This window comes from Penicillium soppii (assembly GCF_028829465.1).
Source record: "Penicillium soppii strain IBT 18220 chromosome Unknown utg000007l, whole genome shotgun sequence".
NCBI lineage: Eukaryota > Fungi > Ascomycota > Eurotiomycetes > Eurotiales > Aspergillaceae > Penicillium > Penicillium soppii.
In genome coordinates this window covers 1-1,080,347 of record NW_026643237.1, presented here as the reverse complement: position 1 = coordinate 1,080,347, position 1,080,347 = coordinate 1, and the positions used below count along the sequence as shown (strand labels likewise).

At 47.3% G+C, this 1,080,347-nt stretch overlaps 412 protein-coding genes across 412 annotated transcripts; 204 read left to right on the top strand and 208 right to left on the bottom strand.

Moving 5' to 3' along the window:
* Nucleotides 1–9,579: 9,579 nt before the first annotated feature.
* On the top strand, nt 9,580–9,879 carry N7529_009669 (uncharacterized protein; the record flags this gene model as incomplete). The annotated part of the gene is made up of 2 exons (XM_057245196.1): nt 9,580–9,742; nt 9,773–9,879. The coding sequence occupies 2 exons, from the start codon at nt 9,580–9,582 to the stop codon at nt 9,877–9,879; spliced, it is 270 nt and encodes an 89-aa protein (XP_057093459.1).
* A 1,214-nt stretch (nt 9,880–11,093) lies between these two features.
* Nucleotides 11,094–11,417, bottom strand: N7529_009668 (uncharacterized protein; the record flags this gene model as incomplete). Its single annotated transcript, XM_057245195.1, has 1 exon — nt 11,094–11,417. The coding sequence occupies one exon, from the start codon at nt 11,415–11,417 to the stop codon at nt 11,094–11,096; it is 324 nt and encodes a 107-aa protein (XP_057093458.1).
* Nucleotides 11,418–24,896: 13,479 nt separating this feature from the next.
* On the top strand, nt 24,897–27,227 carry N7529_009667 (transposase; the record flags this gene model as incomplete). Its single annotated transcript, XM_057245194.1, has 1 exon — nt 24,897–27,227. The coding sequence occupies one exon, from the start codon at nt 24,897–24,899 to the stop codon at nt 27,225–27,227; it is 2,331 nt and encodes a 776-aa protein (XP_057093457.1).
* Nucleotides 27,228–34,970: 7,743 nt separating this feature from the next.
* rps1 (40S ribosomal protein eS1) lies at nt 34,971–36,046 on the bottom strand (the record flags this gene model as incomplete). Its single annotated transcript, XM_057245193.1, has 5 exons — nt 36,023–36,046; nt 35,839–35,923; nt 35,753–35,778; nt 35,187–35,688; nt 34,971–35,114 (listed from the first exon to the last, which is right to left on the bottom strand). Exons 1-5 carry the CDS (start codon nt 36,034–36,036, stop codon nt 34,971–34,973), a joined length of 771 nt encoding a protein of 256 aa, XP_057093456.1. The 5' UTR covers nt 36,037–36,046.
* A 678-nt stretch (nt 36,047–36,724) lies between these two features.
* N7529_009665 (transcription elongation factor 1 family protein) lies at nt 36,725–37,237 on the top strand (the record flags this gene model as incomplete). Its single annotated transcript, XM_057245192.1, has 4 exons — nt 36,725–36,727; nt 36,777–36,821; nt 36,874–37,012; nt 37,071–37,237. 4 exons carry the CDS (start codon nt 36,725–36,727, stop codon nt 37,235–37,237), a joined length of 354 nt encoding a protein of 117 aa, XP_057093455.1.
* A 262-nt stretch (nt 37,238–37,499) lies between these two features.
* On the bottom strand, nt 37,500–38,417 carry N7529_009664 (uracil phosphoribosyltransferase; the record flags this gene model as incomplete). Its single annotated transcript, XM_057245191.1, has 4 exons — nt 37,500–37,551; nt 37,606–37,777; nt 37,838–38,196; nt 38,260–38,417. 4 exons carry the CDS (start codon nt 38,415–38,417, stop codon nt 37,500–37,502), a joined length of 741 nt encoding a protein of 246 aa, XP_057093454.1.
* A 636-nt stretch (nt 38,418–39,053) lies between these two features.
* On the top strand, nt 39,054–41,586 carry N7529_009663 (WAPL family protein; the record flags this gene model as incomplete). Its single annotated transcript, XM_057245190.1, has 2 exons — nt 39,054–41,240; nt 41,308–41,586. 2 exons carry the CDS (start codon nt 39,054–39,056, stop codon nt 41,584–41,586), a joined length of 2,466 nt encoding a protein of 821 aa, XP_057093453.1.
* Nucleotides 41,587–42,201: 615 nt separating this feature from the next.
* rhbA (Rheb family small GTPase rhbA) lies at nt 42,202–42,946 on the top strand (the record flags this gene model as incomplete). Its single annotated transcript, XM_057245189.1, has 4 exons — nt 42,202–42,256; nt 42,319–42,458; nt 42,522–42,650; nt 42,707–42,946. The coding sequence occupies 4 exons, from the start codon at nt 42,202–42,204 to the stop codon at nt 42,944–42,946; spliced, it is 564 nt and encodes a 187-aa protein (XP_057093452.1).
* Nucleotides 42,947–43,659: 713 nt separating this feature from the next.
* On the top strand, nt 43,660–45,387 carry N7529_009661 (serine--tRNA ligase SES1; the record flags this gene model as incomplete). The annotated part of the gene is made up of 7 exons (XM_057245188.1): nt 43,660–43,792; nt 43,852–43,922; nt 43,977–44,138; nt 44,194–44,615; nt 44,666–44,756; nt 44,808–45,176; nt 45,229–45,387. 7 exons carry the CDS (start codon nt 43,660–43,662, stop codon nt 45,385–45,387), a joined length of 1,407 nt encoding a protein of 468 aa, XP_057093451.1.
* A 598-nt stretch (nt 45,388–45,985) lies between these two features.
* N7529_009660 (D-3-phosphoglycerate dehydrogenase) lies at nt 45,986–47,636 on the top strand (the record flags this gene model as incomplete). Its single annotated transcript, XM_057245187.1, has 6 exons — nt 45,986–46,266; nt 46,315–46,622; nt 46,682–47,314; nt 47,366–47,424; nt 47,476–47,557; nt 47,608–47,636. 6 exons carry the CDS (start codon nt 45,986–45,988, stop codon nt 47,634–47,636), a joined length of 1,392 nt encoding a protein of 463 aa, XP_057093450.1.
* A 264-nt stretch (nt 47,637–47,900) lies between these two features.
* On the bottom strand, nt 47,901–49,895 carry N7529_009659 (CDC2/CDK family serine/threonine-protein kinase; the record flags this gene model as incomplete). The annotated part of the gene is made up of 9 exons (XM_057245186.1): nt 47,901–48,371; nt 48,427–48,640; nt 48,698–48,892; nt 48,945–49,158; nt 49,210–49,237; nt 49,290–49,444; nt 49,497–49,593; nt 49,651–49,732; nt 49,789–49,895. 9 exons carry the CDS (start codon nt 49,893–49,895, stop codon nt 47,901–47,903), a joined length of 1,563 nt encoding a protein of 520 aa, XP_057093449.1.
* A 695-nt stretch (nt 49,896–50,590) lies between these two features.
* Nucleotides 50,591–50,806, top strand: N7529_009658 (uncharacterized protein; the record flags this gene model as incomplete). Its single annotated transcript, XM_057245185.1, has 2 exons — nt 50,591–50,686; nt 50,741–50,806. 2 exons carry the CDS (start codon nt 50,591–50,593, stop codon nt 50,804–50,806), a joined length of 162 nt encoding a protein of 53 aa, XP_057093448.1.
* Nucleotides 50,807–51,267: 461 nt separating this feature from the next.
* Nucleotides 51,268–56,193, bottom strand: N7529_009657 (uncharacterized protein; the record flags this gene model as incomplete). Its single annotated transcript, XM_057245184.1, has 20 exons — nt 51,268–51,554; nt 51,610–51,758; nt 51,809–51,959; nt 52,010–52,055; nt 52,104–52,227; nt 52,279–52,511; nt 52,550–52,702; nt 52,751–52,833; nt 52,881–53,213; nt 53,265–53,418; nt 53,468–53,873; nt 53,930–54,075; nt 54,131–54,480; nt 54,535–54,666; nt 54,728–54,794; nt 54,848–54,982; nt 55,029–55,370; nt 55,422–55,952; nt 56,004–56,043; nt 56,102–56,193. 20 exons carry the CDS (start codon nt 56,191–56,193, stop codon nt 51,268–51,270), a joined length of 3,954 nt encoding a protein of 1,317 aa, XP_057093447.1.
* Nucleotides 56,194–57,341: 1,148 nt separating this feature from the next.
* Nucleotides 57,342–58,844, top strand: nap1 (histone chaperone NAP1; the record flags this gene model as incomplete). The annotated part of the gene is made up of 5 exons (XM_057245183.1): nt 57,342–57,388; nt 57,480–57,559; nt 57,636–58,343; nt 58,398–58,741; nt 58,794–58,844. The coding sequence occupies 5 exons, from the start codon at nt 57,342–57,344 to the stop codon at nt 58,842–58,844; spliced, it is 1,230 nt and encodes a 409-aa protein (XP_057093446.1).
* Nucleotides 58,845–59,566: 722 nt separating this feature from the next.
* N7529_009655 (type V myosin) lies at nt 59,567–64,659 on the top strand (the record flags this gene model as incomplete). The annotated part of the gene is made up of 7 exons (XM_057245182.1): nt 59,567–59,701; nt 59,806–59,938; nt 59,990–60,179; nt 60,237–64,095; nt 64,149–64,222; nt 64,280–64,494; nt 64,556–64,659. The coding sequence occupies 7 exons, from the start codon at nt 59,567–59,569 to the stop codon at nt 64,657–64,659; spliced, it is 4,710 nt and encodes a 1,569-aa protein (XP_057093445.1).
* Nucleotides 64,660–65,166: 507 nt separating this feature from the next.
* On the top strand, nt 65,167–65,989 carry N7529_009654 (non-canonical purine NTP pyrophosphatase; the record flags this gene model as incomplete). The annotated part of the gene is made up of 6 exons (XM_057245181.1): nt 65,167–65,337; nt 65,396–65,469; nt 65,534–65,678; nt 65,726–65,762; nt 65,813–65,877; nt 65,924–65,989. 6 exons carry the CDS (start codon nt 65,167–65,169, stop codon nt 65,987–65,989), a joined length of 558 nt encoding a protein of 185 aa, XP_057093444.1.
* A 63-nt stretch (nt 65,990–66,052) lies between these two features.
* On the bottom strand, nt 66,053–66,739 carry N7529_009653 (nucleoside triphosphates FAP7; the record flags this gene model as incomplete). The annotated part of the gene is made up of 3 exons (XM_057245180.1): nt 66,053–66,254; nt 66,304–66,452; nt 66,557–66,739. 3 exons carry the CDS (start codon nt 66,737–66,739, stop codon nt 66,053–66,055), a joined length of 534 nt encoding a protein of 177 aa, XP_057093443.1.
* Nucleotides 66,740–66,960: 221 nt separating this feature from the next.
* On the bottom strand, nt 66,961–68,592 carry N7529_009652 (C78 family peptidase; the record flags this gene model as incomplete). The annotated part of the gene is made up of 6 exons (XM_057245179.1): nt 66,961–66,994; nt 67,043–67,247; nt 67,305–67,456; nt 67,514–67,545; nt 67,598–68,065; nt 68,116–68,592. 6 exons carry the CDS (start codon nt 68,590–68,592, stop codon nt 66,961–66,963), a joined length of 1,368 nt encoding a protein of 455 aa, XP_057093442.1.
* A 970-nt stretch (nt 68,593–69,562) lies between these two features.
* N7529_009651 (aspartate kinase) lies at nt 69,563–71,329 on the top strand (the record flags this gene model as incomplete). The annotated part of the gene is made up of 5 exons (XM_057245178.1): nt 69,563–69,690; nt 69,743–69,823; nt 69,894–70,407; nt 70,435–71,146; nt 71,232–71,329. 5 exons carry the CDS (start codon nt 69,563–69,565, stop codon nt 71,327–71,329), a joined length of 1,533 nt encoding a protein of 510 aa, XP_057093441.1.
* Nucleotides 71,330–73,144: 1,815 nt separating this feature from the next.
* On the top strand, nt 73,145–75,241 carry N7529_009650 (forkhead box transcription factor; the record flags this gene model as incomplete). Its single annotated transcript, XM_057245177.1, has 1 exon — nt 73,145–75,241. One exon carries the CDS (start codon nt 73,145–73,147, stop codon nt 75,239–75,241), a length of 2,097 nt encoding a protein of 698 aa, XP_057093440.1.
* Nucleotides 75,242–75,696: 455 nt separating this feature from the next.
* On the bottom strand, nt 75,697–76,262 carry N7529_009649 (BUD31 family protein; the record flags this gene model as incomplete). Its single annotated transcript, XM_057245176.1, has 3 exons — nt 75,697–75,840; nt 75,903–76,033; nt 76,091–76,262. 3 exons carry the CDS (start codon nt 76,260–76,262, stop codon nt 75,697–75,699), a joined length of 447 nt encoding a protein of 148 aa, XP_057093439.1.
* Nucleotides 76,263–76,519: 257 nt separating this feature from the next.
* Nucleotides 76,520–76,931, top strand: N7529_009648 (Tim10/DDP family zinc finger protein; the record flags this gene model as incomplete). Its single annotated transcript, XM_057245175.1, has 2 exons — nt 76,520–76,619; nt 76,765–76,931. The coding sequence occupies 2 exons, from the start codon at nt 76,520–76,522 to the stop codon at nt 76,929–76,931; spliced, it is 267 nt and encodes an 88-aa protein (XP_057093438.1).
* A 659-nt stretch (nt 76,932–77,590) lies between these two features.
* Nucleotides 77,591–78,547, bottom strand: N7529_009647 (60S ribosomal protein uL23; the record flags this gene model as incomplete). The annotated part of the gene is made up of 4 exons (XM_057245174.1): nt 78,473–78,547; nt 78,112–78,161; nt 77,740–78,026; nt 77,591–77,678 (listed from the first exon to the last, which is right to left on the bottom strand). Exons 1-4 carry the CDS (start codon nt 78,495–78,497, stop codon nt 77,591–77,593), a joined length of 450 nt encoding a protein of 149 aa, XP_057093437.1. The 5' UTR covers nt 78,498–78,547.
* Nucleotides 78,548–78,834: 287 nt separating this feature from the next.
* N7529_009646 (25S rRNA (adenine2142-N1)-methyltransferase) lies at nt 78,835–79,689 on the top strand (the record flags this gene model as incomplete). The annotated part of the gene is made up of 1 exon (XM_057245173.1): nt 78,835–79,689. The coding sequence occupies one exon, from the start codon at nt 78,835–78,837 to the stop codon at nt 79,687–79,689; it is 855 nt and encodes a 284-aa protein (XP_057093436.1).
* Nucleotides 79,690–79,741: 52 nt separating this feature from the next.
* Nucleotides 79,742–81,814, bottom strand: N7529_009645 (putative transporter; the record flags this gene model as incomplete). The annotated part of the gene is made up of 5 exons (XM_057245172.1): nt 79,742–80,111; nt 80,158–80,324; nt 80,376–80,473; nt 80,530–81,632; nt 81,678–81,814. The coding sequence occupies 5 exons, from the start codon at nt 81,812–81,814 to the stop codon at nt 79,742–79,744; spliced, it is 1,875 nt and encodes a 624-aa protein (XP_057093435.1).
* Nucleotides 81,815–82,743: 929 nt separating this feature from the next.
* N7529_009644 (translation termination factor eRF1) lies at nt 82,744–84,649 on the top strand (the record flags this gene model as incomplete). Its single annotated transcript, XM_057245171.1, has 6 exons — nt 82,744–82,864; nt 82,926–82,975; nt 83,038–83,409; nt 83,463–84,222; nt 84,301–84,450; nt 84,504–84,649. 6 exons carry the CDS (start codon nt 82,744–82,746, stop codon nt 84,647–84,649), a joined length of 1,599 nt encoding a protein of 532 aa, XP_057093434.1.
* Nucleotides 84,650–84,959: 310 nt separating this feature from the next.
* On the bottom strand, nt 84,960–85,948 carry N7529_009643 (prephenate dehydratase PHA2; the record flags this gene model as incomplete). The annotated part of the gene is made up of 2 exons (XM_057245170.1): nt 84,960–85,847; nt 85,898–85,948. The coding sequence occupies 2 exons, from the start codon at nt 85,946–85,948 to the stop codon at nt 84,960–84,962; spliced, it is 939 nt and encodes a 312-aa protein (XP_057093433.1).
* A 246-nt stretch (nt 85,949–86,194) lies between these two features.
* Nucleotides 86,195–86,905, top strand: N7529_009642 (uncharacterized protein; the record flags this gene model as incomplete). The annotated part of the gene is made up of 1 exon (XM_057245169.1): nt 86,195–86,905. The coding sequence occupies one exon, from the start codon at nt 86,195–86,197 to the stop codon at nt 86,903–86,905; it is 711 nt and encodes a 236-aa protein (XP_057093432.1).
* Nucleotides 86,906–88,487: 1,582 nt separating this feature from the next.
* On the top strand, nt 88,488–88,907 carry N7529_009641 (uncharacterized protein; the record flags this gene model as incomplete). Its single annotated transcript, XM_057245168.1, has 1 exon — nt 88,488–88,907. One exon carries the CDS (start codon nt 88,488–88,490, stop codon nt 88,905–88,907), a length of 420 nt encoding a protein of 139 aa, XP_057093431.1.
* A 457-nt stretch (nt 88,908–89,364) lies between these two features.
* cbf5 (pseudouridine synthase CBF5) lies at nt 89,365–90,969 on the top strand (the record flags this gene model as incomplete). The annotated part of the gene is made up of 4 exons (XM_057245167.1): nt 89,365–89,481; nt 89,532–89,689; nt 89,756–90,387; nt 90,449–90,969. 4 exons carry the CDS (start codon nt 89,365–89,367, stop codon nt 90,967–90,969), a joined length of 1,428 nt encoding a protein of 475 aa, XP_057093430.1.
* A 476-nt stretch (nt 90,970–91,445) lies between these two features.
* Nucleotides 91,446–92,827, top strand: N7529_009639 (FYV10 family protein; the record flags this gene model as incomplete). Its single annotated transcript, XM_057245166.1, has 3 exons — nt 91,446–91,496; nt 91,555–92,340; nt 92,396–92,827. 3 exons carry the CDS (start codon nt 91,446–91,448, stop codon nt 92,825–92,827), a joined length of 1,269 nt encoding a protein of 422 aa, XP_057093429.1.
* A 68-nt stretch (nt 92,828–92,895) lies between these two features.
* On the bottom strand, nt 92,896–94,267 carry N7529_009638 (25S rRNA (uracil2634-N3)-methyltransferase; the record flags this gene model as incomplete). Its single annotated transcript, XM_057245165.1, has 2 exons — nt 92,896–93,788; nt 94,051–94,267. 2 exons carry the CDS (start codon nt 94,265–94,267, stop codon nt 92,896–92,898), a joined length of 1,110 nt encoding a protein of 369 aa, XP_057093428.1.
* A 645-nt stretch (nt 94,268–94,912) lies between these two features.
* gmtA (GDP-mannose transporter) lies at nt 94,913–96,219 on the bottom strand (the record flags this gene model as incomplete). The annotated part of the gene is made up of 4 exons (XM_057245164.1): nt 94,913–95,346; nt 95,397–95,768; nt 95,832–95,919; nt 95,974–96,219. The coding sequence occupies 4 exons, from the start codon at nt 96,217–96,219 to the stop codon at nt 94,913–94,915; spliced, it is 1,140 nt and encodes a 379-aa protein (XP_057093427.1).
* A 1,200-nt stretch (nt 96,220–97,419) lies between these two features.
* N7529_009636 (uncharacterized protein) lies at nt 97,420–98,091 on the top strand (the record flags this gene model as incomplete). The annotated part of the gene is made up of 1 exon (XM_057245163.1): nt 97,420–98,091. One exon carries the CDS (start codon nt 97,420–97,422, stop codon nt 98,089–98,091), a length of 672 nt encoding a protein of 223 aa, XP_057093426.1.
* Nucleotides 98,092–98,432: 341 nt separating this feature from the next.
* N7529_009635 (SMI1/KNR4 family protein) lies at nt 98,433–99,965 on the bottom strand (the record flags this gene model as incomplete). The annotated part of the gene is made up of 1 exon (XM_057245162.1): nt 98,433–99,965. One exon carries the CDS (start codon nt 99,963–99,965, stop codon nt 98,433–98,435), a length of 1,533 nt encoding a protein of 510 aa, XP_057093425.1.
* A 2,226-nt stretch (nt 99,966–102,191) lies between these two features.
* On the bottom strand, nt 102,192–103,553 carry N7529_009634 (uncharacterized protein; the record flags this gene model as incomplete). Its single annotated transcript, XM_057245161.1, has 1 exon — nt 102,192–103,553. One exon carries the CDS (start codon nt 103,551–103,553, stop codon nt 102,192–102,194), a length of 1,362 nt encoding a protein of 453 aa, XP_057093424.1.
* Nucleotides 103,554–104,296: 743 nt separating this feature from the next.
* On the top strand, nt 104,297–104,804 carry N7529_009633 (SCF ubiquitin ligase complex subunit HRT1; the record flags this gene model as incomplete). The annotated part of the gene is made up of 4 exons (XM_057245160.1): nt 104,297–104,392; nt 104,448–104,526; nt 104,576–104,646; nt 104,706–104,804. The coding sequence occupies 4 exons, from the start codon at nt 104,297–104,299 to the stop codon at nt 104,802–104,804; spliced, it is 345 nt and encodes a 114-aa protein (XP_057093423.1).
* A 211-nt stretch (nt 104,805–105,015) lies between these two features.
* N7529_009632 (signal peptidase complex subunit 1) lies at nt 105,016–105,449 on the bottom strand (the record flags this gene model as incomplete). Its single annotated transcript, XM_057245159.1, has 3 exons — nt 105,016–105,207; nt 105,264–105,323; nt 105,402–105,449. The coding sequence occupies 3 exons, from the start codon at nt 105,447–105,449 to the stop codon at nt 105,016–105,018; spliced, it is 300 nt and encodes a 99-aa protein (XP_057093422.1).
* A 519-nt stretch (nt 105,450–105,968) lies between these two features.
* Nucleotides 105,969–107,155, bottom strand: N7529_009631 (homoserine kinase; the record flags this gene model as incomplete). Its single annotated transcript, XM_057245158.1, has 3 exons — nt 105,969–106,313; nt 106,372–106,670; nt 106,738–107,155. 3 exons carry the CDS (start codon nt 107,153–107,155, stop codon nt 105,969–105,971), a joined length of 1,062 nt encoding a protein of 353 aa, XP_057093421.1.
* A 2,839-nt stretch (nt 107,156–109,994) lies between these two features.
* Nucleotides 109,995–111,947, top strand: N7529_009630 (magnesium transporter CorA family protein; the record flags this gene model as incomplete). Its single annotated transcript, XM_057245157.1, has 1 exon — nt 109,995–111,947. One exon carries the CDS (start codon nt 109,995–109,997, stop codon nt 111,945–111,947), a length of 1,953 nt encoding a protein of 650 aa, XP_057093420.1.
* Nucleotides 111,948–112,161: 214 nt separating this feature from the next.
* N7529_009629 (MID1 family protein) lies at nt 112,162–114,456 on the top strand (the record flags this gene model as incomplete). Its single annotated transcript, XM_057245156.1, has 4 exons — nt 112,162–112,172; nt 112,238–113,346; nt 113,406–113,937; nt 114,309–114,456. The coding sequence occupies 4 exons, from the start codon at nt 112,162–112,164 to the stop codon at nt 114,454–114,456; spliced, it is 1,800 nt and encodes a 599-aa protein (XP_057093419.1).
* Nucleotides 114,457–115,261: 805 nt separating this feature from the next.
* N7529_009628 (uncharacterized protein) lies at nt 115,262–115,807 on the bottom strand (the record flags this gene model as incomplete). Its single annotated transcript, XM_057245155.1, has 1 exon — nt 115,262–115,807. The coding sequence occupies one exon, from the start codon at nt 115,805–115,807 to the stop codon at nt 115,262–115,264; it is 546 nt and encodes a 181-aa protein (XP_057093418.1).
* A 361-nt stretch (nt 115,808–116,168) lies between these two features.
* N7529_009627 (splicing factor ESS-2 family protein) lies at nt 116,169–117,497 on the bottom strand (the record flags this gene model as incomplete). Its single annotated transcript, XM_057245154.1, has 1 exon — nt 116,169–117,497. One exon carries the CDS (start codon nt 117,495–117,497, stop codon nt 116,169–116,171), a length of 1,329 nt encoding a protein of 442 aa, XP_057093417.1.
* Nucleotides 117,498–118,069: 572 nt separating this feature from the next.
* On the bottom strand, nt 118,070–120,280 carry N7529_009626 (uncharacterized protein; the record flags this gene model as incomplete). Its single annotated transcript, XM_057245153.1, has 3 exons — nt 118,070–119,349; nt 119,417–119,764; nt 119,824–120,280. 3 exons carry the CDS (start codon nt 120,278–120,280, stop codon nt 118,070–118,072), a joined length of 2,085 nt encoding a protein of 694 aa, XP_057093416.1.
* Nucleotides 120,281–123,909: 3,629 nt separating this feature from the next.
* N7529_009625 (uncharacterized protein) lies at nt 123,910–124,743 on the bottom strand (the record flags this gene model as incomplete). Its single annotated transcript, XM_057245152.1, has 1 exon — nt 123,910–124,743. One exon carries the CDS (start codon nt 124,741–124,743, stop codon nt 123,910–123,912), a length of 834 nt encoding a protein of 277 aa, XP_057093415.1.
* A 1,547-nt stretch (nt 124,744–126,290) lies between these two features.
* Nucleotides 126,291–129,930, bottom strand: N7529_009624 (putative RNA polymerase II transcription elongation factor (Ctr9); the record flags this gene model as incomplete). Its single annotated transcript, XM_057245151.1, has 2 exons — nt 126,291–129,017; nt 129,076–129,930. 2 exons carry the CDS (start codon nt 129,928–129,930, stop codon nt 126,291–126,293), a joined length of 3,582 nt encoding a protein of 1,193 aa, XP_057093414.1.
* A 406-nt stretch (nt 129,931–130,336) lies between these two features.
* Nucleotides 130,337–131,690, bottom strand: N7529_009623 (uncharacterized protein; the record flags this gene model as incomplete). Its single annotated transcript, XM_057245150.1, is given in 4 exon segments — nt 130,337–130,696; nt 130,756–130,928; nt 130,983–131,069; nt 131,084–131,690. 4 exon segments carry the CDS (start codon nt 131,688–131,690, stop codon nt 130,337–130,339), a joined length of 1,227 nt encoding a protein of 408 aa, XP_057093413.1.
* Nucleotides 131,691–132,186: 496 nt separating this feature from the next.
* On the bottom strand, nt 132,187–133,487 carry N7529_009622 (lysophospholipid acyltransferase family protein; the record flags this gene model as incomplete). Its single annotated transcript, XM_057245149.1, has 2 exons — nt 132,187–132,574; nt 132,634–133,487. The coding sequence occupies 2 exons, from the start codon at nt 133,485–133,487 to the stop codon at nt 132,187–132,189; spliced, it is 1,242 nt and encodes a 413-aa protein (XP_057093412.1).
* Nucleotides 133,488–134,063: 576 nt separating this feature from the next.
* Nucleotides 134,064–138,876, top strand: N7529_009621 (serine/threonine protein kinase CLA4; the record flags this gene model as incomplete). Its single annotated transcript, XM_057245148.1, has 6 exons — nt 134,064–134,184; nt 134,233–134,347; nt 134,400–135,441; nt 135,546–135,589; nt 136,150–136,257; nt 136,311–138,876. 6 exons carry the CDS (start codon nt 134,064–134,066, stop codon nt 138,874–138,876), a joined length of 3,996 nt encoding a protein of 1,331 aa, XP_057093411.1.
* A 610-nt stretch (nt 138,877–139,486) lies between these two features.
* N7529_009620 (F-box protein) lies at nt 139,487–140,593 on the bottom strand (the record flags this gene model as incomplete). The annotated part of the gene is made up of 1 exon (XM_057245147.1): nt 139,487–140,593. The coding sequence occupies one exon, from the start codon at nt 140,591–140,593 to the stop codon at nt 139,487–139,489; it is 1,107 nt and encodes a 368-aa protein (XP_057093410.1).
* A 722-nt stretch (nt 140,594–141,315) lies between these two features.
* On the bottom strand, nt 141,316–142,464 carry N7529_009619 (uncharacterized protein; the record flags this gene model as incomplete). Its single annotated transcript, XM_057245146.1, has 1 exon — nt 141,316–142,464. The coding sequence occupies one exon, from the start codon at nt 142,462–142,464 to the stop codon at nt 141,316–141,318; it is 1,149 nt and encodes a 382-aa protein (XP_057093409.1).
* Nucleotides 142,465–142,836: 372 nt separating this feature from the next.
* N7529_009618 (histidine phosphatase family protein) lies at nt 142,837–144,525 on the bottom strand (the record flags this gene model as incomplete). Its single annotated transcript, XM_057245145.1, has 5 exons — nt 142,837–143,272; nt 143,332–143,436; nt 143,499–143,616; nt 143,672–143,902; nt 143,964–144,525. The coding sequence occupies 5 exons, from the start codon at nt 144,523–144,525 to the stop codon at nt 142,837–142,839; spliced, it is 1,452 nt and encodes a 483-aa protein (XP_057093408.1).
* A 1,849-nt stretch (nt 144,526–146,374) lies between these two features.
* Nucleotides 146,375–146,701, bottom strand: N7529_009617 (uncharacterized protein; the record flags this gene model as incomplete). The annotated part of the gene is given in 2 exon segments (XM_057245144.1): nt 146,375–146,575; nt 146,591–146,701. The coding sequence occupies 2 exon segments, from the start codon at nt 146,699–146,701 to the stop codon at nt 146,375–146,377; spliced, it is 312 nt and encodes a 103-aa protein (XP_057093407.1).
* A 281-nt stretch (nt 146,702–146,982) lies between these two features.
* On the top strand, nt 146,983–148,281 carry N7529_009616 (pepsin-like aspartic protease; the record flags this gene model as incomplete). Its single annotated transcript, XM_057245143.1, has 3 exons — nt 146,983–147,305; nt 147,359–147,879; nt 147,944–148,281. The coding sequence occupies 3 exons, from the start codon at nt 146,983–146,985 to the stop codon at nt 148,279–148,281; spliced, it is 1,182 nt and encodes a 393-aa protein (XP_057093406.1).
* A 1,024-nt stretch (nt 148,282–149,305) lies between these two features.
* On the bottom strand, nt 149,306–151,409 carry N7529_009615 (uncharacterized protein; the record flags this gene model as incomplete). The annotated part of the gene is made up of 2 exons (XM_057245142.1): nt 149,306–151,201; nt 151,272–151,409. 2 exons carry the CDS (start codon nt 151,407–151,409, stop codon nt 149,306–149,308), a joined length of 2,034 nt encoding a protein of 677 aa, XP_057093405.1.
* Nucleotides 151,410–151,626: 217 nt separating this feature from the next.
* Nucleotides 151,627–153,648, bottom strand: N7529_009614 (glycine--tRNA ligase; the record flags this gene model as incomplete). Its single annotated transcript, XM_057245141.1, has 2 exons — nt 151,627–152,010; nt 152,062–153,648. 2 exons carry the CDS (start codon nt 153,646–153,648, stop codon nt 151,627–151,629), a joined length of 1,971 nt encoding a protein of 656 aa, XP_057093404.1.
* Nucleotides 153,649–154,026: 378 nt separating this feature from the next.
* N7529_009613 (rRNA-binding ribosome biosynthesis protein RPF1) lies at nt 154,027–155,316 on the top strand (the record flags this gene model as incomplete). Its single annotated transcript, XM_057245140.1, has 1 exon — nt 154,027–155,316. One exon carries the CDS (start codon nt 154,027–154,029, stop codon nt 155,314–155,316), a length of 1,290 nt encoding a protein of 429 aa, XP_057093403.1.
* A 250-nt stretch (nt 155,317–155,566) lies between these two features.
* Nucleotides 155,567–156,649, bottom strand: N7529_009612 (aromatic alcohol reductase; the record flags this gene model as incomplete). The annotated part of the gene is made up of 3 exons (XM_057245139.1): nt 155,567–156,147; nt 156,216–156,552; nt 156,611–156,649. The coding sequence occupies 3 exons, from the start codon at nt 156,647–156,649 to the stop codon at nt 155,567–155,569; spliced, it is 957 nt and encodes a 318-aa protein (XP_057093402.1).
* A 955-nt stretch (nt 156,650–157,604) lies between these two features.
* Nucleotides 157,605–158,636, top strand: N7529_009611 (uncharacterized protein; the record flags this gene model as incomplete). The annotated part of the gene is made up of 3 exons (XM_057245138.1): nt 157,605–158,025; nt 158,092–158,441; nt 158,493–158,636. The coding sequence occupies 3 exons, from the start codon at nt 157,605–157,607 to the stop codon at nt 158,634–158,636; spliced, it is 915 nt and encodes a 304-aa protein (XP_057093401.1).
* Nucleotides 158,637–159,339: 703 nt separating this feature from the next.
* On the top strand, nt 159,340–161,135 carry N7529_009610 (uncharacterized protein; the record flags this gene model as incomplete). Its single annotated transcript, XM_057245137.1, has 3 exons — nt 159,340–159,609; nt 159,669–160,418; nt 160,482–161,135. 3 exons carry the CDS (start codon nt 159,340–159,342, stop codon nt 161,133–161,135), a joined length of 1,674 nt encoding a protein of 557 aa, XP_057093400.1.
* A 591-nt stretch (nt 161,136–161,726) lies between these two features.
* On the top strand, nt 161,727–162,010 carry N7529_009609 (uncharacterized protein; the record flags this gene model as incomplete). The annotated part of the gene is made up of 2 exons (XM_057245136.1): nt 161,727–161,799; nt 161,862–162,010. 2 exons carry the CDS (start codon nt 161,727–161,729, stop codon nt 162,008–162,010), a joined length of 222 nt encoding a protein of 73 aa, XP_057093399.1.
* Nucleotides 162,011–165,842: 3,832 nt separating this feature from the next.
* Nucleotides 165,843–166,145, bottom strand: N7529_009608 (monooxygenase; the record flags this gene model as incomplete). The annotated part of the gene is made up of 1 exon (XM_057245135.1): nt 165,843–166,145. One exon carries the CDS (start codon nt 166,143–166,145, stop codon nt 165,843–165,845), a length of 303 nt encoding a protein of 100 aa, XP_057093398.1.
* Nucleotides 166,146–168,085: 1,940 nt separating this feature from the next.
* Nucleotides 168,086–168,724, bottom strand: N7529_009607 (uncharacterized protein; the record flags this gene model as incomplete). Its single annotated transcript, XM_057245134.1, has 1 exon — nt 168,086–168,724. One exon carries the CDS (start codon nt 168,722–168,724, stop codon nt 168,086–168,088), a length of 639 nt encoding a protein of 212 aa, XP_057093397.1.
* Nucleotides 168,725–170,474: 1,750 nt separating this feature from the next.
* Nucleotides 170,475–171,689, top strand: N7529_009606 (NAD(P)-binding protein; the record flags this gene model as incomplete). Its single annotated transcript, XM_057245133.1, has 4 exons — nt 170,475–170,555; nt 170,600–170,938; nt 170,995–171,288; nt 171,375–171,689. The coding sequence occupies 4 exons, from the start codon at nt 170,475–170,477 to the stop codon at nt 171,687–171,689; spliced, it is 1,029 nt and encodes a 342-aa protein (XP_057093396.1).
* Nucleotides 171,690–173,530: 1,841 nt separating this feature from the next.
* On the top strand, nt 173,531–175,319 carry N7529_009605 (phytoene desaturase family protein; the record flags this gene model as incomplete). The annotated part of the gene is made up of 4 exons (XM_057245132.1): nt 173,531–173,558; nt 173,620–173,741; nt 173,792–174,325; nt 174,372–175,319. The coding sequence occupies 4 exons, from the start codon at nt 173,531–173,533 to the stop codon at nt 175,317–175,319; spliced, it is 1,632 nt and encodes a 543-aa protein (XP_057093395.1).
* A 434-nt stretch (nt 175,320–175,753) lies between these two features.
* N7529_009604 (phytoene synthase) lies at nt 175,754–177,795 on the bottom strand (the record flags this gene model as incomplete). The annotated part of the gene is made up of 7 exons (XM_057245131.1): nt 175,754–176,567; nt 176,623–176,913; nt 176,975–177,148; nt 177,194–177,362; nt 177,396–177,564; nt 177,618–177,717; nt 177,773–177,795. The coding sequence occupies 7 exons, from the start codon at nt 177,793–177,795 to the stop codon at nt 175,754–175,756; spliced, it is 1,740 nt and encodes a 579-aa protein (XP_057093394.1).
* A 475-nt stretch (nt 177,796–178,270) lies between these two features.
* On the top strand, nt 178,271–180,225 carry N7529_009603 (carotenoid oxygenase family protein; the record flags this gene model as incomplete). Its single annotated transcript, XM_057245130.1, has 3 exons — nt 178,271–178,320; nt 178,379–179,021; nt 179,074–180,225. The coding sequence occupies 3 exons, from the start codon at nt 178,271–178,273 to the stop codon at nt 180,223–180,225; spliced, it is 1,845 nt and encodes a 614-aa protein (XP_057093393.1).
* A 2,621-nt stretch (nt 180,226–182,846) lies between these two features.
* On the top strand, nt 182,847–183,950 carry N7529_009602 (uncharacterized protein; the record flags this gene model as incomplete). Its single annotated transcript, XM_057245129.1, has 4 exons — nt 182,847–183,121; nt 183,255–183,284; nt 183,335–183,644; nt 183,696–183,950. The coding sequence occupies 4 exons, from the start codon at nt 182,847–182,849 to the stop codon at nt 183,948–183,950; spliced, it is 870 nt and encodes a 289-aa protein (XP_057093392.1).
* A 1,819-nt stretch (nt 183,951–185,769) lies between these two features.
* Nucleotides 185,770–187,283, bottom strand: N7529_009601 (uncharacterized protein; the record flags this gene model as incomplete). Its single annotated transcript, XM_057245128.1, has 4 exons — nt 185,770–186,019; nt 186,082–186,157; nt 186,203–186,854; nt 186,903–187,283. The coding sequence occupies 4 exons, from the start codon at nt 187,281–187,283 to the stop codon at nt 185,770–185,772; spliced, it is 1,359 nt and encodes a 452-aa protein (XP_057093391.1).
* Nucleotides 187,284–187,881: 598 nt separating this feature from the next.
* Nucleotides 187,882–188,884, bottom strand: N7529_009600 (uncharacterized protein; the record flags this gene model as incomplete). The annotated part of the gene is made up of 2 exons (XM_057245127.1): nt 187,882–188,268; nt 188,318–188,884. The coding sequence occupies 2 exons, from the start codon at nt 188,882–188,884 to the stop codon at nt 187,882–187,884; spliced, it is 954 nt and encodes a 317-aa protein (XP_057093390.1).
* A 378-nt stretch (nt 188,885–189,262) lies between these two features.
* Nucleotides 189,263–190,039, bottom strand: N7529_009599 (uncharacterized protein; the record flags this gene model as incomplete). The annotated part of the gene is made up of 1 exon (XM_057245126.1): nt 189,263–190,039. One exon carries the CDS (start codon nt 190,037–190,039, stop codon nt 189,263–189,265), a length of 777 nt encoding a protein of 258 aa, XP_057093389.1.
* Nucleotides 190,040–190,966: 927 nt separating this feature from the next.
* Nucleotides 190,967–191,317, bottom strand: N7529_009598 (uncharacterized protein; the record flags this gene model as incomplete). The annotated part of the gene is made up of 1 exon (XM_057245125.1): nt 190,967–191,317. One exon carries the CDS (start codon nt 191,315–191,317, stop codon nt 190,967–190,969), a length of 351 nt encoding a protein of 116 aa, XP_057093388.1.
* Nucleotides 191,318–193,192: 1,875 nt separating this feature from the next.
* N7529_009597 (putative MFS hexose transporter) lies at nt 193,193–195,077 on the top strand (the record flags this gene model as incomplete). Its single annotated transcript, XM_057245124.1, has 7 exons — nt 193,193–193,353; nt 193,404–193,529; nt 193,582–193,943; nt 193,999–194,330; nt 194,379–194,481; nt 194,538–194,775; nt 194,825–195,077. 7 exons carry the CDS (start codon nt 193,193–193,195, stop codon nt 195,075–195,077), a joined length of 1,575 nt encoding a protein of 524 aa, XP_057093387.1.
* Nucleotides 195,078–195,772: 695 nt separating this feature from the next.
* On the top strand, nt 195,773–196,886 carry N7529_009596 (putative sexual development protein (LsdA); the record flags this gene model as incomplete). Its single annotated transcript, XM_057245123.1, has 2 exons — nt 195,773–196,123; nt 196,179–196,886. 2 exons carry the CDS (start codon nt 195,773–195,775, stop codon nt 196,884–196,886), a joined length of 1,059 nt encoding a protein of 352 aa, XP_057093386.1.
* A 485-nt stretch (nt 196,887–197,371) lies between these two features.
* On the bottom strand, nt 197,372–198,657 carry N7529_009595 (polysaccharide lyase family 1 protein; the record flags this gene model as incomplete). Its single annotated transcript, XM_057245122.1, has 4 exons — nt 197,372–198,041; nt 198,092–198,217; nt 198,266–198,385; nt 198,443–198,657. The coding sequence occupies 4 exons, from the start codon at nt 198,655–198,657 to the stop codon at nt 197,372–197,374; spliced, it is 1,131 nt and encodes a 376-aa protein (XP_057093385.1).
* Nucleotides 198,658–200,038: 1,381 nt separating this feature from the next.
* Nucleotides 200,039–201,841, bottom strand: N7529_009594 (putative amidase; the record flags this gene model as incomplete). Its single annotated transcript, XM_057245121.1, has 2 exons — nt 200,039–201,497; nt 201,549–201,841. 2 exons carry the CDS (start codon nt 201,839–201,841, stop codon nt 200,039–200,041), a joined length of 1,752 nt encoding a protein of 583 aa, XP_057093384.1.
* Nucleotides 201,842–203,636: 1,795 nt separating this feature from the next.
* On the bottom strand, nt 203,637–204,267 carry N7529_009593 (uncharacterized protein; the record flags this gene model as incomplete). Its single annotated transcript, XM_057245120.1, has 2 exons — nt 203,637–203,779; nt 204,027–204,267. The coding sequence occupies 2 exons, from the start codon at nt 204,265–204,267 to the stop codon at nt 203,637–203,639; spliced, it is 384 nt and encodes a 127-aa protein (XP_057093383.1).
* A 743-nt stretch (nt 204,268–205,010) lies between these two features.
* Nucleotides 205,011–206,037, top strand: N7529_009592 (uncharacterized protein; the record flags this gene model as incomplete). Its single annotated transcript, XM_057245119.1, has 3 exons — nt 205,011–205,323; nt 205,344–205,464; nt 205,518–206,037. 3 exons carry the CDS (start codon nt 205,011–205,013, stop codon nt 206,035–206,037), a joined length of 954 nt encoding a protein of 317 aa, XP_057093382.1.
* A 644-nt stretch (nt 206,038–206,681) lies between these two features.
* Nucleotides 206,682–207,632, top strand: sdh2 (succinate dehydrogenase iron-sulfur protein subunit SDH2; the record flags this gene model as incomplete). Its single annotated transcript, XM_057245118.1, has 3 exons — nt 206,682–207,024; nt 207,092–207,243; nt 207,312–207,632. The coding sequence occupies 3 exons, from the start codon at nt 206,682–206,684 to the stop codon at nt 207,630–207,632; spliced, it is 816 nt and encodes a 271-aa protein (XP_057093381.1).
* Nucleotides 207,633–208,667: 1,035 nt separating this feature from the next.
* Nucleotides 208,668–210,517, top strand: N7529_009590 (cytochrome P450; the record flags this gene model as incomplete). The annotated part of the gene is made up of 5 exons (XM_057245117.1): nt 208,668–208,878; nt 208,973–209,838; nt 209,898–210,008; nt 210,064–210,290; nt 210,343–210,517. The coding sequence occupies 5 exons, from the start codon at nt 208,668–208,670 to the stop codon at nt 210,515–210,517; spliced, it is 1,590 nt and encodes a 529-aa protein (XP_057093380.1).
* A 276-nt stretch (nt 210,518–210,793) lies between these two features.
* On the bottom strand, nt 210,794–212,919 carry N7529_009589 (MDR family MFS transporter; the record flags this gene model as incomplete). Its single annotated transcript, XM_057245116.1, has 9 exons — nt 210,794–211,171; nt 211,229–211,389; nt 211,444–211,944; nt 211,997–212,068; nt 212,121–212,144; nt 212,195–212,369; nt 212,428–212,479; nt 212,533–212,609; nt 212,659–212,919. 9 exons carry the CDS (start codon nt 212,917–212,919, stop codon nt 210,794–210,796), a joined length of 1,701 nt encoding a protein of 566 aa, XP_057093379.1.
* Nucleotides 212,920–213,227: 308 nt separating this feature from the next.
* On the top strand, nt 213,228–215,390 carry N7529_009588 (uncharacterized protein; the record flags this gene model as incomplete). The annotated part of the gene is made up of 5 exons (XM_057245115.1): nt 213,228–213,898; nt 213,953–214,135; nt 214,186–214,410; nt 214,479–214,759; nt 214,834–215,390. 5 exons carry the CDS (start codon nt 213,228–213,230, stop codon nt 215,388–215,390), a joined length of 1,917 nt encoding a protein of 638 aa, XP_057093378.1.
* Nucleotides 215,391–216,693: 1,303 nt separating this feature from the next.
* On the top strand, nt 216,694–217,467 carry N7529_009587 (uncharacterized protein; the record flags this gene model as incomplete). The annotated part of the gene is made up of 1 exon (XM_057245114.1): nt 216,694–217,467. The coding sequence occupies one exon, from the start codon at nt 216,694–216,696 to the stop codon at nt 217,465–217,467; it is 774 nt and encodes a 257-aa protein (XP_057093377.1).
* Nucleotides 217,468–217,711: 244 nt separating this feature from the next.
* On the bottom strand, nt 217,712–218,578 carry N7529_009586 (class II fructose-bisphosphate aldolase; the record flags this gene model as incomplete). The annotated part of the gene is made up of 1 exon (XM_057245113.1): nt 217,712–218,578. One exon carries the CDS (start codon nt 218,576–218,578, stop codon nt 217,712–217,714), a length of 867 nt encoding a protein of 288 aa, XP_057093376.1.
* A 621-nt stretch (nt 218,579–219,199) lies between these two features.
* N7529_009585 (uncharacterized protein) lies at nt 219,200–219,634 on the bottom strand (the record flags this gene model as incomplete). Its single annotated transcript, XM_057245112.1, has 1 exon — nt 219,200–219,634. The coding sequence occupies one exon, from the start codon at nt 219,632–219,634 to the stop codon at nt 219,200–219,202; it is 435 nt and encodes a 144-aa protein (XP_057093375.1).
* A 1,852-nt stretch (nt 219,635–221,486) lies between these two features.
* On the top strand, nt 221,487–222,440 carry N7529_009584 (NmrA-like family protein; the record flags this gene model as incomplete). Its single annotated transcript, XM_057245111.1, has 1 exon — nt 221,487–222,440. One exon carries the CDS (start codon nt 221,487–221,489, stop codon nt 222,438–222,440), a length of 954 nt encoding a protein of 317 aa, XP_057093374.1.
* A 619-nt stretch (nt 222,441–223,059) lies between these two features.
* Nucleotides 223,060–224,527, top strand: N7529_009583 (uncharacterized protein; the record flags this gene model as incomplete). The annotated part of the gene is made up of 3 exons (XM_057245110.1): nt 223,060–223,321; nt 223,406–223,899; nt 223,994–224,527. 3 exons carry the CDS (start codon nt 223,060–223,062, stop codon nt 224,525–224,527), a joined length of 1,290 nt encoding a protein of 429 aa, XP_057093373.1.
* Nucleotides 224,528–224,904: 377 nt separating this feature from the next.
* On the bottom strand, nt 224,905–226,652 carry N7529_009582 (uncharacterized protein; the record flags this gene model as incomplete). Its single annotated transcript, XM_057245109.1, has 2 exons — nt 224,905–226,092; nt 226,164–226,652. The coding sequence occupies 2 exons, from the start codon at nt 226,650–226,652 to the stop codon at nt 224,905–224,907; spliced, it is 1,677 nt and encodes a 558-aa protein (XP_057093372.1).
* A 1,285-nt stretch (nt 226,653–227,937) lies between these two features.
* Nucleotides 227,938–230,064, bottom strand: N7529_009581 (uncharacterized protein; the record flags this gene model as incomplete). Its single annotated transcript, XM_057245108.1, has 1 exon — nt 227,938–230,064. The coding sequence occupies one exon, from the start codon at nt 230,062–230,064 to the stop codon at nt 227,938–227,940; it is 2,127 nt and encodes a 708-aa protein (XP_057093371.1).
* A 398-nt stretch (nt 230,065–230,462) lies between these two features.
* On the bottom strand, nt 230,463–231,143 carry N7529_009580 (uncharacterized protein; the record flags this gene model as incomplete). The annotated part of the gene is made up of 1 exon (XM_057245107.1): nt 230,463–231,143. One exon carries the CDS (start codon nt 231,141–231,143, stop codon nt 230,463–230,465), a length of 681 nt encoding a protein of 226 aa, XP_057093370.1.
* Nucleotides 231,144–231,444: 301 nt separating this feature from the next.
* Nucleotides 231,445–232,154, bottom strand: N7529_009579 (LITAF-like zinc ribbon domain-containing protein; the record flags this gene model as incomplete). Its single annotated transcript, XM_057245106.1, is given in 3 exon segments — nt 231,445–231,617; nt 231,634–232,065; nt 232,118–232,154. 3 exon segments carry the CDS (start codon nt 232,152–232,154, stop codon nt 231,445–231,447), a joined length of 642 nt encoding a protein of 213 aa, XP_057093369.1.
* A 1,016-nt stretch (nt 232,155–233,170) lies between these two features.
* Nucleotides 233,171–233,359, bottom strand: N7529_009578 (protein kinase-like protein; the record flags this gene model as incomplete). The annotated part of the gene is made up of 1 exon (XM_057245105.1): nt 233,171–233,359. One exon carries the CDS (start codon nt 233,357–233,359, stop codon nt 233,171–233,173), a length of 189 nt encoding a protein of 62 aa, XP_057093368.1.
* Nucleotides 233,360–233,583: 224 nt separating this feature from the next.
* Nucleotides 233,584–233,826, top strand: N7529_009577 (uncharacterized protein; the record flags this gene model as incomplete). Its single annotated transcript, XM_057245104.1, has 1 exon — nt 233,584–233,826. The coding sequence occupies one exon, from the start codon at nt 233,584–233,586 to the stop codon at nt 233,824–233,826; it is 243 nt and encodes an 80-aa protein (XP_057093367.1).
* A 390-nt stretch (nt 233,827–234,216) lies between these two features.
* Nucleotides 234,217–234,798, bottom strand: N7529_009576 (uncharacterized protein; the record flags this gene model as incomplete). Its single annotated transcript, XM_057245103.1, has 1 exon — nt 234,217–234,798. The coding sequence occupies one exon, from the start codon at nt 234,796–234,798 to the stop codon at nt 234,217–234,219; it is 582 nt and encodes a 193-aa protein (XP_057093366.1).
* A 1,064-nt stretch (nt 234,799–235,862) lies between these two features.
* On the top strand, nt 235,863–238,300 carry N7529_009575 (1,4-alpha-glucan branching enzyme GLC3; the record flags this gene model as incomplete). Its single annotated transcript, XM_057245102.1, has 8 exons — nt 235,863–235,890; nt 235,949–236,073; nt 236,125–236,224; nt 236,275–236,387; nt 236,441–237,132; nt 237,180–237,515; nt 237,578–238,208; nt 238,274–238,300. 8 exons carry the CDS (start codon nt 235,863–235,865, stop codon nt 238,298–238,300), a joined length of 2,052 nt encoding a protein of 683 aa, XP_057093365.1.
* An 850-nt stretch (nt 238,301–239,150) lies between these two features.
* Nucleotides 239,151–241,198, bottom strand: N7529_009574 (F1F0 ATP synthase subunit beta; the record flags this gene model as incomplete). Its single annotated transcript, XM_057245101.1, has 6 exons — nt 239,151–240,083; nt 240,174–240,490; nt 240,614–240,656; nt 240,719–240,804; nt 240,944–241,113; nt 241,188–241,198. 6 exons carry the CDS (start codon nt 241,196–241,198, stop codon nt 239,151–239,153), a joined length of 1,560 nt encoding a protein of 519 aa, XP_057093364.1.
* A 1,126-nt stretch (nt 241,199–242,324) lies between these two features.
* N7529_009573 (cytochrome c oxidase subunit IV family protein) lies at nt 242,325–243,125 on the bottom strand (the record flags this gene model as incomplete). The annotated part of the gene is made up of 3 exons (XM_057245100.1): nt 242,325–242,414; nt 242,510–242,703; nt 242,879–243,125. 3 exons carry the CDS (start codon nt 243,123–243,125, stop codon nt 242,325–242,327), a joined length of 531 nt encoding a protein of 176 aa, XP_057093363.1.
* Nucleotides 243,126–243,965: 840 nt separating this feature from the next.
* N7529_009572 (actin-binding ADF family protein) lies at nt 243,966–244,646 on the bottom strand (the record flags this gene model as incomplete). The annotated part of the gene is made up of 5 exons (XM_057245099.1): nt 243,966–244,100; nt 244,152–244,200; nt 244,253–244,501; nt 244,568–244,578; nt 244,641–244,646. The coding sequence occupies 5 exons, from the start codon at nt 244,644–244,646 to the stop codon at nt 243,966–243,968; spliced, it is 450 nt and encodes a 149-aa protein (XP_057093362.1).
* An 801-nt stretch (nt 244,647–245,447) lies between these two features.
* On the bottom strand, nt 245,448–245,992 carry N7529_009571 (uncharacterized protein; the record flags this gene model as incomplete). Its single annotated transcript, XM_057245098.1, has 2 exons — nt 245,448–245,590; nt 245,653–245,992. 2 exons carry the CDS (start codon nt 245,990–245,992, stop codon nt 245,448–245,450), a joined length of 483 nt encoding a protein of 160 aa, XP_057093361.1.
* A 620-nt stretch (nt 245,993–246,612) lies between these two features.
* On the bottom strand, nt 246,613–247,416 carry N7529_009570 (glutathione S-transferase family protein; the record flags this gene model as incomplete). Its single annotated transcript, XM_057245097.1, has 2 exons — nt 246,613–247,158; nt 247,264–247,416. The coding sequence occupies 2 exons, from the start codon at nt 247,414–247,416 to the stop codon at nt 246,613–246,615; spliced, it is 699 nt and encodes a 232-aa protein (XP_057093360.1).
* Nucleotides 247,417–248,024: 608 nt separating this feature from the next.
* N7529_009569 (SH3 domain protein) lies at nt 248,025–249,692 on the bottom strand (the record flags this gene model as incomplete). The annotated part of the gene is made up of 3 exons (XM_057245096.1): nt 248,025–249,411; nt 249,465–249,548; nt 249,598–249,692. 3 exons carry the CDS (start codon nt 249,690–249,692, stop codon nt 248,025–248,027), a joined length of 1,566 nt encoding a protein of 521 aa, XP_057093359.1.
* Nucleotides 249,693–251,028: 1,336 nt separating this feature from the next.
* Nucleotides 251,029–251,579, top strand: N7529_009568 (putative stress response RCI peptide; the record flags this gene model as incomplete). Its single annotated transcript, XM_057245095.1, has 2 exons — nt 251,029–251,086; nt 251,188–251,579. The coding sequence occupies 2 exons, from the start codon at nt 251,029–251,031 to the stop codon at nt 251,577–251,579; spliced, it is 450 nt and encodes a 149-aa protein (XP_057093358.1).
* Nucleotides 251,580–252,442: 863 nt separating this feature from the next.
* she9 (putative mitochondrion biogenesis protein (She9)) lies at nt 252,443–253,913 on the top strand (the record flags this gene model as incomplete). Its single annotated transcript, XM_057245094.1, has 2 exons — nt 252,443–253,010; nt 253,084–253,913. The coding sequence occupies 2 exons, from the start codon at nt 252,443–252,445 to the stop codon at nt 253,911–253,913; spliced, it is 1,398 nt and encodes a 465-aa protein (XP_057093357.1).
* Nucleotides 253,914–254,545: 632 nt separating this feature from the next.
* Nucleotides 254,546–255,655, bottom strand: rip1 (ubiquinol--cytochrome-c reductase catalytic subunit RIP1; the record flags this gene model as incomplete). The annotated part of the gene is made up of 4 exons (XM_057245093.1): nt 254,546–254,727; nt 254,777–254,927; nt 254,999–255,087; nt 255,232–255,655. The coding sequence occupies 4 exons, from the start codon at nt 255,653–255,655 to the stop codon at nt 254,546–254,548; spliced, it is 846 nt and encodes a 281-aa protein (XP_057093356.1).
* A 281-nt stretch (nt 255,656–255,936) lies between these two features.
* N7529_009565 (histone-fold domain-containing protein) lies at nt 255,937–256,677 on the bottom strand (the record flags this gene model as incomplete). Its single annotated transcript, XM_057245092.1, has 4 exons — nt 255,937–256,271; nt 256,330–256,420; nt 256,476–256,561; nt 256,620–256,677. 4 exons carry the CDS (start codon nt 256,675–256,677, stop codon nt 255,937–255,939), a joined length of 570 nt encoding a protein of 189 aa, XP_057093355.1.
* Nucleotides 256,678–257,062: 385 nt separating this feature from the next.
* N7529_009564 (chloride channel protein) lies at nt 257,063–259,917 on the top strand (the record flags this gene model as incomplete). The annotated part of the gene is made up of 6 exons (XM_057245091.1): nt 257,063–257,543; nt 257,599–257,666; nt 257,730–258,089; nt 258,140–258,217; nt 258,272–258,952; nt 259,006–259,917. 6 exons carry the CDS (start codon nt 257,063–257,065, stop codon nt 259,915–259,917), a joined length of 2,580 nt encoding a protein of 859 aa, XP_057093354.1.
* Nucleotides 259,918–260,020: 103 nt separating this feature from the next.
* Nucleotides 260,021–264,010, bottom strand: N7529_009563 (CHAT domain-containing protein; the record flags this gene model as incomplete). Its single annotated transcript, XM_057245090.1, has 1 exon — nt 260,021–264,010. The coding sequence occupies one exon, from the start codon at nt 264,008–264,010 to the stop codon at nt 260,021–260,023; it is 3,990 nt and encodes a 1,329-aa protein (XP_057093353.1).
* A 326-nt stretch (nt 264,011–264,336) lies between these two features.
* On the top strand, nt 264,337–265,392 carry N7529_009562 (uncharacterized protein; the record flags this gene model as incomplete). Its single annotated transcript, XM_057245089.1, has 3 exons — nt 264,337–264,473; nt 264,544–264,729; nt 264,777–265,392. The coding sequence occupies 3 exons, from the start codon at nt 264,337–264,339 to the stop codon at nt 265,390–265,392; spliced, it is 939 nt and encodes a 312-aa protein (XP_057093352.1).
* A 547-nt stretch (nt 265,393–265,939) lies between these two features.
* On the top strand, nt 265,940–266,726 carry N7529_009561 (uncharacterized protein; the record flags this gene model as incomplete). Its single annotated transcript, XM_057245088.1, has 2 exons — nt 265,940–265,948; nt 266,013–266,726. 2 exons carry the CDS (start codon nt 265,940–265,942, stop codon nt 266,724–266,726), a joined length of 723 nt encoding a protein of 240 aa, XP_057093351.1.
* A 311-nt stretch (nt 266,727–267,037) lies between these two features.
* N7529_009560 (uncharacterized protein) lies at nt 267,038–268,564 on the bottom strand (the record flags this gene model as incomplete). Its single annotated transcript, XM_057245087.1, has 1 exon — nt 267,038–268,564. The coding sequence occupies one exon, from the start codon at nt 268,562–268,564 to the stop codon at nt 267,038–267,040; it is 1,527 nt and encodes a 508-aa protein (XP_057093350.1).
* A 2,119-nt stretch (nt 268,565–270,683) lies between these two features.
* On the top strand, nt 270,684–271,554 carry N7529_009559 (peroxidase family protein; the record flags this gene model as incomplete). Its single annotated transcript, XM_057245086.1, has 3 exons — nt 270,684–270,786; nt 270,837–271,382; nt 271,448–271,554. 3 exons carry the CDS (start codon nt 270,684–270,686, stop codon nt 271,552–271,554), a joined length of 756 nt encoding a protein of 251 aa, XP_057093349.1.
* A 104-nt stretch (nt 271,555–271,658) lies between these two features.
* Nucleotides 271,659–272,302, bottom strand: N7529_009558 (uncharacterized protein; the record flags this gene model as incomplete). Its single annotated transcript, XM_057245085.1, has 3 exons — nt 271,659–271,895; nt 271,955–272,048; nt 272,205–272,302. The coding sequence occupies 3 exons, from the start codon at nt 272,300–272,302 to the stop codon at nt 271,659–271,661; spliced, it is 429 nt and encodes a 142-aa protein (XP_057093348.1).
* Nucleotides 272,303–272,494: 192 nt separating this feature from the next.
* On the bottom strand, nt 272,495–273,642 carry N7529_009557 (pyridoxamine-phosphate oxidase PDX3; the record flags this gene model as incomplete). The annotated part of the gene is made up of 2 exons (XM_057245084.1): nt 272,495–273,429; nt 273,495–273,642. 2 exons carry the CDS (start codon nt 273,640–273,642, stop codon nt 272,495–272,497), a joined length of 1,083 nt encoding a protein of 360 aa, XP_057093347.1.
* Nucleotides 273,643–274,108: 466 nt separating this feature from the next.
* N7529_009556 (pentatricopeptide repeat protein) lies at nt 274,109–277,849 on the bottom strand (the record flags this gene model as incomplete). Its single annotated transcript, XM_057245083.1, has 1 exon — nt 274,109–277,849. The coding sequence occupies one exon, from the start codon at nt 277,847–277,849 to the stop codon at nt 274,109–274,111; it is 3,741 nt and encodes a 1,246-aa protein (XP_057093346.1).
* Nucleotides 277,850–283,335: 5,486 nt separating this feature from the next.
* N7529_009555 (ankyrin repeat protein) lies at nt 283,336–283,992 on the top strand (the record flags this gene model as incomplete). Its single annotated transcript, XM_057245082.1, has 1 exon — nt 283,336–283,992. The coding sequence occupies one exon, from the start codon at nt 283,336–283,338 to the stop codon at nt 283,990–283,992; it is 657 nt and encodes a 218-aa protein (XP_057093345.1).
* A 312-nt stretch (nt 283,993–284,304) lies between these two features.
* Nucleotides 284,305–287,818, top strand: N7529_009554 (WD40 repeat domain-containing protein; the record flags this gene model as incomplete). Its single annotated transcript, XM_057245081.1, has 2 exons — nt 284,305–285,816; nt 285,869–287,818. The coding sequence occupies 2 exons, from the start codon at nt 284,305–284,307 to the stop codon at nt 287,816–287,818; spliced, it is 3,462 nt and encodes a 1,153-aa protein (XP_057093344.1).
* A 4,239-nt stretch (nt 287,819–292,057) lies between these two features.
* Nucleotides 292,058–293,223, top strand: N7529_009553 (class I SAM-dependent methyltransferase; the record flags this gene model as incomplete). Its single annotated transcript, XM_057245080.1, has 2 exons — nt 292,058–292,434; nt 292,455–293,223. 2 exons carry the CDS (start codon nt 292,058–292,060, stop codon nt 293,221–293,223), a joined length of 1,146 nt encoding a protein of 381 aa, XP_057093343.1.
* A 424-nt stretch (nt 293,224–293,647) lies between these two features.
* erg8 (phosphomevalonate kinase) lies at nt 293,648–295,111 on the top strand (the record flags this gene model as incomplete). Its single annotated transcript, XM_057245079.1, has 2 exons — nt 293,648–293,955; nt 294,007–295,111. The coding sequence occupies 2 exons, from the start codon at nt 293,648–293,650 to the stop codon at nt 295,109–295,111; spliced, it is 1,413 nt and encodes a 470-aa protein (XP_057093342.1).
* An 858-nt stretch (nt 295,112–295,969) lies between these two features.
* N7529_009551 (uncharacterized protein) lies at nt 295,970–296,861 on the top strand (the record flags this gene model as incomplete). The annotated part of the gene is made up of 3 exons (XM_057245078.1): nt 295,970–296,513; nt 296,569–296,652; nt 296,704–296,861. The coding sequence occupies 3 exons, from the start codon at nt 295,970–295,972 to the stop codon at nt 296,859–296,861; spliced, it is 786 nt and encodes a 261-aa protein (XP_057093341.1).
* Nucleotides 296,862–297,637: 776 nt separating this feature from the next.
* N7529_009550 (proteasome maturation protein) lies at nt 297,638–298,366 on the bottom strand (the record flags this gene model as incomplete). The annotated part of the gene is made up of 3 exons (XM_057245077.1): nt 297,638–297,705; nt 297,782–298,151; nt 298,364–298,366. 3 exons carry the CDS (start codon nt 298,364–298,366, stop codon nt 297,638–297,640), a joined length of 441 nt encoding a protein of 146 aa, XP_057093340.1.
* A 137-nt stretch (nt 298,367–298,503) lies between these two features.
* Nucleotides 298,504–299,359, top strand: N7529_009549 (mitochondrial 37S ribosomal protein uS12m; the record flags this gene model as incomplete). The annotated part of the gene is made up of 3 exons (XM_057245076.1): nt 298,504–299,053; nt 299,132–299,232; nt 299,294–299,359. The coding sequence occupies 3 exons, from the start codon at nt 298,504–298,506 to the stop codon at nt 299,357–299,359; spliced, it is 717 nt and encodes a 238-aa protein (XP_057093339.1).
* An 825-nt stretch (nt 299,360–300,184) lies between these two features.
* Nucleotides 300,185–301,456, bottom strand: N7529_009548 (glycosyltransferase family 15 protein; the record flags this gene model as incomplete). The annotated part of the gene is made up of 3 exons (XM_057245075.1): nt 300,185–300,252; nt 300,306–301,362; nt 301,409–301,456. 3 exons carry the CDS (start codon nt 301,454–301,456, stop codon nt 300,185–300,187), a joined length of 1,173 nt encoding a protein of 390 aa, XP_057093338.1.
* Nucleotides 301,457–302,205: 749 nt separating this feature from the next.
* N7529_009547 (deadenylation-dependent mRNA-decapping factor PAT1) lies at nt 302,206–304,753 on the top strand (the record flags this gene model as incomplete). The annotated part of the gene is made up of 3 exons (XM_057245074.1): nt 302,206–302,333; nt 302,388–304,565; nt 304,630–304,753. The coding sequence occupies 3 exons, from the start codon at nt 302,206–302,208 to the stop codon at nt 304,751–304,753; spliced, it is 2,430 nt and encodes an 809-aa protein (XP_057093337.1).
* Nucleotides 304,754–305,632: 879 nt separating this feature from the next.
* Nucleotides 305,633–306,927, top strand: N7529_009546 (NAD-dependent epimerase/dehydratase family protein; the record flags this gene model as incomplete). The annotated part of the gene is made up of 4 exons (XM_057245073.1): nt 305,633–305,661; nt 305,719–305,953; nt 306,011–306,467; nt 306,533–306,927. The coding sequence occupies 4 exons, from the start codon at nt 305,633–305,635 to the stop codon at nt 306,925–306,927; spliced, it is 1,116 nt and encodes a 371-aa protein (XP_057093336.1).
* A 154-nt stretch (nt 306,928–307,081) lies between these two features.
* N7529_009545 (putative oxidoreductase) lies at nt 307,082–308,428 on the bottom strand (the record flags this gene model as incomplete). Its single annotated transcript, XM_057245072.1, has 3 exons — nt 307,082–307,377; nt 307,401–308,178; nt 308,252–308,428. 3 exons carry the CDS (start codon nt 308,426–308,428, stop codon nt 307,082–307,084), a joined length of 1,251 nt encoding a protein of 416 aa, XP_057093335.1.
* A 190-nt stretch (nt 308,429–308,618) lies between these two features.
* On the top strand, nt 308,619–309,347 carry N7529_009544 (putative G-patch domain protein; the record flags this gene model as incomplete). The annotated part of the gene is made up of 1 exon (XM_057245071.1): nt 308,619–309,347. One exon carries the CDS (start codon nt 308,619–308,621, stop codon nt 309,345–309,347), a length of 729 nt encoding a protein of 242 aa, XP_057093334.1.
* Nucleotides 309,348–309,675: 328 nt separating this feature from the next.
* On the bottom strand, nt 309,676–312,172 carry N7529_009543 (Sec1 family protein; the record flags this gene model as incomplete). The annotated part of the gene is made up of 7 exons (XM_057245070.1): nt 309,676–310,816; nt 310,874–311,340; nt 311,396–311,598; nt 311,654–311,800; nt 311,860–311,947; nt 312,010–312,047; nt 312,139–312,172. The coding sequence occupies 7 exons, from the start codon at nt 312,170–312,172 to the stop codon at nt 309,676–309,678; spliced, it is 2,118 nt and encodes a 705-aa protein (XP_057093333.1).
* Nucleotides 312,173–312,544: 372 nt separating this feature from the next.
* Nucleotides 312,545–315,030, top strand: N7529_009542 (ATP-dependent RNA helicase SUV3; the record flags this gene model as incomplete). Its single annotated transcript, XM_057245069.1, has 3 exons — nt 312,545–312,715; nt 312,768–313,876; nt 313,929–315,030. The coding sequence occupies 3 exons, from the start codon at nt 312,545–312,547 to the stop codon at nt 315,028–315,030; spliced, it is 2,382 nt and encodes a 793-aa protein (XP_057093332.1).
* A 265-nt stretch (nt 315,031–315,295) lies between these two features.
* On the top strand, nt 315,296–318,985 carry N7529_009541 (uncharacterized protein; the record flags this gene model as incomplete). Its single annotated transcript, XM_057245068.1, has 1 exon — nt 315,296–318,985. The coding sequence occupies one exon, from the start codon at nt 315,296–315,298 to the stop codon at nt 318,983–318,985; it is 3,690 nt and encodes a 1,229-aa protein (XP_057093331.1).
* A 1,808-nt stretch (nt 318,986–320,793) lies between these two features.
* N7529_009540 (Acyl-CoA N-acyltransferase) lies at nt 320,794–321,551 on the bottom strand (the record flags this gene model as incomplete). Its single annotated transcript, XM_057245067.1, has 2 exons — nt 320,794–321,044; nt 321,101–321,551. The coding sequence occupies 2 exons, from the start codon at nt 321,549–321,551 to the stop codon at nt 320,794–320,796; spliced, it is 702 nt and encodes a 233-aa protein (XP_057093330.1).
* Nucleotides 321,552–321,989: 438 nt separating this feature from the next.
* N7529_009539 (D-serine ammonia-lyase DSD1) lies at nt 321,990–323,341 on the bottom strand (the record flags this gene model as incomplete). The annotated part of the gene is made up of 3 exons (XM_057245066.1): nt 321,990–322,931; nt 322,999–323,115; nt 323,171–323,341. 3 exons carry the CDS (start codon nt 323,339–323,341, stop codon nt 321,990–321,992), a joined length of 1,230 nt encoding a protein of 409 aa, XP_057093329.1.
* A 583-nt stretch (nt 323,342–323,924) lies between these two features.
* N7529_009538 (uncharacterized protein) lies at nt 323,925–326,243 on the top strand (the record flags this gene model as incomplete). Its single annotated transcript, XM_057245065.1, has 2 exons — nt 323,925–324,033; nt 325,867–326,243. The coding sequence occupies 2 exons, from the start codon at nt 323,925–323,927 to the stop codon at nt 326,241–326,243; spliced, it is 486 nt and encodes a 161-aa protein (XP_057093328.1).
* Nucleotides 326,244–332,065: 5,822 nt separating this feature from the next.
* N7529_009537 (uncharacterized protein) lies at nt 332,066–334,306 on the top strand (the record flags this gene model as incomplete). Its single annotated transcript, XM_057245064.1, has 1 exon — nt 332,066–334,306. The coding sequence occupies one exon, from the start codon at nt 332,066–332,068 to the stop codon at nt 334,304–334,306; it is 2,241 nt and encodes a 746-aa protein (XP_057093327.1).
* Nucleotides 334,307–336,167: 1,861 nt separating this feature from the next.
* Nucleotides 336,168–337,887, bottom strand: N7529_009536 (fungal specific transcription factor domain-containing protein; the record flags this gene model as incomplete). Its single annotated transcript, XM_057245063.1, has 2 exons — nt 336,168–337,390; nt 337,485–337,887. The coding sequence occupies 2 exons, from the start codon at nt 337,885–337,887 to the stop codon at nt 336,168–336,170; spliced, it is 1,626 nt and encodes a 541-aa protein (XP_057093326.1).
* A 1,745-nt stretch (nt 337,888–339,632) lies between these two features.
* On the bottom strand, nt 339,633–341,111 carry N7529_009535 (questin oxidase family protein; the record flags this gene model as incomplete). The annotated part of the gene is made up of 4 exons (XM_057245062.1): nt 339,633–339,724; nt 339,778–340,188; nt 340,243–340,902; nt 340,958–341,111. 4 exons carry the CDS (start codon nt 341,109–341,111, stop codon nt 339,633–339,635), a joined length of 1,317 nt encoding a protein of 438 aa, XP_057093325.1.
* Nucleotides 341,112–345,969: 4,858 nt separating this feature from the next.
* On the top strand, nt 345,970–346,883 carry N7529_009534 (uncharacterized protein; the record flags this gene model as incomplete). The annotated part of the gene is made up of 2 exons (XM_057245061.1): nt 345,970–346,120; nt 346,330–346,883. 2 exons carry the CDS (start codon nt 345,970–345,972, stop codon nt 346,881–346,883), a joined length of 705 nt encoding a protein of 234 aa, XP_057093324.1.
* A 558-nt stretch (nt 346,884–347,441) lies between these two features.
* Nucleotides 347,442–349,112, top strand: N7529_009533 (F-box protein; the record flags this gene model as incomplete). The annotated part of the gene is made up of 1 exon (XM_057245060.1): nt 347,442–349,112. The coding sequence occupies one exon, from the start codon at nt 347,442–347,444 to the stop codon at nt 349,110–349,112; it is 1,671 nt and encodes a 556-aa protein (XP_057093323.1).
* Nucleotides 349,113–349,817: 705 nt separating this feature from the next.
* Nucleotides 349,818–350,054, top strand: N7529_009532 (uncharacterized protein; the record flags this gene model as incomplete). The annotated part of the gene is made up of 1 exon (XM_057245059.1): nt 349,818–350,054. The coding sequence occupies one exon, from the start codon at nt 349,818–349,820 to the stop codon at nt 350,052–350,054; it is 237 nt and encodes a 78-aa protein (XP_057093322.1).
* A 1,831-nt stretch (nt 350,055–351,885) lies between these two features.
* On the top strand, nt 351,886–353,352 carry N7529_009531 (uncharacterized protein; the record flags this gene model as incomplete). Its single annotated transcript, XM_057245058.1, has 2 exons — nt 351,886–351,894; nt 351,943–353,352. 2 exons carry the CDS (start codon nt 351,886–351,888, stop codon nt 353,350–353,352), a joined length of 1,419 nt encoding a protein of 472 aa, XP_057093321.1.
* A 75-nt stretch (nt 353,353–353,427) lies between these two features.
* N7529_009530 (uncharacterized protein) lies at nt 353,428–354,312 on the bottom strand (the record flags this gene model as incomplete). The annotated part of the gene is made up of 2 exons (XM_057245057.1): nt 353,428–353,589; nt 353,653–354,312. 2 exons carry the CDS (start codon nt 354,310–354,312, stop codon nt 353,428–353,430), a joined length of 822 nt encoding a protein of 273 aa, XP_057093320.1.
* A 2,807-nt stretch (nt 354,313–357,119) lies between these two features.
* Nucleotides 357,120–359,526, bottom strand: N7529_009529 (glycosyltransferase; the record flags this gene model as incomplete). Its single annotated transcript, XM_057245056.1, has 6 exons — nt 357,120–357,269; nt 357,318–357,681; nt 357,740–358,428; nt 358,560–358,646; nt 359,080–359,399; nt 359,469–359,526. The coding sequence occupies 6 exons, from the start codon at nt 359,524–359,526 to the stop codon at nt 357,120–357,122; spliced, it is 1,668 nt and encodes a 555-aa protein (XP_057093319.1).
* Nucleotides 359,527–361,498: 1,972 nt separating this feature from the next.
* Nucleotides 361,499–362,001, bottom strand: N7529_009528 (MFS general substrate transporter; the record flags this gene model as incomplete). The annotated part of the gene is made up of 2 exons (XM_057245055.1): nt 361,499–361,627; nt 361,681–362,001. The coding sequence occupies 2 exons, from the start codon at nt 361,999–362,001 to the stop codon at nt 361,499–361,501; spliced, it is 450 nt and encodes a 149-aa protein (XP_057093318.1).
* Nucleotides 362,002–362,863: 862 nt separating this feature from the next.
* N7529_009527 (tubulin alpha chain) lies at nt 362,864–364,699 on the bottom strand (the record flags this gene model as incomplete). Its single annotated transcript, XM_057245054.1, has 7 exons — nt 362,864–363,333; nt 363,396–363,899; nt 363,950–364,021; nt 364,142–364,163; nt 364,225–364,378; nt 364,442–364,500; nt 364,688–364,699. 7 exons carry the CDS (start codon nt 364,697–364,699, stop codon nt 362,864–362,866), a joined length of 1,293 nt encoding a protein of 430 aa, XP_057093317.1.
* A 1,410-nt stretch (nt 364,700–366,109) lies between these two features.
* N7529_009526 (cation:proton antiporter) lies at nt 366,110–368,005 on the top strand (the record flags this gene model as incomplete). The annotated part of the gene is made up of 7 exons (XM_057245053.1): nt 366,110–366,146; nt 366,206–366,412; nt 366,477–366,602; nt 366,651–366,701; nt 366,815–366,935; nt 366,991–367,525; nt 367,577–368,005. The coding sequence occupies 7 exons, from the start codon at nt 366,110–366,112 to the stop codon at nt 368,003–368,005; spliced, it is 1,506 nt and encodes a 501-aa protein (XP_057093316.1).
* Nucleotides 368,006–370,236: 2,231 nt separating this feature from the next.
* On the top strand, nt 370,237–370,962 carry N7529_009525 (flavin reductase family protein; the record flags this gene model as incomplete). Its single annotated transcript, XM_057245052.1, has 1 exon — nt 370,237–370,962. The coding sequence occupies one exon, from the start codon at nt 370,237–370,239 to the stop codon at nt 370,960–370,962; it is 726 nt and encodes a 241-aa protein (XP_057093315.1).
* Nucleotides 370,963–372,584: 1,622 nt separating this feature from the next.
* N7529_009524 (isoflavone reductase family protein) lies at nt 372,585–373,559 on the top strand (the record flags this gene model as incomplete). The annotated part of the gene is made up of 2 exons (XM_057245051.1): nt 372,585–373,060; nt 373,136–373,559. The coding sequence occupies 2 exons, from the start codon at nt 372,585–372,587 to the stop codon at nt 373,557–373,559; spliced, it is 900 nt and encodes a 299-aa protein (XP_057093314.1).
* A 69-nt stretch (nt 373,560–373,628) lies between these two features.
* Nucleotides 373,629–375,209, bottom strand: N7529_009523 (MFS transporter; the record flags this gene model as incomplete). Its single annotated transcript, XM_057245050.1, has 2 exons — nt 373,629–374,767; nt 374,819–375,209. 2 exons carry the CDS (start codon nt 375,207–375,209, stop codon nt 373,629–373,631), a joined length of 1,530 nt encoding a protein of 509 aa, XP_057093313.1.
* An 847-nt stretch (nt 375,210–376,056) lies between these two features.
* On the bottom strand, nt 376,057–376,536 carry N7529_009522 (uncharacterized protein; the record flags this gene model as incomplete). The annotated part of the gene is made up of 1 exon (XM_057245049.1): nt 376,057–376,536. The coding sequence occupies one exon, from the start codon at nt 376,534–376,536 to the stop codon at nt 376,057–376,059; it is 480 nt and encodes a 159-aa protein (XP_057093312.1).
* Nucleotides 376,537–377,790: 1,254 nt separating this feature from the next.
* N7529_009521 (oxidase ustYa family protein) lies at nt 377,791–379,045 on the top strand (the record flags this gene model as incomplete). Its single annotated transcript, XM_057245048.1, has 4 exons — nt 377,791–377,820; nt 377,871–378,180; nt 378,243–378,511; nt 378,602–379,045. The coding sequence occupies 4 exons, from the start codon at nt 377,791–377,793 to the stop codon at nt 379,043–379,045; spliced, it is 1,053 nt and encodes a 350-aa protein (XP_057093311.1).
* Nucleotides 379,046–381,409: 2,364 nt separating this feature from the next.
* N7529_009520 (ABC transporter integral membrane type 1) lies at nt 381,410–384,605 on the top strand (the record flags this gene model as incomplete). The annotated part of the gene is made up of 8 exons (XM_057245047.1): nt 381,410–381,488; nt 381,545–382,299; nt 382,369–382,531; nt 382,598–382,868; nt 382,938–382,960; nt 383,020–383,143; nt 383,194–383,381; nt 383,470–384,605. The coding sequence occupies 8 exons, from the start codon at nt 381,410–381,412 to the stop codon at nt 384,603–384,605; spliced, it is 2,739 nt and encodes a 912-aa protein (XP_057093310.1).
* A 1,624-nt stretch (nt 384,606–386,229) lies between these two features.
* N7529_009519 (Zn(II)2Cys6 transcription factor domain-containing protein) lies at nt 386,230–388,066 on the bottom strand (the record flags this gene model as incomplete). Its single annotated transcript, XM_057245046.1, has 2 exons — nt 386,230–387,889; nt 387,963–388,066. 2 exons carry the CDS (start codon nt 388,064–388,066, stop codon nt 386,230–386,232), a joined length of 1,764 nt encoding a protein of 587 aa, XP_057093309.1.
* Nucleotides 388,067–389,001: 935 nt separating this feature from the next.
* On the top strand, nt 389,002–390,989 carry N7529_009518 (uncharacterized protein; the record flags this gene model as incomplete). Its single annotated transcript, XM_057245045.1, has 6 exons — nt 389,002–389,097; nt 389,162–389,336; nt 389,399–390,451; nt 390,563–390,647; nt 390,711–390,771; nt 390,855–390,989. 6 exons carry the CDS (start codon nt 389,002–389,004, stop codon nt 390,987–390,989), a joined length of 1,605 nt encoding a protein of 534 aa, XP_057093308.1.
* A 2,002-nt stretch (nt 390,990–392,991) lies between these two features.
* On the top strand, nt 392,992–393,708 carry N7529_009517 (uncharacterized protein; the record flags this gene model as incomplete). The annotated part of the gene is made up of 1 exon (XM_057245044.1): nt 392,992–393,708. The coding sequence occupies one exon, from the start codon at nt 392,992–392,994 to the stop codon at nt 393,706–393,708; it is 717 nt and encodes a 238-aa protein (XP_057093307.1).
* A 292-nt stretch (nt 393,709–394,000) lies between these two features.
* N7529_009516 (putative nicotinamide N-methyltransferase) lies at nt 394,001–394,984 on the bottom strand (the record flags this gene model as incomplete). The annotated part of the gene is made up of 2 exons (XM_057245043.1): nt 394,001–394,530; nt 394,588–394,984. The coding sequence occupies 2 exons, from the start codon at nt 394,982–394,984 to the stop codon at nt 394,001–394,003; spliced, it is 927 nt and encodes a 308-aa protein (XP_057093306.1).
* A 1,151-nt stretch (nt 394,985–396,135) lies between these two features.
* On the top strand, nt 396,136–396,327 carry N7529_009515 (uncharacterized protein; the record flags this gene model as incomplete). Its single annotated transcript, XM_057245042.1, has 1 exon — nt 396,136–396,327. The coding sequence occupies one exon, from the start codon at nt 396,136–396,138 to the stop codon at nt 396,325–396,327; it is 192 nt and encodes a 63-aa protein (XP_057093305.1).
* Nucleotides 396,328–396,576: 249 nt separating this feature from the next.
* N7529_009514 (uncharacterized protein) lies at nt 396,577–397,150 on the top strand (the record flags this gene model as incomplete). Its single annotated transcript, XM_057245041.1, has 2 exons — nt 396,577–396,668; nt 397,012–397,150. The coding sequence occupies 2 exons, from the start codon at nt 396,577–396,579 to the stop codon at nt 397,148–397,150; spliced, it is 231 nt and encodes a 76-aa protein (XP_057093304.1).
* A 1,228-nt stretch (nt 397,151–398,378) lies between these two features.
* N7529_009513 (geranylgeranyl pyrophosphate synthetase) lies at nt 398,379–399,619 on the top strand (the record flags this gene model as incomplete). Its single annotated transcript, XM_057245040.1, has 2 exons — nt 398,379–399,550; nt 399,604–399,619. The coding sequence occupies 2 exons, from the start codon at nt 398,379–398,381 to the stop codon at nt 399,617–399,619; spliced, it is 1,188 nt and encodes a 395-aa protein (XP_057093303.1).
* Nucleotides 399,620–403,327: 3,708 nt separating this feature from the next.
* On the bottom strand, nt 403,328–404,014 carry N7529_009512 (LURP-one-related/scramblase family protein; the record flags this gene model as incomplete). The annotated part of the gene is made up of 2 exons (XM_057245039.1): nt 403,328–403,605; nt 403,684–404,014. The coding sequence occupies 2 exons, from the start codon at nt 404,012–404,014 to the stop codon at nt 403,328–403,330; spliced, it is 609 nt and encodes a 202-aa protein (XP_057093302.1).
* Nucleotides 404,015–404,453: 439 nt separating this feature from the next.
* N7529_009511 (uncharacterized protein) lies at nt 404,454–408,911 on the bottom strand (the record flags this gene model as incomplete). The annotated part of the gene is made up of 2 exons (XM_057245038.1): nt 404,454–406,669; nt 406,718–408,911. 2 exons carry the CDS (start codon nt 408,909–408,911, stop codon nt 404,454–404,456), a joined length of 4,410 nt encoding a protein of 1,469 aa, XP_057093301.1.
* A 4,133-nt stretch (nt 408,912–413,044) lies between these two features.
* On the top strand, nt 413,045–414,709 carry N7529_009510 (uncharacterized protein; the record flags this gene model as incomplete). The annotated part of the gene is made up of 3 exons (XM_057245037.1): nt 413,045–413,724; nt 413,779–413,866; nt 413,915–414,709. 3 exons carry the CDS (start codon nt 413,045–413,047, stop codon nt 414,707–414,709), a joined length of 1,563 nt encoding a protein of 520 aa, XP_057093300.1.
* A 1,402-nt stretch (nt 414,710–416,111) lies between these two features.
* Nucleotides 416,112–417,182, top strand: N7529_009509 (uncharacterized protein; the record flags this gene model as incomplete). Its single annotated transcript, XM_057245036.1, has 3 exons — nt 416,112–416,147; nt 416,299–416,634; nt 416,733–417,182. 3 exons carry the CDS (start codon nt 416,112–416,114, stop codon nt 417,180–417,182), a joined length of 822 nt encoding a protein of 273 aa, XP_057093299.1.
* Nucleotides 417,183–419,370: 2,188 nt separating this feature from the next.
* On the top strand, nt 419,371–420,676 carry N7529_009508 (FluG domain protein; the record flags this gene model as incomplete). The annotated part of the gene is made up of 3 exons (XM_057245035.1): nt 419,371–419,714; nt 419,766–420,133; nt 420,354–420,676. 3 exons carry the CDS (start codon nt 419,371–419,373, stop codon nt 420,674–420,676), a joined length of 1,035 nt encoding a protein of 344 aa, XP_057093298.1.
* A 1,108-nt stretch (nt 420,677–421,784) lies between these two features.
* N7529_009507 (uncharacterized protein) lies at nt 421,785–422,252 on the bottom strand (the record flags this gene model as incomplete). The annotated part of the gene is made up of 3 exons (XM_057245034.1): nt 421,785–421,810; nt 421,985–422,053; nt 422,108–422,252. 3 exons carry the CDS (start codon nt 422,250–422,252, stop codon nt 421,785–421,787), a joined length of 240 nt encoding a protein of 79 aa, XP_057093297.1.
* Nucleotides 422,253–423,552: 1,300 nt separating this feature from the next.
* N7529_009506 (uncharacterized protein) lies at nt 423,553–424,626 on the bottom strand (the record flags this gene model as incomplete). Its single annotated transcript, XM_057245033.1, has 2 exons — nt 423,553–423,626; nt 423,756–424,626. 2 exons carry the CDS (start codon nt 424,624–424,626, stop codon nt 423,553–423,555), a joined length of 945 nt encoding a protein of 314 aa, XP_057093296.1.
* A 2,472-nt stretch (nt 424,627–427,098) lies between these two features.
* Nucleotides 427,099–427,695, bottom strand: N7529_009505 (uncharacterized protein; the record flags this gene model as incomplete). The annotated part of the gene is made up of 1 exon (XM_057245032.1): nt 427,099–427,695. One exon carries the CDS (start codon nt 427,693–427,695, stop codon nt 427,099–427,101), a length of 597 nt encoding a protein of 198 aa, XP_057093295.1.
* A 3,626-nt stretch (nt 427,696–431,321) lies between these two features.
* Nucleotides 431,322–431,858, bottom strand: N7529_009504 (GFA family protein; the record flags this gene model as incomplete). Its single annotated transcript, XM_057245031.1, has 3 exons — nt 431,322–431,521; nt 431,575–431,737; nt 431,793–431,858. The coding sequence occupies 3 exons, from the start codon at nt 431,856–431,858 to the stop codon at nt 431,322–431,324; spliced, it is 429 nt and encodes a 142-aa protein (XP_057093294.1).
* Nucleotides 431,859–432,891: 1,033 nt separating this feature from the next.
* On the bottom strand, nt 432,892–439,119 carry N7529_009503 (non-ribosomal peptide synthetase; the record flags this gene model as incomplete). Its single annotated transcript, XM_057245030.1, has 1 exon — nt 432,892–439,119. The coding sequence occupies one exon, from the start codon at nt 439,117–439,119 to the stop codon at nt 432,892–432,894; it is 6,228 nt and encodes a 2,075-aa protein (XP_057093293.1).
* A 1,407-nt stretch (nt 439,120–440,526) lies between these two features.
* N7529_009502 (uncharacterized protein) lies at nt 440,527–441,099 on the bottom strand (the record flags this gene model as incomplete). The annotated part of the gene is made up of 1 exon (XM_057245029.1): nt 440,527–441,099. The coding sequence occupies one exon, from the start codon at nt 441,097–441,099 to the stop codon at nt 440,527–440,529; it is 573 nt and encodes a 190-aa protein (XP_057093292.1).
* Nucleotides 441,100–441,689: 590 nt separating this feature from the next.
* N7529_009501 (putative glutamine rich protein) lies at nt 441,690–443,183 on the bottom strand (the record flags this gene model as incomplete). Its single annotated transcript, XM_057245028.1, has 1 exon — nt 441,690–443,183. One exon carries the CDS (start codon nt 443,181–443,183, stop codon nt 441,690–441,692), a length of 1,494 nt encoding a protein of 497 aa, XP_057093291.1.
* A 274-nt stretch (nt 443,184–443,457) lies between these two features.
* On the bottom strand, nt 443,458–443,916 carry N7529_009500 (uncharacterized protein; the record flags this gene model as incomplete). Its single annotated transcript, XM_057245027.1, has 1 exon — nt 443,458–443,916. The coding sequence occupies one exon, from the start codon at nt 443,914–443,916 to the stop codon at nt 443,458–443,460; it is 459 nt and encodes a 152-aa protein (XP_057093290.1).
* A 926-nt stretch (nt 443,917–444,842) lies between these two features.
* Nucleotides 444,843–445,697, bottom strand: N7529_009499 (casein kinase family protein; the record flags this gene model as incomplete). Its single annotated transcript, XM_057245026.1, has 1 exon — nt 444,843–445,697. One exon carries the CDS (start codon nt 445,695–445,697, stop codon nt 444,843–444,845), a length of 855 nt encoding a protein of 284 aa, XP_057093289.1.
* Nucleotides 445,698–446,160: 463 nt separating this feature from the next.
* N7529_009498 (uncharacterized protein) lies at nt 446,161–446,635 on the top strand (the record flags this gene model as incomplete). The annotated part of the gene is made up of 2 exons (XM_057245025.1): nt 446,161–446,442; nt 446,495–446,635. The coding sequence occupies 2 exons, from the start codon at nt 446,161–446,163 to the stop codon at nt 446,633–446,635; spliced, it is 423 nt and encodes a 140-aa protein (XP_057093288.1).
* A 59-nt stretch (nt 446,636–446,694) lies between these two features.
* On the bottom strand, nt 446,695–447,127 carry N7529_009497 (uncharacterized protein; the record flags this gene model as incomplete). The annotated part of the gene is made up of 2 exons (XM_057245024.1): nt 446,695–446,793; nt 446,837–447,127. The coding sequence occupies 2 exons, from the start codon at nt 447,125–447,127 to the stop codon at nt 446,695–446,697; spliced, it is 390 nt and encodes a 129-aa protein (XP_057093287.1).
* Nucleotides 447,128–449,922: 2,795 nt separating this feature from the next.
* N7529_009496 (patatin-like phospholipase family protein) lies at nt 449,923–450,802 on the top strand (the record flags this gene model as incomplete). The annotated part of the gene is made up of 5 exons (XM_057245023.1): nt 449,923–450,211; nt 450,266–450,317; nt 450,368–450,394; nt 450,444–450,729; nt 450,785–450,802. 5 exons carry the CDS (start codon nt 449,923–449,925, stop codon nt 450,800–450,802), a joined length of 672 nt encoding a protein of 223 aa, XP_057093286.1.
* A 1,233-nt stretch (nt 450,803–452,035) lies between these two features.
* Nucleotides 452,036–452,697, top strand: N7529_009495 (uncharacterized protein; the record flags this gene model as incomplete). Its single annotated transcript, XM_057245022.1, has 2 exons — nt 452,036–452,415; nt 452,541–452,697. 2 exons carry the CDS (start codon nt 452,036–452,038, stop codon nt 452,695–452,697), a joined length of 537 nt encoding a protein of 178 aa, XP_057093285.1.
* Nucleotides 452,698–453,265: 568 nt separating this feature from the next.
* On the top strand, nt 453,266–453,520 carry N7529_009494 (uncharacterized protein; the record flags this gene model as incomplete). Its single annotated transcript, XM_057245021.1, has 1 exon — nt 453,266–453,520. One exon carries the CDS (start codon nt 453,266–453,268, stop codon nt 453,518–453,520), a length of 255 nt encoding a protein of 84 aa, XP_057093284.1.
* A 340-nt stretch (nt 453,521–453,860) lies between these two features.
* Nucleotides 453,861–456,065, top strand: N7529_009493 (uncharacterized protein; the record flags this gene model as incomplete). Its single annotated transcript, XM_057245020.1, has 1 exon — nt 453,861–456,065. The coding sequence occupies one exon, from the start codon at nt 453,861–453,863 to the stop codon at nt 456,063–456,065; it is 2,205 nt and encodes a 734-aa protein (XP_057093283.1).
* A 522-nt stretch (nt 456,066–456,587) lies between these two features.
* On the bottom strand, nt 456,588–457,958 carry N7529_009492 (DUF2841 domain-containing protein; the record flags this gene model as incomplete). The annotated part of the gene is made up of 4 exons (XM_057245019.1): nt 456,588–457,039; nt 457,092–457,265; nt 457,323–457,848; nt 457,908–457,958. 4 exons carry the CDS (start codon nt 457,956–457,958, stop codon nt 456,588–456,590), a joined length of 1,203 nt encoding a protein of 400 aa, XP_057093282.1.
* A 437-nt stretch (nt 457,959–458,395) lies between these two features.
* Nucleotides 458,396–458,844, bottom strand: N7529_009491 (uncharacterized protein; the record flags this gene model as incomplete). Its single annotated transcript, XM_057245018.1, has 2 exons — nt 458,396–458,734; nt 458,794–458,844. 2 exons carry the CDS (start codon nt 458,842–458,844, stop codon nt 458,396–458,398), a joined length of 390 nt encoding a protein of 129 aa, XP_057093281.1.
* A 2,035-nt stretch (nt 458,845–460,879) lies between these two features.
* N7529_009490 (uncharacterized protein) lies at nt 460,880–461,238 on the top strand (the record flags this gene model as incomplete). The annotated part of the gene is made up of 2 exons (XM_057245017.1): nt 460,880–460,936; nt 460,987–461,238. 2 exons carry the CDS (start codon nt 460,880–460,882, stop codon nt 461,236–461,238), a joined length of 309 nt encoding a protein of 102 aa, XP_057093280.1.
* A 301-nt stretch (nt 461,239–461,539) lies between these two features.
* Nucleotides 461,540–462,715, bottom strand: N7529_009489 (uncharacterized protein; the record flags this gene model as incomplete). Its single annotated transcript, XM_057245016.1, has 1 exon — nt 461,540–462,715. The coding sequence occupies one exon, from the start codon at nt 462,713–462,715 to the stop codon at nt 461,540–461,542; it is 1,176 nt and encodes a 391-aa protein (XP_057093279.1).
* Nucleotides 462,716–465,395: 2,680 nt separating this feature from the next.
* N7529_009488 (uncharacterized protein) lies at nt 465,396–465,992 on the top strand (the record flags this gene model as incomplete). The annotated part of the gene is made up of 2 exons (XM_057245015.1): nt 465,396–465,485; nt 465,537–465,992. The coding sequence occupies 2 exons, from the start codon at nt 465,396–465,398 to the stop codon at nt 465,990–465,992; spliced, it is 546 nt and encodes a 181-aa protein (XP_057093278.1).
* A 357-nt stretch (nt 465,993–466,349) lies between these two features.
* On the bottom strand, nt 466,350–466,649 carry N7529_009487 (uncharacterized protein; the record flags this gene model as incomplete). Its single annotated transcript, XM_057245014.1, has 1 exon — nt 466,350–466,649. The coding sequence occupies one exon, from the start codon at nt 466,647–466,649 to the stop codon at nt 466,350–466,352; it is 300 nt and encodes a 99-aa protein (XP_057093277.1).
* Nucleotides 466,650–468,145: 1,496 nt separating this feature from the next.
* Nucleotides 468,146–469,661, top strand: N7529_009486 (uncharacterized protein; the record flags this gene model as incomplete). Its single annotated transcript, XM_057245013.1, is given in 4 exon segments — nt 468,146–468,406; nt 468,459–468,645; nt 468,658–468,667; nt 468,812–469,661. 4 exon segments carry the CDS (start codon nt 468,146–468,148, stop codon nt 469,659–469,661), a joined length of 1,308 nt encoding a protein of 435 aa, XP_057093276.1.
* An 816-nt stretch (nt 469,662–470,477) lies between these two features.
* N7529_009485 (uncharacterized protein) lies at nt 470,478–471,008 on the bottom strand (the record flags this gene model as incomplete). The annotated part of the gene is made up of 1 exon (XM_057245012.1): nt 470,478–471,008. One exon carries the CDS (start codon nt 471,006–471,008, stop codon nt 470,478–470,480), a length of 531 nt encoding a protein of 176 aa, XP_057093275.1.
* An 81-nt stretch (nt 471,009–471,089) lies between these two features.
* N7529_009484 (uncharacterized protein) lies at nt 471,090–471,248 on the bottom strand (the record flags this gene model as incomplete). The annotated part of the gene is made up of 1 exon (XM_057245011.1): nt 471,090–471,248. The coding sequence occupies one exon, from the start codon at nt 471,246–471,248 to the stop codon at nt 471,090–471,092; it is 159 nt and encodes a 52-aa protein (XP_057093274.1).
* A 644-nt stretch (nt 471,249–471,892) lies between these two features.
* On the top strand, nt 471,893–472,354 carry N7529_009483 (uncharacterized protein; the record flags this gene model as incomplete). Its single annotated transcript, XM_057245010.1, has 2 exons — nt 471,893–472,139; nt 472,191–472,354. 2 exons carry the CDS (start codon nt 471,893–471,895, stop codon nt 472,352–472,354), a joined length of 411 nt encoding a protein of 136 aa, XP_057093273.1.
* Nucleotides 472,355–473,177: 823 nt separating this feature from the next.
* On the bottom strand, nt 473,178–473,705 carry N7529_009482 (uncharacterized protein; the record flags this gene model as incomplete). Its single annotated transcript, XM_057245009.1, has 1 exon — nt 473,178–473,705. One exon carries the CDS (start codon nt 473,703–473,705, stop codon nt 473,178–473,180), a length of 528 nt encoding a protein of 175 aa, XP_057093272.1.
* Nucleotides 473,706–476,541: 2,836 nt separating this feature from the next.
* Nucleotides 476,542–478,914, bottom strand: N7529_009481 (ankyrin repeat domain-containing protein; the record flags this gene model as incomplete). Its single annotated transcript, XM_057245008.1, has 1 exon — nt 476,542–478,914. The coding sequence occupies one exon, from the start codon at nt 478,912–478,914 to the stop codon at nt 476,542–476,544; it is 2,373 nt and encodes a 790-aa protein (XP_057093271.1).
* Nucleotides 478,915–480,414: 1,500 nt separating this feature from the next.
* N7529_009480 (uncharacterized protein) lies at nt 480,415–485,534 on the top strand (the record flags this gene model as incomplete). Its single annotated transcript, XM_057245007.1, has 2 exons — nt 480,415–485,444; nt 485,507–485,534. 2 exons carry the CDS (start codon nt 480,415–480,417, stop codon nt 485,532–485,534), a joined length of 5,058 nt encoding a protein of 1,685 aa, XP_057093270.1.
* A 2,116-nt stretch (nt 485,535–487,650) lies between these two features.
* On the bottom strand, nt 487,651–488,676 carry N7529_009479 (ankyrin repeat domain-containing protein; the record flags this gene model as incomplete). Its single annotated transcript, XM_057245006.1, has 1 exon — nt 487,651–488,676. One exon carries the CDS (start codon nt 488,674–488,676, stop codon nt 487,651–487,653), a length of 1,026 nt encoding a protein of 341 aa, XP_057093269.1.
* Nucleotides 488,677–491,045: 2,369 nt separating this feature from the next.
* N7529_009478 (uncharacterized protein) lies at nt 491,046–492,050 on the top strand (the record flags this gene model as incomplete). Its single annotated transcript, XM_057245005.1, has 1 exon — nt 491,046–492,050. One exon carries the CDS (start codon nt 491,046–491,048, stop codon nt 492,048–492,050), a length of 1,005 nt encoding a protein of 334 aa, XP_057093268.1.
* Nucleotides 492,051–492,708: 658 nt separating this feature from the next.
* Nucleotides 492,709–494,435, top strand: N7529_009477 (uncharacterized protein; the record flags this gene model as incomplete). Its single annotated transcript, XM_057245004.1, has 5 exons — nt 492,709–492,977; nt 493,230–493,300; nt 493,362–493,573; nt 493,654–493,760; nt 493,814–494,435. The coding sequence occupies 5 exons, from the start codon at nt 492,709–492,711 to the stop codon at nt 494,433–494,435; spliced, it is 1,281 nt and encodes a 426-aa protein (XP_057093267.1).
* Nucleotides 494,436–496,641: 2,206 nt separating this feature from the next.
* On the bottom strand, nt 496,642–498,111 carry N7529_009476 (uncharacterized protein; the record flags this gene model as incomplete). Its single annotated transcript, XM_057245003.1, has 2 exons — nt 496,642–497,740; nt 497,822–498,111. The coding sequence occupies 2 exons, from the start codon at nt 498,109–498,111 to the stop codon at nt 496,642–496,644; spliced, it is 1,389 nt and encodes a 462-aa protein (XP_057093266.1).
* A 772-nt stretch (nt 498,112–498,883) lies between these two features.
* On the top strand, nt 498,884–501,762 carry N7529_009475 (putative sterol glucosyltransferase; the record flags this gene model as incomplete). Its single annotated transcript, XM_057245002.1, has 7 exons — nt 498,884–499,001; nt 499,065–499,752; nt 499,806–499,963; nt 500,016–500,379; nt 500,443–500,793; nt 500,853–501,502; nt 501,611–501,762. 7 exons carry the CDS (start codon nt 498,884–498,886, stop codon nt 501,760–501,762), a joined length of 2,481 nt encoding a protein of 826 aa, XP_057093265.1.
* Nucleotides 501,763–502,061: 299 nt separating this feature from the next.
* Nucleotides 502,062–502,790, bottom strand: N7529_009474 (DUF2985 domain-containing protein; the record flags this gene model as incomplete). The annotated part of the gene is made up of 1 exon (XM_057245001.1): nt 502,062–502,790. The coding sequence occupies one exon, from the start codon at nt 502,788–502,790 to the stop codon at nt 502,062–502,064; it is 729 nt and encodes a 242-aa protein (XP_057093264.1).
* Nucleotides 502,791–503,491: 701 nt separating this feature from the next.
* Nucleotides 503,492–504,438, top strand: N7529_009473 (Cyanovirin-N; the record flags this gene model as incomplete). The annotated part of the gene is made up of 4 exons (XM_057245000.1): nt 503,492–503,560; nt 503,640–503,853; nt 504,000–504,180; nt 504,249–504,438. The coding sequence occupies 4 exons, from the start codon at nt 503,492–503,494 to the stop codon at nt 504,436–504,438; spliced, it is 654 nt and encodes a 217-aa protein (XP_057093263.1).
* A 709-nt stretch (nt 504,439–505,147) lies between these two features.
* Nucleotides 505,148–507,044, bottom strand: N7529_009472 (dicarboxylic amino acid permease agtA; the record flags this gene model as incomplete). Its single annotated transcript, XM_057244999.1, has 5 exons — nt 505,148–506,477; nt 506,525–506,685; nt 506,734–506,740; nt 506,800–506,857; nt 506,903–507,044. The coding sequence occupies 5 exons, from the start codon at nt 507,042–507,044 to the stop codon at nt 505,148–505,150; spliced, it is 1,698 nt and encodes a 565-aa protein (XP_057093262.1).
* Nucleotides 507,045–511,324: 4,280 nt separating this feature from the next.
* N7529_009471 (uncharacterized protein) lies at nt 511,325–512,299 on the top strand (the record flags this gene model as incomplete). Its single annotated transcript, XM_057244998.1, has 1 exon — nt 511,325–512,299. The coding sequence occupies one exon, from the start codon at nt 511,325–511,327 to the stop codon at nt 512,297–512,299; it is 975 nt and encodes a 324-aa protein (XP_057093261.1).
* Nucleotides 512,300–513,216: 917 nt separating this feature from the next.
* N7529_009470 (HoxN/HupN/NixA family nickel/cobalt transporter) lies at nt 513,217–514,910 on the top strand (the record flags this gene model as incomplete). Its single annotated transcript, XM_057244997.1, has 7 exons — nt 513,217–513,420; nt 513,475–513,485; nt 513,537–513,609; nt 513,659–513,744; nt 513,796–514,074; nt 514,122–514,267; nt 514,324–514,910. The coding sequence occupies 7 exons, from the start codon at nt 513,217–513,219 to the stop codon at nt 514,908–514,910; spliced, it is 1,386 nt and encodes a 461-aa protein (XP_057093260.1).
* Nucleotides 514,911–515,428: 518 nt separating this feature from the next.
* Nucleotides 515,429–516,219, top strand: N7529_009469 (uncharacterized protein; the record flags this gene model as incomplete). Its single annotated transcript, XM_057244996.1, has 5 exons — nt 515,429–515,524; nt 515,571–515,642; nt 515,743–515,875; nt 515,908–515,999; nt 516,055–516,219. The coding sequence occupies 5 exons, from the start codon at nt 515,429–515,431 to the stop codon at nt 516,217–516,219; spliced, it is 558 nt and encodes a 185-aa protein (XP_057093259.1).
* Nucleotides 516,220–517,212: 993 nt separating this feature from the next.
* On the top strand, nt 517,213–519,177 carry N7529_009468 (type-X family DNA polymerase; the record flags this gene model as incomplete). Its single annotated transcript, XM_057244995.1, has 1 exon — nt 517,213–519,177. One exon carries the CDS (start codon nt 517,213–517,215, stop codon nt 519,175–519,177), a length of 1,965 nt encoding a protein of 654 aa, XP_057093258.1.
* Nucleotides 519,178–520,236: 1,059 nt separating this feature from the next.
* On the top strand, nt 520,237–520,701 carry N7529_009467 (uncharacterized protein; the record flags this gene model as incomplete). Its single annotated transcript, XM_057244994.1, has 1 exon — nt 520,237–520,701. The coding sequence occupies one exon, from the start codon at nt 520,237–520,239 to the stop codon at nt 520,699–520,701; it is 465 nt and encodes a 154-aa protein (XP_057093257.1).
* Nucleotides 520,702–520,902: 201 nt separating this feature from the next.
* On the top strand, nt 520,903–521,262 carry N7529_009466 (SDR family NAD(P)-dependent oxidoreductase; the record flags this gene model as incomplete). The annotated part of the gene is made up of 1 exon (XM_057244993.1): nt 520,903–521,262. One exon carries the CDS (start codon nt 520,903–520,905, stop codon nt 521,260–521,262), a length of 360 nt encoding a protein of 119 aa, XP_057093256.1.
* Nucleotides 521,263–521,669: 407 nt separating this feature from the next.
* N7529_009465 (uncharacterized protein) lies at nt 521,670–521,948 on the top strand (the record flags this gene model as incomplete). The annotated part of the gene is made up of 1 exon (XM_057244992.1): nt 521,670–521,948. The coding sequence occupies one exon, from the start codon at nt 521,670–521,672 to the stop codon at nt 521,946–521,948; it is 279 nt and encodes a 92-aa protein (XP_057093255.1).
* Nucleotides 521,949–522,011: 63 nt separating this feature from the next.
* On the top strand, nt 522,012–522,510 carry N7529_009464 (uncharacterized protein; the record flags this gene model as incomplete). The annotated part of the gene is made up of 2 exons (XM_057244991.1): nt 522,012–522,345; nt 522,410–522,510. The coding sequence occupies 2 exons, from the start codon at nt 522,012–522,014 to the stop codon at nt 522,508–522,510; spliced, it is 435 nt and encodes a 144-aa protein (XP_057093254.1).
* A 3,903-nt stretch (nt 522,511–526,413) lies between these two features.
* Nucleotides 526,414–527,523, bottom strand: N7529_009463 (uncharacterized protein; the record flags this gene model as incomplete). Its single annotated transcript, XM_057244990.1, has 2 exons — nt 526,414–527,280; nt 527,344–527,523. The coding sequence occupies 2 exons, from the start codon at nt 527,521–527,523 to the stop codon at nt 526,414–526,416; spliced, it is 1,047 nt and encodes a 348-aa protein (XP_057093253.1).
* A 479-nt stretch (nt 527,524–528,002) lies between these two features.
* Nucleotides 528,003–528,796, bottom strand: N7529_009462 (O-methyltransferase; the record flags this gene model as incomplete). Its single annotated transcript, XM_057244989.1, has 2 exons — nt 528,003–528,214; nt 528,277–528,796. The coding sequence occupies 2 exons, from the start codon at nt 528,794–528,796 to the stop codon at nt 528,003–528,005; spliced, it is 732 nt and encodes a 243-aa protein (XP_057093252.1).
* A 947-nt stretch (nt 528,797–529,743) lies between these two features.
* N7529_009461 (uncharacterized protein) lies at nt 529,744–542,078 on the bottom strand (the record flags this gene model as incomplete). Its single annotated transcript, XM_057244988.1, has 2 exons — nt 529,744–536,961; nt 537,018–542,078. The coding sequence occupies 2 exons, from the start codon at nt 542,076–542,078 to the stop codon at nt 529,744–529,746; spliced, it is 12,279 nt and encodes a 4,092-aa protein (XP_057093251.1).
* Nucleotides 542,079–543,643: 1,565 nt separating this feature from the next.
* N7529_009460 (uncharacterized protein) lies at nt 543,644–543,868 on the bottom strand (the record flags this gene model as incomplete). The annotated part of the gene is made up of 1 exon (XM_057244987.1): nt 543,644–543,868. One exon carries the CDS (start codon nt 543,866–543,868, stop codon nt 543,644–543,646), a length of 225 nt encoding a protein of 74 aa, XP_057093250.1.
* A 673-nt stretch (nt 543,869–544,541) lies between these two features.
* On the top strand, nt 544,542–545,629 carry N7529_009459 (uncharacterized protein; the record flags this gene model as incomplete). The annotated part of the gene is made up of 5 exons (XM_057244986.1): nt 544,542–544,880; nt 544,936–545,023; nt 545,078–545,174; nt 545,234–545,472; nt 545,532–545,629. The coding sequence occupies 5 exons, from the start codon at nt 544,542–544,544 to the stop codon at nt 545,627–545,629; spliced, it is 861 nt and encodes a 286-aa protein (XP_057093249.1).
* A 324-nt stretch (nt 545,630–545,953) lies between these two features.
* On the bottom strand, nt 545,954–547,510 carry N7529_009458 (MFS transporter; the record flags this gene model as incomplete). Its single annotated transcript, XM_057244985.1, has 1 exon — nt 545,954–547,510. One exon carries the CDS (start codon nt 547,508–547,510, stop codon nt 545,954–545,956), a length of 1,557 nt encoding a protein of 518 aa, XP_057093248.1.
* Nucleotides 547,511–548,865: 1,355 nt separating this feature from the next.
* Nucleotides 548,866–550,793, top strand: N7529_009457 (MFS transporter; the record flags this gene model as incomplete). The annotated part of the gene is made up of 5 exons (XM_057244984.1): nt 548,866–549,292; nt 549,347–549,380; nt 549,456–549,721; nt 549,777–550,432; nt 550,542–550,793. Coding segments are annotated over 5 exons (1,635 nt in total), but the record flags the coding sequence as incomplete, so codon positions are not given.
* A 701-nt stretch (nt 550,794–551,494) lies between these two features.
* Nucleotides 551,495–555,677, bottom strand: N7529_009456 (aminophospholipid-translocating P4-type ATPase DRS2; the record flags this gene model as incomplete). The annotated part of the gene is made up of 3 exons (XM_057244983.1): nt 551,495–552,343; nt 552,394–552,697; nt 552,751–555,677. 3 exons carry the CDS (start codon nt 555,675–555,677, stop codon nt 551,495–551,497), a joined length of 4,080 nt encoding a protein of 1,359 aa, XP_057093246.1.
* A 737-nt stretch (nt 555,678–556,414) lies between these two features.
* On the bottom strand, nt 556,415–557,519 carry N7529_009455 (exosome non-catalytic core subunit RRP45; the record flags this gene model as incomplete). Its single annotated transcript, XM_057244982.1, has 3 exons — nt 556,415–557,024; nt 557,081–557,200; nt 557,260–557,519. 3 exons carry the CDS (start codon nt 557,517–557,519, stop codon nt 556,415–556,417), a joined length of 990 nt encoding a protein of 329 aa, XP_057093245.1.
* Nucleotides 557,520–557,676: 157 nt separating this feature from the next.
* Nucleotides 557,677–558,750, top strand: N7529_009454 (spliceosome-associated CWC15 family protein; the record flags this gene model as incomplete). The annotated part of the gene is made up of 8 exons (XM_057244981.1): nt 557,677–557,686; nt 557,744–557,766; nt 557,820–557,896; nt 557,949–558,233; nt 558,286–558,367; nt 558,418–558,588; nt 558,644–558,679; nt 558,733–558,750. The coding sequence occupies 8 exons, from the start codon at nt 557,677–557,679 to the stop codon at nt 558,748–558,750; spliced, it is 702 nt and encodes a 233-aa protein (XP_057093244.1).
* A 201-nt stretch (nt 558,751–558,951) lies between these two features.
* On the top strand, nt 558,952–559,602 carry N7529_009453 (RNA polymerase II mediator complex head subunit MED22; the record flags this gene model as incomplete). Its single annotated transcript, XM_057244980.1, has 4 exons — nt 558,952–559,024; nt 559,122–559,186; nt 559,242–559,310; nt 559,420–559,602. The coding sequence occupies 4 exons, from the start codon at nt 558,952–558,954 to the stop codon at nt 559,600–559,602; spliced, it is 390 nt and encodes a 129-aa protein (XP_057093243.1).
* Nucleotides 559,603–560,025: 423 nt separating this feature from the next.
* N7529_009452 (dihydrofolate reductase) lies at nt 560,026–560,745 on the top strand (the record flags this gene model as incomplete). The annotated part of the gene is made up of 1 exon (XM_057244979.1): nt 560,026–560,745. One exon carries the CDS (start codon nt 560,026–560,028, stop codon nt 560,743–560,745), a length of 720 nt encoding a protein of 239 aa, XP_057093242.1.
* Nucleotides 560,746–561,284: 539 nt separating this feature from the next.
* Nucleotides 561,285–564,126, bottom strand: N7529_009451 (putative voltage-gated chloride channel (ClcA); the record flags this gene model as incomplete). The annotated part of the gene is made up of 3 exons (XM_057244978.1): nt 561,285–561,443; nt 561,496–561,882; nt 561,931–564,126. 3 exons carry the CDS (start codon nt 564,124–564,126, stop codon nt 561,285–561,287), a joined length of 2,742 nt encoding a protein of 913 aa, XP_057093241.1.
* A 2,144-nt stretch (nt 564,127–566,270) lies between these two features.
* N7529_009450 (SGNH/GDSL hydrolase family protein) lies at nt 566,271–567,257 on the top strand (the record flags this gene model as incomplete). Its single annotated transcript, XM_057244977.1, has 5 exons — nt 566,271–566,409; nt 566,460–566,499; nt 566,545–566,623; nt 566,682–567,072; nt 567,124–567,257. Coding segments are annotated over 5 exons (783 nt in total), but the record flags the coding sequence as incomplete, so codon positions are not given.
* Nucleotides 567,258–568,050: 793 nt separating this feature from the next.
* N7529_009449 (uncharacterized protein) lies at nt 568,051–569,670 on the top strand (the record flags this gene model as incomplete). The annotated part of the gene is made up of 1 exon (XM_057244976.1): nt 568,051–569,670. The coding sequence occupies one exon, from the start codon at nt 568,051–568,053 to the stop codon at nt 569,668–569,670; it is 1,620 nt and encodes a 539-aa protein (XP_057093239.1).
* A 268-nt stretch (nt 569,671–569,938) lies between these two features.
* N7529_009448 (thiamine phosphate synthase superfamily) lies at nt 569,939–572,808 on the bottom strand (the record flags this gene model as incomplete). The annotated part of the gene is made up of 9 exons (XM_057244975.1): nt 569,939–570,449; nt 570,504–570,554; nt 570,969–571,204; nt 571,252–571,352; nt 571,403–571,779; nt 571,832–572,239; nt 572,285–572,420; nt 572,470–572,646; nt 572,709–572,808. 9 exons carry the CDS (start codon nt 572,806–572,808, stop codon nt 569,939–569,941), a joined length of 2,097 nt encoding a protein of 698 aa, XP_057093238.1.
* Nucleotides 572,809–573,770: 962 nt separating this feature from the next.
* On the top strand, nt 573,771–575,012 carry N7529_009447 (translation initiation factor eIF5; the record flags this gene model as incomplete). The annotated part of the gene is made up of 1 exon (XM_057244974.1): nt 573,771–575,012. The coding sequence occupies one exon, from the start codon at nt 573,771–573,773 to the stop codon at nt 575,010–575,012; it is 1,242 nt and encodes a 413-aa protein (XP_057093237.1).
* Nucleotides 575,013–575,298: 286 nt separating this feature from the next.
* Nucleotides 575,299–578,682, bottom strand: N7529_009446 (uncharacterized protein; the record flags this gene model as incomplete). The annotated part of the gene is made up of 2 exons (XM_057244973.1): nt 575,299–578,592; nt 578,650–578,682. The coding sequence occupies 2 exons, from the start codon at nt 578,680–578,682 to the stop codon at nt 575,299–575,301; spliced, it is 3,327 nt and encodes a 1,108-aa protein (XP_057093236.1).
* Nucleotides 578,683–579,273: 591 nt separating this feature from the next.
* On the top strand, nt 579,274–582,112 carry N7529_009445 (DNA ligase (ATP) CDC9; the record flags this gene model as incomplete). The annotated part of the gene is made up of 4 exons (XM_057244972.1): nt 579,274–579,341; nt 579,442–581,233; nt 581,284–581,514; nt 581,567–582,112. 4 exons carry the CDS (start codon nt 579,274–579,276, stop codon nt 582,110–582,112), a joined length of 2,637 nt encoding a protein of 878 aa, XP_057093235.1.
* A 560-nt stretch (nt 582,113–582,672) lies between these two features.
* On the top strand, nt 582,673–585,215 carry dppV (dipeptidyl peptidase DppV; the record flags this gene model as incomplete). The annotated part of the gene is made up of 9 exons (XM_057244971.1): nt 582,673–582,737; nt 582,789–582,840; nt 582,887–583,125; nt 583,174–583,352; nt 583,415–584,196; nt 584,249–584,471; nt 584,521–584,753; nt 584,805–585,016; nt 585,086–585,215. The coding sequence occupies 9 exons, from the start codon at nt 582,673–582,675 to the stop codon at nt 585,213–585,215; spliced, it is 2,115 nt and encodes a 704-aa protein (XP_057093234.1).
* Nucleotides 585,216–585,541: 326 nt separating this feature from the next.
* On the top strand, nt 585,542–586,027 carry N7529_009443 (uncharacterized protein; the record flags this gene model as incomplete). The annotated part of the gene is made up of 1 exon (XM_057244970.1): nt 585,542–586,027. One exon carries the CDS (start codon nt 585,542–585,544, stop codon nt 586,025–586,027), a length of 486 nt encoding a protein of 161 aa, XP_057093233.1.
* Nucleotides 586,028–586,274: 247 nt separating this feature from the next.
* On the top strand, nt 586,275–586,910 carry N7529_009442 (uncharacterized protein; the record flags this gene model as incomplete). The annotated part of the gene is made up of 1 exon (XM_057244969.1): nt 586,275–586,910. The coding sequence occupies one exon, from the start codon at nt 586,275–586,277 to the stop codon at nt 586,908–586,910; it is 636 nt and encodes a 211-aa protein (XP_057093232.1).
* Nucleotides 586,911–588,217: 1,307 nt separating this feature from the next.
* Nucleotides 588,218–590,238, top strand: N7529_009441 (acyl-CoA oxidase; the record flags this gene model as incomplete). Its single annotated transcript, XM_057244968.1, has 7 exons — nt 588,218–588,341; nt 588,398–588,596; nt 588,658–588,777; nt 588,827–588,976; nt 589,036–589,558; nt 589,604–589,658; nt 589,712–590,238. 7 exons carry the CDS (start codon nt 588,218–588,220, stop codon nt 590,236–590,238), a joined length of 1,698 nt encoding a protein of 565 aa, XP_057093231.1.
* Nucleotides 590,239–593,957: 3,719 nt separating this feature from the next.
* Nucleotides 593,958–594,904, top strand: N7529_009440 (uncharacterized protein; the record flags this gene model as incomplete). The annotated part of the gene is made up of 2 exons (XM_057244967.1): nt 593,958–594,271; nt 594,337–594,904. The coding sequence occupies 2 exons, from the start codon at nt 593,958–593,960 to the stop codon at nt 594,902–594,904; spliced, it is 882 nt and encodes a 293-aa protein (XP_057093230.1).
* Nucleotides 594,905–601,948: 7,044 nt separating this feature from the next.
* Nucleotides 601,949–602,740, bottom strand: N7529_009439 (uncharacterized protein; the record flags this gene model as incomplete). Its single annotated transcript, XM_057244966.1, has 3 exons — nt 601,949–602,446; nt 602,504–602,570; nt 602,643–602,740. 3 exons carry the CDS (start codon nt 602,738–602,740, stop codon nt 601,949–601,951), a joined length of 663 nt encoding a protein of 220 aa, XP_057093229.1.
* Nucleotides 602,741–603,059: 319 nt separating this feature from the next.
* Nucleotides 603,060–603,503, top strand: N7529_009438 (uncharacterized protein; the record flags this gene model as incomplete). Its single annotated transcript, XM_057244965.1, has 1 exon — nt 603,060–603,503. One exon carries the CDS (start codon nt 603,060–603,062, stop codon nt 603,501–603,503), a length of 444 nt encoding a protein of 147 aa, XP_057093228.1.
* Nucleotides 603,504–604,140: 637 nt separating this feature from the next.
* Nucleotides 604,141–605,190, bottom strand: N7529_009437 (uncharacterized protein; the record flags this gene model as incomplete). The annotated part of the gene is made up of 2 exons (XM_057244964.1): nt 604,141–604,502; nt 604,557–605,190. The coding sequence occupies 2 exons, from the start codon at nt 605,188–605,190 to the stop codon at nt 604,141–604,143; spliced, it is 996 nt and encodes a 331-aa protein (XP_057093227.1).
* A 1,220-nt stretch (nt 605,191–606,410) lies between these two features.
* Nucleotides 606,411–607,847, bottom strand: N7529_009436 (uncharacterized protein; the record flags this gene model as incomplete). Its single annotated transcript, XM_057244963.1, has 5 exons — nt 606,411–606,589; nt 606,642–606,804; nt 606,855–607,156; nt 607,216–607,541; nt 607,594–607,847. 5 exons carry the CDS (start codon nt 607,845–607,847, stop codon nt 606,411–606,413), a joined length of 1,224 nt encoding a protein of 407 aa, XP_057093226.1.
* Nucleotides 607,848–608,370: 523 nt separating this feature from the next.
* On the top strand, nt 608,371–611,688 carry mph1 (3'-5' DNA helicase; the record flags this gene model as incomplete). The annotated part of the gene is made up of 1 exon (XM_057244962.1): nt 608,371–611,688. The coding sequence occupies one exon, from the start codon at nt 608,371–608,373 to the stop codon at nt 611,686–611,688; it is 3,318 nt and encodes a 1,105-aa protein (XP_057093225.1).
* Nucleotides 611,689–612,356: 668 nt separating this feature from the next.
* On the bottom strand, nt 612,357–615,797 carry N7529_009434 (uncharacterized protein; the record flags this gene model as incomplete). Its single annotated transcript, XM_057244961.1, has 1 exon — nt 612,357–615,797. One exon carries the CDS (start codon nt 615,795–615,797, stop codon nt 612,357–612,359), a length of 3,441 nt encoding a protein of 1,146 aa, XP_057093224.1.
* A 1,346-nt stretch (nt 615,798–617,143) lies between these two features.
* On the bottom strand, nt 617,144–617,520 carry N7529_009433 (dolichol phosphate-mannose biosynthesis regulatory protein; the record flags this gene model as incomplete). Its single annotated transcript, XM_057244960.1, has 3 exons — nt 617,144–617,329; nt 617,384–617,464; nt 617,518–617,520. 3 exons carry the CDS (start codon nt 617,518–617,520, stop codon nt 617,144–617,146), a joined length of 270 nt encoding a protein of 89 aa, XP_057093223.1.
* Nucleotides 617,521–617,769: 249 nt separating this feature from the next.
* On the top strand, nt 617,770–620,283 carry N7529_009432 (pre-mRNA-splicing factor CWC22; the record flags this gene model as incomplete). The annotated part of the gene is made up of 1 exon (XM_057244959.1): nt 617,770–620,283. One exon carries the CDS (start codon nt 617,770–617,772, stop codon nt 620,281–620,283), a length of 2,514 nt encoding a protein of 837 aa, XP_057093222.1.
* A 252-nt stretch (nt 620,284–620,535) lies between these two features.
* Nucleotides 620,536–622,170, bottom strand: N7529_009431 (putative MYND domain protein; the record flags this gene model as incomplete). The annotated part of the gene is made up of 1 exon (XM_057244958.1): nt 620,536–622,170. The coding sequence occupies one exon, from the start codon at nt 622,168–622,170 to the stop codon at nt 620,536–620,538; it is 1,635 nt and encodes a 544-aa protein (XP_057093221.1).
* An 838-nt stretch (nt 622,171–623,008) lies between these two features.
* Nucleotides 623,009–625,087, bottom strand: N7529_009430 (uncharacterized protein; the record flags this gene model as incomplete). Its single annotated transcript, XM_057244957.1, has 1 exon — nt 623,009–625,087. The coding sequence occupies one exon, from the start codon at nt 625,085–625,087 to the stop codon at nt 623,009–623,011; it is 2,079 nt and encodes a 692-aa protein (XP_057093220.1).
* Nucleotides 625,088–627,976: 2,889 nt separating this feature from the next.
* N7529_009429 (uncharacterized protein) lies at nt 627,977–629,830 on the bottom strand (the record flags this gene model as incomplete). The annotated part of the gene is made up of 1 exon (XM_057244956.1): nt 627,977–629,830. The coding sequence occupies one exon, from the start codon at nt 629,828–629,830 to the stop codon at nt 627,977–627,979; it is 1,854 nt and encodes a 617-aa protein (XP_057093219.1).
* A 3,394-nt stretch (nt 629,831–633,224) lies between these two features.
* On the top strand, nt 633,225–633,971 carry N7529_009428 (aminoglycoside phosphotransferase family protein; the record flags this gene model as incomplete). Its single annotated transcript, XM_057244955.1, has 1 exon — nt 633,225–633,971. One exon carries the CDS (start codon nt 633,225–633,227, stop codon nt 633,969–633,971), a length of 747 nt encoding a protein of 248 aa, XP_057093218.1.
* Nucleotides 633,972–635,197: 1,226 nt separating this feature from the next.
* Nucleotides 635,198–638,805, bottom strand: N7529_009427 (WD repeat-containing protein; the record flags this gene model as incomplete). Its single annotated transcript, XM_057244954.1, has 6 exons — nt 635,198–635,260; nt 635,429–635,551; nt 635,628–635,881; nt 635,932–637,972; nt 638,041–638,575; nt 638,648–638,805. The coding sequence occupies 6 exons, from the start codon at nt 638,803–638,805 to the stop codon at nt 635,198–635,200; spliced, it is 3,174 nt and encodes a 1,057-aa protein (XP_057093217.1).
* Nucleotides 638,806–639,396: 591 nt separating this feature from the next.
* On the bottom strand, nt 639,397–641,085 carry N7529_009426 (uncharacterized protein; the record flags this gene model as incomplete). The annotated part of the gene is made up of 2 exons (XM_057244953.1): nt 639,397–640,908; nt 641,038–641,085. The coding sequence occupies 2 exons, from the start codon at nt 641,083–641,085 to the stop codon at nt 639,397–639,399; spliced, it is 1,560 nt and encodes a 519-aa protein (XP_057093216.1).
* A 763-nt stretch (nt 641,086–641,848) lies between these two features.
* Nucleotides 641,849–642,136, bottom strand: N7529_009425 (Serine/threonine-protein kinase HT1; the record flags this gene model as incomplete). Its single annotated transcript, XM_057244952.1, has 1 exon — nt 641,849–642,136. The coding sequence occupies one exon, from the start codon at nt 642,134–642,136 to the stop codon at nt 641,849–641,851; it is 288 nt and encodes a 95-aa protein (XP_057093215.1).
* Nucleotides 642,137–645,468: 3,332 nt separating this feature from the next.
* On the bottom strand, nt 645,469–646,269 carry N7529_009424 (6-phosphogluconolactonase; the record flags this gene model as incomplete). Its single annotated transcript, XM_057244951.1, has 1 exon — nt 645,469–646,269. One exon carries the CDS (start codon nt 646,267–646,269, stop codon nt 645,469–645,471), a length of 801 nt encoding a protein of 266 aa, XP_057093214.1.
* Nucleotides 646,270–647,130: 861 nt separating this feature from the next.
* Nucleotides 647,131–647,358, top strand: N7529_009423 (uncharacterized protein; the record flags this gene model as incomplete). The annotated part of the gene is made up of 1 exon (XM_057244950.1): nt 647,131–647,358. One exon carries the CDS (start codon nt 647,131–647,133, stop codon nt 647,356–647,358), a length of 228 nt encoding a protein of 75 aa, XP_057093213.1.
* A 2,497-nt stretch (nt 647,359–649,855) lies between these two features.
* On the top strand, nt 649,856–651,103 carry N7529_009422 (RNA-binding protein; the record flags this gene model as incomplete). Its single annotated transcript, XM_057244949.1, has 4 exons — nt 649,856–649,933; nt 649,979–650,135; nt 650,199–650,388; nt 650,470–651,103. The coding sequence occupies 4 exons, from the start codon at nt 649,856–649,858 to the stop codon at nt 651,101–651,103; spliced, it is 1,059 nt and encodes a 352-aa protein (XP_057093212.1).
* A 219-nt stretch (nt 651,104–651,322) lies between these two features.
* On the bottom strand, nt 651,323–652,492 carry N7529_009421 (uncharacterized protein; the record flags this gene model as incomplete). Its single annotated transcript, XM_057244948.1, has 1 exon — nt 651,323–652,492. One exon carries the CDS (start codon nt 652,490–652,492, stop codon nt 651,323–651,325), a length of 1,170 nt encoding a protein of 389 aa, XP_057093211.1.
* Nucleotides 652,493–653,217: 725 nt separating this feature from the next.
* On the bottom strand, nt 653,218–654,807 carry N7529_009420 (glycoside hydrolase family 18 protein; the record flags this gene model as incomplete). The annotated part of the gene is made up of 6 exons (XM_057244947.1): nt 653,218–653,325; nt 653,384–653,919; nt 653,974–654,043; nt 654,097–654,156; nt 654,216–654,590; nt 654,655–654,807. 6 exons carry the CDS (start codon nt 654,805–654,807, stop codon nt 653,218–653,220), a joined length of 1,302 nt encoding a protein of 433 aa, XP_057093210.1.
* A 1,348-nt stretch (nt 654,808–656,155) lies between these two features.
* N7529_009419 (TBC domain-containing protein) lies at nt 656,156–657,576 on the bottom strand (the record flags this gene model as incomplete). Its single annotated transcript, XM_057244946.1, has 3 exons — nt 656,156–656,279; nt 656,326–657,080; nt 657,133–657,576. 3 exons carry the CDS (start codon nt 657,574–657,576, stop codon nt 656,156–656,158), a joined length of 1,323 nt encoding a protein of 440 aa, XP_057093209.1.
* Nucleotides 657,577–657,872: 296 nt separating this feature from the next.
* N7529_009418 (uncharacterized protein) lies at nt 657,873–658,887 on the bottom strand (the record flags this gene model as incomplete). Its single annotated transcript, XM_057244945.1, has 3 exons — nt 657,873–658,297; nt 658,351–658,822; nt 658,885–658,887. 3 exons carry the CDS (start codon nt 658,885–658,887, stop codon nt 657,873–657,875), a joined length of 900 nt encoding a protein of 299 aa, XP_057093208.1.
* A 655-nt stretch (nt 658,888–659,542) lies between these two features.
* On the top strand, nt 659,543–662,001 carry N7529_009417 (AFI1/MesA family protein; the record flags this gene model as incomplete). The annotated part of the gene is made up of 3 exons (XM_057244944.1): nt 659,543–660,147; nt 660,200–660,260; nt 660,307–662,001. The coding sequence occupies 3 exons, from the start codon at nt 659,543–659,545 to the stop codon at nt 661,999–662,001; spliced, it is 2,361 nt and encodes a 786-aa protein (XP_057093207.1).
* Nucleotides 662,002–662,372: 371 nt separating this feature from the next.
* N7529_009416 (uncharacterized protein) lies at nt 662,373–663,302 on the bottom strand (the record flags this gene model as incomplete). The annotated part of the gene is made up of 1 exon (XM_057244943.1): nt 662,373–663,302. The coding sequence occupies one exon, from the start codon at nt 663,300–663,302 to the stop codon at nt 662,373–662,375; it is 930 nt and encodes a 309-aa protein (XP_057093206.1).
* Nucleotides 663,303–664,547: 1,245 nt separating this feature from the next.
* On the top strand, nt 664,548–665,919 carry N7529_009415 (pyridoxal kinase; the record flags this gene model as incomplete). The annotated part of the gene is made up of 6 exons (XM_057244942.1): nt 664,548–664,598; nt 664,648–664,658; nt 664,736–664,815; nt 664,863–665,075; nt 665,137–665,254; nt 665,301–665,919. 6 exons carry the CDS (start codon nt 664,548–664,550, stop codon nt 665,917–665,919), a joined length of 1,092 nt encoding a protein of 363 aa, XP_057093205.1.
* A 1,179-nt stretch (nt 665,920–667,098) lies between these two features.
* Nucleotides 667,099–668,302, top strand: N7529_009414 (phosphotransferase family protein; the record flags this gene model as incomplete). Its single annotated transcript, XM_057244941.1, has 3 exons — nt 667,099–667,188; nt 667,253–667,548; nt 667,606–668,302. 3 exons carry the CDS (start codon nt 667,099–667,101, stop codon nt 668,300–668,302), a joined length of 1,083 nt encoding a protein of 360 aa, XP_057093204.1.
* Nucleotides 668,303–670,910: 2,608 nt separating this feature from the next.
* On the top strand, nt 670,911–672,453 carry N7529_009413 (uncharacterized protein; the record flags this gene model as incomplete). The annotated part of the gene is made up of 3 exons (XM_057244940.1): nt 670,911–672,001; nt 672,033–672,257; nt 672,336–672,453. 3 exons carry the CDS (start codon nt 670,911–670,913, stop codon nt 672,451–672,453), a joined length of 1,434 nt encoding a protein of 477 aa, XP_057093203.1.
* Nucleotides 672,454–674,095: 1,642 nt separating this feature from the next.
* Nucleotides 674,096–675,198, top strand: N7529_009412 (uncharacterized protein; the record flags this gene model as incomplete). The annotated part of the gene is made up of 3 exons (XM_057244939.1): nt 674,096–674,151; nt 674,201–674,269; nt 674,337–675,198. 3 exons carry the CDS (start codon nt 674,096–674,098, stop codon nt 675,196–675,198), a joined length of 987 nt encoding a protein of 328 aa, XP_057093202.1.
* Nucleotides 675,199–676,784: 1,586 nt separating this feature from the next.
* N7529_009411 (putative C2H2 transcription factor) lies at nt 676,785–677,897 on the bottom strand (the record flags this gene model as incomplete). Its single annotated transcript, XM_057244938.1, has 1 exon — nt 676,785–677,897. The coding sequence occupies one exon, from the start codon at nt 677,895–677,897 to the stop codon at nt 676,785–676,787; it is 1,113 nt and encodes a 370-aa protein (XP_057093201.1).
* Nucleotides 677,898–679,686: 1,789 nt separating this feature from the next.
* Nucleotides 679,687–680,779, bottom strand: N7529_009410 (putative L-cystine transporter; the record flags this gene model as incomplete). Its single annotated transcript, XM_057244937.1, has 4 exons — nt 679,687–680,055; nt 680,137–680,575; nt 680,640–680,657; nt 680,739–680,779. The coding sequence occupies 4 exons, from the start codon at nt 680,777–680,779 to the stop codon at nt 679,687–679,689; spliced, it is 867 nt and encodes a 288-aa protein (XP_057093200.1).
* A 635-nt stretch (nt 680,780–681,414) lies between these two features.
* Nucleotides 681,415–683,843, top strand: N7529_009409 (uncharacterized protein; the record flags this gene model as incomplete). The annotated part of the gene is made up of 3 exons (XM_057244936.1): nt 681,415–681,562; nt 681,643–682,010; nt 682,065–683,843. The coding sequence occupies 3 exons, from the start codon at nt 681,415–681,417 to the stop codon at nt 683,841–683,843; spliced, it is 2,295 nt and encodes a 764-aa protein (XP_057093199.1).
* A 792-nt stretch (nt 683,844–684,635) lies between these two features.
* N7529_009408 (uncharacterized protein) lies at nt 684,636–686,153 on the bottom strand (the record flags this gene model as incomplete). Its single annotated transcript, XM_057244935.1, has 1 exon — nt 684,636–686,153. The coding sequence occupies one exon, from the start codon at nt 686,151–686,153 to the stop codon at nt 684,636–684,638; it is 1,518 nt and encodes a 505-aa protein (XP_057093198.1).
* Nucleotides 686,154–686,406: 253 nt separating this feature from the next.
* N7529_009407 (F1F0 ATP synthase subunit delta) lies at nt 686,407–687,252 on the bottom strand (the record flags this gene model as incomplete). Its single annotated transcript, XM_057244934.1, has 6 exons — nt 686,407–686,439; nt 686,499–686,588; nt 686,645–686,733; nt 686,818–686,948; nt 687,028–687,050; nt 687,121–687,252. 6 exons carry the CDS (start codon nt 687,250–687,252, stop codon nt 686,407–686,409), a joined length of 498 nt encoding a protein of 165 aa, XP_057093197.1.
* A 749-nt stretch (nt 687,253–688,001) lies between these two features.
* Nucleotides 688,002–688,632, top strand: N7529_009406 (60S ribosomal protein eL29). The gene is made up of 4 exons (XM_057244933.1): nt 688,002–688,050; nt 688,143–688,194; nt 688,421–688,523; nt 688,575–688,632. The coding sequence occupies exons 1-4, from the start codon at nt 688,044–688,046 to the stop codon at nt 688,608–688,610; spliced, it is 198 nt and encodes a 65-aa protein (XP_057093196.1). The 5' UTR covers nt 688,002–688,043; the 3' UTR covers nt 688,611–688,632.
* A 596-nt stretch (nt 688,633–689,228) lies between these two features.
* N7529_009405 (uncharacterized protein) lies at nt 689,229–690,809 on the bottom strand (the record flags this gene model as incomplete). The annotated part of the gene is made up of 2 exons (XM_057244932.1): nt 689,229–690,445; nt 690,551–690,809. 2 exons carry the CDS (start codon nt 690,807–690,809, stop codon nt 689,229–689,231), a joined length of 1,476 nt encoding a protein of 491 aa, XP_057093195.1.
* A 444-nt stretch (nt 690,810–691,253) lies between these two features.
* Nucleotides 691,254–692,635, bottom strand: N7529_009404 (NCBP3 domain-containing protein; the record flags this gene model as incomplete). Its single annotated transcript, XM_057244931.1, has 2 exons — nt 691,254–692,477; nt 692,534–692,635. The coding sequence occupies 2 exons, from the start codon at nt 692,633–692,635 to the stop codon at nt 691,254–691,256; spliced, it is 1,326 nt and encodes a 441-aa protein (XP_057093194.1).
* Nucleotides 692,636–694,501: 1,866 nt separating this feature from the next.
* N7529_009403 (putative glycosyl hydrolase) lies at nt 694,502–696,535 on the top strand (the record flags this gene model as incomplete). Its single annotated transcript, XM_057244930.1, has 2 exons — nt 694,502–695,381; nt 695,454–696,535. 2 exons carry the CDS (start codon nt 694,502–694,504, stop codon nt 696,533–696,535), a joined length of 1,962 nt encoding a protein of 653 aa, XP_057093193.1.
* Nucleotides 696,536–700,278: 3,743 nt separating this feature from the next.
* Nucleotides 700,279–701,208, bottom strand: flbD (putative MYB family conidiophore development protein FlbD; the record flags this gene model as incomplete). Its single annotated transcript, XM_057244929.1, has 1 exon — nt 700,279–701,208. The coding sequence occupies one exon, from the start codon at nt 701,206–701,208 to the stop codon at nt 700,279–700,281; it is 930 nt and encodes a 309-aa protein (XP_057093192.1).
* An 8,992-nt stretch (nt 701,209–710,200) lies between these two features.
* N7529_009401 (uncharacterized protein) lies at nt 710,201–715,159 on the bottom strand (the record flags this gene model as incomplete). The annotated part of the gene is made up of 3 exons (XM_057244928.1): nt 710,201–710,824; nt 710,875–713,476; nt 713,526–715,159. 3 exons carry the CDS (start codon nt 715,157–715,159, stop codon nt 710,201–710,203), a joined length of 4,860 nt encoding a protein of 1,619 aa, XP_057093191.1.
* A 3,197-nt stretch (nt 715,160–718,356) lies between these two features.
* Nucleotides 718,357–719,045, bottom strand: N7529_009400 (60S ribosomal protein uL11; the record flags this gene model as incomplete). The annotated part of the gene is made up of 4 exons (XM_057244927.1): nt 718,357–718,370; nt 718,423–718,868; nt 718,950–718,983; nt 719,042–719,045. 4 exons carry the CDS (start codon nt 719,043–719,045, stop codon nt 718,357–718,359), a joined length of 498 nt encoding a protein of 165 aa, XP_057093190.1.
* A 440-nt stretch (nt 719,046–719,485) lies between these two features.
* sec23 (GTPase-activating protein SEC23) lies at nt 719,486–722,014 on the bottom strand (the record flags this gene model as incomplete). Its single annotated transcript, XM_057244926.1, has 5 exons — nt 719,486–719,704; nt 719,761–721,326; nt 721,385–721,679; nt 721,736–721,863; nt 721,922–722,014. The coding sequence occupies 5 exons, from the start codon at nt 722,012–722,014 to the stop codon at nt 719,486–719,488; spliced, it is 2,301 nt and encodes a 766-aa protein (XP_057093189.1).
* Nucleotides 722,015–722,695: 681 nt separating this feature from the next.
* Nucleotides 722,696–724,303, bottom strand: N7529_009398 (DNA primase subunit PRI2; the record flags this gene model as incomplete). Its single annotated transcript, XM_057244925.1, has 3 exons — nt 722,696–723,460; nt 723,514–724,064; nt 724,114–724,303. 3 exons carry the CDS (start codon nt 724,301–724,303, stop codon nt 722,696–722,698), a joined length of 1,506 nt encoding a protein of 501 aa, XP_057093188.1.
* Nucleotides 724,304–725,391: 1,088 nt separating this feature from the next.
* N7529_009397 (uncharacterized protein) lies at nt 725,392–725,838 on the top strand (the record flags this gene model as incomplete). The annotated part of the gene is made up of 1 exon (XM_057244924.1): nt 725,392–725,838. One exon carries the CDS (start codon nt 725,392–725,394, stop codon nt 725,836–725,838), a length of 447 nt encoding a protein of 148 aa, XP_057093187.1.
* A 42-nt stretch (nt 725,839–725,880) lies between these two features.
* On the bottom strand, nt 725,881–726,932 carry N7529_009396 (uncharacterized protein; the record flags this gene model as incomplete). Its single annotated transcript, XM_057244923.1, has 2 exons — nt 725,881–726,780; nt 726,843–726,932. The coding sequence occupies 2 exons, from the start codon at nt 726,930–726,932 to the stop codon at nt 725,881–725,883; spliced, it is 990 nt and encodes a 329-aa protein (XP_057093186.1).
* An 859-nt stretch (nt 726,933–727,791) lies between these two features.
* On the top strand, nt 727,792–728,601 carry N7529_009395 (adenylate kinase ADK2; the record flags this gene model as incomplete). Its single annotated transcript, XM_057244922.1, has 2 exons — nt 727,792–727,963; nt 728,015–728,601. 2 exons carry the CDS (start codon nt 727,792–727,794, stop codon nt 728,599–728,601), a joined length of 759 nt encoding a protein of 252 aa, XP_057093185.1.
* A 286-nt stretch (nt 728,602–728,887) lies between these two features.
* On the bottom strand, nt 728,888–729,766 carry N7529_009394 (thermonuclease family protein; the record flags this gene model as incomplete). The annotated part of the gene is made up of 2 exons (XM_057244921.1): nt 728,888–729,328; nt 729,419–729,766. The coding sequence occupies 2 exons, from the start codon at nt 729,764–729,766 to the stop codon at nt 728,888–728,890; spliced, it is 789 nt and encodes a 262-aa protein (XP_057093184.1).
* Nucleotides 729,767–730,243: 477 nt separating this feature from the next.
* On the bottom strand, nt 730,244–731,430 carry N7529_009393 (putative peroxisomal carrier protein; the record flags this gene model as incomplete). Its single annotated transcript, XM_057244920.1, has 4 exons — nt 730,244–730,367; nt 730,426–730,663; nt 730,718–731,262; nt 731,330–731,430. The coding sequence occupies 4 exons, from the start codon at nt 731,428–731,430 to the stop codon at nt 730,244–730,246; spliced, it is 1,008 nt and encodes a 335-aa protein (XP_057093183.1).
* Nucleotides 731,431–732,008: 578 nt separating this feature from the next.
* On the top strand, nt 732,009–734,696 carry N7529_009392 (calpain-like protease PalBory; the record flags this gene model as incomplete). The annotated part of the gene is made up of 4 exons (XM_057244919.1): nt 732,009–732,047; nt 732,110–732,477; nt 732,529–732,754; nt 732,801–734,696. 4 exons carry the CDS (start codon nt 732,009–732,011, stop codon nt 734,694–734,696), a joined length of 2,529 nt encoding a protein of 842 aa, XP_057093182.1.
* A 166-nt stretch (nt 734,697–734,862) lies between these two features.
* On the top strand, nt 734,863–736,229 carry N7529_009391 (uncharacterized protein; the record flags this gene model as incomplete). The annotated part of the gene is made up of 4 exons (XM_057244918.1): nt 734,863–734,965; nt 735,030–735,130; nt 735,223–735,350; nt 735,401–736,229. The coding sequence occupies 4 exons, from the start codon at nt 734,863–734,865 to the stop codon at nt 736,227–736,229; spliced, it is 1,161 nt and encodes a 386-aa protein (XP_057093181.1).
* Nucleotides 736,230–737,131: 902 nt separating this feature from the next.
* On the top strand, nt 737,132–737,585 carry N7529_009390 (uncharacterized protein; the record flags this gene model as incomplete). Its single annotated transcript, XM_057244917.1, has 2 exons — nt 737,132–737,281; nt 737,355–737,585. The coding sequence occupies 2 exons, from the start codon at nt 737,132–737,134 to the stop codon at nt 737,583–737,585; spliced, it is 381 nt and encodes a 126-aa protein (XP_057093180.1).
* An 887-nt stretch (nt 737,586–738,472) lies between these two features.
* N7529_009389 (DNA topoisomerase 1) lies at nt 738,473–741,513 on the top strand (the record flags this gene model as incomplete). Its single annotated transcript, XM_057244916.1, has 7 exons — nt 738,473–738,527; nt 738,700–738,929; nt 738,998–739,484; nt 739,559–740,514; nt 740,565–740,807; nt 740,872–741,321; nt 741,379–741,513. 7 exons carry the CDS (start codon nt 738,473–738,475, stop codon nt 741,511–741,513), a joined length of 2,556 nt encoding a protein of 851 aa, XP_057093179.1.
* Nucleotides 741,514–742,668: 1,155 nt separating this feature from the next.
* N7529_009388 (NAD-dependent epimerase/dehydratase family protein) lies at nt 742,669–743,896 on the bottom strand (the record flags this gene model as incomplete). Its single annotated transcript, XM_057244915.1, has 3 exons — nt 742,669–743,588; nt 743,642–743,803; nt 743,854–743,896. 3 exons carry the CDS (start codon nt 743,894–743,896, stop codon nt 742,669–742,671), a joined length of 1,125 nt encoding a protein of 374 aa, XP_057093178.1.
* A 1,233-nt stretch (nt 743,897–745,129) lies between these two features.
* N7529_009387 (uncharacterized protein) lies at nt 745,130–745,567 on the bottom strand (the record flags this gene model as incomplete). Its single annotated transcript, XM_057244914.1, has 2 exons — nt 745,130–745,503; nt 745,561–745,567. 2 exons carry the CDS (start codon nt 745,565–745,567, stop codon nt 745,130–745,132), a joined length of 381 nt encoding a protein of 126 aa, XP_057093177.1.
* A 1,511-nt stretch (nt 745,568–747,078) lies between these two features.
* N7529_009386 (uncharacterized protein) lies at nt 747,079–747,342 on the top strand (the record flags this gene model as incomplete). The annotated part of the gene is made up of 1 exon (XM_057244913.1): nt 747,079–747,342. The coding sequence occupies one exon, from the start codon at nt 747,079–747,081 to the stop codon at nt 747,340–747,342; it is 264 nt and encodes an 87-aa protein (XP_057093176.1).
* Nucleotides 747,343–747,930: 588 nt separating this feature from the next.
* N7529_009385 (uncharacterized protein) lies at nt 747,931–748,116 on the top strand (the record flags this gene model as incomplete). The annotated part of the gene is made up of 1 exon (XM_057244912.1): nt 747,931–748,116. The coding sequence occupies one exon, from the start codon at nt 747,931–747,933 to the stop codon at nt 748,114–748,116; it is 186 nt and encodes a 61-aa protein (XP_057093175.1).
* A 71-nt stretch (nt 748,117–748,187) lies between these two features.
* Nucleotides 748,188–749,330, top strand: N7529_009384 (F1F0 ATP synthase subunit gamma; the record flags this gene model as incomplete). Its single annotated transcript, XM_057244911.1, has 4 exons — nt 748,188–748,243; nt 748,385–748,959; nt 749,016–749,184; nt 749,237–749,330. 4 exons carry the CDS (start codon nt 748,188–748,190, stop codon nt 749,328–749,330), a joined length of 894 nt encoding a protein of 297 aa, XP_057093174.1.
* A 684-nt stretch (nt 749,331–750,014) lies between these two features.
* On the top strand, nt 750,015–751,746 carry N7529_009383 (uncharacterized protein; the record flags this gene model as incomplete). The annotated part of the gene is made up of 2 exons (XM_057244910.1): nt 750,015–750,167; nt 750,259–751,746. 2 exons carry the CDS (start codon nt 750,015–750,017, stop codon nt 751,744–751,746), a joined length of 1,641 nt encoding a protein of 546 aa, XP_057093173.1.
* A 1,572-nt stretch (nt 751,747–753,318) lies between these two features.
* Nucleotides 753,319–755,102, bottom strand: N7529_009382 (uncharacterized protein; the record flags this gene model as incomplete). Its single annotated transcript, XM_057244909.1, has 5 exons — nt 753,319–753,420; nt 753,466–753,555; nt 753,609–754,304; nt 754,360–754,725; nt 754,863–755,102. The coding sequence occupies 5 exons, from the start codon at nt 755,100–755,102 to the stop codon at nt 753,319–753,321; spliced, it is 1,494 nt and encodes a 497-aa protein (XP_057093172.1).
* Nucleotides 755,103–756,192: 1,090 nt separating this feature from the next.
* Nucleotides 756,193–757,563, top strand: gliI (aminotransferase gliI; the record flags this gene model as incomplete). The annotated part of the gene is made up of 2 exons (XM_057244908.1): nt 756,193–757,008; nt 757,066–757,563. 2 exons carry the CDS (start codon nt 756,193–756,195, stop codon nt 757,561–757,563), a joined length of 1,314 nt encoding a protein of 437 aa, XP_057093171.1.
* Nucleotides 757,564–758,609: 1,046 nt separating this feature from the next.
* N7529_009380 (uncharacterized protein) lies at nt 758,610–760,079 on the bottom strand (the record flags this gene model as incomplete). The annotated part of the gene is made up of 5 exons (XM_057244907.1): nt 758,610–758,692; nt 758,748–758,943; nt 759,002–759,062; nt 759,120–759,586; nt 759,660–760,079. 5 exons carry the CDS (start codon nt 760,077–760,079, stop codon nt 758,610–758,612), a joined length of 1,227 nt encoding a protein of 408 aa, XP_057093170.1.
* Nucleotides 760,080–761,839: 1,760 nt separating this feature from the next.
* N7529_009379 (uncharacterized protein) lies at nt 761,840–763,328 on the top strand (the record flags this gene model as incomplete). Its single annotated transcript, XM_057244906.1, has 5 exons — nt 761,840–762,013; nt 762,123–762,252; nt 762,302–762,425; nt 762,481–762,935; nt 763,000–763,328. 5 exons carry the CDS (start codon nt 761,840–761,842, stop codon nt 763,326–763,328), a joined length of 1,212 nt encoding a protein of 403 aa, XP_057093169.1.
* A 714-nt stretch (nt 763,329–764,042) lies between these two features.
* On the bottom strand, nt 764,043–765,506 carry N7529_009378 (F-box protein; the record flags this gene model as incomplete). The annotated part of the gene is made up of 1 exon (XM_057244905.1): nt 764,043–765,506. The coding sequence occupies one exon, from the start codon at nt 765,504–765,506 to the stop codon at nt 764,043–764,045; it is 1,464 nt and encodes a 487-aa protein (XP_057093168.1).
* Nucleotides 765,507–765,808: 302 nt separating this feature from the next.
* On the bottom strand, nt 765,809–767,589 carry N7529_009377 (cytochrome P450; the record flags this gene model as incomplete). The annotated part of the gene is made up of 3 exons (XM_057244904.1): nt 765,809–766,515; nt 766,569–767,405; nt 767,457–767,589. 3 exons carry the CDS (start codon nt 767,587–767,589, stop codon nt 765,809–765,811), a joined length of 1,677 nt encoding a protein of 558 aa, XP_057093167.1.
* A 2,040-nt stretch (nt 767,590–769,629) lies between these two features.
* Nucleotides 769,630–769,881, top strand: N7529_009376 (uncharacterized protein; the record flags this gene model as incomplete). Its single annotated transcript, XM_057244903.1, has 1 exon — nt 769,630–769,881. One exon carries the CDS (start codon nt 769,630–769,632, stop codon nt 769,879–769,881), a length of 252 nt encoding a protein of 83 aa, XP_057093166.1.
* Nucleotides 769,882–771,851: 1,970 nt separating this feature from the next.
* On the bottom strand, nt 771,852–773,314 carry N7529_009375 (uncharacterized protein; the record flags this gene model as incomplete). Its single annotated transcript, XM_057244902.1, has 2 exons — nt 771,852–773,176; nt 773,230–773,314. The coding sequence occupies 2 exons, from the start codon at nt 773,312–773,314 to the stop codon at nt 771,852–771,854; spliced, it is 1,410 nt and encodes a 469-aa protein (XP_057093165.1).
* Nucleotides 773,315–773,900: 586 nt separating this feature from the next.
* N7529_009374 (uncharacterized protein) lies at nt 773,901–775,829 on the top strand (the record flags this gene model as incomplete). The annotated part of the gene is made up of 3 exons (XM_057244901.1): nt 773,901–773,985; nt 774,041–774,676; nt 774,736–775,829. 3 exons carry the CDS (start codon nt 773,901–773,903, stop codon nt 775,827–775,829), a joined length of 1,815 nt encoding a protein of 604 aa, XP_057093164.1.
* Nucleotides 775,830–776,257: 428 nt separating this feature from the next.
* On the top strand, nt 776,258–778,343 carry N7529_009373 (fungal specific transcription factor domain-containing protein; the record flags this gene model as incomplete). The annotated part of the gene is given in 8 exon segments (XM_057244900.1): nt 776,258–776,287; nt 776,380–776,536; nt 776,589–776,923; nt 776,957–777,037; nt 777,090–777,216; nt 777,235–777,697; nt 777,743–777,925; nt 777,974–778,343. 8 exon segments carry the CDS (start codon nt 776,258–776,260, stop codon nt 778,341–778,343), a joined length of 1,746 nt encoding a protein of 581 aa, XP_057093163.1.
* A 1,161-nt stretch (nt 778,344–779,504) lies between these two features.
* ppe1 (putative ribosomal protein/carboxylic ester hydrolase (Ppe1)) lies at nt 779,505–781,028 on the top strand (the record flags this gene model as incomplete). The annotated part of the gene is made up of 5 exons (XM_057244899.1): nt 779,505–779,686; nt 779,774–780,312; nt 780,363–780,453; nt 780,505–780,758; nt 780,820–781,028. The coding sequence occupies 5 exons, from the start codon at nt 779,505–779,507 to the stop codon at nt 781,026–781,028; spliced, it is 1,275 nt and encodes a 424-aa protein (XP_057093162.1).
* Nucleotides 781,029–781,654: 626 nt separating this feature from the next.
* On the bottom strand, nt 781,655–785,273 carry N7529_009371 (putative transcription initiation factor TFIID subunit; the record flags this gene model as incomplete). Its single annotated transcript, XM_057244898.1, has 5 exons — nt 781,655–782,684; nt 782,740–783,554; nt 783,605–783,648; nt 783,702–783,840; nt 783,948–785,273. 5 exons carry the CDS (start codon nt 785,271–785,273, stop codon nt 781,655–781,657), a joined length of 3,354 nt encoding a protein of 1,117 aa, XP_057093161.1.
* A 1,999-nt stretch (nt 785,274–787,272) lies between these two features.
* On the top strand, nt 787,273–787,843 carry N7529_009370 (mediator of RNA polymerase II transcription subunit 11; the record flags this gene model as incomplete). The annotated part of the gene is made up of 2 exons (XM_057244897.1): nt 787,273–787,353; nt 787,409–787,843. 2 exons carry the CDS (start codon nt 787,273–787,275, stop codon nt 787,841–787,843), a joined length of 516 nt encoding a protein of 171 aa, XP_057093160.1.
* Nucleotides 787,844–788,107: 264 nt separating this feature from the next.
* Nucleotides 788,108–790,711, bottom strand: N7529_009369 (WASH complex F-actin capping protein beta subunit; the record flags this gene model as incomplete). Its single annotated transcript, XM_057244896.1, has 5 exons — nt 788,108–788,181; nt 788,236–788,619; nt 788,687–789,016; nt 789,209–789,344; nt 790,022–790,711. The coding sequence occupies 5 exons, from the start codon at nt 790,709–790,711 to the stop codon at nt 788,108–788,110; spliced, it is 1,614 nt and encodes a 537-aa protein (XP_057093159.1).
* Nucleotides 790,712–791,403: 692 nt separating this feature from the next.
* Nucleotides 791,404–792,073, bottom strand: N7529_009368 (uncharacterized protein; the record flags this gene model as incomplete). Its single annotated transcript, XM_057244895.1, has 3 exons — nt 791,404–791,567; nt 791,622–791,894; nt 791,956–792,073. The coding sequence occupies 3 exons, from the start codon at nt 792,071–792,073 to the stop codon at nt 791,404–791,406; spliced, it is 555 nt and encodes a 184-aa protein (XP_057093158.1).
* A 783-nt stretch (nt 792,074–792,856) lies between these two features.
* Nucleotides 792,857–793,585, top strand: N7529_009367 (serine protease; the record flags this gene model as incomplete). The annotated part of the gene is made up of 1 exon (XM_057244894.1): nt 792,857–793,585. The coding sequence occupies one exon, from the start codon at nt 792,857–792,859 to the stop codon at nt 793,583–793,585; it is 729 nt and encodes a 242-aa protein (XP_057093157.1).
* Nucleotides 793,586–795,899: 2,314 nt separating this feature from the next.
* N7529_009366 (CORVET complex membrane-binding subunit VPS8) lies at nt 795,900–800,709 on the top strand (the record flags this gene model as incomplete). Its single annotated transcript, XM_057244893.1, has 2 exons — nt 795,900–796,686; nt 796,739–800,709. 2 exons carry the CDS (start codon nt 795,900–795,902, stop codon nt 800,707–800,709), a joined length of 4,758 nt encoding a protein of 1,585 aa, XP_057093156.1.
* Nucleotides 800,710–801,187: 478 nt separating this feature from the next.
* On the bottom strand, nt 801,188–803,427 carry N7529_009365 (uncharacterized protein; the record flags this gene model as incomplete). Its single annotated transcript, XM_057244892.1, has 6 exons — nt 801,188–801,381; nt 801,449–801,752; nt 801,815–801,939; nt 802,000–802,625; nt 802,682–802,904; nt 802,962–803,427. 6 exons carry the CDS (start codon nt 803,425–803,427, stop codon nt 801,188–801,190), a joined length of 1,938 nt encoding a protein of 645 aa, XP_057093155.1.
* A 956-nt stretch (nt 803,428–804,383) lies between these two features.
* Nucleotides 804,384–808,697, top strand: N7529_009364 (uncharacterized protein; the record flags this gene model as incomplete). Its single annotated transcript, XM_057244891.1, has 9 exons — nt 804,384–804,641; nt 804,691–804,931; nt 804,985–805,399; nt 805,461–806,739; nt 806,791–807,414; nt 807,471–807,836; nt 807,892–808,170; nt 808,230–808,608; nt 808,672–808,697. The coding sequence occupies 9 exons, from the start codon at nt 804,384–804,386 to the stop codon at nt 808,695–808,697; spliced, it is 3,867 nt and encodes a 1,288-aa protein (XP_057093154.1).
* Nucleotides 808,698–811,088: 2,391 nt separating this feature from the next.
* On the top strand, nt 811,089–812,250 carry N7529_009363 (glycoside hydrolase family 16 protein; the record flags this gene model as incomplete). The annotated part of the gene is made up of 3 exons (XM_057244890.1): nt 811,089–811,211; nt 811,262–811,969; nt 811,999–812,250. 3 exons carry the CDS (start codon nt 811,089–811,091, stop codon nt 812,248–812,250), a joined length of 1,083 nt encoding a protein of 360 aa, XP_057093153.1.
* A 1,159-nt stretch (nt 812,251–813,409) lies between these two features.
* Nucleotides 813,410–815,009, bottom strand: N7529_009362 (uncharacterized protein; the record flags this gene model as incomplete). The annotated part of the gene is made up of 2 exons (XM_057244889.1): nt 813,410–813,562; nt 813,624–815,009. 2 exons carry the CDS (start codon nt 815,007–815,009, stop codon nt 813,410–813,412), a joined length of 1,539 nt encoding a protein of 512 aa, XP_057093152.1.
* A 2,091-nt stretch (nt 815,010–817,100) lies between these two features.
* N7529_009361 (putative capsular associated protein) lies at nt 817,101–820,434 on the bottom strand (the record flags this gene model as incomplete). Its single annotated transcript, XM_057244888.1, is given in 8 exon segments — nt 817,101–818,667; nt 818,718–818,763; nt 818,779–819,148; nt 819,198–819,350; nt 819,405–819,818; nt 819,885–820,207; nt 820,263–820,385; nt 820,398–820,434. 8 exon segments carry the CDS (start codon nt 820,432–820,434, stop codon nt 817,101–817,103), a joined length of 3,033 nt encoding a protein of 1,010 aa, XP_057093151.1.
* A 1,008-nt stretch (nt 820,435–821,442) lies between these two features.
* On the top strand, nt 821,443–824,610 carry N7529_009360 (ribosome biosynthesis protein KRE33; the record flags this gene model as incomplete). The annotated part of the gene is made up of 2 exons (XM_057244887.1): nt 821,443–824,417; nt 824,478–824,610. 2 exons carry the CDS (start codon nt 821,443–821,445, stop codon nt 824,608–824,610), a joined length of 3,108 nt encoding a protein of 1,035 aa, XP_057093150.1.
* Nucleotides 824,611–824,914: 304 nt separating this feature from the next.
* On the bottom strand, nt 824,915–826,495 carry N7529_009359 (putative disulfide isomerase; the record flags this gene model as incomplete). The annotated part of the gene is made up of 3 exons (XM_057244886.1): nt 824,915–826,196; nt 826,276–826,283; nt 826,346–826,495. The coding sequence occupies 3 exons, from the start codon at nt 826,493–826,495 to the stop codon at nt 824,915–824,917; spliced, it is 1,440 nt and encodes a 479-aa protein (XP_057093149.1).
* A 1,698-nt stretch (nt 826,496–828,193) lies between these two features.
* N7529_009358 (uncharacterized protein) lies at nt 828,194–829,600 on the top strand (the record flags this gene model as incomplete). Its single annotated transcript, XM_057244885.1, has 1 exon — nt 828,194–829,600. One exon carries the CDS (start codon nt 828,194–828,196, stop codon nt 829,598–829,600), a length of 1,407 nt encoding a protein of 468 aa, XP_057093148.1.
* A 316-nt stretch (nt 829,601–829,916) lies between these two features.
* On the top strand, nt 829,917–830,952 carry N7529_009357 (uncharacterized protein; the record flags this gene model as incomplete). Its single annotated transcript, XM_057244884.1, has 2 exons — nt 829,917–830,353; nt 830,409–830,952. The coding sequence occupies 2 exons, from the start codon at nt 829,917–829,919 to the stop codon at nt 830,950–830,952; spliced, it is 981 nt and encodes a 326-aa protein (XP_057093147.1).
* Nucleotides 830,953–831,523: 571 nt separating this feature from the next.
* Nucleotides 831,524–831,754, bottom strand: N7529_009356 (uncharacterized protein; the record flags this gene model as incomplete). The annotated part of the gene is made up of 1 exon (XM_057244883.1): nt 831,524–831,754. The coding sequence occupies one exon, from the start codon at nt 831,752–831,754 to the stop codon at nt 831,524–831,526; it is 231 nt and encodes a 76-aa protein (XP_057093146.1).
* A 789-nt stretch (nt 831,755–832,543) lies between these two features.
* N7529_009355 (LysM peptidoglycan-binding domain-containing protein) lies at nt 832,544–833,420 on the bottom strand (the record flags this gene model as incomplete). The annotated part of the gene is made up of 3 exons (XM_057244882.1): nt 832,544–832,720; nt 832,859–833,119; nt 833,154–833,420. The coding sequence occupies 3 exons, from the start codon at nt 833,418–833,420 to the stop codon at nt 832,544–832,546; spliced, it is 705 nt and encodes a 234-aa protein (XP_057093145.1).
* A 2-nt stretch (nt 833,421–833,422) lies between these two features.
* Nucleotides 833,423–833,683, bottom strand: N7529_009354 (uncharacterized protein; the record flags this gene model as incomplete). The annotated part of the gene is made up of 2 exons (XM_057244881.1): nt 833,423–833,433; nt 833,509–833,683. 2 exons carry the CDS (start codon nt 833,681–833,683, stop codon nt 833,423–833,425), a joined length of 186 nt encoding a protein of 61 aa, XP_057093144.1.
* A 641-nt stretch (nt 833,684–834,324) lies between these two features.
* Nucleotides 834,325–835,136, bottom strand: N7529_009353 (non-canonical purine NTP pyrophosphatase; the record flags this gene model as incomplete). Its single annotated transcript, XM_057244880.1, has 5 exons — nt 834,325–834,405; nt 834,466–834,527; nt 834,584–834,765; nt 834,816–834,889; nt 834,957–835,136. The coding sequence occupies 5 exons, from the start codon at nt 835,134–835,136 to the stop codon at nt 834,325–834,327; spliced, it is 579 nt and encodes a 192-aa protein (XP_057093143.1).
* A 1,329-nt stretch (nt 835,137–836,465) lies between these two features.
* Nucleotides 836,466–836,843, bottom strand: N7529_009352 (uncharacterized protein; the record flags this gene model as incomplete). The annotated part of the gene is made up of 2 exons (XM_057244879.1): nt 836,466–836,594; nt 836,679–836,843. 2 exons carry the CDS (start codon nt 836,841–836,843, stop codon nt 836,466–836,468), a joined length of 294 nt encoding a protein of 97 aa, XP_057093142.1.
* Nucleotides 836,844–837,918: 1,075 nt separating this feature from the next.
* N7529_009351 (uncharacterized protein) lies at nt 837,919–838,485 on the top strand (the record flags this gene model as incomplete). Its single annotated transcript, XM_057244878.1, has 1 exon — nt 837,919–838,485. The coding sequence occupies one exon, from the start codon at nt 837,919–837,921 to the stop codon at nt 838,483–838,485; it is 567 nt and encodes a 188-aa protein (XP_057093141.1).
* Nucleotides 838,486–838,974: 489 nt separating this feature from the next.
* N7529_009350 (uncharacterized protein) lies at nt 838,975–839,184 on the bottom strand (the record flags this gene model as incomplete). Its single annotated transcript, XM_057244877.1, has 1 exon — nt 838,975–839,184. One exon carries the CDS (start codon nt 839,182–839,184, stop codon nt 838,975–838,977), a length of 210 nt encoding a protein of 69 aa, XP_057093140.1.
* Nucleotides 839,185–839,362: 178 nt separating this feature from the next.
* On the bottom strand, nt 839,363–841,539 carry N7529_009349 (uncharacterized protein; the record flags this gene model as incomplete). Its single annotated transcript, XM_057244876.1, has 7 exons — nt 839,363–839,754; nt 839,823–839,912; nt 840,058–840,126; nt 840,179–840,589; nt 840,623–840,719; nt 840,754–841,314; nt 841,369–841,539. 7 exons carry the CDS (start codon nt 841,537–841,539, stop codon nt 839,363–839,365), a joined length of 1,791 nt encoding a protein of 596 aa, XP_057093139.1.
* Nucleotides 841,540–842,675: 1,136 nt separating this feature from the next.
* Nucleotides 842,676–843,485, top strand: N7529_009348 (bZIP transcription factor; the record flags this gene model as incomplete). Its single annotated transcript, XM_057244875.1, has 1 exon — nt 842,676–843,485. One exon carries the CDS (start codon nt 842,676–842,678, stop codon nt 843,483–843,485), a length of 810 nt encoding a protein of 269 aa, XP_057093138.1.
* Nucleotides 843,486–843,564: 79 nt separating this feature from the next.
* N7529_009347 (uncharacterized protein) lies at nt 843,565–844,326 on the top strand (the record flags this gene model as incomplete). The annotated part of the gene is made up of 1 exon (XM_057244874.1): nt 843,565–844,326. One exon carries the CDS (start codon nt 843,565–843,567, stop codon nt 844,324–844,326), a length of 762 nt encoding a protein of 253 aa, XP_057093137.1.
* Nucleotides 844,327–844,613: 287 nt separating this feature from the next.
* N7529_009346 (aspartate aminotransferase cytoplasmic) lies at nt 844,614–845,950 on the top strand (the record flags this gene model as incomplete). Its single annotated transcript, XM_057244873.1, has 3 exons — nt 844,614–844,790; nt 844,849–845,736; nt 845,795–845,950. 3 exons carry the CDS (start codon nt 844,614–844,616, stop codon nt 845,948–845,950), a joined length of 1,221 nt encoding a protein of 406 aa, XP_057093136.1.
* Nucleotides 845,951–846,091: 141 nt separating this feature from the next.
* Nucleotides 846,092–846,839, bottom strand: N7529_009345 (uncharacterized protein; the record flags this gene model as incomplete). Its single annotated transcript, XM_057244872.1, has 2 exons — nt 846,092–846,157; nt 846,207–846,839. 2 exons carry the CDS (start codon nt 846,837–846,839, stop codon nt 846,092–846,094), a joined length of 699 nt encoding a protein of 232 aa, XP_057093135.1.
* A 697-nt stretch (nt 846,840–847,536) lies between these two features.
* On the bottom strand, nt 847,537–848,272 carry N7529_009344 (uncharacterized protein; the record flags this gene model as incomplete). Its single annotated transcript, XM_057244871.1, has 2 exons — nt 847,537–847,881; nt 848,090–848,272. The coding sequence occupies 2 exons, from the start codon at nt 848,270–848,272 to the stop codon at nt 847,537–847,539; spliced, it is 528 nt and encodes a 175-aa protein (XP_057093134.1).
* A 929-nt stretch (nt 848,273–849,201) lies between these two features.
* On the top strand, nt 849,202–850,857 carry N7529_009343 (aldehyde dehydrogenase; the record flags this gene model as incomplete). Its single annotated transcript, XM_057244870.1, has 3 exons — nt 849,202–849,257; nt 849,313–849,354; nt 849,405–850,857. 3 exons carry the CDS (start codon nt 849,202–849,204, stop codon nt 850,855–850,857), a joined length of 1,551 nt encoding a protein of 516 aa, XP_057093133.1.
* Nucleotides 850,858–851,469: 612 nt separating this feature from the next.
* On the top strand, nt 851,470–852,671 carry N7529_009342 (HNH endonuclease signature motif containing protein; the record flags this gene model as incomplete). Its single annotated transcript, XM_057244869.1, has 5 exons — nt 851,470–851,548; nt 851,570–851,815; nt 851,863–851,969; nt 852,029–852,322; nt 852,381–852,671. The coding sequence occupies 5 exons, from the start codon at nt 851,470–851,472 to the stop codon at nt 852,669–852,671; spliced, it is 1,017 nt and encodes a 338-aa protein (XP_057093132.1).
* Nucleotides 852,672–853,678: 1,007 nt separating this feature from the next.
* On the top strand, nt 853,679–854,134 carry N7529_009341 (uncharacterized protein; the record flags this gene model as incomplete). The annotated part of the gene is made up of 1 exon (XM_057244868.1): nt 853,679–854,134. One exon carries the CDS (start codon nt 853,679–853,681, stop codon nt 854,132–854,134), a length of 456 nt encoding a protein of 151 aa, XP_057093131.1.
* A 489-nt stretch (nt 854,135–854,623) lies between these two features.
* Nucleotides 854,624–855,068, top strand: N7529_009340 (uncharacterized protein; the record flags this gene model as incomplete). The annotated part of the gene is made up of 2 exons (XM_057244867.1): nt 854,624–854,658; nt 854,882–855,068. 2 exons carry the CDS (start codon nt 854,624–854,626, stop codon nt 855,066–855,068), a joined length of 222 nt encoding a protein of 73 aa, XP_057093130.1.
* Nucleotides 855,069–855,371: 303 nt separating this feature from the next.
* On the top strand, nt 855,372–857,000 carry N7529_009339 (DUF2417 domain-containing protein; the record flags this gene model as incomplete). Its single annotated transcript, XM_057244866.1, has 2 exons — nt 855,372–855,521; nt 855,576–857,000. 2 exons carry the CDS (start codon nt 855,372–855,374, stop codon nt 856,998–857,000), a joined length of 1,575 nt encoding a protein of 524 aa, XP_057093129.1.
* Nucleotides 857,001–857,474: 474 nt separating this feature from the next.
* Nucleotides 857,475–859,651, bottom strand: npl4 (nuclear protein localization protein 4; the record flags this gene model as incomplete). The annotated part of the gene is made up of 4 exons (XM_057244865.1): nt 857,475–857,759; nt 857,823–859,293; nt 859,357–859,487; nt 859,559–859,651. 4 exons carry the CDS (start codon nt 859,649–859,651, stop codon nt 857,475–857,477), a joined length of 1,980 nt encoding a protein of 659 aa, XP_057093128.1.
* A 604-nt stretch (nt 859,652–860,255) lies between these two features.
* Nucleotides 860,256–861,196, bottom strand: pst2 (putative NADH-quinone oxidoreductase Pst2; the record flags this gene model as incomplete). The annotated part of the gene is made up of 5 exons (XM_057244864.1): nt 860,256–860,402; nt 860,430–860,516; nt 860,572–860,958; nt 861,021–861,110; nt 861,170–861,196. 5 exons carry the CDS (start codon nt 861,194–861,196, stop codon nt 860,256–860,258), a joined length of 738 nt encoding a protein of 245 aa, XP_057093127.1.
* A 949-nt stretch (nt 861,197–862,145) lies between these two features.
* Nucleotides 862,146–862,910, bottom strand: yth1 (cleavage polyadenylation factor RNA-binding subunit YTH1; the record flags this gene model as incomplete). Its single annotated transcript, XM_057244863.1, has 1 exon — nt 862,146–862,910. One exon carries the CDS (start codon nt 862,908–862,910, stop codon nt 862,146–862,148), a length of 765 nt encoding a protein of 254 aa, XP_057093126.1.
* Nucleotides 862,911–863,432: 522 nt separating this feature from the next.
* N7529_009335 (NAD-dependent epimerase/dehydratase) lies at nt 863,433–864,491 on the bottom strand (the record flags this gene model as incomplete). Its single annotated transcript, XM_057244862.1, has 1 exon — nt 863,433–864,491. The coding sequence occupies one exon, from the start codon at nt 864,489–864,491 to the stop codon at nt 863,433–863,435; it is 1,059 nt and encodes a 352-aa protein (XP_057093125.1).
* Nucleotides 864,492–867,003: 2,512 nt separating this feature from the next.
* Nucleotides 867,004–867,219, bottom strand: N7529_009334 (uncharacterized protein; the record flags this gene model as incomplete). Its single annotated transcript, XM_057244861.1, has 1 exon — nt 867,004–867,219. The coding sequence occupies one exon, from the start codon at nt 867,217–867,219 to the stop codon at nt 867,004–867,006; it is 216 nt and encodes a 71-aa protein (XP_057093124.1).
* A 2,309-nt stretch (nt 867,220–869,528) lies between these two features.
* N7529_009333 (putative hexose transporter) lies at nt 869,529–871,257 on the bottom strand (the record flags this gene model as incomplete). The annotated part of the gene is made up of 3 exons (XM_057244860.1): nt 869,529–869,892; nt 869,959–870,587; nt 870,655–871,257. 3 exons carry the CDS (start codon nt 871,255–871,257, stop codon nt 869,529–869,531), a joined length of 1,596 nt encoding a protein of 531 aa, XP_057093123.1.
* A 1,485-nt stretch (nt 871,258–872,742) lies between these two features.
* Nucleotides 872,743–874,358, top strand: N7529_009332 (putative xylosidase/arabinosidase; the record flags this gene model as incomplete). Its single annotated transcript, XM_057244859.1, has 2 exons — nt 872,743–872,899; nt 872,968–874,358. 2 exons carry the CDS (start codon nt 872,743–872,745, stop codon nt 874,356–874,358), a joined length of 1,548 nt encoding a protein of 515 aa, XP_057093122.1.
* A 375-nt stretch (nt 874,359–874,733) lies between these two features.
* N7529_009331 (uncharacterized protein) lies at nt 874,734–877,573 on the bottom strand (the record flags this gene model as incomplete). Its single annotated transcript, XM_057244858.1, has 3 exons — nt 874,734–877,065; nt 877,126–877,239; nt 877,299–877,573. The coding sequence occupies 3 exons, from the start codon at nt 877,571–877,573 to the stop codon at nt 874,734–874,736; spliced, it is 2,721 nt and encodes a 906-aa protein (XP_057093121.1).
* Nucleotides 877,574–878,905: 1,332 nt separating this feature from the next.
* Nucleotides 878,906–880,151, top strand: N7529_009330 (uncharacterized protein; the record flags this gene model as incomplete). The annotated part of the gene is made up of 2 exons (XM_057244857.1): nt 878,906–879,471; nt 879,530–880,151. 2 exons carry the CDS (start codon nt 878,906–878,908, stop codon nt 880,149–880,151), a joined length of 1,188 nt encoding a protein of 395 aa, XP_057093120.1.
* Nucleotides 880,152–883,470: 3,319 nt separating this feature from the next.
* Nucleotides 883,471–885,917, top strand: N7529_009329 (uncharacterized protein; the record flags this gene model as incomplete). The annotated part of the gene is made up of 8 exons (XM_057244856.1): nt 883,471–883,477; nt 883,783–884,026; nt 884,212–884,273; nt 884,411–884,606; nt 884,843–885,068; nt 885,139–885,624; nt 885,674–885,814; nt 885,867–885,917. The coding sequence occupies 8 exons, from the start codon at nt 883,471–883,473 to the stop codon at nt 885,915–885,917; spliced, it is 1,413 nt and encodes a 470-aa protein (XP_057093119.1).
* Nucleotides 885,918–889,306: 3,389 nt separating this feature from the next.
* N7529_009328 (glycoside hydrolase family 18 protein) lies at nt 889,307–890,589 on the top strand (the record flags this gene model as incomplete). The annotated part of the gene is made up of 4 exons (XM_057244855.1): nt 889,307–889,494; nt 889,558–889,582; nt 889,635–889,869; nt 889,943–890,589. 4 exons carry the CDS (start codon nt 889,307–889,309, stop codon nt 890,587–890,589), a joined length of 1,095 nt encoding a protein of 364 aa, XP_057093118.1.
* Nucleotides 890,590–890,985: 396 nt separating this feature from the next.
* Nucleotides 890,986–893,053, top strand: N7529_009327 (putative acyl-CoA dehydrogenase; the record flags this gene model as incomplete). The annotated part of the gene is made up of 4 exons (XM_057244854.1): nt 890,986–891,091; nt 891,142–891,358; nt 891,412–891,474; nt 891,541–893,053. The coding sequence occupies 4 exons, from the start codon at nt 890,986–890,988 to the stop codon at nt 893,051–893,053; spliced, it is 1,899 nt and encodes a 632-aa protein (XP_057093117.1).
* Nucleotides 893,054–893,252: 199 nt separating this feature from the next.
* N7529_009326 (transcription factor domain-containing protein) lies at nt 893,253–895,285 on the bottom strand (the record flags this gene model as incomplete). The annotated part of the gene is made up of 3 exons (XM_057244853.1): nt 893,253–894,233; nt 894,285–895,039; nt 895,246–895,285. The coding sequence occupies 3 exons, from the start codon at nt 895,283–895,285 to the stop codon at nt 893,253–893,255; spliced, it is 1,776 nt and encodes a 591-aa protein (XP_057093116.1).
* A 125-nt stretch (nt 895,286–895,410) lies between these two features.
* On the top strand, nt 895,411–896,229 carry N7529_009325 (enoyl-CoA hydratase/isomerase family protein; the record flags this gene model as incomplete). Its single annotated transcript, XM_057244852.1, has 1 exon — nt 895,411–896,229. One exon carries the CDS (start codon nt 895,411–895,413, stop codon nt 896,227–896,229), a length of 819 nt encoding a protein of 272 aa, XP_057093115.1.
* Nucleotides 896,230–896,409: 180 nt separating this feature from the next.
* On the bottom strand, nt 896,410–897,374 carry N7529_009324 (PIG-F family protein; the record flags this gene model as incomplete). The annotated part of the gene is made up of 3 exons (XM_057244851.1): nt 896,410–896,566; nt 896,631–896,917; nt 896,979–897,374. The coding sequence occupies 3 exons, from the start codon at nt 897,372–897,374 to the stop codon at nt 896,410–896,412; spliced, it is 840 nt and encodes a 279-aa protein (XP_057093114.1).
* Nucleotides 897,375–898,297: 923 nt separating this feature from the next.
* On the bottom strand, nt 898,298–901,350 carry N7529_009323 (uncharacterized protein; the record flags this gene model as incomplete). The annotated part of the gene is made up of 3 exons (XM_057244850.1): nt 898,298–900,744; nt 900,807–900,962; nt 901,200–901,350. The coding sequence occupies 3 exons, from the start codon at nt 901,348–901,350 to the stop codon at nt 898,298–898,300; spliced, it is 2,754 nt and encodes a 917-aa protein (XP_057093113.1).
* A 1,422-nt stretch (nt 901,351–902,772) lies between these two features.
* tim9 (protein transporter TIM9) lies at nt 902,773–903,245 on the top strand (the record flags this gene model as incomplete). The annotated part of the gene is made up of 3 exons (XM_057244849.1): nt 902,773–902,780; nt 902,868–902,937; nt 903,051–903,245. 3 exons carry the CDS (start codon nt 902,773–902,775, stop codon nt 903,243–903,245), a joined length of 273 nt encoding a protein of 90 aa, XP_057093112.1.
* Nucleotides 903,246–904,602: 1,357 nt separating this feature from the next.
* On the top strand, nt 904,603–906,044 carry N7529_009321 (bifunctional alcohol dehydrogenase/S-(hydroxymethyl)glutathione dehydrogenase; the record flags this gene model as incomplete). The annotated part of the gene is made up of 5 exons (XM_057244848.1): nt 904,603–904,623; nt 904,778–904,892; nt 904,946–905,081; nt 905,139–905,776; nt 905,830–906,044. The coding sequence occupies 5 exons, from the start codon at nt 904,603–904,605 to the stop codon at nt 906,042–906,044; spliced, it is 1,125 nt and encodes a 374-aa protein (XP_057093111.1).
* Nucleotides 906,045–906,611: 567 nt separating this feature from the next.
* Nucleotides 906,612–907,691, top strand: N7529_009320 (putative 1-aminocyclopropane-1-carboxylate deaminase; the record flags this gene model as incomplete). The annotated part of the gene is made up of 1 exon (XM_057244847.1): nt 906,612–907,691. One exon carries the CDS (start codon nt 906,612–906,614, stop codon nt 907,689–907,691), a length of 1,080 nt encoding a protein of 359 aa, XP_057093110.1.
* A 150-nt stretch (nt 907,692–907,841) lies between these two features.
* On the bottom strand, nt 907,842–909,443 carry N7529_009319 (inositol-3-phosphate synthase INO1; the record flags this gene model as incomplete). The annotated part of the gene is made up of 1 exon (XM_057244846.1): nt 907,842–909,443. The coding sequence occupies one exon, from the start codon at nt 909,441–909,443 to the stop codon at nt 907,842–907,844; it is 1,602 nt and encodes a 533-aa protein (XP_057093109.1).
* A 2,434-nt stretch (nt 909,444–911,877) lies between these two features.
* Nucleotides 911,878–913,712, bottom strand: N7529_009318 (sugar porter family MFS transporter; the record flags this gene model as incomplete). Its single annotated transcript, XM_057244845.1, has 6 exons — nt 911,878–912,029; nt 912,079–912,256; nt 912,307–912,567; nt 912,628–913,131; nt 913,191–913,360; nt 913,421–913,712. 6 exons carry the CDS (start codon nt 913,710–913,712, stop codon nt 911,878–911,880), a joined length of 1,557 nt encoding a protein of 518 aa, XP_057093108.1.
* Nucleotides 913,713–914,185: 473 nt separating this feature from the next.
* On the top strand, nt 914,186–914,422 carry N7529_009317 (uncharacterized protein; the record flags this gene model as incomplete). The annotated part of the gene is made up of 1 exon (XM_057244844.1): nt 914,186–914,422. The coding sequence occupies one exon, from the start codon at nt 914,186–914,188 to the stop codon at nt 914,420–914,422; it is 237 nt and encodes a 78-aa protein (XP_057093107.1).
* A 403-nt stretch (nt 914,423–914,825) lies between these two features.
* Nucleotides 914,826–916,429, bottom strand: N7529_009316 (Major facilitator superfamily domain general substrate transporter; the record flags this gene model as incomplete). Its single annotated transcript, XM_057244843.1, has 2 exons — nt 914,826–915,490; nt 915,541–916,429. 2 exons carry the CDS (start codon nt 916,427–916,429, stop codon nt 914,826–914,828), a joined length of 1,554 nt encoding a protein of 517 aa, XP_057093106.1.
* An 864-nt stretch (nt 916,430–917,293) lies between these two features.
* On the top strand, nt 917,294–919,413 carry N7529_009315 (uncharacterized protein; the record flags this gene model as incomplete). Its single annotated transcript, XM_057244842.1, has 9 exons — nt 917,294–917,381; nt 917,430–917,458; nt 917,511–917,663; nt 917,705–918,040; nt 918,091–918,352; nt 918,411–918,854; nt 918,944–919,050; nt 919,130–919,229; nt 919,283–919,413. 9 exons carry the CDS (start codon nt 917,294–917,296, stop codon nt 919,411–919,413), a joined length of 1,650 nt encoding a protein of 549 aa, XP_057093105.1.
* A 1,170-nt stretch (nt 919,414–920,583) lies between these two features.
* N7529_009314 (LIM domain-containing protein) lies at nt 920,584–922,883 on the top strand (the record flags this gene model as incomplete). The annotated part of the gene is made up of 3 exons (XM_057244841.1): nt 920,584–920,683; nt 920,761–920,895; nt 920,950–922,883. The coding sequence occupies 3 exons, from the start codon at nt 920,584–920,586 to the stop codon at nt 922,881–922,883; spliced, it is 2,169 nt and encodes a 722-aa protein (XP_057093104.1).
* A 673-nt stretch (nt 922,884–923,556) lies between these two features.
* N7529_009313 (glycerophosphodiester phosphodiesterase) lies at nt 923,557–924,699 on the bottom strand (the record flags this gene model as incomplete). Its single annotated transcript, XM_057244840.1, has 4 exons — nt 923,557–924,147; nt 924,203–924,382; nt 924,429–924,613; nt 924,666–924,699. The coding sequence occupies 4 exons, from the start codon at nt 924,697–924,699 to the stop codon at nt 923,557–923,559; spliced, it is 990 nt and encodes a 329-aa protein (XP_057093103.1).
* A 416-nt stretch (nt 924,700–925,115) lies between these two features.
* On the top strand, nt 925,116–926,288 carry N7529_009312 (zinc-dependent alcohol dehydrogenase family protein; the record flags this gene model as incomplete). The annotated part of the gene is made up of 3 exons (XM_057244839.1): nt 925,116–925,254; nt 925,317–925,763; nt 925,819–926,288. 3 exons carry the CDS (start codon nt 925,116–925,118, stop codon nt 926,286–926,288), a joined length of 1,056 nt encoding a protein of 351 aa, XP_057093102.1.
* A 58-nt stretch (nt 926,289–926,346) lies between these two features.
* Nucleotides 926,347–926,907, bottom strand: N7529_009311 (cupin domain-containing protein; the record flags this gene model as incomplete). Its single annotated transcript, XM_057244838.1, has 1 exon — nt 926,347–926,907. One exon carries the CDS (start codon nt 926,905–926,907, stop codon nt 926,347–926,349), a length of 561 nt encoding a protein of 186 aa, XP_057093101.1.
* A 688-nt stretch (nt 926,908–927,595) lies between these two features.
* N7529_009310 (putative MFS transporter) lies at nt 927,596–929,227 on the bottom strand (the record flags this gene model as incomplete). The annotated part of the gene is made up of 3 exons (XM_057244837.1): nt 927,596–928,854; nt 928,917–928,979; nt 929,029–929,227. 3 exons carry the CDS (start codon nt 929,225–929,227, stop codon nt 927,596–927,598), a joined length of 1,521 nt encoding a protein of 506 aa, XP_057093100.1.
* Nucleotides 929,228–930,560: 1,333 nt separating this feature from the next.
* On the bottom strand, nt 930,561–931,536 carry N7529_009309 (SDR family NAD(P)-dependent oxidoreductase; the record flags this gene model as incomplete). Its single annotated transcript, XM_057244836.1, has 2 exons — nt 930,561–931,118; nt 931,174–931,536. The coding sequence occupies 2 exons, from the start codon at nt 931,534–931,536 to the stop codon at nt 930,561–930,563; spliced, it is 921 nt and encodes a 306-aa protein (XP_057093099.1).
* Nucleotides 931,537–931,957: 421 nt separating this feature from the next.
* On the bottom strand, nt 931,958–933,422 carry N7529_009308 (SGNH/GDSL hydrolase family protein; the record flags this gene model as incomplete). The annotated part of the gene is made up of 4 exons (XM_057244835.1): nt 931,958–932,537; nt 932,593–932,703; nt 932,756–933,192; nt 933,252–933,422. The coding sequence occupies 4 exons, from the start codon at nt 933,420–933,422 to the stop codon at nt 931,958–931,960; spliced, it is 1,299 nt and encodes a 432-aa protein (XP_057093098.1).
* A 1,260-nt stretch (nt 933,423–934,682) lies between these two features.
* N7529_009307 (flavin-containing monooxygenase) lies at nt 934,683–937,006 on the bottom strand (the record flags this gene model as incomplete). The annotated part of the gene is made up of 10 exons (XM_057244834.1): nt 934,683–934,843; nt 934,900–935,128; nt 935,212–935,462; nt 935,517–935,555; nt 935,612–935,683; nt 935,734–935,830; nt 935,883–936,050; nt 936,110–936,213; nt 936,276–936,296; nt 936,349–937,006. 10 exons carry the CDS (start codon nt 937,004–937,006, stop codon nt 934,683–934,685), a joined length of 1,800 nt encoding a protein of 599 aa, XP_057093097.1.
* Nucleotides 937,007–938,040: 1,034 nt separating this feature from the next.
* N7529_009306 (cupin domain-containing protein) lies at nt 938,041–938,583 on the bottom strand (the record flags this gene model as incomplete). The annotated part of the gene is made up of 1 exon (XM_057244833.1): nt 938,041–938,583. The coding sequence occupies one exon, from the start codon at nt 938,581–938,583 to the stop codon at nt 938,041–938,043; it is 543 nt and encodes a 180-aa protein (XP_057093096.1).
* Nucleotides 938,584–939,646: 1,063 nt separating this feature from the next.
* N7529_009305 (lipocalin-like domain-containing protein) lies at nt 939,647–940,194 on the bottom strand (the record flags this gene model as incomplete). Its single annotated transcript, XM_057244832.1, has 2 exons — nt 939,647–939,709; nt 939,778–940,194. 2 exons carry the CDS (start codon nt 940,192–940,194, stop codon nt 939,647–939,649), a joined length of 480 nt encoding a protein of 159 aa, XP_057093095.1.
* Nucleotides 940,195–940,886: 692 nt separating this feature from the next.
* On the top strand, nt 940,887–948,887 carry N7529_009304 (type I polyketide synthase; the record flags this gene model as incomplete). The annotated part of the gene is made up of 8 exons (XM_057244831.1): nt 940,887–941,084; nt 941,145–941,231; nt 941,282–941,339; nt 941,393–941,726; nt 941,785–942,310; nt 942,376–942,992; nt 943,054–947,689; nt 947,751–948,887. The coding sequence occupies 8 exons, from the start codon at nt 940,887–940,889 to the stop codon at nt 948,885–948,887; spliced, it is 7,593 nt and encodes a 2,530-aa protein (XP_057093094.1).
* Nucleotides 948,888–949,752: 865 nt separating this feature from the next.
* N7529_009303 (purine-nucleoside phosphorylase) lies at nt 949,753–950,990 on the bottom strand (the record flags this gene model as incomplete). The annotated part of the gene is made up of 2 exons (XM_057244830.1): nt 949,753–950,826; nt 950,877–950,990. The coding sequence occupies 2 exons, from the start codon at nt 950,988–950,990 to the stop codon at nt 949,753–949,755; spliced, it is 1,188 nt and encodes a 395-aa protein (XP_057093093.1).
* A 1,969-nt stretch (nt 950,991–952,959) lies between these two features.
* On the top strand, nt 952,960–953,346 carry N7529_009302 (nuclear transport factor 2 family protein; the record flags this gene model as incomplete). The annotated part of the gene is made up of 1 exon (XM_057244829.1): nt 952,960–953,346. The coding sequence occupies one exon, from the start codon at nt 952,960–952,962 to the stop codon at nt 953,344–953,346; it is 387 nt and encodes a 128-aa protein (XP_057093092.1).
* An 818-nt stretch (nt 953,347–954,164) lies between these two features.
* On the top strand, nt 954,165–955,763 carry N7529_009301 (uncharacterized protein; the record flags this gene model as incomplete). The annotated part of the gene is made up of 5 exons (XM_057244828.1): nt 954,165–954,261; nt 954,317–954,562; nt 954,615–955,430; nt 955,489–955,565; nt 955,719–955,763. 5 exons carry the CDS (start codon nt 954,165–954,167, stop codon nt 955,761–955,763), a joined length of 1,281 nt encoding a protein of 426 aa, XP_057093091.1.
* A 1,003-nt stretch (nt 955,764–956,766) lies between these two features.
* On the top strand, nt 956,767–958,165 carry N7529_009300 (FAD-dependent oxidoreductase; the record flags this gene model as incomplete). The annotated part of the gene is made up of 2 exons (XM_057244827.1): nt 956,767–957,750; nt 957,806–958,165. 2 exons carry the CDS (start codon nt 956,767–956,769, stop codon nt 958,163–958,165), a joined length of 1,344 nt encoding a protein of 447 aa, XP_057093090.1.
* Nucleotides 958,166–958,881: 716 nt separating this feature from the next.
* N7529_009299 (pectate lyase family protein) lies at nt 958,882–960,080 on the bottom strand (the record flags this gene model as incomplete). The annotated part of the gene is made up of 5 exons (XM_057244826.1): nt 958,882–959,346; nt 959,396–959,481; nt 959,534–959,619; nt 959,672–959,898; nt 959,958–960,080. 5 exons carry the CDS (start codon nt 960,078–960,080, stop codon nt 958,882–958,884), a joined length of 987 nt encoding a protein of 328 aa, XP_057093089.1.
* Nucleotides 960,081–961,213: 1,133 nt separating this feature from the next.
* Nucleotides 961,214–964,314, top strand: N7529_009298 (uncharacterized protein; the record flags this gene model as incomplete). The annotated part of the gene is made up of 7 exons (XM_057244825.1): nt 961,214–961,354; nt 961,406–961,558; nt 961,614–961,694; nt 961,746–962,132; nt 962,187–962,366; nt 962,973–964,134; nt 964,187–964,314. The coding sequence occupies 7 exons, from the start codon at nt 961,214–961,216 to the stop codon at nt 964,312–964,314; spliced, it is 2,232 nt and encodes a 743-aa protein (XP_057093088.1).
* A 172-nt stretch (nt 964,315–964,486) lies between these two features.
* On the bottom strand, nt 964,487–966,149 carry N7529_009297 (putative aldehyde dehydrogenase; the record flags this gene model as incomplete). Its single annotated transcript, XM_057244824.1, has 4 exons — nt 964,487–964,771; nt 964,835–965,540; nt 965,601–966,051; nt 966,101–966,149. 4 exons carry the CDS (start codon nt 966,147–966,149, stop codon nt 964,487–964,489), a joined length of 1,491 nt encoding a protein of 496 aa, XP_057093087.1.
* A 676-nt stretch (nt 966,150–966,825) lies between these two features.
* N7529_009296 (YoaK family protein) lies at nt 966,826–967,691 on the bottom strand (the record flags this gene model as incomplete). The annotated part of the gene is made up of 2 exons (XM_057244823.1): nt 966,826–967,412; nt 967,559–967,691. The coding sequence occupies 2 exons, from the start codon at nt 967,689–967,691 to the stop codon at nt 966,826–966,828; spliced, it is 720 nt and encodes a 239-aa protein (XP_057093086.1).
* Nucleotides 967,692–968,362: 671 nt separating this feature from the next.
* Nucleotides 968,363–968,784, bottom strand: N7529_009295 (CTAG/PCC1 family protein; the record flags this gene model as incomplete). Its single annotated transcript, XM_057244822.1, has 2 exons — nt 968,363–968,684; nt 968,741–968,784. 2 exons carry the CDS (start codon nt 968,782–968,784, stop codon nt 968,363–968,365), a joined length of 366 nt encoding a protein of 121 aa, XP_057093085.1.
* A 975-nt stretch (nt 968,785–969,759) lies between these two features.
* On the top strand, nt 969,760–970,853 carry N7529_009294 (isocitrate lyase/PEP mutase family protein; the record flags this gene model as incomplete). Its single annotated transcript, XM_057244821.1, has 3 exons — nt 969,760–969,969; nt 970,027–970,174; nt 970,231–970,853. 3 exons carry the CDS (start codon nt 969,760–969,762, stop codon nt 970,851–970,853), a joined length of 981 nt encoding a protein of 326 aa, XP_057093084.1.
* Nucleotides 970,854–971,402: 549 nt separating this feature from the next.
* N7529_009293 (uncharacterized protein) lies at nt 971,403–972,199 on the bottom strand (the record flags this gene model as incomplete). Its single annotated transcript, XM_057244820.1, has 3 exons — nt 971,403–971,452; nt 971,498–972,052; nt 972,121–972,199. The coding sequence occupies 3 exons, from the start codon at nt 972,197–972,199 to the stop codon at nt 971,403–971,405; spliced, it is 684 nt and encodes a 227-aa protein (XP_057093083.1).
* A 1,792-nt stretch (nt 972,200–973,991) lies between these two features.
* N7529_009292 (beta-N-acetylhexosaminidase) lies at nt 973,992–976,091 on the bottom strand (the record flags this gene model as incomplete). The annotated part of the gene is made up of 1 exon (XM_057244819.1): nt 973,992–976,091. One exon carries the CDS (start codon nt 976,089–976,091, stop codon nt 973,992–973,994), a length of 2,100 nt encoding a protein of 699 aa, XP_057093082.1.
* A 535-nt stretch (nt 976,092–976,626) lies between these two features.
* On the bottom strand, nt 976,627–978,864 carry N7529_009291 (fungal specific transcription factor domain-containing protein; the record flags this gene model as incomplete). Its single annotated transcript, XM_057244818.1, has 5 exons — nt 976,627–976,889; nt 976,949–977,427; nt 977,498–978,172; nt 978,231–978,758; nt 978,854–978,864. 5 exons carry the CDS (start codon nt 978,862–978,864, stop codon nt 976,627–976,629), a joined length of 1,956 nt encoding a protein of 651 aa, XP_057093081.1.
* A 1,368-nt stretch (nt 978,865–980,232) lies between these two features.
* Nucleotides 980,233–982,217, top strand: N7529_009290 (acyl--CoA ligase; the record flags this gene model as incomplete). The annotated part of the gene is made up of 5 exons (XM_057244817.1): nt 980,233–980,325; nt 980,434–980,571; nt 980,635–981,069; nt 981,159–981,583; nt 981,659–982,217. 5 exons carry the CDS (start codon nt 980,233–980,235, stop codon nt 982,215–982,217), a joined length of 1,650 nt encoding a protein of 549 aa, XP_057093080.1.
* Nucleotides 982,218–982,677: 460 nt separating this feature from the next.
* On the top strand, nt 982,678–983,098 carry N7529_009289 (uncharacterized protein; the record flags this gene model as incomplete). Its single annotated transcript, XM_057244816.1, has 2 exons — nt 982,678–982,801; nt 982,986–983,098. The coding sequence occupies 2 exons, from the start codon at nt 982,678–982,680 to the stop codon at nt 983,096–983,098; spliced, it is 237 nt and encodes a 78-aa protein (XP_057093079.1).
* A 377-nt stretch (nt 983,099–983,475) lies between these two features.
* On the top strand, nt 983,476–983,823 carry N7529_009288 (Transcription factor; the record flags this gene model as incomplete). Its single annotated transcript, XM_057244815.1, has 2 exons — nt 983,476–983,539; nt 983,570–983,823. The coding sequence occupies 2 exons, from the start codon at nt 983,476–983,478 to the stop codon at nt 983,821–983,823; spliced, it is 318 nt and encodes a 105-aa protein (XP_057093078.1).
* Nucleotides 983,824–983,874: 51 nt separating this feature from the next.
* On the top strand, nt 983,875–984,280 carry N7529_009287 (uncharacterized protein; the record flags this gene model as incomplete). Its single annotated transcript, XM_057244814.1, has 2 exons — nt 983,875–984,089; nt 984,151–984,280. 2 exons carry the CDS (start codon nt 983,875–983,877, stop codon nt 984,278–984,280), a joined length of 345 nt encoding a protein of 114 aa, XP_057093077.1.
* An 8-nt stretch (nt 984,281–984,288) lies between these two features.
* Nucleotides 984,289–984,909, top strand: N7529_009286 (MFS general substrate transporter; the record flags this gene model as incomplete). The annotated part of the gene is made up of 2 exons (XM_057244813.1): nt 984,289–984,777; nt 984,844–984,909. 2 exons carry the CDS (start codon nt 984,289–984,291, stop codon nt 984,907–984,909), a joined length of 555 nt encoding a protein of 184 aa, XP_057093076.1.
* A 68-nt stretch (nt 984,910–984,977) lies between these two features.
* Nucleotides 984,978–986,290, top strand: N7529_009285 (Major facilitator superfamily domain general substrate transporter; the record flags this gene model as incomplete). The annotated part of the gene is given in 2 exon segments (XM_057244812.1): nt 984,978–985,618; nt 985,630–986,290. 2 exon segments carry the CDS (start codon nt 984,978–984,980, stop codon nt 986,288–986,290), a joined length of 1,302 nt encoding a protein of 433 aa, XP_057093075.1.
* Nucleotides 986,291–987,133: 843 nt separating this feature from the next.
* On the bottom strand, nt 987,134–988,570 carry N7529_009284 (uncharacterized protein; the record flags this gene model as incomplete). The annotated part of the gene is made up of 1 exon (XM_057244811.1): nt 987,134–988,570. One exon carries the CDS (start codon nt 988,568–988,570, stop codon nt 987,134–987,136), a length of 1,437 nt encoding a protein of 478 aa, XP_057093074.1.
* A 3,235-nt stretch (nt 988,571–991,805) lies between these two features.
* N7529_009283 (oleate delta-12 desaturase) lies at nt 991,806–993,110 on the top strand (the record flags this gene model as incomplete). The annotated part of the gene is made up of 3 exons (XM_057244810.1): nt 991,806–991,844; nt 991,911–992,679; nt 992,740–993,110. 3 exons carry the CDS (start codon nt 991,806–991,808, stop codon nt 993,108–993,110), a joined length of 1,179 nt encoding a protein of 392 aa, XP_057093073.1.
* A 772-nt stretch (nt 993,111–993,882) lies between these two features.
* N7529_009282 (YoaK family protein) lies at nt 993,883–994,917 on the bottom strand (the record flags this gene model as incomplete). Its single annotated transcript, XM_057244809.1, has 2 exons — nt 993,883–994,490; nt 994,566–994,917. 2 exons carry the CDS (start codon nt 994,915–994,917, stop codon nt 993,883–993,885), a joined length of 960 nt encoding a protein of 319 aa, XP_057093072.1.
* Nucleotides 994,918–997,504: 2,587 nt separating this feature from the next.
* N7529_009281 (uncharacterized protein) lies at nt 997,505–998,726 on the bottom strand (the record flags this gene model as incomplete). Its single annotated transcript, XM_057244808.1, has 3 exons — nt 997,505–997,907; nt 997,967–998,454; nt 998,508–998,726. The coding sequence occupies 3 exons, from the start codon at nt 998,724–998,726 to the stop codon at nt 997,505–997,507; spliced, it is 1,110 nt and encodes a 369-aa protein (XP_057093071.1).
* A 581-nt stretch (nt 998,727–999,307) lies between these two features.
* On the top strand, nt 999,308–1,000,147 carry N7529_009280 (uncharacterized protein; the record flags this gene model as incomplete). Its single annotated transcript, XM_057244807.1, has 1 exon — nt 999,308–1,000,147. One exon carries the CDS (start codon nt 999,308–999,310, stop codon nt 1,000,145–1,000,147), a length of 840 nt encoding a protein of 279 aa, XP_057093070.1.
* A 2,229-nt stretch (nt 1,000,148–1,002,376) lies between these two features.
* On the top strand, nt 1,002,377–1,003,231 carry N7529_009279 (alpha/beta fold hydrolase; the record flags this gene model as incomplete). The annotated part of the gene is made up of 1 exon (XM_057244806.1): nt 1,002,377–1,003,231. The coding sequence occupies one exon, from the start codon at nt 1,002,377–1,002,379 to the stop codon at nt 1,003,229–1,003,231; it is 855 nt and encodes a 284-aa protein (XP_057093069.1).
* A 2,160-nt stretch (nt 1,003,232–1,005,391) lies between these two features.
* N7529_009278 (uncharacterized protein) lies at nt 1,005,392–1,005,976 on the top strand (the record flags this gene model as incomplete). The annotated part of the gene is made up of 1 exon (XM_057244805.1): nt 1,005,392–1,005,976. One exon carries the CDS (start codon nt 1,005,392–1,005,394, stop codon nt 1,005,974–1,005,976), a length of 585 nt encoding a protein of 194 aa, XP_057093068.1.
* Nucleotides 1,005,977–1,007,819: 1,843 nt separating this feature from the next.
* N7529_009277 (uncharacterized protein) lies at nt 1,007,820–1,008,162 on the bottom strand (the record flags this gene model as incomplete). The annotated part of the gene is made up of 2 exons (XM_057244804.1): nt 1,007,820–1,007,987; nt 1,008,037–1,008,162. 2 exons carry the CDS (start codon nt 1,008,160–1,008,162, stop codon nt 1,007,820–1,007,822), a joined length of 294 nt encoding a protein of 97 aa, XP_057093067.1.
* A 4,527-nt stretch (nt 1,008,163–1,012,689) lies between these two features.
* Nucleotides 1,012,690–1,013,262, top strand: N7529_009276 (uncharacterized protein; the record flags this gene model as incomplete). Its single annotated transcript, XM_057244803.1, has 3 exons — nt 1,012,690–1,012,878; nt 1,012,943–1,013,027; nt 1,013,081–1,013,262. The coding sequence occupies 3 exons, from the start codon at nt 1,012,690–1,012,692 to the stop codon at nt 1,013,260–1,013,262; spliced, it is 456 nt and encodes a 151-aa protein (XP_057093066.1).
* Nucleotides 1,013,263–1,013,916: 654 nt separating this feature from the next.
* N7529_009275 (putative FAD-dependent oxygenase) lies at nt 1,013,917–1,015,507 on the bottom strand (the record flags this gene model as incomplete). Its single annotated transcript, XM_057244802.1, has 2 exons — nt 1,013,917–1,015,161; nt 1,015,256–1,015,507. The coding sequence occupies 2 exons, from the start codon at nt 1,015,505–1,015,507 to the stop codon at nt 1,013,917–1,013,919; spliced, it is 1,497 nt and encodes a 498-aa protein (XP_057093065.1).
* A 1,498-nt stretch (nt 1,015,508–1,017,005) lies between these two features.
* On the top strand, nt 1,017,006–1,018,552 carry N7529_009274 (uncharacterized protein; the record flags this gene model as incomplete). The annotated part of the gene is made up of 6 exons (XM_057244801.1): nt 1,017,006–1,017,185; nt 1,017,242–1,017,369; nt 1,017,434–1,017,533; nt 1,017,589–1,017,730; nt 1,017,813–1,018,021; nt 1,018,091–1,018,552. 6 exons carry the CDS (start codon nt 1,017,006–1,017,008, stop codon nt 1,018,550–1,018,552), a joined length of 1,221 nt encoding a protein of 406 aa, XP_057093064.1.
* A 10,043-nt stretch (nt 1,018,553–1,028,595) lies between these two features.
* On the bottom strand, nt 1,028,596–1,029,081 carry N7529_009273 (uncharacterized protein; the record flags this gene model as incomplete). Its single annotated transcript, XM_057244800.1, has 1 exon — nt 1,028,596–1,029,081. One exon carries the CDS (start codon nt 1,029,079–1,029,081, stop codon nt 1,028,596–1,028,598), a length of 486 nt encoding a protein of 161 aa, XP_057093063.1.
* Nucleotides 1,029,082–1,029,815: 734 nt separating this feature from the next.
* N7529_009272 (uncharacterized protein) lies at nt 1,029,816–1,030,081 on the top strand (the record flags this gene model as incomplete). The annotated part of the gene is made up of 2 exons (XM_057244799.1): nt 1,029,816–1,029,955; nt 1,029,976–1,030,081. 2 exons carry the CDS (start codon nt 1,029,816–1,029,818, stop codon nt 1,030,079–1,030,081), a joined length of 246 nt encoding a protein of 81 aa, XP_057093062.1.
* An 820-nt stretch (nt 1,030,082–1,030,901) lies between these two features.
* Nucleotides 1,030,902–1,031,174, top strand: N7529_009271 (uncharacterized protein; the record flags this gene model as incomplete). Its single annotated transcript, XM_057244798.1, has 1 exon — nt 1,030,902–1,031,174. The coding sequence occupies one exon, from the start codon at nt 1,030,902–1,030,904 to the stop codon at nt 1,031,172–1,031,174; it is 273 nt and encodes a 90-aa protein (XP_057093061.1).
* Nucleotides 1,031,175–1,034,208: 3,034 nt separating this feature from the next.
* On the top strand, nt 1,034,209–1,036,033 carry N7529_009270 (sugar porter family MFS transporter; the record flags this gene model as incomplete). Its single annotated transcript, XM_057244797.1, has 4 exons — nt 1,034,209–1,034,676; nt 1,034,744–1,035,195; nt 1,035,251–1,035,692; nt 1,035,761–1,036,033. The coding sequence occupies 4 exons, from the start codon at nt 1,034,209–1,034,211 to the stop codon at nt 1,036,031–1,036,033; spliced, it is 1,635 nt and encodes a 544-aa protein (XP_057093060.1).
* Nucleotides 1,036,034–1,040,808: 4,775 nt separating this feature from the next.
* On the top strand, nt 1,040,809–1,041,131 carry N7529_009269 (uncharacterized protein; the record flags this gene model as incomplete). Its single annotated transcript, XM_057244796.1, has 2 exons — nt 1,040,809–1,040,862; nt 1,040,913–1,041,131. 2 exons carry the CDS (start codon nt 1,040,809–1,040,811, stop codon nt 1,041,129–1,041,131), a joined length of 273 nt encoding a protein of 90 aa, XP_057093059.1.
* A 65-nt stretch (nt 1,041,132–1,041,196) lies between these two features.
* N7529_009268 (fungal specific transcription factor domain-containing protein) lies at nt 1,041,197–1,042,886 on the top strand (the record flags this gene model as incomplete). The annotated part of the gene is made up of 4 exons (XM_057244795.1): nt 1,041,197–1,041,501; nt 1,041,574–1,041,762; nt 1,041,820–1,042,085; nt 1,042,141–1,042,886. 4 exons carry the CDS (start codon nt 1,041,197–1,041,199, stop codon nt 1,042,884–1,042,886), a joined length of 1,506 nt encoding a protein of 501 aa, XP_057093058.1.
* A 60-nt stretch (nt 1,042,887–1,042,946) lies between these two features.
* On the bottom strand, nt 1,042,947–1,043,663 carry N7529_009267 (uncharacterized protein; the record flags this gene model as incomplete). Its single annotated transcript, XM_057244794.1, has 1 exon — nt 1,042,947–1,043,663. One exon carries the CDS (start codon nt 1,043,661–1,043,663, stop codon nt 1,042,947–1,042,949), a length of 717 nt encoding a protein of 238 aa, XP_057093057.1.
* Nucleotides 1,043,664–1,045,083: 1,420 nt separating this feature from the next.
* Nucleotides 1,045,084–1,045,281, top strand: N7529_009266 (uncharacterized protein; the record flags this gene model as incomplete). Its single annotated transcript, XM_057244793.1, has 1 exon — nt 1,045,084–1,045,281. The coding sequence occupies one exon, from the start codon at nt 1,045,084–1,045,086 to the stop codon at nt 1,045,279–1,045,281; it is 198 nt and encodes a 65-aa protein (XP_057093056.1).
* Nucleotides 1,045,282–1,045,364: 83 nt separating this feature from the next.
* Nucleotides 1,045,365–1,045,776, top strand: N7529_009265 (uncharacterized protein; the record flags this gene model as incomplete). The annotated part of the gene is made up of 2 exons (XM_057244792.1): nt 1,045,365–1,045,602; nt 1,045,625–1,045,776. The coding sequence occupies 2 exons, from the start codon at nt 1,045,365–1,045,367 to the stop codon at nt 1,045,774–1,045,776; spliced, it is 390 nt and encodes a 129-aa protein (XP_057093055.1).
* A 48-nt stretch (nt 1,045,777–1,045,824) lies between these two features.
* On the top strand, nt 1,045,825–1,046,526 carry N7529_009264 (uncharacterized protein; the record flags this gene model as incomplete). Its single annotated transcript, XM_057244791.1, has 2 exons — nt 1,045,825–1,045,933; nt 1,046,057–1,046,526. The coding sequence occupies 2 exons, from the start codon at nt 1,045,825–1,045,827 to the stop codon at nt 1,046,524–1,046,526; spliced, it is 579 nt and encodes a 192-aa protein (XP_057093054.1).
* A 1,223-nt stretch (nt 1,046,527–1,047,749) lies between these two features.
* Nucleotides 1,047,750–1,048,090, bottom strand: N7529_009263 (uncharacterized protein; the record flags this gene model as incomplete). The annotated part of the gene is made up of 2 exons (XM_057244790.1): nt 1,047,750–1,047,967; nt 1,048,036–1,048,090. The coding sequence occupies 2 exons, from the start codon at nt 1,048,088–1,048,090 to the stop codon at nt 1,047,750–1,047,752; spliced, it is 273 nt and encodes a 90-aa protein (XP_057093053.1).
* A 582-nt stretch (nt 1,048,091–1,048,672) lies between these two features.
* Nucleotides 1,048,673–1,048,933, bottom strand: N7529_009262 (uncharacterized protein; the record flags this gene model as incomplete). The annotated part of the gene is made up of 1 exon (XM_057244789.1): nt 1,048,673–1,048,933. The coding sequence occupies one exon, from the start codon at nt 1,048,931–1,048,933 to the stop codon at nt 1,048,673–1,048,675; it is 261 nt and encodes an 86-aa protein (XP_057093052.1).
* A 1,666-nt stretch (nt 1,048,934–1,050,599) lies between these two features.
* nrps12 (nonribosomal peptide synthetase fmqA) lies at nt 1,050,600–1,062,953 on the bottom strand (the record flags this gene model as incomplete). The annotated part of the gene is made up of 2 exons (XM_057244788.1): nt 1,050,600–1,062,275; nt 1,062,345–1,062,953. 2 exons carry the CDS (start codon nt 1,062,951–1,062,953, stop codon nt 1,050,600–1,050,602), a joined length of 12,285 nt encoding a protein of 4,094 aa, XP_057093051.1.
* Nucleotides 1,062,954–1,064,545: 1,592 nt separating this feature from the next.
* On the bottom strand, nt 1,064,546–1,067,395 carry N7529_009260 (Ty1/Copia family ribonuclease HI; the record flags this gene model as incomplete). Its single annotated transcript, XM_057244787.1, has 4 exons — nt 1,064,546–1,064,795; nt 1,064,859–1,066,057; nt 1,066,163–1,066,591; nt 1,066,640–1,067,395. 4 exons carry the CDS (start codon nt 1,067,393–1,067,395, stop codon nt 1,064,546–1,064,548), a joined length of 2,634 nt encoding a protein of 877 aa, XP_057093050.1.
* Nucleotides 1,067,396–1,068,564: 1,169 nt separating this feature from the next.
* Nucleotides 1,068,565–1,069,226, bottom strand: N7529_009259 (uncharacterized protein; the record flags this gene model as incomplete). The annotated part of the gene is made up of 2 exons (XM_057244786.1): nt 1,068,565–1,068,653; nt 1,069,112–1,069,226. 2 exons carry the CDS (start codon nt 1,069,224–1,069,226, stop codon nt 1,068,565–1,068,567), a joined length of 204 nt encoding a protein of 67 aa, XP_057093049.1.
* Nucleotides 1,069,227–1,069,534: 308 nt separating this feature from the next.
* On the top strand, nt 1,069,535–1,074,845 carry N7529_009258 (uncharacterized protein; the record flags this gene model as incomplete). The annotated part of the gene is made up of 3 exons (XM_057244785.1): nt 1,069,535–1,072,080; nt 1,072,261–1,074,315; nt 1,074,377–1,074,845. 3 exons carry the CDS (start codon nt 1,069,535–1,069,537, stop codon nt 1,074,843–1,074,845), a joined length of 5,070 nt encoding a protein of 1,689 aa, XP_057093048.1.
* Between the last annotated feature and the right edge of the window lie 5,502 nt (nt 1,074,846–1,080,347).

Sequence of the window (1,080,347 nt, the reverse complement as noted above, 5' to 3'; positions counted from 1 at the left end):
AACCAAAACGCCATCAATTTTATTCAACTAAGAAATGGTCTATCTGGGCATGTCTCTCTCCTATGCCCTGGCAACCTGCATATTCCACACCCCCTGGGGGCCGCGTCCGCGGTCGAATAGCCGGTTCCCCCGCTATGTGAGGGCCAGGGGGAGGTGGTTCAATTACTCCCTCTGCCTGCATATTTAATGTTGAGGTATCTAAAACTGAGAGGCCCTCGGCCGAGGGTATATACCTTCGAGAACTAGTCCGCTTCTGCTTCTTTTTCTCGTTTTCGGCTCGTAACCCGCGTACTTCTTTCTCCAGAAAAGCACTCGATTGCATCTGAATTTGGCAGGCCTTTAGAACATGGTTTATCGCATTATTAAGTGGGCTCGGAGGACTCCGGGATCTCGTATGAAGCAATGCTTTGATTGATGTAGCCTGCTTTAGTAATTGTGTACAGTTCGAAGGCGTTTTTGGTTCCCACTCGCTCTCTTGACTTGAGAGGGGGGTCGGGGTTCGAAGGCGAATACTGAGCTTTGTAATTACTCGATCAGGTGAAAAAGGTACTAGACCAGCTGCTCCGAAGCTATTGATAATAGTATCGGATTTGAATGTCTCGGAGCGGGCGGAAGGGTAGGCTTCGAGGAAATCAAGTTTGTCGATATGGTTACTCCCATTCCGCATTTTGGTTTCAACAAGCCGACCGTACGAACGTTTTAGCACCGCAAAACAACCAATATCGAGCGGCTGTAAAAGGTGGGATGAGTGCGGAGGCATGCAGATTGGGATAATGTCGTTTTCTTCGCAGATCTTATCGAAGTTCGGGGTTAAATGACTTCCGTGGCCATCGAGTATTAAAAGTCGATATCGACCCTTTACCCTTAAAGAAGTCGATGGAATGAAAAGCTTTTTAAGCCATCGAAGTCCAATTTCATCAGACGTCCATCCATTCGGACTAATCTCAAATCGCCAGTCATCGGGAAGGTTATCGAACCATCCCTCAATATAGATTCTACCTTTAAAAATCACAGTCGGAGGAAGTACCCATCCCGAAGCATTTATACACTCAATCGTAGTTACCCACTCGCGATTTCCAGGCTGTAGAAGCGATCGCCGACCATAGTATTCACTCCTTGTAATAACCCTCGCGGTTGACGTTAATCCCATCGCGAAACCAGTCTCGTCGAAGTTATAAACGTCGTCGGGGTTGATCCCATATTGGATAATAGTTTGTTGGACGAGAGTAAACCACTCCCCGATGATTTTTGGATCTTCGCATTTTGCACGCTCATAATTATAGCGCCTCGAGAATCTACTCGATAATTCGGGATGCCTTTTCACATACTTTGTAACCCAATTCTCACCGACCGAAGGAGCCGGGGTTATTCCGCGTGATTCGAGTAAAAGATTCGCCATTTCTCGAACTGCAGAAGGCCGAGGGGCTGATCCGCGAGCATCCATAGAGAGTATCCAATTTTGAAGGGAATCTTCTTCAATCTCTGTGAGTTTATGTGAATTTGCGCGTACAATTCTTCGCTCGGTGCGGCCGGAGATACGATCGCGTAAAGTGGAACGTGGTACATTGAAAGTGCGAGCAGCGAGAGAAACAGTAGCGATATCTTGTTTCTTAAGAGCTTGTATTGCTAATAAGATCCTACCCTCCTGCTCTACTGAATTCCGAGAGGTTTGGGGGCGAATTGGTGGCATAGTGGATGGTTGAATTAATTAAGTGCTAATTCATGGACATGTTTTAGATTATGTGGCGACTCGGGGGTTATGGCGGCTCGGTGGTTAAATACGTTAGTTTTAACTTCTTTATATATATCTTCTATTTAGGTTTTATTACCGATTTTGTAATAAAATAATCTTCCTTCTTAGTAGAATTAATTATTACTTTATTTATTTCCGGCCTTTTAGCTAATAAATAAAATAAATTTCTTTCTTAATACTAATTATATGTTCTATCTTCGTTAGCTTAATAAGCTTATATTAGCTATTATTTAGTATTATAACATCATTGATCTTCGTAAGTATTAGTATAGTTAATAAAGATTATTAGGATTTAGTTTATTTTATTATTATTATTTAATTTGGTAATTTAATATAATAATCGGGTCGTCGAACGCGGTCACCTGGCGGTGTCCGGGTTCCCGGGCGTAATCTCAACCCGGGCGTAATCTCACTTTTCTCCATTCCACCAAATAATTCATTGAATTTAACTAGCATCACCTTCTAAATCAATACAATAAAGATCATCAATCCATTCCCGAGGCCTCTCTTCATCATGATCTGACTCAATTTGCCCTATATCCTCGATTTCTCCGTCGGCAATTGCTTTTAAAATAGCTGCATCCCGCCAGGCTTTCTTCGAACGATTGAATGATTGTAGCATTTCTTTATCAACCCGGTCATTTATGTGCTTTTTACAATCCTTAACCAAACGAGGGCCTATTTCCGGAAGCCTTCGCTTAGTCTTAGCCGTATCAGACCGCTTCTTGCGCCGTAGAATTCGCACGTTGTCTTCCGCAAACTGAGCCCCGACCTCAGCGAGAACGAGGCCACCCGCTAGTATCTGAGAGAGGCTTTGTCGCACCTTCGGGGAGATTGTCGAGTCATTTTGAATATGCTTTATAACCTTAGTGCTTGCCTTTCTCAATTTTTGTACTGTCTCGGGCGGGGTATTAGGCAATGAGCTTGATAGTGGTGGTGGTGTAGTTCCGGAAGTAATATTATGAATAATAAAACCGGGCATCATAGGTAGATCATTATCCTCGGTCGAAATACCAAGTTTTGTGAGGCCTTTATTAGAATCCACAGGCCAAATACCAGTTTCGCGGAATCCATGTCGAATAGTGCGCGTTGTAAGTGCCGACGTCCGGATATCGTGGATTCCCGCAAAGAAATTTGCCTTTGACCGCGCATCACCACCCCTAAAGGCTTCCTTATTATTATACTTCTTATAATAATGCTTTAGCACTTGAAATGGTGTATCATCGAGCGGTTGGCAGCCATGTGTTGTGTGTGGGATAAAACAATAGGGGATAATTCGTTTTCTCCAACAAAATTCAATAAAATCATAGGTCAAGTGTGAACTATGATTATCCATTAAAAGAAGACGATATTCCCCTTTTTTAACACGGAACGATGTAAATTCGTCGAAGACCTGAATCCAGGCAAAACTAATAATCTCATCGGTCCAGCCGTTCGGGGTTGGCCATATAGTATAGTCGTCGGGTAAGTTAGTGTTGATAAACCAACTCTCCATATGGAATTGACCCTTAACTAAAAACCACGGTGGCATAACCCAACCATCGGCCGAGACGCATTCGATACCAGTAAGGGATTCAGCTTGTCCGCCGGTATTATTTTTGGAATTTCCCCGGGCTGAAACAACGTTCTGGGCCTTGCCTTCGCCAATTCGAAACCCAGTTTCGTCGAAATTATATAGATTCTTCTGTGCAATTCCGTAGGTTTTGAGCGTAATTTGTAGGCGATCGTACCAAGAAACAATATAACCAGGTTCACAGACTTCGTATCGTGCTTTTTTTTATCGGCTTTTGCTTAATAGTCTCAAAGCGTGAAGGTAGACGGGCGATAAAGTCGTACGCCCAGTTTTTTCCGAGCGTGCGGGCGGGTTCATGACGTCGAACAATTTGTAGAGCAGCAGCCTGAATTTGCCCTGCGGTCGGGGGAGAATAGGCCTGGTCTAAGGTATCAATCCATAGAATTAATGCCTTCTCTTGCTCGGGGTCTAATGCTTTGTTGGTTGGGATGCGATCGTTTCTAGACTTATGACCTTTGAGGCGGCCCCTCAGTATGCTAGACGTAATGCCAAATTCCCGGGCGATCGCTGAAACGTTAGGTCTCTGGGTAGCAGAGCATGCTGATAAGGCATTGGAGATACGTTCTTCTAATTCTTGAGACATGATATAGAGAATTGGGGGTGTAGTGAATCAATGAAGAAGGTGGAATGGAGAAAAGTGAGATTACGCCCGGGTTGAGATTACGCCCGGGAACCCGGACACCGCCAGGTGGCCGCGTTCGACGACCCGATTAATAGCTTATTGATATTTAAAGTATTTATATCTGCACTAATCTTATATAATTAACTAGTTAAGTCTTAAAAAAGTAGCAAGAATACTACGATTTATAAAAGGTTTACTTATAATTTTATTTAATAATCTTAATAAGATCTACAGCTTAGCTTTATTAGGCTAATCTAAAGTACTAATATTAGCAAATTTCTTCTTTGGCTATAATAAGAAATTAAAGAAGGTAGTCCTTTTAGCGTAAGTTGGCGCGTGAATTCGCGTGGTATTGAACCCTACGGAGGCGAGAACGTAGTGTGGATTTAGGCATATTAAAACAACGTGCTACTTCACGAATAGCGCTGATTTCTTCGTTCTTTAAACCCTTAATAGCTAATAAGATCCTACCATCTTGCTTAATTGAATTTCGAGAGCTTTAGGGGTGTTTTAGTGGTATAGTAGGTGGTTGAATTACTTAGGTTCTAATTTATAAACGCGGTTTAGGTGAGGTGCGTAGCTCGCTTATATTCGTAGCTCGTTTACCGAATACGTTATCTAGTCTAGTTTTTTGTAAAGTATAGGGGGGTTCTAGTGTGTACAGGATAGGGCCTGTCAACTAGGTAAGACGAAGATGGCTCCGGAACCGATGTATTGTGCGAATAGTACAGAGACTGATTCTTGGGGAACTTTCAGGTTCCTAAGAATGGACTATTTATCATTGATAGGAGCGGGGTAGAGTGGCGGTCAGAGTACGCTCTGTGATCGACAGTGACACGCTGGCGAGAATCCGTCTCTATGACAGGACTTCTGAAGATTCAGGATCCACTCCGTTACATTTTTTTATATTAGATATAATAAGGGGCTAGTTTCATTTTAAAACCTATTTATATATTTATAATCAGATTCTAGGTTCTCTTAGGATTTTTTAAGGCTTAAGTTGATTATCATTATAGATATTAAACTTATTCAAAGGTTTTTCTATACATTTCAGTCAATTTATAGATGAATAGTGATTTTTAATAATAATTTGATTTCTTAGAACTGTTAAGACCAGGCCTATCTCTTCTATCCTAATATTAGCCCTTAATCTATTTGTTAGATCCTTTATATAAATAGTATCCGAACAAATGACTAAACTATTGTTGATATAAAATGTTGAAATATATTATATTTTTTCGTTTATATAAACGCCTTTATTATATAATAGTACCCTAAGCCCGAATTTATATGAGGGCTTTAGATAAGAATTTAGACTATAATCTAGAGCTTTATTTCAGATAGTAGTATTTATTGATATTATTATATACCCTTACAGGTAGTGTGGGGTATATATTTATATCTATATCGGCAGTAATAAAATTATCTATCCTTTATTAATAATAATAATCAATAGTATATAGTATATTTCCGTTCTATATATAGTATAGAAAGTTTCTAGAAAGTTAATCCTTAATCTTTAATTATATCCCTATATTACTTCTTTTTAGCTATTAGCTTCTGGTAGTATATGCTACGAGCCAAGTCTTGATAAAAAAAAGAGTGTATTTAACTAGAATACTAAACATGGGGAAAGAAAGAAAGAAAGAAGAAAAAAGGAACAACATGCTGAAACAATTAAGGTAGTGATGCCTGAGGCATCTAAATAAATAATGTAAAATACGAACTACGAAAGGCGGTTCCGGATCATTGACCCTGAATTCTTCGTGACATATATAGTGAATTATTTTCTTTAGATTGAATTTGAACTTCTATTCTTGATTTAGGAATAGTGGTTTTGTTATTATTACTTATATTGATAATTTAATGAATATTAAAGTCTTTATAATTATAATTATCTTAGATTTTAGATTCACAGAATTTATTTTTACAAATAGATATTTTTTTAGACTATAAACATTGTTTTTATTTAGGTCCTATACTTTATAGTGTCTAGCGTAATTATATCTTATTAGGGTACCTGTATGTTTTCTAGGTTCTAGTTTAGTTTTATAGGTTTTTATATAATAAGACGTAACTAATTTTTATATTTTAATATTATTAAGAAAAGGTTTACTAGAATCATATAACTTATATGATGTCTTTAAATTAAAAATCTAAAATGGGTCCAATAATACAAATATAAAGAAGCTTTTAAAGATTCTCCTTATAGATAAAATAGAGCTTTAGATTTAATAGAAATAGCGTTTAGTTTTATTATTAGGGTAAGTTAATTATTTTTATTAGATTATTTAGTTCTTTAATATAGGTAGGTTGTAATTTATATAAAATACTATATTTTATTAACACTATTTTAAATTTTTATTAAAGTGTTCTTTACTATTGTCTATAAAAAAATTCTTTTATTTAGTTTTTTATTTATTTTATAGGTAATTATAAGCTTGCTTTTCTTATTCAATGACAAACCCTAGATAAATCGAGTCCTATTATCTAAAAAGGCTATATAATATCTTTTATAATTATATATATTTAGCAAAGGACCCCCTAAATCACCATAAGTTTTTTCTTTCTTCTAGAATTCCTATATATTAAGGCTTTTTCTATTAATATATGATTTTGAATTTATTATAAGCAATTATCTTAATTAAATTTGATATTCAAGTATGAAATATTTACTAGACACTTATACTGTAATTCTATGTATATATATTTAAATTTTTATCTTTATCCAGATAAAAGTTCAGTAGTATATAAGTTACCTTTCCTTTATGAGTATTATTGATCATCTATTATTATAATGTATTACTTTTTCTTTAAACCTTTCCTTTAAATTTTATTTAGATTTTATTTAAATCTCCTTAACTTACTTTTATAATAGTTTTTAATATAAATTTAAACATTAGACCTACATATTAGTTCTTTTTGAGAATTAAATCTATTTTGCATTTTTCACTTTTTATTTAATAAATTACTATAATGAGATATCGGAAAGAATTATATCCTTTTCACTTTTGTTATTTTACTGAATAAGATTAATAAATATATTTTCTTTTTTGATTACATTTTAGGCTTAGTTTCTTTATTTTATAACTTACCCTTATTTTTATTAATTTTAATAGTCTTTAATAAGGGTTATAGCTTACTAAATCCTTAGTGAGTAACTTAGAATTAATAAGCTCAAGACCTTTCAACTAAAAGATTAGTTTGATAATACGTAACTAACATATCTTATCCTAGATTGAGGTAATTAAATAAGGGGATTCTTCCTTAAAAAGTTTCGAGTATTTAGTTACTATTATAGACCTAATAGCCTTAGTATATTAATATTTATAAATGCTAAAAATACCGATATCAAGAGGTTATAAGAAGTAACTTGGATATAGTAATTAAAAGAAAAGAATAATATAGTTTTTATTATAAAATTTACTAAATTATTGAATAAAATATAATCTAAACTATTTATATAAGATTAATCGTTTAGCATTATAAGTTTATTAATTCGTTTATTTGTAAAATCTTTAAATCTATTAAAATACTAAAACGTCGATTATATATCTACAATCGTATATAATAAAATATTTATTAGTTTAAATAGCCTAAAATTATCATAGTATTATCTATTTACTACTTAAAATAATAAGTGGTAAGTAGATAAAACCGTCTACTAAGACTACTTTTATTATTATAATAGATTTATATTTTATAATAAAACTATAAAATATTTTATACTTAACTTCTTAAATAGCAATCTATCAATCTTTGTTAATACTAATCTAAAAGCTAGCTTTATTAAAATTATAGATATTATTAGGTTAAATACTATTATTCACTTGAACAATCTAAGCATATTATTTGAATTAATTTTATACTACCCTTTTATTTATTACTTAACTTTATTCTATATCGAGGGCTTATAGCGACGTCGGTAATCTTAAGGATTGCGTTTTAAAACCCGATAAGTCTAATAGTCGCTAGCCTTTAAGGGAAAAATTACGGGATCGGTATACGCTTCTTTAATAATTAAATTCGCGGCAATAATAATAATCAAGAACTAGTTTATTACATAGTACTTTATTAAAGTACTATGTAATAAATTAGTATAAAGTAGACTCTTATATAACCTTCTGATTATTAGATTAGCGTTAAAATAAGGATACTTTTTACCGTTCTATGAATACCGAAACCGGCCCTTAGATACATTAAATTTACGCGTAGTTTTCGTGATAATAGGCTTAGATTGCTAGAATAAAGAATCTATTACTTCAGTAGCCTAAGTCTTAATTTTAGCGTTAACTTTAGGTATAGTAATAGAGAAACGAATGGTTAAATACACCCCCTATCGGAAAGTCTATACCTATCCGCATGTTTACCCTATCATTCTTAAATTTATATATCTATAAAACCATATACTACTATACTACCATACTACTATTTATCCTATTCACTTCTAATAAATTAGGTATAAACCCTAGGCTACCCTCGGTTGAAATTTAAGTTTAGTATTCAATATAATAACCTTTAGCCTTCCGCACCTCCTTATAACGTCTACCTATACTAAAAACGGCCTATTAACTTACTCCTACAGAATGGCTATCTAAGTAACTATTATATACATTTTAAGCACCTTCTAATCCTCCCTAGACCTTTCTATATATAAGCTCGGGAAATAACTTAAAAAGTTTAAGTTTTGACTACCGCTAAACGGGTTTAATCGGGTTTAAATCCGGTAAGTATAGAGGCTACTCCTTAACGCATATATCGTGTGTTTCGAACCACTCTTATCAAAGCTTCGCTATATAGATTCGCGCGTTATCTTATTAAAAGATATAACCCGATTAGTAGTCTCGAGTTAAACCTTCTTCGAGGGTAGTAATATATAAGATTATAGTATAACCGTGCTTTAATAATAGGGGATCGATCTCCTTCTCCCGCTTTATTATAACTAACGGTAACCGACTATTAACTTAGATTATACCTTAAACTATTTACGTAATTTCTTAATAATACTTTAGTATCTATAAGTTCCCTTCGGTAATCCTTTAATATAAAGCGCTAATACTATTACAGTCTAAAATTTAAGGTACGCTTACCGGAACACTTATCCGAGATTATCTAATTTCGAACGCTATTCCCCGACTATATACCCTTCTATTTTTAAATAAAGCGGTATCGACGGCGAGCTAATTAGCGTTTAATTAGGATTTCCAATTTTATACGGTATTTCCGAATACTGTATACCTTTAAAGTAGTTAAGTCTAACCTAGATATCCGGGTACGATAGTACTTAGCTTCTTATAGGTATAAACCGGATTCTAGCGGGCTTATAAATAGGGGATTGTTAATTCAACACCCCCTATGGCTAATGCAACACCCCTTTGGCTAATCTGACACCCCTTTGGCTAATCTGACACCCCTTTGGCTATTCTCACACCCCTCTTACCCGGTTCGGTAATTTTGATGCCTGTTAGCATTACAAATTCAGGCATTAATTATTTCTGCCAGATCTTTTTTGCAGGTTTGAATTCTGGTTTACATAGTTAGAAATGCACTTTTTTGGTCATAATTTCATGCTTAGTTCTGCAAATTAAATGCCTTTTATTCATACATAATCTTCATAACCTTCATTAGTTCATGAAACATCAACACCCTCGGCGCCCTCACCACCCTCGCCGTCGCCACTATCTCCTCGACCCCGACCCCGACCGCGACCGCGACCGCGAGCACGACCTGCACTCCGACCACGACCTACACCACGTACACGACCCCGGCTTACTTCCCACGATGACGGTTTACGGTGGACTGATCTTTCACTCGCAGTAAGTAGGTCCGGAGATGACTGTAGAGTCTGCGTCTGAGATTGCTGGGTGCTTGGTAAGTTTCGGGCACCTCGAGGGCGCCCCCGACGCCGTACACGAAGTGGATCCTGTATAAGAAGTGAGGGATCGATAGGGGGAGCAGCGCCGACACTATATAAGTGCCACTGTTGGTGGAAAAGGTCTGTTTCGAGCTAGCGCTTATTATCATTATATACTTTGATAATATGAATATATGGAAAGCCACTGGTCTGCTTGGAATTGCAATTGCATAATAGAGGGATCTCTAGCTTATTATCTCCCTCCGGGAGGAAGCGATCATATATCTCCTTAGTTGATTGAATTGCACGCACGGAGATACGACTATAAAGAAGCTGGTAAAGGCTTTTAGGTCGTTTCGGGATCTTGATCTTCTGGTTATCAATCTTATACTTGATCTTAGAGAATTGCCTATCTATAGAATAACTGAAACTGCGGAGCACGACGCGTAAATCATTGTTTGAGACTTGTAAGCCCTGATTAACGAACTAATGCGCAGACTCGGTCCGGGAAGTAGCAATCTTATTTAAACAGAGATATTGCGATGTGTGGATATGAAGAAAGCGCTCTAGGCAATCCTCGATCCATTCTTCCCGTATGTAATTGAGTAATGGCGTAAACAAGGGATCAGAGTAACGATCTTGAAACTGCTCCTACCGAGATTGATATTATGCGGCGGTAGTAGCATACACAACACAATTCCACCGTTGTAACATCTTCTTCTATCCTGCTTCAACTTTATCACGGTCCTCGTTCGCTTCGGCGGGTGTACGACGGCGCCTAGGCTGAATAGGATCGAGGCGAGCGAGGGCAACTTGGTCGGTAAGGAGCGGGCGAGCGATCTTAATAATATAAAATTAGTGGCTAGACTAGTGAGCGAGAGGGGGGGGGGGAAACCTTTATAATGTTCATATTAATATACTAAATACATATCATATGATTTGTGTCGGGAAAGATAGTCTTAATAGCATTATATAATGCCCTTTCCTTATCAGTAAGGATAGTTTGAGGATAAGTAAGATCTAATGAATTATAGACCTCGGCTAAACATATAAGCATAACCTCGTAGGTCTCTTCCTGCTCATCAAACATAAAGGCGAAGCTAATATAGAATATCTGGCCTATCGATGCGAAGCCTACGATATTAAGTAATGGCATGCTATACCGATTCGTCTTGTATGTACAGTCCATAGAGATGACCCAATAATGCTGTTTTAGCATTGACACGCCCGTTTTATATACACAAAACAACGCTGTTATATGGTTATAGGTATCGAGCTTATACTTAAAGATCTATAAGCCATCCTTAGGTAGCTCCATCAATAACGCCTGGATAGGCGTACGACCTGCGAGAAACAATTGATTCAATTTGAACCTGGTGTTGTAGATGTCGCGGGAGATAAGCGCAGTTCCTGGATCAGCATCACGGAGTTCAACGAGGATCTGATAGGTTGAGCGGCCGAGGTGGAGGGCACTATCGACCTTATATTTCTTATGTTTTAGTTCGAGAGCACGTTGAATAGGATGAGTTGACGCTGGCGACGGGGTATGGTTAAAGGACGGGTTCTCGATCGTGATACGCCAAAGATTTGCTTGTAGATCTAGACGAAGAGTCATAGCAAACGAGCATCCACAGCCAATAGTATTAGTGTTAGGTCGCTTCTTCGGGGGAGACCGATCCTCCGGTCTAGGCTGCCGGCCACGATCACAAATAAGATATACCGTCTTCTTCACCCCTTTCTTTGTAACTTTTGACCGAGTCGATAGTACCCCTATCCTTACCCTTTAATAACGCTATAATCTTAAAGTAAGAACAACGATATCTCCGTCGTTGTCGATCCGGTAATAAGAAGGTCCTAGATCAAGGCCGAATCGCTTCTCGTATCTATTTAATACCAAATAATTTTCTATAATATCTAATCTTTCCTATATTATCTTTAAATAGATAGCCTATCTTACTAATACGTCGGATTATATATCTGAACTAACGCGTTTCTCTCGTTAGTTAAGTTTCTCTTTACTTTATATTCTAATTAGCTATTAACCTTAATTAATACTAGCTATATATCGTTGATAATTTATAATAGAAACGGGTTTATGTAAGAGGATTACCAGGTCAAGGGTGATCAGCCTGTCAATCCGGTAAGATACGACGATAGATCGGTATTAAGTAAGTGGAGGAGCGTCAACGATGTGGTATTTTTGTACAGAGACTAATTCTTGTCCTTTTGTAAAGGGACCCGGGTTTGGGTTCCCTTTTATGCCTCTTTCGGACGAAGCTCCCAGGACACATTATCTCTGTTGGTATCACCAGTCATGAATCCATCTTCGTGAGTGACACCACGTCCGAATCCTTTTCGTGGACGGAATATCCACGTCACATGACCGGACCCATTGCTCCTCATCCTGCATAGTCTCATCAAAACCAACCAGGCAAAACCCAAATGGGAAAAGGCCAAAGGTTGGAAAGAGTGCTTGGCAGTCTTGGTAATCTGTGTCCCGTTGTATGGTCCAAAAAGACCGTTACAGTGTAATATAACCGGCTATACTACGTAAAATATTAAATATATATTAATTAGTATATCTAATTATATTGTATATAACGTCGGAATATTTATAGCTCGGTATTAAGCGCGAACTTAGTTAAACTTCTTCAAAGGGCTTTAGCTACGAATATTACAAAGACTTAGCTATACCTAATTATTAATATAGTAGATTAAAGCTACTTTTTATAATTAATTCGCTTACTCTTATTACTTCTCTTACGTAGCTGTAATCGCGGTATATACTCAATTAGTAGCTTCTTATAACCGTTTTATAAATAATTCGCTTATGGCTATTAATCGCGAAATCGTATTTTCCGATTTATAAATATTATTCTTAGTAATAGTTAAAGGGTTAATATAATATCTATAAGTAAAAGAAAAAGGTAATAGCCTTATTAACGCGCGGTTATAACTATTAATAACTATTATAGCTATTAACAAAAGACTATTTTAGTTATTTTACGCGTGAGTAATATATTTCTTAAGGATCTTTTTAATTTCTTAATTCGCTCTTTTTATAGCTTTATATGATCATAAATATAAGATAATAAAAACGCGGCGCTAAATTATTAGTTTCTTATAAATAATTCGCTAAAACCTACTTATGAAATATAGCTTAGTAATAAAGTCTATTGATATATCTATTTAAATTTACTAAAGAATTAGTAATAGTTTAAAAGGCTTTTCTTTATATCTCGCTAAATAAAGGATCTTATTAAAAATAGTATAAATAATAATATAAGAATTAGCGTATATCCTTCGTTATACTTAGTTAAAAGAACCTTCGCGATAATATTAAACAACTAGCGTTTTAGCCTAAATATCTAATAACATAAAAGTTATACATTCTTAAAATAATTTTCATCTTTAATAGCTTACTACTAAGGATCTATATCCGCTATGAAAAGTTTGGTAGTCCTCGCTTATTTAAAAAATACTTAGATAAGCTTATTTTCGTCTTTATTCTAATAAAGATTCGTTAATCGCCTTAATCCAGCGCCAAAATATATGTTTAATATATATTATTACTTAATCCTCTTTAGCTTTATTTTTAGTCTTATTTATTATATCTACCTTTCGCTTAAACATTATATTCTATTAAAATAATATATATTTTCTATAGTCTACTATAATAATAAATTAAAGAACTATCTTTAGCTTAGGGCGCTATTCTTTAAGTATATCAATCATTATAAGCAGCTTTTTATCGTAAATCTTGTAATTTCACTTTAATAATAGCTTTTCTAAGATATAAATATATAAAACTAACCTTTTATTACTTATCTTAAGGTATTAGTTTCGATAACTATCTTTTAACTATCTTTATAATATACTAGAATTAAAGTATTAATAAAGCGGTCCTTAAGAACCTTAAAGGTATATTAATAATCTTTATTCTATTAAAATAATATATCTTTTTTAATTCATTATACTACATAATAACGAACTAAGGTATAAACGAATAATATAGAAGTTCGCGAATGTCAAAAACTTATAAATGTTATAACGTATTCGGTATACGAGCTGCGCACCTACCATACATTGTTTATTTTAAATGCATTTATCTCAATCAAAACACCATCAATTTAAGAAATAGGTCTATCTGAATATGTCTCTCTTCTATGCCCTAGTGACCTATATATCCCACACCCCCTGGGAGGGGGGGGGGGGGGGGGGGTTAGTGTTCGAAGGTGAATATTAAGCTTTAAAAGTACGCGATCGGGACAAAAAGGCACTAAGACCAGCTGCTCCGAAACTATTTTTAATAGTATTAATTTTAAAGGCCTCGATTCGGGCGAGCGAATAATAGGCTTTAAGGAAGTCGAATTTGTCGGCTCGGTTAAATCCGAGACATATTTTTGTTTTAACAACCCTAATAAAAACCCTACTAAATATCTAGTTTAACTTTATTAATTAATAAGAACAGGTAATAATCTTTCTTTATAAGTAAATTTAGTTCTCAATAATTTATATAAAAGCGTAGTCTATTATCAGGTTTCTTAATTAATAATATAAATAATACTATATTTCTTTTACTTTTTATAATTTATTAAGTAAAAGTTTATATATAAATAATACCTCAACTATATTTTTACTTCAAGTATAATATTATATTTAATATTTTTTTAAAGAAAATTTTTATTAAGTCTTAGTATTTTATCAATAATATCGCTTGAATCTGATTTATCTTTAAATCTTATACGTAAATATACCTTTTAAAATATATTGAAAGAATAATTATATACGTAATAAGTCTAATTAGCTTATTATTAATTCTGTCTATCAAGTACTGTCTTTTTAACCTCTAGATTTATAAACCTTATTATTAATATAATAGAACTATTCAAGCTATATTAAGAAAATATTTTATTTTAATTTAATATTATATAGTACTAAATTAAAAAAGGAACGTTTATTAATTCTTAGCTTTATATTAAATACTAAACTATTATATAGACTTCTAAGTAACTTTTATAAATTTAAATAGATAAAGTATTCCCTTTTTCCGCTTAAAAGGAAGACTTCGCTTAAGTAAGTACTTTTCTTAAATCTTAATTTTGAAATTCTTTTAGTTTAATATAAGGGAGGGAGTTATAAATAAAAACTTAAGTAATTACTATAACGGTTATTAAGCCTATCTTTTTAAGATAATCGCGGATTATATAACCTTACTTCTTATAGTTAAAGTATTATCTTTTTTTTATTAGTATTTATCTTTTTATAAATAATGATAAACTAAATCTTAGGTTTTTTTTTAAATTTAAGTTATAGTAATAATAAAATAAAGTTATTTCCGGTATTAAAAATTCGTACTTAGTTCTTAGATTAGGGTTCCTATTGGATATTAATGTGAAGGGCTGTAGCTGAATTGATTCAATTAGGGCTAGGTCAACATGCTGTTTACATTCATCTTGAGGAAAGGAACTATCTGACGCGGGGTTCTCCATAATAACCCCAGGTGTGGGTCACGTGGTAGCACGTGATATCCAATGGGCTCTGGCCCGTGACAATTAACACTATAAGATAGGCTAACATAGATCTAGATAAATTTATTAAAAGATATTAATAATTTGTTTAATTCTTTTTAAGTATCACTTATATTTAAAGTAAGTATAGAAGTATAAGATAAAAGTCTTATCTATAGTTTTTAATCATTCTTTAACAAGCTATATAAAGCTAGCTTAAAAATCAGTAAAGTTCTCCTTTATTTTCTATTTTTAATTTATAGAACTAAGTATATACGTTAGCCTTTTTAAAGTTTATGAATTTTATTTTTAAATATACAAAGAGTAGCTAATTTAGGATTTATTTATAATATAATATATAGCTATATCTTTCCTTTACAATCACGTTGGATAAAAATTATTTTATAGATTAGATTAAAATAATAATCTATATTATTAATAAATAGCTTTTATTAGATTGTTATCTATTAAGTTTCGAAGTAAACTAACTTCCTTATTATTACTTACTTAGTATAAGAGTATTAGGTATCTTAGTTATTTTCTAAACACGAGAAATTATAACTATAGCCTTTACAATTAATGTATTATATTAATAGTTTCTTAACTATAATAATTCATATACTATTTTATTTTTAGTATTTATTACGAACTTTCCTTTTTACTTTATAACTATTAAATAAGCGATAGCTTCCTTATATTCTTTAGTAGCTTATTCTTAGAATTTTTCATTAATATTTTAACGCGTTATTATACCTTCTACTAAAGGAGGGTATTATATAACTAATAAGTCTAGATATAAAAGGACTAAACTAATACTAATACTTTAATTTTATCCTTAGATTAGTATTAATCGGTCAGAGGAAGGGAGGTTAAGTAAACTCGGGTTATATATAGTCGTTTCTTCTTTATTATTACTACCAATAAGTCTCGTTTACTAAATATAAGTTATACGGGGAGTCTTTTTCTTCGAATTAGCTATTCGTACTACTAATTAGTCGGTTTCATCGATCTTCCGGTTCGGTTCGGAGGTCTTAGCTCTATATTAATACTAAGGAACGGAAGTAGGGATAAGTAGGACTAAAACTAGTTATAATAATAGCTTATATAGTCGTATCACTTAGTAAGGTATTCTAGTGATATTTAGTATCATATTGTAAGCTAAGTCTTAATAGAAAAGAGTATATTTAACTAAATAACTAAATATAGGGAAAGAAAGAAATAACGCGCTAAAGTAATCAAGGGAGTGATACCTAAGGTATCTGATTAAATGATATAAACTACGTTCCTATAAAGGGCGGTATTATATAGTAGAACCGGTTCCGGACTCATAATCGTAAATTCTTCGTAATAACCCCTTTACGAAATTATATATAGTCTTCAAATATTTATTAATTTATAGAAATAGATATATGATTATTAAAAATAATTAATTACTCGCTTATTTACTAATATACTTTTCTATTATTATAGACGCTTTAGTAGTCTAGGTTTTAAAGGGTAGCGATTATAGAATTCCCTTAGTTTTTAAGTATATAGTCAAAATTCCTAACTGGATATCATTATAAGTCGATATTATAACCGAGCTAATTAACTTAGTATTATAGCTTTCTATAATATAATTTATAATTTATAATCTTATAAACCTCTTATTCGTTAGTTTACGAATATATAGTAATAATAACGGATTTATATATTAACTATATGATAGCTTTATTATTACTACATTATATAGTTTACTAATATAAATATAAGATATATTTTAACAAATAAAGGTAATTCTAATTTAGAATAGTAGCTCATTTTTTTCTATAGTCTTATATAATCTATTAGCTATATAAGAAAGTTTTTTATTAAGTTTATCTTATAATTAATTTTTTATTATTATTATGATTTTATAGCTTTTTTATTTTTTTACTAAATATTATATAAATAAGCATATTTCATACTATTTACTTATTAGTTATTAGTATTATTTAATCTCTTTAATTAAAAGATATAATAGGTTATAACTATCATAGGCCAGAGCCTATTAGAATCACGTGCTGCTACGTAACCTATACCTAGGGTTATTACGGAGAACCCTATATTAGATAGTTCCTTTTCTTAAGGGTGATATAAATAGTATATTAGCCTAGCCTTAATTAAATTAATTTAGCTATAGCCCTTTTCATATACTAATCTTCTAATTCGAATTGTTAAATACTACTGAAAACCCTTAAAAATAACTATCTAAGTAATAATAGAAGAAATAAGTGGTGTTATAGATTCTTATAAAACACTAATAGAACGGAATAAAAGTACTTAAGTATAATTAATAAAGTCTAAGGAATAATAATAAATCCTTTAGTAAGTAACGCTTATAATATGATAGCTAAAATAGAATTAAGAGGTATATAATTATATAATAGAATAATAAACTAAGCGAATTAGATAGCTTAAAGGGCTATTAGTATAGACTATAGCTAATAATAGAAGTAATAAAACCGAGAAAAGTAAAGATCGCTAATAATCTTTTACCAAAACCTTATTAAATTAGAGTAAACGAATGAAGCTTAGTTATAAGTACGGCTCCTTAATCTTATATTATTTATAAGTAGTATTAATAACTAGCTTATTTGGCGAATTATAATAGAAGATAAGCTAATAATTAATAACTTTATTATCGGGTCGAGATCTACTTAGTTTATTTATATATTCTTATAATTAGAAAAACTAATATAAAAGAATACTAGAACGTTCGTAAAATACCGCTAAGGTATTAACGGACCGGAGGATCTTCTTAGATACCTTAAAATTATTTATAGTAATCTAAACGTATGAATAAGAGTAACTTATTAGCTTTATCAGATTTATTTTTGACACAAACGGAAGAGGAAACGCTTCGGAAATAGATACTCTCTCTTAATAACAGCGGAGCAGCTCCTTGGCCTACTATAGTACGAGAAACTACGCATCTTCTTCTCGAAGCCCGCGGAACTACCCCGGTTTAAACGGTCGGGGAAAAATAGGTTTATAACTTTATGAAAAGATATCCTAAACTGTCGAATCGATTCTCGAGACGTTGTAATTATAAGCGTGCGAAATGCGAAGACCTAAGGATTATCGGAGAATTGTTTAATCTCGTTTGAAAAAATATCTTAAAATTTAGGATCGACCCCGACGACATTTATAACTTCGACGAGACTAGTTTCGCGATAGGATTAATAGCGACCGCGAAAGTTATAACGACGGCTAAATACTACGGTCGGCGATCACTTTTATAACCCAGAAATCGCGAGTGGGTGACTACGATCAAGTGTATAAATACTTCGGGATAGGTGCTTCCCCCGACTATGATTTTTAAAGGTAAAGTCTATCCTAAATCTTAGTTTAATAGTCTTCTTAATAAATAGCGATTCGAGGTTAGTCCGAATAGATAGACCTTTAATAAGATTAGCCTTCGTTAACTCAAAAGACTCTTTATTCCGTCGACTTTTTCGCGGTTAAACGGTCGATATCGACTTTAAATACTCGATAGTCACGGATGTTATATAACCCCGAAGTTTAATGAAGTTTGTTAAAAAAATAACATTATACTAATCTATATACCTGCACACTCCTCGCACCTTTTATAACCGCTCGATATCAGTTGTTTTGCGGTATTAAAACGATCGTATAGTCGGCTTATCGAGATGCGGATACGCCTCGGGTTTAACTATATCGAAAAACTTGATTTCCTTAAACCCTACCCTCTCGCCCGAACCGAGGCCTTTAAACCTAAAACTATTAAAAACAATTTCGGAGTAGCTAGTCTAGTACCCTTTTCTCCCGATCGCGTACTTCTAAAACTTAATATTTATCTTCGAACCCCGCCCCCCCCCCCCCCCCCTCCGGAGGGTGTGGGATATGCAGATTGCTAGGGCATAGAAGAGAGACATGTCCAGATAAACCTATTTCTTAGTTAAATAAATTAATGGTGTTTTGATTGAGATGAATGCATTTAAAATAAATAATGTATAGTGAGTGCGCAGCTCGTTTACATACGCAGCTCGTTTACCGAATACGTTATAACTTTCATAGTAATTTATTAATTAAGATATTGATATAATCTAGATATATTTTTAGGTTATCCTTTAATATAAGATCAAATAATATTATTACCTGGGATAGTTAGCTATTAAAAACAGCAGAATTATAAAGTATAAAAGCTAGATATATAGCGCTAAGAGAAGTAACCAAAGAAGCTTTATATCTAGGAATAGGAGGCCTTTATACGTATTTGAATCATAAACGAAAACTAAATTATACCTTCAATATTCCTAAAACATTAGTAGATAATCTATCTGCTCAAAAAGTAAGTTAAAATCCTAAATTCTATGAAAGAATCAGATATATTAAAATAGCTTACTATTGTATAAGAGAAGCTATTATAAATAATAAAATTAATTTGAAAAATACTCCTACTTATTATAAGCTAGCAGACTTTTTAACTAATAGTCTACCTACTATAAAATACACGAAATTTATAGAACTAGCGAGTTTAAAAAATTGACCTAAATAAATGTATAACTAACCTAATAATCAAATATTATATAGATTAAGGGGGGAGGGATATCATATTTATTTATATAGATAAAGATAAATAATAAAATATTACTATTTTATAAACAAGGTATTTATTTATTCGCTACTACTCTAAATAAATACGCATTCATTGTAAATATTTATTTACTATATATTCTAAAATAAAGAAGGGTAAAACGAACCTATAGTAATTCTTTCTAAACATTTTTACTATTCATAAAATAGAATATCTAAGAATTTCTCTTTAAAAGAATTTTAAACTACCTTCTTACTTTATTAAATCTTCCTATTCTCTTCCTATACTTATTATTCCTCTTTGTGACTCTTAAAGATATCAAAATGTGATGAAAAAGTGATGAAAAAACTATCTCTAACTGTTACGATCTGGAGATCGGATGGGGGAGTGGTCATGTGATAGTGTTTGCACCCATATGGTGTATCTTCTCTCTTCCCTTTCTCTCTCCTTCTTCCTTTCCCATGTTTAGAATTCTCGTTCAAATGCACTCTTTTCATCATTAAGAATTGGCTCGTAACACTAACGGTATTTTACCCTTCTTCGATATTAAATATATAGAATTATTATAATATTGTTCATTATTATATCTTTTAAACCTTTAAAATGATAATATAATTTATCACTATCTTAAGATCCCTTATAGAACTTATAGATTAAATTACTGAATTATTAAAATTCTAAAGAACGTTAAATTAATTTAAGTAGAGCTTTAAATCGTAACATGTATATTACTTTTATTATATATGGAGTATAGAATTTAATAAACTCGCGGATTAGCAAGCATTCTCGTAAGTAGGTTCGGTAATTTATTCAGTATAACAAAGCCTTAATTACTAAGTAAGTAGCCTAATTAAAGAGAGATTATAGAGAAAATATGTTTATAGTAATACTAATAACTTAGAAGAGAGGACCGAGGCTATTAAGCCTTATATTTTGTATAACTTTATATAGAGAGATAGTTAGTTGCATATCTAATAATAAAATAAAGTATTAGTTTATTTATAATATATTATTACGCTATTACTTATTTAAACTTTACTAGTAGTTAAACGCGACTCTTATGATTATTAAGATAGGTTTTAAAGGTATACTTCTTGAACTATCGTTTAGTTTAAGAAAATTATTATTTTAGAATATCTTAATATAAACTATCTACTAAGGTTAGCTTATTATCCTAGATTATATTATCTTAAGCTAATAAATAAAGTAAATAGCGAACTTATATCTTTTATTTTAGATTCTTTATTATAAAGGCTTCAAAGATCTAATTATAAACACTTAGCCTTTTTAATAAAAGCTTACTCTTTTAGTATTTAAAATCACGCGATATTAGCTTTAGTTAATTATCTAAATAAAGTGATAAAAGCTTTTTCTCTTTTCTTAGTTATAGCTAAATTATAACGTATTTAACCACCGAGCCGCCATAACCCCCGAGTCGCCACATAATCTAAAACATGTCCATGAATTAGCACTTAATTAATTCAACCATCCACTATGCCACCAATTCGCCCCCAAACCTCTCGGAATTCAGTAGAGCAGGAGGGTAGGATCTTATTAGCAATACAAGCTCTTAAGAAACAAGATATCGCTACTGTTTCTCTCGCTGCTCGCACTTTCAATGTACCACGTTCCACTTTACGCGATCGTATCTCCGGCCGCACCGAGCGAAGAATTGTACGCGCAAATTCACATAAACTCACAGAGATTGAAGAAGATTCCCTTCAAAATTGGATACTCTCTATGGATGCTCGCGGATCAGCCCCTCGGCCTTCTGCAGTTCGAGAAATGGCGAATCTTTTACTCGAATCACGCGGAATAACCCCGGCTCCTTCGGTCGGTGAGAATTGGGTTACAAAGTATGTGAAAAGGCATCCCGAATTATCGAGTAGATTCTCGAGGCGCTATAATTATGAGCGTGCAAAATGCGAAGATCCAAAAATCATCGGGGAGTGGTTTACTCTCGTCCAACAAACTATTATCCAATATGGGATCAACCCCGACGACGTTTATAACTTCGACGAGACTGGTTTCGCGATGGGATTAACGTCAACCGCGAGGGTTATTACAAGGAGTGAATACTATGGTCGGCGATCGCTTCTACAGCCTGGAAATCGCGAGTGGGTAACTACGATTGAGTGTATAAATGCTTCGGGATGGGTACTTCCTCCGACTGTGATTTTTAAAGGTAGAATCTATATTGAGGGATGGTTCGATAACCTTCCCGATGACTGGCGATTTGAGATTAGTCCGAATGGATGGACGTCTGATGAAATTGGACTTCGATGGCTTAAAAAGCTTTTCATTCCATCGACTTCTTTAAGGGTAAAGGGTCGATATCGACTTTTAATACTCGATGGCCACGGAAGTCATTTAACCCCGAACTTCGATAAGATCTGCGAAGAAAACGACATTATCCCAATCTGCATGCCTCCGCACTCATCCCACCTTTTACAGCCGCTCGATATTGGTTGTTTTGCGGTGCTAAAACGTTCGTACGGTCGGCTTGTTGAAACCAAAATGCGGAATGGGAGTAACCATATCGACAAACTTGATTTCCTCGAAGCCTACCCTTCCGCCCGCTCCGAGACATTCAAATCCGATACTATTATCAATAGCTTCGGAGCAGCTGGTCTAGTACCTTTTTCACCTGATCGAGTAATTACAAAGCTCAGTATTCGCCTTCGAACCCCGACCCCCCTCTCAAGTCAAGAGAGCGAGTGGGAACCAAAAACGCCTTCGAACTGTACACAATTACTAAAGCAGGCTACATCAATCAAAGCATTGCTTCATACGAGATCCCGGAGTCCTCCGAGCCCACTTAATAATGCGATAAACCATGTTCTAAAGGCCTGCCAAATTCAGATGCAATCGAGTGCTTTTCTGGAGAAAGAAGTACGCGGGTTACGAGCCGAAAACGAGAAAAAGAAGCAGAAGCGGACTAGTTCTCGAAGGTATATACCCTCGGCCGAGGGCCTCTCAGTTTTAGATACCTCAACATTAAATATGCAGGCAGAGGGAGTAATTGAACCACCTCCCCCTGGCCCTCACATAGCGGGGGAACCGGCTATTCGACCGCGGACGCGGCCCCCCAGGGGGTGTGGAATATGCAGGTTGCCAGGGCATAGGAGAGAGACATGCCCAGATAGACCATTTCTTAGTTGAATAAAATTGATGGCGTTTTGGTTGAGATAAATGCATTTAAATTCAATGGGTTAGGCTGGGGTGGCGACTCGGGGGTTATGGCGGCTCGGTAGTTAAATACGTTAGATAACTTTTAATTATTAGATCTTATTTTTAATAAGTATTTATAATAATTATGAGCTATCTTATTAATATAAATTAGGATTATTATAGGAACATTCTTAGATTTTATATTAGTTTATGACTAATATATAAGCTCTTATTATTAAAATTCTTTGATAATAATCGATTATTAATTAAGTAATTATTATTATTATTATTATTATTATTATTATTAATATATTAAATAATAAGACCTCACTTAATAGTCTATATAATTCTATTAAATAATTAAAGCTTCTTAATTTTATTGAGATTATATAGATTCTATATCTTACTTGCATAATTTAATTAAGTCTAAAAGATCTTCTTAGCCTTATAAAGGCTAATATAAAAAAAGTAAAATAATAATAATACAGTCAGAAGAAAACGCGAGTATTCTTTAATAAGTAGAAAGATAAAACAGAATTATTTATATCTCAATTAAGTAAAGTAATTAATACTTTTGAAAACTTTTATTCAATATTAATTATATACTACTAAATATAAGCCTTTGTAGTTTTTATTAATATTAACTTATAATAATAAAAGGTATTTCTAAATCTTTTAAGTAAGGAACCAATGCTTACCTTAATCTATGAAATATATATTTAATAAAATTTAATATATCATATACTTTAGCGTATTAATCGCATATTAAATAATTATTAAAGATATTATATACATTATTAACGCTTAGAGTACTAGCTTAATTAAAGTAAATAATAATAGATCAAATACTTATTAAAGATTAAGGTAATAATAATCTATAATATATTCTAAGTCTATAACTAAATGTTTACTTATTTTAAGTAAGCTTAAGCCCGACTTTAGAGAAAGTACCTTAAAAGGCTATACTTAAGGCTCTTAAAGCTACAAGAAAAAAACTTTTAATAAACTATAAAGTAACTAAGTAAGTATATAATAGCTTATATATAATTAACATAATTCTTATATCTTAGTATATGCTTAAGTTTTAAAGGAATAAAGTAAATAAGTAAAGTTAGTAATAAAGATTCCTCTAGTATAATATATATAAAAGATCTTTTTATACTTATATAAAGGATTACTTAAAACGTTAGTCTAAAAAGTAAGTACTTATAAAGATAAAGTCTTTCTTATACAATATAGATATAACAATAAGCCGTCTTAAGGAGGATTAACTAAAGTTACTACTATAGCCGAGGATTAAGTAATAAAAAGAACCTAAGAGATATCTTAATATTAATATATTTAAATAATAATAATTATATATAGAATAAAGGGTAGTAAACTTATACTATTTCCAAAAGAAGAATAAATATAGATTTCCGATACTTATAATATTTATATAAAAATCTTTTTAATTCTAGTTATTAGTACGGGTATTGAGCGCTTATTTAGTATTACTCGCGATATCTATTATTATTAATAGGGTAGTGATTCTACCACACCCCCTTGGTTGCTGCCACACCCCCCTGCCTAAGAGATCAGGCAACAGCCGACCGCTTTTCTCACCGCCTTTCTGTCAATCTATATGCAAATGTACCATACCTCAGGGGTACCCCCTTTCACTATGTAAATCCCCAACAAAATTAAGTACCTTCAAGCACTACACATTAGCACATTGTGAAAAGAAAATGAAAATAATATCAGTACCATTCAGGTTTACACTATGAATTCTCACCTTTCTCCATCAATCTTTACACCATCTCTTTCGCATTTTCTTCACATTTATCTCTTCAATATGGCCTCTCTAGGCCTTGGATATTTTTTGGACTCCGAGTCCGAGTCTGACCTCACTGACCCCGAGCGAATTCCGGAGACCCAACTCGATGCTGATTCGCCCACCCAGCCGCTGCCATCATCACCACTACCACAACCAATCGGATCTCCGGAATTGATGGTCGAGTCCACAGACGCCCAGCCGACGATCACGATGCCGCTACCGCCGCTCACAGACACATACAACTCGCCAGAGGAAGGGATCGCCGCTATCAATGCATTCGGGCGGAACCACGGTTATGCAGTCTCAACCCTTCGCTCTAAAACCACAAAGAAAGGGGTAAAGAAGACAATCTACATTTGCTGCGATCGTGGTCGCACATACCGAGACCGGGGTGGTGAGCACAAGCGACAATCAATTACACTTGCGATCAATTGCCCCTTCGCGATATCACTTCGTCTAGACCAACCCACAGGTATTTGGTCTCTTTCTGTGGAAAATTCAAGTCATAATCACCACCCTTCCCCTCCATCTACTCATGCTATACACCGTACCCAAGAGCGCGCTATAAAGGCAGATGATATACAGAAAGGTTTTCAAGTCGGCCTTCCTACCCGTCAGATTCTTACCACCCTTCGAGAAGAGAATCCTGATTCCTGTATCATCGCCCGTGATATTCACAACTACCGAAGGAAGCTTCACATGGAATTCTTAGCTGGTCGGACACCTCTCCAGGCTTTGTTGGTCGAGCTTCCTAAAGACGGTGAATGGATATTCAAGTACGAGATTGATGATGAGAATCATGTTACTGCTTTGTTTTGTATGCACAAATCAAGCATTGCAATGCTGAAGCTAAACCCTTGGGTGATTTCTATGGACTGTACTTACAAGACTAATATGTACGGTCTCCCTTTACTCGACATCGTTGGCTTCGCAGCTACTGGCTCTTCATTTCACCTTGGTCTTGCCTTTATGAAGGATGAGAAAGACGACACTTACGAAGTTGTTCTAAACTGCTTGGCCGAAGCATATGAATTCTATGGCCTCTCCCCCCCCCGGACAATTCTAACTGATAAGGAGAAAGCATTAATGAATGCTATTAAGGATGTCTTCCCGTCGACGAAGAATATAATATGTGTGTGGCATATTATGATGAATATTATGAAGAAGGCACGTCCAATTATCTCTAACCAGCTCAGACAAGCACTCCAGTCCGCACAAACTCAGTCCACAACACAGTTTACATCGAGAGATTCGACTCACCGACGTCGTCTTAATAACCAGGAAGCTAAGGAACTCCGAGAGAAGGTTGATGAAGGATGGAAGAGGATGATGAAGCGGTTTAATCGGGTTATTTATGCTACAACATTTGAAGCATATAACCAGAAGTGGGAATACTTCAAAAACCAGTATCGTGACCCGATCTTCGAACCGTTAATCGACTACATTCAGAGCGAATGGCTGAACGATTGCCCAGAGAAGTTTCTCCATTACCATACCTCGCATTATCTCCATCTCAATGAATTTGCGACATCCCGGACCGAAGGAGCACACTGGTTGCTAAAGCAAGATCTTCATGTATCTACTAATAACCTATTAGTAGCTCTCCAGACCTTTCAACGCGCTGTGAAGCTTCAATTCAAGAAGATCGCTGATGAAATTGAGCATAATAAGGTCAGAACCCCGGTAGGAACTGGGATCCTTGCTTCTTCTGGGCTATTCAGACTAGCTATTGGAAGAGTCTCGTTCAAGCCAATGAGGCACACAACAGATGTGTATACTCGATATCTACCTGAGGGACTCGATAAACCACCAATCCCGCCGTCTTGCAACTGCAGTTCGAAGGAAACAGCTGGGTTTCCATGCATCCACTTAATCAAGCAGTATCTGCATGAGGGCAAGGGGTTAGAACCTGAATTATTCCACCCTCACTGGCATTTACGTGGCATAAACACAGAACCAATTGATCCTCGACTTCTTGTCCAGGATCCACTCCCTGTACGACGACGAGGGCGCCCTCGGGGTGCACACAATTTCAATCAACTAGCAAGCACTCCTCCAGCTAGCACTCCAGTAGTAACCACCCAGCAAAGCACACAACAACGCACACAGGTTATCCTATCTTCCCCAGATCCGTTGACCCAACATGATCGCTCAGTTCACCGAGATCCATCCTCGTTTGAGTATACACTCGCGCAGGAAGGTGGTCGTGGTCGTGGTCGCGGTCGGGGAGCAGGTAAGGGTACAAAGCGAGCTACGCAGGAAGGCGATGAGCAAGCTAGTAAGCGAGGTAGCAAGCGAGGTCGTGGTCGTGGTCGGGGAGCAGGTGGTGAGGGTGCTAATGTTTCATGAATCAATGAAGGCTATGAAGGTTATGTATGAATAGAAAGCATCAAAATTACAGAATTAAGCATGAAATTATGACCATAAAGGTGCATCTTTTTACTATGTAAACCAGAATTCAAACCTGCAAAAATAAGTCCGGCAAAAAAAGAGTATATGTAGTGCAAACATTACAAAATCAGGCAGGGGGGTGTGGCAGCAACCAAGGGGGTGTGGTAGGATCACTACCCTATTAATAAGGCTTATTAAACGAATTAATAATCTAGGATTTAATAATAATTTATTATCTATTTAAATTTAATATTAAGGATAAGGAAACTAAAGAGGATTTCTAATCTAAGGCTATCTTAAGTTAAGACGAAAAGACTAGGGATAATAAAGTAAAGGAGGCGGGACTTCCTAAGTATATAATAAAGGTAATTAGCGAAGATAAGGATCATAATAAATTAAATAAAGTAAGAGAGATTAATATAGACTAAAAGGCCGCTAAGGACTTAGATAACAATTTAGTACTATATCCATTACTTATTATACTAAGTTAGGCACGCCTTTAAAGAGATCGTAAGAGGCGTAGGGATAAAGATTTATATAATTATACTAAAACGTTTGATTATAAGATACTATAATTACACTACTTTTTATTAAGATTAATCTAGAATCATTAAATACTACCTCTAACTATAAGCTAAATACCTATTAATATAACGTATTTATAGTGTTTACAGTCCTATAGGAGTCTTATTAAAGTCCTTTAAGACCGGACTAGCACCTTAGCACTCCTATAGGACTAAATGATAGGAGTTAGCAAGGTCTAGTAGTATCTTTATTTTTAATAAAATATATAAATATTATATTTACTAAGTAAAGGATATACTTAATAAACTATAATAAATAAGGTAATGAGTAAGCCTTAACCGGGCCTTGTAATCTTTAATAAAAAATACCTTTTAAAGGAGGGTCCGCTACCTACTTTATAGTTAATCGGGTCGTCGAACTGCGGCCACCGCCTTCGCGGTGTCCGGGTTCCCGGGCCTAATTACAAATTTTTCATTTCCACATTCTTCAACAATTCACTACACCTCCAATTCTTTATATTATGGATTCAGATTCAGAAGATCGCATTACCAATGCCTTATTAGCATACTATGCTAGTAGCAAAAAAAAACGTTTCAGCCATCGCTAAGCAATTCAACATTTCGCACGGCGTCTTAAGAGGCCGCATTAACGGTCGCCAGCCTCGAAACAAGCGCACCGCGCCCAATAAAGCACTACACACAGAGCAAGAAAAGGCCTTAGCTCTATGGATCGATACCTTAGATCAGGCCTATTCTCCACCATCTACAGCCCAGATTCAGTGTGCTGCACTACAAATTATTAGACGTCACGACCCCGCCCGCACGCTCGGAAAAAACTGGGCTTACGATTTTATTGCTCGTCTACCACCACGCTTTGAGTATCTTACCCAAAACCCAATAGAGAAAGCACGGTTTCAGGCCGCAGATCCTGGCTATGTTGTCACTTGGTACGATCGTCTACAAATTATGCTTAAAAACTACAACATTAGCCCGAGAAACCTATACAATTTCGACGAAACCTGGTTTCGAATTGGCGAAGGGAAGGCTCAAAAGGTTGTTTCAGCCCGGGGCAATTCATATAATAGTACCGGTGGTCAAGCCGAATCGCTTACCGGTATTGAATGTGTCTCAGCTACGGGTTGGGTTTTGCCGCCATGGTTTTTAGTGAAGGGACAATTCCATATGGAAAGTTGGTTTATCGACACCAATTTACCAGACAACTACACAATTTGTCCAACCCCAAATGGCTGGACTGATGAAATCATTAGTTTTGCATGGCTCCAGGTGTTCGATGAATTTACATCATTGCGTATCAAAAAGGGGGAATATCGTCTTCTTTTAATGGATAATCATAGTTCACATTTGACCTATGATCTCATTGAATTTTGTTAGACCAAACGCATTATTCCTTACTGCTTTATTCCACATACAACACATGGTTGCCAACCTCTCGATGATACACCTTTCTCGGTCTTAAAGCATTACTACAAACAATACAACAACGAGACTGCCTTTTGGGGTGGTGATGCGAAACATAAAGCCAATTTCTTCGCGGGTATTCATAATGTGCGCACACGATCATTAACCGAGCGGACAATTCGACACGGGTTCCGAGAAACTGGAATTTGGCCTGTCAATTCAGACAAAGGCCTTAAAAAATTGAAGTTGGTAGACAATGATCTCCCTGAAATGCCCGGGTTTATAGTTCATGATATTGCCGGAACTACACCCCCACCACTATCAAGTTCACTACCAAATTCACCACCTACAACTGTCCAAAAGCTACGAAAAGCGAGCAATAAGGTTGTGAAGCATATACAGAATGATGCTACAATTTCCCCGAAGGTGCGGGATAGTCTTGCTCGCATTTTAGCAGGTGGACTCGCTCTTGCCGAAGTTGGTGCTCAATTAGCGGAGGACAATGTTCGCATTTTACGACGGAAAAAACAGTCTAATACTGCTAAAACAAAGCGCAGACTTCCTGAACTAGGCCCTCGCCTAGTTAAGGACTGTAAAAAACACATATCTGACCGCGCCGACCGAGAAAGGCTGCAGATGTTCAACCGATCTAAGAAATCATGGCGGGATGCAGCTATTTTAAAAGCAATTGGCGACATTGAAAATTCAGGAGAAATTGAGGATGGTACTAGTGCAGAAAAGGCCCAGGATTGGATAGATGATCTTTATTGTGTTGATACAGAAGGCGATGCTATTTAAATTCAATGAATTCATGGTTGGAAATGAAAAATTTGTAATTAGGCCAGGGAACCCGGACACCGTGAAGGCGGTGGCCGCAGTTCGACGACCCGGTTATACCTAAATTTTAGTTTTTTCTAGAAATCAACCTATAATATTTGTCTATTAATTTCTTTATTATATACTTAAAGATCACGCTTAGATTACTAAAGAAATAGATTTTTTTATCTTAGTAATCTAAGCTTAATATCGCGAAAACTGCGCGTAAATTCAACGTACCTTAGGGCTAACTTTAGTATCGATAGAATAGTAGGAAGTCCCTATTTAGCACTAACCTAATAGTTAGAAGCTTAGTTCTATATAAGAATCTACTTTATATCAATTTGTTAATTATTTAATTAAACGGGCGTTATAATAAACTAGTTATAAAGTATTCTAACCGCGAATTTAGTTATTAAAGAAGCGTATACCGATCCCGTTATTCTATACCTTAAGATCGGCGACTATTAGACTTATAGGTTTTAAAATATAATCCTTAATATTACTAATATCGCTAATAAGCCCTCGATATTAAATGAAGCTAAGTAATAGATAAAGGGGTAACAAGAAAGTAGTTTAAACAATATCGTCGAAAGAAATGATATCTTATCTAACGATATCTATGATTTTGATAAGACTAGCTTATAAATTAGTATTAGTAAAGATTACTAGATTATCACTTAATGACTAAAGCATAAAAACCTTAATAACTCTATTATAAATTATAAGTCTATAATAGTAATAAAGGTAATTTTAGTATACGGTTTTATCTATCTATTATTCATTATTTCAAATGGTAAATAAATATTATAATAATAGTTAAGGCTATTTAGATTAATAAATATCTTACTATATTTAATTCTAGATATATAACTAGTACCTTAGTATTTTGATATACTTAAAGATTCTATAAATAGATAATTCGTTGTTATAGTATTAAGTGATTGATTTTATATAACCGGCTTAGATTATATTTTATCTAGTAATTTAGTGAATTTTATAATAAGAATAATTTTATTCTTTTCTTTTTATTTATATATTTAAGCTACTTCTTATAGCCTCTTAATATTAGTATAATAAGGTATTAAGTCTATAATAATAACCGAATATTAGAAATTTACTTAGGAAGAATTCCTATATATAATTACCTCGATCTATAAAAAATTACTTTAGTATATATATTATAATTAGAACTAGATTTAACTTTAGCTATTAGAGCTATTTACTACGCTAGATATAATTTTAGCTAAGTAAATATATACATTATTAGTATTATTAATACTAGTAAATTAAAAAGTATTTAATATAAAGCATATAAATATAAAGCGTATTAAATAGACCAAAGTTAAGGATATTTCTGAACGGAAGCGAAGATAGGCTAAGGTTAATATATAGATTAGAAGGTACAGACATATATAAAAGGGGTAAGGGCGGGTTAAAGCTATTGAATTAATTTATATAATTTAATAGATATTTTATTTATATATATATGGTTAAAATAAGTGTTGGAAATAAATTCTAGAAAAAACTAAAATTTAGGCATAACTAACTAAAAAGTAAGTAGCGGACCCTCCTTCGGAGTGTCTAGTATTATTTTGCTAAAAGATTATAAGGCCTAGTCAGTATATATAAGTTCTATGCTTAAGATATAAGATTCCTTGATTTTATAATGAGTATTCTAAGAATTCTGATAGATCTTTTAAAGACATAAGTTAATAAGAATTAGTAAGTACTTATTATCATAAAAAGGATATAAGTATTTCTTAATTTTTATATTTTTATTATTAATTTATTAAAGATTATAACGCTGTTATTTAATTTAACCTAGAAATTAATATTATGAAATTAGACTATATTTTATAATAAGATATTCGCGATATTAAAATAATTTTTAATAGATATATTGATCTTGATATATTATATATAATCTTTATACTTTTATAAAATCAGAAATAGACGCGTTAAATAATTAGAGCCGTCCTTTTATAATAAGATATAAATAAAGAGTTGTGTTAAACTATATTTTTATTAGAAATTAGAGATATAATACAATCTAAATCTAAATCTATAATAAAAAACTTGTAGTTATTCACGAGTTTTAGGAACAGAAGGTAGAATTTATTAGGCTATAATAATAAAAAATATTTGTAGTATTTATTAGTTATCAAGCTTTATCGTAGTTCTAGATAAAATAGAGACTAAATATACGATAATCTCGATAAAGATAGCTTCTTAAGGATTATTAAATAAAGATTTAATACTAGTTGAAAAAAAGGAATGTTATTACTAATATCCTTTTAACGAAAGACTTTAATACTAAAAATAACTAGAATTATAAATACCAATTCTTAAGTATTACAAAAGGAAACCTATAATAGCCTTTACTTGATATATATATTTGAAATAATATTAGTAGTATTATCAACTATGTTAAATTGAGTAACGCTAGTAACGCTATATAAAATTTAAAAGACTTTTACTAAAAGTATAGTTCGTGATTACCAACAGGGGGCCAGAAACAGCTTCAAAGTCGAAGTATTTCCCTGACTCGTACTGGGGGTGTCCCAGTATAGGATATTGCACGTGATATGCACACTAGATTGATCGACTGGCTCTCGGTGGCCCATCTGTAGGTCGCCGTCCCCACCTGTGATTGGTGACTGGCATGTCCGTAACACTTACCAATAAGCCAGGGTAACAACCGCTAACTAACTAAATCAAAAACCCAAAATTTTAATATAGATCGGAGGTAAAGGCAAATAAAAAATAGACTATATTCTTAATTCGCGGTTAAACTATTAAAAAGCCATAGTATAAAATCTAATAAAAGGGCTCAATATTGTTATAAACCGTAAGGCTATTTAGGAATTATAGCGAAGTCTACTTCTAACTATATATAATCACTAAAGCTTACTTTAGTGATTAAAGTATTACTTCGTACAAGATCCTAGAGCACCTCGAGTCTATTTAATAATACGGTGAACTATAATTTAATCGGCTTCTATTCTTTTCTATTCTTAAGAAAGAAGTAAGCGATTTACGTACCGAAAGCGAGAAAAAGAAGTTTAAAGCGGTACGCTAAAAAAAAGCGTATTTTAGCGAATAGATACAATTTTTAGTGCTTAATAGCATATATTACTAATAAGATCCTACCCTCCTAATCTACTAAATTTCAAGAGGGTTAGGGGCGAATTAGTGGCATAGTGAGTGGTTAAGTTAATTAAGTGCTAGATGCGTTTTAGTAGGGTGTCCCGCTCACTTATCAGTCACGGTATATAGATGCCTTTGGAAGAAGACAAGAATCCTGAAAATTTTGGCAGAGGGGGGTGTACTTATCCAAACCTTAAAAAAGTAACCATATCTTAAAACAAGTGTGAGTGATGATAAGATAGCGAGAAGAGAAGAACATATACTAAGCTCACCTATTTATCTAAAACATTCGGATTAAAATTTGATAGGATTTGAATTTACACAGCAAAACTCCCACAGTTAAAAGTTTGGACTGGGAAATTTATCCTTCAACTCTTACCTTAACATGTCTACATATAGATGGTTGGAAATAGCTATTACATGTAAGATTACCCAGGTAGCCTTATTGTAACCTAAAGATAGACTTATTCTCAAGCTGTTTCTTTCGTATGTGCGCCCTATACAAAAGAGGCATAAAAGAATAAATCTGGGATTGGACCCGGGATGATATTAGTCCTGGGAACACGGACACCACCAGTATCTAGAACCGCTTTCCTAGGCGAATTGCTAAGTCCCACTTATAGCCCTATATCGGCTTTCAATTTTCATCATCCAAATCTGCCTCGGGCTCCATCATCAGATAAGCTTCACTAGAGTAACCATCACAAAAAAAACTTAAAACTTAAGCAGCTTTGATTTGAATTTCTCGTTCCGTAGAACCAGAAAAGAAGTTCCTTATGCCATATGATAGTCTGGTATGGCAGTGTGTCTAGGATGAAAGTACTAGCTGTGAAGTATCCTCGTTAGTAACAACTTATTAAGAGGTCATTATGATTGATTGAAGTTTCCATAGTGGGATGAATGTCATGCTACATGCGATATTCCAGCTGCAGGAGTTAACGAACCTGACGTTCTCTTCTGAGAGTCGCCCCAGAGTGGATATTTAAGGGAAGGTCCGCTTGCAATTCGCCAACGCCAGTTTAGACCGCACGGCAATCAACCTCGTTTACTCGCACGGTCTCAACCATATATGGCCAGCATGCGATCATACATGTGCATTGAGCCGATCAAGCTCATTTAGCATATTACGTAGAGTTAGATGCAACCGGGATATAACTAAACCAAAACTGAAAACAACTCCAAAACTAACAACCAAAGAAGAGTCGTATGAGAAGGATATTTATAATAATATATTGTGTGTAAATAGTGTCTGACATAGGGTTTGACATGTCCAAAGAAATTGATGCATACCCAAGCCATATTGTGATGAAAAGGTGATGGTCTATAGGGGGTTTTATTACAATATTGTAGGATCAGTCGGGAGGCCTGAAGAGAAGGATAATGCTGAGACAACGCAGAAGAAACCCATGACTGAAGAATAGCAACTCTTGTCAACGATTCAGGTGTAATGCCATTGAGGTATTCTATCTAGGTCAAAACGGCATTGCAAGTTCGAGAGTAAGGTAATTAACAGTCTCATGATTCTGCCTACATGTACGCAAGGCATTGAACAATCCGAGCCAGAATATTCAGCCTCACTACATAACTACGAGACATTGACACCAAAGGATTGAACATAAATGGACTACTACCCTTGGATTTTGGGGATCATGTCTAAGACTGGCAACGCGTAGCTAACTCCCCACGTTCAATCTGTCTGCACGTTATGAACTTTTTCTCTTTTCCTATGACCAGAAGACAAGGGTATGCCCAGGCTGACCAATACGTGACATGACTTCAAATGACATAACCTTTAAACATTCTCGAGGATCTGCTCCTTGAACTCCCGCTCAACCTTCTGGCCCTTGTCGTCAGTGGCAGACTCTCCGTGCAGAGACAGAAGAGCACCAAGGTCGAACTTGGGGGACTTCAGAAGCTTGACCTTGCGAATGTGGACCTAGTAAAGAAAAGAAAAGACATGTTAGCAACTGAAATAGATCGAACCCAAAGACCGTAGGGAAGAACGAACATTCTGCAGAGGGTAGATGCCCTGGGTGGACTTCTCAATCTCACGGCCGATGACCTCGGGGATAAGCTTGTGGGTGAGCTGAGAGAGAGTGCAGCTGGCGGCTTCGCGCTGAATAATCTCGGTCATCTTCTTGCGGATGGCACGGATCTGAGACGAGCGGGCGTAGGTGGTCTTCTTGATCTGGTTGGGGCGTCTCTTGGTGAAGGCAATGGCGAACAGACGGAGGAGGTAGTCGTCAGTGGTCTTCACGGTGACATTGGCCTCAATCAGGGACTGCCACTTGCGGACAAGGGAACGGAGCTTGTCGGTGGTGAAGTCCAGACCGTGGAAGTTGGTCAGGCAGTTCTTGCCCTGGATCTCGTCGACACGGAGCTTGACCTTGCGGAAGGCGTGATCCTCATCGTTCTGGAGGTCGGCGAGGGAGACCTCGAAGATACGGCCCTTGAGGGAGTCGTTGGCGTTCTTCAAACCGCTAGTGCGGTTGACCAGAGTCTTGCCGACACTAAAAAAAATCCGTTAGTGAACCAACCCGAAAATTACTTGTTCACAATTGAGGGTGCTCATACTCGCGGGTCTGGAAGGTGGAAGGAGCCTGTGAAGACGATTAGCATTATGGACAGAGCAGCGAGGATAGGAAACTAGAGACACATACCTTCACAGAGTACTCGTCCTTGCGGGTGAAGGGGTCGACGGTACGCTTCTTGATACCCTTCTTACCCTTCGAAAGACGCTTGTTCCTGAGCGAAGAGAATTAGTCGTGCGTTCGGAAATTGAAATTGACAATGCGCAAATATTCGAGTCGATGAGAGCAAGAAAAAGAAGGGTAGAAGGCTTACTTTCCAACAGCCATGATTGCGAGTCGTGATCTGTGTGTTGTTGGAGGACAGACAAAGGTATCGCACCGCGCGCTCAGAGGGTTTCGACGCTCGACTGGGAGGGTTGAAAACCCACAGAAAACTCGGCTAAGCGAGACTGCGCGGGCCCTAGATGATTATGTCATGCACCAGTCATGTGATCGAACATTCCACTCCGGGCACCTGTGGGCATGTTATTATGTCATGTGTCAATGATTGTTATCGAATTAGAATCGCAAGGTCTCTAGATCTTTTCCCACTGCAGACGATAATTATGTGTGTACAATGTACGATTGGTCTAGGTTTGATTTTTGGAAGGTGCTACTATTGTATATGTAGATGGATCATTTCATCTTGAGTGCATATACATTTTGAGGTATTTCTATTACTATTAGAGAATAAAATCAATCAAACAAAAATAAAAAGACAGGTCAGAATGCCAATTGTTATTCAAGATCGAAAATAATTTTTGACACTTGAAGTTGTCTCTACAACTTTTTTTTGGTAAGCACTGACATCAGAAGAGCGGAAGCTGGAGCCTCATTCTTCCGTTTCTCTAATTAGCTAAGTCAGTCTTGGCATGGCCTTCGCTCTCCGCATTGCTTTTACTCTTCAAGTTCAAGTTCACCCCTCTTACACCACTTTATCTTTTTTTCTTTCGGAGCTGCAGGTCTTTCCTGAAGGATGGTATGTGTTACTATACTCCGAATCAATAAAACATTACTGATTTTCACAGGGCAAGCGCAAGAAGTCAAGCAGCAAACCCCAAGGGCCCCGAAAGGTAAACTTCATCATGATCATAATTTGGAAATCCTACTGACTTTGCAATGTAGAGGGAGCCTCTTGCAACCACTTTTTCCTGTCTCTTTTGCAACCATGAGAACTCCGTGGTTGTCAAGTTAGATAAGAAATTGGGCCTGGGGGATCTGTCATGTAAAGTCTGTGGTCAAAAGTTCCAGACTGGCATCAATTGTAAGAGGAACATCCTGTTGAAGCACCAAGCTTTGACTGATACAGATTTTTATTCTAGATCTCTCCGCATCCGTTGATGTGTACTCCGACTGGGTGGATGCATGCGATTCCGTCGCCAAGGACACTGCCGCTCAATACGATGCGCCAAACACTGTCCAGCCCCGAGGTGCTAGCAAGCAGGATATTCCAGAACATGGCGATGCCTATGCCGATGATGAGTATTGATTGTACGATGATGGCGAATGGCGCATAGGGCACGATATCAACAATTAGGGATTTGTATTGTATGTACGCAATTTATTTTTCTTTGGATTTATTTTCTTATCTCTTCTAATACATTCAAGTATGCTCATATAGACAACTAGAACAGTGGCCATCATGATAAGCCACCGGAACGGGTGCTAATAGGGGGTAATTCAACGCGAGATTGCCAAAACCACCCTTTGCCCTTGAAGCCCCAGAGCACTTGATATCGAGAATTACACCCTTACAGCGTGTAATATCTGTCACCGAAATCACCGAGGCCTGGAATAATATACCTACCAATTAATCAGCATGATACTCGCATAATTCGATGGTGTCAGTATTCTTACTTCTTTTCATCAAGTCCTTGGTCGATAAAAGATGTCACAACCCGGAGCTTAGGGAACCTCTCTGCGAATTCAGCAACACCTGATGGGCTAGCAATGAGATTTAGGAAGAGGATCCGGTGCTCAGGCACTCCTCTCTCTTTCAATACCTCTACAGCGAGAGTTGCAGAACCACCTTGACAGAATCAGCTGGGCGACCGGAGGCACGTAGAGAGAAACCAAAAGTCAAACTTACCAGTTGCAAACATAGGATCCAAAAGAAGGACCCATCGTTCCGCAATGTCGGTAGGAAGCTTATCGTAGAACAGCTTAGGCATACATGTCTCCTCGTCCCGTTGGATGAGAATCTTTCCAATGCGAACTGATCGGCAACAATCCCGCAACCCTTGTTCCATGGCCTCTCCTGCTCTCATAATGGATACACCACAAATCTTTCCTTCAAATTTGACGCCAAGATAAGATGTTCCAACAGGGGTTGTGACAGACTGTTCAACAACCGGAAGATGGTTAAGTCCTTCCTCCACCAGCAACCGAATGATGCGGTTAGAATAGAAAATGAAATCGGCGCGGCTTGTTCTTTTGTCTCTGATCATCCTGTTCACATACAATATATGAGTCTAATGTGATCTCAGAGAATATTATAAGGGCCTTCCTCACGTTAACAAGGCAATCAACTGGGGGGTCTGAGGTAGCACGTGGACGTTCTCATAAGAGATTTCCTTTGAGACAGTCGCAGTAGGCTTTTCGCCATCAGGACGGTACAGAGGGCCAACGCCCTGCGCAGGAGATGGAGCTATTTCTGGTTTGCTAGCCATGCTTTGTATTCCAAGGAGCTCTTTCAAAGAGCTATGGAAAATAATGATATTTTTCTCCCCGAAGAGTTAACAGGACAGAGTAAAATTTACAGAATGCCCCAAAGGTATTCTTTTTGTGGAAAGTAACAGAGAGGAGAAGAAGAAGAAGAAGAAGAAGAAGAAAAAGAAAAAGAAAAAGAAAAAGAAGCAGATGTAGGAAGAGGAAAATGTAGCTCAAGTCTCTAAGAGCGGGGAAGCATCGGGATTTTCTCTTATCTCATTTCGGTATCTGCAGGTAGAAGAAAGACTATACCGCATTAGGTGATTCGGCCATTCTGCCCCTTCACTTCCGCTTTTATATCACCCACATCATTCCCTCGATCTCCTTGTTGATCCAATTCATTCATTTTCTTTTCTTTCTTCTCTTTATTTTTTCCCCTTCTTCCTTTGAAGCTTCTTCTTCAAATTTCCACCATCAGTCTCCTTTGAGCTTGCGCTCTATTGAACAAGGACATGGATTCATCTAATGAAACGAGACCCTATGCAGTCTATTAGCTAACCCAATTCTGCTTCGACATGTCTTCTTTCATTCTTCTGAACTTGACTACCTAATCTAAATTTACCAAGAATCTGTTTCCATTTGATCCAGAATTCAATATGGATACCTCACGTACCCGAAGTCAAGGGCTTGTGACCTATGGCACCACGGTCCAAGGTCAACGTTCAAATTCCAACACAGCTGCACATTCATCGTCCACCAAAAATGCCCCCCAAAAGGCGACATCGTCAAGCTCATCGCATTTCTCCCGGCAACCCATCTCTACATTGCAGAATAACAATGAGAATGGTCAACCTCCCGGATCTGTCGGCACAACCGCAGCACGCATTATTGCGCCAAAACCAGCCACTATGGACTCAAATGTGTATGATCTACCTTCATCAGGTGATGAGAGACCCACCGTTCGGCGAAAGCGAAGGCGACCTAGCCATGATACAAACCAGCGTAGTCCCGTGACTAAGCGAGCTGTGAGACCCAGAGATACGCCTAGCTTGAAATCGCATGAGATGGATGACAGGAATGTTGCCATGTCCTCAAACGTAGAGAAGCATGCACCTATTGATGCGGTGCCATTGGGTACAACACAGGGGACTGACTCGCAATCGAGCCTTGCGAGATCACCACCTTTAAGAGCTGGCAGGTCTGTGCCAATCAAGACTGGTAAATTATCCGCTTTTGCCCCTGTGTCGAGGGCCTCAACCGAAGAGAGCATCGGGGTCTCCGAACCGGAGCAAAAAAGCCCACCAAACACCAACCAGCGCTACACGACTGCGGAGAACACCACCCCTGGCCGAAAAAGACTGATTGACTCTCTGGGAACTACCATTGAAACATTACCAAGGAGTCCTGCTGCGAGTCAGCAGCCCCAAAATCCAATCGTTCGTAGCCCGGCCTCGCCAAGTCTACTTATGGACGAGGGCCAAACTGAAAACCCCATTCAAGGCTCTCCTGTCTCGGCCTCATCTCATTTGCGAAGCGCTGGGGTCACTTATGCCCGTCAACGCTCATTTCTCGATGACCTGTCCATGGCAGATGATCTTGCGCAATCAGAAATCTCTGGTCCGAAGCATCGCTCCCAGTCGGTACAGCGTCAACTGAATTATGAAGCTACATCCAATGCCCGATCGATTGTGCCGAATGAGGATACGAACGATGATGGCTCTGTTCGAAGTATTCATGAGCTCCGCCAAGCTGGGGGAAATGCTCGCTACCGTGGCGCCATTGAATCTATTTTTGAAGATATCGAAGATGTGCAAAACTCACCATCAGGTCGATGCAATGCTTTTCTTCAACTCTGTGGCAAATTATTGGATACTAAACTCAAACGCCAATTTGTTGAGTGCAATTTCGACAGAAGACTTGTCGACTGTTTATCCATCGATGTTCAGACGGTTCCTACCATTTTGGCATTTTGTGCCTACGCACTAGCATCATCTGACGGACACATGTCCTATGTTCTTGCAACGTCGGCATGGCCGAAGCTTTTAGAGTTGTCTCCCATGTTGCTGGACACTCCAGATGATATATCAGAGGTGGCAAAATCTCAAGTCCATAGCCTCACTCGGCCTTTGCAAAAGACGATCCAGAACATTGTCCCACGGATATCTGACCTGCTGTTTCCAGAAACGGCGATATCAAAACTTTCACCATGCGCCCTGGCGTTGTATTGCTTGAAAGCGACCATCCCCACAATACAAACCAAAGGGCAGAGCCCCAGCGGTATCTCAACCCCTCTTTTCAAGACTTTAATGCAAATACTGCTGTCTGAGAGCAACTGCTGTGTTTCCCAGAAAGAACTGCCCGCATATAGTTCACAAGTATTGTGCATGGTCTTTTCGATATTGGAGGCATTTACTGCATCGGCTGAGTCTCTCAAAAACGAGCATCGTGATATCATCAAACCGCTTTCTACACTCCACGGCTTGTTTTATTTGAAGAGTGACCGCGCAGACGTTGTCAGCCAACAGATACAACCTTTGTTTATTCGGGTGATTTTGAACGTCACAAACAGCAACCCGGTCATTTGTGACCAATTTGCAAATCGGGAAATGGTCGGAGGGCTAGTTCATATGGTCTGCGCCCACTTCGGTGATTTGACCGAAGATGCGCTTGGTCAGGAGAACAATTCGCTGGATAGCGTGATATTGGCACTTGGCGCTCTCATCAATCTCACCGAACAGAGCGAATCCTCGAGGTCGATATTCCTGCACTCTCCAGGCTCTACCAAGTCTTTCCTTGACGGTCTCTTGCATTTGTTTACGACTTATGTCGACTCCATCTCCACAGTAAGATCTTCGGTCATCTCTCTGTTTTACCTTCTCCTGACCTATCAAACTAATTGGATATCCCCAGGCTCATTCCGTCTTGGAGGTACATCACAATGTTGCTGTGGGATATCTCGCCGTTCTTTTACTAACACTGTCCTTGGATGATGCGATTCGGTCCAAAATCAAGAATTCATTTGTTCCCAACGGGCTGGCAACGGTAATATCGACTGTGGACGAATTCCTGCAATACCACCAGAAGATTGAACAAGAAGTTTATCCATTTGCAGCTCAAGGACAATCAGCTAGTGGATTTATGGCCAGACTGCAAGAGCTCATCGCTCAGATTCGAATTGCAGAGCGATGATAGACGCCTCGTACGCCTTGCACGCCTTGCACGCCTTACGTTGATGGTAGAGGTGTTTCGTTCCCTCTATCAGCACCTGCCCCAATGGCGTTAATTTGTTGAATATTTGAAACTTCTTGATACCCGTCCCCACTATAGCACCTTGCAATTCAAACATTTACAGTACGGTTTCTGCATGCTTGCTCCAAATTTCATTAAGACTGTCGAAAAAGCAACCCAAAAAACCTGCTCAAGTGACCTCAACCCACTCACATTCAGTTGAGAAATAATGATCTATGATTCGAAATGGGATAATTTGTAAAATGAAAGCACGACCAAACCAATTGTATAGTTTACTACACATGTACGGCGATGTTGTCAACTTTGGGATGCATTTGGAGAATCAGACGTTTGCAATGTTTGCAGGGGCAACGGGGAGTTGGAGCTCCGCATGCTTCGAGGGGGATTATTTGCCACCTCCCAACTTCCTCATTTCTAAACAGCTGCCATTTGTCTTTGAAATTCCCTGATCTAGTTTCGTTCCTCTAAGAGACCCCTTATTTGACGCAATCACTTCCATCGACGATTGATTGAAATTAGTGATTACGCCCAGAATCATCACACTGCATTAGCAAGATGCCTGCCGCACCGAAGCAAAGAAAGATCGCGATTGTTGGCAGTCGTTCTGTGGGTACGAACTCATTCAATTTACTCATAGTTGTTGGTAGAAAATCTAACATCTCTGTGGCTCAGGCAAATCATCTCTCACGGTCCGTTTTGTTGAACACCACTTCGTCGACAGCTATTACCCGACAATTGAGAATACTTTCAGCCGAATTATCAAGCACAATGGCCAAGATTATGCAACTGAGATTGTCGACACTGCAGGACAGGTAGAATACCCTAATCCTTCACGATACAAAGATTGAAGAGCTGAATCAAAACTTCTCCCACAGGACGAATATAGTATCTTGAATTCCAAGCATTTCATTGGAATCCATGGATATATCATTGTTTATTCAGTTACATCGCGTCAGTCATTCGAGATGGTACGGACAATTCGTGACAAGATTCTGAACCATCTTGTAAGTCATCACATTGTTTCTATAAATACCCAGAGGATTAACTCGTTATCTTCCAGGGCGCGGATGAAGTACCTCTTGTTATAGTAGGAAACAAGAGTGATCTCAAGCCAGAACATCGTCAAGTCACACTTGATGAGGGCCGGCAATTAGCGGAGGAGGTCAATTGTGCCTTCACTGAAGCAAGTGCTTTCCTTGACTTCAACGTTGCCAAGGCCTTTGATCTCATGATAGGAGAGGTTGAGAAGTCTCAAAATCCCTCACAGCCTACTGGAGGAAACAAATGCGCTTTGATGTGATGCTCGAGACTTCTTGCCTTGGATATATGCTATCTGCTGCCAAGGATGTAAGTCAAGTAAGTCACTGGCAACTTATCAAGGTCCAACTATGAATCTGCAAAGATACACCGTCAATTTTTATGAGGATCTCACCATTTACTCTGCTGTGTCATACGATCGACATATTTGCTATTCTCTTTTTTACTCCACTCAATCTCGATCTCCCGCTGATCTGATGGCCTGAATTAGGAATCATCAATCGATGGCTTCAGGCTTTTCGTTTCATCGGCCCTTTTCTGTTTGTTTTATTTGTTAAGTTATGCCTTGTTTTTCCCAACTGTTGGTGGAATATTGGTGTCTTTCTCTCTCTCTCTTCTTTGCATGAATAATGAGTTTTAGGGTCGAATTAGGGAACATGAATACCATGCATAAAGTAATGAATTTTTCTTTTAAAACTTTCTTTCAACGCAAAAATATCAATACGAAACAAATTGGGGAGTACTGATATTAATATGACACTAGTAACCTAGAGATATAATACATGCCCATGGACATATGAAGTGAGTATATAGTTAGAACATGAAAGAAATTACCTTACCTTGAGGGGGCCCTGGGCTAGATTGTGGATTAAGTAACCCCTCGGTGCGTGGAGATACGCACTTTGATTTTCATCGATTTTACCCCTCCACACTTCCCTTTTGAGTCACTTTACCATTTGCGAACAAACACACAAGATGTTGGACCTGTTTGATTTTGTCACCGAGCGTGGTGGAGATATTAAGAAGATCAAGGAGAGCCAGCAGAAGCGTTTTGCTCCGGAAGAGTCCGTTGATGAAGTGATTGCGCTGTATGAAGATGCCCGACGTGGTATGTATCCTCGCGACTCTCTGCAATTTCCACAATTGGAGTCATTCTGACTAGTATAGCCCGCTACGAGGTATCACAGATTGGATCTCAAATCAATGCAGTCCAAAAGGAGATTGGAATGAAGAAGAAGGTATTTCGCGCCAGTTCGGCCAACACAAACGAATGCTTACTCGCCGATCACTAGAACAAGGAGGATGCTAGCAAACTACTTGACCAAAAGACAGACCTGGAGAAGACGAAGAAAGAGCTAGAGGAAGCTGCCGTCGAGAAGGAACTGCAGCGCGATCGAAAGATTCGCACCATTGGAAACTATGTCCACGAATCGGTGCCCGTGAGCAACGATGAGGTATGTCTCTCTGCGCCAAGAACATGACTGTGACGCTAATCACCATAATCTACAGGCAGACAACCAATTAATCAAGACATGGGCCCCCGAGAATGTCCAGATGGAACGGCCAGGCTGCCTCTCCCACCACGAAGTGCTGACCCGTCTCGATGGATACGATCCAGAACGTGGTGTCAAGATTGTTGGCCACCGCGGTTATTGCTTGACTGGTTACGGTCTTTTCCTGAACCTCGCTCTGGTCAACTACGGTCTGGAATTCCTTTTCAATAAGGGTTACACCCCCAACCAGCCCCCTCAGTTCATGCTCCGTGATCTCATGGCCAAGACGGCCCAGCTCGAGCAATTCGACGAGGAACTGTACAAGGTCACTGAGAGCGAGGACAAGACCACTGACAAGTACCTCATTGCTACCTCCGAACAGCCATTGTCTGCCCTACACGACAGCGAGTGGCTCCAGGACAAGGAGCTTCCCATCAAGTAAGATCTCACCATCGTCAAGGATCATACGAGTTTACTAAGAGAAACAGGTATGCTGGCTACAGTACTTGTTATCGCAAGGAGGCTGGATCCCATGGCAAGGACGCTTGGGGTATCTTCCGTGTCCACCAATTCGAAAAGGTTTGAGTTAAAATCACATACTGCAATTCATATACTTATCCTCTATTCCAGATCGAACAATTTGTTCTCACCAAGCCTGAGGATTCGTGGCAAGCGTTTGAGGATATGATGAGCACCTCCGAGGAGTTCTACAAGTCCCTCGGTCTTCCCTACCAGATTGTTGCCATTGTGTCCGGTGCGTTGAACAACGCTGCAGCCAAAAAATATGACCTGGAGGCCTGGTTCCCATTCCAGCAGGAGTACAAGGAGCTTGTCTCCTGCTCCAACTGCACTGATTATCAGTCCCGGGCTTTGGAGATCCGGTACGGCGCCAAAAAGGCCACCGATCTGAAGAAGACCTATGTCCACGCTCTGAACGCCACTCTGTGTGCAACTGAGCGGACTCTCTGCTGTGTGCTTGAGAACTACCAAAGAGAAGATGTCAGTGCTGTGTGAATCACGATTTATGATATATCTGCTAACTGTGATTTAGGGCATCGAAGTTCCGGAGGTTCTGCGGAAATACATTCCCGGACAACCTGAATTCCTTCCTTACACCAAGGAGCTTCCTAAGGAGACCACATCTAACAAGACGAAGAAGGCTAAGGGTACTGATGCTGCTACTAAAAAGATGGAAGATCTCAAGGTTTAGATTTAGCATTCGAAGACTAGTCTTCTGGAGCATTGCAAATTTTATTCAACACCAGTATCTTGCATAACCCAAGTGTTTACTGTATACATATGTACGGAGTACTCCATTGTACAATGTACAAGATACAGTAGTTAAGGCTCAAAAAGTACAAAGCACGCAATTGGCAATCGATATTGCCTGAAGAGGATAAGCTCATTCAATCATAGTTTCTGATTGGTCGATTGATGATTTTCCTTTTTTTAACCTTTTTCTTTTTATTTTTGTTTAAAAAAAAGAAAAAAAAAAAAAAGATGCCCCGCGAAATGATGCCCCTCCATAGTTGAAAATGCATGTCACTTGTTACACTACATGTATACTATGTATATTATATTTGAATAGTATGATGGAAAATAAAAACATTTATCTATATATTTTTCAGTATGCAATTAGTCATATTTAAGTGAACAAGTGAATAATTGCCGTGGACGTCTGAAAGCAGAGGCCCATATGGTAGGCCGATTCCGGAGGGGCTTACTTAAGTTCAATTAAGAGTCATACGGTGATTCATAAGGATTCTCGACCTCTCTCTCCATCAATCATCTACATATACACACACACAATGTCAGCCGCAAGAGATATTCGTCCTCGTCAGGATGACTTGTCCGCCCTCGCTACCTCGCCATCCGCCTCTTTCCATTCCCCCTCCAGCCACTCTGCTCTGAGCCGCACCGTCCCAGTCGTGAATGCGAAGCATCTGAAGCCATTCGCCACAGAAGACATCAAGGTTCTTCTCTTGGAAAATGTCAATCAGACTGGTCGTGAGATTCTGTCCAAACAGGGTTACCAGGTTGAATTTCTCAAGTCTTCCCTTTCGGAAGATCAGCTCATTGAGAAGATTCGGTGGGTCTCCATGGATTCAAACCAAGTCCCTTTCTAATTGAATGGTAGTGATGTTCACGTTATCGGTATTCGCTCAAAGACCAAGCTCACTGCACGAGTTTTGAAGGAGGCTAAGAACCTCATTGTCATTGGTTGCTTCTGTATCGGTACCAACCAGGTTGACCTCCAATATGCTGCCGATCACGGTATTGCCGTATTCAACTCCCCTTTCAGCAACTCCCGCAGTGTCGCCGAGCTGGTCATCGGTGAAATGGTCATGCTTGCCCGCCAATTGGGTGATCGCTCCAACGAGATGCACAATGGCACCTGGAACAAGGTCAGCAATGGGTGCTGGGAGATCCGAGGAAAAACTCTTGGTATGTGGATATATTGTGATTGTGTTGATTCTGTGCTGATCCTGGGTTTCCGTTACTAGGTATTATTGGCTATGGTCACATTGGTGCCCAGCTGTCAGTGTTGGCCGAGGCAATGGGTATGTCGGTTATCTACTTCGATGTGCTCAACATCATGTCTTTGGGTACTGCTCGCCAAGTCGACAACTTGGATGAGCTCTTGGCCCAGGCCGATTTCATTACCTGCCACGTGCCCGAGATTACCGAGACCAAGGGCATGATCGGACCGAACCAGTTCGAGAAGATGAAGAAGGGAAGTTACTTGATCAACGCTAGCCGTGGAACTGTGGTGGACATTCCCGCTTTGATTGATGCCATGCGCAGCGGTAAGGTCGCTGGAGCTGCTCTCGATGTCTACCCCAACGAGCCCGCCGGAAACGGTGACTACTTCAACAGCGAGTTGAACACCTGGGGAGCTGACTTGCGCTCGCTCAAGAACCTGATCCTGACCCCTCATATCGGTGGAAGTACCGAGGAGGCCCAAAAAGCTATTGGTGTCGAGGTTGCTCAGGCTCTGGTCCGATATGCCAACGAGGGCTCCACTCTTGGTGCTGTTAACTTGCCCGAGGTTGTCCTCCGTTCATTGACTATGGATGAACCCAACCACGCTCGTGTCATCTACATCCACAAGAACATTCCTGGAGTGTTGCGCAAGGGTCAGTACATATATTCCCCAAAAGAAGATATATCCAGCTAACATGGCATAGTCAACGAGATCATCGGGGACCACAACGTTGACAAGCAGATGACCGATAGCAGAGGCGATGTAAGTTAATCAACCCAGATGAAGAAAGAACCTATTACTAACGACGCATAGGTTGCCTATTTGATGGCCGATATCAGCAATGTTGACGTTGCTACCATCAAAGATCTTTACACAAGACTCGAGAGCCTTCCTTGTAAGATCCCCCGCTTCCACTGATCCATAAACAAAACTAACGGTACCCAGCTCGTATCATGACCCGTGTTCTGTACTGAACGGGTTTCAAAACAAGCCAGTCCCTGGGCTGATGCTTTAATCAACTTAAGACGGACGGGCCCGCCCTGATTGAGGGCCCCTTCAAACTCAATGGGGCATTCTCAACGAGGCTCCAGCAAACAAAGTCGCCAACTCGGGTCGAGTTCAAGGTAGGACTGAAACAGCCGTTGAGTGTATATTTTGTGAATACCATGCGCCATCTAGACAAAAGTCACGATATGAATGTTCTCTTTTCAATTTTTTTTTTCGCAAGGAAATTACTATCACAAGCTCTTACTAGCTACGTAGAATTGAATGCTCTCCAATGCATTGGGCTGCTTGGATTCATCCTCGACTCCCATCTCTAAAATTAGGGCTTCGACTTCTCCTCCTTGCCGGTTCACGTCGGTAATCGCGTCGACCCGATGCACGCCAATCGGGATTTGAAGAGCCATGTTCGCCAGAATCTCGAGGGCGATCATTGCGATCATTATAGTTTGGGACATATGAGTCCAGGTTGTTTGGCCTACCTGCTGGGCGGCCTTGGCCGAATTGGTTTCGTCGATCATCTCTCCCATCAGGTCTGTTGGCTTGTGCCGCATCCCACGGCGGGTTTGAGGGCACCGGAGGCCGCGGGGGAAGCCCGGTGTCTCTTGATTGTGATTGCGGGAAAGGACCTCGTCGTGGGAGATGTCCTTGGCTTCCATGATTTCCTGGTACATTCGGTCTACCTCCGCGGGGCCCATGTCGAGAATCTGGACCACGAGAGCCAGAACTTGACCAAGCCCCATTGGATTGTGCGTCCGGGACACCTGGAGGAACAGGAGGCACTGGGGCTCGCTGGCTGCGGAACTTTTTGCGATCAAGTTCGTGAGAGTCTGAGAATTGTGGAATTTCGCCCGGTCGTGCGGGGAGAGGAGGAGTAGTAAAGTATGGATGCTTTAGTGCATCCATGGCGTTGATACGTTTCTTCCAGTCAAGGCGGAGGAGCTCTCCTAGCAGCGAGACAGCTGTTGGGCTCAATCTATAACGTCTAATCAGTATTTACTCAGAAGTAAGAGATGAAATGTACAAGACGTACTCTCTAAAGAATTCATGGAGGTTGCCGCGTTTATATCCGAAGTTCTTCACGCCCTCGCAGCCCGGGAGCTGACTCCACCCAGGCATGTTTTCTTCGGTGGGAGTGCCCACGAGACTGAATATCAGTTGCGCTTGGTTGAGATCGCTATTTCCGGTGAGAATGGGCTTTCCCTTGAACATCTCGCCAAACACACAGCTGTGAGGCATTAGAAAGGTACAAAACTGGCTAATATATACGAGAAACTCACCCAACTCCCCAAAGGTCAATAGCCGTAGTGTATTTTCGAAGTTGCAGCAGCAGCTCTGGCGGGCGGTACCATCTTGTGACGACAAGAGCAGTGTATTCTCTCTTGGATTCTCCTCCTCCCTTTCCAGGTAGTGGAGGTGCATCGTCGTAGGGGCGGGCAAGACCAAAATCAGCTATTTGAAGGAGACCTCCATTGCTGATTAGCAAGTTTGCGGCTATTCAAATACATCAGCTGAAATTCTTGGAAGTGGAAGTCCAAAATTCACCTTTCATATCACGATGCAAAATGCGTTGCTGCAAAATTGTTAGGCAAAGTTCCAGATGTGGTTGTATCAAGGCATCCTACAGCGTGCAGATACTTGAGTCCCTCGAGGAGTTGCATCAAGTAGCATTTGATTTGCGGTTCACTGAACTGGACTGCTGGATTTTCCAGGAGTCCTGACAGGTCATGCTCCATGTATGGGAAGACCATATACATGCTTGGCTTTTTCCGGCCTTCGCCTTTTCTTAACATTAGTATTATCTGGAGGGAAAAGTGGTAGACCATGCTAACCTTTGCCTCGCTCGATTGCCATTTCTTTGAGCTGCAGTATATTTGGGTGTGAAAGTGCTTTCATGAGCTTGATCTCTCGGATGGCGGTAATAGGGAACTGGTCCAAAATGTGAGCTCATGACGTCTAGGGCTATCAAAGCACCGGAAAACCCACGCCTTCCTTCTCGTGATGCATAAGAATCTTCTTCAATGCCACAATTGCGGTGTCTTTCTTAGACCTTGCTTTGTAGACCTCACTATCCACCAGTCAGTAAGGCCCATGTAAATTCCAAGAGTAGCACAAATGGCTCACCCGAATGTTCCTTCTCCGAGCTTGCCAACAAACTCATAGTCACGAATATTAGAGCAGCCTGGAAACCGGGGCTGGCCATCGCCATTCTTCTCCAAGGAGATAGCCATGCTAAGCGGCGTGTGAGGATGGACTGGATTGAAAGGGTCACAGCAAGTCCTGGGTGTATTTGTTTCGATATCGCGCCGCGCCGCTCTCAAGATTCGAAGGGTCAGTTAAAGCGGTTAACCGATTTCTGGATTTGTCGTTTTGATATCGCGTCGAAACGCAGGGAAAAGGGCGTCGAAAGATGGCGCGAAAGGTTAGGGTCCGTCAAGTCAAAACCGAGATAATATTAGACAAGGCCAAGTACAGGAGATGTGTCGCGAGCCGAGTCCATTTCAAAGAAGTCTTAGGAAAGCCAAGTGAAAATCAAAAGCATGTGTCGCATTGCTCTCAAATGTCGAGATCTGCGAAATCCGTATTGAGGCTCAAGATATCAATGGAGACGATATAAACCTTTGAATAGGAGCCAGCCCTATCAAGGAATAAAGACAGTATTAGATCAATTAATATGATCACACAAGAATCAACAGGATCAATAGGATTCAAACGAAAGTTGAATCCATTGCGGAAATTCGACTGCCGTCACCGAGTCACGTGAAACATCTTCGTGGAGTCGCAGAACACTCACTTCCGCCTTTCGAAGTTCAACCTTTTGTGAACTAACAACGGCCATTTTCCAATTGACAGTACGTGTTATCCTGTTCCTTTGGAACTCTGGCGTTTTGAAAAACTAATTGCTGAGTTGCTGAATCCGATAGTCATGGCGGGCACATCCTCCCACCCTATTCACATCCACCCGGTTCGACCGCTCTACCGCTTCACGGCGACTGCATTGGGCGCTAGCATGTGGTTCTTCGTGAGTTTCCCTTGAGATCTTGAGGGAATTGGGACTGACATGGTTCATTTGTAGCTCATGTACCGGGCCAAGAAGGATGGTGCGGCCCTGCTCGGCTGGAAGCATCCTTGGGACCACTGATTGCGATACAATTGTCAACTTTCTTTCTTTCTTTCTTCTCGCTTCGTGGAAACAGTGAATGTGTCTAATTGTGTTCTTTGAGTACTTGGAATGATGAGCGCTTGGCAAGAAGGGAATACAGGAAAAACCGGTTGTTTGCCGAACCTCAAACGCACCAAGTGTGAAGTTCACAATAACCTTTACCAAGTCGAATTGTATCAATACCCTTTCTCAATTTTCAACTTGGTATCTCTGAACCAATCGACCCTCTGCCATCCTGAACCTTGAATGCAGGCGCTAAGAAGTAGTGCTAGTTCTATGTAAACCTAATAGTACACGAATGGAAGGCATCACATAAACATTTCCTCCCAATACTTCCAATTTTGTACATGCGCCTGGTGCGCTATTTCGCAAGGCGTCTATAGTATCTGTAGCACATGTACATCCGATACAAGTACAACATGAATGCGTTGTGGGTCACATCACATACGCATCTCCTCCAACAAGATCTTGTACATGCGACGCTTCTTGCGGTAGCCTGGCTGCAAGCGAGCACGAGCATGTCCAAGTATATGTGCCACACGTGGGAATACATTCTTCTCCGCGATCCAAGCCAAGAAGAAAATCCCGAATGCTAGTGCCATTAGCCAGCTTCTGAATGCATCAGACATGAAAGTCAGTTGCATCACTTCAGACACCCATCCCGATGGTCTGAATAGCATGTAAGCCGCGATAAGAATGTCGATAATGATCGTACACAGGTACGGTACTAGACAGCTTGGTCAGTCTTTGGTTGGCTGATCGATGAGTGGACATGTGCATACCATTCTGGGTCATCGGCTTCCGGAACGGCGGGCCGGCGCTGAGAATGACGCTGGTGAGAATATACTGGAAACAGGAGAACAAGAACAAAGAAGTATTTTCTGAGTTGACAATATTGCTCTTCTCGAGGTCTAGCTGGGGCGGCATGAACCTGTATCCTTCGTTAGAATATTTCTTTCTGCATATATTGGGCCGACTGACCATGGTTGCATCTGTACGGTCTTGAAGACCGCAAATTGCGCTAGTATGACCAGGGATATATGTCCAAGCAAAGGTGTCAAGACCTTGCGTGAGACCAGATCGGCAGTGGGCCGTTTGCGAGAGAGTGTTGGGGCAGGATCAGCCCAACCCACTATAGCAGGATTAGCTCACGTAGTGCTTTTCATACCAAGGTTCACTCACTGAATATTGCGATTGGCATGATGAGCGCGAGGTCGATGAAAAGAAACTTGATTTGTTAGCCAAGTGTATAGAATTTGTAGCAATTAGCACTCACCTGGAAATCACCAAGATTGGAGCCTGAAGTGTATAGAAAGCTGACTGTGGAGAATTGGATGGCGGAATAAAGACTCATGAACTTGAAACAGGAGAAGCTTGTCACCAAGGCAGCTCGACCCTCTCTGTAATGGCTGTTAGAATTTGGGAAACATCAAGCAGTCCTACCCACTCACCGAATCAATGTTGGAACACAGGAGATCTCGAAGACACGGCTAGTAAACGGTGCAGCAACAGACGCCTCAGCATCTGACAATGAAATACCAACATCTGCTGCCTTCAATGCACCACAGTCATTGGCACCATCTCCGCAGAAACCACAGCAGTAATCAATAGACTGGAGTTTTTCGACCAGTTCATGTTTTTCATCCGGTGACATTCTGGCAAACACCTTTCCAAATACAAGCACCTGAATGGTAGTTAGCTAAGCGTATTGCCAGAAATGACAGGACATAATGATATACTTGCCTTATTGAGGACATCTTCGTTGCCGTAATCAATCAACCATCTAAATGCATCACCTGTCACTGCGACAGAGTATTCACGCTCAGTGAGGGTGCTTCCTGGCACAGAGAGGTCCGTCTCCGCAGTATGGATGGGCTGCCATTGAATTAGTGGCCATTATCAACATATATGGAGGAGATTTACCAAAAGTGTTCTCGGGTCCAGCTGGAGGTCAGGATTGTCCACGCATTCCCATATGAGAGAAATTTTAGAGGAAATACCAGGTGCTGTCTATTGTTAGAAACTAACAATGACGTGAACAATAGAAACAAACCTTCGACAAAATGCGGGATGAAACACATTTCGTTGCGTCCAAGTATCTTGCACTCGCGAGCAACGCTGATTGCAGTCAAGATGTTGTCGCCGGTGCACATCACATTCCGAATTCCTGCTTCGTTCAGCTCAGTAATCACACCAGCAGTACTGGGCTTCAATTTGTTCTCGAAGATGATGAATCCCAGGAATTCCAGGTTTGATTCAGCCTCCTCTCGGGTCATTTTCTGAACTTTCATCCAGCTCAATTTTCGTTCGTACTTGGCGGCGCAGGCAATCACGCGATATCCTTTGTGGGTGTAATAGTTGAGAAGATCTTCATAGTCCGATGGAACTGCAAGGAACATATTAGCGGTGCAGACTGACAGGCGAACGTGACACTAACGGGTTCCGGGAAGACAAATATCCTTGATGCTTTCCGGGGCACCCTTGACGAAGAAGTTTGCTCCGTTATCACCGAATTGCCTGACAACGACGCTTGCACGGCGAAGCTCAGAAACAAATTCGAAGCTGCGCAGTACTCCAAGTTCCAAGGGGTTCTGTGTGTGTCAGATGTGTATGCTTTTGATGACTTCAACAAAAACTCACATTTACATCCTGCCGGGCACTAGGTGGTGGCTTCGCAACTGACGGTGCGATTGTATCGTATTTGGGGCTTGTCTGGTCAGAAATATGGTTTCCTCCCTCCTCAAATGTCCAGTTGGTAAATTGGAACATCTTCACGTCCAGAGGATCACCCAACAGCTCATCATCCACTACCCTGAGGGAGTGGCATGTTGCCATGGTGTATATGATCTTATTTTGTTTTTCTATATCGTACGCAGAGTTTGAAGTTGAGGGCGAGAGGAGGAATCCTTCGGAAGTCTCAGAGAGCAAATCAGAGAACCCTTGCCCACGAGTGACTATCCGCGCTCCGAGCACGTCTAGTCCATCTTCTGTGAGAGTTCCCGTTTTATCGAAACAAACAACGTCCAATTTTCCACCCACATTTACCCTAGGCCTATTAGTATCCAAATGAAAGATGCAGATGTACAAACCTCGGCTACTCACTTTTGTGGACTGATACAGAATATATTCTGTTTCTTAAGTCGGGAGAGGGCAAAATTGGTTCCAATAGTGAGCGTGGCCGGAAGAGCTGGCGGCACAACAATCGTGATCAAATCCAGGGCTCGAATGATGATCAAATGCCAGGCGAGCTGTTCCGTGTTGTTAGCAGCTAGAACTGCAAATTTGCTGAAGGCCTCGACTTACACCCAATCGAACAAAGTTGACAAATGAAGCAATGAATCCAAGAAGCGCAACTACTCCCATCACTGCGATATAGCGGAACGAATCTCTGTAGAATTTGAATCCAGATGGCTTGGGGAAAAGCATTGAACGAACTAGGGCACCTTTGGTGGTTAAAAAGCCAGTTCTGACAACAATTGCTAAAGCCACTGCTTCATCGTCGTCAACATTCTGAGGGCGTCTAGCCCGAATGACTTTCGTCCCACTGAAAAGGAAATGTTTGGCAACATTAGGATGGATAGAGGGGGTGCTTAAGTCGAGATATCCAAGGGCGTCATCGGTAAGAGGTATTTTAGACACAGGAACAGATTCGCCTGTTCAAGTTAGCTTTGGCGATACAATGTTGAGGGTTGCGAGGCTGTACGAACCGGTCAGCATGCTTTCATTCACAATGCAGTCTCCTGACAACAGAATGCAATCGCACGGGACCTGGTTGAGGGATGGGTCGGAGAATTCAAACACATCGCCTGGGACCAGCTCTTGGGAGGAAACAGATCGCCCTGCAAGTCTACAGTCAGCTTCAAACATCATATCAAAAACAAATATATCAGGTCGACCCACAGAATCCATTTCTTAGAGCACGAACATCACATTCGAAGAGGGATATCTCCCTCAGCCGGCTCATTGTCTGTTTGGAATTAATATTCATGATAGTGATCCAATCTATGGGCAAGAACATACCGATTTTGTCTCAAGCACAGTTGTTGCTATGCTGAAGAACGAGATGAGAAAGATACAGATAGCGTAATAATAGTATTCATCCATGGACCATAGAAGTAAACTTGCAACTTGGAAGATGTAGAAGGGATGAAAGGCCTGTATATGTCAGATACAGTAATCAACACAACAAAAATAGACTCACCTCGTCAACGAGCAACTGTGGAACAGTCTTCTGGATTATTTCAATGCAGTTGCGTTCAAACAATTGCTCCCTGCTGTCTCGCTCATCGGCATCCAAACCTTCTCGCATGACCTTGGCATTGGTCCATGAAGGATCTTTCCAACCATTGATCAGGGAAAACTTGTCCTCAATCGGGTGGTAAAAGAATCGCATGTACCTATAGTCAATAAATAGTAAATTCGCAATAGTTGGGTCTCCATCTTCATCAAGAGTGTGGAGTAGAGAGTCGGCAAAGACTGTAGAAAGCGGACGCCCGTATGGCTGACTGCCAACTTCATGAATGGTGAATTGGTTCCATTGGTCCTGCTATTGATTAGACGAGTGCGACATAAAGATGAAACGGTTCGGTCTCACCTCGATAGCAACCCATTGGCATTTTCCTATCGGCGTTGCCTTTCCAATTAACTTGACTCGCCATCGTGGCAGCCATCGGAAGAGAAGGTAGGCAAATCCACCTGACAAGATGCACAGAGCGATATAGAGGGCAAATCCACCAGTGCTGGTAGAGAAACCAGCAAATACTGCAGTCAAGTCCTCCGATACTATGTAGACTTTTTGGTTCAGACGACTACCCGTCCTTCGATCTCGGCCATACGAGCTAGCGGACATGTAGCGAGAAAGAAGAGGACGCTCAACCGAGTCACGAGAGGTAGACAATCGCTTAGACGCGAAGGAACCTCTGACTGACTCAATATCCGCCTCCTCAAGTCCACGTAGAGACGCTTCGTCGTCGCTTTCCTCCACCGCATCTTCATTCGACCATTCGGCAAAGTCTTCTTCGTCCTGGAAGTATGTGAAGCTCACGGTGGAGTCTGCTCGGTTGCGGCGGTGGGCGAACGAGACCACACTAGACGGTATACTTTCCGAGATTGGACCATCGAAGACCTAATGGAGGTCAGCTCAGGATCTGCACATGGGTAAAGCAGCGCGACATACCTCATGCTGGGCCATTTCCACGTCCGACACGACACTCATGCTACCATAATGTCAGAGAAATCTCGGACTCCACAGTATGAGGTAAAAGGAATAGCTACCTGCTTCGCATAGAATCACGTCGCAGTCCGTGTCGAGGCATGGATAGGTCCACGGGACCGGTCCCCGAAGGGGACTGCGGACGGCTTCCCATTTTGAAAGAGATTCACTCTTTCCCCTACTTAACCAGCGCAAACCTCTCAAAGTCTGGAGAGGATGGTGTTGGTAGGGTTGTATGTCACCAAAATGTTCCCGAAATGCGAAATCAAGGACGAAGGATGTGTGATCTGGGGGACCTTATCTTGAACGTCCCACAGCGGAGAGGAGAGCCTATCTCCACGTGATTCAGCTTGACTATCAACCCCCAAAAGAGAAAGGTGAGTTTTTGAAAAGATTCAATCCCTTCAGGGCTAGTGTTTTATATTGTTAATATGAAATGATTTGACTCCGGTTGTTTTTGGATAAGTCGTTTTCAATGTTTTCTTCCCATTGCCATGAAATCCTTCTAGAAGACTGGAATAGTCTTGGCATCTGATGTTTGAGCTTCATCAGCGGACATTTCATTGGTCACTAAAAGTCATCTACGGGGTTTGATCTGAGATGATATGGGGAGATCTACATGACCTGACCTTTTCATATTTACCCCTTGTACTTCTCTACACAGGGTACTAATTGGAACGTCGTTGGCGATTATGCAGCCTAGGGGAAAAACAAGCAAAACTAACGGTGTGCAACTCTTTCTAAATATATCTATACAACGTTTCACACTTGGAATCATATATATCTTAATAGGATCATATCAAGAATAAAGTCTTTATATTATCTTGAGTACACCGTATAAAATTCCCAATGATGTCTTATACTCTTTAGACTAATTGGAGAGAGGAGAGAGGGGTAGAAAGAAGGGAGAGTTTTTTTGTCAGGGCGCCACCATATTTAAGGGAACAACAACAGTACCATATTAAACAAGTTAACTACTCCGTACTAACGATATAACTATATGTATCAAAAGTTCTAGGATTTAAAACTCAATAATATCAACATAACCATCATATAAATATATATATATATATATAAATATATCAAGATATAAATATAAAAAAACACAACATAAATATATAAAGAGGGGGTAATTGTTGGGAGAATTTGCAGCCTTTGCATTCGTTCTCAACCAAGAGTCATCCCGCCAAGCCCCTCGGCCACCAGGCGCTAAGGATCCCACCATCTTCCAGACTCGCCTTGCATCAAATTCTTCTCTTCTTTTGACACATTCCCCCTACCCTTTTCTTTCCCCAATACATCATGTCTGAGCCCATCAGAAACAAGAAGGCTGATTTCCCGGTCGCACCGTATGCAACCCCATTTCAATTCCCCCCCCCCAAAATTATCACAGAAAAAGAAAAGAAGGAAAGAAGAAAAAAAAACTAACTTACAGAAAAGGACCCCGCAAAACACGCCGGCCAACAATGCTCCTATCTCATCTCACGCTCAGCAACCTGGTGTTTCCAGCATCAAGGAGGGTAAGTTATTGCTTTTTTTTTCTTTGCTTGTCTTCGACATCTCTTTTTAACCGTATGTTTTTTTTTACCTCTTCAGAAACCCTTGACAATGCCACCGCTGCCTCCCTCTTCGCCCGCAACCCAGCCCTGGTCTCCATGATCCAAGGCAAGCTCGGTCAGCTTGTCGGTCGCTCCTCCGGCTACATCGAATCTCTCCCTCCTTCCGTCCGCCGCCGCGTTGCCGGCCTGAAGGGTATTCAGAAGGAGCACTCTAAGCTTGAGGGTCAGTTTCAGGAGGAAGTTCTGGAACTTGAAAAGAAGTACTTTGCCAAGTTCACTCCGCTGTACAACCGTCGCTCTACCATTATCAACGGTGGTGTCGAGCCGACCGATGATGAGGTTGAGGCTGGAAAGGAAGATGAAGAGGAGGATGACGAGGAGGAATCCAAAGAGTCCAAGAAGGAAGAGGGGGCCCCCATTAACGGTATTCCCGAGTTCTGGCTCTCTGCCATGAAGAACCAGATCTCTCTTGACGAGATGATCACCGAGCGTGATGAGGAGGCACTGAAGCACCTCACCGACATTCGCATGGAGTACCTTGACCGCCCCGGATTCCGCCTCATTTTCGAGTTCTCTGAGAACGAATTCTTCACCAACAAAACCATCTCCAAGTCATACTTCTACAAGGACGAGAATGGATACGCTGGTGACTTCATTTACGACCACGCCGAAGGATCACCAATCGAATGGAAGGAAGACAAAGACCTGACCCTCCGTCTGGAGAGCAAGAAACAGCGTAACAAGAGTAAGTATCCTCAAATATTCAGCGATGACATTCAACCTAATTATTACCTCCCAGATACCAAGCAGACCCGCGTTGTTAAGATCAGTGTGCCTACCGAGTCCTTCTTCAACTTCTTCTCTCCCCCACAGCCCCCCACCGAGGACGACGAGTCCGTTGCCAGCGACATTGAAGAGCGTCTGGAGCTCGATTACCAGCTCGGTGAAGATATCAAGGAGAAGCTTATTCCCCGCGCCATCGACTGGTTCACTGGCGAGGCTATTCAGTTCGAGGAGCTTAACGACGACATGGAGGATATTGGGTCTGAGGAAGATGACGATGAGGACGATGAGGACGAAGACGATGAGAATGACGATGACCATGGGTCGGATCGTGACGTCGAGGAGGACTCAGATGAAGAGGTAAGGAAGATCCGTTTCGCACACGCTCTGGATCATGCTAATCAAATCCCAGGATGGAACCTCCAAGCCCAAGAAGGAGGCCGCCGAGTGCAAGCAAAACTGAATGAAAAAAGTTGCCGGTGGTGAATTCCCACATGAGATCATTAGTATTCTCTGATTTTGCTATGCCTTCTGCCTTTGTGTTGCCCCTGCGTGATCCCTACCTTCTAATACTCAATCAATACTTGACATAATCGGTGTGCACTCTTCAACTTTGACCTCGGTAATATTGTTAGAATGGCTAGATAGGATAACGCCAATAACATAGGTGACATGGGTGGTCTACCTACATATGTACAGTTGGTATGTATGTATAACTATGTGAATTATAGATATCAACATGACTATATATAATATGTTCACGAAGTTAGATGCAACTACTCTAGATATTAAGCCCTGAATATAGGTTACCAACTATAACAACACAATACTAGAGAATCATATACAATAAGTCTCATAAACAACAAAGTAAACAAGACATGCCTTGCATAAAAGCGCAGAGAACCAAGTGAGGATGGCGGTGACAGGCTGTGGGGTGTAGCGCCCCCCCATATATTCCCGTCCTAAGCTCCTTCAGGGGCTTCTCGCTAAATGAGCTGTTAGTCCAACTTTCATTTTTCTTTTCTTATTCTTCCGTATCTTCATTTATTTCCTATTTCCATTTTCTTATGAGATGAGGGGTTGAGAATCCCCCCCTTGTCTTGGACTACACGATACCTTTGAACCTCGAAGCTTCTGCAAATATCCCGCTTTCTTTGCATTCCAAACGATTAACGAACATTACCCATGGCGCACATCTATGAAGTTGGCACACGGGCCTGGCAGCCCGACCCGACAGAAGGATGGTTGGCTTCCGAAGTGAAGGAGAAGCTGGTGGATGGTGAGAAAGTCCAGCTGGTGTTTGAGGTGGAAAATGGCGAGGTAGGTGCTTTGTTTTGGACAACGGAAAATGGACAATTCCACGATGCGCACTCTCATACATTCCTTGAAGAGTTGAATGACCTGACGCTGTTTTGATCGGATAGACAAAAAGCGTTGAGACCACGCAGTCTGAACTGCAGATCGACAACAACCCCAAACTACCACCGCTCATGAACCCGGCTATGCTTGAAGCAAGTGAAGACTTAACGAACTTGTCTCATTTGAACGAACCTGCTGGTTTGTTTCCCAGCTATTCCGAGTACTACCTTGCAGCTGACGGCCTTTAAGTCCTCCAGGCTATAAAGCTTCGATATGCCCAGAAAGAGATATATACCTACAGTGGTATCGTCCTAATCGCGACCAACCCCTTCGCCCGAGTCGACTCGCTCTACGTACCGCAGATGGTGCAGATTTATGCCGGCAAACACCGAGCCTCACAGGCACCTCACCTATTCGCAATTGCGGAGGAAGCTTTCGCGTAAGAGACCTCCAGTCTTGCTCCTTTTGGTGTTTATTTCACTCACGCCTGGTACAGTGACATGCTTCGCGATGGAAAGAACCAAACGATTGTGGTCTCTGGTGAATCCGGAGCTGGTAAAACCGTGAGCGCCAAGTATATCATGCGTTATTTTGCGACTCGCGAGTCATCCGACCAGCCTGGAAAATACACCACAAGTCGAGCAGATGCGATCAGTGAAACAGAAGAGCAGATCCTGGCAACCAACCCGGTGATGGAAGCGTTCGGTAACGCTAAAACGACTCGTAACGACAACTCGTCCCGTTTCGGCAAATACATTGAGATCATGTTTGATGACCGGACGAATATTATCGGGGCGAAGATCCGGACTTATCTTCTGGAACGGTCGAGGTTGGTGTTCCAGCCCTTGAAGGAGCGGAACTACCACATCTTTTATCAGCTCGTGGCCGGTGCCACGGATACAGAGAAACAGGAGCTGGGTCTCTTGCCTGTTGAAGACTTTGAATATCTCAACCAGGGCGGCACACCTGTGATTGATGGTGTCGACGATAAGGCCGAATTTGAAGCAACACGAAAGTCTTTGGCTGTGATTGGTGTGGCCCATGAAGATCAGACTGGCATCTTCCGTGTGCTCGCGGCTTTACTGCACCTTGGCAATGTCCAGATCACAGCCACTCGCACGGAATCTTCAGTTTCGTCGACCGAGCCTGCTCTTATCCGTGCTTGTGAGATGCTCGGAATCGATGCTACCGAATTTGCGAAGTGGATCGTGAAAAAGCAACTGATCACCCGTGGTGAGAAGATTACTTCCAATTTGACACAACAACAGGCCTTGGTCGTGCGAGACTCCGTCGCCAAATTCATCTATTCAAGTCTGTTTGACTGGCTAGTGGACAAAATTAACCGCCGCTTGGCCACCGATGAAATCTTTGAGAAATTCAAGTGCTTTATTGGTGTTCTGGATATCTATGGGTTTGAGCATTTTGCTAAGAACTCCTTTGAACAATTCTGTATCAACTATGCCAACGAGAAATTGCAGCAGGAGTTCAACCAGCATGTGTTCAAGCTTGAGCAGGAGGAATATGTGCGGGAAGAAATTGATTGGACGTTCATTGACTTTTCGGATAATCAGCCTTGTATCGATTTGATTGAAGCCAAGCTCGGTGTTCTGGCCCTTTTGGATGAAGAGTCTCGACTTCCTATGGGTTCTGATGAGCAGTTTGTCACCAAGCTTCACCACCACTTCGCTGCCGACAAACAGAAGTTCTACAAGAAACCTCGCTTCGGCAAGTCTGCATTCACTGTCTGCCACTATGCTGTTGATGTCACCTATGAGTCTGATGGTTTTATTGAGAAGAATCGTGACACTGTACCAGATGAGCATTTGGAAGTGCTGCGCAACTCCTCCAATCCTTTTATCAAGGAAATTCTCGACACTGCCGCTGCTGTTCGGGAGAAGGATTCTGCTTCCATGTCATCTAAACCGGTTGCGGCAGCTCCTGGACGTCGTATTGGTGTTGCGGTGAACCGTAAACCCACACTCGGAGGAATCTTCAAGTCCTCATTGATTGAATTGATGCATACCATCAACAACACGGAGGTTCATTACATCCGTTGTATCAAACCCAACGAAGCAAAGGAAGCATGGAAATTCGAGGGACCCATGGTCCTAAGTCAATTGAGGGCATGCGGTGTGTTGGAAACTGTCCGCATCAGCACCGCTGGCTACCCGACTCGATGGACCTATGAAGAATTTGCCGTTCGGTATTATATGCTGTGTCACTCCTCTCAGTGGACCTCCGAAATTCGGGACATGTGCCACGCTATCCTTAGCAAGGCCCTTGGAGATGCCAGCCAGGACAAGAAGGTCAAATATCAGCTCGGTTTGACCAAGATCTTTTTCCGGGCTGGCATGCTTGCCTTCCTTGAGAATCTCCGAACGTCCAGGTTGAATGAGTGTGCCATCATGATCCAGAAGAACTTGCGTGCTAAGTATTACCGCCGTCGCTACCTCGATGCTCGTGAATCCATTCTCACCACTCAGGCCTTTATTCGCGGTTTCCTGGCACGCCAACAGGCGCAGGAGATTCGTCGGACCAAGGCTGCTACTACCATCCAGCGGGTCTGGCGTGGTCAGAAGGAGAAGAGGCGATACACCCAGATCCGCAAGAACTTCATTCTGTTTGAATCTGTTGCTAAGGGTTTCCTGTGCCGACGCAACATTATGGACTCTATCAATGGAAATGCGGCCAAAGTCATCCAACGTGCCTTCCGCTCATGGCGTCAATTAAGGTCCTGGAGACAGTATCGCCGCCAGGTTATCACCATTCAAAACCTTTGGAGGGGTAGAGAGGCAAGAACCGCTTACAAGAGACTCCGTGAGGATGCACGCGATCTCAAGCAAATTTCTTACAAACTGGAGAACAAGGTCGTTGAGTTGACTCAGTATCTACAATCTCTTAAGCTGGAGAACAAAACCTTGGTTTCACAGTTGGAAAACTACGACGGCCAATTGAAGTCTTGGCGAAACCGACACAAAGACTTGGAAGCCCGCGCTAAGGAACTCCAGGTGCAAGCAAACCAGGCCGGTATTACCGAAGCCCGGTTGGAGGCGATTGTAGAGGAGATGAGCAAACTGAAACTAAACCATGAAGAGGCCCAAGCTACCATCAAGCGCCTTCAAGAAGAGGAGGCCAAGTCCCGGGAGGCTTTGCAGACCGCCAACGAGGAGTTGGCGCGTCTCAGGCTTGTGGATGCTACCCACGAGGAGGCCGAGACTAGTCTCCGGGGGCGGATTTCCGACCTCGAGCAACAGCTCGAGACTGCCAGTAAATCTGCGCCACTTAATGGTGTCACTGATGACCTACCCAATGGTGGCGCTGTTCAAACCCCTACACCGGGCTTGATTAACCTGGTGTCTTCCAAGAAGCCCAAGCCAAAGAGACGCAGCGCCGGTGCTGAGAAGATCGAGACTGATCGCTTTAGCGGCGCATACAACCCTCGTCCTGTGTCCATGGCAATCACTCCTGGTTCCATGGCTGCTCGTCAGAATGCGGCGATCTCTCCTGGCCTAGAGTCAGTGGAGGTCGAACTTGAAAACTTGCTCTCTGAGGAAGAGGATTTGAACGAGGAGGTCGCTATGGGTCTTATTCGCAACTTGAAGATTCCCCTCCCAAGCTCAACCCCTCCGCCAACTGAGAAGGAAGTGTTGTTCCCGGCATATTTGATCAACCTTGTCACGTCAGAGATGTGGAACAATGGCTTTGTCAAGGAGTCAGAGCGTTTCCTGGCCAATGTTATGCAATCTATTCAGCAAGAAGTCATGCAGCATGATGGAGATGATGCGATCAACCCGGGTGCTTTCTGGCTGTCTAACGTGCATGAAATGCTATCCTTTGTCTTCCTGGCCGAGGATTGGTACGAAGCACAGAAAACGGAGAATTACGAGTATGACCGTCTGCTGGAGATTGTGAAGCATGACCTTGAGAGCTTGGAGTTCAACATCTATCATACCTGGATGAAAGTATTGAAGAAGAAGTTGTATAAGATGATTGTGCCAGCCATCATTGAGTCCCAATCCCTCCCAGGATTTGTCACCAGTGAGACGAATCGTTTCCTCGGCAAACTTCTGCCTTCCAACAACAACCCCGCGTACAGCATGGACAACCTTCTCAGCCTTCTGAATGGTGTGTACAAGGCTATGAAGGCCTTCTACCTCGAGGATGCCATTGTCACTCAGACCGTCACGGAGCTTCTGCGCCTCGTCGGTGTCACTGCTTTCAACGACCTCCTCATGCGCCGTAATTTCCTCTCCTGGAAGCGCGGTCTGCAGATCAACTACAACATCACCCGAATTGAGGAGTGGTGCAAGAGTCACGATATGCCGGAAGGGACATTGAAGCTGGAGCATTTGATGGTAAGATCATCATCTAATTTGTTCGTTCGGCCGTAATACTAATATCTATACAGCAAGCAACCAAGCTTCTGCAGTTGAAGAAAGCAACCTTGAATGACATTGAGATCATTCAAGACATTTGTTGGATGTAAGTAGAGCCTAACATTTTGTCTTCGCCCTATACACGTCGCTGACTTGAATCCAGGCTATCTCCCAACCAGATACAAAAGCTCTTGAACCAGTACCTGGTTGCGGATTATGAACAGCCCATCAATGGCGAGATTATGAAGGCCGTTGCCTCTCGTGTAACAGAGAAGAGCGACGTCCTCTTGTTGGCCCCGGTAGACATGGAAGACAGTGGGCCGTATGAGATCGCCGAGCCACGTGTCATCACAGCTCTGGAGACTTACACCCCATCTTGTATGTGACATTGCTTTCTTTATTATCATGTTTTAGTTTTACAGATGCTAATTGTCGCTAGGGCTTCAAACACCACGGTTGAAACGACTAGCCGAGATTGTGTCCGCGCAAGCGATGGCACAACAAGAGAAACTTGAATTGGACAACGGAGCGTTTGATGAATAGATCTGTACTGTTGTATATTAGAATTGGGGGTTTTTCTTTGAGCTACGGATTACGACCTGCCTGGATCATCCATGGCCTTTTGAGATACAGTGATGCGCATGAGTTTCATTTGTTTTGCATATGTCTTGGGCTTATAGACCAGATCAGAACGCGATTTTGCTTTTCAAATTCAGACTCAATTCAAAATCAACATAGATGTAGAAACCTGTTTCTGATGTGTCCGTTGGATGATATATATAATCTACCGGGTCAACAAATGCTTCCAGGCTGCAGCTATATATGTAGTCATGAATCATATGATGAGTATGGAACCTGTCAAGTTTGTATTCATAGTCAGACCTTTGATAATTAATGTATATATCTACTTATTTAAGTACCTAAATTTGTAGGTAGTAGTAGGAAACTATCTATAAAAACTTCATGGCGGTGCGGCAGTCGGTGGGGTTAACTTGTCCCGCATTTAGAAAATCGAACTTCCTCAAACCAACTACTTTGTATAATCACAAAATGGCTCTCCAAAAGCTCAACTTCATCACCGGAAACAAGAACAAACTTCTTGAGGTGCGAGCCATTCTTGGTAATGTCATCGAGGTAGACAGCCAGGCAATTGACGTCCCCGAAATCCAAGGAACAGTCGAGGAAATCGCCAAAGAAAAGGCGAAATGTGCAGCCAAGGCGGTGGGTTCTCTCGAGATACAGTTCGATAGATGTTTAAATCTGTTAACGAATCATATAGATCAATGGCCCGGTCTTGACTGAAGATACTTCGCTTGAATTTCACGCGCTTAAAAATCTTCCTGGGCCATACATGTAAGTATCAAGTATTTCCTATAGTTACATACTAGACCATCTGAGCGATACTAACTACTCCAAGCAAATCATTCATGGAGGCTCTCGGCCTTGAAGGATTGAACAAGATGCTTGACGGGTTTGAGGATAGAACCGCCGAAGCTGTGTGCACATTCGCTTTCTGCGCAGGTCCCGGTGAAGAGCCAATCATTTTCCAAGGGAGAACCGAGGTAAGCCCCAGTTAACTCGAAACTATATAGATCTAATCGATATACAGGGCACTATTGTACGTCCACGAGGCCCACCCAACTTCGGTAAGTGAACCCTAGCTCCGCATCGTGGGTTTGTATCTGATACAAGACAGGCTGGGACCCGATCTTTGAGTATGACGGCAAGCAAACATATGCCGAGATGGACAAAGAAGCCAAGGTAAGAAACCCGTGTATACAACAAGTCATATACTAAAAGCGAGCAGAACAAAATCTCGCACCGATACAAGGCGCTGGTGAAGTTGCAGCAGTGGCTCGCGGACAACCAGTAGATCGAGGGTATATAGGACCGCCAAAGACTGTGCATAGGTTGAAGATCATTCAAAGTTCTAATCTCAATCCGCGTTCTCTGCCTGAGTCTTCTTCCATGAATCAATCCATTGCGAGATCCGCTGGCAGTTGGAGTCCACGTCCGAGTCCTGCTCGCTGTTCAATTCCACCACTATTTCCTCGTCGAAGGCTTCCCGCGCCTCGTCTAGTAGCACACCGAAGATCTCTGCATCGACATTCTCTTCTAGCTTTTTATCGTGATAGCCTCTGTTTAGAGATTAGCTTGGGAGCGTAGATCGTGTTCCGAGTTGCATACCGTGAAGAGAGTCGGTCGTATAGAATGTCTGTGGTGGGGCAGCGGAGAACAACGACAAGATCGATCCAAGATTTCGGGAAGAGGTCACAAGCGTGCCAGTCGATTAGGTATCCGCCATTGGGGATTTCATCTTCGAGGGCATCGAGGAGCTGTGCAAGTCCAAGTTAACAGGGTGGGTTCTCAAATTTGAAGTCTGCGACGGAGCTCATGGTTCGATCCTAGTGAAAGACACCCAGCAGGGACAAAATCGTACCTTATCCTCATCCACTACCCAGGTCTTCAATTCCTCGTCATACTCATCGAAACATCCACGGTCCTTTGCGACTTGGTTGATCGACAAGTGCTTCAAGCCGAGTTCTTGCGCGAGTTGTTCGCAGTGGACGGTTTTTCCCACACCCGGAGTACCGGTGATAATCACGTTCGGAGACGTACGCATTGTGATAGAGAAATGATTAAATTGCAAGCTTGAAAGTCGAATTGGAGTTGTCTTCCCCAGATAAAATAATTCCGCCGGACTAATTTTCGTCCCGGTTATCTTATCGAGGGGTAAATTGCCGCTTTGGGATGTATACAAACTACGTACATGGATTTGAAAACATTTCAGTTCTTTTTCATTAATCTTGATATATTGATACATTTATTGACATGAATGTGGCGCTATGCGGTGGGGGGGTTGGGGGTGATAGAGAGTCTGTGGTCGTTAGCATTGAGGGTGTGGGAATGAAGCTGGACCACTCACTTCAGAAGCTCGAAGATTTTATATTTTTGTAGGTAGGGCGTTCCTCTGCGATATGCTTTGAGAAGACGAGTGGGATCGGAGGGTTTGACAAAAGTCCCAGTCAAGCGTTCCATTGCAGGAGAAGTCTTGAACATAGGATCAAATACTAGCAGATTTGCACTGCCATTATCCCGGATTTCAAATCCGACGATTGTCATAGAGTGACCTAGGCTGTGTGAGTGAATGATACCTGGCAGAGGATTGAAGAGCTAGAGAGTAATACCCTGATGTTGAAAGTATATCGGGGGGAGATCAGTTTTGACGATTTTAGTCTCGTCTTCTGTCAAGGCTGATCGGAAATAGTTGGCGACCTCCATGTAAAGTGCATCACAGGCCCGTAGATCGTTCTTCTCACTCAAGCTGCTGGCAGAACACCTGGAATAGAAGTTAGAAGGGTATATATTGTATATTAAGACAAATCGCTTGACTCACGGGATCCCTAGACTCATGAAGAGTGCTTGAGCCTGGAAAGTATAAGCATTAGCAGGTGCACAATCTGGCGGAGATAAAACTAACCTCAGGCGTTCCAATGAACTTTCGCGTGTCTTTGATGCCTCCCGTTTCAGCTCTGCCAGAACTATTGAATCCCATATCCCAGGCCGCCTCAATTAAATCTTGTAGATCAAGGATCGTTGGCCCTTTATCCGGGAAATGCTCATGACCAAAGCCACGAGACTTTCTTAACCAAGAGATAAGCATTTGAATGTTGCGATAGCCACAAAACCCGCCTTCTCGACGCATCTTGCAGATATGGCGGACCTTAGGGCTACAGAAGAAAGCCCGTTGAACGGATTGGTCCTGCTCACAGAGACGAGCCAAAACAGGAACCAAATGATCTGTCTCATTCTCGGCTACCTCTTTGCGTGACAGTTTGCCGTCAGATGTGATCTGCGTTTGCTTTGAGGTGCTGCTGCCCTTCTCTAGCATCTTCTTGAGCCACGAAGGCATTTTCTTTTCGTGAGCATGCGGCCCCAGTTCAGAGCGCTGTTTGTATATTAGTGAGGCCGTGCATTTGCGTAGCAGGGGAAACATACCCCTAATCTCTTTGTACCGTCGGCATTAGTTGTCCTCGGGGGACTATGAGGCCGTGATGGTTTGACAGTATTGGCTCTGGCAGAATCTCTTTGCATTCCACGCTTACCACCTTTGTAAGAGTCCACCATATCGAGATCATTATCATATTCATCGTCTTGGGAAAATGTAGGAGAGCGTGCGAGAGTGCGTGCTGGAGTGGCCCCAACATCGTCTAGTGCAATGTCCTCCGCAAGATGCAGATCAAGATGAATGGACAGCTCAGCGGCTGTCACCACTTCCCCACATCCATGTGGACATTCAATATAGTTGTCTGTGCTTGCGTCAGATGGAAGTGAGGTTTGAGTCGCGGGTTCTAGATCCGACGAAAAGGGATCTCCGCCTTCTGGGTGACAGAACTCGATGTGTTGGGATACAAAGTCAGCATCCGAGTCCATAAAAGGACAGAATGGGCATGAGATGGTGTTGAGATCGGTCATGATGAGTATCAGACCGATGTTGAGGAGAGATTAATAGGTGGGGTTTTGGTCAAAACCATGAATGGAGATGTATGTACGAAGTGCGGAAGAGAAGGAGAAGCAACAACAAAATACCAAACAAGAACAAAAACAAGACAAGGCAAAGCAAAATAACGTCGAACAAAACAGAGTGGTTAGGTGTATAGAAAAAAACTGCTAAGAATGTAATTTGATGCCTAAACTCAGAACGTTGCGTTCCCGGACCCCACATCCTTAATGCTTTAATCTTTTGTTATAGACAACACATAACCACATTTATAAGTATTGCACATATGGCCTTAAAAGAATAAGAGAGACAAATGACAAATTTCATAAAAGATAGATGAAAATAATCTGTTTGTTAGGAAATAAGGTAGACTGCGTTTTTGCTTCCGTTACAGTTGTCAATGATTTCTCTATGGCCTTTTTACGTATGGATGATCAAACTCAGGGATTACTGGAGGTCTGACATATTGTGCAGTATAGTTAGCTATCAATATACGTGTACATGTGTATATAATGGGATGTCTAAGAGCACCACATACATGTGTATTGTATGGAGTACTCTCTGGAATAACACTTATCCCGAGTCATCGGATACTTCTAGATGTGTGCGCTGTTTGTACTGTTTGCATGGAACAGGTAAGCAAATGGCGTGATTGGGGCCGATATCGTATGGTACCTGGACGAATCCAGAGGCGGTGAATGAAACAAAATCTCTGATTGGACTGACTTTGACAGGAAAAATTAGTTAACCTATACAATCACCAGGATTTTGATTGTACGGAGTGCAGCCCTGGAGCCGGAAGTGGCCCATTATTGTAGGAAGGCTCCGCTTTCGCCGGTCTTCCCCTCCAAGATCCATCTTAACTCGATGACTCTTCTTTCTTGACCTTAATTTTTTTTCCATTTCTGTTTTTCATATTTGTTTTTCTTTGAACGGGTTCGCATAATGGCCACTACTCTCCTTAATTCAGATCTACCTATGGCTTCCGAGGCTCGCAGCAATTGGGTCGTCCAAAAATTTGGCGGCACAAGTGTGGGCAAGTTCGCGCTCAACATCATTGAACAGGTTATCGAGTATGACGCACTTTTCAGTCTTCACCAATCGACAAAAATTAACCTTCTACAGACCCAGCCTCGTGGACAATAGAGTGGCCGTCGTCTGTTCTGCACGAAGCAGTTCTACAAAAGCCCAGGGCACTACCAACCGGTGAGTCACTACGACACGTCATTGACAATCTCTGTGGCCGAGGAATACTAATATAATATCTTTTGAATAGACTATTGCGGGCAGCGCGGGACGCCGAAAACACTCAATCGGGACAATACAAGACTTTGGTAGAGGCCGTCCGCTTGGAGCATGTCCAAGTTGTCCAGGAACAATTGAAGTCTGTCGAATTAAGAGATCAAGTGATCGCAGACCTCACGGCAGAATGCGAACGAGTACTCAAGGTCCTCGAGGCTGCCCAGACCTTGGGAGAGATCAGTGCCCGCTGCGTGGACAAGGTGATGAGTGCCGGCGAGAAACTAAGCTGTCGAGTCATGGCTGCTCTCTTGCAAGATCGCGGGGTGGATTCACAATATGTGGATCTGTCTGAAATTGTCGATTTTCCCATTGGGAACAGTGGTCTGGATCAAGACTTTTATAATAAACTGGCAGCGGCTTTCGGAGCCAAGGTCGAGGCCTGCGGACATCGAGTACCTGTCATGACTGGATACTTTGGTAACATCCCCGGCGGTCTGCTCGACCAGATTGGTCGGGGATACACTGATCTCTGTGCGGCCCTGGTCGCCGTCGGAACCCGGGCGAAAGAGCTCCAGGTATGGAAGGAGGTGGATGGTATCTTCACTGCAGACCCGCGCAAGGTTCCTACAGCTCGCCTGCTCCCCACTATCACCCCCGCCGAAGCCGCCGAGTTGACCTTCTACGGATCTGAGGTTATCCACCCGTTCACCATGGAGCAAGTCATCCGCGCCAAGATCCCCATCCGCATCAAGAACGTCATGAACCCCAAGAACCGGGGCACCATTATCTTCCCTGACTCTGTGGCTGAATTGGAGAGAACCACACCAGGACATGATCCCCGTCTGTTCCGGACGCGGAGTCCCAGTTTCATGCAGCGGCCGAAGCGGCCGACGGCAGTGACCATCAAGCATAATATCCTGGTGATCAACGTGCATTCCAACAAGCGATCGCTCTCTCATGGGTTCTTTGCGGGCATCTTCTCTGTCCTGGACAAGTGGCGTCTATCCATCGATCTGATCTCCACCAGTGAGGTCCATGTGTCCTTGGCACTTCACTCAGAAATGCCCCTCCTGAACGGAAACGGAAGGGATGATGAGTATCATGTCATTAATGAAGATCTGAAGGGGGCCCTGAATGATCTGGGGAGGTACGGAACCGTGGACATCATCCCGGACATGGCCATCCTCAGTCTGGTGGGCAAGCAGATGAAGAATATGATCGGTGTCGCCGGTCGTATGTTCACTACTCTTGGGGAGAACAATGTGAATATTGAGATGATCTCGCAAGGTTAGTGATAATTGATACCCAGCCGCCCCATCCCTTCCTTACGTTCAATTGAAGCTAACCAAGTCTTTTCTTTTCCCCCTCACAGGTGCCAGTGAAATCAATATCTCTTGCGTCATTGAAGAACGAGATGCCGACCGAGCCCTGAATATCATCCATACCAGCATGTTCACCTTTTTGGACTAAACGGTCCCGTTCGAGCAAGTCATTGTTTTAAGATATCCCTTTGGTTTTTTTTTTTGGGTGATAGAAAAAAGTTATGTCGGAGCTCACCAGATAAAGGGGCTCGGACTAGGGAAACCTAGCATACGATGTATGCTTTCTCTTTTCCATTTTTCTTTTTTTGTGATGCATGGGGCTTGGCGTTTTCTCCTTTTCCTACCCCCCTGCAATATAGATAGATGTCATCAAGCGTCTGTTTCAGGACTCTCATACAGAACATTCAATTTCTTACAATTTGTCTCTCATTTACAAGTAAGGGAAGGTAGTGAGGAACTAGGGGATCTCCCTAGATTGGAGTACATGCAACTCAACTACTTCGTACTCCATACAGCTCGGATAGTTCCACCTCAAGATGGATTATTAGGTTGCGGCTGCAGAGCAGAGTTGCGCATATGCGTCTTTGGTTTTCTGTCCTTTTTTTTTTGTAAGTCAATTGGCGAATGAATTAGAGCCGGTGATTGATGGGATTACGGGGCCTGAAGAGAATCAAGGGGTTAAGCCGTTTCAGAGTTACATCGACATACCGGTCAAATTAAGCTAGTAGGCCAATAGCCAACGGCGAATGCTGAAAAGTTAAGAATAGCCCGAGAGTCATGTCATACTTGCTTTCAAAGGCCTCTATAATATTGAAGAGTGTATACTTAGTTGTACAGAGTAGATGGTCTAAGAATAGAACAGAGATGAATACAATCAATATAAGCAATACAAGATCCTAGATGGTCATCAATAGACCAATATAGACCAATATAGGCATATACAGGCACATACAGGCATATACAGGCATATAGACATGAAATATCGGCATAGAACCAAATCAAGGTCGACATAGTCTTCAGTGGAGATCTGATCGACAAGCAATGAGTAAGGGAGGAAAAGAGCCCCTTTGGTAATTTATATTGTATATAACACATCATTACCAATCTTACAGCTTACCTAGGTAGACCAGACTGCGTCATCCCATACTAAAACGCGTGACGCGTGAGTTCTATTACCATACATGACGAGTATCATGCCAGTTATTTGCTCTCAGATCGATCTTCAATCTTTCTCTCCTCCCCCCGCCTTTCTTCTTTCTTTTCTTTTTTTCAAAAAAGCGGAAAAAGAAAAAGAATTGATCTTCTAGATTCTCATATAATATCACTTAGTTGTTCTTCGAGGCTCTATCTTCCCTTAACAAAAGAAACTCAAAAAGAAAGCAGAAAAAGGAACTCCTTTGAACCCCATTCTTATCCAAGGAACCTCGGACTAAAGTAGATCTTTTCATCTGATCTTTTATCCAAACGTTCCAAGGTTGTCTTTTGTACTTCTTGCTTTCTCTTTTTCCTCTCAACCTTCCCTCTTGCTCTCTTTCTCTCTCGACTCATTCCATATTCAACCCCAGTTGTCATTCTTATTCAAAACCAATCTTCGAATTCAAAATCGGTGTCTTATCCACAATCACTCATCTATTCTCCCAATCATCTGTTATCTGTGCGGCCTGATTCGCGCAGAGGGATTGTGACGCCTTAGCGCTTTGTGGCCCAATCTGGTTTCTGCATGACGGCCTGAGGTTCTTGGTCTTTGCTTTTGATCTACCATTGGTCTCTACCCTCGGGTTTATTATTGGTCCAGCGTGAATTCTCTGCAGTCTCGTCACATCTAGACACGGCTCGTGTCGCAAACTCGGCCCCTCCGAGAGGCCTTGTTGTCAACAATAATCGCGCTTTCATCGACGCGTCATATGGTCACTATTGGGGTGATTTTTGACGTTGTGGACTTTGTGGCCCTTTCAATTAGATTATGGGATCGACGCGTTCTACGGGCGCACACTTTACTTCAGTGCTAGCCCCAGCGCAGGAGATCATCAGATCGCAGCCCCGTCTGCAACCCTCACCGCTACCACTTCAACCTATTGAGAACTCGTCTTTTCGTCCCGGCCCGCACAGGCCATCGCCGACGAAAGGACTTCACTCCCAGGGCTCGCATCCGGGTCACGGAAAACTTGGTTTCGTCCCCATCTCTGCTCCCACTCCTCCCATGTTCACCACCGACTCCCCGGCCAAGAAAGCGCCTTTCCCTATATACTCTCAATCCTCCATGCCACACTCTGCTCTTTTCACCACCTTCTCCAGTATCAATCACGAAGCAAAAGAAAACTTCTCAGAAGAACCGTCCAATGACAGTTTCGCCGATTTCCCAGAACCCTCTTATGACTCCAAACTTCCCATGAAACGCACCCTTATGGAAGCTGCGCCGCTCAAGGAGCGCTCCAACAAGAAGCAAAAGCGCGACGACGCGCCGGTCGCCTATCTCCCAGACCCCCACGACATGCCGCCTGTGGACGATGATGGGTCGAAGCCCCCATATAGCTACGCCACCTTGATCGGCATGTCCATTTTGCGCGCCAACAATCGGCGTTTGACATTGGCTCAGATTTACAAGTGGATCTCCGACACGTTCTCATACTATAAGAACAGCGACCCAGGCTGGCAAAACAGCATTCGTCATAATCTGAGTCTCAACAAGGCGTTCATCAAGCAGGAGCGACCCAAAGATGACCCTGGCAAGGGCAACTACTGGGCCATTGAGCCTGGCATGGAGACCCAATTCCTCAAGGACAAGCAAGTGCGCCGCGCTACCATGTCCAGTCTTCCTCTCCCCGCCGCTCCTCAAAGGGATCTTGTTCCATCGCAAAGCGGCAGCACCACCACATGGATGGTACCGCCACCCCTTGCTCATCACGCGCCTTCCCACCATGTGCCTGCCCCTAGGCCGGTTCAAAATGATTTGTCTTCGGATGCTACTCTACCTGCTTCTGACCCTGCCCTCCAAGATGATGCGGATGAAGTGATCCCGGTTCCTGTACCACGCGCGGTGCCTCGATCATCGCCGCCACAGACTATTCGCTCCTCTCCGCCCATTGCTCCTCCTCGCTTCGCCCGTCAGGGAACCCCTCCAACACCCACTCAGTTTGGCCCGACTCCTGCGCCTCGCCCGCGAAAGCGCAAGTCAATCACCCTAAACGATAGTGGATACTTCTCGTCTTTGGAATCATCGGCTTTGCGGCCTAACAAGGCCGGACACATCCTCACATCTGACCTAGATATCGAGCCGCCGCGCATCAAACGCGGTCGTGCAGAAGAAGAGATTGCGCGCATGCGCAGCTCATCTCACGATATCAGCCCTGGCCAGCCTGCAGTGCGCAAGCATCCCAATCCCACAGTTGGTTCGTCTCCTCTCCGCAGCCAATACATCAGCATGCAGCCACCTCCCTTGACTCCAATCATCAAGTTCAAGAAGCCTGCCAAGCCTCCTCCATCGGTGTCTCCCAATACAAACCTGCGCAACCATCGTCGGAAGATTCAGCAAATGGTCAATTCTCCCATTAAGCATTTGGGCCTGTCTGAAGACATTCTTCCCTGGAGCCCAGCCTTCAACCTGCAGGACGAGTCTTATACTCCCCATGACCATTTCTCCACGACCTTCGACGTCTTTGCGGATTCAGGATCAGCCCACGTCTCTTATGGGTCACCGGAGAAACGTTCGGTGAAACGCCCACGTAACGATAGTGGCACCACCGCTCTCTCGGACATCACATCTGTGAACGTCAACAGCAGACTTGGGTTACCTCCACTACAAAGATCCAAGTCTGCCATGTTCCCTGAGTCACCGTCCAAGCTTCCGGAACCCAACCGCTTCGGCGATTCTGGCCAGGAAGATTTCTTCTCGTTCCACCTCTTCGATGAGAGCAATGATAGCCCCAGCGAAGTCGACGGCATCGACCTCCTGCAGGGCTTCCAAAAAATTGGTGGAATGAGCAAAGATGATACCTTGAAGCCCAAAACCCTTCACGCGCGACCCCAAATGGGCCACCGCAGCAATACGACCTTGTTTTAAAACGTTATTATGATTTGATTTTCTCGTTCGGGCACTCTGTGAGACCCAACCCTTGGATTTATGGTTTTCTGCAACTCTACCTACCCCCCTATTACTCTGTTTTGGTCTTGCTTTGGCATTGTCTTTTTTTTCTTTCTGGAGTTGGATGTTTGGTTTGGGCGGCTTTTGTATCTGGGAGTTTTTGGGCTGAGCCGGTTCTGACATTTCCGAGCCCAGGATGGCCTGGTTACGACCTTAATGACGATGCTAAGATGTACATGCAAGCGATTGGTTTTTGATGATTTGGATACAGGGCAATCACGCACATTGAAGGCGCTTTTTGTATTAATGTAGTTAGCAATTGAATAAGTTACCTGGACGAATTACAATGTAGGGTATCTGATTGATTTTAAATGCAAATTACCGAAACGCCGAGTTCATATAAGTCCTTGAAAGCCATTCCAAGTGCAAGCACTTTAGTCACTGCTTCCACATCCCCGGCAGCCACAGCTGACACACTGCACCGTCTGGTCCTCCTTCAGCTGCGCCTTGGGTACACGGCAGATACAAGTGGAGTTGAAATTTGTCTCTTTCGTCTGGACACAGCGCAGGCAGCAGAGCTAGAAACATGTTAGCATTACTTGGAATTTCAGACCTTTTATAAGTAAAAAGAGCAACACACCTTCTCATAGCCCTGTTTCTTCCATTTGGCGATCAAGTTGGCATCTGCATACCCGTTCTTCAGAAGCCAGTCATACAACTGCTTCGAGATAGCTTCTTTTTCGTAGTAAAGGTCGTAAATGTATCGTGAGCCTGCGACAGGTTAGTGTTTGTCGATTTTGTTCTCGGGAAGTCTTCAAGTAAACGTACGCTGGTGACTGATCTGGAATATAGGCCAGAGAACTTCATATTTCTTCTTTCCTTCATGCGACGCATTCTCAGCATCCTTCATCTTATTGCTGAATTCCAACAAAGTATCTTCGAGATCATCAAAGCCCGCCGGTGGCGGTTTGCGATTGCGGGCGGAGCGGATTGGAGGCATGATGTAGGCCGCGAAATGTGAGTAGTAGATAGTTCAATATCCTGACCACTGTTCAGTATGACACAGTTCTCAATCCTGAATAACGGTGAAATACTGGAAACGAAGAAAGCGATGCTGGCTATCGATAGGAAAACTGCGCGTCATTTTTGTGCCTGCTGTGACCGCCTTTTGATTTTGAACTGTCCCTACGTGTTGTATGTTCCTGGCTACTTTTGTTAGATATCCTATTCCTTATATCATCTCAATTCCACAACACAATGGAGCAGAACATCGACCTTACCAAGCTGTCAGACAAGGACAAGCAGGAGCTCAACCAGGTTCTCACCAATGAAGCCCAGAAGAGCAACATTCAACAGAGTGAGTTCTTGACTTTACTACCCCGAGACCGGCGCAACAGCTTAGTATCTATTCACTATGGATTATACTTTGAGCCCATGACCCCTGATTCCATCATCTAAATTGGCATTGCATTGAATTTGAACCTTGACTAACATCCACCCAGCCGTCCACCACCTGAACGAAGTCTGCTGGCAAAAGTGCATCACCTCCAAGATCTCCTCCGGTACCCTCGATAAGTCCGAAGAGGCATGCGCACAGAACTGCGTTGATCGGTGGATGGATACCAGCTTGTCTATCCTGACCAAGCTGGATAATATGCGCGGCCACTAAATGCCTTCTATTCCATTCACAGAATGGATCATTTCTATCACGGGTTTCCGCATATCATAATTTGAAGATGGATTGTTTGGGGCTTGCGGTTTACCCCGGTATGACTGGACGGTTGGGTGGTTTTTGGATTGGATAGACGGATTGCAAAACGATCTCTTGTATACTAGAATCAATTTATGAATCATTGTACACTGCCATCTGGTTTCCATTGTAGAATGCGGGATTGTCCGATCATCTAGAGCATTCAAGATATGTACTCATGGTATATAGGCAATGGTCACTGGGGTTGAGAATACTGTACACAGCAATGAAAGAAAAGAAAAAGATACTGGCAGATAGACGTACAAAAAAAATAACGGAGCATAGCGATCGTTCAAGATACAATGCCAAGTGTGGGAGTGTAGGATATCAAGTCTTTTAGAATTCCTGGATTGTGACATAGAAGCTCCGGGAGGACTGCTCGACAAATAGCAGCACTACCAATCACTACGCTACAATTTACAAATGGACAAGTGAAGTCATTACAGGACCGGCAAGTCCACTATATTCAGGAATCGTGAAAATTGACACGTTATCTTTTTGATCATTCAGCCCGGCTGGTATTTTAGAATCACCGTAGTGATAAACAAAGTTCGCCAGAACCCAAACAAGTTCCCCATTTAGACAATAGCCAGCTTGGTAGCGGCAATGTCAAGAGCATCGACATCGGGAGTGAGGCGGGCGAAGGCCTTCTTGGTACCGTCAGGGCTATAAACGAATCAGTAAAAATTCAACGAATCTTAATATTTTGAGTTTAAGAACCACATACCGGACCAGGGTGTTAACCTTGACAGTGTCAACATCGTACAGCTTCTTAAGAGCCTGCTTGATCTGGCGCTTGTTGGACTTGACGTTGACAATGAAGACGAGGGTGTTGTTCTCCTCGATCTTCTTCATGGCGGACTCGGTGTTCAAGGGGTACAGGATGACCTTGTTGAAGTCCAGAGCGGGGCCGTGGGCAACGGACACGCGGGGGTACTTGGGGGCGCGCGACAGCTGGAGGGTCTTGGGGCGGTGGAAGGTGGCGGAGGTGCGGACCTTGCGGGACTTGTGAAGCTGTTGCCACAACCGCGTTAGCGATAGGCTCCGAAAATTTTGAAACAAATCAAAATTTTGGTCTGCTTCATCTTTCATTACGTACCGAAGCGCCCTTGGCGACCGCCTTGGCGGCGGCGTTGGCCTTGTTCTTGCCTGTTGCTGAAGTTAGCCAGTGGTCTTGGACGAGAAAAAAAATTGGAGATTGCGGCCGTTGTAAAATTTGTGGACGTCGAGTACGATATTTCGGATTGGAGAGAGCCAAAGCACAGATCTGATTTCGGAGAACATGTTCGATAGCAATTCTGATCGCTTCTGTTGCATGTCGACGTGTTCCCGGGTCTTTGCGATGTGATCTCCAAATCTCGAAATTTTCGAGATTCCCAATTATCGTCCTCTAGGTCGACAAATTCACAATCGGTGTTGCAATCGCAGCGATAGAGATGCGCATAGCTGTTTGCACGTACCGGTCTTGTTGTCGGAGGGGGCCATGGCTGTCGTCGGTTGCTGTCGATGATGGAGAGTATCACAGTGTCAAGAGTCGAACATTTGGATTGGTTTTCGCTTAACAAAAAAACCCTAGCCCGTTGTGGGTCAGGTGATATGCTGAGTCAGGCTGTAATTTACATTACCAGATGTTACAATACTGTCACTTTTCGGACCAATCAGGATCTACATTGTATTTATTCTATCTTTTTGCTTTTTGACCAGCTACTTTTTTACATGATCACCTCCACCACTGTTCTATTCAGCCGAAGAACAAATTGAAAGGGATCTTGAGTCTTTAATGAGCGTGCTAAACTGACGTTCTGATACTTCCCATATCACAATGGCTCCCCAAAAACGAACCAACAAAAGGCCCGGCTTGTTGTCTACAGGCCGACCTCCAATCACTAAATCTAAAGATGCCGCGCTTTCAGCCAAAGCCACACGCACTCTGATTCGCACTCACCACCGCCTGCTCAAAACGCGGGCTCAAGCTCTGGCAGCCGGTGATGAAGCCCGAGTGAGCAGCATTGATGCTCAAATTCAAGCCAATGGCGGCCTGGAAAGTTATCAGATCGCCAGTAAACTAGGTCAATCCATGGACCGAGGCGGTGATTCCAGCAAGGTGCTCATTGACTGGATCAAGCCTGAACTCAAGCAATTCAATAAGGAAATGCCAAAGCTTCGAGTCCTTGAAGTTGGAGCTTTAAGCACAAAGAATGCGTGCTCTATGAACGCCGCTTTGGATGTTTCGCGAATCGATTTGAATTCGCAGGAGCCGGGGATCCTCAAGCAAGATTTCATGGAGCGACCTTTGCCGTCTAATGACGATGAACGCTTCAACATGATTAGCTTGTCATTGGTGCTCAATTACGTACCTGAGGCAACGGGACGAGGTGAAATGCTCAAGCGTTGCGTCAAGTTCTTGACAGCGAAATCTGCCATTAAATTTGTGCCTCGGCTCTTCCTGGTACTGCCGATTGCATGTGTGGACAACTCGCGGTACCTCAACGAAGAAAGGCTAGGCGAGATTATGAATTGCTTGGGTTTCTGTCTTACGCAGAGCAAGCGGACTTCGAAGTTGGTTTTCCATCTCTGGGAACATACTGGTGACTACTCGCCGAGAAATTTCAAGAAGGAAGAATTGAGGTCTGGCAAGACGAGAAACAACTTCGCCGTCATTCTCAACAAAAAGTGATTATTTGCACAAAATGCTATTATACTCTCCACATCGATGTCGGTGGAATTATCTAGTTCGCAATGAGCATGTCCTGGGGCAAGAAGGCCCACACAGTACCCACCGCTGCCAAAATACAAGAGATGACAAGCAGGACCCAGTCCAGAATGCGCTCGCCACGACTGATCTCTTTTCCAAAGATCTTGAGGTAGAACGCAAGGGGGAAGATGATACAGATCGTGAAGCATAAGAACGATCCAAGGAAAGCCATGATGCGGTCGAAAGCTGGGAAGATGACTGCCAAGACCACGATCATTACCACAGTGAATACACGAACCATTGCCCGTGAAATCTGCTGGAGGGTCTCAGATCTGCTGTTGGATGGTGCATGCCCAGCTCCAATTCCGCAAAGAACTTCGAATGTGGCGACAAGAGGCCGGGCACTGTTTTTGTTAGCAGCGCCAGGGGCTGAGGAGGGTGTGAACTCACTTCAATGGCACTTTCGTGAGAGGAATGATGGAGACGAATACTATGATACCAACAGATATAGACTGTGGGTAGTTGGTGACCGTGAGAATGTTTGCGGTGATCTCGTCGCGGACAATATCACCGAACATCAACCAACCGATGATTGCCATCGAGCAGTCCAAAGTAAACTACATAAAGTCAGAATTGTGTTTTCATCTTGAATACCTTTGGTCTCTTACTGTAAACATATAGGTCACCCAGAGACTTTTGCCGTATTTCTGGGGGTGTCTCATGTCTCTGTAGATGTTTGGGAAAACCCCATGGCCACCCCATGGTGCTTTTTCGAGAGTTAGTCGTCATGTATCGTCAAAAGAACATTGAATGTTGACTTACACATGATGAGGCCAAAACTCAGAGGAAGGGTGGCCCAATTCTCAGGGAAGAGGAATGTGTTAGCTGGCTGACGCAGTGAGCCTGGAGCATCTGGCTTGATAAGACCATCAATACAGATGAGAACCACAATGGACGTGCATGATATGATACCCAGGATACTGGTAATACTGAGGAATCGTAGCGGCAAGAAGTTGAGCGGAACAAGTACCGCGCCACAGACAATCTTCCATTGCAAGATGCTCAACCCGGGCACGAGCGCATACAGACTATCTGCAAACAGGACCACCAGGGCCACACAAGCCCCCAGAAGTTCCAAACAGAACAAGAAGCTAGTGACAAGACGAGCCTGGTGTCCAAAGCTGATATAAGCCAAATCTGCATATGTGACAAGACTCCGGTCAACATCCAGACATTTCGCCAGGATTTTAGCCGTGTAAGACGTGGTCAAAGCCGAAAAGACCAGAAACAATAAACCCAAAACCCATCCGGAATGTTTGAGCGCCAACGGTAAACTCAGAAGACCAATTCCAATCAACACGTTCACAGAGTTGAAGATTGTTTGCGGGACAGTGGACTGGCCAACAATGATATCCTCCTGCGTCCCATCCTCATGCTGAATATGCTTGACAAGCAACGGTCCCCGATCCGGATCTCCAGATCCATCAATATGAACCTGAGGATGGAGCTCCCGGTGGAATTGAATAGCATTTCTCCTAGTCGACTCACTGATTCGCGAAGAGATGGTCCCATAAGAAGTCGCAAAGCTCCGATCAAACGACGAAGCAAGCAACCCCGTGCTAGGCAGAGCCCTTCTAGAGGGCTCGCGCGAGTCATCATCCTCGCGGTCCGAATCCGAGTCCCCATGAAGCAGAGCCCGATTCATATCCGAGTGTCGGCCCCAGGATTGGCCCCACGAAGGAGATTGCGAACCGTGATCTTGACCGGTTGCAATGGCAATATCATCGTCTTCGTTGGTGGAGACGAACGACGACCGCCGTGGGATAACTTCTGGGAAGGCGGCAGCTCGCTGCCAAGACCGTGCGAAATTGTCCAAACTGTTTGGACCTCCAGCTTGGCGGAATCGATTTGAGAAGGAGGATGATCTGGTTTTGTTAGTAGGGTCTTGCTCTGAGGATTGGACAACTTACCTTTGTCGACCGCCAATCTCCGACTCGGCGAGACTCCTTCGATCTAGGTGACCATAGTCGTAGGAGCTAGGTGTTGCGGCTGGGACTCTCGATGAACCATAAACTGGTTCATCGTCTTCGTCTACTCTTCCGGACATGTTCGTAGTTTCCGACACGAGAGCAGTTGCCTCGGAATATATCGTGTGAGAGATTGTTACTCGCAGCTGGAGTGAGTTTGTAGAAAGGAAGAGAGGACTGGACAGGGAGTAAACAGAAAACTCCCCTCACTTATCACGAGGAGATAGCATTAGGAGATAAGAGAGACTCGACTCGAGTCCACGATATTCAAAATAGTCTAGCGTATTGAGCTTCCGCTGTGGGGTGCGGATCTCATTTGATAAGCGGATGTATTGTTTGACTAAGATTTTGATTTGACTTATGTATTGAGCTTTTGGTTTTCATATTGACTCCATACATTACTATAGCAATATTTGAGTTAGAATTGGTTTTATATTCTTATCAAAATAGATGGGATCAAATGAATTTGCTACTTAGTGTCTGTTAGGGAGATAGGTAATATACAGTGAATATGTGATAAATGTGTATCGTAAATATGTACTTTCTAGAGTATAAGCTTCATACAAACATCTGAAGAGAAGAACATTTTTTCATCTGGCAGAACATCAACCCATGTACAAAAAAAATAGATATGTACCCGGTACCTGAAGACCCGGCATTGAATCATAACCAGAGAAGTACCAGATACGTCACGGGAAGCCCTGGCTTACCTCAGCATCGCCAGCCGACCCCTCGAACAAACTTGAGTACTTCCCACCCCACGAGCAAATTTACTGTTTGAACGTCATATTGTCAAGGTATGTATATTCTATGTCGCGGAGTTTTTGTTTGAATCTAAAAATTACTGGCTACCCTTTTTTGTACTTTTTCCCTCACATATACTGACCGTTCTTAGCATAACAGGCAAGCCCAAATCTTTGTTCCCCGTACCCGTCCCAATTACTGACCGAGTCTTCAGGCGCAGGGCCTCCGATAATCTTCCCCCTGATCCATTGTCGCCTCGCCCAAGATGAGCGCCCCTCAGCCGAACGAAGCTGAGAAGAATATCGAGATCTGGAAGGTCAAGAAGCTGATCAAGCGTCTTGAAGCTGCCCGTGGAAATGGAACTTCCATGATCTCGCTGATCATCCGTACGTCGCTTGACCCTCCCCTCCTCCGTCACTCTTTACCACTGCTGACATGTAAATTTAGCCCCCAAGGATCAGATTAGCAGAGCAGCCAAGATGTTGGCTGAAGAGTATGTACGTTGAGCCCACTTCCCCTCCACCTTTGTGCGCCGACCCCCGTCTAATCGCACAATCAGGGTACTGCCTCCAACATTAAGTCGCGTGTGAACCGTCTCTCCGTGCTGTCGGCTATTACCTCCACCCAGCAGCGTCTCAAGCTCTACAACAAGGTCCCCCCCAATGGACTGGTCGTGTACTGTGGTGAAATTATCACCTCAGAAGGAAAGGAGCGCAAGATTAACATTGATTTCGAGCCTTTCAAGCCAATCAACACTTCACTCTACCTTTGTGACAACAAGTTCCACACCGAAGCATTGAGCGAACTGCTCGAGGCCGACCAAAAGTTTGGTTTCATTGTCATGGACGGTAACGGTACCCTGTTCGGTACTCTCAGTGGTAACACTCGTGAGATCATTCAGCGTCTATCCGTCGATCTGCCTAAGAAACACGTGAGTAACCCTACTGCTTGAGTACAACGTCGATTTATACTGATATTTTCCAGGGACGTGGTGGTCAATCCGCCCTGCGTTTCTCGCGTCTGCGTGAGGAAAAACGTCACAACTACGTCCGCAAGATTGCCGAATTGGCAGTTCAGAACTACATCACCAACGATAAGGTCAACGTCGCTGGTCTTGTTCTGGCTGGTTCCGCCGATTTTAAGAACGACCTCAACCAATCCGACCTATTCGACGGTCGTCTGCAGTCTAAGGTCATCAAGATTGTCGACGTTTCCTACGGCGGTGAGAACGGTTTCAACCAGGCCATTGAATTGGCTGGCGAGACCCTGAGCAACGTCAAGTTCGTCCAGGAGAAGAAGCTTATCGGCCAGTACTTCCAGGAGATTAGCCAAGACACCGGCAGGGTCTGCTATGGTATTGAAGATACCCTCAAGGCACTGGAACTTGGTGCTGCTGAGATCTTGATCGTGCACGAGAATTTGGAGGTCACCCGATGGACTATGAAGGACTCAGAGGGTAACATTGTCATTGCCAACACTACCAAGGCCCAGGAAGCCAACAACCGTGAGATCTTCCAAGACAAGGAGACTGGATTGGAGATGGAGGTTATCGAGTCAGGCTCCTTCCTCGAGTGGCTTGCCGAGGCCTACAAGGACTTCGGTGCCAACCTGGAGTTTGTGTCTGATCGATCCGGTGAAGGAAACCAGTTCGTAAAGGGATTCGGTGGTATCGGTGCTATTCTCCGATACAAGGTCAACTTTGAACAACTTGCCGACTACAGCGATGAAGATGAGTTCTACGACGGTATGTTTCTCTTTGTACTCCCATTCTATCTGTGATTGTATCTAACTATCGCAGATTGACGGTATTGCCCCCTCGCAGAGAGCGAGGATGAACGGCCAGAAGCTCCCGCGTCGAGTCTTTTGACGGCTCGCCCCGTGGACAACGAAGGCGGCTCCCGTGATGGAACCAAGGCATCCGTGAAGGATAATCAAACCAGGCCTGGTCCAAGCTCCGTGAAGCTGCTCAGAGGTAAGCTCTACAATGTCTTCTAGCACTTGAGACATACTAACTATTAACCATAGGGTCATCCAAGCTCCATGAAATGTTCGCTGAGGTTACCTCAGTGTCTGAGATGAAGATGAGGTTTAAATTGCAATTTGAATGGTTGGATGCGGTTCTCTGCAACATTTGGTCATCCACCACTGCTTGCACCGCTTACCACATGTAAGCCGGACGGCGTTGGATTGATATTGCTCAGCCGATCTCTGTCATTTATTCTCTAATGGCATTGTCAAGTACTTCGTTCGTTATTTGCTTATATTTTGAAAAAAAAAGAATACCCAGAAGGGTTGCCTGTTGATATAGATGTTATTAAATTTCTTTGTTTGCTGAGTGCGGAGTGCGCTTTGTACATATAGGTGTAGATGTAGATGTAGTTCTTCTCTTCTAATCGCAAGGTAGACCAAAATATCTTTCAAAATATGTGACATTACGCTTTCGATCCACATAAAATGGAACCCCAACGGGCTCTCTCCATTTCAAGCTTCAACACTCAATTGGTCTTTCCAAGTACCCAAATCTCTACATGACTCTGTCACTTTTCGCAAATCATCGAGAGCCTTGTTAACAGCCTCCTTGTTCTCCTCTGAGAGTGTCCGTCCACACTCGACGAAGAAGATATATTGCCAAGGCTTCTTCAAGCTTGGTCTTGTGTTGATACTGGTCAGGTTCAAGCCATGATTCTTGAAGATGAGCAGTGCATTGGCCAATGCACCGGCAGAGGAATGGTCGATTGTGAAAGAAATCAAAGTCTTGTGCATAGTCTCAAGACCAGAGCCCTCTGTGGGCGGATTCGACTGCTCGAATTCAAGCTGAGCAGTTCGCTCCACGAGAACATTTCTCAAAATTAAGAACCGAGTAGTATTATCCGCCCGGTCCTCAATGTTTTCTACCAAGATATCGGTGCCATGATGCTCCGCGGCAAAGCGACTAGCAATGGCACCGCCGCGCTCAGAACTCTCCTTGGAAACGATTTCCGCACCTTTAGACGTAGACGAAACGTCCTGTCTCTCGACACCCTTGAAGTATTTCCCAAGGAATGTTTCACACTGGCCCCACGCTTGCGGGTGCGTGTAAAGCTTGGTTATCGAGCCATCATAATCCGCCCAGCTGGGATATGTGCCCTTGCGCGCAAGCAAACAGTGGTGCACCGTCAAGTAATATTCACCACAGACTTTCACGTCTTTATATAAATTGTCACGATCTGCCAGAAGATCTAGAGTCTGGACGACGGAGCCATTTGTTGAGTTCTCGCAAGGGATCACGGCGTAGTCTGCCTTTTTTTCTTGGAGTTCAGCAAAAGCATCATTGAAGGAGGCTTTTGGTTGCAGATCGGCTGAGAGTCGACCAAAGGATTCTGCAGCTGCCTTTTCAGGGATTAGAATTGTTTTACATTGCATATTGGGGTTCGAGCTACCTGGTGGGAGAAAGACGCCAATGGGCCTAGGAATGCTACCTTCAAAGCCATGATAAAGGGGGTAAAAAGCTTTGTGCGAAGTGTCCTGTGGAGAGATCGAATTTAATCGATCTTAAATCTCAACTAGTTCAACTAGCTTCTTCTAATGTCCACATCAGCCTCTCTCAGCTCTTCAGTTGCCGAGCGGTGTGGACTCTATTCCGATATTGGAAAAGAGCGACAGACAAACATGTCAAACGCGGGATATAGATTCGAAAGCTCCGACCGAACTTGTTGCTCTTTCACACTCTTTTGCTTATGAAGACTCTACGTTTGCTCTCTTTGAGAGCACGCACATATCGGAGCTACTCTTCGCTTTCAGAGCGTTTGCATGATGAATTGACCACAAGGAACCTCCCGTTGACTTACGACTATCTATACCCTCAGCCATCACATCTCCTAAATTTGACGCTCCGTGATCTCCTACCATACTCTCCGTCCTCCGATGATGCCATTCTCCCCTCAATACAGAACCCATCCCCATTACCGGCCGGTCACCACTTAATCTACTTCCCGCCGCAGGTGACCTTGTCCCAGTTACTTCCAGACTGCACAGATACACTACATACACCAGGCGAGCCATTTAATCGACGTCTCTGGGCAGGTGGGAATCTGAGATTCCCCGCACCTAGTCCTCCATTGGATGGTAGTCGTGCAGTCTGCTTAGAATCCATCCGCAATGTGGTAGTCAAGGGCCGCGAAGGAGATGAAAAAGTGATTGTCACTATCGAGCGTCGCATTGGCAACGTATCTGAGCAGGAAACAGTAGAGCAGATCCGGGGTCGGATATGGGCAGAGAATGAAGAAGATGCAGCGGAGGCATCGGTTATTGAGAACCGGGACCTCATTTTCATGCGCCTGAAATCTAGCGCGCAGATCGAGGCTGACAAGGCGCAATTTGGAAAGCCTGACAGGACTGTCAAGCGTGCGCACATCCTACCCTCTAGGCTTGGTAATATGGAGAGCTGACTTTGGAAGACGTAGCACCCCCCAACGCGACATTCCGCCATGCCCTTGTACCTACTAAAGCGCTGTTATTCCGGTTCTCAGCCCTGACTTTCAATGCCCATTCTATTCATCTTGACAAAGGCTATACACAGAACCAGGAGGGATACCGCAATCTGTTGGTGCATGGGCCATTGACCATTACGCTTCTGTTAAGTGTGTTGCGGCACCACCTGAGTCATTTGAATCTGTCCATCAGTGCTATTGAATATAAGAATCTAGCGCCTCTCTTTGTCGAAGAGGAGTTGGTAATCTGTGGAAAGCCTAAGAACGGCAATGGAGCTTGGGATGTATGGATTGAAGGTTCCGATGGAGGATTAGCTGTTCGAGGTACTGCGCGAACAAGGTCAGAGTAAGATACCCGTTTGCATATAATATACAATATACGATATTGTAGTATGTTTCAAATCACATCGATCATGAGAGCTATAGTTAAGTTATGTATAGTAACAAGTGCCAATAATTGAGAACAGAATCCACAGAATTGAGTCGAAAGTCGAAGTTCATATTTCTGAACCTCGATGCTGTAATCACGGACCTCGGAGAAACTCCACCGAAGACTAGTTTTGCACACGTTTTCTTCCTTTCCATTTCATTTCTCTTTCTCTTTCTTCTTCATCATCACACGGCTATCTTTTTTCCTCTCTCGAGCTGTAATGATCCCTGCCGTGATCAATTAACCAGCATCTATTTATTATCAAGATGGATGTCTTCTGGGCAGCTCCCCCGGTCTCTAGGTATGCATGATCCTTTCGCCGATCTCAAGCTTCTTAACTGACGTGTCATTCAGGACCCTCACAGCCTTGGCACTGATTCAGTCCGCTTTAATGCATGGCGGCTTACTGGACTACTATTATGCACTATGGATACCAAGCTCGCTGGTCGCATGGCCTCCACAGCTCTACCGGCTCGTGACGCCATTCCTACTAACCTCAGGACAACTGCAATTCATTTTTGATCTCTACTTCAGTATGATGCCTTGCTGCATTGGCCTGACTTGATCAGCGTGCTAATGTCCCGGTAGTATACAAATATGGCAGTGCCGTGGAGAACAGTATGGCTGCCGGTGAATTTCTCATCTATCTGTTGTTTGTAGCTTTCAACCTGACGGTAAGTGACTCAGTAGAGTCTGCTTTTCTTTCTTTTCTTTTCTTTTTTTCGCGCTACAATCCCCTCACCATAACTGCCCGCCCAGCTTCGAAATCTAGCTGAATGCGGTTCCTGACGGCGAGGGAGAACACCCCTGCATCCGTGCGGCACCACTACATTCGCAAAATCAGGTGCTGCTCAGGTGTGGGAACGGTGGGATTTCTTTCGAGACACTGGCGTGATTCTATATCCGTCGGTATCGGAGGTGCCCTACATTTCTATATACATCTACTATTCGTTTCAATACCATCCACATTCTACATTATTGTTATCCCGGTAGTCTACTCCAAGCTAACTTTCCTAAGATCACTGCAGGTTGGTATCTGGGAGGAAGTATCTTCACACATCGTAAGCATCCCGTCTTCGGTTCGACTCGACCTCACTAACCGAATCAGCCATGATTATGGCCTTCATCTACAGCTACTCCCAACTCAACCGTGGACAGCGAACCAGGTTCTTCGTCATTGATATTCCTGTCGTTGTCTTGCCTTATGCAATGCTCCTTGTCACGATGGTTCTCGGTGGATGGTACAGCGCTGTGTTGGAAAGCATGGGAATCCTCGCTGCCCATCTTTACAACTTTCTCACACATATCTACCCGGTCTATGGCGGTGGAAGAAATTTCATCACTGTCCCAGGTTTCCTGGAGAGATACTTCACACGTCATAGTGTGAATAGCGGTAACAGAGGGTATGGAATGGCTGTTCCCCCAGTCAGATCATCTGAGCCTTCGGGTTCGACATCTGGATCATCCTGGGGCTGGGCTTCTTCGAATGCCTGGAAGGGTAGAGGCGCTGGTCGAAGACTTGGCGGTTGAAGCAATCTCTGATTATGCTTTCCGCAAATTCGCAGAGTTCTGATTTTAGGGCATGCGCTTCGTCTTGCCTACAATTATTTACCATATATACCTAGGTAGTGATGATTTTCGCTCTTGTTACCTATTTTTACCTCTTCTTGTAAAGTATAAAGATGCCTTTGAGAAATTATTAGTCCAATTGTTCAATGATTACTTGCCCATGACAATTCACAATCTAGCATCCAAAACAATCAGTCCTTTGTTTCATCTCAGTCAACATTTTAAATCAATAGAAATAAGGAACATCAAGGTGATCTCAATAAGAATAAGAGAGAAGAAAGACCAGACATGTATCACGTGATGTCATGCGGACGCTAAACCTGATTAGGCACTAGAGCTGCCGCACTCGCAAAATTTCCATTCGACATTTTTCTTCGGGGTCTTCACCGCGCAATTCTTGTCCAAGTCAACCATAAAAATGGCAGTTGTCAAGACCTCGGAGATGGACTACGCCATCAAGCCTGAAGCGTCCGTTCCATCCGTTGATACTTCGGATTGGCCGCTTCTGCTGAAGAACTATGAGAAGCGTACGCTTGTCCCTAAACTCCATGCTCTTGACTAGCCGACATTGACAATTTTCCATAGTGCTCGTCCGTACCGGTCACTTCACCCCCATCCCTGCTGGCTCTTCCCCCCCTGAGCCGTGACCTCAAGTCCTACATCAGCTCCGGTGTGATCAACCTTGACAAGCCCTCAAACCCATCCAGTCACGAAGTCGTGGCTTGGATGAAGCGTATCCTCAGGTAAATCGCCCTCGATCTCCTCCGATCTATTCGTAATCGTGTGATGCTAACTTAATTTTCCTCCAGATCTGAGAAGACCGGTCACAGTGGTACCCTTGATCCCAAGGTCACCGGATGTTTGATCGTCTGCATTGACCGTGCCACCCGTCTGGTTAAGTCCCAGCAGGGTGCCGGTAAGGAGTATGTCTGTGTCATTCGCCTTCACGACAAGATCCCCGGTGGTGAGGCTCAGTTCGTCCGCGCTCTGGAGACCCTCACTGGTGCTCTCTTCCAGCGCCCCCCTCTGATCTCCGCTGTCAAGCGTCAGCTCCGTATCCGTACCATCCACGAGAGCAAGAACTATGAGTTCGACAACGAGCGCCACCTCGGTGTCTTCTGGGTCAGCTGTGAGGCTGGTACCTACATCCGTACCCTCTGTGTCCACTTGGGTCTGCTCCTCGGTGTCGGCGCCCACATGCAGGAACTTCGCCGTGTCCGCTCCGGTGCCATGGATGAGTCCAAGGGTATGGTCACTCTTCACGACGTTATGGACGCCCAGTGGGTCTACGATAACAACCGTGACGAGTCCTACCTCCGCAAGGTCATCAGCCCCCTGGAGTCCCTGCTCACCAGCTACAAGCGTATTGTCGTTAAGGACAGCGCTGTCAACGCCGTCTGCTACGGTGCCAAGCTGATGATCCCCGGTCTTCTTCGCTACGGTATGTACAAAATCTTTTATTCTTGTTGAAAAATCTCGCCCTAATTTTGATTCCCTTGCAGAGGCCGGCATTGAGTGCCACGAGGAGGTTGTCCTCATGACCACCAAGGGTGAGGCCATCGCCATTGGTATCGCTCAGATGTCCACCGTTGAGCTCACCACCTGCGACCACGGTGTCGTTGCCAAGGTCAAGCGTTGCATCATGGAGCGTGACCTCTACCCTCGCCGCTGGGGACTCGGCCCCACTGCTCTTGAGAAGAAGAAGATGAAGTCCGCCGGTACTCTTGACAAGTACGGCCGCGCCAACGAGTCTACTCCCGCTAAGTGGAAGAGCGAGTACACTGACTTCAACGCCCCTCTCGGCAGCGAGGACACAACTGTTGCCGCTCCCTCAGCCAAGGTTGAGGCCGAGGAGACCAAGGAGTCTTCCGCCGAGCCCGTGAAGGAGGACACCGACAGCAAGAAGCGCAAGCACGATGGCGAGACTGCGGAGGAGAAGGCCGAGCGCAAGCAGAGGAAGAAGGAGAAGAAGGAGAAGAAGGAGCGCCGCAAGTCCAAGCAGGAGGATAGCGACAGCGACTAAATGCACTCCAGGAAGACTTTTCCTGTACCATATTTTGCTATTTCCGGAGTCTTGGGTCAAAAGGGAAATTTGTTAGTCTATTCCAGAGTTTCATATTGAAGGCTTTTCCTGCTTGTGAATCTACATCGTTCATTTTTCAAATTCGCTAGATAATTCGATGTATTCTTTGAAGTTCAATGGTACTTATATTGTAGAATTATACATAGTTGTGTGTACATATACGTACATATGTATGTATGCACTATATGCTACAACTATATGTACCTGTATGTATGGACTTTTCGTGGAATGTTCGCAAATGGAAGTTGGTCCATGCTTGACCTCGTGACCTCATCTCCGCATCGCATTCCCCCGCCGTTCTCAAATTCCTACAATCCCAATCCCTACAGTCCCTACAGTCCCTAGAAGCCCCTAGGTTACTTCAAATATATCCTTCAGATTGTCTTTAATTCTGGGATCAAACACATATTGCTATCATGGCAGAATTAGCATCCAATAAGCTCAACCCAGAGAGCCACATCATCTTGGTAAGTTACTCCGCACAGAATGCATGCAATGACGAATTGATCTGACAACCCTCGTTAGGACCAACCACTTCTTCGACTACCTCACGAACTCGCTCGCAGGAACTTCAAAACAGTCCAAAGAGCCGTCGAGCGAGAAAAAGAATATGTCATCCCAACACTCAAAGAAACCGCCAATGCCTCACTCTCCAACACACAAACACCGGATCAGACACTTGCCGCCCTCGATGCCATGATTTCTAGAATGCAAGGCCTGAAGCGGAAAATGGAAGGCTTGCAGGAGGAAGAGAAGAAAATTCACAATCAATCCCGCAAACGAATCCAACACCTGGAAACCCTCCACAAGATCCCGAGTCTGGCGGACGTCAAGTATGACCAGTGGTCAAGGGTGCGGTTAGATCGATTACTGGTGGACCATATGCTACGGTCAGGCTACTCGGATAGTGCGCAAAAACTGGCAAAGGAGAGAGGTATTGAGGATCTCGTGGATCTCGGTGTATTCACGCAGTGTCAACGAGTGGTGGAGAGCCTACGGAAGAGGGAAACCAAGGAGGCTCTACAGTGGTGTGGTGAGAATAAAGCAGCCTTGAAAAAGAGTCAAGTGAGTTCATCCCAATTCCGTGACATGATATCTCGGACTAACCGGACCAAGCATAATCTCGAATTTGAGCTTCGGCTGCAACAGTACATCGAAATGGTGCGGACACAAGACAGATTCAAGAAGGTTGAAGCGATTATACATGCTAAGAAGTACCTTGTATCAAATCCTCAATCTCAGAATATGGAGATAATGCGAGCTGCTGGATTGCTTGTGTTCACGCAGGACACGAGAGCCGAGCCTTACAAGGTAAGATAAGCAATTGCCCCATGACCGGTAAAGGTCTCTTGTTGATATATTCCAGTCTCTCTTCTCACCGGAACGCTGGACTTATCTCTCGAATCTCTTTGTGCAAACTCATCATGAGCTGCTTTCCTTGCCGTCACAGCCATTATTGCACATTGCACTTTCAGCAGGACTATCGGCACTCAAAACACCCTTGTGTCACTCAGCATACACATCATCCAGTTCCAACTCACAGTCAACTTCGACCTCTGTGTGTCCGATTTGCTCAACTGAGCTGAACGATCTCGCCCGCAAGATGCCATACGCCCATCACTCGAAGAGTTATGTAGAAAGCGATCCAATCGTTTTACCCAATGGCCGAGTCTATGGAAAGCACCGACTGATCGAAAACAGCATGAAGATCGGGACCATCGAAACAGGCAAGGTCAAAGACCCAACAACGGGCGAGATCTTCAGTGAAGGCGAAATGAAGAAAGTCTACATCATGTAAACCGTTATGTAGAGGATCAAAGTCCACACATAGTTATATCAAGCTGTTTGAATTGAAGTTGATACCCCCTACTCACTATCACTAGAATCATCCCGATTTCTCTTCTTCCCACTCTTCTTCTCCTTCGGTTTCACCTCAAATACATACATCCTCGCCTCCCGATCCTCCCCCTTCCAGCCAGCTCTCTCCCCATCCTTCCCCTCAATATGTCCTACCGTCCGTGCATGCGAATACCCTTCGTAAGAACTCCACGGAAATCGGAAACTAGTTACAACAACCAACCCCGCATGCCTCGCCAGATCCTTGATGTTCCAAAGCGTATAAGGTTCTCCCTCGAACAACGTAACAAGTATCTGGCCAGCACCAGTACGCACCCCTTTACCCGTGGTTGCATCATCTTTGGCTTCGCCCTCTTCACCTTCACCATCGTCTTCTTCTTCTTCCTCGTCTTCATCATCATCACTCCCCTCCCCATCTTCATACTCATACTCCCCCTCGTCGGCATCCATCAAAGGCGGCGGCTTCGAAACAAGCGGCACACAAGCCTTGAAGAAAGCAACCAGCAATTCCTGATTCGCCCTTACCTGCCGATTAACATCCGTCGAGAGCCCGCCCACATGCGGGAAATTGAAACAGATCACATCCCACGCCCCGCCAGGCTGGTACGGTTCATCTGGAGTGGAAGGGTTGAACCAGGCCGGTCTTTTGCGCTCGCGGCGCGTGAAACCGCGGAGGAGTTCTTTGCCGCCGCCGGTTTGGGTGCCGAGTTTGCGTGCGTCCACGGAAAAGAGGACTTTGGGCCGGTCCTGCTCTTGTTTGGGATTTGAGGCCAGGATCGTTTTCAGGTTTTCTTCCACTTGCGGGTATTTGTTGTAGAGTGTTTCTTTGGAGTCATAGCTTGTTGCGCAGAGATTGCGGCATTTATATTGCTTTGCTAGTGAGCGGGCGAATGAGAAGTCTCCTGGGGTTTGTTAGTATGGCTCTTTTGAAGGATTCATCTTGTTGAGATATGTTTTGTCTTGGGTAGAGGGTGTTGGGATCCATATATCATGAACAGGCCGGTCTGGGCATGAGTAACGAAACCGAATACATGAAAATATCAAAACATGTAGGATTGTAGGATTCTACTGCTGATACAGCAGTGAAACTATCATGAATATTCCCATTTTGCTCTTTTTTATATATAAAAAGGCAGCGAAAAAAAAAACCAAAGAAAATCTCACCTTCACCGATCAAGAGCACTCGATCCTTCCTCAAAAATGGGACAATGGGTCTTTGATTTGCTTGTACAGGGCCCTTCTTCTGTGCATTGCCATTGTTGCTCTGATTCTGGCCTTGCTGGCCCTTGCCTTGGCCCTTGGATGGGTTGGCAGGCCCAGATGGCTTGCCTGGCTTAGGGCGCGCAGCGGCACCCTTTATTCTCTTGGTGTTGCGTGGCATTTTCGATCAGAATAAGCGTCTGATGATTTGAACTATAGAAAACACATGAGTGTCAGTTGTCGTTGCGCAAGTTTGAAGATGTGAAAATCACGGGTCAAGTTCGGCCAATCAAAGATCCGAATTCTCTATATCAACAACGTCCTGTCTACATATGTATGTCTCCTGCCTGCTATGTGTCCATTTGATATTAAGAGGTCGAGAATATGACATATATGATAAATAGTCTTGCATTCAAATACTGTCAATGTTTAATCTACCAGTGTAGAAATTTCCAAATTTTCATATTAGATGTCAAACGACACGTTCTATTGGCAAACCAGAGCGCGACAAGGGGGATAGCTATATACATCGAAGACAGACAAGATGCTATGGCCGGGGGAAAAGGGGGAAAGGAAGAGAATTACTAAATCATACTACAGACCAAAACCAGGGAACCCACAGAGATTCCCATAGATGTAAGGCACAGGGGAAGAAAAGAAAAAGGAAAAGAAGTAAAACACCAACACCGACAAAAGTGACAGTTCCCCCGGCACCAGACAACCAATTTCGGCTGCAATGAAACGTGAATCATAATGTCACATGCAAACACCGTGGACGGTGGATTTTTTGAAATGCGCTGACCAGTCAGATGCATAAACTCTTGATCTAAGAGCGCAGCGAGTCTCTCATACTCTGGCTGCTGGCGCTGACGGGCGCGGGCAGGACACCGGTTCTGGGCTTGGAGTTTTGCTTGATCTTTGCGACGGCGTAGACAATGCCACTCACGAAACCAACAGCAATGGCGGACACACTGGGGAAGGTGACCGGGGCGTCAAAGAAGACAAGGCCGGAAATGGCAATGGGGAGCTTGTTCAGGGCACCAACCATGGAGTAGGTGGTAGAGGAGGTGGTGCGCACGCACCAGGCGGAGGTGTAGGAGATGAAGACGGAGGATGCGCCAGAGAGGACCATCGCGAAGAAGATGCCGTCGCGGTTGGCTTCGGGGAAGTTGCGGGCCAGGTTGGCGGAGGACCAGTCCTCGACGAGAAGGGTCAGGACAATCAGGACAGGGATCGACAAGAGATTGTTGTAGAACATGGCTGGGAATATGTAAGTATAGATTTGGAACCAGACTGGAAGAGAAACATACTGTCGAAGTCCTTGAAGTTGGTCAACTTGATGCGCTTGCGCATGCCCAGGACGTAAGACGAGGTGCACAGGCAGTTGACAAGCATCCAGACGTAGCCTGCGTTCAGAGTCGAGACCTTGCTGGAGGTGTCACCGGTGCTCTCGACGGCGTGCTTGATATCAGCCCAGGCGGCAATGAGGGAGCTGAAAACCATAAGACCAAAAGAGAACAGGGTTAGGTTGGTAACAGAGCCACCGAACCAGAGGACCTCTCCGTAGGCAATGAGAATGATAGTCAAGTTCTTGAAGATAGTGTAAACGGGAATGGAGAGGAACTGGAGAGCCTTAGAGCCGGTGTAGATCATGCCGATCAGAAGTAGCGTAATTGGGAACCCTAAAAAAAGTCTTGTTAGTTACCACGTCTTCGAATCTGGAGAAACTGAATGTATATACTTACACTTTCTCGCCTCGTCGCTGCTAAAATCACGGTACGTGATCAGGCCCATGGACTTGCACGTTTGGATTGCCACAATGCAGACCAAAGACTGTAGAGATCAGCAATCTGCTCCGACTTGAATTGGAGTCACAGCATAGCATACCTGAACACAGAGTAGGAGGAAGTTCAAGTTGAAGTCCAAGCCCGACAGAACATACTTGTTCATGACTGTCATCATGATAGACGAACCACAGTATGCCAGCACGGGAAGGGCGGGGTTATTGGACAAGCTGGGTCCAGCGCGAGGGGAGGGACTTGGTGGCGGCGCAGCCTCGAACTGTTTCTTCTTTGAGTCCTCGCCCAGTTGGGACATTTCGACTGTATAGTCGGATTTCTTGTCTTCGACCATGGCGAATATTCAGGAGTAAACCAGGAGAGGGCAGATAAGGGGAGGATCGGGAGTTGTCGGTATTGTAAGGGGAAACTGAAAAGACAGATAGTACCCAATGACAAGAATCTGGAGTCAAAAAGCCAGTTGATCAATCTTGTAACTAGTGGACCAAAGAAAAAGGGCCAAGGGAGATTATTTGACAGATTTCGCGGCCGCAAACATTTTGACTAAGCGTTTAAGGGGTGCTGACTAATCAGTTATTTATAGAGCGAATCACTTCACTGCACAGTGTACTCTTTATAGAAGAAGTAAAGAGTTATATGTATGATGATTGGATCAATTGAGTAGATACAATTGATACATTTGATTGTGTCTCCTAGAGGTTGAATATCTAACTCAAACCCTAAGGATATATTGAGGTTTATAAACAACGTTATGATTATCCTAAGAGGCACTACCCAGGTAAACATTTTACGAAGTATAACAGTCTACCTTAACAAAGCTTCAAGGATCATAAGTCACTCGCTTCTATATAGGTCAAAAATATCTTTGCAGGAACTCTAGGATTATCTTGTGATAAATCTAGCGTCCCAGATGTTGGTACTAGTACAGGATGGATCAGTTTTAGATTCGAATGAGATATATGGGGGTGAAACTACAGAATTATTACAATAGTGTACTTAAATCTGCTACTGGGCACTTAATTGACCTTTATCGGGATCCGTCAGATCTATATAACTATGTGTAACATAGTAATTATGTGAGCCCGATACATAGGTGAAGCCGCGCTAAACCCAAACGAGTATAAGCGCTAAACCCTAAGGGGCAAGGGGGGTGGTGGAGACAGGCAGGCGGTCAAGGGCAGCAGATGGTACAATGACCGTTTCTGGAAGTCTGGGAATATTGGAAGTAAACATTCACTTTGTGTGTAGACCTATAATTGCAGTTGTATCCATCGAAAGAAAGAATTGATCTCCTAATCCTGAATCAAAATCAATCTCTCCCTAAGTTGCGTTGTGTATTGACCAAAACCCATACGCGACACCAACTACCGAACCATATCAGTGGAGCTCTCCCGACATCAACTCCTAACCACACACTCACCCTGAAAATCTCAAACCAAGAAAAGGGCCCAAAAAAGCAAATGGAATAAACCAAACACCCTGAAAATCAAAGCAATCCACCGAACAACATCCACCCACCAAAACCCCCACCACAATGGCTGACTCCGACGACGAAGCCATCTTCGCCGCCCTAGAATCCGAATCCGACACAATCTACCGCGACGCGCGAATCAACCAACTAAACGCCGAGCTAGCCGCGACGAAAAATAACCACTCAACCAAAGACAGCGGCACCAGCATCCTCCACAACGACATCTACCCCACGCTCCCAAACGACCAATCCGTGCTGGACTTCACAACCCGCAGCAGCAAATGTCTTGTGCACTTCAGTCACCCGGACTTCGCGCGGTGCGCGGTGATGGACATGCGGCTGGGAGAGCTGGCAAGCGTGCATTTCGAGGTCTCATTTGCGCGGGTGGATGTGCGCAACACACCGTTCATTGCAGAGAAGCTGGGAATTCGGGTGCTGCCTTGTGTGATTGGATTTAAGGATGGGGTGGGGGTGGATCGAGTGCTTGGATTTGAGGGACTTGAGGCGAGGGGGTTTGATGGGGTTGAAAACTTTGATGTTCGGGTTTTGGAGAGGAGGTTGATGATGAAGGGGATTTTGGCGGGTATTAAGATTGGAGGTGGGGATGATGATGATGATCTGAGGGAGGAGAGTGATGAGGAGAGTGGGAGGAGGGGAATCAGGAAGAGGGGGATTCGCAGTGCGAATCCTCGGGTGAGAAACCGAGGTGATGATGATGATGGCGATTGGGATTAATGTATTTAAGATATCCATGGATCTGTTTGAGGATCCTTTTGTTAATATCGATTTCGACTTCGATGGAGATGGTCAGCAGCATAACAATGCCATACATACATCCTAGACTTCTACATGAAGACCTGATGACTAGAGGATCAATGTAAATGGATTGTAGCCAGAAGACACTAAAAAAAAGCACTGTCATCATAGAATTACAGGCAAAATATCAATGGAGAACCATTTCAAAGCAAAACAGAACGCAGGCAGCCTAGAATTACAACAAATGCCGTCAAGCCAGAAAGGGGGAATTCTATACACGGAAGCAGAGGGTCATCCATATCATGGAAAAACGGGATATCTCAAATAGCCACGTTCTTCATTTCACCAAGGACCTCTGAATCCATGACAGAGGATTCCGCGTCGGATTTCTCTGTCTTATCTGCCTTGTCGGTTTCCTTGAGTTCGTTGGGCTTGGGGAACCCTTCATTCTCCTTGTTAGAGATTTGCGGCGTGGCAACCTCCATCAGATCGTCACTCTGAGGCTCCTTTCCGTTTTCTTTGGGGTCTTCAGAGATCGCAGGTCCTGCGGTGACGATGGGACTTGTGGTTTCTTCCGTCACACGAGCAAGAGGGCTAGACATGCCGAATGGCGTCTTGGGGCTCTGGGCGTTTCCGCCCTTGGAGAATCGGTGTGGTGAGCGGCCACGCTCTTCAGCTCGGGTCGGGCTGCCGTAGGGCGATTCCCGACTACTGGACCGGTTTCCGGAAGCATTCACACCCAGACCGTTGGCAGGGCCCTTCCGTCGGGGCGCCCGGCGGCCGTACTTCTGATCCGTCCTCCAGCGCAGAATTTCCAGGTAAGGGGGTTCGACATTCTGGGACTTGAACTCCTTCAGTTTCAGCTCATTCGTCTCCTCGTCGACAATGACCTTGCCACTGCACAGGTCCTCGGCGAAAGTAGCGAGGAAAGCAGCCCAAGACCGGGCCACGACATATTTGCAGTCGTAATCACGACCGAAGATAATCACCTGGCCCCATTTTCCGGCGGGGCCGGGCGCCAGATCAATGGCGAGGTGGTTACCACCCCAGTCGCGGGCGAGGGGGATCCACGCGGGGTGTGCGTAAGCTTTTTGGACGGCCCCAGGCGGCTGAGAGTCTTGACGATCGAGCAGTTCTGAGCGCCACGTGGTGGAAGTTTGCTGGGGAGCGGCCGAGGAGCTTGCTGCAGAGCTGGACACGGGATTTTGCATATAAGTCGAGGAACCGAAATATTCTTCGTTGACGATCTTCCAGTTCCGCCATTCTTGAACGATCTCCTCGCAGTCCAGAAGCATGGCACTGAAGAGAACACCGGTAGGCAGACCGCCACGTTCCTGGCCGTCGTGGTGCATCAAGGATTCTCGCAACTCCAAGGGGAGACTGCAATCTAGCTCATGCTCCAATTCGTTAATGTCGTTCTGGGTACACCCTTCACCGAGCTGGTCAAGGAGTTCCTCATAATTCTGTTCTAACCAGCGCTCGATCTTCCTCCAAGAGTGAGCCACGGGGGGCGGTGGTGGTGCTCCATCGTGGAAACTCTGCATCTGGATCTCTGGTGGGCCTTCACCCTGGTCGTTTGACCGTCTCTTTTGAGATGCGACCGACCTCATTCCGGGCGAGTAAGGGCGACTTGGAGAGTCCACGTCATCGGGTGAACCAGTCCACTCGGTTGCTTGTGAATTAGCGGATCCTTTTGTTGGCTCGTCATCGTAGGGGTTGGAGAGGTCCGGTCGCGATTCGATTGCGCTGGTTGCGATCGATGTGAGTGGCTCGTGGCGGCTTTGACTGAGCGGGACGTGTTTTCCAGTACGGTATGGAGAATCGTGGGAGGCATGACGGTCATAGGATGTCATGGTATGCCAAAACGAGCGCCATGATGAAGAAATCCTGCATCTGTCAGTTTGCGTTCGAGGAGGAGAGAGACTAGGGGGGGGACCAACAAGTTCGCCATGGTTGTCAATAATTCAAAAAATCAGTAGTGAAAAGATCATTGACTAGAACAGTTGATCCGACACAGTCGGATTTTGATCGGAAAGCAGAGATTGGAAGTTCAGAAAAGATGGTAGGGGCGAAGTTCCAGAATTCCGTTCAATTAGGTAAGGAAGGAGAGACGCCTTGGAGACGAAATGGTGGGGATTTTCTTCCTTTTTTCCTATACGTTGTCTGTTCTGGAATCAATTTCTTCTCCTTTTTGTAGTGGATTTGATTTGATAAAACGGAGAAAACAGTGAAAAGAGAGGATATCAAGATTTTAAAAGGGTTCACTTGACTTGTTATGATATGGTGGTTCTTCTATTTCCATCAAAACCCCTGGCCGCATTCAGCGTAACAAGTTATGCAGATCAACAACTATGATGTCGATGCCCCATGAGCTTGAATGCTCACGTATGTATTACTGCTTGCAACAATCGATGACTACGTTGCAGTTTATTGTACAATAGAAGGATCTTGGTATATTCTGTGGAAATACAAAGAAACATACGGATATAGGCATTAGTACCTCGATCCCTTTGTGTACAGGGCTTCAAAAGGAAATTGTTTTAATGTAACCTCTACGCCACGGTGGCTGTTTAATTTAAGCTTCATCAGGTCCGAGACACTCTTTGGTAGATCTCCAATTGCCGAATAGACGTATACGAGTTCTATGGGACAGATATGATTACCTGTAACTAGTTGACGTATGCACGTATGTACGTACGTAGTATACTTAGTTATGGAAATATACTCCGTATATGTGGCAGTTTCGGAGTTCTCCTTTCCCCTATCTCCTCTAACTATCTTCTGGAATTTTTAAATATAATAATTGTGTAAAATTAGCCAGCATGAGAGTGGATCTCAAATTCAAGTAGCAACCAATGTATTAGTAGTTAGTACGGAGTATAGTTAGTTATCAGGGGGAAACGTTTATAGAGCCAAAAATAGAACATCCTATCTGAGTACTACATACTCCGTACTCCGTAACGTTCTTATAAAATACGGTCCTGGAGAGAATTCCTTACTAAACCTTTCAACCTCTAAAACTCAGATATTGAGAGACTAGTGTGAAGGACCCTGGACATTGGGATCAGCGCGACCATAAAATATTGTATCCTTCAAGAGTGGACTCTCCCAACTAGTATGGTCTTTGATTCGCCCCATCGAGTGGCTCGCCGGTCTTGGCATCATTCCATCTTGAACTTATACTTCATATGGGATAGTATGTATGGAGTATGTGTAACTTGGCCTCGGAACTACAGATGATCCATGTCTTAACATAGCGTACTACCAAGGTACAACGTACAGCGTTGTGGTCATTCTTGACCCTTAGACACTACATATTTGAACACGTGCAAGAAGCTTGAGATAGAGATATCGAGATGGGAAAACCCGACTTGTGGGTGTTTAAACGAACGATAGGCGTGAGAGCACACCGGACTGTACAAGCCAGATAAAAAACCCCCAAGGGCAGTGGACGCAAAGATACGAAAAATCAGTCAATCCGAGTTGACCGCTAGTTCGACCGAACAGATAAGAAAAGCGAAAAGAGTGGGATTTAACAAGGAAGAAAAAAAGAAACAAAACAAGAAAAAGAAAGAAATGCAAAAACCAAACAATGCAAAGCGTATGCATATCGTAGCCATCCTCGGCCTGAGTGTCCACCAAACCAGGTGCGACATAACACTGGAAGAATCACGACGCCGAACGATGGAAGATTAGGTAAAATCACCGCCTCATCAATGTACCGCGAGCAGCCAGTGCTGTGTATCATCATCATGGTAAACATTACCGCGAGAGACTCACGGAAAGAAACACCATGCACCAAAAAAAAACCCACCGAGGGACCTTAGACCAGTCAAGGATGCCCATAACAATGCAAATCAACGGAAAGAAATAAAAATAGGAAGAATTCAAGGGAACAGAAAGAGTTTAAAGACGTAAGAGGAAGTAAAGATAAGAACGTCAAGAAAGAGAAGTAGGCAGGTAAGAAAAGAGAAAAAAACATTTGCCAAGAACGAAATCAAAACAAAAAGAAAAATAAGATCAAAAAAAGAGAAGATAGCCAACATCACATTGGAGCTTGTCTGAAAGTCGTGTAGGCACTAAGCAAATGTCGTGGAAGCATCAAGCTTCAGAACACGTCGAATGTCGTTCTCAATCTGCTGGGTGTCCATGGACCGAGAAGGCAAAGGCGAGGGTGAATTTGTGGAATGGAAAGCAGGTCCCGGATACAGAGGATTCGGGCTCTGCCTGTACTGGTGATAAGGACCCGGGGATGATCCGTTCGAGACAGTGCCTCGGCTTGGGAATTGATATGGAGCCGGGTTGACCTCACGCAGTGGCGAGCCGGGCTTCGCAAAAAGGTGCGGGTTCCGAAGGTGAGGGTTCGATTGAGGTGGTGGGTTACCAAAGGGGTTACTATGATGTGCCATAGGAGGACCAGACGAAGCTCGACTTGGCGTCGCGAACGGTGGAAAATTTGGCGAGTGCCTGTCAAAACTTCCGGGCTGACGCGGTTCGAAGTTCCCAAAGCCCCCAGCGTTACCTGGCGAATAAGGAGCCGCAGAGGGTGGCTTTTGAGGACGTGGGTTGAGCAGTAAATCCTTCAGCTGTTCGGTCTTCGCTTTGCGCTCGGCATCGCTGATTTCAGTAGATTGAGGCACGCTGGACGGGCGCAGTGCCGCCATGCGGTCCTGATAGGACGTAGCGAACGAGGGGCCGATAGGTGAGTAGCGCGAATTATCCATATCAACAGTTCCCATGCCGCCGGAATTGTGGCGTGCCACTGGTTCAGTCTGGGGTGACCGGATCCGACTCACATCAGTACTGCTGGTGGAATTACGCTCTTTCGCTTTCTTAGCGGCCTGGAACATAAAGTCAAGGGCGGTGGTGGGCTGGGGCTCTTGGTTCACATTTGAAATGCGACTGCGACGCCTCGAGGGAGTTGTCTCTTGTTCCGACGGTGAAAGATCGGCACTATCGCTGTCTGTTTCAAGGGGTGGAACCAGATCTGCATCCGGGGCAGACTTTGGAAGGAACTTGGGCATCGGTAGAGACGAGGGCGCAGGCGATGCATGGAAGGTTGGTCCTGCATAGGCGGCGCTTTCCTTCATCTGTGGAGAAGTCACACTGGCATGGTTTGGTGCGTTTCTGTATCCGTTCTGGTATCCGTTCGCGTACCCATTGTTTTGGTGTCCATTGCTGTAATATCCATTGTGTGTGGCAGGTGAAGCTCTGTTGTCTCTCGATTTCTTCATTGACCGCGAAGTCTGCTGAGACTGCTTATTCGTGGAGTTATTAGACGGAACAGCCTGGATTGCTGGACTCATGTTGCCAGGCGGAGATGACGGAGGTGTGGAGAGGAGACCAGGTTTCTGAGCTTGCGGGGTCATGGTCTTCTTCTGAGGCCGACGGTTGTTACGAGAGCCCTTAGGGGTCGGAGGATGAGGAGATTGAGTCGACATGTCGACTAGTTGGCTTGAAAAATAGGCAGCCGTAGTTGTAGAGGGAAATCAGAAAGCAACGCTATAGACGAAGCAATAAACGGCAGAGATGTATGAAGTTCAAGAGATCACAGCAAAAAGTCAGTCAGATCACTGCTCAGCAGGTGTCGACAATATTAAGATACGGCAACGAAGCTGGGAAAGTGACGTGTATCAACAGGGTAAAGTGAGGTCGCAAGTTGAGTTATCACTTCGACAAAAAAAGGATAGACGCTTCGCTGAAACGTTCGTGTCTAGGATTAGAAGAGTGAAAACGAAAAGGTCAAGAAGCTGGTGAAATCATCTCTAAAGAGGACAAACGAAGAAAGAAATATTGAATCATGGTTGTTGGAAGAGAAAGACAATTGAATGCAGACAACCGGGAGGGGATATCTCGGAGATGACTAATACGCCACTTGCTCCAGTCACCTCACGATAAACCGAACAGAGCCAAACAGAGTCAAACAGAAGATCAACTGCTGGTCAGTGTCATATGAGTTGAGTACCTTGAGACGGTTTTTTTAAAGGTATGATTTCAATTTGAGAAATACTCTAATCACTATATCGCTGCACTTCATCCTGTTATCACCGCCTCTAAATCGAACGGAGCCTCACTTACTTACGTCAGTCACCAATTTCACCCGCGCAATAACACACCCCACCTTAGCTACCCTTTACCTGCAAAGCGTTCCAGACCCCTCCAACCCCAGTCTACAAACCTCAAAATGGCGGACGTGGAGATGAAAGAAGCCGCCGGCTCGAAGGGAAAGGCTGTCGCGAAAGGCGATAGCAGCGACAAGAAGAAGTTTGAGGTCAAGAAGGTACCCTATAATCCAACATCAACAAATTGAGAAACAGTACTGAACTGAGTCAAAGTGGAACGCCGTTGCCCTTTGGGCCTGGGACATTGTCGTTGACAACTGTGCCATTTGCCGAAATCACATCATGGACCTGTGTATGTGCAATCCCTCCAACACTGTGTCCCAAGCTAACCTCCAGCATAGGCATCGAATGTCAGGCTAACCAAGGCTCATCAACAACTGAAGAGTGTACTGTAGCCTGGGGTATTTGCAACGTGAGGACCCCTCCCCCTCCCCAAATCCATACCATGACGCACGACTAACATCTTCCCAGCACGCATTCCACTTCCACTGCATATCGAGATGGCTGAAAACCCGCCAAGTCTGCCCACTGGACAACCGAGACTGGGAGTTCCAGAAGTACGGCCGGTAAAGAGGTGGATGCCGTTTTTTTATTTTCTTACACTACACGATACAATTTACGATATCTGGCTGAAGCCACTATGAATGTTTTCCCCGCTCCACGAGAATGTTGCACGGATTGGCAGTAGTTGATTCTTACTCAACTTTCGGCTCTAGCTTATTGGGTCTCCGTAGCGCAGAGCAATTGATCCATCCGTTTATTATTCGCCCGTTCCCAAAGCTCATTGCACCTTTACTCCGTCCACGGTTATTCCAGGATTTGCTTTCGCTGACCCTAGCCATTTCTCTGGGTTGCGGTTGTAGACCGGCCACGGTGGGACGACCACCAATGCTGTGAATAATGTGCCCGCCAATCCGGTCCATAGTGTAAGGTGAATGTCTTTGTAGATGTATCCGACGAGGAAACTGGCAGCCTAGGGAGATACAGTGGTTAGCTTCAGTAGTGAAAATGGATGATTTCTTTACTCACTCCTGAGATAATCAATAGAATGGTAGAAAGGAGCTCTGCCAGGCGCTGGCCGTGGAAGTCCTGTTTATCAACATGTTAGCTTGTTCCCGGGATTAAGGGAATGCCAATGGATGTTGACGATGTAAGCAAAGAACATACAATTTGACCCTCAAAGGCATCTTGGATAGGTGCGAGTATTTCATCCATTGTGAAGTTATGGGTATTCAAGGCTAAGTTGAGTCCAGACGGCCCTTGATCAGCTTATCGCAATGGTGTCCTGTCATTCTGCCTGTAATCACCGCCCTCTCCACATTGTAATGAATCGTATGTGAGAAATGTGATTTATTTTAGATGTTTGAGCTTTTTTTATTACGTTGATCGTGATTTCATTCGATGTCATCTGTCATCTATGCCATAAAGGGTCTACCCAAGTCGGATGGAAACCAAGCCTGGAAAACACGGCCCTGCATTCATGCACGCTGTGCAAACACAAGCCCAAAAGTAAGCTAAATCCAACCAAATCCAGTTTGCAGCATTGAGAAACCCACAAGCACCCTGTGATGTCGGATACAAGGAGCAATGTAAAAGCCAGATGCATGACTGGCGGACAAGGATGTTCTCGTCCCATCCCATGGGTTCCGGGGTCAATGCACTTGCCGACGTGCTTGTTCCAGCACGAGGAACCAACTGGACAACTGCACTATGACGGCATTCAATACGCCAAATTTAGTTGTAGGTCACAGTAGCGCCATCCTGGGCGGGCTCCAGCAGCTTCCATTGGCAGGTGATGTTGTTGGAAGCGAACTGTGCGATGATGCGGTCAGCGATCTCATCGAAGCGCTCCGTGGCCAACGCCAAGATGGTTGGTCCAGCGCCGGACAGACAAATTCCCAGCAGACCGGGTTGCGAGGCGGGGGTCATGAATTGGAGAATCTCTGTCAGACCAGGGATCAGGGTCTTGCGGTACGGCTGGTGCACTTTGTCTTGCATGGCAAGGAAGATCATATCAGGATCAGGTGGGGAGCTGCCCAGGGCTGCGGGAAGGAGGGCCGCACGCTGGAGGTTGAAAACCTGCCCAAGCATTAGTTTTACAGTGTCAAACATATCAAATCACCTTTGAAGAACATACCACATCGGCCCTTGAGTAGGTCTGTGGGAGCACATTACGCGCGTTGGCAGTAGGCACCACAAAATTGGGAATAATAGCTATGGCTTTGATCTCCGGGGCCCAGTTGAACTTCCTGTAATGGCCAATGGCCATAGGTGGCTCTGGGGGCCTGATACCGGTGTCAACACCACCAGCGGGAGCAGGCAAGACCTCACTAAGAGGAATCTCTTTCCGTGCCACATCCTCGGGCTTAAGCTCATTCAGATAAGTACCGACAAACCCACCGAAGAGGGAAGCAGCCACATTATCGGGGTGACGTTCTGTTCCACATTAGTATAGTACATGGATAACTCCATAAGGAGACATGAAACCAATTTAAAAACATACCAATCATCAAACAGTAATCCAGCAAACGCTCCTTGCTCAAGGACAGTTTACCAACTTCATTAGCCAGCATAACACCAGCGACCACAGCGGTACCCGAGGAGCCCAGACCACGACCTAGCGGGATAGGATTGATAATGTGGACCTTGGTCTCGACGGGGAATGCCCGCTGGCTGTGGCATCTGAGGACATACAGGGCTACACGGGTAATCAAGTTGACTTCTGGGTCGAGACTGATCTGCTCGACACTCTTGCTTTGGTCCTCATAGGTAATTGCGCAGTTGAATGGGAGTTGGGATGAGGGCTTGTCCTCGACGGTGACGTGAAGTTCCAAGTGGAGGGACAATGCTAGGCCGATTACATCAAACCCTGGGCCAATATTGGCGGAGGAACAAGGGATTTTGATCACGCTGGAATACATGGTGGTTGTGCAATTGTGTTTAAGATATTAAGATACCTTAATCCTGGCGATTCTATGACTCTCAATGTCTTGGCGCGCACCAAAAAAAATTGGCCGACGTCGGAAAGAGTGGAGTCTGTTTTCATCTAGCCCTCGACATCTTATTAACGATTTCCTTTGTCAATTGTTGTTTTGGATCTTACATTATAACTGTTGTTTTTATTGCTGTTGTTACAGTAGTATTCGAAAACAGCTTTACGTTACACTTTCTCAAATTCATCTACGAACCCCTGACCCAACATACGCCAATCTAATCATAGCCCTTCTATTCGTGCAGTGCCGTATTGTAGTCAGTGGTATCATTCTATGTCAGCACCACCAACTATCCGCTCTTAGTATACCCTTATGGATATATGATCTCCTCAATTCAATGGAGGCCTTGGAAAGTTCTATAGCATTACATAGTCAGGTCTTTAGCGAATGTGCCCTATGTCACTTTGCAGAGACAGGATCCCATGCAAGTACTCGACCAGGGCCACTGATCACATCTGTTGAACATACCCTTCATTTTTCCGCAAAAACACATTGTCAAAGTATCAAATGATGATGGCGATTTTAATAGTTGTCATCTTTTTTTTGGTTTTTTGCGTTGCGAAGCTGTTGGCCACCTATCTCTACGACGCGAAGAACTTTCGGAGGTACCCCAATTGCCAAATATCATATACTACCCCATCAAAAGCCCCAATCTATAAATAAACTGAAAGAGGAGGTAGCCAGCGCTCTGCTCAAAAATGATGTTGCACTATATTCTGGAGTGAAGAATCTACCTTACCTGAAAGCTTACCTCGATGAGTCGCTGCGATTGTCGCCCCCCATTTCGAGAGGGCTAGAGCGGAAGACACCACCAGAAGGCATGCAGAGTTTGGAGAGAGAGTATCCCTGGCAACGTTATCGTTTTCGTTCCAACATACCTTGCCTATCGCGATCCAGGTATTTTCCCAGCACCAGAAGTCTTCTGGCCAGAAAGGTGGCTTGAAGATGAGGAGAAGGTTAAACAGATGCGGGCCATTTTCATACCCTTCAGTACCGGTGCCCTAGCATGTATCGGACGGAACATTACCTTTATCGCACAGCAAATCCTTCTCTTGGTGCCCCCAGTGAAGTATTTGCCGTTGTGCATGGGACAAATGAATATATTGAAATAGAAGGGCGAACACCTGCACCGGAATCATTCACTGTTTGGAAGAAACAGAGTGGGAATCCAGATCATTGCTTACTTCCCGCTGGAAAGTTGCGAAGGAACGAAGTATGATTTCGCTCAGATTGGGCGTGGGTTTGTATGGGAAGCGGATAATACGGCTCTTGAGGTTCTCGCGAAGCGGAAAGAGAGTAAGGTTATGCCTTGGGATGAGACTATATGATGGATATTATGGACGACATCAGGGTTCAAGGTGGTACTTACTACCCTAGAGAGTGATCATTGGACAATTTTTTTATGAATAATAGACAACATTCGTAGTTGGAATTTTTCCTTATTCAAGTCTAGAACGGAGTACTCCGTACAAAGAACTACATAACTAGTTCAAGGTTGAACGCGGCCATGTCATCTTATGCACATTCTATTATCTTTTCTAGTCTTTATCAAATTCTTTTCTTATAAAAAAATTAAGAGCAAAGAAACCTTCTCATACAACCTGAGTTATGACCTCATAGAGGCCAATTGTCTCATATCCCTGCTTTTTAGACACCAAGTACGTATTGTATAGAACTCTATGCTTCCCGCGGAGGCTGACCTCACGTCAATCGTAGGTCAAATCGGTAGATGTCGGTCAAAAGGCATAACTTGTTTCGAAAGAAAATAATAATCATAATCATATGACATCTTTGTAGATCTAGAACTAATATGTTAGTATTTCATGAAAATCCTTTGAACATACCTGGATGGACCCTGCGAATGAAAATTAAAGCGCTCAAGGAAAAGAAGCGGACACACATAACGTGCAATTGAATCAAAAGCCGAGATAGTCGGTAATAAATGCCTCAAAAGATATAGAGTCCAAGACTATACAACTACAATACTATATGGAAGTTATTAAGTCAATACATGCCGAAGCTAAGTATAGACTCTTTGAAACGGAGACCCGCTTGAGAGAAAATTTTCCAAGTGCCATACCATTATAGCTCTGGATCAACTTTACCCCCACTTACTATTTTCTCCCTTTCCTTCTTCTCCATCGCAAATCGCCCTTGAGGTGCCCTTTTATTACCGATCAATTCAATAAACCTCTCTCTGAAAGCGGTTTTCTACTTTGTGGATATATTGTGGACAGCCATACTACAAAGCAATCGGCCCCGGCCACACTTGATTATCGCCACTCCTACTTTTGGACGCAAACACACATTTCCACCTCGCGGAGTACTTCTTGTACTTCTTTGAACTTATCTCAGACCTCTGAGGAACTCGCCGATCAACGTCACTCGTTGATTATTCTCTCGCTGCAATCCTGGAGCACCCAAGCTCCTCATCTCACCACCTCTTCAAGTTGGCGGGACTTCGCTACACCGCGGCCTCTCTCCTCCACCCTCTTGCAGGCCCCAAATTCCGGGTCTTCTGCGGGGGCGACACTCGACCTCCCTAACTGGCTTTACATTACCTCCTTTTTGTGGCCGTCAGACGTTTGTCGGTAACGCCAGACCCCCGTGAAGGGTCTGGCTTATGGATGGAGGGCCGTCACCCTTGAACGAACCTCATACCGGCTTACGTCTGCTCCGGCCGTCGCGCTTTCAAAGAGCAATTTACCCAACTAACTAACCAATCTGGCGCCCAAACCGCTTGCACAAAACTCCCCGAGAGCTCATCATGTCTGAGTCCCCCAGATCCCAGCGGTCCGTGTACCTGACCCGGTACAGTACCCCAGTACCAGAACTGGATGACCACCGTCGCCAGATGCAAACACCACCACGAATTGACACCTCCATCGAACGCTCTTATAGCCCTCATGATACCCAAGGGCCCATTGAAATCCCCGAGCGTGCCGACTTGCTCAATCCACAAAGTGCCCTGAGAGACGGTCCAGTCTTCCGAGACTTTGAAAATGTTGTCATCGACGATGATAGATCGATCAATGGGCCGAATGGGCTCCCACGGTTCTCGTTAGATCCCGCTGCCAACTACCACACTCCTCGTCGCATCAGTATTGTGAACCAAGATCTCGCCAACGCCTCCTGCGCATCGTCCGTCTCAGCTCGATCCTCTTCTCCCCCCAATTCCGTCGAGGCTTTTGCTGATCCCCGTCGCCGTGAACGTGCCAACACCCTGGATAGCCTTGCGCCTCCCGAGTTGGAAGCAATCCTGCAACGCACCGTGTCTGGTGGCACACACAATCGCCGTCCGACGTTCAGCAACGCCAGTGCCATTCGGCCCCAATTGGGAGATGTGCCATTTGACACGGAGGAGGCCTGCTTTGACGAGCCAGGTCGTCCACCCGTGATCGGTCGTCTTCCCGTCATCGACTACGAGGAATTGGAGGAGTTCGTGGCTCTGAACCCAAACACTAGGGCTGTCGGCAATCGAAGCCGTAAGCACAGCGTGAGCTCGCAGAGCAAGAAGCCGCGAATCTTCTACGATCTCCGTCCTGGCGCGGAAAGCCTCGAGATCGACCAAATTAAGAAGACTATTTCGCACGAATCGAGTGACGACGAGAAGCATCCCACAATCCCAGACGAAAAGGAGCTGGTCCAAATTCTTCAGAATGAAAACGAGCCCACTCGTTTCGGCTTTTTTTCATCCGAGTCCCAGAGCACCGTGCATGCCTCCGACTTGGGTGATCTAGTCCTCCCAGGTGAGACTTTCCGGGACCTCTTCGAGCTCGGCCCCGAAGGTGGTGTATGGTGGCTCGACGTGGTCAACCCGACAGAAGAAGAACTCGGCGCCATCTCCCGAGCCTTCAATATCCATCCTCTGACAACGGAGGATATTCAAACACAAGAAGCACGCGAGAAAGTCGAGCTCTTCAAGCAGTACTATTTCGTCTGCTTCCGCACTTTTTTCCAAAAAGACAAGACCAGCGAAGACTACCTCGAACCCGTCAACTTCTACATGGTTGTATTCCGTGATGGTGTTTTGACCTTCTCATTCGTCGATAACCCGCATGCCTCGAATGTCCGCAAGCGAATTGGCAAATTACGCGACTACGTCTCACTCAGCAGTGATTGGATCTGTTACGCCATGATCGACGACATCGTCGATAGTTTCGGTCCTGTTATTCGCGACGTGGAAGTCGAATCCGAGGCAATCGAAGACCACGTCTTCATCGCACGAGTCGACGACTTCGAGTCTTTCCTTCCGCGCATCGGAGGCCTGCGCAAGAAAGTCATGAGTCTGATGCGTCTTCTTGGCGGGAAAGCGGATGTCATTCGTGGATTCTCGAAACGGTGTAACGAGCAGTACTCTGTTACACCGCGTGGCGATATCGGTCTTTATCTGGGCGATATCCAGGATCACGTCGTTACTATGATGTCTAATTTGGCCCATTTCGAGAAGATGCTGAGTCGTTCGCATACCAACTACCTTGCTCAGTTGAATGTTACCAACTTGGTGCTTGGCAACCATGTCAATAAGGTGCTGAGCAAGGTTACGCTTATTGCGACAATTTTGGTTCCTATGAACTTGATTTGTGGATTGTTTGGTATGAATGTTCCGATTCCTGGAGTGCATTCTGAAGGACTTGGCTGGTTCTTTGGAATTCTCGGTGTGATGGGAGCTATTGTTGTCGTTAGTATCGGCCTGGCTCGCTGGCAGAGGCTGGTATGATGATTTTTCTCTCTTTTGATTTTATTCACATTTCTTGTTTTGTCTTCTCAAGTACATTATTTGAAATACATATCGATTTTCTTCTTCTTTACAATACCATTGAATTCTATAGGCGGGAAATATGGCTATAAATAACTTCTAAACGTGTGTTGTACATACAACAGCTGTTAGAAGAAAAAATGCGGCTAATTTGTTCACTTCCGATCATCTCCACATGCCACCTCAGTATATTGTGCCTTCCTTTCCATGCGTCAATACAGTACGCTGCGGTGCTATCTAATTGCGATTAGCATCTTCCTTACTTTCTATGTCTCGAGCGCCTTCACCTATGATAATCTAAATATTGCCAGCGACGGAGCCGGTCTCCCAGTCGCGCTGGACTCGTTCAATGGCCTGGAGCTTCGAAACAGTATCAATGAAGCCGGGGAGTCTAACGGGCTCGACCTTGTGCGCAGAATACCCAATGCTGCGAAATCCCTGGGAAATAATCAGTTTGTGGCTGTCGAATCGTTCGAGATAGGCGCTGTGAGGTGGTTCTACCTGAGCAAGGACATAGTGAACGGTCCTCACGCAACCGACGGGAAAGGACTCCCTGCGTACGTGTCCGACGGTGACGGTGACGATGGCGATACAAGCCATGAGCTACGAAAACGAAAACTCGCCGAACGCGCAACCACCACGGTCTACCTGTCGCTGACGACGTGCGCCAAGCCGACCTCCAACAAAACCGACCCGGACGACGGATTCCCGCAACTGGAGGTGTATGTTTCTAAATCAGACAAGCTGGAAAACCCAGGGCCGGGCGAGGACGACGATTTGCAGGACAAATACACGGCGGTTGGTGGATACGTGGGGATCACGAAGGACACAGACAGCGATGTGTTCATCGGTGTCGCGGCGCCTAATTCCACGGATTACACCGGCATCTACAAGTTCCAGATTGCAGCTTCTATCGACGCCTATTTCCACAGTGTTGTCGAAGATGAACCGAATCTGTACTTGATCGACGCGGACGTGTCGGCCGCGCTGCTGGTCACGAATAACCTGACGGAGTCCAACAGGACATCTGAAAACTACCACCAGTGGATGAACATGGTACCCCCATATACAATGTTCGCGCACAACATCAACAACACCGCGTTGGTCGGTTTAGAGCGGTCATTCTGTGCCCTTGACGCGCTGTCGCAGGTCGGCCGAATCAGCAATTCCACCGAGGTCGGCATGACCAGTCGCGGACTGGGTAACAAGCCAAAAGAACAGTTCTACATCACAGGTCTGAATGCCAGTTCCTCCTACAACGGCCTCCTCGCAATGGTAGGCAATTCCACCTCGAACGGGAACGGAATTGTCGGCGGCGGCGGACAAGTCTGGAAACCGATGAACTTCACCACCAAAGCAGGTAAGCCAATCCCATTTTCCCAAAAAGACCGACGACCGATCCCATCTAACAACTCACAGATGACAACTGCGCCGTGCTCTTCAACCTATCCTTCTGCTCAGAAGTAGCCTATGCAGTCCCCTCCAACCCAGACCTGAGCGTCCAGAAACTTCGCACAATCTACGACTCATATGCCTCCGCCTTCTACAAAAACTTTACCTACTCCCTCCAACAAGTTCAATGCCAAACAGACGATGAATCCATGTACTCACTCGCCGTCAATTGTACCGACTGCGCAAAGGCATACAAACAATGGCTCTGCAGCGTGACCATCCCCCGTTGCGCCGACTACTCTGCCACAGCCTCCTACCTCGCTGTCCGCAATGCAGGCCAAGATTTCATCAACGGCACATCCCTGCCGAGTGACAGCCCGTATCGAAAATCTGTTGCGTCAAACAATTCCCGCAATCCCATTATCGACAGCGAGATCAAACCGGGCCCTTATAAGGAGATTCTGCCATGTCAAGATATCTGTCATACCCTTGTTAAGGATTGTCCTTCGTCGCTGGGCTTTTCGTGTCCCGAGGGGAGATGGTTGAATTCTTCATATGGGTATCGAAATTCGGATGGTGATATTACTTGTTCTTACCTTGGAGCTGTTTATCATTTGAGTCTTGGGTCTAGATTAGGGATTGGGGCTTGGTGGGTTTTTGTTTTGGTTGCATTTGTACTTGTTTGAGCGGTTGAATTGCACTTTTTTTTATTCTCATACATATGTATATTTAAAAGAGGTCTTTGTCTATACAAATTCCGATTCTTATTTCAGAGTAAACTTCTCGCTGTATCCGATTGGACCTCTGCCATCGTTGGTAAATGCGACCAGCCAAACATCACTGCCAGACCAGATCAACTTCACATTCTTTTAGAATCAGACAACACAATAACTTACCCTGGACGAAGCAACTCTCTGGGCACGCTAACAGTAGCCTTTTCCGGCTCAGCCGGAACGACATCGATAAAGTCGAATGTTTTGAAATCTCGAGTAAGGAAGAAGCCAACCTCCGGGGTATCAAGTCTCCATGTCAGGTTCCAAGTCCGACGCGATTTGATAGTGGGCGCATCGAGGACTAGCGCAAATGCGACAGGCGCAAGGGCGAGGATAGAGAGCAACGAGAAACGCATTTTGGCTATGAAATGGACCGAGGTAAAGAAGACCTGCTGAATATACTGTCGGAGCGAGAACAGAGGCTGCTTTTATATTCAGGGTCTCGTTCTAAATGCGTGCATCTCTGCAAAGCAAGTCATTGCGCCATATGCAATTCGCTAAATTGTCGAACATTACTGGATTACAGTGTATAAGCAATCAACTAGGTGCCTCGTGTGTAGCTGGTCTCGTATGTCTCAAGTGATTACTCTGTGCATTTACTTCGCTGCAAGCCCAAACATCGCGATTGAGCATGGGTAGATAGAAGATCATTGGCCTATACGTCGGCTCTTTTTGTTCGATACGACATTGTACTATTGCAGACAAGTAAAACAGGCTTCTTCATGCCTTTTTCGACACCATGTGCTTATTTGCCAAGGAACGCCAAGTGATGTATGCATTTTCCGCTGAACTGCTGGACGTTGAGACTTTGTCACTTCTTAGTGTCATGTCCGGAAGACATTGATGTATGTCTACATTAATCAGCCTGGCGGCTGGTGATCACAGGAACCCAAGTTCCCAATCTAGGAGCACGAGGCCCGGCTCTCATCAATGAGTTCTGGGTTACAGGTCCCAATGGGAGGCATAGATGCATCGCCACTCCACCTGCACAGATGAGCCTGTTCGACGCCAAAGAAACCCGAATCGAGAGAGGACTGGGGATAGCCAGCAGAGCTTTGCCGAGGTTGATAAAAGGCAAATGGACAAGACCGAGAACAACAACATATATGATCACCACTCCAATTCTTTCTTCTTCGGCTTCTCTTCCTCATTTCTAACCTCTTTCTTCGCCTCTTTCCCATCCTTCTCATCCTCCTCCGCCCAATCCCCCCACCTTTCCCTCCAGATCCCAATCTCCTCCTTCCAAAGATCCCTCACGCAAGGATCACACGAACTCCCACAGCAATCACCCAATCCCGGTGGCGGGGGCGGGTCATTATATTCTCTTTCCGCGGCCCGAAGGAGCTGTTTCGTGCGGGTCCTTGTTAAGCGGGACTTTTGTAATTTCTTGAAGAGCGGTGTTTCTTCTGGTGCGTAGTATTGTTCTGGTTTTTGGTTTGTTGGGCCGATTAATATATGCGTTTTTGATTTCTCTGATGTCTCTTTTGGCGTCTCTTTTGAAAATGAAAATGGCGAGAGGAGGGATGAGAGGAGATTTGCCGAGTAATTTGAGGTTGGTGTTTCAGTAGCTTTCTCGCTCTCTTTTGTTCCCGGGTTACCTTCTTTGCTAGAAGGCGTTGATACTGATGTATCTTTGGCTGGCGTGTCGATGCTCATTTTAACATATCAAATTTATGATCTTTGGACGGAATCTATTTATTTGTTAGCATTATTCTCCAGTGCTTTTGAGAAACTCACAGAGTTTAGATTGAGTATTACAAGGATATTAGCAACTTATTTACAATGGTTCCAATATTAATATAAGTAAAAGTAGAAGTAGAAGTCTTGAGAGTCAAAGTCCCGAAGTCGGGACCGGGTAAAGACTCGGGAGCCGATTCCTGCTCGTCCCGATATTGACCACTCTCCAAGACTACTTACATGAAGGGATCTCTAAGCAACAAGAAACTCATATTGAGTGCTACACGCATCCAGAAAACAATAACAATAAAGAAGTCCATGGTATCATTATCATAAAAATTCACTTCCTAGGCGTCCAATCCCTCCCCATCTCCCTCTTCGCCCTGGGGGTCCCAACCCTCTGCAACAACATCTGCGCAGCAGGCGTAAGCATCTTCCCAGGCGTAGAATTCCCCCTCCCATACGGCGTCCTCAATGGCGTCTTAACACTAGCTGCCTTTTCCGCACGTTTATTCCTCGCCACCCGATCAACCATCCGATGATGCAGTGCCTCGCGCTTTCCCGTTTCAGCCAGCTGGAAGGGATTGCGTTCTGACGATGACGGGCCCAGAAGACGCCAATCGGCTTCGTCATCTTTAGAGCTGGAGCTGTGTGAGAAGGATTCCGGCTCGTCCTCATCGACGAATGCGTAGCCGTTTACGCGCGGCGTTTCACTGCCTGTGTATGCTTCGGACTCATTGAGACGCGGTCGGCCGGCGATTGCGTCTTGGATGGCGGATATAGAGGGGGACGGAGGCACAGCATCTGCTGCTGCTGCTGCGTGGGGGTCTAGCAGTCTTGTGTTTTGGTAAAGAGTTCGCTTTGGGCCAGCGCGAGATGTTGCTTCTGCTTTTTGGGGTTTGGTTTCATGGGTGTCTTCCACTGAAGAGGGGAGGAACATAAGGGTGTTGTCTGGGCGGAATTTCCAGGTATCTGGTTTTGCGGGACGGGCATCGAGATTTGTTTTGATTTCGTGTTTTACCAGACCAGTTTCTGGATTTCCACCTGCGGCCGTGATGCGCTTTGTCTCTCGTTGACTGTGGGCGATTTGGCGGGCGGAGGGGATTTTGTTGTCGTTCCATAGCCAGGCGTGTTTTTCTCGTCGTTTCTCGTTTTGTTTGTCGACAACTTTATTGAAAGATTCGTTGTCCTCGCTCGTGTACTTTGATTGGAAGGCGAGGAGGCCCATGTTTGATACGTCCGGTGCTTTCTGAACTTCGGTTGCTGCTGTGCTAGTCGATACCATGGACATCGGGGTATCGCCTCCCCAACCGTGAGGGGTGTCTCCGGGTCGTCCGAAATGCTGTGGTGTGCTCGGCATTGACGAGTCCGACTTTCGTCTGGTATTCGATCCAGGCGTGGGCGTGCGCATGACATCCGTCAGCTTCTTCTTGGAGCTTGCGATCCATGCCTTGTCTTTTGACTCCAGGGCGTCCAAATATTCCTGCTTAATTTGCGTTTCCAGTAATCCGGGGAAAAAGTCGCGGGCGATGATGTGGGATAGGGTACTGGTGTAGACATCTTCGTCGAGAACAGTCGCGGGCCGTTTGATCCTCTTTGGGGGCGGCGGTGGAGGCATGAGCTGGCCAGCAGGACGCTTGGCCAGCTCTTGCGATGGAGGAGACGGCATTACGGGGAGTTGAAGAAGTGAAAGAGAGACGAGTGGCGATAAGCAATCAAATGATTGGAGTCTAACCGCTTTAGGCAATTCTTCTATACTTCCGATTTAGGTATATCGTTATATGTACAATATATATCAAAACAAAAGACTACGGATCTACTATTACAATGAAATCCAGTCATGCCAATGGGCTGTATTGGGCGTAGCCAATCTATAGTGATCTATAACAAAAAAAGAGGGCTAGCGAATGACCCAAAAACAAATCCCCTCCTTTTCCTTCCATTCCAATTCCTTTTTTTTTTTTCCCAAATCCATACACCAAAAATAATCGCTGGAGATCGCTGAGAAATGCATCGAGAAAGATTGACAACAGTTGAAACATGCGGACAAAACCGAAACCAAAAACAGACACACACAAAAAAAAGAAACAGCTTATAGGCGGACACGAGTTGAACAGACAAAAGGAAAAGCAATCATGACTCGTAGAGAGAGGTGAAGAGCCCTGAAGAGGGTGTGATGACAAAGCGAGGGTTGAGGTATGCAAGGGGTTAAGAAACTATCTGTATCAGGCTGACAATGACTTAGTGAGCAGTGGGAAAGAGTGAGTAAGAGGGTGAGCGAGTCTTCGTCTTGCGGTTAGGGTTCTTGGGAGGAAGAGGAGGCAGCGGGGCGTCCAAATTGATCGGATCAACGGCCGAAGTCGACTTCGCGCGGTCGTGGACCGGCAGTTCTTCCAGACTGGTGCTGCTACCGCTTTGGCTTTGCAGCAGCAGATGGGCTTCAGCAAGACTCTTTGTCTGGCGGTGCGAAGCAGATGCCGGACGCGTGAGGGCCTCGCCGGCTGTGAGGCGGTCTGTGGCCATCAGCTCGCGGCTGCTGGAGAGGGAGTGAATCAGCTCTGGGACGCTGGTTGTTGAGACTGAGGAGCGGTGTTTGCGGGCGATGGAGGCGGCACGGGAGAGCATCAGGCTCTCTTGGCTGTTGCATTTGCTTATTGGGGAAAAGCTGCTGCGGGGAGAGATGGGCAGGCCGGCGAACGGGAAGTGGCGGTCTGACTCGCCGTCGGTGGTCATGTACTCCTCGTACAGGGGTTCTGAGATCTTGCCCAGGGTGCTGACAGGAAAGTAGTCTGGGCTGCGAAAGACTTGGGTGAACTCGGTGGAGGGGTTTACGGCGGAGTGGGTGGGGATGGATGCTGGGCTTGGATCAAGGTCTGGGGTTTGGAGCTCGGAGGTGCTGAGGGGGCTGGGCTGGAGGTGGCGGGTCTTGGGGGACCATGGAGCTTCGCCGCAGGCGACGCCGATTTGGGGACGAGACTCGTCGAGGGATGTGCGGGTCCAGTCGAAGTTGGAAGTGGACTCTGCTGCGTGCTCGTAGCAGTAGTCGATGTCTGCGTCCCAGGAGTCGTACATCTCGTCGTCGTACGAAAATCGGTGCAGGCTGGCGATTGGCTCAGGTGGTGTCACCTCCACCTGGGCCTGGGGATGTTGAAGGTGTTGGGGAAGAGTCGGGGAGCTGAGAGCCTCAGAGAACTTGCGGGTCAATTCCTCGGCCACATCAATCGACATGGGAGCTTTGTGCTCGCTCTTGCTGGGCGAATCCGCCTTGAGCGCAGGGCTGGCCTGGGAAGTCGAGCGTGAATGAGGACATCCAATGCTGGACTCGGGGCTATCCCAGTAGCGGGTTGCTTCCTCTTCCTCTGGGACATCTTCCAGGTCCCAATGGCTGCTCACAGACGACGTCCTGGCGCTGTCATCCGTGGGCTCGGGGCTAAAGAACCGGGTTGGCGGTGTGGACTGGAGACACTCCGGGTAGGTCATGGCGGTGGACAACCCCAGAATCTCGTCAATGGCACGAGGCTCTGTTTCAACGTTCTCAAGCGGGGGAGTTTCCGGCACTGAAGGCGGGGGGGGTAGTGGGACACGAACGGGGATATCTGGGGACTGGGCGGGAGAAGTTCTCATTTGCGCGAGATTCTCTGCGCACATGGCCGCGGTAGCCATCAGGAGAAGCAGGCGGGCTCACGCTAGGCACATCAACGGTGGTGGCAGTTCCAAATACGGCCAGGTCGTCGGCGGAGAAATTGCGGAAATGAATGTCCTCGGCCCGGATGCCTTTAAGATCGGTCTGAGGCCGTTGCGATGCGCGAATTGCGGAGAACTCGGTGACCAGATCATTCTCGCGCGTCTGATCCAAAGCCTGGAATTGCGATGGGTTGGTGTGAGTCAAGTGGTGAAAGTCGAATGGATCAGATATAATGCTCTTCAGGCGTGCACCTGCAATGTCTCGGGTCAATTGGGGGTTATACTCGCACTCCATGGCAGCGGGGACTTACTGTTCTCGATGTGGCGAGCACGACGACCAAAGAGCTCTCTTTCCCGGGGCTTTTCACGATCAAGCTCGTCTTCCTCGTCCAGCGTGGCGACGATATTGATCTTGCTGCCCTGTCTCCGGAGGATACGGCTTCCCCGCGCTAGCAGGGAGCGGGAGGACTTGTCCTTATCGGAACGAATACCCAGCGAGGACACCGTCCGCTCGTCTGGAATGGAGCTATCCGTCGATGTCATTGACGAGCTTGGGGAACGACGTGACGACGTCGAGGTTGAGGTGGTAGTGTTACTCCTTGAGCGGCCGCTAAAGACGGAGAGACGCTTGGGACTGTGGGTGTGGGCAGTCGACCTGGAGCGTATATGAGCCGCATATTCTGGTTGCTCGTTGGAGGAGTTCGTGGAAGGACGGTCACTGCCGTCGTCGTCCCATTGCTTCGTCATTGGAAATGGTGCGTATGACATAGTTCACAGAAAGGACAGTTACACCATGATAAATGAAATCTGGAGATCTCCGAGAAGGAACGGTTGGAGCAGAGGGCTGATAATAAATTAATAGAATACTCGATGACGGGGCGATACAAGACACGGGGCGTGTAGTGGAGCCTCTCAGGGGTCATTTTGGTGTATTTCATTTTCTTTTTTCCTTTTCCTTTTTATTTGGATATCCTAGTCGATGAGTCTATAGTATTATTACGATGTTTATTAAGATATTTGCATTCTGGCTGTTACACCACATGCATCTAGCCATTGCGACTAGAATTTGCAAATTACCGATGATATCTCAGGGACTATACTAATTAGTTATTATAGCAAACATTGAAACAAGTATTGCTTCACGATGTGAGAATATTGAAATTCTAATACACGGGAGATAACCCACGGTTGCGAGCGACGGAGCCGAAACCTATGTACTGTCTCTTTTCTTTTTTGTGGTACTCCGTATAGGTCCACGGGTATCATTTGTGTGCATATGCATCCAGGGGGTTGGGTCCTGAACGTGCTGGAGGGGGAGAGACAGTGGGACCCGAAGTAAACATTGGCTAACCAAGGTAGACACCGAGACGCTATCCCCAGTACAGAAAGTATCGGCGGTCCGATACGCCCCGTGCCTTTTTTTATTGTTTTCTTTTTCTTTTTGTTTGGAACAGATTACCAGAGATTACCAGAGATTACCAGAGATTACCAAATAATCACATCACTCTAACCTCGATGTTATGCGAGAGCTATCACGTTCTGGTCTTATCCGAGGGTATTATCGTTCTCGACTAGTAATATCTAGTATCAGGTATTATATTCCAACCGACCGGGAACTAATTCCTTACAAGGTTTAACACGGCAGAGAGGTATAGTTAACTAGCTATTGGTATCTTTAAGTACATAGACTATACAATATGGTAGCATAGACTATATCCTCGCGAAGGGTTCAAAACAATGGTTCAATGAACATCCAATGGCAATTCCCAATTGCAATGTCCCCTGTATATGGCAGACTACGTACCTTACATCCCAGGTAGCAACATTACACAGTCCAGACTCAAGTGGAGAGAAGCTAAGCCCTTATCACAATGGGCAACGCACACTGGAACTGATTTCCCGAACATGGTACACTGGAAAGTCTACATCAAAAGTGCGGTACCTCCCGTAGTTACATACACTGTTTCTCATATCCTCCTATACTGTAGTCTCAATTTTGTAATTTCGACATTCTGTGCCTTGCGTGAAGCCTGAGACAGCCACGAACGCCTTTTCCCCGCGTCGAATACCGCATAGCGTAGAGCGGAGCCTCGGTTCAACGGTCAACGGTTTTCCATCTGAAAGGTTCCGGCCCTAATTTTTAGATCATTTGTGTTCTTTTCTAGGGCTTGTCACAGATCCTCTACTTTCGGTATTCGACAGTGGGGTCAACCTAACACACCTAGGTAGTCTGACTGGTATATTTCATATATGGTTTTGTACTTTTCGATAGACATTTCTATATGCATGTACCCTATATCCGACATTTCATAGACCACCGTTGCAACCACTTTGGCCATTGTAGTTGGGTGGCATATAACTACAACCGTAGGTGCTTGTGCCCAGTAGTTCTCCAATGCTGCAAATCTAGGTAAGGATTCACTGTAAGGCGCGGAGGGTGCCGGTCCCCTCTCCCGAGCCAAGATCAACAAAAAAGCATAAGCAAAAGCAAAAGCAAAACACAAGCTTCATCTCATGCCTCGGGGATGCAGGTATAGTTAAAGAATGTGAGTATCCGGGAGTCCCCGGCGCGTCCCTTACATTTCCTGTCGGAGAGTTGCGTTGTCTCAGGCGGGGTGTATATTGTCTGGTATGTGCATATGCATCACGTTGTTTCTTCTGATGAATGTACTCTGTACCGCAGTCGAGATCTGTTCTTGTTGCACAAACTCGTTAGTTTTGACTCTATATGGCATATATGGGACGATAGACTACAGTTATACTCCGTACAAATAGTACTTCTGCTGTTCGTTGTAAGCTGCCCTACATATATACTGCATATGTACGATCTTTTATGCACCAGCTTCCTATCTTGAAAAAGTGGATAAATGAGATTCGAAACACAGAGAAAGTAAAAAATGCAATACAACTCCACTCTGTTTTCTGGGACAGGCACTAGTTTGGACTGTGTATTGGCGACGATCTCGTCTAGAATCTTTTGATCGAATTAGAGTGCGGCACTTGGCCAGGACTTACCTACCTAAGTAATACCTCACTTGGGTACTGCAATGGGTATATCTATGTATACACAACTATACAGTACGTATTAGATATAATATAGTATAGTATACCAACTACGGAGTATATACCGAGTATAAATTTCCAGATCTAAACATGTCTTCTCTTTTGAGGAAAAAAAAAAAAAGCATGTTCCAACCACCGTTCGCGTCCACGATGATCAATCGTCATCTTGTCGTCCAAGCGGTAAGCCTCGGGGTTCATCTTTCCACTTGAAGGTCAGATCTGCGTCAGAAATATGCCCCGAAATTGGAGTCCTGTCTGATGTTGTTTTGGGTTTCTGATCGAATCTTTATCCTATAGGTATAATTCTAGATCTAAAATAGTGATAATTCTAGTGATGGATATAGTTTAGGGTGGAAGATGAGACTGATAGAGTGTCAAAGTAGACTCAAAGTTCAATTGAAACACAGGTACGTTATAGAATGTCGAAGTAACTAGTTAACTATAACTAGCAAGTAACCCTGAACTAGTTAGGTAGCATTCCGTAACACGCTTAGGTTTGGAGCGACATGTTCTAGAACTCATTTCGGTTCGCGTCAAAGCGAACACGTTCTCCGAGTGATCGTCGATCTAATTTGCCTCGGAGCTCCGAGAAAACGTTGTTGCTAGACTATAGTCATATCATCAGTATATGGTATAAAACTATCTCCTATAGCTAACACATAACTATAGAGTTACGTGAAAAGGAGAAGAAGCAATATTACAATTCATCTCTAATACACCAAACTAGTATCACACTAATGCTAGTTAGAGCACAACGGTCGCCTATCTGGGTTAAGTATCCCGTTAGAACTATGGAGAATGGAATCAAATCTAGTATTTATCCAGTATCTATGTTGTATTCCTTACAAGATACGATATTATACAATTGACTGAGGCTGAATCCTTCCCCAACTCAAATACGAATAGTATACTATATACTATCATTATTGGCATATTGCAAAATACTACTATGTGCAACAATTCAGGTACCAGATGTAACCCCGTTGGAGTAGAAATCGGGCATGTGCGCCCGTGGAAGATCCTTTCATATGGCGTTGTGATACATAGAATCCCAAGACAAACTCGGTATAATTGAATCGGGCAAACTATTTGAAGCTAGTTGTAGATCAATGGCAGCCGTCTTTTTGATCCACGTCATATGCAGGCATGTATTCAAAGTGTTTGATCCCATTAACAAGATTATAGGTAGATACCAAGCTCAAATCCCGAACGCTCATTCTTTGTTTGTCCCAATTATTTGTCAAAAAAAGCCACCCAGAATCTAGAATCGATGTTAGCTTTGCTTGATCGTGCTTGAAAGAAATACCCACCGTAGATCATTTGACGTGTATAGTTCAAATGTTAGCAGCATCGAGGACCGGGGTTCCGATATCAAAGCCACCAACTCCTCCAATAGAGGTTTCCTCCTTCCGCTTCAGGAGATCGAGACCCAACAAGCCGTCACTATCGTTTTCGTCGCCGTCGACGAGCAGGGGATTGTCCCGCTTGAGACCAAGAACTCCGAGGCCTAGTATGCCCTTGTTGCTTTCTTCCTCCTGTTCATCGATTCCATCGCCACGGCGGAGAATGGTAGGAATACCGGCATTGAGAGGGACGACATCCTCCACGCTTAAATCTTCGGAGCGAGGGATGTTCTTGATGCTGACATTGGGGGGGACGTCAAGGTTGTTGACAGTGAGGTCGTCGATGGTAAGGTCCTCGGAGCGCTTGAGGCTGATACCGGTGGTCTTATCACCGCCAACGTTGACAGCGGCGCCGAGGTCATTAATCACATCATCTGTGTCACGCTTGGAAGAAATGCCAGTGGTGTCTGCGCCACCAACATTGACAGCAGCACCTAAGTCCTTAATGACATCTTCCTCGGAGCGCTTAGCGATGCCGGTGGTGTCTGCACCGCCAACGTTGACAGCAGCACCTAGGTCCTTGATGACATCGTCGGTGTCACGCTTGGAGGAAACACCAGTAGTGCTTCCGCCGCCAACATTGACAGCAGCACCAAGGGTGCCAATAACATCATCAGTGCCACGCTTAGAAGAGACCCCAGTGGTGTCTGCGCCACCAACATTCACAGCAGCACCGAGTGTGCCGATGACATCGTCCTGGTTGGGGACAGGAGCCGCAAGGGCAGTAATGGCCAGAAGGGCAGGAGCAACAAGTGCGTAACGCATACTGAGAGTCTAGTGGAAGAAGATAGAGGGATGGATAGTCTCTCACTCTCTGTCTGGTCTGGACGAGGACCAGGCTTATAACTCAAGCCTCAGTGCCTGGTTCTGATGTTTGCGGCATAAGTCCTGACGTGCTTTGGACTTTACTTAGGTAGCCAGAGTAGAGGAACCTGGGTGAGTCCACATTTGGGAGACATGGTAGACATCCCGTGTTTCGGTAGTTAGATAGAGTTTATGTAACTGGTCTTGTCTAGGGGTAGGATGTCAGGTAAAGCACAACATACACCATATGCAAATACAAAGAACAAGGAAGAGATGACTCGTTGACTCGGAGCTGTTGACGATCTTTAACTGATTGGGCGGTGAACCGTAGATTTGTTTCCCGTTGATATCATCAGTGACCTTCAATCCTACCCTACTTTAGAACATTATGATACAATATATAGAGCATTATATCTTATACTGACTATAACGTATTTGAATGTATTTCGACTTGAGCACTGCAGCTTCACGAATTTTCCAGATTTTTCTATCTGTCTTACATGCATACATAGCCCTGAAGTATAAAATTGTATACAATTCAGCCAACCGTCATAGAACCACTGGAACCTTCCAATCTTCTCAATATCAAATCTTATATGAAACTTAATCCCCTCGATCCGTGACATACCAAAAGATCGACATCAAATACCGAATAGCTTTGAACAGACTGCCAGACGGCCCACTCAGAACACTGCTTGATGCGAGATATAAAAATATCTGCTTTTGGTTCCTCGGATCTATACGTTGTACAAAAACTTTGAACGATCAACTCCAACACGACAATATTCTCCATGTTGTCATGGTGGCTCTGTATGGCATTTTCACCAGCCTATAGCCAGCCAAAGCCACAGGAACTAGCTAAACGACATTTCCGCGTGCGGATACATAAATATAGCAGTATACTTAATAGCTGAATTGATTTTTTTGACGCTTCAAACCTAGATCCAGAGAGATTCATTATTTGCCGGGTGGAAAATAAAAAAACAAAAAAAGCGCACAGCAATCTAACCTCCACATAAAATGTAAACGAAAACCCTAGACCAGGGCTCCAAGGCTCCAGGGCTCCAGAGCTCGATCCAGTGCTGACACATGACTAGTCTCATCCGCCAGGGCTGCATATCCATACGACCATATGCAGTGCACTGGACCCCGTAAGCCGCCTCTTAATCAATCCTGTGTGATCGGAGATTCATCGGACTCCCCCCGGGATGGGGGCGATGCGTAGATTTCCCGCTTGGGCCGTTAATCTATCCTGTCATGTCTCGTATTCTAGCCGAGTTTCAAGATTACCTACGTACCATATAGATTGCGGTGTGACATTCATGTCTGTATACATATTGTATGATCTGTGCCATACGGTAGTATTCAAGTAGAATGAATGTTTCTTTTTGTTTTTCATACTAAAGGCTAATAATTACACATGGAAGATCCGAATTAATTGCAACCAGACGCCTGGTAAAAAAAAGAAAATAGATGTAGATGTAGGCCAAAGGGCAAAGGAAAAAAAATCAATCCTGCATCTCGGTATCGAGCTTCGATGGTTCACCGAACAACTCATCCTCATCGTCGAGGACAGCATCAACCTTCACCGGTTCTTCCTGCTCCAGCTCCTGTTCAGGCTCAGGCATCGGCTTGTCCTCTTCCTCTTCCTCGTCCTCATCATCATCATCAGCAATGCGACGGGAAGCCTTGCCTCGTCTGCGCGGCTGGGTCTCTTCTTCCGGCTCATCGTCAGAGACAGCCTTCTCGGACACAGGCTCATCATCTGAATCAACAACCATCTCACTACTCTTGTACTTCCCGGGCTTCTCAGCCTTAGCCTTGTCAGCCTTGGTCTTCCCAGAGCGGCGTTCCAGTCTGCGTCTCTTCTTCGGTGCCTCAGCATCGCTCTCGCCACTATCGCCAGCACGCTCCTCCTCATCAGCAATGAAGTCATCGCCCTTCTTCTTGCGCTTGCTGATAGGCTTCTTCTTTCTCTTGACGCGATCGCCAGTCTCAGAATCATTGGTCAACTCCGCTTCCTCACGGGCGCGATCCTCCTCCGCGCGTCGGGCAGCATGTCGTTGAACCTCTTCGACCATCTGGGCACGCTCTTCAGCAATGCGCTTCTTGCGTTCTGTTTCGACTTCCTGGGCCTTGCGGAGCTCTTCTTCCCGGACGCGAGCGGCTTCTTCACGGGCTTCCCGGGCTTGTTGGAGTTTTGCGGCATTCTTTTCTTCGTACTCCTTTTGGCTTTGCATCGCGCGGTCCAGTTGCTTGCTGATTGTACGGCCCATGTTGGCGCGCTGTTCGAGAGCGGCACTGGGGTAGGGCGGGTTCTTTTCTTTGGAGAGGCGCTCAAAGGTTTCGATAGCCTCTTTGAGACCGTCTGCGGCGTCCTGGACATCTTGGAGGGTCTTTTGTGTGGGCTGGAGGCCGTATGCAAGGGAGGCAATTTGGTTCTGTACGAAAGCAACGTTGAATTGGAGGTGGAGTTGGTCGGGGGAGACGGTGCGGGCGCGCTCAGCGTACTCGAGTGCTGTCTTCATGGCTGCTAGATTGGCTTCTTGCTTACCTCTTAGCAACCAGACACGTCCGAGGCAGGCGAGAATTTGTACATCGCGGGCGCGATCCTTGGACAGGGCTGCCTCGTAGTGTTCGATTGAGCGGGAGAACTGGCGGAGCTCGGCGAAGACGTGGCCCAGGTTGAGGTAGACGCTGGGGTCCTTCAGTGTGTCACGGATCTTGGAAAGGATCTGCACAGCAGAGCTGTGATCTTTCTTGTCGTCAATCAGGGCGATCGCGATACCTTGAGCGGCATATGCGTTCTTAGGATCCAGCTGAAGAGCCTTGTCGAAGAATTCAACTGCACGCTGGTACATCTTGCGACGCTTGTCTTTGTCCTGATCAGTGTCGCGGCGCATGTCACGAGCGAAGAGAAGATGCACGTTGCCCATTCCAGTCAACGCATATCGGTCATGCTTGTCGTGGTACTGGAGGGTATGCTTAAAGTGGCGTTGCTCGTTGTCTTCAGCGAGGTTGGCAACCCGCTTCTTAGACTTGCTGATGTACCAGCCGTAAAGTGCCCGAACTTCCAGGTTGGTATTGTCCGATTCGTAGAGCTTGGCGATCTTCTTCGGGCCCTCGTCGGTAGGGCTCTGGCGCAGAGCAATGTATGTCAGACGAGCACTGGCTTCTGTGTAGTCACTGTGACGCTCAAGAAGACCCTCGTAGACCTTCTTGGCTTCGTCCCACATGTCGGCTGCCTCGTAGGTTCGTCCAAGGTTGTAACTAATTGTAGTAACAAGCGCGTCGGGATCAATACCGTCTTCTTTGTCCTTAGATTGGACGCAAGCATTGAGCGCCGACTGGAACAGACCACGGGCCAGGGCAATCTTCTCATTCTGGTAGAGGAAGCATCCCATGTTGTTGAGGAGCTGGGGCGGGAGACTTTCCCTGAGAACAGAGTTCAACTCCTCTGGATCATCGATATCCGGGCGAGCGTCCTCGGGGATTCCAGCAATCTGGATTTGCTCCAGTTGAGTCAGACACTGCATGCTCTTGTCAGGAGCAGTGCTCTCATAGAGACGGGAGAGATAAACAAGAACGGACTCGTCAGGGGACAGATTCTGCTTCTCGTCCTTCCACATGGAGCGTACTGACTCCAAAAGGGCGATAGCTCTCTTGGCCTCGTTCGACTTGTCCTCCTTGCTACCGGACTTCTGCGCAGCGAAGACTTCTTCCGCATGGATAGCCGCAAGTAGAGTCATGGCCTCCGGGTTCTTTGATTGTTGAACAATCTTCTCCAATCGGAACTTAGCTCCATCAAAGTCCTTGTTGTTAATCTGCATCTGGACAGCACCGAACTTGGCAGGCAAGAATCCCTTGTCGCTGCCGCCACGGGCTTGATCCGAGCGATTGTAGAACTCGGCAGCATGGACGGCGTCACCTTCGTAGTGTGACTTCCGACCAAGCAGATACCAGCCATCACTGGCAATGGACATGACATCTGTGTGTTCAATGGCTTTGCGCGCCAGTGTCTCGACGGTCGGATATGTTTTACGGAGCAGGAAGTAGCCTGCGAATAAGGAGCATGTCATCGGGTATTCCTTGTCTAGTTTGAACGCCTTTTGTGTGTATTGAGTCATGGCCACTTTGTACAACGACCCGAACATAGGGTCGGTTGTGGCTCGTCGAGAGCTGTCGTAGAGGTAATAAACTGCGAGCAGGAGGTTGGCAACCTTGGATTCGGGGTTCTGATAACAACCACGGTCAGTTATCTCGTCGTATTTCAAGAACATTCATTCAACATACCAGAGAGAGCGATCTCTCCCAAGCAACCTTGGCTTGGTCCTTGAAGCCCAGTTGCCAATAGCAGCACCCAATACCGATACGAGGATCCGGGTCAGTGAGGTTAGGCATCTTGACCAAAGCCTTCTGGTATCCTTCCAGAGCGTCGACATATCTTCCCATCATGTAGTGCGCGCGAGCACGTCCAAGAATAGCCATAATGTTCCGGCCACCGAAGGCCTTGGACGCCTCGTCGAAACACTTCAAAGCTTGCCGCAGCGACTCATTGCGCTCCGAAGTATCAACAGCACCGGGACGAACAGCACGGGGCGCATACAGCGATGCACGGAGAAGACACAGCACACCACGCGCCAGGAAGAGAGGGGGATACGCCGGGTTGAGGCGCGAGGCCTCGTTCAACGTCGACGTCGCGAGTTGCAAATAATGGTCTTTAGTTTTAGCTTCTGAGTAGAGCTCACCATCGGGCGCGACTCGGGGAGCGTGGCGGCTCTTCAACAACAGCAGCCAGCAGACCCAGCCCAACAGGCCGAGTTTCTCCTTTGTCGCTCCGTGGGCCACAGAGGCCAGGCCCTTGTTCAAGATGTCGATGGCATGGTCAATCTGTTTGCGCTTCGCGTAAGCGAGCGCAATGATCACCCAGAAGTTCTTGGCAGCTTTTTCGTTTTCGAGGAGGGTGCACAGCTCGGTCGGATCTTCGGGGAGCTCGAGCAAGCTGACTTCGACTTCGCTGTCGAAGCTGGAGGCGGGAATGTCGATGGCATCGGGGATATCGGAGAAGCGAATGTTGCCCAGGGGGCTCGTGGATGGTACGGCATCACCGTTTAGGCCATTGGTATGACCGTTCTGAAGAGGCGCCATGGTGTCGGGAGCGATGGAGCCACTTTGCGAGTAGGTATAGGATTGTAGGAGCCTCAACTCATGGTCAAGTGAAGCAGACCATCAAAAAGTTCAGAAATCGGGCCGGTGAGGTTAGCGACCCCTAGTTCGGAGAAATCGCGAATGTGAATCTCGGAGACCAACAGCGCGGCGATGGAGAAGTTGAGAATTAAGAGTGGCTGGTTTGCACCGCCACATCCGCCACATATACAACAATAACCATTGCCCAATCAATCAGACCTATTCAATTATGTACTATATTCAATTATTTATGAGTGAAATATAATCAAACAAGCAGATAAGATATTCAGTATTCGCCGAAAGCTTGCTAATAATAGGTAAAAAAAAGCAACACCTTGCTTTTGAAGATCATTTCTTCCATAAACTTTCAGAGCTCCTTCAAGCTGTCAATCAACGTATCACGTTCATCATGATCTTGGATATCGGCCCCAAGAATGATACCCGCCTTTCGGTTGCGAGGCTCATCGGATGAATCCTCAAAGGTCTTGTTCATAACAAACTCATCAGGGAGCTCACATCCAGAGACGCATCGTGCAAGGGTTTTGAGGGTGGACTTGTTCAAATATTCACCGCTGGACGGCCAGAATCTTCGAGCCTCAACCTTTTCCGCTGTATCCTTGAGATCCAGTCGCTTCGCGTGGAGATAGGAGATCAAGAAACGGAAATAGAGATATCGTCGCCGAGGGCGCTTCTCAGAAAGAAAAGTCAAACTGCGGCCATCGAGGTGCTGCACAAATGTTAGCCTGTACTCTTTAATTTTCAGCCCGGAAATAAACTAGAATTGACCTTGACCTTGATCAATTCTCCCGACTCTCTCTTGTAAACAAGGTTCTCATTCTTCGACTCATCCAACACAACACATCTCCACGTAGTCGGCTCGGTCATCGCGCCAGGAATTGGAACGACAGCAATTACTCCTTGGTCGAGCAGGGATTCAACGGGATTGTATAATGACAGTGCTGTGAAAATTTTTGTCAGCTCATTTTCTTCTCAAGCAAAAAGGGTGTTCTTACCATTGCGTGGGTCAGAGAGCACACCTTCCTGAACTCCGAAGATATGGGACACCTCTGCTTGGCTCAAAGTCTTCGGTACCAGGTGGGCTGCCTTGACCGACGAGGCGGGCAGGTAAAATCCGAGAACGTGACAAAAGATGATCCCGTCACAGACGCAGTTGTCAAGCCATAGTATTTATTGACTTCCTTCTTGAATTTGCTCTGGTCGAAGGGCCGTTTGCGGGTCTTTGCAGCGCCCATAACGCGTGGGAGAATTGTATCCACATATGCTCTTGTGATAAGCCCGTTGTCCAAGGGTCCGATGGTCCTCTTGCGCTTGGAGTCCACTTCTTCTTGCAAATCTTCCTCAATTAATGTCCGTTGGCGCTTGAGGACATCAAGTGTTTGCGACGTAGCTCGGAATTTTGTCAAAATAGGACGGATCTCTTTCTGGAAAGCACTACTGCTGAGTAGCCCTGAAGACGAAATCTCATCAAGGCCATCTCGGAAGCAGCTGATGTATTCTTGCTCATCTTCGAGTGCAGATATCTTAGCGTCAAGGAAATCCGACGTACGTGAGCGCAACAATTCTTGAGAAATCTGAGAAAGCCTTGACGAATTGCTGACTGATCTCTCCTGATAGCTAAGTAAGGCTTGACGCCGGCTTGGTTGCATCAGAGAAGTAAACCTCTCCGGGACTGGGAAAGGGATCCTATCTGTGTCTGGCATGAGGGATGGAACAAATTGTAATTCAATAGGATCATGATCAGTGAAAGCACAGAGAAGAAAGAAGAAGAAGAAAGGTGGAAAAAAAAGAAAGAAGAGTTGGTTTGGGGAGGGAGAGGGTATCTATATTCCTCAGGATTTCCTAATCGGGAAAATATATTGTCCTCTTCCCATTGTTCTATTAATTCGTTCGTCCTATTGATCCATTCCTATTGATCCATTCCTATTGATGAATTCCTATTGTTTTATTCCTATTGTTCTATTCCTATTGTTCCATTTCACTTCACGTTGAAGACTGTCGTTACCTACCGACGCTCTATTCGGAATCGCCCCCGCACCCGCGCCCTGTTTAATTTTCATGTTACACCATGTGATCAACTAATAGACGCGCTTTCTTGCTATTTATAAGTGAATACAACTAAATGAGCAGAGAAGATGAAGATGTTCATTTATGTATTAAGCAATGGAATATCTAAAGCATTCACGGCAAATATACGACTCACTGGAGCCAGCTAGTTACAAATTTGCAGAAAGCAGCAACACTGAATAGAACCACAAAGATTGAACCAAGCTCACTCCAGTGGGACAGACGAGTATATGACTCTACAAATCCAGCTTCTGCAGCAACCTTCTGCCCATCGACTGCATGCTCAGCCTTGATAGAACCGGCCAACTCAGATGGGAAGCGGCCTGTTTCAAAGTACTCGTCCATAAGCTGGTCTTTCTCAGCCCAGCGCTCGATCATCCAAGCCTCGAACTCTTTTTGGTCCTCGAGGGGAATTTTAGAGACCTGGAAGCGTCGCCAATGCATGTTCACGGAAGTCGGTGGACGTCCTTGCAAGTATGTCGAGCGAAGCGTGAAGTATTTATCCGGGTAGCTTCCCTTTCTATTGAGCAAAGCTTATTAGTAAGATTCCGCTAGAGGGGGAACAAGTAAAGCACGTACGGTGGTCCCTCATAGGCTATTGTGCAGTCATACACCCAGTCCACAGTTCCCCGCAACTGCTGAAGACAGAAGAACAGCCCAGTAGAGCGAGGAAGAATCACATGTTTGAAAGAAGGCAGTCCCTGCTTTAGACTCCACGCATCGCTGCGACCCTTGGTATTGATGGACAGGTTCGTTCCCTCGGGAAAAATCAAAAGCCACATGGGATCATACGTCGGACGAGCCGAGTTCGAGCCCGTATAGTTGGTCTTCAGCTTTTCCAGGCGGTGCTGAAGTCTCGGCTTATCGGCCAGCCACTTGCGAGCCATGAAGATAAAGCCGTAGAACATCATGCCCGTGCCAAGAACGGGGATGTACTTTAGCGATTCCTTCAGGATAATGAAGATGCGGCCGTGCATCTCATTCGTATATGCCACCCACCAGAGGTAGATCCAATCGGTGTACACCTGGTGATTGGAGATCATGACGAGACGTTCTGGGAAGCGGGTCTCCAGCAATCCACCTTTTGAAATATGGATTTGACCACGCACGCTAGCATCACCACTGACTCGCTGTAGAGTTGGAGAGCTCCATTGTGTGAAAGCGGTGAGGACGAGTGCGAAACATTGTTTTGTGTAGGCCATATACGAGTAGTAGTAGCGTCTGTTGATCACATACAACGGGCAGCCGATTAGCTGCGTCACACAGATCACCATAACACAGCAGTTCATCCATGTTCCTAGCAAGAAGGAGCGTAAAAGCTGCATGGGAACGCCATGTTTGAGATGGGGTTCTGTGGGGGGTTTGGTCGAGAGTTTTAGGAGCTCGGTCATATTTTCGGCCGGCTTGCGCTGTCGAATCTCAGTCGCTTCCATGATGGCAGAGATATTCTGAAGGTTCTGCTAAAAAAAGGATTGTCACGGTTAGGATATATATCTGAGGGGTAAGGTTTTAAGATAAATGTATAGAGCACATGCTTACGTACATTGTCTTGCAGATGTAGATGATGAACAAGAGAATTGGAATAAACAAAAGCTATAGAGCTAGGAGACAAAGAAGATCATGATCCGAGCTTCCGAAGAAATAATAACAAGTGATCAGAAGGTTATAAGCGTTGGAGTTGGAGGGGGATCGAAGAAATCGGGGAGATCAGGCAGATCGATCTCGTGAGTGACGTTCGCGGCTAAACGTCACTTTAGGCGGTCAACTGTTGACGTGCCTCTCTGTCTGTGGGTTTAGTCTTTGTCGCAGTGAAACATTTGTACTTTTGTACTTTTGGAAGTTTAGGACTATTGCATATCTTTGTCCTTTTTCTAGACAGTCTCACTGGTCACTGGAGTTCCTAAACGCCAGGCTGAAACATGGAGCTTTGATGTGAGAGCTCCCATCCTAACACTCAAGTCCTCCGAGCTAACACATGACATTGATAAGCTTGCAATCCTTTACACAATATGTTGTGTACCAAATTCCGCACTCCCAGCTTTCCTCTGCGCTGTTTCTCCACGTCTACGCCACGGTGCGAGATCAAAGACATCGGCAGCTTGTCTCGGCGCCTGATACCAAAATACCAAGGTGTGGGTCGACTTGCTATCTGTTGAAGTTCAAGCTAACAGAGCTTAGAATCCTGCGATGGAGAACTCCTGTCTCTCCAATGGCCGGCACCGCCACGAAATATCTTTATAGTACGCAAAGATTGCGCCCCAGCAGTTACTGATTCTCTAATTGAATTTGTCAAGTAAGAGTGTCCTGCGGAGTCAGATGAACCAAACATACTGACATTATCCCAGTCATGTGTCTTCTACATACCCATCTACTGCCGTGATCCTCGAGTCCAAAACCGCCGCCGAGGTACATTCTTCTCTCCAATTCCCCGTGTACGCAGCTTCCCTCGACGAGAAACCAACCGCTCTCCACGACACGGTGGACCTCACAGTGACGCTGGGCGGAGATGGCACAATTTTACATGCAGCCTCTTTATTCGCGACCTGCTCAAATGTTCCACCTGTTTTATCGTTCAGCATGGGCACATTAGGCTTCTTGAGTGAATGGAAATTCTCAGAATTCAAGCGAGCGTTCCGAGAAGTCTACATGTCCGGTGCTGGGGCAGGAGATCGCACTCCCGTGCTGGAACAGCCCCCAGCAACCGAGGGACTTGAGGAGCCGGAGATGGGACCGACTGGGTGGTCCTCTGTTCGTGGCAAGTCTATGGGATCTACGCGCGGGGCTCGTATTCTCATGCGCAACCGACTCAAAGTCGGCCTGTTCACAGCAGAAGGAACAGAAACGACGCCCATCCGGACCAAGAGCGACAAGGGCCAGGGGGTATACGTGATGAACGAGCTTCTGATTCACCGTGGCAAGGAACCACACTTGGCGGTGGTGGATGTCTTTGTGGGTGGACGGTTCCTGACCGAGGCTGTGGCGGACGGAATCATCATTTCGACCCCGACGGGGAGTACCGCGTACAGTCTCAGCAGTGGGGGTAGTATTGTACATCCACTTGTGCCTTCCATCCTATTGACGCCGATCTGTGCGCGTAGTCTGAGTTTCCGCCCCCTGGTTCTGCCTTCCAGTACGCCTATCACACTGCGGTTGAGTGAAAAAAACCGGGGGCGGGAATTGGAGGTTAGTCTGGACGGGGTTAATTTAGGTCAAGGGATGGGAGTTGGCATGGAAGTGCGAGTGTGGAATGAAGAAATGAGGCATGGGAAGAATGAGTGGCAGGGTGGTGTTCCGAGTGTGATGCGGAGAAGTATGGGATCTGAGGCACACGAGGGATGGGTAGGTGGATTGAATGGATTGTTAAAGTTCAATCATCCTTTTGGGGAGGTATAAATATGTTTGTTGTATATTGTATATAATTAATTGCAAATTCTAAGGGTTTGAAGGGGTTTTTTTATAAAAAAAACCACGAAATGAAACGTTCCTTACAGAATATTGTAGTATGCCCTACTATACCTAGTATGGCTCTAGACTTGTATGTAAAGAGATCAAAGAATGACTATATCTAATCGATACATAGAGAATGATCTGAAAAACCTCACAATGTATACAGATGTAGTTAAATCTATAAATGGGGATCCAAATATGAAACTACCATGGATATATCATTACAAACCCATCTCTGATTGGCAGAGGCTTGTTTTCTGTAGATGAACTTGTTCCTCTCCAAAGTACTAAGTACGGAGAAGTACCTGATCCGCTTTAGGGGCGAGACCCCTTTCCCTTTCCCCCTCACATTCAACTTTCTCAACTTCTCTGTTTCATGTGTTGTTTATTTTTTCTTCCCTGTTTCTTTCTTTCTTTCTTCTGAATAGTTACATTATTTCAGAGCCTTCCTCGCAGTGCGAGGACCGCTCTTGATTTATTTCGAGGTAAATTAACCCCTCCTTCGAAAAACCTCCCCCTAAACCCTAGGCGTCAATGGATCGCGTCTATTCATATTGCGTCTCCCGAAAAGATCCCGACTTGAAACGTGAAAATCTTTTGGGGATGATCCCTCAAGAAAATGAATACAATAGCTGACTTATTGAATAGTTCCGCTAGTCCGTCTCGAGGGGGCCTCAGGAGGTCTCGGCGCATTCGTTACCTTTCCTTTCCCCCTGCACAATCTGTACTCCCTGGCAAAATGACTTCCTTTGGAAAGTCAGTATCTCTGTTCCCTCCTAAGTTGTACAATTATACTCACGATCACCTAGCAATACGTACGGACCCAATCAGTTTATGAATCCGGGGCCAGCTCCCCGCCCCCCTACCGATCGCCCCCCCAAATTGACCCTACCCACCCACAACACCGCCGCCTCCTTCGCTCAGATGAGTCTGGACTCTCCAAGCACCCCAGGTCCCCATTCCGCAAATCTTTCGCTGTTCCCCAACACCAGCAGCCCGTCGCTGGCTATGAGTCGGAGCAACACCGGTCAGGGTGGAATCTCGATTGTCAAAGAAGGCACCGTTCGCTGTAAGGAAGACAAGTTTTTAGCAACATGGAACTCACGATATTTGATCTTGCGCGAGTATAAACTTGAGTTTTTAAAGAATGAATCTGGCAAAGTGGTGATTTCGTTCCCTTTATCCACGATCACCTCCGTGGCTCGGTCTGAAGACTGCAAGATGGCCTTCGAGGTCACTCGTTTGGCGAATCCGAAGGATGCCACCGCCAAAACCGCCCTTTTGACTCGCGATCTTCCCACCAAGACCATCACTTGTGAGGTGAAGTCGGATGATGAGATCTATGAGTGGATCGATAAGATCTATGAGCGCTGCCCTGGAATGGGTGGTGTCAGCAACCCAACCAACTTCAGTCACCGAGTGCATGTTGGATTTGACCCACAGTCTGGTGCATTCGTCGGATTGCCACCAGAGTGGGAGAAGCTTCTGACGGCCTCAGCTATCACGAAGGAAGACTACAAGAAGAATCCCCAGGCGGTGATCGAGGTTCTTGAGTTTTACTCTGATATCAAAATGCGCGAGCAGAACCCTCAATATTACGCAGGGACAAACTCTCCTGCAAATGGCCAGTCCAAACCATATGGCAGCAGTGTCGGAAACTCCATCGCTCCACCGAGACCGCCCCCGCCAGGACCGATGCAGCGCCTCGATAGCGGGCCGTCAAATCAATCCGATGGCTCGATGCGCTCCGCATCTGGTTCGGTAGGACAGGCAGACCGTGCGGCGGAGCAGCAACAGCAATTGGAACGCATGAAGGAAATGGCTGATCAGGAGCGTCGTCGCGTCGAAGAGGAAGCTCGCCGTAACCAGGCTGCTTACAATGCGTCCATCCCGCAGACCCGTACACCGGGAGCCAAGCAGGAGCTCGGCGGTTATGGTGGGGATGACAGTCGCTACCAACCAAGCCGCCCCGCTCCCCAAGCCCCGGGTGCCGCTGCTCGCGCGCAGGATCCTCGACAGCTCACCGCACAGCGTCCGGCCCCGGCGCCGCCATCGCAAAACCCCCACGGCCAGAGAGCACCCGGTGCTCCTCGCAATGAGGACCGCCAGGGCTCCCCAAGTTCTCGGTATCCTCCTAATGACCCGCGGAACCAAAGCTCATCCAGCCGGCCACAGCAAAACGGTGCCAAGGCGCAGCAGGCCGGACCTCCTCCAAGTCGTCTGCCCGCCCCTGTGCAGGCTGTGAAGCCGCTGAACATTGCCAACAAGCAAAAGGCCAACAACCAAAGCGTCCCCGAGGGCGTTCGTCAGGCCGAAAACGCTCTCACCAAGAAGCCAGAACAATCCAAGAAGGAGGTGCGCATGTCCGGCATGTCAGAGAGCGACGTCATGAACCGACTGCGCGAGGTCGTGTCCAAGGACAACCCCAATGAGTCGTACAGCAAACAGCGCAAGATTGGTCAGGGTGCTTCTGGCTCCGTGTATGTGGCGCGCGTGAAGGAGGGCGCCACCTCGGCCGTCGCTCACGAGCTCTATCGTACTTACGGCCCCCGCTGTCAGGTGGCCATCAAGCAGATGGATCTGCGTAGCCAGCCCCGCAAGGAGTTGATTGTCAATGAAATTATCGTCATGAAGGACAGCCATCACGCGAACATTGTCAACTTCCTTGACTCCTTCCTGCAGGAATCCAACAATGAGCTCTGGGTCGTCATGGAGTTCATGGAAGGAGGTGCATTGACTGATGTTATTGACAACAACCCAACCATCTCCGAGGATCAAATCGCAAGAATCTGTACCGAGGTAACCAAATCCCCCTCTTGTCTTCCCATACTCTTTACCTATATACTAACTCCACCCAAGACATGCAAGGGTCTATATCATCTCCACGAGCAGAACATCATCCACCGAGACATCAAATCCGACAACGTCCTCCTGGACCTCATCGGCAACGTCAAAATCACCGATTTCGGCTTCTGCGCCAAACTCACCGCAGCCAAAGACAAGCGCGCAACAATGGTCGGCACCCCATACTGGATGGCCCCCGAAGTCGTCAAGCAGAAGGAGTATGGCCCCAAAGTCGACTGCTGGTCCCTGGGTATCATGACCATCGAAATGATCGAATCCGAGCCCCCTTACCTAAACGAAGAACCCCTCAAGGCCCTTTTCCTTATCGCGACCAACGGTACCCCCCGCCTAAAGAAACAAGAAAAATCCTCCAAAGAAATCAAAAGCTTCCTGAGCGTCTGTCTCTGCGTCGACGTCAACTCCCGCGCCACATCAAAAGAACTCCTCGCTCATCCCTTCTTGCAAACGGTCTGCAGCTCTGCCTCACTTGCGGAACTGCTGCGATTCAAGAAGACCGGTTCCGGAAAGTAAATCTGGGCTCTGGCTTTTGCATTTAGTTTAGATCTTGTTTTCGAGCATGTTCTACTGAACTATCATACTACTTCTTTGGGTAATAGGCGTTTCCCCCCTTTTTTATGCTTGCACAAACATACCTTTCCTTTCTCCCCTATGACGTTCACGATTTTGCAACCTTGCACTGTGTTATGTGCCCTTGCACAAAAGCGAAAAATAGTTGAATTCTCATTTTCTTTTTTTTAATAGTATGAAGTCTCGAGCTGCGTTGGTGCAAGGCGTAGATGACTTGAAGCTTGCTGTTCTTGTGATGGTAGTGAGGTACTCGACTTGGGCATCTCCATAAATGCTCAACCGTTGGGCAGAACAAGGCTGAAGAATTCCTGCCGTATTAACTCTTGCCAATCCCTATGTTCATCACTGGCTAGCCGTTTTAAAATGATACCTCGTGTCTACAAAATCTGGAAGTAGCTTTTTTGAAGGCAATCTGCTACAAGTATAGAAGAAAGAATTAATTGTTTCATATTGACGCATGTATAGCAATGCTAATAACCAAAGCAACAGTATAAATACAAATATTGCCCATCATGCGCCACCTTCAAACTCCCAAGAAACAGCTTGTTGCGTCTCATACAGTCTGGGCGCTAATATACGCCGGTGTCTTCGCATTCAATGGTAGTCTGCGCCTGCTGATAGACAGCATAGTGCCCGAACGCGCTGGCTCACGAGATCTCGCGAGAATAGCCTTCCTCTTCCTGAAATCCTTCCTCACCCCATCTCTAATAGCAGCCGAGTCTCTCCAAAAAGCCAAATAGTCATCCCAAGCCTCCTCAGTAAACCTCGACTGCTTCAACCAAACCTCACTCTCGGACCTCGTACAACCTCCCAACATCCGAGTAACCTCAAACGTGGCCGGACTGACAGAAGTCCCCTCAAACGAAGTATGACAGTACTTGCACTTTGACGAATCCCTAAACCAGCCCGCAAACATCGTCAGATCAGTATGCGGACACGCAAAGACAGGCTCAGCGCGGCGGTTCACGCGCGGCACAGACTGCGAGGAGAGCGTGTATTTCGTATTGACTCGCAGCTGGCGATCCAGGCCAATGAAGACATTCATTAAAAGTCTCGTTCTCCAGTGATTGGTTGTAGCGTAAGAGCACCGGTGTAGTAGGTAAGAGCCCTGCTCATCATCGTCTATGAGATCGAATCGACCACCCAGAGTTGGGTCCGATATCGTGGAATTTTCTAATAGACGAATGATGTTTCTGCGATCTGCTCCTGTTAAGGAGATGCAGGGGCATAGATCGACGATTCCGGCGTTTTGGCGACATCGTCTTTGGAGAGGTTGATTGTTGGGGGCCTGGGGTGTGTTGAAGGACTTTCGTGGGTGCAATTTGAGACAGGCGCCACAGTAGAGCTGTTCTTTTGTCTCGAGGCGTAGGAGGAGCTGGTTGCGCGATACGTCTTGATTGTTTATGCATTTGCGAGGCTCTTTGATTTTGAGGAGTTGGGGGAAGGCGAATTCCTTGTGTTCTAGTATTGTGCTGAATAGGTTGAAGAGTGTTTTGCAGCTGAGACATAGACAGACTTTGTCGACTGGGGAGAGGAATTTGTAAATCTTTTGGAGCAAAGAATCCGGTAGGAAGAGTATTAAGGACTTCTTCTGACGTTTTTTCCCTGGAATAAGGGACTTTGTTGAGTGGATGAAGTTGCAAAACGTGGTTCGGACCATCTTGGTAGTGTTGACCTGGCAGGTATTTCGAATTGATATATAGATCAGAAATAGGAGTGAGATGTGATGATATTACTGGAATGTTCGGTATAAGTCAGAGGTACTACATCTTGTGACGTACTAGCTCCGACTCCCAAACGGTATATTGGAACAACGATACTTTGTGATGTCGAACATGGTAGAGAAAACTCTCCCTAGGTGTATAGACATAGCAACTGTAAAGTGACTCATTGATTTGGGAAAACGGGTTATACGTCGGATATGTCTTCTTTCCTAGAATGGAATGATAGATATTTATATCCATGCCCATAGTGATCGTCATGTATACATCAAAACATGCATATACACATACGTAGATCCTAGAGAGTCTACCCCGGAAACGAATCAACAAGTAGGCGCAAACAAAATCCTACATTGCAGAGTGATCCTCTAAAGTACATTCGTGATCTTCCGAAGCAAGTTCCGTGACAGACCTTCCGGACTCGGTCTGCTATCGCGACATTGTACACTTCTACCTATGGGCCCTTAGAGCAAATGCGACGTTCTCTATACTATCATAGAGCTTCGTGACTTGAACGTTCGACCGGAAGGTGCTAATAGGTAAGCGTGGTTATGTCTCGAATGCTGCAGACATCTGGACGTGGTAGCATTATACAGTCTGACGCCCGGCAACTAAGGCTAGACAGACGATTAAGCTGGTTCAGATTTTTCTTGCTCAGCAGCTATGGGCAGTGATCCTCACAGTCCGACTCGCAGTCCGTCTCACAGCCTACAGCGTGGCGCCGCAGAGAAAGCAACCCCCGTGCATCTAGATGGTCCAGCCAGCTGGCGTACCAATCCAAGAATTCTGGAATAGAATCAAAGCGTGCCCTCCGGCCATACAGAATGCTAGGACTGTCAACATCGGCCTCAAAAAAAACCACCCGCCAGCCCCAGTTCCGGATGTTGGCAGCATCCTGGATGTCTTCATCCTTGTGCATGCTACCGTCCTTGTCGTCATCCGTCCACCGCCTGCAATACACATACGCACTATACCACGCTGGGCATTCGTACATATAGTGATTTCCAATGCCGGTGATAAAGCCAGCCCTGACTTCCAGGTCCTCGTCGATACATACCGTCAGGCACCCATTCGAAAGTTCATCTTCCAATCTCCGCTGCAAGTCCTCTTGCTCGCGCTTCAGTAGCTCCGGATCCGCCAACTTGTGGCATCTCTGTTCCTCGTTAAGTCCGTCTAATTCCTTGTCCTGAACCCCGATTAATGAAGCCGGTGCGAACGGCGCAATGCCCAAGAGCCGGAAGTCAACGTCCATCACCTCTTGCGCATACTTTAGGAATATGCCTAGCTCGTCACATCGCGGGATAGTCATTGGCCTATGGTCTTGGTGGTGGAGATAGCACGCATCGTCAAGCTCCTCGTCGTCTGAGGCAACGATCGCGTCCGCCTGCCCCTGACACACACGCTGAACTGTGTCGAGGTACATCTGCCGCCACTGCTCTGTGCGCAGCAGGGGTGGGACTACACCATCAACCGATACATAGGAAGGCAGGGCGTTGAGAACAGCAGGAATATCCAGGTCGCGGACTGACGTCTGCTGTGGGATCCGGATCCCGTCGCACTTCCCGCGCGTCTCGGGATCGTCGTCGTTCCATTCGAGTTGGTCCATGTATCGGTACTGGCAGAGCCAGCGACGCTTCTGCTTTTCAGTCGCTAGACCTTTCGCTTCGGTTTCATTGATGCGGTCCTGCAGAAACTTTTGGTTTGCGGCGGCCATTCTGCTACGGAAGCGGGCGATGGCAAGGCGCATGGTCTCGTTTGCGTCAGCGTCAGCGTCAGCGTCTGTGCCTGCGCCTGAGGCTGAACCTGCCATTGGTGGTGTTGAACACAATTATTCTAATCAAAATTAACTATACGCTTTATCAAACGTTTCGATGGCATACTACTGTGGGTTTGTAGTTCGTGTGATTAATGGTGCATGAAGCCATGAGACACTGGGTGTATGGAGAATTTCTCTAAGTACGCCGGCAATCGGTAGTTCCATAGAAGCCGAGGGACTGGCCAGAAATGCCGACGCTTGGAAAAAACATATGATTCTCAACAGAAACCATGGAAATACAATCTCTCAATAAATCGAGTCAGGTAGGAAAAGCTGGCTATGAACATGTCAAGCCATCTTGCACAAACAAACTCATGTACATCATAAATCGCCAATGGTGAAAACCAGACTGACCACCTTCCAAATCTAGACGAAATGATGCCCCTGGTAAGGAATATACTCCGCAGTTTGATGATTATACTCTGAAGTTTTATTATAATCCCACCAGAAAGAAAGATGTTGCGGGAGGGAACTCTTGATCTTGCACTCCGACGTGAAATCAGGTAGCATCTTGTTGAGCATTTCGGTGTAGTCGGACAGCGAGCAGGAGAAGCCCGGGCCATCTTGGCAGGACGTGAAAGGGACGACGGCTTCGTTGAGCACCACGCGGACGTAGGTTCCTTTTTCTGTGGCGACAGTTGCGTTGCAGCTTAGTCTTTCTAGAGTTAGGTGCCCGCCCATCGGCATGATGTTGCCTATTTCATATGTGGATGGGAAGGGGATCTTGTCAAGGGGGAGGTCTTCACTGGGGGATGCGATGCCTAGGGCGGCTAGGATGGGGGTAATATTTGTATCATGAGCGCTGTCGTGGGAGTCAGTACAGTGCCTGCAACGGAACGGAGAATGGGTACGGAGACTGACAAGTTGAAGAAGATCGGACCGGCTTTCTTTGGTCCCTGGTTCAGCAGGGTGAGTGAAGCATTGGCGTATACAGAACCAACAGCTTTGTAGAATGGATCGCCAGGGCTGGTTATTGATCAGCTTTCCAGGACATGCCAAGACAAAGATCGAATTGATGGGAAACTCACCCGGCACAGTAGTAGAACTGCAGATCCTGCGTGTAGCCAAACCATTTCCACTCGTCGAGCGTAAATGCGTCGATCCAATCAGAGTAGCCACGAACGTTGAGCTCAAAGGCCGACATGACTAGAGATCATCAGTATCAGTTCGGTAGCCAATCTTTACGGTTTGGGGTACGTACACATTAGATAGAAGATATCCGTCCCGTTCAAATTCAGCCCTGAGTTCTGCTTGTTGAATCGATCAGCGGCCACGCGGAACGCGGGTAGGTCATGGCTGAGATTGTCGCATGTCTTGGTGCTGTTATCTGCGGTACAAACGGGTGTGAGGCTGTTGGCGCCCATTTTTACCCCCTCGGATATGACGTTGAGCGACACAGAATTGGTGTAGTTCCACCCAAAGAATCCCTCGCCTGGATATGGAAACAAAGATCAGCGTCAAGAAAGATCTTCGTCGGAAGTTTGAGTACTAACCAAACTTCCGAGCCGTCTGCACCACTCGCTCGAACTCGCTCGTCCACATCGGGACAGTTTTATTATGCTTCTGATCCCACAGATGACCGTATCTCACGCGATATTCAGCACCATGCTTATACGTCGTCAATAGGCCGTTGTAAGGGCCGGTCTCGGTCTCGAGCCCGTAGAGACCTTCGCTGTCGACATAGTACTTCCACCAGTTAAGGAATGTAAGATCACCCTTCCATTCCGTCTTGCCGGAGCTGTAAAGCTTATCAAGCGCGGCATTGATCTTCCCGGCATCGCTTCCTTGCGGGTAGCGCTCGCCATGACGCCGGATCATGATGACTTGGTCAACGGCGCAGGAGTCGGGCGGGTCCCGTCCGATGCCGAAGGACATGCGGTTGCTATAGGGTCCCAATCCGCCGATGTGCTTGAGGATTGAGTAGCCCTCCTGAAATGATTGGTCATAGGGGGCAGCGAATGTATCTCGCCCGATGTAACTGGGTCTATTGCTGTAGGAGGCCACGGCGACAGATGCCGCCATGAGAAGTGCCCCGAGACTTGCGAGGGGAGCCATTTTACAGAACCCAACGGTAATCGGAGAGGTAAGGACTGGAGAATTAAAAGCAAACTTGAAGGGCAGATTCGGTAGTACTTGTATCCTCCAGGTTCCCCGCATCCGCATCACACATTGTAACGTCGGAGGGTCCACATCAAGTGCTTAAACGAAACAGAGTAGATTTAGGGCAAGTCTCGGGGAATTTCCAGGCGCATATGCAAGAAACAGAAAGAGTCCGCGTGCTGAGATACCGGAATCGGTTAGGCGCACGACTATGAACGATGTCCCCCGCAATCCCCCACAATCCCCCCGCTGCCATAGACCTGGACAATTCCCGTCCATGGGCATAAGGCATCGCCCATTGCCCGTAACCCTTCCCCATGGGAATCCCGTCAAGCCAGATTGCTTTGTAAAATTCCCGAGAATGGATGGATAATTCGCGGAATTATCAGGTTAGAATACGTTTTTTGCACCTATTTTGGTCTCAATGTCGACTGGATCAGGAAAGGAGCACTGCGTCCATTGTGCAGCGCGTGACAGTGACGGCGAACAACGTTTCGAGTGACGCGTAAAACGGAATCTCAGAAGCCATTACACAAAACTAATATCGAATGGTGTATGCGAACACGACAGTCTGAACAAGACGGAAGTTATTCGTGTCGTCGCCAAATATTTAGTAGCTGACATGAGGTTGACACTTGCAATAAGTGCTAGAATATGGTGTGTCGTTATCGACGCGCAGGCACCCTCAGGTTTAACTCTCGGAAGGGGCCCGGAAGGGGAACCCCTGTAGTATTCCCAAGCTTGATACCACCAATATCATTGGTCAGCTGCGTTTCCACGTGTCTATAGACCTGCACATAGACCGTGTGAATTGTGGAGGATAATGAACGAGAATTAGCTGTGCAAGAAGAGAGCCAACCCTTTTTAGTTACTTGGCAGCAAGACTACAAGGTGTGACCATACCTATTCGACAAGGAACCGAGCATGGGAACGCCAAGGATCGGTATTATTGATTAACACAAGAATACTTTCTCATGAAATCAGAATTGAATTGGCCCTTGGACACTTCTTATATGCACGGCAAAACTCAGAGCATGAGTAACTAGGCTGGCAACGTGAGATACATGGTACTGGGGACCAGTACCCCGGTTGTTCTCGTGTCATTCTCCTAGGGGAAGCCAAGATCTGCCCAAGTAGATGAATGACCTGAGACGAAATGGTTGAGTCTCGCCCACCCCTCAACCCGCACCTCCTTTATTCTCCAACCGTCACCTCTCTTAACGATGATCTCCCCCAACAGTCGGCGACATCAAGAAACATTTGAGAACTGCTTCCCCCTTATCCCGCTATATCACGATAGAAGCAGCCAGTCATGAGCGGGGGGATGCTTGATGGACGAATTGTACAGACTTTTCGGGGTCCGGGTCTGACGCAACGAATGACAAAGCGACCCCCAGTCCCTCGAATTGTCGGCATCATAATCATGTTCCGTGCTGTGAATACTAATCTCCGTTGGGATACCACCGCCTGAGAACCTCGCCGCCTGATAAATGGAGATACTGGCGTCTCCTGAGATACCCTGTATGGAACCTTGTATGTCCTACATTACCACTGAGGCCCACCCATGTCGTATACAAATTCAACAGTGCAATATGCACTAGCTATAGGGCTATATACGATCCAAAGTCGTAAGGATACCGAGAAATTAGCAAAAAACCAAACAAACGTATTGATACTACTGACGAGTCGTGAATATGCCTCGGATGCAGTAGTAAAATACTGACCCTGTTTGATCGACATGATTTCACCCAAAATGTATTCCTAGTAAATTTTAGTAATCCACGAATTAAAGATATAGGAGTATCTAGAGGGTCAAGCTGCTGAAGTTGACTGCTGCCTGATATACGTCCGCGGGATTAATATCTTCAACCCGGCCGGCCTCCGTCGGCCTGACCGGAGTGTGGGGTTCATAAAATTGCGACTTGGCTTTCAGATAGCGTTTCGACAGGCGTTCTAGGCGCCAAGCCGGCGCTGGTGAAGCTTTCTCTAGTGACTGCTTGTCACGCTAGTGCTATCAGACCGCGGGGGCTTCGCGAGACTCTGTTTCATACTCATTAAGGTTCTCCACTCCTTTAACCATCTTAGCGGACTCCGTCGTGCCTCCTGCCTGGCCCATAGGGCCTGCTATCATCTTGAAGTTTAGTTTCCCAAGTCCCTAAATGTTCCGCACGATCGACATGTCTAGCTTCCTGGAAGAGCAATATCTCCTTCTCCTGGACGCTGCGATGTTACAATACATTTCAGATTTGATGCCCTCTAGTCTCAAACCATCTCATGTTCCAGGAAAGGGAATATCTACCAAGAAATGTATAAAAGAAGCCTCGTCGCTGGCTGGTTAGAAGAATCATTCTCTTCTGTGTCGTCTTCTCTCACTCTACCAGGTCCAATCTTTCTTTCACGGAAACCATCATCATGGTTGTCTTCAGCAAGGTCACCGCTATTCTCGCGGGTCTTACAGCCATCGCATCGGCTGTGCCTGTCGAGAACACCCGCAAAGGCTTCACTATCAACCAGGTCGCCAAAAAGGCCACCAAGGCCAAGTCCATCAATTTGCCTGGCATGTACGCCAGTGCCCTGGCCAAGTACGGTGGTACCGTTCCCGCTTCTGTCAAGGCTGCTGCTTCCAGTGGGTCTGCTGTGACCACTCCCCAGGGCAACGACGAGGAGTACCTTACCCCCGTCAGCGTTGGCGGCAGCACCTTGAATCTAGACTTTGATACCGGTTCCGCAGACCTGTAAGTTGGCAAAATATCTCCCCCAGACCAGAATCACAGCTCATATTCCATAGTTGGGTTTTCTCTTCCGAGCTCCCCTCGTCGGAGCAGACTGGTCACAGTCTGTACACTCCCAGCAAGAACGGCAAGAAGATTTCCGGTGCTACTTGGTCGATCTCTTACGGCGATGGAAGTTCTGCCAGCGGTGATGTGTACAAAGATACTGTAGCCGTCGGTGGCGTCACTGCCACCAGCCAGGCCGTCGAGGCCGCCGCGACTATCAGCTCGCAGTTCGTTCAGGACACCGCCAACGACGGCCTGTTGGGTCTGGCTTTCAGCTCCATCAACACTGTCAAGCCCACTGCGCAAACCACATTCTTTGACACCGTCAAGTCGCAGCTCGACTCGCCTCTGTTTGCTGTGACCCTGAAGCACAACGCCCCCGGTACCTATGACTTCGGCTACATCGACAGCTCCAAGTACACCGGCACCCTGGCCTACGCCCCCGTCGATAGCTCCCAGGGCTTCTGGAGCTTCACTGCCGATAGCTACTCCATTGGTAGCACCACTGGCTCCTCAATCACCGGAATTGCTGGTTAGTGGCCCTTTTTTCTTACTTTTTCGATGCGTAGTCGGTGTGACTGACCTCTAGAATCTAGACACTGGCACCACCCTGCTCCTCCTCGATGACAGCGTTGTTTCCGACTACTACAGCCAAGTCTCCGGCGCCCAGAATGATTCCTCCGCTGGTGGCTACACCTTCGATTGCTCCAGCACTCTGCCCGACTTCTCCGTGACCATCTCTGGCTACACCGCCGTGGTACCCGGCTCACTGATTAACTTTGCTCCTGTTTCCGACGGCAGCTCCACCTGCTTCGGTGGTATCCAGAGCAACTCTGGCATCGGCTTCTCCATCTTCGGTGATATCTTCCTCAAGAGCCAGTATGTCGTTTTCGACAGCAATGGACCTCAGCTTGGTTTCGCCGCCCAGGCGTAAAGCGCTTGAAGAATTGGACATCCAAAGAAACGAGAGAAACGAGAAAGATATGGAGGTGCGGTGGATTGAATTTTTGGCACTAGGGTTATTGCGAAAGATAAAAAATGGCGCTATTATCGGACATCTTATCGCTGTCGGCAAAGCTTTTGAGCTATCGATACGATATCAGATAATTATCGACAGACGATCCTGTGTCAGAAGGAGATTCATATACTGTATAAGCACTAAGAGGAATACAAATCTAAGTACTATATTCTGTATCCTGTCAGCTTCCGCCTTATAATCTTGTTAAGCATTGTGGACCCCATTCTTACTAGTGGATGGATGGATGGATGGATGGGTGGATGGAGGATTGCCCTAAAACGAGGAACGAAGTGGAGAGGTTTACTCTTAATTAATTCACGAATGCTTTTTCTTTCCTTCCTCCATAGCCTTTCTGCTTCCAGCATTCGTATTCACCCCTTGTTGTTTATTCCCCTGTGTCTGGGAGTTCTGTCCATAATACTGTTCATTTGTTACAATTTTTCACATCTCTTCTTATAGCCCTAATAAGCAAAGTACTCTAAGCTCCAACAAAGCTATTCCCACCATACAATTTTACCTTTTTACCACTTGTTCTATAGCGGCATTAAAGCTTATAGACTTGATCCTGAATATCGAATCTCTATGTAGGGGTAAAGAGAGATGTAAATAATGATGGGACAATCCTATTAAAGATAGGAATTTTTATGGTACATGGTACACAGCGGTCTAGAATAGGGCATCTTCAGGCATCAATAGTAGAGATCAAATGCATTTGACCACTGGCCGCTACCCACTTTTGCACTGCTTGGTTCACTGATAATGATTTGCTTTGATCTCCGGGGCTCAGGTGTATCATTTACTAGTTAGTATGTCCAATAGCTTATCCCTCAAGTGCCAAAAAAAAAAATCTTATATATCATTGAAAAGCGTAAAACTAGTATATAACAATTCGTACAAGAGAGAAGAGCAACAAGCCATTTCGATCCAAATCTCTCCAAAATCAAGGCAACCCCTCCCGAACAGCCCTACCAAGTCCACCACAAGCCTCACTAAACAAGATACCCAAAAGAACAGTCTCGCCCTCAGCCATGGTCCAGCGACCGGCATCGATGAGCTTCTGTTTCCAAGCAGCCTGCTCAGAGGAAGAAAGATCCGTCCAAGCTTGCAGCTTCTGCGCCTGGGACTCGTGGTGCGAAGACTCGGCCGTTTCAACAATCACGCTTTGCTCGGCGCCGTGGCCTGGCTCGCCACATCGCACAATCACAGAGACAGAATTGGGCGCGGTGGTTGCAATATCCGCGGGTGCGGCGCCGGATCCGTGCACGCGGTCGAGGATCTCGCGGAGGGATTCAATGATCTTTTCGTCTGAGGCAGAGGGGAAGGTTTGAGCCACTGGGATGTCGCTTCGAGGCGCGAGCAGTGTATCGAAGTATGTGAGCTTCTCACGGGGAGGAACCACGTAGTCCCTGGCAATGGTGTTGCGGATCGTAGTAGGTAGCCACTCTGTGGCGCCGAGGAAAGGAGGTGTACCGCCGCGGATCTCGGCAAAGGCAAGCATAGACAGACAAATAGCGAACATAGACACAAGTAGCAGGGCGATGCTGTATACTAGTTCCCATATTTCCGCGGGGCCGGGGACGGCCAGGACGTAGCGCGGGGTACGGGAGGAGGTTGGGAATGGAGAGAGAGGGAATGTGTGCACGACTATTGTGTTGCCCATGCTCACGGAGGCGAGCTTGATGTTCTGCGGGCCGACTTCTGGCCCCACGGGGTGCGAGGGTGCGATGAAGGTGGAGAAAGTGAGTTTTGTCATTGAGAAGGGGTGAACGTCGCGGATGGTCGTGAATGGGCGGAACTTGCTGTAGCCGCGGTTTGGACCATATTCTATTGTCAATATAGGGATGGAGTTGTCGCTTCCGCTGACTGCGATGACAGTTTGTTGCTGGCCTTGTGGGTTTGTTCCTAGTTGGCAGATGTCGAGGCCTAGACCGATCTTGAGAGTTCCAGGGAGCTTGCGGCGTCGAAGAATTTGAGGCTTGCTCGATTTCGCGCTTGAGAGTTGGAGGAGTACGAGTTCGCTACCACTGCGGTTTGGTGCATTCTGCAGCAGGAGCAGGGTTCTAGGCGAGAGGAAACGTAGAGCGCGGAACTTGGGTCGTGCGCTGGGGGCCCCACTGGATGGCAGGGGAATAGTATATACGCAGCGGACCTCGGGGGCGCTGTTGGATCGAGTGGAAGATGAGATTTCGCCAACCATAACATCTGGGCCATTGGTATATGCCAGCAAGAATCGGCCTTGCGTATCATCGGTCCTCTCTGAGTCGTGTTCGAGACTGACAAGGTCCAGATCTTCGGCTTCTTCATTGTCGCCTAGTTGGATGCGGCCAATGACATCCTTTTCGCTGGGAGTTTCCGTGACGCCGAACAAGACAATCTCACCAGACGCCGCCAGTCCCGTGGCAATAGCTCCAATCCGGGTATGTTTTGCGCCATCCTTTCCCTTCGGCCATGGCGAAAGCCTTGTCACTCGTTGATACGTGTCCGTAGAGCCTGGCCCGTTCTTAGTTCGGAAAAGCGATGCTTGTGACAAAGCAGCGCTACTTCCAGCAATGACCTTCTCCTCAGACTTGCTTTCTTGTTGAGTTTCTCCAGCGCTCTGTGTCGTAGCAGTCGCACCACTCTTACGCGGCGCATCGAATCTGAACGCGCGCAGATGCTGGTTATTATTCTTTTTTTGCTGCTCAACAGAGCTATTTATCCCAGCGAAAGCAACCAGCGAGTCGGCCTCACCAACCAGAGGCGCCGCAACCAGCGAAGTCACTGAGTCTTCATTGCGGGATAATTTCAGTTCCACGGCTTCGATGATATCATTGCGATGCGAGGTGTCGATCAAAGACTATAGAGATGATCAAAATTAGCATTTGCACGCATGGCCAAGCTTTCTTGAGAAGGTGGGACGGACGTACGATCTTGTTTTCCACTCCGCTGCGCCCCTCGCCGCCTCCGCCGCCAACCAGGAGCCGACCGTTGTCTCGCGGGTCGAAGTCGGCAGCAAAGAGCGGACACGAAAGTGTCAATTTGGCAGAGTGTACAGTGGGCGCCATTGTTGTGGACAGAAGAAGAGGACAGATGGATGACGGAGGTGGTCCCCCGGAATCTTGGCGCGGTAGCCCAGATCAGGCAGACCGAGCTTCAGCGCAATGTATGAAATTTATAGATCTACAAACAGTTATGGTCGTCAAAACTATATTAAAACATTTAAGACATTGGAAACAAAAAAAAGTAAATAGTTTTTTTTATCATGTACTTCTAATAAGCAATTTACTCGATCTCCTGGGAAGTGAACTCGGGCAGACGCTTGCGGACATCCTCCCAGGTCTCGTCGCCATCGACAAGCGACTTGACAGCCTGCAGGATCTCGTCTTCGGTAGCACGGACCTGCTTGGTGGTATCGCGGTCGCGCAGAGTGAAAGTGTTGTCCTGAACGGACTGGAAGTCGACGGTGACACCGAAAGGTGTGCCGAGCTCGTCGTTGCGGGCGTAACGCTTTCCGATACTGGCGGACGAGTCGTCCACACGGTTGGAAACACCAAGCTTGCGCAGCTTGGCGGTCAAACGCTGGGTCAAAGGCTTGAAGGAGGTGTGGGTGGAGAGGGGAACCAGCAGGACCTTTGTAGGGGCAACAGCGGGAGGGAAAGAAAGAACCTATTGTAGTCAGTATTGATTCACTTGAAAGATCGTCGGGGATACACTTACACCACGGGTCTCATCACCAGCGCGGGACCAGTAGGAGTGTTCAATCATGCTGTACAGGATACGGCCGATACCGAAAGAGGGCTCGATAACGTTAGGGGTGTACTCGCGGGTGTTCTCGACACGAGTGCGCTTCTCAATGTTGATGAGCTCCTTGTCAAGCTCGACCTTGCCGGATCCAACACCCTCAACCTCAACCTCGATCTTGCCATTGTTGGCAAGATCCAGAGACAGCTTCTCGCGCAGCTCTTGAGAGAGAGCCTCAACGGCAGCCTCGACAGTCTTGGCATCCTTCTTGAAGCGAGGGCCGAACTTCTTCTTCTCAATATCGATCTGGTACTCCTCAATACGAAGGGGCTCGGCGCGGGGCTGGCGCACAACGAGAGGGGCACCAGTCTTCTCCTTGTGAACAGTCAGATCGTAAGCACTGCGGTCAGCACAGCCAACACACTCGATCCAACCGTAGCTGGTCTGCAACTCAGCATCCCAGCAGTCGGTGGCGTAGTGAGCCATCTCGTTGGCCATGTGCTGACGGAAACGCAGCTTGGTGGGGTCAACACCCAGCTTCATGAGGAAGGACTGGATGCGAGCCAAGAAGTAACCAAGAGTCTCGTTGTCAACCAATCCGGTTTCAACGGCCTTGCCGATGGTCATCTTGGTCAGCTTAGTGCTGCCAGACAGCTGCACGTTACGGTCAAGCAAGGTCATCTCGACATCCTTAACCTCTTCAAAGCGGGCGTGCTTCTTGCCACCCTCGGGGTCGACGTAGTGCTCGATCTCGGCCATGAGGAACTCACGCACACGCAGAAGACCGGCGCGGGGAGAAATCTCGTTGCGGAAAGACTTTCCAATGGAAGCAGAGGCGAAGGGCATCGACTGCTGGTTGAACTCCAAGAGCTTGGCGAAGTTCAGGAACTGGCCCTGAGCGGTCTCGGGGCGCAGGTAACCAGGCATGTTGCTGCTAGGGCCAATGGAGGTCTGGAACATGAGGTTGAAGGAGACAGGAGGCAGCACTTCACCGCCGGTGACGGGGTTACGGATGTCATGCTTCTTGATGAGCTCCTCGAGCTCGGGACCACCGAAGTTGTCAATCTGTGCGAGGGTCTCCTCGTACTCCTTGACAAGGGCATCGTCCAACTTCTTGGCCTCGGTGCCCTTGGCCTTTCTCTTCTTCTTGGCCTCTTTCTCCTCATCCACCACGACCTTCTGACCACGGGCCTCCTTGTCGCCCTTGAGGCGGTTCTCGAGAACCTCCTCGACCAAGTGATCGGCACGGAAGATCTCGCCAGTCTTGGGGTCCTTGCACATCCAGTCGGCGAATTTATCCACATGTCCACTGGTCTTGAGGATCTCGTGGGGGGTCAACATGGTGGTATCGACCTCGAGCATGTCCTCCTCAAGGACGAAATGCTTGCGCCACAAGTCGGTCATGTTGGCGATCAGAGCGGTTCCAGGTGGGCCATAGTCATAGAGACCAGACACGCCACCATAAATTTCGAAGGAGGGGGTGTAGAACATGCGACGGCGGAGCATGGAGTCGAGCACAGCTCGGTCGATGGCCTGGCCGGTCTTGGTGTTGACGGTAGCCATCTTGGCGGTTCGTTTCGAAGTCTTCGGGGGAGGTGTATAAGTCCTAAACTGAGACCGAAAGAAAGACGGAGGGGAAAGAAAAGAGCGGGGGGGAAATCGCAGGCGCGGCAATTGAGTCATCCACCCAGACCCTCAGACACCACCGAGGATACAAATTAACAAAGGAGGGTATATAGAGAGAAAAAAAGGAAACAATTGGTTGCGAATTCTTTTATTTTATACTTTATTTATATCTTAATTCAGGAGATCTCCCGAGTTCAGGTCGAATCGCAGATTGTAATCGGAGAAATAATTCTCCGAGATAATTTATTTCTCGGCGATCTCTTAAGATTTTCGAATTGATCTGTTACCGCAGCTACACACCCACAGCGTTCAAAAATGGGTCCTATCGGTCGATCAGGTCCGCCTCCGGGCGTCATGGGCGACGAAAAGACTGGCAACAAGTTGCGCCGAAAGATGAACCACGTCAAGCGCAAGAGAGCCAAAGATGCTGCGCGCCGAGCTGAGCGTTACGCCTTTAAGAAAGAAGAAGCGAAGAACCCCAAGTTGAAGGCAGAGCGTCTTAGCCGCAATATTCCCTTGACCCTGGAGCGGAAGCGTGTCTGGAACGAAGCCGACAACGACGCTGACGAAACTGGACTGGGATTGAGTGTTGATGTTGAGCGTATCAAGCGCGCCAAGCAGGAAGAGGATGATGAGCTGAACCGACCATTGGAAGAGGGCGAGGATGATAGTGAGGCCCCGGAATCAGACAATGAGTCCGTCGACAGCATGCTTGAATCAGATGCCAGTGATGACGAGGACGAAGAAAAGACCGCCGAAGAAAAGGACGCCAATCGCGGCCGCAAGAAGTCGCTCCCAACTGCCACAGAGCGTGCCACAAGTCCGACCCAGTCCACCCGCAGCACAAACCTGGGCCTTGCACCCGAAGCATTGGCTGCCAAATTCCCTACACTCTTCACCGACGGACCCCCACCTACCCCGAAAATCCTCATCACTACCGGCCTCAACTCAACCCTCCACGATCAGGCCGAGACCCTCACTGATATGTTCCCCAACAGCGTTTACATCCGACGCAACGCACACCGCTACTCGCACAAATTCTCGATCCGTGAGATCTCCAAATTCGCCTCAAACCGCAACTTCACAACGGTAATCGTGTTGAACGAAGACCAGAAAAAGCCCAGCGGCCTGACAATGGTGCACCTGCCCGTCGGCCCAACTTTCCACTTCACCATCAGCAACTGGATCGATGGCAAGCGTCTTCCGGGACACGGCCGAGCCACCGAGCACTGGCCCGAGTTGATCCTCAACAACTTCCGCACACCCCTCGGTCTCCTCACTGCGCACTTGTTCCGCACTCTCTTCCCACCTCAGCCGGAGTTCGAGGGCCGACAGGTAGTCACACTGCACAACCAGCGTGATTATATCTTCGTCCGTCGTCACCGCTACGTCTTCCGTGAGAAACGTGAGACTGAAAAGGCCGTTGTTGATGCCAATGGCAAGGAAATGGTTGGTGCTGAGGGCATCCGAACTGGTCTGCAGGAACTTGGACCCCGTTTCACGCTGAAGCTCAGACGTGTTGATAAGGGCATCCAGCGCGCGAGTGGACAGGAGTGGGAGTGGAAGGGTGGAATGGAGAAGAAGAGAACTCTGTTCCAGCTGTAAATGTCTCTTTTTATGTCATTATTTCCCGGTTTTGCATGGGGTTTGAAAGGAGTTATCCATGGATATAATCAAAAGCTTGTCTAGTTTATCTGGAAATTCTACTGTGACTTGGCGATGGCCAACATTATATAAGCCCCGACTTTTTGAGACTCAGTGCAAATGTACTACTTTGTGTAAAGAAGGAGCAAATAGTCATCTTCGAATGTTGGAAACGCCATCATAGACAAAAGGCTTCGATATCCATTTTATATCAACTCCACGGAGAGGTCTTCGAGCGCTCAAGTGCCACCTTCGTCGCCTCATCAATGTCCTCCTTCGGCAAACCAAGCAACTCATTCACCGTACCCTTAGACTCAATATTACCAGCTCCATCCTCAAAGAAAATACGAGTATATAGCATCTTCACAAACCCAATTCGATCACCCTCCTGCATGGCCTTCAATCCACCTTCGTATCTCTCCTTGGCAGACTCTTTCGTGATAGTCCAGTCCTTCTCCGTAGTCCCAGTGACTCTGAACGCGGACTCCAACATATCTTTCTGACTAACAGTAAACGAGTCCACATAGACAAGCTGATTTTTGAAATCATCCAGACAGGGACCATTTTCGGCCGTGATAGGCAGGCTCAAAAGAGCAGCAACAGTCCGACCAACCTGCGGCCAAGTCGCAGTGGAGATCTTGGTCTCGCCTTCGTCGAACAATGTAGCTGTATGATTAATCAAGTCGATACCGTAGGCTGATGGAATTGCCAGGCTCCATTCGTACCAGAAGCCTGTGCTGACAGCGACATAGGAGCTTTGGCCGAGATCCGCGATGGCTTTGCGGTTGATTTCTATGCAGTGCCATGTTAGTGAACAGTCCATCTGCATCATTGCAAATGAATGCGCAAGTCCTACTGACCCTTTGAGGGGAACAACATAATGTCCTTAATCAGATTCTCATTCGCAGTATCCGGCGCCCACTCATTTGGTAAAATCCACGAAACGCCGGCCTCGCCAGCAGCTTTGAAAAGCGCCAGATCAATTTCGTGAGGCGTGTATCCATTCAAAGCTATAACAAGAGCATCCTGGCCTTTGAGTGCCTCGACAATAGTCTCCGGCTTGCTATAGTCGACAGGCTTGGAGATCACACCGTCGGGTAGCTTGCCCTTGCTCTCAGCCCGTGTCAAGGCTGTGATTGTGTGTTTTCCCGTTTTGAGCAGGGCTTCTGTCATGACTTTACCGCTGTTTCCACTGGCCTATAATGTTTTAGTTTGCATTCTGTAAAGAATGTAGGTATATGATGATATCACGTACTCCGGCGATGGCAACCTTGGTGATGTAGTTTGAAGTCATTATTGTAATTGAAGACTTGTCAAATTGAATTGTAATATATGACAAAATCTGAGTGGAAATGCAATTTCAAGAGATGTATGAAAGACACTCTTATAGCAATCCTACAACGGAGATACGTTCAACGTTGGTTAACGCCAACGGAGATAAGGTGGTAAACACCGAGTTTGACTTTCTTCATCCAAGTTCGTTATTGCTTCATCCATATCTCAGTCCGTTGTTACTAAGGTAACGAGCGATGATTCAAACAGACCTCGGGAGAATATGTTTGAGTTAAACCCGTTGATTCTTTTGTTAGAATCTGAAGTGAATTTTGATTCAAATGGAGCTAGGCTGGGTGTCAACATGCAGTCTACCTTTTAGAGAGCTAGTCCCTCTTTCGGGTCATTCTCTTCAAATAATGTATCATTAAGATGTACTGTGCTGTCAACCAATACTGATAAGTCCCATGATCGCCTACTAACTTTGGGCATTGTTGACTACGGTTTGCTCAATCTCGAGACGCCTTTCAGTCGTTGATAGAGAAGCCGGTTGAGGACTTTCTCCACGAGATAATCACCCTTTATTATTAGAGATGACGTGCTGAAAGGCCCGAACAAAACACACAAAAAGGGCATCGACTCGTTACACCCTAAAACCAGGATTATATGCAATGTGTGGAGGTCGAGAAATGCCGAGTGAACTATCATATCCGCAGCTGACAGGCCACGCCATGAAAGACTTTAGGAAGAAGAAATGTACATGAACTTCTGTAAGTACTAGCAAGGATATAGCACACGAAAGTGAATGAAGTAAATGTACGGATGAAAGCCGAGGGGAATGCGGGGTCATCGGTGTACAAGGGTTGTGTTAGTTGTGTAGATTTAATACAGTTGACGGCTTTGGCTTCTGCATGGAGAATCTCTCAACCTTCCTATTTTCAACATTTCAACAATTCTCACATACAAACATACGCACGATGGCAGTGAATCTCGACCAAGCTCTTTTCTCACAGTCAACCGGCAAGACGGTATTGATAACAGGTGCTGCACGCGGCATCGGTGCTGCCACTGTACGCCAATTTAATAACCACGGAGCGAATGTGATTCTTGCCGACCTTACGCCGCTGAAAGATGCCGCTGAGGAAGTCATTCGAACACTAGCACATCCAGACCGCGCGATATTTATCTCTGTCAACATCGTCAACTGGGCGGAATTGACAGCCTGTTTCGAAGAAGCAATAACCAAGTTCGGCAGTGTTGACATTGTAATTGCAAATGCGGGAATAATGGAGTCTCACCCAGTTCTGGACTTAGATGCCGTGGATGAGAACGGGCGTCTTCTTGAAAACGAGGAGGCTGGGAGGGTTATTGATGTCAATTTGAAAGGAACATTGAACAGTAAATCCTCCTGATTCCCTGGTATCCTCTCATCGGTAATGTATTTGCTTATAATGTATTGTTTAGCACTACGCTTGGGATTGCACTATATGAAATCTAAGCCTGAACCGAAAGGATCAACCAAATCAATCCTACTCGTTGCATCTACATCGAGCTACTTCGGCGGAACAGGGGTAACTGCCTATATTGCCTCGAAGCACGGAGTCCTAGGCCTCCTTCGGGCGTCTCAGATTGTTGCGCGCGAGAACGGCGTGCGCATTAATGCTATCGCACCGTTCCTGACGCCGACGCATATTACCGCTGGCTTTGCAAAGCGGTGGGATGAGGCAGGCCTTGAGAAGAATACACCCGATAGGGTTGCTGAGGCTATTGCATTGGTGGCGTTGGATCCAGAACGACAAGGGAATTGTGTTTTGGTGAGAGACTTTCAGCAAGGCATATTTTCCCAAGACTAATCAGATCCTCAGGTTGCTGGCAAATATCTTCGTGAATTGGAGGATTCTAGAACAAAGCTGTTCCCTTCTTGGTTAGGAGAAGATGTTACTGGATTTATGGCGAAAGCTATGCAGTTCTTTGTTAGTATCGGAGGATATGTGCTTCCTAAGTATTAGCGTACTATCAATGGAGTTGAGGTAGCCATACAAGCGAGAAAATACCCAGGTAAATGTATGAGGTTTGAAGGTGTGAACTGCATATTATATCTACAATGCACCTCGGCTCAGCTAACGTAACCATATGTTATATTGTATGCTTCACGATTTCCCAATAATTCTCCGATATTGCTTTGTAAATGATGCCATCAACAACCGTTACACAATAAAGCCAAGGTCACATAGGAAAATTCCTTACATCAAGTCTGGAATGCTCTGAAGTCGACACGCTCACATCCTCCAAACAAGGGATGAGGAGGCTGGAATGCCGAAAGCTCCAAGGCACACAAGCCCTGTAACCCATCATTCCCAGGGATTTGGCTGCAAGCTCTCCCCGCGATAGAAGGGTCTACAAACCTTCCTTTTTTCAAGTAACAAGATCAGATCTCAGACCAATGACCGTGGTGGTAATCGTTTATCCCTTGTCCACAGGAATCTGAGTGGCTCCTTTCCAGGGTTTGCGACATCCAAGGGGCCGAGCGCAAGCTCCTATTATCCACAATGACTGCAACTTCTATCCGTTGACGTGGGTAGCTCGTGCGTAGCTATGGATTTTTCTCCGAGGGTTGATTTCTTGAAGCTAAAGCTTGTGACTTGACCACGATTTAAGTCTCTCGGATTGAGAACACCTTCAACTATACATTGAACATAATTATTACATCAAATGGGACGTCAGTCAATAGCCTCCGAAATCTATGACAATGAGTCTAAAATCAACTTCGGTGTGCCAGACAGTGTCAAGAGTGTCGATGATGTGAATTCTCACCCGGCGGGTCTGGGCCTGGGGAGTTCTATCCAGCTTTTCGAGACTGAGCCTACGGTTGAAGAGCAAGAAAGGAGATTCGGCATTCAGCAATGGCTTATCTTCATCTGTATTGTCATTTTGGCGATGATGGACTCTTTCAATGCGACCATTTTGATCCCAGCATTACCTGTGAGTTTCTGATAATGCGCTAGAATATCCAGATCAAGACTAATATCTACCTTGTTTAGAAAATAGCGAACACATTCGGCAAGCCACTGGCAAGCACATTTTGGGTCAACACGGTATACCTGTTATTCGGCGCAACAAGTCAACTATATTTCACCATGATGAGCGAAGTCTTCAGCCACGGACCGGTGTGGATATTAGCCGTTCTCTTCGCGACAATCGGAACAGGGATCTGCAGTGGCGGCATGAGTCTCGCTGAGTTGATCGTCGGCCGCATGATACAGGGCATTGGGGGTGGCGGCGCAATGAGTCTCTGTTTCGTGATAATGACCGAGTCAGCGCCCGAATCCATCCACTCGCGGTATTCATGCTATATACTGCTGACACGGATGTGCGGTGCGATCTTGGGTCCTGTTGTCGGTGGCTTGTTTGTTGACTATGCGCACTGGACGTGGGCGTTTTATTTCAATCTCATCTTTTGTGCGCTGGGTCTGCTGGGTATTCCTTTTGCGGTGGACTTGCGAATCTCGAAGCATATCCCGCTGCGCAGATTGCACGTTCTGGACTGGTCTGGTGCTACCCTGGCCTTGCTTGGCCTTGGGGGTATTCTTGTTGGCCTTTCGTGGGGTGGTAGCTCTTACCGGTGGTCAGAGTGGCAGACTATTGTTCCCATTGCGGTGGGCGGTGCAGTACTTGTTGCTCTGGTGTTTTATGAGTCCCAGTGGGCTTTGCATCCGCAATTTGGAAGGAAGGTGTTCCGGTCGAGGATGATGACCATGACATATCTGGGATGCTTTTTGCATGGCTTTGTGGTGAGCTCCTGTTGATATCCAAGTTGTTTCATATCTAATTTCATATCTAATATACCGATCTAGGTCTTTTCCCACATGCAGTTCTTCCCGCTGTACTTCATTTCCACCCACTATATGTCCACGACACTTTCTGGGGTGACTTTACTCGCTATGGTCGGGCTTGCCATTGGACCAGCGGCAATCGTGGGCATGATCCTGGCAAGAGAATTGAGATGTACCCAGTGGATCATTTCTGGTGGCTGGGTCTTGACAGCCCTTGCAAGCGGTTGTTCTATCCTGCTGGACAATTCAACTCCGGCCGTGGCGTGGGTGTTCTTGTTGTTCACAGCTGGTCTGGGCCATGGTCTTTTGCTTTCGAGTTATAATGTTCGAATTCAAAATACACCCAAGGACGAGGATACTCCACTCTCAACCCTACCGACGACCATGTCATATTATATGAGAGCCTGGGGATGGGCATTTGCTGTTCCTGTTGGGGGAGTTGTCTTCTTGAACTTTTTTGGAGATGGACTGGCAGAGGTTGGAATGAACCCAGACCTATTAAACTCAACGAACGGGTATCTCATCTTGATGAAAGATGTCAATATGACGAGCAAACAGCGGGAGGCAGTAACTGTTATTTCGGTTGCAGCGTTTCAGGTATTGTGGGAGGTTATCACTGGTGCTGCAGTTCTTGGGGGGATTTCGTCGGCTTTCTTGTGGCGAAAAAGCACATAACAGCAATAGAGTTGCCAGAATCAAAGAATCTAGCCCAATTTCGCATTTCTCATTTCCAAGAGTCATTAATAATGGGAATCTCTGAGAGCTATATAGAGGATAAATCTCAGTCAGCTTTCAGACTACCAAGATGTGAACACACTGTTTAGATGGTAAGAATGGCTTGATTTGCAGGTTGAAGGATGAAGTAACCCAAGGATAACGCGGCGAGCAAACTACTATCCAACAACACCTAGGAGAGTCCAATAAAAAAGATACAACAGTGAGGATTCGCTGGTGATCACCCACCCGACTACTAACTCACCGGCGTGTGGCTTATGTGCGGGTCAGTAGTTGGGTGGGTGTCGCCCGGGTGAGAATAGGGTGAACGCCGCTTTAGCGTCGCGCGACCAGGGGTGAGCAGGGTCAGTGCGCAATAGACAGGGTGACACTTAGTCGCGCGATGGTCGCTCAGTCCCTCCCCAACCGAACCAGGGCACATGATGACTGGGTTTTTCCTGACTCGTTGAAACGTTCGGATAGCTATTCGCTGGATACCAACCGCAAATATGGTAGCCAGTGGGTTGGCGAAGCTGCAGTCGAGACAGCAGCATGACCGATTGTGAAAATGCTTCACTTGGTGGAAATCAGTCACCTGGGGAACGCTGGAAGCGCGTCTGGAAGAGTAAGAGTAAACCAGGCGAATTAGAGGTGGAAAATCTTGCTGAATAATGAAGATATTCCCAGGCCAGCTTGGCCGCGATGCCGAGCAAGCTGAGGGGTTGGTTAGATGCTCTTATGCAACCACACAGGTGCAGCGACCTGAGTTCCCGTCTGGATTTCAATACCTGGTTGCAACCATGTATCCCAACTCAGTATTCGGCAGGTTGCTCTGAATCTTTAGCCTCTTGGCATCTGCACATGGCCATATATATCATACGTTCAACCACACGCAGCAAAACAAGGCTGACTACTAGACCTACAGGGCTTGCCTATACGAACTCGTGCTATAGCATGTTTCGTTCTCATAGGTCCCTTTTTAGCCAAGAATAAGGTGGTGGTAGTGTTTGCTAGCTTCACTATTCTGGTTTTGTCCCCGATAAACATTGTTCAGCCTCAAGCGCGACTCAGAAACACGCCTGTGGCTGCCACTAGCCCTGTGCCTCAGCCAGTGCTCTACCATAATTGAATACTCCCAATTCTTGGCAGAACTATATTTAGCCTAAACGCCGACAGAGTGGCCGAGTATGCATAATAGTCTAATCAACGTTGTGGAGGCGCAAGAGTGGCCGTAGAAAGGCTCAACCCGTCTCCCGCTCATTTAGTAGGGATCAGGTCCAAAAGATTAGCGTGAGAACCTGTCCCTATATATATGTGCTCTTCCTTCAAATTTCTCTCCCCTTTACATATATACTGACAGGGGACATCAATCTCGTGGACAGCGGATTTGCCCCCAACTTTGGGGTTCGAATATCGGATACTTTCCTCCAATATGCCGAGGCGACACCCTCGATCAGGAAACCACTCCTATGAGTTCGAGTATACTACTGTGGAGAGTCGAGAATACTGTACGTAGATACCCACTTTTTGCTTTCTCACGGCTCTATGTCTAGCCAATGCTAATATTCACAAGTTGGCCACACCGACTGCGAGTTTCCAGCTTTTCCTCCGCGAACGGGAAGGCGCACGCGTCGCTTCGCAAAAGGCGTGATCTGGTGTGGCATCCTGATATTAGGATCTCTTTTAGCAATTGGAATTGTCCTCATGGTCCTACTCAGAATAAGAACGGACAACGCCGGGTTCGATCCCAACAGCTCCGATTACGCGTTGTACAAGAATACTATGTTCAAGGAGTGTTACAACACGGCCTCGTATGCTATAACGTATAGTTGTTCTGCTGTCAAAGCCTCTATTCAGAGCGCCTTCGTACAGAAGAATAGTTCTGCTTTGGCATTTATCAATACCTCTACTTCACTGCCTAACGACTCAAATGGTAACACTACCATTTACAGCTGGTGCGAGGTAATGAGCTGTTTCAATGACTTCAAGGTGATACCATCCACGCCGCGCCCATCGGCCTTCCCGCCGTCGGCCCTGGAAGCATGGAATAAGGCTGGTATCACTTTCTTGCTCGCTTTTTGGCAAGTCCGCAAGTCCCATAATGCCTTATACAGCGATGAAGGCACGATATGCAAAGGGATAGAGTGGGATACTTGGCTAATCATGGCTTGGGATCTCGGTTCCTTCATCTGGTGGTGCATTGGTCTTGGTAGATTTGCCATGATGCCAACACACTACCCCATTCCTTCCATGCTTGGCTGGATATCGCTATGGAAATATTGCTACATGATCCATTTTCATCCTTTTCAGTGTGTCATCCGAAACTCTTCTAAAAAGGCACAAGTTTTCAAGTGGACACTATACACGCTAGCAACTCTGCAGTGGATAGCTTCAGTATACATCTGTGTATACGCCTGGCGAGCCGATCAAGATGGAGTCTCACTTTATCCTGCGTACACCTGTCTCGCCTCTCGCATCCTGGATGCACCTGGAGCCTCGAAATGCTCAGCAGAGCAACTCTGCTCCAACGAGCCATTTTTCAGATCTTGGATATTCAAATTTCCGCACCAGCATATTGATGGACACACGGTTCAAACTATATTTCTTGCAGGGCTATCGGTTATTATCTTTATACAGTTATGTATCATCGGCGCATTTCCGCTAATCGCATCCATGGTCAAAGGGGGGACTCCTAGAAAATGGAGAAAAAAAATATCTATCCTGGATTTCGGGTTTGCCGGCAATCTCAGTTGTGAAGTTTTGGCATGTATAATTGTTGGTACTTTGACTACTTTTGAGGGATTCCGGGCGTTCGAGCGTTCTCGTGAAAGTGCTGTCGCATTCTACTGGGAGTGCAACGCGTTGCATGTCACTGTTAGCCCATGGAGGTACTACTTCGATGTAAATTATGAACTACCACTCCGAGTGGCTAGGATGTGGTTTAATTCATGAAGTCCTGGGACCGATTTTGTTTGTCCTTTGACATTTTATATCGCTTCACTCATAGAAACTTGCACCTTAGAAAAAGAAAGTGAATGTGGAATGTCCAATATGAAACTGTAGGCGCACTTGCCTTGAATAGGAGAGATCACTTTACTATTATCATAGCAGGTCATAGCCAAAATTGCGATTGATCAGATGCATGTGGAATTATAGACTAATTAGATACTAAGGTAGTGGTGAGGTTACCATTGAAATCAAACCATGGTTAGCAATGTGGAATTGCGAAGACTAATGACAAGTACTTTGAAGATCAGAAAGTGAACAACTCCAATAGTGTATACCACCATCTTACCACGACCAGATGGGACAACTCAGCCACTACCGATAGTCAAATTGCGCATCACAAACTTCAGAGCAAGGAAATTCTCGAGTTGACTTGGAATATAGAACTGCAACACAACGTGATGTATCATGTTACCATCAGCGGTTACTCCGACAACAATCTACCTGGGGGGGGTATTCCAATTAACTCATCTTGTCGCTTGCGGTAAGTCCAGCAGCAGAAATCCATGTGGGCTTTACAGCATGCCATGCCGCGTTCGATTCAACTTTATGTCTGCTGGGTAAACCTCCGCGATTTTCTCTTGAGTGGAAGAAGTTGCGAGGAGCACGCCCAAAGCCCCGCCTAATACCGATCGGGTTGAAAAAGCTGGTGGGCGACTTGACGAGGCCTCCTTTAAGCACAGCTAATCAGCACAATCGCAAGTGGTCGGTGTCCGAAGCCGAGACTCGGATCTTGCACTCGGATCCTTCCAATAGATCCTACCAACCCACCTTTAGAACACCCGACGACATCATCTCTCTAGCCTCATCAAGTTCTGCATCTAGTCAGGGTGCACAATTACGTTCATCGTGTCTATCACGCGTGAAGGCTGAAATAGCCGCCGCTAGCCCTAGAGTATACGACGCTGGGAATTGCTCAGCCGCCTGGTCCATAGGAAACAGCGCTTTCTGCAAGGTTAAAAGACCAATGAATGACACAAATCGAGAACCCACGACACTAGAATTTGTTCAGAAACAACAACCTGGCTTTAAGACACCTAATATTCTACACCAAGCGGAACATAACGGCCGATCCTATATTTTCCTTACCAGAGTTCTAGGTCGAACCTTTATAAAGGTCTGGCCCACTCTAAGCAGCGAATTGGATCTTCCGTGTACGGATATACCTGGAGAAGAGCACTGGTGGCGGTGGGAAGTTCAGGACTTACTTGGGGCACATGGATTCGAGGACTCTTCGAGTAAATGGGGCCTTGGTGGGGCATTAAGGACTAATATTTAATATTCTGATGCTTGAGTAATTTCAAGACAATCCTCCGAAGCTAACTACGAGTATATTTCAAGGTTTATTAATCGAATCCGGTTCGGCCTGTTCTTGGCTCGATTTCATTTAGCTGTCAGCTCAATGTTAAGTAAAAAGATCAAATCTCGAACTCAAGTCTTCCAATCCTGGAAGTCCTTGGAGGACTTCAGCACAACACAAGGTCCATTCCGAATACCTTATGTGGAAAGCCGTTTCTTTTTGATTAAATTTACGGGCGTAAAAAAACTATCTTTCGATCACTCCCTTTTCTTCCTTTCGGCTAAAACGCAAATAACCGAGCCAGACGTGAAGCAACCTTCTCCAGCTCGGCCTCCGTGGTACAAATCGCGAATTCGAACCGGTCAGGTCTCAACACCACAGTACCGCTTCCCATTGCCACTCTTCCACATCAACATTTCGTCGTAGCCTCGAGGGATTGGTCGTGAGTCGCATAGCCTCGAAGAAGCAAATTCATCATCCGTAGCAGTTCGATAGAATGACCGATAAGGCCTATAATCGGTATCAGGCTTGCAGCTCGTGCGAGGCACGAAAACTGTGGCGTCGCGCGGAGACAGTAGCTCATTGCCCTGGTCGAGTATCTTCAACTCATGCAACGCAGAAGCCAGCTTCTCCACGTCATTAAGTAAAACCACAATTTGGAACATGCTAGTTCTGCCATCTTTCGCGTGAAGCCCGTCTTACCATCGGACGCAGCTAGGAATCCCGCGCGTAAATTTCTCTCTGTCCCCGATGCATCTCTGTACATGGCATAGACCCAATCCGCGTCCTCGGAAATCGAAATTAACGTGCAGCTACTTCGTAATTCACAGACTTTGACCCCTTCAACCACAGATCGGAGATGTTTCTCGAGGATAGGTTGTTTATGCGCAAGAACACCGATATGACCTGTATTTCCCTCACTCTTCACCCAAGTCAGTTTTTGCTTGTAAGATTCGGACAGACTGGACTCATTTTACCGAGGATGTGTCTATGCAGAGAAAAGGTTTCGCATGTAGGTTGTGGTAAGTTCCACTAACAAATTGAGCCTTTGGCAAGCCTATAGATAATATCAGTACTCTCCTTCGCCTCGCGATAAATTTCTTTACATGTCCCGATCTCCCTGAAGATATGCTCATACAAACCCAGACCCTGTACGAGCCGAATGCCGTCATCGTCGAGAGCGATACCCCTTGGATCGGTGGTAATACCTGCTTCTTTCTCAAGAACAATGTTCCGAACGCCCAGTTTTCCTAGGTACCCCGAGAGCATGGCTGACCTTTCCTGGAGAATCAAAAAAATAGGTGAACAAAAACATACAACAGTGAGGATTCGCTGGTGGTCACCCACCCAACTACTAACTCACCGGCGTGTGGCTTAAGTACGGCTGAGCGGACGGGAAGCCCTGTTTTCCACACCCTATGGTCGTATGTGCTAAACGTTTCTTTGAATAGGCTTAGATTCACCGAGCCTTACAATTTTTCGGTAAAAATTACCAGACCCTCCGACGATCATACAATGTAAAAGAATATGAAGCGCAAGAACTACATTAACCTAAATAAGATCTGTACGAGAAACCACTATATACAGAGTGCACATAGAACGATCGCTTATTTTCACTTCTAGGTACATGGAATACTGGCAAGTCAATCAAGTGGGATGTGAGGCCAGTCTATTCGCTCTTCATACCTTATGAGAGGTGTTATAGTGCAAAAGTTCCAAAATCATATGATCAGGTTCAAGCTGGTTAAAGGATTTCGAAAAGGTTTTGAGTCTTGGGATTAGAGTGAGCTACAGAACCGAGCAGCAGCCGAATATATACATAAGAGATCAATGATCTATCTTTCTGACCCTGTCCTCTCTCCAGATCCACAGCAATGCGATGGTTGCTCCTGGTCCAATCAAAGCACTTCCAAGCGTCATTTTGACCGTCAAACACATTTTAGCGGATAAGACTTTATGTGCGGGCCTTGTTAAAGTGACAACATTGACGTATGCCATTATCATGGAGAATGACGTAAACACGACATAAAAATGAAGTGTCTCTCCATCCAGATACTTGGCACCGAGAATGAGGCGCATCAACGAGACGAGAAAGGCCTGGCAAGCCGAGGTATCAAGTAGGGGCCTCGACCGGAGAGTGGAGTAAACATGAAGTATAAGGGAAAGAACGGCCGATATCAAATAAGCTCCTTGCAATGTAGGTATCTCTGCGGTACCCATGATAATCTCCTGTCGCTCATCAAAATTTCCAAGCAGCCTCAGCACCCAACTTAGCACTGGTATAATCATCGGATATATTAGTACTAGACCGGAAGCTGAGGTAAAACCGGTGGACCAGCCTATACCATGAGCAGCAACAGTAACGGTAATGATATGAATTGACGGGACAGCAATCAATGCGCTGATCAATGCGGCTGCGTAACTCGGAGAAACAGATGAAAAAGGCGCTCTTGTCGACTTGCATTGGAACAGCTTTCTGGACAGAACTAGGAGATAGACAGCCGTAAAGGCCTTCCATGCGCTGATGCTGAGGCCAAAACCAACCATCCATGGCCTGGGAGACAAAAAGAGGTCAATAAAATGCCACATCTGTCGGGAATTCTACTTACAATACACTCCATGTATTGCCAACTGACCCGCGAAAGGTTTCGACAGCCATGACCGTTCCAATAGCGAGCAAATTTCCAAATGCGCCAATGCATTGCCCTGGATATAGCACGGAGTCCATACCTCGGCTTTGATTTGATCCACTTGCCAGCACCAGGTGCTGAGTGAGCCAGCATCCAGACATCGCTGGTGCCATATGATAAAGTAGCCAATTTATCGTACGCAGTACTGGTGACTGACTGGCGTTTGAGCTTGCCGAAAGATTCCATCCTTCCCAAGGCACTAGACCTTTCTTGCCTTTGTAGTTGTAAAAGGTCAGAGGAGGACCACCTATCACAATGTTGGTGAGGGCGTTTATCTCAAAGTCTTCCCCCAGCACAGGGCTAATTTGGGTGTAGAGGAATTTGTATAGTTTGTTATCCAGGGCTTGAAGTCGAGTAAAAAGGTAGGAGGTTTCATAAGCAGTTTTAACTCGACCATAGCGTGACTTCTCGTACTCTCCGAACGCCATTTGTATGTCAGAATAAGCTGGTGGACTGGAACCGTGCTTTTGGTGCATCAGTTTCTCAAGAACATTTGCTAGACAAGCGGCACTCTCAATTGCACAGTTTGCTCCAAGTCCTGCATTTGGAGTCATCTAGACGAAAATTATTAAATCAAAGTCATACCGTAAAATGGTTGCTACCGTACTTTGTATACTGCATCTCCCTGGCAAACAATCCTGTTGGCATACCAGCGATCCAGGAGACCTTCTTCGAAAGGTACCATGGTATATTTAGACCGGCAATTCCACAAAGTCTCCGGCGACAAGTGCTCGGTTACTTTGATATCAAAGTTTTCCATCATAGTGACATGAATTTCTTCGAGTGAGAGGCGCGGGATATCTGGATACTGATATCTGGTAGGATATTTGAGGTAAAGAAACCAAAATTTCTTATTGCCTTTGCAGCAAATAAGGATGAAAATACGCCCCTTGTCACAGGTGATGTTCATCATGCCTTCGATAAGTTCTGGATCATGGCTCCTATATAATGACTCACCGAGAATGCAGAAGTAGTCCGAAAACATCTCTAACGTCTTATTAGCGGTCAACTTTTGTGGTTGTAGATAAAGACATGGAACCTTTGTTCGATATGTTTCTTCGAAAACATGAATTTCTTTTGAACATAATTTCTAGCATGGCTCGTCTCGAAGTGCTGTGGACGCCATCAGAACCAACAATAATGTCTGCCCCAAAAGAGCTGCCGTCTGTACAGGTGACATGGACTCCGGAATTGACATGCCGAATGCTGATGCATTCTTTCGATGTTAAAATCTTGCTTTTGTCAGGAATCTTGGCGTATAGTATACGAAGTAAACGCTCGCGCTCGACAAAGAGAAAGGGATAACCGTGCCTATCAGGTTACGGTGAGTCTTTAGATGAGTTGGTTGTACAAACTGCAGCACTTCACCTCTTCTCAATTCTTTCGGTGAAATGTGATTTAGAAAATGCCTGACCATTCTTCCATCGATTGATGGTCGTATGAATGGGAGTGCCTGCTATCAAGAGCTCCGAATATACATTCAGCTGATCCAAAATCCTCAATCCGTTTGGTAGCAGTCCAAGAGCTGCGCCTGCGTCAAAGACAATTTCAGGCCGTTTCTCAAGAACCAAGAAGTCAATTTTTGCTTTGTCAAGGGCATTGGCAAGTGTGAGGCCCGACACACTTCCACCTATAATGAGGACTCTGAACGGAGGTTTCGAGTACATTTTCCTGAATGAGTTAAGAAATGAGAACAAAGCATCAAGATGAAAGGATTGGACTGCAATCTTAAGTCTTCTTTTCGTGCCTCTCAAGGGATACTTATATAGCGTTGGCTAAGCCAGCCTTTACGGCAACCACCTGCAGTATGGACAGTGGGTTGACAAGTGCTTAATATTACATTCTTTTGTCGGTATTCCTTTTTCGATACCCAACGCACTGCAAAATTGTAAATCGAAGATGTTCTGGTTCTCTCACCGCCAGTTATATATGACGTATTGCTCTCGATGGAGTAAGCAGCGATCACCTAGGTTCGTACCCCATTCAGCTTAGCCATGCTACCGAGCGAGCGACTATTGTAAGGTGTAATCAATCTGTAAAATACCGCAGAAAGATCTTAATGTGAAGTTAGACCTGCAGGTGCATATATACAGTACATCTGTGGGTCTACGAGTATCTGCGCATATGACTATCCCAATAATTAGATACGTAAATTCCTAGCTACCTCGGTGGCCTCAAGGTGTTTGGTGTAGATTTGGGAATTTCAATATCCATATATCTTAGAAGCCTGCAGTACAAACTCCCACCTCTTCCCTTTTTGAATATTCACGAGCTCCATCCCCCAACCGAGCAGTTTCAATAAACATGGGCAAGTCTTGGAGCCAAAGTGCCTGGATCCCAAATCCACCCATAACCGAGAAAAATATTGTCGACCAGAGCGGAAAGGTAAGTAAATGCCCATTTCAGATCCAGTATTTGAATTTCTTTAGTATAGAGAACTCACAATGGGCCAGGTATTCATAGTCACAGGGGGCAATGCTGGTGTTGGTCTTCAACTAGCAAAAATTCTATACAGCGCGAACGCTAGAATCTACTTGGCTGGTCGGTCAGAAAGACGCGTGACCGAGGCGATTGAACATATTTGTTGCGCATTCCCCGATTCGAAGGGTAATCTGTCATGGTTACCGTTGGACTTGGCCGATTTGCGCTCTATAAAGAGAGCAGCCGAGCAGTTCCTGAATCAAGAGAAAAGGCTAGATGTGCTTTGGAATAATGCAGGGGTTATGTTCCCATCTGGAGCAATCAAATCACAGCAGGTGAGTCCTTTTGTTCTTCATTAGTCTGCTATGTGTTGCTTGCTGAAGTCAGCAACGCCAAACCATAGGGACATGACATTCAGATGAGCACAAACGTTCTCGGGCCTTATCTTCTTACCTCTTTGCTCTATCAAATTTTGAAACAAACGGCCGAGACCGCCCCTTTGAACTCCGTGAGAGTGTGCTGGGCCAGCTCGCTTCTTTCAGAACTGTCCCCCCAGGGTGGAGTTGATATGGATGACTCTGGATCGCCGATATTGTCAAACACCAGATATACCAATTACTTTGTTTCAAAGGCGGCAAATAACCTAATAGCGTTCGAGTTTGGGAAAAGATGCAAAAGCGCAAATGTGTTAAGTGTTGTATGTGTTCCCCTTTTCTCTTTGCTGGATTTATGTGTATTTTCATCGTCCACTTGGAATCGACTTCGTGCGCTGATACAGCCCAGGCCTTTAACCCAGGGAATCTCAACACAGAACTGACCCGACATTTAATGGTGCCGTATCTTGAATCCGTTGAGCGCTTGCTCCAAGGGCTTGTATTGTGGCCACCGCGGTATGGTGCTTATACAGAGCTCTATGCAGGCCTATCTCCCGATCTGACCATTGAACAACATTCTGGTGCGTACATATGGCCATGGGGGCGCATAGGTCATCTGCGTCCAGATATTGAGGATTCGTTGCGGTCGAAAATTCAAGGTGGATCGGAGAAAGCGGCGAAGCTCTGGGCGTGGTGTGATCAGGAGACCGTTAATTTTACTTGAAATGTAAAATTCCTCTCCCTATTCCCTGTTGATTTATCTTGACATCGGTAATGCTTTTCAAGTGTCAGAATTGGATGAAAGACTACATATATCATTCTAGAAAGAGGTTTAAGTAAAGCTAAGCAAGCGGCGTTAAGGTATACGTTTATCCCAATGTGCTGTAAACAATAATGAATGGAGATACACCAAGCTCCCTCTTTTTGAACACTGGCAGAAACCCTAACCGAGAGCTATAAAGATATCAAAGAAAAAGATACGTAAGCAAGAGACGCCACCTCAGGCCATAAAATAGGCTGCAACACTGCATAGCGGTGCCAACCAGAGACATAGAAGGGGTGCGAATTCTTTGACCTGGAGATAGCGAATCCCAGCCCATACATCATTGAATACTATCACCCAGAAAATGGCTACTTGTTCATTTGTTTGCGGACCGACCGTGTTTGACCATTGCCAATTTAAGAGAGCTTGTGCCATGAATTAGTATAATTAGATGACAATGGGACAAAAAGTGGCCTTACTGGCGATCAATACACTTCCAGCCATGAAATTCCAGGCGTTTTGAGCGGCGCGTTGGCCAACGCGGTGTTGAGGGGTGGAGATTGTTCTGATGGCGGGATATACTGCCTGGAAGCCCATGACAAGGTGACCGACAACGCAGACAGCATTTACTGTCGCAGAAATTCTAAAAAGGGTTTTGGATGCCATGACAATGTCTGCATATGGGAGCCACAGATGAAAATTATTGATATAGGCAGCCAAAAAATTCGAGAGGTTGATTTTATACAGTATCTCGAGATCAACAATACTGCCATTCACCCGCAAATGCAGTCCGATATTTAGTGTTACGAGCGCATATTAGAGGTGAAGTCAAGACTTCAAGGACACATCGGCACCGAACTTTTCACTCTGACCCCCTTCTTGTACAACGTGTTCTTCTGATTGAGCTGACCATATCGGAACGTAAGAAGCATGATTCGCGCTGTATTTAAATCACCAAAAACCCTTCAATAAGACCTAACATTTTTCCTTACAAGCTGGTAGATGCAAGGAGTAAATATTCGGTCAATCTAATAATTCCTAGTTGAAATCACTGACCGGAACAAGAGATAATGGTTTCTAGGACTACTTGACGAGTATGGAATTATACTTTGCTCACCGCAAGTCAAGTTAGTAGCTCCGTACTAATATTAAGGTTGTCTATAGTAAGAGAAAAATTAATTGGCCCGATCAAATATGAAATATATACCATAAACTGGATCTGTTTGATCAAAAACAACACGTAAATGCAAGGAGTAACTAGTCAGTCGATATGATCTTTTCTTGACTGAAAACACTAACCGGAAAAAGAGATAACGGTATCGAGGACTACTTGACGAGTATGGAATTATACTTTGCTCACCGCAAGTCAATTTAGTAGCTCCGTACTAATATTGAGGTTGTCTATAGTAAGAGAAAAATTAATTGGCCCGATCAAATATGAAATATATACCATAAACTGGATCTGTTTGATCAAACCAATATGTAAATGCAAGGAGTAACTAGTCAATCGATCTGATCTTTTCTTAGCTGAAAACACTAACCGGAACAAGAGACAACGGTATCGAGAACTATTTGACGACTAGGAGATTAGATTTTGTTCACCGTAAATTAGGAGGTTCTATTTCACTTTGTCCCACACATACTGTATTATTCTACCAAGTTCTCTTGCCCGAGATCCCATACATCACTATTCTTAGCTAAGAGTTGTGTTGGATGTGTTACAGAGAGATAATACCTAAAACTAGTACTCAGAATATGTTCAGACATCGTGGCTAGGGAGTCGCGGGTACACTTTTATCTCAATGAAGAGACCAACGGCGATTGTTGTTGGTAAGTACGGTTCCAAAATACTCAATTCGTTCTATATTAACAAACAATCGTTACTACGTAGGTGCTGGTGCAGGAGGAGTCGCCATCGCTGCTCGTTTAGCAAAAGAAGGGTTTACAGTAACCGTGGTAGAGAAGAACAATTTTATTGGTGGCAGATGCTCTCTCATCCAGGAGGATGGCTATGTTTGTTCTACCTTTTATCTTGTGTATCTCCAACTAACACAAGTTGGCAGAGATTTGACCAAGGACCATCCCTTCTTTTATTGCCTGAGATATTTGAGAAGACCTTTCTAGACCTGAACACATCCCTAGAAGCTGAAGGCATCCAATTGATGAAGTGTGAGCCCAATTACCGAATATGGTTTGGGGATCATGATTCAGTTGAACTATCGACAGACATGGTCAGAATGAAAGGGGAGATCGAGCGCCATGAAGGCAAAGAGGGGTTTATGCGATTCTTATCATTCATGAGAGAATCGGGTCATCATTATGATCTATCTGCAATTCATGTCTTGAACAAGAACTTCCCCAATTTTTCTAGTATGCTTCGACCTGGCTTTCTACTATCCACAATGGCTTTACATCCATTTACGAGCATTTACAGCAGAGCAAGCAAGTATTTTGTCTCCGAAAAACTGAGAAGGGCGTTTACATTTACGAGCATGTATCTCGGAATGAGTCCATTTGAAGCGCCGGGGACTTATTCCCTCCTTCAATACTCAGAGCTTGCCAATGGAATTTGGTATCCTGTCGGAGGGTTCCAGATCGTATGTCCCCTCGCCTACTTTATTACTTTTGGACTAATGGTATCAGGTCCTGGAAGCCTTGGCAGGTGTTGGAAAACGCCTAGGCGTGGAATATCGTCTCAATGCGCCAGTTTCCTCTATCAAGCTTTCCGGAAATTCATGCATAGCAACTGGTGTTGTCCTTACTTCTGGCGAGGTTTTGACTGCAGATACCGTTGTTGTAAACGCTGATCTTGTATATGCGTATAACGAGCTTTTGCCAAAGTCTCCCTTTGCTGAGTCGCTTAAAAGACGGCCCACATCCTGCAGCAGTATTACATTCTTCTGGTCATTTGACCGCATCATCCCAGAGCTCCAGACACATAATATCTTCCTGGCCGATGATTATCGTGGGAGCTTTGACTCTATCTTCAAAGATCATGGGATTCCTTCGGAGTTATCCTTCTATGTGAACGTGCCCAGCCGGATTGATCCAACGGCTGCTCCACCCGATAGAGAAGCAGTAGTGGTACTGATTCCTGTCGGTCATTTGGCGGAGAACAGTTCTTGGGCCACGAGCTTTGATACTATCATATCCAAAGCGCGGGAAGCCGCATTTGAGACCATTGAATCTCGCACCGGTGCTCGCGGCTTGCGTGATAGTCTCCTATCTGAGAAGATTGAAACCCCGTTCAGCTGGAAGGAGAAATTCAACTTAGACAAAGGGGCAATTCTGGGGCTCTCGCACTCATTCTTCAATGTATTGAGCTTTCGACCCAAGACTCGACATGACAAAATCAGGGGATTATACTTTGTTGGCGCCAGCACGCACCCAGGTACAGGTGTTCCCATTTGTTTGGCAGGCAGCAAGATTGTGAGTCAACAGATATGTCATCAACATGACATGGAAAAGCCCTATTTGATGGAAACTGAAGCTTTCAGATGGTCAGTATATGGAAGTTGTGTTATTATCTCTATCTTTGTTGCTTCATGGGTGTGGTGTCTGAATCTGAAATATTTATGGAAAACTGTCTAGGTCATGTCGTCCAAGTCAATACCAATTGCAGTATTATACTAAGTATTGAAAAAATGGCATCTATGTATGGGCTTTCTCAACATTGAAAGAGAGGTGTTATTTTTTTCTTCGCTAGACTGATCAGTAATCAGTAGGACAAAAGATAGTATAGTTAGCTGTAGAACTAGTAGATTAGCTCCATAGAAAGCATCAATTGGAGAAGAAGTAGGCATGCAATAGAATAGTCGAGAGCCTGCGTATACAAGGCGAACTCAACAAGCCAAGACGATTTAACAAATACACCATAAATAAAATAAGCCAGTGAAGGATCGAAGCAAGATGAAGCCCAGAAAGGACTGAGTCCAGACAGACCAATAGCTGAGACACGGGTGATCCTCTCGCATATCTCATCCTCGTAGCCGATCATGCACCTTGGACTCGTCACAATCTCGACACTACAAGGCCATCGCCAACCATGCAACCTTAGCTCTTCTCCAGAATGACACTTTCAGTCTCTCGTTCCCGGCTTTTCCTTCATTTTCTCTGATGACATGCCCTATTTCCATGTAACTCATCACGATTGCTCGAATAGGGCCTCTGACATTTGACGGGAGCCTATCAATCGAGGCTTGTGACCCTCTGTAACAGGTATCTGCCTTATCAAGAAGTCGTCTTCGAAGAATAGCAATTCTGGGGTCGTTGGGATTCTTGACCACCAGTGAGGGTGTAAGCTCCACATCAGAGAGCCATGATGTTGGAATATAGACTCTGTCTATGGAAGCATCCTGCACAATGTCACGTGCAATATTCACATACTGCAGAGCTTGACCCATGCGTTCTCCAGAGGATATAATTTGAAAACGGTCGGCATCATCAATGGTGGGTGAATATTGACGAAAAGCCATATCGAGAAGAAGTTCTGCGATAGTACCAGCTACACGGTAGGCGTATAGCTCCAAGTCTCTCTCCGTTGCAATGGGGAATTGGTTCCTTTTGATATCAAATTCCAAATCTGTTTTGAACCCTTCAAGGAGGCAGAAAAGTGGTTCCCTCAAGAGCCGGGATACTGGCAGTATATAGAGCGGGCCATACAATGGGGCTGGAATCCATTCCGTCAATCTGAGATAGGCAGTTGGGTCCTCGGTTTTCGTTCCAACGGAATCAAACCTCACATTCAACGATCTGGCACATTCCTTGATCCAATACTTTGCAATCTCACGGTCAGGTGCATCATCAATCAAATCATCCGCCTTGCGACAGAACGAATACCTGAAGGATAGAAGTCAATGGCATTGTCTAATATTCGATATTTTAGTGTTCTTACAATGCAATCAGGTCCATTCGTAGCTGGCCTTCAAAGGTCGTGCTCCCCAACCACATACTCTGACTTTTATTTTGCAGAATTGAAACAGCCTGGGAAAAATTCTGGAGTAAATCAAGGTCGTATTGCCGATTATCGTTGACAAATGGTAAAATGAGACTGGCGATTGAAGGCGATTCGCCAACAGGACTGGTGGACGTAAATACCATGTACTCATGCAGCGCAATTGCGTTGTCAATTGCAACAAGGCCGAAAACAATCATAAGATTAGTCACAAAAAAGAAGAGTGCCTCTCTAACATGGGCTTAGCTAAATGTCCCAAATATTCAGATTCTGGGAGATTGTATGAACTTACTCTATCTCTAGACCAGACCAGATCTGGATACCTAATTTAGTTCCTGGCTCTATAATCCATGTACCTTTCCTGAGGGCAACTGTATCCACCAACCAAAGGTATGTGGTCGGTAGGAGGATAGGAACCAAAGTGTTGACAAGCGGAAGGGCCAGCAAAAAGCGATATGTCAAGAGCCTAAACGATCAGTAAACTGTATTTATCTCTTAGATCCGATCTTACCATTGGAGGAGCATGATTGGGGACACCCAGGTGAGAATCAAGCCCATATACGTGTATAGCCCACCGTAATAGATACACATCATTCCCAGAGCTGCCGCTCCTGAAAAGAAAACGGTACCAACATCTCTCCATAATATCAGGCTGATGTGGTCTGGGTGGCCAAACGGTCCTAGTAAATAGATTGGCAGCACCAATTGTTTACCAAGCAAAATGTAGAGTATGCTGGTGTTATACGTTTGGATGATAAAAAAGAATACCTCCTCGAGTGGTATATTGAAAAGAGTGTATCCGACAATGGAGTCGGTAGGATATGTCCATACGCGAGTATGAATGAGGAACGAATCCCATGGAGTTGTCCAGATGACAGCTATCTATCACCGGTTGATCCTCAATTTTGGACATCCATGGATAGGGTGAGACTTACCACCGAAAGTATCAAGATCTTTTGGATATCTGTGCGTGTGAAAAATGGACCGTAGAATATTGTGATAGCCAATGCTGGCGGTATGTTATATTTTGCATGCCTTGTGTTTGTTAACTGAACACACCTCTCTTCACATAGTGTCCAGCAGAACTTACATGAAAAAATAATCAAGCCCCATAGCTGGCTATGTACGATGGAAGTCTAGAATTAATGAAATTCAAGATTGTGATTATTTTTTTTTAAGAAGTAGCAACCATTGAGTCGATAATCAAATAAAATGGGAGTGCGCAGCTCATGCAGTTTTAGCGGTGTATGAAAAGAAACCGATGGGTCGGTTTCAATTCTTTGTGTTCATAAAATATAGAAACAACTGGTTGAACTTAAAAATCCACATTGACCCGCTTCCACGAATTTAAAGTTTCAATACTAGATATGTAGGATACGCCAAAGCTTGTAAAGTCATTAGTACGCTTGCAGATCGTCTCTCGTACGACGCTGTCCCACTTTCTCTTCAAAGAGGTAATACTTTGCAGATCTCGGCCCTTACATACTTCCAAATATGGGCGATGAAAGTATTGATATAGCATATTCCGGTACAAATTTATGCTATCCTTGCGTACTCTCATTAATACTCAATCCCAATGTTCGCAACCATGGTAAATCAATCTCACAGTCATGGGTTTACGGAATCGAAAACACACCAGTATGCACATGAATCGTTTGATTTCCGGACTGAACTGACTTGTTCGGAATTCAACTAGGTATCTGAAAGGCAACTTTGCTCCAATACACAATATCGGATCTGCCACACCCTGTGAGTTTGTCGGGATCATACCTGAGGAACTCGTTGGCGGACAATATGTCCGCAACGGGGGCAATCCGGTGACAAACAACGAGCTAGGACGAGACGCCCACTGGTTTGATGGAGATGGAATGCTCAGTGGCGTCTTTTTCAAGGCAAATAAGAAATCAGGCATCCAACCTGAATACACAAATCAATATGTCTTGACTGATGTCTATCTGGCTGCTGAGGCGGATCCCGAACTTCGCATCCCAATATTGCCCAGCATTGCAACATTGATTAACCCAAAGGCGACTTTAGGATGGATAGTCAACAGAATCTGTCGTATGATATTTTATGTTCTGCGATCCTTTCTCAACAACTCATCGAGGCCAATAAAGAAGATCAGTGTGGCTAACACCAATATAATTTATCATGATGGACGAGTGCTAGCCATGTGCGAAAGCGGACCGCCAATGAGGGTCTCGCTGCCAGACCTAGGAACAGTCGGATGGTTTAACGGCCGGAGAGCGGAGGGAGAGCCACAAGACTTAGCTCCTTCTTTGTCAGGGTTCGGGGGACTCGGTTTGACTGGTTTCATGAAAGAATGGACTACTGCACATGTAGGATCAATGTTCTCGGTTTCTATTCTCATGCATTTACTGAAAAATACAGCCTCGGAGAGACCCGCATACCCTAGAGTTGATTCTTTTTCATCCAACCGTCCTCGCGCCTTTCGTACACTACTCGGTCATACCTACCTTAGAGCTCAAGAATAATCCATCAAAGCAGGCAGACCCTCTGCTGAACATGCCTGTCCCGGGAATTGAATCTCCTAAGATGATGCATGATTTTGGTGTCTCTCACAAACATACCGTCATTATCGACCTTCCGCTCTCCCTTGATCCAACTAACCTTCTTTTCAATAAACCGGTCATTGCTTATGACTCTGAGGGATGTACACGCTTCGGCGTTTTCCCAAGACACACACCAAGTCGAGTTCGCTGGTTCGAAACGAGATCCTGCTGTATTTTTCACTCAGTCAACACATGGGACGAACTGGGGAAGTATACGGACACTATAATAGCTGTGAATATGCTTGTATGTCGTATGACTAGTCCTGCGATGATTTTCAGCGCCGGCAATATCTCACCTCCGGCACCTGTCCAAACTGGCGAGGAGGAATGCCGACTATATTACTATCAGTTTGACTTGACTGCTTTTTCGAACACGATCAATCACCAATGGGCACTCTCCGCCATACCTTTTGAGTTCTCGCATGTACCCAAATATCTCGCAATGTCTCCAACCCAATTTGTCTATGGCTGTTCTGTAGTGAACGGCACATTTACTGCGGCGCTCGGGCGAGCCACTAAAATCGATTGTTTGGTGAAACTGGACGTTGGCGTTTTGATTAAGAAGGGTCTTGAAGAACCCCCTGTTTCTGTGACTGGTTGTGTGGATGGCCGATCCGTTCTGGATATCCTAGGTTCGGAAGATCCCAACGATGCTATAAAGGTCTTTCAGATGCCCACTGGGTGGTATGCTCAAGAATGTAGTTTTGTGCCCCGAAAGAACGGGACATCAGAAGATGATGGATGGCTTTTGACCTTTGTTTTTGATGAATCTCAGCTCGATATGGAGGGCAATGCACTCACCAACGCTCGTAGCGAGCTATGGGTCATCGATGCGAAAGGGATGCAGAAGGTGGTCGCTCGCATCTTGCTGCCTCAGCGTGTGCCGTATGGACTGCATGGAAGTTGGTTTACCGAGGAGGAAATCTATAACCAGCGGCCAGTCGAGAGCTATCGGATGTATTCAATATAAGTTTTGTACAGCACTTTCAGATATCCGATACAGTCATTGGTATTCACAATCAAGGTCGATCAAGTTTTATCCAAACAGCTTATATCAATTCGTAACTACAGCGACACGTACAATAGTAGTAGTAGTAGTAGTAGTAGGATTCCCCGAATCCAAGGAACAGAATGAAATTGTTTACAACTGTAGGCCTGCGCGATGCTGGCTTAACTAAGCGCTGCTCAGAACGCTGCGACCCACACAGCCCAAGGCCTCTGTCTCATTGGTTGTTGGATGGCGGTCGGTGCTGTGCCTCGCGTGAATTTCTCCACTCTCATCTGTGGTCTCTCGCCCAGCTTGCTCCTACTTGGTGTCCGTCTCTCTACGCCTCATATGTTGTTCGACACGCCAGACTTCAGGGGCCAGTTCACCGTCCCAATTAATACTGGAATGTGGCACATACAAACCCCCCTCCAACACTACAACCAATAAACACGTGCTACAAGAGATGATGACCATTTCTCTGGACTTCTATAATGTACGCCGACTCCTCGACAGTTTATGAATAGCTTGTAGGGCTGACGGACAGATAGCTCACTACGGACTATCGTGATTAGTCACCTACTTTTTGCCCTTTCACTGGTCAACCTGGAACTGCATGCAACTCTAGATCAATCTTTCACCTTTCCTTGCCAAGTTCTCCAGTTCTTCGTTTCAGGGCCGATGCGCGCGTCCTTTCAGTACTAAACGAAGTATGTTCGGGGAACATTATTCATCTGGAAATCTTCCGAATCAGGACTAGTGGGCTTGCCGATATGGTTGGGTAAACGATCCAATAATGTAGGTGGCGCAGAACTAAGTCATAAATAAATCGTGTATTTCGCAGTAGGGTGGCAAGATGAAATTTCCCAACGAATCCAAAAAAATGAATGCAAACAACATACAACAGTGAGGATTCGCTGGTGGTCACCCACCCAACTACTAACTCACCGGCGTGTGGCTTAAGTACGGCTGAGCGGACGGGAAGCCCTGTTTTCCACACCCTATGGTCGTATGTGCTTGTATCAAGTTTAAATAGAATGTTATAGACACATCTTTTTGTAACAAAACCAAATAGAGAAATGAAAGTGATAGAAAATTTCCATTTCATAGTCAGCGGCTTTTGGGCCTGATTCCTATATAGATTGTAACCGCCTAAGTTACCGCCTTTACACCGTCATGTAAACCACCTAGTTAATGAGCGCAAGTTCACATCAGCGTGGAGTTAACGGGTGCGCAAACTCTCCCGCAAGGAGCGATTCATCGGTCCGGCTGCACAACTAGCTGAGCGCGGTGGAAAGTTCGATTCACTGATGGGATCTGTTGAAATGGCCCTGCGATTCCAGAATGTGGTACACAAGTCCAACAAGATTAGAATTCGCGATTTTTCCGTTGTATATTTTACCTAACAACTTGTGAAGAAATTAAAGTTCTAAATTATGGCGATCCATTTTGTCTATAATGGACTAGACAACTTTTTAAATGTCTTAAGTAACCAAAAGCTTTACGCCGAGCAGGCCGGATTCGATTTATTAGTATTTTCAAAAGTCGAGTATGACTTCCTACGTCGCTACGAAGCTATGATAGAGCGAGAAAAGATTCGAATATTTGAGTATACGCCAGATAAACAATAAGTCATCCTTAAGATGCTAACCCGTGCTCTTTTTGTTGCCTAGGGAATGATCTTTAGACATTTGACATAGCAAATAATAAAGGTCGGAATGAAAGATGACGACTGGATGCCTCTTAACGGAGGCGATTTTAAACTTGAAAACGGGTGCACTATCGAGCTAGACCTGCCACTCTATTTAATGGCAGGTGAAAAAAGGCCGCCATTATTTCCGTATATCGTCTTTAAGATTGGAATTTCGTAATCAGTCGAAGAGTTTGGATGCTGTTCCCTTCCTTTGTCTTCTCTGAATGCTATTCTATTCACAACATTCTACCATTTATAGTGTCACCTAGAGCCGAAAAGGTTAAGATAGAGTTCCATCGATTGCATCGGAGGTAAAGGCACAAACTCTTTGGTTGCATGATGTCTTTAGTGGAGCTAGACAAAGGATTTTACAATCGTATGGAAGATGTGCGAGGGCTCCGAAAGATGAAATCGTGATATCGAGGGATCGAGTAATCGTGTATGAATAGCGATAGCGAGGTGTAAGAAGATACCGACGATGTGTGTTACGGAAAAGAAGAAGCAAAAGCACAAAAGCAAGGCTCGTAAACCCTTGGGGAACGGTGATACTTCTGCATTGATTGATATGGAGAAGAACCATGGAAATGTTCCACGGTCCGTATACAAGCGGTACCTCCGGGGCTGGACACAGCTCCGACACCTTTTAAGGTGGATTTGGTAATCACTTAACGCAGCAACCTACGATATATGCTGTTTAATGGGTCCTTCTAGGCCAAGACGTCATCAATACCAGTTGAACCTTTTTAGAAAAAATGGGTTAGGAAAACGTGATTGCATAGCCGAATTTTATATGACCTGTTTCGAAAGCGGCAAACATACTGTGTCCATCGTTTTTTTACACTCCTCTCTACTCTCTACTCTCTACTTCTCCTGCACTCCAAGATCTAACTACGCTGGAAACCAAATTCGAACAATGGAACGGATCTATAATACCCTTCGCGAGAATAGGAAGCTTCCTATGACAGACGAGCAGCTTTCAGACCTCGGAGTCGATTTTCATCAGTTTGATATCCGCACCGGTACAATTTCTTCGCCATCGGTTACAAGCTACTTCTTACCTCGGGTCGATTTTCGAGATGTTCTCGATTCAGATCTAGCAGCTTCACCCTTCCTAGAGATGGCAAGCTTCTCTGAAGTGCCAGGTTCTCACTCCTACCCATGGACTCTCGAGTCATTCGAGATGGTTATGTTTCCAGATATGATGACCGATCAATATAACTATTTTACCTTCCCATGGAGTGGATTTTCATTCAAGGAATTCCACCATGAAGGGCTTGTACACGTCTTGACCTTTATAAACTTGTTACTAATAATCTTCTAGGATCCCCATTGGCGGATGGAAAGTAGACCGGTTAGTGGATAAAGTATCTTATATCTCTCAAATACTAACTTGCACTCTAGTGACACATATTCACTACTCTCAGGCACCCGGAGGTTTCTCGACTTTGAATGTACAAATACCGAGAAGCTGGAATTTCCTCTGGATTCACTGAGCTGCCATAAGCACAAGGGCCACCAGCGCTCACTGGTCGGGTTCCGCAACCCAGAAAAATGTGGTGATAAACGGCCTTCCTCGATGGAGCTCTTTGCGATCGCCGCATTAACCCACCGAGAAATGACCCGGGTTGATCAGGAAAGGTCGTATAAGTATCGGCCGGATGAGAGTCGGTCTGATAAGGATCGGTCGGGCGAGTGCTACTTTACTTTCCCGGTTTGTCTTTCCTTCTTAGGTATAGTTAGTCTTTTACTAACATATCATTAGCATTTAGTATTTCTGATGGACCAATCTGGCGGATGCCGTATGTTCCAATCCTATTTTGATGGCAAGCTTCATGTTCAATTCTCGGAGCTCCTAGATCTAGGACACATGATTGCCGTGCCTGCTTACGGGCAAAAATACTTTGATATGGTTGACAGAAAAGACTTTCTGGAGAAGTTGAACCTGCTTCTAAAATGGACATGGCCTATTATACAAGGAAGCACGGTAGCAAATGTTCCAAGGATTTGCGGCAATTGATTTGCTGGGATAATATTGCTTGGCTGAGTTGCTGGATATCCTGGTTTGCTTATTTTCAAGGTTGACGTTGCTGTAAGAAAATGAACACCCTGTTAAGAATCCTAATTTCTTGATGGCTTTCGCATTATACCTGTCACCTTAGTACCAGTAATTGCACCAAAGAAAATTGGTAGTGTAGCCGAAAAAGATAGAGTGGTGTCGAGGATACATTGCCTATGAACCGCCCAGGTGGATGGTGGGCGAGATCTACGGACCAGTTTCCCGGGTTAACATATAAGTTTGTGATTTCTTTACGGAAGTTGGATAATCGCCAGTTTGTGCCGTGATAGGTGTGCCATGGTCACGACTTGAAAGACTTAATGGTCTCCTCGGTGGCTTATGCGTCATCCAGGCATTGACTCAGCTAGGCCCGTCAACTGGGTCCTTAGGACAAGGGTCAGGGGTTGCCACTGTCTCCCATGATGATGCTGGGCAGAAGGAGGGATTGAATAGCACTTCTAGTGCCCCAAGAAGAGCCCAATAGCACTAAGCCCGTGGCGCGGTCGTTCGTCAGTGAGACTTCCGGTGCATCTGCGGACCCCCAAAGCACCACCAGTCAGAGTTCAACCGGAACTCCAGAAGCCATGAACGTCCATACCGCCGATCTCCAGCCCTTGAGAGAACGACCCATTCGACGATCTCGGCTGTTTGAGATCTTCAATCAGTGTTTCTCTTCATCGGAAATTTACTGGCCAGGCCAACCTAAATGCTCCTCGCATACAATCCTACTGCTCCGTGCTGTCATACACACTTTAGTGCTCTTCACATTGTTGACCCCGCGTCAGCCTTTCTCTTCTCCTTCATATCCACTACAATTTCATCCTCCTCCGGTTTCAAAGAGCCCTCGATCTCCGATTTCGTTCCTGCACTAGCTGGCGCGGATAACTTTCACTCGATGTCGACCAGCCTCAAGTAGGCCCTCAACTTTCGCGGGACTCAACTCTTCGATCTGCTTGCCGGCTCTCATGCGATGCCTTCCGCGAAGGTTCCCAAAAATCTCACTACGAAGGATATTAGCTCGACCGGCAAGTGGAATAGCAATTTAATATTCTTGTTCTACTGTAGCTCGCCGCCATTATCGGCGAAGCTCTTGAGTCGTACATCAACAACATATCCAGCGCTCGTCACGCGTACAACAATCTTCATTCGACCTTCGCCCTTCATACTTACAATGCCGGCAGCTCTATAGCTCTACCAGTGACCTACATGTTCATGCTGTGTACTCCCCGAGGAAACTCCACAGGGCTTACAGCCTCGGAATTGTGGATTTTTGTCACTGCCTCATCGCCGCAAATCATCCTCTATACATCGCAGAACAACTCGCAGTCAGTACCATATCTCTCACAGTGAACGTGAAAGCAGCTCTCTACTCAGTCACATTCTTCTCCATCTTACGCGCAGTGTTTATATGCTGAGCACACCGCTTCTACTTTCATGAGCTTCAACTGTTCTAGTCTTCCAGTCGACGAAGCAAGTCGCGTTGAGCTTCGCCAGCTTGATCCACGGAGCCTACTGCACCTTCGATTTTCAGTTTCCTTTCTCGCTCTCGCTGCAACATCTTGCCCGGCTTCTCCTATCCCGTTCTCAAACACTTGCAAGCAGATAACTTCATCTGCGGGATTCTCCAGGAGCCGATTCATTTCTTGCCGCGACCGCGGAAGCACGTATGCTAGCCGATGGTTTTTTCCAAAGAGAGTTTACTCGCACAAATTAGGGGAATATATATCTTTGATTTCAAGGTCCGGGAGTCTATGTTAAGGATTTATCTTTCCTTTCCTATCTAATCCTCCTTGCTCTTCTTCCAATCCCGGTGCTGGACAACGGTAAGCGCGACAACAAGAAGACCAACGGCCCGCATCTCTTCGGCGGAATAAATGCTGAAGGGCCCCAGTAACTGCATTGCTAGATGTGCGTTGCTATCGAAGGCTTTCAAAGAGCGTCTGCCTGTAACCAAGTACTCGATGTACTCTTCATGCAGCTCAGCGACAATAAAATATATCTCTGTAGCGTATTGCGCTAACATCACCCATCTATAGGCAGCTGATTAGTGATGTTTGTTTAGCATTGATATAGGGATCATGATCACACCTACCTTCTGATCGGTGAATCGATTATTTGAACTCTTGGTCCCTTTGACTCTTCAATATCGAGCGTTGCAGTAATCCATGCTAGCATCTCAAGTCCCTGTTACATCAAGACCTCCTTTATCGAACTCGATGACAGATGCATAGCCTTGACTTCAAGTAAAACCTGCATTTCCCCATCGGGATCTACCAGACCACCGTCGACAATTGCTTTGTATTTAGCCTCACCGACATGCAAATTGAGATGATGCTGGATACTGTCCCACTTTAACTCGGTCGGCAGTAATAAGCAGATCGTGTAGAGCAAATTGACGAAGCTCATATTGATCTTCGCTTCATGCGTTCGCCTCTTTGCTTCGAAATTGCCAAACGGCTGCTTTATTCCAATGGATGTCACCAGCGCCGTGAAACCTCCAGTATTTGCCGTTTCCCTGCTCTCTAGACTCAGATTTTGTAATCTTCTTGTGATCTGTTCCAGTTTTTCCGCGGTAAAGGGGGTTGTAGTGCCACTCGTCATAAGTTGGCCGGGGGAGGTGTTGGGAGTGCCGCTCGTCTCGAGCTGTCCGGGGGAAGACATGTTGGTGAGTCTTCTGCGCTTTTTGGCAATCGGGAAGGGTGGTCTGTCTCCAAACAACGCAATACAAGCTCCTTCTATTCGCGACTGCTGATCTCGAATATTCGAGAATGCTCCAATGAGAATGGGGTTCCCAGGCTTTGCGATCGGGTATTTGGCGATGTGATCGATAAACTGACTCCAATCTCCATAACCGGAAAGATACTCCTAAGCCGTCGCTTTTGCCCAATTGGGGAGATTGAGGGCCTCGCAGACCGTAGTATTTATGTCTGCCAGGTCTCTAACCTGGGAATGCTGCCAGAGGATCTTGGTGGTGAGGTAATGACCGTACTGGCTCCCGATCTTCGAAGCCGAATCCCAGCCCGAAAGCTCTCGTAATAGAACATCCAGCGGTCGCTCCCCAAGGGGTAGGCTACGATCATGTCGTTTGTTGTGCCCCGGCTCAGTAATTGTTTCCCTGGTTGCTTCTTTCTCCCATATATAGGGTCGGCCAGGTACTCCCAGCTTCATCTCATAGTCATCGAGCTTGGGCGGTCGCCGACCAGAGGACGACCGACGCTTGCTACCAGTGGACTGATTCATACTAGGCGCGGATGTCGGGTCTGTTGGTGGGTGTTTCGATGAACCGCTCGTCATGGGCTTGTTCTGATGGAGAGTGGAGGAAACACGAGACAGCATGAGACAGCACGAGACAGGTATGCTTTTGGGGGCTCAATCAAGGTGATGAAGTGGTAAAAGGTAAACAAAGTAAAAGGTGAGGAAGGCTCCATCACTAATCAGGCAGGTGCTCAAATGCGGCAGTAACTGACTACCTCACCTCTCTCACCCTATGGTCGTATGTGATAGATTCTGCATTGAATAGATTCCTATAGATACGTCTTATTCTGTAACGGAACTAGAAGGAGAAATGTAGGTGATAAAATTTGTCCATATGCCACCGGAAGAAAATCTCCTTTTCGTACTGCTAAAATCTGGCGTTTCGACCTTGGTCCCTTCTTTGGATTGCATCTAACTGTCGGATGGACATGGGACTGAATGATGATCTGTGCACCAAGGCATGCGTATTTACAATCTACGGTTGAAGAATACGGATATGCCATGAATGAATACATGTAATTTTACAGGTTGTTGATTAACTGTAGACTACATTGCTCGCCGTTAGTGTGCATTGTGCAAGTCATGCCATCGTACATTTGCTGATGATACTTGAGACTTTAATCTCGCTCGCAATCGCTTAATCTATGCATTTGAGTCTCTCAGGAACAACAAGTTCTCGCTGTCCCCGAATCCTCCAACCAGGAAGCCTGTCTTTGCTCAGCAAGTCGAGCGTTTTCTTCTCGACGAGACTATATTGGTTCCCATCATCCCGATCGAAGTTGAAAGGCCGTCTCAATGAGACTGGTGGGTTGGTTATGACACGAGGTTGCCTCAAGCTGTTTACTGCGATGGAGTGGCACATCAAAGGGTGGAGAAGAATGACATCGCCGACATTGCCAGTCATCTCATGAAACTCGCTGCAGTTCTTGACAATATCAGAGTAGAAGGGCGTATCCATGGGATTTCCATCGGGTTCTTGACCGCGAGGAAGCATAAATGGCGTCACACCCTCAGGGTGGTCGTACTAGAAACGAGTCAAAACAAAGAGTAAAAGCCAGGATCTGCACACGTACCAAATGTTGAGCAATGAATTTCATTGCATCAGAACAGACCATAGTGCCGCCTGCACGTTCCCGAATATCCGTAAACAAAGGAATCACCAATAAAGCCTGCTCAGGCGAATCGAGGAAATGAGTAAAGAAGTCTCCATCCACATGCCATCCCCAGAGATCCGCAGGATTGGGCCAAGTACCCTCAGACTCAGGCGAGCCAAGATTGACAATGAAAGCATCATCCCATGTAGCCGATTCCGGTGCGATGCGATCCTCACCACCGAGAAGTTCACAGATAGCGGACCACGCCTTTGGCGCAAAGATTCGGACAGGTTCTTGCTTGGTATCACCCATGTGCGTGATTTCGGCGGTCCATGTCGACTTGTCTGTTGGCGAGACGCCGAGTCTTTTCCATACATCACCGGCCCATTCATTTGCTTTTTTCTGAGTGAAACACTGCGGTATGCGCACGAATCCGTGACGCATAAAATGATCGATCTGCTCATGGGAGAGCTTGTATTGCGGATTGGATGCCATCTCGAGGGTTGTATGTTCCGGCTCAGAACTGGAGCTACAGCAAGCACCCATTTTTAATTTTGATGGAGTTGTCGTTGGGAAAGTAGCAACGTGTCCTGGTGTCTGCGTCCCTGGGCAGGTGCCAATCTGATTATATCATCATCCCTGGTGCCTCAGGGTTGAGCAACGAAGACTACACTTCTACAGATGTTTGTAAATTTAAATTTGCTGGGCACCTCGTTTCTATCATAGTTTCAGCCGATTATGAAGGGATCAGTTTGAAAACACTGGAATGCATTCTGCGAGAATCATGGGCCGATGGTGAAAGTTGACTACAACGTACATGGGTATATCGGCCTCATTTCATCTCAGCAACGAATATAACTGGCACAAATGGCTAACGGCGAGGTGATTTCGCTTGACACCCTCTTTTATTGCCTTGACACAAAGCTATTCTCGCTTTGTTGTCTCAAATTGAATAAAATCCAAACACAGAGATTCCAGATCAGCGGTCTCCGGGTCCCAGTCACTTGGCTCGTAACGAGAATTGGCAGCGATGCTTTTGATGAACAGACACAACTCCAGACCGGAGGGGATGCTGCCGGTGAATTCTGTCAAGTACTGTAGCTTCTCTTGGAAGTTTCGGACGAAGTCCATTGGATTGCTGCCGTCATAGCAAATTTCGCTCAATTTGTTGAAGCTTCGGACAGTCGATACCCAGTGAGGTGGGGCAAACTGCGCTTCGAGGGTGAGAAACGCATCTCGAGGATCGGAAATACCCTTGATGAATGTCCTTGGTCCTCGTTGAATGCAAACATGGAGGAAAATCCAAGCCCTGTGATTCACATTCATCCATCTGTCTTTCTTCTTCTCGAAGTCCTCCAGCAGGGCCTTGTTCTTCTCTTTGATTTCGGCCTCTTTTTCTTTCAAGATTTGCTTCGTAACAGTGAACGCATGTCCGTATTCTTCGAAGGTCTGGCCAACACCAAGCTTGTCTTCTATGGCGGCACGAATCACGTCTTTTGGTCGAATGCTGAGATAGGCCGGCGGGTCTGGGGGTTGTTTGTTTTGAAAGACGACCTTGGCATACATAGGGTGCACTGTGTTGAGAGCCGCGTAAAACTGATACTTCCAGACTTCCCAGTTGGATTTGCCTTCCAGTTTTGGAAATTCATTGAATAGATCTACGTCCTGCGCAGAATAGACCAGCCCCTCCGTATCATTCATGACGGTGGTGAGGTATCTTGTAAATTTGGTGGTGATTCGGTGTGCGGTCTCGGAGATGTTTCTGAGTTTTGGAAAGTACTGAAAGAGGAGCGAGGGCAATTTGTTGCAAAACGAGTGAGGGAGTCACCGAGACTGAAAGCCACAGTGAGAAAGATATTCAGACGATTGATGCGTTGCTGAAGCCTCCTAGGGATGTTATATTGAGTCTTGCAAAAACAGCAGGCGATGGAAGATAAAGATAAGTGTGTGAAGAGGAGAAAATATAGATCAAAGGAAGGAAGTAGGACGGTCAACATGGAAGATGGAAGATGACAAGGTCATCTGACCCCAAGATCCGTGAGTCGCAAGTTGGGATAGAATATTTGATGAAGTTTGCTCAAGATCTTTTTTACACGTTTATAACTCTGGCCTATATAGTATACTAATATATTAGATTAATTGGCAAATGCAGAGATCGGAGATCGATACGACCAGTATACTGGATTTATTCAATTTCAACGCGATTTAAAAAGGGTAATGACTAGCTCATAACAAAAGAGCAAATCCTCCATCACCTAGAAATCAACGAGAGCTTCTCGCGGACCGAAGGCAGCACATACTGCTTGATTCCAATCATACCCAGGATAAGATACGCTGAATAGTAACCGTGAAGGTCCCGACAAGCTCCTGCTGCAAAAGCCTAAGGGCCTTACTATCTCTAGGGAATATCTGATCAATAGCAGCCTGCTGAACCTCAGAGAGAAAATCTCGCATCCCCACTGACCAGGTAAAGTGGCCAGCATCTCCATCCCGGAGGCGTTGTCCACTCTCTGCGTTGTATTGGTCCCAAACATCTGGTGCCGCCGTGATAAGAGGTCGTGGGAGGGGGTTTGGATAGGTGGTATATCTATCTTGTAGATACTTCTGGTATTGAGCGGCATGACTCTATTAATTTGCAAGCCTGTATTCATAAATGTGTTCATCAAGAGCACCTACAGGCTCAGTCTTCTCCGAACCGATTCTGTGTTGCTTGCGATGGTTTCTTTCGGCATTATCAAAGGCCTTTGCCAACTTAACCAAAGCAGTATTGACATCATTTTTGAAATCGTTTGTCCAAACTGGCTGTGTGGAATCCAAAGTTGGAGGCTCCCAGAAGAAGTCTGCCCACTTTATAATCGAGGACAAGTCCCAGGCATCACCGCGCATGCCTTCAGCCGGCTGGCAAATGTTAACCAAAGCAAACATATGACGGACCAGCTTGTACGTACGCGATGACAGTGTGACTTGCGTCTGGAGCATCGATAGCACAAGACAGATGGATTGTGAGCGTATTGGCAATCGATAAAGAAGGCGGCAGAGCTTCCAGAGAAAGCGAGCACGGAGGTACGGAGGCAGTGCATGCACCAAAGAAGTCGAAAAAGTAGGATTTCTTCACGCAGAGAAGCCATAGCGATTGTCGCACGAAGACTTGACGGGAAGACGCAATTGGGAAATGATGTAAAGAGGCAAGTGAGGAAGTCGGCGTAGGCAAGAGCCCGAGATCTGAGAAGGAAGACCGAATGGGTTTTATGGAAGGAGAAGCCTGTGTCAACATCACTGAATGCAGCTATCTTTATTTATACTTTTAGATTGGCCTCATGGGCTATGCTAGACTTCAGGGTTGTATTACCGGCGATCTGAAAAGCGGATTTATGATCATGTCTGCCGGGAGAACAAATAGAATAATGCCTTTCAATATGTAGATAAACACCAACACATCTCATTGACGCCAAACACGACGTTTGGGTATCTTTGTCGTTGTCTCCCCGTCCCAAAAGAGTTCTTGGCCAGCTTAGTCAAAGCAGTGGTTACTGCATGCTTGAACTCCGGAGCCGGTGTAGCCCAGCACAGAGAGCAAGGGATATCGGGGATGTGGTTTTATTCCTAGAATAGAATATGACTGAAGAACCAACTTAACCTGCCAGGCTTGAATTACAGGAACCCCCCATCAAACTAAATGCATCGTCCTCCATGCGAAAGAATAGCAGAATAATGAGCCTTGGTAATCATAGTGCATTTCTCTGTAGCCAAAGCAGAATCTGGGGCTAAGCTCCCAGGCAATGAAAGCAAATATTCTCATGACTTTGGGACATTGTCGACTGATTAAAACTTCTTCTTCTGGTACGTAGAAGTGATTTGTGAATACTGAGCAAGTTGGATTTAGGGCGGTGAATAGGAACTTAAGACAAATATATTATTGGCATTTTCCTTTCTCTTCTTAAACACGCGTTGCTCGCGGCTGAACAAGACCATGCCAAGACATGATTCCGGCTAAATAGCTCTCCATCTATTGTCAGACACGGAGAGTCAAACTGGCGGAGAGGCACATTCCCCGCAAATCAAGAGAAGACCCAGACCCGCTAAACTGCTTGGCATCACCGGTCATTCCCTCCAAGCGATTTCTAGGCTAGCATGACTGCTAAACTGAGTGTCGCTGAGACCCTGGACATATTCGTCCAGACTTGAACATCCAAAGCAAAACTTTGAACATGACAAGATGAAATTTGACACCTCGAATAAACACGGAATGTCGATTCTATGTGTTTTGCATTCTCCAGGTTGATCGTCATGTGGGCCTCGGCCCGACTGCCCAGCTGTGGGGGGAGATTGGTCTCCCAAACAAAGACACCCATGGTAAGCGAGGCTAATTCTTAGAGCATACGACTTGCCTTTAGTGTCTTTCACCGCACCAATCATCATCCTAGGCAATGGCTTGGAACCCGATGAATTAGCCTGCACTTGAAACCATGTCCTTACTAGCACATTTAGGGTAAGGCGGGCCGGACAGTCCATTAGTCCGGCTATGACTAGAATGAATAGGCATTTCAAGTCCCGGCCCTGCTCTAGATCTGTTCTAGCGTCTTTCGAAATTCTGATTTGTTTATTTCTTTATCCTCTAGAACATGACTAGACTGCCAGATCCGGGGTAAGCTCTTGACCCAAGTAGTCCAGCCAAGACACCAATTAAAATCACCCGGCTAATATCGAAGCTGAGCATTCCAGGATGGCAAATTTGAATTGCTTAAAATCGCTGTGATGTCCCGCTGTCTCAATGAACGTTCCCCCAGTGCTTTATCATCACGAGCTTGGTGGACATATCCTCTTTTCTAATTTTCTTGAAAGATTTTAGATACCATGGGTATTGCAGTAGGGGCATCGACCCTCAACACTGATGCAGCGCAGGCTGGGAAGCCTAAGTTGGAGAATGTGAACTGGTGGCATGAGCCTGGTCTGCGCAAGCTCTATTTCTGGGCAGCGATTCTATGCGTTGCGTCTGCGACTACAGGTTATGACGGGTGAGTGGTATATTTTCCGTTGTGCTATCCAACGCTGACAAACCCTCCAGAATGATGCTTAACACCTCCCAAAACCTGGACTCTTGGCAGAATTATTTCGATTCGCCCACGGGCTCGTCGTTGGGGTTGATGAATGCCATTTATCAAATTGGAAGTCTTGTCAGCTTCCCATTCGTGTAAGTCATCTTCAATCTTGCTAGAAAAAAACAAACCAACTGATTTTGCTAGTCCTTTTTTCGCCGATCGATGGGGTCGCAAGCTTCCCATCTTCCTCGGTTGTCTGCTCATGATTCTGGGTGGATTGTTAGGAGCTTTTTGCAATGGTTATGGCATGTACGTTGCCGGTAGACTACTTCTAGGCATTGGGAACAGTCTCGCGCAGATGGCCTCTCCAATCCTCCTCGCCGAAATCGCCCACCCCCAGCACCGCGGAAAAGTCACTAGTATCTATAACTGCCTGTGGAACTTGGGAGCATTGGTTGTGGCTTGGCTAGCATGGGGAACAATGCAGATTCACTCTGACTGGTCCTGGCGTATCTTGACCCTTCTGCAGATCCTCCCGGCAGTCATTCAACTCAGCTTTATTTGGTGTAAGTCGTGCGAATTCAGCTCTTCGCTGTTTTCTTGGTCTCTAACTATTACCAGGGGTCCCGGAATCTCCGCGTTGGCTGGTTTCCAAGGAGCGATATGAGGAGGCTCTGACCACTCTTGCCTACTACCACGGAAATGGCGATCAGAACAATGCCACCGTCCAGTTTGAGTACCGTGAGATCAAGGAGACTATCCAGATGGAGATGCAGTACCAGAAGAACAGCAGCTACTTCGACTTCATGAAGACCAAGGGTAATCGATACCGTCTGGCAATCCTTGTCTCGCTCGGTATTATCTCTCAATACTCCGGCAATGCATTGTTCAGCAACTATACCAGTTTGATCTATAACAGCATGGGCATTACTGATCAAAACAAGAAGATTCCGGTGAGTGTTGTTTCTTCTATAAGTACATCACCAAGCTGACATCTCTAGTTAAACGGCGGACAAACCTTGCTCAGTCTGGTTGTCAGTGTATCGAGTGCCTTCTTCGTCGACCGAGTTGGCCGACGACCTCTTTTCCTGATCTCTACAGTTGGTATGGAGTATCTGCATTTGAATCAAATTTACAATATGCTAACGTTGTTTTCCCAGGCATGCTCCTCATGTTCCTCGCATGGACTGTCGTTTCCTCCGTCTACGAAAAGACCCAAGATGTCAAATCAACCGGCTACCCACAGGTAGTCTTCGTCTGGCTCTTCTCCGTTTGCTACGCGATTGCCTGGCAGGGTCTTCTGGTCGCATACTCCCTCGAAATTCTGCCTTATCGCCTACGTGCCAAGGGCATCATGATCATGAATCTGACCGTTCAGGCCACTCTGGTTCTTGGAAAGTAAGTTGTCTTCAAACAAAAGTACCCTTATCCTAGCTAACCAAATTAGTTATACAAACCCGATCGCGTGGGAGAACCTACCTCATCACTGGAATTTGTCCATGATCTATACGATTTGGATATTTATCGAGCTTCTGTTTGTGTACTTCTTCTACGTGGAGACTCGTGGTCCCACTCTTGAGGAATTGGCTAAGATCTTCGATGGCGACGATGCAGTCGTGGCGCATGTTGATTTGCAGCAAGTTGAGAAGGAGATCCAGATCACTGAGACCGAGTCGATTCACTATCGGGAACGTGCTTAGTCGTTGTACTTCTGTCATGGGACAGCCAGCGAATTCCAATTATTTACTTATCTACAACTTATTCACAACTGGAACTGGGTATTTGGAATCATCGAATTTCAATATTGACATGTATAGCAGGCAAAATAATTAGGCACATGGGACTAGGCTGAGTTATACGAGATTCTTACGTGGCGTCGGCGGGCTCTTCTATACTCCGCCGCCTATGATGACCGACCGTTGTAAATTTAGACACACTCTTCCGCAAAGAACGGCGAATAATCTTTTGAAAAAGATTCACGCCTTGGAAATGCTTATTTTGATCGAAGCCAAAAAAAAACCGCAAAGCGAGAGCGAGAGCGTGGCGGCTCCAAGCCCCAGAAAGTGGGAGAAACACGGACTCAATAGGGACGCAATATTGATTTTCAAACTGACATTCCATACATTTGATATCACATCATTATTTGCTTATTTGATATATTTCTATGCCAATGAAAATAGCCCGATGTGGAACTGGGAGACCCGTTGTACATGCGCCTTCCTATCTTTGTCCCTTCCATTCGAATTATATTTATATTCCCAGCTTCCTCTCTTTCTCTTTTCCTCTCTTTATTCTCTATCTTATATTCTTGACTCCTTGTCACTCTTTCACGACTCTTTTATAATACATTACTCTCTTATCCCCAACGTTTCCGTCTCTTACTCGCACTGTGAAAATGCGCTTTCATCTCCCCATCCTTTTTGGCATAGCCAGTCTGGCCATTGCCGCCCCAATTAAGAACTCGACTGATCACAGGAGTCTCCCGGATGGATTGCCAACTCCAAGCCCCAGTGAACTGGAGGTCATTGAAGAAAACGCGCATGGGACTCTGCCGAACGGACCTCCTCCACCCGGTATCAGTGAAAACGGAATCACCAACCTCAAGCTTGTGGCATTTAACGAACTGTTCGAGGTTGCCTTCTTCCATGAGTTGATCACAAACGTTACCAATCAGGTCTTGGGATACCGTTTCTCAAGCGAGGATGATTACGACTTTATTCTGAATGGCTTGAAGGTTATCCTAGCTGTATGATATAACCCCCCAACACCACAAGCGATTTACTGACTTATTCACGCTGCAGCAAGAGGAGCTGCATGCTCTTGACGCCAACAATGCTCTTTCCCACTTTGGTATCGCGCCAATCGAGCCATGTCAGTACAATTTTCCAGTCGACAACTTCAATGACGCCATATTGCTCGCCAGTACTTTCACAGATGTGGTGTTGGGAACTCTACAAGATGTTGTCGAGCGTTTCGCTATTGGTGGTGATTTTGCATTGACGCGCGAGGTTTCTTCCATCATTGGCCAGGAGGGTGAGCAGCAGGGTTGGTTCCGCATCATGCAGGGAAAGGTCCCCAGCGAACTGCCATTTTTGACGACTAGCGACCTCAACTTTGCCTTCACTGCAATTCAAAGTTTCACTGTCCCCGGAACATGCCCCAACATCAACTCTATTCCGCTCGAGACTTTTGAACCTTTGAACATCATTACCGCTCCGACTGCAAAGACAGATCACATCAAGGTCTCCTTCTACGACCGTAAAGATGTTGAGGAGAGTACGTTGTGGATTGTCTACATCAACCAGCAGAATCTGCCCATCGTGGAGCCTCTTACTGTGCTCTCCAACGAAGAACACGAGATCGTTGCAGAAGCTTTGTTCCCCTATGAGGCACATGAGATGAATGGATTGACCATCGCCGCGGTAACTACGACCGAAGGGCCGTTCCCAGATGCATCTAGTGTGGCCAAAGCAACTGTTGCCGGGCCTGGCCTCATTATCATCAACTGATTCAACGTCAACATCAGATCAACTCCTGAAGAATTCGCGACATACGTATATCATTATCACTGACACTCACTCCTATGACTTATGAGCAGTGCGAAATACATTGTATAGCTTGACTCAGCTTTTAGTTGATTTCTCTCACCAATGAATTATGTTTATTGCCTCCCTAATATAATTTGAGTAGATAACCCTTTTACATGAATGAACATGACCTGTGAAACTGATGATGAAATTGGCTGCTTCCCAACCATAAAGTGTATCCAGATATTAATCCTAGCATTTCAACTCAACCACGGTCGTGGTTACTACGCAAAGATTCCCAAAAATAAATATTGTTCAATTGATAGACAAGAATAGAATAGACCACTAATCATACACAAACCAAATAATCACCTAAATATGAGGCAACGAATAACCCCAACAGGAACTAACATCCCCTAGACAAATCCCAGCATGTCCAAAAACCAAACTCATCGGCTTGGCTACACTTACAACTTACCCTGACCAGCGTTGGCAGTAACGCTGGAAACAACAGTAGTGTAAGCCGAAGCCGAAGCAATGTTCTTTCCAGAGAAGTTAGTCAGGAAAGCCGTATCGGCCTGGCTGAAAGAACCCGACGATCCGAATCCATTAATCACACAAGACCGACCAAGGTAAGTCTGGCACTTGGCATTGGTAGTAGTATCGGGGCTAGTGAACAACTGTCCAGAAATAGGGGACTCAGCAATAATAGGAATATTCTGGAAGACGTTGCCCTCAGCGAGAACGTTGCCGCCGGAACCGATCTCGAAAGCATGGCCGGAGTTCGAGTACCAGTAATTGTTGACGGCGTGCAGAAGGGTGTTGCCCTGGACCTTGGGGGCGCGGCCGCTGGTGTGGTAGATGTAGTTGCCCTTCAGGGTGACGAGGTCGCTGGAGCCGTCGAGGTAGATGCCCCAGTAGTGGTAGCCGTCGCAGGTGGCGGAGTAGTCGCTGACGCCGTTGATGAAGCTGTTTGAGATGGTGACGCGCTTGGAGGCGTCAGTGCCGAGGACGATGTGCTGGCGGGCAATGCGGGCGGTCGTGACATGGTCGATCCAGACCATGTCGGCGTTGTCGATGGTGATGGCGTCGCCACCCCACACGTACTTGGGGTTGATGTCGGTGAAGGCGACGTTCCTGCGTGGGTTGTTAGTTGGGTAGATGGGTGAGGGGGTGCTGACGCTTACTGGATGATGATGTTGTTGGCGCCGCTGACGATCCGGATTCCCTTGCCCTTGATGACACCAGCGGATCCGGAGCCGATGAGAGACTTGTTGGATTTCACGGTGATACCGAGGACACCGGCGTTGTCACTGAATTGGTTAGTGTGGATATTCGGACAACGATGCTTTTATACATACTATTTGACAGTGGTCGAAGGAGCAGACGCCTCGTAGTTGTTGCACCAGTTATTCTGGTTGATAGCAACCTGGCAAGCAGATGCGGTGCCCCAAGGAGCGCAGCCTGTACCGGTAGTAGTTCTATAGAAAGGCATGAGTGTTCTGTATTCGTATCATCAAAGCAAAGTCACGACTCACCCCTCAGTACCAGTGAAGTCAAAGGTCTTGGTGAGGACAATGACACGAGGAGAAGAGTCACCAAGGTACGAGACCAGCTCGGCAGTGGTGCTAGGGTAAACAGGAGTAGCAGAGCCACCACCAGTAACGCCCTTGGCGAAACCCTCAGCAGCGCCAGAAACACCGACAGCAGCGGCTTGAGCAGCGAAAGCTGCAACAATAGCAAGGAACTTCATGTTGAAACCTGGTATCGATTACCTAGGAATGCAGAGAAGTCTGGATGATGATGAGCCGGAGAAAACATGGGTGCGAAGCATCTTTTATAGACGGCGATCAACGGAGCAAGGCCCAGTCTGGATAGCTCGAAAAAGCTAAGACAAGCACGTTTGAAAATCAGCGGTCCACCGCCGGGTAATCTCCTTCAATTTCCAGAAGATAGCTAGTAGCAGGCGCAGGGTGGATGGACCGAACCCCTAAATGGAGACAACTAGTCTGGGTGGAGTTATTATGTCCACAAGTTTGCGGAGAAATGCATGCAGGCCTTGTTCTTGGGGTCAGCTAAGGAGAAATTTGGCGCTCGAATAATATTGTACCTTCCCAGTCGAGGCGCTGAGAGAAGCACCAATCGGCGAGGTGATCATGTCCACCAGTGCAAGTGGCGTTATCTTCCAAACGTTTCCAGGAATTGAAGTACAACGGCGCGAAGTGAATAGTGCATAGTACCGAGGGCAAATAAGCCCAGTGTTAGAGCTGTGTATGGATTTGTTTCAACTAGAGATGTGCCCCACTGTATAGACTAGCTCGGTCTTGTTCATCTTCGGATTAGTTACTTGGACCGGCTGGTCTCCGGTGATTCAGTTGAACATCTGATCAACCGGTCAGCGCCATTGGAATATTATTCAGCGAGAGTCCCTTCTGCAGTTGGTCAGTTTATCCGTTGATGTTCTATTCAGGAGGTGTTTTGTTTGAAGGGGAATGAAAAAATTCTTCCGACGTGGCTTGGCGACCAGTAACAGTACCAGTAACCGTTGTGATGAAGACTGCAGATCTCCAACGGAGAGTTCAAGTCCACGGGTCCGGATCTGATTTTGCATCAATGAGATAAGACCAGCGAAAAAACAAACTATGATCAGCAATGAAGATCAGGTGTGTGGTCCGCCTGCCGTATTGCCGCTAGGGGGCTAATTGGTGCGATCCACCTGGAGTCTTGTTCCGTGCAAAAATAGTATGTAGTTGGATTGATTATAGACTTATTTGACTTTTTTGAAGATGTAATTTCGGTGAATTAGTACACTAAGTGGTACAATAGTTATATAGTGTAGTCTAATGAGTAGACTGCTTCTGTATTATCGGCTATACCGAATGTGGAAGAATGTCTTTTGTCTAGAACAATTTGAAGTGCCGGGGTTTCGCCGAGCCTTAGCGCTGCGGCTAAAGGAGTAGGAGTGAAGAATCGGAGATGAATAACTACAGTATATACAACCTCCTTAATCTAAAAGGGGCAGTGAGGACGAATCGGAAATGGTCCCATATCCATTAATAAGAGTGTCTATCATAAAGAATGCGTGATATAATGGTACAAAAGAATCAGACCGCTATTTCGAAATCCAACACATCTTACATGATAACAGGCAAGTTACGCTCAAGGTACCCCCTCCACTCAGGGAGCGCACGCTTCCACTTAGGACCAGAAGCGTTCTTCAGGTCCTCAATGGCACTAGCGTACTTGATCAGAGTCGGCTCCGAGAAAGCAGTGTTCATCAAAGCAAGACCGAACGGCATTCCAGACACACTGTCAGTGCCGGCAGGCACAGTGATGACCGGGTAACCGGCCTGGGCAGCGATCTGGATGCTCTGCGCAACATCAGGGGGAACGAGGAGGCCGTCCAGCTTGGTTCCGTTGAAGTTGAGGGCTGCATCGATGCCTTCTTCGCGGGTGGTGCGCTGGCAGAACTCCAGAGCCTGGAAGTAGGTCTCGTTCATGATTCCCTTGCTCTCCATGGAGGCGATGAGGCCGTCCTGGCCGGAGCCGAAGGCCGGGTGGATGCCGGGCAGGCCGCCCTCAGAGCCGTAGTTGTCGATGTTGTACTGGACGAGATCCTCGACGGTGCGGACGTTGGTGTTGTTCACCTCGGACAGGTAGTCGCGCAGGTTGTTGTAGAAGTCGACCTTGATGTAGGAGTACTCGGACTCGTTGGCGTAGCCACGGGTGGAGCCGTAGTCCCAGTTCCAGCCGTCGGGCGAGACGATAGTCTTGTAGTGGGGCAGCTCGGTGCCGTTGATGATGGTGGCGCCGGCGGACTTGATCAATTCAATCAGCTCCAGAAGATCGGCGTTCTGCTCGGCGCTGTTGAGGGCCCAGAAGGAGGCCCAGGGGAGGCCGAAGACGGCGCCCTTGAGGGCGTCCTTGCGGCTCAGGAATTGGGTGTAGCCGCCCTTGGGGGTGAGGCCCTTTTGGGCAAGGGTGTAGTTATCACGGGTGTCTACGCCGTAGATCGCGTCCAGAGTGTAAACGGCGTCACGAACATTGCGAGCGAAGGTGCCCACAGTATCCTGGTGCAGGGACTCGGGAATGACACCCGCACGGGAAGTCAGACCGACAGTAGGCTTAATGCCGACCAGGGCGTTTCTTTGAGAGGGGTTAATGACACTGCCATCGGTCTCGGTTCCAAGAGCAATAGGAACCAAGTTGGCGCCGACAGCAACACCGGGGCCGGTGCTGCTACCGCCGGGGTTGACGGTGAAGTTGTAAGCGCTGCGGCATTGACCGCCACGGGCGCTGAAGCCTTCGGAGTAGTTGTTCGAGCGCATATCAGCCCACTCGGAAAGGGCACCCTTGCCCAGAAGAATAGCACCGGCCTTGCGGAGGCCGTGCACGACATGAGAATCGCGAGGCACGACGCTGCCCAGCAAAGCCCAGGAACCGGCAGTGGTCTCCATACGGTCCTTGCTGGCGATATTGTCCTTGACAATGAAAGGAATTCCGTGAAGAGGACCGCGGACCTTACCCTTGGCCCGCTCGGCATCGAGCTTCTGGGCAATAGAGAAGGCATCCGGGTTCAATTGCAGAATAGCGCTGCGAAAATGGTTAGTCACAAACAAATTGGACGGGCATTATTGTACATACTTCAAGTAAGGCTGTGTCTGGTGAACACGGTCGAGGTAGCACCCCAAGAGCTCAACACTAGTGAAAGTGCCGTTCTCGAGACGCTCCTGGATCTGATCGACAGAAGCTTCTTCCAGTTTGAATCCATGGCAACGGCGCATGGGGAAGAGCTTAGCCCCTGAGGCACCCAGACGAGGGAAATCATATTGGTAGGGGTTGGTCAGGATTTGTGAATCGACCAGGCTGTCATTCTGGGCAATAACCGAAGTTGCCAGGGCAAGACCGCCCACCAATGTCTGGAGTAGAGGAGCCATCGGAAATCAAATCAGATTAAAAGAGACCCCACCAAAAAACCATGTGGAAGTGATGATCTTTTCGGGGTTTGGGAGATGTTTATACTTGGACCGGCAAACGATCGTGGATCCCCCTTTGCCGCCGGCCAACGCGTGACTAATTGGTTCAACGAATTATTCGCATCTTTTTTTTGTAGTTGGTCTTCAATCGAATTTTTTTTTTTTTTTTTGGTTCTTCTATACTGTTCTATGCAGTATATTGCTTCTAGACGACTTCTTTTACACGCCGGATAGTTCGGATGTCAAGTTGTGGCGCTATTCAGTCGACTTAGGTCGACTTAGGGCCAAGCTTTCTTTCTTCATCCCTACTAGATTGTATATTATTGTGGACTTCTTGCGCGATTAATGGCTATTCAATATATGATTTCACGCTAACATACCTTGGTAAATTTCTCACCTGCCTAATTGCACATTAGCTTGAATCCAGAAGAATCTGCAACTCCATCGAGTACCGTCGGAATCGACTTGGATCGGTTAGATCCCGCGATCCTGACCCCACTACATACCTTCTCACTGGTTGTAATTCTCTTCACGATAAGAGTGGCGTTACACCTCCGAGCCTAGCTCTTGATCATTACGCAGTCATATTGATTAATGGTAGAACAGAGCGAGCCTAGTAGTCCGTATATAGGGGCCTATAATTGTACAATGTGGGCACAAATAAACGGTCTTAACATGCAGGTAATGCATGAACTGCTCACGGTCGGTTTTCCACGTGGGAAAAGCAAATCGCACATTGACCCTGCATAAAGGCAGCACTGGTATACGAATTCTTCACAGGTTCTCTTGAGCCTTTAACTTTCCTACTTCGTATCGTTCATTAAACACGCTTCAAGCGTATATTAACCTTTGACTATTGATATCTCACACTCAAAACCACCTCACCGAAACTTTATGATAAATACTTTTCCTGAATCTGCCTGTGGATTCCAAAGTTGGATACAGATTTGGGACGAGCTCCACAGGGCCAGCACTTGTACTGGGCCTCGACGATTTGCCAGTCTGGTACAAACTCTCGTTGGCCAGGTGCCCTAATGATCTCTTGGAATTAATTGAAAAAGACCCGCTGCCGCTTCCACTTTCCTCACTGTACACACTCGTTTACGTCTTCGTTCAATATTATGAACTGTGTCTGATATCCTCATTTTTCGTTTGTTAAGACTATGTCTCATCTATAAACCCCATTCAATTCGGCCATGTCACTCATTTGAACAACTGCAATGACCGTCCCTTCCGATATCCTGGCTGCAGATGCAGCAGGACGCATTCCGAGCAATGTCTCGCTGGAATATTTAGCAGAATCTCGGGATAAATCAGCTATCGTCGGGATTATATTCATGATCTGTTTCACGGGCCTGTTGATGATCGTTCGTCTTTATGCCCGAGCTTTCATCGTTAAGAAAATCGGCTTAGACGATGCATTGGCCATCTTGACCTTTGTATGCTCCTCCACTCTCCACCCCCAGATCTGCACGCGCCCACATTATTGCATAAGGCTGTTGCTATGCATGAGCAGCCATCAACGGCCATTCATTAAAACAACCATGATACCTCAGAACCTAACACTCCCTTCTTTTAGGTCTTCTACATAATCTTCGTCGTACTATCCGTCGTCTTGATCAACCTAGGAAGTGGCCGACACATCGAATACATCCAATATGTCCTCTCGCTGCCAACAGTCCGCGACACCGAAGTCCTCGACTTCGTCGCCCACATTCTCTACACAACGGCTCTATTCCTGTGCCGCCTCTCCGGCCTAGCCTTCTATTACCGGCTCAGCGTCCGCTCCACAATCCTCCATATGAGCATCCTCATCGCCGCACCCCTCCTCTTCGCCGCCTATCTCCCCCAAATCTTCCTTCTCATCTTCCACTGCAAGCCCGTCACCGGCCTGTGGCCCTACGAATGGCAATCCGAGCCAAAGACATACACATGCCTCTCATGGGGCCTGGTCTACTCCGTAAACTCCGGCATCTCGCTGGCTTGCGACGTGCTCATGTTCGCCATCCCAGCATTGCTGATCAAACAGCTACACGTCTCAATGGAGAAAAAGATCAAACTATCGATCGTCATGTTCCCGGGTGTCTTGTGCGTACCAATCCAATCCAATCCACCCACAACTCCCAAAAAAGACCCAACAGCTAACAAAGCGCAGCGTAATCGTCATCTCCGCCGTGCGCGTCTGGCTCGTCGCAGTGGGCCAATGGGCCTCCGACGGCAGCTGGGCCTACAACCCCATGCTCTGCGTTGAGAACGCAGAGATCGCAACGACGCTGATTGCGCTCTCGGTGCCAGCGCTCAAGCCCGTCTTCGGCTCGCTCTTCGCCCACCTGACAGAGTATACGTCCAGCCATACGCGGTCGCGGTCGACGAAGCTGCGCAGCCATGGCGTCGGGCACTCGAAGTCCATGGCTAGCGGGGCGGCGTCGAGTAATCGGGACAGCAAGCGGCTGATCAATTGGTCGAAGATCGGGAAGGATGATTATGAGATGATGCCTTCTGAGGTGTCGGTTACAAGGGAGGTGAGGGGGGATCTAGTGAGGGGGAGCGGGACAGGGATGGGGCCAATAGTCCGGGGATTACAGTCACTAATGAGATTAATGTTATGCGGGCTGAGGGGAGGGAGGAGAGGAAAGGGTAGGTATTTTTTCACGTTGTTTATGAATAGAATAACTATAGAGTTACTAATATCAAAATTTTGGCTGGTTATATATGTCGGCCGCCGTGGGTCGCTAGCTGTTGCAGGGGACGTTTGGAATGTAATTTCAGGGTGAAGACACGAGGATGCAGCTTGCCGAGCTCTGATTATACTATCAACTCCGGGTTTCTGATCCTGAATATACTAGAAGCTCCAGAAGAAACGCGTGTCATTCGTTGGAATAAATACGAATAAATACGAAGATGCATGGTCCAGGCTATTTTCGGCGTAGTTCCAACGCATGATTATCAATTTGAGTGATTACCAACTAGGTCAGCCCCCAGGGGGCCATGTCTATGACTTCATTATCATATCCGACAGCTAGGGTATAAAATAAGACACTACTTCCGGTGCTTGGAGAAATTAAGATTCAGTTCCCTTAACTGCTATCAACTTGGACCTTGCCTAACATAGCATCTACTCGTCTCTACAATGACCCTCAAATACCTCATCACAGGAGCGACCGGAGGCCTAGGCGCCAGCGTCCTATCCTATTTCGTTGCAAACCTCCCCGCTTCGGAATACGCTGCAGCATCCTCGAAAGAGGCAAACCGCAAGCAATTCGAAGACCAAGGCATCGCCTTCCGAGTAGCAGACTACGACGACCCCAGTTCCTTGAAAACCGCCTTCCAAGACGTTGAGAACCTCCTCTTCGTAAGCACCAGCACTTTCGACGTCGAAAAGCGCCGCAAGCAACACCAAAGCTTCATCAACGCAGCCCAGGAGGCAAAAGTGCAACATGCAAGTCATCCGCCTCCCTTAGAGTACCCTCCCTAACTTCCGCGTCGCAGGTGTGGTACACATCCCTCGCATTCGGCGGAAAAGGTCCAGACTCCAAAGCAGATGTGCAGCAGGCGCATCTCCTCACAGAAGAGATGATGCGAAAGTGAGTCGGCCGACCGCATCTGTTATCAATTGATCATGACTGATACCCGACAGGACGGATCTCAACTTCACGTCTATCCGCGAGGGTTTGTATGTGGACGCATTCCCCGTTTTCATGGGGTGGTACCCGAGCTCGTCGACAGTGTGCCTGCCGGCGGATGGGAAGGTGGCGTTTACGCTGCGGGCCGAGCTGGGCGAGGCGACGGCGCGGCTGATGGTGCGTGGTGGGTACGATCGGGAGATTGTGCTCCTTACTGCGCAGGAGACTGTCACATTTTCTGAGATCGTGGATATTATCAATGAGACGACCGATCGGCAGGTTCAATTTAAGATTGTCGATAAGGAGGAGTTTTTGACGGTCAAGGCTGATGATGAGGGTGGGAAGCCGGTGGCATTTTTCAAGGCGTTGATTTTGTGGTATGAGGGGATTGCGAAGGGGGAGACTTGTATCATTGATCCTTTGATGGAGGATTTGTTAGGTCGAAAACCCGTGAGCCCTAGGGAGGCTATCCGTGGGTTTTTGAAGGAAAATCGGAACTATGAATGGCATCAGAACTATGCGAATCGTGGTTAGTTAGTGGTTAGCTTTTAAATAATATGCGTTCCAAGGTCGGATTTCATTGTTTGTGCCCATAGTTAGTTATGCGCAGGTGTAGTTAGTTGTACCGAAGATGACATGTGCGGGAGACTCTCGGGAGTCATGTCTTCGGCAACCCAGACCGGGACTTGAGAGCCTCAGGCAACAACTGAACTTGGACATTCAATTGAATAAATTCTACGGTTGTGTGGTAAAATGATGAAGACAATAAGGGGAGCGCTTTATTTCTTTATGTATCCCTCTATTTTAGATCCGGTTTCCCTTCTAAAATGTTGAATAATTGCGATTCCAAGGTCAGTGCCGGCAGTAGACAATTCCTTGACGCCGTGTCCGCCCGACAACTTGACAATTACCTCCGCGCTGATTGGTCCACAAGTGGATGAGTCAGCACATAGCCGATTCCACCTCAAACCCGAGGTAAGTGAGATGCAACTCCCTGGAGAACTTCATTTTGTTGCCAATTGGTTTAACAATCTTGGTTTCCAGTTCATGGTCTAAGATTTCCACTTTGGAATAATCTCATCGATTCCTCTCTCCACTCTTCAAGTCCTATCATTCTTCGTCCTTTTCTCTTCTACCTTCCCCCCCCAGGTGTTTTTTTCGCCTTCCGATCACCCGCCATGGCCTCCCTCCGCACCACTTCGCGGCTGTTCGCAGCATCGCGGCCTATGTTCCGCCCTGCCTTTGCTCGCACCTATGCCACCGTTGAGCCTACTCCCTCTGAGAACCCCAAGATGAAGACCTTCAAGGTCTACCGCTGGAACCCGGACCAGCCTACCGAGAAGCCCCAGATGGCCTCGTACGACCTCGACCTGAACAAGACCGGACCCATGATGCTCGATGCTCTCATCCGGATAAAGAACGAACTTGACCCTACCCTCACTTTCCGCAGATCCTGCCGTGAAGGTATTTGCGGTTCTTGCGCCATGAACATCGACGGTGTCAACACTCTTGCCTGCTTGTGTATGTATTTGCCCCTAAAGTCTACATCCCAACTAGTCTCCGATCAAAGCTAACAATCCATATTCAGGCCGTATTCCCACCGATACCAAGTCCGAGTCTCGCATCTACCCTCTGCCTCACACCTACGTCGTCAAGGACCTTGTCCCTGATCTGACCCACTTCTACAAGCAATACAAGTCCATTAAGCCATATCTCCAGCGCGACACCCCCACCGAAGATGTGAGTTATATACACCCATAATTATATTGACATATACACATTAGCGACGTGATCTAACATTCACCCAGGGTCTCGAATTCCGTCAATCCCCCGAGGACCGCAAGAAGCTCGACGGTCTCTACGAATGTATTCTCTGCGCCTGCTGCTCAACCTCCTGCCCATCCTACTGGTGGAACAGCGAGGAGTACCTCGGACCCGCCATCCTCCTCCAGTCCTTCCGCTGGTTGGCCGATTCTCGTGACGAGAAGACCGCCGAGCGCAAGGCCGCTCTTGACAACAGCATGAGCGTCTACCGCTGCCACACCATTCTCAACTGCACACGGACTTGCCCCAAGGGTCTTAACCCCGGTCGTGCAATTGCCGAAATCAAGAAGATGTTGGCTGTCTAGATCCTTGGATATAAAACGGAGTACGGAATCTTGTCTTTTTCTGTCCGATGTCTTTCCAGTTGCTTTTCCTTCTGTTTCTTTATTTCCTATTTTCTTCTACTTTTTTTTTGGTTCCGATTTCACGGATGTTTTCATAGGTGTAAATTGTGGACCTTTCCGGAATGCACTGGTAGTCCATTCGGCTGCATGATGATAGCGCAACCCATACCTTTGTATTGTATCAATCTCAACGATGTTTCTTTTTCCATACGCACAAGCCATATATAATTGACTATCTACATACACATATCTGGCCATATAAACATCTATCGTTTGACCCCATAATACATGTTAAGCGAACCCCAGAACATTTATCCCTGTGGGGGCTAACTCGGCTATTTGTTCATCCAAAACAATCCAATGATGTAAGTCGATTACTCATTGGGTTTGGAGCCTTGGAGCCTTGGAGCCTTGATGCCTAAGGGCCTCTAAACCCTAAAGGGCAGGAGTCTATATCCGATTAAATACTCCATCTTATTTCTTTTTGATTCCATTGTCTCAAATTTCAAGCCACTAGGTACTTGCTTTTTCTCTTGTTCGCTGCACCTAAGCACGCTACTAGAATCCGCCTCTGTTCGATCCTTACAAGCCGCATTTTCCTAATCTTCAATTGGCCCGCTCTAGTCGCCGGACTAGCACGAGGTGGATATATCATGCATCCTGTACCTCATTCCTTCCATGTCACATTCAAGGATTACCCATTTCAACCTAGTCGCCAGATTTAGGACAATTTCCATCGTGCTCGAGCTGATTTTACTGCTCGATGCACCTGCAGCTGGGGGGGGGGAAGGATCGCATGACTCCTGCTGGTCAGTCACTGCTGTATATCGTGGCTTTAGCGGCTCTCAGATGTGATTCAGGTAGCATTGCATTGGTAGCAATACGGAAATGATTTCCCATGTGGGTTTTTTTTTCATCGTGGCGTGATTTATTCTGGTTTAAAAATGCATTCATATCTCTTTCCCTCCTTTGGTTGTGAGACTTTGATCGCTCGTAATGGATAACTTCGTTTCATATACATCTTTGGTGGCAGCGTTTGTGGTGGGATTCTTCGCCCTGCGGATGGTATATCATCTGTACTTTCACCCGTTGGCCAAGTTTCCCGGTCCGAAGCTCGCTGCGGCGACATTTCTTTATGAGTTTTATTACGATGTTATCAAGAGTGGGATGTACATTTGGGAGATTGAGCGCATGCACGATAAATATGGTAAGTATAAAGAGTCAATCGAAAGATCAACTATATATATCCGATCCAGCACACCCATCCAAAACACGATGGCCCACCAACTGACCACAAACAGGCCCAATCGTCCGCATAAACCCCCGAGAATTACACATCAGAGACTCAGCCTACTACGAAGATATCCACGCCGGCAGCTCACGCAAACGCTCTAAAGACCCGGACTACGCCGTCGCATTCGGCGCTCCATTTTCCCTCGTAGGAACAATTAGCCATGACCACCACCGGTTCCGCCGCAACCTGCTAAATAACTACTTTTCTAAACGCTCCGTGACGAGCCTGGGCCCCTCGATCCACGAAAAAGTCGACAAGCTCATCGCGCGCTTCGAAGAAGCCCACGCCGCCGCCTCCGTCCTGCACCTGCAACTCGACTTCGCCGCTCTAACCGCCGACGTCATCACAGACTACTGCTACGGCTGGAGCTACGGGTATCTGGACGGCGCGGCGGCGCGCAGCAACGATCTCGTGGATGCGGTGAACGGGCTTATGGTCATGTTTCATGTCAATCGCTTCTTCCCGTTTCTTATTACCGTGTTTCGGAATTCCCCGCCTGCGTTGGTCCGCTGGCTGCAACCACATATGGCTGATTTGTTTGATTTTAAGAGTCGGCTGCGGCAGCAGGCTGCAGATGCGCTGGAGAAAAAGAGCGTGGAGAAGGTTGATGGTGAGGATCGGTTGAATGTTTTTGATGCGTTGACTAGCTTGGATGTTCCTGCCCAGGAGCGTACGCTTGATCGCTTGGAGGACGAGTCTGCTTTGCTGCTTGGGGCGGGGACGGAAACGACTGCTAGGGCTATTACTGTTTCGATGTTTCACCTTATTCGGGATAAGGAGGTTATGGGGAAATTGAGGGCCGAGTTGAAGACTGTGTTAGAGACGCCGAGGTCGAAGGCTTCGTGGTTGGAGTTGGAGAAGTTGCCGTATCTGGTGGGTTTAAATTTGGGATCTTGTTGGATTTGGGTGTGCTGATCTTGACTATTTGTTAGACGGGTGTCGTCAATGAAGGTCTTCGTCTCAGCCATGGCATGACGGCGCGTTTGGCTCGTATCTCGCCCAATGAGCCTATGTCCTACAAGGACTGGAACATTCCTATAGGAGTAAGTGATAATGGCTTATTGAATTTAGGAATGTTCAAGTCTCTCGTGGGGCAAGACCCATTACAAAGTACAAACCAACATCTCTCGCGAATTTGCTGACCACCATTCTTCACAGACTCCAGTCAGCCAGTCAAATTATTTCGTCCACATGGACCCCACGCTCTTCCCCGAGCCTGCAAAGTTCGACCCAGAGCGTTGGGTGCGTGCAGCGGAAAACGGTGAGTATTTAAGCCGGTACATTGTCTCATTCACCAAAGGGAGCAGACAATGTCTAGGGATGAAGTAAGTCCTACCTTTCCCTTGCAACCAAATTTAAATGCTGACATTCACTCAGTCTGGCATATGCAGAGATCTACCTTGCTATAGCGCACATCGCGCGTCGCATTGACTTCGCACTGTATGAAACCACTGCTGATAGCGTTTGCGTTTATCGCGATTTGGGAATTGGGTGTCCAAAAGTGGGGTTATTTGGCGTTAGAGCTACCGTGAAGGGTATTGTTGAGGAGTGAGCGTTGTGAATTGGAATCTTCTTGTATGTACCCTGCGGGTGTTTGTTGTCTTTGCAGGCTGCTTACGCGCTCTGGAATCGCGTCTACCTTGTGACTAGCTAGTTGTAATGTGGATTATGTTCATTCTATTTGAGGATCTGGAGATCCTCGCTCGGGATAAAGGGTTCACATACTATACAGATCGGGCACCGCTTTTCCCAGGGCTCACGGTGCCCGAATTATGTACCGCAAACACACACGCACACACACACACACACACACACACACACACACAAATCACTTAGCGTTTCCAGGGTCAGACTTTCCTGGTCGAATATCTTTCATCCCCATTCCAAACGAGAAGACCACGACGAGCACACCAAATGCAGCTGACATGATAAAAACGTTACCAATACTTTTCGAATAAGCCATCAAGACGCCAGAAAGGTCATCGCTCGATACTACATTTTGAATTCCAGTGGCGCCGGCTGAAATTAAAGTCTGGGGGTCGACATTCGGTGCATACTCCGGGACAAATGATTTCAGCCCTGAGTCAAAAGCCACATTTGCAACGGTGAGGAAAATCGCCCCAGAGAGAGTCTGGATGAACATAAGAATCGACATGGCGATTGATATTTGAGCTCGAGGGAGATTATTCTGAATGGCGATGAGGGGCTGTTGTGCGTTTCATCAATGATGTTTCTCATGCTTCATATGGAAAGGGGAACGTACAGTTTGAAACGCGGACCCTCGGCCTACACCAGAGATTATTTGATACCCAACCCATTTGCCAATGGGAGTACCTGGTCTCAATGTCGATAACAGTCCACTACCGATAGCAGTGGCAGTTCCACCGAAAATGGTCCAGGGATAATAGTATCCTAGTTTGGCAACTGAGAAGAGTGTCAACAATCTTTCGCATTTCCAGAACAGCCAAATTAACTTACTCAAGAAGCCCGACGCTACTGAGGCAAGTACTTGGGATAAGATGCCAGGGAGCATTGAGACACCGCTCATCGTTGGAGAGTCGTTCTTTGTAGCCTGGAAATAGATGGGTAGATAGTAGGCGGTGCAAAGCGTGATGGCAAAAACAGCTAGAATGACAAAGCAACTAGACCAAACCTGTCTTTTCGCAACCATCTCAAGTGGTATCATCGCTTTTTCTCCCTGGCGATGCTCCCAGAGCAGAAAAACGGCGAACGTGGCAGCAGCGCCGCAGAAAAGTCCGATCACAGTCGCATCTCCCCAGGAAGATTGCTGTCCGTATTCCATTGCAAGGAGGAGCTGTATAGCTGCAGGCGCGAAAAGAGCGAATCCAATCAAATCGAGCCTATGATGGATTGTGCTGAGCGCTAATCGAATTGAAGGCTTGGCAACTTGGTCGGGGATTCTGATAAAGGCAAGAAATATCGCGACTAGGGCACCTACCGGGAGATTGATGTAAAAGCCTTCAATGACTCCAGTTAGTAGCGCCCAAAGTAGATGTCTCGAGTTACTTACACCATCTCCAAGTAAGGTACTCTGTGAACGCACCACCGAGTAAAGGGCCACCGACAGTACCAAGCTGGGACACTACATTCATTGTTAGCGAGATACAAATCTTTGTGTATGGAGGGACACCAACCGCCCATCATTAATCCCATGAGAGCTGTAATATGTTAGCAAACGCCCATCAACGGGAAGTTGATAGCAACATACGTGGAGATTTGTGTAGTGGAACAACGGACGATACGATGGTTAGAGCACCGTTCAGCAATCCGGAAGACCCCATTCCAGCCACTGCGCGAGCGATGATAAACATTTTAGAAGAACTTGCGATACCGCATAGTAGTGATCCGAGCTCGAAAATGAAGAAGAATACCATAAAGGTCCACTATATTATGGTGAATTTCGATTAATAGGATTTGGCGTAGGGATTTTGGGAGATTTACCTTGGAGCTGAAATTGACGAAGATCCGACCTGCGAGAGGCTGCAAGCAAGCACTGATATGCAAATATCAATAGTCTGATTGATAAGATAGCTTCGCAAAACTCACCTAGCTATTTGATACGAGCTACCATACCATCCAATATCGCCAAGAGAGTGAAACTCGGTGGTCATCTTGGGGATTGCCTGCCGAATGTCAAAAAAACCCAGGGAAGAAACGCGAATGGGAGCTCACGGTTGAAATGATGGAGGTATCCAGCATAACCAAAAAGCAGACCAGGGTGACTCCACAAAGGACGAAGAAGAGCTTAAGACTGGTCAAATACTCATGTCCAGGATCTTCTGGAGGAGAAGAACCCTCCTCCGACTTTTCCTTCCTCCCGTCAGTGGAAGAGATTGAATTTTCAGGAACACCGTCATCGGATGTAGGTTGAGAATTCAGTGAGTGCTTTTCAGCGATATGCGAGGAGGCATCAGCAGGGACGGGGACTGCCATTTTGGCTTGATGATTGAGGACAACTAGATCAGTGGTCTCAAAATTCGCGATATGTTTTCGGGCGATCACTGTCGATTCATATTAAGACATGCCGCAAGTAATACTTAAACCCTTTTCCCGACTGTGAAATCCGCCGCGGGGCTCTCAATCTGACAATTCATATGGAAGGGGCAATATATATAGTACAAGTTAGCCAATCACCTTCCTGCATTTCACCAATCCCGCCGTCCTTGGGAGTAAGCTTGTAGATCGGAGCTCGGAATAAGGAATGTCCGGGTGAATCCCGCCGTCCCCCTTGCCTTTGGCAAATGCGCGTATGGGTTCGATTATCGAACAGGTCCATAGATCTAGCGAAAGAATCTCAAATTGCCCCTGTCTCCACCAATGTTGAAACTAACATTTTCATGAACGAAAAAGCTACCTTCAAGGTTCGAGAGTCGGCCTCGTACGGCCGAGCATGTGCCGGCTGCCACAAGGCCAAATGCAAGTGCATACTGAGAGGACCGGGTCTCAGCTGCGAGCGATGCCATCGCCTGCAGCAAGCATGTGAGCCATCTACTGTTGTGCGGAAGCGACTTGCCCGGAAAACAGCATATAGGACGGCACATCTTGAAGAGCGGCTTGATGATCTTGTTGGGTTACTAGAATCACAAGCTTCCGACGAATCTGCTGGTACTCCTAGAGAGAAATCCTTAGGCCGCGAACCATCCACTACTGTTGCTTCTGTGAATAGTGTGCCGTTGACTCGCTCGGAATTTGTGACTCGGCCTGCTGAACATCGAACCGACCAAAACGGGCCCAGAAATAAGCCTCTTGCCCCTCGAATCTCTCAGTATTCGTTTCCAGCACAGCATGCACCGGTTAATACGGACCCCCTTTCAGGAATAGAGCCTTCTGAATCTCAAGCAGAGCAATACTTAGCGACGTTCCAGCAGCACCTCAATAATTTCCCATTTTACTGTATTGCTTCAACGACAACGTAAGCTGCAACTCAGAACAGTATGTTCTTTTCCTCGCTGACATCATTTGAAAGGCCTTCCCAACTTCAAAGGGAGCGTCCGCTATTGTGGCTGTGCATTTGGGCTAATGGATGTAAGTCCATGGCACAGCAGCGCCTCCTTGAGGTCAGAATTCGTGAAACTTTGGCGCAAAAGATTCTGGTAGATCTTGAAAGAAACTTGGACCTTCTCCTTGGGCTGATCGCCTATCTCGCTTGGTGAGAAATGTAGCATAAACCACCCTTCGATCTAGAGGCTAATGGCTCAGGGCATCCGATAAGTACAATGGCAAGTCTATTCTGACCGTCTTTACCAATATCGCCATGTCGCTTTTGTCCGACTTGAGACTTGACCGGTCCTTTCGAGAAATCCCATGTCGTGAGTTGGATGCACCCAAAGCGTATTCCCATCCTATCAAGGAAAAGGTTCAATTGAGCCACCGCACGAATGAAGAGCGACGAGCAGTACTGGGATGCTATATAGTGTGCACAACGTAAGAGCTCCCCACGAGTTAATTTCTTTATCTCCGTGAGCTTGCGTATCGCAGCTAATCTTTTATAGGAATATATGGTTCTTAAATCATCGGCCGGTGCAATGGACGGCGCACATGGAGGGCTGTCTGCAAGACCTGAGCGAGCACCCTGAAGTCCCTGGGGACAGAGTACTGGTTGTGCTGGCCCAGCTGACAAAATTGAAGAGCAATCTCCATGAGGTCTCGACTTGGCGACAGATTGAGTCTCCTAGCGCGCAGACACAGCCGCACCGGACCCTTCACGTCAAATCTTTGCGGGGTGTTCTGGATAAGATTAAATCGTCAACTCCGCCAGATATCCTAGGGAATAGTAAGTGATTTTTTTCGAGGGTTGCATTCATACTAACTTGTAAGAAATTGTCCTGTCATATTTATATTTCACAGAAGCCCTGATCAATGATCTACCTCTGTACCCACTGGAAACGTCTCAACAGGCAGGTAGCTTCGACTTTGGAAGAACAGACTGCTTTTTTGCATGCCTCCAAGCCATTAAATACTGCATGGAGAACTTCGTCACTTTCTCTCCAGAGACAGTGTTTTCCCATCCCATGATGCTGCATATGCATTATAGTCGATGCACCCACATTCTCTACCGCCTGTCACTCCTGGAAGACCCGTCATGGAACCGTAGCGATATAGCACACATCATCGACGTCCTGGAATCGATTGAGCAATGCGCATCTCTTTATGCGTCTGTGCCGAAAGTCATCGGGATGGAAACGGACGGGAGTGACATGTACAGCCAAGCAGCCGAAATCTTCAAAGCCACAAAGGCTCTATGGCGGAGAAATTTTGAAGAGGCTGGTGTTATACCGCCTGCAAAAGATCAAAATGCGAACAGCAATACTCTTGAAGCAGATGAGGGCATTTTTGATCTGCCAGCGGATGGCTGGTTCTCAGACATTTTTCCATGGGGCGATCCTTTTCATACTGGGGTCTGAGTGGGCTACTTGATGAAGGGGATGACGACGCGACAAAAGTGAAACTCAGGAATCGCGGAAACCTCATTCAATTCTGGCCAAATATCTTTTATCTTTTTTGTTTTTCATTACAACACCAAATGATGGTATGCGGCTGGAAGTTCGGGACGTTTCGTATCAATAATGTGCCCTGTCAACGCGATAGGGTCCAAGTGCCGGTTGTACAGAAATTATTTTATAGACTAATGATAGACCAGGTTTGTCTCTCCATACTATCCGGGAATTCCTATTATATCTGAACGGGTTTCAAAAGAATAGGCCCCTCCACAGCGTTTGAATACGCTGTGATCCGACAATGTCTACAATTAAAAGCCAATCATCAACTAGGGCTCAGGGCTGCGGCTTAATCGAGGGGTGATCATGCTCAATGCAACCCAACAGACTACAACGGATACAATTATGCTCAGAACATAGAGATCACATCTGACGCGATAGCTAGAGTATGCGGCTAGGAAGAAGTAAGCATACCAATGGGGTTGGAGTTGCAAAATGAACTAGGATCAGGAACCTAATTGGGCTGGTCCTGCAAGGGGTGGGTCAGGATTGCTAGGGGAATATTTCCCGCGTGCCAATCACCCTTAGACATTATCTTCGAGCCCTTCGAAGAAACCTATGGATTTGGGAGATTGTCGCTATTGTCGGGCTGAACAGCACCTGCCCATGTCAAATCGCTATAATCTCGTTGTACCAAAGGGAGGGTCAACATGTATACGAATGGAAGTGCAGCGACCTAAGAAAATGTATGATGTGCATTTTATCTACCCAAATATTTGTTTCAGATGTAAAAAAAATAAAATTAACCTCACGAGGATTCTCAGACTATACGCCATGTCAGCCTCGATATCATGCCTGTACTTCATTCAATCTTCCCATTTGTATCGTGAAACGACAGATCAGCATTGATTTAACCTCGCCCAACCTTTGACAAGCTTTCCTGGGCAGGTTCCTGGCTGATCATTCCGCAGGAGCCCAGCATACTCGGCAGTTCAATCTCTGAAGCCCTTTTCCCTCGCCCTCTCATCTCATAGGGCACAGGCCCGCTATGTTGCCGTCGTCACCCCAGCCTAGCGATGCCGATCCTTATCAATGCGAGCGTGAGGCATGGAGGACAATAAAAAATCATAACAGTTCATTCATCTCAATTTCTAAATAAAAGCCTCTGTTTCCCATTCTCCCGTTCGCGAACCAGTCTTTCTTTTTTTTACCTCTGACCCTCTATACTTTCTTTTACAATCCCAAAAGCCTCAGTCCGGCCAACATAATAATGCACGCCTCATACTTCTCTCTGGCACTTCTTGCCGTCGGCGCCATTGCTGCGCCCGCCGCCCCCAAGCCCAATGCCGACAGCTTCGGCGGCATTACTGGCGGTTTCCCCTTCAACCCATCCGGATCCTCCAGTGTCGAGGAGACCGACGATGAGGGATTCGACAACCCCTTCCCTGCTGCCATGCAGGCAATGGAGCAGGCCGAGTCCGCAAAGATGTCCGTCAAGCCCTCCTCTCACGTCGTCATGGCCGAGCCCGACACGCCCAAGCCCACGATGGACAAGCCAGAGATCCCCAAGCCTTCCACTGCCCCAGAGCCCTCCATGCCCAAGACCAACGACATTCCGGCCGTACCAGCCGTCCCGGCTGTGCCTGCTGTGCAGGCTGAACCCACTCACCTAGCCGTGCACAAGCCCACTCCAACCCAGTCCAGCACGGCTGCCCAGCTCCCTGTGGAGTCCCACATCGCCACTCCCACTCCCACCCACGCCTCCATGAGCTTCCCTGCCCCTGCTGTCTCCCAGGGCCCTGTTGCTTCTCCCGCTCCCGTTGTCTCGGAGGCACCTGTCGCCATGCCCTCTGCCAGTCATGCTCTCATTCACGCGCCTGCTAAGAGCAGCTCTTCTACTGCTTCTGCTTCTTCAAACGCCACTCCTTCTCCCAGTGCCAGTGCCGCTGCCCAAGCTGGTCCCGTCGGTAGTCTTGTCGAGGGACTTCCTCTCGTCGGTGGCCTCATGGGCGGCCCCATCGCTGGCCTTGGTCTCCGTCGTTAAATTAGCAGAGTGATTTCTTCTCATGTGCGATGTGGATGATTACCCTTTTTATCAAATAGTCGTATTGGTCACTTTCGCACATTTTTTTTGTATTTCAATACCTATGCCTACGGGTCGGTGGCTCTCTTGGAATTTCACTATATATCCGAATATCTTAATTCATAGATGTGGGAACCTCATCCATCTTTCATCATTTCTCGTTTCTCTTGGAATCAGCGAATTTTCGTTTACATGATTTGATCAATTAAGTAGAAGGGTATCTTCCCCCAGATCTCAACCGATCAATGCACCCCTCCACAGCCTTCTGCATCGCATTTGTCGTCTCCTCCAACAAAGTAGTCAAAGGCACCTTCCCGGCCTTCTCAGCCTGCACCCGCACGTACTCATTATTCAACACCTTATTGATATTGACCTTTGAGACCCCACAATCAATACACTTCGCAAAAATTTCCTCCGTAAAAGGATCCGCACCATGAAGCACAAGCCTCACTTTCCCCCCAACAGCCTCATTAATCGACCTCAACCGCTCATACTCAAGCTGAATGCCACGCGGCCCATACTCCCCATGAACATTTCCAAAAGCCGGTGCCAGCCAATCAATCCCCGTATCCACAAACTCCTGACTCTCCTCGGGAGTCGTAAGCAACCCCTCCAAATCCGCCGTATCCGCAACTCCATCCTCCCCACCCTCGATCCTCCCGGGCTCCGCCTCCGTCGCAATACCCCGCGCATGGCAATACCCCACCAACTCACGGGTCAGCGCCAGGTTCTCCGCTTTCTCGTAGTGCGACATGTCGACCATGATACTGTCAAAGCCGCCCAGATCCGCCGCGTAGCGGATTATATCGGGTGTCTGCGCGTGGTCCATGTGGACTGTGATTGGGACTGTGGCTTTGCGCGCGGCCTCGGCGGCGGCGTGCACGAGGAGGCCGTCGGCGTAGTGGATTGCCCAGGGGAAGAGGAGAATCATTGCTGCTGAGCGCTTGGCTTCGGCGGCGCGGACAGTTGCCAGGATGCCTTCCACGTTGTAGCAGCACATTGCGGGGATGGCATAGTGGTTTTCGGAGGCATGGTCTAGGATGCGCAGGGCGCGGTTTTCTTTCAGAGACATTGTGATAGGGTTGAGGTGGTTGTTTGGTGGAATTGAAGGGGGAAAGCGGATTCGGTAACTCATTTATTAGGGATAATCCAGGGTCTATTCGCGCATCGGGGCTGTCCGAGTACTCGCTTCGCGTCCGACACTCGGAGTTGCTCCGTGTAACTACGTCAGTGTGAGATTTGGCGTGGGGGAAGATAACGACATATGTACATAACTAATGTTTAGCAATGTTTAGAAGTTATATTCCTTACTCTAATCATAGTCTTGTATTGTATGGCACGATGAGGTCTTTGTTGTATAATGCGGTGCTCGGAGCCACATACCACACCAGCGGCACCGGATATACATATATATCTACGGAGCTTAGATTGAGATCAATGAAAATGTCGGCTATCAGGATGATTTTATCCATTACAGAGGAGTGTGACACTAATTGTTAAACCTGAGTGTTCAATTCCTTAATCGGTCAAACGACAACAGATCGGCCCCAACAAACTAACTATATGGATGGCGACCTTGACATAAATGGCCAAACAACCACATCTCTTTCGTAAATTCCCATAAATCGACCTAATTGAAAACGCAAGTCAACAATAAGTTCGTTGAACGGTCATGAGTAGCACTCACGTAAATTTATTGATCAAGAGGAATTAGAGCGAATTGCTCCTCAATACTTTGATCGTACTCAGCCAACTTCAACAGGTTACCCTCCCCGTCGAAACGCAAAAACAATCCCGAGCCTTGTTCCACAAGCTCGTACTTGTTTTCTCCCTGGAACTCCGGGAGGAAAGCTTGGGGCCGGTCACCGGGGAAGCAGATCCTGTCACCCGTTTGGTCGCAGTTGATGTAGGCACCACTTTCATGGCGGATTTCAAAGTAGCCGCCCTTTGTAGGAGTGAAATCCCAGAATTGAACCCGCGATGTAAAGCGGAGAGGAGTATTGTCGCCCTCCTGAGTCAGAGCTAAGCCGTCTTGTTTGGCTGTATCAATAATGTAGGCGCCAGGGGCGAGGCAGTATGCGGATTGGAACAAGGTGGCCAGAGCGCCAAGAGCGAAAAATGACTTCATTTTGAGGATTGGGTGAGGTTTTGATGGAGTGAATGCTTCAGGCGGCCTTCGTAGGTGTGGGAAGGACTCTGGGATGGATATTGTAGGGGTTGGAATTCCTCTATCTTTATAGTTTTGATTTTGCTTTTTGCATGCTCACCGTACTTTGGCAGCTCTAGCATGAGGACTTGGTGATCGTGAACGATTGGGGATGTGGACTAAAACATGCATAAACTATCGATATATTGTATGCATGTAAATTGTTACTCTGTACATGCACCCAATTTCTTCACTATTGATTTGCATGTTGCCATATGAGCATTCCCATTCGATGATAGGTGCATTTGCTTATACAGAGATCCACATTATGCAGGGGGTCGATCTGGCCTTGGATCGAGATCGGTTGAGGATCATGACGAGTTTTCTTATTACTAGATAGGAATTAAACTGCGGGAAAGATTCTGCCGAAATATGGCGAAGCTTTGTATGGCTAGACTAAATTTTCATTTGAATATTGAAGATGCCAAGCTTCCGACCTCATTATATCCTCGTTCCAAGGGCGCAGAATTGACCTTTTGTTGGAATGTGACTGTAGTGTGCAGCCAAGACGATCTACATCTCAGCTGAAAATCACGATCTCGGGTTCAGCTGAAAGTCATTTCACATACGTAATAATTTCTTTGGCCCGCAAGGGTCTATCAATCTCACTACTCGTCATAGACACATGATATTCCAACTTGATCACATAATCTAAATGGTGAGTAAATTGCAAGCTCATGATAACTTCCTTCCATTGTGCCTCTTCGAATACCATAATCGAAGGCCGAGAAACCAAAATGCGGCGCCACAGCTAAATGAGAAGTAATAGTCCAATTTACAGGATGAAATATAAATCATCCACACCCTGTCGTGTAACAGTCCCGGTTCGGTACGTTCCGTGGCGGCTGGCGCTCCGGGATTGGTGGGTCTGAGGTTTGTCAACATTTCCAGTGTCGATGAAAAGCTGGACACGAAGTATATAGGCATATTCAATAGCTGTCAGGGTTGCAGTGGTACCTTTTGTTCCTGTCGTTGCCTTGTGTCGAACAATACCCAGAAAATGATGCCGATGAAAGCCAATTCCTAATGGGGTGCGTTTACACGGCGTGGACAATCCACGCAAACAAGTCCAACCCCCCAGAAGTGGGCTAAAAGATTATATGTGCACTCGACACATTCTGCGGGGCGCTCTATGCTAGCGATGAAGAGTGTGAGCAATCCGCACGGGAGAAAGATGACAGCAAGGGCATTCCGTACAATGTGTTGGAAACAAAGTACAACGTAGTGTCGGTTTTAATGGTAATATCTCCAGGAATGATATGGTAAATGACTTGTTGCACCAGTGCTTACACCTGCATCATCATGCATACTCATGTCGGAATCGAAGAGAGATGGATTGACTCGGTTAAACGCCACCAAAGCATTTTATTTATTCCTTACTTTGGCAAACTGTTCAATTTGAAGTTCTTTCTATCCCCAAGAACAATTGGTTCGGAAGAACCTGTAATGAAAAAAGAATCAGAGATAAGAAACAGGGTTCGGCCCAGCGCTTGTGGGATGCCGCCGGTACCTCATCAGTACTCATCACCTCTGGAGTTGGCGTAAGCCTATTATTAATTATCTTGAATTGCAGGTAAGCGATCTATTAAGCTCATCCAATCAAATGACTCTGCTTTGCATAATTTTCCCGTGTGACGAAATACACTTTGCTAAGCAGATGTGTAACCCGCCGGTGGGCATCCGGTGGGCATCCGGGAGACTCTATATAACCACCTCAATACTTGAACTGATCAATGTATCTAGAACTACAACCTTCCATCTACACTCCCCAATCATGGCACCTACTGTTCTTATTGTCGGTGCAACCGGCAACACCGGCTTCAGTCTCACCGAGACCCTACCAGCGTTACTCAAGTCCAGCAAAGCTCTATCCAACCACCGAATCATTGCTCTCACCCGCTCCGCCGACAGTCCCGCAGCCCAAAAGCTCGCCAAAGTGCCCGGCGTTGAAGTTGTCGAAAAAAACTGGGTTGACATAACCGCCGACTGGCTCCGCGAACACCAAGTCGTCAGAGCGTTCGTCGCATCCCACAACGAACCCAACCAATTCGCCGAAGAGTCGACATTCTACATGGCAGCTCTCGCCGCCGGCGTCAAATACGCCGTGCGAATCTCAACCACCGCCGCCAACGTTCGCCCAGACTGTAAAGCCTACTATGCACGCACGCACTGGGCAATCGAGAATCTCCTCAGCCAGCCCGAATTCTCCGCTTTGCAGTGGACGTCGCTGCAGCCGAATGTGTTTTCGAGCTTTTTGCTCATGTCTGCCGCGGAGTTGATCAAAGAGTACCGCAAGACGGGAAATCAGCATGTGTTGAAATTGCTGGCTGCGAAAGATGCACCCGTTGGCGTTATTGATGCGTCGGAAGTCGGGGTCTTTGCTGCGCATCTTTTGGCGCAAGATGATGTTTCTGCGCACAATCAGGCTAAGTATGTTCTCAATGGGCCCGAAGATATCACCGGAAAGCAGATTGTCGAGTTAGTGGAGCAGTATATTGGTGTGAAGGTCGACGAAGTCAGTTATCAAGACAATTCTTTTATTGACATGCTGTATGAGATGAAATATGCTGCGACTGGGCAGTCGAAGAATGTTATTCTGTCTATCAAGCATGCTCTGGAGACTTCATGGGAAGGAAAATGCTCGGCCTCTACAACTAGCAAGGAAGTGCTAGAGATCGCTGCTCCGAAGCTTACAGCTGCTGATGTGTTGGAGAGTCTTTTGGATTGAATAATTTCTAAGATTATCACTATGTAATTAAATTATTTTGGGAGTTACATGGGATTATCTCTATTGCCTGACTTCCCTGACTTGAACAGCCAATTGCTTTCGCTTGAATAGCATGATATTCCAAGGTTCTCTACCTGATCTAGCTCACTTTGAGTACATGCTAGCTTCGTCTGCTTGAGTTTTCTATTTAAAGATGTCAGTGATTCCCTATACGTAAATAGTCCCATAGAAACCGAGATATTCTAAGTATAGTATAAGCATTCGACGTTATTTTGCTTCACAACCCTCTCCACGATCTATGGAGATAAGATGTTCGGACAAATCTCCGAACAATTCTTAACATCGAACCGAAAACACTTAACTCCAGAAACCCAAAAAAATAAAGTAAATAAATACACTGACCTCCATTCTACGCCATCCACAACCCCAAACAACCCCCATCTCGGCCGGGAGCGCGGCAAACCACCTCGGACTTCTCCCGAGTCCAAGATTCCCCAGACACCTTTCCCCTCACCCCCACGTCCATTCCAAGTCCCCATATTTCTACATAATTAGACCAAATCTCAAACACCTAACTGGTAACCTAACTAAACACACTCCCATAAATCCCAACGTACCAATGTCCAATCCCAAACCCTCAATCGGCTTCGTCGGCCTCGGAGCCATGGGCTTCGGCATGGCAACCCACCTCGTGAAAGAAGGCTACACAGTCCACGGCTTCGACGTCTTCCCAGCCTCAGTAGAGCGCTTCGCCGCCGCCGGCGGCATCCCCGCCTCTTCACTACAGGACTCAGCGACGGATAAGAGCTTCTACGTGTGCATGGTTGCGTCCGCGCCGCAGGTGCAGAGCGTGTTGTTCGGGGAGAATGGCGTAGTCGCAGGTATTTAATATCCGTCCAAGCCTCCATTGTACCGAAAACAATAAAAGGAAAGGAATCAAGCTAATGCATCCAATTGTTATCCAGCACTACCGCAAAACGCAACCCTCCTCCTCTGCTCCACCGTCGCAGCAAGCTACGCGCAGTCCGTCCTGGCAGAACTATCCCGCGTCGGCCGGGGCGATATAAACCTCATTGACGCACCGGTATCAGGTGGCGCTCTGCGTGCCGCAGCCGGCACGTTGTCCATCATGGCGGGTGCCAGCTCTGACGCACTAGCGGCAGGTAAGGAGCTGCTGGAGGTACTATCTGATGCAAACAAGCTGTATCTTGTTCCTGGGGGCGTGGGCGCGGGCAGTAACATGAAGATGGTGCACCAGGTGTTGGCGGGGATTCATATTCTTGGTGCTAGTGAGGCGATGGGGTTCGCTGCGCAGCTTGGGTTGGGGGCGTCTGAGACTGCGGAGGCCATTCGCGGGTCTGGGGCGTGGACCTGGATGCATGAGAATCGGCTGGGGAGGATGCTTGGGGAGGAGTGGAATCCGGGTGCTAGTGCTTTGACTATTATATTGAAGGATGTTGTGAGTTTTTCCAGGACTGCATGCTTGCATTATATGCGACGTGATGCAATGCAATGCGGAATGCGATAGTTGCTAAATGGATTGGGATTTCTAGGGAATTATTACCACATCAGCGCGGCAGAGCCAGTTCCCGACTCCGCTGTCTTCGACGGCGGAGCAAGTTTATCTCTCTGCGCTGCTGCAGGGGTATGGGGCTTCTGATGATTCGTCGATGGTGCGGCAGTATTTCGGGGCGCCGATCATGAGCGTGGTCGGGAAGGAGGATGCAGAGGCGCTGCAGCTCGTGCTGGATTTGATGGAGGTGACGAATCTTGTTGCGGCAGCTGAGGCGATTGCATTCGCGCAGTATCTTGATGTTGATATGGAGCAGTTCTTTACTCTTGTTAGTGATGCTGCGGGGGCGAGTCGGCAGTTTGTCTTGAAGGGACGGGAGATGATTGAGGGGCGGGCTGGGGGGGAGACGCTTGATGCGGCTGCTGCGCGTCTTGAAAAGGCTGTGCAGAGGGCTAGGGATCTGCATTGTCCTTTGCATTTGGGAAATGCGGCTCTGAGTGTTTTGTTCCTGGCGAAGCGGTCTGGGTTGGGAGCTGAAGGGAGTGCTAGTGTGGTGAAGGCTTTTGGGAAGTAAATGTACATTGGAGATATACCAGCTTTTTATAGAAAATGATTGAACATGTAACAGAATTAGAGGTTTTACTTGGAGCAGTATAAATGGATCGGTTGGATGAATGATATTAACAGAGGACGACCTTGAGAAAGGTCTCCTCGCCAAAGAAAGTGATTTTTATATAATGATATCAAAAAGAGAAATGTTGTGTGAGGGTATCCAGAATATTAAAACCAACCAAATGACCAATTAGTATGTACAGACCCTGGAATCCGTGAGGGGGAGTACCCAAAAGTCAGAGAAGAAAGAGATGAAAGAAAAAGACAGCAAAGGTATACAAAAGGCCCGACCCATCAGAACGACTTATACTCATTTACACATGGCGCTCAAAGAGACAGTTAGACATCCATCTTCAGAGCCTCAATGGACTCCACCGAGCCTCGGCGGTCCTTGATGAACTTGGGCCAGGTATTGGTGAGCACGAGGTACTTGATACTGGCCTCTGCGGCGTCGAAGATAGACGCCTCAAACCCAGCGGGAATATCGCCCCAGTACTGCACGCGGTCCTTGAGAGACGCGGCCATGGAAGCCTGCATGGTCTTCTCGGAGTCGACGGACGAAGGCGAGGGCGGATCGAAAGTGAACTTGTCGAAGGGACTGGTGGGGTCGCACTCGCGCTCCTCGCCGTAGAGCAGACGAGTGGGCTTCTCGAAAATATCCTCCAGCTTCTTCAGCTCCTGGTGGGAGATATTGACGGGGAACTCGGCGTGGCGGACGCTGATGAACTCGGCGTAGATGTGCAGGGCACGGTTGAAGGCGCTGCGGATGATGTCGCGGTTGTTTCTCTCGGCCATGGCGGCGCGGTCCTTCATCGCGGCGGGCAGCTTGTTGCGCCATTCCGCGACGCTGGTGAGGAAGACGATGTTCTCGCCGGAGAACTCGCGCAGGGCGGAGAATTCCTGCAACGGGGCGGGGTTGCGCTCGAGGACGTGTTCGAGGGCGCCCATGGTCAGGATGCTGTCGCGGGAGTTGAAGGTGGTGGTGGAGCTGTTGGATTTCCAGCCTGAGATCATGGAGGCGACGACGGTGTTTTCGGAGTGGATGGATTTCTCGTCCGAGGTGGATTTGACCTTTGTTTCCCAGCGGGCGATCGACTCGAGGGTCTCCTGGCGGAGGCTCTGGTGGCGCATGACTTCCCAGCAGGGGAGGAAGACGGTGAAGATTTCGATGATCATGATGGACAGGCAGATCCACTGGGGAGGAACCCAGACCTTGTTGACGGGGGCCATGGCGGGGACGTAGAGGCCGACGAGCCACATGGGGGTGGCCCAGAGGCCGGCAATCGCGCAGCCGATGGTCTGGATGCGCCAGCCGTGGGTGTCGTGGATGTTGCGGGATTTCCAGAGAACGATAGGGGCCACGAGCCAGGACCAGAAGAACTGCCAGAACACACCCGGCCACCATTCCCATCCGGCGCCTTGTTTTGTGAGGATCTCCATCGGGGTTCCGGTGACTTCGGTGCCGGGGATACCCCAGGAGCTGTGGTATTTGCGGGAGATCAACCACATCAAGACGGTGAGGAACACCTGTTAGAGTTAGGGGGATTGAACACATTGGAAATGTATATGTATGTATATACATAGGGTTTCTAGCATACCTGAACGAACATTCCGATACCGACGAAAAAGAGAATCTTGCTAGTATATTTGAGACGTTGGAAACGGGCAATCAAGCCAGTCTTCGGCTCGGTGGGAGGAGCATCGACGAAACGATAGCCATCCACGGCGAACTTCTTTTGCTGATTAGCGACGTGGAGGAAGCGAGCGTTGGAGCCATGGAACAGGGCAATGCCACAAGGTAGGAGAGTCCCCATCAGCCAATAGCCACAGTCACCCGGCAAGACAGCACCCAGCATAGTGCCGAATTGAGTAGGGATCCAATATAAATGAAGGACGACAATCGAAGTGAGTGATAGACCGAGGCCACGAATTCGCAGGGTCGGCATATTGCGGTGCAGGACGAGATAGACCATTCCGGCGATGAGAACAGTTGTCCAGATACAACCCCAGGTCACCCACCACACGGTCACCGGGCCCAGATCAATCTGGGCCTTGGACTCGGCGGTGGCACCGAATTCTGAGCCCATGGTTCTATAAAGAGAGTGCTTAAGGAAAGTGAGTGAAGTTGGATAGCGCTTGGGGAGGGGGGATCCAGATTCCCGGGTGATCGGGTTCTTTTATGTGGGAAATGCACACCATTGCGCTACGATTTCACACTATGTGGGAATTCTGACCCGGGATTATGGGGAGCACATGCATTTCCGCACGAGGAAGTGGATCCCTACAGGTTTTTTATTTTGCTGTTTTGTATCATCTCGTTTTTGGCGTAAGGGTATGTAGATCATGGCTGAAGTTACCATGTGTTGCCCTTTGGGTCCCCGAATGAGACCAATGGGCGACCAGTGAGAGATCGGGAATGGGTTCAGGACGTATCAATGGAGTATCTCAGAGTATCCAGTTATACTCCAGTAGGACTCCAAGGTATCTCCACCTCTCTGCCGTTTAGGACATTGCGGTGGGTCTCTCATATCCCGATCGAAGGACTGTTTGGTTCGGTGATGGCGGGTGCTTGCGCGCTCTGCGGTATTTGTCAACGAGATGAATGCTGATTGGACCGTGGAGAGGGGCGTTTGAGATTAAGATCTCTTGGCAGGAGAAGGCTCCCGAGCTCTATTGAATCCGTCGTGTGAACTATTGAATCCTCAAAAGTTTCCTCGTTTCGGTTGCTCTCCGTGACGAAACGTTGATCTTCACTTTAAGGGGCAGGTATAATGACAAATTTGAGCTTGACATCATTCCATTTTACAGCGGGGAGCTTCGAGATTCGAGATAGTGAAGGTGTGGATTGAGGCTTTTAAGCATGTTCTTATCGATTCTGCTCGTGCCTCACCACGTTCATAGTTACAGTTGATGTATCATCTTTATACAGATGAACCTAATCGACTGAGATACGAATTGGGATCGACTACAATTATACTGCATAATTACATGGATAACATTATATCAGAGAAATACATGAGATCATAATCCATATTTGAGATCGAGTCAAAATCCTATAGCCAAGGTGTAAATATAATAGTCCCGTGCGATCAAGTCATATCTGCAGAATAGATCACATAGAACGGGTATATTGGCCCCAAAAGTAGGTCAAACAATGGCCAAATCGAGTTTAGACGTGTTCGGGATCCTGATCCTGAATCAACTATTGTTTTGGGAGATCACAGAAACAGATTTGTGTTTATTTGGGTATTCGGTGTTAATTGTCAGAAACGGAAAGCAAAGTGCGACCTATATATCAATCTCATCCTCTGTCCTCCGTAACCCTATTCAAATCCCTTGAACAAGGAAATCTAAACACCCATAAGTTGCAAATCACGTATCTCCACTCCACTTCATACGCGATGGGTCAATAAGCCCCATAGTCCGAGCTTCTTCTTCACTTCCCGCCTGAAGACTCCCAAAATATTTGACCGAATAACCAGGAACAAGCAGAGCATTTTTCAATCCCCGATCAACAACCTCCTGTTCCGATAACCCGTACATAAACCCATGAAAAGTAACCTGCACATCAGGGATCAACATGTCCACTCCCACTGCCTGCTCTTCCTCCTCCTCCTCCTCCTCCTCCTCCTCCTCCTCCTCCTCATCATCACCCTCCTCAAAACAAAACCCAGCATGCTCAATCTCCCTCAACCCCATCCCCCAAGCCTCAAACTCACACGTAGCCTCCACAAACCCATAAAACAGCCCATCCTCCCCACCCACCTGCGGCTCCCTCAACCCCCTATCCATAACATCCCCCAAAGAATCTCCCGTCATACGCCCAAGATAACAATGCCTCACAGCAGGCGGCACCTCAAACCGCCCCTGCAAACAACAGCCCCAGACATGGCGCGGCTCATCAAGTCCCAACGCAGACGCCTGCGCCTCGCTCTCCGCCCAACGAGTCCCGTGGAAGCGCCCGCGCCCAGCACGCTGGATATCCGCTAGGCCGCGCGCCTCGGCTTCCGACTCACTACCTGCATCCAGGGCCCCGTAGTACAGGTGCTGGTCTGCAGGCCGGGCGGCGCAGCAGCCGCGCACATGCACGGCGTCAAACAGGCCCATTCTGGCGGCGTCGGCGGCGCAGAACGCACGCATGAACCCCGTCCATTCGCTTTGCTGGTGCTTATGTGGGCTGATTACGGAGAGGCCCATTTCTTGTGCGTGCTGCTTGGAGGCTGCAAAGACGCTGCCGTGGTAGGTGTGCATTACGGGCTGGGGGCCTGGGAGGGGAGAGGGGGGTCTTGTTTTAGACTTTTGTTTTGGGGTGGGCTTTGTGCGGGGGGAAACGGTGGTGCTTGTGTTTTTGTGGGTTGGGGCTGCGGTGAAAAGGGTGTCTAGGGATTCTGTGGCCCATAGGGTTATGTCGTCTTCGATGCCGTTTGCTGCGTTGCGGGCGCGGCGGTCCGATTCGTCCTTCTGGAGGAGGGCGGTGGTGAGGAGGTCTGAACTTGTTTGTTGGCGTGATTGCTTTTGGGCGTTTTCTTCGATGCGTTTGCGGATGGTTGCTTCGATGCACTGCTGGATTAGCAAGAGGTCGAGGTCTGGGAGGATGCTAGTTTGTTTGGGGGATTCTTCGTGGCACTTATCGTGTGAATTTGGAATTTCTCCTAGGGAGTCGGGGTCTATTTCGGCGAGGATGCTGCCGTCTGTGATGCCGAACGTTTCGCTGTTGAGCTCGTCCCATTCTTCTTCGGTGAGAGGCTCGTGGGGAATGGGCGTGTAGATGAATTCGGGGTACAAGGGGCTCTTTGGAGTTCCGTATACAGACTCGTCGGCCGGCGAATCTATCCAAATATCGACTTCCTCGTAGTCGTAGTTACTACAGTCGCTGTCTTGTCCATGTTCAAGGTTGGGAGATGGCATCTCACCGGTAGTGTCCGCTAACATGAACCTCAGTCCAGCACATTTGCCCGAAAATAAATCCGAACCATCAGCAGCACACGAGAAAATCTGCCCATCGTCACTGTGGTCAGCAATTGTGTCCGCATCAGTAAATCCGACAGCATCTGAGAAAACCCAATCATTATCGCTGTGATCGGTATTCCCCAAATCCCCGCCGCTGCCAGCAGCACTCAAGAAGCCCTGACCATTATCGCTGTGGCCAGCACTCCCCGAGTCCCCGTTGGCAGTATAATATTCAGATACAGAGATACTCACCATTCGCGCAGTAATATCGACAATGTGCGCTGTAGCATCGGCGCTCTCGATTCCCTGGTAGGGCATTGATGGGGCCTCACCAGATGAAACGCTGGCTGCCCACTCAGACTCACATTGTACGCACATGCTCGGCTGCGTGGAGAGAAGGAACTCGTGCGAGATGTCGATGGCCTCGCATGCGGATATCAACTTTGGGCCGGCCAGCCGCAGTTTGTTCGAATACTCTTTGCAGCTGGTTATGCTCCAGTTGGAGATGTGGCCGCAGCTGGGATAGTGGTGGTAGGTGTGCTTGCACATTGTAGTCTATGAAGGTAAAAGTAGATGAGATGAGGTGAGAGAACTGTCCTTTTTGTGTAGGCTCGTGGCACAATTTATATAATCTGGAGTTAGGGCTTGGAGGGAGTCTCCGGGTCGAGGCACAAAGCCGAGTCGACGAACAAAGACTAGAAAATCAAAGACGCATAGTCAAGGGCATTGTTTACAATGGTGTATGAAACTCTTCTAGAACAAAGGCTATCATTTTCATCAAAGACACTTGTATTGGTATTTTCGGAGACCGAACTGGTTCTCTTTTTGTCTCAATCAGATCAAGTTCCTAGAACACGATATCAACCAAAAGCATAGTTTGCACAGTCTCTTGTCCCAATTCCAACAACGCCATATTCGAAACAAAAAACCCCTCTCCCATCATCTCATCACTCCAAATCCACCAAATACTTCACTCCTGACTCAACCAACCACCAAGCAGCCGTCTCATGCATCCAGCGCACCGCCCACCTCTCCAACGGCATCTTCCTCGTCTCATCGGCCCTCTTCCACATGCACGTCTCACTACAAAACACAATCTGCTCAACATCCCCCTCCACCCTCTCTGCAAAACTAAGAACCAACCTCCCCTCCACATAATCCACCCCCTGCATCTTAATCTCGAACTCCACGCGATCCCTCCGCCTCAGCTTAACGCGATAAACGCCACACACCAAATCGCCGACCTCGAAGTCCAGCGCGGCGATATGCGCCCTCGTGAAACTGGCCTTCTGCTCCGGCGTTTTGCTCACAAGCGCGAGCATTAGCGCCTGCGGGAACCGCGAGAACGCGGTCATGTTGCGGCGCAGCAGGCGAGTGAAGAGAATAGCTGGATCATGGTCTTGGGGGAGAGTGGCGCGGGGGGTCGATTTTGTGGCGCTTTCATGGATTGTGAAGAATTCTGGGGTAAATATGGGGTCTGGAATTGATTCTATGTTTGAGGTTTTTTGTAGGGTTCCGTTGTGGGTTGTGTGGGCTATTCTTTTTGATAGTTGGGTGTGGAAGATGTAAAAGTAGATTGCAGAGGAGCTGGTTATTATTGCTGTTGCTGTGACGATGAAGCGGAGCATTTTGATCTTTGGGTTTCTTGGGATTATGGTGGTTGGACTCTGTCGATGTGGTGAAATAGAAGTAGAAGTGATGTGTGGTCGAGTATCAAATCAGTGTCAAGTGACCGCATCATCGGATACGAGAATCATCTGCAGATGCTCTACACTATCGCAGTCTCGGTACCTGCAGTACGGGGTACATTATTCATTTTCAATCGGCCGCATAGATTAAATAGTCAAAAATACATAGTCAAACCAAGTCATACTCATACTCATACTCATAAAAACAAAAAGTGGTATCTATCCAAAAACAAAAAAGCACCTATTTCTTCGGCTGCAAAACCTCCACCCTCCCACTATTATGCCAAACCGCAAGTTTCATACCACAGTTCCCACAAGAATGCTCGACATCCTTCAGCGAAGACATCAAATAAGGAATACACCCCAGACAACAGCAGAAACAAAGCACCGCAGCCCAACCACTAGAAATGGAACCTGTTAGCAAGCGCACCCTTAACCTGAAGATCAACCCCAATGGAAAATGGAATCACATACTGCGTAGTACCACCGGAAACCGCTTCTACGCGCGTCATCTGCCGCACTCTACAGCCAGGACAATCAACCAGACACGGCGCCGACTGCACAGCGTGCAACGGCAGCGGAACTGCATTCGCATACCCGTTCTGTTGGGGGTTCTGCGGCGCATAGAACTGCTGGGGCTGGTTCGGGTATGTTTTTTCGTGGTTCATGGGTGCGTGTGGCATTTCGCCGACTGAGTCGGGTTGGAAGGGGTATTCCTTTTGTTGGATGGGTGTTGGGGACATGGCTGAGACGGAGCCGGTGTATTGCTGGGAGAGGGTGTCTGTATGTTGCGGGGGAATGGAGTTTGTATGTTGCTGGGGAGGGTAGACTTCAGGGGCTTCGCTGTATTCTGGGGCGGGAGCTGGTGTTTGTTAGTTGGGTGGCGCCTAGCTAGATATAGGGATGACACGTACTCGGGACAGGGTCGGGTTGTTGGAATCTGTTGGACATTATGTTCTGTTGGGTGCTGAATATTTAGAAATGTGTGAGAAGTAGATTCGAGATTGATGTTTTGATTCTTTATTTAGTTTTGTCAGCTGGGGGCGAAGCTTTAAATGAAGTTTTGAGTTGATAAAAATAGAGAGGATCCTCAGTCAGGGACTTTTAAGTGGAGATTCATAGCACTGCCCGGAATCATGTTAGACCCCGCGTTAATTAGTGGAAACAGCCTTATGTTTGGTATGGAGTCAGATGGCTTTGCATGACTGGTTAATCGAGAACTCGAGGAATTCCACGGTTCGAGGAAATCAGTAGAATGCGGCTCATTGGCGACCAAATTCTACAATTGTTGGTTCCCATATCTATGACTCTTACGATCTAACAGTACTCTCAAATGAATTTCATTACTTCTGTTTTTTTTTTACTGCTATCAAATCCCAAAATTAACGTAGCTATCTCATTGAAGCCCTGATCTGTCAATGTATAACCTGTCTAGGCCTTGGCCTTGGGGCGGCTTTAAGATTATTACGCCCAGTGGTAATTCATCAGGGCTTCAAGCCAATCACGTCACAACGGTGAGTGGGCGATCAGTGCCCATTGGGGTATTCCTCTGTGAGCCTGGAAGGCTGAGTAAGTTTGGATACGAACTTACTGCATGACGGGATATTTGGCCCCTAAACCCCGATAATGAATTATGGAGATTTGACATTGTGCATGTAGTAATACCTGAAACCCCCTTATCACTGGCAATTATTCCATTTCTGTCCAAGCTCCTATTCTCAAATACTACAATGAAGCTTTACTTTCATTCGTTAGATTTGTGAGAGAAGCGAATGCTTGATTAATCAACCAATCAATCAAAGTTCAATTAACCTGTTGCAGTCTAATTAGTGACGTATAACGATGCAGGCGCTCCCTCCAGCGGAAGCAAGAACTCGTGGCCAAACGCCAGAGCTGGGGTCGTAGATGGATACCTGACATTGTCAAGGATGTTCCCCGATTTTATTACTCAGTGATGCAGTATAGGTCTATCTGGCGCCTTCATCGAAATCTTGAAAAGGAAAATGATCTCGGACACCGATAACATCTTCAGGACTCCCAGCCGCTTCAAGCATTTTGGTCTTCATATCGTCGGCCACTTCTTTCACAATATCGTGCTCATCATTCGGAGCCCAACCCAGAGCATCAACACCCAAGACATATCGCACTTGTTCCATTGCGACGTCAGCTTCTGTTTAACGAGCATTTAAGTCCATGGTTTCTCGGACAATGTCCTCTGAATAATCCACCGGAGCGACCGAATAAGCCTACTCATTTTGACGCATCACCGGTCTCGGCAATTGTCGGCCAACTCCGTATACACCGAATGAATTTTGCTCGTGGCGATACTGAGTATCCTTCCCATGGCGTACCAGCGCTCCTTAATAGCCGTTGACGGAGGATGACAGAATTATCAAAGGTGGCATCAGATGGTCTTCATTTGGTCGTTTGGGAAGAGCAGCATACAGAAAATGTATTAGTCGTCTGCGATGAGTATCTCATACCCATGCTTGCTCAGATGGAGGCGAAAAGTCACAATCTGAAGGAAGAGCATGCTGAGGCTGTTGCGGCATCTCTGATTCTGGATCACTGTCATTCTGGAAGTGAGCTGGGATTGCAGCGGCAACGCCGAGAGGAAGAATAGAACAATGCTGCCAATCTATTAGGCCGATTATCTCATTTGAATCAGACACGAGGCCTGATACATGTAGTTTAACATACAACGTATGATAATATCATGGATGTATATGGAATCTAGGTTTTGGCCCCCTGTTGGCTAATCTTGAAATTTTTGAGGTTGATGTCATTTAAATGTGCCAATTTGGCTGTAATTGAGTAAGTTGAGGAAATTAAGACAGAAGAATATCTTAAGTCAGGAGTTGTATGGTTCAGGAATAAGTTTCATTTTTTTAAAAGGAAGCTGTTGAGCGCTACAATCCACAGTCTTGCAAGGCAAACCTCTACTAATCTACCATATTCAAGTCCAATTTCAAAAGAAAGGTCCAAGAAAAGCTCGATTTCCATTCAGCATCATCTACACCAAACTAGACGGAAGCTCATCAGAAAGCCGCATATGATCAGGAGGAAATCCATAATCAACATATCCAAAATCTTCTGGCAACTCATCATCCGAAAGCAAAATGTTCGCAACACTCTGAATCCCCTGCAAGAAACCAGCAACGTGAAAGTCCGTTTCCCCCGAGGGCACATCATCACTGCCATGGCCACGCACATCAATACTGCCACCGTGCTCACCGTCAAGCTCATCAAAGACCCTTATCAAAGGATCCATGATCCTCTCGTCGCAAAGACGCCCAAACTCAGAATCCCAGTGATCAACGCCTCTATTGATCACAGCTGGATGGTCTGGATCTTCTCTGTTCATTCTCTTGGCGACATCGATAATTACTCCCAGTAGGCGCTGCATGTTAGTCAGGTAGAGGGGGGCTTGGTGGCGGTCTATTCTGGCGATGTGGAGGAGCATGACTTGGTCTGTTAGGCCTTTTCTAAACTCGTGGCATGCGGCGCTGTATTGTTCGCCTGGGTTCATATTCTCGGTTGGATGGTTGGTGAGGTATGAAGTCCAGAAGGTGTCCCAGTACTCCGTGCGAGACATGAGTAGGATATTAGATGGGGTTAGTGAGTAGGTGTTGATTTCTTACTTGACATTGGGATTGGGGATGGAATCTAGAGTCAGGGAGGGGTCTATTGTATGTCGGTATTGATACTCTGAAAAGGTGGCTTAAGCTACTTATGCCATTGCGGCTGCTAACGGTTGTATCTATGGAAAAGGCTATGTTCCTCAAAGAGGGATATGGCTACAAAGGTCGTTGTGTATTCTTTGTTGTCACCGCGAGACTCATTATTCTAGTTGACGGTTCAATGAGCTGGTATTGGCTGAAAGGGACGATTTCTTAGCGCTGCCATAGCTAGAAGATTTGTCACTATCTGAATTTCAACCGATTCAGGGGTATCTGCATGGTATGACGGCCTTGACGATTCGGGTTCATCTTGAAGCAAGGCCATGAGCAGAGATCCTAAGCAACTGATTGTGTTTGCAGATGGCTAAACATCCTACAACTTGTAGTTGAAATTTCAAGCTCAGTTGCGATGAAATATGGTAAAATATTATGTTAATTATTTTCCCCCTTTTAAGACTCTTTTTTTAAAAAAAAACCGGTTCCTGGCAGCTCAGATGCATTGTAGCACAGCCTAACGTTCGAAGGCAATGCAGGATCGACATCAATTCCCCGATATGCCAAGACTCTGTCAAATAGAATAGCCACACATAAAGAGATAAGAAGAATATAGAGAGTAGAAAGAGTAAAAAGATAGAAGAGAAGAGAAAAAAAAAAGATTCGACCCGAAACAGCGAATAGGGCCACCAAAGTGCCTGGACCCGTTCCCGTCTAGCTCCCCCACATCTCCACTGAAGCTTCAAATCAATTGCATACTGCAGTTTCAGTATGGTACTACAACGTTGTACAATTGTATGTTGTGGAAGTAGCAATTGAAAGAAAAGAAAGAAAAAAAGAGTAAAGTCAAAAAAATCAAAAGAAAAACGAGAGACCAAAGCGTTGAGGGGTCAATGTCACATGTTGAGAGACCCCGCTGAACTTCCTTGATCTGGAGAGCTCTACTCCGTACTCTCTTCTTCTTTTTCTCCACATCATCGCAATTATGTCCAACATTCCTACTGATGGTACAGGTAAGTTATTCTGACTGGCAAAAATCATAGCAATTGATTCTAATTCCAGCACCAATAGGTGTTATCGGGCTAGACCCGTGGCTGGAACCTCATCGCGAGGTTCTGAAGCATAGGTACCAGGTCGTCGAGACATGGGCCAAGACGATCAATGAGAACGAGGGTGGACTGGACAAGTTTAGCAAGGTGAATTCAACCTGGAATCCCCGATCGTTCCGGTATTAATGATCTTATCAGGGCTACGAAACCTTTGGCCTCCATGCGCAACCTAACGGCGACATCAAATACCGGGAATGGGCACCCAATGCGAAGGAAGCTTCTTTGGTCGGCGAGTTTAGTATGTCTCCGTTTGGACAATTTTGGGAACAATTTGACTGAGACTGGCAGATAACTGGGACCCCAATGCCAACCCCATGACGAAGAACGACTTTGGGGTCTGGGATGTAACCGTTCCCGCAAAGGACGGTGCTGCCGCAATTCCCCACAAGAGCAAGATCAAGGTCAATCGATCCATTTCCGAGTCAATCGCACCCATCACTAACAAAAACTACAGATCACAATGGTACTCCCCAGCGGAGAGCGTATCTACCGACTTCCCGCTTGGATCAAGCACGTAACCCAGGACCTGACTGTCTCGCCTGCGTACGACGCAGTCTTCTGGAATCCGCCCGCGGAAGAGGCCTACAAGTTCCAGCACCCGCGTCCCAAGAAGCCCGCCAGCCTGCGTATCTATGAAGCCCACGTCGGTATCTCCTCACCAGAGACCAAGGTCGCTACATACAAGGAGTTCACCAAGAACATGCTACCCCGCATCAAGTATCTGGGATACAATGCGATTCAGCTCATGGCCATCATGGAGCATGCTTACTATGCCAGCTTCGGCTACCAGGTCAACAACTTTTTCGCGGCCAGCAGCCGCTACGGACCCCCAGAGGATCTGAAGGAGCTCGTGGACACTGCCCACAGCATGGGATTGGTTGTTCTGCTTGACGTGGTTCACAGTCACGCTTCCAAGAACGTGATTGATGGACTCAACGAGTTCGATGGAACAGACCACCTCTACTTCCACGGAGGTGCCAAGGGCCGCCACGAGCTGTGGGACAGCCGTCTGTTCAACTATGGAAACCATGAAGTCCTGCGTTTCCTCTTGAGCAACCTCCGCTTCTGGATGGAAGAGTACAAGTTCGACGGATACCGCTTTGACGGCGTCACCAGCATGCTCTACACCCACCACGGAATTGGAACGTACGTACAATCCCCCATCCTTCCCAGACCCAACTAACAGCACAAAGCGGTTTCTCCGGTGGCTACCACGAGTACTTCGGTCCTGCTGTTGACGAGGAGGGCGTCACATACCTGACTCTCGCCAACCAAATGCTGCACGACCTCTACCCAGACGTAATCACCGTCGCTGAAGACGTCTCGGGCATGCCAGCCCTCTGTGTCCCCCACGCCCTAGGCGGCGTCGGCTTCGACTACCGCCTGGCCATGGCCATCCCAGACATGTACATTAAGCTGCTTAAGGAAAGCCAAGACGACGAGTGGGACATGGCCAACATCTCCTTCACGCTCACCAACCGCCGCCACGGCGAGAAAACCATTGCCTACGCCGAGAGCCATGACCAAGCGTAAGTCCCCGCCCCCTTCTTCCCAGATCCAGACCCAGACCTAACACTAACTCTCTCCCCAGCCTGGTCGGCGACAAATCACTCATGATGTGGCTCTGCGACAAAGAAATGTACACGCACATGTCAAAGCTGACCGAATTCACACCCGTGATCGAGCGCGGCATGGCCCTGCACAAGATGATCCGGCTGGTAACGCACGCGTTAGGCGGCGAAGGCTACCTGAACTTCGAAGGCAACGAGTTCGGCCACCCAGAATGGCTAGACTTCCCGCGCGAAGGAAACAACAATTCCTTCTGGTACGCGCGGCGCCAGCTGAACCTCACCGACGACCCGCTGCTGCGGTACAGGTTCCTGAACGAGTTCGACCGCGGAATGCAGCTGGCCGAGCAGAAGTACGGCTGGCTGGCATCGGAGCAGGCGTATATCAGTTTGAAGAACGAGAGCGATAAAGTGCTTGCGTTTGAGCGCGCAGGGCTGCTCTGGATCTTCAATTTCAACTCCACGCAGAGCTTTACCGATTACCGCGTTGGTGTTGAAGTCCCTGGTACGTATCGCATTGTGCTTGATACGGACGATGTCGAGTTCGGCGGTTTCGGGCGGAACGTCAAGGAGACGAGGTTCTTTACTACTGACTTGGAGTGGAATGGGAGGAAGAATTTCGTGCAGGTCTATCTTCCGAACCGGTCGGCTTTGGTATGTGTTGAGATTGAGACTTGGTCTCGTTGTGTTTGTGTAAGGTTGCTGACTGACTTCTGCAGGTCCTCGCTTTGGAGAATACTCTGTAATATGTATGCATCTCGGCCTCGTCTCCGTTTAGCTGGGTCTTGGGACGTGCTGATAGACGCTGTTCTTTACTATCATTTATACTGGCCTGGTTTCGCGAAAGAATGCATTTGTTTATACCATGTTAAATGATTTGCTTTGTAGACTATGTAGAAAGTAGCAAGTAGATAGTAGATAGTAGTGTTCGCCAATGGTCTGTGTATTCAGCGCCCTGCCTAGGAATACACAATACCAACAGCTGAGCCAAGCAGAGAGCAAGCAGTGTACACTTATGACATAGCAAGCACCAGGCTACATATCGCCGTCTCTCTCAGTCATGATACTCGCAGGCCAAGTGAGCCAGTATCTACGCCTACACTACACTACACAGTACACGATTTACATCTCAGCAAAGACACAATCACAAAGGAAAAGATGTCGAGAATCAGGTTTTGAACTCTAAATACACAAAATAATGAAACACGCCGGTCAAGGGTTGTGTAAGGTATCTCTCCAGACCGGCTTTGAAAACTTCATCGCTAATTAGACAAAACCCCTCCCCCTATCGCGATCCTCTCTCTCGTCCGTGTCACCTAGCACACGAAGTATTCCCTGCAGTTCCTCTGATCCCTTTCGGGTTCGTAACGAACGAGTCTAGAATGAAAGAAGCCAGTCTTGGCGCGACACCCAGCTCAAGTGAATTGAATCCCTTTTGCATTTTGCTTAGATGTAATAATGTACACTGCTAAGACGGTGTCGCGTACAACCGGTATTTTCAAACAAGGGAAATTAAATGTTTCGGGGACACGACATAGAGAGAAAGGGGAAGGAAAGGGGAAGAGTTCAGACGCTAGCTAGCAGACAAAATTACATTTAGGCCTTGCCCTCGAGCTCGGCGAGAATCTTCTCACCCTTGGCGCGGGCGGCCTGCATGTCACCGACCATGTAGAAGGCGTTCTCGGGAAGGTCGTCACCCTCACCAGCAATGATGGCCTTGAAGGAGGAGATGGTGTCCTTCAGGTCGACGAGGGTACCCTCGATACCAGTGAAGACCTGGGCGACGGCGAAGGGCTGGGACAGGAAACGCTGGAGCTTACGGGCACGCTCGACGGTAAGCTTGTCAGCCTCGGACAACTCGTCCATACCGAGAATGGCAATGATATCCTGGAGGGACTTGTACTCCTGGAGCATCTGCTGGACACGGGTGGCGGTGTTGTAGTGGTCGTCACCGATGATACGGGGGTCGAGCATACGGGACTTGGAGTCGAGGGGGTCGACAGCGGGGTAGATACCCAACTCGGAAATACCACGGGACAACACAGTGGTGGCGTCCAAGTGAGCGAAGGTGGTAGCGGGGGCGGGATCAGTCAGATCGTCAGCGGGCACGTAGACGGCCTGGACGGAAGTGATAGAACCCTTGTGGGTGGTGGTGATACGCTCCTGCATGACACCCATGTCAACAGCCAGGGTGGGCTGGTAACCGACGGCAGAGGGGATACGACCCAGAAGGGCAGACACCTCGGAACCGGCCTGGGTGAAACGGAAAATGTTGTCAATGAAGAGCAGCACATCCTGACCCTCCTCGTCACGGAAGTACTCGGCAATGGTGAGACCAGTCAGGGCAACACGGGCACGGGCACCCGGGGGCTCGTTCATCTGACCGAACACCAGGGCGACCTTGGAGTCACCCTCAAGCTGGATGACACCGGTCTCCTGCATCTCGTGGTACAGATCGTTACCCTCACGGGTACGCTCACCGACACCACAGAAGACGGAGTAACCACCGTGAGCCTTGGCGATGTTGTTCTAGCGGTCGAGTTAGTAAAAATGGTTTCGTCACTCAAGCAATTTCCCAATTGAATCGGGAATTGAGAACAAAATGGGGGGAAATCTTACAATCAACTCCTGAATGAACACAGTCTTACCGACACCGGCACCACCGAACAGACCAATCTTACCACCACGGGCGTAGGGGGCGAGGAGGTCGACGACCTTGATACCAGTGACGAGAATCTCAGCGGAGGTGGACTGGTCGACGAACGCAGGAGGCTCGGCGTGGATAGGAGCGAACTTGGTGGCCTTGACGGGACCACGCTCGTCAATGGGGTCACCAGTGACGTTAATGATACGGCCCAGGGTAGCGGGACCGACGGGGACAGTGATGGGAGCACCAGTATCGGTGGCAACGACACCACGGGAGAGACCCTCAGTACCTTTATCATGACGTTAGTTCAAGCTCGGAAATGGCGGTAGGACGCAGTGGGTCTCCCGATCGGGAAGAGAGCCACGGTGGCCAGGAAAGGGGGATTGTGAGAGCAAGGGGAGTTCAAGCTTACCGTCCATGGCAATAGTACGGACGACATTCTCACCCAAATGTTGCTGTGAGGTCAGGGTTAGCTTTTTATTGAGGGTCGAAGGGATGGTCCAATCAGAGCACGTACAGCAACCTCGAGAACGAGCTTCTGGCCGTTGTTGGTGGTCTCAATGGCGTTGTAAATGGCAGGGAGCTTGTCGCCGGAGAACTTCACTGTAAAATGGCGAATAAAAAGTCAGATACGGTTTTGTTGATGATTTGGGAGTTGATTGCGATGGTTTTGGTGATGGATTGGGTCCAGGGAAAAGATTTTCGCGAGGTCCCCATTCCGTCAGGAGTCGACAACACGTACCGTCAACGACGGCACCAATGACCTGGTGAACCTTGCCGGACTGGCCAGCATCGGTGCTAGCGAAGCGGGCAGTGAGAGCCGGGAGAGCATTGGAGCGGATGGGCTGGAAAGCGCGGGCAACGGGGGTTGTCCGGGCGAAAGCAGCCCGTCCAAAGGACCGGGCGAGACCGCTAGAAAAGAGAAAAAAATTAGTTTCAATAATTAAAAAAAGATTGTCGAGGTTGATGAGATCAAAAATTCATACCTCTTGAACATGATGGAGGTGTTGAAGAGCGAGATGTGGATGAAAGGGAGAGGTGTTGGAACGGGAAAAGAGGGAAGAAGAGAAGGGAAGAGGTTGGTGGATGGGGACTGGTCGCCCTTAGCCTTTCCGGGGCGGTTTTGCCGACGGATCCCGTGATGAACCGAGTCAATTCAGTTGTGATTTTTACCACGCAACAGTTTTGTATGTAGAGTAATTTATATTGATCTTCTAATATTCAGCATAGTCTCTTCATTTTTCAACAAAAAATTATACAATGAACGATAATATTTGAAGTAATCTGACCGAGGAAGCTCATCTCGGAATTCGCGCACACACACCGGGGCTTGGCATCCGGGTGCAGGGAACCACAACTCTTCTTGACCCTATATACTAGTATGTATATAGAAATATAGAGAATAGCACCCTATTTCCCCGGATTAACTTCAACTATAGCACTAAGACAGAAAGCTCATATTCTAAGGAATGAAATGAATACCATCATCAAGGCCAATGGCCCTTTGGTCCGAGAGCTGCAAGCTTCGGAAAATCTCTGACGTTGTTGGGTCAACCGCGGGTCAACTATATAACAGACTATAGTGACCTTATTCTATACTCTGATATAGATATAGATATTAAAAAGATACACAAATACAAATATTCAGCTCTATAATGATTGCAATTTATTACTAAATATAAGTATAAAATATTCAATAAACTGCAATCGAACATTGTACCGTTTCAGCAGGGATTCTCCGCACTTCTCAACTGCTTCCGAATCACTCCGTAGACCACGCCATGTCGGAGCCTACATACCCACATAGCTTCAGCTATATCAATTTTATATACATCTACATCATATATCACATAGTATATAGTATATCAATATCAATATATCTACAGTCACATACTCGACACATACACCAAAATAACAATATTGTTGCACCAAACATATTCTCTATGGCTACAAAAGAGATACAGTGATTATAGCACAGTACGGAATACACGCATTTTCGGATGCTTGCCCAAAAAGATATGAGAAAACGACAACAGCCACACAAACTCGATACAAAGACACAAAGTCCACGGAAGCAGATCACCTCTAAATGTCCGGATATCAAATTACACCCGGTCGGGCACCTATGACTTCTCAAGAGGGGGGCTCTGAACGAAGCCCTTTCCTTCGTAACCCTCCTTGCTGATACCGTGGATGGGGTTGATCTTCTCTTTCTGCAGAAGGGATGGTGGTTAGCAGCTGGTCTGACAGACAGGGGAAGAGACTTCTCCCGATCGCAATCGGGGTGCTCAAACGGGGAGATATGTACCAGGGCGTATTCGTTGGAAGCCTCCTGCCACTCCTTGGACATGGTAGCGGGCTGCTTGCCGGCGAAGGCGTGGACGGCGTAGAAGAGGGCGACGGAGACGGCAGTGAGCTGGACAACCTTGGACAGGATGCGGAGGCCCTCACCCTTGGGGGCGGACGCACGGGGTCCGTGTTCACCGAAGGCAATGTAGTAAGCTGTCAGAGGTGAGAGATATATGTTAGCTGGAATGGTCAATTGGAGAAAAGATGGTCGATCGAATTGGGAAAGATGATCGGGGCCGGGATAGAATGCAGATAACCTCGGAAGTGGCAGGGTAGATGTAGTCGAGATTATGTTTTCACCAGTATCCGATCTAGGGACAGCACTTACCGGCCTTCTTCTCCTGGAGGGTCATCTGGTGCCAGTCGACCTTCATGCGGTCACGGAGCTGCATCCACAGCTCGGCCTGCTCCTGAGGGGGCATGCCCTCCCAGCGCTTCTCGATGCTGGCGAGAGTGGGGTTGGAGATGGCATGGTCCGAGGCAGCGCGGGTCTGCAGGGAGTTCACAGCGACCGGGGCAGCGCGGATGGCTGCGGTGGTGCGAGGCACAGCGCGAGAGACGGTACGAAGAAACATTGTGCGGAAGCGGGAGGTGGAAGCACCACGTCGAAATCAGGTCCAATTGAGGTGATTGAAGAAATATGGGGGATTAATAAACCACAGAGCACGCCAGAACACGGCTTTGGAGAGAGTGGAGGGGGATCGTGGATGGAGAATGGGCTTGAAGACGTTTCTTGTGGTTTGAGGTGGAAAGGCGAAGTTCCGGTAGGGACTAGCGTCGTTTGGTTTGGCTGTCTTCTGATTGGTCGAGGGATCAACCCGGCCATCAACTCGGCCAAGTCACCAACATCATCATTTCTTATATGGCATGATTAAGGGTGTATACGGAGTTATTTAGCGCTTTATATGGATTTATTCTTGATTCTATTTTAGCCGATATTATTTTTCTAGTTACTTGGCCTTCAGTCTTTTATTTATATCTGGCGTCGTTGTCTTTTCACTGGGATCTTCAGCCGCTTTTGTCCACATCACCAATACATGAAGTACATAGGCTATCCAGTTGCCTATTATTCTACATGCAACAGCCAATACCACATTTTCACCAGGAATATCGCCATATGTAATCATTTTCACCAGGCAGCAAAATTCCCAGTAATGATCCATGCTGCTCAGCCCAATGCCCGAGATAAATGTTCCAGGCTGCCAAAAAAAAAGGAGAAGGGAAAAAAAGAGCAAAATGAAATCAAGATCAGGCCTCATGCAAACGAAGAGCATGAGCCAAGTCGTAACGGTCTTGCATTGCAACTAAGAAGAGAATGGGAGAACAGTGTGCAGAGAAAGGTAATGAATTGATCGTTCCGCGCCGTCAAGGGCGCACCCCTAGTCGCGCAGTCCGGATCCAGCCGGCGCTATCATCTATGCCTTGCCACCGCTGGCCTCCTTCAGGACTGTCTTCCACTCGATATCGGACTTGTCATCGGCGTGGATGGAAGTGACGACGTTGAGGGCGTTCTTGAGATTCTCACGGGTACTGGCGTAGATCATGGACCACTAGAAAGGTGTGTAAGTAATTGGGTCCGATCTGGACGGAGCCTGACTTACGAGAGTGGGGGTTTCGCTAGGCACCCAGGAGATGAAAATGATCTTGGAGCTGTGGCAAATGTCAGTGGGGGCTTGGTCGGTTGTGAGATACAGATACGGACCGCTTGCCCTCGCCGGGCAGCTCGTATTCGACGTCGTAGACAGCGAAGCGAGGAGCAGGTCTGCCCAGGCTGTCCTTGGCCTCGGCGAGCTTGTTGCGGAAAACCTCGTAATCCGGCTCGTCCTTGCCGATGGTGTCTACGACAACCTCCTTCTTGTTGTCGGCGATCTTGTAGATGATGAAATTGATCTTGCCGTGGCTTCGGCTGAACTCCTGGAATGCGAGGTTGCACTCATCTTGGATTTGGACTCTTAAGGGGTGTCAGTCACAGGAGGGGAAACCAGCGGCGAAAAATGTTAAGAAGTCGATGACTTACCCTGATGCGAGCTGCGCAACACTAAAATTAGCATTTGAAGATTTCCTGGTGCTGGATTGGAGACAATACGTACCGACATATTTGCTTATGTATATGGCGGCAAAAAGGAGGGCTGTTTAAATTGGTACGCGATGTCAGTGAGTTGCTCAACTCAGGCCCAGCTTCTCAACTGTGAAAAGTGAAAATAGTGTATATCCCGACTTACAGAATTGAAGACAAAAATTGGAGGATGAGACGGGGAAGATGTAGTTTGAGGGGTGAATTGCCTAAGTGTTGCCTTGGTGGGGGTGGCTGCACGTGATACGCTTCAAGCCAGTACATGTAGTGTTTAGACGTCCTACATGTATGTACATATACCTTTACAGTAATATGTTATGTTTATCTATATTATTTCTACCTAAGAAACAACCTTGGAAAAGGAAGATAACCGATCAGAATCCTGTTTTAGCATTGTACATAGAAAAGTTACGTACATATGTAGGCTGCCATTGAAGTACTCCGAAGAATATCTGGTGCCAACATTCGCAATTCTTCTCCTCACAATATTACGACCATGTACAGTATACCTGATAATGCTTACAGTTCCCTAGCAACGCCTCTGCCTAAGATGCACGAAAGTACCAATGAGGCTACTAAATAAAATATATGTGACGTGCAGACTAATTTTGGACTCCGACGTCTAACCATGGGACACGTCACCTAATTTTGTCAAGGCCCACTATGTCGTCTAGTACCTACATATGCAGTTACATATGTAGTTTTATATACGGAGTAATATTATCCACAATAAACCTCCGGGCAAAAATCGTCGATTTTCTCCCAAGACATCCTCATCTCGGAACTATCACCCATCATCGTCCATAAATCCCATAGTGCTAGGTTACAACATTTTCATCCATCCCGGAAAGGTATCATATTGGTCAACAATTGGCCGTGCTTCAAGGGCCTTGATATACCGGATTATTTCGTCCCCGTGGTACTCAGTCTCCTGCTCTAGGCCTCCGCCGATGTACCTAGCAGCGTCTGGAGACATTCATTATCAATGACGATACACATTCGGTAGTTATTGAAGCGATCACGCTGACCCTGCGCATCCACCCAAGCCTGGAAATGATCGCAGATTGAATCAATCGATGCCCCATCGAATTGCGATGAGTTCTCCATAACGGTTGACCTATGCTGGGCCCAGATTCCGTCGTAAATCATGGAATCTACACCACGCAACCCTTCATAATCGTTTTCAGAGGCACATTCTTCGAAGCATGATTTTTTGAGGCAGGCCTCGACATACTTGACAGCAGTGGAAAAGTGGGCGTCAGATTCAAGGGAATATGTAGTGCGATAGGTGACATTTCCCCAGTTCGGGTGAAGTTTGAGTTTCTGATACAGCTCATATATGAGATCAGGTGGGCGGCGGAAAGACATCGTTGTGATTCAAAGTCAGAACGGGGTCTGAGAAATGAGAGGCCTCAATGTAGGAAACTCAGAGATGAGAAGAAATGTGTGAGGGTCTGTTCTACCGTTGGTAGAGGGTGAAGCACTTGACCATTACGAAGTTGAACTTACAGCTCAGTGGAATTGGGCGATCTACTATTCAAGCCTGTCAGAGTTAGAGACCGATGAGACATTAATTAATATCGATGAAAATTGCATTCGGTAGGAGAGAAGAAACTATTCATTAGCAGGGCCGCGAGAAAAGAGAGAACCTTGGAAGGGTCCGGCGTATAGCAACATCCTGAGCGGGTATAGAATAGTAGTGTTACAGGGCGGTTGGCGGTTAAGTGGCGGCTAGACGTCCAAACATATGGGTGGAAAGGCAGACGTTTCTAGCCTTGAAAGCGGTCATTTTCGACGTCAATCCTACAGGTCCTCATACCCGTGTCCGAGGATTAGACGCCAGAGTCCAAGATTAGTCCGCACGTCACATATATTTATTTAGTAGCCTCAAGTGTACTCCGTACGTTTGTATGTACATATGCATGCAGTTACTTCATGTTGTACACGACATTCATCAAATTAGCACTCAGCCACACACTACATCGTACCTAGACCTTAGGAGCGAACTTAGCCCTCATCTTCTCAACAACAACCCCCTCATCCCAAATAAAGTTAACACTCTCCTGCTTAACAGTCTCCTCCGCCCAGCGCTTGAACCTCGGAACAGTCTCAAGCAAACCAAACAACTTAGCACTAACAAGGCCATTCTGCGGCTTAGCAAAAGCCAAAAGCCTCAACAAGAACGATCCCGACTGCACCTCGGCAAGGGTAATCTTCTCACTGCCACCAAAGAACGGACCCTTGCCCTCTTCAAGAAGCGGCTCGACTTCCTTGGCGACGGCGGCAATCAGCAGCTCGGCTGCTTGGTCGCGCTCGGCTTCATTGGCAGCTTTGAGGCTGCTGTAGAAGTGCGGCAGAGCTTTTGAGAAGAAGGCGTCGACGAAGAAGGCGAGACGCGCGCGGTAGAGGGCGTTTGCGGGGGTTGTGGAGGGGGGCAGGAGGTGGGTTGGGTGTGCGTCTGCGATGAATTGCGCTACGATGCCGGATTCGGTAATAATCTCATTGTTGTAGGAAAGGCTGGGGACGAGGCCGCGCTGGTGGTTATATAGTTAGTATTGGTGGTGGGTTTGGGATGTAGACGTATGTGTAGATGTAGATGTGGATGTGGATATGATGTGATGGGGATCGTTGTCACTTACCGGGTTCACCTCCAGGTACCATGGCTCCCGCGGCTTGCTTAAGTCGATAGTCACCTCTTCATAGTCAAGACCGGTCTCCTTGAGCGCGATGTGCGCGCGGTGAGCCCAGGGGCAGGCGCGGTTGGTGTATAAGATGATCTTCGGGGTAGACATTGTGAAATGGAATATATAAATTGGTATGGAGTTCCTAGGTAAGAAAAGGGAAGTTATATACAAGAGAAGACGCCATCAATGGAAGCATTGCGAAATGAGGGGGGATTAATAATTGTATTGCGACTTCGGTTTCCGAGTCCGCGGATAAGAACTGAACAGGGTGTGGGGAGCGGGAAGGGATGTAGGCAATTATTTACGATGAACCTACAATATATGAACCACATAGGATGTAATAAGGTTGAAGAGTCTAAATATGTACATACATTAAACCGAACCATATGTGTCCGATATCTGAATCTCGCAGCCCTCATCGTTGAGTGTAGGAAGTGGCAAACCGATGTGTAGTACGAAAAAAGACCCAGATCTGTCGAATAAAACTTATGCGAGTCCGATGCGCCAGCGACCAGTTCAACAGAACGAGAAAAGAAAAAAAGAGAAAAAAAAGTCCAAAGGAAAGAAAAAGACGAAAAGGCCGTCATAAAATGGGGTATATCAAATGCGAGTATAAGAGCATCGAACCTCTCAAGCCAGCCGGTAAACCGGATCAACGCTATCGTCACGACGTAAGTAAAGCAGCAAACGAGAAAAACACTTGAAGAACAAAACCCTCAAACATCCTCATCTTCCTGCCCACCGTCGATGATCTTATGCCAATGCTGCGGCAAACAAATACAAACCAACGGGAAAGCCTTAATCTCGCCAGACGGCATAGGCGAAGAAGCACCGGGCATCCGACTCCCACTCGAAACCCCACTATCGCGCTGCTCACGATGGTTCACGAAGTCCTCCGCCCGCTCCGTAAGCCGCACACCAGTCGCCCACCCATCATCCCAGATACCAATAACGCGCAGCATCTCGCCACGGTCGAGCTCGAACTCGTCGCCTGCGCGCGGCGAGTACGCCCACAGCACAGCGACCTTGTCACCGGCCTTGATCTCGTCTTGTGAGTAGTAGTCGCGGAAATAGGACAGCTGCTCTGATTGTCCGCTGGTGACCTGTTCCGGAGACGAGTACTGATTCGTTGGGCCGGAACGCGGCGAGCTGTCACTTTCGAGCCCTGCAAAGGCCGAACTGCTGGATAGCGAGCCCGCGCGCTTGCCTGTCACGGGTGGGATCCTTTTGTTCATTGCGCCAGGGCTGGCGCCCCGGCCTTCGGAGTCTGTATCGCTGTATTTGGCGGCGCTGCCGTACATTGCTGCTGAGGTGCGCGAGTAGGCGGGTGAGGAGATGGGAGTTTCGCGTAGTGCGGACATTCGGGTGACGCGTCCGCCTGGGACCATGTTGTACGACGTTGGGCTGGGGGGTTGTTGCGAGGGCGAGCTGCCTTTTCGTTGCGGGTTGGGTTGGTTTAGGGCGCCGTCGGCTGGCTTTTCTCTGCGGCGGCGGCGCATGAAGATACATAGGAAGGCGAGGAGGGCGGCTAAAATGGCGGCTCCTGCGATAGAGCCGATGACGATTCCGGCTATTGCACCGCCTGAGAGACCGTGGCTGGCTGCTGCTGCTGCGGTGGAGGTGGCGGAAGCCGACGGGGTGAGTGGTGGGAGTGTTGATGTTGGGACCGAAACACCGTCGCAGACGCTTGTTGCGTTGGATTTTGTGCAGCAAGTGTCGTTGTCGTTTGCACAGTAAGTGCAAAGGCCGATGGTGTTGGATGCAAAGCCACAGTTGTCAGGCTCGTTTGCGGCTCCTTCGATACAATCTCCAGAGAGGGCTTTGGATGGTTTCTCGCAGATGACCAAGTCGGAGTAGATTTGACTCGTATAGTCTTTGTCGGTGCTGCTGCACAGGTCCGTATTTACCATAGTCTCTTCCTCACTTCGCGCCCAGAGAGCGCATGTGTCGACACAAATTGGCAATGAGTCATCTGTTGAAAGAGCGCAGTCGGATATGGAGCTTTGTATCACACTACTGCACATTACACTTATCGTATATTGCGCGTAGTAGTCGTTGGAAGCACTCGTATTGAGGCCCTGACATCCGAGCAAGTCGTCATACCTATAGCAAGTTAGTAGTTGCATTTTCTTCTTCTGTGTTTATCGCCAACATACTTAGTCGAGACGTATGACCCAGACACATAGTCTTTTAATGAATCATCGAACTCTGTAAGGTTCGATATACCTTTAAGGAATGGGCTAACAGCCGTCAGTAATTGGCCACCAGTCGATGCAGCGCGTCACTCACAAACTCCCATACAAGCTCGAATTAGTCGAAACAGAAGAACCGCTCCACGCGGGACAAGCGCTCGATCCCGAGAGAGAGATACAGGAGTCCGACATATTCGACTCGGACTGTGATCGCCGTCTATACCGAGAACCCGTATATATCGCGGAATGTGTCAATTGCGAAGAATGTCTCAAGTCGGGACGAATCGCATGTCTGTAGGCAATTGGAATGGGGAAATTGCACGGGTCGACGCCAGGTCACCGGCACTGCAAGCCCGCGGTAAAGAAGAGAACGTTAAACGAGTGACTAGGGTGGTGAATACCCGAAAGGAATGGTCAACCGAGCCCCGGAGGCGCTCTGAATTGAATTGAAATTTGACAAATGCCAAAGCTAGAGAGGAAGGAGGAGAATGTCAAGAAGTTCTAAGATTGGAGCTGGTCTGGGCTTGTGGATATTAGGGGCTGGGTAGACGAACGACGAACCGCTGGGAAAAAGGGCAATTATGAAACAAGACGTTTGAAAGCCTAAGCGTAATTCGAAAAAATCTCGTACTCAATTTCAGTCTAAGCTATTATTATTATTGCCTAAGCCTAAATCTTACAGATGAAAGGGGGTACAATATTGTACTCTAAGCTAAATACTAACTAGTGTGTTGTGTTCGGCTTTGTTTACTCGTTTTCTTCACCCTACGCGCCCAACTCTACAGCTTGCCCAACTTTCTAGTTCTCGAGATTCGAATTGCAAACGGCGTGACAAGTAACAGCTCATCAGTCACCTACAAGAAAGGTAATTACCCAGCCGCTCTGCAATCTCTTCCCTCGCGTGTTTGTCCTAGCCCGTTTAGCGTCTCCGAAAGGACGATCACTATCATAGTGCCGTCTCACACTTTCAATACCGAGGAAATACCTGAATACCTTTTAGTTTCCGAATAACTGCCTTGCATCCTGCATGACAGAATGGATATAGCATTATGTGAGCTATCAAGGGAAGATCCATCAATGCGAGGGGCATCCCGGTAGCCTTTACTTCTTGATACTAAAAAACAAAGTATCTGGTACCCGGTCGCACGCGGCTGGATCTCGCCAGTTGTGCGTACCGGGTACTTGGGCCCCCGCTTTTGCAGAATTGACGAGTCTGAATTGTTATAGATCAATTCATGGAATGGGTCACCTTACTTAACATGGAGAAGTGTAGAAACTTTACACAGAATAATACAACCGGTCCTCTATAGTGGTGTACAAGTAAGAAAAGTCTCTTCAATGAGAGGAAAAGAGTGTTTTCAGGGCTTCGGCCTCATGATTCATCATGTGACCTTGACATCATCTGATTTGGCGATACATAGGCTTCCACCTTTGCGACTCATCAAGTTTTTTAGAACATCACTAGACACCGTGGTGAACAAAACTCGCATAAACTAGACTCATCTATTCCAGATTCCAGAATCAAACAATGTGCAGTTCCGACATCTTCCTGGCGGTTCTGGCCGTGTTCTTCCCACCCATCGCAGGTAAGTCTGATCAACCATCCACATTACGAGTTGCATACGCACAGCAATATTGCACAGTTGAGTTGAGTTGATCACCATACTAATACACGTAACTTGCACAGTCTGGGTGAAAGTGGGCCTCTGCACCGCCGACTCAGTCATCAACCTCGCGCTCTGCTGTCTCGGCTTCATCCCAGGTCTCCTCCACGCCTGGTACATTATTGCCAACAACCCTGAACCAGACTATGACGCCGTAGCCTACGAACCCATCCCTGGTGGCGGGAGCCAACGCCGGGATCTTGAGAACGGAAACGTCACCTACTACTATGTCTCACACCAGCCTCGTTCGAATCCGGGATATGGAACTGTTTCGCAGGGGCAGCAGGTGCCGAATAAGAATGCATCGAAAAACCAGGATGCTGGGAATGGAAATGCAAATGCTGGCAGTAGTTCCAACCCGCCTACTTATGCGGAGGCTGTGAGGGGGGACAATAAGGTGCAGAGTCAGGAGTGAAGAGGCTGTATACTGCGATTCGTGGCGGCACACTGTTTTCATTGGCTCACTGACTCACTCGATCTTTGGATCGGATTTGAGTGTATTTCATACCCTTTTGTTTCATGACTGTTTTCCGAAGACTGCGTCGATTATGACTGACGAAGGAATGTTCTGTAATTCTGACCTTGTGTTATGTTTCAATGATGTCCTTTCGAGGACTTTATCCTTCTCTTTCTAAGTTTTGCCAGTTCCTTCTCCTTCATACGATCGATGATGTAACGGCTCAAAGCTATACCCGAACTCTTATAGTTCCGGGCAGACTGCGCTGCTTCAATTTCGACCAAGATGATAGGATTAGACCATTCCAATACTGCTCTCATCTTCTTCATTTGCTAGTTATGTCATCTTTCTATATGTAGCTGTCATTTTTGCTATTCTGTTTATCACCTTGTCGGTCGTTGATATGCACATCTGTAATCCCACGAAGGTATTCAATATAGCACAATATATCGGGTGTCAATATCAAGAATGTTGCCTTTGATGAGGCTTTCGTTATTTGACAGTTTTTCGCATAATTTTATTTGATTTTTGATTGCAGGACGGTAAGAGCTCAATTATATATCTCTATGCTTTAGCAACAGGAAATGAAAATTCGTTGGGAACATCTCCAAGAAAACCCTGAGATTGTCGAATCTAGCCCCTGAAAAATGAAATCACGTAGAGAATCTAAAATTAAAAATATCTAATGAAATACACAACGTCTCAAAATGCTATAGTTAGCTCGAAGCAATCAGATAAGCCTATCCGAACCCAAATCCCGTCCCGAGACAATCCTACCGCTTGCATTCTCCAACTCCCCGCCACCCCGTGGCCAATATACTATGCAGTCCTTGCCACAACTGCTCAGGCAAACGCTGCGGCCAAGCCTCCACCTTCCCCGTACAACGCCACGGACCTTCCGCCCTGCAATCTTCAACCCGGCTCCGCGGAGCTTCTCCGCCTGCCTACAATGCCAGTTCCGCCCGCAGCCCGGCTCGTTCGCCGACTTCAATGACCGAGAGCGTATCTCTGCCGATACAGAGAGGTTGATCAGAGAGAAGGAGAAGGAACTGGCTGATTTGGAGCTCGCTTCCCGTGACCCGGTGCCGATTCCGGGTGTGGAGGCGGGTAGCTCTTTCGATGGGGTCCCGCCATTGCCTGAGCCCGAGACAGCACAAAACAAAAGCGAGGAGGGAAAGCCTGTTGTCGCAGAAGATAGCTCTGCGTCTGCGTCCGGCACGAGCGGGGGTCTGCCTTCGTACCTGGAAAGCCGGCGGTCGAAATGGTCAAAGCAGTTCGATACAATCATGGACAATCTGCAGTCCAATGTGTTCGTGGCCGGCCAGCGACTGAACGATTTGACCGGGTACTCGAGCATTGAGGCTTTGAAAAATGATATCCAGTTCCAAGGTGTGTCGCCCGCAGAACTACAGTTACACTACAACTACACCCAGAACCAAAACCAGAAACTAATACCAGCCAGAGGGCCGCCTCCGCACTGCGCGTGCACACGTCAAACATGCTAAAGAGGAATACACGGCCGCGATTAACAGACGCTCGATGTCGCAGCGGGAAGTTAATGAGCTTCTCCAGCGCAAACACGCCTGGTCCTCCACTGACCTGGAACGATTCACTCTTCTCTACCGGAATGACCATACGAATGAAGTCGCCGAGACAGAGACCGCACAAGCTCTTTCTGCTTCGGAGCGGGAGGCTGAAGAGGCCGCTGCGCAGTTGAGTAAGAGTATTCTGTCGCGGTACCACGAGGAACAGGTCTGGTCTGATAAGATCCGTCGGATGTCTACGTGGGGAACATGGGGCTTGATGGGTGTCAATGTTCTGCTGTTCCTTGTTTTCCAAATTCTCGTTGAGCCGTGGCGGAGGAAGAGGCTTGTCAAGGGTTTTGAGGATAAAGTTGTCGAGGCTTTGGAGAAGGAGAAGGTTTTGAACAGGGCTATCTTTGCCGAGACTGCTGCTGCTGCGGTTGCGCTGCCTGATGCTCTTCCTGAGGTTGTTGATGCTACTTCTGAGGAAAGCCCTTCGGTGGTGATTAGCCCAGCGCCTGTGGAACAGGAGGCTGCTGCTGGTGTTGTCAACACTGATGCCCAGACGGCGCAGTCTCTGCAGACTCGTCTTTCGAACATTAGCTCTTCGGCCCTGTCCCTTGAGTACTGGAGACTGGCGCTTCAGGAATTTTTCAGTGACCGCAGCATTGCTGTTTCCCAGCGTGATCTCACCACCGTGGCGATTCAGAGTGCTGCGGTTGGTGCGGCTGTGACTGGTCTCCTCTTTGCGCTGATCAGACCTCAGTAAAGAACATTGTCCTATTAAGCGAAGCATTTTGTCATATCATTGAGGGCATAAACAGCTCTTTGTCTGAGCTCATGCTTCTCTCTGACGACTTGCCCTTTTAGCTGGGGTGGGTATATTTGTACATACAGTTGAAGAGAAATTAGATACTTGGACAGAGTCAAGTATAGTGTATGATTATTGCAGCATTGTCCTTGGAATCAGTCAGAGTGTCGAGTACTTATTGCCATGACTTCTACAACCTAACATTGAACTTAAACAAAAGAAATAACATGACTAGGTGATACACTAAAATAAAGAACATAAGTATGTACTCAAGGAGACCATAGGACATCCTCTGCACTGCCAGGACACCCCCTGGCTTGAGCCTCTGCAACTCCACAGATTGTGTTTGCCATGGAGACCAAGGGCCCGGAAGATAGGAACAAAGGGAAGGAAGTGGCTGATTTTTTTGTCCATATTAAAACACAGGTCTCTTAATCTTGACAAGACACACGGCCGCTCTGTCTAAAAAAAGGGGAAAACAAAACACACAAGCACATACACAGACAGATAGGGAATATCCATCTTTTATCTTATCCACACATCTAGTGAGACCCCGATGGCGGTGGTCTGAAAGGGTGTTCCAAATTCGCTTAACCGATAACAAGGGTCTCATCCTCGGGGAAGCTGTAGGCGGGGACCTCCAAGTTCAGAGGAGCAGGGCCCCTCCGAATACGGCCGGAGATATCGTAGTGGGAACCGTGGCAGGGGCAGAACCAGCCGCCGTAGTCGCCGGCCTCACCGATGGGGACACAACCCAAGTGAGTGCAGACACCTAGGAAAAGGTTAGAGGGGAAGGGGTATATATGTGTTGTCGGACTTACCGAGCATGACGAGCCACTCAGGGCGCTGGACACGATCTTCATCGGACTGGGGGTCACGGAAGGTTTCCCACTTGGTCTCGCGGGCCTCATCGATCTCGGCCTGGGTACGGTGACGGATGAAGACGGGCTTACCACGCCACTTGATGATGACCTGTTGGAAAGGTTAGATAAGACGATCCGGGTGTGGAATTGCCGAATTGCTTCATATTGGGGAAAACGTACGTTCTTGCCCTCAGGGATGGCACCGAGAGCGATCTCAACCTTGGCCTGGGCCAGGACGTCGGCGGAGGCGGACATGTTGACCAGGAAGTCTGGAGAGAAAGAATAACATCAGTTGATTGTTCCGAACGGCGCGGATTCCTCCCCAAAAAAGAGGCCGGGTGTGTGATTCCATCTCTCGACATCAATCCATTGCTATTCCCATCTCTTTCGAATCGAAGACAAAAAAAACCTACCCTGGACAGTAGCCTTGGCACCGACGGCGGTAGCCAGACCGAGGGAGCCGGCCATGAAGTAGGAGAAGACCTGGTTGGAACGAGGCGAAGAGTTGGACTTGTACTTGCTGAAGTTAGGGATCTTCAGGGTCGAGCCACGCTCATTGGCGCTGGCGAAGGGAGACTCGAAGGACGACTTCGCATCGGCAACTCCCCTCCGCTGGCAGGAGGTGACGGCGGCGCGGGAGGTAGGCACTTGCTGCCGGGCGACGGTGCGCAGCAAAGTGCTGGAAGCGGAGGAGAGCGACATTGTGTAGGCAATTGACCACGGAGGGAATTGAGCCGCTAGTGTGGAGAGCGAGGTGAGGATAGAGGGTGGATGAAGTCGGAAGTTGAAGTTGGAGCCAGAGCTTTCGCTAGCGATCGGAATCACGGAGCCTGTCATTGGCTGATGGCTTCCCGTTCACTCCCTACACATTCTTTACTACAACACCATTTATATGGACTTATATTTAATTATAAAGGATTCACATTGAGAATGATTTGTTTCTTGGTATTATGTTCAAATTATTTGGTCAATTCTCTACATTCTGGTGTTTTTTTCTGTCTAACCCGACCCAATGCGACCATACAAATTCAAAACCAATACGCAACCCATACCCAACACGGACCTTAGAACTCCTATGCAAATACTCGATCAAAAAGAAAAAGAACTCTCAAACGCAATCAATCCTGCATCTGCACATCACGGTCTTGGTCATGGTTGGCCATAGGTTCCACTGTTCGGTCTGCAATCAAAGCGCTGACAGGAACCATCGGCCGAGAAACCGAAGGAGATGTTGTATTTGATGCATCTCTTTGAGGTGTGACATCTCCCATATTGGTTCCATTGGCTGGTGCTGGAGGTGCAACGGCTCCATTAAGGGTACGCTGGCCCTTCTCCATGACGCCTTGGTCCGCGGCATCCTTCGCCTTCTTTTCCTTGAACTGTCTGTAGGTTGTAGTCTTGGGAATCACGTCGGAGAGGAACTCGAGATTGTCAGTGTGTGACACCGCGGAAGCTGCGGTGCATTAGCATATCCCATTCTATTGTGGACTGTAGGCGTAGAGATGACGAACCGAGATCTTTGTATTGGACAGTCTTGCGAGGTTTTCGCTCGGCCTTGACCACATTGTGTCCTTGTTCGGCAAGGTATTTGATAAACATTTCCTAGATAGGGCGTTAGTGGGCGCTTGAGGGATCATGGGGATGGATTGCGGCGTACAGTAGCCATGGCGATGACGAAGGTTGCGTTATTCGAACATTGTACAATATCCTCGTCCAATTGAATGATCTTCTTGACTCGAGAGACTAGAGGAAAGAGTTAGAAATATTGATCCAAGCAGGAAGAAAGTGTCTGGGGGCATACTGGGAAGTGCGCTCTGGCCGGTGATCTCATCCGACTCTGCGGTAGTCTTTGGAACCATGGTGATGAGTGCGATGTATTCAAGGACTCAAGTATTTAGAAGACACAGTGATACAACTTGCAGCATATACCGGTATCTTTTCCTCGTTGTAGAACTAAATGGGCCCGATCGTGGAGTCGAGAAAGAGTAAAACGCGTGGCCGCGTTATCTCAGGAGGCTCCGTTATCGATACTTGGCGACTTCGCTTTGTCACATTTGTCTACTTTCTGAGCTCGATTGACCCCTACTGTTCTGGATTTATCGCTTATAGTCCGACTGTCGACTGACGATATTCAAGAGCTGGAACTAACCAGACAGTTCTCTTTTCATAGCGGCGTCCACCGCGACAGCATCATCGAGTCAACTCTAAATCGACTATGCTGATCCTACCTCCTCGATCTATGTTATGACCTCTACGCGCCCCTCCTCGACCTTTCCCCGGTCGCTTTCGGTTTCGACAGAGCGCCGCAATTCGCGCAGGCCATCCGGACGCTCTAATCCCTCCCCCATCAACCCACAGTCCGTTCCCGACAACCAAGAAGCCCCCGCAATCACGGAAGAGATCAGTGAGATCAAGCGATATGAGGATTTCACCACGATAGACTGGGTCCAAGATGCCATATATGAGCAGTCGCGGCGACGTGCTAAACGGCGTAGTGGTACTGGTTTCTGGGATCAAGAAGGCATTTTTAAATGGAGACGGAAAGTCTACGAGTCCTATGACGCTGGGCAGGCCTGGCTTGTCGTTACGCTTGTGGGCATGGCAATTGGATTGAACTCGGCTGTGTTGAACATTATTACGGAGTGGCTTTCTGATATCAAATTGGGTCATTGTACCACTGCGTTTTATCTCAACGAGAACTTCTGCTGCTGGGGCGCGGAGGATGGTAAGTTCGGTTTGCAATGACAATTGGCTCAGGCGCTAATCGCGGAATCCAATAGGTTGCCCTGAGTGGAAGACTTGGACGTCATTCTGGTTGTTTAATTATATTTTCTATCTCTTTGGCGCGGTAGGCTTGTGACCGGGTTTCTTCTGGAGAGGGTACGGATTTGCTAATCTGGCTTGCAAATAGTTGTTGCTTTCATCTATTGCTGCAGTCCTGGTCAAGTCATTTGCGCCCTATGCCGCGGGATCTGGTATCTCTGAGATCAAATGCATTATTGCTGGTTTTGTCATGAAAGGGTTCCTAGGCGCCTGGACTCTCATAATCAAGTCAATTGCCCTGCCACTTGCCATCGCATCAGGTCTGTCTGTTGGAAAAGAGGGACCCAGTGTACATTTTGCTGTTTGTACTGGAAATGTGATCTCGCGCTTCTTTGGTAAATACAAGCAAAATGCATCGAAGACACGGGAAATTTTGACTGCATCGGCCGCAGCTGGTGTGGCCGTCGCTTTCGGCAGTCCAATTGGAGGCGTACTTTTCTCCCTGGAGGTCAGTATCATGATCCCTTAGTTGATGGAATGAATACTGACCCACAGCAGGAAATGGCAAACTACTTCCCACTCAAGACCCTTTGGCGCAGCTACTTCTGTGCATTGGTCGCAACTAGTGTTTTGGCGGTATGTACTCGACACCATTGATGGATGAATCTGATGAAGACTAATGCCTCCCAGGCCGTCAACCCCTTCCGAACTGGTCAATTGGTCATGTTCCAAGTGACTTACGACCGAACATGGCACTTCTTTGAGCTGATTTTCTTCATTGGCCTAGGTATCTTTGGTGGGCTTTACGGTGCATTCGTGATGAAATGGAACCTTCGCGTTGCTGCATTTCGCAAGAAATATCTGTCGCAGTGGCCTATCACCGAGTCTGTTGTTCTCGCTGGACTAACTGCGGTGCTGTGTTTCCCCAACATGTTCTTGAAGATCAACATGACCGAGATGATGGAGATTCTCTTCCGCGAATGTGAAGGCGTCCACGACTATCATGGACTATGCGAAGCTAAGAACAGATGGTCAATGGTACTATCGTTAGCCATCGCAACCGTTCTTCGCACTGGCTTGGTAATCATTTCCTATGGTTGCAAGGTGCCAGCCGGCATTTTTGTACCTTCGATGGCTATCGGAGCTTCTTTCGGCCGTATGATTGGAATCATGGTTCAGGCTTTACATGAATCTTTCCCCAAATCTGCGTTTTTCGCCTCTTGCGAGCCTGATGTCCCCTGCATCACGCCGGGAACGTATGCATTCCTAGGTGCTGGAGCGGCCCTCAGTGGAATTATGCACCTGACTATTTCTGTAACGGTCATCATGTTTGAGCTGACCGGTGCTCTAACCTACATTTTGCCGACCATGGTATGTGCCGAATCCACTGATGTAAATATGCTGTTGCTTACTTTTCTCGACAGATTGTGGTTGGTGTGACCAAAGCCGTTGGCGATCGATTCGGTAGTGGCGGTATCGCCGATCGGATGATTTGGTTCAATGGGTTCCCATTCCTTGACAACAAGGAAGACCACGTCTTCAATGTGCCCGTTTCTCATGCAATGACCACAGACCCGCTCTCATTGCCGGCTTCGGGTTTCCCCGTCCGCGAAGCCGAGCATCTACTAAACGACAACAAGTACCAAGGATTCCCAGTTGTGGAGGATCGCACTTCCAAGACCCTTGTTGGATATATCGGACGAACCGAGCTCCGATATGCCATTGACCGTGCCCGGAACGAGGGAATGGTAGCCCCCAACGCGCGGTGCGTCTTCACCAAGGAGGCAGCCGAGGCAGCCGTTGCGCGGAGGGCATCCGTATCTCATCACGCACGGTCATCAGATACATTTGATGCAATCGAAAGGAGTGTAGGAGCTGCCGTTGTCGATTTCTCACGCTATGTTGACCACACGCCGCTCACTGTGCACCCACGCCATCCCCTGGAAACAGTCATGGAGATTTTCAAGAAGATGGGCCCGCGAGTGATTCTCGTCGAGCATCGCGGCCGACTTACTGGCTTGGTGACTGTCAAAGACTGTCTGAAGTATCAGTTCAAGGTCGAGGCCGAGGAACACAACTTGGCAGCGACAAGTTCATCTCAATTCTCCGCGCTTGGTGGGCATCTGAACAACCCTGCCCCGGAAACCATAGAAGAGCGTCTGTGGCGTCTTATTCAAACCGTCGCCGGGTTTATATCTGGCAAGGTCTCCCGCCGGCCGGTCCGGCTGCGCGATCGAAATGCTCCCAGGCGGACGGAACCCGAAGATATCCTGGATGGCACGGAAGAAGATGCCATCGTGGAACTGGAAGACAGAGAGGATCGTCCCATGATATGATTTCATAAAATAGGGTGGCAGTGTCTATATGTTCATAGAGGTTTTGCTAAATACCAAGCATTGCTCGCTAATATTCTCTACATCACATTGCAAGTCCTCATTCTCAAGTCGACGCAGGTAAAAATCGAAAATCCCCATATCCCATCAACGTAAAAGGAGCCCAGTAGAAAGGACTGGTCCAATCCAACTGACCCAGTATCATTTTCGTCGTCAACAACAAGAACTGTGCGTCTGGCACAAACTCCGCAGGACTACGACCCTGATCACCTGGCGCTGTCCAATTCTCCAGCATACCATCGAGCAACAAACCCACCTTCTCACTATCAAGCCCGATCAACTCCAACTGCGCCCGCCGCAGTACCTCTGCCACCGACAAATGCACTTCATCCTTGAGCAACCGATAGAACAGCGTCATGATCAACATCGATCCGAAGTCACTGACTTTCCACAACGTCCCGATATACGCCTGACACCCGGTACTCAGAACAACATGCGAGAAACCCAGTACCTCGTTCCCGGTCGTTGCCTTGCCCAGCCCGCTCAGACAGGCCGCAAACACAAGCAGACTGACTTTGCTGTGGATGGCGGACATGTCTAGAACGCGGAAGTCCTGGCCTTGTCCGATTGATATCGACGAGAGGAGCGGGTTGCGGTGGTTGATATCGCCGTGCGTGCCGATGTGCAGGATGAGGGAGTCGCCTTCGACGTGTTTGCGGAATGCTTGTCTGGTTAGGTGGGATGCTTCGATTGGCCAGGTTGAGAACAGGCGTGCGATGTTGATTGCTTCGATGCCTGCCATGTGCAAATTTGCTTCTTTGTTGGATCTGTTTGTGTTGCTACTTTCTTTTGTCGGGGATTTGGCGAAGACGGAGACTTTTGGTGTGCCTTGGGTTGCTTTTCGCTGAGAGAGGTAGTGGAGGATTGTTAGGCTGGGCGCTTGGGATATGGCGGCGTGTTTGATTAGGGGCTCGTTGTCAAATTGGAGGACTGAGAAGGGGAAGGCTGTGAGGGGGTCTGAGACGGAGAAGATAATGTGGGTTTTTGATTTGATGGTTTCTGTGAATGGATCTAAGAGCTCTGCTGAGATCGAGCGCGATAGTATGTTGATTTGTTTTTTGCGGGCTTGCTCTTCTTCGCCGTGGTAACCTGTCATCTCTTTCATAATCTGCATTATCTTCATGACGGGTCTGCGAATATCGACATTGCGCGTTGAGCCCTGGTGCAATTGTTGGATGCCTTCTCGAGTCACTGCAAACACAATGCAGCCCTGAGGGCCAAATGTTGCCTCGATCACCACAGCGTTCTCATCAATGCATTGATAGAGTAGCTGCGGATGGATAATGGTATTAGAATTTTCGATAAAAATCGTTGTAGAGGAGAGTTCTTCGCTTTCTTGGCTTTTGATATCTTGCTCAAGACGTAGGATCTCCTCTTCCTGCTCCGGGCTTCGGTTTTGGAGTGATAACAATGTCCTCAAAGTTCTTCGCTTATAGACTACTTCTAAGAGGAAAGTAGTTCTAGAATCGACAGATTGCCCATGATCAGCCTGCACCTGTAATGATTCGAGTACTGCACGAGCTCGACTGCGTTCGGAAAATAGAAGAGCATGCTCAGCCCAAGAGACGCCAGCCGCATGGCCATGGTCATAGCTGGCTATGATGCCAACAGGTATGTTGGCACTCCTGCAGCTCAGACAAAGGGTTGCGAGGTTGATAAAGACCTCGCACGTCCAACCTGCCCACGAGCTCCCAATACGGGCATCGACGTCGGCTATCTGTGTTCGACGAAGCTCAATTGCTCTCTGGACTTGAATCAGTCTTGAAAATGCAACCTCTGGACGGTGGTTATGCATCATGATTGCGCTGTAGTAGCTCAGTCGAAAAGAGTGATCCAGGGAGTTCTCGTTTAGTTGGTCGAAGAACGTCGGAGAAATTTCGATGATAAGGTCAACTATCCGACAAGCTCTCTCATAGTCTCCCCCAAAGACAGTGAAATTCAAAGCATTGCCTGCTATCGTGGGAAATGCCGACCTGACTCCGATACCCTGCTGGAAGTCTTCGAGGCAGTCGTTGAACAGGCTATTGTCGTCTATAGTATCCAAAATTTCACGAGCCTTCGTCAAATCGCCGATACGCTTGCATGCTAGGATGCGGCGGAGGTCCCTTGTATAGACCTTTGGCATATTTCCTGCCTGATCCACGAACAATCGGAGTGTGTCTTCTGCTTTGTCCACATTCCCTTCTTCCAGGTACCGATGGTAAGTGATCTCCGCAGCAGCAGACCTAACATTAACTTCATCGTCCGCCATGGTCTTCTGCCACAGGTATTTCTTTTTCTTCGGATTATAAAAAACTTCAGAGCGAGTCGACCCGGAATCATGACTCTGTTGTAATCTTTCACGGAACTCCCGAAAACTGTCATCATGCTGAATCCAATAGACCAATTTCTCTTGCCATTTCTCAAAGGCAGCTAAGTCCTCTACTCGGAGATAGATACTGCTCACCTTACGACTGAAAGTCCACAGCGTGTTGAATTTCGCGATTTGCAACGACGTCCGATCCATTTTGCCTATCGGAGTATCTGGCGCAGCTTGGATCTTAGTCTCGTAATGTTCGCTGACTTGGTCGACCATGGCTATCGCATCCGCTAGGTAGACTCTTGCGCCTGTTGAGTTGAACAGCTCGTGATGAACCCATGCCCGAGAAACCGTTGCCTGGAACTTGGGGACTGCATCATCGAGAGCATCTGATACTTCATATGCGGAGTCCCAGGCCGAAAGTGCTGTGTTCATGCGGGAGAATCGGAACCACTCTTGTCGTCCATAGCGGGATAGAAGAAGCCCGATAAAATGTCCGAGTTGTTCGTTCTTAGCACCAGCACACCAAAGCCCTATTTCCCTTGCAGTGATGTTCGTATGTGTGCCTCTGCTGATAGAGACCAAGATCTGGTGAGCTTTCACAAGTTGCACATTTGCTTCGTCTTTTCCGAAGAGGTCAATAGCAAGCTTTAACTTTTCCTCTGCACTGTCGAGGATATCGGTATCTATTCCCTTCTTCGTTTGTTGATGACGTGCTGCAGTGTGCAAACAGCAGCCCTGTCGAAGCAAGACCGCTGCTTGACCACGCTTGCAGTTGGCCTCCTGGAAGAGATCGAGGGCATCCTCATAGCATTGCCGAGCTTGTGCAGAATAATCGAAGATCAAGTCGACTTCAACGGGATCCCATGCCGTGTCCTCAGCTATAGCAGAAGAAGCATCGGTGATAATCATGTTCAAAGAGAGGGGGCTTGCGAAAGGAGGGCTGACGAGGCCGTCGCCTTCCATCACCTTGCAATTTGCCATTCCCACCCTATCGCCACTGGCCTCATATCTAGAGTACAATCCTTGTAGATCCATAACCGCCGAAGGCCTTTGGCAAGTAAGATAAAATTCCACAAGCAAGCGGTCAAGATACAATGCAATGCTAGTCGCGCCATTCTCAATTGCGATTCCTTGAAACTTAACCACAGATTTTGTCATTTCAGCAATGAAAGGTGCCGGGTCCGCAACGGGCTGATGGTAAGAGCTGCCAGGAGAAAGCGGGTGGTATACGGAAGTCAAATGCCGTGTAAGATGAGGAACAGCAAGTTGGACGGTATTCAGAATGTAGCAGAAGACTTGGTCTCGCAGGATACTCGTTGGCAGATATTGATTGAAATTTGTCAAGAACTTTTGTGTCAGATCATCGGGTCCGAGTAGATCACCTACCATGGAGACATTGCGAGGGAGACCGCGTTCGTGGTAAAAGCGTAGAGATGGGGGATAGCGACGGGTCCAATCCGCCATGAGGAGGTAGTTGGTATAGCGCAAGCCCCATTCTTGGGGTATTTGATCGAGAATGCCATAGAGAATGTGTAGATTTTCATATGCGTTCTTCAAATTTCCAGTCAAAATCGCATATATTGTTTTGCATCGCAAGAGCTGTGCGTACTCTGGACCAACGGGGAGATTAGTTGGTTGTTCTTGAAGGAGCTTCCATGCGGTATCGAGATCTCCTCGATACTCTTCTGCGAAGACAGATTGACCGCAGAGGTTGATGAAATGGTCAAATTCCATGATTTTGTGTATAGAGAGAGTGAAGGCTGTTGGCGGGGTTGTGGATGTTAATATGGAAAAGCATGTAGAGAAGGTACTCCGTGAACAGGAAGGATACAGACATCGGATTAACGGGATTACAGTGCACTCACTCTATATTATGATTGGACATTTAATTGCTTAATTTTGCTTACTTTCGTTGCTTGTTTATCGCTCGCCAAAAATTACCGAATTAGTGCATTACATGACACTGCCCCGCCAGGCAACTACTGCATTGTCCAGTGACTCTTATATTCAGAGCATCTTGACCGGTCAACCCAAGAGATCAAAAGTTTTCATGTTCCAAAATGAGGGCCAGTGACGACTCATCCTTTTTTCTCTACGGCGTGGGAGAGAAACCCGAAGCCCTAACATTAGGTTCGCTGGTGTTGGAGAAATATTGGCAACCATTAATCGCACGACACTACACACATGATATGCTGAGGTATGTCTAGGAGAGCGTGGAATGAGTGCTTTTTGCGCCTCAATTTGAACTAATTGACCCATCGGACCAGCGATGAAGAACTTAACCACCACACCCACAGCACAAAATTGACCAATCCAAGCTTTCATGGGGCTTCTCGGCTATCACCTTCAGTAGGAATAGAAGGTGGTGATATAGTCAATCTCAATCTTGCTTGGAACAGGGAGCTTGAACGAATCGTCGTCGCAGAAAGTGGAACCAGGATTATTCTGAAAGAGTAAGCCGAATGTTGTACTGTCGATGTCACCCACTAAAATATTAAAGCCCCGAAGTATTCCTCAAGAATGAAGTCCTCAGCAACTCTGCAGCTCAAAAAAAGCTTAAACTCTGGCTATCAGCGGCACACAGTGCTTATGTTCTAAACTTCAAATTCGCCCGACGTCCAAAAGTTTGGTTTTTGACCGGAATGTACCTACTTGAAGGGGCGCGAACAATAGTCTCCAGAGGTCAGTCTACAAAGATATCCACGGGCATTTCATCCGCTCTGGTTGGTGCTCTATCTGGTGTCCCAGTAGGAGGGTCAGTAAGTCTGGGCACAGGATCTTCATGGGAGATGGCGATGGAAATTGCCGAGCCACATGTTTGGGCGGCACAGTTCCGTCTGCTCGATGCCCGCTTTTTGAAGATGGCGAAGGGTGGCGTGGATGATGTAAAGCTGCCCATGACGATGGGATTATACCGCGATGTCATGTCGGTTAACACTGCCCGTGGAGGGAAGGGCGACTCCGTGGAGATTGGACTCGAGAAGGAAGAAGGGAATAATGAGCAAGGGGAAGATCTTATAGAGGATCAGGATAGCCAAGAGCTGGAAGAGTATGAGAAGAGACTGGAGCAAGCTATCAATGTTTTTGAGATGGCTCCTAAGCACTTTTTACAGTGATTGATGGGCGTCTAATGTAAATAGATTTGTATAGTGTGGGTGCACCAGTATAAATCCCGGCTGTCAATTCTGTACATTATAGCACAGTAAATTTAGCCAATGCGCAGGTAGCAGCTTGAGTTCACTATCTAGGTAATTTCGCCTTTGTGCTTTTTGCCTCCCTGAGGATATCTACCTCTCTCGATTGATTTAGCATAGAACGGACAACCCGATGTATATGTAAGTATAAGAGTGACGTGTACTCACAACATAGTTGCCCTAATTGAGTGACTACAATGTAGGAACCCCATATGGTAGGAGATTACGGACATTCAACACAAGAAATATCCAAAGAGAGACCCTAACCAGGTAATGAGCACCAAACAGACAAAGTAAAGGGTCTACAGAAATAAACCATGATCTATACTACCATTCATGAATGGCCCTTCGCATCTTCTGCTTTGATGCCAAAGCTTTCCTGTCATTGCCTTTCTGCAACTATTCATTTCAGTTGACGGTTTGATCTCAAACATCTACAAACTACACCATATCAAGAAATCATTCAAAGATGCCTCGAGTACATTGGAAAGATCCCAAACCCGCATCAAAAGGAACAAGCTGACATAAATCCCTTTAAAAAGACAACATCCACCGACAGCTTCGACAGTCCTTCTGACGAACTCTGCGAAGCCATCGAACTCCTCCGCCATGTCGTAGACCTCTCCAACTCGCTACAAGCGGCGCGCGATTTCCGCGAAGAAATCGAATTCCTCCGACGCCGCGAAGCACGCCTCCACCTCTTCGACCTAATCGAAGTAATGGACCAAGTAGTCTCGAGAATAAAAAACGAACTAATCGCCGCACGCTCACACGCCGGCACAGCCTTCTACGCTCTAACCGCCCGCGACCGCTCGGGCATGCGCATCTACCATAGAGAAGACCTGAAGACATACCTGGACGTCCGCAACGCCGACGACCCGCCCAACCCTTCTTCGCAGCTGTTCCAGGCCGCGCAGGCTGCGCGCTGGGACGCCGTCGAAGTCCAGCGCAAACATCTTCGAGAGCGGCTTCGCTGGTTCAGAGATTTGATGCCGAGCAATGTTCTCGACGACCCGGATATCCGTGAGCGGGTGGAGCAGCATGCTGCCGAGGCTGATAGGATGGAGGTGGATCATGTTAACGCTGGGCGGGAGTTGCATCATCGATTTAGGGATATGATGCGGGACGACCAGTTTTTATTTTTGCGGTGGTACGAGACTGATCTTGCGGCGAATGGGATCCATTGGAATAGCAAGAAGCGTGTGTTTCACTTTGTCGGTGTTCAGACGACTTTGACTGCTTCGAGATCGGATTAATATGATACTTGAATGGGGTTTGACTGTCGGTCATTTTGGGCGAGAGAATGAACAGACGATGAAGCGTTTGACGCAAATTGGGATAAGCCAATAATTGTATTGATATTGTTAGCTTGGCTCGCATGGCCTGTGACTTTTCTCAAAGCATTCAATCATTGCATTTTTATACAAATAAAAGCTTATTAATTAGATGCTACCTGCTTATGCCTACTTTAAAACCAAATGGGCAAATCTGGCAATGACAACGCTTGTTAAAATGCCAAGCCGCCATCCTTCGGATTCTGATATACATATAATCCTCTTCAACACCCTCACGTCTTCTCCCGATACTTGTCAAGCTGCCTACTGATCTCCAACATACTCCCAGGCCACCAATCGCCCTCCTGATTCAACAGCCATCCACGCCATTGCCCATCTCTCCGGGAAGCAACAATCTGCCCGAGTTCCCAAGCCCCAGTAGCACCAATCCACCATACATTATCCAACATGAGAACCAAGACAAGCCAGTGGACAAATATCTCCATGGCCAGCTGGTGCGCTAAGCCAGGCTCTGCGGAGCCAAAAAGACACTCGACTGGTTCTCCGCCTAAGATAAAACCTATCATCTCTTCGATCAATTCTAAGTAGCGGGTCGGCGCTTTATGAATAAATGCCATTATGAATCTCCGCGGGAGTCGAGAGGGGACTGTGGAAGTTATGCTGGCTGTATACCTTCGCATCCAGGGCGATATATTTGGAATCTGGTCCATGGGATTACCATCATCTTCGAAACGACGAGAACGGTCATCTAAAGCGACCGAGTTCGCACTTTTGGTCGGAAAAGTCTCGCCGACAATGTTTCTGAATAGCTCCAAAGCAGTCAAACACGCCTGCAAGTCAGAGTCACTGTGGACAGCCGATGAACCCCAGTCGCGAAAACCACCCAATTTATTGTCGGTCTGCACTCTGCTCATATCGCTCGCTATCTCACTGGCCTTCTTGTCGAGCTTCGCCATGGCAGAAGCAACCGTAGCAGCGAGAATAGGGTATAGCGGATGATCTAGCGGCTCTCTCCGCTGTTGGCTGGTACCAACTAGCGTAGCATCAGAGGCAAGCCTAATCCGCACCTTGCCATTCACCCCACACGCCCCATTCACATTCATCAGCCCCCCATAAGCGACCCTCACAGCCCGAAACAAGCTAATCCACTGGCAACTCTTCGGCCCGAACCCGCCACCCAGTTTCTTTCCCCCAGCAGCACTCCCAGCCAGCCAAATGCGAATGCAATGGCTACCTGATCCATACATGCCCATCATCGCTGCATTCGCAAGGATATGGTCATAGTGTCTGACTTCAGACAGGGTGTGCTGGATCTCCCGCAACGACTCCATATGGTACCTGTCAGCGGTGGACAACAGCTCTAAGACCTTGTCGCGGTTTGCTGGGGATACTGGTGTCTGGCTGATTATGTCGTTGCATTTGCATATTGCCGAGAAGGCGAGCAGTGAGCGCATGAGCGGTTTGCTTTGTAGGGCTAGATTGGGGATGCCGATTTGGAGGGCGTATTGGTCGCCGTTGTCGACGGTTAGGTCTTTGCTTGTGTGCTCGAGGTAGTGTTCTAGTAAGGCGAAATCTGTGGGGGTGAATGTGTGTGCTGGGTAAGCCTGTAGGAACGGGTCTGGTTTTTGGTCGTAGGGAGGTTTGTTAAATTGCGACTCTGCTATTTCTGGTAGTGATGGCTTGGGGCTTTCGGAGAATGTCGATGAGCACATTGATGAGCCGGGACTTTCTTCATAGGCTGTTTCAAGAGGGTTGAATAGTTGTTGCTCTATTTGTATGCAATTGTCCGGCGCTGGCATGTCGGGTTTTATAGCGTATCGACATATGAGGCCCATCTTATTGCATCTCGAGCATTTCGGCCGGAGTTCGTCGCACTGTGCGGTGTTAATGTGTACCATCATAGGGCTGAAGGCAGTGCCCACCTTGATTCTGCGCGTCTTGCACTTCTCGCAGCCATTTCGAGACTTTCTGTGTGGTCTGCGCGCCCTGAAAGTATTGCTGCTATCTTGGTATGATTTATCCATGTCTTGTAAAAGGAATTTAGATTTGATGATCTTCTAGATGACACCTTGAACGTTTAATAGTCTAGGATCAATGGCAATTCCAAATTGTTGTTCGTTAGCATTGGATACCGGCGATTTAATTGGTGGACACAGCCGAAAGTAAGCAGAGATGAGGCTGTGAATGACAGTTTCTTCAGTTTAGGGCATTAAGGATCAGCATCTTTGGCTGCGCCTCATCCTTGGCAAGAGATAACATTGGGATCAATTTTCTGGAATAAGGCAATGGAATAATAGGCTTCTTGGCTTTGGAATTCAAACGTAATAAGACCACTTCAAATTTTCGTACATTTTATGTTACGATGGAAATCGTGTAGATACGTAAAGATGATGAATTCACAAGCTAAGAGGGGCGATCATGATGGCAAACGATGAAAGATGACCGACTGTCCTCAGTCGTCACGAACGAAAAAGCAATAGCGAATTGAAAACTGATCGTTGTTGGAACGGAATGGGAAAAGAAAAACGAAGAGAAACCGTGTAGAAACTATACGGAGTAGGAGAAACAGAAACGATCTCGCAGGTGACCGGAGTTAAGAACAAAGTTAGGCAACAATGTCCTCGGTGCTTGTTTCGATGTGTTGAGCCTTCTTTCTCTTCGAGGCGTTCTCGTCGAGCCATTCACTCAGATTGAGGTCGTCCTCAGGGACGTCTGGTTAGATGAAGCCGCTCCGGTACTTCACGAACCTGGTGAGTATTATGTGATGGTAGTTCTCGTCCTTTGTGGGGCCGCGTTCTTCCTTGTAGTGTTCGGCAAGCTGAACGTCTTTGTCGATTTCACTTGCGGCGTGGCCGAATACTTTCTGATTTCTTGCAGGATCTTGGCAGCTTCGGCGTGGTGTTGACCTTCTGTTCTACGTCCATGTAGTCCAGTAAAGCTTCTGTGTCTTCAGCAGACTGCGCGGCGTCAGTGACTTCCTTAATCCAGGACAGAAGAGGAAGAAGATTGACGGCTGAGTGATGCGTGTAGAAAAGTGAGAATGGTCAATGCCATCTCCGTCGGGCACCCAATACAAAAGCGAAGCAATTCTAAAGCAAAAGCAAAAGAGAGAGATAATTGAAGAAAGTCTGAGGAATACTATATATTTCATTGGGTTGAATTTATTGAAGTGAGACGAAGTGAGATATAACTCTATGGAACCTGAAGCAGAAATGGGAGATAACTATGCACTGAGAGGCGACATATACCCACAAAGTCTTTTGATTATAAAGTTCAACTCGAGATGACCGTTTATTAAGATGGGATCTCCACTCTTATTGCCAAGGTAAGCGTAGTTGCGGGCCAAGAGGACCCTTATGCAAGTGCGTATTCGCTTGAGTAGTTGACAAATTCTATACCGAATTACTGAAGGCATGACAGCATTATGCCGGCAGTTATTTTGTTCTTGTCTTTGTATAATTCAGCTCCAACGGCCTTGATTCTATAAACATGCTCGGCTGAAGCCGTTACAAATAGCAGGTGTATGAATTAAACTGGCTTTGGCTTACATACGCAAGGGAAGTTGGACCATATAGAAGGCCGATATTTATCTTCCAGTAGTCATTACCCTAAATGATAAGGCTGAGTACTATATGGTCTTGGTTCTATAGAGCACGGTCATCTACACCCCGGACGATAACCTAGACCCCAAACAAAGTAACGCTAGCCAGTCAGTGAGCTCGAATGGATATTTCAGGTAGATGACTGCATATTCGCGTATAGAATACGCACTGTGGCTATGCTTAGATACTCTCGTTTGCTGTGTCAATCATAAAACAGACCCGGGACTACAACTACCAGAATAGGCATATAAGGGCCCATGATTCCCAGCAACCCTCTACAATTCTTGAAGAAAATACCACACCAATCCAATAAACCATGTATCTACCATTCATCAAGACAGTCCTCTTCAGCCTCATAACCATCTCCCACGCCCGTGATCCCAAAGGCCATGAGTACCACCCAGCACTCCCAACCGATAGTCCGTACACCCAATCCACCGCCACCCCTCAGAAACCCTAACCAAATCAGGCCGATCCCCTTGCCCAGGCCTAAATGCCCTAGCAAACCACGCCTACCTCCCACGCTCGGGAAAAAACATCGACCTAGCGACACTCCGTAACGCCGTCCACGACGCCTACAACTACATCCCGACCTCTTTCGACGGCGCCTTCGCACAAGCCGTCTCCTTCAACCTCACAACAACAGGCAATGCCTCAACCTTCCACCTCTTCGACCTGGCCCGACACGACGACATCGAATTCGACGGCTCCCTCTCCAGAAACGACATCTACTTCGGCGACGACGTCCACTTCGACATCAACGTCTGGACACCTGTAGCACATAATCTGAATCTCTACGACACCCTCGGCCCTGAAAATAACCAATATGTCACTGTTGAGACTGCGGCTAGGGCGCGCGCTGCCCGCGTGAAAGAGGCACAGAGGGTTAATCCCTCTTTCAATGCTTCTGCTAACCAGATAATGGGAAGTCCTGGGACGACGGCCCTGTATCTGACGACGCTGTGGGATGATAATGTGAGTGCTGCGCCGAAAGCGTGGGTTCGGGCGTTTTTCGGTATGTTCTTTGCCGCTCTGCTTTGCGTTTTCATTTTAATTCTGATGCGGACTAATCTTCCACAGAGGAAGAACGCATTCCCTTCCTCGAGGGGTTCGGGCATTCCGTGATCCCAAGGACTGAGGCGAACTTCACGGAAATGACGAAACGGGTGCTGGCAGTGGATGTTTAGAGCGTAAGACCGGATGGAATGGGATGATTGCTGCTTTCGACGAACTGGTTCCTTACAAACAATATATGACATATATACATTGCATTGTGTTATAAACCTACTAATTAAGCCCCCTCCCTCATCCCAACAAGAATACATCCCGCCCCCATCATCCCCGCACCAACCCACCACAAGCCCCCAACAGCCTCCTGGAAAACGACCATTCCCAGGACGGCCGTGGCGAGGAAATTAGAGGCCGTATTGGTGATGGAGACTTTCGTCGTTGACGGGCCGGCTGTGAGAGCACGCGTGAATAGTGCCCACATGATAATGTTGCAGAGGACGTTTAGGCCGAGGCAGGCCTGGGAAATAATGTTAGTTGGGATTTGGTTGCAGTGATGGATGATAGAGTTATTCGTACTACTCTAACGAGCATCTCGATAAAAGGCGATGAGTCCTTTCCGAAGATGTGGGCGATTGACTGGGCGAATGATGTTGTGTGTTGGTCCGTGGTTCTGTGTTTGTTAGTCTGGTGTTACACAATAATCTTAATTGGCTTAGGGTTATTATGTTAGGGGGTGGAGAGACTATAGGCCTGTAGCTACCTGCACGTACATATTTACATATGTAGGTAGGTATAGCTAGAGCTGTATAGGATTAATTATGCTTACAGTTTCGCAAAGACACCGTTCAATGCGGCGAAGGCACCACTCGTCACTGCGAGGATGACCCAGGGCGATGCGGAAGATTTTGGCTGTGATTCGGACATTGTGTTTTCGGTGTTGTATATAGAAAGGGGTTGTACACCAGATATGTACAGAAAGATGAAGATGCGACGTCTGTGAAAGGGATGCCAAGACTGATAGCGATAAGGATAAGACTGATATGGATGATCGGCATGATCTCGCATCTACATACTCCGTTCATACCTCCATAACCTTGAAAAAACATCTCAGACAATTTAGGGCGACAACCTCTGAACCTTCCATCCCTCCCCTTCCTTAACAAATCGAAACCGATCATGCAACCGACTCCGCCTCCCCTGCCAAAACTCCACAGACTCAGGCACAAGCCTCATGCCGCCCCAAAACGGCGGCAGCGGAATCTCCTCAACACCACGGAATCTCTCCTCCACCTCCCTAACCCGTGCCTCAAGCACCCCCCTCCCATCCGCATCATCAACAGCCTCAACACCATCAGAGCCATCTCCCTTCTGCGCAAGCTCAATATCCTTACGCAACGTAGGAATCTCCTCCCCCCTCGCCTCCCACAAAACACTACTCTGCCAGCTCGCCCACCCGCCAATCTTCGACCCGCGCTCCCTTGTCTGCCAGTAGACCAAACTCTCCTCGCGACTAAGCGGTTCAAGGAGTCCCTCAACGCGAACGCAGCGCTCAACCTCAGCCCAGGTAAACGTCAACGCGCCCCACTTATTCCCCCCAGCAGCCTCGGTCTCAAGACCGCCATCCTCATGCGGCTCAGGCATACCACCGGGCTCCTGTCCCTGATCCACCTGCGCACCAAAAACCTGCGCCCCCTTCCCTGCCCGACTTCCCCAGTTACTGTAAACCACCCACCCGCGCTCGTCGAGCTCCTTCAGGTAGAGTGTGCGTGCACTGACCCGTCCAGAAGGGAGTTCGGCGGTAGCAAGGACGCAGGTCTCTGGTGCTGAGGAGGGGAGGAGACGCGGGTCGTGGAACCAGGTGTTGAATTGGTGGAGGGGGTTTGGGGATAGTTGGGAGATTGTGAGCGGCGGGTTTGTGCCGAATTGGTGGGCTTGGGCGGGGTGGGAGAGGATTTGGGCTTCTGTTGCTGAGGTTGGGGTTGAGACTTCGGAAGGGGAGGGGTGCTCGTGCTGCGGGGTGCTGGGTTCCGGAGCGATGTCGCCGGGTGCGACTTTGGGGTGTTAGTTTAATTTTTGTTGTGGGTGGATTTGGGGGGGAAGGGGGAAAGAGGCTTACAGATTAGCTTCTTTGGGCGCGTGGGGTGATTGCTTTGGTCCATTTTTGGTGGTGTTGTGGTTGAATATCTGGAGGTGAGGCGGGGGCGGGGAACGAGTGACTTGGGTGCGATGCGGAAAGATGAGTGTAGACGTAGACGGGTGAGCATCAATGTAATTGTAAGTTGGATTGCACGAGTAGGTTGTGCGCAATGCTTGTTGAACAAGAGTTGGTTGAGAGAACTCAAGTGTAGTGAGCTCAGGAGCTCCGGAATGGGAAATTCCGGAGTATATACGCGGGTGTCAGCAAGAAGACCCGATCATGCCATCTCCGCAGCTCTTCCTTTTTATTTTATTTGAAAAGATTGCGACTATGGCTACAGAAGGAAGGTAATTTTGACTCATTCATTTTTTTCATTGATTTTAGCGTCTACACGCATAGAGAGTTGAGATGATCTATGAACAAAATAATTCACAATGGTATACAGTGCCAAAGGCACATTTTGATCGCCGAACGCCATGAAACGCTGAATGCAAAACAAAAATACGGGTATGACCGATGGATACCGAACCCGGGATCCAGCCCTGCAGTAGGGCAACATTAAACGAATATGATCAGAAGATGGAGATCAAAATTTAAAGAGAAGAAGAAGAGCCAACAAGATCAACGATCTTGCTCGCCACGGCAGACGGGTATCCACGGGACATCATCTCCTGGACAATGGCAGCGGCGCTGGCACGCTGATCAGCGCCCAAGAAGGCGCGGGTCATGGCTTCGTAGGTGCTTGGTTCGCGTTTTTGAATGCCGATGCTGTCATACACGGCCTTGGCTTTGGAGACGTTGCCTTCGGCGGCCCAGCCGTGGATGAGGGTGTTGGCGATGTAGGCGGTCATTTCGATCTTGTGGGCTTGCATGTCGGCCACGACGGGGTCTGTGTCTGCGACGCGGTGGTTGGCGACCATTGATTCGAAAAGAGCTTGGTAGAGGCATGGCTGGGGACGGACACGGCGGTCGGAGAGGACTTGGTCGAATACTTTGCGCGCGCCGGCGAGGTCATGCTGCACGCAGCCCTTTGCGTGTACCAGGGAGGCGTAATGCACTGCGTCTGGGTGTTGGCCGGCTGCTTTCATTGATTCGAGGACGGCTTCGGCGGCGGCCATGTTGACCGGCTCGAGGGAGGCGTGGGCGTCGATAAGCAGCTTATAGGTGTGCATGGTTGGCTGGATGTTGCGGGCTTGCATGCGCTCGTAGTAGGAGAGAACTTTGGTGATGTCGCTCTTTGTGTTGAGGAAGTACTGGATCATGGAGTTGTAGGGCGCGGGACGCGGCTTGTAGTTGGGCATGGACTCCATTTCCTCGAACATCTCTTCGGCGAAGCGCTCGTCGCTGACGCGGCACAGGGCGTTCACAATGGTTCCGTAGGTCACACTTGTCGGGCGCACGTTGTTGGCGCGCATCTCAGCGAAGTACGCGAGGCAGTCGTCGATGCGACGGGCCTTGCCGAGCTTGCCGATGAGCGCGTTGTACAGGAATGACGTAGGCTCGACACCTTCGGCGACAGCACGGTGGAAGACCTTGAGAGCCTCGGTGGCCTCGTCGAAAGTCTTGGTAGATTCCTTCAGAGTGGTGATGTACAAGCCGAACGTGTTTGCCGAGGGTGCGGAGCCCAGAGTGAGAAGTTCCTGGTGGTACTGGGCAGCGAGTTGACGGTCACCGAGAGTGAGGCAGGCAGCGACCATGGCATCGAGGATGGAAACCCAGCCGTACTTGACAGCAGTGAAGTTCATGTCGAGAGGCACGTCCGAGCGCGCCATGTTGTGAATCTCGTGGGCCAGAGTCATGCGACCAGCCTTGGACGCGGCAGTGATCAGTTTAGCGTAGGTGATGTAACGCGGGTGGCGACCAGCACGACGCATGTTGTTAAGACGCGCCAGAGCCTCGTTGAGATGGGTTTCAACGCGTCCGCTGGTCTTCTCGAGCTCCTCTGCGATCATGGCAGATCCACGGAAGTCAGTTGCATGCGCGTAGGGATCGAACGACTCAGGGGCGACAGAGGGGGCTGTAATCGAGGTCTCGGCCATGGACACTGGGCTTTGACGATCAGAGTGGAAAGCCTGTGTGGGCGACGCGGAGGTCTGAGAAGTTGCCTCCAGGTGGTCTTGCCATTTCTTGACAACATCGGGGCGGGTGACATAGAGTCGACCGACCGCCTGGTCAACAAGGCCAGTGGTGTAAACATCCATCGGGAGGGCAGAAGACAGAGCAACGTCAAGCATGTGGGCAAAACGAACCGGGTGGGCAACGTCAAAGAGCATGGAACTGTTGCTGGCCAGCATACCGGCCTGAACTTGGAGGGCAAGGGTCAAGTCCGCAGACTTGAGCTGGGAGATACCGATGGGACCAAGATTGGCAACTGCGTGCTCAGCCAGAGGCGACACCAGACCGCCGTTCTCGACCATGGACCACAACAATGTCATGGAGGCTTGAGGGGAAAGAACAGCGGCCGACTGCATAAGGACGCGACCGAAGAGGTGAAGCGACTCGGTGATCTGTTCGCGAATGTCGGCACCTTCAGTGGACGCGTTGCGGATACGCGTGAACATGTTACGGGCCTGGTGAAGACCCTCCTCAACATTTCCACTCTTGAGCAGAGCGACCGCATACATAGCTGTCGGCTGAACCAGATCCGGAGTTGCCTGACCCACTGTGTTCAGCATGATCCACAAGGAACGGGCCGCCGAAACATTGCCCCGGCGAACGTGAAGCGCCAGCAGGGAAATGGCCGGGTTCTGTCGTACGGCTGGTGCAGTGGCCAAACTATCGTATGCTGCTGAAGCAGTGGGGAGATCGTCCGCATCGGCTGCGGCAATGCAGATCCGGGAGATGGCCTGATCACGCGCCACACCGTGCAATTGGTCCTTTGCTTGTTCCAGTGCCTGATCATATTTGAAGGTGTTGATCGAATGTTGCACAAAGGCATCCTTGACAATAACGCTTTCCACCGCGGACCACCGGTCCTGGCGACCGTCGGTCACATCATCGAAGGAGGAGCGAATCTTCTCGAGGAACTGCATGGCGCCGGCTTCCTTGTCACAGGAAAGGTAGGCACGGATCAAGGCAGCATAGACCTGGCCATCTTGGCGCTGCACAATGCTGAAGACACCGCTGTCATCGGAGACAGCGAGTCCTCGGTACTCGTTATAGCATTCAACGGCACTCCGAAGATCCCCAGTGGAAGCAAATGCAGTGATCATGGAGGGGAAGATAGTGGCATGCGGGGTCATCTTCTGGGATTCCATGTGGGCGTAAATGCGAATCATGTCTTCAACCTTCTCTTCCTTGGCGCAGGCAATGATAAGCTGACGGTACATCTCCATAGGGAAGACAAGACGGCTGTGTCGCGAAACAGCGGTATCAAAGAGCTTCACGGCAATAGACAAAGAAGTATCCTCAACCAGAATAGCATGCTCCAACTCACTAGACTGAAGCATGAACTTGCCCTGCTCTTCCATCCCACCGAATCTAACTCTTTCCTGCTCCAGGACAGACTTGGCGTCGATAATATCATGAGCCCGGGTAACCAGCAGCCGGACAAGAGTCTCGTAAGTATCTTCATCGGGAATTACACTGCGACGGAGCATGTCAGAGTAAACATCGAGCGCTTTGGGAATAGCCTGGGCAGCATCCGGGTGCAGACGAATAGCAGCAACCAGCAGAGCATTGTACGCCTCAACGGTGGGGGTCAGGCCATCCCTCAGCAGCGCCTCAAAAGCAGTTGGGATATCGCCAAAATTCTCCTCAGCAACCAGCCGCACAATCCCATCCGACGCGACAAGAGCAGCATCAGACACCTCCGCCACATCCCCGGATACACTCAGCGCCTCCTCCGCCCGCGCTTGCTCCTCCTGGACCTGGATCTCGCGCGCAACGGCCTCCTCAACCTGCGCGCTAACATCGTCGTTTACGGCAGCCTTGGTAGGATGCGGCGGGGCAGACTCGGCAGCGCGATCTTCCGTGATGGCATCAGCCTCGTCGGCCTTCCAGCCAATCCTCCGCTTAAACTCATACTGTGTCCAATCGCTCTCGTCGCCGGTCTGCTGGGCGTTGTGCCAGGCAGCATAGTACGCCGCTAGGCCGAAGTCACCATTTCCAGAACCGCCCTGGCTGGCCTTGGCGCCAGCGCCAGACGAGCTAGAGGTGTTCGAGAAGGCATTTTGGAGTTGTGTTGTGCGGGAGAATTTGGCGGGCTGAACAGCGAGCGGGTTGACTGTTGACGCGTAGGTCTGCGAAGCGGCAACTACGGACTGGGCATAGCCGTGGGTGAAGGCTTTGGTGAAAGACTGGCGCGCGAGATGGGTGAATGGTTTGAAAACCATTTATTTGATTGGTGACCTCTTCAGAGCAAAGAGGTTATGCTGGAGTTCGCAGATGTCAGTTTCGTGGTGGTATTTTTGTGGTCACATGCACATCACTTACCTTGCACTCGAGATTATTGAATAAGTGCAGGTTCATTTGACGAGAGTCGTCAATGAACGCGCAAATTGAAAGTATTAGGGTATAACTAAAAAAGTCCTATTAGGTACAGGACACGGATGATGAAGAGAGTAAAATATGGAAGCCTGGAAAGGGAGAAAAATAAGTAATCATCTTCTGGAAAGAGATGGAGTCCTTCACAGTGGGCCTCGATATGCTTTAGGGCCGATCCTCTCCGGAGTCACATATGGACTGTACTTTGTACCATAAATTGCTTACTCCGTACTCCGTATGTGATGTACTATTTGTCGGAGGAATTTGTGATTGCGCCCCGTTTCATGTCCAAGATCTATAATATTGTACGGTATACGTGTTTGAATATGCAAGTATATATGTACATATGTAGTGTATACATTGATGTATTGTATCTGGATATCTGATCTGTCACTGTGGCGGAATCAATCAACAGGGACTGTACAAGTCGGAAAGGTACCCGATACAATTGAAGAACTACTTCCTAAATGACGAGTAAATGTGTCCTGTCAAGTCAGGTGTCTAATAAAAAAAAAACTCATTAACCAATCAGAACAAGCACATTCCCGGTTGAAACTTTGAAAAGGGGGGTTGTCCCTGAAGTGAGTCACGGTCGTCCCGATTCTTTTTCTTGTTCACTTTAATACTCCGTACTACTCTGGTCTTCCGGAGCTGCAAGTCCCTTTCCCCGGCGGTCTTTCGGTGTCCCGACTGGCCGACTCGGACTTAACGGTGTTTGCATCTTTTGTTCCGTCTTTCCCCTTTCTTCTCTCGTGAGAACTTTTCACCCTTGTCAATGACGTCCAATTGAGCCTCAAAGGTATGCCTCAAACCAATTCTATTATTATATGATCAATTCGATTATGTGGTTAGGGCTGTGGGCATACCTCAATCGCATATCTGTCAGCCCATATCTGTCTTCTGACTGGCTTTTGACCCTTGAAACGGGGTTCCCGGAACCAACAGGGATCAGCTTATGTTATTGTTTCGCTTTCCCACATGTCATATTCCGCCAGTCTGCTCAATCATCTTTAGTCTGATACAGAATTGGAGGTAATTGGCTCATTGTTTGGGTCTGAAAATACCCAAAATCGGGATTCAACCCGATTTTGGGTGATTTTCAGGCTCAAACGGCGAGTTAATTCTCTCTCATTCTTATAGATGTACAATATTTATACAGTACTTCCGAAAATCGATGTCACCATTGACACTCATCAATGACATACCAAGCCCCATGTGTTCTGAGAAAGAAATTCCGGATAGGAACAAGTATCTTATTATAGCCGTCTTACCATATGAACCGTGAATGCGCGGAAGCAGCATTGGTCATATGGTAAGACGGCTACTGTTCATATACATATACATATATAGCAAATATCTTCGCAACTTTCTGCCCAACCCCACCCTATCTTATTGTAACAAGAACCAAATCATCACCGAGGGTTCAAAGGTTTATTCCGGGTTGCACCAGTTTATCTCACTCCTAGCTGCCTATCCAAGCCCTCCAAATTCGACGCGTGAAAGAGAAGGTGTTCCCCATACCACCTGTGAGGATTTTGGTCAAAAGCTCGGCTCTTCTGCAGCCATCTCGTCGTTGGGCACCGCCAGTCCCACTAACTCCCTGAATCCTGTCACTCATTTGAACACCCCGGATGAAGATCCGAGAATCGAAACAGTACTGCCAAAAGCATCAACCTTGAAACGTCTCCTTGGCATCGACTACTAGCTGTGTAGGAGCTTCACAAAAGATCAGACGCCATGCAGAATACATGTACCAAACAAGCTTCGTGGCCATATTGAGAATCACATTGATTCAACGATGTGCTTCACCCGTCATCTGCCCAATTTCAACTTGACCTAGAGAAGCTGGTCGATATTGTGCATTGCCACTATCACCGACGCAGTAATGTAAAACAGATGCGACTGGATTCATGGATGGACTCCTTACCTTCTGGACCTGATCAAACCTTACATGGCACGTCAGTCGAAAAAGAAATCGAACTTTGCTTGGTCGATTTATTATTCAGTGTATAGGAACTACTCCGGAGAACAATCGCTGCAAGAAATCTATCGGGGGGCAAAGGACTAAAAACTGCACCAAAGCAACCAAGAGGTTTTCCAAGGCTGAGGTCTACCCAAACGATACAAGTTTGAACTTCTTCCTTCGAGCTCTTTCGACAAAGATGTATTGCCATCCTCATATAGAGTAAAGATCATCGAAAGAGCTGACGTCGTGGAAGGAGAGAATTCAGGACGTCCTTGAAAGGGCTAGCTCGGTTCCTAGATCATTAAAGGAAAGCAGAACCACAGATGATCGTGAAAGACAGGATTTGATCACATGCTTCCCGGCAACTCGCAATACCTCCACCGCACAAAAGCATATCAGGTTTGGAAAAACATTCAACACCACCCTCTATTTCGGGTCGGTTCAGTTAGGAAACTGGTTACATATTGGCTAGACCAGTACGATAAGACTCCTTTTGACATCTTCAAAAGGAGAGATAGGCCTAATGATCATAAGGCTTCATACGACGGTGTACGAAGGCGGATGATAAAGACGCTGAGCGCCGCTGATAAAAAAACAATAGCTACCTTTACGTCTACGGGGTTGACGGAAATATAGGTTTCCTTAAGATTGGGTACACTATGGGCCCTGTTGAAGAGCGTCATAAGGAGTGGTAAGCCTTTTGTTTCCAATGCCTACTATCAAGGCGGCACTCGTTCCAAATGCCCCCCGTGTCGAAAATTATGCCACGCGGAGTTGAAGCACCGCCAAGCATACATCTATTGTCAGAGCCGTTTGAAAACACACGAATAATGTTTTGAGACGTCACCCAGGAAGGCTATCGCAGTGATTAAGAAATGGTCTGCTTGGATGGAAAAAGAGCCATACCAATTAAGAACCTGCGCGACGAAATTCTCGAATATAGCTATATTAGTCGGGCCTTAATACAATTAAGAAAACAGGGTTTCATCTTAGGCGTAAATAGTAAGGAGCTAATACCGTTGGTCGCGATGGAATTTAGACACCTATAAAGGTATCGCACTGACCGGAGACTAGCCGGTCCGTCTGAAATTAATTCGTTTATCGTACCCGGACTCGTCTATATAGACTAGGTAGTAGGACTAGAAATCCGATAGGCTGTGTAGGTAGAAGTCTTGTATATCGGTGTTTGTTCTTTTGCTCTCTGTCGAGTTACCTTTATCGACCAGCGGACAGACGTAAGAGCTCGCTAGAGACTTAGATCTATCACCTGAATATGGAATTCATCTTATATAAAGAGCGCTATCTCATCCACGTATAACCTAGGCTTCCTAAAGAAGATAATCACATATGACCTCTAGTATTGGAGGGGTGATACTTCTTCGTCGTCCGACACGAGTCGAAGGGGCTCTGACTTTACTGAATCGGTGGAGGTTGTTGCGGATGTTGATGATAGAACGCCTACTACGTTTAGCTGCTTCGGTCATCTGCGACGTATTTAGGGGTTTCAAGTATCATGTCACAGATCATCTCGAGCTTCGATGCAGGGAGCCTTGGCGCCATTTTCCGAAAGGTTTGGAAGGTGTTATAGGCGGAAGCCCCATAAGGCATTGACTGATGGGCATTGTTAGGCACCATGGGAAATTCTTTTCTCCATGCTCACAGCCTTGCTTACCCTTTTGCTCAGGGAGCGAATGAAAAGATTTCTGTCATGGGTCTCGGGGTATGCTGGGATGTTGGGAACAGCACGTGACTTGGCGGCCTGATTGCCCTGGAAGCTTTTGGTAGCCCCTCTCGAGACTACGGACCTCAAAAAAGGAGGTGAAAATACTGGAGCTCCATATTTTCTATTGTAGCAATCACGAATCCCAGTCTTGCAGCTCTCATGATGTGTGCCTGAAAGCACTGGAAAAAAGTGGCCTCTTCATATGATGCAATTAAAGTGTCCTCGTAGAGTTTGTCTGGCTATGGGGGTGCTCTGGATCTGACTTTTTGGATCGGGTCGTTCCGTTCCTAGCCCTGCCCCTTTTGTGGGCATGTCTCCCAGAAGCCCCACGTTCTTTTCCGTCCATTAGTTAGTCTCTGTCGATAAAAACCTCCACTGCCTGGAAATGATCATTCTTTCTGGCTCTTTTGTCCACCTCACTGTCACGAAAATGTCGCTGCTGTCCACGCCTCCTACGGGACGATCGATACCGTTAGATCTCCCGAGGCATTTAGCAAAGTCACAAAGGACCTTTCACTTGTCGAGGGGAGACTGACGACCACCCAAACCAAGCTTAAGTGGGCAACGATGACGATGGTACAATCACATTCTATTTCTACCATAACAAACCACTTATCTGATTATGTCATCAAACTGAGGGACATACTTCAAGCCCTAGAGAAGAGATGCAAGCAAAATCATGACCCCAAAAGCTGGGCTACGGTTGTCTCTTGTACCTTCAGGCATTGGAGCCGAACAAAGAGCTTCGAATGGAGTGCTTGATGAATCACATCCTAGGAAAGATGAAGGAGCTGTGTCTGCACGGCGTCGTGCAAATGTCGACCGCAGAAATTGAGGAGGCTCTCAATGACCTGGCCAAGGCAGGTCCGTCGCTGGACGACTCAGACTTCAGCAAGAGAAGAAAGATCAAAGACTTCGGAAGGATGACGATCTGTGAGTATTGGTATTTAGTACATCCTTGTTGAAAATACGGCCTTGCTTAAGGAGGATTTATATTTCGCTAGACATCATAGCATTGAAACGAGCAGGGTGCTGGCTTCAGAGATCGAAAATTACAATCTAAAATACCCTAGAAGAGTACAGAAGCGCAGAAAATGTATCGATATGGAGTAAGGGGGTTGAACCGGTAGGCAGATGTTATATTCGCCACCCAGATGAAGGCTCCTAGTTGATATAATTTTAAAGATATGGTGACATAGAGAATAACGAATGGCAGAGAAACACGGCTTCATCGATGCATTTCTACTAGAACACATTGGTGCATGATATGTTCAGGCGAGGGGGCGTTGAGATGGACGCTGAAAATGAACACCCTGACACAATCTCTACTTGAAAACCTGAACCAAAATCATCCCGAAGCGGACTGCGCCGGCTAACGCAGGCACTGTTGAAGGGTGAATCGTGGGGCACAATTGATTGGGGCCGTTGACAATCGGTTCGATTTTGTGGTCAGGAGCGGCCGGTCTAGTGACTCGGTGGGGACAGAAAGCGAATACTTTGATTCGCTAGCTTACAGTAGCTGTCTGCACAGCCTGTTAGGTTGTTCTAACTCGAAAGAGGGGTAGCTTGGCCAGCTGGCCTCTACCATTTATGAGCCAACACTTGCCTTTAACCCCCTTACTCTGAGAGTCTCCGTTGTGTGATTCATGGATCCTCTCAGCATCGTCGCATCTGTCGTCGGACTCCTCCAGGCGATTTCTACCACTTATGCGACCTTCAACACAATCAGAAACCTCCCTAAAGCGTTCGAGCATGTCAGAACGTATCTTCCTCTGGCTCAGAGGATCCTTAAAGACGTTCGTGCTCAGCTAAAGCAGCGAAATCTGACCAAGGCAGAACAGCAATCGATCACTCGAATTATTCGGGAATGCGAAATCAAAGCTACCGAACTGAAGCAAATATTTGATGCGCTCGAGAAAAAATGCAAGCAAGACAAAGATGCGAGAAGTTGGGACAAGCTTCGCGGATGGTACCACGAGATCTTGCGCGGCATCAAGGGGCATCGCGTGGAGAGCCTAATGAACGATATCCTGGAGGCCATGAAGAAGCTTGCTCTATACCAGCGGTTCAGATTGGCGACTCAAGAGGACGTTGCGGAAATCAAAAAGGCTCTTGAGGACATCTCTCACGTGGAGCCATCTTTAGATGATGCGGCTGTCGAGTCGAAGACTTTGATTCAGGCCACCCAAATCGTGAACATTGGTGGCATGGTACAGCAGAATAATCCAAGCGGAGGCATGAACACCTTTAATCCAGTGTACAATGTCAGCGTTGACACAGTCAATTTAGGTAAGGCTCCCTGAGGCTTTCTTGATATATACGTGATATTCATATCACTGTCGATATATAAAACGAGAGAGCAGAGAGATACAGCCCTTCTTTTATGTAACCAGTGCTGATAAAAAGAAGGATCCACACAAGGCTCTACACAGGGGTTTCTTCACAACTTAATACGCCAATGCCCTACTAGTTATTCAAAGTTTAATGAAGAAAAAGAGAAGCTTTACCCGCCATCTTTCAAGTGGATCCTTTCGGACGAATATTATCGGCAATGGCACCAGTCACAGACTAGTCAGTTGCTTTGGATCAGGGGAGAGCCCGGAAAAGGCAAAACCATGATTCTGTGTGGAATCATCGATAAGTTACAGCAGGAATCCAAGAATGGAATGAGTCATGGCTGGAAACCGATCTATTTCTTCTGTCAAGCGAATGACAATCAATTCAACAATGCTACCTCTTTGGTACGCGGCCTTCTTGAGTCTCTCTTTGATGAACATAGGAAACTACGCGACAAGATGAATCGTACGGACATCTCTTACCATCTCGACTTAAATAGCTTTGATATGTTACGCAATACACTCATGAAAGCGTTGAAGGACCCAGATCTTCCGGGTTTATACCTGATTGTGGACGCTCTTGACGAGTGTCAGCATGACCTTCAAGACCTTAAAAAACTTCTCCAACTGATCGCGGATGTCTCTAATTTATCGTCTGTCAGGATCAAAGTATTGGTCTCGAGTCGCCCTTCAGAGATCATCGAGAACGAGTTAAATCCTTTGCAGCAGAAAATTGTGTTATCCCTCGAATCAGATCAATCCTCGATTTCTGAATCTGTGCAACTCTATATATTGCACAAGGTGAAGGAACTGGCAGATAAGAAACGGTATGACGAAGCTCTGCGGCATGTCGTTCAGCAGCATCTGGAGTCAAATGCGCAAGGCACCTTTCTCTGGGTAGCATTGGTATGCAAAGCCCTCGAGGGCATAGACGTCCTCGCCCGCCATACGCTCCAAATTCTTGAAGCCAAGTTTCCTGCAGGCCTTGAGAATTTCTATGCAAAAATGATGGAAGACCTCAACAAGTCACGGAAGGACGCAGAAGTTTGCAAGCAAATCCTTGCAATTGCCTGTGTTGTCTACCGCCCCATCAATTGGGACGAAATGGTATCGCTGCTGGGACAGCCTGACCTTCAGGGAGCCAAATCGATCATTGCATCCTGTGGCTCTTTTTTGACTATGCAAAAGCAAAAGGATACAGAAGTCATATCCTTCGTTCATCAATCTGCGAAGGAATTCTTGCTTGAGAATACAATTGCAAGAAGACAAATCTTACCTTTCGATGTGGATCATCAGCATTATCGCATCTTTTCAATCTCGCTTCAAAATCTCTCAAGAACATTAGAGCGAGATATGTACAAACTGAAAGACCCTGGGTTTCACAAAAGTCTAGTGTCACCGCCAAAACCTGATCCACTTACTGAAGTCCGGTATTCCTGCGTTTACTGGGCTGACCATCTTCTCAATCTGGCTCCACCCGGTTCCCAGAACCTATCAGCGCCGGAAGGCAAGGTCGAAATAAAACCTTTGACAGATGTACATGCACAAAGCCCCCGTTGGTACATCGACCTCATTCGACTCATTTTCAAATCACTCGTTACCTTGGCATTTCTCCTCTATAATCTGGTTTCACTGAGCCTCCCAGCCAGAGAGTTCCACGAAAGCATGAAGAATGGAGGTCCAGTACATGAGTTCTTACAAGACAAGTACCTTTACTGGCTGGAGGCTCTCAGCTTGCTATCTAGTATCCCTGAGGGGGTCAAAGCGATGGAAAGACTTGAGGCTTGCTCCGTGAGTTTTTCTTTTTTTGGCTTTGAACCCGGGACTAATTGAAAATAAACAGAGGAATCTCGAATCTCGAGAGCTATACAGCTTTATCAACGATGCTAGACGGTTCATTCTGTCACAGAAGGGGGCTATAGAGATTGCTCCATTACAAGTGTATGTCTCTGCTCTCGTGTTCAGTCCGTCTGGCAGCCTGATCAAACAGCTTTTCAATCGAGAAGAACCAAAATGGATATGTGGCAAGCCAAAAGTTGGAACGGTTTGGGACCCCTGTCTACAGACTCTCGAGGGCCATAATGATGGGGTGACCTCAGTGGTCTTCTCGAATGACGGCGAGCGACTCGCATCAGGCTCCCACGATAAGACAGTCAAGATTTGGGATGCCACTTCGGGTGGTTGCCCCCAGACTCTCAAGGGCCATAATGGGTCGATAACCTCGGCCGTCTTCTCGAGTGACGGCCAGCGACTCGTATCAAGCTCTCTCGATGAGACAGTTAAGATCTGGGATGCTACTTCGGGTGATTGCCTCCAGACTCTTGATGGCCATAATCATTCGGTATTATCAGTGGTCTTCTCGAATAACGGCCAGCGACTTATATCATGCTCTAAAAATATAGCAATTAAAATCTGGGATGTTACTTCGAGTAATTGCCTCCAGACGTTTAACAGCAAGGATGATTGGGTAAAATCCGTGGTCTTCTCGAATGACGGCCAGCGACTCGCATCAGGCTTTCACGATAACACAGTCAAGATTTGGGACGCCACTTCGGGTGATTGCCTCCAGACTCTCGAGGGTCATAATGGGCCAGTGTGGTCAATAGTCTTCTCGAACAACGGCCAGCGACTCGCATCAAGCTCTCTGGATAAAATAGTCAAGATCTGGGATGCCAATTCGGGTAAATGCGTCCAGATTCTCAAGGGCCATGATCGCTGGGTAAACTCAGTGGTATTCTCGAATGACGGCCAGCGACTCGCATCAGGCTCTGACGATAAGACAGTCAAGATCTGGGATATCTCTTCGGGTCGATGCCTTCAGACTCTCGAGGGCCATGATGATTCGGTGTGGTCAGTGGTCTTCTCGAATAACGGCCAGCGAATCGTATCAGGCTCCTACGATAAGACAGTCAAGATATGGGATGCTACTTCGGTTGATTGCCCCCAGACTCTCGAGGGTCATAAGTACTGGGTGAACTCAGTGGTCTTCTCGAATGATGGCCAGCGACTCGCATCAGGTTCTAATGATAACACAGTCAAGATTTGGGATGCTAATTCGGGTGATTGCCTCCGGACTCTCGAGGGCCATGATAGTTGGGTGTTATCTGTGGTCTTCTCGAATGATGGCCAGCGACTCGCATCAGGTTCTAATGATAACACAGTCAAGATTTGGGATGCTAATTCGGGTGATTGCCTCCGGACTCTCGAGGGCCATGATAGTTTGGTGTTATCTGTGGTCTTCTCGAATAGCGGCCAGCGACTTGCATCATGCTCCGACGATATGACAGTCAAGATCTGGAAAGTCACTTCGAATGATTGCCTCCAGACTCTCAAGGGACATAGTAGCTCGGTATGGTCAGTGGTCTTCTCAAGTGACGGCCAGCGACTCGCATCAGGCTCCGAAGATAAGACCATTAGGATCTGGGATGCCACTTCGGGTAATTGCCTCCACACTTTGTCTGTTGGCACGCTTGTATATCAACTTTCATTCGACCCAAAAACAAATTCCCGACTGTTTACAGAGCTTGGAACTTTTGATATCCCCTCTGGTTCTGGCACGGCTATATTCGATAGCGAGAGGGCTGCGCCCCGCGATCGTAGCCACTCTGGTTATGGCATAAGTGCTGATGGCATATGGATTGTGAATGAAGGACAGAATCTGATTTGGCTACCTCCGAAGTATCGTCCGAGGGTTTTCGCAGTAGCAGATTCAACAGTGGCCTTAGCTTCTCATTCAGGTTGTATCTATGTGATGCGTTTTTCACCGGATGTTAAGGACCCTGAGAACGCATAAACCATGCAATACGAGGAGTTGAGACACATAGACAGTTCCCATGTGTATCTTGGTATTTTTATGATCTCCCCAAAATCTGTCACAGAATTAAGGGCTTTAGCCCTGGGGCTCTGCTTCAGCCCTATACTTCAGTATTAAGCCGATCACTGGGTCTACACAATAACCCCAACTTTGGCCATAGGCCCCACTTAAGATCGGGATTTTTCGTTCAAAATAGAACTTGTTTTCTAGGCTATATGGAATTTGTGTGCGTTAAGCGAACTCTGGAGATTAGGGGATCTTGAGTCGCCGAATAATGTGGTAGATGCAAGTGAAAGCTGCCTTTCCATAAGGCGTTAACATAATTGGATATCGACATAATCCAAGAAAATATTGAAGAGAAGAAATAGGTTAAACTGATTTCGAGGGGGTCTGTACTGATCGCCTTTCACCCGTGGGTGTGGATGTGGATGCAGTGAACCATTCCTTTCGGCTGCCGTGACAGCTCTAGAATACGTTCGCCTTATGAAGTTCCATATCATGCCAAGTGAGTTTATAAAAAATATAATCAGGTCGTCGAACGCGGCCACCAGGCGGCGTCCGGGTTCCCGGGCGTAACCTCACCCCGACCGTAAACTCATTGTTATCAGTTCAACCACCTCATTCATTGAATTTAAATAGCTTCACGTAAATTGATAATAGCCAATTCACTAAGACTAAAGATTATACTGATAATGCTAGGCTATATTCAATAGAACGATGATCAGATCCTTATGTAATGAGCTGGGATCTGATCAGACTCAGATGCATGCTCAGATCATACGCAGCGAGCAAAAAGCGGCAAGGTCTGAGCACTTAAATAGAAACGGAAGGCCAAGAAGTGGCAGAGGAAATCAAGTACATAGGAATTCAGGTGGAAAGCTTGGGTAGTGTAGCTACAAAGTTTCTCAATTGCCCACCTCGCTGCCATAGATCTATACCTCTATAAAGCAGGCCAGTTCAAAGACTTCAGTAAGCTTTCAGCCGCATTATCCGAGCGCCATCGAGAATTACTGAACTGCCGGCTCAGTTGCGGTGTTCACTTCACTGGTAGATGATATAGCTAGGCGGAATGATCGCAGAATCTACGAGGTTGAGGTGCATCATCCCAAAAGTCGGGAAAAGAGAAATCATATCGGCAATGATTCGTTCAAGCTGTGCTCGTCTTGGCACTGAGTGTAAGTCAAGTTCTTTGTAACTGGAGACAATGTCATTAAAGTATCCCTGCACTACTCTTTAGGTTTCATCCCCTCGACAGTCCTTGTAAATATTACTGTCAAAGAAAGCGTCTCCGCAGATGTGTTTAGTAATACTACAAACAGTACAATACTGTATCGGTCGTTGATCGTGAGTTCTCAATCATTCGGCACTATCCTAGATCTAGGCTAGTGGTCTTAGTATTAGGGTTCGAAAATATATTGAAGTATATAGGTGATGGCACCGATTTCCGGAAGCACCGTATACTTTAATGCGGCTTCGGTCAGCTCTACTATCTCTCCATATATAAGTAGCTCTCCTATTGAGTTCCTGGAGCTGTGATCCCTGGAAATGATGTCCAATTACTTCCTTGACTAATATCAGCCTCACTTAGGTATTATGTGCATGTTACCTGGCAGGAATTCACCAGGAAATACCGGTATAGCACGGACCATACCTAAATGGATACATATGTATGAAATGATTAACATGCGTGCTAGGCCTGTGAGCTTACCTGTCTGCCCGTGAGCGTTTGCCTATTGGTTATGGATATCCATCGTACCGTTATTTATGCAGGAACTAGTCCCTAGTAAAGCTACCTTGAAAATTTCAAATGTTATGATAGAGCAAATATATGCAGTATCTAGAAGACACTAACGTATAAGATATTATTTTGACTTTAAAGGACCAAGCTAACAGGATCAAAGGGACTATGATTCATTTTTGTAACGTGGGATGCGAGCTATGTAGGAGAATTTTATTGTCACAGTTAGCGTCAATGAATGTATATGGTGTGCCTGCCTGCCTACCTGAGGGAATGCATTGTGGCATTACTTATAGAAATTTATATAGGTCGAGTCACTGCGACTCTATTTCTCTTGATCATACCTTGGTTTTGTTCACCAAAACTCTTCATTACGAAACCTGTACAAAGCGACTGACCAAAAAATGGCCAAGACACAGCGACTAACGAAAAACCCGAGTCACTTGGTCCTTACGTTCAACATACTGAAGAAGAACAAAAGGTTTCTCGATATCTTAAGTTGCAAGAGTTGATTGACAAAGAGCATAATGCTTTGAGCTTATTATTAACATCTAATGGGCAGACCGACGAAAAGGTCATGCCTAAAGGATCCTATATCCGCTGGTTGACTTGGTTGATGAATAGATAGATGGTCTGTATTATATAGATAAGAGCGATACGTAGTAATTACAAGCGTATAAAATACCATCTTGACCTCAAAGGATCCAAAGGACTATGACTCATCTCTGCAACGTGTATGCATATGAACTTTTATAGTTCTGTTTAACTGGTTATTTTGTTCCTCGGACACTAATTTTACCTAAAAAGGAAAGAAACGTGCCTCTCCCTGCAATACATCATCGTTGACTATCAAAATCTCATCTGCTCCACTAAAAAAATGTGATTTATGTTAAACCTGTATTCTACAAAACCTGATATGCTTGTTCAAGTCTGGTTTTATTAAATGTGTGCTGTTCCCGAGGGAACTTTAATGTTTCTTTAATGTTTCTTAGTATGCAAGCCAGGTATAGTTAATGAGTCTGTTACCTTTATAGAGTACTTACGTATAATATTATACGTAGTACTTTATATGCACATCACTGACACATTGACCTCTACTATTATCCTATCTAGGTATGCTGTGGCTGACATGACGCGAATTCCATTATGATTGATAATACAACTTCCCGTCTGTAGGTACTTTTTCCCTCGTACCTACAGTATTATACACGAGTGACATGTTGTGTATTTTTGAACCACAATTTTGTGTCCTGCCAATGCACCATTTTCCCTACATTATATTTAGCACAATATATACTGTGTATTCTATAATTTCGGCACCCTCGGAGCATAGAAGCCATGCCAAGACTTTTTTTCTTCTCTGTAACGTAGTCCCTAAAGGAGCGTTTTACTGCATTTGGACGCGGGTACTCGGAAATACGGGAATCAGGGTCCACGGGTCTCTAAAGGTTTTCGCCCTACCGGACGATCAAGTGGGTCCCGATATAAAGTCCCTCACTGTGGGTTAATATTGGTGGGCAATATATCGTTTGACAATATTGTTGGACAGTATGACATTTCCGAAACCACATGGTCTGCTTTGGGCTTTATTCTTTCTTTCTTTCTCTTTATTTCTGCTTATCTTGTTTCCCGCTTAGAAATCAGAACCCGTCTTTATCCGTCTTTTTTTTCCTGTCTTTTTCCTTTGTACCAACTATTACTTGCCCTATGTGCCGTTTTTCTTAACTCCATGCGGAATTACCAGCTAATCCCATTCAAGCATAAAAATCATTTGAAACATTGGTTAATATCGCTTCCGTAGCTTCAGCGAGGAAAGCTTGGTATACGCCTAGGTTCTTGTAAAAGTAAAAGATACTTAGGTAGAGCTATTGTATACCAGTATACGGAGTACTATTGTATACAATGGCCATTGCGCGATCGATATGTACAATGATGTCGGGCTGCACCGCATCGAAATACCCCAAAGTAAGAGTACTACAGAATACAATATTGGACCGTATTCAAACTGCAAAGTATATAAGTGGGTCTAGATCGTCGTCCCATGACGATACTCATTTCCTTACCTTGCACCCGCGTCATCCGTGCCTGGGCATGTTGTAGCTCCCACCATTACTCAGAATCTTTTTAAAAAAAGAAGATGGCAGACTGAAGCAATTGGGAAATATGGCACTCATCCGAAAAAAATCAAAAGAGGGCCGGATCTCTACCGTTCAAATCGAACCGCTGCCGGAATAGCCGGGAGGAGCTTCCATGTCTGGTGAACAATCCACTATGTGGCTACTAACCATAGACAGACAGCCCTTGGCGAATAATTTTTCTAACGGAGAAGGTCTGACAATGCTTCCGGGGACAGTGCTTATAAATTGTACCAGTTCCCCCATGCGATGCAATTTCCCAATGCGCTTTTTCTCTCACATACCACATATACCCTTTCACCAACCCATATCCCCCTTAATAATAACTATATTTAAAGACCCATAATGGTATCACCAACCCTGCTAGAAACACCGCGCGACCCGATCCGCGGCCGGGGCTCAGAAAGCGACAGCTCGCTGGACGAGATCGCCCAAGAGAAACAAAAACACAATGCCCTCACCACACCCCAAGACCTGAGCGACTCTGCATCTCCGAAACGCTGGAAATCCTTCTGGACGGCCTTCCGCCACCTCCAGCACCTAACCCCGAAACAAGTCGACGACTTCATGGCCTCCTACGTCATCTACAATCTCGACTGGTCCAACAAAGCTCAAATGACCGCTGAGCTGGGCCCAAACTACCAGGAAAAAGTAGGCGACTGTCTCAAATCCTACTACGGCGTCCTCAACCACCTCTGCGCCCTCGGTGACGTCGAAAAAATGTACATCCCCCCTGGATGAGCCCCAAGGCGAATGTCCTTGAGAACCAGATCCTGTACGAGCGCTCAATCGCACAGGACGTCGGCCTGGGGCCGGGCATGAAAGCGCTCGATCTGGGCTGTGGCCGCGGGCGTGTCGCGGCACATATGGCACAGCATACCGGGGCGCAGGTGACAGGGCTGAACATCGATCCGAACCAGGTCGAGCAGGCGGCTGCGTTCAACGCCGAGCTGGGGCTGCATAATTCGTTCGTCACGCAGGACTTCAATGATCTCCCGCTGCCGTTCGAGGACGGCTCCTTCGATGCTTTCTATCAGATTCAGGCTTTGAGTCTGTGTAAGGATCTGCCGGCGCTGTTCAAGGAGATTTTCAGGGTTGTTAAGCCTGGTTCGAGGATTTCTTTGCTCGACTGGATTAGTCTGCCGGCCTATGATGCGGGGAACCCTGAGCATGCGGAGTTGATGCGTCGCGTCAAGCCATTGATTGGGGCTGTTGGGACGCCGACGCAGGAGACTCTGGAGGCTGCGCTTGTTGAGGCTGGATTTGAGGTTGTCAAGTCGCAAAATGCTAGTATTGATGGGCTGCAGGCGCCGCTTATTGATACTGTTGATGTTTATTTCCGGACGCTGCGCCAGGCTATCCTTGCGCTGGTTAAGGTGCATGTTCTGCCGAAGCATTTCAAGACTTTGATTAATCGGCTTTGTTTGGATGGTCAGGCGTTTGTGAAGATGGATCGCATGCGTCTTGCGACGACGAGTTATAGTATCATTGCACGGAAGCCGGAGGCTTAGATGGCCATCGGTAAGCATAATTTTTGACAGCTAAGGCTTTGGTTTTGGAGCTGGGAGTTTGGATTTGGGATTCAAATGGAGTTTTGTGGTTTCTGGTCTCATACATGCTCTACATTCAGGTTCTAATGAAGCAATTCAGAAGTGTACATAATTAGCTTTGATAATACATTTCACTCAATATTATACCTCGATGTTGCAGCCATCAAATCTGACACTGCTAAAAACAAACCAATATACTAATTGTGTTATGTATTTTATGATAATGTAAAAAAAGGAAAGGGAAAAATAAAGGTCTTGGCCGGAATCGAACCAGGAATCAGAATCCGCTGTAGCATCACTCAGCCTTCCCAATTAGGAGAACTAAATACATGTTTGCTCTTCAATTGAAATCTGAACCTCACTCTCCTCCTTCTCTCAACTAATAATGGCTCACCCAACCTCCGTCACGGCATTATCCGCGCCAGGAAAAGTCCTCCTCACCGGTGGCTATCTGTGTCTCGATCGCGGCTATACAGGCACCGTCTTCGCCCTCAATGCCCGCATCCACGTTATCGTCCAGCAATTGCCAAGAGACCGCCGCGGGGTATCAAGCTCTGGGACAGAACCACAAGAAGAAGAAGGGGAGGACACAATCGTTGTGCGCTCGCCGCAGTTTCTTGACGCTGTCTGGGAATATGGCGTGCAGCGATGTGCCAATGGTGGGGGTGTCAAGGTGATCCAGAAAGGAGATGGGTATGTTTACTTGGTGATTCGGTGGAAACACCTGACTGATATTCCTTCTAGAAAGCACAATCCCTTCGTCGAAACCTCCCTCAGCTATGCATTGACTTATATCAGCTACGTCGCTGACTCTAAAGACTTCGGGTCTTTGTCTGTGACCATCATGGCTGATAGCGACTATTACTCCGAAACCGCTACCTCTAAAGGCCCGGCGGCGCAAGGACACAGCGGGCGCTTCGTTAATTTCGGCGTGCCTTTGTTCGAAGCTCACAAGACGGGATTGGGTTCTTCTGCTGCGCTGGTGACAGCTCTTGTCTCTGCGCTGGTCATCCACCGCACCATGCAACCCGAAGATATCGGCGCAGGTCGCGACAAGCTTCATAATCTCGCTCAGGCAGCCCATTGCGCAGCCCAAGGCAAGGTCGGATCTGGATTCGATGTTGCCAGCGCGGTCTATGGATCCTGTCTCTACCGACGATTCTCGCCTTCGATTCTGGAATCCCTGGGCGATGTCGGCTCTGCTGGTTTCGAAGAGCGATTGTTCCCGATCGTCGAGGACTCGGATCCCGACCACCCGTGGGATACTGAGTGCGTCGACTTCGGCATGCAGCTTCCGCGTGGGATGCAGCTGGTTCTGTGCGACGTGGACTGCGGCTCCCAGACGCCCTCGATGGTCAAGAAGGTCCTTGAGTGGAGAAAAAATAACCGCAAGGAGGCAGATAACCTCTGGGCCAGCCTGCAGAATAATAATGAGCGGTTGCGTCAGGAACTCAAGCGGCTCGCTCAACACCCCGATGCTAATCAAGGCGACTTTTCCGATATCCGTTCCCTTATTCAGGGTACGCGCCAGTATATCCGCACGATGACCCAGCAGACAGGCGTCCCCATTGAACCGAGTGTTCAGACTGAGCTGCTAGACAGTGTTTCAGAGCTTGAGGGTGTTATTGGGGGTGTCGTCCCTGGGGCTGGGGGCTATGATGCCATCGCGCTGTTGATCCAGGATGATCCCATCGTGGTTTCGCGTCTGGAAGAACACCTTGCGAACTGGACGAGCGCGGCCGAGGATGACTTTGGGGGTAAAATCGGAAAGGTCCGACTCCTGGGCGTACGGCACGGATCTGAGGGCGCAAAGATCGAAATGCTGGATCAGTACATCGACTGGCTCTAGATCTATCACTGCGATATCGCAAATCAACTGTTTCGCTCAAGCTTTGCCCATTGTATCTTGGGCTGGATCCTGAAAAGAAGAGAATTAATTGCACGAAATCACGACTGACACAATGATGACTCGGATACTGTATCTTTTTCCTCGTTGCAATATCCACTCTGCATATTTACCGTGTCCCATTTCTAGACAATGTTTGAGGTATCCCTGTGCGACTTGTGCCAGGTATTTCAGTATGGACTTACTTCTCGACATTTTAATATAGCATATCGAATACATAGATTACTACAGAGAAGTTATGTTCTATGATCTAGTTAAATAACTATTTGACTAAGTAGTGTATAGCTCACTAACTATATGAATTATTAGCTACAGTCTAACAACCTCCTACATACTGTCGTACGGCATGTGGAGAACTGTACCTATAAGCTCTCTAGTTTCCCCGGATCTTCAGATATTCTATAACATATTAATGAATTCTTTTATTTCCTTTGGACATCTTGTTTTTGATTGAATTCTTGAAAAAAAAATTTAGGGGAAGAAATGAGTGACTATTAGTGCAGCAGTTTCACCAGGGTCTTCTGTCTGTCCTTCTTTGCCGATCCCCTTTACCTTCTCCTCTTCTCTTCTTTCAACTCGATAAATGTCTTTCGTTTATGTCGCAAATCTTCACTGTACAGATTCAACTCTTTAAATCACTGCGATTTGCGATCTACGCTTAATCGACTCCTCACATCTCACCCCCAAGCCTCTCTGAACTCCTCTCCACCCCCAACCAAGACCCTCCTTTCCCCGTCAATCCATCTCTCAAACCGGGGAAACACCCCCGAGTAACCAGCCATCGAGGCATCCAAAGAAAGAATGTCTACAATCGCCAACCCAAAGTCAGCGGACGCAAACCCCCCCAACCCCAAATCACCGTCACCATCACCATCACCAACAACGCCAACATCAGCAACGTCACCACCAACAGAGCCACCGACCCAGCCAGGCCTGGCCGCCAACTCTCCACCCCTATCCATCAACCCACTCGAGCTCCCAGCTGACGCCAATGCCGCGACCCAAACCAACCCCGCAGCTGGCTCCGGCCCTGGTGGCGAATCCGCCCCCGTGACAGCATCGACTACATCTCCCAGCGCCGTCGCACAGTCCACACCCACCTCCCCAATGGATTCCAATGAGCCCAAGCCCGTCCCCGAGACATCAACCGAGCCTTCCGACGAGGGGAAGGAGCTCGACGGCCCATCGCTGGTGATCACGCTGCTCTTGACGACTGGCTCGCGCCACCCGTTCACTATCGATGGGAAGTATCTCAAGAAGCGCTCGGTGGCCGTCGAGAACAATGATCCTTTTTTGATGAGCGTGTACACGCTCAAGGAATTAATTTGGCGCGAATGGCGCTCAGGTATGTTGCACATCATGGCGTGCGATGATATGTCTCTAATAAAAAAACTACGCAGATTGGGAGACTCGTCCTACTTCGCCCAGTGCTATCCGTCTTATTTCTTTTGGGAAGTTGTTAGATGACAAGTCGCCTGTTTCTGGTATGTTGTCGCTGGTGTGATGGCGGCTAAGCTACGCTAACGGGTTTACAGACTCTAAATTTAGTAAGGAACATCCGAATGTCGTCCATATGACTGTTAAGCCGCAGGAGGTTGTCGACGAAGAAGATGCAAAGGGCGCAAAGGCGCAATACAGCCGCGAAGGGGACGCCAGCGAACGCAGTCCCGGCTGTCGCTGTGTGATTCTATGATCACCATCATATCCCAGAACCCCATGTCTCACTCCACCTGTCAATGCAGCGATTCACCCCTTCTGCCCGGATGCAGGACCAATATATGCGAACCCCAAGAGCTGGCGTTTGAATCTCAGACCGGAACCACGCTCGCCCATGTTCCCTGTTCTTCTTCACTGGGCCGAGTAAGCCACTCATCTATATACAGGCGGTTCGCGGATCATCTGGAATCCCTAACCCCGGATTTGCTGTCATCTTTATTGCCCCGTCTGATCTTCTTCATATACCCCCTCCAATCCGACTTTCCTTTTCTCAGTCAGTATGGTTTCTGCTGGACTTTTCGTGTATTTACGACCTTGCTTTCATTCCTTTGCTTTGATGACCACTGCTGAGTCGTAGTGTACAGGGTGTTGTGGAGTTTTATCTTTCTTTCGTTGTCATATATTCATCTATCAAAGTGCCTATACATACGTTCTAGTTGGGTTGAAAGTCTGCATGGCTAATACGGTGAGCAGATTGTTGTAGTTTCAACAACGCTATAAAATACCCAACATATTTCGGACATTGGTTTCCTCAGATATACGTTTCGGAAGATTTCCTGGAGATGAGATAGATCGGATTGATTCAATTATAGAGAACACCCATTGCGTGTCAACGTCACAAACAAGCATTCCCATGCATCAAGTCCAATGCTACCATTCTATTCGACGGCATAAAGAGTATGACGGGGACATCAGAGAGACCAGTAGGCAAAGCATATCAAAGAAACAAAAAACACCATATCATAACCCAACTCAGAAATCCATCTTGAGCCTCTTCTCCATCTCGTCGTGGAAAGTAGGCGGCTCACGGAGGTCATCGCCTAGAGAGTACCAATTAGCCAAACGCCTCAATCCACACCCCCATTACCATCCACAAGAACAAGCACAAGAACATACCAGTGTAAATATCCTCCCACTGAACCTCTGCATCCCGACCTCCAATCATAAGGATATCCTCATGGACATTACCACCCCGCATACCGCCGAGCACAGCAGGTCTGAACGTTCCATCGCGGACGATCTTCAGCTCCATCCCGCGGCGTACCGGCTCCGCAATACCGTACGCCCGACGCAGTCCCTCCATCTTCATGGCGTCCTGGGTCGATCGCCACGCCAGCAGGCGGGCTTCGAGTGGGTGTGTCGAGGAGGGCGTTTCGCCGCTGGTGTTTGTCGAGGAGGCGTGGGCCGTCGCGGGGAGGGTGAGCTTGTTGCGGAGGGTATCGGGGGAGGCCGGGGGCGGAGGGGGCGCCCTTTGAGGGGCGGGGGGCTGTTACACTGGCTTGTTGCCGGGTTGTTAGGTTGGTTGTTGCCGTTGGGTTGCCGCTGGGTGGGGCGATGCGGAGGGACTAAGGTTGTTAGTTTGGACGTGGGATTGGGATTGGATGTTTATTCTGGGTGTGTGAGATGGGATTGGGGGGTGATGGGTTGATGGTGCTGGTTGTCTTAAGATACAGGGTCGTCCGTAGCTTAATAACGTACCATGATGGATGTGGATGGGGGCTTGGAATCGGGGCACGGAATGGAAGATGGGTAGTGTCTGGATTCTGAGGTCCTTTGCAAAGCTCGTAAGAATGATAGAAAGTCAAATCGAAAAAAGAAGGAAGATGTAGATGACGATGATGCTCCAGGCAGAGAAGCAGCGCGTCCAGCTCCTCCGGTATTCGACAACCACCGGAGGTGCAAATCACGTGCTCTCCGCCATGCAGCAAATCAATTCTATCGCGAACTTCAACCGCGAGCGATTCCACCAGCACAGAACCAAAATGTCCCAATTATTCTCCCCACTGGCCCTCCGGGCCCTCCGAAGTATTATCCAGCGCCCAGCCCTCGCACCGCCCATCCGCCGCACCCTCATTACATCCACCGCCAAAGCCCCGATCACCCGCTTCAACTTCCAGCCCGTTTTCCGCACCGCTGCACCCTTGTCGAGGCAGTTCTCTACCTCCCCCATTATCCGCGCTACATATAATCAAGTACGTCGCGGTATTCGCACTGGGCAGCGGGTTCGTCGGGGTCGCTCGCCTGCGCTGAAGGGCACGCCTGGTCTTAAGGGCGTTTGTCTTAAGACTGGTGTGACAAAGCCCAAGAAGCCCAATTCTGGGGAGCGGAAGGTTGCCAGAGTGCGGTTGAGCTCTGGGAAGGTTATTACTGCTTATATCCCCGGTGAAGGTACGGACTGGATTGTTTAGATGGAATTCGAATTGGAATTGGGCTTGAGAGCATCTTTGGCTAATATGATATCTACAGGCCACAATATCCAGCAGCACAGTGTTGTCCAGGTTCGTGGTGGACGTGCCCAGGATTGTCCCGGTGTGAAGTACACCCTTGTTCGTGGTGCTATGGATTTGGTATGTTGGATTCCCTGTCTGGGTTCTGGATTGTTGAGAGGTTGCTAATTGGTCGATTCAGGGTGGTGTTGGAAGTCGTATGTCGAGTCGCTCGAAGTACGGCACTAAGAAGCCGAAGACCAACTAAGGTGATTTCGGATTGGTTACGAATGACCTGTTGTGATATTATACTTTGTTTTTGATCTGTAGAGATCACTCTGTTCTGGATTTTGACCTCGGTGCTTTTCGCATGGGCAAGCTTTTCTGTTTAGATGCATGTAACACTATGTCTGTGGCTCTATCATATTCTTTGTTTTGATACTAAACGCTCATCGGTTTACTATATGCGTTATAGTGTGACAGCTAGCCTGGACACAGCTGATATTGTAGTTATGTCGCTTCCTCGGTATCAGAAAATATTTGGCCTCTTTAGATTCACAGTCGGACGAAGCTAGGAGAAAAAAGCGGCAAAAAAGCATACAGGAATATGTTACTAAGGCATCGCTTAAAAGTGTCGCTACGCTTTCCAGTGCCTTTCCGGTAATGTATTGAATTTAAGTATAGAAAACAAATGGTTCCGTGAATATCACTTTACTCCGGACCTATGCAACGAAACCCCAAGAAACGCTCGAGAATCCATAGTAACACATGTCAGGCATAGAAAAACTCTTGGGTAATGGGTAATGGGAATCAAAATTGACAAAAACAAAAACAAAATGTAGTCCTGCAGCTTTTCAAGCGCGGTAATTCACGAACAGCATGTCTGCACCAGGTGATATATCAACCGCAGAGCAGAAGGGAAAACGAAATGAGATTCCACTTGCTCAAGGCTCTTGCAGGCCACGGAAGTGAAACCTGCGAGCCTTCCAATTGTGCAGAGCTTCGTATCCAGACGAGGACAACCGACCCGCGCATTGTCGCTGACTAAATAACGAGAACGGCTGGGCCGTTCATGAACCCACGGTGGGGATATTTAGTCGTATGTTTTATCCCATCCGTGTGGCTTGGGCATTTTGTTGATATCGAACCAACGCTTGGTGCCTGTTTCACAGTTAGTTATGGACTTCGAAGAGTGTTGACCAGTGTATGCTCACAAGAATAATCCTTCCAGTCGAAGTTCTCCTTTGGCTGACAAGAGCATCTCAAATCCAACCGCTTCTTTTCATCGGTGGGACAATGCGTGAATGGAACATGGTAGTAAGCAATGTCATCCCAGAAGTGGATTTCTTCTTTCTTCAACATGATAGAAGCAGCGATAGAGTGAACAGGTGCATCACCCCATCGCTCATAGAAGAAACCGCCATCTTTGTCCAAAGAAGTGAAGTAGTCGATGTATGCATCAGACCGCAGCCATTCTAGACTGCCAATCTCAAAGTTCGACCAAAAGTGGCAGTTGTTGTAGGTGTCACCGCCGTCGTTGCTGATGAATTCCATGGCATTTCCCTCACTGACATACTCGGGGTGGTTGCCGGTGAACTTCTTCACACTATCCCACAGAGTAGGGATGGTCGCCACATACTCATACAAACTGATGACAAAGCTGTACTTCTTCTTGTTCTCCTTCATGAAACGGAAAGGATCCGAGTCGATATCGCAGAACAGCTCAACGCTAGGCTCGACGCGCCAGTAGTACTCGTAATTCATCATAAGTGGGTGACGGAAGAAGAACCCAGACTCATAACGGCACATATGGCGATAACTCTCCGAGCCACCGTAGATAATCTTCTTGCGATCCATCTCTTCGCGCGCATCCTTGGCTTTATCCTTGTCGATCCACTCCGGGTACGACCAGTGTTCATTGGGGATGACTCCGTAATGGGTTTGCCCGGAAATGAGGGCAGTTGTGATTTTCTTGAACTCCTCGTCGAACTCGTGGTCGTTCAGGAATACCCAGTCATAGTTGTAGTTGCGGTTGAAACGATCTTCGACGGTCCGGATTGACTTGACCATATCCCAGAGGTCGGAATTGCGCGCCAAGGTCACAAAGGTGGCATTTACACGATCAGCGCGGTGCGGGCCAAGGACTTGTGGTTTTTGCGACTTGACTGAGTCGTAGGTCGGCGGGTTTTTCGCTGCAGGAGCGGTAGAACCGGTGCTAGTGCTAGGAAGTGGAATGGAGGATTTTGAGATTACGAAGAAGACCGCCAGTCCCTATTCACGGGTTAGTGATGTAAAACGAGAATCGACTCAAACTTACTATGACGGCAAATAGCAGGTAGCGCGCATATCGAACAGTGACGGACATGATGAGGGGGACGAGGAGGAATCCCCGTTAGGTGGCAAAGGCAGAACACAAGGCGCGGGATGAGGCCAATCCAGATTTTTAGAAAGCGAGCGACATCAATGAGGAATGTAAAAGAAGAAAAATATGAGATTCCGAAAGAAATCTCCCGTAAGGTTGTAGGGGAAGAAGAGATGAAAAGTTGAAGAGGCCGCGCAACACAATGACAACCGCTTTCAGCCACTTTGGGTGTCACCTAATTTGAGACATTCCGATGCTTCAGGGGGCTAATCTTATATGTGATCCTCGTGGGTTCTAAAGATGTACTTGTTTTCGGGTATGTTTTCGATTGTTTCATTTATACTCTGCATATATATCAAAAAGAAAAGAAAAGGAAGTTCTTTTTGCTATACTGTATACACTCTAGTTATTTATTTGTTGTTAAGTCGTTAGTTATGTTCGAGTACATTGGTATTGTGCGATTGTGAGTTCAATGGTATTCAGTTAATAATTATAATTAAATAAAGTGTTCCTTTATGACTTATTGAGCTCTATAATATAACTATATTCAAATTCCATTCTAATTTGTATAGTCAAGTCACTCATCCAACGTGTCGCATCAGATCGACAAGTTGGCTTGGCATTGTTGGCCTGAGGCATTCACACTTCAGAACTTCGCCCCGAACACTTTCCCTCATCTCCCCCCCCCCCCCCCCACCACCACAGTTCCCAACCTCTCTAGCTCTTCTCATCTCTAATCATCCTAGCCAAAGATGGCTTTCTTTGGCTTCGATACTACCCTACCTAGGGACCGTGATGGTTCTGGGGCTAGGGGATTCTTCGAAAACCCAGATCCCTTTGCGCAAGTCGCTCAAGCTAGTGCGCTGGAAGATGATGACGCGTGAGCTTATTCCTTTTAGTCTTGACATTGTGCATGAAGCTAATAAATGTTTAGAATTGACTTCGAGGATACCTACGATGGTCTCGGCGACCAGCTCGACGATGACCAGGACGAGTTCAACGATGACACGTTTGGCGGACCCGGCCCCGAATCATCCGGAAGAGACTTCGATTTCTTTGGAAAGACTGCTTTAGTTTCAGATGCTATTGGGGAGGAGCAGGTTCGCTATAGCCTGCAGAATCCCAATGCTCCCCGAGTTACTCAGCCCGTGGCTCAGCTTCCCGTCCAGCCAGTTGCTCCTCAGACCAAGCGCTCTGGCTATGAGAAGTACTCGGACCCTGGGTATATCCCGGATTTGCAAGCCAAATCTAGCGTCTGGGGTGTCTCGCAGAAAAAGCCCGAGCCCACTGCCGCCAGTCGGAAAATGATGAGCTTGGAAGAGGTTGAGGCCCAAATGCGTCATGGTAATAATGCAACAACTCCGGCAGCAGAAGCCTTCCTGCGATCGATGGTGGAGCCCCAATACCCCCCTCAGCCTCATCACCTCCAGGCGCCTCTTGATGGGTACCCGGTGCCTCCAGAGTTCTTGCAGGCACAGCTGCGACAAGGTCACCTTCCACAGATGCCCCACCCACCTCCTGGTATGTCGGAACTCTACGGTGGACCTGGACATATGCCACCTGGTGGACCACTGCACATGGCGCAGAACGCCAACCTTCCCCCGCAAAACCTACCACCTCCTGGCCCGCGCCATGCCGGCCCACCCCAAGCGCAACGTCCTCTGCAACAGCAGCTTCCCCAACATCAACAAGTGCCGCCACCGAACCGGGTTTCCGCCAATGGAATGCCTGTGATCACAGACCCGCAGCAACTCAGCCATCTTACGACCGAACAGCGCAATGCTTATTTGATGGAAGATGCCAAGCGGGCGAAGCGCAACCACAAGATCTTCCTTCTGTCTCGAGGCAATGGCCTGATGACACCGCAGGACAAGAACTTTATCACCCGCATTCAGCTGCAACAGCTGGTGGCAGCCGCTGGAAATGTAGCAGATTCTGACCCGGAAGCCGTGCTGGCCGAGGACTTCTACTACCAGGTCTACAGCCAGATTCGGGGCGCACCACGCCAACACCCTCACCAACCTCTCGGTCACTTCGCGCAAACCTACCTTCTCCAAACAGGCAACCGGCTCGGCGGACATCGCCGTGGCAACTTCCAGAGCGCCGATAACCACATGCAGCGCATGCAGCAGCAGGTTCAACGTGCTGTGGAGGCGGCCAAGGCTAAGCCTAAGAACAAGCAGCTCATCATTGAGGGCAGCCTGGGCAAGATCTCATTTAGTAATGCCAAGGCACCTAAGCCAATGTTGAATATCAAGCGTCCTGACAGCTCAGAGGGTCCCAAGCCCAAGAAGCTACAGTCGGATCTCAGCCTCAGCGACCGCAAATCGATTCTCACCAACGTGGAGGGCGTATACAGTGCATTGATGGCAATGGAGGATATGGAGCGGACGATGCCCCCACCCCCCGAGGAGGGCGATGCCGAGGCTATCCAGGAACATATGGAATGGAGACAGAGGCTTCACTCTCTCAACCAGAAGCTGTGGCGGTCACTGAAAGTGATGGAACCCATTGTGCCCAACTCGACGACCCCTCACCCCTTCATTGCCTTTTTGTCATACCCTAAGGGCAAGAAGGCTATTCCTCGTATTTTCCGCCACATTGACCAGGAGCAACGAGTGACTATTCTTACCATGATTGTCGTCCACCTCGACAGCCTGGATGTGGTTCGTCTTGCGCAGCCGGTGCCCGGCGAGGCACAGCCCTCGCTCGGCATGCGCGAAGCAATTGATCTGTTCTCGCTGGCCGTCATGCCCTGTCTTTTGGGATACGTCAACGAGGCACCGTTCAACATCATCATCGGTCTCTTGGGCTTGGTCATCAACCAAACCCACGTGCAGACCGTGGCTCGGACCAAGGTCGGTCTGGGCATCTTGACTATGTTGCTCAGCCGTGCCGAGATTGTCAAGGAGGCTGGCCAGGCTTCCGAGCACGATTGGCAACAATGGGTGGAGAAATTCAACGTTCTCTTCGATACTTTGGAACTTGGTTTGAATGACATCTTCCCTGGAACCATCAGCTCCGGTGACGACATGTATGTGTGGCAGTTCCTTGCCGCTGTGGGTATTGGTGCCAGTCCTGAGCAACAACAGCGTCTGGTTATCGCCGTTAAGTAAGTTTTTCTCTGATTTCTGTTATGTATCCGACGAAGAGAAGTGCTAACATCGTTTTCCTAGGGACCGCGTTATGGAAACTGTGGGATACAGCAAGACCCTTCCTGCCGACATGGGCAGTCAGCGTTTGAGCAATGTCAATCTCTTCATGCGGGCTATTGGTCTGGATGTTGAACTGCTTGGTTAAATATCACCATGCCGTGGGTAATTTTGATCTAAGTTTTAGCGATGCTCTTGTACATCGACTATGGGAGGGGGTTTTTTCTCTTTTTTTTCGGAACCCAAAAGCCACACTCATATATGGCATGTATTGTAGTTGCTGAGATGCAACTCGTCGTTCTACATCTACACGAGTAATGGAAGGACTCATGAATGATTGAGAACACAGGTGGTTCTACACTTCCACGGACCATTTATTATTATTTTCAATACCAATTATATTTTGATCGATCTACTCTAAAATATCATTATGTAAGTACTTACATATGTACGGAGTATGGGTGTTTAGAATGTCAATATTGACTGCCGAGACATTTCCCCCGGAACTGGACCCTGAAATGGGTCTATGATCTCAATGCGGGACCCTCTTTGAAACGGTCCTTTCTGGCCACATCTCCCGTTTCAAGACCATTTTCGTCTTTCCGGACAATTTCGCCGCTGCATGCATATCATATCTGTTTCGAGAAAAAAAAAGCTGCGGATATTGTGTTTGCAGACCGCTAGGACGATCACTGCATAGAGACACATATAAACATACAGATGTATAAACATCTGTCAACATTGATAAAAACAACATATTATATGGTCAATGGCATCAATTGAAGAGAGAAAGGGGTCTCGGGTAATTTCCCTCTGGTATACTATGGTCAATGGCACCACTGGTGGTCAATTTAACAGAAATCAAAGGGAAATAAGCCGTGGACGATCACTGGGCCGCGTCATGGTAGGAGAGACGTGAGAACAGCCATACCCCCCACACCTCCAATTTCCCCTTAAAACCCGACCCTCTTCCGCTTTCTACTTTCTCCTTCAATTTATTCCCTTTTTTGCTCTCTAAAACATAATCATGCCTTCTGGTTCAGTTCTTGTTGCTGGGTATGTCAATTCTATGCTGTACTATAAAAATTGGGATACAAACTAATCCCCCCGCAGTGGCACGGGCTACATTGGCTCGTTCACCACCCTCGCCCTTCTCGAGGCCGGTTACAAGGTTGTTGTCGCCGACAACCTGTACAACTCATCAGTTGAGGCTCTCAAGCGCGTTGAGTTGATCTGCGGCAAGAAGGCCGAGTTCTTCGAGCTCGATGTCACCGAGGAGAATGCCTTCGACAAGGTGTTCGAGGCCCACCCCGACATTGACAGCGTTATCCACTTCGCTGCGCTGAAGGTATGAATCACCAACACTGTGTATTACACAGGAGAGCCTTAAACTAACATTCTCAAGGCCGTCGGGGAGTCCGGCGAAAAGCCCTTGGACTACTACCTCGTCAACGTCTACGGAACCATCAACCTCCTCCGCTCAATGGTCAAGAACAACGTCACAAACATCGTCTTCTCCAGCTCCGCCACCGTCTACGGTGATGCCACCCGTTTCCCTAACATGATCCCCATCCCCGAGGACTGCCCTCTCGGCCCAACAAACCCCTACGGCAACACCAAGTTCGCCGTCGAGACTGCCATCACCGACGTGATCAACGCCCAGCGCAACAACGCCACCAAGGCCGGCAACGAGGCTGAGGCTAAGAAGTGGAACGGCGCTCTGCTCCGCTACTTCAACCCCGCCGGTGCCCACCCCAGCGGTATCATGGGTGAAGACCCCCAGGGTGTGCCTTACAACTTGCTCCCTCTGCTCGCGCAGGTTGCCACCGGCAAGCGCGAGAAGCTGATGGTCTTCGGTGACGGTATGTGTTTTACTCCCCGATAAATATATGTGTATTTCTTTGGATCCGATCTAATATTTGTCCAGACTACGCCTCCCACGACGGCACCGCCATCCGCGACTACATCCACATTCTGGATCTCGCAGACGGCCACCTCAAGGCCCTCAACTACCTCCGCGCCAACAACCCCGGAGTGCGCGCCTGGAACCTCGGAACCGGCAAGGGCAGCACCGTCTACGAGATGATCCGTGCCTTCTCCAACTCCGTTGGAAAGGACCAGCCCTACGAGGTTGCTCCCCGCCGCGCGGGCGATGTCCTTAACCTCACTGCTAACCCTACTCGGGCGAACACCGAGCTGGGCTGGAAGGCTGAGCGTACCCTCGAGCAGGCTTGTGATGACCTCTGGCTGTGGACCAAGAACAACCCCCAGGGTTACCGCCAGGAGCCTCCTGCTGAGTTGCTCGCTGCGCTTAAGAAGTAGATTGGGGTGTTGGGTTAGATGATCGCGGTTTGTTGATAGAGATCTGGATCTAGAATATGAAACGAATTTCCTTTTTGTGATACTCTGCTCTATTGCAAAGCAATCTCTATAATGTTTTAGGCACATATGCGCAGCGCTGTCGTAAATATGCATCCTACTTCTTCTGATTCTGAGCCTTGCGACTCCTCCTCGACCCATTCTTCTTCTCATCCTTGCCTTCATCTTTCTTCTCCTTCTCATCCTTCTTCTTCGCACCCTCCTTCTCAGCCTCCATAGCCTTCTTCTCCAAAGCCCTAATAACAGCCCCCTCCTTCTCAGCCTCCTCAACCATCTTTTCACTAAACTGCCAAAGCTTCTTACCAACCTCATCACTCTTCACATCCGTCCGCGCGTAGTCCACCTCCCGACACTCCTTAATCAACCAGCCCCCTCCCCCCTCCCAAACCTCGCCTCCATAGCAGCAAACAGAATACTCTGCGCCCCCTGCGAAGGCGACTTAAACACCAACCACCACAAAGGCCAAGTAACCAAATAAACAACAAGCCCCCACAGCGACCCCCCAGTCAACCACCGCCTCATCCCGGGTGTCCGCGTAACCCCAGGATCAACAACAATCACCCTTGTACAAGCAGGCAGTCCATCAGGCCGCACATACCCATTCAAATGCCGCTGGAAGCTCTGCGCAAAAATATTAACGCACAGCTTGCTGAGTCCGTACACGCCCTTGGGCCGCGCATACAGCGCAGGCTTCCCACCCGTCCGCTTCGAAACAACCACCCCCTTCCCCCGCGCAAGAGTCTCAAGACCACTGAAGTCTCCGCCGATGTAGCTCGCGCACGAAGCGAAAATCACACGCACGTCGCGGTGCGCCGGCTGGGCGCGCAGCGCCGGACTGAGAATGCTCAGCAGGTGGAAGTTCGACAGGTAATTCGTTTGCCATTCGGGGTCTATGCCGTCGATTGTGAGGGCGCGCGCGGACGGCTCTGTCGTGCTGCCGCACAGGATTATGCTGTCTAGTCTGCGGGGCGGGATGTTGTCGATCCATTTTGTGGCGAAGGTGCGGATGGAGTAGAGCGATGTTAGGTCCACTTGCTCGGCATAGATGAGGGGGTTTTTGGTGCTTTTGCGGAGGTCGTCGATGTGTTCGGAGAGGTAGATGTCGGAGGGTGGTTGGCGGGTTAGGAGGATTACTTGGGCGCCGCGCGTTGCGAGTTCGCGGACTACTTCGGCGCCTATTCCGGAGGTTCCGCCCTTTTTTTTTGTTAGTTCGGGTGTTTGGGGTGCATTGCATTGATTGGAGGAGGGAGGGGGGGGGGTGTCTTACTGTCACCATTATTACTTTCGAGCGCATCATTCGCTCGGAGCTGTTGCGGGCGCCTTCGAAGTAGTACTTCAGGGCGGCGACGACTAGCACCCACGGTGCTATCCGGAGGATTGTCCAGACATGTGGGATGGCCGAGAGGCCCTCCCTGAGACCTGTGGCGATGATGGGGATGGGCATTGTGGTGTGTGGAGGAGGAGAAGAGGTCGTGCTGTCCACAGGAGTATTTTCTCCACGTACGCGTTATCACTTCTCTTATCTCTTATCGCCACCGATTGTATTCCGCCTTTTAGCCGCTCCGTATAACTATACATATTGTCCGCAAGTTTCTTCACTTCACTATCCTTCGCATCTGTGCCAATAACCCACCATGGCTGCAGAACCCGAAGATGAGGAAGACTACTACCTTCCTCCGGAGCACCAGCGCCCATTCACCTCCGGCATCCGTCGCAAGCGCGTACAGTTCGTCCGCTCCTCAGACCTCGACACAACAACAGCTCCACCCCCATCAAGCTCTGGTACAAGCATCGCAGACAAGTACCTCTCAATCGTAATGCAAAAAGCAAACACAACACCAAGCACACCAACGCAAACCCCCGCACCAACACGCCCAAGCTCCGCACCACCACAACCCACCCACCCAGATCCATCGCTCTGCGAAATATGCAACCTCCCCCTCACATCCAGCTCCAGCTCCAGCTCTAATTCACACCCCCATGAAGCCTCAATCGCGCACCAAGTCTGCCTCACACACTCGCACCCACCATCCCATCTCGACCGCACACGCCCGGGCCTCCGCTACCTCTCCAGCTACGGGTGGGATCTGGACGCGCGGGTTGGTCTTGGTGCTGCAGGGCGGGAGGGAATTCGGGAGCCTGTCAAGCCGCGGACGCAGACTGATACTGCTGGTTTGGGGACGGGGATTGATCGGGATGGGGACGTTGTGAAGAAGGTGCCTGTTGTCAAGGCGCAGAAGAAGTTGCTTAATGCTAAGCAGGTTAGGAAGAAGGCGGAGGAAGAGAGGAGGAGAGGTGAAAGGATGAGGAAGGCTTTTCATGCAAATGAGGAGGTTTTGAAGTATTTGGGGGAGGACGTTTGATTAATTCATGGAATGTATGCTATGTTGGTTTGGGTTTGGGTTAGGGGTTGGATGGGTGATGATTTACGATTTTGATACCCCGTTTGCTTTGATTGTTTGATGAATGTATGGATTTGATATTGTTGTGGTTGTGGTTGTGCTTTACGCTTAATGCTAGTAGATAGAGATTGCATCGCATTGCGAGACTCGAGTCCCCTCCTAATATTGAAAGAAATAAACCGCTGACAAAAGCGCCTTGAATGCTTGGGACCTGACCAGACCAGACCATAGACCAACAAAAGAGGAACAAGAATAGTATCACAGCGCTGGATAGGATAGAGAACTCGGACTACTTGAAGAACCGATATTTCTTCTCCTTCTTCTCCTTCTTTTCTTTGTCTTTCTTCTCTTTGTCTTTCTTCTCAAGTTTCCCACTACCAGAGGAAGGACTACTTCCACTCCCATTCGAGCGTATGGACATACCAGCCATCAACGCCTCCGGCGGCGCAGGAGGGTTGAGGTGAGCCGTGGAAACAGGCTTCTTCTGAGGCGGTGGAGCAGCCGGCGAAGGCGGTTTCTCGCGCTCGAACAGATGCGCTGGGGCAGTGGGTTTGGGCCGGTCGGATGGGAGATTCAGACGCCGTCTGTCGACGCCTAGATCGCCTAACTGGCGGAGGAACAGGCCTGGCGTCAGCATGTGTGTTGTGGCGAGGTAGACGTCGCGGTTGTATGAGGCTGAGACTTCGTAGCAGGCGCGTGACTCGCCGTAGGTTGCTCCGCCGGCCATGAAGACGACGATGCGCTGGCGCGGCTGGTCGACGGATCTTGTGCGTGCCCAGGTAGGCTTTGCGCTGCGCAGTGAGGCCTGCTGGGATAGCATTTCTTGAGCGGCCATGACGCCGTCGGTCTCGGTGTGCGGCCGTGTGAAGGGGAAAGAGGTTTGGTCGAGGGTGCCTTGGATTTGCTCTTCGAGCATTTGCTTGATGGCCAGCTCGTAGCGGCTTAGACTCAATTCTTCGGATTCGGTGCTTGGAGCTCGCTGTTTGAATAGAGGTTGCACTGGCGGCTTTTCATCTTTGAGAGGCTTTTCTACGCGGACGCCGAGGAGTTCGAGGTTGGCGATGATCTCGCCGTCTTGCGGTGGAAGGTTTGCGTGTGCCATTAGTTTGCGAATGTCGCCGCCGAGGAGCCCGCCACGGTATATGATGTACAGAAGCAGGAGTCGGAGCCGATCTGCGGGTACGACCGAGTCGTCGTCCAGGAGTTGGACGAGCTGTGCTGCTAGGTTCTTTGCCTTTTTGTGATTTTCATCCAGACCCGTGGCGAAGGACTGCTCGATGGAACTCACTTCCAAAAGCTTGCGGGATTGGAAGAATTTCATACACTCTTCCGCCATCGTGAGGTGAAGTGCGTAGGCATCCTTTCCCTCTTGGAATTCTGTCAGTCCACCCAACATCTCCTTGATGGTGTTGACATTCTGTTTGTCGTTACTGGTAGCTCGACGTTAGCAGTTGGACTCAACTATGATTCAAGTTATTGTAACTCACTCATCGCCAAACTGAGGGTTCGCTGCTCGGAATTTGGCAAAGTCCTCGCCCAATTTTCCAAGCACATCTTTCATATGCATATGACGGTAGTCCACCCACACTCGATCATGTTCTCCGATATTCATCTCCTTGACCTCCTCGTTCCGGCCTCCTTTGTTTATCACAGTTTTGTAGGTCACCTTGTCTCCATCATTGACAGGCAGTAGATCGTGGACCATGGCCTGATATGTGAATTCGTGGAGGAGTGGTGCGTACAAGTCCATAGAACGGTCTACAATGAGCAAGACACCTCGGGGACGGTTTGTTGGGGGAGGGAATCCCCTCTGGGAATTTTTGAATTGATCCAATTCGGTTTGAACAAAGCGCGCCAGGTGGGCGCACATCACTCCAGCTTCATGGGTGGGAGCTTTGGGCCGATAGTACCGAATCAGAGGGTACTCGCCCAGGGATGCACAAAGAGAAACGACCTTGATTTCGAGTCAGCGAGATGGACATCTCATGTGTATGAGCAGCTTTATTCACCTTTTGGGCCAAGTCCTCCAGGTGCTGCCGAATCAAGTTGTTGCAGCCGGGGTGGTAGAGCACTGGGAAGCTCCACGGATCTTGAAATGTGACTAGGTGGGATTCTCGGGGGTAGAAATTGATGTTCATAATTTGAAAGTCCGCAATGCGATCCCGCGCCATCTGAGACCGATCAATTCGAGCTTTTTGTTGCGGATCGAGGACTGTAAACAGTATCAGTGAAATGACGTCGCGAACGGTTTGTAGCCGCCCACTAACATGAAGTCCACACCAAGAAGGCCCTTCTGTATCGCCCAACCTCGAAGTCTGCCATCAAACAGTCGACCACATATGATTCAGGGGAAATGATGTAAAGAGCGTCCATGTCGGCATTGAACGGTCGCCGGTGTTCGAGCTGTTCGACATCTGCGGGGAATTGATTAGCGCCAATGTTCTCAGTGTCGCAAAGCACACGGCGAGCTCACTAGAGACATTGAGGTTGAGAATTTCCTCCTCCTTCACAGCGCTCTCCACCAGTTTCCTACTGGTCTCATCCACCACCAAGACTTTCCACTGTTAAGGGGTGCCGTCAGTATCCGTAACGTAGAGGGGTGAATCGGAGGGGTTCGGCTAACATCGTGGCCACCGGCATTGCGAATGGTTTTCAGTATAACTATTTTAGAGAAGTATGGATTAGTTAGAGCTCAAATGAAAGACAGCTGCGGCAGCTGCGGCAGCTTCTGCAGCTTCAGGAGGCCACTGACTGTCGCGTTGAATGTTAATTATGGAGGAGCCCATGCTAGCGGGCCACAACTTGTGGCTTCTTTTTTTTGTGTTTTTCAGAAGGAAAAGAATAAGATAAGAAAATACTGGGAGTAGCAGAGACCAAATATTAAGGAGAGAAGTGGCCGTCTGAGGTATATGAAGGAGATAGTTGTTCCCCACCATCTGGAGGTTAGTGGATCATTATCATTCGATAAGCAACTTTTGGATTTTTGGCTTCCGCCTTCTCTTCCTTTCTTGTTTGTTACTGTGTTGCACACAATACTCTGTTCTTCCAGTGTCTTTCTTCGTGTGTGTGCGTGTGTTTGAGGTCGATTTTGATGCCATCCTCTTTATTCGCTTAACTTTCTTTCGATCCAAATTGATCCCTTGGGGATTGGTCTAGGAATGCAGCTATGGACCGGCCGAGGTAGTTCCCTACGCGCGTTGCGACCCTTGACCTGCTTCGCCGTACGGCCATTTACAACGACATCTATTCTTCAGCGAACAAAGAAATCGAAAGAAACGAAAGAGAAATCCTTGGCGGACAAGAAATCCGTGAAGTCAGGAAAGTTTAAGGTTTGTCCTTTCAATCCACTGAGTCAATCCATTATTCTAATCCATACTCAAGACAGGTTCAGGTCCTGCCTCTACAAGAGCTATTCGACAAGATATCGCGTCTGCCCGAGATTTTGCTCAAGTGGTAGAGACAACTCTGCAAGATGTCCATAACAAGCTGAAACGAGCCGGCGATACCTTGGACGATTGGACCCAATTCGAGCGTCAGGTGATAAACTCCTGCAAAGTGGATGATTCCAAGTCCTCTGCGAACTGGGGTCCTCTTAAACAAACGAAAAATTCTCTACAAAAGGCCTATCTTTCCGATGGAATCAGGGGTCTTCGGGAGGAACTGGAATTTATGCTGCACTCGGACAATATCACACGCAGGTTTTCAGCGCCTGTTTTGGAGGCGCAAAAACAAGTGGCCGATCTTCGATATCCAGCCGAGTGGTACCCGCGAGCACGATCAATGCAACGAACCATCCACCTCCACGTTGGGCCTACAAATTCTGGAAAGACATACCACGCTTTGCAACGACTGCGAAAGAGTAAAAACGGGTTCTATGCAGGCCCGCTGAGGCTGCTGGCGCAAGAAGTTTATCATCGATTCAAGGCTGAGGGGGTTCCGGTCAGCCTTGTGACCGGCGATGATGTCAAGATTCCCGAGAATGACGAAGTGCCACGGATTGTAAGCAATACCGTGGAGATGGTCAGTCTCGGGCAGGAATATGATGTTGGTGTTATCGATGAGATTCAGATGATCTCCAATCCATCGCGAGGATGGGCTTGGACTCGTGCGTTCCTTGGATGTCAGGCTGCTGAGCTACACCTGTGCGGTGAGACACGTACAGTACCGTTGATTCGGGAGCTGTGTGCTCTCACAGGTGATAATTTGGAAATTCATCGCTATGAGCGACTCAACGCGCTGGAAGTGATGCCGCATAGTTTGCAGGGTAACCTGAAACAACTTGAGAAAGGTGATTGTGTTGTCGTTTTCTCTCGCAAGGGTATTCATGCTATGAAAGCAGAAATCGAGAAGACTACTGGAAGACGCGCCGCTATTGTTTATGGTGGTTTGCCAGCAGAGATCCGGACCCAGCAAGCGAACCTGTTCAACGACCCAGATAATGACTATGACTTCCTTGTCGCCAGTGACGCAATTGGCATGGGTCTAAATCTGTGAGCTACATCCTCCTCACTCTGTAAATGCCTATATACTGACCCTCTGTAGGAGCTGCAAGCGGATCATCTTTGACACTCTTGTCAAGCGTGTTCCTACTGGACTTCAACGTCTTACCGTGCCCGAGATCAAACAAATTGGTGGACGCGCTGGCCGATATCGTCCAGCAAATGCTAAGACAATGGAAGGTGAAGAGGAAGAGCCCAATGTGGGCCTAATCACTTGTCTCGAAGAGGTCGATATCCCGTACATCCATCAGGCCATGAAACTGGAGCCTCCGCCTCTCAGTTCAGCGGGCATCATGCCTTCAGACTCTGTGTTCCGAAAGTTCGCTGCTTACTTCCCACCCGGCGTGCCTTTTGAGTATCTCGTCAAACGTGTTCTCGACATCGCCCAGGTCAGCCCATTGTTCTTCATGTGTGATCCCCGAAGTCAGCTGGAAAACGCCGAGATAGTCGACACAGTGCAAGGCCTGCCGATTGAAGACCAATTGAAGTTCATGGTCTCACCAATGGACGTCAAAAGCTCAAGGTCGCGTGATGTCACAGGTGCATTGGCAGACTGCGTCGCTGACCACAACGCTGGTCGCCTTTTGGATATCCCACATCTTAACCTGGAAGTCCTCGAGCAGCCTGTTTCCAGTTCAAATGATTACATGCATGACCTGGAGAGTCTCCACCGAGCCGTCATTCTTTATTTGTGGCTCAGTTTCCGATTTGGTGGTGTATTCACCGACCGAACTCTCGCGAGTCATGTCAAGGAACTTGTTGAAGAGAGAATGGTTCGAGCACTGACTGAGTTCTCAGCCAACAAGAGACTGAGGAAGGGTGCTTCGCTCAAGCGCCAGATCGCTCTCCAGAAACAGATGCTCGAACAGCAACGTATGGGTGTTGATTCAGACGACTGGTCGCGCACCGTTGGGGAGGGTGAATTGGAAGTCAATCTGCCTGAGGAGCAAGCTTCCAAGGGTGAAGTGTCGGATTCTGCGGACTCCGCTGAGGCCTCTGAGGCCTCTGAGGGAGTGTCTGATGGGGAAGTGGAGCCGTTTGAAACGGAGCCTGCTTCTTCTACGGAACCTTCGTCGCCCGAGGAAGACACATCGGCTGAAACAGAAGACTCGTGGTATGACTCGGAGACTAACAAAAAGGAATGATCGATTGTAAATATAGAACCATGTATATTAGATGTATAAAAGTGAATCTCCAGATCCCCCCCAAAAGACCACAGCATCGATGTCCAGGTATAGATCGGCGGATGTCTTATCTCTTATCGGTGGCAACTTCGGCCGTACTAATTTTCCGCAGCTTCAAGATTCGCGACTTCCTAGGGCGTTTCTGCACTCGCCAATTTTATATTCATTCCTCTAGTTGTGCGCTCTCGGCTCTCAGCTCTGAATCTTCTCTGTTGCGCAGCTCAGAATGGATGACCTCGAGTCTCTGGAGCTGTTGTCCCTAGTGTCGCGAGTGACGAACGAGCTCCAGAATCACCTGGGCATAAACGAGAAGACACTTGCGGAGTTCATTATCGACCAGCACCTCAAATGCAATGGCTCTTTCTCCAATTTCAAGAAAAATCTCACTGAGATGGGCGCGGAGTTTCCCCAAAGTCTCATGGAAAGTATCGACCGCATGGTGCTCACCATGCATCCCAAGTACAAGGGCAAGAAAGCGGAGAACGGCAATGAAGGTTCTACAGTTGACGACGATATGGCCTTGCTGGATGCTTTAGAGAAGAAGTCTCGTGTTTTTAAGGGCCTCGCCGTCCCGGATAGGGAAAAGCGCTGGGAAGAAGACGACTACATCGATCCCCAGGTGGACGACAAAGCCGCTGCCGGAGAAGACGCGATGGACGACACTTTTGCGATGCTGGAGGGATTGGCAGGGAAACCCAAGATGGATACATCTCGCGCAACGAGACCCGACCGCGACCACAAGAAACGCAGCCGCAGTCCCGAACGTACCGATTACGACCGTGGAGGACGCAGGGACAAATATCGCGAGCGATCAAGGTCACGGAGTGCTGGGCGGCGCTCTAAAAATGACGATCTCGTGGATGAATTCGGTCGATCGATCTCGAGATACGAGGACCGGGGAGACAGCCGTCGCGATGGACACAGTGATCGCCGGAGGCGGCGTGATCGGGACGACGACTTCCGCCGTCCTCCGCCTGTTGAACTGGATGATCATCCGGTACTCTTCAAGGTATACGATGGAACTGTCACAGGCGTGAAGGATTTTGGCGCATTCGTGAACCTGCAGGGCGTCAAGGGGAAGGTGGACGGACTCGTGCACGTCTCGGCAATGCAGGAGGGAGCGCGGGTAAATCACCCCTCCGATTTGGTCTCGCGCGGGCAGCCGGTCAAAGTCAAAGTTGCTAGTATCCAAGGCACTCGCATAGGGCTGTCCATGAAGGAAGTGGACCAGATGACAGGCATGGATCTTGCTCCCCAGAAGCGTCTTGCTTCTGGTGCCAATATGGAACGCCTCGATGGCACAGAAGCCAATGACAGATACGGTAATTTGACCTCCGACATACCCATCGTCGAAGAATCGGGTCGTCGGCCGATGAGAAACCGAAAGCGCATGACTTCACCGGAGAGATGGGAGATCAGACAGCTTATTGCATCTGGTGTTGCCTCTGCAGCGGATTATCCCGACATTGACGAAGAATATAATGCAACTCTTACTGGAGAAGGTACTTTTGAAGAGGAGGAAGATGTTGATATCGAAGTCAGAGACGAGGAGCCTCCTTTCCTGGCTGGCCAAACGAAGCAGTCTCTTGAGCTCTCTCCAATTCGTGTTGTCAAGGCACCCGATGGCTCAATGAACCGCTCAGCAATGGCAGGCACCAATCTTGCCAAGGAGAGACGTGAATTGAAGCAGCAAGAAGCACAGGACAAGGCGGCTGAAAAGGCTTCCCATGTCGATCTCAACGCGCAATGGCAGGATCCAATGGTTGCGCCGGAGGAGCGAAAGTTCGCCTCCGATATGCGGAGTGCCCAGCAGTCCAAGCCGGACGACGAGGTGCCAGAGTGGAAACGAGTGACTATGGGCAAGAATACTTCTTTTGGAAAGCGTACATCTTTGCCCATGAAGCAGCAGCGTGAAAGTTTGCCCGTCTTCAAGTTCCGCAACCAGTTGCTTGATGCAGTAAGAGACAATCAAATGATGATTGTTGTCGGAGACACAGGTTCCGGAAAAACCACGCAGTTGACACAGTATCTCGCCGAAGGTGGATATGCAAACAACGGTATCATTGGCTGTACCCAACCTCGTCGTGTCGCTGCTATGTCCGTGGCCAAGCGTGTGTCTGAGGAAGTGGGATGCAAACTTGGAGCGGAGGTTGGATACACCATTCGTTTTGAGGATTGTACCAGCCCAGATACCAAGATCAAGTACATGACCGACGGAATGCTCCAGAGAGAGATTCTCATGGATCCAGAGCTGAAAAGATACTCTGTTATCATGCTTGACGAAGCTCACGAACGCACAATCTCCACTGATATCCTGTTTGGATTGTTGAAAAAGACTGTTAAGCGGAGACCAGACCTGAGATTGATTATCACGTCCGCCACACTGGATGCTGAGAAATTCTCCGAATACTTCAACGGCTGTCCCATTTTCTCTATTCCCGGCCGAACTTTCCCCGTCGAAGTTATGTATTCCAAGGAGCCCGAGTCGGATTATTTGGATGCTGCTCTTATCACCGTCATGCAGATTCACTTGACGGAACCAGCTGGTGATATTCTGGTTTTCCTAACAGGTCAAGAGGAGATTGATACAGCATGCGAGATCTTATTCGAGCGAATGAAAGCTTTGGGACCTACTGTTCCCGAGTTGGTAGTTTTGCCTGTCTATTCTGCACTACCAAGTGAGATGCAGAGTCGAATCTTCGACCCAGCGCCACCAGGCGGACGCAAAGTCGTCATCGCAACCAATATTGCCGAAACCTCGATCACAATTGACCAGATTTACTACGTCATTGACCCCGGTTTTGTGAAGCAAAAGGCATATGACCCAAAGCTTGGTATGGACTCTCTTGTAGTGACACCCATTTCACAAGCGCAAGCCAAGCAACGAGCTGGCCGTGCCGGAAGAACAGGTCCTGGAAAGTGTTTCCGACTGTACACCGAGGCCGCGTACCAGTCCGAAATGCTTCCAACGAGCATTCCCGACATCCAGCGCCAGAACATCTCAAATACTATTCTCATGCTGAAGGCAATGGGTATCAATGACCTACTTCATTTCGACTTCATGGACCCGCCTCCTACCAACACCATGTTGACAGCGCTCGAGGAACTGTACGCCCTGTCAGCACTTGACGACGAGGGTCTTTTGACCCGCCTCGGACGCAAAATGGCCGACTTCCCCATGGAGCCCGCTCTCGCCAAGGTGCTCATCGCATCCGTGGATTTAGGCTGCTCTGACGAGATGCTCAGCATCGTTGCCATGCTCTCCATCGCCTCAATTTTCTATCGACCAAAAGAAAAGCAACAACAGGCAGACCAGAAGAAGTCCAAGTTCCATGATCCACATGGGGACCACCTAACCCTCCTAAACGTGTACAACGGTTGGAAAAACGCAAATTATAACACAGCCTGGTGCTTCGAAAACTTCATCCAAGCACGACAGATCAAGCGCGCCCAAGACATCCGCCAACAACTCCTCGGCATCATGACCCGCCACAAGCACCGCATCGTCTCCTGCGGTCGCGACACAACGAAAGTTCGTCAGTCCCTCTGCATGGGCTTCTTCCGCAACGCCGCTCGCAAAGATCCCCAGGAGGGATACAAGACCCTGGTCGAAGGCACACCTGTCTACATGCACCCCAGCTCGGCGATGTTCGGGAAGCCCTCCGAGCATGTTATCTATCATGAACTTGTTCTCACGACGAAGGAGTACATGCGTAACATTACGGCTATCGAGCCCAAGTGGCTTGTTGAGGCGGCACCGACATTCTTCAAGGTTGCGCCTACCGATAAGCTTTCGAAGAGGAAGAAGGCGGAGCGCATCCAGCCTTTGCATAATCGCTTTGCTGGTGAGGATGATTGGCGCATTTCTGCCCAGAGGAAGCAGGGACGAGGTGGCGGTGGTGGTACTTGGGGTTGAGTTTTGTTTTTAAGATACCTGCCTTGGTTGCAACTTTGTTTCTCTTATATCTGCCAGTGTATTCTATGGGCATCAATCTCTGTTCTGATGATATACCATCTCTGTAAGGCCTCTTATTGGTAGTACACCACCATGGATAGATTACTCCTCAATATATGTATACATCTAGGTGATGCGTTCTTACTTAATACATAGTGTCTAAGACGTTTAGGAATAGCTACCATTGAGCCTACGCTGGGGTGTAGTGGGATATCTTTACCTTGAAACTCCTTAGAAGTTTAGGATTTCGTATAGTAGAGTAGTCCTTTATACTCCCCGTTATTTCTTATTCTGTCTTTATACACTATATCTTTCTCTCCATTCCTTTCATTCTTTATTGCTTTCTTTCGTTCTTTCACGTCCCCTCCCCCTCTCTCTATTTATGTCTGTCAACAACACTGATTCGCCCTAGCACCCTTGACCAATCCATGGATCGAGACACACACACACATATATATATATATATATATATATATATATATTAATCTAAAAACAGCATCAAGATGCCCCAGGAGTCTATTCAAGTTGGCCAGCTTCACAATAAGAACCAGTCCGCCTTTCCTAGACACTTCATACAAATCCAAATTCACACGATGGACACCACACCCAAATCAAAGCGTGCGTCTCTATCAGACCTACCAATTGACCTGATACACATGATATCGAAGCACTTGTGCGTGGGCGACATTTCTTGCTGGGCATACTGTAGCCGTGATTTCGTGTTCTCCCTCTTTCCTGTACTTCATGCACGGATGAAAGGCCGTATAACACTTGAAAACCTCACACGAGGTGCCGAGTCTCATGCGAGAAATTGGCCGCAGTTTGAGGCTACACATCCACCAAGAAAGGCAGAGCCCTACGGGTGTTTGTTGGAAGAGGATCGGTGGTGGGATGATGGAGATACTCCGTGGGATGGGGATTGTTCGATGGATGGGGATCGTCTGTTGGATGGGCTTGATCTTTTTTGGTAGAGGATTTGACGGCCATCTCATAGTAGGTTGCCAACGTAAAGGGCTTACACTGAATTCAGTTGCTCTTTTTATGAATTTATTTTCGTCCGCTACGAGCTTAGCCGTTTAGTAACTCAGTCGCCTGTCTAACTATAGTTCATCTCTGCTTCTTCTTTTCCTTCATTCTGTTCGGTTTTCATATAGATTGATATCCTCAGATGGACTTGGTAGTGGTACATTTTCGTTTTTCTAGCTACCAAAAATTTGCATTGCCCATACACCACTATAGTTTCCAACGCCCCAACCAACCACCCCTACTACTTAGACAGCCACCTCGATCCATTGCAGGTTCAAAAAACATCAGGATACAAAAAAATTGACCGACGCAGGGATCGAACCTGCAATCTCTTGATTCGTAGTCAAGCGCCTTGCCATTGGGCCAGCCGGCCTTGATGGAATTTTCGAGCCGGATTGTGCTCTATGTGGCTACAGAGATTTTTGGTAATGAAACAGGTATTATTACATTCTCATACCTACACATAGACGAGAGCGGGCCAATGGGTTGGTGAAAATACAATTTATTCGTAATGGTATTTCCGAGATCCACTTGTATGGATGGGGCTCTAGGGCTACTAAATACTCGGTGGAATGCCCTAATTCCTATGCGGTCTTTGCGAGTTTTTCTCAGGAATTGACTTGCGTTTAGAAGTCGAAATGAAAAGAAGAAGAGAAGTCTAATACAGATCGATAAAATCTAAACATTTAACGTATGTTATCATGAAGTATTTAAACTGAGCAGCAGAGACCGTGAATATATATTCAAACCGGGGTGGGCTTCCGAACCAAGAAGTAGTCCTCCACAGGCTCGGTACCTCCATACTGTGAATAATCAGTCGTAACACTCTCAACCAATTCAAACCCAGAATTAAGATAGACCTTCAACCCCGCCGACGAAGACATAACATAAGTCTTGACCTGATGCCGATCAGCAATCTCAAGCCCACTGCGCACCAGCATACCACCAACCCCCCGTCGCCAAAAGCCGGGATCTGTGACCAGATAATCCAAAACTGAAGCAATTCAGTAACTCGCCCAAGACTACGTGCTGTGCCATGTGCAAACATACCCAAAAAAGGCCCGTCTTTCATAATTCGCGCATCAACCTTATCCAGCGCTGCGCCCCGAAACGCCATGATCCCATCAGTCCTCAGCCCAATAGGCTGAGCGCCCAGGCTGTTTTCTTTATACATGGCCTCATACTCAGCGTGCTTGTCGGGCAAAACATCGACGACCTGGGCGTGTGGCCAGATATCGCTTTTCGCCAAATGGGTCGGCAATATCCACCGCGCGTAGCCGACTATCTGGCCTGTTTCGTCGATGACTTTTTCGAGGCGCTTGGATTCTCCGCTTTGGACTAGCGTCCAGGGGATTCTTTTAGCTGTTCGGGATATTATGGGCTCGGGGCTTGGGTCTTCCCATAGCTTTGCCCAGTGAGGGTCTGTTAGGCGGGCGCTTATCATTGTTCTTGCCAGGCCTGGGGCATCGAGTGGGGAACAGGGTTGGATTTGGAAGGGCATTTGGGATTTGGGATTTGGGAGTTGGGAGTTGGAAGGATTAGGTAGGGAGGTGTGTTATTTTATTCGGGAACAGTTTTTTTACAGGTTATAGAAAGGCCAGATGGTCGATATTGAGTGGTATTCATGGATGCTTATTTGCAGGGGGCCGGAGAGGCTAATGAAGAGGCTAACGAAGAGACTAAACTGGAAGAAGGCATTGCGAAGTATCTCCGAGATAACACGGATTTAGGCAAACGAGATAATCACTGTGAGCAATTGGTGAAACGTTTTGTTGCAAATCTTTATTCATTGTCATAGAGTCAAAACAACAAAGCGTCATTCATGTAACGTTGATCAAATATATACAGAGCTTGCGCATAAGTCGAGCAGTGTGATGAACATAAAACACCACCGACCACTCTATGAAATCTATATCAGTTTATTTGAAAGTCCTCAAAATCACCACCCCTTCCAAGGAACCCAAGTCTCTCGCACAACATCCTGCTCATCAACAACATAATAAGCAAAATGCATAGCAGCCGTAATACAAGCATGCTGAATGTAAAGCATCACCTTATCGCCAACCCTAAAAGCCCCCTCAATCGTCTCCCCCTCAGCAGCCTTCGACCCAGCAATCCCAACAAGCCTCGTCGTTTGCTCAGACTCCACCCACCCCAGAATCCCATGCTCCTGCGCCATCCGTACAACACTCCACTGCGGTCGATCAACAACAATTGCAAACCCAGGGAACTCGCTCGTCTCCTTAGACAACGCAACAGTGCCCGCATTGATCAGCGCCTCGTTGCGCTCCGGGTACACGCTGCATACATCGGCCAAGATACGCACGGCCTGCTGTGACGGCTCAACCAGCGATGTCGCGACTTGCTGCAAGTCGTTTGACGGGTAGTTTCCCGCGTGCAGCTCGAGCTCCATACCCACTGGCAAGGTGCCTTGAAGTCTCTTCACCACGTGTGCAGTGGGAGTTGAGCCCACAGAGACTACGATCTTTCTGTCGGAGTCGGTGATTAGGAATTTGGCTGCGGCCACCACGCCCTCGACTTCGGTTTGGAGGACTGCCGCCGCGGCGTCTTCTGTGCGGCATGCGTAGGAATGGCCGGCGTGGCAGTAGAAGCCGTAGACGCTGGCTGCGGAGGATGCTTCAATGCGATGGATTAACTTGGGGAGAGAGGGGGACTCGGTGAGCAATCCTGCTCGCTTGGAGCCGACGTCGATTTTGATGAAGACGGGCCAGGGGGCTACGGCGGTGGTTGATTTTGAGGCGTAGGATTCTAGCAGATCGATCTGCTGCTCGCTGTCGACCATAAGAATGATTCTCAGTGATTTGGTTAATGTCTCTAAGAATGGCAAGGCGCTGGCGGAGACGGGGAGACCGTAGAGACACTGTTGATTGTTAGTGTGTCGTTCATATTGTTTCTCAATGGGAGAAAGCAGTCCAACTGATAATTACCTCGTCTAGCTTTCCCTCTTTCACAAGATCCAAACTTCCCCGGATCTCGGCTAGAGTCGACGCGACGATTCGTCGGTGGACGCCGTCACCCAGCATCATACGGGTAACTTCAGTACACTATATCAATTGCATTAGAGAATCACTGAAAACCAAGGTCTAACATCATACATACCTTCAATGTCTTGACATGAGGCCGAAACTCAATTCCCAACTTCTGCACATCCTCAAGAAGAGCCCGAGTATTGCGTTCCAGAACAGGCTTGCTCAGCACCAGAGCCGGCGTGGGCAGCTCGCTAGCCGGGCGGCCAATATACGAAGCGTGGTTTTCCAGTGAGTGATCCATAGCTGTTAGTTGGTCATTGGATCAAAATCAACAGGGGCCATCTCGGGTTTATATCTGGCGACGGTAGTGGGGTTTATCGATAAGACGTGGGGGGCTTGGGGGTATCTGCGGGGATGGACATGGGGGGTTGGCAATCAGAGACTTTAGAGGGTCTAAAGTGGAGAGCGGATGTTGCATTTCTCTTAGTCTGGGGTTTGTTTGGATGTAACTATAAGAGTGGGAAGGGTTTCTGATAACTGGGCGGGTGGAAGTCCGCTTATAATCCATATAATGGTCTGTGCCTTGGAGGCCTATCTAATCAGATTGAGTCCCAGTACAGTGATTATATGTGTGTAGGTAAGTAGCCACTTAGGTCGTTCGTAAAAAGTTGTTGGGGCGCCATGTGACTTCTCAATTTGGAAATAGCATCTCTCACGTAGACAGTTCTGAATCTCCCTCTCTCTCTCTTTCCCCTCTCCTTTCCCTCTCCCTCTCCCTTTCTCCTTCGATCTCTTGGCCGGCTTAAGTACAATGAATAGTATCAATAAGTTAATTCTTTTTAACCCACTTATTGTTATATTCACCATTACATAACAAATCAAGGATGGCTACCCTCATGCCCCGCGCGTATCGCTCCGCCACTGAATACAATTTCGACGAAGCACAAGCCAACGCCATTATTCGAAACACCACCTATCACCCCGATGGCTACTGTAAGTCTGTGATCTGGTTTTCGCCTCGTGAACACATCGATATTAGCCCGTCAATTGCAACACCCTTCTGGCGTATTTCAAAATTTGGACTTGGCTCTCTCGACCAGCTACCCTTTGAGTTGTTATTCGACACATTGTACCGCGTGGACCTGCATTCTCTCTTCAAATTCCGACAAATAAATCGAAGATCAAGAGAGATCGTAGATTCTCTCAGCCAATACCAGAGTGTAGTCTCGCATGGACTAAACCTCTTCTGCGTCTTATTACGAACTCGACTAGCTCTCGACATTTCTCTACATGATTTTTACGATGCGTTATGTATTAAAGAGTGCGCTCTTTGTGGCGGATTCGGCGCGTTCATATCTCTCCTAGTTTGGAAGCGATGCTGTTTTAAATGCCTCCGGGAGTCTCCAGAAACCCAGGTGCGGACTCTCGCCTCGATTCAAAACTCGATTTATATACCTGAAATCGAATTAGACCAACTAAGGTCATTTAAGTCCTTGCCTGATAGTGGAACTGGAACAAGAAATCGGACTAGTCAATCTATGCAAAATTCCCGCCTCACGATCGTTTCCCTTCATCAGGCTATTTTATCATGCAGACTGCAAATGCATACAGTTGCGCAATCCCAACTAAGGGCTGCACTCACGGAAGTTCAACTGGCGAGCTTAGGCCAAAAAGAAATAGAAATGAACTTCATGGGGTCGTGTGCACTTCCTTATTACGACAGACAGACTGGGAGAGTGCAGCGCGGAATAGTATGCGCTGGGTGTCAACTTGCCATTGAAGAAGATATTAGCAACAAGAGGCACTCAGAATGGGGGCTTGAGAATCAAAACAAGTTATATGCGCGAGACGGCTTTTTGAACCATTTTCGATGGTGTGAACAGGCACAACTCCTGTGGAGATCGAGTGGCGAGGGGAAAAAGCGGCCACTCGAGCTATATATGCGGACTTGGAGATATGGACAAAAGGATACGATTGAAGAAGATAATGACAATCATTTGGGATGTCTTTGATGATATATTGCAGCCAGACTACCTGGATTCGACAAAGGAGAGCCCGAAAATTGGATAGATCTAGCTACTCCAGCGAACTCTGCCCCCCCCTTTCCGCAGGTGAGAGGTCGGATTTCCAGAATTGTATGTCGGTGCGCATGCGCTTCGCCGCTCTTACCGCGATCAGTACCTCTGCCTGTGTTCCGCTTATCAACTTGATAGTTGCTGAGGTTAAGGGTCCACAGGCCTGGGTCATTTGTCGTCCCCATCTTCCACCCATCCTCGTTCTCCCGTCCTTCCCCACCCAGCTTTCGATCATAGTGAGGAGCCAACCGACGAATATGTGTCTATCAACCTCGAGAGCAGCCAATACATCCGGTTGTCCTGTCCATGGAAGTGGACGATGAAGATTGTTTTGAAAGTGAATACCGACTGCAAATCGGAAATCAAGTCAACTATATCACCATAGTTCCCAAAACCTTCGACAGAGATACGCTTTCATTCCCTGTTCCGTCCCTACCAAGACTTCCTTGGCACGACGAATGGACAGTAGCCAACATTTCGCGAGACGAAACTAGCGGCGACATGAGAACTTCTATATGGAACCGACCACTAGCGAGCGTCAAGTGTCAATGGCACCATACCCTAGTTGACTGCCTGGAGTTAGAGAGAATCAGACTCCTCACGGCATCGGCTTTCGAAGTAGTCTCGCACCCGTCTCTTCCAATCAGTTTCCAAACGCCAGCAACTGCTATCGCTAAAATAGCTCGTTTCGAATGAGAGATTTCTCGCATTGAGCGGGAAACAAGAGCATATCAGCTTCTTGAGTGTTCAGGGCTGACGCCGCGCTTCCTCGGCCATATTCACGAAAGTGGACGAATCATGGGGTTTCTATTGGGCAAAATAGAAGGACGCCCTGCTTCCATTCAGGATCTGGATATCTGTGAAGTAGCTTTGGGGAAACTTCATGAATTGGGGTATTCACATGGGGATGTGAACCGATACAACTTTGTTGTTGCGGAAAAGGGGGTAAAAACTGTCGACTTTGAATGTCTCCAGGAAAATGCCAGTCCGGACTCAATGTACGAAGAGCTGGGGAGTCTATGTGTCCGATTGACTGATGAGTCCGGGCTTGGTGGCGGTTTCATAGTCGGGACAGCTGCAGATGTTGATGGCAGTTCGAGTGATTTCACACCTGCTTACGGAGGTTGAACGGACTCTAGGGTCGATCTTAAACATACCTAGTGAAGAAGAGAACGCTTCAGGCCACTTAAGAATGTGCACACCAATTACCCCCTGCTCGCTTTTCACCCTTCACCCATGTCATCCATCTCTCTCACACCGCGCAACCAAAAAAGACATAAATTAAAGCAAAACAAAAACATACAACAGTGAGGATTCGCTGGTGGTCACCCACCCAACTACTAACTCACCGGCGTGTGGCTTAAACGCGGCCAGTAGCTCGGTGGGTGTCGCCCGGGTGAGAAATGGGTGAGCGCCGCTTTACGGTCGCGCGACCGGGGGTGATAAGGGTGAGTGCGTTATAAACAGGGTGAGAGTCAAGTCGCGCGACCGCCGCACTGGCCCAGAAATGACGCTCCGCTGAACTTAATCTGAATTTTATTGGACCACAGCATTTTATCTGAAACGGCCCTGGAGGTCTTGGTCTCTTGGTATCTGCACATAGCCACTTCCTTCTCCCTGTTCTTATCCTGTATATTACTTTCACTGCTCGCTACTTGAAATTGTTTCGGCGGCATCTTCTCGCCCTCTATACAATTACCTTTTTATGCCTTTTTTTCAACGGGAAAATAGATAATATTCTATACACAAATAAACAGCCATTAGCCCCACACACTATCAGGATTCCAACAACACGATGGCACAACAGCAACTGTCTCATTCGAAATCGCTCCTGCCCCCTTTCCCTGAGGATTATGCAATAAATAAGGATTCACTCAATGCTCACGCTTCTTCGCGTAACTGTGGAACTCCAGTACCTGTCGGGCATGGTGCAAATATCCCGACAATGATTTCCCATGTTCCCGGAGAACCGGCTTTGGCCCCTGACCCTAGGATTGTTGGAGAGTTCCTTGAAAGAGAATTGGCGACCCCTTTACTTGATCAGCTTTCAAAAAATTTATGGGTCTTTGCTCGTGCGTCTGGACGACATATTGATGCAATTCACTGCCATAGAATTATGGGTCGGGAAATTGTACCTGTTGAAGATCCTAAGCTCCATCTTATCTGGAAGTCTGATATGATCTATCTTAAGCCAATTCCAGAATGCCTCTTGAACTACCACTTTTGGCTAGTAGCTCTAGCCGAGTGTGACCCACCGAATCTTCGACCCCAGGCTACAGGCTTTCTGCGCTCATATGCCTTTTTGATACAACATCGCCTTGACTTCGAACTGGCGAAAAATCTCTATCTCATTCCCAAAGATGTTTCTTGGGATAGTTGGGCAATGTTTATCAGATTTTTTTGCGACCTGGAAGACTGGAAGGTCTCGAAACGTTATCACTTTGGCCAAATAAGACTTTCTCGACTACACTGGCTTGTTCGTCTCACCCAACCAGAAGCTGCCGATTTTTCGATGTTCTATGTGCTTCCATATATATCTATAGGGAGCTTTATTCATGGCATGCAGGGGCCACTATCGTTCCTGTTTGGGAGTACTACGGTTGTTCTGGCTTCTCTACAATTATTGACGGCATCGGACTATTCTTCTCTTACTTCTTCCAGTTTTGAACTGGCAAAACGGGTAGCCTGGAAACTTGCGATTGCCGTGATGGTCGTCCTACCATTTATATCCATAACCGTCTTATTCCTCATACCTATGTTCGAGCTTCTTCGGCAACTGAGATACAGTTTACTCAAAAACAAGAAAAAAGCTTAGTTTATTGAATTGTATAGAATGTACGCCAAAGACTGGGTCTCATCGATGGAATAGTTCACCTACCCAATCCTAGGCCATAGAATTCGCAGGGGTCCAGAGGAATAATAGTATTGAATTTCAAGCTGTTGACAGTTGTTATTGATCCGATGGCTCTTGACTGCGGGTTGAGTTCAAGGCGAGGAATTATTAAATGTCTTGCTTTTGTATCGTCCTGCTTGACCCTGGTTTTCTTGGAGAGATTGATAAAGAACCTAATAGTCGCCCGCGGAAACGTCTTGCTTACGATGGACTACAGTATAGCTGCTCAGTCCGCCACGTCGCAATTTCACTTAGTAATCTGAAATTTTGCTGGCAGAAAAACCAACTCTCACTCAATCTGAATTCATACTCTTAATATACCTCCAATATTTTTTATTTCTAGTAGCTAAATGTATTGCATTATCCTATTGTTATTAGATAATGAATAGACTATTAGTTGAATAAGGAAAGAAAAAGAGAAAAGAACGTATCCAAAAAGCGATTAAGCAATGGCTCAAAACACACTACTTTGTTGTATAACGTGGATCCCGGCGGGTTCGTCATCCCTGCCGGTCCGTCATCCCACTTCAAATCTTCCGCCCATACCTAGCCACCTATCTTTAAACGCCTACCATGCCCCCAAAACGGAGTCAAAAAGCTCAAAAATCAATCGAGCAGGAAGGCAGGATCTTATTAGCTATCAAAGCTATTCAGAATGGCAGAATCACCACGATCGCTGCTGCTGCTCGCTCTTTCGATGTCCCCCGCACAACTCTTGCAGATCGGATGAAAGGCATTTCTAATTTGTATAAAGCAAGGGGTACAGGCCATAAATTCACGCAACTAGAAGAGGAATCAATTCAGGATTAGTTAATCTCTATAGATCAGAGAGGCGCCGCGCTTACAATCGCGATGTTAAGAGATATGGCTAATTTACTGCTTAAACACCGCGGAGATAATGCCCCCTAGACCGTTAGCAAAAATTGGCTAACACAATATATCAAAGGACATCCTGAGCTTACTACTCGATTCTCTCGCAAATATAACTACAAACGTGCCCTAATAGAAGACCTAAATACTATTGTTAAGTGGTTCAATCTTGTCGAAAAAACGATTACTCAATATGGTATCACTTCGGATGATATCTATAACTTTGACGAGTCAGGGTTTGCGATAGGAGTTAGTGCGACGACGAAGGTTATTACCCAGTCATTTTACACCGGTCGGAGGGGCGTTTTACAAGCTAGTAATCGTGAATAGGTGACTGTCATTAAATCAATCTATGCCTCCGGGCGAGCGCTCCCACTACACGTTATCTTTAAAGGCAAAAACTTTATAGAACAATAGTTTAACGACCTTCTAAAGCATTAGGCTCTTAATGTTAGTCTAAATGGTTAGACAAGTAACGAAATTGGCGTTGATTGGCTCCGCAAACACTTTATTCCGCATACAATAAGTCAGACAAAAGGGAAATATCGTCTTTTGGTCCTCGATGGCCACGATAGTCATCTTACAGCAACATTCGATAAGATTTGCCAGGAAAACAGCATCATACCAATCTGTATACCTCCGCATGCCTCTTATCTTTTACAGCCTCTTGATGTTAGTTGTTTTGCTGTGTTAAAGCGCTCTTATAGAACTCGGGTTGCGGAATATACCCGGTTGGGTATCGATTCTATCGAAAAAGACGACTTCCTTAATATCTTTCTAGCGGCTCGTAACGACTCATTTAAGGAGTTAATCATTCAGAATGCCTTCGCAGCTACTGGTTTAGTGCCATTAGACCCTGATCGGGTGTTATCAAAGCTAAACATTCGTCTTTAATCTCCGCCTCTACCAGATCGACCAGTTTCACAAGGTTCAACATCAGGCAGTAATATCTCTACCGGTATCCCTCGGACAACTAAGCAGCTAGAAAAACGCAAATCTAGGCTCAATTCTAGTCTAAGTTCAGCTGCTAATAAGATCTCTTCGCCTACAAAACGTGATCTTCAACAGTTCTATAATATGTCGGTTAAGCTGGTTCACGAGCACATCTTAATGCGAGATGAGATCAAGCGTTTACGGGAGGGAAATAGAAAGCAAACGAAAAAGAGGGAGAGATCAAAGAAGCAGATACCTAATATGGGTAGTTTAACAGAGCTTCCGGTCCCTACTACCAATATAGGTGGTGAGGAAGGTGTTAGTGTGAGATATATATCTAACCCTACACCTGCTCCAGAACCCCAGGTTGAACCTACACTTCCTGTTTTGGCCCCTGTACGCCAGCAAACTACATGTTCATTATGCATGGGGAAAGGGCATAGGTATACTACATGCCCGAAAAGGTTTAATTAGTCAATTTTATGGTGTTTTGGTTGTCTAATTGGAGTTTAAAAAGTGTAGAAAATATGAAGTTTTGGTGGGGTGACGGACCGGCAGGGATGACGAACCCGCCGGGATCCACGTTACCAAAAATAATTAGTAATAACCAAAGCTACCACTCTGTTACATACAAAAAGTGATCGAGTAATAGCGTAAAACAAACTACTTTATTGCATACCAAACCGCGTTCGAATAATAGCTAAAGCCACCACTCTGTTGCATGCAAAAAAGCGATCGGGCAAACGCTATTAATCGCTACATTTTGTATTCCAACAATAGCCCCATGATGTGATTGGCCTACAGGAGAGCGACGAGAGCCGTGGTGAAAGGACTGCATGTAAAATGTTGATGTGGCTGGCGGACTTGGCAGCTATAGTCCTTCGTAGTCTTGCCGTACCCCTGAATGCGCAATTCGTTTGGCCCCCACCACTTCATTTCCTCTAAAAGACACTAGAACCAGTCCAAATGCACTGCCTGTTAGGCAAAATCCAGGGGTCAGGTTGAACAATTTCCCAGTTCCTTTCTTTGGCATAAACAAACAAGGCATAGAGCCAAGTCTACGAAATGAACCCGATGAAAACTACTTTCATCTTCCTCCTTCCGATCATCTTGGGGTATATCTATAGTCAACTCGCCAAGAGCGGAATTGGCGCTACTCAAGGACCTCAAGCCAGGTTTGGACTTGTTCCAGCGACGAGACACAATGAACCTGCTCGCGCCGGCGGAGCCGAGTGAGTCCAAGTTTCATCTAGATGTTGACAGCTATGTAATGGCGTTTTCTAAACAATCTCCAGCATCATTTTTGTTCACGGGCTTGGGTCGCATCCTGAAAGGACATGGCTAGCACTAAAAGGTCCAATCACCCCTAATGCGTGGAAAACCCAAGAAAACAAAGAATACGTGAACTGGGTCAGCGACCTTCTTCCACAGGATTTACCTACTGAGGTTAAGGACAACATTCGCTTGTATTTTTACAACTATGACTCATACTGGATGCGGGATTCTGCTGCTACACGGCTTGTAACTCTCGGGAACAACCTCCTTGAACATATCAATGGGGAAACTCGGGCATCACAGAAAGTGAGTTGAACGTCTCTTCAGCGTACAGAATCCTGCTCATGGTGAAAATGAAGAAATCGAATAGATATCTTATCTTTGTGGGTCATAGCTACGGGGGCCTTGTGATAAAACAGGTGAAGACTTATTAAGAATTGTCGGATCCAAGTCCCTTCTGACCTTCTGACCTATACAGGCGCTTATTCAAGCTCACGCGTCCCGAGAATTCCAAAACATCGCCGAAAAAGTGAAAGCAATATTATTTCTTGGAACTCCTCATCGGGGGTCTGACTTTGGCTTTTGGGGTTGGGTCAAAGCAAAAGTCTTGTACCCAATGGGATCAAATCCCGCACTCCTTGCTAACCTAGAATATGACTCGGTAGAACTACTCGATCTTCACAAGTCATTTGTTGCAAGTGCGAGGAATGACTTGAAGGTTTTCAACTTCTACGAAGAAAGGCCAGTGTCAATAATGACAACTCTTTTCTTCGAATGGAAAGCAATCGTGGGTTTATCGACATGAAACTATGAAACACGCTAATAGCGAGTACAGTGTGTCCGTGAGGGTTCGGCAACTTATCATGGGCCTGGAATCAGAAACATCGGCCTTGGCGTTAATCACTTTGGGCTTAACAAGTTCGGTTCGAGAGATGATGCAACCTATCAGATTGTCCTATCGAAGCTATGCGAAGTCATCATGGCTTTCACTCGACAAGCCAAAAGACAGCACCGCATTCCCGCGAGGACAGTGTCAAGCTATACACAGAGAGATGAGTTGTGGAGTGAACTGGAAGAGAAGCTGAAGATACAACACAAAGAAGCGGATGTTCCATTCGCGGTTGCTCTACACGGACTAGGGGGCGCTGGGAAGTCTCAGCTGGCCCTCAAATACACTGAAAATAACGTGGATCATTACAGCTCAATTCTTTGGATTGATGCATCAAATGAGGCCTCGATTCGAGCATCTTTTTTTGAATTCGCTTTACAGACAGGGATTATACCTCCAAGCCAAAGCGCCATCAGTGATGATGAGGCAACCCAGAGAGTGCTTCAATGGTTTCGCGACCAAACAGAACCTAGTGGTAAATGGTTGGTTGTTATTGACAATGTTGATGATTTGTCCTCGGATATCCAGCGGGTCATTCCAAAAGGGCCTCAAGGAACACTCATCATCACAAGTCAAGATGAACGGAGTCACATGCTCGTCAAAGGAGGTTGTGAATGTATTTCTGTCGCCGCAATGACACCAACCGAGGGAAGAAGGCTGTTTCTTCAACATTTACCCTGGGATTTCGACAAGACTCCGAGCGATATTCAAACTATCTGCGACCGGCTGAGCGAAGTGCTTGGATACTTAGCCCTTGCGATCGACCTCGCAGGTGCTTATATTGGCAATGATCCTTTCCCTGAACAAGCCCTCATTCAGTATCTGGAAGACTTCAAGAAGCACCGCGATCAGGTGTTACAGACCGACGGTCTCCGTAGTCTTCCAGCATCTGGCAAGACAGTATGGACGGTTTGGACAACGACACTCGAGAGAATTGATAGAGACTATGCGGACTTGAAAGCGGGTATGCTCTTCATATTTCTCGCGAATATTGAAGGGAATATTATTCCAAATGAACTTTTTCGCCTGGCAAGCCATGGAATGTCGTATATAGACCGTGAGCTGGGCGAAGCCGGATTTTCCGAGTTGCGGGATTTTACAGCTGTAGAAGGAGCCAGTTGGGATAGTTTCCAGTACAGACGAGCCTTGGATTTGCTGGCTCGCTACAGCCTTGTGCAAAGGGTGGGTGGCGATTGGGCTGGTGTCACTATGCATGACCTAGTTCGCTGGCGAGCGATGAAAAACAATCAGCATCACCCATGGAAGTGTTGGCATGCGATTTTTGTGTTGGCAGCTTGTCAACAGTTCATTGTTGAGATGTATTGGTTCTATTTCCCTGACTTCTTACTTACCCACATCCAGAGCATCAAAGAGGGCTACTGTGATAAGATCCTAGACTCAGATGCGCAGAATAACCTTTGGTGGCGCACAGCCGGCAAGATTCATTACCACAGACGTGAGTGGAATGAGAGTCAAAGATTCTGGGAACAACTTTCTGATGCTCTCAAAATCAAACTCGGAGAGGACCATGACGATACATTGTCAATTATGAGTGATCTGGCATCGGTGTACTTAAACCAAGGCAAAAAAGACCAGGTCATGGAACTATATGCACGGATACTCAACTTCCAGAGGATCAAAAACGGAAACAAACACCCAACCACTTTGCGCACCATGTCCATTGTTGCACATCTGTATTGGAAGCAGGGTCGTGTGGACATGGCTCAGAACTTATATGAGGAAGTGATGGAAGCTCGCAGTCTTGAATTCCGAGCCCACATTTCGCCAACGAATTTCAATTTTGCCGAGCTAGCGCGTGCGTGTTGGCAGGATTGGCAATACTGGAGGCATAACTACCCGCCTTTACATATTCGGAGATTTTATGTGCGAGTATTCGTCGCTCCGAAGCTCCAGCTCGTGAATGGTTATCCAGGGGAAGGGACGGAAACCATTATGTGTAACATAGCGAGTGACTATCTCAACCAAGGCCAATTCTACGAGGCCGAGAAACTCTATGTTCAGGCCTTGGAGGCCATGAAGGTCAAGTTTGGAGATGACTATCACGATGCGTTTTTTCATTCAATCAACCTCGCGCGAACATATAAGCATCTTAGACGATACGACGAGGCAGAATATATCTATCAACACATTATCAAGGAGCACAATGGTAACGACCAACTCCTCAAGCGACTGGCCGCTCAAGGGCTAGCATGGCTCTACCGAGTACAAGGCCGTGACGATGAGGGGAAAAGGCTCTGGGATCAAATGGATCGAGGTCGACGTGAACATGACAGAAACCCGCCTCCAAGGTCTTGGACACCGGCTGACTAGTTCCAAAATCTTACAATATGCCAACTAGTGGCCGAGTTCCACAGCGCTTAGGCTGCATAATATTATGTCTGAATTCATATTTGAATTCTGCATGGATACCCACGTATTTGGCTCAGACTTGATTGAATGCGGGAGAGTAAGTAATCACTGGGTGAGAATCTTCACCCGTTCTCGTCCACTCTCACGCTGTTCTCACCTCTGTCACCTTAGTCTCCAAACTTCTCACCCATATCACCCACACTCACCCTGAGATCAAATCTTACGCCATCTTAGAGCTCAGGGCGCATTAAGAATTGACCGCGTACTATAATGGGCTTAAGTACGGCTGAGCGGACGGGAAGCCCTGTTTTCCACACCCTATGGTCGTATGTGCTGGATAATGCTTTTAGCGAGAATATATACTACTTTCGCAAAGGGCGTATAGTGACCAAGAGTCGAATGCAATTTGACGATAAAATACGGCATGTTCTTAGAACATTTGCGCCCACCGGGGTATACTGCCATTCAAAATCTTACCCGATGGACAAAGTCGTACTTATAGGTCACCTGATTTTGATCATTAGCGCTCTTTAATTGATTAGGTTTTATTTATGTCAATTAATGATGTCTTACCTATTTCTTCGTCTGACCCTTGGGTGAGAATAGCTCCCCTAGTTCTTGAAATCAAAGTCTTGCACTTCGTGAGACCACTAGTTTGAAATTAGAGTTTGATGTCTTTACAGAATGTTATTATCTTTCTATAACTAGGCACGTCTAAACATCCATCCGTCCTGGACATATCCTGTAACCATCGACAAGCCTTCTTAAGACACCGCGAAGTGTCCTCAGCTCGCAGGGCGTCAAGTTCAACTTGACCAGCGAAGCTGACCATACGGAGCGTGGAAAATTGCATAACGTAGTGGAGAATTGACCACCACGGGCAATACTCATATAGCCAGGGAGTGTCTAATTTATCTGGTAGAAGGTCGAGGACATTCCGTGCTACCTGTATACATATAGCGGCCATGGTCTGGCAGTGGGCACTACATGGACCCTCTTTCGATACCCCGATCACGCGGCGCAAGCACGATTCGAGGATGATAAGCTTAATAGAGTAGAACCGAAATGCGAGGCTAGTACGCTGGCGAAAAATGGGAAATTGGTCGATGGCTCGTCAGACTTGTAGTATGGTGGTAGTCAGGCCAACCAGTCATCAACAGATGCGTTATTCCTGGCGGCTGAATTTTTACCTCTTGCCACGTAAGCGACGCAGTATAGGAAAATGAATTTCATCCATGGGGTTTCTGCCAATGCAAGCCAACCCAACACGGCATAAGAAGTATAATGACGTGTTAGGCTGTACCAGCTTTAAGGAAATGCTCCTTGAACTTTGAGTAAATATTAGCTCGATATGCAAAAAGAGAGAGATGCAACGGATAGTACTGTACATTCTCAATGAATCTAAACAATGCTCTTCTTCCAAATACAGGCTGTGATCGATCTTTTAGCCATCAGGAACGTTCTCATTATGACTTTGAATGAAAAGTGGGTTGATGTGGTGGAGTAAGAGATTGCCAGATGCGGAAGCCTAGACGCGAAATGCGAAATGCGAAATGCGAAATGCGAAATGCGAAAGCGACTGATAAAAGTTTTTCCCGCATTAGCCGGGTTTCAGCAAATTTCGGGTGGAAAGACGAGGCAACAACCATAAAAATGCTTTCTCATTTTGTCTTGTTCATTTTAGAAGCGGAGGCTAACTTTTCGTAACAGAAAAAATCGAATGAGGCGATTTGTAATCTCATTTGCCTTTTATTCTAGACCAAAAAGCGATTCCTGCAGCTAGAGCGTGAGCTGCGAGAATCACCTTGTTTCAACATCAGAATTAATCGAATCGAAAGTTCAGGAAATCGCCATCCACTGGCGGGAATGTTTGGATGGGACAGGCCACCAAAGAGTGCCATAGTGAATTCAGATCATCAGAATCCGCATAGTTTTGTTCAAAGGTCAATCGAATATCATCAGGTCTCTGTGGACTTGGAAAGTTTCGTTCAACAGAGGGGGCAGCTGAGCCAGATCGCGACTCTTGCCAAGCACTTTGGGGACCGTGAGCCACTGCGCTGGATATATCAATCTTCATCAAGGTCGTTCGCCAGACTCGTGCAACCTCCCAAATTTCACTCGCTCGCGATATCCACTCGACGCCCCAGTCAAAAAGCTCACTTGCATTTGAAACCCCTGGCATGATCTCGGGCCATTTCTTGCCGTAATAAAGTACTGTTGTAGCATTGAAAACGCAGTAGCATGCAAATGGAACCTGTAAATCTATTCCGTAATGAAGAAGTTGTTTGATCAAATGGATGGTGTTGCTAGCGCTTTCAGCCAATTGTTCCGCACTCTTCTCCCACCAATTGGCTAGAATTGGTTCTACGGTATTAGCATCATCGGATCTCGTCTGGAAAGGACCCCCATTGATAAGTAGGGGCAGACACTCGCGGTGCAGAGAGATAGATGTTGAATAATAAATCAAATTCACGAAAGCATACCGCTCACCCTGTCCGCAAGATAGAAATGCCGGCAAATGAGAGTCCGTAGCTGAGAAATGTAAGCGTGAAGATTGAGCTTCTCGCCAGTCTTCAAGCACCGCGAGACTACGACTGCAGAATGAGTCTTCCCGACAGGAAAACCCCCTTGAGGTAGACAATCTCTGCGTTGTTTGCCCAGAGAAGACCCATCGAGAGACTTCGGACCAGACGTTGAATCCCTGAATAATCAGTGAAAAATTGATTTCATATCCTTTGTTCCCCAGTCTTTGGATTTTCGGAGGGTCTGAGAACTCGAGATCAAGGACCTCCAAATAATTCAAATCGCCTTCTGGGTACACGCTGAAATTGAAATCTTCATCAGAGGATGGAAGAGGCACGTGGTATAGCTTTGAATGCAGACTCAATGAGCGAAGGTCTCCGCATCCTAGCATTGCCTCTATCATAAGACATGACCATAGTGTTCTTCGGGCCTCTTCAACTTGCATCTGAAGCACGGCGGGTGCGTGCTGTTTGGATTGAGACAGTCGTGAAAGAATTACACAGCAGGTTCTGGTTGCCATGCCTGCTTTCGACTGTCAGTTTGATATGGCAACATCGTGGGAAACTTGAGTGAATTAAGAGTAAATATGTAATGAAGCAGAGGCAGCAGCACGTACCGTTATACGTCCATGATTGGCCGCCTTTCCCAGAACCCCAATCATGAAAGCTCAGCAAAAGTAAAGTCTGAGCAATTTTTAAGTCCAAACTGACTATAGTATGAGCGGTAATCCTGTGTCGTAGGTAGGCGGCAAAGTGTTCAGATGCAGCAAGAGGACCACCGTGTTTGTGTATCAATTCGGGGATAAACCGCGCACACAAAGCCATGATTCCACAAAATCTCAAATCCAGCGGATTGTTTCCATAAATATGTTTGAGCAGTGTAGGTCCATGTAGGAAGCTGAACATGGTAAATCGTCCTTGAAAAATTTTAGTTGCCTCCAAAATAAGCCTTCGGTCGAGTTCCGGAAGAGGATCATCGTGAGGTGCAGAGGAGTGTGCGGAGTCTGAAGCTTCCATCATTATGGTAGAAACACATGGCAGATTGGTGTTGATGCCATCAAAACTTCCATCATTGTGGCTGGACTGATCCCCGAGGGATGTTCTAGGATGTACATCAGGTCTTGGACCATCCTGTGTACGAACTCTCGCACGAGCGTCTTGGGTAATTTGTGATCGTTCATGAGGTTTTCTCTTAGATTTTGGGACGCTCAATATGCACTGGCGAACGGGGTTTGAGGCGCAGGCCCGACAAGGGGGCGTGCCGTCATGACGACATTTGATTTTCGATCTGCGACACCATTGGCAAGCGAGAGTAGTCCGCATTTGGGGTGTAGAGACTTTCTGTTAATTTTGAATATAGACTCCAGATTCAGAGACAATGTCCGCCCGGTGCCGACAATTTCGGACCAGTTATACGTCAATTTTGTTTGCGTGATACCGAATGAATATAGATGGTAAGGATCGTGCTGAGTTGAGTTTATGAAGCGCCCGTCTCCTTCAGGATGTAAGGGCAATGAAAAGGTCGCAGTTGCCCGCAGGGTATGTTCGAGTTCGGCGTTTCCACTTCCAAGAGCAGGCATTAAGACTGGGCCCAATTTTCAGCTGACGAACGTCATACAGTCCGGATGTAATTGGACTCAGCTATCTGGAAAGGGAAGGAAAGGAAAAGGGTGAGACGCAGGCACGTATGAGAAGGCAATTAACGGAGCAGCATTACAGGTGGATCCCGGAGAACGAAAAGCTTCACATCCGCCAAGATTAGTCACTCTCAAGTCCGCATGAACGGGTCACCTCAAATCACCATACTAAACGCGATATTTCTAAGTCATTATATATCATCAGCCTTAAGTTTTGAAATTTGAAGTTATGAAATATTCCATTTGGTATGGTGTTTTGGGGTGAACCCGTTCATGCGGGAATTACGTTAGCTAGCTTAGTTAACTACTTAAGGTGCCACTTAGGGGGCGCGAGAACAAGGCCTTGGCATTTTTAACTCTCCCGCAGCCACTCGGATAGAATACTGATTGCTTTTGTGATACGTAGTCTACCAGAATCTTGACCATTGGGCTGTAGAACTCATCGTGCAACAAATCCAGAAGATTTCCTCATCGGTTCAAATGAAAGTTGATAAGCTGCACGTGAAAAGTTCTTGATGCTTGGCCCTCAACCCAAGTCATCCGACTAGTTACCAAACATGTAGATGCGAAAGAAGCATACTGTAATGATGTTATATCCGAAATTGTCGGAATAGTCTATGTATCTTTCCTTCTCAAACTTAACCTGAATCTTCTTCCCTTTCAAAAGGTTTATTTTATTACCCCATCCATAGAATTCCTTCGGGGCATGTTTGAGACTTTTCAGTCGGGCTTACTGGCGGTCCTCAAGGCCAATTGACCACGTTAGCCGACAAGAATATTACGAACTAATATATGTCAAAGCTGAGCGAGCCTTCATGTTCTTTCATTTGCCAATGTAGACTAGACTTGAACCCAATCTTCCTTGGAACTAGTGATTCGCCTCCTCTTCTCCCTTAGTTTGGCGAACCATCAGATTAACAAATGACATTCAACAAAGTACATGTTCCAATGTGTGCGCTCACATAGTAGAGCACAGGGCAGCCGAGACACTCTGGAAACAGACGACCCGCTAAGAAAGCACCTGATAAGCTCTCCAAGTCAGCGAATAATGAACGATGAATTGCGGGTTTGTGGCATTTATGTTGTTCTGCTTTGAGTCTCAATCGTTTGTTCAATTAACATCGAGGTCTATCTCCGAGGTCCAAACTTCGTCCAAGCCTCGGAAAATCCAGCCCCCCGGACCCAGATATCCCAATAGATAACACCCGCGGTATCGACAGCTAGATATGTTTCAATAAGCGGTACTACTCAGGGGATTATTGGTACTGCTTACCCATATTCCCAATCTTCAGCCACATATCTCCAGAAACGGGAAGGCTATCACTCCTGAGCTTCGTCTCAAGAGGACGACTCAACTGCTCGGCAAAAGCGACGGTACGGACAAATTTTGCCAAATGGCCATCATCCGAAGGATGAAGGTAACTCTTTGAAAAGACCTCAGGCCAGCCCAAATGGATTGGATAGTTTAAGATGTCGTCGTCGTTTGGTTCTGGCATCTTTCGGGATGCCCAGATCAAAAGATCCATTCGGCCTTTCATTTCTATAAGCCGACTCTTCGCAGCCGTTTCAATATACGGTAGATCCATGAAAGCCTTGAAGAAAATGGAGAGATTAACAGCATGGATAAAGAAAAAATCCAGCTTTAACTCCTTTTCCGGGTTCTGGGCCGTGGCGGTCCAATAGACTGTATGGAGGGTCAGAGAAGAAATGTTTGGTTTGAAGCTGCGGAGGAACATACTCGCCGTATTGATCATCTCTGCAAGCTTTTCGGGTATCTTGTCCTCTGGTACAGACCACTTGCTGCAATAGTGAATAACCCTTTCCCTGGCCCGCGTGAGGATGCCATCTCCAAAAGCATCTGTGTCCCCGTGTGCAGACCCATTCCTGACCAAGTCGTCGGTACGCATCTCTTTCATGATCTGCATAATAGATTTCGCGGAATTTGGGCTGGCTGCCGCAGTAACTGAAGCAGGGTTGAAGAACTGATCACCCAGATAGTCTTGATGGACTGAGGCCTGTGCAAAAGCCTGCGCAACAATCGCAGGCTGCTGAAATTCGATGCCGAAGCCAAGATGAATAATCGGGTGAACAAGACCTGCAAACATCCGGGAAAGCACTGATTCAGCGAGCTTGTCACCACTAAACAAGTATTCTTTCATGACAGCTGGAACACCCTTAGCAGCAATCTCGCGCTGGAAAAAGGCAAGATAATTGGAGTAGTGTTCCTCTTGGAACATATACTTCATAAATTCGCTTTTGTCAGAGAAAGATGCAATGGTACTTTCGTCCCGTGGATAAGCAGGACGCTGACGCTTGTCCTCTCGCTCATACTGAAGCTGGATAGTTTCAGGAGACGCCCCGAGAGCCCAGATTGTGAGCATGAAATGCACAATGTGATCTGCCTGTCCGTTAATCTTCGCTGTCATGGCGTTAGGCAAATATTTGAAACTTACCATGGAATTGGATCTCGTTGAGATAGAGATGGTGATTTTCCATATCATGTTGAAGAACCTCACTAACTTTGCGTGCGGATGCCAAGCTCAAATTCGCAGTACTGAATACGCCTGTGTTCTCTGGCGTGATCCATATTTTGGTTGGAGAAGCCATTTTGGAAAATAGAAAAGAATGCAGAAACGACACGATTTACAAGTTTCGCGGACTTGAAATAGGTCTTATGTAGCTTTTTGGATCTCCCACATTATGGAATTCATGATGCTTACTTTTGTCGCAAGATGACAAAGGTCTCACTATCATTCCGGAGTTGGCACCAGGCTAGGCTTGGCAAACAGAATTCCGGCTTTCGGCTTTCGGCTTTCGGCATCATAGCTCTATATTACATCAGAAACTCACACTGAATTTAACCCGACGAGGTGTGCCTTTGTAGTGCATGAAAAAAAGTTCCCACCAACTATAGTCTACTGTGGACATGGCAACTTCCACTTAGGGGCAAATACCGAAATGATGTACAATATGAGCCCCACATGCGCTTCGTCCAAACGGAAAACTAATGGCAACAGACATAGTGTGTGAGAAGAACAATATCGCCTCGAAGTGGACAGAACACCGAATAAAATCGACAGTGACGAGACTTCAAAACACATGATATTGGGTCAAGTGGAACGTGAGAGGGATGAAACCAAAGAAACGGCTGCGATTTTCTGTAGAAATTGAACGAGCCAGTAATCAAACAACGGCTGTAAGGCTTAGACCATAATCGTATGCAATTATAGTATTATCCGCAAGACCTTTTATTGAATTTGAAAACAGTACGATGTAGATGTTCACAGGTAACATGATAAAAATCTATTGGTGCTACCATCATTGCTCTGTTAGAGCCGATTAATTCTTTCCACAACCCGAGAATCCAAAGGCCCAGCGGATTAACGCCCCAAGAGCGACTTCAAGATGTTGTGGCTTGCTTACGCCGATGATGATCGAATTTCCATGCGTAGACGGCTGAGAGCTGGATGGAAATAGAGCCAGCGAGTAGCCAATACCGACTTAGGGACACCTGATTCAATCGAAATACCATGCCAGGCCTTTAAAAGGGACCTAAAATCCTCGTTGTCATACTTCTAGCGATATATAACTCCTTCAGCGGTCGCAGGGTCGAATTAGCCTCCAGCGCCCGAGTCGATTGAGGGCACAAGTTGATATACTGCCCAGCTTTCACCTTGATCGGCCTCGGTAGGAGGAGGCGTAATTTGAATGGAGTTGCAGAGGTCTCAATGGATTCATGTCTATTGCTCGATACCATCGCCCTTGGCCATTCATTTCCCGAGAAAATGCCGTTCCGGTAGAGCAATTTTCTCGGAAGAAAACGAGTGCAGAGTTCACCGTGATATAAATCAGATGTTCAACTAGTCTGACTCGGCTCCAAGGCCTCATGACTGGCGGGGACGGGCCTCTAAACAACACCGTGTCCTCACTTGACCCGACGGTCTGCGGATCCCTGTCAAGCTTTGGGTGTGCCATCGAATCGAGTGACTTGCCTGCTAGTCTGAGCTCCCTGCCCTGGGAGATAGAAGCGGAGCTCTCATCATGGTCCATTAGCTGTCTCTCGACAATTCCGAGCTGCTTTATCAGGTGGTTGCTTCGAGATGCTGTCCAGATGTAAAACGAGCCAATAATTATTATGCCAGCAAAAGACGGGAAGCTCCTTCGCAGGAGGGGCAACAAAGTGTCAGATGAATTGAATTTACAAGTGAATACATTCCGGAAATTACTATTTACACTTCGTACGTATGAATACATACGCAACTAGCGGAATAACTCTAATTAGGGACTAGTGTGTCTTGGCGCAAGGGGCAGAAAAGTCCTTGACAGAGTGGAGTTGTTGCACCGGTTTCACGACGCATTGTACCACTGAATCTTGCTCACAATTGTCTCTCGCTCTTTCCCCAGTCCATCCCGATCTTTTTCACCGGCAAAATTAGGTTCAACGATCATAAGATGGCTGACAGCAATACATATTGAAATATACGTGCTTAAGGAGGAGAATGGTACGGAAATGCGATTATTGAGGAAATAGTTTGAATCTGGCAGTCTGTTGTTACGGACATACCAGTCACCAATCACAGGTGGGGACTGCGACCTACAGATGGGCCACCAAGAGCCAATCGATCAAACTGTTATGCAGATCACGTGCAAGATTTTATACTGGGGCGTCCCCAGTACGAGTCAGAGAAACACTTCGACTTGGGAGCCATTTCTGGCCCCCTGCTGGTAATCACGAACTATACTCGCACAAAAACAAGGTTTACCGCGGGAAGGCCGTTTCCGGCCCTCCACTTGCCGTCTCTAATAATACCACAATACACTATGAGACGGTTAGCCTTACGTGGCCATACAAGTAGTAGAACAGTCGACGGTAGAAGAGTATCTGCGATCTACTCATCTACCATCTACACTTCTACTCAGGAAGAACTCAGGGATATATAAGGACACTCATTTCATATATCTAGTTTAGTTTTTCGTCTTTAACTATATATTATTACTTATGAATACCTTTAGAACTTCAGAGACTCTTTACTTGATTATAACTTATCAACCACTACGAATAGACTAATACTTCGGTATAGATCTATTCGGCGCACTACCTGGCATCGTTCCTCGATACCCTCGATAGGACTCTTCCCGCAGTAAGGCCTTTTAGGCAACGGTAAGGTTAAGAGACAGATCGTTGACGTTAGAAGTCTGCAGGAAATCAGAGAAGTATCTCCCGATTCTATCTAACCTAACCGTGACCAGTTAGCTGTGCGTAACACTATCTAGACTTTAGAACTAGTGCCTCGGGCTCGAAGTAAGTAAGTATTTACCTTAAGCAAAATCCACAACACTATTATATCTATAGGTTAATAATGTTAAGTTTCGAGAGTTTTGCACGTGTAAATTTTATAAGCTACCCTCGTATTAGCGTATTGTTTGATAATAACATAGCAAGCACTTAAAGCATAAAGACAGACGAAACGCTTGCCTAGAAGAATAGTGCTTTTAATAATTCTATATAGCTTTTCTAATGTCAAGTTTTCCTCCGATATTATGGAGACTTTCGGACAACGTCCACTCTACCGTAGGCAAGAGATTCTTAGCAAGTTTGGCTTTGAGTTATTCTTTGATCTCTAGAGCCTACGTGGCCTGAAATTTCAATCACGTTACTACAAGCCATGAAGCTCACTCTGCGGTCCTGTTCTCGTAACATACTGTACGCCGGAGTTTATGTATGGGCCGTTCCATCTCATGGCTCCTATAGTATATGGCACGTCATTTGATATATGCAAAACTCACAGTAGCCAATAAGCTCGCTACTGAGGTTGTTAGTAGGCCTCTTACATGGTTAACGTGACTACCAAATACCCTTAGACAACCATCTAGGACCGCTAGCGTACGCTGTGTCTTCTTAATCAGAAGCAGTTCCTTAGATCTGTTTAGGATAAGAATCCGAGGTCTTTGCTATAAGATTAAGGATGTAAGCTTGCCAATCTTGCTCTAGTATGTATTCATATCTAGATCTCAGTCCTTGATCTGCTTAAATCGATCGTGAAGTTTTTATAACGGGAGAGAATAAGTTCTCCGCATACTTGCTATATTCTTTACATCGGGCCTGTCTTATCTGAACTAGATCTTATCCGTGTTAAAAGAAGCGCTTAGATTGTCTTCTTTAAGATCTGAGCCCCTGGTTAAAGTGATTGACTCTTAATATTCTTATGGTTCAGCAGCTGGTGCTCCTGCCAGCAGAGATCTAGAGGCAACAGTAGGGCTTTGATTGATCTATCAGATTTTCGTAATGCTCAAAATCTTCTCCTATACAGCGCGGACTAATATTGCTCAAGGTACAACTTGGCTGAGCGTCATCTTCGAGGGGTTGCTGCTAAAAGTCCGGACCATTCATATAAAATCAAACGACAAAGAGATATTGCTATCATAATCCCTAGGGAGAAGTGCCATATTACCTTATCTCACCGTGCACGGTAGGCCGGTGGGGATTGTCAAGAGTCAATAAAACTCTGCATGCCAGACTTAAGCCTCTAATCATGACCCTACAGTCAGTCCTTGTCCGATATTACTGTATGCTCACTTTGGAGTAGTATATATTTCAAAATATCAATCTTTGATACTATCATCTGTGGCTATTATAGATTAAAATTTCTACCTACCCCATACTATGTAGCTAAAGACGGAGAGACTTTACGGGCAGCTAAAAGACATCTATATCACACCGATCTTAGGACGTCTAATCACTTTCGTCCGTTCCTGTGTTTCCCCTTTCTCCATAAGGTGGATCTGACGCGTCGACGATGTTCATCCGTCCTGGCCGTGATTGGCGAAAGCTTAGCCAAAATTGTCTAGACGATCCTAGGGGCAAATGAATGGCTCCAGGGGATGTGATTAGTGGGTCAGATACTAAAGCTAAGCGGGGATTGTCCGAGCTTCGGCCATATGGCGGGGCCCTGATCCCACATGGACCCACTTCTGTTCAAACTATGTTCAGTGTACAAATCCGAAATCAAAATAGCTTGCCACTATATGGAATTAGTTACCACAATGTCCACAGGCCCGTAATAGGCGAGATTGAAGGGGCAGTGGAGGATATCAGGAGTGGAAAAAAAGAAAAATAGGAAGAGAAAAACCAGAAATCGAAGGATCGAGAACGGCGAAAGAGCCGATGCTCTCTCTCCTGCGTAAAGAAAGCTTTCCGATCACATGAAAAGGTTATAATCACAGCGAAGACTGTCATTCTCACTTGAGAGAGTCTAATTTCGCACACTCGTTCTCCGGCACCATGTTGGGATCATGGAAAATAGCTTCTTGGCTTCCCCTATGCTTGGGGGTCAGCAATGTTGCAGCTCTTGCTGTCTCTGATATATTCACCCTCCCTTCCCTTCTCGCTGACTATGGGAGCTGTTCTTCGCACACAACCAGGCTAAACAATTATACTGACGACTTCTCAACTCTTGCTACCTAAATGCTCTACGCAGTTCAATGGGCTCAGCAAACAACGCAGACGCAGCAGACCATCGTGGCTCAAGAGCTCTTCACCTCTTGGTTTGGTATTAAGTTTGACGGCACTGGAGCGCTCCTTGCAGAGAGTGCTACTGCTTGGGCTGTTGTCACAGGTAAGCGATGTTGCATTCTCAAAGGGAAAGAGAAGAGCTACTGACAATATACAATTTCGGAAAAGAGCACATCGATCGTCTCCAATCTCTTATTTCGAATGGCGGAGCGTACCAGGCTTGGAAATCTCCAGCAAATCTCTTCTGCGGTGATTTTGGACAAGCATTAGGATGGAACACTGTTATGTTTGATAGCACTGGGTAGCAGGTAGAACCCTACGCGACAGTGCAACAGGTGTATGGCGACTGGGCGACCTACATAGGAGGTACACAACAACCATACTACGTTCCATCATTGGGCGAGTACTATCTTCTATCCCCCACGACTTTCAGTGCGAGTGCTTTGTGTTCCGATACCAGTGGGTTGCAAGGGCTTAACTCCTTTGGCAATGCTGCATCCCTGAAAAGTATAACACTCAATGGCTTGAATTATCCCGTTTATCGAAAGGCACTCTCGGACTTTGTTTTGATTTGCCCCAATAGGCTGGGGGCCAGCACGGTCAGTGATGCCTCGGCTGGTAATATCCTGCTGAGTGATATTGGAACTCTTACCGTGTCCGCGGATGTGCTCGACAGGACACAACTATCGTATGTCAAGCCCATGTCCACTGTGATGCTTCATGAGATCTTGCACATGGTGACCAGGTGGGATGTAACCACAACCGGTACGATAGACGGACAAAATATGATTGTTGATCATACTTGTGAGTACGACCCTTTGATGATCTATATAACAAATGCTGATTGTTCATTCACACGCAGATGATATGACAGAGTGTTCAGGCTTGGCACTCAGTCCCTGGGTAGTCATCCAAACCGATGGAAGTACTGTGACAAAGTATGCTTATCAAAATACGGAAAATTATGTCCATTTTGCTTTGGCTTGGTGGTACTATAACTCCCAAACCAGGCTAACTGACACGCCGGCCACGTTTTATTCTGGTTTCCTTCAAAAGTGGGACCATACTTAAATGGACCGATACCGTTTCTTGAATCATAATCTTGATATGCCTTCAACTGGGAATTGGGCAATGGGCTGTTAAATCACTTGTCAAATATGTGGGGGAGGGTATGATACTATGTGTCGTTCCGGCTGTTATGCCGGATAATTAATCACGAGTTGCAAATATTTTTACAGGCATTCCTAAAAAAAAACCACTGTGGATATGGAAAAGCGCTAGGCATTTACTAGTACATAAATTTTCAATCGCTTGCAGGATTAGTGTATGATTTCCAATGTTCTGAGCCGAAACCCCCCTTCTCCAACTACCAAGTCTCTTCCACTTTCCAGCCCCATCCCTATTCGCGGGGCTATTCGTTCAAAATGTCTTTCACGAGTCTGCCTCCAGAGATCTTGTCTCATATTTGTGAAGATCTGGAACCTCAGGAGTGGGGTGCACTCAGAATCACTTGCCACCAAATACATAGCAGTACACTGGAAGCCTATGCAACGCGCTACTTCAAGGTTTTGCCACTTCTTCTCACCCGTGAAGGCCTTGACGATCTGGAGGATGTTGCAGCAAGTGAAACCTTACGAGGCTGGGTTCGAGAAATTCGGATCATCCCAAACCTGTTCGAGGGGTGGCCAGAATATGATAAGGAACGTTTCAAAGAGCCAGGATTGTCGCATCGGAAAATGCAGAGGATGTTCCGAAAAATACGCGGTGAAAAGGAAGAATCAACATCGAACAATGATGAGGCTGAGCTTGACGCTCTATTTGCCTCTTATCAAGCTGCACTAGAAGGACATCGTGCTATTCTTGACTCGGAACTTGCTGTGGTTCTTGAAAAATGCCTGCCGCGCCTCAAAAACGTCACCACAGTCTGCTTATGGTGTTACCCGTTTGAATTCCTCATAAAAGCTAACCCTCGATCATTTCGCTGCCTTGGCTTGCGTGAAATAAAGAACCGTTTCAACATCGATGAGATGAGTGGTAATATAGACTTCTTGGGCTTCAAGCAGAATATGTTATCCATGCCTCTGGGCTTAGCATTTTCACAAGTGGTCCAGGCTATAATCAAATCTAGCCACAAGGTCCGCGCCCTCCACACGTGCGGCAATATAGAATGTGGCATGAAGTTGGGGTCTATAAAACTGTCAGAGTCGCAGTATCAATCACTGCTACCGCTCTTGACCGACCTGACTACTCTACATATGTGCATTCGCATTAACGATAACGAGAACGACATATTTGATGAGAGCGCCTTCAAACATCTTCTCAGTATGCTGGTCACAGTCGCACCCAAGTTGAAGGTTCTGACCTTCGCTCAATGGAGTCCCTTGGAAGAATTGTCTCCTCTCTATTTTCAGGATCTCTCCCAGAACATCCAGTTTTCCCAGCTAGAAGAACTTCATCTTCATTCCGTCGAGCTGACTGTGGAAAATCTCAAGCGCTTTCTTCGGACAGCAGCGCCAACCTTGAGGCGGCTGAGTATGAAGAACGTCAGCCTGACAGATGCGATAATCGGAGCACGAGATCCAGGCCCCCTCACAGAAGAGAGGAGTAGTTGGGGTTCTTCGCTGTCTCTCGAAGTCATCGACAAGATCCAGGAACTCTGGAAACAAAGCTTCGAGTTTTTGGCAGATAGCCCCAAGTTGCAGTTTGTCCAATTGTCCAGTATTGGTTACCGTGGAAGAGAGATCATTTTGCATGATGACCTGTATCTGGAACGCGGGCAGCCGGATGCGCAGCCGGTTTCAAATGCGAAGCATCCGGTCATCCGGTCAGAGATCTATTCCGATCCTACCAGGGGTCGTTCATTGAACATAGCTTTCAGTTTCAATGCTAAAACGGCGAATATATCACTCAAAGGATGGATCATGCAGCTACGGATGGAGATGTGCAATCCAGCAGGCCGTATAGTTACCAGACTTCCGGGGACTAGCGGTTTGAGCTTCAACCAAGAAGGTGTTAGGTCCGAGTCCTCTACTACGCTCCCACCGCCGGGACCGGGAGACCCCAGACTGATGACTTTCGTTCATATGCGACAATAGACTCCTCTTTATTATCCATCAAATGCGTCCCTTCCACAGCAAACTCTAAGCTCCAATCCATCCCATAATGATGTCTTTCTGGTGGAAGGCCATTTTAAAGGAAACAGAAGGGAAGCAGAAGGGAAAAAAAAACAAACATTTGAGGGAAACGTATGAATAATCCTGCCTAAAAGGGTAAAGCACTTAATGTCGACTAAAGTCAACACTACAGTGATTTTAGCAAGAAAGGGATTGATTGTAGTAATTCCCAAAAAGAAATGAAATATCATCGGGGCTAGATGACATCGAGAACATCTTGAGAGGTACATAGTGATAAGGCATCGTGATAATATTGGGTATAAGTTATGAAAAAGTTAAATGCTTTAAAAAACTCCAGCCATAGTCAACTCCACCTGCGAGATCCACATCAGATCAACCAATGCGCCTTGTATTGTTTCAACATCACACGGCGTACCCAGAAGGGATCCTACCCTGATCCCGATCTACTCCCCATTCTTCATCTTCTTCGCACGACCCGCAGCAGACCCGGATCCAGAGGCAGAATCGCCTGCCGGGGTATCCGTCCCTTTCAGTCGCTTTCTCGGATGGTGTCATGATTCAGGTTCGACATTCGCGCTGTCCCGCTTCCGCTTATCGGGCTTAGAGCTTTCTTGTCTCAGGCGTTGCTCCTCCCTGATGCGCAAACGTTGCCGGACCTCCGCAGATATGTCTTCCGTCCCAGTGGACCCCGAATCGTTTGGTTCAGTCCATTGTTGGCTGAAGAGGTCACTTTCGCGCTTAGAATTGCGTGGTTCTGAGGCCCCTGTGTCGGTTGATGGTCGAGACTCTGTCCCCTTTTCAATGCGAGGCCGCTTCCGACTACCAAGGTCCGAATTGGTAGACTGGGAGGTTGCCGTCTCTACGGTCTCTGCTTTATGCTTTCTGGAGGCGGATGTGGATTAGAACGAGTTCCCGGAGGTTTGATCTGCAGAGAATGAATATTTTCGGCATCTTGGAATAACGGTGTAAGTTTATTCTCAATTTTTGAGAACCGATGATCCAAATTTGGCGAGGAATCTGTGGCTGAACTGGGAAATTTCCCGTCTGGTGAAGGCGTACGAGTACTGTATGACCATACATATCAAGAACCGGCTCATCTTCCCAACCAGGTTCGATTTGATCGCATACAATATGTGAATTCGAAGGCCAAATGCCAGTATTTCGGAATGAGGATTTAATGGTTTGCGATTTAAATGCATCCTTGCGAACTGACTTGATCAACTGAAGAAAATGTCGCTTATCGCTAACATCGCCGCCACCCCATCGTACGATCTCGTTGTTTTTCTTTCGGAATTTCTGTTTCAGAACTGAGAATGCCTTATTATCGAGAGGCTGGCATCGATGTGTCATATGCGGAATAAACCACCAAGGTACGATGTTGTTGACTTGACAAATGTGTTCAAATTCCGGAATTCCATGGAAACTATGGTTATCCATTGATAAAACCTTAAGTCTGTTTTTGGCAATACGTTTTCGAGTAGCAAAATGAAAATCGAGCAGCCATTGAGTCGCAGTTTGATCGTCTGTCCAACCTTTGGCGGTTGGTTTAATCACCCGGTAGGTGGAAGGGTCTGTGTCGCCGTCGTACCAGTCTTCCATTTGTTCAGAACCGCGAATTAAAAACCATGGATGCATAACCCAACCGTCCGCCGAAATGCATTCAATGCCAGTGATATTTTGACCAATTCCTCCGGTCGCAATAGTCTCTTGTCCGCGGGTGGAAACGACCTTTTCCTTAGATCCAATACCCAGTTGGAACCCAGTCTCATCCCAGTTGGGTAGTTCGTTGGCCTGAATCTTTTTTTTTCGAAGGAACTCGCCGAAACCCTCGTTCGTACCAATGAATTAATTCACCGTACATTTTACTGACCTCCCGGTCGGAACCGCAATACCTTAAAAATGCGATTTGCAGCTCCCTCGATATTTGAGGGAGCCGGCAGAGTATAGACAGAATTAAGCAGCTCGATTCAGCGAATCAGTGAGCGTTCTTGAAATTGATTTAAGACTTTTTTGGTTGCTGTACGCCCTTTTCCATTCCTGCCATCTTTTCGGTTCCGAAGCTTCCACTTTGAGACGCCATAATGAGCGGCTGCGGACTGAATTGATTTAAATTGACCTGATTTATAGACTTCTTAGGCATTTAAGAGAAGAGTATCTTCTTTTTTGGAGGAAACTGGCATTTTTTTGGGGGTAAAATGTAGGATCAAAAGTTGATGGTTGATTTTTTGTTAACAGGTATTGGTTTGTTAATAGGTATTGGCTCACCCGCACACGATCGTGTGCGGGTAAACAGCTAAGTCATAATTATAGGCCTGCCGGCTAGTTTTCGATCTTGCATTGAAAATTCTGAAAAGACTGTTTAGGACTAGTAGCAGGAGCTTCTTCTTTTAGTGGGTCTTTAAGGGTCTTGAAGCTTGGACCCAGAAATCGGGGGCCAAAAAATGGCCCACGTCTGTGTTGATATTTAAATGTAATTTGATTCCCTTTCCTAATCCCAAAAGAGCTTTTTGGTCCGGACCCGGGAACGGCGTCGAAGCCAGTAAAGTTGAGTTTGGCGGGCTTGGTGGGAGCGCTTAACGGAGTGGCGATACCACTGTATACGGTATGGTCTGAAAAGCTAAGGGGACTTTTAAATGCCAACGTTTCTCATTTTCCAACTTTTCCTGACTCCCAGTCAGCCGAAGTCTTCGGGTCAAATCCAAGAGATTGTGGAATTACAAAGATGTCACTAACAATGAGATCTGTATGTCATCCATTCTGGCACTTTCAAGATTATTGCTAATTCTATTAGAAACATCAAGGGCCAGCCAGGCTTACCAAGTGCCCGGTGGACATCCTATACTCGGTATTCGAGTTACTGTCACCCGCCGAATTTTATGCACTATGTCTTGTCCATAAGAACCTTCGCAGAATCGCTGAGAACTTTCTCTACAAGACAATCCAATTGACTTGGGAGCTGGAGAATCCTTATGATCCTCCCCCAGTCACTAAACTTTTGCGAACTTTGGTGTCCAGGCCTCATTTGGCTGCTCAAATCAAAACCCTTCATCTCGCCGGCGAATATACCACCTACGCTCCACTCGTGGAAACCATACGTACAGTCCCCGTTGCTATTAACGAACTAAACGAGCCTGCGTCATTCATTCGGAAAACAAGAGTCCCGTATAGCGACCTTTGGATACATGAGTTACAGCATGGTAGACTCGATGCTGTTGTGGCCCTCCTTTTGGCACAGCTTCCGAATCTGCATTGTTTGTACCTGGGCCCTGCTTTCACCCAGCGAAGTGAGATTATCGGTATGGTTCTTCGTTCAGCTATCTTTGAGCCTGCAGAGTTTGGGCTACCCGATTTTCGGCATCTCCGAGATGTGACATACCTCCTCAAAGAAGGACATGATCCAGCGCGTGATAAAAAAGTCAAAAATACAGACGATGTCTTGCCCTTCTTTCATCTATCAAATGTCCAGCGCATTTCGGTCTTCATCGAGAGCCCGCTCGCGATAAAGTGGCCTACACCGCAATTGCCTGTCCCATCAACCCTCACGTCGCTGATTTTGAACTCAGTTCGGGAGAATTATCTCGGTGACCTACTCTCCATCACACCTCATCTGAAATCACTTTGCTGGACATGGTTTTACGATTATGGTCTGCGCGATGCAGTCAATATGCCTATTGTGGATCTTGATCGAATTGGAGATGCTATGTCTCGTCTTAGAGGTACTTTAACCGACCTCACAATCATAGGTGAAGTTGAACTCGGAGGCAACGATATCAATCTCCCTGGTATCAAAACGGAGGGCTCATTGAAGGTGATGGTCAATATGGAAAATCTCAGGACACTTCAAGTTCCATGGGCATTTCTCGTCGGATTTGCACAAGACACAACGAAACGTTTGCAGGATGTGCTCCCAAGATATCTTGAACATCTCTCCATCACTTACGACATGTGTCTACAAAATGATGAGCAGATGGAACCAGACTGGCCTGAATTTGAGTGGAAGGATCACGCCATTCTAGGCTTGCTAAAATCATGGCTGGAGGATCGAGAAGCGTTCACACCAAATCTTCGTGGCATTTCTGTGAGACTAGCTAGAGATGAAATTGATGATGATGAATGGGACCCTGATATGATACACCAGCTCACAGAGTTAGGTGCTCAAGCTGGGGTTTTATTTGAGATAATCTACACAGATGAAACATAATTAGCATGAACGTTTTTTTCACATTATCAATCACTTCCATGTAATCAAACACTATTTCAACAGATCTTGCTCCACCTACCGGCTGACCAGGCCCGTGTTAGCCGAAGCGCATAACGGGATCTGGTCAATGACCGGCTTGCCCATGATCTCGTTCAAATTATACGGCTCGGGTTCTATAGATTTGTCCAGCACTATCAAACCCAGCTGATTGACAAACAAGTTGCAGCCCCATGATTTCTTGCGATAATGTTAGTCCTGTCATGAGAATCCGCAAATTCGAGTATATTCAATATAACTCACTGGCATGTCTCCACACGGATCTCTGTTTTGCAGTTTCTTCAACTTATGATCCCAGACGACTGTGCAAATTCTTGCATTCCGATCTTTCAAGGAAGTGTTTTCGCCCTGGTCTGTAGTGAAGTACATTTGAGCACTCATCACCTCGGCACAATCCGCGTTGTTTTTGTGCCCTGCATCACCTTCGCCACCAGCTTCATTGAAAGTAATTTGGCATTGTTCAAGAATCCTGGAAACCTTTGTCGGCGGATACTCGAAAGCAAAATTACCCGAATGCTTCATTGAAGAAGCGAGAAATATCTCTTTGCCAACAGCAAGAACAGTCATGGCGCTGGGTTGGTCGCCTTTTTTGCCGACACTGTAGAGCTTCATATCCTCTTTCATCTCCGCGTATCCATCATATGCCATTTGCCAGAGCTGTGCGTCATCAAGCTTGCTGACGTCTGTGTCGAATTTGAGATGGCTGCTCCATGCGAAAGCTCGTTTATTTTGAACGCCCTTCTTCAACAATGGTGTCGGCCAGGAAGTCGCTAGGTAGTAATCAAGCCTCACACCTAGAGCACCCTCAGGTTTGTGCTCCTCGCTAAGATCCCATGAATTGCTCACTGTGCTCAATGCGCAGCAGATCACAAACACGACTCGAGAAAATCCGAGGGCAATCATGATGTATGATGTTCTCTTGTATCACTATTGCAACAATCATTAGTCGAAAAGCGGCAGCGAATGCTGTACGCCAAAGATATAAATTTCATACCAAGTCACAGAGAGTATAGAGATTTTCAATGGACAGTCGCCAATACCAATGAGTCTGGCAACCAACGCCATTTTAAAGCATCCGGCTGTACGCTCTGCCACACTTGTCAGTCTCTTGTCTGGATGGGGAAAGGTCCATCCCACCATACAATATAGATAACATAGCACTAGGCATACGCCGGTATGCTAGATGCTGAGGCCAAATGAGGGAATGTCTCAAAGAGTTAAATTGTATTTTCAACACCTAGCCTACAAAGTCTTTTCTTGGATGTGGTCCGAATTCAAGCTAACATACGACACTTGTCCTCAATTTAGGCCCAATCTCCTTCTTGACCTGGTGGATGGCTTTTTATATGGCGCGAATGAAAGTAATTTCACCGCACGATATTATACTACTCTGAGTAACGTGTCAGGACCACAGTACTGAGCAGGTCTAATAATATATGCCTCACACGTCTACGCAGACTGCGAGGGTGGGCCACGCAGTCCATGCGGGGCTGCGATCTACATCAATGATCCCTGCAGGCTCAGCTTCGTCTAGGCGAAGCACATGATCCCACCGGATCTTCTTCTAGATATCTTCTTAGCCACCATGTATAGTTTGTCGCTACCAGTTAATGAACTCTGCTTTAGTCATTTCGTTATAAAGAATGTATGATTTCCTTCGGTCGGGACCAATTCGCTAGAGGGTAATAGGTGTAATAGGAGGTATTTGGAAGTCAAGATCCGGGGTGGAGGGGATAGTTATATCTGGTGTAGATGTAATAGTCCTTTAGCTACTATCGAGGCTTAGTTCAAGACTCTAGTCGAAGATCTCAAGATGTTCTGGTACGCGGGAATAAGTAGGATTGGCCGAAAAGTAGTCTAATAAAGCGCCTACTCCTATATATAAAGAAGGATAAGCCATAGCTATCAATAGTAAGGTAAGGGATTAGGGTAAGAAAGGAATAAAGGTAGAAGGCCTACCTTTATAAAACTAAGCTCGCGTCGCCTAATAAAAGCAAACGCGCTGTCCTCATATTCAGGAGTTACTAAATGATCTATCATAATAGACCCACTAATATAGGTAGCAATCGCTACTAATTGGCTTAAAAGTATGGGAATTCCTATAAACAATGGGATTTCCTATAGGATTTCCTATAGGACCCGTAGGAATTCCTACATTTCTTATTTTCAGGCTCAACATAATCCCCCGCTGAAGTGAAAAGAATAATTTCGCCTATAAAGTCCTTTATATTAACGTATTCTGAGCCCTTGTACTTATACAATATAGTTTCTGATTATTGAAAGTAAATAGAATAACAAGAAATATAATCTTAATCATGTTTTTACTTTACTTGATCAATATACTCTCTAATCTATAATAGTATTGTTCTCAATCCGTTTTATGGAGTATAGACCTAGTATTCAAATATATATATCTTTCATAGTTTCATAGAAGACATAATACTTTGACTTTAAAAATCAAACCATAGTGCACACTTTGATTAAAAGGACAAAATTTTAAAGTAATTATACAAAATATAATCAAAATACTCTATATACATGGCGATTTATAAAAATATATAGAGGTTAGTGAAGAAAAGTTTCATATAATGCTATAGTGACTAAAACATGCGTAAATAACAGTAAACAATTTAGATAACTCAGCAAGTTATCCATCCATTTTAGGTGATTTGTGCAGGGCTTGGCATAGGATGGGAATTTTATAGGACCCATGGGAATTCCCATTTCCCAGAGTGGGAGGGAAATAGGAAGCTGAAATTTCCCATGGGAAACTGTCCATGGGAAATGGACAAAAAAGATTTCCCATAGACGGGAAATGTCGAGGTCTATTAGTGACTAGCATGTCCGTAACACTAAGCAAAATATTATCATTATTTCGTACGATACTTTAGTGTAGAGTATAGGGGGGTTCTAGTGTTTACAGGATAGGGCCTGTCAACTAGGTAAGACGAGGATGACTCCGGAACAGATGTATTGTGCGAATAGTACAGAGAATGATTCTTGGAGAACTTCCAGGTTCCCAAGAATGGACTATTTATCATTGATAGGAGCGGGGCAGGACTCTGAAGGTTCAAGATCCACTCCCTACACTAGCATGTCCGTAACACAGGGCTTACGTTAGTGGCGACGTGACATGCATCCTCGATTTCTCTCGCTATTATAGTGATACTAGGTATTCTAACCTTTCCGCCAATCTTCAATATAGGCCTAAAACGTTAGGTACCCGCTTGAGATAAATAACCGTCTTCGGACACCGTACCATGGGGATAGAGCCCAGTGCGCAAACATTAAATTGACTGATCACTGAATAGGTGCATGGTTATATTTTATTTTCTCGGGTGTAAAATTAATCTTCGAAAAAATACACCTCACTCAATTCCCCACCATTTTTTTAAATTGATTTCACTGGCTTATTTCCTCGCCCTATATGAGGCCAATGATATTTTCTCTTTTTCAACTTCCCTTTCCTGACACCATGCGTTATAACCTCCCATCTCTCTAGTATCAGCTTAATATATTCTTCGTTCATATGGGCTATATCTCTCGAGCCTTGGCTGAGAAGCTCTATCTCAACAGCGGTAAGCTTTCTCGTAGACAGAGCTCTAGTAAGTTCCACATCAACACCCTTCAGAGGATATGTGATGATTGCAGTCAAACCTGCATATTTTTAGAATTGTTGGAAAGAAAAGTCATGGGTTCTGTCTCAATGATCACTTACCGGATAAACTTTTCGTGATGCAAGAAGCTGTTCCGAATCCTAACCCCGGGAGAATGTCAAATCTTTTGCCCCGGTGAGCGGCAAATTGTCCAGGAAACATTATTAGGCTGTGAAATCCATTGTAGACACCAAAGACAAGTTCCTTAGATGGTATTAGATCTCCGAAATGTGGGTGCAGATTGTATCTTACCTTGCTTGCTGCTGTGAGCCCGGTTGGTATGCCCTCGACAGTCTCGGGCAACTCTACATGGTGGTCACCCCAGAGTTTCGGCGCATTGTGCAAACCTTGAGTAAACGCGAAGGAAATATCAATAGGAGCTCGAACGACATTGATGGAGGCTTTTCCGATTCCCTCCATGCTTGAGGCAAATGCGGATCGCTTGCCCGAGTGTACAGACCCCTTCTCAAAAATTGATCGGAAGAGCTCTTGAGTTGACGCACCAAAGTGGCCGAGGCCTCCGCTGATCTCTGCTGCTGAATCAATAAAAGCAAAAGCCATTCCCGAGAATGGATCTCGAGGCCCGATGTTCAAATCATATTTTTGCGGTCGAAGTCTAAAACAACAGAGTCAATTCAGGTAGCCATGATAATATCCACTGATCGTATACATACAGCTCAATTTTGTCAGTACTGAGCAAACCTCTGTTAACTAGAAGCGCCACACCAGTAGAGCCAAGCTGGATGTCTGTTCCTCGAATTTTCCAAGCCGCTGGGAGCGAGCTTACGATTCCACAACTCAGGTTAGAATGCTCAAGGTGATGGTGGAACGAGGTGACTCCAGCATCGACGCCGCTCTCATTACGAATTTGTTCCCCGAGTTCCATTGCCCTCTGCTTGATCTCTGGCTCAAGGGCGGCGCTGATAGCCGCAGCGAGATCAGGTGCAGTTAGCTTTTTAAACGGAATAGGCTTAGGGCCTGCCCCTATTTTCGCGATCATGCTCCCCCAGAATGGCTGATCGCCAAAGAAGGGGACGACAATTGAAGGCTTTCCACAAGCCATAGCTGCAGCCGTTGTACCGGCGCCACCGTGGTGTACCACGCAAGAAACCTTTTCAAAAATCCAGTCATGTGGACAACTTCCTATGAAATGAACGTTGGGAGGAATCACCAAGTCTTCACTGCCCAATTCACCCCATCCTTGTGAGATAATGGCTCGTACCCCAGCCAGTTCTATTGCTTCCAACAACAATAAAGTAAGTTTCTTGGGGTCATCAACAATTATGGAGCCAAATCCGATGTATATCGGAGACGGCCCATTGAGAAATTCCTCCAATTCAGGAGGAGGAGTGTATGCAGATGACTTGGGCAAAAAGTAAAATCCCGAAATGGATATGTGGGCAGCCCAATCTTCAGGTCTTCTTATCAGAGTTGGCGACCTAAAGCGTACTAATATGAGGTGAGAATCACATGTAGAATAAGAGCGCTACTCACCAGCAGTAGGTGTACGGTATACGGAGTTGAGATAAGATAGTTGGTCCAGAAGATCTGTCCAGAGGCTTGAGTCCCAGAGTTTTGCATCTGAAAGAGTTAATTACGTCTCCCAAACCCTCCCACGTGAGTATTTCAACGAATGTGTATGATAGGTAATTCATCACGCTTCCTTTTGAAGAAGATGCAGATAAGTTTGCTAATGGGTGAGGGAAAGAATGGGTGGGCGACCAAGGCATCCTGCTTTTTATTAGCATTTCCAACTCCATTCGACACTACGACGCATCCCTTACGTGAACATTATGTGCAAAGGTACGCCTAACTTCTCTGCACAGTGTATATGTGCAAATGAAGGTGGATTGGCGATAATCGCATTGGCAAAGAAAGGCTTCGACTCCTCGTCTGTGCTCTGAAAGCACGCTCGCCAGCAACCATCAAGGATTTCTCGTATATCTGCTCGGTTTTTTTGAATATCTCCACTTCGAAGACTGTTCATGCTGGGCATTAAGCCGGGGTTCTTTACCATATATGCCATGAGCCTTTTTGGATCGCCTCCAATATTGAAAAATTCTAAACCGTGAGTCTCGACAAATTCTTTAAAAGTGCCATGGGTCGCGATGCGAATGCGATGTCCTGCTCGGGCAAGAGCGAGTCCAAGGGCAACAAAAGGCTGTATGTCTCCACGAGACCCTACAACTTGGATCACTATGTTGAGTGAAGGCGTCGCGTGACATTCTTGAATCTTTGCTTTCGTATCGCGTGTCTTGTAAGCTGGACGCCGCCAATGAGGTGAAGTAGTCATCATTTCGGGCTTCTCAACCTTAATGTTCAGCCGTCCATTATCTTAAATCGATTAGCTTGTTCAGGTTCCATTTCTCCTTTAGTGACAAAGAGTTGATATTAGAATCATACCAGTGATAGTGGTCTTAGCTCCTCCACAATCGACAACGTGGTTCGTTATATTGAACATCTTGTAAGGAGTATTTGCTTTGACGATTAAATACTAGTGGGATCTCTAGTTGGGACCTTTCTTCTGGATATTTCGAAGGATTCCAAGTCAGGAAAATCATTTAAAGCTCAGTCACACTGCATAGTAGTACATTGTCGAAAAGATTTAGTGAGATTATAATCTCTTCTATATAGTGATAGCGATGTGCTACTGTCAACGAAAACATGATGTCAGTAGAAATAAGAACCTTGGCATCATCAAGACCACCAAATAAAGAAAACCCAGTCAATTTGACGCTTTCTAAAAGCCAGCAACTTAACAGTACGCCGTGTCCAATCGCGATGATGTCTTTTCGCGGAGCGTGATTACATTCATAGGTGTTAAATAAATATGACGTCCTAGGCCACTCATGATCTTCACTCATTCCTTTCTTCAGAAAGTGACCTGTGGAATCGAACGATGGCAAATAGTGATGAAGTGGTTGGATTACCGAATGATCCAAAATGGAGCTGTCTAGATTTGATTCAAAGTTTCAGGCTTAACAATCGACTTGGGCGTGCGCAAGTTAAACGCATCTGGATCCATTTGAACGGATTTCTTGGTGAGGAAAAAGACATTACTAGGATCATTGAGAGAGATATCTCACAGAGAAAATAATTGAAGAATCAAGTGCGGAAGCCCTTCTAGATTATCTTCTCGCACGGGTTGGAATACTTTTGCCACAAGCAAGTAAGCCGAGAACCTTAATTTTGAGGCTGATGACCAGCGGATGATCGACCACATTAAACTTCGCGATAAGAGGTTTATTCCTCGCGGAGTTAATTGAGCAATAGTCAGTCTTGGTGGCCTTCTAATTGTTGGGCCTTGTTGAAGTTAATCGAAAAACAACCTGATCTGATGTCTAGGAAACAGCCTCCTTATCTAAAACAAACAAGGAACACTTAAACGTAATTAACCACCGAGCCGCCATAATCCCCGAGTCGCCACATAACCCAAAACGTAACCATGAATTAGCACTTATACAATTCGACCAATCACTATGCCACCAATTCGCTCCCAAACCTCTCGTGAATTCAGTAGAGCAGGAGGGTAGGATTTTATTAGCAATATAAGCTATTAAAAAAAATAAGATATAGCCACTGTTTCTCTCGCTACTCGTATTTTCAATATACCTCGGTCCATTCTTCGCGATCGTATCTCCGGCCGTACCGAGCGACGAATTATGCGCGCAAATTCATATAAACTTATGGAGATTAAAGAAGAGTCGCTCTAAAATAGATACTCTTTATTAGACTTCGGCACAACCCACTCTAACCCGAACCCGACCCAAAATGGATTTTGGGTCCAAATCTATAACCCAACGATGGGTTTTGGGTTATTACCTATTGATTTTGATCATTAGCGCTCTTTAACTAACTAATTAGGTTTTATTTATGTCAATCAATGATGTCTTACCTATTTCTTCGTCTGACCCTGGGGTGAGAATAGCTCCCCTAGTTCTTGAAATCAAAGTCTCTTGCGCTTCGTGAGCTCGATATTTCGAAATTAGAGTTTGATGTCTTTACAGAATGTCATTATGTTTCTATGATAAGGCACGTCTAAATATCCACCAAATTTTGCAAGTAGTGAAACATCATCTTGCATATTCTCTAAATGCGTTGGCTTTGATGGCTTTCCAAGACCATCAGTGAGCCTCTCAGAGAGTGAATGTCAATGATAGTGAGCTGGGCCAACCTCCTTTCTCCTTCACCACTGCTGGCCACTGGGAAGTCCTAAATTTTGCTCTAATGTGAGAAAGATCAAAGAGTTCCCAAAAGAGAACATGAACACAGCGCGAATTGTGTAATTGAAACACCGAGAGAGCAACTAGCATATCCCCCATCTATTGCTTGATTGTCCTCTCCTTGGAGAAGAAGATAAGCGCCCCACAAATTACGGTCAAAATCATGGTGAGGGCTATTTACATCAGTTTTTCTGATCTGATTATCTTGTGCTAGCGGCAATAACTTGACATTCCTAGAATCAAACGATAGGCCTCGATGTGACTGGATGATACCAGAGCCTGGAGTGCCGGTGGCAATGTTGTGCTAAATTTGTAGTCTTTGAGAATGTTCTTGATCAACTGAAGCTTGTATTAGCATACCAAAACAATGAGGCCATGGGGGCAAGAGATACCATATTTCTCTGAGTTACAGGAATGTTGTCCAGACTGATATCGAGTCGAAAGCGGAAGATTTGCTGGAGAAGTGCGGTGCTGGTACTAGTGCCGCTGACATGTCCCACCTGTTGGGACAGATAGTACACCGCAGTAGCACTGGCTATTTGCTCTTTTGGAGAACAAATTGTTAACGCGAGGAACTGTGGCGAAAAGAAAAGTCCACATCCAATGGCCCACGGCAAGCAGTAAAATACTTCAAGTCCTTGGATGCCATTTGCCCATCGCACAATCATAAAGATCTGTGAGATAACAGTCACCGCGATGGCGATGAGGGACATTTTTGGGCATGCGAGAGTTCTGGAAAGGTTAGTCAAGAACCCCATTTCGTTGGATGAGATAGGTAAGTGCATCTTTGAAGAGGGAATATCCCTCTGTGCTCTTTCCATCTTCACTTATTGTGTCAGGCACTTCATTCTAACCCCCATTGGCATGCTCTCCTGTCTGCAAGGGTGGAGCATACAAATTCAACATAGGCAAGAAGCATCGATTGACTTCGATGAGTCCGGCGCTGGCAATTATTTCTTCAACAAATAATTTCTGAATCACAAAGATGCCATCTCAATTGCGAGAAAGGGTACTTCAAGAAGACTGTGTAGCGATTCTTGGTACTACCATTCCTGCTCCTTGTAATAATTTGCCTCCTGGTAGGAGCCTTAGACCCGGTGGGGCGGAGATTAATCATGATCTCGGCCGAGCAGATGTTCTCGTTACCCTGCTTGTGGTATAGGAGGTTTTGAAAGCGATGGGGTTTTAGAAGCGATGTGGTTTGAAATCCCAGTGAAATCCGAGTTATGTGAGATTGTTCTGTAATATAGAATGTTTTGTTGTTTCGCTAATCCAATGATTTTAGTTTGGATTGTTATGAATTTTCAGCTCTTGGCAACATCAAACCAGTGAATAAATTAGGTGAATCTGTGCAGAGATCTAACAAGAACATCTATAATTATACTGGGCGTAATACTTAGGAAATTAACTTGGAGCAACTTCTATTTGTACTTTCAGATTGAGATGGGCGGAATACATGTTCACCAGTCGAAAAAGATGGCTGAGGAATACCATTCTGATCTAGACACACTGGAAGGATAGATACACATCAACTAAATATCTTAAGAATATCGTTGCACAACAAAATAAGCATATTCAGAACTCTTGCTCTAGTTCGCCATCGGAATTCATAGCATCACCGGCGATCTCCTCGTAATCCCTCTCCAGAGCCGCCAGGTTCTCACGAGCCTCGGAGAACTCGCCCTCCTCCATGCCCTCACCCACGTACCAGTGGACGAAGGCACGTTTGGTGTACATAAGGTCAAATTTGTGATCGAGACGGCCCCAGGCCTCAGCGATAGAGGTGGAATTAGAGAGCATAGTGACTGAGCGGTCGACAGCTGCAAGTTGGCTATCGGGCACACTTACAGGCTTTTGATAATTAATGCCAACCTTAAACCCGGTTGGACACCACTCGACTAGGTTGAAAGAGGCCTTGGATTTGACATGAGCAATAGCTTGGCTGCATTCGTAAGGCACGACGTCTCCTCGGTACAGAAGTGCCACAGCCATATACTTGCCCTTGTAAGGATCGCACACGACCATCTGATTTTTAGGTTCAAAGCCTACCAAACAATTAGTATAAAATGACTTTTTAAAACGGGTTGAAAGAAACAAGTGCACATACACTGTAAGGTAAGTTCCTTGACTTTATGGCCTTCGTGGCCGCTGCGGTTACTAGATATGATGGGAGCATAGGAAATAAGAGGGTAATGAATACGCGGAAACGGCACGAGGTTGGTCTGGAACTCGTTTAAGTCGACATTGAGGGCACCATCGAAGCGCAAGCTGGCGGTGACAGAGCTAACCACCTGGGCAATGAGCCGGTTGAGGTGGTCAAATCCAGGGCGAGGGATGTCTAGGTTGCGCTTGCAGATATCGTAAACCGCTTCGTTGTCAACGAGAAAAGTACATTCGGAGTTTTCAATAGTGCTATGTGTCGATAGAACAGCATTGTATGGCTCTACCACGGCAGTTGCCACACTTGGAGATGGGTAGACTGCGAACTCTAGCTTCGATTTCTTGCCATACTCAGCAGCAAGGCGCTCGAGCAACAAAGCACCGAAGCCAGATCCAGTACCACCACCAATGGAGCGGAAGATCAAGAACCCCTGAAGGGAAGAGCAGTTGTCTGTTATAATATGAGCTTGAGGCTGGTCAATGGAGTAAAGGAATACACACCGGCCACACGTCGGATTCGGTCAATAACATTATCCAAGAGCCCCTTGCCGACAGTATAGTGACCACGAGCATCTATCACATATTAGTTTCCCGAACACATAGATTTCAGATAGGAGGGGAACTTGCAGTTATTGGCGGCATCCTCTTTCCCGCTTATCAATTGTTCTGGGTGGAACAGATTGCGGTAGGTACCAGTGCGTATCTCGTCAATAGGCTATATCACCACCATAATATCAGCACATCAAATTTCAAGCGTGTATTTGCTAGTCACATACCGAAGGATCAAGGTCGACAAAGATTGAACGAGGAACATATTTGCCATTTTCGGCCTCGGCGAAAAATGTCTCATATGAGCTGCTCTGGTGAATTTCCTTGCTAGCATCCGGATTTATACGTCCATCGGGCAACAGGCCATGCTCGAGTAGATAACTATATTATGATCGAGCGGTTAGCCATTGCTGGATGGATGGATCACAAGGCAGTAAGACTTACAGCTCCCATGCGGCGTTACCCAGCTGGGTACCAGCCTGGCCAAGGTGAATATGACAGATCTAATGAATCCGCACATTAGCGATGTCAAGTATATCGGTGGTTGGGTTTGGTCTTGAATACAACAGTATTGAGTGCCAAACCGCGAGACCGGATTGTGTATTTCGCATTTCAAAGCTGCGAAAATAGGCCGGGTGAGGCTGAACAATCAACACGGTCACCACTGAACGGTAACAGGATAGCACATACTTCGCCACGCATGGTGGATAGATCAAATATCAGAAACTATGATGCGTAATGGGTAGACAAACGTGATATGGGTCATAAGGAGTGGGGTGATTGATGTTTGGGATTTCCACTTTGGGCAGGATGTGGGGCAGAATTATAGAGCGGTCTACTAGCGCGCTAATGTAGGGACAGTTTTCGACTAACCACATTTGGACTAGCATCACTAAAAATAAGAGTTTGATATGCAGTCAAACAGAACTATAGACGAGACCTGCAGCATAATTCCTACAATAGACTTGTTAACTATATGAATATTGGCACCATTTGATGCTATTTTTTTTTTGACTTGAGAGTCAGATCCGCATGAAAAAGTGTCTGACGCACCCTGGCTCATAAACATCGCACAAGAAATCAACCAGAATCTCTCAAAATATGACCCAATTCCCATCAATTCAACGGAGCCAATGAGACAGCACCATTTGGAACAGTGCAGCGCATCTCCAACAGGTATACAGGATCTCGGGATACGCAGGAATTGGATCAAGCCCAATGTCGGAAGACCTCATGGGCAAGCAAACTCGATTATCGGATGTATCTGAAGAGTAAGTCAGCAAATGAGGCGTCAGTATCTTGGGAATCCCAATACATTTACTGGAACAGGGATTATGACACCGCTAGTCTCAATAAGGAGGCAACCGATTTCACCTAATTGAAAACGAAGCTCGCGGCAGGGCTAGCAGTTGATTTGCACTTCCTGAAGAAGAGAAGGAAAAAGCTTTATGGGAGGTAAGAATCAATATATATAGCTTAGGTGGAGCCTGAAGCTAAGAATGAGAGTGTTGTTATTCCTGATGACGCCTTTCTAGTTTCTGTTCTGGTTAAACTGCCTTTCCCAGCATATTCAAATCACCCAAACTGTTTCAATGTCTTGGTAGATTCATGAGAAGCATATAACCTAACATTCAAATCAACCTTATTCCGCACAGATGTCTCAATATATTGCGCAGGCTTCATGCTATATAGTTCCCACTGGACCCCCAAAGAACAATTGAAGTAATTGATCCTCTTCTTTTATATCAACCTTGAAAGGGAAATATGACTTGTAACCTTCTAATTAAGCTTGAACTTGACGGCGAAGAGAAATACAAGGAGGAAAGGAGACTGATTTCTCAGCATAAGATGTTTCATTTGTCTCTGAAAACAAATTAACCATTGTCGGCCGTGAGTGGCGGGCCATATACGTTTCCGGTAATCCGATGTCTCCGCTTTTTGTACGAACCCACCTCCACCCCAGATCATGCCCAGACCATGCCCAGCCTGCCCAGACTGTGAGAAACACAGACGAGTCCCAGCTCTAACAGAGTGGTGCATACTTAAGGGTTGATATCCCCCCTTGCAATATTGCAGGCTTGTGGCTTACACTATTATAGAACAAGCGTCAGTATGGCCAATGGCTTCCTCCCATACCACGAACCCGGAAGTATGTACCCAAGCATATTCAAATTGACGTCTACTCATTTCCTCACTGATCAATCCTAGCTATCGATATCCTCATTCTTATATCTTTTTTCTTTTTTCTTTCCCTTGCAAAATGGGTCTCCGCGAAGATACTACAGGCTGGTATTATAGGCCAAATCGCCGTCGGTATCATTTACGGTGTACCATTGGCCAATATCCTTAAACACACATGGCAGGAGACTTTTCTCGCTCTAGGATACGTCGGATTGATTTTGATCATTTTCGAAGGTAAGAAGAAAACCTTTTACGCTTGGCTTCTTGGCCCCAAGAATACTGATGTCATCAATTTTAGGCGGTCTTGGCGCTCGTGTGGATCTTCTTCAGCAGAATTTCACTTTGAGTATGATTGGCGCGGCAACTGGCGTCTGCTTTCCTATCGGTCTTTCATACCTTTTACTTTATCTTGGTTTTGGATATGGTTTGTTTAGTGATCGGCATTTTCGGGGTTCAAGCTAACATGGACTAGGCGCGGTGGAGACCTTCATCATTGGCGCAGCTCTTTCCGCTACCTCACTAGGTAAGCTGTCTCCACTTCGGTTGTAGTACTTAGACATCCTGATTTGAGCTGTGTTTCCTTCTGAGTTCCTCTTTGACTGTCCGCCATTCAATGGCTAATAACTCTACTATTAGGAACTACCTTTGCTGTGATCAGTTCTGCGTCTGGCTCAGTGAATCTCTCTCAGACTAGAGTAGGATCAGTTCTTGTGAGCGCTGCTGTCATCGACGATGTGGTAGGGCTTGTCATGTTAAGGTGTGATGCTTATTTCAAACAAACTCTGGTAAATTCGTTAGCTGACTAGGGGCAGTGTAATTGGTGACTTGGGCAAGCTTTCAGGAGACGGGAATGTCAATCTGGGCTGGCTTATCGGGCGTCCTATTGTGGCGTCGATAGCCATGGCCATCGTTACCCCCGTCGTCACCAAATGGTTATTTGCGCCCTTTTTCCGAAAGTTCATTGAATACCATTTTGCACGCTTCGACCATGTCTCCAACATCATTCTTATGATCCTTGTTCTTTCGGCGTTCATTGCCATCGCTGGATTTACTGGTACATCTGTCTTGTTTGGTGCCTTTCTGGCGGGTGTGTTCCTTACATACCTTCCGAGCAAGCGCCCCGAAGGACCGTTTGTCGTTATGAGTCGTGAGGAGGGCGAGCGCGAGGCAGATAAAAGTCCCACTTTCGTTCATACGTTTGAGAAATATCTGTTGGAACCTCAGCAGTATTTGATGGAGCCTTTGTTCTTCTCAAGCATCGGATTCGCGATCCCTTTCGTGCAGCTGTGGACGGGGAAGCGAATTTGGAGAGGTGTGGTTTATACCCTCCTCATGGCGTTTGCAAAGGTATGCAGATATACCTCAAGGATGGCTATCGGACTAAAAAATCATATCCAGTGTATCGTTGGAATCTGGATCCCAATATGGCAACTCGCTCTCGGGGGCAAATCCCCTAGCAAAGAAGAGTCAAATGAGAAGCAGGAAGGACAGAGGCAACATCAAAACGAGGAGGAGAAGAGGAAGAATAGGAAGGGGAACACTTGGAACCGGGCCTGGCTCGCGGCGGCAGTCTTAGGATCTGCCATGGTGGCACGCGGTGAGATTGGGCTTTTGATTATCGAAATCGGACATAACGAAACTCCGTACGTGAGTGATGAGGGTTTCATCACTGGCGTCTGGGCCATTCTTCTAAACACCGTCATTGGCCCAGTTACGGTCGGTCTCTTGGTTCGATTTTATGCAGGAAAAATCGAAGAGGGTGATTGGGGATTGCAGGATAGTACTATGCCTGCCTCGAACCAGGAAACTAGTCACGGAGCAGTATAGACGCTTCATGCATGTTAGATGGAGGTGTGTGGTTGAGCATAACACGTGGATGCGTGGCAATGTTTCTTTGATATGAGGGGCATACCCCAGAGATCTCTTGAGACCAGCCAGAGAGGCTTTAATCGAGCAAATTACTCGAGTATATCTGGGATATCCAGAAGACAAGATCGGTAATCTAGTGGCGCGCATCTCAGAAATTGCAAGACGCGACGGTTGCCCAGATGGTTTGCGAATACGAAAGATACGCGTCATAGTTAGTTAACGTATTCAGTAAACGAGCTACGCATGTAAACGAGCTGCGCTTTCAAGTTCAAACCAGATATGAGTCAGCTTGACACGTGCCTTAACCAGCTAAGCCGCGTTAGTAAAACTCCTGGACAAAGCGGCCTGTTACTGGCTAGTTTAATAGCAAGATCGGGGGATATAGGCCTACTGGAAGAAAACGCTGGGCTTGGATTTAATGAGGATACATTCACCGTTTTGAAAGCGTCCAACTTATTTAATGTTAGCGATCACTTCCAAAAAAACCGCATTTGGTTCATATATCGAAATCCCCTTTACTTCATTGGTACATGTCCGAGTTGAAATGTTGTTTCGTCTCCCAATCGAGCTACGTTTGAAAGTATACGAACTAGTATTCGGGACATGCCCATGTCGCAATCCGCATGCCTTTTATACACCTAAGCATCAGATTGCATCGAATATCCTACTCATTAACCGCCAAATTTATGCTGAAACCCGTGTTCTGGGCTTTCAACTTCACAAATTCGACTTCCACAGATGGTGTGGGACTGGAGTTCATTCGTGTAGAATCTTTCTCCAGCGTCTGTGTCAATGGCAGTTGTGCTCAATTCAAAGGCTGAGTTTACGGGCTGTTGAGAGCAGTCTTATCAACGGATCTGGCAGTTGTCTGCCTGCATCTGAATGGATTGATATCTGCGCCATTCTAGGGGCCGCGGTAGGGCCAAATTGTACCGGGTTACGGGAATTGAGCCTGACTATGGAAGGCCAATTAATAGAGGGTGGTTTGAGGCTTCTTGATACCGAGGCCGAATGGGTGAAGATAGGACTTGGAAGCTTCAAGTGTCTGCAGCGCCTTGAACTTATCATTGCGAGCGATACAATTCATATAGGAGCAGCAACAAACTTCAAATGCGGGCTGGCAGATACTTTAAGGGGAGTCCGGATTGTGATGAAGGCAGTTGTGTGCGGAAGAGAGATTTCTTTATGAATTGATGGAGACCCGTATATATAGCATATGTTTTCTTCGCTCAGTCTTAATCGCCACTTCAGTTGACTGATTTTTGGTCGAGGTCTTTTGGATGCCGGAGTAACAGCAACAACGTGCGATAAGAAATAACAGTAACATCTAGGCGGAAACTTGGTTCTGAATGACCCTCTGAGGCTGCGGGCTGTAGAAAGAATAAATTTATGTACATACATCGTGGAAAGCCTCGGAATTGGGCCCACCTTCTAGAGACACATTCTTCCACTGCTCCTACCCGTACGCAACTCCTGGGCTTCTGCGGATGCTAATGCCTATTGGCTACTTATGTAGCAATGACTTTACTCCGTCAAAGCCCACCAAGAATGACAATAGTCTGGCTGAATGGGCCCTAATTTCACGCAGAGGCAAGGTAATACTGTAGAGTCACAGTGTTCTGAATATATCTTAGCTATCTTGGCGAACCCTGCCTGGCCTAGACCGAGGGTGCACAGGCGGGTCCAGATCAGCCAGACTTCAATTCAATAAAAAGATGTCTTCAAACTAGCCAATTATATGATAGAGGAAACATGATAGTGATTAGCCACTTCTATCGTCGATATATCAACCGGATTGCTTGGCAGTGGCCAGTTAAGAGATAGTGGGGTAGCTAAGGCAGCAGATGTGTTTATTGGCTACTTATAGAGCCGTGTGGGAGGCGGTATGGAATTTTATGAGCGTATGTGTTTGAACTGACCAATCATAATAAGCATTGGAATAAGATGGTTGGCCACTTCTGCTCCACCAAGGTGAAACTAAGGCCGAATTAGAACGGCCCAGGGAAAAAGTATAGTATACGTTACGGTCGTTGGCCACTAATGTAGCAAGGTAGTATAGCTAAAGGAGGTTACTTAATACTATATAAGTAAGCAGGCTGAGATATAAATAGGGAAGTACAAAGCTGGAGGACTTGAATTAGCAACAGACAAGTATTATCGACGTCCTAAGGTTCCCATCCGAAGACACCATGGCACCAATACCTATCGAGATATCTCAAACGATTTCCCCACCCATCTTTTACTGGGGTACACCGGTCGTGTTGATAACGACGGAGAACGAAGATGGAACATCCAACATCGCGCCCATGTCATCAGCATGGTGGCTTGGAAATCGATGCATGTTAGGCCTAGGGGCCATATCGCAAACCACGATCAATTTGATTCGAACCAAGCAATGTGTCCTGAACCTTGCATCGGACAACATGGCAGGAGCAGTGAATGCTCTAGCAAAAACAACTGGGTCGAAGGAGATGTTGACCGCAGCCAAGGGAACAGGATACCTATACTTCAAACGCACGAATGGTTACAAGTATGTGCCGGACAAATTTGGACATTCAGGCTTGACACCGGCGGATTCCGATCTGATTCGACCTCCGCGCATTGCTGAGTGTCCTGCTCAGATGGAGGCCGAATTGAAGGGAGTGTATGAAATGATGCAAGACGCGGAGATGAAAGGGTTTATCGCGTTGGAGGTCCAGGTTCTTCGGACACACGTTCATGGAAATATTCGCATGGCAGGGCATGCGAACCGAATCGATCCCGAAAAATGGCACCCATTGATTATGAGCTTTCAGGAGCTGTATGGACTGGGGCGCAAAAAAACTTCTGAGTCCATTCTCGCCGAAATCAACGAAGAAGGATACAGGCCATTCTCTAACCCTGTCGACGATGAGGCAACAACTGAGGAGGAGTAGTAGAAACTTGACGATTACATTGTTTTTGTATGTATCTTGGGCGACAACGTAACAACAGCGTTGTCATGCCGGGTGTTCTTCAACAGAGCCTCCCATTAGATCTCTTTTCTTTCAATCAATCATTCTCATTGGCGTGAAATGATTCAGCCGTGGAGAACAGATTAATGCACTCTATGATGGACTCCGGAAATGCACAAAGGAGAATCTGGTTTCGACTCCGACTGTACAGTAAAAACATTAACACACATATAGAGTATTTAACTACTACCGGAGTCGTAAGCCTACAAGATATCCTAAATGTGTTGACTCATCTTCTCCGATATCCAATTCCTCAATATCTCCAGGGACACAGTGCGTTCCAAATATCAAATATATGGAAGGAAGAGGCCCACTGCCTGCTATGTAGTTGAATATGAAGCCGGATCTTCTTGCCATAACGGAATAGATGGGCCCACGCTAGTAGCTATTTCTCTATCGCTGTCTAATCAGCACTAGTATCTTCAAAGTGTTTCGCAAGGTCCCGTTGGGAGTACACCGATAAAACCATGTCCGTATCATCTATTCTCACCCGTCGGCTATGGGCTGTCCACCAGTATCGGGACGTACTGTATTACCATACAATACTGGAACAGTTCTTTAAATATGGAAACAGCCATATTAGGATTAGGGCTTAGAAGAGTGTCTCTTTGTTTCCCAACATGAAAGGCAATAACGGCCGGTACTGTACTGTAGCTGGAATCGTTGTTTAGAGGCTAATACTGTAATTTAGGCCAGGAAAAAGAGTAGCTAATCTCGTTGAACATTTTACCCATCATCTCCACGAACCATTGCTACAGCATTTATTGAAAGACTTGGACCGGATCTCCACTTTTAGAATGCTGCAGAGCTAGATAAATCTTCCACCCCAACGACTGTTTCTTTCTCCGACCAAGAATTTGCCTATCTAGGCATCATCTACACCAACCAGAAAGTGACTGAGATCCAAAAGGGTTGCCAAAGAACCGGACTTCAAGACTGATATCTGATCGGTCTTCAAAGACCAAGAGTGAAAAGCCACATTGATGTCACAGAACTAAAAGCACGCTCGAGTCACCTGCTACAAGCTCAAGTTGTCAGGGTAGAAAGGCTTCATCGAGATAGTTTAGTTGACAAACGGGCTTGGCGCCGCATACACCCAGACAAATCTTCATACGGAACGGAGATGTTGATGTTGATAGTGTGCTCCGAGTAACTTCACTGGATGATCTAGGTTCGACACTGTGCAGGTTCTTCTGCTTATTCCCCTGGAATCTGGAAATTTCTAGAGTCGATTGCAAGCAAACTGATATTGGGTTGCTGAATCTGCGATGGTCTCACCAATACAAAGTACTAGTAATACTCAGCTGACCAGCGCGCCAAGCCAATATATGCGAACCAAATGCAAGGGTTGACTTTGGTTCTGAACTACTCCTTCCAAACAAAAGACAAACAGGGATATGAATCAATCTAATGGTGTGATTCCGATTCGATAGTGTGTCAGAAGGGTATGAGATCTAGCCAAATATCTCGACTTAACAAGAGGTGCGTGTTAAATGACCCGCCCTGCTCCCTGATTCAACGTATACCCCACATTGGACGAAAATATGTCTTCGTCATCTATTTGCCAGAAGGTCATAATTGTTGGCGCTACTGGAAACCTGGGACCCTATCTGGTGTCGGCTTTTGATGCCGACCCTGATTTCCAGGTTTCCATCTTGAGTCGCGCTTCATCGGACTGCAGTCAATTCCCACAGCACATTCCAGTCCACCGTATCGACAACAATTATAACACGAGCGACACAAAACTTGTTGAGATACTCACAGGCCAAGATGTGATTATCAGCGCGCTCGCCACACAGGCTGTTTTGCAGCAGAAGGCGATCATCAACGCCGCTGTCAAGGCCGGAGTCAAGCATTTCGTGCCATCGGAGTATGGTCATGATACACGAAATGAGCGGGCGGCACAATTGCTTCCCCCTTGTTTCTTCACGCACAAAAAGCAAATTGTTGAGTATTTGCAGAGCAAGGAGGTAGAAGGATTGAAGTGGACTGCTTTTGTGACTGGACCATTCTTCGAGACGTGAGTTATCCTTCACTCGGAGCATTGACGAAGAGCTTACGCAGGACTTTTCAGCGCAATTCCCCATCTCTTAAGCTTTGACTTTCAAAAAAGACATGCGGTGATCTTGAAGGATTTTAGTGATCACCACTGGTCTACTACGACGCTTAGCACTGTTGCTCTCGCGGTCAAAAATGCTATCTCAGCCCCCACGGAGAAAACCAACAAGTACCTGTTTGTCGAATCTTTCAACGTATCACAGAATAAAATCTTGTCTGCAGTGGAACGTCTCACAAAGGACAAATGGGAGGTGAGTTACCATGATGCCGAAGAGCAGCGACAGACGGCGTCAGCGAAACTGTCTCGACGGGACTACAGTGGTCTTCCAACGTTGATGGGCTACGTTACATGTGTCGACGGGTATGGCGGGGACTATATGCAATACGAGGAGAGCGCGAATGATTTGCTGTCACTGCCACAGGAGAGTTTAGATAGTGCCTTGAAGAAAATGGTAGAATGAATTCTGAAAGGGAGACAGCCCGACCGCAGTCAATTGCAAATATGTTGAAATATGAAGAATTGAAAAGGTTTATACCCGAACAAACGCAAGTGAAACACCAACCAGCGCGTAAAGTAGACTTCCCAAAATCCATACCAGCCCGGCTCCTACTCCACTCATTCTCAATCCGAAATTAAAAGCGTTCGTAAAACAGAGACTACCCACTACACCTCCAAACATCTGCATTAGTTCGATCGCTGAGTAGAGTCTCGCGGTTTCCTCTCGTTTGACCAAAGCTGTTACGAGAGACCGTATCACTATAGCAAACCCAGCTCCAGTGGCGTGAATGCATATGCTCGGAATCAAAAATAGAACCGAGGGAGACAGACCAATGCCGAGTGATCCCAAGATGAGAGCAATATCACTAAAACGCGCGACCTGAAGGTCTCTTCTCGGCAGAGATGAAGATTGCAGAACTTTCTTTGACAGAAATGGTAGCAAAAAGAGGAATACGGGAATTGTGATAGCCATGTGGAAGGAAGTAAGAAAATGAGCCCGTGCTAAGGTCCATGTGAAGCGTGTCGAGATGTACTGGGTCAAGAATGAGGAAGAGGTCTGCGCGACCTGGACTGTGCCAAAGCAGAATAAAAGCAGGAGTAGACGGCGGTTGAATATGAAGAGGTAGGGACGAATGAGTCGAACAAACTTGCCGAGCAGGACGCTATGTACGGGTTCTGAACCCAAAGAGGTTTCGCACGTCGGAAATGGCTCATCCGAAACCGGCTTTGCTGGTTCCGATGTCTTTGATACTGTGTTCATGGTCTCGGGAAGAGAAAGTGCGCAACATAGACCAATCATGACTGTCCCACAACCACCCAGTAAGGGTATCCAAGGGTTCACACTCATCAATCCAGAACTGATTGCACTTGCAACGAAGCTCGCGATTTGACTGGCAAGTCCAACTCGGAAGAAAAGCGTTGCACGTTGCGCATCGGTGCTAAGATCAGCTAGCATGGTCCAGATCACGATGAGCGCCACTGATGGGCCGCCGCCTATAACCCAACTGAAAGCTGCGAGCCAGATAGCTTTGAGAGGGAGAGCATTGGAGAACCACAGGACGGAGTTGGTGATTAGTGCATTGAGCAAAAATCCAGGAACAGTGAGACGAATGGCTCGCCGACGGCCATATCGATCTGCTAGAATTCCATATGGAATGGAGCAGATTGCGCCTGTTGGAATGTCAGCATCGAGGTTTTCTCTTCAGAGTGAAAATATCGAACATAATAACCCCTCTAGCAAGTCAGAATATCCTTTGACGGTCGCGACTTCTGTTTGAACCGGTGCAATCTTGCACAGATGTTCTGGGAGATGGCCTGTCGCTGGTAGCCGAGCTGGGTCGTGGTGACGCCAATAGTTATCGCAAGCGATGGTCTCGATCACCCGGACCATCGGACCAGTGATCATTTGGCCACCAATTTCGAAGGATAATAATATTACGATCAATGTAATCAACAGGCGAAGACGAGTGCTTTTTGATAGCTCTGATTTCTGGCCATCGTTATCCTCAGGTTGACTCGGCGCAAGTGGGTCGCTTGGTTCCCTCGAGAGGAACGGGGCAGTCTCGCCATCGAAGTGGTGGCCAAGCTCTGGCGATGAGCTAGGTATGCTCATGGAGGGTGATACGAAGGAAGTGGTTAAGGAAAGGGTACCCTTCAAATGACGAGTTTCTCGGAACGCACAACTAGTGCGGGGTTTTCGTACAAGCAGAAAAAAGGATCGGCAGTTCGGTTTGTCGATCTCAAAGACCACAAGGTAGCCAGCGGTGATTGTGTTACATTACATTGTCTTTCAAATCTGACTGATGAATCATATTCGAAAGCCCCTGCGAAAACCCTTGCATAACTCAAGAATGTGGCGTGGAGCTTGCCGCCTGATCATATCGCGTACCCATGGTGGACTAATCTTTTACCCGGCCGGGCCGATCCATTGGGCGACCTTATTGGCTGAGCCTGTTTTTTCAAAAATAAAAAGGCGCTCGCGCTAAATTTTGACTCTGGATACTACGTAGTACGCTCCACTTTATCTATAGAACATTGTATTGAAATTGTAAGATCGACTACGGAATAAATCAATTCCTTGAACTCTTCTGTACCATTGATAAAACTTGAGTTTGATCAATCCCCTAGGGTGGAAGACAATTTATATCCATTTTATTGGAAACCCGAGATAGATGATAAGTGGGTTAAATGTATTACGACCCACAAGAAACCAAACATTCATAGAAACTAAAGTAAGCTAGCGACCGTAGAAATCATAAAAGTCACACTAAAAAGCTAGAAAATAACACCAGTTGCGAATCGCTCTGAATGCTTGAAGCCGTGCAAGATTCCCGTATCTTCTTTGAACAAGATAGGGTAAGGGGCAGAGTCGCTTTGTCCAGAACAAAGTAAACAGCTCATTTCAAGCGTCAACGAGACATTTATTTGCTCCCATGGCCAGTGAAATCATTTAGAGGCAATTATACGCTGTTGGTAGCTTCCTCATCACGCTTCTCGGGAGCCACATAGGCGGTGTAGTAGAAACGCTTCTCAAGGCTCTCGTCACGCTTCTCGGGGGCCACATAGTGGGTGTAGTAGAAACGTTTCTCAAGATTCTCGTCGCGCTTCTCGGGGGCCACATAATGGGTGTAGTAGAAACGCTTCTCGAGTTCTTCATCAGATTGCTCGGCATTTTCATCACGCTTCTCGGGAGCCACATAGGCGGTGTAGTAGAAACGCTTCTCAAGGTTCTCGTCACGCTTCTCGGGGGCCACATAGTGGGTGTAGTAGAAACGTTTCTCAAGGTTCTCGTCGCGCTTCTCGGGAGCCACATAGTGGGTGTAGTAGAAACGCTTCTCAACATCTTGAGGGGCCGAATCTAGCTGGTCATTGTTGGAGACTGGGAGTGCGAGCGTTGTCCCAATGGCTCCAAGGAAACCAACAAAATAAGAGATATGCATCTTGAGCTTGAATGTAAATTTGGGTAGCTAGATGAGCAAAGAATAAGAAAGTGATTCCGGATTATGATGTGTACCTTCCTGAGTAGGGCCATGGCTTTTTATAATTTCTGACCCGCGATCGATATTATCATCTACTTGAAACTCTATACGTTTAAAAAATCATGATCCCGGCTCCTGCGCATCATGCTTAATGGCGGTCAGATGTTCGGCCTCGAATCACGTATCTCTTTCTTCCAAGATAAACACGATGCCGTCAGTCCTTGCTCATTCTAGTGGCGCTCAGATGCCTGAGGGTATGGCTAACTCGTCTGATTCCCATGCAACCGTGGCGCTGGCTACTCAGAACTATTTGGTGATAACCAGCTGGCTTGATACTGTATCCAATTGTTATCTGCATGGTAGTTTTACCACATCCTACTTCTCAGTTGGTCTCAGTTGGTATGGTAGATCTCCTGCAACGGTGATGCTACGAGACCTACCGCATATGCAGACCTTGCCCTTGCATCCTCGCTCTTCCAGCCCGCCAACTGTATGTTTCTGTACCGTAATTGCATGTTGAATCAAATTGAGAGGATTACCATGCCCTGGAATCATGGTAATTGGTAATTCTAAATGGATCTTTCATTTTGCCCTCATCACAGACACTTCCATAGTTCATTCTTCTACAATATCAAAATTGAATACAGTTATTTAGTTGATCGGTGCCAAAAGACCATCTATAGGAACACTGCAGGAAGCCCAAAACATCCTGTTAAACTTAATAGGCACATGCACCAGTGTGAATGGGATTTACAAAATACATATCCGCCGATCAAGTTCGGCCGGCACACTAGGCATTTCATCACTTGGTCATCCCCGTACCTATGCACGATCTATGCAACGCTAGAGACCACCATGGAGTTGGAATTCAACCGTTTAAAGTAGCTTCAATGGTTTATACGCTGGGGTGGAATGGATCCGTCAGCCTTTTTTCCAAAGTGGATAAAGTCGACCCAATGCCAAGAAGTACTTCCCAATTGCCAGCGCTTATGATGAGATCAAGTCACCGAATTCGTATTCGATAGTTTTGTCAAAGCAATAGTTATGCGAAATTTCAATAGTGTGCTTACCAGAGCAGGCATGCACGTTCTGCCTTGCTTATCTTCAGCTCAGCCCAGCGCGTGACCCGTGCAATAGACGCAGAGCGCCGTCGATCATTTCCAGAATAATGCTATGGTTATGCCTTCTGATATACCTTGGCAGCATCCATTGTCAATGTCGTCACAAAACATACAGTACGCTGTGGTATGATAAGTGTGAGAGCTACTTGTTCATTGTTTTAATTTTCCCTCCAGGGCGGGCTCTCCACTACACCCCGCGCAAACACAATGGGGTTCTCACAATTCTGGAAACTCTTTCAACGAGAGCCCAAATTCTATGCCGTCAGAAGCGAGACTGATGATGACGAAGAGGAAGGTATTGAGTCCAAAGAGCTTCTCAACAAGAGGAGTCTGGCACGAAAGCCGGCTCATTCCAACGCCTGGATCTTCCTGACGGTTACGAATGTGGTCATATTGAGCATCAACGTCTTTCTAGTACTCACTGGGAAGAGAAACTTCTCAAGTGATCAGAAAAATGCCATTCTCAGACCCGTTTCATGGTGGTGTAAGTCTTTGTGCCTTGACCAAAGTACTGCTCAAATTTGACAAATGTCGTTTGCGTTTCAGCGCCCATCCTTGACGATATAGAGATTCCAGGATATGAAACTACACTCAACGGAACACTCTTTCCTTTGCCAGAGATATCGATTGCCCGCCAGGAGCCCAGCGCCGAGAATGACGCAGCTTGGCATCAGTATGAGAAGGTCTTGACACATGTTGTTACTCGCGAGCAGATCATCAAGCTAGGCAAAGATCCAGAGAAAGTTGCTCGCTTTGATGATGAGTACTGGGGAATGGGAGATGATGCATATATGGTCCAGTTGGATGTGATGCATGTAAGGTCTTCCGTTATTCTCGTCCCCGCCACCTTGATTGAGATGGCAAAAGAAAGAAACCTTGCAGTAGCTGACATCAGAAATGAGTAGCAAATTCATTGTCTCAACTTACTCCGCAAATCTGCCTTCGAGGATTATCCGGGCTATGAGCCAGAGATGGACCCCAAGGATAAGATGTGGTGGATTCATCTTGGTCATTGTACCGACATACTTCTCCAAAACCTCCAATGCAATGCAAATACAGAGGTTTTGACCCTAGACTGGGTGGAAGGCCGTCAGGCGCCTTGGCCAGACTTCAGTGTGAATCGGAAATGTCGCGATTTCAATGCGCTAGTGGATTGGCAACGCAATAATGCCGTTGACCCCGATAAATTCGATGCAGTATCGGCTCCTAAAGATGCTTTCGTGTGGCCTGCGCCATGGAAGAAGCAGGACTACGAGCTTGGTATCAAATTGGGTGAGCATCATATGCAGGAGGGGGAAGTTCTCAGTGACCCACACAAAAATCACGATCATCATCCCACGAGGAATTAATTCTGTGGTGGAAATATCATTGAGATAAAATTTTATTAACGAGTAGTCTCAATTCCGCTAAGAAAGTCTGGCGACACTCTAAATGTGATTTGAATACTATACTTCTCTACACATTGTGGTCATTAATCTCTGTTCGTGCCATTGATATTCTTTGCGGTCTTTGCTTACCCTAGTTTAATTGTGGTTGTCACACTGGATATTTCAGAACTCTTTAAATACCCTGTATAATATATAGAAGTATGTTGCTAATATGATGTACCCTGACCATTTGTTCACCTGGCAGGAATTAACTCATTTGGACCCCTAAAAATACAGTATATCCCAACAAGGTGTTTTGGTAGTAAAGCAGTGATATGCAAAGTCTCTTAAAGTTTTAAACGAGCCCAAAAAGCGCAACGTATAGGGTTCGATGGATCTTTTTCAGTTCTAAAGAAAACAAGCAACTAAATGTGTAGGCATTCAGCTCCGAACTGCATTTCTAGGTGACGCAAGAGGTATTAAAGCACTGGGACTAAATTTTCTGCACGTTCCACAGAAATGTGTGTGATCGACATAGTGTTTTAAAACCTTGCATAGGGTGCGCGGAATGTGCCTACTATTGGCTTGGCAAGCTGCACAGCTAGGGTGTCACTCTGTCCTGCACCTCAAAATTTGTACCAGATTGTGGGATGCGTTCTATTACCACGCCTATTCGTATAGGGTGAAGAGTTTGCTAATTCTATATCGTGATTTCTATGGTATCCGACAAGGTCCAGTTGGTAGGTTGGTGGATTTGACGATGTCTGAATCTATTGTCAGATACACTTGTGTACCGGGTAGCGACAAGCTATACGGTCCACGCGTCAGTGTCGATTGTCGAGACTTCGACTTCACTTTTCTGTTCGAAGATGCAATCTTAATTACTCTGCCAGCTATAATATTTTTACTGCTCATTCCAAGTCGCATTCAATATCTTTTGCGACACCCGGTGCAGGGGGTCTTCCACAAGTTGGGGGGTTCAAGATTGTGAGCACCGACCGCAAAGAAATACGAGATTAAATGCTTACTTTCTTATTAGGCTTGTCTCGGTGCATTGTGCAGTTTGAACATCGTGTATACCATCGTGGGGAATCGAAATGAGCGGTTGCATACGACAATATCCACGGCGGCAGGAGTCATCAGCACGGTCGCCACAGCTGGAGCACTATTGGTGTCATTTTTAGACGCACAACGCTTTGGGGCTTCTTCACTTCTTGAAATTTACTATGTTATTCTTGTAATCACTTATATTCCGCGATTGCGCTCACTGTGGATTAGTCCTGATATTTATCTTCCGCGGAATCTGTGGACAGCGCAGTATATTTTGACTGTACTTGTTGCCATTCTAGAATCATGTGGGAGAAGACTCTGCTCTGCTGGCTCGTCAAATGTCAAATGCCTCAGGGAAGAAGCTCTTGGATTCTGGGCACGTGGTCTCTTTGTTTGGATCTTGCCCACTCTGAGGCAGGGTTACTCCAGCATCCTCGAGGTTTCAGATCTTCCCGAATTAGCCCCTTCACTAAGTGGTGATGGAGCCCGCATTCGATTAAAAAAAGCTTGGGGCTATTGCAGACCGCGCTATCGACTGATGAAAGCGATATTTGTTGCTTATGCTCGAGAGATCCTGACGTGTATCCCACCACGTCTGATTCTCGGCGGCTTCACATTTTGTCAGCCCTTTCTCATTCAGGCTGCGATCAAACTTTCGGAGCAACGGTCTTCACCACCCACAAATAATTATGGAAAAGCGCTCGTGGGAGCTTTTGTGTTGGTATACCTCGGGATGGCTGTAAGTCCAGCCGAGAATTTGTGTCAAAAGATCGAGCTTTCTTTAACGTGGTAATTCTAGGTATCGAAGGCAGTCTATGCGCGATTGGTAAATCGTATTATGGCTATGACACGCGCAGGCCTCATGTCCATGATTTATCTATGCACAACGAAAATGAACAACAATAAACTTGGCGACTCGCAGGCAATAACCTTGATGGGAACGGACGTGGAGCGTATATGTAACAGCCTGCAATCATTCCATGAATGCTGGATTTCTGTTATCGAAATAGCGGTGGCTGTTTACCTTTTGGAGCGGCAGGTTGGTGTGACGTGTGTGGTGCCAACGGTTGTCTCCCTAGGTTTGTTCATGATATCATTCTCACTCGTCATAAACTGCACGCTGACCGGTGTTATGAAACAGTATGTATATTGGGCACAATGCCTGTATCTAAGCACATAGTTCCGGCACAGAAGCAATGGGTAATTCGAGTTCAACAACGAATGACGACAACCCTGAAGATGCTGGGGAACATGAAGTCCATAAAAATGCTTGGGCTGACTGGGACTTTCGATACAATGGTTTCCAATCTACGAGAAGTGGAGTTGAATACATCTGAGATCTTTCGCAAGCTCTTAATATGCACTGTCACACTTTGTAAGTCCCAATCATACAGCATGAAATAAACCAATGTTAACCATGGGCACGCACAGCAAATTTGCCGTCGGACTTTGCTCCTTATGCGACATTTCTGGTTTACGGGATTATCTCCTTGAAAACTCAAAGCAGCTCACTACTCGCTGAAAAGGCTTTCACATCACTATCGCTGGTTTCGATTCTGACAAGCCATCTACTAACGTTCATCCAATCGTTGCCGCAGTTTATGCAATGCTTGGGTTGTCTGAGCAGAATTGAGAACTATCTTTCCACAGCTGATCCGGAAATAGCAAAGCTGGAAAATCGGACAAGCGAGGATTCGGTGCGCCATATCCACCAGCTGGTGCCGCCAAAAGCACACCATCTCTCGGCGGTACATAGGAAATCTCAACCTGAAGATGACGTTCTTCTGTCGCTGGAAGGCGTTGATATTGCTTGGTCGTTGGGTTCCGACCCGATCTTACAGGACCTCAACATGACTATTAACAAGGGAATCATTGCTATAGTTGGCCGGTCCAGCTCAGGCAAGTCCGCCCTAGTTTGTAGCATCATGGGCGATGCTGTGGTTGTGAAGGGCATTCCTCACATGCCACTTGGTCTCGTAGGGTACTGTGCACAATCTCCCTGGATCATCAATGACACCATCAGACACAATATTGTTGGTGTAAATGGTCAGTTCGACAAGAACTGGTATACATTCTGTCTTTCATTAGCTGCCCTCACGTCTGACCTCAAAGCCTTTCCTACCGGTGATTTGCACCTGGCGGGTAATAATGGGACTGCCCTGAGTGGAGGGCAGAAAAAGCGAGTAGTAAGTTTGCAATGATAGTTAGATTACCAATATTCCAGCAGCCGTCTAACAATGCGCCGCTTTCATCAGGCCCTCGCTCGAGCTCTTTATTCTAGGTCACCGCTTCTGATACTCGATGATGTCTGGAGTGGCTTGGATTCAGAAAATGCAAGACTTATTGAAGAGAATATTTTTGGGGACAATGGCTATTGTCGAAAAGCAGGGCTTTCTGTCATAATCACTGCTCATTCGGGTATGATATTCCCTTCCTTATTCACGACAGCTTGTCTCTGCAGCCTGCCTAATCAATACTGTTTAGTGCCTCCATTTGTCGATCATGTGGTCATTCTTCAGGAAGGTTCAGTTATTGACTCTGGATCCTTTGAGGATGTGATAGCGCGAGCGCCAGAAACCGCCCACGGACTGCCGTCACACATGGCTGAAATAAGAGAGGACATCGGTGGTGACGCTGGGGCAGCCATTAGTGACATACCGGTAGTAGCTGGGATCAGACCGGAACACGAAGCACCGGCGCACCCAACATTGGATCCAGAACAATATGCTTCCAGGTCCAACGGCAGCTGGAGCACGTACCTATACTATATCAATCGAGCGGGTCGATGGAAAATTGCGTGCTTTCTAGTATGCTGTCTATCCAGTGCCCTGTTTGCTAATATCGTCAGTGAGTGATGTATCTTTTTCCTGCGTAAGGTGAAGTGAGATTTACATGTTTCTTTCTAGCTATTTGGATCCAGCGCTGGTCCGAAGCAAACGCTAAAACGCCAAATTCAAAACCAGGACTGTATCTTGGAGTTTACACGGTTTTCGTCTTTTTGAATATAGGCTTTTATGTCGCGAGTTGCCAGTAAGTGCCGCCAATCGACAGCAGAAAATCCAGCACTGAAACCAAAACAGTCTTCTCATCATCGGGATCATAAACAATACAGCCTACGCATTGCACTCGGATCTCTTAAAAACTACTCTGAATGCCCCATGGATTTTCTTTTCATCCACTGATAGTGGCACGATAGTCAATCGATTCAACCAGGACATGGATCTCATTGACATGAAGCTTCCCATGTTTGCGATTGGCTTCGCCGGATGTATGTTGCCTACTTAATTCCTTTAATAACAGTACTTCCCGTGGCTAAAAAGAAATTTTCTCTTGAATAGCCGCTTCCCTCTGTCTAGTCAAGGCGATACTTCTCTGTGTGGTCGGCAAATACTTTGCTATCACAATGCCTTTCCTCCTACTCGTCATTTGGTTCATCCAACGCTACTATCTGAGGACATCAAGGCAAGTCCGACTCCTCGACATAGAAGCAAAATCACCACTCTACACACACTTTTGCGAGACGATTGCAGGTATTTCTACAATCAAGGCATATGGATGGCAGAGCCAATTCCAGCAGACATGTGATGAACATGTAAATACTTCACAGCGACCGTATTACACGCTCCTGTCCATTCAAAAGTGGTTGGCATTTGTTCTTGATCTCGTGGTGGCTGTGATGGCTGTGGTGCTTGTCTCCATCGCAACATTCTTCAACAACAAGTTCAGTCCTGCAGAGATCGGCGTCGGCTTAAATCTGGTGCTCACTTTCAACGACGCCTTGGCACAGGCAATATCGTCATGGACGCAACTTGAGACCTCCATGGGTGCAGTAAAACGTGTGCAACAATTTCAAGATACAACCCCCTCTGAAAAACGTCCTTGGGTGTTGACCCCGTCTCTTCATGATTGGCCTAATCGAGGTGACATTGTCTTTGACCACGTTACTGCTTTCTATCGGTTCGGAGGCCTATTTCCACTCCCCACATCCAAAATCTCGGTTGACAGTACTAACTCCTACATTACTTACAGTTCGAACAAGCCTCCAGCCCTTGAGAATGTCAACCTCACAATCAAATCGAAGGAAAAGCTTGCCATATGCGGTTCTTCGGGAAGCGGCAAGACATCTCTGGTTCTGGCACTGCTTCACATGATAGATGTTCGCTCAGGGAGTGTGACTATTGATGGGCGCGACCTGTCCAGCTTACAGCCCAGTGATGTCCGCTCAAGAATCAATGTCATCCCACAAGATCCTTTCTTTTTCCCGGGAACCGTGGGATTTAATCTCAACCCAACCAAGGTATTGAGAGACAATGTGATCGAGTCTGCGCTGCGAAAGGTTGGCCTGTGGGAAAAGATTTCCCTTAATGGCGGTCTGGATGCCGATCTCCAGACTGCGAACTGGTCAGCTGGAGAAAGACAGTTATTGGCACTGGCACGATCGTTGACATCAGCCAGTCCGATTGTCATTCTTGATGAAGCGACAAGTTCGTAAGTTCTTTGTCTTATCCTTCCAGGTTTCTTCTTTGGAACATTTCCTTTTGGTCTGCTTTTGCTGATAGCCAGGTATGTTTAGCGTCGATACAGATACCGAAAGTATGATGCAGAAAGTGATAGATGAGGAGTTTTCCAACCATACTATCATTGCGGTTGTGCATCGTTTTGGCTATATTGATCGTTTTGATCGTGTTGCTGTGTTTCAGGCAGGCAAGGTTGTTGAATGCGATACTCCGAAAGCTTTACTCGCCAGGGATTCAAGGTTCAGGGAACTATATTCGGCCTCGTTAGAACAGTCTCTTTGAACAGACTCATGAGGGTTGACTCCAAAAGGAGTTATTGTATGCGACTTAGATCGAGATATCATTGAATCCATAGTAGTGGACCTTTCAAACAGGAACCACGAGTTTGGTTTTCTTCTACGCTTTATGCAACAAAACATGTATCGCGCCTAAGAAGAGAATCATTACCTCATTCTCGATCATCAAGTCTATCTTTCTTATAAAAGTTTTTCTATAGAGATTTGAATCGTAACTCCGGTTAAATATTTTTGTGATGTTTGTACCAATCAAAATAGGAAAATAGCCGATTAGTCGTGGTCAACACCCACCTCGATTTCAGCAAACAGAATCATTTTCTTTCCTTTTCCTCTCTGTTCCTTCCTTGATGTTGTTGTCCTAGCTAGTCACACTATATTTTAATGATCATATTTGACTTAGAGAATCACAACTAAAAGCACCTTATCTCTTTTAAAGTCCCTTAGTTAAACGGATCCAGTAGCCTGTGATTAGATCTTCACAATATAGTAGGTAGAAGTGATATAGAAGCGAGATAGAAGCGAGATAGAAGTGAGATATAGGTCAGGTAGGTACACGTGAGCTATAGGGGTGTAAGAGGCAAATCAGAGAGGTAGTACACCGACGCCTAATCAAGAGTGGGATCCTATATACCAGAGTGGCGTTTGTTGTATATACATCCAATATTTTCGCTCGTTCGGTTTTCTCAGTCGATTGGTTTAATCACAAATACCATGGTATTTAAGCTTAGGGCTACAATAACTTCAATCTTCACTTTGCTAAGTCCCGACCCATCATCTGTCGCCGGCCACTCGAGATTAATTAACTCTATTCTTTTTCTCGCCACTAGATCTCATTCTTCTCAGTGCACTAAACATTTATCTACTACTATTGCCTCTAAGCAATTGAGCGAGCGGAGAGTGGGTAGTCAATCCCATTCCATGTGACTTGTAGAGCCAGTGATATTCATATTCAAATTTCGCACGAGTGAGATAGTTATACTGTAGCTGTTCGGTGACAGGGCCGATAAAACCAAGCTTGTCTCCGATCCGCCATGCTTCAGAGATTTCACCTGCTGTCAAGTGGCTTGTAAGGGGGATAGACAAATTCACATACCGAACTGGAGAGAAACCATTGCGCAGCCCCCCAGCATCTTAATTATCTGTAGAGAAGAGCAGAGAGAAGTAAACAAGAGCATTCGCATTATGAGAAAGACGGTAGGATGTGTATTCTGTAGCGAGAAAGCTGTCCGGGGTGCGGAACCAGCTACGTTCATGGAAATCGGTTTCTCTCTGGTTCTTTATCACAGCCTGCTGTCTGTGTCGGCTATTTGACATGATTAGACTCTCTGTGTTCTATCATGAGCGACTCAATGTGTATTCCCTCCCGGGCGCAGAATGTATACGTAATATCCAACCTGGCTGCAGACTGTCCCCTTGGGATATGAGTAAAAGACAATGCCTCGATCCTCTGCCATACGGGAATTTGTTCCATGCACTGTACCATTTGCTCTTCCCTAGCCGTACCCTCTTCAATTTCGATTACCCGCTCAATCACCCTGGCAGTATAGATGCTATCCCAAGCCGCCTCCCGTATTGGCTGTTGTCGCAAAATACTCAAGACTCCACGACGGACAATAGGATGCCGGCATTTGACCCCGATTATGTAAAGAACGGGGATAAATCCAATCTCTGGCGTAAAAGTCGACCGTGACGACCCCGAATACCGCTGATGCGCCGCAGCTACCTCGCCCGCCAATACGACGCATTGCTGGAATTGGGACAAGAAATTATCATATTCCATTTCTCTGCCAGGCCCGTAGCCACTGAGGAGAATCCATGCAATAGTATGTTGTAAGCGCAGGAGTGGTACGAGAGGGTCAGTTGCAAAGTCTAACTCAGAGGGGTTGCCTTGTTGCAGGAGGTTTTCAAAGAGACTCAACCACATTTGCAACTGCCCGAGAACGATGTCTTTGTGTGAAGAAGGTAACGGCGGCATTGTACCCGTCGGTGAAGTTTGTTGATCTGTGTTTCGAAGCCTCATTACCTGAGCGACAAGAACCTGGAGGTGGTCGGCAGCTTGGTCGAGGGACCGAAAGGTACTGTCGAAAAGTGCAAGATGTGACATGAATGTTTCTTGGATGTTGGCTGGAGTCCAGTCGACCAGAAACATGACGGCCTGCATGTCAAGACGGCGGATCTGTTTTGTGACCTGGCAGATAATCGCGTGAACCCCCGAGGATTGGGCATCGTCATAGGTACAGTTGTTCAATGTAGCGTTGTCGATGTTGCATGAAAGCGCCACACCCCCGCGCAGGTGCTTCACTGCTTGTACGTTGTCGCCCGCTAGGTGATCAAAGCAGGTGAAGAGATAACAGACCAAAAGTGTGACAGCTGTTGTTACGGCACTGTCACCAACTTCCGGATTCAGCAGAAGTTGAATGGCGTGGTTATAGTGAAGCAAAGGAGCCTTATCCGGTAGCCGGTCTTTCAAGAAAGGCGATTGATACGCCTGATTATTAGAATGACGATCAAGGTAGGTTCGATGAATCAAGGCCAGAGCAATGGCAGCATGCCGCACTGATGGCACTGTTTGGGAGAAAAACATGAGAATCTTCCGCCATGGTTCGCAAGGGCGGTATTGATTCAGGTGCTTGATCGAAATATCCTTGAAAAAGCGCATTAGCTCTGCCTGGGTTGACCCAGTCACTGGTAAGATCATAAGGGATCCGAGATTCTGCAAAATGAGGCCATGGTATTTCGGGTGCCATCGCTCTGAATCGCACGCACTGACCGTGGTACAGGGGTAGTAATTGTCGCAGTTATCTGCTCTGTTGACGATCTCCTTATGACAATGAGTTGATTCAATATCGGTCTCCTCGGTCTTGAATGCCAGAGGTACTTCACTATAGCCATCGCAGGTTCTACCCGTAGAAAGGCATTTGAAGCATGAAGGCCGAGATAGATCGCATTTAACTCGTCTTATCCTGAGGGATGTCAGTTTCGAAGTCTTTGGGCACAATTGATCGCCCTGTAGCGATATGTAGAGTCAAGACATACTTGCAAGTCTTACAGCCTAGTCTTGACTTTGAAGCGAACTTGCGAGGCTTTCTTCTCCAGGCTTGATTGCCCGTCTTGGTATTTTTGTTCTTCATCCCATCCATGATGGTGATCTGGCTAAGATTTGCAATGCGCACCGTTTCAGGCAGACGTCAATTTCAAGGCCACCACGACCCGTAAGCCACCACCCGCATGTATTGGCTTCGAAAGGGAGCTTATGGGGTGCCGATGATAGTTTAAGATGATGATCTGTTCTTCGGTTCGCATGCCAGTGAGAAAGTTGTCGCCACATCCCATGCGGTGGACAACGGAGTGAGAAAAGGTGGACGGTACGAAGTAAAAAATCGAAGCTTGGGAGAAAGACCGCGCATCATGGGCCGGTTCGTACAAGCGGGGCACTTTAAAAGGAACGACTGGGGCCTAAAGCTAGACCAATTGGTATTAATCCTACTAAACAGAGTCTACTGTACTGGGTCTCATGATAAATATTGATTGGCTAGTTCGTACAAGTGGGGCTTCTGAAAAGAGAACTGATCAGCATAAACTTCACTTGTTATAGACTAGTACATGTCGTGATAAGTATTGATTGGTTATCTCGTACAGGCGGGGCGCCAAGAGAAGGCGAGCCTCTTCCTATATTTAGGATAAGAAGGGGACTGTAAGTAGTCATCTTTGAGGGTCTGTGGGCTAAGGATACAAGCATCCATGCAAAAAAGAGCATACGGTTAAATTGAAATGTGGATTAAAGCCTTGGGCACACCACTACACTTACATACACAGGTAAGATCCTGTCCCCGCACCCACCATACTTGGTAATACATGGTGGTGATCAAAAACATATTGGTTGGCTGGTTCGTACAAGCGGAGCACGAAGCATTTTGAGTTGTTAGGAAGAATGCAGCTGCCTATAGAAACCGTCAGACTTGATGCTAGTATCTAAGGAGATTCAATTGGTATAAATAGTTCCTAGATATCGCAACTGTGTCGGCTCTTGCAAGCAACTGGACGGAAAGCTCAATAAGAAGCCCCAGGCATTACAATGAGCCGACTTGTGAATGCACTCATCCTCTTCATGAGCCTGGGATCGAAAGCCCACAGTTTGCATGATCGGGGCATGGTCTATGGATTTGACAATGTGAGTCTAGGAGCTTATGGTACCATATTGCCCAAGTGTTCCTAGCTTCTGACGGACCATCTAGATCGAACCATCAGCCAACCTCACATGGAAACCATGTTTCGATGCCTTTAATTGCTCTAGACTGGAAGTTCCTTTGGACTACTCAAACAGAAGTCTTGGCACAACGTCGATTGCTTTCATCAAGCTGGCTGGCAAAAATGCTACCGTCGAGTCTCCAAGCATTGTAATCAACCCCGGTATGATCTCAAATCTATCAGCGTTGTCTGGACTTCATTTGACTGAACTGACACTTTTTTAGGCGGTCCGGGTGGTTCTGGTGTCGACCTGCTCCTCACATACCAGAACCTCGTCGGACAGATGTTTGGAGAGCAGTACAACTTCGTCTCCTTTGACCCTCGCGGCGTGAACAACAGTGGCTTGCATCTAGACTGCTTCTCAAAGAACGAAAAAGCAAGATCGGCTTTCTATCGACTGCACAGGACAGGCGCCATCAATATCTCATCAACATCGCTCGAGGAACAATACTATTCAAGCTCTATCTACGGCGAATGGTGCAACAATGCTGTGGAGAACAAGTCACCCCATTCATATTATGTGACTACGCCAGCAGTTGCCCATGATTTGCTCACATTTACCGAAGCCGAGGCTGAGATGGCCGGTCAGTCACCATCAAACGCCAAATTGTGGTGCTATAGCATCAGTTATGGCACTGTCATCGGAAGTACTTTCGCTTCCATGTTTCCTGACCGCGTTGGGAGAATGATACTCGATGGTGTTCTGAACGCAGAGCAATATTATGACAACTACTGGACGGACAATGTTGATCAAATGGACCAGGCCATGGAAACATTTCCGACCTTCTGCCATTCCGCAGGGCCTGAAAAGTGCTCATTTTGGGGGCCCACGCCGGCTAACATCACGGCGAGAATGAATGGCATCATCCATCAGCTTCAGAACCATCCAGTCCCGCTAAGTGGCCTCCGCGATCAAGACCTGCCGACAATGGTCACCTATTCAGACCTGAAGACTCTTTTTCTCAACACACTCTACACTCCACTTTCAAGTTTTCCAAGCATGGCCGACATCTTACAGCAGGCCGAGGGTGGAAATTTCTCCGCTCTTGTGGGTATTTATGACCAGTCAACAAACTCTATAACAGATGCCCGTCTCGCCATTACATGCACCGATTCGTATCGGAGAAACAAGCTTACTACCATTGAAGAGTTCAGGATCTGGGCGGAGTACACGATGTTGAAGAGCAAGTACATCGGTGATATCTACCCCACCTACCTGGAAGGTATCTTATGCCGATCATTCCGACCGCAGTTGCCTGATAGCATGGTAGTTCAAGGTAGGCAACACTCCTTTTGTCTCTCTCTTTTCTGGCATTATATAAACATCCTCTTTGATAAAACGGGTGACCATTTGCATTGGAATCAAAGTTTAACCAGGTTTGATGCAGATGAAATCAGCGCACTAAACATTCCTACGTCGTTTCCGATCCTCTTTGCTAGTAATACCATCGATCCTATCACGCCGCTGGAATCGTACGTTTCAGCCAATTCGCATCGCCACTGGGTATGTTACTAGCTGACATTATCTTGTCATAGGGCTCGAAAGATGTCTTCTCGGTTTGCCGGATCGGTACTTTTAATGCAAGAAGCCGTTGGTGTAAGTTGATGTTAATTCTCAATCCCACAGTCATCTCGACCAAGAGTCTAGACTTACTCGCGGGATGTTTCCCTTGAATTCAGCATACGGTCATCGACCAGGGGGCGTCAGACTGTTACTTTGGACAAATTCAGGCATACCTCCAAGGCACAGTTCCATCGTCCAACATTACATGCCCGCGACAGTACATTCCTTTCATGGATGCCTTTCCCTTTTAACAATTTTCAACGCCGCGGGAGAAAGTCTTGGTCAATTATAGGAAAGAACTGACCAGTGCCAACTAAGTGCTGAATTGTCAAAATATGTGGCTCATATACGCTCGTTCCAAGGTAATTTTTCGGGTGATTCATCTGACCCTACAATCATTCCTATACTATTGTCTTTCGTGATTTCTCCCTATGCGTCCATTATCTTGACTACCTACTATGTGACTTCGCATAGCGGAAAGCTGTACCGCGGAATTCGAAGTCAGATATGCCCCAGGTCTTATTCATCCACTAGGGACCTGTCCTTCTGGAGAAACTCGTTTCTTGTGCCATCTCCTTTCACAGGGGAGGAGAAAATAAGATCACTGTCCAAAAAATCGAAGCTTTGCTGACGTTATGATGGATTAGAACGTATCACTTTGTGCGTGCGAAAAGAGCAAACTGTGAAGAGTCATAGCAAGCAGGGTCAATTGATACCCGAATGCCTGATGTCAGAGCGGAAGACGATTGAAATCTTTGAATATAATCTGCATGAGTTTTTTGTACGACGGTCCAGATAAACGAGCATCTCTTCAAGATGATTTGTATTTCTTCTTCGATTTTTTGCAATACTTTGGGCCATGCTCGATTCCTTTGCGCCAAAGGTCATTGTCTTCGCTATCTTCCTCGTCCAGCTTCATCGGTGTCGTCGGGGCTAAAATCATCAAAGTCACAAGGGTCAAAGGCAAATTCATCCATTAGTGGATATAGCAAGCTGTTCAGATTTCCCATTATTTTCTCCTGTGAGTCGATCATTTTAAACACACGAGACTAGCTGAATTGGAAGACTGAATATGCACAGGATCTACGTGACATTTTTCAGGTAAGCTGTATGGTCTGGGAGCACATAGAAGAGAAGCTGTAGGTAGCGTAGTGAGCTCTGTGGCTTTGATTGAGAATAAGATGAAATTCACCGTGGTAGATAGAAAGAATCTATGAAAAGAAGAAGAGAAAAAAAATAGCGGGAGAGAATCAAGTAAGATTGATCTATCGCTATGCTCGATAAATATATAATTACATCTGTAGCTCCGTGATAGCTATATGTTGGTATCAAGTGCTTCTTATGGATCAAACCTGCTGTGATGGACTGACCGAATCTGTTACCCTGAATTCCTGAAATAGCCCTCTGCCGTTCACAGGTATATAGCATTAATTGTATGGAAAGCAGGCAGTGTCGAGCTAGAAAGTCTTAAATTGAAGATTGATAGGGTTTTCTCACAATATTAGTAACAATCAAATGGCAAGATGGCCGAGTGGTCTAAGGCGACACGTTTAGGTATCAAAACCGTGTTCAGTAATGGCGTGGGTTCGAATCCCACTCTTGTCATTTCAATTTTTTTTTTTGAGTCCTTGGGACTTAGGACATTAATTAGGGCGTTTAGAGTTCTTTCGGGATCCTGGTACATGTATATCCCTTTTCATTATAAACTTAGTCATTTTAGGGTTATGACATGCACCATAATGAAATGCACTTTATATCCCGAATTATATGAGCATTTAGTAAAATCACTAACTCTCATAATTAATAGGCATTTTTCGGTGTATACCAAACCAGAATCCCTAAGCCAGTCTAACCCCTAAAAAAGTACTAATTTGAAGGGAGATCCGAGCTGTTTTGTTGGTTTTACTAACTACTGTAGATGCTGACATAATTTGGGGTGCATGGATCGCAACCCATCCATGGATCACGAATCGGCAATACACCATATTATCAGCGGGGAGAGGCTTGTTATGGCCCTTGTATACCTTCCTTTTTCACTTTCAAGGTTGACAACAATTATCTTCAGGAGCTGGCTCTTCTGCTGAATAAATTACATGGTTGTCTCCAACCGGGCTTGGACTATCTCAACTAATTATAATCTCTAATTCATCGTGTTTCGCATTGGGTCCCACAAGTCTAGCTTGAAGCTCCAAACGCCACCCTGGATTCAAGCTCCCATCCTGCAGAACCACACATCGCTCAACCACAGACAAGATGAGCTCATACTTTTCATCCTTCACATCCTCATCTGCGATCTCCGGTCTTGGCTCTCGGCTCACCAATCTGCGCCGCGTCATCACCTTAGGCGACGAGAAAGACGACCCCGACAACGAAGACTGCTCCCACATCTCCAACGCCCTCCGAGCCTACTACACAGAAAAAGCCCGACCATTTCCCCCATGGCTCCCCCAAGACCCGAAAGGCCCAGCCCCGGCCCCGTCCCGCACAATCGCAACGTCACAACTTCCCTCCGCTGGTCATCCCCAAGGTCAAACAGCTGCCTACCCCGGTCGGAGTAGCGGTCTAGGTGATCTATGGGGTGATTCCGGTCCAGCACAACAACAAAACATGCCCCAAACAGCCAGTCTACGTCGTGGCCGTGGTGGCATGGCACCGCCACTCGGCACCGCCAATAGCGCGCCGTCGGGCTCGTCCCCGTCGCCTACACCGCAACTCACTCACTCCCAGTCACACTCGCCTGCATACTCACCCGCATCGTCGGGTAATCTTCACCCTAATGGCGCACGACCACTGCCCAGTCAGCGATCTGGATCGTCTCAGTCTTCCAGTCGAACGGAGCTCGACCGTGCTGCGTCTGGTGGTGGATCTGCTCAGGATCGACTGCGGGCTAGATTGCAGGGTGGTAGATCCCCCAGTCCCAATGTTGATCCTAGTGTCAGAAAGCCGGTTGGAATCCCTGGTAGACGATGAGGAATTTACGTTGCATTGAGAACGTGGAGTGAGTGCATGGCGTCTGGAGTCTATTTGTTGATATCCGTGTACATAACATACATTTATATAGAAGTTCAAGGTGCAAGTATCATATGGACAGATCGTTTCCGCAGTTACTTTGTAGCTCATGCAAAGTACTCCGGACTGCGCAGGTAGTATATGCCGACGTCAGATTCAGTGCAGGTTTCCCAACTTTAGCCACGTTTTACCAGAGGCAGCGCGTGCTTGTAATGGCGAGCAGCACAGAGGGCAATGCCACCCGAAGAAGTACCTACTCCCTCTTCAAAACAGCAATAACACACCACCTACTCCTGTCAACCTCTCCCTCTCGGTGCGGCATCCATTCCCTCCTAATTTCCGCTCCGTCCTTAGTCGTCTCGAATAAATCCCTTTCATAAATCGTTTCAATGACAAATCCATACTCAAGCACCGTCTCAAGAAACCCAGCCACAATCGGCCTCCCAGTGTGAAAGCCTGCAACGATAAAAATCCGTCCACCAGGCGAAAGGAACCACTGCATCGTCCGAGCAAGGTTACCATGCTGCTCTCTCATCCAGAAACAATCTGCTGCGATGATCCGTGTGAAAGAGCCTTTGTTCTGGATTGAGAATTCATCGTCCAAGACACCCCATTGATGTGGCTGCATGGAAACATTTCCATTCAGTGGTGGATTTCTGTTCGAAAGATTGTACTTGATATTGAATGCCATAGCGCCAGTTAGGGCTGGTGAGGAGGGATGGTCTGTTGCCGTTACGGCCTTGGCCTTGGCCAGCGCGCAGATTAAGGATGGGACAGCGGCACCTTAATAGTATTGTTAGTCATTGACTATCCCACACCAGCAGAGAATGAATTATATACCAGCTCCCAACTCCAGCACCGTCTCACCCTCCATAGCCCAGATACTCTTCGACTGAGCCTGATCAGCTAATTCGACACCCTCCGCAACAACCAGACCAGCGCTCCAAACAAAATGAGCAAATAGCCTACGCGCTGCATCAGAGCGATTGGCGTTTGAGTCTGGATAGCTCGGGACCATAATGTCTAGATCTCCATAGCGGGGAGAGCTGTAGAGGAGGTGTTGACCTGGATCGCCGTGGAATGAGGGGGCATCATCTGGGAGGAGATGAGCTAGGTAGGCACCAAAGATATCTTCTGGGGATTCGTCGATTTCTTCGCTATTGTTGTCCAGATCCGGTGTTGGGACTGTGCTGGTTGGATTGGCGCGGGGGGGGGGTCTGATGCGGGATTGGAGCATTTCTTTTTATGTTTCGATTTTTCGGGATTTTGATGAGGAAAGATAATGTAGGGGTTAATGTTAAAGCCTTTGGTGATTTGTTCAATTGCTCTTTTAGATGTGCAGGGTAATTTCAAAGTTATGATTCAATGTTGATGATAAAATGGGTGCTCATCGATCCTTATCGGTGTTTGTAGTGTTTGCATTGATATCGGGTAGATTGGAACCCAAAGTTTCTTTGAGCCCCAAATCAACTTCACGCCATAGGGACCTGGGAGCCTACTACAGTCATAATGAGATAATTTTTTCCGAACCACTACTAGTGTCCTTTAAAGGAAACTAACTTCCAGCTCTCCACAACCCATTACATATGCATCTTTAAGCTTGTATTTAGAAAGTCCACTGCGTGGGTATCTCCGGCCCACGTTTCTTCTTTCATAGATAATTCCCTACTTTCTTCGCTTCTCCTCCTACACAGATACATCTTTAAAGACAAGGATGATCGATCTTTATGACAGTGCCACTAAACATGGCCCACAGGATATCGAAGAGCTACCTCGCTAGAAGCCTATCACTACAAGGATATTGATGACTTTTTCCAGGTCATCTCTCCTGAGTGTGTTCGTCCCTACGATTCTTCCCGCGCTGCACGAAATACAAGACCACAAGACAATGGCGGAAGTTGCGAAGGTCGGCAAGGCCATCCGCTTACTTTGTCACAGACAGAACACACCCAAAACGATCCCATTATCTTCATCGTTAAACCTTCCACATTTAGTCAGGACACCCTGAACCCATCAGAAGATCTTTCTTTTCGTGGCAAGATATCCTTCAATCCGAAAACAAACATCCTGGTTGGGAAGATGCCTGATCCAGCGCACGAACAAGCGCCGCGGGCTTTTGACTTAATGCTCAAATTGACTCTTCAGCCGATAGGCTTAATAGAGGGATTCGTGTCTGGGGATCTACGAAATTGACCGGCGCTGATGGCACGACCAAGGAGGCAGACGGAGAATGAAGTCCATGAAAAACACTTCACGGAGCATCGAACAGACCCTCGGTGGTTTTGGAAGTCATTTCGTCAGAGACTTCCGCAAGCCTTCGCCGGGATGCCCACTACTGGGTAGATCCAGAAAGAAGGCAGGCAGATGTAACTATCGCAGTCGAGGTCCATGTCAAAACCCAAGATCAACATCGATCGGTGGGAGTGGAGCTCTGAGCGCTCCCGGCCCATCAAAAAGTCATACTTGGCCATAACAAAATCAGATGGTCAAATCGTCCTGGAGCCCGACCAGCCTCCACCACTGATCCCCTTCGACGTTCTTTTCCAAAGGTCAGCGGAGAACAACAAGAATGCGACATAGTGTTTCCAGCACAAGAACTCGTCGATTTCGCGACTTTGGTGTGGAAATTGCAATTTGAGAATGAATGCTAATGATGAAATGAGAGATAACCGAGAGAAATCTAAAATACGAGTAAGAGATTCTTGAACGAAACCTGACCTCCTCTTACCCCCCGATTCTCTCTCAGGGGGCTCTGATGGCCACAATTCGCCCGCCGGTCTAGCCGGTGTTGTCGCTGAACTCACCAAATCCCTTGGACGGGGATAAGTCATGACATTACTTGCCCTTCTTCTGGACTTCCATGCGGCTAAGAGCGTCGTACTTATTCTTCTGCGCAAGTTCGAGCGGCGAATCAACAGGAAGTGAGTCTGTCAGCGTGGTCTGTCAGCGCGATTTGCCTATCAAGTCTGGTACGAGGTGGATGAGATTGTATGCCTCAATATCCAGATCGTGGAAGCCAGGAAGACCAACATTATTGACTCGGGTAAGGCACCGGCTTTAGGCTTTATGTATAAATATCTAGAGACGCCATAGAGTTTATATATCTGACGGCTAACTTATGCGACAGACTGAATCTATCGGGAAAGACACGAGCGAGCATCACAGGCGAGACTACACTATCTATGCTCTGGCCACCAACGATCCAGATTCTGTAGCTCAAACTAAGCAACCACTTTAACATGAGTTCTCTAACATGTGATCAAGGTTTGAGTTCACGGTAACCGTTCATAATGAAGACTTCCAGACGGCCTTCGCTTTCCTCGTCATCAAATTCCAGAAGGCGACTATCATGTCGCCGGGCCACTCAGACAAAATATCTCACCCAGGAGGGAGGCCCAACTGAGGCACCCCGGGTTAGGATTAAACTTGATTAAGATATGCCGATGGAGAAACAGGTTTTGCTTCGTTCAATCTGTCCCAATAACTATCAGCGCATCTGCCTTGCGTACTCACTGAATTAGATCTGAGTGCGACCTTGTAGCATCTCACTTGTATCTCGATTAACGTTACCTTGAACTCGACATATAGACATTTAGTGTCCACAAAAATCATTTCAATTCCAGCTAATTCAATAGACGTGGCGGAATTCATGTCTAAATTTGTGTTACGCAAATGTGTGAGGATACAGTAGTACAGAAAACATATGGGTGAAGATGCAGGTGGGTGGTTACGCCACTGCTCTTTTTAACCTCGAAAGCCTGCGCTCAGAACCTTCGCCTCATGCTGTCCCCGAACATGCGCAGACTTTTGTCACAGTTATGTGCAGAGAACGGGAGCACGGCATGTCATGATACATCGCCCCTCACCTGCCACAGATTGTGGAACAGTCCATGCTATGAATACATAGATATCACAGAATATCCAAAAAGGCAACATCGATTCCTCCAACAGCAAGACCCAGCAACGCCGATTCCCTTGCGTGTCATTCGATTAATAAATGGTTATATTCACTTACTATGGGATTTGGTGGACTAAAAAGGCCCCTGGTACTGTGGTTTACGATTTACTGCAGAATGTGAGGGCATTTAATGCCTTCTTTGATTAACAAAGGCCAATGTATGGCCTAATAGTCGAAATAGGCACATTAAATTGACAATTAATTTGACATCTTATATATTACAACAATAGACTTTGCAGGCGCCTGGTCCTAAACCAATAGTAGCCATTGTGTTCAAACCTGTAGAAAGTTATCCATTGATGTTACAGTCGCACTGTGGGTTCTTGCAGGGCAATAGAGGAAATTAAAAATGCCGGACCAGTTGGTCTTACGAAGCAAGTAAAGAGTTCCAGGATTGGGCCCAAACTGTCACTGCCTTCTTGTGCTATTTTACATGTATCTATAGTCATAACTGATATTTTTTGCATTCCAGATATTTTGCACCCCACCCCTGAAGTACACCCCTGTCAGTGTGCGCTGGCACCAACGGAGGGCTGATTCATAATCAAGTGACGTGGTAATTTACATACTGCTTGGAATCTACTAAACTGTAGCTTATTAGTCGACTATGACCCTCTTTATTGCTCAAACCAAATATCTTGCCATATCACCTATCTTCAAGGTATTACATCGAATGTCAGACTTGAAAACTACCTCCGAGGGGGTTGAGGAGATCTCCCGTCTCGACCTCGCATCTTTCGCTCCAGCAGAAGCAATAATTACTGATGTGAAGCATCTGGCGTCTTATAACTGGATCGAAGCATCCACACCCACCATTGCTGTTCCAGGATGTCCAGCTCAGTGGTCCGCTCCACCAGGGCCCCGTCAAGTAAACAAAGATAGTGGGCTCGTTTATATTGCTCAGAATGCCGCTCGTCATCCGGATAGCCCTCTGGAACCGTTATTTCGCTCCCTTTACCTTGAGAATCCCTCATTCGACATAAAATCAATCGATGTCGTGACCGACAGGAACAACATTCGTAAACTTCTGTCGTTTGTCAAGCCGACTCTGAACAAAAATGATCTCGAATCATTTACCATCCAGGTGGATATGACCGCCGAGACAGCAATCTTCTCCCGTAAAGATACCGCCACCTCTGAATTTATTGGGTCAGACGAATTTCGGGGCTTTGGGCACGAATTCGAAAAAGCATATACGATTAACCAGGTCAAAGAAAGCACTGGGCACCATCGCATAATTTCATACCGACTAGGTGGTCTGAGTTTCCTCGTGCGCCATGAGACAGACGGATATGTTCGAGATTCGAAATCCAGTGTAATGGATGCCGAATTAACAGGGGACAATCTTGCTGACATCCTAAATTCATTATCCCTCACGCCGGAAACAACCTCTATAGACGAGCCCTCCAGCAAATCCAAGTTGACCATTAAGAGGGAAGGGCGAACAGTATCACGGGAGTCGACTCTAGAGATCAAAACTCGAGTTTTCCACAAATCTCTGAAGCTAACAGAGGTTGCAGCTCAGCTCTGGATTTCTCAAACGCCCAAACTTGTCCGGGCTTATCATCGACGTGGAATATTCCCGACGCCTAAAGTGGAAGATGTCACTGCTGCGTTGAAGGTTTGGGAAAAAGTCCACCAGGATGCTATCACGAAACTCGTTGCATTAATCAAATGCATACTACGAGTTACCAGAAAGTGGGGAGGGAGTTCAACTATTCGCTATGATCCTCTGAAAGACAAAGTTGTGGTCAAAAAGGTCGAGAGAAAAAAGATACTCCCAGAGGATCTTTATTCTCGGTGGGAAAGCCACATTCCCGCCGACGTCACACAGAACACCTCTGCGTGTGTCCCAGAGGTTACTCAAGAAATGTCTGATACTCCGAGACCTACTACAGCACTTATCCAGGATAATGCCCCTCCAAATGTTATCAAGGCAGAGTCAGCTAAATTTCGGCATGCTACAGTGACCCCAATTGCAAACAAATCAGAGCTATAGAGCTTTGATGTTATTGGTTTCTGTCAGGTGAATTTCCAGAGGGTATCCACTGTCTATTTGTCACTTCTAATTCATGTTTTCAATTCCCATAAATTGCCAGAACCAGGGATAGTACAATGCAGAATTTTCGCACATTTCGATTGGCCAGGCCAGAATAGCCTCAGACAGGTTCCAAGAAGTCAAAAAGCGATGATATTCAAGTAGCAGTGGGGAGTTTGGGCATTCGAATATCATGTTTAATTTGGTAGCTTGTTATAGGTTTGTTTGTTGATAGGACATCCGAGAAGGAGAGTGGCCGAGAAACCGCGGTGCACAACTCGCTGGACCGGCTCAATCCTACACACTCAAAGACAAGGCTGTAAAGAATTATGAGAAGATATTGTTACAGAAGTGCGGGCTTAGTGGTGGCTCAATCTGTCAACAACGGATTATCTAACTATGTATCAGTCAAACTTGCCAAGAAAATGAGTTGCTCGGCTTTTAAACTTATGCGCGGTCTGATACCCCCCTGCAGGGAACACTAGATCGCACCAGAGCTGTGCAGATATGGTCTCTTGGTGTAGTACATTACTAAAGCAAATACGGATTTATTGGGAATCAGTCGTGCCGCCAATCTTCCTCTGCTCATCCCTTACCTGCCCACCTCAGAAACACTAGTCAGTGTTAGTATGTCTTTCCACTGAATTCGCAGTGGTCTTTTCATCTTCGACAAATTACCGATCCTTAATGTAAGCGTCCTACATTTCTTAGGTCTCCTTTCATTATCTCTCACTCCCACTTCAGATTCCCTTTCATCATCTCTCTCTTACAGTTCAGATGATTTAGTTATCGCTCAGTGCTACTTCCGAGGTTTGGAATACCTTCAATCAGTTAGACACCATGAAAGACCCGCTATTTCTGAACCTACCTTCATTATCTCGCAGCTATGCTTCAGAATTGCTTAGATTGATCAAAGTCGTTTTTTTTGGAGCGAAGCTCGCGACGATCCATGATGGCCGAGTAGCAGGCTGTTCGCAATCGGCGTACGAATTGCGCACCGAGAAACGAGTACTGCGGCAAAGAAGAAGATTTGGATGTAACAGCTCAGGCTCATCATCTCTTGGTTGCTATTCGGGAACCGAAAAACACGCATGTGTAATGAGAGATGTCAAAGAATAGTAGGAGAAAAAGGTAATTGAGCTACTGGAGAGCATTTATGTAAACAGGATATGCTCTAATTATAGTTGCGGTAATGGGAAAGCGAAAGAGGACTATTCGCGAAGAGGAGTCTGGCAGACAGGCAGTCCACTCCCTGAGAGAGGTACCTCAGGCCGACAATAATGTAGGAGACGGGGGGAGGAACGCGAACCAAGAAAAACAAAAACCGCAAAACCATAAAAACACAAATCTATTTAATTTGACAATATGGCAAGTTGGTATTTCTCTGATCTTTCGAGCATTTTCAAGATTCAGAGCAACAAAAGTTTTCTGTAATAAAAATGAGGCTCAAATAAGCTGAGCTGTCAAAAAGAAAAGAGCCAATCACAGTAATCATAGTGAGACAACGAATATCAACCTGAGTGATTTATTCACGCTGATTGGTCAATTTTCAGACGCTCATTTAATCACCGAATTACGAGGGCAGACAGAATTGGCGCAAGCGTGTAGATTCATGATTGAAGCAAAGAATCTTTCCATGCTCTATGACATATACACAGACATTATCACATCACTGCTTATACATACATCGCCACTAGTCTCTACTCTACTGGTTATGATAGCTTAAGCGTTTCCTGCTCTTCCAAGTTTGCATGTGTTATTTCCTAGGTTCGATAATTAGCATACATGACAAGAAAAATAACAAAAAAATCACTTCAGTACAAAAAAACACAACCTTGGGACAGCCAAAGTCCTTTTCTTGTGCCGATGTGATTTGGGCGGCGGGTGACTCAGTCTACCAAGGTGCCCACCAGTGGTCATATGCGCTAGTTACGCAACATAGCTGCCTAAAGATGCCTTCCTATAGGCTGGCAGAAATTAGAATGCCCGTACATAAACATGTATACTTCTGACAGATGCCTTCTTCGGCAAAGTATCTTGCCTTGAAACATTGGAATTAGCTGGAAATTACCTCGGGCCCAAAAAAAGAAAATCAAATATATTCCTACCATACAGAGTCTTATTCACATCCAGATCCTCTTCCTCTGTCTCCGACGTAGCGGAGCAGTTGGATACTGGGCTTGGTATCGACCTCGCTTAGATGATGTTGTGATAACCTGGACGCTTCCCACCGGCGTTGCAGACGCTGGCGGGCGAAATTACAATACATGGAATGAAGCGGTCAAAAGGGCGGTCGGAAGCAAGGCATTTTTTAGTACTAAATATTACATGACTGGCGCATTGACACCTGGACACTCTAACTTTCGTACTCAGTCCACATTCCAACCCCTCTTTCATATCTTCACACAGTTTGGAGGTACCTTTTCTCATACTGAGTCTTTCACGAAATAAGTATGGAATCCACCGGGAAGCGTCCGAAACTTCTGCGCCAGTGCAGATGGGGCATAGAATATTTAACGAACGGGTCAGACTTCCTCCCCGGACCAGGGTAATTGATGTGATTGTTGCTGAGCACGCTCTGCGTGAACAAATCCAGCGCGAGGAAACTCTGAAGCACAGGGCTATAGCCTTACAAAAGTCTACATACGTGGAGTCCGATAAGGCCAGACTTGAAGAAGCAAACAGACAGCTCGAAAAGACAAACGAACAACTTGAAACCGCAAAAAGAGATTTTTCAAGAAAGATGCGAGTCCTTTACCTAGCGGAGTCTATGCTTCCAGCGTTTAATAGAGAACTATACGATAGGATGAGAGGTGATGATACCTGGTTTATGGGTGAAGGAATGGTTCAAGATTGCTCGGATCGAGGTGGATGTTGTAGCCGGGAATGTGGATGCTGCGCAGAGAGGCATCGTTCTAAACCTAATAAAGGTGGAGGACATTGCACTTCTGAGTGCTGGTGCTGTATTAACTTTCGCGGCTTCGACCTACCAGAGAAAGAAAAGGAGGATATCAGGAGTGAAATCAAAGACAGGCTTGACCCAGAAAATTCGCCCTTTCTTATGAACATGGCAACTTGGTTCTTTTTTCCATCCAAGTCTAAGAAGAAGTTACAGCCTGGAGTGGTTCCGAAACAAAAGTCCCGATTGCAGAAGATTTTTGGAAGGACGTCAGGTTGACGGGTACGTCTCATAAGAATGTCTTTCTTTAATTTGCTTGAGAATCATTTGCTCGCCACGTCTTGCCTTGGCTCTTGATAGCTTGTCCTCTCTATATGGAATCTAAATCAATTTGCTTTCCTCCTTGTTTTCTAGGTGTTGTGTGAAGATGGGCTTTGACCACGAAAATATATCCACTTATCATTCGTTAACTTAGCGTACCTTTCACATTCCGACTGGGCGATTGATATAAGTGACCCGCTTACTGCATTATCCGAGAGCTCTATTGGTTTCTATCTTGTTTTCCTCAGATTGCGAATCATACTTGAATACTTACACGAGAAGAGATAGATCTTCTGTGCATAAGGCACCTATAAACATGCGTATGGGTATGGCCCAGTTCGACCTATGACCGGATTCCATACTACTATTCGCCACGTTCATCATTGTTCTTCTCATCAAAGCAAATACACAAGGCGGCAATCAGTGCAGCGTCCACACCAGGTGCCACAACAACGGCATAGGTCTGCTGGCCAAATACAAGGTCGCGGCCGCTAAGCAGTTTCCGGTCAATGCGAGCCACTGTTTGGCCGCTTTTATCGTCGACGATATCGGCAGTATGATCGAACCAACCGCCTTTCATCTTGAGAGCCACGGCCTTGCCGGCACGATCAGTAAAACTGGCGGTTGCTTTGGAGCCGAGCACTAGTGCAGTCAGTGATGTATAAAATGTATGGATTGTCGTTTGCTAAATGATCTTGACCCATTAAATACGGTACTTACGTCTGAGATTACTCTTGACCTCACAGATCTTCTTCCGATGGGTGTCTTCGATTGCATACGTCGTATGGATATGTAGAAGCTCCTTGACAATATCAAATAGATGATTGCCATTGGCGTCCTCGACCTTCTTTCGACCAGAAATTGAGATCCAGGCTCCGTGCACTTTCAAAAATGGTTGACCATTGGCTAATTTGATTTCGAAGCTATCCCCAGAGACGGAGAGTACCTTTTCTTTCAGAACTATTGTCTGCGGCTCCTGCGAGACAAATTGGTCGAATATGGCGATAGGCTCGACGACCGGGGCGAGATTGTGGTGACCCAAGAAGCCCATGACGACAGTTCAATTTGATTTGATATTTTTGATGGAATATATGAAATAATTACCACATGAGGATCGACCAGACGATCGCGGGGTCAAACTGCAGCCGATCATTGATAGTATCACATGACATTTACTCCCAACTCATGACGTCATCTGGCCTCCTCACCCAATTTGATTGTTGTTCTGTAGGTTCCTTTTTCTCTTTTTCTTCATTTTGACAAGGTAGAATGTATCTAACCAGATTTTCAGCTAAGATGTGAAAGGGATTTGCATTATAAATGTATGGAGTCAGAAGAATTGGAGGCTGAAATAAAGATGATGGCCAAGGCCATGGGAGAAATTATCTCTATTTTATGCCAATGCAAGATAAGAAGGAGGCACTAGCAAACAGGGTAAGGGGCCTGACCTCCGCTAGCGACCACTATTGGCGTTATTTCCCTGGCACATGTCACTGAGAATCATAGAGCTCTTTGAATGCGCTCTCGCGCGAAAGCAAGGTCTGTGGGGCATCAAATTCCACGAGCTCACCATCTCGCATCAAGGCCACACGATCAAAGTCCAAAATAGTATCCAGCCGGTGCGCAATAGCTAGAATTGTACAATCCTGAAATTTCTCTCGGATGATTCGCTGCATCAACGCATCAGAGAGGACATCAACGTTGCTCGTCACCTCGTCAAGCACAATGACCTTCCCACCTCGCAGCACTGCACGCGCTAAACAGAAAAGTTGCCGTTGGCCATGTGAGAAGAAACTACTATCCAACTCAGAATCCAGGCCGCCTTTCGATTGCACAGTTTCCCACAGTTCCACAGACCGTAGGGCCTCTTCGACCTCGTGGTCGGAATGTGTTCCTGAGGGATCCGCATTTTCTCGTACGGTAGCATACGTAAAGAATGGCTCTTGTGGAATGGCATTCAAAGCAGTGCGTAGCTGCTGCCTCGGGGTTCGTGTGATATCCACACCATCAATAATGATTTTACTCTCGGGTTGAACTTCAAGCATGCGGAAAAGCGTCGCCAGCAGCGAGCTTTTCCCGCTACCGCTTCGTCCACATATTCCAATTCTCTCTCCAGCGCGGATTGACATACTCAGATTGCGGACAACGAGATTTTGGTTCTCTCCGGGATGATATGACGCAGAAACGTTATGAAACTCTATGGCTCCGCTAACAGGCCAATCAACGACACAACTGCCGTCATTTATAGGCAGCATGACATTCTCCTCGGGCCGGTTTTCATTTTCAGTTGTGAGCACAAACTCACGAACACGGGCAATTGCACCGATGGAAGTTTCAAGGTTAGTCCAGTTGCGGAGGATGGTTGAGAGGGACTGGCTGAACGTGATAACGTTGAGGATGGCCAGGCCGACAAAACTGGCGCTAATCTCACTACGGAGCTTCACGATCATGACCATAAGTACAACGCAGAGTCCAGTGACTGTCAAATCTAGCGCCAGCTCAAGCCAGCGTTGGATACAGAATAGTAAGTAAAATGGCTTTTGGGATGCGTCCAGCAGCACCTGGTTTTGTTTTTCGAAAGCTGACGCCCACCCAAATGCTCTGATTGTCACTAACCCAGACAGACTTTCAATAAATTGAGAGAACAGAGGGGATTTGGACTCCAGGTCGAGGAGACGCATCTGACGGGAGGTTCGGAGGTAGAACTTTTGCAGCAGCCACATGAAGAGGAACACGAGCGGCATTGTAGCAGCAAAGTAGCGCGCTGAGATGCACATGATAATTGCGGACATGAAGCCCATGGACAACGATAACATGAAATCCGTCACGGCATACGGCAAATCGTTGTCAATTAAGGTCATGTCCTGACTGAACCTGTTCGTTGTGGTCCCAATATCCACCGAAGAAAAGAAGGATAGCGGCGCGTTCATCACTGACTTGAGGAGCCGTTCATGTAAGACTCTGGCACTTTTCGGTGCAAAATAGAGTATGTAGTGAGCAGCTCCTCCCATGAGCCCTATGGTTGTCAGGATAGCCAACATGCCGTACAGTCCTAGGTAGAAGCCATTAACGCTATTGCCATTTTTCTCAATAGCAGTCGTCCAGAAGTTGACCAAAAGCTCGCTCAGTTTTGATGCCACTCCGCACATTATGAAGCAAGTTCCCCACAGCAATGTCGAGGACCAATGGACAGAGCTAAGATAATATGAATACAGGGAGAAGTCACCAGTCTGTCGTGCTAGATCCTTCTCGGCGGCATTCAACTCGTCGTTCACATCTTCCTCTAGACCGGCGGTCGCACTGGCTATTGCTTTCTCTTGTCTTTGCTTTCTGGTTGCGTCGTTCCCATCATTCTCGGTTTTGTAGCGTCCTTCCAGCATTGCCACATAGCCCCCTGCAGCTTCAAGCTGCTCGAGAGTCCCCTGCTCAGTAATGGAACCATCTGATCCCATGGCGATAATGTGATCAGCATAGGCCAGTCGGTGAACTGCATGTGTAACCAGCAATACCGTAGTTCCCATTCTGCGGAAGAGACCGCTCCGTGAGAATATTCTCGTAAAAATGCGCTCTTCCGTATCGGCGTCCAGTCCGGAAAATATGTCATCTAATAAGATAATACGTTTCCGTGCATATACAGCTCTTGCGAGCGCAAGACGTTGTTTTTGTCCACCAGAAAGAGAGATCCCTGAGCTTCCTACCTTTGTCCCTGGAAAAAGTCAACAAATTGACCGTCATGAAGGATATATCGACTCACAGTGCCCATTTGGTAATAAGATGACATCCTGGTCCAGAGCACAAGCTTTAACCACTTCTTTGTACCACTCTTCTTCATAAGGGGAAATACCAATTATATTATCTCGCAAAGAAGTGTTGGAGATCCAGGGTGTTTGGTCCACGAATGCCGTTTCGCGATATTTGGTGTACAGAAACCCTTTCGTTGACAGAGTTTCGCCAAGGACACCTTTCAAGAGCGTACTCTTACCACAACCAACGGGCCCAATTATAAAGCAGAATTCACCACTCGAAACACCAAAGCTGATGTTGTTGACAACGGGCTTCTCGCTCTCGATCCATGAGAAGCTAAGATTTTGAGCAGTCACCACCTGAGTATATCCCGGCGAGTCAGGTTCTGGCTGATCATTAAGATCTATCCCGACTTGATCTGGGAAGCTCCTGCTATCTGATAGACTCAGGGCTTGGCTCAGGAAGATACGAGGATCTCTTCTTGCATCAGATTCGAGGAATGATTGGATACGAGTAAGGGAGGCCATAGCTGCGTTCATCGCGGGCACCGCTCGAATCAAGTCATTGACTGGGCTTGCAATGAGTGAGATAAGGGTTAAAACCGTGTATGCTGAACTGGCGTCTAGAGCGCGACCATTGAACTTTTCCAGAAGGGTGAAAACGGCGAGAGTCACAAATGGCGCCACAGTGGTCATGGTATTTGCAAGAAACACGCGAACTAGCAGCAGTTTCCGAAACAATCCTGCCATCACGAGCTCCCTGACCCTTAGTCCCTGTATTATCTCGCTGAGCCAGTCGGTGAAGCCAAGCAATTTGACAGACTTCATTGAGCCTAGCATAGCAGCTGTTCCATTGACTCGTGTCTGGATACTTTGCATCCATGTCTTTTGTGCTTGGCCCATAGGTTTAGCCACAATCAAGATACCAATTCCCGATAAAATAGCAAGAATAGCAGGTGCGACGCAGGCAATGCCCAGTTGACGTGCGAGGAGATAAAGCGCGATCCCCAATTCAAGTGGTACTGCCCAAAAGTCATGGATTGTTTCAAAGCCAAAGCAAATGGCTTGAGTATCGTTAGACATGAGTGTGACGGCCACGGACTCGTCTAGCGCCATGATGCTAAGGTCAACAGTTTTCGAGTATATGATGCTTACCAGGCTTCCCCTAACACTGACAACAAAGCGGTATGCCATGTGGTAATAAAGTCCGTTAGAGACTGCCAAGCCGAGGAGAACCACGAAGAATGCTCCCGTAAGACCCCAGCCGACATTATCAGGTTGCGAAAGGTCATTGGCAAAGGCAATCGTACGAGTGAGAAGAAACGGCTGGGTATAGCGAAAGGCAATCTGAACAAATCTTGGAATGACACCGTACATCAGAGCTTTGAAGTTGGCCCTCAGAATAGCCCCAAACAGAGCATTTGGCTTCCCCTTGGACGCAGCTGACCAGGCTAGTTCCATTTTTTCTCGCAAAACCTCCGATTTCATATCGCGGTCAATCGGGTACAAGTCCTTGTTGCGTAAAAGGCGACTCGATCCAGTAGTGAGGAGCTGATTTAACCAGAAAAAGAAAGATTTGCTGTAGAGTCCACTGGTCTCCTCCGGTGACAGATAGCGGTACGGCTCCAGAAGTATACTACGTTTCTCGATGGCCTCAGCAAGCAACACCATGATCTTGACGCCCATCATGCTCGAAAAGCAGGCGGCTAAGGGCCCGCTGACACCATTGAGGAAAAGAGTTCGAACACGGGCAATGTCGAACACCAAAGTCAGCAAGAGATATGCGTTAATTAGTGGTGATGGGCGTAAAGATCGAATGTGCTCAAAGTGGGAGAGGACAACAAGACCCAGACTGCATACCAATTCTAAGGTTGCAGCGATAATTGCGGGTGTGGAGCGAGAGGGTCCGAGCGCTTGCAGTACCAGGAAGGCCAGATTTGTAGCCGCGAAGACCATCAGGAAGATGAGTTTACTGTCGTGCAAGACGCCCCCGCGCGCGACCTTCGGTCGTTTTCCTTGCAGATCAAAAATGCGATAGGGAAATGCAAGCAGAAGTATTGCTGATGGAACTATGCTCAGGATTGTATTTTCGAACAGTGGGGTGAAGTCGAAACCGGTAGCTTCTGCGGGTCCGAATGACTGGAGGCTCTGCACATCAATCGTGGAGTTGTTGGCGATGGTCGCCCGTGCGAAAAGGACCTCCATAGTTGTGTTTGCTTTTTTTGGAGGGGTTCTGCGAGAGTAGCAAAAAGATCGATGGCAACAGAGCGTTGAAGACGCGGGAAAGACGCCATTTAAATTGTAGATAAGCACTACTGTGGCTTGCTCAACCCCGCCTGACCTAGGCAACATGTTTGATACAGAACCTCAATCTTTCGAGGCAGCAAAATAAATGGAAGGCCCGAGGGCTCATTTCATCATTTTCCTTGAATTGGAACGGTTTGTTCGGCCTTTGTCGTTCAACCTTTTAGCCAAATCCCGGATGTCTACTAGAACCCACGCATTAGTCCTTTCTCCTTTTCGATAACGCAATATTCTTGAGCCTCACTTACAAGCCTATAACACAATTTTTGGGTACTTTAGGCAACAAGGCGTGTTCACTGCAACAAAAAGCTGGGACTTGTCCGGTTCGTACACTCACGTATGTTCTAAGGCTGCAATATTAGGGTCATAATCCACTGCACCAACAGAAGATCCGCGATATCATCTGCCTAACCGTCATTAGCGAGCCGAATGGCCGGAACACGGCCCTTTCTCAAAGATGAAGATCAAAATCCGGCATCTTCAGGTGACAGAGCCCCAATGCGGTATCAAACCATCGAATCCATTTCTCTGGCGTTATTATTAGTGACTGCTTAGGTCCTTGACAAGCTCCTTGAAAAGTGGGGTTTCAATTTCCATAACCGGGGAGGCTGGGACCTTGAATTGGTGTTCACACACACCGTGGTTTCGGGCATTCCCTTTGATAGCATCAACATCAAGTCTATACCGGGAGCGTAGGCGCCTTCCCGATCAGCGCAGTGGCAATGCATCGAGATGTTTGCTGTATCAGGACTAGTTTGCTATCACATGTCTGCAAATATAATCGAGATTCAAACTGAAAATTAAACTTGCACTCAATAGCCATTTACATTAGATTTTTTGGAAGGAGTTATTTTATTGATAAAATACTACAGTTTATTCAAAGCTATTTGAAAAATACGTTGCCATATAAATTCGTGGATTAATAAACCCGCTATCGGCACACTTTGCTAGTGATTACAGCAGTGGGTAAATACTTATTGACAGGGGGTGTATGGAGCCGTGGGCACAACATCAAAAGTTACCCGAGCACAACCCCTTCGCGAATCACCGGGAAGCATACGCTCTTGCTGACTTGACTCGCCGAATTTTCCAAAAGATAGCTCGTCCCTTCACATCCGCCAGAGGAAATCATGCAATGGCGTGAGGGTCAAAGGTTTCTCGACCAAACAATATCAGTACGTGCCGCCCATTTCCGGCAACCCCATATGTACATTTATCGCGGCTACGATCATTTACTGGCCTCCATCTCCTCGTACACTTTTATGACTAAAAAAATGCAACCATAAATTAGGGCGACAACGTAGGCGAAAGCAAAGAGCTACTAGGTAATACAATCTACCTTGACGTTTCACATGATGAGGCTGCGCGCCGCAGCGGTCCAACATGCTGCCACCATGAGGGTGTCACACAGAGCAATACGCTGTGGCATGGCTGCCGTCGACATGAACAGGAAAATGTGGGGATCGGGGCCCACTGCAGGAGCCCCGGTCAGGCAGCTCTCATTAAACGAGTATGCCTTGCAGCAAATCCTAATCCCAGAAACGCGTTAGATAAGCCTGGTATCTTTGGGGTAAACATCGAAACATAATGATATGAAATTTGCATCAACATGATGAAAATATGAAGGCCATAATCATGAATTTCTTCTTCATTCTAGAGTTATCTTTATTCAATCAAAGGGTGAGCGGGAACTCCGAGAGTGAACTATAAGAATCGACTAGTTTCTTAAATTCCCAATAACTATCGAAGCGCTCGTGGTTTGAATAGCAAAGGCCCGAAAATTTTCGCAACCTCCGATCGAAATCGGTCCATTGGTCAGTGCGCCATCTCCAGCGTCAAAATACTAGTGAGCCTAGATTTCCTATTTCATGATGTTGCATCATGAGATATATGTGTTTACATATAGCGCGAAAATACCACACGTAAATTGCACTGAATCCATTTGGCTCTTTCTAGTCAACGGCTGAAATGACTTCTACCCATTATCAATTCCCGGGGTGAATGGGTGTCGACTTAGCGCGGCCAATGGCAAAACGGTCTGGCAGAGATTCTCCCCAAAACAATGGGAGGAAACCGACGTCGACGTCAAGGTCGGCCACTGCGGCATCTGTGGCTCGCGTGAGCACTCGTTCCACAGTTCACGGGAATGAGTATTGTTATACCCCCCTTCTCTTGTTGATTTTTGGCTTCAAAGTAACCTCAAAAGCAGCTCCCAACCAAATATTCCTGTTACACTGGACATGAAATCGCCGGAGCAATTGTACGAATTGGATCGCAAGTTAAACCGGCCTCCAAGTTGGCGACTGAGTAGGCGTGAACGCTCAAATTGAGGCTTTTCTAGATCGTCTGGGCTTAGGGGAGACACCGTCGCTATTTGATAATCTGCGGTCTCTTGATTCTCTGCCACAAGAGCTATATTGTCTCCTCACAGCAAACTTATCAGTGTTGTTTGGTCTTCCTGCATATAGGATTGATCCGTTATCGAGCAAGTGTAGATTCAAGACTGCATTCATTAAAATTTATGGCTCGGAAGTACCTGCATCTCTAGCGTTGTGCGAAAACTCTCCTAACGCTAGTTCCTAGAGCCGAACTTTTTATCATCTGATACCAAAACCAGTATCATGCCATCCAGTGATACTTCTTAGGATATAATTTGATATGTACATCTACATATCTATGGCTACGTGTAGCCTTTTTGCTATTTACTTTTAGTTTGCCAATATTACTTAGGTATCCTATACACTGCGTATAAATCAAAGCAATCAAATGAGAAGCTTAAGGAACAAGCCTTAATTGATAGTTATGACATATGTGATGATTGGTTTCTGTCAAAGCATGAATACGCACAATACACCGTACTTAAGCCTAGCTAAGTAGGTGTGCACCTTTTTGGCCTAGCGGTCACGAAACAGCGTTTTTTCTATGCGACAATTTCCTCTACTTCATGCCCACAGTGTATTTTCGCCAAGGGTTAGATTTTTGCCGAGATTCGCCGCCCCCAATTTGAAAGAGCTCCAATAGAGGAATCGAAAAGAGAGAGGCTCATAACCTCATGAAGATCATACAAGGGGCAATAGAGTTGCAAATTTTACTCAGCCACTATTTGTTCAAAAAATATCGTAGAAACGGGAATACTACTAATCCACAATGCCCGAGTTGGCCCGTCCTGGTTGTTCCTCCAATCTAATGGATGAAGAAGGTATACTCGATCAACCAGATTTATCCGATGTTAAAATAGCTCCTATACTCTTCCCAATACCCCGCTTTATCTACTAACAATTCACTCAGATTAACGGAAGCTAATATGCCTTTTTGGCAGAGAAAGGATTCGTAGTAGCATGTATAACCTACCATCTCGACCCACAATACATTCCACCGGCTCAAGGTTACCGTAATATCTTGCTTTCTCAGACATAGAAACTTCATTATCTGCCATGTCGCTGCAACCGCGCGGCGCGCAGCCCCTGTCGATGATATCACCCGTGAACGGGGATATTGTTGCGTTAGTATGTTTGCTAAAAAGGCGTTTGCTGTTGAGAGGGCTCGATTCCGCAAGTTATAGGCCGCCCTAATAAAACGCATATCTCACGGAAAACCTTTGACTGGCTGTATGCACATAGCATGTGTCTGATAATGGGTATCACTGATATTCGGCTTTTGCCGCAGTGCGGGCAGCCTTACAGCCCAGAACACGTTGCAAAGTACCCCTGTGTCTTGCATGCATAAGCCAGCTCACCCCCCCTTCTTTCCAGCAACAATGAGGCTGAAAAACAATCATTCTCTGTTTGTGAAATTTTAAATCAAGAACTAGAACGAGCTAAACACGCACTGTGCGCCCTCATCCTTGTCGTTTGGTAGCTTCATTTTATATGATTGGAAATGCTACCCATGACGTGGAAATCAGGAAATACAAGTTAATAAAGGCCGCATGGGAATACAATCATAGGCGACAGAAGCTATAAATTTAAACTGTTCACTCCTGAAAAATTTCAAAAAGCACTGTTTATTTCATCGAGTTTTGCCATCCATTCAGAATGTCTACGGAAACCAAAGTTCCACACACCACGAACGGAGGTGTCACTGCAACACCAATTTCCAGCGAAACTCTTGAAAATACTGTGAGACAGATATGCATCTTTGCTTCCAGCTCTGAGATGAAGATCGCATCGACGATAATGTTTGAGATGCAGAACCAACGGGAGCAGATGAAGAAAAAGCAAGATGAGCTGTCGGAAGTTCGCAAGAAGCTTAAAGAGCAGGAGGAAAACCAAACCATTGCGATGGATCAATGGTTTATTGGAATGCAAACACAGAAGAGCAAATTCAAAGCCGCCGAGGGGCAGATACAATCACTCCGCGAATCTATTGCGAAAAAAGACAACATGCTCGCGGAATCAGCTCAGAAGATCAAGAAATTCGGAGAGGAGATGAAGAAAGTCCAATCAGAGCATGTCAATGAGAAAACCAAAGTCAATCAGCTTTCCCAGGATATTACCTTGCTACAAAAGAAACTCAAAGAAAGTAATGGAACCATCGACAGCCTTCAGACCGCTGAACTAGGAATAGCCAACTCATTATCGTCGGAGAGAAAGAAAACCGGGGAGCTAGAAAAAGAGCTCACTTCAATGAAGAGCATCGCTCAGGAGTCTCAAGATCGACTTCAGAGGCTGGAAGGCTATGGATTTCGCGGCCACCAAATGGATGAAGACTCTATGTTAGCCATTACCAGCTGGAAATGTGAATATATGATACTAACAGACTATTCTAGGGTCGACGGATTCTCAAGTCTCTGGGATTATGCTACAGATCAACTGTACCACATAATGATGCAAGACATCGATAGCGCAGTTTTGAGTGTAAGCATGGCATATGATCTCTCGACAACTCTTGCTCATACATTTTAGAATAAATTTTCATTGGGATGCCTTCAAAAGGGTGAAGTTTCGATTCGAAATGTCCCTATGCCCCTTTCAAACAGTTCCGCTGCCAAAGCAATGCGACTTGCTGTGATCCTAGCTATCTTGTCAAAGGAAATTGACAAGCATATCTTTCAACCCAATTATCTCGTTCCGGAAGATGCTCAATTGCGGAACATCATGAGCCATCTTGCTGAGACCGATGGCGATAAAGAATCTTTCTGTCGATCAATGCTTCTCTCGATTGACCAACAGAGTCAGCAAGAGACACTCCAGCTCAGAATTCAAACCCTTGTTCGCAAAGTGTCAAGCTGCGTACACGACTTCCTCTCGGATCAGCAGTTTAATGAGTTTCGACAGAGCGTCGCAAACATCGTGCAGAAGGCGATTGATATTTGGTTACCTATACAGCGTAGTCAACAAAAGTATGAGTCCGATTTCGATCCAGTTGACTGGAATGACAATGAATGGGCCATATTCAATCTCCCCGGCGAGAATACCGAGAAGAACACCACGGCCCACGGCACTGCCAGTGACACTCTTCTGACAATCTTTCCTCGCATATCTCAGGTTAAAGACAATAGACGGCATCCGTTGACTTTTGTCACTCAACTGACGAAATCCCATCCGCTATGCATCCAAGCAGAGCAGGAGATCAATAAAAAGCCAAATAGTCCCACGATCGGTCGCATGTCTTTAAATGGAACAAGACGGAAATCCATTGTTGCAAATGCCCGTCCAAATGAGGATGGTTTTTTAGAGAAGAAAGCAAATGGGGCGTGATAACTTATTTGAGTCGTTCACTGAATTTTGGAAGAAGAAGGAATGTCCGCTTGTGATTCTGAACACTCGATATGAGAGTCATCTTTTCTTTTGACATCAGGCTTTGTTGAAATGTTTGATCTGAACCCTTATTCATTGCTATCGCAATAATGACGCGGAATGTGAATTTCTCTTTTCATTGCTGAGTCGTTCCTACGTGGATATTACACTAGTATGATATAACAATGAAGAAAAATCAATCAATATGAAGAGTAAATGTATTCGTGGCTCGTAGAAACTGTAATTTCATATCATATAGGAAGATAATTACTAGATAGCACTTCAAAATCCACGCGAACATCGTTTCGCCATCTCCCGTTACAGGCACACGCTAGCCCCGAACATTGAGACGAAAGCACCAATAGTCGTACAAGAAATTAGAAGTGATTGCATTACACAAAACGCTTCGCACCTCGGTGAATTAAGGCAGGCTTTGTACTTGGCTGCATTTCGTCTTTGCGGTTCTTGTAACCTCTAAAAAAAGCTACAAATGAATAAAAAGTAGTGAACGTTATGGAAGACCAGCCTGCCGTGTCGATCTATTTATCAATCTCGTCTCGCTTCGAACGAAAGACGATAATAATCGAACAAGTGATTATTACACCCCTTTGGCGCCTCCTAGATCGGCTAGGGGCGTAATTACTTATGTCCACTGACTGGTACACTTCCAAGGATGCGCCCCCGCTAGCCGGTATTCCGGCCCCCAGGAAGCATCGCAAACCAATCGCTACTTAGTCAGTTTTTCGTGCCAAAGATGCGTTCTGATACCTTTCCTATTTATTCCTACAAGGCAATTGAGAGGCTCGCTCCGACAAATAAAGGAAAAAAGTAAGTGTCCGGAGTCCAGACAACAGTGGACTCCTACCCACTTGAGGCACTCGAGGCCATGGCGGACTCGTCCCGCGCCTAAAAGTACGCCGTCTGATCCAGATAAATTCAAGATTAGCGAAAATACCCCACAACCCAGAAACTAAACTCGATCAGATCCACTCTGGTGTTCTTCTTTGCCTAGGCCAAAATAAGTATCAAACTAGACCATGGGCCCATTTGCCTAGAATCATCCGCGCCCGCCACTAAATGTCGGATCCGAGCCGGGCACCTATCACATCCCAAACATCGGCCAAGGGCTCATCTTAGCAGAGCCTCGAAAGGAATCTCTTTGTTATGACTCGAATCGGATTACTAATGTTGTCCCAATGCTCTTTCTTGTTCTATCCATAGACTTACTTGCCTCAGGTTGCAACACCACCCAGCTATAATGCAATTTCCCCTCGATTATTTTTCTCTTTTTCCCCTCAAATAATTAATTTAACCCTATCTACCCGCCATCGATACCAACAACATATCAACTAAGAGTACAAAGATGACCACCACTATCCAAAAAGTTGCTATCTTCGGGGTATGTTCAATGTCTACTACCCTCTCTATAATCGAAAAATCGCCCTCATTTGAAACTGACCCCCGCACGGGCATCGGGCAACTTTGGCACTCCCATCACCGCCGCCCTCCAACGCGCCGGCTTTAACATCACCATCATCACCCGTACCGAGTCCACCTCGACTTTCCCCGCCGGCCTGCCCGTCATCCGCGCTAGTTATACCCTCGAGGACCTGACCAATGCCCTCGCAGGCCAGGATGCCGCCATCTGCGTGGTCGGCCCCGGCGGCATCAGTGCGCAGGCCACCATGATCGAGGCTGCCGAAGCCGCCGGCGTCAAGCGATTTATCATCGACGACTTCGGCTGGGGCCCGGATATCCGCGGCCTGTCGGAATTCAGCGCCATTCACGCTCAACGCCGCGTCGGATGGGATCTTGCTAGAGCAAAGGCTCAGGCGAATCCTAACTTTACGTTCACTGGTATCACTTCGGGTAATCCAATTGACTGGGTAAGGCTTGGCTATTCTTTTCTTTCTTTTTGGTGTGTATGAGAAGAGAGAAATATATCGTGCTGACTCGTGGTTCATTGTTTTTCTGTCGTGTGTAGGCAATGAAGCGGTTTCCTCTAATGGGATTCGATATCGCCCAGTGTTCGGCCATTATCTACGACTCTGGCATGGAGAAATTCACCGCCACCACCCTCGCAGGCATCGGGCAGTCGGTCGTCGGCGTCCTGCACCATCCCGACGAGACCGCGAACCGGTTCGTAAAGGTCCTGTCGATCATCACTAACCAGACCGAGCTGTTGGAGGCTTTCCAGCGCGTTACAGGCCGACAATGGTCGGTGCAGCGCTCCTCAGCGCAAACCCTGATCGAGAGCGGACAGCAGAAGTTTCAGGCGGGCATGGGCGGCTGGGTGTTGGAATTGGTGGTCGCGCAGATGTACGATGAAGGACAGGCCCGATGTGTCATGGCTCCTTCGTGGGAGGCGTCGGATTCCCCCCTCTTGGGGGTGAAGAATGAAAGTGCAGATGAGGTGGTGGCCAAAGCTTTGTAGTTGTGAATATTTTGCTGTATGTAGTAAATTTAAGCATTGAGATCCTAAACTTGGCAATAGGATAGACATGTTTTTGTTTCCTTCTTTTTTTTCTTGGCACATGCAGAATGGCTTATCGATCATAGTGCTAATCGATGGATGTTGACATTGAGAATTTCAAAAAGATGACCTTATTTCAGCGCGCCACTCAGCTGAAGAACTTCAGAATATTGAGCCACCTTTTCCTCTATATCAACAAAGGTTTTATGAAGACAACAGACAAGAGAGCTTGCGTCCCCTTAAGAAAAGAAATATCGTTCTAGCTTTAGGCGGACTAGAGATATCTCTAGTATTGTGACAGTTTAATGTTTAATCCTTAGCTTTCTCTATTTTAAGCATATTAGCATAGGGTAATAAAATATGTTGCTACTGCTATTTCATAGGTCTCTATTCTGATAATTAGAAAATTAGCTAAGCTTCTTGAAAACGATAGCCTTCTTAGTTTATCTTCTTCTAAAGGAGCTACTTAGTGACAGTGGCGTAAGTTTATAAGGAAACGGAAACCGGAGGAGGTAAGAATAGAAAACGATAAAATTCGTATATAGTATCAGAAAGTATAGCCAAATAGAATTTTAGGTACTATTGGTCTACGTTAACCTTCTCGAATTGAATATTAGTGTGTATTATCTTCACCCTGCTTTAAGACCCTAATACTAACAGCATGAGATTTTCTCGAGTGCCGTATATTAATAAGATAACGAGTAAAGGAGCGTTTCTTATATATGGTCTAAATATGATTTGAAGACCAAATCCATGGATCTGGTTATTCCGACCGGATTGTAATGATATAAGGGCGAATAAAGTATAAATATTTCCAGCTCATGATAATGTAATTTTTAGTAATTTTGGAAATTGTAATAATTTTACTTCTCTATTGCCTTTAAACTTATATATAGATCTAATAGCTCTTATCAAAAGCCATCGACAAAGAAGAAAGTAAAATAGAAACGTGGTTATTGAGATGTTGATGTAGCATTTATCGCATTTACCATATGTTTTGAAGACGGCCACTCGCTCACACTGGCCATCCGCTTACCGAACACGTTAACTATAGGGACTAAGAGCTCGGGGGCTATCGTTAGAGTCACAGAGAAAGCACCTGATCAGAAATGAGGCGAGAGCCTAAGAAAGCAGCGAAGAGGTGACAACGAGTCATGTAGGAAAAAGGGGTTGGCAGAGCTTAGGAGCTCGGTGATCCGAATCAATAGTAAAAATGCCTCATCTGCAGAGACCAGGGAGGAGGAGGGCGAAAAAGAACATGTAAGATAGAAGGTTTGGTGGGGGGGGACAGGATACTATATAGAACCACTAAGGACAAAGAGCGCTAAACCGAAAAGTGTCAAACTAAACTTAACGAAGTAATTCTCTGTATTCATCCGATATGGTGTAGTAATCCTGGGGGACAACGGAAAGACTATGGTTGTGCGTGGTTTTGAGAGTAATAATCGTGGTGTTTCCGTATAGGCGGTTTTATAGATTTAACTAGGACTAGTGTCATATGGCCAGCTGGGTTTAGCGTGTGATTGTCCCCACCCTTCCTACATAGTTAAAATAGCCCGGCGGCTTTATCATGGGCGGCCATTGATTAGATGTTCACTACAAATTCATTATCATTATTTTGGCTGATAGTGGTTAAATACCGCACACTCCCCCTTCAAGATTTCCCTCTTCAAGCCTACCATGATCGAAATGCTTCCTCCTAAGCCTACTAAGCGGGTCAGAGACTGGAATGCGTTTGTTCGCCAACCGGATCCAAAGGTCACGACCGATAAAGTTGGATCGACAAAGGAGCGGATAAGAGGAATCCATCTTAATTTTCAGAAGTATTATACCATTACCCATTTACTTTATATGCTTTGACTAAACGAAAAGTACTTAGATGGGTACAAGAACTTGACAACAAAGACTATAAATATTGGCTTGAAAATATCACGTTAAGGATCGTCCAAGGCTTCTTTGAGTGGTATTTGGATGAGCATAACCTCAACTACAGGTCTAGTTTCTTAACAATGGCGCGTTTTTTCAGAATGTACTGGATGGAGGAAAGGGGTCTTGACCTTCCTCTACAATTTGGGAGGGATATCACTTCGGTATGATTTCTACGTTTTTAGCACTAGTCCTCAATTGACTTAAGAAGCTAGTAAAATCAATGGCCACAGAATACGACCTTGACAAGACTGCTAAGGAACAGCCGCCATTTAGCATTAACGAGGTATTCGTTATCACGCATCATTTGGTGGCCGCTTGCGATATAGCCTTTCCTACGGCCCGGGTTCTTTTCCAATTGAACACCCTGCGGAAAATGATGGTATCAACTTCAGCCCGACCTAGGACCCTTATACTATCTTCCTGTTACGAGAAAGAAAACGATGCGCTAAAGTGGAAAGATATTGATCTGTATATGGTCAAACACCCCGAATATTCTGATGCCCAAGTTCTTCTTATGAGGGCGAGGCACAGGCTCAACAAGGGAAAGAGAAACCAGGGGAATCCGTGAGTCTTAGTCCTATGCCATCATTTATAGGTAAATCTAACCACCTCTAGGCCTACATTCACTTATACCGAAAGAAATGATAATCTAGGACTCTGTGTTATTCAGGACATACTCATGTATGCCTTTCTTAACGATGCATTTGCAAGCCCACATATCAAATGCCCTCGAGATATTTGGCGCTTTACAAAAGTTCCAGAACATCGCCACAGCACTCCTATCCATTTCAAGGATAGCGTGAAAAATATCCCCATTTTCAGGCGCGCTGTAAAGGCAGAAGACGGGACTTGGGTCACTGACTGCACCGTCGGCTTTTCGTATAAGCAGGCGCAGGAGTACGAAAGAAAAGCTAGCGTAAAGGCTGGATTCGCAGATGAGGGATCGCTCTACAAGTACCGCAAAGGCGTAGTTGAAAACTTAAGTATGGCTAGGAGAGTTTGAACGAATGGTTCTCATACTAATGAATTTAGGGAACCTTAACGAACACTCACGTAATATAATCATAGGTCATCGAAAGAGTGTAACTTTTTCGAATTATATGTCTATGTTTAATGACACTTAATCCATTTTTATGCAAACTCCGACGAGGGATTCTTTATTGAATCTAGCATGCTATGGAAATCTGACACGAGATGCATCAGCACCACAAAAACTGAATACTAAGCAAAAAGAGGCTATCGAAACGGAAGCCGAACTCCATGATTTGAAAAAGGCACTTAAGTCGACTAGAGACGAACTCATATCAGAATTTCATAAGTTAAAGAAAGCGGAAGGAGCTTCCGACCCACGATTCAGCGAAATGAAGCAACTACAAAAGAAGATTAGGACGAGACGAAAGATGTTAGAACGCCGTGCTCAGAAGACAGCCCGGAAGGAATTCTTTGATAGTATTAGAAACCGGATCATCGAGCAAAACCAGCAAGGGACTCCGGTCACTTTCACTCCAGACGTCAGCCATATCTAGCCGGAGAGAATAGCCCTTGCTGAGCTTGAATTCAAGAACAGGGATGTCGATACCATCGATGATACTGAATTAATTGAGGACCGCATTCGATCCCTTAAGCTACGACTGAAACTGAACAGCCTCCATATACCTCAGGCCTTGAAAAAGCGGATTTTGTTCAAAGATAGACAGAAGGGAGCATCAAGACAAGCAGTGGTCCCAATAGAAAGCTCATCTGGACTGGAATGTCCTATATGTCTAGGGGGGACTCGCTTAGATCCCACCGCTAGGCGATATAAGTACTCACGAAAGGATGTACTTCAGGTTCATTTTAGAACTCATCGCCTACCATTCTTTTTTCAAAAGCCTGGTCGAAAGTGTGATTGGCCTCATTATCTTCAAGTTCTCCCCACACTTTCACAATATAAATAGCACCTTGCAGACGTCTATAAAATAAATTTATAGAAAATTAAATTTATCTCTTCATGGCATATCTACCATATTATTTTGATCTAGTATGCTAGAAATGTAGCATCGATTTGAATTTCATAGACAAGGAATGCTTTTCTCTGTAGGTTTACTATATCAAGAATACACGAAAGTGGCCGTCGTGATTTACATCAAATTATTAGGCCATCATACCTAAATTATTAGTCAGAAATCTTTACTTTTATATAAGACGTGAACAAATCTGTTTAAAATAGCTAACGCTTTCAAAGTCTGAATCGTATTAATAGTACTAGACTACAATTCCTCATCGCTAGGGGGCAGTTTGGTCCACCCTCTTGGATATTAACGTTCATTGCACACATCAGAAAGCGCAGTCATGCATTCTCTCGTCTGCTCATCCCCCTTTGCCTAGAGTCGTGGATCCAGAGTAGTAATAATCATCTTCCATTTATCAATAAGTTCTTGGCAATGAACAAGGCCTAGCCCAATATCTCGCTCTCCAGAAATGTTTCGGTCCATTAGACGACCATTAATTTCGTCAACCTTGTTCATAGCGTTTCTGCGCTCCGCGTCTGAAACTCGGGAGATATCTTCTGGTATACAGATTGAACCTTCCCAACATCCAAAATAAATTGTACGCAAATATTCCGTCGCTTGGCGATATGCTGATCTATGGTAATCATATCGCAGTTTTGATCTCAAAGTCTGTAGATAGTTAGCTTTATTGCATACCCTAAGGTTAGCTCTATGACTCACACTAATCTTTTCCGATGGAAGCGAGAACCCTTAAAGCGCTAGCGAAGTGTTGGTGACTAGTCGATTAAGTAGATACACTAGAGAATGCATAGGGCTCACTGAGGAATTGTCTAGATAACTCACCGGTCTTAGTGGCTGAAATAGCGGTAGGTAGCTGAGAAGAGACTGTTTCTTCTAACCGTGATCCAGGAGCTAGGGATAGATGTGGATAATGAGCCCCAGATCGAGGGCTAGGTGCAAACGTACTACCATTCCCAGGAGGGAGAACACCATTTCCGGGGGGAAGCAGACGATTCCCAGGAGGAAGCAGACTAGCTGCCGGAGGAACAGAGGGCAATAAAACCCATTGGCCAGGAGGCAGCGTACCAGCAAGAACCCATGTATAGGACATTGCGCGTCAACGAAGCCAAGAATGAGTGGCGGTGAAACAAAATTAGAAGTCAAAAGCTAGAATATTTGATGGCCGAAAGCTCCACGCTTTATGAACTGTAACTTTCGTAGGCGTTTTGAAGGCCACGGTTTTGAAGGCCACGGTTTTGAAGGCCACGGTTTTGAAGGCCACGGTCTTACTGTTTATCATAGCTCGTTTGATTTCATTCTTACGGTTCTATTGAATCCATTTTCTTTTTATCTTTTGATCACTCTACTTGTACGCTATTTGAATTTTCACACTCAACGATCACGGCTTAGGATCGTTTGGGGACCAAAATCGTGGCTTTTCCTAGACGCTTATGGTAAATAAGTGTATTTATATTTCCGATTTCCAGCTCGTCTTTCACCTTAGATTATAAGCTGTCCGGTTGAGTCGTTATGTTTGGTCTTCTATTGCGTGCTGCTCGAAAGCTCGGCCTGCTCACAGCAGTACATGTTACAGTGGTTTATCAAAAATCCGGCTCGCTTCGTGTGATCGAGGCTCAGTTTCCTCCTGAAACACTCATAGATATACGTTCCCTCCCTCATTAATCTCGCTCACACTAAATATCAACAGGTCGATATGCACATCTCCTTTCCACCCGCGTATCACGAACAGAACCTCGGCCATAGCCCAGACAACAAAGATGTATCTCGTGAATGACGTTTTCCTGTTTTTCAATCTTATTGCGTTTGACAGAGCTTAAGGCATACATTCTGAATCATTCCTTTTTCTAGCTGCAACAAAATCAGTGTCATTTTCAAGTTTATTGAACGCTTCTAGTGCAAATTTATGTACTAACCAGAAATTTTTCCATCCTGCTTTAAGCGCATAGCTACTTGATAACGCTAGTTTTTGACTGTTGCGGAAGTTCTAGAGCGTCACTATAGATTAACCAACGGAAATTATCATTTTAAAATATAGAAAAAAGCATCTCTTTTGCTTTAAACAGTCCGCCTTTGTCCTTTAGTCATTCGTTTTCTTAAACTTCGATTGCAATTATAAGTAAGACATAGTGATCAAATTTCAAATGACTGAAACACAGGGAACCCTGTCCTCATCGATTTTCATAAGATGCTACTAAATGTATATTTCTTGATTGGCTTTAAGCGACTCATTGATCTGGCAGTACCCATAAATTTATGTTTTCGTTGTATATCGGAATAACAAGCTTCTCAACAGAACCCAGCTGTAACGTGCTATTAAAATAGCCTTTCCCACTAACTATCAGACAAGGGCCCTGGCTACACCTATCTGATACCTGCTTTATGGAAATCGTTTAAAGCTTTTGTTTATCTTCGCGGGCTTCGGCAAACCATTGATCGTCCTGATGCATGTTTGCGAGCACGTCGTCTATATAGTGACGGACAAAATCAACGATACCAACCGACGGAAAGAAGAAGACAACGAACTAACAAGTACGTGAAAGTGGCTGGAAAGAAGCATAGAATGACTCAGGGGTCATATTAAGTTGACACCTACAGATATTCGATGACTGCCGGGTAATGGCTATTTCATTTTGAGTAGCCCCATCATTAGTAAGAAGCAAAGTTAATTGAGGCATAGGCTGGGGCTCATATACCACTAGCGCAGTGTTTATCAGCGCAAGATGCATCGGCACATTTGTTGGCAAGTCATCTGTTCGCGCGACATTGATTGTCACATCATCCATTAGCGTAACATCCATTGGCGCAACATCCATTAGTGCAACATCCATTGGCGTAACATCCATTGGTAGCACTAGTACAACTGCACCATCAATATTTTCAGTAGTCAAGCCGCCGTTTATAGGCCCAGGCATAGTAGACATCGGTAGCTCTAGAGCATTTCCATCATTGAAATCTGGAAAGAATGACCTGAAAATGTCGCGCTTAACGGCGAACGATGTCATGCTAGCGCGAGCAGGCTGATCTACCGAGTAAATATTATATAGGAATAGGTATCTTTGGTCAGAAAGGAAGGTGCTTGAAGTTGTCATCCCACAGCGTTGCTCTAAAGACCAGTCGTCTTGGTAGTCCAGACTTTGGATTGCTGGTGGGTTGTCAATCTTGCGTGGAACCATGTCCCTAAGGATGGTGGCAATATGGTTACTGCATTCCCTGACTTTAGCCTCATCATACACAAAGAGCTCTAGGGGGCGTAGTCGAGTCAAAATTCCGTGTATAGCGGCAAATTCAATAGAACCTGTGGGATGAGCGCGTTTAGAGGATTTTGATCCTAGAAAGACAAATCCAACGTTATCCGCACACAGCTTAAACCGCTTCCATAGCTCAGAATTGTCGAACCTTGCCTTCAAACGAGATTGACCTACGCCAAGCGGCCGAGAATCTGTAAGACCATAGAAATGGCGCATAGCGAAAAGGAACAACTGTCTGTAGGCTGCCCAGAATCCGTATTCCTTTGATCCTGCTTTTTGAACATAATCGTTTTCTGTAATTTGAAGTTGATATTTCAAGTCTTAAGGATAGACGTAGTACTTAAACATTAACTCCCTAATAGTGCCCTTGTGTTTCAGAGGGAGCACCCTCTTAATAACATCAGTCATAGCCTTGAGGTATTTAGTATTTTCGAGAAACGTTCGAAGTGAAGGTATGATTTTTGGGTATCCTAAAGCGGCTTGTCGGAGCTGAGACCGTATGGCATGGTCTTCAACATCTTAAAAGGCCCTCCCATCTTGGAATATTTGATCGATATGCTCACGATCGGCGATAGACAATCGTGGGCATCTGCCTTCTAATAATGTGAGGGTGGTTAGATCTAGGATCACGGGATTAAGGCACGTCAGTGACTGCCATGCCTTAAATATCTCTTCTAATGAATCTGCAAGCTCCTATTAACATTAGTTTGACGATGATGCCTTATAGGAATGTCTCACCTCGGGGCATTTGAGGCTAGGGAGGTGTGTCCCCATGAACCAAGATTTCCATAGCGCTAGGAACTGAAGAAGTAAGTCTAGCTTCTGTCCTAAATTGAGAAAAGCGTCTTTGTTCTCCTTGGGATGATAGATTCTGTTGAATTCGCGACACTTGGTAGGTGACCATTTTGCAAGCCACTCCTTAGCGGCTTCTGTCTCTCCCCGTTGCTGGTAGTGGCGAGTGTTGCGAAAGATCTCTCCATCTGAAAAGCTCTAGGAGCTTTGATCACACTCGCGCAGTCTCTTTCGACAGTCATCGTCTAATTTTGCAGTGTCATATAGATCGAAAGTCCACCAGTAATCGCCTGGGTCAAGCCATTGAAGCGCAGCAGCAATCCGGTGTTACCCCTGGAAACAACGTAGCTTCTGACCCTGTGGTAGCTCTAAATTCTTGAAGTAACCGATGGGTGAGCCTTCACCAAGTAACTGGCTTACGCCTATGTAAGACACTTCGCATGGGATCCAGGTAAGAGGGTCCAGTCGGCGACACCCCTCATGCTCAAATCGATGAATAAGACGATCAGTTTGCGACTGTCGAAAGGCTCGAGCCCCATAGATGTCAATTCCATCAAATAAAAGTTGATCTAGTTCTCTGATTCTAAAAGAGCCGATACGGGCGGCGGTCAATTTGCGAGCAGTCTCTAGATCTTTAGTCGCCATGCCAGAACGTCCGCGTTCAATACTCAATCGAAAAGCGCTGTGCGATAACTAAGAGCCTAGGGTATCCTACGACAGGAGAAATCTCATTTTGAGATGCGAAAGCTGTGGTTTCCAGTCAAAGTCGTGGTTAAAGGCCGCACAATCATGGACCAATTAGATTAGGTGGTTACGCGCCAATAGTATCTTATGAACTAAGAAAACGTCCGATTCTCTTCATCGTAGGAAAAACCACGGTCTCCGCAAAACATTAATTTCATGCGAAGGCAGGGTTCTTCTGAACATCTATATCATAGGAAAAACCACGGATTTCCTCTTAATCTAAAACCCTTCGGGTGAGCCTAAACATCGTTAGACTAGGTAGATCCTAGGAAACACTACGGTTTTCCGCGCGCACTAAGCTCCCGTGAAATAAAGGATCACCCGAATAACTTTGTCATAGGATAAACCACGTTTTCTGAAAACAATGGTCTTCCCGTGAACCTGAGGGTCCTTTGACTATATCTGTCACAGGAGAGACTACGGTTTCACGAGCTTTGATACTCTCACGAACCGCGAGATAACACGACAGTTGCTATCCTAAGAAATATCACGGTTCTTCGGAAACATTAGAGGATTTCCTCAGAATCAGGCGCCCGTCAGACTACCGGTATCTTAAGAAGCACCATGATTTTTGTTCATGTCAAAAATCTCAGGATTCAAAATATCAAAGGATGACACCGTTCCTAAGATTTACCACCATTATCAGATACGAGTTTTTCATGTTGATAATCCCACGTATGAAAAAAGGGTCATTTAATAATTATATCAGGATTTAACTAAGATGTATAAAACACAAAAATAACATGAATTTTCTAACTAATCTTGCGTTCCGAAATAACTTCTACTTCCTTGGCAGCTACCTCTCGAGAGAACCGAATATATGGTTTGAGGCACGTGGCTCCCGGAGAGAGCTGTAAAAAATCATGCTGGTCGTCGTTAAACCCGACTTAATACCAAAGGAAGACGGAAAACTGACTTTCAGGAGCTGGCTAGCAGGCTGTGATTTGGTAGACTCGACAAAATCCATCGCGTTAGATCCCCAATCAGAGACGAGAGAGCCGACTTTTCGTAAGAATGTACTCGGCTCAAGACATTCAATGATCATCTTGCCAACAGACTCAATGTCACTTTGTGAGTCCCTAATATCGTTATTTTGAAGCATTGAGGTTCCGACATTTCCTATTTCATTTAGTTTTTGATTAACCTTTCTTATCATGACAGCATACCTATCTTGACCGCACCCGTTACTGAGAGAAGGATAGAGCTCGAGGATATATCTCCATGGGCTATCTTCAGATGTTTGTGAATATGCTCGAGGCCTGTCAAAATCTCCCGTGAAAAGGCAGCCACTTCGAAAAGCTGAAGGCGACCAAGGGGTGAGCTGAAAATTTGACTCAATGAAATATCCATGATCTCGTAGACCAGAAATATGGCACCCTCATGATATATAGCCTCCTGAAGTTCAACAATATTTTTGTGAGGGCTTGTGATCAGTCTTGCTAGATCTTTACTGGTGGTTTTCACCTCTTTAATAATAGCCTCGGAGAATGTGTTGTTATAAACAACCCACCCGCGTCCTGCCTGGTTCATCTTAAAGCTCTTCTGATATCGACTCCAAGGGTTACAAGCTGTCCTTGGCAGTGCATTGAAAGCCCATGGACGCTGCTTCTGGAGTTTTGGCGCACCTTGTTTTGTTCCTTGGACTGTCGATTCAGGCTCCAGAGGCCGCTTCAAAAGGTTGCCGGACCTAGGAAAAACAGAGACCCGATTATGGGAGGCTTTGTCTTTGGTAGCCTCCTGGGCAGACATTTTTCGCTGAAACTTTGGATTGAAAAGATCTAAGGAAATGTTGGGCTTTTATCTGTGACACACGAGGAATGCTTGAGGTTTAAAATCGTGGTTTTGCCCCACTTTCCAAACGGTATGCTTTAAATAAATGTCATCACCTCCCAAAGTTGTTTTTTCTAACTATATATGTTCGTCCAAATGGATATTTTCTTAGTTTACCTCTATGTTGTGGCAGCACTATTGTCCTTACTTTTTCTTCAGCAATATTTCCATCCTCGACCGACTTCTCGCATCCGTCGCATATACCGCCTATTTAGGCGACACATAACACTCCCCTATTTGCTCCGAAGGCGAACACCATGGGGTCCTATAACAAGACTACAAGCAGTGATATACTCCATCTACATCGGTGGCACTATCACATGCAATGTATTTAGGGCCACAGAGTTAGATAAAGCTCGGGCTCGTGCTGGATCACTTGCGCTGTTACATTTATCCCTTTTGCCTGTGGTCCCTCGTTTAGTATTCGGTGCCGCCTTCTTTGGAACTTCCCTTCATACTTATCACCAGATCCATAGAGCGATAGGTACTATGGCTATCTTTCAGAGCGTGCTGCACATAATATTGTCCATTCAGACATCCCCATTTGACTTACAAGAAGTGCAGCAGAAAAACGGACTGATTGTAAGCAATTCTATTTTGATTACGGGTAGCACTAACCACACATGACCAGGCTATGATTTCTATTGGAGTCCTGACGCTGGCAGTGGTTCCAATCATCCGTCGTCATGCTTACGAGGTGTGCATGAAGTTGCATCTCTCTATAGGGGTATTTGCCGTGGTGATGGTTTGGGTACATATGAAAGACCGATATGGCTTGAATGGCAGGATTTTGATCTCTGCTATTTGCATACTCATTATCAGCACTATTTTTTATGGCACTCGCGAGCTGTTTCGCAACATCATAAGAAGTCAATTTATGGCTGTTGCCCAGCGCACCCCCTTAGCAGGTGCTGTGAGGCTAGAGTTTACGCCCCCTCGTCCATGGGAAGTTCATGCAGGTGACTACGTCTATCTCAGAGCGCCAGGAGTTCACCTATTATCCTTCGCAGAGTCTCATCCTTTTAATATCATATGGTGGGACCAAGACAAATCTGGTAGGGCAAGCAAGATCCAGCTTATCTCTAGGGTCCACTCCGGATTTACCAAAAACTTATCAGCGATCTCGCACAGCTCAATTAGGGTGCTGGTGGACGGCCCTTATGGGAACGCTCTGAACACAAGATACTGGGACAACTTCCTTTTTGTTGCTACAGATATTGGTATATCGGCGCAAATGCCTTACTTAAAAGAGCTGCTTGATTTACAGCGGCATCCTCGCCGTCTGAGTAGAGTTTCGATCATCTGGGTGGTTGAGGATGACCGTACGCTGCTTTTATTCCCAAAATGAGGGAAGCGCTGACAAAAATAAATCAAGAGTATAGAGATTGGGTAACCGATGAGGTGCAGCACTTGCTAGATGTGGACTCGGCATACATGGTAAGCAGGCATTCCCTTTCAGATCTACCGAGGGCCTAAAACTGATTCAAAAGCTCTTCTACTGGACCACTTATTCCAAGACGAAGATAGATACAACTTATGTTGCGCGTCGTGGACGCATGGTATTTGGCAATCCACATATGAAGACGGTTTTGGAAGAAGAATTTGAGAAATTCTCTGGCAACGTTTTACTTTCAGGTAAGACCACAGCTACCACATATCGGAATATTTGCTAATGGTTAGAAGTGTCCGCGAGTTCCGACACAAGAGATGACTGCAGAAGCTTTTCCTTGAGCAAAGGAAAACGTGTCGATTACTTTGAGCATGAGTTCCAGCCTCCAAAGCAAAGAAGAAACTTCTTTTTGTCGGATGATAATATTCCCTTGGTTACATAGGGCTCGGTTACATACCTTACGATGCTCCAGAAATATATTCATTGAGAGTACTTCTAAAGTTGATCTACATAGATAAATGTATAGGAATTAGAATTACTAAACCATCTCCACTCCCTGTAGTAAAGAGTACTCTTTGATAAACTTTTGCCCTTACAGGTATGATGCTGTCACTTATTTTTTGGGACTCAACGCTTATTTTAGAGCACATACCCATTGCTAGAGGAGCCGGTTGGTTAGGTCTGGGATTTTAAACTGATTTCGGCATAGCGCCCAAAAATTGAACAACGGCTCTGGGAAAACTACCCTGTTATTGCATTTGTCACGGAATTTTTGGCACCGGGCAAGCTTAGCGCCCACTACGCTTTTGCGCTTTTGATTGATAAAAATCGTGACATTTCTTTCCTCTTGTATATTGGTAATTCACTCTACTTATACTTGTTAGAGACCTGCTGGCCTTCCATTCATAACAGATTCGATTGAATGAAAATGCTGAGCCTCTTTGCTCGCCTTTTTCGAACATTTGGCGTGGTGGCCTACTTCACAGCGGTCGCCGATTCATCGCGGTCTCTTTATTGAGGTGGGTTTGCACGTACCTTAACAATTCACATAATAGTTCATTTCTGAACATAATAGCGCCAACCTCATCTAACGTCGGATCGGCAATCAACAGCCTCTTATTAAGAGTCAACGCTTAAATTTTACAACCCGCAAATATATGATCTTTACGTTGATTCCCGACCAATCTTGTGGCGTATTTGAGAAGGATTTACAAATCTGCTGTGACTTTCAACGTTGCCACACCTAGTTGGTGCCTGCAAATGATCACTATCGTCTTTCTTTCAATGATGAACAGAGCATGTACAAAGGCCAATTTTCTACCTAATATTTTCAGCAATACCATTTCTCATGCATTACATAGTTGAGATATCAATTTTTATAAGAACAGTACCGATCTCAGTTTTATCAAGATAAATTCCGACCGCTAGCTACTCAAAGAGTAAGGCTCCAGTTCGCAATGGCCGCTGTTAAGTCCGTCTCTTCCATGAGCCCCAGGAGATCGAAGAGACATAAAAAATGCCGTCGCAAAACAACTCTGATGAAAAAGGCGTCCGAGTACAGCAAGATGTGCGACGCAGATGTATGCGTAGGCATTCGTTTGCGAGAGACGGGTCAGGTACATATTTTGACTGCAGATGATTCGGGGTTTTGGGCTTTCCTTGCCTCACAATTGGTATGCCACGAGCTCCGCTATCCACAGAAGAGGCAGCTAATTTTTTCAAGTACGCCTACTACCCCAAACCAACTTTTGTAACTGTCCAAGATTTGGATAGGGTTAACAAAGGATCGGCCGTTACCTCTAAGTGATGTAATCAAACATTCCGGAGGTGATCGCCACATTTATATTATACCGTCACCTTGACTTCTAGTTTATAATTGCGATCGAGGGAGAGCTGAGCAGTGACTCGCCGAAATTATATTAAGCTTTCTAAACTGTCCTCACTCATTCTGTACTTTTCACCTAAAGTCGTAATTGCCGAGCAGCCGCATTTCAAACATAGACATGGCACGATGGGAAATGCTTGGGAATCTTGAATCAAATTTGAGCCTAGCACACACTTCTCTCCTTTGACTTCATTAATATTGTCTTTTAAGAAGAAAACTGACAGTCTTGGCCAATGAGATAATTTGCTTCCACTTTGGCAATCAGGCCTCTCAAGGAAGAGGGACCATTCCAGTAAACTGATCAGCGCCTTCAAGAGGATCAACCCACTTCACACGAGCAACGGTATATAATTCCGCCACCGGCTTTTGTTTATTCAGAATCTTAATGTCATCGAAGATTCCCGCCCGCAAGAGAGTAGTCTCACCAAGCTCTCCAGTAGCAGTAAGTTTCACTCCATAGATTGGCGTCCCTAGTAGTTTGTTAGTATTTTTTTCCTCGACTTGGTTGTGTTGCACTACGCACCACAATCCGGGCAGAAATAGTTTCTGACTTGATTCCCACTATCTGCTACTTTTGCGATCTCTTTGGGTTTGCCAGTGATTTTCAGGTCAGCACTTTTGACGACAAAGCTGTAAGAGTAGACGCCTCCGGTCAGTTTCCGGCAATCAAAACAGTGAGATAGTCCCTAGGGGAAAAAAGTAAGAGCAAGCAACCATTGATTTATTTTGAGATATACTTACCGCGATCATTGGTTGGCCAACATATTCAATTTGAATGTTGCCATAGAAACAACTCCCACGAGCCATATCGCAAATTTAGACAGTTGAGGTGATTTCAGAACGTGAAAAGTGGTGTTGTAGGAAAACATAAATGACTCACCATTTTATCTGAGAATTTCACCGACAATGCAGCCTCCAAAAGCTTACATAGGCTACTTGATCAGCTGACAAATTGAGCCCAACAGTGTAAGATCTTGTCAACAAAAGAGTGTCGCCATTTTACTAGTGCGCCCGAGGAATATTCAACACCCCCTCTGCTGATGATCGTAAGGCTCTTAACGACCTTACTAAGCTCATCCCCTATTTATTCTGCACTTTCTATAGTATATAAGAATCACACTCTCAAGTACTCAATTGGCTATGGCCGTACTAGTCCGTACTGTAACGACCACGTTCCAACATAAATCTCTAAGACTGGGCTTGTATCTTCTATTCCAATGCAAGGAGGTATACTTTGCTTCTCAAAGCAGCTTTGTGTGGAACATGGCATTGAGCATTGACCTGCACAACTACGTCAGTGGTGCACCAGTTTGTTTAGTCAGCTTCCTGGAAGCCAAAATCATTGGCCCACGGTAGAACCTAAGACAATAAATAGGACCAACCCTAGGATTCAATTACTTGGGACATTCGGGCATGACTCTTTTACTATCCTCCGAGTAGTCGAATATGAAGAAACTCAAGCCAGCGATACGCAACTATGAGAGATTTAGAACGGATATTCTGACTCCCGAAGCTTATGTCGAGATATGCGAAGGCTACGACAATGTCGACAGCAATGAGGTTGGGGCGACATAGGTTAGTGACCTAGCCATATTAGTGGCATGCATAAAGCTAACCGATTACCCACAATCTCGGGCTTTTCCTACCCTTCGTTAAAGTTGAATAATCACCAAGCTAGGTAAAACACGAAACCATACTCAGCCTACTAGTTGATGGTTTAGAATCAAATACAGAGCAGTTTTCAGGCTATTTCGCCTTGGAGATCAGAGGCAAACATCCACGCGTGATGACGATTTAATTGGAAGAAGAGGGCTAATGATTGAAAAATCACCTCGAAGATCTAGGCGTGAAGGTATGACATCGAAGAGAGTGGTGCTTCTGGAGACCGGGCGAACGCATTTGCCGTATCCATCAGTCGTTTGGCCAGCAACCCAGCTTTTTCCGAGTCCATAATTCTGCTGGATGTGCGAACTTGAACCCGCAATTTTCCGTTTCCTGAAAAGGATTGGATCATAAGCTGATCCTGCAACATGGCCCGACTTATTGTCAACGAATTCGTTATACTGCCGCCGTCCTTTAAAAGTAAGGGTTTATTGTCACCCACAGCGAGGTGGTTCAAGATGCATCCTAGTTTGGTATCCGAAGGCCAATCTGTACTTTTGTCGCGTATGTCGGAGAAATCGAGGTAACAAAATTGCAAAGATTGTGCGTATTGGTCGCCTAATAGCCTGCATAGGTCTCTCACCGTACAGGTCTGCGCGAAACGAGCTCGAAGGGGGTTGCAATTGATACAGGGCCCGAAAATCGTCTGCACCTGGGGCAATGGAATTGCACGCGTGGTCGTCGCCACTCCGAACACAACATCGTCCTCCTTGGTGAGATCAGCCAAGACGAAGGAGAAAGCTGCGTTGATCAATGTTGGAATTGTAGTATCCTCCGAAGTGCTGGGGAGGTCTCCGAAAGCGCTCTCGTCGATCTCCGTGGAAACATGATGCCCTTGTTGATCTGAACATGGAAGCCTGGTCACCACTGAGCCTTGCAGGCAATCTCTCCAAAATCTAAATGCAGATTCAGAGCGGTTGTTACCACAGTAGTACACATAGTCAGAAAACATTGCGCAAACTGGGACAGATTGAATATCTTGGTTGTAAGCAGCCACAAGATCGCGAAGAAGAGCTGGCTTCGAAGAGCCATCATACTGGGCATGTGAGAGTCGCACAGTGAGGATGTGTTCTGTCTCTGACCGCGAGATAAGGGTAAACTTAACAAGCGGCTTGTCCGATATGGCTTCTTCGTTCGAATCGACCGTACAGGTGGACCTCCAAAACGGCTCGAGAGACTCTTTGGTGTGAGTATGATAAAATGGAACATCCAACGACTTCAAAACAACCTGAAGGAACTTGTCCTGGTGTCTGATGAAAACCGTGCGCATGATAGAATGAGCCTGTATCAGAGAATGACAGGATAAGCGTAGCCGATCGACGTCAACTACCCCTTGGATTGAGAAGGAAAAGTGGGTAAGAGACATTCGGGTCAAAAAGAAAATTTGCAGATCTGTGACTGGCAAAATGTCAAGTATTGTGTCTTTGGTAAAATATGGACTTCCTGGCCGAGAGTACAAGAGAGCAGACTTATGTTCAGGATCCAGAAACGAGAAGGGTTCAACATTCGTGCTCGCTTTGACGTTCAGGCTTTTGACAAGGACTTTAGCCAGCATACTCAACTGTCTTAGGGCAAAAATATCTGAAACTGATAGTTCTAGGCCTTGAGACCTCGCCAAACTGGCGAGCTGCATTGCCGAAATCGAGTCGCCGCCCAGGCGGAAGAAGCTGTCGTCCGCACCAATTGAGTCAGGCTCGATTTTTAGGACCTGTGCCCATAGCTGCTGTAACTTTTGCTCCGCGGCTGTGGTGGGTGGGCACTTGGCTGTCGAAAGGCTACAATAGGCCTGAATCTCAGGTCGGGTAAGAGAGGCAGCGTGCTCGCGGAGCCGGCGGCGATCGGTCTTGCCGGTGGCACCCAGTGGCACAACCACCAGGGGCAGGAAAATGGCTGGCACCATGTATGCCGGTACGGCGTCGTGCAGCTTAGCCTCAGCCACCGGGATGGCCGCGCGAAAGCCGTCGGTGGGCGCGGCGAAGATGTTGTTCACCTTGTTATCCTCGTTGCTCTCGTCTTTCTCGTTGTCATCATACCTATCATTCTGGTTCGGGTTGTCCACTGAGACGAAAGCCATCAGCATTGGCGCACGCCCAGCCTCCGCCGGCGTCACCACCTCTGCCACCACGTCGCGCGCGCCTGGGAAGCACTGCCGTGTGTGGTGCTCCACCTCACCCAGCTCGATGCGCTGCCCGCGGAGCTTGACCTGTGTGTCCTTGCGCCCCATGAAATGCAGCGACCCGTCCGCCGCGTACTTCACCAGGTCGCCCGTCTTGTACAGCCATCCGCCGCCGCTATCTCGAAACTGGCGCAGCCAGGCTGGAGGCGCGACAAATGCCGCAGCTGTTTGTTCTGGGTCGTTCAGGTACCCGCGCCCGACGATAGGGCCCTCGATTAGCAGCTCACCTACCGCCCCGATCGGCATTAACCGCTCGTGGTCTACCCGGTTAACCACCCAGCACACGGCGGCAACCCCATGGCCAATATTGCTCAGATCATCGCCTTTCTTTGTGAATTTATGATATGTTGAGTTGACAGAGCACTCAGCTGGTCCGTATCCGTTGAACATCTGTAAATGTTGCGGCCATAGGGTCTTGTCCCAGGCATCCAACTTTTCTCCCCCAAGGGACAGGGTCCGAAGAGAAGCCAGGTCTTCAGGTTGCAGTTGCTTGGCAATCTTGGGAGTGAGGCCCGCGAAATTGGCATTGAGGGTCTTCAATGAAGCTGATATATTCGTCAATCGATCCACGTCGGATGGTACGCAGACACATCCTCCAAAACTCAACATCCCGAGGTGGTCTGATATGCTGACATCGAACGCATAAGATGCAAATTGATAGCCGCGAGTAGAGCTATCGATGTGAAGAATGGCGGCGCGGGAGGTGGCAGCAGAAGAATAGGCATAATGCTGGATCACCACGCCCTTCGGTGTGCCGGTCGAACCCGAGGTAAAGACGGCGTACAACGCGTTATCCGGGGTCACAGCCGATCCCAGCCAGGCTTGTGTCGGGCTACGCCACACTGTCTCGCCGCCGCCAGCTACGACCACCACCGCCGCCAGCTCAGCTGCCATCGCTCGGTTTGCCGCTGATGACAGCACCAGCGCGGCTGATACTGTCTGGCAGATCCCCCGCAGCCGCGCCGGCGGGTGCGACGGGTCCAGCAGCACAAACGCCCCACCCGCCTTCATAACCCCCATCATTGCCACTGTTGTCCACCGAGATTTTTCGAAGCATAGTGGTACAAACACCTCAGGCCCCACCCCGTGCTCTGCCAGGTGCGCCGCCAGCGCGGAAGACAGCATGTCAAGCTCGCCGTATGTGAATTCGCCGTCCCATGCGCACACGGCAGGCGCATCGGGCTGTGCGCGGCACCACTCTTCCACCATCTCGTGCACACACCGGTCGACCCGTGCGGGCACTGTCCCATTCCATTCCTGCAGTTGTCTCCAGTCTTCTGGGCTCACCCCGCACACGTCCCTTATGGCTAGCGGTCCGTTCCGCTCCGCACAAATTTTTCGCAGCACATGCTCCAGCTGACATACCATGCATTGCACCTGCATCTTCTCAACCAGGTGTGAATCAAAGCCAATGCGTACATTCAGGCCATTTGTGCTAATCTGGCACTCAATCATCATCGCGTATGAGTTCATTCTGTTCAGCCCCGCAGAGCCGCCATCGTCCTCTTTCACCTTGGTGAGAACTTCTAACAGTATATCATCGGTTTCTATTGGTCCTTTTAAGATTTCTCGGGGTAAAGGCTGCACTACCACAAGAGTCTGAAAGCGACAGCCCAGTTCCGTGTCGGGGCTGATCTGCCGGATATACTGTAGCCCCATCTGCTCGTATGCGGTCATTGAAATCGCCTGTATCTGTACCTGCTGTAACAGATCCTGAATATCCGTCTCCCAGGTCCATCTGACCCGCACCGGCACTGTCGCAATAGTTGGGGCCGCTATGCGCTCCACACCCAGGACTGGCACTTGCCGTCCAGTCACGGTGGCTCCGAAAATCACATCCGGTGAATTCGTGTAATGGCCCTGTACAATCGCCCAAGCAGCGCGGACCATCGTCGAAACGGTAAATTTTCCCTGTGGCCACTGTAGTCCCGAAATTTGATGATCCAGGCCATCATCTGGTTGGGGCTGATAGCCGGGCGATGGAAGGCTAGGAAACTGCTCCGCCTCGGACCCGCTGAGTTGACTCTGCCAGTACTCGCAGCTACCGTCGCTGCTCTGTAGGATATGCTTGACAAACCCCTGGAACGGAACCAGGCGGTCTCGGATAAGACCGTGATATGCCTGTTGCACTTGTTTGAGCACTAGTGGCATGGACCACCTATCAAACAGTGCATGGTGTACCATCCACACCAGCATGCGGCGCTGGCCGCTGCAGCTACTTATTGTATAAAACCGGGTAAGGTGCGCTCCCAGCCCTATAGGCTCCTGCTTGCCCACTTGCAGATACTCTTCGAGGTCCTGACAGGCCGTGAAAGAACACTGTCCTGCTACCACAACCTGGACCAATCCTTGACCGGCAAGGTTCGCGATCCTTGTCCGCAAAATCGGCGTCGTCACGACAACCTCTCGCCACGATCGTTCTAGGCGCTCCAGTTCGACGCCGATCCCAAGCTCAAACATAATTTGGCAGACATAGTCACCGGAGCGCTTGGCTGTCATAGCAAGCATCCCTTCCTGCAGCGGCGTGCATGGGAAGACATCCTCCACTAGGTCTGTGGCGATCCTGCACTGGGCCGCCGCTTGGGCCCGGGCAAAACTTTCGGTGATGCCGGGTTGGAGGAGGGAGAAGGGAGCAGGAGTGTCCTCGACACACCATTCTGCTTTGGCAACATGTGCCATCTGGCTGAGGTGCGGCGCGTTGAGGACGTCCGCCACGGTCAATGCAAGGCCTTCCTCCCGGGCAGCTGCAACAAGCTGGACGGCGGCAATGGAGTCCCCACCTAACTGTAGAAAACTTTGGTCAGCATCCCTTTTGTTGGGAGGGAGGCCGAGCACGCCGGCCCACAACCCGCGCAAGTGTCTCTCCATCGCTGGTGCTGGTGGACTGGTGTCACCCGCTAGGCTCTCCCTCTGGTGATGCACAACTTCATCCAGCTTCACCTGTTGGCCACGAACCTTGGCGGGCGACTCCTTCCGCATAACAAAGAGCAGGTTGCCATCCGCGTCGTACCTGACCAGGTCGCCTGTCTTGTACATCCGATAGCCGCGTTCTGGCGTCTTGTTGTACCGCTCACAAAATTCTGAAAACCAGCGTGGAGGATCTATGAAGGCTTTGGCGGTCTTCCCGATATCGTGTAGATAACCTCGTGCCAGGCTGGGCCCCTCCACGAGCAGCTCTCCAACCATGCCCAAAGGTGTCAATTTGTGATGATTTAGTGGCTCGACGATCCATCCAACACTTCCTGTCATATTGCCAACCAATTGAGGATTGGAGTGTGACCCTATATTTTGGGCAACACTACAACACATCGAACACTCGGCGTTATTGTACCCTTTTATGACCTGAACGCGATCTGGCCACGCCGTAATATCGTCTCGTACGGGCGTTTCACCGACTAGGACGACGTGCCTTAAATGGGGCATATCTTTGGGTCGTAATTCTTTTAGCATCGAAGGCGTCCCAAGAACCCAGTTGGCTGCAAGGTTGCTTGCTGCCGCGGTAAAATCGCCCGAACATGCAGACTCTGCCGGAACACAAACGCATCCACCGGCCATCCATGTCGTCACCATTTGCAATATGCTAACTCCAAGCGCATAAGAAGCGGATTGCAGAACGCGAGAACCTTTGTGAAGCTGTAATGGGCCCATGTGAGCTAGGGCATTAGAACAGTATGCTGAATGTTCCACCACAACGGCTTTGGGGTTTCCTGTCCATCCAGAGGTGAAGCTGGCATAGGCCGCATGGTGTGGCTGAGCAAAGGCCGTAGCGTAATTATCATGTGATTTGCAGCATGAAGAAATTTCAGCCGCGCTGCTCAGCACAATCACGGAATCCGCCAGCCTTTTACTGCGACTCTCATTTTGAGGGGAAGACAGGACCAGGATAGCATTCACGGTGGCACATATCTCTTGTAGTCGTGACAGTGGCTCGCTAGAATCCAGCAACACAAACGCGCCGCCCGCTTTCAGAACCGCCAGCAGAGCTACCGACGTCCAACGGGACTTCTCGAAGCAAATAGGCACAAACACCTCGGGTCCCACGCCACGGTCAGCTAGCTGTGCTGCTAACACTGACGACAGTTCTTCCAGCTTCGAGTATGTGAAGTTGCCATCCCACGCGCATACGGCGGGTGCGTCGGGCTGAGACTGAGACTGTTCTGCAATCAGCTCGTGCAGGCATCGATCTACTCGCTTTGGCACTGTGCTGTTCCATTCTCTTAGTTGGAGCATGTCGGCATCGCCGAGAAGACTTCCCTTGGGGACGACGTTCCTCGCACTTTTTGTCTCAGCTAAGGCGTTGGGACTCTTCAGGCTCTTGCCTGAGACCTCGTTAGCTTCTTGCGCTTTTTTTGGGCAAGGTATCTCCAGATCCCAGGACAAGACTCATCACACATACCTGCGGTAGTCGGTAGACAGCCAGTCATTGCAGCGGACTAGCCACTTGTTTTCTCGTGAGTTATCGATGGCTTTGCTTGATTTGGTTATGCCGACACAATGGAAATGCGGTTTAGAGGATGCGAAGTTATCGAGCCGTGGAATTTAAATATTTTCAGCGGGTTTCGCTCGAGTAGGAAATATTCTTTCTGGAATCCCAAGTCGAACAAGTGCCCCTCCCACATTTATGAACTGAAAGTAAAAATATGTATGACCTGTATAAACCAATAGAAGAAGCATATCTAGCTACATTAATATTGTACGTTCGTCATAGACAAATATGATACATCAACTTCGGTTTTCTCGGGTGCAGATGGACCTCCTAGTTTTATTCCCTTGGACGAATATCCAATGACAATCTTTAGCGGGCCCGATCGTCAAGCTCTCAGCGCCGATGATATATTTACCGATGGGAAGCGGGAGTTCAGGCGACTTTCATATGTAACTGAAGTACAGAATTTTGGAATTGTTATAAACGCATATATGCAATTGCAACTGTGTAACACTACTCCTAGGGTTTTATTCCTAGACAACTACACCGACTTTTCCGTTTTTAGGGGACATGTTGATGCGCCAACATACATCCACACTGCTCGTCCAGGGGCGGCAAAAGCAGCCAGCCACGGGACGCCCACCACACCGCTTCACGGTATGGGTGGGCCACACGCACCGTTTTGGGCCACCAGTACTACAGTGAGTACCCCCCTGCGTGGCTGATCACCTTCGTGGCTTGCCGCGTGAGTTACTAGACAGTTTGAGCTTCGGTTCCGTAGGGATGAAAGCGACCGACAAAAGACGTGAATGGCGGTTTTCGCCCTATTTCCCTGGCTATAAATGCCAATCTCTACGGCGCCGGACTTTCCATTGGATAACCAGACCTGGTTAGTTATATAGGTGAAGTTGAGATTGGCGAAGAGTGGTGTGGGGAGAGCCGCGGAACAGTGAAGAAAATAGCCATCGTCATGTGATATAGTTGCCCAGGTTATCTTGTAGTGCACTGCCAGCAAATCGGGTTTCACCGTCTGACAGATCCGCGAATGAAATTACTTACTTACTTACAGCCATTCACCACTCGACAGATCCGCCAGTGAGACTCTACTCCCCCAGCCTCCCCAACTCCGTTCGGGCACACGGTGATTTTTAATAGATGCATGGATTGATTAACTACCAACGCAATATCCTTGCGGATACGACTAATTACTCCTATACAAATATATTCGAGTCCAAAGGTGTTCTTCTTCCGCTGATAGGGTCTTCGGAAGTGGTAGTCCGAGGAGGCGATAGCCCGTGTAGGGTCATTCTCACCTCTTGGAGAAGGTCAGCTCCGAAGGAAGGATAGCGTTGAGTCTCCTCGGCGAACTTGTGCTCTTCACTTCGAAGATACCCTTCGACGGAGGCTGCAGCCAGAATCCGATGTACCGGATGCTCTCGGCGTAGAAAGGTTGCCGACTCAATGTGATCAGACGTCAGGTAGTAAGTGTTGGTGTTGACAGGTTGGCTAAAGTTGTTTTTCTCTGGATGGGGATTGGCAATAAGGATGTCCTTGATGTATTTGGACATTTCAATTTCCAACCCAGCGATTATATATTTGTCTGCAAGCCTCACGAGCTCCATGGCAGCCGAAATATGCTCCGTGGGATCTTCAATATCAAATCTGACAACACGAAGATATAGCCATTGGAAAAGCGCTTCAAGACTGCGCACTGAGACAACATCCTTCAACTCTTCCAGAGCCGCTGTCAACTGCTGGGACTCTCGAAAACATCCCTCAAACATTTTTGTGAAAACCGGTGATTCCGCGCGTACTCCTGTAACATACCTTCGTGAGGATTTTGAAAGCTTACATACGCGTCTAGGTCGATATACACCTTTCTATCCCTTATGAAGACCGCATACAGGGCTTTAGCAGCGCTCCAGACCATAAGGATCCTTGCTAGAATCTAGATCAATAGGGCTATATAGTGAGAGATGCGATTATCCTTTCGATAAAACCTTATACTATGTCAAATCAATCATTTAGTTAGTCTCAATATCTCTCCAAAGAAAGGGCCGCACTTATACGGAGGGTTATATTAGCTCCAAGTCTTGAGCATAGTTCCCCAGATTATGGTACTATGCATCATTCTATAAGAGAGATTCGACTGCAAGTAATTCTATCCCGGCATAAAATATACGACATTACCTCAACATATCTTTCGCTTGCATTGCGATTCTATCTCCTGCGAGCATCAAATAATTATGAACTGATATCTGTTTTCTTTAGGCTAGTCACAGCCGAAATTGCATTCTTCATTCTGTCTGAACTAAGTCTCTGTCCCCCCTCCAAGGCGTAAACATGATAAACCAACATCACTTCTTAAATCCATTTAATATTCCTCGTCCATATCATCATTGCTCGGCTGTGGCATGTTCGGATACTGCATTAGCTGCTGTTGGAGCTGTTGCTGCTGGAACAGGCTTGGCTGCTGGAACAGGCTTGGCTGCTGGAACAGGCTTGGCTGCTGTAAAATATGCGGTTGCTGCTGGAACGGGCTTGGTTGCTGTAAGAAAGGCGGCAACTGGAACTGTTGCGGCTGCTGTATCAGATACGGTTGCTGGCGTGGTTGCTGCTGCTGGACTAGTTGTTGCTGCTGGAATGGTTGCGGCTGGAATAGTTGCGGCTGCTGGAATGGTTGCGGCTGCTGGACTGGTTGCGGCTGCTGGACTGGTTGCGGCTGCTGGACTGGCTGAGGCTGCTGGACTGGCTGAGGCTGCTGGACTGGCTGAGGCTGCTGGACCGGATACTGCTGCATGTTGGGGTGCTGCAGGTTTGGTTGCTGCATGAATTTCTGTATGAATTGCTGCATGAATTCCTGCATGAAATGCTGCATATTGAGTGGCTGCTGTATGTTCAACTGCTGACCATTTTGCGAATTATCCTGTGCGATTTGCTGTAAAGGCAACATATTGGTCATGCTGGGAACCGAGTCAAGTAAATATTTGGCATCTCCCGCCATAGGAAGACCACGCTGCGACTGGTATCTCTTTGGCTTCAAGCTCAGGCCAGACAAACTTGATAATGCATCCTCTAAACAGACATCAGGATCAAAGCCCATAGCCTCCGCAATCATTTTGTCCGCTTCTTTTGGTGAGAGAACCTTTTTCAGAGCTGATCTTGAGAGGCCAACCGTAGATGCGGAACCCCCACCAGCCTCTTGACAATAGAATCCAACGACGATATTTGGGCATCTATCTTTTTCCGGGCATATTTCCCCAACTGCGACCCAAGTCAGGCCGTGTGTACCTCCAGTCATATTCCGAATGTAGTTACGGAGGGCTGTCACTTCTTCTTCCTTTCGCATGGTAAAAGGAACACCGGCAGACTTTGCTCCCTCCAGGGCCATATGGCCTCCAGCTGCTGCACTTGACACAAGACGTACCCTACCATTCGCATCCTCGGTCACAAACCGTGCGCCGATCCCGGCCATCCCAAGGGGTTGAATCATTCGGATCTTTTCTCCAGTAGACGTATATCCGGGATTGATTGAACGGCCCACCTGTCGTGGTACCAATGCAATTGTGCGTATCTGACCTCCTGCAGATGCATGCTGTAGCTGAAGCCCTGTTTGATTATTTGATTGTGACGCAAAGCCTGACGGATATGGCTGTGGTACTGGCTCCTGCTGAGAAAAATTTGCCCAGTCACTTGGATATCTTTGCTGCTGGCATAGATCTGTGATGGCTCGCGTTACGTTAGGCACTAGCTCTGGTTGACGAGCGGCTGCGCCCCACTGTCCTAAGAAGCTCTCATAACGAATAATCCCAAGGTCGACATCTTTTCCTTTCTCGGTGTTTTTCTCCTTGATAGTCTCATTAAGCATCTGGAGGAATTTGATAGAAAGTTTGATATTCTTAGGGCAATCCTGGTTTTTAATATCAAGATTTGGATTTTGTTGAAATCCAAAGTAAAGGACTTTCAGATGAGGAGTTGCTGCTTTATGAAGCTGCTTATGATAAGAGGATAATTTTCCTTCAACGTGCAGCTCAGCTGCAGCGCTTCCTTGGTAAAATTGGTCGTTCCTGTTGACCTCCCCTGGGAAGTTTTGCTCGGCCTGTGACTCAACCCACTGTACCACTAAACTCTATCAGCAAGCTTCATGCACCGGTTGGTAGTCTCTCACATTGAAAAGCGTTTTGTGCGTTTTTCTTCTCCTCTGGATCTGCATGACTGTCGGGATGAAGAATTCTTTTCAGTTGCTTGTACGTCATGGACATATTCGCAGGGATCTTTGATTCCCATACACGCCTAATTTCACTGGCGTCGTTTGGAGCATTATTAATCGCCTGGATTAAATCCAAGATTTGCGCATGGCTGAGATCCTTATATCCCGAGTCCTTGTCGTCATCAGCTTCCCGGGAAGCTTCAGGAGGGTGTGCGTCCGCATGGTTGGAATTCTGAGATTCCATATTCACGTCGCCACCGCTGCTGACAGTATGAGGTGCAGCTTCAGGAGGGTGCCCTGGCGCTGGGGCAGAAGAGGATTGTGCTATCGTAGAGGTATTCGACTCGGCCCGGCCGGAAAGCGCCTCGACCCTCGTGTGTAAGTCAGACATATTTTCTTTTTCCTTTTGATGTTTCGTTCTGGGTATGAATGGTAGGAAAAGAGAGGGATAGGCTTTGTCTTAAATAGAAATTTGAGAATACGGTTTAACCAAAAACCACGCTTTTAACCTAGAACCACACTTAGAATCTACAACCACAATTTTGACTCTGAGTACTGTTTATATCATAAAAAAATGCGATAAATAATTTATTGCAACTTTCCATCCGTGACTTTACAAGATGGATCGAAAATACTTGTACCACTTTGCTCTCATGCAATCTTTCTCGTACCCTGTTCTGAAACACGCCGATCCATTTTAGGCTTAGCTCGGTTCTATGTATCGAATTGTAAAGAAAGTGACTGGTAAGTGATAGAAGGCCGAATCACCTGGATAACGTTTTTGCTTATAATTTGTTAGCAGTAATTTAACTGAATAATTTCAGGTGGTGCGTAATAAGTCACTCTATTATGATAGAAAATATGTGTTTGAAAAATAAAACTGCTATAGAAGCATGTACCATTCAAATTCATACCTAAGCTGCCCGTTCTCCATGCCGGCGATGTTCGAAGTGAATAGACTAGTCGTGACCAGATAGTATCCAAGGTGAAGCGAGATTAACCATACTAGCTAGTATGTCGCGACATTCCCGCCGAGATTCATAAGATCAAACAGAACACAAACTACATATCTTTCTTCGCCAGAAGGTTGGCACAATTTTTCCAGTAAATCCAAGCGTCTCTCCACATCCGCCGACATTCCTCGTCAAGGTTCATCTGCTCGTAGGCGGCATCCGATAAAATCTTGGTCCAATACCTGTTATAGACTGGAATTACCTCTAGTAAAACTCCCACATATTTGTAGATAGTGAGGACGATAAGTTGTTGCAAAGGGAGGGAGCCACATTTTGCCATGCATAGGTACCAGCGAAGGTCTCTCTACAGCCTATTAGGAAGATGATATACGCCTATATGATAGCGTCTGCGTTTTTGAGACGGCTTCTCCCGTATCAAGAGAACGAAATAAATGGCCATTATCTCATTCAAAGATCCCAGTAGGAATTTCGCCTGCTCTCGGCCCCATGGTGCTTCTGGGTCGCCGGCGGTATGCCCAACTGTGGATAATTTGCAACCAAGATTCTCGAAAAGGTCACCAGTACTCTTGCTTGCAAGAGACTTCAAGGATAGATTTTCCCCCTGTGGAGAGCCTAGCCCACCAAGAATAGTGCGGCCTGGTAGACTCTGACGTGCTGTATGGAAGTACTGCCGAAGTAGGGAATAGTCGGCTGGATTCATCTCCCTGTCTGAGGTTATTGATACGAACTCCTTCAGAGGCGACGGTATTTCTGCCAAACTCGGCTTTCGCGCCTGGAAAAGATCCCATGACGGAGGTCCTATGGCGAGATAAACCAGTATGTCCGTCACAGCTTGGAGGTCTTTCTTTATTGAAAATTGATATTTGTTGACATTCGTAAAATCCGCAAGAATCACTTGTGGTGTCTGCCATGTGGAGGCTCCCATAGCAAATGAAAATGGACTAAGCTGACCATGTGCGATATGATATGAATGCATCCATTCAAGCCGAAATATAAGTTGACTTGCAACTTCTAGCACCAATGGCATATCAAAGTATCGATTGGATCGATCAAATACATCTTCCAAGGAAGGTCCGAGCGCATCGGTGATCATAGTCTTTTGATTATGAGCTTTTCCAAACCAATAAAGTGTTGGAATTCCAATGCCCCCGGACAAGGTTTGCAAGATTGTGGCCTCTTGCTCCAGGGTTGAAGTCATGCTTTCGGTCTTGATGAAGACTTCTTCGAATGTCTCTTTGTGGTAACCTTAAAAATATTAGAATCCTTGTTCCTCTTAAAGATAAGTGGGCTTACCTATGCCCACTCCAATGGGCTGGAGCCACTGTTTGACACGAAATGGTCCAATATCGTCTATGTCGTCAGGCATCGTCAAGAATTCTTGGAATTGTGTGAGAGTCTGACCTTGCAAGATCACTTATTATAGGTTTCAAGCACCACGACTTTTCAAGTGCTGTTCAGTGGATCATTGCTACAGGACTCTGAAATAAATGGACTCATGATAGACCCACCGATAGACTCATGATCGTCACGCCTTAGGGGTATGGGCGTCACGCTGATATCAAAAATAGCAAGTACGTTTCGGTCGTGTTTCGATGAAGGGGTTGGAGGATATAAAGTGAGGGAGAAGGCTCAATAAGAAATCAAGACTCAAATCAATCACAATGCCAAAACCAGCTAAAAACTCATCTGTCTGGAGAGAGAACAGAAGAAAGCGCGGGTCACAGCCAGACCCTCACAAGAGAATTAAGGCGGATCGAATGCGCTGGTATCGAGCCAAGGAGGCCTCATTCAAGAAAGCAAATGATATTTATGTTGACGGTTTAGATACTGGCTGTGATCGGCGTGTTTATGTTTTGGTCATGACCACGAAGCAATCCAAGGTTCGTTACGCAACATACGATTCCAACCCTGAGCTGGAATGGATTCCAAATGTTGAAGACGTGGTAAGATCAAATAGCTCCTACCTTGAAGAACCACATTATTCATTTTAATTAGTGGAACCACTGGCCTAGACCAGAATTTTGGGACCCATCTAGCTTTGATGACACTCAGCAACAAAAAGAAACAGCAGAAGCCAAAAAAGCTCGAACAAAAAATGCTATGAGAGTGTCCCGGCCACCCATTCTCAAGATCTGAGCCTCGATGATTCGGACAATACGCTTAGGTACCAGCCACATTATAATCACCAACCCTCTTTATATCAGCTCATTAGTGAATACATCAGAGATGGTGGTTTTCTGAGAGGCCATAGCGGAGATAATAAATGGGAAGAACTTCAATTCCAGTGCACTATACTAGACTTAGTTCGCATTTTTGAATCAATATCACAAGTCGTACCTCCATAATGATTTGCTGGTCAAGCAGTGTAGGCATGAGCAAGTAAGGAGGATCACAGTTAAGTGGTAACTGTCTTATCCAATTGTCGACCGCCCAAATGTCTAGCTTATTAGAAGCACACCCAAGTCCAAACTCCTTGCGGAGCTCAGCTATTTTGTTCCGGACTGCCGTCAAGGATCTGTCAAAGCTGCGGTGCCGGAGGAGTTGGGATATAGTTGAGTGAGTGAGCCCGATAGATGCGAACCAGACTACAAGAGCCTTTTCCTCCTCGGTCCAGGAATAACCAGCCATTAGGTTTGAGAGATGAGGGATATCAGTAGCTGGTCTTAAAGCCCTAGGAAGCCACGCTGTATGTAGGTATTGCTGTATCGTGGTCACATGATGCTATCATCATGCGCCTACCCCGTTGCAACTGATTTCAGATGGCAAAAGTCCCAAGAGCCAGGGGTCTGGCTTGCATCTACCCTTGTAGGGGCTTTTGGTACCTTTCTGTTTTCGTGCTAGCGTTAAATGCAGAGCCGCTAGTTTGAGGGGAAAATCAACGCTACCAGCGAATGATGGCTAGTCCGGTTTATCACCTCAGCTGGGATGCGCCCGATAGGTTGCCGGCTGTCTCGGGCGAGGCCAAGATATCTTCCTGCGTCATAGGCTCTTAGTCCTTTCCTTTTTACGGCGCTAGCGCCAAGCTCATAATGAGTCCAGTGTGTTATAAACAGGATACCCCTAGGGCCAGGGCTGACCTGCTAGCCAGAAGAAAATCTATTTTCCTTTCGAATAGCACGATGAAAAAATACTGGTCAGCTTCTGAAACGAGCTTTTTGATCTCATTGCGAACTCAGTTGCCAGATCACACTTGGGAGGAACTGACGTTCTTATTTAATTCCTATCTTCCTGTTGAGCGACAAAGGTCTTCTGATGGCTTAAAAAAGAAATGGAAGAAATCAATCCAATTTCTGTATACATTCCCACCCGGCCTTCCCGCCTGCCTAGTTGCCCAGCTACTTGCTAACCTAATACATAGTCCCTTGCACATAAATGGGGAAACTCTCAATCGTTTTTACCCCTAAGGTATAAAGCGCAAATTTCTTCTCTTACTCTTGGATCGCTTATCAGATCATACAGGGAACCGTTCTCACATTCGGTATTCTTTTTTTCAAGAAGTGTGCAGGGTGGCCAATCTTGAATTAGTATGAATGAGGATTGCTATTGGTTCGGTTTGATTGTAAGGCTGAGAAAAGGCTGAAAATTTATTCTGTTCTATTTTTCCAAGATTCCAGCGTAACTCGTGGTGCGAGGTTCAAAGTCGTGGTGCGAGAAAGTCGTGGTGTGAGAAAGTTGTGGTAGGAAACAAATAAAAGGTGCAGCTTCTGCTCGCTGAAAAAGTTCTTTGTATTCTATACAACCTCATATCTTTTTCTCAATTATGGCGAGATGCGATCACTCTGCATGGCTTGAGTTTTGGCAAAGTGAGGCAGGGCCTTTAGTAAACCATGGCTGGAGGCTTCCACAGATTACGAAGAGCTTGCCAAACCCCTCGGAGCAAACACCCCAGATCACTTTCTTTTTAGGTCGTCACCTTAAAGAGAAAGCACTTCGTTCCCTTTGTGAAAGCAACTACAAAGGGCCACGACGGAGACATGCCGTGAATATCAGAACTGATAATCGCACACTGCATACTTTGCATCCCCGGCTCTTCGCTGACTGTGACCCAACATGTCAGGCCCTACAGCCAGTTATAGAGGGGACAAGGAGTTGCCATAAAGACGATGTCTTGTCGGTGGGCCAGTTACCCCCGAATTGCTCGACGCATGATGTTATTATGAGCCGGTTACTATTTATGTTTGTTGACGTGATTTGTATTTTTGCAGACGATGTTGGGGGGCTCAATGCTGTGCGCGATATGTTGTCAAAGTGGGTGCACGTTGGATCTGCATCCTCCCTTCCATGCGCCATACGACCAAGGATCATTATTGTTGTTAGCAACGCAGTCCGCAGCGTGACTCACGATATACTTGACGAGACGGATTTCTTTTTTGAACTCAATTCTGCTCATCCAGACTTACTTCAAGTATTCTCGGATGTCCGCCTCTGCCGTCTACCGTCAGAAGAGCTATCTTCCAAAGCTCGATTCCTTTCACTTGGTGCTGATATTTCAAAGCAGCTGCACAACACACGCTCTACCCGTATAAAAAATGGAGTAATGTTCTCTGCCGCCCATCTAAGCGACCTTTTCAAATTGGCCACTAAAAATGTTTGCCTTTTCCCTACTGATCAATTTGACTTCATCACTGCTACAAGACAGCAAAATCCTCTCGATGGAGCTTTCAGTTCCCATCTTATAGACTTTCTCAGAGTGAGCGGAAAGGCCACGCTGCCGTATGAAGGCATAACATCCCACATTGCTTCAGCTATCCTTATGGATGCTTATCCGCCAGGGATGCATTGTTTGTGACGCCTCTTCATTATAACTTTGTTTGCTTACTAACAAGAGGACAGTTTTCTCTCCTCAGGCACTATTTGAAAAGCTTTACTACGATATCTGCTATCTAGCACACCGAGAAGTATATATCACGGAGGAGCTCGCGAGATTTCAATGCGAGCGAATCAGGAAACGGTTCGAAACTCTTTTTAAATGCATGAGGCTCGAATCTGCTCAGTACGCGCAAGTCCATGATGACAATTTGAGACCTCACAATAGGTATTGGGGAGGATTGAGATCCAATAAGACCTGTTTCGTGTGCATCAGAAGAAGTCCAGAGCATGTGCTTCCTTGCGGTCACTCCATCTGTGATATCTGTGCTATGACATTTGGGGACATCTCTTTGTCGGCAGAGGATGAGTATATCATTACACGCTGTACTCTCTGTGGGGCCACTAAGCGTTTAACGGTTCGCATAAAGCCAGCCACATGCGCCGCTCGGGTTTTAAGCATTGATGGGGGTGGACCGCGGGCTGTTATCCCACTTGGGAATCTCGAGATCCTGCAGGAATTCTTGGGTTCCGAGTTATCTCTTTGTGATATGATTGATCTTGTAGTTGGTTGCAGTTCAGGTGGGCTCGTAGCACTTTCAAAGTTTATGCTTCGCATGGACATCAGATCTTGCAATGCCCTCTTTCAGGATTTAGCTAAAAAGGTGCTTTCGCCAGCAAGGAAGAAACGATTGCTTCGCTCATGGCTATCAGATGGTCTGTATGATGGTCAGGCTTTTGAAGATGCTTTACAGGATCATTATGGAGCGACAAGGCGCATGTTTGATACACCGCAGGCTTGCATATCGGCAGGGAAGGTTGCTGTATCCGCGAGCGAGATCAAAATGGGGACTCCATTCATATTTACCAACTACAACGGGGCAGCGCCTCATAGGGCTCAGTCAGGTTTGTTTTTCTGGTTGAAATATCTTGTCGTCCTTTGCACTAACAGATACATAGCTTATGGGAGGCTTCGACCTGACAGTGCAAGCGAACCGTTTGTTTGGCAAGTGTAAGTAACACAATCTCCTAATGCTGCGATCGCTGCTCAATTGATTCCAGAGCTCGTGCTACTGCCGCTGCTCCATGGTAAGTAAATTCCGGTATTGGCGTAGTTATAAAGTGCTAACTTCTATAGCTTGTTTCCTACTATTGATATTCCCGAGGTTGGAACCTTCCAAGACGGCGGCATGAGAAGACACAACAATCCAATCAACCTCGCTCTCTCAGAGGCAAAGCATCTGTGGCCGAATTGCCCCAATCCCGATGTTTTTATTTCCCTTGGGACAGGGTCTGAAACTGAAAACATCTCTTCGACAGTCCCGCGGTTTCGCAACGTCCTTCTGGACGGATGGCTTCCGCGTATCTATCGGTCTCTCTCTTCATCTTTCGACGGTCAAAATAACTGGAAGGAATTTCTGGGGGTGGTCGATGATACCCATCGAGATGACTACTTTCGCTTTGACCTATCTATCACAGGTGGATTACCTAGACTAGACGATACCGAATGCATGGATAGGCTATCGAAGCTTGTCCGGGCTAATCCATTAGGTGACCGAACACAGAGAGATGCAGTCATCTCGTTACTTACGACGTCTTTCTTCTTTTGCCTCGATGCCAAGCCCAAATATTTTTCTGGTCTAATCCAATGTGTTGGTTCAATTCGGTGTCGAGCCCCAGCGCGGCATGTAATTGGATGCCTGGACAAGCTTGATTCTACCGCTAAGGAATTCTATAAAGATGGAATAAATTTGGGTCTTCAATTGACGACTGAGGATATTTGCCAGCATTGCGATCGATACTTCCGACCAGTGCGATTCATCGTCCGGAACGTGAAAGACACTTTCACACTATCACTTCGGTTTGGTGGCGAGCCACACCGACTGAGTGCCTTTCCAAACAAGATACAATGGTTCACTGAACAACAAGGACTGGAATGGAGTTTTGGATCTCTTAATCATAAGTTAAATTCTCGTGGAGGTTGTCCCATATGTGAAGGGCAGCAAGCCGGGAGGCCAAGGAAAAGGAAGTATGCAGATATCTGATTTACTTCTTGTTCTGCCCAAGTGCAACTAGACATCGCGATAGTGTCGCGTTATAGTCCTCCAATGTCTGTCTCAGATATTGAATCTGCTTCTTCAATTCATCGATAGTTCTTTGGTCCTCCACATGTGCTTTTTGTAAAAATTGGAGCTCACACACTGGATCCATGGCGTCTATAGCTGTAAAAGGAATCAGAATCTCTAAGAAGACATCGGGACTGCGAGATGCAAACCTTCAGCAATCCGTGGATGTGCTCGTAATCTTTGAGGGGAGCGTTTCTCTCCAGGAAGGTGTACAGAATGGTTCTGGAAACTGTTTGGACTCATAAAAGCGCTTCGTCTTTAAGAGTGGTGAAATGTGATACACAACTGCATGTGATGGACAGGGATGTGCCAATGGCTTATGTTAGCATGCATGTTGGACTCAGGAAGGAGCCGCTATAGCGATAAAGAGCATGCATGTTGGACTCAGGAAGGAGCCGCTATAGCGACGAAGAGCATGCATGTTGGACTCAGGAAGGAGCCGCTGTAGCGACGAAGAGCATGTAGGTTGGACTCAGGAAGGGGCCGCTGTAAAGACCACGATCTTCGCGGCACGGCCGCTTAGGAATCGTGGCTCAACAGGATTTAAAGGGTGGAAATTCTGCATTCAGCTGATTGACAACGCTTCTTCACTTCCCTATAAACTATGGGAAGCTTCAGCGACGAACAATTTGAGCGCCTCTTGGCAGGCCTGGGTCAGAATACTGACATCGAACCGTTTGAAAATTTTCTTGGCAACCTAGAGGACATGCCAGATATCGCGGCATTCAGTTCTTTTTGTGACCCAACCCTCGTCCCAATGATCAGTGAGGGCCCAGAAAGCCTTCTTTCCTTCCCCCCGCTCCCACCAATTGAAGAAGAGGCATCTTCTCCAAATACGCCACCTGTCCAATCATCGAATGAATCACCCTCGCCTCATTCTTTTCCGAATTCTGGGCCTGAGATAAAGGAAGCGTTGGAGACAGCCCACTGGGCAAAATTTTTAGTCGAGTCGCAGCGGTCGCAGCAAGAAGCCATGAAGGTGGAGTGAGTTATTACGCCCCATCGTAATTTTCCGCATTTCTAACAACAACTTAGATTGGATAAGCTAAAAGCGTGAGCCATTCTATATTATGATCCCTATATATGTTACTGATCATAAAATCCTATAGCACCTTTGAACAAATCCGCAAATACCAAGTCGAAAGTCTGAACCCCTGGGTCTTAGAGGTGCACAATGCCCTTCAGGCTCTCGGCTACTTGAAGGATGAGCCTCCGGCCTCCGCAACCGATGGAGAGTTTGACATTAACATCATCGATTTTCCGTAAGCACACCAAGGAGACAATTATCAATGTTTCATCCATTTCTGGCGCTCTTTTTAACTTTATTTATTGCTTTTTGTCTTTGGTTTCATTTTCTTTTGCTCCACTATTTGTGAACTACTTGTTTTGTATTTTGAGTTTTCTCTTTGTCTGGATTTTCTCTTTGTCTGGATTTGGGACAATTTATCAAGGTTTCAACCAATAGTATTGAAATATGATAAACTCACATCCCCGGAAACTAGATCCCTAACCCTCGCCCACAGCATAATGCGTAAGTGCTAGTCAAGGACTGGTTCCGGGCACTACGGATAGACTGTGCTGCTCAGCTCCTGCGCATCAGTGCAGCGCGATTCGGAGAGGCCGTCTAATAAGCTTGATAAATAGTCCTCCGTTCCGCCTGCTTTTTGTTCTCTGCAAGATTAAACATCAAATCGACCTGATGACGGGCGTTCCGTGGACGGAAGAGGAGACCGCTGTACTTCTTGTTTTTTCAATGTGGGACTACAGGCACGAGGCAATCGCAGATATCTTGACCAATCGACGAGCGGAGATCCGGGGAATACTCTATACAAATATGCCACCATCATACAAGCGGACAGTTTCTGCCGTTCGCAATAAATTGAACGAGCTTCGAGATCAAAACCCTCACCTTTGGCTGAAAGAAGAGGGATGGAACCGAGCTGCTGTTATAGAATACCTCTATGAATCCATGGCCGATCTCGCCCATGTGAACCGACTTTTGAACTTGACTGCCGCTGATATTGACAACATTATTACACGGGTGTGTATCCTGAGCAGCCTTGTCAACGTGAGGAATTCGATATGCTAACCCGCGGGACAGCAATACGATATGTAATCATCGGTTGGAAGATGTTTCTGAGGGCGCCGTTGTTTCAATAAGGCTAATTAGCCATGGTGTTGAACGTCTTGATCTAAACTGGGATAGCTGCATTACTGAATGAAAGACTGATTCAGGAAGGAGCGTTGCGACTCTGAGTAGAGAGTAGAGTAAAGACAAGCCCTAATCGCTTTGAGTCAGTAAGCATGCCTGAATTGTGGGCCAAAGTTAATTTTCGGAATAATGGAATTTCCGGGATCCGGGATCTGCTGGCAGAAAGCTGATCGGAGGCACTTGGGTCGAGGCCTGACTCCCCCTTTCCAACAAATCGATGACCGACCACAGCTCTCCAAACTATAAAGACCTCTACCTAAAGGCAGAAGAAGGACGAAAGCAGGCGGAAGAACGCGAGAAGCAGGCGGAAGAACGCGAGAGGCAGGAAGCAGAAAGGAGGCGACAAGCAGAAGAACGCAACCAACAGGCCTCTTTCACAGAGCTCTTGCAGCACTGCCATGACCTTCTCTCCCGCCAGTTGCGAGTCGAGACACCGTCTCGCTCAACCACTGGCAAAATACCCCTTCCGACCGGAAAAGACTGTCCAACTCGATTGGAACATTGGGTTGACTGCCCAGAGCAGCTGCTTCGTGTCTACAAGTCTGCCTGCCAGTATCTACAGTCGGAGTTAGGGCAGGCGCCACGCTTATTTTCGTCTCTACCGGAGTTAGAAGGACTTGGCCGTCGGTTTGCTCGCAAACCACTCAGTAGCGAACAAGATCTTGAGGCATATGAGCGGTTTGGAGTGGAAGATCATGTCCATGATATAATAGCCGAGTTGTGCAAAATACCGGCGGCCTGTGACGAGTTTGGCCTCGGTGATGGAATCCAGTTCAGCAATCACACAAATTCTTTGAGCAGGAATGAAACCTTTGAAGCGAATACAAGTCAGCTGTCAAGCACGCCTCACCCACGACCAGACCAGGTCTGTATTCATCGTGTCGACGGCAACACGACTACCGTGCTGACGACCGTCGAGTACAAGCCGCCTCATAAACTGCCTGTCGCAACTCTTCGCATGGGACTACGACCAATGGAGCTGTGGAAGGAAATGGTCAGATCAAATAAACTACCCACCGACCAGGATGCGAAGCTGAGGTACAATGCAGAGCGGCTTGTCTGCTCTGCTATCGTCCAAGAATACCATGTGATGATTCAAGAAGGGCTCGAATATTCCTATCTGACAAATGGAATTGCCCGTGTCCTACTTCGTGTTCCACAGGACGATCCAACCACGTTGTACTACTTTTTTTGTGATCCCCACAACGAAGTGGACATAGCAGGCGATATAAATCATCAGCTATCGAAGACATCTGTTGCGAGGGTATTATGTCTTTGTTTGATGGCCTTCCGTTCACCCACCCGTGGGCAAGAGTGGAGAAATCGCTTGCGTCCCGATCTTCATATATGGGAAACAAGCTTTGAACATACGCGATCGCAAATCCCGAGAAGTGAATTACAGCAGGTTCCTCACTCTGATAGTACTAACCCCGAGTTTCCGAGCCCAGGATCTGGTTCGTCCTATGAATTACCGTCATCATCTCCGCTGCCGTCTCCCTCAGAGGGCCGTCGAGTGCCTACACGCTCTCAAACCAGCTGTGCACCTTCGAAGATCCGACCGCGTTCACGGTCACCTAACTCGTCCGGGTCCGACACCAATCAAACATCTGGCCATAAGCGGAGGATCAGTCAAGTCACGCCTTCACCGTCCGCTCAACGATCAGGTCGCCAGCAAGAGTCAATGCATGACCAAAAGGAAGATTATTCCCGACGCCGCGCTGCTCAATTCTGCACACAGCGATGTTTACTCGGCCTGCAGACCGGAAAATCACTGGATGGGTTGTGTCCAAACGTGGACTATCACCGTCGGGGCCAAGACGACCCTACTCAGCATCCTATCTCGGCTGAAGATTTGATGCTTTCACTCAAGGGCCAATTGGACGAAAATATCGATCGTTGCATTCCTCTTGGCGGTTGTGGCTCCTACGGAGCCCCGTTTAAATTGACTTGCACAAGATATGGTTACACGGTTATCGGTAAAGGCACCACTTCCGGGTTGTGGAAAGAAGTTTCACGCGAAGCGCAGGTTTATCAGATCCTGCGCAAGGCTCAAGGATCTGCTGTTCCTGTCTTTTTGGGAACGATTGACTTAGCAAAAATCTACTTTCTACATGGTGCTGGACAGATTTGCCATATGCTCGTAATGGGCTGGGGCGGTAAGTGCACAGCAACGATGGAGCTGACGCAACGGCTTCACCGCGAGGTTCACAAATCGAACAAGGAAATAAAAGCTCTCGGGATAATACATGAAGACCTCAGGCAAGACAATGTCCTTTGGAGTGAAGAGCTCGGGCGTGCTTTAATCATCGACTTTCACCGTTCTATTCTGAGATGCCGACCGGCTAAGCAGCGACCGGGGGCCGCAAAACGACGACTATGTCAAGTGGAGGCAGGAGATGCAAAACGTCTTCGGGCTTCGTGATGAGGAAATCTATTTTCTACCTCTAATTAGCGATCTTATTCTTGATACCTAAATCCCCATAGTCATGGCGCCGGACAGATTCGCCACATGCTCATTCTGAGCTGGGGCGGTGAATGCACAGCCACAATGGATCTTACGCCGCACCTTTGCCGCGAAATTCGAAGGTCGAATAAAGAAATCAAAGCCTTGGGCGTAATTCATGGAGACTTACGGTGTGAAAATGTGCTTTGGAACAAGGAGCTTGGTCGTGCTTTGATTATCAATTTCCATCGCTCTTCTCTGAAGTGTCGCCCGTCTTTGCAGCCACCTCGGTCAGCAAAACGGCGAGCTTGTCGTGTAGAAACAGATGATGCAAAACGTGTTCGCATCTGGAGATATTCGCGATGCTCAATTTTTATTACTACTTCCATACGGAATACTGTTATCGTAAAAATTCTAGGGGAAAGCCTGATATCATTTGATCATTCTGAAAGTGTATCCTGGCAACGGGAATAATCAAAGAGCGTAGTGGTAGATCAAATTCTAGTAACTTGGATCTTCAACCTGATAATGATAGAAGATCGGAGTGTCCTGTGAGCTTTCTGTATTCATTGCGCGCCCGTAGTAACCTGGATCTCGAGTTTGATTATGAGCATAGGTAGATGCTAGGACAGGGTGCCGAATGGAATGTGTCATGGGAGTGCTGAGCGCGGGATGGTAGAAAGTGTTGTATTGGGGTCGACTGCTAGCTTCGAAACTCAGAAGGTTGGGCATAGAGAGGCTACCTGGAGGAGGATAGGCTGGTGTCGAATAGAGAGGCTCAATTGTTGTGGTGGTGAGGGCAGCCAGTTCCTGCTTGCTTGGCAGAGGCTCTCCAACAGCCGCTGAGGCTGCTTCAGCAAAAGACTCCTTCTTCTCGTCATCATTATCGTCATCGTAATCTTCATCGTATTCATCATTTTCACAGTATATGACGTAGGCGTCCGTGTTAGCATCTGATAATTGTTAGCGACCGAAAAGCACTCTCTAGGAGTTCTCAGATCTTACCAACTTTGCATCGCTCAAGTTCTTCCTCTAACTTTCGAACCCGAAGAATGTCATAGATGATATCGGCATTCACTAACCCCCTTTCGGTAGCTACAACAACTTCCCTTAGCTTGTCGGCAGTAACTCCTTGACCACCGAGCTTGCGAATAAAGTGAAGTAGCAATTCGATGCGGTCTAGTTAGGTAAGGTGTTAGCCGAAATAAGGTCTTTTCAACTCATAAAAAAGATTACCTGTTTTCTTCAAGTTATCAGGTTCCTTATGAGGTACATTAAGGGGCCACCATTTGGGCTTAGTCTTTTCGGGGTCACGCTTAGTGCCTGAGGTGGATCCTGGGGGGCGCTTGCCTCCATTGTAAGGGTATTTGCTTCGTTTGTGTGGCTCGATGAATTTGATAAATGCCCTCGCGAGAGTGCGGCAGCTGAGCTGCCCAAACTCCGTAAGGGCGCCTACATAATATTCCGTAATATTCCGTTTTTCTCCAATTGTGAGAAGGACTGCTTTAGTAGAACCAGTAGGAAGGTTTTCGATGTCCCGTTCATCTAGAGCCATTTCAAAAGCAGACGTGGCGGATGCTTCACTCTTACGGCGCTTCAGCCCACGTGGAGATGACTGTTGATAGTCGATGCTTTCGCCTAGAATGCTGAGAAAATTCTGGCGAACTTCCGAAGTAAACACACCGTCGAGCTTAACAGACTGAGATGCGTACGTCATGAGCTCGCCATTATGATCGAGACAAATCATTGCGTAGTGAATGGGCTGTATCACAATGTCAGCGCGAATGACATAAATTTGGCAGTCACAGAATACAAGCGTACAAAAGCATCACGGCTTAGGGGCTCTTTGGGGGCTGAGGCAAATCTCTTCATCGCACACGTTGAGATGTTTGGCAGCGGAAATCAACGACCGTGGTCTATATAGGCAGCACGGGAGATACGTAGATGATTAATTGGCCTTAAGGAGTTTAAAGGAGTTCAATGTCGACACAAATTGGGGTGGAATATGATGATTCAGATGACCGGCACTGGTTTTTCAGGAAAGAACGGACGCTTTATAAAGTGTCGGAAGCCCTAGATTGAGCGAGCTTGGTCTTGGCATGTAAAAATGTCGATAGCGATATGCGGGATTTCCGCGGTGCTCTTACTACAAGTGACAAATGGACTACGAAAATTTAGCATAATATCTCCAATATCACACGGGCACTCTACTACTTGTTGATCCCTCGATGACACTTATCACACGGTGAAAACCTCTATGCTTGCAATGCTTTTAAAGAGTTTGTCGCCTATCTCGTAATAAAGAAGGTCTAATCAGAACACGAGACTTGCGCCCTTTTCGGCCATGAAAGGCGCATCATATCCTCTTTCTTGAGTCCAAATTTATTCCCTACATAAGTCCAATTCACGAGTTCTTTCGCCTTGCAAACCTTAATCTGAAGCAATGTAAGTTCTTTTATGCTTTCTGGGTACCCGTAGACCCATGGACCACAGCGCACAATGCCAGAAGATCCGTCGTTATATTCCACAGAAAAGACAAGGTCTGGTTTGCTGCTAGAGCTCACACCGACTGAGTTATGACCGTACATAATCACATGTTTGGTGAATTTGCTCACACTGTTAAGTGTACCTATGTCTAGCAGCTTGGCCTATAATAGGAGAACTGTCAGAAACAATCGAGAATAATCGAGCCGGAAGGCGTACTTACCTTTGATTTGGCTGTTTGGAGTTTGATTGGAGTACTTGACTGAGTAGGCATTTCGGAATTCCTTATGTTTGATAGACACATAACGCGGATGGCTAGTAGTATGCCGAAATGGGATCTCGTTTGTTGGATCCAGAACAGCAGTGCCCCGGATTGAAGAAGCGATACTCGTCTAAACAGCTCGGGACACTGATCAGTCACGAAAAAATTTAGACTAAGCAGGCTCAAAAGTAGCTTTTTTCTTAATGCTAAATGGAAGGGAGGAAAGTGCTTATAGATAATAATGATATCGCATATTTTGCCAGATCTTCTGGTCTGCTACTTTCGGTCTGTTCGAAGCCAAATTCCTATACAGCGAAGAGCCAGCTAGGGTTGAAAGCCGCGTTCATCTACTGCCATTCTGAGACATCTTCCCCTCCTAGGCTTTGAGCTAGGTACTCGACTTCTATCCTACACAGTGGTTTTGAGCCGAATACAGGTCATGCTTATATCATGTGTTTTCTTATACTTCAGCTAGCGCTTCCATCACTGCCACCTGCTTGTTCATTCCGAAGAGATTCTTGCCGTTCCTCCTCCTCTTGACAACCTTTGCATTTGTAAGACAACGGGTAGTCTTTGGGTATGGGTATGGGTCCCATGTCACATTTGCCCCTGTCAAGACGTTGAGGACATTTCATTATACTATGTTCATATTTTTCCGAGTGTTTGCATATATATACGATGGTATAATCCCAACACATGATAGGCGACTGTTCTATTCGCACTATATATTAGCTCGGTGCCTGATATCATGACACAATGGTACCACATACCTCCTAGATCTTAGGTGTAGTGATAAGCGAGGCAGTAATTGCCCGTTTGAACTATAACAGAAAAGTTCAAGTCAGCGTGAGTCTTATTATAGTTGGGGCCCTTTTACCAGTAGAAAATGTATCTTGTACGCGGAAATCCCGATGATGATAGCTGTCGATGGGTAGAAAAAAGTGCGTTGCTTTAGATTCTAGACGTTAGTATACTGGGAAAGCCACGGTGCTTTTATAACAAAACCTACAGACTTATATTCAGCGATCCCACCATGAAGCTGAAAATCTGGGACTGGTCGCTGCAGCTGGGCACTGAATCGAGTCCCCGAGCTTTTACTTACAAGGATTTATGTAGTTGTAATGTCCAACAGGCAGCGAATTCCTGATTGCCTTTTTGGGACTTGAGAAAAGGTCTGGAAGAAAAATCCCTACTCGAAATGCACGTTGGTCATGTGCATTTCGAGTAGGGCTCACGGCTTCTATGTTTCTGCATACTGCGCTCTGCTCTTGAGGATCGTCTTGAATACAGAGAATGGGAACAATCCAGCTCGGATGCAGTCTTCGTAGCTAGGAATACAGTTCATGATGGTCCCTGGCTGATGGGCATTTTGTGAATTTTTGGTATCGTATTATAAGCAACCTCGTCACTTTTCGCGGCTTGGTTTGATGCCACGGTAATTATGAGAGATACAGAGCAATTAAAGTGCAGCTTGGTACAGGGCTAGAGAATTTCAACGGCCTCTCTGACTATGTTCTCTGACTATATTCAAAGAAAGTCTGTGACAGGGATCAGAAGCCAATCAGAGTAGTCAAGCCGGAATGCATTTTGATGAGCTGTTTAAACCGCCAGCTAAGTCACGTGTGGGGTCAAATGATATGCATAGCACGTGACACAACCCCCCGCCAGATTCAGGAATACTCAAGACTTCGGAAAGCGATGGAATCAAACCACGGAATTTAGCGGGCAATATAAGAGAGGTGACGAGAGGTGTTCATTCAACAACGGAAGAAATATCCCCCGCTCCTCCGCGCCTTTCTCTGCCCAATATCATCCTAACAGGCGTTTCCTGATAAACTGCAAATTTCGGTGCAGCTCAACGACGTTCGGACTCACTCATATCTCATATTTGAAGCGCATATCTATGGATACACACGGTCCGGGAGAAAACTTGGTGGAATCTTTGGAGATACCTTCATCCATCAAGGCGATCTACACTGAGGCTTGCGAAAATGATCGGTCTATAGCGGAATCCCTGTCAATCCCTTCCGATCGCATATCCGCCACAATGCTGGTGCACGGCCGCGGCAGGGAGCTAATTACCAAGATTGAAGAGCTTTCTTTGGTGAGGGTGCATGATTCAGGTTCGACATGATTGATTCTGACTCAAAATAGAACAACCCGACTCGAAAACAACGTCAACTAAAATCATACGGAATAAGGCCTGCTATCCAGGTTTTCTCCCCTGGTGTAAACATAGTCGGCAAACCTTATATGGCAGTTATACCATTTTACATCAAGGGAAAAGTGACACTTGGCGAAGAAGAAATTCAGTTGGATCGTTACTATCATGTGTATGGTGAAAGTCGATTGGTCATCGAGGATAACGCCAAATTGGGGATATGGGGGTATAAACTGGGAATTTAGCACATATCATATCAAGCAGTTTCTGGCGAGCTAGTAGCATTGTCTAGTGCGATATGTTCAAAATCAAAACAAGACCTGTTGGCAATATCATCCATAATCCCAGAAACATCGATAGGTTGGTTTAAAATTTGTTCATAGAATCGCTGCGCAAACTCTGGACTCTGAGTATCGGCTCCGTTGCTAGGGATATCTTGCGGAATCGAGATAGGACAATTATTTATAGCATCAGGGGCACTGTCGAGATCATTCCGTGGTAACTTCTGTCTGCTCGATTCCATCCCCGAAACCGGACTCTGGAAGATCACTCAAGAACCATTAATACGGCGTAGGAGAAGTCGATTTTCGAAGTGGACTCACAATTGTAGTCATTTTGTACTTGATTGAACCAAGGGCTAAGGCTTCGTACAAGATCGAGCAGATGCATCTTCTGATTCGAAAGCTCGATACATTCATCGTCTGAGATCAGTCTTTGCGCAAAGCAATGCATTTCGTCATAGCGAAGTCTCCGAAATTGATCTATCTGCAGTGCAACAATGGCGGAGATGGCAGCGCATATGCTTGGCAGATTGTGGCAGTGAGTGGCAATGACCTCCTCAAAGACCATGTACTTGAGACCAGCCGCTATGGATTTTGATAGGAAGTCTTTCTTGCCAAAATTGAAGACGTTGGCGCGAGAAGAATCTGGGACGACTGGAAGTAAGGTCTGCTCGTAGAGCGCATTACGCCTTGTCGGAGAGACTCCATTATCTTGCTCTTTTTTCGTGAACTCAAGAGCTATCGATCTGAGTGCAAGAACCCTCAGAAGCTTTTCCTTGTTTCCAAGTGATCTATCTCCTTCTATACACCTTATATGGTCTAATCGTGGGTCCTCGTCGGAGCTTCGCTTGCGAGACAATAGGGCACTTGGTGACTCCCGGCTGACTTTCCAAATCAGACCTGCTGATTTTTTGACACCTTTCAGCAGCTGAGAGACATGGTCCGGAGGAGTACGGGATGATTCCGGGCGTGCGCTTCCGGAATATTCTCCATCCGGTGTAGACTGGGCGGTCGGAACGGTAAGAGCTACCTCTAAGCTAGGAGCGCGAGGTATTTGTAAAGATGACAGGACGACGTCGTCTCTAAGTGCCGTCCTTTCGATAGCTTGGAAAAGTTGAGGTGAATGTGGAGAAGATGGTACGCCCGGGCGTTCCCCGGAAAATGCATGATAATCACTACTCCAAGCCGCCTGAAGAGGTTGAGGGGACTTTGGGCCTGACCCGCCGGCTTGCTCCTTACTTGTTGTCGTCTCCGAAGATTGAGGTGAATGTGGGGGAGATTGTACGCTTCCCGGGTCCAAAGGAGTCGCGTGGAACCCAGGATCTAGACTCTGAAGACGTTGACTGATTGTCCTGATTGTCAGAATGGTCTGTGCTGCGTGCGAGTGAAGAGTGGCATCAGATGCATTGCGTATTGTCTCCAAGGCTGCTAAAAGGTCCATTTTGGATGAGTTGTAGATTATAGAAATACCTTCGTCTGGATTCAGGCTCATTCCTTAGTTTTTGCTGGAAGCCTGGACGCACGGTCGACATTACGAACTGCGGGTGAGACTTAGCCCCCAATTCAAGATTCCAACTTTTGGACCCACACTTCGGTGTTCAACATCGAAGTGTGGGGCCAGTTTAATTTGTACAAATCAATCATCAGCGTGAGAGACGCCACAACCATTATTCCTATAGTGCCCAACCCCTCCTAGCCACCTTATGCATAGCACTAAATTTTCACCCAATAATATCCTAGGTGTGCCGGGATGAGCTCGTGACCCTGCAGCCCATATCACAAAGCCTACGTGACCGGATGGCAGGCGCTTGGATTGATATAGATTTGATCAAAATATGGATTCCACACTCGTTCAGCTCAAAACCCCACTGAGATACAAACATGTGGCCTGGGGTACAAAGAATAATAATAAATTATATTCTGTGTCAGCCATTATTGACAGAACTCAGTGACTAGTATTTTATGGGATCTAGAATGCAATGTTTTCGATATCTATGTGCTGCAGTGGAGTCTGTATGATCGCGGTGCAATTCCCGCGTTCATATTCTCTTGTCTCTCTCAGTAGATGAACCTATTTTCTCCTCTGTCAGCAGTCCACTCATTCTGAAAACGAACGAACTTAAGTGCCAACAATCCTGACCTTTTTGTGCTGAAAACTGGGAACTAGGAAGCAAGCTCGTAATGGAGGGTATATTGCTCGAGGCGAAGTAGGCTGTTTATGAACTGATAACCGGCTAGGTGATATTTTATTCGCTTGGTGCCGACTACACGAGATTCTCTATTGTCTAACAGCAATGATGAAGTGATGGAGGGAAACGAATGATTGCAAGCATACTAAATTGGACCCACACTTCGATGTTGAACACTGAAGTGTGGGTCTTAAAGTTGGAAACTCGAATGGGGTTCCAGGCCTCATCCGCAGCTCGTTATCCACTTTTTGCCAAAATGGACCTTTCAGTAGCCTTAGAGACAATACGCCATGTATCTGATACTAAATTGGACCCACACTTCGATGTTGAACACTGAAGTGTGGGTCTTAAAGTTAGAAACTCGAATAGGGCTCCAGGCCTCATCCGCAGCTCGTAATCCATGGCTAGCGGGTACTGTCCACACTACACATGGACTGGTTGAACGATTCGGTGCCGAGCCATAGGATACTAGGGGCCAGGCGCCCAGGAGCCTCGCATGACCTGTTTTAAGTGATACCTTTGTTTGCTATAAAGTGAATTCGCCATTTCAAACTGTAAGTGTTGATAGGTATACTTATCTGTAAGGGCTAACCATCCGAGGCAGATCCAGAAAAGTACCGTTCTTAAATTAGCTTCCTTGTAGCGTAAGAAAGAAAAAATCGACGAAGGTTTGAGCTTTTAGTGAAAAAGATCGATTGGCCAGTGTATATAATAACCTATTGATGTTGCTGTGCTAGCCAGCTGTTCCATATCTACATCACCAGAAATTGCTACCAGCTTGTTAAGGAACCATTATGTATTGCATCCCAACTTTCCCAAATTTGTCGCTACAAAGTCTACTTCCTAGCTGGATTGGTTCTTTTCTATTCATTCAAGACGATTCCCTATCCGTCATAGAAACCCAAGAAGAGCAGAGCGCAGAAGGCAGAAGCACAGAAGAAACTGTGAACCCTAACACTGCGCCACCAATTCACGGTAGTATCTGCTGCTCGAGATACATCTCACCGATGTTCACTGTATATGCTAAGCGTGGTTTCATTCAGATCCCAGTCATCCTACTCACACCCAGTCGGCTAGATCTTCGATGAGCGATACCACCATTGTTCTTCCGGACACCTGTGGGGCCTCCAAAATGTTGTTCAAAAGACAAACCCAGCACAAATCGCTACCACCTGGTCATCTCAATTTTATACCTCCTTGTAAGTAAAGGCCGGATAACTCAGAGGGGATTTTTGGAACCGCTGACAGTGCAGATATTGAATTCTCGGCGAAATCACCGAATTCGCAAGATACGACTGAACAGTCTGGACTCCACAATCCGTGATCAGATTAATAGCCGAATGATTTAAATTATTTCATTACTCGCTAAAACATTTTTGTAACTTGAACCCGAAGTAATATAGCCATCATTCCATCTTAGACTATGATAGGAATCTAGAATAGGTTAAGATACGACATCTAATATCGCGATCATTCTCCTCTCTGTGACCCCCCTCCCCCCTAGATGTATGGCATTATAGTTTACCAAAACTGCCCTTCGGCTATCAATAAGGATGCCATGGCTATTTTCTTAATACACCAGCTTAAAAACATTCTGTAGGTTTTATTATGATTTCCTATGTATTGCTTTTTCGAGAGGATGCCGGGCTTGACGGCCGAGATTGGCATACTTGTATAGGCCTAGTCGAGAGACAATTAGAAAGACATCGTGGATATTACGTCCCAAGTTCATGCACATTTTGCATACATAAATCTTCCAGAATAAGATGTTGGTATGAACGACCAGGGTTCCTAACATATAAAAAGAAGCGATCAACCCGGGCTCTCGTCTTTCTCTTTATCATTGCCAGCCTACAACTTGGCCTTAAATATTGAAGGCCCAGATCGCATTCAAAGTCGTCTCCTTGATACTTGATACTGCGAACAGCAGCAATGCCAACGATGTCGACAGAACAGCCTGTCTTTCCTGCCATTTCAAGCCCTAGTGCTTCTGCGAAAGACCCAACCCCAACCCGCTTGCACGTAAGTTGTCCTTTCTTCTACGTTGTTAACACCGAGATCTAATTAAATAAGACCGTGCGAATTCTGCTTTCTAACGGTAGAGCTCATCCTATAGAAGATATCGAAAAAAATGGCCTCCATGATGTGGTTCTTGCTGCCGTTCCTCTTCCAAGGCTTCGCTCTGAGAGCCAAGCCCAGGACGACCACGGCAATACGAATGAGGCAATACAAGTGGACATTGCGGTGTGCGAGGCCGGTATGTCACGGGTTCGGGAGATATATGGGACGACATCATTCGTTCCATTGAGCAGCGATGATCCGGTTGTCTCACAACAAAAGGCAAAGGATCCTACCTTAAAGAGACTTCTTTGCTACCAGGAGTTGCATGCCGCGTACCTACGGGAATATGCTAGGTTGGATCATGCAAGAGCTCTTGGACCTGTTTTCGAGTGGTTTGAGAATTGTCTCGATCATATGTGTGACCTCCTCGAGCCAATATGGTCACAGAGAGACTATCTTTCGGGCTAGCATTAATCACTGAATGGGTATTAGTTTAAAAAAGGCAGAAAGTCAAAAGTTTTTAAGAGGCTGTTTCAGCTATCAGCGCTAGCATTACTATGTATGAGATTGCGTAACTCATTCCCCATCAAGGCGTATAAGTCGTGCTCAAAGAAAACTTTCTATTATCAAGGCTAGATTGTCTGGACCTACTGTTTTTTAGAGCGATACACATAAAGTTTAGCTATATTCTATCTTAGCTCGGGCTTCCGATGGTAGTACTTTAAGATAAGTAATCTCACCTACTTTATTTATATAGTTGTTATATTGTAAACTTAGACCAAAAGCAGACCAAAAGCATACCAAGGGGGGTAAGTCGAAATTAGATTACAGTGTCCAGTTGGTTCCTTCGGCTGCAAGCATCCCTAGATACCATATGCCCATCAGCACAGTGAGTTGACCATGGCCTCCAGCTGTCCAGGGGATTGCCAAAGAGACAGCCAAACAGCCGTTTGTGTCGAGACGTTTGACCCCAATTAGCTCGGTGTTGGTAAGCACAAAGCCATGGCGCGCTTTGTGCTGGCCCATGTAGAAATTCACCTGCGATAGGACTTGCTTGTATTGTTCCTGAAATACGGGATTCTGCGAATGCCGCCAGTCAGAATGCCATTTCCACGAAACCTTCATGTCTCCTGGGGCTCGGTTCGTGCTGTCGGCGTAGGTGCCCCCAACAGTGACGAAGGCAGTGTCTGGTCGAAATTGGTCGACGTACGCTGCCGAGCCTCCGCCGTCAAAAGTGATCGGCACAAGGCTTAGTTGCTGAAGCCGGGGTGCTAGCTCCTCGAACCCGGCTCGAAGTGCACGCCTAACACGGGGTTGAAGGAGCTCGGCAAATCGAAGATGAAAATGAGGAGGCATGAGAGCCTATAAGGGGGTGTTGGGGATGTCAGGTGACATCCCACATTAGGATAGTCTCCCATAGAGTAGATAGATAGATATCTCTCGCTCTCTCTCTCCTTCTCCTTCTCTCCTCCGTCCGCAATACAGTATTCATCATCTTCATATTCTATTGCCCTTTTGTATGATCTCCATGAGTAGGTCACTCCCAGTGCGAAACTGATAAACCAATCATACTCCTCCTTAGGCTACGGCGATACTTATGGGACAAATCTAACATCCAGTCTTTGTTTCCATCACACACAAAACAAGGCAGACAGGCTTGAGCTATTCTCGAGCTAGGCAGCAAAAGCCTCGACAGGAGTCCATTTGGCGAAGACATATTCCTAGAGGACTATCGATTTCTTACTACAAGTTGAGTTTGATGACGAGAGACCAATGATATATAGAAGTAATATCTTATATCTGATTGTCCAACAAGTTCAATCCGACAAAAAACCTCTATAATATCAATTTGCACACTCGATTGACCGAGAATGAGCAACCAAACCCATCTTGTTTATGTGTGCATATTTCTATTGAGTTTGAAGCAAGATCGGAGCGGTGAATTCGAGCATCCACTGACTGCTGTTTACAGCGACAGCCTTAGAGCAGCAAGAAAATCTTGGCAGAATTATTGGCTCATATGAGAACGTCCTAAGGGTACAGGGCACACTCGCCATCCCTTCATCTGCACACAAGGTGGCTATGTGCATATGCCAAGTAGACTAGTGGTCCAGGTGGGTGTTGGTAGACTAGCCAATGATATAATATACTTCACTTCAGCTGGGAGGGGCCAAAGCAGAGCCAATGGTATTGTGGCACTGCTTATGGCCCCCAGCCGCCAATACATTACTCTCTCTGTTGAAAATTTGTCTTGCTTCGCCCGGCATGCCTATTCTGAATTTGAAGTTGAGAGTTTCGGGCCGGTCTCTTGGGCAAATAAGATCTTATTCTTGATATGAATATCAGAAACGCTCAGCAATAAAAAACCCCAGGACACCAAGGAGCAAAATATTTTCCAAAAAAAAAAAAAAGCAATTTGTGTAGCTGCAAGTCAACATAAGTAGGCGCTAAGCCATAACCCCTGATAGGCCGAGGCCGAAACATGCCCAGCTCGCCCGACTGTGGGCATCTGAGCCTCAGTGTGGATTTGGTGGTTGCCTGCTTGAGAGTATTTTAAATATGCATTTCCCCCTCCCTATACCTGCTAGCTGAGATTTTGGGCTTTCAAATACCAATGAATGATGTCCAACAGTACAGCAGGCCATGCTCGCTGGGTCGACGAGCCTGACCGAAGAGGAACATGGGCTATTCTCTCAACTTGCATCCTGACCATTACCCTTTGTTGTTGGTCTTCTGTTTATCCTAACATTCCTCCAAGATCGGCAGGTACATTAAAGAAAGAGATGGGAAAGATAAATCTCTTCTTGGTCGGTCTTCTTGGACCAGAATTTTTTCTACCCATTTCTCTTGGACAGTGGTCATCCGCTCGGGCTTCAGTCAAGGTATGTATAATATCCTCCCGGATATGAGTTGGCTTCCTAACAAACTGGGTAGAGATTCCGCGAGGCAGGATACGAGAACTGGACTATAGCTCATGCATTCTTCGCTGACATGGGTGGATTTCTCCTTGAATCTCCTGGAAGCGAAATTTTTCCAATTGACGCCGAGCAGCTATTCTGGTTGATCAAAGATGGGTTCATAGTTTATCCAGAGTTGGATGTCGAGGACATCCAAGATAAAAGTAAATCTGAAGGCATGGCAAGGTGAGTTATCTTATTCTCCCTTATTTGCGATTATCTGGATAGTGAAAGGTTTTGAGGCTACTTGGCTCTCCCTCTGACTTTCCAAACTCCTGCTTATGTGTAGCTTACGATATGATAGCAAGTTCATTTCTAACCTCTTTTTAGAGTGATCGCAGTATTGCAAGCAGCTTGGTTTTTAATCAACTGTATTATTCGTCTAGCCCAACATCTTTTTTTGACCACTCTCGAGCTTACTACTCTATCTTTCATTCTAATCTTCTTCGTCACATCGTTCTGCTGGAAGGATAAACCCAAGGACATTTCACGAGCCATTATCCTAACTACAAACACCCCTATTACTACTATTCGCTCAAGATATCATCCATACCCTGAAGAAAGATGGTACCAGACACCACTCGGTTTTCTTTCGCGCGATGAATGGGTCGCTGGTCGCCTGTGGCGTTATTATGTTCAGATCCTACACTATTTACACATTCCAATTTTCGCCCGACCGAGCACTAAGCCTTACGATCATTTCCCTTCCGATACCTTCCTTCGTCCTGATAGAGCAGCGGAGGGCATTGCTCTTCCATTCGTGCTACTGTTTGCTTGCATATTCATATTTGCTTGGAATTTCGAATTTCCTACCCCCACGGAAAGGCTTCTCTGGCGCATTGCAGCAGTCTATCAACTCGTCTTTAGTGTTGTCGGCGGATTAAGTATCGGGTATGCTGATGAAGTCATTCTTCCTAAGTGGTTGGAAAAGACTGAGCTCTTTGAATACCCACCAAAACGGCAACTCCCTCGACTTGCATGGAAATTGAGAAATATTCACCCCGATCGAGATCCAGACTTGACCCTTCCTTTGAGAATACTTCTCCCAAATATCCTTCTTTCTGTTGCATATTGTTTATCTCGGGCATATATCTTGGTGGAGGATCTTATTGGGCTAAGAAGATTACCAGAGGATGCTTTCCAGATAGTAAGCTGGTCGAAGTATATCCCTCATTGGTGATAACCAATTGTACATCGATGGGACATCTAACTTCGACTTTAAGTATGACATAGGCTTTTTATATCTAGAATTCTAAAACTTCTAACTCTCTCTCTCTCTGCTTAAAACCACGTTTACGAAGGTGCATAGAGGCCAAAGGCCGGATGCCTGATTTTGTAATGTGTCGAGGCCAATATTATTGGTCTCACTAATGTTTGGTTGATTTGCATTATTATTAAGCATGTAATATTACCCCTAGTATAAATTGCCGGAAATAGGGGAATAACAGACCAGAGTTCGACAAAGCATCCTGATTGGCCACATACTAGCTGTAGTTGACATAATGTTGATGCCTTGATATGCCATAGGATGCCTGATTCTAGACCGCCTTTTCGCACCGCGCTCTACACTGTATTGTAAATGAAGCTATTCCTATCTCTACAAATTTAGCCATTGCCCTGACGCTATTTGCGACACTTTAAAACCTACAAGGACGCTGCCCTCTTATTGGTCGAGTCAGAATAGAGCAAACATAGAGAGTGTTTTGGGAATGGCCTCAACGCCAGGTTTTGGGGGTGCATGCAATTTGCATGGTGGGAATAGCTTCATTTATTGAACTTAGACACTGAGGCAATTTAGATAAACTTCATGTCCCAAGGGGTTTGCATAAAAAGCTCATTTCAGCCAGAGACGATACCAAAAAACAACAGGATTCCAACTCTAGCTATTGGAAAAGTGAAACTGGTCTCCAATGTCCATTTCTCGACCCGGCTTCAAGGCAGTATAGCTACCTACTAACAACACTACGTTCATGAACATCGTCAGAGCCGGAAAAACTTAGACTTGTGTAGACCCAGTAGAAGCCTTCCGATTTCGTACGAAGAGTTCTGGGGGTTTGCCTTCTTCAAAAGGATGGTGCTCGATATCAAAATCAGACGAATGAGAGATTAAGTCGCTCAGCTTAGAATATCCGTGTGCGGAGGACTTGAATTCTGGGTGGTGTGTTGTGAGATGCTGACCAACATCAGATAGCCTAGCCCATCCACTGTTATCTAAAGCCGTCTCTTCCGTATCTTGTAACCGACTAGCTAAGTGATCATTCTGCTGGGCCCGTTGAATTGTAGTATAACTTTCAGCCTTGGTTGAATGCGATACCGGCTCTGAAGGGTGAATAAGGCCTTCGGTATAGAAAAACTTATCACAGGCAACAATAAAGGCTTTAGGGGTCTTCTGCTCCCCGAATCCGTAAACAGTAAGCCCAGATTCACGGATTCGAGTGGCTAATCGAGTAAAGTCACTGTCGCTAGAGACAAGGCAGAAGCCATCGAGGCGTTTCGAGTATAAGAGGTCCATTGCGTCTATGATCATTGCTGAGTCTGTCGAATTTTTACCGTGGGTGTACGCAAACTGCTGAATAGGCTGGATTGATTGCTTGAGAAGCGCATCGCTCTAGCCTTTCAGCCCAGGACCGGTCCAGTCCCCATAGGCCCGCTTGACAAGAGCTGTACCATGTTTTGTAACCTCCGCAAGCAAGAGCCTTATAATTGAGGATTGCGCATTGTCAGCGTCAACGAGGACAGCAAGCTTGGGAGTGGCGTCAGAAGCCATGATCGTATGCGTTTATGGGGGAGGCAGATTCTCGGGATCGCAGTCATGGTTAATATAGAGCGTCGTCCTCGTGTCACACACACTTCAAGTTGTTGCACAATCACATGTTAATGCTCAGCAATTCGATGACGTGAGATGAGCCATATTTTATAGGCTTTAAGAAACGAGAACGTTCAACTTCATGAGGGTGGATAATCCAACATAAGCCTTCTCGCCCGCAACCATAACAGTAATAAAATGTAATTCTTAAGGGTCGCTCTCGAGGCTAAATGGATCCTGTCTTAGCGACACTGTCTTGGTTACAATCCTCGTCCAAAATGATCTCGTAGTTAGAAGTTTTCTGTCAGACCGCAGACATACTCAACGAAACTTTGGGGAAACCAATACCTCACATGACGTAGGCAAATTCCACTGCTTCACAGTCGCCTGTCGTTAAACGTGTCAGTCACTCATTATAAGATAACTCATAGATGAAGGACGGCAACCAGTCTTCGCGCTAATAATGTGATTCTGTAAGACGGACTCATCATGCACGCGACCACTTTAATGACTCATGGTGTACGCGACAACCTCTAGATATTTATATAGCACTGGGAGACCATACTTTCAATCATATTTACACTGCTCCGTTCTAAGAACTCAAAATGTTGAGAATCCTCTTGCACCTATACCTTCTGAGCACAGTACGCATTATATTCGTTTGCTCTCATCACTTTACCCATGTCGAAACTGAACTTCAAGATCTTGTGACTCAACAGTCCGTCATTGAGCGTGTTGGTATGGTAGAAGTCATTAGAGACTTCCGCGATGGTAACATTGTCACTGTCGAATGGCCAACGCTAGTCGACATAGTATGCAAGCTAGACAGAGCGTCAGAGGAGCTCTTGTTAAGTATATACGTGCTGCAAATACAACTCACTTACCCTAACAGTAAGTGGTCAGCTTACTTCGCAAATTCCGTCCCGATATTAATTGATGAAGGCGACATGAATTGCGGATGTATCGCGCAGCCCCGAGCCGCTCAAACCGTTCAAGAAGCAATGAACCAGGTCAACAATGCTCGTGACCGACTTACATTACTGGTAAAAGAAAAGGAGGGAGGCTAAAGTGGTTATGACTCTGTTGTGCTATATTGACGGGGAGTGCTATACGCGTTAATAGCAATCAGGTAGCGGCTATGAAGCTACTAGAAATTTGAATCATATCACATGAGAACTTCTCGCTAGGAACAGATAACCGGCTTACTGTATAGCCTTTTGCTAAGCGGTCTGATCGTCGGTTTCAAGCAAGCAGGACATTCGCGGGTTTAACTACTTCTAACGCATCTCATTACTCGCTTCTTCGCTGGTTTGATATTTATTATTAGTGAGTAATTATAGAGCTGGCCTATAAGCTATTTAGAGACTTGCCCTTTCTATCCTCGTGACTAGGGCTGTGCTCGACATAGTAACGATTCCCGGCCATTTCCAGAGTTGGCCGTCTAAGTGAGGTAGGGAAATATCGGATGAAATTTGGAGATAGAGAGCCTTTGCATTCACATAACGGTACAGGAAAAATAGTATCAGAAAAACCTATAGCAAGGTAGATTGAGAGTAAAAAGGACCATTCGTACGTCACGCCTAGACTTAAAAGCGATAAAATCAAAGAGTATATCACCCTGTTCAATTTCTAGCCCTATTCCCCAAACGCTCTCGTTATCTGAGCTCAGAAGACAGAAGACATGCTTCTTTTGCGTTTCTTCAATCTTACTTCACAGAAGCTAAAGCCATCCGATGAATCTTTATGATCTTTTGGTTCCTGCGAGATAGCGTCGCTAGCAGCCAAAGAGGTTTCAAGCACGCGGTGAACTATTGTGAGTTCCTCTGCTTTCGAAATATTGTCTGTCTTTCTGCTTTGCTCGCTGTCTAAAGATTGTCAGTAAAATAGTTTTTAAAACCCATTTTTCATAACCTCACCCCTTTCGCCCTTTGCACCATTTTCACACGGTGCATTCTTAGAACTATGGCAATCCCGTACGTGGAATTTACCCTCAGCCATCTTTAGAGCTTTTTCGTCCAAGTGAAGATGGTTCTCGGACGATTGTCCGAAAAATCGAGGTTCTGGGTTCTCGCAGCCTAGCAGTCTGGTCGGTGTAAGGACAGAGGTCGAACCAACGACTACACCTTCGTCTTTTGGGACAGGAAAGCATTCGTCAGTCAGATTTTCCCAGAATTCTGGTGTAGCCATGATCTCGGTGTCGACATCAGAATCCAGCTCCTCTGCCTTGTCATGGCCACAGTGCTCCTTATCAACATAGATCACTATCGGGTTAGAAGCCGAGCCTAAAGGAGCAAGGTCATCTTCAATCACTATAGGATTGGCTTTCGTGCCTGGCTTAGGAGAATCGACGGGTGTGTGTGTAGGCAAGTCCGAACGCTCTTTGGGGATTGATGCTTCGTAATAGCAAGTTAGTGACATCAATAATGCTTCTAGAATATCCCTTACCATAGGCACCGCGTGTATTGTTTGTAAAAGTGTTCATACTGACTGGAGCGAGGTAGAAGCAGATTGTTAATGATTGAAAAAAAGGGTCCGATATGGAAGGCTTTATACCTCTCGTCTAGCCGATTACGCCTTGTTCAGCCTGCAAGCCTCAACCTCAAACGGCAAGGCTCAGCAGGCTCGCTTCCAGACGAGACCTGTCTGCCAATCGTCTCTATATCCAATGCGCAGTGCATAGAAATAACGCACGAGTGACCAGCATCTCGTTCATCTGACCCAATAACATCACATAGCGCTGTTGCTATTTAGGGGGACTGCACTCTTACTCAATGTCCGCGCCTAGTAACATCGCCACCGTTTCGATTGAGCTCTGCTTGCCAGTCGTTCCATGACCTAGGACAGAGGACGAGACACGCAGGACGGGACCAACACGGAGATAAGAGACCCCCTTCCCCGTGGAATCCTGTCCGCGCGACGCAGATGCTGTAGCAGTAAACCCCGTGTCCAATCGATCATGAAGCCAACAAGGATTTCGGTCACAAGGCGCCTTTGGTTACAAGGATCATAACTGCGTATATCTCCAGAATGAGTAAGACCGCGTCCCTGCTATTCTTGGAGAACTGCAAGTCTGCACATCAAGATTTCAGTGCATCTTAGCAAGAAAAAGTGCAGCTGACGGTTTCACCGAAGTACTAGAAAACCCGCAATTGAGTAATTCATCAGTTTTTTGGGACTTCAGGTCCCCGGAACTAAGGTCCCATATCAAAGCGATGATGAGGGGGGATGAATTTAATATAGGAAATTTGGTATGAGGATTTTTGTGAGAATTTGTGGATTTGATAGACAGGTCTTAGGCGGTGCAGAAGGGGTGTTGAGGCCTTAGGTGTCAAGCCCTGCGGTTCTGTAGATAACTTCCTTTTCTGTCTGGATAGTCACAATACACCAGTTATTATGCATGGACTCCCACCAGAGCACTGCAGTTTGGATGGCGAAATGGACAGAACTTGCTCGCTTTTGGCTGGGGCCTAGTGAAATGCGACATGGCGCAACATCAATTATAGTAATAAATCTGAAATCCCTAGTTACTTGTTAGCCATGTATGTATAGACCAGCTGCTTCTTTCGCGGTGGAAAATCCTTAATAGTGTGGCCGAAGCTGTAGGCAAGGGTTCACATAGAGTCGTTTTTTTGGCATTAAGCATGGAAAGAGATAGGAGAACGCCATACTAAAGGCCCTAAGGCGAGAAAGACAAGCTCAAATGCTAACTTAAGATCTCTTCTTCCCAGATTCTGCAAATTGCATGGTTCTTCCCTTCCTGTGATTCACATGCGGCACGGCTTCCTCGTCTCCGAGTTTTTTGCGTCTGAAAATGGCATTGAATCGCTGTTCAATTGTGTCTTCCAACTAGTAGATCATGGAGTCAGTTCAAAAATTGTGGTTTTTGCCAGCAAATGAAATAGATAGAAATCAAGCCACTTACGCCCTTTTTGCTCTTAAATAAAACCCATATAGACAATGTCAGAATTGTAGTGCCTACAGCAAATGGAATGTATAGCCACCAAGGCGGGTTCGACTCGAGCAGGTCGATGTTCATTCCAAATAGACTCTAAAGGCCACCATGAGTCACGGTCATTCCACGAGTCTGCAAATTTATCATAAGGGATTCTCACCGCAATAAACATAAGTGGTAGGAAAACGAACTTTGCTCGCAGTCAGCAACTGATTTAATTGGAATTGGGCTAAAGCTTACAGTGATCCAACTGAGTCGTTTCATACTCCTGTTCATAGATGTGGATTTCTGAGCCTCTGCGATGGAGGTCAGATTGAATTCCTATTGTAATGTCAGTGAAATTCAATATATAATGAGATGTGAAGATGACCAATTGAATCAGCTCTTGAGAGGCCAGATTTAAAGACAAAATCTTTTCTTTGACCTTTCTGTCTGTATTCTCGATTTCACGCATAAAGTTGGTAATAAATTCGGTGCTCGTTTTTGTAGTGCTGTCTTCCTGGAGAATTTGTCTGCTTCTTTCATCGCACAATGATCTAAGGGTTTCCCTTTGCATCATAAGCACCCTTTTGAAGTCGGTCCACAGTTCTGCATCGCTTAAATGGATCTTGATGAGGTCTGTGCTTCTTCCGTTGGAACGAAATGTCTCCCTCCGCTAGTAAATGATCAGCAAGGCTAGCCAAACATGTAGTTAGCTCCCATACCATGTTGATAAGATGATCTTCTGCAGCTTCAAAAATATCATTCCATTCATCCTCTAGCTGCTGGATACAAGGACAGAAAAGCTCAGCCGGTGAGTTTGAAATTTCGCAATACTCCAGTATCGTAAACAAAATTTTGGATTCAAGCATTAGATTTCCGGACGTCGATCCCGGGTGGTGCTGATTGGACTTAACCAAAAGCCAAATTATGGCATGATTCTTTCGTTCTATCTTCAGAGCTGACAGCTGATTAGATGGAGGGAGTAGTTTATATGAGGGTAGCGATACACGGCACTCGAGAAAACCTTTCAAGTCATTAGTATCGGGGTCTTAAGACGGGTGAAGGTGATATGTACTAACATTCAGTTCGAGAAGGCTGACGTAGAGCAACAGCACTTGGGATTCCATTTAGCTGTACTTTCCAATGCCATACATTAAGTTTATCTTTTTCCATTCTCAGCTCCTCCAGTTTCCGTTTCCTCATGGCTTTACGCCACCATCGCCAGGAGACCCCCTCAGAAGAAGATTGATCGAGAAGGCTATCGTTTTCAAGAAGCCTGTAAAGATCAGCTAATTTTCTGATTATCCGAATGCGGAAAGCTCACACGACTGCCCTCTGTGAAATAGCAGTGGCGACACACTTATCACCCTGTGCTGATACGCTTGATGTGGAGAAAGCCAAGGAATATGACATCGCATTAAAATATTGCGTTAATTCCTGATCATCCTTCACTTGCACTGGAGATATCTCTGGTCCGCCCAAGGCTAGAATGATATTTCTTTCTGCCCTTGATGGGACGCAAGCTCTCCAGTCTGTTGCCTTTATAAAACCTTTGGTGACATAAGGGAAAAGGTGGCTCATCATTCTGAAATCTTTCAACTGAGAGGCGCGCTGAAATGGAGTGATCTTGTTGAAATCTTCAATGTCAACATTAGCACCATGATTGATAAGCCATTCTGCAGCCCCTAAAGCGTGATTCTCAACAGCACAGTGTAAAGGGGTACATCCATCAATGTCTTTTTCGTTGATAGCAACGTGCATGAGGGCCCATGCGTCCACTTTTTCGTTCTTGGCAGCTGAGTTCAACGAGTTTTCTAGGATTTGAAAGGCTTCTAGGTAGTGAGAAGCAGCGATATGAAGTGGCGTCTGGTTGAAAGCATCAGCTTTGGCTATGTAAAAATGTGCGCCAGCTTCAAGAACTAAATTCAGGGTTTCTCTGTCCTCGCAAGCGACAGCAGAATGTAGCAATGATGCGCCCTGTGAGTCAAGTGTAGGAATTCCAACATTCGCACCCAGGTTGAGGAGTAGCCTGATAATATCTAAGTTTCCACGGCGTGCTGCGGCTTGGAGAGCATTTCCATATTTACCACCTTTGACGTTCACATCGGCCCCCTGGTCAAGGAGTAGCTTGACAACGTTCACGTTTCCATCATATGCTGCGGCTTGGAGAGCAGTTCCGTATTCACCACTTTGGACGTTCATATCGGCCCTCTGGTCAAGGAGCAGCTTGACAACATTCACGTCTCCATCGTGTGCTGCGGCTTGGAGAGCAGTTCCATATTCACCACCTTGGACGTTCACATCGGATCCCTGGTCAAGGAGCAGCTTGACAACATCCACGTTTCCATCGTATGCCGCGGCTTGGAGAGCAGTTCCATATTCACCGCCTTGAGTTTTCACATCGGCCCCCTGGTCAAGGAGTAGCTTGACAACATCCACGTTTCCATCGTATGCTGCGGCTTGAAGAGCAGTTCCAAATGCACCGCCTTGGATTTTCACATCGGCCCCCTGCTTAAGGAGCAGCTTAACAACATCCAGGTTTCCATCGTATGCCGCGGCTTGGAGAGCAGTTCCATATTCACCACCTTGGATGTTCACATCGGCCCCCTGGTCAAGGAGCAGCTTGACAACATCCACATTTCCAAAGCGTGCTGCGGCTTGGAGAGCAGTTCTAAGTTCACCACCTTTGACGTTCACATCGGCCCCCTGCTGAAGGAGCAGCTTTACAACATCCAGCTTTCCATTGTATGCTGCAACTTGGAGAGCAGTTCCATTTTCACCGCCTTGGACGTTAATATCGGCCCCCTGGTCAAGGAGCAGCTTTACCACATCTAGGTTCCCATCGTATGCTGCGGCTTGGAGAGCAGTTCCATATTCACCACCTAGGACGTTCACATCGGCCCCCTGCTTAAGGAGCAGCTTGACAACATCCAGCTTTCCAGAGCGTGCTGCGGCTTGGAGAGGAGTTCCGTATTCACCACCTTGGATTTTCACATCGGCCCCCTGCTTAAGGAGCAGCTTGACGACATCCAGCTTTCCAGAGCGTGCTGCGGCTTGGAGAGCAGTTCCATATTCACCGCCTTGGACGTTCACATCGGCCCCTTGGTCAAGGAGTAGCTTAACAACATCCACGTTTCCATCATATGCTGCGGCTTGGAGAGCAGTTCCAAGTTCACCACCTTTGACGTTCACATCGGCCCCCTGCTTAAGGAGCAGCTTCACAACATCCAGCTTTCCAAAGCGTGCTGCGGCTTGGAGAGCAGTTCCATATTCACCACCTTGGATTTTTACATCGGCCCCTTGGTCAAGGAGTAGCTTAACAACATCCACGTTTCCATCATATGCTGCGGCTTGGAGAGCAGTTCCAAGTTCACCACCTTTGACATTCACATCGGCCCCCTGCTTAAGGAGCAGCTTCACAACATCCAGCTTTCCAAAGCGTGCTGCGGCTTGGAGAGCAGTTCCATATTCACCACCTTGGACGTTCACATCGGCCCCCTGGTCAAGGAGCAGCTTGACAACATCCACGTTTCCATCCTCTACTGCGGCTTGGAGAGCAGTTCCATGGATTTTCACATCGAACCTCCGCTTAAGGAGCAGCATGACAACATCCAGCTTTCCAAGGCGTGCTGCATCTTGGAGAGCAGTTCTATATTCATCGCTTGAACTGAAATTAACATATTTGTTCAACATTTTGTTTCAAAAGTGTGCAGCGTTGAAAAAACAAAACTGAACCAAGGCTCAAACTCACCCTTGGCATTCGCGCTGTCATTTTCTTAGTCGTATTTGTTTTGTACGATCTATCTGCGTCCAATCGATCTCCTACGTATGTCATACTTTAACAGGATTAGCGCGAAAGTGGTATTGGTTGTCGTCTCTTGAAACTGTTCTTCACCAACAAATCAGCTGGTGGCTGTGTGCATATGCCAAGATTGTGAGTGTTTCATATTATTGGGTACTAGTGCAGAGTGAGGGGTCTCCACGCCAATAACACCGTACTAGGAGATCAGCAAGCCACGGGCTATCACCTCAAGTCCCGTGCGAACTAATTGAGGCTGGAAGTGAAGTGGCTGGCAAAGCGCGTCCAGTAAAGTCTCTGAGGTACGCTTGGCTATTATTGAAAATCTAAGCTCCGATGACACATTCCTCCGTCACGTGATGATCTGAGGACGAGAGATTTTACAAGAGAAGATCTAACCGAAGTCTTATTGCTGCTCTCGCCAGTACTACGCATAAAATACATGATTTTATACCTCTCCTCTGACCGATTACGTCATGTTCTGCCTGCATGTTGAGGCAGATTCACTTCGTTCGTTTCAGGGCATTGCTTCTTACGTAGAGTTATTAGGGCAGATCGCGGGTGATGTTCACTTGTAATTTAGATAAGCTTGACAGTCCAATAGTACTCGTATGGCGGGACTAGAGGGTCGTGGCACTCCAACAGGACTAAAGTCCCATAGACGTGAGCTATAATATGGCTAACAACAAACGATACTTCACATATCGGACCGCCACGATGAATTACGCTGTTTAGTTTAGTTTATCCACTTGTGGTATAGCGCTCTTTGTCTTTATGCCAACAGCCCCGATTTCTTTTTCGCCTTGCTTTTTCTTACGCCTGGCAGGTGAGGCATTTTTGCTATTGATCCGGATCACCGAGCTCGACCAGATTAAGCTTAGGCCCACTGGTCGTTCGAATTTACTGCATACGCATTCGATAAGCGTGGCGCTAAATGACTGGAGCGAAATTTCCGAGTAAATCAGAAGTTTTACCTATAATTCGAAGGCGTATGGGCACCTGGCTTATTTAGGCATCAACAACAGGTACCTTGGGGTGATAAATGGATACCCTTATTATAGTTATAGCACGACATCAATCACCAATTTCTTGGGCTGAACTCCACCTATTTTATTGCAAAGCACTGTCCACTAGAGCCTAATTTCAAGAATTTCGAAGCCTTCACTTGTAAATTTCATCACCACGCTGCCTACTAGTAACTTCTTAATCCTTTGACAAAAAGGGCCTCTCCGCCGCAGCAATCTCCCGGGTCTGCTATCTATACTCTTTCGATCCGACGAGAACGTGAATTCTTCATACCGATTCTGAACGAAACTTCTGCTTTGTCTCCAGCTTGGGCATCTTTCTAACGCAAGCACTATCTCAAGAACACTGAACAGAGTGAACCGTGAACAATGGATATCTATACCGCCGCTTCTAGAGGGTACATTGCGATCGTGCGACTTCTTCTCGAGCGAGGTGCGGATGTCAACGCTCAAGGCAGCAACAGCGAGACTGCTCTCTATGCTGCTACTGTAGAAGGAAACACAGAGATCTTACAACTTCTTCTCGACCGAGGCGCGGACGTTAACGCCCAAGGTAGCTACAACGAGACTGCCCTCTATGCCGCCGCTTCTAGAGGGTACATTGAGATTGTGCGACTTCTTCTCGATCGAGGTGCGGATGTCAACGCTCAAGGCAGCAACAGCGAGACTGCTCTCTATGCTGCTACTGTAGAAGGAAACACAGAGATCTTACAACTTCTTCTCGACCGAGGCGCGGACGTTAATGCCCAAGGCTTTAGGAATAAAAACATAATCCAAAGTCTTTTAGGCCGAGATGCTGTTTTCCAAGCTCAAGGCAAGGATAAAGAGACTGCTCTCTATGCTGCAGCTTCTAGAGGGAATAAAGAGATCGTGCGACTTCTTCTCGAGCGAGGCGCTGACGTCAATGCCCAAGCCGGCAATAAAAAAACTGCTCTATATGCGGCGGCTTCTAGAGGTCACATAGAGATCGTGCGACTTCTTCTCGAGCGAGGCGCTGGGGTTAACGCTCAAGAGGACAATAAAGAAATTGCTCTATATGCCGCCTCTTCTAGAGGGCACATTGAGATTGTGCGACTTCTTCTCGAGCAAGGCGCTGACGTCAACGCTCAAGGTGGCTATAACGAGACTGCCCTCTATGCCGCCGCTTCTGGAGAGTACATAGAGATTGTGCGACTTCTTCTCGAGCAAGGGGCTGATATCAATGCCCTATGCAGTAATAACGAGACTGCTCTCTATGCCGCCGCTTCTAGAGGACACACAGAGATCGTGCGACTTCTTCTCGAGCGAGGCGCCGACGTCAATACTCAAGCCGACAATAAAGAAACTACTCTCTATAGGGCGGCTTCTAGAGGTCACACAGAGATCGTGCGACTTCTTCTCGAGCGAGGCGCTGACGTTAACGCTCAAGTCGACAATAAAGAAACTACTCTATATGCCGCAGCTTCTGGAGGGCACGTTGAGATCGTGCGACTTCTTCTCGAGCGAGGTGCGGATGTTGATGCCCAAGGCGTTAGGAATAAAAGTCCTCTCTATACCACCGCTTCTAGATGGAATACGAACATTATTCAACGTGATTTAAAGCGAGGCGCGGTCTTCCAAGCTCAAGGCAAGGGCAAAGAAACTGCTCTCTATACTGCGGCTTCTAGAGGGAACAAAGAGATCGTGCGACTTCTTCTCGAGCGAGGCGCTGACGTCAACGCTCAAGCCGACAATAAAGAAACTGCTCTATATGCGGCGGCTTCTAGAGGTCACACAGAGATCGTGCGACTTCTTCTCGAGCGAGGTGCGGATGTCAACGCTCAAGGTGGCAGCAGCGAGACTGCTCTTTATACTGCTACTTTAGAAAGAAATACAGAGATCGTACGGCTTCTTCTCGAGCGAGGCGCTGACGTCAACGCTCAAGCTAACAATAAAGAGACTGCTCTCTATGCGGCGGCTTCTAGAGGACACACAGAGATCGTGCGACTTCTTCTCGAGCGAGGCGCCGACGTCAATACTCAAGCCGACAATAAAGAAACTACTCTCTATAGGGCGGCTTCTAGAGGTCACACAGAGATCGTGCGACTTCTTCTCGAGCGAGGCGCCGACGTCAATGCTCAAACCGACAATAAAGACACTGCTCTATATGCCGCGGCTTTTAGAGGGAATAAAGAGATCGTACGGCTTCTTCTCGAGCGAGGCGCTGACGTCAACGCTCAAGCTAACAATAAAGAAACTGCTCTATATGTCGCGGCTTCTAGAGGGAAAAAAGAGATTGTCCGACTTCTTCTCGAGCGAGGGGCTGACGTCAACGCTCAAGCCGACAATAAAGAGACTGCTCTCTATGCCGTGGCTTTTAGAGGGAACAAAGACATCGTGCGACTTCTTCTCGAGCAAGGGGCTGATATCAATGCCCTATGCAGTAATAACGAGACTGCTCTCTATGTTGCCGCTTCTAAAGGACACATTGAGATCGTACGACTTCTTCTCGAGCGAGGGGCTGACGTCAATGCTCAAACCGACAATAAAGAAACTGCTCTATATGCCGCGGCTTTTAGAGGGAATAAAGAGATCGTACGGCTTCTTCTCGAGCGAGGCGCTGACGTCAACGCTCAAGCTAACAATAAAGAAACTGCTCTATATGTCGCGGCTTCTAGAGGGAAAAAAGAGATTGTCCGACTTCTTCTCGAGCGAGGGGCTGACGTCAACGCTCAAGCCGATAATAAAGAGACTGCTCTCTATGCCGTGGCTTTTAGAGGGAACAAAGACATCGTGCGACTTCTTCTCGAGCAAGGGGCTGATATCAATGCCCTATGCAGTAATAACGAGACTGCTCTCTATGTTGCCGCTTCTAAAGGACACATTGAGATCGTACGACTTCTTCTCGAGCGAGGGGCTGACTTCAACGCTCAAGCCGACAATAGCAATAAAAAGACTGCTCTCTATGCCGCAGCTTTTGGAGGGAACAAAGAGATTGTCCGACTTCTTCTCGAGCGAGGCGCTGAGGTTAACGCTCAAGAGGACAATAAAGGAACTGCTCTATATGCCGCGGCTTTTAGAGGGAATAAAGAGATCGTCCGACTTCTTCTCGAGCGAGGCGCTGAGGTCAATGCTCAAACCGACAATAAAGAAACTGCTCTATATGTCGCGGCTTCTAGAGGGAATAAAGAGATTGTCCGACTTCTTCTCGAGCGAGGGGCTGACGTCAACGCTCAAGCCGACAATGAACAGACTGCTCTCTATGCCGCAGTTTTTGGAGGGAACGAAGAGATCGTACGGCTTTTTCTTGAGCGAGGCGCTGAGGTCAATGCTCAAACCGACAATAAAGAAACTGCTCTATATGTCGCGGCTTCTAGAGGGAACAAAGAGATTGTCCGACTTCTTCTCGAGCGAGGGGCTGACGTCAACGCTCAAGCCGACAATAGCAATGAAAAGACTGCTCTCTATGCCGCAGCTTTTGGAGGGAACAAAGAGATTGTCCGACTTCTTCTCGAGCGAGGCGCTGAGGTTAACGCTCAAGAGGACAATAAAGGAACTGCTCTATGTGCCGCCTCTTCTAGAGGGCACATTGAGATTGTGCGACTTCTTCTCGAGCAAGGCGCTGACGTTAACGCTCAAGGTGGCTATAACGAGACTGCCCTCTATGCCGCCGCTTCTGGAGAGTACATAGAGATTGTGCGACTTCTTCTCGAGCAAGGTGCGGATGTTAACGCTCAAGGCATGGACAATGAAACTGCTCTCCATATTGCCGCTTTAAGAGGATACACAGAGATTGTACGACATCTTCTCGAGCACGGTGCTAACGTCAACGCCCAAAGCGATAAGTATAGAACTACTCTTCATGCCGCCGCTTTAAGAGGACATCTAGAGATCGTACAGATACTTCTTAATAGTGGCGCAGACTTAAATGCCCGAGGCGGCCATTATGGAAGCGTTCTCCATGCCGCCGCTTTGAACGGGCATGAAAAGGTTCTACAGGCTCTTCTTAAGTCTGGTACGAACGTTAACACTCAGGACCATCGGTACAGAACCTCCCTTCATGCTGCTACATTTGGAGGGCATACTAAGACTGTGCGACTTCTTCTCGAGCGAGGCGCCGACGTCAACGCTCAAGCCGACAATAAAGAAACTGCTCTATATGCCGCGGCTTCTAGAGGGAACAAAGACATCGTGCAACTTCTTCTCGAGCAAGGGGCTGATATCAATGCCCTATGCAGTAATAACGAGACTGCTCTCTATGCCGCCGCTTCTAGAGGACATATTGAGATCGTGCGACTTCTTCTCGAGCGAGGCGCCGACGTCAATGCTCAAGCCGACAATAAAGAAACTGCTCTCTATACTGCCGCTTCTGGAGGGCACATTGAGATCGTGCGACTTCTTCTCAAGCAAGGCGCTGACGTCAACGCCCTAGGCGGCAACAACGAGACTGTCCTCCATGCCGCCGCGTTTAGAGGGAACAAGGGGATCGTGCGACTTCTCCTTAAGCGAGGCGCTAACATCAACGCTCAAGACGGCAACAACGAGACTCCTCTCCACCTTGCCGCCTTGAGTGGACACTCAGAGATTGCACAGATACTTCTGAAGAAACAAGGATACAATGCCCTGATCACTGAGAACTCTCTTAAAGGCTTCTTAAAAAGTTCGAACGCGGTTCAGTTGATGAATACTATTCTCGCGCACCAGGCAGACAAGCTCAATATCACAGGCGAAGTCCTGATGGCAGCCGCCCAAAATAAGAGCGGAGTCGAATTAATTGGCCTTCTTCTAGAGAGCAGTGTCAAGATCCCGGAGGGATGTATCTGGGTACGGGAACTTCTGAAAGCAGGTTATAGTTATCAGGAAGTTATTGATCTTCTTTTGGAAGACAAGGGTGATTCGCCTTGGATTTTCTTCGAGCCAACCTACTTGCCTCTCAATGAAATCCAGCCTGATCAACATCTTCCGGGATGTTGTCACTACGCTACATCCCGTGACTCGCGTCAAGCACAGATCTCAGATGCCATTCTGAGTCATTCAAAGAGTTTTGACGATCAAGAAATAATCCACAAGGTTCAAGAGCACTGTGGTCTGGCTGGAGTACGGCCCACATCGCGAATGTTGACTGACTGGGTCGGATGCATTGATTTCAATGACAATGGCCAAGAACTTTCGGTGTCATATGTGCTGCCCACTGATGAACACAATTTGACCAGCACTGAAACAATCTGGTCTCGCATCTCTCGAGCTCTAGAAGGGCTCTATCAAGCCGCTGCTCTGATACAGAAAATCGGCCTTTGCTGCAATTCTTTCACAGTTCTCAAATCAGAATCACGAGCTCACGAACCGGGAGTTTCAACTCGGGGCGAAATCATCGTGGTCTCATTCAAGTCCATTTGTAACCTCCTTGATGAACTGAAAAAGGTCATCAACGCAACCTCGGAGTATGTTGATCATAAAAAGCTTCTTTCTGCATCCAAAGAAATTTTAGTTCTTGTTTGGCCAGGCGTATCGAAAGATTCATATGGATCTAGTCTTGAGTGGTGCTTTCATCTTTGCGCGCTAGCAGTTCAATTCTTGTGTCTTGGCTTTCTCTCATACTGCCAGGCGCACATCGAGCCTCTCCAACTTTTCTTCTTAGATTTCTTTCCACAGCGGGTGAGACTGATAGGTCTTCAAAGAAAATCAAAATATCCCTTTTTGGCAGCAGAACTTGTCAATCTCACTTGTCTGGATAGTATGACTCGCGGAAAAGTCTTATTGTTCTGCGCGAGCGAAGCTTCACCAGAGGGCCAACCCCCGGAGACACGACTTCAACGATCCACGCAGAAACATGACATCCTAGGTCATGCTCAAGATATACTGGATACTTGGGGCCCAGGAAGCCTGATATTTCGAGAAGATGAGAGTTGTTCACCTGTCGCCCTGAAGATTGGAGATGGCTTCATATTTGCTTATGATAGTAAAAAGCTTCATTGGGCCCAAGCCATGCCGGATGTCAAGGGCCTGCGCTCAATTGATATCGAACAGCCACTTTTGATCGGTGCAGTGGTCACAATCAACGCGGATTGCAACCGTATTGAGGCCGAGTTTCGTACCAGATCGACAATCTTTTTGGAAATATTGGGAACAAGTCCCGACTACTGGGAAAGGTCACAACGCCAATTAGCAGCCCAAGGAGGCTATTATTTTATTTTTCAAGCTACAGAAGCTTGGAACAAAAAGAGAGGCATCCCAGCAAAAGACCAAGCGCTCGCAGATCCACCTCAGATCACTCATTACCTGGATTTTTATTGGGGAGTCCAAGTGAGCTATTGCACCGGAGTAGCTAGGCGAGTCCGTTTACGGAAATTGGTCGCAGACTTGATACCGCAATTTTCTGCTCGATCGACAAATCATCTTGAAACCCTCGGAGCGATGATGAGGGATGAGACGCTACGACTGAATGAAATTCGGAGATGGCTGCATAATCTGGGACCAGATATGTGCGCAAATTTCCTCGATGTTATCTTCAGCATCCTGAGTACTCTTCGACACACTGGAATAGATAAATCAGAAAAGTGGTTTTGTGTTGCCTGGCCGTTCGAGGGTAATTTTACACAGTGTTTTAAAGTTCCTGTGGAGCATGATAGCGCATGGACCAAGTTTCTAGAGGATTCTCATGACTGTGCAACCTTTGCATATATTACTATGGAATGTTTCGAGACAGCCGAGGTGAAGTGCAGCGAAACTCCAACGGAATGTCGGCACATTCTTTCGCTGGAGACTGCCGTTATCCGCATCAGAGAAGAAGAGAACTTGCATTCATCCGTTCTACAGCATCATGAAACTTGCTTTTTCTCCAAGCAAGACAGTCTATTCTGGGTCAAAGTGGTGAGGGAGAACATAAATCAAGCAGCAACCCTCGTTCCGCTGATGTCTTTACGAAAACTTCGTTATAGCATTCGCCAAAGATTGATTTTGAGTGAAAGAAAGAAGCAGCGGAGTCGCCTACGAGAATCTCCTACGAGTTGTGCTCAAGGAGAAGCTGTTTTGGTACTTTCAACTCGGCGAACAAGATAGTCGGGTATAGCCTTATGAATTTCTGATAAATGCAAAATTTTAATTCATGACTAACGATTCTTGGTTGCTATTGACACCTCAGCTTGAGAGTCAGCGCGAGGGTGTTGAGGAAGGGTAAATTTGCTAATACTTCTCGCACAACTAGTGGGATGTTCTTGAAATTCAACCTCAGGGCAGTGAACATACTTATGAACACAGGAAAGAAAAAGGTTAAAAAACAAGACGGCAGGCAATACGCATACTCAACAGAAACTGAATGTTCGCACTGACAGTAGGGTATGAACAAGGAGGACGACCCCTGTCCTCCTATTTGTAGATCATTGCTCATGTGGGGGGTAACTACTTCCGGAAAATGGCTTTCTGCCAGTTCAAAAGCCCGGGAGACCAGGTTCTAAATTGCCTACTTTGAGTATGCAAGGTGACCTTGCCGCAAGCCCCAAATCAAAATTCCTGAAAAGACGACCAGTACTTTTAGCCGAAAGGATATACAGCCTTGAACCCCTTTTCCTTCAGTCGGAACATGTGGCTCAATCATCAAATTTGATTGCAAGATTCAACGATACGCTCTCGCGACTGCAGCTTGGAGATCTATGCAATTGCCGCATTGAGCATTTCCACAATGTCGAAATGGCCACCACCTGCTGCGGCCTGGAGAGCTGTGCGGTCGTTTATGCTAGTAGCTGCAGCGTTGACTTGAGCTCCTTTTCTGAGAAGTAGGTCCACAATCTCGATATGACCACTACCTGCTGCGGCTTGCATCGCAGTCATATTACAGATTAAAGAATACGATTGAATCTTCACGCCATTCCCAATGAACCGGTTGGACATGCTCTCAATTCCGTTCAGAGCTGCCCAGACCAACAAGTCAACGTCACGACCGATATCAGTAAAGTCATTTTGCCATCCATCGATTTGCTCCAATGTTTTGAAATCATTATTTCCATTGGCGTTGGTAAAAACCAACTCCTTCATTAATATACATGCCGCGCCTCTATGGCCACACTTAGCTGCCAGGTAAAGACACGTTTTAAGATCGTCGGTTGCGGTGAGGCCTTGCCTCTTAGATAGTTGGCTGACCACTTGAATCCTCCCATTAGCAGCTGCTAGGTATAGAGGCATTTGTCCATGAAGATCTGGAATATCAGACCTGGCTTCCTGTCCAAGCAGCAGTGACACACATTCCTGCCATCCTCGCCACGCAGCTCGAGATAAGGCAGTCTGCCTGAATAAGTCTTGAGCATCAACAGCAGCACCACTTTTGAGTAACAACAACATGATGCGCGGTAATCCTTTCTCTGCGGCCCAGTGTAATGGCGTTCGACCAAAATGACCAGTGAGATCGACTTCAACACCAGATTGTCCGACGACTGTTTCCACAACAGACTTTCGGTTTTCTTGCACCGCATAATGCAACACAGTTCTCCCTAAGAAATCCTTTGAAGATCCAAAGTTGGGATGGATTTGCAGGATTTCTGCTACTCTCTTCGCGTCTCCTGTCCAAGCCGCCCAATGCAGATTGGATATCCCACTTCTGTCTGTAGTTATACATCTGACGGTGTCGGGAGGTAGCTGCAGCGTTTGCTGTCTGTTGCTGCTCGATGCCGAATCAATCATTCTAGTCTGGTGTTTGTCGCCGGGGGTGTTTTTAAAAAAAGGGAACGATATCTTCATTTCGGAGCAGATCTGACGGACTGAGTCAAAGAGAAATAAGGATAAAAGCACGACTATCTGTCTGCCGAATTCACAATTTATATCGAGGAAATATAAATAAAGAATGTCAGAAGAGATGAAGGCGTAATTGCGAAGCGGCTTGAAATACACATGACAAATGGCTAAGCGCCAGCGCCCTGCCCAGCTGACCCGCTTAGAACAAAAGGATCACAATTTGAGAAATAACAAGTGCATAATTAGTCTACCGTTCAATTCTTGGTCTTCAATTAGTGACATTGAAGCATCTCATTGCGGCCGAACCTCATGAGCAAGGCGTCTATTAGGGTTTGTTCAAAGTCTTGCGAAGCTCCAAATCATGTTTGTTGAGCTTTTTGTACTGGATGGATGAGTTGGAGTAGGTGAAACGATGATCCGCAAAGTCTCGATTTTTAGTGCGTTCGCTCAGAGATTTGGTTATTTTTGGACGTAGATGATCACACAGATATTAGACAAGAAATCCAGGCATCAACGAAGTATATTTTGGAGAAGTCGAACATTAACACGTATCACCCTTCGCCACGTCGTGCAGTACCGGAGTACGCGGCTGGGCAGTTCAATTAGTCAGATAAGCCACGTTGGATTTCAGTCATATCGTAAACAAAGCACAGAGCAAGCGCTATCACTCAAGAACAACAAGGCCCTGTCAAACCGTTCTTTTGTATCCTGCGATTCGTAGACCCTTTCGCGTATGCGACTATCCAGAGAGAGGAAGGCACGTCGATAACAGGATTCCGAGCGACCGACGGACAATTAGTTACATAAGAATTCGGGGGCTAGCGTCAGGGCCTCAGAGAAAGCACCTGATCAGAAACAAGATGAGAGCCCAAGAAAGCAGCGAGGAGGTGATGATGAGTCACCCAAGGAAAAGGGGGTGGCGGAGCTCAGGAGCTCGGTGATCCGGATCAATAGCAAAAATGCCTCATCTGCAGAGACCAGGGGGGAGGAGGGCGAAAAAGAAAATGTAAGATGGTAGGTTTGGGGGGAGGGGACAAGGGACTTTATAGAACCACGCACGGGTACGCACAAGGACAAAGAGCGCTAAACCACAAGTGGCCAAACTAAACTACAAAGCGTAATTCACTGTCCCCCTCCGATATGGTGTAGTGGCTAACATCGTCGTCTCTCACACGACAGCCGGGGGTTCGATTCCCCCTATCGGAGTATCTTTTTTTTTATTTTTGGTTCCCCTTCAATTTGCTGCATGTTGCACTTTATCAAGAAACGAGTGCTGTTTTTATAAGAAATGCTAATTTAAGGTAGCATCCTCATTTAAATCACCATTGATTGGCCACACCGTTAGAGCGGATAATGTTCGTGTTGAGAAATTCGATCGTTAGCGTCACCGACAGCGTGGTGAAAGCGGCTGAGCTCCATTCGAGCTACCTTTTCCCCGTCTCGATATGAGCGGCTCAACTATGAAGCCTCTGCGAGCAGATTACGTTTACATCTATCAACCAGCGAGTATGTTGCCAAATTTTTCAACGGTTTCATATATCTCTCTACCTAAAATATAAATAGCCATTGTCCGTACTCGTATTCTGGTCCGCTCGCGATGGTGGGTCGGTGGCGCAAGAACTAGACACTTCGGATGGTTTCAAAAACATCATTTAAAATAATCATCTTTGCCTACGAGATTTCAAACATGATTGCTATCTTAAAAAAGAGTTATGAAATGGAATCCTACTCACATACATGCGAGACCAACGGCGTTAAAAGAAAGAAGAAAAGTCAGCAAATAAGTCAGGAAAAAAGACAGAGCCCTGCTGGTGTCGACTTTTTCTACAGTTTTCCGACATTTAATACAATTCATTCGAAAATTCTGACTATGGGTCCGTAAACCCAATTTGGGTAATTCTTAAGATAGTCTATGGGGCTCAAGAGAAAGTGAACTCTTGCAATATCGCTGCCTTCGATTTACGATCCAGTATGAATCCACCTAAAACTGAACTTCTTATAGAAATACATGGGCCCTTAGGTGTTATGAAAGTCCCTCAGAAAAGTTATCAGTCTTGCTCAAGTACATTTGTTGAAACATGATGCAGTCACTGATCATGATATCGATCAATGCAATCTTTACATCAATTTTCTCTTTACATACTCTTCTGGGTCACGCATTTTCTTCTTTGATACCCTTATTCTATCTCTTTTGCACAGGTTCTTTATTTTTTGACATTGTTCACCATATGCTCCATCGATGCAACAAAACATCCCATCCTCTCCTTCGACGCCTTGCGCGTATCCATCGTTTCCACCATCTCTATTACAACCGGCAGATGCGATTCGACAATAAATATCTGCACCAGAATCTTTTCCAGGCATTGCCGCTTGAGTTAGGACTTCAAGTTTTTGGAAGCATCCTGGGATATATCGTTGTCGTTTTGGTTATGTCGAATCGTCAGACTTGGATTACCCAGAGCCATCTTTGGTGTTTGACTGGTATCCAAATCTTGAAAACAATCGTGGTCATTATTACCGGTGGCCACGACTCAAACCACCTCACATACCAAACCGTACCTAAGGATCCCAACTGGATATTCGTCGGCCCTGAATTCCACTCCCTTCACCACGTTTATCCTGATCGATATATTGGTTCCTTCATCAAGCTTTTCGACTGGATATGGGGCACAGCCTATACTTTCCGGGGTAAACGATTCGTGATCACGGGTGCAAGTGGGGCTTTTGGTCAAGCTATGATAACGGAACTGGAATGTGAAGGGGTGCAGAGCATTCACAAGTTGGAGTTCGGCTACGAATGGGACCATCATGATTATGAAAAGGCTCTTCCAACACTTTCCACGTGTGATGTCCTAATCATGGCTCATGGGACAGAGAGCAGTGATGGAGTGAAATTCAATTGTGACTCATCTGCTCAACTCGTGCAATTGTTCAAGCAGCACAGAAAGAACAAGAGATCAAACCCGACACTTCCGGAAGTTTGGTATATTGGTAGTGAGATAGAATTTCGTCCATCTTGGGGGAATAAGGAATTAGAACCGTACTCCGAGTCGAAAAGAAGGTTCCTCCCTTACGCTCGTTCCTTCTTTGATGATCCTGATATACTGTACCGTCATATTGTGTCATCCTCGTTTCCCTCGTCCATTGGGTATGCGCTGTTTTCGGGTCGTTGGGCTGCTAAGACCACGATGTGGTGGATTCGACGTGGTGCACGGTATATTCCAGTGACACATACAGGGGTGGCATTTTTTCATTTTTACAAGTTTATCTATTATTTTGTCTCTCTACAGGGTGATGGAGATGTTAAATCGCCGATCAAATAAATATTTGGCATTATATTTTCATGATTGGTTGGTTATATTGGAAAGCAAAAACTTGATTAGAAGAAATAGCTTACCTGCATGGGACCTAAAAGGGCGCCCTACCTAAAAGTAATGCCACCCGAATACTTCCAATCAGCCTTATCGTGTGACTGTGTTGGAGAATTTTACAGTAAAAATTCGGTCTGTGCGACTTATCAACAAGAGCTAATGTACAATGTCCTATTGAGTTAACTATCTTCATGTAGTTCCTTCGTTTAACGTTAATAAATTTACTTGGACCAGGACCACTATTTGCTAATTCCTTGCGATTTAGGCAGAACTTTGCCTGTTTCACGAACTAATTCGTTGAACCCCGAAATCATCTCTTTCCTTGTAGATCTAGTCGATTCGGTCCTCAACAGAAGTTATTTGGGTATCACAGACTGAAGATCTCAATCGCATTTGACTCTCCGCGCGTGCTGTACGAACAATGCTGCATGATGCGCCCTTCCCACCAAAGTTCTTTTCCACATTGACAGCTAAAATAAAGATATGGCGGACTAAGCGGATTTGGTAAAAGCAGTCTTTTGACAAATCTGTTCTATAAAGATATCTGCATTCCTACTTTGATCGCAAAGGCTTCCCAACGATCCTCCAAACTTCGCCTTAACACTTCAAAATGGACACTGTGCGCGATTCGTCTCTTGGGCAGCTCTTGCGATGGGTAACGAGAAACAGAATTTTGTTATACCCAGAGGAGAAACCATGTTTTGTGTTCAAGAAAGAAGATGCCGAGCAGCATCGCCTTGAAAAATCGAAGTCCCATCGAGAAGGCATCACCAGGAACGGAATGGATGAGAGCCAAGAAGACTCCTTATGCTCCTCAACGCGTGCTGATTTAGATGGCTCGTTTGCTCCAAACACAACAGCGACATATGTTGCGGACTGGTATGGAGCAGATGACCCGTCATGCCCGAGAAATTGGTCTCCGTTGAAGAAAAGGATGGTTGCGTTTCAAATATGGTATAACTTGCATTCCACTTTTGTTTCATAGCGTGGATATTCTCGATTAACACTGTTACCTAGTATTTATACCTTTGTTGTATATTGTGGGTCATCGATTTACGTTCCAGCGGAGCCGTGAGCTACCCGTCCCTGTGTGAGGTTTTAGTCGTCGTTACTCTGCTAACATGCTTCAAGTCAAATAATGGAGTACTTCCAGGTTGGCCAAACTAAGGCTTCGCTAGGGCTGGCTCTTTATGTACTCGGCTGTGAGTGGTGTGGTATAAGCCCATCTAATATGAAATTAGCTCTAACTTGGCCATCTAATAGATGGGATTGGGCCGCTCCTTTTCTCACCAATGAGTGAAATTCCCGCTTGCGGGCGAAATGTTCCTTACATCAGTTCGTTTATCATCTTTGTTATTCTTGCTATCCCCACCGCGCTCGTGGACAACTACGCTGGCCTAATGGTTTTGAGATTCCTCCAAGGATTCTTTGGTAGCCCTTGCCTGGCGAGTGGCGGCGCCTCAATGACAGATATGGTTTGTCAACACTCTGTTTTCCCGATAATGTGCAGCTGTATCTTTGACTCGGTCATTGCTAACTATATAATGAACTGCAGTATGATGGTATTGATATACCTTTGGCCTTGACCGGCTGGGTTGCTGCAGCATATGGGGGCCCAGCCCTTGGCCCGCTTCTTTCGGCCTATTCAGTAACCAAAGAAGGGTATGTTCTCATTGAGCTACACTTACATTCATGATAGGTTCTGACCATATCAGATGGCGATGGGCGCTATGGGAAATCATTTGGATGAGTGGACCAGTTCTTATTATCATGCTGTTGTTTCTTCCTGAAACCTCGACAGATACCATTCTTCTACGCCGTGCCCAGCGACTGCGCAGGATCACACAGAATTCCAATATCCACGCGCCTTCAGAGATTGATCAAGGCGATCAGACTATTGGGCGAAGGATTTCTTCTTCCCTCGTCAAACCTCTTGAGATAATGGCTAAAGACCCAGCAATATTTTTCACCAATCTCTATACCTCCTTGGTGTATGGAATATATTATTCATTTTTTGAAGCCTTTCCATTGGTCTATCCAGTGATGTACGGCTTCAGTTCAGGCCAGTCTGGGCTCATCTTCGTTTCTTTGGCTGCTGCATGCGGAATTGGAATGGTGGTTTACATCATCTATATTTATAGCTACCTGTTACCAGATTTCAGAAAACATGGTCATCGAGAGCATGAGCACCGCCTTGTTCCTGCTTTGATCGCATCTATATTCCCACCTGTTGGACTCGCTCTATTCGGTAAGAATTCTGCCATTGCCGAGATCATGAAACGTTTAGTCTTTGGGAACGCGAGGCTGATTTCAACTATATTCAGCATGGACTTCTAGAGAGTCTATTCACTGGAGTGTGGGCGTCGTCGGGATTTTGCTATATTCAGCCTCGATTTTCATCATTTTCCAATGCGTCTTTATCTACATTCCACTTGTATATCCGCGTTACGCTGCTTCTCTATTCGCTGCGAATGACTTTAGTCGTTCGTCTCTTGCCTTTGCATTTATTATGTTCTCACGGTATATGTTCATCAACTTGGGTATCGGTAAAGGAGTTACAGTACTGGCTGGACTGAGCGTTTTGGGTATTGTAAGTGTGCTTTGTGGCATCTATTCCTCCCCTGGGTGAGATAGAAACTGGTTTTTCTCTCGCCGCAACTTTATGGATACTGACATATGTACAGCTTGGGATGATAGGACTCTATTTCTATGGTGCTAAGCTTCGTGCGCGATCAAAGTTCACAGAGACGAAGGACTGTTAGACTGTAATCAAACCCCGATTCACCTTGCCTTATATCTTGCGGGAAAGCGAGGAACTTTTGTGATGTCTGGAAAGATCGGAACTTACGGTCTGGAAATTAGTGTTTTGAAGTTTTCTCTGTGTTTCAGGCGCACAATTTACCAATTTGCATAATGAGATATAGACAGAGACAAAGACGGGTCACAGGAATGTCACAATAAGTTAATTCTGGGGATTGCCTACATTTTCAGCATTATACACAATCTACAATGGAAAAGAAACATCTAATGATATTCACTGAGACTCTTGTATTTTGTTATCCCAAGATAACTTCGGCATATCCGGCTCTAAGCCTCGGCAATGAATGAGGTTACGCGCTCATCCAGCGCCGAACTTTGGGTCAGAATCTTGGACAAGACATCTAAATGACTATGGTGTGGCTTTGTCTTAAACAGCGACGTAATCAAAGACTCTGGATTGATCTCTGAGCTGTTTGAGAAAGTTTGTACACGGAAATCCAAGATTTTGCACAAAAAAGTATCAACGCACATCATGGGAAATCAGTACTAAGTAAAAGATTCGATTGCTTTGCTGATACAACAAATCATCTCGGAATTTCTTACTGGGCTATTTATGTAAGCGCTATCAGAGTCAGTTCTCGTAATGTGATTCATCAATTATTACCTTTTGTGGATTACCTAGCGCTACGTAATTGCGCAGATGAAATGCGTCATGTTGGAGATAGAAAACGTAGTTTCCAGGCTGCTATATGCGACGCACTGAGAAATCTGTACAGGGGCGGGTCTTTGTTACACAATTCTAAACACCTCGAATCCTTTCAAGTAGGCTTGTCCATAAACGGAATATGTTAAAATCAGACTTTCATCATCGTCGCCTTTAATGGACCGTATAGGGGTATTTCTCACCGCGGAGATCCACATTTTTGCAGGCTGATTATGGTGTCTGGTAGAACCGATGGGAGATCAATTCGATAAGGAAGTGTTGAACAACACCTTCGAATGCAGATGTTCCCACTAAATACTAGATGGGATCGAAGATTATATACTCACATGTTCTGTGGATTATTATGACGTCTGAAAGGATTGAATCTGGTCATATTAGATGTCTTCCAATATAACGTTGCTATGAAATATTCAGTCAGTATCCTTTGGTAATTCATGCCGAAACATCGAATAACAGTATAAAGAGCCGAAAGAAGACAGACGAAAAGATAGCGATTATACCCAAATGTGACATTTCGCCGGGCTTTCTAGATAGGATGTTATTAAATATGGCATTATCTCACCATAAATTGATGGCTGCATAATCGCGCCGTAATCGTAACTTTGAGAATCATGTTGTGCAACCCAAAATATCTTCACCGGGCCCCTTGCTTCATGAAGCATTCACCTGTGCTATGACATATTATCGGTATTATTAGAAAATTCTGATTTGTTCCCAAATCAAAGCAAAAATTAGTTTTTCGCAAAACTGGAAAATTCCATCTACACCAGCAATACTACATTGAAAGAATTGGAATTGTGATGTTGACTCACTATGTGAGTGAAATAGTGGACGAAGAATGGTATGATGAAGGACAATATATGGAGGAGTTATATTCTGTCGTGTCACCTGGCAAGAGAACTATAGATAACGGCTTCAAATTTAGATCGGTGGGGATAGAGAGTAGTATACACAGAAAGAATGTTGTTGTGACAGATCAGCGGGACCAAAAATGACATGAAAACACACCACTAGAACACCCCATGGAAGGCCTATAGGTAAAAGGCCAACCAGTCCGTGTTATCGGGTCTCTTGTTGGGTCTTGTGCTCGCTCATTTCGTCCTGCACCCACTGTTCAATTTTGGTCACGGTATCCCCAACTAGCTGATCGTATATCTCAGTTTGTGGAAGAAACATGGACTGATGTGCTTCAACCTCGTCCATGTCTTTCATCCGTACGGGTATCCAGAGGGAATCATCACCATTTTTCCAGTGATGAGATGGCTTCAAAACAAAAGTGCGAGTCCTTTTCTCATCAAACTTGGTCTGAGCTTTGGACTTATGATTGGATGAAGGGGGCAAAGAATTATTGGAGAATATTTCAGAAATATTGTGCTTTGTAGAGGAATCAAAGCTGGTAGCCGGAGAGAAACCGGATAGTTGCCACTCAATCAGAGTTGTTGTTAGAGTTGAACTTTTTGACTGTGACACCTGTTGCCTTAACTCATCGAGGTCACTCCGACTGTCCAGTGATGACCCAGCGTATAGAGTGCTGCGGTTGTCAATTTGGTATACATTTTCATGTGGAGTGTCTGTTTTCTCTTTTGTCTTCGCGTGACCAGTACTTTCTGTGTAATAGTTCACAAACCGCACTCGATTCGCCGCAAATTCACCAGCTTCCAACTGCATCAAGTCCTTATACCGGCCACGCAGATGGGGTAGTCTATTCAAGTAGCCCGGGAAATTGTAATATGACATAACACTGTCAAATATCGAGCTTGGTAGGTGGCGCATGTTCTTGCGAAGGAAGTGCATCACACCGTGCAAACTTCCGCGCTCTATTAGCCGCACGTCATTACTGAATGCAGGGTCGAAGTTGGGATTGGTCACGATGGGAAGGTATGCCACATCCATCTCCTCTAGTCCTTGGCTGGCTTTCGGTATATTTTCAATTGTGTTGTTTTTCCTTCGGAACAAGCTCCGAATACCACATGGGATCACATATGGATGTAGTCCTAGGAATGGTACATCGAAATTGACCAGGCCCATGATGCGATGTTTGAGGTATCTGGACGGTTGGGCGGTATCTTGTAGTAGTGCTAATCCGGCAGCGAGAGCACCGCCAATCGAGTGCCCGAGCAGAATGATATCAAGATCGGAGGCTTCATGAGGCGACAGCCTGTTTTTCTTGTGTTTTAGTAACTGGTATGTAAACCTCCCATCTTTTGATAACAGTGCGAATTTTTAGCCTTCCACATACCAAGTGCTCAGTTGGTCAATGGCAGACTTCATCTCGCCGCGACATTTGTATCGGGGATAAATTCGGGTGTATATAATGTGCGATTCCCCAAGAACATTCATCAATGACTCATGGACATGTGCTGGAAATTTATAAAAACTGGCTTCAGAGCCCATGAAACCGTGGATGTAGACTAGCAGAATTCTGCGTTTGTTGATGTCATTGGGGCCTTTTGAAAGTGGTAAGGATGGGTTAAAAGCGGAGGGTTCATATTTCGGTTCTCCAAGCGTGGGGAATGAATGTGAAGACATTTGATTCTGCTTCTAGCGCGGAGTAAAAAGAACGAGCCGATATTTCAACAGATAGCGTAGATGCAGAGAGTGAGCGTGAAGATGGGAAGTATTGTGAAATAACACGAAAGAGGGATCTGTGCTTTTAACTGTTAAGCGGGAGCCGAATTGTCGGTAGGGGTTTTTCAAGGCCTAGAATGTTGAGATTGGAACTCAGAAAGCGAACTCCATGCGCAGGCAACGCAATTCACAGGATACTGGCTAAATATAGCGCTTGCAAGGGAAAAATCGATCGTTGTGGAGCCTAGGTTAATCTTTAGGTCCCACATATAGGTACACTATTAGATATGCTTCCTGCTGCTATTTTGTTTTTACCTGGCTCCAAACCCTACAACATTACAAAAGGACAGTCATTATCAATATTTAAGGAATCACACGATTGATTTTGAATTGATCACTTTCTTGCTGCAGATTTATCCGATTATCTGCCACCGAACATGAACTGCGCCACAACCGGGGAGCAAGGCCGGCAATTTATATGTACTTTTGCTGGCTGAGTGAGTTCCAGGGACCAAAACTCAAAAGTTAGAATCCACGGCTAGATGTCCCAATATGGCTTAGCTGATTAATCCGGACCACACTTGTGCATCTTTAATTGGATCCACACCAGTCTCTATCTGCCTAAGAATACGAGTACGGGTGCTCACCATTTGCTGGTTGCTATTAAATCAACTTTCCCAAATTCTTGCGTCCGAAATTTAATCATACCAACTTCGATTCAAACAAGGGAAACATGGGAGCCTCTACACAACTTGGTACCGGAAACGAACAGGCCGAGGAGTCGGGTCCTCCTCCATATTCATTGGTTGACGACGGTGGTGGGCTCGTGGCAGAATCAGGGAATGTGCAAGGTATGGCGATCGTTGTCTCGAATGATGTGTTAATTTAAGGCTCCATTCTGACACTTGCTATAGCGGATGGCCGTATCCATGTCAATCTTGAGTCCAGGTTCGCGAGAACGCTGGCCAAAATCATCGACTTACAGCAGGAAGACATCCACAATCCACCCCCCGAGTATATTGATCTTTCCAAGAAAGCCACGGAGTGTCCGTTCAATCTCAATATTGTCATTCAGATCGTGGGAAGTCGTGGCGATGTGCAGCCATTCATCGCACTCGGAAATGCACTAAAGAAGTATGGTCATCGCGTCCGAATTGCGACACACAACGTCTTCGAGGACTTCGTACACGAATCAGGGCTGGAGTTCTATCCTATCGGCGGAGATCCTGCAGAGTTGATGGCATTCATGGTCAAAAACCCTGGATTGATACCACAAATGAAATCACTGCGTGAGGGGGAGGTGCAAAAAAAGCAGGCTATGGTAGCGACAATGCTTGATGGTTGCTGGAGGTCTTGTATTGAAGATGACCCGATCACTCATGAGCCTTTCATTGCAGATGCTATTATTGCCAACCCACCTAGCTTTGCGCATGTTCACTGTGCTCAGGCTTTGAGCATTCCTGTTCATTTAATGTTTACGATGCCGTGGAGCAGCACCAAGGCTTTTCCACACCCTCTGGCAAACTTAAATTCTTCATCTATGGATCTTCGGACCGCAAACAAGGTCTCATATGGGGTTGTAGAGTGGCTTACATGGCAAGGGTAGGTTCACATACGCCTAACGAATGAGATTACCAACTGACATGGTTATCCAGGCTAGGAGATGTGATAAATCGGTGGCGGCTCTCAATAGACTTGGAGCCTATTCCTACGACGGAAGGACCATGTCTCGCTGAAGTACTAAAAGTACCTTACACTTATTGTTGGTCTCCTGCTCTAGTGCCGAAACCCCAAGATTGGCCATCGCACATCGGTATGGTCGAACTTTACCTCCCTCTCACACTACCTTAGATTGATGTCGTTAGATGTGTGTGGCTTTTTCTTTAGGGATCCCCCATCATATAACCCGCCCATCGAGCTGAAAGAATTTCTGCAAGCAGGCCTGCCTCCTGTCTACATCGGCTTCGGCAGTATTGTGGTTGACAACCCCCAAAGGCTCATAGATACCGTTGTTCTTGCAGTCGTCAGGGCAGGTGTGCGTGCGATTGTTTCGAAAGGCTGGAGTGGTCTACTTGGAAGTCCAAACCCAAACATCTACTATATCGACGACTGTCCGCATGAATGGTTGTTCCAGCATGTCGTCGCAGTTGTCCATCATGGAGGTGCTGGAACCACTGCGTGTGGTCTCAAAAATGGAAAACCAACCGCGATAATACCCTTTTTTGGCGAGTGAGTTCCCAGTTCATCGATCAATCTAACTGTGCTATCTACATATAAAACTGACCATTCCAGCCAACCTTTCTGGGGAAACATGATAGCTAGGGCCGGTGCAGGCCCCAAGCCCATCCCATATGCATCTCTCGATTTTCAACAATTGACTGCCGCAATACAGTTTTGTCTCACGCCACAAGCCACTGTTGCTGCACAAAACGTTGCCCTCAAAATGCGGAGTGAATACGGCTTAAAAGCCGCTGTGGAGTCATTCCATAAACATCTTCCGTTGAACAAAATGCAGTGCATGTTAATGCCCAGCCAGATTGCAGTCTGGAAATATAAAAAGGGCAAAAGGTCGATCAGGATATCAAAGGCAGCGGTGCAACTCCTACTAGAGCATCAAAAAGTTGATGAAAAGAATCTTCAGTTGTACGTATCCCGATTATTTAATCCTGAAACTTTACCACTGACTAACCATTCTCAATTAGCCATCTTGTCAATCCAATTATCATTGAGCACCGCCGCTGGGATCCTATAACTGGAATATTGGCTGCAACAACGACTACCGGATCTAATATGCTACACTCAACGGCCGATATGATTTACAATCCCTACAAAGAATACAAACGCGGTCGCTCTCCGAACCCGTCTACCAGAGGCTTGCCATCCCCAGCCTTCCCCGGCAGCTCGCTCTCCCGAGATCCTTCCTCGACCAGGATGTCTCCCAGGGAAGGAGGAGACTCATATGATCATCTATCACTCTTCGTTGGATCTGAGCCCGGCCAAAGTAGAGCCGGACTTCTAGTTGCGGGAAGTATGGTGGGAGCTACGATGAAAGGCTTTGGCAAATTCACGGGGTCATATTTCAAGGGGATAGTGGTCGACATACCCCATGCTGCAGCAGAGGGATTTCGCCAGGTCCCTCGTTTATATGGAGAGAAACCCAAAGATTACGGCCCGATCCAGGACTGGAAGTCTGGAGCTATCTTTGGCGGCAAGAACTTCGTTGATGGCATGACCGATGGCTTCACTGGCTTTGTCACACAGCCGATCAATGGAGCAAGAGAGGAAGGGGCTTTGGGAGCGGTTAAAGGATTTGCCAAGGGAACAATTGGTCTTGCTACCAAGGTTCCGTCAGGTAAGTATTTCTTTCATACTTATAGTGGACAACAGCTGACTTCATCTTTTTTTGAAGCTGGCATTGGCTTGGTGGCTTATCCTTTTCAGGGGATAACTAAAAGCATAGAAGCGGCGTTTCGGTCAAAAGCACGAAAGGCAGTCGTAAATGCACGGCTGAAGAATGGACATTTTGAAATTAGCAGGATGCATATGACTGATGAAGAGCGCCATGAGGTTTTGCAGAAGTTTGATAGACTTTTGTGGGCCTCGGATAGCTAGATGACTTTGTTTTCTACGTTTTCGCGTTTGTTAAACATACCTATACCCCGTTGTTGCTGATTCTACATGTCAAAAGAGTCCGGAACAGTAGAATTCGAAATTATTTCAATGAAACGATATTCGTGGACGGTGAGACCCTACAAATCATTCTTGCTCAATTACATTGATGCGAGACCCCACAATCCTAGTTCGTTATTGGAAAGAAAACATGTATTCCATTATCAATTTTGGATTCATTAAAACACGTTCGAAATTGATCGATTTATGCTATTTCACAATTCCTGCTTCATGAAGGTATACTAACCACCTCTTTCGCCTGGTGAAGTTGAAAACATAGCACGAGGGATCAAAAGAAGAGCACCGGGGTGTTCACTAGCTTTCTTGACTCGTTTTTTCTCCAACCACATCAAAATTCCAGCAACCCCAGCGACAACGCAAGCAAGGCCCACAAAGAGACCAGTTGCCCAACTCGGCCGATCGAATCGATTCCACGCCCACATGCAGACGGCTAAGCAGATCTGAAAAATGGTGTTAAGGACATTACCCCACACCACAACGTCCATTTTCCATAGTGGGGTGGGCGTGGCTTGTTCTGCTGGATCATTTGGCGGAGCTTTGGTGGGGAGTGTGCTCTGTTCTTGGGACTTGAGAAACCAATTCTTATGAATCTCGGCCAAGCGATCAAGCCCTTTCTGTCGAATTCTTTTCGAGCGGCCCAATCGCCAGAGACACCACTGGTAGAAGTCGCGAATACGCCACGGGGCTAGTCCGAGGCCAGTGACGCAGAACAAAGCGTTCAAAATTTGAGAGTCAATCTCAATCCAGATGCGACGTGGTGAGTCAATGCTGTCGCAGCTTGGGTGACACATTGCGGGGGCTGCATTGCACATGAGGAGGAAGAGCATTCCTCCCCATGCAATCACATTTAGGCCGTAGAGGGTGATACAAGCTCCCAAAGGGGTGCATACCCAGCAGAAACAGGCGCGACACCTGTCTCCCCATGAGGTTTTCGGTATATTTCTGCTCATATTAGGGGAGGGAGTTGTCTGCGAAGTCGTCAAAGACAGTTCTGAGATTAGGCGATAAGAGAATTTGGAGAGATACCTGGCTTTCAGATAGTGAAAGTCTAGCGATGCTAGTATCGTTCTTTTCTATCACATCATAATTTCCTATCAATCTTTCATCCATTTTCGCAAACTCGAGATATGAAAAAACTAAGGAGTTTCATCAGTTGACTGACCCAAAGGGCGGGCGGTACCCAAGTATATGTTTATAAAAGTGACCTGCAGTCATTTCCTTAGGTACCTAGGTATTTGCCACGCCAAGGAACAAAAAAAACGTTCCTTGTTGCATATGTGCATTCTAGATTTTAGACTTGACTGGGCCCTGAATCGTACGGTTTAAGTGGGCCCTGTTCCATTTAGCTTATTGAGCAGCCAATTAAATACCAGTGCTACTAGACCCACCCGTATTCGTACTAATTACCCATCCCAATCATATGTGGCTGTTGAGAATTCATTGCTCAGCAAGATGTTTACCACATGATACTCGGCTCGTTCAATTTAATTTTAATCTGGTATGTTTTTGGTTTCAAGCCAGAAATTTAGCGTGCAAGTTCGTGATCAAATCCGCGGGTAGACTTCCAAACTTGGCTTAGGCTAGACAATACGTTAGGGCTGGGTTGCAACCCATACCGATCATGCAGCCAAACAAGCTTTGCACCCAACTTATGTTGTATGTCAGCATCGCCATAACTTATGGATTCCCTGAGCCCCTAAGCTGGGGTGCGCATGCCCCGGTAGATCACAACCTCTTATTTAGGGCTGTGTTGATTAAATAATAGATCGAAGTTGCTTCTACCCCACCTACCGCCACAGTGGACGAACTCCTTTGTTTACTCCAGCATTATAATCTCATCAACTCCTCCTAAAATCATCATACGAAGCTTCTTCTGTGATGCTATCCGCTACGAATTAGCGGGTCATCGTATCCTCGAAGCTGTCCTCCCTGACCAAGACCGCAATGAGGTGACCTCCTCGCTCGATCTCAATAACGGTATCGGCATCATCAATGGCGGAACATGGGCTGGCAGTGCGGTCACCTCTATAACTCAACCTCTTCCTCGTCTGGCCCTGAGCACGATTCCTTGAATCCTCGTTCTTTCTAGAATATTTTATGTATATACAAAAGGGTAAAAGAGGTTGCGACCTACGTGAAGGACGACAACATTTACACAGAAGACTCCATATTCGACCAAGAACCTTACATCCATGACGAGACTAAATATGGGCGCATGCTTTGCTTCACATGGGTGGCGAACGAAGGCTTTGGTGACTCTGCGTATTACAAATGTCGGGTAAACGTAGCCCAGGGAATCGGGAATGATATTGGTCATCCTGCATGGGTGGACCCGCAAGAGTGAGTCTCCTATCTTTCTATTTTCTTATTTCATTCGGCTAGGAACATTCTAACATGATTCTGCTGAGGATTGAGGATAGCCCGGAGCCAGCGGACAGATGGCAGATGTACTGGGACAGCAAAGAGGAATGCATGGAGGCCATAAAACCGAGAGACTCTGACCGAACCGATATCGAGGTCTTTATGGAGGATGTGCTGACGGGAATTTGGGACGGTGAGTTCACGGATGACAGTGATGAAGATCTCATGAGCGGGTAGGTTGTTGAAATTATGAATGAGCTCGAACACGAGGGCTTGAAGAACAACCCGGAAAAGTCGTCATTAAAACCGCATCACACAGTGGATGACTAAAAGAGTTCCATGGAGTATACTCCGAATGGATATTGATGATCCTCGCTATGTTGGACGTTTCCCGGATTATACTTGCTTTATGTCTTGTGCTACCAACGTGGACGATATATTTCTCAATTGTATGGTTGCAAGTCGGGGCTAAGTATCTTTTAGGGTAGAACAGCAATGTTAGATAGAGCGCCAAGTATATCTATGGCAGAGTATTGGTCTATCCGTGCGCAATCATATACCGTTCAGTTTTGCATCTACCACAGAAAAGCATACTACAGCTTGTCCAAGGCTGCAAATAGTATTCAATATTTTGTAAGTATGATTTTCAGTTTATTTCCCTTCCCCCCGCTGCACTCTCAAGAACAGTTTTTGGGTTTTGACACGGAACGAATGCTAGTTTCGAGGATATTTGTTCACCCCTGTCAAATTCTATACTGGAAATTCACAATTCGATATTTAATCTGGGAACTACAGAGGGCACGAGAAAGGTTCCCTTGGACTCAACAGCGAAGGGACCTCTACTACGACACATGACAACAAGATAATCTCTCATGAATATAATATCTACATATGTAGTTGGAAGACATAAACGCACCACAAATGCACGTTCCAGCCATGAACGGCCTCAGAAAAGCCACGAAACAAACTTCCTATAGAACCATCCGGAATCCGCATTCCTCTCCGCATCAGCCTCCTTAGCAGCAAGATACGCCGCCTCCTCGCGATCAATCTCATCTTTCCCAGAGAACAGATCCGCCTCCAGCGGACTAACCCCTTTGCACCGCGTAACGATCTTATAACCGGCAATCATAATCAAATAAAGCGGGATACCGAGGTACGCAGTGATAAAATTTTTGTAATCGAAGTCGCCGTACGAAGCCGGCTTATGAATAAAAACATCATAGTTTTTCGTCAGCGAGATGAGGATGCAGAAGCCAAGCGCGAAGTACGACCCCGCGACTCCGAGCGGCGCTTTGTATGCGAGACTTTCCTCCGGCACGCCTTGTGCTTTGCGTGCGCGCACGAAGTAGATGTGCGTCACTAGGATCGAGATCCAGGTTAGGAGGCCGAAGATGGTGACTAGGTTGACGAAGTACTTGAAGACAACGCGGGAGTCGCCGCTGACATTCATGTAGGCCAGTAGGGCGATGATGGAGGAGATGGCGAGGGCTGGGACGGGGACGCCGCGGCGGTCTGTGCGGGCGAAAATCCTGGGGGCTTTGCCTTCGCGGGCGAGGCCGTAGATTGTGCGGGTTGCGATGTAGAGATCTGAGTTTGCAGCTGAGAAGACGAAGAGCAGGATACAGGCGTTGAGGATGTGCGAGAGGACGGGGATGTTGGCTAGTTCGATGGCGACGACGAAGGGGGAGGCAGCGGCGGAGCCTTTGGCTTTGTTCTTGTCTCCTAGAGCGAATAGGAGTTTAGGGGAGTTGTAGGGGACCAAGGTGCCGACAAGGAGTACGCTGAGGACGTAGAAGACCAGAATTCGGTAGAAGGTGAGTTTGATCGCTTTGGGAATTGTCTTGCGTGGGTTTTGAGCTTCGCCGACTGTTACGCCGACTAGCTCTGTGCCTAGGTAGGCGAATGTGGCTGAGACCATCGTTGACCAAAAGGCGAGGAAGCGTCCCGGTGGACCTTCCATCACGTAGTGGTTGAAAGCGCCTGGGTTTTTCCAGTAGCGGAAGCCTTTGCGATCGTGATCGGGTCCCCCGCCCAGCATAAGAATGAAGGATAGTAGTATTATGCCGAGGATGACGATCACTTTGAATGATGAGAGCCAGAACTCAAATTCACCGAAAAATTTCACGCCGAAGTAGTTGATCGCCACCACCAGTATTAGGAATATGGTGATCCATACTCCGGGATTCACCTTTTCGGGCGGTATCCAATATGAGATAACCAGTGCTCCGGCAGTCATTTGATTCGGCGAGAGAATGATATATTTGAACCAGTATCTGGCGCATTGTCAGCGAAGTCCTGCCAGCACAGCAAGAGTACGTACGTCCACCCGAGCGTAAAGCCAAGCGCAGGGTCCACAAATCGAACCGCATAACCAGTGAACCCAGATGGCAGAGGTAGCCAGGCTGCCATTTCTCCCAGAGCACACATGACCAGGTATACGATGAAACCGACCCACGCGTAGGAGATGAGGATTGCGCCGGGCTATTCCAATTAGTGGGAAACATCGACACTGATCAGCGGAATACTTACGCCTGCCCTAGAACTTTTGTCAGTCGGGATTCAAAATGCGATATCGAGGTAGAAGTGGCGACTTACTTGGCAAGAGCTTCTCCCGTTCCAATAATCAACCCAGTACCAATGGCACCACCAATAGCTGGAAACTGTCAGCGCGTCCAGATTTCGCCTCGACACCACGTACCAATCATAGTAATATGTCTCGCCTTGAGGGCGCGAGTGAGCTCGACATGATTAGGATCGTTCAGACCACCTTGTTGAATCTCAGGATCCTCCCCGCTGAGCTTCTTCGCAACTGTATTTTCGGAATATTCAGACTTCTCCATGACTTTAAGCGTGGATGATACGCTGGAAAAGTCCTAGGATTGGAGAAGAAAATTGTCGAGAGGCAAGGTCAGGTGAGGTGAGATGAGGAATACGGGGGGTCTCAGATTTTAAGTATTTGCAGCCAAGGCAGGTGCTGGCAGATAAGGAACACGACCGGGCTAAATTCAGGCCATTAGATGACAGGGTTGATGGCCAAGCCTATGCTTTGCCCAGTTGGGAGGTTACAGTTTGGCTTATATGCGAATAGTCATTTCTGGTCTAGCTTAAAGGTTTGCGTCCGGGGCTGATGCTTTCGTGTTAGGGCTGTGCTGTTGGTGCTTCGTATTCTTGCGGTGAGGCTCTTACTTTACATACGTAGTTGCTAGGTATATGCAAGTGATTTTTCCCTATAGAGTAATGAGATTCACAATGCAAGTGATAATCAAACCTGGTAGATAAATTATTTGCAAGTACTCCGTAGATAAGAAAACAAGCGGAGATATTGGCGCCAAGCATTCGAGGCTATGGCGCTGCGGGGCTTATGTTTATCCCCGGATTCCGACTATTCGCACGCGCTTCACTTTGTAAACAACTGCATACCTATGGATAGTTGAAATTCCACCTCGCGTGTAACCTATAAAGCTTCATTCATGCCTCAGATCTGTCGCTTTCGTTCGGGGGATAACGCAAAAAGACACGCACCCATGTCCCAACTCGCGGAGAACCCTACGAAAAGAGAAAAAAAAAGCAACCCAAGCCCGCCACCACCTCTTTGGCTCAGCCTCCAGACCCTTCCAGCACAGTTAAGCAGCTGATAACACAACATCCCCCTCGAGATAAAGTCAGACCCCGCCAAGACGGGATGCAGCTTGGCAGTTCGACGCTAGCCTTAACCCGGGCGAAGTGAACGCTTTTGGGCTTGAGCGCCCACGCCAAGACCACACACACTACTGTACTTTGGCCAATTGGGTACCGCAAATTGTTGAAAGCGCCCGGTTTAAATTTCTACTTATCTTTCTTGGCGGCGACCGGGTGATGTTTAGGTACTTTGTGCTTTAGGGGGTCAGTTTGGGGAGGGGAATTTTCTGGAAGGAATTTTCGGTTCCTTTGGGAGATGAATTTGATTAATTCTCCGAATAATTCAGGGCTTTGACAGATTAGGAATAAGTAAGTCACATCTATGTGGCTCGGCTGATTACACACGGGTCTGAGCCTGGTTACAGCTTGTCTACCGCCGTCGCTACCCTGAGATTCCCGCCATATGAGCAAAAGTATCTAGTAGGTCCATTCACCTCCATTATACATTCGGGCGAATCCTCGTGCTCAGGAATCTCCTCTATGATTTCATAAATGGGTGAATAGGTCTTTAAACCAAGTAGAAAAGTGATAAAAATGTTGTATTACTGTTGAGACAAAAAGAAATGTGATATTGTGTGACGCCCTTGCTGGCTCTCAATCCTAGTGGTGTCATAAGAGGAGAACTAAAATCATTCTTTCGCATGGCTGTTTGCGATTTGAGACAGTGAGTAAGAATTTCTACAAGGCAGACCACAACCTTACCTCCGCCTAAATCTCCTATCTTGACAATCAAAGATGAGGAACTTGCATCATCTAGCATACCACGGGGCCGCCACGAGGCCATCAAATCTTGCGGAGCCCTAGAGTCCGGTAGAATTCCAGGAAGCCAACGAGGAGAACTAACCTGTAGGGGTTGCAAAAATTCTGTATCTTGGCCTTCGTTCACGGTAAACAGGACGTTAGCAGGTTGTAAATCTAATCATAAATTAATAAGGACAGTATCCCCTCTTTCTATTAGCATTTTGGTAAAAGATATTACCCCTTACGATAATGTTGTTCCGATAAAAGAAATCCAAGCCAAGAATGATCTGTCTTGAAACCTCCCCCCCCCTCCCTCCCGTACGAAGTTTGCATTTCGAGGTATCGAACTAACGATCATTGCATTACCAGTTGACAGCATTAAAGGGAACACAAGACAACGGTGAACGCCATCGGGGCCTTCGTATTTAAAGTGATATAGAAGCTGGATCACATGATTCCCGTCGGCCTGAGCCTTTGTCGAAGCAGTAACTAAATAGTTAAGATCACAAAGCTCTTGGCTATTCTCCGAAGCGGAGCTTTTGAGGATTTTTAAACTGCCATCTGTTCGTAGGCTAGAGGGTAAGAGTATCATCATATGCGTAAATTTAGATCGGTCAATCTCTAGCTCGTGGTCTCTTGCAAGCCCCACCGTAGCAAATCTGCCGTATCCCAATTTGCTGATGATTGCGTATCTCTGGTGCAGTAGATCACCCAAATGTACTGAGTGATATCCGCCAATTCGATAATTCTAAACCGATTCGACAACATCATGGATCCTCTCAAAGCGTCGCATACTTGATAATGAGATGACAAGGGGTTGTGAGGTTAGAATTGTAGATGTGACCGCGGTCTAAATATCGCGGCTATACACTACGGTTGAATCGAAGGTTCGGAAGTTAGATCACCCATGGACCTCTTGCATGCTTACATAATGGTTTTACTCTGCTTGATAAAAGATCAAAGCCAAAAGTGGTTCACACTAGAGTGGTCTGTAGCGATTTATAAACTAGAAACTGGGATTAAGAGGGGATGAGAACGCGCCGATGAGTACTGCATATCAAACCCAAAGCAGAGTCTCCTTTCAAGTTAGGAAGTAATAATGCAGAGCACGTTTCAGATTTTCACTCGACATTCTTTTCAGGAGCCGAGCTCTATATACCCCAGTTGTATTGGAGAAGTATCCTCTATCGCACAATCGATACATTATCGACTTGAGGAAAATGTTCATAGCATGTGATCCATGAGTGTCTTACCCGTGGTGCGATGTCCTCTAAGGCCGCAACATGGGACCAAATGAAAAAGGGCTCTCTTCCAAAATAGGGTAAACATTTGTAAGACAGAAAAAATGGCACGGAGGTCTTGGTCTCGGTCTCGGTCATTACACAAGGGTTGTACAATTTCGCTCGAGTCGCGGAAGTTGCCTGCTCGACATTGACTGCAGGGGTGGTGTGGAATGGCAAACAATTTCACCGCGTATTTTCAAATCTCATGAGATAGCAGTTATCGCCATTCCAGAGGTCTGTATGAATCAGACCTAGAAGCGAAGATAAGGAATCAACTCTGAGGCGCATGCATCGGGAAGAATTTAGTGTCATGTCTCCACACCCATGAGCCTCAAAACAGAATCAAAATCGCGCTTGCTGCATTTTCAACCCAACAATCAGGCAAATTAAGCTCAATTAAGACCATAACCAGATGGCACAAAGCTTAAACGCCACCAAAATCAATATCACCACGATCCATTAACGCGCCGTGTCAAACGCCACCAAAAGAAACAAAAGAATTTCCCGAGGTCTTAGCGGTGAGGCAGGGCTCATCATGGAAATATCGCGAGATAGGACTCTACCTGTCAAGGCAACTACTCATTGGTCCTGCAAGAGCCGCAGATGGAGGCGAAGGTCGCCGCGTTACAATGTGGTACAGCATCGAACCTTTTAATCTCAACCCAACGATTCAGCAGTGTCGCTGGACCATATGCACTGCCAACGCAGCTAGCCTGAGGATAAGGGTGGTGGGTCGCTGCCTCCCATGATTGAGAACCAGCCGCCGGGTTCAGCCTCGGGTTCAGCCTCGGGTAGGAACCGGGGTTTTTGAGAGTTTTTGTGGGCCGGTGTTGGTGCAGTCAAGTTCGTATAACAAAGAAGTTGGTGGGCTCATTTTCACCTGAGCGGAATGAGATTACGAACAGGGGAGTGTTTGTTCTAGGCCTCATTATGCAGAGGGAACCTGCCAGGCCAGTCATGGCTTTGGATTATCCGCCGTTGGTGGACTTTTTGATGCTGAGAGATGTTCTTAGCCTATCAAGTGCGACTGGCGTACCGGGATCCTGGGTGGTGGAAGTGATGGCTTTGGGGGCCGTTTTTCTACGAACCCGGTGATGGGGGCTCAAGTTGGTGAAATATTTATTGTGTTGGGGGTGCCGTCCTGTATATGCTTTTCATTGGTCAATGGAACGCCGCGGCGGTTACAAGGATTCTTATTGTGCATATGGAAAAATCATCATTGGATAGGTGCTTCCATAATTATCATCACGTACCTTTTTTACTTCCGTTGGCTAACTAGTTAAGTTGTTCTTCTGAGGTGTTAAAGTGAAAGATGCGGGGAGTTCATTATAACCTGATCCCTATATCAGTTTTGCACATCCATTTCTCAAATCAGAGCTTCTCCATCTGCTTTGGAAAAAATCACCTTCACATTCAATATGGGTATCATGCGTCTGCCTCGCCCAACGGGTATCTACGTATCCAAATCACCGCACGAGATTGTCGCCCCGACTCTCTCCCCTGAATTCAGTCTATACTCTGAAAGCATCATGCCATCATTCATCCCAGTCCTAGAATACATCTCCACAATACTTCAAGAAAGATCAATCCACGTAACCCTTCTCATCGGTCGCGGAAAGCCCTACCCAACCGGCCAACCTTCAGACTTAATGCTCATCCCTGTCGACTCAACCCAGCCCCAAGCATGGAGCATTCTCGTACGAGCCATCGCAAAAGCCTCACGGAAATTCTCCCTCGGCCAAATCTGGACAGATGCACTTAGCCGCAGCCAACACGAGCGCAAAGCAAACGGATACCTAATAGAGCAATCAATCCTCCAAAACGAAGTCGTCTTCAGCCAAGAAGGCCTCACCGTCCTAACAATGGACCGCATCTACACCTTCAAAAGAAGAATGTGCATCCTCTCTACCCGCCCATTCTCCCGTACAGACGAAGAAGCCCTCTCATCCTGTATCAGCCTCCTCCACCGCATCGTGACCGATTTCTCCAATCGCCCCTTCAGCAAGGCTTTCTTCCACCGCGTCTACGAGCAGCTCGCCGTCCCAGACGTGCATCTCACCATTGTCGCAGCTGCATATAAAAGCGTCCACAAAAGAGACGCTATCATCCTTCCTCTCCAGCAAAAATCCCAGCCCGAGCAGCCTCTCCCTGCCAAGGCAGTCGAGCCTGTGCCTTCCCCCGTGCATGCGAGAACTGAAAAACCTCGCGGGCAGGCGCGGAGGCCATCTCTCCAAATTGTTTACTGTCCGAGGCCCCCGAAGACCCCGATGTCCCCTTCGGATGTTACCCCAACCACAAGTAACGAGTGGAATATTTTTCTTCGCGGGGTCACTCCGACCCAGCCCAAGGTGACCAACTGGGTCCCCTCGCCGACTGTGCTGGCTGCCGCGTGAGGTGTGGTTTCGCCATACATGCATTCGTCATGTTGAAACTAACACCTTTTTTATTGTGGGATAATTGTCGACCCAATTTAATCAGCATCGCTGGCATCGCTTGGAACGGCACCGGAGAGGTTTAATATAGCATGCTTGATCACCTCTATGCATTTCCATCATCAACTCGAGCCTGCACATGGTACATGTATACTCATGCAAGACTATCTTGAAAGGGTAGTCGCCCCACATCCTGAAAAACGGACATGTCGGTCATTTAGAAGCTCCGAGATTTTATGTAGAGTATGATGCACGATAATTCCAAGTTAACGGATATTAATTCAGTCGATACGATCGGCAATCATGACCTTCCTACAACGTAGAGCGTACAACGCAAGTATAGATCTCAGCCGCACACGTATCCCTTCCCGAAGCCAAGTATAAAATCCCCAACCGGACTGCCATCGGCACCTCGTTTGCCGAGCCCCGCTAAAACGCGGCGACCGGCGAAGACACACCAAAAAGCGCCCAATCACGTCCCCGGCAAAGGTTTTATAGTGGAGGATAGTTAAACTATTCAGATATTAGCACACGGGAATCCAAATCGTGAGTAATTCGGCGTGAGCGTTACCTATCATCGGGGATCTCCGCGTTCCTCCGCCCCGCCATCACATGATTTCGAACATTCAAGGTTGCAACCTTGCGAGTTTGGTTTGATATCACTCTATTCTACTCTCAATTGGGGTCACATCAAGATTTCGTTATTGTTAACAAGAACCACGCCGATTGACGCGGTGAGCGAATCGGCCTTGGCGCGGGCGATAAGAAAATTGGGGAATTGGAGACCTATAAGCCCTGGGACCCCTCTTTTGGCGTTTGTGCACGTCTCAAGCTCCTGCATATAGCGACAACGTTCGACCGCACGAATTGTGTTAACGATGGCTTCTTTTAATCCAGAATCGCCTGACGAGCGCAGTCTAGACGGCGACCGCAAATGGAGTCTGCAGCCTTTACTTCGCAGTGCGGAGCGCTCGCATAGTAAAATGCCGGGTATTAGGAAGATTCCGCTGCGGGCTATTGGAATTATTGCGTTCATTGCGCTGTTGAATATTATTGTTTGGGTTGCGGCGGGTATTGTGCTGGTATGTTTATGGTAATAATACTGGGATATGGAACATCTAACTAACTGTGTTTAGAGCTATCATCCGTGAGTTTATTGATATTGCGGATATTGAATTACTCCTGATAACAGGCTCAGGTCTCTGGTTTCAACAGCTGCCCTTGCTTATTCCCTCGGGCTGAGACATGCATTTGATGCAGATCATATTTCTGTACGGTCATCTACTGCTTTGGAGAAACATTGCTAACACCCATTCACAGGCTATCGATCTCATGACGAGAAGACTTCTGGCAACGGGACAAAAGCCCGTGACAGTGGGCACATTCTTCTCGCTTGGTCATTCAACGTGAGCAAAGCGCGAATCTTAAAAGTCAAACCCCACATCTAACACCTTCAGAATCGTCATCATCACTTCAATCGTCGTAGCAGCCACCGCAGCAGCCGTCTCCTCGCGCTTCGACAAATTCAGCACGATTGGCGGTATCATCGGCAGCGGCGTCAGCGCTGCCTTTTTGATCTTGCTCGGCTTCATGAATGCCTATATCCTGTATAAACTGATCAAGCAAATGCAAAAGGTCTTCAATCTCCCCGAAGGCCAAGAAGACGAAGCGTGGAAAATCGAAGGCGGAGGCATTCTCTTCTCCGTCTTGAAGAAAATGTTCAAACTGATTGACCGGTATATATCACATCCCCACTGCAGGAAACCTTTATGCTAATTTTTAGTCCGTGGAAAATGTACCCACTAGGCATCCTATTCGGCCTCGGCTTCGACACCTCGTCCGAGATCGCCCTTCTTGGAATCTCATCCATCGAAGCAGCAAAGGGCACTTCGTTCTGGGTTATTCTCATCCTACCCGCTCTGTTCACCGGTTCGTTTCACCAAACTCATCGTTTCTTTCCTTCTGTTCCTAATGTTACCAACTAGCTGGAATGTGTCTCCTCGACACAATTGATGGAGCACTCATGTTCTCCCTGTACATCCAACCAGCCGCCAATTTCCTCCCGCCAAAGCCAAGCGCAGCAGACTCGGCCTCTGTAGCCAGTGACCCGGATGAACTCCCCCAATCACACAATAACCATCGCGACCCAGTGGCCTTTCTGTACTACTCGATTGTCCTCACGACGCTGACTGTCATTGTGGCAATCGTCATAGGCATCATTCAACTCCTGACCCTCGTGCTGAACGTCACGGACGCAAAAGGCAAGTTCTGGGACGGAGTGCAGGTCGCAGGCGATTACTACGATGCTATTGGTGGTGGTATCTGTGGCTGTTTTATTGTTTTTGGTGGGTTGAGTGTTTTGGTTTATAAGCCCTGGCGCAGGTGGATGGATCAGAAGCATGGTAAGAATGTTGTTATTGATGAGGAAAGGTATCAGGATGAGGATGATCGTCCGGGTGTTGGTGCTGAGAGTCGTGCTGCTTATGGGAGTACTGAGGTTATTGGGAAGGGGGCTTCGGCGAGGGTTGCTGTGCAGGAGAGGGAGCCGACACTTGAAGAGCATATTATTTAGATCTGGTATATACTTAGGTGAGCTTGCTTCTTAACTCATTGCGCCTAAAGTTTATTGAGAAATCTACAACACGAGTCGGTTGTTTGGTTTGGACGAGGCCAGTTCATATAGTCCATGTCTATACTCTCAAGCTCTCTGGAGCCAGGGTCTTTCTCACTACTTCATGTCAAATAGGAACTTACTTCTGAGATTCATTATTAGATTCCGATCCTCCCTCTAGGCTGTCAATCTAATACTATCTGTGGCCTTAGGCATGAATTATATGACATCACTGTCCGAGTGAATACAGCTGGCTGAGCCTTCAGTGTGAAGTTGTGCCTGAGGCATATATCATCCATCTCTTTGTTTACATTACCTTACAGAACCCGACCCCCCTGAGTTCCGCTTCTTACCTTACTATACATCCCATAACATCCTGCATTCCTCTCTCTGGTGCATCAACCCTTACTTCTAGCTATCACTATAGTGAAATATAAAACCTGCGTGAGTCCCTACTGATGAAATCAACCTTTTTGATGATGAAAACTAATGAGAAGCGCTCGTTGCACTCTGCATATCTTTGGTACAAAGATCAGACCAGAGAACAACTCCAGCTGCCTAAAATCACTAGTGATGTGAGTTTACTAGTTGGTTTTTAGTAAAATAAAGCAGAACTGATAGATATCAGGCCTTTGGCTGTCATACCCTTTACTGCGGAGAGCTATTTTGTCGCGCTTCCGGCTGCGTGAGGATGTAAGTGATAGATTTTCGCTTATCTTTCTCTTTGATTTTTCTTTAATTCTTTTCTTTTGTTTTGAACTAGTTAAGAGAGGCTAATTACTAGTATTTTCAGACCCCTGATACCTCCACTAATAACCTCCGAAAGCATTATGCTGCAAAGCATCCGCATATCATGCTGACTGCTGTCGACGGCCGCCCTACATTCCAAAAAGAGCAGGATACACTCGGCAACTACATAATTATTAGTTATTTACTAGTATTTTACTAATAAAAACAGACTGGTACATCTCTTTGCACAATGCTTACAATAATCGCCTCACCGCTGAAGCTAATACTAAGCCTCCGATTCCTCGTAAGGCCGATGGTTCTGTGAGTCATTTTACTAGTTTTCTACTTATATTTTACTAATAAATAACAAATGCAGGTTCATTTGACTAATATACGTAACCGCGCGAGAGAGCTCGGTGGCCAAATCCCGTGTGAGCCTTGTCGTGACGAAGATGATCATCAAGGCTGTTGTCGTGAGGAAAATAAGCTGCAATGCGATAATTTTGAGCTTTTTGATGACGGTCTGGGCGGCAATAAGTGATATACTAGTTTGTTTGAAGTCCCTGTTGTAATGGGTGTAGGGAGGGGATCGGTGTCAAGGTCGATCCATATGTTTAAGTTAGCGCAGTGACACTGCCTGATTTCTGCCTTGAGTTCTTCCTGACTTTGTCACGATTGCACCCATTGTCTTTTTTCTGTTGAACTTATTTTTGAGGTTTGAGTTCTATTTTATATAGTAAAAAACACACCTTTGTATTCACAAATTAGTGCTTTTTCTGCAAATTCATATTGTATAAGCATTTCATAACAGATTTCCCATCTCAGGCAACTTAATTATCTACCTCTCTTTGTATTTACATTTTCATTCTTTATATTACTAGTCAATTTTGGTAGGAATACTAGAAGCGACCCTTTACATTACCTCCACTTCAAGGTTCTTGACTATTGTATCAAACGGCCCTTCTCATACTGTGATCCCCTAAGGTTTCCAGGTTCTGCTGTGTCAGCAGAACCTGGGAGCGGAAGTGGGCCTAAGGCATTCTGATGCCTTAGGCACTACTTGCTACAAGTAAAACTGGGTTTCTCACTAAGCGATGCCTTGGCATTATTATGTAATTTACTATTATATACCCGGTGCCTCGGGCATCCAATGAAAACCATCTGATCCTTAAAGTATCACAATACGAAATACAGATAGTCACATGATTTTGGTATCAACAGATTTCAATACCGGAACATTTCTCACATAAGCAAAAATACAGGTTTTTCAAGGTTTCGCTGCACCCTGAAGGCTCAGGCAGTACTGTCCTATCTGCTATCTGATCAGGCGTTCTCCAAAACATCGCCGCACGGACGCACTCACGACCACGAGATGAGAGTGTGGACACTAACGTTCCTCGGTAATCTTGAGTAGTGTGGTCGAATTCTATCTTTTGTCGACAGATGACGGGAAAGTGAGGCATCTGGAAATGACCTCTTTCTGCCTATACGATGATTTTGCACTGCCTATTGAAAACAGGCAATCCCAGTAAACATGATTGATGATCCAGGCTTGTCTTTGAAGGACAAGCCTCGTCAAGGTTCCATCTTCTCTGCCCAGCCACCAATTTTTATTCTGCCAACACATCTATCCCTTGAATCCTTAGACGAAGCAGAAGCCCGGCTCCTTGAGAATGGAGGGAATTTGACTTACGACATCGCCGAAGCCGGATTGATCATAGGAAAGATTAATCGTCCAAAACGTGCTGCGTTGGAGCTGCGCTCACGCGGTATATGGACAGAAGAAAGTACCTCAGTCTCGGCCTCGGTGTCATCCGCTGGCAGTGCGCAGCCTCCCGCTAAGCGCAGACGAACTGAGCTTCGTACTGGAACCAGGGACGTTCCGGTGGAGGTCGTCGATCTCAGTACTGAGTCTGAAAGCGAGGAGGATGGAATCAGAACTCAACATGACCCCACAAAACACCTTGTAACAAAAGCGCCTCCATCCGATAACTCAATCACTGTCCTGAAGCTCGAGTGGCTAGAGGCTTCCATAGCGGCAGGGCAATGTCTACCCCAAAAGCCGTACATGGTATATTATGGACGCAAGATCCCCTCTCCCACCACAACAGCTGCCGAGAAAAAGCAATTTGACCAAATGTCGAGCCAAATAATTCAGCGCGCAAAACAAGACGCCAGCCATCCACCACCATTAACCCAATCAGAACACATCAACACCCGACGCTCCAAAGAGCCCCCAGACACCAGTCCGCGCCGCCCGAAACTCCACCGCCAAACAACATCCGAGCAAGAAGAAAAAGACCCCCCGCCCCAACCAGACTGGGTCCGTAACCATGTCTTATTAGCATGCATGCGCTCCGCCCCACTCCACCCCCCAAACGAAGACTTCATCTCCCAACTTGTCAAAATCCGACGCATCCGCGAGCTCACACTCGACGAGATCGGCGTCCGCGCATACAGCACTTCAATCGCCTCTCTGGTGTCGTATCCGCACGCACTCCGGCGCCCGAGCGAAGTCCTCGCATTGCCAGGGTGCGAGGCCAAAATCGCAGACCTATTCGCGCAGTACCAGGAACACGGCGGCTGCGCACATACCGACGACGATGGTGCCATTGCTGCTGCTGACGCGCTGGACTCGGATCCTGTACTGCGGGTGTTGAATTCGTTCTATCAGATTTGGGGCGTGGGCGCGAAGACGGCAAGGGAGTTTTATTATGCTCGTGGGTGGCGCGATCTAGATGATATTGTTGAGCATGGGTGGAATAGCCTATCGCGGGTGCAGCAGATCGGGTTGAAATTCTACGATGAGTTCCAAGAAGGTATTCCTCGGTGCGAATCGGAGTCGATTGCGAATGTCATTCGGGATCATGCGAGTCGGGTAAGGCCTGCTGCGGGCTTGGTCGAGTGTGTTATTGTTGGCGGGTATCGTCGGGGGAAGGAGTCTTCTGGTGATGTTGATGTTATCTTGACTCATCGTGATGATTCGGTTACTCACAATCTTATTGTTGATCTTGTTAGTAGTTTGGAGAAAGCGCATTATATCACTCATACGCTGTCATTGCATTTGACTTCTTCAATGCGGGAGCAGCAGACTTTACCTTTTCGTGGTGATGATTCGAGGAGGGGGTTCGATACGCTTGACAAGGCGCTTGTTGTTTGGCAAGATCCGCGTTTTGATCATGGGTCTAGCCATTCCGAGGACGGAAAGAAAAATACCAATATTCATCGTCGGGTCGATATCATTATCTCCCCGTGGCGCACTATCGGCTGTGCGGTTCTCGGCTGGTCTGGCGATACAACATTTCAACGGGACTTGAGACGACACGCGAAGAAAACTCGCTCGTGGAAGTTTGATTCGAGCGGTGTGCGTGCTCGAGGTCCTGGTGGCCACGTTCTTGATTTGGAGTCTGGTGGGGAGACATGGCAGGAAAGAGAGAGGCTTGTTATGGAGGGATTGGGGATTGGTTGGAGGCCTCCTGAAGAACGTTGTACGAGATGACACAAGCTTTTACTGGTTCCTTGTATCTGTTCCCAACCTTAACCCAACTCCCATATACATGATGTCTGAGACACTTCTTTTGGATACTCTCTTTCTCCGTTTCTCACATTTTCTGCAGAGTCTTTTATCGCGCACTGTCGCTATGTACTGGTCGAATGTGCATGGTTCCATGTCTCCCCATTTGTAGATAGCTATTCTTCTTGTTCCCCTACTCTCTATGAGACTCTCTCTATTATAAACCCACGTGTTTTCTTATTCTCTCCATACTTAACTTATTAATCAACACCTTTTTAGCCTCAAAATTTCCATCCTTTGCCTTTCTCCGAGCTTGTAGTTTCCTCGTTTTTCTAGCCATGTCTGGCCATGACATCAATCCAAGAAGACAATGCTGGTTTGAGATAAGATTTAGTTTACTCTCTTGTTAAAGCAATCGTATTGATTGATCTCAACTGCCTCTCACTCTACTTCTTCCTACCACAAATTCATTCTACGTTGTAGATCGAGGCTTGGCATTCTATCCGTGTGGGGCAAAAGTAAACTCCGCCCAATCGGAACTTAGCGCTAGTGGCACCGTCAGGGTTAGGCCAGCCACTCAACATCAAGTATGAAGACAGAATTTTCATGCAACAAAAAAATAGCAAAAAAGAAATCTTAAAGACCTGATGGTTTTAGGAAGAGCCGAACGCGGGGGTCGAACCCGCAGCCTTAAGATTAAGAGTCTTACGCTCTACCGATTGAGCTAGCCCGGCCTGGGCTGTTGAAGGGGCATGCAAACTGATGGTACATAAGAATGGCAAACACCCAGAGCATAATGCCACGCTTTGTAAGGAGAACATTGAGAGAACGTCTTCACGTTTTTCTGGAATTGGGAAACAAAAATGAAATGTAGATGGATTTATAGCTATTATATCTCAACTCTTTCCAGGGTTGTTTAAGCATAACAGGGCTACAATCTGAAGACCATTTATTCACGTCAGGTACCGAGAATATATATATGTCCTCAATTTGGAGAGTGATCTGACATTGAGCAGGGGCAACACCCACAGAGGCGGTTCACGCATGGATGCCGACCATGTCTCTGTGAGTGATGGTATTCTCACTCTGACGGCCGAGCCTGTCTCAGGTGAGCCCTCGCCCATCCATTACCTCCCGGGGGCGATCCACGCCAAGTCAACCTTCGCAGTTGAGGAAGGTGGCAGATTAGACCTCAACGCCGAGTTCATGGCGCCTGTATCCAAGGGGACGTGGCCAGAATTATGGCTGAACGCGGCGAGCGGATGGCTTCCGGAGATTGACATTGCCGAGTGGAAAGGCTCTGGTAAGGTCTCGTTCAACACGTTCAATACATCAAGCGAGGTCACCGCGCTGGACCTCGACTATTCAGATCCGAGGGACTGGCATTCCGTCAAGGCCGATCTCCGTGATGAGAATGGGTCGGACGTTAGCGTCAAGTTGTACCTTGATGGAGAGCTAGTAACGACACAGTATGTGAGGGGCTATGTTGGCCAGCGACTGCGACTGTAGGTTATTACGGTGGCGACTTGGCTGAGTTATATCTGGCTGACTGACCATGCAGAATTATCAATTATCAAACAGAGGGCTCTTCTGGTTCTCCTGGGCCTTCAACAAGTTTGTATTCTTGTTCGATTGCGAAGGTGGATATACTTCTCTGCCCTTTACTCTGGAGTAGATTTTAATTGCTTTTAAGAGGAAGCTGTCCCGTACATGAAATCGGGCAGCACCATCATCTTCATCTCTACCGACCTTGCAGACTCTGCTTCGGCGCCTCCAGAGCTTCTACTTTACGTGTCCACGAAATCTGCGTTGAACCAGATGACACGAATAATGGCCAAGGAACTTGCCACGCAGGGCATTCGGGTCAATGCTATTTCTCCTGGAGCAACGGGGACCGAGCTCTTTAACAAGACCAATAGTGTCGACACCATACAAAAGATTGCCAGTGGGAACCCCTTCAATCGAACTGCGGACCCAGATGAGATCGCCGAAGCGGTAAGTCTGCTGTGGAAGAATGAAAGCAGGTGGATTACTGGGCAGGTGGTGAAGGTGGATGGCGGTTCGGCATGATAGCCCCGCCCCTAATTGTCAGACTTAAGCCATTTGAGTCACTTAGTGAAAAATCAACAATGTTAGACTGCGTATTATCGCTAGAGAAAAAAGGTGAACCCACGGTCGCGCGGAATCTGCTTTTTGTTTGATGAACATTTCGATTATATCCTCGGAACTACCGGGACAGAATTAAGCAACTGGCTCCGGACTCCGGCCTCCAGAAAGGGAACGGGGTGGTAAACACAACGCTTAATTGACTTGAGGACGATTTTGGCTAATATCATGAGACCAGGACAGAAGTAAGCAACCCGGAGCAGCTCCGGGCTCCGGATTCCAGAAAGGGAACGGGATGATGGGTATGGCACGGCCGTTGCCGATGCCTACAACGGTCAATTCTAAGTTTGCGGGGGATTATAAAAGGCATCATGCTCACGGTTAATGAATCAACAATCGCCCATACAACCGGACTGAATATCAACTATCTTAAGCTGGCCTTGTTGCACTATTTCAGAATTTACTCAACGATGAAAGCTACTATTCTTATTCTCACCTTTCTGTCTGTCTTGGGGGCTCTTGCAAACCCCCTCGACAAGAGAGCAGACCGCGGGTCTGAGACTGTCTCCGGTATTGGCTCGCGCAAGCAATCCATTCTGAATGCTGGCGGTAATACTCTGGACCTTGCTATCGCCATGCTTGAAACGTAAACACCTATTTCCCTCGGAGGCTTGCACTTTTAGATACAAACTACTAACGGGCACAGTAAAACAATGACGATCGATTATACCTACGGTGACGGAAAGACTCAAGACGCAGCCAATTTTGGTCTTTTCAAGCAGAACTGGGGAATGCTTCGAGTGTGTGCAACCCGATACGGACTGGCGGGCCAACCGGAGAGCTCATGGAATAATGGAGCTCTACTCAAGTATGTCTTCGTTATTTTGTATCAACAAGACGAATCCACTAACGGGCCTAGTAACAACGTCTACGCAGATGTTGCCTCTCGCTGGGACTGCCAGGAATATTATGGGGTAGACAAATGGTTCGCGGGGCACCGTAATGGTGCAAGTGGGCTTGCAAATCCTAACACAGCCGATATCAACAGTATGCTTATTCCCATTCCAGTGGTTATTATTGCCATATAGGAAATCTAACACGTCATATATAGATTATAAGAATGCCGTGTATTGGATCCAGGAGCAGATTGACAGCAACTCAGCTTACAAATCCGATGATACCAGGTTTTGGGTGGATGTTACTCCTATCTAGACAGTGGCTGTTTACTGCTGCTGTTGAGTCCGTAGCTAGTGATGAGCTTTTTGTTAAAGAGGGAAGCCGGGGAGGCTCCGAGGTTGTGGGATGGGAGTTGATTATGTCCCCCGGAGAGCTTGTCATACGAAGGGGAATGTTGAAGCAAGATGAAATCGGGAAGACATCTAGGACGAATGAATTTATTGGAACTTTGCTTCTGCCTGATGAACAATTTTCTTTTCGCGGTGAAACGTCATCGGCTAGTACACGACGACCGAATGCAGAAAATTCATCTCTTATTGATAGCTGCATCAATGCTATTCCAATTATGCGTTGGATCACCGTCAACTGTTAATTATATGTCGAATACCATAAGTGGAATACATAGTTGAAGGGTATTTTACCTTGAAACTCATATAACCACCAATTGGCGAGTCCCACACGAAAGTGCATAGTCTACTCAGTCAAATTGTCCGTTGAAATTCTCGTTCTTGTCATTCTAGTCATTCTAGCTAGTTATATACCACTAAATTGTACTCTATATCCTCATACCACAGATTCCTGTCATAATATCTTAGTCGAGTGTTTCAATGCAATTCACATGGCTATGGGCTGACGTTCCTATCAGACTATATTCTGAGATTACTTCAGACTATGTGCTACGTATCAGTCATGAAACACCATCTAGAATGGACTGTATCGCTCACAAGGCGAAGGACCAGAGAAGGAGGGAAGAGACAAGCTCTCAGAACTATTCTACTCTATTAGAGAGCCGAGAAAGAAGATGACAGAGGCTAATTCTGTGCTGTGAGGTGAATTCGATAGTAATAGTGAATGATCAGAAGGGACGGCCACAAATTAGACCCTACGGATTATCGGGATACCTAGAACGTAGTGTCGAATACTAAATTTTATGTTTACACTTAATATTTGATCCGCTACCACCTTTTGTGTATTTCAGTCTCAGCCAAATCATTGGGAAATTTTCATTTAAAAAAACCGAAAACATACAACAGGATGTGTATGCGAGGATTCGCTGGTGGCCAGCCTCACCCAACTACTAACTCACCGGCGTGTGACTTAAGTGCGGCTGAGAGGCCAGGAATCCCTGTTTTCCACACCCTATGGTCGTATGTACCAGGTAATGTGTAAGAAAGGAAGATAAACTATCCGGAGTCGAAAAGGTGACGCTATCGATAATGTGAGAATGAAGGTGGGAGAACCGGGTGGCAATCCTCCGAGAAGCCCGCACAGGCCAGGAAGGAGATAACGCGGACTCTTCAAGGTGGGCCAACGATCCCCCGAAAGTCAATTTGAGAATTTATCTCGATAAACAACATTTGAAGTCAACAGTTCAGTCATATCACATTTACTGTACTCACCTACGCTGTAAGGATCAGTTGCAATTGGGTATCTCCAAACGCCGACACCGGAGAACAAGAGGTTGAAGTGAACCCGAGGCGGGAAGAACAGAAAGGTGGTGATGCATTTATTTCCGTTTCAAATATTGCTACATCGCAACCGACGTTGAAGCAGTGAATATCACTCGCTCTTACAGATCACCACCCATGCTTCTCCCCGGCGACGGTGCTAAAATCCTTCGACCGGAGTCATGTTCTTCTATCCCGTTCCGCATAATTATTTGGATGGAATAGCTACCTACTAATTCTACCCATTCCTAAAACTGCCATCCTTTCAGTCTTCTATTCATACACCAAGAGCGCGAAGACAATGGTGATATATCAAAAAAGAGGTATTTTCTCATTTCCAAGGGCTTAAGCGGCAGCTTCAACATCAATTTGCAGACTCCTTTCCCAGCCGTTCAAAATCTCTTCCTGATATACCTGCCGCCGCTTCTGAATCGGAAAGCACACGACGATCAGCCGCCCCGTCCCCAGAGGTGTCCCCCAACGAAGATGACGTGCCACAAAAAGGAGACAATAGGCATCTCGATCGATTTGCAATCACCACGAAATCGTCTTAAAGCAGACTCAAACTAAACTGATCTTCAATTTCAAAGCCCATAAGAAGGGTACCAGCTGGGCTAGTCGGTTTATGAAAGAACAAGAGCCTTCGGGTGGCCACTTTCGTGCGAAACATGCGACAGTTGCGAGAGGACGTAAGTGATGATACGTTATCCACGAGCACTAGCTTTCTTTATCGGTGAACTCCATGATTACCACTGGAGGTATTCAGTATCTGCAGCCCAACTAAAGCGGGTTGTCTTCTGGAGAAGATCCGAACAACTGATTTTCACAGCTCTGGCCAACCTAAGTGCATTCAGGAGTTTGCCGCTAGATTTGCCCTCTTGGACAGTCTATTCTGGGGGTTGAGGCCTCATTGGGACACATGGCCACATCAATGCTGTAAGACATGCTGCTTGGCCATGCATGTACTAAAAGAGCCGAATCATGAATTTCCGATTGAACCATGACATTTTTGGGACTAACAGCTTCCTTTTATAATGGTGATTCGATACTATAGACACTATGCACAATTCAATATCTAAGACAACAGGACCATATGATAGAATTGCTGTAACCTCCTCCCGTGTGGAATTTGGAAAGGATCATCTTCCTCATGTCTCACTTACGGTATACTCAGGATTCAACCCCTCCCCTCCGGCCCGTTTGTTCCGTGCGTATCTTTCTACACTAAACTGATATAGTTTCAGGTACAACAATAGTCTCGGAATTCTACCAACAGCCCAAAGGAGACGAACATACTCTCACAATTGAAAAGGGAAGTAACTAACAAGAAGAGTCAAAGATGGATTTATGGAAGACGTTTATCAGGCTATATATATAATTTATATGGCAAAAGGACAAGGCGTTAGATTAAATGGTATCATTTGGAATTGTTTTCTTTGGTTGGTAATGCATTGTAGATCTGCTCTTTAACGGCACATTGGTGGCACTCTGGCGGAGTCTCTTCGGAACTACACTAGTGTTTCAATCGGACTTCCGCCTGCTGTCAGCTCAAGTGGGAAATTCGACAGAATAAACAGAGGTCACAACGTGAAATTACCGGCTAGTCAACATTGCAGGTGATGTAGCCGGTATCCTAATAGGCTGTGTCGAATATTAAGCTGAATACATGGTGGAGACAAGGTATTATACCCAGAAGATATGACAACTGGTACCAGGCATACTGCACAAAAGTGTATAATACAGTATAAGAGAGTCATTGATATCTTTTTGGTCAGATTAGGTATAGGATCCAACGGAAAGGCGTTGCCTTAGCGTATAACCGAACTAGGGATGTAAATAGCAGAACTGAGAAAATGAATACGGGCATGTTGTCCAAATGATTTTGAGAATGGGTTCAGGACCCAGTCTGATGTTCCATCTTAAATGCATCAATTACTTGAATCTGACATTGAACAAAATCATCTATATAGATCGTGGTACTTTCTCACGCCATGGAGTTTGACTGATGCGCAGGTGGTAAGGCTTGTTTTGGCCTTTCTCTATGCCACTTCCATACTAAATTGACCAGTAGACAAAGAGCTATTTAAGTAAACATAAAGGATCGGGCAAATTGGCATCTATGGACAAAAACTCCATTTGCGCGCCGGGCGTCCGTCTTGATCACCAAAGACATGTATTCTACTTACTGTTTCTTAGAACCTCTCAGATCCTCAGCCGGAAAAGACAGTGATGCAGGGTATCAAAAATAAATTAATTCAAACTTAGTCTCATCCCATCGTCGAGGATATCAACGTTAATGTTAACAGCAGTCATCTAATGTCAAGTGAATTTGGACATCCCCGGTACTTCTCCGAAGCGCCAAATGCCATGTCCTGCGTCTTCAATACCCTTGCTAGTTCGCCAGCCAAAGCTGCAAACTTACGGATCTACTATGAAAAAATCATGTTTTTGACAAGCGCTGATATTGTAATGCAGGAGGAATCACGGATCATCATTCCGAATCGTCGAACTCCGTTAAGGCAAAACTTACCACAAGAGAAGAGATGAGAACGACCTCCAAACATATTTGAATAAAACACTTTTTGAGATGGAGTTCGATGAGCCACATATACCTGGATGTTCGAACAGGCTCGAGAAAACCAGTGAGTGCCCGAAGACCAGTTGATGGTTTCTTCTCTCCAACCAACTCTCCAATCTTCAAGCCACGTTCCTTGGTGGGGGAAGGAACGACTGTTTCTAGATCAACAGGCAAAAACGCCGCCTCTGCGAGAGTAAGTGTGATACATGTCGGGAGAAGCGCGATCAGTCGAAATGCAAGCATGATCACCACAGCCAAGACCTCTGCTGCGGCTCGCTTACTTGTGAGGGCCTCCTCCTGAGATATGAGCGCCATTGCCACGAAATCGTATAGATGGTTCATCAGAGCCTCCGTAAGACCGAACAGCAGAGCAGGTATAGCTAGCTGTTTCCACCGGCTCTGGTCAGGCGTTCTCCGCAGCAGAATTGGGACGCGCTTCGCTGAGACAGTAGCGCAAGTAAAGGCCAGATGGAATTCACAAAGAAGTGCCGAGGAACAGCCGAACGCTAGAGGTTTGATCAAGTCATATCGGAATATGAACGTTTCTAGTATTAACCCGACAAAGTTGTGTGTAAATAAATATGCTGAGCCAATCATCATTGCCCGGATGAAGGTGTATATGCCCTGTGTCTGGTAAATAAGTCGAAAGGCATCTTGGACACTTCGGAAAGTAGAGCGCTTTTTGATTATTCTCTCTTCTTTCTCTGTCATGGCCTTGTCTTGCTGGGAAGCCTCAAGAATCAACAGTGTCGACGCGACATGCCCGAGGATGTAGCGAAGCTAGTCTGGGGTTAGTTATTCCCAGTAGTAGGAGCAGGGAAACAAGAAAAAGTGAAACCATACCAGAAGGGGAAGAGTCATGTAGAGAGCTAACGGGACGATAAGACGTAGTGGCATGTCTACTCCTTCCAGATCCAGGTCTTCGTTGAAATCAAGGGGCCGGCCCAGTTTTCCACGTCCCCCGGGGCTGATTAAGATGTTGAGAATCCGGTTTGGGATCACGGTAAACAGTTGGTGGCTCATCTTGAAGTATCAGCTCCTTGAGCAATTCGTCAATGGCACAAGATCTGTGGAGCAGGCAGATGAGAAGATCATCCGAAGTTCACGAATGAGAATGAAGCTTGAATTTTTTCGAGAGAGTACAAGAGCGATAATCAGGTTAGGTTCATCGGATTTTTATGCATAGCTCTTTCTGTTTTGGCCCCCAAAATATCTGAGACATTTGCTACTATTCATTTGGTGGCTTCGAGCTTGTAGCTCTAGCGCCAAATATAGTAGGGGGCTGCCTGCTCCTAGTATGGTGCCTAGTTCCGAATTTAAGTATTTTATTCTTCTACACATTTTTTCTGATTTCAATCCGGGATGAATCTGCCAAAGTCCAATTCAGTGAATGCAAAATGGCTTTGGTTCATTGCTGGCACAAATAAGCCACTTTTTAAAGCAGCAGAATAGGCAAGATGTCGCGGCATTTTCCCAGCCAGCTATTACATATAGAGAACGGTCTACACGGACTGCGGCCTATAAACACTCATCTCAAACCCGTTGGTAAAAGGAAGCGTCATGTTCTGGAACCCATTCTCGGGCGCTCGTAAATAAGCTAATAGGTCTGCGTAGCCTTTCGCTCCAGAGATTGTATTATCAGTAAGCACGACAGCTCCTGGTCGAAGACTGGGTAGTACAGTCTTCAATGTTGGAAGAGATAGTGCCGACCAGACTATTATATCGATCAGTATGATGAGACATACAACCTCTAAATAGCGAGGGAAGGAAACTCACTGTCGAGAAGAAGAAGATCGACCTGTGGCAGCCCAACTTTCAAAGTTTCGAGAAGATCACCTTCTCTCAAATCAATCTGCTCTTCAACAGCAGGACCACACTGGGCCCAGTACTTTCGAGCAATTGCTGCCTTTTCCTTTTCCTTTTCTGTCGCAATGACAATCCCGGATTTACCAGTCGCAGCCTTCGTTTTGGCAATAGCAAGAGCGAGATAGATTGTGCTAACACCGAAGCTCGTGCCTGCCTCGACGATGTTCGTGGCACCCATGGCATTGATCAATTGGTAGGTGAATTGGCATTTGTCTTCATCTAACGCGATGAACTTGTCTAGCATGAGAAGATCGAATTTATCCTTAGGATCGCTGGTTGGCTGACGATCCTCGAGGTCGCCTAGGACATCCGAGGAAAAGACTTTCCCTGTTTTAGAGATGCTGGCTTCTTGTTCCAATGAAATTCGATGGAGCTTTGTGAGGAGCTCCAGTATGTTCGGTGCAGCTTGGATGGGAGATGGAGATGACATTGTGTGGATACTGAGCTCAGACCAATATTACCAAATCCAAAGTGAATTGTTGAATGGATATGAGGAGCAAACTGATCCTGGAAACAATTAAGTCACTTATTTCCTACAGTTCAAGGTAGACGGGAGTTCTGAGTAGAAGATGAGGGGCAACGTGGATACAACGACGAAGTCTTGGCAGTTTGGCGCAAAGCTCTTTTGGAGATCCAGTGATGAATAAATTACTCTTTCACATGGACTCATTGGGAGGATGAGGCAACTTTAGGGATAAGGGCATCATAGAGAAAATATCAGAAATTCCTAACTCAGATCCGCGGGATAATGTTTTGCACGACTGAACTATAAGTCTAAAAGTTCCTAAGTTCATCCTGATTCATTGTCCATCGACTTCAAATGGAATTTCCCTAAGCCTTAGGATCGACTAACCCTTGTCCAACCGCTGTTCACATGGGACTTTTCCCAATTTCCTAACCTTAGGCAAGGCTTCTAACGGAACAAAGCCGCCAATCATCATGCCAAGAACTCAATTCTATTTTCGCAAGCACTGTATGTGACTTTCCGTGGCCGCAAGTTTATTTTTCAAAAAGTATGAATGAGATCAAGTAAACCAAAACCAACAGCAAACAATACAACAGCGAGAATTCGCTGGTGGTCACTCACCCAACTACTAACTCACCGGTGTGTGGCTTATAACTAACTATACGGTTAATGGTTCGGTGGGTGCCGCCCGGGTGAGAAAGTGGTGAGCGCCGCTTTACGGTCGCGCGACCGTGGGTAAGAAGGGCAGGAAGTTACAGAAGCGACAGTCGAATTTCTACTAACGTATTCTCTTAGTATTGAAATTGTATGGACACTCGGAGATTTTATGAAAATCTTCCGTTTCAATTTTCATCTTGTTCTAGAACAGTAACATCTCACGCGGGGGTTCGTATCACAGACAGTGTGTAGATCTATTCTAACCCAATGCAAACGCCCTCCAAAAGCTCCACGATCGAATCCATGGCATACCCGGGACCGGCAATCAGCCTGACCTGTAGCGTGCCCTCCTCACCGGGAATCGCGAAGATCTCTAGGAAATCAGCTGCGAAAGGGATGGTCCACATTTCCTTGTGCCCAAGTCCCCCGATAGCCCCTGGTAGATCAGCCATGGGATGCTCCTCAACATTCTGAAACTGGACCCAACAGCCGAAGTCGGTCGTGTCGCGTGGCCAGTGGGTGGCGCAGTGCTGCACAATCTCCGATAGGCCAGTACCCTCGTGCGCTAGACTCTCCGTGTACTGTCTTTGAATTGTGGCGAGTCGTTCAGTGGTGCTCTGCCCGGCTGTGAACTGGATTCGCACTGGCACGCGGTTCAGATATGGGCCAACAGCGTTCGCCACAGATGCAGGCACGCTGGCACGACCGGAGACGACCAGACCGAAGACAATATCTTCAAAGCCTGTCGAGCGACGGAGGGCAGTAGCGCAGGCCAGGCTGAAGAGAGATGCGGGTGTGATGCCTGATGGGGGTGTGGGCATGGGGATCGAACGGGTTATGACGGTAGGTGGGCCATCCGGGGTAGCGATGGATGGAATTCGGGTCATGGAGGAGCCTTGTAGAGTCTTCCGCCAGTAGGTGTAGCTGTCAGCCTTTCGCGAGTGTAAGTAGCCAACATAGTCTTTGAAGGGCTGGATATTCCGCGGGGCACCCCGGTAAATCTCAGCTAGCAGTTGAACGGTGTGGCCAAGGCTGATGGCGTCGTAGATGGCATGCGACATGCCGAAGACGAGCTTGGCCTGTCTGTCTCTTGCGCGAATGATCGTCAACTGCAGCAGCGGAGCTCCGAGCGAGACCGGAGAACGCATCTCTTCTCCTACTAGTTTGTCAAATGCAGCTTCAAGGCTGGGAACGTCTTCCATGAGGTTTACAACAGGCTCCCATGAATCAAAGACGAGTTGGTAGAATGATCCTTCCGAGTGGGCAAAGGCTGTTCGATAGATATCGCACTGAGACACCAAGGCCTTGCAACTTTGAATGAGACGGGGCTCATCGGAGATTTGCGCAAAGTCAATATAACTGTAAAACCAGGAGCGCCGCGGCGTATGCAGGTTATCTCGGAGGTAAGTAGACTGCATGTCTGTCGCTAACAGAACATCAACCAGCGTACCGTGACCAGCTTGCACCTGTGGCATCAATTTTTCCTTAATGAAGGTGCTCGGGTGTGGCACATCGACCAAAGCGAAAGGCACATGGGGGGTCTCGCCTTCGTAGACAGCCCCTCCGTCGTCCTGGAGAAGTTCAGCCAGCCGGTCTTTCGCAAGAATGTCCGCAACAGTAACTCTAAATCCGCTTTCACGCGCCATTCGAGCGAGTCTCATGGCGCTGATCGAGTCACCTCCCAGCTGGATGAAGTTGTTGTTCAGGCCAAATGTCTCTTCGTCACGAGCCAGCACCTGGGCAACAATCCCATGGAGCTTACGCTCATCTGGCGTTTCAGGAGCACGACGTGCGACCTGGAGCAACGACTCCTTTGGCATGGCAGATGCCAATTTGCGTAACTTCCCCCGATCGACCTTTCCAGATGTCGTCTTGGGAATGTGATCTACAACCACATAGCCTTGTGGAATCATATATCGGGCTAACTTGAGAGATAGACGGTCTCTCACGGATACCGCGAGTTCCTGTATGTAGGCCTGTGCCCGTGGAGTGTCAGGGATGATGGTCTTATCGGTGGGTAGGATGAAGGCGACTAGGACCGATTCCACTAACTGGGCCGGCTTGACAACATCAATGACCACCTCAGTGGCTGTCGCATCTTCAATTGAATTGCTTAGATGGTGCTCAATTTCTTCAATCTCCACTCGCTGACCACGGATCTTGATCTGAGTGTCCCTGCGCCCCATGAAACGGAGGCTGCCATCTTCATCATATCGAACTAGGTCTCCTGTCCGATACAGACGGCCTGGACGGCCAGGATAGCCAGGTCCACCTTTGGTGAGCCAGGTGGGGTTTCGGAAAAATGCCGCCTCAGTTTTCTCGGGCTCACCTAGATAGCCTTGACCGACTAAAGGTCCCTCGAGCCAAAGCTCGCCAATGTCATCCACCGCTGCTAGCGATTGCCCACGCTCAGGCTCAACGATCCAGGTCCGGACCCCGAGACCTTTGCCCATAACTATCTGATTGCGCTCGGGGTCAAGGATGTGAGAGATGACAATTGGGGTGCATTCTGAGGGCCCGTACGAGTGGAAGATTCGAGCACGATCCTTCCAGTAGTTGATCTCCTCTCGCGGGAGGTTCTCGCCCCCGAAGTTGACGACTTTCAAATCGGACCCGTGGAGCAATTTGCCCACCGTTGGTGTCATGACGCTGGTATTGGCCCGACGACGAGCGATGGCCTCTTTAGGCTCATTTTGAATCTCATACTGAGAGGGAACACAAAGACAGCCGCCAGCGCAGAGGGTAAAGAGCACGTTCAACCAGGAGACGTCGAACGAATACGAGACAAAGTCATAGGTACGCGAATGAGGGCCAAACTCCATCACCGCTTGGCCATACTTCAGCGCGCTGGTGATATTCGAGTGGCTGATGATCGCCCCCTTAGGAGTGCCAGTCGAGCCCGAAGTAAAGACCACATAGAGCCATGTATCCGGATCCACTGCTGGAAGTAGATCGGGTATGTGTTGTAATTTATACAAGTGAGCGTCACTAACAACGATGATCCGTGCCTCTGAGGGTGCCATCTGTCGTGCTTTAGCTTCCTGTTCCGATGAAGCGAGGATAATTTGAGGTTGGACCAAGTCTATCACCGTCTGCAGACGGCCCACAGGCAACGTGATATCTAGTCCTACCGAAGTGCCATTTGCCTTCATAACGGCGAGTTGGCACACCGAAGTCCACTTCGACTTCTCGAAAAACAAGGGCACAATGCGTTGACCGGTTTGCGGGAGGCCCGCGCGCAGCAATTCGTGAGCAATGGAGGTGGAAAACTTTTCCACCTGGCCGTAGGTAAATTCGCCATCCCAGGAACAAACTGCTGGGGCTTCAGGCTGACTTGCGGCGACCTGACTGAAAATTGCGTGAACGGTTTGGCTGGATCTTTCGAGGACGGTGTTGTTCCAGCTCCAGATCTTTTTCTCATCCTCTAAACTACTTGTATTCAGCAAAAAGAGAGGCTGATCCCGGACCTGACCCGAGCAAAGTTGTCGCAAAATACCCTCGAAACGAGCTGCCAGGCGACGGAATTGAGTTGGAGACACGACATTGGAGTCATAGTCGGCGCGCAAGAGCACGCTATTTGGTGCTAGCACGAACTCCAAACAGATAGCATAGAGCTTTAATGGGTCAATCTTCTCCCTGGCTGACACTAGTTTGGGCTCAAACAAGGTCTCTGCTATGACATCCTTGCCTCCAGGTTGAATAATCATTAGGGATTGGAACTGGCATCCCAAGTTGCAATCCTCATTGATCCGCTGAATGTTCTGCAGGCCAAATTGCTCGTATGGCATCATATTGGCTGCCTGCAGCTGTACCTGCTGCAGTAACTCACGCACCGGCTTGGAACGATCAATGGCAATCCGCAAGGGCACTGTAGCGAACGTAGGTCCCGTGATCTTCTCAATACCGGGTATATTGGCTTGTCTGCCAAAGACAGTTGTTCCAAACGAGGCATCAGGGGAATTCATGATGGTGGCGAGTAAAATAGCCCAAGCTAGTCGGATCATGGTTCCTGCAGTGTAGTCACCATCCCAGGCGACGTCCCTAATAACAAGCTGTAGGGTTTGGTCGCATTTCGGCTTGTAGGTGGGAGAAGGAAGGATAGGAAATGCCTGGGCATTGAAATCACTGAACTGGTCCTTCCAGAACTCTTGTGCCTCAGCTTTATTGGCATTCTGTATATGCTTCACAAAGGCCTGGAAGAGAGGGGGTCCCTGGACGGTTTCTGATTGGTAGCTCTGCGCAAGGGACTCGAAGATCAGCGGAAGAGACCATCCGTCATACAGAGCATGATGGATACTCCAGGTAAAGCCGGACGCGTCAATCTGGTAGGAAAGTAGAGGCGTACCGAGGCCAAAGCTTTGCGCGGTTTGCCCTGCTTCGATCTCACCCTGTTTGTAGCAGATTACCACTTGGACAAGGCCCTGCTGCCCAAAATCAACAATTCTGGTTCGGAGAATCGGGTTCGCCTGAATAACCCTCTGCCATGCGGCTTCCAAGCGGACTATGTCGACATCCTTTCTCAACGCCAGGGTTTCTGTCAGGACATTATTTCCGGGATGTGAGACACTTTGTGCCATCAGTCCGGCCTGCAATGGTGTACAAGGGAAAATGTCTTCCACTTCCGTGATCTCAACATTGCAAAGGGATGCGGCCTGATCCTTGGCTTCATCGCGGGAAATATGCCCGCCGAGGAGCGAGAACGCCTCAATAGGGACATTCTGAGGCTGTACCATTGGACTCTGCGCTTCGACTAACTTTGCAAGAGCGCTCAACTTGGGCTGCTGGATGACATCGGCGACACTGAGGGTTATATTTTGTTGTCTCGCTGCATTGACCAACCGCATCACGCCCAGTGAATCGCCACCAATTCGGAGAAAGCTGTCTTCGGCTGAGATTATATCCGCATCAATATGGAGAACCTCTGCCCACAGGACCTGAAGCAGCTTCTCGGATGCACTATTCGGCATGCGATGAGCGGACACACGTAAGGCATCTCGTGCCACCAGCTGCTCAAGCGTCATCTTTGTGTAGATCATTCGCAGAGATTGGCGGTGAATCTTCCCAGTCGCTGTCATTGGGAACGTGTCGACGGGAACGTAAACAGTGGGAATCATGTATTCAGGTACAAGTCGGGCAAGGTGCTCGTTCACGCCCATCAGCTTCTGCCAAGCATCCTCTTCCTCGGTCTGCATGAACGCGACAAGGACTGGATTATTGCTCCTGTGGGGTTTAAAGACATCCACCACAACCTGGGCCTTCAGGTCGCCCGCTAGAAGTGCTCTCTGAATGCTGTGCTCGATCTCGCCCAATTCTGTCCGTTGACCGCGGATCTTGACTTGGGAGTCGATCCGACTGACGAAAATCAACGCGCCGTCAGCATCATAACGAGCCAGATCACCTGTGCGGTAGAACCGACAAACTGGGCCTTGGGCCTGTGTCCAACGGGGCCTTTCAACGAAAGACGCAGCGGTCCTGATCTCATCTCCAAGATAGCCTCTAGCCACCTGGGGCCCTTCCAGCCAGAGCTCACCCACTGATCCGAGGGGAGCCAGTCGGTTCGAGCCATCCGTTCTGACGATCCAGGTTGTGACCCCAATTCCCTTGCCAATGGTGTTGGGGGTTCTTCCTCGGACGACACGCAGCAAGCAGGCCTTGATGGTGCATTCTCCAGGGCCGTAGCCATTAATTAACCTCTTGTTGTCGATCCAGTCCACAAAATCCGCCTCGTCCCACGCCTCCCCACCCATGATGATTTGTTCCAAGTCAGGTAATTCTTTGGGGTCGAGATGGCGTAGAACCGTAGGGGTTGCATTGATAAGAGTAGCCCGAGTGTCTCGAATAGAGTCAGACAGGGCGTTTTTCCTCTGAAACTCAGATGGGATACATAAGCAACAGCCCGAGGTGAGGGAGTGCAGGAGATTGGACCAGCTGACATCGAACGCATATGAGGCAAAGTCATAGACGCGTTGGCCGGCTATGAAGCCCAGGGATTGTTGCTGGTGCCTGATTGAGGATGTAAAGCAAGAGTGCGTGATCATCGCCCCCTTGGGGAGTCCTGTACTCCCAGATGTGAAGGAAATATAGGCGAGGTTTGACGGCTGAACGTCGCGGGGTAGAGAAAGCCCTGTTTCGGGGTCTGGAAGGAGGTCCATTTGCGCTTGATCGACGACAAACAGTTGCGTCCCTGAAAATTCGGTCGCTCTCTCATAGCTGGAAGGAGAGGTGAGAACGATATTTGCACTGACACGGCTGACAATGCCACATGCTCGTTCAATAGCCTCGTTGCAGTCGATCATGACGCCAGTCCCGCCAGCTTTTAAGACCGCTACGGCCGACACTGGCACCCACATGGATTTTTCTGAGTAAATCGGCACGACGACTTCAGTTTTGACCCCGAGCTGCACTAGCCGGTGGGCCAAACGAGTTGACAGACGATCTATTTGTCGGTACGTGAGGTTTCCGTCCCAGGAGGAAATGGCTGGGGCGTCGGGCATAGTCTCTGCTCGACGCGAGATCAGATCATGAACTAGATCTTGAGCATTCGGCCATAATTTTTGGTTCCAACTGGCGATATGGTCAAGATCGCCTTTGCTGACAGTTTCAATCTCAGCGACCGTTGTGAACGTAGTGGCGGAGGAGCAAATTTGGCGTATCACCGTTTCCAATTGTGGGAAAAGACGATGAACTTGCTCAGTACTGATACTGCGCTGGTCAAAGTTCGCAACCAGATGAGCCCCGGACGCCAAGGCATGTATTTGCAGGGAAAGTGCTCGACCGGAATCTGGCAGCACGGTAGGGCCTGGTTCGTTGTCGATGGACAAGATCGTCTGGAAGTCGCATGCTAGTGCTAAATCATCACCGAGGTCGCGCAGCCGATATTGACTAAGTTTTGGCAAGGCCTGGTAAGTCTTGATAGTCGACTGCACCACATCCAGATATGAGGAAACTGGCTGATCAAGGGCCACAGGAATCTGCATGGGCAAGATGGCACCGGTTTTAGTTCCATATTCAGAGCCCAGCGGGCCAGTTCCGATTAGAGCGTCAGATGAACCTCGATAGGACGCTTGTAGAAGAGCCCAGGATGCGAGGACCTGCGTGTTTGTCTGATAGTCATCCCGCCATGACAGGCTCTCGATCGTATAAGATACGGAGGCGGCGACATGTGATTTGTGAGCCGGGTAGGGCAAGGCGGGGAAATGGCTACCAGCATCAAGGTCCGTAAAGCGCGATTTCCATTCCTCGAGCGCGGAAGCTTCATCAGTGCCAATGATATGGTAGACGTAAGCATCATAGAGCGAGTCGCAGTGCTTGATCTCTGACTGCCGGCGTGTGATTGAGCAGAGGAACTCAATAGCACCCTCTAAATAAGCTCGGACTTCCTCGACGTTGGCTGAGCATATATAGCTAGTTCGATATTGGATCTTGACCTCGGTATCATCATTGTTGAGAGTGGCAGCCAATATCATGTCGTACTGTAGATCGTTAGATGGAGAATCACGCATATTTATTGTAGCCATAATGAACTTACCTCATGCGGATCCACCTCAGAGATCTCCACCAGCCTCATGCTACCATCCACGGGTCTAGAGTCCAATCGAGCCTCACGAACTGTAATATTTGTGTTGAAAAGACGATTGGTGGAAATTTCATGTTGAATCTCAGCCAACGAGACGTGTTGATTTCCCAGATGTTCGATGTTGTACTCATTGATCGTGGATATAATTTCAGGCAAAGGCTGTTCCAAGTCCACGCGTGCAATTAGCATATTGAGTAGGGGCCCAACAATTTCCTCTAAGCCATCAATAGGGGTATCGCGGCCAGACGAAAGGTACCCAAAACAGACTTGCCGCATTCCTGTCAGATATGACAGAACTAGGGACCAAGCAAGGTGCAAGAATGCGGAGCGAGTAAGACCCATCTCACGGGAAGTCTTCGCAATCGGGGCTGTCACAGCAGTAGGTAGGGTGAGCCACCCATAGAGACCGGTTGGGTCCGACTTTCCCCTAACGGATGCTCTGTCTTGTGATATATTACAAGGCTTCACGCCAGTAAGATACTTTTTCCAGTACAACAATCGATCTTTGGCCAGTGTTCGCTGAATGTGCTCCACATAGTTGCGGAATGGCGTCCGCAATGACAGAACTTGCCCAGAGTAAGCCTGCTCAAGATCCCTCACGATTACAGGCAATGACAGGGCATCCATGAGCGCGTGGGTTATCTCAAGGCGACATGCGACTTCGCCCTGCTGGTCAGAACATATTGTGACTAAACACTCGGGTTGCGAATGTGAGGCCTGGAAACTCTGCATCTGGCCTAGGTGCTCGATCGCAGTCACCGAGTGTGGTGCTTGGCAGACTGAAACCTCATTTGGGTTATTCAATACCACCTGGATATATCTCCCGGTGTCAGGATGAGTGGCGAAGATAGTCGAGAATACAGGATGCACGCGAAAGACAGCCTTCCATGCTGCGGCCAGACGGGTGACCGAGACGGCTGTGCTTTCCGAGACTGCCTGCCAGATTGAGACGCTGTGATAAGAGGCTGTGCCAATATTGGAACTGATTAGGATGCCTTCCTGCATGGGCGTACAAGGGTAGATATCGTGCACGTCAGTCTCCTGGATTCCCGTATGCTCCGTCATCAGCGCCTTGAGCCCGGCATACGAGATATCCAAGAGCGGGAAATCAGCGAGCGTAAATCCTGCCGACCGATTCGCCAGGTCATATGCTACGCTGCTGAGAGACTTGGCATAGAGATCCATCCAACTAGTGACGGCGTCATGGTTTCGCATATGTCTGTGGGATCGTGTTCGGATTTCCAACTGTCCTTGCTGGACGACAAGATTGATGTCCACAAGCGAGGGTCGCTGGTAGTCCGGGCCATCGCCAGGAATGGAGAGGTTGCGGTCCATCCTGTCCTCAAGCTTGAAAATAGACCTGGCGTCCTCAAGCTGCTGAAAAGAGCCTCGATAATTGAAAAGCAGCTCAACAAGTTTGTGGGATTCAAATGCCACCTTTCCAGCCTCGCTATAGAACCGAGAGGCAAAATAAGGCCTACCTTTCCCGGGGACCTTCTTTCGAATGTCTTTGGCGAATTTGATCATATCAATGATCGAGTCAGCTGGTGTTCCGCCAAGATCGAGAGGAAGGAAGGTAGTGAACCATCCGATGACTTCAGATAGGTCTAAATCTTCCATTCCGTCCACAGGCTCGCGACCATGGCCTTCGATGAAGACTGGAGGCGGACTGCGATCAGGGAATGTCTGAGCAAAGGAAAAGATGAGCGAACCGAGGAGGATGTCTAGTATCTCGGTACGGAAACAGTCATTGCTGGCTCCTAGCAGAAGCGAAGTTGCTTGGGAGTTGACCACAGAGAGATGTCCAACCGAATCTCGATAGAATACTTCCCCTGGAGTCACCCCCCAGTATTCGAAGTTTGCCGGATGGACGTCGAAAGGCAGAACGGTGGCTGGGTGGAGCAACTTGCCGTCTTCGAGCTGTACGCGGCACCATGTTTGGAAAGAGAGAGAAGGTGGAGGCAGAGAAGTGGTCCCCGATAGTGACTGACTCAATTCATGCCATACGACACGCCAGGAAACAAGATCCATCACCGCATGGTGCGCGCTCATTAGCAGCGATTGTGGCTCAGTATCATCCTCGAAGACATCCACGGCAAAGACAGGTCCATCAATCAGGTCAATGGAGGCCTGGCGCTCGTCAACCACCTGTTGCATGCTTTTTCGATCGACAAATTTATGCACTGTGAGAAGGAATGAGCTGGGCCCTGCTGGCGCAACAAACTGTTCCCAGGTCGGTGCATCCGTTCGTTTGCGGAAGCGGGCACGCAGCACACTATGGCGAGTTGTGAGGCTCAGTAACGCGGAGGCCAGTTCTTGATACGTTGTCTGCCTTGCTAGCTTAACTATGTAACTGAGGGTGTAGTGATTGATACCCTGAGGGTTGTCCCCAAAGAAAATTTCTTGAATCGGTGTCAACGGCCATGGCTTGCTTTCATCTTCCTGTACAAGGTTCACAGGTTTTTTCGCGTGCGCAACCCCGCACACCTGGGCAATTTTTCGGATGGTCTGAAGCTTAAGCATGTCGGTGACTTTGATGGCAAGATTTTGCGAGCGGCCACGCGAAGCAACTTGCATGGCAGTGATTGAGTCCCCCCCAAGACGGGTAAAGGCTGAGTCGAGGCTGATCTTGCTGGCGGGTAGGTTCAATACCTCACTCCAGATTCTGCGAATGCCCGTTTCTAGTTTTGACCCCGCCTCTGCCCCTTCAGTCGCAGATTCGTCGCCCAGCTGCTGCCAATACAATTTGGCGCCTTGGATTCGAAGCTGTCGACGATCAACCTTGCCGGTGGGTGTCATAGGTACTTGTTCCACCGGGAGAAAGGCTGATGGGATCATATACGGGGGAACTCGCCCGCTTAGTCGTTCTTCGATGCCCTCTATAGATTGTCGAAGAATGATATTGGCCTCTGTGGGCGATGCACCCGAGCTCGCCAGCAGAAACAGAAAGGCGACGAGCGTAGCCACCTTGCTGCCTTCCGGCTGGATGATCTCTGCAATGATCTGCACTTTCTTCTCCTGAGCCTCGTCTGTCAACGCTTGCTCGAGGTGATGCTCGATTTCGCCCAGTTCCACTCGCTGTCCATGAATCTTGACCTGAGAGTCCTTGCGGCCGACAAACTCCAGAGATCCATCCGTTCGGTAACGAACCAGATCACCTGTTCGATACAGGCGTCCTTTTCTTCCAGTATGGCCCTTGATACCCGCAATACTAGGACATCCGCGGGCAAGCCATGATGCACCAAACGCGAAGCTCGCTGCGGTCTTCACTGGGTCATTCAAATAGCCTTGTCCGACAATTGGGCCTTCTACCCAGAGCTCTCCCACTGCTCCGATAGGGACCAGGTCTGATCCGTCTAATTTGACAATCCAGGTGCAAGCACCTACCCCCGTACCGATAGTAGGCTCGTCTTCGTCCTCGGGATCCGTGGTCACGGCGGTGCTCACGGTTGAACATTCAGCCGGACCATACGCGTTGATGACGGTGGCTTGAGATGACATCTCTTTCACAATTGCGGGTTTGAGGGGCTCGCCTCCGAAGTGGAAGGTCCGCAGGCTGCTGGGTAGCTCCGACGCTGGGAACCATGCCACTGAAGGTGTTAGAACGGCATAATTAGGCTGGTACTTCCGCAGAGCGCCAGCAAGATCTCCCTTTCGCTCTTCATCTGAGGGTATGCAGAGACAGCCCCCAATGGTTAAAGCGTGGATCATATTACACCAGGCCGCATCGAAGGCATATGAGGCAAAGTCAAAGACGCGGTCGAATTCTCGGAAGTCGAGACGCTCCTGCTGGAGAGCCACTGCGCTAGCATAATTGGCATGACTGATAATCGCGCCTTTGGGGGTGCCTGTGCTACCGGAGGTAAACACAACATACAGCCAGGCCGAGGGGTCGACGATAGGCAGAGACTCCTGCGTGGCGCTCAACCATGAATGGCTCAAATCATGATTCAGGGTGAAATTCGGGCATCCCAGCCCGAGGTTTTGCGCCTGATCGGTACATCCGGGTGAGGTAATGATAGCGGATGGCTGCACCAGCTCAGCGATCGCCTGCTGGCGCTTCAAGGGAAGTGACGCATCGAGAATGGTGGAGGCGCACCCACACTTCATGATAGCAATCTGAGCTACTGGAACCCAAAGCGACTTCTCAATGAAGACTAGTATAATGTTTCCCGGCTGGATACCTTGCCGAATAATCGTGAGGGCCAGACGAGTGGAGAGATCATCCAGTTCGCGATAATTTAGCGTACCGTCATGAGCTTCGAGCGCCAGAATTTCTGGATGCTGCTGTGCTCTCGCCATAAATGCTTTGTGAATGCAGATATTATCGACACTTTGAGGAGCTTGGGCATTCCAAGTCCAGATCCTGTCAAGATCATAAACTGAAACAACCTTGAAATCAGATACAGGTGTCTCAATACTTCCAGGCATACAAATAGCACGAATAACATTCTCATATTGACTCCCAAGATACAGCAAAAGAGCCTTATCTGAACAGTTGCCGAGATCCACTGTCTTGACACATATTTTGTCTTGTTGAACATGGCACTCGAGCGTAATGTGTCTCAAGCTAGGTTGTTCACGGGCAATCGATATAATAAACAGCTCCCCCTGAAAGGCTGTTGTGTGGGATGTACTCGGAAGGTAGCCAGCCAACTGCGCTTCAACCTTGCGGATCAAGTCGCCTACACGCAAGCTCCATTGGAAGGGCTCATTCAAAGAGCCCACTATATTGCCTGATTCAGGGGACATCATCCTATACTCACCCGCAACTCTGTGTGAGGCGAGAAGCACCGCCCAGGATGCACACACCTTGGCAATTGCTGTGGTTCCATTGCCGAGGTCTGGGATGAATTGATCGAAAACAGTGTGTTTTTCCTCGTATTTGTAGGACGTGGGGGTAGAAAAATTGCGAGAGGGCACAGAGAGGTTGGAATGAGCACGGGGTAGCACAGTGTCATTCTTCCTAGATAGGCCACCAGCGGTGGCGACGTTATGTAAAAGGGTTTTCATCGTTATACAAAAAGGCAGTAGTCGAGCTCAATACTCGTTGATGCGCCTGCAGCAAGTCACCTTTATATTGTGGGGGTGGCATCGCGACTGAAAAGATGATATTGCATGTCACCATACTATCTACCATAAGCCTAAAACATACATACGGTCCTCCGTTTCTCCCGTGTCACTAGCAGGTAAGATCAAGTCTTTCATGCTACGCGCATAAGAGAGGCAGAGCAATCGGAAACCCCGAGGTGAAAGTCTAGTCCTAGCACGTGGATTCCTTCACAAACTATGCCATCTCTAGGATAGGCTAGATAGTTACAGTATAAGAAGAGTATGCAAGGCTTCTAAACTAGTTCAGTGGAATATCCTGAAGGGGCCACTATGCCAAGCTTGTAGGATCTAGCAGTGGTTTGAAAGACATGGATACAGCTAGAGACTAGGGGCACCGAAAAGACGGGATGAACCCCATCGCATGAATTGGTCTATGAGAGCAAATCCCTCATTTGCCTGTAATATATCGCAATGTGGGGGCAAATTTTGCCACACTCTACAATCTAACGGTAAGCGCTTTGAATAAGTTTACCTGCTCGCACCCTGTATCGATTCAATTGCTTAATTCTACTGGGTTGGCACGTTCACTTATTAATCCCACCGAACTAAATACTTCAAATCCCATCCCTCGTAATTGAAGATCCTTCCTCTTCCTTGCTTAAAGTCCCTGACTGCTCACTTGCTAGGCTCCCTTCGTTGGCGATCTGGTAGCTTCGGAGCAGAAGTGCCTTACAGCGCAAGCGCGAAGGAGTGGGCAGCTGTTAGGTACTCAATGTAACCTATCGGTTAATCTAACCTGTACCTGTATATTTCGTAGCACCATTTCCCTAATTTCGTCATTTAGGTCTCATTTTGTGGATGGATGACAGACGGTATCCCGGGCGATCGGCGGACGGATTGATATATACTATTACTTGGTAGTAATTGGTCACCAATCACAATTTTGGCAGAGTTTCAGATCGTACAAATCATTACCCACATGCATCTAATAAGCTTCCGGACTGGCTTCCCCGCGTATTGAGTTCTAGTGCCAATTTGGGGGCTAAATGAGCAAGTAGACTAAAGTCTGACAGGCATGCGCGCATATTATTTAGCTCTCATTATCATCAAGCCAAATGAAGTTAGATATTTTCTACCCGGATAATATCAGTTTGCAAATCTTCAACACCGGATACTGTGAGGATGTCTCAGTAATAGCCCCGATACTCGGGGTCTGGCCACGTGTTTCAAATCAATCAATTTTGTGAGCGCTAAGACGACGCTGCCCTCTGACAAAATGTGTTTTTGCCTGTAATTTTGAATTACCGAAGAACTGCGGCATTGTAACCTCAAGTTGCGTTGACGTTTACTGCACCCAGGACTATTGACAGAGAAGCCGTATCTATCAACTATGAAATACCGATGATTAATTGATATGGCGCAACGGAATCAAGTAGTAGAAAAGTGCTATTCAGATAAAATAACTATTGGTGTTGATTCTTGTAGGAGAAACGAAAATCAAAATTGAGAGGTCATCACAGCAAGTGTCAATGAGTGCATGGTCTAATATCTCCTCCATCGCCCCCGCTGCCATCCTCCCAATATTCTTTCGACTTGTCCGGAAGCTGGTCATACGTATCATTCTCTTTTGCCTTGGTCTCAATTGCCAAAGCAGCCTTCCATGGCTGTTCTCGTGCGTCAGACTGCTTTGCGAGCTCAAGCGCTCGAGCCCAGAGGCTGGTTTCACCGTTCTGGTCCAAACTGCGGTCCATGACGAGATGGAATCAATGGAGTATGATGAAGCTCTCTATAGGGAATTAGCTGGGTTCAACGAGAGAGCTGTCTAGACTTCTCACCTTGATTGGCACCAGAGGATCTGAAATGTTCCCACTAAGTCTCGAGTCCGGGTTGGAGGCGGTTAGAATACAGAATAACCGAGCTACTATTTTGCTTGCGCTATACAGATATATATATATATATATATATATGACTTTATATTTTTGTGCATTTTCCCCTTTTGTCGAAGTGTTGTTCCTTTCAAGTTCTGTTTCACATGGCGTAGTATCGGCTAATGACGGCCATCAAGCGTATCAACCATACGGTATCGCCAAGTGTCTAGTTTGGAAGCAAAAGAAGAGAGATAGTGAGTGGAGACTTCAAGAGTAATATCAGAGCCGGAGTCCGATCAAGTACAGCAATGATCATACGTGATATTATGCGCCATTCGTGGGGTCTGTTACAACATACAACGGAACATATCAAATCTTACTGCTTGTTCCGGCACAGGGTGATCTGGTAATCCCTCTAGCCATTACAGGAAACTCGACATGTTACTCGTAGACAGTCCTTTATAGAAGTCGGAGTGCACTTCATCTCCGGAGAGAATTCTAACAAGAAAAGATAACAAAGGTATCCCTCAACCCTCATCTAGCTAATATACAAAAGATGGATCTGCACGTGAAGCTATACTATCTCCGCGACTCGCCGTTGCTCAGGACTCAGAAGCCTTATATGGTTGGCCCAGGCTTCTTGAAAACTATCCCGACGTGCAATTACCGCCTCGCGCCTGGGCCAGAGCAATTGATCGAAGACGTGCGTGGTTCTACGGAGGAGTTTACTTTGGCGAAGCAGGGCTTCACCTTCCGATCCTGGTCTCCATCCGAGATTGACTGGACCGATGAGAACCAGATCGTGAACACCTATCTTTCAGAAGCACAGGAATTGGTCCGGCAAGAGCTGAATCTAGGGGAGGATTTCGTCCGGTCCGAAGTGTTTGACTGGCGGGTAAGTTGCGAGAGTTCCAGCTATATATGATATCTATCTCACCTAAAGGCAAAAGATTCGAAACACCGACTCTCCCGAACGTATCAAAAATATCGAAGGTGGCCGGATGACTAAAATCAGGCCCGCCGATGTGGTACATATAGGTATGTGCAGACGTAAGGATTACACTTTATACTCACGCTAATACGAAAATGAAGATCAAAGCTCGGCAGGGGCTTTCGACCGTCTTAACCACTTATTGCCCAAGGAGGAAGTTGACGAGCTGACGGCAAGATATCGAGTGCAGATCTTCAAGTGAGTTTCCATTCGGTACCCTGCTTCGGGCTAACGATCTGGACTAACGGCTTCCTCAGCGTCTGGCGTCCTGTCAAAGGGGTGGTCGAACAGTGGCCCCTGACTATCTGTGATGCGCGAACTGCAACAATGGATGATCTCGATGAGATGGAGTACATCACTGAGGAGTTCGTCCGAAGCAGCTACCTGGCCAAGTTCAATGAGCGACACCGCTTCTACTATATGAGTAAAATGACCAACCAGGATGTCTGTATTTTCAAAATTTTTGATTCGGCATATCATACTGCTGGTGAAACTGGTAAGTCAAGGCCCCCTTCCCCGGTGAAATATATAGGCCCTGATTATTAATATGTGTAGTGGGATGTCCGCATACCGCATTCAAAATTGAGTCCGTCACCTCATCCTCGCCTCGGGAGAGTATTGAGGCGAGAGTGTTTGTATTTTCAAAGTACTGATTATATCTGAGTGGGTATGCTTCTTGAGAATGTGTTTCTTGTTGGCCCTGATGCCTGTTTGCTCGCTCGTCAGATTCCGTACCAACCCCGGAGGTATATAGCATGAATCAACCCATTGATTACTAGTCTCATAATCAGGCGGTAAATACTAGAAAATGCTGAGTATATTAGGATCTTAAACGTAGTAATCAATTATGGCAGTCTAAAATAAGTTCTTGCCCGTTATCGCTAGTCGCTGTCCAGGACTACTAATTACATCGAGTCGCACCATTGTCCTATTCTATACCGAAACAAACGCCCTCATTTGAAAGATTTTCAAGCCAATCACTCTTGGTATTCATCCTCCTCCACCTTTTCGGACCGAATGAACCCACTGGCAAATGTGACACCTGCCATCAGCAGCGCTATCGTGGCAAACGGTAGACCCATCCAATTCCACCCCAGCTCGAAGCCTTCCACTAACAGCACACTAACTACTGGGCCAGTGACACTCCGAGTCACCATACTGGCGCCTAGCGCCAAACCATAGACAGTGCTCACCTCGTGCGGCTGCACAGCTCCACCCAACAGACTCATCAACAACCCCGTTGAACAACTCCCAAGCGCCACAAATAGAAGCCCAGCGGCCTCAACCCACAGCACAGGCGCTATGCCAATTGTCATAAGACCACAGGCCGTCACAGCCATGGAGGCAATAGCATACCGGCGGTCACGCGCCCAGGCCGTCCAGCCGCGGGGTTCGGCGATAGTGCGGGTGATCAAGGGTAAAAGCACGAGGACGAAGAGGCCCTGAGCGCCTTGAAAGATAGATAGAAGCACGTTCCCTCGGGCATAGGACAGGGAAAACTTAGCACTGGAGTACTGAAGGCCAATCACCGTGAACAGTTCGCGTGCGGCCGTTTGAGGGGCGAACAGCACTAGAAGCAGGATGGCTTGTCGGTTGGAGGTCAACACGTTCAGAAACGGAGTCAGCACGCGTGCGACTCGACGTGGAAGATGTTTCGCGAATTTTGCAGTTATAGCATTAGGGTAAGTCGAGGATCGTGTATGGCCGAGGAGTGTGTCTTGCGGAAGGGCCTCTGGAGAACCCGGGCCCAAATGAGTGTTGCCAGGTGACAGATCCTGTTTCTTCAGGTGTAATGATTCCGGGATGAATCTTGTCAGCAGAAATGTGCCGGAGAAGAGCACGACTGCGGCCAGCATTAATACGGCCCAGGGATGTCCTTTCTCCATCAAGGGGGCGCTTATCGCAGGGCCAAAGAAGCCTGAGATTACGTCGGCTGCGTGTAGGTACAAGAAGACCTGCGCCCATTCGCCTGGAGCGGTTGTCTCCGTAACCATGATATGGACTATGCTAGAAAGTACGGCGTCTCCGCCGCCAACAAACAAGAAGGCCCCCGAAAGTAGCACCCAGCGAATGGAGACAATTCGCCAGTAGCATACGGCCATGGTCCAGGACAGTGCAGCCAAAAGACCAGCCCCAGTAAGAACTAGCACACGCTTGCGTCCGATTCGGTCAGCCAGCAGGCCGTACGGCACTGTGCACAGCAGTCCTGGAAAGAGAGGAACAAGCTGTTGAAACCCGCGCACCAGAGCAAGCTCCTTTTGCACCGGTTGAATCTTGCAATGCTGAGCTGACGGTCCTGTGGGTAGGGGATGCACGCGGTAATAGTCATCGCAGATGACGGTCTCTAAGATTTGAGTCAGGGCGGCCGGCTGGAGGTTGTCACCAAGCATCATGATAAAAGAAAATGCGCAAAGAAGCAGCTTGATCCAGTGCTTCTGCCAAAATAACCTCTTTTCTTGTATTGCGACCTCAAGTCGGTCGCGAAGAAGGGGAGAGGACTCAGAAACATCATTGTGTGATTCATCCCGGTTCATGATGGTGTTGGGGGAGGTCACGACTCCGACCATAGGTGAGATATGAAGAATAGTCGTGCCTTAATTTTGGCAAAGTTGTAGCCCCTCGCCGCCCTAAAAACAAGGGTCTCAGCCGCGTCTCACCTGGTCTCCACCCTTACTATCCGTACACTTTTATAAATTTAGGGGGATAGAAGGAAAGATTCCGAAGAAAATTAATAAAGAAGAGAACTACAGTGTAATACGTCTCTCACTCCTCTTTCTGTACTGTGATTATCTCTCGCGGCAAAATACATTACAAAAGCTACGGATTCTGACTAGAATGTTGGCAGGCGGCAGCTGCCGTAACATAGTTACCTAGTATATAATACTAGAGGTATAAAAGCTAGGCAGTAAACTGCCAAAATGGTTAGTTCTAGCGATAGGGGGCAGAATTTAGCTGGTTTAAATACAGATGGATTGCATGTGAGATCGGACTCCGGAGTAGCTCCGCGTAACGTGTATGACATATATGACATATATGACGGAAATGATGTGATCCATGGATCTTCTCCAATTCGGTCCGATCCGCAAAGATCAAGGTTACATCCGACAAGCTTTAATCGGTCTATACCTAGGGTATAGGAAGAGAGACACACAATTACCTAGATATATTTATGCAGGGTCGCTTGTTGGCTTACTACACCGCCTGTCTTGCATATTGTTCAGATCAATCTGGTAAATGCTGTTTATGTGGCCAATAGCCTGTTTAGGCAACTCCTGATATCCCATTTGGAAAGCATATTATGTCATTTACCAATATATCTATGGATGTCAAACGTAAATTGTCGGCCGCGTTTGCGGCCGACTAATATATTTTTGGTTAATCTTTTTGGTCGTCCTTTTAGACGTCTTTTTTTTAACTGTTTTCCCTGCCCTCTTTGGTTTCATACATAGAAGGCAGAAGAAGGCGGAAAAAGGCTGCACTTTGTGAAATGGACTTTTCTATGTATAACTCTTGATTCATGACTCTCGTAGGACAGACCTCGAGATGGTGTAGTCTAGGGTAGTCTTCCGTCAAACCCAATATGGGTCGAGGGTCTTGACCCAGTTTCGACCCAACTTTACGCATGAATAAGCATAATTAGGACTACCAACGAGGAAGTTCTTGGCATCTTTATGTATATGTATCCACAAATTTGGGTCGAAAGTTGGTTTACGCGGAAGTCTAGTCTAGGGCACGGTCTCCGATTCGGCCCCGGGGTGTCCAAATAAAGACCCCTGATTCGACTTGTTTTTTGCCGACAGCTCGGGGTTGGCGGCAACTTTGCAGGTTCAACAGTGGGTCACCTATATGCAGGTGGATTTCCGGACTGACGTTCTGATGTAGAACAGTTCTCAAGGTTCGAGTCCTCCTTTTTAGACCTCAGCAAGAAATTCAGCCACGAGCAATGAATATCGCTTCTTCTAAACAAAAAAATGGACCTGCCGACCTCTCTGATCAATTACAGGATACTCAAACTCGTACAAAGGCGTTAAGTGTTTCTTTAACCGATGTCGAAAAACAAGCACGGATGAGAGAGGCGACAAACCTAGCTCCAAGCCCTGACCCAAGGGACCCAGACCTCGTCAACTGGAATGGGCCTGACGACTTAGAGAATCCTAAGAATTGGGAAATGAAAAAAAAATGGCTGATTGTTCTTATTGTCTCGACCTATTCGCTCATCTCGCCATTGTCCTCTTCTATGGTCGCCCCGTCCCTAACTGCTATAGGCAAGGATCTAGATATACCTGCGGGTGTTCAGCAGGCAGTCGCTATGTCCAGTGAGCGTTGAATTTCATAAAAAGATGATCGAGTTAACTAACTCTGGCTTTTAGTTTTCGTCCTCGCCTACGCTGTAGGTCCCTTATTGTTGGTGCCTCATCATTCATATCTTCCAATGCTCCACCGTCTCAGCTAACCTCTCTTCTTCTTCTCGCCTCCTAGCGTCGGGCCATTATCCGAGATCTATGGTCGCGTGTTGGTTCTGCAATTAACAAATCTCCTTTACCTGTTCTTCAATCTTGGCTGTAGCCTCGCCAAGACTAAAGCCCAAATCATCGTTTTTCGGTTTCTCGCCGGGTTGGGCGGCTCCGCTCCACTAGCCATTGGAGGAGGGGTTGTGTCCGATCTTTTCAGCGCTGAGCAGCGCGGGCAGGCGATTTCGATCTACTCGTTGATGCCGCTTTTCGGGCCTGCTATCGGTCCTATCGGTATGTAAGCCATATTTATCAGAGGAGGAGTACTGATCTTACCTCCTGGGGCTAGCTGGAGCGTTCATCACGGAGAATACAACGTGGAGATGGTCTTTTTACGCAACAACGATAGCCGACGGCGTGGTCCAGTGCCTAGGTTTTCTCTTTCTCCGGGAGACTTACGCACCCGTCTTGCTCGCCTGGAAACGCGATAAATTGATCAAGACGAGCGGGAACACGAATTTGCATACGGCATTCGATATCCAGAACCGCACCACGCTCACCACCCTCCAGATTGCTTTGACGCGCCCCTTTCGGCTGCTCGGGACGCAGATCATCCTGCAAGTGCTTGCATTATACTTGACCTTCCTGTACGGACTTATGTACCTGGTGCTTGTGTCATTTCCGGATCTATTCTCGTCGCCCAAGCCAGAGGGATACGGAGAGAGCATCGGAATTGGTGGTCTGAACTACATCTCTCTGGGACTAGGTTTCTTCATCGGCGCACAGGTAGTCGCTCCGTTGCAGGATAGAATTTATATTGCATTGAAACGACGGCATTCAAGCCCTGGACGGCCAGAGTACCGCGTCCCAATGATGTTACCTGGTGCCGTGTTAGTTCCTCTGGGTTTATTCATCTACGGCTGGACAGCGGAGTACAAGACACACTGGATAGGGCCTAATATCGGAGCATGCTTGATAGCCGCTGGTATCATGATTGGATCCTTGGTCTGTTTTCATTCTTCTTGTCCCCCTTCGGCAAGGATAAAATGCTAGAAGAATGCTAGCTGTGTCTGTGTCACCTTCGGAACGCTAACATTTTATCTCATTAGCACAGTGCACCCAGGCATTTCTTGTTGACACCTACACCGTCTATGCGGCAAGTGCTTTGGGCGCCGCCACGGTTTTGCGCTCACTGGCCGGCTTCGGGTTCCCACTATTCGCATCGAGCCTTTACGATCGCTTGGGCCTGGGCTGGGGTAATTCGCTGCTCGCATTCGTGGCGATCGTTATCGGCTGGCCGAGCCCTGTCATACTGTGGTTCTACGGCGAGAAGATGCGGATGCGGAGTCCATTCGCAGCGGGCTAATATATTTGAATTTCTCCATAAAAGTGGCACTGAAGATGAGCCTTTTATACATATTCTATGTACGTTCATGACGGCGGATCATTGACTCATCAATTGAGACACCTGGGCAGTGCCTGAAGGTTGGTACAGACAGCTCAGAATTGAGAGACGAATGGCTCGATTCTGTCACGCGAAATTTTAGTCATGCTTAAAAGCTGTAACCCTAACGGGGCACATTGAAAGCTCACAAGCCGTCGCGCGAAATTTGGCCCTTGTACTTAGCCGCTATATCTGGTTTAAAGCAAAACACCAAAGGACGCAATGAAGACCCCAAAAAGACGAATAAAAATACATAAAAGGCCTGAAGAGCATAAACGAATATGACATGTCGCCAGACTTTCTAAACGGGATGTACGACAGTCTTGTTTTCACTGAATTTACGCCCTACTAGTCCCAATGGTCAATTGTAGTTTCAAGTATAAAGCTACAAGCTATGTTCAGTTAGTTCGCTACACTCAGCTCCGGTATCGAGTGAACAGGAAAGAAAGTAATATGTCACAGCCGCCTCCACACCAAACATGGCTATAAGAACACCTCAGAGAAGACGAGGGAAAAAAGGAAAAGCATAAGGTACAGAAGATACAGATTTACCAATCACATTGTGAGGATGCACAGAAGCAAAGAACCACTCCAAATATATGCAACCCACGGCGAATCAATCATCACGCCATAGGCCTCGAGCTAGCCATCTCACCATAACGACCGCGGCTCCGCGTAGTGTCGTAAGCGTTAAGAACACGCATCTGGCCACCATCGTCGGCCTGAGAGAAAGCGTAGCCGCGCTGCTTGCGCATGCGCTGCACTTGCCGGACCTTGCGGATGGCTTTTTGGAACTGTTCCATCCGCGGCCGGTAGTCCTGGACGTTGTACTTCTGGATTTCCTGGACGTGGTGATACTGCTGAGGGTAGTACATGCGCTTGGCGTACTTCCAGGCATAATCACGAAGGAGACATATACAGGGTAGGACGACGGCCATCAGGTAGAAGATGGGGGATTTGAATAGGACAGGGATGGTGCCGTAGTACTCGCGGGAGAAACCGATGGCTGGAGCAGCGTAACCGTACGCTGGGAGGAAGATGAGCCAGAGCAGCATCGAGCCAGGGATGGCGATAAAGGTCCACTTCGTCCAAATGTTCGTGATCAAAGCTGCTTTGCCTAGGACGGTAGCGAGTACGGCGGTGTACAGTGCTTCGCCCCAGACCCAGTGCCCGGCGACTTTGCCGTCAGCCATTGGGAGGTCCCAGAAGAAGATCAGCTCCGAGACAATGTAGAGGATGAGGGAGTGGAAGAATCCGTTCAAGATCCATGCCCAGAAGCTGTGCTTCTTGAAGAAGACTCCCCTTTGGCCGAGTTGGTACATTTGCGGGTAGCGATCAAGCAACCGGGCGGAGATGTACTGATCGAAGATTCCCATGGCGAACGGAGGCAAAACCGTGAAGAGCACGTTATAAAAGGATAATGTCCAAGATTCGTAGATAACCTCTCCAGAAAATGCATTTTGGAAAGAGTACTGTAAGAGGTTAGATATCGTTGCGAAAACCACCCAAAGATCTAACTTACCCAAAATTGAGTCATGTATAGCGTGATGTTCTTGTAGTACGAGTATAGAATGACTCGACTAATGCGAGAATAACTCCACGCTCCGTGAACCAAAAGCAACTTCCGAAGGAATCGGAACTGACCAATTGCCACATCGGCAGATCGGGCAGCCTGAAGACCCTCCATACCGCTGATACCGACACCAACGTGGGCGGCTTGAATCATAGAAACATCGTTGGCGCCGTCACCAATAGCCAAGAGAAGAGCCTTCTTGTGACGCTTGACAAGCTTAACAACCAAAGCTTTCTGAAGAGGGGAAACACGACTAAAGGGAAATTAGAATAAAAGAGAGTTGATCGAAATTTCCATAACACTTACCAGCAAACAACTGCTTTGCAAATCACCGCCAGATCCAAAAACAACTTCTCCATTTCTTTCTCCAGAGCAAATGTCAACGATCGCCCATCAATAACCAAAGCTAGAGGCTCCGCATCTCCAGAGGCGATTTGACTTTTCACCGCATCCAGCTTCTTCTGCAGGTTATCACGAGTGGCCTCACTTGACTCCTCGTTGATAATGAGAAGCGTCATATCCTCTGAGATAAGCTTGCAAGACATTCCGATGTTAATTGCAGTTTCCTGTCGGTCACCAGTCAACACCCAAATCTTGATACCCGCAGTCTGAAGCGTGTGGATGGTATCTGGGACGCCATCCTGCAGACGATCCTCAATAGCTGTGGCACCAAGGAGGAAGAAATCCTTTTCGATCAGCTCAGCAGCCTTGTCCAGTTCCTCGCCACGGTTACCACCAACAGTGGTGTTTGCCGTGTGGAAGATTTGCTGCCATTGCTGGTACTCGTCTTCTGGAACTTCCCGCATACCCAGACACAATGTTCGGAGACCATCAGAGGCATACTCCTCTAAATGCTGCAAAGTCGCCTCCACAGTAGGGTTGTCGGGGTGCAAACGCTCAAGGATGACCGTGTCGGCACCCTTACAGTAGATGCGAACCTTTCCATCTGGGCATCGGAAGATAGTGGACATTCGCTTTCGGGTAGAGTTGAACTCGCAAACTGCCAGCAGCTCATATTCATACTCCTGGCCTCCAGTTTCGAAAAGAACGGATCTCGGTCTGCGGTTGGTGAAACGATACCCGAGCGAGGCTGCTCCGTCAACCAGGGCTCCCTCGTCAGGCGACGCTGCTTGGTACTTAATCACATCTGGATCGCTGGCATTTCGCTCTGGGATGACTGTGTGGCAGGTTGCGAGGAGAGTGAGGAGTTCGCGAATGGCATTCTGGGTTGGATGTGATTTCATGTTCTCCCTAAGGGTTTTGAAATCATGGATACCAACTCCAGCGTCATCCTCCGGTGTGGCGCGGCGGTCCTCCGGAACATCATCACCATATTGAATGCCGGCAATGGTAACTTGCTTGAACTCCATCTGGTTGCAAGTAAGTGTACCTGTCTTGTCAGAGAAAATGTATTCGATTTGGCCGAGCTCTTCAACCAGCGAAGAAGTGCGGCAGGTAGCCGGAGTGTCAGTCTTATCGTAGTAAATATCGAGGTCGGAGTTGATGAGGAAAGCCTGGAAGTATTTCACGATTTCAATGGTGACGAAGAGGGAGATAGGAACCAAGTTCGAATACAGCACCCAATATGTGAAAATGTCCATGAAGAGCTGCTTCACTACGTGGACATCTCCGTAATCGAGGTAGGCAAGCTGCGAGGATCTAGTTTTGCGAATCGCAAGATCACCCACGGAACTAATAACACTCAAAACAATGAGAATGCTGACCAGCATCAAAATTTGGATGTTGACCGTTCGCTCCACGGCTGTCCGCTTGATCGGAGTCGCAGTCGCATTTCGCATCAACTTTGTCTCATGACCACTGAAAACCACAATACCATGGACCCACGGAGTGTTGCGCAGAGTTGCACCACGGAGCAGAAGTTGATCTGGGGCTAAGGACAGCTCTTTCTCGCCGCCCCCAGCACTCATAGTCAACGTCGCTTCGTAGGTGTACAGACTGCTGTTTGGCTGTTCCGATCGAACGCGTCCACTCAAGCGACTCAAGTCACTAGGACTGACCAGATGCGCAGTCTCCGGAATGGCTTGCTTGATTTTGAGGTTGGTCTCGCCATCCAAATTTGCTGTCTCAATGTAACATAGACCCTCTGGCTCAGAAGAGGCCAACAAAACCAAGTCAGCTGGGAAAGGCTGCTCGGACTCGACTCGAACGATATCGCCCACGTTAACATCCACCCATCTTGATTCATGGAAAGAAGATCCTTTAAGAATTTGCGTTTTTGAGTTATTCAAGCCTTTGTCGGAATTTCTGCGTTTATAATCCTCCACCAATTCTTTGATAGCCGATACCGCCAGAACAATACCCAGCGGAACGATCGTAGTGAACTTGTTTGTCGGCGACACATTGGGAATTTGTTGCAGCACAGCAGTAAACAAGAAGAAAAGATTGGCGTATTTGGAGAATTGTTCGAAGAGGAATTTTGGGATGAAGGTAAAGATGTTGTACTTCGCTGTCGACACATGATTGCTGAAGAATTTGTGCGCGGCATTGGCGGGTGGGTTGTTGAGCTGGATCATACGCGGGCCCATAGTCGACGGGTCGACCTTGCGTCGCGCAAAGATGTTGAGGTCAGACGCGCTGAACTTCTTGCGTTGTTTCGGCGGTGGCGCCGGAGATGAAGTACTGTCGACTGTCGCCCTTCTTGCGCCTGCCTCTGTCAATGGGAGATCCATCTCCGAGTATTGATTTGACCCCATGCCAAACATGTATTTCGCCTTGCCCATCAAGCCACCCCCAAGTCCGAGCACGCTATTGCGCTGATTTGCCTTCCGAACATGGTGAGAGCTAGCGATGCGATCTTCGTCCGCATCGAGGTCGTAGTATCCTGAATGTCCATCGTCAAATTCGTCCAAAGAATAACGCCGGTAGTTATCCAGCCCGGAAGTCTGGGAGTAGCTCCGATCTCTCGTTCCGGTGGAGTAGGGGTCATTTGGGTGGATTCCGGGGTTGACCGGCGGATGCGATGTTCCAGGAGTTAGATGTTGCGGTATTCCCTGCGGCGCGCGGGACCCGACAAAGTTATCGTAGGAGACGGAAGGACGCGGTTGGTGTTGCTCGTACGGTTGTTCGGAGTCGTCAATGTTGAAGTGTTCTAACAGGTGTTCGTCGTTCACGGGGGGGCCTTGACCACTGTTGTATGTAGGTCCGGAATCTAACAGCAGGTCGTCATCGCGACCTGCAGTTGGATGCGACCCCGGAGGCCTACCGCTGGCCATGGTGCCGCGGGGAAGCTGACAACCTCGTTATAGCGCAGTCGTTATGCCCCTGAGGTTGATCCAATGCTGAGGTCGACAGAAAGCGCGCTGCTAGATCTGTCGGAAACGTTGTAGATAAACGAGGGAATAGCGAGGGAGGGATTAAGTTGAGAGGCTTTGGCTGGGAATGTGGGAGAGAGTGAGGTGGCTTAGCGGGTGAAGGCAGCAATTAAGCTATGTTGGTTTCATCGGCCTGGTAAGGCGGTAAAGCGATTCACAACAATGGAATGAATTTTGGATATACCTAGGTAGTTCCTTCGTTGTTTAATTATTTTGATCTTTAAGTTAAATCTATAACTGGGGTTTGTACTACGATCGAAATGCAGTCTAATTTCATTGTCTTTGCATCGAGGACTAATAACAAGGGACTGCTTGGCGGCCGGAAATATATTAACCACTTTGTATGCTGAAACGGTCCACTTTAAATGTACTTTTTGTTATATCACATATGTCAGATGCATGTTAAATATAGTCCAAAAAGTATAAGAATAGCTTACATTAAGGATGTTCTGCTACAAGCATATTGGGGATATTTAGCCACTACACATAGGATTGAAAAGCAATTACGAGAACTCCCAAGAATGTTAATTTGAATGAGCTGCCGCTGTAGATGCCCATAAAATCATTGATGTAAACGCAATGCAGAACTCCAATCCCAAGATCATTAAGATCATCAAAACAGTAGTGGTACATGTCGTTCATTCAGGTTGAATCTCCCGATCATTTTCTGCACGAGACTCGTCGGCCATACCAATCTTTGCACGCTTTGCCAGATCAGCTTGAAGGACCTTGTCAATGGCCGCATTGAGAACCTTGACCTTCTCCCACGCAATACTTGTCTTGGTAATAATGGCCATAGCATCAACCGGGGCACCTGAAATCTTGGAAGCATAACAGAGATCACCGGCGTTGTTGATGCCAATCACGAGATCGCCTTCTGCTGCCTGCTCCTCCTTGAGGGTGGCATCAATAATGACATTCTTGCTGTCATTGAAAGTGTGGAAGGTAACGGAGAGCGGCTTGTGAGTAATGTTGAGTGGGACAGGCACACGCTGATCAACATTGTAGACAATGACCCGTCCATCTCGTACCACAGCATCGGGCCGGCGGAAATGCTGGAGTCCCGCCATGGTTGCAATGCAGGCGGCATCAGTGAGGTTTCCATCGAAGTCAATCACATGAATATCAGCGCGGATGCTCCAACAGCTGACACCCTTCAGGATGCAGAGGGATTCGGTGTCGAGAGCATTAGAGTGACGGATGACACGGTCAAGAGTGTGGGTAGTGGCAGCTTCTAGATCATTGGATCTGCAGCAGACGTTGTTAGGATGTATTATGCAAGCGCATCACAGAGTTATCCATACCGGCCGTTTTCCCAAGCAGGTGAACCCATGTTGGTCAGCTCCATGTTAATGTTGAATGTACCATCAAAAGGTCGGTTCTCCTCAGGCTTAGTGACCTCAGCAGAGATGCGGACGATGATTCTAAAGACAAGACAATTAGAAAGTGTCATACATGGCCAGTGAACAATGTTGAAGCTCACTTTGTCTTTCCAAGCTGCAGATTCACATGTCCGTATTCTTCTCCAAAAGATATGTCAAGAGGACGATAGTCATCAGCCTTGCGGCCGTCCAGACGCACATCCTGGCAGAGCGCCTCCAAAATGAAGTCGCGCTCAGCAATTGAAAGCGGCGCTTCCTTGGACGACATGGTTGAGGTTGGAGGAGGTCTTGCCCCGATGTGGGCAGCAGCGAGACTTTCTTTTCGGGACCAGGGCCATTCTGCCGCTCGTGCGGGACGCATTTTGGAGTCAGGATAATTGTTGATCCGAGGATTGCGCCAATTGAATCACGTGGTGAAGAGGCGGTGAAGCTAAGATCGGCGCCTGAGGCGACTACGTATATCCAAAGCTGGAAACTGCTGATAGCACATCACTCCAACCTCAACCAATTTTTACAAGATGACAACAGGTATGTTACTAGGAATGGATTATCTACGTGCGAATGAAATTATCTGACTTTTTCCAGCTCACAGACCTACTTTTGATCCGGTACGACAACTTTTCTCAATACGACTCCTTGAGTACTGAACTGGTTTAAATAGGCGCAAGGTAAAGAAGCCCTCCGCGGCCCGGCATACCACCAGCGACTTCTTCCCGCGCACACTCACCTGAAAACTCGGTATGGAGAACAATCTTTAACCAGGGCGCGCAGATCGCTGATTCTATTCCAGTCAACCCGGACAAGGCGGCGACGCGGATGCAGCTCCTCGTGACCTTCGCGCAGAGCTCCTCAAGGCCGAGGCTGCACACTTCGCTAAGAAGAACGGAGCCCCTGCCGAGCAGCCAACAATTGAGGAGTTGGCACCCAAGCGCCAGCTCGAAGCCGCACCAGAAGGCACCGACGGTGGCGTCCAAGAAGAAGACCCAGAGGCTAAGCGCCGTCGCATATTGGAGGAGTCGCGTGATATAGACGCCGATTCGGATGGATCAGAAGAAGATAGCAGCGATGAAGATAGGTGGGTTTGATCCAGCGACTCTTTTCTGGGCGGTCGTTCTGACAAATGACAGTGACGACGAAGATGAAGCTGCTGAGTTAATGCGCGAGTTGGAGAAGATCAAAAAGGAGCGATTAGCGCAAAAAGAGAAAGAGGTATTTACTATCTTGCAGTTGGATTTGGTACCCCGGCTAACAAATACTAGGAACGCGAACGGGCAGCAGAGGAGGAAGAGCAGCGCGAGGTCGATATTGCGCGCGGTAACCCTTTGCTCAACTCCCAGGACTTCAACATGAAGCGCCGCTGGGACGATGACGTTGTCTTCAAGAACCAGGCTCGCGGAACGGAAAACAGAGACGGCAAAGAGTTTGTCAACGTATGTCCACACTCTCTTCCTTACTGCCGAGAACGCAAACTAACGCAATTAACAGGATCTCCTGCGCTCCGATTTCCACAAGCGGTTCATGGTATGTACTCGACTCTCGCTCGTTCTATACAAAGGCTAACATGACGTTTTAAGGGCAAATACGTGCGGTAGAACTTCCTGGCGCCATGCCACCTGTTAGATATATCAGTTTAGCGAATGAATTGTATTTTAATGCTACTCTCAGACGAAACCAGCAATGATCAGTAGCATAGCACAACCCTGAAAAGAAGAAAATGTATCTCTCTTGACCAATTTCGCATTCATCACCTCACCTCACCGCCCTCACGAGCTTATCCATCCGATCCGATATCAATGTTGGATTCTAATCCAAAAAAAGACGACACCCCAGAAATGGATTCCCAACCCACAGCGAAAGCGTTGCACAGTAAGCATATCCAGACCGATCAACGATCGAGCTTAAAGCCGTTTCAGCCATGTCTCCGCCACCCCGCACTATCCCCACTAATACGGCCATTCGGCAGATCGCATCAACACCAATGTCTCGCAGCTGCTGCAGCGATTCGAGAATATCATGGCCACAGCTACAGTGAGTCTTGTCCCGATTGTGGTCTTCCTCATTGAACCACCTAACACATACCCAGGTCGACAATCCAAGCTACACTTCCACAGCTGTCGAAACCTACCAGCTAGACGTGGAATCGACTGCGCTGGTAAGTTGATACAGTGCGCGACAGCAGAGAACATGCAATAGCATGGCATGAATCTGCTATCTCGTAATCATCTACAACGGCGTAAAATTGACATTCTGCTTTTGCGCAGATCCGTGCCGCAGAGGATATCCTCGGACTTACCCGTACCATGAAGGAAACCTGGCTCTTTGGCAAACTCGATACGCTGGGCGAAGATGAGCGTGATATTCAGCGTAGGGAGAAGCTTGAGGACGATGCGCAGGTCGTTAAGAGGGCTATCGATGGTGGGCTGTTGATGCCTAAGGAGAAATAAGTTTGTTTCTCCGATCTTTTCTCCCGCAATATGTTGCATATGAGCTATTTACCTAGGCTCCCGGCGTTTGTTCACCGTCGTTCGATACCTGCTATTCATTGCGTCTGGCGTTAAACGGAGGTTTCTTCGATTTATGTGGCGGTCTGGCTTCAAAAAGCAATTGGCTTGTCGTCAATGGTTTCTTCCAATTCTCCTTTCAGCGGGTTAGAATAAAGCTTGCAAAGATTCAATATTTAAATGCACTATATCATTTTGCTGCAATGCCATCTTCGCCCTCCAAATACCGAAGCAAAATAGATGCGGGGCGATAAGCCCGATAAACAATTTCGCGACGCGACTCCAAGTCATACTCGTGAACCCACCCCCACCTACACTTCTACTCAATTCTCAGACATCAATCTACAACCCTCAGCCAAACCCAAAATGCAGCCTCCCAAGCCATTAACGCTTATCGTGGCAACAACGCCCCTCTTCCCAGCCGGCGAAGAAACCACCCGCCTAGGCATCGGCCTGAAAGGCACACTTCCCTGGCCTCGCATCAAAACCGACATGTCGTTCTTCGCGCGCGTAACCTCGCGCCCGCCAACAGCCGGAAAAACCAACGCCATTATTATGGGCCGCAAAACATACGACTCGGTCCCTGCGTCGCTGCGTCCGCTCGCAAAGAGAATCAGCGTTGTTGTGTCGCGGGATACGAGCGGGTCTGTCAAAGAGGGTGTTCTGAAGGAACTTGAGAAGAGGAGGGAGAAAATTGCCACCAAGGCCGCGGAGGCTGCGGCGGTGTCTGGAAAGACTGAGAATGTCGAGCCTGTGACCGATGCGATTGTCGAGAGCAGTCTGGATGGTGCGCTGAGGGCGTTGGAGTCTAAGGCTGATGTTGGAAAGGTGTTTGTTATTGGTGGAGCGGAGATTTATAATGCTACGCTTGGGTTGGAGAGGGGGGTGAGGGTTGTTATGACGAATGTTGTCAGGAAGGATGGGGAACCGTTTGAGTGTGATACTTTCTTTCCGGTGGATTCGTTTGAGGGGTGGCGGGCTGCTAGTTCTGAGGAGGTTTCTGAGTGGGTTGGGGAGGAGGTTGATGGGCAGTGGAAGGACGATGGGGATGTTAAGGTCCAGATGGTTGGGTTTGAGAAGGTTTAGTTTTTGTTGATTGATCGAGGTATACGAGATAATAATTACTTAGCATTTGTGTTTAACCATGATATACAACTTAGAAGCCGCAAAAACCGGCCCTTGAGTCTTGATATGAAGAGCAGAAGAAAACTATGTTCATAAAACTAGCGAAGATGAACACCAATGAAAAGGCAAAGAAGAGAAATGACAGACTGCGTAACGTGCTATGTGTTTTGGGCATAAGAGGTGGCCTCGTTCTTGATCCACACTCTTTCTTCCCAGTTTTATCATATTCTTCCTGAACTTGACCAAGGATTTACACAGTGTACGGAATTGAAAGGTGGCTGCTTGGAGATACCCAGTATGTTCAATTTTTGTACCCACAGATCACTACAGACCCTCACATATATATGGTGATGCATAGTGCCAATGATGGATGATCTCACACGATATAGACAGATAATATAGACATAAATGAGACAATATGCAAGGCTATGCAGAAGTCATAAAAAGGTGCCTCAAAACGCCCGGCAATGCAAATATTACGGTAACAGAAAAGGCTATCGCTAGTCCTGATTTTCCTTCATAAATTTGACGAATGCCTTCTTGTGCACCAGTCCAGCATATTTACCCTTGTTGGTGACACATAGGTACCGCAATCCAAGCTTGGCGAAGCACTGGTAGACCAAATCAATAGGCGAATGGACATCGAGAGCGACCGGAGCCTGGGAAAAGTCAGAAAAGCCAAAAACATTTTAACGGGTCAGGTCAACATACTGGATCAATATAGCGGGTGAAATCCTCTTGCTCGACATCCTCGTAATCGCTGTCATAGATGGCCGTGGAGGCGTCCATGGCCATCAGACAGACTGTATTTTCTTCGTTGTCGCCGAGCGTGTCAAGCGCGTACTCCAGATCAGGCGCTGGGATGAGACCGGTTAGGGTTCCGTTGTACAGAATCGGTAGCCCGCTGTCTAATTCGCCGGCCATTAAGAGATGCTCTAGCTTTGCACGGAGATCTGTGGCGGCCACGTATGGTGATTCGGAGATATCGATCATGCGGTACTTCCGCACTGGTCGAACGATATCGCCTAGCTCGGCGTCTGATGTTGGCTGGAGTTTGCTGTCTAAGAACGGGTAGGAGTTCATGTCGGTAAGGAGGTCCTGCGAAGGGTTAGTATGTTGCGGTGATTGGGAGAGGGTGAGACTTACGTATATGCTGCGGGGTTCGATGGCATCTGCCGTCCATTTGGCGCAGAGGACAGACAGGGAGAAAGGAAGAACGTGGTTGAGACTTCCTGTCAGCTCAAAAAGAATTACTGCTAGTGTTACTGACAACCGAGTCACGCCGCACATGGTTGCTCCGGCCGCAATCAGTGCATATACGCCTGGAGTCACGCAGGACTCGATTCCAGCAACAGCTGGACAAGAGTCGAATAAGAAGAAGGTGGGGTGCTTGAGGGCCCAGTATTGGATCAAATGTCCAACAATTCGCCCCATCAGACCACCAACCACCATAGACGGCACGTAGATACCCGCAGGAACCTTGATACCGAATGTGATGATGGTCAGGAAACTCTTGATAACAAAGGCCACCATGAGATACTTGATGATATCGAGAATACCTTCTGCGCGTGGACACAGCCCCGTGCTCTCCACATCAGACTCGCAAGGACTGGCCAGCTCGAAGAGGAGTTCGGTGACCGGGAGTCTGGTGTATCGGTTCCAAAAGCTGACCAGGCCTGTCAGGAGAGCAACAAGGAAGACCTCGAGCATGGGCCACTTCTTGATGACTGGGATGCGGCGGAATGTCCGCGCCCACCAGTTGGAGGCTTTGATGAACAGCGCACCGGCTGCGCCGCCCATAATGCCAAGTGCGATGAAGATGAAGATCTCAAAGATCGCCCAGTCTGACAGATATCGTACCTCGAAGAGAACGATCTTGCCAGTTCCATAGGGGTTGAGGAATTTGAGGGACAGAGTCGCTGCGATGCAACAGAAGAATGTTCGGAAAAGTGTCTTGGGTGGGAAATAATAGCTGACTTCTTCTAAGCTAAAGAGGACGCCGCCAATCGGAGCACCAAAGGCAACAGCAACACCGCTAGCGGCACTGGCGCTCAATACTTCTCGTCGCTTACCATCGTTTTGGTTGTACTTGGCAAAAAGTCGACAGCAGATATTGCCCACGCATGTAGCAATATGAACGTATGGGCCTTCTTTGCCCAAGCTCAGACCAGAAGATACACTGAAGATCAATCCGATTGTTTTAACGACGAGGGTCCTCAACCCCATGTATCCATGAAGGACGAAACCACTGTTGATGACTTTGACTTCCGCAACTCCACTGCCAGCAGCAGAATAGTATATCATAGCCGGACGCGACGGTTTATTAGGCAAAGATCCATGCGGTGGTGGACTGGTATCTGTCTCCGAGAGAGGAGAGGCCATATCACCAAGACCGTTATTAGATTTTGTGCCACGCGAGTCCGCGCCGAGATTCTCATCAAGCGTAGCGAGCGAGATCGACGAAGGAACAACAGTCTTCGTGAGCAAAGTCAAAGCGCATGAGATGAGCGCCAAAAGCACAACCCAAAAGACAAACATGACAAAGTCAATCCACTGGGTATTCTCAGCCTGGAAGATCCCAGACCAAGACCGCCACGAATCACAGATTGGCTCCCCATCGCAGCAGCCCCGCCGGCCGCGGAAGTACTTCGTCGTGCAGAATCCCTCTTTCAGATCAAAGATCGAGCCTTCGGTAACATCAACGAAGTACGCAATCGCCGCCGTGATGCACCCGATCAAAGCAACGAGAATCCATCCCTGCGCACCGTCAAAAGCAGCAAGCAGTCGACCTCGAACATCCTTCCGCTGGCGGAGCAGTCGAAGCCGCGCTCCATCGGCAATACTATCGTGCACCCAGTCCGTAGAAGTAAACTGGTCGTACCACGTCCTCTCATCCAAAAATGAAGAAGCGGTGAGATTGTCTTTCGTAGACGGAGGAAGACTAGCAGGCCTACTACCACCATCTAAACTTCCCCGCCGACTCATCCGCTGCCCGACCGAGTTCGCACGACTGTGGTTGCGCGTCCGTCGCAGGCTGCCAGCTGCCAGAAGGTGGCGGAAGGAGTCCGGGCCCGGTCCGGCACCTGATATACCAGAGGTGCTGGTGTACGAGCGTCGCGGAGCTCGACGGTGCCCCTGAGCTGATGGGCCCAGTAGGCTGGTGGTTTCTGTTACTTCGAGGGGTGCATCGAGGGATTGGTACTCGGTGTGGGTTTCGGAGAGGTAGCTTTGGGATCGGCGGTAAGCTGATGGAGAGGGGGGAGCGGTTCGGGTGGTTTGTTCGCGCGTGGTTGGTTCGAAATTCTCTTCGCGAGAAGCGAACTTTGGTAGTGACCTGGGCATGCTGAGATGCCTTTACAATGGGGTATGCGGGGCTTGCAACGGTCAGTTCAGCACATGGTAGGAATGCCGAGATGCAAGATCCACTTCGGATGTAAAGATCATGCGAGTAAACAACTCACCAAGTTGCATACCTCTACATGTGTAGATGTTGAGATTTGAGATGCAAAACATATGAAATTTGGGAAAAAGAGTAAAGGAGAAAAGATGAGAGCAAAAGAGTTTCTGATGAGGTGTCTGATGAGGTGACCCCAGATGATCAATAACGCGTCAGGTGGATATCGGTGCTAACTCCACCGATCAGCAACCGTTCCAAGTCATTTTTTTGCTTATCCTTCATTTATTTATGTTCAATGCTCTTGAATGATCTTGATGATTTGATCGCGGCAGCATTCTTGCCCCGCGTTTTGCAGATCGGAGGATATAAAGCACTTGGTAGTGGCAAGGTTCTGTCATTAAACGGCCTGTGAATAATATACGGAGTATTGATATTTGATTTGATGGCAGGCAGCCACTTAGACGAGGCAACCTTGTTCACTCTGCGCTCAAGTCTACCATGTGCATATCATCGGAAAGGACTATTCCAGCTCATCTGACTGGATACTAATTTTGGAAGTGTATGCATTTGTCTTAAAGGGTCGTAATCAACACTGGAGCTAGTATAACACAGCTCGTGTTATGATATATCGACTAGGTTGAATTATCGACATTCTCAACATTCTCTTTGTCGCAGTAAATGAAAGGGGGTTTCGTAGATTCATCCAATCCCATCGGCATCTGATGCTGATCTCTTGGCATACTGTATGAAGTTCACGCCACTGTGAGGGGTTAGGTATGACTCGGAGAATGATGCTATAAAGTAAACAACAGCATCCTCTTTCGGTCACTATGAATACAACTGGCCCGAGGGTATAAGAGAAATCCAACAAGAGATAAGCTTTCGCTGCTGTCAAACGTCAAACGTTAGGGCGTGCATACATCGTAGATCGTATGTCGGAAGGTTCCGATACGTTGTCTATAGCTTTGGTTCCAGAATTGGTTATTCTAGGTCCAATAGCTTACTTCTATACATGATATGCATTATACATTGTTCTACAAAGCTCAAGATAGGAAAATGCCACACTCTGCAGCTCCCACAAGAGAAAGATCATGAATAATCCTATCAGCACAAAACTACTGCTTAGTCCAACATTTTCCTGTAACAGATCAAGCTTCTCGTCAAGAAAGAGATTCCTCAAATTGATAACACAATGAATAATATGTTTTGCATAAAAATGACTAACAACTTCAGCAGCCTGTTTGCACCAATGTAATTTCCTATCGAATGAAACAGATTGCGACATGATATAATCACGGAAACATACATTTGATGCGCGCTGTAGAACGAGACCGTGGTCGGTCAGACCCTTTGAAGCGATGATCCGGGGGTGAGTTCCTACCACACCGAGAAGTCTGGCTTCTATGTGAAGGTTTCGAGATTGCCAGGGATACAAGGATACTTCAGAATTGTTGGTTCATCAATCAAACCGATGAAGTTTTCATTACTGCGGTTGATGATCTCTGAAACTCCTGAGGGGTGATATCTGTGAATTCCTGCAGCGTTAATGTCGGACGTATTGTTTTGCTCGTCTGAGACCTTGGTGAAATCACACTATATTTGTGAGTCGATTGGGATAAGTCGAAGCTATTGCAACTTGCGTTGAATTCGATGTATCGGGCACTGTAATATAGCTCAAGTCCCGTGCAAAGTGCTTACAATGAGACTAAAAGAATGTATGGAAGAGATTATATCAATTGAATATAAGAAGCATGATTGACAAGCTTTTTGCTACGGTGTACTCCATAGCTTGGGGATGGATGCAGTCCGCGATGTAGTAAAGCTAGTGCAAACCATACAAACAATCACAAATAGCAAAACAATTGGTGGATAAATTATTCGTTTATCTAGAATTTCCTACGTGACAAATTTAACAGATTTAACAGATTCAATAGATTGCATTGGATCTTACCTAGAAAAGTCCTTTTATAACTAGTTGGTTCGAATGTGTTCAAGATCCACTTCCATTTTGTCCGCGGAGCGAATTCCCCCACTTGATTCTTTTTTATAACACTTGACTCCCCCAACTTCAGACAGTTAAATCATTTAGACTTGTATCATATTCACTATGGCTGACATTCAAGAGGTTTTCCAGCCATATGATCAATTTATCCTGTTTGGGGACTCCATCACACAAATGGGCAGCAACCAGGAGCTAGGATTTGCCTTTCTTGCTGCACTCCAAGAATGTAAGTCACTATTCAGCCCAAGAGTCAAATCTATTCTAATCAAACATAAGCCTACAGCCGGAGACTGGATGTGATCAATCGCGGCCTAGCGTAAGATCACCAACCCTTAGGACCGAATCATGCTAAAGACAACAGCGGATATTCAACCGCCCACGCCATCAAAGTCTTTGACAAGGTCTTCCCACCTCCACAAATTGCCAATGTGCGGTTGATGGTGAACAGCCCCGATTTCAATCTCCACTGCCCAAAAATGCTAACCTAAAGTCGGACAGACCATCTTCTTCGGTGCCAACGATGCATGCGTCCCAGGCCACGACCAGCATGTGCCCGTAGAGAAATACAAGGAAAACCTGAAAACAATCATCCAGCACCCAGCAACAGTCGCACAGAACCCGCACATCATTATTATCACTCCCCCTCCCGTCAATGAGTATCAATTGGAGGGCTTCGATGCTTCAAAGGGCAGCGCTCACCCCAGCCGAACAGCCATCCTGGCCAAGCAGTATGCAGCTGCTGCAAAGGAAGTCGGCGCGGCTCTCAATGTTCCAGTAGCGGATTTGTGGTCGGCTTTTACGAAATCCGCTGGTTGGCAAGCGGGACAACCGTTGATTGGGTCTCGCGATGCTCCGAATAATGAGACATTTGCTGGTCTTTTCACTGATGGTGCGTTGATATTTATACATATGATGTTTGTTGTGCTTACTTGTCATACAGGTTTACATCTGTCGCCCGCTGGTAATCGCATTGTCTACGATGAGATTATGAAGGTCATTGAAACCAATTGGCGGGATCAAACTCCGGATTTCCTTCCGATGGTGTTCCCTTCGTGGACTGAGGCACCGAAATGATCTGATTTAGCGGAATTTGTGAATTAATTGACTTGGCAATTTTTATCCAGCATCCGTGCTAGCGGGATCACTTGGAATAAGAGTACAGTTATAACATGTAAATATATATGTAAATACAATATTGTGTACACACGTGTATCAAGACAAGAACTTGAAGTATAAGAGTGAGTGGAGCAAAGCGGTCTAGCTCCTTTGGCCTCTTTAGCCTCCGCATACCACACGTTTCTAACGTTCACATTACTCTTCGTCAACATTACTTCCCAATAATAACTTCACGTCACCAACCTCGCCGTTTCCCGTTACTAAGCTCGCACTTTCCTCACACTTTGATCGCGTCTCGATCCTAACCCTCCAAATCTCTGCCGCTCGTCCCCCCGCTTATACGTCACAACATCGCTCTTCACGTCGCCACAAACCCTTGAACGCCTCGTCGACAACACCCCTCCTATTGATCTCTGATATCCCAGAACTCATTCCTTCTATCTGTGCCATCGTTGTTTGCCTACAAGAAATTCGTCGCTGGACATTTTGAACGAGCTACGGGATATCTGACCTTTGTGAACAGGGTGGACGGCCGGTGGGCCGTCTCACAGATTGCAGGAGGAAGGAGGTCATTGGAGAAAACAACCAGGAGCAACAATTAACGAAGCAGTCAATCGGAAGTGAGGCCTTTTGATTTCTAGCCCTTTGGGTGGAGTGACGAGTGACGAGTGACGACGGATATCGACCAACGTCAGTTTTGCTACTTCGTTCTTTTGTTTTCTTCCTCAATATCTGAACAAAACCACTGGCTATGGACGCACAGTACCCCTTTGCCTCGCGAGACGATATCTGGCGTGTTTTTGACGAGTTGAAGGAGCTACACATTGCCCAGTACGAGCAAGGAGAACGCCTCGCCCAGCTGGAGCGCCGTCGAGAGGAGGATGCCCGACTGAGAAGTCCCTGGGGCCCTGTTTCGCCTTTTCCGTCTTCAGTTGGTGCGATCAACCCTGGTAGTCCACCTTTGCCTTCCCGAATCAGCTCACCACTGAACAAGCCAGCCGCCACAGACCCCACTTTCCACTCTCCCCCAGACGCTTTCAAAGGCTTTGACCAGGGTCATACTTCTGCAATGGCTACTTCTACAGTGGGGTTTGATGGTTATGATGAGCCCAGACGGGGTGCTTCACGTGCAAATAGTGTCCGCTTTGACGAAAGTGCCATTCATGGATACGGCCAAGCCAGCCGCATTGGCAATGACCTTCCTTCTCGGACCGGTAGTGGACTAGGCTCTCATCCACTTCTTGAGCGCACTTTCTCACATCAGTCTGATGGTCGGCTCAGTTCGTCTGGCCACTCACATCAGTCTGCCCGAACTAACAGCCTACGCCTGAATACTGCCCGCCTGTCTGGGACTACACCTATCGAATCGCCTTTGATCCCGCCCCCTGGACTCTTTTTGCTGGGCCCGGTGCCGTCAATTATCCGTTGCTGGCTCACTGATCATTTCACGAATGACTCACTTCTCTATGCTGCCATTTGCTCGGGGTCTTACGTCTCAAGCGTGGGCCTTTCTATGATTCGCAGCTTTGACATGGAGGAAAAGATTGTGCGCGAGGACAATATGAAATACATAAAGCTTCCGGTATACCTTCCTGAAGCTCTGATTCATCCGTCTCCCTCGCGTCCCGGGACTCCTACCCACCAGGTTCCTGCGGTCACCGTTCGTTTTGTGGTTCGTGACGTTGAAGTCGCCGATAACTCCATTCAGATCATCATTGGAAGTGATGTTCTCCGCGCTCAAAATGCCGACATTTTGTTCTCTCAGGATAAACTTATCATGGTCGACAATGAGCATCAGCGCGTCTCGATTCCTCTTGTGCGCCCGGAGAAGGACACGGTCTTCAGGTCCCTCTGCACTTCACCCTGCACCCCCGGTTGTGGAGACTCGCTGTCATCTGGCGTTAACGAAGGGGCCCCCGTTGGCATCATTGGCCGACTCAGCAATATCCAGCGCCAGCCAACTTCTGCACCGCCAGCTCGTCCTGCCGAAAACGGCGACGCTCAAAGAACCAGACAAACCCTCCAAGCTCATGCACAGGCTGCCATTTCAAACGAGAACTGCTCTGTTGCTAGTATCACCCCGACCCCTGAGCCCCCCCAAAACGACATGCCAGCCTGGAGCTCTTGGCGCAACGCCAAAAAAACGCCCTCAACAACCCCGAAGACCGACAAGCGTGAAATGAAAGTCTTCCGAACTGGAGCTGGCAAGCACATTAACCCTGCAAGCTCAAATAATTCGGCTTCTGCCCCTGCCAGTGCCACCACTGAAAACGGCGACAAGTCTCTTCCTAGCGTCTCTCACCCGACCACGCCTTCGGGTGTCAATCCCATCGGTGGCGCGTCGGCCTTTCCATGGCTGAACCCGGTTTGACCCGGTTGTTGCAGCTGATCCAAGATGAAACAAACTAGGATCGGCTGTCTATGTTTGATTATCCCCGAATCTGGAACGATTGGGAATTACGACATGGAGACCGAGGGCAGAAGAGACAGACCGGCTTGCCTTTTCAAAGGATTCGATAGCGGACATGAGATATGAAATAAAGAAATCACCGCTACCTTCTACGGCCCCATAAAAAGTAAACCCACACTACCTACATCTAGCCTAATACCACCCCAACAGCCCAGCCTCACCGTCAAGTTCAAATCTTCGCCAACCCTCCCAAAGCCACCTTGGTACTCTCCTTCATCTCCTTAACAATCCCACTCACCCCCTTAAACCCCTCGCCCCCAGCATCCCCAAGAACCTCAAACAAAATACTCTCACTACTAGTAACAATAGCACCAGCATCCCGCAACCGCGCAAGCGCAACACCCCTCTCCTCAGCATTCATACTACTAACCCCATCAACAAGCACGTAAACCCTATGTCCGCGCGCAAGCAAATCAAGCGTCGTCTGCGTAATGCAGATATGCGTCTCGATACCGACGAGGATCACGTCCGTTGCTGCAGGCAGCGCAGATAGTAGTTCCGGCGTCGCCATCGAGAATAGCGTTTTGTCGATGTTTGCGCGGATCTGTAGGTCTGTGTTCTCGAGGTGATGCGATAGCTCGGAGACGGTGGGGCCTAGCTTGCTGCGGCTCTGCGTGCTTATGTACACGGGGATTTTGAGGGTTTGTGCGGCGCGCAGCATTTTGTCTGCTGTGGTTATGCTGGGCTTGGGTTAGTGGTTGGTTTGGTTGGGCGCAGGGAGGGAGGAGGCTTACAGGGAAGGGAATTCGTGGATCCCGCGGAATTTTTCCTGGATGTCGCAGATGCTGTGGGGGTTAGTTTTGTTTTGGGGTTGAAATGTTGGGTTCGTACAAGAGGGCTGGATTGCCTGCTTGGTGTTAGGTATATAAATAGCTGGGGGTTTGGGGTTGGTTGGGGGCCTTACGAATCCGGGATGCGCGTGGATTAGACATTGTGATGTGTTTTAGTGCCCTATATTGGAATTGAGGTTGATGTAATAGAGAAGTCGAGGAGAGAAGTCTAGGAGATAAATTTGAGATGAATAAGTAGCGGGGGATGCCGACGCGGGGAATCGGAGAAGAGATGCGGGGAACTGGCCGAGGAATATCTCATGGCTATGTTATATTGTTTGTTGCCATTCTACCGAAAATAAAATTGAAACTTTTGATATCTACAGCATAATTCGGTCACAAATCAATATCTATAACTCCACTTCATACACCTTAGCCCGGCCAGCAAACCAACCGTCATCGCCCTGTTTCGCGGCTGTGCGTATGGCATACAACTCATCAAGGAACGCAGGTACAAAGCTGCCAGGTCCGCGGACATAATCTTTCGACGCAGCGTTCTCCGCAGCGATCTCGTACATCAGAATACCAGACAGCACGGCGAGGAGTCTGTCTGAGCGGTGGGCAGCAAGGAAACAGCCGGAGATCGTACCGATAGCGCAACCAGTCTGGGACTTCAGTTAGATGGGTCATAATAAATACGTTGAAAACTTACTCCGGTGACTTGGCCGAGAAGTGGGTGACCGTTTTCGACAGCGATGACCCGCTCGCCATCACTGAGGTAGTCCGTGGCTCCAGTCATGAGCACGACGTTTCCTGGAACATGTCAGAAACCATCAAATCGCATAAATCTGAATACGACTCACGCTCTCTACGAGCCAAATCCCGCGCCAACGCTGCCTTCTGCTTCCCGTCCAGCGCACTCGGTCCGCTATCGACCCCGCGCTGCTGAACAGCACCACTGCCCCACACCTGTCGGATCTCGCCCTCATTACCCTTGATCAAATCGAAGTAACCACCGGCCATCAGCTGGGTGACTGCGTTGCGGCGGATTTGTGTCGCGGCCGCGCCCACAGGGTCGTAGATTACGGGATTGCCACGTTGATTGTAGGCGCTGATAGCTTTTAGGTAGTTCGGGACGCTGTCGCTGGTCAGGGTACCCATGTTGATTAATAGCGCGCCATCAAACTTGCACAGATCTGTGGCTTCGTCACCGTATGGTGACATTATGGGCGATGCGCCACTGGACATGGTTAGTACGTAGGTGGATCTGGGGTGGGTTGGTGATTGCTTACATGGAGAGAGCGACGTTGGCCACGAAGTTTGACACGACGAAGTTGATCATGTTGTGCACGAGGGGATGTGTTTTTACCACGTTGCGGACAATTTTGGGCACATCGTTCAGCAGGGCTTCTGTCTCGTTTGCGCGGGGGAAGTTGGCAGGCATGGCAAATCGGGGAGCGTTTGTGATTAGCTCGACGAAGTGTTCTGCAGATGCCTTGGGGTCTTCGGCTGCCACAATTGCACTGACGATTGCTACGCCGTCAAGTGCTTTCTTGGGGGATTTAGACTGGTAGATCACTCGCTGCACGTTGGTGTGGTTGATACCGCCGATGGAAACGGTGCCCACGGAGGAATCGCTAATTGCATCCAGTATGATTTGAGTGCCTGCTGTCCCGATGACGGACTTGGTGTTTGTTTTACTATGAATGGTTAGTTCTGAAGCTGGACAAGGGCGGGCGACTTACGTGGGTGTCGCAAACATAGTCCCAATTCCGATGTAGTCAGCGCCATCGGCGACGGCCTTTTTGGCCTCAGCTATTGTAGAAGTACTGATGCCGATGATGGCATCTTTAGGAAGGAGCTGCTTTGCTAGCTCGAATTCTTAAAAAAATATTAGTACGCATCTTTTGCGTGGAAGTTGGTAACGCACTCATATCATCTTGCCCAAGATGCACACCCTCGGCTCCAATAGCGAGAGCCACATCGACCCGGTCATTAATTAGTAGAGGAACATTGTACTTCTTGGTAATTTGGTGAAGTTTCCGCGCATTTTCCACGAGGGCATTGGTGTCATTGGATTTGTCCCGGTATTGCACCACCGTTACGCCTGCGGGGTTAGTCAAGTGGCCACATATGTACCTAGGTGGAAAGATTCGGAATAGCACTTACCCCCTTGGATGGCTTGTTCCACTACCGTACACAAATCCCGGCCTTTGAGGATGGCCGGAGTAGAGTCCGTCACCAGATATAGTGACAAGTCTACCGGCATGATGGAGGTTCCAGGATTTGCAAATTCCACCAAGTATGAAAGAATCCAAGGCTTAAATCGCAAAGAGAATCAACTGAAATGAGTGAATAAAGGCTCTATAAAGTTGTATGCCCGTACAATGTAAATATTAAAACAACGGACGAAGGTTGCGGTTGCCCGCGGTGGGGTTTTAAAGGTAAGGTTCGGTGTTCACGATGGTTCTACACCTTTGTTTTGATATACTGTTCTCTAGAGCCGACTCTCTGCTGTTTATACCCATGGATATAAAAAAATTGAAACAATCAAACCATTTGAAACATTTCACACAATCAACATCTTCCCACCCAAATATCTTCTTTCACAAGACTCACATGTTTCACACGGATTTACTCCGAGTTATCTCCGGCACGTGCCAGCTGACATAAACATGATTTGTCAAAAAAATCGGAAACTGTTTTTCTCTTCTTTCTTCTTCAACACACTCCACAGGCATCGACTCAACGAAGCCTTCTATCTTACTGCGTGGAATACATCTACGCTCTTACACTTTTATTTCCTGGTTAGTTTGGTATCGCCATCATCACTTTTCACCGTCCGCCAAAGGGTTCCCGACCTCTGACTCGGTTTCCCCAAAGAATCACAATCGGTCTCAGAAACCACCACGTTGAGAAGTTTCCTGCGAACTTGTCTATGTATTCGTCCTCCGTCCAAAATTTCGAACATCACCTGCCGCCCAAGCTGCAAACGTTTCGCTCGTCGGAACCTTGCAGCATACACCTTAGATCCTGTGGCTGAACCGGATCTATTCTAACATCCTTGTGACCATCTCTTGAGAAATCACAATTCTATACCAAACACAAAAAGAATAACTCGACACGCATGTCTTGTTACAGTCATAAAAATTTCCATTCAGACTCCCTCCCGCTACCTTTTACGCACATCGTTCCACTCTAGTGAACCATTCGCTCAATTAAACCGTCATCATGGTCACCGTCAACATTCGCCGGGATGTCACCGATCCCTTCTACCGCTATAAGATGGAGAAGCTCCAGTCCAAGGTCGAAGGCAAGGGCAACGGCATTAAGACCGTCATCGTCAACCTTGACTCGGTCGCCAAATCTCTGAGCCGTCCTCCCTCTTTCCTCATCAAGTACTTCGGTTTTGAGCTCGGTGCCCAGGCCAACGCTAAGCCTTCTGATGAGCGTTGGATCATTAACGGCTCCCACGATCCTTCCAAGCTCCAGGATTACCTCGATGGCTTTATCTCCAAGTTTGTGCTCTGCAAGAAGTGCAAGAACCCCGAGACCGATGTCACCATCAAAGATGACAAAATCACCTTGGATTGCAAGGCTTGCGGTCAGCGCTCTGACGTCGACCCTCGCCTTAAGCTGAGCACTTTCATTGTTCGCAACAACCCCAAGGGTGGCAAGAAGGAGAAGAAGAAGTCCCGTCGCGAACGCGAGAAGGAGAAGGCTGCCAACGGCGAAGATGCCAGCCCCGCTGATAGCAACAACTCCGAAGAGGATGCCGACGAGGCCCTCGAGGCCCACAGTGACGATGAAGTCACCCGCCAGGCTCAGGCCATCGAGGCTGAGGCTGAGATTGAAGATGACGAATGGGCCGTCGATGTATCCGAAGAAGCCGTGAAGGCTCGTGCCAAGGATCTCCCCGATGACCTTAAGCGCGCTCTCGTGCTTGAGAATGGCGACGACGAGGGTGCTGACGGTGGCTCCGCCTACGAGCAATTGGGCAGCTGGATTGTCGATACTGCCGCCGAAAAGGGTGATGTCACCCAAGTCGGCGATGTTGAGATCTACATGAAGGCCAAGGAATTCGGCATTGAGAGCAAGCACAAGACCTGCGCTGTGCTAGCGCAGAGCATCTTCGACGAGAAAATTGCCAAGCAAGTCGAGAGCCGTGCCGGTCTGCTCAAGAAGATGATCAGCTCCGACCGCCACGAGAAGGCCTTCCTCGGCGGTACTGAGCGCTTTGTCGGCGTGGACCACCCCGATCTGGTTGCTCAGATTCCCGCTATCCTGCTCGCCTACTATCAGAACGATCTCGTGTCTGAGGAAACCCTCAAGGCCTGGGGTGCTAAGACTAGCAAGAAGTACGTGGATGTCTCGATCAGCAAGAAAATCCACAAGGCTGCCAAGCCGTTCCTCGAGTGGCTTGAGACTGCTGAGAGCGACGAAGAGGAGGAGAGTGATGAGGAGAGCGAGTAAATGGTGGACGTTTACGCTATGTTCTTTGGCCGTCTGTTTTCTGGATTCATTTTTGGATCGAACTTGGATTCGCTTTGTAACTTCTGGACATTCCAATCTGTCCTAGGGATAGATCTGTTCCTCTATGTTTAGTAGCTGACCCATCGCCACTCCTTAGCTATACAAATATAGTCTTCACTGGATTTTCATTCATCGTAGTCAAGATCTATACAAACATACAATGTAAAGATCTACTTTTCACCATGCAATCAATATACACGTGTCTATTATCAACAAAAGCAAAACCCTAAAACACCACTTCGGCAAGTCTAAACTCTTCACCCTTCACATCACCACACTTCCCAGCACCTACTCCAACACGATGCCTCATAAAAACAAACCACGTCAAATCCCCATTCCATCCCTCCATAGCCCGAATAGCATCCTCAACCTCACCCCCAACGCCCCCCAAAGCCGCCACCCTCCCAGGCAAGAAATAATACTCAGGCCCAACAAACAAAACAACCCAATCACAAAGCACCTCACAAATCCGATCCCCAATCTCAAAAGGCAGCCGCACGTGCTCCAAAACCGTCATGAACAACGATACTAAAGCCCGCCACAGCCGATGATGCGACGTGAAGAATTTCGAGCCCGGCGTCGAAGGCGCCAATGCCAACGACGACGAAACAGCCATCTGCAGCCTTAATTCTGGCTCGTCCTGCAGTAGCGGCGCGGAGCGCGCGCGCCGCTTGTTCGCGGCTTCCGCGTCTTGTCGCACTTTCCCCCACACGCGCCGGTACAGTCTTTCCCAGCGCGGGAAGTCAGCTTCGATGCGTGTGGACATGAAATCGCCGGCGCCTTTGCACATGCTTTCGATTGCGGAGATGGCGGTTACTGTGACGAAGGTTTCTTCTTGGTGGTCTGGTTGGGGGTCTTCTTGGTTGGAGAGGTTTGTTGAGAGCTTGGTTGGTTGGGAAGAGGGGAAGATGATGCGGCTGGCGACTGTTGGCCAGAGGTCGTTGATTAGGGGTAGGAAAGTGGTTTCGTTTTTGGAGAGGGCGGGAAGGATGTCGATTAGGATTGAGAGGAGGGACCGGCGGAGGTAGGGTGATGGGGAGCTTAGGTGGGAGGGGATTGACTTGACGATGTGGAGGAGGAGAATGTGGGTTTTGCTGAGTGGTTTTTCGGTGTCTTCTGGTTCTTTTGGAGGGGGAGGGGGTTCGTCGGAGTCGACTTGATTGAGGAGTTCTTCGATTGAGGGCTCTGGGGGTGGTTTTTCGTAGGTTTCGGACCATGGTTTCTTTGGGTGGGAGATTACTTGGTCTTCTGAGTCGTGTTGGATGCGCTTGGCTTTGCGGTTGGCGATGTCGGCCGCTATGCTTGAGATAGAGAGGTGTTGGTATTGCGATTTGCGGGTATCGTGGGAGTGGTGTTTGCCATCGTCGATTGTAAGCAGTGATGGTTTTTTGGCACCCTCTTCCACAACTGCGGCGAGGGTCTTGAACATCGTCTCCACCAGCTTGGGGTAGCCGTGGTATAGGTCCAAGATACCAAAGATCGAGTCAACTAGATCATCCAGATATGGGATCAAGCGCGCACCACAAAGCTTGACCATCATGAAGAGGACCTGTGGGGGATATGGTGATACGTCGAAGGTATTGAGCTTCAAAGACACCGAGTTCACAAGGTAGTCCACGTTTTCTATAATCATAGAGCTGGTGTCTGTGTAGTTACATGCGCTGGTCAAGATATTGAGGCAGGTCATGGCATGGCGCTGAAGGTTGGGATTTTGCGACGCCAGTAGCTGCAAAGTTGGATAAAGGGCGTCCATAAGCTCAGGTCGGAAAGCTTCTCCCTGTTGGTGAGCTTGCAAGGCTACAGACTCCAATGCAAGTGCTAATGTACGCCAGTCACCTGAGCCATCTGATGGCAGCTCGTTCAAAATATTCAACGAGATGTAGTACAGCTCTTCAATCATTCCGCCGCGAGCAGATGAAATGGACCCTTCAACTTCATCTAGAGAAATGAAATCGTCGAAGCTAGCCGTGGCTGTTGTGCTATCCCGCAAGAAAGTCATAGCTAGCCAGAAGGGCGCAATTGCAGAATCGCTTGAGATTGTGTGCATGCGATTGACAATTGAGCGAGTTATCTCATTTCCAGACTCAGATAAATTTAATCTTGTGATCATTGATCGGAGATCTCTGAGAGTCTGCTGTTGGCTTTGGTGTTCAAGGATGATTGGTGGGAAGGATTTAGATCGACCGTCTATGTTGAGCACCTCCCAATTGATATTTGCGTCCATCGAAGCAAGTGGCTGGAGAGCGTTGGTACTTTGCTTGACCACGGCCCCGACACTATCACACAGTCCAGATGCCAGGCTAGTGGTCAGAAGATCTGACCCAGATTGAACCTGAGACAAGACCTGAAAGACAGTCGAAATTTGACGGAGCCCCCATTGCTTGGCTGTTTCGTCGTTGCCTTGCATGATTCGAGGGAAGGAGGTGAGCCATGTATGTAGCGATTCCTTTAACGAATCTAGCACCGACGGGTACGTCGTGGCAAGGTGTGTCACATTTTGGTATGCCTCATTGGTCCCCTCATCCTCTTTATCCGCCAACACAACGACAGTTTCAACCATCATTGGGAGTGAATCTGCAAGACTAGTCTGGCATTCTTCGATGACCATCAAACACAGCTCCAGGATGGCAGACTGTACTTCCGGTCGTTGATGGCGGCGAACCTGGATCACATTGGCCAAAGCTAGCTTTATTTGTGTTGTAGTGGCCTTCAACCAAGATTCGTCCAATGCCATTTTGTCGCTGTCCAGCTCTGGTGGGGAAGATTCCGAAACCACCCGATCATTAAGCACAGCTCTTAGAAGCTCTGTGAGAATCTGCAAAGAAACCTGAAGTAGCTTGTATGATCTGCGGGTTTGTGTCGTGGGCCTCAAAACCTTCGCCAGTGCCGATACAGTCCGGGGCATGATGCTGGCGAGCACCACGCGGTCTGTGACGCGAGCATAAAGAGCTTGCAAAGCGTTGGCGGCCGATATACAGAGCTCATCAGATCTATCATCGACTATTCCTTCAAGCAAGATATATACCGTCTGATCAACGACTGTCGCCGTGCCGATCTCATGATAAATTGTTCGCTCGGCAGTGGGACCTTTCAAAGCTGTGAAGATGGCAGTGAGGCAGTCAAACCCAGCGATACAGAGCTCCTCCGAGACTCTAGGTTTTGGCAATTGCTTCTCTTCTGCTTTACCCGGAGATCCCCCCACGATAAGCGTCAACAAAATTATGAGTTGCTTGCCCATCGCCGGGGACAGCCGTTGCCGCCATCCATTTGCAACCAATATCCGCAAACAATGTACGGCGGCTTCCAAGCATCGCGCGGGTAATCTTTGGGTCTCATTAAATATGTGTGATAGTGGGAAGAATGCGTATTCAGCCAGCTTCTCGTCCAATGTGTTGTTCGCCGCGAGTTCCTTCAAACAGTTGTGCACGGGTTCAAGTACCTTGTAAACCTCGGTGGCGGAAGCCTGATTTCCTCGGAAACGTAATCCAACAGAGCTAAGCTCGACACATGGCGCTCGAAGCTATTCAGGCATTAGCACTATGCTCAGTTGTCAAGAGACGCATCAAGCCAATCATACCTGCTTGAATGATTCCTGCCGGAGGTTGTCCATTGCAGCTGTTCAACACTTAGCAGCGTCGGGGGTGCAAAGTGGTCAGCTAGATGGCAAACAGTATAATATCAGATTATTTGAACTCCGACCTCATTGTAAACAGCTTGAGCAGACCAAGATCGAAAGACGGCGGGACTGCATCACATAAACCGTACCGCCTTATGTATTGCCGGGAGAATAAAGCGGTGGAACCAGTATTATCTTAATCGGGTAAGATGACGATACACGTGATTATCCACTAGCGCGTTGAGGCGCGTTGGAGATCCCGACAGCTGCCTACAACCAAGGGTAGAGACGAGTGCTGCCTTGGGTATGTCAATTGCGGATTTGGTCTGCTGAGACTATTTATTGGGCTAATTTTCGCACTTAATCTGACCCTCAAGGGATACGTCTATGCGTATATTGCGGATTTCAGAGCTTGCGCCTTTATCGCTCTTGCGATCGACACCGAGCATCTGCATTGGTTTGGGACGCGATTTAAGGTTACCGTCCACATCAACCTTGCGACTACAATCCGCTTCAATATTTAATTACGCACCAACTCAGCGAAATTATCTTTTGAGCAGCTTTTCCACATCACCCTCGCGAATTATGGCTGACGAAAAGCGCGAAAAGCAAGCTACCCTGGGGTATGTTAAGGACGGACAGCAGACTATCGGGTGCGTGGGCGTTTTTTGATGGCGCATGCGTTCTTTGGTCTTGGAACTTGTTGGATTGATTTTTGGATCACTCGGCTAACGCGTTGTTATCGTTTCACAGGAGGTTCTTCGGTTCCAATGCCAATCAACCACCGAAGAAACAGACTACATTAGCTTTTGGCGGGAAAAGACAGCGAGAAAGTAGTGGTGCTGCCGACGCAGAGATCAAGGAAACTACAGAGGATGTTAAAACGGAAGTCAAACCCGATGCCGACACAGCAGAAGCTCCTGTTTCCAACGGTGCCTCTCCCACAAAACGCATAAAGCGAGAAAAGAGCGCCGAGGCGGATGAAAGCGACGGATCTGATATTCAGCCTGTTTCTAAGCGCCGAAGGAAGGCGTCGGCCGAATCATCGCCATCTGTTAAGAAGCAAACACCTTCCCCGAAAAAGCCAACGGCTACGAAGCCCAAGGTTGAATCGCCATCACCAATGCCGGCTGCGAAGAAGACCCAAGAAGTAAAATTTGAGGAAAAGTCGCCATCGCCAGAGGAGGAAAAAGAACTATCAGAGAGCGAGGAAGAGGAAGACCTTGAACCTGAGGCCAAGAAGAAGTCGATCGAGAAGTTCCAGGCCAAACTAAAAGGATCTGGTAAAGACCCATACCCGGACTGGAAAGCAGGTGATCCTGTACCGTACGCTGCGCTATGCACTACCTTCTCCTTGATTGAAATGACTAGAAAGCGTCTGGAGATCACAGACCACTGTTCCCTCTTCCTTCGACAAGTTCTACGTCTAACCCCTGCCGATTTCCTCCCTACTGTCCAACTCATGATCAACAAATTGGCCGCAGATTACGCGGGAATTGAACTCGGCATTGGAGAGTCACTGATTATGAAGGCCATTGGCGAATGTACTGGCCGCAGCCTTGCTATAATTAAAGCCGACCAGCGGGAAATTGGAGACCTGGGACTGGTAGCTGCTAAAAGCAGGTCGAACCAGCCTACCATGTTCAAGCCCAAAGCTTTGACTGTTCGGGGTGTCCATGCAGGCTTATTAGGAATCGCCCAGGTCCAGGGCCATGGATCCCAGGATAAGAAGATTTCAGGAATCAAGAAACTGCTGTCTGCGGCAGACGCCGACGCTACTGGCAAGGGAGGCAAGGGCATCGACATCACTGAGAACAAAGGCGGACCAAGCGAAGCCAAGTTCATTGTTCGCTTCCTGGAAGGAAAGTTGAGATTGGGACTTGCAGAAAAGACAGTACTTGTTGCTGTCTCTCGTGCAGTTCTGGCCCACGAGGCCGAATCAAGCGGTAATAAGATGCCGTCGACGGAGCAGATGGTGGCGGGAGAAAATATATTCAAGTCCGTCTACAGCGAGCTGCCGGCTTATGAAGTCATTATTCCTGCAATGCTTGAGCACGGTCTCTCTAAGCTCCCTGAAATCTGCAAACTCCAGCCCGGAATCCCTATCAAGCCCATGCTTGCCAAACCAACCAAGTCTATTACTGAAGTCCTCGACCGATTTGAAGGCAAAGAGTTCACATGCGAATATAAGTATGACGGAGAAAGAGCCCAGATCCATTTTGTGTCGCCTGATGCGATCGACCAATTCCCTGGAGCTTTGGCCACATTACAGAAAGACAACAAGGGACTTTCTTCAATCTTCTCCCGCAATTCGGAAGATCTTTCGAAGAAATATCCCGACGTTCTGGGCAAGCTTGACACTTGGGTGAAGAACGACGTGAAGAGCTTTGTTCTGGACTGCGAGACGGTTGCATGGGACATGGAAAACAAAAAGGTTCTTCCGTTCCAGCAATTGATGACCCGTAAACGTAAGGACGTGAAGGCCGAAGATGTTAAGGTCAAAGTTTGCGTATACGCCTTCGATTTGCTGTTTTTCAATGGAGAGGTAAGAGTATCCGATTATTTATCGAGCTCATTTTACTGACTTTGTAACAGCCTTGCGTAAAGAAGTCCCTCCGAGAACGTCGGGAGCTTATGCACGAATGCTTCCAACCCGTTGAGGGCGAGTTCCAGTTTGCCCAATATGGCAACTCCAATGTCCTTGATGAGATCCAAGAATTGCTCGAGGCCAGTGTCAAGGCCTCTTGTGAGGGTCTGATGGTGAAAATGCTGGACACGGCCGAGAGTGGCTATGAGCCTAGCAAGCGCAGTCGCAACTGGCTGAAGGTAGGATTTCTTAGATACGCACCTGGTCTGGCTCTTGCTCACTTCTACATAGGTCAAAAAAGATTACCTCGCTGGTGTTGGTGACTCCCTGGATCTTGTTGTCCTTGGTGCCTACCATGGCCGTGGAAAACGTACTTCGGTCTACGGTGCCTTCCTTCTCGCTGCCTACAACCCCAACAGTGACACATATGAGACCATCTGTAACATTGGTACTGGTTTCTCCGAGGTGCTCCTCGAGGAGCTCCACTCCACGCTAGTACCCCTCGTCATTGACCGCCCAAAGCCCTTCTACACACACTCTTCTGTCCCCAAGGACCAACCCGATGTCTGGTTTGAGCCAAGACTGGTATGGGAGGTGAAGACAGCAGATCTAACTCTCAGTCCCCGTTACCAAGCCGCCGCCGATGAGTTCCAAGGAACAACCGACGCTGGAAAGGGTGTGTCTCTGCGTTTCCCGCGTTATATCAAATCTCGTGATGACAAGAAGCCAGATGAGGCCACCACCACCCGTGCCGTGGCTGAGATGTATCGGAAACAAGAAGCAGTTACCAAGGAGACCTCGGGCAAGGGAGGTGTGGACGATGACTTTGAGTATTGAAGCGATTCCGTCACTATAGCGTGCAATTCAATCATTGGATGGTTTTTATGTCTCAGTTGCTCTTTCCAATAATCGCACCATTGCCCAGATGGGGCGCGTCATTAGAGCTTACCGTGGTGCCACTCGTAGAATCGCGCCCCCGCCAGATCTTGTACAACACGCGGAGCAACATTACATTACTATATATCACTCCGCCTAAGCCAATATACTCAAACCCTAGAATTATGCCAATGCTGATGGGCGCCCCCAAGCCCGGATATCAACGGGGTTAACAGCGGACTCCGGGATGCTTGGCGCTGCAACCCAAGCAGCCGATCGCTGCGCGGACCTTGCCTCCGCCTTCACTAGTCCACAGCACGCCTTACTAGTGTCTTGGACACAACGGATAACAAGACTTGCCGTGAAATAACATCATGCATATCTGTCTTGGCGTTGAGGAATGTAACATGCCCCCCTTCGGGAAACTGCCGATGCCTCCGAGCGCCTGCCATTTATATTGCGGCAATGCCTGTGCATGTTGATTAGCTCTCTCCACGTTTTCCCTGAGCTGTGCTTAGAATATGCGCACATTCCAATGGTCGGCCTTCGGGTCGTTGGTGATTTCGGCAGTGGCTCTAACTCCGAAGTTGGTAGTGATCGGCCATGTTTATCTGCCTTTTTGCTGATCGCTTTGTAGAGAACTCATTGCTGCTCCGAGACGGAGTGAGGCTGTTCCCAATCCATCGGGAGTAAGTCGAATTAATGTGGTCGTTTACTGCTATTAACGAAGTGTAGGAAGTCGCACTGTTTTCCACTTCTGAGTACTCATGGGATACCCATGCCACATCTTCGTGGTGGAGTTTGCTAGATCTGAAGACTGGAAAAGTTACTCAGCTTACCAATGACACCAATGTCTCTGAGTTGATTTGGTCCGGGTCTAGTGACTCGGGTCTTCTGTACATCAACGGCACTAATGCCGAGATTCCCGGAGGTGTGGAGATCTGGGTATCAGATACCTCTAGTTTCACCAAATCGTGAGTTCCCATGCATGTGTGGATGATCAATTGCTAAATTTTGCTCAGTGCGTACAAGGCAGCTTCATTGCCAGCACCGCTGTCTGGTCTCAAGACAGCGATCACCAAATCTGGCGATATCAACTTCTTGGTATACGGAGAGTCCTATGCTAATGGAACCGCCTATAACGAGGAGCTGGCTGTCACGCCTTTGAGCTCTGCCCGCATCTACGACAGCATCTACGTTCGTCACTGGGACTACTGGCTGACCACGCGATTCAATGCTATCTTCTCTGGCACCCTGCACAAGAAGAGAGCCGGACAGGAGCCGCCGCTAGCTATACTTCTAACGGAGCTCTGAAGAACCTAGTCGCAGGGGTCAAGAACCTTGAGTCTCCATATCCTCCATTCGGCGATTCGTCTGACTATGACATCTCTGCCGATGGAAAATGGGTCGCGTTCAAGAGCAAGGCCCCTGAATTGCCGCGTGCAAACAACACTGCTTCCTATATCTACCTCGCGCCTCACGATGGGTCAAAGAAGGCCGTCGCGATCAATGGTCCTGAAAGCCCCGGTACACCGAAAGATATAAAGGGTGACTCGAGCAGCCCTGTCTTCTCTCCGGATGGCCGTCGCATCGCATATCTTCAAATGGAGGATGTTGCTTACGAGGCGGACCGTCGTACTGTTTACGTTTACACCCTCCAATCAAAAGAGACAATTCGCACATTAGCCAAGGACTGGGACCGGTCACCAAGCGCCATCAAGTGGACTGCTGACGGCAAGAACTTGGTTTTGAACACCGAGGACCTTGCGCGCTCTCGACTCTTCTTGTTGCCCGCTAATGCTGACAATGACTTTAAGCCCAAGAATTTCACCGACGGCGGCTCTGTCGCTGCTTACTATAGCCTGCCCAATGGTGAATTTTTGGTTTCTGGTTCTGCCATCTGGACTAGTCGCGTTGTATACACCGCGAAGCCAGGAAAGGGTATTACTGGACTTGTCTTCTCGGCCAACGCTGTTGACGCTGCATTGAAGGATTTGGGGCCGTCAGATATCAGCGAGTTTTACTACAAGGGCAACTGGACAGATGTGAGCCTGCGATTCTGGTTTCTTATTCAATAGTATCATGCTAACGTTATAGATTCATTCCTGGATCATCTACCCCTCAAACTTTGACAAGTCAAAGAAATACCCGCTTTTGTACTATATCCACGGTGGTCCCCAGGGCGCTTGGGCTGATTCCTGGAGTACTCGCTGGAACTACAAGGTCTTCGCTGATCAAGGATATGTGGTCGTTGCACCAAACCCAACTGGTAGCACTGGATTTGGAGATAAATTGACTGATGCGATCGCCAACAACTGGGGTATGTCACGATCACCATCGCTGTGATTTCACTTTCTCACAATCCACAGGTAGCTACCCTTACGATGACTTGGTGAAGGGCTGGGAATATGTCCGCGACAATTTTGACTTCATCGACACTGATCGCGGTGTGGCTGCCGGCGCTAGTTATGGTGGATTCATGATCAACTGGATTCAGGGTAACCCCTTGGGCCGCAAATTTAAGGCTCTGGTTAGCCACGACGGAACATTCGTTGCCGATGCAAAGATCTCGACAGAAGAACTTTGGTTCATGGAGCACGAGGTAAGTACCATAATCCATCTCTATGATATCTTAACACTGACATTTTCCAAGTTCAACGGCACTTTCTGGGACAACCGCGATAACTACCGCCGCTGGGATCCATCAGCTCCTGAGCACATCCTGCAATTCGATACTCCCCAGCTGATCGTCCACAGCTCAAAGGACTACCGACTTCCCGAGTCTGAAGGACTGGCCTTGTTCAATGTCTTGCAGGAGCGTGGTGTTCCTAGCCGACTCCTGAATTTCCCTGATGAGAACCATTGGTAAGCTCAATAGCATTTTTCCTGGTTCTTTATGATCGTTTTGGGCTAACTCAATGGCTTTGTGTATAGGGTTGTTAATAAGGAGAACAGTCTTGTCTGGCATCAGCAGGTTCTGGGATGGCTTAACCACTACTCTGGATCTAAGGGCTCTGTCAGCTTGGATGATACGATAATTCCAGTTGTGGACTATGATCCTTGATGGGTCAAAATCCCGTCATCTCATTTGGTTTCAGGTATAAATACACCTATCGGTATCTTACATATTATGTCTCACTGCCAATTCATTTTAAAGATCTTTAATATGCCTTCATTTGGCTTGTGCTTTGTATAATGACGTTCTGTGGAAGTTGCTAGAGTGCAGATATAAATCCAGAAAGAAGAGTATTGGTTTTCGTAGCGAACATCAACTTTCTACTTGTATTTGCACATGGGCTTTCCCCTTCCTCTTCCCACTATCTTTGCGTCTTCTTTTCAAATTTCATCAACCATTTCATCAATCATTGATCTTTTCATCGCGTCATCAGGATGCCTTCTGGAAGCAAGAGCAAGAAGAAGGGTACGTCTGATCATCTGTCACCTCACCCATCTTCTTCCCTCATCAGGAAGAACCTCAAAAGACCATTCGTCGAGCAATCTAACACTGTTTCAGCGGTGCTTCGCAAGTCTGAATTTTCAAGCGGCCCTAGTTCCGTAGCACCAAGTGAGTACTGGGATCTATTCACGCTTCACAACTCACTTGTGGACTTTCACGCGTTTCAAGACGCGCCTCTGTATGGCTCTATTTTGTGTCACTATTCTAACTCTGATTTCTTCAACTCAGCTATCAAGTCGGAGCTGGCAACCCCCGATTCATTCATCAAATTTGAAGAAGAAGAAGAAGAAGAAGAAGAAGAAGAAGGAGACTCCTCCTTGCCGATCTTCCGTTTACTTTTTCGTCCCCTTTTCAATCTGAATCTATCGTGGATCATTCTACCTTACAAATGGATCTCAATCCTGAGACTATGGGCCTGAAAAAAATTCCCTGCAACGAAGACGACCTAAGCCTGTGCTACGCTCCTTCTGCCGACCCGGTTCAGCAGCCCAACATTTGTTTCTCGAAATGGCCTCTGGATTGGTATTAGGTTCAGTCTAACATCTGCGCTTTAGAGCGGCAATCTTCCTCTGTTTCTGTCAACGCCACTTCGACCGACTGCGCGAAGGACACAGAAAGTGACTTTGACATGATATAGCCATTCCCCACGACCTAGTTCCTTGTACCATGGACGACGTGACCCTATACCCCAACAGAAATCCAATAATTGACCTCCCATTCACTTCCAAAAGCGCATACTGGGACTGGATGTTTCTCTCCTCTAACATGATTACAGAACCCAAGGACATTTCCACCAAGTACTCCTTCCTTTCCAAGGAGACTAACCACTTCAAGAGCGACGGAGCTTCCAAGGCCAAGAAAAAGCCAAAGAAATCCACCCAACCTCCAGCATTCACCTCCGCCGATCTGGCAGACTACCTGTTCTCCGGCCGTCGGGCCGCCGAATCCGATAGCCAGACCTTTGATCACGGCGCTCAGCAAGCCAAAACCGAGAAGCACGTCCGATTCTTCAAAGAAAACGCCCACGACAAGCACTTCATCCCAATTCCTGTCGACCCGCTCCGCGGCGAAGAAAATTGGCTCGAATGGTTGGGCGCCATGCAGATGCTCTTCATTAGCATGGCATCTGGGAAGTTGTCATCAATGATATCAAGCCTTTGGCCGCTTATCACCCGCTGCACATCTGGTATCAGCGCATTCGCGACTGTGCTGTCGGTCTTATTTACGCCAATGTCTCTGCGCCGCTGCGCAAGCACGTTTGCTTCCTCAATGCTGTTGCTGAGAATGATTCTGATGTTTTGATGGTTCATTTGTATGCGCACTATGGTGGTTCTGATGGTCCGCAGGCGCAGCCTCACTAGGTCACTGTTTTGGGGGTGAAGTTGGTTTGGCTTGGTTGATTGTGTTGCGTTTATTTGTGACTTGGTGCCGGTGCCTGCTTTCTGTCTGGTCGTTTTTGAACACCGTTTTCCCTATCGAGATATTTATTTTGTGGCTCTTCTTTTTGCCTTGGATTTGGATGTGCAAATATTTTGATCCGATATTTTCATGGATTTCAAGGATTTTGTTGACCGGTTTCTCTCTAGCTTTCACCGGTGTATCTGGCGGTTTATCTGCATTTGCTCAATGTTTCATAAGTCAATCGAAATGATTAAATTCCCGCATTCTTTAGTATTGTTTCCAGGTTACTCTAAGATAGGTGATTCGTAATGGTTCTTTGATATCCCAAGGCCTGATCATGGCATTTGGTAAGTCACTAAAAAGAATCCCATTTACTATAACAACCCTTATCTACATCCATCAGTGGTCTCTAGGGCTTCAATTATTGTTTTTCGGCATAAGATGGAATTTGTCCTGAGTGTATGTATACTTATAAAGTTATCGTCCCATGTTCTCAGTATATAACCGGGCCTTACCATCCTTTAATGGAAAAAATAGACTCTCCTTCGGAAGGTCCGCCAACCAAACCATAGTTTTTCCCAGAATTCAATCAAACCTTATTTTAACCATGCATATGAATTATACTATTGTGGTGGCCGATGGCCGCCAAACTTATCAGCTCAACAGAGCGCAACCACTTTATGACTATAATGTCGGCTTCCCCAAACAGTAATTCGTATCTGATCAGTGGGTTACACGATGACATAGACAATGCACACGAATCTAAGAATGATGGAGGATCTTCTAGCGGTGGTTACACAATGATCTCCACGTGGCCAGTTTGCATCGCAATGGTTCTGACGCACCGGGAAAAAAGGGAAAAAATGAGTAAGTTCAATATGCTTATTGGTGACACGTTTCTCGAAATTTTTATTCTTGTAGAGGGGGAGCGAGTTCCACATTAAATGTAATGGGGTCGATCTATTCCACCTGATTTATCAATGTCTGAACTTATAGATTCACTTGCAAGTTTTCTAGAAAGCGATGCAGAAATGATCCGAAAGATCGACTAGTCATGATGATAAACCGGCTTTCGGAAAGGCCATGACGAGTTTGGAGACTAACAGGGGAATATAATTATGGCCTTCTAAGTCTTCTTATTCTCTGTGACTAAATACCAAATATTGAATCCCGTGGTCTAAAAGTATTCTGTTCCACTGCTACTTCAAATGGAATCCTCTTCAGCTAGCCTTCTCTCTGATCGCGTTTTTGAGCATCACTATGGCGATACCACACGTCTTAAGGACTTAGAACGCTCGTACGCACGCGCTAGAGCGATTGGAAGATGGCACAGTCAGTTTGAGACCACAAGGCTCAACCAAGTCCCAAAATAACACGTTTGTCATCAGGTCTGACCCTTGAAGATGTTCTTCATCTCACGCCAAAATTTTGGGAATGCCACCAAGACAGAATAATCGTTCGCGATACCACTGCCCAGATTCTGTTCACTATTCAGCTTAACCTTGTTGCAGGGACACTTGCTCCCTTTGTCTTCAAGAGGCCAGATCTAGAGCCCCTTTTCAAGGAGATTTTAAATTTTGATATTACGTATGACCTATCTCTGCTCTATATGAGTTAGGCGAAAAATAATAACAGGTAATCTAATCAGAGCCCCTTTCATGCTAAATGAAGTTGGCCACGGATGCGATGCGCGGAACTTAGAGACTACCGCAACTTGGCAAACTGACGGGGGTTTCATTTTGAACACTCCAAATCCGGAAGCAATAAAGTATACATAATAGTTAATTTGTGATCCCGAAATACTGACTATATGGCAGATTTATGCCACCATCCATGCCTATTGCAGGTATACGCCGTATAGCAATCGTTATGGCACGTCTTCTAGTTAAGGGGGAGAATAGAGGCATTCGGCCGTTTGTGGTCCCAATCAATGACGGGAAGCAAATGTGCGAAGGTGTTCACTCTTGGTATGTATGGAGGATGCTCAAATTAAGCTCCACATACTGATATGAGCTATAATTATTAGGCTTCTTCCTTCCATCGCAGGTGGAAAGATGTTAGACCATGCCTTGACATCATTCCAGCATGTCCGGCTACCTGCTAATTCAATGCTTGGAGAACTTGCAAAACCTGACAACTTGCGAGATCAATATTTATCAACTATTGGCCGCCTGGGAACTGGTGCATTGGCTCTTAGCTTGTGGATGATCCCGTTCCTCAAGTGCGCTACGTTCATTGTTGGATCATATAGTCAGCGCCGAACAGTCCAACAAGGTGCAAAGGGTGAACGGGCTCCGATCATCTCCTTCCGGACCCAGCAACTCCCAATCATGCATTCCTTGGCACAGATTGCGGTAATGAAGCCGTTTGCTGATTGGCTTACTGACGTGTTCAGCAATGATGTATCACTTCACCCTGGAGCTAGGCATGGACTAGGGGTCATTCTGAAAAATGTCTTCCTTTTCAACGGCCAGGGAAGCCTGGCCAGCCTCATTGAACGAAGTGGCGCGCAGGGAATGTACCCTCACAATCAGCTGACAACATTCGAGGTATGATCACTCCATAGTAAGCATAAAGATAGCTAATTGGCATAGAGCTTGGCTCGCGCCACTGGTATCGCGGAAGGGGAAGTCTTGGTACTATCTATCCGTATATATGCCCTTGTCCACTTTTCACGCTTTCTGTCTATTGACGATTACCAGGGCTTGCCACGGAGCTCCTTATTGAGAGGTATAAAATCCCAGAGGCCACAATGCCTAATTGCTTGCTAGCACAGCACGAGGCCGGGATTATAGTCGAGCTCAAGGACCTTCAAAGAAGCATCAAAGACCATCGAAGCGCTGAATACAACAGTTACATCTTGCCCCACTGTCGTCCGATGGTTCTGGGTATTGGTCAGCGTATGGCCTATGAAGCTGCTGCCAACGCGGGAGTCGATCCTTCTCTGTTGGCTTTGTATGAGGTTGGTGCGATAAAATCGGATCCTAGTTGGTATGTTGAGAATCAAGGGCTTAGTCGGGCAGCTCAATTTGAGCTGGAGCGCAAGGCGCTTGATGGGGTGCTCCCACGACTGGACGAGCACCTGAGAGATTTGGATATTGAATCTTTTTGTACAGCCCCAATGCTCTCTATGGATAGAGTGGAGGGACTGATGACTGCAATTCCGAGCTTTACAGGGAGCGCACACGTTGATGTTTCCTTTAGTGGGGGCTATGCACCTAAATTGTGATGCCTAAATTGTATCCTTCTGGATGATATGAGACGGATTTCAATGAGAAACTCGGTGCTGTGTGCTTTGACTTTATTATGTGGAATTTGAAGTACTGTTTATTTGTTTGCTTTCACTGTCTGACATTCAGAAATGTTTCTCTTTTAATCTGGAGATACAATCTTTCATTCGAAGAAAGCAACCGTAAAGAGAAATGTTGTGGCGTACCTGTCAGCGAAAGAACAGCATTAATACTACTGATATCGAGGACGGGATGCAGCATTCTGTCAAGACTAAGAGCCAAGTCGAGGGATTCGAGCAATAAGAGTGGAGTGGCCGCTCTCCATCCAGATAGCTATTTTATCTATTATACTCCGTATATGTACCATATCCATGCTTCCATATATATTCGAATCAAGCAAGGGGTGAATATCTTATTTGTCATCCATGGATAGATAGGGATGCTTAATCCCACACCCACGATACATCGAATGGAACTAAAATAAGGGAGACCTGATGATTACCGGATGAATTTGTTGATTTTGAAGATTCTAATTCTCATTGCAATCTCAACGGCATGTTTACACCAAATTTTAGGAGCGAGATGGTTTTCCCTTTCTACTTTAGTGCTGACCCCTTGCCGCTTATCGCTCACCAAAACTGAGCACGCTCCTGTTCATTACTTTCTTGTCGACACAAATAACAAGCTCCGAATTATAGATCTTGTAGGGAGCCTTTCAAGGGGATGAGTTGAGGATAAAGAATGAACATCATGGAGGATCATCCACTTCTTGACCATTGGCAAGCATCCCATGTAAGAGTCAACTGAATTAAGTCTTCTCCATCTCTTTTCCTTTCTTTTTTCTTCTTGTTTTGTCCTCCTTTCCTTGCAAAAAGTCTATTTTTCATTTGCTATATTTCTCCCAGGCTCAAAATCTACTCAAGATGCTATGCGTTTCTGTCAATTCACGTGCTGTCGTTCTGAATTCAATTCAACCTCCCCTTCTATGGCATATTTGTAAGTAAGGTGTTATGAGGACCCCCATTCTAAGTATAATGGCTTTGCTATGCGAATTGTTGTGTTCTTGTGACATCGGGCTGGTGCTAATCAAGGGCTAAAGCCAGATTATTGATATCTTCTCCTATTTGCCATATACGTGTGAATTGCAATCGTATTGGGTCTCATATAAGCATAAACTGTTGCGTTCAGAGAGTCAAAAATAAGTTCTTTCTTATTTGACTGCCTCATCTCACTAGCATCTTCCATCATCATCTCTAATCAGAACCCGTTTAATGCTGGATGAAGTTGGTCACGGATGCGATGCGCAAAACTTCAGGATTTATTTTCTTAGCTGTACAATCACATCACCCTCCTCTGCTAGACTAAACCATACGTAGGCTTCAATGTAACGGTGCCATTCGGTTTTTTCTGACTCTCCGCCAACCAAGATGCCCCGTGGTGAAAGCACACTGCGAGATTGGTGCATAAGTCTCATTTGGTACAATCGCCACATGTCCCAAAGAGGTATACCAAGTCGTCGAAATGCTTTGAAATCCACTTTCCAGAGAGGGTGAAAACTACGGCCTTTTTCACCGCCACGAAGGGCATTAAAAGAACCAAGCACAGCATTTCTGCCCTTCGCACAATCCGGACTCCGACACCATATCGAATCAACTTGTGTATCCTGAACATCTGGTAGAGGCCGACATGTCTGTACCGTTAAGTCGGTTGGCGATGGAACGGCAACTAGATATGAAGCCCGATGGCTGAGAATTGTTGGCTCAGAGGAACATAGATTGACCACGCACTCCGAAATCGTCTGGAGCTCTTCTATTCCCCCCGGATAGTGACAATGTTCTAGATACTGTTCAATAAAGTAGTCTAGATCATCTGTAGACCATAGCCAGTGGTTTATTCCCGTATTATAGATTTGGTAGAAGAGTTCAAGTTTCCAGAGGCCCCGATGCGTCCGATAAGACTCGATCCATGATGGTGGATCAACATCGAATTGAATAAGCTCGCCACCTTTAGGTGGTGGAAATTTTCCATTTACCCAATCTATAACATCAGCATGTGAAGCTATAGGACGGCGGGGCTCTGCGGACTCGAGACGATTGATTAAACACTGAAGACAAGCACAGGCAGTAAGATGTATTTTCGCTGCTATTTTTATAGTCTGATGCACCGCAGCTAATGAGTGGGTGGTAGAAAGGGAGATAGGTCGCATAACATCCCCTAGTGAGCTAGCGAGCTCTTTTAGAAGGGCTTGTGGAGTGAAGGATATCGATAGAATAGAGGCTAAGAGCGTAAAATAGTGATAAAGCCCATGCTTTGTAAGGGAGCAGTTTCTTAGGACGTGCTCGGTGATCTTTTTAAACGAGCCGTTGAAAGCTTCCTTCACTCGGGGAGATATTTGTTGAAGACCGTCTAAGCTGGTGAAGTCGCAGCAAGATTCGAGAATTTGACAAATAATTTCGGTTGGTAATTTTGCGAAGGGATCCATCTTCGGCGATGTGAATATCTGTAGTGCTAAGGGGAATGAAAAGGAAAGGTTGAGTAATTCTTGTCGTGGCCAAAATCCAGGGATCCGCAATCGTTTGTGTCGCATAGAAAAAACGCCTGTTTCGTGACCGCTAGGCCAAAAAGGCGCACACCTCCTTAGCTAGGCTTAAGTACGGTGTATTTGTGCGTATTCTTGCTTTGACCGTTTGTCATTACTCCGTACTAAGCACGTAACTAATTACCGCCCCATGCGAATTGCCAGAACTAGGGGTAATGCAATCCAGAGTTCTTGAGATTACTTATTGGCTGTTACGCATAGTATTTAACATTTATGCAATGCTCGGAAGAGGGTGAATCAAACAAGCCAAGGAATTCATTATCAGCAACAGTGAAGGTCTCTACTGTGGCTCTCGCTTCAAGTCCTTGAACACTAAAGAACGCTAGACACTAGCAGCTCCTGAAGGGTCTACTGCTCCGACGCTATGCAACTAGTTCGTCGCCGGCGGGTAAAAAGAAGCTCTGATTGGAGAAGCCTGAACTCTGCTTCAGCCTCAAATCACGTCACGTGGACTGTGCCAAGATCACGATCCGCCCTTTGATTCTAAGGACTGCCTGGAGAAATCTTGTGCTAACAGAAGAATAGAGTGATCCTTTTTTAGACCTTGGATCAGTAAGGCACGGCAGCATTGACATTGATCTGCAGAATAGTCAATTGCAACCAGCTTTGCATTTAAATTCCTATGTTGACCTCTATGAACAGATTCACAACTAGCTGGCGAATATCTTCCCCTGAATATAACTAATACGGTAATGCCTTTTAGGATACGGACGACGATTTTAAGTGATCATGGAAAGAACCAGTGACACGTGAACAAGGATTTTGACGATTGTTATACACCTACGTCTTCTGGGCTCCACTCCTCTTGAGCCAATCAAAGAAGCAAATTACAGCTAATTTTAAATGCGTATGCATGCCTGCATGTATGAAACTACCGCTGTCTTGCTCGGCGTCTCGTCCACCCTGTCTAATTTAATGTGCTTTGACTATGCTAGCTCTGACCTTTAGTTGTTATAAGTTGTGAGCAATCGCCCACTAGAAATACAAATGAGCTCTTGATTGTAAACTCGCGCTGGACTTGGCTCTGGCTTATTTCACACCCAAATTCTGGCTAAAAGGCTCTTTTCCCCAGCAGGCGATCGACTGCGCCTCGCTTAATCTGATTCCAACCTATTCAAGATGGATGGGCTTGAGGTGGCTCCAGAACAATACAGGGGGGCACGAAGATATACCAGCGGGCCTCAAGTAGCACCCGACACGGAAAAAGAAGTCACAAAGGATACTGGATACTTATACTACGTTTCTGGACCAGAAAGGACAAACCACGGCTCACTTGAAGATGGTTCCCTCAAAATAAAAGCTCCGAAGGAACCTAAGAAGATATGTGGAGTGGCTTCCAAGACCTTCTGGTTGCTGGTAGTTGTCGCGCTTCTGGTCATTGGTGGTGCTATTAGTGGCGGAGTGGGAGGATGGCTGGCAAACAAAAAAACCACGTATGTTAACCTCTAGGGTTCACTTGTCACAAGCTAAATCAGCCTAACATACAATCTTGTGATAGCGCCGAGTTAAGGAAACCAGATCTCGATACCACTTCTACAACATCTACAGAACCACGATCCTCTACCACCGCCACCGAATCTTCCTCTACAACCTCTACGGAACCAGAATCCTCTACCACCGCCACCGCCACCGCATCTTCTTCTACCACCACCACTGCATCCACTACATCCTCAGCCCCTGTGACATCGGGCACAATAGGTGTCGCTGAAAATCCGTGTCCCGGACGAAACTTGACAACAGAGACGGGATCTGATGGGTCAATATTTACATTGTTGTGTGCCGTGGACTGGCCAAGCGGCGTGGAGTCGGCATACGGCAATGGAACAGTCAAAGATCTGAGCGCTCTTCCAGCAACTGAATATACCTTGAAGTCCTGCATTGCTCAATGCGTCCAATGGAACCAGGATACGTCAAACGACCCGCAATGCAAAGGAGTTGTGTATTCTGCAAACTTGACTGCTTCCTTTGACGGTGGACAGGGGGGAAATTGTTTTTTGAAAAGTGGCGTCGGCAGGTATTATCCTAATTCTAATACTTCTATGGCCGCGGGGCTCTTGGGGGGCTGACGCATACTGTTTAATGATATATTCATATATATGGTACACGAGAAACTATATAGGCAATACACCCGCCTACGAAATTTCTCACTCTTGTAGGTATCTAGCTTAGATGTAGCTGGTACTATACTATAATTGTTAACGGTTAGTTATACTCTATTAAAAGACGTAGTCGCTAGTTTGATAGTAGATTCGTTCTAAGGCGACAGGCGAGGGTAATGCAGGTAATAATACCTTTAGTAGATAGAATATAAAGACGGCTTTATGTCCATCTTTCTTTCATGTAAAATGAATCACATAGGGCAGAGCCCTGCAAATCTAGATATATATCTAAAACTTTTTTTAGCTCCGCTCCTAGAGCTCACTACTGACTAAAAATACCTAGCATCCCGCGGCAACAACACCCGAAACATTCGTTCTGGCCGCTGATAGACCCAGGTGGTCGAACTGATAGTATTTTCACCAACCTTTGGCTATTAGTAATCTCCGGGCTGCTCTCTCTTAGGGCACTCAATCAGTCAGGATGACTCGTGACGAATACAGAGCACATCACAGGCATTTTGAGCGCTCTGTTACTTATATAGTGCAAAGTAGATGACTACATGGCGTCAGAATCTACAGCTTATGCAACCAAGGCTATCTAGCGAGAACGCAGCAGGTATTTTGAACATAATTCCAATGAAAATCGTCTTCTTACTTACGCTATGACCACAATGCAGGCATTTATACACATACCAACTCAAGCAGAAGCACTTTTAGCCACCGCGCTGCTGTTTATCCGTTTTGCCCTCTTCGTGCCGACTCTTCGAGCAGTCCAGAAAAGCCCCTTACACCAGACAATCAATCTCGCAGTATCTGCAGTGAATATCGTTCTTTTGGCAGTGCGCATGGGCTTGAGCTGGAGCAAAAAGTGTGAAGCTGGAAGGAAAGCGATAACACAGTAGCTGATAAGTTCAGCTTCTATACAGAGGTGGTGATATATGATGATGATGATTTTAATTATCGGCTTGATGGAGATTAGAATGACGGGCAGTGTTTAGTTAATTGCAATGACCTAGAGTCGAGTTTGTTTATTTCTTGTCGTATGGAACGGACAATTGGATCGTAAAAGTAGCCTTTCTATTTACTAAAACCTATTCTCTATTTATTGCAAAGACGCCAAGGCTCGTCGGTTGAAACCTAACTAAAATGCAGGAAAGCTTTACAGAGTGACCCATTTTACAGCGCATGGCCGAGGAAAACAGGCACTTCTGATATTCCTTCAGTCAGATCACAGTCGAAGTACCGTTTGATTTCATAACTGGGAGAAACTATCAGTAGTCAAAGTTCCTGACGTCCAAAGATGATACTCACGACCATCTAAAAATGCCAATACAACTATTTTTGCAGCCATTTAGAAAGATTTGCAGTTCCCGTTCGATTTCTTCCTGTCGGCCCAAGTCAAGTAGCTGAGATTCAACATGCTCAAATTCTTCATACGCTTTATGAACCATCTGAGCTGCGTCATTGATTGCATCCTACACATCCAATCCATTGTGGTGGACAAGTAAGGGAACAATATTGTCGACATGGTTGCACATCTGTGTAAATCAATTTAGCATTATATGAGCTTTGGAAGGCCATGCAGATGTCTTACAATTTCATGACGTGCAGATACAATATCATTGGCACTAATATATCAGATATACTGTGCCTTGCATGTAAGATTCTACTTACAGGGAGATGATCAAGTTGCTCTGCTTCAATGCTTCCTTCACGAGGGTATGGGACAATATCCATTCCGGCAACTCGACCTGGTTTGCATAACTAAAACGCGTCAGATGCTGAATATAGGTTGCAGATAATATGATTACAGGGTAAGAAACACAATTGGATAGACGGCCGAGGAATTCATTCGGAAAGTAAGGTAGTTCGCAATATCCAAAATCTCCGAGGAGATGAAAATTCTTTGCAATTCGATCGCTTCGTCGATGTAGTCTTGCATGTACTCATAAAGGAGAATTTTTGAAGAGCCTGATGAATTTTTGAATGTCAGTTTGATATTTTGTCTCGTACTTGGGTACTGGATAATCTAGAACTAAAGTGCCGAGGTATGTAGACCTAGGAAGTTTGATACCCTGATGCAATCTCATCCCAATCTCATACCGTGATTGTGCTGTCCAGATGGCTGGTGCAATAAGAGCTGCATCAATGTCTTTGGGCGACTCAGACAATAAACTCAGACGGATGCTGGCAAGGGTTTGATGCCTGATTGTCTCCACGTCATCGGCTTTGTAATTCACCTCTCCCAAATCAAGCACTTTCAAATGAAACAATAAGAATTTATTGGTAAAGCATAGTTCCTTGTAGATGGTAACTACCATCGTCCCAAAAATAGATCTGAGGGAATTGGTTAATTGCGTCATTAGCTGCAATGTTTTATGGAGAGTCTTACCCAACTAAGCAATACAGCCATGGTCTGAAGCTCTGTCCTGCCTGCTTCAGGATAAATAAAGCTAGCAAAAAGGGCACCTTTCACTTCTTTATTTCGTTTGAAGCTGGTCGGGTCTCTTATCCATCTGCATATTATGTTATTATATCGACTAAATGAAGGGATCTCATTTGAGGTTACTCTTGGCGCCACGAATCAAGGAAACCCTCAACGCTCCGTCCGTAATTCGAATTCGGAGACAGCTGCCACCCAGGGCAGAGAGAGAATAGGTTAGGTATATAAGCACGCTTGCCCGTGCATTTTTGAAGCAATCTGTCGACGGGGGTAGTTGAGGCAATTGAAGACATAATGTTTGTCCTAAAGAGCAGTCGGGTTTCCTGTCAGGATTGATATCGAGTTTCTGCGGGATTGATAGCGATATACACAATCTATGGAACGACCGATTCTTTTGGTATAAAGTATAAAGAGCAGGCAAACGGCGATACGTCATGCGTGTGGGTGATACTGGTCCCCATCCTACAAAGCGCTTGTAGGGGTAAGTAAACCTTACTTTATTTCGTCACGGCACATATCAGGTGCATCACGTATGGGCGGCATATGTGAGATGACACTGACTGTGCATTCGAAAACTCAGTCATAATCGCATGAAGTTGCCAAGTGCGAATTCCGAAAAAGAGTCTAAGCCCCCCAGCCTAGCACCACATAGACCTCATCGGTGAAAGGGATTTACAAGACCTGATGGCAGCGTGCATTAGCTCTATTGGGAAAAATTCCTAGCAATAGAAATGATGTTATATAAGGTTTGGCGTCTTTCGAAAGGCTATCATGCTTGATCCTTATTTGGTAAACAGAAAATATTGATGCGACTGAGCATCCGATAACGGAAGAATCGAAGTAGTATCACCTAGATTCAGAGCACACTGGCTTAGAGATTTAGCTCCTAAGCAAACAAGTTCAGATTAACGGCGGTCCTTCGTCGCTTAGAGAGTTAATACATGCATGCTTGACTTGGAAAAGAAGAGAGCTTTAAATGTTTGAATGGTTTCATGAGACCGAAAGTAGAATACAGGATGAACTCCCCTCTGATACATCCACAGAAAAAGATGCAGGATTTTCACCACGATACACAAGACATTTCATCTGCCAGAAGTTTGTGGATCGCGACCGCACTTATCTTACCAATCAGCAGGACATATCTGGCAAATGAAAACAATCACCTTTTTGCGACAGATGTAAGGTTAACAGTTATTATCAGCTATCACTCCGGTTACAGTTGTATTTAGCTAATGCGTGCTATTTAACCAACTGTATTCACGTGCCCACGTGTATTGGATTCGATCCATTCCTTCGATTTATTAGCTCCAGACACGGATGGCCTGTGAGCTCGTCTACTTCACCGTAAAGCTTGGATAAGCTCCCATTACTAGGACTTGATGGCTGGCAAGAGGGGAGGGTATCCCAAATTTCATTCCGTATCAGGGATTACTGGCTAATGACTTAGAGCTCTGTTTAAGCCAAACTCATTGGAGGATATCCACGACAACTAGCGGCCTTTTTGGCGATAAAAATTAATCAAGTATTTTATAGAGAACACAGCGAGAGTGTATGTTGCTCCACCACATCATGATCATCCAACTAGCAAGGAGCCGAAATCACGTAATACAGTCGAATCAAGTCTGGTAGACACTATATCACCGGCAAATCAGGCGGGTTCGATACCTGATCAATAAAGATAAAGTCTCATAAAAGCTAATTATTAGTTTGTTAGTTACATCGTGACAATCACTCAGCGAAGGTGGCTAAGCTGAAAACTTCTCCACTTCCCCTTATCTTGTGTAACTATGCGTCTTATTGTGCAACCGGTATTCCAAGATCGAAAGTCTCATAACCTACTAACTAATTATATCTCAACGCTCACTCATTGACAGAGGTTTACCTTCAAGTGAGATCAGTTTTTCAACGGTCCACTGTTCTCTTCTACTGTGACTTATGACTTGAGACCTGTCTGTTGTCTTTATACTCGAGCATTTCAGCACATTTTAGGACATTTGATTTAGGTTAGCCCCCGGCTGATCTCAGTGGGTCTGTTGAAGAGCTCACTGCCTAGGGCCGTGCGGGAATCTGCATAGCATCCTGGGCACCGCTCTAATTCTACACATGGTTTCGGCAGAGATATACATCAGAGTCTTGACCGCTGTTTGTTTTCTTTATCGAGATCTGTCAACTAAGATTGTGGCTGCAGATCCGAACCAAATCCCAGGATGATGATGATAGGTCGGATGGTCAGAACACACCAAAGAAGTCCTAAGAACTGTGCGGTGGGATTTACAGTGGGACTTAGAATGAAAATTATTGTTTGGCGAGGAGATATTCCTAAAATACTCTATAAAAGAGATCAAACAAAGACTTGATCTACAGAGATGCGATTTTCCAAACAATAAGAGTTACAATAAGGAAAGAAGAAGAAAGAGAAGAAGTTTAATAAAGGCGTTATTTGTATCTTGTTTATTATACTTTCTTTATCTAATGATAAAGAAACGGACCTTTCCTCTGATCTCGGTGGATTCTACTGTGTAACCGCTTTTCCAAATCATTGCAGCGGTGGATCTACTTTCTTAAGTGATTCACGTAGTCTTGCGAATCCATAACTTTTGAGCGGGCTTGGGCTAGGGTGCCTTGTCTGTAGGCCTCTTGGTGATCTAGGAATTAAAAATTCAGACATCATATATCAGGACTCAGGTACCTCCACACCTCGATTTCATTCTCAAGTCCAGCAAACATCATTACTCCTCATCAGAGGTCTCTGTTTCTAGATACGTACATAATCGAGAGAGTCAAAGTGATCAAAAAAAAATCCTTGAGGTTTAGACTCACGTACACATCAGTCGAAAGCCTGATTCGTGTACAACGTGCATTCAAACCAATTGAGCAATATGATAGCATTCACATTCCTAGCAACAATCGCAATGTGAAAAGCTATCATAGTGCAAAGAATCAATTCCAGGGGGCCAGAAAAGGCTGTTTACGCCTTTAAATACGTTAGTCAATATCAACTGTGTGAGCAATATAAAAAAGATGGTATACCGTCTCCAATTATAATCCGCGGTTCGATCAGTGAAAGGAGGTCTCGTCCGCATGAAACTGCCAAAATTGAATTCTCTTGTGAATTGAATGTCGTATGTTTCACAATCATCGGATAGTAGTATGTCGGCGAATATGCTGCATGGCGGGCAATCCATCAATGCTGAGCCGACACAAGCTCGACCATTTGATTTGATCTGCCGAAGCGCATCTTTGTGGGGACATAGCATTATTCTGCTGCGAGCTCTGTAGCAATTTGCCGAGTCCACATAAATCAAGTAGTGGAAATTGAAGACAAAAAAACCAAATTTTTGAACTGATAGAGATATTTTCAAATCATAGAATAATCCTTCAGATAGACTTGAATAACTACATCGGTGCCAGGTAAGAACATATTGAGAGGCCTGATGACCGAATCTCTTCGCTCTGAGCTTTAAGCAGGGACATAGAACGATGATACCCGGCCATCGACAGACACGGAGAATCGGATTCTCGTATCCAAGAGAAGTCTGATCAAAATCTCCTAACGGGTGTAACTTTAAACAGGCAGCACAGTACCTCCATCGTTGAGATTCGAGAGCGATAAGGAGCTCAGTTCGATTTGAAAGATCCAGTGATATGTCTAGCCCATTAGAATAAGGATACTCGAAAGTTGGATTTTTCAAAATAAAGTCGAACAGAAGGTACAGTCTCTTGCAACTTAGAACTAGGCAAGCCTGCGACACGACTGGGAGGTAAGAGAGAACCTCGTCCACGATCTCGGGTGAAAGATCAAGAATCGATAGACCTGGTATATTGTTGGATTGTTTCCTATTGAGCCGGTTCTTGTGGGACTGCCTTTCGTTGGGAATAAGGCGGGGGATTTTCATAATCACGTCCATGCTTGCCGTGAAGACCGTGAATACTAGGCGTGAGAGCATATCTGATTTGCGTTGCAAGCTGAGATCGTGAGGAAATAGAACAACTGCTCTGTTGGTATGTAGAAACGTGCTGATTATACTTTTCGAAACGTCATCCTGATCACTAGAAAGTGTCCACGAGTGACTTACATGATTCCATAAGCACCAAACCCTAATATCATCAAGAAACTGTTTTGTTTTGCCTTTCGGATAGAGACTGCAATACTTAATGGTATGGTAGCCCACCCTATCTCTGGTTCTTCATGGATTTCTACTTCCATCTCGCTGTCCGGTATATCCCTGCTTCAAGAAAATCAGACTGCCTCTTTCCAACATACTCCAATCGTAGATTCTCATGTGTATATCATGACACCAAGGGCTCCCCAATGAGTACAGTTAGTCGTCGATGAGAATGAAGTTATTGGAATGTTAGTGTGATGCCTAGTGGATGTGGGAATTATGGAGAGAGAGTGAAGCGAGAGAGTCAGTGAAATGGATGCCTGAGAAGTATGGCATGGGAGAGATACTGAGCGTATCTGAGCAATTGTATCAAGGTCTATCGAGGCGTTTAGTTTGTAAAACTGACTTCAGGGCCATATTATTGTGTACACAAAAATATCTGCAAAACTATGTTGTCCTACTCTACTCATCCTCGTCCTCATCCTCATCCTCATCCTCGTCCTCATCCTCATCCTCATCCTCATCCTCATCCTCATCCTCATCCTCATCCTCATCCTCATCCTCATCCTCATCCTCATCCTCATCCTCATCCTCATCCTCATCCTCATCCTCATCCTCATCCTCATCCTCATCCTCATCCTCATCCTCATCCTCATCCTCATCCTCATCCTCATCCTCATCCTCATCCTCATCCTCATCCTCATCCTCATCCTCATCCTCATCCTCATCCTCATCCTCATCCTCATCCTCATCCTCATCCTCATCCTCATCCTCATCCTCATCCTCATCCTCATCCTCATCCTCATCCTCATCCTCTTCATCCTCCTCAAACAGGCTCTCATACCAGGCCATCACGTCATCCTTGTCTGATTGCGTGAGGCGGCCCGCGGGAGTGGGCGCAACGGCCCTGCCGTGGCGCTCCAGGTGAGCGCGGAGGTTATTTGTTGCGGAAAAGGCGTTCTATAGTAAATCGATTAGGAATCAGTTATGTTGGTACTAAGATTTCGATTCACTGACCTTGCTTTTCTCGCAGCCACCAATTCGGCAGAAAACCTCGCCATGGTAGACGACAAGACCCTGCAGGCTCTATATATTGGTTAACAAACGATCATTCATCAGGTTTCATATTTGTGAAAGTGTACTCCCCTCCTCATACCTAGGAAGGCTGAGGGCCCCCGATGGGACGTGTTGGAGATAACGCAGGTATGCGGCACACTCGCTAAGGAAAACGGGGGTAGATCGTGGTGTGTTCATTTGTAATAATCGATATTGAATCGCTTCCGGGTGATGTGGGTCTGAAGAAGTGCAAAGATGGAAGAGGAAGAAGAAACACAATACTCTCATCCGTTACCTACGTATGTACCTTACATACATTCTAAGAAAGGAAAGTACGCTCGGGGGCCAGCCCACCTTCCCTGTAATAACGTGCTAGCTCTAGACAGAAAAAGAATCCCTGGACCCTGCCCGGACCTTTCATATTCAATTCATCAATCCAACGATTGGCATCACAATTGACCTTGCCAAAGTCCCAAAATTTCTGCATCAAGATTCGATTAACAATCGATTGCCCGAAATGTCAGGGTGGAGCAGCATACACACCTACTTTGCTCCGCAACTAAACCCAATTCAACCTCTATTCGCGGAGTGGATAAAGAAGATATTCTGGTTCTTGATCCCCAAACCCAGCAAAACTCAATCAGCAACCGATTATGAATCGATTGAGAATATGATCGACAAGACAATCAACACCGCATTCCAGAGGCATCTTGAGGAGTGCTTGACACTCAACACCCCGACCAACACCTCATTCCGGGAGCAGCTCACCCAATTGATTCACAATCGATTGGACACAATCGATGAAGCTAGATCAACGGATGATCCCACCCACCACAATGATCTCATTCTCATCGCGAAAATACTCACCGACATGGTAAAATGCTTGGAATCGATTCAGAATCAGTTGCGCAGCATCAATGCCCTGGTGAACGAGTCGGAATCGAAATCTTCAACCATTTGAACCTTGACCTTCATTATGGACCCTCCACTTTCAACAAACTGCTGACTCGACTGAAGTCAACGTCCCGGACCCCCGATCAGAGCCAATCGATTATACATCAATTCCCTTGACCCCAAGCTCTGCAAAACGACCATCATTATCGAACAAATCTGCTAGGGTGGCTCTGCGGGGGGTTTCATTGTGTCTACTCTATTAGCATTCTGTACATTATACATTGGTATATCATATGACCAAACAGAAGTCCCAACTATAATTTGCTAGTCTTTTGTAACTCTAGCCAGGGCTCAGACGATAAAATACATATTCAGTGAAGAGTGGAACGCTAAAGGCAGCGCACTCTAGGTACACGGGTTGATATGACACAACGTAGATAGCCTTTCGTCATGCTGGCGAAACATCTCTCGACTTCTAGTTCTTCTTCTTTTATAAACGAATTCTAGTCGAATAAGTCATACGTTTATAACTTTCGGGGCATCTTTCTAGCAAATTATCAAATTATCAAAGAATGTTTATTTAGAGTAGAGATCATTTCGCGAACTACAGGTGTCACCTATATCTAGGGGATTGCTAATACCATCCGGTTATTTCCCTAAACCTACAGATATAAACTACAACAAACCCCCAGACCGCCCGATCTCTAAAACCCATTCAAATTATTCTGTGCCTTAATCACCTCCCCCTTATCCACAAAATCCGCTAAAATTAAATTCGGCGCACGCCCATATAACCCCGCGCACAAACTCGCCTGGGCACCAATACTGCCCACCCCCGTCGCAGCATTAGTTCTTGCCGCCTTATCCCTAGCTGGAACCTTCACACCGAGGATATCAATGTCCAGGAAATGATTAACCAGACCCATGCGACCTGTAGCAGAGGCGCCAGAGGGTCGATCAATACTACAGCTTGAGAAAGAGGCATCTATGACGTCGTATGCTGTTTCAAAGTAGTAGGCGAACTCATCATGGATGTAATTTACTTGTTTGGTGTTGGCACCGTAGTCTGTTTGAGTCAGTGTTATACTCCGGTTTCAGGTTGAGTTTTGGAGGATCGTACCCAAGAACACGATTAGTCGCTTTCCAATCGAGATTAAATCGCCTAGTGTCGGCCAGTCGGCGATTGACAGTGGGCTTGCAGAAGGGTTATAAGCGTAAGAGACGATCCCACTGCTGGTAAAAGTATCGCCGAACTCGGTGATTGATACCGAGTCGCCGTTCGTTAGGAGGAGGGTGACGACCTCGTTGGGATTTGCATCTAGCCATTTTTTGATGGTTGTCAAGAATGATTTGAGCGTTCCTGCATCTTCCAGGAAGCATGATGTGTGGCATAGTTCTAAGGTATTCTTGTCGATAATGGAATGATGGGTTTGAACCTGCAGATATCGGATCCCCATGTCAAGTTGGGCTTTGATATTGATGTTTTGGTTCTGCTGGGGCAGAGGCCCGACGAATGCTGAGTCGTGCGATCCTACGAATGTAATGTTTGAATAGGATCGCGTGCAGTACTCGGAGCGGCCGTTGCAGGCTGCCGCCGCTAGCGTTGACATTGACGCTGAGGCGGTTGAAGATGTTGGTACCGAAACAGATGCCTGCGGTACAAGTGTGCTTGTTCCTTGCAATGCAAGCACAGGGTGGAAGAGCAGGATGAGGCTCAGCACTGCCCGTGTCAGTCCATAGTGAGCTGAGGCCATGGTATTTGCGGTCCCGTTTCGTACTTGTGAAATATTGTTGTATATTTGGAGAAAAAATAGATAAAAGTACCCCTTATTCGCGTCTTTATCTATTCTCGCAGCCCTGTAGCCCGATGTATAGCAGATTTTATCGGTCACGTAGGCACGACCGCTGATCTCGACAGGGTGATGATTTCACGCTTGTTCTCACATTCCACATGTTGATCATTGACAAATGAAGAATTTAGAGAAAACAAAAACTGATCAAGTTCATGTGAGACTTTATACCGGGGTAGGGCTTGGATGAATCTCCTCGTGACCCGTGTTAGGTCATCCCTCTGTTTCAACCCCGGCAATCTTTTCATGCTGTCTAAACCAACTGGGTGTCTTATTTGCTGCAGGGGGTTTTTATAGGAGTTAGAAACTATCTATATTTGACATAATCACAAAATCAATAATATTAATTGTTTGGTACTATTATACAACATACATGATTCGGGTTTGAAATGGTCTGGAATACCAAGAGCCTTTCAACGATAATTTCTACTTTAACAGGCAACACCTAAACCACCAAACTCATGAGGCATTTCGAATAGGCCTTAAAAAAAGGACCATTGGACTTTTTTTTTGTGGTGGTGTAAACATAAAATGCAGACAGGTACATCATCGACATGGCGGGGATTTTGTCTGCCGAGATACTGAGCCGTGATCAAGTCCAAAACACTCAAGCCTTCTGACGCACTTTCTTTTCACAAAAGCCCACCATAGGGGCTGTGAGCGTCTAATAGCGGGTAAGACACCAATAAAATCAGGTCGTCCCAGACCTTCAAATGTCGGTATGATATTGCCCTCCAGACTGCGCAGCACCCTGAACTGCTGGACGGCAGTTTTTAGATACATTTCAAATTCTTACATTTCGAGTTCTCTTTTTTGGGCTGGCAACGGTATGTAACCCATAGGTCTCTGCGGTTATCTCTTAGCTGATTTCGAGCACAAGACCAAGCCCAGGCTAATCTACCTCACAGTTCAAGATAGGATCATTTCCGCTCAATGTTCTGGTTAAGTGGAGATCAATCAGCTTTTGGCTTCAACCGCGGTAATTTTGTTTTCATCAGCGGCTCATGGCTTTAGCTGTTCGGACTTGCATGCCTTGATTCTAGATTGCTGAGTGGAGATAATTCTGGGTCCACTGATCTATTGTTGGATTGCTCGTATCCCCGACAGTTCACGGTCATATTCAATTATGGTGAGCATAGCCATTCATCCGCTAACAACTCTCTAGCAGAACTTCTTTCCGCTGGCCGCCACTGAAGCATTTTGCGCATGAAGACAAGAAAGAGCTGTTGCGGTTTACCTTGCAAAATTCCCTCCTTCTGCTCCAAGGTAGTTGATGGAATGGGAGCCGCTCCCTTCCAATTGCCTTGAATTGACTGATTAGTGACAGGACGTGTAGAATATGAGAGAGAGCGTACCCTCTAAATCAAAGAATTGTGTAGCATAGTCGTTGTTCTGTAGCATTTCTCTAGGTGGCGGCCCAAGAATTGCAATTATCTCAGCGATATGATGAGCACTCGAGTCTTTATTATTCGAATCTTTAGCGTAGAACAGTTGGTCCTGTTGGAAAATGTCCCATGTCTGGAGAAGTTAGTTGCATTGTTGAGAAATGGATTAAGCGGCCCACTTACGATAATCGCTAGATTCCATATATCAACTTTTTCATCCCAAGTCGTACGTAGCAAAATTTCTGGAGCTCGGTATCTATATGGTTGAATGTCACCATCGTAACGGGCAGATCCAAAACGAGCTTGGCCAAAGTCACATAAAACAGGTCGGCCATAGTCGTTTGTTCTATTGAGTTTGCGAGATGCATAAATCACCCGATTTCCAACGACTTTCTGGAGACTAGGATTGGATTTCTCTCCTTCCTCAAACTCTGCCAATATTAACTCATCCTCAATACCGAGCATGACGTTCTTTTCCTGTATGTCTAAGAGCGCGTTAGGAAGGACGAGTAAGCTGCGAAAGATACGTAGGTTCCTATCATACCAGTATGGATGATGCCAGCTTCTGTATGTAGGTAGTCAAGAGCGAGTAGAAGATGGATCAAAGTCATTTTCACTGCTCCTTCGGGTAGTATTTTGTCAACAAACCGATGTCTGAGGTCATATAGCCTTATGCCTAGAGGCTGGTGCACAATAACCTGATAACGCCCTTTCGCATTGGCGATCTGAAAGTTATCAAGCGCTGTGCGAACAAGCATGGCGCCAGCATGGGAGGTATTAGCCGCGTTAATGCGATCGTAGAGTTCGAGTCTTCTTTTTCCTTCAAGCAAGTCGCGCCCAAAGACCTTCAAAGTGGCATACTTGTGCTGTCTGCACAATGTCAATTCTTGATTCAATTGTGCGGAGCATCAAGAGAACATACGTGAGATCCTTGCATAGCCACACCGTTGAACAGACACCAAATCCTAGTTTTCCAATGACTTGGTACCTAGTCTGGAACGTTTCACCGATTTTTACAGGATAAAATCGATCCTGAAGATATTCTGGAAGCGATTCTTCTTCCAACTTGTCGTTTGGATCGGGCGGTTGGCTATCTGATGGAGTGAAAAGCCGTCTGAAGGAGGCAGATCGCAGGGAAAAAAGATGCCTAAGCGGCCGACCATGTAGACGAAACATCGCAAGCTTAATAAAACCGGGGATAAATTTTGGCTTTAGACAGGGGCAAGGCGACATTTTATAACGAACGACAGGGGTCCGGCTTAGAAACGTACGGAGGTGTTAGCGGCCAGGGGTCAGATACATTTGATCTCTAGTATCAATGCCTGAGGGTCCCTGTACTTTGCTTATTAGGGAATCTTTTATATCAATCTATGTATATTAATGTCTGGGTACAAAGAATGCATTTGATCGCTGGCCGCTATACACCTTCGCAGATCAGTCCTGGCACGAGAGGCATATATACAGACATACCTTAACGCTTTTTCCAAGCTGTCAGAAATTTTAAGATTGAGTACGATTAAGAAGCTTGTTCAATCAAGATTAGATTTGAGATACACAACTGTGTAAAAATATACGTAGAAACTACGGAGTACTCCGTCGAGATGTATACTTCAGATGCAAACCCGGCAAACATTGAGGTCACCTGATTACGCGACGCGACGCGATTAACTGCATGGCATCATGTCATTGCTGATCAACTATGGCGATGTCGACAGATTCGGAGTCGGATTATTTTGATGATGACGACTTCGTAGTTCCCTCAAGCCAGGATGGGCCCTCCACCCATCCCCCAAAGCGCCGTCGCGTTGAACATAAGCGGGGAGATCAAGGCGACGGTTCCTCGGTCGATTCGTTTTCAGATATGGAAGATGATGATTTACCATCTCGGCGTCGGGACTCACCTATCGACTTTGAGGAACACCACGGCCGTTCCAATAACAAGAGCTGTGTGTTGAGAAATGCTCATATCGAGAATGAAATGTTTGTCACACAACTCACACAGCCCTCCTCGAGTCCAGAACGAATAAGAGGTCCACGATGGCAGAAGCCTAGTGCGAAACCACCCCCACCGAAATTTGATCAGCACTCAGTACAACATAGTGGAAGGGAGGCACAGAATTTGGTCCATGATGATGATGATGATGATGAGGGGTTCAGCGCTGCTATTGCGGCTTCCTTGAATTCCTTTGAGGAAGAGAAAACAAACCGAGCAAGTTTCCAAGCCCAAGGCTTTTCGAATATGGCTCAGATGAGATCTGCTCCCCAGCAAACGACAAACATGCCCAACACAGCAGATGTTCCGTTTGATTTGGATGAAATACCCGACGGTGCATTTGATTCCTCACCAGCATTGTCACCGGTAGCACGACCACGAACGTTTGAACCCGTCGCCCCACATTTCAGCCAAACCAGAGCTCCAATCCGTCAACAAAATTTACGGCAAAGCACCTTGTACGGCATGATTGCTGCAGACCCCGAACCCTCGGTACGCCAACAAGACTGGGGACCCCCACAGAAGGATGAACCGCCGACCCAACACAAACTTGTGAAGGAGGCTATGGGCACATGGATTTTTCCCACAAATTTGGGCAAAACGAGAGATTATCAGTTCAACATAACCCAAGCAGGCCTGTTTCATAACTTGCTCGTGGCCTTGCCAACTGGTCTGGGAAAGACCTTCATCGCAGCTACGATCATGCTCAACTGGTTTCGCTGGACGGAAGACTCGCAAATTATATTCGTAGCGCCTACAAAACCCCTGGTCTCCCAGCAAGTATCGGCATGTTTGGATATCGCCGGAATACCGCGCTCAGCGTCAACCATGCTGACGGGAGGTGCTTCACCCGGTATTCGTGCCGAAGAGTGGAAATCGAAGCGAGTTTTCTTCATGACTCCTCAGACTCTGATCAACGATTTAAAGACCGGAATTGCTGACCCAAAGCGGATTGTCTTGCTGGTCGTTGATGAAGCTCATCGCGCGACGGGTGCATATGCATACGTGGAAGTAGTCAAATTTCTTCGACGTTACAATAACAGCTTCCGTGTTCTCGCCCTCACAGCTACTCCGGGCTCGACGGTCGAATCGGTGCAGGCAGTTATCGATGGTCTGGATATAGCGCGAGTTGAGATTCGCACAGAAAACTCGATTGACATTCGTGAGTATGTACATGATCGCAATATTGAAATCGAAACATTCGAGAACACAGATGAAATGATTTTCTGTATGGATCTCATGTCTACGGCTTTGAAGCCCCTGCTTGATCAACTGCACACCCTCAATGCTTATTGGGGACGTGACCCAATGGGACTCACTGCATACGGTCTCACAAGAGCGAGGCAGCAATGGATGCTATCCGATGCTGGGCGAAATGCCCATTTTGGTCTTAAGGGCAAAGTCAACGCCATTTTCAGCGTCCTTGCTAGCTTGGCCCACGCCATCGATTTGCTTAAGTATCATGGCATTGTGCCATTTTATAAACACGTCAGCCATTGGAAGTCTGGCGGCGAGGGACAAAAGGGTGGAGGTGGCAAATATCAAAAGCAAGTTGTGCAGGATGAAAGTTTCAAGAAACTAATGGGCCATCTTGAACCTTGGAGCAAAAACCCGGAATTCATTGGTCATCCTAAATTGGAATATTTGAAGTCAGTAATCCTGAACCATTTCATGGACAGAGGCGAAGGAAAGGAGACGGCCGATGGCATGGCCGAGCCAGCAACCCGTGTCATGATCTTCGTTCATTTCCGTGACAGCGCCGAAGAGGTCACGAGAGTGCTCAAAAGATACGGACCTATGATTCGGCCCCATGTCTTCGTCGGTCAATCAAGTGCCAAGGGCTCCGAGGGCATGGACCAGAAAACCCAACTGCGGATAATTGATCAATTCAAGAAAGGCACATACAACACGATCGTTGCTACCTCGATTGGCGAGGAAGGATTGGATATTGGAGAAGTGGATCTCATTGTGTGCTACGACTCCTCAGCATCGCCAATTCGTATGCTGCAGCGCATGGGTCGAACGGGTCGTAAGAGAGCCGGTAACATCACATTGTTGTTGATGAAAGGTAAAGAAGAAGATTCCTACGTCAAAGCCAAAGACAACTATGAAAAGATGCAACAAATGATCGCCAGTGGCTCCCGGTTCACATTCCACGACGATCGTTCCGCCCGCATCTTGCCCGCGGGAATTCGTCCGGTGCCTGACAAACGACAAATCGAGATTCCTCCAGAGAACTCACAGCAAGAACTTCCTGAGCCGAAACGCAAGGGTCGAGCGCCAAAGCGACCCCCCAAAGTCTTCCACATGCCCGATGGCGTGGAGACAGGCTTTACGAAAGCTTCGACTTTGGACGGCGACAAACCTAAGAGGAAAGCTGCTCCCAAAAACCCTACTCCAAAAAATTTTACTTCCCAAAAGCGCGCTCGAACCCCCACACCTGAACCCGTGGACATCCCACCCATCGAGGATGTAGTTCTCAGCTCGAGCGCACAAAGGGATCTAGAGAAAAACTACCAGAATGTCGGAGCCACGTCTCCGCAGTTCATTCGATTCCCTCGAAATGACGCGTTCCCACACCTGCAGCTCGTGCCCAGACCTACAAATAAAGTGAAACATGGATCTCACACGCGGCGCATGATAGCTGCATTGAAAAAGATGGACGAGGCCGACCCTGCCTGTGATAGTCGATACAAGGAAATTCTTGCCCGTGAACCGCCGATTTCAGACAAAAATAGTCTTTGGTTCGAACCACCGGCCGAGAAAGTAAAGGTCAGTTGCAAGCATTTGAAAACACCTTCCAAAGCGACTTCCAAGCATGCTCCAGTGAAACAACCTGTACTCCCTGCTGGCGGGGAGGTCTTTTCGCTATTGTCTCCGGATCCAGAACCGAAGAGGTCGAATCTGGACTTTCTGGATGACGATTTTGATGACGATTCGGATTTTGAATTGCTCGATGCGAGTGTTTTGTTTAGTAGTACTCGAAAACCGAGTGCTGCTGTTCTTCAGGATAGTGACGAGTGATGCATATTAGCGTTGGATAATCTGTTGATAGAAGTCCAAGGTTGGATTAATGTTACTTTCCAATGCAAGGATATAGTTCGGTCCATTAAAGCTTTACAACGTGAACCCTAATTGCACTTCCTTCCAATAACAGCTACTTGCGCAGTTTGTTATAGAAGGAAAGGATGAAGGAGGTCCCAAGTTCAATTTATAGCCAAAAAGGACAGGTAGAAAGAGGGACAGTAAGTAAGGCCAAGAAATCATACCTGAATATGACATGTCGCCAGACTTTGTAGACGGGATGTGTAAGCAAATGTAGTTTGTTGGTGCTTTGCAGCTGTCAATTTCTTAGCGAGTGTATTGAATTCTAAACTAGGACATATCTCATGTTGAAGCCCACACCTAAACGAAAAATCAAAACCATCTATCGAAACGCCAAACGGGGCTGAACCAGGGGGTATTTGGGTATTTGGGTATTTGAGTTTGTGAACGATATCAAGCGTTTAAGCAGGAAAATGAAGCCGAGAAAACCACCCAACAAAGGAATGGCTTTATGCATATGTTAGGTGTTTATTACGTTCGCGAAAAGAAAGAAAGAAAGAAAGAAGAAAAAAAAAAGTATTGAGCTCCATTGCCGAAAGCACATCTAATCAGAGTGAACAAATGGAAAAGTAAAGAACGGACGAAGATCAAACGCGGTCTCGGGCGAAGTCGAGAACCTCGCAGTCGTCTTCGAAGAAGCCATCATCGGCTTTGAGAGGAGTCGAGTGTCTCTTCTTTCGACGGGTTGTGATAACGACTTCTTCCACGTTACCCGTGCTATTGCCGAGAGTAATGAGATTTTCGATATCCCCGCCTGCACCAAGCGAGTTGCCGTGTATAGCGGCGTGCTCGACCTCGTCGACATGGTCATCAATGCTGCTGTTGAATGACCGGAGATGGACTTTCGTCATGGGGATATCGTTGCCAAAGACCCATTGCCCGCTTGGCTCGCTTCCCCCGCTGCCGGCGGTGAACACGCTCAAGCCTACCCGTTGGTCGGTGTGAAATGGTTGGTAGGGGGTGTTTGTCTCGATTTCGGCTTGCGAGAGGGGTTGGCAGAGGGCTCGGGTACTGGGTTGAGAGTTGGCAGATGGTAGTGAGATGGTAGCGTGGATTGCAAGGTCTGGGTCAAAGGCAGACATGGGAGCGGGTCCACAGGGACTTTGCAGGTTGGTTGGTAGCTTGATCTGAGATTCCTTTCCACCGACAACGGAGTGAGGTTGGCGGTTCTTGTGACCAGACACGGCAGCGCGCTTGAGACGGTAGAGTTTGAAGAACCCGCCATCTACAACACCAAGGAAGATCATTCCCTTGTTGCAAATCCATGTTACTCGAGAAGGAGCAGGGTCTCGAGCGAGTCCAGGCAAATGCAGGCGGTTCTCGCCCACGTGGCGTAGGGTGTTGACAGTACCTGTGGCGGCACCCATGGACTTACTCAGGCCGGCAGCAACAACCTTTCCGCTCTTCACGCTAGCAGCAGATGGGAGCGCAAATCCGCTCATATTAGGGAAGGCAGCACCCGTGGACGGAACCCGACCTCGCACAGCAGAAAAGAAGGGCTGCGTCTTACCACCTACCAACTTCATCGCTGCTGATAGTGGATTGCCACCAGCAGTTTGACTGGCCATGTCATCCGACATGGAGTCAGTCGGTGGTGGCCTAGCTTTAGTAGCCTTTCCCCGGCGGAAGGGAGGCCACTGGAAAGCACTTCGGGGCAGATCGAAAACGTGAATAGTACCCTTGCGTGTAATGACAGCCAGTCGATCACCCGTTGGTGCAGTCCAAATCACATCAACAATGCTGGAAGTAGTCAAGCGTGCGTATCTGGCAACTTGGCGCACATTGGGATTTTGACCAGTTTGGTCATCGGCCATAAAAGCCATGGATCGGCAATGTTTGAGTTGCATCAGATCCCACACATACTGGACATCACCCTTCTTACTGGCTGTGAAGAGCATCAAGCCATTTGGGGAAAGCGATAAGAAGCTGCATCCGTTGGGTACCTGGAACGTTGACACGGGGTGGGTAAGGACATTTCGGATATCCGTGCCGTCCTCGAATCGCTTCAAGTCGATGATGGAGACAGTATCAGGTTCAGTGGCCGAGGCCTGTGTATCATGACCGTGTGTCGGCGGGAACAGCCCGTATCCTTGCGTTTGGGGATCCGGACCCGGGGGCGCCCGGCGTGGAGATGTACCACCTGCTTGCTGAGCATTCCAATAATTGTTCCATGCCTGCATGCCTTGGTCGCCCATCCAGCGAGCACCCCTGACAAGCTCTTGGGCAACGCCTCTAGCCATCTTGTCGAAAAAACTTTCACCTTCGCCTACATCAGTCGCACACGACACTGAAGGCACGGTGGGAGGACTGCGAGTGTCGATTCCTGGAACTTTTCCGTGAATCAAACTTGCAGGGATAGACCCCTGGATCGAGCCTCGGTAAGACGAGGATGGAGGGGCAAATGCTAGCCATCTTCCCTGGACAGCCAAGATCGGCCTTTCTAGGGCAGAAGCACGGTGAGGGGAGTCTGAGCGAGCCCCTTCTGGGTCTGTAGTCGAGCTTGAAGAAGTCGAGTACCGACGGGTTTCTTTTGATTGAACCCCAGTCCAGGTCTTACCTAGGCACTGGTAAGGATTTCCCTCGCGCGACAGAGCATGTCGATAAACATAGACCTCACCACTCACACCTGAGGCCAGAATGATGTACGCCCCCGATATGAATAGTTTCAAACTGCCGACAGCTGGGGGTGCAAATGACGGGAGACCTGGAAGATTTTCCAGAGATGGGACAGGCTTGCTTGTGAATAAGGTTGAAATATGTTCACCAGTCCGGAAAGAGTAAACTTCAACGCGAGTTTGGTAGAAGTGGGTTTCATCTCGTCCACGCTTATCATTGGAGTGACCTCGGATTACAGAGGGAGCAATCTCGTTGGCGTCTGATGTTGCGGACGAGATACGGCCTTCCTCCTCAGATGGGGGCATTGGGCCGTGGACTATGACCGCAACATGGGGTCTAGATGATACGAATGGATCACTTGAGGAGTGACCGGACAAAATTCTAGCTTCTGTCACACGGCCGTTGAGCCCGGTGATTTGTCCCACTAGCCTGGTTCGACGATCTTCGATAGCGATGATATCCAATGCACCATCTGTTCCGACCAGCAAGACGTTCATTCCCGTCCGCGAGGCTTTGGGTGATAAGCTGGGCAATGTATCAAAGCTGCAGAAAGTGTAATTTCTGTCGGTGAGTGATCGATTCTGGTTTGGAAGGATGTCGATCTCTGGGGCTCCGAAGAAGTGAGCCTGAGGAAGATGAGGCAGGGGAGCTTGATTGCTCATTGGGCTTCCATAGGAATGACTCTTCCGCCTATCCACAGACTGTTGTCTCGACTGCATGCTGCTTCGATATCCATGACCATAGCCATTGCCATAGCTAGATGGTAAGGTTCGAGTCTGAGGTGATGCGGAGGAGGGGTGCATGAAACCGCCTCTTCCTTGAATAGTAGGGAAGTTCAGGGGCGAAGCATTAGGAATATCCCCATCTATGAGATCGGTGGGAGGACTCTTCCCATAAGGCACCGATTGTGCCCACGTATCGGTGCGGGTAGCAAGATCGTCACCTGCAGGTTCATCGAGCGAATCAAACGCGTCGAGCGCAGGTGACGTGATAGGTGGGATTACATGTTCAACAGGTTCTTGTTGGGGTTCGGGTTCGGGTTCAGGCTCAGGTTCATGCTCATGCTCATGCTCAGGTTCAGGTTCAGGTTCAGGTTCATATTCAAGCTTAGGGGGTTCTGGTACTGGGAATGATGGCTCCACCTGGGGCGGAGAGGATTCCGGGATGCTATCCATGTAATCAGACGTTAACGGCGCGCATTCATCGGAACGGCAATCACCGGTGGGCACATACTCATCCGGTGGAGATTCTGCCGCTGCCTTGGCTGCCTTATTCTTCTTGGCTTTCTTCTTTTTGCTCTTCCCACTTGGTTCATGCTCTGGAATGGCTCGGGGTTCCGGAACCCAGGAACTCTCGTCTTCAAGAGACCGGCTGTGCTGGCGGATGAGATCGTCAGGTGCTGCCGGGGGCATTCAAAAGATTAGGCCTCGGAGAAGAGGCGATAGAGAGGCAAAAAGACGATACCGCTCTCAGGACCTTGGTTTGGTCTGAGAACGGGTATGCAGGATCGCTCTAGGGATCCTAGCTGGGACCTTGGGGGAAGGATAGCACTAAGGGGTCTTTCTCTAAAGATCAGTTATGATCAAACATCTTTGTTCATGTCCATGCATACCTGGATACACAAATATCCAAACCTGAGGATGAGGAAGCAAATACCACCTATGGCGTATCTAGAGCGGAGATCACTCTAGACCCGCGGGGAAGCTTTGATAAGAATGATAGAGATGACACAACAGCTTGATGAGATTCAAGCTGTGTAATAAAAGTAATCCAAAATGACTTGCATCTATAGAAGCAAGTTGAATAAGTTGAGAGAAGATGAGTCAAAGAAGAAGAATGATGTTATGGTTTCGCGATAAGAAGAGGGGGGGGGAGCTGACTCCGGGGTCACCAGTCAGGTACGGGGTTGCCTATGTAGGCTAGAAGTATTTCATTTAGGGGGGTAATTTGTTTCTGAGTCAGAAAATGGATTCTAATCCTCTGACATAGTCATTCTGATTGGAAGCATGATCGAACATAACTAATTCTCGGACATTCTTTCTAACCTTTTCTTTCTTTCTTTTCTCCAATCCAGACTCTACAATAGCCCTTGTGCTTTGTCTCTGCATATGAGGGGAAAGGCAAACAGTGCAAACCACGATAAGCCCCGGCTTAGTCATCTTCTAGACCCCGTGATGGCCCAAATGAAGAACCCATTTCCATGGTCTCTCAGTATCTTCATTATCTTCCCTTATAATTTTTGTTCCTTGATATTACTCTGTTACTCCTTGCTTTCATAAAGGACCGTGTCCAAACCATGTGTCATTCCTAGTCATTCCTTGTTTGTTTTGGTCAATAAAGTTGGTTCACCGTTGAGGCGTGGCTGGGAAGCGTCATCGTTGGTTGAGCCGAGGTCACGGGTCTTTCGCGTGGTATGGCCATGACGATGGTTCCGAACAGGCGTGAAGGCAAAATGCGATATGAATATCATTGGCCACAAGATTCGGGAAACATAGGCTTGGTTTGATTGCCGAAACTACGTGGCCTGGTATGCGTTGGATACCCCACAGTCCTCCGCTTAGGAAGTATTGTTCTCAACGATACTCAACATCAAGGGTACCGGTACGCAAATCACAACGGTATAAAGGGTATAGACGCTCAACAGAACGAAATTAATTAACTGAGATGGAGTTTTGATAGCCGCAAGGCTGAAAATGGCTCGTGGTACACAGTGCTGTCAGAGGTCGCCCTCTCCTCCTGATATAATATCGTCGATCGCTTAGGTCTTCTTCTTGGCTGCGGCCTTAGCCTTAGCTGCCTTCTTCTTGTTGCTGTTGATCATCACAATGCCAATAAAAGTGCCGACCACGGCAGAACCCAAGAGTGTGAGGATAACAGGGATGCGGATGGCCCAAACACGGGGAGGGAAGATGTCGTGGAGAGGGTGGCCGGGGTCAACGAAGGGCTGAGTAGTGGATATCAGCAAAGGCCACATTAACCATCAATTAGCATAGCATACCATCAATAAAGTCCACGCGGTGTAGTAGAGGAAAACCGCGGTTGCGACCAAGAGCATGACGGATCCCACGAGTTGGCCGAGCTACAGCAAAATTAGCCAGATATACCACATTTAATGGAATTGAATCAATTCACCATTCTGATAAAGAGTGAATAGTAAGAGCAATTAAAGCGAAATTGAAAGAGCGTCGATGAATCCTGTTGACAGAACTACTAAGAATCTCAGGAGCTTCCGTTGCTAGTTGGCCTCTGGGTCCACGGTCACGTGCTGCTAGAGCTTTCTCCTTCTGGATCCTTGAATCTTCTTACAACTTCAATCCGGTCGAGATTCGCAACCACCCTCCGGTGCACTCAAGTCCTTTTTGGAGGTTTCTGTATTCATTGAAAATGTCCGATTCGGATGTTCTTCAGTCTGCGGTGCGCGTGCCCACGCCTCCCCCGGGCGCGTCGTTTTCACCAGCCGCAGCCTCTCGGAAACGCTCTCCTCCCTCTCGTTCTCCCTCCCCGAACCGTCGCCGTTCGCCTCCCGGAGATTCCACCAGAGATGGCCCAAGTGCCTCAACTGGCGACCTCGATGAAAGGGAGCGGCAACTCGCTGAGCGCCTTCGCGAACACGAAAAGCGCGAAGCAGCGCGCAAACCGATGACCGAGGAACAAAAGCAAGCCTCGGCCAAGGCGGAATACGAAAAATTGCTCAACATGCGATCTGGTGGTACTTACATTCCCCCGGCTAGACTCCGTGCGTTACAAGCGCAGATCACGGATAAGACCAGCAAAGAGTACCAGCGCATGGCATGGGAAGCTTTGAAGAAGTCGATTAACGGTCTGATCAACAAGGTCAATGTTTCTAACATCAAGTATATTGTGCCGGAACTCTTTGGGGAAAACTTGGTGAGGGGTCGAGGCTTGTTCTGTCGGTCGATCATGAAGGCGCAGGCGGCCAGTTTGCCCTTCACTCCGATTTACGCGACGATGGCAGCAATCGTCAATACCAAACTCCCACAAGTCGGCGATTTATTGCTTTCCAGATTGATTGTTCAATTCCGCAAAGCGTTCAAGCGAAACGACAAGGCAGTTTGCATCTCCTCTACGACATTTATCGCACACCTTTGCAACCAGCAAGTTGCCCATGAGATGCTGGCAGCTCAGATCCTCTTGCTTCTATTGCATAAGCCAACGGACGACAGCGTTGAAATCGCTGTGGGACTCACCCGAGAAGTTGGTCAGCATTTGGAGGAAATGAACGCCCCGATCGCACTCGCCGTGTTCGACCAATTCCGAAACATCCTACACGAGGCCGATATTGACAAGCGTGTGCAATATATGATCGAAGTGCTCTTCCAGGTGCGCAAGGATCGCTACAAGAACAACCCAGCTATCAAGGAAGAATTGGATCTTGTGGAAGAGGAAGATCAGATCACCCACCGCGCTGGATTGGACGATGATTTCGAGACCCAGGACACCTTGAATATCTTCAAGTTTGACCCAGAATGGGAAGAACATGAGGAAGCCTACAAGAAGTTGAAGGCTGAAATCTTAGGTGAAGATAGCGACGAGGATGGCGAGGATGGTTCAGATGAGAGCGAGGAAGAAGAGTCGGACACCGAAGAAGTCCAGATGGATATTAAGGATCAGAGTAACACTGATCTAGTCAACCTTCGACGAACCATCTATCTCACGATCATGTCCAGCATTGATTTCGAAGAATGCTGTCACAAACTGATGAAGATCAACCTGCCGGCCGGGTTGGAGCACGAACTTCCGTCCATGATTATTGAATGTTGTTCCCAAGAACGGACATACTCCAAGTTCTACGGTTTGATCGGAGAACGATTTGCCAAGATCAACCGTCTTTGGTCCGACCTGTTCGAGGCTGCTTTCGCCAAATATTATGACACCATCCATCGTTATGAAACCAACAAACTCCGCAACATCGCTCAATTCTTCGGCCATTTGATTAGCAATGATGCCATTGGCTGGCACGTCCTGTCCGTCATCCACCTCAACGAAGAGGAGACCACTTCTAGCAGTCGTATCTTTATCAAGATCCTCTTCCAGAACCTTGCAGAGAACCTCGGTCTGCCCGGCCTGCAGGCCCGCTTCAGAGATGAGATCCTCCGCCCCAGCTTCGAGGGTCTTTTCCCAACAGAGAACCCCCGGCACACCAGGTTCTCCGTCAACTACTTCACCAGTATCGGTATGGGTGTATTAACAGAAGACATGCGCGAGCAACTCAAGAACGCGCCTCGCCCCGCACCGCCAGCCCTGCAGGCACGGGCTTCTCGAAGTTTGTCACGCACTCCATCCGATCGATCCCGCTCCATGTGCTCTACATGTACCGGATCCCCACACTCTCGCCGCTCCCGGTCTCCATCATATTCCCGGTCTCCTTCCAGGGGCCGTGGTCGTTCCTACACCCGCTCACTCACCCCATCCTCCCGGAGCCGGAGCTACACTCCCTCCCGATCTCGGTCCCCAGTCCGCCGCCGTCGTGACGTATCTTACAGCCGATCCCGGACTCCCGCAGGACGTGCTCGCTCCCGCTCGGTTTCTCGCACTCCTGCCAAACGCCGAGCCCGTTCCCGTTCTCGCTCCTACGACTCGCGGAGCCCGAGTCGTAGTCGCAGCCCCTATCGCCGCCGCTCGGTTTCTCGGTCTATCACACCACCCCGTCGCGGCCAAAGCCCACGCCGGAACCGCAGCTACACCAGATCTATGTCACGATCTGTCACGCCTCCTCGTCGCGAGCCTGCGTCTCGGGGAGCAAAGCGGACCTCTGAGTCTGTGTCGCCTGCCCCCCGTCGGAGACGCGATGTTTCGGACTCTCGCTCGCCACCTCCTAAGCGTCGGGACGAATCACGGGGTCGAAGCTCCTCCCGGACACCACCTCGTCGTAGATAAATTACTGTGATGTGATATTTTAATCGCGGAGTTGAACAGTCAAAATCTCGAACTGTTGATAATGAAATAGTGCAGTTTTGGAGCGAAAATATGAGGCTGTTGTTTGACGGTGCCTGGAATTCGGAATATAGGGAATCATTAGCAATTTCATATGGTGTACTTCTACGCTTTCATTTTGTCCAAGCCATCCAAAACATATTATGTTGTCAAAAGATACTCTCTATAAACATCTATATACAGGCCATACCAACCTTAAATCTCCCCAGCTTCCCAAACACACCGATCACACAAACAAGTGCCTCCCAAAGCGCCAGAAGCCCACTCTCTTCTCTTAACTACCGGCAACCCAATGTCGCAATAATGATTCAGAATTTCCTGATCTTTCTTAATGCCTCCAGGCCTCAACTCCCTGACCTCCCCCTCCCTAGACCAAACAGCCGTCTCATCATCCCGTCTCGCCCGGAAATTAATCTCACTACTCCACTCCCACGTCACATTGGGATCACACGAGTGGTTTGCCAAACACCACAACGGATGCACAGCACACAACTCCGGCCCACCGTCCCAAGTACTAAGTCTGCCGGACGCCGTACCCCGGAACTTCGCATACAGCGTATTCAACACCCACGTATCAAACCGACACAGCTCCACATACGGATCAAGACCCATTTCATCGAGAATCCTCTCCGGCTGGAGCACATTCAGCTGGAACGAAAACGGCAGCGTTGCTTCCGCACTTGTCTCCGTCCCCTCGATATCGAAATCGTGGAAATCACCCCAGATATACTTCACCTCAGGCAGCTCCAGCGCGTGCTTCTCCTGCGTCGCAGACATCGCAATCGCTCGCCCCACCAAAAGCAGGTACAGGTAATCAGCCTTATCCGTCGGATCAGCAATATCCTTTCCGATAGAATCCAGCCCATCCTCCAGTCCACAGATCGCCCCGTGGTACACCTCCTGTGCGGTGTCATGGCACTCCTGGCTGCAGAAGATGATATCCACGCAGTCGCCTTCGCAGGCGACGGGCGGGCTTTTGGCTGAGAGATCCGGCAGCGGCGCGTTGCATGCGTCGCAGAGATCGTCGTGCAGGCGGTTCGTCGCTGTCAGCAGGGATGATTCGCGCAGGATGATCTCATCTGGGGCGATGTCCTCTTTGGCGAAGAGGCCCAGTTGTACGGAGACATCCATGTTTTCGTCTGCGGTTGCGTGCAGGACTGGGAGGGCGACGGCGCGGACTTCGCATTTTGGGGCGATTGTGGCCAGTCGCGAGTTTAAGAGCTGCAAGGTTTCTGGGGAGCGGCGATCTGGCTCGTGCTCGTTCCAGGGGTAGAGGATTCTGCGGGCGAAGCCTTGGCTGGGAAGTTTGCTTGAGTCGATGGAGGAGAGATCTAGGTCTGTTTCTGTGCTGGTGCGGGATTTGTAGATCTCTTTGATGCGGTTCATTTGTTCGTTTAGAATTTTTGTTGCGGAGGTGTTGGTTTGGAGCAGGGCTAGACCGCGGACGCCGAATTCAAAGGCATCGCGGTAGCAGCCGCAGTTGACTAGACTGCAGACTAGGAGGGTGTAGACCTTGTCTATGATTGCGTCGTATTCTTCTTGGGTGATGGGGACTGTATTGTCTTCTTCATCGGACTCGGAGTCGGACTCATTCGACTGTTCGACCTTGGAGGGGTCTAATTTCCGCTTGGCGTGGAATTCACACTCATCTGGGTCAATAACGGACTCCAGTAGGGCCAATGCGCGGTACGCGTCTGCGGAGGCTAGGTCTGGGAAGCCTAGCTTTTGGTAGATGAGGCCTCGCTCAAGGTGGTGGTGGGGATTGTGGGGGTCAGCGTAGAGCCTGGCGGTGACCTCATTGCGAGCTTGCAGGGCTTGAGAGGCAGACATTGTGTATTTTCTCTTGCTAGAAGAGATATTGCCGTTTTATGTGCTGGTTTCTACCGGATCAAAGTGATATATGTATCCAGCATCTGGTTTCGGTATCAAATAACAGGTTAAAAGTCAGGTGGAATCAATTCACCATTTACAATGAGTTAGAACGATTTCATACAACGCAAAACGAGTATTATTCAAAATCGAATCTGCTCTGCCCCTCTGTAGATGCGGGCAGGTTCTTCTTATCGCCGAAAATTTCTACGATAAGAACAGTCACGTGAATATATACTTCTGGGTTACAACATTGACTTTTTTTCATTCAACAGCCAGTATATGCTGTAATAAATGTTATGTTCCTTGGGACAGAAGCCTCTGCTATGGATCCACAGCTATAACATCACTGTAACTGGAAAATGCTGACTGCGTTGCATGGGGAAACGAAATCATTTTATCCGCAACAATGAGAAACCATTTGATATCAACTCCTAACGCCGTTTCTGCCATGGGCACATAGGAATGACCGTAGAGCGCGGTAGATTCCTCGAGTTATCTCCCTTGAGCCAATCTGTATCAATGGTATATCTGTTTCTCAAGAGGAGCAGAAGGCAGAGTCTGCGAATGGCAGACTTTCTCAAAATCTTAGTTTGAGTGGAAAAATAAGGTAGTCAAAGGTCAGAACTTGTGTCAAAGTAGGTCCTGAGATAAACGGAAGAAATTTTTTGTTCCAATAACTTCAACAAGATCTCCAGTCTCATGTATGATCCATACATTGAAAGCAAAAGCAACAAGCAAAGAACCTGGATCTATCAACTGACTTGGGAAAGGGTGACCATGTCTTACTAAAAAGTCTTCAAATTTCAATGGTGCCATATCTCGAAGATCGAAGAATGCCTGAGCCTACTTCCCCTTGAGACTTGGCCCGCATCTTCTTTGCGCCCTCCTCGTTCTTCAATCTCACATACAGATTCTCGAGCAAATCCACAGTGTAAAGCGTACTGGCATGCATTGGCCCCAGAAACCTTTCCTGTCCAAATAACGCACGTAAAAGAAGGCTCTCCGCCTCGATGTCGTCTCCAATTTCCAGCTTGATGAGTGCAAGAGACCGCATCGTGGCGCATGTCGAGTTACATTCTCCCCAGTTCTCCAATTTTGCATTCAGTATTTGCTGTACAAGTTCCATCGCCTTCTGGAAGTGACCTTGATCAAAATACAAGGCGGCCAAATTGCTTGCTGCTTGTAGGTACTGGGTGTCGTTGGATCCGTTGAGTTCCCACATTCTTTTGACCACATACTCCAACAGCCTCGCGCTTGCTGCGTGTAGTCCCATCCTTCGGTAGACTGTGCCAAGCTGTTTCATGGATTTCAAGACTGAAGGATCGTTTTTGCCCTGAGTGGATGTTTTTGTTTTGATCGCTTGAAGAAACATATCTCGAGCTTCGGGATATTTCACCTGATCGAAAAAGCAACCACCAAGCTGGTCATATATGTAGGCCACTCTGGGATTGGAATAAGACGGTTCATGGTTTTCTTCCCGGGCTGCCGCTAATGCCTGGCAATAAAGTCTCTCAGCAAGCTCATATCGCTCAAATTTGACAAGGAAAGCGGCGAACATCAGCATTGTGTCAACTGAATCGTAACTCAATTCTTGTGAGATTGTTTCGTTCGTGTGTTCAATGAGGGTTTCAATATGAGCTAGTAGCCACTGCCGGCGACTAAATGGCAAAACATCCATATTTTTGAATTGTTTCCGGAGTAGGGCAGTGAGGGCGTCAATCGCCGCTTTGAGAAACATACTTCGCCGGGACGCCCCAAGTCTCATTTGAAGCCATTCTCTGATCACTGGATGAAGAGATAAACACACGAAACCGGAGCTATCCTCGAATTCCTGCACGAGGGAGATTGCACGCAACGAGTACAACATGTCACGAAATTTGCTGGAGTCCCAAAGACCATCTGTCAGACAACTTTGCGCCCATGAAAGATGCTCCATTTGACCATCTGCAGCGTCAACCGCCGCGACTCCCATCTCGTCGGAAAGCTTGGACGAGTGAAAAAATGCAAAAAATGACAAAATATCTTCACAGCCACTAACGACCTTCTCTGTCTCCTGGAGTGAAAGTTCGAAAGTTGTCCGAACACTGAAGTATACATTTGAGCCTGCCCTTTGGTGCGTGTTTCGATCCCACCACCAAGATGGGACAGACGTCCACATCTCATCTCTGGAGAATGTTTTGTATTGGTCTAAGAAGGTGGCGAGATAAAGTTGTCGAGTTTTGATAAAGGTGGTTGTTTGCTCTATAGCCAAGGGCAAGGACCCGAATCGGCCAAGAATGGTAATCGCCTGGGCTTGACTGGCTTCGGTTCTTTCATAGCCTAGTCGTTGGAAAAACAGGTCCAAAGCTTCTTGTTGCGTCATTTGGTTCAGGAGTATGGTGGTACCTTTCGAGCAAGTTACACCCCGATGGCGACTTGTTACCAAGACCGTTCCAAGTTGCGCAGGTACCATCGGTATAAATGCTCCGATGTCAGGAATGCGAGATGGGAAGTCGAAATTGTCCAACACCGCCACCCAGGGAATATCCAGTCCCGATATTTCATTTTTAACTCGGTCTACTAATTCTGCCTGTTCGGAACTGGTTCCAGGAAGGGTCATTCGAGATGCGATTTTCTCGTAGCTGCTCAGCAGAGACTCCCGGCTAGAGGCATCGAGCCAAAAAGTGGCTTGGAATTTGCCGGATTCCAAAGAGCGTCGGCAGTATTCGTGAACGAGTTGCGTCTTTCCCAAACCGCCCATACCTAGGATCACTACCGCTGACCCCATTGTGTTTTTATTGCCATCCACGGCACGATCAATCTCCCCCAGTTCCTCCTCTCTTCCAACAAAAGAAGGGACTTGATACAAGTCCATACACGGATCGGCTTCTTCCATCCTAGGTGATTGTGTTTGAAGTGTTGAAGAAGTATTGATGTCGCGGAGTGCCAGTAGAGTTGTTCCCGTCGACTTAGAAGATTCAAGAGCGCCTTGAATTTAGAGGATCCTTTTGGCATGTTCAGGACTGGACTCAGACGGGGTAAGAAATAGACTCAAGCAAATTTCGGGGTGGGGTATCTATAGGAAGTCTAACACTATAGTGCTCCGGCAAATTAAAATGCCAAGTCTCATTCTGCATCATTTCGTCTTTGTTGTGCTGATTGGGCGCTAGCGGGTCTGATGGCGTTCGTTGTGGGTAATGTGGGTTTGGTGACGGCCATCCACAGGGGTTTCTAGCCAATGAACAGGCTCTTCAGTTCCAACCGTTCCAACCTGACCCCTCGAAACCATCGTTTCTATTCCGTGAAATGAAGTTCTGGCTAATGAGAGAGTTTGGAAGCGCTTAGATTGGACATGTATCTGGATCATAATCTGAGACGTTAGCAATACGGTGACGACATAAAATAATAGTTGGAGCAACAGATAGCCAGTCAGCAGTCATGAGATATTCACCTTTTGGTCTTGTATAAGTATGGTTGGTCACACACGGCACGTTTCGTCACACTCAGTGTGTCGGTCACGGACCCTGACAGCCATGGCAGACGATTCTAGCTCCCGGGACACTTTTCATCAAGGAATATGCTAATTGGTAAACGGTCATAATTAAATTAGAGACTCATAAATTGGCTAGTCACGGTTAGAATCAAGGACAATGAAATGAAACCCATGACTAACCCCCCGAGGCCTTTCGAAATCACTACAGGAGGTCTTTTGAAGCAGAACAAATTGAATCAAACCAACTGGAATAGTCTTTAGGTTGATTAATTAGCTCCATTGTCTTCATCTCTGCTGGCTTTTATCCTTCGCTTCTCATTAGGCAAACAGGTGGTGATTAAATGTTGCAAAAGATCCGTCACATTTGCTGAGTGCTGAGAAGCGTGCGTATTTTCCAATTAGACTTTTGAGTTAACTGAGACACGTTGATCCCGATTGCTTCAATAAGCATTTTCACCGCACAAGGAGACCATTGACAATTGGCTCGACACCTCTGACAAGAAAACTAAAGATGTACACCTCGCTCAGATGACATCTTGACATCTTTACACACAAGACAAACTCAATCAAGCAACGCAGGCAAGCATTAGCGTGAGGAAATTCTCGGAACAACGCGAGAGCCAATCGTATTAGCACTTGACGGTAGCTTGCGGGATTAATGGGTAAGAATTAGATGTGTAGATCAGAATTAGCGTCGTTGGCGTGACAAGTGGTGCAGGAGTAAGCGCTATGCATTTATCACGCACCAGCTATCACGTTGCAACGTTGCCGAGATAATTCACGGAAACACGACCATGTCTTTACAAGTGACATGGCATGTCCATGACCTAGCTAATTTAATTTAGTGAATGTTGGATGACCTGCCACTGGAGGTCATCAAATCGAACACACGTCTGCTCTTTGTTTTTGGTTTCCAACACCTTTTTCACTATCGCTCTGGTTTAGGGTGAAATTTTGTGTCGGTGACTGCTAATTCGCTAAAGCATTGCAACTATCTTTGAAAGGAGACTGGTATGAATATCTAATTGTAACGTATGTAACAATACAGGAAACCTCAGAAGAAGAAGAAAGAAAGGTAACGCGATGTTTTAAAAGGGGTGGGTATGCCTACCTACGAAGATGGTACAACTTTTTAAAGGTATACTTGGATTGAACTATAGGCATATATGTGTATAGTCTTTGATTGCATCCTTTTAAAGTGTGGCTCAATTCGCCAAGTTAAAGTAAAGAAGATTCACCGTGAGCATTTTGTGATCTAATGCCCTAAGGCCAAGAAGGAGAAAGGCTATACAAGATTGGCGTCCGAGGGTGGGTTTTCAAAGAAAGTATTTGGTACTCGATTAACATCTTCCGATTGACTTGATAGTTGATTGAGGCTTTCCAAAGAACGCGAAGAAAAGAGCCATAAAGACTAAGTCTGTAGACGAGATCTTTTGTGAAGTTTGTTGCTCGTCGAACGTTAATAGTTCTTATTGATTAGGGGCATTTCTATCTCTGAGAGTTGCTGATATCTAGGCTGAGTCAGGGAAAAAAAGCACAAACTATGATCCTATAGGCCTTACCGCTTAAGGAAAGAGTTCTTTAGTATGATTTTTAGTTATTACATTGCGTAAAGTCCATGTAGTCGAGTTAGTAATATGTACCCCCGTTCGTTGAGATTTCGGTAAGCTTTCAGGGGTGTTAGACTTGGTTAGCTTAGTTAGAAATGCTTCAGCATTACCTAGGTCTACCAATGATAGTGACATATACAAGACCAACACACTTTTAGCGTATCGTCTTTAACTATTAGTTTTTTCGTGTCCACAGCTCCTAGGAGCACTATTTGAGACTGTCTACTAGTAGTAAATCTAACCGACACTTTAAATGTCTTAACAAAAAAGATCAGGTCTCGCTCCCACTCTACACTCGAAAGGTATTTGAATTTTCTAAACAACCTTGGAAGGAATGTTGGCTAATCCGGAAATACATTAAGGCATTAATACTGCAATAAGAAAAGCTCCACCGAAGGGAGCCTAGATACTTACTATATTTGCCTTAATAGCTCTAGAGAGTTAACAAATGGTTAACTAGTAGAAACTATAACACTACGAGTTAATTATATGTTATGGGAATTCGGGGCGCAACCACTACACATATATAAGCTGATACTATCTTTGTTACTAGGGTCAAATCTTCAATCCAACATGAAAAGCTCCTCTGATGGAAGCCTATATACGTACTATTTTTGCCTTGATAGGGCAAGCAAATATTGAACTAACTGCAGTTTTTAACGTATACTGCACCGACGCTCAATCAAAGCATACCATTGCCATCTTGGTCAACAACCTTCCCTCGTACACAAACAATACCTGTGTCTTCGTCTACAGTAGTCTTTATTGAGATTTCACCCAAACCACCGTCTCCTTTCTTCCTCCAAACGATAGGAATATGATCCAAATTAGCATTCCCATTCCGCTCTGCATATTCCGCTATTCCTCGCCCACCATCTGATGCCCCAACTACTAGCATCCGATCGTCCAGATAATCAAATATAGGCAATTCCCTCCATCCACGCATGCGAATAGCCTCGGCAATAACCAAAACTATAATTATAACTATGATAGACGCGCTCGAAATGATGTATCCTCGTGATCCAACACGAAGAGCAGCAACGTACACAAGTGTTGGCGCGGGCTTCTTGAACCCAGCGACTATGCTTTGTGCAGATGCATAAGCTACCAGCATATCATCAAGTAAAGAGGTAAGGGCGTTCTCGACCCCCTTCATTATGATTGCCGACTCGGTGATGTTTCCCTTCGTTGAATTCGTGATAGAGGTTCGATAGTCGCTGATACTCGCGTTGAATGTATCGCCAACCGTCGAGCGGTAGAAACACGTTTGGTCATTTGATATGAGTTCCAGCTGTCGCATCGTGACGTGCGTTATGTTGTGATGCGGATCGATGTCGTGGACTGATGTCGAGGACTCAATTACCTTGCGCACGGTAATGTTGCGATCGCTGATGTTCACTGTGACATTGAATCTTGTCGGAACAAACGTAACGGCGCATTGAACTTTGTCGAGATCGCTGTAGTAGTCGCCTGCTGCGAACGCCATGTATCGTTTTGCAGTGTGCGTGGACGGTTGCGCTGCAACGCCGATTGCGACGATCGCGCTGGTGCTATAGCCTATGTAACTAGAGTATTCCCGATCGGTGCTATCTGGAAGCTTGCCTTGGGCGGGATAGACGACGTCCTGTCCATCCGAGAGGATGAACTCTGAGCTGCTGTTGTGGATGCAGGAGACGGTGGTTGACAAGCCGATTTCACTGTAGGTGTAATTGGTCGCTCGGAAAATGTCGAGCACGGACTGATCGAGGAGCCCTACGCTTGATCCTGCGCTGTATGAGCGGCCGTAGTAGGTGTAGCGGGTGTTGTCGAGTTTATTGTGGCTCCGAACGCCGCCATCGACCGGCGAGGCTGAGTTGGCCGAGGCGAGCAATGATCCGAGGAGGCCTACTCCGACGGAGAAGGTGAAGTGGCCATCTGCGTTGCGGACGTTCAAGCCTGTCCGATCGATCTGACTTGGATATTCCTGAATCAGGCTGATGTTGGACCAGTCGGGGACATGAATGGTGGTGTTTCGAGTGCCGATGGCATTGATTGGGGTCAGGGCGCCCGTCCATAGAGCAGAGAAAACGGTTGCAACGTTGCTGAGTAAGAGGGTGATCAGGATCATCCAGAAGGGCTGGCCCCAATTTGTTGTAGGAGTGGAGAGCGCTGACCAGAAGCCAAGCATGTTGAGCGAAACGGGGGCTTTGGTGAAATGGATTCGTGTTGCCAGATTGATAAGTCGACAAAGTGCGAAGACTTCGAGGCCCGCAAGGATAGCTGAAATAACCTGCACCCCGGTTTGGACTGATGTTCGATATTCATTTACAACCGTATATAGGTTTCCGGGTAAGTGCCAGTCGATAGCATCGCCGTATACGAGAAGGATGCTCAGCGTCAGGGGAATCAAGAGTGTTATAAATAAGAGGCTAAAGATCAGATGCTCGCCACAACATCTGGCGGTTTGTCGTCGATGTTTTACTGGATACTTCTCTCCTGGCACGGACGGGAAGTTGAAAAGAGTTTGGCCTTCATCGTCCGACGGGCCGGCATGCATAGCGGAAAATGATCCCTCAGTATAATGATGAACACCCGATCCAAACCAAGAACACGGTAGGAAATCAACAACAAATGCTATTGCCTCCCGAGGGGAACTCACTCAGCATTTAAAAGGTTTTTCCCCGCCTATGAAGCGAGCAAGGATGTTTGTCGGTCAGGTTTTCATCCTACCCACTGTGCATTAGTTGAGGACCTAGCCCCCAAATCGTCTCCACGGTCGAGGAAAAGCACTCAATATTAGAAGGAGACCTACGTGATCTTTGGTATCTATGTAGCCTGTGGTCCATATGTGCTAAGTATCTTCCTATCATTGGCCATGTTAGAACGTTAAATGGGGCCACCGCAATTAGAACATGTTTCAGAGAGGAACAATAAAGCGGCAATTGCACGCGGTTAATTGGATGTGGCGGAGATGATCAAAGCTAGCGCGGCAACACCCATGCAGCAAATTACGCCGTATACAATTAGCTGAATTGCTATCCGACAAGTCATCTTTAGAAAACGTCAATCATTTAATTTCGATGAGAGCCGCGGGGGGAAAGGTTATAACGGCGTGGGGAGAGAGCCTTTATGTTGGTGATTGGAGAGTTAGGTTGCGGCCAGGGGAATCTCCCGTCCGGGTATCTTTGCACGCGCCCGCCAAGTTTGCAAGGTTCTACTAGTTCCCGTCCGGTATCTTCGGACTCCTCAGATGCTTAACCAATTTGGGTATGAAGAGAGATAACCGGGCATCGGGTGGAAGTAGTCGTTTATCGTCGAGATTGAAGGCTGGATGGTATAAAATACTTCTCTGTCTCATTTTGACTTGAACTTACTTAGTAGTGCTCAGGTCTGCTTCAGGCTACCCGCAAAATAGTAATGTGTCTATGGTTCCGCTACCTCACTAAATATAATTAACATACACATTGACAGATGGGTTTCAATCAGCTACATTCAATAGTCACCCACAATTACAGTCGAACAGAGACATTCTGGTAATCTGGTACCGATCATTACGTGGAGAGAGATAGGCCTTATATCGGCAATTTTCGCTGGTGATTATAGAGGTACTTAAGCACTTGGCACATTTTGCCAATGGGAGATATAGTTCTATATACCGAGTAATATTCCTTGTTTGTGCATCCGGGAGAGGCTTTGTTTATATCCCAATTAGTTCAAAGTGTGTTTGACACAAGTGTTTCCGGTGGAATTTTGCCGGGAAGCTACTGCCAAACTTGACAGCTTCCCAGATGATTCCCTCATGTGCTTGGCTCGGGTAGACCCAAATAACCCTGTCAATCTTTCTCGTTGAACAAAGTTTCTTGTGTTACTGAACCGCTTTGATAGTGCTCGTGAGAATATTTTATCCGATAATGACCGCAACCATCTAGTATTTGCCGAAGAGATATCTTCCTCTCCACTAAGCAAAGAAGACGCAGCACGTTGGATGTATCTAGAAAATGCAGACTTCAGCCACATCTCTAGGCCGCGATCCGGAGCGGTGCTGTACTACACGAGTGCTTACTCCTTCATCGTAGATGAGAAGAACCTCGAGCAGGGACTTCTTTCTAATGTCACCTATGCATCCAACGGCGAGATTGAAAAGGCGCTGGCTAGACCGTATGCTCTGATGCATCTCCTGGCCTTTACAGTCATATCCGAAGTCAGGTTTAAACTCCATACTCTCACGTAGTCTTTATGAGCGCCCCACTATAAGCTTACTACATCCAATCGGAAAATATATTCGCTCACTGCATCAACCGATGTGCCCTAGATGAGTCATGATAGATTACGGGAATGATATTTCTCGACACTAGGACATGCTTTATCTTTTCGGGAAGGAAAGAGATTCACAGCCACAGCTGTTCAAAGCTTGAACGTTACCCTAGTATTAACAGATTCTCTCTCTCAAATGGTGTATCGATTTCCAAGGTTTCTTCTATACAGCTGCTTACTTTTCCCTCGTCTATAATCAAACTAATGCATTCAATCGCGTTCCAACCAGTCTGTGTGACGTCCGACGGTATTCTTGCAGCATGTTATAGCACATTATTACGTATGATGTGAAGCTGTGAAAAGGTCTTTACCTCGAACTTTCCGCCATCGAGTACGTTCGGATGTGGACTAGACCCTTTAAAGAAAAGACAATATCATCTCAGAAAGTACATAGACATCAGCTTGGATGATCGGTAGGGCGACGGCGACCAGCACTTCCGATGTAACGTAGATCGTGGCCTCGAGGATCCTACCTTGTCAGGGTGGGAGCAAGCCAGGGAGCAACAAGGAGCGAGCATAGCAAAGCACTCAATCGTTGACTTATGAAAGTCTCCACGTGGTATGTCAGGTATGCTGTATGTAAGAGCAATTCACAGCCCACAACATAATCTCCGCTATGATGAACTGTTGATTCACTGGACGTGAAGGCCAGCTGGATGTGCTCATTTGGCAGCTTTTGAAACTAGACTCTTCGGCATTATGACCCAAAGGTACTTTGATATGATTTATCTATACAGAGAGCTTATATAGAGAGCTCATAGACAATTTTGAGTAGCCAAGCTCAAACCTCTATCGTAAAGCTCTTAATCATGCTCTGACTCTCACGAGCTCTCTCAATATCTTTGGATTTGCAGTCTTGAGCGACACACCCCATGCTTGACAGCAAATCAACCACCTCGTCGTGACCGTTCGACGCTGCATATTCCAATGGATTTTTACGGCACATATCCTCCTCGAAGATCATGTCAATTCCTTGTTCAAGCAGGCTCGCGACCACTGGCAAGTGCCCGTACTCTGCTGCCGAAGACAATGAGGTGCGACCCTGTTTGTCCTTGCAGTTTGGATCAGCGCACCTTTCAAGCAAAATATTCAAAATGGACACGTGCCCGCTCCAGGCGAGGTCTATCGTTTGTGTTTGCTTTTCTCTTTCCTATATGAACATCATAGTTGAGAATATATTCCTGCAGTTTGTCCAATAAGACCATCCCGACCTCATTTTTCCCTTGAGCTGGGTTATCTCTTTTGCTGACTAGTAACAATAGATTGTGTGTTATGCGTTCGGGATAGACTGTTCGGTTTGTCTAGTTCTGTTAGGCGTGAAATTTTATTCGCCTAGCAAATTCTATTGCATATAATATCATTAATCCGCACGTATTCTCCCTATTTCGCATGCTTTCGCATGATTTATCACACAATCTTTTTTGCGCACGTTCCCCTTACATATTTAGAATCGCATGGTAAAAGGGAAGCTGATAGAAGGGGTAGCCATTTGACGGATCATCATTTTCCCCTATCGAATTTCCCCTCTTCTAGCCTGTCAGCGCTACTATCTTAAATTCTCTGTCCGGCCGTTCATTCACTTTTTACCCTAGAATTTCTGAAATGCAACAGAAGACGCAGATATTCTATTCTTAAAAATGAATATAATGAATAATCAAGAAAGAACGACCCTTCATTCGTTATGCGGTCGCACGGTTATCCGAGTCGGTAACAATCTCGTCGTGAAATCGGGCAATATCCGCTCCCACGAAGCCGAAACACTTCGTTTCATTGCGACAAACACGACAATCCCTGTGCCTAAAGTCCATGATATCCATTGGGAAGATGGCAAAGTTGTGGCTATCGTGATGGACTACATGCCTGGCAAGCGACTCGATGAAGCATGGGATACGTTAGACTTAGATCAGAAGCTCTCAATCGCCTCTGAGCTTCACTCCTACATAAATCAACTTCGCGACTTAAAGGGTAGCTATATCGGAGCTATTGATCGTGGCAAAGCTGTAATTGGACAGATTGCATCAATTGAAGGCGGTCCGTTTGATACCGAGCAGCAGTTTAACGAGTTTATTTTAGGAGATATTGTGAAGTCAGCGCCAGATATACTGCGACATTATGCCAAATTTGCGCTTATGGATGACCATGAGATTGTTTTTACTCACGCCGATTTCTCCCCGCGTAATATCCTTGTCGAAGGAGGCCGGGTCACAGCTATCCTTGACTGGGAATATGCTGGCTGGTATCCGGAACACTGGGAATATATCCAGGCGCTTCGGCAACTGAAGCCGATGCCCGACTGGCCAGAATATCTGTCACGTATTCTTCCACCCCGGTTCGAGAGAGAATATATAGGCATGTCCTTCCTAGCTCGTCTCTTACGCCATTAGCGGATATAACTACTATAGGTATCATACAGACATTTAGGATAAAGATCAATCAAGTAAGAAATTATGAATATACTCTCGAACGTTCAAGGAACCTTCATATAAATAGTATATCTCCCCGTCCGTTCTTCGCAGAAAGCACCACTAATGTTGTTTGATTAGATCGAAGTACTAGAACTTCTATATAAGTAATGAAAATCCGCTTATATCTTTCGTTGTGCGTTACTTACCGGCAATGTGACGCTTTGTGGTATGCAAAACACCCTTACTCATCTTTAGCTTCCAAGCACACATCGGTCATTTGATTATTGGCCGTTGCTCGTTAAGACGCATTCAAATACCTATTGTTCACCATCCGGGTAAGGGTATCTGCCACCCAACTTTGGCAGTCCCAATCCGCGTCTGTAGGTCTGTTTTTCACGGGGGTTCTTAAAACGACTCCTCTGATAGAGACTTCACTGATTAAATCTTGGAGTTCCGCCACTGGGAATTTTTTGGCAAGCCTTCGACTTTGTTCAGGGCGGTAATTGTCGAGTGGCTGGAATTCGAAAAACCCAGGTGCACCCTCTATATGCATCGCATATGTAGATCTATTAGGAAACTTAAAAAAGAGAGCTGTATGGCGATACTTGGTATAGTCGAGAGGTTCACTAACGAAGACAAGAATGAAAACCTTGGTTGGCATTTTGATAAAGGGTCGAATGCTGCTTTCGAATCTGGAATCTGGAATTATGGATATTTATCTGTTAAGAGATAAATGTTGTAATTAGAAATAGATGCTGTTTAAATAGACAAAAAGGCACTGTGCTCTTCGGCTTTCGACGCCATATAAGTAGAAAACGAATGAACTGAAACAAATTTACGCGCGCGGTAACACATGGGTAAGCAAGGGTCTTGTTGATTTGAATTTAAACTTGAATGGTAGAGTAGTCTTTCATTGATCACTTTAGCGCCCGTTTCAAACCGGAGGATGATGAATGCCAACTATTGGTCTTTGGTGATAGATATCTAGATGTAACACCCACAACCGAAACGCTTCTGGCTCCATATGTACCAATCACATTCCGTCTTGAGAATTCCCTTAAAAGCTTAACAAAAATTACCCAACATCAGCCAACACTAGCCAAGAAATCATTTTGGTACAGGCTATTGTTGGTGTCAGAGTTGGCATGTTTTTGAAGAGCGGTAGTCATAGTTTCCATGGAGTTGCTACTCCCTTCATCGTTCGATTAAATTATGCTTGCCAGAACCCCGTCAAAAGGAGCGACATACAACTTGTTATGTACGCAGGACTGCAAAGAAATACGTAAAGTCATTCTAGCGCAAAAATGAAAGAAGACAAAGACGCCATGCTGTGCATTCCAACCCATCCATCCACTCACATCCACTCACATCACCTGCAACCTAGTCAGCATCACATCCAACCGAACAAGACAACAAATCAGTCGAGGCATACTTACCGAGCAATTATCGTCAAGAACAACAGTAGCATGCTCCCCAGGAGCCTCAAGCCCCTCCATCCCAGTCCCCAATACACCTCTCCGATCCCGCAAATTAGCAGCAAGTCGGCCTAGCATTTCGCGCTATGGAAAAGTCAAATAAGCATTCAACATAGTGCGCGCCAGGTCACCAGAGAAAGATATTGTGGAACCAACGTACAGTGATCTGGGCTTCGTTCATGCCGCCGCGACGCTCGACGTCATTTTGGCTCATGATGCGATAACTTTCGTGGATGCGCTTGCGGCTTTCGAGGCCGCCGATTGAAGTATTCCGACCGAGAGTGTTGGAAGGATTGTCGGGGTCGAGGATGTTGATTCCGTTGCGGGCATCTTCTTGCGCATTTTGGTCTGATGAGAAAATTTTGATAGTGTTGTCGATTCCGGAGGCGGCAATCATTGGTTCATAGGGGTGGCCTGGGTGGTGTCAGATTTGGTAGCTGGTTAGTGAGAAGGAAAGTGTTTACCTTGGACGACGTTGACGATATCGCTGTCGCCTTCAAGAATGTTGACTAGATGGGAAGTCTTGCGGTCCCAGATGAATATGTGGCCGGAGTCGCTGCCGCTGACTACGTACTCGTCGTTCAGACCGAAGAAGTTGACGTCTTTAACGGTCTTGATGTTGCAGTGTCCGCGATAGCTGCGAATGTGAGTTGAGCAGGGAGCGTGTCGCTCGACATCTCGTTGGCGGACTCTTGGGATAGCATAGTTCGAGGTAGTAGTGTCGTCTGAGTCGTATTCCGCGTTATCTTCATCGTCAGATGAACCCAATGGCCATTCATCGACATCATCGTCATCATCCTCTTCGTCATCTGAGCTATCATCTTCTGCCTGGCTGTCATCACTGCCACCTTCTCCTCGATTAGCGACGTCATTGGAAGACTTCGCCTCTCCCCGAGAACTTTCAGACTCCGCATCGGCCTGTTGCGGAGCCCTACCATCCAGAACCAGGTTGACGTTGGAATTTCCCTCCTCTTCCGCATTAGGTTCGATATCAGCCTGTTCTATCTCCACATCCGACTCACTACCCGAAGACTCCGGTAAAGCGCGCATTCCGCCGAAAGCGTGGTTGACAAACATGTAATTGACTCCCTTGGCTGCCTCCATTAGAAGGCTCCTCCCAACCCGCAGGACCCAGAACCGCTTCGAACAGTCCCGGTCCAGACATCGCACATTGGAAGCACGGCGCCTCTCGACCCTAGCAGCCGGGTCACCGAGATCTTCCAAGGGCAGCCGAACAACTCTCCCAAAGGTCGCCACGGCAGCGAGCTGGGTAGGGAATAAATTGCGAGCGCTGTTATTTTGGCTGGAGGCATCGAGGTTCACAACGGGGGTATCACGAGCCATGTCCATTAAGTAGGGGATCAGGATCGTTTCAATGGCATCTTCCTCGGACTCATCGGGAATTGGGTACCGGTCGTGCGATCGTCGAGGAGCGTTGCGGCGCTGGAATCCCTCAAGCAGACGTGCCCTGCCGTGCTGTAGCCACAGTAGGATTGCTCGGAGGAACTCATAGCCGAATTTGGATCCTGGGGGAATTTCTTCTTCGCCTGGTGCGGGTTGGATCGACTGGAAGACCGATTCTACATCTATGGGTCGATTCGACAACGCATAGGAAATCGCCCCAGAAGCTTGCACGAATCTCCACGCCGATTCGCGATTGTGGCGAAGTGACATCTGGAAATTAACAGTATCTTGAGAAGGATTCAAGGGATACCTCCATTGGCGCATGACCTCTTCCATCGTTGGAAGATAATCCTCTGCCATTTCCAAGGTAGATGCAAAAAAATCCGCGTAGGATGCAGGTGTGACACCAGGAGTCCTAAGAGCCTCTTGGACTGTCGCTTCAAGGCTGAAAAGATTTCTGCGAAGCTTCACCAGTCCCTTTGCAATTTGCATACTCAATCGCTGCGCATCGTTCAGCACAGCAAACCGAGCCTGCTCAAGTATAGACTCCGCAGTGGTTGGAACAGGACCATCGTACGGAGGATAAGAGTCAATGTGTTCTTCCTCGCCAGTCTCATCACTGCTGAAAGTATCCAGATCTTCAGAACGAAAGCGAGAGTGCTGCGGACCGCCACTCTCTTGCGATGAGGGCGTCGTGGGCTTCTGGCGCTTGCGTTTTCGGCTCTTCGAACTGCGTCGAGCTCGTGTATTCTTGCCTTTGAGTGTTGCCTTCTCTGAGCGGCCCTCGCGGGCATCCGGACCGCGGATCAGATCAAAACTGTAAATGTGGTCTCCCGACCAGCTGACAATAATCTCATCGGGGTTTGCATCGCTGATTTTACAGGCTGTGATGTGTCCGTCTGCGGCATGCTTGACGCGATGTTTGCCGCCTGGTGCAAATCTTCGCACGCATCGTGTTGCCTTGCTCATTTCTTCGTCGGCAACACTCCCCGCACTTGAGTAGCACTGCCCCTTGCGGCGGATCTGTCCGGGCCAATCATCCGTCTGTCGTGCAGGAAGCAGTGCATGTGCGCACCACCCAAGGCAATATAGTGCGGTTGGCTTGGTGAGCAGGAGATTGTGTTCAAATCAAGATTATATTGTTTGTAGGAGATAAGAGGGGGCGGTACATTCGAGTCATCATGTTGCCGTCCTGGTCGGTATGACATGAAGCCCTGACCGCCACGCGGAGGAGGATATGCACTAGACGGCAGCCGCAAATCCCACTGACGGACTTCGCCATCCTCGGAGCAGGTGAGAAAGAGGTACGGGGAAGACTCAGTTACGATACGCTTGACGCGATCGGCGTGGCTGCGATACACCCTAGTATTGGTATTGCCGTCACTCAGATACCGCGCGCCAGTGAAGAACTCACTAAAGCGGCGGCTACGCACGGACGCTTCCCACCCCGAGGGGTCAACGCCGGGTTTGCCACGTGAGTATTCGATATCGAATACACGCACTGTTGAATCGGCGGCGCATGTGACCAGAGTCCCATCATTTGAATGCGGCATGAACTTGACGGAGAAGATGTTGGCTTTGTGGCCGGTGAAGACGGTTGTGTTGAGCGCGAATTGGGAATTGGAGGATTCGGGTTGATAGGAGTAGATATTGAGGTACTGGTCATCGGAGCCAGACGCCAGAAGACGTCCTGATCGTGACCAACTGTGAAATCATTAGCACATGCCAATCGGCGGGTGGTCCTGTCCGTAAGAACCAGGTCTTGTGCAAGCATACCTGAGGGCATTGACACACCCTGTGTGTCCACCGAGCTCGTTCACAATGTCGAGGTTGTCGACCCATTCCCTAGATCCGTAAATGCCCCGAAGCCCAGCATACTGCGACTGTTCCCCGCATTCCCGGCGCCAGAGGCGATGGTAGAGCGAGTCTTTCATCGTCGTTGGACCAAATGATGGCGAATATTCAGGCTGATTTTCCGCTAGGTGTGATTGATCATCGTGAAAGGTACAAGGTACGGAAGTGGAGACTTGTGACTTTGCGAATTCGTTGTCTGTTAGATAGCTGTAGATGACGTCAAGAGTAGAGCTCAGGATGGAGGTCACATTGGCTGGGTCACGATTGTTGTAAGTCAGGTGACTAGTGTATTGAGCAAAGACTTGTGGAAAAGTGAAAGAAAAGAAACACAAAAGATCCAGTTGCTGAGAGAACAAGCAAAGTTCGATGTTCACGAAATCCAGACTATTCTCTCCAAAGGCTTCACCTGGGCATGACGTTGTGCTGACTCATCGGGTTACCTCGGGCCAGGTACCGAACAAGCTTTGGTTCGCCGATGAGGTTCTTGAGCGGATGTCGATCAAGTTTAATTCAAGCATCAAGCAACATACAAAATACGAATTTAGCTACAGTATTATACAGTTTTTGATATTGACAAGCCCTCAATATAGTTCGTGACATTATTTGCATTTTCACATTGATACAGGTAAAAGAGTAACCATCAACACTCACCCGACGAAGCCACCAAAAGCCTAGCTCCTCCAAGCCCCAACCCGTGGAGCTCTCGACTCCTCTACAGAAGCCGTGATCCGACTAGCAAGCAAACCAACAGAATCCCTTTCGGATCGTACAACCTGCGCCTCCAGCACTCGCATAGCGCGTATCTCCTGCACCATCATTTGTATCAAGTCCGCCAGATTCCTTGCAACCCTCGCAAGCGCCGACTGCTCCAAGCGCTCCACCTGCCCGAAACCAAGGATATCAAGCGCCAGAAGCTGGCGCGAGCAGTGTTCGAGCTTGATACTCAAAGCATGGACTAGTTCCTTCCAGCTCGGAGGCAGAGGGTCAACAAATGCGATATCAAGACATCCCGATCCGCGGTTTTGGCGAATGAACTCTGATTGGCCGAGCCAGGACTCAAAAGTCGCTAGAGCGTAGGTGTATTTCCCTCCTCTGGCGGTTGTGTCGGTTATTTCTTGCAGGATTTGAGACAAGATTTGGATTTGTTCGGGGAAGTCGTGGTGGCCGCGGTGTTCGCGGCAATTGGAGAGCCAGAGGCCCAGTGCGTGAATGTTCAGTTGGCACTGTCGTTGGGTTTCGTCGGCCAGGATGGACTGATATTGGGCGGCGACACCGTCGTATTTTTTGCGTAGACGGGATTCTGAGTCGGATTTCCATTCGGCTTGTTGCTGTAGGGAGTTCGAATGGAATAAACTCAGTTGGAGTAGTTCTGTTTGCAGCGCTGCGATATCCGGCCATGACGAGGGTATCAGCAGGTTATCTGGCTGTGGAGCAGCTCCGGGGGTTGGCGTTGGAGGTTTGGAGAATTTCTTGGGGGACCCCGGTCGCTGGTAGGCCGAGATTGCGCGAGACCGTTGTGTTGCCGGTGTTGCATCAACTGCCTTGGTAATTTGCGTCATTTGGCTCCGGTGCCGTGTATGACCTCTGGCCGCCACTGGTGGAATCTTGCCTGCGCTGACAGGCTGTCTCAGGGAAGCGGACCTCGTCGGACGTGGCGGGGGTAGCATCTCTGATTTCTTAGGTGAGGGAGGTCTCCTGGTAACAGGAGGCTGTACAGGCGACCGCTGACCTGGCAGCTTGCGAGGCGAGGGAGGTGCAAATGAGGGCGTAGAGCTCTTCGATGCAGGGACCGTAGTTTTAGTCACAGCCATTTTCAGCGGACTTGGTCGCACGATGCTTTGCCGCCTGGTAGGCGGCACCACGGTCTTAGTTGCCGTCGAGTTTGATTGCGCTTGTTTCTTTCCCGGGGAGATGTCTCGTTGCCGTGTCGGTGAGGAATCGCGTGTGCTCGGCTTGCTACCGGGTGGCTGAAATCGTACTTGACTGGTTACACGGGCATTATCTTGAGTAGTGCTGCGCTGCGGGAGTGGGATTCTTCCTCGAGCGGTCGGGCCATTGTCTTTCAAGGCACCCTCGGCCGGCGAGGGGTTTGAAGAGCGATTCTTGTCATTGCTCACGCGAGCAGGTTCTTTCGGGCCGGTCGTGGGAGATATGTTCGTAGCAGGTCGTGCGATATTTGAAGTCTTCGGCAGTCAGCTTGTGTTTCATGTTGCATGTTTTAATTTCGGTAATTGTGCAGTTCAAGAATGCGACACGGCTGTGGGGAAGCTCTCCACTGTAAACAAACAAGCCAGGGGTAACAGGGGACTGACTTGTTTACGGGGCTCGCGCAGCGAAGCCGAGCGCGTTGGAATAGGCATCGTACAAGGTCATAAACAACGAAAGGGCATTATACAAAGGATGAGAGCTGAGTTAAGAAAGATCGAAGATCCCGCAGCACAGCTGTGTTGAGATTACCCACTTCTTCTTCACCTCCACTTTACTTCTACAAACATCTCTTGCCACTTGCTTCAAACAATTTATATTCTGCATCTCTAACCAGAGCTGTCTATTTTTCTTTTACAAAACGCATATTAATTTGGATTCATAATTAAGGGATGACAAATAAGTCTGTGGATGTCTTCGCTCACCAGAAAAAACGCCATCGCAAAAGATACGCAAAGGGGCCCACAAGGGGAGGGGATCTACGGCTAAAATCAGAGTTCTATCGAGAATCGACACGTATTGTAACCATCAGAATACACAAGGTAAGCTACACCGAGAGAGAAGAAGCCACAGTAGCGATCAGCTCACGGCTGTGTTCTATTAATATGCAGAGTGAGCGGGCACCACCGGCCGTTCGTCGATCGACTTTTGAATTAAATCAATTCTCTCTGTCAACAACGTTTGCTCGTGCAGCAGAGACTCGGGAGCAGGTGAACGTAAGACGATTGAATCCAGTGCTCGTAGCAAGCGACCGGCATTTCAAACCCCTCCGTCAACCCAACAATCTTTAATAATTGAGCCAAGCCAAACATTCTCAGTTCTAGGAAGGGATTCTCTCCGCGGCCAGGTCGCCCGACCATCAGTTGGAAGGTTGTCTTTGAAGAGAACGATCTTGCAATGCTCGCCCGTGACAACGTATTAGATACCAGCACCAAGAAATTCGAGGTCTATTCGAGTCATGTGTCCGTCATCATCGACAGTATCCATGTTGGCATCTAAGGGTAGAAGAGATGATTCAGAGAATTTGCAGAATTTGATCATCAGATCTGAATCGAAAAGAAAATTACGACTGGCAATGTCTGCCACAAGCAAACGTTGGTTGTGGATATACTCGAGCGTGCGAGCCATTTCACGAAACCATGAGAGTTGGGGTTGTTGGGGTGACTGATTGGTTGCTAACTTCTTGCGAAGATCTCCAATTGCCATGTAAACGAGTCGGATAGCTTCTTTGGAGAAACCAAGGCAGTTGACATTGCCGCCGCATTGGGAATTGGACGATTGGAGACTACGATAGCCATCTTGTTCACGTTGGATGACTTGAATGTTTATCTCAACGTCTACATCTGTGCTCCAACAATATCTCAAGAGGGTTTTGACAGCCACACCGTCACGTAACACCACAACTGCTGAAGTTCCAGATCCAAGGACTTGCTCCAGAGGGATAGAATCTCCAGAGAGATCTTAAAAGGGAGCTGTCATATCTTCTTGTTGAGAATGGGAAGAAAGAACGAGATTTGGAATGGGTTCCCCACAAAATGAAACAAAGCGTAGTCGCCCGGTTCACCCTGGCCCAGTGTGACATTTCAGCAGGGACCGGGGACGACTCGTAGCCTCGTACTATTCCATTTAAAGTGAATGTCTCTGGCTCTTGACATATTTGACCGTAATTAAGCACCGTAATGGAATAGTGCAGGACTTGGCAAGCCTATTGAGAGGTTCTTGTGGTGCCCGCATTCAACAATTATCCAAAGGCTGATGAATCAAGTTTGCTACATGATGCAATAATTATGCGGTGTTCTAGTTATTTGTCAGAAGATACGGGGCAGGGGTTTAGTTCATCCACCCTGGAACATATGCAAATCAGATGTATCATTCTCAAACTTGCAAACATGAAAGTTCCCAGAGCCCTGAATGTACCTATATGCGATTTGCGGGCGTCGTACCCAGATCTGAGTCTGTTGTACTGACGTTCCCTGTCAACTGGTCCCGTAGTCTGAGCGACCTGGGTTTCTGCTCTTTGCAGTACCGAAACGTCAAATAACCCAGCGTTTTTGCTAGCTGCCAATACCATAGTATCGATTCACTTCTGGCCATGGCACTTGCTCCCATGCGATCGACTTGAAGCAGGTCCAGAGAACAATGAACAAAGAACTCCCAACTAGTGCCTTCACCGTGTGATTCGGTACCCACATCTTGGACACCGAATTGCCCTAAAGACTGATATCACCAGGACACACAGCACGCACAAGGGAACTAATGGTGTTTCGAGCCAGCCAGCGGTTCTAAAATCACATCTCAATTTGACTCCCAGGCACAGACGCAGACAGGACATACTGTAACGTGTTTTGGCTTGTCAGCACTTCTTGGAATCGTTTAGGTTTGGTGCTTCAGATCGAGATTCTATTCGCTAGAACCATCAATATGATAATCATTGATGTACACACACGAGCATGCCTCTCATTTGTTCTCTTGATGATCGGCGATGCACATGATCGCGGTTTCATCGACCGGGAGACCGTTGGAAACCTGGATTCTAGACCCGTTGATGACGCGATCGAAAAGAAGTGGAAAAAAACACACGTATTCCTCAGATGACTTTGAGGGACGGTTTGCGTTAGAATGTTTTCATTTCCTCGCAGACACGGAAATGGCCTCCGATCGCTTTCCGGGTCATTGGCTCTAGCCGCTCGAGCAATTTCGGCAGAGTCATTCACATCGTTCAGATTGTGGGATTTCCACAGTCTCCTGTCCTGTTGGCTGGCTAAAAAGCGTCATGCAGAAGTCGTAGGTTGTCATGATTCTAGAACAATCCCCATTGCCCATGAGGAGTTTAGCTCAGCCATCCGGCCGTATTGTCGGCCAATACAGGTCTCCCGATGTTGCAAATCGCAACAGCATGTTTGAACATGTTTAGAGCAGTGTGCGAATGTGCGATGAGATAAAGATGCGCGGACCCCAGTCTCCATGATACTCACCGTCCAGTTATCAACGCAAGTATTTCCAACCCTTGCTGCATTATCAAAGTCTCATTTAGTCTGCGTTTAATTTCTATCTTCGCGTCGAGATTTGAACGTCGAATTTTGACACGCTATCAAGATGTTCGAGATGGTCGGTCTGGGAAATAAAATTAGAAGTTGTTGCGAATGATTGCTTTTGCATTTGTTCTGGATATCAGTCACTCCGTTGGATGATTAAGGGCTTGCATCGTGACTTCCACTATTTTGTGTTCTTGGATTCGATCAGTCCACCGTCAACAATAAGAAATATGAGCACGGCGGTTTGTAGCTTTTTTTCTGGTTCCCGGCCTTGTGCCAGACAATTGATGTATAATGAGAGTGAGAAACTAGCACTTATCTTGGCCTCATGTGTATGTTCGAACTGGATGTTCTTTGTCCGACGCCTTCGGTTATAAGGATCTCATCGACGCAACAAAATCCCTCTTGGCTTCGCACATAGTTTTTTTGTCTCTTGAGATTTGGAACCTGCAACGCTCTTCCACTGAGGTAAATTTTTGATGATAATGCGTTCAGTTGAGATGGTGTTTTGTCGCATCTTCACATTAGACCGAGAAAAGGGGTTTTGAGGATGTTTATGGTTGTATTTTGACCTCCATTCATATTGACTCTCCACTGTCTTGACCGGAGATATTTTTCACAATGAAGTGAAAAAACAAAAAGGTTGTGGGCCAGTTACTCAATGTTTTTAGTTGGGTAGTGGATCAGACTGCAGCTTGTATGGAGTAGTGAGGTCGGGTTAGATTGCGTTTCACAATCAAATAAGAGAACGTCGAGTCCGTGGCAAAACTCATAAGGAATAATTGTGAAACTTACGCTGTTTTCTTAGCCCCGACAAATAGTTGTGCCATTTCACACTCGTACTGAGTGTGTGCTCTTGCTCATGTTGACGTTCGAATAAGTCAGGGTCAACTGAGTGATTTAATCGTATCTCAGTTGAGCGAGTCACCACCCATCCCTGGTCTTTTTCTGAAGATGAACGCGTGGCGTGTGAATTCGCTCCGATCATTCGAGTAGCTCTTGGCCGCTATCAGGTGCTTATTCGTGATAGAAGTGGTCGATTCTGATCTGAATGAAGTATGAAGGAATCGAAAGGTTCATGGGCAACAGTGCCTGCTGCCAAATGATGAACTTGAGGATCGACTCACTCAATTCAGTTTGGAATTGAGTACCAAGTTGATTGCTGAGTTCACAAGTAATTGAGCAAAGAGGAGCTTAAATGGGGATGGGTCGATTGCGATTTGAAGAAATATCGAGGGATGGGCCCTTCCATAAGTAAATAATTAAGTAGGCTTTGAAAATAGTAAGAGAGTAAGAGTAAACGAGTAAATCCTAACCAACATTCACTATTGTCGACATTCGCTCTTATCGAAAAATAGTAATTGAAGTGAAATCTATATTGCTAATTTTGTCTACCGAATTAATAACCATAAGCCCCCATCATGAAGAACCTCACTTTTGAACAGCCCATGAAAACCCACGGCCAACACTATCGCAGAACAGACATGCCCACTCTATTCCCCCTCACAGACTTCCACGACGAGCAAACGAAACCCCCTCAACAGCAGGATGATCCGTAAACCAGCTAACCTTCTCACCAGCACCGTGGTTCACAAGCGCCGAAGGCAAACTCGAGCCCTCCTCCAGATCAAAGATCTGCTTCATAATCTCCTTCTTACCGCCACCAGTCGCAACAAAAGCAATTTTAACCGCATGCGTGACAACAGGCAGCGTAAGCGTAATACGCTTTGGCGGGGGCTTAGGCGAGTTCGTCTCGGCAGCAACCCAGGCGTCCTTCTCACGCAGCAGCGCATGACCCGGGAACAGAGAGCAAGTGTGTCCGTCGGGCCCGCAGCCCAGCAAGATGAGATCGAAAACGGGAAGCTTAACGGAATCCTTGGCTGCGAACTCACGCATCAGATCCTCCTGGTACAGGTCGGCTAATTCCTGCGGGTCGTCGTCGCCGATGTGCTTCTCGTCAATGGCGTGCACGACCGGCTCACCGAGCTCGGTCGGAATCTTCGTCACCAGCTCGTCTTGGAGGAGGCGGTAGTTGCTGTCTTCGTGGTCGAGGGGCACGGCGCGCTCGTCGGCGAAGAAAATGTGCCACTTGGAGAATTGGGGCGTGTCTTGGGGGGTGCCGTTGCTTGGAGCTAGGAGGGCTTTGGCGAGGACGGCTGGGAGGGAGCCGCCGGAGACGGCGATGCGGAAGCTCTCATGCCGGGTTAGGGCGGCATTTTGGGCGCTCAAGACATAGCTGCGCAGATGCGTGGCTAGAGCGTCGGAGTTGGGGAAGCTGTAGAGGTTGGGGCTGCCGGTGGCCATGATGGTGTGTTGTTTGGTGAGGGGCAGATTGGTGTTTCGGTTTTTTAGGTGGGGGGTGAGATTGAGAGGGGTTTAGGCTGAACTGAAGCTCGGAAATAGAAATGCCGAGCACTGGCACGGTAATCCGTAATAGTATTTGATTACTGTAGATCTCAGAAGTGATGTTGAGAAATGAAAAAGAAATGAAAAAGAAATGAAGGCCGGAAGGAGAGGATATGACGTCGACGGCCAAATCTTATCTGTGCCTTCATCACCCATTCACACCTCCATATAGGATTCACATATATTCAATGCATTCAATCATACGTTCTCTCTTTATTCGACACTCATCTGCAGTATCTTTCCACATTTGATGAAATACTTCCTATTTGGGTCTCTTGCATATGGTCGATCTTCTCATGACGGCATCGTGCATGGCATTGCTATTAACGTGAATGATAACCACGATCTGACAATCTTCCTCTAGCTGATCTCAAACAATCTACAAGTCAATGTAAAGTGGATTTAAACCTTATGAAGCTTGAAAATAGATTTAAGATTGCATATAAATCCATATGTACTGGTTAATTATATGGTAACAGGCACGGTATAAGCAGTCTTGATGGTTAGGCAGTATTTAGCGCAAGCCCAAGACGCCCACATATGTACTATCATCGGAATGTGAATACGTATTTTACCTTATTACCTTGTTACCTGAGTAGAAAATATTCAAATACTCATAACCCGAAGGAATTCCTTTCTCTTCCTTTCTTTCCAAAGATCAGAATCAACCCAAGAAAAAACAGAAACCAAGTCAACCCATCATCACTCCAAACACTATCACATCACGGGGCACTAGGCACCAGGCAACACCTCTCAAAAATGCTCTCCTTCCCTCCTCCTCCTCCTCCATCAACAATGAGCCCCCCAATCCAAATTCCCCCAGGAATCCCCCAGACATCCCCAACATCTCCCACCTTCGACATCGTCCGCTGTTCCCGCTGCCAGCAATCTCTCAGTCTGAGCCAATCAGGCTCCACCGCCGTCCAATTCGGCATGAACTCCTACTACTGTAATCGCTGTGCCTCGAAAGTCGGGTTCAGCGGATGAAGCATGTCTTTTGACGAGATTCGCTTTACAATTTCAATCCGATCCTGAAATTCTTCAATCATTAACTACCAACCCATGACCCGAAACCCGGTACGGAGTACTCCGACCACTCGGTATACCTTGGACACACTTTCATTTCCTTCGCTTTGCCTTGGATACCCTCCCAGTCTCTGGTATTCTCAGTGCTGGCACTGTATTGACTGCGAATATGAGGGTTTGGTTTCCTGATTTTCCTGAGACCTGCGATAAGGCCCGAAGTGTGGGGGACGCACGGAGAACGGAGTAGCATCGCTTCAATCCCCGGTCGGCCTTTTACGATCGGACATAACGACCTTTTGCATTTTGGTGTTTTCCATTTCTTATAATGTTATTTGAGCGGGTGGTGTTTTTGAATTATCGGGGGTGTTCTTTTTTTTCATACTGAAGCGCGGGCTGGATCTCTTTAGCGTCTTGTTTCTATTATTTCAATTCATTGTCACTGTCTCCATATTATATATATTCGATCAGATACATTACAAGTAACTAATTCTCTTTTGCTTCTCTGAACATAATATTGTATACTTTGTAGGTCAAATAGTGCGAATAGCATTTCATCGCCAGGCTCAGTATCGCTAGCACGGAGTAGACATCTTCACACGCCAAGAGTGATACATTCAAATCAATCTCTTATTGAAACGACCCTCGTACGATATTGTATATTGTATGTGAGCTCCGCGGATGATCAGCATTCGCGACATTTCCATATTCGGGCCATGTAGATCTTTTTAATGCTTAACCATGTCCGAGGCCTGCCTTGGAGCCTTCCTTTGTATTTTTATTCTTATTTTATCCTTATTCTAGAGATAACCTACTCCCTACTCCGTACAGACATCGAATTCAAGATATATAGACCATGACGTTCACATTATATGCGCAAAGACAGGAAAGGTCAGATGATCTCCCCTGTGCTTTGGTCGCGCGTCGCCATACTTCAGCCCTGTGCTACATCAACTAGCATACGAAGTAATGCGCGTAAAGCAGATGTCATTTGACTTGATCCAGAAGTATCCTCATTCCCATGCTGTCGACAATGGGAACACGAAAGGAGATCTATTTGAAGATCTGTGAGACTTGAATAACCTGTACGGAGTACACCGTAAATAGCAAGAAACCCCGATGCGGTTGGGACCTGCAGTGTGACCGGTGTTCATTATTCTACAATACGGAGTATAGAGTCACCTACATATAACTCACTGCATATAGCTATAGTATTTGAATTGATCAAAACCTATAGTTATGGTGCTATTTATCTAGTTGCCGCTGCAGGTACTCTAGTTCAATAGTGGCAACGTAATATGTAAATGATAGCCCCGAATCTTAAGACCAATAGCCAACTGCAGTTCGTATGACTGCTCATGTTGCAGGGTCGATTATCCACTTAGATCGACGATCTCTTAACTCAACTTTCTTTTCTTTTTCTTTCTCACCCTGGACTTTCCTTTCTTTTTTGGGGGTTCTCCTCTCGTTCTTACAGAGTAGTAATCCTTCTTTGCTTTTTTCTTTTTTGCTCAGATCTGACAATAGAAAAAGACATGCAGTCAATGTGATGAATACATGCGCAGGTCCACTGCACGTCCGATCCGGATCTAGCGGTGTAACCAAGTTGTAAGTGCAATTCGAAGACTGATTTGTTTCTCTGGGATTTTCCCCCACTGCAATCAGCACGGGTATACCCGGAGACGATCAAGATTGAAATTTCTCCAACAATTTATACATATAGAGTGTCAATATTGACTAATACTCATCAAGAAAAGGAACACTCAAAGTGGAGGAGAACTGTACCCGACAGGGTGGTACGGAGAACCACTCTATTGCATTCATTTCATTTCATGGCAGAGCTGAGCTCGGGCATGGGGACATGAAAATGACATATCGCAGCATAACACCAAAGAAAAAAACAATGTCTTTCTCTGCTATGACTGGCTCTGACTCGTCGTCTAGGATTACTATTCGTCCAGATCCTGCAGTATTCTGGGTCCGATAGTCTGCTAAGAAGCCATGATGAGGACTCCTCTGCATTATTAGCCCTAACAATTAATTAACTTGAGGATTTCTTGTGAAACCTACACTTTTCCTTTTTGCTTCTTTTATTCTTCTTGAAATCATCTTATAATAATCTTGTAATCGCCCAGCTCGCTGCTTCACTCTTTTTCATTCTGTGTTCCGTGTTGGATTAGTCGCATTGCATTACTGTAAGTCTCTCCATTCCCTTGTTACTTGTCATCAATTCCAGTTCCCAGCAGGACACGGTATCACCTTGATATAAGAGCTAACACGGGCCTCTTGCAGACAATTACCTTCTGGACTCGACCAAAAACCCTGGTCGGACAAGAGCCCCGACTATTTTACAACGTCTCGAATATCTGCCACCAGCTTCCATATTCTCTTAAATTCATACTTTCGAACTAGCGCACATCCGGCGCTTAGATATCGCCCTGCATACTTCGACATATCAGCCATGCCTTTACTCGGTCGTGATAAGGGTCGTTCCAGATCCCGCAGATCAGACGATGAATTCGTCGTCTTCCTTCAAGGTGTACGTTCACTATCGGAATGACCGATACCAAACTAACAAAAGCAGATTCCATCCCATTGCCGCTGGCAAGAACTGAAGGACCTCGTGCGCCAAACTGCTCTGCATATCCGCCAGGCAGTAGTATACGACGATAGCCACGGCTTCCCAACGGGCATAGGCCAGATTATCGTGAAAAATGAAGACGAGGCCTGGCGAACATACCGTGCGTATCAACATTCCAAATCCAACATCTCATCCCCAACCTCCATCTAATTTCCATCCACAGACCGCCTCTCAACAAACGGATGGGAGGGCCAAAGCCTAGTCGTCACCCTCTCGCGAACAAGCACACCCACCAAACCCATTGCAGGTCCAACGAGAAGCCCAGCAATGATCCAAGGCTACATCTCCGGCCTCTCAACGCCTCCCCGCGCACATGGAAACATGGCAATGCCTCCATCTCCCGTCTCGCCAGAGTGAGTACTCATTCCACCCATCACCCTGTCACCCCCCAAATAAATACATATATCTACATAAACCAAAGCTAACACCCCCAGGTCCCACCCCCAAACCCCAACATTCCAATACCCAGACTACAATATCATGCCGCTCCCCCTCCAAATGCAACAATTCATCCCCATGCACCCAGACCTCTCCCAACTCCCCCTCCAATACTACCCCACCTCCCCCCTTCTCGCAAATCCCTACGACCAGCACTGGGTCTACGCAACCCAAACAGACCCCCACCCCAAACAACCAAACCCACACTCCCCACCATTCACTCCAGACCACCGCGCCCTGACGCTAGACAACCTCAGCACAGCCACAACCACCACAGACATTAAGAACCTGCTTAGCGCAGCGGGAACCATCGCCTCCTGCAAGGTTTTCAGCGAGGGTGCGCAGACCCGCGCGAAGGTTAGCATGGCGAGCGGCGAGGAAGCGCGCCGCGCGGCGAGCATGTTCCATAATTTGTTCTTTGGGGGGTCACGCATTCGCGTTCGTGTGGAGGATGCGGTGGGCGGGTTTGATTCTGCATCTGCGAGTGAGGTTTCTGTTTCTGACGAGGAGCTCGGCTCTTGGGCTGATGAGATGAGTGGATTTGAGTCGGAGAAGGTGCCTTGTAAGCCTTTGGTTGTTGATGGATCTGGGCTGAATAGGCACGATGGGATTTGTGCGGCGCCGACTTAGAGACTTTGTTTTCAGCCAGTATATATGTTGAGTTTATCTTTCTGTTCTGGTACTTTGCGCACCTTTAAAACTTTGTAATTTGCTGTTGGACTGAGTGCATTCTGTATGTGGCCTATCCAATTTCAACACCATGGTCTAGTTACGTACATAGTGTTGTTCTACATTAGCCCTAATCAGGTCTGCAATTCATCGATCCAGATAAGATTTGATACACATCCATCAAGAACCCTGACCCCTAACCAAATACAAATCTGCGTATGCCATCCTCCCAGCATCCAACCTCCCCCCACCTTTCACCCCATCCCACCCATTTCCATCCCCACCCTCCACTGTCCAAAATATCCCCCCACGCTCCTCCAAAACCCCCAAAATAACCCCAACAACAACCCCAACCATCCTCGGCCCAAAAGTCGCCTTCGCAGGACACTCCAAAGGTGAACATCCAAACGGCATAAACGCCTTCTTCTGTGCCCTCGTAATATCCATCCAACGATCAGGCCGGAACACCTCTGCATCACTACCCCATATATCGGTGCTTAGATGACACCCCTCGATATCAGCCGCGAGGAGCTGGAGTGAGCCGCCCGCATGCTGGTACGCGCGGTGAACCCGGCGGGTCGGGACATAGAGGCGCAGCGCTTCCTGTACGAGGTCATTTGCTGACGGCGAGAAGGCGGGTATGGCCCCGTCGTCCTTGACAGTGGGGTTTGTGCTCGAGCGCGTCGTGGGCGGGTTCAACTCAAAATATTCTTTGGTTGGACTCTGAGCGAAGGCTATCATGGCTTTTTTCCAGGATGGGTAGGCGGAGCCGCTTGCGAAGCCGATTTCCAAAATGCCGCGTAAGATCACGCGCCAGATTGTTTCGAAGGAGGGGAGGATGAGGTTGAGGGGGTTTGTGCTGGGGGTTTTGATGTCGAGATGAGGGAATACTTCCATGAGGGATTGTTGGAGGTCGACGTCGTTTGCGAAGGTGTGTTGGGGGTTTGCTGATGATTTAGAAGCTAGCCAGACGCGGGTGATTGATGTGGCTAGGTTGAGGAGACTGAGGTCGTGGACCTTCGCTTGATCGAGATCTGGGAAGATGATGGATAACACGCAGCGCATGGTGAGGATCTGGACCATGCTGGTGATGTTGATGCGGTTTTTGTCGGTCTGCGTTGCGTTCTTTTTATCATCGGGAAAGCCGTTGATCGTCCAGTTTGTCGCGGTTGTTCTGGCGAACATGGATAGCTCTTCCCATCTTTTGGCTGGTACGTTGATCAAATCTTTTGCCATTTCGACGAATGGCGCGACATGGCTGCTCTCATTTCGGGTGAAGGCGTTGTCGATGCCGAAGAAAATTCTCAAGCGCTGGTTTGGTATGGCCCTTGATTCGTGAGGCGAGAGCATATTGGGGCCCTGCTGGAGCTCGAATTTCCCTCCTATTATCAGGCGGCAGATAGAAGGCTCCGTGAAAGGCGCTCGACCAGCGTGAGGGTTAGTAAGTGTCTGCTTTCTAATACGCATGTATCGCCCTCTCAGCCATACCCCGCTATGGAAAATAAAGGAGAGTAGCAGAATGCATACTGCGCAGTCTAGCTCTGATAGAATTGGGCTTTGGGACATCCTCGAGGTATGGTATTACTTACGGGTTGGTGCAAAGTCCACGTAGACCTGTCCATACCTAGGTACTTATAATCCACAGAAAGTAAGAAGCATGGGGAATAAAGAGCTGGCGTGATAATCGCGTCGCATTTTCTTCCTGGATGCAGACGGTATTGCATGGATAAATTCACCTGGGTGTGCATGTATAGTTGTGGCAGGTTGTTTGCCAGGGCTGCCAGGGTTGATGTGTTTGGATATCATTGGGTGTACACTGTCATGGTTGTTGGATACTGAAATGGCTCAGGAGAAATGATAAGAGAAAATTAGAAAGAAATTAGACCGGCTATTCACATTGAAACTATCGATAAAATAACAAAATATAGACAAACAGCGAGTGTACATAGTTGGTAGAAGTCATCCGACCAAGCAGATGGACCAATGTATATATGTGCAGTGTGCAGTCGCACATGACATTCAAACGAGTGACAGGAATCAAACAACATCCAGATACGTTCAAACGAGCGACATATCTAACTGGATGGGAACCCAGCAGCCATATTGGCGTACTTGGAGCCCTTGTAGCTAAGCTGGTTCTGGCTCTGATCGAGAGCACCGACACCGCCGAATTCGGTAACGACCTAAGACACAAGTTAGCAAATTAACATAGAGCAGTATCGTATGAATATTCAAACATACTGTAGTAATCAGACTGTCGGCTCCAGTCTTGTCGGAACTGCTCTCCCACCACATACCACCACCCAGTCCCTTGGACTTGATATACTGGGCCTTCTTCTGCGCGACCGCAGGGGTATCGTAGCTGATAAGTGTCTTAGACGAGGAATCGTAACTGTAGCTTGCAACTTCCTGATCGAGACTGTGAACTGTCGCGCCCGCCTGGGGCAGCGCCTTGTAGTCCCACACTCCGTTCTCCCAGCTACCGCTGCCAACACCGTTAAAGCTTTGGCCTAGACCATTCGTGTTTGTGAATGAGCGCCCGTAGAGTGGCATACCCATGACGATCTTGTTTGCGGCAACCCCGTGCGCGATATAGTAGTTTACCGCTTGGTCCGTGTTGAATGGGGTGCTTGCTGGGTTGGCGGTGGAAGCGTAGATGTTCGCATCGTTGCCGGCAATTGTGTCCCAGCTGCCAGAGTAATCGTAGGCCATCAGGTTCCAGAAGTCGAGGTACTTGTCCATTTGGGCCAGGAGCATTGGTTCATAGTGAGATGGGCCTGTTGGTGTTAGCAAGTTGGCTTCTGGGGGTATCTTATATAGTTTCTACTAACCAGCTGGAGATGCGACTGTCAATAAAAGATGGTGACCAGGAGCGTATGTTGCACTGTAGGTGTCCAAAGCCTGAATGATATTAGCTTCGTTTGTTCCCGATCTCGGATATTAAGAGTTCATACCGAGCGCACGAGTTGAAGCAAAGATACCATGTTGGCAGCTTGAGTTGGGTCGGAAGGATACTGTTCGAAAGGAATTAGTATGTGGTGTTGTATACAATGACTGCTCTGGTGATCATTACCTCCCAGTCAATATCCAACCCATCGAACCCGAGATCCTTCACAAGCTGCACAGCAGAGGAAGCAAAGAGCTGTCTTCCAGCATCGGTAGCGAGCGGTCCCGCAAAGTTGGCAGAGTAAGTCCAGCCACCAATTGACAAAAGCACCTTGAGCTTTCTGTTCGCCTTCTTGAGCAGGTACAACTGTTTGACACAGCCATAGACATTGTTGCCGACATCATTCCAGGAATCAGTGGGATAATGTTTATCAGTATCTGCATAGGTGTCCGACAGATAGACCTCTCCAGTGGAAGAGCGGACATTGGCAAAGGAATACAGGACATGGGTGAGCTTGTCGGCAGGGAGGTTTTGAGGCTGGTAGTTTCGGCCGTAAATTGCCTGGATTGGGTGTCAGTGGATCAAAGCCGGTAGAATCAATGCAGCCAACATGAAGCAAACTCACCCAGTTCACGAAGTAGGCCACAGAGCGGTATCCAGTAGTAGCTTCGGTGGTTACTTCGGCATCGCGTGCTGCAAGTTCAGTTCCCAAGTTAGGGATGACCGCGGCTTGGGCGAGCCATGCCAGGCCTAGAGTAAAAGGAAGGACAGATCTCATTATTGAAGGAGTGTTGAAGGATTGTTGAAGGAGTGTTGCAGTATTGTCTGGATGTGGTCGTTCCGGCGACTTATGAAGATAATACTGAGGAAATGACCTCAATTTGTAGTTGAGCCAGAGAAGGTCGTCTACTCTGCCATTGTGCATTTGCCTTCGGATAACTCCAGTATCCAGGCACTTGGAAGCCTTCCCAGTTCTCCGCAGACCCGGGCGACACCCTGCAGAGTGACTGTACAGGACGGGTCCATGGGTTCAAGGCACATTCCACCCCGTCGGGGGTGTGATTCTATGGTAGCCGTCGACCCTCGAGATGATAAAGGAAATTGGCCGTGCGCCTCCAGTGTGAACAGTGATTGAATTCATCACGGGAGTTTGGGCTAGGAGTTAAAGAGCGCCACATTCCGGATATCTCCTTATCTAGTATGCGGCCGTGGAAAGCCATGAGCCGCTATAGGCGTGGTGGTTGGAATGTGTAACAGTGCATGAACAACGTGGGGGCATGCGATGGTTTGTCCCAGGGTGAATAGACTTGCAGCTGGAGGTCATTGCCGTCCAATCGGCACTGAGGAATGCTGAACGTGAGTGACATTGTCATCTGCGTTTCCGCGCGGGCATACTTTGATCGACCATATACCTTGTATTGCTCGATTCGCTTACCTTGTACTCGACCCTGAAGATCAAATAGACTTGAAGTGATATGGTTAGTGAATGTAACTCAACGATGGTAGTATTAACCTCAGATAGATTAAAGGGGCCTTGCGACGGAGCCATGTGCCTAGTACAAATTGGATTCTACTGTCTGCTCGCGTGATCAGAATCTACCCCGTTCTCGTATTCACTCATGTAGCAATAGAAGAACCACCTAGTTGCATGTAGTTAGGTTTAAAGTGCATCACAAGCTTACCTATGCAATTTATCGGCTGTTCACTTCTGTTCACATGTTTTTTTTGACTTTCAACTCTGTCGATTATTTCCCAATGTTGTTGGCGCACCGGAGATGATATATTGAGGTCGCATTTCGTTTATCTTCAGGGGAAATGTGTGATCGCGTGGCTTGAGAAGACGAGATTAAGGGGTTTCCTTGGGTTCTTCCCAGGTTCCCCGCGTATAATTTTATTCACATATTCAGGTATACTCGGAACTCGAGTCAAATAATAAACAGAACAGCTCACTTCATTTGCAATCAAACATTTGTATACAATCATCATTCATTCCAACAAGCGTGTAGCCTAGGCGTTCATACCAATACAAACCTCATGTCCCATATCCAGTACGACAAATCGTTACAATAATCAAACCAAACGCCAAAACCGGAGTAATAAAGAGCCGCTCCAGTAAGATCAAATCCCTATTTCGCATGGGCGATCATCTCGGCATAAAGATCCTCAGGGATCTTCCGCACAAGGAGAACAGTCAACGCAATGATCTCTTTTGCGTCAAGGGGAGGAAATGAGCGGAGGATTTTATTCGGGCTGCACCAGTCAGGATTTATATTTTCTAACCTGGGAAGGGACTCACCTTGGGCTTTCGAAGATCATATCGCGCATACGTATTAGTTGGGCGACGATGCAGAGGATGTTCAAATGCGGGCCGTAGGCAAATAGGAAATCCCATAGATGCAAGACCTCCGGCAAGGGGGGTGTGCAAGCGCAGAGAGTTAATACCGACGGGAAAGCGTACAACTCGGCATGCATACCCTTGGAGAAAAGATATGCTGCAAGTTTTGGTTCCACGATCTCAAGGCATCGGTCAACAAGGCGAAGACCCTTGTGCACCCCGTCCATAGCGCCGCGTATATAGCCTGGACATTCGCGCGTGACGAAGTAATGGAACAGAGCGAAAGCTTCGACCTCGCTGCGGGCGGCATACAGGAAGGGCGCACACAGCACATTCATGCCTTGGACGTACATCGCCGAGTCGGTGGTGGGCGCGTTGGTCTTCTCCAACTCCCCGCCAAACGTAGACTCCTCTGCGATGCTGGGTGGCGTGTTTACTAGAAGTTCCATCTCACGGCGGCGAGACGAGGTCGGTCGAGACCGGGGTTTCGGTCTGGAATCGTGCAGTTTCCATGCTACGGCATTGAGGAGGCGGATTAGGCTTGCTTCTGTGACGCGCCGTTTGAAGAGAGGGTCTGTGGCGAGGGTGCGGAAGGTGTCGTTGCGGATTTTGGCATATGCGGGTGATCGGCCGCGGTGGATAAGAGCTAGGTAGTCATCGGTTGGCATAGGTGGGATGTCGAGGAGAATCAGCCAAAGGTAGATTCGGTACGGTGACTGCCATTCGTTTTATTAGTATGACAATTTCGTAAATCGTATTGAAACTCACCATTCCATCTCCGTCGGCGTCCACTCTGCTGGATAACACGAGGTACTTGAGCTCTTGGAGACCCTCGCGGGGATCGCCACTGGGGGGACCATCGCGTAAGAAATTCTCCAGAAGTGATCTTTTCAATCCAATGCCTGAGCCGGTTTTGCGCGCGGGTCGTCTCTGGGTTGCGGATGGTGTTGGGGCAGCTTCACGGGCTGCTGCGTCGCTATTCGATCGAGCCCGACGGTGTGCGCGCGCTCGTGTTGCTGCGCCTGGTAGCCCTGCTGAGTCACTGTCATGGGCACCTCCTTGGTGGGAGGCCTGTGTTTGGGCAATCAGTGCGCTAGAGCTTGACAGCACTTGGTGAGATTGGATCTTTCGCAGTGTCCGTAGGGTACGTGGTGATGCGGGGGTCTCGGGACCTGGGATACCGAGATTCCAGGAGGGCTGGGGTTTGGCCATTTTGATTCAAGTTTGTGTTTCATGGACGAACATCTCGAAAGATGTACGAGCTTGACAACAGTTGCCGGGTGGAGATCAGATCTGGTGGCTGGAGCTTTTCTGCCGATAATATGCGGCCGACCTTAACTCCGTGTACTTTGTATTGTTGCACACATGTTTCATCAACAGTTTGATTGTGAATAGTACAACATTGCTTAGAAAGCTTTCTATGGTCTGTATTGCTAACATATTCAGAGTACCAACTAGAAACAGAGGTGAGCCCCCCCTAACGCCTTGATCCAAAACCCAGAATCATATCATGCCTGTGCTGCATCTCCCTCCCGTTTCACATTATTTGCATTCTCACCACCAACAACACTGCGCACAAAGTCATGGTACTGGAAGACTTCACCCCTCTTAGTCATACCCCCGGTCTTGGATCCCCGACCGGTAAACGCTCGTCGTCCGATAAATCCACTGAAGACCTCATCAATCTCTCTCTCGCTCAACCGTGTCTCTCCATCTTCTGGAGCAGTATGTAAGAGAGCATCACGAAGCTCTGCCACGTCTATTTGTCCGTTGTCATCATCATCAAATGCAGCTAGGGCATTGAGAAGCTCATGAGAAGGTGACATTGATGCCATGAGTCCAGACAATGTATTCAAGAAATTTGGAAAGTTGATAGTCTGACTTCCTGCGGGTGGGAAGAAGCGCGAAAGCGTAGATGGGGACGAGTCTTGACCTATTACAACATTGCATTAGTAGGCGCCAACTCCTCAGACAAAGTCTTCGTACCCAAAGTTGTAAGCACATCAATCACATCATCCTTGTTGACTAGTCCATCGTTGTCCCGGTCCAAGACCTGGAAAGCCTCTCTGATCTCCCTTACTTGGTGCGGGGCTAGCTTTCCCGCAGCGTCGCCGGCGGGGCCTGCAAACCCTGTAGTCCTGCTACTTGCGATCGGCGATAGATTTCCCGGCGAGCGCGCGCCCTTTGTTGGGGAGGGAGGAAGTTCTCTGGCAAAGTTGGGTTGAGGGATTGGAGGCTCGCTCTTTGGTGACCGCGATTCGCCATCCTCCACTGTGTATGTTTGGTTTAGCTTGCTGGGCGATACCATGGGAGTATACGCCCGACTCGGTGAGCTCCCTGGGGTATTTCCTCCACGACTGGCGGAGGGCGGGGAATTCGGAGTGGATGGTCGCCGGAAGGGCGATGCCCTTGGCGACCCAAAGGACAATGGTGATGGTTTGAAAGTAGGATTATTAGCCTAGAGCAAGTTAAATGAAATTAATATTGCATACCCCATCTAGCTCGAGATATTCAACATACCATGGCTGACAGTTGTTGAATCGATCAATTGGCGAATTGTAAACAATGACGCTGTTATCGCCGATGTAAACAAGCATTCAGTTCACCGCCTTCTTCACCGCCTTGGTCTTCTTCGTGTGCATCTACAGTGTTCTGTGCAGCGGTTCCCTCTATATTCCCTCCATAACATGTATTCGAGATAATTTGGATAATCACACTCCGCTTATATCTTCAACATTAGCTGTCGTTTGTTTCAGTCTACATATTCTCGATTTCGCGCTCGTTGAACAAGATACAATGGCCTCATGGTCTATATATGCATGTACCATCACGTCAGATCCCCGGGGACCTAGAAGAGACGTATCATATTTCGATATCCAAACAAGAATAATATTCAGATATATCATACTTTTGTATGTATCATATTCTGTATCCCATAATCTCTCGGTCCTTCAAAAGAGTCAACTATCGCATCTGTTATCGGTAATTCTCCACAGCGGGGAGATCGTCCTTTTTCTTAACCCCTGAATAGCCATCGGCTACACTCATTGGCTTAAGCATTGACCATTGGCTCACTGAGTCTGGCTCTTGAGTTTCAGATTGTGTTCCCCCTCGATATGCTTCTCGATTTATAGACACCCTCTCCCCGGAGCAATCGTCTCAGCACATACTCCGAAAGATGGCCACAACACTGCCATATCGACCGTCAAATGACTCCCTCTCCGCGTCGAATCGCCAAACCACAGGTCTTCCTCGGCTCTCACCGGCAGCCTCCTTCATCGGACGATCACCCAGCAGTTCCCACGGCTCCTACCACCGAGCGTCTACAGAGAATGCGGTGTCGTCGTTCAAACCCCGCCGCTGTAAAGCGCAGTACCCGCTTGACTCGCCCGAGCGACATGTGGAATACATCCTGGTTGCGTCCTTCCATATTGATCGGGGTCCGATCATGGAGCACCAGTACCCCGCCGCCATCAGTGGGGACGAGAGTATGCTTGCGGAGCTGATGCTGCCGGATCAGACACATGTGCGGAGTCAGGATTGGACCATGTTCTTTTTGCACAAAGATACTAGTGGTGAGGAAGAGACCGATTCCGCGGGTGGAAAGAAGAAGAAGCGCAAGTCGAAATATCACGGGAACCAAGAAGGGGCGGATATTCTGGATGAAACCCCGGACGAGAGCACGGATGACCCAGACAGCAGTGACGATGAGGGTGGTGAGGGCCCACCTCTGATGTATGTGCTGAATCTGGTCAACACAAAGCAGGATAACACGGTCCGAAGGTATGTCTACAGCAATCTTCATACTTGTTTTGCATGGGCTAATAGCGAACAGAGGTGCAGTAGTCAAGGCCATGGCGATTTGCACGCGGCATTCGTTCCTCCATATCTACAAAGTAAGCTTTCTCAACCCTGTTAGGGAGACGATTCTGACTAGTACAGCCTCTACTTCTTTTGGCGCTGGAGGATTACTTCAAATCACCATACCCCGAAACGCTGGCGTCTCTCTACGATGCTGTCAATGCCATGGACCTTTCGTTGATGCCCAAAATGTCCATACTGGAGCGCCACATCTTGCAGTCTAGCAACACAAAAGATATGTTCTTGGAGAAGTTTGAACAAATGATCCGCCAACGCGAAGAGGAGGAAAGTCAAGACAGTGAATGTCCACCATCGCCAAAGAAGATGAGCCGATACGCCCTGCCGCGAGATACACATGAGTACGAGTCGAAAGTGGTCTACAACGACATCCCCATTCCAGTCAAGATTCCAACAGTGATTTGGCCAGAGACGGTTGGAGACTTCTCTCTTATCAAGCTCATCCAGACCTTTGCCGTGCCCCATGCCACCTCCCCGCAAGCATTCCAAGCCCACCCCCATCTGACGACGAGCGGCCCATTCACGCATCCCATTATCGTTCTCGTCAACGCCATCCTCACTCAAAAGCGAGTAATTTTCCTCGGACACAATCGACCCTCAGGAGAAGTCGCCGAGGCGGTGCTCGCAGCCTGCGCCCTCGCATCTGGGGGCATTCTACGCGGATTCACCCGCCACGCCTTCCCCTACACCGATCTCACCAAAATCGACGACCTCCTCAAAGTCCCCGGCTTCATCGCAGGCGTCACAAACCCCACGTTCGCCAACCACCCCGAATGGTGGGACGTTATGTGTGACCTCCCCACCGGCCGCATCAAGATCTCCAGCCACGTTGAGACTGCCCCAGTAACAGAAGGTCTCCTGTTCTTCCAGCAACAGAACGCCCTCCTGCCAAACAACACCTCCAACACAACCCACGACCCAACAGGCGACACCCTCTTCATGGAAGACATCCTCCGCAGTATCAGCCAGCGGCACGGCGAAAATGCCATCCGCGCGAAGTGGCGCGCCTACATCACGAAGTTCGTCCGCGTAGCCGCAGCCTTCGAAGAAGCCGTCTACGGCGCCTCAAATCTTTACATCATCGCCCCGGGCGAAGAAATCTCCCCAGACAGCCCAACAGGCCACCAAACAGACGCCGCAGACCCAACCTCCCTCCGCGGCCACGGCTACGTCTGGACGGACGAGACCGCCAAACAGCGCGAGCTCTCCGCCTCCGTCTCCCGTATCGAAGGCTGGCGCAATACCCGCTCCTATTATTCTTACATCCAGGATCTCGCAGCCATGTACTTCCCCGCGCGCCCAATCCAGCGCCCAGACATCCATCACCACCACGACCGGCTCCGCTCTCTCAAACTCTCCCACGCCGAGGCTGCGTCTATCTACCTCGCCCTGTCCCATTCCGTCAAGGACTACGCCGGCATCTGCCAGCTGCTGTGCGTGGCGCCGGAAAACCAGGCCGGTCTCTTCTATGTTAGCATGGGTCTTTTCCACCCTGACCAAGTCGTCCGCGAAGCGACGGTCGATCTGCTAGATCGCATCGCGGCCCACCCGGCCGGTCGCCATTTCTGGACTCATGTCGGGCGCTTTGCGAAGTTGGGGTATATTCGTGTGCGGAGGGAACGGGATGCTGCTGCGCAGAGTCCTATTTCTGGTGCTGGGTCACCGATTGTTCCTACCAGTCCTGGTGCTAGTTTTGGTGGCGAGCCGCAGAGTCTTGTCGGCGTTGCTATGGGTGGGAGTATGTCGAGGAGGAGTTGAGTTTCTTTTCTTTCGGGTGGTATTTTGCTGTTTATGTGAGCGTCTTTCTCGTTTGAACTTTGTCTTTGCTAGACTTGTCGCATCTTGATCTTGTCGACGACTATGAAAATGGGGTATATCCCACAATACGATTCCCAATGCACTTCTAAATTTTCCTTCTAAACTTCCTTCTACCACGGGTATCTTTCACGCGCCACGAAACGAGGTTCAAAAGAGTAATCCAACTCATACATATAGACAATATCACTAAGATTACATACAGATCAGCCCAAACGCTCTCGCTGACCAAAAGCCCGTGACCCAGCCGGGCACCAAGAAAAGAAAACCTTGAGAAGAAAAGAAAAACACATCAACATCAACATCAACATCATCTAAACCAGCCACACCATCGACACCAAGACAGCTACTGTCAAAACCCCCACCCCAGAAACCCCCACCCTCTCACTCCCCCCAACAACCTCCACCCCAACCGTAACATTCGTCTTCGCAAATCCCTCCCCACAATGCGCATTAACAACCCTCGCCGAAGGCAAATACGTCCTATCAAGCGCCTGCCCATTAACCGTTGCCCACCGCGCAAAAACCTCCATAGTAGCCTGCAAACACAGCGTACACGACGGCGTCGAGCCGCCACCCAGCGCACTCCCCAGCGGCATGAAATACACATCGTAGTCAGCCGGCGAGGAGGTGTTCGTCGCCGCGTCCGCAAAGCAGTAGCTCTCCGTCTGCGGGTTCGTCAGACACGTCGCGCGGTACATGGGTTCGTAGGCTACGAGGTCGCGGTAGGTGCCTTTGACGACGGCGTTGTTGTTTGCGTAGTCGGCGCCGCAGTTCGAGGGCTTGATTAGGTCTGCGGCTAGATTGGTCATGATTGTGCTGCAGGTTGCGGCGTTGGCGGCGCAGGCGATGTCAAGAACACGGGAGGTGCTGGTTGCTGAGGAGAGGGTGTGGAAGAAGGCGTTTGAGTTCTCGAGGAGGAGGGAGATGGCGTGGCAATTTGTTATTGTGCTGTTTGCGCGCCAGGTTTTGTAGAAATTTTGGCAGGAGGTTGTGTTGGCGAAGTTGTAGGCGAGGGTGTCGTAGGGCTCTGGCATGGAGGTCGTCGTGGTGCTTGTTGCTGTTATTATTGTTCGGCGGGCTGCACCATGTTCATGTTTATGTTGTTTGGGTTGGCGATCTGCGATGATCGCTCTCGGATGGTGAGCCGAGGATGTGTATGGTTCCACTTGGGCTTTTGTGATTGAGAGGCAGAAGATTGATATTAGGATTATGTAGATGTAGATGTTGTGGATGTGCGACATTTTCGCGGGTTGCTTGCGCCTTGCGCCTGGAGACGTGGATATCGAATTCGAATTGAAATGACAGAAGTACTGGCAATCAGTAGCCAGTAGCCAGTAGCGGTAGCCAAAAGCCGAAATCAGAAACGACAGTAAGTTCTTTGTTCAACAATTAAGCAATTGAGTTCTTTCAAGTAAACGAGTGTGTGGTAACGAGTGAACAAAGAAGCGGTCTATTTTGTTATGGCATGTTAGCAATTGAGTTCAAAGAACGTCAAGAGCAGTGAATAATTCCTGCTCGTCGGAGATATAGCCACAACTAGGAAGTCAGGAAGTCAGAAAATCCTGGGGATTAAGGTCTAATAGGAATCGGCACTAACAGCCCTGAAGCCTACAGGCCTTGGAAAAAGAACGTCAAAGCTAAAGGTGAAAACGTGGGCATAAACAGCAGCCAAGGCCGAGAACCAAACTCCAACAGCCACATTTAGTCGTTTTAGTACGAGTTAGCCCAAGTTGAGTATGGACTACAGCACTAAGACCAGAAACAAACTCTGGGCCCGGAACTAGACCGTTCGGTGGAACTCTCGGCTCAGGGGTGCATATTTTTAGTCGTCATTTCCGTTATTGTTTTGCTTTACCCGGGTTAGGGATGGAGTACTGACTGGATTTGCTGGTCGAGTGTGGGATTTAGCTCTGGGAGTCGAGACCATTCGGTGGTCAAGGCTGGTGTCGATCTGTACTGGTTAAGATTAATGTCAATGTTGATTATTCTTTGCCTTTTGCTGTGTGACTCGATCTGAGACTGATCTGTGGGACTTAGAGTAGATGGGGATTGCAGGATGTAGAACTGCAGGATGAAATTAAGGAGGGCGTGAAGCAAGGGACTTTGTAACACACGAGCAATCCTAAGCTTAGTCTTGGAGTTGAAGGATGGAGATTGCAGATCTCGGGTTCGATTTACTCATTTTATTCTAGGGCTAACTCATTGTACATTAATATTTCCTGATATTATAATATGTTTTAATCCAGAATACTTCCAACATCTATGCTATACAATCTATGCACTCAATTATAAATATAATACAATTCTACCTACATATATTGTAGGTAATAGAATCACATCGAAGTGACATTTCACGATAAGCCAATTAGGTAAGAGGAATTTCGGCAACGGCCAACCTGGAACACTCTCCCCACAATTGGAGTCATCTTGATATATACAGAGTACAATATTGTAGATTGTATCTTGAATACACCCACTCCCACACAATGTCAGACCAATTGGTACCAGAAACCAGGGTCCTCGCTGTAGCAAGCCATGTAAGTAAACCCCCACCATCTCTCCAAACAAAACAAACTAACATCACAGGTCGTCTACGGGTATGACAACACCGACAACGCTATAGCGTTGCACTTTATATCTACGCATGTCTTGATCAAACACTAACAACACCCAGCCATGTCGGCAACACAATGGCCACCTTCGTCATGCAGTCCCTGGGCTGCGAAGTCGCCGCCTTAAACACCGTCCACTTCAGTACGTTGCTCACTTCCCCTCCGGAGCCCGGCTCACCGAAATTTCAGGTAACCACACTGGCTATCGCCAGTTCAAAGGGACCCGTGCTACTGCGCAGGAAATATCGGACCTCTACGAGGGCCTGTGTAATAGTAACCTGACAGACTTCGACGTTATGCTATCCGGCTACGCTCCCAGCGCGGCGGCCGTCGAGGCAGTGGGCACTATCGGTATTGACCTGCAGCAGAAGGCAAAAAGCAACCCTGGTTCTTTTTTCTGGGGTATGCCTTGAACATGATATGTCCCGCGATTCGTTATAGTTGTGCTGATAAAATATATCAGTGCTTGATCCTGTCATGGGTGACCAAGGCCGACTATACGTCAACGACGACGTCGTCCCGGCTTATAAGAAGATCATCCCATTTGCAGATTTGATCCTGCCCAACCAGTTCGAGGCAGAGTATGTGGCCCTGTACACTTGTTGGCGAGCCGGCTAACAAAGACAGAACCCTTTCCGGCATCACAATAACCTCTCTGGCAACCCTAGCGCAGGCAATCACAGTCATCCACAAGCTGTACTCAGTCCCACATGTCATAATCACCTCCGTGCAAATCGCGCAGCTCGAAAACTCATCCACAGAAAAGGAAACCCTGACCGTCATCGGCTCCACCACAAAATCAGACGGCACCCCGCGTCTGTTCCGCATCGATGTCCCCGCCCTGGACTGCTTCTTCAGCGGGACGGGCGACATGTTCGCTGCCCTGACTGTCGCGCGGCTCAGCGAGGCCGTCGCTGACTGTGACCTGCGCACTACCAAGTCTTGGGTTTCACCGGACGAGGTGGCTGCTACGGATTTACCGCTCGCTAAGGCTACTGTTAAGGTTTTGTCGAGTATGCATAGCGTGCTGGAGAAGACGCTTGAGAGCAGGGAGGCCGAGTTGGCGATTGAAGTTCCCGATGTTGCAGGGCTTGGTCAGGAGGAGAGGCAGAAGAGGGAGTATTTGCGGAGGACCAAGGCGGCGGAGGTAAGACTTGTAAGGAACACGAGTGTTCTAAGGAATCCGAAAATTCTGTTTGAGGTGCTGGATTGGAAGAAGGAGGACCTTCCGGTGGATCTGCAGTAGGGCTATCGCATGGAATATGTTTAGAGTCTAGAGGCGGCCTTTGTACATAGATTATTTCGGATAATTCTGGGTCAAGCATAGGTGTTTGATATTTTGAATATTCTTTTCTTCTCGTCATAGCGAACGCGCATTAATCATCATATAATTTTGTTTTCCCTTCAGATACCAGTGCTGCCGAAGCCACCAGCGCCACGCACACTCTCCTCCAATTCCTCAACGACGCTCACCTCGGGTGTATAGATCTAAATTGTCAGCCGCGCACATGCCCAAACCCAGAAACAAGAACAACTCACCCGCTCCAGAACCAGCTGGGCAACGCGATCACCGGTCTTGACGGGGAAATCGACGTCAGAGTGGTTGAACAGCAGAACCTTGACTTCGCCCCGGTAATCGGCATCGATAACACCAGCTCCAGTATCAATGAAGTGCTTGGCAGCAAGGCCGCTGCGGGGAGCAATGCGCCCGTCTGTGTTCGTCAGCACCATTCTCTCCCTTCCAGGGTATCTCCAATGATCAAAAACCGGAAGATCGACATACAAGTTCCCTCTGGTACAGCAATGGCAATGCCAGTATCGACGCCGGCCTTACCCTTAGCGGGAATGACAGTCTCCTTTGCAGCGTACAGATCGTACCCAGCCGCGAACGCCGAGCCGCGAGTTGGCGCCTGCGCGGTGGGAACGAGCTTCTTCACGAGAAGTGGGGGCAGCGGCTGCTGGATGGAGGTCACGGCGGCGGTCATGTCGGGCTTAGAGCGTTTGGCGATCGGGGAGGGTGGTAGGGAGGGTGGGTTGTGGGAGGTCTTGTCGGTGTCGGTGGTCATGGTAGAATAGAATAATAATGTGAAATAAAATGAATCGAATCGAATCTAAATTGAAGTAGAGTGGACTAGTCAAATGCCCCCCCACTCACTACCAGTTTCATCCCTAGCTTCAGCAAAAATTGCGGTGAGCTCGGCGCGTTGCGTGGGACGCGTGTGTTTGTTCTGTTTGTTTCGTCTTCGCCTTTCTCCCCGCTCTTTGGCGGTGACGCCGAGGACATGCTGGGGCCGAGGTTCCCCGGTAACATGGTCGCATTTAGTGCTTGCTTTCCCCTGTACTTTTATATTTGCCGAGATCGTATTCACTGGAATATATATTTTTCACTGCATTGTCCTTGTATTCTATTTTCCTTATTGCAATTATGGCGGGTGAAGTGCGCCAACCTATAGACATTCCCTCGCTGGAGAGGTACATTGACCAGCATGTTTCGGAGATCAAGACTCCACTTGATGTCAAGCAGGCGAGTCTGGCCCAACCGTCGAACAGCACCATAACTAACCTATATGTCTCTGTAGTTCGGTTTCGGTCAATCGAACCCTACATACCTGCTTACTGCCGCCGATGGAAAGCAAGTCGTGCTGCGCAAGAAGCCCCCAGGCAAGCTGCTCTCAAAGACAGCCCACAAGGTCGAGCGCGAGTACAAGATTATCCGAGCACTAGGCGACACAGATGTACCAGTCCCCAAAGCGTACTGCCTCTGCGAGGACAGCAGCGTGATCGGGACGCCCTTCTACATCATGGAGTTCCTTGACGGACGCCATTTCACGGATCCAGCCATGCCCGGCGTGAGCGGGGAAGAAAGAACGGCACTGTACGTGACAAGAATTGAGGCTCAAACGCACCCCCACCCAAACTAACCCTATCGCAGCTGGAAGAACGCCGTCCAAACGCTAGCCAAGTTCCACAGCGTTGATCCGCACTCCGTCGGCCTCTCGAGCTTCGGCAAACCGACCGGCTTCTTCGACCGCCAAATAGCAACCTTCACCACAATCTCCAAAGCCCAATCCGCCGTCCTAGATGCCGACACTCGCGAACCCGTCGGCGCCCTCCCCCACTTCACAGACATGGTAAACTTCTTCTCACAGAAAGCAACGCAGCCACGCGACCGCGGCACCCTCGTGCACGGCGACTACAAAATCGACAACATGATCTTCCACAAAACCGAGCCGCGCGTCATCGGCATCCTGGATTGGGAAATGGCCACCATCGGCCACCCGCTCTCCGACTTCTGCAACCTGACCAGCCCCTACATCATGGATGGCGCAGACAGCCAGCTCGAGCAGTTCGTCCCCGGCGTGCTGCCGGGCTTGCCTGCGCGCGAGGACTGTATTCGCTGGTACGCGGAGACGTCCGGGTACGAGACTGGGGCTGATGTTGCGTGGGGCGATGCGTTCTTTGCGTTCCGAGGCTCCGTAATTATGCAAGGCATTGCGGCCCGGTTCGCGGCGCGCCAGGCGAGTAGTGCGCGTGCTGGGGATTATGCGAAGCGGGCTAAGCCGTTTGCTGAGGGCGCATGGGAGAGAGTTAAGGCTGTACGCAATGCTGGGGTCAAAGGGAAGTTGTAGGGGCCGGATGGTCCGTAAGGTTTCGTTTTCGTCTTTCTTTTTTTTTCGTGTTGTATATACTTCATGCTACGTTTGGACTAGACTACATTTGTATGTTTGGACCTGTCTGTTTGGATTTGTCGTGGCTTGCATGTAACTAGCACGAACGTACGGAGTAACGTTGTGTGTACACATAAATAGGTCCACGGGTGGATTTCAATGCGACGATGTTTGCCAGGCCCGATATAGGCGCAGAGATACAGGACTGGAATGGATTTCCAAGTCGCCAGCGTTTGAAACCGTCTGCAGATGAAGTGTTGGTACAAGTTTAATATGCAGGGTTCAATCATGGACCCTATTCCTTCCCAGGATATAATATAGTTACATACACCTACATGTAGGTAATGTCGTAGGCAAGAAATGGCAGAACTCTTGGCGCCTGACGTGGTGGTCAGTAAGCACTTGGCCCGATTGGGAGAAAAACTCGAGAACATCATCGGCATCGTATTGAGAATATGCGACCATATCACGTTTATGTACGCCCTTTCACCCGAGTTGGTAAAATACGCTACCTTGCTCGGTAGGGGTGTGTATGTATATAAGCACATAAGTACAAATGTAGGCTAGAAGAAGTATAATATAGTATTATCCTCAAATAATATGTATAATGGTACCTAATATACATAGTAATATCCAAGGCGGCTGCTGCAACACAGACAAAACAAAGTGCATGGACTCCCGTTATGATTGGTAAACAGAAAAGAGAGGCTCCCTGCGGCTCTCTACGTGTAAGTGAGGCTGAGGTGTGAAGAACTCCACTTTACCATACCGTTACCCATTACGTTGGCTATGATTGTTACTGCTGTTACTGCCGTTATTGTTATGGTATGGTAATGCAGTTTAGGCATAATAATTCAGCAAGTGGAGTTCGGGCGCTGTGCGTTGATCTCAGGGTAGTATTTATATTATTGACGGAGCACTATTACCTAGAAGGATGTAGTATGACTATAGTGTGTTGATCGAAGGAATACCTATATTTGTATATGGCGGGTAGGCGGAAGAGCGGGAGAGCATGGTGCATAACTCTGGACGAGGCTCTGAAACAAACGTGGGTCGATCTCCTTGCCGCAGTCAGCGCCTCACTGGATGATCCGAGTCTGACGTGGGAGTTCGAGGGGTTATGCCAGGTTGGTCCAACAGGTAAAACATATATCCCTGGAGTGAAACATAATGACAATATTGAATATTGTCAGAAAAGAAACGTTGATCACTACAATATGTATGGAGGAGTCACGTCAAAGACGGCACAGAAGGAGAAAATAAATTGAGAAAGTGAAGGGATTGTGGGCCTGGAGATTTCGACTGGGGGGTGGGTGGAGAGAAAGACAAGAGAGGGGAATAATTGACACTTGCAGCAACTGGGAATCCAGTTTCTCCCCGTTAGTGACTCCGGAGAGTAGCGGTGGAGTTTTCCTTTTTTTTTTCTTCCTTCCTTTCTTTCTTTCTTGTTTTTTGGCTTATGTGCGACCGGATGGACTTCAAATCCTCCGAAGAGTAGAGGGTATAGATTGGTATTTATATAGGTAGATAGTGATCAAAATAATAGAATCATAGAATAATAATAGAATCATATATAGAGAGATATACGCGGATGGCCGAAATAGGTATACAGTAGGGTACTTCAGGATTCTTAGATTCTTAAATAGAAACATTTTGAATAACTAAATTAAAAATACACCCCAAATACCATAAATACTAGAAAACACCAATACCAAGTAATAATCCCGTCACACCAAAACGGGTAATACGTTTATGGAGCCCAAAGTCGACGAGAGCCGCATGGTCGTTCTCCCCCCGAAATCCAAACGACGATTATTCTCCTTTTCTTCCTTTTTTTTTTCCCTTTGGTATATCTTGATTACTCCTATTAACTAGGTGTCGATTCCTGCTATTGCGAATTTAACGCCTATATCCTCGTTCACGTGTAGAACGTGTGATCATTGTTCTTTTCCCCCTCCCATTCCCCATCACCTTTCCCCTCTCAAAGGTCTCCGCTTTACCTTTTTCTTTCTTTTCCTCGAGACCAACTTTGCAATTATCTGCAGATGGCGCTGTGACAATTCGGACTTTGAGCCTCAATCCCGGGACCCATCAACCTAGTTCACCTTTTTCCTATATGTAAGTTGCTTTTTTTCCCCGAAGGAAGAGGTTCTGCGCTTAGGCTACTTCAATTCCCTCACTCGGTTTTTCCTCTTATTTTTTTTGCTTTTTTCTTTGCTTTTTGGTTGTTGTTGTTTTTGGCCCTTCTAGCTTGTAATTGTTCTTCTGACTTTTACGTCTGACCTCGCTCCCCTTGGCTTCGATTGCTCGGTTCTATTTTATTTTTATATTGTTCTTATTCTCGGGTTAATCTGCGTGAACCCCTCATTCTGCCCATCTTGACGCTTTGCAGAAAGAGTCACAATACACACCCTCTCTCTCACCATTCAGGAACATTTCCGATTATCGGAAACAATGCATTTCTAACTTCATTTATAGGTCTCTTGTTCTTCTTAATTACCCTGATGTGTGATCGTCAACTGTCAATTTATCAAGTATAAGCCGAGGTGCCTGATGCACCACTTTTATTATGACCGTGATGTATGATTCGGATGATCTCTGTAATCGCTCGCCACCTTTGGTAGCGACAAATCCCAATTATGGAGAGGATGAACAGTCACCACCTCCCTTTGAGAATGAAACTCCTGCGGGTCAGTCCCGTAATCAACCGGAACCTCCGCGCTCAACCTATGAAGGCGACCGAGTGCTGATGGGCCATCTAGCACCAAATCAACCATATATTGCGGAAATTGCAAGGCATTGTCCTTTGGACTCCGGAGATGGCAAAAGGCCCACCCAGCCAGCGGATTTTGATACCAGGGAACTAAAGCCCATTGTGGTTTCTAATCTCGCTCGACCTAGAGAACCTCTGGTTTCTCATATCGCTCGACCTACGGAGACGGAACCTCCCATTGAAGTTACAAATGTGGAAGGAAAAATTCAGTTTAAACAAGTTCTACCATCTATACAGCCGATGATAGATGTTAAATCGGAATTCGTTCCAAAAAGTCGCCTTCACTCAATAAGTGAGATCGGCCGAAGAGCCTCACAAGATTTCAACAAGGCATCATCCCCAGAACTCAAGTCTCGACTGTCACTACAACCTATCAAATCGCCAGAAGAATCATCTCTGGCAAAATCTCCAGACACCAGCAACAATAGTCAAACGCTGCCATCCATCCACAAAGCTCTCAGCGCATTGTCAGACTTTGGCCCATCGGTCAACACAATGTCATCTCCATACCCGTTCTCCTCATGTCCCGGATCAACCACGTCAGGCAACGATTCTCCATTCGATAGATTCCCGGCCAAATTCCCCGTCCCGGCAAGTCCATACTCACATATCTCCCCCGTGAGCATGAAAGACTCCTCCACCAATCCCTCACCAGCCTCTCACTCCTCGTTCTGGCGCGGCCCCTCAGAATTGGTCTCCGCACAAACGCCTTACGAGACCTCCTCAATGACCGCCGCAAGTCCAGCAATTAACTACCCTACCCCAACAGAACCAGTCGGCGTGGGCATGGGTGAACGTGGCTCCCTCCAGAACGGCCAAGTAGGTAGCTACAAGTGCACCCACCCCGGCTGTACAGCTGCACCTTTCCAAACCCAGTATCTACTAAAGTAAGCCACACAAGAAAAAAATAAAGAAAAGCGAACCCCCTAACATCAACACCCTCAGCTCCCACGCAAACGTCCACTCCCAAGACCGCCCTCACTTCTGTCCCGTAGACGGCTGTCCGCGCGCCCTTGGCGGAAAAGGCTTCAAGCGCAAAAATGAAATGATGCGCCACGGCCTCGTCCACAACTCCCCAGGCTACGTCTGTCCCTTCTGTCCAGACCAACAACACAAATACCCCCGCCCCGACAATCTTCAACGGTAAGTCCCATCCCTTGGCATCGCACCAATGTAGCCAGCCACACCCCCGTAAGTCTGACATCAGCTCACGTTCCACAGACATGTCCGCGTCCACCACGTCGACAAAAATAAAGACGACCCCATCCTCCGCCAAGTCCTCGCCCAGCGCCCTATGGGCAGCGCGCGAGGCAGGAAACGGAGAATGAATAATACCTAACCCTTTAACATACCATAACATAACCCAACCCTACCCTTCAATCCCGAGGTCGTTGTCCCCTCGTTATAATCATATCGCCTGGGCCAATATCGCCAGTACTGTACTGTACTTTACTTACTCGGGCACCACCTCCAGTTCGTCTTGTCTTCGTCTTCCGCTTACTGTTGCACCGTGCCCCGTGCCCTGTGCTGCAGATTAGCACCGAAATTCTACGAACTGAGCACGCCCACGTATCTACATACATAACTACATATGTATGTATGTGTTTTTGTATGTACATGTATGTATCTTCATGTACCGAGTACCCGCATACCAGCCAATCGCGACATTTCACATCCGGCGTCCCTGGGGTTTTTGAGCGTGATTCTTCCTTTCTTCTATTCTTTGCCCCGATCACACCGCGCTGGGCTGCGGTTTTGGTGCCGATGATACCACCTGTCCTTTGTTAGAGTCTTGATATGTTCCTCCTGTCATTCGTTAGCGGCCTGATATATATATTGTCTGATCAATTTATTGCCCCGTGGGGTGTTCGCATCGTCTACATTTCTTGGGTAGTGTATCTGTGTATACTTGTAGTTTTTGCCAAGCTTGAAGGAAGGGCTTAATTTTGTCGGGTGTTGGCCTCGGGGTTGAAAGGCTGGGACTAGATTATTTGAAGATGTTGTGCGGGGTATTGGCTGTTATTTATATATACAGATGGAAGTGGATTGGAAGAGACACTCAAGGATGGAAGGGAAAGAGTTGAAAAAGAACGGGAGAAGAAGAACGGGAGAAGAAAGTATTGCTGCAACGTTATTGCTAGATTTCCAAGACGAAATGTACAGTGATTAAATACAATGAGAGTGACAAAAAAAGTCAGCTTTAGCATTCCACTTGTGTATCTCCGAGCACAGATCATATATGCAAGCCCTGATTAACCTATCAGATGCCTCGTTTTACTGGCGAAGGGAGACCACTCATCTTATAAAGGGTTTTGCTGCGCAGTCTAGGGTCTCGGCTGACATTTCTTTTTTGTCTTCCATGTTGCTACTGATCAACCCTCTTTCTTCATTTTAGCTCTCGGTTTATGCGTCAAATGTCGGAGCAGCAGATGTTTCTCACAATATTCACGCTTGGGCTCGGGTTGGGCTCGGGGGTTTGAAGTATATGTAAACTTGCTTAATCTAATTTCTTCTACTAGGCTATCTTCGCTGTCATCGTCGTGCTCGTTGTTTGTACGCGCTATAAATAGCGGACGTTCTCCCCTGTGGTCCTCCCGAGACTCGTCTTTTTATGAACGTCTGCAACGCTGCTTGTTCCACACTTTCCAACATTGTGAAAATATAATTTTGTGTTTCGACATTGCGGCCGGATATCGACTCGTGGAATTGGGTACTCGAAGCCATAGTTATGAGAATACAGTGGCACCTGTATGACTGTTTTGTTTATTCCAATGTGGACGGATTGTGCGAGGAAGCTGTTTGATACAGTGCGCGCTCAGCCCCCGACCAGGGTACGCGTTCGACTGGGCAGCAACGGCGCTAAACAAGCATGAACAAGTGTTTCAACTACATATGTAGTTCGTTGATGGACCTTTCCTATTTTTCTACATATTTCTACTTGCGTTCTACCCTTTCCCTCTGATTGCATCTCACATATTGACATGAGGCTGTTCAGTAGGAAGCCGAAAGGTGGTGCCGATGTGCGAAAAAAGTATCTGTAAGATCTCTAACTCAGAAGATTTCAGAAACAGGCTGACTATTCCAAGATACTCTAACAAAGGCGCTGTGGGGATGAAAATAGTCTCGGATCCTCCCTCTGAAAAAGCTGGCCTGGAGTAAGTTGTTAGCCGAGGAATCAACGATTCAAAATCCACTTCAGATCATACTAATATCAACGACTAGTGTCATATTCGTTCACGGGCTAACCGGCCACCGAGAGAAAACATGGACTCATCAAAACAACACATTCTGGCCCCGAGACCTCCTCGCCAAGGACTTCCCCCAAGCCCGCATCATGACATACGGCTACGACATCGATATAGACGAATTTTCAGCAGCCGCTTTCTTGAATGACCTAAACGACCTCGGCCAGGATATGGGTTATTCCCTCGTCAGCCAGCGAAACGAGTGCCCAAGCAGACCTATCTTGTTTATTGCACACGGCGTAGGAGGCCTAGTGTGCCAACAAACATTGATACTCAGCAACAACATAGACGGGCTATGGCAAATCTCCTCGAGCTGTATGGGGGTAATCTTCATGGGCACGCCGCATGGCGGATCCGCGCTCGCGTTATACGGAGAGAAACTTGCAAAATGCATGGATATAGTTCCTTCAGCAAATTGGGAAATTTCTGGACCTTGCGGTCTGGGCTCAGACTACTTGCATCGCATCGAGGATGATTTCGGGGCCGTGCTGCACACTGACTCTCCGCCCAAGATCTTCTATTTCTACGAGGTCATAGTGATGAATAATGAGGTCGGCAAGATTGTCGAAGGGCAGGCTGCTGTTCTGCGGGAATATGACAATGGCAGAATCAATGCGAATCATTTCGATATGGTCAAGTTCGGTGGAAATTCCGATGAGGGCTATTTTAGTGTCCGGTCAGTCATTATGGGATGGCTGCAAGAGCCTCACCGAGAACCTTCCGCAAACATATCACCCGCCGGCGATAACGGAGGGCGGTCTACTCCGCCTTGGCTTTGGGGACTTGAAATGCAGGTGCCCATTACTTTTGAGGGGCCATCAATGCGAAATATGTCATGAATGGGGATATTCAATGGGGATGAGGGCCTTCCGTTCAGCTAGAATGTATGGTATGTGTGATTAAATGGGCGTTATTGTTGTCTATGGACCATGGACCGATATCAAGTCATATCTGTAGGAGGCATTTGTTTCAATCGCCGGATCTGGGGCTTGTTATTCCTCTGCAGGGTTGTCTTGATCGACAATGGCATTGTTCTTGCCTTCATCACGCGCAGATGGCCTATGCACGAGGGTAGCGATTGTATTGAGTATGTAGATTCAGGATGGTAGCTTGAGTCGATATTGACTCGCATATATAGAAGCAATAAAGAGCCAAATAAAGAGAAGGGAAGAGAGGGGAGAGTGGCCCATGGTCTCTAAAGGGAAGTGAGAAATCTACAGCTAGGCGAGGCATCCATAGCGCAGAAAGAACAAAGGGCGGCACTATGTCAAACAAAGCCAAGTGTGTTGAGGATTGACACAAGGAACTACCAGGTTAAGCTACGTCGAGCATTACCCTTGGAGAGCAGGACAATGGAATTGTCTGGGTAAATTGGATGCTGTTCACACTGCTACAATTATGATCAGGCCTCCAAGAAAGATAAGTCCAAAGTTATGGACCATATACGGTGGCATTGGGCAGCGTTCCACGTGTCAGTGGAAAAAGAAAGGAAATGCAACCGTCGAGGCATAAGCTTTGGTGGCATCTCGACGCTGGTTTTGCTCCCTGTATACCCTGGATAGAGGCCGTCGATGGGGGATCCCTGCATTAGGTTATGTCTAAAATAGCCCTGCCCCACAGGACATGGCCTTATCTTAAGAGCAGCCATTGGATATGTGTGATGGGCTGAGAATTGTCTAAATCTGTAAACGAAAGAACAGAAGCGCTTATGCTATTATTAGAGGAAGTTTTCATGGGAATATCAATATCATCCAGTCTATTTCCGTATAAACGGCCATGGCACATAGATTATGGCGGGTAGCTGGGTAGGCCTATTTCGAATTACCTAGGTACTTCTATTTGCAGTGAGCTATGATCTGCTTTGGCCCAAGGCTTTTCGTACTGCTAAAATTAGAGTTGAGCATATTCGGCACTTCAATCGAGACAAGTTGATATGCATACATGCTTGATATCAGCGGTAAGGCTAATTCCAACTTCCTTGTTTATTCCGATTTACCAAGCAAGCGGCTTTGGACTGTCGCCCTAGGAGGGATGTATCTCCTAGAGTATAGAGCGAGTACTATCATTACCCTGATGGTTCAACTTGAAGTCCAAATACGCTTAATGTGTCTCTAATAGCATAATGCCACAGTAGATACCAATATACACAAAGTCTAGTAAATATAGCTTCGAGCAGAGACCATATCATATAGCATTCCACTGTCTCATCGCACTTCAAGTATGGTTTTATATTTTGATGAAACAAAGTCAATCCTCGCCAGGAGACATACCCACCCATCTTCCAAATTCGCCATCCCAAACCATTTTTTCCAAGATTGCCGACTAGTACGTATACATCGCTTCATAAACAAACGCAAAATTCCGAAACCAAACATCTCCATAACCCATCGTCACGTAACTCATCACAGTCATCAAAACACACCCATTAGCCCCTCCTAGCCTCCCCCTTCAGATGAATCCGCTTAACATGATCCTTCATATTGTCGACCCGACTAAAAACCCGCCCACACCCCTCCCACTCACAGAATACACCGGGGTTATGCTTCGCCTCATGACGAATGCGGTCCTTCTTACTGCTGAATCCATTCTGCGTAGATCGAGATCCCCTCTGCATGGACTGCGGACATCCCTCATGTCGACAGAAGAGGTATTTCTGGTGGCGGTTGAAATGCTTCCTTAAATCACAGCCACGGCGGAACGTGGACTGTGAGGAGCAGCCTGGGTGTGCGCAGCGCCAGGTGCCGTCACCTGTAGGGATGCCGTAGTTGCTTAGGTCGCTTGCGTTTGAGGCTGAGCTGGGCGGTGGCGGCGATTCGGGGTCTGAAAATGAGTGTGGCGGTGAAGAGGTGATTGAGACTGTTGTTGTGGTTGAGTGGTGAAGACTTGTGTTTTGGGATGGGGTGGAGCGTGGTGCCACTGAGAAGAAGGTTTCTGGGATTGGGTCGGTGGGGAAGGGTTGGTTTTGGCCTGGCACAGATAGCCACTGCTCGTTTGGGCTGCTGAAGGCGTTGTAGGGCTCTGGGATTATAGATCCTATGGTTGGGAATGGCGGAAACTGGTAGAAGTCTCCAGTGGGGTCGCTCTCGGTGCACCATTGGTCGATTTGTTGGGAAGTGTATCCCGACATGCCGGAGCTATTCATAGTTTGCTGCAAGGAGTTTGATGGATCGTATGCTTTCATGAAGGGGGTGGTGGCGTCGGAGCCAATGGAAGCACCGAAAGAAGACAGATGAGGGGAATTTGAGAGGACATCTGCATTGGAGGCTGTGGACCATGCGAATTGTGAGCTAACTGTGTCTGTTCCTAGCGATCCCTTTCTCATAGTAGAATAGTTTTCCGGTGCCAGAAATGCACGTTGATCTGGCGGGGCATCCACAAAATCCCACTGCTGAAGACTAGATAAATGAGAGTCTGATGCAGTGTTGGTAGCGACGCCGGTCAGGCGTCCCATATTTTGAGGCTCTAGGTGGTCTGGGTAACCTGCGCTATCATGTACAGTGCTGTACCTTGTCTTTGGTCGCTGGTTACTGAGGTACATGTTGGTCGTTTTGGAAATAGGAAGAATCTCGAATGAGAATCTTTCAGGGTATGAGAATATGGCTTGGGTTTCTCGGTCAAAACGATCAAGTGTTTCTTGCGAGAGAAACGGTCTTCCCATATCGATTGGTGTGTGGTGTAGTCCCTTGTAGTATAGTGAATATGAACAGCTGTGTATGCACTTAAAGACGCCCGAAAATGCCGAGAACCCGAAGTATTATAAGCTTTCGGTCGAAGTTAAGCTGAGCTCGTGTTTTGGGTGAAAATGCAGGTTGGACTTATGGTCATCTTAAGTGGATGAGGCAGTGCTGTAAGAACGATAGGTGTTCCGCAATTGAAACTGAAACGTTGATGGATCTGCGTCAACTCGTTATAAAATTGGTAATTGCACGGCTTAGCCATCATACTGGACAGCTGATAGGGTTTCCTCGAGATTTAGGATTAATGATTCAAGTGTGATTCAGAATGGAATGATAACCAGGGCCGGGGCTGCTGTATTCTTGGCATGATCGACACCCCAGTCAGAGCTTGCAGGCACTAGTCTGCCATTTTTGGGCATATGCCGCGCTATCAACTCTTGTAGTAGGGCTGAAAAGCCACGCCGTCGGATGAGATAGATGCTGGCTATACTCGGGGCGGTACATCCCGGAATGCCATAGAGTATGGTGTTCTATGAGTCACTATGCATGTTTCGGTATGATATTCTGAGTATTTGCATTATAATAAATGTACAAATATACACTGATGTCATTGGTGCTTATAATTATCCACAAAAACGCCCGGATCTCCGGGGTTGACCCAGCCTTACGGTTGTTGCAACAGTGTTTACTTGTACATTTCCCTTTCAAACACGTGGAGATTCACATAGTTATTCAGAGCCTCATGAACTCATTGCACAAGTAGATCTCTTTGTTCATAATGATATAATGTCTGAACTCCCCCTGGGTATTAACACTGGTTGACTCAGCTTGGAGGTAACGTTAAAGCAAGAGGTAGCATCTCTTGCGTGTCTTACGGGGTGCTAGGATTGTTGTCTGTTTCGTTGATCATTACTCAAATCATCAGCGTGGATTTCCGAGTAGATCCAGTTAGAATTCAGAATTTAGTTGGAAATAAGATGCATACATCCGACCTTCAGCCTAGGCGGAGTCTGTCGACCCCAAAGTCCGACACCGACGGCCAAGGCGGAGTCTGTAGCCCCCAAAGTCCGACACCGACGGCCAAGACCGTTGATGGGACCCGGACAAGCCGTAGTGTGTGTAATGATTGGCCGAAGTTGATGACTTTGTGCTAATCCCTGTTCTTGACCACTTAAATCGTTCGACAAGGGAAGAGATACGGGGTCCCTTCAAACTGCGAAGCTGTGTCCCTTCGATCTGCATGAGGCTCATACAATATGGTATGGTTGGGGAATATTATGCAGCCATTGTTTGAACGGTAACTATTGCATTGTGTGACAAGCAATGCTTTTTCCAGAAACGGTAGCAGGCCTACGTGCTTCTAGAATGGTACGTTGTACACCAAGGCTGGGAGAGGGGTTTGTGAGACCGAATCTCTTGAATCTAAGAATAAAAATTGTCTCAAAAAGAAACCCAAGATCCCATTCCAAATACAACGGATTATCGTGCATGTAAATCGTGGCTTAAACGCCTCGAAACAAAATCACCTGTCTTCCGCCCCCACGATCGGCTGCCGCTTACTTTACAAGAATAGAGCGAGACCTCGAATGTCTTGGATTTGGCCCCCAAAGTTGCGGGGTCCATCATGCTTGTCTTTCTAAGTAGCCATCGTCATACCCGATCCCCCACAGCATCATCTTGTCCGACCAAGAGTGGCGTCTCCACGCCCGGGCCAAACGTTCTCTTTGGGTCAGGTGTGTCTTGGTATAAGATGTAGTGTTGAATGCAGAAAATTGCGTCGAAAAAGATGGTAACATTTCCAAGCAACAACTTGACCGGGTTGCCAGTGATTCCACTCCAGTCACTCTGAAGACTGGAGTCAAGCACTAATTGAACCATGGAAAGTACACCACCAGCCAAGTCTAGAAGAATGGTTCCAATACTCCAGCCAGCAGTGGACTGCCGTTCATAGTTCAGCCACACTTGTGGCATGTACTTCACAATGGTTATAAGAAGCTTGATGTATGAGAATGAGTATATCTGGTGGATGTTAGCTTGCTTTGGAGTTTTCATGTCGTGTCTTGGTTCTGCATAATTGCTGCATATAGCAACCCTACTTACCACATCAATCCATGCCCAAGTCGAAGGATCGTACCCTCCATCTGGACTTTGCGACAGCACAATGCCCGTTACCAACAAGGGTGTCAAAACAGAGCCCCAGAAGATACACGCCATTGTCCAGCTGATCCTTTGGAAGCGTCCAACATGGAAACCCCAGATAAATGGCCAGAATTGTGTATACATTATAATGCACAGGACCACCGCGTGGGCCGCAAATGCAAAATCATTGAACCGAACAGTCGGGTCGATAGACGCAGGATGCCGGGCCGCATATTGTGATCGAATGAGAGGCGAGAAGAGGAAAGCCGATGTATATATGCTATAGCAAACAAAGCCCAGGGGGTTTATGGTGGACAGATCTATAGAAAGGCCGACCGTAGACTTGCGCTTCCAGTTTGTGATGGGTTGAGGATAGAAGGATCCTGACCAGCATAGCATGCTGCGGTTCACTTAGCCTTGAATTCGAAAATCCCTCGATATTGTAAAATGGAGCTTATACTTACTATGCCCATCCTAAAAGGCTGCCCACAGGTGAAATAGATGTTAGTCATGTTGGCATGTTGACATCGGAAGCACACATTTATGGAGAGGAGTTAACAAACCGGGACAATGCTCTAATAAATATCTCTAGCTGTGTAGTCATATTGAATGTGAGAACTTGAATGAGGAATCATTGCCCCGAAGATCATGAGGAGGGGAAACAAGTAGACAGCGCACAACGCGTGACGCTTAGAGACCCTTTCGCACGCCATCTTGATAAGATCAGCTGACGATGATGTGATAAGATAAGCTGAATAGGGAAGGCGGTCAATTGGCGGTGAAATATAGTTTGGTTGTCCGGGTTATGTGTTGTCGCACTAAACCCAAAATGGCAAACAGTTGACTGGGGATTCGGTCAGCCTCTTGTTGTGATCCCTCTCTTCCCTGTGCGACGTGCATTTTACCATCTCAAGTCTCGGTCTTTTTTTGAATCCAATTTCACCCTCTTCCGACCTTGCACGGCAGACTTCCTTTCACCCACCTCCTCGCGCTTCATCCCGAACCCCTCTTCATCTCCATATCGAATCCTACCTAGATCTTGTGAAACATCCATTCCTCAACTTATAGACTGGTCAATCAACATCCAATTGACCACCTGTCATCAAGCATTCCAATCGAGCTACCGATATTGTTATCGCATGGTGCATTCCTCGGGTCGGGAGATCGTGAAAGATCTCCTTCGGTAAATCCGACATTCCAGACTGAAGATCGCATGGTATTTCGACAATTATCTACACAATGTCAGACTCAGGTCTAGCCGCTGCGGGGAGCAGCACATACTCCTCGAATACTCTCCATGTCGGAGATGGCACCTGGGATTCGGGACGGGATACCTTCCTGCTGCCCAATCTAATGGGCGTCAACTTTGAAACGATGCGATATAACGGTTAGTCCCATGCACCAATCATCGAGCTTAAGAACAAAAGTCTATCATTGGTCTAGTTGCACACTGCTGACATGTCATAGGTATGGGTAATCGTTTCAAAGATATGGCCGGGTACCATGCCATAATTATCGCGCACGGCGTCATTGCAACCATCGTTTTCTTGGGCATCGTCCCTACATCCACCCTCATAATTCGATATTACTCCCGCTGGAATCCATATTGGGCCTTCAAGTTACATGCCTGGTGTCAGGTGCTGACCCTGCTTTTGACTACGGTCGTGTTTGTTCTTGGCTGGTTCGCCGTCGGGCCAGCAAGAAGCCTAACCAACCCACACCATGGCATTGGCCTCGCAATCTATGTTCTAGTAATTTTCCAAGTGTTGTGGGGCTGGTTCTTGCACAAGAAGGAGAGCAAGCGGCAAAGATTGCATGTGCCTTTGAAATTGGTGGTAGGTGGTGTCTTGACGAAAAAATGATGCCTGGAATGTTCTAACAGGTTTTAGTTTCATCGGTGGCTGGGTCGTGCTCTTGTCATCCTCGGCATTGTCCAGATCCCTCTGGGGCTCACCCTCTATGGCTCACCCAAGGTCCTTTTCATCTTGTTTGCCATAGCAGCCTTTGGCTACCTGGTCCTCTACTTCATTCTGTCCTACAGATATGATGTGGAGGGATATCACATGGGAAGTGACCATGGAGGCGGACACAGTCATTATACAGGGCCATCGGAAGTTTCAGAAACCCATGACCACCACACAGGAGAAGCTCTTGCTGCCGGGGCTATGGGAGCTGGATTAGCTTCCATGTTCCGACGACGTCCACGCAGTCGACACGCTAGCCAAGTATACGAAGAATCACGAACATCCATTTCCGATGAGAAATATTCCGATGAGTCTTCGCGGCATCATGGCGCTGGCGGCGGTGGTTTCGGTAAGAAGCTTCTCGAAATCGGCGCATTGGCCGGGGCTGGTCTGATGGCCAAGAAGTTATGGGATCGTCGAAAGAAGAGAGAAGATGATACCGAGTCCGGTCGTTATAGGCCAGCACACTCCCGCAGTAACAGCTATACGGATGAGTCCCTCAGCAGGATGGAGGATGGTCGACCAGAGCCCACTCATCACACACCACTCAATCGACCACCGAGTCGTGCACCAAGCAGGTCGCAAAGCCCGGGCTCGTCTTACTTATACAGCAGTGCCTATTTCACCGAGCCGCCCAAGCGAAGTGCTTCCCATGGAATTCGGGATGCTGTTGTGGGTGCTGGTGCTTTCGCTGCTGTCAAGCGATTGTTCAGTCGTGGTAAAAAGGTCGATGAGAAGGAACGGCTGGAGGATATCAAACGTCGCGACGACGAGGATGAGGCTCTTCAGAGGGCAAACAGCAAACGGCGGCCTCAAGCAGGAGAGAGTTTCTACCCACGAAGAAGAACCAGTTCGTGGAGTGAGACCGACCTCACTGAAACCGATTTGTCTCGGCCACCACCACCCCGACATGCCTCGCAAGGGGAGTCTCTTCTCACTGCGGAGCCTCTTGCCTCGGGCGCTGTTCATAGCTCTGTGTCAGAGATGCCACCCATGCCGCCTGTGCACCACCAAGGGTACTCCGGTGATCTGCGATCAGAACTCCCCCATTCGCGTCAGTCCCTTCCCCATAACGAATCAGAATTTGTCTCGGGTGCAGCCGCTGGGGCAGCCGCCGGGGCAGCGTTAGACGCGGCCTCCCGCCACAACCGAAGTAGCAGCAGACGCCGACAAGACGACGTCGCCTCGCCACCGGTATCCGTGAAAGTGAAGATGCACAACGACGGTCGCCACGTCACACTCCGCCGACTAACCGAAGAAGAGGCCGCCGCAAGCCGCGAAGCCCGTCGCCGAGAGCGACGAAACTCCCGCCGTCGCAACAGCAGCGCAGGCTCCCTCTCCGGTAACGAAGATGCCGGCCATGACCGCTGGCGCCGAGTTGAAGAGCTCGAGCGCCGACAAGAAGAGCAAATGCGCCGTGAGCAGGCCGCCGCTGCCCCCCTTCCCCCTCCACAGGTTGCTCCTTCTGGTAGCCATCCTGCTTCTTCATGGGCTGCACCACAATCCCAGGTCAGCCAGATGCCACCTCCGCCTCCTATTCCTGCGCCTTCTAGTATGCCCTACGGGCCGGGAAGTGTTACTTCGCCTCCATATACCGCTACTGAGATGAGTGGTTCGTATGCGAATAACCGTCGTCGTAGACGCGCGGAGCGGGCCCGCACTCGACAGGAGAGACAACAGCAGCATGGTGTTGAATTTACTTGATTGATTGCCTTGTCTGTCTCCTTTTCCTTCTCCTTTTCCTTTCTTGTGTTCGCTCCGGACACACCTTACGACATGTACAAAATGAGTTATGTGCTTGAGCACCATGTTGATATGATGATCCCCTTTTGACGGTACTATGTCTTCTTGATATGTTTTTCTTTTCCTGAATGTGCTTTGTGGCGATGACATGATCTATAAGTTAGCTTTTCTTTCCTCATACCAGCGATTGTACGGATCTTTTGGGTTGCCGGTTGGCTTTACCGGTCTTTTCTCTTTATCTTGCCAATATACCTGCTTTTGTTATTGGTTGCCCTATTCTTTTGGCGATATGTTAGTGGGTGGCTGTGGCTTGGTATTTTCATAAGCCAAAAGGAAATCTAAACAATCCGAACCAATTAATGTTTTCACCTCCTGGAATTTGTCGCTCGTCCGTTTCTTCGCTCGATCTAGCAGCACTCTGTACTCTATGGTATGCATTGCGTTGATTTTGGAGCTTACATCGTATGTGCTCTTATCTTTAGGTTTTGTTTGTCAGGCTATGATATTGTAAGACGGTATTGATGTATCCGATACTTAGTTTATATTGTTTCTTTGGCACTTGTAGCCCACTCTTCGACCCCAGGGAGATAAAGATAGCACACAACCAGCCCAGATTTGCAGCATAAACAATTGGCTCAGGGATGTAATTCATAAATACAAACCGGGGAATGTTTGAGCGGAACCTTCTGGGCCGAATATCACATGCACTTCCCTTGTCCTCAGATTCTCACCACGTGTAGTACTAGCAACTCTTCAATCTGAATGGCCAGTGGATGGGTACCACCGACAGCTAAAAGACACCCCACACATAGAAAATAAAATGTCGACAAGGTGTGCCATCAGTGACAACAGAGCCCTGGCCAGATATATAATTACAGCGCCGACTTGGTTTTCTGTCAAAAGCCCTGTTGCCGTGGAGAAGGCGGCCAAAGGTAGCTGTACAGCCCGCGAACTAAAGATGAAGCAGGCATGGAACAACAAGTCGTCGACGACAGCTGGGCCGGTAGTCTGTTTTGACTCAGGAGGGAATTGTGGGAAAATGTTTCCAGGCAGACTTTTGATCTCTGTCTCAATTGTTCGGAATTCCAAAGCATATTTCTGGGTCCTCCGAGGAGATGACCGAAGCGCCTCTTGAAGTCTGTAAAGCGAGAAAGAGACCTTGACAAAATGGTTGCCTTGCTCAATGCTCTGAGAATTGTTCGAATCATGGGTAATAGGGATCTCTGCAATATTTTCGGCTGCGATTTCCACGGCATCCTTGTGCTGGTCAGACAGGGCCAAGAATGGTGTTTGCTTCATTTCGCGGGACGGCAAGCTAGAAAGTGATGAAAGGCGCACATCGGTGCCAGCTGGGATACGGGGCACAGAAGGATAAACCCCCTTCCTAGGGCTGGAATTCGGGATATGTCTCTTGGGACGGGTGATTCTCCACTTCCCGTACTTCTTACGTCGATACAAGGCAATATCATCCAGATTTCGTTCAGTCGAAGGCATGGGACGGCACATTGCACGCGGGGGTGAAGGTGAAGGCGGAATTGAGGGAGTAGAGAATCGAACGCATCGCACCCCCGAGCCTGTATTACTGGATGTCTCGAAAGTGCTCGTATTCAAAGTCGGTCGAGAATACCAGAGACCGTTGGTCGGAGCCTTGAACCACCCGCCGTAATTGCTATCGAGGTAGCTCGGTGTACATTGATGGGGTTTTCCGAGACTGTCAACATTTGAAGCCGGTGGTTGATCACCCAGTTCGATGGCCGAATCATTGAAGGGTCGTTTCTCATTGCCAGAGAGGCGGCGCAACTTCGAAGGCCTAGGTTTTCCAAGAGAGCGATTCTCTGGCGAATCTTGGAAGCAGTCAAAATTGGGCTTCTCAGTCTGGGCCACAGGACTTGTCGTCAGGTTCTCCGTGTGGTGTTTACTGGGCTCCGGTGTACCCTGTCGTTCACTGTTTGAAGCCGGGGTATTTTGCGGATCCCAGGGCTCGTTGAGGCCGTCAAGCAAGTGGTACTTGTCCACAGCAGCGTCAATCTCTAGTCGAGGGCCCTTATGGCCAGGATCGAATTCGCGGAATGACTCGCGAAGTTGGAGGATTCGATAGTCTCGCCTCGGAGTTGTCTCAGCTTCCATCTGGTGTGATGCTTCGGCAGGTTTGTCCCTTTTAGCGAACTGGGGAAGGAGGGGAGAAATCAAATCATCAGAAGAGTCAGCCACCCTCAGTCGAGTATCCATGACGCCAAAGGGGTCTGATTTCAATGACCTGGCGGGAATCATATCTGTTGAGTTAGCAAGTGATGAAAAGTGAGAGCTGAAACTGAAGAAAATGGAAGTTGTGGAAGTGAAAGAGATGGAAGTCATGCTCCGTGTCCAAGCTTGGAAGGTGCACTCCCACATCTACACAGTAGAAAGGTACATATGTAGATATCGCAAAATCTAGGAAAAACAAGTATAATTAGGGGGCAAATAGTGAATTGCTATAATTCTACAGGTTCATGGGGGGGTGCGATAATGGTTATGTACATCAAATCTATTTGACGTGAGCCTGGAGGGTCTCGAGAACCTATTCGGGAAAAGTTAGTATTCAAACTGTGCAAGTCCGAAAGTAGGACAAATCCATACCTCAAGCTCAATCTTGGCCTCGGCGATGTCCTGCTCACTGCCGCTGCCGCTGGCAATCTTCTGGGCCTCAGCAATCTGGGCGCGGATGGCCTATCAAAAGAATGCAAGTTAGTTTTGATCGCAACATCGCAAAGGAAGAGACGTACGTCGGCGCTGAATTCCTCGAGAGGGAAGCCCTCGACGGCGTTGATGCTGAGCTGGGAGTCGGGCTGGACAACGGCGAAACCACCGGACACTACAGCATTATGGTTAGCGAATTTATTCTTATTGACAAGAGACCAGATTTGCGGCATGTGTCAGGTGCTAGGATCGGACGTACGGAAGTACTGCTTGGTGGCGCCGTTCTCCTCGAGAATCTCAACGAGACCGGGCTTCAGCTGCTCAATGGAGGGAACGTGGTTGGCAAGGACACCCATCTCACCGGAGGCGGCGGGGAGGTTGACCTGGGTACTGTAATCGCGAAGGTCGGTCAGTATTTATGAAAAGGGCGAAAGCGCTGTCGAGGGGCGCAAGTGGAAGCTTAACATACACGCCAGTGGAGCGGTAGATGGTCTATAAAACAATTGCCTAGTCAGCACTTGGAGTTCGATGTTGAGATGACGGCCGGAGTTGTTTCACGTACCTGGTGAGGAAGGGTCAGGGACAGCTTGATCTTGTCGGCGACGGCCTCAGCGTAACCACGGCGCTGGACGGGAGCACCGAGGAAAGAAGGGCGAGCCCGGAGGGCGGAGCGGGCGAAACGAAGAGAGCTCATTTTGCAGTGGTGGTGGACGTGCAAGGCTGGGTTATCCCTCTTGAAGTTGCGTTGCAAAGGTCGAAGTCGGAATGCCGGTTGTTCCCTAGCGGCTCGTCACGTGGCACGGGAATCCAACGGCCGGACTATGGCCAGTATGAATTTTGTTTACTACTTTATTCTATGCTTTTCTTTTAGAGCAAATAATGGCATTATTCTTGAAATGAATGACCTTCTTATCTTCACCAGCGAGATGCTCCAAAACGCCAATGTTCTGAGTTGAGTTTGACTTCGAAGGTGGAAGCATCAACGCTGAGGATACTTGGTCTTTGATTGGAACATAGATCATTCCCACGGCAATATTTCAGTGATAATACCTCTGGTTTAGTTTGACGACTTTCGAGCAAAACAGTTACACGGAGAAGATATACATCTATCCTCTGCCTTGTAAGTATAACAATCACGTGATATCGAAATGAGGTCACGTGGTAATGAGTGGCAGAATGGAAGCAGCGAAGAAATTTGCAAAAACTAACCACTTCCAAATAGGGAGACAAAACGATTCAGATTTTAGATTTTATAAAAGAATTGTAGAAATAACCACAGTACCCCATGTCCTAGTACAATTTTATGACGTTGTTCTAGACGCAGCCCGCAAGTGAAAGCCCGCTGTAAGAGAGTCTAGTATGTACACCGCCCGATAAGCGAGATCCCACAAACGTGAGCCCTAGCCGAGCCTCTTAGGACTGACGTCTCCAGTTCCCTCTCCTCCCCATCCATTTCACCGTCAATCAGCGACAACATCCGACAAGATGGCCAGTACGTTTTACCTTCGAATCTACGATTTCGACTCGCTTGCAAGCTGGCGAAAGAGAAAAAGGCGATGTCGCTGACATGATTTTCACCCACAGAGTCCAAGAACGCGTCCCAGCACCACAACAGCCAGAAGGCTCACCGTAACGGGTACGTTTGCCCTTGAGAATCCTCGATCGTCTTACCGTTACACAATTTCGCTTTTCCACGAACGAAGCTATGGATTTGGGGGCCGGATGGCAGTGTTGAATGATTTGTTCGGTGTGATAATTTGGGTCATATCTCGAATATTTGCTCGGATCATTTCCTCAACTCCATACGCCCCTATCCACCACTCTGCACCAGAACCGAGTCGCTGATATATCTCCTCGAACAGTATCAAGAAGCCCAAGACCAACCGTTACCCCTCCCTCAAGGGTGTTGACCCCAAGTTCCGCCGCAACCACCGTCACGCTCTCCACGGCACCATGAAGGCCCTTGTACGTTGCACAGCCGAATCATCCAATAACGAATACTAATCCATTGAACAGAAGGAGCGCAAGGAGGGAAAGCGTGAGGTCGCATAGATTATGAACAGTCTTAAAAAAAATGGGAAACATGAAACGCAACTCGAACGCGCAGGTTCAGTGAACATAACGTGTGCGACGATCAAGGACGGTCCGCTGTGTCGAATAGGCCTGGTTTCTGCTTATTCCTTACGCGAGTCTCGAGTTGTTTGATTTGATATCGAGAAATCAACAGGCTTAATTCGATGTGCACAGCGGTGCCACTTTCCCAAGCGGAATCTCTTCTGCTATATCCTCTTTTCTTTCCCAGTCTCGAGGGTTCGACTTCGACCGTGTTGCGGCCCGAGAGCTTAGACTCTTTTTTCCCCTTTTCTTTCCCTTTCCCCAAACGGCATATGTGTGTACAGCTGCGTGCTTTTCTCATGCGCGATTGCTGAAGGATTTTTTCTTAACGTGCCAAGATCGACCCCCAGGTCTTCGATTGCTATACATCCTGTCTTGATTCTTTTCGATCGCGACAGGGTTCATAGTCAGGAGGACTACATTCCGTAAACCGTAACAGTCAATTTTACATACCCATGCTCAATTCAATTTATTTGCATCTGATTCACATTCGCTTTTATTTTCCTTGTTTGCACGGTACCACTGTGAGTAGACTCTGGACCTTGACGACAGCCGTCATACTTTCCAGATAATCAACCTTTTATCAAATCCACCACTAATAACCCATTCCTCACGCACTAGATCACCCCCTTCTTGAGGAACAGTAACATATCCCGACCAAACAGTCCGCACCTTGCAGCCCTCTACATGACCACCCTTCAGCAGAGCAACAACCTTTCCAGTCTTGGTCTCTATGCCACGAACAACGCCGTCGTCACCATTCACCCACACTCCAGACCCGTCAGGCCGCCATGCCAGCTGCGGCGTAGAGTAAGCGGTCTGCGGCGCGAACGTATTTGCCTGCACGAGAATGGCGGCATCCTCGCGGTTTGTAATTGACAGGAGCTCCATCACATCAGCCGCTTGTGATGTTTGAGCAGAAAAATCTAGCTCGACTTTTGGTGGGTCGCGTGGAAATAGCAGGCGCACGATCATGACCTTCAGATGAAGCGAGGATGTAGTAGCCACGGCCAGGAGACTGGGGTCGTGTGGGCTGAGAACCATATGCGCGGGCGAAAACGCACCCCAGGAATTGGAACGGGGAGCTAGGCTCTGTTGTCCCACAAGCGGAGCTCCTCGGGGTGACATTACGGGTTCGCCATCGCCATCGCCCTCGCTGTCAGGTTCGTTGGTTGCTTTGACTTCATAGTAGTAGATCTGGGGCGAGTCTTCGCGTGAGACGAGAAGTGAAAGCTCGTTTGTGTCCACGTGCGGTACGAACAAGAGTGATTGTGGGTTTGACTCGATCTTAATGCGCGCAAATGGTTCGCCGATCTTCAGGGTTGATGCATCGCCTTCCGGGATATTGAGACAATAAAGGATAACCATCTCGTCCCAGCCAGCGGTGGCAACCCACCACTTGGATTGATCAGTCCTATCTTGGTGGGCGACTACCTTCACCGCGTACTTTTTATGGTCCTTCCTGCTGTCCAGTGTTTGAGACTGATACTGGAGAATCAGCTTGCCGGACATGTTGGTCATGAGACAATATCGGCCTTGAAGGATTGACACGAATGACAGAACAGGTGAATCAGATAGATTCGATAAGGATGAGACGACGGCATTGCCTTCTTTCGTATTAAATAGATGGACTTGTTTGTCTGAACCCGTAGAGATAATATAGGACTGCGCTGCGTCTTCGTCGCCAGGCTTCTGCCATTGCCATTGCTCCACAGATACAGCAAGAGGATTCGCCGATGTGGGTGCCTGGACAACTACAGGCTTTGACGGTGCTAAGAGCTTGTCAGATCATGAAGACATATCAATCGCAGGAACAACCTGTTATGAAAACCCATTACTAGCAGCGGGCCAGCAGAACAGAATAAACTAGCACTTACCTGGTTCGCTCCATAGAGTCGACTGTTGATTCTCTTCACCGTATCGCTCAAAATTCACATTTTGATCATATTTTTTCTTTTCCTCGAGCAGGCTCTGGATAGTCCATTCATCGGTGTCGTCGCCTGAGCTCTGCCCCGCGTCGGCATCAAGGCCAGCCTCGCGGATAAATGCCTCCAATGTTTCGGCATAGTCATAGCTGCGTAGAAAACGTGCGACAAGAATGCTCGTTAGAGCATCTATTGCTGCGGAGGGAGCCATGGTTGCTTTTCATGCGGAGTGCGGCGAAGGAGAACAGGACGTGGCACGCGCGACTAGTACCGCTACTCTTTCTATACATCCAATTTTCCAGCTATACTGGATTGTCATGACTTGAAAGTATCAATTGGACTTTTTTTACATTCCTATACGCTTTCTACATAAGTTTTGTCTCCATCTCAACTTTGTTTTTGTTTGTTTTTTTTAAATATCTTTTTCGATCGTGAATATATAGCGGAATTCATCTAATATAAGCGGTTTCCAGGCTATTTACTTCGCTAGGAGACTTGACAGATCAACGCAGAGCAGAGTATGTGTGATTATGAAATTCCTATCAAACAAACTAGTTCCCCATTCCATTTCGCAAAACGCCGGCTACCCATGCTACCCATGAAGTACTAACAATAACGACAATGCACTTTCATCCATTGATGCTGTTTCGTCCCCTCAGCTGAACATATCCTCGGCCCGACGTCGACGACCACCACGTCCCTCTAACGTGTCGGAAAACAATTCCTTTCCGGCATTGTTGTTGGTCCCATGGTCGAATTTGGAAGGAAACAGTTCGCGCACGGAAGATCCCCTGCCTTTGATTGACAGGCCTTGCGATGCACCGCCGCGGATGGCATACCCTTGATCTTCGCCGGCTGCGCCGGCTGCACCGCGGATGCGGGCGCCCTCATCGGAATCAGGGAAAAGTTCGATGTTGCTTTGGCGCCTGTTCTCCGAGTTTCCTGAAGGACGGGATGCGTCAAGCGCATCCGAGCGACGATGGTGGCTGGGTTTGATAGGGAATAGCTCCTTCTTGATATAGCTGGAGGCCGGCTTGTTCGGGAAAAGCTCACGGTTTCCTGGCGCGTCGCCGTCACCTGCGAAGAGATCTTTTTTCGGGCGAGAATGGCGCGGCGACCTGTCCCGGAACCGCCGGCTGTCATCTCGACCACTTTTATTGGCCTGGAGTTGCTCCTCCAGTGTGTCTCGTCCCGGTGATGCACTGCGATTACGGAGGCGTCCACTCGCTCGGTCTTCTTCTCCTGGGAAGAGTTCTCTCGGACCATGGCCGCGGCCTCTCCGCTGTCGTCCGGAGTTACTGGAACCCACATCGTCGCCGTACATGTCGGCATTGAAGTTGTCGTCGTCATCCCGATCTCGGCGGCGTCGGTGCTCCCGATCATCAAATCTGCGTCTGCTGTAATTGCCATCTCCTGAATCCTCACTGTGCCGCCTGTCCTTGAATTCTTGTCGCAGACGTTCCCGAGGGTCGTGTTCGGGGTGCATGAGGTAGAAGCGACTCTTTTCATGAGCGCGTGCTTGCTTGCGGTCAGACTTGACAGCCGATCGAACTTGTATGACGGAGTCGGGATGGGATGGGAAGAGCTTCGCAGATCGGAGACGCAGAGGAGGCAAGGAAGACGCGTCTTCTTCTTCAGGGACTTGGGTGAAGGCTGCCAGAGCTTGGAGGCCGATTTCGGTGGAGGGGTAGATGATGTTGGCGGAAGTGTCGTCAATCCATTCAATGCGCACTGGCTCCTGGCCAGAACATTCACGAGCAAATTGTTTTATATTCTCTGTGGTCATTTCATCGACCCCGCGAACGTGCACCTTTTCGTAGACCGCTTCCTCCGTGAGAGGGTCAAGAGTATTATCCTGGTTCGAGGTTTGTGTTTGATCCTAGTGTCCGACATATGTTAGTTATCAGTGAATTCGATGCAATCCACAGCACTCACCAGCTGAATGGATTCGAGTTCTGGTTCAGGCTCAGGTCCGAGGTCAAGATCCATGTCAATGTCCATGTCTGCGACAGGAACTGCAGTCCCGTTGAGCGCCATTTTGGATGTGTGAAAGAGAAGTCAGATCTCAATCAATGATTAAATAGTAAGGAGCAAAGGGTACGATGTAGGAACCAACACGAAAGGTGAAAATCGCCCGCGGCAGCTCGAGCACTCGCTATCCCGATCAGGACTAGCGTCATTTTTCCGGGGAACGGTAACTCTGAACTTGCTCTACAGTCAGTTACTTCATTTCATCTCTTGGTTAGGCACTTGCTTTTATATTGGCATTTTGGCGCATTTTCTCTATGAAGTGAGCTATCTTCAACTTGAAACGTAATGAGCCAACTGAATACTCGTTAAGTGCGTCACTTTCTTTGGAAAGGTGTTGCTAGTTATGCTCACAAAGACTCAGTGTCTAAAAACCGACAACTGAGACGGATTTTATCCTGCTACGTCAATAATCAGTTTCTCTATATTGTCAATTGAAAACATCTGATATTCAGTTTCACTCAATTTATAAAGATTACTTTCGTATTTGGATAATGTGAATTGACCTCTTTTATAGACAACAAGATTTCATACTAAAACTATGAAGGACGCTTTCGAACTAGGGTTCAGTGCCTTCGTAAGGTCTGTAAGATCTCCAGTAGGATTTCCATACCACCATCGGGTCAATAATGCAAGAGTCTTTGGATCATACTGCGTCATATCGTACTATTTAGTTTTCCGCAGGATGAGATGAGTGCCATCAAAATCTCATCAAAATCTGCCTCGATGGCACGAACATGCTGAGGGTCTGGGACAGAGAGCAAGAAGACCTAAATTGCAGTCTACGTGCTAGCCATAGCAACGGCAATATATCAAACAGTACACTCTACCGGAGCCACAATAGCAGGGCCGAGAATACGCTGACGAAGCTGGTAAATCATCATATTGATAATGGCAACAACTTCCCCTTAACATAGACTATGCTTCTTGCTTATCTTGCAGAGTGGTATCGAAACCTCAGCAAGTCTTCAAAATTATTTCGGGCCTTTTTGATTCGCCTCGATAGCTTTCTTTTTCTACCTTTGCTTGGTAAGTTACAGCCACACTTTCTTATACTACACTACGCTTAAACAACATATTGTCTTCTACTTTGGATTACATTGGAAATTGCAAATATAGACATGTTGTGGCATACGGCATGGGAGCATAGATACTATGAGCGAAATTACTATGCCGGTTTTTACGTTGAGTTTTGTGTCCCAACCATCAATTCTGCACATGGACGACCAATGTAGACATCGAAAATGTTCGGCGTACTTTTGGCAACAGAGGTGAAAGAAATCTATGGGTTATACAGGTCACTGACACAATTGTATGACATATGTGAGCAAGACTGAAATCAGACATCACTTCATCTCTCAATTCTGATCTCTGGCATCGCTCTTACATTTTACTGTTAACAGTTGTAATGCCCACTCTATAGAAGACGGGATTGAATGACCCTTACGTCCATTTAATATTATCTTTTATCGTCCATTTGGGAATATCACCCAATCAAAATCTCAGTCCTTTTTTGGTCAGACGGAGACGTGTCCGTGATGCATTTGGAAGTACGGCTTTAGGCTAATCTTGCAGCATATGCTACCTATGATACAAAGGCGTTTAAAGGCAAGCATCTCCACCGCAATGTATCCGCGAGCTCCAGCAGCTCTCCAGCAAATGATACTTGCTTCTTGTACTTCCTGCTGTGGAACTACGTCAATTGTTCAAAAATAGCCATGTTTCGGCATCCGTATTGCATGGTGAGGGGTACATTCCCTCTTTCCGATACTTAATCCAGCGTTTTGAACTGGACTATTTGTTTGTCTAGAATAAATAACCTCGAGCTTTGCTGTGTTGACAACAGCAACCTCCTCAAGTCCACGTCCTTTCAAAATGCTATATGCCGAGGACGACAAACTCATCTTCCGTTTCGACGACCACATCCTCTGGATTCAACCATGGGGAGAACACGCCTTCCGTATACGAGCAACCAGGCAAGCCTCAATTCCAACTGAAGATTGGGCCCTCTCCTCTAAGCCATCCACTCCAAACCCAACAATCAAAATATTCGACCAGGAAGCAAGCATCTCCAATGGCAAAATCAAAGCAACCGTTTCCCGCCGCGGTAAGATAATAATCTACGACTCGAACGGTAAAAAACTGCTAGAAGAATATGCCCGCCACCGACAAGACCCCAAGGACCCAAAATGCAGCGCCTTGACAATTGAAGCTCGCGAGCTGCGCCCAATCCTAGGCGGCGACTACCACCTAACAATGCGATTCGAGTCTCTGGATCAACAAGAGAAAATCTTCGGCATGGGCCAGTATCAACAGCCCTACCTCAATCTCAAAGGATCAGATCTCGAACTAGCCCACCGTAACTCCCAGGCCAGCGTCCCCTTTGCGGTTTCCTCTCTTGGCTACGGCTTTTTATGGAATAACCCCGGCATCGGGCGGGCTGTTCTAGGAACGAATGTTATGAGCTTCGAGGCCTATTCGACCAAGGCATTGGACTACTGGGTTGTGGCGGGCGATACCCCCGCTGAGATTGAGGAGGCCTATGCTAAGGTCACGGGCTATGTACCTATGATGCCGGAATACGGCCTTGGCTTCTGGCAATGTAAGCTCCGCTACTGGAATCAGGAACAGCTGCTTGACATTGCGCGTGAGTATCGGCGTCGCAATGTGCCTTTGGATCTGATTGTTGTTGATTTCTTCCATTGGAAGCACCAGGGTGAATGGAGCTTTGATCCCGAGTTTTGGCCTGATCCTGGTGAGTTGAACAATCATGTTTCAATTGTCTCTTCGTCTTGTTATATGACAAGTCCACTGACGACATATTCAGATGCCATGATCAAAGAGCTCAAAGAGCTCAAAGTCGAACTAATGGTCTCAATCTGGCCAACCGTCGAAAACGCATCCACGAACTTCCCCGAAATGCTCGAAAAAGGTCTCTTAATCCGCCACGACCGCGGCATGCGCGTCGCAATGCAATGCGACGGCGACGTAACCCATTTCGATGCAACGAACCCCTCCGCCAGAGAATTCGTCTGGGCACAAGCCAAAAAGAACTACTACGACAAAGGCATCAAAGTGTTCTGGCTCGACGAAGCAGAACCGGAATACTCGATCTACGACTTCGACATATACCGCTACCAAGCCGGCAGCAATCTCCAAATCGGCAATATCTACCCGAAAGAATACGCCCGCGGTTTCTATGAGGGCATGGCAGCAGAAGGGCAGAGCAACATCGTCAACTTACTGCGCTGTGCTTGGGCCGGGAGCCAGAAGTACGGGGCGCTCGTTTGGAGCGGCGATATCGCGTCTTCGTGGAGCTCGTTCCGGAACCAGCTGGCGGCGGGCTTGAATATGGGCCTTGCGGGGATTCCGTGGTGGACGACGGATATCGGCGGCTTCCATGGTGGGAATCCTGATGATCCTGCTTTTCGGGAGCTGTTTACCAGGTGGTTCCAGTGGGGTGCTTTCTGTCCCGTTATGAGGCTTCATGGTGATCGCGAGCCGAAGCCTGAGGGCATGCCTACGGCTAGCGGGGCGGATAATGAGATTTGGTCCTATGGCGATAAGGTATATGAGGTTTGTAAGAGGTATATTGGGATCAGGGAGGAGATGAGAGAGTATACACGTGGGTTGATGCGTGAGGCTCATGAGAAGGGGACGCCGGTCATGAGGACTTTGTTCTATGAGTTCCCTGGAGATAAGAGGGCTTGGGACGTTGAGACGCATTATATGTTTGGGGCCAAGTATTTGGTGGTGCCTGTATTGGAGCCAGGGCAGCGAAAGACCATGGTCTATCTGCCGGCTGGGGCATCGTGGAGGCTGTGGGATGGGACTCAGGTATTTGACGGAGGTCGGGATATTGAGGTTGAGTGTCCGATTGAGAGTATGCCTGTCTTCATCCGCCAGTAAATGGCCGTTGGAGCTTCGAACATAGGGCTTACCACAACGCATCGTCTTCTTTCTGGGTCATATCAGATTGCTCTTCTTCCTACTTGGGTCAAGATGTCGTTCACTCCTTTTCCATTCCCCTTTTTTGAGCGATGGTATCAATTTACCAATCGTCGGTCGCATGGGAATAGTATCAAGTCTTTTTGTTATCTCCTTCCAAGTTGGTACTAGAAATCAACCGGACTTCCTTAGGGCCGAACCTCCGAATCCCAAAACTTGTCCAGGGATATACCCCGTCAAGCACCGATGCTGCATTAGGAAGGCCCTCAATAGATTCTCCAAAATTGCCACCATAAATACCCCTAATCAATCTACATGTCAACATCGTATAGTTACTCCTGGCGTAAACATTGATGCCCAAGGCAGCCACAAAAGCACGACCAACGCACAAACTCCACTTATGCGGATCCAAAACTCAAATCACTGGAATGAGGTATCACGCGGACCTTGGAATTGTGAACTCGGTATTGCCCCTAAGAAGAAAAGAACCCCAAAAGCAAAACAAATGAAGATCCCTGGATGGAGAAAAGGAAGACCAGGATTCAAGCTAACAATATGCCGTGACCTGCCGCTCCTGACAGAATCCCGGCAACACCGCCCACCGGCCCCAGCTCCCAATATGGCAAATGGAGATGTCTAGAACTTGGTAGAGCTCGAAAATTGAGGCATTCGGGAAAACCGATTCAGGGGAGGTTCAAACCGACAGACCGGTACCTTTTGACGCTAAGGCTGTTTTGAGTTTAGTGTGTTGTTACACCGAGATTCTCCGTTAACCCAATCAAAACTCGAAATCGATAGTACATGTGGAGTACAAGTTGGCATTTACGAACCTGTGATCTGTGATCGGTGTCATGGGTCTCGATAGCTAGGTACATATGTACCTACTCCTACATACATACTATATGATCAAGAGTTCTTACTACAAAGAATTATCCTATACCACATAGGATCCATATTACTGGAACATGTATCAATGCAATGACGTCCCTAGATTGCGATCTCGATCGGGGACCTCAAAATTGGGCGTCTAGAGTACTCAACAGGGATATGTGGCTGTCGATCGGTTCCGGTGGCTTGGTACCCAACGGCAAGTTGCACTAATGGATCGATATATACTCCGTACATACGAGTGTACATATAGTCGGTACTTATAGCGTCGGTATCTACCGTTGAGTCGTTGAACCACCGATAGATGGTGTACAAACACAGTACGCACCTGAAACTTCTCTGTGGATTTTAGCTGTCACAAAATGAGGGTATACCCCTGACCCATCCTAAGCCTTCCCATGGACCGAGTGTACCCACACCAGCGAAGCGATGCCAACGGCTTGTTTCAGTTAACGATCAGATCTGGGCTTGGCGCCGTTTTTCGTTTTCTCCTTTTCGTCGCAGGTGCCCGGTAGTGGTCAAAGCAGCTAGCGGCATTCGATTGAACTCTGTTTGGGTTGATCTGCCTTGGAGCTGTATCACTAGAGTTTCCCGGTCGTTTTCCGGGTGTGCAAATTCAAGGCTTGCTAGAATCATTGTGCATATGCGTGTACAATATACTTGTACATTGCAGTAAATATTTGTCAAAAGAAAAGCAACATAATAAAAACCGTGAAATGACATCAGAGTTTTCTCCCGTGTGAGTTTCCACGGTCCGCGTCCCGCTCGATCCACTCCCCTTTACATTCATGTTTGTGCTGCTGTGCACACCGTACGCCCAAAGTACTATGCAGATGCAGCGGGAGTTAAGCTAAAATATTCCAAATAGCTTGCAGATCTCACAATGCCAATGTCGACTAGGGTCGATTTTGATACTTTGTATGTTGATTGCACTGATTAATGTATTAATCTCCCGGCTATTGATTACAATCTTGTAGTTGATCACTCTGAATGACCATCTACGGGATCTGATTCGCAGATCTTGGTCGGCAAATGGTACACAAGCACCCATCACTTCAATAGTCGAGCCGCACAATGCCGTGTGATCATGAACATGGCTGGCTGATATATTGCACAATATTGTACGGAGTGTATTCCTGTCTAATGTGGAGCTGATATGAATCTTAGACAATTCGATATCATAGATTATGGTATATAACTAATAAATGATCTTGATCGATCATGGTTTGTGTTGCATTTGCATATATGCAAGGCCTCAAAACAGGAATAAGGCCAAAAGATAACACCAATACGTAGATACCTCAAACCTTACAAAACTACAAACCAGAACAAGAACACCCAAGACACGCAGCCACTTAAACCATACCCCAAACAAAAAATATTACCTCCCAACGGCCAAAGCCCGATCCTACGCCCAACGGGGGTAGCGGAAAAGCATGCCGGGCGTAAGAAATTAAAAAACACCGTGTATTTACACATGCACGAACTCCAGATCCATGAAAATCCAACCAATCGAATCCAATCCCCCCACTTCACAGCCCCGCCGTTCATCCCGCCACTGACCAGCCTCGGATGCTGCGCTGCTGATTGGTAGTTCCAGTCCAGTTCCCATCCCGTTTGCGCTTGCCGAGGCTGGCTCCATGTTACATACATACATGTACATAGATACAAAGAAGGCGGGTAGGCGGGAATATGGTAGTGTCGTGGGTTTGCTTTGCAAGTTGTCCAGGTTCTGTCTGTGTTAGATCGGGTTTATCCGCTGGTGCTGGCGCTGGCGCTAGCGTTGTATAGAGGCGTTTTGGTGAATCTTACAGATCGGGCTGGCCGTTTGATCCATGAACCCTCTTTAGACTTTTCCCAAACGGGCCCATCATACAGGAACATGAAATGATCGGCTTGTCAGTCATTAGGTTCATGCTGCACCATGCACCCGTATATGTAGGTACTACGCATTACGTTTTGCGTTTGGTCTTTGTTCTTTGTCATTGCTATCTTCGGCCTGGTCTGGACACATGGCCAGAGCACGGGGTTTCCTTTCCTTTTACATAACATGCTTGTCCTTGCTAGGACGTCCACATATACCAGGGCAAAGGATCATAATGAAATAATTGGCCATCCTTGTCCAACCATTCCATCTAACCTCTTGTCAGACAAACCGGTGGGTCCTTGCTTCCGTGCTTAGGCCCAAAGTCCCAAATCCGGCCTTGCCTCCCTTGCGTCTGTCCTCGTGAGCACGGCGTGTCTGGTGGCGCATTCCTCATGGGGACCCGTGCAAAGGGGGGGGGGGGGGGGGGGTTAAACGGTTGAAGGGTGCAGGTTTCATTCCCTGTTCTGGTTGGTACTTACGTGTACAACTATAGTATTTGTGGTTCCACAGTACCAAGGGATAGCATAGTATAGTCTAAATGGATTTTGGTCGTTGTTAAATATTAGTCTCAAATTGTAATAATTGCTATAAGCAGGGTATTTTGCCATCCCAAATGTAGACAGGGTCCGGGTTCCAGAAAATAATGTTAAAAAAACACAGCAATTACAGAATTTGAGAGGGTGAGCCCAACAGTGGCAAGTTTTTGATCCGTATCATGGTAATACACATTAAGAGTATACAAAAGGAAATCGTAATAGCTCCCAATAAACACAAAGAAAGCGCGAAGCTTTTAACAAAATGTACAACAGGGTTTCAGAGACCCGAGCGCAAAGGGGAATCAAAAGTATAGAACAGTAGGAAAATGATTATAAACAAAGGGTGAGAAATGAGACTCGTGAATCATGATAATGTAGGGGAATGTGGAAGGTGTGGATTTCCTTTTGATTTTTTAGTTGAGCAGGCTGTTCACACCCATACGGGTATCACGAGCGGGCTCAGCTCTGGGCATCCAGGGCTTGGGCAAGTCAGTTGGCTGGTGCCATGAAGCCATGGTAGGCTGGTGGGCCATCCAGCGTTTAGAGGCGATCTCAGAAAGAGACTCTAGCGAGCGAGCAGGGTAGCTGGGTGAGTCCTCGACAACGTGCACGCTTGGCATCCGGCTCTCATACTGCGAGCGCAGGTCGACTGGCAGAGGCAGGAGCTGCGGAGAGGGAATCGTGCGGGGCGAAGAGGAGCAGACGGAGTTGTGGTCTGAGACCATGGATGGCGGCTCGCAGGAGGTTGCGTTGGAGACGTCCGAGAAAACAGGCGAGGTGAGAGGGGTTTCGATCGGTCGGTTGATAGAAGGAAGAGTGTAGATGGGAGAGAGCTGGCGGATAGAAGCCATGGACTCTCTGCGCGAGTGGGAGAACTGTTCAGAAATGGCAGATTCGATGGAATCTGTCCATGATGGGCGAGAGGAAGAGCGAGAAGGGCTAATCATCGAGGCGCGGGTGTAGGGGGCCTCGATGCGGCCGGAGTATGTGCGGGAGGTGGTAGGAGTTGAGAGACCGCGCTTCTTGCGGTTCATGCTGCCATTCCACCAGTTTTTGACGGCATTGTCGCTGCGATTGCCGAGGCGGCGAGCAATCTCTGCCCAGCGTTTCCCCATTTCGTTGACCATGCGCTCGATCATTAGACCTTCATCGGCTGAAATAGGTTCCCTGTTCAGGGAAGGCTTAAGATTTTGGTGGAAACGCTCCCGACATTGCTTTGGTGAACGATAGTGCATGTGTTGCGAGATGCGAACCCAGTTGTTAGGGCCTTGTTCGCGGACCAGTTGAGTAAGAAGTTGATCTTCCTCTGGGACCCAGGGTCCACGGCGATGTGAGGGAGGCATTATATAGTTTGAAGTGTAAAGTTGTAGAGGTGTGGTGAGGGTGGTGATATGGTGATGGTGATGGTGATAGTGGTGAGATGATGTGTAGAGAATAGATATAAGAGAGAAGTACCTCAGGAAGGGGAGAAGTACTTAAAGAAATGGAAGTGTACCAGGGGAACGGATCCAAAAGAAAATACTAACCAGGTCCCGCTATGGGAAGAAGATCACGATCCAAGATCTCGGAGCTGACAGTTCGGAACAATACGTTATTTTTATTATTTATTCTTGTTTATGTATATAAAATAATATATAATATATGTAATATAATATTTATTATTGTATATTACATATTTGAAATATTAAATTATTTAAATCTATAATACGCACTATTGTAATCTAATAGATCGTGGGGGAAGAAAAATGCTCCGTTGGGATCGTCAGTACGACCCGGGAATCCGGGCTGAAGGAAAAGAAAAAAAAAGGAAAATAGAAGGGAAAAAAAGATCGGAGTGATCGACCCTGAGCCCCGTTTCTGGAATTCCAAATCATCCAATTTAGGTGTTAGTTTTGATTTTTTTGAGAGGTACAGTAGGCTAATTGAGAACTTATATAGTTCATACTGTATACTCCGTAGAATGTATAGTATTAATCTATATAGAAGTATAGCAGCAAGTATGGAAGTATAGAAATGTAAACAAATGTGAATATGAGATATGAACAGAATGAAAATAAATTATGTCTCCTCATCCATACTGTCTCCAACCCATATTCGAAAAGCACATTATAATACCACAAACCATGGACCATGAATAACCATATCCACAGAACAGGGGTCAACAAGAAAGAAGCGAACAAAAAAGCCAGGGGTAGATCTGGCTTCCGAGTGACAAGCGGTTAGACGTAGATTCTTTTTCAGCCAGCCATGCCCATGCACAACACTAGAGCTCGATGATTTCCGATCCATGTGCAATCGGTCAATACCGAAATACAATTGGCGAAATCGGGGTTGCTCCTTGAGCTCTGCCCTGCCCTGATCCACTATGTGGATCTAAGGTGGACTTGGTCAGGATCATTGACAAATTCTACTCGGGCTCTGTCCGTGAAGATGAGGTTTCTGTTTATTTCCCTTTTTTTTTCTTTCTCGGTAACTCTTATTGTCATATCCTTTTTTGTGTGGCTTCAATAGTATGGGGAAATCGGTGGCTCCGTTCGATGACAGGAAGCTTCGACCCCCGAACAACACCGAACAGATTAAATGGATCGAGTTTTGAATTTCAGATTTCACTTTTATTTGAACTATTGGCTTTTTGAGAGAACTCCCCTTTTTTGTGTTACCTTGCAGCGTTAACAATGATCATATCCATATTGATAGTTATATACAATGTACTATGATCTTGAAAGTGAAATGTTCCAAATATTCCATTCTGTGGATGCCCAGTGAAGATCAACGTTCGCTTAGAGAATATACCTATGTAAGTATGTAAATAGAAATTGAATCTACAATGGTGTACACAATATACTGTACGGAATGCAATTCCGGACATACAAAATAGGAAAACACAAAGCAGGGGCCACCTGCCAACTGTCAGTGGCAGATGTAGATCAGAAATTTAATAATTAATCAATATAAATATACATACAGTCGGCAAAGACACGGGACGTCACGTCTATAGCTTAGCTAGCTCCATATTGTGTACCTAACGTATAGCTTCCGTGGTCGAATCCGTATAGGTCAATCTATTTCCCGTCCCTTCAACAAACTATTTCCGGTCTAAACAATGGCGTACCAAAAAGAAACGATGGATGCATCAGAAGGCGATCGGGATCGAGGGAAGGATCGACGTGTGCGAAGTTTCCAGACTACCTGGTTAGGCATGTCGCAGCTGAGATCTCCACCGGTGGAAACCGTTGAAACGCAAGCCACACCTTTTTTTTGCTTTTTTTCCCAGTCCAGTGGTAAACGGTAACTGTGTAAATACTACGTAATTAGGTATATATGGCAAAATTACCATACAAGGTACTCTCAGGGCCTTACGTGCATACATCCTTATGTCAACTAGCGTTCTTATTGGTCCCCAGGTATTTGTCATTGTTAGCGAGCTTACTACTTCGGGTAGAGATAAGCTGCGGGTATGCGTCGCTCGTAAATCTTTAATCTATTCTATTGGATTTAATCTATTTCACACTGGAGCTGGAGCTGGAGATGGAGCTGGAGATGTCGTACGAATCGTATAGAATCTTGTACCGCGTCTACAACGTATATACTAGTAGTATATAGATTAATGATTTACCGCCATGACAACCTCCCTATATCTATCTATAGAGACGTTGTGGAGAAACGAGACATTAATCTACAATATTGTATTCACCCCTTTTTTAATGATAAATTCAAGTCCGGGGTGTGAAACAGTATTCTACATCCTATATTCTACATTGTAGGTATGTGTTGAGATACCATGACCTTTTGTGTAGCCATGTGGACAAGGCCTCGTGTGTGGACAGTCAGATCGGATTTCCATATTCCTGGGAAAAGCCGTTGCTGAAAGGATGAACCCGTCGTCTTGGGATGCAATATCGACTAGGGTATACCCGAGATTTGACCTGTCACCTCTTTTTTTTCAATTCTTTTTGTTTGTTTCTTTTCTTTTTTCCCTTTACTGTTTACTCAACATAGACAATAGTCTCGCCAATCAGAGACACGGCAAGTATTTGAGATAGATCCTTGTCGGTCTGCAGGGATCATCGCTGATCAAAGTCCCGTGCACGCCTCGAGATTTAGATTGAATGTTTGATACTGAGTCTGATTGTAAGGGGATAGAGCTAGAGATATAGAATCAAAGAAAGGGGACAATGGACCTCAGAGTTTCTAGGATTACTTCATATATCACAATGATATCTAAAGCCTAAAAAGTACAATGTATATACTTCGTACAAAGAAACTTGAACAGTAAAAGTGGAGCGAACGGTCTCGCAGCTGTTTCCTGACTGTCGGGCCTCTCACGCATGGCTTTGCAGGAAAGGTCCGAGCACGAGCGGTTCCTGTCACCCCCTTTTCCGCCGTTTGAGTCACGTGTTAGGGCTTGATATCATTTCGATTCTTGATGCTGTTATTTTTTTTATTTAGTTTATGTTTATGATAGTTAGAGTGAGATGGAGAAACTACCACGTATAGCTGTGAATAACTCAGTCTCATTTTTAGTTATATAATTGGTTGTAGATGTAAATATTGGGTCAACACTAGCTCATGTCGTCTAGTTATTACCCTTTTAGGTAGCTGTACTTTTATGATATGTTGTATCATGGCCACACAAGGTGTGGATTGCTAGATCGTACATCTTGTAGATACCATTGTATAGATACAGTTCCAGGATTGTCTAGGTACATGTACGCCATATATCATTGCAAAGGAATAATAAGGATTTAACCCGTAGTCTCCGGGGTTACAGTAGTAGTGTAGTACATGAATACGATGAAGTGATAGACGGTTGACACTGAAGTATGCATGCATACATAGAGGGGATTCGAATTTTGAATTTGAATTTGAATTTGAATTTGCTGACACCGCGGCCTGCGTCGGTGATTGGTGGGCCACCTTCTCGGGCTTTACATCTCGGGGACCACTCCCATGGTGCCCGATCTGTGGGAAACCGTTTGGGCCAAGGCTGTCACACTGTACTGACTTTCTTAACGGGATCTAGATTGAAACGTTCGTACACTTAACTAGTTCACTATTGAACGACATATGTATCTACCAATATACTTATACACTATTTATTTCTATATCCATATGGTATGTTGTATCGATATTGTATGTACTATATACTACATTCAGGAACCCGGTATTATAGCGTATCAGAACGTCTCACTCGGGCTCCAAGCTTGACCGAAGCAGTTTACGTATGGAGTACGGAGAGAACGGGCCATATTCAGGGCCCCGCCCTGTGAACCGTCCGAGGAAGATCCAGTTCACTAACTCTGAAGCTTCCGGGTTATGGTTTCATGTGTAAGTACCAATATGAACTATTCAATATTAACCAATAATCCCACACAACATGACGACAAACCCCAACGCCAACCCTATCTATCTGGTCTAAACTCAATCGTCCCACGGCAAAGGGACAAAGAACCCAGCTGATTGGTATATAACTATTTCTTTATTAGAGGTTTCTTTGATTCTGTGTTCTGGTAATTATTTGATGCTTTCTTTTTCCCAAGTCACTGGTACAAAGAAACTTAAACCAAGTCTTTTAAGAAAAATCAAGAAAATTAAGAAACAAAACCCGTCTTCTGAGTTGGTCATAGCAGCACTCTTTCTAGACACCTGCATGACCCGGGAGGCGAAGAGGGGCCATGAGTATCAAAGTGGAACCTGAACGGAGCAGTTCCTGCCCGTCCACGGCAAAAACCACAGCAAATTTCTATACGAAATATCTAGAACCCACACCAAGTCCAAGCATTTCCCGTATGGAAATAGGCATGAAACGATGATGGGGGCGGAAACCAAGTTCTGCCCTTCTAGCCCCTTTTTTTTCCTTTTTTGAGCCTCGTTTCAGGGGCGCTATGGTGAGACTAGGAAGTGGGCTTGCAGAGTGAGAAAGCGCGTCACCCAACGGTCATCCCGTTTGAGGCTTGACTCACTAAAGTACCTTGCCCTGATTGGGATCGTTTTTGCGAGGGCGTTTCCGGCAAATTCAGGTTCCAGATGATCAAAAGGCCCAAGATTGAGGAGATCTTGCGTTTTATCGTCTACAATATTGTGGGATTATATCCAAGACGTGAAAATTACAAATAGATTTATTGTTTACTTCAAACGAGGCACGTGCCTAGTCCAAGTGTTCGACTTGAAGCTATGAGCTTATATGCTCTGTGTCTAAGTATAGCAATTGCCTAATTAATAGTCTTTCCCTACGCAGAGTCATAACAATATATACAAATATCGAGTAAAAAAGTAATCGTTCTTAAACAAGAACATTTAACGAATCTTATGCCCAAATAGTCCATTCATGTATTGCCACATCCAGGTTCCATACAATATCTTACGTAGTACTCTGTATACGTTGTGCGATATATATTCCCGACGCCGATGCATCTAAAGCCACCTCGCTCTACACCACCAAACGTAGATTTCACTATTCAATTCCAAGGTCAAAGTTTTTAATAACTGCCATTTTAACCATTTAACAAACCAAAAGCCCTAGAAAAATACAATGTAAATTGTAAATTAATAAATCAATGTGCAGCGGCTAATCGACCGATCCAGCGCCAAAGAATCTCCGTGGCGCACCTCCACCCGAACCATACCAGTCACATCACCGCATGACCAGCTCAGCTCAGCTATACCGGATTCCTCTAACCGATCACTATACTCTGTAACCATTTTCCATATGGGGATATGATGCCGCACATGGGGTCTAGGCTGCATGGTTCTCTCGTGGGAGTTACGAAGCGAACGGGCTTACTTGGCCGAGACGGCAACGACAACGAGGTTGAAGTAAGGGATTTCCGCTCAAGGGGGGCACGAGTTAAGAGAAAAGGCCAAGGCGGATTTGTTTTTGGTTTCCTGACTCAAGAGGTTAAGGTTCATCGGTTGATCAACTAGTTTATGCATGGTGCATCATTAGAGATTCTTACATGTCGAGTTATCCACTTCTGCACTCTTCAATATCTATTGTATTATAATATTGTATGATAGTATTGTATAACTTCCATCTCTGCTGCAAACAAATAGATACCCCTGTCCCTGTTCCGAATTTTAATAAATCCCCGACGCTCGTGGACAGGGCCATGTGGGAGCTCGTCTGGAAACTTGCAGCTCGCAGGCCGATAAAACGACGGCTATGCGCATGTCTTACATTGAATCAAAAATCCCGCATGTGACAATTGCCATGCCGTATCGGCCATACTGTATGGCTGGTTACATGTCCTGTGGAGATACAGACCTAGACTAGCACCAGCCATGGATACCGATGTGGTCGGCTGGCTTGACCTGGAACCCTTGTCATTTCCCTGTCCAGTTATATTCTCGTTGTACTGTGCAATGTGCGCATGCATATGCTTTCGCTTGTATGCAGATATCCTGATTCAGCCGTCATGCGCGGAGTGCGTGGGATTGGTCTCTTTCTCACGGCTCGGATGCTTTGGGTTTAATAGTTCGTTACTTAGGGAGTTGATGTGTCACCCTGCGTGCGGTACCTTGGTGCCTAGGGATCGAGGCGTTATCAGAATATAGAGTCAAAAGATCAAAATTCAGAGCAATGAGAAAGAGAGGCATTGCCTTAGCGTTCAACGCTATAATCCTACCAATATGTAGAGATAGAACCCCGGGTGTCCTCAACAGGCCATATCTTTGCCTTGCGTCGGGTGGTAAATCGTTGTCTTGGCTCTCATTGTCTTATCTCGGGGAACACATCGGACATCTAATAGGCGTTGTGAGAGATATCAACTGCATACTGGGGACAGGGTTGTGCCTGGCACTACTGTATACAGTAAAACGGGGATTAAAAAGTACCAGGCTGTGTATTATCGTTGAATGTGACTGATACTTGCTTGGTAAATTTCTATCTAGATGCGTCTGCAACGTGTAGTTCATAATGCTGCTATCACGTTGCATACAGTCAATTGTGAAACAGGCATGATAGACATGAGTAGCCTGATGCTGCTTTACTTTCATACTTAGTCTTGGAGAGTGTATGAGGAGGCTTCAAAGGTTCGTGCTTCCATGTGGCCAGCTTCGTAAGCCCCCAGGGCTCAACTGCGTTGTCTATGCGTGTAAGAAACTCAATTCATGCAGTTGCATGATGTGTTCCTGCATTGCTCGTCTTATACGAGTTTCTCACCTGTGGACTTAGGCGTGTCGTTCGGGAAAGAAGGTCCTCAAAAACCCTGCCTCACAGGATGGGTAACCGGCTCGGAAATCGGGTTCTTGACTAGACCTGAGTGTTATTGTCCCTGCAGGTTCACATTCTAGACCCGCAACCTGTAGATATTGCACAAGGTCTAACCGACAAGTTTGAGATCCTGCTGCAGCGAGCAACAGCCTCGGCACGTTCCTGACGGAAACAAAGTAGGGGTTCGAGATCAGCCGGACTTCCACGTGCGAGAAAAAGAGAGCAAAGAAGCAAGCAAACAATCGCCACTCACATCATCTATCCTTTCAGTTATGATGCTTGCTCATCTCTTCTGACATTTCCACAATTCTATTGACAGGACCAGATAATGACTCCAATCTGTGTTTAAACTAAGTCTCAAGCCGCACGACAAGTAATAACACAAAGGATGATTTATACGAAATTGAGTTTTCTTCTTGATTGGATATTCATACCATGAAGAGAGAAGCACACCCGCCAGTATCATTGCCGTGGTGAGAAGTGCGATTCATCCCCGGCGAACTTGGATCAAGACACAGTCACTATATGCTGCATCTCAGATTTATGCACCATCAGTACCAGACTTCAAGCGGATAAAATCTAGCATAGCTGTTGCTATCTAGGCGCCTTCTACTCTAGCTTGAGTTCGGTAGAAGAGGTTGCTTGTCATTGGCAGGTAATAGGCTGATCGAACGCTGCTGAGATGTTATGGGATAGTATCCTACACACTTTCATATAGATGGATAGTTCTCTCCAGCTCTCTCTCTCTCCTTCTTCCCCATCGTTTACAGTTCATCAATTCAAAATCTTCATACTGCCCTTGACTGTATCTGTATCTACAAGAAGTTCTCTTGAGAACTCAGCCTCAGCACAAGAACCTGGCATCTTGTAGCATTCAGTGAACAACGGTTTTTAGACCTGAATCAAAATAAGTCAGATATAAAATTCAATTGCTCTATGGGTCCCAAGGCTATATTAGTCTGACCTAAAGCCCAATCTACACCTCAATCTATTCTGCGATCTATTTCTTTGTTTCTCCAGCTTTCTGCCTCCTTGCGCTCTAGCTCTGCCCTCTCTGCCTTCTTACGCTCATACTCTGTACCCATGTAGCCCTTCATGGCCAATCGACTGCGGTTTTAGTTTATATATGAACCAGCCGTCCTGTCACAGATGCACTCCTACCTAGGTACCATACCAACTTCACCACTGCCTTAGGCCGTATCCACGCTCATAGCCAAACATGGTAATTTGAGGCTAAATCCTTTAAGAGGAATAAGAGAACAAACGTCTTAAACCCCCTGCGCCCTCTGGCTCTCTCTCCATGAAAGGCTGCCATTAGGATTATTAATGCGGATTTAGCTTTATAGCTTTATATGTCTTAGATATCCAAGGAAATTTTAGAGAAGAAAAAGGTTCAAAAGAGGCAGAGGATACAGCTTAGGGGTACAGGGATATAGCCCCTATACTCACCAAAGGAGTGCGTTAAAACAAAAGCTATGTTGGCGTTTACCGTGTTGGGCTCCAAAATGACCACAGAATGTCATAAGATAGGCCTTGCCACGCTGCGCTGCGTAAGCTAGAAATAACACCAAACAGAGCTAGGAGGTCTGAAGTAGGCTTGGCTACACTAGCTGTAGGAAAATAACGGAAAAGAAAACGGCACAGCGTTCTGCACTGATCACTCTTATTACATACATATGTAGCTATATGTAGTTAGGGCACAAAAGTGACCTGTACCACCTAGGCAGGAGAACAGCAAGCATGCTTCAATTCAAAATTCCTTGGTAGCTGATATCGTGGATGAGGTAGACAGATAATGTAAACTAGATGGCAATGTCATCCTAGAAGAGAAGGTAACTATCTAATCAGATACCTTGATAAAACCCAATAAGAAGAGCATGACGTTAAACATAGCCTCAGACTAAACATCTGTAAGACCTCTGCTATTCAATCTATTCACCAAAACATATATCCAATGTAGTAAGAAAAGCCCAAACGCCAATCCAACACTCATCCGCTAATTGTACGTGTACAGCACAAAAAAATGCAGAAAGAAGAAGAAACAACCAAAATATCCATTACAAAATCAATCCCACATGCAAAAAAATAGAAAAATCGCTCAAGGGGTATATTCGCAGTGCACATCATAACCAGATATCGCCTTCTTCGCCACCAACCCACTGCGCCCAAACAGCCTCATAGGCATTTTCAAGATCCCGCACCCACCGCCCCGTGTCAAACAGCTTATTGCGGTATCTGTCGCGGAACAACATCTCCCGAATACTAAATAATCGCCCGCGGCCATGTCCGCTAGATGAATGCTGTAGGTCAAGGCAGAGCCGGATGGCTTTCGCCTCGTAGTCTTCGTCCGAGGAAGCGATAAGGTCTTCGCGGGCGCGCTGGCCAGCCTCGGTCTTTGGCAGTGCGCTGCTGAGGATGCTGCTTGCCATCCGGGAACACATTTTGTATTTGTAGCGCGGGAGCGTGAGGAGAGGCGTCCCGCTCCAGAGGACGTCTGTTGCTGTTGTGTGTGCGTTGCATTCGGGGGTGTCGAGGAATAAATCTAGGATTTTGGCGCGCGCGATGTGCGTGTTTTTTGGGGCGACGTCAGTGAAGATTATTCGGGAGGCGGTTTCTTCGCCCGCCCAGGCTTTGGCTGTGTCGCGTAGGTTTTGCTCGCCTAGGTCTGGGAAGCGGAGGAGCCAGAGGATTGCGTTGGGGATTCGCGCTAGGATTCGAAGCCAGGTGCGGAATGTTGTGGGTTCAATCTGGGGTTTGTTAGGCTGGGTTGAATGGGAGAGGAGGGGAGACAACTTACCTTGTACAGCTGATTGAAATTACCCAAGATGATGGTGTCGTCGCTTAGTTTGGGAAATAGTTCTTTACGCATTCTCCAGCGCCGCGATTGCTCTTCTTCCCATGTTACGTGCTTCTCGCCTGCGTCGGGCGCGCTCTGTCGGTGATCACAGCAGAAGAAGGTATCACGGGTGAAAACAATCTTTTCCCCGTAAACCCAATCTTCAAGCTCTTCTCCATTGTCTTCTTCCAGCAGCCGATCCTCGATGCGTGTGGTACGTCTTCCCGGACTGAGTGTCTCCGGCGGTATCGACAGCTGGTCGGCAAGGATGTAGTCGCACCACTCAGCACCAAGGGTACCGGCGAAGCCCATGAAGGACATGTGAATGGGTGCCGGGCGTGCAGCGAAGACCTCGTTGCGAGCTCCTCTAGTGTAACCGTTTAAATTGACGAGGATGTGGATGCCGTCGTCGACAATCTGCTGGACTAGTCGCTCGACGGGCCACCCACTGGCGTCGTAGAACACGGGCGCCTCTTTTTCGATCTGCTGGCGATGCACTGACTTGTCACTTACTGTCGTGGCGTAGCAATATGACTTAACTCGGGAGGGGTCGTGCAATCCGAAAACTGATTGCATCAGATGCGCAAGGGGGTGGTTGTTGAAGTCCGACGAGACATATCCTACTCGAAGATACGGAGCAGGCGGAGCCGGTGGCGGGAACACAGTTGGTGGAAGCCAAGGGAGTCGCAAAGTCGAAGTCGAAATCCGTAAACCATTGCGTTGGGAGATCTGGCGGATTTGCTTCGCCGACAAAGGACAAGTGAAGGTATGGAAGGGTAGGACTGTGGGGGCATTCGGCGCAGAAAGCGCTCCGGGCAGTTGCGGCCTACGATATTTAGAAGCAGGAAAGTCTTTGCCATGGACATAACGATCCTGATACCATTGCCAGGTAAGCGACCTGATAGCACGCTCGATAAGGCGCACGATACGAGATCCTTCCCATTTCTGCCCAGCCCAGGACTGGAAGAGTTTGGCCAGAGACATCCGATGTGAAGATGAGAACCGGGTAGACTCCAAGGCCGGAGCGAGTTGCAGACACAGCTGCTCGGCCGTGCTGGATGTCAACATGCCGCGGCCCCAATACTCGCCCTCTTTGAGTTGTCGGTCGACGATTTCAACGACCCGCTTGATCCATCCAGATCCTGTATCAATGCTGACAGAGTCGCGAAGCATGCCTTTTTCGTCGACGTGCCATCGGTCGCGGAATCCACGGGCGTGGGCTATCCCACCACGGCCAACCCAGTTGCAGACGGAGTTCAAGGCATTGGCTAGGCCGCAGACTGCTTCGGCGAATTCGGGATTCACCTTGACGGCACGCCTGTAGTAGGTGATTGCGTCGTTCACCTTGCCTGCATCCTTGACAGCGTTGGCCAGGTTCGCTAGAGCGATGTCGAAGTTGCCGTCACACTGCACTGCTTGCTCGTACATCTTAATGGCAGCATGGAGCTGGCCGATGTCCTTGAGCAAGCTGCCGAGGTTGGTATACAGATGGGCATGGCGCGAGTCCAGATGCAAGCCATAGTTGTAGTATGCCAATGCCAACGAGATTCCACTTCCAGGCAACACGCCTGGGATCTCGGGATGTTGGACCTCACCTTTCGGACGAATGAGGCCTCGAGCTGGCGGGTTGTTTTGAATCCCAGCCAATAATATACCAACATTGTTAGCGGTAGATGGGCTGGGTTGGAGGGAGAGAGAAAGATAGTAAAGGGCCAGGATATCCCGAACGCCAGGTGATGATCTCGGTGCACCCGAGGAAGAGACATTGGACATGCCATCCTGGTAAATTTTGGCCAAGGAAAGGAGAGAATTGCTAGTTGTGGAAGTCGCCGCGTTGCGAGCCATACCCTCGGCAACAAACTGAAGACCTGGTGGCATGCCGCTACCAGGGAAAACAAGCTTGGCGGTCTTCAATGCTCTGTCTGGGTACAGCAGAATACTTTCCTTTGATTCATGCTCAGACTGGGGAATGCCATTAGTTGGCCCAGAGAAGGCAGCAAAGATCTGCTTAATGATGCTTTGAATGCCATGGCGCCTTCGACCAGCTGCGATGAGAACCGCGTCTTCAAAGGCAGCTGCTGCACCCACATTATCCCCAAGAGCATAGAGCATGTTTCCTTTGGCATGAACCAATGCCAGCATTCTGCCGTTTTCTGCACCTGAGATTGCATATCCGCTGGTCGCAAAACCAGGTGGCTTAGCCTCTGGGGACCCGGGTTCCACTTGAGTTCTACCAATGTCATCATCGTACTCGAAAGACGCCTTGTCGTACATGTTCACATCGGAGTGGTTGCTTTCGGCATCGCTTTCGGGCTCGCTGGCGTGTTCATCTGTCTTGAAGCAATCGCCATCCTTAGGGTGACGCAGGGAGTTCTGAACAAACTCGATAATATTGACGGCCTCTTTGCCGCGGTGACTATTGCACAGCAACCCGATCAGATGCTCGACAGCTTCGAAGAAACTCGGGCGCAACTTCACTGCTCGCAGCCAATTCTGTAGTGCCTCTTCTCGTCGATCAAGCGCCAATAGAGTGGCGGCGAGATTTGATATAGCTTCCACGTGTCTGCTGTTTGTTAATATTATTTGCCGAGCAGGGGCTGGTGGACACTTACGTGGCGTCACGGGCGATGATTCTAGAGTACCATCGCGTGGCTTTGTGGTAATCACCCAATCCATAGGCCAGGCAGCCTCCAAGGAGCATTCCATCGATCCATTCCCAATGACTCTCGTTGCACAGATGGGACAGCATGTCTAATGCGGTAGCAGCATTTGCCGCGGGAGTGCCTTCATTAAAGAGAGATCCACGGGCCCTTGTGAAAGGCGATACGCCGGGAAGACCTGTCTCTCGCATTCCGATCATGTGGGTATCAGATCTGTTTTGGGCAAACTGGTTCAAAGACGGACGTCGAGCATGCACGCGAAGAGGCGCGGGATGTGTAGAGTCAATGGCCTTCTGATTGCCCAAGGCATTGAGGTTCTGTCGTTGCGTATCATACTGACTAGATGGATAACTATTATGACGGGTTAGGTCGGGGGGATGGGCTTGTGAAAAGTCGAGACCCGGTTGGCGTGGCGGCTTGGGATATATGGCGGGAATTATGGGGCGGGAGCGGTTATCCGCAACGCCATTAGAGATGCTATTGCGGCGAGCTTGGTGGATAGTTGCAAGGAGATCAACATAAACACCGTGAGCCCATGACAGGGCTTTCTCCTTGAACTCCGCGTTCGCGACGACTGTGGGTAACGGTTGAAATCCATGTGCTGGCGGGCGATTGGACCAGGCGGGCTCGTTATTGAATGGCTGAGGGGGGAAGGTTTGTATAGGGCGGTTGGCACGGACGTGAAAAGGTAATTGCTCGGAGTGACGCGGTGGGAAGTGTGGCTTCAACAGAGGATCAGGAGCTAAATTGGGCATGGAGTGGCCCCATGGAAACCCGTCTGTGTGCATATCAATTGGAGGTTGAGCCTGGTTGAAAACAGGCTGGTTCAGATCATAGAATGGCTGGCCGGTGTTTAGCTGTTTCGTGAAGGGCGTCGGAGATTCGAATCGCGCGTCGCGAAATGCAGCTGGACGATATGGGATATATACACCATTCGGCCAGTAGGGGCCAAAGGGTCCAGTGCCAGCTGAAGCCGTCGGTCCTAGACATGACTGCAGAGTGGCAGGTAGGACGGTTGGGACATAGGCCCCATTTTGTAGCAAGATGCGCTGGGATGCTTGTAGGGGCAAGCTTTGGTTCAACATCGAGTCAACTCCCGGAGGATAGTTGACTGGACGAACCCAACTTGTCCCATTCGCATCTTGAACCACCTCACTGGGAATCGCATTGCCGGCCGGATCATTTTTGAAAACGGGTGGAAAATTCACCTGTTTCAAGGCGGTCTGGTCCAGGATCTGCCAGTTCTCCTGCATGCCTGGATGAGAAAAGAATTGGCCGGACTCCGGCGAGACCAAGATGTGTTTTGGTGGAGGTTGATTGGTATCAACAGGTGTTCCATCGTACCCCGCAGCCAGGGTTCCGCTGGGAGTTTTCCTTCTCAAGGTATGTTCCACGTTCGCGCTAGAGCTGGAACCGGACCCATCGCGGTGATCAAGTCGTTGAACGGGGTGAGGTAGTTGAATACGGGATCGAGAGATCGGATTCAAGAAAGGTTCGGATTCGTTCGCATCGTAGATTTGGTGGGAGTCGTAGGGCATGCGATGGTGTGGTTGGACCAGAGGAAAAGGTGCGACGGTCGGATACATGTTTGCCTCTTTTCTTCTCAAAGAGCGACCTTGAAGCCAGAATGACGACTCAAGTTAAGACTAAACATTCAACAAGCATGCTTGAAACGTTTCCGACACCTCATTATGTGAACCAGGTATTGTGGGCGCAAACCAGATCGGTAAAGTTCTTGCTTCTCAAATCATCGAGTTGGAAAAGGATAGATCAAGATACACAATATTTGCTAGGAATGTCGAAAGGGGAAAAGTGTAAGTTGGAAAAGGTTCAGACGCAAGGGGAGACAGGAAATGTCCCAGTTCACGATGTATCTTTTCGTTAGCCAATAAGGTGTGATCTTGGCAGGAATTGCGGATCGATCAATATCAGTAAAGAATGAGGAAGAGGAGAAGGAGAGAAGAAGGAGACCTAAAAAAAATAAGATTAAGAAAAGGTGATGTGAGAAGTTGAGTCGCAAAGCAGAGAGAAGTGAGTGGACACGGTGGATATATGTAAGTGGGGGATATAGGATTTCTTTTTTCTTTTTGTTTCTTTTTGTATATTTTAGTTGGTGACTTTACTTTAGATTTTAATTTGATTTAATTATTTCATATGCAGAATGTATAAACATATACACAGATGGAGAAATATATAGAGAAGTATCGAAGATGAGGCTGTAGAGAGAGTGAGTATAGACCCTAACTATAGAAAAAGAGAAATCCCCCTTCACCCTCTCTCTTCCCCTTCAACAAACACTTCACCTCACCTCACTCACCAACTCAACTTATCCACTAGATCCACTCGTTCCAACGGCTGAACCCTCCTTCTGGCTGGAGGACTCCATACGAACTCAACTTCTGGTGGATCATTGGTCCCATCACGGCGACTAGTGATGGATCGGTGACGCCCCGCCGGTGATCGAGTCGAGCCCGTTCTCGGTTTCAGTGGGCTTTGAGACTTGGCTGAACCTACCTGATATTACTGACATTCTATTCTACTGATATTATTCGGCAAATGGAGTACATCACAACTGCATAGCTGCATAACTGCATATACTCACACTTGCTGCATCGTTATCTTGGATCAAACGCCACCTCGACTTACCTTAGGTAGTACTTGGGATCCTAGCCGCTGTGATGACACGCGCAGGCCCCCTTTGTTGGCCGCCTCATCTGCCTCTGATCCTTGCCTATCTGGGATGATTCTGGGGTTACTAGACCGGGATTCCCACCACGATCCCTGCGGCCTTTTTCTTAGCTTTGGGGGGTTATAAATTCCCTAGGATAGGTTGTGCTATGATTCGTACAACTTGGTCATTATATGTATCCGTGATGATTCATACATATGTATCTATTTTCATATTCGTAATTAACGGTGATTATTATGATTATCATAATTACTATAATTCCCTAGGTACCTTCAACGATTATATTCCATATCTTTACATTGTACTGAGTAAGAACCGTAGGACTAATATTTCATACACAGCATATTCTCTGTAATATTCTAATATTCTCATTGCACTGATCTACATCCCTAGACGGTTGTAATCCTCCAGACCCTTCTTGGTTCAACGTCCATGACACAGGTCGCAGAGATCGACATATCTAACTCCACCGTGTGTCGCATCCTTTCTTGGCACTATTACGGTCGGGTGGTACGAGCTGCCGCTGCTTGTCCCTAAATTACTAAAGCTCAGCCTTGTTGAGGCAACAGAGTATTGATTAAATATTTGATACAGGAGCTGATTGAGTAATTGATATTATTGTTTTTTTTAGCGCCTTTCTTTTACAAATTAAATCAGGTATAATCCACATCGCAATCTACTAAGCTAACAAGTGCAAAGAGAAAAAAAAAAGCTAAACTCCACTTGATAATCCCCTAAATATCGCAGAGCCACTTGTGCCAAAGCATTTCAAAGATAATTAGCCCCCACTGTGGATGTGCATATGCTAAGATTGTCGCTGATATTGTAGGTACAATTTCTATTTATTTATTTTTTGAATTTTGTATACCTACATAAGTTATATGTACATATAGAAATCTCATCCTCTTCACTCTACAGGTCCAATATTCAAATAGTCCCATTCCTATACAGCCTGATCTAGCCAACACACATATTACCCACGTAAATTTTAATTGGTGCGCACCGCTCGGATACACCGTTTGTTGGCAATGTAGGCCGTTATGTTTCAGACCCAAATAGCAGCGTTGTACAAATATTCTCTAGCCACATTCACGTGTAATTTAGAAACTTCTATTTACCCTGTTCCATCATATATGTTGTATGTTCCGGCCTGATTACTGTACAGATGGGGTGACACGAAGCAGACAAGGTGTCACGTGGTGGGTATATCGGGATATATATATATATATATATATATATATTGAATGATGGAGTTTCATTTGCACGAAAATGAGGCGAATTAATTGAAGCAAGTGATTCTTCGACATAGCCACTCATATCATATCCATAATACTTAAGTACATGTATTGATAGCATTGCGGTGCATATATGTCGTGTACATGCATGCTGCCTATATGCAGGGTAGCCTGGTCATGTTGAGGGACGTTGGTTGGATTTACACCGCTAGTGCTACCCCTGGTAGTCTGGGTGTACTAATTCCAGGGATAGAAAAGATACGATAGGATGAATTTTCAGAGAGAAAGTTTGAGGTTCAGATATAGATTTTTGTTTAAATTTGTTCGCTAGCTAACTACAGCCTACGAAGCTGAATCTCTTTGGTAGAGATGTAGACCCGAAATATGGACCACTGTACCCACGGAGCAAGCTCCAAGGATACCGCGGTGAGTAATGGGACTGGTTTCTTCTTCCCCACTTAAAATAAGCCTATACCACGTTTTGATATGATCAAACCCCGTAGGGAGAGAACAGTAAGGGCCAGAGTGTTGTGGGGGTTCCATCGGAAGACGGACTGTCGGCTGCGCCGGGCATGGCCTTTCAATATTCTCATCGCCACAAGGAAGGCGAGAAAACAAGAAAGGCGTCAGGAAATGGAATGGAGAAATACAACCGGAGAGAAAAAACAGCGAGCTGATCAATTTTTTCCAATCGAACATCTCACGAATTAAGAAATGGTATCATAGGTCATGACTCATGAATATTTTTTGTGGTTTGGGAAACCGTTCATATTCTGCAACTAGCATCTCAGCATTAAGAGAGCACGCATTAGAAATCAGATAGGCCTCCTCTTTTTTGATCATTCCAAGAGTGAATAATTTATTCCTCGGGAACTGCGAAACCGTTAGCAATGACCAATACACGCACAATGCAGACAAAACTCACTGTCAATCTCGCCAGCCTTGACGTCATCGGAGACATCCTTGGGGCTGCGGCCATCGACCTGGCAGCCGACGGAGAAAGCAGTACCGAGAATCTCAAGGACACCACCACGGAGCTCCTTGGCCATAGAGCGGGAGCGCATGGTGCGGGCAATCTCAATGATGTCGTCCATGGGGATGGACTTGGAGTGCTTGATGTTCTTCTCCTTCTTGCGGTCACGAGGAGGCTCCTTGAGGGCCTTGATGACGAGGGAAGAAGCGGAGGGCACAACCGAGACGGCGGCCTGACGGTTCTGGATGGTCAGGCGGACGGTGACACGGAGACCCTTCCAGTCGCCAGTGTTCTTGGCGATATCTTCACCAATCTTCTTGGGAGACAGACCGAGGGGACCGATCTTGGGGGCCAGAGCGGACTGGGCACCGACTTCACCACCAGTCACACGCAGGTGGCTAGAGAAATATTTATTAGTGCCTGTTGACTTGATGTGGCTCCATTGATCCAAAGAAGAGCCTTGAGAAGATTTCACTTACATGATCTTCACCTCATTGGGATCGAACTTGGGAGCTGATCACGAGGGAATGTTAGTCGCCATCTTGCAGGAGGCCAAGTAGATGATACTTACGCATGGCGAGTGCGAAAGGTAGTCGATCTTCCTTGGTTGTCGAAGAAGTTGGTTACAGAAGAGAAAAGGAAAGGAGCGAAGAAATTAACTTGAGCAGTCGAGAGTGCTAGCGGGACCCACTCCAGAGCTAACTAAGCGAGTGGCCAAATTGGGATATTAGGGCTTGTCGCATTATCACGTGACGTGACAGCCCTGATCTAGACACTTGCCTGTTTAGGAAAACTATTTGGAGCTATCGCATTTCGAGCCATAATTGTATTTAGAGGCGTTATATAAGTGTAATGTAAGTAAAGAAAAATACCAGGATTAGTTGTCATGGTATCAATCCATTCAATCTACTACTATATCGCGTCAAAGGAGTTAAATCACCGCTAAAGATACACAAGACCCGAGGGTCGACGACAGACCGCCCTTTGCTCTCATGATGGTCATGTCCCATCAAATCTAGCTGGTTCCAGATACAGCAAGCTTCATCAGATGATCCATGAATGTTTGGAGCGACACGTCATCAGTGAAGATGGTCTGTGACGAGACACCGCCACCATAGCCACTTGTGGTGTGGGTGGTTGACGGGTTCAGCTTGGACAGCAAGAAACGGGCCTGAGAGCCACCGGCATCACAGACGATGAAACGGGGTAGTGGGAAGCGATCGGCAATAAGATCCTAAAATCAGATTAGTCAAGGCACAGTGTAGAGGAGTGGGGAAAGTGGAAACGAACTCTAGCGTCCTCCTTAGGCTGGTCGAGCAGCATCTTGAGGTTCTCGTAGCCCTCTTGTTCGTGGTACCCGGCTTTCCTCCATTCCGCAATGGTCTCGCCGTTGAAGATGAGAATGTGGAAAAAGGTGTCAAGGAGGAGAATGTGGGCAGGCTGGATAGAGGCGGAGTCCAGCAGCACTGGTTGAGCACCTTCTTGCTCAAGAGAGTATGAGTCGAGGGTGGGCTGGATCATGACCAGAGAGTTACCGGTGTCCTCGTGGTTCAGGACATGGCGGTAGAAAGCAGTCTCGTCAGGTGAGTTGTTGAACACCTGCAAGAACTGGCTTCGGCGGAGATGGAACATGAACTGAGGATACAGGGTAAAGTTCTTCTCCAATCGGAATGATGTCGGGTCATCCTTCCGGTAGTCAGCGAAGCGGGAGCAAAGTCTGATCAGCATGCGGTCCACCCAGCGGAGGACATCGGGACCGTCATCGACCTCTGCCTTGAACACTGCGATACGGGCCATGAGAACAGCGGCAGCCTCCTGGTCGAAGGACTGCGCCAGAGCGGGATCACCAGCAGGGCCACTGAGGGGGCACGCGGTAGTAGTCACCCGCAGGTGGTAAAACCCAGATGAGTGCTGGTAGTATGTCAAGAATTGCATCATACCCTGTTGAGGGCCAGGTTGCTGGGCAGCTGCCTGATTGGCAATTTCAAAGTAAATACCGTAGCTGGAGGATGGATCGATTCCACACATCTTCCATGAACAGGTGTTGCCAATGCCGCACTCTGTCTCGCCAACAGAGCTGGACTTTTTGTTCAGTGAAATCGCATGACCAATCAGACCAGTGACCTTGAGTTCCTTGGTTGTAAGCACCTCGAGGTTTGCATTGAAGCCCATCAACAAGTTATCGTCCTCATCCTTGTCAAATACACGAATGAACGATTGCTTGAATTGTGAGGATGTGAAGCTGTCTGTAAGGAGCATGTGACCTCCAGTATAGTTAGAGAGATTCTTCATTTCCAGCAAACCCACTTGATCGAGGCATCCAGCGAATATATCGACGATGTGGCCATTGTTCGCGGCGCGCTTGGCGAGGTTGTCGTAAAATTTGACAGCCTTTTTGTAGTACTTGATGTTGTCCCGGTCAATGTCGTGGTGGGAACGAATGGGCTCTCTGAGCTCAGGCGAAACAACGTGGCCGGGGCCTTCGGTGGCGGCACCGCTAGTAAAAGTCATGATGCGAGCTCCTGAATTCTGGAAGGAACTCTCGAGCAGACCAACAGCAACGCTCAGGGCGACACCAGTGCAGCGCAGGGGACGCTTGTCGTTGGCCACGGGCCAGGGATCACGCTGCAATTGTTCGAGGACATTGGTGATCTGGAATTCAGCTTGCTGAACGGGCATGAGGAAGCGCGCAGCAGGGGCAAGGGGACGGGCAGGTTGCTGCTGCGGGGGAACACCGGGGCGAATACCGCCGGCCAGACCCAGCATCTCCTGGACCTGCTTTGCGTTGTAATCCTTGCTGCCTCTGAACACATATGACTTGGCGCATTCTGTGTAGCCCAGCTCGTGGACTTGGGTCTGTATTTCAAAGTCAATATCATGCCACTATTCTGTTTTGGATATCATCGTTGCCTACCATTGTACCGAAGGTAATCAGACCCACCAGCGCGTGGGGCGGCAGGATCGACAAGCTCAGGATGAGAGCATCCTTGACAGCCTGAAGACTGTCATCCTCCTGGCAAGTGTCGACGACGAAAACGAAGATCGGGGGAGCGGGGGCGGGCCGTGCCAATTGGTACTCGATTGTGGTACTCGTGGGGTGGAGCTCTGGGGGTATCGTATTCTCCGTGATGTCCTTGTAATGCGGAGGAAGAGGGTTGCGAGAGAGACAGAAAGGGCAAATCCAGATTCGTGCGCGCACATCGACGGTGCTATCCGCAGGTCAGCTCATGTTCCGGGGATATATCAAATCCGATGCATCACATACGCATATGGGTTGAGTACAGCGCGGCAAGGCTGCTTGCAGCTCACGGGCTCATACTGGAGCCATGGAGTAGGCTTCTGCTTAAGAGGAGTGTAGACGGCGCCAATGGGAACGACTAGCCGGGAGGCTTCCTACATCAAGTCTTAGCTGCTGATGCGGTGAAGGTTAAACGGTGCCACGATCACGAACCATTCGAGTACTCGGGAAATTGTTCCAACTGAGCCTGATGCCATCATTGTCCTCCCTATCACTCCATTTGTCCTTCAGCGCCTCGAGATCCATCTTGTTGGATGTTCCGGTTCTGTGTTGACGAGAAGGGGGGTAGGTAGATGAGAAGTCACGAGGAAAGGGGAGCCTCGGTAATTAGTGTCTACTCAAAGAAACCAAGTTATAGGGGCACCTGGAGCATAATCCAATTCCCCAAAATGAAGTAGAGTCCCCTGTTAATAGCTAGGGAATGATTGATCGAGATGGAGAAGTACGTTGTGTGGAGTGTCTGGTCCGCGAGTGAGGCCAGGTTGCAGCACAGTTGGACACTCCCGCCTCCCGTACCAAAACATCATTAAAACTCGGCCATCCGCACTTCTCTTCTCTCTTTTTTCTTTCAACTTCACGCCGACTCCAATGTGTTTTAAACATGTTATTTTTTGACAGCTTTCATTCTTCCATGATGTAGCAGTCTTCTAGTTGAGCGGAGATTGATTCGACCCGTTGCTGGGCACCTGGATTTGAGAGGTCATTCTGATCCTTTCGGATTCTCTGGGAATCAGCTGTGGTCACACTCCTTAGACCTAGATAATTTTTTTTATAACAAAAAAATATGAATACACGCCCTAGCTTTTGATTAGATTGGTATGAAATATGCATTGTACAAGCCTGTGCTTCCGGTAACGCCGACTATGGAAAACATAAGAAAACAGACATAAGCTCATAAAAATTGACATGTGAAGCCAGCCATTCACCTCATGCGTCCTTCGGCGTCTTGTACATTTGCTTCAAGAGGAAACTCCGCTTGAAATAGGTGTTCGGGTGGACAATGGTATCAAGATCCGTTGCGCTCATTGTTCCATCCTCCTTGACCTTTTTGATCTCATTTTTGTGTGTTGCCTCGAACACACGGTTGCAAGCAATGTGATAACGCATCTTGCCAACATCCTCGCGCACACCCCGCAAGACTTCTTTGTCATTAACACCGGTAGCTTGGAGGAAACCAACCAGGTTATCGACAGAATAATGACGATACGGGCAACCGTGAGTCTGACCAATGCCAGGGTTTGAATCACCGAGGATCTTCTGGCACGAGTAAGGTGTGTATCCCTTTCCGCGGCGATTGACGTCTCCACCCACTTCACCATAGGCGTGGCGAATGTTGTACTTGTATTGCGAATTGAATTCGTCGTCAGTCTTGCCCTTGAATCCCTGACGCCAGAACAGGATACACTCTTCCAGGGACAAACCAATACCCTTCAAGAAGAGCGTATACTGAAGTCGACCAAAGTGCTTCAGGTGGTTGTTCTTGCGCAGATTCACATGTAAGCTCTTCATGCACAGCGGGAAGTGCTGTTGAGCTAATTGATCGATAGAGCCGGCTGTGATTGGAGCTCCATCCACATATCCTTCGCCTTCCGAGTACACCGACTCGGCGCTGCCAAAGTTTTTCGAAAGATGGTTCAAAATGGGCGTCAGACGATCGTCCTCGTCCAATCGAGGGAGTGCCCGACTTGTGAGCTAATGACTAATGAGCAACCACAATTTCCATTACCACACCATAGAAAACATACCTCGAGTGCACGCTCCAGGCGAGCAGTAAACTCAGCCATGATCATGCTCAGCTGTTCTCGTCCGGGAACATAGGCCTTTCCTTTCTGAAGATAAACTGAACGCCGTTCGATCAACTCAGGAACTTTCTCCCAGTCAACCTTATACCAAGTTTCATCGTCCACTCGACGCAACCCTGGGGTGGAACTCATAAGAGCCTCAGCAACCTCCGTTCTCTCAAAATCACTCACAGGTTCCCAGTCGAGGTTCAAACTGTCAATAAATGCACGCTTTTCTCTCGAATCATCTGCCTGAAAACGGAATCTGAAAAGCATGGTCTCGGCGCGTGCAAATCGTCGACGGAGATCCTCCGTGGCGGAGAAGGCCAAACGGAGGATGAAGTGGGAGTAGTGGTCCTTTTGGCGTTCATTTTTCAAACGCTGGTCTGCCGAACCGGAAGAGGAGGAGGTATTTGAGGAAAGAGGAAGGAATTTCTGGAGGAGAGGCGTAATGTAGCTCGACGTCTCCGCGGGAGATTTGTTGCGATAAGAACATGCTTCGATCTCAGCCAGAACTGCTCAAGGTTAGTATGCAAAATGCGTCAAAATTCCAAGTGCACGCACTCTTCAGCCTATCAATGGCCCATTGCTCAAACTGTTCGAGGGTAATTTCCGCAGTAGGAGGTGTATCATAGATGTTCATGCGATGGGGATAGTCTTGTTGCTTGAATGTTGCAGTTGCGAATTGTCTTTTCTTGTGGTCGATGATAGTCCGCCGTTTTGGATCAATACGATTGGCATCTTGTCGGATCATGACGGCGGTTGTTGTGTTTTGTGAGATGTTTCGTCACTTCTTCGTACAAGAGAATCACTTAATTGATCAACGCGACGCGTCCTTCACGCGCTGCTCACGTGACTCCTTACGTAATTCAATTTCCCCGCTCGGGGATAATACGCGGGTAATATCAACTGTTGAGGCTCTCTAGGGCTTTTTTTAAAATAAACATTATGCAGCCTATTGCATAGAAACCCGGGAAGTAACTACAGAAATGAGACTATGACGGCAGGCAGTACTCCGTAGAGAACCCGGATACGAATTTTCTTACTCCTTGGATCCTATAAGCTCCTAACCTCTCGCTCGAGGAATATACATCTAGCATATGTCTCACACCAAAGACCGAAATGGCGCAGTGCAGCGATTGTGGAGTTCACCTCATTTTCTTGAAGCGCCAACTAACTTTATGTCTTTCTTGTGTTGCCTCGCTTGCTTATTCTGGTCCAATATTTGTTCCCAAAAATACCATACAAAAAGAAAATGTGTTCCGATTATGAAAAAGTGCGGCTCATGCGCCATAACCACTATTGTCGGAGAAAGCTATTGAGAAGTGTCATGCATTCATGCAACTCCAGAATGTATGCACTAATTCAGGCGCCAGGTTTACGGATTTCACTGCGCACTCCTTGCTTATGATCAATTGCTTTTCGGGGTTCATAAAAGCGCTCGTAGCGTCTAACTGCATAAATTGCAATTTGATCCCTGTATATTGCAATACAGTCTGGAAGAGATCCTTTCTTTACTGAAATGTGGTGCAAAGGTCGAAACTCAGTGTGATTCTTCATAAACTAACCACACTAAGAGAAAAGGCATAAATATGTCCAGAGTTCCAGCTCTAGGCTGTAGATAATTTGGTTCATTTTTCTCATACATACATTTTATTTTCAGCCAGAACTGCTTTCATGCTTTATTACTATTGCCTACCTTTAGTAAATCAAGAAAAGCTATCAAGACAATAATCTTACCCGTGAGACGCAGGAATAACAACCAATATTGAAAGCCTCGTCAGACCAGACTATAACAAATCTTTACCAAATTGAGCAGACAGCAGCAGTCTCAGACATGCCATGTCGTATGCACTATCAGTTGAAATTTTCGGAGCCGGTTTAACCCCAGAAGAGCCATCTCACTGGGGATTGGTTATTAACATACCACCAAGCCAAATTGGCGACCTCCTCCATGTGCGAACTCTCGACCCAATGAGGGGCTTTTTCCAATTCGAACCACGATTCGGCACAAAGCTCGTTACCCAGCAAGCATACGGACTTTGTGCGCTGTCGAGGCTCAGCGATCAACAACGACGGCAAGCCGCGCAGATCATTACCGCTGAAAAAGCACCGACCGATGGCAAACGAAATTGCCAGGACTGGATATTCAGCGCATTGCTCTCGCTTGAGATCGAGGAACTCGTGCCTGCTGGGACATCTGGATTTTGGAAGGTGATGATTGGAAAGCCAGCAGAATACATCAAAACCGCCATGGGGGCAAACTGGGTAGATTTGAGATCGCTCTGAGAAAGTGGGACGGAGCTTTGAAAACGGCAAGATGGCTCAGTCTTAGATACATGTGTATAGCATCATTTGACGGTTGATGTTATACCAATAATCGTATCCATCTGGCGGTAGAATAGATGTAGAGAGTTCGCGCCAGTCTGAATCTAAGGCTGGCCACCGCAAGGCGTAGTACTCCCTCTCTGGCACACTGTAACCTGCAGCGCCCCAGTCAATGATCCCTGTGATTTTCCCGTCCCGAACCATGATGTTAGACTGGTCCAGGTCGCCATGAGTAAGTACTTTGACTTCTTCCTGGTCGATTCCAGACATGAGGAGTTCTTCTGCAAAGAGCTTATCCTGCTCTGTCTCTAGTTTTTGATTCGGCCTAGAATTCGCCAAAGCCTCCACCATCCCCTTATTGAAGTCTTTACGGGAAGTGAACGGCCCATAGTGGTAGACTTTGTTCTCCCAGGGGTGTTGAAAAACACTCTCTCGGCATGGGCCATTATCGACCGTCCCGAAAAATGATCCCTTTATCTGGCGCCATTGCTGTATATAGCCTCGTAGCTCCTGTGCGAATGACTCCTTCAGCGTTCGGGGTAATTCTGGCCAGCTTTGACCGAGCTGGATGCCGTCTATTTTCTCCATCAGAATGAATCCGATATCCTCGATCAAATAAGCATTGAAAACCTGAGGAACAGGGACTGATGTTTGATTCTTGACCAGAATCATAGCTTCTGCTTCTCCCATTTGAACACCTACTCCGACTTTGAGCATGGTAGTTTCATCAAGCTGTAACAAATAACAACCATTGAGTCGGTGGGGGCAAATGTTCAGTCCCTTTCGAATCCGTTCCACAGGAACTAATGGTGGCGGGTTGGCTTGCAGAGAAGGTGAGAACTTTACGCCAACCGCTAAATTTGTAAGGTCACATATCCTTTCCATCAGATCCACACGAACTGGCTGAGCTGTGGGTGTTAGAATAAAGTTGTGCCAATGAAAGATTCAGAAGAGGGGCCACTCACTGCCTCGTAGCCAAGGAGCTTCCACATCTCAGTATCATCGGTCCACACCTCAGCACTCTTGCTCTCAATAATCTCTTGAAAAATCCCCATTATAAGATACGGCCAGATCGTGGCAGTAGTATGTCTTGAAGCAGAAGTGGTGTCTCTCTAATCCCTCCAGCAGATGTTGGCCTATATTACGTGATCAAGCGGATGGAGTGGGAGTGGATCCCGGGACATTCCGACCTATCAGGACAACTGGCTATAACAACTACTACGTATATACATATGTATGTTCTTGTTCTGATAGGATGTTCTAGTTATTGCCTTATAATCTTTTAGCTTAGCTTGAATTGTAAACCAGGCGGGAAACCAGGTCGCTACTTAGGTATATATGTAGATAATTACTGAGATGTTTCATCACTGCTCTGTACAAAACATCACTTAATTGAACAACGCGACGCGTGCTTTTCGCGCTGATCACGTTCTCGCTTACATAATAAGTTTCCCCGACAAGACACCTCAGGTCGCGCTCAACCCGGGGATTCAGACATGTGTCGAAGCATGTGAAACTAGACGTTTATGCCGAATATAAGCATTACTTTGATATATTTGCACATATGTATGCAAATTATTTACACAAATTTGCAGAGTACAAATACAATAATATCAACACTCAACCTGTCCCCGGACTTTGTAGTTTTCCTCGGAAGTGTCGTTCACCGGCAACCGAAAGAATCAAGCCTCAACCCCACAGGATCACGTTGAGATCTGAGATATGCGACTGCTTATCTTTTGAGCTTTCCAAGCTTCTCCTCAAAGTAAAAATCTGCCTCGAACTTCATGTCGCAATAGACCCGCATAAAATTCCAACCCACGGTTCCTCCCGCGCCCCAGCATTCGAATCGTTGAAATTGGGAACAATCCAGGAACCAAAGCCTCAAGGGTTTCGGCCAGCTCCCACATCACAATGTCGCACGCGACCAAGCAGCTGAAAAAGGCAGCTCGCATTATCCTTATCGGTGCACCAGGAGTAGGAAAGGGCACGCAGTCCGAGCGACTCCTCTCCCGATTCCCACAGCTGGCTTCAATCAGCTCGGGTGATCTGTTGAGAGAGAATGTGCGCCGACGAACACCGCTCGGTGAGTACAAGCACCCACATCGCACTGAAAATGCATCCCTAACAAGAACAGGCATGCAAGCCGAAGCCGCAATGCAGTCCGGCAATCTCGTCCCTGATTCCATGATCCTGAACCTCATCTCCGACGACATGAAATCCAAAGGTTGGCTCCGCCAGCCCGACTCCCCAGCATCGGCATCATCTCCACCCTCGCACTCTTCTGCAGACACCACTCCCGCATCATCAATTGACCCTTCCGCCTCGTTCATCCTCGACGGCTTCCCACGCACTTCCTCCCAGGCAACAAGCCTAGACAGCCTCGTCCCAGTGAACTTCGTCGTGCACCTCCTCACCCCGCCTTCGGTGATTCTCGCCCGTATCACATCCCGCTGGGTCCACGAGCCTTCAGGGCGCGTCTATAACACAGATTTCCACCCGCCAAAAGTAGCAGGCAAAGACGATATCACGGGTGAGCCGCTGACCCAGCGCGAAGACGACTCTCTCGATACATGGAAGCAACGCCTACGGAAGTTCGAGGAGACGAGCAAAACTCTCCTGGAGCATTATGATCGTCGGGGCTGTCTTTTCCGCGCTGAGGGCAATAGCTCCGATGAAATCACGCCTAGATTATTCGCTGAGATTGAGCGCCGCTTCTGCTAGCCTGCTTGATGCTTGTATACTTAATTATCTATGCGGTCTCAAGACCGCTCGAGTCTTAATGCCCGCTCAGCAATCCGAGCTCCGGGGAACACCCCTCTTACGCATGTATAGCTAACGCATATCTCGGTGTATCATATATAATGTTCACATGCTATAATACGTTCCATAATCATTATCTTTCACAACTATACACAAAGATGTAGTTGCAAGGTGCCAAATCCAGGCAGTAGTCATCTCAATTCATGTTCATGCAAACGCAAATAATCATAACCCGCTCAAGCGCTCTCTATTTCTTCTCGACATCCCCATTGCCAACCCGATTCTTATACTCCCTCGGACTCTCCCAATTCCCACCACCAACCCCATAGTCCCTCCAAAGCCCCTTCGCCCTCTTCTTCGCCCACCATTCCGCATTCCGATACTTCTTCTCCATCTTCTCCCCCCCAAACTCAGACCCAACCTTCGCCTCGTACACAGTCGCCAGCCCCCGCCGCAGCATCTCGTATGAAACGTCCCGCCGGCGGAATGGAGGGAAGTCCACCGCCCGCCGCACGTACACGCTTGCTACTACCCGTGAATATTGGTCTTGCCTATGGACAAGCGCGCGCACCCGCCGTCCGCTCAGGTAGCTCGTTAGCCAGGTGTGGGCGTCGCGCGCGTACGGCTGCTCGGGTTTGCCGAAGTGCGCAAGTTCGGGGGCATCGACGCCTGCTAGTCGGATGTGGATCTGAGCATTTGCTTGTTAGTTGGCTGGACAATGTGGTGGTGGCGGTATTGGTTGTGTTCTGTTTATTTGTTGGAAATGGGGTTTACGAACAGTATTATCTTTTAGCTCTTTCTTGCTCGTAGGAACCTTTTTCCAAGGTAACCAGCCCCATCCTGCTAGACGACCGCCGGGCGTATGGAAGATGCGAAAGTTATCTCCGTCGCCGACGCTGGTCACTTTGCCTAGGATACTGCGGCGGCGGAGGTATGATGCCGAGATGCTGGGTGCGTCGGGGATTCTGCGTAGGTAGGATCGGTGGAATCGCACTGCGAGGAGAATGCCGCTCGTTAGGACGAGGGTTGAGGCGAGGGTTCGCGGTTCTGTGTAGGCCCGCCAGTCGAGGATGGAGCTTTGTTTTTCGTCATTGGTCGACTCGGTGCTCCATGGTGGCCATCGCATCACGTCCCATGCCACTTCTATGGCGGATGTGAGGTGAGAGGTACCCAATTATTATGATTAGAAGTGGTGATGGTTGGGTAGAGCGATCAACGCGGTGAGTCTTGGGGCGCGATGATCGTTGCACGGGTATACTCGGTCAGCGCCACTAAGCTAGGGCTTTCAATGAATTGACCACAACGGCCTGTTACACACACCATCGTTTTAATGCATATTATCTCTGGGCAATTTCACAATAAGAGTTTTATGAATTAAGTACAGATTAAAATAGGGCCTCATTGACCAGGTAGAATGTGATAAGCATATACAAATCTATATATTCAAGTTAGACACAGGGTTCTATCACATCAAGTCTTTACAGAAAGTAAGTCCGAAAATTGTCTAGACTGTTCATAATCCAACATTGCCTACCGGGCACCAACGCGCCAAGTGACAAACCAAGTATGAACCGAAAGGGGAAAGCTATGGACCAAAAGACAATTATTTCAGAGTAGCAGGCATGCTAGTTTGAGCCTTGGCCGCTGCTGTATCCACGAGCTTGCCCAACTTCTGCTTCTTGACGCCCTTCAGGTAGGCGAACAAGAGAATGAAGAGAATTTCCATCCTTGATGAAAGTTAGCACTGAACCAGATATTTCGGTTGAACGAACATATTGAACATACCTCTCCTTGGTCATCATCAGAAGACCTTGGACCAAAAGACCCTTCAAGATCTGGGGTCCAATTCCCTTGAAAAGGGCAAGTAGACCCTCATTATCAACAATGTGCTTCATGACCTCACCAAAGGTCTTGAAGGGCTTGCCGTTCCGGCTTGGCGGAGGACGAGACTGCAGACCGACCTTAGCAACAATCAAAGGCTGGGTAGCGATGGTAGCCAAAGCCTTGGACATAGCACCGAGAACTAAAATGCCGTTAGAGAGTGATGGGTGAATTCCAGAGATGTGATACTACTCACGGAATGCCTCCCAGGGCTTGAGGTTATTCTTGCCAGGGAAGAGACCCTCCTTTAGACGCTGGTACGCGCCATAGGTGATGGCCGGGTTAACGACCAAGATCAAGCTAGCCTTGAGACCACGCCACAGGCCGGACCAGCCGTCCTCGCTCTCGACAACCTCCCGACCCGTCTCAATCAATCCCTTCTTATCGCCCTTCGGCTGTGTCTGTTGGCGAGTCGTGATCACCGCCACGGGAATTGTGAAAATCTGGGCTACGGCGCCCGCAGCAGCACCGAGAGATAGCTCGATCGCGGTACCAGGGGGCTTTAGTGATTTGGCGGAGGCCATGTACAGCGTTCTTACGACGCTGTACCAGTAAAAGTATGCGAAGTTTGTCGAGGCGACGCCGAGGAGGGATCCTGCCATTCCAGAATATAGGCCGCTGATACCTTCCTTCTCGGCGATCTTGGTGATGGCGTCCAGAGTCGATTCGTAGTGCTCGAGATCGGAGGATGGTGCAGCGCCGTTCTTCTCCTTAACTTGTACCTGTAGTTTTGTCTTGACCCTGCGATGGGAGCGATCTAGTCAGCATGACTTTTAGGTTCATCATTGGATCTCTCCTGGGTTCTCACAAGTCAAGAGGGTATACCATCGCGTTTGCGAGCACGGCGCCTGTCGCGCCTGCGACTGCACTGCCCCATGGCGAAAGGGCTGGCTTTGATTGACCAGCCATGTTGTATGTGAAGGGTATTCGAAATCAAGGGAGTTCAACAAATAAGAATAAGATTTTAAGAAAAAGCTCGATTTAGCGGTGGATAGGAGAAATATTTAGCGGGGCTCTATTGCTCCGAATCACGGAGAGAGGTAGAAAAGCACGGCAAGAATGTGAGAAAGGTGTTCTAGGATAATTGACCTAGATCATACCGAAGTCACCCGAGATCAAAGTGTAAAAAGAGCGTAACTCTCTCATCGGATATGTGATCTTTGGCAGATGCACCTCGGCCGCTTCACCTTAAAATGAGCCGAGGTCCACTTTCGGTATCGACTTATGTCATCAATTACATCACGTTTCAAGTTCAAATGTTGTTATAACTTCATTAATTTCATTTTGTTCACTTGTTGAAGTATTTTTTGAATGGAAATATCGTTTGTTCAGATGTAGGTTTCATGGTGTATATAATTAGATATGATGGTTCACATCCAGTAAACCAAGTGAACACGTCGAAATGAACGTGAAATTAATTACGGGACCCTCTCGGCTTGAACCAAATCCGGTAATTTACTTGATCTGATCTGATTACTCCAACCACCATGTCGAGATCCCGCTCCACATATTTGTCGGAAGCTTTAGTATGTGCAGTTTGAGCCGATCGTCTCTTCTTATAAGCTACACAAAGCTAATAGGTTAATAGACCGCCGAAGAAGCGATAGCAGCAGCAACCTCCCAGAAAGCGGCATTGAATGCGGCTATCAATGCCGCGGAACATTATATGAAAGCGCTGCGTCTAGCACCAGCGGATGATAAGAAGCATCTCGATTCAAAATGCAAGGAACTGATCATCAAAGCTGAAAAGATCAAGGGCGCCACAGACTGGAAGGCTGCTGCTCGTGCGGGGCCTCAGAATGCCTTTGCCTTGCGGCCGCCTGCATCCACGCGGAAGCTCACCACCCGTGAAGAAATCATTATACTTGAAGGCGCTAAGCTGAATGGTTATATCTTTCCGCCGTGGATTCGGGATCCACACCAGGATGAATTTGTTTATGAAGGGCCGCCTTTTACGTAGGTTGCAGGTTACAGACACATCAATATACCGCTTCTAATTGAATACAGAGATGCGCCTGATCTGCATCTCTCTGATTGCCAGAGAGATATTTTTGCAGGATGGAAACGGCCACGAGATTTGTTGCAGGCGAAGGCTGGTTCGACTAATAATGCAATCGTTCCGTCTATGTCGGCTTCGGGTCAGACGGATCTTGTGCAGGATGTCTTGACTGATTGTTCGGTTGTTGCGAGTCTTTGTGCTACAACATCTCGATCGGAACGAGGTCTTGGAAAGGTATGGAATTATCTTTCTATTTTTGGGTGAGTGCTAAAGAGTGTAGCATGCGTCGCCGACGATGTACCCGTGCAATGAGGAGAAAACCCCAATATTATCACGTTGCGGGAAGTATATTTTCCGCTTCTACTTTAATGGGTCTTTCCGAAAGGTTATTATCGATGATCGATTGCCATCGTCGAAGACTTCGCGGTCACTTTATGTGATCGACCGCAACGACTCCAACTTTCTGTGGCCTGCTCTCGTGGAAAAAGCTTACTTGAAGGTTCGCGGAGGCTATGATTTTCCAGGCAGTAACTCGGGTACTGACTTGTGGGTGCTGACTGGTTGGATTCCCGAGCAAGTGTTTTTACACCATGACGATTCTACATCGGATGAGATTTGGGGGCGGTTATACAACGCCTTCTATCACGGCGACGTGGTGCTAACTATTGGCACTGGAAAATTGACCGAACGAGAAGAACAAGGCCTGGCCTTGGTGGGCGAGCATGATTATGCTATTCTGGACATGAAAGAGATCCAGGGTCGCCGCCAGTTTCTTCTGAAGAATCCTTGGGCCGGCGCAGAACCCAATATTCAAAGCACTTCTACGGCTGATCTCGACCAAACCAATGGCAAATCGCCCCTCTCACCAGGCACATTCTGGATGGAGTGTGAACAAGTTCTCCTAAATTTTGAGCATCTTTACCTCAACTGGAATCCCGGATTATTCAAATATCGCGAGGATATTCATTTCACGTGGGATTTATCACACGGTCGACTCATCGCTGGATGTTTTGTTAAGAATCCCCAGTTTTCTATCTCCAGCAAGACAGGAGGAACGGTCTGGCTGCTACTTGGAAAACATTTCAAGACAGACGACCAAGAGCTCAAGACTGGTCAGCCAGAAAGTGAAATTGGGTTCATTAGCATCTACATCTTTCAAGCGGATGGTCGAAGGGTATCACTCAGCGACGGTGCACTTCATCGTGGACCATACGTCGACTCACCTAATACCCTCATGAGGCTGGAAATGCCTCCCAACTCGATATATACTGCAGTTGTCTCGGAGCAATCGCTCCCATCGTCTAGCCAGAACTTCACGCTGTCAGCGTTCTCAACAGCCCCTGTCACCGTGGCACCTTCGCTAGATAAGTATCTCTGCTTGACCAAAGCAGCTGGTTCTTGGACAGGAATGACAGCCGGTGGCAATGCCGAGTCACCTCGATACCACTCCAATCCACAATTCAGTCTACAAATTTCGGAAAAGACAGACGTCTCCATCTTGCTCGAGACCAAAGAAGCAGAATTAGCAACCCACGTGAAATTATTCTGGTCCAACGGCCAGCGCATTTCGCGCGTGCGAAGCCGAGACATCATCGCAGACAGTGGTGACTACCGCCGCGGCTGTGCCCTGGCCGAGACCAAGTCTTTGGACAAAGGCACATACACAATCGTTTGTTCCACCTTTGCGCCTGACCAACTCGGTCAATTCACTTTGTGGATTTCATCCACCATTCCATGCGTGGTCCAGAAATTAGCCTCCGAGTCTGCCGGGCGACGTGCTGTCCTATCTGACATCGGTATTCTCCCACCGGGAAAAGACAGGATGTTGACATCTCTGCGCATATCTCGTTTGACGCGGATCCGACTCATTGCGCGAAACAAGCGGTCTACCATCGGCACTCGAGCTGTTGCTCCGTCTCCCGTGTTGATGACTGTGGAATTGGGCCAGGGGCCTTACAAGGAAACCCTGGCTACCTCTGAGGATGGAACTCACAGTGATACTGCATCAGGGGTGCGAATCGAGGATTTCGATTTGTACCCCAATGTGGAACGAAATGTTTGGATTGTTATTGAGCGCATTGGGGGTCCGGGAGGGCAAATAGAGGACCATTTTGAAGTTGAGGCGCTGGCAGAAGAGAAAGTGGAGATTGGAAAATGGGCGATTGAAGATGAATGATACCCAGATACTCTTAAATAGTTGAAACATTTTGAAATATCAACAAGATGCAGCCTTGAAGGCACACGAATAGATCTCCGTAAGATAAGATCCCGTGCCCCCGCACACGGGCGGTGTCTCCAAACGTCATCTGTTCACCTCCTTTCTAAAATACACAACTTCAATAATGGCCAGTAGTATTCCAGCTGGACTGCGATCAGCAGATATTGGTCGCTTTGCGATCAGAGCCGCTCAGGTCGAGAGTGCAAAACCGGTGGTGGCCTACTGGTGTGAGTCTGAGGACCCCGCGCAGCGTGCAATTGAACATTTGAGCTGATTCAACCAATGATGTAGGCAATTTTCATATCGTGAACCAAATCATCGAAAGAGGTCTTCATAATACAGATGATGAGATCAAACTCTATACTACGAATCTGGTCGACAAGCTGGAACAGGTCAGTTCGCCGCGCCAATGTTCTCCCCATCGCTCACCATTCCGCGCACAACACACTCGTCGAACTGTAGCTGAATGAATTGCTGTGAACAGTTCAAAGTTGAGAACCCAGAGAATGAGACGGTTACGGATATAGTTGCGGCTAGCGCCTATGTCGAGCAATTCGGATTGGAGGTCTTCAGTCGTGCCGAGGCAGCCATGAACGCTAACAAAGTCACAAAGTGAGCTCCTCTCAGCAAAGGAGAATACGAACGACTAATTGTATTCCAAGGCAAACCGCAGATACCTTCCAAGCAGCAGCTACATTCCTCGAACTGTGCTCCATCTGGGGACCCCTGGACCCCGAAATCGCAGGAAGAATCAAGTTCGCCAAATTCCACGCAGTTCGAATCGTCAAGGCGCTCAAAGCCGGCGAGGACCCAAACGAAACAAACCCAGCCCCAAAGCAAGAAGAAGAAGAACTCGTCGGCGACCCCGACGTCCAGGCCTTTGACGACTCCATCGCAGAACAAGCCTCTAAACCAAGACAAGCCTCTATCGAAGAAGTCCCAGATGAGTCGGACCGCCTTGGCCGCGACCTTGCCCGCAGATCTACTCTCGACGAGTCTCTCCATCCATCGCGCACATCGTCTGCCCCGCGTCCTCAAGGTTCCGTACCAGAGATTCCCTCCGTGCCTACAAATGCTCCCGGCTTCCCCCCAGCGCAAACAGCTTCCGAAGGCGCTTTGAACCTCCCCTCCACACCTGCGACTATCGGCTCCGTCCCGAACCTCCCTGATACGCCCACTGCATTCCAGTCCTTCCCTCCGCCCCCAGCTGGACCCTCCACAGCGCCGGACCCGGCTTCTTTTTACGATCCCCCGGCTAGTACTCCTACGCCCCCACCCGCTGCTCCGACCTTTGTGCCGAGCCCGGCTGCTCATGCGCCCATTACGCCTGCTCCTTATTTTCCGCCCCAGCCGTCTCATGGTGTCGATGATAGCTCTGTCCAGCTGGCGCAGAAGCATGCTCGTTGGGCGGTTTCCGCGCTGACTTTTGATGATGTTGATACTGCTGTTAGGGAGTTGAGAAAATCTTTGGAATACCTTGGTGCTGCTTGATTGCGGCTGCTGCTTTTCTTCTGTTTGTCTTTTTTGTTAGAGCACTATGAAAATACCTCGATCTACCTTTATGTCATATTCTCCAAGAATAATTCTGCATGTCAATGCGACTGTGTTCTTTGTCTTTTCTATATCAGATTTACGTTGGTCTGAATTGCACCTGCATGCGAAGATGTATGTATGGATGTTAACTAATTGCTGTACTATGAAGTGGATGCATGACCACCAAACAGCCTTACCCTAGCACTTCAAAATGACCTCGATCTCGAAGATTCCGTTCCCGTAGAACTACTCGCTGCGGCTCTTGCAGGTAGGTACCAGGTACTCGCATGCCCCATCATGCTAATCAAGCTATGTACATCGTTGTCCGAGCGAATCCTGAATAGATTCGTCACCCAGTCAGGATGCATGACGGCATAGCTGATCGACGGGGTATACACAATCTCCTTCATATAATTCTTACCTTCCCTATCTTTCACTCCGTCTGTTCCAGCTAACATGATGTATGTTTGAACGCAAAACTGATTTGAATTTTTAGCAAAATGTCGACTGTGAAAGCGACCGTCGATTTCTGAGCCATCTTGGGCAACGCCCAATATACCAGTATCTAAAAGCTCTAGGTAGTGGAATCACACTTCTCTCGGGAGAGGAACTCCCGAGTCATGACACAACGGGTAGAAAGGCCGCCTAATATTTACCGTCTGATCGAACGAATACTTACCGAAACCACCAAGACATAGCCTACCATCGAAATCGAATCCTCACATGGTTAGTCCTCGTATGGTTCGAATCGCCATCTGTAGAGCGAAAGATGCATGTTTCCAGCCCCCTTTAGCCTCCCCATTCAGTTATTTAGGATCTTACAAAACCCACACTACCCATACCTACGAAAGTTCCATGACATGGACACCATAGAGACCAAAGCAACTCTAGATAACATCCAAACTATAGGCGATCGTTTTATAGAGCTGGACGTTGGAACCGATCTGTTGGTCCGCTTGTTTGGCGAACTACATGATGTTCGAACAGCTATAGCAGCTAGCCATAGCCAGGTAAGCCCATCTAGTTATATCATGATCAGATGTTGATGGATGCTCATAAACCACTACTTATACTCTCGCGAAGACAGAAGGAACTGGTTCCCCAGATGCAGTCGTAGGTCTGCTGGCCGTTCTACTACGTCAAATTCTACGTCGTATAATACAAGCGTGTCCTCCACTAGCACCTCGGAAAGCCCGCCTTCTGCGTCCATCTCTGCTGGCCATTCTACTACGCCCGCCACCAATTCTGCAAGTCGGCCTTCTACGTCTAGCTCTGCTAGCCCTTCCGCTACGCCTGCCTTATCCTGCTAGGTAGGGGAAACGCGTTAGCCTGACTATGTGGCAACTGAGTCTGTACCCAGGTCTGCGCATAATCCTATCAGAGGCAGAGAGAATTAGTCTGATAGTCTGTTTATCTGCCGGAGATACACAGAAATGAGCCTTGTGGACGTGGCTCGACTTCTGATCGTTGATCCAGGCTCCCCCCTACAATTTAGAGGAGAGTTGTTCTGTCGATTGCCCAGTTGTCGTAAGGCGAAATTCGATACATTCTACCATTTGAAAAAACACAAGAAAGCAATCCACGGATTAATCTAGTCGCAGACGACGATACCTAGACTAGACACAACAGTGGCTGATCATTAGCGATGGCTGTGTACGGTCCGCTTAAATTAAATGCCCTTATATGGGACCATTGTGATGTTAACTGTTAATCATCATCACATTCCGCCAATTCGTCTTGTAACGAACTGTCTTTAATAGGGATCACCTAACATTCCTGAGGCATCGATTTGTTTACCCTTTCGGTTTTCGAAAACAAATTTCCGCCACCGCCTGGTGAGCTCAGTCACGGCCTCAGGCATCATTATTTGTTTTTTGCCTCAGGCATCGCGCCCTCAAGAACCTCTTTTCCTCCATTCCTCATTTTACCAACTTATTTGTCTCTTTTCCTTCTTTAGTTTCGTCTCACTTCCCTGTTCTTCCGGTTTCACCCCAACCCCCTCTCTCTGTATGCGTTAGTGAATGCAGCAGATCTTATAAGACTATTCGTACACTTCATTGGTCAACATTTCCTTCACCTCATCCTTCTATCAGACGGCTCGATTTGCCCGACTCAGCGCACGAGGACCTTTTTCTGTACCAAGACCTCGATTTGTTACTATTTACCCTCGCCTTCCATTCGCTAGACCTCGAATTACAATCATGAGCTCTTCGGAGGAGGACGTGCCGCTCGTGCGCGCCAATGGGCGTGGTATAGGTGAGTTCCTCGGGTCATTCGGCTCCCTTATACAACCCTACACTGTAGTCGCAGGACCTCATGTTAAGACTTCTGGTCTCTCTCACCTCAGAGTTTCCCATATCACATGCACAATTGTACCCATCAACTACATAGTCAAGTCTCATCTTCTGACGTTGAATCCATCACTTAGCTACTCCGAAGCCTACCAATACCACAATGGACAATTCCAGCCCTCCACTTACGAATGGCCATGTCGACCCCGGAGTTTCCATCCGATTCGGCCCTGTGGAAGACGAGGATGTGAAGATGGAAGATGAAGAAGATGACGTTCTTACCGCCGGCAAGCGCAAGTCGCGCACTAGCGTGGGCGGAATGAAGTCCTACGCAGAGGCGGAAAGCAGTGAAGAAGATGAGCCTTTGGTAGGCCTCACCTAATTACGGGGTGATTTTACCCTCGACCTCGGTTACAGCGTCTGACCTTTCGACAGAGCAAGCGCCGACGGACTTCCGTCAAGCATGAAGACCCCGAAACCGATGACGACGTGCCTCTAGCCCGTAACGGACGGAAACTACCAAAAGCTTCCGAAACAGCCATCGGGGAAGAATCCGATTCCGACGTTCCCATCGAACGAAAACTCGCCGCGCAAAAGAAAAAAATCGAGCTAACGGCCGAAAAAGATGCGCGCAAATTGGCTGCAGCCAAGAAAGAAGCCAAGCCTACGGCAGCTAAGAAGGCCACCAACGGCGTCAAGAAAGAACCGGCCGCTAGCAAGGCTGCCCCTAAGAAGGTGAAGGCCGAGCCTGCTGCCGCCAAGAAGGGCAAGGCCAAGGCCACCTCAGTCAAGGCAGAAAGCCAGGATGCAGAAGACAAGGAAGAAGAGGAAGACGAATACCGATGGTGGGAAGATCAGAGCAAGGGCGATGGCACCATCAAGTGGACGACGCTGGAACACAATGGTGTTGTCTTCCCCCGGAGTACGAAGTGCTACCTCAGAATGTGAAGATGAGGTACGATGGCGTTCCTGTCAGCCTTGAACCTGAGGCGGAAGAAGTTGCCAGCTTCTTTGGAACTATGCTCAACTCAGCCCACAACGTGGAAAATCCCGTTTTCCAAAAGAACTTCTTTACCGACTTCAAAGATATCATCAAGAAGTCCGGTGGAGCGAAGGACCTCAAGGGCAACAAAGTTGACATAAAAGAATTTGCGAAATGCGACTTCAAAGACATTTTCAATTTCTATGAAGCTCAGCGCGCCGAGAAGCGCGCAATGTTGCCGGCCGAGAAGAAGGCTGCTAAGGCTGAAAAAGATGCGCTCGAGGCACCCTTCCAGTATTGTATTTGGGATGGCCGCAAGCAGAAGGTGGGCAACTTCCGAGTTGAGCCTCCCTCTTTGTTCCGTGGACGTGGAGAGCACCCCAAAACCGGTCATGTCAAGACGCGCGTGCAGCCCGAGCAGATCACAATCAATATTGGAAAAGATGCCAAGGTTCCTGCGCCTCCTGAGGGCCACCGCTGGAAGGAGGTCAAGCACGACCAAGAAGGAACATGGCTTGCCATGTGGCAAGAAAACATCAACGGCAACTACAAGTACGTTATGTTGGCTGCTAACTCCGATGTCAAGGGTCAGAGCGACTACAAGAAGTTTGAGAAGGCTCGTGAACTCAAAAAGCACATCGAGAAGATCCGAAAGGATTACCAGAAGAACCTGAAGAACGAGATGATGGTTGAGCGCCAGAAGGCCACAGCTGTTTACCTTATCGATCAATTCGCTCTGCGTGCTGGTAACGAGAAGGGTGAGGATGAGGCTGAAACTGTTGGTTGCTGTTCTCTCAAGTATGAGAACGTCACGCTGAAGCCACCCAACACCGTTGTTTTCGATTTCTTGGGTAAGGATAGTATTCGTTTCTACGATGAAGTACAGGTCGACCTGCAGGTCTTCAAGAACTTGAAGATCTTCAAGAAGGCACCCAAGAAGAATGGCGACGAGATCTTCGATCGACTTACGGTATGGTTTACTCTCGGATACAACTTTTGAACATTGCTGACATTCCAAAGACATCCGCGCTCAACAAGCATCTTGCCAACTACATGACTGGTTTGACCGCCAAGGTGTTCCGTACTTACAACGCTTCTTACACCATGGGCTCTGTGCTCAAGGAGATCAATGCAACTGGTCTTACCGTTGCGGAGAAGGTTAAGGCATACAACGATGCCAACCGTAAGGTCGCCATCCTGTGTAATCACAAGCGCACTGTTACTGCTGGCCATGCCAATGCCATGGAGAAGATGGGCGAACGGGTAAGTTTAAGCGAGTTTACTCGGGACTGTGGGACAGACAGCTGACCAAACTCTTTCTCAATAGATCAAGGGACTTCGATATCAGAAGTGGCGTCTGAAGCAAATGATGCTTGATTTGGATCCAACTTTGAAGAAGAAGAGGGGCGCATCTTTCTTTGAGATCGATGAAGATCTTGATCAAGAATGGATCAACGAGCACCAGGCCTTCTTGATTGAGGAGCAACGAACCAAGGTCAACAAGAAGTTCGAGAAGGACAACGAGAAGCGGGTCGCCGATGGCGAGAAGGAGATGAAAGCGAGTGAGCTCGAAGAACGCCTACAGTCCGTCAAGGATATGGAAAAGAAGTTCAAGAAGGAGAACAAGACCGGCAAGGTCGAAGCGGAGGCCCGCGGTGCCTCAGTCGAAAAGCTCGATGGTCAAATCGCGAAAATCGACCAGCGTGTTGAGACCATGTCCGTTCAGGCCCAGGACAAGGAGGAGAACAAAGAAGTTGCTCTGGGTACCTCGAAAATTGTAAGTTTCAGTGTTTTTAGTATCGCAATTCATCTGCTAACCCCTCTTTCTCATCAGAACTACATCGATCCTCGACTCACTGTTGTCTTCAGCAAGAAGTTCGATGTCCCCATTGAGAAGTTCTTCTCGAAAGCCCTGCGCGAGAAGTTCGAGTGGGCCATCAAGTCCGTGGAAGAGGATTGGGAATTTTAATCCCTCACCGGACTCTTACCTTTTCTCATCTTTCGTCTTAAATTCTTCGTACTATATTTTTGGTTCCAGTTGGCCGTCTCCTCAACAGAGACAAGATAACTTTGTTCCCCTTCCTGGTTTCTCCAATGCCGCCATGATCCTAACGAATCATGGCCATTCGCACCAATGAACAAGATTTTACACTGACATTTCGCTTTTCGTTGTTGGAGGATTGGCTCATGATGAGCTTGCGTTAGTGGCGAACGTGGGTACGATAGGTTTTGTATATGGATGTATACAAAATGCCAGAAAAGAGGAACACAGATTAGAAAACACAAAAACATGCCCATTTGTATTTGGACTTAGTGACTTGGTTATGTGCATACAATGCATGGCAGTCGGACACCTTGCACAGTTCGATTCCGCTGCCCTTGGTCATTTCGGTCGTGGGTTAGAAGCCAGATAGCAATTTATTCCATTTATGTTTAATTGGTCTTAGCTGTAACAATATCCACTTGACTGCACTAGTGACAATAGTACTACAAAGCATCAACCCATTTACCAAGTTCTACCTAGTGGAGGTCCTTTGTGGGACCTGCACAACAAACCATCCCTGCAGCTGGTATGCATAATGCATGTCAAAAGTGGGACTCTTTGCGGTTCATGTATAGTACTAGCACGGAAAGAAGTTTAGAGAAGTGATCATGTCTATTTCTTTTTGAGTATCCAAATATATAGGGAATGTAGAATTGAAGTTTATGAGAACGGCGAAGAAAAGGGCTCGATATGCCAATGCAGAACCATGCAAAAAAGTCAAAACGTAAAGATGGCATCGAGTAATGAAAAGCCCCAAGAATAGGGATGATCAATTACAGTACAATGTCGATCCACATCTCGCATAGCTAGACCGGTCTGTCTGTGGATGGCTGTAGATTTCGCGGCGTCAGTTGAGAAAATGGAGAAAGTATGTTTCATGAGAGGGTCATGTCGTGGGGGGATTCAAAACATTCAAATGCGAATGCGAAGCAATGACCGATTCTCCTCATGTATCGAAGACCGGTATGAATCATAAAAAGGAGCCACAAGAAAAAAAAGAAGAAAAGTAAAGTAGCCGACGGACGGGATATCTTCAAAGACAAAGAAAAGAAAAGTAAAAAAAAACCACAGAAAACGAAATCATAAGGGCCACCAGCCCATGCGCTTGTAGCTATTGACGATCTCGAGAATGCTGTGCGCGCCAAATGTGGGATATGCCGGCGTCCAACCAGTTGCATTCTCAAACTTGGACCCATCAATCGACATATCCTGATCTTTGAGCACATCCCGTTCCAGGAACGGACTAATCGGGCCCGGGCGCGTGATATTCGCCTTCTCGATCAGCTCCGCCCAAATCTGCAAGCTAACCTCGTTCATCTCATCGACAACATCGTCCAAGTTCAACTTCGCAAGCTGGGACGCAAGCGACCCAATGAACGAGACCTTGAGGCCGAAAACTTCCGTCAAAGCCTTAGCCACATGTTCCTGTTTTGTATCATTTTTATCGACAACATTGAACGCAATCGGCCCTTTGCTCATATCAATGAACCCGGCCTTCGCGCGCCACTTGGCAGCCTCGAACAATGCACTTGCTGCGTCCTTAACGTGCAGGGTATTGATCTTCAAGTCCTTGGTGTGCAGCAGGACCAAATCCTGTTTGAGTTCTTTATGGACGGCCGAGAGACAGATGCCCGTAGCGAAGTAGCCCGGGTCATACTCGCCGTAGACGTGGGGCAAGCGCAGGGCGCAGTACTGCAGATCCGGGATTTTGCGCAATTCCTCTGAAGCCTTCAATTTCCAGTCTGCGAGTTTGTGCCAGGGGGCGAGCTTGTCGTCCTCCTTTCGGGGGGTGGAGCCGCTCTTGTAGACGTGGGCGGTGGAGCATTCGATGAAGGCGGGAATGCGGCGACGGGCGATTTCTTTACCTAGAGCGATTGTTAAGCGGCAACTGCGCACTTCGTAGACGTCGTCTGGTTGGGAGTGTCTTGTTTCGCCGCCGCAGTTGATCACGTAGTCGAATTGTTGGCCATTGGTTCGGTCGAAGATGCGCGGGAAGTGTTCTGGCATTTGTGAGAATTTGGAGGGGGGCGGGTATTGGGAATGTGGGACTCACGTTCACGACTGGCATCGGCTTGGACGAATTTATCCTTTGAGCATGCTTCTGCGAACTCTGGGGCTAGCCAGGCTAGTTGGGGGAGGACTTTGTCTACCAGGCGGACTTCCGAAGCTAGGTTGTTTTCATGGATGTATAGGGCGAGGTGTCGACCGATGAAGCCTGGAAATATTTAGCGAGGGATATTGGGGAAGGGGATGAGAGGGACATACCGAGACCACCGACAATCAGAACGGCTGGTTTGGCGTCGGCCATTGTTGAATATTGAAGTTCTCCCCGCAGGTTCAGGAGAATGAAAGGGGGGAAAGTTGAAGGGACGGAAGAAAGGAGGGGGGGCGGAATAAACGGGGCTAAACAATTTACAAGAAACAGAGAAGAGAAAAGAAAAATTGGGAAGAAATTTGAAGAAGAAATCAAATTCAAAACTTCCAATAATATATATAGTAATAATATACGTGCTAGCTAGGTATTATCTAAAGATAATTCGGGATTCGGTTCTCCCCTGCCAAGTCGGTTCAAGCAACAGTGGGTTTTTACACTATTACACTAGAATTTGAGGCAATTTTGAGAGACTGAATCTGTGACGTCGGCGTGTTTAGTGAGGCTAGTGGGTTTAGTGTAGTTAGTGTGTAGTAGCGTAGAGTAGTGTAGAATACGTAGGTGGAAAGCAACACTATAAGTACGTATGTAAAGGTATGGCTAAGGTACAAGTAAGGTACCAAGGCCATTACACAATCCATGGAAACGATGGAAGTACAGTAGAAAAGCTAAAACATCCCTGTGCCCGAGTCCCATGGTACTGGTTCCGATCACCCGAACCATACCAGCCTTGGCTTGATCTTATAGATCGCCTACACCCTTTCTTTATTACACTTATATCTGAGTTTCTCTTCGGATTCTCTTACCCCTATCAAATATGTTAGAAAGTAGCCCTCTATTCTCAAATACTAATCATATAAAGCGGGGGTCCATACGGATTAAGGGGGGAAATACTGGCCTCGGCAGCCCCATATAGAAAAACATCCAAATTGCATTTTATTGGACCAAGCTTATCTTCATAGTGATAAATTGCCATATATTACTCATTTTGGCATACAGTATTGTACTTTACTAAAATACTTCATTGTCAATGTGGAGAGGACCCCACCTCTAGCAGGTCTATGTACAACAGGTACCGCTTCGAGGTCCCGAGTGGAACATGGGGACAGGTGAACAAGACTCGAATATCTTGAAGTAAACAGCTGATAGCATTCACACAATAGGACAGGTTTGGCATAGCCTTTCTGCTTAATACCATCTAGAATCTGATACATTTTCATGGTTAAACACCACTATAGTTGACTAAAAATTTACAATACAATATGCAGATGCTGGTGTTTGAAGATTTGCAATGAATCGTCCCCTATTTTTATTTTTCCTTGCACTAATCTCTACGCTCATGCCATCGGTGTCTTTTCAGGTTGCTCGCAGAATCTCATGATCCCTGATTTAAAACTTGAGGACCACTGCGATTTCAAAGATCGCAGAGTTGCTTACCATCATACCGGCACGGTGAAGGCTTTCGAGCAACTCCAACACCAAATGCGACTCCCCCTCGCGGATGCGGTATTTATTGTCAGTCCAGCTTGGACAGACTATGGCCCATTTGGGCAGGTGGCTATCAGCCACCCCGTAGTAGTAGTCACGATTTTCGTTTGGCTCGATGGCGGTCACGCCAAACCGTTCGAAGGATAGGTTCATGGCGTGGATAAAGTTATGGGCGAAATCTCCCTGTTGCAGGGCATTCCAGTCGAAGGTTTCCCATGCGACTATTAATGGCCACACATTCACTCTGTCTTGTGAGATAACAAGGTAGGTTCGTTCTGTAAGACGGCAGTTAGTGCAGGCTATTTCAAAAGTCTACCATGGATCTCTCTCACCGGACATGTCGTATGTGAGTATTATTTGAGGTATAAGTTGGTTGAAGATGGTAGAAGGTAAAATGTCAATTGAGGATAGAGAGTTTGAAGTAGATATAGAAGTCAGAAGGCACAGAGATAGAAGTGAGATAGTGGAAGTTTAAACAAAGTATGAGATGTTCGCAAAAAGCAACCTGAAATTTGTGTATAATGTGATCTTGTATGGGTACCTTGCCCAATATAAAGAACTATATAAGTAAAGTAAATTATGGCTTAGTGACTCCTGGGAAGAAACTAAGAAGGCAGATTTATGACGATACCAGATACCAAAAATATTGAAATAAAAGAGGCGTCATAATGAGGATAAAGTAGCAGATTTAGAAGCAAGTAGCTGATCAACAAAGAAAATAGTGGCAAGCTTCATCACTATTGACAGGATAGATTATACTCATATAGAGGCCAGGAAAGAAAGTTTTGCTCTTGACTATCAGACATCTATACGAAATTAAAAAATGGGTCCATCCCGTTCAACCTCTGCCATCGAGAACTTGAACAAGATCAGATAGCTCGCGTACAAGTTCATATATTCCCTCCGTGATATCATGAGGTTTGTTCGTCCATGCTGGACGAGGGCACGTATGGCTATTTGCGAAGTTGCTCTGCTGTAGTTGCAGATTTTGGTATACATGGTAATTGGTCACATAATCGGTACGATGATAAAAAAGTTGGAGAGGTGTCTCTTTCTTGAGTGGCCTCAATACTTGGAGATCCGCCAGTTTTGAGTCTTGATGCCCAAAAGCATTTTTGCAGGGCGCTCCATTGGCAGGCTTTGCCAATAAACGATGTGCCATTGTAGAAAATCAGGCGGCCTTCCTGCGCTAATCTCATCTGGTGCGCGCAGGAGTTTGAATTAGGTAGGCGACCCCATGAGCTCTCGTGAATAGACGGAGCTATCATAGCAGATCGCCATTAGTACATCTTATTATACAGAATAATCACGAATTCCTCTTGCCGCTCATCATATCAATTCTCACAGGTGAATAAAAAGCTAGGAAAAGAGGTAAATGGCGAAGAAGCAAATGACAAAGCAGAAGGATCAAGAAGCAGATGAAAATAGATGGTGGAGGAGTAGATGACGAAGAAGCAGACGGTGAGGGATGAGACACATCCAAAGATAAGCGATATAGGAGGATAGGCGAACTCAAAGCACATTTATATGTTGATGGCATGAGACATGTGGACTGTGTCATAGCATATACTGTATCCTATGTCATAGGCTATATAGGTGAGGCTTCTTAATTAACGAAAATAAAATGATAGGTTTGTCAAGATAATATCAAAAGCACATATGAAAGAAGTGAAGAAGTACTAAGGATAGTACACTGTAGTGTAACGGCTACAGCTTTTATACAGCAAATCGAAGTTGTATCCGAGCCGTGAAACGTTTGCAAGCTTATTTTCCCCAATCAAAGAAGAAAGTGAGATCACCTCCTACTGCTCATCCTACGATGTGAATAAAAAGACCTTTTTCTTGCAAAAATGCTGTCTCGCGAGCATACTGCTGCATCCAGCGGTATAAACTGGGCCACGACGGAAGCCCTGAGGCCAATGAGCCTCCATGCAGCCCCACATCGATATTCGGGCACAAATATCGAAGGAAGAGATAGGAGCAAGCAGGGAAACCATGGCTGGGGCCCTAGGAGGCCACCGTTTGGACACCCAAAGCGCCTCTCAGTCACCCTAGAGGTTGCCTACTCGGAGTCAGATTCCAAACTGAATTCTGGTCTGGCTCAATCTAAATGAAGGCGACGCAAGAATATGCCTTACTCTACGGATCGGTAGGGTTGAGCCAACGATCCGCATTGAGAAATGGCACGTTCGGAATGACAGACCACATCGCACTCAAATCATCGAGATCATCAAAGTGGCAAACCGGATAACTGTGACCAACCACCCTCGAACCATACCATTCGAGGATTCGTTTCTTTGGTCACCATCCACACCTGCGGATAGAGATATTCAAATCTCCGAGGAAGCCCTATGAAAGAAACAAGTGAGAAAAAAAAGAGGCCTGTGTTAAACGATGAAAAAACAACAACAATGAAAATGGATATATAAACTGCAAGTAAAAAGTTGTTTCCACAACCGAAGCACATAGGATCACAGTAGAACAATGCAAGTTATCTTATGTAAGTCCTTGGACATACATTCTGAGGTATAGATAAAATGTTTCAATGACATACAGGCTTACTCAATACGGGGTACAAACAAACATGATGGACAGCAGCTCCACCCACTCACAGGGCCGCACCCTTCGGCCCAATCATGCGGAATCTGCCGCTTTTCTGCCGGGTCTAAAAAGGGCAAAGCGTGAAAAAAGCAAACAAACTGATGCCTCAGGAATATAAAAGTTTTGTGCCAGTCTCTACCGTCTTTATGCCTCAGGCCATTGACTTGCGCCGGAAGTCGGAATGGTACACCGTAGATGCTTACCATTTCGGGTTTAGCGGCAGCGCTGGGACAGAACCAGGAGTTCTCAACTTCGCACTTCCCGACCAGCGAGGCATCTGCGTCTAACCTTCGTCACTCCCCTCCTCTCCGCAGTTACTACCTGCCTATTTACTCTCCTCTTTACAACACCTCACATAATGTTCTCCCGTGCCGTCCGCCCGGCTCTGCGGGCTGGTGGTGCCGCCGTCGCTCGGTAAGTCTTCATCCGATACCTCGTGCAATACCCTTCCACCCGATGTACCCCGACGCAACCACCTCGACCTCGTCAAATCTGAAAACCACGCTGGACATGAAAAGGAATTGAAAAGAAAATTTGCTGACATGCCAATTGAAGCCCTGCCCCCGCCAATGCCGCCGGTTTCGCAACTCTCCGTGAGATCGAGGGTCGTCTCAAGTCCATCAAGAACATTGAGAAGATCACCAACACCATGAAGATTGTTGCTTCCACCCGTCTCACCCGCGCCCAGAAGGCTATGGACGAATCCCGTGTCTACGGTCAGACCTCCAACACCCTTTTCGAGCAGGCCGAGACCAAGCCTCTCGACGACAAGAAGACTCTTCTGGTTGTTGCCAGCTCCGACAAGGGTCTTTGTGGTGGTATTCACTCCGGTCTCAGCAAGGCCACCCGCCGTATTTTGGCCGAGAACCCCAACGCCGACATCGCCGTTCTCGGTGAGAAGGCCAAGGCCCAGCTGTCCCGTGCCGCCCCCGAGAAGTTCGTCCTGAGCTTCGCCAACGTCTGCAAGGATATCCCCACCTTCGCCGATGCCCAGGCCATCGCCGACCAGATCGCCCTCCTCCCCGAGGACTACGCCAGCGTCCGCATCATTTACAACACCTTCGTCAACGCCCAAACTTACGAGGCTACCTCCATTGAGGCTTACTCCGAGGAGGCTATCACCCAGTCCGGTGAGTCGGAATCACAACATAAATGCTGGTAGAATGTATACTGACATTAAATCTAGCCAACATCTCCTCCTACGAGGTGGACGATGAGGTTCTGTCCAGCCTCCGCGAGTACGCTCTTGCCAACAACCTCTTCTGGGCCATGGCTGAGGGCCACGCCTGTGAGATTTCCGCTCGCCGCAACGCCATGGAGAACGCCTCCAAGAACGCTGGTGAGATGATCAACAAGTATGTCGAACCCGTTTCCCTTGAAGATTCAACAATTCTAACAACTCTTTAGGTTCCAGATCTTGTACAACCGTCAGCGCCAGGCCGCTATTACCGGTGAACTTGTTGAGATTATCACTGGTGCCACCGCCAGTGCTGATATGTAGAGGCTTCTATCTGTGAGACGAAGTCGCCTCTATAGTGTAGACTTGTTCATATTTAGATCGACATTCAGCTTGTGTAAAATCAGAATCAATCCATTTCTATTTCTTATGTGCCTGTTACCCTATGTTGTAGCCCTAATCCTGTTATATTTTTTTCTTTGTTCCTTTGTTCCATAAGGGTATTGTTAAGGTGAAACCCTACATGATTCCTTCAGGCTCAAGTTCACTGTCTTTGCCCACGCAACTGTTTTCTCTCTCACCACTTTCTCCCTAAACATGTTCCCAAATGTCTTCCTAAGCATCTCGCGATTCTTCAATTACTCGGTATTATGATCTTTTTCTCCTTTATTGATTGTTCATATATTGATATGGTTGCTAAATTGCGATTGGCGGTTCCTTCCTTTACAACACTCTTCTACATCTCTGCCCTTCTACTATTCACCAATCCGCGCTTTCTATTAACAACCTGCTCGTGATTGCACACCAGCGTTCATTCTAAGTGAGTTGATATCTACTATGTATGCAATCTTGCAACAGTCCCTTTCCCACTGCCTCCCTCGACACCTACCTGCTCGTTAACACACATTTCTGTTTGCCGGGCTTTGGGCCTTTCTTCCTTCATATACCTCTTACCTGCCCCTCTCTTTCACACCGTTGTTTGCAAACTAACGTGTATCCTTAGCAAATATGCCCACCGCCACCATCGATTGCTATACCATCTTGGGCGTTGCCCAAGATGCCAGCGTAAAGGATATCAACGCTGCCTACAAGCGCCTGGCCTTGAAGCTGCACCCCGACAAGGCAGGAAACGACAGTACAGCCATTGTACGTTTCCAAAAGGTGTGTTTTCTCTATTCTCTTTCCTTTCCAACCTGCGACATCCTATGTGGCTTAAATGAATTGAAATTTTCTGACAAGGTCCTACTAATAGGTTCAAGATGCTGTCGAACTGCTTCGTGACCCCTCACGCCGCAGCCGACTTGACAAGTCTCTGGATGCAAAGGCAAAGCGGCGTCAGTCTCGATCTCAGTACCCTGACGATGATTGGTCTACTTGTGCAACCGACAACGATTCGGAGCCATCGAACACACGAGAACGTCATGAGACCAAACGAGAACGCCGGGACTACTTCCACGACTATGGCTTCGATGGCAAGACTCACCATGACACTCAAGGATACCACGATCGACAGCACAAACGACCATTCAATGACGCCTTCCTCGGAAGGTCCGACACTCAAAAAAAGCGGCAGCGCCAACAGCAGCCCAGTCCCTACGGATATGGAGGTCAATATAGCTACACTCGCTACATGTACAGCTACTCAAACAGTGTGCACATGGACACAATCTCGGATGAGTCAAAGGCCAGGAAAGCACAGTTCAAAGCAGACAATGTCCAATGGGCACAAGAAAGGGCCGGCATTGATCCTAATGTGGAGAGAGCTCGAGGAAAAGCGCAACAGGATTTACGCATTACCCAAATGCAAGCTCGACTTGCCCGTGACTCAATGAAGCAGCAGCAGCAGCAGCAGCGCATCTTTGAACAAGAACAGATTCGCAGATCCATGGAGGAGCTCGAAAAAGTACGCGAAGCACGCCTCAAGTCGGAGAAAACATTGCGCAACCTCCAACGCCAACTGGATGAGAAGCTCTGCGCTGATGCAGAAGCCAAACGCAAGACGAAACAAACAGAGAACAAGGCACCTCCCCTGCGCCCTCTCACCCCATCGCTTCACAACCCCGAGCCCTTTGTTAGTAGCTTTGGTTACAAAAGCACCAGAGACCTTGAGAGGGTAGAATCTACAAGCACAAAGTTCAACAAACTCAACTCTGACCCCATTTACTTCGAGAGCAATTCCAGCCCGAAAAATATTGTTGGCGATACCTCCAACATCAGCTCCCCAGCCAGCAGCTCCCCAGCCAGCAGCCGCGCGAGTAGCAACTGTTCCACTGGCTGTTCTGATGCCGACCAACTCTCAGCAAAATTTGCCTCGGACCGCCCCACTCTCAGCGAGAGATTGGAATCTACCGCCGACAAAATGATTGGCATCCATATGGTCAGCCATGAGGCGAGCCTAAAGCCTCTCGTTCCATTTTTCAAGCAAAAGCTTGCCGACCCTTTGGGGCGATACAAACTCGAAGACCTAGCGTCTGAGCTTAACGGTTTTGTGTCCGAGATTTACAACGACTGGATAGAAAATATTCGATCTTCAATCCCCGATGCAACTCCTATTGGGGTTCGCAACAATCCTGAGCTTTGTGCTCATCTCGGCGCCTGGCACAAGGACCACTGCCTCCCCAAGTGTGATACCTGCAACTTCTGGATGCCTCTTTTTGTCCTGAACTGCCCTGGTTGTGGTCTCAAGGCTTGCGTCAGTTGCAAATTCACCGGTGATGCATTTATTATTAATCGGCATTGATGAATCAATTTTGCCCAATATTTCCAATGAGGATTTTATGATATGATGGATTAGAAGGAAGCTTACGATAACGAAGCTTATGATTATGATTGTATGACTGGCGGTCGCAAACCCAGGAATTCGCTCTTCAATGCTTTGATGCTTTAATAAGTGGGATATCAATTGGGTTTACTGATGGAGAGGATCGATTTGATTTCTTTTGCTGAATAAATTTTAAAATACAAAAAAAAATTACATAGGGAGGAGAATCAATGCAACAACAATTTGATTCACATCTAACAACAGGCCAGTCCATTGTTTCTATATCCATGGATAGATACATACATAGCATGATACAGATGATGATTCCTTTCTGATAGCTGTTTGACCCACCCAGGGCAGAGCTCTGCTACATCCCCTGCCCAGGTGTCAATAAGTCTTGAAGCACTTCTATAATCACCAGAGAAAAGTGCCGATTTCCAGGCCTTTTCTCTCCACCAATTTATACAGTAATAATCTTGACGGTAACATTGCCGCTTCGGGCTGCAATCGGCTCCCGGATAACAGGGTGATTTAGTTACCCCGTCGCCCTAAGCCTCCCGCTGAGCGACCCAGAGCTGCTCACTGAGTATCTTGATCGCTCGCTCCGTTGCTCTCCCCTGATCAGTCCTTTCACTTCTCGTCTTGGCTACTGAATTTTCACCTGCTCCGATGGTCGCCGCGCTGCAATGGTGTTCCTGGGGTCCAGAGACGGCGTGATCCCGCGTCGCTATAGTGCTTGCAATTTTCAGGATCTACTCGATTCCTTTAATTTGCACAAGAAAGCCAGCAGCTCAACTCTACGTTACCTCATGCGTTGCGTTCCCTTCACCTTCACTCATGCTTAGCACGCATCCTGCTTTGGTGATGAAGCGGCCTTGTAGAGATGGGAAAGATGGGAGAGAGAGAAACAAAAAGAGAGGCCACTTACGGCTTTAATACCTCAAAATCGAGAATGTACTTTTTGATGCACGGGCTGAATAACTAGGTGTGTGAATATCCGCCAGGATTGCCATGAAGAGGGCTGAATAGAGCGGCGAGCTGCCAGCACCCGAATCGTGCGCTAGATGACCACATCCTCAGGCTGGTGTATGTTTTTTGCTCGCCAATCTTTTGCGTGCCAGAGTTCTTTTTTGCTTTAATAGAGATAAAGCCTTTGCTTGTTTATTCCCCATTCTATTCAGTTTCTTCAACCGAACACCTTGTTGATCGTGGTCATCATGAGTTTGATAGATTAATACATGTATATCTTGATGCATGTCTACCACTGGCAAATACAGGCCAGCCCTTTATAACCGGTTCTGGTCTTGGAAGACTGTCTCTAGAAATGTTACAATATGTGGATATGGGCTTCATTATGTTGAGGATGAGTCATGATCCCATCAATTCAAGCTTGCAAATCACAGAATAGCAACAATGAAATTTAATGTTCAAGATCCTTCGACAGCCTTGAGGTTACAGTGCATCAATTCCACGGCATAATTTCTATTCATTCAGGACCAATAAAGCAAGAAAGATTTCAGTGCCTGTAGTCCTTCAATGGGATTGTTCTACCTACTGTTTGATCTCGCGTTTTCTAACCGTCGCATGCACGCTCTCTGGGTATACGACCCAGTAGTACGGATTGGACTTAGCTCGAGGCTCGACAAGATCGATCTAAACCATAAGTATAGATCAATGAATTGATGCTCAAGTACTCACATCGTAGTTCATGAAGAGCGCTGTGACAAACTTCTTGATTTCAAAAAGGGCGACGTGCTGGCCCAGACAACCTCGTGTCCCAGCCCCGAACTAGTACAATCAGACATTGAACGTACTAGGGAAGTTGGTTAGACTTGACTTACACTAAGCAGACTGGCTTCAAGTTTTCTGATATGCGACGGTTCGCCTTCCAACCAGCGATGAGGACGCCACTGATCCGCATCATCACCCCATGTCGGCTTATAGCGGTTAGTGATATATGGACTCATGCCAACGACGGTGCCTCCAGGGTAAAAGTGACCACAGATTGTAGCTCCCTCTGCTGGAACTACTCGTTCAAGAGGCATAGAGAATGGAGAGTCAAGCCGAAGTGACTCTTTGATACAGGCGTCTAGGAAAGGGAGGTTCTGCAGCTCGTGCCATTGTGGGAAAGGTAGAGTGAGCCCGGTGGCAGTGCGTTGCTTATCCCGCAGCTCGGCCCGTACCGTTTCCAGTGCGTCTGGGTGTTCTACTAAAAAGCAGACCACAGATCGAAGCATGGAAGCCGTGGAGTCCGCCCCTCCCAGAATATTGGCAAAAGTCCAGGTTGACACAAATCGAAGTGGCACATTATCCTTTCGCTCCTGAGCATTGAGATAATACCCGAGGAAGTCACCATCGGCAATGGGTCCGTCGATATTTGCATTGGAGGGTGATTTGGGATTTTTCCGACGTTCTTCCCGACGCTCTGAAATACGCGCCAAGACGTAGTCCAGCAGAGGGGCAATGGCTTCGCGTTTAAAGAGATTTGCTACCCAGTTCTTATGCAAGAGCCAATCGACCCATGGTATCTGCGTCATCTGAAAATAGTTGAGTCTTGCTCGATGTTAAAGTCTTCTGTCATGTATAACTTACGGGTCCGATACTCAGGTTTGCCCTCTTCACGTCCTCCATGATGCCGTGTAAGTCTCTCCCATGCTGAACGTAACCATATGGCCGGGAGAATGTCATCAAGCCCATGGTATCGTATGATAGAAATTTCATCCACTGTGTCACGTCGAACTGTGCTCTCGTGGGCACAAATCGGCGATCAAGCTCGTCGAAGAACATTCGCGAAGCACTGTCCATTCTTGGCTCAAAAGAGGATACAGCGTACGAGAGCGAATAATACACAGAGATGTGTTGCTTCATTTCCCGATTTGTCGCGTCGTCTTCTGCGGTGAAGACGGAGAGGAGTAGCCCATCAGTGGTCCAGGGTCGGAAAGCGCGGTACATATTGCTCTGTATCGGCCGCATGATATCAACATCTATGAACATGAAGAGAGTCTTTTTCCATAAATATTGGGCTGGCAAACCTTAGGAAATCCACCCCGCAGGCTGAAAATTGTTTGAATAGCCTCCGGGTCACAGATGCATACTAGGTTGGGCCCGAAACGAACGGCGGGGCCATATCGTTGGTGAGCGCGGTCTTGGTATAGGTGGAGGTGGCCACGACGCGCGAGGAGAAAGCGATGGAAGTTGGTGAATTTTGCGATGAGAGGGCCGGGAATGTGCTGCAGTTTCGAGTACGTGCGGTAGAGGTGGTAAACGAGGATTGTGGTGATTCCAAAAATCAGCACAGCCAGTGGCTGTTGCCTTGCCAGAGACTCCCAAAGCATCTTCAGTGGTAATAGTGGTAATTGTAGATGGTTAAATGTGGAATATCACTGCGCTTCCACCCCTCTTTGTAAGTCGGGACTTGTGATTAAATAAGATATAGGTAGGGCAGGATAAGACTATATCATTCCTGCATGCATAGGATTTCGCCTCGTCGTCGGCTCACTCAGCAACTCACAGTCGTGTAATTTCAATCTGAGGCACAGCGATCAGCTGAAAGGCAACAAGTGACAAGGTCGGAAGGCAGAAAGTGCATGGCCCAAGGCAATTCTAAGATGTGAAGTGGTCCAACGAAGGCAAGACCCTAACAGGATGCAGGATTTCTCCCTCTGCAGCTCTGCACACCGAGATGTGTGGATGCCAGAGTTCTCACATGCATCTCTCAGTGAGTCTAGATCGGCAAGATTGACCAATGTATCGTGATGGTCGCTCGCCATAACTTAGAAAGGGCGATCTTGGTGCAAAACCGGAGAAGCTTGTTGCTGCCCAGGAGAATCGGTGAGTTCTTCTCCCACCTGGACCCCATGCATATGCACAAGTTTGGACAGTAACCGGACTATAATACGAGACAATTTTGAACCATGTCATGTGGTAAACATTATCGAGAACTGGCGGAGAAGAATGTCACTGGTGTTGGCTTAGCGGGATCTGCCGGTAGCTAGAGCGAGGTAGGAGCTATAGCACTCCTCCATCCGCAATAGTTCTTCCCTTCCTCAACTTCCTGCATTCGTTCCCTCCGCAGTCATCCCCCGAGCAACAGCGGGCTTTTGTTCTTTGGCGGAGATGGGAAAGACACGTTGTGAAATCCGCCTACATGCATGCTCTGGGCGCAGCGACGATCAACTTAAACCAATTCAGCTACATCTAACGAACTCAGTAGGAGAATGGCAGGTGATTTCAATCGATTGATAAAGTACCGTGCCTGCATGGGGCTTCATAGCAAAACAGCGGTGAATTGAGCCACATCTGACCGATTTCACTGCTGCTGATACTAAAGACATAAATCGGTCCAATCTAGTAGTTAAATGGAAGGTCATACGCGTTGCGTCCCCGCAAGTAAGCCCCTTTTCCATCAGTTGCTCTCCGTCAATGATGCTCTCAGGCCGCATGAAGCGAAGTCTATCCTGGCTCTCAGACCATGCCTCCGCCGAGCCAAATCCTCCAAAGGGCGTACTGGAAATGGACATGGCGGAGAATTGGCTCATTCGACCAGACGTACTTCCTTTGATCAAAGACGCAATTTCATTGGACCTGAAACAGCAGGATCTCTCATACTCCCAAGAGCTGGGTGGGCCTCCAGGCCTTTTGCATGTATCGGCAACATTTTTCAATCGCTTCTTCTCTCCTCAAGTTGCCATTTTACCAGAGCACATCGTGACAAGCACAGGATGTTCATCGGTTATTGAGACCCTTATATTTTCGATTTGCGATACTGGGGATGGTATACTACTGGAAACACCCATGTGGGATGGGTTTGCTGTCACGTCAACGCTGAGAAACAACGTCCGCATAGTTCCTGTGCGATACTCGAAACAACCAACAAATGCAGCTGATCTTATACAGCACTACAGCGAAGCGATGAAAATGGCAGCGTGTCCAATTCGGGCCCTCATCGTTTGCAATCCCCACAACCCTCTTGGTCAAATTTATCCTACTCTGTGGTTAGAGGGGCTGCTTCAATTCTGCGAAGCACAAAACATTCATTTCATCTCAGACGAGATATACGCTCTTTCGAATTTTGGGGCGACTAAATGCGGTCGATATGCCAGTCCTGATACTGTGATCGGGCTAGAAACGAAGTTCACATCGGTGTTGTCGATGGACCTGAAGCGACTTGGCGTCGACCCCGCTCGTGTCCATGTAGCTTACAGTATCAGCAAGGATCTGGGTAGCAGCGGACTTCGACTGGTATGCCGGAATCTTCAATGAGTATGCACGTGCAGACCAACGCTGACGCATCCGCAGGGCTATCTCATTACGCAGTCCAATCCCGGGCTTCGCCGAGCACTAGCGGTCCTCAACAGGTTCAAGGTGTGTAATATGGCGTCGATAGCTGTTGCTTCTCTCTTTTCAAATCTGCAGACTGTTGAAAATGTGTTGGACCACAACAAACCTCGCCTGCGCAAAGCAGCGGAAATAGTTGAAGATTTCCTGTCATTTCATCAGATTGTATTCTATTCACCGGTTGCTGGTTGCGTGATGTGGGCGCGGATTGGGGGCGAGCTAGCAACAAAGGAGACAGACGCAGACCTATTTGAAAAACTTGCAGCAGCAGGTGTGGCCGTTGGCGCTGGCTCCAGGTTCAAGAGTGGAGAACCGGGCTGGTTCAGAATCACATTTGCTCTACCTCGGAAGAATCTGATCGAAGGACTACGCCGAATCGAGATTGGGATGGAGGCAAAAGGACAGTGGATACCCGGAAAAGCCGATATGTGTGGCGAACTGCATTTGGTGCAGGCTTGAGCAAGAAAACGCATGGTGTGGATCTAAATCCACCAAAACTTGAATTCGTGCAGAAGTAACCTGTATACTCTCAGACATCTCATTTGGTTTCCAATCAATGCACAGCAAGCGACGCTCGAAGTAAGGAGTATGACAAGCCCAAATATCGCGTACAGCTAGCCGTGTTGATCCCACCCAGAGTCATGATAGACGAAGGAAGATATATTCAGAAAGACATAATCAAGGAGAGAGCGCGGATTGGCAGAATAAAGGTATGACCACCTGACCAGGTGCAATCTGCTCTTTATGGGACGTGATGGGAAGTGCATCATGACTGATGGGGAAGGTGGTGAAGGCATATCAGACGCAACTAAGCAGAGGGGTTTTGCAAGCCACGCGCTTTCTTTCCCCTGATTTCTCAGTCGCCTAGACTGTCTCCGATAGAACTACGAACTCCTTTCATGCAACTTACTTCAGTAGCCGCATGCATTCGTATTACACTGCATATATCCTCGTATTCACATCCCCACTACGTTCCGACATACACCTTGCCTCACGGAAACTTGGTGCGATGTACGAGTCTATATTCAATATCCAAAGGTTAAGTGCGGGCCAGATGTTGAAAATGAGCATTCTCATATGCTAGTACGTTAGCGGTGAACAGTTCAACATTCTGCAGTCAATCCAGCAAGGCCAATGCGCCACTACCAGCACTTGCCCCCCCCCTTCCGGGGGATTGAACCAAAGCAATGTGCAGGAGTATGCATTCTCGTGGCTTAAATCAGAGTCCATGCTTTTCATATCGCATACGTAGCTGGGAAAAAGACTTTATAACAATGATGTGCAGTAGATGCTGAGTCTAGCTCGCATTGAGGATACTCTAGTCATAAGACCAATCTACAGCTCCAACGGTATATCCGTTTGATAACCGTAACCCTATTGGCAGACCCCGGGTATACTTGTGAGGATACGATTCCCCGTCACGTCTGCAGACTACTTCATCAATGTGCATGTGCATATCGTAGCTGCTACTTATCAGACTAGACCAATTTGACGGGATTAGAGACTCACGCATTCATCTCTTCGATTGTCAATTTCCCCTGCTCACTCTTGATCACGTATACAGGATTGTCAATATTGCTAGAGAACCCTGCGAAGATGTTAGTGCGGATACATCCGGAGAACATTAAGTACTTGTAATTCACCAATTCGCTCGTTGATATTCTGCGAGGCTCGTGCCGCTGCTGCCTGAACCTTGGTTGCTCTGGGCAGACGAATCGACTCATAAGTAGATAGAGACTCGAATATATCTCCCGTGAAAACTTTCTTGTTAAAAATAATGCCTAATGCGGCTGCGTCTTCGATTGCCATACAGGCGGCTTGGCTTTGGTGAGGCATCATCTAGATGTTTTTTTTAGTTTCAACACTTGACCCCGAGGGATGTCACAGTTTGACGTACTGGGTGAGCTGCATCACCTAGCAGGCAGACCATGTTTCTTGCAATATACGGATACGGGTCGCTGTGGAGAATAGGGTTTGTAAATTCATTGCCAATTTATGCGTTGGGCTGAACTCACTGCATCCATAAGCGCCATGGCTGGATATCCTTTCCAAGGGCCAAATACCCGCGGACTTGCGCGTCGAGTTGAGGATACGGCGCAAGCAATTCTTCCACTGGTCGGTCAGGTCCCCCCCAGGAATGATCCATGTAGTCTCTTTTCTCCCTCGGGAAAAAGCAATAGTATGACAGCAGTTTGCCCCCACGGCATGGAGAGAGAACAATCTTGTCCCAGATCTCCCCATGACCACCCCAGAACTGCAGGGCGTTATCTTGAGAAAAGTCAGGAAGACCAGCGGCGATTGCCTCTTCAGTAACAACGTTCGCATGTAGGCAGCTAGACTCTGCGGGTCGCTTCTCAGGCCAGATACCGAGAACACCACGAACGGCAGATCCAATGCCATCCGCGCCGACAATGAGATCATGGTTGACTGACAACCCATTCTCAAACTCAATCAAACCGGTGTTGAGGTCGATGTTCTTGCACTGATAGGGACTGTTAGATCCGCTGAAGAGGGGACTGGGGCAAGTAGATGCTCATAGTGACTTGACATATTACCTTGTGATTCAAGAAGAGTTTTGCCGGCACCCCCTCTCCCTCCCCCAATGCTGAATTCTTCAACATTATGTGCATAGATTGCCGCTGAAACATGTAGTACACATATCCCCATCGTTCCTCATAATCATCCAGCTCGTACTCAGTCAGGATCTTGCCCGTCGTCCAATCGCGGCTAATGAGCTTTTGTAAAATTACCCCATCGCCTTTAGCGACATCTACACCCCATTCGTGCAACCAACGCGTACCGTTTGCGGCACACGAAATAGAAGCACCGGGCTGACCGATAAAATCGGCACGTTCGTAAATTGACACCTTGTGGCCGGCACGGCGCAGAGCGGTCGCCGCGCACATTCCTCCTATCCCGCCGCCAACAACAGCGATGTCTAACTGCCTCCAGCCAGGAGATGAAATCGAATGCATGAAGAGACGACTCCCCCAAGGCAAACTGTGCAATTTGCCCTTGGTTGGAAGGCATTTTCTCAGGACATGCCGTTGTTGCGGTGATGCTAGGTGAAAATACCTGTGCAAGATCATTATATCTGTGAGTTCCTGGGTGTGGACAGTCGATGAAAAAGAAAGTATCGCGGATTGAGTTTTATTGAGATGGTCTTATCTACACTACCTCTGGGCAAGTACCGTGAGCCGACACCGCCGACTTGATCCAATCCCTTCAACTTTCTGCACGTGAGAGCTCGAGTACATAACCTGGGTCAGTACGGGAATGCTGAATCCTTTCCAGTGAGATGGGGATGTGGTTGCCTTCTCGTCTAACTGTAATTGCAGCCCTCTCCCCCCCCCTACTTGACTGTCTTGTCGTGGTTATTACTCTGCAGTCTATGTTTTCTATGGCTCATAGATCTGCGAGCCAATTCTGCGCGGGAATAGTAACCGTGGTAGGTTTGTCAAAGTGTAACTGCACCAAAATCACAAAGTACCTCGTTCACGACGCCTCAAATCCAAAAAGGTTGGGGACAATACCCGGTCCGTGCGACCCAACCCCCTTTGATTTGGACACTTTCAATCAATGCCATCGGCTGCTCGAGGCTATCACTAAATGGTCTCAACCTTTGTAGAAGGCATAAACTCAATTTTTCTGCAGTGCAGACTGCATTAGCCTGGAACCTTCCAAGATTGGACAACATTATTCATGTATCTTGGCGCTTGGAGAGCCATGTGGACGACCTGGTCAGATAGCACTGATGGTTTGGATTGGGAGTAAGGTCAATGAGGAAACAGTAAGCCTGATTGTGCGAGTATCGGACAGGCGCAAGGACTCATGTTTGGTGTTGCAAATCTGGCGCAAAGGACGCTGGAATTTGGCATGAATTTTACTCCGTACGGGGTGGACAAATGGCAGCGTTAAATTGAGACGTGTAGAAAACATGGAAGCTAAGCAGCCCTAGAAGGCAGGAGTGGAGCAAGGCAGGTATGCCAAGGCCAACTATCGGCCACGGTATGTCTCACATGACTCCAACGACTACAACACAGATAAGCAAGGCAATTTGGATGCAGTCGGTGATTTTCCAAGGTCCTTCACCGATTTTGACAGTGGCGGTCTGACGTGATGCACCAGCCGACCAAATGAGCACATCAACCCTGATGGCATGCCCTCGACTCACCAACCTTCCTCAACTTATGGTGATATTCAGTCGCAGCTACATACTGCATGGCGATCGTACAACTCAGATGTTCATTGGCTTTCAACGCTATTCCTGATCGATAATGATGCATGCCCCACCCGATTTTGACTTTGAGCCAAAGGTAGAAGCCATGGGGAACCAATCTCCTCCTAATGTCTACTTTTGACAGGGCAGGGCACAAAGCTAGAATCTCCTCTTGCATGAGGCATGACCTGTCCAGAATAGTCGAACCATCAACACTGGGCGTTGTCCAGCAGCGTGATCATATGCATGATCGAACATTCATAATTTGTGCTAACGTGAGCACAAACGTCGATCGGGATGTAAATCAGACATTAGCAACCCATCAAGGCCCTGTCCTAAAGTGCTTCAACTGGGGTGAAGAGTCTAGATTTCAGCCACTATCGGGTACATTTGGCCTTGGCAAGTACACCTGGGACTACCTGCAACATAATCATCTACATCTGCAGCAGTACCCAAGGTTTATATATCAAATTTATTCCCATTTAGCCCAGATCTTCATGCTTGTTTGTGAGCAATATGCCAGCCCGAAAGACAGAGCAAGGCCAGTCTCACGTTGATGTCTCCATCGCTACCGAGCCGAATGACATCGAAGCCGTTCCCACACTGCTAAAGGAGATAACGCAAGCCTTCGATGCCTTTACTACCAGCATTGGAGAACGAGAAGACTTGCTTGCCAAATGTCGCACCTTGGTTCAAGCTCTGGAAACTCCTCGGGAGACCATGATCTATCATTGTTGGGCACATGCAAGTACTCCGCTGTTAGTGCCTTGTTAAGCCAGCGAGATTAACTGGCAGACAGACCGGTGCAATGGCTGGCCTGAACTTTGGTGTGGACTCAGGTTTGTGGGAACTCATGGCGCAAAACGGTGACAAGCCACAGAAAGTGGGAGAAATAGCCGAGAAGCTTGGGGTCGATCATGTACTTCTGAGTATGTTCCGCGCCAGCCCATCTGGTCAGGCTAGCTGACGCCCTATGAGGTCGACTAATGCGACATCTCAGTGCCATGGGGTATCTAATCGAGACTGGCGTGGACGAATACAGGTTGACGAATTTCATGAAGGCGATGAGCATTCCGGCGATTGGCAATAGCTACCTCGCTATGTAAGCACGGTCTCTTAGCTTCACTTTTTTCTTGGTTAGCTGCTAACATCCCCAGGCTCTCCTGCACAAGCGCCGGACCTATGAGATTCCACGAGTTTTCCCGAAAACGAGGTTGGGTGAACCCAACCAACGCGAAAGACACGGCAATGATGTACGCCTACGGAACGGCGATGGATACCTTTACATGGCAACAATCTCTGGGCTATGGGTCACACTTTAGTGACCACATGAGCGGCTACGCCCTTGGATCTTTGCCTTGGATGGCTCCTGGCTTCTACTCAGTGAAAGAGAGGCTGATCGACGGCGCTGACACGGATCCGGAGGCTCCGTTTCTCGTCGATATTGGCGGAAACGTGGGCCATGACCTAAAGATCTTTCACAAATTTCATCCCGAGGTCCCAGGGAAGCTGATCCTTCAAGATCTACCCGTGGTCATAGGTCAAATCCAGGATCTAGAACCGTCTATCCTCCGTATGGACTACGACTTTCATACGAAACAACCCGTCAATGGTAAGGCCCATGTGGCACCACAAGCTGTTCTTCTGGAGGCAAAAATACATACTTACACTACCAGGCGCCCGAGCCTATTATTTGCACAATTGTTTGCATGACTGGCCCGACGAAGTATGTGAAAACATTCTTGCGCAAGTCAAGGCTGCCATGAAACGCGGATATAGCAGGCTACTGATTCATGAGCATGTGATACCAGAGACAGCTGCCTACTGGGAAGCTACAGCGCTCGACATGGTCATGCTGACACTTATGTCTGCTCAAGAACGCACCTGTACAGCTTGGTATAACCTCATTGAAACGAGGGCAGGCCTTACGATCAATAAGATTTGGAGCGGAGGCAAGGGTTCTCAGAGTCTGATTGAGTGTGAACTGCCATTTAACGCAAATTGAGCTTCCTATTTCCTACTTGCCGCTACCGATCGTGGAACTTCATGAGGATTCATCGAATAAAGAGCCATTTTCGAGAACTAGTTTAATTGTAGACTGAGCCATGGATGGCAGCTGCCATGCGGAGATCTGACAGAGAGCGAGTAGGAATTTCGTAGCTACAGCTTTTTTCTACACAACCATCATGGTCCAGCATCTGTATGGACAAACTAATAGTATTTTACGTCCGGCCGGGCATAACGAAGCCTATGTCCCTGTGACCTCTAGTGTGGCATGAGGATGTGGTACGCTATGAAATTATGTACATGGCGATGACAAGAAGCAATTCTTGCGCAAGAGCCCTGGAGCGCAAGCATGGAACCAGTCGTCTGAAGCCGTCTTCGATGTGTGAGTTAAGCAGAGTGAGTGTTCGGTGATATCGAAAACAGGTAGTCTTAGGACGCAGAAATGCAGTGGTCTCCCGGGGACCTGGGGAGTCGGTAGGCAGAAACCTGTGTGAGTCTAAGCCAGTGGCTGAGGATAGGAGAGGAACAGCTCGCTGCCGTAAGGGTGTGGTGCGAAGTAAGGAGATAGAGACAAATGAGAGAGAAAGACAACAGAAAGTGAGCAGATGAGCGAGCGGGCATATATCTAGGTGAGGCTAGAGGCATCCTCGCCCTGCTGGTGATTGTATGAGTGGGTAGAAATCATGAACACCTATTATATAGAGGCTCTGCGTCACCTATCAAATCGGTAGATGACGAGCTCTCGGCTTTTGTTTTCTCCCAAAAGATACTTCTCGCAACCAGCGAGCTTCCCCTGGCCTGTGAAATCCACATTTTCAATGGTGACCTTCGACCAAGGTATCCAAATAATCAAATCAGTAACGCGTTTACCCATCCGGAGCATTTGCTGGAAATGAAGAACAAATCGAAGATGATCTCCATCAGTGACTTGGGAAATGGCCCGACTCCAAAAATCTTCACTAAAATCATCAGGGCTCATGAATTCACTATGAAGACTAGAGTTCCCCCAATAAGGAGGTAGAGCACGCTGACGATCCCGGCGCCAATGAGGCCCGTAGCCCGTCAATGGAATGCTTGTAGTGATTGCATGGGGTAGCCCTCCTTCTGGTCGAGAGCCGAAGTTTTCTGTAATTTCTATTGCCTGAGAGTTCTTTGTGATTTCCAATCGCTGGAAATTGGGATATCCCCGTTGGCGGACGCCGAAAAATTCTAGATCCTGGAAGCCGAACCTTGACACGATGCACGGGGCGTCGTCCGGTGCGTTTCGTCCTGCGGGATCCAATGATGGTCGATATGATGACGTTTTCGAAATATCCCAGACAAACAAAGATTCAATGGGCGCATCCTCATCTGCAGTGTACAGACTGCGATTCGGCTGCCAGATATAGATTACATAGTGCGTGTTGCTATGTGCAGAGAAGAAGCGATCCCGCTCGCTGAGCGGATGGCCCAGGAACATGATCTTCCACTCGTTTCGTGGAGTAATACTCCAGCTATCGTTGACTCCTTTCGTCACATCGAACGAGGATGCAAAGTGGCGGTGCACGCCGTCACTATCATTTAGCCAGTGGAATGCTTTTGGATCAGCCCATTCAATAACAAGTAGCCGCTTTTCCAGCCGAATGCGACGAATAATATTCCCGCAGATTATGAATGGTACCATGAATTTCCGGTCCGTTTCCAAATCCATCAGCACGAGAACTTCGTGCTCGGCGCTGGGGAAAACTATTAGGTTATTCTCGACGGTCCAGCGCGCCTCGGGAAATGGCCGTTCAACAAGCGCCCTGGAGGAGGCTGAGTGAGACTCCCATGGCTGCACTTCGTACCATTCGCGCTTTTCAGTCCTGCCGAAGTTATTGCAGAGTCGATATTTTTGGATCGAGCGGGGCTTTCCTCGTTCCAGGTACATGTATCGAGAAGCGACTTTGTCAAAGAGAGAAAGACCGTTACTTTGATGTTGATTATTGGATTCTGTGTTTATGCTTTTGACTTCTTTTGTCCATGGGAAATGTCTTTTCAAAAGTGGGAGGAGAATGGATGGATTGCTAAATGCTTCATTCCAAGCGCGTGAGACGCGACGACAACGGACAATCTCGCTTGGTTCCAGATATGTCATGATCATCCAAAATATATCACTTGGTAGGAGGGCCACATCATGGCTCTGTGGCGTTGGCATTGTAATGCCTAAAATTTATGAAGAAAGATAGAGGAACCTGAAGGTCTGTTGTGCTTTGGTTGATGTGATGCCTTACCGCGTATTTTTGCGGCCGATGTGACAAATAGAAATTTTGGTACCACCAAGGTGATCTTGCGAATCTCGTATGGAGTAATGAAGAAATGCGTTGTTCAGTTACATGAAGAGAAATATAACTTCATGCGGTCGGTCAAAATTTAGATACTTCTCATTTTAAGTAACACCTTTCTAAAAACAACCAATCTATTTTCTATTCATACAATGCCACTCATGCTCTGATAGTTTCAGAAATTCTCTCCTTTCAAAGCATCGGTTCTCGGCGGCCACTTGACCCTCTTCTCCGCTCTGACATAGAGGTTGTTAGGCCGAATCAACTGGAACATAGGGTCATATTCGATCGTTCCATCACCATCCCGGATGAATTTATACCGATAAACCAGCTTCGGGATAAAGACCTTGATCTCCTGCAAAGCAAAATTGAACCCAATGCACATGCGCGGACCCGTCGCAAACGGAATATATGCTGCCTTGTGTCTGTTCTTGACTTCATCGGTGTCCCAGCGATCAGGATTGAACTTGTGAGGATTATCCCACAGATCAGGATTGTTGTGAATATGATGCAGTGCCGGGAGAACCACTGAATCTTTGGGGATCCTGTAACCCCCCGGAAGCACGAGATCAACCCTAGCGGTTCGTGCTGGTTGGAAACTTGGGTTGTGGCGACGCTGCATCTCCTTGATATATTTGTCGAGGAAGGAGAGTTTCTCAGTGACATCTGCTGTGATTTCGGTGTTTTCGTCGATGTCATTGTCGATCAATTCCTGGAGAATTCTGTCTTGCATCCCGGGGTATGTAACAAATCCGTAGATGAGCCAGGACAGTAGGGAACTTGTGGTTGTGAAGCCGGCTCCTGTTGCGACAAGTAGAGCCCAAATCAAGCTTTCCTTGGGGAGCTTTTCACCTTTGTTGTCGGTTGCACGAATTGCATAGTCTGCAAGATTATTAACATATGTATGAATAGAGTTACGTGCGATATTCACTCACCGACCATGTTGGCTGCTTTTAGGGCTGCATCTTGAAGAGGAAGGTCTTCGACACCACCACTCTCAGCCTCTTTAATTGAGACAGTCACCAATTCCTCGATTCTGGCTTTGATTGTTCTGAGCCGCTGCGGATCACCGAATGGTAGTCGACCGTACCAATCTCCCTTTGACGAGACTTTCTTATTGAGAGAAAGCAACTCCGCAATCAAATGCACCATCTCGTGTAGCTTTGAGTCTGGAGATGTAAAGTGTTGGAAATCCAAACCAAGCGTGAGCTTGCCAACAGCTTGAGACCCCAATTTCAGCATATACTGATAGACGTTCCACGCTTCGCCCTGCTCGTCCAGTGCATCAAAAACCTTAAACGAATCTTCCACCGTCTTTTGCATCATAGGTGCGTAATGACGGACCGCCTTCGGACCAAGGGCTGGTGGCAGGAATTTGTGCGCAACTTTCCACTCAGGAGTGTCTGTGTCTCCCAGGAAAACACCAGCCTCCTTTTGCTTGAGCGGATAGAGAGGATGAGATTCGTTGATCTCCTTGGTGAAAAAGTCTGATTCGGAGAAAACAATTGCGGCGAGTGTTGGATCATTGGTGGAATAAATCGTGCGTCCGAGGTTGGTCGTCTTGATTATCGGTCCATATTGCTCAAAGAGCCGCTGGTGATTGCCAAGGTGATCCGGGTATATTTCGAAGAAATTTCCGACAAAAGGCAGACCTTTTGGTCCTGGCGGCTCACGAACCGCGTGACCATCAACAGTAATAGCAATTGGAGTGTCCGCCGAGGTGATTCCTGAAACATCTTGAAGCTCGTTGTCTTGAGCATGGAAACCGATACCTAGAGAGGATCAGCAGTCTGATAAAAATCCGAGTCATATATTCGACGTACCATTTGGCTCAACGATTGCGAAGTGAGCTGCGATCAAATGCTTAAGATCCTCCAAATCACTCTTTGGATCGATATCAATGTTCCTAGCAGAGGAGACATCCTCTCCAAGGAGATAGAATTGCGTTGCAGGCATTGTGCTTTGATGCTTGAGATACTGAGAAACTTAGACAAGTTATCCAGGCACCGATCCAAACATTTATATCAACACATAGTTTCATCTACAAAAAAATCCTATTTCGGTGATTGCATACATTTAGTTCGGGATCCTGCTTCCTCGGCATGTGGGCCAGCCACCGGATTTCCTATTGGTGAGCCGGTATCGACGACACTACCTCGGAAGGCGATGGGGGATCTTTCTTCTCAACAAGTATACATTTGTAAGATGACGGCTAGGTTCCGAGGTAGTGATGGCGCCACTGTGGATTGCACCGACAGGGGCTCGGTGAGGTCAGACATTGTTTGGTCATAGATTTCTAGGACCGAGGCCTCACAGACCCCGGGTAAAAACTAAAATATAGATCTCCATCAGAAGAAAAGTTTCTCTTTTTGGGTGTAGAGATGATAATGCAATGGTTTTCTTCATTTGGATCTATCACTGAGCTTACGCATGTCTACACTTTCCGGGATGAAATGTGGTCCAGAAGACAGTATTTTCTAGTTACAGTACAACCTGTTTAGTGCGATACAATTAGTTTGGCCAGTTTTCATAGTAGCCATCTTACCATGATGTCTGCTTCACCTTTGCAAGATTGTCAGCTAATGCAATATACATATTATAAGTATCCTTTGTATGTGGCTTACATATGAAAGGTACCTAAAAGTACATATTAAACATCCTCGAATATCTTATCATACAGATTATTATAGAGTAATCAAATTAGCCTATAACGTTAGAGTAGAGGTCTTATTATCTTTTAATGCTTTAAATATCGATTTATTCGAATATTCTTCAATATTTCGTTTTGGAGGGTCGAAAAAAGCCTCCGAAAACTACCTACTTATGAGAACTATAATACTGCTTATTTTTATACTCTAGAACTATTATAATTACAATAATGATATAACAAACATAACTATAACTGAATTTATATACTTCTATCTACCTTGTATTATAAGATATTCGAGGATGCTTTATGTGTACTTTAAAGTACCTTTTATATGTAAGCCACTTACAAAGTATACTTACAATATATATATATTTCACTAGGTGACAATCTTGCAAAAGGTGAAACAGGCTAATGGGCGAGTAGCCCGTTGGTCATGGTAAGACAGCTACCCCTGAGGTTATCCATACATTGCCGTACAAACAGATTTGTGTCAATTTCCAATATTTGACATCCTGTCCATCCTGCCTCTCCCCCCCTCCTCTTCACCTGTCTCTCATCCTCCCAGAATTAGATCGACCCTGTCAAACCTCCAAACCTCGGACAGATATGATTTGATTACCAAATTCTAAACAGAAGCATGGTGCCTATGACTAGAAATATGTTATTCAGACCCCAGACACTCACTTTTTCGGTCCGGAACCTGAAATTCTCCACTCGACAGAGTGCGATTCCTCTTACTGGCATCAAACGGCCCTCACTAAAGCGCCGGGATTTTACACGAGAGCATCAAATCCAAAGGATGACAGCAGATCATTCAGCAAGTCTCCATGAAAAAGCTTTAGCGGCACTGGCCAGATTGAGGAGTGGAGACCCGCCTGAAAACCCATCTAAACGCACACCTGACCGTTCTTCTACGAGTAACACCGCTGATCGCCTTGAAAAAGCTTTAAACGAGGCTGGATTCCAATCTTGGGGCTTTCCTATCTATCGATGAACATACCAAAGTGATTCTGACTGGGCAGAGTTCCTTCGTCGCTACCAGTGTCATGCCGCCGACTCTCTTAAGCACGTGAACGGTCTTGACCTCCTTGAGAGTTTTAAGATGACCGTTTTTTAGAATCAAGCACTATTCGAAGGTGTAGGTATAAGCAAAGGTACAGCTACGATCCGGGAACATTTCCAGCAATGGGCAACAATTGCTATTCAGGAAGAGCAGGGCGTTTCGCCTAATATGCTTGTTTTCGCCAACGTTGAAGCGGCGCGCTATAGGTTCTGTCTCTTTGTTAGCGAAAAGTGTTCTCCAAGCACCTCTTGAGGACTGCTTTAATAAACATGCTTTCGTTAATATGCTTAATGGGTGGTGGAAAGCAGAGTCACTTGATGACCACGATCCCGAAGATTTAGAAGACGATGTTTTGGAGGCTATACGTCTGGAGCTCAACAGTTACGATCCTATCGAAGGATATACCGTGAAGAACGTTGGGTGGATGAAAGTTGCTTTCTGTCGCGCCGGGCTGGAGGGATTTTCTACAATGGGCGAGCATGGTGAATGGGATAGATATTACGTGCGTCCTTCTGAAATTTGTCACTACTTGTAGTCTTAGAGACAAGAATCAAGCCAGCTGCCGAAATGAAATAGCAATAGAAGTTTAAAGATGTAGTCAATCATGGGGCAAGGCGGTGGGCGTTGCGATTGACCCTAGAAGGAGAAGCACCACTTAATACATATCATCTACCGTCGTTCTAGATCGAAACACGCACGATCACCGGGATTTTTAGGACTGGATGACCTATACATTTCCTGCACTAAGAATCCGGTCTGTCTTCTTTTCAAACCAGCTGGTACCTAAACAAATACGTTCCTGTCCCTAGATAGTGCTGGTTTCCCTATCTTTCCGCTCGAGATGTCTATTACTATAAAAGGCTATCCAGTCCGACGGAGATAAACATCGGTCTATCCGGCATTTTGTCTCACTGACTACAAAGTCTAAGGCGCAACCCCTCAGTTATGTCATCACCGAAAATACTGCTCTACATACGTGTAGCTGTCACGCTTGCGTTCGCTGGCTGGCCTTCATCTTCTGTAACCGATAAGTATCGCTCGATATTCGGCCTTTCGCTGGATTAGTACTAGGCCCCTGTGTTTGAGCTTGAGACATTCGAGCGGTATCAGCCGCAAGAAGACTGAAGGACGGTGTTTCCTGGATGATGTTCGAAGCTCTGGTCAGCGGTGATTAATATGGAACTTGCAACTGTTGCAATGGGATCGATGCTCTAGTGGCTATGAAGTTCCTGGGCGGGTAAACAAAGGGCTGTTTCTTATCGAAATTATCTAACATTAAGTAGGTTAAACTAGTTACGCTACTCTAGTACTAGTGTCAGCATTAGACAAAGTATATAGGTTATTTTGGATGGCATTTAAATGCCTATCTAGTGCTTGTGAGACTAAAGTTGGTGAAGTTGGACCGATCACTCTGCCCGCGGGCTAGATGATTCACTAATTTTACGGGCTATATCTAACTATGACTGATATTCCTCTAATGATATTGATACAGTCATTGAAGATCGAGGCTCTTCGGGCGTTAGTGTTCTCTTAGGCTTGTCGGTAAGCCCCTCCTCTACAGCAAGCATAGTAAGCTGCCTCGTGACTTCGGGGATACCCGCACTACGTTTGACATCTATTAGGTTGACCCTGGTCGGCTCCATCTCTTCTTGCAACTCATTCAAGACAGTGAAAAACAAAATGCCTAGCTGTGTGACAAATGATGGTCTATTAAGAACCACTGCGAAAAGTTTGTGTGTAATAGGCTCGTATGCGTAGTCGCCAATGCCGAAAGGTAATGTTCGTTCTTGGCGAGTACTAGCGTCAAAATTGTCCAAAGCACCGACGGGAAACTCGTTGCACTGAGAGAGTAGGCAGGATAATAATGATGAGCTAGGATTTGAACTAGAGGCGAATCAACTTGTTGAAGCCAAGCTGAGAGACAATTGCCGCTGTGAATGTTTGAGCTGTTGTTTCCAAAAGCAAAGAATCTTATATGTCTGCTAAGAATGGAACGTAAACCATATATTGAATATCGCAGTCCGAGGAATTGTTTGCTATTGTTAATGTGGCATCATGCTATGTAAGGTGGAGTTTACTTTGATCTATGGCCTTGATTTTGTCTGTTTCCTATCCCTTAAGAATATCCTTGATGAGTTGTGCATTGAACTTTGTTTCCACCGGTAAACCTCACTAAGCCCACAGTCAATGTCGTCGAGGTTGAGAGTTTTTATGAAAACCCCCTTCAGAAGATAGGATACAGTTTCATCTATGTGTTCTTAGTTATTGATGAGTTTGACACTCGTTTCATTCATTTTAGGGGACACTATGCTTTTATCCTGTGCATAATTCCTGCCTATCGTATATTCCAACGAGTTGCGGCTATCTAGATGTTGATTCCAATACTGATTCGTAGCACTCCAAGATAAGAAAATGGAAATTTTGAAAACATTGAATTCACACAGGTCTATTTTACAAATATCCAGACAAGGGATGACAAACTAGCACTTAGCCACAGCAAAGAATCTAGAAACAAAAAATTTCATCCGTCATCTTTGCAACAGCACCAGGTGCTTTGAATCCTGCCGCGACCAAGCTCTTTTTCGAAGCATTAACCATACCTGGCGGCCCACAAAGCATGATCTTCGTATCCGGTGCTGGCCCAGGCAACCTCGCAGCCATGACATCCGGTGTGACATATCCCTTGCCATAAGCCCAGTCCTCAGAAGGATGGTCAAGCATGTACCACAGCTTGAAGTTCTTAGGATAAGCCCGCGCAAAAGTTTCCAACTCGTGCCGAAGAAGAATATCATTCTCAGATCGGTTGGCGTAGATCAAGCTGATCTCAGTCGTATCTCGATCGTCCTCGCAGATCGCTCGAATGAGTTGGTACATGGGAGTAATTCCAGTTCCACCGGCAATCATGCCGATCTTTTTGCAGAGACCGCTGTGATATTTCATTCCGCCTTTTGGGCCTCGGAATTCAACTTTCTCTCCCACTTCTAGAGCTGCGAGATATTGGCCAGTCAGAAGACCGTCTGGGTAGCACTTGATGACCAGTTCTAGTCTCCCAAGATCTAAATTGTTGGATGTTGGAGTGTAAGATCTCGACACAGAGGCCCCATTGACCATTGCTTTGATAGCAACATGCTGGCCGATGGGGAGTCCAATCACATCCTGCGGGCTTGGAAGCTGAAACACGAAACGATACACGTTGGGCGCCAACTCTTCTTTCTGGACCAGTAGGAGTTTCTTGTAGTTCTTGGGCTCAAGGAAACCCTTCACAAGATGCGGGTTTTGCTTTTTCATAGAAGCAGCTTTGACGTGGGGACGGTACTTCGTGAAGCCGGACTCGATCTTGGTGAAACTCGAAAGCTTGTTTCCGATAGTCCCACCAACAGTCGCACACGCTAGAGTAGCAGCGGCGAATCCACTCGAAAACCCACCGCTCAAAATACTTGTGTATGGAAGATGAGCATTGGGAATTCGCCAGGATGCCGGAGAGTATTTCGCGACCAAGTCGGCCAGGGCTCGATGGTTTTTGGTGGAAACGTAGATCGCCGCAGTGGCAGCAAGCGTGGCAGCAAGTGCAGCAATAGACTTTGTAACAGATGGTGATTTCTTGGTTGTCTGTACGCTGGAGGAGGTTTGTTGGATGAGACGAACAGTCTTGGGTTGCACAAATTGTTGCGCGTCCTTGACAGTGCCGACTAAGTATGTTTCGAGTATCTCGTTTGCATCCTCTGAATGTCCGACATCTTCATATGCAGCTGTCGCATCTCCGCCAGCGACATCGATCAACACGTCTGCGCCCCCTGGGTGGTCTCGTACATAGCTTGTGATGTCGTAGACTAAAATTGTCAGAACCTTGCAATGTCATTTTTCTTGAAAGAATGAGAGATACCTTTTCCATGAATGATAACAAACAGATCATTTTTGGAGTTATGAACTGCCACTTCGCTAACGTTGAATTCTTTCAGAGATGCCATTATTATGACTGTGAGTGAGATCGATGATCAGGGAGGTAATTTTGTTTGGACACTAATCCGACGTCAAATGCATTTATATTCTCATCGGAAATTTTTTGAATTAATCTCCTTTGTTCAATGATGGTCCTACCAAACACCTAACATGAGGACTTTACTTGTCAGATTTTCCGAGGTACACTACCTCGGCATTGTGCCCCACGACATGACACGCCCGCCAACAGCAACACAGGCCGTTGATCAGCCACAATAAAGCTTCGTCAAGCAAGTGGAGACCGATATCCCAGTTTGCTCTTTCGGTATGGACTTGCTGGTCTCTGCCATCCCCACGGCCCGAGAATGGAGACTCCGAGGTATCGACAACCCGAGCAATATTCGCCATCTATGTTATCCCGATCAATCGGTCTACCGGTACCCTGATCCAGGCTTTGGTGCCAGTGTTATTGGGTCTCCGAGGATGAACGGCATGGGGCTGGTAACGTTGGAACATAAAAGAAAACGATCCCGAAAGTCTCCAAAGGTCTGAATGTTCAACACTCTGCTCATCAAAATTTAGCTACCTTCACAACCATACTATTTGTTATCCAACATGAGACCAAACTGGCAACCATCACGAGACTACCGCAGTCGCCCTGTAGCCATTCTCGGCGCTGGCGTACTCGGCCGTCGAGTAGGTACGTATTCCATGTTGCTTTGCTGCCAACTCAATGCTGACACAAGTTGAACCAGGATGTATCTGGGCATCTGCTGGCTACGACGTCCGAATCCGAGACCCCAGTCAGCAACAGCGAGCGGACGGGATCGAATACATTCAAGAAAATGTGCAAGCATACTGCGCGAAAACCGGAAAGGTCCCCGGGTCCTTTGAAGCCTTTGAAGATATGAAAGATGCGGTTTCGAACGCCTGGCTTGTCATTGAGGCTGTCCCCGAGAAGATTGGACTCAAGATCGCCACATTTGCAGAGTTGGAGGCTCTTGCTCCGGAGGACTGCATCCTCGCCTCCAATTCATCCTCATACAAATCCTCAGAGATGATCAGCAACGTGTCTGATGCGACTAAAAGGCGCATTCTGAACATGCATTATTATATGCCACCTCAGTGTATGATTGTTGAGCTGATGACTGATGGATACACGTCTCCTGAAATATTCCCTTTCATGGTTGAACGATCAAAGGAAGCTGCTACAATTCCTTACGTTGCCAGGAAGGAGTCCACCGGATTTATCTTCAACCGCCTGTGGGCTGCCGTGAAACGAGAGGTCTTGACGATTCTCGCCGAGGGTGTTTCGGTTCCTGAAGAGATCGACGCTATGTGGCTTGAGATGTTTGTCAAAGGAGCTTCTCTTCCCTGCAAAATGATGGACAGTAAGTCTTCTATAAATTTCTGCGTCTTCGAGTACCTTTTGCTGACAGATATTGCTCAGATGTTGGTCTGGACACCGTTGCTTTCATTGAGAGTCATTACGTGCATGAACGTGGACTGTCCGGGGAAAAGACAGTTGACTTTTTGCAAAAAAATTATCTGGACCATGGCAAATTGGGAAACAAGTCTTCGCATGGTGGTCTCTATGCTCCTCGTGATGCATCAAGTGCTACCAACGTCAACCCAAGAGAACCCGAGATTTTGGTTCTGGATGTCGGGCTGTCAGCTGCCACGCCTAGCATGGCATCCGGAGAAATTCTCAAGGTTTCCGCAGATGGAAAGCACAAAGAGACAATCTTAAAAGCCCAATCCTTGCCTGACGGATTGGCCGTGGACCAAACATCTGGCCGCATGTTCTGGACTTGTATGGGGGTTCCAGGAAAGTCCGATGGAGCAGTGTACTCTGCCAGGGTTGATGGAACTGACATCATGACAATTGTTGCTCCAGGTGTTGTGAACACCCCAAAACAACTTGCCATCGATTCCGTGGCGCAAATGGTTTATTTCTGTGACCGCGAAGGATGCCGAGTTTACCGCTGTGCGTTCGATGGCTCCAACTTGGAAGTTTTGGTCGATAACATTGCCCATGATCTTGCCTCCGAAGAAAGCGTCATGGACTGGTGCGTGGGAGTTGCTGTCAGCCCCCCTCTCGGTAAATTCTATTGGACTCAAAAAGGGCCATCGAAGGGTGGCAAAGGCCGCATATTCTGTGCCGATATTACAACACCTAATGGCAAGTCGGCAGATGCTCATTGCATTCTGAGTGACCTCCCTGAACCGATTGATCTTGAGGTCGATGAGACTTCTCGAACGCTTTACTGGACTGATCGCGGAGAAATCCCCTGGGGTAACTCGCTCAACAGAATTGGATTGGATGAAACCGGCCTTCCTCTGCCGACTGACTCTCCTCGAAAATATGAAACTATCACCAGAGGACTCAATGAAGCGATCGGGTTAAAGTTGGACTCCATCAATTCTCAGATCTATCTCACCGATTTGGGAGGAAGTATCTACCGGTGCGATTTGGATGGCAAACATAAAGAGACGGTTTACTCGGAGGATCACCGGGCGTTGACAGGAATTGCTCTTCTGTAAACTTGTGTTATATTATTTGTATAGACCTAGAATATCAATTTTTGTATTTTTTTTTTTTCAATCAGTCTGAAGTGAACTGTGCTTAAAATAGACGAAAACTATGAAGACTACGACTACGTTTCACGAAGGTTCGGATACCTCGGCAAGGAATGACGTAGGCTTACCTCGGTTTCTTTTCCTACACTTCTATCTTCCGAGCTTCATCACAACCTGAGATAGTGAGAATTGGCAGAATTAGTATGTCTACGCGCCGCTACCGATCTGCCGCCGCCTGTCAGAATTGCAGGCAGCGCAAGGTTCGCTGTAGCGTAACGCTAACCGGGATACCGTGCGTCGGGTGTACGCAAGACGGTAGAGAATGCCACCTGCCCCCTGCGAAAGCCCAGACGTAAGAATTCACTTCTTATCAAAATGCAGAGTCATTATTAATGATCTCAGAGTACGCGCTCGGCATACCCGTAAGACTGCATCAGAAATCACCAGCCCGGTCAACACAGAGTTTATCCCTCGGCCTTCGATTTCAGTGAATGAATATCCAAATTTATCTCAGGGGCAACGTTCGGAACAACCTAGTGCAGCCAGTATGGGAAGTGCCTCTCATCCCCCGGGGTATCCTCAACGTCGCGATGAAGAGCAAACTGGCGCTGAAATCGCCACCAAAGTTCTGGGGAGAAATAGCAAACCCGGCCAAGCACCATTCTACACTGGTTTGTACTAAACAAAGATGTTGTTTTATATGAAGCTTATTTAGTATGCTAGGGGATTCTCCTGGGTTTGGTGGCGTATTTGATATATGCTCGTCTCCCCGGCAGCCTGTACAAAGGCACATCCTACTGACCTCCAAAACATCAACATTCTTGTCTCCCGAAGACAAAGAATATTTGCAGTACAAGGGTGTCTTCAGCTTGCCTCAGAGGGAAACTTGCAATGAGCTTCTACGGGCATACTTTCATCATGTGCATCCTCTTACCCCGGTGGTAGATGCAACCACACTTCCACATTTGTACCCAACCGGAGATAACCAACAACATAATTTGCTGCTCATATGGAGCATCTTCTTTGTGGCGGCAAATGTGAAGCCAATATCTTTCCCGGTCAATAGTGCAGTTGAACTAACACAACCCTAGTATATTTCGACCGATACTTGGAGAATGGAAGGGTTTTCATCTAGGAAAGATATGAAAGACTCCATGTATTCCCGTGCAAAGGTTAGAAATCTGGCAGTACATTCAAGTTTCTCATGCTAACAGTGACTACTAGTGTCTGCATTATATTGGTGGTGAAACAGATCAAACAGTTCTCCTACAATCGGCACTTCTCTTGGGATTTTATCACTCTGAGGCTGATACTCACACACAGCCATGGCATTGGCTTGGGGTAGCAATTAGTCTTTGTCAGTCAATAGGACTGCATCGTTGTTCTAGTGCAGTGTGTGCTACTTCGCCTATCCCCGAGCAGCAGCAGCGTCTGTGGCGTCGTCTTTGGTGGACCTGTGTTTTTCGAGATCGATGGCTTAGTCTGACAATGGGCCGCCCATTGAGGATCCACATGAATGACTGCAATACGATGATGCCTTCCGCAGATGATATGCTAAGTGATTTTGTCGAATTACCTGAATCAATGTCTGCAGCATACATCCCGAAGGACTTGCCGCAGTTGGCAGATTATTGGGTTACAATGATCCAACTCACTCAGCTTTTGGGGGAGGCCCTCACCCTGAGCTACCAGCCTTTTGGACCCAGTCCGTCTTTTCAGCAAGTTGAAGAACTTGAGCGAAAGGTCTTACTTTTCCAGCTCCCAGAGAACCACGATACAGTGTCAAATCCGCTGTCAACCTTTTACTTGCATCACCTTCAACTTCATTACCAGTGAGTGTAGACGACCCATTTGCAGACAGCTCTAATAGTCAAAAGAGCATTCCTTATCACATTCTACCGCCCGTTCATTACGAAAACGCCAGAAGGCCTACCAAGATCCCACCAGAACTCATGGCAGACCCACGTCCGAAATTCAATTGACACAGCTGCGCTCCAGACAAATGCCGTACTCGACAGTCTAGTGCGCGACAAGTTGCTCGAATTTTCGGGTCCCATGACGTGAGTACAAATCAGCCGCATGAAGCGCATGTCTGACAACTTCACCAGGCCGCCGCTATTAGTGCCAGCCATGCACGTCCACCTACTCAACTGCAAATCGCCCGATCCACTTTCTCGACGCCTAGGTCTCAACAAACTGGAACTATGTATGATGGTTCTGGAACAAATGCAACACACCCACCCATCCTCTTCAGTATTCCGAGGTATCTTCCTAGAAGCTATCCACTACATATTCCCCAGTTATGTGGCCCAATCTACAATACCTGACCTAGCTACCTCGGAATCGTCGCTGCTACAGGATATTTCTGCGGAGGACCCCATGGCTGGAATAACAATCGGCGAGGATGCCATTGATGCGCTGATGGACGAAGTTTCGATTTTCAATTTCTGGGAATCGCTCAACAATATGCAGCAATAGTTGTGGAAAGCATCAGAATCAGTTCTTTCATTTGTACAAACAAAGTTTTGCGTAACCATTATCGCTTACAGAAAAAGAGCTGGCACCATTTGATAAATAGGTGTTAGGCTATAGCAAGTCACTGGCTTTGTGGCCCCGGCAAGTTAGATTCAGTGACTTATCCCTCCCTATCACAGTTTGATTGCATTCATCATACGAAAGCCGATTGGAGTAAACTATTTCCCAGGGTGTTTTCAAATTTTTAATACACATGAACGGTTACTACTGTTTGTGCGCTAGTTGTTTGTCACCATAGCTTTAATTGTGTTTGCCATGCCTGCGCCAGCTATAAATGAGCTTGACCTTTTGCTCTCTCTCTCTCTCTCAGAGTATCCTTCCGCTGCCGCAATTTGTTCGTCTTTTAGCCTTTAGGCATATGTAGGATTTTGAATTCCACAAGGTCGGCGATTAGTTCCACGCCGCGATAAAGCACAAACACACTATTATCGACAAATAAGCTTACAGATTGAAACTCCGGCCTGGTCAGGCAGGGGCTCGGGATTAGTTTGATCTTCGAATGAGGGAATGCTCGTCTGGGAATGCACGCTACGTGGAGTGGAGGAGAACCTGAGGTCATGGTTTCAAGGAATTGAAGAGCAAGGTTCATACTACAAGTTTCAATTCCAATATACCCATTTTAACGGGAAACACTATGATTATTGTCCCGATAAAGTTCAAGGGCAAGGTATATTCTGACATAATGCTAGATGTACGCTCCTTTTTACGCTTTGGTCTATGTTGTATACATGGTGTTGTTGACATTTATATCGATCGTACTACTGTAGAAATTCCCAACAATGAAGCAGCAAAATAGCCAATATGGTATGATGATCTCACAATCAAAGTCTTTAAAATAGTTCATGTCTCACCCAATCAAAAGATTATTCTTCCAGCTCATTTTTATCTGGACAGGAGATCTTGCAAGTTTCTTAGTCAGCGGCTCCGGAGCTTCAAACACTGACGACACATAAACTACCCGATGCAAAAGTACTTAAGTCGTGTATACTCTCGTTTCTGTTGACATTTATTGTTGACTGTAGTTGAGAAAGAACACGAAATACTCATCGAAAGCCAGAAGTGATCCCCCTCATTTTGATCGACACATCCGAGTATCCACTCAAAATGAGCGACCTCCAGAAATCCTTCGCCAAGTCCAAACTGGCCAAATTTCCATCTGAAGCACCCATGCCTGAATCAATGAATCCAGAGGATGTCTGGGAAAGCTCTTCTGCTTCTTCGGTCTCATCAACTGGCACCATGGTCCCATCACCCACCCGACAGCTATTTGCGCGAGCGGGCCGACGGTTCGTTTACTTCTCATGCCACCCTCCGCATCGTTCTGTTTTAAAGCAGTATTTATGATATGCAATAAGCTAAACGCAATATTCCAGGCAATCGTCGCAAACTTCTTTGACATGGACGGATTTCTTTGAACAAGAGCTATTCATTCCCGATGACGTGGAAAACCTCCACATCGTTCACCATGTCTATTTAACACCACCAACTGAAAAAGGCCCACTCTTCGTTATGCATCATGGAGCTGGCTCATCAGGATTGTCATTCGCGACATGCGCGGAGGAGATCCGCAAGATCCTTCCCAAGGCGGGTATCTTATCCCTGGATGCTCGAAGTCATGGCCGCACTGTCATGACCACCTTGGACGGAAAGATCGATGAGACGTCCCCCTCAACTGGAGATGCCGCACGCACCGAAGCTTCGGGCCTGGTTGAGCTAGACCTCAGCCTAGAGACTCTGAGTCGGGATCTGGTCTATGTCATTCACCGAACGCAGACCCGAATGGGTTGGGAGAATCTCCCGGATATCATCCTTGTAGGACACAGTTTGGGCGGTGCTGTGATAGCAGATGTGGCGATCAAGGGGGAGCTAGGTCAGAAGCTGCTGGCATATGCGGTGTTTGATGTGGTAGAAGGTAAGCTGAAATCTTCGCTTTTACCTTCATGTACTAACCCAGTTTGATAGGATCTGCGATGGATGCTCTGCAAAGCATGGAGATGTATCTCTCAACACGACCGACTCGGTTCCCATCACTTCAATCTGGAATCGAATGGCAGTATGTTTCTGTTGAGTGCTTAATCCTTCCGTCACACTAATAACACCACAGCACTCGTTCCCGCACTCTTCGCAACACCACTTCTGCTCGCGCCTCTGTCCCCTCGCTCTTATACGAAGAAATCGAACCCTCCAATTCATCTCGCCCTTGGGTATGGCGGACCAATCTCTCCGCGACTAAGCCCTTTTGGGAAAATTGGTTTGTCGGTTTGAGTCGAAAGTTCCTCGACGCGAGAGGCGGCAAGCTTCTGTTGCTTGCCGGGACGGACCGGTTGGATAAGGAGCTGATGATTGGTCAGATGCAAGGTATGCTTCTTTCACCCCGAAAAATCCCATGCATATGTTCATGAAGGCTAATTTGTTCCAGGAAAATACCAACTCCAAGTATTCCCTGAAGCGGGCCACTTTGTTCATGAAGACCAGCCTACGAAGACTGCCCAGATTTTAGCAGACTTCTACAAGCGAAATGATCGGAGTGCATTGGTACTTCCACCGAAGGTTGCTGACATGCAGGCATCTGCTGCTATGAAGAAAGGGAACAATGGTCCTGTTGGCTTCCCAGGACAATTGAAATAACTCAGAGACATCAAAGACCATATAAATACTCAATTCTCAATCAAATCTGCCCTGTTCCAGCGCCCATTCCCTGTTAGGGGTATTTCATATTTTTCCATATCTACTAGATGAGTGTACTGTAATATATGAGTCACTCTTTTACGTTGTTGGCACAGAAAGTTGATTTAGTAATTGGAATTGGTTATCATGGATGGAAAGAGCTTCTCAATCAGGCCCGGTTCTTCAATGAGAAGTCCAACTATCATCGAAAGAAGCACCATACCACTATAGAGTGGTCCATGTGAAGATAAGAATAGTAACGAGAAGCAACTCTGTTTCCAGGCCGAGAGTGCAAAGCAGTCCCAACGGTACTAAAGAGTGAAACATGAAAAAATGAAAGCAAAAGCTCCAAGGCAGATCGAAAGACTCGTGCCACACCACCGAATAACACGAAAAACACCGAGGATGAGGTTTTCAATATTCCCAACGCCGCCGAGATTCCGCCACACAAAGTTCTAGCGCGCGAATCTTGAGAATGTATGTATTAAGACAAGAATTGTAGGGGTATTTCGTAACCAGGTCGTAACCAGGAAATTGGAAGTAAGAAAAGCAGGCGGGTCAAGAAAAGATGAATCTCCAGATGCTATCTAGGAAGAATTGGGGAGGTAGCAACCAGCTGCAAGAACCAAGTTCATGTTAGTGAACTTCACCTTGTAAACAGGGCTCTTCTTGGTAGGGAAAGCACTGATTTGATCGGGGGTGACATCAGTCTCCTTGCCCTTTTTCTTTTTGTTCTGACTGGAGGGATTGGCGTCAAGCTTGGCTCCGGCACCTCCCTCGCCGATGACACGACCAGGGCCTTCCTGAGGGCCAGCAACATCCCAAATGCGTACGGTTCCATCTGCTCCACCGGAGACTAGAACAGTAGATTCAACGCTCCAGCTGAGAGACCAGATGCCTCCTTTGCCGTGACCACGCATACGCTTGAGAATGCGACCGGGAGCGAGATCCCACAGGATGATGACTCCTTGGTCATCAGCAGAGGCGAGAATTTTGCCATCACGGCTGCACTCCATGGCAGTGATGGGACCAGAGTGGCCAGTGAACATGCGAACAGCATTACCAGTCGAAACAGCCCACATGCGAACAGTTTTGTCGCTGCTGCCAGTGAAGATGTAAGCAGAGTTAGGGTGGAAGCAGACTACATCGACGTCCTGATCATGGCCGACGAAGATACGCTGCTGGCGAATCTCATCAGTCACCCAGAGGCGGGCGGTGCGGTCGCTGCCACCGGTAACAAAGTAGTGACCGAAAGGTCCGAAACGCAAATCCCAGACAGGGCGATCATGGGCCTTGTAAATGACCATAGTTTGATAGGTATCAAGGGACCACAGACGAACGCTTTTGTCTGCCGAGGAGGAAAGTAGCCAGCGAGGAGCGGTATCGACACGATCTTCGTCTGGAACGTTATCGCGAATGGCAGAGCACGGTGGGAACTGAATTGCGAAGACAGCACCTGAGTGACCGATCAAACGGCGAGAGTTGGCGTTGCCCAAATCAGCAAATTCCTCGCGTACGGGCAAATTCTTGCCATCAAGAGTCCAAATACGGATGTAAGACTGCTGAAATCCGGCGGCGATAAGCATGCAGTCATCAGAGATCTCGATGCAGTTCATGCTGTGAAAATGTCAGTATAACTAGTCATTCAACCGATGAATATGGGGGAATATACCTATCAAACGTGTTGTGGAACGTAAACATGCACACACTGACGCCAGGGCCAACACCACCAGTGCGACCCTCAATTTTGAATCGATCGCGGTGCTCAATGACCTTCTTCACCTCAATGTGAACGTCACGGGCAGTGGACGCCGGGTACGGAATGTCAGCACGAGAAGGGGCCTCATCGTCGTCCTCCCTCTTAATTATATTGTCGAACTCCTGAACAAGTGTGTTGCGACCAGGGATCTGAGTCTCTTTCTCATCTTCTTCTTCCAATTCAGCTCGCACATCCTCCTCGAGAAGTGGCTCCATGGGAAGTTTTCCGAGTTTAAGTCGGGGCAGAGTTCCAGCCATAGCAGGGTTGTCTCCAGTATAAGCAGAGCCAGGATGATGACCTGGAATACCTTCATCCTCAGCGGGATAGGTTTGGCTAGCTCCGATTTGGTTCAACATGGAGGCGAAGCTGAAACGGGCGTCCGCGGCTCGATCAAGAGTTTTGACGGAGCAAAAACTGCTGAGGATTGCATTCATGACAGAACCTCCTTCTTTGTCTTTGCTTTCCAAGAACTGCAAGAGGTTGGTGTACGCCGGGTTGCTCAGGACGACACGGTACTTATTGGTGCGGTAAATCTTAGCCACGGAGTTGTCCTGCAGGTGTTCAGGCAAACTGATAGGCTCAAAGTGGCGAATATCGTCCGTGTGCTCTGGAAGGAACATGTTCTTGTTCGCCTCAAAGAAGGATTTGGCGTCTTGAGGGTAAAATGATGTCACCATGTTGAAGAATGAGTACACAAAGAGTGGCCAGAGAACGCGACGCAGTTCTGGCTGAGAAAATATTAACAAACAATCATCAAATTGGACACTGTTCGACCCACCTTGTAGAGGTCGAGATTTTCTTCGACCCAGTTCTTCAGCAAATCTAAATAATGTTAGTGTACATGTTAAACCAGACGAGTAGAGCACTTGGCTTACCAAATCCTTGGCGAGTCTTCGGGCGAGAATCCTCCCCCAGCTGAGGGAGAGGACGCCCATCTATCTCCTGGTTGGCGGACTCCATGCGGAGCATGGCCTCGGTACGGCTGTACCCTTTCTTCGCTAGATAGTCGATGACCTAAATGAGACATAGTATCAGTAATTGATCTAAAGATGAAATCGAGTAAAAAGCAGATAAAAAACATGACAAGGGCAAGTGAGGAAAATCTGAGCGGAATAACAAACGGAAGCCACAATGTTAATATTTGATCCACCTGCCGGGAATGCTAGGCCCGACGCATGTTGTGCAAGAGGTGGAGCCTGGGCCTCGCGGGCCTGCTGGTCCCGAGCTTGCTGCTCGCGGGCTTGTGCTTCCCGAGCCTCCTCTTGGGACTGGCGCTCCCGTGTTTGGCGCTCTCGGGCGCGTCTTTCACGGTTGGCCTGGGTTTCAGGCAACACGCCGGGAGCCGGAGCTTCAGGCGGGTAAGGTGCAGATTGGCGAGGGTATGCCGGCACGCGAGGTCCTCGTGGTGTTCGTGAGCCCATCTCGGCTTCAGTGAGAGGCTCAGGTGATTGCTTTTTGGGAGAGTTGCTGTAGGAAAAAATTTCATCGGATTCGTTTTCAGTCGACTTCTCGTAGGATGCTTCCTCAGGCTCATGGACAGACTCCAGAGCTTTTTGGGGAGACTTGCTCTGAGATTGAGGATGAAATCTTTCCACCTCAAGAGATGTCGAAGAAGGGTGATGTCCGGATGACGAAACTGGAACTGAAACTTCGCTGACAGCAAGGCGAGCGGGAGAAGCAACCGAACTGGTAGTGGCAGGTCGAAGAGAAGCTATCGGAGTCGGAGAGTAACCAGGGAGACGTTTTCCTGCAAAGCGAGGGTGTTCCGCAACTTCGCTGGGGAGAAGGACTGCAGTAACTGCGGCAGAGCTAAAGTATTGACGACGCGTTTCAGCAATTGGAGGAGATGGTGTGGAGGACTCCGGCAGACGCTTTCCGGCACCTCGCCCAATACCTGGTTGTGTTATATGAGTACCAGATGATGATGATAGTCTCGGATTGGACCCAGGGGAATAACCAATTCCTCTCATACGTTGGCCAAGAACAGAGTGGCCAGTTCGAGTGGAGGAGTTGAATGATCCAGCATCTGACCCAAGCTGAGATTGTTCTCTTCCGGTAGGGATTCGAAGCGTGAATCCAGATCGCAGTGCGAATGGACCAATAGTTTGTTTCAAAACCTCTTCATCCGGCGTGGGCCGGGTGGAGTGGTCAGTTTCTGGGTCAGCCGGACCAGGAGACTGCGAGGCGTTGGCCAAGGCAGGAGAAGACGCCTCGGGTGCTGCTGAGGAATTGGAAGGCTGCACGGCTTCTGATGCAGTGCTGCGGCGGCGGCGGGAAGAAGCACGACGAGTGCCAGAGGAGCTCCATGAAGGGTCTTCTCGTTCCTGTTTCTGCTCTAGCTTGATCCGTTCTTCCTGCTGGCGCCTAAAATATTCCTGCTCGCGTTCAAACTCTTCCTGCTCGCGCCTGATCTGAGCTTGGCTTTTGTGGCTCTTTTTCTTCCCCATTGTAGCAGTGGGTGTCAGGTTTGTCCCAGAGAGTGGCCTGCGTAAACAAACACCGAGATAGCACAGGGTTCATGCCCAGCGTCTGAGACGGATGCAAGTAGATGGAACGTGAACCGAAGAATGGATGGAACGAATATTTAGACAAAAGAAAGAATGAGAAGGATAAGCAGAATAGATAAGTAGAGATGAGAGAGGTAATGGGTGGGAAAGAAAAAAAGTGTGGTCGGGTGTACGTTGAAACAATAAATGGCCAGGTACACTGGGTCGGGCGACTCAATGCGTGTGACGATGCGATATGTTTCCGTGACGATGCGATAGCTTGCGCCAACATGCAACCACCCCCACTCTCTTAAGCTCGACGCATGTATCTCTCGACGATGAATCGACGATGTTGATTTCGAACCCCGAGCCAATGTTTCATCCAGGGCATAATATCGACAGCGATTTGGTTTGATATCGCAAATTCCGACGACATTGTCTTGAGTTGTGATCCATCTGCCTCCTCCGCATCATGAACCTTGCTCACACCTCATAGGTTGTAATGGGTGACGGAACAGCAAGCTCCGAAGCTTACACAAAGGGTTCGAATGCTTGGTGTTCATATAAAGAAGCCCGCCGGCGGTGACCGCGGTGGTACTGCGGCACTCACGCCCTCCACACGGCATGAGCTGGAACGGACGATGACTCAAGAGCTTCCAGGCCTTGTGGTACCAAGCCTAACTTCGGCCTTGGGGTCAAACGCAACACCCTCTGAGCCACAGATCAAATTGGACGTGCGCTGGATGAAATCGGCACTGGATTTCATCATCGAGGTCATATGGCATCAAAATATCCGTTGGCCTTTCAGAAACACCTCTGTTTCTATGTGGCAGACCTTGATTGCAGCCTATAGGTTGCTATAAGCCAATCAAAAAGATCACTAGACCGTCCAATGGAAATTCCAAGGCTACAGCAGTAACCATGTCGTTGGTGTCGACACAAAGCGCCTCTTGCTATTTGGGAGACTTCAATCACGGTCCATAGACTGCTATCGGCTGTCATGGCCAACCCAAGATACACTCGGGCCAATCAAATGGGATTCGTAGGCTTCAAGGAGCAGCAGTGCTCTCTTCGCTTATATCAACACCTCGTCTCCTTTGTGGGTGACCTTGGTTTCGGTCCACGGGTCCACGGGCTGCAATGGCCGACGGGAGGGATCTCAAGGGTTATGGCACCGCCTATATCGTCGGTGTTGATTGGAAACACCTCATTTCCGCCAATTTGGAATGCGGTCACGGTCCACGGGATGTAATAGCACGCGGGTCCGGCAGGGCACGCTTCCGTTTATGAAGTCCGCTCAACCCAGGCACGCATGGGGGGATGCGAAGAAAGAACACGCAAAGGGACAACGCCCGCAAGGTAACAAAGGGGAATATTCAGAACAGGGGAGCACAAGTGACAAGCAAGAACGATGATACTTACGATTTGATTGAGGTTCTGTTGGGACATAGCACCACTCGGTGGTGCACTGGGTCCAGGAGTTGGTGCAGAGTGAACTGGAGTACCGGGAAGAGAGCTTTGGGAAGGCATATTCATCCCATTACCGTTTGCACCACCAGGTCCCATACTTCCACTACGTGGACCAGGGCTGGGAGCCCCGCCTGGCGCCGACATAATCGACTATCGTGAGATCGCGTGGCGCTGAACCGGGATTTCGTACGCAATACTCCTATTCGAGGGTAGCGACAACAATTATGTACCGAATTCTACTCGGTAATTGAATGGATTGATGGTGTTTTTATTATTCTCGACGATGGGATGAATTTGATCCTAATATCATTTTGATATTGCGGCCGCGCGACCTCACCGCTTATTAAGAAGCTCCCCAGATTCTGCACGTGATGATAATTACAACTGCTTCTGCGATCCCGAGTTGACATTCTACCTGCGAAGATCTGATCGTTGCAATTCTCACGGGCGCAGCCAGTGCTTTGATTCATACATACTGCGACGTCGAATCATGGATGAAAACGCTCCTAAGCAGGAGCTCCAAACCCTCACGTCGGCCGATCGCATCCGACAGCTAAATGAGGTCGATAAGGTACGCCGACCGAGTCAATTGAAGAGAAATATAATTGTTAACATACATGCTCTAGGATGTCACTAGATTAATCCATTCCGCGGGACTAGCAATTCAAGCTCTCACCAACGCCAAACCGGATTCTTCCTCCCCCGCACCAGACGGATCACTAGACTCGCACAAGACGCGATTCAAAGAAGCGACGGCTCAATATTTCGCGCTATTGTCCTCAATTGATGTTCGTCTACGTCGTCAAGTCTATGCATTGCAGGAAGCCTCTCTACTAGGACGGGAGACAGCCTCGCGTGCAGGTGATAGCAAGTCTAGTCGAAATGATCCAAGTGCGGGCGCTGCAACTGTTGCCGAGAATCCGCTTGATATCAGTTGGCTCAATAGCCGGAAGGATACAGTTGGGAAGGACAAGGAGGCTGAGTTGTGGGCTGCTGCTCGGTCTTTTGTTGAGCAGTTGGACAAGCCAGCCAATGACACGGACAACATGCAATTGGATTGAGTGATGATTATCGATACATTGGGCGCGGTTGGTGGTGTTAACTATGCATTTATGATACCCCGGGCTCTAGCCACTGACATTGAGACTTGAAATTGACGAGTCTCGTTTGATGATGAACTTCTACAACGTATTGTAGGGTGAGAAATTTGTATGATCTTGTATTCAAGCATGTTCACAGAACTTAGCTATGCAAAAAAAAAAACGCAACGACAAGTCTAGTTCGTCGGCCTAGTCGAAAGGAGTATGTCAGGGTTGTTAAAAAGACTACTTCTGCATGGACGCGATCATCTCCCGCTGGGTTTCCCGGTCTCTGTTCGCATCGGACAACGGGCCCAAGCCTATGGATGTATAAGTACAGAGTAGTGGGATCGGGGCAGTATGCATTGACTTACTTCGGAGTTCACCAACGACATCCTTGGCTTTGCCAAAATACACCTCCTCTGTCATATGAGCGCCCCCGGTTAGCATATCTCTCAAAATGTGTGGCCGGGCAACTAGTAACATACGTAGTAGATTGCGCATCTTCAATTCCATATCCTCAACCAGCCTGCCGACATTGGCAACATGGCTAGCATCCGACTCGACGGGCATATCAACCTCCACCTGGCGAGTCATGTTTCCACTCAAGTCCATATCACCAAGAGCCTCGGATTTGTTGGCGAGGTGAAGGATAACAGTACTGGTGAGTTTGTAGTGGGACATGCGAGCACGATCAGTCGCCTCGAAGACGTGAATGCTGTCCCATTCGCCGGAGCTTTGGGACCCGGGGGTGACACCTATTCCAAAGCCAGTCAGTCTCGATCTCAACCATGGACGGTAGGGAGGGTCCAAATCGCAACGCACCCTTCTTCAAAAGAATAACACCCGCAAACCCATCATCCAGGTCCCAGAAATAAACACTTCCTACACCACCCTCGTAGTACAGCTCGCGGTAAACATCGAACGACTCATTGGCAGCAACCTCGAGCTTGCGCACCCGCTCACTGGGCACAGTGCCATCCTCAAGCGGAGGGTCAAATTCGTTGCTCCATGGTGACCGGTAGCTATCGCCGTCACGGTTGTAATCACAGAGCAAGTAGTCGCGGTTTGTCTGCGAGCAGCGGCGAACCTCCAGGGGCTGATCCACAGATGAGAGGAGGTCTTCGGTGAGTTCGGGAACAATAGAGGTAATGGCTTGGAGGTTCTTCTTTGTATCGCGCGGGTTTAGTCGCCGAAGGAGATCGCTGCGAAGGAGTGGTCAGCTCAATGGTCTTCGTCCGCATGGGAGCGGGGTTGCGTCAGAGTCTGGGATTGTCATGGTAGGTGTTATGGCGGAATATGAAGGAGTTGGTAGTAAAACCCGGGAATTAGATAGAGATTACTCACAGTGCGCTATCGAATTGTGCATCAGCCATGGTTGCGAGGGTTGGTTGTATGCACTACTCTTCTCCGGTTGATGGCGGTGTTTATCTCGGGCGGAGGAGGTGCGTGCACTTTGATGATTAGCCGTGTGGCAATAGATCTATATCAGGAACTCCGGGTTGACAGTGGAACGAAACACAGTGATTCCATGGTATACTCCAAACATTACCAGATTCTTCTTCTCTGTTACTTTTGCAGACGGTTATACCTGGGGCATTTGAGAACATTCAGCCCTCATTTCCAATAATCAAGCATGAATGGCAACAACAAACCATCCATGAATGGATGGCTATAAGCTGACTGCTATCACCAATGCAACTACCTACCTAGGTAGGTACGGAGTACATCCATGATAGAAGCACTTGGGCATATGGAAGTTGTAACCTTGGAATAGTAGTGCTTTCAATCCAGTGCCCTATACCCATCCTTCTCAGATCTATACTGAGAAACTCATTTCAAAATCCTGTGTGATAAGTCAATATATAGTTCTAGTGTATGGATCCAAAGGAATTCCTGAGTTTGTTCATCGCTTGAAAATTCCTTATGTCTCTTTTTACATCTCTTTTTATATCTCTTTCTCGGGCGTATTTCACTGTCAAGTCACATCCATGGATGAGAATAGTACAAAGAGGGACTACCTGATATTAATCCTGATAAATTTACTAAGTTCTACGGCTACGATTATGTGAAGGACACTACATAGGGCGCGGCCAGCAAACCTTCATTGTTGTTGTCAATATCAAACCTTGATATATTTTATTCTTAAGCAGAAGAAACAAGATCCATCTCCTCTTCCCACCAGCCCTCAAAAATCTTCAACCTCTCCGTCCGCACTCTAGCCATCTCCCTACCAGTAGTAGTCTTCATCATCCCTTCAAGCTTAACCAACTTATCCCCAAAGTGCTCAATAGAATTATTCATCTCCCACTTCCCATCAGCACAATACTTCTTCCCAACGGCGCCAAGGAAAGTAAAACACCTCCCAATACCAACAGCTCCAATGGCATCCAGCCGATCCGCATCCTGCACAACACCAAGCTCCACAATCCCTTCTTCATCAATCAGGCGACGAATCAAAGATGGATCCTTGCACTCAGTCGTATAAGAAACATGCGACACGATGGTTTGAACTCGGGAGGCGAGTGCAGGCGCCGCGCCCCGTGCACGGAGCGCATGTTCGACCATGGTTGTTGGATCGGGTGCTTCGCCCCCAGGTCCTGCATCAAGTTTTGACAAATATTTTCTGTCTCCGATGTCGTGCAGTAGTGCTGCTAGCTTGACGACTGCACCGTTGTATTGTGTTGAGGGGTGCAGGCGCCGCTCTGCTTCCAGGATCTTGTTCGCAAGTGCTACCACCCGGTGGACGTGGGCTGGATTGTGTGATGGGTCATGGCCGGACATGCAGTCTGCCACAAAGGCAGACATTGCGCTGAAGAGTACTTGGAACTCTTCGCTTGTATCATCCATTGCGCTGGAGTTTGGACTTTCCTTGGGGTTCTGGGTGTACGCTCTCGGTTTTGGTATTTTATCTTCACGAACTTGAAGTGATATATCGTGGGTGTGATTGGTGATCGATCAATCTGTTGTTCGCGGGAAACCCATTTCTCCCCCACAGTAAACAAAGTTTGGCGGTGAATGTCATGTTTATTTTAGGCAGCTGTCGCATCAACTACAGAGCGTACTACAATATATGCGGGTCTGGTCATTACCGATTGATTGACCTGAATACATATGGGTATGCAAATGTTGTGGATGGCTGGGGAAATTCATCAAAGAGCATTACGCGACGAAGCAAGACCCAGGCATAAAAATCGAAATTGATCAGCAACCGAAGGAAGATCATGAGACAATCGAAGGCTCCATTGATTGTATAGTATACACTTGATGGGCCAAACCGGGAATCGATTTGCAATAATGATCTTGTGATCGATGCAAGGAATGCCCAGTGTTACTCTACAAATTCTTACGCCGAAAGGACACACAGTCCAAGCCCCCCAATGTTGAAATATCCTTTGCAAGAAGGTCTAAATTGATGTCCAATACACTATCACAAGAAAGAAAGATAACAAAGTGCGCAAGCCATCACCATAGATCCAGATCGGTGACTGATTTGCGACCTTGCTGAATTACAAAAAAGTAAATTCGAGACCCCAGTTCACTCACAGAGCAAAGGCAGCAACGACCAGCCCAAAGAGGCCAGCAGCGGAAGCACCGAGCGTGACATGCGGGGCGGCATTGGTGGTTTGCTGGGTGAAGCCAGACGAGCTGGTGGCAGTTCCATCTGAAGAGTCAGAGCTGCTGGAGCCGTTGGAGTCGCTCGAAGCTAGGAATCAATGTTAGAAGCTTTACGTTGCGATGGCGAAGGAGAGAAACATACACTCGGAGGAGTCAGTGCTTGTCGAGCTGGAGCCCGTCTGCGTGGCAGTGGCACCTGAGGTGGATGTTGGGTGGGTGGCCGTTGCACCACTGCCCCCCCAGAAATGGGAGTTGAGGCAAGACTGCTCGCAGTCGGCGTACCTCTGGGTGTCAGCAGGAGAGCCAGTGCCCTGGGGGCAGGCAGAGACACAGCTATTTGTGTCGTCGGCTTCGTTGTCGCTGGGGCAGGGAACATGGTAGCACTTGGCAGTACAGCAGGTGTCCCTCGCGTCACCTAGATTGAAATCTTAGGTTAGAAACAAGGCCAGGGATGAGATTGTAGAGGCAAATCTTACATTGCTTTGCGCACTCAACTTCGGGTGTGGTGGTAATGGTCGAGGAGCCCGCAGTGGTAGTGGTGTCTGCAATGGCGAGGGCCAGGACAGCCGAAAGGGCAAAGATGGTGAACTTCATGTTGAATAGTGATCTCAAGAAACTTTTCGATCAATGAGAGGAAAAAGTACTAGAATGTAGCGACAGTACGGAGTAGAGAGTGACAGATAGGTATAGAGGGGAGAGGCGATCAGTGAAGTATTAAATACAAGCCCAGGAAGCAAACGAATTGCGCCCTGGCATGTTGGAGTTCGTCTCAACCCAAATAGGGAGACGAAACAGTCATAGTGCGGGATCCCATTCGTGACGTCTCAGATTTACGAGGAGATTAAGGTCATTTTGGACTGACCAAGGAGATCTAGCCGATGCACAGAGATCACCTTGCTTCCCCAGAGAGAAGCGTACAGTAGATCACCCGCCCCTTAGAACGAAGGGAGTTGCTTTTGTCGCTAAATGAGACCCTGTGGGGAGTGGACCTGTCAAATTGGCGAATATTGATTGACCCCAGACATTAGCTTATGCAAGGGACCAATCTATTTTTTTGCTTTTTCAAGGGGTTTACTTTTTGTTAGGGGTTTACAAAGGTCTACTCCGTTGATAATAGTTTTGCCTTTGGTATGATTTTCGGAGAATTCTTCGGATCATATTCTATGTCACTAATAACATAACTACATATAGATAACTAGGTATGTAGTTAGGTGTAAGAGGTTACAATAACTATGTAAAATGGGTCAGATATGTTAATTTCCACTTTTAAACGCCTCTGAATTAGGTCGCCATAGCAGCAAAATTCACTACTTAACAGGATATCTCTCTTACCCTACCTTCCTTGCTAAGCTGCTAATTCTAACTTAAGAGTTCATCATGAATCTACTTCATCTTTTCTCGCTTCTTCTAGCTACTGCTAGGTCTGTGCAAGCCATTGTTGGTGGTGCAGAAGCAACCAAGGGTCATATCCCGTTTATTGTCGCCCTGGCGAGGACCAGCTTCTATTGTGCGGGAACGTTAGTTGGATCACAGCATGTGCTCACTGCGGCACACTGTGTCCATGGCATATCAATGTCAAGTATGAAGGTCCGACTGGACTCCCTGAGGCATGCTAGTGGCGGCACTCAGATTAGCATTTCCGCAATTGCCGTCCATTCACAATACAACGCTACCACACTTGAGAACGATGTGGCTGTGTTGACCTTGACAAAGTCCTATACCGGCATAGCCCCCGCTCAGCTACCCTCGAACGACCATACACCCGAGAAAGGAAGTAGCGTTAGGATTGCGGGTTGGGGTATGACTTCAGATGGAGGATCTTACACTGCTACACTGCGGACAACCAGTGAGAATATTGTTGGTTCCAAGGACTGTCATGCAGCATATAAGGGTGTTCTCACTGTCACGGAAGATGATATCTGTGCAGGTGTGACCGCAGGTGGCAAAGGTGCCTGTTCATTTGACGATGGTGGCCCTGTGATTGATTCAAATAATACCCTGATCGGGATTATCTCGAGGCGTAAGCGGTGTGCTCTACCAGGTTACCCCGATATTGATGCTCGTGTCGGTGCCTATCTTGACTGGATCTCCTCCCAAATGGCCTGAATGCTGTTAATTATCTTCACATAGAGGACAAGTCGGAAGATCCAGAATAACAAGGAGGTAGAATGCAAATGGAAAACTGTGTGATGACATTTCCACTGCGGATTATGCTATAAATAAGCTCGTGGTTTAAAGTGGGTAGGTTAAGCGCCTTTCTGGTGTTACTTGTGGTTAATTAAAGATACGTATGTACATGTATTCATAGATACGCCGTTGCCTGATCAGGATACCTTGAATGGAGAGAAATGATACGAGTTTCCTTCGATGAAAATGAGAGGAATTACACATACGTTCGGGACCTGTCAGAAAGCGTTCTAGCTTAGCAAGACTTCGGCAAGCCGTTCAAGCTCATGCCATTGTGGAAACTTTCCGGGTTGCAATCTAGAACAGAACCCAATTCCAAGCGGATGCCCATCGAAGACTGGAGAGGGGACCACAGAGCCGTCAAAAAAGCGTAAACTTTACGTAGGCTGAAAGTGGTTTGTGAGGTAGTCTAGCGGCTCTTGAAATCATCTTTCACTTGACTTGTTCTTCCTTTTTTTTGCGCAATTGCTATCGTTTCACAACAGACGAGTGATGAGTCTGCCTCTCGCATCTTATTAACTTTGTGTGCAGATAGTGACCTCACGATCGATTGTCTGCATTATTCGATGCCCGTCGCAACGAAGAAGTGGAGCTTCGACCGCACCTTAAATAGTATGCAGCACCACATGAAGTCCTGAACAGTGTCCTCTCACTCAACTCCCTGATATCGAGTACATCTTCATTTTCCACCTCTAATTAAGCAAATCAAACTGACGCAGTGGGATTTCGGTCGATGGGTTTGGTCAGTGTGGTATTATATGAAAGAGACTGGTTGGATGATATGCGGTCAAGCTTGATAAGCCGTCCTTTGAGGAGGCTGTTTAGGCCGACTTCAAAACACATTTCGCCATTCATCAGGCACTCGAGCGACAGCAGCAGCAACAGCATCAGCCTGAAGCGAGAGTTCCGCGAGTTTTCTCCTATATAACCAAAAAAGACGATCATGACTAGTGGGGAATTCATTTACCTCTCTTCGGTTTCCAAACAATATCTCATCTATCTGCGATGGGGTTGATCACGGAGCGTATTCTCCCGATACCTAAGATTTTCCGCGAAGCACTCATCAACATGTATTGTCCAGCTTCATTTGAGCCCGTGCAAGCTCCCACTTCACTGACCGTGACTGTCTTGCTCGGATCTATCTCAAGTGTCGGCGAGCAATCAACCATCCACCAACCGCAAACTTTACTTGCGAAACTTTAACCTCTGTCTTGATCAAATGATCGAGCTGAGTCTTCCCATCCATCACACGCTAAGGCCATAGGTGAAGCTTTCGCAATCATTCGCTGGTCTGCAAACGTTGATGGATACGACATTGAGTTTATGCTGGGAAGTGAAGGTGAAACAACATATACTCAGGAAGTTTCTCAATCCCTAGGCCTCACTAGAGAGAAAATAGCTCAATGTCTCCCCACACAAATATAGAAAGGATGGTGTCGGCCAAATTCAAGCGTCATATTACTAGAGCGCGGGGTCTTGAGTTCAACCTTAGCGATATGCGGCAAGAGAAATTTGGCTGGGAGAGATCGGACGATCTGATTTTACAACTGGCTATTGCATTCTTCGAGAATGATCCATACTACCCACGTCCGACAAATCTGGAAGGGTTAGACCGCGAGCTTTGGCCTGCGTTCAGTTCCGAATACCTTAATAAAGCAGCGAAAATGTTGTCAGCCCCAGGAAAGGATCCGAAGCTCACTGAATTTCCTCGAAAATTCATTCATGCTTATGTTTTGAGGAAGAATGAGAATATGATTGAACTCCACCGTTGATACTGGCTCAGAAAACATCTACTTTGCAGTATCATTAGCACTTCTTAATGAAATCCATGAATAGCTGCGAGTATTTTCAAGTCGATATTGAAGTCAGTGATTCTCCAATTAAAATTTGATGGAAAGTTCATATATTCTCATAAAACTTCGTGTCAAACATGGTGCATATGTACATGCACGGAGTAGTTATATAGGTGTTGTACTTGGAATGTACCTGACAGCCACTTGTGGCTAGTGCGCCCCTAACCCGGCCCCGATCCAGGCAATGAAGCTGTGAACTTCTTCTCCACTACCCCTCGAGCTCGACCTCAATTACCAAGGCAGTCTTCTTTGAAGTATATCATCCCCAAAGTTCATAAGAACTACATACTTGCCGCTTACCTACACCGCGTATCCGGATTCGACTCCCCCAGCCACACAACGGGAGCAATGGTCATTCGGCGATCTCGCTCATGAGCTCGATGGCTGAGGGCAGTGAGGGTTGGTCGCGCGAGGATGAGCTTGACCTAGGCCAGGAAAATGATCACCAGCAACCCGATCAACCCGACCAACCCGCCCTCGACCACACATTACCTTCCCCGCATGAATTGGTGGAAGAGGAATTGGACACGATAGACAATACAGAGGACAATGATTCTGAGCGAACGGTGGAACCCAAACATTCCTACCTCCTCGAAACACCCCCGCTGCGAAATACAAACTGGGCCGCGACCGGGAGCGTGGATGGGACAGGGTCAAATCCAGATGATTCCCCGTCCTTACATGTGAGTAGTACAATTGGCGCGCAACCAAGACCGCTATCTGATCGATTACAGGGCTCCGTTCCGTCTTCACTGAGCAGCAGCGCGCTCGCTTTCCGAAGCTCCCCCGGAATCAGTCCAAGTCCGGCCCGCCGGCCTTTTGATCTTCGCTTCCAGTCCCGCCTGTCTTCATCCCCGCAGAGTGTATCTCGAGCTGGCTCGCCATTCCTGGCGCATCTTCACTCCCGACAGTCCTCATTTACCAGTCAAGTTTCGCCGACACCAGAAACAGAAGCCGATCCGGTGCAGGGGCCTTGGGATGTGGTGCGATGGACAAAGCTGCGGAAGATCACTGGGCAGGCGTTTTCAGAAATCGGGAAGCGCAATTTCGGGCGGCCGACTTGCCTCGCAGTTTCCACGTCGATTGTGATAGGTACATCTAAAGGAATCATTTTGGTGTTCGATTATCAGCAGAGCCTGAAGACCATTATCGGAACAGGAACCCACGGTTTGTCAAATGCGGCTCACAAAAGATGGTCTGATGTACTAATGATATGTAGCTGTTGAATGCGGGGCTGTGAGCACTCTGGCGCTCTCTGCAGACCATTCTACGATTGCAGGGGGCCATGAGTCTGGTGACATCTTCACCTGGGAGATCTCCCGCTCAGCAAAGCCTTTTCTTCACATTCCGCCCATCCCGGCTAATCAAGTAGAAACTCGAGCGTCTGATGGCCATCTTTCAGGATCTACGGTCATCCACATAGGATTCCTCGGTACCAGACGCACCGCGCTTGTGTCGGCTGATACACGTGGCATGGCTTTTTCCCATCTGGCAACAAGAGGCATGGGCGCTGTGGGGCGAACGGTCAAGACGATCCGAATCCTGGGTCGATACCCTCAGACGACAGTGGAGACCAAACGGCGAAAGCCCAGCTCGGTCCTTGCTTTCTCGCCCCTACCTCTCGGCAATGTAGAACAATCCACTGATTCGTTGGGTCTGGTTGCCATGCTGACACCTTACCTTTTGGTCATTGTATCCACCACACCTGTGGCTCAAACACAGCACAAAGCTCCCCGACCAAAAGAAGTCCCGGCTCATAGCGCTATGACCGGTGCCCTGGCGTGGTTCCCAGCTATCCGGCTCAAGGGCAAAGACTCCCAGACTTCGAACACAAAGCTTGTTTACTGCTGGTCAAATGTATTGACTGTGCTGGAAGTCACGGAAGCTGAGTCGGACGAGCCTGCGGACAAAGAAAAGCCTCCCAGTCTTGCTTTCAGGGCACGCAGCAGGTGGAGGGCAGACGAAGCCATTGTGGCTGTTCAATGGCTGAGTCGCTCGGTGCTTGCGGTATTCACAATCACCCAGCAGCTTCTGATCATTGAAGATTATTCCATGCATGTGACCGACTCACTCGATCTTGCCAACAGACACATCTACCACACGGATTTGTTCTCGTCACAGCTCCATTCACTGGTTGAGCAGCTTGACGAGGAAGACGACTCAATGCATGGGGTAATAGCTGATGCGTTCCACATGAGTTTCCGGTCCTATAAAGGACGTTTATTCCTGCTTGGCTATAACGAGGCTTTGGTGGGCAATCTATCCAATTGGGCCGACCGACTGCTCGCTCTTATGGAGGCAGGCGATTTCATTGCAGCAATTCGACTAGCGACCTCATACTACACGGGCAATGCGGAGAAGCTGACGGTTGGGCTTCCCGAGGAGGATGATTTAAGACAACCAGTTGTCCAAGACAAGCTTCTTGAAATGATTTCCGCGTCCTTGAAGTATGCTTTTGGTCGCAATTCTGAAGCCAGCAATGGCCGGCTTGAGAATCAGCAACTAGAGGAACTAGCGGAAGTGTCCATCGCGGCCTGCATCCACATGTCTGACGAAGAGTTCCTCTGGGAGGAGGTTTTCAACTGGTACGAGGAGCAAGAATCTCCAGGAGTATTCCTCGATGCCCTTGAGCCCCGTATTGTTGATGGGACTCTGAGATCACTGCCTCCCACGGCAGTCAAAGCCTTGATAAACCATTTCATTGGAACCCATTCGGCTGGCCGCTTGGAGGAGATCATCTGCCTACTTGATACAACCACGATGGATATTGACCAGGTGACCACGCTGTGCAAGCAACATAACCTGTATGATGCTTTTATATATGTCTGGAACCGCTGTCTGATGGATTATGTCGGGCCATTGGAAGAGCTTATTGGCCTCATTCCATCTCAAACTGAACCTTTGGTAAATGGTGAGTATGCGATTGAGATGAGACGACAGAACAATGCGATGAAGATGTTTCCCTATCTTTCATTCATTTTGACCGGTCGCATCTATCCCACTGGGGACGATATGGTTGGGGCTGAAGCCTCGCGAGTGAAAACAGATGTGTACCAATACATGTTCTCAGGACGTGGCTCCAGTGCTTCTCGTGGGGACCCTGAAACAGATTCGTTCTCTGCACTTCGAGCGATGCTCAAGTTCGATTCATCTAGCTTCATGAGTATGCTCAACGAGGCCTTCGAAGACAGTTTCTTGAACGAACCCGACAGCGAAGATGTGCCCACTCCAGGCATGTCGATCAATCGACAATATCTGATTAGCATTTTGCTTCAAGTCATGTCCGACTCATTCTTCACGCCTTTCGACACCATTTACCTGGATATGTTTGTTGCGCGCAATCTGCCCAAATACCCCCAGTACATTCTCCTTTCCGGCACGACCCTTCATCAGGTTTTGGTTCGTATATGTCAATATCCCGAGCAGGAAATGGCAGAAGATTGCGAGCTGAGCGCAGAGTATTTGCTGTCTTTGTATCACCCTCCCGACATACAGAGCATGATCCCTCTCTTCAAGGAGGCGCGCTTTTTCCGCGTTTTGAAGTCGACTTACCGCTCCGAAAAACAGTACGCTGAGCTGGTCACGACTTACTTGGAAGATCCGAATGACCGTGAAGCTATCTTCACCTGCTTGCATGATTGTCTACGTGTTGGATCGGGGCTCGGCAAGAAGCAGAGAAGAGATGTTATTGGCATTGTTGAGAAACATGCTCGCGAGATCGCCGCAATCGATGTGACGCAGACGGCCCGGGCGATGCAAGAGTTGGCCGCGGAAACCCACTCCACCTTCTTGCGTGTTTTGGAAGAAGATCCTCAGAAGCAATACCAATACTTGCTGGTTTTGGTTGAGCCGCATGCCCAAACACCTGAAGGCCGATCCCCGCCGACTGTAGAGAACTGGATGATCGAGCGTTACGTGCAGCTTCTGTGCAAGTATAATCCTTCCCATGTGGCGGAATTCGTGGATGGCCTGCGAGTGGGCGATATCCACTTGGAAGAATTGCTGCCGTTCATCGAAGAGAGTGGAGCCATTGATGCTGCCGTTATTCTCCTCGCCCGACAGGGCCAAGTCCGCGAGGCCCTCGACCGTCTTGTCGCACATTTAAGTACCCTGGAGTCAGGGCTGGTAGGTATCCTCCAAAGTGTGCGCGACAGTCCCGACTCAGCCAGCACTGCCGAGGCAATCGAGGACCTAATTGAATCTCTCAAAAAGTACGCAGGTGTTGGAACTTGGCTCTGCCAGGGTCAAAGCAAGACGGCCAACCAGTCGCGTACGGGCAGCTCAAACGGCAAACGAAATTCGCCGGCGCTCGATCAGCCGCTCGCCTTCGACGAAACCCTCTGGCTTGATCACATCGAAGCCGTAGTCCGCATCGCTAGCAATGTCTTCGCGTTTATGCAGGGAAACACCCAAATTACCTCGCAACCTACCACCTCTCTCGGCGGCGAAAACGGTCGACTTACAACTTCCTTCCGAACCCTCGTCCAGCAAGTCTTCACCGCACTCCTAGCAAGTACGGTAAAATCCAACCAAACCACTACAGAGCGAACGGATATGTCATTCCTTCGCATCCTCCGCGCCTTCCTCACCAGAGCAGCAACCTGGTCCTCCTCACTCCTTGAGCTCCGCGCCGTCCTCGCATCTGTCTTCTCAGCATACTCCTACGAGAAATCTCTCCTAACCCTCGCAAATGGCATGCTCGACCGCGATCTCTTTGTTCACGTAGACGAAGTCACCCGACTCCGCCAACAAGGCTGGCGACCACGCGGGCACGTCTGCGAAATCTGTCATCTCCGAATCTGGGGTCCTAGCGTTGGTGACGCCCATTGGACCGCCTGGCAAGACCGCCAAGCATATTCACACTCGCGCCGCCTCACCCGCCGCACAGAGGATGGCTACAATCCCTCCGAGCGAGGGAAAGGCAAAGCCGCCGACGTAGGGAGTCATCCGTCTCGTTTGGATGCGCACGCCCAGCACCATCAGCATGAACATGAACATGACCTAGAACACGAGAATGAAACTGCAGTGTCTCGGCCGGTTGGACCGATTCCTCCAGAACCGGTGGTTGTGTTTTCATGCCGACACCTTTTCCATCGCAGATGCGTGCTGAAAGCCATCAGCTCGGGTGGACGACCTGAAACTGCGTTCCGGCGTGATAATTCTGAAATGTTCTGTCCAGCTTGTACATAGTTTACTTTTCCTGCGGTTGCAGCGATGATTATTTTGTTTGGGATTTTACATTTGCTTTTTTTTTGTCTGGGAATATCCCTGGTGCACAGCCAACTCCACTATTTTTCATGTGATGCTGTTTTGTAACCTCCTAGAGGAGAACATCTACATAGTCTTCAATTAATGCATGATAAGAACCTGAATCGTGAAACACTGCTGCGAAGGTGCATATTCACTGCTCCATACGGCGTACTGTAACCAATTCTCGCAATCAAAGACAATGTAGTTTCTATACATCATCAAGGTTATAATCCCTTGTGTTTCTTTTTACACCTCTTTTTACACCTCAATCTCTGTTATGCTTTAGTCAGGCATCTTCAGGCAGCAATCCTAGAAAAATTCAATCGAACCCCTGGCCGGTATGCACATTAGTACTCTGCTGTACATTGAATAATTAATTAGCCCAGTGGGCGATGAGTTCTTATGTCTTCCCGAAAAATCATATCCGTCTCGCCCCTTCAGCTCCTTGGGCATAGCTGACATGCGAGTACAGATTTCCAGTACCGTCGATGTCAATGCCCGTGAACATGAATACGTCGCCAGCAGGCATGATAACGCGGTTCTGCATGCTGCTCAACATGGCCGTCAGCTTCTGCGACAAGCTCCCAGCCGCTGCATCACCACTATAGCTAACTATAATTAAATTTCTTGTTAAAATGTGTTCTAGATCGATCATCTTTGGGCGAGATAATAACGTTACCTTGATGCATGCGCGATTTAAGATCATCTTCAGATCCAAAAATCGACCAGATCTTGTTCCTGGCTTGTCCAGTAACGAAACTTCCGAACCGGCCATTGGGATTATCCCACTTCACGTCGAGATGGCTCCCTCCACCCCCGTAGGATGGCAGAATGGTGTTTGCATGGTCCACGATAACATCCCAAACGCCAGCATTGCCCGGTGACAGAATCAGACGCACTTTGTACTTCATGTACAAGGTTGCCAAATATTGCTCAGTCCAGGTTTCATTAGTGAGCTTTCCCAGTGAGGATCGAGTTTCGTGCTGAAAGATTACCCACCGTTAGCTCAAAAGATGCATATATACCTGACCGTAATGAGACTTACCATCGTTCTGATCTCGGTGTCCGAGATAAGTGTGATGTAAGATCGCCGCTGAGCATCAATGCGTGTCACATTAGTTGGGTTGTCCAAGAGGTCGGACTCAATGCTGACAGTGACCCTAGAATGTCCTATCAATTCGTTCGTCAGTAGTGACACGGAAGGTTCATGAATTTGCTATACTATCTTACCTGCGGACCACTTCATTGCGTTATAGAAGCCTCTGAAATACCCTGTGCCCTCGATATCCTTCGGTTCGATTTTAAAATCGCCCCCATAAGTCCATGAGGGTGGACGTCCGGCGGTCGAAGGAGTCCACGATGATGATGCAGACCCTCTAAAATCTCCGCCCCCTTGTTGTTTGAAAATGAGGCTTGGATCAGCATAAAAGCTCTTTCCTATGACTTCACAAATAAATTGATCCATGATTAGATCCTTGCAGAATCCCATCACACCATCATGGGCACCTGTACGAGTCGTGTCGAAAAAGGTCTCGGGCAAGAGTCCTGCATGCGGATTCCGTTCAGGATCCACATCTCCTTCATTGCGTCCTGGCTTCTCTGTCTTGGTTCCGGGCAAGTAGTCGCGATAGGTCAACATGCAATAGTTTAATGTGCCATTAGTGAACTTTGTTCCATCTGGTTGCACATTACCGGGGGTCGTTGTCAGCTGAAACTTCTTGGGAATGAAGAAGCGTGGGGTCAGGTCAGGATTGGCTTGGGGGTAAATTTCCCGGATATCTGGCACTTGCTGCGAGATACCGTAGCCGAGCACAAAGGGGTTATCCGGGGTGACGGTACCCTGTGGTACTTTGAGACTACTCCGATTTAGTTGGAGGTGAGGATATATAGCTTATGAAGACACTTGGCTCACCCTGTAAAGTAATTGCGCACGAGATCCACGCAATCTTGCCCGAGTATCTCATTGGCGAGTTTGCCGTTCGGATCTCGAAACTCGAAAGAATGAGAGGCATCGAGTAGACAGAAGACTGAGGAGACCAAGTAGCAGCGACTGTCAATGACCTTTTTCAACTCTTCAACTGCCTTTGGGTGAAGCTTTGTCGAGTCATTGTTGTTTGCATGTGGTGTGATCAAGTCTGTAGATCTGTCAGCTATCTTCGATAATTGGTGAACAGTGCTTTGGGGTTGCTGACCCTCCATGACATTATTGATCTCTTTCCGCCCAATCTCAACAAGCCATGACACGGTCCAACCGTCGATAGTGGTGCGTCTGGGCATCATGTTACTCCATTCGGTGTAGGTACTGTTTGGCTTCGCAGCACCTTCAACGCACTCAAACTGGAAGCTGATTCGAGCAGTGTGAAAGTCGTTGGGTGATGGAACATCTGTGAAGCTGATTTTGGGGCAAGTGATATGACCCGAAATGCCACCTTCCATATTAGTTTCACCATGATCATTTCTGGTATGAATCTCGAGATCGTGATTGATGAGATATTTTGCTTGTGCGGCAGGTGCTAGACCTTCGATCTCAGTTGGAACAGGGAGGTCATCGTCATCAATCTTCTTGTCGTAGAGAAGCCTCAACTGTCTGTTGATTGCCTCCTCGGAAATCGAAAGAACGATATCAAACTCTGCAAGGGTTCCAGGAGTAACATGCATTTCGTAAAACTACGAAGTCGAGAAAGTATATCAGGGTCGAAAATTTGGAATGAACAATGATGTCTCTGGGGAAAAGGCATCTCATGGATTATAGAGCAGAGATAAATATAACGGCATGGCCTGGTTTAGTCGCATCGCTTATTTTCGACTGCTTCTCTTCACAAAGCCAAATGGATTATCCTATGGGCGCACTTTTACCCTCGTCATTCAGCTGACCTTGTTTTTGGTTTTTTGTTTTTGGTGAATAATGTAGTGATTTGAGGGTAGAAACTGATATCAAACCCCTAAGTCTTGTCACTTTCGCGCACAAGAAAAAAAAACAGGGACAGGGCAATCATTACCGAGCTACTCTTCCGAAGCCTCGCCGTGGATGAACTGTCCAAACTAACTAGAAGCTACTAAGAACTGGTGCGGACATAGCCAGGCGAACTCGGCTAATCCGACCTTAAATCGTACTAGAATGTGTTTAAAGAGATCAGGTGTGAACATGTTCAGCGAGTATGGTGGCGGAAGGAGCCTAGGCCAAGACAGTGTTGAGCTTCGCCACGTTGGGCTAACTCCACAACAGGGAGAATCCACAATCATGCAGTTCAAGCGTCCCTTCGGAAATAGTATTTCTAGTTCGTTGTAACCAATAAGGTGTGTAATACACATAATGAATCCCTCAGCACTATCGTGCATCACGCGGTAGAGTAATGCGAGTCGAGACTCTTGCACTCAAAAAACCACCGAAACTGGCCCGCAACACTTGTCAGCTCTGTCTGTGTCAATAACAAAGTCAACATATACGGTCAAAATTGCCGAACTGTAGTCTACCATGTCAAAAGCAAGGTGAGTGCTCTCTTTCTCGAATCAAGGTTTTAAGCTCGAGATCCTTCATCCTCCACTTCATAGTTGATCATCCTGTCTGATAATCACCATTAAGGATTTGATCAATTTGCTATTCCCAAGTCATCATGCTTTCACCCGAGAGGTTAACCAAGCCGGTCACCATCAACACCAACATCCCTAGTCCTCTAGCCCCCGAGGAGATCGCATGGTCAGACTCTAGCAAAGAGAAGACAGAAGTAAACCCACCGACCATCCAGCTCAAGGTGTGCTCTGAGCTTTTGCAGTATGCAACTGCCGTGCAGTATTTTGGTGGTAAAGGTCAGCTAGGGGTTGTACAGGATGGGAATGGACAACCTGTTATGTTCTCCATCGGGACTGACGACGTAGGTAAAAAATGAAACCTTTGCATAATGTGATTCTAACTTGTATCAGCAACTATATTGTCTGACTCATGTCAACGGCATCTCCGCAGGATGGAAGATGCACAATATCAGCCCAATCAAAACTAGGATTGTTGCATTTGACGTGTTCGTGGACTCATCCAAGAAGCTTCACATAGGAGCAGCTACCCTGGACAGCGATGGGATGACCACCGTCCATCACGCTTTGATTTGCCTTCCTCAAAAAGATACTCCCGACCGGAGCAAAGTCGCAGGCGAACTCGACTTGAGTGGTATGTCAAGCCTGAATGTATAATGTCTGTTCAGCAGTGCTTACCTGGTATAGTCATTCCGTGGACTACTATATCCGACAACCTTGGGCGGCGACAGGTCTCATATCTCACAATTGGGCCCCGCAAAGCCTCAGACAAGACCCAGTCCTCTATTTTGCTCACGGTGGGCACGTCAGCTACCCAGAATTTCACGGCCACTCATTATACAATCGACCCTACCCCAGGACTTCCAAATCCGTGGAAGCCATTTGAAATTCCTCGTGATGCAGGAGAAATCATGCAAATTCTTCCTGCGAAACTGAAGTCCGGCAATGGGGTTTTTGTTTTGTTCAAACAACATGGCTGTACCGATTGCTTCACCACAATCTTTGACCCTACCACCGGTGAACGGTCGCATGATCTGAGAACCCTTCTTTTGAAGAGCCTAGGAGAGCTGAGAGAAATCTGTGCAAACTCCAATCCTTGGGGGTAAGCTTCCTTTTATTCGAATATTGACACTGAATTACGTGTACTAATTGTCCTTTCACAGAATGACGGATCTAGTTGTAGCTGGAGAGAAAGGAGTTGGCTTTGTGAATTATGCAAATCCGACTGGTGCTCCCGTCTTGGTCGACGGGCTTCAAGATATTAGGTTCAAGCAGGTTGTTTGCTCAGAAGCTATGGACCAAACCAGCAATAATGTACAGACCAAATTGACGCTTTTTGCTGTCAGCGATGATGACGAGTTGTATTTTATTCAAGGTACTCGACAACTCAAAGGCAACCAAGTCAAGCTCTTCTCCTCTGGCCTTCCAATTCGGAGCAATGTCCAACGTATATCCTGCCAATACAATGCTACCACTGACACAAGCGAGTTGATCTTCGTGACAGGGGGTGGCAATGATGTCAAACATCTACTGCGCGACCCCCAGACCACTTGCTGGAGTGAAAATACAGTTCAATTCGCGTCTCCAACTGCCCTGCAACAATTCAAGGCATATGTCACGACTGTGAGCATCACCGAGTCTACTGGCAGAAGTGTTGGGAAGGACTTTCCGGCCAAGATCAAATCAGAATCTTCCATGGTTTTGGTCAACGACCGTTCATATGCCCTAAGCAAGAAAGCCACCAACATCCGAACCGACCACCACGGACAAATTGTCATTGTTTCAGCAGTTACCGACCAGCTCGATGGGCCTGTTTACGACCTTGAGATTGACAATTCCGGCGTCAGATTTTCGACCAAGATATACGCAGCTCAAAGAGTTATGGGAATTCTGAGCAACATCAAAGACGTCAAATCACTGGCGGCCGCGAAATCCAGTAGTGGAGAAGCCATTTTCTCTCAGGATGAGATAAGTTCAAAAAAGGCAGAGTTTGAAGCCTCAGCAAATCTATTGTCCAATTTTTCGACGATGCTTTCATCCGTTGATGAAGATACAAAGCAGATTGTGCCCATTGGATCAGGAAATTCAAGCGATATCGCTGTCTGTGTGGAAAAGACCGCCGACGGCGTGTGCACTGTGACAGATGAAGGATGGTTTGATAAAGCCGTGAGACTCGGCAAAGAATATATGGGCGATGCCCTTGAGTTTTTGCGAAGTATGGTCAAGAAGGTATTCAAATTCGCCTTCAAGATTGTCGGTAAAGTGGTGTCTTTCGTCATCAACATTGGGTCAAAAGTATTTTCGTTCGTTGTCAGTACTGTTGGGCCTCTAGTGAGAGCAGTAGGCAACTTCCTCCGCGATGTCTTGGGAGTAGACTTTGGACAGCTCTTTTCCTGGCTTGGTCTGTCATTTGATGTTAGCAAGACAAAGGCAATACAGAAGGTTCGAGTAAATCCTCGCCCAACGAGACCTCATATCTGACCGTATCTACAGGAACTGATTGAGATGGTGAATGGAATCGGTGATATGTCTATTCGCTTCACAAAGGTCAATCGGAGCACACTCGACCAAGGCCTCGACTCTATCAAAGCAAAGCTTGAGGCCTATATTGCCGATACCAGAAAGGCCCCTCAAGCAGCTAATGAGAATCCAAGATCTCTTCTTCGTGATTCTCCCCTCGCATGGCTCTTTGATAACCCAGTCATCAAATTCTTAATGAAATTCAACCCCCTGTCCATTATCTTGGAAGCGGCAGGTGAGGCGTTCGAGGAAGGAGAGCTCGGCGAAATGTTTCAATTTCCTTCTTTTGCTGCACTCAATGATATTCTGACCGATACGTTGCCTCGAATCCTCGAGTCGCAACTTGCTAACCTGGTTCGTCTTTTGGAGGACATGGCCGAGAAACTGCAACCAATGATAAAAGATCCATCCACCACTTTCTCGGTGCTCAAGGATCTTCTACAAAACGTGTTTTGGACGTTATTTGATGCTATTAAGCTCATGATTCAAGGTGTATGGGATATCATGGGAGGTATCATTGAGCAGGCCATGGAATTCTTCAAAGGCAAATGGAAGTTACCTCTCATCACCTCTCTGTTCGAGTGGTACGCGGAACAAGTGAGGCTCCCATACTCTCGTCGAATTGTTTCTTCACTGATGCGCTTCCTCTGCAGGACTTCTCATTGTTGAATGTCACCACATTTGTGGCAGCTCAGGTAATATATCTCATTTATGGCGATTCCACTTGGGACTCAATTGGCCGTCCTCAAGACATCACAAACAAACTACAGAACGTGGATTTGGACATGAAGCCTCTTCTAGGTCTTTCAAAGCAGCAATCAAATCAAAGCGTGCCCACGGTCGATGCTCTGGATGGCAAAGCTGTTTTCTCCAACAGCGTTACTTCCCCGAAGTACGAGATCACAAAGCGCAATCTAATGGTGAGCACAACTGAGAATGCTCCACCAGTCACTCTGAATCTGCTCCAGACAGCTGCAAAGAAGGATCACCATCACAGCTCTCTCTCTACAAACGCACAGGTATGTTCGGGTGTGAAAGGCTGAGATGATGCTCTAATACTGATATAACTCTCAGGATGCACTGAAGGCATATCATCATCGTCGAAAGTGGTGCACTACTTCTCTTGGGCTACTCAGAAGCGTGACAGTGCTGATGGAAGCTTACCATGGGACCACAGTAGCCCTCGCTTCTGGTGATGCTGGGCATCACACAAGTAGAGTTTTGCCGAATCTCATGCTTTTGACTTCTGTCAGTTCTTTTGCAGCTAGTCTTACACAGCTTGCCCTGTGGTTAGAGGCGCGCGAGCATTCTGACGAGGTGAAACAAGAATTGGATCATGATTTCGATTACATGGTCTGTCTATCCAATCAAAGGAAACTCAAGAATAGTGACATTGCTAACTGACGCTACAGCTTCCCGGTCACATTGCCAGCACTGTTTGCTCCGCCCTTGGTGCTGGATATCATTTCCTCGGCTGGTATCATCACAGCAAGGGCCTTCCAAAATCAGCAGTTGCTGCCCAATGTACAGGCAATATGCTACTCAGTGTCGGAGCTGCTAGCGATGTCGTCCTCGTGCATCTCATCCCCGAATGGAGTGATACTAGCAAAGGTGCCTCGATGCTCCGCATTGTAGATGTCATGGAACTCGTTGCAACCGGCTGTGGTGTTTTGACTACTGGCATGACCATGGTGAGCAGTCAAAATCCGGTCAAAGCTAAGGCTTTGGTCCAGCCGATCATGGCTGCTGGGGCTACTGATGGATTTCTTTCTGTCCTAACCCTGATTATGAGTAAGTCTTAGCCGTCATTTTGCGTACCATGCTAGTCACAAACATACTAACGGTACTTCCCAGATGCTATCGACCTCTCTCAAGACTAGGCCTTGCTCTAGCTTGGGTGTCTTATGCTATCTGCTCTTTGAAGCAGTATTGGAAGTCTGCTGGACAATGTAAATATGCAATGTTTACTTGTACTTGCTCTTCATACATCCTACCTACATTTGAAAGAATGTATCAAATACCCCGTGTAGTTGGACGAACCACCAGTCTTTATGGGAGCTTTCGATTGGGCTTGTTTTGTTAATACCAATTTGTTGAAGGTGCAATGGGCTACTAACATGCGGAGAAAATCCATCAATTCTGAATGAGATACTATCGCAAATGTGATTTCAAATACAAGACTACAGAATAACTAAACACTGAAGTCCGATAAATTATGCCCTGTAAATAGCGGGGGTGAAGCTAAAGTTACGGAAAGGGTGCATTGTAGAGCCTTCATCTCCGTACTCCGTACATTATTGGGCGAATACACAAACAAACTACCCTGGCCTATGCCGCATCATGGACAAATAAAATAGAACTATTCAAACCAAAAAGTCACTTTCCGACCTGTGATCACTTACGCTGTAGGTAATTCGAACCTTTATGTTCTAGCCAGGGTCCCCTGCCTACCGTCGCAGTTTCAGGACACGTAGTGGATTAGCCAGGTAAGTTGATCATGGCCATCTCGGTGTGATGTCTCACCCGTCTGTACTCCGCCTTCTCCGCTCAGCTCTTCAAGACACTTTCCGTGTGCAATATTTGTACCGCGGAGGATCATTCCTGCCCCTCCGGATTATCATTTAGTCTTGAGTGTTCACCGAAATGCGACATTGTACCTCGTAGAAAGGACAAAGTACACAATCACTATAATATTGTACAGCATTTTGGACTGTGTGATGAATAGTGGATCTTGAGGGTCTTGATCTGCGCTTGACCGAATATGAGCGGGTCAGGGTGGTAGGGGCGGGAGATAGCACATATTGAACAAAATAGCAGAAAAGAACAGTAATTGTTCGTGAATTGCGTGCGTCAATTGCTATCGTACGACAGAGGTTTAACTTTTTCTTCTGTAGCAGTTTTTTTTTTCTTATAGAAGGGAACCGGTTGTAAAGTACATGGCTGGCATGTACTCCCACATGTCATCTACAGTCAAGGGGTACTTCCGACCAAGTACCTTTGCACACAGAACCTTGGAATCAAGTCGGAAACGACACCCACTCCCCGAACTTGCCACTCTCTTTTGACGTCTCCCTTCCACGTCAAGTCAGATTCTTTTTTTCTTCTCGAAGTCTAGACGCATCAGCTGCCGAAGATTAACCCGACAACACTCATTTCTGGGGACAAAGAAAAAAATCAGACCCAAAGAAAGCTTGGCCGTGAGTCTTTCCAACGGCATCAGTAACCGTGACCTATCATTTGTCGATCGCTTTGCCACCTTGCCGCAATGTTTGCGGCAAGTAATGTGATTGGTGATTGTGTCACTGGACATGACCAGTGACATGGCTGGATCCCCCTTTTTCTCTATCTTTTTGACTCTTTTCCCGCTTTTCTCATTATCCAGCACCTACAGTACTGGCCAGTGAGAAGATGGTACCGATCCTTCGTTGGATCCGAAACAATCTCAAAAGTTTGATTTGGCGCTACTGTAGAGTTTTCCACTTTGTTGGTTATTTTGTACCGATTACCATGATAGGTGTGGCTGCATGTGTGCTTTTTTCATATTGTGGTGCATATATGCATCTGCATGGAGTTTTATAGTCATTCCACAGATCATTCCCCTATATACATGTCACGCTATAGTATCATTTACAATAAAACCCTGACTGATCAATATCGGGGCTGGACCGGTTCGATCGGCAAGATCAACTTATCTCAGCCCGAGAATTTCATGATTTACTGGTTCCGGGCTCCACAGCTTCAGCCAGTTGATATCAAATGTCAGCTTCAAGTTTCCAGACATGGAGGTTTCATGTACGGAGTACTTCCATGCCTCTGGGCGGTGGATAATATCTCATCCTGCTGGTACCTCCGTTTCAGACCCCACCGTTCTCCCCTTTACCGTTTCACACTCTCACATGGTCCCTGACGATCGGGTCTGGTGGATGTATCCATCCGCGTGGCCCTGGCGTGGCCCTGGTGCCTGATGATTTTTGATTCGTTCATAGGGTTCCTTTTTTATTCATTTAATTCTCTTCTTTTTTTCTTATTCAAAGCGTCTAAAGTGGAGAGGTCTCATGTATAAAATGATCCCGCCTCCCGCTTTTTGATTGTCAAGCCCTTCCTTCATTGTCTTGCATTGTCTCTGCATTATTACTTTCCTTTTTTGATCTTCGGATCTATTCTTTCTTTTTTAGTCCTGCTGGAGTATCTGTGATACTATTCAGGACCATAGTCTTTGACAGACTGTTTCCAATCCTTTTCTTTTACCAATCCTTTTGCAGATATCAACAATGCACGCTATTTCGACTATCCTGCCTGTTGTGGGCCTGTTCGGCTCTCTGGCCTCGGCCAAGTACAGCTTGCATGATGATTATAGCAGCAGCACCTTCTTTGACAAGTTCAACTTCTACACGGTATGTCTCCCATGAACAAACAACCTTACCTCCCATACTAATCCCACCAGGACACCGACCCAACCAACGGTTACGTGAACTATGTCAACCGTGATACGGCCCAAAGCAACGGTCTTATCAATGCCTCCTCCAGCAACGGAGTCTACATTGGCGTGGACCACAGCAACACAGCCAGCAAGCCTGGCCGTAACAGCGTGCGCCTCGAAAGCACAAACACCTACACGCATGGCCTTGTTATCCTCGACCTAGCCCACATGCCCGGCAGCGTCTGCGGCACCTGGCCGGCCTTCTGGATGCTGGGCTCCAACTGGCCCTCTAACGGCGAAATCGACATCATCGAAGGCGTGAACGACCAATCCCAAAACCAAATGACCCTCCACACTAGCGACGGATGCTCTATCGAAAACTCCGGATTCTCCGGCACCCTCGATACAAGCAACTGCTACGTCGACGCAAGTGGCCAGTCCGCTAACAGCGGCTGCGCAATCCAGAACAGCAACACCCAGTCCTACGGCAGCGGATTCAACAATGCCGGTGGTGGTGTCTACGCAACTGAATGGACCGGTGACGCAATCTCAGTCTGGTTCTTCCCCTCCAGTTCCATCCCATCCGACATTTCATCCGGAAGCCCAGATCCAACCGGCTGGGGTACCCCTGCTGCCAAGTTCGCCGGATCCTGCGACATCGACAGCCACTTCAACGATCTCCAGATCGTCTTCGACATCACCTTCTGCGGCGACTGGGCTGGCGCAGACAGTGTCTGGGGGGATCATCGTGCTCTAGCAAGGCCAGCACTTGCAACGACTACGTCCAGAACAACCCCTCCGCATTCAAGGATACATACTGGCAACTCAACTCATTGAAGGTGTACCAGGAGTCCAGCTCCGGCCTTGAAATCGACGTCGATCTGAACGTTGATCTCTCTGGAAAGAAGACTGCGAAGACTGCTCGGACTGATGCTTACCCTTACCTGCGTCCTGGACCCCGGCCTCATGGGAAGCACCGCCGTGGCAAAACCCATGGACACGGTCATGCCTAGATGGTATTGGCTATATATGTGAATTTTTTTTAACACAGCGATTTGTTTTGCATTTAGTGCGATTTGATGATTTACATACGGTGTATTTCCTTGGCCTGTGCTAGTCTACGGCGGGGATGAATGCATTTGATATGCTTATGCTTTATGCGTCATGTTTGGTCCGAGACCTTTTATATTTGTGAATAGCTTCGAAATGAAATGTATTTGCACAAATTGTGAATATTCGTAGAGAATGAAATTTGAGTAGAGTGGCGACCTCGGCAAGTTGAAATTCCACGGTTGGATACTTGACCGAGTCATCCATGGATCGCATCTCAGTTCCGTGGTTCAGTGTCAACTTTAATCTGAGCCTCTTTTTTTGTCCTTTTTCCTTCTTTTTCTTCCTTTCAATACAGACGGTTCGGCATTTCATTGTTCAGAATCCTGTTGCTCGGTGATATCATGTTGACGATTCGCGTATGACAGATCCGGCGATGACATCAAATTAATTCCAGTATGCTCTGCCGACAACTGTGCAGTTCGAGCTTCCTGGTCATCCATATCCCCGCAATTTGTGAAAGACAACAGCCAACGAGTCTGTGACGTGCTCTGCCTATTGAGAAGAACACTGGGTTGTCTCGAGACGATACCATGTTATCCAACGGCAACGGCCATGCTTCTGAATAAGGGACCCAACAATCAGGAGCCATATCTAGCCCAAGCGCTTGCTCGACTCTCATTTATACGTTAGCCTGTGGACCGGAGTTCCAAGGGTCTGGTGATTCTGTTTCGCCATGTAGATAGTCCTTGATGTTGATATGTACTCGTCCAAATAAGAATATAACTCTCAGTATCAGAGTCAGTCGCACTGTCCAAAGTCATACTACAAAATGCTACATTGGCCTTTACCACAGTTAACTCGAATGTGTTTTTTCGATTTGTTAGTTTGTGCAAGTTCTCAAAGATGATCAGAGTAATACTCCAAGTACGGCCTTCAAGCATATGCTAACCCTGCCCGCTTCATGTGCAAAATGATTACACGTGTCTGCATAAAACAGCAAAGCAATCTCTAGGCTAGGATCCTTTCCACTGAGTCTTTCCATACCATTGTCTGAGCCTGAACAATTGTTAGTCGCCTTTTTATTGAGATCGACGCCGGAGCCAAGGTGAAGGATGACACTTACAATGCTTTTTCCCACGCCTTTGACTCACTCCATCTCCGCTCTTTCTTATTAGATGGACCCAGGCTGGACGGCTTTAATACATCGAAGTTGCAAAGCAGCTCCTCAGAAACCGACATTGTCGCTCCCAAATTATCGAACTCTCCGCAGTACTTAAACAAGGCTTATTAGTAAAGGTCCGTGGCCAGGTTTATCCAGAAAGAAAATACTCACATTAGGCGCAGAGAAAACTGTAACCAAATTGCGCTCTCCAAAGAATTCATACCCACCCTCCACAACCATATGTGAGCGACAAACCAGATCCAAACTATATCGCTTCAAGAAGTTTGCAACAACCTTCCGTCCAAAGGTCCAGCTCACACCCCGATCATCGTTGGGACCCCAGTCTTTGATATTTGCCGGGTCACTCCATAGCAGGTCGGTGAGCAGGCCTTGACCGGGTATTTCAGTAGGGCGCACAATGTTTCGAATATCATTCATATCCGAGAGACTGGGAGAAAGACCGCCATGCACACAGAAGATCTTCTCCGCCACTACGGCGGCGATGGGCAGGCAATTAAAAACATCGGTGAAGGTCTTCCAGACCTTGATGCTGGATCTCCGCTTGCACTCATCGTGGAAGCCGTAGATACGGGAGATATTGGCGCATTCGTGGTTGCCGCGGAGTAAAAAGAAAGTTTCGGGGTATTTCAATTTGTAGCACAGAAGCAAGAGGATTGTTTCCAAGCTTTGTTTTCCTCTGTCGACGTAATCACCCAAAAAAAGATAATTAGAGGTAGAAGGGTCTCCAGACATTTCGAAAATCCGTAGAAGATCAGTGTATTGGCCATGGATGTCACCAACTATGTGTATTGGAGCGTTTAGTTCTAGGAGAACAGGTTGTGAAAGGAAGAGGTTGCGGGCAGCGGAGCAAATAGATAGGATTTCTGTGTTGTCCAGACAAAACTTCTTAGTCGGTTTTGAATGACCCATTTCAAGGAGTCGTGAAATCATATCATCTAGATCAACAGAGGCTCGTCGATTTAAGCCATCTCTGGAAGAATCATCCCAGATGATCGAATCAAGATTGAATTGGTTTTGCTTTCGCAGAATTGATTCATTTGGGATTTGTGGAGTGTCGGAGGGCAATGTGTTCGACAAGACGTCATCTGATGTGTGCACATCCAAGGGAGGCAGATCTGTGACAGCCTCATCTGATATGGGAGCAGGGTCCTCGGTTGGTGGGATTGACTTCTCATTAAGCGCAATTGAAGGATTCGCCAGACTTGTTGTGGAGGGTCGTCGGCTGTCGTTCTTGCTGGATCTGCGCAAATGATAACTTCCTCTCTTCAGAAAGTCGACAAATGAAGCTTTGCTGGTTGGACTGAGATTCAAATCACTTTCGTGAGTCGTGTTTTGCTGGGTGTTGTCAAATTCCATGTCGGGCGGCTGGGTGTCACTTGGCAGTTGGTTTAAAGATTCACTTGGAGGATGACGGTCGGTCTTTGTTTCTCCTGTGGCGGAGGATTCTGGGTCTGCTCTGTTTTCTAACTCAAATTTGCTTTTCTCTGCAATTAAAAAGGAATTTGAATTCCCGAGCGATGATCCAACGGCGGACATGGTTGCTGCGTAGGAGAACGATGAATCTAGACGACATCAAAACCAACCCCTATTATTCCAATAGCGTCATGATCTTAATTTGGGGCTGTGAACTTAGTGGACAAGAGCGGACATGGAGGAGCGGGGGATTCTTGGCAACTACGCAAGTGGTGCTGAGTGGTGCTTGATGCCTAATATTGCCTCGTACAACGTTGCATGTTCCTGAGGTCATCGGTAAGATGACCTCATGACTTTTCATTTTTTTTATATCTATTACTTGAGTAAAATTATCTCTAGATAGTATATGCTCAATAATGCCGATAATGCAATGTTGAGAGCAAATCGATCTGTATACGGGGTGAATCTGACGATAACAAGGACACGCTTATGCATGGTGATTTGACTATCCCTAATTAGGCATAATGTCATCAATATTACGCCGAGCTACCTAGGTACCTAGGTAACTCAACCAATTCGAGAATATAAGCAGGGCCCGTGGGTGTGCATATTAGTCTGGTGAAGCAAAGGGCCGCTCCCTGATCTACCTAGGTACCTACATACATTATGTATATTCATGTACATAGCCGTCTGACCATATAACGGAAGCAGCATTTGTCATATGGTAAGACGGCTACCCGTGGACATATGCAGGTGCCTAGGTTACGTAACTTCCACTGAAGACCTGGCAGAGGATGATGAGAACTCTTTCACCTAGACAAAGCTATCTCTTAGAGCTTCACTACCTTGTTGTTGTATGCAGTCAAATGCGATCGCCGCTGGATCAACAAGATATTCTCGAAATGACCGAAATGTTACCTGAAGTTCTTTGTACAACGGAATCTTCATAAGAGGCACCGATACATCACGAACGGCGACATTTAAATACCGTGTCCGTCGCCTGTGGATCTAGGCAACCTCCAAGCTAATTAAGATCCGGTTATTGTGCTCGATAACAGATAGGAAGACCTGTACTTAAATGGGACTTTCCTTGGGCGAGTAAGTCAGGGTCTGGAGTGCGATCTGCCGAAGCCGAAGCAAGGAGACTTGTCTCATAAACATACCGATGTTCCGGTCCCGGAAGTGATTTTCACTGATTTTCCAGATGAGGAGAACGGATTGGAAAAATGTGTTTGAGCCCAACTTTCAATCAACTGAAGGTTGATTTGGATGACTATTATCCCATTATCTATGGAATACAGCTAGAGCATAATTGGGATGGTCTAGAAGACAGGGCTGAAGAGTGAATCTACCTTCAACTTTAGAAAATTATCTCAAAGATCCGGAAACTAGCTCGCCCGCAAGAGCTTGAGGGACCCCATCAGTGTGCCGCGGAAGGCTTTCAATCCAAAGATCCGATGCTAAAAGATCTACAACAGCCCGCTCGACCAATTACATATAAGCGATATAGAGTTACGTGAGAGAATCCACGAGCGGTATCTCCACTGTGGAGGAAGCCGGTTTAAGGATCAACTGCTAGACATGCTTCTACAGTCAAACCTCTCGGTGTTCACATATGCAGATATTGCGCCGCGCAATGTCATGGTGGACAAACAGAAAGATGTCATCGGCATTCTAGACTGGGAAGGGGCGGGGTAGTATCCTGAATACTGGGAGTATGCGCAGATTATGAGACCGGCCTTTTGGGGGGAGTGGTCGGTCTGGATGGAGAAGATGGCAGCAGTGATGGGATCTTGGAGGAAATAATGCTGCCAGAAACATTCTGTCTTGGGTCCATGGGAGGAACTGCATGTTACAGATAGCCAGTCTTCTGAAAGTCGACTGCGACTCAACAAGGATCTGTGAGGGGAACAAGGCAGTGTTTGCCAAGTGTTAGCCAAGTTTTAGCCAAGTGTTTGCCACTAGGTACCGTCCATTCACTATATTGTAGGGTCCAATTTCGAGCCAAAAGAGACTCTAGTGGACTAGGGCGCCACTCAAATGACAAAAGTACGATTAACAAGGAAATTGATTCGTCAGTCTTGGAAGTGGCGACATGCGAACAGGATATTGGAATAGATAAGAAACATGTGAATATATACTTGAAGATATGTACCGTTTGACATTAACATTATTTTTCCAAACAAAACACCCAAGCCATGCAAAATTCCGAGATCAAGGCGTAAAGCCAAGCACATCCCGCTGATCATCTGTCAGACGTCCCCACTCCAGGAGAAGACGGAAAAAGTAAATCTCCATATCCTTCTTCCGAAGCGCGGTTTGCGCCCACTTGCGCCCTTCCTCTGCAATCCACTTACCCTGTTCATCATGACTCTTCATCCGCACGTGCGGCGCATTGGGACCATGCTGATCTGATGCGGGGGCGGGCACGCCCGCAAAGTAAGCAAGGGTACTCCACATGCCATGAAGACGAATATCGATCGGTACAAAGTGCAGCCACGAGGTGACCCGAGTATCGAACCATTGCCGGAAGAGGCCTGTCTTTAGAGGGAGACTGTGGCTGTGCAGGAAAGGAAGGAAGCGACCGCTGAAGCCTGCGCCGTCGAGATCGAAGAGAAAGCGGTTGGACCAGTGGGCTTGGAAGTCCGCCCAGCCTACTGTACCCATTTCGGTAGATTGTTCATCGCAATCGCCGCAGCGGACGATGGGGTCGGCTAGATGGACATTTGTTTCAAGATGGAGTTCTTCCATTGGGGCGGAGCCGTCCATTATTTCATAGCGGTAGGAGCCTCCACCTGCGGGAAGGAGGACGGAGACTTGGTTGTTTGTGTTGTTGTTGATCAGGTGAGCAAAGCGCTGTCGGGGCATGCCTTTCCACTCCCCGAAACGACTTACGCCTTCTGATGTGCTGCCGACCCAGTAAAGGGCATTCTTTTTGTGTTCGTATTCGGGATCTGGATGTTCATGCGTAGGTTCGTACTTCACCTTGTCGATGTAGTTCCAGGGGCTTGGGAAGAGGATGTCGTTGAATCCAGACAGAGCGCTTTGACTGAACACCGGAATGAGTTCCTGGGACACCTTGAATGAAGCAGGCGAGATCAAAAGACCATGCAGGAATGCGAGGTCAGGCTGGTGGCAGATGTCGGAGGCGATGTTGAAGTCCAAAGGGAATTGGCCCATGGAATGAGGTGCTGTGCATGCAAGACAGATGTCATGACGGTTCCAGATTCGTTGGGAGCGCGCCTTGGACGAAGGCGGACAGACGGCGCCTACATAAGGATCGAAGACTCCCCTCCAAGCTCCATCAGTAAACACCGTGATGTTGGTTTGGTCGGCAGGATCAATCGGGGCCCATCCTTCGTCTCGGTTGGTTGACCAGGCTTTCACTGCATGCTCTTCGGACACCATTTCTTGCATCTGAGCCTGTCGTTTCAATCCTGATACTTTCTCCCAAGGGACCGCAACTCGTGGCTCGTCATTCAGATTGAGTACGATGTCCATGTCAGGGAGGTGTTGAACGAAATTTTCCATCATGTCCGCAGCACCTTGTACCATCCATGCATGAGTTGGCTTGATTCCTTCTTGCAACGTAGCCGTGCCGTTGCGGATTCTAATGCCACCAAGGTCGTTGAAAGGATTTGTTGCTAATTCGTGGGTCATCGCGCGTATATGCTCCGGGGCTAAAGCTCGGAAAGGGAGTAAATCATGGTAGATTTGATCGAAATCATCGATTACGACCGATGATCGGCTGGTAGCGTAGTGATACCATTTGTCAAAGCCACTAGGGGAGTTAGCCAAGTTGTTCCTTCATCACAGCCACAGTAGACTTACGGCGGGGGATGCTGATCATATCTCCTGTGGTACTCCCGAACAGCATCTGCCAGGGTCTTACTGCTAGCCGCCTGGGCCATGAAGTTGTTATGTTGGATTTTGCCCTCGTGAATGAGGAAATCAATTGGGTGCATATGGGCAAAACGGTGTTTGCCGACTGCAAAACCGAGACCAATCGCACTGAGCAAGATAAACAATATTTGAATGGTGATGTTAGTGAGGTATAATGGCCTCGGCTCTTCATCATGAACCACGCGCGCAAGAAGAAAGAGCATAGCCCCAGTCAACGAGGTTGCAAATGGTAAAACGGCGTGGGTCAAAGAAACAAATGGGAAAGGAGCCTGTCCACCAGTAAGGGCGGACAGAGAGGAGAAGTATATGACCATGAAACCGCCGATGATTGACACTCCAAGTATGTCGAAGTGCGGTAACTAGAAAAGTTTAGTAGTTGTTCAGGAATTTCAAAGAAGAGACACCAACCATGTGCCAGGCCGAAACGATCAGTATCAATAATAGAACAGATTGACTGAACGCCCCGCGAGAGTACTCCAGATCCAGCGTGGGTTGGCCGGCGAGTTCAGGAGAGCGATCCGGCAACCGGTATGATAGAATGCTCCAAATCAAAGAAACGCCCTGATAACGGGTTAGATCAAGACACCATCTACTATAATTTCGCAATGTACTCACAAGGAGACCGGCTCCGAGGAACGTCAAAGTTCGCTTTCTCCGCGCGTCATCAAATTGAACACCAATTCGACACAGCTCAGTAATCCCAACGAGTAATACAGAATCAACCAATACGTTGAACATTTTATAGGACCGTAGTCGCGATGCACCGTTCAACACAACAGGACAGATGTAGGTTGACCGGGTGCCAGCCAGGAAGGACGAAGCCAAGAGCCCACCGACCGACAAAAAGGCTGCGGCGATCACACCACGGAAGCGGCTCTGTGTAAGATAGTAGAAACTTCGGCGAGAGACCGAGTATACTATCTGCAGCGGCAGATTTTGGAAACGCTGTGTTGGGACATATTTTTCCGCCTGTCGTGATCGCTGGTTGCGCACAAAGTCGTAGAGGGAGATTACGAAAGGAATGGCGTACTGTCAATGGCAATGTGTTAGTCGTATTAGACGTTTCACGCTTTATTGGGGACTTCAAACACTTACACTGTATCCGGCGGGCGCGCATTCAGTGTTTCGGGTAACCTGGCGGAAAGATTCGATTCGCAAGCCACATAGTCCTAACAACAGGCCGACCTTAATCCACCAAGATTGGAATCGCATTCTAGGTCGAGTTTCGAAATCACCGAGTGGGAAGGATGAGCTCGACGCCCGAGAAGGAAGCTCAAATTGCTCCGCGAGAGGAATTCCTGGTCGTTTGCTTGTCGGCGACGACGGCGCCGACCCTAATAATGGGATAAAGCGACTCCATATCAAGAAAACTAGTCCTGTAAGGAAACAGACAAGGACAGATGTGCTGATCGGTCGATCTGGAAAGGCCCATAAGTCAGTTCGAGTAGATCAAGCCACTTCGCGGTGACGAACCAAAAGCGAATGTCGTGTTGTAAGAGGTTGTCAGGAATAATGAGCTGAGAAGGAATGTTCTATTGAAAAATTGCGACGATGAGCTTGAGGTCCAAAATGATACAAGGAACAGCCGCGCGGAAACTCACCCCACACAGACCTTCAACCCGAGGTCAGGAGATAATTGGACCATTTTACGCCCGATTCTATACCTGCACAGTGTCCCAGGCCATCGTGTAGATTGATTGAATGCTATTGAAAGAAGAAAAAAATCGACGACATGAATAGAAACAGCCTCGTGTGGATCAGGGGATTGACATTGCTCGAAACATGGCAAAAATCAGGGTAGGCTGGGAGGGCCCTGAGATTCATTGGCAGCTAATCAGAGTCATCCGGAGTGCTGATCCATTTGGGTTGCGTCAACGCGGGCTAGCTTCTGGACAATATTAATTCTGCGCACAACCACGGGCCTTGCATTGATATAATAGCTCGGATTTGATATCTTTGGCCAATAACAGGAGTGGAACAACTCCAGCCACCGTTGCCGAGATCTGTTAGCCTCTCGTAGTCCATTAATTGCACTGGCTCTGGGGAATAACAGGGCTGGTCAGCAAGAAATGCCGGGCCGATTAGTGTCCAGAATCAAGCCTTGGTCGGCCTCCCGACCCACATAGTGTACCATAAACGTCACGACTGCGGCCATTCGAATAGGATATAATATGCTATGCTCAGCCATAGGTTGTAGTGTGAGCCCCTCTGAAGCCCAGTTTTATCGAAGACAGAATACAATGTAGTGGCCAAGAGCAAGTACACGCGTCATAAAGCCAAGAAAGCTTGGAAGGCTCTGCTATGTTGAAATAAAGATGGCCAGAGGACCCATGGTTTAGCGGAAAGCGACATGCTGAATGGAGGAAAATCTCATATACTAGGATGGGTCTGGACTAGCGTCATGCAAGAGACTCCCTTCATTTACGAAAGAGGCAATGGAATGGCCGATTGCATATCACGTGTACGGACAAGGGTCTGGGCGGTGTTGATAGGCAGTATCTAAGTCATGTGACTCATATATTAGATAATTCAAGGCGGTGACTGCTCTCAGGCGGTGTCAATCAGCAATATCATTTTTTTCTAACCGCCGTAGTTTTTTTTGGTCGCAAGCAAGACAAGTGTTTTGCCAATCAACACCAGTCCGGATTTCGCCATGCCTCGCAAGGCGATTGACTCGCGGATTCCCGCTCTTATTCGCAATGGTGTACAAGAGAAGAAGCGCAGCTTCTTTGTGGTTGTTGGTGACCATGCCAAGGATGTGATTGTCCACCTTCACTATATTATGTCCAGTGTGGACGTGAAGCAGAACAAGTCAGTTTTGTGGGCGTACAAGAAGGATTTACTTGGTTTCACAAGTCACCGGAAGAAGCGCGAGCAGAAGATCAAGAACGAGGTCAAACGAGGCATCCGCGAAGCCAACCAAGAAGACCCATTCGAGCTTTTCATCACCCTCAACCAAATCCGCTATGTTTACTACAAGGAAACCGAGAAGATTCTGGGTAACACCTACGGAATGTGTGTGCTGCAGGATTTCGAGGCCATGACTCCCAATTTGCTTGCGCGAACTGTTGAGACCGTCGAAGGTGGAGGTTTGGTTATCCTGTTGCTGAAGAGCATGACCAGTCTGAAGCAGCTTTACACCATGTCGATGGACATCCACTCCCGATACCGAACTGAGGCCCACGACGATGTGGTTGCTCGTTTCAACGAACGCTTCATTCTGTCACTGGGAAGCTGCGATTCGTGCCTCGTTGTCGACGACGAATTGAACGTGCTCCCCATTTCCGGCGGCAAGACCGTGAAGCCTCTTCCCGCCCCTGAATCTACCGATGACTCCGCCACTGGCAGCAAGAAGGAATTGAAGGAAATCAAGGAGAGTCTGGCTGACTCACAACCCGTGGGCCCTCTGCTCAGCTTGGCCCGCACCACCGATCAAGCCAAGGCGCTCCTCACATTTGTTGATGCCATCGCCGAGAAGACTCTGAAGAGTACCGTCGCTCTGACTGCTGGCCGTGGACGAGGAAAGTCTGCTGCTCTCGGTGTTTCTATCGCCGCCGCCATCGCTCATGGCTACAGTAACATTTTCATCACTTCTCCCAGTCCGGAGAACTTGAAGACACTGTTTGAGTTCATCTTCAAGGGCTTTGATGCTCTTGGCTACCTTGATCACGTCGATTACACCATTTTGCAGTCAACCAACCCCGACTTCAACAAGGCCGTTGTGCGTGTGAACATTCACCGCAACCACCGTCAAACCATCCAGTACATCCAGCCTCAGGATGCGCACGTTCTGGGCCAAGCCGAGCTTCTCGTCATTGATGAGGCTGCTGCCATCCCCCTTCCCTTGGTACGCAAGCTTATGGGACCTTACTTGGTGTTCATGTCATCCACTATCAACGGATACGAAGGCACGGGCCGGTCCCTGTCTCTGAAGCTGATCCAGCAGCTGCGGGAGCAATCCCGAAGTGGAGCCAAGATCGATGATACTGACGTTGCAGACCGCAGCACAGGCAAATCGGCGAAGTCTGCGGACAAGAATCTCACTGGCCGAAGCTTGAGGGAGATCACTCTCGCAGAGCCTATTCGTTATGCGCCCGGTGATTCTGTCGAGAAGTGGCTCAACAAGGTCCTTTGCCTTGACGCTACTCTTCCCAAGTCTCGCATGAACACACAAGGCTGCCCTCACCCCTCCAAATGCCAGCTGCTCCAAGTCAACCGTGATACCCTGTTCTCTTTCCACCCTGTTTCAGAGAAGTTCTTGCAGCAGATGATGGCTCTCTATGTTGCCAGTCATTACAAGAACACCCCCAACGACTTGCAGCTCATGAGTGATGCTCCCGCCCACCAACTCTATGTCCTTGTCCCACCTATCGACGAAGAGGCCACCAAGCTCCCCGAGCCCCTTTGCGTGATTCAAGTCGCCCTTGAGGGTCGCATCAGTCGCCAGAGCGTCCTTAACAGTCTCAGCCGTGGTCAGCGTGCTGGAGGTGATTTGATCCCGTGGTTGGTCAGCCAGCAGTTCCAGGATGAGAACTTTGCTAGTCTGTCCGGTGCTCGCGTTGTCCGTATTGCTACCAACCCCGAATACGTGGGTATGGGATACGGTTCCAGGGCTATGGAGCTCCTTGTCGACTTCTTCGAGGGCAAATTCACAAACCTGGACGAGAACAGCACCTCCGCCGAGGAAGAAATGGTCCGCGTTACCGATGAAGAGCTCGCTGGCTCTAGCCTTTTGGACGACAACGTCCACGTTCGTGACATTCGCACGATGCCACCTCTGTTCGGCAAGCTTACCGAACGTCGTCCCGATGCTCTGGACTACATTGGTGTTAGCTACGGTCTCACTCCATCCCTTCACAAGTTCTGGAAGCGCGGCTCTTTCCACCCCGTGTACCTGCGCCAGACTCCCAACGAACTGACTGGCGAACATTCATGCGTCATGGTTCGCACCCTGGCCACTGCTGAAGCCGACGACGTCTGGCTCAGCGCGTACACGCGCGACTTCCACAAGCGATTCCTCTCGCTGTTGTCCTACCAATTCGGCCAGTTCCCATCTGTCCTCTCTCTTAGCATTTGCGAGTCCGCCAACGCCGGTGCCAAGAAGGACCCGAAGTTCAAGCCTCGCCTGTTGAAGAAGCTCGATCTGGACGAGGCGTTCTCGCCCTTCGATCTCAAGCGTCTCGACAGCTACGCCAACAACCTTCTGGATTACCACGTCATCCTCGACTTAGTGCCCACTCTGTCTGAGTACTATTTCAGCAACCGTCTGGACGGCAAGGTCAGCCTCTCTGGTGTCCAGCAGTCCATCCTGCTCGCCATCGGTCTGCAGCACAAGAGCTTGGAGGACCTGGAGAAGGAGCTGAACCTCCCCTCCTCCCAACTCCTCGCTATGTTCCTCAAGATCGTCCGCAAGATCTCAACCCACTTCCGTGCCTTGCTTGAGAAGAGCATCGAGGAAACTCTCCCTGCCAAGAAGGTGCCCCTCGTTACCTCATCTGCCCACGATGACGAGCCAGAGACCAAGCTCCAGCAGCCCCTGACCGTTAGCTTGGAAGACGAGCTCCGCGAGGGCGGCAAGCAAGTCGACGAGGAGATGCGCGCCAAGCAGCGTGCCATGATCGAGAACTCGTAAGTTTCACGCGAATTATCCCATCTGTCCGAACAACAATAACTGATTTCAGCCTCCAGCGAAGCACCGGACAACTCTAAGCCGTCTAAGCGCAAGAAGGTCGAGACTGCGCGCGACATCTACGATAAGGAGATCGACTCGAAGAGACAGAAGATCATCAAGAAGGGCACCGAGGGCCGCAAAAAGCGTTAAATGTAGTTTTCTGGACAGTTGTTTCTTTCTGCATTTGTGTACGGTGTTCGGTTTGGGTATAAATGCCTTCTTGTGTCTACTATCTGTCTGTACTCTTCAGGGTTCATGTATCCAACAGGATGCTCGTCCTTGTATATATGAGTCATGTGTTTATCACGTCAATCCTCTCCATTGAATATTGTAGAGAACATGCGATAGTAAAATGACAGCTTAATGTATTCACTACATAATACGCGCTTTACTATTGAAACTATGAGGTCGCTAAGAAAGCTACATAGCATTGAGCAATCGCAAACTAGCTTTTTTACAACTCATCATGCTCGACGGTATTCTCGTCTGCTTTCTCAGTCTCAGGCTCAACGGGCTCGGCTTCGGGCTCGGCCTCGGCCTTAGGCTCAGAACCACCAACGATGCCCTCAGACAACTTCTGCTTGACAATAGCCCCAAGGCGGATATCATCAACCCAAGATTCAACAGCGACAGCATCATAATCCGACGCAACATATGAAGACCACCATCCGCGCCGAGCATTCAGCACAACAACCCGAAGAACCTGAGACTCCGGATCGCCCAAGCCGAACGCAGCGCGCACTTGCTCAGAGACAGAGGTAGGATCAGGAACCGCGTAGATCGGGAACAGATGGGCTCCGCGCTGGACATGCTTGTGTCGCAGTTCCGCGAGACTCTCGAGGGCCTGGGAGACAGCTGGTTCAGGGGTGGCGTCGGGGTTGCTTAGCTTTGGGAGGAAGGCAAGGACACAGGTGCCTGATTTCGGGGACAGGCAGGCGGTTTCGAGAGACTCGGTGGTGGAGAGTGTTGGGATGGGGGGTGCGGGTGCTGGCACGTTGACTGGTTTGGAGTCTGCGTCTCGGTCTTGGGAATCAGTGGGGCCGGCGTCTTCGTCGGCGACGGGAGTAGGCTTTGAGGCGGGCTTGGACGCAGACTTGGCCTTCGGCTTTGGCTTTGGCTTTGAGTCTGGGGCTGCGCGACCTGAGGCGTCGGGATTAGGCTTTGCAGCCTGGCTGAGGAACTCGGTGATGGGGGCTTTCTTCAGATCGCCTTCGTAGATCTTGGGCTCAGCGTCCGGGCCAGGGATGAGGACGAGCGCAGGGAGATCTGTTACGCCGAATTTCTTGACCGAGGCAGTTTCCTTGTTGCGGACTTGGGCGATGTCAATTGCACCAAGGAAATCGATCGCCAGGGCGCGGATTAGTGCGCCGGTTGTGCCCTTCTCGGTGAAGAGGATGGCCTTGGGTCTGTCTTCATTCTTTCCGAGCCATTTGTCCAGGTCCTTGTCTGAGGCGCGCGTAACGTGGTTGGGGATGCGGTCGACGACCGCGTCGACGATGCCTTTGGCGGTTCGTGCACCTTGGTAATCTTCGACGCGAGGCTTTCCGGGTTTCTTGGAGGGTGTCACGATCTTCAGGGTCGGGAAACCCTGCACGCCCATCTGCCCGCAGAAGGGTTTGTTTTCGTCATCGTCACAGTTGATCGCGGCGACTTTCGCGAGACCGTCGAGGTTCTTGGCGGCTTTCTCGTAGGCAGGTTTGAGGTTCTGGCAGTGGCCGCACCAGGGGGCGTAAAATCTAGCAAGACAATATGTGAGTACGTTGTGAAGTTTAGGACCTCGGTAGCGGGCCAGGTAGCTATGATGCGGGAGCTTACTCGACGATCTTTGTAGCCAAGCGTTAGTCAATTATGCCAGACTTTCATGTTCAATTCTAAATAAACTCACCGAAGTATGATTCGAGTTCGCAATAAGCGAGTTGTAAGTCTTGGGGTTCAACTGAAGCACCGGTGAATTCTTGGTGTATATTCCATCGGCGTTAACAGGTAGTGCCGCGAAGAGCGACGCGACAAACAGAAGGCTTGCGCTGGTCAACATGATGAGTTTTAGATCGACTCAACGACTAAGTAGTAATTTTCACCAATTTCACCAAAAGTGATGAGCAGAGAATAGACAGGTCCGAAGGGTTCAAAGGATCTAAAACAGAGCATCAGGCAAGGTGTCCTGAAGCTCTTGGCATGCGGAGAGTATTTACTCTCTGCCTATACTATACCTGCATAGTATACTATAGCAACCCTAACTAATACAGGAATCTTGAAACTTGTCTTCTTCATTTGGTTTCTATTGGTAGAAATATTTCTATCGAATATTGTATAGCCTTCACTATATCGTATAGATAGGCTCCAGCATACAATCCACCAGTACATCTTCCATCTCAGCACATATTTTATATTTACATCACTATCAGCTTTCAGCAATTTTCACACCACGACATTGCCGGATAGCATCTGGCTTAGAGCTTGACAGTGAGGTCCTGTCGGATGTTTAAGAACAAGTAGTCAACTAGATGTAACCATTGAAGACTAGGAGGAGATCAACTGCAATGAATGCACAAAAAAAAACCGAGATAAATGCGATGGGTCGCAACATATTAATTTCAACTGTATGTGCCTTTCGTCGGGGGATAATGCATATGTATGGCAGCTACATACTATCCCCAATAGACAAGCTGTGTTGATTACTCATCTTTCTCGACATTATCGACATTGGGATGATCTGCGAGGGATGTTGCGTAAACCTCTGGCATAGTCGCCCTAGAAAAAGGGGGGTATTAGTAACATCAAGAGAGCAGCTTTGGAATACACACAAGAATGATTTGATCAGATGGTAGTCATAGTCTATAGTGCCCCCATTTTGCAGGATCTGGCTCTTGACACTACGTACGAGTTTAGAGACTGATACTCTCATTCGCATTGAAACGACTAAAATGGAAGAAATACATACTCTTTGATCTCATCATCGGTTGAGTCCGGCTTGACGGTAATCTATTGGAGTCAGGCTCCGAAATTGACCTGGAAGATAGAAGATTGGGAGACTTGCCATGTAGGCCTGCATGGTTATGGTTATCAGCGAGTGTCTGAGGTCAGCACTTGTACTTTGACAGCCGAGAGGAAATTCTCGGTGCATGGGGTTTCTACTTTAAATAGTTTGCTGCCATGTCAAAGCTACTTGGATCTTTTAATTTGGTTTATTCAGTGTCAATCATAGTGGTGGCCAAAGAGATGACAATAAAAATGACTCTCTTCATGCATTGTGGAGGGTGCATATGATATACAGTTTTTGTTACTCTCATTGGTGGTGGGTTATACATGCTGTGCTACCCTGCCTCGACACCGCTTCTTTGCCCACAGCCGATGACGATACAAATCCTTAGGTTCAAAGCTATATAACTCGTACATTGTGGATCTATTTACGGTATTAAATGTAGTTAACTATGCATGCTCAGGGGTCTCCACTGGGTCCAGATCAACCCCCGCCAAGGTTTATATCTTAAACAACAGCGTTATATACAGATAGTAGCGTGAGTAACAATAAACATTCAATAACCTTCAGGTCTCACAACAACTCAAACTTCGTAACAATTAGTTAGCAATGACTCACAGATTCGCCCGAGTGGATCCGCTCCTGTTAACTTCCTAAAGTGGTAAAGCCGCATTCTCCGCGAATTGAACAGATTTGCTATGATCGGACTATTCACATCTATGATCTCTACAAGCTCTGATAGATCCCCCAAAAATGCTTCTGCAACTTTTGCGATCATTTGATATATCCCTCAGCGATGCTCTTATTCGCATTGCTCTAGTCTCCATCATTGTGCTGGGCATTGGCCTGGCCGTTGTCATACAGTTTGGAAATGTTCAAACAGCGCACAGGAGGTTAAGGCACCTCGAAAGACTCGGATCAATCACCAGCAACATGACAGATCAATATGACTCAAAATTCGGCCTACCACCGAACACTGCCAATGACGGACCAGTGCGCATCAAATCACTATATCTTCATCCTGTCAAGTCTTGCGGGCCCATCGAGGTAGATAGAGCCTTGCTTACCAAGACGGGATTTATGTATGACAGATGTTTTGCCCTTGCGACGGAAACTATCAACAGAGATAATCCCGCAGCCTCAAAATGGAGTTTCATCAGCCAACGCACCAAGCCTATGATGTCCCTGATAAAGACAGAGCTATGGCTTCCACACAAGGAAAGCAATCCATATGACCCGCTAGTTCAATCGCGTGGATGTGTGGTCATGACATTCGAAGATCCAGACATCCCGAATTGGGCCAATCGAGTGGAGACATTCTTCCATACATGGGATGTGTTCGCAAAGCCACAGGTCTCCTTCATCATCCCTCTCCATATGACGGCTACCCAGATCGAAGAATCCCAAACCAAACTCAAAACATTTGGCATTCACTCCCGCGATGCAATGGGTCTCGATCTTGGCGGCGTCCCTTCTATTACAGCCGCTTTGCCTAAGCTGAAGAGATTCTTGAGAATACCGGAAGGCCAAAGCCTCACGCTTTTCAGATGCACTCCAGACACCTTAACTCGCACGGATAAGAACCTTGCACCACTAAAACACATCGGCACACCAGCTCTGCATGGCTACACAGACCAACAGCCCATCAACATAAACAGTCTATCATCAGTCCATGCTGTATCAGCACTTCTTCCTATCGAAAATCAGCCCATGGATGCTCTGCGTTTCCGCGCAAATATATGGATCACAGGCGCGCCTGCATTCGAAGAAGAAACATGGAAACGCTACGCCATCCTTCCAAAGAGTGGCAGCACACAGCCACGAGCCAGTGTAGCACCGGCATTCTCGGTCGTGTGTCGCACCTCTCGATGTACAATGCCCAACGTTGACCCCGGGAAGGGGACTTTTGACGCAGACATTCCGCCTCCTGAGAAGAAACGAGGCAAGCCGCAGCCAAGCACCACTTTAGTGCAGTATAGGACCGTTGAGACTGGAAATAAAGCGGCGCTTGGGTATCTTGGAATGCATTGTGTTCCTGAGGATTGGACCTTAAAAATGGCCGAAGAGCAGAAAATCGGATTGTATGTTCAAGTCGGTGATGAGATTGAAGTGCTTGAACGGGGGACACATCTGTATGGGTCGACGGGTGATGATTATTAGAGTGGAGACGTTTCACGGCAAGCATACCCTATGACCGTTAGATTTTCTAGAGAATATAAATAAGACTATTTTACAATAAATGAACAAATTTAGCTTTGTATGATATAAATTCTTGTGACATTCTGAATATAGATATCGGGCAACCAAACGGGTATAGCGTCGACATGACTCTTCATGACTCGCCATTTAGTGCTGACAAGGATCTGCATTCTATTCTCGACGGCGGGAATCCTTGCACTGAATGCATATATAAGAGATAGGTCAAAATGGGGCGTTTTCTGACGACCAGCATTTTATCTCATTCCGAAATTTCAACATGTCTCTTCCCCTTCGGAAGCTAGGCCGAGATGGCCCCCCGATTTCCCCAGTTGGTCTCGGTTTCGGAAGTATCGGTGGGTTTTACGGACCGGCTGGAACCTTCGATGATAAAGTGGCTCTTCTCGACCATGCCCACGCCGCTGGGCTACGCTTCTGGGATCTTTCTGACATCTATGGTGACTCCGAGGAAGTTGTTGGTGAATGGATCAAGCGATCGGGAAAACGCGAGGATGTCTTCATAGGCACTAAGTTCTCACTTATTCGCCGGCCGAGTGGCATCCATGTTTTTCGCTCTGATCCTGATTATGTGAAAGAGGCATGCGAGAAAAGTCTACAAAGACTTGGGGTCAACACCATTGACCTCTACTATTGCCATGCAGTCGATGGAGTCACGCCCATTGAAAAGACCGTGGAAGCTATGGTGCAATTGAAGAAGTGAGTGATGTAATTGCCAAAGAATACAGCAATACCTAATCCCTCGATATTACAGAGAAGGCAAGATTCGGTATATCGGTTTGTCTGGTATCTCAGCAGCAACGTTGCGTCGAGCACATGCCATTCACCCGATTGATGCTCTTCAATGGGAATACAGCCTTTTCACACTAGATATAGAATCGCCCGAATCGAATATCCTGAGCACCTGTCGCGAATTAGGGGTGACTCTTATAGCCTTCTGTCCCATGGGACGTGGCGTTCTGACAGGCCATTTTACCTCTCACAGAGACCTCCCAGAGACTGACACTCGCCACCAATACCCTAAGTACGCGGACACAAACGCACCTGCCATCGCAGAGCTGGTGCAAGGTATCAGGGATGTGGCCGATGCCCATGCGAGCACTCCAGCACAGATCGCTATTGCATGGTTATTGGCACAAGGACCAGAAATAATCCCGATACCAGGCACTAAATCCACGGCCAAGATGGATGAGAATGCGGCATCTGCGCTGCTTCAGTTGACCCAAGAAGAAGTGCAAACCATCCGTGAGCTGGCAGAGAAGGCTGAAATTGAAGGTTCTCGGTATCATCCTGCGTGAGTGTTTTGAGCGATATTTTTCTTTTTTGTATGGAAAAAAGAGTATTAACTGGTTGTATAGTGTGATGGCCACTCTTTATCAAGACACACCAGAACTATGAATGGCACTAATAAGCCACCACGAATTAAACCAGAGAAGTAGTGCATGAAAATTGAGACAAGAGTTTGTTGTTGGCTCCCATCTCTGCTTGGTTTTGTTTGCCCGGGATAGATACAAGCTATCAGCTATCATTGCTTATAGGGCCATTTCCACACGGACATGGTCGATGTCATTGGTGTGTGACATAAAATGCCTTGAATGGAATACAAACATCATATATTGAGTTATTGAGCGTACAAAAAGCTTCGAGGATTCAGAAGCCGTCAAGGATGGGGTTTTTTGGTGGTCATTCCTGAGTCTTTTCAGCTATCTTTTATCATATCTTTATTTGCCATCTCTTTGATACTCACTTCTTCCTGAGCCGCGCTCTAGCGCGGCGCCCAGGCTACTAGCTCATTCAACCCAAACGCGATTTAAGAAACTGATTAATAGTACTAGGTATACCAAATCTTGCTTCTAGCACGGGTGGATATCAATTTATGTCTGCGATCCCCGGATACCGGACATAATACGCCTGCCAGTCATCAATCTCAGTCATCTTGTGGAATCCCGGAAGCTGCACAATACGCCAGCGTATGTTCATCCAGCCCACGTCATCCTCAGTACACCCTTCAAGGGGCTCGAACTCCTCAGGCTCTGATATATTCTCGTCCTCAGAGTCCTCTTCAGGCACATGTGTCCATTTCCATTCAGCATCAACCATGCGGACATGCCCTAATCTAAATTCTTCGAACCCTCCTAAGGGGGTGTTTAGAACGGACTCCATAGCCTCCTGGTCCACGGTAATAAAGAAGCGGTATCGACCGCTCGTTGGGAGTGTAGTCTTCGCTTACGCCCTGTTCCTCTCTCATTGCAGTCTTCTTCCACTGATAGAAGTGCTCGCGTAGGGTGGCAACCGTGGCACCCTCAAAGGAGGGGTCTTCTAAAACCGTTGGGGCAAATTTATCGAGGAGATCAAGGCCACTGTCTTCCTTAAGGTCTTCTGAGACGGCGCCGACTATACGAGCTATAAAGTTCTCCCAGTCAGAGTCTTTATGGTACGTACAACGAAAGATCACGAAGCCCCAGGTTGTGAATCAATCCTCCTTAAGAAGTTTCTCGACTAGATCAGCTTCATTCATAGAAGAATACATTGTAGGATCGCGTTTTGAGCGAGAGGCCATTGTGGTGTATGTTGAGAGAGTCCTGATTGTGTTGAAATGTGATGTAGATAAGGAGTTTGCGAGACGTAGGGGATGCTCGAGTGGAAAGCGAAAGAAGGTCGGGCGAGTAACGCTTGGGCGGGCGAATTGGCTGTAGATCGGTAGATGGCCTGCAGTTTGAAGTATCCTCCTAGCAGTCATGAGTGCGAATACAGGCCTTGGTTCTGTTGAGATGAGGATACGTAAGGGAAAGAGATAGGGGCTAGGGGGTATGATGTAGGGGCAAGCAGGATCTCTTAAGTTTGCAGAGATTTAAAGTGGAGATGCGAGTATTCAAACGCTTTAACTGCTCAAATCTCGGGTTCCCAGGATGATGAAACACTACGCCCGTCTGGGCTAGGGGAGAAGTGAGAAGTGGAGAAGTGATCGGAGCCTTGGAGGGCCGGCCCGGGAAGGGTCCGTGTTATCGGGCGGCTCGAAATAAGTTCGATACGCGCGCTATGGTCATAAATCAAGAGCAATTTCTTCTACCGTGGATACTCTGATCATTTAGTCGCAATCTTACCCACAAGACTAGGCAGTTGCACCTTGGCATGATGTCCTGTCGACTTACACCACACTAACTTCATACATACGCATCTATAAAGAAACCCCCCCCCACACACCAAGTACCCGATTCCTAGATACTCACAGTCTGATTCAATCGCAGGATTCCACTTGTATAGTTCAGCAAAAGCAATACCATACGCGGTCTCGATCTTGGCGCACGAATCATTCGACACCACCGTGTAATACTGGTTGTAGTTCGACGCGATTCCCGTCCGAGTGGCTGCACTTGCTGTTGCGCTGGTCGTCGATGCCGGTCCCTTAACACAGTATGCTTTTTCTAGCCACAAATTAGTACAAGTAGAGCCGACACTGGGGTTCTACTAATAGAATTAAGCAAAGGTGATGCTGAACTTGGTCTCGACTGTGGTGACAGTCGTCGCCCTTTGTAGTGGTGTAGAACTTCTCACATCCCGACACAGTGTCGATTGGAGTGGGCCCAATGGAGGAGGAGGTGGTGGTGGTAGGGGTTTGGGTGGCAGTTCCACTGGTTGTAGTCGTTGCAGCTGCAGACCCGACACCAATACAGATGGCGCAGTCATCCGTGGCATTTAGGTTGGCATAGAGCGCAGTGTCACAGTCTCCTTCCAGCCAGCTCTTCCAGGACACAAGGTCGTCCATGATCAGGCTGTAACTGTAAATGATGTCGTCGCAAGTGTATAATAGCATTTGATTAGTATTATCTCGATGGGGGAGATCCAAATCATACCGTCAGAGTAAGACAGGTCGACGGGGGTGAAGCAATTGCAGTTGGATGCCGTTCTAGCCTCCGTAGCATTCATGAGAAGGTAGAGCCCACTATCAGTATCCTCCGTTGCTACATCTGCTAGACGTCCAAAGTTACGGGTGGATAGGCAGCCGTTTCTGGCGTCAAAAGCGGTCATTTTCGGCGTCAATTCCACAGGTCCTCATATTCTACCTAGGTACTTGTAAAGGTAGGGTTCGAGAATATCGAAGAGTCGCTTTGTGGTGCGGGTGAATGAGTTGTTGTCCTGGTGGGTCTAAGCTTTTTATCGTCAGAAAAACAATATCATGTAGAGAGCTGTATATAACATATATGTATATAAGTGGAGGTGATATTCACGTTATGTCTTTGCGCAACCCATTACTGTGTTCGTATCGGTGGAATTGTACATATATAATGGATCAATTTTGGAACTGAGCTAAATATATATTTGTTGTTGATAATCCAGTACAAAGGCTCTTAGAGCAGAGGGTTTGCACTCGCTTTTAGAAAATCAGACATCAAAAACTTTGCGTGTCCAAACAAACGAGTCTTTATCACAGAAAATGATGTAGACCTCGGGATTCTCACCATGATTGACTAGTGCCAACCTTCCATATGCAGAGGTTGTCAAATATATAAAAATCACTGCATACACATAATTCAGATCACTTCAGTAACGTTTAAAGATATTCGCTTTTTAGTACGTCTATCATAACCAGAAGCCACAGGGCTTTGTGTATTTTCAAGAGGTGATTTGCCTTAAGAGCCATGTTAAAGCAATGCTAAGTTTAGTCTTGTCTATAGTCCCGCAATGCCATAGCTATCCTGTAGCCAGCTTTTGAATTTCTCCAGCGCCTTGAATCTCTCTGAAACTGTATTCTGTCCATTTGAAATGAGCGTTAGGCGGATTGACGAAATATGCATATCAATTCAACTAACCTTGTAATCAAAGGTCATCTCTGCGTATGTCTTGCCTTCAAATTCAAAGATAGGATCGAACGCTAAAGAAATCTCAGTCGTGATTACTTAAGAGGGCGTATGTTATCTTAAAACGTACCAAAGCCCCCCTGCCCTCTTTTAGGGACGATCATGCCTTCGGTGTATCCCTGGAAAAGAATAGGTTCAGATCGAGGGCCGGCGGAGAAGGCGAATGTGCATACAGCCCTTGCTGCTTTGTCCTCATAAGCCGTTAGTAGCTTGTGCAGACCGTCATTGCCTAACGCCGAGAAGAACGGTCGTCTATGAAGTGTTAATAAGAACGGTAGAAGCAACAGATGTCGTGAACACACATATATGGTCCAGGGAAACCCTTGAGTGCCCTGAATTCAAGGGCACTATCCTCTATCAAGACGGGTCCGTTGACCTATGGGAAATGAAAATAAATTCAGTCATATTGCTAAAATGTCAAGAGTAGTCTCGAATCGACATACTGCTATAGCTGCTTTTCGACACTTGTCTGTCGCAATTTCTTCAAGAGAACCCTGAATTTCGGTGGTATTGACCCTTTGGTTTGAAATTTGCACCATATTACCCAGAATTGCCTTTGTTTCTCGAAGCTTGTGCTTATTTCCAGTGATGAAATTGATTGTAATTGGGGTGGGGGATGCCATTATTGGAACGAATGCGGGGCATGTGATGTGAACAGTACTCTAAATGGTTGGGAATGTCGGAGTTTTGAAATCCTTCGAGACAATAAGCAGAAATCAAAAGAAGAGACTTTTAGAGAGGAATGATAGTCAGATGTAGGTACCTAGGAAACAAGTTCTAGTTTGCAAATTAGCTGCCATTTTGGTAGTGGGTAGTACTTTTGCACCATTGTTTCCCCCGCAATTTATCAAATGCCTAAAATCACGCTATATTTATGTCTGATGATTAATATATCCCCAAGTCAGGTATAAAAGGTTAGAAAGCATCCATAAGGCCGTTGGAGTTGTAAGAAATAATGTCAACCTCGCACAATCATTATTTTACTTCTTTTTCTGGGCCAACATAGCGTTAAGGGCATTATCGACATTGAATTCAGTCAGTAGGAGAGATAGAAAGTGGGGAAAGGATATGAGCCTTGAGTTTGCTTCGCCCCGAAGTTTATTTGTTCATAGCACTATAGAGCTGTCCAAACTCGAGGTAGCTTCTGTCGGAATCGTCATCTATATCATATAATGAGTAAAGCCTTCTTGCGTAATGATAGAATCAAAGCTTGAAAGATTAACTTCTCTCTCACTTCTCTCTCACTTCTCTCTTTGCACTATGACCGACCGAAGTTTTCAAATTCATACTGTTTGACTCTTCGTGCATCCATCTTACGCTTTCTTTCTCGGAATTCAGCCATCTTAGTGTGGAATCAGAAACCACCAGACCGATGGATTGACAGTTTGACATAGTTTGAATAGCGTCACGGAAATGCTCACCAGAGGGGAGCCCCAAAGGGTTTTCCTTCACGATGCTTTGTTCCGGAGAGATAGGGATTCTCTGTGCCTTGGCGCGGTGATAAGTTTCGCAGCCATATCTGCGTCTTCGAAATCACGTTCCTCTTCTCAGTAGACGTGAAGCTGCACCTCTGGCGGCCGATCCTCGGTCTCAGATTGGCCCTGGCCCAAGCGTACATTGAGCATCGAGTCTTTCGGTTTTTGCATCCAAGTGGGGATATTGCTCTGCTGAACTGCAAACTCTCTGTCCATAGCAGCCGTTAATCTCATCCGCTACTCCCCATTTACCTTGATTTGGCGTTAGAGTGTCCCCGATCTATGAGAGGGGGGGGGGGACCGACTCGGCGAGATATCGGAGGACCTCCCAGGCTCGATTGTATGCCTCGAGCGCCGTTTCTTTTCGGTCTTGCCAGAACTCGAAAAGCGAACCTCGTATTCCCCGCTTGCAATCTCCACGTGGAACCTCTCAGCGAGATCCAGTCGTGCCGCCGAGTTCCTAGTCCCGTTGTCAAGTCAACGTCTTACAGGCGTGCGTAGACCTTGCACGACTGAACTAGAGTCAACAACACCCAGGTCACGCGCTTTTCCTTGTGGTCTTTTTGGATTTCGCTGTTGTGTAAGTTTGTCCGCTTTGCCATCGTGCTAAGTGAAAGTAAATATGGAGTGAGAGAAGTGACGTATTCAAGATTGTAAAGGTGAAGAGAAAATGAGAGTGGCAGGCCTCACTTTCACATTTCCGGAGGCGTCCTTCTCCCCGTTGAGGGGCCATGTAGTGAGCGGGTTTGTCACATTGCAGTGAACCTCCCGTGACCGGTCCGTGTTCAAGATTTGGAAGGTGGCAAACGTTGTGACATTTTCGCTCTGACTGGCAAAGTAGTGGGTCACAGTCATGAGCGGCCAGCTGGTTACGAATCTTCGCATTCATTTGGCGTGGTTGAATAACCGGTATCCAGCAAGATTCGTCTCGTTATTTGAGCACTTCTGGTTGCTTCTTAACACGTCTTCGCACTAGGATAGCTCAAACCACCCGTTTGTTTTCGTAACAACATTCACAAGGGCTCTTGTGTAGAACAAGAAAAAAGAGCCAGGGTAAGTTTGCTTTGAGAGCTATGTCTCTTACTCTTTGTTTGTTTCCTGACACGTCTGTTTGATGTGTCTTAGTGCTAAAATTTGGCATAGAAATCACCAACAAAGGCCCAGCGGGCCAAAAAATTGCAAGATTTGGAAAGATGCTCAAGGAAGAGGTAGGAACTGATATCCTAGTCTCTCACCCTGTTACAGAAAAGAGTTCTGTCATGATTTATATAGATAGCAGCAGCAGAGAGGCTGCTGAGGTGGCCAAGGCCGGTCGTCCTCGGTGGGCGCTTTGGCGCTCCTAGGTAAGCCTTTCATCTTCTACCCGTGGACCTCTCTAGTAAGACCATTACTAACGCCTCTCTCTTCAAGATACCTCTCCATCCCCTTCCTCCACCTGTTCCGTTCAGTGGTGGTCCTGGCAGTCCAGTTATTCCGCTCACGGCACCACAGCCACTCCAAAAACCCTCCCAATTTATTACAATGCGATTCTCGTTGTTTTTATTTGATTGTTGTTTGATCATTAAAAAATGTATTTTCAGCATTTAGCACGTAGTCCTTCACTAGACGAAAGCTATCAAGCCTGCCAGTATGAACACTGACTTGGCCCCTTTTTCCAGAGCCAAACAATTTCTCGCCAAGATTCAGACCCAGGTAATTTCTCTTGGACCCCTGATTTTGTGCTCGAGCCAAGCTCCGGGGTTTGGACAATCAAGGAAACCCTTTGATCTAATTGCTCGAATCGAAAAGGAAACTAACCTATTCTTGTGCGGAGAGTCACACTCAACCTTGAATCAGCCTTCAAGCCTTCTTGGCATGCTGTCTACAAAACCCAGCTCTTTCCCCACGATTCAAGCTACTGTGAGATACTTCTTTATCAATATTTTACAACATGCATTCCTTCAAACCCCTCCTCGCTTCAGCAGTCCTCTCCCTCGTTGCTAACACATGGGCGGAAGAAGCCTGTCCTGAGCACTGGGGCCTCAACCATTTCAATGGAGCTAGATGCTGCTACGGTGACATGCAGATCATCGACACAGATGCCTACTGCTGTATTTGGGACGTGGATGGCGCTTATGCGACAGCCAGTTTCTTTGAAACTGCCACGTCTACAACTTACACGCCCTCCACTATTACCTGTCTCACGAAAATCCCTTTCACAGCTACCGATTATTCTAGTCAGGTGTCGTTGGCGTCGATGAGTGTTGCTGCTTCACAAACAGCTTCTTCGGCCAGCAATGCCACTTCCACGAGCACGAACTCGGGATCAGGAACTTCGAACTTGGCATCTGTAACTTCGGCATCTGCGACTTCGGCATCTGCGACTTCGGCATCTGCGACTTCGGGGTCTGCGACTTCGGGATCTGCGACTTCCACCCCAAATGCGGCTGTGTCGGTTGTTCCGGCCAGGGGAATGGTGATGGGTGGCGCTGCGGTTGCTGCTGCTCTTTTTATGTGATTTGAGGAAGATCTAACGGTCTCCCTTTCGGGTAGAAGGCCATGGGATGTTTCAGGTCGCAAAACTATTGTGTCTAATCAGGGCTTGGTCCTCGTGACGGAATTCCGGTGAATTTGAAGCCGAGCATACATGTTGAGTCTTGAGACAGCGGGCCTTGGTGATAGATGTATAATTCGGGAACCACACCCAGAGAACAGTTTAACCAAGTGTTTTGTATTTTTGGAGAGTCCAGGGGCAGAGGACCTGTGCACACGTATAAAATGATGTTAAAGTTGATGTTCGAACATTTCCATATCTTATACACAGGATGGATATATTGTCTCCAACTGAGAGATTTATTTCTCGGTTATGAGGTTCAGTTGATGCATGTAGACAAGCCAACAGACCTAGATAAGACGCTTCGTGTTTTGATCACTCTCATCCACGGGTGGATTCAGATGGAGGCTAGAAGAGGTAAGGCTCGATGAGCGGCAGAAAGCCGAGGAGAGCTCATTTCTGGAAGCTTTGGGAAACCAATGAGCCAAACGGTTCTCCGAGGAGCGCACCGGTGGCCACGCTAAAATGTGACCAACGCCCTGCCAAGATGGGTTTGAGCGCATTGGTTGGCTTGGCGCAGCGGACATATCCCGAGACTAGATCAACGACCGGCTCAACCGGCAGCGACGGAGCAGCGTTGGGGCACACTAGAGAGTAGTGCATCTCAAGGAGCCTGAAAGTAAAATGGCATCCAAGATACCTTTCATCAATGCAGCCAGCGGAAACAGCTCAAAGCCCATGTAACACTCAGAGCCCCGAGTACTGTATATATTATCCAGTTGCTAGTCGGAGCAACTGGTGGGAACTATCACAATATTCCCACAACTGAGTATCATCAGCCTTACACCTTCGACGTCGAATTTTGCGTCGAATTTTGAAGGGCTTCGTCCTGGAGAATGGCATTGCTCTCAATGGGAATCGGCAAACTGCGGATTTTGCCTCGTAACGAAACTGCAATCAGCAATAATTTGCTGAATGTGTGCCACTCGCCACAGAAAGCATAGCTTTTCCCGGGATATCCGATACTCTCTCCGACACAACTGTATGCAGATACTACCTCGAAAATGATGTTAAATGTAGAGAATGCCATGGGATCGGATTTGTAATTATTGGATTCAGCGACGGTGATCAGAAGAACGGCAAGGCAAAGCCACCACATATCGTTGTTGAATTGAGAGCTGATCTGTTGGTACACGAAGCGACCTCGCGCAAGGCGTGAGAGGCGTGGACCGGCTGCTGAATTCGAAGAATGGAAATCATCCTCATGGGAGTCAGTCTTGTTACTGAATGTCTTGATGCACGACCTTTTGTATACTTCGAGGCTGCTGTCAAGGCGTTAGAATCAGTGCAAGTAAATAGTGACAATAGGGCATACCTGATGGCTGTCGATACTGGAAAAGCAGACAGATACTAAAAGTATCGTTAGTAATGCATTGCGTTAAGGTAATCTGGACTCTTACCATCATGAGTGCTATTGAATGTTCTAGTCAGCCATTTCTTCAGGGCACATGATTTTTAGGTTAGAACAGAACTTACCATATAGAATAAGCAAAGCTTGTGGCAATCTATCAAACGCCACGATAGAAAATCCACCACCACGCACAGCTTGAATTTGTGAGTCAAATTGATTAGAGATGCAACGGTGGGATAAACCCACATAAAGCTTGGAAAAGCCCATCAAGCACTCGATATTTAGGAGGAAGAGCTGCAATCTCCTCATTGTGAATCGCAGAAAGTTCAAATGCACCCCACATGATGCAATTGAGGGAAACGACTGTCCCTAACAGAAACAACGTGTGCCAAGTAGGATACAAATAATCGCATATCTTTGGTCTTGTAAGCCTCAACTTTGTAGAGAGAAAATTGGGATAACTCACATTGTGAGATTGGGCAAGAGTATAATCGAGAGCTCCGCGCCATGACTGCCAGCTGGGTTGATCTGGCAAAGCTTTTCTGGTAGTCCAGATGAAAAGACGCAGTAGACATGGGAAAAGCGTGTTGCCAGCGAGAACTAAAAAACCAGAGACCAGAAGTGGAAAAGCCCTGTTTGGTTCGGCATCAGAAATGACTTCTCAGCGATGAGTGTTGCAGAATGACCCACTCTCTTTGAAAAGGGCCCATATTGGTGGTGATGAGCGACATGCCATTGTTGGAGAATGCGGACGCAGCGAGAAAGGCTCCTCCCCAGAAAGCAGAAACTCCATCTGCGTGTGCAATATCTGGCCGGAAGACATGGGACCAGATACCAACACCCATAATTCCCAAACAAAGGAAGGAGATGAAGTAAATAATAACAAATGCTGATATCAAGCAAACAGCTAGATACTCTAGCCCACCTGATTGATCATAGTCGATTGAACCTCGTGACTTAATAAGGTTTCCTGCCAATCGTATCGTACTCCTTAATCTGGTGGCCACCCGAACATTGCAAATTTTTGCATTCGATGTAGGAGTTTCGCTGCCATCCATGGGGCTTGGGATCGCCCGCTCAGTATAGACTGGATTTGTTCCATCAACGGAAGTAATAAAACCGTAGTCTTTTTGTAGCGAATCTGACTCATTTGGAGATGGAAGGCACTGTGGCAACTCCATTACGGTGGCCGTTGTCTTTGGTTTGCTCTTATCTTCTGCCATTTCCTCCACATTTTGGCTTTCCGAGTCTATTTTCAACGCAGAGCGAAGCTTCCATGCTCGAACCAAGGAGCGGACCCCGAAGATGGGAATGGAGTGACCCAAGATGAGGAGGGTGAAAAGAATGCCTTGCTGCAATGCATTTAGTGTTGACAGGTTCACCTGCACAACATATGAGTATTCCTCTTATTTTGAACGTTTCATTCTTGGACGCACCACGTTCAATCCAGTGCCCGTAATAGCACAGAAACACATGAACAATGCATCGATATAGTGAAGATCATCATGATGCGCAGAAAGATAGAATACGACACTGACGATCATAGGTGTCAGAATAAAATAGGCATAATGTAGAGTGAGTGAGTTCAGCTTAAAGCGATCTACCATGATCGGCATACTCGCTTGATACTCGTCGTAAGCTGTGAGGTGATCATCAAGGCTAGGGTTGGGATATCCAAATTCATATAAAAGCTATGGAATTACCTGGCCCATAAAGAGTGTGGTGCCCCTGTCTATGAGATAATGGCTTAAAATACATCGAATTCTACACGGGGCCCCTTTTTGTGAGGAATGTTCCTTGTTTCTTTCTTTTGTAATACCCATCTCCTACTGCGTAATGGCACCAGGTTTCAAGATTACAACTCGTGGGCTTCTATCACCTTATTACTCGCATGAAGGAAATTCTGCCAAGTTGCAGCCGCAGTTAAATGAGAGCCAAGGTCTAGGGCATTCTCAGGGACGGCACGCTGGATTCTTCGGATGCAAGGCCCGAGTATGTGGACCACAGCTAATCGGAAGTTTTTGTTTTCGACGGTCTAGGCTCTTTATGAGATAGCTCGACGGCATGAAAATGCTAGCTCAGGAGCTCTCGTCACAGATATCAAGGCCTTTTATAGATCCATTGGGCCAATCTAGAGCTACAAGACACAGGTAAAGTCGCGTGGCAGCAGATAAACTCAAATGTGCGTGGTGGGAGATAATTTGGAAATAGAGCGTCTATCTATCATCCAAGATAGCCCTTCATGCCTTTCGTGCCCTTCATGGTTCAGCTATATTCTCGAGAGTATCAAAATTTCTAGATTCCGGTGATTTGAACAAATAACGACTTGATTAACTCGGTGCACGTGAATGTACCTATGTGGTACATACATTCCATTTACGATGTTCGACGAAACTCTTATTGAGCATCAGTTTATTGTCATCTTCCTCACTAGCCAACCTCATAGACAGTCTTCTAGGGCTGGCCTGCGGGTAAGGGTAGAACACAACCCCGTATCGCAAAATACCGTATCATACTTAGTATCGTAACTTTTCAAATCCCCGCACCTTATCGGAGAACGGCGTTGAAATTTCGGATTCGACATCGTACATTGACTCAAAGACTTCAATCAGCTGATCGGCTTTCATTATCCGTTTTAAAGCCCTCAATTGGCTGGTAGCGACTAACAAACACACTGGAAAATGCCACCGAAAAGCAAAAATACCGAGAGCCGGGATGCAGAAACTAAGTGAGCTCGTTTCCAATGGTCTCCACGCATACGGTGTTGACCATATCTAGAAAACTTCGTAATCGGGTCTCTCAACAGGCATTCCGCCGCCGCCAATCTGAGTATATTAAGCAGCTTGAGCAGAAAGCCAAAGAACACAAACCAGATAACGAACGCATTATTGAATTAGAGAAAGAGAATCAAACTCTTCGTGAAAGTTTGATTCACTGTCATACGAAATTGGAGAGTCTGCGCGCAACCATATGCACTCTTGGTGATGGCATATCTCAGGCTTTGGATGGAACAGTAAGTGTGCTCCTATCATACATGAATTTACCTGGTACACCGTTTGTAACGCTTTTCCAGGATCAAACAAGAAAACCAAGAAGCAAGTCGACAACAAGCAATGAAAGTGTCGAGTTAATAGAGGAGCCCTCCCCGGATCCCTTTTCCACAGTATCCGATATAACAGCAGAAAAGGAAATCCCGAAACTCGGGCTTGAATCATCATTCGACGATGGTTTGCCCAATACCTCCACAGAGAGTATGAAGCTCGTTACTTTCGAATTGCCAAAAACCCCGGACTTTTCTTTCTCTGAATTGATACATCAACCGGAACCGAGGATTGTATCGCCACTACCGAATATCTGGACATACCAATACCAGATGGGTCCAGCGCCATATGTTGATGCACTTGGTGCCAATGAAGCAATAGCCGAGCAGCTGAAAATTGACTGGACGCCCTCGAATTCGCCATTCTCAGAGCACGTAAGTGCGCTGAAGAACATTCTCCGAGAAAAGTGGGACGGAATGGGTCGAAGCCCCGAGTCCTACCCTGATCTGTAAGCGTTATGAAGGGTCCAGGATCAAAGGGTCAGTTTCTGAAACATCTAGGTTTTATCAATCTGTCTCGACAGTTCTCTCCATGTTCAATAGTATTTCCAGACCGGATGCTATGACTTGGTATGCAAGGACACGGTTCTACCATATCGTCGATTTGACAGTCTCACTCTTGAACCCGACAGAACAGGCGGCGCAGAAGGTCCATCCGCTTTATCGCCTTACACATGTTCAATCGACAAATACTTATCCTTCAATCGTTGATTGGATCCCCTTCCCTTCTATTCGAGATAAGATGATTCTTCTGCATTCCGGAAATCCCAACGTCGACGATATCTTCTGTGATGCGGTGAGTGGATACGTTGTTCAAACATATATGTCAGAACTCGTTGAAGGTGCCTCTGTTCTTCCTGTGCATGTCCGTGTACTCGATCTCATTAAAGCTATGGATGAGAAATCGAAACCAAGTGATGTCGCAAAGCTTCCTGCATCGAACGCTCGGGCAATCTTCGAGTCGCCGGGAACTGCCCGCTTGGTCTTTCAGAAGTTGCGCATGGACCATGGAGTTTCGCAGTATATGATGGACCCGGCATTTTTCCAGAAGTATCCTGAGCTGTATGATCCCGATGCGGATATTATGGCACATGGGGTGGCTCTTCGACCTCAGAGACAGGCGGTTTTGTCAAGGCCGAAGTCTTTGGACTCGGTTACATTAAAGGCGTATCGAGATTTCACCGATTTTTCATCGGATCTAATTTGGAAGTCTTATCAGGACGCATTGCTGAGTGGTTGGGTGCCAGATATATCGGGATTAGGAGCCCTGGATGACTGTCAAGTTGTGTTGTAAATTAATATCCAGCAGACTCAAGGCCACAACAATATATAATAATTAGTTGAAGGATTTGACACTGATATTTTTGAATAATGATGTATTTACAATCGAACTTGTTACAGGATGCAATGGGAGTAAAATGCATTATGTCACCAAAAAATCCACATCATGAGGTCAACTGACCTCAATGCAGCCGCAAAGCTCTCGACCGGGTATAACCGAGTACATCGATGTATATATATACATATATACCCCCTCTTTCCCTTCCGTTGAGATTCTAACTTCAATGTCGATATCGCAAAATGGGTTCCTTCTGTCCATTATCCGCATTCGCTGATCTACCGTCGCCACCTGAAGATGAACAATCCACATTAACAAAACTCTACGATGTGGACTTATGCGAGAAGAAAGTAAATCTGACTCCTGAAGAATACAAAGACAGAAACGGCGAACAATGGGTTCTCCCAGTGGTGCGACAGGTAGTTATTGTCGCCAACATATTCCAACATTAATGCATTACTGACCATGATCCCCCAGGCCGAGCTTGAATTAATTATGGACTCTTCTTTGACACATAAAACCTCAAGTTTGTATGGTAATGAAGTTTTCATCAAAGCCGCCCAGAATATGCTATTTGGGAACCCGCCGCCGGAATTACGCAATAGACTCGCTTCCATCCAAACAGTTTCCGGAACAGGGGCATATCAAATCGGCGCACGGCTTCTATGTGATGCGTCAAAACCAAATACCGTCTGGATGTCAGATCCAACCTCTGCAAGTCACCATGCTATCTGGGATTTGGTAGGCGGTGTTCAGCGGTGCACATATCCCTATACTCTCCCCGGTCGATCGGGAATCGACTTTGAGCGTATGATGTCCGTCTTGAGTACCCAATCCCGAAGGAACGACATCATTATTATTCAAGTTTGTGCTCATGATCCCAGTGGTATTGATCCCACACCGAGGCAATGGATTGAACTTAGCGAGCTTTGTCAGAGGAAGGGCATCGTTCCATTTTTTGATTGTGCTTATCAAGGATTTGCATCGGGGGATCCAGATGCAGATGTATGGCCTATTCGGTGTTTTATACAACAGGGACTGGAGTTATGCGTTGCACAGTCTTTTTCGAAGAACTTTGGGTTATATGGCGAGCGAGTTGGATGCTTCCATGCTGTTCTTGATTCTTCAGATCACCGCGAAGCGGTGGTTGATAGATTGTGTTATTATCAGCGTGGTCTTGTTTCGACCCCTCCTACATATGGGGCTAACATTGTATCTATGATCTTGACTTCGGAAGATCTCTACAGGGCGTGGCGTTCTGACCTAAAGACTATGACTGATCGTATCCAGAAATTGAGACTGGGGCTATATAACGAACTGATCAAGAGGAGAATTCCGGGAAATTGGGAATATCTTCTCATCCAGGTATGTTCCAGAATGAAAGAAGACTGGCAGTTGCTAACAGAACTCCGCATGACGATAGAGAGGTATATTTGCTCGTACTAGTTTGTCCAAGCAACACGTCGATCTTTTACGCGAAGATTATCACGTTTATATAATGTCCACCGGCCGAATTTCGCTTCCTGGACGTATGTTGCTTATCCTCCTATCTTTAAATGACAACACTAAGGATTCATAGTAAATGCACAAAACATCGAATGGGTGGCTGATGCCATCAGCGATGTAGTCAAAAGGCTCCCCTTGGAAGAGAAGATGAAACTATAATAGCTCTTTGTACAAATATGAAGGTTGAACCAAAGCCTGCACATATAATATATTCTCAGCGTCGAGGAGGAGGAGCTGTGCTAAATTTCGTATCCGCCATGTGTACAGCAATCAGAGCAGCCTCAACGAACTGGTCAGTTTTGTCAACCTTAGCGAAAAAGGTTACTCACGAGTGACATGTCAAACCCCTCAGCTACAAGTACCTCAAGGACCTGCCGAGGCATCAAGGAGACATCACCTTGTACCCGCCACCTGGGCAAAGTCTTGTTCATCGTGATGCTCTCACGAACATCGAGTACTTTCTGGCCTTTCACTGTAGCCGAGCAGCCTGAACACAGGGCATTGTCCGTATCGCGCACTTCGACATTAACGATATTATAGCTTTTATCTTCAATCTCAGGCGCCATAGAATTGCGAAACGAAAGTTTGCACACATTGTTCGACTGTATTCTGAAATCCACCAGTTCGTCCTGCTCATTGCCGGGTAATCGCACGCGCAACGGTCTTCGCCATGCGAGTGACGTCGCGCGAGAGTGGAACATCGGAAGACCCGATGAATCGCGGAATTCGCGAGCTGGAGTATCGCCGTATTTGTGCCCGGTGATTGTGAATACGGTGGAGTCATCCCAGTAGTTCTTTATGGTGTATTCATTGGGCGAGCGGTGGTCATATTTAGGTTTGAGATATAGTAGGGTTTCATCTTTGGCAATATGTTCTGGTCGGATTCCAACAGGATGATCCAGTTTCTTGACTCCTTTATTTACTGGCGTGGGAGCTGAAATGAGGGCCGAATAGACAGACATGTTGATGGTGGGTTGAAGATGAACCGAGGTTGGGAAACGTCAAGTGATCGACGTGGACCGCCCCCATTTAATGGCCCCAGACCTGCGACCGGATATTTGTGGATTTGGGGGCCGTACAGAATTATCTCTTGTTGAATTTAATTATTTTGAAACTGATACAAATTATGCGTTTCGTTGATTTAGTATTTTGTTTAGATAGTCTCGGTGATATTTGAATCTTTGCTCTGTTGCTCCATTATGTCGAGTATACCTTCACAGCAGGTCCATATTCGCCGGCGGTTTTTCAAGGAGAGATAGATCTCATATCGGGTATTTCTGCCATCTGGGAGACTATAACTGGCGTTTTTCAGTACAGACAAAAGATTTTCATGGTCAATCTTTGCGGTCTCTTTTGACAAAGTCTCATGTAATGAAGTTCCTTCAAACCATGGTGTGTCCTTAAGAATTCGAGATTTGCAAAACGACGGTGGTGGATTGATGGAGGCTGCGCAAAATGCCCGGCTGCTCAGAAGGAGAGACAAAATCGAACTTGATGGAAGCAACTCCAATATCATGTAATGAACTTCGATGGGGAGCCTTGCAAACGGATCCGCCAGTACAGTGCCACTCGTTGGACAGCCATTTCGGGGTTTGAGCTCCAACTTAGTCGATTTCTCGACAAGCCCAGAAAGGTCAGTTTCCTTCATTGGGTTTGCAACTAGCCACTGGTGAGGTGGTCAGCAAAGGTGGGTGGACTATAGGGGATGCGCACCTCGTAACCTGGAACAGGCACCCACTCCTGCTCTGCGAACTGTTCTGTTCCCCCATATAACCGTGCATCATCCCAGTAGATATAAGTATCGTTCTCTTCAAGAAGTTTAGATTGCATGGCCTGGTAGACACGACTCGGACTGAGCAGTGCCTGAGTAGGCCTTGTGGTTTCATGTACCAGGAGCAGCATCTTCCAGCATGCATCATGCACCAAAAACCCATCTTGATTCGGCCAAAGACTGTCGTCATCCGAAACTGGAAGTATGAATCCATCGCAGAGGTCGTACACGCCCTACAAAATATAAGCTTCGTGCCGAAAACTTGGAGAAGAATGTCACGCTCCTTACGCTTGACGTTAAATAGCATGGACTCCCATCATCTGGTATTGATTGCACTTTCACTCGCTTCAGAATCCGACCGCATGCGCAGCATCCTGGCTTCTGATAGCCACTAGATCAGATGTTAGGTGAATATCCGATTGGTCTCAAAGTTATACATACCGCGATGTCAAGTTCGGATAGAATGTCACTCCAATATCCCTGTCTATAGTTACAATATTCATCGTGTTTGAGAAGATCTACTTCACTGTTTTTTTCTTCTACACGGCCGTCGGTTTCATTCTCCTCATATCCACACTCGCAAGCATCGTCGAAATAAAGATATCGGTTATCGCCGGGCTGCATCATGGAGGCCTTACGTTGCTCCCAGTTGTACAAGGGACCCGCACAGATCGTGCAGTAGAAGGTAATTTTTGCCCATTATTAAGGACCGCCCAATGCATGAGAGAAGACCAAAGTAAAATCGGTCACCATTCGGCTCGGGTAGGAAGAATTCATTCGCTGATTGTAACGAGAAGCTGACTGGAGCGCAGAGCTGAAGTTGAGAACCACGCTAAGGGTGGAAATACGAGAAGAGGATGGATGTCATTTGGCGGGGTTCCATTGATGGCCATACTTCGATCGCATTCAAAATACATACAGATGCAGCCATCGAGCAAGAAGGTCGGGCAATAAACTAATATGCCAAGTGATATTGTGTACCCCCCTTCGGCCAATAGTTGAGATCCCAATCACTTCTTATGCAAGCCATACATTAGCTTAATGTTTTTGTCGTACAGTATCTATAGACGATCAATCAATTCATCACTTCTGAAGTTCCTGCTTACTAGAGGCTTCATCATATCGAAATGCAAGATGCTTTGTGCAATTGAGAACAAATTTAGCGTAGTAGCGAGCCATGATTTAGTTTAGCAAGTCGTACACACCCATACGTTCACTCAGAAGTACCAACTTTTCTCTTTTGAATTTACTAGATTGTGTCGCAAAGTTGAAACATATGACTATAGACAATAAGGAAAGACTTTTACTAATATTTCCTATTGCTCTGCCTCCACGAAGTGATAGGTGCTAATTAAAATTATGACAATTTACTGTCTACGTAGTCAAGCAGTAGACTGTTGTCTGATAAAAATAAAGGATGCACAACAGTAATTACTAAATGTGAAGGGAAAGCAAAGGAAGGACTAGGGTGATCGATTATACCCCTCACTTGCCTTTGATAAGCCACTTTGCAACAAGTTCGCAAACACATCCCTAGCATAATATCAAACAATATGGAGTCTCACCTTCTTTGGCTGGCTGGTAAAGAGCAAGAGGGCCACGAAGACTGGTGCGTATAGAACTTCCAAGCCGATCTCAGGATGATAGCGTTGACAAGTCACCAGCATTCCCATCGAAGATCCGGCGACAGGAGAAATTTTTGCCCAGTAAGCCATTCTCCTTTTCAAAACTGTATACTCTCTCTCACAATTATCAGATGCCACGCGGCCTCTCCAGAAGATGTAGACGCCGCAATCACAGCCGCTCACCAAGCATACAAATCCGGCACATGGTCGCGCGCAAGTCGTCATCATCGCGCAGATGTGCTCGAGAAGTGCGCAGTACTTCTCGCCGAAGCCCTTCCACAGCTTATCCCGTTGGAGTCGAAGCAGACAGGACGCGTCATTCGAGAAATGAACGCACAGGTTCCGTCCCTCACCAGGTGGTTCAAGTACTATGCCTCGCTGCTTCGTGTCGAAGAGCGCTCTGTTCTTCCGACCATTGGCAAGTTGCATAATTTTGTTGATCGCGTGCCCCTCGGTGTGGTCGTTCAGATTACGCCGTTCAATCATCCGCTTTTGATTGCCGTGAAGAAATTGGCTCCTGCGTTGGCGGCTGGTAATAGTGTTATTATCAAGCCCAGTGAGCTTACGCCCCTGACGACGCTGTTGCTTGCCAAGATTTTGAAAGAGGCGGGTATCCCTGATGGTGTGTTGAGTGTGTTGCCTGGTTATGGAGCTATCACTGGGAAAGCCCTGGTTGAGCATCCTTTGGTCAGAAAGGTGGACGTGACTGGGGGCACTGAAGCCGGTAGAGCGATTGGCAAGATCGTTGGCGGTAATCTCGCGAAGTATACAGCGGAGCTAGGTGGAAAGGCGCCTTTGATTGTGTTTGAGCAAGCAGATATCGATATGGCCGTTAACGGAATTGTCTTTGGAAGCTTCATTGCGAGTGGACAGACATGCGTAGCAAGCACTCGAATCATTGTGCAGGATACCATCAAGGAAGAGCTGCTATCAAAGCTCAAAGACAAAGTCGAAAGTATCGCCAAACGAATGGGAGACCCCATGAATCCGGAATCGATGATGGGCCCTTTGATCTCTTCGAAGCAGATCGAACGCGTGGAACGTCTAGTTGGTGACGCACAACGGCTAAACGAGGCACTTCCTCTGGTAGGTGGAAATCGGATGTTGGATCAAAGCAGTCTCGACGGATTCAACTTCTCAAAGGGGTATTTCTACGAACCAACAGTTTTGATATCCACCAAAAACAACAAGATCACCCAAACATCCATTTGGCAGGAAGAGGCCTTTGGTCCCGTGATTGTCGTTGTCACCTTCCGGGATGAAGAGGAAGCCATTGCCTTGGCAAATGACACCGAGTTTGGATTGGGCGCTGGCATCTGGACACAGGATCTTTCTCAGGCTTTCCGGGTCTCCGAGCGGATGGAAGCTGGTATCACTTGGGTCAACACTCATCACCGAAACGACCCTAGCAGCCCATGGGGAGGTGCTACAAATGCCAGTGGAGTTGGAAGCGAGAATGGGATCGAGGCTTATCATGCGTATACCACTACGAAAAGCACTATCATGAACTTTGCGTCTACCGAGGAGTCACTGGCCGCCGATGACTGGTTCGGTGATGGGTCGAAGAGTGTGAGATATGGTTAATTGTTTCTGCAGGTATCGCATAGGTAGTCTTCAAACATACAAACATACCATCCAAGACTTTTACAACTCTCTTGTCTTGCAAATTTATTTGGGCTTTTGGGCAATCTCATTTTGCTAAAATCTTTCTTAGGCATTTTTCAATCCTTCATTTTTTGACTAGTTTCACTCGATAGAAAATTTGAAACATGAAATTTACAGCTTAATCGCAAGATAACGATCGTGTAGTTGAGAAACCAAACTTCCCTTTGGGTAGTTACGTAGTTACATGGAGTTGGCGTCCATGCCCGAACCCTAAGGCATACACAGCTGTGTTCATAATTACATACTTCCATAGATGCGGCCATACATATTCACTTTTTCTTCATTCTTATCTCTTAATTTCTGGAATTTCTAAGACCTGCTTACCATCTAGAATTGCCCTCATATGCATTCATCCTTTCATTCATTCACTTCAGTTCTTCCTCAATCTTCTGATCGCCTTCTGCATTCTGTCTACCATTCATACTCGCTTTCATCCAATCGCTTCACTTCGTCCTCGATGTCTTGATCACCTCACATCAACCTCTGTCTACCTCTCAAACGAGATCTCGTGCGCATCTTCTCTCCACTAGAATGGAACACAGACTCCAAGAACCGAGGATCGCCACGCACAATGTGCGCATATATGCTCAGTGTGGAATCTTGTTGGCTTGTAAGTAAAACTCACAAGAAGCTGAACAGGAACCGAACAATACTGATAATGAATATCACGCAAACACAGCATTACCAGTCGCATCTCCTCATGGTTATATAACATATGAGATGATATACCGCTACTGCAGCATGATTTTCATTATCCATAGCCAGGAGGTATGGTCCCTATTTCCGTTGCTACAAGATGGGTTACCAGGCCGTGTGCTTCACCATGATCGCCAAACCCTGCTGAGACCAGGCAATTATATCGTTCTTCGTGACTCGGGTAAGTGTGTTGCATGTCTAGATACTGAAGCCTCTAACTTTGATTAGATCAAAAACAGATCTCCGTCCAGCTCACTAGCGAGGAAGCACCGCGTCGTGTCAGGACCAATGACTACACCACTAGAACCCAAGGGACCAAGGAGAGAGACCGGTTGGTAAGCTGACTATACGGTTTAAAGGCTTGCATAATGGCATAGCTAATAGGGTTTAACAGCAATTGCACCTCCGAAGAAGCCTTTGTGAGAGGGACACCGTTTGCGCAATGAACACCATTTCCGCCTTCGTAACAAGCCCCGACCGCAAATACCGAGGTTTGGAAGCCGCCCATGTTTTCCCTGTAAGCCAGCTCGCACAGTGGAACCGAAACCATTACAGACGCTACATTACCGATACTAGCCCCGCAGTCGATATTGGAGACAGTGGCCTGTACTCTCCTCAAAATGGGCTTCTGCTCAGCAAGAATGCTCACGATGTATTTGATGATTTCTTGTTAGGCGTGGATCCTGACGTAAGAATCTTTTGTTTGTCTCTATATATGCTCGGGAACTAACGTCTTATGAACTCAGGCTGGCTACAAAATCGTTGTTTTCGGCCAAGACATAATTGGACTTGGAGGGACATGTCTCAAAGACTCAGCAAGGAACGGCACCAACCAAACCAACCGCGTTAGTCCAGATCTTCTGCGTTGGCACCTGAGAATGTGTGTTTACCGAAATATGAAAGCAAATGCTGAGCCTCCGCCATTGTGGGAGGATGATCTCGGTAGCGATGATATGGGTCAAATTCTTGAGCAGCCAGATGCCGCTGACAGGATGGAAGTAGAGCTGTTCACACGTCTCGGCGGGTTGGTAGCTTAGATATTCTCTATTATCGAGCATCTTTTTAAATGATATAAGCAGAACTGGTCTTAAACAAGAAAAAATTCGAATATGTCCTATTGAAGTCTCTACCTAAACATCAGAGTAGTTCGTTGTGAAATTCAATAGTCAATAATCGTGTCGCAGCACACTCACACCGCCAGCTTTAAAATAAGTAGCTGAAATTTGGCCTGTACAGCAACTTGTTTTGCTTGATTTATTTGATATAAGAAATTTTGCCGGCATACTCGTAAGAAACTGTGGAGTACATAGATCGGGGAGTACAGGGCTACAACGTATATATCGGCCAAATAGCCGGGCACACCTGTAAACGGCGGACCTGTGAATTACTGTATCGGGTTAGCTTTGCCTTTTGGATAATGCGCCTCAAATACGCCGTCATGTAACCTATGACAGCACATATGTACAGGAAAACCCCTGCCGGGAAGGTCTGATCAGGGCGGATCATGCTCTTGATCTAATGACAGATAGATCGGGCATGTCCGTAATAGCCACGTCAGTAGCGGGTTTTCATTTTTCCTCACCTGCCCGTGAGTTTCGCAAAAAGCTCACGGGTACCCTAAGTACCCATGAAAGTGCATAATAAATGCATACAATCACATTAGTTTTGATTATATTGGTGACCTGTTTTATATCGATTTAATATTGGCAACCCCGTCTCCTGGAATCATAATATACATATCAATACCGCTGCAGCAACCGCACCATATTCTGAACCTCGCTAACCCTCCCACACCCAGCCCAGCAGATTCTCAATGTCAAGGATTGTGCAGGGGTCTGTCTGCAACGGTAGCATTGTGATAGCAATGCGGTGGCCAATAGTTACTCATGTTTCGAATGTCAAATTGATGTCAACTTTAGCGCGTGGCATGACCGCAAGTCCTCGACAGGTTATTTAAGAGAAACAACATACGCAGAGACAACATACTCAGAATACATAGTCAACTTGTCCCTATACCACTATGCTCTTTCTATTATTAGTCACCATGCTTCTGAGCCCGTTTAAACCATGCGAGGGTTCCCCAATCTTCGAAGAGGAGTATCGGGGCAACTACGTACCAAAGGTTATCAAAACAGAATTTGACTTCCAGGTTGTGGCGCCGGATACTCCCTACGTGGCAGCGGCCGGTTCAGACAAGTTATACTTCATCGACACCCGGTTCGATACTGAGACTGCAAAGCACATAAAGGAACAAATTGAGAAGGCAAGTATACCGAGGCTGGATGAGTACGTCGCCATAGACGAGGTTTTGGCTACGGCGGAATTGAAAAACCGTGTGACCGGCGAAACGACATTCGTGTTTGACCCCGCCTATGCCAGGGTGCTGTTTGCAAAGGGAATGAACAGGCACAACCCGGAGCTCAAACTGCCTGAGCATGAGCCCGCCGGCGATTGGGAGGTGACCTACGACCTAGGCAATGCACACACGAAGCGGGGCTAGGTTCTGCTACGATTTTGGCTGTCACTCCGCCCAAGACTGCATACGGCAGTCAAATGGCAACTGTCGAATCTGCCACCACTATAGGGTTGACAACGAGTGTGACCAAATGCTGACTAATGCCATCGGCATATCCCACCCTCTTTGCTCGAAGGCTCTCGACACACCAAAGGAAGATAAAGAGATGGACGCCAGCTACTATCAACGGATTGACAAGTTGCACTGGTCCTAACAGAGCTGTGCCGGGTGCGAGATTGGACATCAATTCCAAGGGGATGAGCCAAGTGACTCTAGGCCTACTTGTGTTAGTCAATATTTGTTAGGGTGTTCTAGTATTTGGGAATTTAGATGTTGTAGACGGATGCGCCGACAAGAAATGCAGGCATAAGTGCCTTGATCTACATGCATCAATTCCCATCTGAAACGTAAGGGAAAACTGACCGACGCCTCTATCCGTCCGTGGCAACGCCTGCTCAACTTTGAAAAAAAGACATGTTAAACGGAGATTTCAGCCTGGGCTACGGGAGGTAGGGAAACGCAAGGGAGGAAGGAGGATAGCGGTGTGTTCTTCTTTGCTCTGTTTTTGTATGGTAGCCAAAACTCGTGGGTCTTGGACACATAACTAGAGGTTTCCCCCGAGTTCCCAGAGGAAACGAGGGGAACAATTATACAAGTCGAGAGCGTCAACATCAGGACCGGAGGATGACTAACAGTGTTAGGCGGGTGCAGAATAGTGGTGTCATGGGGCAGTACGCGGTCAAGGGGCGGCTATGTAGACGTCCAAAGTTACTGGTGGAAAGGCAGCCGTTTCTGGCCTCAAAAGCGGTCATTTTTCGGCGTCAATCCGACAGGTCCTCATATTCTAGTTGTAATCTTGAAGTCTCTAACTGGGTTGATTGGAGTTCACTGTAAATTCAATGTCAAAGTTATCGTATAAGTAGTTGAAGTATGACTTTTCCAACAATATATTTTTGCTAGATCCTTTTTAGAGCATTTTTTAAAATTCACTAAGTGTACATTTTAATCATATTCATTTGATAGAACATTCGAACATAAACTCGCCTGCCTACTTGTAAGACAACTATGGAGTACAGAGCTATAGTAGATAACCGGGAACACCTGCAGAATGCATGATGTCATACCTGATCTCGATCTACTTGAAATATAATTCGATCGATGCCCGTCTAGTTGATCTTGATTAAGATTTAATCTATTTCAGATTCGCAACATCAACATCTTTATGTCGCCCTGGATCAAAAGAAATAGCCTGGACGAGTCCGGGTCTGCTATTCATGGTGATCCAGATGCCCAGCATAGATCTGAACCCACCGAACGCTCGAGATTACTTCCTGATAATAATGAGGGATACCTGAGCCCTGATGATCCGGCGGTATGTTCATTATATCCATCTTACGGTATTCAAGCTAATGAAAAATCAATGTAGGTATCGCCCTACAATCTATGGAGCGTGCGCGCCCTGCGCGGCGTATCGATTATAGCTCTAGCGGCCAGCTTCATATGGTGGACCTTCCTTCTGGTGTCGATCTTCGTCAGTCCACCGATGATCCACACGCGCGGATCGGGATTCTTCGCTTTCTCATACACAACTCTGGCAACAGGATACCTAGTCTTAGGCCTGATGTTCTTCTCTGTACCATCGAAGCCCATGACCATTTGGGGCATAACGCTAGCCGTTCTACTGCTCGTCGATATGATTATCATCCTTGCTGTGCCTCGTATTCGCCTCGAGGAGGGCTGGGTCGGCATTGCCTCTGTTGTTTGGGTGACGCTGATTTCTATCTATCAGGTTGTACAGAATCGGGCGGTCGCTTGGGGGAAAAAGGAGGAAGAGGAGCGCCTTACTGGTCGTGAGGAGACGAGGCGCTCGTTGTTGGAGTGGGTTGCTGTTTTCGCCGAGACGATTTTGTTGGCCGTTATGGCAATTGCTGCGGTGTTGTTCACGGCGACGCTTGTTCTGCGCGCTTTTGATGCTGGGTTGGAGCCTCGCGGTGAGAGGTATTTGGTTCATGGAGACTCTTATCAAGTTCACCTCGCTTGTGTTGGAAACAAGACTGCCACCAATTCGAATTCTCCAACGATTCTTCTCGAAGGTGGGCATGGACCCGTCGAGCATACCCTGCAGCCTTTCATCGACGATGTCTATAACAGAGGATCTATCAGCCGATACTGTTATTGGGATCGGCCAGGATTCGGGTGGTCTGACAATGCCCCTTCACCTCATTCAGCGGGTATGTCAGCAGATGTGCTGGCAGAGGCTTTGGCTCTTGCAGAAGAGACCGGTCCTTGGGTAGTTGTCTCCGCGGGAGTTGGAAGTCTCTATTCTAGACTGTTTGCTAGTCGCAACACCCTCGAGGTTCGCGGTATCTTCATGATCGACCCACTTCACGAAGCATACCTGGGCGATCTCGGGCGACCTGGCCGTGGCTTCTTGCTGTGGCTCCGAGGTATCGTCTCCCCGCTGGGACTCGATAGACTTGCTGGCGCCATCCTACGAGGCCGCTCTCGCGAAGATCGTGTTATGGGTCGCTCGGCCTACCAGACTGGAAAGTACATCAAAGCCAAGCTTCAGGAGAGTCTCGTTGCTGTTACAATGACTGCAGCAGAGGTACAGACTGCTCGACATGTCCAGATGGGCAATGTCCCCGTGGTTGTTGTGAGCTCTGGCCAGGAGGTTCGAAAGGATTCTCTCTGGTCAAAGCGACAAGAGGATCTGTCTCATATTACAAACAACCTTCTCTCCTGGGATGTGGCAGAGGATGCACCGCATGAAGTATGGTCGACTGGACAAGGTCGGGAGATCTTGGAAAGACGCTTGAAGGATCTTGTTCAAGAGAGCGAAGCGTTTTAGTCTTGACACTAAGTATTTGTTTTCGAGCGTTCGGCATGTTTTGTAACGATTCAAGCAGATATGACACACGATTATGGACGTAATATTATTATCATTATTATCATGCAGTTCTATTCCAAATCAGACTCCCGAGATCGGTATAACACAGAAAAAATAGGAAGGAAAGTACTTACTCAAAGGATAGGCTGTGTACTATATGTTATTGAAGAAAACTACAACCGAGTTGGAATTTCATCAGTAATGCATTGGTGCTAGTCTCTAGATGCTGTTTTGAGATAACTTGATGGACTAGGCCATGCCAATTCCACCCCTAATTCGACGCAGACCCACCTCAACCTCGGGATCGAAATATCTCGGAGACAGGAACGACGATTCAAAATTTAAATCCTTCCTACCCGGGTAACATGACGCGAAAAGCGGAATCGAATATAGGGACGATGAAAAACGGACGGCGGAAAGACGAAATCCGTCACTCTAGACTAGCTCCCTTAAACCTCTTAGCAAGCTGCTCACTCTCGGGACTGGGAGATATGGAGCGGGGTAGTGTGGAGGGTTGGGGATTGCGACGTTTGCGGATTTGGGAATCCTGGGAAGATGACCGAGAAGGCTCGGCCGGGGTGGGCCAGGGGCGCTTAGGGGGCGCTCACCACTCTCCTGAAGAATTGTCATCAACGTTGCCCATCCTGGCGTATTCACAAGCTGGATTCCTTCGGCGGGAGATTTGGTTCGTGCGACGCGGCAGAGTAGCGACTCCTCGTCCTTTTGAAGTAAATTGAGTTAGCGTCATCTACACGAGTGCGAAAGTTGCAGTAAAGAACTGACCTTGTTGAATGTGCTAAGTCCATGCAAGAAGCACAAGATGTGGAAGTCGGAGACGCCTTGGATGGCCTTGTCGGTGTCACCATGGGACATGAGTTTCTGTGCGACGTGTCGAAGCTCCTGGCTCTCGCCGATGACTTCTCTGTTTTCAATGGGGAATCGGCTGTTGGTGAATATCGGGGATGATTCTGTTGGGAATCCGTGGGTGAGGGTCACTAGCAAGAAATCGACTGGGAAACTCGGCTCGGCATTCTCCTGGACGCTTGCGCCGTACTCATTAATTCGTCGGTAGAAGACTTCCGGGATGTATCTGGTTCTGCTTCCGATATCTTCATCATGCTCCGATTGTACCAGCATAACGGATGGGTCTGCGGAGGGCTCGATGATGTCTCCTCGAACCATCTCAACAGCAGACACGGACGCTTGGTACGAGCTGATAGCAATTGCACCTGCATCGTCTCCACTGAGCACACATGTTACAAAGTCCGAACCAAATTGACCCGTGCGACTCCATTTTGTGGACTTTGGGTTTTGTGCTTGAAGTCTGGCAGAAAAGGCGATTTCGAGTGAAGACAAGAAGTAAGAGTCAATGTGTCGCTTGCATACCACTGACCCGTCTCCACGGCCGGCATCAAGCAGGTCAGTATAAATTACACCAACCTTCTGCAACCCACACAGACGGGCCACCTCGTCCACTTCATGTTCATTGTGCCATTCATGAAGTGTAATGCCATCAACTTCACCCACCTGTGGGGGCTCATAAATTGCTTGCACAACAGCCTTCACACCAAGCGGTACTTCGGTGTACTCCTCGTAAGTGCCATATAAGAATCCCAGTCGCTGCGCACCCGACTTTCGCCAGAAGTCAAGCAGAGAGTTGATCAGATCCGGTGAGGCGAACTCAACATGGTCTACCATGCGGAACTCCTGGGGTTGCAAGCTGATTGCACTTGGTTGACACTTGGTGCAAATGCCTTCCGGCCAAGGGGAATGCCCTGAGGGACAGTCGGGTCGCACTCGGTAGTATGGTTCGTTGAGAGGGGGCATGAATGAGGTGCCCAGCTCGGGTTTGTTGGTCGCTGCGTTGATTTTCCGTAGGTATGAATGGAAGGAAAGGTGTTTGATCTTTTTCTCTGCCATATAGTTCTTGTCATATGGCTCAAGTGGCATGCAGTAGTCGCACATGCCTCGTGGGCCATGCTTGCACATCTTGTAATCCATTCCACGCTTGATCTTTCCATCTTTCTTGTCCAGCAAGTTGTCTAATGGGGATTGTTGCACTTGGTCCCACGGGTTCTTGATAGAAGCTTTAGCGGCACTAGATAGAGTGGGCTGTGGGCGGATCGGGACCGTCTGTTGTTCGGGAATAGGTGCGCCATTGAGACGGTGTTCTGATTTGGTGGAGCTGGTGCCGTTTGAAACTCCATTGTGCTGTGCCTTTTCCTTGTACCCAACAAAAAGCTTATCACCATGCCTGGAAGCCAGCGCGCGTGAGTAATCTCTTCTATGTAAGTTGCCATATCACTCAATAACTCACTTGAGGCCAACCTGTTGCAAGGAGACGCCTTGTAGTGTTGCTAATTGCCTTTCCTCGCCACCTGTGCCGATCGGTTTATTTGAAAGGGCGATGGATGAAGGTTCGACGTTTGCCGGGAGGTGTTCCAGGATCTGTCAGTGAAGTTTAGCAAAGCTTTGTAGGTTGCTTTTGAGTTCCGTAATCACGAGGAACAGTCAAGTACCTTTTGGTTGAGCGATGGGAACAGTTCCTGCGGACTGACCGTGAGTCGAAACTGGCCATTCCGACTCTCAAATCGCAATAGAATAGAGCCCATTTTGGTACCTGCAAGAGGTATGAGACTGGTTAAAGGAGATTATAAAGCGATTATAACCAGACTTCAAAGTTCCATAGGTTCATTCGAAAAGAAGACAGACAGTTGAGAGATGAAACCGAGCTTAACTCGAAGCTTGCTTGGTCACGTCACAGCCGGCGGGCGGTATGGTAATAGTATGACAAAACACCCCGCAATTGAACTGCAATTTATCGGCGAAGCTTTGGTAAAACAATTACCATTCATATAGATCTGTACGCGCTTAGAGGTTAACAATTTTTTCTTCGAAATGAGCTCTCAAATACCAAGTAACAGTGATGAAATATGACCGAAAAGTTCTCAGCATAGATGAGGAAGAAGCCAAGATGAAATTGGTAAGAAGGTGAACTATAGCGAAGGGCACGCAGTACGGTACTGCTTTAAGGGATGATCATTTACAATTTATAGTTACTACATGTTTGACAAGCTGATTTCTTGAAGAGTATTTGGAATATTCCATTAAACTATTGGGGAATGGAAAGGTCATGTCTGTTATCAGTAGAAGAAACGCCAGAGAACGCCCCAGGGAGAACCAAGAATAAAAAAGCAAACAGAAACATGGACTCGATCACTGAATCACACACTTCTTAGGCAGGCCGCAAGGCCCTTCATTGCTTTTCTCTTTCTTGGCTGGCTCCTGAGAACCCTGCTGCTGGGGAGCTTGCTCAGCCTCCTGAACGGGCGCAGCTGCAGGGGTCGAGCTCTCCGGCTTCGACTCGGCACTGCCATGCAGTCACTGGACCTTGGAGATGGTCTCGTAGAAGGCCTTGCCCTGGGCAGTGGCGACCTCGAGCTCAAGCTCACTGGGCTGGCGGGAACCATCGGCACCCTGTAGATAAAGGTCAGAAAGGTGGAGCTCGTCAATGTCTGTTGAGTAAACTTACAGCGAAGGTACCAGCACCCCAGGCACTACCACCGTGGACTTCGTTGAGGTTGCTGAGTTGGCTGAAGACAGTCTTGTAGCCGAGGGGAACGTAGATGAAGCCGTGATGAGCGAGAGTGCTCATGGAAGCAAGAGCAGTAGACTCCTGGCCACCACCTTGGGTACCGGTGGAGACGAAGAGACCAGCGTACTTGCCCCAGTAGCCACCGGAGGCCCAGATGCCACCGGTCTTGTCCCAGAAAGTCTTCCACTGGGCAGGGAAGTTACCGTAACGGGTAGGGATACCGAACAGAACGGCATCGTATGCAAGGAGTTCAGAGGGCTCAATAACAGGGTAATTGGCCTTGGCAGGAGCGTACATCTTGGCCAGGACTTCATCACTGAGGGTCTCGGCGATCCTAGAAAATTGAGTGTCAGTAAATTTGCATTCGAGAGCAAGATCAGTGTGACCAACTGGAAGATATCGGCCTGACCACCGGCAGACTCAATGCCCTTCTTCTCGGCCTCGGCCAATTTCAGGATGTGACCCCATGTGGAGTACTAATGATGTTATTAGCAAGCAAGGTAGGAGAGAGATTGATTGCCATTGAACAACTTACGTAGACGATAGCGACCTTGGGAGCCATTGTGACGGTATTGAGAGTGATTATTTGGGGATGGGAGAGAAATTGGTTAAGCGATGAAGGGCGGGGGGAAGGGAGCCTAATTATACTATTTCACCTCCCCCGCCAGGAGGAATGTTCTAGGTACCTTGTTCACCATAGTAACCATTATGGGAACCCAAGTACCATTTGCAATTAACAAGCGCAATAAAGCTTCACAATCAATCAGTCATCGATGACAGATCCAATGTATAATATGATTGGCTGGCTAGTATCCACACGGATATAGCTCTCTTCGGTAATTCTTACTGAGAACTGACAAATGAAAAAATTTATGTGCCAAGCGGGCATCACTCTAGTCAGTACCTTCATGTAACTAATGCAGGTCAAATTATTATTGAGACCCTTCGGAGGAGGGATTTCTCTCTAATTCTACGGAAATAACCTTGCGAAAGGATATATACTGTTTTTTTGTACGTCCGACAGGATTATTATCATGATGTCATGGACTTTGATCACAAAGCATTCATTTTTGGATGGCTACGGTTTTTGCTTTAAAATTTTAAAATTTCACTAACGCCCATATTGGTTTAGCTGGATCAGTAAGCTGACTTTGGCGTGTATGTACAATTGTGGTTGGCTGATAGTTCCCCTAAAAGGGACTTTGGTTGTGCGGCACTACAGGCGCTATGGGACCATATTCCGGAAACGCCATAGTGGAAGACGGGAGGGGATTTATGAATGATAAAAAGAGCGGTGGCCCGATTTTAAGGGCCCGATATCAAGCAAAAAATGGAACTGTTGATGGGATAAAGAAAAAAAAAATCGTGCTGAATACTTTCGCGCCAAATCCAATGGGGGTATCTCAGGGCCATCCCAACAAGAACCAAAAATGAAACAAAAATTAGACCCCTTGCTGGAAACCACCACTCCATGCCATGCAATGTCGCCATAAAAGAATCGGTGTAGCAAGCTAACCCCTTCCTCGTCCCCGGAAACGTCCACGCCCAAATCCTCCACCCCGTCCACGTTCGTTCCGCCATTCTCTCTCCCGCTCCTTTTCCCGCTCTTGTTCTTCCCGAATGAGTGTCCGCTCATGCTCTAGTTCTTCTTCTGTCTTCTCAGCGCGCATTGTAGGTCGTGGTAGGTTCTCTGTCCATCGAGGGTGGGCATTCGCACATCCTTTTCCTTCGGGACAGAAACCAGCCAGATAGAAGGTACACAAACGCCGACGCACATGTCTTTTCGCACACAGGGGTCCCAGTTCACAGTATCCTCGGTCGTAGTGTTCGCATGGCGGTAAACGTGCCTCTTCGCGGACGTGTTGGTAGAGGCAATCATCACCGTTGGTGCAGTATCCGGATCGAGAGAAGGACTGGCATTCCGGCATACGTCGGAGGTTGTATTCGTGGAGGTATTCGCATTTCAATCCTTTCTTACACAGGCCCTTGAGGAAATGCTTGCAAACTAGCGACCCATGTGTTGTGGATGGTGCCATTCCAGATGCTGTTGTGGTCGAAGTCGTCACGCGAGACGGAGTGGGATGACGGTCTGGGCAAGCAGGCCCAAGAGGACAGTGTCCCTCGCTGTAGGCTTTGCAGACGGGCACGTCGCTAGCGAGTCCGAAGCCGAAGCTCTTCCGAAGAAAGGGCATGAAAGTGAATTCATTGTAGCTGGGATCCCTTGTCGGCTCGGCTGATATGACATGTGCAGCTGCGCGTTGGAAGTCGGTAGCCATATTCTTCGTACCTTGAGTGGGAGGCGCAAGGTTAAGAAAGAATCAATAGTCGTCGCGAGTCTGAGCGGGAGGTTTTTGTTGATTGCTGGCTCCCAATTTAAACGGACACTTGGCAGGCCACAATTATGAAATACCAGAAGTTCCTTATATAATTGGGATCAATTGTACTCAGTAAAAGAATGGCCAAGAAGTGATTGAGATGCAGGTTGCGAAGATGTCTAAGAGGTTCTCCGGGCTTCGCCTTAGAAATCAGGCTAATAAATAAATTTGATTTGTTTGCATTTGTCATATCGCCTCCCGCCGCGGGCCTCATTCCTCACTCACAAAGTAACAAACGAGAAAATCGTTTCTTTCCATCTGATTATCTTATACAAAGTTTTAGGGCTGTGTACCTTTAATCACAAGAAACAAAAGGCTTATGTAGTGAAATCACGACCAATGCCAAGAGATCGAAGTTCACCACTCAGACAGAACAAGATCGATCGGTCAATTAAGTTACAATGAATAAATTCTCATCGGATTCTAATTTCCTTGCAAAAATCCGAGCTGTTGATCCATAACCTCCCGTACCATGGTCTCGACGGAGCGCCATTTCATCCCAAGCTCAGTCTCCGCCTTGGTGGTATCATTTGGCATCGCAAACCCCTGGGAATCCTCATTGATCAATGCACCAGAATCGGGATATAATTTGTGCACAATGCGTGCAATCTCCGATCCAGTCGTCTTCGGACCGGCCAGCAGATACTTTGAGCCATCCACAATCTTCGGATCAAGCGCTTTGATATGAGCCTCGGCCACATCTTGGATATGTACACCTGTAGTACTCGCGTTGGGGTTGGCTTGCATGATGAGACTCCACAAATTCCCGTTCGAACCATACTTGACTCCTTCAGCAGAAGTCTGCACAAGATTGTGTCCGTACACAAATGCAGGGTGCAAGGTCACCAACGCAAAGTGCGGCTTAGTAGCTGCCCGAAATTCCCAGGCTGCGTTGTTTGAGAGGAGCTTCGAGGCTAAATACAGTTTCATTGGTGTTGCAGCTGGATTTTGAGGATCCTCGAAAGATCCGTTCTCGTCAACTGAGAAGTCCCAATCATTGTCCTCTATACCCTTGGTCAGTACTCTTTGCCATTGCAAAGCCACTGGGGATGTATGGGATGCACTACCTTTAATCACACCACCCTCTGGAATACCACCTAATGGGATCAAAGAAGCAATCGAAGCAGTTACCACAACTTTCTTGATGCTCGGGACTTTTTCAGCTGCTTTCAGCACGGCAGTAGTTCCCTTCACAGCTGGATTGAAGTACGATTCCTTGTTGGTTCCATGAGGGAGCGGAGATGCAAGGTGAAGCACGTAGTCCACTCCATCCAATTTACCATCGAAGGCCGTCTCATCGGTGAGGTCTGGAACGATGACAAACTCAAGCTGGTTGGTGTATTCTGAAAGCAAAGTTTCCAGCTGCTGAGAAGGTTTGCGAACGCAGATCCGCAATCGGTACCCTGACTTGAGGGCTTCCACTGCTGTGGCGCTACCGATGAAACCTGTGGCTCCGGTAATGAAAATTAATCCTTTCGACATTTTGTTAGAGACCTTCTGCGGATGTTGTGTCGGAGCTACGATGGTGGGACTGTTTTGTTGATTGATGGCAGACACAACATGATGTGGACTGTTCTTTATATCAGCGATTTTAATTTGTAACACTCCATTTTACTGATCTATAATCTCGTGAAGTAGATTATAATCGACCCGTGTCACGTCATGATCTGAACGCTGTTGGTGGGCCGACCTAAGCGATGACAAAATATTGTGAACGAATTAAAGCTACATATGGAGCGATTTGAAATAAGCTCTGCATTTCATGCAATGGAATTATTTATAAAATATTGCTTGATATGGTGATCAGCCTAAATGCCGAGGCTGATGAAATCATCACATAAATGGTGCCACAACTGGATCGCCAATTTTGTTCGGGGATTTTATATTACGCTATCTCCCCGAAACCCCAGACTTCTTTCAACTCTATACTTCTCATCATTTGTGTCGAATATGCTATTACTAATCTTATATGATCGCCTGGCGGGCGAGGTCATTCAGCTAGCAATAATGTACATTTTCTTCATTTGTCATAGTGTGGATCGACTGTGTCTTCAGTTGAATAAAGTAGTCAAATTTAGTTCATCTTTTCGTGAGGGTTTATGAGCCTGTATTTCGGAGTTTCTCTGAAAACTAAGCTCTGTATCATAGCTCAGCGAAGCTTACTCGGGTTCTAAGCAATAAATCCTCAAATTAAACATCAGAGGCTACAGTAGAGCTTAGTAGCCTTAAAGGACCAAATGAACGAGACTGAAATTTGGGCGTGCTTTTTATTCGTAAATTTTTATTTGTTGAATAGTAAGCCGCATAAAAGTGCATCGATACTAGGGGCCATGAAATGAGACAAGAAACAAGAGGTAGGCGAAGTATTTCTCGCTACATATGTAGGTATTTCTATCGGCTGACTTATATGCAGATACACCTAGGTGTTAGGTATTACGTAGCTATAGCTTGTTGAGAGAGCCTGGAATTACATACCTACGTACCGGATTTCCCATGCAAAGTCTTGGCTTTCCCCTTCCGTTTTAGTGCTCAGTGAGCGCCGCTTTTGCTCACTGAGTAGATCTGAGCACGTCTCTGAGCACGCCGACCTGATCAGTGATCATCACGTGACTACGCTGAGCGACTCTCTGATCCCTCTGATCTGCTCAGTGAGCCTGATCTGAGCACTCTGATTTGCTCTCTGAGTATTGCTTACATGAGAGCCAGCGGCCTGACTTGACCACCCCAATAAAATGCAACACGCTATCTGTGCCTTCCAGTGCCCCCCCCACCGCCTTCGGGATGGGGGTGCACCACACCGTAAACCCAATTCACACCGTAAGCCCAATTTTGAAGCCATTCACATTAACTACTGCTTTTCACCCTGAGTATCTATCCAAAAAGACTCCCCTCCCTGCTGCGCAGCCACCACACTATCTGACAACATAAAACTCTCCCCAGTAGGCGACTTGGGTGGCGGTCGGCCGTACAATTTTGTCCACTGTTTTTCCAACCTCTTCTTCTCTTGTATAGCTTCTTTCTCTCTCCTGATCTTCATTGATCGAATCGCATCTTTTGTACTGAGTATACCAGAGTCTCCGATCTTAGGAATCTCTCTTTTAGTGATTTGTCGCTTCCGAGGGGCCTATATCTCCCTCATTCGACTAATTGTATCGCTCACGATATCCTTAAGGAAATCCGCCTTCCCCGCGGGGATTCCACCCCACTGAGAAATGAGGTTATTTTGCTTGCGAAAATGTTGTTTATAAGCAAGAAAAGGCTTGCCATCAAGAGGTCGGCAAATATGAGTCGTATGAGGCCGAAAACAAAAAGGGATAATACTGTAATCCTCGTAGAGTTGTAGAAATTCAACGGTCTTATGGGACTTATGACCATCGAATATTAACATACGTTTTTCACCCCTCTTAACCCGATCTTTTATAGCTAAATGAAATTTTTAAAGCCATCCAATAGCAAGGAAATCATTAATATATCCTTTAGGCGAAACAGCGGTCCAAAAGTGTGGTAGATCAGGGTGATCATACCAACTTTCCATAAACTTCTCGCCTTTGAAAATGAATAGCGGCTCCACGATCCACCCATCAGCAGCGATACACTCGATCGCCGTGATATTCTCAGCATGATCGAACTCAGCGAGATCAGGGCATCTTCCCTTCGTCCCAATAACCTTTCGAGCTTTTCCTTAGCCAGGTTGGAAGCCGCATTCGTCAAAGTTATAGATCAAGTGTGATGGGAGACCTTTAAGCACATTTGCAAGCTGATTATACCAGTGCTGTAGGTATCCTACATCTTCTGCTTCAAGTCGTTTTTTATCCTTCGTTCTCTGTGTCATAAGGCCCAACATAAGGTGTGGTGGGAGTCTTTTCTCGAAACGATACGCCCACATCTTACTGACTTCATGATTTGAACCAGCACGCACGAGAGCCCGATTCGCCCACTCTGTGAGCATCTCAGGGGTGACGGGGAGATATAAATCACGCATACGAATGATCCACTAGACTAGAGCTTTCTCCTGATACTCATCAAGAGCTTTGTTTTTAGGTATACGGGCGCTACGAGCCTGTTGACCCCGGCGAATGCGACCGCGCAGTATTTCGTACGAAACATCATATTCCCGCGCGATCTTCGCTGGATTCGGTTTTTTTTCGCGCTGGGCGGCTTCGCAGGCCTCGAGTACACGAGATTCGTCTATTTTAGGCGCCTTCGGCATGGTGGTTTGGTGGGAATAACGTGGAAAAAATAAATAGCTTCAAAATTGGGCTTACGGTGTGAATTGGGTTTACGGTGTGGTGCACCCCCATCCCGAAGGTGGTGGGGGGGGCACTGAAAGGCACAGATACCCCTCACAAATGTCTTTCTCTTATTTTAGAACGCTCGAATGCTCCATCAAAAAAAAGTTACGCATTAAACAGCCGCAAAATTGCGTGGCAATACTATTTCCTAGGAGCAAACACACAGAACAGCTCACCTCATTATCCTATGAAATTTTGGCTGCAATCTGCAGGCTCCTGGGAACAATTTATCTAGTTTGTCTTGGTATGCTGCTTCTCACTGGTCAAAGGCCAGAAAGCATAGGGAGCTCATCTTCTACAACTTTCAATTAGATCTATATGTGTTGGAATCATTCAATAGAGGAGTAGTTTGTAGTAATGCAATAGCCTCTTTGTAGCTAAATGCTACTCACGAGAATGATCTCGTAGGACAATTAATCCTACAACTCGGCCGATCAGGCATAGGGCAAGATTGCTGGTAGTGGCCAATCAGCAGGAAATAGGGTTATAACGCTTTGCTGCTCCTAGGAGCTTGAATTTTGATTTTGGTTTTCACTTTTTTTCGCCTACTTCTACTGATCACGGATCCTGGGAGCTAAGAGGGTACAATAAGCCTCGTGGTTATCTTAAGGGCCTATAAAAAAGCCACGCATCAGAAGCCATATTCAATACATATATATAACTTGGAGTCCTCAATTATGAACTCTATATATTTCAATTCTCTCCTCTAAACAGGATATATCAATTATTTTAAAACCACACCTCCCTATAGAATAAATTGAAACCTCTCCCCTAGCAGTGCCGCACTACTATATCTGATTTTATTCGGTCTCTTGGTTCACAATAACCACACATCTCCTTCAAGATATTCAAAATTTAAACAAATACAATCTTTCAAAGTGTTCAAGCCACGTGAATGAATCAGTATAGTTTCGGCAGAGAGTAAAGGTGTGAATCTTGATAGCTTCCGGTTTATTGATCCGTACGACTCTTGCTAATTTTGTCTGTCAAAGTAGATTCTAGGTATCACACAATTTTCAATCCTGATAACACTATATATCCGTTTATTTACGAAGAAATTAAAAAGAATAACAGTGGCTTGGAATGTTTGGATTCCAATTCTGCAGCCACCTCAGTTACCACCTTAGTGGCCTGCCTAGAAGAAACTCAGATACCAGAGCGTATCTCAACAGAAAACAATATAATTATATCTCAGAGAATAGGGCATAAGATGGCGATTAATTATACGCAGTCTTCACTACGGGAGAGTGGAAAGAGGATAAGAGTTTCGTACCCCCTCCAGGGAGCTTTCGAAGAGGATTAACCTATGAGCAAGGAACAAGGGAAAAGCCCCTTCTTACCTTCAGAGAAGCAGTCAGTTAGCAAAAGACTGATCCAAAACACACGCCAATATTTTAAAATAATCATGAACTATGTTACTTCTGCGATACGAGAAATATCGTCCGAGATAACACAAGAGATAAGGGCTGTATTGGAACTTACGACTCAACTACTACAGCAGAAATACAACGAGGAGACCAAAGAATTTGAAACGGAACCAGCCTTTGTGTGGCCAGGCAATTCAAAATGGTGCTCTAGGAAAGCGCGACTCCGGGCTAAGGGCTGTTCATCATAGATGAAGGTGTTTGGAGTCATTACCAGGATCTCTGGAGCTCCTGGGAATCAAAAGCACCATAAATTTAAATGCGACATCTGACTGGTCTAGTTGTGGGAGTCAATCCACTTGGTGTATCAGGCACGAGCTATAAAAAGATGGCTAGATGACTGTAACCAGCAATAACAATTTACTCTCTTACTCCAACCCACATTTTCTACCCCGAAAAATCCAGTCCCTCTTTATTCCAGATAACAAAGCTCTGATATTCGTGCCTGGTTCGAACACGCTCCTATTACTCAATACAATCACTAGTGCATGGCTTAGTGTTTAAAATTTAGGCCAATTATGCGAGTCAACTTTGCCCGACAATTGTGGTCTTTCAGCTTGTTTATTATGATGAATCCAGGTCGTCAATTTTGATCAACTCAGATGGCTCCTAGGAACCTAATAAAGAGCTAATCAGTGAAGATAGCTTACAAAACGTGCACAAAATAATGTGTAGTCTGATAGGTTCCCAGGGTTAATTCCTAGCAAGAGCTCTAGGCGTAGCGAACCAAAGTTATATCAAAAAATCATTAAAGCATCCACAAAGCCTTCCAAACAGATCTCCAATATGCCTTGTGTATCAGCTTACTCCTTCACTTCAACATGAACAGTAGCCACCTTGCCCTCCGACTCCCTGGCTTGCTCCTTCATATCCGCAACAGCAATCTCACCAATATCAACCGCGTCATCGCCATCGAAGTACTTGGCGATTTCCTCCATGGGAGTATACCGGGTTTCGATCAAGAAGGTGTAGATAACGAAGACCTCCGCTCCAAGGAAGACGCAGTATACAATGTAATACTTCCAGCCAATGGCGTCGAGGGCAATCGCGTTGATGTACTGGTTGAAGAAGAGGGCCGCGGTGACGCAGAAGTTCAGCCAGGTGAAACCCTTGGCACGGAGACCGTAGGGGAGAATTTCGGTGGTGTAGGTTGCCATCAGACCGGATCTGAGAGGAAACCAAATTTTAGCGACTGTTGGTATAAGACTTTGTTAGATGAGAATGAGAACTTACTTTATATCGTAAAATAATCCGTAGAGAACAGTCAGGACGACGAAGATGTATCCCAGCGCCTGATTAGCCGCGATCGCATAGCGAGCTGACACGATAGTCCATGCATTGAAGACCACGAACGTGCCAACCGTCGAAACCATGTAGACCGGTCGTCGTCCCAACCTATCGATGAAGAAGGCCAGGGTTAAGTTGGTAATCAAGGCCTCAGACTTGATACCAGCGTTGATTCCAAGCTGCGTAGAGGCCTTGGTGATACCAACACTGTCCATAACTTGCTTGAGATAGTAAGAGATCAAACCATTGCCACTCCATTGACTGAAGAGACCCAGAGCGGTGATCAGACCAATTCGCTTGCGGTTGCCCTTGGTCTTCAAGAAGTCAACCCAGCGAGTTTGGTCAATCTCCTTGTCCAGATCGATGGCGGCCTTGATCTCGGCATACTCCAGGTGCACAAATGCGTCATCCTGGTCTCCCTCGCCATGGTACTTGACGAGAATTCGCATGGCTTCATCGTGTCTTCCCTTGCTCATTAGCCAACGGGGGCTTTCTGGCATGAGCCAGATACCGCAAACGATGACAATGGTGCAAATAGCTTGCAACAGGCTGGGCAGACGCCACGACCAGTCGCTCTATGGAAGGAAGAGTATCAGTCGAGAACAAGTATATCCACGGTAGCTGTTTGGCGATGATACTTACCTGAATTTTCAATGTACCCAATGTCACCCAGCTAGCAATGAATGCACCAGAGTGATAAGAAGCACCACTAAGCGTGACAAGAACGGCCCGATCTTGAGGATGCGCGATCTCCGCAATCAAAAGCGGAGCACTACCAAGAACAAGACAATCACCAAATCCAATAAGCAGACGAGCAGCAATGAACATGCCAAAGCCAGTAGCGCCAGACTGCAAACCAACAGCAAGTAACATAATAAGACATCCAACGAAACAACCCAGTCTACGGCCCCAGGCATCAATCATGTAAGGCACAACGAACAGACCGAGCAGAGAACCAAGACTCATGGAGGCATTAAAGAGACCCAGAAGCGAGCCGTGAGGGTGCCCAAAGTATTCCTGCCAGTAGGAAAGAGTTTGGAGACCGTTCATCATGGAACCGTCGAAACCGTTCGCGGTGTTGGTCATGATCAGGATGACGATGTAGATATACAGGGTCCGCATGTTCTTCCTCTTCCACCATGGTACGCGCTCGAACTCCTGGTGCGCGAAAAAGAAGTGTCCCTTTGTCGGCTTAACCGGTAGGATCTTCTGGCTCGGCTTCGGGGGCCGGAATCGCAACGCCATGACTGCTGTAGCGTATGCTGGACTGGATGTAGGTGAAGATGAGAAAGGCAAAAGAGGTGTAATGAGTTAATGAGTCCACTTCTCACTGCAGTCGGGGATGAAAGGGAGCTTTGAAAAGGCCCCCTCTTATGAATTTCGAGACAGCCATGAGCTTGACAACCCTTGTCCTCCGTACAGAGGGTGGCTTGATCGATTCCCGGCTGTATTGTCCCCAACCGGGCTTGTCACGATATGTTGCCACCCCATTTAGTGTTAGCGAGTAGCTTGAGCTGGCCAAGGGTTATATTTGCCTGTTCTGCATTTTACCGAAAATATTGGCATTTTCTTGGTATGCTCGTATCCTTGACGCGCTATCTCTTGGGTCCATGATTCTTCATACCTTGGCGGTGCATACTCCAGACCCTGCAGGCTGTGGGGGACTGGGGGTGGAGACTTGGGAGACTTAGGGTTAGCGGTAGACACTTGCGGGGGCCTGAGAGGGGCTGCCTAGTCCAGCTAGACCTTATTTGGTAAGAGGACGATTAACTTAACGTTAGCTTAACTGGGTTTAACTGGAGGTCGAAACTTACAGAGTTACCGCCGGCAAGTGGAGGGTTCAGCATTAGCCGAGCTTGAGAGAGCGTTTACTTGGTTTGATTTTAATCTCAGCCACTTTACTAGTTAAGCTTGCCGGGAAAAGCGTGCAAGTTACAAACATGTCAATCTAGTAGTCAGGCATAGCATGTGGTTAATATTCATTAAAGCTTTGATCGACATGGAGATGCAAATCCCCTCTTTTTAAGCGGCTTCACTATCCGCAAACCCGTTGATAATCAACAGCCTGACTGATTGCTCGCCCAGTAATTGCCAAGAAGGGCTATCCATGTGGTTTTGACTACTGTATGTACTATTCCTTTCGGAGAAATTGTGGGGTAGAGCCTCTTTTGGACCTTGAGCTCCAATTTAGCCTATACAGCGTGCTTGGCATCCCTGCTTGGTGGCCTATCAACAGCCTAATTTACCCCCTCATTCAGCTGCATGCAGCTAACAAAACAATGTAGTGACCTGTAAAAATATACAGTTGGAAGCCAAATTCCCCTCCTGGCTTATCTTTCCTTATCAAATCATGACTCTACAGTGCAGCCCAACTCGGATAGTGGTCAGGTCTCGTCGTGTATTGGCTAGCTCCTGCGGGACTATCTCCCAGAACTTGCTTAGATTTCAACTGTACCCCTCTCATACACGATCGAGCAATATTTGGCTAAACATGGCAAATCGGTGCTACGCGACTACTTAGCATGTGGGCTAATGGGGTGGATGCGTGCTGTAGAATATCTGGGAATATGACACCTGTGAGAGTGTGGAACAGAAGCCGCTAGTAATCCTGGCTAATAGCAAGCGGAGTATCTCAATTGGTATATTTAAGTATTTTACCCAAGGGAGGGTGAAGTGAAAGAACATAGATTATTCCTCTACCCTTCATTCTCTTCATTGCGTGAGCTAGCCATGTCGGATACAGTCAACCCTATCATCTCAGGCTTCGCGCCCGATCCATCCGTGGTCTTGGTGGGCGACTGGTTTTATCTCGTCAACTCCAGTTTCCACGCTTTCCCCGGTCTACCTATCTACGCCTCTCAAGATCTGGTATCATGGAAGCAGATCGGTAAGTCTCCCGGTCGCTTAGTAGATGGGAGAGACAATTCGAGCTTCCGCTAACGTGCGAGCGAACAGGAAATGCAATCCACCGCCAATCCCAGCTTAGCCTCACAAAGTCGCAGGCAAACCTCTACCCGGTGGATGATGGCAAGATCTTGGTCGGGAGTGGAGGCCTATACGCGCCCACGATCCGTCATCACCAGGGCAAATTCTATGTCGTCTGTACCAATGTCATCCGTGCAGAGGGAAAAAACAGGGACGCGACGGAGAATTTTATAGTTTCCACCGATGATATCTGGTCAGGCACATGGAGCGATCCGGTCTACTTCGAGTTCGAGGGGATCGACCCGAGTCTTCTGTTCGATGATGATGGAAAAGTCTACCTGCAAGGGTCCGGTGGAATAGGCCCAGGCACCACGATCAACCTCTTCGAAATCGACCTCAAGACCGGCGCAAAATTGACCGAGGAGATGATCATCTGGAACGGCACTGGTGACATTTATCCCGAGGGGCCGCACTTGTATAAGGTCAAGGGCTGGTATTACTTGCTCATCGCGGAGGGTGGGACCCATGGCGGGCATATGGTGACGATGGCACGCTCTCAGAATGTCTTTGGCCCGTATGACTCGTGTCCAAGCAACCCCGTCCTCACGGCGCGTGGTACTCAAGAGTTTGTCCAGTATACCGGCCACTGTGAACTCTTCCAGGACAAAGAGGGCCAATGGTGGGGAACCTGCCTTGGAGGCCGTCTAGAGGACCAAGGGAGATGCCCCATGGGCCGCGAGACCTTTTTGACCCGGGTCGACTGGGAAGGCGACTGGCCGGTCTTTGATCAAGTGAAATTGAGCCCCCGCAGCCTTTCAGCAACCCGTTCGAGCTCGCACCTCACGGCTGAGGCTGGGTTGGACTATCTCTACATTCGAGATGCTATAATGAGCAATTATCGGATCGAGAATAACCATTCATCCCTGACATTGACTGCATCATCGGTCGATTTGTCCCACCCGACAGACAGCCCGACCTTCATTGGCAAGCGGCAACGGAAATTATCCGGCAGCAGCTCTGTGGTCCTCGAAGCAATTGAGGGTTCCTGGAGCTCTTCAAAGATCCAGGCTGGTCTCGCCTGTTACAAGGAAGAGCACCGCTTCTCAAGAATATACTACGACCCTTCTCAGCAAGCGGTGGTTTTTGAACTGGTCAATGCTGGCCAGAAAATCGTTCGAATTGAGAAACATACTCTCGAGGAAGTCCCTCGCTCGCTGCTTTTCCGGATAGAGTACACAGAGAAGCAGTATTCCCTGCTTTATTCATTCCAACCTCACGTTAGAAATGACTGGACGTGCCTTGGAACAGTTGATACTTTGGACATGACTGATCCTGATTTTACTGGCCCGATCATTGGCGTCTACGCTGTTGGGCAGACGAAGGGTGTGCAAGTTCATTTTGAGGGTCTAAATGTCGAGTAAATGTTGAAATCGATAGAATTGATACCTTATTTTTCTCACACCTTGGCGCCACGATGGTCTAGTTAGACTATTGAGGACGACCCAAGCACTTTTCAGTAGTAAAGTAGGCTTCAGGTAGTCTGGACCATCCGATACACTGGAGAAGCACTAGTTACTCAATCAAATTGAACCATTTTAACTATTATTCCTGTTAAAGCCAGCCGGTCACGGTCCATCTACAGGTGTGATTTTCTCAATAGAAGAAACAGAAGACTTGTATTCTGTAGTAGGGCCTAAAGGCACCAACTCTTAAGCAGCCATGTCTACTTCATGATTTGAACTTTGACAATTTCAGGCATTCAAGCCCTGGGCCAAGAAAAGCACATTTCACAAAACCTAACTATGTGCTTCAGTGGACGCTGGCTGAATATGAACGGGCACAGTAAAGTTATACTGTGCATCAGGCATAGGGAGCGTCTCAATAACTGCTGGGCTACCCTTCAATGTAAACTCGAAAATCAAGTCTTCGGAGTTGTCTAATGCAATTTTGTAATGCCCTGGGAAAATAACGAGACTTCCATTCTCATCAGCTCGTGCCAGTGAGCCGAGAGTGAGAGGCAAGTCTGCCACTTGATCGCTTCCGTGAGCAATATTGTGGAGACGCGCGTATGACAAAAGGGACTTGTTTGGTCGTGGAGCCGGGCCTGCATCCTTGCTGGAAAGGAACAGCAAGCTAACGTAGTCAGAAGTTTCATGGCCGACATTCTTGACTCGTGCCTTGACAGTGGTAAAGGGTGTGTTGTCGTTGATCGAACCGCCAGAATTTCTTTGGCATGAGGCAACAAGGTCCTGAATGTTGTATTCCCGATTTAAAGTCTCTTCCCAGTCAAACTTGAATTTTGTGTAGTGAAGACCGTAGCCGAATGGGATCACCGGCTTTCCGGTGTACCATTTGTATGTTCGTCCGGGATATGAATCTTTAGGGCGAAGGTTGATGTCGAAGATATTTACCTTGTCGGCATAGCTGGCGGGATACTGCGTGACTGGTAGTCTGCCAGCAGGTGATCGTTTGCCCACAAGGACATCAATTAGAGCAGTGCCTCCGCTTTGACTGGGATATCCCGCCCAAACCAGAGCTTGAATATCTTTGTTCTTCAAAATGGCACTGTCATCAACCTGGCCGCCTCCGAATTGGATAACTACCATTGGCTTCGAGAGCTTGGACAAGCTCTTGATGAGATCAAGTTGGTTTCCAGGCCAAGCGAGTGAAGTCCGATCAAGTGTTTCGGACTCGAGGGAGTTGTCGATGCCACCAAGATAAACAATCAAATCAGACTTCTTTGCGGCTGCTAGAGCTGCTTCAAATCCAGTAGTATTCTGATTATTGATTGCTGTACCCATGGCATAATTCACTTTCCACCTCAGGTCGCTCTCAAATGCTTCCAATGGGCTGATCAAGTATGGTGCATCGCCAGAGTAATCGCCTTGCATTTGAGTCGTCGCGTTTGCGAATGGTCCAATCACGGCGACACTCTTGAATTTATGCGGAGAGTCCAAAGGAAGAAGGTCGTCATTTTTGAGAAGTGTCATACCTTCGACTGCAGCCTCATACGCGAGAGCCTCTGCCGCAGGGGTAGATACGTCCGAGAAATCGAGATCGTCATACTTTCCGCCATCGAAGAAGCCGACCGTAAACAATGCGGAATATAGTCTTGCCAAGGACTGGTCCATGACTTTGACTGAGGTCTGGTTTGCTGCGAGAGATTCGTTCAGCTTCAGGTATGAGGAACCACATTCCAAATCAACACCGGCATTGAGGGCAACGGAGGCTGCTGCTTCTTCGGTGTCGGTAAAGTTGTGGTATTGCCAGATATCTGTGACTGCGCCGCAGTCAGACACCACGTAGTGATAGTCTGCATTGAAATTCCAGTGCTTTCTGAGTACCTCATCAAGAAGGTATTCATTCGCACAGGCTGGAATGCCGGAAACCGAATTGTACGAACACATAATGCTTCCCACATCCGTGTCACGCACGCAAGTCTTGAACGGAGCCAGGAAGTAATCACTCAGATCCTGCTGGGTGGGGTTGTAGTTATTACCATATCTGCCCGTCTCCAAGTCGTAGACCGCGTAATGCTTGCATGTTGCAATGACCTGCTTGTTCTTCGGGTCATCACCCTGAAGTCCCGGAACAAAATTGCGAATATAATTCTGTGCGACAAAAGCATCCTCGCCGGGCGTCTCTTGCCCTCTTCCCCATCGAGGATCCCTGAAACCATTGATATTCGGGGCCCAGAAATCGAATCCCGAAAATCCATTGTTGCCAAATGCTCGTCCTTCTTTGCCAATTACTTCAGCGATTTTCCGAATCAAAGCGTCATCGAAGGAAGCCGCTGTCAGGATCGGGGCAGGGAAGCTTGTGGCATAGCTGAAATTGGCTGGTTTGGAAGTGAATTGCACACCCGGTGCAGAACCAACACCATGCGTTGCCTCACTCCACCACTCGTAGGAAGGCAAGCCGAGGCGGGCAGATCCGGCTGAAGCATCCACAAGATTAAGGATCTTTTCCTCCAGGGTCAGGGATTCAACAAGCGAATCGACTCTCTCTGCAATGCTCAATGAAGTATCACAGATAGGATGACTGCAGAGGGGCTGTGTTTGGCACGCTGGCACGAATTTAGTGTTCACTCCGCCCCCTTGTGGACTCGAGATCTTATACAAAGACATACTAAATACAGTTCCACGATGTTAGCACCTTGTTCTCTTTTGAGTCTTGCATTTGACTTACACATAGCCTCCTCCACATGAGCTGGATGGTTCAGTTGCGCATTTCGAGTTGCAGCTGCTGTCATCCGTCTTGGTTGCGAGGCTGAAATCGGGCTCACTCCCACAGAAACATTGCCTATTTAGGGGTCACGTTGAGAATCAACGGTTCTATCGATTAAAAGACAGTTCGCTTACGTTCCAAACTCGATGCCACCATAAGCAAAACCTCGTTGACCGCACCAGTTGGCACAGTACTGAGGCGTCATACCAATGGTGCTAAGTTTCGCTGCCGTCAAAATGCTCACTTTGGGATCTAAGTAACACCCAACGTAGCTTTTTGATGCACCGTAGGCTGCCTTCGATGCTGAATTGTCACCATTGCAGACAGATGCTGCGTGGACGCCGGTGTGTACTGCTATAAGAGATAGCAGTACTGTTGCACCAGCGCGAAAGGGCTGAGGTGGTGCCATGATGATTCCCTTCCAATTTCCGCGCCCAAAAACACAGGAAACTCGTAGTCTTTACCCAGCAAAAGTTTATAGGATAATAATTCACTCTCCAGGGCTATGATGAACAAGTCTAAGTGATTGCTGGATACTTAAATATGGGCTGCTGCATATTGAAATCCCTGCTTAAAGAATTTCGTCATCGATCCCTAGGCTAAATTACGGATTTCCCTAATTAGTCGGATATACTCCGACTCGGGCCCGGGATGCTTCTTCTTGGCTCGTCTTGAAGATCTCCGGTGTGGAACGAGGGGCAGGTAACAATTCACTCAGAACGGGCCATCGGTTGTCTTCCCCACATACTCCGGTGACAGGCCCGGGACTATACGTTGACATAAAATCAATGCCAACGCATGACACACCCATACAGATTCCAATTGTCGAAGAATAAGTATCAAGGTGCTTGATGGAAGCTTCTAGATTATTGTTTTATTGCAGAACTTAGTAACAAACCCGTAGTACGAATTTCAACTCGAATTGGAAAGCGGGGAATATCGCTAAGGGAGGATGGCACCCTGTTCAAAGCACTCATAACGGAGAAGCAAGGAAAGAACAAGGTGAGCGCCTAGGAAAACATGCACTACAGGCAGTGATTGACATGACTATTTGCCGAAGAAGCATCTGGAAATGCTTCCCCGCAAAATCTGACAACCCTGGCGGCAATTGGACCCTTAGAAGCCGGCGCGTCTGCGGGTATTTTCACGGTAGTCACTTCTCCTTCCAGACCGAGACATGATTCAAGGTGGCGGAGATTGTAAGAAAGATTCTAGAAGATCGTCCAAATCTTGTCTCGAACTGGTGCTAAATTGAAAAGCCCGGGCCAGCAAGTGATCTTTACAGGTAAGCGGTAAGCAGTGAGCGGCATCTGGAGGTGCCGACGACACTGTACCCCAGCTTGTAACCCGCCTAAACTATGGAGATTACTGAATCATGAAAGGTCAATCGATTCCATTAGGCTAATAGAAGTAAACTTGAATGGAAATATCGTCCATTCCGATCATAAGTTATGCATGCTCGCCTTTAGCCTGAATCTCAAGGTTACAATGCTTGTCTTAGATCTAACGGCTAAACGTTTTTGCAGCGAAGGATCAGGGCTTCAACGACGTTGAACCTTGTCAACTCGGATATTTCCCTGATTCAAACTGGAGGAGAACCCGGAGTTCCCGCACATATATCAAAAACAATATAAATACTACGGCGAAGATTTGGACGAGATGCTTGAAGCCCAAGAGGCAAGAGCCAAATTGGGATAGCTGCAGTCTAGGAGCTTCCTCATTGATATACCCGATTTGAAAAATGCTCATCAAGCTTTTGCTCCTCGGTCTGGCCGGCCTCAGTTGTGTGGAATCGGTCAGGCCTCCCTTGAACCCACCAACACCACCTCCCCCTCCTCCACAAAGACCACCAACACCGCCACCACGGCCGTGGTCCACTTTTGCAGAGAATGTCATCTACCAACCTGACTCCAAGAACTCTGTTCTCTATCCCCGGCAAGTCGAACTATCGGATGGAAGTCTCCTTGCGACAGCTTCGTTCGCGGGCGATAAAATTCCATATTTCCCCATATTCCAAAGTGCAGATGGTGGTGCTACCTGGTCCTGGATCTCCAACCTGACTGACCAGGTGAATGGATTGGGAATGTCAGCCCAGCCTGCGCTGGCAGAGTTACCATTTGCTGTTGGCGATTTCCCTGCCGGCACGGTTTTGGCCAGTGGAAACAGCTGGGGAAGCAAGAGCACGAACATTGATATCTATGCTAGTAAAGATAAGGGTCATACCTGGAAGTTCGTCAGTAACGTGGCGAGAGGCAGTGGGCCGGATACTACCAATGGAAATCCATGTATTTGGGAGCCATTTATCGAGTGAGTTGTACTCTGCCCTTGTTATTTTTGTTCCAGGCACTGAACGCGGGAATTCTAGATTTTTCAACCACACTATCGGCGTATTCTACTCCGATCAGCGTGACCCCCTGCACGGTCAGAAGCTTGCTCACCAGGAATCGGCGGACTTGAAATCCTGGGGACCTGTGATAGACGATGTGGCCTATCTCAACTATACTGCTCGTCCTGGAATGACCATCATCTCCTATATCCCTCCTCTGGAGAAGTGGATTTTGGTGCACGAGTTCCCAGGAGGAGACAGCTGGTCTGGGGTGGGCTATCCGGTCTACTACCGAATGGCCGACAGTCCATTTGATTTCCGCTTTGCCTATGGTATCCCCATCATGGTTGATGGAGTCCAGCCCAACGCATCTCCTTATGTGGTTTGGTCGCCATCCGGCGGTGATAATGGAACTATCCTCGTTAGCGACGCTGATCACAGTGGTGTTTTCACCAATCAAGCCGGTGGCCAGCCTGATCAGTGGGAATTGCATGACACACCTCAGGCACCGGCATACAGCCGGAGTTTACATGTCTTTGAGAAGTATCCCGATCATTTGATGATCCTGGGTGCAGGCGTATTTGATGCAACGGTAAATTTGCCGCTTTATCTCAGCGTTGTGAGCGTAGAAGATACCTTGAAGAAGCCAGCCGGGAAATAGGGAAGCTTTGCTGGTCAGAATTTCCAAGCTGGCCGAGAGTGACTGAACCTTAAATAGCATAAGGAGAGATGAAATCTTGAGATAATAAGAATCTAAGTTCTGAGAGATATCCTAGCACTAAGCAGTGTCACTGCCCGTAACCCCTTTTCTCTAAAGATATAACAAAGCATGCGCAACAAATGAAGCAGTCCCTTTCTTCTTGATTGGAGTGCTGTTAGCCAAAAATTGGATATGCGGGCCTTGTTTGTGGATGTGCTGTCAATTAGTACCGAAACGCCAAATACCACAGTGAAATGTACCATGACATGGTCTGAAAGCCCCTTCCCCTTACTGGACGTGAGGACTAACCACGTGGCCCATCGCCTAAAAACCTCTGAAAGAAGCCTCCGATTCAAAAATGACTGGCCGTGTAATCAGCTACATACTAAAGCTACTACTGGCGCTCTCTACGGGTGAAGTCTCATTGAGGAAGGCAAGGATCTTTAACTTCACAATGTTATCAGATAATCTGACTCAAATACTAAGCCCTAATACAGCTCTACTCGCTGTCAGCCGTTTCTCTAGCTGTTCAGCAAGTATGTTACACTTGTGAACTATGTCTGTATACTGAGTGACACGAAAAAAAGTACCTTGTGTCTCCTCCTCCAGGGCTATTCTAACTAAGCGGTGGTGTTTCTTTCTAGTCTTTTGAATAATATCTTCTAAAAGCTTACAGTACTCCTCCCAGTGTTTAAGGACATAACAAGCTCCATACTGACTGAGGTCGAGAAGCCGCTTACTGGTTTCCGTTACCAAAATGTTATATTCCTCTACCATAAGAAACAGCTCAATATTTATTTTGGAATCTGCCGCACAGCACATAGATTTAGCCTCTATATTTGCTGACCTGGTCATAACGAGAATGCTATCAAGAAAGCTCTTGATAATTATAAATATATAAATATGTGCGCTAGATATATAGGATAAAAAAGGAAATAGTGTTAGATATTGTTATAATGAATAGTATATCGGCACGAGTATTATAGCACCAGATAACTAATTATGTAAGAAATCAGAAAGTAACATACACCTCTTTTATTTTCTAGCGCTTGCGAAGGTGCATAACGGCCAAAGGCCAAATGCCTGATTTCATAGTATTTGGTGCCTGAAGATGCCTAGGGATGCGTTATTTCAGACCGCTGTTCGACACCGCTCTATACACTGTATTGTAAATGAAGCTATTCCCATCTCCAGCCATCGCCACCTGCACCCGCAATTGAAACAATACTAATGCGCAAGCAAGGTCGGTCGCAGACACAGGAGGTAACTACTTCGCCACGTTGGGGCCAGCGGAGGAGGCCCCGGAGGTGAATAGTTGTGCGATGGAAATAGCCTCATAGCCAGGTCGGGGGAGGGGGTCCATGATGTTTTAGATAGTGCGAATAGCTTCATTTTCATTCAATTGCGACACTTGAAAACCTATAAGAATGCTGCCCTCTCATTAGTCGAGCTGAAATAGAGCAAAAATAGAGAATTGGATGGGAATAGCTTCAACGACAGGTCTTGGGGTGTATGTATATATATGGTGGGAACAGCCTCATTCTATTGAACTTTAAGACTCAGGCAATTTAGATACTTTGCTTGATAAGGCGCGTGTCATAGTAATTCGAGTATTTTGATTTTCTGCCAGATTTAAATAAGGGCATTACCAGGTATCTTCAGGCACCAATACTGACAATTCAGGCATTTGGCCTTTGGCCGTTATACACCTTCGCAAGCGCTTAATCTGAACTTATATGTGTGTATTATAGTACACAAAGGAATTAAAGGTTTCGCAAGATTTGAATTCTTACTAAAGACACCGCCAGCCGTGAGACTTCTTAAAGATAATGGTAGCCTGTAAGATTGGCAAGGTAAATAGCACCTTATTTACTGTCAGACTATGAAGGAAGACTCCGAACACTCACTAAAGGTCTTATAGACTTCTCTTAAGTGTCTAGCTGGCGCTTGAAATAGTTTTCCCTATAGATACAATTTATCGGAAGAGAAAGAGTATAAAACTACCCTTATTTAGCTATTTTGACAAAAGGTAAGTCTCTGCTCTAATTTCTTCGAGTGTCAAAGGATAAAGAACATGAGAAAAGGTATCATCTTTTTACAGATAAGCACTTTGCTTTAATTTTCAGATAACTTAATCATGGCCTGTAATTGTCTACCCTCTCATATAGTATAACAGAAGACTACACTTGTGACATATATAATTTCCCTCCTACTTTTTTGATGCCTTGGGTTGTATTATTGATATAACGAGAAAACTAAGACAAATAGTAATACTATATTAAGCTTCCTAGACTGAGGTTCTGCACCAACTATAAAAGTTACTTTGACTGGACATATATCATTATACATAAAAGCCTATTTACTCTGTTAATCTACGCAGAAGAGAACGAAAATTGAGTATAAGGTGGTGGATAAACAATGTATTTTAACATAAGGGTTAGAGAAGAGTAATGGAATCTGAATACTTACAACTCAGATCTCATAACATAATCTATTTGATTTTTTAATTATTCAATTATTGACATTCTAATCTGCTAGCACTCATCACGAGCTTACCTCCCAGTCTCATAGTACCACCACAGATTTCAGTAGTCAGTTTTGGGTACATCAGGCGACAATTTAATTCATTTAGATGCAGCAATTTTTACATGTATTGATCCTGTGGCCAATCTCCCTACACCCACTACACCTAGGGGGAGCCCTAGTTGCAGGCCTATCTGCCTGGCTAGACAGTTCGCCCTGCGCACGCGATTCTACTGTAGAAGATAAGAAAATAATCATAGCAGTGCGAAGAATAGAATAAAATATAAATCAAAGAAGAGTGAATAAAACAGTGAAGGGTAATATAGCTTCAATTTATACCTGAGGTTCAATATAGAGACAGCCGTAGATAAAATAAGTAAAGAGACTATTCCTGTGGCGCTACATGACAAACACAAGTCTTTGTTTTCAATTACAATTTTTGTTGTCATATCGCCCTTTCAATCTGTTCTAGGTTGGCCGAGCCGGGAATGGGGAAGACACCTCAAGAAGCTTCAGCTTAGTAGACCATCAAAAAAAGGTTCCGCTGAAGCACTGTTGTGGGGCTGAGTGCCAATTTTGGCATAGGCCGGATGTAGGCTGGGTGCTCAATAACGGCCTCTGATCAGTCTCTGAGTAATCACAGAGCAATCACTGACACTATAGTGACTTAAGTATCAGCAGAGAACCTATTGTGCCACTCTCACTATTAGCTCTCTGCCTATAGGCATTCCACTATCTGGCTCAAAGAACATCATACATGCAGGGTAGGTCAAAGCTTAGCAAATCCATGGATTGACCTGAGTGTTAGAAGGCAAAGCGGATTAAGCTTTGATCACGGGCTCGAGTTGATCGGCAATGTTTACGTCTTCTCCAACACTTTTGCTCTTAACTTGTGCTTCATTTTCCAGCAACTAAAACATCGATACTGGTAGGCTATGTTGCGTTATGGTTGCGTGGTATGCGGATGCCAGATCCATCGCCATAAGCGATATTATGTGGACTGGTGGATGGAATTCCGAATAAGTATGGGCCATCTATGTATTTTGAATCCTTGACCTAATTTGTATAGTCTACTCCGCCCCCGAAGGCTTTTTTATCACTGGGGTGGGAAGACAGAATGATCCAGACGCCGAAACTTTCCGCGCCCCATCCAATCCGTTAAAGCGATGGGACAACGATGACTGCGAGCCTCAAGTAGTCATCCCTGTGACTTTACAAGACGCACACAACGGAGTCCATGGATTTCCTGTCCATGAATCTTGTTGGATTCTTCTTCAGGATTTCTTCAAACCTCACGATGTTCCTTTGCGTCGGTTTGTGGAAATATGTGAATCCTTGCCGTTTGCTGATTGGCTGAAAAACGTTTACTGGGGCCATACTTACAATGGCCTTTGCAAGATTTGCAATATAAGCTATCCGTGGTATGCACACTTGTCAGGTCCAGCTTATGGATTGGACGTAAAGTCATACGTTTGTTATGATCCATTAAACATTCCAGAAGCTACTTGGATATCGAAATCGTCTTCTTTCACGCCTTACACGTCGATCGAGAAACGACCGGTGAGGGACCGCTTTTCGCGAGACTGCTTTTGGAAGCTTCCCTGGGAGCTACGTGAGGTTCTAGCAATTTATCTACCGACAGAAGACGCCCTTGACCTCCGACGCGCATCAAGCGCATTTATACCCCTTCTGAATAGCCAGACGTTCTGGGCTTCCCGGTTCTGCCGCGGAGGCGACCGAGATTTCTTTTTGGAAGCTCAAGGCAGCTGCGAGCCTCGGGATTGGCTTAGACTATACCGCATCACCGGTTCTTCGCAATGTTCGCCCGGGCTTCAAAATCGGCGACGGATCTGGCCACTACTTCGACAATTCTCTCAACTATTGTCTCTACAAGTAAGTGATACCTTAAGCATACCTCGAGAAGTCCTCCATACGCAGCAGTCCAATTGGGTGTCGGTGACTGGCGAACTTTTACAAGACGCATCAGGAGAACCACCTTTTGCCATTTGGTGCCGTCTTGATAGAACATATCGAGCCCTTGTCCCACGTAACATCACCAGGGTTGCAGTCTCACCGGTGGGTAGTGGTAAATACGGGTATATCACTGGAATACGCTTTATATCTGCTAGCGGCGAGGTTATCAGGTTGGGCTATATATCAACGGGTAATGAGACTTTTGTAGAAGTCTCTCAGCTAAATGGGTTCACCTTGGCAATGGCACCTGAGGGCTTGAAGGGTTTAAAGATCATTGATAATGGCTTGGAATCCCGATGGGTCGGATTTCCTCTCGACACTCCAGTCACTGAGCGCTTAGCTACATTCAAATCGATCGAAGCTGTGGAAGTTGGTGTTGATGTATGTCTTGTCTCTCCGATAGAGTATTAGGTATATTTATATGGTGATTACTAACTCAAAATCGAATTAGGCATTCAAAATTGTCACATTCGCTGCGGCAGGACCGCGAATGAAACGTCCAGCGCAATTTGTGACCTCTCGCTTTTGGCAACAATCAAGCTTCCTGTGGTATCCATCGACACCAAGTCCAGAGCTATATATAAGCAAGATGTCCTTGACTCGTCTTCGCCAAAGAAACCCTCAATATCGAGCATTAGTTTGGGCTCCATTCGGAGGTTCCAAAGGGGCCAATCTGCAGTATCTAACGGAAATTCGTCTGATCGATAGTCGTTATTATCTATGCAGTATCGAGTTTCACTATGACCAAGCTGAACATGCGATCGAGACTGTCAAGCTTGGCCAGCATCAACCGATGATACCTTTCAATGAAGGCACTCGGTTTTCTATCGATGGGCACGGCGGGGAACACATTCAAAAGGTTTTCGCAAGCACTGAGCGCCCACAGGAATTGCCAGAAGACGAGTTTCACAATGTCGAACAACTCCACTCAGTCAAGGTAGGTGCTTAATACCTATTAGAGCCTGAGTCCTGACCGCGATGCGTAGATCACAACGAATACTGGAAGATCTGTACACTTCGAACCGGAAAAACCCTCACGGAACCGGGCTGGTCCCACTGTAATATCCCGTTTAAGGGAAATTAAGATCGCGCCTGGAACAAAAATCACTGGCTTGTATGCCGAACAGGTAAGTTCTCGCTTCTTGGTGATGAAAATATGCTGAAATGTCAATTTACAAGGGCCATCGATTCGGCCTCCTAGCCCTTGGTGTAATTTCTGAGGTAGTCTAAAGGGAACTTTGGTAAGATGAAGGGCATGGTTAGATTGAACCACTATTTCGACCCGAGGAATCCTCAACGACTCCTCGATTTGCTTTATCAATTTTTTAACTAATCAATAGCTCCAAGGACTTTTCTATTTGATCAAAATACCAAGCTGAGCCTACAAACACTTTCTTTCCTTCCTTGTTGGCTCTACAGGTTTTGGTTCGTGTAAGTTGAGATTTGTGTCGCGCGGGTGAACATGTAGTCACACGGGCACTGTAATTTATCGAGAAAGGGCAAAATAAGTTGAAAAACAAATTTAGTCAATAGGCTGAACGCTATGCGTAGTAAATGTGGTAAAGCGCCCTCAGGTAAAGCAAATATGCTAATGGTTCTTCAGAATCTCGTCCAAGATCCTTTGATCGGTTTGATCTTGTATCAAATGCCGGGGCACACCAAGCTCCATGCCATCTGGATACCAATCAACGACCTAATTGAGATGATCGTTGTATATGTAAGCACGCATATAAGTAATCGCTGATTTGAGCGGTGCCCTCCTCCCAAACAGATTGGCGTGTTTCATGACCGGCCCTTTTGCATTGTACAATTAGGAACTTAGTCGCCCTGGGCGCATTTCCCTGGTAGTGAAATGTGTGTAGGTCCGAAAACCCCTTTCCACCGGATTGCAGGGTGTGCTGATCCTGGGGTCTGGTCACATAACCCTGAGTGATGGGGAATTGAAAATTCAAAATTGCGTTCCAGACTCCATAAATAGTTGACTCCGGATCGTTTCTTCTGATACGGTTGAACTCTTGCGAGATAGCATGGTTGGAGAGATACTGAGACCAGTTAGAGACTTCAACATGCAGATATGGATGCTTTATGACTCACGGTAGGCATTTTGGAGCTTCGTTGTGGGAAGAAAAGAAATTGGTTTGGTCTGAAATCATGGATTATTTTTAGTATTGCACGATGAGGCTTTCTATATACTTTTGCTGGCTTATTGTCTACCATTGTGTCTTGTCAAGGTGGATTTTCAATGGTAGAGAATTATCAATAGGTATTTTCCCCTACTGTGTACCAGAGCAGACATCCTATTGCAAATAGGATCAATAACCTAGCATCCACTATTTTCCCCTGATTTGGTCATGTTATGGCTCAGCGTTTGTCAATAACCAAGTAAAAATCACTAAAATACGAATTATCATTCAGCGATGTATAATAATTCAATACATTGAGTTCAATCTATGAACTTTTTATTTAGAACATTTCTATTCAAAAAGCAAGGTTGTTATCAATATAGATTCTTGTATTGACATTGTTTAAAATCCAATAACACTTCGCATGCTATTGTTCGGTTTCTACATCATCTTCACCCCCGGATTTAGGTCCCTTATTGTGGGGTAAATTGCCCCAGAAAATGCAAAGCTCTCGGCATATGGTCCTATAAAAAACGAAGTTCAACAGGATTACTATAATATCTACTCTACTTCTATAAGACCACCAGCTGCTCTCTATCTCTCTATGCAAAATTTAGATCCTTCCACGGGTCATTCTTCTGAAGGCCCATTTGACTCATTCATCTGACCATTATTGCCATCTCTTCGAGCCACTAAAGCTAAAGACACAATGTCCCAACTTAGCAAGTCTGATGATGACTTTCTCCCTGCGCGAGCAACAACCTTCAGTTCCGATTTGATTTACCCAATAGCGCAAAATCTGCAACCGCGGAAACGGTCCACAACGACGGAGCAATCAAGCTTCTAACAAATTACAGCGGCGATGAGAACTAGACTGAATGAAGTAGACAGATGAGAATCACTAGCCTGAAAATAATCCGAGGTTGGTAAATATTTTGATGTAGTGAGATATCGAGGATTGTGCATTAGTCTATTGTGAAAGGCTTCAAAATGTATAAGACACCTTCTATATTTTATTTTTTTTGTTAATTCTGTCGTACTTTCGCTGCTTTTCCCACGATTCGGCATTAATTTGTTGATTTGGAGCTTTGAGGTTTCCAAGCCGCGTCGTCAGTCCAACAGTATGTACCTGTCGGAGGATGATCTAAACTCATCCGGTATTGACAGACCTTGTCAGCGGGTTGTACACTAGTGACCACGGAGAGATCATCGTAAAAATTCCGGGGAAAGGAAAAGATCGTAATGTGACAGTGGGATCTGGTATGCGTCTAGATCTAAATTAGTTAGGTTTTGTAATGATTATTTTTAGTACTAATAAATTGTTCGATGCTCGCTATTTTGACCCCTCTTTCAATATCGATTAAGTTCAGCACAAATGGTGTAGTATTCTTTGCCTCTTCAGAAGTGCAATATTGAGACACTAACACAACAGAAGTAAAAGTCGTGATAAGGGTGATATATAATAGATTCAAGAAAAAGATAACAAGGTATCTGTCCCTACGTCCCTGCCTATACTCGAACAGCCTCATCCTAATATAAGCTCTATGTCAACGAATCAGCAGCCACATGTAAGCGATTCGATCAGCAAACAAGAGAACCTTGAAAAAAGCAAACATTACGCAAAGCCCCCCAGAGTGCATCGCCACTATTCTAGCCAGGTCGATGGCTCCGCATCAATATCGATTACTCTCCACTAATAAACACCAACCTGACGCTACATGTACACTTTTGACATGTCATTCTAGATTGTTGGGGTCTTGAGGTCATTTCCACCACCGATCGGGCGCCACTTTTCCGCTGTTTCTGGTAAATTTTCAAACACGGGGTGCATTGTTCATGCAGCCTGCTCCACACTCGTGCTTTAGCTGCCTGACCTGCCTAATCGGATTCGTTCGCTACTGCATTCCTTGCTCAGATCTCACCGCACGTCATATGAGGAGAACCCGTACCTGGAAAGTCTCCCGGGTAGCCTAGAACAGCTGTGACGAGGCAATCATAATCCATCGATACTTCAGTGGTTCCCAAGTTTCAGCTGAACTGTGATCATCTGAAGTTGCCGACAGGATGACGCCCCGTTGGTGGCTGAAATACAAACATTTGCCGTTGTGTACTTTTGCACTTTGTGTCTTTCAATAAAGTGTGCATGGTGCATATGTACATAGGTATACTTGACGTGGAATGTTCTTCTTTAGGTCCATCCCCGCATCCCCGGCTTGTGTGTCCAATGTTGATCAACGTTCGAAATAAAATTGCAAGATTTAGTCGAATCATATAAATACCCAATCACGAAAAACCAACAGAAAGAAGAAAATAGTCAGAAAAGGCCCCCCACGTGACGCATTCCAAAACAGGCAACACGCAGTTGGTTGTGGATTTATTTTCTCTTCAAATCACTTATTGTTGCCTGCATCTCCACATGGTCGTCTCCAATTTGTCTTTCTTCTTGTACTTCGATGCTCAATCTGTTCTTTATCTTGATTTTTGAGGTCTTTGTCAATGTTTCTAGCTAACACATTCTTCCGTCGACGTGCGGGTCCTGACCCCGCCATTGATTCCCACGCCTCAAACCAAGTGCCTCTATACACAAACGCAGCTTACTACCCCAATTGGAGGATCTATCGAAAGGAACCTCCGTCATCTTTAAGATTGGGATTCATTTCACATGTGTACTATGCATTTGCCTGGTATGTACAGTCAATCGCCGGTCTGAGTGCCTCACCTGCTAATCTCGAATTGGCTTCTTGTAGGGTCCAAGAAGATGGCACTGTCTATGTATGATCAAGTCACCGTTTTATTGGATTTGTTCTTTGTTGATGGATTATAGTTGAGTGATGAATGGGCTGACACCCAGATGCCTGTTGATGGCGCCGAGGGTTGTCTGCGGGCTTTTGTGCAGTTAAAGCAGCAGTACTCTGCGATGAGAATCATTCTTTCCGTGGGAGGGGGTGGGAAAGGCAGTGAAAACTTTGCTGCAGTAGCTCACAGTCGCTCTCGGTTGGACACTTTTGTCCGAACCTGTCGAGAGTTGGTGGATCAGTTTGGGATCGATGGAATCGACGGTGAGACCCTTGTTTCTGATCTTTGACGTTGGGATTCAATTTGAGCAATATACTCACTTGTATCTGCATGCAGTTGACTGGGAACACCCCTCGGATCCAAAGCAGGGTAAGGATTATGTTCGTTTGCTCGCCCGACTGCGTGAGGTGCTGCCCGCTCCACGATACGTGCTTACCACCGCCCTCCCTGCTGGTCAGTGGGCATTGAAAAACATCGATCTCTCTGCGGCGGCAAAGTACCTAGACATGATCAATCTCATGACCTATGATTTCGCCGGGCCTTGGGAATCCGAAACTGGTCACCAAGCGCAGCTTTATGGATCGGGTGTCTCTGGCGATTCAGCCGTGTCTTACGTGGTGTCTCAAGGAGTCTCTCGTCGAAAAATCATTCTGGGTGTTCCGGTCTATGGACGGTCTTTCCTGGGCAGCAATGGGCCTGGTCAACGCTACACTGGACATGGTGGAGAGGAAGGTGTCTTTGATTATCGTGATCTCCCCCGACCGGGAACCCAAGAGTACCATGATCAAGGAATTGCTGCGGCATGTTGCGTTGGGGCTGATGGAGGATTTGTGACTTATGATACCCCGGCCACCGTGAAACAAAAGGCCGAGTTTGTGACTGCTGAAAAACTGGGTGGTCTGTTTTACTGGCATGTTTGCTCCGATGCCCGTGGACCGCGCAGCCTGATTGAGACTGGATACAACACGCTACATGAAATGTGAATGGCCTCATTCCAGGGCTGGTTTCATGATCAAAATCAAGTCTCGGACTGGTACGGTGGAGTTCTGATTATATATCTTTAGGACAGGGGGTTAGTTGACTCTCGATGAAATCATCGAGTTAATAAGGAATAACACTACTTCGCTATGAAGAACCAATTTTTTACCTGCAAGCCATGAACTTTTATAACCCTACAGCTCCAAGAGATGTATAACCAAGGACTGTGCACGTACATATACGTCGGTGTTTTCGCGGAGCTCGAATTTGAGATCATGGGACAACCGAACGCCGAGGTACAATTTTTAGGAGATTACGCCCCGCATTTCCGTCTTCAATACACCTGGAGATACTCATTTTCTTAGGAAAATCTTTCGTTCTGACATCTAAGCATTCTCGCCATGTCATCCTCTCAGCCCGCGACAGCAGATAGCGGCTACATCACCGAGCCGGTGCCTTTAGAGAACACCTACACTTCGGATCCCAGTCTCCAACGGGCGTTGTCCTGTGAGTTTCAATTTCTATGGTTGATTGAATCACTATTGAGTTCCTTCCAGGGTATCTGCCATCTAGTACTTTACAAAGTGTACAATCGCATCTCACTCAGCTCGGTGCCGAGGCTATCTCCGAGCGGGTCCGTGAATGGAGTGGTGATGCGGAGCGAAATGTCCCATATGTGAAGAGTCACAACGTGTGGGGGAAAAGATATGATTATGATCGCTTGGTCACTACAGACGGGTGGAAACAGCTTGGGAAATGGGGTGCTCGTAACAGGTATGTCTCTTAACTCGCTGGATTAGGACCATTTTCTGACTAGTTTCGATTAGAATCGTTTCGGCAGGGTATGACCAGAGCTTAGGCGTTGATCGAAGGACTGTTCAATATGCACTGTGAGTTTGTCTAGGTAGTTTGATGCAGTGAATCAATCGGGCAAGTCACTCACTTTGCGGCTGCAGGAACTATCTGTATGCTCCCTCTTCTGGACTCTACTCCTGTCCCATCAGCATGACGGATGGAGCTGCTTTTATCTTGTCGTCAAGAGTCAACAAGCTGCCCTCGACACATCCCTTCCAGGCTGCGTTTCAAGGTCTGATTTCTGAAAAGGATGACCACTGGACCTCAGGCCAATGGATGACTGAAAGAGCCGGCGGAAGTGATGTTCAAAACACCGAAACTTGGGCGACTTATTCACCACTGGCCAAGTCAGGCTCCGATCCCCTAGGTGATGGTGACTACCTGGTCAGCGGCTTCAAGTTCTTCTCCTCGGCAACCGATGCCAATCTCGCTCTATTGCTTGCGAAAACTCCATCTGGAAAGCTAAGCACGTTCCTCGCACCACTGCGACGCACTGTGGTGGGATCTGATGGTGTCTCAAGGGTGGTGTCTAATGGCGTCAGAATCCACCGCTTGAAGAACAAGCTCGGCACCAAAGAATTGCCTACAGCGGAACTCGAGCTGAAGGATATGCGAGCGCATCTCGTCGGTGAGCTGGACCAGGGCGTTGTCACCATTGCACCTCTGCTCAACGTTACGCGCGTTCATACCTTCATTGGCTCGCTGTCTGGTTGGCGCCGAGCTATCAGTATCACGAAGAGTTTCGCGAAGGCGAGAACTACTGTTGGCGAGCCCCTGTGGCTGATTCCAATGCACTTGCGGCTTTTGGCAGACCTGGAGGTAAAGCATCGGGGCGCAATGAATCTTGCCTGGTTTACTGTTGCTTTGTTTGGAGTGGTCGAAGACAAATCCTCGGCATCCACTAAGCTTGCACATATACCTCAACCTGGAAAGGAGGCCGATGTGGTTTTCCGTACGATGACTGCCACCGCGAAGGCAGTCATTAGTAAGATGGCTACTGTGGGAATCCAAGAGTGCCAGGAATCTATGGGCGGAGTCGGTTATATGGATGAGGCTGACGAGCCCGAATTCAATATCTCTCGAATCTTGCGCAATACTGCCGTCAACTCCATCTGGGAGGGCACTACCAATGTACTTGCTAGCGAGTTCGTTCGGTTCCTTATCAAGAAAGACAACCTTCAAGTTTTCTCGGCATGGTTTGAGAGGACTTTGGCCCAAATCCAGACTACGAGCATTCGTGATGCTATAAGCGCTTCTTGGTCTACCCTCCGGGCTCGTTTCACGATTCAGGATCCTGCTTCAACTGTAGCCGATGGCCGCCGCTTTATATTCACTCTTGCTTGGATTTTGTCGGGAGCCCTTATGGCCCTTGATGCTGAGCGTGATAACGACCCTATAACGACAGAGATCGCACGTCGGTGGGTTTTGAGTGGCGAGGGTGGTGTGGGAGACCAAGTTTTCCACGATATTGTGACGGTCAGGGACACTATTGGCGCTGTCTCTGGGGGAGAGGAACACCTCCAATGGGATTGCCGTATTGCCTGGGGCGTTGACCTGCCAGCGAACCGCGCATCTGGTCATAGATCGTTGCAAAAGGCAAGCTCTAAGCTTTGAAGCAGTCAAAATCAAGGTTGAAGGTATATTGAAGTGATTTAGTTATAGTCTACTACAGGGCTATAGTATAATCCTAATCATGATTGTCTTGTTCGTACATATAGCGCTGTTTCCTTATGACCATCCACACCATCCTTGAAACAGTAATTTTAATACAGGAAGTTCTCACCTTTTCCAACATCAACTGGGAAAATTTCTATCATACGTTGAGCAACCAAGAGCCACTCCAGTCAAACCCGGCCCCTTCCCAATTATTACTGAAAGGATCCAAGCTAACATCAATAGAGGCAAAGTCATAATTATCCACCTGCTGTCCCGGCGGAGCATCAAGGGACCGAAGCGTATCATTCGGATTTTGAATATCTGCCAAATTGCAAGTCGGCGCAATAACTCTGTTCCCGCTCACAGACTCAGACGAATGTCCAATGACCTGCCACTGTTTGCACAATCTTGTATCGAAGCCTTCGAAGAAGGAGGCTGCGTCTGGATCGAGCCTCGGCGACGGTCCTTCGAAGGGGCCTTGTTCTCGGACTTTCTCGGTCAATTTGTTCAGGGCGCGCAGAGGTCCGACTGCCGAGAGCCACCGCTCGGAAAGTTTTTGCAGGGACAGTTTCATGACGGTTAATTCGTGCTCTGCTGTACTTTGGAGGTGGGCGTAGCGGCAGCTAGAGAGTAAAGAGAGGCCCGCGCATAGGGGGTAGAATGCGAAGACCGGGCCTAGGTATCGGAGCTCGTCGCGGAGTAGGAATTCTTCGTAGATCCCGGCTATGAAAGATGATGCGACCAGTGATGCTGGGGGTGGTACGCTTCCCGGTGTAGGTGAGCGATGGAGGATAGTAAGAACCACGAAGTACATGACCAGCAGCTGTTGGACTTCGAGGTTGCAAATCACCGCATCTTCTTGGGCTGCAACAGCTGATTGCAGTTTTGGAATAACTTGTTTTGCCCATCTGTAGACCGCATTCTCGAGATCTACCTGGCGTTGGCGAGAGATCTCTTGTCGCAGATGGGACTCGACTGTATCACCAAGAAGTCGAGCTATTGTACAGTATCCCAAGAATAATTGAGTTTTGAAATTGTTCACGGGAAAATCGTTGAGTGATGGCGGTAGTACATCACTGTCGCGCAGGTTGATGGTTCGCGGCCTGCCAACGCCAACGGAGATGATATTGTCTCGCACCTGTAATTGTTAGCAATTGCTCGCTTTTAATGAACACTGCGTCTTCCTTACCACCAGAGACCACCACAACCTTCGCCGCAGACCCCGATCTCGAGAACCCGCCGGCGGCTCCTTATGCAGCCCAATCTGAAAGGCCATTGCCCCAGCGGTTCGAATCCAAAATCCACTGGTATCTGTAGAAACATCCTCAGGCCCAACAGGATTATACCAATGCAAGAGACAAGCAGCCACAATAGAAATGAGAGGATTATCACATCCACCAAAGAAAAACAGCAACTTTGCACGGCGGTAAAACACCTCGCTGGACCCGTAGTCCAAATGCGCTTTGGACACTCGACTCCCAGCGAGGAAAATCGCTTGCAGTAGTAACATTGACGGCGGCGCACTATCGTCCAGCCACTTCGGGTCAACGACGGGCGTCCACGGCGCACAGTGCGTGTTGAAACTGGTCATCAATTCTTTTTGGACGGATTCTGGAGGCAACTCGAAGGCATTTTGGTCGCGCAACATCTGTAAATCGGTCGCTGATGCCTTGGGGTTGGTATATGTTGTCTCGCGACCGGGTCTGACCATATTTTCATCGAACGGCACGCTGCCGCCTAGGTACTCACTGCGGCCGCGATAACTCTCTTGTTTGATGGGTGGTTCAACATGGTGAGATATGTTGAGCGCTACGCTGTTTTCAACTGGATTTTCTCTTTGAGGCCCGCTCAAGGAGTTTCGCGATGACGCGTCTGGCGACTCGGCGGGAATTTGTGAGCCCCGAGGAGTCTGACTCAAAGGCGCAGAGCTGGATAAGTTCCGTCCTGGCGACAGACTATTTGTGAATCTCTTGCGCTTTCTTGTATAAGGCCTGGAAAGAGTCAATCGATGACTCTTTGCATCTCGGATCTACTTACATGCACTCCACATTGGACTTTTTGCAGTTGGTGCATGGGTCTTGCGTCGCAAAATCGCACCTCACCTTTAAGCACCAGCGATCAGCAATTAAACACTACCATAACAGACTAACCTACCTTTCTCTTATGACAAATGATACATGCCGAAGACATGACCGCAGATCCGCTTGATAGTTGGAGGAGGTCAAGTGGGGTATTGCCGAGGTCTCTTCTCTATAAAATGTTCACGGCTATACATTTCATCTGTCTCTTCACCAATATTCCATTCCTCTCAAAAGATGGCAGAATCAGATCGGGTGACGATAGATACTTCATCGGAAGGCATCTCAGTGATTACAATCAATCGCCCGCAGAGAAAAAATGCTGTCGACCCCTTGACCGCGAAGGCGCTCTACGAAGCCATCCTCGCATTCGAGGATGATACAAAACAAAAGGTGTGTGTATTGACCGGCGCTGGAGATACTTTCTGTGCAGGAGCCGATCTGCACGGCGTTGCGCAGGCAGATCATGATGCATCCAGTGAGAACCTCCAGCCTGTCGACGGTCGCAATTTGGGACCTATGGGTCCATCCAGGATGATTGTGAAAAAGCCGGTTATCTGTGCTGTCTCCGGATACGCTGTTGCAGGGGGCTTGGAGTTGAGTCTACTTGCAGACATGCGCATAGTCGAAGAGGATGCCGTCTTCGGTGTCTTCTGCCGGCGTTGGGGGGTACCTTTGATTGATGGAGGAACTGTTCGTCTACAAGCTATCGTCGGGCTTGGTCGTGCTATGGACATGATATTAACCGGTCGCCCTGTAGGAGCTCAGCAAGCACTAGCTATGGGGCTGGCCAACCGGGTGGTTCCTAAAGGGGATTCTTTGAAGGAGGCCATTGCGGTAGCGAAAGAGCTCATCGCTTTTCCAGAGCTTTGCCTCAATACAGACCGCCAGTCTTGCTATTACAGTGCTTACGAGGCTTCCTCTTTCCAAGATGCTATGTCTCAAGAATTCAATGCTGGAAAGAAAGTGATTTCAAAGGAAGGCATTGCAGGAGCTGCTAAGTTCAGCAAAGGCTCAGGAAGGCATGGCAACTTCAAAGATCACAGCAAGCTGTGAATAATAAATAAGAGACACTCAAGGGGAAGGGAAATTGCATTAACAAATTATTTGTTTGGATATATCATCCAGTATGGCCGGTGGCTGCTCATACCATGAAGTTTTATAATAATACAACTAAGGCATTTAAATATATTTATGCCATAGGACGAAGATTCTGGAACCCATCATGCTGAGCCTCTAGTTAGTCTTCTTCTCGGCGTCGCCCTCGTCCTCCTCCGTGAACCGAACACGCTTGCCAAAGACGAGCGGTGTGCGAGCGACAAACCCGCCAAGGGCATACCCGAGGTAAGCTCCAGTGAGGATCGTGATCGGGAATGCCTGCCAAGGTCGGTCCCTTCAGATACCGAGTTAGCCTAAGACTAGCGTGAGGGCCAGTAGATCGATGCTACATGACTTACCAATCGAGAGGAATAGGAATAGCGCCGAACCACGCGCCCAATCCGGTGCCCAGTGCGCTACCCCAAACTGCATCGGCGGGCCGAGCAATCCCCCAAACTTCGTTCCAGACTGACCGGTCCAAGCCATGGGTATAAATCAGAGCCATTGCGGATAGAACGGCCATGTGGGCGGCACCCAGGATGGTCTCACAATTGTGCGTCGTGAGGGGGGCGCCGAAAAGAACGAGGAGAATGGCCAGCACCGGGGTGGCTATGGCGAATGTCAGGGCGAGCGAGAGGAAAGCCGGCTATAATCAATGTTAGCACTAAGAACGCGGGGCTTGCTCAATTCAAGGGGCAGCCCTGTACCAGTAGTCGTGACCAAATGCAGGTCCAGCTATTGACATGCTGCTTGCGCTTGCCGTGCTTCCCATTGCGCGATGCACCACTACCTCCCGGCGACCGAGGGCTTGACTTGCCATCTGCCGCAGGCGTGTTGGTCTCTATTGACCCTGCGGGAGGCAGACAGATAATCACGTAGGTGAGTTGGATCAGGGTGAGCCATGGCAGAGTGGAAAGGAGCTCCTTGGTGGGGTTTGTAACCAATGCTTCGAAGCGAGTCGCGCCCAATGCCAGGAGTAGTGCTGGGTGGACGATCGAGTAGACGCGGGCTATCGGCGAGGAGAGGATGTTGACTGGGGGAGCGGAGGGCTTCTCAACGGGGGCTTGGGGCGTTCCCCCTGGTGTGGAGATTTCTGAGGCCATTGCGCAGGTTGGAAAAACAAACCTTGAAGAGCTCCGGCTGATTCGGGATGGAGATGGGTCTGAATTCAAAGGTGTTTTGCCGATGAGTGGTGTTGGCCTTGTTGCCTTGTTGCCTTAATATATGGGTGTCAATCTTGCCTCATCTGGCAAATGAGCTTCAACTTCTATACTCCGTACAGAACTTTCAATTTGTTCCAGGTAGAGAACTGTCAAGATTTCTCGTACTATATCTTCATCGCTTCACATTCTGTCCATAATTTACCCATGTTTACCTCCCTATAGTAATGCCAGCACATCTAGCTGCGTAAGAACGTTGACACTCATGAACCAAGAGCACTCCGGTAGATTTCCACTTCTTGCAAGGATAACAAAACCACAATTAGGGAATATGGATGAATTGATTTCTTCTGACCAAGAATCTACGGCCTGTAAAGAAAAAAATTGAATAAAGAAAAGAATCTTATTCTCGTCATTTGATTGGTAAAAAAACAAGAGATCGCAAGCTCTAAGAATGGGGAAATCTCAAAATCTCAAAACTAGCAGAAAGTTCAAGACAGACAGGCTGCAAACGCAGAGACAAACGTACATTCATACCACATGGCAACATAATCAGCTGAAAGCTGGGTGAAAGATGAAGGACTCGGACCTTGCGAGTGAAAGGGCATCGGGGTGGAGAGTACAAGGTCATTCAGGACAGGGTTGGTTGGACTTTCATCCAACCGCGAAGGGCATGAAGAAATGTCGTAATTTTGAGACTGTTCATCAATGGAAAGACAAATTGTCGCCTTGGGCGAGACACCGAGGCTCCGTGAGTGAAGCCATGTCTTTCGAATGGTCAGACATATTTAGCTTGATAGAAAGGATAAAAACCCGGTCCGCAGAGGAATACTAAGGACAAGAGAGATGATAGTTTCTCAAAGTATTCAAGTAGCTGTGGAAGGCTCGGCAGCTTCTTTGGGCAATTCTTTGGGCAGTTCGCTAGACGCTGCTGGTTCTGAAGCTGGCACTGACTCAGTGGCTGGCAGAGAAGCAGGTTCTTTGTGCTCAAGAATCGGCGCTTCCGCGGTTGTCACTGGGCTATGCGGCTCCTCGGGAATAGATGGAGGAAAACCAGCTCCAGGGAGGGGGGACACGGGCGAGCGAACACTTTCATCCTTCGCGGGTTCGCGTGACGTTTCAATTGAAGGATTCCCATTCGATGATTCGGTGACGATGGGGGATAGGGGTTGGCGGGTGAGGGAAGGATCAGTATCGGAATGGGTTGGGCTCTTTGCACGTTCAATTTCATCCTTCACGCCATCCCGGACTTGAGCGACCTTTGCCTTGAACTTGCCGAATAAACTCTTCTTTTCGGTCTCTTGGCCTATCGAGGCAGTGCTTTGAACTCCTGCATCCAAACTGAGTGGGTGATTTGAGAGTTCAGAATTCTGATACTGGCCACTGCCGATTGAACTCGTGCTGTGCTCTGCTCCAGGGTTTGTGGCTACCAAAGGCGGAGATGAAAGGCCCAGCCCGAGTGACTTGGAGGAACGGTGGAAGTTCCGCCAACTGCGACGGTTTTCGTGACGTTCGTTTCGGGGACCATCTTCAGACTGTTCCAAGTCGGATTGATCGGTGAAGGAAGATCGTGAGTTCATGGACGGAGTACGCGACTTTTTGGGTTTCAAAGAATGGTCGTAGTGATGTTGGGGTGTGCCCTCTGCCAAGGCTGAATTGAACTCGGATGCGCTCTCTCGTGGACCACCAAGTGTCGCGGTGTTCGGAGGCCGAGGAGTGGTGTCACCGACCACTTCCGATTCTTGCTCGATTGTAGGGTGCAACTCCGCACTGTGATCGTTCCCAGAGGCGTGAAGCGAGGTCGTCGAGCTTTGCGCGCTCATGCTTGCACTACCGGGTATGCGCTTCTTTCTGAGCCGGTTGGGCTGGCGAGGCTCTCTGAGGTCACTGTCGGGTGGTGGTGACTTTGTGAAGAAATTCGAAAGTTTGCGTTCGCGAGAAGGAGTGACGACCGGAGGAGGCGAGGCAATAGGTGTGTGCAAGTTCTCATGCGGTCTTGCGATTTCGGTAATACTGAGACGCTCCGCTGCTGCTGGAGGCAATGGACCATGTGTTGAGGTATGGACGTATGCGTTGCCTTGCGTCGCCGAGAAAGAACCTGATAGACCATTTTGGCGTGAATCAGAAGAGGTATCGGGTGTTTCAACAGAGGTTTGCTGAGCGACTGGTTGAGCGACTGGTTGAACAACCGGCTGTTCAGCTAGGTCAGGAACCGGTTGAGCGACAGGTTGGGCAACAGGCTGGACGACCAATTCTGGAGCCAGCTGAGGCGCTGGTTGAGAAATCGGCTGAGGCACCTGCTGAAGAACCGTTTGGGGAGTCGGCTGCGCAACCGGCCGAGGAGCCTGCTGAGGAGCCTTCTGAGCAGCTGGCTGCTCCGGTTCTTCTCGCACGGACGGCGTTCGACTAGTGGACCTCGAACTCTGATGCGAGACCAACAAACCAGAAGGACTGTTGGAACCGGTATCATGTGCCCTAGCATAACGCGCAGAGCTAACGACCGGTCCCATCTTTGAAGGTAGAGTGTTGCTCCGGTGAACACCGCCGGCGCCGCCACTCATCGAGGTCGGCGTTGCAGGGCTCTGAGCGTTGTTTGAGTGACGGGAGTTACGCGACGAAACTGAGACATTGCGACGGATATTATCCAGCTTGCGGTGGCTTTCAGTGTTTGCGCTGGCGTTGGATACGGATCGGCGGACGTTCGAATGAGAGGGGCGCGGGATTCCGGCTTCGACCTCCTTCATGGTTTGTTCGTCGGCGGCTGTGCCGCTCATGCCGAAGAGGAAATGGTCTTGGTTTTCGATGAGGAAGATCAATACGTCTTGGCTGAGTTTGTACTCGTCTGGCATCATGTCGTGGTTAGGATGGGAGATCATTCCCGGTTGGAAGATCGCGGACAAGTTATTAGACGGCATGCGGTTTTGATCGGACTTTGAGGCGAAGACGGCAAGGAGGTCGAGGATGTAGAGGAGGAGTTGCTTGTTCAACGGGGGGAGTTCGATGATCAGTCGCTGATAGGTGTCCACAGCCTTCGCGTGGTCGAACTTGTCGGCGTCGCTCGGCTCCTTTCCTTCTCGGACTTGTTGCTGGTAGATGCGCAAAGGATCACGAAAGCGCTCGTAGAATTCCAAGGGTACAATGGGTTCGGGCAACTGGTTCAAATATCGGCGAAGTACGTTGGCTGCATCGTGCACCGTGTACCCAGTCCAATCCAACCCTTTTCCATATCGCTCGGGGGAGTCGAAGACCTCCTGCAGATCCTTAATGCGCTTGGCCGATCCGTTCAGTCGAAAGATACCTTCCACGTCGGTTGCTATACCCCACACCTGTTAGCTACCACTTATATGCATATTGCGATCGGCGATATCTGCTCACCTTTTTCTTTGAGGAAGACGCCGCATTTGGCAACCACGATAGGCACATATCCATAAATAAAACTCTCTCCGTGATCGTTGGTCAAGGAGATTGCCACATTGGCATACTTAATGCTGACATTAAGCGGAACGCCGAAGATGCCGCGTGGTGGCTCTGCTGCAAGCTGGTAATCAGTATTTGTACCACGGAAGAATACCCAAAATTATAGCAAAGCAATCGTAGAACAAGGTAGCTTCCGACTCCAGCTATACAACCCGTGAGAGCCTCTAGCGCGAGATCATGTCCGGAAGCTCAGGGGGCAAGCATTGTGAAGTCTTCCGATGCCAGGGGTCCATAGGGTATATTCGCTCGGTCGCCTTTGTTCTGAAATCACATTCGCCGGAGATAACCCACCTTTCAATTCATCTTTTCGGGTGCTGCGCTTGAACTGCTTCCACCATGACGCCAAATCTCGTTTCGAAGGCGGGGAGTTGGAAGCGACCGGATCAGGGGAGGTAGTAAGCGGATGAACAGGGTCACCGTGCGATTTGCCGACCGTGACCATGACGAGGTTTTTTTTGGATCGATACTGGGAAGATATTGGGGGGGCCGGGGCCGGCAGAGAAGGTATCGAGGTAATTCCGGGAAACAGTCCCTGCGTCACCGCCTCCCAAACTAGTTGATCTGAGAGAAATACCGAGTCGAGTTATACCAAGTTGGAAAGAAAAAAAGAGATAAACGAGAAAATATTTGAAGGAGGGGGAAAGGGATGAAAGGAAGATACGAAAGGGCTGAAGATGTCAGGGTTTCGAAGGGTTCGGGGGCACGAGCCAATCCATGAAATATGACAGAGCTATTCTTTGTATTTTACTTCTCAGTGTTATAAGGGAGAGCGTAAGTAGGGGAGTACTACGGAGTAAGTATTTTACATATGTTGTTTCCATCTAACTACTCCGTACTCTGTACAATATTGTAATAATTATTCAGGGGACTTTTTTCTATGAATAGCTTGGGTTCCCCGTAAAGACCGTTAATGGGTCAGGTCCTTGTTCAGAATAGATTAATTTACGAGCGCTGTCATTTCATCGCCCCTTTTGATGGCAAATATATTTACCCGCATATGTAACAAGCTACATGTGTACATTTGTATTTTGAATATGTTGAGAATTTCCAGTATCTTCGTGTCGTAGGTGTATGATTCAAGTAAAGGCAAATTCGAGTCTAGAGAACAATTCTGGAACAGATGGAGTTATGGACTCATTCCACCAGTGTCTGGACCCTTTTAGGGTCACTTCAGATCACGTTAGGGCCTTTTGGGGGGGTTTGGAGATTACTCCGTCATCTCCGGTTTCATATATTTCTCCTGATCAGGTACCGATTGTCTACTGTTCCATTTTTTTGAACCTTGGTTCTCTGAATTTTGGGGCAATTACCACCAATCAAGCACCTATCATAGTGATGAAAAGAAATTAGTCCATAATGACACTACACTTGGGCCTTATTCTTGTGCAATATGTATACACAATATGTCTCGGGTGGATCGTATTATTCCAGACGAAAGGGAACAATTCGAGTTATGACCACATCTTATGTGAATTCTACTTGGTCTGGATGTCCTTGATTTGGCCATATTCCCGTTGTCATCTTTTTGATATTACCGAGATTCACCAACAACCTACCTAGGTATGGATCGCTGGATCAGCTAATATTTTCACAAAAAATTATCAAAATTGATCTGAAAGTCTCACAGAAATCTCAAACAGTGGGTATATGCGAAAAAATGTAGTTGATGAGGTCGTCAACGATGCTGTATAGTAGCACGTGACGTCATGAACAATGATTCTCATCACGTGAGTTTATACGTTTATCCGTCGGAGAAATGGATTATCCGCAGAAACATTGAAGCTTCGGAGCTACGCTTGACCAGCGAACCCGTGTTTGAAACCCATCTTCCCATCACCCACATCAATTTATATCATCTCTCACAATGGACGGGTAAGTAACCTTTACAAACCCTTTCTCTTCCCCTGTCTTCCATCCCATTGTTCCCCCAGATCATCCACTGACGACTAATACCATCAGACTTAACGCAGCGGAACAGCGCGAGTTCGCCGCTCGTATGGAGCGGAAGCAGATGAAGGAGTTCATGACCGTATGTTTGTTCCCGACAGAGAAGCCCCTCGGCTCGACTCGTATTCCCTGTTGAGCCCTGGCCCTCCCAGTCAGCCACCTGTCTCCTCCGGATCTAACTTTGTGTCTTTTCAGATGTACTCCAAGATGGTCCAGCGTTGCTTCGATGACTGTGTCAACGATTTCACCACCAAGTCCCTCATCAACCGTGAGGAGACTTGCATTATGCGCTGTGTCGACAAGAATCTAAAGAGCTCCGCCCGCTTGAACGAGCGCTTCCAGGAGCAGAACGCTGCCATGATGCAGTCTGGTTCCATGCAGGGTCGTTAAGGGGTTGTTGTTGTTTTTTGGTTGGAAACATATTACCGATGATTAGCCAATGTTTCCAAAGCATTTGGTGAGTCATTGGGGAATTGAGAAAGGCGAACCGACTCGTTTACCCCGGTTGTCTCCGGCCCGACGGGGGCTTGGGAAACTTGGAGGAAGCATGGTCTGGCCTATAGGCAAGGAAGCAGACAGGATCGGCTTCTTTCCGTGTATCATAGTCAACAGCATTGGGGGCATCACTCTCTGGTGCTCAAAATCAAACAATCTTGATGAAACGAAATCGCTAGTCAACAAGGGCAATCTTGCGGCATACATTGGACCTACATATTTACCCTGTCACCGGGCCCTACTCCTGATTTGATAAATTTGACCAAGTTTAACCTAAATTAGTCTCTATGCCTGAAGGTCTGGGCTGTTACGGTCCGGTATGGGCCGCTTTCTAGCCATGTAGCTAGTCAGTCCCGCATATTTCTGCTCCAGGCTGTTGTAGTTTACTCATTTGCTTCCTCTCTTTCTTTCCTCCCGAATGGCAAAACGAGCATCTGAACTCTCCTCTTGGCCCTTCAAGTTCATGTTCAACCAAGGCCTGTGGAACGTCGACCCTGACCAATGATCCAGTTCAATGGTTCGGGTTTATGGTTAGTTCTTGACACTTATTTTCTCCCTTCTGCTCGATGGGTTTTTCCCAGCAGCAATGTCTCGAACACGAAATACCATTGCCGTGTGTATCAAGGCGAGGTCCTTCCAATATAAAATCTTTCTCTTTGATGACAAAACAGACGCTGCGCTCACCAGACATACAACTATTCTTTTTAACTCCAACCTTGGAACGCTCCTAATGACTCATAAACCAATACTTACTAATTCACCTCGAAATGGAGCATTTCTCGCATACAAACTGTACAAATACCTACGTATCTACCAGGTACAGTGCGGGACCGGGATAAAGCCGTGTCGAGCCGGGTGACTCGGAAGGGCTCCCGATCACGGATGTCTTAGTTGAAAGGGGAAACACACGGCTTATCTTACTTATTTGATTATTTTTGTAAGTGGGGGGGTGTGAGGAGGGTGAGGGGATCCGGATCTCCAACTCTACGGACCGTACTACAATAATCATGACTGTGGTGTATAATTAGGGTATCGTATGTAGTTGTAGAGTTTGTCCGTTGAAGCTGTAGCTTTCTCCCCTCATTGCCGGGTTCCCCACCCCCACCGTGCTCTTCAAAAACCCATCTCCTTCTCTTCTTCCTCTTCTTTCATCTTTTCTTTTAAGTATCTTGAATGTGAGTGCCGTCACTTTTTTTGTTTGCTGATTCTTGGCACTAACATATTCCCAGTCATCTTGGATTGATTATACACAATGGCTAGCACAGTAGGACAGGTAAATAGCTATGATCTCATCGACTTTTTTTGAGAACCTCACTGACAATGAATTAGACCATCACTTGCAAGGTAAGCTCTATATCTCACACACCAGTTCCAGCTTCAATTTCAACAGCAACATCCGAACTCGACTAGAGTACTAATTCCAATAGGCCGCCATCGCCTGGGAGGCCGGCGCGCCCCTCTCTTACGAGGACATCGAGGTCGCTCCCCCCAAAGCTCATGAGGTGCGCATTCAAGTTCACCACACTGGTGTCTGCCACACCGGTAAGCTCCTAGAGATCAAGCCCCGGATCGTTCCGAGTCACTCACAACCCTAGATGCCTACACACTCTCCGGCAAGGACCCCGAGGGTGCTTTCCCCGTCGTTCTCGGTCACGAGGGTGCCGGTATCGTCGAGTCCATTGGCGAGGGAGTGACCTCCGTCAAGGTCGGCGACTACGTCATCGCTCTCTAGTATGTTTTTTGTCCTTTGGCTGGATTCTCGCTTTCGCGCTGACAATTCAATCATAGCACGCCCGAATGCCGCGAGTGCAAGTTCTGCAAGTCTGGTAAGACGAACCTTTGCGGTAAGATCCGTGCTACACAGGGCAAGGGTGTTATGCCTGATGGCACCTCCCGCTTCCGGGCCCGTGGCAAGGATCTCCTTCACTTCATGGGTACCTCCACTTTCTCGCAGTACACTGTCGTCGCCGATATCTCCGTTGTCGCTGTCACTCCTAAGATTCCCACCGATCGCTCTTGTCTGCTTGGCTGTGGTATCACCACCGGTTACGGTGCCGCCGTTGTCACCGCTAAGGTCGAGGAGGGCTCGAATGTCGCTGTCTTCGGTGTTGGCTGTGTTGGTCTCTCTGTGTTGCAGGGTGCTGTTAAGAACAAGGCTGGCAAGATCATTGCTGTCGATGTCAACGATGGCAAGGAGGCTTGGGCTAAGAAGTTCGGCGCCACTCACTTCGTGAACCCTACCAAGCTTTCTGGCAAGACTATCCAGGAGCACTTAATTGAGATGACCGATGGCGGTTGCGACTACACCTTCGACTGCACTGGTAACGTTGGTGTTATGCGTGCTGCCCTCGAGGCCTGCCACAAGGGCTGGGGTGAGAGTATTGTCATTGGTGTCGCTGCTGCTGGTCAGGAGATTGCCACTCGGCGTAAGTGATTTGTTGGACCTTTGTGTTCGTTCGTTTGCTAACCCTCTTTGCAGCATTCCAGTTGGTCACCGGTCGCGTCTGGAAGGGATGTGCCTTTGGTGGCATCAAGGGTCGCACACAGCTCCCCGGTCTGGTGGACGACTACCTCAACGGCGAGCTCAAGGTGGACGAGTTCATCACTCACCGCCAGCCATTGAGTGAGATTAACAAGGCCTTCGACCAGATGAAGGAGGGCGACTGTGTTCGTTGCGTTGTCGATATGAAATAGGCTAAAAGCAACTGATGTGAAATATGAATTTAATTATTTCTTGACAATAGAGGATTCCTGGACACTTTGTAGGCCTGATCAACCAAGGTCCTCAACCCCGCATACCTTGGGGTTTAAGATCTTCACCGTAAAGTAGTAGCTGAAATGATCTTCATTATTAGAACGATATGTACACATGTATATAAATGCTAGTGTATCTCAAAATCTAACGGGTAACAGTGCAACCAGCTCATTATGAAGCAGAGTGTTCAGGGCCACACTTAACGGATGCACAGTATCGGGCAACACACGCAGACCAGATCTACAACAGTCTGAATAAGCACGCCGATTTCGGCCAGACAATCTAATCATTATTGATAAGTTACATGTCTTCAAACTTCAATTGGAGTAAGTAAATGGAGTCTGAGAGGGGCTCCTCCGTTCGCCGCGGGCATCGCCGCGGCGCTGGTATACAGAGGAGTATATAGTCGAGCAGTATGTATGAACAATAGTCCCAAATCGCAAATCGCAAATCAAACCTTCAACCTTCAAACCTTCAATTCTCTTCAAATCGCACTGCCTTCCAAAATGGATCCCAACCCAATCACCCTCCCAACCCCCTTCTCCTCAATCCCCCGAACCTCCCTCCTCCTCGGCCCCTCACCAATCCACCCCCTCCCCCGCATAACAGCCGACCTGGCCAACAACAATCCCAAACCAAAAGTAACCATTTACGCCAAACGCGATGATCTGAATTCCGCCTTCGCCTACGGCGGCAACAAGACCCGCAAACTGGAATATCTGCTTGCCGACGCTCTCGCCCAAGGATGCGACACCCTCGTCTCCATCGGCGGCGTCCAGAGTAACCACACCCGCCAGGTTGCGGCCGTTGCTGCGCGCTCGGGTCTCAAGGCCCGTCTTGTGCAGGAGCATTGGGTCGACTGGTCTGATAAGGGGTATGAGGATACGGGCAATATTCAATTGTCTAGACTTATGGATGCGGATGTCAGGCTTGATCCGTCGGGCTTTGGTATCGAGCATAAGAATACCGCTGCGGCGGTTGTGAAGGAGGCTGAGGCTAGTGGGGAGAAACCTTACTATATCCCTGCTGGTGCGTCTGATCATCCGCTTGGTGGGCTGGGTTTTGCGCGCTGGGCGTTTGAGGTCAGGGAGCAGGAGCAGAAGATGGGTATTTTCTTTAATACTGTGCTTGTCTGTGCGGTTACGGGGTCAACTTTTGCTGGCATGATTGCCGGCTTCAAGCTGTTGGAGCGCTTGTACCCTGATGATCCGAAGCGCAAGGTCATTGGGATTGATGCTTCGGCGACGGTGGAGGCTACTTTTGCGCAGGTTTTGCGTATTGCGAAGAATACGGCGGCTAAGATTGGTCTCTCCGAGGATGATATCACTGAGGCGGATGTGATTTTGGATGATCGTTATCATGCTGGTATTTATGGCATTCCTGATCGTCAGACTTGGGACGCTATTGAATACGCAGCTCGCATGGAGGCCTTCATCACTGATCCTGTGTATGAGGGAAAGAGTTTCGCGGGTATGGTTGATATGATCCGCCGCGATGAGATTGAAGAAGGGAACATTTTGTATGCCCATCTCGGTGGACAATTGGCTTTAAACGCGTACTCTGACCTTGGCCGGACCAAGGAATAGAGTGTTTATACTTACATAACTAGCAATAAATTCATATTACAGTTTACAATGAACATACTGCGACACGTGAAGGTTGTGCTTGCATTGGTAAAAGAGTGACTAAAGTTGGGTTGAGTAAATCAAACTAAAGAATCCAAAAAGGCATCATCTCTAGAACAGCTTGTGCTCAAGGGTCATCTCCGACTCGGGCTGGAGGCCAACACAGGCACGGAAGATGTTGATCAGAGCAGAGCGCTGCTTGCCCAGGGCGTTGACAACTGGGGTACCGGGAGGAGTCAGAGGGGCCTTCAGCATGTAGCTAAGAATGCTAAGAACGCTGTGGAAGCCCTTGTATTCGGCACCCTCGGAGTCAGCCTGCCAGCTGATACGGGTCATCATTTCGGCGAGGATAACCAGATCAATGATCAAGGGCGAGGCCAGCAGCGAGTCCTCGCAGATGTTGAACAAGCTAATAGTCTGGTGACCACCCATGAAGATCTCGGCGTAGTACTCGTCCAGAGCACGCTTGTTGTCACCAACAGCAGGCATGTACTTGATGACGACGGTGTGATCGGGGTGCTCATCCTTCTCGTAGAGGATGTGGTTGGCCGCCACCATGTCGTCCACAACGTTGGACTTGGAGATCTCCTTGGAACGGAACTGCTTCTGGGAGCTCAAGTTCTTGCCGTCGTTGTTGCCCAGGTGGTTGTAGCTGGCAATGGAGGTGAGCTTGATACCGGCGTTGATCAGGAAATCAACCAGCGCAGACTTCATCTTGGTCTGTCCGGACTTGAAGTCATCGCCGCCAATGAAGGCACGGCGCTGCTCAGCCAATTGAAGGGCACCGGGGACAAAGGTGTTCTGGGGAGAACCGTTGATGAAGGGAGTATCCTCGAGGATCGAGGCCACAGCGAACACAGTGGATGGGGCAACCTCCAGGTGACCAGCCTTGATGGAGTTGATCAGGTTTTCGGCAGTGTCGTTGACACCGGGGATAATGTCGGCGTAGCGCTCCGTGTTGGCGGTCCACATGACAATGACCTTGTCCAAGCCGTTGGTAGCCTTGAAGTCACGGATGTCCTTCTGGATCTGCTCCACGTGCTCCCAGCAAGCCTTGTCACCCTTGATGAGGTTATCGGCCCGGTCTTCCTGGTTGGCAGCGATGAAGTCGGGGTAGTAGATACTAGGCAGCGGCTTCATCTCGCTCATCTCCTTGCGGACCTGGTTCTTGAGAGTAGGTTCCAGCACCTGGGCACGGTCCATAGACTCGGCCAAGTTCAGGCTGCTGATGTCCCAACCGCCAATAGCCAAATCGTTCGGGTGGGCCATGGGGAGCAGGTCATGGAAGGGGATGTTGATCTCCTCGCCAGTCTTGGCGTCCGACCCCAACTTGACAGTCGAGCCCATGACAATGGAACCATAGTAGTTGGAGGTCTGCTGGCCATCGCGAGTCTCCCACGAGAGCTTGCGACGGTTGGCCAGAATACCGGCGGTCACGGTGGAACCGTTGTTTCCACCCCAGCCGACCAGCATCATACCGACCTTGCCAACCTTGCGATTGACCTTGAAGTTGTAGTTGGTAGCCTTGGGGGTGGCTACCAGCTTGTTGTCCGCAGTGCGGGTAATCTCAGTAGTCTGATAGGCGTACTTCGACTTGATTTCGTCGTCAGTGTAGACGACATTGGGCGATTGGACAGTAAACAGAGAAGATTCTTGGCGAACCGACCCGTTCAGGGCGCCATTGGCAGCATCCGAGCTAGCGTGAGGAGCCATTGCGATCACAGCGGGATGAATTGAAAGAGTAGAGTATGTGATAGCTTCGCTTTAGCGGATGAAGGGTGCGCAATCCGATGCTCCTCCACGGTTGGATGAGCGTCGGCCGTTGAACGGGTGGTGACGGCTAGTAGTGAAGTTAGTTAACCACTTTCATAGCAGTAAGTAGTCTTGGAGGGAATGAACTCACGAATTAAGACTTGTCGCGAAAATTTTGGCGGTTGTATGTGACCACTGTCTCTACGAGAAGTGATCTGACCTGCTGACAAGGTTTATACGAACCTAAAATAAACGGACAGATGAAGATAATGGTAGTTGGGTTGGGGAGAAGAGAGGGGAGGAAGTGGGCAGGAGGGCGGACTTTATAATATGGGACAACCTCCGCCAGACTCCGGTCCGACTTCCCCCTATTTCCATTATGTTCATATTTCTTAGGGCATTATTGTTATTGCTCTTATTATTTTTATTAGTATTCTGAATTACTTAATTCTGGTTTGCGGAATAATTAGCTTCGAGCTATTGTTCCATTCTTTTATTGGCATTGACTGATCTTGTTCACCGTATTTTCTTCCGCATACATATTGTTTCTGTATTCTACAGCATACACAGATATGTAGTATACTAGACCATGATATCTAGACAATCCTACTATATACTCCGTACGTTGGAGACCATCGGATATTCATAACTAATACATTGATTCCCCGGCAATTTGGGCTCCAGGTTTTTCTGTGCCGAATGATTGCCGTCTGGGGTGTTCCGCTTCCGGGATTCTCTGCCCCTGGTGCCTATACCCACATTCTTTTTTACCGAATACGCAAAATTCAAATTCAGGGGTTGAGAGCATTATTAACATTGAACTTGGTATCTTTCTTTTGTTCTGTCATATTGTTCTCTAATTGATATATGCAATCAGTACGGAGTCCTCCGTATCAAGTATAGAACTCAAAGCAATTGCACATCAAACCCCCATACAATATTGTTTGCAGATCCACAAGCCCTCGGTTGAACCGTGCAGGGCCTCCGCGGGGCAAAGTAGCGGTCACCCAGTTTACGGTGATCCTTGATAATCTAGTTCTCATATTTTAATTCTGAGCAAGTTTTGCGTTTTCTACTGCATATCTTCAGTGTTTCCAAAAGTAAATTGCAGTGTCGAGTTAGGGTTGCCGGTTGCCTGTAAGTTTGTAAGTTGTGGCCAAGTTAATAGTAGTAGAAGTGGTGATTCAATTTCGTAGCCGCCAAAGCTCCTACGTTGTATGAATCACGCAATAATGAGATGAACCCAAAAACTAGTAATCAATACTAAGTCGGCTGTGGAAGGGTGAATACTCCGTACCTAGGTAGTGAACCGGTCATTTACTGGCAGAGACCTAGGCTAGTACTTAGGGCCTAGAACGTAGGATTCTTTATATTGTGACTAGATACGTTGTATGCTACTGAGACCTTTCGCTTTAGGGTTCTAAGCTTTGACTTTTTCTTTTAGCTATACACATGTAACCATATAATTGATCCAATTGGAGTGTTTACTTGAACTAAGTCTAAATCAATTATATATAAGATAACCCCTTGATACCGAGGAGTAGTACCCTAGAAAAAGTGTGTACAACGCCAGGATAGCAGCTGAACAATTAGGATAGCGCCAATAAATAGAATTCAGACAGTATTTGGTCAGGTAATCTGATGTCTCTCTATTATGTGATCTGCTATAGATGCCTGACGGTCTATAGTGCATAGTTTCTATGGGTCCCCCCCCTTTCATTTATGCACACCCCTCATTTATGGACCCCCCTCACCACCACTAAGGGAGTGCCCAAGACTGCTGATTGGAGGGATTTCAAGAAATTTGATGGTAGTGGGTGGTTTGGGGATCAAATTCTCGAATTTGTGCCTAAGACCCAAACAAACATCTACGAGGAATTGGTTTGATTATCACGGGGGAGGAAGCAAAAGTTCTGACGTCGGTAGTGTGGTTGGAGGAATTAGTTTCGTTTCCACAAGGGAGAAAGGACACTTCTGTTGTGGACGCAGATACGTTGCGAGGGTTTGGAGGAGTTGGGTTTGTTTCGAGGAGGGGGTAAGAAATCTTCAATTTCCCATGGCGGTTTTTCGAAGCTAGGTATCCCTGCAGTCCTTCGACAAACCACATTTTGAAGTGAAGACTTGCAGATTCTACAGACTTACGTGCGAAACATCCTTTTAATATCTTTTTGGTGCGACTGTAGGAAAGAACTTATAATAAGGAAAGCACCCCCACGACCATAGCACGATACATGTACATATATACATACAATGACATACAATGAGAACCAACATGTTATTTCATTGCTGTCTTCTGTTTCTTGATACCGTTATTTCAAACAACACTCGACACCGTAAAGCATGTTTCAGAATTTGGCGTCTACAATGCATATATCATGAGAAACATGATAGTCTGTCACGACCGGCTAGAAGATCCCAAATCCTCCACATGCTCCTCAGTGGGATCTTTCCCGGTAGTGGCTGTTTTGACACCACTTCGCTCTGCTAACCGACTCTCGATACCGAAAAGTCGAGACATCTCTTCGAGGGTTCGGCCTCGAGTTTCGACTAAAGATGAGTATAAGCATTTGTTTACCAAGCGGAGAAAGATACAAACCTAGAGCATATCGAACAAAGAAGAAAGCGACAACGCAAATTCCTGTGTAGATGATGTATAGTCCCCATCCAATGGCATCGGCAATAGGAGGGCTCGCCTGTGCGACAATGTAACATGCTGCCCACAACGATGCAGTAGTGAGGGCATTTCCTTTGGCTCGCATCGAGACAGGGAAAATCTCTGCAGCATATGTCCATGATCCCACCCCCAGCTAATGTTGAAAAATACGTAGAACAGATATGGGAATAGGATGATGGTATAGTTCGCAGGATCCCCTGGGTTATGCTCGGCATGCCATTGCAGAACGGTGATGCCAATCATGGCTCCCATCATGCCAACCGTTCCGATCTGTAACCAGGTCTTCCGGCCTAGTCGGTCGAAGTAGAAGATTGGTACCCACGAAAACACGAATAGTACGATTCCCACGCCGCCAGTTGCGAGGTTGGCGGTGCGAGGGTCTTCGATACCTCCCCGCTTGAATAGCGACGGCTATCAGTATGTCAGTCTGTGAGTTTTGGATGATGAATAGATTGGTGGTCAGATACTCACAGTGTAGTAGAGAATGGAGTTGGTTCCTGTGATCTGCTGGAAGAACTGCACAGCCATTCCCAACACAGTCACTCGCAAAACCGGCATCATGAACATATCGCTCCAGCTGGCTTCGGTCACCGTATGCTCAAACTCAATAGAGGCTTGAATTTCTTGCATTTCCAGCTCCGCTACTTCCGAACCGTGGAGGCGAGTCAAGACCTCTCTTGCACAGTCGTGGCGATCTTGACTAGCCAGCCAACGTGGACTAGGTGGTACCCAAAACCAGCATCCTATGCCGAGGATGATTGCAGGGATAATCTGGATTGCTAAAGGAATTCGCCACCAATCCTTAGTTTCGAGAAAGTTGAAGCCGTAATTCAGCCAAAATGCAACTAACTCTCCCAGGCAGAGAATCATTTGCTCAATAGCGACAATTCGGCCTCGAATCGCAGGGGGGCTATCTCGGCAACATATAGGGGAACACCTCCTGCACACGCCCCGACTCCGAGCCCTAAGATGACTCTGCCAATCGTCTAAATTGGTTTAGTACTATGTGAAATAGCGGAAGTTGAGAGACATACAATTTGCACAATCGTGTATGATGCAGCTTGGAGAATAGCGCCAACAGTGAAAACGGCGCATGCAATCGAAAGTGTACGCTCTCGACCTAGTGGATCTGCGAGATATCCAAGAGACATGGCCCCAATGAAGCATCCGACATCATATAAGGAAACAACAGTTCCAGTTACCCCTACTCAATGTTAGTTTGTGCACTGTATGTCCCCATTCTGATTCATCTTGTCCCACATACAAGAGTTCTTTGGGTGCATCAAGTCAATCCATCGCGCATCGGCAACGATCACACCCATAACACCTTGATCATATCCGAACAAGAATGCACCGAGCGATACAAATGCCGTGATAGTATAGAGAAATTTGATGTTACCTGGCCGCGTCTTTGAAGGGTCTGTACCTGCAGGCGGCCGGATGAGCTTGGTTTGTTTGAGGGAGTTCATGGTGTTGTTGAATCGAGGCACTGAGAAGGAATTGGAGGGATGAAACTCTGTTATATACTCTGAGAGCAGACCTTGAGATTCATCCATCGCGATGAAAAGTCCAGACTCCCGTATGGGGAATGTCTGGGGTACACATGTACATCGGTTCGGCGCGTCTCCGGATTCCCCAGAATGTGGCGGGCGAAAATTGCCTAATTTGGCTGAACTTGCGCACTGAGTGCCGCCGATTGATGTAGCACGGCCAGTCATGTCCCCAATTCAAGGCAAGACGGCAATTCTACTCCTTGCGGGGAAGCATACGATCGTCTAAAAGCCACAAGTTAAAACAATATTCCTAAGGTCAAGCCTATTGGCGTCCATTCTGATTAAATCTTCCTCCGCCACGGTGAGCCAACTAGTGTCACTGTATGGGTTCCGATTGGTGATATCAAATTGAGCGGTGGCGGCTTTATTCATCTTGAAAATGGTATATCTACATGCCTCTCTTTTGTCACTGAGTCTAACATGGCTTAGGTGAACCTGTTGGTCTCGCCTGCGAGGAAGACTTTATGAAGAAGGCAATGGCTGCTGGGTTTACAGAGCAAGAGGCTAAAGATGCATTCAACAACAATATGATGGCAACCGGGTTGCTCTCGGAGCTGCCTTTAGACTTTGCCCGTGAACATCAACGGTCTTGGTTGGTGGCTGAGTGTGAAGCTGGGGATGTTGTTCTGCACAAACCCCACACAGCATTGAAATTCTCGATCTGGCTTGGGCATCAGGCTAATTCAGTAGATCCATTCGTCTACAATCAATAATGATCCCGATCGTGTAATTCGTCTGGCCACCGATCTACGATTTGTTAGTTCTTCTAAGCCATTCGAAGAAGTATGTTACTCCCTAGCACTTTATGGTAATCTCGAATTGATCTAGAGCAGAGATGGAACAAATTCTACGAAGTGGGAGATGGAGTATAGCGCGAATTCCCCCATGCAATTGTGAGCACCTCGACAGCACGCCTAGAAACTTCTGGTATAAAGGCGCGAGAAGGAAGCTACGGAATAAATGACTACTTGCTTATAATGATCTTGCTGTGAACAAGATATATTGTGAAACTCCCCGAAATCATTTAAAAGACTTCTAACGAACATGTTTATATGACAAAGATGTTTTGTTGTGTAATCCCCCATACATAGATAAGCACCTGCGATCTCTTCTCCATCATAGCGATCTGCATCTCCTCAATGGAGCTCCATTGCTCTTTTCAGAATCAGTATCTCCTTGGAGTGGAGCATCTTTCGACTTATGCGGCAGTTTTCTTGCCACGCGAACGGTGTCCAAAACCCCCGTCGACATGATGAACAACTCATCAATATCCTCCAACGCGAGGCCTGCTGTCTCCGGGAATAATAAGTATATGATAGGTATCATTGTGGCATTTAGACACGTAAATATAAGATAAAACTTCCATGCAAGAGCATTGAAGGCGATCGGTGTGACCAAGGCAGCCAAAGCACTGAGGGCCCACCATATACCGGAGCTGATTCCGTTGATTGTGGTACGTAGACTGAGGGGTGTTATTTCAGAGGCATACAGGAATGGAATTCCACCAAAGCCGACAGTCATGCTAAAATGAAAGAGGAACATAAATACCACCGCTGCATGCGAGCCGATGTTGTTTGTTGCTGGAGAGCTGAGCCCAGCGATGAGAATCATGCAGATTGTGTTGGCAACTGCGCTTAGCAATAGTAGGGGTCGGCGACCAAATCCTTCTATGGTAAAGACGCAGACGATTCCGCCAATTGTACCGGACAACTGATAGCCTGCTGCTAGAATTCTTGAGGTGACCGGGTGGATGTGAAGGTGTGTTTCAAAGATTGTCGTACCTGATGAAAAATGAGCGAAATGAACAGTTCTCAAGGGTCATAGTACTCACTATAGAATGTGATACAACTGATCCCTGTTAGTTGTAACAGCACTAAGCCTCCTACTGCGAGTGATGCGCGATGGAATATCCTCTGGTGTCCCATTTGAAAGACTTGAGCGAAAGATCCCTTGCCAGCAATAGCCAAGGAGGACATCACATCTTCTATCTCTTTCTCTATCATTTCATTGTCTGTTGTTGTGTCTCTGAGTGATGCTATCACTTCACGGGCCTCGGGAAGTCGACCTCGATGGATCAGCCAGCGCGGTGATTCGGGTAGCCGAGAAGTGAATGTGATAACCGGAAGAGAAAATAAGATTGGCAGGGCGACTGGCAGGCGCCAGCTGACGCTACGGTGAACAAAAGACATGCCAAGATCCACGAGTAAAGCCATGGTCAAGCCCATGCCAACAAAGACACCTGTGGTTCCAACATGCGCACCTCGCTTCTTTGCTGGTGATATTTCAGACTGCCAAATTGGAACAGTTGCCAATTGACCACCACAGCCAAGACCTAGCACAACGCGCGATGCCACAAGCTGGGAAATATTGAACGAGCTAGCCATGAGGAACGCTCCGATTAATTGGATCACTGAAGCAATTCTGATAGTTCGCCGACGGCCTATTACGTCGCCCCATCCAATACAGACCATTGCTCCTAAAAATCCACCTACCGCATACAAGGCCACAACAGTGCCCTGTAGGGTGGACTTGTAATGCCTCTCAGAAGGGTGGGCATGGTTCACGTCGAGTTGAGGAAACTGGGCTTCAAACCTCTCCAGTGTCAGGACACCTCCAAGTGATCCCAGGTTATAGCCCATTGACATCATGGTGGGCATAAACACGCCAAGCAATGCCACATAGTTGAGGCGACGGCCACGGAGGCCAAGGAAATGTGACATTTAGCGCTCCAGAGTTCGTATAGATGCGCTCAGATGATTGTCTGCGGGCCGCGCAGGTAGTCAAGACGTTAATCGTAGTCTAAAAGAATTAAACTATTCTCATCGCCCAAGGCTCTTGTTAACGTGTCCTTTTGTCCAGTCCGATCCTTGCATTGTTGTTGTTTTGGTGCGTGCCATTCTTGGATAGAAGCCCGCAAGGGATGTCATCTATCGTCGTTTACTGTCGCCGACTGTAGTTTCACAATATGGATGGTAAACGCGATTGACGTTTTTGATATTGATCTGTCAATATGTGATCAAGCTCAAATACCTGATGTGAAGATTTCTTGATGACAAGGGCTTCTGTATCCCTATTGATAGATTGATACTCCATTGACTCTTCAGAAGAGGATGTTTCCAAGGTTTGATCATTGATGTTATGTTATATGACTGAACTTGGACTCCTTTTGATGTGCCAGCATCTTGTTTGTTATTTCTTTGAGGCTTCAACGCCAAGTCATATGAACCGGTCTTTAGATACAATGGACACTAAGCCCTGGTGCAGACTATGTTGTAAGAGTACGCATATGCTTTTTAATCCATTTCTGTCCGAGCTTATTAGAACAGGGCTATTGTTGTACAGCGCTTCATATTTAAGGCCTTCTCATCAAGTCCTATAACTTGAATCAATAGTTCAGGTGACGGTATAGTTGTACATAGTATCTGGAATATATATTCGCAGTTGACTGTCAATAAATATGTTTTGTTGTCTGAACACTAAATTGAAGAGATAGAAAAAAGACATTTACCAAGAGAAGTAAGATATGAAAATATAGAGAGAAGTAGACAAAGTAATAATTATATGAACGAATCATAAGTGAGGCAATGCAGAACAAAACCTCCCCGCACTCCGCGGCTGCGGGGGAAAACTTGACGAAATCAACATGCCAGGGCCCAAGAACCCTCAATGCTGGTGAGTGACCTTTGTACACATATTGGTGTCTCTCTAACATATCTCCAGCGATCCATGTCGCCTTCTGCACCACAAGTGTAACCTCTCCCCATCCTCCCACCTTCTCTGACTCCTTTCTGACTCCCATAGGCGACGGGATTTTGCCACAATGCAGTCGATGCGCCCGCACAAATCGCGACTGTACACGAGGGAAACGAGAGACGAAGTTCCGACAAGCGAAAAATCGCACATCGCGCACAAAGTTTCCTCAAAATCAAGTTTGGCTTCGACCGCCACCGAGAGGTTGGATCCCAGCCTACATATTGCAAGATCTTTTCTGACAGCGTATCGTCCCTCTAGTTGACTTCGTACTCGAATCCGGCAATGGAGAGCCAGATGATTTGATTGAGAGGGAGATGCCGATTTCTTCGCCGGGGAAGAATTTGCAGAGCAATGCCCATTCCATGCCGACCCCGGAACGCCCGTCTTCAAGGTCCTCACATACTGCCGTACTTCCGAATTATGAACACGCAACCCAGCAGCTACACAATAGGAATGCTCGGTCGTCAATCATCCCAGGATTCGATACCCCCGAGCGACAACACGAGCGGCGATGGCCTTTGAGGGACCCCGAAGAGGCGCGTTTGTTGCAGCATTTTGTGGATAAGGTTGCCCCATTTGTGAGTCCCTCCATCTGGAAGCCATGGATTTCCATTTAATTGTGTGGTAGTTTGACTGCACCGATCGCCAGCAGCATTTTGCCATCCATATTCCTCACCGAGCACGCCGCTGCGAGACCTTGTTCAACGCAATGATGGCCATGTCGGCTCGCCATTTGAATCGGACTACACATTTTGATCCTTTCGTCTCGGACCACTACTACCAGGCTTGTTTGGAGAAATTGATCCCAGCACTCGATGATCATGGGGTGACGATGGATGACGATTTGCTGGCTGCTACTGTCATATTACGTCTTCTGGAAGAATTCGATGGTGAGCAGTGGATCTCTCTTCACTATTGTGTCAATGCTACTGATACTGACGATCACAGTCCCACTTGCTGGGTCCGATATTCGGGGCCATTCTTTTGGAACAAAGGCTTTCATACGGGGTCCCACGCTGATGACTACGACGCCTAGTCTCAGGCAAGCTGTTTACTGGAGTGGGTTACGCCAGGAAATTTACAATGCACTTAGCCTGCAGCAGGCCCCGGATATTGACTTGAGTTCCCTAAACCTGAACTCGCAGTTTAGCCCGCTTGGGCCAGACGCTGGTGATTGCGCATGGGCAAACCAGGCAATCGCGCATTGTGCGGATGTCTTAATATTTTGTTTCGGGGAGGGTCATCGCTCGACGGCTGTGCATGCAGAACTCAAAGCACAGAATGAGCAATGGACTGCGACTCGCCCAGACTCTTTCGACCCATATTTTGTCGGCGAAGAAGGGGAAATTGGAGTCGCATTCCCTGACGTCCGATTCGGATGTCCCTGGCATGGTACGTAAAATATTGGATGATGGGATATCGAGCATTTCGCTGTGAAGCGCTCGTCATTCAGAGACAGCGATCAAGACTAATTGATATAGCAATTGGAAATCAGTACACCGATTTGGCGCAGATTCTGCTAGCTGTGCATGATCCAAGTTTACCAACAGTTGGTCCTTTGCGTAGGCGGTTGATCCAAGACGCTGATGTAAGTGGCTGGCATGCATAATCTCCCGGCAAACCTTGGGTCCTTGGAATAATATTGAAGCCACAACTGACAAATCCAGGATTTCATCCGCAAGGGGGTTTGGGTTGTATGTGGCGCTGCGCTATCTAACGCGTCTGTTCCCCCTGCTATGGTCGTTGGGTGCATGGCTATTCATCTCTGTAAGCACCATGGACTGCGTTAAGTGTAAATTGAAATTTGACCAGCGCTACAGGCGGCGATCGGTTCACGGACCCGCATCAGCAGGACCTGTTGATTCAGGTTCTTGTTCGGACGGACACTCTTCATGGTTGGCCGACTCATGCGCTCCAACGACAGCTTCGGGAGACGTGGGGCATCCTTTGATGTTAGGCCGTTTCAGAGCCAGAAAGCTGAACCTTACAATCGAGGCTTGCACCGGTTACGTCTTGGCCGTGTACACATTGTGGGCACATGTATGCCAACGATTGGCTTGTGAAAGCTCTTTATCTATGGAGCAGCACGCAATGAAATCCAATGTGGAATGGTCACCATAAACCGTGTTGTCCAGGGGTCTCGAAAAGATCGAAAACACCGATGCGAACATAATCCAGTTTGACGCTTTATCCTCAGCTAAGACGGGAAGTGCTTCTACTTTAGGCCAAGTGCCAGGGTCGTGCATGATCGAGTTGGGGGCAGAAGTTACCGCAGACCATAGACCACAGGAGGGAGCAAGTCCGGAGTGAAGATTGGGCCCATGGATCGTCAGGCAACACGGATACAAAGTCGATCCCTCGCCGACTGTTCTAAGAATATCGCTGTCGCCACTACATTATTTCACTCAGGGGAGTGTTTGTCTGCGAGGGACGAAGTTTGCTTCTTCAAGTCATGTCAAAATCCAGATCGAGAGGCTCCCCCTTGATTTCATCCCCACTGATCGAAACATTGCAAGCCTGGATAATGGGCTCTAGGATGTGATTGGTTGTGGTGGAGGTTGGGTCCGAGGGTAGGAAGTAATGAACTGACCAGTGGCAATGGAAGCTGAAGCCTCTTCCAAAGCTGTGATATGCATATGGCTCCGAAAGGCACTTTGTGCACACATTTTGGTCTCCACCAGTGGATTGCGTACTACGAAGAACGGGTCAGGAAAGGTAATATAGTGGTCAGTGTGCATATATCGAGATCTATATGCAGTTTCATAGAAGTGAGGATTGAACTACACAATCAGTTAGCTAGCTAGATAACGTTGAATTAATTTGTCAATCTCTAATCTAGCAAATAATAGCAAATAATGCATTCAAAGACAAAAGAAGAACTGAAAGAAGAAAAATCGAATGTTTACCCCTGAACACACTTACGCACCCCCTTTCCGCACTGGAGACGCTACTTGAACTAGTGTCTCTACTTATCCACCAAAGATCTTCTCCTGGTCATTTTGGCTTCTTTCTTTTTTGCAATCAAAGGGAATCATTATTCCTTTCCCCAGATTCAATTTTCAATAGTGTTTCCCCATATCTTTAGGATGCAGGGGCAGGTGGCCCAGAACTGATGGCTTCAATGAATATGGGCGTGTTGCCCACAATCAAATGCTCCAATTGCGGATGCAATGTTGAGATCATGTCTATGGGAGATCACACTTGCATTCAAAATGATTCTGGTAAGTTTGTCTTGTCTCTCATGTTTTTTATTCCCTTGAACACAATCTGGGTATATGGCAATGCTAACAAAACTTAGCTGTCGTCTCTGTCCCATCACCGCCATCGCCGCCTCCTTCGGCGGGGTTAGAATCCCCAGACCGACTCACAACCGCGATGGCTTCCAAGATTCCCCGTGGAGGACCTCCCCCCCGGATTGACCCATATGCTGCAAGTATGTCTTGAACAGTCATATTCACGAATGATGTTCGCCAACTAACAATGGCAGATCGCGCATACCTACAACCTAATATGCCGACACCAGCTAGTAGTGTCGCTCCATCACCCTCCATCAATTCAGCTCCTCGATCTCCGCTGTATCCACCACATGATGCGGCCGATAACGAATCCACAATCGACTTGGACAATGTCTTCTCATTCCCAATGCCTGGAAACAGATCACCGACACAAGTGAGAACACCAAGTCCAATGACAATGCCACAGGGAACGGGCAGATCATTACCACCAGCCCTGTCACCTGGGCTGGGATTGGGACTCAGGCCGGAAAATATCCAGCTTCCACCCAGCCCAATGCCACCTTCTATGTCCCCAGAACCAAACCACTACAGAGGGGACTCGACAGTGAGCCACAGCAGCTATCGCACATCTTTTGCCAGCAGTCGCTATGGGGAATCAACGGCGAGGTCGTCGACCAACAGCTTTTCTCGCGGGCAACGATCTTTCATGGAGGAACCGCTACCAGTACCCCTGGCACCGCTCCGCACACCTAACAAAACATCCTTCCCTCGTGATTCGAACCTCTCCGTGGTTTCATCCCAGATCAGCGAGGAAGAAGCCAGTGGATTTGATTTTGGTCTCCCTACAGGATCAAACCCGGTTACTGGATTGCAAGACCTTCCTGAAGAATCGCCCTCGGTCGAATACGAAAATAACGATGAATATCCCGCATTCCAGCCTACACAGACTGACCTCCGCCCAGCAACAGCAGCGACAGAACCAAGCAGTGTGGCACAAAGGAAGAATTCTGACGCCAGTACAACCAGTCTACTGTCTGTTACCAGCTTTGCCCGTGCTCTTGGTCTTGAAGAACAGATGAATAACCCTGAAAGCTCCGTCTCATCGGAGTCCTCGCCTTCAGATGCCCGAAGTGGTAGCTCCATGTCAAGTATTCCCTCCGATGTCAGCCTGACCAGACTTAAACCCTCCGATCCCCTCACCTTAGCCCCTATGGTTGAGGAACTGCCCCCTCGCACCCGACAGACGGTTCTGGAAATACCCGGCCGCATACGAAGCACTATGGAAGATCTGAACTCCGTGGAAAACGTCCCTCCCATCCCAGCTGCGTTCTTCAGCCCGGATTCACCAACAGACCCTTCAATCAATAAAGGTGGCTTGTCTTTGATCGCAGATAGACAAGAAGCAATTCCGATTCCGAGCCCGACTCCATCGCACCCAAAACAATCTACCTCTCCTCAACCGCCTCAACAATATCGTGCCCCTCAGCGTTCTTTCACAGCACCAATCCCACAAACGACCCACACACCTCAAGTGCCAACTCGATCTGGGACACGCTCCAAGGGAACATGTAGGGGTTGCAACGAGACCATCACAGGGAAATCGATCTCATCCTCAGACGGCCGTCTGACAGGCCGATACCACCGTGGCTGTTTCGTCTGCTTTGAGTGCCACTCGCCCTTCCAAACAGTCGACTTCTACGTCCTAAACAACCGCCCCTTCTGCGCGCAACATTATCACGAGCGCAACGGCTCCCTCTGCACAGTCTGTAACACCGGTATCGAGGGCCACTATCTTGAAACCGTGGAGCGGAACCCGGGTCGCTCAGATCGCCGCCGTTTTCACACGGAGTGTTTACAATGTCGTACCTGTCATGTCCTTCTCAAGGGCGACTACTTTGAGTGGAATGGCGAGGTGTTCTGTGAGCGTGACGCTCGTCGCGCTGCGGCGGCTTCTTACCACCCTCCCCCTCCTGGTCGTCGTCGGCCAACGCTTGGCTCCTCGCCGCTAGCTCAGTCTGGCCAATTCCCGCCGGTCCCGTACCCCCGTTCGGCTGGCCCTGGCCCCGGCCCCGGTCATGGCCCCGGAGGACTTCGCTCGGGTCCGAGATACCCCCCTGGTGGTGGTGGAGGAGGAGGAGGAGGGAGGTTCCCCGAACGTCGAACTACCAAGCTTATGATGATTTGAACGAATTGTCTTGCCCATCTTTCTCGGAAAGCATTGAATTGCATGTTCCTATTTTACCTGTGCGGTCGCTTTTCTCTGCTTTCCTCATTCTTTTACATCGCGATATACCCTCTCTGCTACCTCACCCTTTGGCTTTCGCTGGCAATGACGTTGATCGTCTTTTATCATCTGGGCTTTCTTTCATCTGTATCCATTGAAAAGCCCTCCCATTTTCTCTATGGTGTCGTTATCCAGGCTGGTGTCTATTTGATTTTTGATGCCGACATGTTCCTAATGCACATTTCTCTCGGTTCGGTGTTTGGTCTATTTTTTTTTGTACAGGTGTTACCAGTAGACTGGGAGGATCTGCATTGATATTTTAAACAATAATGCCATTTACTCTAATTCAATAACTCACTTTACTTCTTTTTGGAAGCGAGCTTCATCGAACAGGATTAAATGGTGGCGTAAAGCGTTTTTGAACATCTCTACATACCTCTACGCCGCTCTCTATGGCTGAACTTCCTTTTTTGTACCTGCGTACTTTGGCAAATGAAAGTGTATATCATTGTTCTTTCTGTGGACCTAACATCTAGATGAACTGGCCCTGGCGCTCTCGCCTTATAATCCGAAATGGTGTGTCATTATATCATGAATTGCAAATATGCCGAAATTCTTCGGAGCCGAACTGTATCTATCCCAGCTTGCGCTGGTCGAAATCCACTCGCTCGAGAGGACTGGAGAACTTGCGCCGGTAGTACCAGCCAAAGCACTTGACGTAAAGCGCTATGGCCAGAATTCGCATACGCTGTCCAACAGTAACACGAATCTTCTTGGCGGCGGGTTTCAGTCCGTCGGCATGTTCCTTCTCCCAGGCGTCGCAGACTTCATGGAAACGACCCGGTTCGTTGGAAACAACACCGTCTACCCCATGTTGGATGGACCAGCGCATTAGGTTTGGCTCATCTACTGTCCATACGTAGATTTGTCTGCGAGCGGCGCGGGCTTCTTCTATGAAACCTTGGCCTAAAGGACCCATCAAGACATTCTGGTTGATGTTGAAGGACACACGGGGGACCTCCAGGAATTGACGTGCGTAGGCTGGGTCTGCACAAATGAGTGATAGTGAGTAGCGAGGCAGGTGCTCCGCTGCAGCAGATATGAACCGTGCGTTCCAGGTGCCGGCTACAATACGGCGGTGCCAGTCGGGTCCGATAGCAGCTATAGGTACTGATTCAGTAGTCTTGGCGATTCCTTTCATGATGGCGTCCGGGTCGTTGGTGAGCTGCGAGACTTGATGGTTAGATGTTTGAGATAATCATATAATGTGAGATAAGTACCTTGATATCAAGCAAGATCCAATAATGCTCTCGACCCGGTTGTCTTAGGTATTCTAACACGTCGGAAAACCGGGGCATAGGCACATGAGGTTCCTGTAAGGTTCGCAGGGTCGACAGATATTCCCAATCACAATCTCCGACATTCTTTTTCACACCATAGCATCGTTCGAGGCTTGGGTCCTTGAATCGGTGAGCATAGTTCCGGAGAACAGGGATATGCACTTACGTGTGAAAGTACCACGACACCATCGCGGGAGATGTGAAGATCGATCTCAAGTGCATGAGCGCCTACTTCAATTCCTTTCTCGATTGCCAAGATGGTGTTTTCAGGATATTGGCCGTTAAATCCTCGATGGGCGATATTTTGGGGTAAACGAACATCCGAGTCAACCCTTGAATGACGGAAATGGGCTATAAACAGCAGGTTAGCCTGACAACCCTATCATGAAAGATGACAACTAACCTGGGACCTTTGCAATAGATGAAGTTTCACTCATATTGAATTTGAATAGTTGGGAGGTGAGAGAAGCTGAGGAGAGAATGAACAAGAAACCGGACTTTGGGCGGAGATTAGACCCCGCTACTTCTCTCCCCGTCCTCGCATTCGCTTAACAACTCTTTTGCAGATCCTCGAAGGCGAAGTTCAAGATCTTCCGTGGCAATTTCCTTATATTCCAGAAGACGGAACCTCTCAAGTCAAGAGCTGAAGCCATGTCCCTGAAGTCCTAACGCCTGGATGCCATGTTCCTCAACTCCAATGAAGCTCTCCAGCGCCGGAGGCCTCGGGAAACCTCCACGATTACTCAGCTTCATCTCCAAATTTCTCCAAATTTGATTTTATAAGTGGAACTGGACGTCATACATCACTTGGAACGGCCTTGAACTTCTTTAATTCTCGTTCAAAAAGCAAAACATGGCAGTCCAACAATGGATTACGCCCTTGAAGGGCCTAGACAGTCTCAGCCGAACTGAGTCGCCAATGCCCACCCCAGGACCGAGTGAGGTCCTGGTGGAGATCCGCGCTGTGTCTCTGAACTACCGTGACGTGGAAGGTATGTCTGCTAAGAAAATACCCTGCAAATACCCTGCATCGTCAATGCTGATCAGTTCGAAGTGACCAAGGGCGAGTACAAACACCACAAATCCGCCGAACAAGATGCCACCATTGTGCCATGCTCCGATATGTGCGGCGTAGTCACGCAGGTTGGATCCGGCGTGACGAAATGGACTGTTGGCGACCGTGTGCTTTCGACTTTCCTCCCCGATCATCAAACTGGCCAAGTGACTGAAAAAGAGCTTGGCAGGAGTCTGGGGCTGCCGCAGGATGGTGTCCTGGCTTCTCATCGCGTCTTCCCCGACCACGGCCTGGTCCGGGCGCCCAGCTTCATGTCTGATGAGGAGGCTGCCACGCTTCCCATTGCCTCGGTCACCGCTTGGATGTCGATCAATGGAATGCGACCATTGGGACAAAGTGGCGGGAAGGACGAATATATTTTGCTTCAGGGAACTGGTGGTGTGGCTATTGCGGGACTACAAATTGCAAAGGCGGCCGGTGCGAAGGGTAAGTCAAGAACATCGAAATTGGTTCGGGCGCAAAGGCTAAACTCAAGGAATAGTGATCATCACCTCCTCGTCGGATGCCAAACTGGACCAGGCAAAGCAGCTAGGTGCTGATTTCACTATCAACTACCGCACCAACCCCAACTGGGAAGCCGAGGTGATGAAGATTACCCAAAATCACGGTGCAGATATTATTCTAGAAGTCGGTGGTGCTAAGACCCTTAGAAAAAGCTTTGATTGTGTCGCTTGGGGTGGACTCATCAACTGCATCGGCTACGTTTCGGGCAAGATGGATGCTGACGACGATCGTCTGAATGTCAATCTGTTGGCTCTCCGTCGCACAGTCACACTCAAGGGAATCATCAATGGCCCCAAGGACCGGTTCGAGGAGATGATCCATTTCTACGAGGAACACCAGGTTCAACCAGTAGTCAACCGGATATTTTCGTTCGCCGAGGCTATAGAGGCGTTCAAATTCCTGGAAAGCGGCAGCCACTTCGGAAAGGTAGTTATCAAAGTCCAATAGAGGATAAACATAATTCATTGCCACATTATCTCGAGATGAGAGTAATCTTCGCTTCCTGTCAGTTTCCACTGGGATTGAGTACGCCGGTAGCAATTCCCAGATCTTCTCCCATTTCCTTTCCAGCGACCGTCAATTTCTGGCAATCCTGTAGCACGAACAGGAGACGCGCCCATTCGGTCTCGCTGGGGTTACGCCATCCATGCATTGTAGCCCGCTGCACTGCAACATCGCCCCGTCGCATGATAACGGGTTCGCTATCTTCGGTGATCAATTCAATCTCTCCCTCAAGCACCACACCATAGTCGAGACTCTGTGTGCGGTGCACAACAGCATCATTGCTGGGCGCAAAGTCCACAATGCGGCATACGGTTCCACCAGGATTCACCAGACCCATCTTAGATGTTTGCAACTGTTCGTGTTTTTTGATGTCCGCGTCGTTGTTCAGATCGGCGGGGAATTGGGATGTGTAGACAACATTGAAGGCCATGGCGCTTTCTTCGAATGACTGCCACTGGCCTGGACTCGAAGATTGAACGATTGCTTTGCCTGATTCATTGTGGCCAGTGATGTGTCGAGTGACACCTCGAAGGGGTGAGATTTGACCGGGGTTGGCAGACATTCTGAATATTCTTAGAGGAAAGTTGAAGAAGCTGAGGTTAGTGATACTTTACCCCTCGGTCTTATAATTATATTCTCAGTGGGTACTCGATTCACACCGATCACAACAACACTTATCTTCACTCCACCTACCCCGCTATTCTGTCTGATCTCAGCTGAAAACAAAAGCATTTAGCCCTTGTGCATGTTTCTTATTCGAGGTGGTCGTGTTCAAAAGATGCAGGTCACAAGTCATATGCAGATTGGAATGATATTCAGTTCGATTACCCTTTGAGGAAAATACTGCGAATCATCCTTGAATATTCCAAGGGAATCCACACGCACAGTGTGCAATATGAGAATGATAATACTACGCAATGCGGAAGTTTGCCGAGTTGATTGAAATAAGGAGTGACACCAGCATCGACTAACTACATGTAGTCTCTGACTCGGTGCTCACTTTTCTCCAAGTCCGTCCATCCCACGCCCCTAATTGTGGCTTTACCGATATGGGCCCTGACGATCCGAAGCGAGATGACAAATTGGAAAAAGAATCGCTGGGTTTACCCCAGAAAATGCATCCCCCACGTCTACTATTTTTTGCGGGGGAGACTTCGTGGGGCGTGGGATGAATCGAGACCCGTACAATGGAGAAAGAAGTATGGGTATGACGTGAATATTCATTTCGAAGTAATTACAGGCTCAATCCTCTACAAAAACCATCGGAACTCGGCAGACGCCGGTCCATCTCTCATGCGATCTGTTGGGATATCCCGCGCGTGGAGAGTGACTCCATCGCGACGGTCTCGGCGCTTGTTATCTAACCACATGTACAGTCCGAGGCAACCAGCGAGGCAGGCACCTGTTGCTCCAAATGCGCCGACGCTGATCAATGCCGGCATGTACTTGGGTGCATCTTGTTTGCGGAACAAATTGCTGCTCACCAAGCCCATTAGGTTGGCCAGCGGGACGCCGATACTGGTCAACAGTACACGGCGACCCTCGTGGGCAATGTTGTTGTTGTACCAGGTGCTGAGCAACACCGATGGAGCGGATGTACCCCAAGTCATCATAAAGGTGGCAAAGTAAGCCACTTGCTCCTGCTGGTGAACATCATCGATCGAGGCGTAAATCATGAACCCGGCGAATGTGAGCAAGAAGCCCAGAACGAGGAAAGGCGACCGAAGTTTTACCCAATCGGAGGTGAAGGCGAGAATCAGCAGCATCACTGCTCCGGTCACATTGGGCGCGACGGTGTATAAATTAGTTTTGACAGTGGGAAAGCCCAATCGTCCCACAATCTGCGGCATAAATAGTGCGACTCCCTGCAATGGCACACCGAGACAGATTTCAATGCACAAGAAGACATAAGTCGTTGGGTGCTTAAAGATCTTAATGGCCTCGCAGAAACTGAATTCCTCGTTGACAACCGCACTTGAATCGACTTGGATCCGGTGGAATGCCAGCGCCTTCTCTTCCTCGGATAAGAATTTCGCCTCGGCGGCACTGCGTGGGAGCCAGAAGAAAGCAAATATGGCGAAGAGAACAGTGACACCACCTTCAATAATGAAGAGGTAGCGCCAATTGGGAAGGTTGGATCCCTTGATCTGGAATACCCCGAAAGCAATGAGTCCAGAGAAAGCGTTTGCGATGTTGGATGCGGCGTAGAACACAGCCAGACGACGAGCCAGCTCACCGCGGCGGTAGAAAGTGGTCAAGTAGTAAATGACCAGCGGGAAGAACGCAGCCTCGGACATGCCCAAAAACCAGCGAAGGGCGAACATACCGCTGAAGTTGAAAGCGGCTGAGGATAACATCGTTAAAGAGCCGAATGAGAACATCAGAATTGGCAATACCCGTGCTGGACTGAACTTCTTTCCCAGCATTGATAATGGTGGCGCAAAGATCACGAATGGCACGAAGAATATTGACAGTAGGAGGTTGTACTGATTTGGCTTGAAGTGAAGGTCTGGTAGAGTATTGATTTAGTATGCGCATCCATTTCTGCTAATCAATTCCAAAGACACTTACCGTCAGTCATTCCATCGGTTTCTGCATTACCCAAATTTCCCTTATCCAAAGCATTGAACAAGTCTATTGCGAATTAGCCTTGCTTGGGTAATTTGTCCGGAGATAGACGTACACATAACCGCCAAAACAGGGAGAAGACGATAGTCGAACTTTCGACACAGGCGCCGTTCAGCTTTGTGGTCAACTATTCGAGTCACCTCATCCATAAAACCTGGCACAGAGTTGAGCTTGGTGGGCTCGTCCATGGTGCCCAGGGTATCTGTCTTTTTGACAGTACCCCCAGGCGACTCTGGACGCTTAGGACTCGACATGATTATATCCCAGGGAACAATATTAACAAAGAAATTCGTAGCGAGTCAGTAGCTACCTGCACTACTTTTGAAGATATGCACTTTTTTTTTCTTTCTGCTCAGATGCGAAGTCCCTCTTTATCACGCACTTGGAGGTAACATCCCTTGCTCTATTAGATAAGAATAATGTTGCATTTACTAGAGAACCCGAACAGGTCACCCCCACGCTTCTCCGCATCCTGGGAGTATTAGAGAAAAGGAAAGGATCGCCCGGCAAACGGACGGTTGCATCCGATTTCTATTGGCTTATCTGCGGAGAAAACGGCACTTGGTTGAGGATATCATCTAGTTATCTCAACACTATCGTGAAAAGCAATGAAGCACGAATATTAGTATATCGCAGATAAGCATACCCCTTGATATCCCATGTAGATCGTTGTTTCACTGGATTTTTAAATTCTTTCTAGATATTTCCATCACGTTATGTAGAAGCTTGATTGAGGAGAGAGAAAAAGGGGGCGTTCCCATTCCGGTGTAGGGTTGCATTCATCTCATGACCTCACCATATTTAAGTGAACTGCCCCTAAGCCACCGGTTAAGAAGATTGTTTCTGTTTCTGATTTGATGTGAAAATCCCCAGAATATTATCGTGCCAGGTATCAGGAACCTGAACTTCATTACGAAATATCTAGTTCTTTCCAGCATTAGCATGATTCCTAGCAATTTTTGGTAGTCATCTAACAATGGCATTGACACATTCAGACCCAATTCGAATCATTTCCCTGTCGGTCTTTAGCTAACTGACGGGTCATTTCGGCGAGTGATGGTATTATCATAATAAAAAAGAGGGCAAACATATCCTTGAGGGCCAAGAAGCAAGCTTACCGATTCTTCCACGTTGACAATTGTCTAATCAGAGTTTCTAATAGGATTGAAGCAATACAGTAGACAAATAATGTTTTGGGGCAAGTTTGAAGTTTTTATATATTTCATTTGGTTATACAACTCTGAATTGCTGCCAAATTCATCGGCCCATTGCTGACTCTCTTTCTTCGTGAAACCACACACCATGCTCCAGTATGGCTCTTGGGAATGATTTATGACTCACGGACGAATCAAGTACATAAATCCTCGTATTCCCCGTTCATCGTCCATAGCAACATGCGCTTGGGCCATTTCCACTTCCTAATCGGGTGCCCTGGCGACCGGCATTCCAATTCCGTCAGCATAATGTATTACAAGCGGCTAGTCTGTGAAGCTACAGCCCTGGAGTGGATAATATACCTATGTATGACTCTGAAAGCGTGGATTTTATAAAACACCGAAAATCTTCATTTCTGCTCGACGCCGGAATCTAGCTTCTCCGAGCATTTGCGTCGGCCTGGATAGCCTCCTCTGCACGACCCTTCCAGCCATCTTCCCAGCGGGAGAGGGCAGGTCGCTCTTCGTATACATCTTCACTTCCCCATTTCATTCGTGCTTGGTCGAGAGCACGGTCGGTCTCTCCATCGGGGCAGATAATATAGAACAGTCCTTTTTCAAGACCAGCCGATAACTCCTCCGCCACTTGGCTGGGGTACCACGCTCCGGTGGGCTTTTTCATGTCTTGCTCCTTGTTTGGTCCTACATTACCCATGAAACCTGTCCAGGTCCATCCTGGTATAAGTAAATGGACGGAAATGTGTGAAGTGATTGGATCGGAGCGAAGATCGTGGGCGAGATGCTCGGTTAAACTCTTGATCGCGGCCTTGGAAGCATTATACGCGGGGTTGTTACCTCCCGGTGGGTTTGTAATCCCTTGTTTTGAGCCAGTCACGACAATGGACTTTGGAGTCTTGGACTTTGAGTCCAAGATCAACGGAAGAATGACATCTAACCCGTTCAATGGACCAAAGACATTTGTGTCGAAGGTCTGGTGCTGTTAGATAGATCATTTACTAGTTTGCTTGTTTATTCCGGAATCTTACCTTTGACCAATATTCAGTGTCCAGCCAAGGGTTCATGCGTCCCCGACTCTCTTGAATCTGCGGCTTATACCCCCTTCCTGCATTCAACACCACTAGATCAATTTCTGGGAAGCTCCTGGAAATATTATCTGCAATATCTTTCCAGGCGGAGCGATCGGCAACATCCAGAACATAAGCCTCAGTCTTGAGATTTGGATCCAAATCGCTAAGCACCAGCTTCGTCTTAGTTAGATTGCTCTCGTCGATGTCTAGGAGAGCCAGGTGCATGCCCTTGTTCCGACATAGCTTCGCCACTGCAAAGCCAACGCCCGAAGCGGCTCCGGTGATTAATGCAGTTTTTTGGGATTGGATAACGCTTGCCATGATTCGAAAGTTGATTTGGGATATTACTCAAGAAAGATAGGGGATTTAGTTGGAAGTTCGCATTTAAAACCACCGATTATTAATGCTCTGCAATGTCATCGGGCTTAACGGAGTTAGCCTGTGTTTGGGTGCCAGGTGCCTTCCCATTTGGGGATAGTCTCCATGCACGATAGTAGATAGCAGACGGATTTCTCCATCTCTCTCCTCCCTCCGCAATTCCGTATTCATTCTTCATATCCCATTGCCCACCGTATGATCTCCATGAGGTTGAAGCATCACAGTCTGACCATCTTGAAACCATCTTTCTAAACGATATACCAACGTGAGATGTCAGGTATTAATTCTGATCACGCGTTCCCAGTTCCCTAAATCGCCTTCGGACTGCCCTGCTCTTTCTTTCCTCTCTCTTTCCCTTTCCTCTTCATTCAAATATTTCAATTGGGAAGTAATCTGCCAGCGCTTGATACCCAGCCACATTAGGATGAAGATGATCACCAGAATCGTACTTCTCCAGCAATTGATCCTGGGCCTGTGGATCTCTCAATACGCGATCAAAGTCTAGGACAGCATCGAAAACACCACTTTCCCGAATAAACGTATTGATGTTTTGACGAGTTTTCTCGCGCTCGACGCTCGAATAAGGCTGAACGTAATCCGAGGTTGGCGACGAACCGAAAGGAGTGATTGTTGCACCAAAGAATGGGATACCACCAATCGCATGGATGCGTGTCGCGATCTGTTTATATGCCGCAACAAGACGTGCTTCTATCTGCGCCTGCGAGGCAGCATCGGTATCCGCGAGACCGATGTCGTTCACGCCTTCGAAAATCATCGCATATTGCACTCCCGACTGCGCCAAGAGATCTCGGTCAAGACGACTGATTACATTGGGACCAAGGCCATCTTGTAGAATTCGGTTACCACCTGCTGCCTGGTTCAAAATTGCAATCTTCGATGTCGAGTCATGTTTCTGCATTTTGGCCAGTACCAAGTCCGGCCAGCTTGATACTGATAAGCCATAGTCACATTTTATTCAGGGCTGGAATTTTCGCTTACCGATTATTCGCATTTGTTGTGCTTCCTCGGCCATCGGTGATGCTGTCGCCGATGATTACGAAGCTACTAGACTCGGACGGTAGCCAACCCTCCACCCCACTGATGAAATACCTGGAAGCGCTGTTAGACCCTGGTCCATGTATTTGGCATAGCTGGAACTCACCAGTGATCCGTGCTTTGTACAGATGAGTCCGTGATGTTCAGCGCACTGACCCAATCTCCAACTGCTAGATACGAAGTCGTTCTACTTCCAGGATGACCAGTGATCGAGAAGCCTTCTTGTCCATTCTTGAGGTAGATGCTGATCATGAGAGCCGATTCAGCCTTGATGGGAAGTTTTATCGGATCGGAGACAGCCAGTCCGCCGTTTGGGATCACCACTTCTGGGCTTCCATCGAAGGATACATCTTTCAACGAAGCCTTTTGCAGAGCACTGATTCCTACGTCCTGTGTTGCCGGAAGACTAATGGTCACTTTGGTTATGGCGAGATCATTCGCGCCGAACGCATTAGAGAGACGAATACGGATCTCCTTCGCTGCTAATGAGACCTGGAGAGTTTGCCGAATAGTAGTATTATCGAACACGGAAGATGATCCATTCTGTATATGAGTCAGTTGTCAGACCAACGGTCTATCATACAAGCTCAAGGGTATCGTACAAATGGGACAGGGGGAAGGTTAGCAGGCTCTACCAGCTGGGGCATAGTTGTCCAGATGTTGACCCAGTGTGATTCTGGCTCTTTGTCATGCTTCCTTCGCTCTAACAGAGGGAAGCAAACAGCCGAATATGCGAGAAGCAGAACCGTAAATACATATTGCAACGGAAACATTGTCGTGATGGCCAACAATCGGCCGATTTGTAGATCGATTTGAATGGCAAAATAAGGCTCTATCTTCCAATACCATCACTCCAAATGCTCGGAAATGCTCTCCAATTTATTCTGAATTTCTTCGATTCTATGTCCGGATAATCTGGGTAAATACCAACTTTTTTTGCCAACATCCAGCTCCGTTTCGCCTGCCCCGCTATATCTCCTCCGCACGACGCAACCGAATTGCGGGGGGAAAGGCTAAATTCAGCTTCAAATCCTTGTCAATCAGAATCGCTTATTGAAAACGACCCTATTTGCCGAACTGATGCTAAATGATCGACAATAAAAACAGAACTCACAAGCCTTTGTCGTGCGGTTTGTGATGCTTTAAATCCTCCAGTATCTCTGGATATAATTTATGCATGATTCATATTTGTATACATATGCAATTTATATACAGTTTTAGCTGTATGTACCGGATTTTAGGCCGCGGATGCGAGTCTCTTGATCGGGGTGCCGCCGCCCGCGCGCTTTATGAGGGCGCTCAGAGTTCAGCTCACTGAGTGTTTCACAGCATACGATGATGACTCGGTGACCACTTACTTGCACTTAGTAGGCAGTCAGATGATACTCAGTGATGCTTAGGCCATTTTAATCATGCTCAGGTTATGCTCTGTGAGCACTCAGGTGGACTCAGGCTGCGTTTAGTGAGTGCACAGACATATCCACTTTCACGGTCTGTTAACTAACTCTTTCCTAGCCTCTAACTTATAATGATCAAGCCGCATCAAGGTGAGGGCCGCAGTATTATGGCATTTATGCTATGCTGTCATATAGTACAGTGACAATCAAGGTTTACCGTTCAATGGTTAAAGAGTAGAATGTTATTAAAAGTGGCAGGGTTTACCGCGTAATTATAGACTAAACATAGTGTTGGTCTCACCAACTGGGTACTGTGTATACAGTTAAGTGAACAGTATTTTGTCGTTTGAAGTCAAATGTAGACTGATTAATGATTGATGGTCTTTCCTGATGGGATTGGGAGTAGTTATGTGTGACTCGACCAATATACAAGGGGGAGAGAAACAGTTATCCTCCCGCACCGGCATATGAAGATTGATGTATCCCAGCACATAGTCTAATTCATATATCAAAGCTCAAGTAGAGAACGGATGTTTAAGAGTTGCCTACTTGATTGATAATGACTGTTTGATGAAGTACTGTCTGAGCCCCGGAATACCAGATATAGAAAATTGCATATGCCAAAGGTTGTCACATCTAAGCCAGGGTAGTGGAAGTTGTATGCTTTTCGAGTGGGAATTTATCCTCGTAGATAGGCAGGGGCATTCCCATGATCGAGGCCTTCACCTGCAGGGCTATGAATCGCGAGTAATACCGAGCCTGGCTACATGCCCCGCCGATATACCATAGAGCGGGATCTAGAAGATTCATGAGCTCTGGCGCCCTTTTTTGGAGCGTGAATTTCGCAACTTACGTCCTGTAGGCTTGAATGCACCTTTGATCTCACCCTCTTCATCCAGGCCCCAAAACTCCTCGACCTGAGATGCAATTTTCTGTCCAAAAATATTTTCTACTGCTTTCAGCATGTCAAGAACGAATCCAGTCGCGAAAACGATGATATCTCCTTTCAGATGAGAACCGTCACTGCATTTGAGACCATCTTTGGTATACTCAATTGGAAGTGAGTCTGATTTCACTTTGATCTATCTTCCAGAATCCGTTGCGATTAGTCCTGTAAAAAGCAAGAAGGATCTGTTATGGAATTGCACAGATATAGGATACCCACCTGGCCGGCACCAATCTTTCGCGATGCGCCTACATCCAGATAATGCCCCCCGAAACGTTCGTACATGCTATAGACCAAATCTCCATATCTCTCGGTCTTGAAACCGGCGGCTTCCAGATCATCGAATGGTTGGGATACTTGACTTGCCATACCGTGTAAGAGTTTCTGATAAATCAATCTGGTCACTGCAAGAGGCATGGAGTGAAATAACCGATCGGCGATATCGGTTGAAATCGAAGAATTGAAGTAGGCTAGATCCAGATTCAGTCTTTCGGCATAGGGAATAGTTGATTAGCTATGCTTACAGTCCATTAACGCACTAACATGTTCTACTGGAACAACATCTGCAACTATTTAGCCAAGGTCGTTCGTTGACCGACACTGATCAAGAATCCCGTACAGGTCGGAGATCGCTGCACCATCGTCACAGATGCCAGACCTGCGGCTAGCATATCTTCTGCAATGTCATGCCCTGTACAGTAATTTAGCATTGATGGTCAACAGTACGTGGAAAACACCTACCCGTATTCGCTGTGCCAACCACAATCCCATGTTTATCTGCCCATGATGACGCTGACCTATATTCAGATGAATGCAGAATGGAACCTTCAAAGCTCCCCTAGATGATAGACATGTCAGATGCATAGAGCCAAGTGAGTGATGTCGCTGACCTGGTTATCGTAAGTTGGAGATGACGGCATCAGACCCCCTCCATTAGCTAGTATCACATGGGCACCAAAGATTGTCTGAGCTTCTCGGTCCCGCTGAATGTTCAATTCCCAAATACCCTGTTCTTGCTGCCATTTTCCGGAATGAACTGTAGTCTGCTGCCATATGTTCTGGCGAGCTTCATTAGCACGCATTCAAACACCAACATATCACCCAGGACGCATCTTACAATCCCATATCTTGCAACCCAGTCCTGGTACCCTTTGGCTAGCTCATTCTTTGTCAGGAACTTTGGATAAGAGTCTGGAAAAGTTCGATCAAAAGGGAGATGAGCTTGAATAAATTAGTGTTGTAGACCAGACCATCAGCATTCGCATTTCATGATTGAGTCTTACCAAAATCTCTCGGCGTATGCACTTCCAATCCAGGCATTAGCGACAGTAAAGGTTCAACAATGCAAGGCCTTACATCTCATAGAGTCGTAACGACTATTCCAACTATCTCCGACCTCATTGTTCTTATCCAGAACGACATAGGACATCGACAATGCCTGCAAGCGGCCACCACAGCTCAGCCCCGCTTGTCCTCCACCAATCACTACGCAATCGTAGCAGTTTGTTGGGTCGAAGCCTGTGGAAAACTCAATCGATGGGCTGTTATTCGAAGGATGAAGCAAATCAACATTACTCTCGGTGCTCAATTGCTCGAGGATCGTGCACAAGACCCAAATCTTCCAGTTGCCTTGCGCATCTGGAATAAGAGAAGCGTTCCCACTGCATGTGGTTTCAGGTGGACCGGTCGTTTGAAAAGAGAAACCTACATCCACCCAGGAGATATTTTCAGTTAGACGAGTGATTTTGGCAGTATCTGGGGTTACTGAAAGCGCCAATGCCTTGGCTCTGGTAGTGGTTGCTTTCCAAGCGGTAGAGACCGATTCAGACGTGATGAATGTACGCAGTGATCCAGTGAGTGCAAACGTGTCTCTCCAGACGGCATCGCCGACAAAACAATCTTGATCTAGGTTTTGGAACTGCTTGGCCAAGATGTTTGTAACTTTGGAGATATCCAAATTTTCCGGAATATTGATATTGGGTAGCGAACAGGGGATTTCGGGAAGCGAATACATGGCTTTTTGCCTTCTAACGTGGTTTTGATTCGTCTCAGAGAATGCGCCTGAGAAGACGACTTATAGTCAAAAATGAGGAAAATGAATTGAAAATGAGTCCTTATAGAAGCGATGCTAGAAAGTAGTGATTCTAGAAAATGTCGGATACTGTCTAGGGGGCTGCTATGTTTAGTAGCCTTTTATTTTATCGAGCGCGATCTACCAGCCCAGATCGACATGCGCATGACGACACACTGCATCAAGAGCAGTTGCGAGAGAAGATGCGCGTGGCACTCAATGAGGAAGAATCAATGTTATTCGGCCGAAATGTGGTCATGATTTTTTATTTGCTTTTAGGTGATAGGAGCCAGCTCTGCAACTTGTTCTATTGTCACCCCAAGAGCGTGTAACATCAATATTTGCTACAATATCCTGATCCGATAAGTAGAGAGCCTTGAATTAAGTTTGATGGCTATTCACATTTCCTATTATGGCTAAATCATCTTCCTAATTGAATCACAAGCCTATTATGAAGCCTTTCACCACACCCTCCGTAGGGTGAGTGGGCAAATAGCTTTGGGTCACGCTACTGGATTAGGACTGACGTGTAGGTTGTTGATATGCCTGCAGGTTTATGAGCAACTATATATACAATTTGTATTCTAAGTTGATTGGAAACCAGATTGGTTTTTTTCTATATGGCAAAGCGCCGGAGATCATTTCCATAGCCAATTCTCCATTGATATCTCAAGCGTTTGAGTGGTAATACGTTTTAAATACTGCCAACACTGCCGCCAGATCCGCCTCCATGTAGGTTGCCGAATCATGCAGCTAAGGTACACCTCCAGTTGCATCTCCACCTAGCATACATGTTAATTGGATGATCGATGTTCGGAGCGTCATTTACGATCAGTATATTTTTCCAGGATGTAATCCTTGTAGCCGCTTAAATACGATAGAGATAATTTCATTAGACTGCAAGAAATGAAGTTCATGACGGCAGTGGTGCGAAGTAGATTTGGTCTGTTGTCGATAGGGCATCGTAAATTATCATTCTAATGATCCTGGCCAGATTGCTTCGCCTGGATTCCTAAACCTTCGGGGCAGTCCTGCAGAACAAAGAACATTCGGGCCCACTCGGTGTCACTCTTATTCTTCCACCCATGCATGGTTGCCCTCTGCACCACAGTATCCCCCTTGTTCAAGAGCTTTGTTTCTCCCGAATCGAGTCGCATTTCTATTTCCCCATCCAATACAACTCCGTAATCTAAGCTCTGAGTCACATGCATGATACACTCGTTTCCTGGCATGAAGTCCACGATGCGACAGACCGTTCCACTTGGGCTGATCAGGCCTACATCTCCCCTAGAGATGGCATCTTCATGATCGGTAATATCAGTACCATCTCGGAGGTCGGGAGGGAAGATTTTTGTCGTGTAAACCAAGTCGATTGCTAACCCGAGATCATCGTGGGTTTTCCAGCTTCCCGGCATCTCTCGAACCACGATGGCTTTCGACGTTGAGGGGTCATTTCCAGTGACATAGTGTATGACCGGGGGTAGAGAAGAGCTCGAGCCAGAGTTGCGATTTGAAGGCATAATAGTTAGGCGTATATGGCTTGAAACTGTAAGGAATTTGCTTTTTTTGAATCAAAATTGCAGCTTCAGTTACCGGTCCATAAAAGGCTCATTCAGAGAAATACGATCAGTATTTCAAGATAAGAGTAAGCAAAATGTATATGCGACGCCCCGTCTTTATAGACAAGGACCCAGAAGTGGACATTCTTTCCTTCCCTTTCCATCCCCATTTATCTTTGTCTTTTCTTCTCGTTACCAACGTACCACTAAAATCAGTCCCTCATTTTGCATTTCCGAAAAAGAGGGAAGTAAGAAAACCTGTTCCATAACCACTAATGCAATGCAATCCAGAATCGAATGTAACAAGCACCCGCGGCGCTGATCACGACCCGGGAGCGGCGACAAAGGAACGCTCATTAAAGTGATTCACAAACATATATTCCTAATATATACATAAACCGAAAGTTACAGTATTTTCTATCAATGTTAGAAGTTGGATTAGTGTACGTTAGAATAGCAATACGCATTATGCCAAAACACATACTAGGGGAATCGCCTCTTAGATCTCATGTAACAAACTCAACTTACGTAGATGGTGTTCTTTAGGCAGGGAGTTATGCTGGTTAAACTGCGTGGTCGCACCAACCCACCCAATGTTTCGGTTTATGCTACGTCTAGGGCGGTTACTGTTGAGGAAGGATCGACCGAGCATGAACTCTACATGTTTATAAAAGGGGCCTAGTGCAGAAATACATGATAGTTGCGATAATGCATTTTCATCCTGCATCGAAATATCCATGGTGTACGTCAATCAGCTTTACGAGACCCGGATTTTGTTGTTTTTCAGGCTGGGCCAGTTCAGTCGGTTTACATATACGAAGTGTTAATTGAACAGAATGGAAGTAAGTTAGGTGGCCTGCGCTGATGATTTCCACTGTTTATTATAGAACGGAGTGTATGCGTCCAGCATGGTGTAAGGTGTCTGGCTGCCTTAAATCGCTTCTACTGCAAAACAACCTGAATTCAACCACAAAAAAAAACTTGTTCTCGTGTTTGGTCAGAAAAAATGAACATCCTGATCAGCCTAGCAAGTATCAAATGTAGACTGAGACTTTTTCCACACTAGATACCCATGCTGAAAATACCCCTATAAATCACATGCGTGAGCTTTAGTTGGAAGAATTCGATGCAATGACGGATACCAAGAAAACTTACACCATGTAGAACAGGCTCGTCGGTGTTGATCTCCAGCATGTTACTCTTCAGCTTGATCACACGCTCCTGTGAACTACCAAGCCAGTTGGGAAACGAGCAAACGTCCATGTGATGCTTCACAAGAACTTTACCATCCAGTTCTTCTAACTCAAAGCGACCGCAATACGCAAGGTAATGCTTCATGGCCCGATAGAGCTCGTCCTTTGTGCCTCCTCCAATGTCAGCATCTGAGAATTCTGGAGCTCCCGGCTCCATCAATTGGGCAGACACAAATCCTTCAGGGCTGTAAATGAGGAAGCCCTGAGCTTTGGGGCCCATAGGGTGGCTAGTAAAGCCATTATCAGCTCGGACTGCCTTGTATTCAACTAGAGACCAGGTCCCAATCAAGCTCTGGCGAGCTTCTGCAACAGTCGACATAGTGAATCGTAAAATGTGACTGAGGTGTTTCGGAGACAATGGAAATGTAATTGCTGTCAACAAGCAAGATATATTTTGCAAATAGTGATGCCAAACCTAGTTTTATATGTGATTTCGAATTGTCATCCCAAGAAGTGGTATTGAGTCCGAATTGTCGTCACGGCACCGATGCACCACCTAGCATGAACAAGGACTTTCATCCGCCTGCTGACCCTGTCTAAAACGCATGACCTTCCATAAACGCACAGTTTTATCACTGATCTGCATGAGGTGAGGGAATTTTTGGTCCTCAAAATGAGCTCGATCACGTAAAAAAGTCATTCATACCTGATTCCATGCGCATCCAAGCGTCATCAATTACTGCATCAAGCTGGAGACACGAGGCTCCCTCATTATTTAATTCAAATCTGGATAGAACTGCCGTTGTGTTACCCCAGTGTATTACCCAAAGAATGATATATCGGTGATGTTCCTTGAGACTTCATAATTGTACGTGCTGTTTGGGGAGCCTTGGGTCTCGCTGATCTCTCTTGTTTTCTCATATCTCGTAGACCCACTTTATTAGAATGATTATATAGAACTTAGCCAGGAGAATATAATACACAGCGGTTTCCGGCTTAGGAAGTTTGGTCTTTCAAGTCAAACAAATCCAATAATTCCTTCCAGAGAAAATCCATTACAAGAAAGACAACATGCCTTCCGTGGTGGCTCCTCCTCAAACAATGCCGATTGCCATAATTGGAATGAGTTGCAAATTCCCCGGGGATGTAACTACACCGGAGAAGCTGTGGCAGGTTTGTGCCAATGGCCGCAATACTTGGTCGCAGACAAAGGAATCCCGCTTCAACTTGGACAGATTCTATCACCCACAGGGAGACAAGATAGGCAGTGTACAAGCCCAAGCCTACTTTCAGCTATGACTTGCCTAAATCTAATGTGTATCTTAATAGACCAACGCAAAGGGGGGTCACTTTCTGGACGAAGATGTATCTCTTTTTGATGCTTCGTTCTTCAACTATACTGCTGAAGTGGCAAATGTATGTTCTAGCAGAGTACAACATGGAAATTGGGAGTCTAAGCTTTACAGGATATGGATCCGCAACTCCGCATGCAACTTGAATCTGTTTACGAAGCTATGGAAAGTGGTACGTGCAAATTTGATTCTCGTTGGAGCCAAGTCGTGCTAAGAATATGATAGCGGGTATCACTATCACACAGATGGCCGGGAGCGTAACATCCGTGTTCTCTGGCGCGTGTTTCAGAGACTACCACGACAGTCTGATGCAAGATGCCGACAACATCCCCAGGTACTTTCTAACAGGAAACGGTGCTGCCATGTTTTCCAATCGCATTTCCCACTTCTTTGACCTTCGCGGGCCCAGTTTGACGGTGGATACGGGCTGTTCAACTAGTCTGGTAGCTCTACATCTAGCATGTCAAAGTCTACGGTCAGGAGAATCGAAGATGGCTCTAGTCGGAGGTGCTAATATCATGTTGAATCCTCACATGTTCATTTCTCTGTCAAACCTCGGGTGAGTCGTCGCTTTTGGTATAAATTTCCACATTCAGGTACTGACATCTGTCAATCAGATTTCTATCCGACGAAGGAAAGTCCTATTCTTTTGACAGTCGTGCCTCGGGCTATGGGCGTGGTGATGGTATTTCTAGTCTTGTACTCAAGCCACTTTCCGAAGCCGTCCGTGATGGCGATCCAATCCGTGCTGTAATTCGGGAAACCGCTGTGAATCAGGATGGAAAGACTTCTACCATCACATCTCCATCACAGGAGTCTCAAGAAGATTTGATTCGCACTTGTTACTCTCTCGCCGGGTTAGATCCTTTGGATACAGCTTACGTTGAGGCTCACGGAACAGGAACGATTGCCGGCGACCAGACAGAGGCAAATGCAATTGGTACGGTATTTGGTGAGCATCGTTCACTTGATGATCCACTGTTTATCGGGTCAATCAAGGCAAATCTTGGTCACATGGAAAGTGCCAGCGGTCTTGCGTCTATTATCAAAACTTGCATGATGCTGGAACGGGGTTTGATTCCCCCTAGTGCCAGCTTTGATGTTCCAAATTCGGCTATCGATTTTCACAGCCTGAAACTGCAAGTGAGTCCGACGAGAGTTGATTGTAGCCTTTGCCTCCTCGAAAGTATTGACCTTAAATAAATTAGGCTCCTGTCGCACTTACTACCTGGCCAAGCCACAAACCTCGACGTGTGTCGATCAGCAACTTCGGATACGGAGGTACCAATGCTCATGTGATCATTGAAGATGGTTATCATTGCCGTCCATGGGGATCGATTCATGTTCAGAATTTTGGACACGGGAGTGTTGAAATCAATGGATTGGCGGATACTCTTAGAAACTTCACTCTCTCCTCCGACGAAACCAGCCGACACATCTTCGTGCTTAGTGCCAAGGAGGAAATTACTGCAAAGGCGATGGTGGAAAACTTGATTAGCTACATCCAGAAAATGCGAAGGGCTCCCACATGGAGCCTGGCTGATCTTTCCCATACACTAACGAAAAGACGTTCCGATTTCCGATGGCGAGTTGCTATTTCAGCCCAAACCTTGAAAGAAGTCATGGACGGTTTTACGGATCCTCGAACAAGTCCAGTTTTATCCGTGCACCCTCCTCGAGTGGGATTTGTCTTCACCGGACAGGGTGCCCAGTGGTTTGCCATGGGCCGAGAGTTGATGTCAACCTATCCAACATTCTTGAGATCCCTAAAAGAGGCTGACTCTTGTCTTGGCGAACTGGGGGCTTCTTGGGGGCTTGTAGGCAGGTAACCCCAGGCGCATGTAATGATCGTTACTGACAGATAATAAAACAGATGAACTACTTAGGGATGAGAAGACCACCAAAATCAATGAGCCATATTTGAGTTTCCCGCTATGTGTGGCCATTCAGATATCCCTTGTTCGTCTTCTAGTATGTTGGGGAGTCTCACCCACTGCCGTGACAGGTCATTCTAGCGGGGAGATTTCCGCTGCTTATGCTGCCGGCGCTCTCACCTTCAGGGAAGCCATGGTCTGTGCTTACTTCAGAGGTTACCTTTGCAACAGTCTTCTGGAGGCTTCCGATCGCCGTGGTGGTATGCTCGCTCTTGGCGATGGAAAGGAAGTGGCTGGCAAGTATCTGCAGCGTGTTTCATCTGGTAGAGCCATGATTGCCTGTTTCAATAGCCCGTCGAGTGTGACTATTTCAGGGGATGTTGATGCCATTGATGAGATAGAAGCAATGGCTGCAGCGGATGGTATTTTTGCTCGCAAACTGAAGGTAGGATGTGCCTATCATTCACATCACATGAGCCCAATGGCTTGTGAATACGAAAGAATCTTGAGCCAGCACCTCCAAGTGGGTGGCAGCTTTGATGGCATCTTGTTTTCTTCGCCCGTGACAGGAGGTTTGCTGGAATCTGCCCGCGAACTAGGCCCAGCACATTGGGTGGACAACATGACAAAACCAGTCTTGTTCGAAAACTCCCTACGCGAGATGATAATTGGAGGAGAAACAAAAGAGCAGAATATCGACATGCTCATCGAAATAGGTCCACATGGAGCATTAGGTGGACCTATTCGACAGATACTGAGTCTACCTGGACTGGAAAATCTGGATATCCCCTATGCTACGTGCTTATCTCGGGGGCAAGATGCTGTTAAGACGATGCAAGGTGTTGCGTGTCTACTAAAAGTTAGAGGCTATGATGTGAATTTAGAAGCCGTCAGCTTTCCCACCGGCTCCAAAGTGCGGCGTGTCATTTACGACCTGCCTGCATACCCTTGGAACCATTCAGTTGGCTACTGGTACGAGTCGCCACTTCATAAAAGAGAGCGGGTGTGTGAGTATGAGGCCCATGGCCTTCTTGGAACTCGACTAGTCGGATCAGTCCCAACGGAGCCTACATGGCGCCACCGCATCCGTGTGTCAGAGATGCCATGGCTGAGAGATCACTTGCTCCAGTCTCAGATGGTTTTTCCTGGTGCAGGGTTTGTGGCATTGGCCATTGAGGCATTTTCACAAATATACCCAACAGTGTCAGGCTCACAGGGTGGCTATGAGCTACGAGATGTCGAACTCTTAAAAGCTCTTGTTATTCCTGATACTACGGAGGGGATTGATCTCCAGCTACTCATTCGAAAGGCCGATGATGAAAATCTGAATTTTAAGAAGGGAGACAAGTTCCATGTCTATTCCCTAAGCCTCGAAGGAGTGTGGACTGAGCACTGTAGAGGATTTATATGTGCAAGCTCAGAGACGGCGAAACAAATCAATCAATCTTCCTTGCTGAGCCAAGAGATCAGCCATGGCGGTCACCATTTGAGGAAGATCAGCCCGAAGCACTACTACAACTCGCTTCAAGACATTGGCCCTACGTTTGGCCCTTTGTTTCGAAATTTGCAGGACATTCGAGCCACTGAATCAATGTCCCTTGCCACATTTTCCGTGCCGGAAATCGCTTGCAACACCTCACTAACGCACAAATCCGACCTTTTGATTCATCCAATTAGTTTGGACACGGCCTTTCATGCGGTTTATTCGGCTATACCTCTCGCCAAACTGAAGCAGATGGGCCTTACGATCCCGATCTTTGTCAAAAGCCTATATGTCTCCTCCGACTTGAAAATCATTCCGCACTCCATTTTCAAAACCTCAGTGCATGTTGATAAGACAACTTCCGAAGGATTCGAAGCCTCACTGGATGTGACAGTAGACGGCGCCACTCCGCCAACTGCCCTAATCAAGGTTGAAGGGATGCTGTGCCGGTCAATTGACCGGGAACCCATTGAAAATCATGAGCTTGATCCAACTCTTTGTTTAAAGACCACATGGGGAGGTCATCTTTCATTTTTGACGAAGGATAAATTGCACTACCAGCTGGCCGCAAAGATGGACCCGAACGAGTCAGTGATTATGGGAAACCTGGCCCGAGCTGTCTTTTACATATCAGAAGAGGTTCTCCAATCACTCACCGAAGAAGATCAATCCAAGCTAGAGTGGCACCATAAACGCTTATTTGACTGGATGAAACACGCCCACGAATCATCTCCTGTCAAATGGAGTCTTTCAACCCCCGAGGAGAAAAATTCCTTGCTTGAGGAAGTGTCAAGCCAGAGTATCAACGGAGAAATGCTTTGTCGAGTGGGCGCTAAGATGATGTCGATTCTCCGAAAGGAAGTCGAGCCACTTACTTTGATGATGGAAGATAGCCTTCTTGATCGGTACTATGAGAATGCATTAAAGCTGCGTCGATCCCTTGACCAGGTTGAGAAGCTGGTCACGTTATTCGCTCACACCAACCCTCGGTCGAGGGTGCTTGAAATCGGCGCAGGAACTGGCGTGTGCACCGCTCCTGTCCTCCGAGCGCTGGGTGCAGCCGACGAAAACATGCCAAACCCCAAGCTCGCCCAGTATGACTTCACCGATATCTCAGCAGGCTTCTTTGAAGCAGCCCGAGAGAGATTTGGGTCGTTGAATGGACGAATGAACTATTTGAAGCTCGATATCGAAGAAGACCCAGAAAGTCAGTCCTTTAAAATCGGCACTTACGATCTTGTCGTGGCCTGCCAGGTTCTCCATGCTACCAAAAACATACAAAGGACCATGCAAAATGTCCGAAAGCTACTAAAACCCGGTGGCCGCCTGATTTTGGTGGAGAGCACACAAGACGAAGTGGACATCCAAATGGTTTTTGGAACTCTTCCAGGATGGTGGTTGAGCGAAGAGCCCGAGAGAATGCTTTCTCCAACGCTCACGGTGGATTCCTGGACGTCACTTCTCGATAGATCTGGATTTGGAGGACTAGACATTGAAGTCGGCGACTGCGAGAATCGACAGGAGTATGTCATGAGTGTCATGATGGCGACTGCCAGCGTTGAGCTTGAGTCCCCGCCCCGAGCCAATATCGCCGTCATTCTTCCCTCGAAACAAGCGCCTCCACCAGAATGGGTAAATGATCTCACACAGTTGATTCAAACAACAACCCTCTTAGATTGTTCGGTTCATTCCATGGGCCAGCCCGAGATCCGGGCAGATGCTTTCATATACTTGGGTGACCTTGATCAACCCAGTCTGAACCAATTGACAGTGGATGAATTCCATAACCTAAAATCCCTTATTGGAGCAAGTCAATATGCCCTTTGGATCACCAGAGGGGGTGTTATGAACTGCGAGTCTCCTTTATCTGCTCTGGTCACTGGGTTTCTCCGAACGTTGCGTTTGGAAGATCCCAGCAAGCGTTATATATCTCTGGACTTGGATCCGGTCTCTGATTCTTGGACTCCGCAAGCCACCAGAGCAATTGTCCAAATCCTAAAGAACACTTTTGCTGATTCCTGGAAGGTGCAAAGAACGGAATACGAATTTGCGGAGCGGCAAGGTCAGATTCTTGTGCCTCGAATTTGCGAGGACTACGAGCAAAATCTGGCTATAGCAAAGCAGATATCGGAACCCGAGACCCAAGCTCAATGCTTCCACCAAAAATCCACATACCTTCGATTAGAGGCAAAATCCCCCGGCAACCTGGATAGTCTGGTTTTCAGCGGTGGACCCGATCCACTACTTGCCGATGGCATGGTGGAGATTATACCACACGCATTTGGGCTCAACTTCCGGGATGTGCTTGTTGCCATGGGCCAGATGCAAGAAGGATTCATGGGTTTTGAATGCACAGGCGTTGTCATTGCGGTGGATGAAGCTTCTACCCACAAATTCAGAGTTGGGGACAGGGTGTGTGCCTTGATGACAGCAGGACATTGGGCAAATCGAGTGCAGGTTCCTTCGACCTCCGTCGCACATCTGCCAGATGACATGCCTTTTGAACTGGGAGCCTCAATTCCAATGATATACATCACCGCTTATCACGCCTTGATAGAAATCGCGCATCTTGAGAAAGGTGAGACAATTCTAATTCACGCCGCGGCAGGAGGTGTTGGTCAGGCCGCGATAAGTCTTGCACAACACATTGGTGCCGAGATTTTTGTCACCGTCGGCTCTCCAAAAAAGCGTGACTTCGTGCATAATACCTATGAGATCCCCTTTGACCACATTTACTCCAGTAGGGACACTTCCTTCGCGCAAGGAATCATGTCAATTACCAACGGTAGGGGAGTTGATGTCATATTGAATTCGCTGTCTGGGAAGCTCCTCCAGGCAAGCTGGGATTGTATTGCGATGCTAGGTCGCTTTGTGGAGATCGGGAAACGAGACATCCAGCAAAATCGTCAGCTTGAAATGGCGAACTTCGGTCGTTCAGTTTCCTTCTGCGCTATGGATTTAGTGCACCTTGGGAACTACAAAGGCGAGAAGGTTTCTCGCATCCTGAGGACCGTCCTTCGAATGATTGAAGAAGGAGATATCAGTCCGCGTACGCCGATCACCACGTTTTCTATTTCAGATCTCCCTCAAGCATTTCGCACCATGCAAGCAGGCAAGCACATTGGCAAGATCGTGGTGAAGGCGGATACAGAAGATCGGGTGAATGTAAGTATATATGAATTTTAATAAACAAACCAATGAAGAGAGCACTGACCTATATTACCAGGTAATTCCTCGGCGCGATGGAATTCTCTTTTCCCCGGACAGCTCATACCTCATAGTGGGCGGCTTGGGTGGCATTGGACGTTCCTTGGCGCAGTGGATGGCTCAAAGAGGAGCCAAATTTATTATTCTAGCCTCAAGACATGCGCAGAGTTCAGATTTCGATTCATTCCTAGAAACCTTCCGCGGGACAGGAACGGTTTGTGTGGCGCGGCAATGTGATGTTTCAAACGCATCAGACATCCAGCACATGGTCCAACAGACCGAGGATGAGATGCCGCCGATAAGAGGTGTGGTACACGCGGCTATGATTTTGCAAGATGCCTTGTTTGAAAATATGACCTACGCGCAATGGGAATCGGCTTTGAATCCCAAGGTGATTGGCAGTCTCAACCTCCATGACCAGTTTCAAAGTCCGGACCTTCAGTTCTTTATTACCTTATCCTCCGCGACCGGTATCCTAGGAAATCCATCCCAGGCGAACTATACCGCAGGATGTACGTACCAGGACTCACTTGCCAACTACCGTGCCGCTAGGGGCCTTCCTGGCATATCGATAAATCTCGGCAGCGTGAAGTCGGTTGGTGTCGCGGCTAACCAAGAGGGTGTTGCCGACCATCTGGAGAGAGTAGGGTTCCGTGCCCACGAAGAAGAGGAGATTCTACATCTCTTCCAGGCAGCCATCCATCGCCCACTGCGGAAACCAGGTTCGGCTCAGATCTTGAGCGGGATTGCACCATTCTCCAATCATGAGGACCTTTCCTGGAGAAAGGAAGCTCGTTTTGCTGGCCTATTGCGGTATAAGAGCTCTGATTCGGCTTTGCAAAGACATGGCACCAGCGATAATATTTCGCTCAAAGAAGGTTTGACTTCTAGCAGCTCACGCTCAGCTGCTGTGGAATTCATCAATCATGCCCTTATAGTCAAGCTTTCTAGCTTGTTCATGATTCCAGAGTCAGACATCAGCATTCAGTTGCCGTTAGCAGAATATGGTGTCGACTCCCTGGTCGCAGTGGAGTTGCGCAGCTGGATTGTCCAAAGCGCCGGGGCCGTTATCAGTGTCTTCGATTTAACTACGAGTCAGTCGCTCTCGGCATTGACTGGGACAATTGTGGATCAAATTTGGTCTAAGACGGAGTGATAGCTGTGGGTTGACTTATCCTGTATTCATTCCCTCCTGCTGTGTCCTTCCATTTCTCAGGCTGCTATTCCATTGCACACAACTTACCACTTTTGAGATACAGGGTCCCTTTGAACTTGTCTCCTTTGACTTAAATAATCAGAACCACTAACCTGGAATGCTATTTTCGATACTGTGCTTCTAAAAGACTACTATCCGCATTTAGAAAGGGAGAATCACAAAATGCGCACTGTCCAACTAAAACGAGCACTTTGACCTTACCCTATTATATAAAATATTACATCACTAGTCTCCTTTCCTATCCTCTGCATACCCTCGCATGGCAGTAAATAGCTAGGATCGACCGCCGCTACATTAATGACGCTGGCCTGTCGTTAAGGGGACAACGGTTAAGAGTGCTCGATGAATGACTGCATTAGGATGGAGCTACAATAATGCATTTGACTGCCCAGGTGGGGTGAGCTGCTGACTTACCTGCTCTTTAAAATTGCTTAGGGAGCACTCAGCTGGAACCCGGGCTGGAACCCGGCTCAGGGAGCAGGTTCAACTGGCTTATGTAATGATCAGGTGATGCTCAGTGAGTCCGGAGTGAGTTTGATGATTATGTAATACTATGGGACGAGCTCAGTTTTACTCAGGGATCAAAGGCGTGATTCATGTGCGGATGGAAAGCGCGCAATTGGATTTATTTTCATTTTTGAAGGATGCTACATCTGCACATGTCTCGAGTGGAGGCGAGGGGTGGCGTCTGGGCAGCCAATGAATGTATGTAACTATGAGAAGATGATATTTCAGAGGGTCGTTGAACTATCTAAATCTAAATTTTCGCAATGCAAGACATGATATACATAGATTATGAGTATATTCAAGCGCGACGCTGGAAGCGTTTTTGGATGCTGCGCTTGCGGTACGCACCGCCATCAATCAAGGCCTGCTTGCGTCCAGGACCGAAATCAGGAACACCGCCCAAAGTTCCGAAGATGTCGCCAATGTAGTTGTTAGCCTTCACACCAGCAGCAAAAGTGGTGTTCCAACCTTCCAAGATACCCTCAACGACCTTGATTCCGGCAACATACAGATTCTCGAGAGCGGGTTCAAATCCGCCTTGGTCAGAGTAGAGCAGGTTGAAGGTGGCTGAGGAGCCGGGGTATGGGCGGTCGAAGTCCGATGCGGTGCGCATGATGATGATGCGGGAGAAGTCGGTCAACTTATAAGCCGAGGAGCGGAGAAGGACTTCAAGGGTGGCATTGTCCTCCTGGGCGCTGGCGCAATAATCGCCAGTGCCGTTGGTCAGGACCTTGGTGGTGTTCTCAAATGCAGAGCCGAGGATGTTCCCGCTGTAGTAGACATCGGACGTCGCGACATCACACTCGACAACGCTAGGAGGTAAGGTAGCAGCCTTGTACTTCCCACTGGGGGTCTTGTAATGACGGCGGTATGCTTGCGCGGTGGCAGAGTCGGACAGGTTTGCCTTGCGCGCGAAGTTCGCAGCGATGGTGCGCAGCTCGGCGTTGACCTCGAAGACCTCGGTGCCGTAGATGCTGGTGGGGTACTGGCCGGGGAAGTCTGCGCCCTGGGGGATATAGCCGGTGGAGTAAGAGCTGTTCAGCTCCCGAATATCGATCTCATACTGGAGAGCGACCTGAACTGCGTACCGAGCAAAGGTTGCGGATCCAGTGGTGGTCTTCTTGGGACTGACGCCCGCGATACCCGCAACGAAGAAGTATGTCTGAGTGAGATCAAACAGGGGCGAGAAAGCAACGGAGGTGACGGTTGTGGCAGCATTGATTTCGGATTCACCGGTGATCAGCTGGCAGATTTCGTAGTCTTCAGTGCAGTGGACATCGGGGAACAGAGGCGAGAGACCAGGGATGGTGATATTGTGAGCAAACAAGTCGAACTCAGGGATATTCCACCATGCTGCAGCTTCTGGCTCAAACTTGGCATTTCGTTAGCGACGATGTGGGTGCTTGAGGTGAGAACGCATACCATTGAGACAATAAAGACCTTGGGGGCAAAGGCCTTCGTAGTTCCAGTAGCTCCGGCACATAGCGCGCTAGTGGTAAGCAGCAACGAAGCCGCCAATGTTTGAAGGAGCTGCATGGTGAAAAGCTGTACAGATTGTTGAGGGCTTTTCGGACCTGCATGTGGCAAAGCTTCTTATTTGTAGGCCCGAAGAATTTGTTACGCCTTTCGCGCTAGGGAGGGACCATCGCCCGATAAAGTGGGCATCGTGATGCCGGATCGGGACAAGATCAACATTGTCGAGTACAATGTTGTATGTGATGTCGCACACAACTTATAAATCGGACCACCGTCAGTTCTCCGATTGGCACTTTTCGGTCAAGGGGATAAATTTCCCCGACGATATGAAGCAATTGTTGATGTCTACATGTAGTTAGTTGGTTTATTTGGATAAAAAATGGTGCACCGCTTATCAGTGCTTTTTGGCTTATCTCGAATTTTTTCTTTTTTTTGTTAATCGGAGCTTGCCGGTCCACTCTTATTGCATAGATATATGGGTTTCAATATATAAGCATTGCGGCAGATTTAGAGTGCGTTCACCTATCTAGTTAGATCCATACGAATGTAGTTAGGGATGGACGGAAGTGTCAATCTCATCCGCACTATCTTTTTAAATGATTCACATTACGTACCAACTCAGAGATATAAAGGAGGAACATAGATAACTATGCTTCACAGATAACATTTGAAAAGAGGTATAACTTTGGAACTAATGCATATTAAGGTGGCACTCAATGCCTAAATTACACGCGGAGAAAGTTACCTACATACGTGGGTATCAAGCTATGGAAAACTGAACCAGGAGAGGCGGAATAGGTGAAATAGGATCGTTTGCCTTTAATTTGCTCATTTTTACCTATAAATATAGGTAGAACCTTGGAACTGTACAAAGTATTTCCCTAAAACTCGCAATCACTTTGAACCCATGATCCTTAGAGATGGTTGCCGCATAAAGCACAGACCAGGGAACTTTCCCCTAATACTACTTAAGCGCCGATAGGCGGCGGTATACTCCATTTATGGTATAGCACAATCAGTCAATGAAGTAGAGGATGTATTGTCACTTTCTTTTCCTGGAAGGCTGCTGATGTAGAATGATGGAACATATTCAAAAAAGAATCCAAGTATAGACAAGGGGATCAGGGGTCTAGGCCTTGTTCCATGGTTCTCATTCTGTACCATGTTTCAAATTTTCGAATCTGACGGACATTCAAGTTTTTTGCCTTCACGATTAATAATGTATGTAGTTTGCATATAGAAGTTAAATAGGCTTCGTTAGTGCTCGATGAAATCCAGGGTTATGAAACCATGGGTTTCACTACGCGCAACTTGAAAATTGTGTCAAAATTTTCAAAATCTTCAGCATACAAACAACATTGTCTAACTAGGATCACCGTGCTAATTCTCTTCTTTTTTTGTCTATATATCAGCTCCCTACCTAGGCACTGGATATTGTGCCTACTGGATATTGGACTGATAGCGAGTTCATTGTTCTGTGTCATGTGCATACCAAGTATTTAGTTTCACACAACTCCCGAATTGCTTTTTTCTCAAAAATATGTGGATAGAATACCACAAGCAGCAATCTAAATACCTAAGTCTTGTGAGAAGAGTGAACGACATAGTCTCTTGTATCACGTTGATGGGGAAGAATCAGTGACGCGGGGGCTTTTAAGCCACCGTGCGACGGAAGACGTTAGACGTGGGGCATGACGCATGTCAAGGACTAGAATAGAACAAACCGAGTGACAGAGTCCATTGAATGTAGTGACAGGCCATGACAGGATATGCTGATCCCCGGAGATTAAATCGTCGTGGGCTTTCAACGTCATCTGACGTCATTTTAATCTATAAAGGTGTTCCAACAATAAAATCAAGGCCTGGCGCTCATTTGGAAAGGTTTGATCTTTGGTATTCAAGATATTATATTTTTTGTTCATCTCGCAACATCCCGACAGTGTGGCCCTCGCTCTTCCTCTCGATCATCCTCTCGATCACATACTCCTCTTGTCTCCCGATACCTCGGCCAAGCCCTACTACAACCATCATGCCGTCAATGCACGAGCGTATCCGCGAAGATCTCCTCAATAAAGAACGTGCCCTATGGACTGCACTTACATCTGCAGATCCTGCACCAGCGATCTTCAAACTCAGCAACCCCGAAGCAAACTTCATGTTCCCTCGAAGGGAAATCCTCACCCTCGAAGATGAAGAGTACTTTAAGAAGATGGTTCGGCCACCATTCCACCGATTCGATGCCTATCAGTTCGAGCAAGTCCGAGTTATCATTGTCGATTTAATGGCCGGCGTGGTCACATGCAAGGTCCGCGCTACAAGAGGGAAGAAAGAATACATTGCGACGAGCTCGACGACTTGGAGTCAGGGCTCCGATGGAGAGTGGACACTTGCTGCCCACCAGGAAACTTTGCTGTGATAGGATGAATTTGTTATACAACTTTGGGCTATACATTTTGGGATGAAACAAACTGGGAGGATGCGTTTGGCGACCGGCGAACGTGTATTTAATTGATATGATGCGACGCATCACGAGTCAACGAATCTTTAATGCCATGTTGCATGATTGAATTTAACCGGGAGTTCAGAAGTTTTCATTTGGAATCGAAATTTGAAGCAACTTTATAACAAAAGTAGTTGCGCTAAAAAGACTGATCGTCGTAGATGCCAGATGGACACAGAGCACGGTCTACACTGCGATCGGAATTACTATGGGACACTCCGCAATGCTTCGGATTCCAATTGGCTGTAGTGCAGATTCATTTGAGATTTATTGGATGCCTTAAATTTATGTCATCTGTCTGGTGGGCGGTTTTAATGCAAGTCCTCAATAGCGCAATGCATGGCTCGGCCTCCTTGCTCCGCAAACCCTGCGAACACAGCAAATTGAGATGCAAAATTATAATCCAGTGCGATAGATATTAATTGGAAGAAGTTTTAGAATGTCTAAATCAGCCATCTGTACTCTGCACTCCGTATTGGTAATCGTTGAAGTATGAATATACATTGTAGGGAACTGGGCCATGAACGTTTCGACCGGCGATACGATCATTAAACAAGGAATGAAAAGAGATTTGCCATACACGATGCATCGATTGATCTGCAGCGCTGTACCCGCCGGTTTAATAAATCTTGCCCAAGCAGGGTGGTCTGCCCAGGCTCTTGTCAATGTCCCCAGAGCACTTTCTTTGCTTTCTTGTCTTTATTCGGGACACAACACACATCAGAAGGAACGCCATGAATGTTCCTCTAGATCGTAACAAGCCATGGGGGTTTCAATGGCGATCGTCCGTATATTTTATCGTCGCGACCATGGCAGTCGCTTTACTCGCCGGTAAGCTACACAAGCGTAACATAACGGAGTGAGCATCTCTTAATCCAGCCACTAGATATGTACATGTATGGATTCCTGGTACCACTTCTCCCTTACGTATTGGAGCATCGTTTGGGGCTGGATAATTCTCTCACTCAGCGCATAAGCACTGCCTTGTTATCGGAGAGTGCGCTGGTCATGGTCGTAGCCAGTCCATTGATCGGATCGCATGCCGATCGCTCGGGTGCCAAACGACTATGGCTGTTAGCTGGCCTTGCTGGCGCATTGCTGGGTTCTTTGATACTCGCTTTGGCAAATTCAGGTCGGTGCTTTGAACGTGTATGCTTAGGTTATTTGATGTTTAACAAGAACAGTCTTCACGCTTTTTGCAGGAAGGCTGGTACAGTCTGTTGCTAGTAGCTCTCTCTGGGTTGTAGGCTTTGCAACTCTTGCGGAAAACGTCCCGGCTGATGACATGGGCAAGATGTATGGCATTGTGACTGTCGCCATTGCCGTGGGTACCTCGGGTGGCCCACTTGTCGCTGGTGTCTTATTTGATCTTGGTGGGTACTGGGTGGCTTGGTCCAGTGTGCTTTTGGTCGTCATCTTTGATGTGATTCTGCGATGTCTGATGATAGAGCGTCTGCCAAATGACCATCAACCGGTTGACACGAGGCCGATTGAGCAAGACACGGAGAGAGATGCTCTTTTGCCACCCTTGAATCAGTCAGAGGAAGTGAGAGAAGAAGAGGCCCTTATTGACGAGAGAACTGGAATTCAGTTCTATTGGTGCCTGTTTACCAACGGTCGCTTCCTTGGCGGTGTGATCAGTTATGTGTGTTTCGCCATTCTAAATGCAAGTTTCGACACGACACTCCCGCTTCATGTGCGTGACACGTTTGGGTGGGGATCTTTGCCGTCCGGACTTTTGTTTGCCGTTTTCCAGGGTCCCGGGGTGTTCCTAAGCGTTCCTCTCGGTTGGCTGAAGGACCGGGTGGGTACTCGGCACCCAACCACGATTGGATTTGCACTTCTTGTACCTTTTCTGTGGCTCATTGGGATACCGGGGGATAAACGGTTTCCTTGGGCAAATCAAGGGCAGATCGGCCCGGTCATATACAGTGCCGCTGTCAGTGGTGCTGGGATTGTGATCTGCTTACTGAATGGAGTGGGTATGATGGAAGCCATTCGTAAGTCTCCGAATGTCAGTCTTGACCCTTGATCCTCGAGTGTTAACAAATCTTGCAGACGCTGTGGATGAGATACAAGGGGAGAACCCCGGGATCTTTGGACGTAACGGGGGGTATTCCCGAGCAATTTCGGTAGTGAGTATGAGCTGGACCTTGGGGATGTTCATTGGGCCCATTTTGTCGGGATATGGCACGGAACATATCGGATACTATGGAATAAACTGTGCATTGGGTAAGTAGTTTATCCCCCTGTCCGAATTCCTCAAGTCTCGGCGCTAATGTGACTAGCGGGGATGTGCGGATTTTGCTCCTTCGTCGCATTTTGGAATTTGAAGTCGTCCGTGCCCCAACGGGCTGCAAGAAATACACGATGTGGGGTTATAGAATGATATTCAAAAAGAAGAGAGAAACAAAACAAGAGAAAAGAAAAGAGAACGAGCGATTTCCGACGTTGCAGAGAGACCGGTGTTTGGGATTGAAAGCTAAATGGAGTCGAGTAAAGAAAGAAGAAGAAAAAACCTGCAAGGCCCACTAAGCTTAGTGTGACGAAAGGACGAAAAGAGGATCAACAGGCTAGAAGCAGGAAATTTAAGAAGTAAACGCTCAGACTCGATCACAATTGGAGTTCAAAAAGTAACAGAAATCTCCGTGGAAGAGAAGTAGAAGAGAAGAGAGAAAAGAGAAGTATAGATGGAAGTTACGATGTTGGACACTGAACGGATTGTACCATAGGACTCAGTGGGACTAGGTAGAAGTTCCAAGGTTGTGGCGGGGAACCGGATTAGAACAAAACAAATTGACCAATTGGAAAACAAGGATCAATTGATCAAATACAAGTGGAAAGTCAAATAAAGTACAAACGCAGCTGTCAAAATTGATATACCGTCTTGCTCCTTTCTGATTACTCACATTTCTCTGTTCTCTCATATCTTATATGAACCTGTATGCATGTACGACGGGGCACCACTCAATGCTTACAGTCCAAGCACCACGTCTCCTATCTAAACAGTTCAGCTTTCTAAAGTATATATTCTTATGTATGTGATCACTCATATGGTGGTCACAGTGACACGAAGACTCCACCTCGGAACCACGGGTACAATTGAAATAAATAGGCCCGAATGATCTCCTGTCCGGCCGAACTTGTTGATTTTCATTATTTTCTTCAGATCCCGGGGTCCAGCTTCTCTTGTTTTTATATTAATAACGTGAGATTGTACAGGAAGAAAAAAATCTTCAGTTTGTGCCAAGTCGGAATTCTTTGTCTTTCTTCTCCTTCTCGGCACTTTGCCGATCCTGACTCTTAATTTTCGCCGCCAATGCTCAAACCCTCGCCATGAAAACAATTCGCCCTCATAATATCGTCATTGTTGGCGCAGGTATCGCCGGCATCGCATGCGCTCTCGCCTTATCCAAGGAACTCTCTCCATTCGTGCCAGACCTCCAAATCACAATATACGAACGACATGACATATTATCAACTTCCGGTGGTGCTATTAATCTCACACCTGTGGCTCAACGGCATCTCGCACAATTGGGGGTATTGGATGAATTGGACCGGATGGGTCCCGAGGGAGGTGCCGATGTGGATGCCATAGAACTTTTTTCGATGCGGTCTGGTCGTTCGATCGGTTCAATCGACTTCACCGATCACAAGGGGGAAGGTTATGGCGGATATAAGGGCCGAAGAGTGATGAGAATCATTCTTTCGGTGGCCATGTTGACAGTGGTTGAACGGACCCATAATGTTGAAATCGTTTTCGGCAAAAAAGTCGTCGGTGGCGAAGAATTCGACGACAGCGTTGTATTGAAATTCCAGGATGGCACTGAGGCAATCAGTGACTTGGTGATCGGCTGTGATGGTGTCCACTCGGCGGTCCGAACCCAATTCGTGGATGCCGATCGACCTGCCGAGTACACGGGGTTGTCATTTTTACAGGCCACAATTGAGAGGGACTCACTCTCTTCACGCATCCACTTCAAGTCATCATCTCTGAATATCTCAAGGCATGGATCCATACTAGCAAGTTATTGTGATCGTGATTGCGATCAAATTTTCGCTGCTGCGATCGTGCAGTTTAGCCAAGAATCATTGAGCCGTTATCGACTGGAACCGGGCCAGGACCGGGCCACTCAGCATCGAATTCGATGTGCCCTCCGAGAAGAGATTTGGGGTCGTTTCGGTAAATGTGGAATTCCCTGCATTCGAGAAATCATCGAAAGTAAAGCGGACTGGATGCTTTACCCCGTATACCAGGTACGTCCAGGCGGACGCTGGTGTACGAACCGAGCCATTTTGTTGGGTGACGCAGCACATGCGGTAAGTCTTGCTAACCAGTGGGATTCGGTTTGACTCGTACCTGACAACAATTTAGATGCCTCCACGCGACGAGTCTGCTTCATATGCACTAGACGACGCGATTCTCTTTGCCCGCATTCTGGCGCGCTATCGTTCAGAGCCTCTGGCAGAAGTCTTTGACGCGTACGAGAGCCTCCGCCGGGATACCATCAACCATGCTTTCAAGGAGTCCCGCCGCATGTGGGAACGAAATCGGGAAATGGGTCTCTTCGAGGGAAGGCTCAAAGAGTGGATGATGTCTTTCCATCTCAAATCCCACGAAAGCGAACGGGAGGCCGCATGGGAGTTTGACGCAAACAAGATGGCTCTCCCCACACCCGCACCTAGTGAGGACCTGGTGTCCTTAAATTCATTTTTGAGAGGACGAACCCTATAAAAGAGTTTTGGTGGAGTTTCGGTTGGCCTGCATGGATGGAGCGTGTGAGTTTCAATCAATGGATACCCGGTAATCATTTGCATCTGCATTGTATCAAGTCCTTAATTGGCCGTTGAGATATGAAGTAATTTGGCCGTATTTGATACTTATACTACATATCGTTGGTATCAAAGTAGATACCAATCAATTTTCCTTCAATGAACTTATGAGACGATACTTATCTAGTAGGCTACGACGACCAACATCATATCACTCCGTCAAAGGTTCTTTCGTTCTGTTTGAGAATCACTTATAGTAAGAAAATGTAAAGATTTACTCGTTGCGAAGACGAACAGAAGGAGGGGAAACTTACCATCTCCAGGTATTGATTGATTCTCGGCAATGAAATGTGGAGGCCGCTTAGATATAGAGAGGGATTTACAGTCTACAAAGGTAAACGTTGTCGTCGGGTCTCAATGCTACTACAGCGAACATCCTGCTATCGGTTAGATGAAATCAAAGATTCCAACAGTCAAGAATGATAAGTAACACGAGAAGGCTTTACACCAACCCGCTAGCTGCTCTGAGGCCTACTATTGGGATGTGATTGCAACCAGAGATATTTCAATTCCACTCACTATCAAGACTGAAATAATATGGGAAAGCTCAAACTAACAGACCACACACCTCGCCCGCAAATCTACTGGTTGCTCCCAACTGTTGCCCCGCAGCATCGCTTAAAAGGAAAGGGTCTGACCAGCAGTTCCAACAACAGCGCTCTTGACCTTGGAAGATCCGAGCAGACTGTAGCTGTAGGGCACGGACGTCAAGGTACCAGCAGAAGCAGTGTTAGACCCTGTGCCGAAGTCGTTGTCATTGGAGACAGCATAGCCACCGTCAGTAGAGTAAAGAGGCTTCTTGCTTCCGGAGAAGACGTTTGACTCAACCAGCAACTGGGCGCCCTGGCGAGTGTTGATTCCATCGGCAACATCCAAGTAGTAGCTGTTGTAGACATGGCCGGTACCGAAACGGAAGGAGGGACCGCGAGAGTTGATGTTGTACCAGTAGTTGTTGCTGTAGGTAACGCGCAGGTGGCCGGTGTCCTCGGCGCCGTTGCTGTCAGAGTGTCCGACCAGAGATGCCTTGTAGTGGTCGTGGAGGAAGGTGTTGGACACAGTGACATAGTCAGCGGCATGGGTAATCTGCTTCTAATTAGAAGTGTCCTGGGCGCTGCTTAAGCGTTGTGCTTACATCAATCAGTCCATCGTAATAATCCTTGTCGTGGTCCATGTCAGAAGAGACATCGCAGTGGTCAACCCACACATTGGTAGACAATTCTGAGAAAAGTTAATGTCTGTTGCTTGACCAAGACTGTGATATGATCCTCACGAATTCCAATGGCATCGCCGTTTTCGGCCAGTACCTTCTTCACACCCAAGTTGCGAATGATGACGTTGGACTTCTCCTTGACCAGGCTATATTGATTTAGTGTCTGCCAGCAAATCCATCGATTCGGGGCGAACATACATTCCGAATCCACTCAAGATGGCGTTTGCATCCTTGCCGATGATACTAGTGTTGCTTCCAACACGAACCTGATCGGCTGTCTGAGTGATGGCACCACTCACGACGACCACCTTGGCGGAATCGCCAGAAACAGCGGAGGTAAAAGCAGCGTAGGACGAGACAGTGGTTGTAGTACCACCAGCACCTCCCTTGGTGCCGCCGTTCTGGCTGGCATATCCCGTGGCGGCCTATCCAACTTTCCATTAGAAGATAGTTCCAGGTTTTCTTCGAGTGTATCAATTCTCACATCGTTGATGCTTGCGCGTTTTCCCAGAAGCTTTGCGTCATTGCTGGTTGCAGTCGGAGCTCCCAGCGCCAGGCTGGACAGGCATCCGACGAGAGCAACAGCAAACTTAGTAATAGGAGCCATCACAATCAGAAAAGTGAAATTTAGAAGGATAGAAAAGAGTTGAGCTTCCGAGATGTCTTGCAGACGAGTTCGAGACTTGATATTTGAAAGATATTCCAATAACACAGTCCATCAAAGGACTTTATATAGGTGTTCTGGAGCGTTATATTGGCCCATCAATGCTTCCATCATAGCCACGCGTATGCACTTGACGCAGATAAAATCTCCGTGATGGATAATCTCCCCCTGGGCTAGCCCGAGCGACTATCGCACAGGTGGACATGACAACAATAATTCTCCGACGCATCATGTATCAAAGTGACACTCCAGGGGTCACTTTCAAGAATGCCAAGATTAAGCCCACGTTTTTCCTCCAAAGGATGGAGCTTGGCGTTATTGGAGGGAGGTGCCAAACCCTGCCACGGGCCCAATATCTCCGGGGGCAAGGGACTAGCTCATGCATAAGTTGTTAAATTGGTTCATTTGATTAGAGTAAATATTATAAGCGATGTGAAGTCTAAGCCCAAGACCATGCCGGAAAAGCTTCCACAATGGTTTGAAACACGTTCGACACGTCCCCCCCCCCTACAATGGCGAAGGTGACGAATTTCGCCAAGGATGCCGGAGTTTCAGCGCAGAGTGCCGATCTTGGCATTTCATGAAGCGTCAAGGGCAGTATTTTCCATCAATTGATGACTTCAAATAAGTGGAAGTTGGTCATCTTCGGCTAGTGCGTCTCTCTTAAGGTTCAAATTATTTGAGAGAGCGCACCTTGAGAAAGTTCCAAAAACTTGATGTAGATAGAAAGAAATAGTTAGTATGTTCAATAGTTCAATGTATATATTCACAGAGGAATCACCTACATGACAGAATTAGCGAGCCAAATGACGTAATAGGATTGTGATTATTTCTTCGGACACGAAATAGCTCTCGATACACAAACGTCAAAGACTCACTCCCCTGCTCCAAGAAAAAAAATCACACACAGAAGCTCTGAAGCTAGAATCCTGAATCGCTGAAGGGTCTTGTGGCTGAATAATCCCTGTACACTCCCGGGGCCAGTGTGCTGAAGTGCAACACTTTTGCGGGGAAGATCGCGGGGATCAACAACTTACGTCTCAGAGAACTTCCAAACTTTGAAATAATAGGCGGAAATGACAGAAACATTTTCATCCGTCCCTATAGTCGACTTCGCTCGTCTAACCGACCCTGCAAGCAAGAATGAGGAACTCTCAAAGCTACGTGACGCGATATTTGTGGTTGGGTTCCTCTATTTGACCAATACAGGATTGGAGGTGCGAGCAAAAGCCCGAGTGAGGCATACACAAACTGACAAATTAGATCAGGATCTCATCCGCAAAACACATGCAGATCTACCAAACCTCTTCGCGTTATCTGCGGAGACAAAGGAGAGATGCAATATGATCAACTCGCCATCCTTCCTCGGGTATACCCGTCTTGGTGCCGAGACCACCGCCACAAAAACGGATCTTCGTGAGGTTGGGCTATATCCTTTTGGACGCGGCTGCTTTCCGTTCTGACAACTCAACTCAGCAATTTGACTTTGGTACCCCCGGAATGAAGCCCTGGACGGAACAGGATCATTTTTGGCAGAGGCTGGAAGGTCCTAATCAAGTATGCCGTCACTTTTCTAATGGAATATTACCAGCTACTCACTCTCAACAGTACCCGGATTACTCTGGTGCCCAGAGTCTAGTCGAGGACTACCTCGCTAAGATTGATGGTTTAGCACAGGAGTTCGTGTGCCTTGTGGCCGAATGTCTTTCTCTTCCGCTCGAAACATTTGATGGCTTCAAGGGAAACATGAGTCGATTGAAATTCGTCAAATATCCACCTGCAGCGCAAAATTCCCAAGGAGTTGGCCCGCATAAGGACTCGGCGGGTCTTTTTACTTTCTTGTCCCAAGACAATACAGGAGGGTTACAGGTGCTGAACAAAAATGCGGAATGGATCGATGTTCCACCCATTGAGGGAAGTCTAGTCGTCAATATTCAACAGGGATTCGAGGCAATCACTGGAGGAATTTGCGCGGCTACCACCCATCGGGTCATTGTATGTTGGTCAAATCCGTGGAATTAGTTCATCGCTAAACTGAATTGTTTGTAGGCACCTACTTCGAGAACGCGTTACAGCATTCCATTCTTCCTAGGGGTCAGACTGGATTTGACGCTCGAGCAGCTCAAAGAATCAGCAGCTCATATCGTTCAACGCATCCCCGCCTCAGATGACAAGAAGAAACGAGCAGTTGATGTACCCAGTGAATTTCTCTCGCCGTTATACTCTTGTGTGAGTTTATCCTCAACGGCCAAGAGAAACACGCTAACAAGTAGCAGTTTGGCGAGGCTCATTTGAGAAATCGCATCCTAAGCCATCCAGATGTCGGACGCCGATGGTACCCAGAATTATATGCGAAGTATTCTCAACACGTTCTTAAATAAGGCAATGTCGCTCAATAACACGATGAAAATGTCTGAATAAATATCCTCCTTCGGGTAGGGCGAAAATCTCAGTAATCCGACAACCTCCAAACAGACGAAGATGATATTGAATGCACACATATGTACATTTATGTATGTGTTCAAGATGAAAGTATGCAATCCCTCGTATAGACAGTAGAATTGTGATTTGTGAGAAACCCCCACAAATGTTTGTTCCCCGTAAATACCCTCTTTTCTGCGGGGCAATTCTACACTCCTTCATCTCTCACTCTCAAAAATGTCAATCAATTCTGCAGCCCTCGACGCTCTTCGGAGCCGCCTAAAGAACGCGACTGTATATACGCCAGGTTCAGGAAATTACAAAGAAAGTCTGGTCCGTTGGTCGGACACAGGAACAAGAGATGCAGTACGCGAACCGACACGTCAAACAAGATGGCCGACTAATTTGCTATAGGGTGTAGTAGTCCAGCCTACCCAGGCATCCGATGTATCTGTTGCTTTATTGTGGGCACAGGAATATAATGTTGATGTCGCTGTTAAGGGTGGTGGCCATTCGACTGCCGGAACGAGCTCGAGCGACGGCGGTCTGGTGATTGATCTGTCGCGACTCAAGGAAGTGACCGTGGATACCGCTCGCAAATCTATAACTGCTCAAGGTGGCGCAACCTGGAAGGAAGTCGATGAAGCCGGTGCAATTCACGGCTTGGCTGCCGTCGGCGGCACTGTCAACCACACGGGTGTTGGGGGTTTGACACTGGGAGGCGGCTATGGTTGGCTGAGCGGACAATATGGCCTCACTATTGACAATTTACTATCTGCGACCGTGGTTTTAGCGGATGGCCGTATTGTTACGGCCTCTGCTACAGAGAACATAGACTTGTTTTGGGGATTGCGCGGCGCTGGGTACAATTTCGGTGTTGTGGTGGACTTCACCTACCAGGCCTATGATCAGAAAGATCCGGTATACTCGGGTCTCCTTGGATTCACACCGGACAAGCTGGAGGCAGTCATGGATGTACTGAACAAATCCTTGGAAGATCCTGACTCTCGCTTCGGGGCAATGTGCATATTTACACTAGCACCAGATGGCTCTGGGCCGATGATCATTCTCATCGGCTTTTTCAACGGCCCCCGCGAAGAAGGCAAAAGAAAGTTCGCCGACTTTACGGCTCTAGAACCAGTCCTGAATACCCTTGATATGATACCATATTCTGTGGTCAACACACTGCAGAATCCACAAGCTACTTACGGCGATCGCAAGTCTTTCAAGGGCATTTTCTACGAACCACCATTGGATCCGCAGTTTGCACGGATGATTTTCAACGATTTCATGGCCAAGATTCAGTCTGAATCGGACCTCTCGGATTCTGCTATCATACTCGAGTTTACCGACATGCGCAAGATTTGCGAAGTGCCGTTAGCTTCCACATCACTTGCTAGTCGCAACCAAACGCAGAATGGAATTATTTACTTAAGATGGACTGACCCATCAAAGGATCTGGAGCACCGGGCATGGGCACGCGAGGTCCAATCTAAGTGGAAAATTGAATTGGATACCCGGGCCCCCACCCAGGGGGATGATTCGAGCGTCCCTCAATACATTAACTATGCAGAGCGTGAGTCTATCATGAGAAAGCTTATGTTTGATTATTTACTAACCCAACCCAGCGGGTGATTCGGTTGTATCCAACATATACGGTCACAATCTCAACCGACTGCGAGAGGTGAAAATCAAGTATGATCCTAAGAACGTCTTCCATAAAATGCACCCAATCTCAACAGATGCACATGCATAATCATGTTAAATGATTGAATTGCCATAGCGTTCGAGCTGGCATACTCAGCCATTCTCCCGCAACCAATGTGAATATCATGCCGGTGGCCTTATCCTATAACATCGATGTGTTAGGAAAGCGCAAATCATATTTGTTGTCAGCCAATTTCAAGAATATACAAATACATATCAACTCAAAGACGTGGAAGAATGTTGTATTTGACTGCCTTGACGGTAGTCCACCCCTCTAGAGCCTCCTCGCCCATATCCCGCCCGAACCCGCTCTCCTTTACTCCTCCAAATGGAACATTGGGGCTTAGCATTGCCCAAGCGTTGACAGTCACCTGTCCTGACTCCAGGGCTTCCGTCACCCGATGAGCACGACTCACGTCGTTAGTGAAAATTGCAGCACTGAGACCATGGTGAGAGTCATTGGCTTTCAAAATAACTTCTTCCTCAGTCGTAAACTTGGCGATGCTCTAGGAATGACACATGCTGATCAGAATTGGCACCATTTCACCTCCCAGAAATAGCATACTTACCGCGACAGGGCCAAATATCTCCTCCCGCATGATCGTCGCATCTTCATCGACATCTGCGAATGCAGTGTTTTGAACAAAGTACCCCTTGTCGCCGATCCGGTCCCCACCAAACAAAAGTTTGGCTCCAGATTGCTTTCCTTGACGAACAAAGTCAAGAATTTTCTCATGCTGAATTCGACTTACTACTGGGCCTTTTGTGGTCGAAGGGTCCAACGGGTTTCCTGCCACTGTTGGGACATCGGCCGCAGCGTTCTTGTAAGCCTCAATAAAGCGATCATAGATTGACGCTTGAACATATATCCGGGAGCCTGCGGCACAGATCTGACCATTGTTGGCAGTGATGCCAATGCGAGTCCATAATAGTGCGTTTTCAAAATCACAGTCGTCAAATACGATGGAGGGTCCCTTTCCGCCTAGTTCGAGGCTGACCTTCTTTAGGTTTGTCCGAGATGCTGCTTGTAGGATCTTCCGCCCTGCGACAGCACTGCCTGTGAAAGCTATCTTTCGCACATCCATATGTTCAGAAAGGGCTTGGCCTGCGGTGGCACCCTCGCCAGTGACGACAGACACAACCCCAGGAGGGAAACCAGCCTCTTTGATCAACTCTGCAAGCCTCAAGGCATAAAGTGGTGACAACTCAGAGGACTTGATGACCAGAACATTGCCTGTCACCAATGCCGGGGCTAGCTTCCATATAGTGATCATGCTAGAGTTGGTTAGTTTTCTCATCGCCTCGTGTTGCATTGCTGGATTGGTTGAAGCTTACAGTGGAGCATTCCATGGTACAATTGCACCGCATATACCCAAGGGTTCTCGATAGGTGTAGGCAATACCACCATCCATTTCCAATGTCTTGCCGTCAATTTTTCCTGCCCAGCCGGCGTAATATCGTAGACAGCCGACAGCCTGAGGAATGTTCATACCAATGGAGTCGGTATAAAGAACTCCAGCATCAACGGCCTCAAGAGAGGCTAAGTCTTCAGCATCGCGCTCAAGCAAGTCTGCAAGCTTCAGTAGAAGCCGGGCCCTAGTAGGACCAGAAACTGTTCTCCATGTTTTGAAGCCAGCCTTGGCAGATTCAACAGCACTGTTGATATCATCTGGTCCCGCGGCAGAAATCGTGCCGAGTTGTTCTCCGGTTGCGGGGTTCTCCACGGAAAGAACTTGGCCGGTAGATGAGGGGACAAACTTATTGTTGATGAAAAGTCCAGTTGAAACTGTTCAGAGTAAGCAAGCAACATATACCTAAGCCCGACGGGGTCTTACGTGTGATCTTGCGGCCCTGAAAACCAGCAATGGTCAATTTTGCAGGCATCTTCGTTATTTGTGTAAATGATTTGTGAATTTACTATCACTAGGTCCGTCCGCTCAACTTCTTTTGTATATGGTGGCCTCGGAACGCATTCCGTCACGCGGAACAGCAACACGACGGTTCCCGAGGGCTGGTCAACAGAGGGGCATCAAAGCTATCTGCAGTATCGTCAATTTATATTCAAATGATTTGTTACAGTTGCATACAGTGTTTTAAAGATGAGATGGGTTTTCAAAACCTCTAAAGTATTCGTATATGCTCTCTACACATCTTTCCCAAGGCCTTTCTTTAATTGTGCTTTGGCTTCTCTCTAATGAGATCTTTCAACTGTCAAAATATGGCCGCCATTCTTTTTGATATCGGTATAAGATTATATCTACGATGTGATGTGCTTACAGCAGTTTCTGGCTTGTATGTCTTTTTCCTCTGTATGTGTGGAGTAAACTATATAAAGACGAGCATCGACTGGGCAATCTCCCTTTTTCTTTATAGTTTATAAGATCATTCATCGTTCCCGTCCAATCAAATTCGTGTTTATATGTTTCGGACAAAAGCTGTGAGAAGAAATTAAATTGTGGCCTGGGAGGATTTAGTTCACTGAACACTCGACACAATCATATCACAAGTTTAGATTGATTAGATAAGCTTCGAAGAAAGAGAAGACTCACTCGATCATGTTCTACTTGGCTTTCCAAAAGCCCCATGCCAGGACCAGCAACATCTTGATGCCGGCCGATAACCACAAAACAGGAGAGATTGCTCCAGTAGCCTTGGTGACCCATCCACCAATGATGGCACCCACAATGGTCAACACAAACGCAATAATGCGGCGGTCACGCTTGTCGTTCCTTAAAAGGAACAGCTTGGGATCTGACATCAGGTCACAGAGAAGACTCGTGATTACCACGGTCGGAATTTCATTGAATCCCAACGAGCGACTTGCCACAATTTGACCGGCAGATTGGAGGCTGAGGAGCACGATAGGGACTTCTTGGTCCCATGGGGGTATGACACGCGATATTTTGCCATCTAGAGCACTTGAAATGGCACCTCCTTCGACGAGCCCAGCCGTAAGAGTGATAAGACAGGCCTGCACGAGGAAGGATAGCATCAGACTCCCTCGGCGTCGAGCCCCGAGAACACGATGTAATTGAGCAAAAAGAAATGACCCCAGGATAAATGAGCCGATGGATGTCAGTGACCGAGCCCAACCATAGGGTTGAGGGTTTTGTGACGATGCCCCCAGTCCGACGAAGATGGTGTTTCCTGTAGAAAGATGATGATTAGGCTCTAGATTCTGCAATTTGGGGACTTAGGAGGGTGATCATCATACCCGTCTGCATAGAAACAAAAGTGTTATAGGCTATGGAGGTTAGTGAATACGCATGTCGAGGGATTAAGCTGTTTCCTACCGCGGTATATTGTGCTATCCATGAGTCCAGATATCAGGCAGCAGGCAAAAAGTAGATGGTGGGCATATTGTGACTCAATTTCAGCCTTCAACGACATAGAAAGTCCGCCCAAAGTACCCTTTTCATGATCCATGTTAAGTGTTGGTTACAATCCGTTCGAATAAAAAAGTAAGCAGGCAAAAGAAGAGAAGAAATAAGGTGGATTATTCAATGGATTGTGCAACGCGGGAAGGATGTGTCGATAAACTATGAGATCTGACCACTGTCTCCTCCCATCCTCCCCTCCTCCCCGGTCGATCGCATCACCATCATCTTCTCTGCAAGGAATGCATCCCAAGACGGAACCAAGACGGAGCCAAGACACAGGGAAAACCCCGAAGTTCCATGGAAATCCAAAGATTGCAGAGCTCGAGATGAGATAAGACCAGCCACTATCACATGTCGCGCATAATTCCAAGGTTCCCAAAGATGTTTTCTGATATAATATGTTCAGGTCATCGAGCCCGAGTTGGTGCTAACTCTCCGATGCGTGCCTAGGTCTGCCAAGGATGACTCGGTGGAATGCGTGTTGCCGAGATACTTGGCGACAAGTTTCTCCTCCCAAAACTCCACCCGCTGGCATGAGTTGTGTAACAATGCGTTCTCACGGAGGGGTGATGTTACTACCCGCTGGGCATGATCACCTATCCTTGTGGCGGCCAAGAGTTTATTTGATAATCCTGGTTTCTGATAGGATTTTGAGAGCGCTGGGGGTAAAGACTCAAAAATCAATGGAGCAAGTTTCTGCAATGCAAATCCAAGTGTTCAACCCTCCATCTCAGCCTTGAGCACATCAACGTCCAATTCAGCCATAACTCCAAGGACGACGCCTAAACTCTCCATGAACCCATTCACAGAAACACGCAACATCCGATTGGTGGTTGCTGAGTAGGTGGTTTTCAACACGGTTTTAGATTCTTCGGGATCTTGTTTTAGCTTCTTTTCTCGCGGTTCGGATGCGGTTTCGGAACTAGTAGTGTCGAGGGCAAAAGTCCGTCGTACGAAAGGGGATAGTTCGGCGTCAACCTCTAGTGCGCGCATGGCGGAGGAAGCAAGACGATTGGTTGGAAGGGGTAGAGAGATGGTGCTAAGTTTTCTAAGGTCAATACGTATTTCCTGTGAGAGTTTCAAGATAGGACATACAGTGAGTAGGGAAACTCAGCATTGGCGGGATCCGTGGAAGCCATGAAACTAGAAAATAAGAGAGTCCGGAAATCCAAATTACGCGTATTCCCGTCAAAAGATTGTGGTTGATGAGATCGACGAAGTGGGAATAGGCAATTTGGGAATAGGCAATTTCGCTTTGGAGGGGTGCTGCCTGCTGACTAAGATCTTATATTCCGCCTTCAACTTCTGCATCTGGGCATCACCATTTCCTTTTGGCATAGTACTTTTTTTTGCTTTTTAGATTAACGCTTTAGTCGATTTGTTCCCTGTTGATCTCCCGTGAAGAGCTTGGTGGGTCGCCTGCCAAATGGTGCATTTGGCCAAGGTTTCCCCCTCTCAGGAGAACATGCTCTTGCTGATCTCTGCAGACGGTACATTCGCAATTTGCAATCATTTAGCCAAGATATATTATATTAATCTCTCACTTTCGATGAGCAATCTCGGCTGAATTCCATTCGCCAATCGAATATTACCCTGAACAATGCATCACAGAGATGCATTATCTACGCTTTGGCTCATGCAGATCCTGGCTCGCGCGCGCAACGATGCATAGCCCAACAACAACAAGTTTATTGATTGATGGAAAAGTCAGATCGTTTCTTCCCGGTGGACTAGCGTTGATCTCGCGTAATATGCTCTCCTCGTGGAATCATCGGAGCTGAGGTCATCTGAAGTCTGACGCAGGATCGGTACGACGCGAGGGTAAAGATAATGCCATCTCGAGTACTTGGCAGACAGTGAAAGGTTGCATCCCCAAGATACCAAGACCTTCGTTTTGGCTTCGGTTACGGTTATAGTCTTTTGTTCTTTACGATGAATCAAACGTGAGTGTAGGCTTAGTCTCTAAGTCTAGTGAGATAGTGAGACTACCATTAAGGCATCAATAGATTGAGCTGAAAGCTATAAATATTGGCATTTCCTTCGAGGATAAGAGTGTAATTCAAGAAGTCAAAAAGTCAAGACCTTAGGCATTCAAGAAATCGACACCATCAAACATGACTATCACGATCACCGTTGAGAAGGATGGATACTACGAGGTCAATGGGGCCCGGCAAGAGCCTACTGTATCTCTTTATGTGATTCCTGCAGCTTCCAAGTTGCGTCGGATGCTCAAAGACACCAAAGACCTCATCGTGTGTCCTGGGGTGTATGATGGTCTCTCCGCTCGCATCGCAATGGAAGTTGGCTTCAAGGGACTTTATATGGTGAGTGAACCGGGGCTGAAAATCCCCTTCTGTGTCAAATGCTGACTAGCTACCTAGACTGGTGCAGGAACCACCGCTTCACGCCTGGGAATGGCGGATCTCGCTCTAGCGCAACTCCACGACATGAAGACCAACGCTGAGATGATCGCAAACTTGGATCCCTTTGGTCCCCCGTTGATTGCAGACATGGACACCGGCTATGGAGGTCAGTAGAAGGTTACCTTAGGTACACCAAAATTGTCAAACTAATTTATTGTCCAGGTCCCTTGATGGTATCAAAGGCTGTTCAGCAGTACATTCAGGCTGGTGTGGCTGGTTTCCATATTGAAGATCAGATCCAGAACAAACGTTGTGGGCATCTTGCAGGCAAGAAAGTCGTTGGCCTGGAAGAGTACCTCACACGTATTCGTGCCGCCAAGTTGACCAAGGATCGTTTGCACTCGGACATCGTTCTAATTGCACGAACCGATGCACTTCAACAGCATGGTTATGAAGAGTGTATCCGCCGGCTGAAAGCTGCAAGGGAAATTGGAGCGGACGTCGGACTGCTTGAAGGTTTTACCTCGAAAGAGCAAGCTCAACAAGCTGTGCAGGACCTGGCTCCCTGGCCTCTTCTTCTCAATATGGTGGAGAATGGAGCCAGTCCCCTGATCACTACGAAAGAAGCTGAAGAGATGGGCTTCAGAATCATGATCTTTTCTTTTGCCACGATCACCCCAGCTTATCAAGGTATCAAGGCCACTCTACAACGGCTTAAGACGGAAGGAGTTGTCGGCACACCGGAGGGGCTAGGGCCAAAGACAATCTTTGATGTCTGCGGGTTGATGGATGCCATGAAGATTGACACAGAATCCGGAGGTAATGGCTTTATTGATGGTGTCTAAGAGAAGTTTTGTATGTATGCATCGTTGGACTTAAGCAGCAATAAAGTTATTTTGATTAGCTAGATATACAAATTGCAAGCATTATTCTCGAACCCCTTTCAGATACATTAGAGCGATTCCATTTCTCAAAATTCTTCCTCACATTGCTGAAAATTCAATTCATTCCTAGGCTCAACCGTGAAAACCAAGAAAGAGCTTGTTTTGACGATTTCCCTTTCGACAACAGACCACTCTCCACTTGGATTGATTTTATTCAAGCAAGACCATAGACTGAACTCGACCCATGCATTTGGATTCGTTTCCTCTGTCAAACCGCACATTCTTTCATCCCGGAATGGCATCTTGGGTTGACTACACCAAAATATATATGAGTCTTTCTGGCATTCAAGCAAATGCTTGAATTGGAGACAGCGCCACACTATATCGTATAATTGATCCGATCGTTTGGTTTTGTCTGTGGCAGAGTATTCCTCGAAAAGCCGCTCCGTTTCGTCAACGACTTCATTGCATTTATCGTGTAGAGGCAGGCTTTCTAAAGAGGATGCGGCTTTACTCAGTGCACATCTCCAGTGGTGTCCTCCGTGAATGGGACCTAATAACTGTGAAAATCAAACATTACCACCAGGTTCTGTCCAAATACTTACAACTTGTTGTAACTTCGCCGTCGAGCTTGCGGAAATGCTCGTCCCGATAAGCCCCATAGTTCACACTGAATGTTGTCCAAAATGATCGATAAATCAGGCCCGCAATCTCTGATTGAAGAACATCCTGACTCAAAGCCTCGTATCTCTCCTTGGGTTCGACAGTATCATCTCTTTCTCCAAGTGCTGATGCTATCCGAAAATGACTGAAGCTCCATTGCTTGAGGTCATTATAGAGCAAGCACATCTCTTGCTTGGGCTGCTCATTGGTGAATGTTTCGATCCCTGACTGTAATTTTGCTATTTGTGTTTTAAGGACGTGGTTCTCTTTTCTGGCGGCTTTTGCTCCACGGGTGACATCCTCCAGCAGCTCCGCTGTTCCACGAGCCTTCTCCTCTGCAATGAGTCGGTCTATTCGGAGGGCCTCTGCTTGTCTTTCAGCATCTTGAACTATCTGCTTTTTTGTTAAATAAACAGATATAACCGTCGACTGTGTTTCGTCACAAACTGGCTGAAGCCTTTCCATCTCCTCGCATATGGTGTCATGGTCGGTACGATCTTCAAAATGTTTAGTCTGTCTCACTATCTCTCATGTATTCCCAACAGAACGATGTGTAGTTACTCACAATTTGGAGGTGAATCCTGGGGACTGTGTATCAAGGCATTGATCCGGTTAGGCCTAGCGTCGATAGGTTCAGGCCACATACTTGAAAGAATGAAGACAGCAATACGAATATTACATGATAGATAGACAAGTAGTAGAAGATTGAAACGATTATCGATTTTCAAAGTCAATAGCCCATGATGACGGCACGATTTGTTGACGATTCTAGATTGTACTTCACCCGAAGCTCCATACGGCAGCGAGGGGGAGAAGAATAGTCAATAATCTCAACCTTGCGGAAGAAGCACAGCACACTTTGTGGCCGAAGTGATTCTCATCTTCTGTTCAAATATCTATTTTCTTCAACTCGACTATCTTAATGGTAAAGTTTTGTTCTGTCGAAACCGTATTTAACATGAGTCACAGAGCGACCGACCCTCATAGTGGGTGTTGACTTTGGTATAACCTTCAGTGGGTGAGGATATCCTTCTTTTGATGTACTCAATATTGCTGACAGTCCTTCAGTCTGGTATCCCTTCTTCTACTATCCGGCATGATTCTGAGCCAGAGGTAGCTGCTGTGTGTGCGATCCGCACAACTCAGCCGAATTTGATTGTGGTACGGACCCCAAGATCGAAAGAGAGATTTGAAGAAAAATTAAACACCATCTAGGAAGGAGACTGTCTAGTTGCCTTGATGCTGGCGGAGGCACAGTCGTGAGTAATCTACTTTGATGATCCGGGATATTGGATCCCTATACCTAGTGTTTCGGCCATCTCAGAATCGATCTAAGCGACGATCATTTATACCTAGACAAGTATAAAATCCTTATGCGGCTTTTATTGTGTGAATCGGCCATTGATTGCTTTGACAAAAAGCCAAGTCAAGGGGATATTTGACCCTATCGGCCAGCAGACTAAAGATCTGATATCAGAGCAGCGAAAAAGCGTCAAAGAATTGGGATTGGTGACTAAAGTGAGTCATCAAATTAACTCCAAAATACTTCGCGAGCTTCGGGTTAACTTGCTATAGGCTATTATTCTCGTTGGAGGACTAGGCGCCTCTGATTCTTCCATTGACCAAATCCGAGGAGCCCACTGCGGACTGACTTTCGTAGGTGTTTCAGATCTATGCGAGCTAGACTCAGATCTGAGTAGAGTTCCAAGGGAAGCTCCAAGGGAGGTTTCTATGATGGAGCAAGACTCCCAGGGTGTGCAGTATTACAAACTTGTATACGAAATGGTGCTTACTCCAACATCTGCTTCGTTGTTGTTCGAGCTACAGCTCAATGGCATCCCCTATGGAAGTATGCGATCACGCTATTGAATCCGGAGAAAATCAAGTTTTGGCTTGAGAGCAATGCTGTATTTTGACATGGTCGATCGCGTGAAAGCTTTTTTCTATTGTCTTTGCAGAATTATCAAGGCGGCTGAGACCATATAACTGTGTGTTTGCTCCATTTGACATTCGAAGTACCATAAACGATTTACCGAAGCTCGTCTGAAATATGATGTATTGTATGAAGACTACGAAGCCTGATAGCATCCGCTCAGATATAGAGAAATGAATGACGATGTAGACCTATAAATGGTCTAGCATGCCCATATATATGGGCGTAGGAGAATGGCAGAAAACCAAAGTACTTTAATGACTATAACAGAGATCAGGGTAAAAAGAGGTACAAGAAGATGTATAAGGAGAGATGAAGAGATAGAGGGATCATGATTTTGATAGTGCGTAGATAGTACTCCATACATAGTTGTTGATTAGCGGCAATCCTAGGAATAATTCAATCCAACCCCTGGTCGCAGGTATGCACCTTCGCAAGTGCTGACAAAGGGTGCATATCCATCAGAAATTCCGACCAAAGTAACGTAGACATATCGATTAATATCATTCACGAATGGAACCACGGAGGAGCTTCATATGCTGCAAACCTGAGCCTTCTAAGGTTTCCAAGGGTGCGACAAACGCCATCTGGTTCCAAGAGAAAACTTGATTCTTTCCGCCATATATGAAAACCTCAAATCTGCCGACAAAGACACCGTCAACCCACACACGGCTTCCCATCTTCGCCGTTGTGGAGATGGTGACTTTTGAGTTGCGAGGAACATTCACAACCTCATGGGTTGAGGTGGTCTTATTAGCCCAGATTCTTCCGGGCTGATCTTCGTCGAAACCGTCGGCTTCCGCAACAGAGCGAAGAGGATAGGGCCATCCGTCAGACAAAAAAGTCAATTCGCCATTGGATGATAGTGTGAGACTTCCGTCAGACGATTGCAAAGAGAATGGTCCCGTAATCTCTAGCTGAAGGGTGTAATCCATGCCCTTGCTGCCATAGCCTAGATCATATTTTTCCTGGTCGTATGTGTTTGGTCTTCTCCATGACAACAAGGTTTGGTGGTTGCCTTCGCCCGCAAGTCGTCGGTCAAGATTTTGACCCACTGCGTGAGCAGTCAATTTAGCGATGGATTTGTCCAAATTTTGCTCGTTCAAGCGAGGGCCACGAGGTCCAGACCACGATCGAGATGCGACGACCGGAATACCATCACGAATGGCGTAGAAGGCTTCAAGCTGGGTAGTGGCGTCTGGGCCGCTGTCGTTCCAAGCAGCCAGCAGAGCTCCTGGCACACCATCAGCCCCTGGTTGTTCGGTCGTGTTCACTGGGTTGAAGAGCTGAGGGTTCCATTGCCATCCCTTGCGGTCAGCGAAGTTGACAACCCGGGCGTTATTGAAGAACTGGGGATACGGGGCTGGGGTGATAGGCACATGATTGCTCTTCAGCGACATATATGCCCACCAATCCTCGGAGTTGATGACCTGGTACCCGTTGCGAGCCAAGTCAACGGGGTCAGATTGGCCATACTGCCAGTGTTGAATTGTGACATTCCGATCGATGGTAAAGTTTGAGGGTTCATATGTGCCCCATATGCGGACACTCTTGCCAGAAGTCTGTTGGATGAATCGGGACATCTCATTCACGAACCCAACGTAGTCATCAGCAAGAGCGGCATCGTACTCATCGGCGCCGATATGCACCTGCTTTGTGTGGAACCAGGGGAGAAATTCAGTCCAGATAGACTTCATCAACGGAACGGTCTCCGGGTGCGTAAGATTGAGCAAGTCCCTAGAGTCCAAAGCTAACTCGGGTTTCCATTTCGTAACCGTGAGACAGTGGCCAGGACTTTCGATTTCGGGAATCACTGTGACACCACGTTGGGCACAATGGTGCTGAAAATCATCGAACTCGGCACGCGACAGCGTTTCATTGGCACGCTGGACGAGCGGCTGGAGGGATGGGTTCTCGGGATGTAACGCGAATTGGGAGTAGACCTGATTCCAATTCACATTGGGACCACGACTCAATGGGAAGTTGTCGGTCGCATGATAATGGAACTCGGACATCTTAAAGAACGAGGCATAGGTGCACAGATCCTTCAGGAACTCCAGCGAATACCACTTGCGGCCAGCGTCAAGCAAGAACCCTCGAGTCGCATAGGCGGGCACATCATCCACGCGACCGGATTGTATGGACGACGGTGTCAAGGCAAGCTGTTGGAGAAGGGTTCGCGTCCCCCACCACATGCCACGCGCCCCGGAGCCTCGAATAAACACACTGTCATTATGAACCTTCAACTCATATCCCTCCTCGGTTTCGCGGCCGTTCTCGTAGGTGAATTGGTTTGCACGATCCGCGCGACCGAGAAATATGCCTGACGCGTGTGTGGGGAATTTATTGACCGTTCGAAGCTCCCAGGAACTGTTGGTCAACTCCTGCAAATCATCCCTGAATGTACTCGCAAAGTCGTGAGCCGATGGAGGGATCAGGGTCAACCCATTTTGGTCTTTCCAAGACGCGAAAGTGGCATCTAGGTAGATTGTCCGGTTGGCAGTTTCTAGTGAAAATCCGTAGGAGTTTGTGTTTTCGAAGTGCACTGGAGGTAGGGTCTGCAGCGCGGACGCGACTGCAGCAAAGGTGAATAACCACTTCATATCTGAACATGGCGATAGTAGCCTAGGTCGTCCTTCTTATGAAGGGCTCTTGATGGCAGCGTTACATTCCTGGAGGGAATGGGGAAAGGTATGCCTATCGTAGGCGTGGGGGTTGACGCGGGATGAAAGACGGAAGAATCCGACCACGCGGGGAAGTTTACGAGTTTCCTCTTCGGGTCTTATCAGGGTACTGTGACGTAGTACCTAGGTAGTATACATAAATGCAGATACTAGATCTAGGTTGCATTACTCCTATACGACCTAAATAAGTAGTCACCTTAATCAAAATGTAATAAACGCATACCAATTGTTTTCTTCAATCAATGCAGCTACTTAAGCCCGTATACGGGTCAACAGATGGTCATCCTTCAGTAGATCTTTTAAAATTGCAAAACTAGTTAGACTCCTAAAGGGATTCGTTCTTTTCATTTCCTCCTGTAGATCTGTTAAAATAAAATCACCTCATGATCTATGTTTTCGTATGTACTGCAGAAGTAAGCGAATATTTGTCCGACATTACTGTAGAATCAGTCGATCAAGTCTCCTGGGTATCAGGGTTTACTATAGCCTCTTGCACGTGCAATGGCAACACAAAGGTGTTCCCTAGGCCTGCCCAATGAAGCGCATCAAGGCGTGCAAGTCCGAGTTTGACAAGTGGGAAGCTTTGAGTTTGACATCGTAGAACTTGAAGCCACGAGTCGACCAAGTGCTTTCCTCGGATCGCGTGAGCAATATTAGGGGCCTGTACCAGTAGCAACATGAGGTAATTAGATATTGTTGCAAAGCCGATTCGGGACCCTGATTGTGTTAGCATCTAGGCGATGACATGTAAGAAGAAGTCCGAAGACTGCGCTTACAGGAATACCAAAAGGCCGTGAAGTCACTGGACGTCAGTCGTCTTGTAAAGTTCACTACGATGGATGCACACTTCTCTGCCGCATGCAAGGTAGCCTCGCCAGTACCAAACTCGTCGGAGATGGAGATCTCTGGCAGTGATTCAATCTCGGGGAGATCGGCAAAGTCAAGTATTGACTCATCCACAGGGAATGGAGATGTAGGAGTCATATCCTCCAAGTCGAAAATCAGGGGGGGCTCTGATGATCGTGCCATCGGCCTAAGCATCGCGCGATACACATATACCACCAGCAACAGATAAGCAAAGTGAATGGATGTAGGATACGGGGCAAGCCCATTAACGGATTTGCTCCAGTTAGGAAGCCGAAAGGTCTCCGGGAGAGAAGAGTACCACGCATTCAACTTCTCCAGTAGATTCCTGCCAAGTTCTGAGGAGGCAGTGAAGTTTGCGTTCAAAAGTTGCGACGCGCGGAGTGTACTACTATGTATATTAGTAAAAAGAATTATAGGTTGGCCGACGGATTTCAGATAGATTCAGAAATCAAACTCACTAGAAAGTGTCATGAATCTCTTCGCCGATTCGCGCCAGGTTGATGAGGTATCGGAATGGAATCTCGGTATCACAGGAACAAGTTGAAAATCCTTGACGTGGGCCCACAAGAAAGTCTCCTTCGTCCAAATCACTGACGTCCCACTCAGAAGGATGGATGTAGGGTGGGCGACCCATCAACAGACTGCGCCATTTATCTTCGGCATAGACGGCCCACCACAACCTTCGTCGGAGTCGCTTCTCCCATGCCGGAATGCCCCACATGCGGCATTCGATGTGGAGACCAAGGGAGCAGGCTAGTCCAACGATTTGGCCGACAAAAGACCACAGAAATGGAGTGTCGGCGGTTGTGAGGCGGGCTTCGTCTCTCGGCCCCTGGTGGATGTACAGTAAGGCAGCCTGTACCACGGCTAGACGTGGAGTGTGGATCTCTTCCGTCACAAGCTCATAGACCATGCGCCACAATGTTTCCACCGGTGACGCATGATAGGTGCTCAGCACACAAAGATAATCATCATGAGCGACGAATGGGAACGCCGACGCGTAGATGGCCGCAAGAAGGTGCACGGGCACCTTGTCTAATACCAACACCTCCGGTAGCTGATATGACGGCGCAGTCAAGCCAAGTTGTGAGCGGGAAATGATTGGCAAAGCAGGGAAGACATACTTTACGAATCTGATTACGGTTAGTTCAAATTCATAAATATCGTCTGTGTGTGGAATGAACAACTCACAGAGCCACTAGTCTCCTTCCATATTCGAGAGGCACTAGATAGTTCAGGCGTTCCCGTGTCGCTTCACCCACTCCGGCCCTTGTCTCATGTTTAATGCTGGTAGCGAGTCCGTCCGAAGAAATCATAAAATGTACGGGGATTCGTTGTGCCGTCGGAACTCCTCCCGCGTTACGAAAATGTACTTTATAGAAATGCTTCATGCCAGAATCATCAAAGCAGCAATGTCGCAGCAGCCATGGGTCTGATTCGGCGGATGCGCCGAACAGCTGGGCATGGCCATGATCCAGTTGATCAATACTCTGGACAAACTGGGTCGGGGGTCTTCCGGGGGCTAGGATGCCGGAGGCCGGAGACAACCCATGATTGCTTTGGTCAAGGCCGAGAGACGGGAATCGAGGTTCAACACTTTGGGTGCCACTTCTTGCCACACTTGATTCACGGGTAAAATTGCTGTCGCATGTCTGTGCGACAAGGCTGTTTTCGGTCACACTTTGGGCGAAAGATGGGAGAGGTTCCGAGAGTCGGGATCTCTTCGGTGGAGGGTTATCAAAGGTACACTCCAATTTGGCCGATCGGCAACGCTGACAGGGGGGCTCCGCCGACTGTTTGACAGCCTAGCTTACGTGCGCGACATTGATCACACGGGCGCTGGCGTTTTGACCGATATGGCCGAGCAGAAGGGGAGGACATCATTTGAGATCGGCAAACATGAAGAATGCAGGGTGACGCGCACTTTATCAGGCCAAACCTGTGGACAAAGCATCGGCGAAGTGATGGCCGTGATGGCCGAAATAATTTACCTTAGTAGAAACTAAGTTGCCCGTTGGGCATAAAATTTTGAAGAGATGAAGTTGGGAGGTTTTTTTTCCTTTTCATGATGTCATCCGCCGACTCGGCGACCGGCGAACTGCCGTAGCAGTTAACTTTGGCATAGCAAGCGCTTTAGGACTACCTAGGTAGGGAGTATTATGGGCTCGGCGAATGGCATCAAGAAAATTATGTCTATGGAAACGACAAAAGGTTCATTTGTATAAAGGTCATAGAAACTCCAAGTTACAGCATTTGAAAAATATACCAACGAATTGCAATATATATCTTTTAAACAGCCATCACAAACATTCTGATATATATTTTCGATCTGACAAAATTGACGATATAAAAACATTTGCTATTATACCCCCAGGATGCCCGAAACCCAAGGTTTGAGCCGATATGATCACCTCAAAGCTATTTTCTCGCGGCGTGTTAGTCAAGATTATGAGATGAAGGATGATGCTAGGTCGGAAATCACATTGGTCCCAGGGTATGTCCTAACATACGAATTGAATGTTGAATTACTAACTGAGAAATAGGCAAATCAATTCTTCAATTCAAAAGAAACGTAAAGTGGCTCCAAATTTTAATGGTAAGTCCTTTTCAGCTCATTATTTGTGAAGCCGGCTAATGGGTAAATGGATAGCGGCGGACATGTGCTTCGGGTCCTGCTGTAGGAAATAGGAACAACAATTGAACACTCATACGTTGTATGTATCCCTAGGTACAATATTGTATTATGCTGTACTATTAATACCGTTGATGTTAATTGTGTGAGAACATGCTTCAACCCCTCGGTCTAAGGGATATTCGGACATAACTCGGCATTGGCCGTATGTGGGCTAACTTCTTTCCTCCCCCTTGTTTCTACATACTTTGTGTATTGTGAGTGTATATCGACCCTTTAAATAGTTATGTTCAATATTGTTTAAATGTATATTATTGTTATGTATATATCAAGTCTTCTATAAAATGCAATAATGCATAAAAATGCATAACGAGCGAGTTGTGAGTTCCGAGTACCGAGCTAAACGCTGTGGATGAAAGAGGGGCTGGGCTCTCCAAGATGTGTGGGGAACACCCTGTTTACAACGAACACATGTATATTGACATTTCTTATGATACTTTGTCTTCTCATCTCTCATATCTCTCTTAATTGTCTATTTTCACCACACCACTTTACTCAATCATGATTTTTGAACCAGCAGAGAGAACACTGCTTCCCACCAAGGATTTATTATCTTACATTTTCGACGACCCATCGTATGACCAGAATCAGCCAGTAAGTATAACGACCTCATTATATCATCACCTCTGAGCCTCTTCTCAACATTGAAACAACGCGGGCGGGGGGAGGGGAGAAGAAAAAAACCAAACTAAACATCAATAGATCTACATCGACGTTCACAATCCTACACGATCAATTTCATGTTACCAGGCGCGAAAGCTGATTCGTCAGCTCATCGCCGGCCTACGGGCATCTGGTCTACAAAAAGGCGATTGTGTTCTAATTCATTCATTCAACGACGTATGGACAAGGACCAGAAGGACAATATAAAACAGTCCAATGCTAATTCAATACTGCTTATAGATCAATTATAGCATTCTGGTCTTGGCGATCATCGGAGCTGGTGGCATTTTCACGGGTTCCAACCCTTCTTACACTTCACATGAACTTGCACATCATATTAAAGCCTCGCAAAGCAAGTTCATTTTCTCAGAACCCGAGATCTTGAATTCTCTGCTTCACGCAGCGAGACAGGCAGATATACCCCGAGAGAATATTTGGATATTTGACAACTTGAATCAACCTATACCCAATGGAATGCTATCGTGGAAATCTCTATTTGATCTTGGTGAGGAGGACTGGGTGCGATTCAACAATTTGGATACCGCTCAGCAGACTACAGCGGCACGGTTGTTTAGTAGTGGCACTACTGGACTGCCGAAAGCTGTGACTATCACCCATTACAATCTGATTGCACAGCATGAGCTTGTTTATGGCGTCAATCCGCGTCCTTATTCGGTGAGTGGAGTGCATTGACTTGGTCGCGGATTGGATCTGGCTGTGATGGATAAGAAAGATCAAACAGGACTGACAAAATCCTGGATCAGATTTCTCGGATCATTGCAGTGCCAGTGTTCCATGCATCTGCAGCTCCCGTAACGCATATATCGACACTCAAAGCCGGAGCGGTAGTTTACATGATGCGCCGATTTGACCTTGAGAAATATCTCCAAACAGTCGAAAAGTACAGTATCACTGATCTTGCTATGGTCCCACCTATCGTGATAGCTATCCTGATGTCACCTCTTTCCCAAAAGCGGCCTTTCCTCAAGAAGACTCGTTTTGCTGCTTGCGGAGCGGCTCCTTTGGACAAAGGCATCCAAGCACGGTTCCGCTCGCTGATGGGTGGCAATGATCCGTTTACCCAAGTATGGGGAATGACCGAGACGTCATGTGTTGCGACCATGTTCCCTTATCCAGAACATGATGATACGGGGTCCGTTGGGCGACTTATACCGAACCTTGAAGCCAAGTACGTTATCTTCGTTTCATGTTCTAGGTCTATGAACTGGTGGTGAGATCTTCAAGACTAACGCATCTATTGCAGATTGATCGATGAGGAAGGTAACAATATCTCAGCATATGGCGTTCGCGGCGAGCTATGTGTCCGAGGCCCTACCGTCACACCGGGGTATTTCAACAATCCCGAAGCCAATTCGGAGACTTTTGACTCCGATGGTTGGTTCAAAACCGGCGATATTGCATTTTGCGATCAGAGTACCAGGAAATGGTATATCGTGGATCGTAAAAAGGAACTGATCAAAGTGCGCGGCTTTCAGGTGGCACCACCGGAGCTCGAAGCGGTGCTTTTATCGCATCCACAGATCGTTGATGCAGCAGTTATTGGAATCACCTTTCCTAATGCTGATACCGAGTTTCCGCGTGCCTATGTGACTCGACGACCTGGAGATTCTGGTTCCGAGTTGACGGAGGAAGAAATACAGAATTACGTTCTTGGGCATCTTTCAAAATACAAAGCACTAACTGGGGGTGTAAAATTTGTTGGTGCAATTGCGCGGAACCCAAGCGGCAAGATATTGAAGAGAGTCTTGCGTGAAGATGCAAAGATGGAAATAGAGGCTGGGCTTTTGAAGCCTAAGCTTTAGGTTCATAAATAAGGTATAGTTCTGTGACTACTTATAGCGCTCGTTGTAATCCGTCATTTCACTCTTTCTATCGAACTGATCACTCCTTCATATTATATTGCATGATTAATTGTCTTCAATCGTGAGTTTAGAAGAAATAGATTGATTTTATTTAGACAACATAGCTCAGTGGGCCGAAAACAAAAAGATTCGGAAATTGCTATTTTTTTTGGAACATCCACATCCATGGATATATTGGAGTAGATTTATTGTGGGACTTTCTTCAATTTGCCTATATAAGATAGTGTATGCCATCTGATTCGGCTTCTTGGGGGCGTGGCTACTGATCATGCCCAGACGGCAGCCTCGTAGACTCCTCGCGTAGGCTCGTCTCATCCCCAAATCATCCCTTTCCATCATGACAGTCAATAATACATAGCTATCCAATATATGATGCTATGCTGCACTAGAAGAGCTCTGAATGCTTGTTTATGGTGTCATCATCGCAAAGTCCGGTGCGATGCGTCTATTCTTGGCGCACCATGCACTCGGTGTCGACAATACGGTCGGAAGAATTGCATCCTTCGGCCTTAGCACCCCAAACAGTGAGTATTCATGACTGTCATTCTTGAATTTTAGATTCTATTAAAGTGCAAGCCCATTGACATTTCACGGGACACAAAGCTCAGCAGGCCCCTCATCTCCCGCGTATCAACATCTGAACCAGGACAATGAGTTTCCTTGTTTACCTTCAAGCAAGCTGAACCAGAACGGTGATAAATTTCCTAGTGACAATTTTCCAAGCCCACCGTCGTGATCCTCTTGTGTTTCATATTGTGAATATGGAGTTCTGGATTGAATTCAGTTGCTGTCTCTCCCCGCAGAAGACGTGGCGTTTCTGATGTCAAGATCCTGCTTGAGTGTACCGGAACCTGTAGCTCTAGATAAGTTTGTTTGGCTATATTTCAAGCGCGTTCACCCATCAGTCCTTGTACTAGACGAAGCCGAATTTTGGGGCACCTATCGAAACCACCAGTTGTCACGCCGCAAAATCTCCCTGTTTGTGTTTCAGTCATCACTTTTTGCAAGCAGCGCGGTAAGTGCCATACCATACCGCGTTTTAAGCTGGCCATTTAGATTGAAAACTTGAACAGTTCGTGCCCCTAGACATATTGTCTCGCTGCGGGTTCAAAGATAGAAGAGATGCAAGGAAACAACTATATACAAAAGCGAAAGTGAGAAAAAGACCCATTCATTCTTCATAAATTGAAAAACGCCGATGGGCTCCAATTTGGCTTTATTCGAGCTGAAAACCGAAAGAAGGTTCCACGCAAACTCCCAATGTGCTGTTCTACTTTCCCATTATACTTGAGCGGATGACCTACTGTCTGGGAGCTTATGGCTCACTAAAGGGATCGAGAATGCCATGCTCATTGATTCTCAGCCATCATCGATGGCAGTAAATGTGCCTATATTACTTAATAAAAGACTTTGGCGGTCTTTTCTACTTCGTGATCGAAGCCTCGGTATTGGCATACGTCGTCGCCCGCAGGTAATATCCATTACTGCCCGTGAGTGGAGTGAGAGATTGAGCACAGAAGATTTTATCGAGAAGATGCATCACTGAGGTTTATTCTTACGAAACTAAACAGCATCTGCTGGCAGCTCTTCAGCAACAATGTCAATAGGCCGCGCTTCTCACAGACTTGGCGTCGTTGATATTTACCCATCGAAAAACACCAAACAACTTTTGTCACGGGCGGTGCCGAGAATCAAAATTATCCAGACGTCTCTCAACAGCTGGCAGATCCCGCCTCGCACTCAGCACACCTCAACTTCAGAAGGCCACAATGCAGTTACAACCCTCAATTACTTGACTCATATGTATTACTAGTTCGTGAGCCTTTTTTCGATTGATTCAACATTACCTGATAGTGTGGCTGTGTCGTCCTAGCGCAGCGGAAGTAGATCTATCCCAATTTGCAGCATTTGTACCTGAAGAGACCATGTTTTATGCCGGCGACTCATACAAAAATATGATCCTCACCTCAGTGAAAACCTCACCGATGGCGTCGAAGGATTAAGCATCGTGATGGATTACTTTAGCATCAATGGTCACGCGAATAGTCTTCCACTAAGTGTGTCAGTAACTCCTTCCTTAGCTATCACGCCCCTGGGTCTGGTCATTGCGATACCCCGCTGCAAATTGCCCTATCAACATCAAATCTCTAGACAGGGAGAATTCCATTATCAATCTTCGATTTATTTGAAAATACCCAAAAAAATGTCCCCACTAATAGAAACCGCACCGCCAAATACGAAAGAATGTTTCGACCAGTCATCTTTAGGAGATCCCAAAACTCCGTCTCAGTCCCAGTGTCAAGCACAATCTCAAAACCAATCTGAATGCGATTGCACAGAGAAAAAAGATGTATCAAACATTTCAGCACCGACCGACCCCGAAACAGGGCAACAGAGCCGGAAGGGAAAGCCTCTGTCATTCTATCTTGCATTTATAGCTTTGCTATTAATGGTATTTTTGGTGTCCCTGGATGCCACCACGTTGGCCGTGGCAATCCCGGTTATTCAATAATCAGTGCTTCAATTCAAATGACCATTGAGCTCGCCTAACCCTTCCTCTCCATAGGCCATCATCGATGAACTTTCCGGCACGACTTTGACCGCGTTTTGGGCCAACATCTCTTTACAGTAGCAGTAGTGGTCATCCAGCCCATTTATACCAGTTTCTCAGACATCTGCGGCCGTAAGATTCCTCTTTACATGGCTTTTGCCCTGTTTGGTATTGGATCGATTGTTTTTGCCGTCGCGAACAACATGGCAGTTCTGATTGTAGGACGTGTTCATCAAGGACTGGGCGGAGGCGGTCTCGACGTCTTGAGTGAGGTCATTGTCGCCGATATCACTACTTTGCAAGAAAGGGCTGTGTATATTGGACTACTATCGCTTCCAATGGCTGCAGGGTGCATCGCGGGTCCCATTCTCGGTGCAGTCTTCAGTGAGTTTGTTACGTGGAGATGGATCGGCTGGATCAATCTGCCCATAATTGGCATTGCCCTCTTTCTGGCTATTTTCTTTATGCACCTGAGACCAATTGATCAGTCCCTTTGCTCCCAGCTTGGCCGTATCGACTGGCTTGGAATGCTACTATTTACGGCCGATTGTGTTCTTCTCGCCCTACCGCTTAGTTGGGCAGGGAATATGTACCCTTGGGGATCGTGGCGAACAATCGTTCCGCTGATCATTGGTGTTTTGATTTTGGTGGGATTTGCATTTTACGAGGGTTATCAGACTGACGCTGTCTTTCCCTACCGTATCTTCAGCTCGAGAACGGCACAAATGTCCCTGCTTGGAAGCTTCATCCATGGTTTCGTGCTTTATACTCTTCTGCAATATCTTCCACTGTTTTTCCAAGCGGTCTACCTCGAAACACCGATGAAATCCTCCATCTCGATCCTGCCATTCTGCTGTGTGGTCTTGTCTTTACGGGAATTGCCGCCTTCGCCGTTGACTTCTTCCGGAAATACATGTGGGAAATTTGGGCTGGATGGGTTTTCCTCGCTGTTGGTTGTGGTATCTTCTCACTGTGGAACCAATCCTCCTCAGCAGCCATAACTGCTAGTTTCCAGATCATTGCGGGGATTGGTATTGGCACAATCTTCAGCGTCCCTCCCATACCAATGCAAGCTAGCGCTGCACCCGACGATCAGGGTCTCGCAATGGGAATAATGGTCGCATTCAGGCTATTCGGTGCCCTTATTGGTCTTGCAGTTGGTGCCACTACATTCAGCAGTGTCCTCGCCAACAGGATTGGCGGCATCGATTTACCTGCTTCTTTGGCATTGTTGAAAGACCCCAGTGAGGTCGTGAGCTTTATTCCCTATTTGCGAACGGCCGACATCTCTCCTGATATGCGGGACCTCATTCGAGAATCATACAAGGATGCCATGCAGACAATCTGGTATGAGCTGGCAGCTTTTGGAGTATTGGTTTTCTTGAGCTCTCTATTCGTGGAGGAATTGACTATGGAGACGGAAGAGTTGGGTCGGCAGCATTTCGAGCATGAGTCAGACTAAATTGAAATTCACCCTTGGAAAGTTAGGTGGTCAAGCGCATGAAACCGGGTTTGGGATGTGGAAACGAGAAATGCAAGGGGACTAGTGATGTCCGACACGTGTAACCACGCTAGATCGACAAATCCAGAGTTTAGAAAAAGTTATTGTAGTTGTTGTTCAAAAAGATTGGACTGTCGGTCGGTGCCTTTTAGTGAGGGTTCTCGTAGGAAAAAGGTAGAATAAGTAGCTTCACTAGAGCTCTCTTTACGCTATTTTCATTTATAGGAGCAGCAGCAAAGAGCGAAAAGGAGTTACCGGCACGAAGCAATCTTGAATTGCTACGCAGCGAGGTTCTAAACACTCACTAACCAGTCTTCGAGGGAGGTTGTCCTACTCTTGCGGTATAGTATCTTAGCAAGCTTGTTTCTAAGTAGATCAATATGATTTTCTCAATTTATGTGTATACCTATCCGGCATATCCTTTATCCCTCGGAACCACACATCATCGCCTGCAATCGGTTCCGACTACTCTACATTACCAGGGACCAGGGACACTCATTCACGGTACAGCAATAGAAAAAGAGATGGTGCCCATCGCCAAGTGACTGCGCCGAATCGTATTATATGGAATTTCTAAATCGGGACTCAATCTTGCCTGACTCTATCAAGGCAATTGACACTTGCCTTTTTGAAACATTTCTTCACGAGATATTTGGGCAGGGTTGGGTTTCTTAGTAAACTCTTGCGTCAAAATTTGGTGTACTCAATTATAGTAAATGGACTTGAATGACATCGATGATCTCTAAATCCCCACCTATGAGGTTGGCTCAGTCAAAGTGCTCTAGGAGTAACACGGTGATCTCATCATAACTTAGATACTGGTTTGCGTTCACCACTGGCTGCCTTTTGCAGTGACTTCCAGTATTTATCTTTGAGCTGAAGAACTTCAAATGCTTGCTCGGCCCATCGATCTTCCCAAGGAGGAAGCTCGTAGCCATCTGTTCCTGGTGCTGGGGGACCAGCCAAATTTGTTAAGAAATCGAAGTATTCTTCAAAATCGGGCTTGATTTCGTGGAAAAGAGCTGTATGGCCTTTGTATTGAAGTCTCTTGACCTCCCAAAAATCTTGCTCTTGTGGCGTTGGCAAGGGTGCTGCATTCCTTCCGGCAAAGTAGCGGGCCACAGCCACAGCCTGGTATTCATAAACCCGAAAACTGATTCCGGCGCGAACCTGACCAACAAGTGCCAGCGATGGATCTCCAATCTTGAAGATATGCTGGTAAAACCCTGCTACTCGATTGTTGGGAGTTACAGGATTAGGTGAAATGAATGGATAAGAGAGCTTGTACCCCGTGGCGAAAATGATCTTGTCCACACCCTCTATAACCGTATCATCAGAGAATCTGACATGTATCCCCTGTTCAGACAATGTAATCTCCTTAATGGTAGGTCTAGCCTTGACATTTGGTAAACTCCAGGCGGATTGAAGCGCCTCGTTTATTCCTCTCTGTGATAATTCGAGGGGCCCTTGAACAATTGAATGCAAATCCGCGACAAGATCTGCCGAGGAGACACTGCCTCCAACTACTACCACTCGTTTATTCACGTAGTCATCGGCTCTTCGATATGCCTTGGAATGCTCAAACGCAGTCGGATAGCGTTCAAGGGCAGTAGCGAGTCCGGGTATATCAGGAACCAATGGCACACTATAATGACCAGATGCAACGATCACAGCGTCAAATTGTTCCTCCCACCAGTAATCTTTCGGATTGGTTCCATCTGAGTGACCAGATTGTCGAAGCGTCAGGTTCCATTGGTGTCCCAACTTTTCCACCTTCTCAACTGTCGTGTTGAGAGAAGCTAGATGAAGATAATCCTGGAAAAAGTCTTCCAAGTACTTCGCAACAACACGAAAGGGCCTTGTAGGATTGGAATGCCCCAAGTTTCTGGTGGATGAGGCAGAGTAGCGATTCGGAAATGGTGTGTGTGTGAAGGCCATGGCCTTCGCGCCCACATTGCTATCAAGACCTTCGTAGATGGCAGTGCGAGATGTCAAGTCTTCTGGCGAAGGAGACGTCAGCAATGGAAGGCGAGCTGGAATTTCGTTATCCGTTCGGCTTGAGACCCCTGGTGATGGAAACTGATCAGGGATCTCATCGAGGTGCCAAATTCCTCCCACTTTGTTACGTCGCTCAAAGAGACGTATCGTTGGAAAGATATTTTCCTCTTTCAAGGCTTTGACAGCAGAGATACCGGATGGACCTGCGCCAATGACAGCAACGCTTTGGAACCGAGGGGCCATTATTAGATGTCCGTTGTAATGTTCTTGGAAGAGATTCTAGTTCACAAGATTTTTTACGAAGTTGGTTATCGAGGAGAGATGAGTCTTCTTTTAAATGCTGCGTTTTCGTCCTATATCCCAACAAAACGGTAAGCAATGATGTCAAAAAACTTCACATTGTCGGAATTTTGCGAAATGGTGTCACTTTCATAAAGTACAAGTGAATGGGTGAGGTGTGATTGGGGAAAGATTGCACGAGCCATTTAAATTGAAGTTGACGCAATTTGCGACTCAAATGATTTTATTTCCGATTTGGTGCTGATATCGATCAAGTGTATGTAGATATTCTTCAGAAAGAGAGATGAGAGTACATTTGACACAATTTTACAGGAAAAAAAAAGCGAGATATCAAAATTAGACCCCGAGTTGATAACTATGGAGAGTACTTTTATCCAAAATCTTGCAACTTATAATAGTTTCATGGCACCTTAACATCTCACTCACGGTGTTCACGATAGTTTCGCACACATTTCCGTTCAATTGCACTGGGTTCTTTCCAATAGTGTCCCACTCGGTATAAAGCCGAGGTTCTGCAATAATTTCGCGCTTTTGATTTTCCCTTTCTCTGTCTCGGCGATAAACCTCTTCACCCCTCTCTCATCCACTGACCATCGTGTTGTGGTTTTTGCGGCTTCCTTTGCAAAACCTTGCCCCCAGAATTCCGGTGACACCCCATAGCGCACTTCGATAATTTCAATCCACGGTGGCAGAGCTGGATCTACAGATTCGGGCGCACGAAGGTCGTTGTCGCGTCACGGACCCCCGCATACCCTATCCATTATATGTCAGTCAGACGGGTATCGTCCGGTGCGACCAGTTCATCATAATCAGCCCTTCTGAGCAAGGTCAGCTCAAAGTCATTAAGGTGATACAGATGGGAAACGGATGACCGTAACCCTACAGCAGAATCACTCATGCCTCACCTTCCCCAGCAACGTTCAATGTCACGTGTCTGGATCACTTCGCGCGTCTCTGCATCGCTCCATCTTCTGGGAGGGAAATGATGACCAAAAGCCATCTCACAAAATGCCACATTCGCATGGAGATCGGAATACAGCGCCTGGTATAAAGTGAAGTTGACTGCCGTGGGGGTTGGGAACAATGATCAACCTGGGTGTTAGGATGGCAAATGGCTCGAAAGAAAGCTCCAATTTTAACTCCATTCTGATGATAATTTCAGTATAGTAATTCCAGTAAATTCATAGGAAATTGATTCAACTGAAAGTACTTTCACGGGAAGTCATTTTACGGTCACGTGGACTCGTGCTTTTCGAGAGATTATTTTAGGATTTGCATTTCACGTGGAGATCATCTTTGATTGTTGACATGGTCAACATTCTTGCGACAATAATCATAGTACGTAATGATATTCCTGTCTAGGTATAGCATCGCAATCTCTTTGTGTTCACTCTTAGAATATCATACACATCATATAGACCAGTAATTCTTTTTGCATATCAAAGCTACATTGGTTTATTACACGAAGAGTTCAGTTTCTCGATGTTTTATCCTAATTATCTGCAATCTTGGTTTATAATCGCTCTCCTTACATCATCCACTCTATGGGGATACAAAAGGCCCTAAATATATCTCTATTTATTTATCCATCCCACGTTCCGATCCTCTCAGCCACGTGGTACGTTGTAGATCAAGATATTTTCCTTGTCGAGTGAGAAGTGATAGTATATCAACTGAGCAAATTTTGAAGCCAAACCTTGAATACCGCAGTGGGTACGTACTAATATGTGAAGCTATCATGCAAGTAATACTTAATGATGCAAGACGAAGGGATAAATGGTTATGGCGGGATTACGGCGAAGTCCAAGGCAGATCCACTTGCCAAGCGAACATCCGAACCCGAAGACCATAATAAGAATGGCAATTTGGCGGATTTTTATCACGTGCATTCTACCTACCGAGGCCTTCATTAGTATCAACGAGATTATCAACCATGGCCAACCTCATAGGACAACTGTAGATTGTAGTATTGGGAAGCTTGACAATCCTATCTAGGTAGGTAAGCATCTAATGGTGAAACCTAGAGCTGGGCGCAAATTCACTACCAAGTAAGACAAGACTGCCCATAATACTCCGAGCAGCGCATCAATCTTACCATTGGAGCTTGAGACCCCTTGCCGCCTGGACATTTTAAAACTTCACCTGCAACGTAGATCCCCCTTTCCTTTTTCGCACTTAGACTTGTTGTGTCGCCCAAGGAGCATGTGCCATTTAACATGTGATTGTTGGAAAAATTTTTCAATGCTCTTTGGAAGTATGGAGTAGTATTGTAAAGTTATCCTTGAAGGGGTTATTCATTGCCCTCAGGGTCCGGATTATCATAACCTATATATATCCTGGGATGTAGTCATATAAACGTGCAATTGCATGCACATATATGCCGCTATATACACATGTAATTCCAAATACCTAGGTACACCTCACCTTACTCTACCTAGGTAGAAGTATCAAATTGAGCACGTCAAAAGGGATAGAGCAACCCGAAACTCAATTGAATTGCGTTTGTTTCCCCCTAGCGCGACCAGACAATAATAATTAGCCGCCAAGCCAACCATTTAAGTTTTTCTCAACCATTTCTATTGGTGGCCAGGTGGATCCCACTTATGTTAAAAAGGGGCAGGAGGAAACTTCCGTGGATAGATGGTGATATACAACTGTATTTACGGCCAACAACTTGAGAATAGTAAAGACAAATGGACATATCGACTCTGTCACACAATTGAGCTTTGTTTCTAATTTCAAATAGATTCTTCGTAGAGATGAATTTTCAACCGAAAAATCCGTTGGGCTCTAGAAAAACGTTGAAAGAAAAAATTAGGAAAAAAAGAAACGAGGCTAGCGCGAGGCGAATCCATGGATCTAACGTCCACCCGGAAATCTACTGTCCAATCAGGTTGCAATCTTTCTGTCTGTGCTTCAACTTTGACAGCCTTCTGGAACACAATTGGAAAATTGAAAAAAGAAAAGAAAGAAAAGTAGATTAGGCCCGTGTTTTCGACTCTCCGATAATCCTTTAGAGCTCCTTTCTTTTCGAGCTTAGGGGATATTTTCACGGGGGCAAACGGGGGGCCGAGAAAAAAAAATAAAAAAAAAACATCAGCTAGAAAAAAACTCTTAATTGTTTTGACCTTCGACCTTCCTTCATCTCTATCTCGCATACACACCATAATCCTTGAAAATGGCAGGTACGGATATCAAGCCTGTCAACCAGGATGAGGTACGAATCAATTGAATCCTATGTCAGTCATAGCAATTGTATATTAACCAAACAAATTGACAATAGAACGAAGTTCCCACCTTGAAAGACCTCAAAGATGCAATTCCGAAAGAATGCTTTGAGTCCTCCCTTCCGATTTCTCTCCTATATCTGGCTCGGGACATTATCTATTGCGCAGCTTTGATCTATGCTGCACTCCACATCCATCTTCTGCCTTCTCTGCCTTTGCGGATTGTGGCTTGGGCCGCCTACACTTTTTTCCAAGGCTGTGTTGGAACTGGACTTTGGATTCTTGCCCACGAATGTGGTCATGGCGCGTTCTCGAAGTATCAGACTCTGAACGACTTCATTGGTTGGGCTACACACTCGTTCCTTATGGTTCCATACTTTTCCTGGAAGATCACCCATGCTCGCCATCATCGCTACACTGGACACATGGAAAAGGATACGGTTTTTGTCCCGTGGACTGACAAGGACTTGGCTTCGAAGAAGAACTTGAAGATTGAACAGCTGAAGCATCTTGCCGAAGAGACTCCAATCGTCTCATTCATGCAACTCATTGGACATCAATTGATGGGATGGCAGCTGTACCTGTTCCTGAATGTGACTGCAGGCTTGAAGAGCGGCCCGGAAGGCAAAGGCAAAGTGGAATTTGCGAGTCATTACAACCCGTCAAGTGCTCTCTTCGGACCTTCGCAATGGAAACTGATCGCCTATTCCGATATCGGCCTGTTGACCATGGGCTCTATTGTTTGGTACACTGGTACTATTATCGGCGCGTGGAACATCGTTCTTCTTTACGTGATTCCGTACATGTGGGTTCACCACTGGTTGAGTATGTTTTCCGTCCATTCTCTCTCTTCTGTCATCGAATGTTAGCTAACTCAACTTGCAGTCGCTATCACATATCTTCAGCACACTCACCCTGCTGTTCCACACTACACCGCAGAGGCCTGGACCTATACCAAAGGAGCATTGGCCACTATTGACCGGACAACCGGATTCATTGGCCGCCACTTCTTCCACGAAATCATTGATTACCATGTCGTTCACCACCTTTTCAGCCGCATCCCCTTTTACAACGCCGAGAAGGCTACCAAAGCAATCCAGCCGATGCTTGGCGAGAACTACCACGAAGAGAAAGAAGAGAGCTTCTTGTACTCGTTGATGGTCACGTTCCGGAAGTGCATCTACGTTTCGGAAAAAGGACGACCTAACGCACAGCCTGGTGTCCTCCATTTTGTTCTAGGCGATGACAGCAAATGAGCTAAAAAGTATTGTGATAGACTGCTAGACTTGTCATTATTATAGACTTCTATAGACTTCATATTATTCAAGATATCTGCGGATTAGAAAATAGACTGAAGGAAGCAGCAACAAGATTCCCTGTATGACCTTTCGCGGATATGAAGATAGCTAGCATGGAGCTCATCACATGCTATAGATATTGGTTGATAGTCAGCGGCTACATTTCTATATATGTATGGATTTGAGGACAAAAGAACGCAGTAATAAAGGGGTTCAATCTTGGAAGAAACACATGCAAAGAACAGATAACAAAACCCGTCAGAGGGTGCATTAGAATGAGTATCAATAGATATTTCAGGAATTTCCTACAGTAGTGCTGCAGGGAGAGACGTCCCCTCACTTACAAGCCTATATGACCATTTCAAACCAACGAAATGCTCTGGCGAAATTCCAAAATTCTCAAGGAAGAAAAGCAACTAGCCATATAGTAGGGAACTGAGAAGTCTCCGATGGAATAGGGCCTTACAGTCAGGTTCTATTTGGAATATACCCATGGTCATTTATGAAAAGAATTGTGCCCTTCTGCGGTAGAGTAGATGAATAACTATATATTTCGGATTTCATTGATATATTCCTGGGCGATGATACCTTTAGGGCCCCCTGATAAAGAAATATTGTTTTGTCAACCAGCAATGTATAGCCATTGCTTCACATATAATCCCAAAGCCAAAGTAGATGCTCGCTCGCTAAATGTTGCATAAAATCAATTCACAGAGAGTGAAAATATTCATCACACCTCCATATCACACTTTCTCCTCCCCTCCCGTCGCCAAACGACCCAGCCCAAAGTGATTGCCAACTTTAGTCCCATGGCAAACCATATACTAGAGGCCATTCCTGTAGTCTTGGAGAGTCCACCAGCTGTCATAGCCCCAAAAAATAGCGCCAGAAATGCTCCTACGCGACGATTTCGCTTTGGGTTGAATTTGGCCGTCAGTTTCGGGTCAACAAGAAGATCACACAAGAGTGTTGTGACGACAACTGTCGGGATTTCATCTAATGCGAGGATCCGCGAAGCACAGATCTGGCCGCCTGCTTGGAATGATAAAAGCGTAATTGGTAGGATTTGCATCCACTCTATCGGAGCGCGAGGGTCCTCGGGTTTCGGGATAATCACTCCAAGATGGATAAGAATTGCGGTAGCCAGGAGGGCAAGAGTCTGGATGCCGAAAGATATGATCATTGTTGAGCGGCGCCGAGGGTTTAAGATTCGATGCATGTGGATAAAGAATATATTGCTTGTGATGAAGACGGAAATAGCAATCAAAGATTTGGCCCAAAGATAGGCCGGATAAGCTGGCTGACCAGATGGACCAAGAGCCAGGAAAACTGTGTTTCCTTTTTTAAAAAGTGTCAGTATTTTGTGTTTGGATTGGCGTGGAGAGAACTTTGCCTGTGACCGACAATACATACCTGTCTGCATACTTGAAAAACTTCCCCATGCATTGAATGATAAACCATCCACCAATCCTCCAACAAATCCGCATACTATTAGAACGATGTCGGTATGCGTGGTATCTATATTTGCTCGGAAGTGGCGCAAGACAGTGGCCAGCATTGTATTGGCTTCTTCGGTCTGATTGCCGGAAAGAGACACCGCGGTACTTCCCCCAGAGGACCAAAGACCAGACGTGTACTTTGATTCATCATTGGTAGACTCCAAACGGAAACTTCTCGCGGCGAGATCGTTTCGATACAGAGGATCTTGGGGGCGGTGTTGCGCAGTGCTCTTAGGCGGTTCTAAGTTGCTTGAAAGAGAGGGCATTATGATGTGTATGTATCTATGTATAGATAATACTCCGAGGCCTTTTTTATAAGGAGCTCCACCTATGTGATGAATTACCATGAAAAAAAGTGGAAAGAAAATTGGTAGATTAGGACCCAACGAAGTTGCCTGTTCTTTTATAGTGGCCCAGAGTTTGCATTTATTCCGCTGCCCCCGCTCCCCATTCAAGGAATACACTGGATCAATGCCAAGAGAGATAAGGAAATACCCCGGTGACATGCAAGAGTGATACTTGCCCTGTCCTTGATAAATTTGTGTAACTATCACACCGCTGGTAGACACATGCCGAGCCAATCTGAATCTATATCTGAGACATGTTGCTCTTTAGTATACACGGTCAATAAACAACCACCATCATGGCGAGTCTGTTTTGATTCAAATTTGGAAGGCAGCATCATTTTCGAACAAAACATATTGATTTGCTTTCACGGTGGAAGTCGATTGATCTCACAGTCTATCTTGGCAGAATCTCGGCCTGATCTTGGCGTGACGATCATCATCGCTGCATCCGTCTTCCTTACCTAGGACTATATAAAGAACCAAAAGATCTTAAAGACACAGTAGCTAGTTATTCGGTATCTGCCACAGGCTGGTGGGGTTTGTCAAGAACCAATCTCTAGTCTTCCCAATTCCGCAGATTTGAAATTGTAGTTTAACAAACCGCCCATCTTGGCGGCGTGATTATCCTTCATGGAAAACATTGGCGCTTGCTTACAATGCATGGCGTAGATAGTGATAGCCCGAATCACAATAACATTTTTTTTTGACGTGCCAACAGTGGTACTAGGAATTTATTTATTCTTGTGGCTAAAGTATTGTGGTGCAAACATGCAAGTAGCCACTTCAACTTACCAACAAATTGTCCTGAAAGAAGAGCGACGGCTGTTCTGGCCCCTGAAAATGTCAAAGGTAGAGTTGGTTTGCCAAGGGATCGACATGCGTACCGGAACTAGTCCGCCCATGGTCTCTAAGATCTTTAGTCAGACTGGTCGCCAAGAAAGATCTCCGGCAGCGTGGTCGATGGTTCATCACTAGTGAGTCTTATCTTTGCATGCCAACGGCTGACTTACTATGACACAGCCTCGAATACTATTCCTTGGCATTGATCGGAAGGCTGTGCCAAATTAATTGTTTCTGCTGACGTTCAATTCTTGGCGTTGTCTGGAATGATGTATTACATTCTTGGATAGTGGCTTGTCTACACTTATCATATTAGAACTGAGCCACCATTTATCAAGTACATTATTTGACTCTACGGAGTACAAGTCGATCAATTCCCAAGACGACCTTGCAAGTTACAAATCGCTCTTTCTTGTTCAATGTCTTGTTCATCATCCTCACCCAAAAAAAGCAATAAAATACGCCAAGAGATGATAATCGTTGCTGCTTGGGCTCTTGGAACCTTTAGACTCCCAGAGCCCAATCACCCTATCAAGCCTAACCCTCTACAAGAGAAAATGCCAAATAGCATAGGATTTGGGTTATCGCCGAACCGGTATTTAGACTTCCTGCAATTGGTTGGATAATAGACGGGGCGGAGTTCATAAACTGGGTTTGAAACTACAAGTGTTCCAACATTTGCGACATCCTCATGTGACCCGATCTAATCAAGCGATCATTGTATAATATAACTCGTGTCGATAGACCAAAATTTAATAGATGATTGATAGGAGTTTAGTATAGTTTAGGAAGAGAATAGAGGTTCTGAGCATAGTTCCTGAGAATAGTTTGGATCGAGAGAGATCCGAAATCATCTCAGAATATTCATGCAGAATTGAGGATTTGTCTTTCTCCGAGTTGAATGACCAGGATCTCCAAGATCGGATAATGTCACCGCTGTGTGTCAAGTTCTTATCATCGAGGATGATCCTAACTTGATGCATCAGAAATTGAAGTTGTACCTTAACATGTCATCCAAATCTGCGATTTTTCCATGACTTCCAATCAAAAATGATCCATCGCTACGCCACGCCAAAAGGCTCCTCATTGCTCTCGGCGTGGGGTGGGTGTCGATCATTCCCGCAGCGGACCCCGTGGAATCCGCCCTTGGGTCAAACCAACCACTGTCCCCCGCAGACAGGAGGTATGACGCTCCTCGCCAAGTCCTCGCCAATTCCTCGCGTTAGTTTTGAGTAAGTTTCCATTGTCAAGGATCAGGGAATGGCTTTTCTTTAGTCCAAGCAAATCAGCAGGATCGAGCGTCCATTGCGTATGCATTTCATGTCGGCTGTGCATGGCATCTAGACCTTAGCATGCTCGCCCGTCCGTTTAATTATCGTGGGTATTTTGGTTCTACAAAATTGGGGCTTGTCTAAATCTCTAAACAATGCATAGCTGAAAGCCTATTTCTGCCTACCAATTTTCCGAAGATTGTGGGAACTTGCGGCCAGTCTGATCCTTCTTCTTTATACCAGCAGACTGGGATCGCAAGTAACAAATACCTGCGTCAATCATTTCAGAACAGTGTGATTACTAAGGGATTTACGACGATTTTGTGATCTTGGTGGAGATGAGACGCTGATCTCACAGTTCTTTGTGTTTCACCACCACCTAAAGGCCTGAGGATCTATCTTCGAGTCGCAAACAAGCATCCCAAACTACCCTTCTCCAACCACTCTTTATCCTTCTTCCACGCGCGAACGATAATATCCCGTCCAACTTTCACCACCTTCTCAATCAACTCCTGGCATCCCCACCCAGGCACTCTACTTCCCCAACATATTAAGTGAACACCCACATGTATCGCGGTCCGCAGTGCCATGGTGTCGCTTAGTGGTCCATAGCCCTTCATAAACCCCTCAATGATCCATATACCACTCTCCACATCTTTGAAAAGTTTGATCTGATATAATTCGGCAATCATCTGACCTAGATCTAATGCGCGAGCTCCGATATGCGACATTTCCCAGTCAACAATGAAGAGGTCGGTTGTGGATTTCGTTGCTAGAGAATCAGGTTCGAGAATCACACTAAAAATTGCGTCAATTATCAAACCTCTGGACTTATGAAGTAAGACAAAAAAACTGACTTCCCGGTCCAAAAGTCCCCATGAATGATTCCATATTCCTCACTTTGTTCCTGGTTCTTTAACTCCAAGGCTGCTAGATCATGTACTTTTTTGAATATACTGCGACTTTCTTCTAGAAGCATGGGAAAGTTCTCAATACTTTCTATGAGCAGCGTATAGTTGGCGTAAAACTTGATTTGTTGCATCGATTGATTTTCGCCCAATTTCTTTGCCAAGGTAGCTTGCTCTTTCTCGGCCGACCAATTGTGAAGCGATCTTAGCCACGAGCCAAGGGCGTGACCGATTGATAGCGCGAAATTCTTCGACAGGGAGTCGGAAGCTTCTGAGATCAAAAATGATTTGAGGTCGAGCGAGTTTGGAAGATCCTCAAGCACCTGAGTACAGCTTTTTGGATCAAAGCAAAATAGGCGAGGTGTTTTGACCATGATATTGTTCAGGAAGTAGGGGGGTAAGCTATCTAGAGCTTGTAGGGTGGTCGTTTCATGGGCCTGGTCAGAAATCAGTATGGTTAACATGCATCTTGGAAGAAGGAATCACTAACGCATCGCGTAATATCAAGTTCGAAACTCGCATTAGAAGCTAAGTAAGCTTTGGCATGTTTAATGATGATCGTTTTATCCGTAGAAGTGAGTTTGCCCCGATATACGAAGTTTGAGATGCCGCCGGATAATCGAGTCAGGGCGGAGCAGGCGAATTGAGTCTGTAATAGTTCTTGGAAGATTTCATTACGAACTTCATCAATTGCTTCTGAGGTTGTCATTTTTAGATCCTAAAATTGGTTCAAATTGATTTAACGATTTGCAAGAATTATTTGAGCCTTTTTATCTCACATCCACGGGTGAACACTGGCGATGAGTCACTAGTTGACATCTTGGTCCTCGTATTGGTTATTATACGGATTGCCTAAGTCGTACAAGATTTTGGCCCTACTGACATAGACAACCTACGGAGTACATGTAAACAGATAGAATATGGGTATAAATTATTGAATTGATCAGATTAAAATCCCATGTCAAGGTGAGTCTCTAGTCCGAAAAAGAACCAAAAAGCACGGCAAATGGCCAAAGTGGCGGAATTGCCTCCGATCGGCCGGCACCGTCGGTTTTACCCGAATCGAACTCGGCCAACGCCGGGAATTTCGTAGATAAGAAGAGGATCCAATTTAATGTGCGGGGGAAAGAACTTGGGTTTCTCGATTTCTCCAACTTTGACCTTTTTCTTTATGTGAATCACTCACCTCTCTTTATTCACTTCAATCCGATCCAAATCCCAAAACCCTACATTGAGGCCTCTCAATTCATACAATATACATCTGCAACCAACAAAAAAAAACCACCCGCCATGGGCAACGACCAAAAGCTCGGTGCCTATTATGCACCCAAGGGCGGATTGCCACCACAGACACAGATCCTCACCGACCGTGCCATGTTCACCGAAGCGTATGCAGTAATTCCCAAGGGAACCTTCAGCGATATTGTTACAAGTTTCCTGCCATTCTGGGATAACACGCGGTTGTGGGTGATTGCCCGCCCGCTATCGGGCTTTGCCGAAACATTTTCGCAATACATCATGGAAGTACAACCTGGGGGCGGCAGTGACCGAGGTGAAACGGATGACAGTGCACAAGGTGTTGTGTTTGTTGTCGAGGGCGAAGTGACGATCACACTGGGAACCCAAAAACACACGCTTACCGAAGGCGGCTATGCCTACCTACCACCGAAAAGCGGCTGGACCCTACGAAACACAGGCAATAACACCGCTCGCTTCCATTGGATTCGCAAGGCATACGAATACGTGGATGGAATCGACACGCCTGAGCCGCTTTTCCTCAACGAAAAGGATGTTCCGCCTACACCGATGCCGGACACCAACGGTGCTTGGGCAACTACGCGATTTGTTGACCCGACCGATCTGCGCCATGACATGCATGTCACCATTGTCACTTTTGAGCCCGGCGGTCTGATCCCCTTCGCGGAAACCCACGTTATGGAACACGGACTTTACGTACTAGAAGGGAAAGCCGTATATAGGCTCAATCAGGACTGGGTGGAGGTGGAAGCAGGCGATTTCATGTGGTTGCGCGCCTTTTGCCCGCAGGCCTGTTATGCGGGTGGCCCTGGAAAATTCCGCTACCTGCTATACAAGGATGTGAACCGGCAGATGAAGCTATCGCGATTGTGATAATCAACACTTTTCTTCGGCCGATTCTTGACTTCTTTGGCATGCGACTCGTCTGGAAAAAACAACTGGAAATAGCCGCGGAACAGAAAAATTGCAGACCTTCTCTGTCATCTACGCCTCCAAATCAACCGAATCCGTCCTCTATAAAGCGTTTCTGGGCTAATTGCCAACTTCACCGTCAATCTGACAGATTTAGACGGTGTGTCTTTGCTAAATGTATATGTGAAACTCAAAAACACCTAGCCTCCTCTCCTTGTTTTTTGTCTTGTTCTATAAATATGCTCAAAAAGAACATGTAGCAAGCCGTAGGTCATTCAATCAGCAAACTTTTCCTTTTCTATTTCGGCCAGTCTTCAGTCGAGACAAAATCGTCTCCGCCCATTAGCAATTACCTACCAACTACCTCACTTTTGCTCCTCTGAAACCACTATATTCTCTAAAAACAAGGACCGTCAATTACCCAAGGCTACTAAGCATGACTTCGGCTTCCTCCATATTGTACAGACTTCGATATCAACTTGGCCCATGGGTCACCCATAATACCGAGAAACATATATCATCAATAAATTTCGTGGTGTATTTCAGGTAATATTCATTTGGATGGGATTTGAAACAGACTTAAGTGAAACTAACGATACGTTGTTTAGATACTGTCTCGAATCCCTCAGATTTTGTTGGAACCTTTCTTGCCCTTCTGGTGTGATGTACTGGACTTGTGAAGGCCAATAACCCGTCACTACCATTCTTATCCTCCTAAACCTCAGATGAAACTGGTTACTAACTACATTTAGTATTTGTTTGGCTTAACGCGATGGTTGCCTTCAATTTCTTCTACCCTAAAGCCTGGAGCGTTGCAAATAGATTTGTCAACCAACCCAACGAGATTCTCTTTGGTTGCGACGACGAGTAGAACAGCCTCATACTTTGTTGGGCGCGGGACCAGATTTGGCGTCAATCCAGTGAACAATTTTCTAGGATACTTTTCTATCCAGCAATGTTGCGCATCAGAAGTTTGATCGATGGGTTATCAAGGATAACGCGCCTGCCACAAGCCCGAAAAGCATTGTGATTCTTAACGAAGCGCCAAACAATTCCCATCCATCCTTGGGGGCTCAGCTTGTCCAGTCCTAGAAATGCCACGTAGCCAACCAGCAGAATCCGTGGGCACGTTACTGGCCACCGTAATACCAAAGACCAACCAACTGGCGCTTTCTGGAATTATTTGAATGATCTTGGAAGACTTTCTATACTGCACGACTTGGTTTGGATCTGATCGTCCTTTGTGATGATCGCACGAGGCCCAATTTTACCCATGCTATTTCGGACGCAGTCAGCAACTTTTCCTCCAATATTTGATCAATCGCCTTCAACCTCGCATTTAGGAGACAGACGTCAGTTTGAAAAATTGCGTTTATTTTCACACCCCTAAGATGCCGCGACACTCGTAGGTCATTGGTTTCGAGCGGTCTGCGTCGCAACTCCCATAATCGGGAGTATTCACCAGGATCATGTGAGTGTCATCCGGAAGTTCGGACCAGAAACTTCTCCGTTTTACTGACCTTGGCGATTTGGATATGGGGAGCGTAGGTTCCAGATATCATGGACTTCAATCTGCATTCTTTCGCTTACTTGCAGACTACTCATTGCCCTTTCGGCCACGTCTTTTACCTACTGGAAGCTTCGTGGACACCTTTCCGGTAACTGACATACAATTATATTACTAGGTATCTGTCGTGGATTAGTGGAGCGGTAAAGCCTCTGCGTAAATTGCAACGGATTATCACCAAACAGCTATCTCCCTTCAATTTTATCTGTCCGTCTGTTCTTCACACTTACTAAAGCTCAGGAGCTTTCTTCTTGGCAAAATCATATTCTAAGGATCCTGACAAAAACGGGCTCTGGTGGTAATTTAATCCCGACAGCATTCTTTGGTTTGGGGATATACTTACACTCCTTCTGAATGATGATGTATCCCGACAATAAATACCTGTAGGCTCCTAGCATGATCATCAAAGTATATTATATTACATTATATTGACTTGGCGGTCATTCGTATCCCTTGCATCCCTGAAGCTATAAGAGGACAACCGAGCCCTTCAATAAGTAAACTCAAAAAATCTTCAACTGGCCATTTCCTCTGACTTTCGAGAGGCAACGGTCTCCACTCACTCGCTAGTGGATTTTTAAAAAACCCCAATCGTCCACAAAGTTCAAATCAACGATTATATCATGCTACCTCAGTCTGGCGAGTTAAAAGTGAACGGTGCAACACTCTATTACGAGACCCGCGGCAAGCCCGAGTATCCTGCTCTGTTGCTTATCAGTACGGGCAATGGAACGGCGGTCTTCTTCGAACCGCTTGCACTTATTCTGTCAAGCAACTTCTATGTGATTACTTTCGATCGACGTGGATTTTATCGCAGCACGGTTATGTCGCACGAATCGTTCTCTGGTGATATTCTTGCAAAAAATGCCGAAGACTGTGCTTGCATCATCGAGACGCTCGTGCCAGATCGGTCTGCTTTTGTCTTTTCGTCGTCTGGAAGCACCACAATCGCATTGGACTTGCTTTGGATCAAACCACACCTGGTAGCCAAAGTTGTTCTACATGAGCCTATTTTGACTGCCATGCTTTCTTCCTCTGATCGTATCGGCCTCGATGATTTGCTGACTAAGACGACTCGGACTTATCAAAAATCAGGGTCTGCCGCTGCCAATCGTCTTTTGATGCCTGCTCTAAGCAGTATAGCGGACATTGCCCTGTTGAAAACAGCTCCCATCCTGAAAAAACTCGTGTCACTACCCCACAGCCCAACAAATGTATATTTTGAGCATGAGATAGAAGCCATTTCCCAGTACCATTTGGATCTGGAAAGTCTTCAAGCACGGAAAGATCAGATTTGTCTAGGGAGGGGTGACATGTCGTCTTCTCCATTGGCCATATCACCCGTCACCAGACTCTCTTCTTTGTTGAACTCCAATTTGAACACTTTTCCCGGTGGACATCATGGATATATAACCCACGAAAGATCATTTTGCGAGAAGTTGGCTCATGTATTGAAGGACAGGAAGGAGGGTTTGTAGGCAAAATACATGGGTAATACTGTCATCATTAAGACATTCACTCCCGCCAGAAGTTATTTCTTGGTCTCTGCTTGGTTAAAAACGGTTAGTGAGCCTTTGCCAGCGCTTTCTCATCGCCCACTTTGTTGAGTTGTCAATATGTTCATAACTCGTAGAAAGCAGCGTACTTTTTTAAAGTCTCAGTCTTTGATGGGCACAAAATCAAGCATTTGGGCTTAGGGCTTATAAGCCCTGAGTTGATTTTGGCTTCCAACCGGTCTTCCTTTGTTGGACTGCTCTGCCTATGTGAGTGTTTACTGTTGCTAAGGCTATCAGGTTGAAATTCAATACATTGAAGGCACCACAATTTTTGGAGCTAGAGAAATACATGCACCAAGCGCCAGAATAATGGTAAAGCCCACCGGGACCATATCAAGTGCTGGAAACGAACAATGTTTCGAAAATGGAATTTCGATGCCAGCGGAACAGAGTGATGTGCGTCATCTTGTAGAAGGAAGCATAGTTGATTTGCAATATAGGTGTCAAGTAACGGCACAATGAACCGAGCCTGTATACGGATTTTATTGTATGAGAATGTCTTAAAGTCGAATGAGGCGATGGGAAGCGTGCCAAGCTTTTCAACTCTGTGAAATCGGTTTCCTTGTCATTCAACCAAACTCTGGCGTGTTTCGGCAGTGGTGGGACGAAAAGAGATAGATAGTAGATCCGCAAGGGAGCTAGCTAGAGCCATGGCGTCCTTAACTGCCATATTGCCTGTTTGACCTAAATTTGGTATCATCTGATGGAGCGGATCATATGAACGCTTGTCTACAATCCTCGAGAAACCACTCACTTCATGAATCGAATCACCGATGGAGACCAGACGACCGTGATACCACTTCTCACATAAATCTTCTGATTATAGCAAGCCGTCGCAGTGACTAGTAGCTCGGATAGAGTGATGTTGTACGCAAGTTTCCCGTGCAAAATGGGCTGTAAAAGTGTATAGAGAGTACCATCACTGATGGGTTTGGAGGCCATTTCAGGCAAGCCATCTGTAAGGTACACACACCAGTATGTTTCCTCTCGAGTATTGACAGCTGTCACAGAAAAGCCCCTGTTATATGACTGATGCAATGTATCTTTCGTCAACTTATCCTTGAGTTTCAAAATCCTAAAAATACACGAAAATTGGGCAGCGGGATTGAATGCAAGAAAAATGAGAATGAAGACGTATTTCAAGTAGAGTTTCACTTACGTGAGACCCCAGCCAACAAGATAGGACGCTCAGCATGCTTGCTGATATAGCTCTGAACAACGCTGCGGATTCCATCGGCTCCAACGATAATTGATACGTGGAGAACTGATCAAGTAGGTTGAGATGTAATTCTTTCCGATGCTATAATGATCCCGAAGCACCTGGCTGTTGAATCCCTTTATAAGATAGTTCTGCTGTTCACATATAGAGGCACCCTACCATCCACATCGAACAAGACACAGCTCCTTTCTCTGAGTCATAAATTTAAGTCTCGAAGGATTTACTACGTCATACAGACAGTACAGCCGCGATGCCAGAATGAATGTGACGGCTCAACTGTGATTTCTAGGGCATGGTGCTTAAAGGATTAGACAAACATGAAGAAGATTACCAAAGATGAACAATGCTAACCAGGGTATGTGCAGGTTCGGGCAGCCCGATGTTTTATTAAAAAAGGGGAAAGACAGGGGCAAGGCTAAATCTGCATAGCCGAAAGGGGCGAGAGACGTACATGCATAGGCATAGGGGGGTGAGAGGCTGAAATCGCAATCTCTAGGGTTAAAGCTATCATTAGCCCCCTCAAGGGTGCGCACTGACATTGAAAACGTTTGGAGCGTTTTTACTATGGTGGTTTTATTCTGCCATCTCAACATGCAATACCTCTGCTTTAGGTTTGATACTCCAAGGCTAAGACTAAAGTAGTGAAAAGCATTTTGACCCATACTGTCTAACAATAAAAATCACCTTGATTAATCTAGCGATGATATAACGGTTGAGGGGCGAAGAGACATGCAACCTAACCTGCCAGCCAGTTTTTTCAAGACAACTCGCTTTTAGGCAACCAGATACCGGGAGAAGCATGCTTCTATACTAAAATCCCATTAACAGCCATCGTCGGTAGCGGGACCTGCATCAACTCCATCATGTCGACAAGTGATCACCAATCCTGGCTCCAGTCAACGGAACACCCTGAATACCGCACTGCACGCCCCCATGCAGAGGTCCTACAGAAACTATTTTCAAACACGATTGATTCAACTACGGCAGTTGAAGAACCGAGCTTGCTCAACTTCATAAATGATGATACGCCATGGGCTCTCTGGGGCCTGATCTATGAAGCCGCCGCTGGCTTCCCTTCAAGTCATTCCTCATTGCTGGCCCTCTTGATTGAAGCCGAAAGACTCGACTCACAGCTACCTGAGTCAGAAACCAAAGACATACCACGGAAATGGTTAGGCTGCTTCGGGAGCATGTGGTGCGACAAATGGGATATAATCTCACCCCATGCATTATCTGGATGGAAAGTGTCCGCATCCAAGTCAACCACTAGATGGATTAATATGAATGCCTTCTCAGCGAGACTACTAGCTACGAATCATTTCAGTCTAGGTGCGAAGCCTTGTGCTTTAAGTTCAAGCTTATTGAAAAAGTGTTTAGAGGCGCATCCGATGAAGTACAAGGAGGAAAGACTTCGGACACAGTCCGGGGCTCATAGAGAGCCACCATAGTACAAGCTGGATGTATCAGAATTATTAGTAACCGATGTATATGCCGCTGCACAATGGATTATTTATGCTGGAGGGACGATGTGGGAGGATGACCGACCCGACAGTCCTAAGTATATTCAGAGAGTTCTACCCGGTAAAACAGACCTTTGGGATGGAAGCCACGGATCTACGGAGGCACGATGGCAGCTGTGGAAGGAACAGTTATTTTTCATGGCAGAATACGAGGATATCAGCCTGGGTGCCTAGCAAGTTGCACGGAAGGCAGGGCAAATAATGGGCTAATTTCTTTGATGTAAATCACCCGAAGCTTCGTAGAGAGATTCCTGACTAGGTCGAGAATGTGAAAAGCGCGATACCTATCGTTTAAGTGATATAGATTTGGCGTTAGAAGCATTAAACGCAGCACTTTAGGAGGCTTAATTAGTATCAGATTGAGTGGCATCTCATAGAGCGCAGCGAAACGCTTATTTAACAGGATATATATTACATACACGCCGTAATCAATCTACCAGTAGGCTTAATAGAAGACGATGGAACCGATCCATGATGTCCTATACGTTTTCTTATTGCTTAAATAGTTACAGATAACGTAGAGAGCACATATCACTAATTGAACGATAGAATTGGACCACGAGTAAGTAAGAACACTGAACACAACCCATGGGTAACTAGCGTTTCCGGGTATACTAATGCCGGAAAAACGTGATACTGTGTTCTAAATCTGTTCACGTCAGTGGAATGATATCGATGCCCCCTCGGGAAACGGGACGAAAGCGTCAATATTCCTCCGGCAAAGCAGCGATCGATGTACCAGAAATTCAATGCGCCTCAATGCCATATCGCACCCTCTTTAGTGTAGCACACCCAGTTCATATGACAAAAGTTTTCTCGGCAACACCAAATAAAATTGATGTGAAGCCTACTCGCGTTTGATAGATTATTTAAGCCGCATCTTAAAGTGGATTAGCGTATTTCGGGTACGGCCCGAGAAACCAGCCAGCCGTGACTGCCTAAAGGGTAAACTGTTTTCGAATTCTGCTGTATAGTAGCATACATTTAGAGCAGACTATTTCGGGAAAATGAGTTCATCATCACCAAGTCTAGTGAAGCTTATACTTCTGTTGGTGCAAGGAATGGTAGATCCACAAGCTGAAAACTGAATGAAGAAAAAAATGAAATAAAATAAAATGTCGCATAGAAAACACGCCTGTTTCGTGACCACTAGGCCGAAAAGGTGCACACCTACTTAGCTAGGCTTAAGTACGGTGTATTTGTGCGCATTATTGCTTCGACATAAAACAAGGTCATTCATTATCCAGAACATTCATACAGCCCGAAGAGAGGTCCTCTGATCATGAAGCTCATAAGGAAGGCTTTGATCTACGGAGTTGTATAGAAGGTGACGGGATGGCCTCTAAAATACCCGCCCAGAGAGCGTCAGTGACCAGTGATCAGAACAATAAACGCCAATATACATATATCGTATACAGAAAGGGTTAATAACTGTTCAGAAGGAATTTACTGAATTTAGAGGTGTTTTGATTGTTCAGAAACTCTATGAACATAGAATAAGTGGATGGGGTGGCGGGTTTGCCGAAATGGTCTTTTTGGAGAAAACTTCGTTAAGCTACAGATCCAAAAATAGAATAAGATGCGAACGGCCTGGTGTTCCATTCAAGTCATCTTGTCCACTGCCTTTGCTCAATATCTCGAGTTCGTGCCTCAAGTCAAACGTTCGGCCTTTCAAGCCATCTCACTGGAATCCTCTTATATCTATCAGTCTATCAGATTTCCAAGCGAACGTCAGACGTAGCTTTCACGGAACAGTAATCAAGACAAATACCTAAGCATGATCGTAGCATGGAGTGCGACCCTGGGCAGTGAAGAGAGAGGCACAGGAGAATTTACCCCCAGCATTGCACTTTCTTGGGGTATTCTCGCCATTTTGGAGCAGTCGACTAGCGCCCGAACACAGTCTTGTGCAATCATAGTCATCACCAGTCATTTGATTCTATGGTTTATTTTAGTACTCAGACCGATCGAACGATAGAGAGACATACGGATCCGTATAGACAGCAGTGCGAACCATCGGAAAACAGACATTGGCACTGTCTCGAGCCTGAGCAGGTAGCTGCTAAGCTAAGTCCGGCAGTGGCTACCATTATCAACAGGCTGAACACTTTCATTTTGTAAATTGACGCTTGGTTGGAGTAAGGTAGATGCAAGAAATTTGGAGGCGACAGTTTTTATCAGAGTGGACTTCGAGGCCATCTCGTTCTTCTAAATACTTTCAGGCCCAATGCCCATATGAACAGCGACTATCATTTATCCGAGACTTCTCCGATAGGTGATGTCACCCAGACTGAATCACATCCAGTTCTAAGTTGGATAAAAGCGTTGGCCTAATTGAATATGTCAAATTCAAGTACATTATTTCTCTAGGGGAGTAAGGTTTGACTTACAGCGGCACCACTTTGGCAACGCCACGCATTCCCCACCCAAGACCTCTGGTTTCTTTATATCTGAGGATCCGGAATAGATCTCAATGGGGGTTCACCACACAGCCTCATTAAAGGGGTTTCCAAAGTTCTGCTGTGTCTCAATGATATTTTATTTTTGTATGGTAAACCAGATAGTCAGCGTATGGAGTGGTAAATTACTATTAGCGTGCGATTTGTTACCCAAAAACCCACATTTCTTCGTGTTTTGTATGGTAAATTGGTTCAACAAGCAATCTCGGTGTATTAAATCCTTCAGTAGATCCATTTCCGAATGTGGCAATCGTCAAAAGTACTCACCAAGTCTCCTGGCCCTTTTAATCTAAGACCATCAATAATCCTTCATGGCCAGTTTGAAACATCTTTCTCTTGTACCAATCATACATACACGACCTCATAGGATCATGCCGATCTTGCTCTTAGCAAAAGTCAGATAAAGGGTTTCGCGGATCCGGCAGATAGCGTCTCTGCAACGGTGTCGATCCGCTCCCTCGTTAGGGCTCATGCTGATTGATGGGCTTGGGGCTGGGCTTCTCATCGTTTTGATAGGGGCAGTTTTTTTCTAGTCTCGTATTATATATTTCTTTTGCACATTCAAAGCCATTTCTAGAGATGGGCTGTCGGTGGCCCAGATGTCCCTGTGTGTAGAAACTCTTGATTTATCCGTCGAACTCTCTTCATTTCTCTCTTATAGTTAGCTTTAGTTATAATGCATACTTATTTCTCCCTTTTGCTTCTTCGTCGAGTAATCTTGGCAGTAAATCTAAGCTAGCATCTACTGAATGGAAGAAGGCCTAACTGAAAGCGAGGTGATAGTTAAATGAAACGATTAAGTGAAAGCTGCTATAATCAGGACTCACAATCTGGGAAGCCTCAAGTTCACTGGAAAAATTGCCCTGAGCTGGTCATCATATCCATCACTGCATCTCGGTAAAGGCGCGTGTAGGGAGTGAGCACAAGGCGGTGCATTGCCAGTTCGTCTATGTCACTTAGGATCACAAAAATGGAATTGTTATTCTATTTCTATATACTGACTATCTTCGAGACAAAGCAGCAACAGCCTCAACAGCCCTTCGACATCACCTAGACTTTGGATATCATCTTCGCCCCCACCGACGGTATGAACCACGAGGTCATCTCGGATTTGGATGCAATCCTACCAGCTTGCAATAGGGAAAATCCTCTGCAGCCTCCATATCCGGAATTCGATTGCTCATGATTGCACGTGCATTGAATGCACGTGTAAATTCTGGCAGATAACCACGCAATTCTCTGCAAACCCATCGTGAAAACGAATTCCTCGGATCACGCATAATATATTCAGTAAAGTGTTTGGCTCTTTTGGAACGCTTTGTCCACGAATGGCTGCGATAATACTGTCGTAGATATGCATTCCCGACATCTTGTTTTGAATACAATTCGGAATTGTAATAAGCAATTGTGGAAGAATGACAGAGTCAGTCCTGAGCCCACAAAGCCCCAGGGCTCTTAGTTGGGGTGAGTCAGCCAAACCTCGGCATCGATGGATATCTTGGCACACACAATAATTCCCTACCCATTTCGTAGCGTTTGAGTCTATAAGGCAAAAATGAACCAAAACATGACCTTTCAACAAGTAGACCTCGTCATGACCCGCGGGTGACCCGTAATAAGTGACCCGTGACCCTCTAATTTGCGGGTTACGGGTCCTGACCTCTTACCCACGAGTTAGGGTCGGGTTTTCAAATGTTACACCCGCCCGCGTTGTGCGAATATTTTGTTGAATAATTACATGGAGACAGAATAAAGATTGGTGAGCGCTTCGTAGGTTGGTGAGGAACAAAATGGTGGCAGGAACTGCTTGGTTTCGTTTGGACATACTCAAATCAGTGCTAGGCTTGGGTTACACCGTTATTTGCGAAGAACAAGTAGATTTTGGGTTGGTAGTGAACAAACGGTCGACAGACGACTATTCTGCAAGAAGAAAATTTTTGTATTGACCTATAGATAAACAAAGGGGAAAGGAACGGATGGACATTATTATCTTGCCCAGAGAGAGCCACTTTATAATCTGATATTAAGCAGTACTCCTATCGATATCATTCGTTATCTTCTTGGCGAAGGAGCAAAATATCCCAGAACACCTATGGAGGATCTCGTGGACCTCAGCCTTTGAGCCCCTCTTTACTTTCTCCAGGCTGGACAACGTCCGACTGAATAACCTGGAATGCAAGGGACTAAAAGCCATACCCTGTCCAGGAGTTAGGTCCAGGACGGGTAGTCGCCCCAGCGTCAGTATAATGCATGCCATCTGCTCGCCACAATACTAGCGCTGCTCTACAACTTGACTGTGCGATTCCTCCCAGTGGACAGAACAACGTTGATAGCGGCGTGGAGAGATATCTATATGAGGCTTGCAGTCCTCACGATCAAATATTCATACCACCCAACTGCTCTGAACCTGGCGAGACTCCTACCCCTGATGAAGGCTGTGAAGTGCTGTTACAGCTTCCTGATCAGTGTCAGCAAAGGGCTCCCAGCCAGGACCGTCACTTTTCGAGTTAATTGCGTTTCTGCCTCCAGGAAGGTCCCTATTATGAGAACCACTTCCGAGGGCAGCTGTTGAAGAAACATGATACGATGACTATAAGATCAACAAGGCAAGTCAAATGGAAAATAAAACCAGCTGGTACACTAGTCAACCAAACATCCTCAAGACTGAGTTTATGGGAGGTGCTGGTACCTCTAAGGGATTTGAGATAGTGCGCTGGAGAAATTTGCGCTGAGGTGGAATAAGCGACTGGGCGCCTAAGCAAATAGCTTCCCTTCATGGCCCATAAGGAGATCATTCAGGCACAAGAATGTACGACATACCTTTTTTATTGCGATGATACCATCCAGAGCCAGAATACCATTTTTTGGATCAAGAACGCGGGAGAAGGTAGTGAGGTACTCAGCCAGGTTCTGTCACTCTTCCCTTTCTAGGTCGCCAGCACATTATCGCAGACTTGGAGTCACGAAGACTTTCTTTCTGTGCATAAATAAGTATGTCAAGGCTTCAAACACAAAGAAATACCAAGAGAGATGTATCAGAGCCTCTGAAGGGTATATGATGTTGATCTCATATAGGACCTGAAAACGGGTAGTATGGATTTGACTGGCTGTAAAGCGTACTTGTATCTTCTTGTCTTTCAGAGTCCTACTTTAGTATCTCTTTTCTTATAGGGCCGGAACTGAATCTTCGACACGTCCAATGGCATCATTGATTTTCCAGGAGATTGTCTCCGCATGCCTCCATTCAAAGTTCAACGTCCATCCTCTGTCAAAAGCAGGAGGTTGATTCTGTGACCAGGATCTGGTGGAAGTTTTTTGATTTCTTCAAGTTATCAAAATCAAGCAGAAGTCAACATGAATAGACCCGCCCTAGAAACTATCAAAGCACGCCCTTGACTCAGGAATCCGAAGCCACACTTTGCAACCTTGGTGCCAGACCCACACGATCAGTTGCATGGTAGACAGACAGACACACATGACTATTGAACCTATGCTTTACCAAATCAAGTGAGACGGCATCCTGATTTCTATAGCGAAGCCAGGAGTTCCAAATGAACTCATCAATGGCGGCGTCATATCCCAAGAGCAGATGCAAGGCCTATACCCGTTCTCTCCACTACAAGGGATCTTGTGACGAAAGGAATTAGCCTCGGGTGTGGCGTGGTGTATCAGCCCCTATCGTGTTTAAGCGGGGTACGCATCGATGTCTCGGGTATTGCGACCCGAGTCCTGAGCGGACAAACCGGATAGACTTTCGCTTCTGAACCGACAAATTCCTTGATTTTGGCGAGAGCTGCCCACTGAAATTATTTTTTGCTGTTCTCGGATAATCACCAAAAATGGGAGGCGGCCACTGCTGAGAAAATGGCGGGGTAACGCGTTGGTAGAACGCTACCCGGTGCAGGGTCTAGATGCAGAGAACACGCACTGGCCGTGATGCGGATGTCTCACCTGCCACTGACATTGATCGGCCAGGGAATTTACGTCAGCGGTAGCCTGACAATCCAAGACATGTAAAGAGTTTAATGTCTTAGATGTAAGGCCTCTTGGGTCATCGATGTAATGCACCGGTACATCATTGCTGCTATCTTTGCTCCGGGTGCCTATATAAAGGCCATCGATTTCTTCGTCGAAGGAAACAGATAACCCAAGCTTCTCTCAGTTCAAAGCGAAACATCAGATATGAAGGCCTCTTTAATCACACTGAGTGCCGTGCTCGGCCTGGCCTCGGCTCAGAATGCCGTCGTGCACAATCATTGTCCCAACACTGTCTACGTACAGTCGTTCCCGTACGGTGGTGGTGCCCCAGGCACTCTTACCACCGTGCCTAACGGAGGGACCTTCTCCGAGAAATTCAGGACATCCGGCTCGGTAGGTCACTCTTCTCAATCTAGTACTCATGCAGGATGAAACTGACCAAATATGAAATCTGCAGACCATTAAGATTGCCAAGACCAAAACGCTGGACAAGCCTCTCTTCTTTGGCTACTCGTTCTCCAAGAACCCAGACTACGCATACTGTGAGTCCACCCCATCTGACCGCTCAGTAATTTATACTTACCTTGTCCTTCAGATGAGCTAAGCTCAGAATGGGGCAACCCCTTCGCTGCGAACCCCAACTCGCTCAGTCCCGGCGAAGGATGTGAGGTCTTCGACTGTGCTGCCAATGATGCCTCCTGCTACAGTACCCCTTCCCACAAAAAGGTTTATGGCTGCCCCCAGCCAGTTGACCTCACAGCGGACCTATGTCAGTAAATATGTAATCTACAGTGTGGTGAGGGGGTAGGAGATCCCATGCCTCCTTTTGTTTACTGGGTAAATGTTGATCTATCACGAGAGTATCAAGAATGGTTATATATATAAAGTTGGATAGCGCGCTACGAGGAAGCAGAGGCAAGAAACAATGATTCCCAAAAGAAGGGTCTCTGGGGCTATTTATGCCTCCAATGGAGCGCGTAAACAATGAGAGAATGTCGCCGCCTGCTCCCTTTCTCCCGTAAAGGTTTTGCCAAAGCAGTGCCTATATATGCTAAGCAGCAAGTCAGTACTTACATGTTTACTTCATTTGCTTCTTCGCCTAGAGTGTCGGGTTTAAAGCCTTTTGTCGTCTCGTTTCTGCGTGAGTTGTAAATTGATTTCTCTATGTCGGATCTTCCGGATGGTCGTGAAATTCTATGTGCGCTGATAAACCCAGGAGCTTGAAGAATTTTGGAACTCAATGATGAAAGCGGATATTTCCGCATTTTTTATACACATTATTATATTTACATCCATATGTGCTTGCGATCATACCAACTGGCTCCCATAAATGGAAGCCTGGGAATGCGTTCTGATGTGTATCCATGGGTATTATGTGAAAGTCGCAGCATTATACATGCAGATTCTTATCAAAACTCCACTCCTATGCGATTACTCGATAGGGGCATAAAAGCTCAACTTGCCGTGGGGGTCATACTTGTGCTTGAGTCCACTCAGGCGCTCTTGACGCCAGTTTTCGCTACCGTATATCTGCTGCGATGTCTCTGAGCCGTAGGCATAATTGATGTAGGCGCGGAAGTCATCACGACCAGTCGCCGCGGAGAGGATGTTGCGAAGCTGGTTGCCAAGATCGGCAGCCTTGCGCTCCAGGGTGTCACCGGCAGGGGCGTAGTTGATCATTGGGGCGGCAAGGAGGTTTTCCGAGCGGAAAGCAAAAGCAGTGGAATCGGCGGGGATGGCGTGGACGCCCTCGGCTGAGTAGCCCTCGAACATGAAGATGGAGTTGTTGAAAGGGGAAGAGCCGCTCACGGCGGGAGCGTAGATATCCCAGGCCTTCTTCTGAGCGGGGACGTTGTATTGTTCCAGATAGATCGGGAAGCGAGGGTTGGCGAAGCCAAGCTTCTGGCAGGGAGGAGAGTCGACGGCGATGCTGGTCCAGTTGGCGAGGTCTTTGTATGTGCCTGATTGGGGGTTGATAGAGATAGGCCCGATATCGTGGAAGGCCTTGGTGTAAGTGGACTCGACAGCCTTGACTCCTTCCTGGATGATATAAAACACGATGACAGGGCTGTTGGGGTCAGAGCCGTCGTTCATCCAGTAGGACCAGTTGATGACGCCGGCAGGTTGGGTGCCGTTTTTGACGAGGTAGTCATTGGCAGCTTGGTAAACAGCCTCGACCTTGGCACCACTGAATGTGATGGTTTCAATCGCCCATTCGGTATGCTCGATATCGTAGATCTTAGAGGTAACTGAAGTAACAATGCCAAAATTGTGGCCTGCGCCCTTCATTGCCCACCATAGCTCAGAGCCGACATCGATGGTGGTCAAAGTGCCATCAGCAAGTACAACATTCATCGAGACAAATTGATCAGCGACAAGTCCGTGATGGCCCTGGAGCCAACCATGTCCACCGCCGAGTGCAGGCCCCAGATAGCTGACACACTCGCAGGTTCCAGTAACGGTCTGCTTTCCAGCTGCCCACAAGTCATCGGTGATCTGCTTGGACATGACTCCACCGCCAAATGTGGCCGTCTTGCCATCTTCATTAACCTTGATACTGCGCAACTTGCTTAGAGAGATGCCAATTCCGTGATTCATTTTGCCCAAGGAAACAAGGGCCCCGTGCACTCCATTGTAGGCGAGAAACGGGACGTTCTTCTTGTTGGCATATTTGACCTTCGATTAGATCAAAGTTAGTGTATGGTCATTTTGTCCAAATCATTACCTATTGAAGAAAGGCATTCGGCAACGGTTTGATGGAAAGTCTTACAGTCTCGGCGACGTCATTCTCTGTTCCAGGGACGACAACCACATTCACCTTAGGTTCCTCGAGAACAGACCAGCGGGTGGTGACATTCTCAAAGCCACTCGAACCAGGGTAATAGATCTCGGCAGTGCGGGAGAGGCTTTTTGCAAAGGCCTTAACGTCAACATCACTGCTAGGGCATTTTCCCTGCACAGCGCTACCCACCACAACGGAAGCCAAAGCAGCAATGGCAGTGATCGATCTGAGAGAGAACATTTTTCCAAGGCTTTACCCAAGAGATTGTCGCACTCTCCGGAAAATCAAATATATGAACGACAAAAAGAAGAAAGAACCCAGAATTACCCCGAGGTGGGTCATCCCCTGCGTATCTTCCAACGTTCGAAGAGAAGGCGACTAGGCTGCTCCAATTTCCTTTGAGGTGCAAGGTCCGAAACAACTAAAATTAATTGCGTGCAGACCTTGGGCCCACCGGAGTAGCTAACCCTACGAACGAACATCAATCATAGTACAATTTGTTCAAGAATCCCATTTGAGCGCCGACCGCGTGTCCATCATCGTCCGAGATCCGACCCAGAGATACAACTCGGGAGGTTTTGGGCTCCAAGTAAGTGGGGCGATTCGGGGCGATTTGGGGGCCGACGGCCCTTGGGGACCCACAGCCCCTCCTAATTATGGATAATTCATCCATTAGATGTGCAGAGCTTACACGATCCACCCTACTAAGGAGCTAGACAATCTCGGATCCCTGTAGTTGCATCGTTCCTGAGAGGGCTCAGATTAATCATGTGGTATGAGGTGCCTCCCGGTACACCGGCACTATTATCCGATCCAGAAGATTGGGAATGAATTCTACTCCAACCACAATCGCAATATATTAGTTAATATCCGTAGTAGTAGTGCAATTTTTAGCTCCGTTGCTGTAAAGTTGAAATTTTCTTCAGGGAGAAGCCTCCCAGACTTCTTTTAGCAGGTGTATTGAGTTACTAGTCAGCTCAATTATGATTAGTAACTAATACATAGCATACTGAGTACAACATCGCGAGTAGTGGAAAAAGTAATGAAAGACTAAAAGCACATTACGAGTACTACTACTACTATATGAGAAGTCCTGAGTCGGATTGCCATAGATGGGGTTCTACACAATTCAGCTGATCCGATGGTGATTGGTGGATCGCAATCATTTTATACTGAAACGAATTAATATTCTAACTTGATTGATCATGTGCAGTTTTCGGCCGCAGGTTTCGGTCAATTCATATATGGAGATTAACATGTGGAGTGTCCATGAAAACGGCCCCAAAGGTGAGACCTTGGAACAAAATGCTACCATGATAAAGGAGGTGTGGGGCGTATCCACTTCCCAGAGAGGCCTTCTCGCGCTGAGATCCTTCGTCGGTTAGTCCGATTGAATCCTTCGAGGAACTGAAAAATGGGTGCGGAGTGCAGGAATCACTGATTAAAGTTCTTCAATTGTGAGAACCACAGGTTCCAACCATGTGGTGTGGTGGCCCCCAGCCCGAAGTTTAGGGTAAGGATATTATTCTTTATCCAACAGACTGGCTTGTGCTTTTTGCACTTGCCTCAAATCACTCTTAAAAAAAATGAGATCTTTGAGGGCTCGAAAATCACCTCGGTTAGAGAAACGCTACGAAGGAGAGCGAGAGCAAGCAGTGCATTCTCTCTACTATCGATCAACATCCTCACGGACGTCCTCTCTCGTTGATCCTACTCCACAAAACCTACCGTGAAGATAATGGTCTTTGCTTTAAGCGCGCGGGATGCCGCCGCCGAGGCTGCAAGGAAGACAAATATAGAACTATGGACTTTGTACGGAATTGGCGTCGCTTTCACGATCCTCAGAACATATTCACGAGTTAGAGCTGTGGGCTTGAGACATCTGCGATTGGATGACTATTTGATGTGGATTGGAATTGTGTGTTCTGATGAAAACTAATGATAGCTGCGTGCCCTACTGATACTATGATACAGATTTTCTACACAGCACAGACAGCTCTGGCATATAATGTCGGCGCAGTCGCCAAGGGCCTCGCAAATAATAGCATGACGGATGCACAGCGGATTGCGCTATCCCCGAGGAGCTCAGAATATTCCGCCAGGTATGTCCCGCAACGAGAGGAGAATGACCATAAGATGAGTCCCAGTGGCTAACATCCCCAATAGAGTGACTGGTTCCAAGATTCAAATCGCAGGATGGAGTACATATGTAGCATTGATCAACTTTCTAAAGTTATCAATGCTGGCTTTCTATCTTCGTCTTATGGTATGTACATCATTAGGACCAGACTCAAAATGGATGGCTAACCATCATATTACAGGAAGGACTCGGCCGTCGATATCAGCTTCCTATATACTTTGGCCTTGCCTTTATCATGACGAGCTTTATTGCGAGCATGATCACAATTATTGCTTCATGCAGACCATTTCACAAAAATTGGCAGATCAATCCTGATCCCGGCAGTCAGTCTTGTGCCCCCGTTTAGCTCAAACCTTGAGATTCCATCAATTAGAGAATCGTTCTTACTCTGATTTCTTTCTCCAGACGTGTGCCAGCCAGCAATTTCTAAACCAGTCATTGCCGTGACCTTCGCCGCCAACCTCCTCACAGACCCATACCTGATATTCATCCCAATTCCTATGCTCTGGAAATCCAGTCTCAAGCTCATCAAGAAGGTCGCGACAACCATCGTTCTCAGCGCCGGTATATTCATTCTCGTCTGCGCAACACTCAAGAGTATCTTGCTGCTAGTGGTTAGTGTCACACATTACGAATCAAGTTACACCCATGGACTACCAGCTGACATGGTTTTTGCTTCCTAGGATCCCGAGAATGGTGCTAGTGTTGCCAACGAATGGGGTACTCGCGAAACCTTCGTCGCAGTCATAACAACCAACCTTCCAATGGTCTTCCATCTACTCCGAACTTGGCTCACAAAGGTATTTGGCAGCAAGTTCGAATCGTCTCATAAGACAAATTACAAGACACCTTCCGCCTCCGGCGGATTACATACGATTAGCGGCCGTGGAAAGTTCGCTAGCCGCAAGGGCCGTTCTGACATGGATCCTATCACGATTGGGATGACATTTACTGAGAGTGAGGAACGGATGATGGAAGATGAGATCAACATGCAGAATATCCGTCACAATGTTACCCATATTCAGTCAAATGATAACGGGACTCCATCTTCTAGCGGGATCATGGTCTCAAATCAGATTGATGTTACGAATGAGTCTGTTAGCCGGACCAGTGATGGAGCGCGAAGTGTTCGGGAAGCATGGTAGCGGTAATTTACAATAGATTGAATATAGACGTTAATGATCTTTTATTCCAGTGTGCCATATACCCAATTAGCGGAGAATTTGTTCTGGAACATCTCATCCAACTCTTCCAGCGGTCTAGGGCCAGTCTCCGGTAAACAGACCCGTAAAAAGAATAGCGAGATGATTGAAAATGCGCAATATATGAAACTTCCACCTGCCAGTAGCACCCTGTACATACGAATTGACGAAGTTCATCGAAGCAGACGTTAGAAAGCTGCCCATGGATGCAAAGGGCAATTACGCTCACAAAGCTGACCTGTCCCAATCTCGCAATTGACAATCCAGCATCTGGGCCCGCACATAAAGCCGTAGATACAGTACCAAAGGATCAACAAAGTTGCACGGGTATTCTTTGCAAGTGAGGAAAGATCTTCGACTGTAGGGCTAGATTCAATGGCTCCTCCCGTACCCATCATTGTGGCAGCGAGACACACAGAGCCAAGAAAGAGAGATAGTTGCGACGATCGAGTTTGTTAAAGGGAACGAAAGTAATAAAATGATAGAAAAATAAGCACCCTATACAACCTGCCGTTTGAATTATGTTGGAAAGAATTTTGTACGATATTAGGTTATGTATTTTGTCAAATCTATGGGATTCGCCGATTTTCGTAATTTGCTTTGCCTTGGAAAGCAACGTCCGCAGAAAGAGACTGTGTGAACCCAATCCAACCATGTATAATAATCTACCGGCAAATGATCTACTGGGGCTCTACCATGATTACAATGAAGTAGGAAAGATCTTCAGTGAGTATGAGCGTTGAAGCCAATGTTCCATCAAATAGCACCAGAATGCAGATTTTGACAGGGAACAGAGGTCGGCGGACCAAATGGTACCAACATAGAGTTCAAATGGAACAAAATTTATTCAACGTGAGTTCAAATCCATCTTTTTCCTTTTTTCCTGCTACATATACCCCCGGCAATTTGCTCTTCGATTTATTCACTTGACTCTGCAAAGTCGAGCAGGCTTATGTCTGAGGCACTTGATAAGTTCTTCCCCTTTGAACTAGAACCGATGATTCCACTGTACTGACATTTATAGAATACATCGTGGACTAGCAAGCAAGAAAGTGCCTGTGAGTGAATTTGTTCTCAGCAGATCCACTGTGCCAACCAGCCAGCTAACTATAGAGCCGAGGCTCAGGCTGGCTGTTCCAAGTGTCTATGCGAAGATGTAGAAGAGATGACTACCAAGGTGTAGAGCGGCCAGGGGTCAGATTGGGTATTTTTGTCATATTGATGCCTGAAGATGCCTTATTTTAGACCGGCAGAAATTAAAATACATGAATTACTATGACAAGTGCCTTATTAAGCAAAGTACCAGAATTGCCCAAATGCTCAAGTTTAATAAAATGAAGCTATTCCCACTACATAAAACTGCATTTATCCCCAAATTCAGGCGTTGAAGAAATTATTTTCTGACAAAACTGCATTTATTCCCAAATTCAGGCGTTGAATATATTTTCATTTGACAAAAATGCGTATTTTGCAATATTGAAGCCATTCCTACCATACAAAACGTCATGCACCCGCAGGACCTGGCGATGAAGCCATTCCCACCACACAAAATGTTATGCACCCCTAGGACCCGGCGATGAAGCCATTCCCACCACATAAAGCGTCATACACCCCTGTATTGTTCCACCACATCTTTGTATTCACCTCTGCACCCTCCTCCGCTGGCTCCGACGTGGCGGTGTAGTTAGCTCATGGGGTCGAGATCGACCTCGCTTCCGCACTGTTCTAATAACCTGGACGCTTCTTGCTGGTGAGGCTGGTGATGCTGGTGAGGAAGGTGGAAATGGTGGTACTCGGAACACTGGCTCAGGTGTCGCTGGCGCTGGCGCTGGTGTCGCTGGCGCTGGCGCTGGTGTCGCTGGCCGAGGGGGTCTTGTAACGAGTTCTGTGTTCGGCCAATTCCACACTTGCCCTTCGTACCGCGCAACAACAATATGTAGCTTCGCGGTGCGAATGGTTTCCACGAACTGCTTCGCCGTACCTAGGAAGTCTGCTTTAATTCCTGGAACCCACCTAGGAAGAAGCTTCTTCCCTGCACCCGTCATCATCGCGTCAGCGAGATAGAACTTGTCTGTGTATTCAGCCTTAAACGTCACGATCCCAGGTAGCTCAGGGAGTATCTTTTCCCGTACTAGATGGTCGATATCACCGATGAGGTCGTGGGGAGGGAGCCGGATCGTAGTCGTAGCTATTGTTATCACAATAAGTTAGTATAACTAAGTCCTCGATAATAGATCATGATGCTATACCATTTGGGATTGGTTCTGTGTTATCTGGGCTTGTTTGCAGATAAAACACCACAATAAATGACACCTCCCGCTCTACTTGTTGAGTAGCTTGCTGGTGTTGACCGTAAGCAAGCCGAGTACTGCTGACTGTGCCGCGAAGTGTGGAGAATGGTATACCCGTAAGCTGGGCCGAAGATGGAGGTGCGCTCGCTGTCGGTGTCGGTGTCGGTGTTGCTGTCGATGTCGCTGTCGATGTCGGTGGTGTTGAGGTCGCTGGCGAAAGCGTTACTGAGTTCATTTCCCGCCATTGAGTAATAAAGGCAGCAATAGCAGCAGCAGAGGGTATATCAGACATAATGAGATAGATGAGAAACGTATCTTCGTAAATTCCTAGTTAGTTCTATTTAATAGAGAGGGTTATAATAATAACCAAACCACTTACTGCCGAGACATTATATCTCCTCCGAGACACTTGGCCGCCAATTAGCAGCGCCAATTGGCTTAGCACAAACGTCGAGTATTGGATCTCGACCAGCATCCCAGTGTGCAAACGCTCGCACCCGAAGTGCTTCGTACACCGCTCGATATGGCGCTTGTTGATCCCCAACAAAGCAGATTCCCGGATCTTCAGGGTTGAACGGTATCCCCGCTAGCTGCTCCCCAATTTCAGCAAGCTGTTGTTGACACCAAGCGAGTGTAGACGGAGGAAGATATTCATTAGGATTCCATAGCTGTACATCTTGTTTTAGCGATTGGAATAGCTGCGCGTTAAGGTCAATTGGACAGCGAAGGTCTGCTACATCAGAATAGTAGTAATTAAATTCTGGCCTCCCTGATACAAAACCTGGTGAATTTTGGTGTTGAATGCGGTGCGTATTCCAGTTTTTGGTGTATGAATATACCCGGCGTCGAATAACTGGCATATAGATAGCAAGGAGAGACACTTGCTCGGGGATACAGTCTTTCGTAAAAAGGTTATCGCGATGGAGATGGTGGAAATACTCCTATTAATATATCAGTATTAATATTAGTGTCGGTATCGGTGTTTCTTACATGGAATAGACCAGTGCATGCTCTTGATAATAGTCCCCACCATGCCTCGATCCGCTGGTTATCAACACTCCTACCATATAGGTAACAGTCGCTGATCTTCACTGTCGGGTCTGCTAATTTACGAAGCTCATATTGTGCATCAGCAAGTAGTGTAGTCTCGGTGCCTCGATCAGATCGAATTCTTTTTGGTTGGAACCCTCCGTTGTCTGTAAAAGTTGTTAAGCATTGACTAAGAACGCTGATTGCAGTACGAGCGCTTAGCCCGACATATATCCAGATAACATATCGAGAGTAGCCATCAATTGCAGCATAGATCTCTATACCAAAAGGCTCAAGCTTCATATGTCCATCAACATGCCAAACATCATTCGGTCCTGGAGAGATATAATTGATCCGTGGTCGTCGCTGACCAGGGAGTCGACTGTGAATAGCATCAGGGCGAAGGACTCGATAAACGTCAACGACTTGCTTCCTAATAAAGAGATTAGCAAGTCATAATAACATAATATAGTAAGATATATACTCAGTGTAAAAAAGTCCCATTGCACGGAGATGACGGTAGAGATTTCGGCGGCCAAAATCCTCAATATCACCAATCATATTCTCATTCATCAATATAGCTTCAACATCACCGAGCTCTTGTTGACGCTCTGTAGGTGATAGACGGAGTTTGATCCCGAGATCATCCCGAATTCTACGCACAGTTCGTTCTGAAGAAGGCGTACCCTCCTTATCGAGGATCGTGAGAATCTCCTTTGTGTTGTAGCGAGGTAAAAGTTCTCGAACTCGGTCCTGAATATCGGATCGCTGAGTAAGGGTAGAACGTGTAGACTGCCATTCTCGGAGGCGATTCTTCAGACCCGACCGGCTGATTGTAATGTGGTATTTGTCTTGCAGGAGAGTGCGAATAACTTCATGTGTGGTCTCGTGAGCGAGAAGATCAAGGATCTCGTCTTTATAGGGGTCGAGATCAATGCGTAGGCGCATAATGGAGACAGGAATAGCTACACGGGGATAAGGGTGATGACGATGATGATGAAGATGATGAGTATGATGAGTATAATGATGATGAAGATGATGAAGATGATGGGAATAGCTTCGTTTACAATATGTAGATGTTAATAGCTTCATTTACAATACATGGTATGGAGCGGTCAAAAAAGCGGTCAAAAACCAGGCATCTTCAGGCATCAATATGACAAAAATACCCAATCTGACCCCTGGCCGCTCTACACCTTGGTAGATGACTTTGTGGGCGCAGTTGAGTTACGTCTTTTGCCACTTGACACAAATTGGCATTCGGGCCAGATTGACGCACTGCTGTCGGTACTCCTCTAGGAGATTCTCAATGCATTTAGTTTCGGTCTCAAACCAGTGGATGAGGCGTAGGTCCTTTTTTATGTAGAATGAACTTGCTACCAGGTTGTATTGACGTTTCATTTGCGTCAAAGCACTAAACGCGGTTTCGGGAAACGAACTTCCTAGTTCGGCGACGAAAAGGGGATCAAAGCTCAGCAGACGCGATGAGCTTATGTCTATAGATTGATCTCTGATTAGCCTTACAGTGGCCTGTTCGACTGCCAGGTCAAACTAGCTTAATGACCTTGCATCATCGCACGAACAGCCTATCTCTCAGTCAAAAGTATAATTTTGTCCCTGACCTATCAGGAGGCAACCGATAAGTTTAGTCTTCTCTTGTGCATGCTCTTGGCACTGGAGCTGACGCGCACTGGACTACAGACAACATAGAAGACCGGCAGAAAGTGGTTTGGAAATCGATGTGTGGTCTACGATTTTAGATTTTGGATATATCCCGTTACTAAAGATAGATGAATTGATCGAGAGGGTCGGGCCACAGGTCTGACGATAGAAGATCGCCAAACAAGCGGCCCCTTGGAATCAGCAACGCTAAGTATGGGAAGTTTACGGAGTGGGCTACATGGCAAATGATAACATCAGCATTAAGATCCCAGCTTCTGACACGTATTGAACGGTTGAATAGTGTGTGAATTATAAGCTATCGACAAGGATGCAAGGATATAATGCAACTCGAGACTTTTAGCATATAGAGCTCAAGCCACTGTCTAGGACAAGCTGAGTCTCGCGACTCGTGAATAATCAGCTGAACACATTACTCCACTCTGTTCAGGCTTAGCCCCTAAATCTGGCATATATAATAATGAACTATCTTATCCGAAAGTAATGACTTTCAATCCTTATGTTAGACATCTTCTTGCTCTAATCTGTTTTTTCAACAAATTCCTGTAGCAACTCTCAATCCCTATCCTATAGTAACCAACTATAGCAGCTGCTCTGTATAACACATTACCGACTCTCGAAGACGCAGAAAAACGCTTTATTAACCGTGAAAATATCTTCACTACTATCGGAAGCCTCCTTGCTTAATACGGCAATCTTTACGGCCTCTGCCTCGTCTACGCACACTGCACCTTAACTGACGAGGAGAAAATGGTCAGCAGAGGAAACATATCCCAGTCGGAAATTTTCGCTTTGCTCGGTAATTACTACCCTGAACGCTGGCTGTCTATAAGGGTTCCTTACGAATTCACCACTCGGCCTACCGGATTACCGCCGGCTGCTCTTATTAACGAATTTTACCGGCTTACGGCTAAAATTGGGGTTCTAGGCCTATATCACATCGGTGATTAAGTCGACACTAAGATGATTAAGCGCACCGAAGGACGTAAGAATATCATTACGCCCTTTCTTAGTATAGACGGATCCAGAACAGCCAGTCACACAGAGATAGTATGGAACTTAGGCAAGGACGATTCTGTCACTATGTCCTGTATAATTATTTATGACTCACGAACCACTAGGAACGGAGTGGCGTAGTAGAAGGGTATATATAGAAGTCTCCGCTTTAAGTTCGCAAGCTTACCACGAGATCAATAAAGGCACGAAATCCCATTATAAATAGAAAGTGACACGCCTTGGGAACCTTTTATCGGGCAAAGTAGGCGGTTAGTCTAGAAAAACCAGTGCTTATTAGCAACCTGGAATAAATATTAGTTATTTGGGTCTTCTGATGTTTGTATAAGACACTATATGTAGTAGCCATTATTTCATTGACTATTACGGCTTGTCATTTCCTATATAAGTACTACTACTGTTTTGGTTGTTTTGTTAAATTAATTTGAAGAAAAATCTGTCGTTTTATACCTAGAAATACAGCTGCCACATTCTCGCCGACCGGTTATTTTTACAAATTGTTATTCCGCATATGTTTAATTCTAGCCTTTCAAATTCATTATATTTCCAAGTAACTACCTTGATCTTCTTAACAATAGCGTAAATCTCATCTAAACTGGGGACAACCGCAGCCAGAGGAGGGGGGACAGGCCATTCCACCACATGCGTAAACGCAGCGTTTCCATATACCATGCTCTCTATTAGATGGCCGAGATCATAGAGTCCAAATTATCAGTCTAGCCAGAGTCTGACACAGGCACGCGAGACACTTCAGGCGCTAGACGATTTCCCTAACGACTCTCCAGATCACAAATAAGCGCTCGAGACATATCAGAGGAGAAGACAATATTGTCGATATAGAGATCACGATAGATAATTCTAGGGGAATAAAGCAGCTTTAGTCCGGAGATAATCTACAGTATCCAGCATTTGTAGGTAGTAAGGGGATAAAATTATACTAAGAAGTAACAGGTTCTGAGTTTGTTAAAGACAAGCTCCCTACCTAGCGACTTTCTTTGCAACTGAATGATATGCGGTGATTTTGGAACACCTGGGCGAGATCCGCCTTAGCATTACAGCAGATTCCGAATCTCGCTTTTATATTTGTCTTTTTTAACAAATGCTTACTAGGATCGACTTTAATAGAAGCAAGGCAAGGATTATATCGAGATCTTCGCTATTATCTTCTAGCTCTAGAAGAGGTGGCACGTCGTAAAGGGGAAGAATTTGGTCCCCGATGATTTCGTAATCGCCGCTATCTACTAAGGTAGGCAGGTTTCGGCGTAGGCCGAGGATATTGTTACGAGCCAAGTCTTGATGAAAAAGAGTGCATTCAACTAGAATTCTAAACATGGGGAAGGAAGAAGGAGAGAGAAAGGGAAGAGAGAAGATACACCATATGGGTGCAAAAACTATCACATGACCACTCCCCCATCCGATCTCCAGATCGTAACAGATATCACCAGAGAGAGTTCCAGGTATACAAGCCAGCCGGATACGCTGGTGCGTATACTAGTATATGTAGTAGAAAATTTCATTAATTGTTTCTACGTTAAGATCTATTATCTGTCGGCCACCCGCAGAACCCAGGTTCGACCGCTCTCTTTTCTCCTCGTAATCAGCTCTTAGATGCTGAACTTCCTGAGTAAAAGGGCTATTGGGTAATTAGCTTATTGTTGCTGATATAAGGGGCTTCGAAGTACTCTCGAGATATTCTTTGCTCGACAGAAATTGATAGCGGCGGTGAAAAATACAAAGAGGACATCCTAAGGTTGGCGGCACCTAGCTCTAGATTTTATATTCTAAGAGAAAATACGCAAGGTATTACTAGGGCACCGAGGTTCGCATTTATACAGCTGCCTAATGCCTAATACATAGTACATAATACCTGACTTTCTATATGTGTATTTCTTTGGTCATGCTAACATAGTTTTTGATACTGCACGACCCGGATTATTGATGGAGCGGGCTCGATCCCAAACGAAAAGTGCGACTTCTAGCGTCCTGCGCTATCGATAGGGGTATCTCGAAAAGTGCGACTTTTAGCGCCGGACATCCACCGACATTCATCTGATCCGAAGGAATGTTACTTGACAGATGTTAGGTTTACCACGCAGACCATTTTGCTCGGCCCCTACGAGCTGGAACTACTATGTCAATTGCGAGCTGAGGAAAAGTGAGTATGTGCAAATAGTATTGTGAACAGTCTCTTTCAGCAACTCAAAAATGGTTATGTAAGTTTTCTGTCGGCCCGATGAGGGGCGCTCGTGAGTAGAGCGGGGGAAGAGTGATGGGGTCAATATATCATAACATATAAGTAACCTTTCCTGCACCTTACTGGAAATCTCATAAAACCGGTTTTACTTCTTAACAATGGAAGCCACACCCTTAGCTTTTTTACATGCGATAGAGACGCCGAAGCATTTTCCATGACTTTTAGTACGGGGTCGTTGCTGTTGAATCTTGATATCTTGCTTCTTGGAGTAGTGTGATGCTATAACACGGGAAAGTCGACATGCGACCATTGCGACATGCAAATTGCACAGATCAAATCATCTCCGCTGGAACCGATATCCCAAACTGGTCGCCATAACATACATCCCATGGATATCGATATGTCCAGATTGACTGATGGGAAGATCAAGACCCGCCATTGCTAGCCTGCCTGACAAAATTGGTAATGCACACTGATATAGCTCTTACGGGCCGTTTTACATGCTCTCACCCGATGGTCAACAAACTCCATGAAAATGTATCGTGGAGCATGCGAGGCAACTTCCTTTATATTCCCACCGATTGTCCACAGCGCGATGAAATAATTGGGTAGACCGATGGCATTCAAATGGTCTGTTCCTCTGCCAACTTTCCTTATAACACTGCTGGCATGCTGGGCGATTGACTCAAAGATGTAGCCGCGGAGCAGCTTTTCGATGGCGATGGCTATATTCCCTCATTTGTGGTCCATAATGTCATCAGTGAAAAGCTATGGCCTCTTTTTCCAAAAGTAATCTGGGATGACGTGGTTGTGTTGATGCCATGGGACCTCTACCGTTCCTATGGCGATGTTGATATTCTTCGGCGACAATTTTCAAGAATGCTGGCATGGATCGACCGCGGCATTCGCAGAGGTTCAGACGGACTATGCGATTCAACTCCTTGGCAGCTTGGCGATTGGCTAGACCCCACCACTCCTCCAATCGAGCCGGATGATTCCAGGACAAATGAAACGCTAGTCCCAGACACCTTTCTTGTCAATCTCACCTCTACAATGGTGCAAATCTGCCAAGTCTTCGGAAAGGTAGAAGACGCAGCTAGATTCCAGCGTGATGTACAGCGTCTAAAGACGAAATTCCAAGAAAAATACATCGCTCCATCTGGTCTTTTAGTCAGATACACACAAACCGCCCTCTGGCTTGCAATCATATTTGACCTACATGCAACACCTGAACAATCGAAGACAGCAAGTCCCGACTTGTTGATCCCGTCCGACTCACTAAATTCTAAGTGGCCACTGGGTTTGTCGGCACTCTCATTATCACACACGCACTTAAAAAAGCTGGTTACCACCAGGTTGCGTACTGAACGCTTTTTGAAAAGAACCGGCCATCTTGGATGTACTTGATCAGTATGGGTGCGACGACAGTTTGGGAGAGATGGCATGGTACAATTCCTGGTGGAACGATCAACCCCGGCGAAATGATCAGCATCAACTATTACTCTCTGGTCTAGATCATTGACTGGCTTCACTGGAAAGTTGGGGGCGTGAGACCCATCACGACGGGATGGAAGGAGATCTGTATCGAGCCGAATCCAGGCGGCATGATTGAGTCTGCAAAGGTTGCGTATGACACGCCATACTTTGATATAGTGATTAAAACTCTCCGAGGAGAATTTATACGTGCTAAGTAATATGGGGTCTCTATTACTACACTAAAAGAGAATAAATAACATTGACTAGTATGTCCACTATCAGCAGCAGAAGTTCACTATGTCTTAGCAGCCACCTCCACCACCCCCAGAGTCACTTCCACCCCCAGAATCTCCACTTCTACCCCCTGAGTCGCCGCCATTACTTCCCCCAGAATAGCCCCCGCCACTAGAGTCACTGCTGCTGCCACCACCGGAGTACCCACCGGAGTACCCACCGGAGTAACCGCCACCCCCGCCCCCACAATGTGAGTGGCTACTGTTCCCAGAACCAGAATCATGATGTGTACTGTTGCCAGCGCTGGAATCGCAGTTGCCGGTACTGGTCAACCAGGGGCTAGTACCGGTCCCGATCCCCATGTAGAAGGTGTCGTTACATACTGTAGTGGGTGGTGTGTCCTTGGCTGAGGTAGACCATGGAATGCAAAATGGCTCGGATACTGCGACAGCTGCTTGCTGGACCTTTCGTTCTTGTTTTTGTCGCTTCACCACTTCCACCGCTTTCTGCTTCCTTCTCCTGGCTTCTTTGGATCGAAATAGATTCAGAAACATATTCGGTGTGGAATTTGAATCAATTGTCTATCGAGCTATTAGGTATATGAGACGACATGTATACCGCTGAAGACTGACTTGAATACTATGTATGGCCTCAAGAGGGTTAGATGCAGGTACATCATCCGGAGACGTCTGTCAAAGATACTGATGTGCCCAGATTGATTAGTTCATATCCAACACAACTCCAATAACAAGACTCACAATAGTGGATTTGTATAAATATGAATGCAACATGAAGCCATGAAACTAATAGATTATATACAGAAAGTGTTTCTATCACGTTCCAAGAGAAAAACACCCTGGATAGAGCCTCGGGCAACCGGGCACCACAGCCTCCGGCTATGCATTCCAAGGCTGTCCCCACTTTATCGCATGCATAACAACTTGATTGGTCTCTGCCCGCCCAAAGCCCCATCGTCAACGGCTATCGTGCTGATCTTATTTGAATTTGTCATAGCGCCTGACTTATGCTCGCGTTATCACACCCTTTTCGATCGCTTCGGGTAAATATTGTATACCTAGTTAGCCTGGGCAAAATCATGACGCAGATACCGAAGCCTTCATAATTTAGATGATGAACTCAGAATCTACACGACCAACTTGGTGGATAAGCTGGAGCAGGTTCGCTAAGTCCCTATCTCAACCCCTTCTCCGCTCTGTGCACGCCAACATAATGGCTGACGAAATTGCTGTAAGATAGTAAAGGTCGGAATTCCAACAATGAAACGGTGATGGATAACATCGCGGCGAGCGCTCTGGTCGAAATCTTGGGGTTGGAAGTCTTCACTCGCGCCGAGGCTAGACCTCGCCAAAAACAATTTGAGGGCGAGCATCGTCCGCCCGCCGCCCGACCCGCAAGGGCAGAGGGCAGGTAAGAAACCGCCCTGGTAGAAGGATGTCGCTGTTGCTTGCCAGCCACTCATTTGACTTGAGGTTGTCGCTGCTCTTCCTCGAGTCGTATCTTCTCGGCAGATTTGACAACGTAGCATTCCCATAAGAAAAAGTACCAATCTAGCAGTTGGAGGGCTGGTGTTGCCGGGGTGTGGTTGTGGTGTACAAGCTTCGTGAACTCCGCCGCAAGGGAACCGGGTGTGTGCACTGGAACCTATGCAGTGTTAGTGATCTTGTACGTTTGCTATCGAAGAGGGTATGACCGATCTCGGGTTCGATGATTGTGCCGTTTGAATATTGCTGTGGATGTTTTTGCAACTTGTTCTCAACTTCAGGGTCGTGGGAAACCCGGCACTGTCTCTGAGCCGGCCGGTCACTTGGGAAAGACGAAGTGGGATGGTCTATCGTTGCTATTGGAATGAAATGGAGACAATGTACTCGAGGCTCTTTTATAGAACGGCAGTCACATTGAGGGTGCTGTCATTGCCACCCATGACCGTCCTGACCTGAGTTCGACCGCCTTTAAAAGAGTGACCGAATGGTTACCTCAACTGTTGACACTTGATCTCACCTGCTGACCAACCCGAATTACTAACTCCAAGGCGAGAATGGGCAGCAGACGAAGCCTTGAAACAAAGACTTACAGAAACTATCCTCTAATGCTGTTCAGCAGATGTACTTCTAATGCATTGGATGCTATGCATTAAGTAGGAATCGTGGGAATTTGACCGTGACATTATTGTGGCTGCTCGGAGAGGGATATGCACGGAATTGATAAGGAGTATTGATTTCGGGCACAGCCAACCCTGCATATCATGGGAGCTACCTGAAAGCATGCTGTCACTTCTTAGAGTCCACCAATCCTTCCCCTCGGCGACGGTGCCAAAGAGGGCTGATGAGAGTTGTGGTCTTCTCTCATCCTCTGAATGGCCCTCTGGATGCAGCGATTCCGTGCGGAATATAGCGATCCCTTCAAATTGCCCACATTCCGTCTACCATACACCACGAACCCGCTGGCGATGGGGAAATCTCCACCCTTGGCTACCAATATCAAAAAAATCCTCGAGCCACCGGTTTCTGAAATTGAGATCAATATGGTCATGGCGAAGCAGAACCTGGGCCACCTCCAAATTAGTATCATGTGTGACGGTGTATTGCACCGCGGCGCGACTTGCAATCATATTTTTATTGATTCCTAGGTGTTCAGCTTGCTGTACTGAGAGTCTGAGTTGCATGGAAGAACTGGCGATGAGTGCAGCAATGGCAAAGGCAGTCAGCATAAAAAGGAATGCAAGAAACTTCGTTCTGGGTGTTTGAAGGTGTAGGTTGTGCATAATGTGGTTTGTTCTCGGAATTTTGAGAGTGAAATGGAGAATGAGCTGTGAAGTGGAGAGTCCCTTGGCTTCAAAGTTTCGAGTGCTGGCCAAGCGCACGGAGCAATATTTAAGTGCAGAGATTGAAAAGGCTCTGGGAGCTAATAACCTGACTCTAGAAACCCAAAAAGCATTACCGGAACCGGCTAACCCTTGGGAACTACTCTTTGGCTCCTGGAGCCACCTCATATTCCTAGGACACTGAGACCTACCCCTGAGATCTTCACTCTACGTTCCCAAACGAATACGAAATTGGGGTTGGAAATATATGGGCTGGATATGGGGCTATTGCACTCCTGGGGCCCTATTTCTGAATCCTAGAATCAATCTTCTGCCTTCTAGTGTGGCGTATCAACTTATCAACTCACAAAACACCTTCACCGGACTTACGCAAAAATCTGAGCCATTTTATTACACCCAGACGCCTAGCCTATAGTTTTAGGAACCGCACTCAAGGTTCCAGAAATTAACAAGCTATTGACAGGAATATGATGTTGATCCCCCGAGGTAGAGGGATAACGTCCCAGAAGCTACGTCGGGTTCCCTGGGGGCTAAACGGCTCCTCCATGCGGCTTGAATACTCCCAGAAACCGAACTGGAGCCTCCCAGAGCAAGAGAGCTCCCAGGGCAAAGATGTTATGTTTTTATGGCTGATAGAATCATAACCAGGAGCGTGACGATTTCCGGAGAGTCGAGATGAAAGGTCCTATAAGATTTCTTGTGGCTGTCATTTCTGGATGGATCACGGGTTTCCAGAATCAGCTTCTTTAAGTATTCATGAATACTAATTTGGTCGACGCTGCGCAGAAAAGGTCGCTGATTATTACATATCTTTTATATCGAGCCACTCCGAGAATGAGCATCAAGGTGAGAATATTGCTCCGAGATCGACCAACATCAGCGGGCTAGTCACATGTCAGAGCATGAAGCAGTAAATTACCGCTAACTGCTGATTGGTCACATAGGAAATCGACTTGCTTTATGTTTTGTATGTAACTTGGCGTTATTTTTCAGCTCTGGTGCTGTGACCACCGAGTATCGACGTGTTAAACGCATAGACCCTGAGGGTATTTCAACATGCCCTCGATCACATAGTCTCTTCTTCGATCAATCAATCTTTTCATCCTGAATTGGTTCCGCTTGATCTCATTCGCCCCGAATGCATACTAGCCTATACACTTTTAGCTTGTTCTGACAGAATGTCTCAGTAGGAGCAAATGTGCGTATTTGCGTAATTTATGGGAATGGGGCTCTAGAATCCGAAATTTCTATTGCATTATACAATATAGACACATTATTTTGAATTAGAAAACCGGAGAGGCAAATATTTATTGTGCTTCCTACGTGTTGGGCCTGTATGGAGCCAAGTCTACTGGCAGAACTTCGGAGCAGGTTAAGCCACCCAAATTGCCTTGTTCGATGCCCAGAATAGGACTATTGCACCACTCATGCTCAATTATGTCTTGGCATCCTCTTGGACAGCTTTGGTTATTGTTGACCCAGAAGTCGAAAATTTGGCGTTAAGTACAAATATCCGAATGCCTTAGCAGTTGTCCAGAACAAGCGAATGCAGTCTCACCGAAAGACTAATTCAGACTAAGGTGGATGATATTCTCCACACTCTGGGATATGCAGGAACCGGCCGACTCGGCGCGTATACGGAGTACGAAGTACATGCCTACATACAACTTTGGAATGTAGAGATATGGCGGGGTTGAGTTCAAAGTTTCTCCACATTGGGGAATATGTCAACCAACCGACACCCGGCTATGTACATTGTAGACTGGAATTTACGCAGTTCCGGGATGTGGAGATGCCGATTAGGTTGAAATCCTAAGAGGCCCGTGGACGAAAGCCTGGGTAAGTCTCAATTAATTCCAAGGTTCTTCAAATGGTTCTTACAAATCCTAGCCAATAACCGTAGCATCTGCGGAGACCCCAGATCAGTCATCCGCGGAGATTCACGAAGTTGCTGTGTTTTGACTGGTCCGGGGTGGCGTCATGGGCCGGGGGCGGGAAATTTGTGGGGATTTGACGTGAATTTCCAAGGTTAACAGAGAATTTTAATTCGCTGGTGCTTAATTTAGCTTCCGACTTTGTCCGAATTGGTAATGTGGCTGATACCGTAAGCCATCGTAAGCCACATGTCAAACAACAGGTACGACGTAGGCTCGAAGAACGATGAGAAGCCCTAGACAATATACCTTGACCTAGGTGCATGGACATATTAGGCACCTCAATATCACCAATAACACTGAGAAAAGTCAGTCAATCTTCCGTCAGGGTCTCTAACATCTGCCGACACTATCATCATTTGCGAGAACTAAAAAAGTGTCGCCAAGACGGAGTCTCCGGATGGGCTCTTGGCACTTCGGTACTCCAGTGATGGAAAGGTCTAATCGCATGCCCCAAACTAGGTGCCCGGCAAAATCTTCAAGGACATAAAACCAGCATATCCGAAAGTGGCGGCCCGGATCACCAATATGGAAACGAGTTTAAGAGCTAGGTTGTTAGCCGTTTGCTGCTTGAGCCAACGCAGTGTGCCTGTACGGAGTACCTAGCCGGTAAGGAGTATAGAGTATTCTACCGAAGCATTTAGCGTGGCCGTCGGAGATTTCGATAGCAAAAGTCTTTTCTGGTAGACTCCATACGGAGTCACGCCACGGTAAGGCTAGTGGCCCTGTATTCTATCTGTTATTTCCCCATCCTCTAACTACATGTACATATGCAGCTAGTGACATGAGTGTCTGGGGTCTTAGGGTCCTGGGGTCCGGGATTCCTATAAAATTCCTTGCCCTCGCCCGTCCACGAGCTTTCCCTGTGTGTCTGTCCGTGCCTTGGCTCTCTTTACACTGCAATCATGTCCGAACGTGGCGCTTCTGCTGTTGAGCCATCCTTTGATGCCAGCCGTATCGAGGCACCGGTTACTTGGAAGGCCTACCTGATTTGTGCCTTTGCCTCGTTCGGTGGTATCTTCTTCGGCTATGACTCTAGTTACATCAACGGCGTTAGCGGTTCGAGCATGTTCATTCAGATGGTGGAAGGCCCTGAAGCTACTGCTCTTACTAGTTCGAAATCTTCTCTCGTCGTGTCCATTTTGTCTGCTGGTACTTTCTTTGGCGCCCTGATTGGCGGTGATATGGCCGAGTGGATTGGCCGAAAGTGGACTGTCATTTTCGGCTGTATGATCTATATGGTTGGTGTGGTCATTCAGATGTGTACTGGCCTCGGCGACGATGCTCTAGGCTTGATCGTTGCCGGTCGTTTGGTTGCCGGATTCGGCGTCGGATTCGAGTCTGCCATTGTCATTCTCTACATGAGTGAAATTGTAAGTTCCAAATCGTTTCCGGCTCTCGGTAGAGATCAATCTGACCTGTGACCCCTCCTTGTTTTAGTGCCCCAAGAAAATCCGTGGAGCCCTCGTCGCTGGATACCAGTTCTGCATTACCATTGGTATGTTGACTGCGTCCTGTGTAGTCTACGCCACCGAGAACCGGTCGGACACTGGAGCCTACCGTATCCCTATCGCCATCCAGTTTGCTTGGGCTCTGGTCCTATCCATCGGCCTATTTTTCCTTCCTGAATCGCCACGTTACTATGTGAAAAAGGGTCGCATTGAAGATGCGGCCAATTCCCTCGCCCGGCTTCGTGGCCAGCCTCGCGACTCGGCGTTCATCGATGCCGAACTGACGGAGATTGTGGCCAACGAGCAATACGAGCGCGCGATCATCCCTACCAGTGGCTGGGTCTCTAGCTGGTACAGCTGCTTCACAGGTGGCCTTTGGGATCAGAAGTCGAACTTGCGCCGCACCATTCTGGGTACCTCTCTACAGATGATGCAACAGTGGTAAGTTCTGTGGAGGCCTGATCAATGTGATGACTCGATATCTGACTTTCTCCAGGACCGGTGTCAACTTTATCTTCTACTACTCCACCCCGTTCTTGCAGTCGACTGGTGCGATCGACAACGTCTTCCTCATCTCACTGATTTTCACCCTAATTAATGTCGGGTCCACTCCCATCTCCTTCTACACCGTTGAGAGATTCGGCCGTCGCACAATTCTTATCTACGGTGCGTTCGGTATGATGGTCTGTCAGTTCCTCGTCGGCATCATCGGTGTCACCGTCGGCTTTAACAACACCCACCCTCTCCCTGATGGCACATCTGTGGCAGACAACATTCCTGCCGTCAATGCCCAGATTGCGTTCATCGCCATCTTCATCTCCTTCTTTGCCTCCACCTGGGGTCCTGGAGCCTGGATCGTCATTGGCGAAATCTTCCCTCTCCCAATCCGTGCCCGTGGTGTTGCATTGTCGACTGCTTCGAACTGGCTCTGGAATACCGTACGTTTCCGCTCTCCTTCACCAGTTCTAGTGCCTTGGATTGTTATTCTAACCTTTCTCGCGTATAGATCATTGCCGTCATCACCCCCTATATGGTTAACAAAGATCAAGGCGACCTTAAATCGTCCGTCTTCTTCATCTGGGGCAGCCTTTGCACTGTGGCGTTCATCTATTCTTACTTCATCATTCCGGAGACCAAGGGCCTGTCCCTGGAACAGGTTGACAAGATGATGGAGGAAACGACCCCACGTACCTCGGCCAAGTGGAAACCCACTGTCACTTTCGCCGAGACCATGGGTACTGGCGAGAAGGGCTTGGTCGTCCACGAGGAGGGTGTTTAGAATGATGTCTGGCCCGGTCCTTGGAAGTGAATTGAGCTTGCTACGTAGACCTAGTCTCTCGTTAGTCCAATCCTCCACTTCGTCGGAGGCTGTTGTCAAGAATGAGAGGAGAAATTCCGAGTTGTCCCACCTTGTTCAACACCCACATATGCCATGCTTGATCTGTTTAGGTCAATAGGATAAACCCAGCCGAAGGATACATCTGTATCAACACGGATTTGGCCATCGGAGACTCGTTCAACCGATCTTCAACCAATGCTCGCGATATACAGACTGTATTCTATCACATGGATCTAGATCTCGAACAACACATAATACATAATACATCCATGTACCGTGTATTGTTCGGGTAGTGGGCCTGACACCACAGCCGGTTAACTTTTCCATTCCCGGTGATACATACCCCGAGAACCCCGAAAGGCCGTTTGTTGTCGTTATTAAATTGGGCCGCCGCACCCGTACACCCGCAAGCATGGTGAGGAATCCCCCACGGTGAAAACCCCCAATTTTTCTAGGAATGTCTGTTGTGATATGAGGCTGGTGCAGATCAGGAACCAAGCCGCACCGTCGGAGTTAGCTCCGAAGTGTTTGTACAGACGACCAAGTTGATTGGAAATCAACTTGGCTAATTGTTGTATATATAGGCTCATGTATCCCTCTAAAATAAAAATTCAATTCATACCTCTGAACAACAACAGTAAAACGCATTGTTGGTTTCAGTAGCTTTCCTTGCATATGAATTTCCAGCCAATGAAGAACTGGGTCCATATCAGACTAACATTCCATTAACTGCATCAGCCTCGTAGACACACGCCTGGCCGTCAATCAAACATGAAAATTGGCCTAATGGGTGCCCTCTCTCGTGACACATCGTCAGTTCCCATCGCAGTATCGAGTTGATTTCAGGTTTCTGCTAAATCTATCGTTTGGTGGTAGCATTGGGGATTCTTGCCCCCTAGTCGTGTCTGTCATGGTGTGACACTTCACGAATAGGTTACTAGTAAGGAATGCCTTTATAATTTCATGGAGATCATACAAGGGGCAATAGAATATGAAGATATGGATGTTGTAATGCGGACGGAGGAGAGAAGGAGAGAGAGAGAGAGAGAGAGAGAGAGAGAGAGAGAGAGAGAACGAGAGATATGTATCTATCTACTCCATGGGAGACTATCTCAATGTGGGATGTCACCTGACATCCCCAACATAGTTGCACCGGTATCGAGGGCACAATGATCAATGACACTTGTCAATCGAAAGTGATATCCAGCCAGAAGTAGCGGCGTAAACCATATATATGCGGACGTGAATTTTAGAATTTTGAGAACGCCGCATTTTCCTAGGTCAACCTACGGAGCGTCGTAGAAGCAGGCGACACTCACAAATAAGTTTTTTGAATAATAAAACTGAGCTATGTCTACAAGGCAAAAATGAACCAAAACATAACCCCTCAATAACCACTTTCCACAAACATGAATATATCATCCGAATGGCCTGCTTACGAGTAATCGAACTATGTATTTAACTTTCTGATCAAGCTAGTATTAATAGAGTTGTTCGTGGTTGAAGCTAACGTCCTAAATAGGAACTAACGTGATATAGTCTAACCCGAATAGGAATTACTGTAATATATCTTTTATTTCGCTTATTCTTATATAAATGAGCTTAAAGTTTACCTCAACGTGTTGAGTCGAGCAGTTAGTCCTGAGTTAAGCTTCGCTAACTAGAAAAATGTTAATGACCCAATATAGCTTAGCAGTAATTGTGACTAAGCACTCACCTCCACCCCTCCAGGGTGTAGGTGAGCCCACACCTGTTAACAAACCCACACCTATTAACAAAAAAACCATTATTTCAATCTCAACCCTATTTTTCAGCCACCATCCCATCTGGATCTATATATTTAAATAGCTCACTATTAGCTTCAAGATAATCTCTACCCCCTGATGCTTCTTCTTTTTCTTTAAGAGCCTGATTGGCGCGGTGCCAATAGTCTCGAATTCTTGCATTTCCAGCCTCACGCCGAATATCCAGCTTAGATTCCTTCGTACAACGCTGATGAACCTTCGAATTGCCTGCAATTGACGATAAAGGACTCTTAGAAGCACCCTTTACAATGCGCTTTGTCTTTTTGATAGGAATCTTGTGGCTTTGCATCCTTTTTATCGTCTGTTTTGCAAGGGCTAGGTCTTGAACAGCCTGCTTGCCGCCATGAATTGCACGGTTTATATGTTTTTGAAGCTTCGGAAGGTCCAATTCATCGTCTTCGAATATAGTTTGAATCTTATCTTCAACTTTAGAGAATCTTTGATCTGAGTTAGGCGGCGAATTCGTTGCTGAACTAGGAAATTCACGGTTTGGTGATAGCGTATGACCATATATTTCAAGGACTGGTTCATCTTCCCAGCCTGGATCAATTTGATCGCACACAATATGCAAATCATAAGGCCAAAGACCGGTTTCTTTAAATGATGATTTAATCGTTTGCGATTTAAATGTGTCTTTACGGACTGTTTTGATGATTTGAAGAAAATGCCGTTTATCATCAACATCTCCACCCCATCGTACAATCTCATTATTCTTTCTTCGGAATTTTTGTTTAAGAACTGAGAATGGCTTGCCATCGAGAGGCTGGCATCGATGTGTCATTTTTGGTATAAACCACCAAGGTATGATATTAAAGCTTTGGCAGATATGCTCAAATTCCGGGGTTCTATAGGATCTATGGTTATCCATAACCAAAACCCTAGGTCTGCCTTTAGCAACTCGCTTTTTAGTGGCATAATGGAAATCTAACAGCCATTGAATCGCAGTTGTATCGTCGGTCCAGCCTTTAGCAGTTGGTTTAATAACCCTATAGTTGGTAGGATCATCATCGCCGTCAAAACAGTCTTCCATTTGTTCAGAACCACGCATTAAAAACCATGGATGCATAACCTAGCCATCGGCCGAAATACACTCAATTCCAGTAACATTCTGGCCTATTCCACCAGTCGCAATAGTCTCATATTTGCGGGTAGAAGCGACGTTTTCCTTCGTTCCAATACCTAGCTAAAAGCCAGTCTCATCCCAATTATATAGTTCGTTGGCCTGAATTTTGTTCTTTTTAAGGAATTGGCCATAGACCTTATACCAATAAACTAATTCACCGTGTAATTCAGCTTCAATCCTCGCTTTTTCCATCGGCTTTTGTGTACGAAGGTCGATATGGGGTGGTAGGCGTCGAATGAATTGATACCCATACATTTTGCCAACCTGCCGGTCGGAACCACAATGTCGTAAAATACGATTTGCAGCACCCTCAATATCACTAGCATTTGGTGGTGTATATACTGAGTTAAGGTGCTCAATCCAGCGAATAAGAGAGGCTTCTTGTGAGGAATTTAGGGCTTTTTTAGTGGCTGCACGGCCTTTTCCATTTGTCCTGCCTTCCTTTCGGTACCGAAGCTTCCACTTCGAGACGCCAAAATGAGAGGCTGCGGCCTATATACTGGTAAATTGACCTGATTTATAGGCTTCGAGGGCATTTGAGAGAAGGATCTCTTCTTTTTCGGAGGAAATCGGCATAGTTTTGGTGGTGAAAAATAGGTTTGAAATAGAAATAATGATATTTTTGTTAATAGGTGTGGGTTTGTTAACAGGTGTGGGCTCACCTACACCCTGGAGGGGTGGAGGTGAGTGCTTAGTCACAATTATAGGTGTAATTTACTTGCTGAATAATGAACAAACACGACAAACAAGTGGGCCTGCTTTCTCAGGCTTTCCGACACAGTATGTTGGCCTAGCCTTAATTGAATCAATTTAGCTACAGCCCTTCACATTCATCGCCTAACAGCGAACTCTGCCAGAGTTCACCACCCCCCGTGGGATAGGGCTATGCATACTCCGGAGTGAACGGGGGGTATTTCACGTAGTCTATTTTAACTTCCTAAGTTTTGAGAGCGATCGGAGGCCTCTAGACCTCTGTAGTCAGGCGACAAAGTAAACCTACAGTCAGGGTATCGACCCACATTTCCTCCCATAGTAAAGGAAAAACCCTAAACTGCAGTCTGCCAGACTGCAGCTACCCCCGTGGGATAGGGTAGATTCACTTTTTCTCCTATATTAAAAAATAGAGTTTCACTTACAGTCTGGCAGACTGCAGCTGCCCCCGTAGGATAGAAAATGCACGGACATCAGAGTAAGTGGAGACCAATAAGCCAATAACATCTAATAAAACCCATCCTTCCTTTTGCTGCTAAACGGTGATGATCAATTAAATTAAATCAATTAGACAGATTGAGCATGCAGTATGATTTCCCTCAAACGAATAAAACATTCAACAAGAAGACGTTTCACGTTTGACATGCGCATAAATAAACAAAAGCTTTATGAATCTCACGAGGCCAGATGACTCGGAGGCGGCGGGACCCACTTTCAACATCGATGCTCCCTCTCGAGTCATACCACTCAGATGAGGGGCAGGGGGTGGATTTGTCAGCCGAAATGCCTGATTTGACGGTGTCATGAACAGTCTTAGCATATAGAAGCCCCTCATTTTCGAGCCTACAAGATTGAGATCACGAAAGACATGAGTGACTGATCATGGATAACGCAATCCTGATAGACTCATCTCGTCAGCGGAAGAGAGCGACACCCGCGTGCGAGAAATGCCGTGTCCTCAAGGTGAAATGTATTAGACCCGGAGGGGAACAACCTTGTACTAAGTGCGCGTCACATCCCTGACCGTATACTTCATCTCAGGCTAATTTGAGTAGATGTGCCAGATCAAACTCTCAATGTGTATTTTCAGAGCTAAGACAGCGAGCTCGAGTTACACAACGAGCAAAACCGTAAGTTAGCCTAGAGAGCTCTCCAGTCAACATGTCATTGATACTGATAGGGAGGGGATGAAGGCGACTGGTCGATCTTGAGTCCAAGCTCACCAATATCATCGGTCTTCTTTCGCGCTCGAGCGCTCCCCTTTGTGGAAGCCAACCCCCGGTTGATACCGATTTTGGACCGCCTGCAATTCCCGAATATCCTAGCGACAGGACACACCAAACACCTGAATGGATACGCCAAGAGTCCCTGCCTAATTGTGAAGTGGGCGAAGGCCTAGAGTCGAGCGAAAGCCAGAATACCACTGAAAATACCCTAGAAAATCCGTGGGACTTGTCCACTACCATGGACGCCGCGTGGGTCACCGACTTGGGACTCAGTACTGTCGTCCTCGAGCATCTTCTAGACAGGTTTCGCGGCATGGCGTCCTACTTTCCATTCGTGCGGCTTCCATACTCTTGTACTGCTGCATCAATGGCTGAAGATCGCCCCTTTCTATTGCTTGCAGCGGTTGCTGCTGCTTCCTCGAAATACTGTCATCTTCAAGACGCTCTGATCAGACAATTTAAAGAATCCCTCAGCCAGCGGGTTGTCATGGCTGGCGAGAAGGATCTAGACCTGCTCCAGGGATTACTTGTCCACCTTGCCTGGTAAGATCTCAATTCCCACATTACCTTCTATGTTGTCGGCCTCAGGGGCACTTGCAAGCTGACCAATGTCAGGTTCCATTTCCACTTTGTTCCAGGAAGTCAGCAAGCATACCAGTATTTACAAATCGCAATCAGCATGGTAATTGACCTTCGCCTCGATCAAGAGGCTGCCGACTTGGTTGAGCCGCGAACCGAGCTAAGTGATACTTATATCCGGGAAGCGTGCCGTGCTTATCTAGGCTGCTATTACATGTCTAACATGTAAGATGCCATGCCCTATCTAGATAAGCGCTAATAGGCTTGAGCTGACTTCAATAGAATAGCAATGTCTTCGGGGAAGCCCAACAATCTGCAATTCCATAAGGACATGCTTCGATGTGCTATGATGCTGCAACAACAACCAGAATTTGAGACAGACCTCTTGATATACCCAATGACAGAGGTACTACGGTTCACCGAGGAGGTCTGCGAGACTCACCGGTCAGAAGGCATTCATAGTCCTCGGTTGTACATCCATGCTGAACGATTCACGACGTGGTTAGAAGAATGGTGGTCGACTCTACCGACGGATCTTCGCAACAAGGGTAGGAACATCTCAAGGTTAGAGAGCTTCTCAATTAGCTGACATAAAATTCCTAGTGTTGCTGATAAACGGCTATTATGCCGTCAAGATTCGGATTCAAGAAATGGGCTTGGTATATTGCTACGGGCAGAGAAGACCTCCATCTCCAAAGGCGCAGGAATATTCTACCGTCTTATCTGTACCTCCAATGGTTATCAGCAACTTGATCAAATGCGTCAGCTCTACGAAAGAATATCTCGATTCATTTTTCGCTCTGCCCGCTACGGAGCAAAATGGCTTGCCATTTTCTGTGTGGTGTCAAGTTATTTTGACTGTCTTTGTGCTGTACAGGTTGTCCGTGGGACTGCCAGAAGTACCCCAGTGGAACGTGGAGATTACACAGCAAATTGTGGATCTACAAGAATACATTGATACACTGTTGTCTCATTTACAGGTTATTAAGCCATTGCCGGATAGGCAAATACCAACCAAGAGCCTCTTTTCAAGGCTGCCCGAGATCATGGGAAGTGTAAGAACTTCCTATGCATTGGCAAAAGAGAATCCCGCACAGGTTTTTGATAGCCGCCATGCTCATCACGAGCTTAAGGCTTCGAATAACACAGCCTCATCTGTTCAAGGGCAGCACCGCTGCCCTGCAGTGCGGTATTCGAGCCGTCAAGTCGCCCAGGCTCAGGATCTATCCACACTACAAAGCGCTATTACTACGGAAGTCCAGAGTATAGAAGATGAGAAGCTTTGGGGTGATCTTTTTTTGATGGATACACTTTCTAGCATGACAGGTTCATCATCTTTAGAATTTTGACAAGTGATCCATGCTCCAGACCTCGAATCCGCGAAACTGCAATTTCAGCATAAAAATACCTCAGATCTCGTCGGGAAAGACATGGGTGGAAATCTTGTTTCCAGTCGAATCGTATCGCTGGGGCAGAACACTGTAATGTCCGTCAACATCCCGTGGCTCATAATCAAGCGACAATGCCGCCTGAATAAGAAGGTCTAGCCCATAAGTTTCTTTGATCCAGTGGGCGACCATATCCATCCCCGCCACAGCTCCACTCCCAGTCCAAACGTTGCGGTCAACAATCCACTTCTTCTCCTTTGTCCACTTGACATTCGGATATCTCTTTTTAATCCAATTGTACTCGAGGTTATTGACTGTGGCTCTCCTGCCGTCTAGAGCGCCGGTGGCTGCAACAACCGCAGCTCCGGTGCAGGTCGTAAACAGTAACTTTCCAGAGGCAACATGGCGGCGAATGAGGTCCTGCAATTTCGGAGGCAGCTTGGTTTCCGCAGGGATATCTCCACCGACGATGAGAATATCCAATTCGGGGACATCGTCCACCGCGACCGTAGGCACTACCGTTACAGAGCTTGTAAGCAGGTGCACCGGCTCCATGGTCTCTCCGATATGGTGGAAGACAAATTCGGGCGCCTTTGCAAGAAGCTTCGGATCCACGGGGGCGTAGTAATTGATACCCTCCAGGAGCATTTTACTCGCGGAATTGAGCAGATCGCATGGTCCAATGATGTCGATCGTCTGGTAATCGAAGAGCGGGCAGCCAACGTGGATGGGAGCCATCTTGGTAGGAGTCCTTTTGATAGGAGTATTGAAGGATGTGTATTAAATGATGTTTGTCTGTATGTTGATAGTTAATACTGTTGGCCGTGTTTCCGAGGCTTAAATACTGCCATTTTCCGGATGCCATAATCGCGGAGCGGGCTGTTTCAAGGATCCCGTTCTCCGTGGTCGATATTCTTGGCACGGCAACGTGGTAAATTTATGAACCGTGTCGGTGGTTTCTCGATTTTAAATGCATAGTGGAAGATTCTAGAAATGGTGAGATAATATCCCGTTAAGTACGATTTCGCCTTCGACCTTTCGTATCTAGGGAGGATCTCCGGCCGGCTCCAGCGAGGAGTCATTTGGCGGACGGAGGTATTCAGAGTGTGCAGCACACCTTAGCATATAAATTGGAGCCATCAAACCCTTATTATGCATGGCAGAATGGCGTCGCAGAGCGGGCACATTGAGTTGAATTGGAAAAGGCCCACACGATATGAATAGCATCAGGTCTACCAATGTTCTTCTGATACCGTGCGCTGGTTGTTGCAGTTTCCATCCAAATAGCCACATCCCCAGCAGGCTACTAAAGATTCTGAGACTTTACTCCACATTATGGGAGTTATAAATCACAAGATAGGCCGAAAGTCAGCGCCTCATAAAATAGAATGAAGCACTTCGTGCCGCAACTCTCATTTACATCAAGAAAGAGTCTTCCTAGTTGGTCGGCACGCCAACCAAGAAGCTCTATTAGTCTACTTCAAACAGCTGTCCGGAGCATCCAAGAAGGTATAGCCGAGATAGGTACGGGTTAGGATACATATTCGCCTAAGTCAATGTTTGATAATACATACAGACAGAGCGCCGAATACCCATAATTTGGAGCGAAGTCAAATATTCGGATGCGTTTCAGCGGTAAACTATAATTTTTGAAAATTTGGATATTTAGTGCCTAACTACTTTCGGGTTTTCCAGTAATGAAAATAATATCAATAAAATCATATGTTACTTTTAGACTACACAATCGAATGGATTGATCTATCCTATATTCATGTAGTTTCTCCATCGAGGTACCGTAAAGTACAAGGAACGTAAACACTATCCACGGGGGGTGGTGCAGTCTAGCAGACTGCAGGGTAGGGTTTTTGCTTTACTATGGTAGGAAAAGTGGGTCGCACGCCAGACTGCCGAGGTCTAGAGGCCTCCGATAGGTCTAGAATTTTAGAGATAGTTAACTAGATATATACATTATGTAAGGCTGTATATATTGTGTCATATATGACTGGATTTGCAGGGAAAATCATGTACAGGTTAGATGTTGAAGGAGTGTAAGATAGCATAGTCAAGGCCTTCTTATTATATATTCCGTTTTGAGATATGTATGTCTAGCACTCCAAGACAGCAAATAGGCAGTCTAACCCCTTGGTAGTACCGCAGCATGATCTGGGTGAACAAAACGCCATTCCCGCACAAACACATCGATGTCGCATCGCCCGATATCGCCGCTGTGGTGCTCTTTACACCGCCGCCAACGTTCGCAGTGTCTGTTTACATTCCCCCGGAAGGAGACCTCGACGGAATTCGGACTTTGGAACACGCGCTAGAGGCAATCCGTCATGCCTATCAATGGGTCTGAGACTAATACGGGGAGGAGCTCGACATACTCATCGTGGAGACTTCAACCGCCACTATTAGCTCTGGGAATGAAGCCAGGTAGCAATGCAGGCCCACCAAGGCGAAGGAGAGTCAATTCTACTCCTAGTGGCGGACTGGGGCTTGTCAAGCTTAGTGCCACGGGGGACCATCACCTACGAGCAGGGCCCACAGCGGTCGATCATTGACCTTGTCCTCACATCGAGGGGCTTGGGTAAACGGATGACACAGTGTCGCATTCATCCGGTTGAACATGGGTCAGAGCACCGTGCAATTGAGACGACCTTCCCAAGTGACGCGACACGTACGTGCTCGACGATATAGAGTCTCCCTGGCTGAGCTAGAAGACACCGCATCATACCTGAGGAGACAGTACCACCGCGCGATCCGGGACGCGAAGCGTCGACATTGGCGAGAGTTCCTGAATAACACCGACACCATATGGAAAGCGGCGCAGTATCTTGAGCCTGGGGAATAATACATAGGGCCGTCCCCATTCTGCGCTCGACAAACCGGACGATCAACCATGACCGAGGAAAAAGCCCACGCACTCATTGAGGCTTTCTTCCCTCCGTTGCCCAACATTCCAGATAAGCTGCAAGGGGAAGGCCAGCAACCAGGTGCTCTCCCGATGGGTACGATCGCTCCACATGAAATCGAAGCAGCCCTTATGATGATGGCGTCGTGGAGAGCCCCGGGACCAGATGGACTTCCGGTGGTGGTGTGGCAACAAGTCTGGCCAACCGTGAAACACTGAGTGCCCGCCCTGTGGCTGGTCACCAATATCAACGTCCGCAATGGCTTAGTGGGGATACGCCTAGTTGTCTGCGTCAAACAAGTCGACATTTTCTCGTCCAAAGGGACTGTCGGCAACGACGACGCGCTCAACGCTCACTACGCCCAATTGGGAGCGGTGTTGGAGGCTGCCTCGTACATCGGGACGATGCTCCCTCGTTTCCAGATGTCACTCTGGAAAATACACACCACGATCGTTGTGAGCAACCCTGCTGTCTTGCTGTCGCTCGCGAATCCGCATCTTCAGGGTGGGCAGGCTCTTATAACCCAGATTACCGCGGGGACCAGCGAATTGCCGGACATGGACTCTAAAATCAACCTACGGCCGCTAGTGGAAGAGGTTGAAGAGATTGCGACTCAAGCGCATATCCTTGCACGGGATGCAACGATGGAGAATAAGGAAATTGATCCCCCACCGTGGGCGAAGGTCTAGCTCCGAGCATCGGTGTTGCGATGGACACCTGTTAGTGCTATTAAACACCGGAAAGACGTTTTCCAACGGTTAACCACGGGCAAATTCACACATCAGTTGAATTCAGCACTCCTAGGACCTCACACGAAGATGCTATATGATTTTCTAGACCGAGAGAAAGCATCTCTATTAGCTTAGGAGGGGATAAGCGAAAAGGAATAGGAGAGCATGGAAACCTGACGTAAGGTCATTAAGGCAGTCATTACGTTTATGATGAAACCGAATGATTGGCGAATAAGGGGTGCTGAAATCTGATGCCCGAAGTGCAAATTTGTTTCATGTGGTGAAGTTACCCCGTGTACATATTCAACGGTGCAGTGCACACTAGCTAGAGGGCTATATGTGTGAAGGGCTGTAGCTAAATTGATTCAATTAAGGCTAGGCCAACATGCTGTTTACATTCATCTTGAGGAAAGGAACTATTTGACGCGGGGTTCTCCATAATAACCCCAGGTGTGGGTCACGTGGTAGCACGTGATATCCAGTGGGCTCTGGTGTGATACTTTAAGGATCAGATGGTTTTCATTGGATGCCCGAGGCACCGAGTATATAATAGTAAATTACATAATAATGCCAAGGCATCGCTTAGTGAGAAACCCAGTTTTACTTGTAGCAAGTAGTGCCCAAGGCATCAAAATGCCTTAGGCCCACTTCCGCTCCCAGGTTCTGCTGACACAGCAGAACCTGGAAACCTTAGGGGATCACACTGGCCCGTGACAGTACCCCCCTCCTCTCCCTTTAACAACGATGTAATCTCACAGCGGGGATAACGATGTCTCCGTCGTCGTCGATCCGGTGGCGAGAAGGTCCCGGAACGGAACCGAATCGCTTCTCGTACCTATCCAATGCCGAACAATTCTCTACAACGTCCAATCTCTCCCATGTCGTCTCTGCATAACCAGCCCATCTTACCAACACTTCTATCTGCGTGTTTCGACCAGCGCTTCTCTCGCTAGTCGAGAATCTCTTCCACCTCATATTCCAATTCGCTATCGACTTTAATTGGTGCCGGCTGCGTATCGTCAACGATTTGTGACGAAAACGGGTCCGATGCAGCCGGCCGCACCAATTCAACGTGGAACACTGGATGAACGCCAGTTGGCATATCTAACCGGACTGTATGCGGCGTCGGGTCGCTAGCTTCTCGACCCCCTTTCGCTCCTGCTCGCGGCTCAGAACAGGAGCTACTCGTTTTCCGACTCGCTACCACTAGTTGTTGCGTACTTATTACTACTCGACTCGCTCTCGGCAACTGGTTTCGACTTCACAACACGTGTTTTCCGTTTGGGTTTCGCTACCGATTCGGTAGCGGAACGATCTTCCTTCTTAGCAGAACTAGCTGCTACTCTGTTCGCCTCTAGCCTTTGAGCCGGCAAGTAAGGGCATTCGGCAATACGGCACCCTGTTTTCCCGCAACGGAGGCATCTTCCTTCTCGACGGCGGTCGTGCATTTCATCTTCGCTGACCCACCGTGCCCGTTTCGGCCGCTACTCGGTACCGTTACGTCTGCGATCTTCGAGGGCATCAGTACGGTTAATAGAGGTCGTCGGAGTCCAGTCTATTCTATCGCTATTATTGGAATTAGCGGTGCGACGTGACGACGGCTTATTAATGTTCAATACGTCTATATCCGTGCTAATCTCATATAGTCGGCTAACAAGTCCCGAAAAGGTAGCGGGAATACCACGATTCATAAGCGGACCGCTTATAGTGCTATTTAACGATCCTAGCAAGATCTATCGTTTCGCTTCGTCGGGCCAATCCAGAGCTCTAGCGTCGGCGAACTTCTTCTCTAGCCGTGGTAGGAATTTAGAGAAGGCGGTCCCTTCGGCCTAAGTGATCTGATAGAGCCGACGTGTCAGGACCCAAGTACTAAGCAGGTCTGACGATATATATCTCGCAGTCTCACATAGACTGCGAGATATATATCGTCAGACCTGCTTAGTACTTGGGTCCTGACACCTGTGTTGGCCTGGCCGGCGTTAGAATGGCCTGCCCTGCCCTGGCCTGTGTTGGAATGGCCTGCCCTGCCCTGGCCGGCGTTGGAATGGCCTGCTCTGCCCTGGCCTACGATGGGTGAGGCACCAAGCTCTGCCTGGGCTAGTCTCTATAATGTGGCCCATGCCGCTCGCTGGCGTTTGGAAAACCTGTAGTGGGGGCTAGCCCAATCATGTGGGGCCTGCGTGCGCGTGAAAAACATGAGAATCTGCTGCCATGGGACCGTGTGTCGCTTAACATTATCACCATCCATATATGCTTGTAGTGGTTGATGTGGCAGGCGATCCCGCTCAGTCCGAACAGCCTCGCACCGAATCGTGTGGCTCGTTTTGGTGTAGATCAACTGGCTGATGCGAGCTATAGTGGCCATTGAATTCCAAATTGTATAGGCGGCCTGCTCGGTCTGATCGGGCGCTTCGGGATCGGGGGCACGGACGCAGTCCACGAGGTCCTACGGGTTAATCCCCTGAAGATATACGGCCCACTGGGTCCGGCGAAGCTATGGATTCGCCTCGTCTCGCTGGCCGGCCTCAATCAGCTGGGGTAGCGTATTCCTTTCGGTGTAGGCCCGTTCGATCTGATCTATGAGCCGATCGCTGACCTCGGATGCTGGTGACGGATCGGCCGCGGGGATCGCCTCGGCCCCGAGCGTCTGAACGCGAATGTAATAAGATCCTAGGCCCTGGACAAATGCGCGCTGGTATTGGACGACTCGGGTGGATTGCTGAAAATGCTGCTCGGCGACCGATAGACCTAGCGGTTTCCTACGACCGCTACGGTTTGCCGGTGCGACCCAGTGATGCTGTTCACGCTAGTGCTTGCGCATAGTCGCAGCGGTCCTCGCGATAAAACCATAGAACTGGCCCTTCTCGCATAAGATACCATCCGGATATACCGGTAGATTGGGGATTGGGACCGTGACTACGGTTATAGCTTGCCATTCGTCGCATTGCTCTGCACGGTCCTAACGTTGAATCACGTCGCTGATACGGCGGGCAGTCGGCATAGGAAGCCGATGGTGGGGTGATTAAAGATATCTCAAGACCTCTCGCGGTCTCATGGCATGCTCGCATCGTTTGTAGACGATAACTGGGTCGGTCGACGGCCGGTGAAAAAGTTGATGTTCTATTATTAAAAGTGGAAGTGGATTCGGCTGATAATGATATATGTATAGTAGTGCGTGCGTGAATGTGGTGAATGTTCAACACAAAGTCTACGGTAAAATTGTTTCAAAGTCATTCCGACCGTAACTAGGGATCGGATCCAACCCCCAAATCATCTATCTACTAACTCCCCTGATCCCGGTCGACGGAGATGGTTGAGGTGATACGACGGCCCATCCTCCTCCATTAATTGCGGAAGTGATGCCTGAGGCCGCGGTCGCAACCCCGCCAAGTTCCTTACCCGCACCCTATCAAAACATCTCCGATTTTCAATCGCCAGGTTCTCCACAACTAGTAAGCCGGCGCGGCTAAGATCGAAATGGGAGATAATATCTATGCTCGCTTAGAACTTTGCAAATTTATAGACGGAACGGGGGTGATTTGGACCCTGAACCCTGGGTCGCAAGTTAGACTGAACCCAGGCGGGGCCCACTTCTTTTTCCGCTAATCGCAGACGGGAACCGGAAGCCCTAACAGCGAACTCTGCCAGAGTTCGCCCCCCCCCGTGGGATAGGGAGGTTGTGAGACATTGGTCTAGTTTAACAATCATACTGTAGTCAGGAAAGCCATGAGCCTCCACGGCTACTTCAATAGTCGAGTAAACTTAGGGAGCCTCGAATCATAAGAATAAGCAGTGTATAAGTAGATGCTCTCGGAGATGACAACTATCTAGTTTCATTTATACACTACTCTGCATATGCTATCTAGGCCATGTGTTCCTACTACTCCTTCACAGTGGTGTCGTATCACTGTTGGTTAGGGAAATATAGAACGTGAATTAACTTCTAGAGACTGCGTGGGTTCCACGCTGTGTGAAATGAAACATCATTAATATTTGAAAAGGAATCGTAGCTCGCGCAACAAACAGACGGCCTACAATGTAATATCGAGTAATTTTGCCGCTGGGTCGGCAGCAAACTTCTCGATAATGGCACAGATGTCATTAGACAGGTTCGTAGCCTGTTCTTGACGCAGGACGCGAGAGCTGGCACAGATCTGAACCTCTAATCGATCCGCATGTGGCTCAGTGAATACCCAGACTTCGTCTAACGGATCGAAGCGAGCGAATCTGGAAAACTGGACATCAAGGGGACCGTCATCTTCCTCCTCTCCGTCAACGATAGCTCCCTGTAAGGGAAGGCTGTAACTCAGATCGATATTCTGATGTTGTACAATGAAGCTCAGTGGCGTCTCTGAAGGCCAGTTTGTACTGTGCTGGAAAATCTCGCGGAGCTCGACATGTTCATGGGAGAGGGCCCGAGTATATTGAGTTTGCGCATGATTTAGAAGATCCATGACCGTCCACTCGGCCGGGTCTTCAGGAAAGGTGACTCGTAGAGGGATAAAATTGAGACAGCACCCCAGGAGTGATTCAATGTTATCAAGCGGTAGGTTTCGTCCGTTGACTGTGTGTCCAAAAACTACATCTCGTTGACCGAGATGACGGGAAAGGAAGAAAGCACTTGCTGCTTTCACTAAAGTGGCCATTGTCACCCCCAAAGGCAAGGAGGGAGGTGGGGAGATTCCCTTGAACGTCCAGAGGGTCTGATCAGACTGCGTTGCGGCGGCCGGCTCTGCACAGAGAGTGGGTGGAGGGGGTGCAAATGGAATGACCATCTTGGCGCCGTCGAGATACTCCCGCCAAAACCGGAACGCCGGGTCCTGTTTGATATCCTCTGCTGTGGACGAAACTCGGTGGTATATATATCGAGCAAAGTCGGAGGTGGGCGGCAGCGGGGTTTCATTGTAGATGGCAGCGAAATCGCTGAATAGCCGCGGAATGGAGACACCATCCCATTGGGCATGTGAGATCTGGATCGTGAGGACGACATGCTGCTCCCCCGGACGAGAGGCAAGAGTAAACCTCACCGGCAGAACGCCCCCCATGACGTTCAATGTGGGCCAATCCGTACGATCCCACAGCGATTTACAGACTTCCAAGGGCTCCTGCTCTGGCCCACACTGGATCTCACGTATTTCGACATCGAAGTCTGCCAACACGAGTTGAACCGGACACCCGTCATGTTCCACGAAGCTGGTGCGGAGGATGCTGTATCGCTCCATCAGCCTTTGACACGCGGTGCGAAGCCGATCCATGCTGAGTGAGCGCCCTTTGATCGCCCAGTTGTACGAATGGAATGTTTTTCTCTGGATAAAGAAGTGCTGAGCCTGCGTAACGGGAAGCAAATCTTCCAGCGTGCTTTTCATCGGAACAATGTTCTTTGCACACAAATGTGCATGCAACGCCTTGGCGTCCTCGATGGGACTCAAGGAGAATGGTTGCCACGAATTCTCCTCGGCGGTGTCTTTGGGGACTGCCACTCTTGCCAACTCTGACAGGGTGGGATGGGCAAAGATGTCCGCCACGCCGAAGCTCATGCCTGCAGCCCGACCGAGTGCAGCGGCCCTCATTGCATCGATGGAGTGGCCGCCACGGAAGAAAAAGTTATCGCTTGCGCTAATGGTCTGGATAGGAAGATCCAGAACCGTTGCCCAGATGTTTCTCAGAGCACGCTCGGCGTCGCTGAAGAGATGATTCTCGGCAGAGGACGACGATGAGGAGGCCCGATAGCTCTGTAATTTGTCCAACGACATGGATGTGACGAGATTACGCAGACAGTTCCGATCCACCTTTCCTGAATGCGTTCGAGGCATGTGCAAAACAGGGAGGAAAATGGCGGGCACCATGAAATCAGGGACCGTTTGGCGTAGTCGGATCTCCACGGCGGCCACTCGCTCTGCGAATATGTCGCTAGGAGCTCTCAAGGTATGAGACTCGTTGGTTTTGCATTCGTCTTCTTGGTCAAATTCTTCCTGCCAAAGGACCATGGCCACGAGCTGAGATTTGGTGCTTCCGGCCGGCATAATCATCTCCGCCACGACATCGCGAGCAACGCCATCGAAGCACCGATGCACATGGACCTCGACCTCAGCCAGCTCTAACCGCTGTCCTCGTAATTTGACTTGGCGATCCTTGCGGCCGATGATAATCAGAGACCCATCTGTATTTGACCGAACCAAATCGCCGGTCTTGTAGAGACGGGGACAACTCGCCTGGGGCGGTCGCAGTGCCCGCAGCCAGGCCGGGGGCTCGATAAATGCCTGTGCGGTCCTTTCGGGCTGGTTGATATAACCACGGCCTACAATTGGACCTTCGATCAATAACTCACCAATGGCTCCTTGAGGAACCAGCTTTTCGTGGTCGTTGCTGTCGACCACCCACAGTACGCATCCTACGGGATGTCCAACATTGCGCGGGTCGCTCGTGGCGCAAATTGACGACTGGACGACAGCCAAGGCAGAGCACTCCGCAGGCCCATAGCCATTGATCAACCGCACATGAGGCGCCCAGGAAGAGACATCCGTCTCCGTCATACACTCGCCTGCCAGCATGATGGTATCGATCGTGGGCAGTTCCCCGGGACGAAAGAGACGGGCCACCGAGGGAACTAGCATGGCAAAGTTTGCTTTGAGAGTGCAGGCGACATCGCTGAAGCTATTTTTGCGCTGCTGGTCGGAGATCACGCAAATACAAGCCCCCGCCATGAGAACACTCAACTGTTCAAGGATACTCATATCGAATGCGTAGGAGGAGAATTGTGTCACTCGGGAGTGCCGGGTGAGCTTCCAGGCCGCGATATGATCTCGGGCATCCGTACAGTAAGAGCTATGATCGATGACAAGCCCCTTGGGTTTGCCTGTGGAGCCTGAAGTGAAGACCACATACAAGGCATGGTCGGGCTGCACAATGGGAAGCGCGATGCTGGTGGCGTCACCATCATACTGGCCTTCTACCTCCCAGGCACAGTGGTCCGGTCCCACGAGCACTACAGTGGATGCGAGCTCATTGCTGATGGAGCTGTGCGCCGATGAGGTGACCACAATTCGGGCCTGGACCTCAGCGCAGATCTCTTTTCTTCGCTGTTGGGGATACGAGGTATCGAGCAATAGCAATGTGCCACCAGCCTTTAATACCCCCAACATCGCTACAGGCGTCCAGCGGGACTTTTCCAAACAAATCGGAACCACCTCGTTAGGAGCCACGCCACCACAATTGACGGTGAGATGTTGCGCCAGACGTGACGAGAGTACATCCAGCTCTCGGTAAGTAAAAGATCCATCTGTGTCACATACGGCCTCACTATCCGGGTACTCGTTGCAGCGCTCGCGGATGATCTGATGGACGGAAGATTCCACACGAGCGGGCAGACTCTGGTTTCGGGCCGAGATCAGGTCAAAATCGTGTTCGCTGAAGATGTCGACCGCGGTAATTGTAGTATCGTTGTCGGCCGTGAGGATGGAGCGGATTGCCTTCTCGAACGTTGAAATTACGTTGCAGGCCTGCAGTTGTGATAAAACGCATGTTTTGAATCGGAGGTTGAGAGTGGTGTGGTCACTGCCAGGGACCACGGATATAATCAGATCATCTTCAGCTCCATCCTCCATGGCAAGCGTGGTAAATTCTAGCTCCCTGTCTCCCTGCTCCAAGAGCTGACCACTCTGAACCCCGACAGAGGTATTAAAGAGCGCTCCATCCGTAACACCGGCCAGCCGATGAGCGTCCGACAGCGAAAAGCACTGATGCCCAAGACTCTCCAGGTACTCCTCTTGCAGCTGGTATATGCTATCACGGACCGTCAGGTCCCCGGTCAAGGAGACCCGACAGGTGAGAGGGTTTAAGATGGCGCCTACGGCGTCTTCGATGCCATCAATGGGGAGATCGCGGCCGGACTTGACATAGCCGAAGCAGACGTGGTCAGAATTGGTGAAGCTGCGGAGCACCAGGGCCCAGGCTAGAGCCGCCAGGTTCCACATTGTGACATTGTGACTTCGGCAAAACTCATCCACGGTGGCTTTGCCCAGGCTACTGTGTTGTAACGTGCGGGCTACGTTGCCCCATTCCTCGTCGTGGCCGCCAGAAGCACTGTCCTCTCCGTTAATGCTCGGGAACAGACACGGCTCAACACCTTGTAGATATTTTTGCCAGTAGCGGGAGGCAGCCTCGCGATCCTGTCGCTCGATATAGCACACATAATCACTAAACAGTGGCCCTCTCCCTGGGAAAAGCTTCTCCTCGTACGCCAGGCACAGATCGCGCTCAATGATCTGCATGGTCGTTCGGTCCATAATCGCGTGGCTCATGTCGAGGCGGAGCAGGACTTCCTCGTGTGTGTCATCCTCCCACTGACACAAATTCATTCGGTGCATTAACTGCCCTTTGGGCCAACTGTTTGACAGGGCAGCTGGAAGAAGAGGACCGGATGCCGACAGCGTGGTCTGGGTGATCACAGCTTCCGGTGGAACGTGTCTTAAGACGACTTGTTCCATGTACGAATCTGCGCGTGGGCTATCGACGAATACTGTGCGCAGGGCGGCATGTCGTTGAATGACCTGGCAGCAAGCGGCATACAGACGCTGCAGATCCGGTGCCTGACGCTGTCCATCTATGGAGCATTGGATCTTCCACGTCACACTGGCATTATAATTGTGGGCGATTTTGGCCTGGGCGATGAGCATCCCGCGCTGACTTGGAGAGCATGGATAAATCTCCTCAACGTTGCCCACTGAAATCCTCAGAGCCGGTAATGTTGTAAGCACAAGTTCCTGTAGCTGCGGGTACGACAAGGATGGCAACAAGGGGAAATCAGACAACGTATAGCGAGTATGGTTCTTCATGTGGCTCGCAGCCCGGAGTTGTGATTCTGCAGCCTCCAGTGTTCTCTGATACATTTCAACCCACTCGTCAATCAGATCTGCATGTCGGATCTGGCGGGGGTAAACCAATTGAACCCGTAGACAACCGTTTCGCACGGATGCGCCGACTTCGAAGATGGCACATCGCTGGATATCGTCGCCTGCGTCCAACGCGCCCTGTGCTTCATGCGATTCCGTACTGAATAGCGCGTTGGCATGTTCTAATTGTTGGAACTCGCCAGCATAGTTAAAAATGAGCTCCATCGGGTGTTCCTGCCGGAAGGCGCGCTGACCGTGCGGGTTGAGGTAGCGAGAGGTAAAGTACGCCCATCCCTTGTTCGGCACTGCTCGACGTGCATCTTTGACCTGACGCAAGATGTGGGCGAAATTGAGCCGATCCTGCTGCTCCGGGTTGGCCGCCACCACCACAGGCCAGACGGTTGTGAACCAACCTACAGTCTGTGCGAGATTGATAGCCGGATCCCACGGTTCTCTGCCGTGGCTTTCATTGAAGATTATGGGTGCATCGCGGGTAGGGAAAGCTTTTAGGAAGGAGTATAGAAGAGCAGCATGCAGGATCTCGACCGGTTGGCAATCAAAGGCGACTTGGGCTCCTCTGAACAGCATTCGTGTGCTTTTCTCATCCATGGTAAAACTCTGCAACTGCGTATCCCCCATGCGGTTGGGCTGGTCGGGCGAATTGAACCAAAACCACCTGCTGTCCTCATAGTAACTATCCGGCAGGGTCAAGGGGAGAGCGATCTGCGGGAACAGCGATTGTTGTGCATACTGGGCCTGGAATCGACACCATGTCTGAAATGAGATGGAATCGGTCTTGTCTGGCAGAGTCTCCCCGGAGAGCAACGCATTGAGGTCAGCTAGGATGATGCGCCACGATACAAGGTCAACCACCAGATGGTGAATCGCCAGGAAGAGGTGCTGTGAGCCGTCCTCCGCAATGTCGATCAGATTAACCACGATCAGAGGGCCCTTCTCCATGTTGATCGACTGCGCGCTGGCCGCTGTGACAGCGTTCAACTCGGAACAGGATTCTAATCGGTGGGCAGTGCAGTGGCAGTATGTCCATTGTCCATTGCCGCCTGGCGCAGTCGGCAGAACGGATTGCATCCACCGGCCATCATCAGGCAGGCGTGCAAATTGGGCTCGCAGCATGGGATGCCTGGACAGTAGAATGCCTATGGTGGCGTGCAATGTATCCAGAGAAATTGGCCGAGTGAGACGTAGCAAAAATGTTTGGTTGAAGCGGTACCCACTGCCTTTCTCAGGTTGATGGTCCAAGAACATCTGTTGAATGGGAGATAGACCGAACCAGGCATTCAGTTCCTCGTCCTCGTTCTGGTACTGCTCCCCACTAGAGGCGTTCGACCAGGCTGTGTATAGCTCAGAATGGGCCGTGATCTGGGAAATCGTTTTATGTTTCATGATTTCGTCGAGAGTTACTCGAAAGCCCTTGGACCGCGCTTGTGCCACAATCTGCATTGCAGTAATGGAGTCACCCCCGAGATGATAGAAATTATCATCCACCCCAATGTCCTCGGAAGGCCGGTTCAAGACATGTGCCCAAACCTCGTGCAACTTCCGCTCTGCGTTGGAGGTGGGAGACCTTGCCGACCGGTTCAACGAATCCTCACGATACAACGCCAGTCGTTCTGGTGAGCACCCCTCGGCGAGATCACGCAGCCGGCGTCGGTCTAGCTTGCCGGATGCACTTTGGGGTAGGTAGCGAAGTGGCAAGAAGATCTCGGGAACCATGAACAAGGGCATCCTGTCCTGTAATCGACCACGCGCAGCTGCTGCTTGCTCCATGAATGAGGATAAGAGAGAGTTGGTGAGCAAGAGAGTATCGTTGCTGACCCCGTTTGTGTGATCGTCAGCCACGTCGGTCATCACCACGAAAGCAACAAGGCTTTGGGTGTTGGACGAAGAGGCCGTTGTAAAGGTGATCATCTCAACAGCAACCTGGTCAATCTCTGGCCATGATTGCCGGACATGATTCTCAACCTCCCCCAGTTCGATGCGCTGCCCACGCAGCTTCACCTGGGCGTCCCGACGGCCCACGTACTGCAGTGAGCCGTCGCTGTCGTAACGAACGAGGTCTCCCGTTTTATACAATTGACTATACGGCCCTTCGGGACGCAGCATGCGCATCCAGGAGGGTGGAGAGCAGACGAACACTGCATCATTTTGAACTGGATCGTCTAGATAGCCGCGGGCGACTGTGGGGCCTTCCACGAGGAGCTCGCCCACTGCGCCGATGGGAAGTAAAATTTCATGGTTATCGGGGTGGACCACATAGCAGCAGATACCAGCGAGTGGAAACCCGATGTTCTGAGGATTCGAGCCCGTGGTGATGCATGGCTGAATGGTGGTGGACACCGCACACTCGGCCGGTCCATAACCATTCATCACTTGACACGGGGCGTTTTTGTTGGTATTACCAGCCCAGTCGGCAACATCAGAGGGGGTTAGGGGCTCTCCCACGCTCACAATAATCTCGCTGAAACCCGGGTCACTTCTCAGGATATGCCGCGCCAGAGACGGAGTAAGATGGGCATGGGTCAGGAGGAACTTGTGCGCTGCAGCCCCCAACTCGTTGCGGGCTTCGAAAGTTGAGGGCACACACAGGCAGGCTCCGGCCATCAGCGCACTCAGCGTCTCCATAATGCTGCCGTCAAAAGAATAGCCGGCGAACTGCAACAGACGGGACTCACGAGTGACGTGCGTGGCGGCATTGAGGGCCAGTGCACTGGAGCAAAATGACTGGTGCTCGATTACTACTCCCTTAGGAGTGCCAGTCGAGCCGGACGTAAACGCGACGTATAATGCGGATGTTTCCTGGGCAGCCACAGTGGGTGTGCATACAGCAACTGCGGGCCAGTGCTGTGCCTGATCCTGATCAACGACCACAGCAACAGGGACCAAGGTCTGGGCCAATTCGAGATTGGCTGGGGATGTCACGATGAAACGAGGTTTAACTCGGCGACAGATGCCTTCCAGGCGTGTCGGGGGCTGGGACGGATCCAGCAGCACAAAAGCGCCCCCTGCCTTTATGATTCCCATGATCGCCACGGTTGTCCAGAGGGACTTTTCCATGCAGATGGGCACTATCACCTCTGCTTCCACCGCGCCTGCATTGATGAACTGTGCCGCCAAGCGAGTTGACAGCCGGTCCAGCTCCGCATATGTGAGCTTACCGTCCCAAGCCCAGACAGCACAGGCCGTGGGTTTTTCAACGCAGCGTTGTTGGATGATGTGGTGTACACATTCGTGGCAGCCTCGGGGAGAAGATATCGGCCCACTCCACTGGCGCAATTGTTCCAGGTCCATTGGACTAATAAATGGCACCTCCTCCAAGGGGCGCAAGGGCTCTGTGAGTAGAAACTGTAGGGTCTGTTCGAAGTGCCGGAGAATCCGATCCACCGCAGGCACTGAAGTAACCACAGGATCAAATTCCATAGTGACATCAACCTGCCGCGACTCTGTCAGGCTGCATATAATTGAGAGCGGCCAGCTGGCAAAGCCACCGGTCACCGCAGACCCGGCTTCCAGTGTGGTCAGAAGTGGACGATTCTCGTCAGCCCACGGCGGCTGGACAATGAGCTGACTTTGGAAGCTACAGCCATCGGCCGCATCCCTGCTGACCTTGCGGATCCGCTGAAGACCGAATTGCTCAAAGGGAACCATCTCGCTAGACTGGGTCTGGACGGCCTTCAGCGCCGCAAGGATGGTGTCCTCGGGACGGAACCGCACGCGAAGTGGCACAGTTGCGACAATGGGAGCCACAATCTTCTCGATTTCAGCCACCGGCGCCGCTCGACCGGACACTGTTACGCCAAAGACGACGTCTGGCGAGCTGGTATAATGGCTGATCACGACCGCCCAAGCCAGTCGGATGACATTGGAGATCGTGTATCCACCCGGAGCATCGCGCTGGCAGAGAATTGAGAGATGGCAGCTTGCCGTGGGCACCGAAGTGTACCGGGGAGATGGGAGTGCAGGGAACACCTCCGCAGTGACACCTTCGAACTGCGACTGCCAGTACTCTGTGCCGCGGGGGTTGGCGAGCTGGCCAGAGAGATATTGGATGAAAGGGGCCATCGAGTTGGGCACGAGACACTCGCCAGTGTAGGCTTTCTCCACCAGATCCATCATCAGCCCGGAGGCCCAACGGTCACAGATGGAATGATGCATCATCGCCACAAAGTACATCGCCGACGGATCGCTCTTGAAGGAGGAGGACTCTGACCCAGCGAGGATTGCGGCATGCACCAGAGGGGCCCCAACCAAGAGGGCGTCCGTTGTTCGCCGCTTCATGTACATGTCCCAGTCTACCTCCACATCCGGGTTCGCATCGTCCCATTGGAAGCTCTCCCGCAGAACGACCTGGAACATCCTACTGCCGTCCAGTTCAGTCACAATTCTCGTACGCAGGATTGGGCTAGCCTGGACGACCGCCTCCCACGCACGGCGCAAGCGAGCAATGTCAACATGCGGCTGCAACCTGTGGATAAACCGTGCTATATATGCCCCAGGCTTGGATGCAGACAAGGCCAGCATACCTTCTTGGAGCGGCGTGCAGGGATAGATATCCTCAATCTGGCCTTTTTCCACCCCGCACACAGAGGCAGCGGTGGAGATCAGTACTGGCTTAGAGTGGGCATCAAGCAACAAGAAGGGCTCGTTGGAGTCAATTTCATCTGACGAGGTATGACCCAACTCAGCGACTATACGGGCTAAATCACCCAAACGGGAAGCCGCAAAGATATGCGTCGCCGTTAGCTCAACGCCAGCGGCTCTGGCCCGACCGGCTAGCTTCATCGCCGTCACCGAGTCTCCCCCGAGGGCGAAGAAATCATGCTCCATGCCGACTTGTGCCGGAGGCAGATTGAGCAGCTCGGTGATGAGCTGGTGGATGAAGACTTCATGAGATGTCTGCGGGGGCTCTGAGGCAGCGATATCCACGCCGGTCCATCTCAGCAACTCCTCATGTCGCAGTTGCTCTGCCTCCTGTCGAAGTCGTCGTCGATCAATCTTGCCCGTGACAGTCAGCGGCATGGACTGGATTTGCAAAAATAGGCGCGGAACCATGACATCCGGCAATTCTTCCTCTAGGATCTTGATCACCTGCTGAACTGTGTTCACGAATTCTTGGTCTGGCATGGCAAAAAAGGTGTTGCCGATGCCAGATGTGGTTGGAGGTGTGGGTAAGGAGGGCGCTGGCACGAAAGCAACGAGGCTGGCAACCCCGTCCCCATCAACAGGCACAATAGCATCAATCACCGCCTTTCGGAAAAGAGTCGATGACTGAGTCATATGAAACTCAGGCTCCCCCAGGTCAATACGTTGCCCACGGACCTTGACCTGTCGATCCTGCCGACTGACATATCTGAGCAGACCGTTGGAATCGTAGTAGGCCAGATCCCCGGTCTTGTAGCAGCGGACACTTCCTGCCACATCGCACAGTTTCCTCTCTCCTCCTAGCGGTCCCTGTCGCCTCCAGGTAGGTGCCTCCAGGAAGCTCAGAGCCGTCTTATCTGGACTGTGCAAATATCCCTGGGCGAGACTGGGTCCTTCGACGAACAGTTCCGCCACCGCACCGATTTGGGCGAGTCTCTGCGGATTGCCCGGCTCAATTAACCAGCAACGGGCATTGGCGGGGACTCCAATGATGCCAATATCTGCGATAGACTGAATCTGCGGCGATACGCAACAGACCCCGGCCCATTCGGTAAATCCATAGGCCTGGAACAGCCGCGTGCGCTTGGCCCATAGCGAGATCTGGGCTTTCTTCAGCGGCTCGCCGGCGACCAAGATGCATCGCAGACCGGGAACTGCGTCTGGACCGATGGTCCCCAAAACAGTGGGAGTCACAAAGGCCCAATTGATGGCCATTGCCTCGATGGCATCCGCCAGACGGCTCACTCTGTCGGAATCCGAGGGCATACACACTGTCCCACCCGCAGCGAGCGTGCACCAGATTTCAATCAAAGAAACTCCAAAACTAAACGACGCAAACTGCAGCACCCTGCTCGCGGAGTCCAGGTGCAGGGCCTTGCAGTGGGTTGCCACGCTCGACAGCGCGGCGTGATCCACAAGACATCCCTTCGGTTCGCCCGTACTACCAGACGTGAAGAAACAATATGACGGCGCTGTTGCATCGATTGGCCAGTCGCTCTCGCCCGCCTTATCGTGCTCATCCTTTGGGAGCTTGAGTATGATTAGAGCATTCACTGCTAAGGTGGGTGTAATAACCTTATCCATCAGCGCTTGATTCTCGGGCGAGGTGAGTCCCAAGGGAGGGCCATTGAGTTGCTTCACTATTGATCTCAGGCGAGTCAAGGGTTGTGAGGCGTCTAATGTCACAAATGCTGCCCCGGCTTTGTTGACAGCAAGCATGGCCACCACGGCCCATAAGGTTTTGTTGAAGCACACAGGGATAAATGTACCTGGCTGGACTCCTGTTCTCTGGAGATGCCGTGCTAATCGTGATGAAATTGCATCCAGTTCGGCGTATGTCAGTGTGCCATCTGATGCCACTAAAGCGGGATGGTCGGCCTGCGCCTTGGAGAGATTGTGGATAATTTGGTGAATGGTAGGAAACGGTGGCTGGATCAATACTTGGCTATTCCATTCCTTGATCGTGTTCAGCTGCGCATTGCTGGTGATAGCCAATTGAGAAATGCTTTTCGTATTCGCCTTTGTCGCCACTGTCATCACCGCTTCAGCCAGAAAGGGTGCCATATGGTCCGCCTGTCCACTCGACAGGACTCCTGTTTTGTACATGAGAAACCATTCGGATTTCTCTAGATCAAGAGCCAGCGTTATAGCACATTGCTACACACGAGAAGGGTTAGCTATGTTTTTTGTTCTAAAACAGAGATATGTTGCGCAAATGAGACCTACCTCTTGTTCTACCTCTTCTTCTGTTCCTTCTTCATCTATTTGGTGCGATTTGCGGGCAACAAATTGTTCTGCTACCTTGTTCTCGCCACTATCATTCACTGCCTCCTCATCTTGGCCGTGACTGAGGGCAACCCCTGTATTGAAATATGGATAGTGACTCAGGTTCACGTTGGAAACCGACCATCCCTCGATGTGGAATAAATCAGAGGCCGCCCCCATACGACTTCGCGCAGACGCGAACAGTTTCATGTGTTGCTTCTCTGCGCTCCTAGCTGTGAGGGGGCCAGTGGTCTGATGCACACCGATCTGGACTGTGTCGACTTCGGCATATTCCCACAGGATCAGAGCCCACACGGTAGCTAGAAAGCAGATGGGATCCTTCTGCTCCGCTTTCAAGCTCGGGGTGAGCTCCTGATCCTGGTTCGGACACGAGGGAGCGCAGGACGAGGATGGAAGGATTCCAGCTGCTTCCAAGGTGCAGGTGCATAGTTTTGTCCGCCCCCAGTGTGTCTCATCCTTGTCGACCGAGGTGTTGCCGTCGTTGCGGATTGGGAAGAGGCATTTCTCAGTGGGGAGGTTACTTCCTCCATTGGGATGTTGGTTTACCATCTTCTGTTCGTTTCGTGATGTGTGTGGGTGCGTAATAATATCCTATGCGAAAAATGCTCTGGACCAAGGTGGCATTCAGATGAATATAAACAAACCTTCGCTCCTTTTGAATGCAGGCAATCGATATCACATACTGTACGATCCTCTGCACGTGCTCATGTTTTGCTGAAGAGAAACACATACTGTATGCTCTTTCTCTTACTGTCTATTATTGATGTTACAATGCATCCATTCCTCCGATCTCTACAGTATACATGATACCATAGAGCAAATGCAAGGGGTTTGAGAATAGCTATCGCATATCTCCAAATGGGTTTGGTTCGCTGTAACCGGGCAAATATTGCATACATTCTTCATCAAGCCACACCAAGGGGGCTGACAGTGGCCTGAAGGCTGGTCTGGAACCTCTAGATTTGATCTAAATTGTCAGTTCATGGTCTTGGAAGTGCCTGATCTACAAGCGGTGAGGCTCTAATAGGTGAGTGTTCTCATGCAATGCGTTCACCCACATGTACTATTGATCTCCTGCATGTACTATTGATCTCCTGCATGTACTATTCATCTCCTGCATACGGTTCACATGCTGTTCACGTGAGATCTGCGTGTTAGCTCTACCGGCTCCAAGATCGTGTAAGTCGACTCTAGGAGCTTTTTGCTCCTGGAATCTCGAATACAGTTCCCAGGCGCAGCCAAATACTCTTCAGGGAGCGAGGAAAGTGTCTCTGATATTGGTGTTGATTGATGGAGGCTTCCAATAAACACCCGCGGGTTCATGGTTTCCATGTCTCCGTTTCCTGCGGTCTCCTGAGCCCCATCCCATCTTGACACGAAAAACTACTACGATGCACAGACAGTTAGGATAAGCTGTATATTCAGAGCGATGACAATTTGAGCTTCACCTTTTGTTGGGGATGTCAGGTGACATTCCACATTGGGATAGTCTCCCATGGAGTAGATAGATAGATATCTCTCGCTCTCTCTCTCTATCCCACGGGAGGGTGTGCATTCACCCCTGAATGCAGGTTAGGGTTTTCCTTTACTATGGGAGGAAAAAGTGGGTCCATACCCTGAATGCAGGTTAACTTCTCACCCCGAATGCGCTAATCTAGAGGACTCGGATCGCTCTGAAAATTTGGGAAGTTAAAATAGTGTATCTGGCACTGCTCCGATTTGCATCGGAGCTTGCATGGCCCTCTGGTTGTTGAGAAAATGGTGATTGAAAATGCCGGGTTTTTTCATGGAGATCATACAAGGGGCAATGGAATATGAAGATATTGAATATTGTATTGCGGACGGAGGAGAGAAGGAGAGAGAGAGAGAGAGAGAGAGAGCGAGAGATATCTATCTATCTACTCCATGGGAGACTATCCCAATGTGGGATGTCACCTGACATCCCCAACATCCCCCTCATAGGCTCTCATGCCTCCGCATCCTCCACAGTTGACCAGGCAAAACAAGCGATCTTCTTTTCAATTCAATAACAAATGCACTCTGAAATCCTGTGGGTTTTCAACCAATAGGAGGGCTCTATTCAGAATGGAAATCCTATCATGTTGTCCACTTCATTTCTTCCCTTTCGCTCCACCCTGTTCTCACATCCCTAGCTGTGTGATAAATCCGGGGAACGCTTCTTCTCCGAGTGGCTTCGTGAAACCATCCGCCACGTTAGCCTTGCTCTCAACCCTTTCGAGGTCAATGTAGCCCTTGGCAGCAGCATCTTTCACAAAGAAATATCGCATGTTAAGCCATCTTGTCGAGTTGCGACCAGTCTTCTTGTTTAAGAGTAGCTGAGTGTTGATGTTATCTGTGTAGATCACCAACGGATCGCTTGCTCTAGGAAAACTAAAGGCTATAGCAAGTTTGCGAAGCCACATGCCGTCCCGTGCAGGCTAATCAAGTGCGCACCATTCGGCGGCCGTGGTTGACGGCGCCATAATAGTCTGTTTCCTGGTTGACCATTGGATTGGACTACCTCCAAAGAGCCAGACTGCGCCCTCAGTTGACTTATAGTTCAGATTATCTCCGTGTGAAGCGTCGGCATAGGCATAGAACTGTAACTCCTTCTTCTTTCCGAGTGTGATCGCACGATCTGGATGCTCTCGGAGGTAACGAAGGACCTGCACCATGGCTTCTTGGTCGTGAATAGTGGTATTCGCAGATTTGTGTTGTAGCTTTGTAACATAGAACCTGATATCGGGGCGCGTACGTATTACCAACCAGTTCAGACTTCCCACAACTGATAAGTAGTCGTCATTATCTTCGAGGGTCGACGTTGCATCCTTATGGCCTTCGGACCAGTTCCATGTTACCGGTAATGGGATACTCCTTCCTTTGTAGTGCAACATGTCTGCTTTGTGCAGGATCTTTTGGACATAGGCTTTCTGGGACATCCGAATAGTCCCGGCGTCGTAGTCTCGCTCCAGCAAGCAGCCAAGGTACTGTTTCGGTTCACCGAGGTCTTTCAGGGGGTAATGCTTGCTTAGTTGAGCGATCACGGCGTTAATCTCTTCATTAGAAGGAGCAGCAATAATGAAATCATCAACATGAAGCATTAGAATGGTCATCTTTGCTCCGACACCTTTCTTGTAAACATAGGGGTCATCTTCCATTGGTTGGAACCCTATACCACAAAGGGTCTTGTCTAGCTCTTCGTTCCATAAGAATGCAGAATCCCTAAGACCATACAAAGCTTGGTCTAGGGAGCACACCCAGGACTTGATCCCTCCTTCGTCGTTATGATATTCGAAACCAGAGGGCTGCTGCATATACACAACCTCTCTATGAGCACGGGAAGCATTCAAATATGCTGCAGTGAAGTCAACCTGCCTCCATTTCAGATTGTAGATAGCAATAAGGCTTAGCACGATCTTGATCAGTGCTTCGGAGACCATAGGGGCATAGCAATCTTCCCGGTCATCTTTCTTTTGCTGGAAATTTCCACACACAACCCAGCGTGCTTTAAAGGTATTAACAAATCCGTAGGTGTTTGTTTTCACAGTGTACACCCACTTACCAGGTAGAACGCTCGCACGTTTTGGTTTGAGTACCAGAGTGTATGTCTTTTGTGTATTCAGATCCTCGATTTGTTGAGCCATAGCAGCGTGCTAGAATTCCTAGTGAGGGGATTTCTGTGCTTGTTTGTATGTGGTGGGAATAATAACATCCTTTCTATAAAGGGGCTTATTATTGAATATAATGATTGGTTTGACAGGAGCAGTGACAGCGAGGGCTGCTGGTCCCTCGGAATCAGTTCTCGAGGAAGCAGGCGCGGTTTCAGCATCATCAACAGATCCCGCAGATCTCTGTCCAACACCCTCCTCCCCGTTGTTACCACCTTCCTCCGCACTTGTTTTCTCGTGACGATCGAGTCGTGGTCGCTTCTTCTGCATTCTGGTAATCGATACACGCTCGACGGAAAGGAGGGGTCGATTCGGGTCGGAGTACCGCTCCGGAGGGCATCCCTTGGTTCGGCGATGTGATACTCGTCGTGAAGGGGGTGGGAGGGTTGGATCTGGTGTAGAACTGACTGAGATAACTTCTTTGGTAACAGAAGCAACTTGATTATGCGATGATGATGATGGTGAGACTGGCGCTGGCACTGGAGGTGGCACTAGAGATGGGTCTTTCTTAATAGACATCTAGATCACCGTCTGCTGATTCGCTCGCTGATCTGTCTGCTCGCTCACTTGCTCACTCTCTTCCCTGTAAAGGCGTAACTGATCTAGTGAAGGGAATGGAAATCGGTATTCCTGAGGAGAGCGAGGCCTATCTGGCGTGTGGTGTAAGGCAGGAGCAGTAGCAACAGCAGGGGTAGGAGTAGGTTTAATAGATGTAGATCTGTTTGAAATCCTTTCCTCAATGCGCTCAGTTTCTTGGCGTATATCCTGCCATTTATTGCTCATGGTCTCGATATCTTCCTGTAGTCGATTTAGGCGTTTATTCAGTATAGCTCTTCGTTGCTCGTCGCTACTTTCTTCTGTAGCGCGCATCCGCTGAGGTTGAATAACCTCCTCGGTAATTCTCTGCAAAGGTGCATGCGCACGTAACAAAGTGGGTCGAGTCCGGGGACGAGAAGCAGCTGTGGACCTGTCGAATAGGTGTGTGCTCGAGGGTATGTGCAAAGACGGTGCTTGTTCAATTTGTCGAATCTCTCTTCGGGGAATGATCCCGGGAGTCGTCTTGTAACTGGAGATGCTGTCTGGCAGAATGGTCTGTGAAGGCTGTGCCGGAGTAGCTTCTCGGACCTGTGGTCGGTCTTGCTGAATTGTTGACTGTGGTTTTGCTTGCTCGCCCGAGCCAATGAATGAAGTTTGATAAATTCCTGTATTTCCAGGATTGTTGGGAGCCTTCGGAGGGCCAGGGGGAAGTGTTATAGCCCCTGTTTCACCGTCGTCATGCTCGTCACTAGGTTTGTGGAAAGTAACATCACGAGATCTCTTCATCTCCTGGTTCACGGGATCCCAGATCTGGTAAACATGACCGCCATCCCCCTTATAGCCGATAAGGTAGCCCTTCTAGGCGCGGGGTGCGGCCTTCCGAGATTGCACTCGCTTATCTTTCGGAATGTGCACATAGGCAGTGGATCCCTATGGCCGTAGATGCTTAAGAGTTGGCTTGGTATTTTGAATGTGAAGAAGCTCACGCCAGAGGGTGATTGGTGATTTACCGGTCTCGCTGTTTGCAAGACGGTTCACAATGTAAATAGCAGCTTGGTGAGCAAATGGCCAGAGCGTTTTATCGAGTCCTAAGTCAACGATCATGGTCCTATCCCACGGGGGTACCTGGAGTCTGGCAGACTCCAGGTTAGGGTTTTCCCTTTACTATGGGAGGAAAAGTGGGTCGTACGCCAGACTTCAGGTTCTTTTCGTCGCCAGACTCCTTTGGTCTAGAGGTCTCGGATCGCTCTGAAAATTTGGGAAGTTAAAATGGCATATATGAATTTGCCCCCATTTGCTCCGGAGCTTGCACAGCCCTCTGGTTGTCGAGGAAATGGTGATTGAAAATGCCGGGTTTTTCGAGATGTTTTGATGGGGTGCGGGAATCTGGAGGTGCGACCGGGGCCTGAGGCAGCCACTCGGTCACTGCGATAAGATAAGCGGGTCGCATCCTGACTTCAGGTAAACTTCGCACCCCCACTGCTGAGGGCTACAGACATCTCATAGATCTAAAAATTTCAGAGATCATAATATAGAGTGTCTTATTTATCTCGGTCAATTTTTAGACTATATGAGCATATATATGTGGGGTGGAGGGTGATCAAAAACGGGAGATGTTTTGGTAGGGAGTAAGAAAGGCTTGGCACTACATACAGCCCACACCACTCTCCATTCCTATCGTATATCTTTCAAACCATCCATATTATTCACACTATATATGCCATTCATAGGATTTAGCCATTGATTTTTTTCACCACATTCATGTTATTCACACTATATATGGCATTTATGCTGCTCACCATATTTATGTTATTCACCATATTCATGTTATTCACCACATTCATGTTATTCACCACATTCATGTTATTCACCACATTCATGTTATTCACCACATTCACGTTATTCAGCCATTCATGTTGCTTACCACATTCACGGTATTCACTTATTCATGTTGCTCAGCTATTCGTGTTGCTTAGCTTATTCACGGTATTCAGCCATTCCCACCATATGCCATTCACGTTATTCAGCCATTCATGTTGCTTAGCTATTCGTCTTACTCACTATATTCATGTTATTCAGCCATTCCCAACATATATGCCATTCATGTTGCTCACCACATTCATATTGCTCACCATATTCATGTTATTCAGCTATTCATGTTGCTTAGCTATTCGTGTTGCTTACCACATTCATGGTATTCACCCATTCATGTTGCTCAGCTATTCGTGTTGCTTACCATATTCATGTTATTCACCATATTCACGGTATTCAGCCATTCATGTTGCTCAGCCATTCATGTTGCTCAGCCATTCATGTTGCTCAGCCATTCATGTTGCTTAGCTATTCGTCTTACTCACTCTATTCATGTTATTCAGCTATTCAAACCATATATGCCATTCATGTTGCTCACCACATTCATATTACTCACCATATTCATGTTATTCAGCTATTCAAACCATATTAGGCTGAGCGCCCTTCCTGGCTGGCCAATCAATGCCCTACCCGGCCGGCCAATGGCGTGTTGAGCCTGTGTGGGCAGTGAATGCCCTGCCTGGCTGGCCAATGGGCTGCTGAGCCTGCCTGGGCTGGGAATGGACTGAAATGGGATGACTGCCATGCCTGGTGGCCAATCAATACCCTGGGCTGAGCTGAGTGCCCTGCCTGTTTGGCTAATGGCAGCCCTGCATATGTAGGGAATCAGTGGTTGACCTGTCAATCTAAGGCCCGGGCCGAAATGCACCATGTCGATCATCGTTTTCTATATATAGTGTGTGCAGGCGGGGTAACGGGGGCTGAAACGATGCCCGGCCTATATTAAAATTCTTCTCACACTAACCTGCTCGCCCTTTCTACTCTGCTTTTCCTCTCACTTTTATCTTAGTTATCCTTCACTGTTTTCTATCATTACTTACCCCCACTACCACAATGGAACATCAGCTTTTTCACCAGCCATCAACCACGCCCGTGATTGTATGCAAGCTATGTGAACATGTTATTCGACCAAAAGAGGTTTTCCGCCACCTTCAATCCGCGAATCATCGGATGCCGAAGCCGAAAGCTCGCCAAATTGCCGAGGCAGTTCAACAGTGGGAGCGTGCGGCGGAATGTGATGAATGGCAGCCACCATTAGTGGTTAACGAACCTGTTCCAAACCTACCTGTTTACTCAGATGGTATTTTATGTGAGCAAGGCCCGATGTGCCAGTTTGTTGCCCGGTCAATTGGCACTATGCGTGTTCACTGGCGTGATCATCACAGCTGGGTAGCTCCTATCAACCGGGGCGGTCGTCGGCGGCAGCATACTTCATCGGCTGCGGAGCAACAAATCCAGCAGTTCACTCGTACCGTCCGATGCCAACGCGCGTTTAACCAGGGGCAAGGGTCCTATTATATCCGCGTTCAAACCCTTGGAGCCGAGGCTATTCCCGAGGCCGATTCGCTAGCAATATCTGATCATAATAGTCAGGTGATTGATCAGATGGAAAGAGCATATGCCGAAAGAGATGAGCTCCCCCAGGTGATCGTGGCCAGCCAGCGAGACGAGACGAATCCATGGCTTCGGAGGACCCAGTGGGCCGTCTATCTCCAGGGGATCAACCCGCACGACCTAGTGGACTGTGTCCGAGCCCCCGATCCCGAATCACTCGATCAGGCCGAGCAAGCTGCATATACAATTTGGAATTCAATGGCCTCTGTAGCTCGCATCAGCCAGTTGATCTGCACTAAAACGAGTCACACCATTCGGTGCGAGGCTGTTCGGACTGAGCGGGATCGCCTACCCCATCAACCACTACAAGCATATATGGATGGTGAAGCCGTTAAGCGACACACGGTCCCGTGGCAGCAGATTCTCATGTTTTTCACGCGCACGCAGGCCCCACATGATTGGGCTAGCCCCCACTACAGGTTTTCCAAACGCCAGCGAGCGGCATGGGCCACATTATGGAGACTAGCGCAGGCAGAGCTTAGTGCCTCACCCATCGTAGGCCAGGGCAGGGCAGGCCATTCCAACACAGGCCTTTCCAACACAAGCCTTTCCAACACAGGCCAGTACATGGCAGGCCATTCCAACGCCGGGCAGGCCAACACAGGGCATTCCAACACAGGGCATTCAAACGCCGGCCAGAGCAGTGAAGACCTGAGCAGTTCGGACCAAAGCAGTATGCATTCAGGAAGTGATTCCGAGGACCAACAGCACCAAATCACTAGCGAATCCCCCTTTCAGCTCACTCCCCTTGACTCCGCCTGTCTAGATTTTTGCATTGAGCTATTGAACCACCGAACTAAGGTCGAGGACTATGAGAGCGCGCTTATCTGCGCTAGCGCGGTGCTTGGACGTGGGGAGGCAGGCTGGGGTACTGCCCAGAGCTATCCCCCAATATTGTCCAAAGTGATCAAGATTGCTCGGTTTATGGTGGTCCACAAAGCATTAAAGCTAGACCCAACGGCCGAGAAGATGATCCACCAACTAGCTACGTATCAGATGGCTGGCGAATGGGATACAGAGAGTCCGTTAGATTCGCCTGATTTCACGTTTTTAACGCAAACAACGGACGATTCGTTTTACAACGATAACGATGGAGATCAGGGGGCAGCACAGTCATCGCACTTTATTCAGTTTAGCCAGGGCCACACACAGGGCCACCGCCAACGATCATTCCGGGAGTGGGTGACCGAGATGGTCAGCCAGTTTATGGTCCGCGGCACCAACAGTCCAATGCAGTGGCTGTTAGATCTACGCACGTACGGCTTAAAGATCCATTATAACAGCACCGCCACAGGCCATGTTGGCTGGATGAACCAAGACCAGCTGTTATATCAACAGTACAGTTTCACTATGGGTGACTTCCGCGGCTTTACCCACGGCCTCGTAAGCTCCACACGCCAGATACTACACGAAGAGCTCCTGTTTAGTCAGGCTAGCTCAGTTCCCTCGATCCCGTGGCAGGCTATGTTTGATGATCCTACCGAGACCGCGCACGGGTGGAGCTTTTTAAAAGACACCCGTACGGTATGGCCTGTAGCCGGTAGCGAATGGATGGTGAATCGGGTCCGAAACGAGAGACCACTCCAGCAGCGTTTTATCGAGTCTAGTGCCGGCCGGCTCCGAATGTCCGCTATCGACGTTTATCTTCAACGGGTAGCCCATTTCCGCGAGAAGCTAGCCATTGCTGTCCACGTCAGCGGAGGCCAGCCTGCACGGGCGCCAGAGCTGTTAAGCATTCGGCACTACAATACTGACAGCGGAGGCCACCGGAATGTGTTTGTCGAAGATGGTCTGGTAGCGTTTGTTACGCAGTACCACAAAGGGTTTTATAGTACGAACGACGTGAAGGTTATTCATCGGTATCTACCCCGGGAAGTAGGTGAGCTAGTGGTTTGGTATCTATGGCTAGTGCTGCCGTTTGTGGAGAGATTGGAGGCGTACACACAGAAGGTGCGCGGGGAGGCATCTGATGCTGAGACGACCGGGTACGTTGGATATATATATACCCCCCCTCACACACACACCCAACACACCCAACACACAGATCAACACAGAGATCAACACACAGTTCAACACAGAGATCAAACATATATATTGCCCCCGCTCTCTCTCACACGCACCCACCCAACACACACATATATATACACTAACACGTTCACTACCAGCCCCCGTCGACAGGCATATCTATGGTCCCCTGACCCTGGCACCGGCCGACAGTGGTCTTCAGAGAGACTCAGAGAAGTTCTAAAGCGAGAAACCACCATTGGTTTGAACGGGCACGCCATCAATCTCCATGCATACCGAGACATCGCTATTGGGATCAGCCGACGATTCATGCGGCCATCGAGCATATTCCCCAATAATGCCCAACAGGACAGCCGGGCCGAGGCATCCCAAGAAGATGACGAAGATGGGATCAATGCCGAGCAATGGATGGGCCATATTGCCGATCTCCAAGCAGCCCATTCATCCCATGTGGCCGGGATGATCTATGGCCGCGGGATCACCGAGCAGCCCGGTACAACGGCCCACCGGCGAGAGATGTTTCGGCTCAGCAGCACCGATTGGCACCGCTTTCTAGGCTTTGTGTCCGCTGATGACGGAGGGGCCGAGAGCGCATTAGGGCTCGCGCAGCCTTCGCCATGGCAAAAGGAAGCTGAGATGAGCCGTACGGAGCGCCGGTGGCAGCTAGCCCAGGCCGCCATCGAGCCCGAAATGCAACGGATGATGGGCAACACCGGGCTACGGCTTCGAGGGGTGCAGGCGCCGGCATTAGCTGCCATTCAACAGGGCCAGAGCCCAGTGGTGGCTGTGATGCCCACCGGGGGCGGCAAGAGCCTGCTATTCATGCTACCCGCGTGGATCAGCCCCCGAGGGGTAACGGTGGTCGTAGTGCCGTTAATTGCACTACGGGGGGATCTCGTCCACCGTTGCCGGCAGCTCGGCATCGCATGTGTGGAATGGGAGAGCCGGCGGCCAGCCGATCAGGCATCCATCGTACTGGTTACGCCCGAATCAGCTATTACGGAGGACTTTATGACGTTTTTGAACAGGCAGCGGCTCGGCCATCGGCTAGATCGAATTGTGATTGATGAATGCCACGTTGTGCTAAATGACCAAAGCCAATTCCGGCCTGCCATGGCCCAACTGGGCAGGTTGATCGTGGCCCAGGCCCAGATGATATATCTCACGGCTACGTTACCCCCGGCAGCCGAGGACCAGCTATTCCGGCGTTTACGGACTACCCGCGAGAAGGCCCATATGTTTCGAGCGCGGACCCATCGGACTAATGTTGCGTACCGGCTCTGGCAACCCAACGTGCCGAGTCGGTACCGAAACGGCTACGATTGGATCGAGCGTCCCGAGATCGTGAGATTCATTCAGGACCGTGTTCGGCGTGCCCGCTGCGCGGCTGGCCGAGTGGTCATTTATGGGCCCACTACTAAGATCGTCGAGCACATTGCCCAGATCGTAGGCAGTGAAGCATACCATAGCCGAGTATTCGATCGTCCGGGCGTGCTAGCCCGATTTCAGGCTGATCCCACCGGCGTGGTGGCCGCAACTAGTGCGCTAGGTATGGGGGTTGATATCCCCAACATCCGGTGTATCATTCACATCGGGGTGCCGCGCAGTCTGCTAGACTACGCGCAAGAGAGTGGGCGAGCGGGCCGGGATGGGAACCGCAGTGAGGCCATTATCATTCAGCCCGAGGGGTTCCAGCGGCCAATATGGGACCAAATCCATGAGGACCCCATCAAGGCTCAGGCCGAGCAGAGCCGGCTAGATCGTTATATATATAACGGAGGGTGTCGACGGGTTATTCTCGATGAGTATCTCGATGGGCATCAAAGGCAGTATTGCGGGGATTCTGAAGCTATGGAACAACGTTGTGATGGCTGTGATCCGGAGTGGCTAGCTAACGAAGAAGAGCTTGAGAGTGAGGTGGCGAGTGAGCTGGCCGTTGGGGGGGGCAGTGAAGGGGGCAGTGAGATGGCCAGTGAGATGGCCAGTGAGATGGCCAGTGAGAGAAACAGCCCAGCCCAGGGCCCAGCCCCAACATATAGGTCGGAGCCCATGGAAGATATCCAGTACGGTTCAATTGAGGCCAGCCACGATGCCCAAGGACCGAGGCCATCATCGAGCGATTCGGAGGCCAGTGGCCAGCGCAGTGATAGCGAATCGACTACATTTCGATCCCAAGTTCGATCCACCAGTCCAATGTATCGGCGGAGTGTTGAACCAGGCAGGCACCACTTAGCCGCGCCAGAACGGCCGGTGCAGTCATCAGGGCATTCAGGATCATCATTACCCGCCCAGCTCAGCCATTCAGGCCATTCAGTCCATTCAGGCCATTCAGCACAGCTCAACCATTCACACCCAGCAGCTCATTCACGCCCAGCAGCCCATTCAGGCACAGCAGCCCATTCAGGCACAGCAGCCCATTCAGGCACAGCAGCCCATTCAGGCACAGCAGCCCATTCAGGCACAGCAGCCCATTCAGGCACAGCAGCCCATTCAGGCACAGCAGCCCATTCAGGCACAGCAGCCCATTCAGGCACAGCAGCCCATTCAGGCACAGCAGCCCATTCAGGCACAGCAGCCCATTCAGCCCAGCTCAGCCATTCAGCCCAGCCAGGCCATTCAGGCCGGCAAGACCCGTTATTACCCGCAAATTCAGCTCCGTCCATACCAACAGAGGCCGCCCAACGGTTTCAACGCCAGGACCGAGAGAGAGAGGCAGCCCGGGTGAGTTACCAGCAAGCCCGCCAAGAGATCAGTGCCGGGCTCGAGTTTTTACAGCAACAGGCGCAGTTATGGGTCGGACGATGCTGGTTTTGTGCCCAACGCGGGCTTCATGACCAGCATGACTTATACGAGTGCGGGGCACAGGCACAGTCCGGGTACACATCGGCAAAGAGTTGGTGGATTCGTGTGCGGCGGCAGATTAAATATGCGGTATTCGCCGGGTGCTTTGGGTGCGGGATGCCACAGGCGATCTGCGATCGATATATTAGTGGCGGGCAGGGGCAGTGTATGTACCGGGGGCTGTTATTATCGGGGGTGGCAATGATGGTGTACAGCGAGGGCAGTGAGACAATTCAGGAGGCGTGGGCTCAGCGGCTACAAACACAGGGAGTGCAGATAGAGAATGAGGGTGAGCTTGTACGATTTTTGGGATCCCGGTTTGACGGAGATACGGTGCAGCTAGTGCACGAATATATATGGCTTCGAAGGAGGTGGATCGAGTATGGCGAGAGGGTATAGGGCGAGTTCAGATATATATAGGTGAATTCAATAAAGATGTACGGGAGGTATCAGATATATTACTAAGAATTCGGCAATATAGAGAAAAAGGATAGTGTAGAGGGGGAATAGCTTAGGCAGGGCATGAATCACCAACACAGGCTATATAGGACATTAATCGGCCATGGAGGGCATTCATTAGCCATGGAGGGCAGGCATTAGTCAGGCAGGGCTGGCATTAGCCGGGCAGGGCATTCATTACCAACACAGGCCATGCAGAGCATTCAATAGCCATGGAGGGCATTCATTGGCCATGGAGAGCATTCATTGGCCATGGAGAGCATTCATTGGCCAGAGAGAGCATGCATTGGCCAGAGAGAGCATGCATTGGCCAGAGAGAGCATGCATTGGCCAGAGAGCGCATGCATTACCACCACAGGCCATATAGAGCATGCATTGGCCAGAGAGCGCATGCATTACCACCACAGGCCATACAGAGCATGCAGTGGCCAGAGAGAGCATGCATTGGCCAGAGAGAGCATGCATTGGCCAGAGAGAGCATGCATTGGCCAGAGAGAGCATGCATTGGCCATGGAGAGCATGCATTGGCCAGAGAGAGCATTCATTGACCAGAGAGAGCATTCATTGGCCAGGTAGGGCATACAGAGCATGCATTACCAACACAGGCCATGTAGAGCATTCATTAGCTATAGAGAGCATGCAGTGGCCAGAGAGAGCATGCATTGGCCATGGAGAGCATGCATTGGCCAGAGAGAGCATGCATTGGCCAGGTAGGGCATTCATTGGCCATAGAGAGCATTCATTGGCCATGGAGAGCATGCATTGGCCAGAGAGAGCATGCATTACCAACACAGGCCATGTAGAGCATTCATTGGCCATGGAGGGCATTCAATAGCCATGGAGGGTATTCATTGGCCAGAGAGAGCATGCATTACCAACACAGGCCATGCAGGGCATTTATTGACCAGAGAGAGCATGTATTACCAACACAGGCCATGTAGAGCATTTATTGACCATGTAGAGCATTCATTGGCCATAGAGAGCATGTATTGGCCATGCAGAGCATTCATTGACCATGGAGAGCTTTCATTGGCCATGGAGAGCATGCATTGGCCAGAGAGAGCATGTATTGGCTAGAGAGAGCATGCATTACCACCACAGGCCATGTAGAGCATTCATTGGCCATGGAGAGCATGCATTGGCCAGAGAGAGCATGCATTAGCCATAGAGAGCATGCATTGGCCAGAGAGAGCATGCATTAGCCATAGAGAGCATTTATTGGCTAGAGAGCGCATGCATTACCACCATAGGCCATGTAGAGCATTCATTGGCCATAGAGAGCATGTATTGGCCAGAGAGAGCATGCATTGGCCAGAGAGAGCATGCAGTGGCCAGAGAGAGCATGCATTGGCCAGAGAGCGCATGCATTACCACCACAGGCCATACAGAGCATGCAGTGGCCAGAGAGCGCATGCATTAGCCAGAGAGAGCATTCATTGGCCAGAGAGAGCATTTATTAGCCAGACAGGGCATACAGAGCATTCAATAGCCATAGAGAGCATTCATTAGCCAGACAGGGCATACAGAGCATTCAATAGCCATAGAGAGCATTCATTGGTCATAGAGAGCATGCATTAGCCATAGAGAGCATACATTACCAACACAGGCCATGCAGAGCATTCATTGGCCATAGAGGGCATTCATTGCCCGCCCAAATCATCCCATCATTACCACCACAGGTCGATCATTACACCATTCACACCATTTATTTGTAATATAGGCAGGGCATTGATCACCGGCCCAGTCATGCCATATAGGGCAGGCATTACCCACATAGGCGGGGCATTTAGCACAGATATATACAGTATAGCCACCACATTCAGGTAGGGCATTCATTACGCACATAAGCTATGGATTCGTTACCGATATATATAGTATAGCGATCACATTCAGGAAGGGCATTAATCAACCATACAAGGCAGGCATTACCCACATAGGCAGGCCATACATTGATATATATATAAGAATGATCGCATTTAACAAGGGCATTCATTAAAGATATATATAGATCAGACATCACATATAGGAAGGGCAATTATCGGCGGTGGAGTATTACCATACGGAGCATTCATTACCGACATAGGCAGGGCAGTCATTAGCCATACATACCGGGCATTCATTGGCCATATAGGGCATTATTCACCCAGGCAGGGCATTTGTTAGCCATAGAGGGCATTTATTACAGATATATATAGTTTAGACATAGCATACAGGGGGGGCATTTATCGGCGGCGGAGTATTACTGGGCATACGGAGCATTCATTACCAACCCAGGCTAGGCAGGCATTACCAACACCGGCTCGGCAGGCATTACCGGCGCAGCTCAGGCATTTCGGGCAGGCATTCCCCATATAGGCAGTACAGGCATCACCGGCCCAGGTCAGCGTTTCACAGCATTTAGGCCCGTCGTTACCAAGCCCGGTCAGGCGGTGTATATATCCGGTTTTATTATTATAAGCTCGCGTAGGCAGGCAAGGATATTAACAGCATTTTACATATATATATAGCTTCGAAGAAAGTACATTGAATATTCGGAGAAAATATCGGCGAATATATATTCATTTATATATAGAGTATATAATATATATATACATTATAACTTCCGGGTAATCATATATCGGAAAGGGTTTAACATCGTGGTTCGGTTAAGGATCGATATACATATAGCGATATATATATAAAAAGGGGATTTAAAAGACGAGAGGAGAGGAATATCAGTAATCGATACGGACTAGTAATAGATAGACGGGTGAGGGTGTTTCATTAAGAGAGGGGTAAAGGTTTGTAATCAGGAGAGGGGTTAGGGATAGTAATAGATTCAGGGGTAAGGGATAGTAGTAAAGAAAGAGAGACGGGATAGTAAGAAGTCAAGAAGATAGAATTATAGTATAGCTCGGGGTAAGGGTTTACAGTATAGCGAGGGGTCAGGGTTATAGATAAGGGGTGAGGGTCATAGTAATTCGAGGGGTCAGGGTTATAGATAAGGGGTGAGGGTCATAGTAGTTCGAGGGGTCAGGGTTATAGATAAAGGGGTAAGGGTTTTAGACGAGGGGTGAGGGTTTTAGATAAGGGGTGAGGGTTATAGTAGTTCCAGGGGTAAGGGTTAACAGTGATAGCGAGGGGTGAGGGTCCGTAGCAGTAAGGGTTGAAGTCGTTACCAAGCCCGGTTAGGCAGTATATATATCAGGGTTAATATTATCGGGCGAGGGTAGTCAGACAAGGGTAAAAATGGTATATTAAATATATATATAGCTTCGAAGGTAGTACATTGAATATTTGGAGAAGATACTGGCGAATATATATTCATTTATATATAGTATATAGATTATATTTACACATTATAAGTTCCGGGTAATAACGTATCGGAAAGGGATTTATAGGATGGTTCGTTTAAGGATCGATAGACATATACGGATATATATATAAGAGGGGATTTAAAAGAGGGGAGGAGATTAAGGAAAGTAATCGATATAGATTAGTAATAAAGAGACGGGTAAGGGATAGTAATCGATTCGGGGGTAAGAGATCATAGTAAAGAAACTAATACGGGATAGTAAGAAGTAAAGAAGATAGAATACGAGGATATTAAGGAGTATAGAATTATAGTATAGCGAGGGGTAAGGGTTTATGGTATAGCGAGGGGTAAGGGTTTATAGTATAGCGAGGGGTCAGGGTTACAGATAAGGGGTGAGGGTTACAGATAAGGGGTAAGGGTTACAGATAAGGGGTGAGGGTTATAGATAAGGGGTAAGGGATAGTAATAGATTAAGGAGTAAGAGATAGTAGTAAAGAGAGGGACCCGGGATAGTAATTCGTAAAGAAGATAGAATACGAGGATATTAAGGAGTATAGAATTATAGTATAGCGAGGGGTAAGGGTTTATAGTATAGCGAGGGGTAAGGGTTTATAGTATAGCGAGGGGTCAGGGTTTTAGATAAGGGGTGAGGGTTATAGTAGTTCCAGGGGTAAGGGTTAACAGCGGTTTTCGAGGTAAGGGTCCGTAGCAGTGTAAGTTCAAGTGGTTACCAAGCGCGGTCAGGCAGCATATATGTCAGGGTTTAATATTATGGGGCGAGGGTAGTCAGGCAAGCGAAAAAATGGTATATTAAATATATATATAGGTTCGAAGGTAGTACATAGTATATAACGAGAAGACAGAGGCGAATAAATATTTAAAGATATGTAGTATATATCATATATCGGTATTATCCGTTCCGGGGAATGATATATCCGAGAAGGATTGATAGGGTAGTTAGGTTTCGGATGGATAGATATAGATATAGAGAGGGATATATAACAGGAGGGGAGATTCATATCAGTGGTAGACATCGATTCGTAATTGATAGAGGGGTAAGGGACAGTAATAAATTTCGGGATGCGGGATAGGAATCAGTAAAGAAGATGGAATATCAGGATATTCAGGGATTTGGAATTATCATATAGCTCGGGGCAAGGGTTTATAGTATAGCTGGGGGTGAAGGATAGTTATAGTTTATAGAGGGTAAGTTAAGGTAATAGATCAAGAATCGATAGTATATGGAAAGGTAAAGGATAGTTAAAGATAAGGAGTAAGGGTGATAGATAAGAGAGGAGGGTGATAGATAAGAGGTAAAGGATAGTAATAGATTAAGGAGTAAGAGATAGTAGTACAGAGAGGGATCCGGGATAGTAATTGATACAGAAGATCGAATGCGAGGATATCAAGGGGTAAGGGTTTACAGTACAAGTCGGGGTATAGGATGGTTATAGTTGATAGGGAGTAAATTATAGTAATTCATCCCGAATAGGTAGTATAAAGAAAGGTAAAGGAAAGTTGTAGATAAGGGGTGAGGGTTGTAGATGATTGGTGAGGGTTGTACATAAGGGCTTAGGGCTTAGGGCTTAGGGCTTAGGGCTTAGGGCTTAGGGCTTAGGGCTTAGGGCTTAG

Coding starts and splice junctions, on each gene's coding strand:
- N7529_009406 (XM_057244933.1), top strand. Junction 688,195..688,420: donor CAGAAGGCTCACCGTAACGG/GTACGTTTGCCC, acceptor CTCCTCGAACAG/TATCAAGAAGCCCAAGACCA. Junction 688,524..688,574: donor ACGGCACCATGAAGGCCCTT/GTACGTTGCACA, acceptor TCCATTGAACAG/AAGGAGCGCAAGGAGGGAAA.